The sequence below is a fragment of the Hemiscyllium ocellatum genome, chromosome 5, assembly GCF_020745735.1.
Source record: "Hemiscyllium ocellatum isolate sHemOce1 chromosome 5, sHemOce1.pat.X.cur, whole genome shotgun sequence".
NCBI classification, from domain to species: Eukaryota; Metazoa; Chordata; class Chondrichthyes; order Orectolobiformes; family Hemiscylliidae; genus Hemiscyllium; species Hemiscyllium ocellatum.
In genome coordinates this window covers 55,564,448-56,670,240 of record NC_083405.1, presented here as the reverse complement: position 1 = coordinate 56,670,240, position 1,105,793 = coordinate 55,564,448, and the positions used below count along the sequence as shown (strand labels likewise).

General features: G+C 40.8%; 8 protein-coding genes, 1 long non-coding RNA gene and 1 other non-coding gene across 18 annotated transcripts; 5 read left to right on the top strand and 5 right to left on the bottom strand.

Annotated features, from left to right (window-relative positions):
* Positions 1-36,324: 36,324 nt before the first annotated feature.
* On the top strand, positions 36,325-149,480 carry casd1 (CAS1 domain containing 1). Of its 2 annotated transcripts, XM_060824775.1 has the most exons (19): positions 36,325-36,464; positions 40,230-40,409; positions 67,652-67,748; positions 75,418-75,538; positions 91,280-91,324; positions 92,599-92,661; positions 101,432-101,476; positions 101,565-101,688; positions 101,789-102,003; positions 112,559-112,975; positions 114,437-114,526; positions 114,706-114,825; positions 115,532-115,688; positions 116,934-117,013; positions 127,508-127,609; positions 135,956-136,096; positions 137,001-137,078; positions 137,174-137,266; positions 145,907-149,480. In XM_060824775.1, the coding sequence occupies exons 1-19, from the start codon at positions 36,410-36,412 to the stop codon at positions 146,168-146,170; spliced, it is 2,487 nt and encodes an 828-aa protein (XP_060680758.1). In that variant the 5' UTR covers positions 36,325-36,409; the 3' UTR covers positions 146,171-149,480. The 2 variants fall into 2 exon arrangements, with proteins under 2 accessions (XP_060680758.1, XP_060680759.1); XM_060824776.1 differs by lacking the exons at positions 36,325-36,464; positions 40,230-40,409; positions 67,652-67,748; ... (2 more) ...; positions 92,599-92,661; positions 101,432-101,476 and having other exon boundaries at positions 101,582-101,688; positions 101,770-102,003.
* Positions 149,481-157,845: 8,365 nt separating this feature from the next.
* On the bottom strand, positions 157,846-228,764 carry sgce (sarcoglycan, epsilon). Of its 2 annotated transcripts, XM_060824771.1 has the most exons (12): positions 228,656-228,764; positions 225,800-225,904; positions 207,620-207,745; positions 202,126-202,283; positions 194,715-194,787; positions 186,893-187,091; positions 184,955-185,117; positions 169,827-170,038; positions 169,331-169,357; positions 164,995-165,186; positions 162,553-162,596; positions 157,846-158,224 (listed from the first exon to the last, which is right to left on the bottom strand). In XM_060824771.1, exons 1-12 carry the CDS (start codon positions 228,690-228,692, stop codon positions 158,208-158,210), a joined length of 1,353 nt encoding a protein of 450 aa, XP_060680754.1. In that variant the 5' UTR covers positions 228,693-228,764; the 3' UTR covers positions 157,846-158,207. The 2 variants fall into 2 exon arrangements, with proteins under 2 accessions (XP_060680754.1, XP_060680755.1); XM_060824772.1 differs by lacking the exon at positions 225,800-225,904.
* Positions 228,765-336,023: 107,259 nt separating this feature from the next.
* On the top strand, positions 336,024-761,390 carry ppp1r9a (protein phosphatase 1, regulatory subunit 9A). 6 transcript variants are annotated; one of them, XM_060824768.1, is made up of 18 exons: positions 336,024-337,836; positions 448,892-449,024; positions 469,077-469,197; positions 474,940-475,044; positions 506,474-506,609; positions 541,262-541,417; positions 550,175-550,228; positions 554,547-554,776; positions 554,863-554,959; positions 569,676-569,868; positions 578,228-578,278; positions 583,224-583,381; positions 595,116-595,434; positions 595,915-595,999; positions 604,791-604,874; positions 609,246-609,444; positions 648,520-648,702; positions 761,267-761,390. In XM_060824768.1, exons 1-18 carry the CDS (start codon positions 336,382-336,384, stop codon positions 761,318-761,320), a joined length of 3,813 nt encoding a protein of 1,270 aa, XP_060680751.1. In that variant the 5' UTR covers positions 336,024-336,381; the 3' UTR covers positions 761,321-761,390. The 6 variants fall into 6 exon arrangements, with proteins under 6 accessions (XP_060680751.1, XP_060680748.1, XP_060680752.1 ...); XM_060824765.1 differs by lacking the exon at positions 761,267-761,390 and adding an exon at positions 680,781-682,396; XM_060824769.1 differs by lacking the exon at positions 761,267-761,390 and adding an exon at positions 652,832-652,954.
* On the bottom strand, positions 691,130-757,893 carry LOC132815699 (serum paraoxonase/arylesterase 2-like). The gene is made up of 9 exons (XM_060824773.1): positions 757,791-757,893; positions 739,657-739,727; positions 738,177-738,232; positions 736,126-736,291; positions 732,658-732,784; positions 727,371-727,571; positions 700,915-700,996; positions 696,428-696,556; positions 691,130-695,479 (listed from the first exon to the last, which is right to left on the bottom strand). Exons 1-9 carry the CDS (start codon positions 757,862-757,864, stop codon positions 695,312-695,314), a joined length of 1,074 nt encoding a protein of 357 aa, XP_060680756.1. The 5' UTR covers positions 757,865-757,893; the 3' UTR covers positions 691,130-695,311.
* A 7,483-nt stretch (positions 761,391-768,873) lies between the features above and the next one.
* On the top strand, positions 768,874-803,905 carry asb4 (ankyrin repeat and SOCS box containing 4). The gene is made up of 5 exons (XM_060825454.1): positions 768,874-769,051; positions 773,058-773,357; positions 777,181-777,671; positions 796,504-796,617; positions 803,717-803,905. The coding sequence occupies exons 1-5, from the start codon at positions 768,874-768,876 to the stop codon at positions 803,903-803,905; spliced, it is 1,272 nt and encodes a 423-aa protein (XP_060681437.1).
* A 29,502-nt stretch (positions 803,906-833,407) lies between these two features.
* On the bottom strand, positions 833,408-902,962 carry pdk4 (pyruvate dehydrogenase kinase, isozyme 4). Of its 2 annotated transcripts, XM_060825452.1 has the most exons (11): positions 902,785-902,962; positions 893,922-894,063; positions 879,112-879,183; positions 878,290-878,474; positions 872,936-873,025; positions 865,804-865,881; positions 853,114-853,190; positions 851,170-851,268; positions 848,051-848,161; positions 837,409-837,522; positions 833,408-834,710 (listed from the first exon to the last, which is right to left on the bottom strand). In XM_060825452.1, exons 1-11 carry the CDS (start codon positions 902,948-902,950, stop codon positions 834,567-834,569), a joined length of 1,278 nt encoding a protein of 425 aa, XP_060681435.1. In that variant the 5' UTR covers positions 902,951-902,962; the 3' UTR covers positions 833,408-834,566. The 2 variants fall into 2 exon arrangements, with proteins under 2 accessions (XP_060681435.1, XP_060681436.1); XM_060825453.1 differs by lacking the exon at positions 837,409-837,522.
* Positions 902,963-928,590: 25,628 nt separating this feature from the next.
* Positions 928,591-957,927, bottom strand: LOC132815695 (uncharacterized). The gene is made up of 4 exons (XR_009644695.1): positions 957,228-957,927; positions 939,484-939,590; positions 934,553-934,623; positions 928,591-929,982 (listed from the first exon to the last, which is right to left on the bottom strand). It is a non-coding gene; the product is annotated as an uncharacterized LOC132815695 (long non-coding RNA).
* Positions 957,689-961,990, top strand: dlx5a (distal-less homeobox 5a). The gene is made up of 3 exons (XM_060824764.1): positions 957,689-958,268; positions 958,920-959,104; positions 961,344-961,990. Exons 1-3 carry the CDS (start codon positions 957,935-957,937, stop codon positions 961,656-961,658), a joined length of 834 nt encoding a protein of 277 aa, XP_060680747.1. The 5' UTR covers positions 957,689-957,934; the 3' UTR covers positions 961,659-961,990.
* A 10,087-nt stretch (positions 961,991-972,077) lies between these two features.
* Positions 972,078-977,352, bottom strand: dlx6a (distal-less homeobox 6a). The gene is made up of 3 exons (XM_060825451.1): positions 976,832-977,352; positions 975,673-975,866; positions 972,078-972,736 (listed from the first exon to the last, which is right to left on the bottom strand). Exons 1-3 carry the CDS (start codon positions 977,121-977,123, stop codon positions 972,488-972,490), a joined length of 735 nt encoding a protein of 244 aa, XP_060681434.1. The 5' UTR covers positions 977,124-977,352; the 3' UTR covers positions 972,078-972,487.
* An 85,921-nt stretch (positions 977,353-1,063,273) lies between these two features.
* Positions 1,063,274-1,063,346, top strand: trnar-ccu (transfer RNA arginine (anticodon CCU)). The gene has a single exon. It is a non-coding gene; the product is annotated as a tRNA-Arg (tRNA).
* The last annotated feature ends 42,447 nt before the right edge of the window (positions 1,063,347-1,105,793 follow it).

The window sequence follows — 1,105,793 nt, the reverse complement described above, 5'->3', positions numbered from 1 at the left end:
AGTAACTTGTTTCATGACTGTGGTTCATGTTACAACTTTGTAAAATGGAAGTACCCTCAGTCTCTACTTTCCATATAGACAGAGGTGTAGATTGTTCGGATGTCGCCACCTTTCTCATATAGAGACCTAAGATCGTCTTCAATCCAGGGACTGGCAATAAATGCCTGGTGTTGCCAGTACCTGCCTGAAGTCACACTTCTGTGTAACTCACATTGGTATTCAATGTAAATTTGCTTTAAGGAGTAGAGAAAGAAATGAATACAGTAAAACATCCATTGTGAAATTGGGATGGGGAACAACCATTGTTCGGGAACAATGAATGTAATTTGGGGACCACCATTAAAGCAATTTGTCAACTCATTCTGCTCCCACAAACTGTGCTGCAGCCCATCTTATTAAAGGACAAACTGGACAAATCCTTTAATAAAAGCAAAACACTACACAAGCTGGAGATCTGAAATAAAACCCACAAATGCTGAAGAACTTACCAAGTCTGGCAGCATCTGTGGAGAGGGAAAGGGTTACCTTTTCAGATCAAGTAAAAAACTTTTCATTTAAAAATCTTTTACCTGACTCTGAATGGGCAGATAGTATATTTACGTCTGGAAGTAAGCAGCCTGAAACCTCTTATTAGTCCTTGCCAAAACTTTGGCTCTGTCCCTCCTAACCACATCCTCACAGCAACTGGATTGTCTTGATAGCCTCTTTACTGTAATTACCCCAGCTCCTGATCCTGAAACCTGAACCATATTTCAGACTCTGGCCTCACTATTTCCCCCTGCTCCCAACCTGACCTTTTAGGAAGCTGCCTCAACAGCACTTCCAACCTTTCCAATTGTTCTTGCAAAGTGTGCAATTTTCCTACCTGATTCCCCAGTCAGAGTCCTCAGCATCCAATCCAACACAATGCCGAAATACTTGCAATCTTGCTACCTGCTCTCCCCTCCCTGATGTAACCCCAATCATAGACTCTAAGACTGACTCATTCCTCCTCAGGCTCCCCATGATATAACCCAAACAATTATCTATAAATTGATGCATGCTCTCACTACAATATGATTAGATCCAAGGCCCAAAATCAGGCATCCTTAAAGTGCAGGCTGTTTAGGCAGTGAAAGTAAAATGTCAAAATAGATGGACCCAAAATACTAGCCCATGATTTTTAAAGTGAGACATTGAAAATGCAACTGAATCCACGGTGGCTCAGTGGTTAGCACTGCTGCCTCACAGCACCAAGGTTCCAGGTTTGATTCCAATGTCGGGTGACTGTCTTTGTGGAGTTTGTACGTTCCCCCGGTATCTGTGTGGTTTTCCTCCGGGTGCTCAGGTTTCCTCCCGCAGGCCAGGTGAATTGGCCATGCTAAATTGCCCTTAGTGTTAGAGGGCAAATTTGTCAGAGGGAAATGGGTTACTCTTTGGAGGGTCGGGTTGGGCTGAAGGGCCTGTTTCCACACGGTTAAGTAATCTAATCATGTAAGTAACCTAATCATGAATTATGAACAAAACACAAAGGAAGTAATGGTATCTCTGAATATTTGAATGAATTTGCAACAATTCTTGTTCAATAGTTCATCAGAGCTCCATAGATTAAAGAAATTTGCATTCTTAAGTGTGTACATGTTATGTTTCCCAATCTATGATCCTTCAGTCAATTTCCAATCTTCAGGCAAAGTGATACTAATGTTCCACTACACCATGTTCCTGCCCTCTGCAATTTTCTGTGCCAGTCATTTCACTTTGCTAATTGTCTACATATATACAGAAATCTTCCAAATTACTTCTACTACCCCATTCATCTTCTATAGATTTAAAAATCTTCTATGTTTCCTATTTGCTAAGTACAGCAACTTGCATTTATATAGCATCTTAAGTATTCAAGGTGCCTCATAAACACAAGGATTAACTGTAAAAAACAAAATAGCAAATGATACAAATATGGAATAAAAGCAAAACTTACTGAGATACTCAAGAAGGTCTGGCAGCATCTGTGGAGAAAGAAAGAATTAATGTTTAAGATTCATGATTAAATTAAACTCAAGCCGTTTCTAAAATAAAAAAATCAATCATGGCAATTTATCTGTGTCCAGATGAGAATACAGTTTCCTAAGCCTATTATAGGCCTTTTCTGAAACCTGTGATGTATTTCCTGTTTTTTAAAATAAAGAGCATTGGATGTGGATTCTCAATAACCTAATGCCAGGTTAAATCAGCAGCAATCATATAAGCTGCTGGTTTTGTATTAACTTTGATGTTGTCGTTAATTTCAGTGAACAGAGGAAATATCATCTAACGTTTTTCTTAAAGGTATTGAATCCTTACTAGAATAAAGTTCTGCTGGCATTGCAACCCTTACCAAGTTCATTAATCATTTATGATATATGACCACAGAGTAGGTCACAATTTAACCTGGTTCTGTCTTTGCGATGACCATATGTTCACACTTCCAGTAAGGGTAATTACTAACTTGATTTAAGATTATTGTTTGGAATTTTCTTTGTAGTGAAAATTAAATTTTAATGCTGTACATCCCACCCAATAGTGGGAAGGCAAGAGTCAGGTGAGGAGTTTGAATTGCAACAAATTAGATCTCATCTACAGACTGCATTCCTGGACATCATAGTATTCACAACTAATGCAGTGACTCAGCATCTGGAAAGGATCACAGTGGAAAACAGAAAGGCTTTAACCTATTTAAAATTCAAAGTCAACCACCAAAGTTGTCTCATCGCTGCAATGTAATTTTAATATTCATGAAAGGGTAACCCTGATTACCCATTGCTTGGCAACAGAAACACGGAGAATTTGACTGATCAGAAGGTATCAAGTAGAAATGCTGATCTCTGAAGGCTTTCAATGGGTTCTCAGCCTTCCCAAACTTCAGCATTCCCTCAATCTTGGTGGAATCCCCAGTCGCGGCGTTCCCTGATTTCTCATTAAGAAGACACTCTGACCTTCCCTTCCCATCAGGATAACTGGGAATCCCATCCATTGACTGGAACCTGTTTCTATCACTAACCATGCAGTCAGTAAGGTTCAATTCTGCAAATGCTCATTCAGTTGAAGCTCTGCTGTTAGGTTTGACAGAGCATCCATGCCATCCATCTTGCATGGTTCATTGGTTGCTCATGGGGCCCCATTTAGACCATTCCCATTTGCAACATCCCTTCCCCATGCCCATAAAAGTCAAGCTATCATTCTGGATTAGTGGTGCTGGAAGAGCACAGCAGTTCAGGCAGCATCCAAGGAACAGCGAAATCTATGTTTCGGGCAAAAGCCCTTCATCAGGAATAAAGGCAGAGAGCCTGAAGCGTGGAGAGATAAACTAGGGGAGGATGGGGGTGGGGAGAAAGTAGCATAGTACAATAGGTGGGTGGGGGAGGGGATGAAGGTGATAGGTCAGGGAAGAGAGGGTGAAGTGTATAGGTGGAAAAGGAGAGGAAATGACCTGGGAGTTGTAGTGGGAGAGAGACTCCCTGAGATTCTTGTAGAGAGAGGAGGAAAACTTCAAGACAGGCATCCTTGCAAGAGGATTCGCAGTAGGGTTAAATCAGCGAGGTAAAAACAATGACTGCAGATGCTGGAAACCAGATTCTGGATTAGTGGTGCTGGAAGAGCACAGCAGTTCAGGCAGGAGCAGCAAAATCGACGTTTCGGGCCTCTAGCTTATCTCTCCACGCTTAAGGCTCTCTGCCTTTATTCCTGACGAAGGGCTTTTGCCCAAAACGTAGATTTCGCTGCTCCTTGGATGCTGTGCTCTTCCAGCACCACTAATTCAAGCTATCAGTCTACCGAAATGTCCTCCCATCCAAACTGTTGTCATGATGTAGTTGAACACCCCTGTCTGTTAGTCATCAGGAATAACCCTCATTAAGCTTTAGAACTGCTGCCCAAAAGCAGACAGTGGTGTTAAAAATAATAAATGCTGTCCACATTTCATGTCGGTTGACATGACAATATCCCAGCAGGAGATATGTCACAACGTTCCAAGATTAGTTGTAAAGTATTAGTTATAATCATAGAGTCATAGATACATACAGCAAGGAAACAGACCCTTCGGACCAACTTGTCCATGCCGACCAGATATCCTAACCTAACCTAGTCCCATTAGCCAGCATTTGGTCCATATCCCTCTAAACCCTACCTATTCATATACCCATCCAGAGGCCTTTTAAATGTTGTAATTGTACCAGCTCCACTACTTTCTCTGGCAGCTTATTCCATACACGCATCACCCTCTGTGTGAAAATGTTGCCCTTAGGTCCCTTTTAAAAATTTTTCCCCTCTCACCCTAAACTTATACCCTCTAGTTCTGGACTCCCTCAACCCAGGGAAAAAGACCTTGTCTATTTATCCTCATGATTTTACAAACCTCCACAGGGTCACCACTCAGCTCCATGGAAAACAGTCCCAGCCTATTCAGCCTCTCCTTATAGGTCAAGCCCTCCAATCCTGGTAACATCCTTGTAAATATTTTCTGAACTTTTTCAAGTTTCTCAACATCGTTCCGATAGGAGGGAGACTGGCACTGCACGCAACATTCTAAAAGTGACCTAATCAATGTCCTGTACAGCTGCACATGACCTCCCAACTCATGTACTCAATGCAATGTTCAAAAAAGGAAAGAATACCAAACACCTTCTTCACTATCCTATGCACCAGTGACTCCACTTTCTTGGCATCCTAGGAACAATTCATTCATTGCACTTGCTCTGTGGTAATAATATATTTATTGAGATAAAGAAACTAAAACTGCACACAGTATTTCAAGTGCAATCTAACCTGATGCCTAAATGTGGGAATGTTCAGCATTTGTATTGATCCCTATCCAGTTTGAACTCGGGGATGTGTATGGAGGTTAGATGGGATAACTGAGGAGTTGAAGGCACAGACCAGTGCTTTATGGTCAATTTGGTCCAGTAAACTAGTGGAAGGAAGGAAGAGACGCAGTGGAAGCAGCTGATCAGATTGTCTCGATCTTAGTAGCAAAGAAGCTTCATGAGCTCCTTGCATTTGTGATTGGACATGAGAATGAAGGGGAAAGGGAGAATTCTTCAGAAGAAATGAATGTGTGAGACAAATAGGCCCCAATGTCCATATTTCTGCCTATGATATGATTAATACCAAGAGGCTAATCACTGCAATTTCTTATGAACTTGCTCATGTCTCAGAAGAGTAGATGAACGACCAAATCTCTTCCCAAATTCTGAGCACCTGAACAGTCTCTCCCCAGCATGAACTTGTTGGTGGCTGTTAGAAACTCCTCCTACATTTGCAGCACGTATCCTCCTCTTCCCAGTTAAATGTGCTGGTGTCTAAGGAAGGCACATATCTGACTGAATCTCTTCCCAAGCACAGAGTAGGAAGCTGCCTCTCCCCAGTGTGAGTGTGCTAATGTACAGTCAAGTCTGATGATTGCCTGAACCCAGTCCTACAGTAAATTAATAGTCTCCCAGTGAGAACATGCTGATCAAGTCCCCAGAACTTTTATAGTATTTCCCAAAGTCTGCACATTTAAATGATCTCTCATTATTTGTTGTTAAGAGATGTAAAACTGTAACAAGGGAGAGACACCAGTAAAATGTAAAACACCCATCATTGTGTTAATATTTGTAATTAATAAGAATACAGCAGATTACATGTCTTTAAGTTGATTTGTTTTGTTCACCCAACTATTGGCATAGCGAGAAATAAATCAATAAAATTTTAAAATTGTATAGAAACAATATTTCATGTGAAGCAATATACAGCAGTAATGCAGTATCACAATGACGACAAATTCTTCTTAAAAAATAGCAAAACATTAGCAGTAAACATTGCACCTTCAAAACACAGAATTGCCATAACAGCAATTATTTCCACTGGCTTTTATTTGTATCATCAATAGTCACAGGTGAGGTGCTGGAAGACTGGAGGTTGGCTAACGTAGTGCCAAGTTGTTGGAGGGAATCCTGAGGGACAGGATGTACATGTATTTGGAAAGGCAAGGACTGATTAGGGACAATCAACATGGCTTTGTGCATAGAAAATCATGACTCACAAACTTGATTGAGTTTTTTGAAGAAGTAAGAAAGGGGATTGATGAGGGCAGAATGGTGCATGTGATCTATATGGACTTCAGTAAGGTGTTTGACAAGGTTCCCCATGGCAGACTGGTTAGCAAGGTTAGATCTCATGGAATACAGGAAGAACTAGCCACTTGGATATAGAACTAGCTCAAAGGTAGAAGACAGAGGGTGGTGGTGGAAGGTTGTTTTTCAGACTGGAAGCCTGTGACCAGTGGAGTGTTCCAAGGATTGGTGCTGGGTCCACTGCTTTTCATCATTTATATAAATAATTTGGATGTTTGCAGATGACACTACAACTGGAGGTGTAGTGGGCAGCGAAAAAGGTTACCTCAGATTACAAAGGGAACTTGATCAGATGAGCCAATGGGCTGAGGGGTGGCAGATGGAGTTTAGTTTAGATAAATGCGAGGTGCTATATTTTGGAAAGCAAATTTTAACAGGACTTGTACACTTAATGGTAAGGTCCATGGGAGTGTTGCTGAACAAAGAGACCTTGGTGTGCAGGTTCATAGCTCGCTGAAAATGGAGTCACATGGAGATAGGATAGTGAAGAATGTGTTTGGTATGTTTTCCTTTATTGGTCAGAGTATTGAGTACAGGAGTTGAGAGGTCATGTTGCAGCTGTATAGGATGTTGGTTGGGCCAGTTTTGGAATATTGCTTGCAATTCTGGTCTCCTTCCTATCAGAAGGATGTTGTGAAACTTGAAACAGTTCAGAAAAGACTTACAAGGATGTTGCCAGTGTTGAAGGGTTTGAGCTATAGGGTAAAGTTGAATAGGCTGGTGCTGTTTTCCCTGGAGCATCGGAGGCTGAGGGGTGACCTTATAGAGGTTTATAAAATCATGAGGGACATAGATAGGGTAAGTAGACAAGGTCTTTTCCATGGGATGGGGGAGACCAGAAAGAGGGCATAGGTTTAGGGTGAGAGGGGAAAGATATAAAAGAGACCTAAGGGACAACCTTTTCACACAGGGGATGGTACGTGTATGGAATGGGCTGCCAGAGGAAGTGGTGGAGGCCGGTACAATTGCAACATTTAAAAGGCATCTGGATGGGTATATGAATAGGAAGGGTTTGGAGCTATATGGGCCGGTGCTGGCAGGTGGGACTCAATTGGGTTGGGATATCTGGTTGGCTTGAATGGGTTGAACTGAAGGGTCTGTTTCCATACTGTACATCTCTATGACTCTTTGGCTCTAGCATCAAAGAAACCCTGAGGACAAGATGAACATGGCAGATATCAGCCCTCGACGCTGTTACCACCTGAAGAAGATGATGAGTTTTGGCCAAGACCCAGTGGGTGCAAGAGGCTATGGTCTGGCATATGCTACCAGTATCTAAGGCAGACCGGAGGAACCAGACCCAGTGCAAACATGTCCCAGGAGAAGCAACAGGAAAAATAATGGGCCAATGTCCCAGGATTTACAGGGGGAGAGCTGTAGTGATTGGAATGAGGTCAGCCACGTGGACCTCATAGAATATGAGTTCCTTGATTGGGGCTGTTAGTGCTGTCTAATCAGGGAGCCCTGGCTGACAGATATAAACAAGAATGTCTAGGATTCTGCTCACTCTAGGAGCTAGCTCTGAGTGAGTTGGGTGAGTGTCATGTACTATTCACATGTAAATAAAGAGTGACTTGGTGATAGGATATTGGCTTTCCTGGAGTTATCTCAGTAAGCTCAATTTCAATATTAATGTTGTTTACAAATGAAACAATTATTTGATTAAGAATTTATTTTTACTGTGAGAATTTTGATGTAATTAACCTTACCTGGTTCCATTCCCAGGCATTCTCTGCGCACTCCCAGGCAATCTCTTGCAATGCCTTCATTAGCACTTCAGTATTGTTCCCTCCAAAGTCTCTGAAGGACCTTTCCTTGGTCATCTCCTGTTTCACATCTACATACTGCTCCACAATACTATCTACTGAAAACACGTTTTTGACATGTACACTGATGACTGCAAGCCTTACCTACTGTTACATCTTTTGACTCAATTATCGACTCTGAACCATTGCACAGCTGGCAGAATCTTGTAGGTACAACAGCACTCTCGAGCACTGGGTGCAGAGCTGGTGAGTCTTCCACAAAACCTCTGTATGGGAAGGTCAGCTGCAACTTGTGCCATTCAAGATGCAACAAGTAACCGTCAAACCTTCCCCTCCTACTCCCATGATAGTCATACCCCATAGGGGAGGTAGGGAGCTGGGCAAGTGTGGCAGGGATAGTAAACAGAAATCTGCCATCTTTACCAAGTCTGGCCTACATGTGACTCCAGACCCACAGCAACGTGATTCAATCTTAACTGCCTTCCTGACAATTATGGATGAGCAATAAATACTGGCCTTATCAGCATCCTACAGGACAATTTTCTTTTAAAAAATCACCATCTTCCTTTGTGCTAGGTATGACTCAACCCAGTGGAGTTAGTTCCCCTGATTCCCATTGACTGTAGTTCTGCTAGTGTTTGTTGATGCCATATTAAGTCGAATGCTGCTTTAATATCATGGACTGTCACTCTCACCCGACCCCTGGAGTTCAGCTCTTTTGTCCATGTGTGGACCAAGTTTGTAATGAGGTTAGGAGCCAAGTAGCCCTGGCGGAACCCAAACTTAGCATTAGTATATGCGTTGTGTGATTACTTTCAGTGAATTCTTCCATCCCTTTGTTGATGATCAAGATTAAATTGATAGGATAATAATTTGCTCGAATAGATTTGATCTGCTTTTTGTGCGCAGGAAGGATCTGGATAATTTTTCTTCTTGCCAGGTAGACGTTAATGTTCTTGTTGAAATGAAATGGCTCATCCAGATGCACATATAGTTCTGGAGCACAAGTCTTCAGTGCTATTGTTGGAATGTTCTCACTTTCCAAAGCTTTTGCTCTACCCAGTGTCTTCAGCTGTTTCTTCATATCACATGGAGCAAATCCATTACTTGTGAAATCTCCAACCTCTTCTATTACATGCGGCTGCTACTGTTTGGTATGCAAATAGTCCTGTGTTGTAGTTTCACTGGGTCAACCTTACTTTCAGATATGCCTGATACCGCTTCCTGCACTCTTCATTGAACCAATCTTCATTAGTGACCATATATTTGAACTCCTCAACCTAATCATTCATATAGATTGTAAATCATTAAGGACAAACACTGATCCCTGTGGCACTTCACTATTTACAACTTGCCAACAAAAAATGACCCTATTATCCCCACTCTGAGCTTCTGTAGGGTTGAGCTTGTAAATGATATCTCCAAAACAAATCATTGAGATTTAAATGTCAAGGGTTAATTGGACATGGCAATAAGCAATTGCAGGAAAATACAAAAAAAAATCATGCTGAGTGTAAAAGTAGCCTGTTTTGGCTGTAAGGTAATCGTAATGAACTTGCTATGACTTGGGAATAGACCATATTGAGGCAATACCTGGATTTGTTTGTGATGACCAAGCACCAAGGAATGCTTGGAAAAGTCCTGAGGAATAGCAAAACAGCACATAATATCAGATTGAGAATAGTATTATTTTGAGGATGTTGCCCAGCTGGAGGGGACCTTTGACTGTCGGACCAGGGTTTGCAGGCTAGTGTTGTGGAAACTAAGATAGAGCTCCAAGTGCCAGCCATCACCCAGAAGTCCCTGACAGGCACTATGCCATGAGCCTTGCTTGTTGAATATGTCTAAAGAACTTTAAGTTAATAAATGCCAACATTCTTGATGAAGAGCTGATGCTCGAAACGTGACCCTCTGCTCCTTGGATGCTGCCCAACTGGCAGTACTTTTCTGGCACCACATTGTTTGACTCTGATCTTCAGCATTTGCAGTCCTCACTTTCTCCTAGGTATATAACCTTACTGCGGAGCCTCTTCCAAGGATGCCGATCTTGAAGAAGTTCTCCTCCTCCCTCTACAAGGATCTCAGTAAGTCTCTCTCTCACTGCATCCCTAAGATCACCTCCTCTGCCCTGAAGCTCTTCATCCTGAAACAAACATTCCTGATGAAGAGCTGATGCTCAAGACATCAACTCTCCTGCTCCTCAGATGCTGCCAGACCAGGTGTGCTTTTCCAGCACTACACTTTTGACACCAATAAATTCAATCATTAGTTTGCATATATTTAAATTATATTAACTAATAAATGTTGCTCTGTATTAAAGCACTCGTCTTCTTGGTATTCATTTTCATCAATACATAAAGAAGACACTGGGCACTTTCAGCCTAACAATACAGCTTCCTCTTAGCTAGCCAATCCTCTATCCAAGCTAATGTGCTCCCCTACACCATGTGTTCTTATATTATGCAGCTGAAAACCCGAGTTCACTGCACCTTCCAGTCCCCCTTTATCCACAATGAATGTTATTCCTCAAAAACCTTAATAGGTTTAGGGTGGCACGGTGGCACAGTGGTTAGGACTGCTACCTCACAGTGCCAGATACCTAGGTTCAATTTCCACCTCAGGCAACACACTGTGTGGAGTTTGCACATTCTCCCTGTGTCTGTGTGGGTTTCCTCTGGGTGCTCCGGTTTCCTCCCACAGTCCAAATATGTACAGGTTAGGTGAATTGGCCATGCTAAATTGCCCGCAGTGTTAGGTGTAATGGAATGGGTCTGGGTGGGTTGCTCTTTGGAAGACTGGTGTGGACTTGGTGGGCTGAAGGGTCTGTTTCCACACTGTAAGTAATCTAATCAGGTTAGTTGATCGCATATTATTGTCCACAAAATCTTATTGGCTCTGCCTATTCACATGATGATTTTGTAAGTGTCCTGCCATAACATTCTAAACAATGGATTCCAGCACTTTTCTATGACAGATGTTAGACTAATTGGCCTATTATTTCCTTCTTTTTGATGCCTTCCTTTCTTGAATAAAAGTGCTATATTTTCTATTTGTTGATCTGCTGAGTCATTTCATTTGATTGTATTCATTTTTATTTAGGTTTAAAACGCTAGTCATGGACCCACATTTCTCCTTTTCAAACTGAATATTAATTCCTATAATGCTGTGTTCCCTGTCACCTGGAGAATCTTTCACCATGAGGTTGTTGATTAATCCTGCCTCATTACCCATTACCGAGTCAAGGATATTCTGCTCCCTGCTTAGCATGAAAATTTATAACTCTAAGAAATTGTCTTGAAGGTATAATATAAGCTCATTTCCAGGCTACCTCCAGGCAAACCTACTCCTCCCAACCTACTTGTAGAATAAGATCGCCCATGATTACTGTGGGACATTTTTTGTAGATGCTATTAATTTCTTCTTGTATATGCTGTTCTACAATGTAACTGCCACCTGCAGATTATGACGAAAAGTGGCTTGTTGCCTTCATTATTTCTTATGGGGTCATAGAGTCATACAGCACAGAAACAGACCCTGTGGTTCAAGTAGTCCCACTGACCACGAGCCCAAACTAAACTAATCCCACCTGCCTGCTCCTGGCCCATAACCCTCCAAATGTTTCCTATTCACGTACTTATCCAAGTGTCTTTTAAACATTGTAACTGTGCCCACATGCACCACCTCCTCAGGAAGTTCATTATACACGGGAACTACTCTCTGTGTAAAATATTTGCCCCCTCATGTTTTCTTAAATCTCCCTCCACTCATCTTAAAAATATGCCCCTTAGTCTTGAAATCCATCATCCTAGACAAAAGATACCTACCATAAACCCTATCTGTACTTCTCATGATTTTATAAACCTCTCAACCTCCTACACTCCAGTGAAAAATGCCCCGGCCTATCTAGCCTTTCTCTGTAATTCAAACCTTCCATACCTACCAATATCTCTTCTGAATCCTCTCCAGCTTAATAATATTCTCCCTATTACTAGGTGACCAGAACTAGACTGTATGGACTTCAGTAAGGTGTTCAACAAGGTTCCCCGTGGCAGACTGATTAGCAAGGTTAGATCTCATGCAATGCAGGGAGAACTAGCCATTTGGATGCAGAACTGGCTCAAAGGAAGAAGACAGAGGGTGGTGATGGAGGGTTATTTTCCAGACTGGAGGCCTGTGACCAGTGGAGTTCCACAAGGATCAGTGCTGGGTCCACTATTTTTCATCATTTATATAAAGGATTTGGATTGTGAGCATAAGAAGTTAATAAGCTTGCAGGTGACATCAAAATTGGAGGTGTAGTGGACAGCAAAGAAGATTACAACAGGATCTTGATCAGTTGGGCCAATGGGCTGAGAACTGGCAAATGGAGTTTAATTCACATAAATGTGATGTGCTGCATTTTGGGAAAGCAAATCTTAGCAGGACTTATACACTTAATGGTAAGGTCCCAGGGAGTGTTGCTGAACAAAGAGACCTTGGAGTGCAGGTTCATGGCTCCTTGAAAGTGGAGTCACAGGTAAATAGGATAGTGAAGAAGGTGTTTGGTATGTTTTCCTTTATTGGTCAGAGTATTTACAGGAGTTTGGAGGTCATGTTGTGACTGTAGAAGACATTGGTTAGGCCACTGTTGGAATATTGCGTGCAATTCTGGTTTCCTGCCTATCAGAAAGATGGTGTGAAACTTGAAAGAGTTCAGAAAAGATTTACAAGGATGTTGCCAGAGTTGGAGGATTTGAGCTATAGGGAGAGGCTGAACAGGCTGGGGCTGTTTTCCCTGGAGTGACGGAGGCTGAGGTTTGACTTTATAGATGTTTATAAGATCATGAGGGGCATGGATAGGATAAATAGGCAAAGTCTTTTCCCTGAAGTGGGGGAGTCCAGAACTAGAAGGCATAGGTTTAGGTTGAGAGGGTGTACATGTATGGAATGAGCTGCCAGAGGAAGTGGTGGAGGCTAGTACAATTGCAACATTTAAAAGGCATCTGGATGGGTATATGAATAGGAAGGGTTTGGAGGGATATTAGCCAGGTGCTGGCAGATGGCACTAGATTGTGTTGGGATATCTCGTCAACATGGACGAATTGGACTGAAGGGTCTGTTTCAATGCTGTACATCTCCACAAGAGGCCTCACCAATGTTCTATACAACTTCAACATAACGTCCCAACTCCTGTACTCAAAAGGACTGAGCTCTGAAGGCAGGCGTGCTAAATGTCTTTTTAACTACCCGGTCTACCTGTAATGCAAACTTCAAAGAATTAAGAATTAAGTGCCTGTATCACTCAAACAGATACTACATTTTGATCTTACAAGTCAAGGCCTTCCTCAGTACTGACTTAATGCCATCCTTAATTAACAGAGCTAGTGCACCATCTTTCCCTCGTTCTCTGCCATTCCAATATGTCAAATACCCTTTATTTAAGTGCCTACCTTGGCTAGCTTTCAATTATGTCTCTGCAATACCTAACAGCTCAAGCACATTTACCTGTGTACTACCAACAAAATTTTTAAAATTCCATGTCAAAATGATATCTGAAAATGATGAAAATACTCAGCTGATTTGCCAGCACCCATGGACAGACAACAGAGTTGACATTTCAAGTCGATAACTTTTCATCTGCAATTTTTTAGGAGAAAGTGAGGACTCACCTTCATCCCTCTACGCTCCAAGATTAATGAGTTTGACATGCAATGTGACATTGAACATTTCTTTCACCGCCCCCGCCTCCATGCCCACTTTTTCAATCAAGACAACCGCCCACCCACTGAAGACATGTTCTCCCGTCTCCAACACATTCCATACACTTGGACACCCTGTACTGGCCCGCTACCCGTCCATGAACTCTTCATTTCTAACTGCTGCCGTGACATCAACCGCCTCAACCCATCCACCCTCCTCATCTACTCCAACCTCCCGCTTTCGCAATGCGCAGCCCTCCACTCCCACTGCTCCAACCCCACTATCACCATCAAACCCGTAGACAAGGGAGGGGGCGCAGTGGTAATTTGGCACACCAACCTCTACACTGCTGAAGCCAGGTGCCAACTCGCAGACATCTCCTCTTACTGTCCCCTCGACCACACCTCACCTCCCATTACCAAGCCATCATCTCCCAGACCACCCACAACCTTACAACCTTTGGGGATCTCCCATCCACAGCCTTCAATCTCATCGTCCGCAAACCCACACCACCCGATTCTACCTCCTACCGAAGATTCACAAACCTGACTTCTCCGGTTGAGCCACTGTCTCAGCCTGCTCCTGTCCCACTGAACTCATTTCTGCATGCCTTGACACTGTCCTGTCCCCCTTAGTCCAGGAACTCCTCAGCTAAATTCAGAGCACCACTCACACCTTTCACCTCCTCCAAGACTTTCATTCCCCCATCTACAGCTTATCTTCACCATGGACATCCAGACCCTGTTCACATCTATCCGCCATGTTGAAGGTCTCCAAGCCCTCCAATTCTTCCTCTCATGCCATCCCAACCAGTACCCTTCTACTGGCACCCTCATCCATGAGGCTAAACTGCTCCTCACCCTCAACAACTTCTCCTACCAATCCTCACACTTCTTCCAAACCAAAGGGGTAGCCACAGGCACCTATATGGCACCCAGATATGCCTGCCTTTTTGTCAGGTATGTGGAACAGTCCATCTTCCGCAGCTCCACTGGCACCATGTCCCACCCTTTTCTCTGCTACATCGATGATTATATTGGCGCTACCTCGTGCGAGGAGATTGAACAGTTCATCAACTTGACTAACACTTTTCACCCCAACCTCAAATTCTCCTGGACCATCTCAGACACCTCCTTCCCTTTCCTGGACCTCTCCATCTCCATTGCCGGAGACCAACTAACCAGGAACACCTACTACAAAGTCCCAGACACCCACAACTGCCTGGATTATACCTCCTCCCACCCTGCCTCCTGCTATACGTTATTCCCAGTTCCACCACCTCCACTGCATCTGTTCCCAGGATGACCAATTCCACCATAGAAAATCCCAGATGGCCTCCTTTTTCAAAGACTGCAATTTCCCTTCTCAAGAGATCCCAGAGAGTGTTGCTGAACAAAGAGACCTTGGAGTGCAGGTTCATAGCTCCTTGAAAGTGGAGTCGCAGGTAGATAGGATAGTGAAGAAGGCGTTTGGTATGCTTTCCTTTATTGGTCAGAGTATTGAGTACAGGAGTTGGGAGGTCATGTTGCAGCTAACAGGATATGATTAGGCCACTGTTGGAATATCGTGTGCAATTCTGGTTGGAAAACTGTTGTGAAACTTGAAAGGGTTCAGAAAAGATTTACAAGGATGTTGCCAGGGCTCGAGGATTTAAACTGTAGGGAGACACTGAACAGGCTGGGGCTGTTTTCCCTGGAGTGCGGAGGCTGGGGAGTGACCTTATAGAAGTTTACAAAATTATGAGGGTCATGGATAGGGTAAATAGACAAAGTCTTTTTCCTGAAGTGGGGGAGTCCAGAACTAGAGGGCATAGGTTTAGGGTGAGAGGGGAAAGATATAAAAGAGGCCTAAGGGACAACTTTTTCACAGAGGGTGGTATGTGTATGGAATAAGCTGCCAGAGGATGTAGTGGAGGCTGGTACAATTGTAACATTTAAAAGGCATCTGGATTGGTATATGATTAGGAAGGGTTTGGAGGGATATGGGCCAGATGCTGGCAGATGGGACTAGATTGGGTTGGGACATCTGGTCGGCATGGACCCAAAGGATCATTCCACATCCGACAGAAATTTACCTGTACTTCTACTAATGTCATCTACTGCATCCGTTGCACTTGATGATCTCCTCTACATTGGGGAGATAGGACACCAACTTGCAGATTGTTTCAGAGAACATCTCTGGGACACCTGCACCAACCAACCCTATCGACCTGTGGCTGAACACTTATAACTTCTCCTCCCACTCCTCAAGGACATGCAGGTCCAGGACCTCCTCCATCGCCAAACCCTAACTACCAGGAAGAACGCTTCATCTTCCGACTAACATCTGGGACCCCAAAACCACATGGGTTAAATGTGGATTTCACCAGCTTCCCTGATTTCCCCCCACCTCAACTCAGCACCACCCTCTTGACCTGTCCATCACCTTTCCCATCTATCCGTTCCACCCTCCTTTCTGACCTATCACCTTCTCCCCCACCTTCATCTAGCTATTGAATTCTCAGCTACCTTACCCCCCCCCCCAACCCCCCATCCCCACCCCCTCTCATTTATCTCTCAGCACCCCCGGCCCAAAGCCTCATTCCTGATGAAGGGCTTATGCCTGAAACATCGATTCTCCTGCTCCTTGGGTGCTGCCTGACCTGCTGCGCTTTTTCAGAAGCACACATCTGCAGTATTTTGCTTTCATGTCTCTTACAAAATAACATGCATCTGTAACTCTCGTACTCCACCTTGTGTCTATTTCTAGAATAACGTCAGTTATGGCAGAGATATTTCTCTTCATGTTGATCCTTAGTGCATTCCCCTTATTTTCAAATTGAACTCCTTGGTCCTAGATACTGCAAGCAGAGGAAACATCTTCCCTGTATTTACCTTGTCCATTCTTTTTAGTACTTTATAGGTTTCAATGAGATCATCAATCATTTTTTGAAATTCCAACAAATTATTTCTTTATATAAACAGAATCCTTATGGGCCAAATTTTCCTTTCAAATTAATAGAAAGGTAAATTAAGCTGATCAACATTTACAATCATAGAATGGTTACAACATAGAAGACCATTCAGCTCATCATATTTGGACTTGCCCTCTGAAGGAGCAACACACTAGTGCCCCTCCCTGCAAATCATTCTTTTACAGATTATTATTCAATTCCCTGTTAAATATTTCAAGCTACTCTGCTGCTACCACACTATCAGACCATATATTCCAGGTTCTAACTGTTTGATGAATGAAAACCTCTTTCTAGTGTTGCCATTGCTTTTTTGTCAATTATCATAGATCTGCCTCATCTTGTTCACAATCATTTCACAATGGGGACAGTTTCTCCCTATCTACACTGTTTGGTCCCTTCATTGTTTTGAATTCCTTTATCCCCAGTCTTCATTCAATCTTCTCTCCTCCAAAAGGAACAGGTCTGACTTCTCTGATCTTTCAAAGTAACCAAAGCTTTCATCTCTGGAAGCATTCTTGTGATTTTCTTTCTGCGCTTTCTCCAATGCTTTCATATCCTTCTTAAGGATGATAAGAACCTGGACATGTTACCCAGTTAAAGCCATAGTAGTGGTTTGCACTTGTTTAACATAATTTCCTTACTTTTGTGCCCATTCCCGTATCAAACAAAATGCAGAATACCGTAAGTTTCTTAAATGCTTTCTCAACGTGTCTTTCCATATTCAAATATTTATGCACACATGCATCAGATCCTTCCCCTCTTGAAGCCCATTTAGAATTACCCCCTTTGTTTTATATATAGTTTTTATTCGTAGGACATGGGCATCACTGACTGGGCCAGCAATCATTGCACATTCCAGTTGCCTTTGAGAAGATGGTTGTGAGCTATTCTTTAGAACCGCTGCAGTCCATGTGTTATAAGATGTTGCTGGCTCCAAAATGTGCAGAATTGAGTACTAAATAATCCTGGATATATGATGCTTAGAGAAGGAAAGAACAGGTGGTAGCTGTGGCAGTATTTACGAAACAGACCATTAAAGTGTTAGACAGCGAGCATCTGTAGATTAGTCAAGGACAGATTGAATTTGATGAGGGTAAAAAAAATTGAAAAACCTTACAATGCTTTTGTAGCCCACTAAATAGTGGGGAGAATATGGAGAAGTACAAACTATAGCATAATGATAATGGGAATTTCATTTACACTAATTTAAATTGACATGTTACTGTAAAAGAGTAAGGGGTGTTCACCTTCTTGATCAATATGTTTCCAGCCCAGCACTGTTGGCAAATTGCCCTATAATACACTCATTTCCCATATCTATGTTTTTAATGCAGATCATAAATAGTTGAGGCTTCATCACTGATCCATATGACACTCTATGGGTTACTGTTTGCCAATCTGAAGATGATCTATTTATCTCAGCTCTGCACTTCCTGTTAGGTAACTAATTCTCTAACCACATTAATGTATCACTTGCAGCATACATGACTTTTTATTTCTTAAGACCCTTGAATGTAGTTAATCATGTCAGGATACATGTCAGCCTTTCATCAGTATTAAGAAGTGCAAGAACTGAGTACCTACACAAATCTTTGAAGGTAATAGCTGAAGTTGAGAATGCTGCTGAAAAGCATATGGAATCCTTGGCTTCATTGATAGAGGCATAGAATACAAAAGCACAGATACTGAGTCAAAACTTGATAAAATCAAAGTTAGGCCTCTGCGGGAGTCAGGAAGAGTACACATTAGGAAAGATACCAAAACCTTAAAGAGGGTGGAGAAGAGTGACTAGAATTATACCCAAGGGTGAGTGCGTCTAATAATGTAAAGAAACAGAGAGAAAAATGAAGTAACAGTTCCAACAGCGATTCTTCATCAGTGCAGGGATGTGGAAGCAGATTCAACTGTAACTTTCTAAAGGAAATTAGGCATAACTTTAATCAGAATAATTCCAGGGTATGGGGAGTCTAACTGGATAGCTCGAGCAGAACTATTGTCCGTAGTGTTAGGTAGGGGGTAAATATAGGGGTGTGGGTGGGTTACGCTTCAGCGGGTCGGTGTGGACTTGTTGGGCCAAAGGGCCTGTTTCCACACTGTAAGTAATCTAATCTAAAAGTTATCTAATCTAAAAAAACTGGTACAGTTGATGGGTGAATGGCCTTCTTCTGTGTTGGATCATTCTATGACACAATGAATGGTTATGTATTTGCAAACAGATTTGAATTATTACAAATACAACCATTAGTATATCGCAGCATCTCAGCATTAACTGTTACAGCAGTAAAATAGTTACATTAAGTGGAAAATATCATATGGCTACCTTTATTATTCATTTTCCATTTTTAAAAAAATTAGTTTGATTATGTACAAATTGTCCAAAAATAGCATAACTGTTCTTGATCAGCTGATGCCTTTCAAAATGAGCATTAATGCCATCACATGTTGTGAACTCTAGAGGGTGCATTTTCCAATAATTGTGGTTGGATACAAAGGATGGCCTGGATGTTCAATGCTGCAGCAGGAGGAAGATCAAGAGGTGGCTTTTTCTGCCACAGCATGGCACACACCTGAATTGTTCCATTAAAAGTGCCAAGTCCTCGGACTGATGTATGGTTCATTTGTTTTTTTATTCAGATAGATTATCAGGAACATTCTATTATGCAAGATAGGGGATTTAATTATGGTTCATGCAAAAAAAACCCTCCAAGTATGGCATCTCTAAATTATAAGCAGAAAAGACCAGAGATTCAGAGGCGGTCCATAATTCAACAAAAATAAAATACAACAGATACTGAAAATCTGGAATAAAAACAAAAAAAGCTGGAGATTGGGACTTAGAGAGTTTTGTTGACTATGCTTGGCTGTGGGGGTTGTTGTTGACCATGCCGGGCTATGAGAGCAGGTTACGAGTGGCTGTTGTTGACCCGGCGGAGCTGTGGGAGCGGGTGGGTGGTCCTGTTGACCATGCTGGGCTGTGGAAGCAGGTTAGAGAGGGTGCTGATGACCAGGCCAAGCTATGAGAGCGGGTGAAGGGTGTTGTTGACCATGCTGGGCTATGGGAGTGGGTGGGGTTTGCTGTTGACCATGCTGGTCTGTGGGAGTGGGTTAGGGAGGGTGCTGATGACCAGACCGGGCTGTGGGAGCGGGTGAAGCATGGTGTTGACCAGGCCAGGCTGTGAGAGCGGGTGAAGGGTGTGGTTGACCAGGCCAGGCTGTGGGAGCGGGTGAAGCATGGTGTTGACAAGGCCGGGCTGTGGAAGCGGGTGGAGAGGTGTTGTTGACAGGCCAGGCTGTGGGAGTGGGTGGGGAGGTGCTGTTGACCAGGCTAGGCTGTGGGAGTGGGGGTTGCTGCTGACCAGGCCAGGCAGTGGGAGCGGATGGGCGTGTTGCTGTTGACCAGGCCAGGCTGTGGGAGCGGGTGGGGGTGTTGTTGACCAGGCCAGGCTGTGGGAGCGGGTGGGAGGGCTGCTGTTGACCAGGCCAGGCTGTGGGAGCATGTGGGGAAGTGCTATTGATCAGGCCAGGCTGTGGGAGTGGGTGGTGGTTTGCTGTTGACCATGTTGGGCTGTGGGAGCGGGTTAGGGAGGGTGCTGATCACCAGGCCGGGCTGTGGGAGCGGGTAGTGCGTCAAGTTGACCAAGCCAGACTGTGGGAGAGGGTGGAGGCTGCTGTTGACCAGGCCAGGCTGTGGGAGTGGGTGAGGGGGCTGCTGTTGACCAGGCCAGGCTGTGGGGGCAGGTGGGGAAGTGCTGTTAACCAGGCCGGGCTGTGGGAGCGGGTGGAGGGTGTACTTGACCAGGCCAGGCTGTGGGAGCGGGTCGGGGGGCTGCAGTTGACCAGGCCAGGCTGTGGGAGCTTGTGGAGGGTGTTGTTGACCAGGCAGGGCTGTGGGAGCGGGTGGGGGGGGGGGGGCTGCTGTTGACCATGCCCGGCTGTGGGAGCAGGTGGGGAAGTGCTGTTGGCCAGGCCGGGCTGTGGGAGCAGGTGGGGAGGTGCCGTTGACCAAGCCAGGCTGTAGGAGTGGGTGGGGAGGTGCTGTTGACCAGAATGGGTTGTGGGAGCAGGTGGGGAGGTGCTGTTGACCAGGATGGGCTGTGGGAGCAGGTGGGGAGGTGCTGTTGACCAAGCCAGGCTGTGGGAGTGGGTGGGGAGGTGCTGTTAGCCAGGCCGGGCTGTGGGAGTGGGTGGGGAGGTGCTGTTGACCAGGATGGGCTGTGGGAGCAGGTGGGGTGTGCTGTTGACCAGACCAGGATGTGGGAACGGTGGGGAGGTGCTGTTGACCAGGATGGGCTGTGGGAGTGGGTGGGGAGGTGCTGTTGACCAGGCCAGGCTGTGGGAGCGGGTGGGGGTGCTGTTGACCAGGCCAGGCTGTGGGAGCGGGTGGGGGGGCTGCTGTTGACCAGGCCAGGCTGTGGGAGCATGTGGGGAAGTGCTGTTGATCAGGCCAGGCTGTGGGAGTGGGTGGTGGTTTGCTGTTGACCATGTTGGGCTGTGGGAGCGGGTTAGGGAGGGTGCTGATCACCAGGCCGGGCTGTGGGAGCAGGTAGTGCGTCAAGTTGACCAAGCCAGACTGTGGGAGAGGGTGGAGGTTGCTGTTGACCAGGCCAGGCTGTGGGAGTGGGTGAGGGGGCTGCTGTTGACCAGGCCAGGCTGTGGGGGCAGGTGGGGAAGTGCTGTTGGCCAGGCCGGGCTGTGGGAGCAGGTGGGGAGGTGCCGTTGACCAAGCCAGGCTGTGGGAGTGGGTGGGGAGGTGCTGTTGACCAGAATGGGCTGTGGGAGCAGGTGGGGAGGTGCTGTTGACCAGGATGGGCTGTGGGAGCAGGTGGGGAGGTGCTGTTGACCAAGCCAGGCTGTGGGAGTGGGTGGGGAGGTGCTGTTAGCCAGGCCGGGCTGTGGGAGTGGGTGGGGAGGTGCTGTTGACCAGGATGGGCTGTGGGAGCAGGTGGCGTGTGCTGTTGACCAGACCAGGATGTGGGAACGGTGGGGAGGTGCTGTTGACCAGGATGGGCTGTGGGAGTGGGTGGGGAGGTGCTGTTGACCAAGCCAGGCTGTGGGAGTGGGTGGGGACGTGCTGTTGACCAGACCAGGATGTGGGAACGGGTGGGGAGTTGCTGTTGACCAAGCCAGGATTTGGGAGCCAGTGGGGGGGATGCTGTTGACCAGGCCAGGCTGTGGGAGCAGGTGGAGGATGTAGTTGACCAGGCTGGGTTGTGGGAGCGGCTGGGGGGGCTGCTGTTGACTAGGCTGCGCTGTGGGAGCGGGTGGGGAGTTGCTGTTGACCAGGCCAGGCTGTGGGAGCAGGTGGAGGGCTGCTGTTGACCAGGCAGGGCTGTGGGAGCAGGTGGAGGATGTAGTTGACCAGGCTGGGTTGTGGGAGCGGCTGGGGGGGCTGCTGTTGACTAGGCTGCGCTGTGGGAGCGGGTGGGGAGTTGCTGTTGACCAGGCCAGGCTGTGGGAGCAGGTGGAGGGCTGCTGTTGACCAGGCAGGGCTGTGGGAGCGTGTGGAGGGTGTTGTTGACCAGGCCGGGCTGTGGGAGTGGGTGGGGTGTGCTGTTGACCAGGCTGGGCTGTGGGAGCGGGTGGAGTGTGTTGTTGACCAGGCCTGGCTGTGGGAGCGGATGGAGGGTGTTGTTGACCAGGCCGGGCTGTGGGAGCGGGTGGGGGGGCTGCTGTTGACCAGGCCAGGCTTTGGGACCGGGTGGAGTGTGTTGTTGACCAGGCCGGGCAGTGGGAGCGGGTGGAGCGTGTTGTTGACCAGGCCAGCTGTGGGAGCAGGTGGAGTGTGTTGTTGACCAGGCCGGGCTGTGGGAGTGGGTGGCGGCGGATGAGGGGATGCTATTGACCAGGCCAAGCTGTGGGAGCATTTGGAGGATGCTGTTGACCATGCTGTGCTGTGGGAATGCTATGCTGTTGATATGGGCCAAGTTACTGGCAGGTGGCACTAGATTGGATTGGGATACCTGGTCGGCATGAACGAGTTGGACTGAAGGGTTTGTTTCTGTGCTGTACATCCCTATGAGTCTATGAGTCTCAATGAATATTTACAGAATTGTTTGGGACAGAACAAGGCCATTTGACTCATCATGTCTGCACAGATACTTTGAATGAGCATCATTACCTAGTGCCAGCCTCCTGCTTTTTCCCATAAAGCTGGAACATGTGTTCAATGATTTCAATGCTGGATCAAACTGCAGAAGAAATTCAGCAGGTCTGGCAGTATCTATGGAGACGGGAACAGAGTTAACATCTTGATGCCATTATGACTTTTCTTTGGCACAAAAGCAGATGTTGCTGGAAAGCCTCAGCAGGTCTGGCAGCATCTGTGAAGAGAAATCAAAGTTAACATTTCAGGTCCGGTGTTCCTTCCTCAGAACTGATAGTAGCTCGGAAAACGTTGGTTTATATACAGAAGATGGGGTGGGAGGAGGGGTGGAAAGGAGTAAATGATAGGTATGGATAAAGCCCAAAGAGAGAGAATAACATTTTGAGAGACAAAGAAGTCGATAATGAACTGGCTAGGAGGGTAAATAGCTGTTCAAGGAGACTGTTAATGGCTAACAATAGATAGCGTGTAATGGAACAAGTCTGGTGTATGTGTTAGGGAACCAGGACTTCAGGGAGTTCAGGTCTGTAAATGATTGATCTTGATATTAAGGGCAGCAAGGTCCCCAAGCGGAAAGTGATGTGTTGTTCTTCCAGCTTGTGCCTAGCTTCGTGGAACGCTGCAGGAAGCCCAAGACAGAGATGTTGGCCAGGGAACAGGGTGGTGTGTTAAAGTGGCAGGCAACTGGAAGCTCAGGGTCTTCCTACAGGCACAATGCAGATGTTCTATGAAGCGGTCACCCAGTCTACACTTTGTTTGCCCAGTGTAGAGGAGACCACATTGTGAGCAGCAAAATCAGTAGACTAGATTGTGAGAAGGGAGCTTAGATCAGAGTGGTGCTGGAAAAGCACAGCAGGTCAGGCAGCACCTGAGGAGCAGGAAAATCAATGTTTTGAGCAAAAGCCCTTGATCAGGAATTTTCCTGATCAAGGGCTTTTGCCCGAAACGTCGATTTTCCTGCTCCTCGGATGCTGCCTGACTTGCTGTGCTTTTCCAGCACCACTCTGATCTAAACTCTAGTTTCCAGCATCTGCAGTCCTCACTTTTGCCTAGATTGTGAGAAGTGCAGGTAAAGTGCTGCGTCACCTGGAAGGTATGTTTAGGCCCTTGGATATTGAGGTGGGAGGAAGTAAACAGGTATATGTTACCACTTTACCAGTTGCAGGAGAATGTGCTGAGGGGCTGTGGGGGAATGTTGGGAGTTAGAGAAGAGTGGACCAGAATGTCCCAGAGGGAACGGCCTTTGCAGAAGGCAGACAAATGAGGGGAGGGGAATATATGTCAGATGATGGCTCAATCCGACCTTTCTTTGGCACTGTTTTTAAACTCTCAATTCTAAAGATAACTCATATTGGAAAGCATTCATTGCCTGAATGAGAAAACCTGCTGATTTATTGTGCTATATTGTCACCTTAAACAGTCGTGGACTGCAGCAATTCAAGAACTCAGTTCACCACCAGCTCAACAGCAGCCAGGAATGGGTAATGAACCGTGGCCTAGTAGCAATGCACATATTTCATGAATGAATACAAACAAAAACAGCATACAGGTTTAAAACATCTGTGTTCCTCTTGAGCCAATGGTAACACTTCCCGCCAATGAAAGCTATGTTCGATCTGGTCCTGTGATTCTTGGTCATTTTTGTCACGATACATCCTGGCAGAGGCCAAGGACTTCTTCTCAGGTATTTGTTACGGAGGGCTTTCAGATGTACAAGACAGCTGCCTAAAAGTAGAGTTTGACAGTGAGACCTGCCTGAAAATAGCTGACTTTGTGGGATTTTTGAAATCTTCAATTTGAAATTTATTGCAGCATGACCTCTGCTGCTTGGGGCCAGGCTAATGGAGATGTGCAGGCTGGATAAGGCACCATTTGATCTAGCAGTTATCAGTATCTGTGCATGGGTATTGTGGACAAAAAACATAAGAGAGAGCAGGGGAGGCCTTTTGACCCAGCAGAACAGCTCTTCCAGTCATCAAGGTTATGAGTGATCTGATGTCACTTTAGTTCCACTTTCCTGCCTATCTCCCATAATACTGGATTCCCTTGTCAATCAATAATTTGCTTCACTCAGACTTGAATATATTTAGTGATGTAACCTCAACTGAGGGACAATCTTATTTGCACTGACTCTCCAAATGAGCAAAATGACAATGTAATTCTCAACCTTTCTCTGTAACTCTGCATTTTATTTATATTTACATAATCATCTCATGCCCTCTTGAAATCTTCAATTGCCCCACCACCTTCCAGGCGCTGCATTCCATACCCTAATGAATTGATGTGTGAAAAAGATTTCATCACCTCACTTTTGCTTCTTTTTGCAAAATACTTTAAAATCATACCTCTTAGTTTTTGATCAGTTTAAAAGTGGAAACAATTTCGCCCTATTCACTCTGTCTAGACCACTTATAATTTTGAAAATATCTATCAAATCTCCTGGACTTCTCTCCAAAGAAAACAATCTCAATTTCTCCAGTCTTCCCTCATTACTGAAATTTGTCATCCCTGGATACAGTAAACTTCTTCTGCATCTCAAGGCATTCATAACCTCCCTAAAGTGTGGTGGTCTGAACTGTACACGATACTCAAGCTGAGATCGGACAAGTTCAGCAAAACCTCCTTACCCTTGTATTCTATGCTCCTGTTAATAACAACTGGGATAAAGACTAAGATAGAGTGTGCTTTATTATCTGCTCTCTCTTGTCCTGCCATCTTTAATGGATAATGCATGTATACAGCCAGGTCTCTCTGCTCCTGCACACCCTGTAGAGCAGCATGCTTTGTTTTAAACTCTCCATATTTTCTCTACCAAAGTGTACCTTCTCACACTTCTCTGCATTGAACTTCATCTGTCATTTATCCTCCCACTCCACCAACTTGCTAATGTGAAGTGATACATTTTATGAAGTCAAATGCAAGTGAAAGTATGTTCTAAATGGCAGCACCCCTAGGGGCACTGATATTGGGTTGCAAGTCCATAGCTCCCTGAAAGTAGCAACACAAATGGATGAGGTGGGAAAGAAGGCACTTGGCATGCTTGTCATCATCAGTAGGGGCACGGAGTATAAAAGTACACAAATCATGTTGCATGTAACTGTCTAAAACTTTAGTTAAGCCAATTTGGAGCATTGTGTGTAGTGCTGATTACCTACCATAGGAAGGATGTGGAGGCTTTGAAGAGGGAATAAAAAAGGTTTACTGGGATGTTGCCAGGATTAGAGTGCATTAACGAAAAGAAGAAATTGGACAAACTTGCATTGTTTTTGCTCGAATGGCAAAGGCTGAGGGGCAATCTTATAGAAGTATAGGAAATTATGAGAGGCATGGAGAGGGTGGATAGTCAGAATTTTCTTAAAGTTGGGCTTTAAGTGAGGTAATTATGTAGCATTTTGTAACTAGATTTCACCTTTACCTTTCCCTCTCCTTTTGTGCACTTAGCCATCCTTTAAAATGTTCACGTCTCCTTTACAATCCTCATTGCTTATCGTTCTTTCAAAATCTATTCTGTGTTTCTCATTTGAACATAGGAACTGTTATTTGCAGGAGGTCATTCAATTTATTATGTGTGCATTGTCTCTCTGAATAAGCAACTCACTGTGGCATTCTTCCACCTTTTTCCCCATGCCATTGTACATTCTTACTTTTCAGATAACAGTCTAACTACGTTTTCAATGTTTCAATTGATCCTGCCCCTAACAGTATCTCAGACAGTGCATTTAATACTTTTAACACTCATTGCATGGAAAAGGTTTCTCACATGTCATTCTTGCTTATTTTACCAATTGCTTTAGATCTGCTCCCTCTTGTTCTCAACTCTTTAATGAATGAGAAAAATCTTTTAGGATACTGCTTTCAGTTTTAGTCTCCCTGATATGGGAAAGATGTTGTTAAACTTGGAAGTGTTCAGAAAAGATTTACAAGGACATTGCCAGGATTGGAGGATTTGAGCAAAAGGGAGAGGTTTACCTGGAGCGTCGGAGGCTGAGGTGTGACTTTTTAGAAATTTATAAAATTATGAGGGGCATGGATAGGGTGAACAACCATGGTCTTTTTCCCAGGGTATGGGAGTCTATAGCTGGGGGGAATAGTTTTAAGGTGAGAGGGGAGAGATTTAAAAGGAACCTGAGCGACAACTTTTTCACGAAGAGGGTGGTGCATGTATAGAATGAGCTACCAGAGGGGGTGGTGGAGGTCGGTACAATTACAACATTTAAAAGGCATCTGGATGGGTATATGAATAGGAATGGTTTGGAGGGGCAAGTAATGGCACAGCAGTTTAGGATAACTTGTCGACATGGATGAGTTGGACTGAAGGGTATGTTTCCATGCTGTATAATTCTATGATTCTATCCATATGTGATTCTGTCCAGAACCCTAACGATTTTGAATTGTTCTACTAAATCTCTTAACTTTCTTTTTCTCCAAGTAAAACAGTCTAAACATCCCTAACCTAACTTCATAGGTGAAGTTTTTCATCCTGGGAATGAGGAGAAAGTGAGGACTGCAGATGCTGGAGATCAGAGCTGAAAATGTGTTGCTGGAAAAGCGCAGCAGGTCAGGCAGCATCCAAGGAACAGCAGAATCGACGTTTCAGGCATAAGCCCTTCTTTCCTGAAGAAGGGCTTATGCCCGAAATGTCGATTCTCCTGTTCCTTGGATGCTGCCTGACCTGCTGCGCTTTTCCAGCAACACATTTTCAGCTCATCCTGGGAATGATTCCAGTAAATTATAGAAGAGATGAGGAGGAATTTCTTCTTTCAGAGGGATGTGAGATTTTGGAATTCTTTACCACAAAGCATTATAGAGGCTGCATTGTTAATAATATTCAAGGTTGAGATAGACAGATATTTAATTAACTATGGGTCTAAGGCAGAAAAGTGGAATGGATTATCTGATCAGCCATGATTTCATTAAACGGTAGAGCAGACTTGATGGGCTGAATGCTGCAAATGTGTTGCTGGTCAAAGCACAGCAGGCCAGGCAGCATCTCAGGAATAGAGAATTCGATGTTTCGAGCATAAGCCCTTCATCAGGAAGGGCTTATGCTCAAAACGTCGAATTCTCTATTCCTGAGATGCTGCCTGGCCTGCTGTGCTTTGACCAGCAACACATTTGCAGCTGTGATCTCCAGCATCTGCAGACCTCATTTTTTACTTGATGGGCTGAATGACCTACTTCTGCTTCTTTCCCCAATGGACTAGTGTTCTTAAGACTTCTTCCACGCTTTCTCCAATATATTCACATTCTAAGATGTGGCAGTCAGATATTGACATAATACGTTAGCTGAGGCCAAAGCAGCAGGTTCATCATAACTTCCTTGTTCCTCTACTCAATCTACGTTAATAAAGCCTGATAAGTTGTATGCTTTATTAACAACTCGGCTAACACATCTTCTGTTATTTATACACAAACCCTGGTCCCTCTGTTCTTGCACCTCTTCTGTAAATTGTGTTCTTTATTTTATACTGTCTTTCTATATTCTTTGCACCAAGATGTATCATATCACATTTCTCCACAATGAGGTCCAACTGTCACTTATCCATTCATTCCACCAACTTGCCTTTATACCTTTTAGGATCTACAGTATTCGCACAATTTACAAAACTTCCAAGTTTTGTAAAACCTACAAACTTTGAAAGAGTGCCCTATACCCCAAGGTTTTGGTCATTGATAATTAACAGATAAATACTGACCCCTTTGGACCTCCACTTCAAACTTCCTCCAGCCCAAAAAAAATCCATTAACCATTATTTTCTGGTTCTTGTAACTCAGTCAATTCCATATCCATGTTGCTACTGTTGCTTTTATTCAATGAGTTATAGGGTCACATAGCATGGAAACAGATCCATTGGTCCAAATCCATGCCGATCATGTTCCCAAACTAAACTAGTCCCATTAGTCTGCATTTGGTCCGTATCCTTCCAAATCTTTCACATTCCTGTATTTATCAAAATATCTTTTAACTGTTGTAAATATACCTCATCCACCATTTCCTTTGGCAGTTCATTTCACATACAAAGCACTCTGTGTAAAAAAATTACCCATCATATCCTTTTTAAAACTTTCCATTCTCACCTTAAAAAATGCCCCCTGGTTTTGAACTCCCCCCACCCTCATGAAAAGACCCTTTGCTGGTCAACTTAGCTATGGCCCTTATGGTTTTGTAGACTTCTATAAGGTCCCTTCTCAATCTCCCAAGCTCCAGTGAAAAAATTCTCAACTTATTTTTATATTTCAAACCCTTCATTCCTGGCAACATCCTGGTAAATCTTCTCTGAACCTCCTCCAGTTTAATAATATCCTTCCTATGCAAGATGACCAGAAGTGCGCACTGTTCTCCAGAAGAGGCCTCACCAACATCCTGTACAATCTCAACATAATGTTCCAACTCCTACACTCAGAGGTCGAAGCAATGAAGATAAGCATTCTAAACGTCTTCTTAATGACAGCAAAGAAGTTTACCTCAGATTACAAAGGGATCTTGACCAGATGGGCCAATGGGTTGAGAAGTGGCAGATGGAGTTTAATTCAGATAAATGTGAGGTGCTGCATTTTGGGAAAGCAAATCTTAGCAGGACTTATACACTTAATGGTAAGGCCCCGGGAGTTTTGCTGAACAAAGTGACCTTGGAGTGCAGGTTCATAGCTCCTTGAAAGTGGAGTCGCAGGTAGATAGGATAGTGAAGGAGGTGTTTGGTATGCTTTCATTTATTGGTCAGAGTATTAAGTACAGGGGTTGGAAGGTCGTGTTCTGGCTGTAAAAGACATTGTTTGGGCCACTGTTGGAATATTGCGTGCAATTCTGATCTCCCTCCTATCGGAATGATGTTGTGAAACTTGAAAGGGTTCAGAAAAGATTTACAAGGATGTTGCCAGGGTTGGAGGATTTGAGGTATAGGGAGAGGCTGAGTAGACTGGGGCTGTTTTCCCTGGAGCGTTGGAGACTGAGGGGTGACTTTATAGAGGTTAATAAAATCATGAGGGGCAGGGATAGGATATATCGACAAAGTCTCTTTCTTGGGGAGGGGGGAGTCCAGAAATAGAGAGCATAGGTTTAGGGTGAGAGGGGAGAGATATAAAAGAGACCTGAGGGGCATTTTTTCACACAGAGGGTGGTGTCTGTATAGAATGAGCTGCCAAAGGAAGTGGTGGAGGCTAGTATGATTGCAACATTTAAAAGGCATCTAGATGGGCATATGGATTGAAAGGGTTTGGAGGGATATGGGTCAGGTGCTGACAGGTGGGACTAGATTGGTTTGGGATATCTGGTCGGTATTGGATGAGTTGGATCAAAGGGCCTATTTCCGTGCTGTACTTCTCTTTGACTCTATGATTCCATGACTCTGTCGACACGGAACACAAATTTCAAAGAATTATGTACTTGACCCCATAGGTCTCTCTGTTCTACACTACTACTCATGGCCCTTTCATTAATTGTAGAAGTCCTCTTCTTATTTGTTTCACTAAAATGCAATACCTTGCATTTATCCAAATTAAACTCCATCTGTCACTCCTCAGTCCATTGACCCAATTGATCAAGATCTCTTTGTAATCTTAGATAGACTTCTTCATTGTCCACTAAATCACCTATTTTGTTGTCATCCACAAACTTATAAATCAATCTCCTATATTCTCATTCAAATCATTTATGTAAATGATGAAGAAAGTAGACCCAATACCCAATCATGTGGAACACTGGATACAGCCCTACAGTCTGAAAAACTACCATCCACCACCACCTTCTGTTTCTACTGTCAAATTTATTTTATATCTAATTGGCTAACTCACCCTGAATCCCATGTGATCTAACTTTATAATTAATCTACTATGCAGAATGTTATCAAAGACTTTACTTAAGTTCACATAAACAATTCATCTCTTGCATTTGCTTGCTTGTTGTATTTGGCAACAGTCCTGAAAATGAATAATCCATCATCGTATATTGAAAAACAAAAACTGATGAGTGAATGATGCCACTTGTTCTAATTCCTGGGCAGAGATGACAGTAAAACAGCTAAAAACAAAATCAATCCCACAGCAACTACATTTGGAATCATGAAACCTCCTGTGAATTGCATTTAGGAGCTTGTTTCTTCGCCATGTATGACATGTATTTCCTAAACATGCTTAAATCATTAGGTAGGATTGAATATTTTATCAGTGATTGGTATTCTATGGAGGGCTCCTATGAGATAGCAACACAACCTCTTTTATGGCGATCAGTGTTGCACTAACTTTACCTACAGTCTGTCATATGTAATCTACAATAGAGGCTTTATGCATCTTCGAAAACAATTGCCATATTGTTTTCCAATGACTTTGAGTTTATAATTCTTGGAAATTGACAACAAAATACTTTGAATATATGGGATAAGACGGTAGAATAGAGAGAATTGTATGATACAAATGCATGTACATCTGAAGAGGGTTGCTCAGGTATAACAGATCAATGTAAGTGGATAGAGGAGACAGATAAATAGGCTTTTTTGGATATGCACCATGCATTTTCATTGCACCTGGGGCAGAGAAGTGGTTATGGGACATACATTGCTATGTTTCAATCTCTGATGGGTAGGTTTATACATGTAATGCCACTAAACCTCTGTACGGATGCTTTTTGGAGACCAAATGATAATGCTAGAAAGATGGCCTCTGCTGCTTTGAATCTGATGTTGTTCCGCTTGGATAGCTGATGACAAAATGATGTTCAAATGTTAGAGGGAGGTCTCTGAATGCTACTCTTCGCATCCCAACCTTCCACCATCACCACAGAGAGGAATCTGTGCATTTCCTTCCAGAAAATTGACATTCATGCAAGTATGTCAAGGAACCACTCCTTCCTTCACCTGCTGGTTGACCATAATTTATTTCTCGTGTTATCTCACTTTAGCAATGCATAACACAAATTTATTTGGGTAGTCCTTTCTGATGTAGTGTAGTTGTGCGTCTTTCGTCACTAGGATCAACATTGTACTAACATATCTTTCTGCTAAAGTTAAATGGAGGTCCATTCATTTATCGGACCATCCCGGTGCTTCAATTGTATGTAAATATAGAGTCAACTCCATGTTTGTTTGTTTCTTCATATGCTACAGGAGAGAGCTGAACTGCTTTAGTGACTACATATGTATATTAAGATATTTTAATGCTCTGTCAGCAATTATTCTCTATTCTCTCCAGAGACAAACTGAGTTGCCTTTTTGAATCTTTGAAGTTCCTGGGATAATGGTACATTGACAGTGCTATTAATGAGTGAGTTCCAGAATTTTGACTCAATGATAGTTAAAGAACAGTGATATAGTTCCCAAGTCAGATTGGTGTATGACATTGAAGGAAACTTGCAGTAGGGTGATTTTATTCAAAAAACTGTTGTGTGGCAGTGCATCAAACACATTTTGGAAACCTTTGTTTATCAATACACCCTCACTCTTCCTTTTGCATTACATGGAACAATTTTTGATCCTTTGATTTCAACTTCAATTTCAACTCACCTAACCCTCATTCTCTGAGTAACTATTTCCATCTCATCCTCCGATAAACTCTCTGAAATAGAAGCACAAGTAAGGCATTCAGCCTCACTAACCTGTCTGATTATTCACCTTAAGAAAATATTCAATGATCCCATTCCCATTATCTTTGGAGGGCACAGAATTCCACATTACACAATCCACAAGGAGAAAAAAACTCTCTTCAACTCTGTCCTGTAAAAATGACTCTTAATTTTAAAACATAATCATGGATTGACCTACAATAGCAAAAATCATTTCCATACCCATCTTTTCAAGACTGTTCAGGATCTTACACATATCTATCAAGTCACCACTCATTCTTCTAACCCAATGGAAACAAGATTAGCTGGAAGGCATCGTCGACCACGTGGGAAGGGAAATTGCGACCTTGGAAGAAAAAGGCCATTGTAAGGCCTCCAAGCCCTCCGTTTCTTCCTCTTACGCAGTCCCAAGCAGTACCCTTCCACTGACACACTCATCTGCCTGGATGAACTAGTTCACACCCTTAACAACTTCTCCTTCCAATTGTCCCATCTCCTTCAAACCAAAAGGGTAGCCATGGGTACTCGCATGGGACTCAGCTATGCCTGCCACTTTGTTGGGTATGTGGAATAGTCCGTCTTCCACAGTTACACCAGCACCACCTCCCACCTGTTCCTCTGCTACACCAATGACTGTATTGGCGCTACCTCGTGCTCCCATGAGGAGGTTGAACAGTTCATTAACTTTACTAACACTTTTCACCCTGGCCTCAAATACCTCCCTCCCGTTCCTGAATCTCTCCATCTCCATCTCCAGTGACTGACTAAACAGGGAGATCTACTACAAGCCCACCAACTCCCACACCTATCTAGCCCACACCTCCTCTGACGCTACCTCCTGTAAAAACGCCATCTCTTTTTCCCAATTCCTCTGCCTCCACTGCATCTGTTCCCAGAATCACTAATTCCACCTTAGAAAATCTCAGAGGGCCTCCTTCTTCAAAGACTGCAATTTCCCTTCACAAGTAGTCGACGTTGCCCACCAACACATCTCCTCCCCTTGAACCCAACCCTTCACAAGGCAACAAGGACAGAATACCCCCCCCCCCCCCCCCCCCCCCCACCTGAGGTCCTCACCTTTCACCCCACTAACCTCCACATACATTGTATCACCCTCTACCACTTCTGCCATCTACAAACGGACCCCACCACCAGATATATTCTTCCCTCCCCACCCCTATCAGCGTTTTAGAGAGACCATTCCCTCCGTGACTCCCGCATCAGATCCATGCACCCCACCAGCCCTCATTCCTGGCACCTTCCTCTGCCACTGCAGGAAGTGCAAAACTTGCACCCACAGCATTCTCTTCATCTCCGTCCAAGGCCCCAAGGAATCCTTCCACATCTGACAGAAATTTACCTGTACCTCCACCAATATCATCTACTGTATCCGTTGAACCCAATATAGTCTCTTCTACATTGGGGAGACAGGACGCCTTCTTGTGGATTGTTTCAGAGAACATCTCTGGGGCACCAGCACCCACTGACCCCATCCCTCCATGGCTGAGCACTTCAACTGCCCCTTCCACTCCGCCAAGGACATGCAGGTCCTGGGCCTCCTCCACCACCAAACCCTTACCACTGATGACTGGGCGAAAAATGCCTCATATTCCACCCAAAATCTGGGACCCTGCAACCACATGGGATCAATGTGGATTTCACCAGTTTCCTCATTTGCCCTCCCCCCAAATTAAACCAGTCCCAAGCCTTTAACTCGGCACCACCCTCCTAACCTGTCCAACATTTTTCCCATTTATCCTCTCCAACCTATCACCTTCTCCCTCACCTTTATCTCCCTATCACATTCTCAGCTACCTCCCTCCCATTCCAAAACCCCTCCCTCCCATTTATCTGTTAGCCCCCTGGCCCACAAGCCTTATTCCTGATGAAGGGCTTATGCCCGAAATGTCAATTCTCCTGCTCTTCGGATGCTACCTGACCTGCTGTGCTTTTCCAAAAACACACACTATCCTTGGAAGACAGCCCATTCTTTTCAGATATCAATTAAGGATGGAAAATAATAAATGGTTAACAATTAATCAAGAAGTCTTGATCTTTTAACTAATGTACTGTAGTTAATATTTAAAACAGATTGGTGAAATAATTTTCTGGCATTATAATACCACTTTAAAAAATGCATAGCAATACTGACATTGTCTAGGTTACCATGACTTTTGGTTTTTCCACAGTGGGAAGTACACCTGTGTTCTCAAAGTAGAGCAATCGAAAAGGAGCTGTTCCTGAAATCATTTCACAAAAAGGAGGAAATCACTGTTAAATATAAACCATGTAGTGAAGTGCTCATTTCCCCTTTCCCCCTCCAAATTACCCCCGTCCTAAGCCTCCAATTTGGCACCGCCATCCTGACCTGTCCATCCGCTCCAACCTCCTCTCCGACCTATCAACTGCGCAGATGCAATGCTGAACGACTTAAAGTTCTAATATCTTTCTACTTCAATGTGAAACCGAAGGCAAAAATCAAATGAAGCTGACAGGATGTGTTTTTAGCAGTTCAAGAAAATGCAACATGTCAATAAACTGAGTTGATAGTTAAGATGTCAGCAAAGTAGAGCGCTCCAACCACAGCAATTCTGCTCACCAGCTCTTTTTCCCCTCTCTTCCTTTTGTTCTTTTTCCCCCTCTTGCTAAGGGAGTTTTTCTTCCACCCCCTTCCTCAACTTTTAACTTCTTAAAGCATCCTGTCTGGAAGGAATGGAGAATGGGGTCAGAGACCAGGTCAGCGGGAGACGAGTTGTTGCCGGAGGAGCCGAGTTGCGGCCGGAGCGGCAGAAAAGCGAGCGTGGGCCAAGTTGCGGCCAGAGCCCAGAGCGGGAGCAGAGCAAGCCCAGGCCAACCAAGGACATGTGTCCTGGAGGCAGCAAGGCCTCATGTTCTGAAGCCCAGCAGGCATGGAGTCAGTGAAAAAGAGATTCCTTTGAAGACACTTTTTATTCTCATCCTGGACTTTTAAACTCTGTATTGCCATACAGCTCTTTTATTTTACAATTTCAATTCTGTAACAACACTTAAAGTAGCTGTACCGAATATGGTGTCAAGAGGGGACATTACAAACTTTTCACTGCGCCCACTCGAGTGCACGTGGCAATAAATTTTGGTTAGAATGGTGCTGGAAAAGCACAGCAGGTCAGGCAGCATCCGAGGAGCAGGAAAATCGACATTTAGGGCAAAAGCCCTTCATGCATCGATGAGCTTTTTTAGAATTTGAATGTTGCATGCCATTTAGAAAGATAGTAAACGCGTATCTAGAGAAGTTAATGAGGGCTGTGTGACGTCTTTGCAAGATAAATTGGAACACTTCATTTGGTAGCTTTTATTATCGACTGCATGACAGCATTGACCACAGACAGCTATACAACTGTTACTTTCCATTCATAGAATCTCTACAGTATGGAAACAGGCCATTTGGCCCAACAAGTCCGCAATGACCCTCCGAAGAGTATCCCACCCAGACCCATTTCCATACCTCTATTACTCTACATTTCCCCTGACTAATGCACCTAGCCTACACATCCCTGAACACGATGGGCAATTTAGCACGGCCAATTCACCTAATCTGCACATCTTTGGACTGTGAGATGAAACCAGGGCACCTGGGGGGAAACACACACAGACATGGAGAGAACATGCAAACTCCAAACAGACAGTCGCCAGTGGCTGAAATCAAACCCGGGTCCCTGGCGCTATGGTAATATTCAGAGACCTTTGTTCTGTAGTTCTAAGAACAGGAACAATAGCAGAATGACATACAACAGAAAGAACCTGGTTGATAAATTAACCACTGCAGCAGGTCTGGCTGGTCATGTTTTGGCAAGCATATGCAATAATATGACCTTTGAACAAATTTTGAATTGTCAAAACCGATTGGCATGAAACATTGTTACAATAGCTGTGGAACATCATTTTGCTACAGCTTTACTAAGTGTCTTTATAACGTAAACAATGACAACTTTCCTGTAAAAGTATTTTTTTTTGTTAACTCATCGCATATTTTACCTCCTATTAAAGTTATAATAGAGACACAGTTGCATAACGTATTACGTGGCAGTCTTCCTTTAAGGTAATACAGGAAGTGCCACACAAGAGATTAAACCCTACCAATGTCTAAAGAGACACAACCTTGAGGAGGAAGTGAAAGGAAGCCTCATATTATGCACACCTGTGAATATATTTTCTGCAATTTCTTTAGCTATTGCCAGAGACAGACAAATGGATCAGAAATCTAGCAATCTTCCAAAAGAGACAACATCACTGCCTAATACAGGTGAGAGTTATTAAGGTGAAGCTGATCTTTGTTGTTTTGCCCGGTGCTAAAAATAGATCAGTGTGGAACGGTTTATCTCAATAATCCAATGATTTCAACTCTAAAAGATTCATAAATTTATTTAGAATGTATATTTTTCCACTGTATGCATTTGGCTCTGTTTCTCTTTGTCATGAACAAACTCTCTCCTCAATGAGCTCTGTTTTTTTAATAACTAGAAGAGCGTCATGTATGGACTTTGCTTTGCAGTTTGCCTCATTTCTTTCTCTGTCCCCCATCTGTGTGGCAAGTGTACCACCTCTCTACACTTTCTTATTTGTTTTGTCACCACAATCTTCTTCATATCTTGCCAAGGGACAATTGTGAATATGTCACATCGATGACCATAAGACATTGGCCTAATTTCTGCTCCTATCAGCCCATCGAGTCTGCTCCCCATTCAATCATGGTTGATAGATTTCTCAACCCCATTCTGTCACTTTCTCTCCATAACCCTTGATCCCTTTGGCAATCAAGAACCCATCTATCTCCCTAAATATATTCAATGACCTGACCTTCTGTGGCAGTGAATTGCATAGATTCAGACTGAGTCAGACTGACTCTATTTCCAAAGTAGAAATTTATGAAATGTCACATGGATTATAAAAAAAAATCACTGCCTATAGATTGTGTGCTTTTTGAACAAAACAGAATGTATCTGCAAATACAATTCTGCAAATGCAAATTCGCCCCATAAACGTGTGTGCATGCATGTGAGGGGGAGAGAGGGAGAGTGTGTGTTGGACAGAGCGGGGCGGGGAGGGGGGTGACCCCACTACACTATACAGTCTCACACATACACACAGCACACATACACTCTTACATACTCACACACTCACACAGACCCTCTCTCATACACATGCTATCTCAGGCATATACACATACCCCACACTCACACCCATTCACACACCCTCTCACAGGAATACACTCCATCACACTCACACATACACTTTATCAAGCAGGCACATGTGAAAGGGTTCAGAAAAATCTTACAAGGATGCTGCCAGGGTTGGAGGGTTTGAGCTATAGGGAGAGGTTGAATAGGCTGGGGCTGTTTTCCTTGGAGCGTCAGAGGCTGAGGGGTGGCCTGATAGAGGTTTATAAGATCAAGAGGGGCATGGATCGGATTAATAAACAAAGTCTTTTCACTGCGGTGGGGACAGTCCAGAGCTAGAGGGCATAGGTTTAGAATGAGAGAGGAAAGGTATAAGAGGGAGCTAAGGAGCAACTTTGTCACACAGAGGGTTGTGCATGTATGGAATAAGCTGCCAGAGTAAGTGGTGAAGGCTGGTACAATTGCAGCACTTAAGAGGCATCTGGATTAGTCCATGAATAGGAAGGGTTTTGAGTGATATGGGCCAAGTGCTGATAAATGGGACTAGATTAGATTAGGCTATCTGGTCAGCATGGATGAGTTGGACCAAAGGGTGTTTCCATGCTGTACATTCTATGACTTTATGACTATGTCACATGCACTGACATTCTCTCCCTCTCTGCCAACAAACACACACAGACACTCTCCCTCACATGCATGCACACACTTCAATTCCAGGGCATCAATGTTGATTTCACCAATTTCTTCATTTCTCCTCCCCCCACCTTACCCCAGTTCCAACCTTCCAGCTCAGCAATGTCCTCATAACTTGTCTATCTGCCAATCTCACTTCCCACCTATCTGCTCCATCCTCCCCTCTGACCTATCACCTCCATCCCCATCCCCATTCACCTATTGTACTCTTTGCTACCTTCTCCCCAGCTCCCCTCCACCCCCCTTATCTCTCCACCCTGGAGGCTCCCTGCCTCCATTCCTGATGAAAGGCTTTTGCCTGAAACATTGATTTTCCTTCTCCTCAGATGCTGCCTGATCTGCTGTGCTTTTCCAGCACCACTCTAATCCAAACTCTGGTTTCCAACATCTGCAGTCCTCACTTTTGCCTAGTTGATTTTAACCTTACTGCAAATCCTCTTGCAAGGATACCTATCTTTAAGAAGCTCTCCTCCTCTCTCCACAAGGATCTCAATGAGTCTCTCTTTCACTGCAACCCCCAGGTCATCTCCTCTGCCCTGAAGCTCTTCAACTATGTACTGAAACAGACTCGCTACCACAGCCACATTTGCTTGAAGCCTCATCTTCCACCTTGGAATACTTCAACCCCAGGGCATCAATGTGGACTTCACCAGTTTCCTCATTTCCCCTCCCCCCACTTTACCCCAGTTCCAACTTTCCAGCTCAGCACAGTCCTCATGACCTGTCCTACCTGCCAATCTCCCTTCCCTCCTTCCGCTCCACCTCCCCTCTGACCTATCACATCCATCCCCACCCCCATTCACCTATTATACTCTTTGCTACCTTCCCCCACCCTCCTCTCTGACCTATCACCTCCATCCCCACACCCATTCACCTATTGTACTTTTTGCTACCTTCTCCCCAGCACCCCTTCTCCCACTCATCTCTCCACCTGGAGGCTCCCTGCCTCCATTCCTGATAAATGGCTTTTGCCCGAAATGTCAATTTTCCTGCTCCTCAAATGCTGCCTGATCTGCTGTGCTTTTCCAGCACCACTCTAATCCAAACACATACAAGTAAGTTTATAGGGTGACTTTGCATGAACAGAATTGTAATTGCAGATATGTGCTATTTTGTTCAAAAAGCACACACCTGTAGGCAGTCATTTTTTTATAATCCATGTGACATTTTGTAAATTCCTACTTTGGAAATAGAACCAGTCTGACTCATACAGACTCTGACCTCACCTTTAGTGCACTGCCTGAGCTGAGATGTCACTTTTTAAAATAAAACCTTGTTATCTCGGGACTGTAATTTGAAAGAAGTTCTGGGACATACATATTAATGAATCAAATTCTAAAAGATGAAAGACTGAACAGCAATCTAGGTTTTTCAATATACTGCATGGAACTATCAGTGCATGGAACTATGACCTTTTGCTCTAAATTATGTGTCCTATGACTCTACTCCACTAGTTACCTGACGAAGGAGCACTGGTCCAGAAGCTTGTTCTTCCAAATAAACCTGTCCCCTCACCTGTCTTCCAAATAACCTGGTGTCGTGTGAATTTTTACTCTGATGCAGTAGCACTTGTAGTTCTAGTATTGCACTACTGCAGACTCCCTGCCTCCTGATTCCATTGATCTAAGTAATGTGCCCCAGGCATTGCACTCTGTCTCTTTTCAAATTCTTCACATTCCTCTATCTGTAGTCTCTACTCAATTACTCCTGCTGCTGGGGACGAACTCCAATCTCTCTAGCTCCACCCTCATTCCGCGAGGAGACCACAACGTTAGCCCCGCCCCTAAAGCAGCCCCGTTAGCTCCGCCCAACACAGCCAGCATTGTCCACGCCCCCACAGTCCACGTTTGCCCCGCCCCTTAATGCCCCTGTTGCCCGCTCCCTTTCACACCGGCCCCGAGCGCCCAGTTACCCCGCCCCCAGGCTCGCTCGCCCCCCCCCCCCTTAGCCCCGCACCATAAGGTATCACCCGCCCCTCATCGTTCCGTCCCGCAGGTGTAACCCGCCGCTTCCTTTTGCACCTGCTCGTCCCCCCACCCCCGAGCACTACCTCTACCACCAAAAGTGAGGGTATGGGCTTTCCCTTTCCCCGCCCCCGCCCCAGAACACGGCCCTCCCTTCCCCTCCAACCGTCGCCGTTATGGCCCTCCCCCACTCACGCAGGGCTTTGCCCCGCCCCCATGTCTCTGTGGTTCTAGGTGCTTTGCGCGAAGGATTCTCATTCGGTTGTCATGGGGGAGCCAAGATGGCGGCGCAGGCCTACGCGATGGGCAGACGGGAAATTAACCAACACTTCAACATCAGGAACGCCAAGCTCCTCGCCATCAGCTTTGTGCTTATCCTAACAGTTGGTCACGGGATTCACCGGAGCTATGGAGGTAAAGCAATGAAATGGTATGGGGCGGGTTACCTGGGCTCAGTGGCGGGCGCCGCTCCTGTATTTGTCTCTGACATTCAGCTCCGTGTCTGTTGGTCAGGCCCGGCCACAGATTTGGAGCCAAGTGTGAGACAGGGATGAGCATGGCTGGACCGGGGACCGAGCGGTATTTTGTGCCTTGGCTGAAAGTGATGAGCTATAAATGTAAAAATGTTCGTGTCTGTGCACAGCTCTGGCCGGTGAGCAATGTCAATGCATTTAACACAGAGCCGGGCATCGGGGCTCTTGCTGCAAATTGTCAGCTGTGTTTTCAGTCGCTGTTGCCTTTGTGTTTCGTTAACTGGAGATGATGTGCTTCCCTCCCGGAGTCTTTCTTTTGTCTTTGGAATAGAAATCCCAAACATCCAGAGTTACAGCCGCCGATATAAGACACAATGTAAACAAGGGCTGCGGAGTAGGGTTACTCCATCAAAGACTGCTTTGGAAGGCGAAAACATACACTGGTTCTTTGAAATTTCTCTCAAATACTGCATTGATCAAAATCCTGTCTATTACTGTCTACATTTAATTTGCCCCAGTAGGTTGTACTTTGCCACTTAGCCTCCAATGTGTATCGTTTAGTTAAATGTACAAATGGCGGAAGCGTGAAAGATACAAGGTTAGAAATGAAGCAAGCCAAACGAGTGTTGGTTACAAGACCTATATAAATGGTGTACCAGCAGGTTTAATATTACCATTAGTAATTCTTTGCCTGATTACTGCTTTAGGCTGAACTAGACTGTTCACTTATTTTTGCATTTTGTTTGATTCATGATACCTTTTTTATCTCACTGAGAATTGCCAAACGATATCTGTAACAGTGCAGTTGTCTGGCACCTGCTCTTGCATTTATTATGTCAATATAGTGAGGTCAAACTAAGTAATGTTACTGGAGTTATAAGATTAATTTCTGATAATATCTTGTATGACTGGTCATAGTATATTCATGTTTAGAATAAAGCAAATCATGAAAATGAAATTTGTTTTGTAGTACACAAGATATTGTGGCAGATAGATGATATACAATGGCATCCATCCACTTTGTTGAATTGCAGCTCTAAGTTCATTCTATAGAACTGATTATTGCAGATGAATGAAATGAGCACTTTCTAAAGTAAATCAATCACGAATGTTGTATGACTACTTGCCAATGGAATTTATGGCCCAACTGGTGTTTATGCTTAATGAGTTTCTGTATCTTTTGTGTTGTGTACTTCTAATAGCTAATATTTTGCATGTTGGCTGTCCGATAGTAATAGATTTTTTTTAGATTAGATTCCCTACAATGTGGACACAGGCCATTTAGCCCAACAAGTCCATACTGACCCTCCAAAAAGTAACTCACCGAGGCCCAATTCCCTCAATTTAGTACGGGCAATCCACTTGACCTGCACATCTTTGGACTGTGAGAGGAAACAGGAGAACCTGGAGGAAACTCACGCAGACATAAGGGAGCATGTGCAAATTCCACACAGGCAGTCGCCCAAGGCTGGAATCAAACCCTGATCCCTGGTGCTGTGAGGCTTCTGTGCTAACCACAGCTATCATGCCACCCTGTTTATATGTGTGAGAAAAACATTCACTTGCAGCTGTGTGAAAATAAGTAATCTGTAGAGATTTTGCACACATTGTACAAATTTTGTGCTTTTTTGATACTTTCATGTGCTCTTTAAGCTTTTCCTTTCAACTTTCTGCATAGTATTTGATGTAGCCATGACTAAAATCCATTGGCAGTACAATAGAATTTGTGCTTTCACCACCCAGTAACAAAATTGCTGTTTTTATGTAAAATGAATGTGGGTTCTGCATCACTGCAGCCAGTGGTTATATTTTAACTGAAGATTTTGATGTTTTAAAACTTGAAATCAAATTTGGTCAAGGGAATTCCTCTGCTACTCTTCAATTCTATTCACCTGCCAGAGCAAGCAGACTTGTGTTAACATCTTTGTTAACAGGTAGTAATAATAATAATCATTGTTATCAACTATCCTTCAAATCAAGGATGACGTCTACTAAGGTTTGAGAGCTACTGCCATGGATCTTCATGTTCCTAACCTTTTCCTGATTCATGATCCTTGAGCAAATGAGGCAGGTTGACTTGCGGACGGTAAGGACTGGAGTATAGGATTAGTCTTTCTTTCCTTCACTGGCACTGTTCATCTTAAACTAAAAGAATTAAAGCAACTTGGTGCAGACTGCTACAGATTTGAACAATTGTTAATAAGATCATCTTAGTCATTCAAACTCTTCTTGAACCATAGCATTGACATTGAAGCATTTTCTTTGATCTCCCTGAGTATGCTGGTGATTTGAGGCAAGAGGAGCTGTTAGGGAATGGCTTTTAGCTCTCTGTGTCTGCTGAGTCCTATGTGACTGCTTGGAGTCAGTGAACTGGTCTATTTTCAAGGACTCAGTGGCCAACCTAAATGGGTGTGCCACACCGTCACAGACTTCATCAGTAAGTGCCAAAGAGATTAATCTGCGTGCCAAAGAAATTAATCTGCATACTCCCATCTGGAAGCCATGGGTGAACTGGGAGATACGCTCCCTATTCAAGTCCAGATCTGAAGCGTTCAAGTCGGGTAACCCTGATCTGTCCAAGAAATCCAGGTACAACCTTCACAAAGTCATCCGGGATGCCAAGAGACAATATCAGACTGAACTAGAGTCACAGGGCTAACTACAGGAGTTTGACATGTCACAGTGGCAAGGTATACATGATATAAGGGGCTACAAAGAAGTTGAGTAAAATCGCTGGCAAAAATGCACCTATCCCTGATGACCTCAATGCATTCTGTTTGTTTGAACAGAAAGTAAGTGAAATGTCACCTGCTGCATCAGAAAGTCACTGCCATTGATGTTAGATCGACCTTCTTGAGAGTGAACCCGCAGACGGCAACTGGCCTGGCTAAAGTCAGTGGTTGTGCACGCCAATCCTGCATGGAGCAGTGGTATTTGCAGTCATCTTTAACCTCTCCTTATTCCGATGTGAGGTTCCTACCTGCTTCAAGAAGACGACTGGTCATCCTGGTGCCTGATTTTCCTTTGGAGCCTTAATGACTACAGCCCGCTGGCTATGACATTCGACATGAAGTGCTTTGAGAAGTTATTAATGGTACACATCAACTCCAGCATTCCAGGTTGACAAATTATAATAGGTCCACAGCAGACGTCATCTCCCTGGCTCTGCATTCATCCCTGGAACATCTAGATAATAATGACACCTATGTCAAACTCCTGTTTATTGAATTAAGTTCAACCTTCAACCCCATAATTCCAACCAAATTCATCTCCAACTCCAAGACGTGGACTCTGCTCCCCCTCTACAATTGGACCTTCCCTTCCTGACCTGTAGACCGCAATCAGTAAGTACAGGCGACTCCATCACTTCCACAATAATCATGAACACTGGTGTCTTGTAAAGCTTTGCACTCAGCCCTTACTATACTCCTTATACACGAGTGACCGTGTGGCCAAATTCAGATCAAACTCCATTTACGAATTTGAAAGAGAGAGAGGGAAGGTCATGGCACAGTGTAAAGACAACAATTTCTCCCTCAATATCAGCAAAAGAAAGGAGCTAGTCTTCAAATTCAATTAGAGGACACACTTTTTACCTGAATCAGTGGTGCTGAGGCTCTAGGAGTAAATATAACCAAGGATCTATCAATTCAACAGTCAAGAAAGCACAACAATTTTTCAACTTCCTCCAGAAGACTAAGGTATTTCAGCATGTCTGCAGTGACTCATAACAATTTTTATCGATGCACCATAGAGAGCATCCTATCCGGATGCATCGCAGCTTGGTTTGGCAACTGTTGTGCCCAAGACCGCAAGAAATTAGAGTTGTGAATGAACCCAGTCCATCCCACAAGCCAACCTCCTTTCATTGACTCCTTCTATACTTCCTGCTGCCTCAGGAAAGCAGCCAACGTTATCAAAGACCCCTCGCACCCAGTTTATACTCTCTCTTCTATCTCTTTGATCAGGCAGAAGATACAAGTATTTTCAAACTTTTGCCAACAGATTCAAGAACAGCTTCTTCCCTGCAGTTATCAGACTTTTGAAAGGACCTCCTCATATTCTCTGAAGCTGTAATACTAATATTCTGCATTCTGTTGTAAGGTATGATTTGTCTGGATAGCGTGGAATACAATAGTTATCACTGGAGCACATTTTTTTCCAACGCATTAAGGTGATGACCTTTGGAGGGATAGTATTATGACTGAGATGTAAGCTCAAATTTTGCAGGAGGACCTTCATCCCTTGGGTGAGAAGGTTCTGGGTTTGAGTTGTTCCAATGGGCTGAGGAGTTGCAGATGGAATTTATTTTAGATAAATGCAAGGTGCTGAATTTTGGAAAAGCAAATCAGAGCAGGTCTTGTACGCTTAATGGGAAGGTCCTGGCGAGTGTTGCTGAACAAAGACCATGAAGTAAAGGTTCATAGATCCTTGAAAATAGAGTCATACATAGACTGGATAGTGAAGAAGGCATTTGGTATGCTTTATTGGTCAGAGCATTGAGTATAGGAGTTGGCAGGTCATGTTGCGGCTGTATAGGATATTGGTTTGGACACTTTTGGAATATTGTGTACAGTTCTGGTCTCCTTCCTATCAGAAAGTAGTTGTGAAACTTGAAAAGGATCAGAAAAGATTTAAGAGAATGTTGTCCGGGTTGGCGGATTTGAGCTATAGGAAGAGGCTGAATAGATTGGTGCTGGTTTCCTTGGAGTTTGGAGCCTGAGGAGTGATCTTAGAGGTTTATAAAGTCATGAGGGACATGGAAAGAATAAATAGATAAGGTCTTTTCCCTGGGCTGGGGGTGGCCTGAACTAGAGGGCATAGGTTTTGGGTGAGATGGGAAAAGATAGAAAAGGGCACTAGACACAGAGGGTCACTGCGACAGATTCATGTTTTCTATTTCAAGGCTTTAAATATTTTTTCAGAGCTGTTTTGGATAGTTCTAGCTATTTAACACCAAAGCTCAACCAATCAGATGGCTGCTGTCAGGCTGAACTTGGTTAACTTGAAAGATTGGTTTTACACATTCAAAATGCAACATTGTATTGCATTACTAATCAGTATGAACTTGATGTTCAAGTTGTCAAATACCACTTGGAACATTTTACACAATGTACTCTTATTTAGTAAACGTCTTGTTATTGAATTTGGGCAATCAGTACAGTTTCTAAGTTGCATAGTGGATTATCACAAGCACATTTGTTTGTTTTACTGCAGAGGCCTTAATTCACATATATTGCAAGTGAGCAACATCCTAAGCATGTTCAAACTCTTAAATAGCTAATGTAGATTATCTCATTGTACCAACAGTGGATGTTAACATAACTTTTATTGTAATTAAAACTTTGCAAATAGCATTTATAAAGCAAATGTAGCCAAACACATGAAGTATTAGGATAGATGCCAAAAGAGGTTTAAAAGGAGTAAGCTAAAGGTGAAGAGGTTTAAGGAGCTCATTCCAGAGTTTGGTGGTATCGGCAGCTGGAAATGGGCTGGCAGCTTTGTTGTATTCAAAATACGGGTGCACAAGAAACCCAATGTTGGAGTAGCATAGAAGTCTTGGAGGGTTGTAGGACTGGAGGAAAACGCACGTATAATGGATGAACAAGGACAGGATGTAATTAGAATTTCAAAATCAGTGCTTTGTCAGACTGATGACCAGTGTAGACCAGTGAACAACAGAGTGATGTGAATGGCATTTATAGAGTCATAGAGATGTACAGCATGGAAAAAGACCCTTCAGTCCAACTCATCCATGTTGATGAGATGTCCCATCTGCCAGCACCCGGCCCATATCCCTCCAAACCTTTCCTATTTATATACCCATCCAAATGCCTCTTAAATCTTGCAATTGTACCAACATCCACCATATCCTCTGGTAGCTCATTCCATACCTGTACCACCCTCTGTGTGAAAAAGTTGCCCCACACGTCTCTTATATCTTTTCCCCCTCACCCTAAATCTATGCTCTCTAGTTCTGGACTCCCCGATACCAGGGAAAAGACTTTGCCTATTTACCCTCTCCATAGCCCTCATAATTTTGTAAACCTCTGTAAGGTCACCCCTCAGCCTCCAACACCCCAGGGAAAACAGCCCCAGCCTGTTCAGCCTCTCTCTATACCTCAAATCCTGCAACCCCGGCAACATCCTTGTAAATCTTTTCTGAACCTTTCAAGTTTCACAACATCTTTCCGTTAGGAAGGAGACCAGAATTGCAACATTCCAACAGTTGCCGAACCAGTGTCCTGTACAGCCGCAACATGACCTCCCAACTCCTGGACTCAATACTCTGACCAATAAAAGAAAGCAGACCAAATGCCTTCACTATCCTGTCTACCTGTGACTCCACTTTCAAGGAGCTATGAACCTGCGCTCCAAGGTCTCTTGTTCATCGACCTTACATTAAGTGTATAAGTCCTGCTAAGATTTACTTTCCCAAAATGCAGCACCTCGCATTTATCAGAATTAAACTCCATCTGCCACTTCTCAGCCCATTGGTCCATCTGGTCAAGATCCTGTTGTAATCTGAGGTAACCCTCTTCGCTGTCCACTACACCTCCAATTTTGGTGTCATCTGCAAATTTAGTAACTGTACCTCTTATGCTCGCATCCAATCATTTATGTAAATGACAAAAAGTAGAGGGCCCAGCACCTATCCTTATGGCTAGTCTGAAAAAACAATCCTCCACCATCACCCTATGTCTTCTACCTTTGAGCCAGTTCTGTATCCAAATGGCTAGTTCTCCCTATATTCCATGAGATCTAACCTTGCTGATCAGTGTCCCATGGGGAACCTTGTCAAACGCCTTACTGAAGGAGAAAGTGAGGTCTGCAGATGCTGGAGATCAGAGCTGAAAGTGTGTTGCTGAAAAAGCGCGCAGCAGGTCAGGCAGCATCCAGGGAACAGGAGATTCGACGTTTCGGGCATAAGCCCTTCTTCAGGATTTATGCCCGAAACGTCGAATCTCCTGTTCCCTGGATGCTGCCTGACCTGCTGCACTTTTTCAGCAACGCATTTTCAGCAAACGCCTTACTGAAGTCCATATAGATCACCTCTTCTGCTCTGCCCTCATCAATCTTCTTTGTTACTACTTCAAAAAACTCAATCAAGTTTGAGAGACATGATTTACCATGCACAGTCATGTTGGCTAGCCCTCATCAGTCCTTGCCTTTCCAAATATATGGACATCCTGTCCCTCAGGATTCCCTCCAACAACTTGACCATCACCGAGGTCAGGCTCACCAGTCTATAGTTCCCTGGCTAGTCCTTACCACCCTTCTTAAACAGTGGCACCAAGTTTGCTAACCTCCAGTCTTCCGGCACCTCACCTGTGACTATCGATGATACAGATATCTCAGCAAGAGGCCCAGCAATCACTTCTCTAGCTTCCCGCAGATTTCTCGGGTACACCTGATCAGATCCTGAGGATTTATTCACCTTCAAGACATCACTTCCTCCTCTGTAATCTGGACGTTTTGCAAGATGTCACCATCTATTTCCCTACAGTCTATATCTCCTATATCCTTTTCCACAGTAAATATTGATGCATTCATTTAGTATCCTCCTTCCCCCCCCCCCCCCCCCCCCCCCCCCAATTTTCTGTAGCTCCACACAAAGGCAGCCTTGCTGATCTTTGAGTGGCCCTATTCTCTCCCTGGTTACCCTTTTGTCCTTAATGTATTTGTGAAAACCCTTTGGATTCTCCTTAATTCTATTTGCCAAAGCTATCTCAGTCTCCTTTTTTCCCTCCTGATTTCCCTCTTAAGTATACTCCTACTTCCTTTATACTCGTCTAAGGATTCACTCGATCTATCCTGTCTATACTTGACATATGCTTCCTTCTTTTTCTTAACCAAATCCTCAATTTCTTTAGTTATCCAACATTCCCTATACCTACCAGTCTTCCCTTTCACCCTGACAGGAATATACTTTCTCTGGATTCTTATCTCATTTCTAAAGTCTTCCCATTTTCCAGCCATCCCTTTACCTGTGAATATCTGCCTCCAATCAGCTTTTGAAAGTTCTTGCCTAATACAGACAAAATTGGCTTTTCTCCAATTTAGAACTTCAGCTTTTAGATCCTTTTCCATCACTATTTTAAAATAAATAGAATTATGGTCGCTAGCCCCAAATTGCTCCCCCACTGACACCTCAGTCACCTGCTCTGCCTTATTTCCCAAGAGTAGGTCAAGTTTTGCACCTTCTGTAGTAGGTACATCCACATACTGAATCAGAAAATTGTCTTGTACGCACTTCAAAAATTCCTTTCCATCTAAACCTTTTAACACTATGGCAGTCCCAGTCGATGTTTGGAAAGAGACAAAGGCAGAGACCACATGGTCAATCAGAGAGAGAAAGAAACCTACACTGCTATATGACACACCAGTGAATCTGCACAGCCTTTGCTGTTTGAGTGCAAGTATTTCTGAACAACGGAGTGCGTCAAAGAAAAATGAACAAACAGTGAAAATCACAGCTGACCTTGGAAGAACCTGTGTGGGAGAGCTCAACGGAAGCAGATAAGTGCATTGTTATTAAGTGTAAACTTGCTTTTTTTTGTAAATTTAACAATAGTGAGTAGAGTGGGTTCGTTCTTGATTATATGTTTTATTGAGAGCTGTCTCTTGATTAGAATTTAAAAATATAAAACATAAGTGCTAAGTTTTTTTAATGCAATAAGACTGCTATTTTCTGGGTCTGTAGATTATGGTGCAAAAATGACCTTTAGTGAAGTGATGTGCTGCTCTTGTTGGATGTGGGAGATTAGGGAGAACGCCCATTTTATTGATGATTATGTCTTTAGTAAGTGTGTATGTTTGCAAATCATTTCGAATTGCATGGATCAGATGCAGCGGCAGTTAGCTGTGAGGAATTTACAGGTACTAGGAGGTTTGATGGATGGCAGTTATAGGAAGGGGGATAAATTGCAGATATAGTCAGGTAGATGTGTTAGCTCCAGGAAAGGTAGGAGAGGGAGGCAGGTAGTGCAGGAGTCTCCTATGGCAATCCTCATCTCAAATAAGTATGTTATTTTGAAAAAGGTAGGGGGTTATGAACTCTCTGGAATGTAGCATGAGCAGCCAAGTTTTGGGTACTGAGATGTGCTGTAATGTAATGAGGGATACGTCAGGTTCCAAGCGATTTGATTGTAATGGATGATCCAGGGAGATAGTAAGGGAAGAGATCAGATTGAGACTGGTGCAGTTGGCTACAAGAGCAAGTCAGACAGTCAGGTCAGGCAGGATGCGGTAGGACTGATAAATGCAGTTAAATTTATTTCAGTACAAGAGGCCTAACAAGGAAGGCAAATGAATGTGGGACTAGGATATCATAGTAATTGCAAAGATGTGACTCAGGAATAGACAGGACTGGCAGCTTAATGTTCCAGGATACAAATGTTACAGAAAGAATAGCAAGGTGGAGCACAAGATGGGAAAGTGGTGTTTTTGTTAAGGGATAACATTACAGCTGTACTTAAAATATTCCTGGAAATACGTCTAGGGAGGTTATTTGGGTGGAACTAAAATTAGAAAGGGGTGATCACCTTCTTGGGATTGTACTATAAACCGACCCCCCTCAGTAGCTAGAAATTGAGCAATAAGTTTGTAGGAGATTTCTTTTATCTGTGAGAATAATAGGGTGGTAATGTGAGGGGATTTTAACTTTCCAAACATAGACTGGGACTGCCATAGTCACAGGTGAGTTGCTGGAAGACGGGAGGTTGGCTAAAGTGGTGTCACTATTTAAGGAAGGTGGTAAGGAGAAGCCAAAGAACTAAACGTCCGCGATCCTGACATCGGTGATGGGCAAGTTGTTAAAGGATATCCTGAGGGACAGGATTTACGTGTATTTCGAAAGGAGGGACTGATTAGGAATGATCAACACAACTTTGTGCATGGGAAATAGCGTCTCCCTTACTTGAGTTTTTTGAAGAAGTAACGAAGAGGACTGATAAAGGCAGAACAGTGAATGTGATCCATATGGATTTCAGTAAGTTGTTCAACAAGGTTCCTCATGGTAGACTGGTTAGCAAAGTTAGATCACATGGAATACAGGGAGAACTAGCCAGTTGGATAGAGAACTGGCTCGAAGTTAGAAGGCGGGTGGTGGTGGTGGAGGGTTACTTTTCAGACTGGAAGCCTGTGATCAGTGGAGTGCCACAAGGATCGGTGCTGGGTTCATTGCTTTTTGTCATTTCCATAAAACGATATGGATGTGAACAGAGGAGGTATAGTTGGTAAGTTTGCAAATGACACCAAAATTGGAGATGTAGTGGACAGCGAAGAAAGTTACCACAGAGTGCAATAAGATCTTGATCAGATGTGGCAGATGGAGTTTAATTTAGATAAACCTGAGGTGCTGTAATTTCAAAAGGCAAATTAGGCACAACTTATACAATTTATTAATGGTAAGGTTGCTGAACAAAATAAACTTACAGGTAGTTAGAATAGTGAAGAAGGTGTTTGGTATGCTTTCCTTTATTGGCCAAAGCATTGAGTATAGGGGTTGGGGGAAGGCTGTAAAAGAATTGGTTAGGCTACTTTTGGAATATTGTGTGCAATTCTGGTCTCTCTCCTATTGGAAGGATGTTGTAAAACTTGGAAGAATTCAGAAAAGATTTACGAGGATGTTGCCAGGGTTGGAGGGTTTGAGCTATGGTGAGAGGCTGGATAGATTGGTGCTGGTTTCCTTGGAATTTGGAGCCTGAGAAGTGACCTTGTAGAAGCTTATAAAACTGAGGGGCATGGAAAGGGTAAATAGACAAGGTCTTTTCCCTGGGGTGGGGGAGTCCAGAACACGAGGGCAAAGGTTTTAGGGTGAGAGGCGAAAGACTTAAAAGGGACCTCAGGGGCAACATTTTCATATAGAGGTGGTACATATATGGAATGAGCTGCCAGAGGAAGTGGTGGAGGCTAGTACGATTACAGCATTTAAAAGGCATCTGGTTCGGTATATGAATAAGAGGAAGGATATGGACTAAGTGCTGGTAAATGGGATTAGATTAAGTTAGGATATCTGGTCAGCGTGGATGAGTTGGACCGAAGGATCTGTTTCTGTACTATACATCACTCTGGCATTCTCTGCTGTGGCAGGAACTAAACTGGATCCATAGAACATTACTTAGGTGTCTGAATGAATAGTCCAGCAATAATACCAGTCGGCTGTTTGATCCCCCACTTGGAAATATGCAACTTTTAAAGAAGAAAACCTGTATTACTTTTGAGACTTCATGACACTTGCCATAAAATACTTTGTTTTTCTATAGCATGGCTACAACATAGTACTGAGCGTGGTGTTGGAAAGACAAAGCGGGTCAGGCAACATCTGAGGAGCAGGAGAGTCACGTTTCGGGCTTTTGCCCAAAATGTCGACTCTCCTGCTCCTCTGATGCTAAATGACTTGTTGTGCTTTAACAGCACCACATTCTCGACTGTAATCTCCAGCATCTGCATTCTCACGTTTGCCTACAACATAGCACAGCCAGTTAGTGCGTAGAAAGCTTCCATGAGAAGCAATGAGAAATTATCAAGTCGTCAGCTGATTATTTTAATGATCATGGATATACAACTGTTAAGAGGACACCAGGCCCTTATTGAATGACACAGCGTGTTTAAGGGGTCAAATAGTCTACCCCTGCTCCTAATCTGTCTGTGCATATATGTTAATTGAATAGAGCTGTAGAATCCTTTGCTTTTAAAAGCAGTTGGATATTTAGTGTAGGATCTCTTGAAAGACTGCATATCAAATCAAGCTAATAGGAAATATGTCCTTTTAAAAAGTTCTGTACTACCAGAAGGATGTAGAAAGCAAATTTGAAGGTTCTGACAAATGTTTAATATTAAATGTTTGTAACAGCTACACTGGAAACCAAACTGGCAGTTAGTTTGGAATTGGAATAGCTTTTTGGCTCCTATATTGCAATTATTTTGTATTCTTTAGTGATGTGTGTGTGGTTGACCAGACTAGCATTCATTTGTGATCTGTAATTGTCCTGGAGAAGATGGTGATGAGCTGATGTTTTGATTTGCTGCATTGTTGAACAGTGGAGACATCCACATGCTACTGGGAAGATGTTGCTGAGTCAACAACCATGGAACTGTAATGGAACGGCAATATAATTCCAAGTCAAAATTGTATGGAACTTGGAGGCAGCTTACAGGTGATCATGTTACCATAAATTTGCTACCTTGTTGCTCTAGGTGGTAGAAGTCATGAATTTGGAAGATGCACTTTAAAGAACCTACCGTGCTTATTGTAGATGATATAATGTTGCCACAGTGTGTTTGAGGTGAATGGAATGGATGATGAACATGGTTGAACAAACAGCATACTTTCCAAGTGAAAGATTTAAGTAGTTGTATGTATTATCTATTTTCAGCCAGCCTGTCCCAACATCCCCTTTTTTTCATAGCTTAAGTTTCCATAGCCTTAATAGTAGGTGCATTTTAGTTAAAACTACATGTTTTTAGCTGCATGTTTAAAGCTACGTGCCTAAACTAATTGTTCATGCTTTGCAATTCCTTAATCTTTGTTTTTACAATGCTTGTTTCAGCAGATGTTATGCTACTGCAGCTTGACTTGCATTGACTTTGACTTTTGAGTCATGCATTCTTTTGTCAGAGTTACATGGCTGGCTGTACTTTGAGTTAACTGTTAGAGCTCTGCTATGCTATCAAGTGATTTAATGTTTTAACTTAACCTAGAAAAGGTTATGATCATTTTCCGCACACTGCTATCTGTTAAATTTCAATGTGTTGCTATTTTATGAACTTCATTTTGCTGTGGTAGGGGTTATAGATAGGTGTGCACATTGTTTTGCACCACTCCTGTGTGGCATCTCCTATCCATGTAGATTGTGTCTGCCAAACTGCCTCCTGATATCACTCAAACTCTGGAATTTTTAAAATCTTAATTTGGACATCACTGGCTAGGATGGTAGGTATTGATCATCTCTAAATATTCTTGAAGGTGGCATTGAACTACTGCCAACCTTGGTGTGTAGGTATACTGACAGTGCTGTTCGGGAGTTTGAGTAAGCCAGCAATGGTGAAATACTTCAAGTCTTCCATACCTCCATTGGTGTGTGACTTGAGGGAGAATTTGCAGGTGGTATTCCCATCCATCAGCTGCTTTTGTCCTTCTAGGTGGTTGAGGTTGCTAGTTTGCAAGGTTCTGTTGAAGGGACCTGAGTTACTGTAGTCCATTTTTGTCAGTGATGTACACTTCTGCCAATGTGTGTGGTTGGTGATCAGAATTTCTATCCTGGAAAGAGACAGCAGCTATCCATACCTCTCAATTGTGTAAACTTCTATCAAGTTGTCCTTCAACTCCCAACATTCAAGTGAAAACAAATCAGGTTTGTCCAACCTCTGCAGCTGCTTCAATTACCTTCCTAAAGGGGGACAATAGACAATTTATGAGAAATTACAGGTCAGTGATTTTTCCACCAATCATAGGGAAGTTATTGGAGAAGGCTCTTGGAGACTGGATTTATACTCATTTGGAAAAAAGATGCATTGACTAGCAATAGGCAGCATGGCTTTATGCAGGGGAGGTTGTGCCTCACAAACTTGGTTGAGTTTTTTTTTTGAAGCAGTTTCAAAGATAATTGAGGACAGAGCAATGGATGTTGTCTACATGGACTTTAGCAAGGTCTTTGGCAATATCCCATGTAGCAGGCTGGTACAGAAGGTAAAGTCATATGGGATCTGTGGTGAGCTGTAAGATGGATACAAAACTGGTTTTGTCATAGACAGAGAGTAGCATGGGAATGGTGTTTTTCTGACTAGAGATACTAGTGGTCTTGCACAGGGATCAGTGTTGGAACCCCTGTTTGTAATAATTATAAATAGTTTGGAGGAAAATGTAGGTCATCTGATAAGTTTGTGGATGGCACAAAGATTGCAGGAGCTACGGATAGTGAAGAGAACACCGCTGGAGACTTGGGCGGAGAAATAGTGGATGGAATTTAATCTGGACAAATGCGAGATGATGCATTTTGGAACATCTAATGTAAGAGGAAAGTACTGTATACAGTAAATGGTTGAACCCTTAGAAGTATTAACATAGAGGGTATAAGTAGTATAAGTCCACAGTTCATTTGAAAGTGGCAACATTAGGAGATAAAGTGGTCAGAAAGCATGTGGTAAACCTGGCTTCATTCGAGGCATAGAGTATAAAAATTGCCAAGTCATGTGGCAGCTGCGTACAACTTCAGGCCACATTTGGAATACTGTTTGCCTTTCTAGTTGCCACACTGCCAGAAAAATTGAGGCTTTGCAGAGGGTATAAAAATGCTAGATCAAAGGGCTTAAACTGGAATCGCGACTCTCCTGCTCTTCGGATGCTGGTTGATCTGTACTTTTCCAGCATCACACTTCCTGACTTTTTATCAGGAAATTGCCAGGTTTGGAGGTTATTATCTGTGAGGAGAGATTGTTCAAACTTGGTTTGTTTTCAATTGAACATTGGCAGTTGAAGGATGACTTGATAGAAGTTTACAAAATTGAGAGGCATTTATCAAATGGAGTCTTTTTCCCAGGTAGAATTTCAATTACTAGGGACATGGCTTTCAGGTAAAATGGGGAAAGTTTTAAAGGAGATGGGAGAGGCAATTTTTTTTAATGCAGAGGGTGTGAAGTGCAGGAATGCACTGCAGGAGGAGGTGGCAGAATAAAGGGCGAAATAATAATATAAGCGAAAGTTTTTGGTTCAGGAAATAGTCATGTGTTGATGCAGTGGTGGGCCGAAGGGCCTGTTCCCGAGGTAAACTGTTCTTTGTTCTTTAATTACGTAGTATAGATGTTCTTTTATTTCACCTCCTCCTAGATCTTTGTGTTTAACTTTGTGCAATGATGAGGTTCAAAGGCTTCAGGTTTTTACTAGGTTGTTAGGAACAGTACGAGACTTGCTGAAGACATTGTCATGATGTCAAGGGTGATGAAAATGCTTGTGGTTGTAACTTCTTCAAATAATTGAGATGAAGTAAAATTCTTCATAGTTGAAATAAAATCCATTTGTGTGAATTTGATTCATGTTAAAAGTGAATGTTACAAAACGTGGAACCTTATTTGGCAATTTCTTATTTTGGAGGTTATTTGGCTTGGAACTTGATGTGAATTAAGGTAAAGCAGCAGAGTTTTAATTTTAAGATTACAGAGAATCGCAGGCAACTCGGAATACATTGGGATAGTGTCTGGCTTGTGCTCTCTTGCTCCCTCTATGTGTCTCTCTCTGTCTCTCTCTCCTTCCCTCTGTGTCCCTTTCTCTTGCTCTCGCTCCTTTTCCCTCTGCCTCTGTCTGTCTATCACCCCTATGTCTGTCAATCTCGTTCTCTCTCGCTCTACCCCCCGCTCTCGCTCACTCTGCATTTTACATATCCTCATCAAATGAGGATATGTAAAAATGCACCATATTAATCATGGTTGACACTCTGCTATCCTGACTACCCTAAATTACAAGAAGAGGTAGCCTGAAAGAAAAATTCATAGTGTGATTGGCACAGTCTTCTAAAATATGTGGATTCAACCAGGCATCAAGTAATTTTGGATGGTTGCCATGATTGAGGAAAGCTAAAAATAGCATCGGGTTGAAAGAAAAAAACATTGAATGTGACTTAAAATTGCTGGTAAACAGGAATGGGGAGTTTTTTTTAAATATACGAAACTCTTCCAAAAAAGTATGAGGGAGAAAATATATTTTGAAGTCTAAATTTGTAAGTGATATCAAAATGAAACAGTGAGTTTCTTTAAATATGTCAAATATGGAAAGGTTGAGTTATAAACATACGCTGGGACTTATTTGACTGGAGTGTAGGAGGTTGAGAGATGACCAGACAGAAATTTATTAAATAATGAGAGGTATAAATAGAGTTGATATTAGTTGTCTATTCCCTAAGATGGGGAATTTGAAGGCTTGGGGGTACATTTTTAAGGTGAGTGGACAGAGATTTAAAAAAGACCATGAGGCAAATTTTTTACACCAGGTCGTTCCTGTGTGGAATGAACGTCCTGAGGGAGTGGTGAATGAGGGTACAATTGTAATGTTTAAAAGACATTTGGATGGATACATGAATGGGAAAGGTTTGGAGGAATATGGGCCAGGACCAAGCAGGTGGGACTAGTTTAGTTTGGGCTTATGTTCGGCATGGACTGGTTAGACCGAAGAAGGGTCTGTTTCCGTGCTGTATGTCTCTGAATCTATGTAGGAAGGAAGAGCGAGGACAAAGTGAATGTCAAAGCCTTTAAAAAGCAAGGTTGGGGAAACAAAGAGGATCCAGGAAATAGCAAAGGAGTTGAATAAATACTTTGCATCAGTCTTCACGTTAGAAGACACTAATATCACTCCAAAATTCTGTCAGGTCCAAAAGGAGGAGAGGAAATAAAAAATAGAATGACGATCAATAGACAAAAAGTGCTAGGGGAATGAATGGGGGTAGAAATCAATAAGTCCCCTGGATCTGACCGGATGCATCCTAAGATATTTAAGCAAGAACAATACAGATTGTAGATGCAATGTTAGCATTCTTCCAGGAATTGTTAGATTCTGGAAAAGTCCCAAGGATTGCCCTGCTGTGTCCTGTCTGCAAGAATCAGGACAAATCCAATTACTTCCCCTTTTAATCTACTCCTGATCATCATTAAATGATGGAAGAGGTCATCAACAGTGCTGCTATCATGCTGCACTTTGAAAGGAGAATTCTGTTCTCTGCTCAAAGTACAGGAAGAAAGCAAAGGATGATGAGGCAGCATTGGTAGTACAGAATGAGCAGGTATGAAAGGAAAGAATTTTAGATTCTTGAATTGAAAAAATGTGGATTGCGAATGGTTGGAGGTAAGAAATTAAAAGGGATGTGAAGACATTTATTCAAAAAGGAAAGAAGATAAGAAACAGAATTTTGAAAAAAAAATTCTTGTGGAAGAAGGACATCTCTGTCTGGGCCAGCATTTATTATCCATCCCTTGAGAAGATGGTGATGAGCTGCTGTCTTGAATTGCTGCAGTCCAGGACCTGGAAATAGGCCGACATTGCTGTTGGGGAGGGAATTCCAGGATTTTAGCTCAATGACAGGGAAGGAACAGCAACATTCTTCCATGTCAGAATGGTGAATGTTGTGGAAGGAAAATAGCAATTTTTGCTAAATTTCTGCAGTGCATCTTGTAGATGGTGCACACTGCTGCCACTGAGCACCAGCAGTGGAAAAAATGGATATTTGTGGATGTGGTGCTAATGAAGCAAACTGCTTGGTCTTGGACCTTGCCAAGCTGCTTAAATGCATTTGGAAATACACTCAACCTGGCAAAAAGGGAGTGTTGCAGCACAAGAAGCATTGTCCAGATCTTGTTATGTTTGGACATGAACCACTTCAATAGTTATTGTGAATAGTGCTGAACATTTTGAAATTGTGTGCAAAAGTCCCACTTCTGACCTGGTCAATAGAAGATCATTGAAGCAGTTGAAGACGGTTGGGTCTAAGACACTGCCCCAATGAGCTCCTACAGAGATTTCCTGGAACTGAGATGACTGACCACTAATAATCACTTGATAAGGTACCATATTTAGATTACTCAATAAAATCCTATGAAATTGGAGGTAATAGACGATCATGGATAGAGAATTAGCTAACTAATAGAAGACAGTTGGAATATGAGGATGATTTTCAGATGGCAACCTATAACCAGAAGACTTATTATAACTTGAATGAGGAACATGAATATGCTATAGCCAAGTTTGTAGATGATGCAAATGGTGAAGGTGAGTCAGTCTACGGAGGGGTGAAGACAGATGAAACAAGTGGACATAAACTTAGCAAATAGGATGTAATTGAAGAGGTATGAGGTTATGCATTTTGACAGGAAGAGTAAAGGAGCTGAATATTATTTAAATGAAGAAATGCTGCAGAAAGCTACAGCAAAGATATATTTAGGAATCCTTATTCACAAATCTCAAAAAGCTAGCATCCAAGTTCAACGGATAATAAGAAAGGCAAAGGAATGTTGTCTTTATCTCAATAGAATGGTCTATAAAAATAGGGAGGTCTTCCTAAACTTTAAGGTGTTAGTCAGACCACACAGCTGGATCTGTAAGCTGTTTTACATATGCACAATGCAGTTTTGAAGAATGAGAGGCCACCTTGTTGAAAAGTTTAAGATTCTTAGAGACTTGAGAGGGTAGGTGCCAAAAGATAATTTCCCTTTATGGGAGAGTCTAGGACATGGATATAATTTCAGAATAAGGGGTCACCCATTTAATAGTATTACTTTTTCACAGGGTAATAAATCTGTGGAATTCTTTACTGCAAGGAGCAGGTGGGTTATTCAACTATATTCAGTATTGAGAGGGATGGATTTTTTTTAATCAAAAGTGAATTGAAGATTATGGAAAAAGGCAGGTGGAGTTCATTATCAGAACAGCCATGATCTCATTGCACGATGGAGCAAGATTCAGTGGGTTGAATAGCCTACTTCTGCTCCTTTGTCCTATGATCAGTTTTGATTCTGCCAGGGCCACTCTCATCCTAACCTCATTATAGCCTTGGCAGAAAGAAGGATAAAGGATGGCATTCCAGAGATGTTATCCAGAACTTTATTTCAAGTTAGCTTCTGATTAAGTATGGCATAATCCTAGAAAAACTGTGGTCAATGGGAATTGGGTGAAGGGAAGAGAGCTGTCTGATTTCAGTCACACACAAATTATGTTAGTAGTTATTGGAGGTCCATCACTATAAATGGCAGCTATCACCGAAGTAGTATCTTTGGGTGGATATTTTCTAATCGACCTGTTTGGAGTTGTTGTTATATACCTCTGGAGCAAGTGGGACTTGAATCAGAATTAGGAATACTAGCAGTGAGTAACAAAAAAACACAGTTCCTTCAAATAGCTACTTTTGACCAACCTGTCCAGTCATGCCTCTGAGACAGGTTGGCCTTGAACTCAGGCCCTGTGGCTCAAAGATAAGTGTGCTACTAATGTGCAAAAAAAGGCTTCTTTTTCCTCCAGGGTAAGTTATGACACACCTCTGCAGCAGGTGGGTTTTGAATACAGAACTTCTAGCAAACGGGTAACAGTACAATCACTGAGTCTCAACAGGCCAGGATAATGTCTGAGTAAACAATTTTTAGCTGTGTTGTGTTATTGTTGATCAATCCATTAAAAGTTCAGAAGCTGTGGTATTCACTGGTTGAACAATGTCCACCACTTGCAACTGCACAGAAACTGAGGCAGTCCTTACGTATATGCAGGAAGGCATCATCCAGTGAGAGAGAATCTATCATTTCTTGATATTAAATGGCATTGCAATTACTGAATTTCCTCACTATCAACAATTTTTGGCCTTCCATTTCCCAGAAATTGAGCTTGCCATACAAATGCTGGAACTGCAAAACAACCAATCAGAGGATGGTAGTGTTACAATGAGTAACCCTTCTCAAAGTTTGACACAATGCAGGTCAAAGTAGCTTGCTTGATTGGCACCCAATCCACCACTTTAAACATTGAGTCCCAGGACAATAAAACACAGTGGCAGAATGTGTCCCATCTACAAGATATACTGTGGCAACTCTCCAACAGTCAATAATACAGAGCCTAAGAATATGTGAAGAAAAAGTCCACACCATGTCTAATTCAAGGAAGTAGTTTAGTCATATACAACCTTGATAGTTTGTGCAAGTCACATGAGTCATGAAGCAATTTTAAGAACTGTAGTGCAGAAAAACATCTAGGACTCACCTTTTCAAAATATAAATCAAAAGGAAATAGTCCATTGAAGTGCAGAAGATAGTAACAGTTTGGGAGGGATACCTGACACTAGCCTAGAAAAAGTTATCTTAAACATGAAACTACTTGATAGTCGAACAATCATCACAATTAACTCAGAGTATAGTTTAGCATTGAAACTGATGGTAGAATCCAAGACTTGTCTAAGTCAATACAAGTCAAACTGTAGCAGTATACTATGTATTGAAACAAGCATAGTTTAAAAACAAAGATTCAGAGCATGGCCAATGTAGTTTGTGCGTATAACTTTTAACTTTGTAACTTTAACTTGTTTCACACTAAAACGTACCCATCAACAAGGCTAGAAGGTCTTAAGTTGTGAAGGAGAGAAGAAAGAGGTTGGGAAGGAGCATCTAGAAATGAATAGAGCATACAAATATTTAAGTCTCCCACTTGAAACCATTGATGTACTTTGCTCAATATACCTCACACGCAGTAGTGTCAAACAGTGTTTCATCTATGATTAACTTTGTCAGAGGAAAATTGGAATGTATTTGAATTACTTGACAGCAGATTTGGCTAACTGTAACTGCATGAGTCAAGTGATGAAGATGTATTGTCATTTCAACTCAAAATTGTGGGGGGGGGGGGGGGGCGGGGGGCAGGTATACTCACACTACTGTTAAGAAATACATTCCAGAATGAGATGAACAAAGATGATGCTGGGATTGGAAAGTTTGGCCTATAGGGAGAAGCTTAAAAGGGTTCTTTTTCCGTGGAGCATTGGAGGCTGAGGGGGTGCACTTGTTAAGATTTATATAATCATGAGAGGTGTATAAGGTGAGGGGTGGGGAAGAGATTTAAAAGGGACCTGGGGGACAACTATTTCATGCAAAGGGTGATGCGTATATGGAATGAGCTGCCAGAGTACTTGGAGGCAGTGGATACAATTACAACATTTTAAAAGGCATCTGGATTGTTAAATTAATTGGAAGGGTTTAAAGGGTTATGGGCTAAATGCGGGCAAATGGGACTGGATCAGTTTCGGTTGTGCATACAAATTGGACCATGGGGTCTGTTGCTGTGCTGTATAACTCTGATTGTGAAGGGACAGTGATGTGTTGCTAAGTTAATATTGGTGTGTCGCTTGGACGGGAGCTCTGCTGCCCTCGTCCACCTAGATATTAATGGTCACAACTTTGACTTGTAATATTGCATCTTCTATATGGTACACCCTTCCACTGTGAATGTTGAAGGTGCACGGTGCACCAATTATGTGAGCTGCTTTGTAGTGCACAATGTGAAGTTTGTGGAGTGTTAGAGCTGCGCTTATCCTGACTTGTTTCTTTGGGAAGTTAGGAAGTTCTTAGAATTCCTGCTAGAATCATTTTATATACAGATTGTTTTGGTATAATGCATACTTTGTCAATGGGAATTGGCTATAATACGATTGACTAATTGCTTACTGCTGTTTAGGTTACGAACTTTCTTACTGAACGGGCGCAGAGATTTTCTATAGTGATCTTCTACAGTGCGATGTATTTTATATATAATAATTCTCCGTAGCATGGTTTTCTATAGTGCAAGATTGCAGAGGAGCGTGACTGTTGTTATATCAGAACACCTTGTACTGTCAAAAGATTACAGTAACTCCCTGATTTAAGGGCAGCGAGTACTGGATATATTGTGTTTAGCAACTGAAGTTACATTTAATGACCATTCATCACAACTAGGAAAGGTCTGAAATGTAATCATTTTTAAGCAAGTGAAATGGAAGAATGTGAGAAAACTAACAAAACGAAATGTCTGCCCAGGCAGAAGACAGGAGGGATTAAATGAGAAAAGCGTTAATTGTGCTGGACTAAATGGAGTTATGAGGCAGGAAAAGAACCAAACATGACGTTGTTATGGTGGGAATGATAGAATAATGAACATGTGCATCTGATAACTAAAGCAAGAGTAAAAATGCAACCAAAGCAATGTAAGTGCAAGTGACACATGAGCATATTCATGTGAAACAGGACCAAGTTACTCAGCACTTTGCATCTGTTCCACCATCTAATCATGACTGAATTGATTGTGGTTTCAACTGCATTCTTTCCTACCTATCCCTGACACCTCTGTTAATCAAAAATATGACTGCCTCTTCCTTTCAAATATTCAATGACCCTGTCTCCACCACTCTTTGCAGAAGATAATTTCACAGACTAACCACTGTCAGAGGAGAAAAATGTCCTCCCCTCAGTTTTTAATAGGAGTCTCCTTTATATTTTCAAACTGTCCCCTCGGTCTCTCGCAAGAAGAGCCATTCTTTCTGCATGTACCCTGTAAAGTACTTTCAAGATCCAACATTGAGGTTGCAATATGATCACCTTTTCTTTCTTCTAGACTGACACAGCCTTTGTTTATGACCCTGCACTGCCCTCCAATTCAAATCAATAGTTAATAAATCTTGTTTGAACTACTTTTAACATGGTTATGTGTTTTTTCAGGGAGATCAAAATTATTTACTAATGCCCTGTACAACTTTAATAACATTTGCCCAAATTTTTATTCCTTTCTTGTTCCAATAAACTTTAAAGTTCAATTTGCCTTATAATCATTTACTGTAGCTGCATTTTATTTTGTGATTTGTGAACCAGGACACCTGGAGCTCTCCGTACTCTAAACGTTTCTACAACAACTCTCCATTTAAACATAATGCTTTTGTATTATTTTCTGCCAAAGTAAACCAGTTAATGCTTTCTCATATTACACACTATCTGTCAAGCCTTTGCTGCTCCATCGATACATATTCTTTGTGAGGACTGCTATGTCCTCTTCACAGCTTCTTACCTAACTTTGGATCACAAACAAATGTACTCACTCTACACTTGGTCCTTTCACCTGAAGTGTTGGTATTACTTATAAATATTAAAGTCCCAGCATTAATTTTTGTGGAAGACCAGTCATTGTCAACCTCACCAAAAAAATCCATTGCATCTATGGTTTCCTGTCATTTAATTTATTTAATGAATTCCAGCATTTTCTTTGAGAGATGTTCAATTAACTGGACTATGATTCGGTGCTGTCTGTTTCCTCCTTTTTCGACTAGAGGAGTTGCATTTTGCTACTTTACAATTTGATTGGACCTAGAACCTAAAAGTTCTAGAAAACTAAAAACAATGCATTTGGAGTCAGTTAGACATGCAAACTTATCTTTTTAAATCTAGTAATTTTCTCAGTGTCAGTAAATGTGAAATTAGCACCATGATAATGTTAGCCACCTCTGTTTCATAATCTGCATAATTACCCTTATTCAAGTTAAAAATACAAACCTTAGACCACTCTTCTCTCCCTCAAACTGAATGCAAAGTTCAGTCATGTTATGATTGATGCTACTTTGGAGAGTTTTTTAAAATCCACCATCAAATCATAGGGGTACCTTTACTATAATTTAATTAGTTATCCAGTCTTGTTGTCTATTACCACATTTTAAATAGCCTGCCATTTAGTTGGGTACAAAATATGCTGTTCAAGACACTGTCTTGAAGACATGCCATGAACTCATCCTTGTTATCAACCTGATTTTGTCCAATCTATTTAAGTAGGTTAAAATCACGCATGGCCAGCTCTGTACCTTTTTTCTCGGGCCTGTGGATATGATGGCGAGGGCTGTAACTGGCTTCCACAAGTGACTTCTGACTTTTTGCTGCTGCTTACACCTTTGTTCAAACTAATTCTACCTCCTGGACTTTTAAAGCTAACTTCATCCTTAATTAAGAAGGCTGTGTTTTACCTTTTTCTCAGTTTCATGTCATTTCAAATGTTAAACATTCTGGTCCACGCTCTGATTATTACTGCATTGCTCTTGTTTTTTTTACTTTCAATTAAGGATATGGTTATCACCATCATTTGATGCTCATCCCTAATTGCTGAGGGGACATTTAGGAGTCAACTGCATTATTGTGGTTCGAGAGTAACATTTTAGGTCAGAGCGGGTAAGTTTCCTTCCTTAAAGGTACCAGGTTGTTTTGTCTGACAATGGATAACAATTTCATAGTCATCAATAATCTCTTAATTCCAGATTTTTAATTGAACTCAAAATTCATAGTGTCATGTCGGATTCTGAACATTACTTGCAACCCTGGATTAATAGTTTAGTGATAATTCCACTAGGTCATCCCCTCCCCTTATAATTAATGACCGCTTCCATCATTTAATCTATGTTTTAAATCCCCCACAATTTAGTTAAGTCTTGTCTACTGTTCTAATTATATGACTTAGTGAATCACTGGGTCCAGAATAGTTCAATTGAAGACTATCCAATGATACAGCTCTCACTTCCTCTAATACTGATGACAGTGCCTATGAATGGTAGCTCACCTTTCCACACCAACGTTTTGAGTTGCATATACGACTCCCTAATCAGTTTTACTTTTATGAAGACTTTGCTCACAATTCAGATGAAAATAGAGACTATTCTCTTTCTGTGGTTTTGTTTTTTAAAATTTACTTCTAGCTGCTTGTACTCCAAAGCAGAACTATTGTTCTATTCTTAACTGTATTATTTGTACCTATATTATCCATGACATCTAGATCTTACCCATTCCATTGTAAATTTGTCTCCAGCTCAGAACAATTCTTGTACCCTGACTATTTCCTCCCCCTCCCCCTCCCCCTCCCCCTCCCCCTCTCGTGTGCGTGCTCTCTCCTCCCCAGTGCGTCTTTTTACCACAGTGCCAAGATCCATTTGTTCATCTACTTGGTAACCCTCATTTTCATATGGTCTGCAACGATGCTATAGCTTAACTGACCTCACATCTTTGTGTGCAAATTACATTTTTTAATTGGAATAAACCCTATTAGTTCTAATTGGCTTTACTACTATTCATAAAACTTTACTCCTAATGAATTACATTGGTTGGAGAATATTTTGCTCATTTATTTTTCAAAATTAATCAATTACATGCTTTCCTGTGGAGTCACAATTGATTTTTCTGAGAACATGTTCAGTCCACAGACTGAATGCCTAGCTGTGTTAAGGTCTCCTTCTGAAACTTGGAAGCAAACATTGATAGCAAAGATTTCAATTTTGCTATGCTGAATCCAGAAGGCTGTAAAGTGTCTGAAATGTAAGGTGCTATTCCTAAAGTGTGAGCTGAGCTTTATTAGAATGCTGTAGTTATAGGAAAGCAGAAAATTCATCTTGATAATAAGGTATAGCATTGAAATGGTATGCAACCAGTCGTTTGGGGGATTGCTTAGCTCAATTGACTGGATAGCTGGTTTGCAATGCAGAGTGACGTAACAGCATGGGTTCAATTCCCTTAGAAGTGGAGGTCACCATGAAGCTCCCACCTCCTCAATCCTTCCCAACGCTTGAGGCATGTTGACCCAAATATTAAATTTGGTACAAGTCATCTTTCTCAAGTGAGGGAGCAGCCCTAAATCTCCCTCTGAACAAAAATTGGTTAGCACTGCTGCCTCTCAATGCCAGATACCTGAGTTCAATTCCAGCCTCCGGCAACTGTGTTTGTGGAGTTTGTACATTCTCCTTCTGTCTGCGTGGGCTTCCTCTGGGTGCTTTGGTTCCCTCCAACAACAAAAGATGTGCAGGTTAGGTGGATTGGCCATGTCAGATTGCCCAAAGTATCCAGGGATGTGCAGGCTAGGTGGGTTAGTAATGGGATATGCAAGGTTACAGGGATACGTTAAGGGGTTTGGGTCTGGGTGGCATGCTCTTTAGAGGATCAGTGTGGACTCAATAGGTCATATAGCTTGCTTCCACACTGAGAATATTCTGTGCTTCTAGAGGTGGCATGGCGGCTCAGTGATGAGTACTGCTGCCTCACAGTGCCAGGAATCTGTGTTCGATTTCACCCTCTGGCACAGTGGTTAGCACTGCTGCCTCACAGCGCCAGAGACCCGAGTTCAATTCCTGCCTCAGGCAACTGTCTGTGTGGAGTTTGCACATGTCTGCATGGGTTTCCTCCAGGTGTTCCGGTTTCCTCCCACAGTCCAAAACAATGTGCAGGTTAGGTAAATTGGCCTTGCTAAATTGCCCATAGTATTAGGTGAAGGGGTAAATGTAGGCAAATGGGTCTGTGTGGGTTGCTCTTCAGAGGGTCGGTGTGGACTTGTTGGGCCAAAGGGCCTGTTTGCACATTGTAAGTAATCTAATCTAACTGTCTGTGTGGAGCTTGCACATTTTCCGGTTTTCTCCCACAGCCCGAAGATGTGCAAGTGGATTGGCCATGTTACGTTGCCCTGTAGTGTCCACTGGTGTGTAGATTAAGTGTATTAGCCATGGGAATTATATGGTAGGAGATTCAGTTTGGGTGGGATACTCTTCAGAGGCTCAGGTATGTACTTGTTGAGTCGAATGGCATGTTTCCACACTGTAAATATTCTATTCATATTTCAGACTGAACGGAGGTATTCCACAAAAGTGATTAGGAACCTGCATTTGGACCAAGCTAAATACTTTGGCTAGAAGAGCAGGTCAGAGGTGTGGGGAATTCTGTGGGACCTGCATGTGTGTCTCCCACTTTTTCCGAGAGTTTGCTCACAAGGTATTAGTCAGAAATTTGATGGAATCAGGCTGCCTAGATAAGTGCAACAGCATTCAAGAAGTTTGGCAAGATCCAGGGCAACAAAATCTGCTGGACTGAAATCGCATCTGCCATCCTAAAATTTCACAAGTTCTACAAGTGGTACGTATTGGCAACCTTGTATATGATGTGTTGCAGAAACTGAGGTCCTTTTTAGCAGCATCTTCCAAACCCATGATCTCTATCACCTCAAAGAATGAAGACAGTAGGAGAATGGGAATGTCAACTGCATACATTTCTTCAAGCTGTGCACCATAGGACTTAGAGTTATATTACCGTTCCTTTATTATCACTTGGTAAAAATCATACAAGTCCCTCTGTAATGGCAGTATGGATGTCCCTATGTCACATGAACCTGGAGATTAGCTCATCATTACCTTCTCAAAGCCAGTTAGTGATGAGTCATAAATGCTGGCCATGCTGGTGACGCTTGCATCCTGTAAATTTTTAAAAATACTGTATACGTCTAGTTTGTGTACCAGTCCTAAGAAAGGGTCACTGGACTCAGTTAACTCTGCTTTCTCTCAACAGATGTTGCCAGACCCTGAGTGTCTTCAGCAATTTCTGCCGTTGTTTCAAATTTCCAGCATCTGCACTTCTTTTGTTTTAGTTTGTGTAGGATTTGATAACCTTGTTAAAGCTGAATTTAATAAATATCAGTTTATTTCTGTAAATTGCCCTCATAGCCATGAATGGCCAAAATTCAAATCGTGCAGCTAAGTATAGCACAAATGTCTCGTGCTCTCAATGAGTTAAATTGTTTTGCTACTTTCAATCACTTTGTACCCAGTTGCTGCTTGATTCTTTTTTAGTTGTGTTTAGTGAACATCTGTGTAATAGATTTGTTATTATTCTGTGATCATCTCCATCTAGGTGGTGATACCTGTGAGTGGCTCCTATCTAGTGGCCGATTCCTTGGTGAGAATGTCTGGCAACCTAATGGCTGCATGATGCATAAATACAAAATCAGGCAAGTGTTTAAAATAATGTCAAGGGTCATTATTGTACCTGAACTTACACGAATTTCTGTAGCTTGTAACAAGAAAGGATGTTATTAACACTCGTAAAGAATATTTGTTGTCTTTTGTTACTCAGCTCATCTGCATGGTAGATGAGGTTATCCAGTTTGGCAGCAAAAGCAGGAAGGCAAATTATTAATTCAATGGTGAGAGATTAGGGGGAGGAGAAGTAAGGCCTGCATGTCCTTGTGCACTGTTTGCTGAAAGTAACCAAGCAGTTTGTTTTCAGAGGATTCGAGTAAAGAAGCAGGATGACTTGCTGCAATTGTACAAGGCCTTGGTGAGACTATTTGCGAAATATTGTGTGTAGTTTTAGTCACCTCGTCTGACGGGGGCAGGGGGAATTGTCTGACTGTGGAGGGAGTGCAAAGAAGGTTTACCTGACAGATTCCTGAGATGACAGGACTGTCTTCAGAAGAGAGATTGGATCAGTTACAACTCTATTTACTGAAGCTTTGAAGAATGATGGGTAGAGTCTCAGAAATTTATAAAATTCTAACAAGACTATACAGGGAACACAGGAAAATTGTTTCATATTTTATTTGTTTCCTCATTTGCAGAAAGTGGTTTAAACAGCTGATACAAAAGCAGTGAAGATTAACATAATATTTAAATTACCAGTGCTGTACTGTGTTTACTACTTTGTTTATTTTAATTTGTAAAATGAGTGGTTTCTCCTCCAAACAAATCAGGCTGTTACCAAGTTAAAATCCTGGAACTTTCTTCCTAACAATGCTGTTGGTGTCTCTACAACCAAAAATTCAGGGTCAAGAGTGTAGTGCTGGAAAAACACAGCAGTTTGGACAGCATCTGAGGAGCAGGAAAATTGCATTTCGGGCAAAAGCCCTTCAGGCCCCAATGAAAGACTCTTTCCTGCTCCTCGGAAGCTGCCTGATCTGCGCTTTTCCTGTACCACATTCTCAATTCTAATCTCCAGCCCTCACTTTTGCCTAGTTCAAAAATTCAGCTTACCACCACTTTCTGCAGGGCAATTTGGAATGGGCAATAAATACTGGCTGAGTCACATTCAATGAATGAATGGAAAAAAAAACAACTTTAGCAAAGTATGGCCAAATGACTATAATTTACTAACCTGCTTTTCTTCATAATTTAACAGAAGCTATTAGTCCTTGAAATTTGTCAACTTACATCAGAGTGTTTTCTACCAGGTTCTTCCTTTTCAATTAGATTTGTATTCCCTTTTCTGTTTCACATTTTGTACCATTTTCATACTGTGAAAAGTAGTATGAAATATTCATTAAGCACATCTGTTATATTCTCTTTGCCTTTTAAATCATGTCTGCATGTGGTTTTCATTATCCACATTTTTCTCTCTCCTTTTGTCAATGTATTTGAAAGTGATTGTTAATGTTAATATTCTTGCAAGTTATGTTTTTGAAAATATTTATTGCCCCTCATTATTTTCTTTGTCCCTTAGCTATTTACAGTTTCCCTAGTTTAATTCTGTCATTTACCAAACTTGTTAACTATGATTGCTTAACTGAAAAAGTGGAGGCTTAACATGTTAGTCCAAAATGATTGTGTATCATATCTACACTACACTAAATCATTTGCATTTTTTTTACTGTACATTACAGTATTTTACTGTGCTCAATTGTTTCATCTTTTTATCTTAATTATCTTAATTACATCCAGCTTTAATGGACACACACGATATCTTAGCTACTCTTCTAGTTTAATTTTGAAAACATATTTCTCCCAAGTCCCTGGTAGAACATTTACACTGTTCTACGCTTTTTCCTTTTTTAAAATAAAATTTATGATGCCCCATATTTTGTCAACTACATACTTCTACTTGCCAAATAAGAGGAATCTCACTTGCAAATAGTGATCCTGAAATAAAATACATTGATTTCTGAGCACCTCCCACTGTTCATCAGTACTTTTAACTAACAGTTTATGGCTAGTATCTGTTATTGGTTTCCACTTCATTTTGATAATGCCAGTCTGCTAAAAGCTAAGAGTTTAGTATTAATTTGCTGTTTTTCGACCCTCATGTTGAATGCAATCTGTCATCTGACACTGTTAATCATAGTTTCCTCAGATATGATCGTATAGTTAAGTTGGTGCTTTCACCTAGGCCAAGTCCTACTCAAAGATTTAACGTAAAAATCAAAATTTTCATTCCAGTGAGTATTGAGATGTTGTTTTGTGATGAGATATTAAACAGAGGTCCTATTTATGTGCTTGTGTGAAAAGATGTCATGGCATTCCTTTTATAAGGAGTGAAGAATGATCCCCTTATCCTAGCTAATATTTTTCCTTGATCAGTATACAAAATCAAATTGTCTAGACATTATCACTGCTGTTTGTGGGAGTATACTGTGCAATTTTACAGCAGCTCATCCTGCATTACAGTGACTACGCTTCAAGTATTTCATTGGCTGTAGTGTGTTTTGAGACATTAGCCTAACTCTATTGCAAGTCTGTCTTTTATCATCACGCTTGTTCTTGATGATCCATTATTTCAATACAACTAAGACATCTAGGATTGTAGTTATCTATTTTTAATCTTTTTTTGAATATTCAAGGTATTGACTTATTTTGATTCTATTCTCGCTACCCCTTCTCTAATTGACCTCGTATGAGTCAATGCATCAATTTTCTAACCTCCCAGAGCTCTGGGACAAATGTTCTTGAGATAGGAGTATTGCTGGAAAGGTCAACACTTGTTGCTCTTCCCAAACTGCCCTTGAACAGTGTGTCGTGCTCGGTCATTTTAAGAGTGAACTACATCACTGGATCTGTCACCATATGAGCTAGACCAAGTAAGGATGGCAGAATTCCTTCCCTAAAGGACATTAGCGAGCTCAATGGATTTTCTCAGAAGCATAGAATTGTTACGGTGCAGAAGGGGGCCATTTGGCACATGTGCCAGCTTTGAACATTTTGACTTACTGCCAAACTCTTATCTGTTCCCTGTAACCCTGCACACATTGTCTTTGTTTAAATAGTCACTTTTTGTCCCCTTGAATTTCTAAATCAAAGCTGCATCCACCACATACCCAGGCAGTGCATTCCAGATCCTAAATACTTGCTGTCTTAACAGATGTTTTCACATTTTATATTTCCTCCTTTTGCAGAATAGCTTAACTAATGTTTAGTGACAAAACTTCATAGTTAGATTTCCTAAACTTTTTCAATTCCAGACTTGTGTTAATTTGAGTTTTAAATTCCAACAGTAGGGACTGGACTTAAATTGCTGTAGCATTTGGCTTGAGCCTCTGGATTATGAGTCACATTGCCAGTACCCCACCATTTTGTACATGTTTAGCCAACATCTGGTATTTAGCTCAGAAATTTTGAGGCAGTTGATTTTACTAAGATTAGTTCTTTTGGGAGAAGCTGTATTACAGTTATCAACTGTCAAGTACTTGGAAGATGTTTTTGAAAATCCATGTCTAATTATTAGCCTTTTTGTAACTTATTCTGCTGAGAGCTCTAAAGTTAATCAAACAGAATCTGACTTTTAGCAATCTATGCTGAGTGTCTCTGATTTAACTATTACAAAGCACCTAGTAATTTCATACAGACTTTATTATTGCATAAGTAGTTTGTGAGACGTTTTGGTCTATAATTTTCTGTTTTATTCCCTTCTCGTATTTGAAGAGGAAAAATTTTAATCTGAGCCTGGACAGTTTCTACTCTGGTTTCCTTCCGGATTCTCAGCTGCAATCCTTGAAGTCACTGGGGTGACCTATTTGGATTTAGACGAACTAACCTAAGTGCTAATTCACTTCGAATAACCTCCTAAGTTCTATTGGTTCTGCAATTCTGATATCTCCAACCTTTGTGGAAACTCAGGGCACAATACTGTATCCTTCTTTCAAGAGACTGCCTAAACTGCCCCCATCTACCACCACCCTCTTCTGCCTAGCCGAGCTTGCCCTCAGGTTGAACATCCTCTCATTTTCTTCAGGTTAGAGTGTGGTCACTACTCCATTTACGTGACACATTCTTTGTTCTAGTCTTACCTGGATCCCTGCCCACAAATCTTTTGAACAGCATAATTGGTGCTGCTTCCCTCTCCCACCAGAATTGGTAAAAATGATCAATTTTGCTTCTAATTTCCATCCTGCTATCATTTTCATCTAGTCCATTTCTCACTCTTACCTTCCCGTATTGGATATCTTCTATTTCTAGGGATAGTTAGCCATTGAAATACATTACAAATCTGGTCTCTTCCACAGTTAACATCTGTTCATCCTGTCTCTTGTAAGGACTCCTTCAGAATGGTTGATGGTGTCCTCAACTGTGTTCAACCCATTTCTCGCATTAATGCTCTCATCCATTCTCTCCCCTCCTTTTCCCAACAAAGATCAGGTCCCAAAAGAGAAAATACTGGAAAATCTGGCAGCATCTTTAAGGAGAGAAAAGAGCTGATGTTTCGAGTCTAACTGACCATTTGTCAAAGCTTAAAAAAAGGGAGAAATAGGGAGGTATTTCTACCAGGCTGACAGAAGGTGAGTCGTGACTCCAGAAGCGAAAGTAGCAATGAAGAGATGATAATCACTGACAGTGCATAGAGCGATTATAGAGAGATTAGGAGCTATGACTGACCAAGGCTGAAGCAGTGGGATGGGTGAAGCAGAGGCGAAAATGGGGGAGAAAGGTAGCAAAGGGGGAAAAGGTGATGAGAGAGTGGGGAGCGAGAGAAAGAGAGACAATCAAGAAATAAGAGGTACAGAACAGTGAGAAACATATTTAAAAAATGATAAATAAAACAAATGAAATAAAATAACGGAGCAGAATGAAAACAGAGGTGTCAAGATGGGATAATCATCTGAAGTTGTTGAATTCAATGTTGAGACCGGCAGGCTGTAACGTGCCTAGTCGGAAGATAAGATGCCGTTCCTCCAGTTTGCGTTGAGCTTCACTGGAACATTGCAGCAGGCCAAGGACAGACATGTGGGCATGGGAGCAGGATTGTGTTGAAGTGGCAAGACACAGGAAGGTCCGAGACTTGATTGCATATGGACCGAAGGTGCTCGGCAAAGCGATCATCCAGCCGGCGTTTTGCCCCTCTGACATAGAGGAGACCACATTGCTCCCAATGAATGCAGTGAGACCAAATTGAAAGAGGTACAAGTGAAATGCTGCTTAATTTAAAAAATGTGTTAGGGGCGTTGGATGGTGAGCATGGACGAGGTAAAGGGGTAGGTGTTGCACCTTTTGCGATTGCATGGGAAGGTGCCATGTGTGATGGGAGAGGGGTTAGGTGTGATGGAGGAGTGGACTAGGAGGGAATGATCTCTGCGGAATGCAGACAGAGGGGAGGGAAGAGAAGATGTGTTTGGTGGTGGCGTCGTGTTGAAGTTGGCGAAAATGGCGGAGGATTATTCTTTGCATGTGAAGGCTGGTGGGGTGACAGGTGAGAACAAGAGGGACCCTATCCTTGTTCTGGGAGGGGAGGGAGAGGGTGAAGGTCGTGGTGCGGGAGATGGGCTGCACGCTGTCAAGAGCACTGTCAACAACTATAGGTGGGAAACCACCGTTGGAGAAGAAGGAGCACATGTGAAGAGCACTGCTTTGGAAAGTGGCCTCATCAGAACAAATGCGGCGGAGGCGAAGGAGCTGAAAGAAAGGAATAGAGTCCTCACAGGACATAGGGTGAGAAGAGCTATTGTCCAGATAGCTGTGGGAGTCAGTGGGCTTGTAATGGATATTAGTGGATAGACTACTGCTGGAAATGGAGACAATTTGCTTTTATAAAGATCAAGTACTCCAATTCTCACTTTCGATCTTACTAACCTCCTCCTCATCCAAAGGATCATGAACCATCATTTCTACCTCCTGCAGTAGGATGCCACACACTTATTTCATTCCCCTCCCTTGATGGCATTCTGCAGGGACCATTCCCTCTGGGGCTCTTTGGCCAACTCCTTCACTTCAACAACTCCACATATCCCCATGGTGCCTTCCCATGCAATTGCAGAAGGTGCAGCACTTGCCCATTTATCTCCTCCTTTCTCACTATCCAAGCCACAGAAGTAATTTACAGATGAAGTGACAGTTTACTTGTGGGTCATTTGATCTAATCTATCGTATGCATTGTTCAGAGTTCAGTCTCCTCCATAATGGGAGGATGAAACAGAGTAGGTGACTTCTTTGAGGAACATCTGTGCTCAGTCCACAAAAATGACCCTGAGCTTCAGTTGACTGCCAATACAATACTCAACCACTTTCCCATGCTAACATTTCTGTCTAAGGCCTATAGTTTTTGTTTCAGAATTCCAGCATCCACAGTTGTATGCTTTTTTGTTTGTGTGAAAAATATTTTGCTGTTTCTGCACTGATAAAAGCTAATGATAAAAGCCTATGTGTTAATTTTCAGTAACTGATGAAGCCCAGGTCGTTTTGTGCTTAATTGTCTAATCAAGTGCCATTTACATAATACTCTGCCTACCTGTTCTTCCCACAAAGCTAGATAGTCTGTTTTTTTCCACATTATATTCCATCTTTTGGGTTCTTGCCCATTCACTAAGCATATCCAAATCCTCTTGAATCCACTTTGTATCTTTCTCACAGCAGGCATTCCCACCTAGTTTTGTGTCATTCCGAATTTGGAAATATTATATTTGATCCCCACATTTAAATCATTGATACATATATGAATAGCCGGGACCCAAATACCAATTCATGCACTACCCTGCTGATTACATGCTGCCAAACTGAGAGTGATGCAGTTATTCATACTGTTTTCCCCATTAGCCAATTCCTAATCCATGCTTGTACCTTACCTCTTGTCTCTTGTGCTTTACTTTTGCTAACCAGCCTGTAGTGGAGACTTTATTAAGAAGCTTTCTGAAAATCTAAGTATGCCACACCCATTAACACTCTTTTATCAGTTCTGTTAGTAATGTCCTTAAAAACTCTCCAACAATTTCAACAAACACCAGGGACTTACTGGCCTCCAGTACTATTAGTTTTTCTGATGCAACCTTCTTAGTAATAATCCTTTCCTGCAAATCTTGATTTTAGCCAGGCCTTTGGATCTCTAATTCTGAGGGAATTCTTGCAAATTCTCCAGTGAAGGCAGACACAATTATTTTGTTTCTCTGCCATTTCTTTATCCATTATAAATTGTTCTGACTCTGTCTGTCATGGTTCCACATTTATCTTGAGTAAATGAAACATTTTTGCATGCCTATGGAAAGAGTTATTGTCCATTTTTGATTTGTTAGTTTATATTTGTCGTACTGTCCCTTTGCTTGTTATATCTTAGTCCTTTTTCTTGCTGTGTTCCAAAATCTTCCTAATCTTCAATTTTACTCCTATTTCTGGCAACCTTATAGAACTTTTTCTTTTAATCCTGCATCAATTTTAACTTCCTTTGTTAACCAGCTTGTCCCCTTTGCTTCTGAGCGGTACTATCTTTGATGTGCTCGCAGAAACGATTTATTATTAGCTTTTTATATCTAGTACGACTTCGAGACACCTATTCCAAATAGTATTTGTACGGCCACCTAAGACAGGAGCGCTGTGAAACGTAAAATATGACGGTAAATGCAACAGGAAAAATGGATATATGTGTTTTAATCAAATGTCCTAATTTGTATTACTTCTCTGTTTAACTTGTCACATTTTTCTTTCCTTCAGTGAAGTGAAGAACTGTCTTCTGAACAAATACATAGCTTTTGTAGGAGATTCCAGAATTCGGCAGTTCTTCTACTCCTTCATTAAAATTATAAATTCTGACATTAAAGAAGAAGGTAACAAGGTATGAACTATTCTTGCTTGCTTTGAATTAGACTGTCAATAATAGAGATTTGTATTAGGAAATTTAACTGCCATCATACATTGAGTAACGCTCACTCTGTATCTCAGTTTGATTTTTGAGTTATCCAAATTAATTGAACTTGACGCAGCTCCTGTGTTGACTAAATACATAAAGTTTTGATTTTTAGCAGTATGTATCCAGATTGACTGCACAGTAAGTTGATGTTTAAATAAGTTAGCATTTACAGTATGTGGAATGTTTGTGCACTACAGCAAATCAAAAAGCAAGTTACATTAGTGTTTTTTAATATGGTCAAATGTACTTGGGTACTTAGTTCAATTGTCATTAAGCTAAATTTGACAATGAACCACACCAAGGCATTGGCTGATCACCAAAATCTTGAAAGGGGTCTTCAAGGAGGAAAAAGGGATCTACTAAAAAAGTGTAAGGAGGGAGTTCAAGAGCTTTGGACTTAAACAATTGAAGTCACGGTCTCCAGTGTTGTGAAGTGATTAAAATCCGGGATTCTTGAGTGCAGTATTTTGGAAGTGTGCAGACCTCCAATGTTGTTAGGGCAGAAAGATCTTTAAAGAGATTCTGGTCATGACCAGGTTTGTAAACGAGATGAGAATTTTAAAGTAGTGTAGCATAATCTGGAGCAAATGTCAGTTACGTGAGCACAGGTGGGAAATGGGACAAGGTGTGAGTTACATGAGCAGCAGAGTTTTGGGTGCATCTGAGTGAGATGCTCTTCGGACGGTTGGCGCAGATTGAATGGGCTAAACGGCCTCCATCTGCTTTGTGGGGATTCCATATTTTCATGACCTGTTTCCTGCAGTCAATCTTCTATTCATGATCATATTGTACCCCCTCCCCTCCCCAAAACCATGAGCTCCTATTTTATGCAATAATGTTTCGTGGTTAATTCGCCTAGTTTGCATATCCCTGGACACTGTGGGCAATTTAGCGTGGTCAATCCACCTAACCTGTGTGTCTTTGCACTGTGGGAGGAAACTGGAGCAAAGGAGGAACATGTAAGATCCATACAGACCACACCCAAGGCTGAAATCAAACCTAGGTTACTGGCACTGAGGCAGCAGTGCTAGCTACTATACCATCATGCCACCCTGTGCAAAAGTATGAGTATACATAAATAACTCTTTCAGACTGGCAGGATGTGACAAACCTTTTTGAATTTATCAATAATTTAGATGAGATCAAAGGCATGGTGACAACATTCTTAGATGACCTAAGATAAATAGGAAAGTATGTTGTGAACATGACCTAAACAGGACACAGATTGGTTGGCAAAAGTAGAAATTGCTGGAGAAATTCAGCATATCTGGCAGCATCTGTTGGGAGAAAGTAGAGTTAATGTTTTGGGTCACGTGATCCTTCCTTAGATGCTTTTCTAGCAATTTCTGTTTTTATCTCTGGTTTACAGTATCAGCAGTTCTTTCAACTTTTATTTTTACAGATTGGTTGATTGAGTGAACAGGCGAGATTTTGGCAGATTGAGTATACTGTAGGAAAATATGGAGTTGTTTACTTTGGCAGTAAACATAAGTGGGTGCAGGGTGGCACGGTGGCACAGTGGTTAGCACTGCTGCCTCACAGCGCCAGAGACCCGGGTTCAATTCCAGACTCAGGCGACAGACTGTGTGGAGTTTGCACATTCTCCCCGTGTCTGCATGTGTTTCCTCCGGGTACTCCGGTTTCCTCCCACAGTCCAAAGATGTGCAGGTCAGGTGAATTGGCCATGCTAAATTGCCCGTAGTGTTAGATAAAGGGTAAATGTAGGGGTATGGGTAGGTTGCGCTTCGGCAGGTCGGTGTGGACTTGTTGGGCCGAAGGGCCTGTTTCCAAACTGAGTAATCTACTTAAACTGAGAATGCCCATGAAAATCAAGGTGCAGAGAGATCTAACTGTTTAGTGCATAAGTCACAAAAGGTTAGTTAACAGGGTATGGTTCATAATCAGATGGCTAGTGGAATGCTATCATTTAAACATCGAAGTAAAAGTATTATGCTTTAGTTATGCAGGGTATTGGTGAGAACACATCCTGAATTCAGTTTTGCCTCCTTGCTGATTGATGTAGGTGGTTCAAAAGGGATTTATTTGATTGCTATCTTGAGTGAGTGGCTTGTCTTATAAGGATGTGGCCAGGCTGAAGTTTCTATTGGAAATTGGATGAGTTGAGATGTTAAAACTTCAATTTCTTACTTGTCAGCAGAATAAATTAGATGTCCGGGAAGTGTATTTTTCTGTCTTGCAGGTAGAATGTGACAATACAATCATACTCTGTAAATGCTGCAGTTTAGGGAATAACCTAATCACACTTTCTAATAATCTAACCACTTTACATTGTTTTTGAGTGGCATGTGACTACGGGGGTTGGCAGGGGATTGTGTCTTGCGTACGTGACTGACTGTGATGTAAAAGGGAGGGTGGTTGTCCGTTGTTCAGACAGCCTTGCTTGACATGCTTTGCAAGCATCGCAAAGTGTGTTGTGATGTTCCAAAGGCTTGTACTTAAATAAAGCATGGCTGTTCACAAAAGCTGGTGTATTGCATTTGCATCAAGCATGTAAGAATCTCAAGGAGGGACCTAACAGTGAGAAGTCACTTCATTTGAAGTGTATAATATTCTGTATGATCATCTCAGGTGGAAGTAGAAAGGTTAATTCTTGTTATGGATAAGTCCAGAACCGTGGAATGTTGTTGTAAAAAAAAAAGTCAAAAATCACAACACCAGATTTTAGTCCAACAGGTTTATTTGGAAGAACTAATTTTCAGAGCGCTGCTTCTTTGTCAGTTACTCTGAAAGCTAGTACTTCCAAGTAAACCTGTTGAACTATAACTTAGTGTTGTGTGATTTTTAACTTCCACCCCAATCCAACAGTGCACCTCCACATCATTGTAAAAGAGATGAGGGATAATTTACTTTTCCTCAGAGGGATGTGTAACTTTGGAATACTCTGCCTAAGAAAATGGTGGAGGTGGGATCACCAAATATTTAAGGCCGAGCAAATAGATTTAAATTAGACACAGGTACTAAGGGTTATTAGGGATTGATGAAATGTGGAATTTGGAACGCAAACAGATGGGTTATAATTTTTTTGAATAGTACACTATGCTTTAAGGGCATAATGGCATTCTTCTGCTCCTAATTCATGTTTGTACCAATCTAGATTATAAACTGATGTGCCAGGGTGGAACTTGAACCCATAGCATTCCATGATAGGTGTGCTACCACTGAGCAAAATTTCATTATCTAACCATGTAAAGCAGATCAAACTCATGTTTGACACAATTCATTCATTTTTAGAGTGCACTGCACATTTGAATTCGCATTGAGATAATTTCTGGTATTTTGAACTTGTCACTGAAGGGACCATAAAGTGATTCAGAGAGAAGCATGTAGTTGTTTCCATGCAACTGCTACCCTTGTCCTTTTAGTTAGAAGAGATTGTGGGATTAGAAGGAACTGTTTGAGCTGTTGATAGATCGGAGGCCTCCTTGATTGACAGATATGCTATCGATTTCACAATGTTTCCATTGAGTTACAAGGCTTGAGAAGCATTGAAATTTTAAAAGATGAAACTTCTAAACAAGCTTTTATTGGGCTGTTGTTAAAAGGAGTTTATGGCCATGCCTTTAGATACTTAGCTGTGAGCTCTGCAATTTTTCACTTCACCCTATACCATGCATGCACTTGCTCTCTCGCACTCGCTCTCACTCTCGCACCTTTTTGTGCTTCTACTTCTTTAATCCTTTAGGAAAAATGTACGGAGCTAAGAATTTACTGATGACTGTGAAACCATTGCTGATTGTCAGGAAAACTCATCTGAATCACTAATACCCTTTACGGAAGGAAATCTGCCACCCTCACTTGGTCTGGTCGACATGTAACTTCAGATCCACAGTAATGTAGTGATTTTCAACTGCCCTCTGAAATGATCAAGCAAGCCACTCAATTGTATCAATTGCTATGAAGTCTTAAAAATAATATGGATTTGGCTGGACCAGCTGACATTAACCTATGCACTGAAAAGGATAAAGGCAGAAACTGTCCTGCTGACTTAGAAAAGTCCTCCTCACTGAAATCTGGAGACGGATGCCAATATTGGGAGAGATGTGTCTTAGACTAGTCATACAAAGGCCAGACATAGTCATGCTCACAGAATCACATTTTACAATTTCTCAGACAACATCCTTCCATATCTCACCAGCAGGTGAGACCAAACGAGGTGGGGGCACAGTGGTACACAGTCAGGAGTAAGTTATCCTGGGAGTCGTCAACATTGACACCAAACTCCATGAATTCCCATGGCTTCAGGTTAAACACTGGCAATCCTGCTGATTATCATGTTCTGTCTTTCCTCAGCTGATAAATCAGTATTTCTCAATAACGAACAATAATTGGAGGAAGCATTGAGGGTGGGAAGGGTGCAAAATGTACTCTGGATGGAGGATTTCATTGTCAACTACCAAGAGCGGCTAGGTAGTAGCACTGCTGATTTAAGCTGTTTGAATTTTAAAGGGGACAACTGCTAGACTTGGTCTGTAACAGATGGTGAAAGAACTAATGAGGGAAAAACATACTTGACCTCATCTGCCAGCTTGCAGATACATCTATCCATGACAATATTGGTAAGAGTGAACCACTGCACAATCTTTGTGGAGATGAAGCCCCACCTTCATTTTGTGAATAGCCCCCATTGTGTTGTGTGGGACTATTACTGTTCTAAATGGGACATACTTTGCACAGATCAAACAACTCGAGATTAGGCATCAGTGAGATATTGTGGATCATCAAGAGCAGCAGAATTGCAGTCCACAATCAGAAACCTCATGACCCACCATATCCTCCACTCAACTATTGCCATTACGACAGGGATCAACTGTGGTTCAATAGAGTGTGCAGGAGGGCATGCCAAGAGCAGCACTAGGTATACCTGAAAATGAGGTGTAAACTTGGTTGAAGCTATTGAACAGGCATACCAAACCGCATAAGCAGCAACTGATCGATTGTTGTGGGATTGCTCAGCTCAATGGATCACCTCTAAGCTCTGCAGTCCTGACACATTCAGTCGCGAATGATGGACAATTAAACCATGTCTATAATCCGAGAAGGAGGCTCCTGTCCATTATGTACAAGACAAATGTGGTGGAATAGTCCTCACTTCCCTAAATGGATGCAGCCCCAACATTGCTCAAGAAGCTTGACACCATCTAGGACAAAACAACCCACTTGATTTGTCACCCACATCCACTCCCTCAACCATGAATACCCAGTAGCAGCAGTGTGTACCATCTGCAAGACACAGTGCAGAAATTTACCAAAAATCCTCAAACTGCATCTTTCAAGCCCATGACCACTCCATCTAGATGGTCAGGGGCAGTGGATACATGGAAACCCCACTACCTTTAAATTCCTCTCCAAACCAGTCACCATTTTGACTTGGAAATATATCACTGTTCCTTCACTGTCATTGAGTCAAAATCCTGGAATTCCCTGTCTGATGGCATTGTGTAAAATGAAGAACTGTAGATGCTGGAAACCAGGGTCTAGATTAGAGTTGTGATGGAAAAGCACAGCATGTCGGGCAGCATCCAAGGAGCTGGAAAAGCACGTTTTGAGCAAAAGCCTTTCATCGGGAAAAGGGCAGGGTGCCTGCAGAGTGGAGAGAGAAATGAGAGGGGGGTGGAGGTGGAGAAAGTAGCATAGAGTACAATGGGTGAATGGGGGTGGCAATGAAGGTGATACGTCAGAGAGGAGGGTGGAGTAAATAGGTGGAAAGGAAGATAGGCAAGTAGGACAGATCATGAGGGCAGTGCTGAGCTGGAAGGTTGGAGCTGGGCTGAGGTGGAGGAAGGGGAAATGAGGAAACTGTTGAAGTCCACATTGATGCCCTGGGGTTGAAGTGTTCCGAGGAGGAAGATGAGGCCGCCTTCCTCCAGGCGTCGGGTGGTGAGGGGGCAGCGGTGGAGGAGGCCCAGGACCTGCATGTCCTCGGCAGAATGGGAGGGGGAGTTGAAATGTTGGGCCACAGCAGTGGGATTGTTTGGTGCAGGTATCCCGGAGATGTTCTCAAAAGCGCTCAACTAGGAGGCGTCCAATCTCCCCAATGTAGAGGAGATCCATTAGGAGCAACGGATACAATAAATGATATTGGTGGATGTGCAGGTAAAACTTCCGCCTCGGAACTCTTCAACCCCATGGCATCAATGTGGATTTCCCCTTCTCCCACCTCAGCCCAACTCCAACTTTCCAGCTCAGCACCACCCTCATGAAATGTCCTACCTGCCTATCTTCCTTTCCATCTATTCACTCCACCCTCCTCTCTGACCTATCACCTTCATCCTGACCCCCATTCACCCATTGTAATCTATGCTACTTCCTCCCCACCCCCACCCCCTTCTCATTTATCTCTCCACTCTGTAGGCACCCTGCCTTTTATTTCTGATGAAGGGCTTTTGCCCAAAACTACGATTTTCTTGCTCCTCGTATGCTGCCTGACCTGCTGTGCTTTTGCAGCACCACTTTAATCTAGACTGAGGGCATTGTGTATCAACCCACAGCACATGGGCTGCAACGGTTCAAGAAGACAGCTCACCAGCACTTGAGGGCAACTAGGGATAATTGCTGACTTCTCTCAAATGAATGTAAAACCGCACTCCTTAAAACGTGCCTTTTTAACTAAGTTTTTACTGAATTGCCAGAGGAAGTAGTAAATGCCGGTACAGTTAAAAGACACTTGCTCAGGTACTTGAATAGGAAAGTTTAAGAGGGATCTGGGTCAAATGCAGGTATATGGGTCTCGTTTAGTTTGGGGAAACCTGGTCGGTATGGATGAGTTAGATCGAAGGGTCTGTTTCTGTAATGTATGACTCTAACTAATCTAATATTTCCTGGATGTCGTGCTTTGTTTTATAATATTCTTATGAAGCACTTTGGGGAATTTGTGTTAAACATGACCTAAATTGGTTGTTAAGGTTCACCATTTCTAAGATTGCAACTGTTCTAGGAAGGCAATTAGAAATTAGATTTAAATATGGTCTTGAGTATCATCCATGACCCAAAATCAAAAGATCAATCAAACTAGGGAGAGATGGCTATATGTTGGGTTTTCTCCAAGAACAAAAGAGCAATATTTGGATGAAATGGACGATTTGTGAAATGAAATATGTGGAAGATTTACTGTTGATGTTAATAGTATTCATCAACCTCAACTTTGCATCATTCTTTCTTCAGCATTCTGCTACAATTGTATTACGTTGTTACTTAAAGTAAATCAATGTTCGGACTTTGAGCCAGTGAGTATTTTGTAATCTACATTCTAGATAGTTAGCTATTGTGTGCTGACCATGGGTTCAACCTGATTTTCAACGTTTTTATTTTTGTGCTGAGCTAGTAACGACAATCTGTAATCTAAGCCAGATGGTCATATATAAGCTCCACTCCAACTTAAACATGCTATTTTGGCCAACATTGAGTGATTGTTGTGAACGTTCATCCCTTGATAAGCGTCGCTGGAAAAGGAGTATCTGGTTAATTCATCTCTTGCTGGTGAGGCTGTTCCTGTACATAATTTGGCTGCCTCTGCAGTTTAATGTACTTCATTCCTAGCAAGGCTCTTTGAATAAGCTGAGTTCGTGATGGGCATCGTGATAAATAAATGATGTTTAGAAAATCTAAAAATTGAGGAATACTCTGAAAAGCTGGTGATATGCAAAAGTGTAGCTTTGACTTAAAATTAATATTTTTAAATTCATTTTTTTGTGGGGAATGGTTGCCGCTGGCTGGCCAGCATTTATTTTGTGTCCATAGTTGCCCTTGAGAGGGTAATGATGAGCTGTCTTGTTGAACTACTGCCATCTACCTACTGTAGGTTGACCTACAATGCCATCTGGGGGAAAATCCAGGATTTGGACCTCTCAACAGTGATGGACTGACAATATATTTCCAAGTCAGGATGGTTAATGGCTTGGAGGGGAATTTTCAGGTGGTGGTGTTCCAATGATCTGCTGTCCTTGTCCTTCTAGATAGGTTTAGAAGGTGCTGTTTGAGGATCTTTGTGGAATTTCTGCAGTGCAACTTGAAATTGAATTAAAATTGTTTTATTATCACATACTCAAATGAGTATAGTGAAAGGTTTACAAGTCACCACTTAGTGTAAATAGTACACACTGCTGCTCCTAAGCATTGTGGTCGTGGGAATGGTTGCTTGTAGATGTAGTGCCAATCAAATGGGTTGCTTTGGTCTGGATGGTGTCAAGCTTTTTGTGTTGTTTGAGCTACACCCACCCAGGCAACTGGGGAGTTTTCCATTACATGCCTGACTTTTACCTTGTAGATGATAGACTGGCTTTGGGGAGTCAGCAGGTCAGTTACTTGCTGCCCTTGTAGCAGCCTTCGATCTGCTCTTGTAGCCACTGGGTTTGAGAGTCTCTGGTCAATGATAACCACCAAAATGTTGATAATGGGGAATTCAGAAATGGTAACATTGAATTTCAAGCGGAGGTGGTTAGATTTTGGTGATCATCATTGCCTGACATTTCTGTCGTGCAAATATTAACGAATCAATTGAAAGTACCATGCAAGTTACATCCATTAAATTATATTGTAGCCCTGATGAATATTACAATGAACTCTATTGTTTAAGTCCACAGTTCAGTTTCCTAATAATGTCATTACTTTTCCAAAGAATGCAGAGAAATGTTTCTGTTCTGCTGTAGCTGCTGAGCTGTCTTATTTGGCTCCCATTTAAAACAATTACTAATTTCTCTGTTTGTGATGTGACTAAACTTTAGCAAGTCATAGAGTCGTACAGTACAGAAACAGACCCCTCAGTCCAACTAATCCATGCCAAAGATAATCCCAAACTAAGCTAGTCCCACCTGCCTGCTTCTGGCCCATATCCCTCCAAACCTTTCCTATGCATACACAGTATCCATCCAACTGTCTTTTATATGTTGTGTTGGAACCATATCCACCACTTCCTCAGGAAGTTCATTTCACATGTGAACCACCCTCTGTAAAATAATTGCCTCCTGTCTTTTTTTTTATCTTTCTCTTCGCACCTTAAAAATGTGTCCCCGAGTCTTGAAGTTCCCTATCCAAGGGAAAACATAGCTACTGTCAACTCTATCTATACTTTTCATTATTTTATAACATTCTGTCAGGTCACCTCTCAACCTCCTACATTCCAGTGGAAAAAGTCTCAACCTATCCAACCTTTCTTTCCAACTCAACCTTCTATACCCAGCAAGATCTTGGTAAATCTTTTCTAAACCCTCTCCAGCTTGATAATATCCTTCCAATAACTGGACGACCAGTACTAGGCACCATATTCCAGAAAAGGCCTCACCAATGTCCTGTACAGTCTCAACATAACATCCCAACTCCTATACTCAAAGGACTGAGCAATGGAGGCAAGTGTGCCAAATGCCTTTTTAACCATCCTGTCTGTATTTGAAGTAAACTTTAAACAATTATGTACCTGCACCCCAGAGTGCCTCTGTTCTACAACACTACCAAAAATTGTATAAGCCCTACTCTTGTACCAAAATGCAATACCTCACATTTATCTAATTTGAATTCCATATGTCATTTTTCAGCCCATTGACCCATTTAATCAAGATCCTTTTGTAATCTTAGAAAACCTTCTTTGCTGTCCATTATGCCACCAATGCTGGTGTCATCCACAGACTTACTAACCATGCCTTCTATATTCTCATCCAAATCATTCAAATGAATGATGAGCAAAAGAGGACCCAGAACTGATCCCTGTGGAGTTAAACACCTCCAGTCCGTAAAGTAACCCTCCACCATGACTCTGTCTCCTGCTGTTAAGCCAATTCTGTAACCAATTGGCAAGCACACATTGAATTCCATGTGATCTAACTTTATGAATTGACCTACCATGTGGAACCTTGTCTATTCTTTACTAAAATCTAAATAAATAATGTCAACTGCTCTGCTATCAGCAATCTTTTGATAATTTCCTCAAAAAACTCAATCAAGTTTGAGACATGACTTTTCTCTCTTAAAGCCATGCTTAATATCCATAATTTTTTTTTTGCTTCTCTAAATGTTCATAAATCCTATTTTTTATAATCCCCTCCAACAATATATCCACAACCGAAGTCACACTCTCTCTTAGGTCTCGTTTTCTGGTTTCTCCTTACAACCTTTTTTAATCAAAGGTACAACATTAGCCATTCTCCAGTCACTAGGCTCTTCACCCATAGTTGTAGATGCTACAAATATTTTGTCAAGGGGTCTCGTAATTTTCTCCTTTCCTTCCCACAATGTCCTGGGATACATTGGATAAATTTCCAGAACCTGATCTACTTTTATATTCTCTAAAACCTCTCAAATTTCCACTTTAATGTAAACTGTTCTTAAAATATCAATTTATTTCTCTACATTTTTCTCCACTTAAAAACTGATACAACTAATTCACTTAGTTTCTCTCCCATCTTCTGCGGTTCAACTCAAAAATTAGCCCATTGATCTTTGAGGCCCTACTCTCTCTAGTTACCCTCTAACTCTTAATGTACTTGTAAAATCTTTGGATTATCCTTCACCTTATCTGTCAATGTTATCTTACATCTCCTCTTTATCTTCCTGTTTCCTCTCTTAAGAATGCCCCTACACTCTTTTTATATTGATTATGAGATTCAATTGAACCAAGTTGGCTATATCTGAAATAAGATTCTTGTTTATTCTTGACTAGAACCTCAATATCTTTACTCATCCATTGTTCCTTAATCTTACGAGCCTTACCCTTCACTCTTATAGGAACAAAATGCCACTGAACTCGTGATGAGACTCTTGAAAGCCTTTCACTTGTCAGACATCCTTTTCCCTGCGAACAGTCTACTCCAATCAACTTTTTTGATGTTCTTGTCACATACTATTAAAATTGGCCTTAGTCCAATTTAAAAGCTTTTAACATTATCCTTTTCTGTAACCATTTTGAAATTAATAGAATTATGATCGCTACATCCAAAGTGTTCCCCAACTTTTAATTCAGTCACCTGCCCTGCCTTATTGCACAAAAGAAGGTCGAGTTTGCTCCTTCAGTATGTGGATGCTCCTACTAGAAATAAAGAAAATTTTCTTGAACACATTTGGCAAACTCTTCACCATCCGAATCTTTAGCACCATGGTAGTCCCAGTCAATGTTTGGAAAATTAAAATCCCCCAGTATTACAAACTTGGTATGCTTGCATACGAGTTCTCCCTACATATTTGTTTCTCGATTTATCTCTTACTATTGTGGGGGTGATAGGATTGTACTATCAAAACGACTTTTCTTTTCTTCTTTGTAATTTCTACCCTTATATTTTCACTGGGTGACTTTTGAGAAATGTCTTCCCTAGTTACATCAGTAATGTATTGATCAAAAATGCCAACCCCTGTCCTTTCTTGCCACCTGGAACATTGAACTGCCAATCTTGTCTATCTCTCAGCCGAGCTTTTATAATAGCCTGATGTCCAACTCCATGTTCTCAAACATGCCACGAGTTCTTCAGCTTTGAAAACCCCTTGCATTGAAAAAAATGCAATTGTTCTTCAGAGGTACTACGTACTCTGACTCTCTCTTGTCTTTTTTTTCAAATTGTTATGCTGTCTTCATATTCAGAGCCTTCTCCATCAATCCTTCCACTTACAGTGCTACTTAGAATTCCTCCACTTGCCTTCTCTATCAGTGTAAAGTTTAGATTAGATTACTTAGTGTGGAAACAGGCCCTTCAGTCCATACCGACCGGCCGAAGTGCAACCCACCCAGACCCATTCGCCTACATTTACCCCTTCACCTAACACTAATTTAGCATGGCCAATTCACCTAATCTGCATATTTTTTGGACCGTGGGAGGAAACCCACGCAGACACTGGGAGAATGTGCAAACTCCACACAGTCAGTTGCCCGAGGCGGGAATTGAACCCGGGTCTCTGGTGCTGTGAGGCAGCAGTGCTAACCACTGTGCCAACGTGCCGCCCACTCTTACCCCTTAATAGAACGGGCAGATCTCCCTGCTAAGATATTGGTTACTTTCTAGTTTAGGTTAGACCCACCCTTTTTTTTGAACAAGTCATTTCTGTCCCAAAAGACATTCTAATTGTTCAAAAACCTGAATCCCTATCTCCTTTAAACTCTTCTTCCTTCCCATGTTTTTGAGTTTGGCATTGGAAGTAAACCAGAAATTACTACTTTTTATTTTTCATCTTCTACCTAACCTCTTAAATTCAACGTTTACTGATTTAATCTTCGCTTAAAAATGTCATTCCTACCAATCTGTACGATAATTTCTGGTTTCTCAGTCTCACCTTTAACAAATAGATTGAAACATGTAGAGACGTCCTTTAATCCTAGCACCAGGGAAGCAACAAACCATCTTAGGTTTATGCTCACTGCCACAGAATCTCCTGATGATGGCCCAGACAGGAGAGTCTCCTATAAAAATAATTCTATTAAAATTTGTCAAATACTGTCTAACATAAGAATTTTTCAGAGTGTCCAGTTCAGATGGCCATTCCATTTTACTAAGAGAGACTATCCTCTTCAACAGTTCCAAAAACTGAATATCTATTTGATACAGAAGTAGCTACTGGAGACTTTTGAACTACCTTCTTGCCTTTCCTGACACTCAACTGCCTCAACCTGTCCACCCCTCTCACCCACTCCAACCTATCACCCTCGGAACGTGCAGCCCTCCACTCCCTCTGCTCCAACCCCAATCTCACCATCAAACCGCCAGACAAGGGAGGCGCGGTAGTAGTTTGGCGCACTGACCTTTACACCCCGAGGCCAAACGCCAGCTTGTGGACACCTCCTCCTACTGTCCCCCTTGACCATAACCCCACCTCCCACCACCAAACCATCATCTCCCAGACCATCCATAACCTCATCACCTCAGGGGATCTCCCATCCACCGCCTCCAACCTCAGTCCCACAACCCCGCACCGCCCGTTTCTACCTCCTGCCCAAAATCCACAAACCTGACTGCCCCGGCCGACCCATTGTCTCAGGCTGCTCCTGCCCCACCGAACTCATCTCTGCATACCTCGACACGGTTCTGTCCCCCTTAGTCCAAGAATTCCCCACCTACGTTCGGGACACCAGCCACGCCCTCCACCTCCTCCATGATTTTCGCTTCCCCGGTCCCCAACGCCTTCTCTTCACCATGGACATCCGGTCCCTATACACCTCCATCCCACATCACGAAGGACTTGAAGCCCTCCGCTTCTTCCTTTCCCGCCGTACCAACCAGTACCCTTCCACTGACACCCTCCTTCGACAGACTGAACTGGTCCTCACCCCGAACAACTTCTCTTTCCAATCCTCCCACTTCCTCCAAACCAAAGGAGTTGCCATGGGCACCTGCATGGGCCCCAGCTATGCCTGCCTCTTCGTAGGATATGTGGAACAGTCCATCTTCCGCAACTACACTGGTACCACCCCCCCATCTTTTCCTCCGCTACATCGATGACCGTATCGGTGCTGCCTCGTGCTCCCACGAGGAGGTTGAACAGTTCATCCACTTTACCAACATCTTCCACCCCGACCTCAAATTCACCTGGACCGTCTCGGACTCCTCCTTCCTATTCCTAGACCTTTCCATTTCTATCTCGGGCGACCGAATCAACACTGACATCTACTATAAACCAACTGACTCCCACAGCTACCTAGACGACACCTCCTCCCACCCTGCCCCGTGTAAAAACGCCATCCCATATTCCCAATTCCTTCATCTCCGCCTCATCTGCTCCCAGGAGGACCAGTGCCAATACCGTACAGCCCAGATGGCCGCCTCCTTCAAGGATCGCAGATTCCCCCCAGATGTGATCGTCGATGCCCTCCACCGCATCTCCTCCACTTCCCGCTCTTCCGCCCTTGAGCCCCGCCCCTCCAACTGCCACCAGGACAGAACCCCACTGGTTCTCACCTACCACCCCACCAACTTCCACATACAGCGTATCATCCACCGTCATTTCCGCCACCTCCAAACGGACCCCACCACCAGAGAGATATTTCCCTCCCCTCCCCATCAGCATTCCAAAAAGGCCACTCCCTCCGTGACTTCCGCGTCAAGTCCACACCCCCATCAACCCAACCTCCACTCCCAGCACCTTCCCCTGCAACCGCAAGAAATGCAAAACTTGCGCCCACACCTCCTCCCTTACTTCTCTCCAAGGCCCCAAGGGATCTTTCCATATCCGCCACAAATTCACCTGCACCTCTACACACATCACCTATTGCATCCGCTGCACCCGATGTGGCCTTCTCTATATTGGGGAGACAGGCCGCCTACTTGCGGAACGTTTCTGGGACACCCGGACCAACCAACCCAATCACCCCGTGGCTCAACACTTCAACTCCCCCTCCCACTCCACCAAGGACGTGCAGGTCCTTGGACTCCTCCATCGCCAGACCATAACAACACGACAGTTGGAGGAAGAGCGCCTCATCTCCCGCCTGGGAACCCTCCAACCACAAGGGATGAACTCAGATTTCTCCAGTTTCCTCATTTCCCCTCCCCCCACCTTGTCTCAGTCAAATCCCTCGAACTCAGCACCGCCTTCCTAACCTGCAATTTTCTTCTCCGCCCCCACCCCATTCCGGCCTATCACCCTCACCTTGACCTCCTTCCACCTATCGCATCTCCATCCCCCCCCCCCCCCCAATGGCCCTCCTCCCTACCTTTTATCTTAGCCTGCTGGACACACTTTCCTCATTCCTGAAGAAGGGCTTATGCCCGGTACGTCGAATCTCCTGCTCCTTGGATGTTGCCTGACCACCTGCGCTTTTCCAGCAACACATTTTCAGCTTTTTCCTGACACTCACCCATCTATCTAACTAATCCTGCTGGGTGATAACTAACCTAAATTTACTAGCCATCTCCCTCTGTACCTTAATTGTTGCCTTAATAACATTAAGCCTAAAAAGGATGTTTCAATAACACCTTATATATAAAATAGACTACCTTTCATTACCTATTGAAAATAATGTTAAAATGGAAAACATTTTTTAAAACATATATATCAAACATTTAAAACTTAAATAAAATCAACCACTTAGCTGATTAACCTAATATAAACAATTATTCTTCAATAAATTCTTCCAAAAAAACTTCTCCAGAGCTGACCATGTGTAGGACTATCCGCAATGAAAACGTTAGTCTTTATTTTAAGAAAAACAGTTCAGTTTTTCAAAAAAAAATTTGCAATGTTAAAAAGAACCTTCTAAAACACAGGTCTTTTGTTTCTGAATTAAGAACTTTAAAAAAAAGTCAACTGTAAACTGTAGGCCTTTCAAAAGCTTATTTTTAAAAACATCTGTTAAAAGTTGTTTTTTTTCTGTTTATTAATAAAACAAAGAGGAAAATGTCTTATTAAATTATAATGGCTATAATAACTTTTCAGAAAACCTGTAGTAAATCTTTAAGCCTGCAATCCGAGGAGCAGTTGCAATATCCACGCTGCTCCTTGTTGGTGTTGTCTTATTTCCATAACTAATAAAACACGTCGTTATTGAAAGTTTAAGGTTTGAATCCCAGTTCCTCCAGGAAAACGTGTAAAAATAGTGCAGTTGTTTCAATTGGAGAATGTTTGAGAATTTTAAATATGTGTGAATTTTGTGTTGATTGTAAGCAAGCAGCAAAACTTAAAGCATGACCTGCTTTTAAGATAATATTAATTTGATTAAACAATGTGCTTAATTTACAGCATGAAAACATTTCCTTTGAAGATAGAAGCACTTCGTTGAAAGTTGTAAGTTCTGCATTTCAAAAAATATTTTGGCATTATTTTTATTATAACTTGATAATTCTGTTTAATTGGGACAGCTGGATAATCATTTCTGCAAGTCATTAGTGTAAATAAAGCAAATACTGATGCAGTCTCAGCTGGCAACCTCAGAGTGGAATTTGCATTAGAGTTCGGATCATGTCAGTTAAAGTTTTTAAAAAAAAAAGAGAAGAAATAACTTTTGAAAATAATTAGGAAAGGTAAAGCTGACTTGTGGGCAGATCAAGAGTAGTTTAAAGTGTGGAAAAAAACTAATTATCTTAGGCAATAAAGTCAGGCTAAAGCAACATTATTCAAAGTCAGAAGTCACATGACATCAGACTATTTTTCCTATAGATTTATTTGAAATTACTGGCTTTCGGAGCACTGCTCCTTCGTCGAGTGATTTGGAGGGAAATACACAGGCACAGAATTTATGCCTGTGCGCTTCCCCCCACTTCAACTTTTGATTTCAAATACACGTGTGGGATTATAACCTGGTGTTGTGTGACTTATGACTTTGTCCACCCTAGTCCACCACTGGAACCAATGCAACAACGTTAACAATTATATAGTTAAATTATTTTACTTAATTAGTAACAACAAAAATTGCATAGCAGCTTATGAAAATATCTTTTTTGGATAGCCAGATTTGAGCCACAGTATATGGTATGTTTCACAGGCAGTTTGGAGATCCTTTCATACAAATGCCAATTCAGCATTAATCATTATACTCACGATGGGAGGTATAAAAGGCTAATTGGGGTGCTGAAAATAATATTGCTCACAAATTGGCTGTTTAAGTTATGAGCCATAATTCTCTGGTGTCTTTTAGAGTGTTATGAAAGCTAACCAGCAGCAATACCTTGTTTTTATTAAAAACTGAGACTTTTTGCTGCACTTTACACAACATCAATAAAATATATATTTATTGTGGCTGTGTATTCTGTAAGTGCAAGTTAAGTCTTTCCTAACCTCTGACAGGAGGCGGTGTAGGAGCTGCAGCTGATATTATTCCTAAACTGGGAGCAAAAAGGGAAAAGAAAATGAGATGTTTGGACACTGTCAAAATGAGAGACAATAGAAGGCTTAGTTGTGATAGTCCAATAGCTTTCCACTTTCTTTGCTCGTGACTTGATTCAATTTTAATAAACGTCAGCTTTGTTTCTATCTTTGTTAATCTCAACTGTCCAAATAAATTTAAGAAATTAAAATCTCTCAACTTCTGTTTGGTATTTTCACTTTGTTTTGAACTGCAGGATTTTTTGTGGTACCCTGAAGTAAACAACTCCATGAAGGATTGTTTTAAAGCTTGGAATGAGGTATGTATGATAAAATACCCTTTAATATGTAGGGTAGTATGGTGGTTTAATGGTTAGCACTGCTTCCTCTCAGCACCAGGGACTCTGGTTCAATTCCAGCCTCGGGTGACTGTCTTTGTGGAGTTTGCACATCCTCCCCGCATCTTCATGGATTTCCTCTGGGTGCTCTGGTTTCCTCTCTCAGTCCAAAGATGTGCAAGTTAGGTGAATTGGCTATGCTAAATTGCCTAAAGTGTTTAGGAATTTCTAAGTTCGGCGCAGTAGTTAAGGGTAAACATAGAGTAATAGGACAGAGGAATGGGTCACTCTTCGAAGGATTGGTGTGAACTTGTTGGGCTAAATGGCCTGTTTCCACACTGTAGGGATTCTATGACTATTGACAAGTAATGGGGGAAATTATTTTGCAAATATGGTCACAACCTTTGATACTACTGGAGAAGAAGGGTAACAATTTTGTTGGCACATTGATTCGATTTGGCCAAGGCTTTCTTCAAGGCACCACAGAAGAATCTCTGTTTTCAGAGAATGGATCTCTCCATATGAATGTGTTTTCATAGGTTTCCATGAAAACTGAGTTTTTGAAAGTATGAAGTTATGATTCATTTCATTATGGACCAGTCCAAACTCCCTTCAAATATTATCAAGGAGAGACCCTAAATTTTATCTTATTTAAAGATAAGTGTAAGATCCTGTGTTCCAGATATAATTCAATTAGTCACACTAATTTGGCTTTAAGTCAAAAGCACTAATTTCTTATATCCAGCTCAAATACAAACAAAAGAAAGAAGAATTGGTATAACTTTAACTCTATTGGAAAGCTTAACAGAATATTAGATTATTTAACTTCTAAACAGCAACTGTTCCAATATAATAACATCCCATAAACATCCCCTTTGCAAAGTCAAATTCAGTAAAATAGATTATCTCACATACGATGTTTCTCCAGTCCAGGAGAAAACAAAATTCTAGTGGAGGGAAAGCTCCAACTTTTTGCTGTGGCGGATAGAGATGAAACAGCTTCCACAGCCAACTTCAAAACCCCAACTACTACTGATGCCCTGGTTCTGTGGGAGCCTGACTACAGCCTTTCATGCTGCTTCCATTGTTCTAATTTTCTTTAGAAGAAGTGCCAGGAGGATCTCAAGCTGTTAACTTTATTGGCTTGAATGTTCCAACTTGATACCTCTGGATCAAAATCTCTCTTTTGAAAGAAAAGCACAAAATACCTTAAGCACATAGTACCACAAGTACGATAAATACAATACCAAAATAACATTAAAGCCATAGTATCATCACAATACTCCATGTATATTTTCAATTCATACATAATATATTCATGATTGAATCTGCAGTTGTGTATAAGGATTTCCTTACCTTGCTGTGCCTCAATCTGTGCTCCAGTTTCTTTTGGAATGAAGCAGTCTAATGAGCTCTATGTCCTACAAACTGAGACATTGTCAATGGGTTTCAACCATGTCAGTAACAAGCCTACTTTCTTTCATTAGTTAATGGACTCATTGGGATTAATATAGCTGCATATACCTAAAGATTGCTTTATCGGCAGTCTTGTGAAAAGATGACAGCCGTTTGCTAACTTTTTAACCTTAGCACAGAAATAGAATCCAGTATTACTATTCTGTCAGACAATGACCATCCAGGTCAGATCATTGAGTGTTACCTGGTGAACAGATTTGGAAATTTGGTTTTGGACTGAAAAATGCCTGGTCTGCTTTAATCACCCTGGAAGGGTCAGATATGTCAAAAATTTGAATGACCGTTTTAAAAGAAAAGCCATTTCATGCTGCTTCAATGCAACGAGTAATTAATATAATGATGCCACCAATCCAGAAAGATATTCTCACCATGAAGCAATTGAGCAGTGTCATGTGTGAACTTCAGGACCAGTACAATGGCAATTACACAAATCATGTGCACCAATAATTGGATGATTAAAATCAAGCTATGCTCTTCCAACTGTTTATGATGAGCAGAATGCATACTACATTTTACCCGCCAAAACCAAAACAATAAATTCTTACATACTGTAATACTCGTGTAAAAGTCAAATTTTTTAGAGTATTTTTTAAGGTTCAGTTCATAGGGTCGACTATTATAGGGATGCTAGTTTTGAGGGGCTAAAATTCATGCTGCAGTTCGAAATACTGCGTTATTAGCAGAAGTCAATTTGATCGCTCAATTAATCCAAGGTAAAGAAGAAAAACACAATGAATTACGGTAAAGGTAACTACCAGATAAAAGCAAGAGAAAAAGGAATGAATTACTAATAGTAAATTTTATTTATACATACTAGTATGAAAATGTAATGTTAAAGATTCATCAAAATCCTGCAAAATCGCACTGTTCAATGTCGTCATTGCCTGGTATCATGGCACACTTGAAATGAAACATTTATTAAATTCTGAATATGGAAGTGTCTTGAATTTTCCCACTAAATTCTCCCATTTCCCTCCCACTTACTCTCATAAATAATGAGCCTCAGCAACATTAACAGATTTGTCAAAGAATTAAAGATCTATGTAGCTAATATGTCTCACTTTTATTCCGATATAATGGCACATTAAAATGATGAATTTTTTAACAATGTTAACTTCTGGATGTATAGTGAACAAAGTGCAATTAGTACTGAGAGACTTGGTGCCGTTCTGAATGAATCAAAACGTGCTGTAGTAAACCAAGTGAGCAAAGTAGAGTTTTGAATGAATAGAGACACAATATAGTAAACCAAGTGATGAGAAGAGTTACCAATATTAAAGAGTGCAATTTTGTTTAAGGTGGGTTAATGGATAAATGCGGTTTCCTTTGTAAGAGATTTATAATGTGATATAGTAGGGTCCACTTTAACACACGATATACGGTAAATACAAGATTTTTTTACCCAAAACTAATCGGTCTACTTTTACATGAGATGAACTTTACACAAGTATATACGGTAAGATCAACTGTTGGGCAATACTTAATAAACAATTATCAGTAGCTACAATAATTATCTATTATTTAAGATATTCACATGAGCTCATACTGTATCTCCTGTGCTTTCCAGAAGTAACTTATGTGCATACACAAGGACATGTCTCTTAACAAAATAAATCTCTTCAAGCCTTACAGTTTGTTACAATTATTTACATGCCGGGGACTGTTACTTCCCTATTACTTTATTCATGGCGATACCTTGGACAATCAGAATCACCTTGCCAAGTAAATCAGCCTTCTTTCTTCCTATAGTATAAATTGTTGTGATAATTTAGAATTTGACATTCTTCTGTTTGGTATTATTACTGCAAGACAAAAAGCTTCAAAATCTCTTTTCAGCAATGTTTAAGTTTTATACTACCAAGCAATAGATTTAAGACTTGAAGAATTAATAATTGACTAGCTAATCAATGTGAAATTCATTTCATACTGCAATTTGCTTCATTGCTGTTAAATTCTTTTTAGTGATACAAAAACGTGCACTTTCAATTGATTAGCATCACAAATGAAATCTTTCACGTTAATACTGGATTATAATTTATTTCTCTTGATTAGTATATTCTCCTATTTCTATGCTTCTACAATTCACTTGGACCTCACAAATACCATCATTTTCTGAAATGGTTTATCCATTCAAGCCTTCTCAGTCACTTCCTGGTGTGTTGCTCCATCTTCAGTTTTCTCCTATTAGAACATAGAACATAGAAAGATACAGCGCAGTACAGGCCCTTCGGCCCTCGATGTTGCGCCGACCGAATCCTACCTAACCTACACTAGCCCAATAACTTCCAAATGCCTATCCAATGCCCGCTTAAATGACCATAAAGAAGGAGAGTTCACCACTGCTACTGGCAGGGCATTCCATGAACTCTCAACCCGCTGTGTAAAGAATCTACCCCTAACATCTGTCCTATACCTACCACCCCTTAATTTAAAGCTGTGTCCCCTAGTAACACCTGACGCCATTAGCGGTAAAAGGTTCTCAGTGTCGACCCTATCTAAACCCCTAATCATCTTATACACCTCTATCAAATCTCCCCTAAACCTTCTCTTCTCCAATGAGAACAGCCCCAAGTGCCTCAGCCTTTCCTCATAAGATTTTCCTACCATTCCAGGCAACATCCTGGTAAACCTCCTCTGCACTCGTTCCAATGCCTCCACATCCTTCCTATAGTATGGCGACCAAAACTGCACACAATACTCCAGATGAGGCCGCACCAGAATCTTATACAACTGCAACATGACCTCAGGACTCCGGAACTCAATTCCTCTACCAATAAAGCCCAGTACACCATATGCCTTCCTCACAGCACTATTTACCTGGGTGGCAACTTTCAGAGATCTGTGTACATGGACACCAAGATCCCTCTGCTCATCCACACTACCAAGTAGCCTACCAGTAGCCCAGTATTCATTAACCATATGTTATATGTCATTATTGCAAATATTGCAACATTTTTCACTTTGAGTATGTCTGATTCCATCATCATTGACTCCAGGCTATGTTATTAGACTAGGTAAGATGTCAAGTCCAAACTCTTTGCAGGATTAATGCAATTATATATTGCACCACTCTGCACTGAAGTCATCTTGACTTGTATTTGTTGGTTATACTCTTGACTCCTGGGAAAACCAATGAATTACTCCCTCCATATTTTTGTTTGACCCTGGCCTGAACTTTACTCCTCCATCTGAATTTGTAGCAGAACTACTCTAATATCAACTCTAATTTTGGAGAAACGGCAGAGGCATGGGATTGAGGGTGATTTAGCAGTTTGGATTAGAAATTGGTTTTCTGAAAGAAGGCAGCGAGTGGTGGTTGATAGAAAATATTCAGCCTGGAGTCCACAAGTGTGCCCACAAGGATCTGTTTTGGGACCACTTGTTTGTCATTTATAAAAATGACTTCGCAGATATATGTGGATGTATTAGTAAATTTGCAGATGACACTAAAGTCGGTGGAGTAGTGGACAGTTTGGAAGAATGTTGCAGGGGGACTTGGATAAACTGCAGAATTGGGCTGAAAGGTGGCAAATGGATATCGATGCAGCTAAATGTGAGGAGATGCACTTTGGGAAGAATTACAGGAAGAAAGATTCTTGGAAGTGTGGATGTGCAGAAGGATCTCAGAGTCCATGTACACAGTTCCCTGAAAGTTGCCACCCGGGTTGATAGTGCTGTTAAGAAGGCATATGGATTATTAGGTTTCATTGGTAGAGGGGTTGAGTTCTGGAACCATAATATCATGCTGCAACTATACAAAACACGAATGCGGATGCACTTGGAATATTGTGTACAGTTCTGGTCACCATATTTCGGGAAGGATGTGGAAGCATTGGAAAAGGTGCAGAGAAGATTTACCAGGATGTTGCCTGCCCTGGAGGGAAGGTCTAATGAGGAAAGGCCAAGAGACATGGGTCTGTTCTCATTGGCAAGAAGAAGGCTAAGAGGGGATTTGAGAGAGATGTACAAAATGATTAGAGGATTAGATAGGCTAGACAGCAAAAGTCTTTTTCCTGGGATGATGATGTACGACGGGGCATAACTACAAATTGAGGGGTGATAAATTTAAGACAGATGTCAGAGGCAGGTTCTTTATTCGGAGTGGTAAGGGCGTGGAATGCCCTACCTGCCAGTGTAGTTAACTCAGCCATATTAGGGAGATTTAAACAAAGCTTGGATAAGCACATGGATGATAATGGGATAGTGTAGGGGGGTCGAGCTCAGAATAGTTCACAGGTCGGTGCAACATCGAGGGCCGAAGGGCCTGTTCTGCACTGTATTATTCTATGTTCTATATTCTATCACCGGCTTATATCTCAATCTTATTTTCATTGCTACCTACACTTTCATTAAGGGTTTGTTTTCTTAACTGTACTTTAAACTTTTCTGCTTGACTTAATCTAGTCTTCTGTTAAAGTTCTTGTATACATGCCAAACATCTTAACAACTTCTTGAGCCCCAGAAAATTGATTTCATGATCTTTGTTTTCCTTTTCAACTTTCTCAAATATTGGCTCACCGCATCTGAGAAGTATTCCCCAGCTCTGTTGCTTTTATGGTATCATGATTCCTTATCTCTATCTTCCGTCTTCTCAACTACATTACTGGGATCATCTCTCTCACCTCAAAATCCTTCTGTTCCCATTGAATGTCTGCCCCTAGCTTCTGTGATGTTCTTTTATGGTTAGATCATAGAATTATAATGGTTATAGCATAGAAGGAGACTATACAGCCTGACATATCCATGTTGACATTCTGCAAAAAAAAATTCCCACATTCACACCCTTTTCCCAAAGTTGTAGATGTTCTGTCTTTGAGATACCTATCCAACTCCTTTTTGAAAATCACAATTTAATCTGTTCACACCCAATTCTAACATATTCTAGTTCCTAATAACTTCTCTGCATAGTAAATATTTTCTTATGTCCCTTTTTGAATATCTGCTGTTTCCTGGTTTGATATGTTTCTAGCAATGAGAGCAGTTCTATCTAGACTGCAATGATTTTGAGCACCTCTTTGTTTAATCTAAATGGTGCCATTCACAGGTGTAAATGTTGAGAATTTTGTTGTGTCCAGACTTTGTCAAAACTTTTTGTATCTATATAATTCATTCAAAATTGGGAGGGATCATATATACCTGTGAAATTAAAAATATTGTTCTTGAGAAACTATTGTATCATGCGTAAACAATATGTTGAGGGAGAAATGTTCCATGGCATTGCTTATGAGTAAATGAAAACCAATTTTAAAAAAGCCATATTATGTTCAACACCTTTAAAAGCCTTTTATTCTTCCTTGATCTTAAATTTACTTCTGATCAATCAGACTGTGCAATTGCCTCCTCACCTCTCGGCAAGTACCTTTCCACCTTCTCTAACTATTGGATGGTCCAAGTGTGTTCTATTTCAGGAGGATAGCGTTTGAAGGATAGAACTGGAATCAATCTTTTCTCACTTTGACTGTAAATTCAAGTGAACATTCTACATGCACAGGCAAACTGTGATCGTTGGGTTGTGCTAAATCAATGTCCATTAGCCTGCATATTACTAAACATTAATATATATTTTATTAATATATGGTTGACATGAATCCCTCAGACATTGATATTCATTCTAACCTTCAGTGTTTATGCTGATTACAAACAAATCTATCACTTGACCAATTTTCTGATGCTTGCAAGCACTTCAATGTTTAGATTTCTTGTATGATGTATTCATAGTGAACTGTCACCATTTCTTCAGTGTGCATTGAGGAAATCAGAGTAATTGTTTTTGCCATCTCTCCTCATCCATCACTTTCCACTGATTTACTTTACTTCACATTCTCTCATTGAAATGCTGCCATTCCTTGGCAGTTTCCACTTGTGCCTGAATGTTACCCAGCTCTATCCTGCCACTGTTTCTCGATCCTCACCATTGTCACTGAATAATCATATTGCTTGACCATTGTCCAGTACTGAATGAGCTTAACTTCTCCAACTAAATACCTGATAGATTGAAGCTCTTGTTTTTGAATGCTGCTTCAAAGCTTTGTGCCTCCCAAATTTATGTCCACGTGACTCCATCTTAATAGCTCAGACTTTGAGACACCAAAGTGAAGCTGAGGAAGGTTTGTGTGAGTGTTTAACTAAAGATTGGGGAGATAGTCAGCAAGCTGGTGATTAAAAAACATTATGCGCTCTTATTACTATAAACAGGTATATGCTAATTTGTTATTTGTCATATTGAATTCTACCAGATAGTTTATTACTTATTTGTTCATCTTCCTAGAAATCACGAAGCTCAACTTATCTGTTCTTTTGCTGCCCTTTATGCATTCCACATGGACTGCCTGTAGTCGATCTGTCATTAATTTTATCCTGTATCCCCCTCTGTAACATTTTCTGTCAATCTTTCAATGATGTCTACCATCTGCCATATGATATGATCAAAACGCTGTAAGTTCCTTTCTCTGTGCGTTTTTCTCCTCTCTTCAACTGTTTTCCAGTGCTTGCTTACTAGCCTTTGTTTGTATAGGATATGTGGAGCATCCTCCGACATCTTGAATGCATTCATCTTATCAATAGACTCTTTGTTGCTTGTACTCCATCATTTGTTCAAGTTAGCTATGGGAAGCGCAGTTCATATTCTGAACTTTGTGCCTGGAAGTCAACAAATTTAGTACTACCAGGCTACATCTTTTTATCCGAATAAGAGTGAAAAGTGTGAATACCTCTTTTATTTACCATTTCAGTAGCTTCAAAAATAATTTTAATTTAGTTTAATATCTTCGATCATGACTCGCTTATTGTTTCTCCCTTGTTATATTTTTCCTCACTGTTGTGGTCCTCATCATCTACTATGACTACTAGGAACAGCTGGTCGTGGCATTTAGTAGCTAGTTGGTGTTGATTAGATTAGATTCCCTACAGTGTGGATACAGGCCCTTCGGCCCAACCAGTCCACACCAACCCTCCGAAGAGTAACCCACCCCCGTCTGACTAATGCACCTAGCACTATGGGCAATTTAACATGGCCAATTCACCTGACCTGCACATCTTTGGACTGTGGGAGGAAACCGTAGCACCGGGAGGAACCCCACATAGACACAGGAAGAATGTGCAAACTCCACGCAGTCGCACAAGGCTGGAATCGACCCTGAGACCCTGGTGCTGTGAGGCAGCAGTGCTAATCACTGAGCCACTGTGCTGCCTTAATTGTACTATAATTTTCTTTTCATTTTCAGCAAGGATGTCTGCTAACTTATGACAAAAATTTAACTATCAATTTTCTTCACAGGGTGCTCATCTCAAACCCCACCTTATTGTGGTTGGTGCTGCCACAGTAAGTTAATTTTCTTTAAATTGAGGTTGGGATATTTTGTAGATTTCCTCATCAGATTTGCATTTAAAACATGTTTGTTTGTTTATAGTGGTCAATTAAGATACATAATGGGAGTATGGAAGCTCTCACCCAGTATAAAACCAACCTTACATTAATTACACCTCTTCTGGAGAAGTTAGCAGAAACTAATGACATCTATTGGGTCCTCCAAGGTAAAGCCATCCTTATTTTGTTAAATTATCCTAAACTTTGTACATTCTGTAAATTCTGAGATTTTAATTTGACTTGTGAAGTCAATTTTATATTTTTTAGATCCAGTTTATGAAGATTTGCTAAGTGAGAACAGAAAGATGATCACGAATCAGAGGATTGGTTTATACAATGATGTGACTTTAAGCGTTTTGAACAGCAGTACCAGAAATATGGCAGCCAAGGTCAAGATCCTCAGAGCTTCCAAATTAGTTGCAGAAGAAACTATTGCAGAATCTTTAGATGGCTTGCATTTACCTGAAACCACTCGAGACATAGTAGGTATCTTTAATACATTAAATATAAATGCATTCAAATGTTATTATAACTTGCAATTAGATGAAAATGCTACACGCCACTGGTTTTGGTTGCCTTTCATAGGAGGAAAACATAATGAATAAATTTGTGAGCAAATTCAGTTTTGAAGAGATTATTTGGGTATGACTACTCAGAATCTGTTGGTCAGTTGGAGCGAGAACAGATATTTTTAAATCTAGAATAGATTATTTTTTTCTAAATAAAAAGGAAATTGTCCAAAATAACTACTTGAAATAGAGGCTACGAATACTGAAATGAATAATTCACCTCCTGATAGCCAAAGCCTGTATACTGTCTACAAGGCACAATTCAGGAGTGTGATTAAATACTCCCCATTTCCCTAGATGGGTGCAGCTTCAGCAACACTAAAGAAGCTTGGTACCTTGCAAGAGAAAGTAACTCACTTGATTGCCACCACATCTATGAGCCTTCATTCCATCCACCACTGACATCCAGTAGCAGCAATGTGTAACATCTACTAAATGCATTGTAGAAATGCACTGATAATCCTTACGCATCACTTTCCAAACTACTGACAGCTACCATCTGGAAGGACAAGCACAGCAGATTCATGGGGTGACTACCATTTGTAATATTTTCTACAAGCCATTCACCATCCTGTTTTGGAAATATATCACTGTTTTTTCAGTGCCATAGGGAGAAAATATTGGAATTCTTTCCATAACTGCCTACAATGCACAGAATCTAGTAGTTCCAGAAGACAGCTTACCAACCTCCATCTTGAGGGCAAGTAGAAATGGGTAATAAATGTTGGCCCAATCAGTAGCACCCATACTGAATGAATTTTTAAAAAAAGGTAATTTTGCTGATAGGTGGTGCAAGATATTCATACCTGTAAACATTGATCAAGCAGTTATTGTTAATCGTAGAAAGGCTGTTGATCTTTGAGAGATAAGTGGTGTTGAGTTCAGGTTTGTGACTGTTTATGCCTTAGACTGTACTTAGCTCCATGCAAGGATGGAGTTGAGGATTTAGAAGACCCTCTAGGTGGAAATCAGCATTTGCAAGGTTATAAGGCCCATGTGATTCATGATGACTTAGAGATGGACTTTTTGAAAGGGAACAAGACATTACGATATCATTGAGAGATTGCCAGATATCCCTGAATCTTTCTATCAGAAACTTCCACAAGAATCTGGAGAAATAGCTGCCTCTAACGTTTTGTTGTCCTACATATTAAGTAGAGGAAATAATGGCTTTTCTGCAAAATGTGGTTAGGAACTTATGCTCAGATTGTAGAAATTGGATTTGTAAGAATTTCATCAAGGTTGGATGTTTACCTTGCTTGGTTAGAGAAAGGAGTCTCTGATTGTTCCTACACAGTGAAAGTCACTTTAAGGCTTAAAAAGTTAGTTATCAAGTTGAGAAAGAAGAATACTGTCAGGAACAGAGTTTTTTTTCACACTCATCCTGAAAGATCATTGTCCACTTGATATACAGTAAAAAGCTTAACCAAAAAAGGGCATTTTCTGTTCTGGAATTCAGCATCACTGTTGACTATTAAATAGTGTTTTAGACTGTTGGCTTTAGTTTGCTAGTTCTGTTAACATCTTAACTTGAAATCTTGTGTGATCCTTCCTGTCAGCCACTAGAAATTCGAATATCTTTTTACAAATTATTGGTCTCTAGGCAAGCACAACATCTGTTTCGGGGCACTATTATCAAAGACCTTTGGAAAGTCCAGATAAATTGCACACCTGAATTTACAATTCCCTCCCAATTACCTCAGAAGCATTCATCAGATTTGTTGAAACATTAAATCAATGCTTTATTCATTGCATTTTTCTTTTCAAGATTTTATTCCATTCCCTTCTTTCAAAGTTTGGGAGAAGATTTGTATATCGGGTGCTCGTTGTTGTGGTTCTGTTCGCCGAGTTGGGAGTTTGTGTTGCAAACGTCTCGTCCCCTGTCTAGGTGACATCCACAGTGCTTGGGAGCCCAACCCGTGAAGCACTTGTGGTGTTTCCTCCGGCATTTATACTGGCTTGTCTCTGCCGCTTCCAGTTGTCAGTTCTTGGTGTCCGCTGCAGTGGCCAGTATATCGGGTCCAGATCGATGTGTTTGTTAATAGAATCTGTGGATGAGTGTCATGCCTCTAGGAATTCCCTGGCTGTTCTCTGTTTGGCTTGTCCTATAATAGTCATGTTGTCCCAGTCGAATTTATGTTGCTTGTCATCTGTGCGTGTGGCTACTAAGGATAGCTGGTCATGTCGTTTCGTGGCTAGTTGGTGTTCATGGATGCGGATCATTAGCTGTCTTCCTGTTTGTCCTGTGTTGGGGTGGTTGCTTTCATAGTTCAGGACTTGATCTGTGTGTGTGGCTTTCCTGTATACCTTTGTGTTGAATTCTCCGTTCGGTGTTCTCTGTGCCATCACGTCCAGGAATGGGAGCTCCCAACGAAGTTGCATCAGGACACTATTCAAAAGGATCACAACACACTGCAGTACACCAGAACTGCAAAAAGAGGAAGAAGAATACCTATACAAGGTATTCACCAAAAACGGATACCGCGCAATTTCATCAACAGATGCCGCAGGGAGAGACAACGGAACGAGGACATGCCGCAACCCAAAGGACTAGCCACATTACCATACATCAGGAGCATTTCCAAACTGACAGCCAGACTGCTGTGACCACTACGACTCATAACAGCACACAAAACAACAGCCACTCTCAGGCAACAACTGACCAGAACGAAGGACCCAATACCCAGAATGAGCAAAACCAATGTAGTATTCAAAATCCCATGCAAGGTCTGCACAAAACACTACATTGGACAAACAGGAAGACAGCTAACGATCCGCATCCATGAACACCAACTAGCCACGAAACGACACAACCAGCTATCCTTAGTAGACAAGCAACATGAATTCGACTGGGACAACACTACTATTATAGGACAAGCCAAACAGAGAACAGCCAAGGAATTCCTAGAGGCATGGCACTCATCCACAGATTCTATCAACAAACACATCGACCTGGACCCGATATTCCGGCCACTGCAGCGGACAGCTGGAACTGACAACCGGAAGCGGCAGGGACAAGCCACTATAAATGCTGGAGGCAACACCACAAAAGCGCTTCACGGGTTGGGCTCCCAAGCACTGAGGATGTCACCTAGAAAGGGGACGAAACGTTTGCAACACAAACTTCCAGCTCGGCGAACAGAACCACAACATTCCCTTCTTTGTTCAGAATTTCATTATTTTTGCTACCTTAAGGTATTATATCACCCTTCTTAGTTTGGAAATTGTGCCAGCTATCTGCTAGTTCTCTGACACTAGTCTTTTTCTGATTTAGTATCTTTAAAAGTAGTATTGCCTCGATGTATTCCTTGGAATCTTTTAAAATATGTATATGTAACCTAACTACATGAAATCTATCCTGTGAGTTTTAATTAATTCATTATGTCCTGTTTTAATTTTCAAATATTTAGTTGATTACTCCTCCCCACCCCCCATTCAATATCTAGTCTGTCTGTTACCTCCCTAGTAATTACCAAAACTACATATTTAATCATTCTGCTATCTCTTGCTCCTTGCCTCCAGTTTTGCTGTTCTTTCCTTTTTAATAATCCTCTTCCATTACATCGTTTTAGCTATAATGCACTCTTCTGCTCTTTACTTCTTTCCGAATCCCAGTATTGAATCTTTCCCATTGTTACCAAACAATATAAAACATAGTTGGCCATTTTATTTTATCAAATTATGTTCTGATTCCTTAAAAACAGCTCTTCTCTAGTCTATTAATCTGTTTTTTTAATCATACTTATGGCCTTCTATAGCATCTAGAGTTGTATTTTTATTGTAATTCCAATGCCCACAAATTCCCTCGGCTACTTTACCTGCTCAGATTCATTCTCCACTTATAGATCTAATAGTAAATGTTTGTTTTGAGCAAAAAAAAAGTTCTCTATACATAGGAGCTAGTTGGTTCTCTTATCTTCCTTCACCTGCCTCAGAGTAAATGAATCTTCTGTGATTATCCTGTTCCTTAATTAGTCTGCATATTTCTTTTTACACCTCCTTTTATTATTAAATGGTCTGGAAACTGAGCCTATTGGAGTAATTGATTCTAGTTATACTTTCTGTTTCTGTCTTGCTGATAGCTGCATCCCTTTTTTTACTGCTATTTTCATTAATTAGAATAGCTAATCTACTTGCCATTTTTTGCCTTTTTAAGTATGTTGTACCCTGCAATGTTTCTATTGTCATGTGCGAGGGTTTCCACTTAAGCCTGATGAGGTTCTCAAGTGACCAATTAATGTCCATGAAAGGGCTTCATTCTTACTGCTGCTGGTATTTACTCAAAGCATGGTAGACCTAGACCATGCAGGAAGTCCAGCTGCATGAGCTGGTTTCAGTTTAAGAAGGGTGGTCTTGACGACTCGGCAAGATGCCGGCGATTCTGTAGAACTGCTGTGGACAGCTCTGCCTAACAGCCAAGGCATACTGGTGTTTTTTTGTCATCCCTGGCCAACCTATGTAGTAGAATTGTTAGTTTAAAACCTTACAGAACACACATTTGTTAATATTTGGGAGTGGGAAAGATGTCAAAAGGAAAAAGCGAACAGCAGACTCCTGCAACATCTACAGCACTAGAGACTGCTGCTGCAGCAGCAGCACCCCCCCCCCCCCCCCCCCCCCCCCCGGACCTGACAGAGTCTCAGGAATTACCTGATGAAGAGACTTGACTTGAAAGTTGGGGCTGCGATTGAGGAGATCCATGGGGAGATTCGTGCCCAGGTCCAACCTATCGCATCCATGCTGCAGAAGCACAAGCAGGAGATCCAGGGCCTCGGGGAGAGGTTAGAGGAGGTGGAGGGTCGAACTGGAGTCCTCATCCAGTCAAATCCAGGTGCTGGAGCGAGAGGTGCGGGCCTTACGGGACCATATCGGCGACCTCGAAAATAGAGGTCGGAGGATAAATCTCCGAATTGTTGGGTTCCCTGAAGGTAGCAGCCAGTGAGCCTCTTTGAAAACTGGCTGCCGAAGTTTTTAGGCCTTCTCATCGAGTCCAGCAGGCTACAGTGCACAGGGTAGGGCTGGTGCAGCACCCCGCTCAGTCCTAGTGCACTTCCATTCATATAAGGACAAGCAAAAAGTCATAGAAGCTTCCAGATCCCTGGGAAAAGATCCAGAGGCACTGCTGTACAGGACTGTGCTTCATACAGGGCCATCTCTCTATTAAATTCAGATTTCAAGATTCTGTCCAAGATCCTCATGCTGTGATTGGAAAGGGTGTTGCCCCATATTATTAAAGAAGACCAGACAGGCTTTATAAGGGACCGTAGATCCTCTAATAATATTAGAAGGTTGCTGAATATGGTCCAAGTTTGTCAGCAACAGTATGGTCAGCAACAATCAATTCAGGGGTTGGTGATTCCCTTAGATGCAGAGAAAGCATTTGACAGGGTGGAATGCCCATATCTTTTTTACGTCTGAGAACAGTTTGCGTTGGGTGGACTCTTTGCTCGGTGGGTAGAGGTTTTATATCGCCACCCTCTGACCACGGTTGTCCCCAACAGGGTGAAGTCTGGGAATTTTAGGATTGGTAGGGCTAGTCGGCAAGGCTGCCCCCTCTCACCGTTGTTTACGTTGGTGATAGAGCAGCTGGCAGAAGCCATTCGTCAGAACATCCACATAACCGCGCAGGAAATGGGATCGAGGGCACACAAGATTACACTGTATGCGGATGATGTCCTTCTGTTTTTATCAAACCTGATGACCTCCGTTCCCCATTTGATACAATGTATCAATTTATTTGGGTCTGTTTCAGGATATAAGATTAACTTTGCCAAATCAGAGGCTCTGCCTTTGGGGAACCTTAAGGATGTGCCAGAAGTTGAAGCTGGCCCTAAGTTCCCTTTTAGGTAGTCACCGGCAGGGTTCCGATACCTAGGCATTTTTATTACCCCCAAGTTTGATCTGTTATTTCAGACGAAGTATGTTCACTTGCTTGACAATATTAGGCGAGATCTCCAGAGATGGGAGGCTTTTCCAATTTCATGGCTGGGCCGAATATCTCTCATTAAGATAAATGTTCTTTCTCGTTCGCTTTATCCCATGCATATGCTCCCTGTGATGTTTCCCAGGTCAATGCTGCAGAAGCTTACGGGTTGGTTTGGTTCCTTTGTCTGGCATCGTGGGCAGCCCCTCACGGAAGGGGAGGAGTTGATTTCTCAGACATCAGGAGGTATCAGTTGAGTTCCCTGCTCTCCTTTGTCTGTGATTGGGTAGGTAATGATCCAAACCCAATATGGCTGGATATCGAGGCCTCCCAGGCAAAGTGCCGTCTTATTAACCTGTTGTTCCTGGATAAGATGAGGACAGTTATGGAACATTCCGGAACCCCATTGTCATTAGTACAGTCAAGGCATGGAGGGCAATGCATCAGAGTGAGGGTTGTTTATCCAAGACTTACGCCTATAGTTGACATGCCAGGGATGATGGACTCAGGGTTCAAACTATGGGCAGCAAGAGGAGTTTCTAGTTTGGGAGACTTGTTTGAGGGGGAGGTTATGATGTCTTTTGAGCAACTGAGCCGCAAATATGAGTTGCCCAGCCGAGATCTTTTCCATTTTTTTCAGGTTAGGGATTTCATCCAGAAGAAGACTATACTTCTCACTAAGCCCTATAAGCCCGATATGGAGAGGTTGTTGCTATGTTCCACAAGCACACTTTCAGTTAATGTCCTCTATCGCCTGCTGAGTGGTAGGGCCTGGCAAGATATTAACCGGTTATGTGAAGTTTGGGAGCAAGAGTTGGGAGTGGAAATCTCTTTTGAAACATAGGAGAACATATGGGAGAACACTCAAAAGATCGTAATCTGTAATAGGACATGTGCTACGCAGTTAAAAGTTCTGCACAGGGCTCATCTGGTACCAGACCGTCTGGTGAAGTTTGAAAAAAAAAAGGCATCTTCATTGTGCCCCAAATGTAAAATCAGTGTAGGTACTCTTACCCATTGTTTCTGAACATGCCAGAGGCTCCGTGTTTATTGGGGCGCTGTGGCGGGACAGTTAGGGAGGGTATTGAGGACTGAAGTCAAAGTAGACCCGATATCTCTCCTCTTAGGTCTACCAAATTTACCATCTTTAGACGGGCATGGGGAACAAACTATTTAATATTCTTGCATACTGTGCACGGAAGAATATTCTGATGACTTGGGTGTGTGAGAACTTGCCGGGATGGCAGAAATTAATTATGGAGCACATTCCCTTGGACCTTTTTACAAACATGGTGCACCACACAACAGACAATTTTCAGAAGACATGGCAGCCCTACTTGAGTTATTTGAATATAGATTTGCCAGTTATCTTAACTGGGGCATTTGTTTAACCAGGATGATTAGATTTGTCAAGCCCTGGGCCCTGGAGGGGGTCTCCTGAGTTAATTCTGGAATGTATACAATACTCCCGTTCCTTTGTTTGGAAGCTTTGCGCCAAGCATAGCTGTCCTGTATTTTGAGGGTTTTTTTTTTTTTTTTTTGGCTTTTCTTTCTTTTTTTGGTGTTGCCTTGCACGGTGTTAGGGTTTGCTTTGTATTATAGGTTGGTAGTTAGTAGATAGTAGTTGTATTGTAATTCGTGTTTTTATTTCTTTTTATTATATTGATACTTTGTTTTTTTTAATAATTTGAAATGTTAAAAAAATTTGCTAATAAACGTATTTACAAAAAGAAAAAAAAAGAAGGGTGGTCTATTTTGGGGACCCCAGGTCTATCCAAGGCAGTTGCCAGACCTCCACCTGAAATCCATCAAACCTTTACTGAGACCTCGATCATAGATGTGGCTGAGTCCTTGTTGTAGTCTCAGCAGTGGACATGTGCCTGGCAATGCTAGTACTATAGAACTACTGACCAAATGATTAGCTGACCTTTCAAGCTGCCAACAAACACTTATTGTGTGATCCGTGCACCTTTTGTCAAACCTGCTCTGCTGTATTATAATCTTGCTTCATTTATTTTAGTTGAAGTCTTTATTCACTGATGGTAATTATTATCAAATAACTTAACTTAATTGCAACACTTGTACTTCCTTGTTTTGAGTTTATACTACCCTAGTTTTGAGAGGGAGAAAACTTAAAGCACATCTACCAGCTTGAAGAATTTAGATTGCCTGGATTTCATCTGCTTTTCTCAAACCATATTTTGTAAAAGATCAAAGCAACACCCTTTGTCTTGTTTCACTCTGACTTATTCTGTTACTCCCAAATTCCCTGATGTAAGAAAATACCTGTCAGAGTGCACTCTGTCAAGCTGGACTTCATATGTAAAAAAAACCCTCCTATACAGTCAGTTCAGCTGTAACGTAGTTCTGTTCTCATGCAATCCCACGTTACAAGAAAATTTTATGATAGTATCACCATTTAAACTAATGGGACTGGAATATAACCAATACACACTTTAAACGTTTGCACTTTAGAAACAGTGTCCCCAATTTGTCAATCGTGTTACAGCGAATTTGCAATAAAGGAACTCCCATTATAGCAGAATGACCTGTATTTATAACAAATATTCCAAGATCTGAACTGCTTTAGAAGGTTTGCCTGTCTGGTGGCATTTTTGGAAAGAGAAGCAGAGTTAATATTTCAAATCCAATCTGCTCTGAAAAAAAGTCATATTGGACTCAACGTTAACTACGTTTCTGTCTTAGTTTGTGAGAAGATTTGTAGCTCGGGTGCTCGTTGTTGTGGTTCTGTTCGCCGAGCTGGGAATTTGTGTTGCAGACGTTTTGTCCCCTGTCTACATGACATCCTCAGTGCTTGGGAGCCTCCTGTGAAGCGCTTCTGTGATATATCGGTATATCGGTATATTTCCATTTTCGGAAAGATAATGGAACGAGGACATGCCGCAACCCAAAGGTCTAGCCACACTACCAATACATCAAGAGCATTTCCGAACCGACAGCCAGACTACTGTGACCACTAGGACTCCTAACAGTACACAAACCAACAGCCACTCTCGGACAACAACTCACCAGGACAAAGGACCCGATGCCTAGCATGAGCAAAACCAACGTAGTGTACAAAACCCCATGCAAGGATTGCACAAAACACTACATAGGACAAACAGGAAGACAGCTAACTATCCACATCCATGAACACCAACTAGCCACGAAACTACACGACCAGCTATCCTTAGTAGCCACACGCACAGATGACAAGCAACATCAATTCAACTGGGACAACACTATTAGGAAAAGCCAAACAGAGAACAGCCAGGGAATTCCTAGAGGCATGGCACTCATCCACAGATTCAATCAATAAGCACATCGACCTGGACCCAATATACCGACCACTGCAACGGATAGCTGGAACTGACAACCGGAAGCGGCAGATTCAAACCACTATAAATGCCGGAGGAAACATTACAGAAGCGCTTCACAGGAGGCTCCCAAGCACTGAGGATGTCACCTAGACAGGGGACGAAACGTCTGCAACACAAATTCCCAGCTCGGCGAATAGAACCACTACAACATTTCTCTCTTCTCAGTTGCTGAATTTCTCTATCATTTGTTTTCACTTCAGATCTCCAAGATCCATGGTACTTTGCTTTTGTTGCAAAAACCTGAGAGTTCTGAATGATCATATAATTGTCAATAATCAGTCACCTAATTTACCAATTCTGCAGATACCACTGGCATTTATTGCTGGCATAGGTAGAAATAACTTTCACCAACCTGCTGCCACTTTCCAGTTCTTCCGGGTTCAACTAGAGGTTGTGACTAACAATATCAGATTTTGTTTGATACCTATCCAAAATCAATCTGTTAGGCTTGTTGGCTTTCTTTTCAGGTTTTTGAGGCAATCCAGTTTTAATGTTGATAATCTGCTGTGCTATACTGATACTTGCTGTTTTTTTTTTAAAGCTGTTATTTTTAAAGCTGTTAATTCAGTTTGTAGTTTATATCCAAAGCGAGATAATATGTTAATAGCTTATTTTGAAAATGAGAAAGGGACTTGTGACAATTCAGTGTGTTCGTTATAGTCGCAAAGATTTTTGATTATCATTTGGTCAAGTATGCCACATTGCTATTCAGAGATGAAAGTTCATTTGCAAGAGTAACTTTTTATGCCAGATATGAAAGAATTATCTCAGGAATTATTAAAAGTATGACACTGTTAACAACTAATTCATTTGCTTTTTAATGTTTGGTCTGAACAAATACTGCTGATTATGCCTTAAAGTTTTTCATAATCTTAAGATCTTTAAGTAACAGGATCGTGCTATATGGTGTCAAGGAGTTTTAAGTACTAAGGGAAATAAGAGCTTGTGGATAGTGCAGGAAGGTGCAGTTGAGTTAGACGATCTGCCATGATCTTAAATAATGAAGTATGAAAGGCCTACTCCACTTCCTATTTCTTAAGCTTGTTTTTTTTTAAATGAGATGGATACCTAGTATGGAGTATTTTGAAAATTTAAAGGTATTGAACTTTGATTTTTCATTGAACATTTCAACTGAATATTTAAAATCATATTTTTTCTTTCTCAGAACGCTATGATTCTCTTGAATTCCTACTGCAACAGGATTGTGAAGCCCATTGATGGTTCATGTTGTCTTCCCCGATCTCCCCTTTCTCTAATTCAGAAGTTGACTGGCTGCTTTTTCATCATTTGTATTATAAGCTTCATAGTTGTCACTTACTTTTGTCATAATTGGTGGAAGAATAAGCCTAGTACTGATGTTGAGAGTGGAGAAGAGAAGAAACCTGCTACTGCTTCACTGTCCAATTCCGAAAAGCTGCTGTTGTCCCTTTCTAAATTAGGCCTGATCATGGGCTATTTCTATCTTTGTGATAGAGCTGATCTGTTCATGAAAGAGCAGAAATATTACACACATTCAACGTTCTTCATACCACTGGTATATATTATTGTGCTGGGAGTTTTCTATTATGATAATACGAAAGAGGTATGTTTTAAACTTTTGTGTCACTGTCATTTTGCAACATGCTTCGGCGTTTATAACAGATTTCTGTAGTTTAGTTTGAAATGGCACTTGTTTACACAGCCTCCTAATGCTACTTTATATAATATGAACCTTGCAGAAATACTTGTATGAAATATCAAAAATGTATTCTCAGACCTGTATGGTGTTTTTCACTTTGTAAAATCTGAACGTCAGATTTTATTTTGGACTATGGTTAGTTTGTAAAATAATTGCTTGGATCTGAAATTTGAATTGTATAGTCAATCTAATGGGTTCATTGATCTGTTAGTTCTCCTAAGTCCTAAAACCAGCTATTTTACAACAGGCATTGCTTTTGTGGGAGCTTCTGCCATCTTTACGTTGCACATTTCTGTAGTACTGTTGTGACCTAATGCATGGTTACATGTAGGTTTCTATGTGTAAATAAAGAATAGTCATAGAAGCTTATACCTCAGGAAAAGGCCCTTTGGCCCAACATATCTCTGTGAGTCTAAAAGAGCCACATAGCTTTTCCATTTTCCAGAACTTGGCCAATGACCTTGTATGTCTTCACATCTAAATACTACTCAAATGTTGCCAGGGTTTCTTTTTCCTTACAGGCAGAGAGTTCCAGAATCCCACATCCCTCTCTTGCACGCATCTCTTGTAAACCTATTGCCCTTTCAACTAAATTGATGCTCCAGTCATTAATCCCTCCATCAAAGGGAAAAGGTTTTTCCTATCTATTCTCCCTCCCCACCAATTTTATACTCAATAATGTCCCATCACAATTTTCTCTGCTGTAAGAAACACAACGCCAGTCTGTCCAATCTATCTCCATAACTGAAACTCTCCAGCCCAAGTAACAAGCTGGCAAATCTCCTCTCTACCCTCTCCAGTGCAGTAACACATCCCTCCCATTCCAGACTGCATGCAGTGCTGTAGCTGTGGAGTAACTGTTTTGTGCATGTCTAGTGTAAACGTAACCAACCCCCCCCCGCCACTTTATCCACTTGCCCAGATACCCTAAGGGACCAATGTTTGTCCTGCCCAAGCGCATCACCTCTCATTTATCTGGATTGAATTCAGATCAACCCATCTGACCAATAATCTAAGTAATCAGGCAAGTAATATCCTGTAATCTGAGGGTATCCTTCTCACTGCTTTCTACCCCATCAAGTTTTTGGATCCTCTACAACTTTACTGATCAACCATTCTGCATTCAAATATGAATCATAGGTACTAACTCACTGCAGGGGAGGAAAAAAGTAAATCACACCAGGTTGCTGTTGTATACTCTTACAGCCAGTAAACAATTTGTAGTAGGAGGAGTGTTCTGATTTAATGGAAATTAAGCATTTTTTTTAAAGCAATTCTTTTGGCCTTTGTCTTTTATAAGCCAGAACAATTTATTTACTTGACTATACAGGCATGATTATGGACAGTTTATTTTGTTCTTATTAGACAACTATGCTGAACCGAGAGCAGACAGATGAATGGAAGGGTTGGATGCAGCTAATTATACTAATATATCATATATCAGGAGCAAGTACTGTAAGTGTCATTTCTTACACATTCAAAGATTGTGAAAGTTTTTATAGTTGAAATTTATGAATTTTATGCTAATTGTCAGCATTCATTTACTTTGCTGTAAAATGCTTGTGTAATATTTTGAAATTTATCTGACACTGCCATGAAAATTGTAATCTAATAATTCATCTTTCCATCTTTAGTTTTTACCTGTATACATGCATGTTCGTGTTCTTGTGGCGGCATACCTGTTTCAAACAGGTTATGGACATTTTTCTTTCTTTTGGAAAAGCGGGGAATATGGAATCTCTCGCATTTGTCAGGTACACAAACTTTGTGTATTTTTTATATTGCTTATTGTGGAAACAGTTCATGTTCACAATGTTTGCTGTGGATAAAAATGAGCTGTAGAGCCAAAATTAATTTTGGTTTGAATTTAAAAGCATGTACAACTCTGGTCAGTTTAACACTGCTTGGAAAGCTTTCATAGTTGAAAAAGAAGTATGCTCCACTTATTTGCATCTCGTTAGAGGTTTACTTCGGTGAAGAGAAATTAGCTTCAACAAATAACTTTAGAGCTAGAATGTTTGAAGCCCAAATTGAAGATTATAATTTGAAACAAAATAAATACATGAACTTTAACAAAAGTTGAAATCTCAGTTGGCTCATCTGCGAAAAGACCTCTTCTCATTACTACAGGATATTTCTTTGTTCATTATATAAGTAATCTAATCTAAAGTAATCTAATCTAATAAGGCTTCTGTAGAGGGAAATCACAGGCTCAGCACTGCATTTATGAACTTGTCTTCCCTGCTCTTCTCTTAAAAGTAGAGCTGGACGAGAGCATGAAAATATGTCGCCAAGTATACAAAGGAGGTAAACGTTGAGATTTATGTTCATTATTCCCAAGTGCCTCCATTTACAATTGGGCACTTTTCATATTGAAGTTGTAAACAAGTGAAGGTCAGCTACTATTAATATTCTAATTTGCTGGCAACTGTGACCTGATTTGTCAATTCTCCTTTGCAGATATTATTTCGTCTGAATTTCTTAGTGGTGGTGCTGTGCCTCGTAATGGATCGACCATATCAGTTCTATTACTTTGTTCCCTTAGTAACATTTTGGTTCATGGTTATTTACGTCACACTAGGCATTTGGCCACAGACTGGAAAGAAAGAAGAAAACGGTATAGTACTTGGTTTATGTCAACAAATGGAAACATGTCCTAAAAGTGTGCAATGTTATTTGACATAAGCAATAGTCTAATGGTTGCAAGTTGTTAGAGCAGCATAGACTGGAATAGCATATTGGGTGCATGTGGAATTCCCTGACACAGCTGAAACTGAAGGAATTGACCAACAAATTTGAAAAGTCATACTCACTTGATTGTTAGCCAGGAAGGGTTAGAGGATTAAAAACCTATATTTAATGTGGGTAAATATTAAACTTAAACCCCTGACTGCTCCTGCCCAATTGAACGACAAAGAAAATGGTGGGAATCTGGAACCCGCTGCCTGTAAGGGTGTTAGAGACAAAAACCTTCATAACATTTAGGAGGTATTTAGATGTGCACTTGCAATGCTCAACCTATAAGGCTGTACATAAGTACTGGAAAATGGGTTCAGAATAGTTAGCTGTCTTATTTTAAATCAGCACGAATGTGATAGACGAAGGGCCTTTATATCTGTTGTAGATCTCAGACTCTATAACCCTACCTGCTTACCAGTCTTGACATCCCTCCCCTTCTTGGCCCCCACACAGTCTCCCTACGTTGAGATCTAATAATCCCTGTCCCCACAAACATTTCATACTTAGCCTTTCAAAACCGTTTTCAACGAGTCTGGAAAATTAAACTACAGAATGCAATAGTTAGTGCTGTAAAAGGGGACATGATTTTTGCAATGTTCATTGCTGCTGGATTTAAGAATTCTTGCACAAGTTTGTGTCAGAAGATCCCTATCCAGCATTTTCCAGTGCAGAAGTCTCCTTATAAAGGTAAGCAAACTTTGTTTAATCCAATGAGGTTTCTGACCCTGGTCGGAATATCTGAGCTAATGTAACTAATAGATAGCTACATTTTCTTCAAATAACATGAAAGAACACCACACATTCTGAATTCGGAAATGAATATCTGTGCAATTTGAAACAGGGCAGATACTCCAGCTTTCTAAAATAAAATAGCAATAGAATTGTGTTAGTTGAGAAAAATTATTTAATGGCCAATATTCTTTCACAGAATATTTCTAGTGCAATGCAAAGTAAATGCTCATTTATTTCCATGTTAGAAAATTGCATAAAATTGCACACCATGTATTGGTGTGTGCATGGAGTAATTTCAGTATTCGGTATATGTTTCTATTCTGTATGTGTTTCCACTGTCTTTTGCAATAATCTGCATTTATTAATATAGAATTTCAATGTTTTATTTCAGGTTCTTGCTCCCCCTATTGGGCTGTGGTGTTCAAACTGCTTGGTTTGTTTTTATGTATATGCCTACTTGCAACTTCTCAGGTTAGTATTTATGTTCTTTAAGAGAAAATTATGAAATGGAGAAGGTTACAATTTTTCTCTCCTGGTAGAGTAGAAGCAATTAAGTGCATTATTTTGAAATCACTTCTGGTGGAGCAGATGTGATTGATCTTGATCTTTTGCCAGATGTCTCGCACTTTTTTTTATAAATATAAAATTATTGGTGAGCTGTTGAATTTCATGAAGTGCTTCACTTTGTCATGGTTGTTCCTTTTTTTTTAAAATAGCAGTCATGAAATTCAAACTTTGAGATTATCATTTTAAATTTCCAAAATGTTCAGGTTGGAACAATCTCACTTTTCCAGAACTAGGCTTGTTTTGATAAATGAAATTTAATTTTTCAGTCAGAGTTTGATTTAAACTTCTAATTGTACTTTAAAAGTCATTAGAATTTTCAGTACATACAGTCATTCCACTTTTGCAGATGACTTCAGATTCTGAGGATTCCTAGCAGTTAAAATAGATAATTCCTGAGAACTGCCTTGGAGATCTTGGTGAAAATTGACCCGGGCCACATTTCAGGCAACTCATTGCACATAATTTAAAGAAGCAGAAATGTAAGGCCAGCCTACACTGTTCGTTGGCTTGTGTATCAGCCAAAGTTAAGTTATCATGAATGGTTAGCACTACTCCAAGGCATCTTGTGGTTCATTATTTGAAGGATTTTGTAGTCAAGAAATGTGATGAGAAATGTTTCAAAACTTATGCCGTACTTTCTGTGCCAGAGAGCATACCAAAGTTTTCTGACAATGCACTTGAGGTCTTGGTGAAAGTTGGGAGGCCAGGCATCTGTTTCTGTGCGAGTGTGAGTACTTTGTCATCCAGTCACGTGCTTGAGGCAGACAGTAGTCCATTTAAGGACTATTGATCCAAAAGCATGAATGTAATGCAAGTAGATGTTTAATGATTTTACATCATTTATTACGGTAAGTTCAATCTTGAAATAGCTATCTTCTCAACTGCACAAATAGCTTCACCCATTATTCAATGCACAATACCTCATCATAGATTCCCTAAATCAGTCCTTAACCTTTGGCAAATGCATCACTTGATTTTCTACGCTTAGAACTATTGCATGCCTGGATTTGATTGCATTTCAGCCATAACAGCAACATCACCTAAACATTTTGCAAGACACTTTTTGGCACATTTATATCTTGCTTGTAGAAAAAAGTAGGAAAAACAAAAGGTGACAGCAACTAAGAACTGGAGGACTGTAAGTACACATTCAATTTTAACACTAATGGAGAGGACAATATTCGCCATATGTCCCTGAGTCAGTCACTGCTAATGCAGAAAGGATTGATGTTGGAAAATATCTGCATATCTCTGCATTCCTCTACATAGAAACTATCACATAACAATGTACATGGTTTGGACACTGATATTGCATCTATTTATATACAGTAAAAGTGAGATTTACATGTGATGAGAGACTGCTGGGTTGGAAGGATAGAAAATATGTCTGTTTGCCTGATGGCAATGTTGCATATTATTTTTAATGCACTGAAATTGTTTGAGCGCTTTAGTGGACCAGACTTCAGAAGATGTGTGTAACAATAAGGACTTCATCATATATTCAAGCCTACAAGAAAGCTTGTGCACAGCATCACAGTGGAGTCCAGCACCACCTTGGCAAAGGGCTTGGAGTTCACGTCCCTCCAGCAAGGAATAGGAGGTCATCTTCATTGGTATACCTGTGGAATTCACCACCTTGCCATGTCCTATGACTGATTATTGCAACTTGCAGTACAGTACATATAGCTTCTGACAAAAGCGGCACAGTGGTCAGCACTGCTGCCTCGCAGCGCCAGAAACCCAGGTTCAATTCCCGCTTCAGCCAACTGTCTGTGTGGAGTTTGCACATTCTCCCTGTGTCTGCGTGGGTATACTCCGGGTGCTCCGGTTTCCTCCCACAGTCCAAAAATGTGCAGGTTAGGTGAATTGGCCATGCTAAATTGCCTGTAGTGTTAGGTGAATGTAGGGGAATGGGTCTGGGTGGGTTGCTGTTTGGAAGGTCGGTGTGGACTTGTTAGGCTGAAGGGATTGTTTCCACACCGTAAGTAATCCAAGCCAAGAAAAAAATTTGAGTTACATTGAAAGCTTAAACTGCTGCACTTGTGGTGCTAGATAACAATAACAGCTTGAAGTTAGATGGCATTTTTAACATAAACTTTGCAAGGTACTTCACGAAAACCTTTTAACAAATTGAAAATATAAGAAGAAGGAAATATTAGGGCTGTTGAGGAGTCCCAAAGTCCTGGTATGAGTCATGAATATGGTGATTGGAGTCTAGATTAAAAAAAATTGTGTATTGTAGTTTTCCTCTTCTGTTTCCTTTCCATCCTGTTTTTCAGGTTGCTGCTGCTACTTTCACCTCTTGCTTGATAAATGCAGGTGCTGTTCCTCATTACAGTAGGTTGTGTGGTATGCTACCATAAATGTTGATATTCACTCACTTGACAAGTCCTTCAGAACAATTCTGCAGTAAATTTAGTGTGTGAATGTTGGTGGCAACACCCAAATGACACATGGGTGGCAAGTAAACGGGATAATCAATCAGAAAATTTACCTCCTCAAATAGAATTGATATTTCTGTTCCTCATCCTTCTCACATCACCCTACCACTTCTCCCCAAAACCAAACCAAGCCTGAGCCATTTATTTTTAGTTCATTTATTAGTGATATAGTCACATACTAATGTGACAACACGATATTCAGTTTATGCTTACTGAGCAGGAGTTCCCAATGCAATCATGATCCAGGTCGTGAATGACAGCCTTCAGAGTACAGCAGCTAGCCTTTGACTTACTGTGATGGTTTAAATGCAAATGTAGCAGAGAACTACTACAGGATTACGAAGGATGTTCAGTGCTTAAGAAGGAATCCTGATTCTTACCAGATAATAGGAATTTCTGTGCATGATATGCTGACTGTCCAAGCACCAGTTGACCATTGACTTTTTTTTATTTCGTTTGGCTCAGTTGGTAACATTGTCACCTAAGTCAAATAGTAGCAGATTCAAGTGACCAACATAATAGGTTGGTATCTTCTTCAGTACTGAAGAGATACTGCCTTTGGATAAAACGTTGCAAAGTTGGAGTTTAACAGATCTCATGACACCTTTCAAAGAAAGTCATACGAATTATCCTGGTTTCTGGTCCATATCTTTTCCCTCTGAACATCCGGAAAGCAGAATATGTATCAAGTGATTATCATGTCATTGTGCAACGTCTTACTATTTGGAAAGTAGCTGCCATATTTCCCCTATTATGGTTTGTTTTTAAAATAGCATTTCAAAAGTACTTTCTTCGTTTTATTGCACTTTAAGCCATCCTGAGGTCATGAAAGGTAAAGCATATTATTTTTACTTTCTCCATGGAAAAAGCTGAGTTCATGTAAAGCAATGCAGAACATGTCCATGTGATCAATGATATCTTTCACCAAGAAGAATCTGGTAATTCTGGTGATGTCATATATTACTCTGCCTGTGCCTGTGGTAGGGGAAGAAAATGAGCTTTTTAACCACATAATCCGAACACTAAATGAGAACCAGTTGAAAATTTATTTCGGTTCCAACCTGCATAAAAGTTCAATGTCTGTCACCTTCTCAGGCTCCAGCTATGCAGTCATTGCTACATTAATTTTACAATAATGTCTGCAGTGGTTCACAGATTTCTCTGAAAGCTTGCCCATTATTTCTCACCTGAGGCACAGATCTGCTATCCTGGACAGATGACCTGATCCTGATGGCACTCTACCCCTACCCTGTCTCTACCTATATTAAAAATTTAGGAAAAGTTCAGAAACTTACACAATTACACCAGCTGTCAGTTGAAATAATCCAGTTTATGATTTCTTTAATTGGCACACATGAAGGGTTTGTTCTGGTCTATCATTTTCAATTTTGCCAAATAAAGTTGGCTAGTAGGTAACGCTCAAATGAGAATGTTGTGCAATACCAATTTGAATGCAATGATGGATGTCATGTTTTTGTACATGATGGCAGCTTTTAGCCATGTAAATATGCTCCTTTACTAAGATGGCATTTCCACGAGAAGTTTAATCTATGTCAAGTACCACAGTCTTGCACGGCAGCAAAATGCCTAAGGAAACTCGCGCTATAAAAATCAGTTTACTCCATCCTATGTAATAATTATTCATATTTTTATTTCCCAGTTTTCTGCAATTACCCTCTTATTTGACATTCCATTTGTAAAACATCTCGCAGCACAAGTCACACACATGTACTTTCTGTGCAGCACCCAAAGAGCACATGGGTAGCAAGCAAATAGACTAATCAATCAGAAAAGTTGCGTCTTCAAATAGAATTGGTTTTTGTTCCTCATCCTCCTCACTTCTCCCTACCACTCCTCCTTTGTATCAAGCCTGAGCCATTTATTATTAGCTCATTTATTGGTGATATACTACCACAGTAATTATTCCTGTAGTCCACCAGTACTAAGTTTTTTTTTTAATTATAAGTGAGTAGAGCTTGTGCTATGCATGTTTCCACCAAACTGTAGCAGGAGTAACCTCCGTAGAATCACTAGTGTGGGAACAGGTCAGTTGCCTCAACAAGTCCATACCGACTCTCAAAAAAAGCATCTCACCCAAACTCATCCCTCTACCCGCAACCTTGAACCTCCCATGGCTGATCCACCAAGCCAACGCATCCCTGGACACTGTGGGCAATTTAGCATGGCCAATCCACCTAACCTGCACACTTTTGGACTGAGGAAACTGGAGCACCCTGAGGAAACCTAGTCAGACACTAGGAAAATATGCAACCTCTTCTCCCAAGTCGCCCAAGACTGGAATTGAACCTGGGTCCCTGGCGCTGTGAGGCAGTAGTGCTAACCAGTGAGTCACTGTGCCACCTGGCATAACCAACAATCCTCTAGATTTTTCAAAGTAGCACTGGAAAGGTGGATTCTGCCTCCAGAAAAACTGTCCTGGGCTTCTACCCCCAACTGACACTGTGGTAATCAGAGTTGGCTGATTGCAATTAGCAGCTCATTGGTTTCATTTGGAGGAAAGGTGACAGCATTGTGGTAACATCACAGAAACAATAATCCAGAGAACTGAAACTAATGACCTAGAACTGAAAATTAGTAATAGTGACCATGAAACCAACATGAAGTTTGGTAACAGCCTTCTGATTCACTGATGCTCTTTAGGGAGGGAAATCTATCTATGACTAGTTTGGCTCATATCTGACTGCAAATGTGTGATTGTTAATGATGTGGTGTAAGATGTTAATTTGTTTATTTTAATATCCTATATTTTAATTTTTGAGTTTTCAGTGAGTAGCATATGGATCTTTTTGTGTTTTGAGGTTTAATGATTAACTTGTAGACCTTTCTTTTGCCATGGTGATTTGATTTTTAATAAACATTGTTTCTATTTGGGAAGGCTAATGTGAATTTATCTACATTGAAAGATTTTTTATAAATGAGCAAAATAAATATTTGTAAATTAAATTTTCCATTTTAAAAAGATCAGGAATTGGTTTGATTTTCATTTGATTAGAGGACCCATAGTTGCAGAGGAAAAAATCTTGAGTTTCAGGTAAGCAGGTTTGCATAAGTCTTAGCAGAAGCTAGATGTATAACACGGTTGCTTCTGAGAAAAGGAGGCTCAAAGTTTGTGAGAAGATTTGTAGCTCGGGTGCTCGTTGTTGCAGTTCTGTTCACGAGCTGTGAATTTGTGTTGTGTTTCATCCCCTGTCTAGGTGACATCCTCAGTGCTTGGGAGCTTCCTGTGAAGCGCTTCTGTGATGTTCCTCCGATATTTATAGTGGTTTGTCTCTGCCGCTTCCGGTTGTCAGTTCCAGCTGTCCGTTGCACTGCCTGGTATATTGGGTCCAGGTCGATGTGTTTGTTGATAGAATCTGTGGATGAGTGCCATGCCTCTAGGAATCCCTGGCCGTTCTCTGTTTGGCTTGTCCTGTAATAGTAGTGTTGTCTCAGTCGAACTCATGTTGCTTGTCATCTGCGTGTGTGGCTACTAAGGATAGCTGGTCGTGTCGTTTCGTGGCTAGTTGGTGTTCATGGATGCGGATCGTTAGTTGTCTTCCTGTTTGTCCTATGTAATGCTTTATGCAATCCTTGCATGGGATTTAGTACACTACGTTGGTTTTGCTCATGCTGGGTATCGGGTCCTTTGTCCTGGTGAGTTGTTGTCTGAGAGTGGCTGTTGGTTTGTGTACTGTTATGAGTCCTAGTGGTCACCTGTATACCTTTGTAGTGAATTCTCCTTTCGGTGTTCTCTGGCTAGGGTTTTGTCAATAGAGAAACGATAGCCAACCTGCTAGACATACAGAACAGACAACAAGATGGGGAACCTATCAACAAAGACTGCATACTCAAACAACTGGACCTGTGCCTCACAACACACTTCACATTCAACAACCAAATATATGAACAAATCAACGGCACACTCATGGGCTCACCCATCTCTGGACTCATAGTGGAAGCTGTAATGCAAAGATTAGAACAAAGTCTTATCGCAAATTCAACCCAAACTCTGGGTCACATATATAGATGACACCTTTGTAATCACAGAAATAGAAAACACACACTAGATTATCAACGCCACCCTCACAGGAATCAGATTCAATAGAGAGGAAGAAAAGGACAACCAACTCCCATTCCTCGACATGATGGTACAGAGAACACCAAACGGAGAATTCACCACAAAGGTATACAGGAAAGCCATACACACAGACCAAGTCCTGAACTACGAAAGCAACCACCCCAACACACACAAAAGAAGTTGCATCAAGACACTATTCAAAAGGGCTACAACATACTGCAGCACACCAGAACTGCAAAAAGAAGAACACCTCTACAATGTATTCGTCAAAAACAGATACCCCCGCAATTTATTTAAAAAGTTGTCTAAGGAAAGACAACGGAATGAGGACATGCCACAGCCCAAAGGACTAGCCATGTTACCATACATCAAGAACATTTGAGTTGTCAACCAGCCTACTACGACCACTAGGACTCCTAACAGTACACAAACCAACAGCCACTCTCAGACAACAACTCACCAGGACAAAGGACCCGATACCCAGCATGAGCAAAACCAACGTAGTGTACAAAATCCCGTGCAAGGACTGCACAAAACACGACATAGGACAAACAGGAAGACCGCTAACGATCCGTACCCATGGACACCAACTAGCCACGAAATGATACGGCCAGCTATCGTTAGTAGCCACACATGCAGATGACAAGCAACATGAGTTCGACTGGGATGACATTCCAATATAGGACAAGCCAAACAGAACAACCAAGGAATTCCTAGAGGCATGACACTCATCCACAGATTCCATCAACAAACACATCGACCTGGACCCAATATACCGACCACTGCAGCGGACAGCTGGAACTGACAACTGGAAGCGGCAGAGACAAACCACTATAAATGCCGGAGGAAACATCACCGAAGAGCTTCACAGGAGGCTCCTAAGCACTGAGGATGTCACCTAGGCAGGAGACGAAACGTCTGCAATACATTCCCAGCTCGGCGAACAGAACCACAACAAAAAAAGGAGGTTCTTCTAAGTCTGTCGGAAAAGCGGTTACCTCAATTTATTTTAAAAATTTCAGACCAGAGGTATTTGCTTAAAACCTGAAGGTATTAAATGAATCTGAGAAAATGTGAACTTTGTTGCACGATAATCAAAGAAGAGGCTATGAGATATTCACAACTGGAAACTAAAGCCACAACTATGTAAAACCCTATGTGGAATATAGAAGGAAATTCTCTTCAGTGTGTGAGCACTGTCGTAGGATGCTTTGGGATGAATGGGATTATATTTTTGGCCATATGTTTTGAAATCTTTACTATGTTATGCATATTTAAATAGTTTGGTTTATTCTATTTTATCATTTATTTTGCACAATAAACTTCTGTTTTATTGTTAAAATCAAATCTGTAGCATTGTTTGTTTCAGTGAAAGATCACCTCATTGAAACCAGTGAGGACTTAAACTATCTGGATAGATTTGAGTCTGGCATACCCAAACTCAAAGCCCCATTTTACTACCCTAACCCCACATTTACCACGTATGATCCCCATAAAGTACACCTCTGGGCTGAGAGGGGAAAACGGAGCACCTGGCAGAAACCTACAGAGATGGGCAGAATGTCTGTATGGTCTACACAATCAATCAAGGCTGGAATCTAACCAGGGTTCCTAGTGCTATGAGACAGCAGTGCTAACCACTGAGCAACCATGCTGTTCCCTTGGTTGCCGTTTGGTCTCGCAAACCACTCTGTTCAAGGGCAAATAGAGATTGGCAGTGAATTCTGCATTTGTCAACTATACCTGCATTTCAAGAAATAAGTTGAATGAAGTACCATGTTGAATTTGACTAGGACCTAATATCCACTAGTCATGCCACATCCTGGGAATGAGAGCCCCAGCTGACTTTAATCCAAGATTATGGAAGCCAATTATACTATTCCTACCCAAAATGATAAGAGACTCTGCTGCTCCGTGAATTTCTCATGTCCATGAAGTTCACTACCTGACTAGCTTAAATGGCTCGATCATTTGTGTTTTTGTACTATTAATTTATTTTCTGATTATTTTTAAATAGGCATAATTCCAATCTCTTGATACGATGATACAAAGTTAGGTGGAGAGGCAGGTAGTACTGAGGAAGTGGGGAGGCTGCAGAAGGATCTAGACAATTTGGGAGAGTGGTCCAGGAAATTGGCTGATGGAATTCAACGTGAGCAAATGCGAGGTCTTTCACTTTGGAAAAAAGAATAAAAGCATAGACTACTTTCTAAACGGTGAGAAAATTCGTAAAGCCAAAGTACAAAGGGATCTGGGAGTGCTAGTGGAGGATTCTCTAAAGGTAAACATGCAGGTTGAGTCCGTGATTAAGAAAACGAATGCAGTGTTGTCACTTATCTCAAGAGGGTTGGAATATAAAAGCACTGTTGTGCTACTGAGACTTTATAAAGCTCTGGTTAGGCCCCATTTGGAGTACTGTCCAGTTTTGCTCCCCACACCTCAGGAAGGACAGACTGGCACTGGAACATGTCCAGCGGAGATTCACACGGAGATCCCTGGAATGGTTGGTCTAATATATGAGGAACGACTGAGGATCCTGGGATTATATTCATTGGAGTTTAGAAAATTAAGGGGAGACTTAATAGAAACTTACAAGATAATACCTGGCTTGGAAAAGGTGAACGCTAGGAAATTTTTTCCGTTAGGCGAGGAGACTAGGACCCGTGGACACAGCCTTAAAATTAGAGGGGGTCAATTCAGAACAGAAATGCTGAGACATTTCTTCAGCCAGAGAGTGGTGGGCCTGTGGAATTCATTGCTTCAGAATGCAGTGGAGGCCAGGACGTTAAATGTCTTCAAGGCAGAGATTGATAGATTCTTGATGTCTCAAGGAATTAAGGGCTACGGGGAGAATGCGGGTAAGTGGAGTTGAAATGCCCATCAGCCATGATTGAATGGCGGAGTGGACTCAGTGGGCCAAATGGCCTTACTTCCACTCCTATGTCTTATGGTCTTATGTTCTTCAGGTCCACAAACAGCAAACAAGATGTTTCAGAAAGATGTTTGTCTCTTGCTGTCAGAACATTTTGCTAGCTTCTTTCCTCCAGAACTACCTCTAATCAAAAGAAACCAATAAAAATGTGTCTCTATCTTCATGTGAACACCAATTTGTTACCTCAGTGGCATATCATTTAAGCCAATTCCACTTAATCCTCTATATCCATGAAATCACAAATCGTGAAATTGCCTATCCACGCCAGAAAATAAGTAACATCAAAATTCAGTACTTGGGTAAACCTCATACCTGCAATTTTTAATCTATATAAACCTACTTTTAAACAAGCTCTGCACTTGCAAATTTGTGGGCTTCTTGGGAATGGAATCCTCATGGATAGAGAGGGATGAGTACTATCTTGTCATAAAGGCACATGCTATGAGCCACCTTGGCTTCATAATTGAAAGTAGAAGGTTCTGTTCTTAACTTATTGCCCTAAATATTTGTTGAGTTTGAAATACAGTTTGTTGATGTGGTCATGGTTTTCTCAATGTGGTGCAAGCTGGAGGTTGTATCTGCATATCCTAGTATTAACTGGTCCATTGCCCAGGGTTTTCTCTCTGGTTCAAAGGACATTGCAGGAAGATTTGATAGGGTTGTACAAGATTTAAAGCTTTGGGCAAGAGATGTAAGGAGTTTTGAAGAGTCTTTTTAATGACATGAGACCACCTATCAAAGTGTGTGGTGGAACCAGAGATGATGATCATTTTGAATGGTAATTTTATCTGTGCTTGAGGGAAAGAAAACTTCACGGCTGAAATAGTTTGGGCGTACGGGCCTGACTGGATTGGTCTTCTACATTTTGTTCCATGTGATTTCTAAGCTGAATTCACTTAATATTGTGTTGAATTCTTTACGTATTGTTTGTCTGTATTAATTTTCAGAGTTCTTTCGAAAATGCCTTTTCAGTGTGGCCAATTTCAAAGCTATTTGAATGGCAAGGATTCCTTCATGAATGGTGGTTTCGATGGAAGTTAGATCGCTTTGTATGTATCCCTGTTTCAACTGTTATTTACTAAATCTTTTGTTAACTATCGCAATTATAGGATGATCTGCAAGTTTAAAGGTTTAGTTCTTTCAGCAATAAATTGCTTGCATAAGAAGTTTTGTTTTCCCAATCAGATTATTACTTCTACTATTTTTTTTGTTTATAAGATTGCATAATTTGAATTCTTTGCTCTAAGTTATGGATCACAGAACTAAAGTTTTGACATATATTTTAATTTTACATATAAATTTATATTAGAAGTAAATCTAGCCCTATCAGGTTGTTACAACTACCAAGAATTGGAAAACCAAAGGCAAACAGATTTATGTTCATAGTTTTTTCCACTTCCATTCATACATTGCCGATTACCACAAAATATATTTAAACTTTAGGGTTACTTATTTCACTTATAGGTTGTGTGTCTACCATCAATTTATCTATTTAATATATCATTTGTACTATGTTGCAAAACCTATCTACTGCAGGAAGTGTTTTGAAAATTTATGTTGTTATTATTTTTGGCAACTTGGATTCTAAAGTAGAGGTACACGAGATTTTAGGTTTCAGTGCTGATTTGTTTTTGTTTAAGAAAGATCTGAAGGTCATTTGGAACAGTGATCTCAAGACCAGCCTTTCAAAGAAATCATACGACTTAATCTAAATAACTCAAGTTGGACCGAAGGGTCTGTTTCCATGCTGTACATCCCTATGACTCTATAACGTGCTACCTGGCCATGTTATTGTTGCTGAAATTGACTTAAGTTTTTGTGACCTACAAAAAAAAAATAGGTGGCCAGAGACTAAAGCAGATTGACTGCAGAAGATCCATTCCAGCAGAAGAGCATTTTACAGGTTGTGAAAGTCATCAACCAGTACAGTTGTAAAGAATGCTAATGCTATTTTAAAGTCCTCAGAATAGCCAAAATCGGAGAAAAATCAATAAGTTAACCTGTGTCTGAAGGGAATACAGTAACGGAGGGAATGACCTGGTGAAAGTGCTGAAAGCAAACACTTGTGATCTCATCAGTTCAGTCAGAAAATTTGAAATTAAGTTGGGGTGTTACTTCACTCGAGTTGAGTCTGTAAAGCATATTGTTTTGCTTTTATGGTGAGATTTATCAAAATTGTCATTCTTTTTTCCTTTTGTTATAGTAAATTTCTTTTGTTAAAAGTGCATTGGTACCTTATGTGAGTGTGTTCAGTGACTGATCACCATTTTAAACAAATTGCAAAAGTAAGGATTGTGCTCTATCGAGGGAGGTTTTGCTGTGATATCTGATTAGTACAGTATTACCATCAGGTAGAATAGTAGAGAAACTAAAAGAATTGATTATGTTGAAATAAACGCATACTTTGTCATCTTCTAGAAAGTGTTCTGAAAATACTTTGTATTTTAAAATTGTTTGGATGATTCAACTTTTAAAAGGTTGTGGGGAAAGGGTTTAAGTGGGTCATTCAGAAATTACTGGATGCTTGAGTTTTTTAAACAAGGTATCCTGCAAATCTCACGACTGAATGATAAGTGCTTGTTTTGCTAAAGACCCTTGTTGGTGCTAATGTGGACAATGTCTTAGAGATACATGTTTTTTCAGGTTTCATCAGTGGAAAACCTGTTTAAAAATAAGCTGTTTTGGAGGAAAGCTTTCTAAGAACAAGTTGCTCCAGCTGATCTGTAACTTCTGAATAGAAAACCCTCTTTAAGCTTAGGGTTAAACCTATTTTTGTATTTGAAAGAATGTTTGTTGAAACATCAAGATTACTGAATGGGTCATCCCTTTCTCGTGCACCCCATGAGTACAGATGTGCACTAAGAGACTACATAAATTAGTGACTTGGCTACATAGAGATGTACAGCATGGAAGCAAATTATTTGGTCCAACTACCCAGATATCCCAACCTAATCTAGTGTCATTTGCCAGCACTTAGCCCATATCCCTCCAAAGTCTACATATTCATATACCCATCCAAGTGCCTTTTTAGATGTTGCAATTATACTAGCCTCCACCACTTTCTCTGGCAGATCATTTCATACAATGCACCACCCTCTGTATGAAAAAGTTGTTCCTTGGTCCTTTTTATATCTTTCTCCTCTCACCCTAAACCTATGCCCTCTAGTCTGGACTCTCCCACCCCAGAGAAAAGACCTTTGTCTACTTATCCTATCCATGTTGTTCATGATTTTATAAACCTCTATAAGGTCATCCCTCAGCATCTGACGCTCCAGGGAAAACAGCTCTCGCCTATTCAGCCTCTCCCTATAGTTCAAATCCTCCAAACCTAGCATCATCCTTGTAAATCTTTTCTGAATCCTTTCAAGTTTCAGAACATCCTTTTAATAGGAAGAAGACCAAAATTGCACGCAATATTCGAAAAGTGGCCAAACCAATGTCCTGAAGCTGCAACATAACCTTCCAACTCCTGTACTCAATATGTGACAAATAATGGAATTGCCAGAATATCAAAACAGCAGTCTTGGGAACATGGTATGCTTCAGGAGTGTGGGGTGAGGGGGAAATATTCTGATGACACAAAATCTTCATCAAATCCAAAGTCCACCGAGGAGCTATTTAACTTTGTGCAAGCCTTCCCAAACTTGGTTGAAAGGATACTGAGGCATTTGCCACTTTTGAAAATATAGGTAAATGGATAAGGTAGCTAAAAAGGAAAACTAGCCACTGTTCATGCAAAACAGATTATCAGAGTTCATGATGTGTATGTCTTTCTTTCTGAGGAGATTTTTATGGATTAAGGTGATGAAAAGGCTCTTTTCAGTACAAGCAGGCAGAAATTTTGGAAAATCCAAGAACAGCTTGTGTAGGCGTTTATAGAATTTGTGGAGGGGAAAGCAAACTACTACAACTTTTGGATGCAGGCATTAAAAGTAGAAACTATACCTGAAGCCCTTTGGTGTTTTGCTCTCGCTCTCGCTCACACTCTGTATCCTCCCCCCCCCCCCCAACGTGCACTCTCTCCCCCTTCGCCCTGTTTTGCGTGTGCCCTGTTGCTCTTTCCCATCCCCCCGCCTTGCGCATGGTGGGGGTGGTGGTGGAGGTGGAAAGAGTGCACGCATGCAAGAGGGGAGAAGAGAAAAAGAACGCACATACGAGAATGGGGGAGGCTGGGTGAAAGAGAGAGAGCGCACGCCCAGAGCACAATGAATGTGCACTCCAAGGTCTCTTTATTCAGCAACACTCCGCAGGACCTTACCGTTAATTGTATAAGTCCTGCCTTGATTTGCCTTACAACGCAGAACCTCACATTTAAATTAAATTCCATCTGCCATTCCTTGGTCCATCGGCCCCTCTGATCAAGGTTCTGTTTTACTCTGAGATAACCTTCTTGGCTGTCCACTATATCAGCAATTTTGGTGAAATCTGCAAATTTACTCACCATACCTCCCTTATTTACATCCAAATCATTTATATAAATAATGACAAGCGGTGAACCTAACGCCGGTTCTTGTGGTTACAGGTCTTTGTCCGCAAAGCCAACCCTCCATCACCATCCTCTGTCTCCAACCTTCAAACCAGTTATGTTTCCAAATGGCTAGTTCTTCCTGTATTCCATGTGATCTAACCTTGTTTAACTGGTCTACCATGCGGAACCTTGTCAAACATTTACTGATATCCACAGAGTTCACGTGTCTTCAATCCTTTTTGTCACTTCAAAAAAAAATACTCACTCATGTTATGAAGGTGTAAGCGTGTACTGCACCTTTGAGAGTGAAAGCTGGCAAGGATTTAACAAGTGCAGTGTGCTGAAAAACTGAAAAATGTAACATTTGGCCATGAAGCAACTAGCTGAGCTGAGTTGCTATGATACACAACATATTTGAATTTGGCAGTCAGTTTAAATTATGCCCTAAGATACCACAATACAATCAAATTTGAATTTTACTGTTTTGACAATGTCAAACCAATGAGACGATCCACTGTTTTGGGGTATAAAATCAGGCATTTTGAGCAGTTAGCCAGAGCGGTAAAGAGCACCAACAAACACAGACTGCCCCAGAAATGCTCTCTGAAATCCGTGAAGCAGGAGGTGGAAGAAAAGACGACCCAGAAAAATCTACAGAGGAAGCTAGACAGTTGGTTCATTTTGGAAATTGATTTTGTTATTAACTTCATCGGTGGGAGGCTTTATCGGATCAGTACAGAGTTGTAGAGCACAAGGGAGATCGATCATTAAGACAAAGGTTTACAGTGTAGATATTTGTTTAATTTTTTTTCTAGGAGTTAAAGAATAAATTGTTATTTTTTTCTTTAAATAGTAAGACTTGGTAGTTCTTTGTCACTAATACTTTTATAGAATACAAGGTGAGGTGAGCTTTTCTATGATCTGGTTTAAATTAGCAGAAGGGTTTACCCCATGTCATAACATGAGTTGGTGAGAAATGATATCCCATGTACAAAGTCATTCTGACTATCCCTAATCAGTCCATGCCTTTCCAGATATGTGTAAATCCTGTCCCTCAGAATCTCACCCCCCCCCCTCCACCCACCCTCAACAGCTTGCTCACCACTGATGTCAACCTCACTGGTTTTTAGTTCTCTGGCTTTTCCTTTCCACCTTTCTTAAATAATAGTACCACAATAGCTGATCTCCAGTCTTCTGGAACTTCGCCTGTGGCTATTGATGATACAATTATGTCAGTAAGGCATACAGCAATTACTCCCCTAGCTTCCCACAATGTTCTTGGGTGCACCTGATCAGGTCCCTGGCACTTATCCACCTTGATACATTTTAAAATGTCCAACACCACCACCTCTGTAATATAGACACTTTTGAAGATATTGCTGTTTATTTCCCCAAGTTCTCTAGCTTTCATATCATTCTCCACAGTAAACACTGATGCAACATTCTTATTTAGTACCTTGCCCATCTCCTGCAGATGCACCCACAGGCGGTCTTGCTGATCTTTACGAGTCATATTCTCTCTCTAGTTAGCCTTTTGTCATTAATGTATTTGTAGAATCCCTTTGGATGCTTCTTAACCCTCTTTGCCAAAGATATCTCTTTTACCCTTATGTCCTCCTGAATTTCCTCTAAGTATACTTCTACTGCCTTTATACTCTTATAAAGATTCACTTGATCCCTCCTGTCTATACCTGATAATATGGTTCCTTCTTTTTCTTGACTAAAACCTCAATTTCTCTAGTCATCCAGCATTCCCTATACCTACCAGCCTTGCCCCTCGCATTGATAGGAATATATCATCTGTGGACTCCCGTTATCTCATTTTTGAAGGCTTCCCATTTTTCAGCCGTCCCTTCACCTGAAAATGACCACCTCCAGTCAACTTTTGATAACTCTTGGCTAAAACAGTCAACATTTGCCTTTCAGCAGTTTAGAATTTTAATTTTTAGGTCATATCTATTCTTTTCCATCATTATTTTAAAGCTAACAGCATTATGATCACTAGCCCCAAAGTGCTCCCCCACTGACACCTCAATCATTTGCCCTGCCTTACTTCACAAGACAAAGTCAAACTTTGTTCCATCTTGAGTAGGTACATCCACATACTGAATCAGAATATTTTCTTGCGCGCACTTAGGAAATTCCTCTCTATCCAAACCCATAACACTATGGTAGTCCCAGTCATTGTTTGGAAAGTTAAAATCCCCTACCATTACCACCCTAGTATTCTTACAGATAACTGAGATCTCCTTACAAATTTGCTTCTCAATTCCCCACTGGTTTTTGGGTGGGTCTGTAGTACAATTCCAGTAATGTGATCATCCCTTTCTTATTTTTCAGTTCCATCCAAATAACTTACTGGACACACACTCTGGAATATTCTTAAGTACAGCCGTAATGTTAATCCCTAATCAAAAATGTCATTCTCCCTCCTCCCTTGACCTTGTTTCTGTCCTTCTTATTGCATCAATACCCTGGAACATATAGCTGCCAGTCCTGTCCATTCCTGAGCCACATCTCTCTAATAGCTTTTAAATCTCAGTGCCATGTTCCCAACCCTGCTGAGTTCGTCTGCCTTACTTATTGGGCCTCTTGCATTGAAATAAAAGCAGTTTAATTGATCAGTCCTATGATATTCTCTACTTTGTTTCTGTGTGCCTGACTGTTTGACTTGCTCCTTTCTCCCAACTGCACCAGCCTCAGACTGATCTCTTCCCTCACTCTGCCTGGGCCATCTCTTTAACCGCCCCCCTTTACTAGTTTAAATCCTCCCAAGTAGCTCTAACAAAGCCCCCCACCAGTATATTAGTCCCCTCCAATTCCGGTGCACCTGTCCTCCTTAAACAGGTCACTTCCACCCAAAAACAGATTCCTACAATCCAGAAATGTGAATCCTTCTCCCCTGCACAGCTCTTTAGTCACCCATTCATCTGCACTATCCTTTTATTCTGACTCTCCAGCACCTTTACAGAATTTAAGTTGTCATTGGACAGGCAAATGGACGTACATGCAATAGTGTGGGTGGGATGGCCTTCGGATTAGTATGACAGGGTGGCACAACATCGAGGGCCAAAGGGCCTGTACTGCGCTGTAATGTTCTATGTTCTATATCTTCTATATTAATGGATACGTGGTAGCCAATGTTTTAATTGCATAGTTTACCTAGATGATGCAAAGTATACAGTAACACTTAGGAGGACCACTTGCAGCAACTGGAAGCTTTTTGAGGATATTACAGTTGGTTGATTGGCAATAAACCATAAATGAATTTGTAAAGGCGCAAGCAATCTACCGCGTCAGTAGAGTAAGGACTATGAAAGGCAGGCAGGAATATAGAGTTGAGATCAGTCATGATCATGTTTAATTGCAGAGTGAGCTCAAATGGCTAAATTACCTACTCCCACTCCTTTGTTCCTATGTAAAGAGCAGGAAAAATAACAGCATTCCCCGCCCTCGGAGAAATGTGTATATACTGATCATAGTCCCTTAAAGTTTTGTGACTATTTTGCTGGAGTTGTTATTATAGCCTTATCTTTTAATAATTTTTCACATTGCAGGAAAAAAATTGCCAATCTTTTGTCAAGAATATGACCTTGTTTGAATTGTTCTCTTACTAGCAAGATATCAGAGATAATAGTATAAGTTACACGTAAAGAGGAAATGGGAATAAATGCATGATTGTGTCTTAGTTTCTTTTTTAGTTTTATTTTGATCACACATTACAATGCACTGATTTTTTTTTATCCCCACAGGGTGGCATTGTCATGAAGCTGCGATTTAAGTATTGCTTGGTTGACTTGTTTTGTAGGATTGTGCAAGTTGGGATTATTTTGAGCTTTATGAAAATATTAGGAATTCCTTCTTTAAAGGAGGTCATTGAAAGATCACGTGTAGACACTGGAGTATCTTTCAACAATGCTTCATAGAAATCATGTGACTCATAACTACTTGCATTATTGTAGACCCCTGTTGTGAGCAGTAGTTTGCTTGGAGATGTCTGTTTTATCTGGTTCAGTTGGAGGGAAACCTGCTTGGGACAAGCTGAGTTGGTGGAAAGCCTGCTAAAAACAAGCAACCTATTGATGTAATTTTCTGAAAAGAAAGCTGCCTTGTTGAGTTCTCTGTGAAACCTGTTCTTTTATCAAGATTGTATTTCCTGACCCAGCTGTGCAGGCAAGACTTGAGTGACAACCATGCATGGTTAGTGACTTTCTCTGATGTTCTGGCATGTGTTGATATCAGACTTCACAATGCTTTTAGCCTTTGTTAATAACCTGTTGAACCAGTGTGTTTTTATTTAAAAAAACAAGTTCTATAGAGAAACCTGTTTTTTTTTCCCTCCTGTGAGGTTTGTGTGTTTTGCATATGTGTATATTTAAGAACATTTAAAGGGATAAATGTGTATACCTGTGTTGCTAATTGTGTTGTAAAGTTGGTTGAATTGTTTTGAATTTATTGATTAATTTTAGTTTGGTAATAAATGAATAATTCTGTACATAAACCTGGTTGATCTTGTTTTAAAAGTGATATTGGTCATCTTGGTAACTGGAACAAAGATTATTTTATTCCTGGTAAAGCAGTAAAACCGAAGTGACAGTGCACTCTAACCTTGGTTCAAACAAGCAATTGTGTGTATGAAGGGAGTTGTCTTTAAATACATGACTTAGCAGGGAATGTCCTAATTAGTTTCTGAATATTGGGTCATCCACAGCAGGAATAAAAGCTGGCTACCACCCAAATGGTGTTTTTAGCTTGCAGATCATTCTAAAATCATTTTAAACTGTATTCTGCATACCCTGAAATGTTGATAAAAATGGCTTATGCTAGTACTACTTTGAGTTTAAATGCATACATGACTACAATTACTTAAAATTATTCTGTGTAATGATAACTCCTTTTAATTTCATGTTGTTCTGTTTCTGTATAGGCAGTCCTACATGGTATGGTATTTGCCTTCCTTTATAGTATATTAAAGAAAAGTCACCTGCTTTCTGAAGGCAAAGGAGAGACATTGTTTGCACCTAGGTTGTCGTCTTTCTTTCTTTTCACATCAGTTGTTGTATTTTTGGTGAGTTTCACAAATTATAATGTAGGTAAATAAGATTATTAATGCTAGTTTTGTATGGTGTGGGGCAGTACTAAGGTGACACAATTATAGTTGCAGTTAGATGCCTCTTAGAAATTGAAATTCCAACTGATTTGTGGCACCATTGAAGCAGCGAGTGGGGTAGGTAACTTAAAATTAAAATTTGCTCTTAACATGCACAATACTCAAAGATTGCATTCCTCATTGAAAGAACAACTACATTAAAAAACTGAACCCCAAATTGGTGATTGTATAAATCAGCACCCTCCTGTGCCCACTGACTTTGTTCTTATTGTTCACGTTTATCTTTTGTCATCCCTACCAGCCACTGGCCTCCATTTCTTCTCCTATTTTGCTCTGGTACCTTCTATGGAGATATGAAAAAATACAGCAAATACATCACAATTCTCCCAGCTACTGAAAAAATGGAAAGCGCAGATAGAGGATCCTCAATATCAATCTAAATACATTTTTTTCATTGGGTAGCCTGATCTTGCACCAGGGCAGTTTAATAGAAGATTTTCCCCAACAGGAAATAACATTGTAAATCAATCCATTCCAGCTCTTTGTTCATAATGGGAGTAGGGGTGAGAGACTTGTTGGTTTACTATAACTTTTTGGCCTGTTGTATCGATGAATACATGTAGGTTATTGAGCGAACATGAGTTAACAAAAAAACTTTGAAATATAGAGAACTGGATTGCATTTCTTCCTGAAGGTAACATCTTCTGAACATCATATTGTTAAATTTATTGCTATGGAGCTACAGATTAATACCAAATATGAGACTAACATCAATGCAGATTATACAGAATATGTATATGTTTTCACTTTTGATGTGTAAGTATATGTCACAACAAGTAACCAACTAATGTTATTTACACAGACTTATTCAATATGGTGTGCCAACTGTAAAAACAAAACTGAGTGCAATGAACTTCATCCTTACTTCTCTGTGTTACAGGTATTTCCTTGTTATTTCTGGTTTAAGTTTAAATTGTGCTATAAATATGTTATATACACTAATAATGGGATAAATCTTTTTTTTATTGCTTCCAGATCTTATCTTTCATTCTTATTAGGAACATTCCTGGTTATGTTCGTTCTGTGTACAGTTCGTTTTTTGCCTGGTTTGGCAAGATTTCCTTGGAAGTAAGTACCCCATACAATGTGTAAGTTCATTTCAAGTAAGTTCAGTTTGAGAATTTAAAAATTGAGATGAACTTCTGGGGAACTTGTTAAGTGAAGTTAGAGAATGAAAAAAGTTCCTTGCACATATATTTTCATAAATGCCAGGCATTTCAAAGCACTTTGCAATCGATTAAGTATGTTTAAAGTGTAACCACTAGTGTAATATAGATTTTGCATCCACCTGACAGGGCAAAGAAACCTCCAGCCGTGCAACATCCCCAGTGGAGTACAGCCTTAGTTTCGTGCTCAAATTCTGGAGTGTGACTCAAACCCAGATTTTCTGATTCAGAGTAGAGGCAGTGGTAACAGACAGAGCTGATCCACTGAGTATTGTATTAATAGTGATTGGTGTATTAAGGTATATGGGCAAGAAGAAGATGGGGTTACAGAGAAATAAAATGAAATGAACTGAGCAAAAATAGGAGGAATGGAAAGAAAAAGCATATATTGCAGGGAGGTTTCAAAAAAAAAGCATGGAATTGAGTGGTGGAGGGGGGAAGGTGTGCTGAGGTGAGAGTGGAATGTGTGCCAAGAACTGCTTCAGAAAGATTGTATGTTTATGATTTTTCTTTTCACCTCCATCCCCTTAAAGCCTAGTAGGCAATTAGTTCAGGTAGTATTGCTCTTCGACATTATATCTTTGAATTATTAAATATATTGAGTAGCCTTTAGTATTTTCAGTAAATCAGTTTAACTGCTTTTATTCAAAACATTAGTCTCTTTGCAAGTTCCTTTAAGTTTTTAAAAGAAGTTGCAGCATTTAAATTGTTGCATTTTGTGTGAGACTGCCAACAAATGGAAAATAGGCTGAGGCATTGTTGTACAGTAGGATTAGAATGAGGAGCCGCGCTTTGAATTTGAGATAAGTAGAAATCATCCAATAAGGCAAGCATGGATAGCACTCCTTTGCAATCTTATTTTTGTATTGAACGCATGTAAAGCAGACAGGCTATTGTTAACAAGGGGCAATGAGAGTGCCTTCTTCCCACCCTTTTCTTCTCTCCTTGCCTGTCTCCTTTTTGTAGAAATGTCTTATTCTTGCAACAGTGCATTGGCTCTTAATATGATATTCATAGGCCACGAACCAAACTGGTATAATTTTTCATGTTCAGCTAGCCATTTTAAAGCTCACTGGTAAAACAAAACAAGATCAAATTGTATTTTTACCACTATAAGGGCAAGAATCAAACATCTCAAATTTATCACAAAAATATTGCCTGTGCTATGTTGAAACTTTTAAGAACAGTGTTTTAAAAAACCAGATCTGGACATAAGTATAAATGAGCTTCATAATCATACTGAAACCTATCTTGATAATTATGTAACAAAGTATTCTGCTGAACTGATTTTTGAACAACTACAGTTAGACCATATTCTTCAAGTCGCTTAAGTTGTAAAGGCAACAATGCCAACAGGAAAGGTTTGATGTTCAAAATCTCTATCTGTAACACCATTTTCTTGGTCAGTCCAAGTGTTCTTAGGCATGTATTTATGACATACGGTGTAATTTTTATCAGTTTTATTAGGATAGTTGTGATCACTGTGGTTATCTGCCAGAATTGAGATTAGCCTGATTGCAATGACACTCCGTATTTTTCACCCATATGGCACATGCATGAGTATTTTGGGACTAAAGCCTCCAGTTAATACCTACTCTTTTTCATACATCATGAAAATTGTTAGGAGTACAAGTAGTTGTTCTATAACGAGATGGTTGCATTCTTTTGCAACCCCACATTATAGAAAAATTGCATTAAAGAAACTACACGATGTAATCGCATTACAGCCAACGCATATTTTAAAAGTTGGCATTTTTGAAATGGTGTCCCCAATTTGTCAATTGCATTTCAGCGAATTCATGTTAACAGAACACATGGTATAGCAGAATGACTTGTAAGTCATTTGGCCTTCAAGCCTGCTTTGCCGTTTAACAAGATCATGGCTGATCTGAATATGATGTTACCTCCGGTTTCCTGCCAAAGGTCCCCTATAACTCTTGACTCCTTTAATCAAAATGCTGACTCGACATTGTGGATAATGAATCCTCCTCATCTCCCACCTTAAATGGGAGACCCCTTATTTCATACTGAGCCCCCAGTTCTAAACTCTCATAAAAGGGAAACATGCTCCTAGCCAAGTCAACCCAGAATCTTGCAATTCAATAAAGATCACTTCTTAATTTACTGAAGTCTTTGCAGTGCTGTAGCGATCTTTTCTACTCCATCCGTCTTGCTATAAAAGCTAGCATTCCGTTTGCCTTCCTAATAATGTTGTACCTGCATGCAAGCTTTGTGATTCATATACCGGGTCACGCAAATAACCCTGTGCCAGAGTTTTCTATATTTTCTCTCTATTTATATAATTACCTGCTTTTCAGTTCTCCTTGTCAAAGTGGACAAACGTTTTGTCCCCTTTCTAGGTGACATCCTCAGTGCTTGGGAGCCTCCTGTGAAGCGCTTCTGTGATGTTTCCTCCGGCATTTATAGTGGCCGGAGGAAACATCACAGAAACGCTTCACAGGAGGCTCCCAAGCACTGAGGATGTCACCTAGAAAGGGGACAAAACGTTTGCAACACAAACTCCCAGCTCGGCAAACAGAACCACAACAACGAGCACCCGAGCTACAAATCTTCTTCCAAACTTTGAAAGTGGACAAATTTACATCCAATTATACTCCATTTACCGCAGTTTTGCTCACTCAACCTATTTCTTGCCCTTTGCAGATTGTGTCCACAATATGCTTTCCTAAATATTACCAAGCTGTCACTGGTCTCTATGGCACTCCACTAATTAGTTTTCTGACCTGAAAAAAGCTAATTTATTCTGATTCTCCATTTCCTGTTAACCAGGTAATCCTCTATTCATGCTCATATTATCCCTCAAAACTATATGGCATTTATCAGATCCTTTTCAGGAAATCCAAGCACACCATATCCACTGGTTCCCATTATATACCTTGTTTGTTACTACTTCAAAGATCTCTATAAAATAGCCAAACATTGTTTCTTTCTTGAAACAATGTTGACTTTTCCTGATTATATTTTGATTTTCTAAACATATTGCCATTAGTTCCAGCATAATGAACTCTCAGATTTTCCCAAAAACAGATATTAGGCTAAATGAACTTTAGTATCCTGTTTCCTGGTTTCCTCATTTCATAATGGAGCAATGACATTTATGGTTTCCCAATCCACTAGGATCTTTCCAGAATCCAGGGAATGTTGGTAGGGTGCAACCATTGCATCCACTATTCCTGCATTAATTTCTTTTAATACCCTAAGATAGAGATCATTAGGATTCGAGGGATTGATTCAGTGGGCCCTACAATTAATTGTATAAATCTTGCCCTTGTTTGTTTTACCAAAATGCAATACTTTGGATTTATTCAAATTAAACTCCTGCCAATCCTCAAACAAATGGCAGTACTTTCTTAAATGGCATGGTTTTCTTACCATCCTTTATTTTAATCTATTTTCCATCCACTTAAGTCAATTCAATATTTCTACCCTTGTAATTCCTTTTGTATTAGGATGCTACTCTTAGACCCATGTTTGTTAGTGTCAACCTGAGTGTGCAATTTTTTCAAGTTATATTCACTGCTAGATGCTGGTTTTCTAGGAGGCTATAAATTTATTCTGTTTTACAACCAGGTTGAGAATGACTTCCTTTCCTTTGGTTGTGTAAAGATTGGCCTAAGAAATTTTACATTTTCACTCTCTTGAGTAACCATGTAGGCTACCGTGGCCATTTTGATTTGTCCAATCTTGAAGATTAAAATTGATAGTAATGCTTTTCTTGCAAACCCTCTTTCGATCTTGTATAATCATCCAAACTTTCTCAGGAGGGCTATAAGCTATTTCCAGATGTGTCACCTCCTTCCTTTGAGAATCAGTTTGGGTGGCAGAATGAAATGTGTCTTTGAAACAGTGTAATGTGTTATTAGTTTACTAACTTACACTTTTAAATAACAGAGCTACCCCATCACCTTTGCTTCATGTCCTTCCAAAATGTCCTTCCCCCCCCCACGCACACGCACACGCACACCAACCCTTCCACTCCCATCAGCCCTACACCCCCCCTATTTAATTTAAGGTCCTTTCTGCAACCCTCGTTCTATGATTTCTTGGACTGCATAGTTCAGGTGAAGACAGTCCTGACATTGCAACTTGCTTGCTCCCTAGTACTCAAGTATCAGAACTCACTTCTGCAACAGTAATCTTTGAGCATGTCTTAAACTTCCTGATCTTACCTATCACCAACCAATTTGCTTACGACTAAGTACTAATCCAGAGATTGTTAACTTTTAGGGGACTGATTTGTCATTTAGCCTCTAGTTTGTATTAACCATCCTTAAACAGATCATTTTTGTAATTCCTAGTTGATGGAATCCATGTGGACCACAACACATACGATCAGAAATACTACATGAGCAGGGGCAAAATAGCACAGAGTAAATAAATTCATAGAGTTAAATGCATGACTTAAAAATTGGTGGGGGTTGGAATGGGGTTCAAATCATGGGGTCCTTGAACTAGTATTGGAGTAGAAGAAAACTGTTCTGGTGAGGTAGTCTACATTTGAACTGGACTGAGATCGGTGTAATGGTGAATCTAATAACTAGAACTGTAGAAAGAGCTTCAATTAATCAGAGTAGGGAAAAATTTGGGAGAAGGATAACACAGGCGCTTAAAGCAAAAGCATACAGCCATGTTGCATAGAAGTTATTTAGATAATACTATCCAGAGTGGAACAGGACAGCCAAAAAGGAGCAAAAAAAAATTGTAGAAAGGCAAAATTAAATGTTCTTTGCTTAAGTGCATGTAGAGTCATAGAGATGTACAACATGGAAACAGACCCTTCAGTCCAACCTGTCCATGCCGACCAGATATCCCAATCCAATCTAGTCCCACCTGCTAGCACCCAGCCCATATTCCTCTAAATCCTTCCTATTTATATACATCCAAATGCCTCTTAAATGTTGCAATTGTACTACCCTCCACCACTTCCTCTAGCAGCTCATTCTACACCTGCACAACCCTCAGTGTGAGCAAGTTGTCCCTTAGGTCTCTTTTATATCTGTCCCCTCTCACCCTAAACGTATGCCCTCTAGTTCTGGACTCCCTGACTCCAGGGAAAAGATTTTGCCTATTTACCCTATGCGTGCCCCTCAATTTCGTAAACCTCTAGAAGGTCATCCCTCAGCCTCCGACGCTCCAGGGAAAACAGCCCCAGCCTCTTCGGCTTCTCCCTGTAGCTCAAATCCTCCAACCCTGGCAACATCCTTGTAAGTCTTTTCTGAACCCTTTCAAGTTACATAACATCTTTCCGATAGAACAGAGACCAGAATTGCACACACTATTCCAACAGTGGCCTGACCAATGTCCTGTACAGCCGCAACATGTACTCAATACTCTGACCAATAAAGGAAAGCATACCAAACGCCACCTTCACTATCCTATCTACCTGCAACTCCACTTTCAAGGAGCAATGAACCTGCACCCCAAGGTCTCTTTGTTCAGCAACACTCTCTAGGTCCTTACCATTAAGTGTATGAGTCCTGCTAAGATTTGCTTTCCCAAAATGCAGCACCTCGCATTTATCTGAATTAAACTCCCATCTGCCACTTCTCAGCCCTTTGAGCCAGTTCTGTATCCAAATGGCTAGTTCTCCCTGTATTCCATGAGATCTAACCTTGCTAATCAGTCTCCCATGGGGAACCTTGTCGAATGCCTTACTGAAGTCCATATAGATCACATCTACTGCTCTGCCCTCATCAATCCTCTTTGTTACTTCTTTAAAAAATTCAATCAAGTTTGAGAGACATGATTTCCCACGCACAAAGCCATGTTGACTATCCCGAATCAGTCGTTGCCTTTCCAAATACATGTACATCCTGTCCCTCAGGATTCCCTCCAACAACTTGCCCATCACAGAGGTCAGACTCACTGGTCTATAGTTTCCTGGCTTGTCCTTACCACCCTTCTTAAACAGTGGCACCACGTTAGCCAACCTCCAGTCTTCCAGCACCTCACCTGTGACTATCAATGATACAAATATCTCAGCAAGAGGCCCAGCAATTACTTCTCTCGCTTCCCACAGAGTTCTCGGGTACACCTGATCAGGTCCTGGGGATTTATCCACCTTTACCTGTTTCAAGACATCCAGCACTTCCTCCTCTGTAATCTGGACATTTTGCAAGATGTCATCATCTATTTCCCTGCAGTCTGTATCGTAGTCAAAACAAAACTAATAACAGCATGAAGGTTAAATTGGTATAATCTTATAGCCATTATGGAGAGATGTTTCAAGGAGATTAAAACTGCAGTCAATTGAGTTAATGGCGACATGTTAAAAAGGAAAATACATTAATGACTCCTTTTCGTGAAAATTTGACCTCACCAGAAATAGGTTGCCTTGGTATTTGTCAAATTGAATTACTTCCAAAAGGCATTTGATTAAGTGCTATATCAAAGTTTATTACACAAAATAAAAGTTCATGGTATAAGGGTATCATGAGATTTTGAACAATTGATGGCTGGCTAGCAGGAAGCATGGATTAGACATATTGGGATTCTCAAGGTTTGGGTAAAGATTTGTAGCTTGGGTGCCGGTTGTTGTAGTTGTGGGAATGTTCGCCGAGCTGGAAAATTGATTTATAGATGTTTTGTCCCCTTTCTAGGTGACATTCTTAGTGCTTAGGAGCCTCTTGTGAAGCGCTGCTGCACTGTGTCTTCTAGAATGTATTTGGTTTTGTTCCTGCTGCTTCCAGTTCTTCATTGCAGTGATTGGTATATTGGATCTAGGTCAATGTGTTGATTGATGGAGCCCATGGATGAGTGCCATGCCTCAAGGAATTCTCTGGTAGTCCTCTGTTTAGCTTGTCCTATTATCATTGTTGTCCCAGTTGAATTTTTGGTCCTTGTCATCTGTATATATGGCTACTAGAGACAGCTGGTCATGGCATTTAGTGGTTAGTTGGTGGTCGTGGGTGCTGATTGCTAGTTGTCTGCCTATTGGTCCTATATAGTGTTTCGCGCAGCCTTTGCATGGAATCTTGTGAACTGCATTTGTCTTGCGTATGATGGGTATTGGATCTTTTGTTCTGCTGAGTTGTTGTCTGAGGGTGGCTGTCGGTTTATGGGCTGTCTTGAATCTGAGTGATTGGAGAAGTCTGGCTGACCAGATATCCCTGCAACCTGATCCGCACATGCCTAGCAGACAAACTGTGATGAGGACATGGCATGACCTGACGCACTAGCCATGTTACCTTTATATTAAAAATACATCTCTGAACTGACAGCCAGACTTCGCCGAGCACTGGGATCCATGGCGCCCATAAACCAACAGCCACGCTCAGAGAACACCTCACCAGGACAAAAGACCTTCGCCCATTACGTGCAAGTCAAACATAGCTTCAAAAGATTGCATGAAACATTAGGTAGGATAAACAGATGACTAGCAATCCGCATCCACAAACACCAACTAGCCACACAACATCATGACCAGCTGTCCCTGGTAGCCATACACACAGATGACAGGGACCACAAATTCGACTGGGACAACATAATGATAATTGGACAAGCTAAACAGAGGACATCTGGAGAATTTGTAAAGGCGTGGCACTTATTCATGGACTCCATCAATAAACACATTGACCTAGATCCAATATACCAACCACTGCAATGAAGAACTGGAAGCAGCAGGAACAAAACCAATTAAATTCCAGAAGAGAAAGTACAGCAGCGCTTCACAGGAGATTCCAAAGCACTGAGGATGTCACCTAGAAAGGGGACAAAACATCTATAAATCAACTTCCCAGGTCGTGAATTTACCCAAAACTACGGCATATTGGAACTCTTTTTGATTGGCAACATGTAAAGACGAGTGTGCCATAGGGATCAGTGCTGGGAGTTCAACTGCTTATAGTTTATATAAGTGATGGATGAAGGGACTGTTGTGAAATTAACTGACCACTCGCAGGAGAAAAGGAAAAACGAGGTGTGAAGGGAGTGTGCAGAGGCCTCAAAATACATAGTTAGGTTAAATGAGTGGGCAAAGATCTGATAAATCTAATGTGGAATTGTCCATTTTGGCAGGAAGAGTGTAACAAACATATTTAAGTGGTGAGAGATCACCAAGATCGGAGGTGCAGAGGGATTTGATGACTTTGTGCATGTATTGTAGAAGTCTAAAATGTAGGCACAGAAAGTAATTAGGAAAGCAAATAGTACATTGTCTTTTATTGTGATGGACAGTGAATACAAAAGTAGGAAAGTTATGCTTCAGTTATAGAGGGCTGTAATGAGATCAAATCTGGGATAGTGTGTATATTATTCATCATCACCTTATTTAAAGAAGATGTAAATGTGTTTGAAGGGAATTCAGAGAAGATTTGTGATGCTAACGCCTGGGTTGCTACAAGAGGAAAGGTTGGACAGGTACAAGCTTGTATTTATTTTGTTTATTTCAGATTCTGAGCATTCTTTTTCTTTTGTAGGATTTGATTGTATTCATCCTAGCTTCAAACAGAGTCTTGGTCTTGTTAAAACTTTGAACCGATTGTACGTACCTACCTTTCATATTGAAACCTTTTTCTTTCAGCTTTTCATATGCCAATATCATATCTGGCTTGCAGCAGATACCAAAGGAATCCTGGTGCTCATTCCCGGCAACCCAGTGCTCAACATTATCATCAGCACTTTTATTTTTGTGCTAGTTGCTCACGAAATCTCTCAGATCACAAATGATCTTGTACAGATAGCCATTCCCAAAGATAATTACGTTGCGTTGAAAAGACTGCTGTGTGCAACAGTGTTTTTATTGGCGCTTCTCACATTGTCAACTGTTGAACAATTGAACAAGTAACTGAAATAATGACTGAGGCTCAAGTACCTATTTTGAGTTTCATATTTAATAAAGAAAAAAACCTCAAAGAATTGTGCATTGAGAGGAAGAAAGCTTAAAGTCTGTGCAACACCACGATTCTTCATAAAATCAAATCTGAAGAAAACACACTGATGTAAATAGACATGATGAAAATGTTTGGTTACATTATGATCGATTTGAAAGCCACTTTAAGTATTGGGATAATTGATGGAGTGACTACTGAAACGGTAGCATCTTTTGATATGCTATTTCACAAGATTTTCTATTTGGGTATACAGTATTTCTTGGGCACCTTTGGTTATGATGTGACTTCCAGTTCAAATTTTCCATATTTTCACTTAATTTCTTCAACTGTAATTAGTCCAATTTTATGAAGAAAACATTTTGGGATATCTACTGACGTAAAGCTTGGTCCTTGATATCTTTAGGTATCTGTTCACTGAAAATTTTAATTCTCTGATGCTGAGGAGTTTGACTTGTTTTATTTTCCTCTATCCCTATGCTGTGATGTTGGGCAAAGTAACTTTCTTTCATAGTTCACATATAGGTGCAGTATATATAAAAAAAATAATATCACTATGGAGCACTGACAAAATGAATAGACTGGGATTTTGTTCACTGAATTATTCCTGACTTGAAAGAGATATGTTGGTCGTTACCTGTGATTGTAGTATTGCGTTACTGGAAAAATTAGGCTGCCAACAAATTTCAACCACTGCTAGCACTCGTCTACTGTTTCATTTCTCCCTTTTAAAGAAAGAAAAACATTATACTTTATTGTGAAATAAATGGTTAATTCTCAAAGTAAGTACATTCACCAGTTTAAAACACCTAATTTGATGTGTTGTCAATATGGACTGAAACACTGATCTAATTAGGGACTCCTGCTCCGTGTGCAAGTGAAGTAGCCAACAATTTGTAAATTTAGTTAGTACGATTTAATGACCAGTTCCAGTGTTTGCGGCCATTTAAACCTGTATGATAAATTATGTTTTATGATTGTTAGATTATATTAGCTCTTACTAACAATGTGCTAAAATTTGTTTATTAGTTTTTTAAAAAAGACAAATGTACTTGCTGCTACAATTTCAGCATTTTAAAAGTTTTGTAGCAGGAAGAAAGGGCAGAAGAGGAGCTAAGGATTTATTATACATTTAAGTTCACTGACTATTTCCTAAATCAGACTTGCACTGCATTTCACAAGTTAATTCATGTAAAAAACCTGATTTGTGTTTTGAACAAATGGCCATACTGAATGCTTTAAACGCATCTTCTTTATGGATTTTTACAATATCGATATGTTCTCTTTAATATCAGATATATTTGTAGGAAACTGTCAGGTAACTTGTTGATGCCAAATTCTTATTCACCTAATTAGATTTTAACCATTTTCATTAGTCAAATTGCTCAAGAGTTTGAAATAGTTGAGTATGATTTTTGATATGCAAGGTGCCATAAATCATTGTTACTGATACCTATTTAAATCATGGTAACATTTCTGCCTTAATTTGTCAGATTTACAAACGCTGCAGTATGTTATTTTTCACTTAATTCTTTTCATGTGAATTATCTTTGAATATCAGCACATCTGCATATTTAGTAGTAAATATTTTGAAGTTGTAGAACTACTTTTCAAATTACACATGCTAATGGTGGAGATCTTGCAGTGTGACTGCACAAAAATATTTTTGAGGAATTCTGTACTTCAGTGCCATTTTAACCCATCTTATGAAGATAAAGATGAGATCAAAATCAGGAGCACTCAAAATAGTATCCTTTCTAATTTATCAAGATTCTTAAAAAGTAGTTGTTAAAATTAATGAATTTCACATAACATTCCTTCCCTTCTCTCCAGTTAATGTGTGGTAAAGGTGCTTTAGCATTGAAAATAGCCAAACTAGAAGATTCTAGATTTGACTGAAGACTAAATGTGCTGATTTCATTGTGATTGGTACAACATTCCTTCGTAACATTAACTATTTCCTCTTGGAAAGTGTGCTTACACAGCACTCTCAAACTTAATGCTTTGGTAATAGTTCAAAACCACATGAAGCAGGACCTTGTTGGCAAGGTACCGTGCAACTGTGCCCAGCATCTTATATATTGAGCAGGAATTTAATCTTTTTAGACATGTATCAAAGATTTCATCATTTTGGAGGAAGGTGACAGGCGGGGGAAATTGAGTTTCTCAGTGCAATCAGTCAAATTTTTCATATGGTTCATACTGTTGTTTGTGAATCCCACATTTGGTTGGGCTTTATTTATTTTACTAATTTGTTAATTTTTCTGAAAATCTATGAAATCAATGACCTGAGTAACTTTTGCACTAAGAATTTCATTTTGTAATATTCCGATACTCGCACATGCTTTTCTTTGTAACATGTTTTGTTTGTGAATGATCTCTGTAGCCTTCAGAACCTTTGGGTCTCCAGAACTGGAGTGAATTTTGTATATCACTTTCTGTTCGTTAAACTTAATTTTGAAATGATGGCTTGGCTGAAGAATTCACTGCACTTAATCGTGATTTCAGGCTTGAATAAATTCCTGCAGTTACAGAAATTAATATAAGGCCAGTATAATGTAATACCAAATGTTAATCTTTGACAGTTCTTATTGCACTCGGAGTCACATCTTTTTCGTACCACCATTTATATTTGAGTTCTTGCAGTATTTCAGGTCAATCATATGTTGTGTATAGATTTAACTTTTTTCTGTTTTTGAGATTTTGCACTTATGAAGAGCTGTGTGACTGTGGTAAGTTTATAATTGAACAGTTTTTCCTGAAACAGCTGAGTGCTAGTTAAAATTTTCGGAAATGAGTTTCATTTACAATTTAGTGTTGTTTGGTAATGGATTTCCTAGGTAGTTTGAGATGTGAAAATTTAATGTTGTAGTGTTTAAAAACACAATTTATGTTTTGTACAGTTTTTAATCATGAATTCTTTAGGATTGTTTTGCAGATTTATGGAATTGATTTTTTTTAAGTGTTTTTGTTTAAAAACTAAAAATTTATGTTATAAAGCTGCAGTATCATTCAGTGATGTTTACTCTTAGATTGTATGGAACATTTTCACCTGGTTTCATGATTGAATTCAGTTTCTCTTTACATTTATTTAATTTCTGGGCCACATGTAAAATAACTGGCTATGATAAGCATAAATAAATTGGTCTGACTTATGGAAATTGAGAAATGCATGATGTTTAATTTTTTTCCAAAGTGTTTGTAGTTTTGATTTGTGTTTAGTGGTTTGCTAAGCCACTAACTTTCAAATGTGTACCTCGTATTGAATGTGTCAAACCTAAAATAAATTTCCCACGTTTTGTACGTTTACTGTGTTTACGCGGAAATTGGTTTTGACAAAATTTCAAGTTTCCATCAGCTCTGGGAACCTGCAATAGGAACACATTGATGCACAGTAGTTTAAAAGCAAGCTTCTGCATTTAAATAATGCAGATTTTCTGTTTCTCCAAAATGCTTGTTAATTATAATTTAAACGTTTCTTTCTTTCTGGTTAGTTTGTAAACTGTGTTTTATTCAGTTTTGTAATATATTCAATTTGAAGCACCTGTTATGGGCCTACATTGATATGCACAAAGTTAGATTCTTAAAATTTATGTAATCAATGTCTAATGGAATGAAGCTGGAAAATTAATGGCAGCCTGTTAAACTACATAGAAAATGCCGTCATTTTTGAGCTTTTATAATGGCTCCCATTTTAGGGTGAGTATGCTGAATAGTGGAAAACTGCAGCTTGTCGTTTGCTTTGTTTAGTTAGTCCAGTGAAATGTTATCTTTCTTCCCATTTTGAACTGACCCAAATGTAATCCCAGGTACTTTTATTAAATGCCTCTGTAAACATGCAGTGTTTGCTATTGCCAGAATGTTGTTTTGTTTTGAGTTTTTTTAAATAGTTGAGGTAGATTACCGTTAATGCGTTTGTTGTTTCACGTGGCACAAATATCCCATAAGAAAAACATTCTATTCCATTCAGATTATATGTTTAAAATTTATTGAATATATAAAGCTTTTAAAAGAAAATGCTGAACTGTGCAATCTTGTCCATAATTGTCACTTTAAAAGTTGTCTGCTCAGAATAAGCAAATTATATAGTTTCACTATTTATAGTAAAATCATCCAATAATATGAATAGACTAATGTGCAATAAATCCTTGTCAAATTATAAAATGACTCTGGTGAGTATGATAGGTTCCTACATTGTTGGAATCAGTAGGAACAGATGAAACGCATGGAGTTTCCATGACAAATATGCCCCATTGTGAGTAAATTAGTTTGAGTGCATTCATCAAACTAGTGCAGAAATGTTTTAGATTAGATTACTTAGTGTGGAAACAGGCCCTTTGGCCCAACAAGTCCACACCGACCTGCCGAAGCGCAACCCACCCATACCCTTACATTTACCCCTTACCTAAGGCTACGGGCAATTTAGCATGGCCAATTCACCTGACCCGCACATCTTTGGACTGTGGGAGGAAACCGGAGCACCCGGAGGAAACCCACGCAGACACGGGGAGAACGTGCAAACTCCACACAGTCAGTCGCCTGAGGCGGGAATTGAACCCGGGTCTCTGGCGCTGTGAGGCAGCAGTGCTAACCACTGAGCCACCGTGCCGCCCACCAAGCTATCCTTCTGAATTTCCAATGTAAATTCAAATACATGTTAATGCCAAAATAAAAGACAGGATTTTGTGCATACTTCTTTAAAACTTTCAGTATGGACTATATGTTTAAAAATCTTAAATAACTGCATTCATCCAAAATTTAAGTATTAAAGTATTTCAGGAGGAATAGTTAGCTATCTCTTACTCACTGTTTAGCCACAAGTTGCTCATTGTATGGATTCCACCACTTGCAACAAGTCATAGGAATTTTAATAAACTGTTTCTTAACATTTGATGACATCTCAGATTCAACCTCGAAATTGGCAAGCAGTATCTTGAAATTTGATCTAAATTTCATCCTTGGAGTTTTCTTGCAACCTTCAGAAGGAACAAATCTGACCTCAAGTGGCTTGGAGGGTATAACAATCCTGCCTTTATAATGTTACTTACCTACAACCACGAATTGAAGATTGAACTAAATACTACTTTATTTTCAAAATGTTGAAATAAATGCTTTAAAGAGCTGCTTTGCTATACAGAACACATTTTGACTGTGAATTATTTTTAATTTACTCTGGGATACTGGTATGGCTGGCCAGGTCAGCATTTATTACCCATCCCTAATAATAAAATGGTGGTTAGCTGTTTTATTGAACCATTGCAATCCTCAGTGCAGGTACACCCTCAGTGTTGTGAGGGAAGAGGTTCCAGGATTTTGATCCAGCAACAGTGACGAAACAGCTGTATAGTTCTGTCAGAATGCGGTGAGATTTGGATCGGAATTTGCAGGTGCTGGTGATCCCGTTTCCCTGCTAGTCTTATCCTTCTAGATGGTACAGCTTGAAGATTTAAAAGATCCTATCTATGGAGCTTTGGCGAGTTGTTTTGCAGTGCATCTCATTGGTCATGTGCACTGCTGACATTGGTTTTGGAGAGAGTGAATGGTGAAGGTGGCAAAAAACAGGTTCATTTGTCCGAAATGATAAAAATTACAAATGGCAAAACTAATAACATTCATGTAAACATATTAACATCCCTCTCCAAGTTTGTACCATGTATGGCAATACTTTACCTGAGCTGCTGTATTTAGTCAATATAGCCTAGTTTAAAAAAGGAGTTCATTGTGATCATTGCCATATGGTGTGAGAAAGCTAAATAAAAAAATTCCAATGTGCTCGCAAAGCCACTGATTTATTGTGTGCAGTTATAAGTGAAAATGCCAATAAAGTTCTGTGATACTAAGTTGGATATGAGATTATTGCATTAAACTGCATGTAGAAGGCTTTGCCTTCATGATTCCGTGAATATTTGTTCCTTTTGACACTGGGAACAAATCTGCACTAATGTTGTCTTGTGCTGAATTTGTGGAATTATCAACATTAAATTGATGTTCTTTATTTAACATATTAAACCTCTGGAGGTTTACTCTCGTTTAATTTGATATGTTCTTGCACCCACACATACGTCTCTATATCTCAGCTAATAGTATGCTGCTTTTGTTTGAAAAGGGTTTTGTAGCTACGTTTGTATTTTAGATTTGTGGGCATTAGATATTCCCATTTGCAGTTTACGTTCAACTGAAAAGGAGGTTTCTTGTTTAACAATTTTTCTACTGGTTAAACAAGTACAAATCTAGTTTAGCTCAAATATGGATAATCCATGAAGTTAAATGCTATTTGAGAGTGAATTTTAAGAAGATTTGTGACTCAGATTGAGATTTTGGATGTAGGTTTGCTTGCTGAGCTAGAAGGTTTGTTTTCAGACAGTTCGTCACCATACTAGGTATCATCAGTGAGCCTCCAGATGAAGCACTGGTGGCATGGCCTGCTTTCTATACGTAGGTTTCCTTGGGCTGGTGAAGCCATTTCCTGTGGTGACATAATTTCCTGTTTTTCTCAGGGGATGTTCCAACATCTCAGAAATGACTGACAGACTACTCAGCCCCCTTGGCATCGTGGTAGCCTACAAGCCCACTAACACACTAAAACAGCAGCTAATGAACTTGAGATAACCTATGCAGACAACAAGCAAAACTAATGTCATTTACAAAATACCTTGCAACCCAACCCAAGGAAACCTAAACAAATAGAAAACAGGCCATGGCACCAGGGCTTCATCCAGAGGCTCACTTATGATGCTACCTAGTATGGTGACCTAACGTCTGAAAACGAACCTTGCAGCTCAGTGAGCAAACCTACATCTGCAACTATTTGAGACTTAGCCTGTTTAGATTCAAATGATGGATGAATCACACTTTTTGATAAAAATTAAAATGCATGCTAAATATATTGTGCACCCAAAACATTTCATTGCAGTTATTTATTGTTTGCATTTCGCATACAATGTTTTTGCTGAAAATCTCAATGTGAAATACCTGTCATTTATAGTATTTGTGAAAAAATGAAACATAAAGGTCCTATATAATTAGAAATGACCAACTTTGGGACTTTAATTTAAAATAACATTAAACACTTCCTTTTGAAAACATTGTTTGTACTTTTAGTAATGATTCTATGTAAATTTTTTAGTCTAGCTTCCGCATTGTTATTTTTGAATGCAGTGAGAAGTTCCTTGTTCCAGATATGTTAATCTTAACTTGCTTCCCTTTTCTGGTTTTGCATGTGGCATCTAACATCTAGTACCTTGCCCATTCTTGAGACATAGATTCAGGCATCTGATTCCAATTATTAAAAGACTATCTGCCTTGGAGAACTTATTCCCAGTACTCTGAGGTAGTTGGTTGTCAAAGGAACAAACTGGTAGTTAGTTCAGAAACTGATCAGATCTATGTACCCAGTGGTCTTGAGGTTCAGCAATTAATACCAAAGACAGAAAACTGGTTGTGTATAAGTAGTGTGTGGCTTAAGGCTAGCAATACTTTATATCACTGTCAACATAAAAGGGTAAGTATTGATATTTACTTTGCGGTGGGAAATATTGACATGTTTGTAAATAGTGTACACATGAGAAAAGTTATGAGAAGTAGATTTGTTACTCTACTAGTAAGTCCAAACCCAAGAGATCAAATTGTACCATGGTGAATAGTGACATTTGAATTCAGTAAATTTGGAAATTTGTTAGTTAACACAAGATGAAAATACTGCTAGAAGCTGTCACATTGTCATAATCATCTCATATGGTTCACGTGTATGATCGTTTATACTCTAGTAGAATGATGTTATGGACCAGTTGAAACCCCCTCAAAATATATCAAGATGATAGCCTAAATCCTAACTTAAGGACAAGTGGAAAGCACAGTGTTCCAGACATGATTTAGTTGATCTACTACTAGGTTTCAAATAAAACACTTTGTAAAAAATAAACAGAAAAAGGTATAATTTTAACTCTGTTGAAATACTTAACAAAATAAGATATTGAAATACATAACTACTTATCATCAACTGTTCCAATATAGTAGTATCCCATAAACATCCCCTTGACAAATACAAATTCAGCAAAACAGATTTTCCTCACAGGCTCTCCTCCCCAAAACAGGAGAAAGAAACACTGAAATAAACCGTCCAGCAGCAGCGAGACAGAACTTAAGCTTTTTCTGCAGCGAAGAGAAAGCTATATCTAAAAACTTCAGCAGCCAACTCGTAACCCGAAAGCACAACAAAAATCTGGATCTGGGAGAGCCTGACTCCACCCCTCATGCTTCTTTTGACTAATTCAAAACAAAGACTCCAGGAGCTCAAAGCTGCTTACTCACTGCTTCTGAAACAGATATTCCAGTACCACTGACAACACCTCTCTGCAAGAGTAACAGCACAGAAGAAATCTCTTTTAAAGACACACTCCGTCACAATGGGTAGTTCCAGTGAGGAACCAAAGAGGCTATCATTGAGATGTTGGATTAACCCATTATAACAGTCTATACTGAGGAGAAGCATGTTGCTGAAGCATTCATAAAAGAGAAGGTTGAGGTAACCAGAGGTATTAAAATAGCTATGTAGTAAATTTAAGTCAGCAGGACTGGACCAAACACATTTAGTGTCATAGAGATGTACAGCATGGAAATAGACCCTTCGGTCCAACCCGTCATGCCGACCAGATAGCCCAATCCAATCTAGTCCCACCTGCCAGCACCCGGCGCATATCTCTCCAAACCCTTCCTATTCGTATAGCCATCCAAATGCCTCTTAAATGTTGCAATTGTACCAGCCTCCACCATTTCCTCGGCAGCTCATTCCATACACGTACCACCATCTGTGTGAAAAAGGCCCCTTAGGTCTCTTTTATATCTTTCCCTTCTCACTCTAAACCAATGCCCTCTAGTTCTGGACTCCCTGAACCCAAGGAAAAGACTTTGCCTAGTTACCCTATCCATGCCCCTCATAATTTTGTAAACCTCTCTAAGGTCACCCCTCAGCCTTCGGCACTGCAGGGAAAACAGCCCCAGCCTGTTCAGCCTCTCACTATAGCTCAAATCCTCCAACCCTGGCAACATCCTTATAAATCTTTTCTGAACCCTTTCAAGTTTCACAACATCCTTCCGATAGGAAGGAGACCAGAACTGCACGCAATATTCCAACAGTGGCCTAACCAATGTCCTGTACAGCTGCAACATGACCTCCCAACTCCCGAACTTGAAGATCAGGGAAGTAAAGATAAAAGTTGCAGACATATTGATTTAATCGTGCAGTCTCCCTTGAATAAAGGACACGGTGCACAAGCACTGGAGAATTGTAAATATTATGTCCTTGTTCTTCTTTGGAAAAAAAAATCCAGCAAATACAGACCAGTTTAGTGGTGGAAAAGATTTTATAAGTAATCACTCGGAATGGAATTTTGAGTTAAAGAAAAATTGAGGAAGACCAGCATGGAAATGTTATGGATAAATAGAAAAACTTGAACAAGTTAAACACTGTATAGTAACACTAGTGGGGTCAAACTGAATATCGATCTCCTAGAAAATGAATTTGGGCAGATAGTTATGGGGAATAAGGAAATAGAAATTTCTGTTTAACTCACCTATCAGTTTTTAATGATGGAAGATACTTTGAACATCCCATTAATGCCAAAAAGATTGGGGGTGGGGGTGGAATTACATTCCATAACCATCATGAGAGAAATAGCCTTAGACAAATTAATAAGGCTAAAGGCAGACAAGTCCTGGCCCTGATGTCATTGTAACAGAGGTATCTACAGAAATAATAGATACATTGTTGTAATTTTCCCAAAATCCTTGAATTCTGGAGAAGTACCGGAGAATTGTAAACTACCAATATGAGGCCACACTTCAAAAATGGAGGGTGTCAAAATTGAAAAACCTGCAGGCCAATTAGCTTAACATCTATTGTTGGAAAAATGTTGGTATCAGTTATTAAATAAGTAATAGAACTTTTGAAAAATCATAATCTAAACAAGCAGAGGCAGCATGGTTTCATAAATTCTAGTCATTTCAATTTTACTTTTTTCAAATCTATCTTGACCAGAGTGAATAGAGGGGAACCAGTAGATGTGTTGTATTTGGACTTCCAGAAGGTGTTTCACAAGGTACCTTAAAAAGGTTAAGCCATAAGTCTGTCTAGCACACAAGTACAGCAGATAATCAGAAGGGCTTAATCTTGTTTTACATTCTTGCTTAATTTTGAGTAAGCAGTGGAGTGGATATGAGCTGTCTTGGGGCAGCAAAATGGATTTTGTTCCTTTTTTGGGAGGGATGGTGAAATTGCCAGCTTTCTTAATACATTGAGTATAGGATGTCATGTTGAGTTTGTACAGGATGTTGGTGAGGTCTCTTCAGGAGTACTGTATTCAGTTCTGCTTGCCCTGTTATAGGAAGGATATTATTAAACCGGAGAGGGTTCAGAAAAGATTTACCAAGATGTTGCCAGGAATGGAGTGTTTCAGTTCAGTTTTAAAAATTGACTGGATAGGTTGGGACTTTTCCACGGGAACATAGGAGGTTGAGGGGTGACTTTATAGAGGTTTATAAAATCATGAGGGGCATAGATAAAGTGAATAGGAAAGGTTTTTCCCTGAGGTGGGGGATTTCAAAATTAGGGGTCATATTTTTAAGGCGAGAGGAGAAAGATTTAAAAGGGAAATGAGGGGCAACTTTTGTTTTATAGAGTGGTTAGTGTGTGGAATGAATTGTCGAGAGGAAATGGTGGATACAAGTACTGATAGAATGTTTAAAAGACTTCACAGATGTACATGAATAGGAAAGGTTTGGAGGATATGGGCCAAATGCAGATAAGTGGGACTAGTTTTGTTTGGAAACATGTTCATCGTGGACTAGAGTCATAGAGATGTACAGCATGGAAACAGATCCACTAGTTGGATCAAAGGGTGTGTTTCCATGTTATATGACTCAGACTATAACATGCATCGCATTGCAAGTTTGATTCACTCCCATAATGTCCTTTACTATAGAATTGTGAAATGAATTTGCAAAGAGATGCTACCAAGGTGTAATAAACATTTTGCAATATGAGATGGCTGCTTCCTGCACATCCCATGAAATGTAACTTGAGTGGGACATAAATATACCGTGTGCCCCAGAAAACCATTTGTGTGTTCTCGACGTACAGCTCATGCAGGAACAAAAGGCTAAACCTGAACAACAAATGTGTGGCAGCCAACTTCCTTATTGCAATAACAAGCAATTGAAAGGAAGCTGAGACTATTTCAAGCTAGGCTCCCTCAACAAATTGCAGCTTTGTGCTTTTGACCCACTTTCACTCGAGCAGTTTTTGAAAGCTCCGGGTGAATTGCTACAAGATTTTCTCTATGGACGTTTTTGGTGACCACAGAAAATAACACTGTCTTGTGCAAATACGGGGACATTACATGGAGTGATTGTTCTTGTGCAACATAGGCAGTGCATTCAGAAGAGGCATAAGGGACGTAAAAGTTTGTTATTCCTTGATGTTTAAATCTAGAGCTATAAGGTTTAATAGTTGTGTGGTCCTGGAGTCAAAAGCATAGCCATCAAGCGAATCAGCAATGTTATTACCAAATTACTAAGAGAAGCATTATGCAATTTGTAAAGGAATAGGTTTAAAAATTTAACGAAACTGGTAAAATGTCTTTTATAAATGTATTTATTGCATGATGCAAACATTGTTTTGGACTATGGGCAAGAGATGACAGAATTCCTTCTGCCTATAACAGTTTACCCAGTTAAGGGCTAGCTTTTTCTAGCAAAAATTAAATAAAATTAACGGCTTATAGAATTATATGCACAAAAAGCAACTACAACATTTACTATGTGGAGCAATTTAGAACATTGGTATCAAATACTTGACAAGCTCACTTTGTACCCAGTTTCGCTGCCATGCACGTTAGCACATCGTGAAAACACATGTATTTGGTCAGGGTACAGAAGAAGAATAACCTTTTTCAAGTGGAATCATATCAGGTAAATGCTTCATTCAGTTTTCCTTCATCAGGTTTGCCATTTACCTAAACATAGATGAATAGATTAATTAGTTGAACAGCATCAGACTTGTCCAAGATTCTCTCAACTACATGAGATGCCAAGGGGCAGGGAACACACATTTAGTTTTTGGCTAATGTTGCTAGACTCATCAAAAGTAGTTTAGATCAGAGTGGTGCTGGAAAAGCACAGCAGGTCAGGCAGCATCCGAGGAGCAGGAAAATCAATGTTTCAGGCAAAAGCCCTTCAGGAATAGAGGCAGGAAGCCTCCAGCGTGGAGAGATAAATGAGTGGCTGGACAGAAGGTAGCAAAGAGTACAATAGGTGAATGAGGGTGGGGCTGGAGATGATGGGTCAGAGAGGAGGGTGGAGTGGATAGGTGGGAAGGGAGATTGGCGAGTCATAGAGATGTACAGCATGGAAACGTGAGCCAATGGGCTGAGAAGTGGCAGATGGAGTTTATTTCAGATAAATGCGAGGCGCTGCATTTTGGGAAGCGAATCTTAGCAGGATTTATACGCTTAATGGTGAGGTCCTAGGGAGTGTTGCTGAACAGAGACCTTGGAGTGCAGGTTCCTAGCTCCTTGAAAGTGGAGTTGTAGGTAGATAGGATAGTGAAGAACGCATTTGGTATGCTTTCCTTTATTGGTCAGAGTATTGAGTACTGGAGTTGGGAGGTCATATTGTGGCTGTACAGGACATTGGTTAGGCCACTGTTAGAATATTGCATGCAATTCTGGTCTTCTTCCTATCGGAAAGATGTTGTGAAACTTGAAAGGGTTCAGAAAAGATTTACATGGATGTTGCCAGGGTTGAAGGATTTGAGCTATAGGGAGAGGCTGAACAGGCTGGGGCTGTTTTCCCTGGGGTGTCGGAGGCTGAGAGGTAATGTTATAGAGGTTTACAAAATTATGAGGGGCATGGATAGGATAAATAGGCAAAGTCTTTTCCTTGCAGTCAGGGAGTCCAGAACTAGAGGGCATAGGTTTAGGGTGAGAGGGGAAACTTTTTCTCAGAGGGTGGGATGGGTATGGAATGAGCTGCCAGAGGAAGTGGTGGAGGTTGGTACAATCGCAACATTTAAGAGGCATTTGGATGGGTATATTAAAAGGAAGGGTTTGGAGGGATATGGGCCGGGTGCTGGCAGGTTAGACCAGATTGGGTTGGGATATCTGGTTGGCATGGACGGGTAGGACTGAAGGATCTATTTCCATGCTATACATCTGACTCTATGACCTGTCAATCTCCCTTCCCACCTATCCGTTCCACCCTCCTCTCTGACCTTTCACCTCCATCCCCAACCCCATTCACCTATTTTAACTCTTTGCTACCTTCTCCCCAGTGCCCCACCACCCACCCCAATTTATCTCTCCACCCTGGAGGCTCCCTGCCTCTATTCCTGATGAAGGGCTTTTGCCTGAAATGTCAATTTTCTTGCTCCTCAGATGCTGCCTGACCTACTGTGCTTTTCCAGCACCACTCTGATCTAAACTCTGGTTTCCAGCATCTGCAGCCCTCACAGTTGCCTCATCAAAAGTAGTTGTTTTGTAAAATAGAGTAAAACTGAGGTCCAGTAGAGAATACCTAATGCAGCTGCTGACAGCTTCAGATTTCATCCTTCCTTCTGTCTGCAGTGAGCTCATCACTTCCCAATTCTGTGCCACATAGACTTTTCATTTCAACAAAGCCTGGGATGGAGCATTTCAGTCATGGAGAGGCTGCATAAGCTCAGATCCTTCAGAGTAATAAGGTTGAAGAGGGACCTGTAAGAGGTGTATAAGATTGAGGAATGTGGACAGGGTGGATATAAAGCAGGTGTTTCCTTTAGGTGAAGGGTCAGGAACAAGGGGGTATACTTTTTTTAAAAAATGAAATGCAGGAGGTTTAGAGGGAATTTGAGGAAAACCATTTTTACCCAGAGGGTGATGAAGTCTGGAATGCAATGCCTGGGAAGGTAGTTGAGGCAGGAACCCAGTTATTTCTCTTCATGTTGCCTGGTAAGCTACTAATGGTATCAAACTGATGGCAGAACACCAGCTCAACTGAAAATGTACAATACTTGCCAATGCTGCCTATATCCCGACAATGAAGACGAAAAGAAAAAGTAGTCCCATTTGACCTTGATTCACCTAACTAATTGTTAGGGAATCGCATCTAAAGGATGTGCTAGTGTTGGTTGGGTCCAGTAGAGGTTTATAAGAATGTTCCCTGGAATGGTGGGCTAGTCATATGCAGACTCTGGGTCTGTACTCAAAGGAATTTAAGGATGAGGGAAATCTGATTGAAACTTACACAGTATGGAGTGACCTGGATAGAGGGGAGGTGGAGATGATGATTCTACTTGTAGGAGAGAATTATACCAAGGGTACAGCCTCCAAGTGAAGGTACAACCTTCTAGAACTGAGTTGAGGAATTTCTTCAGCCAGACTATGTTGAATCTGTGGAGACCATGTCATCGTGTGTATTTGAGAACAAGATATAGAACATAGAACATAGAAGGATACAGCGCAGTACAGGCCCTTCGGCCCTCGATGTTGCGCCGACCGAATCCTACCTAACCTATACTAGCCCAATAACTTCCAAATGCCTATCCAATGCCCGCTTAAATGACCATATATGGATTCTTAATTGGCATGGGGAGAAGGCAAGAGAATGGAGTTGAGAACCACATCAGCTATGATCACATGACCTAATTCTGTTCTTAAATCTTTTGGTCTAATTAGCCATCCTGCAAACTGAACTGGTAATATAATTCTTAGCTTGACTGGGATTGTTTAGTAGACACTGTTGAATTGCAGAATCACCTCTAATGTTTTAACTCAAAGTTCTGAAATTTGTAAGCATGACGGTTAGGTCTGAACAGTATGCTGGCTGTTGCAGATAGATAAAGCTATTTGATACAACATGTTGTTCCTTTTGAGATCTGTTATTCTTCCCTGACTTGTGCAAGACAAAGACTTCATTATCATTTAATTTTAAATGCAAGAACACTGTTTTACCAAGAGTCATAGACACAGCGCCAAGGAAAGCAAATACTCACATACTATGAAGAGGTGTGGGCGGGTGATAGTGAGCAATGAGTGGAAAGGTAGAGAGATAGGAGACAGTAAGTGTTGGAAGACTGAGGTAAATGGGGCAAAGCAAAAGGGAAAGAGACCGTTCTAAGGAGAGAGAGTTCTAGCACATGGGCGTAGCTGCCTGTACTGGAACAAAGTAAACTGTATATATGAAAGATTAGAATTGGAAAGGAACAGGGATCTGAGGATTAAGAGTTTCTGCAGAGGTAGGTAATTGCTAATGTCTAGCAAAAACTCTAGCACAGCATCCAATAGGTTGCATCTCTGTCTCCACCTACCCTTATATACAGTTTGCAAGAACTCTATTTCCAGCCATTTTTATGAGAAGGAAGATGGTGTCTGTACCTTGAAGTTAGTCACAGCATTCCCTGCATGTGTGAGCACATTGATAGGAGTAGCACTGAACACAGTAGCAACTCATTCATTCTGATGAGAGGTTGGCATTTCTTCAACCCACCACAATCTGTGTCACAACCTCTTCATTCAAAAATTGGGCTTATGAATTTCAGACCTGGTTTAAGTAACTGGGAAGATGTCGATATTTTTTGTGGTAGCCAAAGATAAAGGCTTCAATTTTTCCCAGTATTTAATTGAAGGTAATTTTGGATTGTTCACTGAAGAATATTGGATAAAGTGTTACAAATCAGGCAGTGAAGGAACTGAAAGTGACAGTAGACCTATCATCAGCATACACATAGAATCTGACAGTCTTTGGATGATGCTGCCTAGGCTCATCATTTTGATGAGAAATAGGAAGAAAGTTACATTTATGTAGTAAATAGTAATTATTTCTTTACATTCATTTGTACTTGCCTCATAGTGTAGAAATGTCGACATATAATATTCTCCTCCAATCAGGAAAGCAAGAACGAAGAAGCGAAAGATTTGATTATGAATTAAGAATTTAACATGTTAAGTTTTTCTTTCTGAAGAGACTTCAATCATTTGGACAAGAAAATCTGCAGTTTAGCAAATGGCTTTGTTCTGGTTACATTAACATGCACAAAAGTAGAATGGGCCTTTATGTTGTAGCATTGGATGAAACATCTTCCCCAAGGATCTTAATACCCTGTATACTGACATAACAGTACTGCCTTTTATCCAATATGTTAGATCTGAGCCAAATTATTTTGACTCTAACAAAATTTATCATAACAAACATTTTAGTAAATACTGAGGATGGCTTTTTTTTTCTACAGTTAATTAGGTTGCATGATAGTCAATGTGATAGTGGTTTGAGCAAGGGATGGTTGGCGAGCGAGATGTTGGATACTGACCTGCACCTTGTTGCTGTGGCAGCTGGGTCTGTAAAGGGTGATTCCTGCAAATACAATGTAAAACAATAAGACAAAATTGAATTGAGTTGGAATCAATTTCTGCATCAGCTATGAGGAATGACTTTATTCTGATGCCTTAAACCATTTCTATTTGCCACTCTTTACACTTGAAAGTAAATAAATCAGTGCAGTTATTGATGAGATAAGTATCATATAATTAGTGCTACAAAATATTACATTCAATACTAGTAACATTACATAGTTCACTTTTTAAAAAAAAAATTCCCTTTGCAAATTAACTTGAAAAATACCTTGGCTAATTAAATTGTAATTTGGTTCCCATCAGATATTGAAATTGTCACACGTTTGCTTGCTAATATCACTGCTGATCTGGAATGGCTATCAAGAAGGATGTCAATTTAACAACTCTTCTCTCGGATGTCCTCTCACACTTTTTTTGCAGGAAGTTAACATTAGAAAATTCAAAGATCAGAAATGGCCAATTTGAGTTTGTACATCCTCCCAGTGTCTGCGTGGATTTCCTCCCACAATTCAACAATGTGCAGATTAGGTGAATTGTCCATAGTGTTCAAGGATGTATAGATTAGGGATAAATGTAGAGTTACAGGATAGAGAAATGGGTTACTCTTCGGAGGATTGGTGTGAACTTGTTGGGCCTAATGGCCTGTTTCCACACTGTAGGGGTTCTATGATTCACACTTCCCACAAGTCTTCATTCTTTCACACAGCATCCAAATACATGTAAAATTACCACAACTCTTTGCCACTGTTTGTCATTTCACACATTCTCTTTCAGTAGTTACATATTCTATTCGTTTAAACTTTCTTTGTCTTGAAGTAATATGTTGCATTTATTTTATCTGCTCTATTTAATTATTCATGTACATGAATGTTTACTCTCTCTTCTGTCTCTCAGCGAGAATAACTCTAGTTTCTCTGAGGTTCCTTGATGGTCTAACTTTGTTTTTCTTTGTAGCCTTTCCAATTTGTATGTCTGCTTTTGATCAGGATAATCAGATTTAACAATGATCCAAAAATATAAAATCTATAGAGAAACATCTTAAAGCTTTTATTTTACTATTCTTACCACACCCCAACATAAATTTGCTTTTTAAATTGCTTCACCGTTTTGGATGTAGTTTCATCTTCAGTGAGCCTCCGGCCGAAGCACTGCTGGTGTTTCCTGCTTTCTATTTATGTGTTCGGGTTTCCTTGGTGTGGTGATGTCATTTGGTAGCCCACCAACACACTAAAGCAGCAGCTAATCAACTTGAAAGACCCTCTATAGACCAGCAAAACTAAGGTCATTTACAAAATGCCATACAAGAACTGTAACAAACACTACATTAGACAAACGAGCAGAAAACTAGCCACCAGGATATATGACCCTCTCTCACTAGTATCCTTACATACAGATAAGGAAGGACACTACTTCGACTAGGACAACACAGCTGTCAGAGGACAAGAATTCCTAGAAGCATAGCATTCCAACTGGAACTTCATCAACAAACACATTGACCTGAATCCCATTTACCACCCTCTGAGAAAAACAGGAAATGACATCACTAACTCAAGGGACCCAAACATATAAAGAGAAAGCAGGAAACGCCCGCAGCACTTCATCTGGAGGCTCACTGAAGATGTTATGGAGTATGGTGATAATGTCTGAAAATGAGCCTTCCAGCTCAGCGAGCAAACCTACATCCAGAGCCTCAACCTGAGCTACAAATCTTCTCAAAACTCACTGCTTCGCCTATTGTGGGTGATGAAATAAGAAGTTTACATTATGTTCTTTTCTTTCAAGCCAAATGCAACAATCTTTCAGCTATCTATTCTTCTATCAAACCATCCCTCTACAGTATAGCAATGGATAATATGAACCACATTCTGAACCGGATGTGCAACACACAGGGTTACCATGCTGCCAGGTAGTTAATAAAAGTACAATATGATTTTTAAAATTATCTATAATTTTATTGTGCCATTACAATCAAATCTGCATCATTGGCAGAACATTTAAAATTCAATATTTATGTTTATTGTAAAGAAGTAAATCAGAATAAATTGTAATGAGTAATATAGAAATACAAAACAAAAAAGGAAGTAATAACCAAAGAGAGTCTGCCCAAATGTGCTATGACGAAAATTATGGTACCAGTTCAAAACCTTTTTTGGGTTCTTTGATGTTGTATAAAACTCAGGCATACATGAATGTGAAACATTTTTCAATACCCCTCAAAGGGAGGTATCATCAATTCATACCTCTAAACACAAGTATATGATATTTAAAGTTATTATTACAAAGCCAATTTTCCAGTAGCAAAGAAATGTAACTATTTCCAATTCCTCTGATCTCTGCATTAAAGGAAAACAATATCCTGCATTATCTAGTCATCTTGTATCAACTAAAAAAAGACTCACTGTTGTGTCTGCATGAGAGGCATGTTGGAGGTGTCACAGTTGTCTGAATGGTGAAGGGGTGGCATGATCTCACCAGTTACTGGATTAAACACCGGAAGAGTGGAGAGGGGCCAAGCTGCCTCCCGGTTCTTTGACATGTTCCGAAGCTCCTTAGTTGACTTCTGAATTGAACTATGATGAACCAGCTGGATGCTGAAGAAAAACATGAAATGAGAAGATTATGCTGTAAACTTTGAACTACATTAGGTCAGTGTCTTGCTATTGTAAACTGCTGATTATCTGACTCAGATGAATTCTAAATTTCTGGATTAAATCTGGATCTTTCTCCAAAAGTTTGTTTCTGAATCACATATTAATGAAAGTTTTTTTTAAAGAAATGAACCATAAAATCAAATTATACAGTGCAAATAACCCTCAGCAACAGGGAACTACCATTCAATGCATTTGTATGACATTCCTCCTAACCTGGTTATTTTAGGCAGTTTTTTTAAATTTTAACTACTCCATTTATATTTAATATAATCACCATTTCTGGCCTTAACTTCTGACTCAAGCCTTTTCTTTCCTGGTCTGTTTCAGACTATGTCAGAGATTCTAGTGGGGCTTGGATTTTAAAGTTACCTATTTAAAACGTAACAAAATTGTGATAGAAAATTTATAAGAATGGACAACTTTTAATTACTATTTAAGGGTAAGAACATACTTAAAAATACTGCAGTGGAGATTCCCAAAACAACACTCTTTTTAGAAGGTAATTTACAATTGTGAATGTTAGTTTAATTGACTTTTTATGCCAATGTTTAAATCCATCAAGGTTAGGGATTTTCTGATTTTCTATATTTTGAATTTGTGATAATTAGCAGAAGCTAACAGATTAAAATGGACATTTTTTAACTTATTAAATTAATATTTGCTACTTTACACCATTTGTGCAGTTACATTACTCACTTTACTGCTGGGTATTTTGTTGCAATGGATTTATTCATTAGTAGTGTCATCAAAAAATTAATTTAAAAATTAAATAGGAGCCTAAATCCAAACCAGCTACATGAATTATGCATCAGTTTGAAAAGGTCACTATTGTGATTACCACTCCTGGTATCTGATTAGATAGTTAAATTGTAAAACTTGACACAGCCCCATGTTAAATACCCACACTTGAGCATTAACCCCTTCTTCAATTAAATGCAAACGATTGCCACTAACTGTGGTTGTTTTAATCTAATGACACTGAGCCAGTGAAGTCTAAGTGAATCATGTTTCCAGAGGTGTATTTGAGTTGAAAATTGTGAAAGGTATATAATAGAATGCCAGCCAGAAAAGCATCTCAAAATACTGAACTGTAAACAATGAGGGTTTGAGATATAATGAGGAAAGAATTGATGGCAGAGCTGGAATCATCAAAAGAGCATGGGTTTGGGATCAACGGGGACTCCAAGACTGCACACAGTCTAGTTCAATTGACAGAGGTTATGGAGGGAGATGGAATTAGTCATGATAGTACAGTTTGCTGCAGGGACTGAAGATTATGGTTTCTGTCTTTCCAGCATTTAGAGATGAACCATAATTACTTTCAATCAAAAGTGTAGGATCAATAGTTCTATGGCTGAATGAGTGTTCCAGAAGCCTGGACTCCTGATCAGGAAATAACTTCAAATTCTACCACAGCAGTTGGAATGTCAGTTGAGTTAATTGATTAAATTTGGAATGACTGCTTAACCAATAGATGGATCTTAAAAGCCACTCAGTGGTACTATGATATTTCACTTTTGGAAAGTGATAGAAATGATAGCTTTCCCAGTGGTGGTCCCAATCTCTTTTAACCAATTAGTGCGCTAGTTTTATTTAAAACCTGAGCCGCTGTGGCTGTGTCAGCTGACTGAGTTTCAAGGTGATTGCTGCAGTTTGGCTGCCTATTGAGACAGAATGCAGAAGGCCGTAAACTCTCCATTTGAAATCACAGTCTATTCAGCAGATGCTGATTGGATTAACATGATAGATTTTTGTGTTTTTCAACATGAACAGCTCAGGAGTATACTAAGCTAGGACTATCTTAAGTCACCTAAAACCCAATATAAAACTCTACAACTGTGCTACAATGTCCCTACTTCTGTGTCAGAAGTCCAGGTTCAAATCCCACCTGCTCCAGATGGATGTCATAGAACAGGTTAAAACAGGTTGATCAAAAATATCAAAGTCTTCTGTTATCTATTGGCAGTAAATGACTGGTACTTAAAATAAAAGCTATCATTTCTATCATTTTCCAAAAGTGAAATATCATAGTACCACTGAGTGGCTTTTAAGATCCATCTATTGGTTAAGCAGTCATTCCAAATTTAATCAATTAACTCAACTGACATTCCCAACTGCTGTGGTAGAATTTGAAGTTATTTCCTGATCAGGAGTCCAGGCTTCTGGAACACTCATTCAGCCATAGAACTATTGATCCTACACTTTTGATTGAAAGTAATTATGGTTCATCTCTAAATGCTGGAAAGACAAAAACCATAATCTTCAGTCCCTGCAGCAAACTGTACTATCGTGACTAATTCCATCTCCCTCCATAACCTCTGTCAGTTGAATTAAACTGTGTGCAGTCTTGGAGTCCCTGTTGATCCCAAACCCATGTTCTCTTGATTATTCCAGCTTTACCATCAATTCTTTCCTCATTATATCTCAAACCCTCATTGTTTACAGTTCAGTATTTTGAGATGCTTTTCTGGCTGGCATTCTAACATATACCTTTCACAATTTTCAACTCAAATACACCTCTGGAAACATGATTCACTTAGACTTCACTGGCTCGGTGTCATTAGATTAAAACAACCACAGTTAGTGGCACTACAGTGCCACAAAGAATGTGCAGGTATACCGATTCAAATAGCAGCTTTCTATATTATTTCAAACTAACAGCCAAACGGCTGTTGGCAGCAAATATTTAACTGAAATCAAAAGCATTATTTGTTTTCAAATAAAAAATTGAACATGCAGAAAACCAGTCACGCAGCAACGAGGAATGGAGAAGGTTGGGTTGGCATTTCAAATCAATGATTTTTAAAGTCTTTTTTTCCAGATCTCAAACATCTGCAGGAAAAGTTGGATGTCTAATTCACCCTTCACAAATTGGCTTTGATCAAAAGTAATTGACCCAAAACATTTTTCTCTCCAGAGATGCTGCCTGATCTGTCTTACATTTGCCAGTCTTTGTCCTAATAGAACAGTTGTCCTGATTAGATTAGATTCCTTGCAGTGTGGAAACAGGCCCTTCAGTCCAACAAGTCCACACCAACCCTCCAAAGAGTTACCCACACAGACTCATTTCCCTCTGACTAATGCACCTAACACAATGGGCAATTTAGCATGGCCAATTAACCTGACTTGGACATCTTTGGACTGTACGAGGAAACCAGAGCACCCGGAGGAAACCCCCGCAGACATGGAGAAGTGCAAACTCCACACAGTTGCCCTAGAATTGAACCTGGGTCCCTACTGCTGTGAGGCAGCAGTACTAACCACTGAGCTACTGTGCTGCCCTGGCGATGTTATTGTGTAGTGGGTTGTTTCAGCTGCAGACTGCTGGACCTGATATGGTCAGCAGTACCTTAAATAACTTGTAACTTCTGTTCAAAGAAGGATCCAGTTATTTTTTTTTAACATCACATCTTCAGTTAAGAGTAATCGCACAAAACTGTCAAAGTGCATCTGGTGGGAACAGAATTGAACCTCTCCAACTCCTCCTGCCACTTTCAGCATTCCATGTTGTCATCTGATCAGAGATATAATGAGGGCAGGTAGGAGAGAGCTCATGGTGTAGGTGGCCTCAGTGTTACCGTTAAAGAAGCTAGGCATGTTAGGGCAGAAAAGGACTGGCTAAAATCAGTGAGAAACTTAAAAATCTTTCTGTAATAATATTGTATTCTAGACTGAACTCTAGAAAGTAGTGATACTGGAATACAATCTTACAGTAGCGGTCAGTGATTTCTTTAGAATTCCTCAAGAGGAATGCATACCATTGAAGAAAATGTGTTAAATGATCTCTAAACTAACAGTTGAGGAAAATAATGCTTTCTACATTTAAAAAGTTATCACTACACATAGCTTTAGTAGTTACTGAACACTTGAGCTCACATGCTACGCTACCAAGAGATCTAACTGCAATAACTCTTCAGTATGGTCAACAGTATGAGATGAACCATGAAACGTACAACTCAAATGGACACAAGTATGGAACAGACTCTGAAGCCTACAGTAGCAGGTTATGATCTGATAAAACAAAAAAAGTAAAATTAAAAACAGAATGCTCAATTTAAAACATAACAGGAAAGAAGACACTTACTCTGGTGTTTGCATGTCTCTCTTTTGCCTAGGAACAAAACAAAATTAATGAATTAAATAATAGGCATCGATACTTGAAACATCAAAAGATATTTGCTAATGGTGGACCCACTTTTGGCAGATGTTGAGAAGATTATTATTGAATGTACTTGTCAGTATCTGCCTACAAGTATAGGGCCAGAATGACTGCACACACAAACACAATGGGGACACGTAAGAAAAGGGACTGATGAAAAGGCTTGATGGAAAATAAACTCGCATGGATGGAGCTGATATATGAATGCGTGCAATGGTCTGGACAGTTTCTGAGCTCTCTACTTCCTTTACTAACCTGTGATACTGTTATTTTTAGTCGGAACTATAAACTAAAACAGAATCCTTTGCCTAATATTAAAAGACCATTATAAAATAGAAAAGTCACTCTTTTAAAAAAGAAATGCGCCCCATGTTTGGAGTCTCTGCATATCTGCACTTGGACAGCAGTGTGATTTACTTACACTCCTTCTCGACGGCAGAACATGATGTAACCAAGGATAACAAACAGGACCAGAGCAACAGCTATTGGTATCGCCAACGTAATCACAAAATCTGTGTAATAATCCTTGCTTTTCAAGTTGATAGAAGGTGGTTTATACTCTCCGTCATCAGGCAGAACGCCATCTCCCCGAATCACTTCCTTACTGACAGAAGGCATCTTTGACTTGTCAACCTGTCACCAAATTGTAAAAATAAAGCTACATTTTTGATTTGCCATTTTGCTTCAAATGTGCTAGATAGATATCTCAGTACTTCTATAATTGGCAGTGAAAAATTCTTCCATCTACAGCATTGATCACCTTCATCTTGGTCAGCACAATGGGTTCAGGATAGTGTTTATTTTCTTCGTACTATTACTTTAGCACCACTTATTTTACACTGTAAAAATTCCATTGCCATCAGTGCTATTTTGAGCTTTTCTTTCTCTCTGGAGCAGAATTGTTCCAGTTTCAGTACAATTATCAAAATTGTTTTATTTCTTTTTTGGAAATATCAGCCCAGGTGCTCTCAGTTCTGGAAGCCGCACAAAAATATTCAGCAAGGTTAATTCAAAAAAGTTATTTCCCTTTAAAGGTTCCTGAGGATTTTGATAGAAATCACACAACACCAGGTTATAGTCCAACAGGTTTATTTGGAAGCACTAGCTTTTGGAGCGCCGCTCCTTCATCGGGTGGTTGTGGAGAGTAAGACTGTAAGACAGAATTTATAGCAAAAGTTTCTAATGTGATGTAACTGAAATTATATATTGAAAAAAACCAGAATTGTTTGTTAAGTCTCTCATCTGTTAGAATGGCCATGTTAGTATCAGTTCTTTCATACGTAAATCGCAAAACTTTTTTTAAAAGTTACATTCTCAAGTGCACTTTATCAATTGGTGCCATGTCAGCCCAGATACAGTACTGAAGGTGTTAGCTCCCTGAGAGGCTGTCTGTGCCACAATGGTCAGACTGATTCTAATGTAAAAAATGGATTTTCAGAATCTTATGCATATTCATGCAGTTTTTGAGCAAAATAAAATGTAATTCAGCAAGTACAAATTAACTCCACAAACTTATATGTGTATGTGTGCATGTGTTTGAGAGAGTTGGGGGCCGATGTTATGAATGTCTGTGAGAGGGTGTGTGTGTGTGTGTGAGAGGGTCTGAGAGTGAGAGTGTGTTTGTGTGTGTGTGTGTGTATATAGTGGAATAGGGTCATCTATAGTGTACCCGCCCTGTGTATACGGAGGACTGTTCAGATGAGGAGGAACGTGATGGGCACTTGGAAGTACTCGAGGATGTCCTCTGTTCTTATGAGTATGATGCTCAACTCATCGACCACCAGTTCCGAGGTGCCATAGCGAGCAATCGTAATAACCTCCTCAGGAGACAGACACGTGCTGCATACGACAGGGTACCCTTCGTTGTTCAGTACTTCCCAGGAGCCGAAAAACTACACCATGTTCTTCGTGGCCTGTGACACATTATCAATGAGGATGAGCACCTCGCCAAGACCTTCCCCACACCTCCACTTCTCACCTTTAAACAGCCGCCAAACCTCAAACAGATCATTGTTCGTAGTTAGCTGCCCGCTTTCAGGACAATACCATACAACCTTGTCACGGTAGACGTTGCAAGATGTATCAGAGTGTGGACATGGATACCACCATTAGGCATGGGGACACTTCCCACCACATACGCGGCAGGTACTCATGTGACTCAGCCAACATTGTCTATCTCATATGCTGCAGGTAAGGATGCCCTGAGGCATGGTACATTGGTGAGACCAAACAGAGGCTACGGCAACAGATGAATGGGCACCGCACAACAATCAACAGACAGGAATGTTCCCTCCCAGTCGGAGAACACTTCAACAGTCCAGGACATTCGATCTCAGATGTTCAGGCGACCATCCTCCAAGGTGGACTTTGGGACAGGCAACAATGAAAAGTGGCCGAGCTGAGGCTGATATCCAAGTTTGGTACCCAATAGGGATGGCCTCAACCAAGACCTTGGGTTCATGACGCACTATAAGTGACCCTATTGCACCCTATAGGTGACACACACACACTCTCTCTCAGACCCACTCACACACACACCCTCTCACAGACATTCATAACCCTCCCAACTCTCACAAATACATACCCACATACACATAAAAGTTTGTGGGGTGAATTTGTATGTGCAGAATTATATTTTACTTTGCTCAAAAACTGCATGAATCCACGTAAGATTCTGAAAATCCATTTTTTACATTAGAATCAGTCTGACCATTGTGGCACAGACAGCCTCTCAGGGAGCTAACACCGTCAATACCTTATCTGGGCTGACATGGCACCAATTTGTAAAGTGCATTTGAGAATGTAACTTTTTAAAAAATGGTTTTGTGATTTACAGATGAAAGAACTGAAACCTACATGGTCGTTCTAAACCTTGAGAGACTAAACAAACAATTCCAGTCTTTTTCAATTCATAATTTCAGTTACATCTCACTGGAAACTTTTGCTATAAATTCTGTGTCTTACACTCCACAACCACCTGAAGGAGTAGCACTCCAAAAGCTGATGCTTCCAATTAAACCCGTTGGACTATAACCTGGTGTTGTGTGATTTCTACCTTTGTACACCCCACTCCAACACCAGCATCTCCAAATCATAAAGATTTTTATGCTATTTTCAAAATTCTTCTGTGCTCCAATGCTAGTTCCTGATTCCCACCAACAGCAAATATATCACAGCTGTGTCTGTCATCCTTACCGGCTGTACACATTTTCTAATTACATGGATCAAACCTTAATTCTGGGATTTTGCTGAGTCTTATGGCTCAGTACCTTTCCCCAAACAATGTGTTTAGCAAATGGCAGTTTCAACTTAGTGGATATTGGGTGGGGGTAATGCTGCATTTGTTAAAATGCATTCCTGAGTCAGACTAAAGATGTCAAAATTTTAACTGAATACATTCCCAAAATAAAATCAGCTACTGGCTCTTAGTGTCAGTGCCAGTTTTGGCTTGATGGTAGCACTCTAAGCTTTGAATTACAAGGTTGTGGGTCAACTTCTGTCTTGTCTCAGAGATTTCAGCATAATTGACATTCTAATGCAACACTGACAAACTACTGCTGAATCACAGGCACCAGCTTCAGGCTGAAGGATTAAACCATGACCCTGTCTTCTTCCCTTTGATAGATATAATTAATTCCATAACACTATTTGAAAAAAAGTTCAATAGTTCTTCCCATATCCTGGACGATATTTATTTTCATTTATTATCACTAAACACATACTAGTCATTCATCTCATTTCTGTTTGTGAGAAATGGTGGTGTTAAAATAGTTGTCACATGTTATACATTGAAAGTGGCTATAGTTCAAAAATATTCCCTTGGTTGCAGTGTTTTCTCTGCCTTTATCTATATTTGCATACAGAAGTTGTCAGTGAGCTGGAAGGCTGTTAGCAACTAGGGAACACACACAAATAAGAGTCAGCAGAGCAAAAGGTTAATAGAATCATTAGTATTGTTAAGTTTGCAGAAGTATACATACATGCATTTATCTTCCAGAATATTCATAAGAGTTTTGCCTTTCATTTTTACTTCCTCCAATCTGCTCCCATTAAATGTACTCAGCAGTAACACAATTAAACTGTGTCTTTGACATTACACTATATTTTCTGCTAAGAAATCTTCGATTTCAGCTGTTGATGTTGCTTGTAGCTACAACTGCCAGGGGATCTACTGTCTAACTTAGACTATCTTCACACATTCACTGTAATTTAGAGCCAGATGTACAGCATGGAAACAGACTGAGAAAGCTGGTAGCCTTACACATCTGCTAAAGAAGGTGCAGGAAAGCACTGGACCACGGAGGGGGGAGGGGAGGCATTTAGATTAGATTACTTGCAGTGTGGAAACAGGCCCTTTGGCCCAACAAGTCCACACCGACCTACCGAAGCACAACCCACATTCCCCTACATTTACCCCTTCACCTAACACTATGGGCAATTTAGCATGGCCAATTTGCCTGACCTGCACATCTTTGGACTGTGGGAGGAAACCAGAGCACCCGGAGGAAACCCATGCAGACACGGGGAGAATGTACAAACTCCACACAGTCGCCTAGGGTGGGAACTGAACCTGGATCTCTGGTGCTGTGAGACAGCAGTGCTAACCACTGTGCCACCCACGAAGTTCTTCTGTGCTCCAATGCTAGTTCCTGATTCCCGCCAGCAGCAAATACATCACAGCTGTCTCTGTCATCTTTACCGGCTGTACACAAATTGTTCAGTAAAATTAAGGACATCGGTTCTTCGTGTCAATGGAACGGCGTAAATAAGCTGATAGCATTTGTTCACTTGTGGAATGTGTGGCAGTTCACACTTCTCACCTGGGGGCTGGAAGCTGTGCATATTTCACAGTTTGATATAAACCAGAAATTTAGTTATCCAAGACTCTTAGCAAAACTCTTACGCAATATGAAAAGAACTGGTAATTTAATAAGTTTAAAATCACACAACACCAGGTTATAGTCCAACAGGTTTAATTGAAAGCACTAGCTTTCAGAGCACTGCTCCTTCATCAGGTATAAGATTGTAGGACACAGTATTCATAGCAAAAGTTTACAATGTGATGTAACTGAAATTATACATTGAAAAATACCTTGATTGTTTAAGTCTCTGATCTGTTAGAATGGCCATGATAGTTTCACTTCTTTCATATGTAAATCACAAAACATTTTTTTTAAGAAGTTGCATTTTCACATCAACTTTAACAATTGGTGTCAGCCCAGGTGTTTGCCCCCTGTGTGCTGTTGTCTGTGGCATAATGTTTAGACTGATTCTAATCTAAAAAATGAGTTAAGCATGTTACATGGATTCATGCAGTTTTTGAGCTAAGTACAATGTAACTCTGCAAGTACAAATTCACCCCACAAACATATGTGCATGTGGGTTTGTGTGTGTGTGTGTGTGTGTGTGTGTGTGTGTGTGTGTGTGTGTGTGTATATATATCTGGGGTGAGGGAGTTAATGAATAAGCTGAGTGGAATACACATGTAATAGAACGATCCTGATAAATTCAAATCTACTCCGTGTGGTATATTTGAAAATGTATGAAGCTCAGCTCCCTTATCTTGACTATTCTGGAATGTGAATGTCTCATTACCCTTACAGGCTAGAAAAACACGAAGGCTGAAACTAACATAGTTAGGAAGTTAGAAGATATTCATGTGTGAGCGAGCGAGCGAGTGAGAGAGAGAATTATGTAAATTACATTCACTGGCCTAAGGGTTCAAGGGACAAAGAGAGAAGGGGGGACTGGGGGGGTGATACAGGGCAGAAGCTGATCAAAAGATTAAGTCTTTGTGGTCTGATTTGTGCGTATACTCGCTCGTCATGGATTGAATGTTTGTGCGTTGTCCCCTGGAGCTCGAGATCTGGGAATGTTATGAATTTAATTTGCATTTTGGGAATCCAAGATGATAAATCAAGAAAAAGCCATGTTGTAGGACAATGATACTGGGCATGTTAGCTAAGTGAGGTTACCTCATGACATGTTCCATATAGTTTAGACTGGAATGTACTGTTGAAAGGGAAGGTTATGTAGCCAAAGCAACTGGCCATTGGGCCTGGCTGGATCAAGGTTTCCCACTTTGATGTGCATGTAGCTTAATTATTCAAGCATACTCAGACCTGGCAATGAATTTCTCTTCCTCTGCAAACTCTTGCTCTTCTATTGCTGCTTATCTGATTAAGGACATGTGGTGTTTTTGTAATTTTAATACCAATTTCTGTATAAAGACAACTTGTTTGCAGCAATAGGGGGAGTAGCCTGAGAGAGTTCTTAGGGGTCAGAGCTGGTGCTGCTACTCTGCTCCTGGTTTTAAAACCTTAGATCCTACAAGCCAGGCTTGAGCTATGTTATAGTGTAACATTGACGCTGTTGGTAAATAAAGGTAATAATTTAAACTAAACAATCTGTAAGAGTTTTATATTCTAGACTACCACAGAATACAATGTCCGAGCTGAACCAAGAGAGGTTGCCAGGTAGAGTCCATCAGGGATTCCCTGAGCTGTCTCAAATAGGTACCTTAACAAGGCTCATCCAGGCCGACCAAATATTCTAAATTAATCTAGTCCCAATTGCCAGTATTTTGCCCATATTTCTCTAACCCCTTCCCATTCGTGTACCCATTCAGATGCCTTTTAAGTGCTGTAATTATAGCAACATCCACCACATCTGGCAGCTCATTCCATACACATACCACCCTTTGTTGCCCCGTAGATCCCTTTTATATCTTTCCCCACCACCTTAAACCCCCTAGTTCTGGAATCCCATACGCTGGGGAAAATACCATGTCTATTTACCCTATCCATGTGTCTCATGCTGTTATAACCTCTGGAAGCTCACCCCTCCAACTCTCCAAAGAAAGCTGTCCCAGCCTATTCAACCTCTCCAAAGAGCTCGAACCCTCCAAGCCTGGCAACATCCTTGTAAATCTTTTCTGAATCCTTTCAAATTTCACAATATCTTTCCAATAATAAGGGAGACCAAAATTGAATGCAGTATTCTAAAAGTTGCCTCACAGATGTCCGTTACAACTGCAACATAACCTCCCTATTCGTATACTCAATGCATTAACCAATAAAGCTGAAAATGTGTTGCTAAAAAATCGCAGCAGGTCAGGGAGCATCCAAGGAGCAGAAGAATCAAAGTTTTGGGCATGTGCCCTTCTTCAAGAGCCCTGCTGCGCTTTTCCAGCAACACATTTTCAGTTCTGATCTCCAGCCCTCACTTTTTCCCCACACTAACCAATAAAGGCAAGCGTACCAAATGCATTCTTCACTACCCTGTTTACCTGTGACTCCACTTTCAAGCAACTATGAACCTGCACTCCAAAGTCTCATTGTTCTGCAACATTCCCCAGGACCTTAATAGTAAGTGTATAAATCCTGTCCTGATTTTTCTCCCAAAATGTAGCACCTCACTTTTATCTAGATTAAACTCCATCTGCCACTCTCAGCCCATGTGATCAGGCTCCCATTATACTTTGAGGTAACCTTCTTTGCTGTCCACTGCACCACCAAATTTTGGTGTCATCTGCAAATTTACTAACCATACCTCCTATAACCACACCCAAATCATTTCTATAAATGACAAAAAGCAGTGGATCCAGACCAATCCTGCTGTAAACTGACATTAATTTTCAAATCCTCTCTGCCCACAGGAGTATTGCTGGAGGGGAGTTAATGAGGTGCTATGAATCAAAATGGGTGGTAGGGATAAACCATGAAACTACAGGTCAATGAGTCTAACATCTGTGGTAGAGAAACTATTAAAAGAAATTGAGGCACAGAACTAATCTCCAGTTGGAGAGACAAGGATTATTCCAAGATAGCATAACATTTTCAGGGAAGAAATTTGATTTTTTTTTTTAGGCGATTAGGTGTGTAGATATAGGTAACAGAGTTGCCTTTAGTAAAGGCAACTCTGTTACCTATATCTACACATACTCTAGTAAAGCTTTTGACAAGGTCTCACATGGGAGGCTGGTTCAGAAGATAACCACCCATGAGGTTCAGGGCAATTGGTTTAGTGACAGGAAGGAGAGAGTAAGTATCAAAGTTTGTTTTTGTGACTGGAATCCTGTCCCATGACATACAGTGGCTCAGCAGTTAATACTGGTGCCCCATTACACCAGGGACCCAGCTTCAATTCCATCCTCAGGCAACTATGTGGAGTTTGCATATTCTCTCTGCGTTTGCGTGGGTTTCCTCTGAGTGCTCCAATTTCCTCAACTGTCTAAAGATGTGGAGGTTAGTTATACAGAAACATAGAAGATAGGAACAGGAGGCGGCCATTTGGCCCTTTAAGTCTGCTCTGCTATTGATTGAGAGCATAGCTGATCATCCAACTCAATAGCCTATTCCTGCTTTGTCCCCAGAACCTTTGATCCCATTCGTCCCAAGTGCTCGAGAACAATCATAGCTTTCCTGTAATGCAGTGACCAGAACTGTATGCAAAACTCCAGCTAAAGCCGAATATTTTATACACTTTCAGCATTACATTGCAGGTTCTGTTTTCGAAGCCTCAACCAATATAAGCAAGCATTTGCTATGCCCTCTTTACCACCTTATCTACCTGTCCTGTCACCTTCAAGGACCTCAGTCCATCAATAATGTCCCATTTACGGAGTCCCTTGCTTTGTTTGCTCCTCCCAAATGCGTAACCTTACACTTCTTTAAAATGAATTCCATTTGCCCCTTTCACCCATTCAACCAAGCCACTTAAATCCGTCTGTAGTCGCCAGCTATCCTCCTCTAGCAACTACAAGGCCAATTCTTCTGTCATCTGAAAATTTCCAAATGAACTCCCACTGTCAAGTCCAAATCATTAAAATACATACTACAAAACAGCAAGGGCCCCAATCCAAATCTCTTTGGAACACCAATGGAAACTGCTCTGCATTCATAAAAACATCCGTTGACCAATACCCTTTGTTTCCTGTCACTGAGACAATTTGGATCCAACCTACCACATTGCTCAGTATCCCATCACAGACATGTGTCAAATGCCTCAGCAAAATCCATGCAGAAAGTATCCACTGGACTCCTCATCAACCCTCCTTGTCACTTCCTCCAAAAATTCAATCAAGTTAGTAAGCCATGACATTCCCTGAACAAAACCATGCTGACTGCCCCTGATGAATCCATTTTTCTCCAATAATTGATATTTTCCTGCAGTGGGCAGCCATCATTTTCACTACCAAATAAATGTTTGTATCTCCTGCAAATTTCAAAATCGTGCTTCACACATTTAAGTCTAAATCATTCACAAATCTCACAGACAGCAAGGGACCTAAAACCCAAACCCTGTGGAACTCTCAAATTGCTTTTCATTTGCAAGAAACATACATTGATCATTATCTTTTTGTTTATGCTAATACAATTTTACTCCCACTCATCCCATTCCTCTGTTCCCATTAACGTTTAGTTCTCTGACCAATCTACCTTGTTGAAAGGCTTACTAAAATCCAAACAGGCATCTTCCACATCACTAACTCATTACATCTTCAAAACCATTTGATCAAATTAGTAAATTATGATCTTCCTCTGACAAAATAAAATCAATGCTGACTATCCCCAATCGATCTGGTGCCCTTATAAGTGACAACTTATCTTGTGTCTCAGAATTGATTTCAATAACTTGCCCACCACCAACATCAGACCGGCCAGCCTATAATTGTCTAGCCGGTGCCTTGGTTACAGATTTCCAATCTCTGGCATCTCTTCTGTATCGGGTGAGGATTGGAAAATGATCTTCAAAACAGCTGCTATGTGCCTCTTGGCTTCTTCTTACAGCCTCAAATATAATCCTTTCAGCCCTGATGTGGAGGTGCCAGCATTGGAATGGGGTGGACAAAGTTCAAAATCACACGACACCAGGTTATACACCAACAGGTTTATTTGGAAGCACTAGCTTTCAGAGCGCTGCTCCTTCAGAGAGGCACCTCCTCTGAGGAAGAAGCAGCGCTCTTAAAGCTAGTGCTTCCAAATAAACCTGTTGGACTATAAACCGGTGTTGTATGATTTTTAGCTTTGTCCCTTTCAGCCATGGTGATATATTTCCCTTATTTCATGTTCCAATAATTCCTCTCTCATATAACTGCATGCAATATTTCACAATCCTCCACTTTAATTGCACATCAACCCTCTTGTTTATGAAAGCAATGTACCCACTAAAAAGTGTGCCCAGATGTTGTGCAAAGTGTAAATTACCTTGTAAATTACCTCTGGCAGCACAGTGGCTCAGTGACCAGGGACCCAGCTGCAGTTCCAGCCTTGACTGTCTGACTGGAGTTTGCACATTTTCCCCGTGTCTGTTTGGGTTTCCACCAGGTGCTCCAGTTTCCTCCCACAGTCCAAAGATGTACAGGATAGGTGGATTGGCCATGTTAAATTGCCCGTAGTGTCCAGAGATGTATAGGTTGGGTGGAAAAGCAATGGTAAAATGCAGGATTATGGGGATAGGGTGGACTGATCAGGTTTGGCCTCTTTCCACAGTGTGGGCATTCTCTGATAGGCCCTACCCTTCCCTCAGTTATCTTCTTGGCTCTGAATGTTCTGGGAAAATATCTTTCCTTGACTTTACCTACCAATGCCAATTCTGTATTTTGTTTTATCATCCTTCTTCTGCATAAGTAAGTGTGTCTCTCAATGCAAGATACCTTCCCAGCTGACAGAACCACAATAAGGATCAACTGTTCAACTGCAGTCACTGGGAAATCGGCAACAGCTAATCTTGATGACTCATCTTCCGAATTTGTTTTTTAAAAAATAGCTCTTTATACTGGAGTCTCAAAACCCCTGATAATGCCGGGGAAGGTCACGAGGATAAATGCATCGGTATTCTGTACTTGTACAGTTGTTTTAACAGCAACCACCCACTATATCTAGAGAGAGTGACCCACTTGAAGTGCCACAGATTTGTCTGAGATAAAGAAAAAACATTCAAAGAGAAAACTTCAAATAAATGCTCTTCAGAGTCAGTGGAGCAATTTGGGGGATGTTTCATTGGTTGTTGGTCCAAAATCAGGCCCTTTGCCTTCTCAGACTCCTCACATTGAGGCTGTGATGTCTATCCAATTGGACATAGTTCTGATTAAATGTTCATAAAGTACAATTCATGTAGCAGGAAACTTAAAGCTTCATCAAATTAAAATAAACAATGTGTAACCTGAATCAACCAATAGGAAGGCAAGTGTTAAGAACTTTTAAGTTCAGAATAAGACAATAAACATATGAAGCCTATAAAGAAATAGATATGTCAATGTTAGTTGCATCATCATTTTATAATAGGTGAATCTCACTCCAAAAGACTGATAGCTGATTGATCTGTATAGCTTAAAATAGAGGATCATTATCACAGTAAAATAATTGATTAGCTTTATTCCCCATTTGTTTATAAATACAATTGTAGCAGAATAGAAACAAAGGCAAGAAACTATAAAACTGGAAAGCTTTGAAATTGAAAACCATAGGGCAAGGCTGAAAATTAGTTTAGAATGAAGGCAAAGAAAATGAACTTGCACTGTAATGTATTGAAACCCTGTGATGCCAATTAAGTCTTTTTGTAAGTATGGTCACTATTATAATCTATGGCACTCTGACATTGCACCATGCCCTCAAGTGTTGTACTGGTGTCAAAGCCTGAATTACGCATTATGGTCTCTGAAGTGATGCTTGAACAGATGACTCTTCCATTGAAAGGTAAAAGCAGTATCAATGATCAAAGGCAGCTCGTGAAGACAGCATTAATAGAACTAGCTCAGTGAGCTGAGTGACTTCTTCTCATACCATTTAAATTTGATGATTCTATGAATCAAATTGATATGATTATGTTGAAATCATACAGGGAATAAAATGACAGACAAGCAAATAATGAAGAAAGTTATTTATTTTCTCAGTCCTGCACTTGGCAGCTCCAAGTAATGCAGTGTTAAAAAGCTCCATTTTTCTGTTCGAGGCCCAAATGGTTTTGGATGTTCCAAACTGAAACAAAAGGCTAGACAAGATGTCAAATGACATGCAAAGTTACTGAACCAATTTACTTGAGACTTTAGCTCAGCTAGCTCCATTGTAACGAGTCTTTAGCATAATGGCACCTAAACTGTGGTTCATGACCCCCAGTAGTAAGCGTGGAATTGTGCATTTCCTTTACTTCAATCCACAGCAGAAGCCTCTGTGCAGAGGAGACAGCCCAGTCTGGAGACTCTTGGTTAGAGACAAAAAAAAATCTGCTGATGCTGGAATCCAAGGTAGAGAGGCAGGAGGCTGGAAGAACACAGCGAGCCAGGCAGCATCAGGTGGAGGACAAGTCAACATTTCATGTGTCACCCTTCTTCAGGACTGGAGTAGCGTATGGGGAGTTGTTGCGGGGGTGGGGGGGGGGGGGGGGGGGGGGGGGTGCAGGGTGGGGAGGTGGGATAGGTGGAGACATGTAGAGGGTGCGACCTGATTGGTAAATGGGAAGAATGAATCCAGTTAGTAAATGGAAGGAAGGGTCAATCAGAGAAATGGGAGGGGGAGGCACTGGGATGGGAAGGGAGATTATTTGAAATTGCAGAACTCAATGTTGAGTCCTCTAGGCCTTGGGGAGCCCAGGCGAAAGATGAGGTGTTGTTCCTCCAATTTGCAGTCTCATTCATTGTGACAATGGAGGAAGCCAAGGATGGTCACATTGGAAAAAAAAGAGTGAGAAGGGGTATCAAAATGGGCGGTGACTGGGAGATCAGGTCGGCCCCAGCAGGCACAGCTGGGATGCTCGGTGGAATGTTCCCTTAGTTTATGTTTGGTCTCTCTGATTTAGAGAAGACCACAGCGGGAGCAGTGGATACAGTAGATTAGGATGGAGGAGAGGCAGATGAACCTCTGTCTCACCTGGAAGGACTGGTTGGGGACCTGACTAAAGGTGAGGGGGTGGTGTGCAAGGAGGTCTTGTATCTTTTCTGGCTGCAGGTACTGTGGGTTGGGGGGAGGGGGGGGTGGCGCAAGCGCAAACCAAGGATTGGTGAAGGGAACACTCCTGCGGAAGGCAGAAAGGAGTGGGCAGGGGAAGATGTTCTTGGTGCTGGGGTCTAGTTAGAGTCAGTGCAAGTATTTAAGGATGATGCATTGGATGCAGAGACTGGCAGGGTGGTAGGTGAGGACAAGATGGACCCTATCTTTATTGCATTGGGGGTAGGGGAGGCATCTGGCAGCAAAGCCCCTGGATCCAGCGAATTAATGCCTCCACATAGCATAGAGTGGACAGTGAGCTCAAGAACACCCTTTAACATTTGAAACCATTACTGAAGCCAAACTTCATTGAGCCCAGAATATTTGTGTTGACTTGGTTCAGACAAAGGCTGGAACATGTAACTCAGTGACTGACTGAGCATGGGAAACCAGGATGTCAGGGAGCTAAGGCAGGAAGGTGGCTAGCAAATTCCAACTTGACAGTGTTTCTACTCCCATCTACGTGATATGCAAACCCCTTACCTCAGGTTAGCAACTCTGCTCCACAGCAGGTACCAACAATTAGACCAAAAAGAGGAGGAAGACAGAGGGGCTAGTGAAAATGTTGTAGTGTGTGTACATTTGTACGTGTCAATAGCCAAAGGAAGAGGTTGGAATGCAGAGCTACTTGAATGTGTGGGGTAGACAGGTAAGTAAGATGGACTGATGGGTGTGTGTGTGAAGATGATGAGCTGAACAGGGGTGCCCGGGCGAGAGGGGTGGGCGGAAATGAGGGACTTCAGTCTTTTGTCAACAAGAAAATATGGAGACTTTGGCTGAAACCTACACAGTTCATAAAATAATTATATTTTTACAATTATTTCAAAAGTTCAGATATTCATATTAATGTGATGAATTATATCTTGCCTTGTAATAAACAAACTCTAATCCTGTATTGAATGTTTGATTTTTGTTGTTGTCTGGGATCATGTTATTTTTCAGGTGTCAAAATGGGGTCACATCATTGTCCACTGGAGGGAACAAACTTCAGTCCTTTATGGAGACAGATTTTTGAAAATATGAATTGATGATTGATTTTGCTCGACAGTAACACTATGATTTGAGTAGAATCCTCTTGGGAGATTTTCTCCTCCAATTTGATTTTATTTATCAAGCGGAGTTTTCTTAAATGAAGGAACAGAGTGTGTGCAAGTTCCAAACATGACACTGTTCGAGATTGTGATTCTGGACAAACATTAAACAATTGGTGAGAAATGGCTAGTTAATTGTAGTGTTTGACAACCAAACTGTGTTTGTTCACCATCTACATTTATATTTTAGTCCTGGGAACGTAAAGAACAATTGAAAAATTTGTCAACACCTAACTGCAGTGGGCGGCACGGTGGCTAGCACTGCTGCCTCACAGTGCCAGAGACCCGGGTTCAATTCCAGCCTTGGGCGACTTACTGTGTGGAGTTTGCACATTCTCCCCGTGTCTGTGTGGGTTTCCTCCCGGTGCTCTGGTTTCCTCCCACAATCCAAAGATGTGTGGGTCAGGTGAATTGGCCATGCTAAATTGCCCGTAGTGTTAGGTGAAGGAGTAAATGTAGGGGAATGGGTCTGGGTGGGTTGCGCTTCGGCGGGTCGGCATGGACTTGTTGGGCCATAGGGCCTGTTTCCACACTATAAGTAATCTAATCAAAAAATACAAGGAGGAAATACTTTTGCAGACTTGGCACAATATTGTTAATCAGTGGCGTTACATTGATAGGATGGAAATAATAGAGGCTGCACATTTCTTCGGAGAAAGTAGCATCAAAATGGGATGGAGGAATGAAGGGTTCGGGGGTTGAATGCTGGAGTCTTGGGGGGGGGGGGGTAGTGTGGAGAGCGAGGGGGGTGGAGTGGAGTGGATTGCAGGGCAGGCAAATCCACAAATCATTACGAGTAGCAACACAGATTATGGAACCTATAAACAAATTTTTGGGGTTCCTTTCTAAAGGAGTAGAATGAAAAAAATCAGAAAAGTTGTTAAATTTGAACCTTAAAACACATTTGGAGTACTGTAAACAGTTCTGCTATCCTTAGATTTAAAAAGCATGATTTATTAGGATTATAGGAATCAGAAGAGATCACATCCATCCAAAATAAATTTTATTAAAGACTTGGGTGATTCTAACAGGCATACTTTGGTATGGTTTTATAGGATGTGCATGGAGAAGGTATTTGCATTTCCAAAAGGAGGTGGGGGCCATAACTAAGAGCCATAAATATGACATTCATTAAAAATCAAGAATTCAGAAAAAAATTCTTTATCCATAGAATGGTTAGAGTTCACTATCAAAAAGAGTAGTTGAACTGAATACTGAAGTAAGTAAAGAGAAGCTAGACAGTTGCATGTAAGATTAACAAACAGAAGGATATATGTTCATGGGGTTAGACAAAGAAAGGAGGTTGGAGGTGCAAACTAAATGAAAATATCAATGTTAAATGTAGGTCAATTGGCTTGTTTTTGTGTTGTAAATACACATCACAATCCTGAGAAAAAATGTGAAAGAATACATCAAAATGTATATGATCCCCTTCAAAAGAGAGAATGCTGAAAAGATCGTGCTTGACTTACCAAAGTCAGTTTACACCAGTCAATATCAAACTGGGCCCGAAATTTCTTGTCACAGCTTATGCTCGGTTCCATCTCCTGACTACACTTCAGCTGGTTTTGTGGGGTCTCCACCTCTCGGAGGCATGATGAGAAAGTCACATCTGTCCCCACCATGACATAAACCCTGCAGAGGAAGAATTCCAACAGAACATCATGTTTTATAAGGACTTGAAAACTGATGTAGGGTACTTTGCCTAGAGCCAGGTATTTCCAAGTGCATTTACACTTTAAAAGCAGCATTTTGGAAAACATTTGGATTTTATGTGAATGACAAACACAAGGGTTCATCCAGAGATTTGTGAAGCAGTGCAATTCCTAATCGTTTGAGACATTTAAGTCAAGAAACTGGAATTATTTGCAACCATTTTCAGAAGCAAACGCACTTGGACCTCTCAAATGGCAATTGCATGGCAAGTACCCATTTGGGGACAATCACAATGGACACTGTACTGGTGTGGGCATTAGCACAGAAACAGTGAACATCTGACGGAAATATGGAATCAATATGACAGAATAAATTGAATTAAATAAATAGATCAAGGTGCTGAGAAAGGAACAAGGTGCGGGGGGGGGGGGGGGGGGGGGAGAGGAAGCTGGCCTCACAGCTGGAAGCAGACAGTACTTTTCCAACTGGAACCTCGTAGACAGTTGCAACACGGAAAGAGGCCAGTCAGCCCGTCATGTTTGGGCTGGACAAAAATCAAGTCTACACTTTTTCAGCCTTTGGCCTGTAAATCTGGAGGCTAAATATTGCTTAAATGTTACAAGATTTTCTGACTCAACTACCTACAGTGAGCTCCAGTCTCCTGCTGTGCTTTGTGAAAATGTTTCTCTTCGACATTCCTTCCAAATTGCCTTTCTATCCACCCTGTCTCTGCCCCAGATATTTACCTCTATCAAATTCTCTCACGAGATATATTGCCCCAAGGAAAACAACTCCAAACTATCCAATCTTTTCTCATTACTCAGACCCTCCAAGCCCAGACAGCGCTCTGGCAAATCTTCTCGGCACCGTCTCTCATGCAATCACACCCTTCCCACCATGCAGTGGCTACAACTGCATATAGCTCTCCTGGAGTGGCTGAACCAGTGTTTTATACAGTTATAGCATGAATACCTTCCACTTGTATTCTATGCCTCAGTTACTAAACGCAAGTATCACACACACATTCTTAACAACCTTGCCTACTCACCTTGTAACCTTCCAGGATCCATGGACATGCATACGAAGGCTCCTCTGATCTTAAGTACTTCCTGAGGCCCTTACCATTCACAGTTTAATCCCTTGCCATGTTAGCCTTCCCCAAGTGGAAGGCCAACCTCATACCTTTCCAGCTTAAACTCAGTTTACCACTGTTCTACCACCTGACCAGTCCATTAATATTCTCCTACAGTATAGAGCTATCCATCTCATAATTTACCACCCTACTGATGTTCATGTCACCTGTGAACTTCTTGATCACTGCCTCACATGAAATGTCCAAACAGCACAAACAGCAAGGGCCTCAGCACCAAAATTTACAGAACCACACTGGAAACATACTTCTAGACACAATGGATGAGACTACATCGACAGTCTGGGAGAATGATCACAGTGAGAGGGTTTCCTCATCCACTGCCTGGAAAACACAGCTAAATATACTGGGTCAAGCCTCTACTGGAAACGGGCTCAAAAGGGTTCCAGGACTTGAGAAAAGGCTGCAAATGATAAAGATAAATCCACCAATGCCATTTATTCTATATTCTACATTGCAGTAACTAAAGTCTGTACAATGAAATTAACCTTCAGGCTCTCAGTATAGTTAGATATCCAGGTAAAGCAAATAACTTAAACAACAAGGAGTCAGATGCAAATCTAAAAAATGGCTTTTTTTTGTTTTCCAAAGAAATTAAACTCACCCTTCCTTCATATTATTGATGGGCAGAGGTACTCGTCCACCACGGTCGAGTGCGGAGGTGATGTTAATAGCATTGAGGCGGTCAGGCTGCCAAACATTCTTCACGGCTCCCAGGAAATCGCCAATAACCTCACTTGCCAACATCTCTTCCACATTCATGTTTTTCACAAAGAACTCCGCTTGATAGGGCAAAGGGTAATCTTTAAACAACAAGAACACAAAAGTTGAAAACAATGTATACCCAGACCCTGACTTAAGACCCACAGAAACATTTGGCAAGTGATGCACAGATGTCGGTGTGCTGCGATTGCATTTATCTAGCTATATGCACAGTCATCTGGATGTTAATTCTCTTACGGTTTGTATTTGGAAACACTTACTCCCCAGGCGCAAATTGCAAGGCGTGGAATGGTGAGCTAGATATCAGCTCTCTCGTCTCTGGACATTTGCCCAGAAGTGTAGGGTGACTGCACTGACATCTAACAGAGAGGACCCACAGCCCAGGAAACAAGGTAGAACACGGGTACGTTAGTCCTCCAATGTCTGCACTGCAACTATTCTCTTCTAGCTATTACTTAACAAGGACAGGCAGGTCTGAACACAGCTGGGCCATTTAAACAACTCGATCCCCCAAAGCAAGGATGGTAAAGTTAGGCTAGCCTCAAGACATTTCATCAGGTTAACATGAGGGGCAGATAGTTAGCCTTAGTTTTGAATAAACAGTGATGAAATTGTGATTCTTTTCAAAAGACAGAAAGTCAAGGATGACCTCAGAGAAATCTTCAGAAGAAAAGGGCTACCATTAGTTAAATATTTAATTAAAAGGACACATATTCAAGATTATCAATATTAACAGGTCAGAAAAATGTATTTATACTGATGGTATGTAGGAATGTCAAATTTTCTGCAACAGATGTGTGTTGATCCAGAGTTCAAATACCCAACCAAACAAAGACAGGATGGTAGAGGACACTAATTTAGCATGGAGCAGAAATTACACTTGGGAGATTGGTGTGTGAATATTTTTACTCCAGATTGCTTCTTGTATTATTGTATAGCTCATCTAAATCTTGTGAGCACCATCCTCTGAACATTTCCAACTGACATTTGATCCACTTGACCCACTTCATTTCTGAGAACCAGAACCAACAATGCCTCCTCCTTCATCGAGAGGTAAAACATCTCAACTTCCCGGGAGCACGCTTCAGAAACTCTTCCTCCTCTCTGCCCACAATATTAATTACTCCACTATAAACTGGGATGTCAATGAAGTCCTATTATCACTATCCATAACTTTTGCACCTCTTTTATAAATTTGCTTTTCTGTCTTTATCACTGGTTTGTGGTCTGCAGAAACATCCAACAGTTTAAAAATACATCTACTGTTTCTTAACTGTAAGCAAATTGATTCGGACTGTCAACATTCCTGGATAACCTCAACACTACCACCTTTTATTTATTCTTTCCAGCCCCATCTTCCTTAATATCTTGTTGTGTCTTTTTAACAATCATAAATCTTCACATGGAGCCATTGGCAGTAACCACATGGAGCCATTGGGAGTAACCACATGGAGCCATTGGGAGTAACCACATCTCTCAACTTCAGTCAGAAGGAGTTAGACTTTAAGAAACCTAATATGGGTCTGGAGAGTCTAACCAGCCTCCAGCCAAAGGAAGGAAGCCAGACAAGAGTGCTACCTTCTTCCTAAAATACAAGCTAAAATACAGAATTCTTTTTCAGTTAGATTGAATTTTCCCAGATATTGTAAGAGTCCAGTCAAAACTCCTCAAAAGATATTCCTCCATCAAAAGAGAATAAGAGTCAGATTCACTATGTATTTGATACAGAAGATTTGATAAGACAATTTAAATTTTAATATATTACTTTGGTATTATAAACCAAATTTGTTTATAATCACATGTACCAAGCTACAGTGAAGGTGTTGTTTTGCATGCTAACCAGACAAATTATGTCTTATATAATTACATCAGGGTAATAGAACAGAGTGCAGAACATAGCGTTACAGCTACAGAGAAAATGCAGAGAAAGATCAACTTTAATAGGAGAGGTCTGTTCAAATGTCTGATTACAGCAGGGAAGAGGCTGTTCTTGAATCTGTTGATATGCATTTTCAAACTTTTTTGTATCTTCTGCCAACAGAAGAGGGTGGAAGAGCGTATAACTGGGGGGGGGGGGGGGGATGGTATTTGATTATGTTGGCTGCTTTCCCAAGGCAGTGGGAAGTATAAATGGAGTTAATGAAAGGAAGGCTGGTTTTCATGATAGACTGGGCTGCGTTCACAACCCTCTGAAATTTGTTGTGGTCTTGGGTACAGCAGTTGTCATACCAAGCGGTGATGTATCTAGAGAGAACATTTTCTATGGCACATCTATAAAAACTGGTATGAGTCCTTGTGGATACACCAAATTCACTTATTAACTTTCTGAGGTGGTAGAGGATAAATGGAGTTAGAGTTAGAATTTGAGAGCAAATTCTTTATATTTGGCAAAGCCTCTCAAATTACTTTCATCATTAGGAATAGACAATCTGTTTTTAAAATAATCTTCTCACTCCTCCTTGCTACGCAAACATTCACATTTAGACGGAGCTCCCATCATAGTTCTAGCTAGGTACTGTCTTTTATTCTTCTATAAAACGTGTATTTCTTTAAATTTTCCTTTTTTTCTACTATATCTTCTCTTGGCATTATTTACTCTCTTATTATATTCTTGTCTAATATCCTTATGCTTAGTAATCAATTCTTTTATATATTTCAATTTATTCAATTTATTACTTTCATTACTAGTTCCTAATTTACCAATTACCATATCCATAATGCTATCATAGTCATTTATTGTTGTACGTTTGCTTTTACTTATTTTGTCCTCCATCATCTCTAATAATTCTAATAGTGGCCAATTCTTAGATTCTAAACTCCCATTAGTATTATTATGCCCTTGGTAGTTATTCTCTTCTATTACTAGATCCTCTATTGGAGTATCTAAATCAATGTCACTATTCTCTTCATTTCGATCATCATTAATGGGGACTACTTTTTGACTTGTGCCCGCCTCTTTGTCGCTAGTTCTAGTTTGCTTAACTAATAGTCTTCTTTTATCGGAAATTTGTTTTGGCGTCTTAGTTCTTAATTTTTTAGCTATAAATTTATTAATATTTTTGCAGCTTACTAGCTGTTCTAACTGTTTTAACATTTTTATTTCGGAGTTGGACCAAACTCCTCTTTTACCTTTCTCTACTTTTTCCAAATTACCTTTCTTCTCTTTATTTCTTTTAATATTTCTTAAATTAGGGTGCACGTGCCTCTCGTGCTTCCCTAAACCTATGGCTGTTGTAAATCTAAGTGGACAGATTTCACATTGGAACGATTTATCTTCTTCACTATTTCTTATATTACTGTTACATTTAGGATAGTGACGTACGACTGAGTGGGTGGTAACTACCCTCCCAGCCACATTTGCTACACTTAACTCTTACAGCTTTTATCCCTTTGCATAGTGGAGTTACAGTTAGAATTTGAGAGCATAAAGAGTACAGTGAGGGCTGAATACAGAGTCTTGTGTGGCACCAGTATTGAGCATTGTTGTGGAGGTGGTGTCACCACTTATCCTTACTGATTGTGGTCTGCAGGTCAAGAAGTCAAGGATCCTGTTGCAGAAGCAGGGAGCAGAGACCCAGGTCTTGGCGTTTGGAGAGAAGTTCAGTTAGAATTATGGTGTTGAAGGCAGAGCCAAAGTCAATAAAGAAGAGTTTAACATAGGTGTCCTTATTATCCAAATGTTCCAGGGATGAGCGTAGGTCCAGAGAGATGGCACCGCCCTTGGGCTCATTGTCACAATAGGTGATTTGTAGTGGAGCAATGCAATTCTGGGAGGCTGGAGTTAATGTGTGCCATTACTAACCTCTCAAAACACTTCATGATGACGGATGTCAGAGTCAAGCAGTAGGCATTAAGATACATTGCCAAAGAAAAATCAGGCCCTGAAATAATACTGGTCTTCTTGATGCAGGTGGGAATGTTATGTCAGAGTGATGAGAGGTTAGATTAGATTAGATTCCCTACAGTGTGGAAACAGGCCATTTGGCCCATCAAGTCCACACCAACCCTCCCAAGTCCATTCCCCAACATTTATCCCTGACTAATGCAACTAATACTATGGGAAATTTGGCATAGCCAATTCACCTGATCTGCACATCTTTGGAGTGTGGGAGGAAACTGGAATACCTGGGAGGAAACTCATGCAGACACGGGGAGAACATGCAAACTCCACACAAAAAGCTACCCAAGGCTGGAATCCAACCCAGGTCCCTGGTGCTGCAAGACAACAGTGCTAACTCATGCTGCTCAGATTAAAAGGTTAAAGATATCTGCAAAAACACCCACCAGTCGGTCCATGCAGGATCAGAGTGCAAGGCTGGGGACTCTATCCAGACCAGTCGCTTTCCATTGGCTCACCCTCAAAGCGGCCAATCTGATGTCTGCCACAGTGACTGTGGGTACACTGCCACAGATGGTGACATCATTTGACAGACGTTCTATTCAAAACAAGCATAGAGTACATTGGGCTTATCGGGTGGAGATGCATTGCTGACAGCAACTTTACTCGACTTTGCTTTGTAGCTCATTATATCATGTGTGAGCTTTGCCACTGCGATGTGTGGTCCTCTACTTAGTCTGGGACTCTGTATAACCATCAAAATAACTGAACGAGTGAGCATAAATCACAATGTTAAACAACATCTTGAAAGAGAAAGGTCCTTATTATTGGACCTAGTATCGTATTCCACGAACTGCCATCATGCATCAACATATCCACACTCAAAGACTGACCTTGTCAGAAACCAGGTAAACAGGGTTCAAGCCATTTATTCACCGTGCAAACTTGTTGTAGAAACTGGCTTCAACAAAACCACCCGAAGGAATACTGACACTCTGGCCTGATCATTTATTGCTGTATGTCAGGCAAACTGGTGGAAGACCCTAAGGCACCCTCTCGGTCTTAATAGTGCCCAGCCTACCTCAGATTACTATGGAAATGTACAGTATCTCAGATACTTTCAGCAACAGGTTAAGCCGGCTGCTTCATGCTGCTGTTAGGCAGTACCTACATGCGTTGTGTTAGCCAATAAAAAGATGCTGCCATCAGGTCAAAAAAGGCCTTCTGCCTATCACAGAAACAAATAATGTGATATATGAAATTCAGTGCTAGTGTGATGCCAGGTATGTAGGCAGTACATCCTGAAATCAGACAGATTCATCAACAGCATATCCATTCAGCTGTTCACAACAAGCCGGGTACTGACTGTACTCACCAGTTTGTGCTTACAGTGTCTAACAGTAGATGTGATTCTGCAATTAGATAGTATTTGCTGAATAATCCTGAATATAGCAGGAACTATGCTGACACACAATTTAAGATTGCCAGTCAGGGTTGCAGTGTCCTGTATTAGAAGCTATATACATTAACACACTGGGCCCAGTTCTTTGCAGACAGAAAGAACATGCACTGTCTGCTTCAATTCCACAAAAATAGGAGACAGCTATTCACTGTTTCACTTCTCATGACCTGATGAATCGCTGCCAACCTGATTGATCAAAATTTAAACTAAAACTGGCTGTTAACTGACACACATCAATGGGTGCATTTTCCATGGTCACACCTCTTATCAATCAAAGTCTACTTGCCGGTCAAACAGCACTCTTCTCTCAGGTAGTGACAACTTTAGTTTTCTCCTCAAATTTACATTCTTGCAAAATGTCACGATAAGTGTAAGATGACAGCATTGACAAATTGTGTCTTTTATTTCCCAGTAATATCTCCGTTCTTATTTCTACAAGAGAATCCAAACTTCAAACTTTTTCTAAGGATAGCATGGTGGCTCGGTGGTTAGCACTGCTGCCTCACATTACTAGGGAGCTGGTTCGATTTCACCCTCAGGCGACTGTCTGTGTGGAGTTTGCATGTTCTCCCAGTGTCGGCATGGGTATCGGCCAGGTGCTCCAGTTTCCTCCTGCAGTCCAAAGATGTGCAGGTTAGGTGGATTGGCTGTGGTAAATACAGGGTTACTGGGATATGGTAATGGGCTGCATCTGGATGGGATGCTCTTCAAAGGGTTGGGGTGCAGATTTGATGGGCTGAATGGCCTCTTTCTGTACTGTAAGGATTCTATGATTCTGATACAATTACAATACTTGAAAGTAAAAGAAAGATATCCATCAAATAACAAAGTACAGGTATTTCTGGTGTAACGTGATAGTTGCATTTGTGTGTAATCTTGCGCTGTACTATACCTGTGCAGTAAAAAGTTCGCACTATCCAAACAGTGTCCACTATTCGTCAAGTGCATTTTCGCCAATTTGCACATACAAACATGTTATATCAGAAATACCTGTAATATCACCTTAATCCTGGAGTATGAGTCATCCAGTAAGTTCAGGACAGTCTGAATTGAAGCTAACCGATATTAACGTCTCTCTCCTAATGAATGTAATCATTTAGAATATGTTGTGATACTTATGTTTTTTTGATGTTCCACACTTGAAATGGCATGGATGGTTATTCAACTAAATATAAGACCACCTCTAATTATTAACCAATATGAGGAGAGATGGTTTTCCCATTGAATTCTCAAGAATGTTTTGTTACATTTAATCTCAAAAAAGCTAGAGCCTGGTAATCATTATATGGATTAATGTATCTGGTTAAAGTACTATGTTCAGCAAGATAGTAGATTTCAAGCCTAAGATTCTTTATCAGATTGTAGTTTTACATCTCTGAAACGGCACTGCACACCAACACAAGAATCCCCAGAAGCTAGTGGGTTTTTGGCATGTGTAACCTTCATCAACAATTCCACATCATTATGAAGGAAGGAAGTTGACTGTGTTGACTTACTGTGAGAAGAATAGAGTAACTTTGAATTTAATTTCTCATTTCAATCCATCAGGTTTTGGCCCTTATTCTGCACATTGTATTCACCGATATTTCACACCAAGTCCTTCCTCTTTTTGTCTCCATTATCACCGTGACATCATCGTTCCATGGGGTTGTGTGCCTGAAGCTTACTTACAATTCTATGCATTCACATAGTTGCACTATAACCCTGATGATCTTAACAGATTCCTCTTGCTCTGACCCCACCTCGTACCTTAGCACTTGAGTAAGAAAAGGTATCTGTTTATTCATGGAGACAGCAGTGAAGTGGTAATGTCACTCGACTATTAACCCAGAGACTCCGATCAATGCCCTGGTACCAAGGCTTCAAATCTCACCATGGGAGCTGCTGGAATTTGAGTTCAATTAACAAATCCAGAATATAAAGTTATCGATCAGTACTGGTGATAATAAAACAAAATTGGTTCACTAATGTCTTTTAGATAAGGAAATCTGCCATCCTCGCCCAGTCTAGCCTACCTGAATAGCAGCTCCCAGCTGTAAACTGCCTCATGGATGATACATTCCACATTTACTAAAGTTCAGGTATAGGTATGTCTTCATCTCTTAACTTCTAGGAAATTACAAATGTGTTGTTTTAAAAATTCTATTTGTAATGATTCCACATTTGTTTCTGGCCAAAATCACTTTAAAGAACAGATTGACTCAAAGTTGGTTCTTACTATTGCTGAGAATGCTTCCAAATGGTAAAATAGCACAAGGAAACTCGACATCCTGAATTCTAAGCAGAGAGTCTTCCTTTCTCCTCTGCAGATGCAAGCTGCATGTTTACACCAAGTTTTGTTTTTATTGCAAAGTCATTACCCTTACGATGTAAAACAGTAAATATATTAAAAATCCTGCATACCATCTGAAGCCATAATGTTGACAATCAAAGTATGCCTTGCTGTTTCGTATGTTCGTCTATTATAAGCAGTGATCTGTAAAAGAAAAGAAACAGCAAATCATCAAAAAATAAACATATTAGCACTGCTGCCTCACAAAGCTAGGGGCTTGGATTCGGTGCCAGCCTCGGGCAACTGTATATGTAGAGTTTGCACATTCTGCTGTGTTGTTGTGTGTTTCTTCCACGTACTGCAGTGTCCTCCCACAACCTGAAGATGTGCAGATTCAATGGATTGGCCATGCTAAATTACCTATCTTGTCCAGGGGTGGACAGGCTACAGAGGTTAACCATGGGGAAATGCAGGGATATGGTAGACGGGGCTGAGTCTGGCTGGGATGCTCTTTAGGAGAGTCGGTGTGACTCAATGGGCCAAATAACCTCTTTGCACACTTTAGGCTTTCTGTAATTCTATGGTATTCCAGTTAGAAACTGCCTATGACAATATTTAAAATTCCACACCATTACCATGCACTGTGCTTGGACATCGTTCCATGGGGTTTTATGCCTAAAGCTTACTTACAATTCTGTGCATTTACTTAGTTGCATTATAACCCTGAAGATCTTAACAGATTCTTCTTGCTCTGACCCCACCTCATACCTTACCTTTTCTTACTCAAGTGCTGTCTATTTATTCATAGAGACAGCAGTGAAGTGGTAATGTCACTCGACTATTAATCCGGAGACCCGGATCAATGCCCTGGTACCAAGGCTTCAAAGCTCACCATGGGAGCTGCTGGAATGAGTTCAATTAACAAATCCAGAAAATAAAGCAAAGCATACTTTGATTGTATTGCAGTGGTCTATCCTTGTCGTTCTATTATAATGTGATGGTTGTGTTCTTGTGCAATCCCCAATTACAGAAAAATCATGCTTTGGAAACAGCACTTAAAAAAAGTGTTCGCACCTTAGAAACAGTGTCCCCAATTCAATCACATTACGGCGAATTTGTGTTAAAGCAGAATGACGAAGTACTGTTATAGTTTGCCCTTGCCTTCTGCATGATAGCAGAACAGGCAAGTCACCTGTTCTTACTGTCTGCCATCAGGCATATAGGAAAGATTTACAATCTGTCAATCAATTTGTGGGCTTCACTACATATGCACTTTGGATGGCCGTCATGTTACGGCTTGGGTCTCGAACCTAGAGCTTCTTGCCCAGGGACAGGAATACTCCAGCTGCACCATGACATCTCCTGCAGTATTTTCACTGCCAGAAAAGTTGTTAATTTGAAATACCTCCCTCTTGTGGTGGGCATTTTTAATGCTGGTGACTGTAAGACACTGGGAATAGTGATGGTGTAGTGCTGGAGTATTAGTTGTGTATTAATCCAGAGACCCCAGTATCATTCTGAGAACCTGGTCTGAATACCACTGTGGCAGATAAAAGCAATAAGAAATCTGTAATTAAGAGTCCAATGAAGGCCATTAAACTGGTGTCAATTGTGGGCAAAACCAATCACTAATGCTCTTTAGGGAAAGACATTGTCTTTCTTACCTGTGACTCCACACCCAAAACAATGTGGCTGACTTAACTACCCTCTGGGAAAATTAGGGCAATAAATTATGGCCTAACCATTGATAATCAGTGAGGATGAGCACCTCACCAAGACCTTCCTCACACCTCCACTTCTCACTTTTAAACAAGTGCCAAACCTCAAACAGATCATTGTCCACAGCAAACTGCACAGCTTTTGGGAGAACACCATGCAACTCTGTCACGGTAGATGCTGCAAGACGTGCCAGTGTGCAGACACTGATACCTCCATTACACGTGGGGACACCTCCCACCATGTATGTGGCAGCTACTCATGTCACTCAGCCAATGTTGTCTATCTCATACGCAGCAGGCAAGGATGCCCTGAGGCATGGTACATCGGCGAGACTGAGCAGAGGCTATGGCAACTGATGAATGGGCACCACAGAACAAACAACAGACAGGAGTATTCCTCCCAGTCAGTGAGCACTTCAGTGGTCTGGGGCATTCGACCTCGGACTTTCAGGTGACCATCCTCCAAGGCAGATTTCGGGATAGGTAACAACAAAAAGTGGCCGAGCAGTGGCTGATAGCCAAGTTCGGTACCCATGGGGATAGCCTCAACCGGGACCTTGGGTTCATGTCGCACTACAGGGTACTCCATTGTACTGTATACACACACACACACACCCCCTCTCTCATACGCTCACACATGCACTCTCTTGCAGACTTATACCTCTTTTCACTCACACACTCTCACAAACACTCATACCACACCCCCTGTGCGCACAATCAGACACATACGTTTGTGGGGTGAATTTGTACTTGCAGAATTACATTTTATTTTGCTTAAAAATTGCATGAATCCATGTAAGATTCTGGAAATCTGTTTTTTTAAGATTAGAATCTGTCTGTGCCACAATGGTCAGACTGTCTCACCCAGGACAGCTCACACCTTCAATACATTATCTGGGCCGACATGACACCAATTGTTAAATTTCACTTGAGAATGTAACTTTTAAAAAAGTTCTGCGATTTACATAAGAAAGAAATGAAACCAACATGTTCATTCTAAAAGATGAGAGACTGAACAAATATTCTGGGCCTTTTTCAATATATAATTTCAGTTACGTAAACTTTTGCTATAAATTCTGTGCCTTATGATCTTATACTCCACAACCACTTGATGAAGGAACAGTGCTCTGAAAACCAGTGCTTCCAAAACTGTTGGATTATAACCTGGTGCAGTATGATTTTTTAGCTTTGTACTCCAGATGTAATCTCACCAGTGTGCTGTATGATTGAAACATAACTTCTGTCATTTTGAGTTCAATCCCTCTCATAATAAACAAGAATATTCTATTAGTTTTCATAACACCTTGTTGTCTTTTGAAATTCATGCACTAGGATACTCAAATTCCTCTGAAATAGTGAGAGATTGCAATCGCATGTTTCTTTTCTATTCATCCTGCCAAAATGGACAATTCCACATTTTCCCATTTTATACTCCACATTTCCAGATTTTCAACCACTCACTTAGTCTACCTACATCCCTTTGTAACTTCTTCACAACTGTCTTTCCCACCATCATCTTGTCAAAGTTAGCAACCTTATTTTCAATCCCTTTCATCCAAATTATTTGTGTAAATTACGTAATTAAGACCTCAATGCTGATCCTGGTGGTACACCACTCACTGCATCTTGCCAGACTGAAAATGATCCACTTATGATAACAGTTTCCTGTAGTCTATCCAATCTTCTACCAATGCCATTACGTTACACCTTGCACCAACAGCTTTCATTTACAGCAATGACCTTAGATGTGACACTTCAGGAAATGCAATAACAGTCCATCCAATGACGGTCTACCCCATCACTTAAGGCCCATGTTTCTTCCCAAAATAACTTGGTTTGAACATGACTTCCCTTTCACAAAATCATGTTTACTCTGACTTATTATCATGTACTTTTCTCAGTGTCTTTGCATAAAGTCTGTAATAACAGCTTCTAACAGTTTTCCTATGACATATATTAAGCTAACTGGTTTATGATAAGGGAGAAAATGGCCTAGTGATATTAATCGCTAGACTATTAATTCAGAAACTCAGCTAACGTTCTGGGTTCAAATCCCACCATGGCAGATAGTGGAATTTGAATTTAATAAAGAATCTGGAATCTAATGATGACCGTGAAATTGTTGGAAAAACCTGGATCACTCATGTCCTTTCAGAAATGAAATCTGCCATCCTTACCTGGTCTCATTGATATGTGACTCCAGATCCACAGCAATATGGTTGACGCTTAACTGCCCTTTGGGCAATTAGGGATGGACCATAAATGCTCATATCCCATGAGTAAATTTTTTAAAAAACCTGCTTTTTGTCTCCCCTCCTTTCTGAAGTAAAGGAGTTGCACTCACTATATGCCATTCTAAAATGGAATCTTCCCTCAAATTAAAATCAAAGCATCAACCATCTCAAATTTAAGGCCAGAGGAGGACGCTCATCAGGATTGAGGACTTGTCAGCTCAAGGATTTGCAAAGCAACACTTCCTTAGTAATTGTAAATTTCTTTCGTTCCTCCCTCCTTTCGGTTTCCTGATATTCAGTTAATTCTGGGATGTTATTTGTATTCCCTATAGCGAAGACTGATCAAAAATACCTGTTTGGTTCATCAGTCATCTCTCAATTTGCCGTTATTAATGTCTTAATCTCATGTTCTATGTTAATTTTATTAACTCTTTTCCTTTTCAAATAACTGTAGCAACTCTTCTGTTTCTATATTTCCAGTTAGCTTTCTATTGGATTCTTTTTCCCTCCTTCATTAACTTTTTCAAGAATATTTTCATTTTTGTTGTTGTGTTTGACATGTAAAGCAATTACAATAAAGTAAAATTTAAATATTCCTCACTGAAGGTCACAGAAAAAATTTGGTCACGTCATGTATTTCAATTTTCCGTACAGCTACTTCAAATAATTTAATCACAGAATTCTAGCAGAGGAAGAATCAGATATAAATAATGTAAACAGAGCAAAGCATAAAATCTATTAAAAAATGTAAGATAAGGATTATAATTTTATTAGATTTGTTTCAGATTATCAGGATCAGGACAATGTCACAGGATAAAAGTTAACTGTAACAGCCTGAGGAGGATCAAATGAATTGTTTCAGCCTGACCTGCTAAGCTTGCTTCTTATATTAATTGTATTTTTCTGCCCAACTTGTCCCCACCTGCACCAGAACTCTTGATGCTGTCTGACAGTTCAACAATTTCCTTTCTTTTTAGACCCAACTCCCTTTCATCCTAGCTGTACATTTCCATCCCCGTGAAAAAGTGAAAACCTCAAAAAAAGGTACTATATCTTAAAGCACGGAACCTTTGCAATAAAGCAGACAAGTTAACAAAGCAGAAGGTTTTACATAGGTTTACATATGATTGCAATCATGGATACATGGCTGCTGGGTGACCAAGGCTTACAAGTAAACATCCCAGGGCATTCAGCCTTTAGGAGAGCAGGCAAAACTGAAAATAAAGTAGGTGGGGATTTGTTAATGAAAAGGTAATACCAGTGCAGTAGTGAGAAAGGAGAACGGCACAGGGAATCTGGGTAGAGCCAAGGAGGATCAAGGGTGCAAAACATTAATTGGAGTTCTCTACAGATCTCGAAACAGCAGTGGTGAGGTAGGAGATAGTGTTAAATATGAAATGAGAGACGCATACAATAAGGATACAAAGTTAAAAATCACAACACCAGGTTATAGTCCAACAGGTTTAATTGGAAGCACACTAGCTTTCGGAGCGATGCTCCTTCATCAAGTGGTAGTGGAAATACCAGCTGATGAAGGAGCGACACTCCGAAAGCTAGTGTGCTTCCAATTAAACCTGTTGGACTATAACCTGGTGTTGTGTGATTTTTAATTTTGTACACCCCAGTCCAACACTAGCATCTCCAAATAATAAGGATGCAAGTATTGTCACAGGTAACGTTAGTCTGCATATAGACTGGGAAAGTCACATCAACAATAATACTGTGATAGATGGATGTCCTTGAATGTGTACAAGATGGATTTTTAGACCAGTACATTAAGGAACCAACTTGGGACTTGCTTAGTTTTGGTTTTCTGCAAAAAAAAATCATTAATAATCTTTTAAAGAATAAGGGGGCACTGATCAAAGCAGAAAACAGTGACAAGTATGATATCACAGGGGTCAGTGCTTGGACCCCCAGGTATTCACATTACATATATAATAATGATTTGGATGAGGGAACTAATTGTAATATTTCTAAATTTTCTGAGGACATAAAACTCAATGGGAGGTGAAATGATGAGGAAAGTTTGGTCACGTCATGTATTTCAATTTTCCGTACAGCTACTTCAAATAATTTAAATCACAGAATTCTAGCAGAGGAAGAATCAGATATAAATAATGTAAACAGAGCAAAGCATAATATCTATTAAAAAATGTAAGGATTATAATTTTATTAGATTGGTTTCACAGCAATTTCGACAAGTTGAGCGAATGGTCAAATACATGGCAAATGTAGTAAAACATTAATAAATGTGACCTTTGCCATTCTGTTCTTCCCACTGGAATGGGACCAGTATTATTTAAATTGTGATCATGTTCGGAAAGGTTGATGTACAAACGGAGCTGTGTGTCTTTATACACTAATGAAACAAGCTTGCAGTTGCAGCAGACAGATAAGGCAGCAAATAGTATGTTAATGTTCATTGCAAGAGTGTTTGACTCTGGGGCAAGGAAAACTTATTGCATCTCTCCAGAGTCTTGGTTAGACCATACCTGGAGTACTGTGTGCAGTTTTGTTTCCTTGCCTAAGAAAAGATATACTTTCCATAGAAGGAGTGTAGTGAATGCTCACTAGATTAATTCCTGGGACAACAGTTTTGAGGAGAGATTGGATTGAGGAGGCCTGTATTCCCCAGAGTTGAGAAGAGTGAGAAGGGATCTCATTGAAACATAAAATTCTGACAGAATGGACAGTCTGGAATACCGGAACAGTGTTTCCTCTGGTCAGTGGTTAAGACCAAGGAGTCCCAGTCTCAAGATTATGTGGCAGGCCACTTCAAATTGAAGTAAGAGGTGAGCCAATGGCGTTCTCTACAATGGGGGCTATGGAAGCGTAATCATAATCACTGGATATATTATGAATACGCTGATGACCAAATGTTCCACAAATATTTTCTGAATTTCTGTTTCTATTGAAGTGTAGCACTGAGGGTATACTACAGTGTTGCAGACGTTACCCTTTAAACAAGAAATGAAGAAAAGATCTCAAAGCACTCACTAAACAGACGGAAATAATGGGTGTGTTCTTTGTAACGTTTATCCCTTGACCTGCAGCAATAAAATGAGCTTGGCATTACAATTTTCCAATCTTCCCATGTCCAACATTGCCATGTTTACTTCCATAAAAATAATCAGATCACTTCAAAAGTATGTAACAGCACAGAGACAACAACATGTTACGTACATGGAACATCTTATCTCTATTTTCCATTCTAATGGTTTTGTATGGGGCATGAATTTCCTTGGGACTGCTTCTGCTGCCAAACTTTGTTTTGTTTTAAGAGAGATGGAAACTCCATTTACACAGGAAGTTATGGTATTGGAGTGAATAAACTCCCAGTCAGAGAAAATATTTCAGTGTGATTTTAACTTTACCTTAAACTTGAACATAGTGTTTCAGTAACTGTTGGTTTTCAAGTAGTTCCTAAATGTTTCTAGATTACTAGATTGCATTGAATTACAAGGTAGAATGCACACATTTTCTCAGTGAGGATAAATTGTTCATATATAGCCAGAAATTCTGTACTTTGTCCACAATCTCTTAAAAGCTAGCATGGTAATACATTAACAAACAGATTGCTATGGTACCTCAATGACTGTCGTTTTGTCAGCGTTCTCAATGGTTGGTGACCCATAAAGCACGCCGTCACTGTATGGAGTTCTTTGAATATAACGCAGCCAGCCAGGTCTGTCTGGATATCCTTTCAGATTTGTCTTAAACGTTATAGGATCATTTCGAGCATCAGCTATACCAATAAAAGGACAAAAACAGATCTATTTATAGCTGCTGAAACTCTGTTTCTAATCCTATGCTCTTTGCGAACTCAGTGCACATTGCATTTGGATGTTGTGGTGTAATGAATAGTTACAGTAAGTCAGCTAATATAGCAATCACACTAACTATTCTCCGTTGATAGTGCCGTATGTTGTTCAGTTGCACAAACTAGGAAAAAGCTTCAGAATTAGCCTGTCTCAAATTTAATCAGCTTGGCTAAGGCAGTCTGAGGGAACGTCAAGTCACTTTTGTGCCGGGAGGAAGGAAGGAAGACAAACTTTGTCGGACGCGAGTAAATTCTGTTAAAATGTACTTGAGCATATTGGGTCAAAATATTTTGAGGATAGACACAATCTTCAAATAAATAAATAATCCAATAAATAATGTTGCACCCTTAACTGTCAAGGTTAAGTCAAGAATAATGAGGTATTATGAGCTGCGAGAAACTCTCTGGACTATCCACCAAAGAATCAATATATTAGAAAGATGGGGAAATGAATAATTTAAAAACCACCTTTTAACTTGACAGAACAATAACAAAAACTTGCATTGATTTTCTCTCAATTTCCTTTCACTTTTTTTTGTTAGAAGTGCCAACTCATGCTCACCAAAATGGACATTTTTCACAATTGAACTACCAATGAGTTTCAACAAGTTGTCCAACAAGGGGGCATTATCGTCAAAGCTTATTTTGTCCATGCTCAAAGTCCTCAACTAGTCATCACTTGTGATTTCTTCTCTGCCCTACCCAAAAAAGACCAAGAGAACTTCAGCATTTCACTATCTGCCCTAACGGACATCCAGAAACAAAGCACAAACATTTTGGATGAACTTGGCCTGGATGGATTAGTACTACAGGAAGTAGCCCAGTTTTTTTTCTTACCAAATATAACTTTAACAATGGTGTTTTCAGATAATAATCGGAATTCCAATCAACAACCAGGTTTAACATGCTGCAACTCTGCAAATGTCTGCACCAGCTGCTTGGAAACCCCTGGGATGCTAATGCAGATCAGGTCTCTCGTCTTCCCTCCCACTCAACACAAAAACACAATCGTTATTCATTTCTTTCCTCGAAGAGACATGAGTTCTGAACTGACTACATCAAACTTTTAACCTACATAAGCCCAGCTTGAACATTTTCCCAATAATAGACATTAAGCTAACTGGCCAAAAGTTACCAGTTTTTTTGCATCTTCTTCCCTTTTTAAATAAAGGTTTTACAATGGTAGTGAAGATTAATGTCACCTATGATTAATGCACTGCCTTTTTTACATGCCCCCCATTATCTCCTGATTTATTCTCACTCATACAGAATAGCTACTGTTAGGGGCCAATCAACTATTACCTGTGTCATCTACCATTGATATATCATACTGCCACCCATGTGGATTCTGCACTTCTAATCCAAAATCACTGCATTCTATAGGACTTATTCCATCCCATTCTAACAACGACACCCCTTGCAAAAGCCAAGTTGACCCTGTCCGATTACATTATGATCTTCTAAGAATCCAGCTTAATGGGCTCTACTAATTTCCACATGGCAGGTAATTTTCTGTGTTCTGTCTCTCTCCTTTCTTGAGTAAAGATGTTTCATTTGCTAATTTCCAATCCACTGGAATCCTTTCAGAATCTCAGGCACTTTGGAAGTTTATAACCAATACACCTAATATCTCTGTAGCCAAAAACAGTTGTGAAATCAATTTTTGAGATAATTTGTAGCTTAGGTTGATGATAAGTACGTACGTTAGCTCGCTGAGCTGGAAGGTTTGTTTAGGTAACATCATCAGTGAGAGTCTCTGGTGAAGTGCTGGTGGTATGTCCCAACTCTCTATTCATCAGTCTTGGTTTCTTCAGGTGGGTAATGTCATTTCCAGTTCTTCTTTTCAAGGGAAGGTAGATAGGATCTAAAACAATGTGTTTACTGATGGAGTTCTGGTGCCAATGCCATGCCTCTAAGAATTTTCATGCACATCTTTGTTTCACCTGTCCTAGGATGTGTGTGTTGTCCCAGTCAAAGTGGTATCCTTCTTTGTGTGTATAGAAACTAGTAATCGTGGGCCATGTTTTTGGTTGCTAGTTGGTGTTCGTGTATTCTGGTGGCAAATTTCCTGCTTTTTTGTCCAGTGTAGATTTTTTTTAAAAAACAGTTCTTGCATGGTATTTTGTAAATGACTTTAGTTTTGCTGGTAGTATCTAATGGATCCTTTAGGTTCATTAGTCACTGTTTATAGGTAGGTAGGTGTGTTGGTAGGTTTGTGGGCTACCATGATGCCAAGGGGTCTGAGTAGTCTGAAAGTCTTTCTGATGTGTCTTTGATGTAAGGTAATGTGGCTATAGTTTTTGGTTGTGCTGTGTCTGCTTGTTTGGGTTTGTTTCTGAAGAATTGGTGGATTGTGCTTATTGGGTACCCATTTTTCTTGAAAATGCTGTATTAGATATTTTTCTTCTGCTTTTTGTAGTACTTATGTGCTGCAGTGTGATGTAGCTCACTGAAATAATGTCTTGATGCAGCTCCTTTTGTGCATGATTGCTTCTGAAGTTAAGTAATTGGTCTGTGTTTGTTGTTCTTCTGTAGACACTGGTTTAAAGCTCTCCATTAACTGTACGTTCAACTGTCACATCTTGGAATGGAAGTTTGTTGTCATTCTCCTCCTCTTATGAATTTTTTGCCTGTCAGGATTGTTCTGAAGATGTGGGTGCACTGTACCTTTGAGAGAGTTAAAAGCTAGCCAAATTATCTGACAGCATCAAGTGTTCTGAATAAGATACAATGTAACATGTGGTCCAGCCACTGGGGTAGCTAGGGTAACTGGTAGCCTGGAGACAAAAACAGATTTGAATTAGGTCAATCAGTTTGAATAATACCCCGAAAAATACCCAATTCCAATCAAGTTTGAATTAAGTACATTGACAATTGTAAAAGCCAATGACACAATCCAATATTTGGGGTATAAGATCAGGGAAAATTGAACAGTTGGGAGGAGAACTGCCACGCCACCAGCATGTAGAGATTGCCCAAAAAATAGCTCTCTTAAAAAGGTACTTTTATTGATCCATGACCTGTGAAGCATAAATCCCAAGAAGAAAAGATGACACAGGAAAATCCAAACAGAATTTGACAGCTGGTTGGTTTTGAAAACTTGAATTTTTGGTAAATCTTATTATTTTATTGGACGAGGATTATAGGAGGGAAGATAAAAGATAGGTTGGGGAAGGAGTTGTAAATAGTTGTTGGTTAATTATTCTCTGTTATACTTGAAGAAATAAAGTTGTAAATTTTTTCTTTAAATTTCTTGGCCTCTCGAATTTTCACAGATTACTGCACAGGATATTTTTCTATATCGCTGGTGTAAATTAAGCAAGAGGGTTTATCCATTGTCGTAACAGGATATTGTTGATGGTGTTGTACGTTTCCTCTAATTTGTTCGGTTTTGTGATGACAAAGGTGTCATCCACGTAGCAGACCCAAAGTTTGGGTTGGATAGATGAGAGGGCAGTTTGCTCAAGCCTCTGCATTACTGCTTCCACAATGAGCCCTGATATTGGTGATCCCATGGGTGTTCTGTTGATTCATTTACAGGTTTTGTGATTGAATGTGAAGTGGGTAGTGAGGCATAGGTCCAATAGCTGGAGGATGATGATGTTTTTGCTGATGAAGTTGGTGCTGTCTGGTGTTTATGGTCCTGGTTTTCCTAGTAGCGATGCCAGTGTTTCTTTCACGAGGTCAATGTTAATTGATGTGAAAAGGGCTGTAACGTCAAAAGAGACCATTATTTCATCGTCTTCTATACTGGTGTCTTTAATAGTGTTCAGAAATTCTTGAGTGGAGTGAATGAAGTGGCATGAATCTTCAAGTAGGTGTTTTAGTTTTTGGTGGAGTTCCTTGGTTAGTCTCTATGTTCGCATACCAGGTAGGGAAACTATGGGTCAGACAGCACTAATTTCATCAACAAAGCCAACATCCTCAAGCTAGTGGACCTGTGCCTCACCATCACTTCACATTCAATCACAAAACCTACAAACAAGTCAACAGAACACCCATGGGATCACCAATATCAGGTCTCACAGTGGAAGCAGTGATGCAGAGACTTGAACAAACTGCCCTCCCATCTATCCAACCAGAACCTCGGGTCCACTACGTGGATGACACCTTTGTCACTTTGTCATCACAAAGCAGATGAAATTAGAGGAAACAAACAACACGATCAGCAATATCCTGACCGGCATAAAATTCAGAAAAGAGGAGGAAAACGACAACTGAATCCCATTCCTAGACGTGACAGTTGAACGTACAGTTAACAGAGAGCTTCAAACCAGCGTCTACAGAAAAACAAACACAGACCAAATAGTTTGCTTCAGAAGCAATCTTCCCAACAGCCACAAACAGAGCTGCATCAAGACATTACCTTAACGAGTTACATCACACTGCAGCACCCAAGAACTACAAAAAGCAAAGAAAAAATATCTACACAACATTTTCAAGAAAAACAAGTACCCAATAAACACAATCTGCCAATTCTTCAGAAACAAACCCAAATAAGCAGACACAATGCAACCAAAAACTATACCCACATTACTTTACATCAAAATCAGAAATGACTTCCAAACTACTCAGACCCCTTGGCATCATGGCAGCCCACAAATCTACCAACACATAAACAGTGACTAATGAACCTAAAGGATCTATTAGCTACTACCAGCAAAACTAACGTCATCTACAAGACACCATGCAAGAACTGTAAAAAGCACTACATTGAACAAACAAGCAGGAAACTTGCCACCAGGATACACGAACACCAACTAGTCACCAAAAGACATGACCCACTATCACTAGTTTCTATATATACAGACAAAGGAGGATTGAACTACACACACATCCTAGGACAGGCTAAACAAAGACACAAGAATTCTTAGCGATATGGTATTCTAACCAGAACTCCATCAATAAAGACATCAATTTTGATCCTAACTACATTCACTTGAAAAGAAGCAGAAAGGGCATCACCCACCTTAAACCAAGCCTTATAAATTGCGAGGTGGGACGTATCACCAGCACTTCAATGGAGACACTCACTGATGATGTTACCTATTGTGGTGATGAAACGTCTGATAACCAATCTTCCAACTCAGCGAGCTAACTTACATACTTATAGTTGTGAAATCTTGGAGATGGTTTACAAAAGCCTTCCCTATAGAATTTGTTCTGAATAATGGGGTGTAAACTAAGTAAGTGCATAATTTTATATTTTTTAAATTAAATTTAAAAGCACAGCTTGAGTTGGATCAACAGATGGCACTTACCAAGTTTCATTGAGTAGGGAGGAAACTCCCCTTTAAAATATTCTCTCTCCAAAACATGGACAAAAAGGACACCAGAAGATGGATAAACATTCCGATCCGAATGGACTCTTGAAAAAATGGAATACACTGAAAGTGAAAAACAAAAAGTCAAATGATAAAATCACAAATTGTTTTGTAGTCATTAACAGCAGGTTGTGCTGATCAAATATCAAACCTCATTACTGAACAAATGTAGAGGAACTCTATATATTGATCTGTATTCAGTATTAAATCTTCATCATTAAAGGATCTCAACTAAAATAAATGTGACATATTGAAAATATGGGGTGGGGTTCACCTGCCTGCCTCAGCAGCAGCTATTGTTCCTGGTAGTGCTGCTGAGGCTCCCAGGTGGCTAGCCCTCTGACTGGGCAACATGCCTCAACTCAACAGGCAGCTTCTTCATTGGCTGTCACCCAAAACTTTGAGGCGGAAGTCCTGCTACTCACCTGTGCATGCCACTGACCCATTGTTCTGGCTGATATCCAGTCACCCATCCAGTCAGGGAACTTCAGCCCAGTAAGAAGTAAATCCGTATGTGACTTCTTGCACATTACCATTTCCACCGTGATAGCCATTTCATATGACCATCCAAGGTTTTTAAAATTAGCATTGCAGGGCTGCATTCCAATACTGCCATGTTATTGCTATTACGTAGAAATAGAAATAAACGAAACATAATTTCAACTTCGGAGGTCATCAATGAAGATACCACATGAACTTAACGTGCAAGTCCAGTTTGACAAGTGTTATGGAGATCAGTTATCTCAGTCGGGTGGATGGCTGATTACGATGCAAAGTGATGGCAATTTCATGGGTTCAATTCCTGTCCCAGCTGAGGTTGCCACGATGGACACTCCTTCTCAACCTCTCCCCTCCCTGAGGCATTGTGACCCTCAGGTTAAACTCACCACCAGTGTCTCTCTGAGGGGGCAGCCTCTGGGACTATGGTGCATTGCCCACTCATCAATTCTGAGGAGGTATTTTTAAAGAACAGGTATCTTAGAACTCATTTACAATTTATAGAAAGGTTGAAATATTTTAAAATCAAAAACATTGAATTAATGTAATACAATCCAATTGAATTTGAGAGATTACATAGAACAATTATCAAGTGTCAGGTTAGAATTAAATAAAAACAAAATTTAGAACACAACAGGGAGGACCCTACTTTGTTGATTAGTTGTTGGTTAATGCTCAGGTAAAGATGATGCAAACAAATTGCTGTCACAGTAAAATATTACAACATTAGGAGGAATGTATTTACGGTATTTGCACAGTTGGTTAAACTGAGGAATCTGGCAGTGAACCATATTCTGACTAACATTAAAATTTCCTCTGACCCTACATGGTAAGAATCCTGTGTAAAATGGTCTTGGGTAGTATCAACCCAACTGCTAACAGACACCGATCACAAAACTGCCTCAAATTCAGCAATCACAATCAGAGGTTGTGTTTTGAAAAGCCGAAGTGTTTCTAGCAAAGTTAACTTTAAAAACTTAGCACAGAGCAAATGGAGTTTTACTCTGCCACTCACATGGCATGCCTGGCCTGAAAATATGTGAGGCTGACACAGAGTACACAAACCATTCCTGTTGAGAAGATCGGAACCTCGATGAGAACAAAAATCCAACAGACTATTTATTTTAAATTATATTTGTCAAAACTTATCCAATGCCTTCACATTTATGTGTAGCAAAAATAAACATAAATGTTACAGAAGATGTAACTTTGATCATTAATACATCTTTAATGATTCTAAGCTGGCAAATGCAGTCACATCAGTTGATTACTGCTCGTAGAGTTTACAAACACAGGAATAGTACCAAAAAATCCAAGAAGTATCGCACGTTCTACAGTTCTGGAGGTTGCATCTTACTACGTCAATTGAGTTACCATGGGATTATGTATTAATTCAACTACAACAGACAAGTTGAAAAAATCCCTTGTTGTTAGGTAGATAATTTTGGGACCCATTGATCAAAAGTTACCTGTTCTTCCCAAGCATCATAGACTCGGACATTAACAATATTATAGGAGGCCATTCAATCCATCGTGTCCATGCCAGGATGAGCAGGATGCCCAGCTCATTTTCAAGAGAGCGAAACTGTTATTAACACTGAGTTTGAAGTAATTCAAATTTTCATTTACCTCAAACAGTTTCATTATTCTAAATGCTTATATTTTGCTTCCTTCCAGTGTTATACTATCCCTGACAGAGATCCAAAAAAATCTGATGACGTACTCTAACTCCATTTTCCAGCTTTTGGTCCTGGAGAATGTGGGAACACAAGTGAAAATCAAATTTCTGCTTAAACATAGCAATAGTTTCTGACCGACATAACCTCTCGGGCAATAAACTTCAGACTCCCACCACCCTCCAAGTGAAAGAAATTTCTCAATTAAAGCAGCATTTGGTATATTTTCCTTTATCAATCAGAGCATGAGTACAGGAGTTGGGAGGTCATGTTGCGGCTGTACAGGACATTGGTTAGGTCACTGTTGGAAAGTGCATACAGTTCTGGTTTCCTTCCGATCGGAAAGATGTTGTGAAACTTGAAAGGGGTCAGAAAAGATTTACAAGGATGTTGCCAGGATTGGAGGATTTGAGCTACAAGGAGAGGCTGAACAGGCTGGGGCTGCTTTCCCTGAAGCGTCGGAGGCTGAGGGGTGACCTTATAGAAGTTTACAAAATTATGAGGGGCATTGATAGGATAAATAGACAAAGTCTTTTCCCTGGGGTCGGGGAGTCCACAACTAGAGGGCATAGGTTTAGGGTGAGGGGAGAAAGATATAAAAGAGACCTAAGGGGCAACTTTTTCACCCAGAAGGTGGTACGTGTATGGAACGAGCTGCCAGAGGAAGTGGTGGAGGCTGATACAATTGCAACATTTAAGAGGCATTTGGATGGGTACATGAATAGGAATGGTTTGGAGGGATATGGGCCAGGTACTGGCAGGTGGGATTAGAGTGGGTTGGGATATACAGTCGGCATGGACGGGTTGGAACGAAGGGTCTGTTTCCAAGCTGAACACCTCTATGACACTAAGTCCCCTGGTTATTGACACTTCTACTAATGAAACAAATGCCTTATGAATCCTATCTGAAGACCTGATAAGTTTATCAGGGGCGCAATTAGGTCCCCTCTTAATCTTCACTGCTCAAAGGAAGACAACCTCAGGCTACACAATCTTCCCTCGTATCTCAGACTATCTAGCCTGGCAGCATCCTGGTACATCTCCTCTACACCATCTATTGCATTCCTTCTCCTGCATGTCATGTTTCAAATTAATCGCATACTACACCTGAAAATATTATTTTCTGAAATTAATCTAATGTATATTTGAATAAATTAATGCTGATAATGTAATAGGAAGTCTGTTCTGTAGATCCACTACTTAATTAAACATAAGTAACCATTGTTGCAAACATACCTTCCATTGAGTGCTGGCCATATCATACTGTTGTTGAAAAGGTGTAACAGCTACATGACCTACATTCACTGAGGAGTAGATAATCTTAAAAACAGCAATCATGCAAATGCTGAAGTATCTCTTTTTCAATGTTGCACATGCTCAATTTATTCCACAGAATCTGATCCCTCCAATCCCACAATCACCCCATTTGCTTGCTTCTGTATCCTTTCTTGAAGTGTGGTGGCTGGAACAGTACACAGAATTCTCTGAACAAATGCACCAACCATTTATTAAGTGGCAGAATTATCTCACCAGTATCGGTACATCCTGATATAGCTTACAAACATTATTGCCATTCTCATGAGATAGAGTGCTGTACAGCTAGCAAGATCCAGTCCAGTTCATTTCCAAGAGAGAGAAACTGCTTTTAACACAAAGTAATTCAAATTTTGACTCATCTAATGAAATAGTAGAAAACTCTCAGTTGTTATAAATGCTTATATTATCCCTGATGGAGATTCAATTCCTTTCCTTCTGCTGTTTTATTTTAAACTGCACGGAACTTTTCCACAGATGGTACAACATCTGGTTAAGATTAATAAGAACTTCATATTCTAAGATAGTGCCATTACTTTAAACTCCTTTTCTTAGGAATGCTCCTGAATTACCACAGCAAAACATTCGGAGCTTAATAGAAACTTCTTGCTCCAGGGACTCCCAGTTCAAATTGAAAACGAAAGTGGGAGTCTGGAAAGGTCTCCCCAGTACCTTAGGGGAGTGCCCTCCAAGTGACTTCCTCTCACTTGCAATTATAGGTATTGTAGTTTTTTTAAAAAAAGTAATTGTTAACTCCAAACAGACAATTCCATATAATTTCAAAAGCCCATATATGCTGCAATTTCATCACGGTATCAAAATAATTTATTAAGTCACGGGCTTGAATTTAAAAGCACCAAACTCATTACTGTACAGGTCAATGAACAATCACTTGTGTTTCAACTCTTTACATCAGAGAAGGAAAATATATTGCCTTGGGACAAATTCTCTGCATTATATCCAAAGGAAGTCTTGCAGATTACAATCAAAGTCCAGCTTTGTTGTGAAATACAGATTTGTGATGACAATTCAAACATTTCTAGAGCCTTGATTGCAACCAGAAAGTTATGGCAGTGTTAGAGCAGCAAATTATTCTGATAGCTTACAGGGCCTTTTTGGGACAAAAGTCAGCAAAATAAACAGTGCATTGAACAATAGTGCCCAGTATGTAGGTCAAGCCTCAATTCAAGTAATATTCCCTATTTTGATCATGGTTACACCTAATAACACCAGAACTGTACAGGCAGCAATCCATACATTCAGTGACCTTACACTCTGCAACAAGCATCCATCCTATAGCATCAGAGATTATCACAACAAAAACTGAGCATTAATGTAACAACCTCATGCCAAATAGTGAATCTCCATTCAAGCTCAGTTAATTCACCATGTAGACACAGTCATCGAAAATTCAGGTTAGCCAAAGAAGACGGTAATGAATTCTACAATGACCAAAATAATTAATCATTTTAAATTGATTTTCTTAAAGAAACAAAACAAATTGCAAACTCTTACCTAATTAAAATCATTTCAGAAGTCTTAACTGAAAAAAACTACTCTTCACTAACGATTCCAAGCTTTCGAATTTGAAGAGAGAAGGGTCAATAGACCTATCAAACAAATTGCTTACTAGGAATGAAGTATCGAATACCACAAATTAGAGCTAAAGAAATTTGGGACTGTCCAAGATGAGGAAAGATCATTGTATATTTTTCCACAGTCATAAATGCACCTGTGGCCACAGTGCAGGCAGACTGTGCTTGTGCAACCATTCTTGGCACCCAGTCAGTAACATCAGAGGTTGTAGTGTTTTGAGGATAAGTAGCTATGAGAGAATCATTCAAGTGCTGGTAATTCAGTGCATTCCCTCATCCTCCCAAAACTCAGGTTTAGCTTCTGTCCAACCATCATTCTAAATGGTATCTTGATACTTTAAGTATTCCGCTTTATGTCTCCTTGTTTTCATAGGCCTATCAGTAGGACACTAAAGAATGCTAGAGAAATTCCAACAACAACGCTTCAATCATATCCTCCAGATTCAATGGCAGCACAGTCGAACGAACGACATTATCATCCTTGCAACGGTGTTCCTCAAAGCAGAATAGTATAGTTGAGATCATAATTAGGTTGGACATGATCCAATCGAATAGGTTGAGGGATATTCTGCTCCTACACCAGACATTCCTTTATCCTTCATGGAAGCCAGCACAAGCATTCAGGCAAAGCACTTGCAAAATCAACTTCAATGGTGTAGACACTCACTCCAGATGGCTGAAAATGATGTCTCCCCACCAGGTCCTATTCTCTCATCCGTCAACTTGTCCATCAAGGTGAACATTTTAAACCCAACATCATAATTTTGAGATAGAGTGGCAGCAGACAGGGAAAGAAAGTAAAGCAAATTCCTGACTCCAAATCCAGTGGTTATTGGAAATCCTCCCTCATGTGTCCAAAGTTCCGTGGGTTGAGAATCAACTGTTCGGTCACATGGAGACCAAGGTAGATACTCAAGATTCTGAACTTGTATCACTCTCGAACTGAGGGATAACCAAGATGATGGCATCTATCTGTGTTTTCTGTTATGCTCAATAATAGTATCTCCTTCAAATGCCTCTGCCTATTGTGCAACTCATTGTCTCATCACCCTCCTGAAATTTCACACTTGCATTGTGTAGGAAGTCCGGTCAAACAACCATAAAGGAATAACAGATGAGATGTCTACTTCACCCAGTTCTTACAAAACAGAATAGTTTTTGACAAGAGAAATCAGAGCTACCTGAAATAAAAGCAAAATACTGATGCTGGAAATCTGAAACAAAAAGTAGAAAATGCTGGAGACTCTCAGCAAGTCTGACAACATCGGTGGAAACAGAAAGAGAGTTGATGTTTCGAGTCAGATGCGGCCATTCTTCAAAGTGTTATGTCAGGTGGAAGATGAAATGGGAAGCTAGGAAACATCGGAATAGAAGTTGTAATAAGATCCAATATCTAGCAGTATACACAACTATAAAATAAATTAAATATTGTCATGAAATGAGTTGCAGATCTAAAATCCTGCACGTTTCTGAGCATATATCACAGCATTTCACCAAAAAGGATTCTTAAGTTCTTGAGAAGATTCATAGCTCGGTTTGTGAATGAAGTTGTGGACTCATTGGCCAAGCTATTCACTACACCAGTTCGGTGAACAGATCCACAACTTCAATTATCTTCAAGTTCAGCGACCATACGGAACATCAACATGGAATCATGGGAGTACAAAGAATACAAGAAAACACATTCCACTCAGTAATGGCAAGGGAGAGGAACCACCTAAAAATTATCATTTTTAACAAGGATTTACATGACATGATGTTGGAATCCCTACCAGTGACAGGGTATTAAATAAATAGAAAAAGTTATTAGAAAGGATAAATGGAACATAATGATATGATTATAAAGCCATGACAATGCTGCCCAAAGGGAAATCATGTTTGATCTGTTAAGAGTTTTGTTTTTGAGGATGTTACTTGTAACACAGGTGAAGAAGCAGAAGTGCTGTATTCAGATTTTCAGAAGGCTTTTGATAAAATCACACACAAAAGTTAGCAAAGAAAACTAGGGCAAATGGGATTGGGAGGTTGGGGTAACATATTAGTATGGCTTGAAAATTGGTGAACAGACAGAAGAAAAAAACGAGTAGGAATAAACGGATCATTCTTAGGACAGCAGGCTTTACGAGTGGAATACTATAAGGAGCTGTGCTGAGGCCACAGCTGTACACAATCTACATAATTGAGTTGGATGTGGGAACCGAGCAAACGTAATTTGCAAATTTGGTGATGACACAAAGCTAAGTGGTAATGTAAGATGTGAGAAGGAGCCTCCAAGGGGACTTGAACAGGCTGAGAATGGGCAAGAACATAGCAAATGAAACAATGTTGACAACTGTGACACAATTTACTTTGAAAGAAAGAATATTTCTTAAATGCTGTGAAGGTGCAGATGTCCAAAGTTACTAAAAGCTATGTTGCAGTTACAGATGGCAATTAGGAAACTAAATGGTGCATTAGTCTTCATCACATGGGGATTGCGTACCAAAGTAAAGATGTCTAACTGCAATTGTATAGAGCCTTGGCGCGACGGTACCTGGAGTATTATGTACAGTGTTTGTTTCATATTATCACTGATGGAGTGCAATACAGCTTCTTCGGATTAATCCTTGGGGTGGTGGGAAAGATCGAGGAAACAGTCTTTTTCCCTAGAGTCTCAAAAATTGAGAGTTTATCTTATTTAAACTTATAAAATTCTTACAGCATTGATATAGGGAGGATATTTCTCCTGGCGGGTATTTCTAGAACCAAGGAACAATCTCAATCAGGATAGGGCATTTAAAGCTGAGATGAGGAGAAATTTATTCATTTCAGAAGGTAGAGAGTTTTTGGAACTCTCTACCCAGAGGGCTGCGGATTCAGTAACCGTGTACAACAGAGAAATCAATACATTTCTGGATGCAAAGTTAACAGGGGCAATGCAGATGTGCAGGGATGTGGCATTGAGGTAGATGATCTGCTGTGATCTGTTTGAGTGCAAGATCAGGCTCAAGGGGCTGAATGGCCTACCTCCAAGTCCCTAATCCTCAGCACTAGTAATGTAATACATAACAAAAGGTATAATTGTATTTCATTAGGTCAGGGAAACAAGTTGTTTTGCACCAATAAAAAGTAATGATACTGCCAAGAGATTTAACACTCTTCGCCTCTATAATATAAATAACTGCCCCATAGCTCTTCTTAGTCCACCTTCTATACTATCTGACTTTTTAAATCTATTACCAGAGCCTGGGATAAGCAAGTTGATAAATTTACAGCACTAATTAAATCTACAAATCAGTATAAGTAATTTTGAAGGTCAAATTTTGTGCATCATACACCAAAGAGTTGCCTATTATTTCAAATGCAAAACAATCATAAAAGGTTACATGAAGGATGTCAATTTTTGCTATTATATGGAAACTCCCATCATTACACATAATGCATCTGCTGATTTACTATGAACTACAGCAAGTGATCTGGAGATCTCAAATAAAAGTAGAATCAATCCAAAGATGTGCAGGTCAGGGTGAATTAGCCATGCTAAATTGCCAATAGTGTTAGGTGCATTAGTCAGATAGAAATGGGTCTGGCGAGTTACCCTTTGGAGGGTCAATGTGGACTTGTTGGGCTGAATGGCCTGTTTCCACACTGTAGATAATCTAATCTAATCTAATCTAGAAAGTGCTGGACAAACTCAGGAGGTCAGGCAGCATCGGTGGAAACAGAAGCAGAGTTAACAGTTTTTAATAGATGACTGTTGAGTTTAGCCTAATAGGAACAATGCAAGATCTGACCAATATCAATTTAAAGCATGATAACTTGTATACAGTATACTTCTCATACCAGTGTATGCAAGTAGTCAAAAGGGGATGGTGGCATGGTGGTAATGTCACTGGAAAAGAACTTTAGCACTGGATAAACAAATTCACTAGAGCTGGTGCAATGCAAATGCAATTAATTAATATGCACTAAAAAACTATTGTTAGTAATAGAGTCATAAAGCTACCATTGATTATGGTAAAAACCCAACTGGTTCACTAATACACTTGAGGGCATGCTTAACTGATCTATCCTTAACCAGTCTGAACTGCACGTAACTTCAGATCTACAACAATAACGGACTCGTAAATGCCCTCTGCATTGGTCTCCCAAACCACCCAGTTCAAGGGTAATTAAGTCAGAAGTCACACAACACCAGGTTATAGCCCAATAGGTTTATTTGAAATCACACGCTTATAGAGTGTTGCTCCTTTGACAGATGAAGTGGAGGGAAGCACACATGCACAGAATTTATAGACAGGCAGATAATGGTAAGATAATTCCAGGTCATTAAGAGTGGCTACCGGAAAGTACAAATTATGTGAGTGGAGTATCAACAAGTTTTTTCAGGTGATCAAAAACGGTGTGAATAAAATATCAAAATACTCATTTTATTCCAGTCATTTGGCTCGTCTCTAGCACCAATTTATTTTTGATTATTTGTAATTATCTCTCTGCCTTATTTAATCGGTTCATAGTTCATCCCTCACTTGTTATTCACTTGTTGACACTTTACTCACACCGTTTGAGACTTTCGATGACCTGCAAAGACTTGTTATTCAGCCTGTCAACATTGCACTCATGCCATTTGTACTTATTTATTGACATCCTTAATTACCTGGAATTATCTTGCTATTCTCTCTCCAGCTCTCAATTCTTCCCTCCAGTTCACCTGACGAAGGAACAGCATTTCGCAAGCACGTGATTTCAAATAAATCTGTTCGACTATAATCTGGTATCATGTGACTTCTGAATTTGTCCAACTGAGTCCAACAACGGCACCTCCACATCAAGGGTAATTAGGGATGGGTGACAAAATGCTGCCCTGACTTTGATGCCCTGACCCCATATAAAAACTACTTATGTAGTTTTATGTAACTTTGTTTGCATAAAATGTAAACATCAACAACCAGTAGCGGTTGTTTCCATATTATACCACCTTTTGTGCACAGGGAGCACTTTCTATATGGAAGTCCAAAGATGTGCAGGTCAGGTGACTTGGCCATGCTAAATAACCCATAGTGTTAGGTGCATTAGTCAGAGGGAAATGGGTCTGGGTGGGTTGCTCTTCAGAGGGTTAGTGTGGACTTGTTGGGCCAAAGGACCTGTTTCCACACTGTAGGGAATCTAGTCTACTCTTAAAGTAGACGGCTTCATTTGAGATTAAAACAAAGTGTAGAAGAAACTCAACAGGTCAAGGAGCAGCTACGGAGAGAGAAACAGAGTTAAGTCATCTCATGCATCTTCATATTGCTGTTAAAAACTGTTAGCTCTGTTTCACTTTCCACAGATTAGATTTCTTAGAGTGTGGAAACAAGTCCTTGACATTTTTCAGCCCAAATCTGGACATTGTTCAGATCATGTTGTATTTGAACATGCTTCAGTATCTGACGAGTCATAATTGGTGCTGAATATTGTGCAATCATTAGCAAACATTCCCACTTCTTACCTTACGATGTCAAAAAGGCCATAGACATAGGAGACAGAAATTAGGCCAATCAGCCCACCGTGTCTGCTCTTCCATTCAATCATGGTTAATAAGTTTCTCAACCCCATTCACCCCGTAACCCTTGATCCTCTTGATACTCAAGAACCTATCTATCTCAGTTTTAAATATACTGAATGACCTGGCCTCCACAGCCTTCTGTGGCAATGAATTCCATAGATTTACCACTCTCTGGCTGAAGAAGTTTCTCCATATCTCAGTTCTAAAAGATCCTCCCTTACACTTTGACTATATCCTCAGGTCCTAGTCTCTCCTACCACAGGAAACATCTCCCATCATCCACTCTGAAACATACAGAACACTGAATGGCTGGACAATTAGATTTCCCCCCCCCATCCTTCTAAACTCCATCGAGAATAAACCCAGAGTCCTCAAATGTTCCTCTTTTGTTAAGCTTTCCATTTCTGGGACCATTCTCATGAAGGTCTTCTGAACACACTGCAGGGCCAGTGATATGGGGCCCAAATCTGCACACACTACTCCAAATGTGGTCTGACTAGAGCCTTATAGAGCCTCAGAAGTACATCACTGCTTTGATATTAAAGTCCTCTCAAAATAAATGCCAGAACTGGATGTCTTGAAATGCATAAAGGTGGATAAATTCCCAGGACCAGATCAGGTGTACCCTAGAACTCTGTGGGAAGCGAGAGAAGTGATTGCTTGGCCTCTTGCTGAGATATTTGTATCAACGATAGTCACAGGTGAAGTGCTGGACGACTGGAGGTTGGCTAACGTGATGCCACTGTTTAAGAAAGATAGTAAGGACAAGCCAGGGAACTACAGACCAGTGAGCCTAACGTCGACGGTGGGCACAGGATGTACATGTATTTGGAAAGGCAAGGACTGATTAGGGATAGTCAACATGGCGTTATGCATAGAAAATTATGTCTCACAAACTTGATTGAGTTTTTTGAAGAAGTAACAAAGAGGATTGATGAGGGCAGACTGGTAGATGTGATCTATATGGACTTCAGTAAGGCATTTGTCAAGGTTCCCCATGGGAGACTAGTTAGCAAGGTTAGATCTCATGGAATACATGGAGAACTCGCCATTTGGATACAGAACTGGCTCAAAGGTAGAAGTCAGAGGGTGGTGGTGGGAGGGTTGTTTTTCAGACTGGAGGCCTGTGATCAGTGGAGTGCCACAAGGATTGGTGCTGGGTCCTCTACTTTTTGTCATTTATATAAATGATTTGGATGCGAGCATAAGAGGTATAGTTAGTAAGTTTGCAGATGACACCAAAATTGGAGGTGTAGTGGACAGCAAAGAGGGCAACCTTAGATTACAACAGGATCTTGATCAGATGGGCCAATGGGCCGAGAAGTGGCAGATGGAGTTTAATTCAGATAAATTAGAGGTGCTGCATTTTACGAAAGCAAATCTTAGCAGGACTTGTACACTTAATGGTAAGGTCCTAGGGAGCGCTGCTGAACAAAGAGACCTTGGGAGTGCAAGTTCATAGCTACTTGAAAGTGGAGTCGTAGGTAGATAGGATAGTGAAGGCGGCGTTTGGTATGCTTTCTTTTATTGGTCAGAGTATTGAGTACAGGCGTTGGGAGGTCATGTTGCGGCTATACAGGGCATTGGTTAGGCCACTTTTGGAATATTGCATGCAACTTTGGTCTCCTTCCTATCGGAAAGATGTTGTGAAACTTGAAAGGGCTCAGCAAAGATTTACAAGGATGTTGCCAGGGTTGGAGGATTTGAGCTATAGGGAGAGGCTGAACAGGCTGGGGCTATTTTCCCTGGAATGTCAGAGGCTGAGTGGTGACCTTATAGAGGTTTACAAAATTATAAGAGGCATGGATAGGATAAATAGACAAAGTCTTTTCCCTGGGGTCGGGGAGTCCACAACTAACGGGCATAGGTTTAGGGTGAGAGGGGAAAGATACAAAAGGGACCTAAGGGGCAACTTTTTCACGCAGAGGGTGGTATGTGTATGGAATGAGCTGCCAGAGGAAGTGGTGGAGGCTGGTACAATTGCAACATTTAAGAGGCATTTGGATGGGTATATGAACAGGAAGGGTTTGGAGGGAGATAGGCCGGGTGCTGGCAGGTGGGGTGAGACTGGTTTGGGATATCTGGTCGGCATGGACAGGTTGGACCGAAGGGTCTGTTTCCATGCTGTACATCTCTACGACTCTATAACATTGAGTCAGTAGTCGGATGGCAAATACAATCTGCAAGTTTATCTTGAGAGAATCCTGGACTAGAACTCAAGTCTCTTTGCACTTCAGACTTTGAATTTTCTGCCCATTTAGAAAACAGCTCATGCCATTTTTCTGACCAAAGTACATGATCTCACATTTTCCCATATTGTACTCCATCTTCCACTTCTTTGCCCACTCCCTAACCTGTCCAAATCATACTGCAGCCTCCCGCCTCCTCAATGCGACCTGTCCCTTTACAGATCTTTGTATAGTCTACAAACTTTGCCACAATGCCCTTAGTTCCTTCATCTAGATCATTCATGTATAAAATGAAAAGTTGTTTTCCCAACACTGAGCCCTGCGGAACACACCTTGTTACCGGCTTCCATCCTGAGAAGGACCCTTTTATTCTCACTCTCTGCCTTTTACCAGATAGCCAAGCTTCCATTCAACCTTGAACCTTGCCTCTGACACCATGGCCCTTATCTTACTCAATAACCTCCTGTGCAACACCTTGTCAAAGGCCTCTTGAAGTCCACGTGGATAACATCCATTAGCTGTTCTTGGTCTGACCTGCTCATTAATTCTTCAAAGAATTCCAGCAGATTTTTCAGGCATGCCCTTCCCTTGATGAAACCATGCTGACTTTGCCCTATTCTACCATACACTTCCATGTATTCAGAAATCTCACCCGTCACAATGGATTCCAGGCTCTTACCCACAACTAAGGTTAGGCTAATCGGTCTGTAATTTTCTGTCTTTTGCCTTGCTACCTTTTTAAAACAGGGGTGTCACATTAGCGATTTTCCAATCCTCTGGGATCCTCCTAGGCGAATCCTGAAAGATGACCACTAACACATCCACCATCTCTTCAGCCATTTCCCTCAGAACTAGAGGGCGTAGTCCCTCTGGTCCAGGTGATTTATCTACCTTCAGGCCATTCAGTTTTCTAGCACCTTCTCCATGGTGATGCTCGCCATACTCAGGTCTGCCCCCCCCCCACCCCCACACCCCCACAACTCTTGACTTTTTGGGATATTACTTGTGTCATCTACCATGAAGAACAGTAATTATTCAATTCCTCAGCCATTTCCTTGGTTCCCACCACTATGTCTCCGGCGTCATTTTCCAGCGGTCCAATGTCCACCTTTACCTCTCTGAAGAAACTCTTGCAGTCTTCCTTAAATTACTGGCTAGCTTTCCCTCTGTTTGTTTTTTTGTTGCCCCCTTTGGTCTTTGTAAGCTTCCCACTGCCCTCCACCAGATTATATGCTTTCTCTTTTGCTTTTATGCTATTCCTGACTTCCCTAGTCAGCAATGGTTGCCTCATGCTCCCTGTGCCACGTTTCCTTTTCCTCGGATTGAATCTCTACTGTGCCTCCCGAATTACTCCCAGAAACTCCTACCATTGTTGTAATACTGATTTTCCTGCTAGACTCCACTCCCAGTCAATTCTGCCCAGCTCCTCCCTTACGCCTTTGTAGTTGCATTTTATTCAGCCGTAAAACTTTTACCTCTGATTCCACTTCTGCAATTTCTCCCTCTCAAATTGGAGAGTAAATTCTATCATGTTATGGCACCACCTCCTCAGGGTTCCTTCACCTTAAACTCCCTGATTCCAGCTGCCTTATGGCATAACCCTAAATCCAGGATTGCCTGTTCCCTAGTGAGCTCCACCACAAGCTGCTCCAAAAAGCCATCTTGCAGACATTCCACAAACTCCTTTTCTTGCGAACCAACCTGATTTTTCCAGTCCACCTGCATATTGCAATCCCTTGTGAGCACCAGAGTTGCCTTTCTTACATACCCTTTCTATCTCCTGGTGTATCTTGCGCCTCAGCTCCCGACTACTGTTTAGAGGCCTATACATGATTCCAACTATGGTTTTTTTTAAAACCTTTACAGGTCCTAAATTCAACCCACACAGATTTTACTCCATCTGACCCTACTTCATTTCTTACTATTGATTTAATTTCATTTGTTACTATTAAGGCAATCCCATGCCCCCTACCCAACAGCCTATCTTTTCAGTAGGATGCATAACCTTGAATATGCAGCTCCAAGTCCTGATCCCCTTGCGGCCAGGTCTCCATAATGGGCACCACATCATATCTGCCAATTTCAATCTGTGCCACAAGCTCATTTACCTTATTCCTTATACTGCGTATATTCAGATATAACACCGTCAGTCCTCTATTAACCATCCCTCTTCTCATTGTCATTTGTTTGTTCATTTTGCTTGAAGTTTGATTGCTAAACTTTTCCATACACTTTGGTTATGAATGAAGTAGTTGAAGACCTCAGATACTACCCTGAAGAACTGCTACAGAGTTGAACTGAAGATGAGATGTCTCACCTCCAACAACCAGCCTACGTACAGGATTCAAACTGTAAACCTTTCTGTGTCAGGTATGACTCCAAACAATAGAGAGTTTGTCCTCTGATTCCAGTTTTGTTCAGGGTCCTTAATGCCACACTTGGTCAAGGGCTGTCTTGGAGCTAGTGAGGACTGCAGATGCTGGAAAGTCAGTCAATAAAACGTGGAGCTGGAAAAGCACAACAGGTCAGGCAGCATCAGAGGAGCAGACACTGAGTAAGGGTTCTTCATCAGGACTGGGGAAAGGGAAAGGCTGAGAAATAAATGGAAGGGGGGATGGGGCTCTGGGAATGGTGGGTGGGATGGTGATAATAGGTGCAGGTAGGATTGTGATTGTGATTGGTCAGTGGGATGAATGGAGTGGATGGGAAGGAAGGTAGACAGGTTAGTTCAGGTCAAGAGAGTGGGGCAGAGAGGAAGGGCTAGACTTGGGATGAGGTGGGGGGGGGGGGGGGGGGTGGGGAGAATTGAAAGTTGGTGAATTCTACTTTGAAGCCACATTTTTTTAAGCTCCTGTGGGGGATGATGAGGTGTTGAGTAGATTAGATTCCCTAGAGTGTGGAAACAGGCCCTTCACCCCAACAAGTCCACACTGACCCTCTGAAGAGTTACCCACACAGACCCATTTCCTTCTGACTAATATACCTAGCACTATGGGCAATTTAGCACAGCCAATTCACCTGACCTGCACATCTTTGGAGTGTGGGAGGAAACACACAGACAGTCGCCTGAGGCTGGAATCGAACCTGGAACCCTGGTGCTGTGAGGCAGCAGTGCTAACCAATGAGCCACCATGATGCCCTTCTTCCTCCAGTTTGAGTGTGGCCTTATTTTGATGTTGGAGGCGGCCCAAGATGGACATGTCATTGGGGGAGTTGTGAGGGGGGGTGGGGGGTGTGAGGGGCTGGCAACCAGAAGGTGAATCTGATTGGAGCGTGTGGTCCATTGATGTTCCCTGAACCAGTCCCCGAGTTCATGCGTGGTCTCTCTGATATGGAGGACACCACATTGAAACCAACAGTTGCAATAAATCTTTTCCCAGTCCCCTTCCCACTCCCCAGTCCTGATGAAGGGTCCAGACCTGAAACCTTGACACTCCTACTGCTCTGATGCTGCTTTACCTGTCAAGGGCTGTCATCTCATCTCAGCATCTGAGGCATGTTATATCTTATGGACCCCAGAAATCTAAAACAATCACTATTTTAAACACAGGTAAAGAAAGTTGCCATCAAATGCACGCTGGACCTTGTGCTCTGGATTGATGAATAATTGCCCAGCATCTGGCTGCAGTGCAGCAGCAATGACCATTACATTCTGGGTACACAATCACACATAACAACACAGCCCCCATTTCATTCTGGAACAATTCAACAATGTATAAAGTCCATAGTATTGCTTCAGTTGTTTAAAGCTCTAAAATTAATTTCAAATACTTGTCAGTCTTTCAGCTAGGGGTTCTCACTCTACTGCATGGATAACTGCAGGGTGCTCTTAGCTCAATGAAATACAGAGCAGATAATGTACATTTTCAAAATTTAGAGGTTTTAAGGTGCTGTGCCAATACTGCTGCCAAACAAACACACAGTTATTTTCAGGAAACTATCACTCAGTTGCTATGCTTCAAATTGCAAGACACAGAAAAGGGTAGAACCCCTTAGCACCAACAATTCATTGCGGATTTTCAGCCTCAGGTTATCTTGCCAATTCAAAACGGAATACTCACTGCCAGGAATTGCTATTTGGACAGGATACAACACCAGCACAGCAGTAACCATTTTCAATAGGGCAGCAGAGCTGCCAACATGGAAATGGCAAGAAAGCTGAAAGATCCAATCAGGGAGCCTACGTACATAAACTTTGCATGAGAACATCAGAGATTTGAAGTACATACATTACAAAATGCAGGCACCATTACACAGGCTCACCAATCTAAGCTCCCAATTTTGCAGCCCATATGCCACACCAGCAAGACTCCACACACCAGCGAAAACTCAAAATCAGTGCTTGCATACATTTACAAAATTTCTCTCAAAGTTCTAATTTAAAATCATACAATAAAGAGCAGAGAAGGAAACAAATCTGGTCAGTGCCAGCTCCCCAAAAAAGCTAACTTCAGGCTCTCGTGCCTTTCTTCATTGACCTGTGTATAACAGTTAAGGCTGACCCCAGAGTTTAGAACACTGATTGCCACAAATTTGAGCAATATTTAAAGCCAGTGAATCACTGAAATCTAGAGTGTTGCACGATTTAATTATTTGTAAAACCTAATCACTAAAACCCATCTGAGGCAGTAAAGTTATTTGAAAACAAAAAGGCCACACTGCTTCAAACAACCTGCAAAATCTGGTATAAACCACAATTTGGAACAGTTGCCTCAATTTTTTTGAATAAAGTTGCATTAATAATCGAGCATTTGACATACTTAGGATGTTCCAAATTACAGACAATTAATTCCTTTGAAGTCCAATCATTGCTTTATTACAAGGAAATACAATATAAATTTATACATCGTTACATCCTGAGTATTGTATTAAATGAAGGTTAAAATTAAAGCAACTATAAGATTTTTACTCCTACCTATAAAACTCTATTCCCATCTAAATGATTTCCTTTTGGAATGAAGATCATTTTAATTGGAGATGCTCATGTTGGACCTACATACAGACTAATACATTAAAAATGTAATAATAATCAAATTTTGGCAGACATGAACCTCATTAAATATATTTAAAATATATTAAAACAATAAAAAAACTTGTAATTAATAAATTAAAGTGGGTTAATGTTTAGATTAATCTGTGATCAAACTGTTACTATTTTTAAGCACTTTGCTTCTGAAAATAGTTATTGAGAAACAAGGGAGACAATTTAAACACAAACATTATAACAAAATTGAAGCACAAAAATATTAAAGACAAAATATTTTAGACCAACACTGACAAACCTCCCACAAAGTATATTTTGGGCTTATTGCTGGACTCACCCTCCATCATCTCAGCAGTCCTAGGCCAGCTAATGCGATAACTGTTGATTCCATTATTCGCCCATTTATTTAATTCAGAGCCATCTGCACAGTTTACTAAACAGGCTTTTTCAAAACAAAATGAAATTAAAATATTATATGGAATAGTTTGCTAAAATAACAACGAATGGCTATAGCAACGAATGGAGAATGCAGTTCGTGAATTAATATATTCAGACCCTCCCTCTCCTCCTTGCAACATCCCTGGATTTTATTTTCAAAATAGGCACAAACATTGCACATTGTTTCTAGTCCATGCACAAAATATAATCTATCACAGCCATTAAATCTTGCAATTGCGATACCTGAAACCAATGCTCCTTTCTGCTCCCTTAATTATGTTAAAACAACCCATCAAATAAAACCTGATTAGAATTTCTAAGATTAAGCAACTTGCACAATGCCAGCAACATCAACATCAGTGCTAGACTATCTTGAGTGTCCAGTAGATTAAAGGGAGGGAATGCTGAATGAAAGATTGCTTACATTACTTAAAACATAGTCAAATTATTGGATAACTGACATTATCAGGGCCTGAGTGTATCACCAGCACTGCCTAACTGCAAAGCCTAGCAGAAGAGAATAAAAAGTACCACAGTAGTAGCCCTGGTCAAGAAGGCCATTGACATAAAACTGGATTAATCCAGGCAACAGATACTGAAAAGGATAAACCCTGAAACAGTGTCAGAAGCCACATTGTCAACTCTTCATTGGATTATACATTGAAAACAAACAATACTTTACATGTGTCACAGTTAAGACCAGTGAGAAATGTGGCAGAAGTTACCGTACCTCCGGCAGTTTGTATGTCAGACTCCAAAGGAAAGGACCTAACTCTTGTCCCTGCTCACCAATACCTAATGCCCCAATATAAACTCCAGTGGGACAGACCAATTGTTATCAATTACTATTCCCTTCTGTCTTTAGATTCTCTTTAAATGCTGAAAGCTTCTAACACCAATTCCTTAGACATTTGAGCCAATTCTAAGTGACAAAAGAAAGCAAAAATCAAAAGCTGCTTGCAAGCCAACAAATAAAGTCAGTGTTCCAATCCCTCTTCCCCCAATGTTTCTCAATTTTTTTTGTCTGCTTTCTAGTTGAGCTCAGTGTGTGCCTCTTGCACATGCATTCTGCTCTGACTAGCTCCTCCACAAGCTAAAAAGTTATCTATAAAATGTTATTCAAGTGTTTGGTAAGAAAAACTTAACTTTGATTTCCATGTTCCTGCTTACCAAATGCTGAATGACTTTGAATGTTTTCCTGCACTAATAACATTATTTATTGGACCAACTATATATCACTTTACACATGCCAGAAATTCTCTACCATGCCTGTCAAACAAAACTAAACATCCAAGTTTATTGCAGTTAACACGTCCTTTCTTTAACAACTGTCTGAACCTATCCAATTTTATTTATGATTAATAGTGTGACTGCATAAATAGATTACTTTAAGGTTTGGCAAAAACAAAAATGTACAATCTTACAAATTAGACTGATGCATAGTTTGATATTTTAAAAAAATATAGAAATTGCAACAAAGCATAACTATCCTTTATCAGAAACAAAATATTAATATCACAGTGACATTGTGAAAATACATTAAGAATTTATAACTATTAATCCCATTTTAAATTTAAGTTGAACATTGTATCCTGTTGCTCTGTCCATAAGTAGAGGTTTATATGATCAAAATGTCTTAAGTATTGTAAACAACATAATTAAAGGAATCACAAGTGCCAAGTACACACAAATAAATTGAGTTATTAACACATTAAATCTTGACACTATAGTACAAATACTGCATTTAGTAACGACTATCGATAAAGCACTTTTAACCTTGTCAAAGATCCCAAAGTAGTTCACAGGTGTGGTTACAAACAAAAGCTGACACTAAGCCACATAAAGAAATATCAAAGTAGAAGGTTTTAAAAGGATTTTAAAGAAGGAAAGAGAAGTGAAAAGGCTTGAGGAAATAATCCCAGCATTCAAGGTCTTGGCAGCTGAGGGCAGCCACCAACAGGAAAATTACTAAATTCAGGGATGTTTAAGAGGTCAAGGTTAGACAACACTTACACCCAGAAGATTACAGAAATCGGGGCTTTGCAGTGGAGAGTATTGAAAATAAGGATGAGAACTGTAAAAATCCGGGGCGTGAATGTTAGCAAACACAGATGATGGGAAACATGATTTAGGAGAAGGACAGGAGAGATTGGTGCAATCTCAAATCATTGCAGGGTCTGTGAAACCAATACATTGGAATATTCAAATCCAGAGATAACGATAATGCGAATGGCGATTTCAACAGACAATTGCAAACTGAAACAAGGCGAAGTCTGGTACTGTTAAAGGTGGAACTAGGCAGTCATGGCGATGGTATGAAGCTGATCCACAACCTATTGTAATGTATACATTAGCTCCTTTCAAAATAAACATAAATAACGAAATGAGGAGAGGCAAGAAATAAATTGTACTGAGAAGTTTTGGTCAGTTAATGTTCATAACACCTACCATAAAAATGCGCAATTTTAGGGAGTAAAGGTCGTTTCTTTCTTTAAATGGGAAAAGGAACAGCGGAAGATGAAATCAAGAGTCGCTCCTATGCGGTTGCTGTGGGACTGATCAGTGTTTTCCGTAGTGTGGCTGAGTAACGGTGACTGAAGACGCGACACACCCACAGCACAATTTTTATGTACTTCACTTAACGGGAGGCCAGGCTGAGCCCCAACATACACAAAAAACCCCACCCTTTTGCAGAGATACAATTGGGTTCTGGTTTATTGAGTTCGCTGCTGCAGAAACTCGACGTCAAACTCACCGGACAGCAGGGAGATGCAGACGGCAGTGGTCCCCATAGTATTGGAACACGGCCCCGATCTCGAGCATCAGCAATAGAACGTTTCCCCAGGAATGGAATGTGGTCCGGAGCATCGCCCGCTTGGAATTATGGGAATAGCATAGCCATTGGTCTAGAACAGAAGAGGGAATTGCAGACGGAGCATTCACAGAGGAGATACGGGAAATAAACCAAAGGAGAGAAAGGGATGGTGCAGACTTCACAAGTTGGGAGGACGGGTAGAGAGTCCGCAGGATACATAGGGGGAAATAGAACAAAATGAAGTGGGAGAACAACTGAAAATACAGCGTCGAAAGGGGCTGTGTGGAAAAAGGTCACAGAGAATGAGAACGTGGGAGAGGGATTACAGTGAATACTAATAAATATACTAATAAACATTGTTCAAGACCTTAAAAGATGATTATTTAGACAATGAATATCAGTAAACTATTCAAGTTCAGAAACCATCATAGTTTGACTTTGACCTTTATCAGTGGCAATTTTAACTCCCCAGCATGGGAGAATGGTTTAGCTTAAGTACACCATTCCTGCTCTTCTCGGAATAATTAACATTCGGACATTAATCTTATTATGGATAGGAATAAAAGGGTTCAGACACTTTAATCAAAAATAATGGAATATCGCTATGAATATATTTACCTCATTTTGTTTGCAGCCTGTTGATTTATATCCATAAAACGGAATCCATTTAAAACTTTTAAAACTGCGTTTTCGATTCCTGGACCTGTTTATCACTGTGAATTTTGTTGTATGCAGGCTGAAGTCCATCTTCCGCAACTACACTGGCACCACCCCCCACCTTTTCCTCCGCTACATCGATGACTGTATCGGCGCTGCCTCGTGCTCCCACGAGGAGGTTGAACAGTTCATCAACTTTACTAACACCTTCCATCCCGACCTGAAATTCACCTGGACTGTCTCAGACTCCTCCCTCCCCTTCCTAGACCTTTCCATTTCTATCTCGGGCGACCGACTCAACACAGACATCTATTATAAACCGACTGACTCCCACAGCTACCTGGACTACACCTCCTCCCACCCTGCCCCCTGTAAAAACGCCATCCCATATTCCCAATTCCTTCGTCTCCGCCGCATCTGCTCCCAGGAGGACCAATTCCAACACCGCACAGCCCAGATGGCCTCCTTCTTCAAGGACCGCAGATTCCCCCCAGACGTGATCGACGATGCCCTCCACCGCATCTCCTCCACTTCCCGCTCCTCCGCCCTGGAGCCCCGCTCCTCCAACCGCCACCAAGACAGAACCCCACTGGTTCTCACCTACCACCCCACCAACCTGCGCATACAACGTATTATCCGCCGCCATTTCCGCCAAATCCAAACGGACCCCACCACCAAGGATATATTTCCCTCCCCTCCCCTATCAGCGTTCCGCAAGGACCACTCCCTTCGTGACTCCCTTGTCAGATCCACACCCCCCACCAACCCAACCTCCACCCCCGGCACCTTCCCCTGCAACCGCAGGAAATGTAAAACTTGCGCCCACACCTCCACACTCACTTCCCTCCAAGGCCCCAAGGGATCCTTCCATATCCGCCACAAGTTCACCTGTACCTCCACACACATCATCTATTGCATCCGCTGCACCCGATGTGGCCTCCTCTATATTGGTGAGACAGGCCGCTTACTTGCGGAACGCTTCAGAGAACACCTCTGGGCCGCCCGAACCAACCAACCCAATCACCCCGTGGCTCAACACTTTAACTCCCCCTCCCACTCCACCGAGGACATGTAGGTCCTTGGACTCCTCCACCGGCAGAACACAACTACACGACGGCTGGAGGAGGAGCGCCTCATCTTCCGCCTGGGAACCCTCCAACCACAAGGTATGAATTCAGATTTCTCCAGCTTCCTCATTTCCCCTCCCCCCACCTTGTCTCAGTCGGTTCCCTCAACTCAGCACCGCCCTCCTAACCTGCAATCCTCTTCCTGACCTCTCCGCCCCCACCCCACTCCGGCCTATCACCCTCACCTTGACCTCCTTCCACCTATCCCACCTCCATCGCCCCTCCCCTAGTCCCTCCTCCCTACCTTTTATCTCAGCCTGCTTGGCTCTCTCTCTCTTATTCCTGATGAAGGGCTTATGCTCGAAACGTCGAATTCTCTATTCCTGAGATGCTGCCTAACCTGCTGTGCTTTGACCAGCAACACATTTGCAGCTGAAGAGAAGCATTACCTAAACTTCAAAAATGTTGTGAGATTTCATCTGTTTATAGATGACTTATGGTTACTTTTTAAATATCTGTAGTCAGATATTCAATATATAGGAACTTCCAGGTGCTCTCTTCTGGGATTGTATTGAAGGAGAGCTGCACTATTGGAGGTGACGTCTTTAAGATGAGATATTAAACTGAACCTGCCAGATCCAGTGATGTAAAGAATCCTATGACACGGTTTCGAAGTCATCAGCAATGGACTCTGAAAAAAGTACTGGTGATTGATAAAATGTTGCATAAAATTGTATCAGCTTGAATACTAGTTTATTAGATAATCACCTAGCGCGGGGTGTTCGTGCGAAAAATATCACTAGATCACAGGACTTTAGTTGTAAGTCTCTCAAGAAGGCTGAACCCAGCATGTGCGGTAAAGGTTTATATTATCATTTGGAAAGAAATTAATTTTAATGTAGAGGTAATTTCCTATGAATGTAAAGTTTTCAACAATGATCAGAAAAATCATTGTTTTAACAGAATTCGGACAGCTTTTCCAAGGATGCATGTGACTTAGCTTCAGTGACCCGATCGTCTACTGGGGGAGTTGATTACTGGATATTTACAACGTTAAGTTTCATGATCATGATTTGGAGATGCCAGTGTTGGACTGGGGTGTACAAAGTTAAAAATCACACACCATCAGGTTATAGTCCAACAGGTTTAATTGGAAGCACACTAGCTTTCGGAGCGACGCTCCTTCATCTGGTGATTGTGGAGGGCTCAATCCTAACAGAATTTATAGCAAAAATTTACAGTGTGATGTAACTGAAATTATACATTGAAAAATTGATTGTCTGTTAAGCCTTTCATCTGTTAGAATACAGTGATAGTTTCACTTCTTTCATGTGTAAATCACAAAACCTTTTTTAAAAAAAAGTTGCATTCTCGGGTTAGTTGTTAAATTCTGTGTTATGATTGAGCCCTCCATTATCACGTGATGAAGGAGAGTCGCTCCAAAAGCTAGTGTTTCCAATTAAACCTGTTGGACTATAACCTGGTGTGTGATTTTTAAAGTTTCATAATGTACACAGAAAATGATGGCTAGCGATATGATTAGGTTGAGTTCAGAAGGAAAATGGGGTCAGAATAAAAGGGCAGATTTTTTTTCAGTTTGTAGATACCTCTGGGCTATGAGAGTTTATAGAAGTTTCCTGACTGAACTGAAAAGAAGTCCAGACCATCAGCTGGGAAGGAGCTGCTGCACCATCAGAACTAGAATCAACTGAGTAAGAACCTTCAAATTGAAATAGGAGTGATACTTCACTGGGATACTTCAGTGACTGTGAAGGATATTGCTGGGTAAAGAGTCAGATCTTCTTTTGATGTTTATATTAAGATCTTTTTAAAATTATCTTGTACATTGTTTTTGTATTATAAATCTCTGTGTGTGCTTTCATTGCTAAAGAACATTAGCAGCCTTGCGTGAACGTACTTAGTGACTAACCACCACAATAACCAAACTGGAATAATAAAATTTCTGATCAATCAAGCCAAGTTTCACTAAGATCTGCATTGCCCAGTTTTATCATCAGGTTGGATCGTAACAGTTCTTTCAAATGTGCAGCTCAGTCTTTACCTTGCAATTGTACCAATGCCCCAAACATCAAAACCTTCCAGACCAATCTTTAGGCCACAATTTCAATTTTCTGATATTGTTTACCTGAAGCCAATTTGATAATGACTCCTGAAGTAATCCATAGATTATTAGCGTAGGTTCAGCTGTTGTAAGTTCAGCCCCTGACTACTCAGAGTGTCTATGCAGAAAATCTTTCTTAGTCTTACCATCTTAGTTGTACCCACAATTGGATCTCCCTGCTTCAATTGCTATCCATCCCTGAGGAGATGCCCTTAATTCTGGCATCATGTTGATGGGCTCATGCCCTTAGCCGCAATACAATCACTCATCTTTTGAATGGCCCCATTTGATGGCTGTCTTCCTTATAGTGCTGTGGTCAGTTTGCTCAACCTTCCTTTGGTCCCTGCACTCATCCACACACATTACCAGAACATCGAGCCTATTGCACATTTACAGGAATTCAGGCTCGTCTAATGCTAAAGTCTGAATCCTCATTCTGTGTGCACCAGTTCTCTGCAACAATTCACCAAGTACCACTTCACATTTCCCACACCCTTACTTAGCCCTCAAAATGTTTCAAGAAGACCCTAACTTTTCAAGTTGTTTTAAGCAGATGTAAGGTGGATATTCCAGGAGTGATGCAGCTAGTCAAACCACTCAGTTTTAAACAAAACAATTTATTTACTGATTCCTGAATGAAACACGAACAAAAGAGAACAGAATATAGAATAACTTAACTTATATGAAAACCCAGCTGACTGAGATTTTGGGGAAGATTTATAATTCAGACAGCTGTGAAGTTTCCCCTTCCTAGTTGTCACAGTAGAACAAAAAGCCAATGGAGAGCTGCAGACTAACATTTACAGGAAAGGCACACACACTGACCAGACACTCAATTACAGGAGCAACCATCCCATACCCACAAATGGAGCTGCATCAGGACATTATTTAAACAGACCACAACGCAGTGCAGCACCCAGGAACTATGAAAAGCCAAGGAAAATCACTTATACGATGTAGTCAGGAACAACTGGTACCAATAAGCACAGTCCACCGATTCCTGCACAGCAGTACTTAAGAGGAAGACACAACCCGCCCAGAGACTCTAGCCATCCTGCTATACATTAAAGACATCTCAGAGATGATGATCAGATTATCCGGCCCCTAGTCATCATGGTGGCCCACATACCTACCACCACACTGAAACAGCTCCTGATTAATTTAAAGGACCCCGTACCCACAACCAGCAAAATTAATGTCATATACAAAATATCCTGCAAGGACTGCAACAACATTACATTGGACAGACAGGCAGAAAACTAGCCACCAGAATACATGAGCACCAACTAACCACCAAAAGACATGACCAACTATCACTAGTATCCATACAGACAGGCAAAGAGGGACACCAGTTCAACTGGAACATGCAGCCATCCTGAGACAGGCTAAACAAAGACACGCAAGGGGATTCCTAGAGGCCTGGCATTCAAACTGGAACTCCATCAACAAACACATCGATTTGGACCCTATCTATCAACGTCTCAGAAAAAGAACCAGAAATAATATCACCCACCACAACAAACCGAGACATATAAATAGCAAATGGGGCAGAACATCAATGCTGCTCCAGAGACTCACTGATGATATTACTTGGCATGGTGATGGTGCGTCTGAGAGCAAACCTACAACCTTACCCAGCCGACTCTATCGCAACTTAATGATGCTGTTTCAATTTCCTGCATCATCCCCATAAACACACCCCTTCGCTAAAATTTAAATTCAAATACAGGTTCCTGCAAGAGAGATATCAGAGAGAGAATCAGTATGGAACCTCTTTTCACTGTAGCTGTTTCTTTGGCTCACCATCTAAAAATCAAACCAAACTAGAAAAATCCCTTTACAGGGAGACCTGGCCACTCCCCTTTCATTGTACAAATGCTTTTTAAAAAACCTGAAAACCCTTTTCCTGATTGTTGCCTTAGGCTGTATCTGTTAGCCATAACCAAAGTGGCCTCAACCCAGACAAATCGGAACCTTTGCCTTTTACAACCCCCTTTGAAAAAATTCAAGGACAACATAACCTTATTGAGGGAGCAGCATCATCACAAGAGGAATTTGTAAAGTGTGTACAGGATAAATTTCTGATTCAGTATGTGGACGTACCTACTAGAGAAGGTGCAAAACCTGATCTATTCTTGGGAAATAAGGCAGGGTAGGCGACTGAGGTGTCAGTGGGGGAGCACTTTGGGGACAGTGACCATAGTTCTACTAGTTTTAAAATAGGGATGGAAAACAATAGACCAGATCTAAAAGTTAAAGTTCTAAAATGGAGGAAGACCAATTTTGACGGTACTAGGCAAGAACGTTCAATAGTTGATTGGGGGTGATAAAGGGACAGCTGGAAAATGGGAAGCCTTCAAAAATGAGATAATGCAAGTCCAGAGACAGTATGTTCATGTTAGGGTGAGGTTGTAAGTGTAGGGAATGCTGGATTATTAGAGGAATTCAGATTTTTGTCAAGAATAAGATGGAAACCAGGTATGTCAGGTATAAACAGCAGAAAACGAGTGATTCCCCAGAAGAGTATAAAGGCAGTAGGAATATACTTAAGAGGGAAATCAGGAGGGCAAAATGGAGACATAGAAATCTTTGGCAAATAGGGTTAATGAGAATCCAAAGGGATTTTATAAATACATTAAGGACAAAAGAGTAACTCAGGAGAGAATAGGCCCCCTTAAAGATCAACAAGGCCATTTATGTGTGGAACTGCAGGAGATGGGGGAGATACAAAATGTTTATTGTGTAGAAGGGTATTGAAGATAGAGAATGTGGGGAAATAAATAGCATCCTCTTGAAAACTGTTCATAATTCAGAGGGGAATGTGCTGGACATCTTAAAATGAATAGAAGTGGATAAATCTCTGGGACTTGATTAGGTGTACTCTGGAACTCTATAGGAAGCTAGGGAAGTGATTGCTAGGCTCCTTGCTGAGATACATGAGGACTGCAGATGTTGGAGAGCAGAATCGAAGAGTGTGGTGCTGGAAAAGCATAGCCAGTCAGGCAGCATCCGAGGAGCAGGAGAATTGATGTTTCAAGTATAAACTCTTCATGAGGAATGATGAAGGGCTTATGGTTGAAACACGATTCTCCTGTTGGTGTGTTGGCTCCCTGATGCCAGGATGGGTGAAGTCTTGAATTGTGTTTTTGGGATCCTGAAGAGAGAGGGTAACCAGCCCCAAGTCGTAGTCCACATAGGTACCAACGACATAGGTAGAAAGAGGGATAGGGCTGTAAGGCAGAATTTCAGGGAGCTATGATAGAGGCTGACAGCTAGAACAAACAGAGTTGTTATCTCTGGTTTGTTACCTATGCCACATGGTAGTGAGATGAGGAACAGGGAGAGATATCAGCTGAACATGTGGCTGCAGGGATGGTGCAGGAGGGAGGGTTTCAGGTATATGAATAATTGTGGCTCATTCTGGGGAAGTTTGGACCTCTACAATCAGGACAGTCTTCACTTGAATCAGAGGGGTACTAATATTCTGGGTGGGAAATTTGCTACTGCTTTTCAGGTGGGTTTAAACTAACTCAGCAGGGGAATGGGAACCTGTAGTGTAGTTCCAGTACACAGGAGGATGAGAGTAGACAGGACATGGACAGGATTTCATGGTCACAGGAGTGTGCTGGCAGACAGCAAGCTGGTTTGAAATGTGTCTACTTCAACACCAGGAGTATCCGGAATAAAGTAGTTGAGCTTGCAGCATGGAGAGGTACCTGGGACTTCAATGTTGTGGCTATTTCGGAGACATGAATAGAGCAGGGTCAGGAATGTATGTTGTAGGTTCATTAAAATCAGGGAAGGTGGTAGAAGAGGAGGAGGTGTGGTTTTGTTCGTCAAGGACAGTATAACAGTGGCTGAAATAATTTTTGGCGAGGATTCGTCTACTGCAGTGATTTGGGCTGAGGTTAGAAACAGGAGAGGAGAGGTCATGCTATTGGGAGTTTTTTATAGGCCTCCAAAAATTTCCAGGGATGTCAGCCCACCATCAAGAGCCTGTTCTATGTTGTATTGTTCGATGTTCTATGATCAGTGCTGGGTCCTCTGCTTTTCGTCATTTATGTAAATGATTTGGATGTGAACATAGGAGGTACAGTTCATATGTTTGCAGATGATACCAAAATTGGAGGTGTAATGGACAGTGAAGAGGTTACCTCAGCATACAACAAGATCTTGATCAGATGGCCAATGGGCCGAGGAGTGGCAGACGAAATTTAATTTAGATAAATGCGAGGTGCTGCATTTTGGAAAGGCAAATCAGGACAGGACTTATACACTTAATGGTAGGATCCTGGGGGGGTGTTACTGAACAAAGAGACCTTGGAGTGCAGGTTCATAGTTCCTTGAAAGTAGAGTTACAGGTAGAGAGGATAGTGGAGAAGGCATTTGATATGCTTGCCTTTAATGATCAGTGCATTGAGTATAGGAATTGGGGAGGTCATGTTGTGCTGTACAGGACATTGGTCAGGCCACTTTTGGAATAGGGTGTGCAATTCTGGTCTCCTAGCTGTAGGGAGAGTGTTGTGAAACTTGAAAGCCTTTAAAAGATTTGCAAGAATGTTGCCAGATTTGGAGGGTTTGACCTATAGGGAGAGGCTGAATAGACTGGGGCTATTTTCCCTGGAGCATTGAAAGCTGAGGAGTGATCTTATAGAGTTCTATAAAATTATGAGGGGCATGGATAGGTTAAATAGACAAGGACATTTCCCCAAGGTGGAGGAGAACAAAAGTGGAGGGTATAGGTTTAAGGTGAGAGAGGATAAATTTAAAAGGGATCTAAGGGGCAATATTTACACCCAGAGGGTGGCATGGAATGGGCTGCCAGAGGAAGTGATGGAGGTTGGTACACTTACAACATTTAAAAGGCATCTGGATCATATATGAAGAGGAAGGGTACAGAGGGATATGGACCATATGCTGGCAAATAGGATTATATTTAAGTGGGATATCTGGTCAGTATGGCTGAGTGGGACCGAAGGGTCTGTTAATGTAGTACATCTCTATGACTCTATATATTTTACTTCTGTAGCTAGACTTCATACGCAAAGCTTCCTGTTCGAAAATCTAGTACAGCTGGTTTCATCTTATTTCTTAGGAGTGGAAATTGGAACTGTCTCCTCAGTTCTCAGGAAGGGTGACTGGACTCAAAGCATTCACTCCACTGATAATGCAGATCTACCAGCACTTGCTGTTTTTGTTTCCGATTTCCAGCATTCACAGGTCTTTCAGTTGTTATTTAGAACTTTGCTTGGGAACAAAGAAAATCAAACAAAAAAGGGTTACTACGGATACTTCAGCTGGTGTATCATTGACTCGAGGGGTAACAGTGGAGATGGAATTCACTTGCCAAATAGTTTGGCTGAGGTTCTGTATAATGAGCGTTCTGAAGATAGTATACCCACTCAATCATATGTCAATGATTGCACCTTAATGGAACAATTAAAAAGTGGGTGAGACAAAATTAGACATTGACCTTGCTGGCTTGAAACAAATGCGAAAGAGTCAAGAAGTCTCTAAATTTAAATAAGTAGATACATATCGCAGTGTTTTGATCGTTTAACAAAAACAAATGCGTGTACAAAAATATGTGAGGGGTTCAAGAGGAGTGGCCTGACAATGTAATGCCTTGTACAGAATATGGAGCTTTTGATTTAATTTTGCTTATGGAGATAATACCTAAATTTCATTTTAAGGGCAAGATGGGAGTCTGTTGTTTGCACATTAATTGTAAACATTTGGGTCTTTAATTGAGCTCTCCTTAAAGAGAAACATAAAGTTAAATTTCCCAGCGCTGAACGATGTTCGCAATGGAGAGTCGATTGTAAAAATACGGTGAGATCAGGAAAATAAGATTCTCGATGTTGAGAAAAAAAAGCTTGATTTTCTGTTCAAGGGATGACAGCAAGACAAGAATCTCGGTAGTGAACAGCAAGAGGCCTGTTTACATCTCATTTATATCCAGTTTGCTATTTTCCCAAGTAGTGGAGAGAAACTAGCTTGTGACAATTCTTAACATAAAGTCAGAGCTCCAGCTTGTCATTTGCTCCTTTAGGCCTCCATCTTGACCAGCAGTCCCCAATATCTCAAGGTATGGTGCATGGGCAACGACTGCCCACATCCCCTGTCCACAAACGTTGATAGCCTCACCAGATCATCATAGCGCATCTCTGACCCATTTAAAATACAGTTATCCACTTCAATATAGCACTTTAAACACACACAAACATTTTGCAGCATCAAGCTGCAGCCAGACTACTTTGTATGGAGGGGAAGGTACCCATCTCATGGATGCTGTTGAATTCATGTATCGCTGGATATCAGAGTGCATCTAGGAAAATTAACAAACAGTGAAATTCACAACTAATCTTGGAGGAACCTGTTTGAGAGAGGTCACAGCACAGAAAGGTAAGTGAGTAGTTTTAAATGCAGCTTTGGGGCCTTGCTGTAAGTGTGCGGTAGTGAGTAGAGTGGGTTCTTTCTTGATTATATGTTTTATTGAAATATATGTCTTGATTAAACTTAAAAATATAAGCTATAAGTATTAAGTTAGGCTGGAGCAGTGTTTTGTAGAGGAGTAAGACGGTGCTATTTTCTGAGTCTGCAGATTGGAAGAAGCAAAAATGGCCTTTAGTATCGAGTGATATGCTCTTCTTGTCGGATGTGGGAGTTTAGGAAGAGTTTACAGGTTACTGAGGCTTATATCTGCAATAAACGACATTGGTTGCGAATCCTATCAGATGGAATGGATCGGTTGGAGAGACAGTTCGAGGCAATGGGGAATTTACAAGAGCAAGGGGGTGTGATGGATGGCAGTTATAGGAAGGAGGGAAAGTCTCAGATACAGTCACATAGATGGGTTAGCTCCAGGAAAGGTAAGAGAGGTAAGCAGCTAGTGCAGGGGTCTTCTGTGGCTATTCCCATTTCAAACAGGTATGCTGTTTTGGAAAATGCAGAGGGTGATGGATTCTCAGGGGAATGTAGCACGAACAGCCAAGTTTCTGGTATTGAGACTGTCTCTAATGCAATGAGAGGTACGTCACGTTCCAAGAGATCAATTGTGTTTAGGGACTGTCTAGACCGAGGCACAGACAGATGTTTCTGTGGTCAGCAACGAAAAATCTAAGTGGTGTGTTGCTTCCCTGGTGACAGTATCAAAGATGTCTCAGAGAAGATGCAGAATGTTCTCAAGGGGGAGAGGGCCCAGCAGGAGGTCATTGTCCACATTGGAACCAGCAACGTAGGAAGGGAAAAGGTTGAGATTCTGAAGGGAGAATACAGAGTGTTAGGCAGGAATTTAAAAAGGTGGTCCTCGAGAGTAGTAATATCTGGATTACTCCCGGCGCTGTGAGCTAGAGAGGTTAGGAATAGGAGGATAGAGAAAATGAATGCATGACTGAAGAGCTGGTGCATGGGAGAAGGATTCACATTTTTGGATCATTGGAATCTCTTCTGGGATAGATATGACCTGTACAAGAAGGACGGATTGTACCTGAATTGGAAGGTGACTAATATACTGGCAGGAAGATTTCCAAGAGCTGCACGCTGTGTGTGTGTGTGTGTGTGTGTGTGTGTGTGTGTGTGTGGTGGGGGTGGAGTTTGGGGGTGTTGCCATAGGGAGATACTGAGGAAAGATATCAGTCTGAGACTGGTACCGTTGGGAAGAAAAGTGAGTCAAACAGTCAGTGCAGGCAGGGACAAAGCAGAGAACAAGATAGGACTGATAAATTAAACTACATTCATTTCAATGAAAGAGGCCTAACAGGGAAGGCAGATGAACTCAGGGCATGGTTAGGAATATGGAACTGGGATATCATCGCAATTACAGAAACATGGCTCAGGGATGGGCAGGACTGGCAGCTTAATGTTCCAGAATACAAATGCTACAGGAAGGGCAGAAAGAGAGGCAAGAGAGGAAGGGGAATGGCATTTTTGAAAAGGGATAGCATTACAGCTGTACTGAGGGAGGATATTCCCAGAAATACATCCAGAGAAGTTATTCGTGTGGAACTGAGAAATAAGAAAGAGATGATAACCTTATTGGGATTGTATTATGGACCCCCTAACAGTTAGAGGGAAATTGAGAAACAAATTTGTAAAGAGATCTCAGCTATCAGTAAAAATAATAGGGTGGTTATGGTAGGGAATTTTAACTTTCCAAGCATAGACTGGATTGCCATAGTGTTAAGGGTTTAGATGGAGAGGAATTTGTTAAGTGAGTACAAGAAAATTTTCTGATTCAGATGTGGATGTATTTACTAGAGAAGGTACATCTTGGGAAATAAGGTAGGGCAGGTGACTGAGGTGTCAGTGAGAGAGCACTTTGAGGCTGCAATGATAATTCTATTAGTTTTAAAACAATGATGGAAAAAGATAGACCAGATCTAAAAGTTGAAGTTCTAAATTGGAGAAAGGCCAATTTTGACGGTATTAGGCGAGAACTTTCAAAAGCTGATTGGGGGCAGATGTTCACAGGTAAAAGGATGGCTGGAAAATGGGAAGCCTTCAGAAATGAGATAACAAGAATCCAGCGACAGTATATTCCTGTTAGGGAGAAAGAAATGGCTTCCAGGTACAGGGAATGCTGGATGACTAAAGAAATTGAGGGTTTGGTTAAGAAAAAGAAGGAAGTATATGTCAGGTATGGAGATGATAGATTGAGTGAATCCTTAGGAAAGTATATAGGCAGTAGGGCTACCCTTAAGAGGGAAATCAGGAGGGCAAAAAGGGGACATGAGATAGCTTTGCCAAATAGAATTAAGGAGAATCCAAAGGGTCTTTGCAAATACATTAAGGACAAAAGGGTAACTAGGGAGAGAATAGGGTCCCTCAAAGATCAGGTGCTGTTAATATGGGATGGAGTTTTTACAGGGGGCAGTAATATGGGATGGAGTTTTTACAGGGGGCAGCTCCCAATTCCTTCGTCTCCACCGCATCTGCTCCCAATTCCTTCGTCTCCGCCGCATCTGCTCCCAGGAGGACCAGTTCCAATACCGTACAGCCCAGATGGCCTCCTTCTTCAAGGACCGCAGATTCCCCCCAGACGTGATCGACGATGCCCTCCATCGCATCTCCTCCACTTCCCGCTCCTCCGCCCTTGAGCCTCGCCCCTCCAACCGCCACCAAGACAGAACCCCACTGGTTCTCACCTACCACCCCACCAACCTCCGTATACAGCATATCATCCGCCGTCATTTCCGCCAAATCCAAACGGACCCCACCACCAGGGATATATTTCCCTCCCCTCCCCTATCAGTGTTCCGCAAAGACCACTCCCTTCGTGACTCCCTCGTCAGGTCCACACCCCCCACCAACCCAACCTCCACTCCCGGCACCTTCCCCTGCAACCGCAGGAAATGCAAAACTTGCGCCCACACCTCCTCCCTTACTTCTCTCCAAGGCCCCAAGGGATCCTTCCATATCTGCCACAAATTCACCTGCACCTCCACACACATCATCTATTGCATCCGCTGCACCTGATGTGGCCTCCTCTATATTGGGGAGACAGGCCGCCTACTTGCAGAACGCTTCAGGGAACACCTCAGGGACACCCGAACCAACCAACCCAACCACCCCGTGGTTCAACACTTTAACTCTCCCTCCCACTCCACCGAAGACATGCAGGTCCTTGGACTCCTCCATCGCCAGAACGTAACAACATGACGGTTGGAGGAAGAGCGCCTCATCTTCTGCCTGGGAACCCTCCAGCCACAAGGGATGAACTCGGATTTCTCCAGTTTCCTCATTTCCCCCCCCCCCCCGCACCTTGTCTCAGTCGATTCCCTTGAACTCAGCACCGCCCTCCTAACCTGCAATCCTCTTCCTGACCTCTCCACCCCCACCCCACTCCGGCCTATCACCCTCACCTTGACCTCCTTCCACCTATCACATCTCCATCGCCCCTCTCCCAAGTCCCTCCTCCCTATCTTTTATCTTAGCCTGCCTGGCACCCTCTCCTCATTCCTGATGAAGGGCTCTGGCCCGAAACGTCAAATTTCCTGTTCCTTGGATGCTGCCTAACCTGCTGCGCTTTAACCAGCAACACATTTTCAGCTCCCTCAAAGATCAGCAAGGCAGCCTTTGTCTGGAGCCACAGAAAATGGGGAGATACTAAACAAGTATTTTGCATCAGTATTTGCTGCGGAAAAGGATATGGAAGATATAGACTGTAGGGAAATAGATGCAAAATGTCCAGATTACAGAGGAGGAAGCGCTGGAAATATTGAAACACATAAAAGTAGATAAATCCCCAGGACCTGATCAGGGGTACCCTAGAACTCTGTGTGAAGCTAGGAAAGTGATTGCTGGGCCCCTTACTGAGATATTTGTATCATCAATAGTCACAGGTGAGGTGCTGGAAGACTGGAGGTTGGCTAACGTGGTGCCACTGTTTAAGAAGGGTGGTAAGTACAAGCCAGGGAACTACAGACCAGTGAACCTGACATCGGTGGTGGGCAAGTTATTGGAGGGAATCCTGAGGGACAGGATGTACATGTGTTTGGAAAGGCAAGGAGTGATTAGGGATCATCAACATGGCTTTATTCGTGGGGAATCATTTCTCACAAACTTGATTGAGTTTTTCTGAAGAAGTAACAAAGAGGATTGATGAGGGCAGAGTGGTAAATGTGATCGATATGGACTTCAGTAAGGTGTTCGACAAGGTTCGCCATAGGACATTGGTTAGCAAGGTTAGACCTCATGGAATACAGGGAGAACTAACCATTTGGATACAGAACTGGCTCAAAGGTAGAAGACAGAGGGTGGTGGTGGAGGGTTATTTTTCAGCCTGGAGGCCTGTGACCAGTGGAGTTCCACAAGGATTGGTGCTGGGTCCTCTACTTTTCATCATCATCAAGAGGTATAGATAGTCAGTTTGCAGATGACACCAAAATTAGAGGTGTAGTGAACAGCGAAGAGGGTTACCTCAGATTACAACAGGATCAGATGGGCCAATGGTCTGAGAAGTGGCAGAGGGAGTTTAATTCAGATAAATGCGAGGTGCTGTATTTTGGGAAAGCAAATTTTAGCAGGACTTATACACTTAATGGTAAGGCCCTAGGGAGAGTTACTGAACAAAGAGACTTTGGAGCGCAGGTTCATAGGTCCTTGAAAGTGGAGTCACAGGTAGATAGGATAGTGAAGAAGGCATTTGCTATGCTTTCCTTCATTGGTCAGAGTATTGAGTACAGGAGTTGGGAGGTCATGTTGCGGCTGTATAGGACATTGGTTAGGCCACTATTGGAATATTGTGTGTAATTCTGGTCTCCTTCCTATCGGAAAGATGTTGTGAAACTTGAAAGGGTTCAGAAACGATTTACAAGGATGTTGCCAGGGTTGGAGGATCTGAGCTACAGGGAGAGGCTGAACAGGCTGGGGCTGTTTTCCCTGGAGTGTCGGAAGCTGAGGGGTGACCTTATAGAGGTTTATAAAATCATGAGGGGCATGGATAGGATAAATAGACAAGGTCTTTTCCCAGGGGTGGGGGTGTCCAGAATTAGAGGGCATAGGTTTAGGGTGAGAGGGGAAAGATATAAAAGAGACCTAAGGGCAACATTTTCATGTAGAAGGTGGTACATTTATGGAATGAGCTGCCAGAAAGAATGGTAGAAATGTGTCCAATTGCAACATTTAAAAGGCATCTGGATGGATTTATGAATAGGAAGGGTTTAGAGGGATCTGGGCCAGGTGCTGGCAGGTGGGACTAGATTGGGTTGAAATATCTGGTCAGTATGGACGAGTTGGACCAAAGGATCTGTTCCCGTGCTGTACATCTCTTTGACTCCATGTCACGGTGCTTGGCTTGCTACTTTTTAGCACTCATCATTGTGCAGCTGCTTAAGTGCTCACAGAATCTCTTCCTTGTCTTGACTTTTTGTGCTTAGTCACCTCATTCGGAATGTACAAGCTCACAATGCTTCTTGCATTGTCTCTTTAGTGCAGACACAAAGCCAGTCACCTTGTCATGGTTGTCAGCAGTGATCTTTAAGGAGTAGACATTGCTGTATGGCTCTGAAATATCAATGACTCACAATATCTGGCAGCAGCCTACACAGCAAACACATTGAATGTGCATCAATTAAACAGCCATGTCTCAAGGTTTAAGTGAATTAGTCAACAGTTAAGTCAAGGGGGAACTGAATTCAGACAAGATACTGGCGCAATAAGTTAAAGACATTGTCCGTTATCAATCCAGGGGCTTAGACGCAGTCATTTGGGCACTTGGGCTGATCAGAATCAAGTGGATATGGTTTGGAGAGTGGGCACAGGTCAAGTGCAATCAGTCCAGAGATGAGCACTCAGTCAATCAGGGAGCTGAACAGAGATCTGTAAAGAAACTGGCCATTTATCAGTCAGCACAGTCTTTCAAATGTCTGATGGTTAACCAAGGGGTCTGTTCACTGAAATACAAGGGTTATCAGGAACCAGTGGTGGGGCTGCTAGCAAAGTCTGTTGTGGAGATTAGAGGTAGCACTTGGGATGCAGCAAGGTATTAATTGTGAAGGGGAGCAACTCAACATATGAGAGTGGAGACAATAAGGCATGGGAGGACATGGGATACTGCTCAAGTTGAGGTAATTGATCATCACCACCATCCTTGATGCCAAATCAATACGTTACAATATTTGTTGTGTGTGAGCTATGTTTCTGAGGCTGTGGGATAATTTGGCAGATGACCATTTAAGTAAGAGTTGGGTGGGAATATGGGGTAGATCAAAGTAAATGGAGATGACAAGGAGGGTGAGACAGAGGAACACAATGGTTTGTGGAAAGGAGTCACCCAGATTGAGAGGCTGAGTCCAAGACTCACTCTGTGAACTATGATCTGTGTTAACTTCCATCCTCTAAATCACCTCTGCAATCAAAGCGAAATGTGGCTGCCACCAAACTCAGGGTGGATAGAGGAAGTCTTTCCTTTATCTGGGGAGACCGGTTCCAGTTTTGAGTGATATGAGGACCTTAAGGAAGACATTTGCTTTTTGCAAACACACATAACGTGAGTGAAGACACCTCTGATCACATCATTCAAGTAATCTTGACCACATTATTTAACACTACAAATTAGTCCAACTAATGGCTGTAAAGATTCAACTTTAATGTCAAAGCCACAATCACCTTCCATGGTTCTGTAAGCTGCACAAGGTGCAGGAGCTACTCCACTTCACAACTTGGACAACACCACCATCCTATGTGGAATGCTGCCTTTCTTAGGAGACTATGAGTGGGACTAGAAGTTCACATTGTTTCTGCCATTTATTTTTGCTGCTGAAAGACTTGAGCAACGTACATCTGTATCAGATCAATGAGGGGCAAGGTCTGTGTAGTGGTTTCCCATTGGCCTCCTAGTCAGACACCTCCATGCCCCAGTGTTTGGAGGCGGCTGTTTAGACATTATTGGGATATACGGCAACTGATGAATGATCACAACACTCAGGGGCTGCTTTGTTTCTGACATTGCTTCACAGAACCTTATTGGAATGGTTTCCAGCAGATCCAGGTACAGAAGCTGTGGTCATCTCCTTAACCAGTACACTAACAGCGTCCACACAAATTTATGAGCAGCACAAGGATCTGGAAGCCCAGGACCAGCTCAATGCAGCAGCTGTGGTATACACTGCTCATGCACAGTTTACAATTACAGGTACCTTCAGGATGTGGTGAAAATACGGCAAAGCCATAATCACCTATCTTCCATGGAATGCCATGCAGATGAGATAGATGCAATGCCTCTTTACTCTGTTTAGAGATATTGGTCTGAACACCATGTCACAATGCCCAGCAAATGTGTAATACAACACCCTCTTCTATGTGGCTCACAAAGGGTGAGCCCTTATGCTCCCATTCAGGTTGGGGGTTCATGCCATTATCATCCAAACAAAGGACATCATTTAATCCTTGTATTTTCTGCTCTAGATGACTGAAAGGTGCACCATGCTTTCTGATGGACAATGATGACCTGTGGGAGTGGCAGCATTGTGCCAAGAAAGAACATGAGAATGTTCTTCAGACAGAACAATACCTTCAGTTCCCGATAGCACAGCAGCATTGACCAAAGCAATGCAGGAAGGACTTATTTGTGAATTTCATTTGTGATAATGCTATAGCTTTAAGAAGTTATTTAGTCCTGGTTTCTTTTAAGAGAGAGTTTGAATAAGATGTGCAGAGCTAGCTACTGAAGAGCACTTGAGTAAACAGCTTTTGAGACCTTGTGTGTGTTTTTTTAATACAGCCTGAATGTGTGTGTCCAGCTCTCACAGAATAGGATTTCTGGGGTTTGGTTTTTCAGTAGCACCAGAAGCTGTTGGGGTCTCAACAGAGTTGGAAGCTTCACTGATTGTCTCCTGATTGCTACTCTCTCTGAAATTTCTCTTGATGTTTTGCCCTCCTGGAATAAAGATCTGCATGTGAGGATCTGTGTCTGAATTTTCCTTTTTTGCTGGGGATATGATAACCGGATGTTACTTGTTATGAGATGGGATAAACCTCTCTGCTAATTTAAACCCGGCGCACAGGGAAGACCATCTTGCACCGCAATCTGTTAAATTTCGAGAGAGAAAGAACTATCTCAGATTTCACTATTGAAAGTAAAAATTATTTTATTCTGAAAGTCTGACAGAGAAATAAAACACCAGCATTGTACTACTCCTTTCTCTTAAACCTATTTTTTTAACCTCCCCTCTACAATACTCGTCCAATAAAAATAACCCCAATTAAGATTTACAAAAAAAAAATCTCATTTCAAATCCAGTCAGCTTTGTCAATTCTCCTTTGTAGATTTTTTGCCGTATTTTCCTAGGTCATCTCTTCTTTGGTCTTCTGCTGTACAAATTTCTTTTGGACAGGTACCTTTCAGAGAGTTATTCTGCTAGCAGTCTGTTGCCTCTTTACAGCTCTTTGTAGTTCTCTCCCTAGCTGTTCAAAATGTCCGATTTTATACCCCAAAACATTGGATAATTTCATCGGTTTGATGTCGTCCCAAACAGTAAAATTCAAATTCGATTGGATTTTGGTATCTGGGGCATAATTTAAATTGCGTGGTCAAGTTTGAAGTTGTTTTTTGTCCCATGGCAACACAGCACCAGCAATTTGTGTCAACCAAATGTTACATTTTAAAATCTTTCTGTACTCTATGTGCTTCTCTGAGTCCTTAACAGCTTCTTCTTTCTCTTAAAGGTACAGTACACACCAACACCTTCATAACATACTATATTGAAGTTGGTCAAAGGTCTGGGTGAATGCAGTCCTAGGGGATCAATTCAGCAATTATTAAGGAGGGTGAAGAGGGCATGTAAGGGCAGCAAGGTGATCACTGCCAAAAGAAGTGGGGCATGTCAAGGCTTAGTGAGAAAAGCTGAAGCATTTGTGGAGTTGGGAACAAGGATGGTGATAGGAGGGAAACTCATGGTGTTTGGGGGAGGTATGAGGCCCTGCTTCAGATGACATGATAGGCTACAGGTGGAGAGGATTGTTGGCAGTGACCACTATCATTGCCTCCACAGGGGCAGGGTAGAGGATCAGGGTGGGCATCATTAAAGTGTGATGTCAGGGTTCAAGGGCCAAGGAGAACAGTTGGAGGGATGACGGCTACCTACTGGCCAAGTGGGATCCAGTGCTGATGGCGTCCGCTGTGAGCTATTTTCCTAACCATCACTTTCTGCTTTATGGATATGAAATGCAATTGGAAAGTAGCTGGAACAATACCCAAGGTGAGTAGATTCAGTGTCTATTTGATGGGTAATAGCGTGGGATGCAATTATTCTGAATGTTCAGACATTGAAGGGCAAATAAACGCAGTATCCATTTACAAACTCCAACTAAATTTTATTTACAATCATTTCTTCGCCCACACGCAGTGCATGCAGACCAAATATGCTGTTGTGTTAAATGTTGGTCAAAGGTGGGTTGCACCATGCCACTGGTACTAACCAAATTGACATTGTCATCTCAGTGATGCAGAAGTTAGCAGCAATGACTAAAGAACGGTGAATTCTGGCCAGACATATCCATCAACTGTGTAAGTTCCAAGTGAGGGACAAAAGAAACATTACAGTATCAAATCTCAAGTAAATATGATGATGGATTCTAATAAATGTAATAGAAAGTGGAATGGTTGATCTGGGCATGGAAAGGGAAGGCAGTCAGAGTACTGTGGGCACTCTGTTTTGATGTGATATATTGGTTACTCAGCCAGCACAGCACCTTCACCCAGTTGGTGCACATATTGTGACCAGGGCCATGGTGGAGCAGATGATGGGATGCTGAAGATCCAATTCCATGGCTTGGAGCAATCTGAAGGGCCCTCCAGTACAGTCTGGACACAGTATGCCACACCATCCTGGCTTACAGGATTCTGAAAAAATTGAAGCCAATAAAGGGTGATCGATGTTGAGGATCCAGAGGAGCAGGAACATTTGTCAGAAGTGAAGGATGAGGCCAATAAACTGGAAGAAGCAGTGTGGATGGTAGATGCAGCTGTATGAGGGGGAGACAGGACTTGATTCACACTTGGTTTCAGTGTATGGTGGCTGGGTGCAGAAGACCATCATGAACTCTTAAGCTAATTTGTCAACTTTTGGTTTGCATTTCGAAGGTGAACTGCAGCCTCAATTCATTTTCTCTGCGTTCCCTTTTTACTAGATGTCAATCAAAGCTCATCTTGATTGTTTGAGTGATGTTCCCATAATGGGTAAGGACAAGCTGTGGTATCAGTGAGCGTAGGGAAAATGTAGTACTAAGTTAGAGAGGCTGGTCAGACAGGATATAGCTAAAATATGTTTGGCTGTCACACAATGATTAGAGTAAGAGAATAGGATTGTATGTGTGAGAGAAGGTCAGCTGTGTGCTGTGAGCAGTATGGCTTTAAAGCTGCTGTACCACAACATTGTCAGTGAGGGGCAAGGCTGGAGTAACACTAGTCTGGTGCACAGCAGCCTTTCAAAGGTGGAGCAGGAGTAAAGGACACTGATCTTTCAGCAGATAGCTGGTGAGTGGAGAGTTGTTCTGGGAATGGAATGTGATACAATGAGCCCAGAATCGGAAAGAGGGATGCATGGGATAGGGTGGCGATGTATTTCCAGAGGTCAAATATGGCGAGGAACCTCACTGGATCTTGTGATGAGAATCCCTTCACAGAAATTGATGCAACTTGTCCTGAGCCAATAAAGTAAGATTTGACCCTTTATCTTTAAACAACTTTTGTATTACCTAGAACAGTCTTAATGCCGTTCATTCTGTATACTACCCTTCCACAGCCATCAGTAACAATGATTTCTCATGAGATTTTTGTGCTCCCCCTCACCTTTACTCTCTCAGTCACCCCTCCACTCCACTGTCACCATATCCCACAGCTCCTGCTTTCCTTTTGGAAAGATTGTGAAATGCATATTCAAATTTCCATGTTAATTTTTGTTCATCAGTTAATAGCAATACATTTTGTTTCTGAATATAATAGCAGTTTTGAGTGAGCAGCATTTTAAATTACGAGTTACAGGTTACAGGTGCATTCAAATTTTGAGCAGTGAATTTCAGCAGACTGTTTAACCGTACAGATGGAGTGGAGGCGCTGGTGTTGGACTGGGGTGGACAAAGTTAAAAAGCTGGTGTTGTGTGATTTTTAGCTGTACAGAGATGCTGGGCTGGGTTTTCCCTGAAGTTGATGTGCTCCTTATCAGCAAGAAACACCAAACAGTTTGGGACGTCCTGTTAGAGCATTTGCTTTGGCTGAAATCAGTTAAATCTCGATTAGTCAATCCTGCCACTTAGTTATTCTCAATAATGTATTCAACATTTTGAATGAAACATTTTCTTTAATGGATAATTACCGGGAAGGGAATTTGATCCTAGCTTTAAGTTATTGACAACTTACAATCATTCATGACTTTGAAATATTCATTTTCTGAGTGTTCATTTATCTGGTCATAAATTACATAGAAAATTTGATTTACAGTTTTAATTTTTTTTCACCTTTCCTATTCTAAATTATTTTGATTTTTCTGTGTTAAATCATTTTTGTTAATAGCTCCCGAGATCCCTTTTCCCCTTACTGTTGAGATATAGGAAAGGTGTGTTAATATGATCTAAGATAACAAAACAGAAATCGACAGTTCTTAAATTACCTACTGATCTAATCTTATCTTACTATTATGTTTAGAACTATTAAGCACACTTCTTTATCAAAAGAAAAACAAGCAAGTTAGTAACAGTTACACAATGGAAAATTTATAGAATAAAAAGAGAAAGTGCTGAAGAAATTCAGCAGATCTGGCAGCATGGATGGAGAGAGAAACAGAGCTAATGATGCTCATGCCCAACATTGAAAACCTCAATCTCTGAGAGGAAAGAATCCTTGTCCTATTGGGAGAGGAACATGATTGATCATGCCAAGACATTCATGTTCCGGCAAGCAAGTAAGATTCATTATGAAGCATTTCACTGCTCCCCCATTACCAGCAATGTGAATGTACACTCTACACGCCTTAACCCTATTTTGTAACTCATCTCCACCGATACCTCTGAGGAAGAATCCACAGATCGCTCAGAGGAAGCAAAGGCAAGGCTGTCGCTTGCAACCTTCGTCAGCTCAGAGACTTTAGCTAGAATAGGCTCAGGAACACATTCTGATGAGTGCATCATTGCCTCATCTCAGAACCTCCCAAGCCTATCCCTGTAATCCTGCATTTCCCATGGCTAACCCACATAGCCAATTCACCTAACCTGCACATCTTTGGACTGATGGAGCAAATTGGAGCACCTGGAGAAAACCCACGCAGACACTGAGAGAATGTGTGGACTCCACACAGACAGTCACCCGAGGCTGGGATTGAACCAGGATCCCTGGTGCTGTGAGGCTGTAGTACTAACCATTGAGCCACCATGTTGTCTAGTTGTTTAAACGCTGTACTTAAATTACAACAAAGAAAAGAGGAATTTGGAATAACTTAACTCTTAGAAAACCTAACCAAATAATAGATACGGTAATTATTACCAATTAACTGTTGCAATATAGCTTCCCTCCTATCATTGTCATAGTTCTAACCTCCACAAATGCTACAGCTTTTCCCACTAAGCCTTGACATCTCTCACATCTTTGGCAGTACAAAGTTAAAAATCACACAACACCAGGTTATAGTCCAACAGGTTTAATTGGAAGCACTAGCTTTCAGAGCGACGCTCCTTCATCTGGTGGTTGTGCTGTTGGACTATAACCTGGTGTCGTGTGATTTTTAACTTTGTACAGCCAGTTCAACACTGGCATCTCCAAATCTTTTGGCAGTGATCACCTTGCTGCCCTTATATGCCCTCTTCACCTTCCTTAATGATTGCTGAACTGATCCCCTAAGACTGCATTCACCCCAGACCTTTGACCAACTTCAATAACAATTCTGGAGACATGACTGATCAAATCCCTGACTACTATCACTGCAGCTCTCTGACTGACAAAATGCGATTCTCCTGACTGCTTTATACATCAGAATGGTGCCCACTTCCCAGATGGCAATCAGACAGATCCCCTGACTGTCACTGTCTCAAATGGACAACTAACCATGTCGAAGTCCATACATTGTCCAAGGGCTATGTCCCCGACTGATGATACCAGAACCCCCAACCGAAGAACAATACAGGCCCTTTGGCCCACTAAGACTGCATCAACACATAATGCCTTTCTAAACTAACTAACCTTTTGCATCTACGTGGTCCATAGCACTGTATTCCCTGCCTCTACATATATCTGTCACGATGCCTTTTAAACATTGCTAATGTATCTGCCTCCACCATCTCCTCTGACAGTGCATTCCAGGCACTCACCACCCTCTGTGAAAAAACTTGCCTGTCACATCTCCTTTAAACTTTCCCCTTTTACCAGAAACCTATGTCCGTAGTAATTGACATTTCTACCCTGGTATCTATGCCTTTCATAATTTTGTAAACATCTATGAGGTCATGTTCTATATAGCAACAGTTCCATCAATGACCTTACCTAGCTAACCTCCATCCAGTTCTCCCCCACCCTGCCACCTCAGACAGATCGCTAATGACAAGCAGCCTGTTTGCAGAAAAGAGCAGGTCAATAGGGCAGTAATGATCGCCTGGCTGTGTCTGAAGTGCCAGCCCATTCTCAGGCACGGTATGGCACAGCAAAGCATTGGATACTGTGAGCATGCTGTTAGGCTCTGTAAGTGAGTGAGTGCCAAGACAGCAGCCCTGAGATGATGTCTGGTCCAAACCATGAGCTAGAGGACTGTCCACATATGTAAAGTGTCTGCACTGCAGCCATTCAATGCCAGTTGCTGATATGCTTTACCATGCATGTTTGCATATCCTGAGTAGCCTGCATGTGTATTGGAGAGGTGCCATGAGCACTTAGGAAATATTGGATACCAGTGTGAATGGAAGGAGGCTGCATGCAGCTGGTGCCCATGACTCATGCTCTGAGATGCTGTTTGATGGTTCCTCACAGCCAATGATGAGCTGAAGTCACCAGGTAGCCACTCCGTCTTCAATATCAAGATTTCTTGATGTGTGGATTGTTTTGCGCATTTAGTAAGACAGGAAACTGAATATTAATGAGGTGATTTGCAGCATTAATAAGGCATTTAACAGACCATAATCCCCTTTCATTGGCTTCTGTTGAGAGAGAAACTCACCTCACCACTCAGCTAAAACATAAATGGTGTAGCAAGATGCTTGTGACATTGAGACCAACCTTGCTGGACTTCTCATCCAATTCTGTCGCAAATCTCACCATAGCCCATGTCACTCAGATCCCCTTTCAGCTTCAGTTAAACGATATTGTCCCTGAAGTCCACTTAAAAGTGATATAGATTAACCCAATGGTAAAGGAAGAGACAATAATTAAATTTGCACTGATAATGGTCTTTGCTTCCTCCTCAGCAACATGTTGTGTAGTTAATGGTAAAGAAGACACAGGAGAACTACAATGCAGCATGGACGGGTGAAATGTAGCAAGGAAAAGTAAATTCTTCACACAATCCAGTTGCAGTCTACCAAGGATATCCCAATAGTTGTAACACTTAAATAGCTCTCATTACAGCCCAATTTGTTCCATGTGATACATCATTCTGTTTGTACTGTGTCCAACCAGATCACACCAGAATCACATTTATTTTGCCTGCAGGGGGCAGAAAACAAGCAATGATTGACTTGTATCAAGTGAATTTCCTTGAAGTACTTTACCTCCTAAATATTTAAAATCACTTTGACACGTCAGTGACCTTTCAAGTGAGTCACATGCCGATGTGATGACTGTGCACATTTGCATACCCATTGGTTTAATCATTGACATAAATTTCTATAAATGAGTGCAAGAAGCAACACTGCAAGGAATCTGTTTGGTTTTTACGAATATTCTTAAGTCTATGCTGTTGAATGCTGTATTAGTGGCAGACAATAGGACAAACAGGTAAATTCAGTTCAGTATTTAGCTCTTTCACTTTACTCTCAATTAACTATATCACATGATATATCAATAAATAATCTGCACCATTTTTAGGAAGAGCACAGGAGTTATTTCTGTGATCCAAGCTAATATAGATCACTAAACAATATAAGTAAAATAAATTGTCTTGTCATAGAGTCATAGAGATGTACAGCACAGAAACAGACCCTTCAATCCAACTCATCCATGCTGACCAGATATCCTAACCTAATATAGTTCCATTTGCCAGCACTTGGCCCATATCCCTCTAAACCCTTCCTATTCGTATACCCAACCAGATGCCTCTTAAATGTTGTAACTGTTCAAGCCTCCACCACTTCCTCTGGCAGCTCGTTCCATACATGCACCACTCTCTGTGTGAAAAAGTTGTCTCTTAGGTCCCTTTTATATCTTTACCCTCTCACCCTAAACCTATGCCTTCTAGATCTGGACCCTTCCACCCCAGGGAAAAGACTTTGTCCATTTACCCTATCCATGCCCCTCATGATTTTATAAATCCCTATAAGGTCACCCCTCAGCTTCTGATGGTCCAGGGAAAACAGCCCCAGCCTATTCTGCCTCTCCTTATAACTCAAATCCTACCACCCTGTAAATTGTTTCTGAACCCTATGAAGTTTTGCAACATCCTTCAATAGGAGGGAGACCTGAATTGCATGCAATTTCCAAAAATGGCCTAACCAATGTTCTGTACAGCTGCAATATGACTTCCCACACTGTACTCTTTGGGACTTTGCTATGTGCAAATTGACTCCCATATTTTCTCTATTACATTAGTGATTCATATGGAAATTACTTCATTTCCTGCAAGATGCTTTGGGATGTCCTGAGGTTGTGAAAGGTGCTCTAAAAATGTAAGATGTTACTGGGATGGATTGCCAACATTTGTCTTGTTACTTTCCTCAGCTGGACATAGGTGGAATTGGCACTGAGTCCCAACTGGCTTATCCCAGAACCACAAAGCCTTGTAGTTTCTAGGTCTGAAAGGGTTAATATTTGAAGACAAATGGTGTGTTGGCCTTCATAGCGAGGGAATTCCAGTACAGCAGCAGGGATGTCTTGCTGTAGCTCCACAGGGCATTGGTAAGAACATAGCTGGAATAAGTGTGCAGTTTCAGTCTCCTTATCTGGGGAAGGATTTTCTGTATATGGAGGGAGTGCAATGAAATTTTACCAGACTGATTCCTGGGCTGGCAGGACTGATTATGAAGACAAACAGAATCACAGGATTGATTCAGCACAGAAAGAGGTCATTCGGCCCATCGGGCCTGCGCCAGTTCAATTACCTTGTGCCAACTTCATGTCTTTTCTATATATTTCTACACACCATTCATATCCAAATAGTCATCCAATACCTCAACTGAACTTGCATCCACCACATTTCTGGGCAGTGTATTCCAACCCTAACTCCTCATTGTGTGAAAAAGATCTTTCTCAAATCACACTTGCCTCCTTGCACAATACTTTACATCTCTGCACTGTCATTCCTTTCTTTGTCTGCATTTGCTAACATCAGCATATACAGGCTACGTACCACTTTCAACCATGCATATGCATATAAATAGTTTTAGGGATGTGGCCTTGAGGTGGGGGGGAGTGTGGATGGAGATTGGGACCTGGATGGGGTTGTCATTGGTGAAGGGGAGAGCCTGGAACTGGAAGGAAGGGGAATGGAGGGGGGTTGGTGAGATCAGGTCAAGGGGTATAGGGAGAATGATTTCAGGGTACTATGTGATGGGACTGTTGTCAGTTCCATATAATCCAGAACCCACATCTCCCATTGCAGTCTTTGAGCCACACATCACCTCTCTAATCTGATTTGTTCTCTGTAAATTTGCAATTGGCTCAAGTAATAACACATAGATTATGCCCTTTGAGATTCTCCTTTTTAATTTGGTGCCTTCGTCCTCAGACTGACAGTGAAGGACCTCCTTCTTTATCCTAGCAAACCATTGGTACATACCTACATGGATCACAATGTACTGGTTCTCACAACAAGTCCCTCTCTAGCCCAGAGCAGATGTACCACACTCCGGCACATAGTCAGGTAGACTTGTGCGCTTTGCTGCAAAGAACATCATCAAATCCTCTCACTTTACTGCCCACTGCTACCATTACATTTCTTCTTGTTGCCCTCAATCCTGAAAGATTTCCTGTGCATGGTCAGTTATCTACTCTACAGCTCCCAGTCTCCTCAAACAAGCTCAAAGAACATCAAACCTGTTAAACTATTACTTACTGCCTGTCCAGGGGATCCCCAACTTGCCTGTTCTTTTGTGACTGCCTTTTTTTAAGTTTAAGGCAGTAGCCTTAGGCCCACATTTCTCATCCTCTTACTACATGTGAAATTATATTATGCTATAATAATTTTTGGCTAAAATACCATTTACTATGAGAACATTTATTATTCCTGTCTCATTAAACATTATCAGATCTAAAATAGCCTGACCCCTTGCTAATTCAAAAACGTGTTCTTCTACAAATGTGTCTGAACATACTTATGAATTCATCCTCAAGTAGCCATTCCCAATTTGATTTATGCAACTCAAAAGAAGATTAAGGTCATCTATGATTATTACAGTACCTTTCAAAGAGGTCCCCAGGTTATTAATGTATAGTCTGACTTATAGCGTAACTACTGTTGGGGGCCTATACTCCCACAAATGAATGTTTTCCCTTGCTGTCCCAACCATTCATTATCCAGCTTGATCCTCCAAATGAAAATCCTTTATTGTTACTTGGCTGATTATATCCTTTGGTAATAGGCACGCCTTGTGGAACAGATTGTAAAGAAAGCAGGTTTCTTTCTTTATACAACCAATTAATAAACAAACAACAATATACAAACTGAAAGATCTGCAGATGCTGTGAATCAGAAACAAAAACAGAAGTTGCTGGAAAAGCACAGTAGGTCTGGCAGCATCAGAACTGGAGTTCTGAGGAAGGGTCACCAGACTTGAAACTGATTTCTCTTCACAGATGTTGCCAGACCTGCTGAGCTTCTCCAGCAATGTCTGTTTTTGTTAGCTCTATGACCGTGTTTGCTGGTACGAGATTTTTATTTCTCAATTTTTGTTTGTAAATTCAAATCAAAATCTAATATTATCATATTGGAATATCAATCTACAGTCTCTGATTTATTGGTCCAATAGCATGACCATTATATTTCATTCCTGATAAAGGGCTTATGCCTGAAACATAGTCTGTCCTGCTCCACGGATGCTACCTGACCTGCTGCGCTTTTCCAGCGCCACACTTTCAACTCTCACTCTCCAGCATCTGCAATCCTCACTCTCTCCAGATTGCTATTTATAGCCAATCCTTAACTGCCCTGCAGAAGATAGTGGTGAGATGCCAATGATCTGTTGGATTCAGGTAATAGCGATGAAGAGGAATATTAAGGACTGCTGCCAACTAAATTGTAACACTGGGTCAAGGGTACACATGTTCAAACTACTAATAGAAGACAATTTCAATACTAATATCAGAAAATACTTCATGAAAAGCATGAGAAAAATATGGGAAACACTCCCATCTGGTGTAGTGGAAGGGAAAACTCTCACATTATTTAATAAGCTTAAAATGCTTTGCTGATGCAGACTTCCATGATTTTCTTGGTGGTGACAAGATAAGCAAAATGACCTTTAGAAATGATATCGCCTTCTGTGACGGTTTAGTTGAAGGTATTACTTGAGTGCCAACTATTGTTGCAGGTTGGGAAAACTCAGAAAGTCACACATATTTATAGCACTGGCATCATCAAGATTTGAATCACCAGGCTGATGCCTGGCAAGACTGGCATATGACAAGAGACTGGATCAGTTAGGATTATTTTCACTGGAGTTCAGAAGAATGAGGGGAATCTTTTTAAAAACAATGAAATTCTAACAGGACTAGACAAGGTAAACCCAGGAAGGATGTTCCCAGTGACTGGGGAATTCAGAATCAGGAAAGGGGTCACAGTCTGTAGACACGAGATACACCATTTAGGGCTAAGGTGAGCAGAAATGTTTTCACCCAGAGAGTGGTGGACGCCTGGAATTCTCTGCCACATAACGTGCCTGAGGCCAAAACATTGAATGTTTTCAAGAAGGAGTAAGATCTATTACTTAGAGCTATAGGGAACAAAAGACATGGAGGGTATAGTGATTGGAACCAGATGGATCTCACAGTCAATGAGGTCCTTGATTGGGGTTGTTAACCTGGACCAATCAGAACAGCCCTGGCTGACCAATGTTAATAGGAGATTAGATTTGCTTCAGTTCAGGGGACTGACTCTGAGCTTCCTGGCCTCAATCAGTATACTGGGCACAAGTAGATAAAAAGTGACTTGAAGGTGGGGCACTAGCCTCTGTACAGTTATTTCAGCGATGATAGGAGAAAACAGGATATATCTGCAGAACATTTGCTGGTGACAGTCATTATTTCTGGCATCATGCCTTTATTTGGAAAGCTTGACTCGTTTGGTCCTGCTGCTGAAGACTGGGCCCAGTATGTGGAAAGAATGACTTTTTTTTCTGGACAAATGACATTGGGGTAGATGAAAAGCAACAGGTAATCCTTCTGACTGCTTGTGAACCCACAGCATTCTCTGTTATTAGGGGCTTAACGTTTCCAGAAGCAACAGAAGCTAAAACTTTCCAAGAGTTAACAGAGCTGGTTAAGAAATATTACAGCTCCAAATCTGTATTGCTGACTCACCACCGATATTATTCAGCTGTTAGAGAACCAAGGGAGTCCATATTGGGATTTTTGATGAAGTTGAGACAACTGGCAGAGGCATGAGATTTTGGGTTAATTTTGAATGAAATGCTGACAGACTGTTTGGCATGTGGGAATAATGATGTAACCATGCAGAAGTTGCCTATTAGCTAAACCCTAACTAAACTTTGAACAGACACTACAACTGGTATTGTCATTAGAAAATGCAGCAAATGGAGCATGGGAGTGGACACCCTCACCTCTCTGACTGAGTTGGGGGAAAATCATTGAGTGTGGACAATCACAGAGCCTCATGGAGGGCATATCTTGAGCTGAGAACCCCTAGGCCAACCCACAACAAAACTGAGCCTCAGTGGCTAAAAGGTTCTCCAGGATTTGGGCCAGCAAGACATTGTAGTTGCTGTCAGTATGTGGACTGGAGGCAGCAAAGGAGCCCTGTAACACCTGACTTGAGTAAGAAAACTCACAGGCTGGTGGATATTAGACGTACCCTGGGAAGTCCCCCTACATGTAGGTTGGAACAAACAAATTGCTTAGTGACGTCCAAACAAAAACTGATTAAAGTTAATGTTTGGTTAAATGGTCACCCAGTTCCCATGGAGGTCGATACTGGCACAGCTGTATCTGTGGTTTCAGAATCTATCTTTAACAAGGTTCGCTTGGGACTCCAACCCTTAAGTTTGCACAGGACCTCAGCTAGACCAAGAACATACTCTGGGGAACCGTTGCAGATTTTGGTTCCGGTCTCCTATGCGAAGTAGTTGGTGCAGATACCACTGATGATAGCAAAAGCCCCAGGCCCCAGCCTATTGGGATGGAATTGGTTGAGAAAAATTGACCTGGATTGTCTCAACATTGGTGTAATACTGAGGAGTTTTACAAGAAAGGTTTCAGACTATCAAAGAGGCCATAGCCATTTTACATATTGACTGGGAAACAATTCTGAGATTTTGCAAGGTCTGCCTAGTGCCAGTTGGTGCAAATGTAGAGGTGGAAATCAGGAGGCTGGAGAGCAAAGGAATCATCAACACAGTGCTGTTTGCATAATGGGCAGCACTCGTAATGCCAATTGTAATGCCTGACAGCTCAGTTCGCCTTTGTGGGGACTTTAAACAAATGGTAAACCACCTCTCACAGCTGGTAAATACCCAACCACTTGTATAAAGGAGTTGTATGCAAAGTTGGAAGGAAGTTGTCCTTTACAAAACTGTACATGAGCCACGTCTATGTACAATTGCAATTGGATGAGGAGTCCCAGACTTATGCCACAATTAACATCCATAAGGGTTAATTCCAGTATAGAAAACAGTCATCTGGGGTATCATCAGCCTGTACCCTTTTCCAGCAGACATGGAAAACATTTTACAAGGGTTACCCCAGGTTAATATTTATCTGAATGACTTGCTAATAACAGGGAGGAGCAATAAAGGGCACTTGGAGAACTTAGATATAGTGCTTAAATATTTCTCCTGGTGTGCATATGCCTCAGAAGGGAAATTGTGTGTTCCGGGCACCCCAAGTTATCTACTTGGATTACAGGGCCAACAACACTGGGTTACACCCATTTTAAGAGAAAGTGAGGGATAAAGGATTCCCAGCTCCCACGTCTGTACCAGAGCTGACGTCTTTCCTTGGGTTTATGAATTATTACAGAAAATTCTTACATAACCAGGCCTCCATCTTGGCATCCTTACACCTGCTATTGAAAAGGGTCAGCCTTGGAAATGGTTGCATAGCCAAGGGATAGCCTTTAGGGAAGTTAAAAAGCAGCTATTATCTGAGGCATTGGCCTGCTCTGATCTAAGGTGAGAGGTAGTGCTGACGCATCCCCGTACAGTATCGGGGTAGTGTTGGCTCACCGGTGGCCAAACAGAACGAAACACCTGACAGTGTATGTTTCCAGGGCTTTGGCTGATGCCAAATGCAAATATGCCCAGACGGAGAAGGAAGGTTTACTGGTCATGTTTAATGTGAGGAAGTTCCACCAGTATCTTTGCGGACAGGAATTTGTCCTGCTGGGGCTACTGAAGGAAGACAAGGCCATGCTGCCCATAGCTTCCAGTAGAATTCAACATTGGACCCTTATTCTCAGTGTGTACACATACAAGTTAGATCCCTGTCCAGGAAGCCAAGTGGCTAATGCAGTTGCCTTGAGCTGCCTCTCACTGGCAGATACTCCAAAGATGATACCTCCCCTGGAAGGTTGCATTCTGGTTTTAAACTTTCTAAGCACCCTTTTGGTCACTGCTGACAATATCCGCCTCTGGACATTTGAAAGATCCCGTCCGAGCGAAACTAATGATAATAGGGAAGACAGAAAGGCCATTGCTACCAGGACTGAAATCATTCTGGACCCAGCAAGACTAAGTCTCCATTGAGGACAACATATTACTTTTGGGGAGCAAGGGTAAAGGTCACCATCAGATATTGGTCAACCTCCACCAGGGTCATAGGGGTTTCCAAAATGAAGATGCTGGCAAGAAGCTGTGTTTGGTGGCCAGGGTTGGATGCCAAAATAGCTGCATGAGTGGCTGCCAACAAGAACAGACGTTGCCACCAGCAATGCCCCACATTTGTGGGAATGGCCAGTAAACCCAGACTAGGTTACATCGAGAGTATGCCTGTCCTTTTCAGGGCTCGATGTTCCTGGTCATTGCAGATGGCCAAGTCAAGGTGGTTGGAGGTGCATAAAGTTCATTCGACAAACACAGGGATGACAATTGAGAAGCTGCAACCATCATTCTCCATACACGGACCCCCAGAAGTATTGTTTATGGATAATAGGACACTATTTACCACCAGTGAATTTGAGTGTTTCCTGAATTCAAATGGCATTCAGCAGGTAAAGACAGCTCTGTACCATCCATCGTTCAATGGTCTGGCACGAAAAGTGCTCCAAACATTGAAGGCAGGCTTGAAGAAGCAGCCTAAAGCATCTCTTGTTAGCAAACTGACTTGGTTCCTGTTCGATTTATAGGACCATCCCACATGCAACAACAGGGATAGCTCCAGCAGAGTTGCTGATGGAGAGAAGTCTCTGCACCAGATTAAACCTGATATTCCCTGGAGGGAGGGAATGGGGGTGGGGGGGCGGGGTTGTGGGTAGGCTGAAATGGCAGTAGGAACGTCAATGCCTGCCACTGTAGGTTCTCCCCCTCTGTCTAGTGTCGAGGAAATTTCAGAGCCCAAGATGCATGCAGCCTTGATACTATTACTGGCAGAAAAAGAGGAGGAAACTCTCCTGAGACGGGCATGGTCCAGTCAATGCCACCCATGTCAGAGCCTGAATCAGAGGAACTCAACCAGGGGCGAAAACATTGCAGGAAAAGCTACAAGAGAAAGACCAGGCCTACATTCCCAGACTTGAGTGAGGGTGGGGGTAGTGATGTAGTAATTGGAACCAGATAGACCTTGTTCACTATGAAGTCCTTGATTGGCCCAGGCCCAATCAGAAAGCACTGACTGACCAAAGGGGAATTAAAATCCCTTCAGTCCAGGGGACTGACTCCAAGTTGGCTTGTCACAGCCAGTGTACTGTGCACAAGTAAATAAAAGTTGACTTGGTGACAGGACACCGGTCTTTGTGGAGTTATTTCAGACTGAAAGTTGCATGATCAGCCATGATCATATTGAATGTCAGAGCAGGCTAGAAGGTTTGAATGACCTACTCCTGTTCCTCGTCTCTATGTTTTTAAGATGTGCATCTGTTCACAAAAAAGGAAGCTACCAAAACATTTCTCACAATAGCTAATGACATTAAGGTAATTTTAATTTATATTCTTCAAACACCGAAAAGGTTTTACAAAAATTTCACTGAAACAGCTAACCTTAATGATTACAGAAAATGATGCAATATGTTGAATGGTATGGAGATAAATTAGATTAGTGCAGTTTAATATCTACTCCAAGCTAATAGACTTTAAAGATAGTTTCTATGTTGACCAAGTCTGTTTTCAGTGATTGTGTTTGAAGTGGGTGCTGTTGACAGGATTTCCTTTGCAACATTAACCAAGTATAACATAAATATTAAGTGATACTGTAATTGTATCATCTGATAATTGACAGAGGACAATTTTAGTAAGTGATAGTATCTCAGGAGTACTGTGGTATTAACTTAAACACTAAACATCCTGTCATATCCATTCTGCAACTCTCAGTGCAACAGGAAATACCTAGCAGACATCGTAATTTAAATATCAAATGTCTGGCATTACGCCACATTGAAAGATTTGAAGAGCGATAGTTTCCTTTCATTCTTATTTAATTAGTGATTCCTAATATTTCTGATGAATTGATTAATTACATAAGTTGAAAATATTAAAATGCATCTCAGATTTCTTTGGTATTCTTAGGATTATAAGGTGCTTTTTTTACATTGAGTGCTCCAGTTTATGCTAATATATTAATCTTTTTTTCTTGTTGATTTTCTGCATTGTATCTTGAAGATGTTATACACTGCATCCAAAGAGTGCCAGTGGTGGAGAAAGAGAATGTTTAAGGTGCTTGTGTTACTAATCAAGCTGGCTGATATGTCCTGGATGGTGTTAAGACCTTAAGTCAGTTGGAGAGAATTCCATCATGCTGTTGACTTTTGTATTGGTTAAAATTATGATTCTGCCATTGAGGAAGGATGTGCATTTATGAACAAATGAAAGAAAGTTAAACAAAGCTTTTCTCTCAATAACAAGTGACTCTGAATTAACACTAAAAAGTATACTTCAACCATGTAAACATGTTTCCAAAAACGTTTCACTAGAAAAACTAAGTAAAATAATGGACAGAAAATACTGAATTTGATAAAATGGGGCCATCTGCATTAATCACATGCCAAACTTAAAACTAAAAGTTATCATTATTACAATGAAAAAATAATATTTCATTTATAATTCAAATTTTTGTGCTGGCGCTAATGTAGGCTGGGTCTCTGGTCAGCAAGTGCAGTCAACACCATTTACAAATGGTGCAAAAACGCAAACAACGACAGCGAAGAAGAATGTGGCAGGTTACAGCGGGATATAGAAAAGTTGCAGAGCTGGGCAGAAAGGTGGCAAATGGAATTCAATGTAGCTAAGTGTGAAGTCATTCACTTTGGTAGGAGTAACAAGAAGATGGATTACTGGGCTAATGGTAGGCAACTTGGTAGTGTGGATGAGCAGAGGGATCTTGGTGTCCATGTACACAGATCTCTGAAAGTTGCCACCCAGGTAAATAGTGCTGTGAAGAAGGCATATGGTGTACTGGGCTTTATTGGTAGAGGAATTGAGTTCCGGAGTCCTGAGGTCATGTTGCAGTTGTATAAGACTCTGGTGCGGCCTCATCTGGAGTATTGTGTGCAGTTTTGGTCGCCATACTATAGGAAGGATATGGAGGCAGTGGAACGGGTGCAGAGGAGGTTTACCAGGATGTTGCCTGGCATGGTAGGAAGATCGTATGAGGAAAGGCTGAGGCACTTGGGGCTGTTCTTATTGGAGAAAAGAAGGTTTAGGGGAGATTTGATAGAGGTGTACAAGGTGATTAGGGGTTTAGATAGGGTAGACACTGAGAACCTTTTTCCGCTAATGGAGTCAGCTGTTACTAGGGGACACAGCTTTAAATTAAGGGGTGGTAGGTATAGGACAGATGTTAGGGGTAGCTTCTTCACTCAGCGGGTTGCGAGTTCATGGAATGCCCTGCCAGTAGCAGTGGTGAACTCTCCCTCTTTATGGTCATTTAAGCGGGCATTGGATAAGCATATGGAGGTTATTGGGCTAGTGTAGGTTAGGTAGGCTTTGGTCGGCGTAACATCGAGGGCCGAAGGGCCTGTACTGCGCTGTATTTTTCTATGTTCTATGTACAACATGTCAGCTCATTGCAGCAATGTCTAAGCCAGTGGCACTCAATATCTAGAATATACTTTCCTTCAAGGATCATCAGCTAGAAATAAGTGAGTCCCTCTCTCACTGCACCCCCCAGGTCATCTCCTCTGCACAGAAGCCCCTCCCCCTAGTCCCTCCTCCCTACCTTTTATCTTAGCCTGCTTGGCTCTCTCTCTCTTATTCCTGATGAAGGGCTTATGCTCGAAACGTCGAATTCTCTATTCCTGAGATGCTGCCTGGCCTGCTGTGCTTTGACCAGCAACACATTTGCAGATAAGATGTAGATAGCCCAGTTAATTTATTTTTATTCTAATGCAAGGATGTGGAGACAAGCTTTTCCATCTTACTTTGTGGTATTTGCTCCCTCTCCCAGTGTGAGGCTCTAGGTTAGGGTTTTTGAGGTAGTTCTCTGCCACGAGTCCTTTGTGTGGTTGCACTGGTTTTAAAAAAAGGTATCAGCTCATCAATTTGATAGCATTTTGTTACCGTTCTAAAGAGGTCATATCAAACTGAAACATCAACTTTGTATTTCTCTACACAGATGCTGATAGACCGACTGAATTCCTCCAGCATTCTCTGCGCTTGTTTCAAATACCACGAGATATTTGGAATGGTCATTGGAGAAAATACCACAAGATCTTAAGCTGTATAACCAGAAGAAGATAGCGCAAACCTCAGTGATTTAAATTTGAGTACCCCCAGTCGAACTGCTTTTCCATCGAAGGCCTCACTTTAGGCTGCCCAGGTCCTTACCTTTGGAATTCATCTCTAAACATCCTTGTCTGTCTACCCATCTTTGACAAGCTCCTTAAATTACTTCTCTTTGAGTTATCATTTGAACACTGTCGCATTGCCTTATGTGACTTGGTATCAGATTTTATTTCATAATATTACTTTGAAGCAATTGGAAAATTTTATTACATTAAACATGCTCTATCAATGGATGTTGTTGTAACTGATACTAATTCGGTGCACAGCTTCTAGCCAGTGTCATTAGTGGACTTGCAGGCCTGAGAGATGTGCAGTAAAGGACAGATCCAGTGTTGATTGGAATTAGGCATGTGAGGAATGAGGAAAATCTGTAGATGTTGGGAGTGTTATGCTACACAAGCAGTTGAGCTTGTAGCAGTATACAAGCTTCTAAAGAACATAGACAAGAACAATGTCAATGTTTAACAAGATGCTGAGCTCTACAATGAGTACTGAGCCTGAAATCTGGAAGAGGACGAGGTAAAATATTGTTTAGATTGAATTACTTTATACAAAGTGGTGAATGAATGGGATAATCTGCTAAGGGAGGCAGTGAGGATTGATTGTTTCAATCAGTTTGGTGAAAAATTAAACACGTAGCTAAATAAAACCATACTAAAAACTTATGAAAACTTTCGTGGACCTGAAATTTCCCAGATACTGAGTATGCAGTGTTCTTGTCTGGTTCCAAACCATCTTAGGTCTTTCTGGTCACTGTAAGACCACATTCTGAGATGCCTTAAGCTACTTTAGCTGAAGACCCTTTCCTTCCCACACAAAAGTATGAAAAATAGCCAGAACAATGTATAAGAGTCATACCCCTCAGGCCCCCATTTCCAGAAATACAAATATTTCAATGCATGGATACAAAAAAGCTTTCAAAAAATCTGCATTAACTCATAAGCCATTGGAGGTCCTCCACTTCTACACCATGCAGAATATTGCTTTCTCACTGTAATCACCAGCACTGTTATCTAGGTGAGTGGGAGTATAATAGCAGCCTTCATGTCGGAAATTGTCTGTGAATAACCACAGGAACCAGTCAACTGTGAGAATGTGTTGTAAACTTTTTGTTTAACCTTACTTTCTGGTTGGTTACCACAGTTAGTCTGTAGGAAGTCAAAGCACAAAGCTAGATCAAAGCAACATGCATTCCCACAGAAGGGAGCATTCCATTTATTTGACTCCAACACAATGCTACCAAATTGATGAGCTGAAACCGTTTTTTTTTGACCAAAGCAACTACACAAAACCCACTATTGTCTAGCAATGCTATTACATTCTAACTAGGTCATGGAAGGTTACATTGAGCAGCAATGGACAGCACAGGATGCATTCCAGTTATTTTCAAAGGGTCTGCTCTTTCATTCTTTGAAAAGTATTCTTGGTTGATGGGTTTTGTATTTACTTTTGTGTGTTTTTGCTTCAAAACTGGAGATGTTGAAAATATATATTTAGTTGTTTTGATACAGCTTTCTCCTCTCCAATACAAATTGTAATGTCTCATGCACTGGGAAAGATAGTGGTGTAATTGTACTGTTGCTGGGCTGGTTATCCAGAGGCCTAAGTTATTTCTTTTGGGACACAAGTTCAAATACCACAGCAGCTGGAAGAATTTGAATATGATTAATAAAATACTGTCTGGAATATAAAGCTGTTATGTGTACTGATAACCACAACAACTATCACTGATTTCTGTAAAACCACATGTGGTCCACAAGTATCCTTACCAGTGGTCAAGCAAACCCTTCAGTTCAAGGGCAACTAGGGATGGGTAACAAAGCTGGCCTGGCAGTGATAACCACATCCCATCAAATAAAGCAAGAAAACTCCCTCTCGCTTCTCATAAAAGTTAAAGATTTTAAAATAGGTGTGCAAAATTCTTCAATTTACCTGACTCTCAGACCTCAAACTCAGGATGAAAGAAAACACAGACCAGGTTACTGTACTTGAGAAGAATTACCATTTAATCAACATAATTGAATTTTAGCTACAGGTAAACAATCATAAGCTATGGCACTAAAAACTTCAAATGAAAACTATGATCCCCTTATAATGCGCACCCCCTCCCCATACAAATGTAGAGAAACAAAAAGATGGGCAAAAATAGATTCTAGACAGAAGAAACCCGGAAGGTTGTTTGGTGGTTCATATTCATATGTTGTTGAGATGTTCCTTCTGGTTCTTATGCTGATCAGAGCATAATTCCACTAGCTTGCAACAGACACAAAGTGGCACGTTCACTTATAAAACATCTCTGACTTATAGTTCAAAAGTCACAACTTAGAACAACTGTTGTGGGAAAGATGAAGTGTGGTTCTCCAGGTTAAAAATAGAGTTTTACTGCAAAGAACAGAGAGATGGCACCAGTGCTGGTGGAAATCAAAATAGTTCTCCATTACTTGTTTCCAATCTGAAACTGTTCCGTTATCTGATGACCAATCACAAGATTGTTGGCAGGCAAAAGGATTTTTTCATTGATAGCTGGTCACTAGTCCATGGACCAATCAATTTCTTGTTGCCAGCCAGCTGCAACCATGTACAGAACCCCCTTGGCTCCAGTCTGCTACCATTTCAATTATTGCTTGTTCAAACAGTTAATTACATGAAGTGCCACCTATATCACTTGAAGCAGACATCATATAAAAAGGGCAAGGATGCATTTTAATAAGGTCCACATTTTTTACGTTATTCTAGGATTTATTGGATGTTGCTGAATGGTTTCTTAATTTCAGTACACCACTGTGCTCTCATACTAACATTTATGTCCTAGGCATGTTGCAGTATTTCATTGAAGCCCACATAAACTGGAGAAATGGCATCTTATTTTACATTTAGACACTTTACAGCTAAAGGTCTCAACATTGAATTCAACAACTTCAGATCATTAACTCTGCCCGCAACTTTGATTACCCTCTTCCGCTTCGTTTCCCTCTTTTTCACACAGCAAAGCTGAACTGTTTTCTGTTTTTAACACATTCCCATTTCTCTTGCTCTTTCCCACTCCTTTCCCTACAGCATAAAATCCATCACTTTTCCAGCAGCATTCAGTTCTGAAGAAGTCATATTGCTTTCTTTCTTTAGTCTATTTCTCTCCTCACAGAAGCTGCCAGCAGTTCCCAGTTTTCTTTTAGATCTGCGAAATCTACAATATTTTGCTTTCAGGTTAATGTGGTTTAATTTGGCTTAATTTGCTTAATGGATTTCTAAAAATAGTATAAAGAGTGACTTATGATTCAAAAAGAGACTGCTAGGAAACTGGGTCGGTAGGAGGGAAGCAAAGATATGCTGCATTGTCTGAATAAATCTATTCAGAGAACCTATTGTGAGGAAAAGGATTAGAATCCAGTTTCACACTTCATCAGCTGCTTAGAATTGAATTAATGCAGTAGTAGAAGATGGATGCCTAAAGGTAAAAAATATTTTCTGCAGAATAGAAGATTGTAATCAGAGTTACTTTTATGGAAAAAATGTTGAAAGCATGTAGGAAGTGTCAGTCTATGATTATCCAATATTCTCCAAATCTGAATCAGTGGAGAAATACATTGCATAGATAGACATGGCATAACTGAAAAGAAAACCAGCATGGCACTAGCATTGTCAGTTCCTGACAAAAGCAAAATCAACAGCATTTTTTTGTTGTAAACTGATATGTTTCAGTTGTAGATGGACCCTGATGTAGGTTTGGATATTCTATAAGGTACAGAGGATGAATTTTTTTCTGCTACATACACAAAAACAACAAAAGGAAAACTGTTTGAACTTACAACATGAAAACCCATGTCAGAATTACAGTTTATGTAAACAAATAGTTCCAATCAGACTTTCATACCCTACTCTTATATTCCTTTATTCACTTATGGAGACTGAGTGTATGGGTGGAGTGCACTATTATGAAATGTTTCAGAGTTTGTCATTTTCCCCATGGGCAGGAGGAACTTGTTCCTGCTGGGAACTTCTGGGGCAAACATCTGGGTGCTATAATTAAAGATCACCTTGATAGTCCTTCACTCTCTACAAACCTGCAGTGACCTGTCAGCTTGCATTGTCACCTGCACCCTTCCTGCAAGCAAAAAGCCATTTTAATCGCAACTTGTTCGAAGTGCTGATTTGGCCGGCCCATGAAAGAATGGAGGTTATTTTCTCCTGGGCCAGATACAGTGCAGGTCAGTATCCATGGGCCACATTATAGAACCCAGATGTACGGCGGGAAGAGGAAGAATGATCCCTGGCACTCTGCAAGTGACGCCATCTAACTCACTGCAAAATGACATACAGACATGATTCTAAATGAACATTTTTCAGTCCTAAAATGTAAATGATTTGCAGAATGATCATGTCCCTGAGAATTAGTTTGTAAATAAAGCTGTTTCAGATAAGCGCTTCTTTGGCAGGCACTTGCACATGATACAAAGTGACCAGAGATTCAAAGCAGATTACCAGACTGAAAAATTCAATCAGAGTTCCTGGAGAAAATGAATCAGAGCAAGGGGAAGATTCCTTTAGCTGCAAGTTCTAGTTTTCTGTTTCTCTCTTTTCCTTTAATGTTAAAAGACCATACAAACCTCTCAGCAATGTAGGCTGTATCAACTCAGCTTACCCGTACAATTGGCTGAAATCCAGGAATTGCTTGGCTGTTAATTTGTGTGCACCTCCACCATGTGGACAGCTGCAGTTCTGGAAGATAGCTCACAACCACCTTCTCAAGGATATTTGAGAGTGGTTACAAATGCTGGTCTGACATCCGAGAAACACACCATTTTACATTTTCTTATTTCTCTTCAGCAATAGATTATGATCTTGCATCTTCCTCTACTCATAGAGTCATAGAAATGTACAGCATGGAAACAGACCTTTCGGTCAAACCCATCCATGTCGACCAGATATCCCAACCCAATCTAGTCCCACCTGCCAGCACCCAGCCCATGTGCCTCCAAACCCTTCCTATTCATATACCCATCCAAATGCCTTTTAAATGTTGCAATTGTACCAGCCTCCACCACTTCCTCTGGCAACTCACTCCCTACACATATCACCCTCTGTGTGAAAACGTTGCCCTTTAGGTCTTTTTTATATCTTTCCCCTCTCATCCTAAACCTATGCCCTCTAGTTCTGGACTCCCCCACCGCAGGGAAAAGACTTTGTCTATTTATCCTATCCATTCCCCTCATAATTTTGTAAACCTCAACCTCCAAAGCTCCAGGGAAAACAGGCCCAACCTGTTCAGCCTCTCCCTATAATTCAAATCCTCCAACCCTGGCAACATCCTTGTAAATATTTTCTGAACCCTTTCAAGTTTCACAACATCTTTCCGATAGGAAGGAGACCAGAATTGCACACAATATTCCAACAGTGGCCTAACCAATATCCTGTACAGCACAACATGACCTCCCAACTCCTGTACTCAATTCTTTGACCAAAGGAAAGCATACCAAATGCCGCCTTCACTATCCTATCTACTTGCGACTCCACTTTCAAGGAGCTATGAACCTGCACACCAAGGTCTCTTTGTTCGGCAACACTCCCGAGGACCTTACCATTAAGTGTATTAGTCCTGCTGAGATTTGCTTTCCCAAAATGCAGCACCTCACATTTATCTACATAGAACATAGAAAACATAGAAAAATACAGCCCAGTACAGGCCCTTTGGCCCTCGATGTTGCGCCGACCCAAGCCCACCTAACCTACACTAGCCCACTATCCTCCATATGCCTATTCAATGGCCGTTTAAATACCCATCTAAATTAAACTCCAGCTGCTACTTCTCAGTCAATTGGCCCATCTGATCAAGATCCTGTTGTAATCTAAGGTAACCTTTTTCACTGTCCAATTTTGGTGTTATCTGCAAACGTACTAACTATATCTCTTATTCTCACATCCAAATCATTCATATAAGTGACAGAAGATAGAGGGCCCAGCACCGATCCTTGTGGCACTCCACTGGTCACAGGCCTCCAGTCTGAAAAACAACCCTCCAGCACCACCCTCTGTCTTCTACTTTTGAGCCAGTTCTGTATTCAAATGGTGAGTTCTCCCTGTATTTTGTGAGATCTAACCTTGCTAACCATGTCAAATGCTTTACTGAAGTCCATATAGATCACATCTACCACTCTGCCCTCATCAATCGTCTTTATTACTTCCTTCAAAAAACTCAATCAAGTTCATGAGACATGATTTTCCATGCACAAAGCCATGTTGACTATCCCAAATCAGTCGTTGCCTTTCCAATACATGTACATTCTGTCCCTCAGGATTCTCTCCAACATCTTACCCACCGATGTCAGGCTCACTGGTCTATAGTTCCTTGGCATGTCCTTATCACCCTTCTTCAACAGTGGCACCACGTTAACCAACCTCCAGTCTTCCAGCACCTCACCTGTGACTATCAATGATACAAATATCTCAGCAAGAGACCCAGCAATCACTTTCCTAGCTTCCCACAGAGTTCTTGGGTACACCTGATCAGGTTCTGGGGATTTATCCACCTTTACGCGTTTCAAGACATCTAGCACTTCCTCCTCTGTAATCTGGATATTTTGCAAGATGTCACCATCTATTTCCCTATATTCTGTATCTTCCATATCCTTTTCCACAATAAATACTTATGCAAAATATTCATTTAGTATCTCCCCTATTTTCTGTGGCTCCACACAAAGGCTGCCTTGCTGATCTTTGAGGGGCCCTATTCTCTATCTAATTACCCTTTTATCCCTAATGTATTTGTAAAAACCCTTTGGATTCTCTCTAATTCTATTTGCCAAAGCTATCTCATGTCCCCTTTTTGCCCTCCTGATTTCCCTCCTAAGTATACTCCTACTGCCTTTACAGTCTTCTAAGGGTTCACTCAATCTGTCCTGTCTGTACCTTACATATGCTTCCTTCTTTTTCTTAACCAAACCCTCAATTTTTTTAGTCATCCAGCATTCCCTATACCTACCAGCCTTTCCTTTCACCCTGACAGGAATATACTTTCTCTGGATTCTCGTTATCTCATTCCCTGAAGGCTTCCCATTTTCCAGCCGTCCCTTTACCTGCGAGTATCTTCCCCCAATCAGCTTTCGAAAGTCCTTGTCTAATACCGTCGAACTTGGCCTTTCTCCAATTTAGATCTTCAACTTTTAGATCTGGTCTATCCTTTTCCATCACTATTTTAAATCTAATAGAATTATAGTTGCTGGCCCCAAAGTGCTCTCCCACTGACATCTCAGTCACCTGCCCTGCCTTATTTCCCAAGAGTGGGTCAAGTTTTGCACCTTCTCTAGTAGGTACATCCACATACTGAATCAGAAAATTTTCTTGTACACTCTTAACAAATTCCTCTCCATCTAAACGCTTAGCACTATGGCTGTCCCATCTATGTTTGGAAAGTTAAAATCCCCTACCATAACCATTCTATTATTCTTACAGATAGCTGAGATCACCTTACAAGTTTGTTTCTCAATTTCCCTCAGACTATTAGTGGGTCTATAGTACAATCCCAATAAAGTGATCATCTCTTTCTTATCTTTCAGTTCCACCCAATAACTTCCCTGGATGTATTTCCGGGAGTATCCTCCCTCAGTACTGCTTTTCAAAAATGCCAGTGCCCTCCTCTCTTGCCTCCCTTTCTATCCTTCCTATAGCATTTGCATCCTGGAACATTAAGCTGCCAGTCCTGCCCATCCCTGAGCCATGTTTCTGTAATTGCTATGATATCCCAATCCCATGTTCCTACTCCACAAATCATATAACAAAAAGATGTCACATCACAAGTAGGTGCAGTGTTTTCTAGCCGAATCTATGTGCTAGACAGCATGACTTTCATCTACCATATTGATTAAGTTTACAAAATAAATTATTTGGACTCATAATATATCTTACATTAGCACAAGCGTTGAATAAGCAACGCCCTCTAAAATTGATTAAGTAGTATATCACAGGGGAGGAAAAACTTCCTGCGAAATACCTCACAAATCCAAACTGATGTAAGTAAAATATCTTTAGTTTATTATACAGTTAGTATTCAGAGCATTTGCTTCGAACCTCAGTGTTATGCATAAAACTAACTGCAAAAGTTAGGAAATGGACTCTAGTTTTACAACATGAACCTTATGTGACATTTACGTACAATCTGCATCTACATGTATCTAGAATGTAGTGATACAATGTAAATGAAAAAAAACTGTAACAAAAACACTTTTGTTCATTAAAACTGTTTGACTATGTGTTAAATTCCTTGGAACATTTTTCTCCTGCCTTGTGTTCAGTTGCTTGGAAACATCATATAAACCTTGAAATAAAATCAATGCCATGGCAACTGCAGTGTATGTATTCATAGCCATTGTATCGATAGACAAATAAGATGCTTTATGTCTAAAGATTTGACAAACCAAGCACATTATTTAAGGACAGCCTTTTGATGTACTTTCGCGTCTAGATTGTACTTGGAAAAAAACCAAGTTTTCCCACTGTAATTACACATAATTACCTTCAACAACAATGGAGAGCTGGTATATCTTCAAGGAGGGCATAAATAGCAATTTAACAGGTGCTGAATTATTTATAAAGGTTACAAGATAATCAATGGTAGAAAAGGTGGTATGTTTACATCTGCTATGCATGGACATAATATCGTTGACTCATGTTATTGACTTAGCAATGAATCTTTAGGTCTTAGGAAAGAAGAAGGCTAAGAGGGGATTTGATAGAGACATACAAGATGATCAGAGGATTAGATAGGGTAGACAGTGAAAAACCTTTTCCTAGGATGATGACGTCAGCTTGTACGAGGGGCATATCTATGAATTGAGGGGTGATAGATTGAAAACGGACATCAGACGCAGGTTCTTTACGCAGAGAGTGGAAAGGGCATGGAATGCCCTACCTGCTAATGTAGTCAACTCAGCCACATTAAGGAGATTTAAACAATCTTTAGATAAGCACATGGATGATTTTGGGATAGTGTAGGGGGACGAGCTGAGAATAGCTCACAGGTCAGCGCAACTTCAAGCGCTAAAGGGCCTATTCAGCGCTGTATTGTTTTATGTTCTATGTTCTAGGTCTGTACAATATCACAAATACACAACTATTCAATATTTAGAAATATCCTAATTTAAAAGTATATCACAGTCTGAAGATAAAACAACCATTTATGCAGGATATCAACTATAAAAATAAGTCATCAGTTTTGTTCCCAGTCTTTAAAGCCGCACCTTTTTTCCATCATGACTCTATGCTAATAAGCTATTGCATTAATGTATCAACTGCTAGAAACCAAATGTTCTGCATTTTTCTTCATTAAGGTCCTAAAAATTATGATTTAAAAATAACTTTGAAGGTAATTTCCTCATATGTGTACGATCAACAGCTTATTATTATATCATGCTTTTTGTGTACTTAAAGTCTCACCGCATCTTACTGGAGGTTAAACACCAACAATCAGGAAGTGGGAGCTAGAGCAACCGTAGAACAAAAAACTGAAATAGTTTAGTTGAATATTAAGCACTGAGAGCAAAATGGGCATTAAAGGGGATAGTATCTGGAATGATAGTGGATTTATAGGGCTAGTATTCATTTGGGAGTAATGAATGATTTAAGATGACAAGGTTTGTAATTTAAAATAACTGTAACTGAAGAGGAATGGGCTGAATGAATAAGAAGAAGTTGTAAAGTTAGCTGGGCTAACATGGATGGAAAAAACAATCTGAAAAATAAAAGCAAGGCTAATGCATGGAGAGAAAAAGGATTCTGAAGTAAACAGAGGAAGCCATGGAGTGCAGGGGAAATTATGGAAATGAGAGAGAGAGTAGACAGAAAGTGCATAAGTAATACCATAGAATATGGTTTGAAATAAATTGTATTACAAAAAGAAGGAAAGGAATTAAATGGAAGTAAACTGATATGGAAGAAAGGCAAAGCATTTGAAGAAACAGTGATTTTGTAAAAGGGAATGGAGAAGGAGGATATTAAGTTTGTGATGGAAGCAGTCATGCAGAGAAAGGAGAATGTAGCAGCTGGCTGGATGATTGAAGCTATATAGGGTCAGAGAGAGATTGAAGCCTATATTGATGTAAACAGCCGAGAAACAGAGTGACTATAGTGAAAAAGACCAACCATATATTGTGATCCAAACTGAAAGAGAGTTAAATTTTCAAGCTGTTTTTCATTTGTTTATGGGATATGGGTGCCACTTGATTTGATTTATTGTCGTCACATGCACCTAACTACAGTGCAACGTTCTGTTTTGTGAACAGTACAGGCTGTGCATAGCAAAAAATGGACACATAGATCGTAGTGTGCTTAGACAGAATGAGGCTTACTGTTACAACTGAACAGAAGGTCCACAAAGCAAGATCAACCTCAGCAAGTTCAACATTATTTGAAGTTAGAGAGTCCATTCATCAGTCTAATAATAGCAGGATAGAAGCTGTTCTTGAACCTGTTGGTGTGTTTATTCAAGCTTCTGTATCTTTGACTGACCTTGAGAAGATGAGGGTGAGCTTATCCCAATAATCGCTGCAATCTATATAGTGTTGGGACATCCGCAGTGCTGGTAAGAATGGAATTCAAGTATTTTGACCCAGCATCAGTGAAGAAATGGTAACATAATTCAAAGTCAGGAAGTATATGACTTTCTGGGGAACTTGTAGGTGATGTACCCATTCACCCTATCTAGATAAGTGGACAGTTTTTCATCATACTTTTGACTTGTGCCTTATAGATGGTGCACAGATTTAGGAGAGACAGGGGGTGAGTTATTCACCATAGAATCCTCAGCTTCTGGCCATGAGCTGTAGCCACAGTATTCATATGAATTATCCAGATCAATGGTAGTGCTAACAGCTATGGTACCATCCAGGATATTAATAGTAGAGGATTCAGAGGTGATAATGCTATTGAATGTACAGGGACAATAGTTAGATTCTTCTTGTTACAGATGATCAAGGACTGGCACTTATGTGGTGTGAATGTTATTTAGAACTTATCAGCTCAACCTGCATGTTGTCCAGGTTTTGCTGCATATGAAAATGGACTACTTTCAAACAAGAAGAATTATAAATGGTGCTTAATATTGTGCAATCACCGACTAAAGAAAGGAGTTATTTTAGAACTGTTGAAACATAGATTATCTCAGTGCAAGGATTTTAGTTTGAAAGTTGCACACCAGAAATGTTTGGTTAAAGCCAAACTTTTATTCAAAGTTGCAAAAATCTTAGTTTAGCTGTATACCTTACCAAGGATGAGACTATCAAAATCTCAAGATTGGGAATTGAAAAAAATAGTTAAGTTAAACCTTTAAATGTGATAGAGAAGGAAATTCTCCCTAGTGTTTGAGTGTTGTAAAGTGGTTATAGGATTATATTGTTATAGTTTATTTCAAAATCTTTCAAATTGTATTATATGTGAATATCTTAGAAAATTCTATTTTATTTTCTTTCCTTACGCATAGTAAACTTCTGTTCGGTAAGCAGTTCTGTTTTGTAGTGTAACTGAATTTACACCTTATTTTTAGGAATGCATTATGCTGCTCCTAGTTAGTCCCAACCAATGGGAAAAGATAAACATGGGGAGAGTGATTGGAAAATGAACAGCCGTGGAAGAGACAGCAATGCTGGATTTCCTCCTCAGGGCAAGAGGACTGCTGCAGACATGAGAACTAAGACGAAGAAAGACATGTGATTTAATTAAAAATGGTAGGCCATGTCCAAGTCAATTGCTGGAGGTTACAGGAAAATTCTGAAGGACTTACATACATCATGTGCAGAGAAAGGGATTCGTTCAGAGAGCATAGCTGTCTAGAGGAAGAATGCAAGCTGCTAAGCTTCCATCATGGATCTTTGCTGGATTCCTGGAGACCTGTGAGTTGGTGTCTGCAAGAGGAGATTTCTGGTATTGGAGGGAGGGGGTACCAGATGCAAGTGAAGAGACATGGCTCTCAGAAGAAATACCCTTTGAAAAAGTGGACCCCTCATCCCCCCACACACCATGGTAAGGTCACTGATAAACGTGGCAGGGTTCACTGTGCAGCTTTTAGGAAGCATTGGGAAATCATGTGAGTAGATTAGATTAGATTCTCTACAGTGTGGAAACAGACCATTCAGTCCAAAAAGTCCACACCAAACCTCTGAACAGGCCCATGCCCCTACCCTATATTTACCCCTGACTAATGCACCTAACACTATCGGCAATTTAGCATGGCCAATTCATCTAATCTGCACATCTTTGGACTGTGTGAGGAAACCCACACAGACACGGGGAGAATGTGCAAACTCCATACAGACAGTCACCCAAGGCTGGAATCGAACTGGGTCCGTGGCGCTGTGAGGTAGCAGTGCTAACCACTGAGCCACTGTGCTGCCCTGTTCATGAAGGTTCTGGTGGATTCATGGATAATGATGATTAATTGACTTAATAATGCCCCTAATTAGCCACTGATGGGCTCCCCACTCCTTCTCACTACCGCCACTGACTGAATGGAGATCAGTTGTCTCTTTGGCCTGCATGTCACCTGTCAAATCTGATGGGTTCCATCACTCCCAGGCAATGCCCAGCTGAGATGAAGTCACTGAACTTGAAAAGTAACAGTTTGGCTGGGAGAAATCATTGCTATGAAAATCAGACCCAGAAAAAAATGTAAACAGCAAAACCAGATGCCAACATTATGTATAGTCGTTTTCAAACAAATTTATCCCAGTTTTGGTACTTACATACCTCAGAGATTTACTGACTGATTATATTCAAGTGGCTTGCCTTTAAGTACACCCACTTCAGATATAATGACACGAAGTGAAAAGCATTTGTGATTTTAATTTAACATAAAATAACATCTTTCAAAGTAGTGTTGATACATAGATACAAAGGTTGTAACAATGAAAATGCATAACATTTGTTTTCTTTTATGTTCTTGAAATTCATTTTTCCTCAACTGAGTAGCTCTCCTCACTTCCCTGTTGTACTGTTCACTTTTTCCATCCTTGATCATGTGAAACTGCTCACTATTAACAAGTCCTCAATTCTGAGGAAGGGTCACTTGACCCGAAACGTTAACTCTGATTTCTCTCCATAAATGCTGTCAGAGCTGCTGAGCTTTCCCAGTAATTTCTGTTTTTGATACTCACTATTAATGCGCATTCTGCCTGATGACAGGGAAAAAACTGGGAAAAAGAGTTGAAGATTATACATTTTAACGCTTCACCTGATAAGTCAACTAGGCTTCATTTGGATTGAAATTATTCATTTCTTCTGATGGCGTTTCAAGTCAGGAGTAAATACAAGGTGTTATTTTCAGCTCAAGTGGAATCGGCAGGTGGGGGGGGGGGTGCTATAACTATCAAATTGATGAGAAAGTGGAAGAATAGATTGTGGGGGGAGGAATAGGTGTTGGGAGAGGGAGACCCAAGACCCATGATCTACTGACCGTATGGAAGTGATCATATATTTGATATTTAAGATGATTCAGAATTTGTGCAATAAATTTCATTGAGAGAAGTTTCAGCTGTGGTGCCCAGTTCTTTCCCAGTCATCAGGCAGAGTGAGCATCAATAATATCTAGTCTCACATGATCAAGAATGGAAAAAAAAAACAAACAGTACAACAGGTCAGTGAGCAGAGCTACACAACTGAGGGAAAATGGCAGATATTTAAGAAAATAGTTCACAGCAAAGATATATCCCAATGAGGAAGAAGGATCCTCAGAAGGGGACAAGCTAACCATGGTTAACCAGCGATGTTCAGGCTAGCATCAAATAAAAACAGTGTGGCAAGGTTAGTGGTAAGATAGAAGATTAGGAAAGTACTAAAAAAAAATCAAAAGACAACTAGAAAATACTAAAGAGAGAGAAGATAAACTTTGAGGGTAAATTTAAATGCATAAGAAGGAAGAGAGAGGCCAAAGTAAAAATAGATACCTTAGGATATGAGGCTGGGGCAATAATATTGGGGTTCAGGAAAAGGCACAGGAGTAGCATAAATACTTTGCACCAACCTCCAGAGCAGAAGGTGTTGGTAGCATTCCAAAAGTACTACATAATCAAGGAGTCAGAGAAGTAGGGGGAATGCATACAATATCCAATACTAGAGAAAATGTGCAAGGTGGCTAAAGACCTATCAGTCCCCTTGACCTGATGGGAAGCATCCCAGAAAATTTACATGGAGTTACAGAGGTCATAGATGCACTGGTAACAATGTTCCAAGAATCCTGAGATTTCCAGAGGATTGGAAAATTGTCAATATAATATCCTTATTTGAAAAGGTAAGGAGACAACAAGATAAGTAACTAGAAGCTGGTTAGCTTAAAGCTTGTTATTGGAAGAATGTTAAAGTCGACTATGAAGGGTGTAATAGCAGAGCATTTAGAAATATATAACATAATCAAGCAGATGATATTATGGCTTTTACATTAATGATTATATTATGATTATCAATAGCTTCACAAAAGGAAAAATCATGCCTGGCAAATTTACTAGAATTCTTTGAGTAAGTAACAAGCAGGATAAATAAAGAAAAACCAGTAGGCGAAAGTGAGGACTGTAGATGCTGGAGATTAAAGTCAAGCTTAGAGTGGTGCTGGAAATGCACAGCAGGTCAGGCAGCATCCAAGGAGCAGGAAAATTGACATCGATTTTCCTGCTCCTCGGATGCTGCCTGACCTGTTGTGCATTTCCAGCACCACTCTAATCTTGAAAGAAAAAGCAGTGTATGTAATATATTTGCATTTTCAGAAGACATTTGATAAGGGACCACACATTTGGCTAAATAATAAGTTAAGAGTTCATTGTGTTAGAGGTAGTTATATTGTCATGGATAAAGGATTAGCTAACTAACAGAGAACAGAGAGTTGGGATAAGGGGAGCATTTTCATGATAGCATCGTGTAACTAGTGGAGTGACTTGGATGAAGGAAGTGAATGTTCTATATCCAAGTTGGTGAATAGCACCAAAATAGGTGGAAAGCAAATACGGAGGGTGATGCAAGAAGTCTATTGATATATAATGCCAAATTAAGTGATTGAGCAAAAACTTGTCAGACGGAATATAACGTGGGAAATATGAGGTTTTGCGCTTTGGCAGGAAGAATAGAGCAAATAAATTTTATTTAAGTAGAGAGCAGCTGCAGAAAGCTACAGAGGGATTTAGGAGTCATGCTTGGATCTCAAAAAACTAGCCAATGTTCACGAGGTCTAGGGAAGGTCTTTATTTCAAGGGGAACAGAGAGTAGAAATAGTGAAGTCTTGCTAAATGTACACAAGACACTAATCAGCTCGTGTTGGAATAGTTTGGAGCTCTTTATCTAAGGAAAGATACACTGGCATTAGAGGGATGCAGTGAAGGTTCATTATATTGTTACCAGGTATGGAGGGATCTGTAGGTTAAGTCTGTACTCATTGGTGTTTAAATGAATGAAAGGTGATCTTATTGAACATATCAGATTCTTAAGGGAATTGACAGGGTAGATGTGGAAAGCCTGTTTCCCTGTGGAATGCTCTAGGAACAATGAGCGTAATCTCAGAATAAGGTATCAACATTTTAAGATAGACATGAGGAGAAATTTCTTCTCTCAGAGAGTAGTGAATTTGTGGAATTCTTTGCCACAGAAGGCTGCACAGGTTGGGTCATTTTTCATTAGTAATGAAATCAAGGGCTATGGGGAATGGGCATCAAAATGGAATTGAGGATTGGCAGATCAGCCAAGGCCTCATTCAATGGCAGAACAGATTCTATGATCTGAATGGCCTAGATCTTTTCCCTCATCTTATGGTCTTATGGTTTTTAGCCTTAATCTCTGATCACTGAAAAAGTTTGGAGTTTGCCATGCCTGCTTCCAACTGTGTTATATCCCTTTGGATTCTGAAATAGACTGTAAACTTATTCCAGATGGCAAGATGTCTATTTAATGAATAGTTTACTTACGACAATTATTAAGGTATCACAAAGAAATTTTATGCAACTATGTAATATATCAAGCAGAAGAGTGATGTAGTGTTACCTGAATAGCCAGTAAAACTATATGCAGAATCACAAGGATGCTGCACATCTCTATGACTCTATAACTGGTATTAAATATCAATTACATTTGACTTGGAATACTAAATGCTCATTTAAAATTGCTGACCATCATCTACAGACATGACACTCTATATGTAGAGACAAAAACAAAATACCATGGACGCTGAAATTCTAAACAAAAGCAGGGAATGATGGAAATACTTGAATAAAAAGTAATTGATCTGAAATAATTGATTCTATTTCTCTCTCCACAGAAGCTGAAATACTGCAAGAAATACTGTGATCTGTCCATTTAATTTAAGGTGATTAATTCTCAACCAGCTATTATTGTGAAAGCATAGTGAATTTAAATGTGTCAGACATCATGAGATTTTCTTTGTTGCCAAGGGAAACACTTCCAGATTTGTGCTAGAGTTTGTTAAATAGTTTTAGTAGTTCAGTTATTACCTTGTTTTGATCTGAAACAGCCAGTGTAGGATTGGGGTGGACAAAATCAGAAGTCACATGACACCAGGTTACAGTCTAACAAGTTTATTTGAAATCACAGGATGTTGGAGTCAGTCACTTCATCAGGTGTAGTATCTTCCTTGTTTTGAGCACATGACTCCAATTCGTGGAGGCAAGCTTTGACATGGTATAGCTATAATAATTAGATCTATATTAGCTCCTTCCTTTATTTTACTTTGCTGCGTTATCTACTATAGTGAATTTATTTTATTGTGTTTCTCCCAGTATGATATGCTTGGGAATTATTTTCCCATTTACCAACATGGTTAAGGTTTGCTAGCACATATCTTACTTTGTAAGGTTAGTCTGTTGAAACTTTCCTTTCAAATTTTTTTTCTGTTTTATTTCTAGAATAGGTTTCTATTTGAAGGTGAAAGTAAGGACTGCAGATCCTGGAAATCAGAGTCAAAAGGTATGGTGCTGGAAAAGCACAGCCAGTCAGGCAGCATCTGAGGAGCAGGAGAGTCGCTGTTGCAGGCATAAACTCTTTATCAGGAATGTTGGGGAGTGAGGGCAGGTGTTGCCCAAGGGGGCTGAGAGATAAATGGGAGTGGGTTGAGATTGGGGGAAAGGTAGCTGGGAATGCGATAAGTCAACAAAGGTGGGGGTGATGGCGATAAGTCGGAATGGAGGGTGAGGCAGGTAGGTGGGAAGGAAGATGGACTGGTCGGATAGTTCAAGAGGGCAGTGCCAAGTCGAAGGGTTAGATCTGGGATAACATTGGAGGAGGGGAGATGAGGTAACTGGTGAAATCTGTGTGGTTGGAGGGTCTCAAGGTTGAGGATGTTGTGTTCTTCCTCCAATCGGCGGGTGGCTAGGATTTGGTGGTGGAGGAGTCGCAGGACTTGCATGTCCTTGGCAGATTGGGAGGGAGTTGAAGTGGTCAGCCACAGGATGATGGGGTTGTTTAGTGCATGTGTCCCAGAGATATTCTTTGAAACTTTTGCAAGTTGGTGCCCTGTCTCCCCAATGTAGAGGAGACCACATCGAGAGCAATGGACACAGTGATGAGGTGTTTGGATGTGCAGGAAAATCTCTGCTGGATGTGGAAGGATCCTTTGGGGCCTTGGATGGAGGTGAGGGGAGAGGTGTGCGTGCAGGTTTTATACCTCTTGTGGTGGCAGGAGAAGGTGCAAGGAGTGCAGGGAGGGTTGGTGGGGAGCGTGGACCTAATGAGGGAGTCACAGGGGAAGTGGTCCCTGCGGACTGCTGAAAGTGATGTAGAGGGAAATATATCTCTGGTGGTGGGGTCTGACTGTTGTCAATTAGTGGGGTGGAAGGAGAGGACCGGGGTGGGGTTCAAGGGCATTTCACCATCCGCTCCGACCTATCACCATCACCCCCCCACATCCATCTGCCTATCGCATTCCCAGCTACCTTCCCACCAGCCTCACCCCCCACCCATTTATCTCTCAGCCCCCTTGGGCACCCTCCTAACATTCCTAATGAAGAGCTTATGCTCGAAACGTCGACTCTCCTGCTCTGCCTATGTTCTACTACTTGCAGCACTAGTTCTGACATTGGCACTGCATGCATGTTAGTGAGTAGGCATTTGGTGAGTCATTGGGCTCCTGTGGACTGTGGCCAGGGTCAGGAGAGGGAGTGTTAGCTCCTCAGAAGGAGAGGTCACGGATAAATTCTGCTGCGAAGGACTCAGGTAAGCTCATTTATAAGGGTGTAGAGGAGAATGTTGACAGGCATAGACACAGAAGCTTAGTGCATAAACAGACCTATGGTTGCTGTAAAGGGGAATCTTGTTCCTGGTCCAAGGCTTTACACAGAATGTGAAGCTCACCATTTCCAGATTGACTGGGAAGGTCAACTTCATGACAGCCCATTTGGAGTCAGACATGATGGAACATCTGTTGAACTTCAGGGAGCTCAGGTAGAATTCGTCAGGTGCCTACCTGTTGCTATCAAGGTCAGTTTGATGCCTTGTAAATTCAGAATGCTGTTATTATGACTGGGACCATTGTACTCAAACATTTGGAGGTTCTTACTTTGAATCTGCAGTCTGTGCTCTCGCAAATTACTTGAACTGTTGAAGAACTGTCCTGAGGGAGTGGTGGTGGTTATATACAATTCAACCTGTTTCCCTCTTCAAGATTCTGCATGCATTGCCTTTTGAGGAAGGAAATTCCAAAGATTCTCAACCCACTGAGAGGGAAAAAATGTTTCCTCATCTCTGTTTTAAATGTGCATTCCCTTATTATTAGTGTGACCTTTTGGTCTTGGCTTTTACTTCAGATTTCTAAATTCCCCAGTGGCACTCAACATAGTACATTCACTAAGATCTGCAGTATCAGACATAAGTTAAACACATCTCACCTGAAAGCTCCTCTGATTTTTTTTAACAATACATGCAGGTCACATGGCTAGGAGTGTTTAAAAGGGGCTGTTATCAGGATCTGTGAATTCAAAAATGCCAGATTTTGTGCCAAGTCAGCATTAGATACTAGTTGATATCACAATTGCCCCAGTCTACCAACTTCTGGTACACACAGGACACGCTGATGCGAGCAGCCTTAAAAATTAGGACATATTGCATAGGCCATGCCCGAGGTTATCTGACTAATATTTATGAGGTATTGATTTTCCACAGCATGGGATTCATTGGCACTATACAGCCAGATTTTGCAGCTGAAACATCAAAATAAGGACAATAGGCTATGTCAAAACCGTGAAAATTGGCCAAATTATTAAAGGTAATTTGCAGTAGAAAGTCAATTCATACTGGGAATGAATTGTGGAATGGCATGCAATTATGATAGTTGATGTAGTGCTGTTGATAAAAGTGATGCAAACAATTATAGCATACGGTCAACACAAAAATAGAGTAACTCATGTTTAAATTGACTGTAAGTCACACACAGCCAGCTCAAAAAAGGAGCTTCACAAATCACTCAAAAATATAGTGTTCTTGTTTTTGTTATCAGATGATGATTCCTATAAATTACAAACATTTCGAAGTATCTCTATGTAACAGTCAGTTAAAAAAATGTTCTTTGGAAGCAGGGACAGTGTCTAGTATACTGAGAGAATACTCTGTGACACAATAATATCACTAGGATTCAACTGAAGAATTGATGTAATTTCTATGCAGATATAGTTCTATTGTTTCACAGTCAGAATGGATAGATTTAAAGATGTGAGGTAAATGGTGCTTCATCAGAGAATCCTGAAGGTCAAGTGGTCCAATGACATCATTCCCAGAGGGAGCACAGACAACACTCCAATTAGTTACTGTCTTAAAATGAATTACTTAATCTGACAATAAACATTAAATTGCCAGGATTAAGACCACATGTTGAATGAGTCAGTTAAGCAAGAGGAAAGGATCAACAATTAATGGTTTCAAATTGACATTCACATATTTTGATAACAATCATTAATGAGTTCTTTTCAAATAGAATAAGACAAGGAAACCAAACATCATCCTTGTGTTTGGCCAGCCATAATGTACACCTGTGTACCTTTTAGAATTTCTTATCATGCTTCCATGCCATTATTGCTGCCTCAGAGGAGGGAACATTTATAATCCTCAGTGGGATGATTGCAACACCTTTGGGCATCAGAGTTTGTGATCCCCTGAATTAGGATCTTTACGTTATTGGTATTGAAAGTTTGTGAAAGATAAGAAGTCATGGTTTTGGATGAAACTTAAATCATATCATTTGACATCTTAATTCATTCAGTTGTTCTGTGTTCTGCAGCTTCCATAATTAACCAATTTTGGAAAAGAATAGCAAGTGTTGATAACTTCAGTTCTCAAGTGACTCCATATCACAATTGTTTAAAGTATCTCAATAAATCTGGTAAGTTGGGCCAAGAAGGACTCTGCAAGCCATTTTTGAACATGTGTTTTGTTACTTTGTGATATCGCCCAACGAAAGCATTTGGACGACTAGTCCAGGTATGTTCCTGGTGAATTAAAACCCTCAAGATTTTGATGATTGGGAATTCAGATGGTGATGCCATTGAATATCAGGTGAAGGTGATACAATTCTTGCTTGTTGGAGAAGATCATTGTCTGACTTTTGCCACTTACTTTTTATCAGCCCAAATCTAAATGGAGTAATTACAAATGGTATATAAGACTGTGCAATCATCTGTGAATACCCTATTTTTCACATAATGATGGAGGAAAGATCTTTAATACAGTGGCTGATGACAGTTGAGTTCATGATACCATCTTGAGGAACACCTGCAATAATGTCCTATGTCTGGGAATAATTGTCCTCAACCAACTATAATTATCTTTTTTGTATTGACTGTGACTTGGACAAGTGGAGACCTTTCCCCTGATTCCCAATGACTTCTATTTAAATTGGGTTCTTTGACACTACAATTAGTCAAATGTTGCCCTGATCTCAATGGCATCATTCTCATCTCATCTCTGGATCTCAACTCTTTTATGGAGGGGCAAGGCTGCAGCCCAGTGGCTGTGGGGGAATCCAAACTGTGCGTCGGTGAGCAGTTACTGCTGTGTAATTGGCAATGGTAGAGGTATCAGCAATGCCTTCCATCACTGAGTAGCTTACTAGATAGAAATTGGCCACATTATATTTGTCCTGCCATTTGTAGATAAGATATACACCTGAGCTTCTTTTTTTACATCATTGAATGCTCTTGTTGTAACTGTCCTTGAAATAGTTTGGTGAGGGGGGAGCTATTTCTGGAGCACAAATTTTATAACCAAGATGTTATCGAACAACATATGCTGTGTCCACTGTGTTTAATTGTTTCTAGATATTATGCAGAAATAGACTAGCATCTGTGAAGTTGGGGAAGCCTTCAGTTGAAGATGGTTGCAAATGTTCCAGCTTTATATCTTAAACTCATGCTGAGATCCAGCATATTTCCTAAAGGTGGTCTTCATGGAGTCTCCCTCTCCCATTAGTTGTTTAATTGTCCACCACCACTCACTACTGGTTAAGGCAGGACTACAGAGTTTGATCTGACTTGTTGGCTGTGGAATCATTTTTCTCTGTGTAAATAGAGGTCCTGTGTTGTAGCTTCTCTGGACTGGTAACTGATTTTGAGACATACTCAATGCTTCTCTAGCTATGCCTTCCTCCACTTTTCTCTGAACAGGATTAATTGTCTGTTTTAAAGGTAATGGCATAGTGAGTGACATTTTGGACCAGGAGATTACAGGCTGCGGCTGAATAAATTCTGCTACTGATGGAACACTGCACTTCATGATGCCCAGTTTTGAGTTGCTATACTTAATGCAACATGACTGTAGTTTGGTTTTTCAATCAAATTTACTTTTCTAGAATTTTTGAAATTGTTTCTTTAAATGGCTCCTACTACTTATTTATTGCCATATTTTTTACTCTATTTACCCAATTGACCTTAAGCACTCTTTCATCATATCAATGTAATTACTTTTGTTTATAGGTTTAAGATTGGTGTTTGCAATTAGAATGTGTCTTTTCTAAAGTTAACATGGAATTTAATACTATCATTGCCATTATTCCTTAATGGATCTTTTACCTTGACGTGAGGGACGTTTTACCCAATACGGGACCAATAAACTAATCTCACTACCATTTTCTGATTCTTATTAAGGTAGCAATGAAGATGAAATTGAAGGAGACAGGCATGAGGCCCACACTAAACCCCTTACCAGTCTGCTAACCAATATGGAAATAATAGCAAACTTTGACTCGCTATTCACCATCTAAATGCAGAACAGACTTAGAGACTGCTTGCTGCAATTAATTACTTCAGCAGAAACAAGTTGAGCTGCAATGCCCTGGTTTTGCCTGAAGCGGATGTGGGAGAGGGTCATTCCATAAGCAACAGCCTTGTTGTGAAGGCCCAGAAAAGCTGGCCACTCCAGATTGGGAAGGAGATTTCGAAGGAGTACCAACTACTTGAGCCTAGTTGTGGTCACTGAAGATCACCAGTTATGTTCCTGCCCAAGCTGGACAGCTTCACAAAACTCTGTGTGGATTATCGAGCAGTTAAAGCAGTGATCAAAGCTGACTCCTACTTAACTGTCCAGCTGGATGATTGTGAAGCTAGGGTACATAACGTCACCTACATTACCAAGATAGATTTATTCAAGGGGTACTGTCATTTGGATTCCAAACTGTCCCAGTTACCTTTCAAAAGCTAACCAACCAGAATAGTGGCAGATTTATTGAATTGCTTCATGCATCTCGACAGTGTTCTGGCATATAGTGACATCTGGGGAATGCACTTTAGACCAACTGAAAGCCCTCATCCAGAAAATAGTCAGCTGACCTAGTGCCAAGGTCTAAGTGACCTAATTAGGATGTGTAGTGGCTTATGACCAGTACTGCCCAGGGCTGTAAAGGTAGAAGGTATAGCACAGTTTTCTATTCACACACCTGGGAAATCATGAGGGTTTGTCCCAATTTCAGCACAATAGCCATGCAGCTGAAAACCTAACACAGGAATAAGTAATGGTAATTTCGAATAAGAAATACCAGATAGGTTTTGAAAATCTAAGGGTCATTTTAATGAGTGGGCCTGTGCTTGCAGCTCCAAACATTAATCAACCATTTAATGCAGCCATTGATACAAGTGACATCAAGATAGCAATCCTCCAAGGAACTGAAATGATATCAGAAGCTGTTGATTCATCACTGCTTTTACACATTTTGACATATATGTCCCAGATGGCTACAGATCGGGTCCTGGGTGCTGATCATAACTTATTAACCTTTGTGGAAAAATTTATGGCTCAGGGAGTCAACTGTTCTGTTAGGGTTTTTCGTTCAACTGCACAACTTAAAACACAAACACCCAATTTGCTGGATAATTGAATGTGATTGCAGATGCCCTGAACTTAAACAGTGCTGGTTAGAACAGAAGTGGGCCAGTTAACCCATTGATTCTTCCCTGCCATTCAATATGATGATGGCTGAGTGAAGACTTTAATGCCTTTTAGTCATTCTATTGCCATAACCATGTATTCCACTGGGAATAGGAAATCTATTAAGCTTTACCTTAAACATATTCTAAGACTAAATCTTCACAGCTATCTGTGGTAGAGAATCACCAATGTTCACAACACTCTGAGTAAAAGAAAATTCTGCTCATCTCAGACCTAAGTGACATCTCCTTACTTTTAAACTGTTGCCCCTGGTTCTAGATTCCCCAATAGGAGGTGACACCTTATCTGTGTCTACACTGTTTATCTTCTATAGAACTTTGTAAATAACATTGATCATGGCTCAGACAATGAATGTGTATGTGATAGTGTGCTTATCATTTTATATATTTAATTCTTTCTCTCACATTGTAATAAATGGAGAATAGATTATTTTATTCAACCATTGCGTAAGCATCATCACGATGGGTCAGGATCTTGAAGTACTTATGGATTTGTTGAATTTTTATTTCCAACACATGTTTTATTTTTCAAGAGGGTTGCTTTAGCCAAATGATAATGGCCTGTCAGAGTCCTGCACAGAGCCATGGAATGTTGCACCTGGATCGCTGGATGGAAACATACAAACGTGTCTACAAGAGATGGCTTTCTGCTGGGGTTAGGTAATCAGTCTCTTATTTTTTCCCAGTAGAATGTGGTGTTTCACTTGGAGCTGGTGTACCTGGTTCTATCTTTGACCCTCTGACACAATGTGCTTGTCCAAGTCCCTGGGTAGCAGCAGGCACACAATGGTCAGGGTCTCCTGGGGGCTGATGGACCAGGCAGAACGCCTTCCCTACAATATGCTTGAAAATATCATTGTTGAATGAGTTCATGATGTTCATGGTCTTGGAGGAGATCCCAATGTCAGGATGAACATGCTTCATCATTTTGTAGATGCAGATGTTGTAACTTTCTTTCCTGGACTTTTGTCCCCTTCTTGCCATTCTTTGCTATCACCTTCTTGATGATTTTCTTGATGACCATCTTGGAGGTTTGCTATGTTTTCTTCTTCGTTGGCATAGTGACAATGAACTTCAGACACAGAATCCTGTTATCCCCTCTGTTTGAAGTTTCTCTGATTCATTTCTTACTCCTAATTTGAATTGAATTGGATATCCTTTATTGTCATTTTACTCCAGTACAGGAGTACATTAAAAAGTTTTTACAATGGTGGCCTTTTAATGGTGCTATCTTATGTACATGTACTGAGGTACAGATCTTACAGAGTTAAAAAAAGCATTGTTATTCAAAATAGGATTAAAAGGAAAGCAAAAGGAAAGCAGTAACATTACTTAGTGTCTGAGAATAAGTAAGAAATGAGGTAGTTATACTGTTGTGAAAAGGATTTACATTACAGTCCAGTGAAGAATTCCAAACAGCAGCAGCTCAACACGTGGCATCCGGCCCAAGTCCAACAACTATCCCATATCGCTTCAACTTCCAGTCTGCTCCTCACCAGCACTCAGCAGCAACAAGGTAACTCGCACTGCCCAGGGATTCACTTTTTCAAACAGGAGAGCTCTATGTTTGAACTTAATGTAGTCTATAATTGCCACTTTCAATGTCTTAGGGAGAAATTTTGAACACTGTACCTTAGCCTTAATGTGAGAAGCAACTGATACTTTTTCATACATATAAATTAGAGACAGGGCTTCTGTCTCAAGAGAACTTAAATTTTGGGGAGTAAGAAGGCAAGACTGCTTCTTGGCGTTAAATTTGTATATTGCAAATCTGTGTCCACTTAAACATATACTGTTAGTGTTCCAAATTCTTTGAGGTCAAGCGCTTCTTAATTTTCATTAAATTTCTAAGTGTCTGCAATTTAGTACCAAAAAATTCATTAGATGATTATTACATGTATCACAATCACAAGCATGACTGTGTCTAGCCAAATACTGAGCAATTTGTTCACAAATCTTTTGTATACTTCCCTCTGATCGTTGTCCTGCAAATGGCCTCAGTAAGATGGAGACTGAAATCTTTGCACCATCAGGTCACAAATACTTGATATTATTCCTGATGAAGGGCTTATGCTCGAAACGTCGAATTCTCTATTCCTGAGATGCTGCCTAACCTGCTGTACTTTGACCAGCAACACATTTGCAGCTGTGATCTCCAGCATCTGCAGACCTCATTTTTTACACAGTGATGATATCATGATCATACCTCTTAAAGTGATATATCTTTCTAGCTTTGAGACAGAATACAACACTGATTATGTGTGAATTTAATGATGCACTGATGGAAAATCATCCTTGGAAGCAAAACATTTAATCAATATGCATTGGTTAGTGGCATGATGCTGGTTACAGATCATAAGCTTCTAATAACTATTCTATTGACAGCAAATAATACACATCATTGCACTTGTTACATGAAGTAGAAAATAGATTGTGAATGTACAATCCTCACAATTGTTGTAACAAGTGAGGATTTTCCAGTGACAGAAACTGAAATTGCAGCTGCATCTCAAAAAAACCTATTTTTAACGAGTCTTTGAAAGGTTGGATAGAATTTCACCAGTGCTCAAATAAGAAATTGAAAACATTCCAGAACGGTCACAATGTGTTGTTATGTGAACAATGATGCATTACCTGGGTCACAATGGTACCAAGTTCTTTAAGAGTCAGGATTTTGGCAGAACCTCATACAAACACAGAAGTATATTTAATGGAAACCTCCATAGCCAGAGGTTTTGTTTCTTGGAGAAGGCGAGGACTGCAGATGCTGAGATCAGAGCTGAAAAATGTGTTGCTGGAAAAGCGCAGCAGGTCAGGCAGCATCCAAGGAACAGGAGAATTGACGTTTCGGGCATGAGCCCTTCAGGATTACTGAAGAAGGGCTCGTGCCCGAAACGTCGATTTTCTCCTGCTCCTTGGATGCTGTCTGACCTGTTGCACTTTTCCAGCAACACATTTTCAGTTTTGTTTCTTGGCCAGGGCTAGGTGGTGGTGTGGAATCACTGATAAGTCATTGCATTATTTGTCAAAATCACTGAAGTAAGCTGCCAAAATCTCCCTTATAACCATGCAACTATTTCAAAAAATGCAAACGTACTTTTTAAAGGAAAAAAACAAAAATGGCAATTGCAATTAAATCCAGAGAGGAAAGAGAGACTGAAACAACAGAAAAGGGAGTTATAACAAGATAATTAGCTAGGAATGTACAAAACACAGGCTGTGAATAAACTTGCTGAGATTATGAATGAGACTGGATGAAAAGAAAGCAAATACAGGAGATGGTCCAAAAAAATAAAAGAAACACTGTCTCCCCTAAATCCTGAGCTGAAACCAGACAGTCCAAAATCTGTGTGGAGATAAAACAAATATCATAAATCTGTGGGCGGCACGGTGGCACAGTGGTTAGCATTGCTGCCTCACAGCGCCTGAGAGCCGGGTTCAATTCCCGACTCAGGCGACTGACTGTGTGGAGTTTGCACATTCTCCCCGTGTCTGTGTGGGTTTCCTCCGGGTGCTCCGGTTTCCTCCCACAGTCCAAAGATGTGCGGGTCAGGTGAATTGGCCATGCTAAATTGCCCGTAGTGTTAGGTAAGGGGTAAATGTAGGGGTATGGGTGGGTTGCGCTTCGGCGGGTCGGTGTGGACTTGTTGGGCCGAAGGGCCTGTTTCCACACTGTAAGTAATCTAATCTAAAAAAGAATCTAACCTACTTTTAGACTTGATTTGTTGGTACAATTTAGGAAGAAAAAGAAGTCAGTTATTGTTTTGCCAATTGCGGATATTCTCAAAGAGTTATTTGTGATTAACTTTGAAGTTGTATAGTTAGTGTAAATGTAAATAACCTACAATTAAAAATTATATTTTAAAATGGGGAAAGCAGTGTAATATTTAAGATATCTCAGCTAACAGCACTCCATTCCAGGAAAGACCTGCCACTGACCTTCTGCCCATTGTTAGTTGACCAGGTTCCATTATTCTTACAATACCCTTGCAAGAAGCAAACTTGTTGGGAAAATCATAATTAGTTGTCTGTGTAATAGGTCTAAATACATTCACATAATCGCTTTTAAGTGAAGCCTCGTCTCAACAATTCCACCTTCTCTGTGGGAATATTAATTGTGAGAGAAACACTTCAGTCTTCCCTCCAAATGCCTTTCATCCTATATTTCCTCCCTTGCTATCTTCTAGCTCATCTTCAATTGGCTTCTAAAATCCCAGTTATTGTCTTGCATTCTTCCTTTCGCCAGTTTGACATCTTTATTGATGATAACTGAAATAGCCCAGTATTCCATTATCAAATCATTTACATGTGGAAGGTCCTTGACACTGACCTAGCTCCCTCAGAGCCAGCTCTCAAAGTGAACAGAATGTCTGGCACTCCTGTATTTATCCATCAGCCAGGGCTCCTTCATTGGACCAACTTAACAGCCCCAATCAGGGAACTCATGTTCTGCGAGGTCCACCTGGCTGAATGCATTACAATCATTACATCCCTCCCGCTCTGGGTCCAAGGATGTAGGCTGGTTCTTTTTTTTTGCAGCTCCTCCTGGGGCATTTTAGCACCAGATCAGGTTCCTCCAGCTCTGGCTCTGATACAGACAGCCTGTGAGACACAATAGCTCGTTTCGTGCACTGGAAGCACCTCAGAAAAAAATCACTCTCCTCTTCAGGCAGCAATGTCGTTGAGGCAGTGACGTCCACTGTGTCCATCTCAGATTCTGAGATATCCATAATGCTTGATGGAGAGGGAAAATCCATGGATCCAGAACAATTTGAAAGGCTGTCAAGGAGTTGGGGCAGGTGTGGTTCTTGCACTGTTTGCGAGTTGGCAGCCTTCATATGGTTCACGTGCTTAGAGTCATAGAGATGTACAGCATGGAAACAGTCTCTTCAGTCCAACCTATCCATGCCAACCAGATATCCCAACCCAATCTAGTCCCACTTGCCAGTACCCGGCCCATATCCCTCCAAACCCTTCTTATTCATATACCCATCCAAATGCCTCTTAAATGTTGCAATTGTATCAGCCTCCACCATATCCTCTGGCAGCTCATTCCATACACGTACCACCCTCTGTGTGAAAAAGTTGCCCCTTAGGTCTCTTTTATATCTTTCCCCTCTCACCCTAAACCTATGCCCTCTAGTTCTGGACTTCCCGACCCCAGGGAAAAGACTTTGCCTATTTATCCTATCCATGCCCCTCATAATTTTGTAAACCTCTATAAGGTCACCACTCAGCCTCTGACGCTCCAGGGAAAACAGCCCCAGCCTGTTCAGCCTCTCCCTGTAGCTCAGATCCTCCAACCCTGGCAACATCCTTGTAAATCTTTTCTGAACCCTTTCAAGTTTCACAACATCTTTCCGATAGGAAGGAGACCAGAATTGCATGCAATATTCCAACAGTGGCCTAACCAATGTCCTGGACAGCCGTAACATGACCTCCCAACTCCTGTACTCAATACTCTGACCAATAAAGGAAAGCATACCAAATGCCTTCTTCACTATCCTATCTACCTGCGACTCCACTTTCAAGGAGCTATGAACCTGCACTCCAAGGTCCCTTTGTTCAGCAACACTCCCTAGAACCTTACCATTAAGTGTATAAGTCCTGATAAGATTTGCTTTCCCCAAATGCAGCACTTCTAATTTATCTGAATTAAACTCCATCTGCCACTCATCAGCCCATTGGCCCATCTGGCCCAGATCCTGTTGTAATCTGAGGTAACCTTCTTTGCTGTCCACTACACCTTCAATTTTGGTGTCATCTGCAAACTTACTAACTGTACCTCTTATGCTCGCATCCAAATCTTTTATGTAAATGACAAAAAGTAGAGGGCCCAGCACTGATCATTGTGGCACTCCACTGGTTAATGGCCTTCAGTCTGAAAAACAATTCTCCACCACCACCCTCTGTCTTCTACCTTTGAGCCAGTTCTGTATCCAAATGGCTAGTTCTACCTGTGTTTCATGCGATCTAACCTTGCTAATCAGTCTCCCCTGGGGAACCTTGTCGAACGTCTTACTGAAGTCCATACAGATCACATCTACTGCTCTGCCCTCATCAATCTTCTTTGTTACTTCATCAAAAATCTCAATCAAGTTTGTGAGACATGATTTCCCATACACAAAGCCATGTTGACTATCCCGAATCAGTCCTTGCCTTTCCAAATACATGCACATCCTATCCCTCAGGATTCCCTCCAACAACTTGTCCACCACCGAGGTCAGGCTTACTGGTCTATAATTCCCTGGCTTGTCGTTTCCATCCTTCTTAAACAGTGGCACCACGTTTGCCAACCTCCAGTCTTCCGGCACCTCACCTATCGATGATACAAATATTTCAGCAAGAGGCCCAGCAATCACTTCTCTAGCTTCCCACACCTGATCAGGCCCTGGGGATTTATCGACCTTTAACCATTTCAAGACATCCAGCACTTCCTCCTCTGTAATCTAGACATTTTGCAAGATGCCACCATCTATTTCCCTACAATCTATATCTTCCATATCCTTTTCCACAGTAAATACTGATGCAAAACATTCATTTAGTATCTCCCCCATTTTCTGTGGCTCCACACAAAAGCCACCTTGCTGATCTTTGAGGGGCCCTATTCTCTCCCTAGTTACCCTTTTGTTCTTAATATATTTGTAAAACCACTTTGGATTCTCCTTAATTCTATTTGCCAAAGCTATCTCATGTCCCCGTTTTGCCCTCCTGATTTTCCTCTTAAGTATACTCTTACTTTCTTTATACCCTAAGGATTCACTCGATCTATCCTGTCTATACCTGACATATGCTTCCTTCTTTTTCTTAACCAAACCCTCAATTTCTTTAGTCATCCAGCATTCCCTATAGTTACCAGCCTTCCCTTTCACCCTGACAGGAATATATTTTTTCTGGATTCTTGTTATCTCATTTCTGAAGGCTTCCCATTTTCCAGCCGTCCCTTTACCTGTGAACATCTGCCTCCATTCAGCTTTTAAAAGTTCTTGCCTAATACCGTCAAAATTGGCCTTTCTCCAATTTAGAACTTCGACTTTTAGATCTGGTCTATCCTCTTGCATCACTATTTTAAAATGAATAGAATTATGGTCACTGGCCCCCAAAGTGCTCCCCCACTGCCAGCTCAGTCACCTGCCCTGCCTTATTTCCCAAGGGTAGGTCAAGTTTTGCACCTTTTCTAGTCAGTACATCCACATACTGAATCAGAGATTTGTCTTGTACACACTTAAGAAATTCCTCTCCATCTAAACCTTCAACACTATGGCAGTCCCAGTTGATGTTTGGAAAGTTAAAATCCCCTACCATACCCATTCTATTATTCTTACAGGTAGCTGAGATCTCCTTGCAAGTTTGTTTCTCAATTTCCCTCTGACTACTGGGGGGGTCTATAATACAATCCCTGTTCGGGACTGTCACATCTGCTCAGATTTTATACATCACTGGACCTGGCCTCACAATGACCATGGTCTCTTACCCATGCAGGGCCATTCCTGTGGTTTCTACAACCAAACATTATCCCCTAAAGTAAACCATCTCTCTTGCTCGGCAGATTCTTGTGTCTGGCAATGACATTCCTGAAGCCATTTCGCCCTCCAGCCCCCTCCGCCATCCCCCCTCCTCTGCCCAGATCTGGGAAGATCAGATTTAACCTGGTGTGGAATCTTCTCCCTATTAGTAACTCTGCTGGAACTATCCCTGTGGTTGTGTGAGAGGTGGTTCCATAACCAATATGAACCAGGATAGTTTGCCTTTAAATTTGAACTGCTCTCCTGCCAGACCATTGGATAATGGATGGTATAGAGCTGTCTTTATATAACAAATGCCATTTGACTTTAGGAAATACTCAAATTCTCTTCTGGTAAACGATGGCCCATCATCTGTGATCAACAATTCTGGGAGTCCGTGTATTGTAAAAGATGTGCGCAGTTTTTCTATCGTCGCCCCATGTTTGATGAATGAACTCTATGCATGTCCAGTTACTATGACTAAGTACATAAAACCCATGAAAGGATCTGCATAGTTGGCGTGTAACTGAGTTCAGGGTCTATTTGACCATTCCTGCAAATTATGGGAGTTGCTGTTGGTAATCTTTGTCCTTGTTTGCAAAATGGGTACTGCCCACCAATGCAGCTTTGTTTGCATTCTATCCTGACTATGAGGCAGAATGTCCCACCAACATCTTCATTTCAGAAACCTCTGAATGACCCTGGTGGAGTTTGGCCAATAACTGGCAGCAATATTTCTCAGGGCAATCACTCTTGCTCCCCATACTAATATGACATCCTTCACTGTGATCTGGTCTCTCCAGCTCTAAAAAAGGTTTCAATTCTGGTTGTGATGGCCCTTTGATTTCTCCTATTACCACTAGCTGTTTCAGTTTTGCCAGGACTAGATCTTTCTGTGTTCAAAGTCTGATATTGTCAGCTGTGACAGGATGTGTGTCCAGAAAATTTAAAATTATTAGAGATTCTTCCAGTGGTGGTACCACCGGTTATGTATTTGCCAGCCAGTGGCAGCTCAAAGCATCCAGATTTGCTACTTAGCCTCCCAGATGATGTTCCAACTTGAAATTATACACATTTAGTGTTAGAGCCCACCTCTGAATTTGTTGTGAAGCAATGGGCGGCACTGCCATGTCTTCGTTAAGTTAAACTAGCAGGGGTTTGTGGTCCATTATTCTTACAAATTTACATGCATAAAGGCATTGGTGGAATTTCCTAACTCCAAATATGACCAGCAAACCTTCCTTCTCTATCTGGGCATATTTACACTCTGCTTTAGCCAAAATCCTGAATGCATGCACTTTTGAGCATTCCTCTCCATTGGGCCACCTGTGAGCTAAAACAATCCTGGTGCTGTAAAGGGAAGCATCACATGTAAATACTAGATCTCGCTAGGGATCATAGCATGCCAACACCTTAAAGGATGATTGCTGTTTCTTCTTTTTCCTGAAAGCTATGACTTAGCTATGCAAACATTTCCAAGGTTTACCCTTTTTTTTAAGAGTTGATGCAAAGGTGGCAGGATGGAGGCCAGATTACTTATGAACTTCCCATAATTGTTCATTAGCTCAAGGAAAGAACTAAGCTCTGATACAGACGTGGGAGCTGGGTCACCTTTGATCACCCTCATTTTATTTCCAACAGGTACAACCCAATCTTGTTGACACTGTTGCCCAAGTGGGTGCTTGGAATACACATTTTTACCTTCTAAGGTGTATGCCTACCGGGAGAAATGTCTAAGGACTATTTCTCAAGTTCTCTAAGTCTTTCCTTATTGATCTTCCCTCTTATTAACACATCAATTAGATAAATGGCGACATAGGGTAGACCTTGTGAAATGTTTTCCATCATCATGTGAAAAATTGCACAGACTAACCATTCCCCACATGGAAGTCTTGTAGATTGGTACAAGTCCTTATGAGTATTATTTGTAGCACACTTCTGCGAATCCTCATCTAACCTCAACTGCCATTATGAATGGCTCATGTCCAACTTGGTGAAAGACAGCCACCTTGCCAGTTTTTCATATAAACCCTTTATGCGAGGGATTGGGTATTTATCTAGCTGCAAAAAGCGGTTTACTGTTTGTTTGAAATTTCCATAAAGGTGAACCGATCAGTTGGGCTTCACAGTCAGTGCTACTCATTCCATAAGCTGAACTAGTTTGATGACTCCTTCCCTTTCCAGCCTCCTGATTTCTCCCTCTACTTTTGCCCGGAAAGCAAATGGCACTGGGCGGGCCTTGCAGAATCATGGAATTGCTTCCTGGTCAACATACTAGGTGGCCTTGTTGTTCCCTTTGATATTCCCTAGACTTTACTGAAAAACTTTTGGATAAATTTAATTAGGCAACCATTTTCTAATGGAAAAATTTTGAGCCAATCAAGTTGAAACTTTCTCAACTAATTTTGCCCCCTGATGCTCTGGCCTGAGCCTTTTACTACAATCAGTGGTAACTGAACAAGCTGCTTCTCATAAGAGACGAGAACCGAAGTTGTACCCTTAATCTGTAATACTTCCTGGTATAGGTTCTCAGTTTCACTGTGGTCTTGCACAAACTTAAGGGTTAGAGTTCAGAGTGAATGTTATTAAAGACTTATTCTGCAATCAAATGAAACAGCCGTGACCGTGATCAAACACGTTATCGACTTCCATTAGAATAGAGTGACCATTGGACCAAATGTTTATTTTGGGAGAAAGTGATGACTGCAGATGCTGGAGATCAGAGTCGAGTGTGTGGTACTGGAAAAGCACAGCCAGTCAGGTAGCATCCGAGGAGCAGGATAATCTACGTTTCAAGCATAAGCACTTCATCAGGAATGTTTATTTTGTTTGGTTCTGATTTAGATATTGCTAAGCAATTTAACTGTTCCAAACCTGATGTAGATAGATTTTCCAGAGTGTGTACTCTCCTGGATACCAGCTTATGAGTTTTCTCATTCCATTTAGGTCTGGTGCGATTCTTTTGCTGTTTCAAGTCCATATAGTAGCAGAAAGTATAATAATTTCAGGATTAGATAGTGAAGAAAATTTTATCTGTTTTGGCCAAGACTTGGCTTTGTTTTGGGGTTTTGCTGTGGGCTGACCTAGAGTCCCTCTGTTCAGGATATATCTTGAATGAGGCTGTGCAATTGCCTTCACTCAAGTGGTGTTCCCTGGGCTCAGGTGGACTGGCGAGGTTGTCCACTTCCATCAGAATACCCAGCAACTCATATGCTCCACTTGCTGCATTTTCCAATGATAAAGCCAGTTATAGTGCCTGTTTGAAGTCAAATTGGGCTTCAGCTAGAAGGTGCTTTTGCATAATTACATCATTAATTCCACAGACCACTCAGTCTTTCAGCATCTCATTAAGGGTTAAACCAAAGTCACATTCCTCTGTCTCTAGTCTTAACCTACTTAAAAATCCTAATATGGATTCCCCTGGTTCTTGAATTGCTGAGTAAAACCAATAACATCTCAGAATTAGAGGAGGCTTGGAGTTATAATATTCCTTAAACTAAATATTTCTTCATTATCTGGTTCCTAAGCAAAAGTTAGGCTCCTAACAACAGAAAAAGCTGCAGGTCTACAAGCTATCAAAAGAATTACTCATTACTTTTCATCTGCCTCAATGTCACTTGCCTGGAAAAATATTTTTTCGACATACTGGATTCATCTTCGACAAGGATCGAACAAGTTGAGCTTCCAATAACAGCATGATGCCAGAATGCTGACTTCAACACAAAGACAACTGTTGCAAGTGAATTTCTTCAGGAACATGATTTCTCTAGTTGCCTCTGAAATAACTCAACAGAGGCTGATATCCTGTCACCAAATTGCCCGTAGTGTTAGGTAAGGGGTAAATATAGGGGTATGGATGGGTGGCGGGTCGGTGTGGACTTGGTGGGCCGAAGGGCCTGTTTCCACACTGTAAGTAATCTAATCAACCACAAGGGATGAACTCAGGTTTCTCCAGTTTCCTCATTTCCCCTCCCCCCACCTTGTCTCAGTCAAATCCCTCGAACTCAGCACCACCTTCCGAACCTGCAATTTTCTTCCCGACCTCTCCACCCCCACCCCCACTCCGGCCTATCACCCTCACCTTGACCTCCTTCCACCTATCGCATTTCCAACGCCCCTCCCCCAAGTCTCTCCTCTCTACCTTTTATCTTAGCCTGCTGGACACACTTTCCTCATTCCTGAAGAAGGGCTCATCCCCGAAACGTCGATTCTCCTGCTCCTTGGGTGCTGCCTGACCTTCTGCCCTTTTCCAGCAACACATTTTCAGCTCTGATCTCCAACAATTGCAGTCCTCACTTTCTCCTCCATTATATACAATTGTCTCAGACACATTACTGGCATTATAACTGTTGAAATGTTGTATCACCACCACCAAACTCAAGGTCTCCTTCTCAATCATGGAATATTTCTGTTGATGATTAATCAATTTCTGGAAAAATACCCAATAGGTCTTGCTATCTTTTCATTGTCTTCTTGCAAGAGTGACATCTACATCACTATGTCAATAGCCAACTTGAATGGCATTGTGTACTTAGGTGTGGCTAACAGTGAGTTGGTGGTTAACACAGCTTTCAGGCTGTCAAATGTCTTCTAACATTTCTCCATCCAAAGAAATTTTCTACATTCCTTTAACAAGTCAGTCAGTGAAGCAAGCACGCTGCTAAATCTCATACGAACTCCCCATAAAAACCATTCAGTCCCAGGAATTGTAGTACTAGGTGCAGTAGTAATTACAAATTCAAAATAATTCAAACTCAAATGCAAACCTATTCCACCTGGAGCTACAAGTTTCTTAAGTATTAACAGGGGTGGGCAAACTATTCACTATCAGATAGTGAGTCAATTTAAATATTTTAATACAAGTGTATCAAAGTTTTTATTTGTATATCAAGATTAATACTGAACTAAGTTTCCTATGAATTAGGAAATATGTAGGGAAAAGGAGTTTGCAAGCCAAGGGTTGCAGAAGTATTTCTTCCAACTCACCACACACAGTTATTAGCCTCCCAAAGATGCATTCTTTGATCCTTAGCCTTGTCTCATCTCCCTCTACTCTCCCTCCAATCTTCCCCTGAAGCCAGCTTTTCTTCCAATTTTTCTTGAACCCCCTGTCACCTTTGTCTCAGATCATTCTCTGAGCCACAGCAATCACTCCTGATCCTCTACACCAACCTATATCTGCATCACCTCGTGTTCCTTACCTAGAGAAGCAAGAAGCTAAGGTGCCCCTGACCTTCAGCATCTTCTGCAGTTGTCTCTGCCAACATGGAGCCAAACCTGTCAATCAGGGCAGGGAGCTCATTCAAAAACATGTACACGATGAAGTTAAAGTTTCGTGCTGTCACCCTCTCCCACACTGACTGGGAAATGTAACTATTAAATATTAAATACTAATCAACTACAGTAAGCTTCGTATAAACATTGTGAAACCATGGGACAAAGAAGCTCGGCCTATAAATTGAATTGTGTCTCAATCAGATTGTTGTCAAGGTCCAGCCCATGTGGAGTGCACCTCACGAGGACAACTTCCAAACCATGAAAAATTGTTCACCGTCTTCACTGGAACAGGCTGGATGAACTATGGGTAGCTGCAATTGTAGCTGGCTTTCCTGGCACCACCATAGTTTCACGTAACCCACCCCCTAGCCACCAAGAATGTGGGTGGATTCCAGGGAATAATCACTACCCCTTGAAGAGTTTACCACTCACACCTTTACAAGAATGGAGGCTCAGAATGGTTGTTATATCAAAAGATATTTATACAACACCTGTATTATAACTAAATGTCCTAAGATGTTTCACAGACGTGTTATAAAACAAAGGATGACAAGAAATTACATAATTTGATTTTGGGTCAGATACAAGAAAAGGTTTCAATGAAAAGGTGGGTTTGAAAGAACATCTTAAAGAAACTGAAATAAATGGATAAATAAATAAGGAGTAATCCAGACCTTGTAGTCTCACAATCTTCAGAACTATCGTTGTACTGGGTTTATTAGTCGACCGACGATGTATGCCCCAGCCCTGGTCTAGTCTGTAAGATTGCATCCTGCGGTACAAGGGCCTCATGCATTGAAGATAGCTGACATGCTCTCTGTAACATAGCTGTCCAGACAGGAGTGGCCAATGCAGATTCCTTGGAGGAAAAGTAGAAGTAGGAGGAGAAAGAAAAAGTACCCTAACTACACAGAGAGAAGGCAGCCTCTGCTGCAAGGCTCAAAGCTCTCAACAATGATCAATGTCAGGATCATCAGGTACATTTTCAGAGATGGCATGTATTGGACATCCTTCTGCTCTGACTGCTACTGAAGCTACAGCATGGAATGGCCGTGGCCTTTGCCGCCACAAGGCGTATAGATCTGTCGAGAGGTTTTATGAATCTTTCAAAGACTCTTACCACACTTCACCATTTCATCTATTATTTATTGCTCCTCTATTAATAAAAGGAATCTTGCACATTTACTTTGTATTTACATGATGTTTAAAAAGGAACAAAACGTGCACAGTTACAGGAGAAGCAGATGCTAGTGATCCACTCAGCGTTTGGCCCAATGTTTTGGCCACTCCTTTTGGCTACTTCCAAGCAGTATTTCGCTTGTGGCCTCAAGCATGACAGAGGCAGCCTGCTAACTTCTCTCTGGTTGCACCGAAATACATCTGAAATTGTCCTCATCATGGAGCTCACAATGATGATTGGAATACAATGCACCCTCTTACCCCACACATCACAGTTTCTATTCACCATATAGCCATCTTGCCTAATCTGTCCTACTCCTGGTCATCCCATGTGGTGACCTCCAATGTTTCCTTTTCCACGATGAAACAGTGAAAAGTACTGGATCTCCATTCAGTCTGGGCCCATTTATGGGCATTCTGAGCCTGCTTACCTTACAAAGTGAGACTATGGCACTGTTAGCCTCGACACTAACCCCAGTGGCTGCTTGGCATAAGAAGCTGCAAGTATCAGTGCTGACAGGTCCTCAACAGTGTTATGAATCTGAGGAGTTAGTAAGTAGCTTGGGAAAATGATCCTCCCCCACGCTCAGGAATAGCATGTCCCCTCACACTTGACAGCTGCTGTGTCTGTTGGACGTTGAATAACTTGTCAGCTCTGCGTACAGCTTGACAGAGTGAATAAAGCAACTGAACCTCCTTGTACATATCAGCCAGCTCCTCCTAACCATATTCCATCTGCTCACAGCCCTCAGGTCCGCTTGATCTGGCAGAGTGGCCTTTCCCCATCAACCACCAGAAAAAAGTTCTCGCTCCTCTCCCTCACTGCCTCTACAAGGATTTCCTAATGTGCCTCACCAAAACAGGGTGCAGTCCTGTCCCGGATAGCCATCCTTTCCCTTTACTGCTTTATCAGCGCGAGAGTAATTGCTAATTGAAACAGCATCCACGGCATTGGTTGCTGTGGCCAGTTTAAACTATTGAGCCTTACTTTATTTCTGTTCTGACTTTATTCCTACCACTGTGTCCAATAATTCACAGCCCAACCCACCTTCAAGTCAAATCAGCTGCCAGCCTAAAAGAGCTGTGACTGTTTCTCCCTCGTTACGGGATCAGGGCTCAGAAACTGTCTCAACATCTGTTTCCTGACCCTATAGGAAAATCAAGCTGAACCTTATAAACAAATCAGCTGGTGGCTACCACTTGGGAATGTATGTCAAGACATTGATGGCATGCATGAAGTCACTATGGCCCCCTAGCAACATGAATAGGCCGGGCTTTCATTTCAAACACGCCATGTACGTTTTACAAAAAAGAGAAATTCATTAACCAGATTTATAGCAAGTTTTAATAAATTACAGGTCAACTATAAACAATGCAATCCAGTTTGAAAATTTTATAAACTAAATTAACTGCAACAGCTTCAAATACTGAGCATATATGATTGAATTTATTCAATCAGAAACCATTGTAAATGGAACTTTAATCACAGGACTTACCACTGTAACATATTTCTAGTACTACAGGATGTAAAAAGGGAAGCAGGAAGTGCTGACTCAGTATCATATTCTGGTTAGTTTTAGTTACTCTGAAATAATCTGAAGGTTCATTTCAGAAAACAGGACATGGTCACAGATACATAAACACAGCCAGTGGCATATAACTACTTCCTTCTTGATTTCTTAATTTTTTTTCTAATCGTTTATACAGAACTCTAGTTGTATTTTCCAAATTGTTTCACAGTCACATGAAGAATCTTAAAGCAAGTAATACAATAATGCCAAAATATTCTGCCACAAGAGAAAGTACATGTTTCAACTCATTATTAACTGTTCTACATATAACTACAATCTAAGAAAACTGTGCCAGTAATAGTTTCTGGATTCAAAAGAAATGGTTCTTCATCATGGTCGGCACAGACGTGGTAGGCCAGAGGGCCTGTTTCTGTGCTGTACTGTTCTATGTTTAGACAGCAGCATTTGAATCATACAGACAGGCAACAGCAGCAGATCACGAGTTGAGATAAAGACAGCAGGAAACTGCAGTAGAATCAGAAAAGAAAGCATAGAACAGCTAATCTGCAGTTTGCCAGTCAGCCTGTAGGCAGCTAGCCTGAAATTATATAAGTATGTCTGTCATTAGTAACAATATTTCTGATAAAAGGATTTTTAAAAACCATATATTGGAAGAAGTACTTTGACTTACAGTTACTGCATCTGAATTTTGCTATCAAACGTTCGAAAAGGTCTGCCGATTTTAAGCACAATGCAGTAATGAAGATTTTATGTACACTGACCTGTAATTGTGAAAGCAAACCATTCTTTACTGTTTCACCTCATGCAATGAGGCACAGCTCTGATGCTTATAGATAATTGAGCATACTAAGCTCTATATGCCATCCTCCAGTGAAAATAGAAATTATCGACTGGTATTAAACAAATAAGCATAAATCTACAGAGCATAAAATTCTAACTGCAAATTAATGACCTAACCTGATATCTGCAAACTGCTGTTCTTAATCTGTGTTTTCAGAATGCCAATAATTTTTATTTGTTTAAAGCTTCAGTAAGGGTCTCCCCTGCTAGTCCAAGTGTGGTGATGTGAGACCCCAACCCTACTAACTGCAGGCTGGAGATCCAGATCCAAATTCTCCAGATTGGCATTATTTACATAGCCATATTACAAGGTACAGCATTGGTGCCTGTCCTGATCTACCACCATAAGAACAATGTGATAACCAGCCTAACGTTTCCTGAGGTTTCCAGGGTTGAAGAGAAAAGAGAAGACCTAAATTTTAGTAGTGGTTGCCCAATCTCCTGTAGGAAATTACTGTATAAATTTGGTGTAGGATTGGTATTCTACTTTGAATATTAGATGTGGCTCAGCTGGTTGTACTCTCAGCACTCACTACTGAATATTGAGAAATAAGCTGCAATCCATAACATGTAGTAAGATCTGTGAAACTACCAGGAACCACAAGACATGACAACCCGAACACCTGACATTCAGAATGGGGTTGAGAAACTTATCAGCCATGATTGAATGGCAGAGCACACTCAATGGGCTGAATGGTCTAATTTCTGCTCCTATGTCTTACGATCTTATATCATGCGTCTTTGTTTAAAATAATGCCTCTGCATACCAATATAACTTTACATTAAATTTTTTATATTATGTTCAAATTGAAGATTAATAATTGACTTTTACAATTAAACTGAACACCTCAAGAGTCTTTTGAAGCTTGTTTTCTCAAAAAATATCATTTACTACATTGCTTAAGCGGTAAAATGTATTTCTTCTGGGCTAAAGCAACATGTTGCCATTGGTCTTTGGCCTGGCTGTAATTGTCCTCAAATTTGGCTTTATGATTCTGTAGCTTATGTTTCTCTTCTCTTTAAATATTTGTCTTACTTAGTCATTTTTCTGCTGTGCCTGCTCTGCTTGGCTTTTTGCATTTTCTATTTCCTCTTTGAAGTGTTCCAATAAATTTTGCAGTCTGTTATTTAACTTCAGGAAATAATTTGTAGTTGTGCTATAGTGTTAACTTGCATCCATCATTCACAAATTTTTGTCTGAATTCAGCACTGTCAATTTTTCTTTTTCAAGTTCTTCTGTTTGAATTATGGGCAGTTGAGGTTTAGATCTGAGGATTGGCATATCTCTCTTGGTTCCTTCCTCTGTTAACTTTACAGCATATAGTTAATCTTCCAAATATTCTTTTCCAGCATGGCATGTTACGTCTTGCTCAGCACTCAACATTTAATTCACCCTTCAGTGATGTTTTCTTCATCTCCTGGCTAACTGAGAGTCAGCTGCAGCTCTTTGCAATTGCACAACATCAGTGTAGCAGAACCATCTGTTTCCGTGTTGTAGAATGTGGAGTTAATGTCATTTCCTTTGTATGTGTCTACGATTTGGATCATTCTTAACTGTTCACTCTCAGTTCCACCATAAACTATCAGTATAATGTTACTCAGTTTCACAGCATCTTTCTTTGAGTCACCATTTTCATTCACATTGCCAGGAAAGATCTGATGGTATAGCTTGAGTAGGATGCAGTTCCTGTGTGCTGCAGTATTAGGTTTCAACTTTAGGTTGGTGGTTGTGGATTATTCCTCATATTCTTCTTTCTCTGTGTGGACTCAAGTAGTTGTTCACAGCTCTCCCCGACTGTTGTGTATTTCTGTTCCATTACATTAACCCTGCTTCATTTTCATGTTTTCACTAAAGACCAGCCTTTTGTATGCCTTCATCTGTCATGTCATAAACCTGCCTCATTGTGAGTTTGCCCTTTCCAATTAGGTTGTTTTATGCTTCAGGGTGTGCAGAACCCTAAATGAATGATTAACCAGCTCTTTGTCTGGTTCCTTGGATTGAAACCATTCTTCCCACCAAAGTATATTGTTTCCCACTTTCCCACATTGTATTTCACCTGCCACTTCTTTGCCTGGTGTCTAAGACTGTCCAAGTCCTTTTGCTGTTTTCCACTTCCCCAACATCTCTTTTCCCTCCACCTTTCTTTGTGTCATCTGCAAACTCAGTGACAATGCCCTCAGTTCATTCATCCAGATTGTTAATGTATAGCATGAATAATTGACACTGACCCCTGTGTATCTCCAATGGTCACTGGCTGCTGTCCTGAAAAAGATCCCTTCATCCTGGTACTCTGCCCTCTGCCAGTCAACTCCATTTATGCCTGTATCTTGCTCCTAAGACAATGAGCTCTTATCTTATATAGCAGCACCAGCCATTTTATAGTCACACTTTGCAACTAGAGAATAGAAAGTAATAATGGCCTGCAACATTCAACTTTGCTGACACTGTCCTCCCTACCACATGAACACAACCTTACACCTTAATAATAGCCATTCTGTTCCTCTATGCTCCCACTGTGGAGGCTCAGGTGGTGGTTGCTGGCCCAATGCCCCTTTTCCCATGAAGTACCATAATCTGAAATTCTGTTCCATCTGATCCCCATATCCCTGGACTGCTCCTATTTCAATTTAGTTGACAAAGTGTGCAATGTATTTGTCATAAAGGCAGCTGGTACATACTGTAGCCATTAAAATCCTGTTCCGATGTGTAGTACATCAATGTATTGCCTACCTCAACAGATCCCCACTGACAAGCATTCTGTCCAGTTGTCTGTGCAAAAGTGTACAGTAATATGGCAGTAATAGCCAATGGGTCTGGCTGACATGCCAATATGCTAACAGGTTCGGCATGACATGGCATGGTAGCTGACAGCTACATGCAGGCATTAAGATGGCAAACAAGCAGCTCTGAGATGCAGTCTTGTGCAATCCATGAGATATGTGTCTGTCCCTGCCTCAGCTTTTCAAACCTAGTTGCCAGTGCAGCCTGCAAAGGTAGTCTGTGCTTCCAAAGCACAATGCCAGTGCATTGGAGAGGTGCCATGATAGTCATGAAGGGTTCGCAAATGATGGATGTCAATGTCCGTGGATGAATGCTGCCTGTGCTTGTGCCCATGGATCATACCCCATGATGCTGTTTGGTCCAAAGCAACATTGGTGTCCTTCAGAGCAAGCAGGGAGCAAAAGTTATCAGGTGCCCGCTCTGATTTCCATGTTGCCTTTTTCAGTATCTAGCTTATTTGGTGCATTTAGTAAGATAGAAAGTTGAGTATTAAAGAAGCAAGTTGGGCCATTGACAAGACATTTAACAAGAACTATTCCTCCTTAATTGGCAACTCACTGCTCTCGAGCAAAAAACTTGCCACTTGTTAAAAGCATAAGTCATGGAGTGAGATACTCGTGACATAGAGATGGGCCAAATCTTCAGCAAATCCTACCACTGCATACGTTGCTCAGACCTTATATGGTTACGTTCCTTGTTAGGTTAATTTCTCAATCTCTCTAAGATGTTGCATGAGCATTGATTCAAGCATGTGAATTAGGAGCAGCAGTAGGCCATTCAGCTCCAGCCTTTTCTCCCATTCAGTAAGATCATTGTCGATCTGATCATAACCTTGAATCCATATTCCAGCCTACCCTGATAACCATTCACCTTCTTCCTTAGCTCTACATTAAAAATATTCAAGGACTCTGCTTTCACAATCTTTTCAAAGACTTAGAATCCTCTGAGAGAAAAAAAACTAGCCTCATCTCCATTTTAACGGGTGACCCCTGAATTTTAAACTGTGACCCCAGTTCTAAATTCTTCCCATAAGCAGAAGGCAGTGTTTGCTGATCCCACAACTGTCGGTAACTATGCATGTGCACTTATCCAGAAACACGCATGCGCACAATTCAAAATATTGCATCATCATGTAGTTTGCACATGTGACATCTTCCTCAACAATTGCACTGCACATGTGCATTGAAGTGTGTGCTTTTAAAACAGGGTTCAGCAGTGAAGAAATAGAAGGAGGGAATTGGGGCAGAGAGAATGGTGGAGAGAGGGAAGAGGAGGCAAGAAGAGGAAAGTTTGATTGAGCAGAGGGACCCCTCTCCTGAACACCCATCCCAAATCCCAGTGGTCTCCCTCATCTTCCTGGTCCCAAACACTCACTTTCCTGGTTCCCAATATGCATTCCCTGGATCTCATTAAGTTTACTTGTGCAATTAAAAGCACTATAAAGTATGGACTGGTGTCATCAAACACAGTCCAAGAGGTACCTTCCTGTCCACAGCTATCCTGTCAAAATCCCTCCCCTCAACTGCTTCTTGCCTCAGGTTTGAAATTCATATTCAAGAATCCAATAAGGAGTCTTTTTCAGGGTGACAGCTGGTGATTAGTGGAGTTCCAAAGTGGGTCAGTGTTGGGACCTCAACTACTCACTTTATATAATAATCATCATCTGAACAAAAGAACTGAGTTTGTAGCTGACACAAAAACAGATGGAGGGACAGGTAGTATCGAGGAAGTGGGGAGGCTGTAGATTGAATCACCTCATGAAGGAGCAACGCTCTGAAACCTGGTGCTTCCAATTAAACCTGGTGTTGTGTGATCTTTATCTTGGAAAATGTGAGGTCACGCACTTGGGTAGGAAGGACAGAGGTGTAAATTATTTTCCAAATGGTGAAAGGCTTTGTAAATCCAAATCACAAGGAGATTTAGGAGTCTTAGTTCAGGATTCTCATCAGGTTAACACACTGGTTCAGTTGGCAGTTAGGAAGACAAATGTAATGGTGGTACTCATTTCAAGGAGGATAGAATATATGAGCAGCAATGTACTGCTGACGCTGTGAAGGGCTCTGGTCAGATTACATTGGGTATTGTGAACAGTATCTAAGGAAGGATGTGCTGGCCCTGGAGGGGCTCCAAAGGAGGTTCACAAGAATGATCCTGGGATTTAAGGACTTATCACATGAGGAGATGTTGAGGGTTCTGGTTCTGTACCAAGATGAGGGGGATCTCATTTGAAATTGGATAGAGTGGATGTGGAGAAAATGTTTCCCCTAGTAGGAGAGATTACGGCCTGACTGCACGGTCTCAGAGTCAAGGGACAACAATTTAAAACTGAGATTAAGAGAAGTTTCTTTAGCCAGAGGATGGAGAATCTATGGAACGCATTGTCATTGTCGAGGCCAGGTCATTGAGTGTCTTTAAGACAGAGATAGGTAGGTCCTTGATTAGTAAGGGGATCAAGAGTAATGGGGAAAACATAGTAAAATGGGGTTGAGAAAATATCAGCCATGATCAAATGATGGAGCAGACATGAATGCAAATGGCATAATCTGCTCTTATATCTTATGATCTTATGCACATTCCCCATTTCTCCATCTTTCCTGCCCTGTTGTTCTCTAAGACATGCTGCCTTCCAATGTGATCAGGGTAACCAAGACAGCAGCTCGATTCTCAGTTCCCTTATATTGTTACTTTTAGAGTTGTGTGCTTGCTTCTGCAATGAGAAAAGACAGAGTGAAATAAGTGGGAATACACTGCAGATGAAATGAGTTATTGGGGAGGATGATTGTGAGGAATGGAAGCAAGATGTTGAGGATGAGTGTGGGTATTGAATGTTGAGATGCAAATTTAAGGAGATGCCTGAAGAAAAGGGATGTCTTGAAATGCAAGGTAAGAGGGATGCTTTTCAAGTGAGTACAAGAGAAGCCAAAATGTGTCAAAGGACCATTTGAAGATGGAGGAGGAGAAAGTGAGGACTGCAGGTGCTGGAGAGTCAGAATTGAAAAGTATGGTGCTGGAAAAGTACAGCAGGTCAGACAGCATCCGAGGAGCAGGAGTTTCGACGTTTTGGGCATAAGCCCTCCATCAGGAAGGCTTATGACTGAAATATCGACCTTCTCACTCCTCAGATGCTGCCTGACCTGCTGTGCTTTTCCAGGGCTACAGTTTTCGACTCACCATCTGAAGATGGTCAGGCAATTACCTTTCTGGACCTAATGACATTACTAAACCTTTTCAGGCACTGCATGCAGGTCTTGGAAAACTACATTTCTGCTGTTCACAGTTTTTTTCGCATTCCAGCCATATCTGCTTCATTTACATGGTTGGTCTCTTCCTACTATCCCGAGGGAAAAAGATTTCTTCCCTGGACCTCATTACTTTCTGTTTAACTTCAGGGAAAACAGAATAGAGAAATGCAGCTAGGCTTCCCACATATTTTTTCTGTCTCCTTGCTTTTAGTTTGACTCAGAATCAATTCCTGTAGCCATTGTGACCACTGTGAGTTCTCTAAACTCAGTGCATTCATTGACAGAGTGTGGTAATCGACATGTCTGTACGACAGACTCTGTTTTAATTGTTTTGAAGAAGAGTTACTGGAGCCGAAACTCTGATTTCTCACAGATGCTGCCAGAATTGCTGAATTTCTCGAGCAATTTCTGTTTTTGTATCAGATTTCCAGAATCCTGAGTTCTTTGATATATTTTACTGGCTCAATTGTAAATGGCTTCCCAAACCCAGTCTCCAAATGTGTTCTGGGTCTATTTTGTTAAGATCCCCTCAAATTTTTCGGTTGCTCCAACATTTAATTGCAGAAAAACTAGATTATCCAAGAGTAGATTTCAAACAAATGGCTTAACTACTCAGAGCCAGTAGAAAAGTGGAGCACTTGAGTTGCATATTGTTGGTGTACATGTGGAAGTTGACTGATGTCTGCTGATAACATCTGGACCAGTATCTTGAAGTGGATGAGGTGGAGCCACAATTTATTTGTAGAGGACTCATGAGATAAGGTGATGGGAAAGAGATTGGCAGTTAGATTGATCAAGTATGGAATATTGCAATAAAATGAAGGTTGTCCTTAAGATGGACAATGAAGGAGAGGTGTTGGAGCGGGTTGGTATGGTCAACCATGTGAAAGACTGTGTAGAAGTTAAAGAGAGATAAGACACGTTAGTCACAATCAAACCCTAGTTATGATAAATTTTTTTTCAACAATTAGATTATTTACATCAGTGTGCCTTCTAAAAGCCATCCTAATGTAATTTTGAATAATTTTGTATAACAGCTAATGAATTTTTTGGAAGTAATCCAATTTAGGTCATGGAATGGTATCAATTCTTAACAGGTGGACGGCATGCTTGCTGAGTGAAATTGACTCAAGTCAAATCTTCCTACATTGAAAGCATCTGCTCTGTTAATAATTGCCAAACTGTTGTTTTATTTGAGGAATTATTTCTTGCTTTTGTCGATCCATATTAAGATAAGGGGCATAGTATTGATGCAACCTAAAGATGAAATTTAATTTCTTCAAATATAAAGCATATTTACATAAAAATGCAAACATTCTGCTTTTATAATATTTTGCACCATCAGGTTCTAAATTGAGAATTCAATTTGGAAGCATCACATTTCTACTTATTACAAAATTATTCCCTGTCCAGTTAAGTCGAATACTGAGTCATCCTTGCTCCAATTTCTATTATTGTTGGTTATTTCTCTTTCCTATGACTCGAAGTATTCATATGTAAGTCATTGCTTATCAAAATTTCATATTCATATATATTCTGATGATGAGATATTTTGCTTTCTTCTGTTATGTGTTTTGTTGTAAGGACTAAAATCTAGCCAACACTTGAGGTTAACACAGAATAATTAAACAGTTGCTATAGTAACAGAATGATATCTGGTTGAGAGTATACATGCCAGACATCTCATAACCATCAGAAGAACCTTATGTTTGTGTATAATGTTGCTTCTGATTAGTTAGGAGTTAGATATTTTTTTGTGATTAAACAGAATGGAATCCTGTTATATTCCAGTATCACAATTGAGAATTTAAATTATCTGAATTGCACATTTAGTTACAAAATAACTTGGAAACAAATTGAGACTTATTGAGAATTTTAAACATTTGCTTAAATGTGGTCTTAAAATTCCTCAATCTAAAGACCTAAAAGTGTGAATTCCAAACTAAGCTGACATTGACATATGGCTACCTTTCAAGTTAAATTATTTTAAGATTAGGAGCTGAAGTAGGCCACTCGGCCCATCAAGTTTGCTCCATGATATAATAAAATCAGGGCTGATCTGTGAAAAGCCAAATACACTTTCCTGCTTTTTCCCCATAACACTTGATTGCTTTACTAATTAAAAGTCTCAGCCTTGAATAGAATTAATGACCCAACCTCTACAGCCCTCAGCAATAAGGAATTCCACAGATTCACTACTCCAAGCGCAGGAGTTCCCAATCACACTTCTTTTAAATGGTTTGTCCCTTACTTTGAAATTACATCCTCTGATTCTAGACACGCCCAAGAAGGTAAACAAATCTTCCTGCATATATACTGACAAACCCCCTAAAAGTCTAGTGTGTTTCAATAAGGTCACCTCAGACTCTTTTAAACTCTAATGAGTGAGTACAGTCTCAACATACTCACCCACCTCTCAGAATACAATCCTTCCATATCCAGAATCAACTGAGTGCCTCCAATGCCAATACATCTTTCCTTAGATAATCAAAACTGCTCACAATATTCTCAGTGTAAACTAACTAGTGCCTTGTATAACATTTGCAAGACTTCCCTATTCTAGCACTCTACTGTCTTCAAATGTAGCCAATATTCCATTTGCCTTTCCTATTATCCATTGAACTTGGATTTTGTGACTTATGCACAAGGACTCCCTGTCTGCTGTTGATTTCTGCAGACCTTTCTTTGTTAATTCAACTCTTCTATTTTTCCTGAAAAAGTGCATAACTTCATATTTTCCCATATTATATTCCATCTACCAAATTTTGCACACTTATTTTATCTGTTTACATTCCTCTGGAGACTCCTTTTTTCTATGTCCTTCCCCTTCCACGTATATTTGTGTCATCTGCAAACGTGACTAGAGTACATTCAATTGTATACTTCTGTTGTCCAAGTCATTAATATACTGTATATGATTTCTTTTTATGAAGCCACATCTATTTTGTTTGATTATTAAAGGTATGTGTAATTGCTCTGTTTTACATCCTTTATAACAATCTTTAACATGTCACAGTAACAGGTGTTAAACTAACTGGCCTATAGTGGCATATATTTTTTGTCTCTTTCCCTTCATGAACAAGGGTATTATATTGACAGTTTTCCAATTCTTGAAGTCTTTTCCAGAACTGAAAGATTCTTGGAAAATTATTCCCAGTGCATAAACAATCTCTGAAGCATTTACTTCTTTTAGTAACCAAAGGACCTGATGTTTTGGTTTTTAGTTTAGTTTCTCTAATACTTTTTCTCTAATGACTGTTGTCATGTTTACTGTCAATCCCCTTTTTCACCTTTTTTTTGTAGATATTTTTATTGAAATTTAACATTTTTGCAAATTTACAAAAATAAACAAAACTCTCAAATACAAACATTGATGTACAATTAAATCATATATACAACAGTCATAATTTAACAAAGAAAAGAGAAAGAAAGAAAACAAAAAAAGAAAAAAAAAGAAACGAAAAAAGAAAGAAAAAAAAACTCAACTTTCCACTAATCTAACCTATAACTAACCAGAGTGTATACCTAAGTCTCTTACATGCTCGGAATGTATAAACATCAAATATAATAAAACCCGTATTCGCGCAGGATTCCTCTCCCAAGGGGCCCCGGAGCAGCCCGGTCTGAAATCTTCACTAAATAAAAGCCCTTGTTAGGATAGCCGAAATATCTGCATTTATATAATTCAAAAAGGGCTGCCATATTTTATAAAATAATTCAGTCTTTCGGTGCACCATATTTGTGAGGAAGTCAAGGGGGATATATTCCATAATTAACTGTGCCAATTTGAAAGTCTGGGGGGCCCTCAGCCACCCAGTTCACCAAAATATTTTTCCTTGCACAGAAAGAGAGAATAGAAAATAGTCTCTTCCCATGCATATCCAGAGATGAGAGGTTCGAAAAGCCCAAAAGGAGAGATACAGGGTCCACCCTAATTTCCGTTCCTAAAATTTCTGTCAGGGTATTTGCCACTTTAGTCCAGTATCTGCGGATTTTCTGACAAGTCCACAGACAATGTACAAGAGTACCCACCTCTATTTTGCATTTAGGACACATTGGAGATGCTCCTGCCTTAAATTTTGCCAGTCGAGCCGGAGCTATATGGGCCCTATGAGGTATCTTTAGTTGGATAGCCTGAGTTCTGTTACAGATAGCAATTCTTCTAGCATTTTCCCAAATGTCATTCCACATATCCTCAGAGATTTCTAGCCCCAAGTCCTGCTCCCATGTTTTAAGCAGGTCATCCATGTCTCCTGAGACTCCATCGTGTAGCAAATGGTATATAGTACTAACGGAGGATGCCCCCGCTGGTCGTAAGACATTACGTTCTCTGTCTGATTTATAAAGACTATCTATTAATGTAGTCTTCCTCTGTATATAATCTCGAACTTGGAAGTATCGAAAGAGATCCCCATTAGGTATTCCGAATTTCAGACGCAGCTGCTCAAAGGACATCAGGATCCCATCTTTAAATAGGTCCCCTAAGCATGAGATGCCCCTGGATCTCCAGAGTTTAAAGGTGGCATCTGTAATCCCCGGTTGGAATCCCCATGCACCTACTATTGGTGCATGGGGGGATGTTTTATGTGAGTTACCCTCATTTTGCCGCATTATATTCCAGGCCTTAATTGTGTTTAATATTATGGGATTTTTACAGTGGTCTGTAATGATTTTCCTCTTATCTGAAAATAAAAGGTTAATAAGTGGGTATTTTACTTGGGAGGCTTCGATATCCAGCCAAATTGATTGTGGATCAGATGAAACCCAATCAGCTATGTAACTTAGTAGGGAGCTTAACTGATATTTCCTAAAGTCTGGAAAGTCCAGTCCTCCCCTTGCCTGTGGAAGCTGTAGCTTCTTCAGCTTAATAAGGGGCCGTCTATGGTTCCAAATAAAGGAGCCCAACCAGCCATATAATTTACGTAGGGCTAGCCTTGGCAGCATCAGCGGGAGCATTCTCATAGGATATAAGAGACGGGGCAGAACATTCATTTTAATTAATGCTATTCTCCCTAGCCAGGAAATCGGAAGGTCTCTCCATCGCTGGAGGTCCTGCCTTATCCTTTCCATTAATTGTACAAAATTAGCCCTATACAGCTGATCAAATACTGGCGTGATAAAAATACCTAAATATAAGAAGCCCTCCAGGGACCAACGGAAGGGAAAAGGGGATCCGTCCATTAAGTGGGGTATCATAGCCAGACCACCCATTGGCATGGCTTCCGATTTTGAAAAATTAATTTTATAGCCTGAGAATGCACTAAATGTATTAATAACTTGAATTAGACGAGGCACTGACATTAAAGGATTACTGAGGAATAAGAGAACGTCATCTGCATAGAGGGTAATATTGTGTTTACCTGTACCAATCCTCGGGGCCGTTATATTAGGATCAGTCCGGATGGCTTCTGCTAATGGTTCGATTATCAGTGTAAACAACAATGGTGAGAGAGGACATCCTTGACGGCAGCCCCTACCCACACTGAAGCCATCCGATCTTAACCCATTAGTAATAACAGCTGCTTTGGGGTCATTATACAATGTTGAAACCCATTTGGTAAACACCTGTCCAACGCCAAACCTTTCCAATGTGTAAAATAAATATGACCATTCAACCCTATCAAATGCCTTTTCCGCATCCAATGAAAATTACTACTCCTGGTATCTTTCCCTGACGACAGGCTTGGATCATATTCAAGACCCTTCTGATATTATTGGATGATCTGCGGCCCTTAATAAATCCCGTCTGGTCCTCCTTTATAATATATGGCAGTACCCTTTCTAGTCTTAGTGCTAACATTTTTGAGAGAATTTTAAAGTCTACATTTAGTAAGGATATTGGTCTGTAAGATGCACAATCTTCTGGGTCTTTTCCTTTTTTGAGGATAAGAGAAATATTTGCTTCTTTCAGCGTGGGCGGGAGACAGACCTGACTATGTGCAAAATTATACATATCCATAAGTGGGTCAACCAATATTCCTGTAAATTCTTTATAGAATTCAGCTTGAAAACCATCCGGGCCCGGTGCTTTTCCACTCTGAAGTTGCCTAATTGCCTCAAGTATTTCTTGGACTGTTAAAGGGGTATTTAGGGCCGACACCTGTTCCGGAGTCAGGCCCGGGAAGGTCAAATTTTTAAAAAATGACTGCATCCTCCTAATCCTATCTTCACAATCCTGCGATCTATATAGTTCAGAATAAAATTCTTTAAAGGTCGCATTGATCTTTTTATGATCATGAGTCAGGGTACCTGTACTTTCCTTGATGGTCGGAATAGTTTGAGGGGCTTTCTTTTTCTTTGCAAGAAATGCTAAGTATCTACCCGGTTTGTCGCCATATTCATATAATCTTTGTTTCGCAAATAATATTTCCCTTTTAGCCGTTTGAGTAAGCGCGGTGTTTAAAGCTGTCCTAAGAGCTGTAATCCTCTGCAATTTTGTGATAGAAGGTCTATCAGCGTATGCTGTTTCGGCTGCTTTTAGGCGAGCTTCGAGCAGACGCTGTTGCTCTCCCTTCATTTTCCTCTGGGTCGCTGAATAGGAGATGATCAAACCTCGTACATAAGCTTTGATGGTCTCCCACATCATTGACGGATTGCTAGCCGTACCAGTATTAATTTCTAAAAAAGTTTTAAGTTCTTGGGAGAAGTACTTTAAAAATTTGCTATCTTTTATCAGGAAGGGGTCCATACGCCAATGCCGAGCAGATGTCCCATTGTTCTTTACCTTAGTTTCCATGTATACAGCGGCATGGTCAGAGATTGCTATAGTACCTATTTTACAGGTTGCTATAGAGTTTAGAAAAATCGATGGGGCAAAAAACATATCAATTCTTGTGTGACATTTATGTGGATTAGAGTAGAAAGAAAAATCTCTACCCTGTGGATGGAGACATCTCCATACATCTACCAATCCTAATTCTTTATTCAGGTCCGCCAGTTGTCTAGATCTGGGAGATACTCCAGCGGCACTCTTGGGAATCCTGTCTATTTCCGGATCCATAATACAATTAAAGTCTCCCCCTATAATTGTATGACAGGCACCAAAGGCCATCAGTTTTGAAAAAGCTTCCGTTATGAATTTAAAGGGGTGTGCCGGGGGGCAGTATACATTTAAGATCCCATATTCCTCTCCATTTATGAGGGCTTTAATCAAAATATATCGTCCAGATTCGTCTTTTATCTGATTTAGAATTTTCAAAGGGAAGTTCTTCCGGACAAGGATAACGACTCCCCTGCTTTTTGAATTAAAAGAGGAAAAAAAGGCCTGATCAAATCCGCCCTGTCGTAATTTTAAGTGTTCTTTATCCGACAGGTGTGTCTCCTGTAGGAGAGCTATATCAACTCTCTCCTTCTTAAGATTTGATAATATTTTCTTCCTTTTAACTGGCGAATTACTCCCCCTGACATTCCAGGTGCACCACTTAACCGACTGTTCAGCCATAATCATCTGGACAGATCCGAGACCCCTCGGGAGGGGAAACCCTATCTAGAACATCCCGAGCATGGAGCATACAAGATTTACAAAAGTAAAGATTCTCTGATACACTCAAAACAATATAACAAAAAACTCTTTCTAAGTATAAAAAATATAAAACATTCCGAATTGGAGATCTTCTCCCTTGTTCCCAGGGAGCGTCACTTCCTCTCCCACAGTCCATCTTACCCTCTTCCAACCAGTGCCCCACCCTTGACCCTGGTGTTCCTCAATAAAATGAGGAGAATTCAAATATAATATAAAGCTAGAGTTAACAGTGAACACCCCACCCCCACCCACACCCACATCTAAATATATTTGGGAATATTAATACCATATATAACTATAAGATTACAATCTCAACATGTAATACTTAAATATAATACCACAAAATAACAGGGGAAAGAAAAACAACCCCGCTCCTAAAAACAGAAGTAAAATAGAATAAGGTAACCACCTCTCCCCATCAACATTAACCAAACGCCCCAACATATATATATATATACATACACACATAGGGGGAAAGATAAGAAAAGATGAAGGGATGTAAACCAAAATAATGGGAAAGGCAGACCAGCGTCCACAATCTCTTACCGTTTATTTAAGAGAGTCCAAGAATTCCTTAGCCTTCTCTGGTGATCCGAAGTTATATATGGATCCTTCGTGGCTAAGGCGTAGCGTCCATGGATATCGTAAGGAGTACTGGATATTTAAGTCCCTTAAACACTTCTTCGCCTCATCGAATGCCTTCCTCTTTCGGACCAAAGCTGGGGAGAAGTCCTGGAACAGCATGATCCTGGATCCTTTGTGGGTCATAGCTTGGGGATCTTTTCCCAGATTTCTTGAGGCTTCCAGGAGCATCTGCCTCTCCCTATAGCTCTGCAGCTGGAACAGGACCGGGCGTGGGCGCTGGGTTGAGCCGGGCCCACGTACTGTGACCCGGTAGGCCCATTCTACCCTTACCCGGCCAGATCCAGCCTGCAGATTTAAAAGTTGTGGCAGCCAATGCTCTAAGAATGCTGTCAGCTGACCTCCCTCTTCCTGCTCGGGCAGGCCCAACAACCGAATATTTTTTCTACAACATCGATTTTCGAGGTCATCAATGTGGTTTTCTAGGTTCTGGACTTGATTCTCGAGAAAACGGATGTGGTCGGCTGTTGATTTTATCCCAGTCTCTGAGGCTGCGGCCTTCGACTCCACCTCTCTGACTCGGCACTCCAATTCCTGAATGTCTCTGCCCTGCTTCTGCAGCTCGGCTGATAGTGCTTCTCTGTTCTGCCGAGACTCATCGATAAAAGCATCAATCTTCGCCTCCCACCTGGCAAACATCTCCTCAAAGCTCATCTTCATTGGTAACTCTCCTGGAGTAGCTGAAGTCACCTTTGTTGCAGCTGAAGAGGGAGAGGGTGGGGGAGGGGTCCCTGCTTTCTTAGAGCCGCCTGTTCCCTTCCCTTTACTCATTTTCCAGCTAGTATTAGACTATTTAAATGTACTAATAGGTAACTATTTAAGGTTAACAACTATTATAAATGGTTTAGTGAGTGTGGTGGGGGTGGATAGCCCACTTTTCCCAAGTTTTTGGGTAGAGCACTGTGGACTCAGTCTTGCTGGGTCGCCGCCATCTTGGATCCCTCCCCCTTTTTCACCTTTGATTATTTAATATATTTTGGAATACCATTGTGTCTTCTACCATAAAATCTGATTGAACTCCTCTACCATTTCCTGGTTCCTTAGTAATATTGCCCCAGCCTCATTCTCTAAGAGATCTATGTTTATTTTGGTCTCTCTTTTCCTTTTTATATATTTAAAGAAGATCTTGCCATCAATATTACTTGCAAGTTTATTCTCAAGATTTATTTTTTCTCTTTTTTTGGACCATCTTTTCTTGATTTTCATTAATCTTTGCCACATTGTATCTTTTTCTTTGAATTTGATGCTATCCTTAATTTCCCTGTTAAACAATGATTGGCTTATCCTCTTCCTAAAGATCTTCCTTCTCACTGGGATGTATCTTTGTTTTGAATCTGTTGTGATCGCTATCAACTAATTAGGTGTCATACTTTGCTTGAAACATGTGCTAGAGTGTGTTAAGGAAGGGGTTCCTAATTCATCCTGTAAAAGCACATATGGAATGGCAATGTCAGTGGCCCAGGCTTTCATGTAAAGTAACAACAAGCTGTTATCGCATCTCATTAAACTATTCGAAAGTGCTTTATGTATAATGCATTACTTTGAAATGTATCAACAACTCTAAAGCAGGCAAATTCAATAGTCAGGAGAAAGTGAGGACTGCAGTTGCTGGAGATCAGAGCTGAAAAATATGTTGCTGGAAAAGCGCAGCAGGTCAGGTAGCATCAAAGGAGCAGGAGAAGGGCTTATGCCCGAAACGTCGATTCTCCTGCTCCTTTGATGCTGCCTGACCTGCTGTGCTTTTCCAGCAACACGTTTTTCAAATTCAATAGTCAGTCAGCATCAGGCAAGAAACCCCAACAACACTCAAACAAATAAAAAATTTTAAATTTAATTATTTTGATGGAAAGGAATGCAAGTCAGCAAAATTTCTTGATTAAATCATAAAACTGGAGAAACTCAGCTGTGGAGAAACAGATTGTGTCTGATACAACTCATCTTCAGATCTTTCTGTTTTTAATATAAGAGTTCTAGCATCTGTGATATCTTGTTTTCATCTGATAATTTCTTGATTTCTTTTTATAGTGTCATTTGATCTTCAATGTAGATGAGTCCTCAGTTTAACATCAGATCAACAACGGTAGCAGCGCAGCAGTCCCTCTGAAGTATACTGGAGTGTCTAATTTACGTGTTTAAGTGGACTGGGATTTGAACCTTTTGACACAAAGGCTTCTAATCCAGTCAGACTGACATCTGAATGTTGGCATGAGTGCATAAGTTCATTGGGAAGAGAAGAATTATGCATTTGTCTCACATTAATAAAATATCCAGTCATTTCCTAATATGTGTGGCTTTTTTATATTTATGTAAGTATAATATACATCATCTTAAAATCTGCAGCAATTCAGTTCAAGTTAGTAGATACTGATGTGATTGCACTAACAGCTTGTAACAAAGTCCCTCTCACTGTAAAGAAAGTGAAAATGCATATAATGTTCCACAGTTGAGACTTTTAAAGATGATAAAGCTCCTGATTCACAATAGTACAAAAATGCAATGGAGCTGCTGCCCTTTGGTGCTGAATGCACAATGAGCTGATCTCATAATACAATGATTCAATTTTACAAAATGGAAGCAACAAGGCATGAAGGCAAAACAACTCCATTCTGTGACGTTTCTTTGAAACTGGTAGGGAGAAGAATAGATCTTTATGAAGTACAAAAGCACTCTCTCGATAAGGGTACTGTCACAAGAGGCTGGAGGGGATTGGTGAATAAATTAATAGAATCCTTATTTTCAACCCAGATCAATGAAAAAATAACATACTCATCCACCTTTGAATTTTTAGCCCAATTTTCAATGCAGAATCTTTCCTAGCAGTCACAGTACAGTAAATTGTAGAAAGAACAGCATGGGGAATTTTTGTAGAAGACACAAGCTTTTTTTTTATGATAATAATTGGTGTATTTCTGTCGGCGAGCAAAACATTTAAAGTCCCCAAAACCTCTTTGAGATGCTATGGGGGAAAGTTAAACATAGAAGTTAAGTCAGTTAGTCTTAGGTTGGTAGGTGGGTTAGGATAGCTGGCAGGTGGATAAATGGGTAGGTGCCCAGGTTGGGTGAGGGAGGAGGATGACAGTTGAGCAGAAAGGGTGGGCAGATAGGTGACAGGGTAGGTCAGGTAATAGGTAGTCTATTAAGGGAAATCTTTGTGGGATGGAGAGTAGTCACTGGTTGCAGGAATTAGTCAGGTCAGGTTGAGGGGCAAAGTATACTAATTTTCAGTGGGAGAAGAACTATGGATTAACTGATAAAGGATTATGCTTACATCTGTCTCACACGCTCCCTTTATTACAACCGAACCCTGAAATTTTTAAGTGAAGCTTCTGAAAAACAGACAAAGCTCAGTCTTCACAAAAGCAAGTTGTTGGTTTGCTGACAAATTAATCATTTCAATACATTTCAATGTTCCAGTAAATTAATTTATCTATGATTAAAATGCTTGGCCCTTTAAATAGCACTTCAATAAGGCTCAGCTTGCAGTTTCACACTTGTTTTTCTTGCATAAGCAACACAGATGATGCCTGAAAGCTTGCATACAAGTCAAATTGCTGCTATCTGTAGGGAATAAGGGTATAGACCACTCACAAATAACAAAATAGCAGATACTGTTACAATGCATAGGAAGTCAATGGGAGAAATGAAAGGTGGGATCAGCAGCTGACCTTATAGATATGGGCGGCACGGTGGTTAGCACTGCTGCCTCACAGCGCCTGAGACCCGGGTTCAATTCCCGACTCAGGCGACTGACTGTGTGGAGTTTGCACGTTCTCCCCGTGTCTGCGTGGGTTTCCTCCGGGTGCTCCGGTTTCCTCCCACAGTCCAAAGATGTGCGGGTCAGGTGAATTGGCCATGCTAAATTGCCCGTAGTGTTAGGTAAGGGGTAATATGTAGGGGTATGGGTGGGTTGCGCTTCGGCGGGTCGGTGTGGACTTGTTGGGCCAAAGGGCGTGTTTCCACACTGTAAGTAATCTAATCTAATATTCTGACCCGCATATATCAAATAATGGGTGTGAGTGTAAGCAATTTTCTCATTTGGACAGGCAATATAAACATGATGGACTGAATAGTCTCCTTTTTGCAGTAATAATCTGTGAATATTGCTTAAATTTGGGATCTTGTTGTCACATCAGCTTATTAGGCTGTGTCCACACAGGAAGCTACCATCAGTACCCAAAATTACAGGGAAATGGAATAGGTATCCATAACACCACAAGAAGAAATTATTGAAAACAGCTTTACTAATGGTTCTAATTACCAATAATGCAATAGGTCTAATTTTGTCCAACAACAATATTTGGTTCACTTATTAATTTTCTCTCAGCCAATAACCACTAAGTACAATGCCACCAACAATGTTATTATTCAATTACATATAGTTTCAACCTGTGACTTTCTGGGCATTGCCATCTCAAGCAATTCATTTATCCACTATGATACTAAACATATACCACTCTGGTTTATCCCAGTTTAATTACACAACATAAAGAAACAGCTTATGCTGCTGTGAATCCCTTTAATACAGAAAGCATCATTTGTATTATTGACCAGAAACTGTTCTGAACTGGTCACATAAATAATGTGGGTCAAGAGTGGGTCAGAAGCTAGAAATTTTGTGAATAACTTATCTCCTAATTCCCAAAGTTCATCTACCACCTAGAATTCACAAATCGGGAGTGTGATGGGATATTCCCCACTTGACTGAATAAGTGCATTTCCAAAAACGCTCATGAAGTTTGACAGTATCCATATCAAAGCAGCTCAATTGATTTGCACCACATCCACAAAATTCATTCCCTCCACCTTTGATGCTCAGAACCTGAAGTGTGTACCCTATGAAAGATGAACTGCAGAAATTCAAGACTGCACCTTAGACAGCACTTTTCAAATGCACAACCATCACCATCTAGAAGGACAACGGCAGCAGTTATATGGAAACTTCACCATTTCATTTTACCCACCAAGCCACTCATCACCTTGACTTAGACATATATCATTGTTTCTTCAGTGTCACTGATTCAAAGTCCTGAAACTCTGACCCTAACAATATTGGGAGTGGACCTATTTTCAATGGATTACAATAGTTCAAGCAGGCTGCTCAACACCAGCTTCTCAAGAATAACTAGGGATGAACAATAAATGCTTGCCCAACCAACAAAACCCACATCCTATAAATGAATTAAAAAATATATTGTAGGGAACTGTAAAAATTAATGTTTTGAATGCTATAAAAGACATTACATAATAGGACACCTGGCTATATAAACTTTATTGAAAGTCAATTAGCCCCAGCTGATGTGTAACTTATGTCCTATTAGCCAGTTATTGATCAATCAGTGCTTCCCAGAAGGCTATCTGACTGTTTTTCTATACCCTTTCATTTAAGTGAACTGTTTTCAACATGTGATTTAATTTGGCAGCCCAATTTTCTTCAGGGAATTTTAATAATGTGCCTGTAAAGTTCCACAATGTCACAATTATATCATTGAGAGCTAAGCTCATCGCCACTCAGAGAAAACCACTCCTAAAGAGAATTTTGGTAGTTCTGCTGCTGGATCATTCATTTTATACTGTTGCACTCTTTCCTTTATATAAAACAAATTTATATTCCTTGAATTTCTTCTCTAAGAGCATTGTGGATCAACCTATAGGACATGGACTGCACTGGTTCAAGAATCAGTTCACCCACCACCTTTTTAAGGGAAATTAGGGATGGACCATAAATGCTGGCCAGCCACTGATACCCACATCCCATGAGTGAATAATAAAAAAAAAGAGTTGTTTCTAGCCTTAATGTTGAACTCTATTTTTCCCAACTAGGAAGTACCGAGGACCAGTCTAGATATGTATATGAAACAAAGTCTGCAAATTCCCACGTCTGAAATGAACAATTATGATGAAAACATAAAATTTTGATGGGCTTGCTTTTGTTCAGCAATGGTGACATATCACCGCATTATTGAACGTGGGTGGTGTAAGACATAGTCAAAAGACGTAAAACCTCTGTTGTGAATCCATGAGGGCATCTGTGATGTAGAATTGTTTTTTGGCATACTTATATATAAATCTATGTTATTTTATATATCTGTTGCTAAGAAAACATCAAACATAGCAAACATTTATTCTATGAAAGATTATTTAAACTTCAGAGGGAGATCTGTGCTGATTTATCATGCCACATACTGCAAAACAGAAATGTTGTCTACTGCTTTGGAATTTTCTGGGTAAGAGAGAAAACTTTCCTCTGACTGAGCTCAATCTCCTTTCATGATATTGTTGATCTTCTAACAGAACAAAGGAAAGTGATTCATTCTTTATTGAAATTTGTAAATTTGCTGTTTTACAAGAACTCTGAGTACTTGTTCAACAAATGTTAAGTGTGGCATCATAATTTGAATTCACGCCAAAGCATTCCAAAGCCAGGTTGTATGACTTAAAAATACATCGATGGAAGAGGGTGGGTTGACTGATTCACCAGGAAGTTGTAATGAGGGATCCATCATAATTAGCTCAAGGGAAGAGTAATATTATTAATATATGAATTAGGATATCATCAATGTCTATTTCTCACTTTCACCAAATAGTCTGGCAAACAGAATTTAAGCTGCTTTCAGATCAAACTCTCCAACCCTCATTTGGATACTGTGCATTTTCCACGTCCTGCAAATCTTCAGTTTGACCTTTTTGACAGGCTCAGGAAAGCTGAAATGATGTTGATGTCACTGTTGTACTGTTTTTTTGGCTGCTGCCATTTTTCTTGAAGTCATCCAGACAGAGTGTCTATTTACATACCAGAAGTGACAGAAAGCTGTTCAGCCTTACTAATCTCAAGACTTTGTCAGAGTGTTGCTGTATGTTGCCACACTGATATTTCTTCAGTGGAAAACTGACAGACTCTCGTACATGCAATTTGGTTTGACCAACAGCATCAGGAAGCCAAATATCATGGCTCAGGATGTTGTCAATATCTCTATGTTTCAGCATTGAAAATGTGACGCATGAGGTTACTGACAGTTTCACCAGTCTATTTTCCATAGTAATTTGTAATTCATCACTTGATGCTAAAGCCAACACATCAAAAAAGTTTCGGCTGATACCGACCAAGCTGAACACGAGTATGTGGGATAACATCAACTGTGAGTCTACCAAGTCTGTGTACTTAAAAACCAGTGAATCATACATCTTCTCAGTGCACTGTCTTCCTCTGCAGCAAATGTGACAGACAGCACCAATTCAGAGGGAACCAAAACAAGTGATGCCACCATAGCACAAACCATTACCTTATGTGATGAAAGGCTGTGATTAAAAGTCATTTCTGACAAAAAGAAAATCATGAATGCTTTTCCATTTTGCTTGGTCTCTGTCAAGTATTACTGGTGCAACTGAAGTTGATGTGTTTAGTTATAACTGATCTGTGTCTGAGGGAACATCAGAAGGAGTGATCAGTGATCCTTAGTCCTGGATTGACTCACAAGAGGGAACATTCTCTTCATGTCCATCTCATTAAGATCATTTAGGATTTTAGAAACTTCAACCAAGTCACCAGTCACTCTTCTACACTACTTCTCAGATATTCAGGAACAGTTCATTCCTTTTGCTGTAGGAAAACAAAACCAATTTCAAATTCTTAGGTTTACACACATTTTTCTCCATTACTGGTGTTCTTTTGGTGTTGTTGGGTCAAAGTCGTGGAACTCTCTTCCCACCAGCACTATAGGTGTACCTATACTTCTTGAACTTCAGTGGTTTAAGAAGGCGACTCACCACCACTTTCTCCAGAGCAATTCGGGACAAGTAATAAATGTTGACCTTGCCATGACACACATTTCCTAGAAATGAATGAAACAAATTAGAAGTGATTAACTGTGTTGAGCCAGTCATGTATCAGACATTTTCAGAGAAAAATATCATGAGACAATTGCCCTTCAGTCACATGGTTATGATGTATAGCCATAAAAAGAGTCTTGCTACAAAACAATAATCTTTCGACTGTTGATATCATTTAGTGTGACCTATGATTTTCATTTGGAAGCACACTTGTTATTCCCCTTGCCCAAGCAAGGAAATTGATCAGCTCTTTGGGTACTAAACCCTTTGCCTCTAGGCAGCTGGTGATCTCTTAACTGGAGGAATGATGTCAGAGCTTACTTTAGAACTGCCTCATGCCAGTTCTGTGTGATAGAGGGGTTGGCACAAAGTGCTTGATAGGAATTGTGGCTCCAGGAGTCATTCTGATAACCATGTCTACATTCTTCCTGCTTCTGTTAGCTTTGGAAAGCAAATCTATGTCTCCATAACAATTTGTTTGCAAGATCCTTATCATAAGAATTTCTGTCATTACTGAGGTGATTTGAGAGAGATGGGAATGAGATCCCATTCTTTATCTGAGATTTTGGACCTTTCATTAGAAGTTTCAATACCCTCTTTCACTGATGCATTTCTTAGTCAAACTTTAATTTCAACACTCCAAGAATCGCATGAAATTTGTAAGTCCCTGTGTAGACAAATTGCAGAGATCTTGACAACCTGTCTGGTCGAAATTGCTTTCTATAAGATCTTCCTGATGCTTTCTGGTCAGAAATCTGATGTAACTCTTATCTCATTGACTCAGCTAAGGTGATCTCTTGCTTCTAGACTGACCAGATGTCAGCTACATAGGCAGAACAACATTGCCTCACTTTAGTGGGTCTCAACTCTAAGGTATGGTTTATCTATTGTGGTATTGCATAGTATCATAGTTTTTGATACGTTCAGCTGTGTCTCTTCATGATTTTCTTGTATTTCCTGAAGAGAAGGCACAGTATGTGAGAAGCTGGGAAGTCCTTGAGGTATCTGGGGGTATCTTGACCAGGGAGATCAATGTAAGGAGATTGCAACAGTGCCAAAATAAACTGATGATGTCATACAGGTTGCCATGGTGAGTGAATACTTCATTACATAGCTACAACTCATGCAGTAGTGACATTTGTATACTGCACCTCAATCTCTCACAAATTCCAGTGTTGCCAGCCCGAATCTCTCATTTTCGGCCTATCCAGTATTCAGCTAAGGCATGTGTATCACCAAAACACAGTGCTATACAATGACTAATGTTCTACTCTCTAACTTGCAGGATAAGTTGCGCCACAATAGAAGGGAGTAGAAGAGAATCAATGCCTTCTTGCACTCAGGGACATGATTCCACATGTGTCTGCGACAGAGTCCATAGATCCAAGATTGCTAAGAACATTCACACTGAAACAATAGATCTTTAGTTTTTCACCCGTACCATTTCCTTCAGCCCAGCCTTTTTCTCTTGTTTTCTTATAACAATGAAATGCCACCTGCCCATCCACAGCAATCTAAGGAGAATGCCTATATCCACCCACCACATTAGTGATTCATTTCATCCATACCATAGCAACAGTGTGTCATCTACAAGATACACTGTGACATTTCACCACGGGTTCTTCTAAAACACCTTCAAAACTGGTGATCTTTACCACTTAGAAGACAGGGCAGCAGACATATGGCAATACATTACCTGTGGGTTCTCCACTGAGCCAGACACCATCCTAACTTGGAACCATGTCACAATTCCTTAACTCTTGCTGGATCAAAATCCTGGAACTCACTTCCTGCCAGCAGTGTAGGTATATCTGTAACACATAGACTTCAGCAGTTCAGAGAAGTAGCTTCTTCACAATTACCTGTTCAAGGTCAATTAGGGATAGACAATAAATTCTGGCATTGTCAGAAACCTCACATCCCGTGAAAAAAAATAAGAGGAATCAACATCATTTGTTTTGCCTCTCACAACCACCTGCTCAGATGCTGACACTGAATGTACTTTGAAACTTGTGCAGAGCAGCACGTTGTGAGTTAGTTTGCATAGTCGGGCTGCAATCAGACTAGGAGAAAGGATAGTGCATCTGTCAGCTCATCGGAGGGCTTTGGTGCAGATAAATTCTGCTCCAGAGTCTCACCCAAGGATTTGGTAGGGCACTATTGTCTTTGCTATTGCCTTTCAACAAATCAGCCTAGACTGATATTGTCCAAGCTGATCTGTTCCATACCTATCAAGATCACACAAAGTCGTTTGCAGCACTTCCAGTGAGAGTCAGCAGCCATCATACACCAGCTGGGATAGCATTATGTTGAAGCGTCAGGGCAGGCAAAGGACCACAAATCAGGCACGAAAGGAATGCACAAGAATGAATCATTTGCATAATTGGATGTGACTTCAGAAAAAGATATTCATGAAAATAAGTCTTTTGCACTGTGCCTCAGCATCATCTACCCCCTTGCTCCTCTTCTGCCTTATAGAAAATAACCTTTCAGTTCTGAAGAAATTATACTGGGCTCAAAATGTTAATTCTGTTTCTCTCTCCACAGATGCTGTCAGATCTGTTGAGACCAATACTTACTGTATCTGTTTTATTAAAAATATTCTTGTGAGAGGCTTTTATGTTAAATGGTGGTAAAAGAATATTGTTTAGGATGAGTCGGATGGATATGTCAATCCCTGGATAGTTAATTTAAGTTTCTAGTCAATGGTAATCCCTTGATGTTGATGGTTGTGGATTCAGCATGACAATACGGTTGAATACCAAGGGGTATTAGTTAGATTCTGCTTTCTTGGAGAGGGCCATTACGTGACACTTGCCTAACATGAACTGATTACCTGGCACTTAGCTGGCCTACAGCAATCACAATCATTTTCTTTTGTGCTAGGTCTGATTATAACTATTTTCTTATTGTCCATATAATTGCTACATCAGTTTCATTTTTTTTTAGATTTCTTGTTGTGATTGTGGGTGAAGTACAAACTCCAATAGGTAAAGTTTGAGAAGATGCAAGCCATTATGTTTGGCCTCCACATTAATTCTGTACAAACACCATCAACTTCATCAAACTTATCAGACATTGTCTTGAGCTTAGTCTGCACACAAATATTCAATTCCCTCCTGACAGAACTGATACAGAACTAGGTCAAAGGTAGAAGACAGAGGGTGGTGGTGGAGGATTGTTTTTCAGACTGGAGACTTGTGACCAGTGGAGTGCCACAAGGATCAGTGCTGTGCCCTCTACTTTTTGTCATTTACATAAATGATTTGAATGCGAGCATAAGAGGTACAGTTAGTAAGTTTGCAGATGACACCAAAATTGGAGGTGTAATGGACAGCGAAGAAGGTTACCTCAGATTACAACAGGATCTGGACCAGATGGGCCAATGGGCTGAGAAGTGACAGATGGAGTTTAATTCAGATAAATGCGAGATGCTGCATTTTGGGAAAGCAAATCTTACCAGGACTTATACACTTAATGGTAAGGTCCGTGGGAGTGTTGCTGAACAAAGATACCTTGGAGTGCAGGTTCATAGCTCCTTGAAAGTGGAATCGCAGGTATTTGGTATACTTTCCTCTGTTGGTCAGAGTAGTGAGTACAGGAGTTGGGAGGTCATGTTGCGGCTGTACAGGACATTGGTTCCACACTGTTGGAATATTGCTGGCAATTCTGGACTCCTTCCTATCGGAAAGATGTTGTGAAACTTGAAAGGGTTCAGAAAAGATTTACAAGGATGTTTCCAGGATTGCAGGATCTGAGCTACAGGGAGAGGCTGAACAGGCTGGGGTTGTTTTCCCTGGAGCGACGGAGGCTGAGTGGTGACCTTATAGAGGTTTACAAAATTATGAGGGGCATGGATAGGATAAATAGACAAAGTCTTTTCCCTGGGGTTGGGGAGTCCAGAACTAGAGGGCGTAGGTTTAGGGTGAGGGGGAAAGATAGAAAAGAGACTTACGGGGCAACGTTTTTCACGTAGAGGGCGGTACATGTATGGAATGAGCTGCCAGAGGATGTGGTAGAGGCTGGTACAATTGCAACATTTAAGAGGCATTTGGATGGGTATATGAATAGGAAGGGCTTGGAGGGATATGGGCCGGGTGCTGACAGGTGGGACTAGATTGGGTTGGGATATTTGGTCAGTATGGATGGGTTGGATCGAAGGGTCTGTTTCCATGCTGTACATCTCTATGACTCTAACTCCCATCTTTCACTCCTGGTAAATTTAAGCTAACCTAAATCTCTGTTACCTGTATCCTATCCGACACCAAATACTGTTTCCCCATACTTATTCTTTTTGACCTATGCTGATTTCAAAACTCTCAACACCTCAAATTTAATAATCTTATCTTTAAATTCTTCCCAACATTCCACCAATGCTACAGCTTCCTCCATTTTATTCCTGTCTCTTGTCCTTCCCACTCACCTGATCTTTGCCACACCTTCAAGTTACTTTAACTCTAAACTTTGGAACTCATTCCCTAAGCCCTTCAACATTTTCCTTTACTATTAATATGATCCCAAAAAATTGTGGCAATAATATTTCCTTCTTTGGTTCAGTGTCCATTTTTCTCCAGGTGCTTTTGTGAAAACCATGGAATATTTTTCTATCTTAATGCCATCATAAAAATCTCATTAATTTTGTTAAATCCCTGGTATAACCTTTTTAGTTCTTTTCTCTGTCCTTGGGATTATTTTTTTCCAGCATCTAAGGTCTTGATCTGTTTTCCTTCAGCTTCGCCCACAAAGATGTTGTGTATTCCATCCTTTATCACAACTATTGATCATCATGGATTAACTTCAAATAATAGAATCACATCTACTTTTGTGATTAAATTGACATTGAAACAGCTGATGTAATTACTATCACTGTGATGGTTTAAATATGACTCTTTAAATTGTCTGCTGTTCAAAATAATTGGGGGACAAAATAAATGACAGCAGCTTGCTTGTGGTTATTTAAATTGAGAAGTATTTCCAACTTAATTTTATTCATACAGTCTGTTATTTGTTGTTTTGTTCTCCTCTACATTTTTCCTTGCATCATATTTCAGCCTGAGCAATGAGGATTAAAAGTGAGCTTTTGACAGATTTGTATCAATGCTATTGTAAAGCCAACCACTAGAGTCCTGAAAATGTGCACACTTAGTACAAGACAATCTGTAAAAGTGAAACCGCTACAGATTGAAACAAATGCAGCTCAGAGAGGGATGATGCACTGTTTTAAGATAAATGGAAATAATTTAAAAATCCAATCCCATTCTACCAATCTCTGAAAGAGACGAGTACTTACTTAAGGTTTTAGTGAGACCTGTGTTGTATATAGTTAAGATTACCCTTCCTCTATAAGCACAAAATATCATTAAACAAAAACAAACTAATGAAAAAAAAATGAACAGCATTCTTGGCCTGTTTTAGTCTGTGCTTATATTTGGACAAGCCACTGAAATTATGTTTGCTTCAGAAGCAGCATAAGTAAAGTCACTCATTATGGCATTTGCCACTGTTCATAGCCCAAAGATAGTATATGAGGTGGAATAAGTTACATAGGTGCAGAAGTAGGCCATTCAACACCTTGAACGTGTTCAATGAGATCATGACTGATCTTTGGCCCAACTCCATCCAGTTACCTTTGGTTCATGTCCCATCATATGTTTGTTTAACAAAAGTTATCTCAGGTTTAAAATAAACAACTATTCCAGCATCCACTGCCATTTGAGGAAAAGAGTTCCAAACATCTGCCACTCTTGTGTGTAGAAGGGTTTCCTAACATTTCTCTTGAACGCAGGCCCTCATTCTGAGAATATGCCCCCTTGTCTCAGAAACCACAACCAGTGGCAATTGCTTATCTTGATCTACACTATTTTCTTATAAACACAGCAAACATTTTATAATTAGGAGATAATGAAGGCTGTAGATACTGGAGAGTCAAAATAGATAGCACAGCAGGTCAGGCAGCACGAGAGGAACAGGAGAATCGATGTTTCGGGCAGCACCCTTCATCAGGACTTACCAGCAGCTTTCTCACTTGCACCCTCAACTGACTACTCGGACATCACAGAAATCACGATAATACATTAAACTTCCAGTATTTGAGATATATAAGTTTTGCGGGTTTATCAAGAGTGCTGGTTAAAACAAAGTTTGCTTTACCTTGAAGACTTTGATCAGATCACCCCTTAACTTTATAAATTGTAAAAAAAAAAGCCTTATTGATATATAACGGTTAATGTAGCCCCTGAAGTTCAGGTATCATTCTTGTAAAACCATGTTGTATTTCCTCCAAGGCCAATATATTCCTCCAAGGTATTCTTCCTTATCTGCTCCCAGTACTCCAAATAGGGTCTAACCAGGCTTTTGTGTAATTGTAGCATAATTTCTACATTCTTACATTCTGGACCTCTGGATATAAAGACCAACATTTCATTAGCTTTCTTATTTTCTGCACCTGTCCATGGCATTTTAAGTTCCATGCACCTGAACCCTCAAGTCTCTTTGGAGATTCACTGCATTTAACTTCATACCATCTAGAGAGTACTCTGCTTTATATTTTTTTGGTCCAAAAGAAGTAACCTCACACTTGCTTATATTGAACTCCAGCCGCCACAGTTTTGTCCATTCAGTTTGTTTATCAATATCACTTTTTAATTTTATGCTGTAATCTACATTGTTAACGCTGTTTAACTTTGAGCCACCAGCAGATTTGAATGCATGTCTTCCAAACTATGAAGCTACACGTGTTAAAATAATTACATTTTTAATTTAAATCACTGCATTTGGCTTAGAGTGTTGTGGATTTAATTCAATAGTCAAAGGATTACACCACATCATTGTGACTGACCATTCAGTGCAGTGCTGCAAAAGTGCAGTACTCATTAAGGTCTGCCTCTTGGATGAAACTTGAGATCCTGCTTAACTTTCAGATGTAGGAGTAACAAAATAACAATTTTTGAACCAATGCAGTGAAAACCAAGTATTTGATAATCTCATTGCTAGCTATGGGATCTTGCTCCCTGCAACATAACCTGTTATTGTACTCCTTACATTATAACAATAACCTGCATCTAGTAAACATCTCTCTTCTTCATTCACAATTCTGAAATTCATTGCTCCTCCTATGGCTTGTATACCATTATAACTGATGTGTCATTACGCTGTCTTGAAAGAAGGTTGCAGTTAATTTAGGAAACTAAAGTAATCATATTGTTAGTAAGTAATGCATGCATTTGCTGGTGCAGGTATGTTCAGAATACCAGTGCGAAGACCACATTCAGGCTTGTAATTACAGTTTGACAGATATTAAAATGGAATAGACACAATTCAAACACAGGCATTATTAACAAAGGAATAAAGAACAATCGATGCCAAAGCTTGTGATACAAGATAACATATAAATATTGAAACTCTAATCAGCGGTTTATGGAATGACTGCAAATATTTGCTTTTTTATCCTGATTATACCATTGGTTTGTTGCATAACGTATTAATGTATTTTTAACAAAATGAAAATATGGACTCAACCATAGTTCTTTAAATATCACTTCCATACTTTTAGAAAATTGCATCAAATTCTGATTGCCCTTCTTTAGGAAAGGTGTTGTTAAATGTAAGAGGGTGCAGAAAAGATTTACAAAGAAGTTGCTGGGACTGGAGTGTTTAAGTTATAAGGAGAGGCTGAATAGGGTGGCGCTTTTTTCTCTGCAGTGTTGGAGGGTGAAGGATGACCTTCATAGAGGTTTATAAAATCATGAGGGGCATAGATAGGGTGATTAGCCAAAGTCTTTTCCCGAGAGTGGGGGAATCCAAAACTAGAGTGTAGATTTTTAAGGTGAGAGGGGAAGGATTAAAAAGGCCCTGAGGAATAACTTTTTCACATAGAGGGTGGTGCATGTAAGGAATGGGCTGCCAGAGGAAATGGTGGAGGCAGGTACAATTATAACATTTAAAAGGCACTTCGGGGGATATATGAATAGGAAGGGTTTAAAGGGATATGGGCCAAATGCTGGCAAATGGGACGAGGTCAGATTGGGATGTCTAGTTGGCGTGGATGAGTTGGTCCGAAGAGTCTGTTTCTGTGCTGTATGGCACTAAGTACCTTATTAGATCTGTAGCATTGATACTCTCTGATGTGAAAGTTATCAGGTCAATGCAAATTTTTTGTTTATATTATGGGAGAGGGGATGTATTGTTTCTCACTTACAACAGTTGCATGTGCTTCGTAAAATAATACATGTCATGGAAAGTACAAACTTGCTACAAAGAATGAGAATGTACATGATTTGGGATTTATACATAAAAGTGACACGTTTTACCATGAATATGCTAAAGACACTGAAAGTCAATGTTTGGCATATTTTACGTAATTTGTTTTCATGAAATAAATACAATCATGAATATTTTAATAAAACTTCACTGCTTTAAGAGTAATCGCATACGTGCTAATTCCTTTTATCTATCTACTTGTCAAAACAAACAGCTCCATAGATTTAAAATTTGTATTTTCTTTCGAATGCAGGTGGAAGGAAACAAGTGCAGGCTTCATAGACTTGAATGGCTCATTTCTAAGCGGAAACATCATGCTTTCAAAAGTCGTCAGTTATCGTGGGGAGAAGGTCGGGAAAGCAACTCTCTAATAATTGAACGAGGAAAAAAAAACAGGAAAAAATAAAATTGCAGTTGTTAAAAATTTGAAAGCAAACCGCTGAAAAAAAAACTGGAACAGGTAGTCAGCATGAGGAGGGTTCCATGCCCGATACATGAGTCTACTGGCGACAGGAGCGACTCCAGGATTTCAGGTGATGAAGGTAGTACGGTGTGTGTGTTGAACTTTGGACCATACCCTGCGCCCCGGATCCGTGCTGCCCGCGCCCTCACCCTCGCCCTCGCGGCGGCTCTGCCCTGCGGTCTTCGCTGTCTGACGCGCGGCCACGCGATGACGTGTTGGCGCGCGGTACCCGGCAGTTTGGTTTCAGTTGGAGCGCGAGCCGCTGCGGGAGTAACGGCTGCGTCGGCGCGAGCGAACGAGCTGCAGCTCGGCATCCGGGGCCGGTTCTCACCTCGATCCCTTCACTTGCCTCCCCCCCTCCCCTCCCCCACCCTTCCCTCACCCCTATGGCCGACATGTCCGCGGGCAGCGGTTGCTGTGCCTTAGGTTCATGGGCACCTGTGCCGCTGCGCCTCCGGGCTTCTCTTCCCCCTGCTCCCGGTGTGACAGTGGCCGCGTGAGACACCACCCCCCCCCCTCCCCTCCCCAACTTGCAGCATTTGTTTGGAAGGAGGAGGGGGGAAATTGTATTTTTTTTTCCAGACATTATCATTCGATTTGTGCCGATTGTAAACCATGATGAAGACAGAGGCTTCAGGAGAGAGATCGACCCTCCGCAGTGCCTCGCCGCACCGCAACGCTTACCGGACCGAATTCCAGGCTCTCAAAAGCACCTTCAGTAAAGGCGCCGGCAACGCGGGGGCGGCGGCGGCGGCTGCGGTCCCCGGAGGCGATGGGAAGGCGAGGGAAGGCTCCGAGAACCCGCTGCAAGCCCGGGGAAGAAAATATGGCTCCAATGTTAACCGGATCAAGAACATGTTGTTTATGCAGATGGGCATGGGGCCTGGCGAGGACAACGGGGCAACTGCCCGCAGCAAAGGGGCCCGAGGGGCTTCGTCGTCCCCGCACCGGAGGGTGCGAGCCCGGGATGCGGCGGAGGTTGCAGCCGGCCCCCGGGTCAAGCCGGCCGATCGGACAAGTCGCATCGACGCCAGTCGCGACGGGCCATCGACCTACTCCAAATTTTCCGAGACCCGCAAACTGTTCGAGCAGAGCAGCCGCGAATCGCTGACCCTTTCTCACCAGTGCTCCCCCAAAAGGGAGCAGAAGGGCTCCCAGGACCAACAGCTGGACGAGCTGCAGGCGATCGATGGGCCCCGCTCCCATCGGGGTAGCACCGAGTCTCTGGACAGCACCAGCCCCAGGACAGAATCCGTGTCTCCCACCGTCAGCCAGCTCAGTGCCGTCTTTGAAAGCACCGAGCAACAAAACCAGGGGGCGGGCGAAAGCGGGCTGCACGGTTCCTCGAAAAGCACTGAACGACTGAGCGAGGAGCAACCCCCAGACTCCAAAATATCTGTCACCCAAGGTCAATACAAGAATTATTTTGTAAACCAGGATCCTGGAGGTTTACCGAAGACGCGTGAAAAGCAGCCTAACATTGCCAGCTATGCGACATTTCCATCGGAGACGGTCAAAACAGACCTTCCTTGTAACCAGAACAGTGCAATGGATGAAAGGCAAGCTGAACCCGGAGCGCATGTTGATGTGGATCATCATGATCATCGGCAGGAACACGGCTCCATTGCACAGGATAGTTATAACTTAGGGAAACACGCAAACATTGCTATGGACGTGAAACAAAGCAGCGTTGCTTCTGATTTTCCAAATAGCGATGCGGTTGCAGATGGATCAGGTAAGCGAGGTTCAATAGCAAGCGAAAATTCCTCAGAGGAGAGTACAACTGAACATTCTGGGATTGCAGTCACAAATCGATCAGTTGACAAAACCGGCGGGTTGGAATATCCCAGAAGCGAATCTAAAATTCAAACTCTGGAGGCTGAAGGCTGCAGTGTGGAGTCAGGAGATGACACTGGTTGGGAGCACACTTACGAGGACTCAGAGGAGCAAGTGGATAGCGATGAAAATAATTATGAGCCAAATGTGGAATGTACAGAAGTAAAAGGATTATCCGATGAAGATAATATTCCACCGAAAAGGAAAGTTAAGTTCAGCACAGCTCCTATCAAGGTAAGTGTTTTGCAATGGCTGAAACGTTCGGGCACCTTAACAAATAAAGACAAAGTACGTGAGCTTCCGAAATAACTGACGTGTTTTAAAAATACATTTTATCTATAATTACGTAAAAATATTATGTGCAGTTATTTTGAGTTAGAAATCTGAATTAAGTTAGATTTGTCACAGCTGATATAAAGACTCCAATAGATTGTTTCTGATGCAGGAATATTGAAGTGAGCATTATTTTAATTAATTCTGTCCATTTCATAGTTATGGTCCAGAGATGGTCAGATCTAGGCAGAAATCATGCTACGTTTTGTTGTAGAATGTTTTAAATGACAAAGCACAACTTTACAATGTGGATAGGATACAGGAATCCTGACTTCCAGTGCTACAGGAAAGTGCAGCCGTTCCTCTCATGTTATGATTTACTTGTTTTATGGGTAATTATTTATGACTTGTTTGACATTCCCTGAAGTATTTTGAATGAATCCACTTGATGCACGGCTAAAACTTTCTTGCAAATCAGGTTGCATGCTTTATTATCCCAACAAAATTTCAAGGGAAACAAAAATGGGTAATTAAATGCAGGATGTGGAACAATCAGGGTTTGCCACTTGAGCTCTTCAGTCCACACAGTCCTGCGTGAGTAACTTAGCAACTGTACTTGCTGCTGCGAAAACAAATTGAAATATCGGTGTTGACATCAAATTTAAAGGCTCTGTAATTAGTGATAGTTTATAAAATGAGGACTCTGGTGGTGCGAATGGAAATGAACCGAAAAGGAAATCCCAAATAAGCAGATGAGTAAGCATCCCTGAACTGAGACCATTATTTTCAACCCCAGGTAACATCAACATAGATTAGCAAGCATGTGTCTAAAATCTGACCTAGCTCTAAATGTTTACCTGTATTAAGTTCTGAACTGTCTGCATTTTTTAAAAAGTGTTTTTAAAGCTAATCTCACTGTTTCAAATTATACACAAGAACAACCTACATTATATGCCCCCTGTAACACAGATAAATGACATTCAAAAATAGAAATAAAAAGATAATTACATTTGTATTGTAGTTTTCACAACCAGAGGATACCTCAAAATGTTTTGTAGTAAATTAGATGCTATTTTGTAGTGCTGTCTTCTAAATAGTGCATGAACTCTTTTTCATAAGCCTGAAAGAGCAATGAGAATTGAGGTCTCAGTTTAACATTTCAACTGAAAAATGGTACCTCCAACAATACAACCATTATTTAATAATACATGCAAGAGTCAGCCTTGATTTTCATATTCAAGTCCTATAGCGGGACTTACGTCTGCACCTATGTGACTCAGAAGTGAAAGTCCTTTCCGCTGAACCACAGGCAACAAGCTGAACATAATACATGATTTATGGCACCTTTATTATGTCCCAGGGATGTCCTAAATGGCCTTACAGTGAAGTACTTCTGAACTGTAGTCACTGTTATAATGTTGAAATGCAGCCCTTTGGAAAAAGTAAACACGCCCAAAAAGCATTGTTCTCAAGGCTGTTGAGCCAAAGATGACAAAAGGATTGGCCAAATGCTTGGTCAAATTGTGGGTTTGAAGGATGGCCTTGAAAGTAGGTAGAAAGAGAGAGAGAAGGGAGAAATTTGAGGTTTAGGGAGGGAATTTTAAACTTTGAACCTTGATGGTTAGAGGTGCAGCTCAAATGGTAAGTTGTGTGATGGCTGTTAGACTGGAGAATGTTGCAGACATAATGAAGGGAAGAGTGTGACAACAGTTTAATATGAAACCAATAACTTTTCATTAGAGACACTTGTACATTGTGCCAATTTATGCTTTGTGTAGAGATAAGGAATAGCAAAGTCAAGGAATCACTTGAAGAACTTAATAGGGCTCCTAACATTAACTACAATGGGATGAGGTATACAGGAAGAAATAGTAGTGACTTGTGAGAAAGTTTGATTTTAATCTCCCTGTAAATTTGATGCTTACACTCACAACATCCGTTTATATGTTTACTTGGAAGCACTAGCTTTCATAGCGCTGCTCCTTCACCAAGTGATAGAAGCAGTGCTCCGAAATCAAGTGCTTCCAAATAAACCTGTTGTACGAGAACCTGGTGTTGTGAGTTTTAACTTTGTACACTCCAGTCGAACACTGGTATCTCCAAATCATGTAAATTTGATGTATCAGATTGGCAAAGGTAGCCTGGAAGTTCAGTTTATAGTATTTTTTGGGACACTTTCTTAAGAGTAGCAATTTCTCGAGCCAACCAGAGATCAGACTATCCTAAATCTGGCTATCTGCAATGAGGCAGGATTATATAATAACTTTAGTAAATGCGCCCTGATGTTACAGTGACCGAAACATTATTTTAATTTTGCATGTAGTTGTAGGGAGAACACAGTGGGTCTCAGACCAAAGTTTTATTTAAACTTAGATAAGGTTTAATAATGAAGTCATGAAGACAGCTGGCTGAAATGAATTGGGAAATTTGGTTAATGGAGAGGTTGATAAAGATGCAGTTTTGGATTTTTGAGGAGATGTGACCAAAGATCCTTGGGCAGCACCTTCCAAAACCATGACCACTTCCACCTGGAAGGACAAGGGCAGCTGCTACTTGGTAACACCACCATCTACAAGTTCCCCTCCAAGCTGCTCACCACCCTGACTTGGAAATATACCGCATTTCTTCACAGTTGTTGGGCTATCCTCTCCACCCTCTCCTCCCTGATCTATCACCTTCATCCCCTTCCCCACTCACCTATTGTACTCTATGCTACTTTCTCCCCATCCCCACCCTCCTCTAGCTTATCTCTCCACCCTTCAGGCTCACTGCCTTTATTCCTGATGAAGGGCTTTTGCCCGAAACGTCGATTTCACTGCACTTTGGATGCTGCCTGAACTGCTGTGCTCTTCCAGCACCACTGATCCAGAATCTGGTTTCCAGCATCTGCAGTCATTGTTTTTATCCCAATTCAGAGGATTGGTCAGTTTATTAAACAAAGGGGCAAATGAAGCTTGAAAAAAAAGGAGGAATTAGAGTATGAGAGAGAGTTCTTGAAAAGGAAAATAATAAGTAAAGTAAGCACCGGTCCTCTAGTGTCCAAGTCCAGCCGGGGAATTATTAATTGGGAGATGAAGTTGCAGTAGAGGTAGTTTAGAGAAGATTCACCAGATTGATTCCAGAGATGAGGGTTTGTCGTATAAAGAGAGATTGAGCAGTTTAGGCCTATATAGTCTAGATTTTAGAAGAATGGGAAGCAATCTCATTGAGGTGTATAAGATTGACAAAGTTGATGTAGAAACGATATTTCCTCATTATCACTGGACTGTTAATCCAGAGAATTTGATAATATTTTGGGGACTCTGGTTCAAATCCCATCACAGTAGATGGTGGAATTTGAATTCAGTTAAAAAAAATTGGGTTCAAGACATTGAGTAATGTTCTAATGTCCTGTAGGAAAGGAAAACTGTAATCCTTAACTGGTCTGGCCTACAGCTTTATAGGACTTTTGTTTGACCACATTTGGAATGTTTCGTACAGTTCTAGTTACCATGCTACCAGAAGGATGTGGATCCTTTGGAGAGGGTACAGAAAAGATTAACCAGGATGTTGCATGGTATGGGGGTTCTTAGCTATGAAGAAAGATTAGATGGAGTGGGATTGTTTTCACTGGAACATACGAGATTGAGGGGAGTCCTGACAGAAGTTTATAAAATTGTGAATGGCGTCGATAGAGTGGAAAGCATGAGGGTTTTTCCCAGGGTGGAGGGGTCAATTACTAGGGAACACAAGTTCAAGACATGGGGGTGCATTTAAAAGAGATGTACGCAGCAAGTTTTTCTCATAATGTTCTTGGAGCGTGCTGCCAGTGGAGGTGGTGGAAGCAGACACATTGGCAGCATTCATGAAACACCTGGACGAATACACGAATAGGAAGGGAATCAAGGGATACGGATCCTGCAAGTGAAGACAGGTTTAGTATGAAAGGCATACTAAAAGGCTTGGAGAGCTAAAGGGCCTCTTCCTGTGCTGTATTCTTCTTTGTTCTACATGTGATTTCAAACCCACAGCCAATGTGGTTAACTCTTAACTCCCTCTATGCAATTAGGGAAGAGCATTAAATCCTGCTTCAGCTAATGAGGCCTTCATCCTGTGAATGAATAAAGAAAAAAACGCATTAGAAATTACTTCTCTCAAAAATTGTGAATCTGTGAAATTCACTATCCTAGTGTGGTAAATGTCAAGACATTGAGTAAATTTGAGGAGAAGATCAACAGATGTTTAATTAGCAATGGGTTGAATGGTTCCAGACAGCAAGCATCAAAGTGGAGTTGAAGTGAGATGAGATCAACTATGATTGCATTAAATGGCACAGCAAATTTGAGGGGTTGAATGACTGAGTCCTCTTCCTTGTTCTTATGTTTTTAAAATAAGAAATGGGTGAAGAATTGAGTACATAGTTTGCATTGGGAGACACTAATAATGTCCTAGAAATAATAAAAAATTATGAAGTGACAGATAAAGAATAACTTAATCACCAGGGAAAGGATGCTGAGAATCATTACAATTAAAGGCTGACATAGCAAATAGGACTTGGGAACAGATGTAGGCCATTTGACCTTTTGAACCCGCTCCACTATTTAATAAGAATATAGCTGACTTGGTTATGGTCTCTTTCTTATCTGGACCCCATAATCCTTGATTTTCTTGTCTACTGAGAAATCTCTCTCAGTTTGCTGGAGTAAATGTAAAGATCCAGCGTTCACTCCCTTCTGAGGAGCAGAATTTCGGAGTCTGATGGCCCTCTGAACAAATATCTAACCTATTCAACGTATGGTGTGAATTCCTTCTCAGAACCACTTCTAAAGAAGTTATATATTTTTCAAATAAGACGACCAAAACAGTCTACAGGAGTGTAGATAGGCTCTCAGCAATCAAATGCCCTACTTTTATATTCCATCCCTTGCAATAAATATCAATGTTTAACTTACCTTCCTTCTTGTTGTACCACCTTACTAACCTTTTGTGATTCATGGATCTGGGCACTTTAATCCCTTTGTACCACCATGTCCTGTATTTAGATAGCATGGGTGGCATGGTAGCTCAGTGGTTAACACTGCTGCCTCACAGTGCTAGGGAGCTTAGTTCAATTCCTGCCTCAGGTGGCTGTTTGTATGGAGTTTGCATACTCTCCCTGCGTCTGCATGGGTTCCCTCCCACAATCCAAAAATGTGCAGGTTGTGTGAATTGGCTATGCTAAATTGTCAGAAGCATTAGTTTGGAGAATGAGTGGGTTACTCTTTGGAGGGTCAGAGTGGACCTGTTTCCATACTGTAGGTAAGATAATCTATATGCTTTTCTATTCTTCCTGTCAAAATGGACAAGTTCCACAGTTACCTACAGTATACTCCATTCATCAAATATTTGGCCACTCACTGAACACTATGCCTACCTCTGCTTTACAACTTAGAATGACAACAAGATAGGATGGAAAGTAAAATTTTGCTACTGTTCATTTTGTCCCCTCTTCCAATCATTGATATTGCTTATAAATATTTGTGGACCCAACACTGATCTTTATCACAGTTATAGCTTGCCAATCCATCTAAGGTTCATTTATAACAAAAATAGAAATTGCCACAAGAGCTCAACAGAACTGACAGCATCTGTGAAGAGAAAGCAAAATTAGCATTTAGAGTCCAGTGACTCTTCATCAGATAGAGTCATAGAGATGTACAACATGGAAACAAACCCTTCAGTCCAACCCATCCAAGCCGAGCAGATATCCCAACCCAACCTAGTCCCACCTGCCAGCACCCGGCCCATATCCCTCCAAACCCTTCCTATTCATATACCCATCCAAATGCCTCTTAAATGTTGCAGTTGTACCAGCCTCCACCACTTCCTCTGGCAGCTCATTCCATACACATAACACCCTCCATGTGAAAAAGTTGCCCCTTAGGTCTCTTTTATATCTTTCCCTTCTCACCGTAAACCTATGCCCTATAGTTCTGGACTCCCCGGCCCCAGGGAAAAGACTTTGTCTATTTGTCCTATCCATGCCTCTCGTGATTTCATACACCTCTATAAGATCACCCCTCAACCTCCAATGCTCCAGGGAAAACAGCCCCAGCTTGTTCAGTCTGTCCCCATAGCTCAAATCCTCCAACCCTGGCAACATCCTTGTAAATCTTTTCTGAACCCTTTCAAGTTTCACAACATCTTTCCGATAGGAAGGAGACCAGAATTGCACGCAATATTCCAACAGTGGCCGAACCAATGTCCCGTACAGCCGCAACATGACCTCCCAATTCCTGTACTCAATACTCTGACCAATAAAAGGAAGCATACCAAACGCCTTCTTCACTATCCTATCTTCCTGAGACTCCACTTTCAAGGAGCTATGAACCTGCACTCCAAGGTCTCTTTGTTTAGCAACACTCCCTCGGACCTTACCATTAAGTGTATAAGTCCTGCTAAGATTTGCTTTCCCAAAATGCAGCACCTCGCATTTATCTGAATTAAACTCCATCTGCCACTTCTCAGACCATTGGCCCATCTGGCCAAGATCCTGTTGTAAACCGAGGTAACCTTCTTTGTTGTCCACTACACCTCCAATTTTGGTGTCATTAGATTAGATTACTTACAGATTAGATTAGATTAGATTACTTACAGTGTGGAAACAGGCCCTTCGGCCCAACAAGTCCACACCGACCCACCGAAGCGCAACCCACCCATACCCCTACATTTACCCCTTACCTAACACTACGGGCAATTTAGCATGGCCAATTCACCTGACCCGCACATCTTTGGACTGTGGGAGGAAACCGGAGCACCCGGAGGAAACCCACGCAGACACGGGGAGAACGTGCAAACTCCACACAGTCAGTCGCCTGAGGTGGGAATTGAACCCAGGTCCCTGGCGCTGTGAGGCAGCAGTGCTAACCACTGTACCACCGTGTCATCTGCAGAGTTACTAACTGTACCTCTTATGCTCGCATCCAAATCATTTATGTAAATGATAAAAAGTAGAGGACCCAGCACCGATCCTTGTGGCACTCCACTGGTCACAGGCCTCCAGTCTGAAAACAACCCTCCTTCACCACCCTCTGTCTTTTACCTTTGAGCCAGTTCTGTATTCAAATGGCTAGTTCTCCCTGTATTCCATGAGATCTAACCTTGCTTACCAGTCTCTCTGGGGAACCTTGTCACATGCCTTACTGAAGTCCATATAGATCACATCTACCGCTTTGCCCTCATCAATCCTCTTTGTTACTTCATCAAAAAACTCAATCGAGTTTGTGAGACATGATTTCCCATGCACAAAGCCATGTTGACTATCCCTAATCAGTCCTTGCCTTTCCAATACATGTACATCCTGTCCCTCAAGATTCCCTCCAACAACTTGCCCACCACTGAGGTCAGGCTCACTAGTCTGTAGTTCCCTGGCTTGTCCTTACCACCCTTCCTAAACAGTGGCACCATGTTAGCCAACCTCCAGTCTTTCGGCACCTCACCTGTGACTATCGATGATACAAATATCTCAGCAAGAGACCCAGCAATCACTTCTCTAGCTTCCCACGGTGTTCTTAGGTACACTTGATCAGGTCCTGGGGATGTATTCACCTTTAACCGTTTCAAGACATCCAGCACTTCCTCCTCTGTAATATGGACATTTTACAAGATGTCACCATCTATTTCCCTACAGTCTATATCTTCCATATCCTTTTCCACAGTAAATCCTGATCCAAAATACTCATTTAGTATCTCACCCATTTCTGCAGCACCACACAAAGGCTGCCTTGCTGATCTTTGAGGGACCCTATTCTCTCCCTAGTCACTCTTTTGTCCTTAATGTATCTGTAAAAACCCTTTGGATTCTCCTTAATTCTATTTGCCAAAGCTATTTCATATCCCCATTTAGCCCTCCTGATTTCTCTCTTAAGTATACTCCTACTGCCTTTATATTCTTCTAAGGATTCACTCGAGCTGTCCTGTCTGTACCTGACATATGCTTCCTTCTTTTTCTTAACCAAACCCTCAATTTCTTTAGTCATGCAGCATTCCTATACCTACCAGCCTTTCACCCTAACAGGAATATACTTTCTCTGGAATCTCATTATCTCATTCCTGTCGGCTTCCCATTTTCCAGCTGTCCTTTTACCTGCGAACATCTGTCTCGAATCAGCTTTTGAAAGTTCTTGCCTAATACCGTCAAAATTGGCCTTTCTCCAATTTAGAACTTCAACTTTTAGATCTGCTCTATCCTTTTCCATCACTATTTTAAAGTGAATAGAATTATGGTCGCTGGCCCCAAAGTGCTCCCCCACTGACACCTCAGTCACCTGCTCTGCCTTATTTCCCAAGAGTGGGTCAAGTTTTGCACCTTCTCTAGTAGGTACATGCACATACTTGATCAGAAAATTTTCTTGTACACATTTAACAAATTCCTCTCCATCTAAACCCTTAACACTATGGCAGTCCCAGTCTATGTTTGGAAAGTTAAAGTCCCCAACCATTACCACCCTAGTATTCTTACAGATAGCTGAGATCTCCTTACAAGTTTGTTTTGCAATTTCCCTCTGACTGTTCGGGGGTCTATAATACAATCCTAATAAGGTGACCATCCTTTCTTGTTTCTCATTTCCACCCAAATAACTTCCCTGGTTGTATTTTCAGGAATATCCTCCCTCAGCACAGCTGTAATGCTATCCCTTATAAAAATAAATGCCACTCCCCCTCCTCTCCTGCCTCTGTTTCTATCCTGCCTGTAACATTTGTATCCTGGAACATTAAGCTGCCAGTCCTGCCCTCCCTGAGCCATGTTTCTGTAACTGCTATGATATCCCAGTTCCATGTTCCTAATCATTCCCTGAATTCATCTGCCTTCCCCGTTAGGCCCTTTGCATTGAAATAAATGCAGTTTAATTTATTAGTGGGCGGCACGGTGGCAAGTGGTTAGCATTGCTGTCTCACAGCGCCTGAGACCCGGGTTCAATTCCCGAATCAGGTGACTGACTGTGTGGAGTTTGCACGTTCTCCCCGTGTCTGCGTGGGTTTCCTCCGGGTGCTTCGGTTTCCTCCCACAGTCCAAAGATGTGCGGGTCAGGTGAATTGGCTGTGCTAAATTGCCCGTAGTGTTAGGTAAGGGGTAAATGTAGGGGTATGGGTGGGTTGCGCTTCGGCGGGTCGGTGTGGACTTAGTGGGCCGAAGGGCCTGTTTCCACACTGTAAGTAATCTAATCTAAATTAGTCCTACCTTGTCCCTGCCTGCCCTGACTGTTTGACTCACTTCTGTTCTCAAGTGTACCAGGCTCAGATTGCTCTCTTTCCTTATAACTCCCTGTGTCCTCCTAAATCCTCCCAGTCTGCTCTAGCAAATCTTCCTGCCAGTGTATTAGTCCTCTTCCAATTTAGGTGCAATCCGTCCTTCTTGTACAGGTCACTTCTACTCCAAAAGAGATTCCAATGATCCAAAAATGTGAATCCTTCTCCCCTACTCCAGCTCCTCAGCCATGCATTCATCTGCTCTGTCCTCCTATTCCTGCCCTCACTAGCTCGTGGCACCAGGAGTGTTCCAGATATTATTACTCTCAAGGACCTCCTTTTTAAATTCCTGCCTAACTCTCTGTAATCACCCTTCAGAATCTCAACCTTTTTCCTTCCTATGTTGTTGGTTCCAATGTGGACAATGACCTCTTGCTGGCCCCTCACCTCCTTGAGAACATTCTGCACCTTCTCTTAGACATCCTTGATCCTGGCACCAGGGAAACAATACACAATTCTGATTTTTTGCTGCCGGCCACAGAAACGTCTGTCTGTACCTCGGACTAGAGAATCCCCTAACACAATTGATCTCTTGGAACCCAATGTAACCCTCGTTGCATTAGAGCTAGTCTCAATACCAGAAACTTGGCTGTTCGTGCTATTTTCCCCCGAGAATCCATCACCCCCTACATTTTTCAAAACAGCATACTTGTTTGAAATGGTTATAGCCACAGAATGCACCTGCACTAGGTGCCTATATCTCTTAACTTTCCTGGAGTTAACCCATCTATGTGACTGTATCTGAGACTTTCCCCCCCTTCCTATAACTGCCATCCATCATGTACTGTTGCTTTTGCAAATTCCTTACTGCTTCTAACTGTCTCTCCAACCGATCCATTCGATCTGATGAGATTCATAACCAACAGCATTTATTGCAGATATAATCCGCATTAACTCTTAAACTCTCTTTAAACTCCCATATCTGACAAGAAGCACATATCACTCTATTAAAGGCCATTTTTGCTCCTTCACAATCTACAGACCCAGAAAATAATACTTGTCTTACACCTCTACAAAACACTGCCCCAGGTTAGATTAATAGTTACAGCTTATATTTTAAGTTGAATCAAGTGACCTATATAAAAAAACAGAAAATCAAGATTGAACCCACTATACCTACTACTGCAGACTTTCTGTAGGCCACTTAAAACAGTTATCTGATGCTGTGCTGTGAACTTCGCACACACAGTTCCTCCAAGATCAGTTGTGAATTTCATTGTTTGTTAATTTTCCCAGATGCACTCTGATATCCAGTGATACATGAATTCAAACAGCAAAGGCAGTACTATGCAGTTCACTCTGGAGTCAGTTTCCTTCTCTCTCTCTCTCTCTTGCACTGACCTTACCATGTGCTTCCTTTGTCTGTACTTCTCCCTTTTAAAGCTGTTGTTGTTTTAACATTTTATTCCAAAGTTCGAAAACAATGCAACAGCATATAATACAGTAATTGCTGCTCCTGGAATTCGAGGAAATCGCCTCCAGCACCTAAACTACCTCAAAAAAGGAGCAATTGTTACAGCCAGAAGTCTTTCCCGTCCTCCATCTTGGATTACCCAGGCCAGATCAGCTACATTATCTCCAGCAATTTCTGTTTTTGTTTCAGATTGTCAGTGTCTGTAGTTGTTTGTATTCTTCATTATCTCTACTCTCTGCTTTCTGCTAATTAACCAATCTTTTATCCGTGTTGCTCCCTATATTGTTTGCTCTTATTTTGTTTAGTAACCTTTGATGTGGTCAAATGCTAGCCATGGCCCGGTGGCTGTCAAGTCTCAGGGAAGTTGAAAGCTTCTCCTTGATTATGTTATATGCTGTGACATTATAACATAAATGGTCTAGTCAGGAAGTAGTCTGCTGAACTGAGAATTTTTAAAAAGATGCAGCAAGATTATAGATATGTGAACAGGTGGAGAGAGGATTTGAAAAAAGCAGCAGTGTCCACAATATAATGCAGCAAACGAGTGAAAATAAGGATACAGATGATCAGAGCGTACCATGCGAAATGAGCAAAAGAAATAGTGAGATCGGAGGAGCATTTTGATTTTTTGATATTCGGTGGACACAGTTTTGTTTATAGTAAGATTGGATTTTAATTGTGTCCCTCTTAATGATCGTGGGATCCATGTCAGTCAGGTTCCCTGGTCCAAAAGGGTGGAGCAGCTATAAATTCTTGTAAAATCCTTTTTGGTTTGTTGCCGTAGAGACAGTTGCAAGGACTAAGGACAACTATTTTTGTACATAAACATTACCCAGTTCACATCATGACAAATAAAAACATGCCAGGTTTTGTTAGAAAAGCTTGTTTAAAATATTTTAGCGAGAAAACTAGATTCAGCTGTGTATGGTGCCTTTGATAAATGTAAGAATGACAGCTTAAATTGCGCCAGTTGTGGAGTGTGTAGGAATGTCTGAGGTACTGTGCCTGTGGAAGTATGTGATGTCCCTGGAGTGTTCTGATTAATTAAGACAGGTGTTTTTACGTATGTTGATACTCGTTGGAATTGTGTGAAATAGTGTATTGCCATCTGCCTAATCTACTGAGCCTTTCTATAATGTTTGATGCCTTCATTCTTCTCACAGTTCTCTTTGCAACTTTAGGGCTCGTGGGAAAGTCTGGTTGAGTAAATGTAACAGTGTTGAGACCTATCTGTTGAGATTTTGCTTTAATTGTTTTACTTTTATTGTCCATCGAATGTGATTTACTGAGCGTATCTATCTTTATCTGTTTATTATCCTCCTTCTTGTGTTACCTCTTATGTCTTTTACTATTTGTAAATTCATTCACTTTGTGGTCTACACCTGTTGTAATTGTTACCTATAGAAGATTCCAGTGATAATACTTGATTTATTTTTCATATTGTTATATTTTGACAGGAACATGACTTCCAGGATTGATTATTATTTTACGCGGCTGTCACGCTTTTTTGAGATTTTTCTTTTGTTCAGGCAGTTTTGTGATAAGTTGGGATATGTCTAGATCTCAGTAAAATAAAAAAATGACTGCTTAATTGCTTACTTCAGGTGTTTGGTGAATGAGAAAGCCAATATCTTTAGGGTTTAATCATACAGATGTTAAATACTCTTGCCAAACAAATGCACGGGATGGACAGAAATGACAAGAATCAGCAGAAGAGCACAAGAGTCAAAGTTACCATTTTACCCTAGTTTGAGAAGATTGAAATTGTTGGTATTGCAATGATGTACACTACTTTTGAATTCCAGGTACACATTTAAACCTATCCTGAATTTGCCAATAAATCAGCTGCTCATGAAGTTGAAATGACAACTGTTGTAAGAACATAATTTATCCTGTTACAGCTTCACACCACCCAATGTGCTCTGTTACTGATTCACCCAAATTAATACTCACTGAAACCTATGATACATGTACTCAGTGGTTGGATTAATAAATATATCAATTTTTATAATTCGTAGTTGATTTTATTTATTATCTATTGACTAGGCCTGAGTAGTTAATAGGGCATTGATTCATTCACTTGGGGAGTTTTCAGGCAGGCATTGTTCAAGGTTGGAACAGTCTGATCTATCTCATAAGGCTGATAAATACAATGTGACATTCTTGTGTGATCAAGGTGCCTGTTTATGTAGCGTTTCATACGGTGAAGTTCACGTTCTGGATACCTAAAAGAATGGTATCCTTAATTTCGAGAATGCATGTTCATAATTAGAATCTGCTATTGTGTGCATAACTTTTCTTATTGATGTCAGTGGAAGCACTAGCTTTTGGAGCACTGCCCCTTCAGTTGGTTGTGGAGTATAAGATTGTAAGACACAGAATTTATAGCCAAAGTTTACAGTATGTTGCAACTGAAATTATACATTGAAAAAGGCCTGGATTGTTTGTTGGACTGACCATGTCAATTTCAGTTCTTTCATATGTAAATCATGAAACGTTTTAAAAAGTTACATTCTCAAGTGAACTTTAACAATTGGTGTCATATTAGCCCAGATAATATATAGAAGGTGTAAGCTTCCCTGTGTGAGACTGTGCCACAATGGTCAGACTAATTCTAATCTAAAAAACGGGTTTACAGAATCTTACATGGATTCGCGCAGCTTTTGAGCAAAATAAAATTTAATTCTGTTCAATGTAATGGTACATTGGCGAGACCAGGCAGAGGCTACGCCAACAGATGAATGGGCACCGCACAACAATCAACAGACAGGAATGTTCCCTTCCAGTTGGAGAACACTTCAGCAGTCTGAGACATTCGACCTTGGACCTTTGGGTGACTGTCCTCTAATGCAGGCTTCGGTACAGGCAACAACGAGAAATGGCTGAGCAGAGGCTGATAGCCAAGTTTGGTAACCACGAGGATGACCTCGACCGGGACCTTGGGTTCATGTCACACTATCGGTGACCCCATTGCACTGTTCACACAGACAGACGTACACACACACACACACACACACACACACTTCTACACACACACACACTTCTACACACTCTCACTCAAGCAGACCCTCTCTCATATGCTCACATACACTCCCACTTTCACACAGGCACTCTCTCAGACTTATACTCTTTTACATTCACACTCACACATATACACATACACACACTCTCTCACAGACACCCATAACACCACCCCCCTCTCTCACTCACACACCCACACGCATAAGTTTGTGGGGTGAATCTGTACTTGCAGAATTACACTTTACTTGAATCAAAAACTGCATGAATCCATGTAAGATTCTGTCAATCCATTTTTTAGATTAGAATCAGTCTGACCATTGTGGCACAGACAGTCTCACACAAGGAAGCTGACACCTTCAATACATTATCTGGGCTGATATGACACCAATTGTTAAAGTTCACTTGAGAATGTAACTTTTTAAAAAAGTTTTATGATTTTCATATGAAAGAACTGAAACCAACATGGTCATTCTAACAGATGAGAGACGTAGCAAACAATCCAGGGGAATCGAGTTTAAGAGCTGTGAGATTTTGCTACAGCTTTACAAGTCACTGGTAAGTCCACACTTGGAATATTGTGTCTAGTTCTGGTCTCCCTACTGTAGGAAAGATACAGAGGCTTTGGAGGAGAGTGCAAAGAAGGTTTGCCGGGATGCTGCAGGGCTTGTCTTATGAAGAAAGGTTGAACAAGCTTGGACTTTTCTCTCTGGAAAGAAGGAGGAAGAGTGGAGAATTGATCGAGGTATACAAGATAATGAGAGGAATAGGTAGAGTCAATAGCCAGAGACTTCCCCAGGGCAGGATTGACTGAGGGGTCATAGTTTTAAGATATTAGGTAAAAGGTATAGAGGAGACGTCAGAGGTAGGCTCTTTATGTAGAGAGTTGTGAATGCATGGAATGCATTGCCAGCGGTGGTGGTGGAAGCAGAGTCATTAGGGACATTTAAGCGACTGCTGGACATGCATATGGATAGCAGTGACTTGAGGGATGCATAGGCTAAGTTATTACATTTTACATTAGGATTAAACCTCAGCACAGCATCGTGAGCCTAAGGGCCTGTGCTGTGCTGTATTTTTCTAAGCAGGTCTTTTTCAATGTATAATTTCAATTAACTTAATTTCTGTAAACTTTTGCTATAAATTCTGTGTCTTACAATTGTGTACTCCACAACCACCTGATTAAGGAGCAGCGCTCCGAAAGCTAGTGCTTCCAATTAAACCTGTTGGACTATAACCTGGTATTGTGTGATTTTTGATGAGGAAAGGAAGGTTTCTTGAATAATTTGGCGTAAGATTTGTGCTGAAAGACAAAAATTTATTTGTACCAAAGATTTTTTTGGTTTTATTATTTTTAATAATACTTATTTGCCTTATTTATCATCTAGTTATTTAGATTAAAATTATGATACTTTTTGCCAGCGTCTGTCAGCATTGAAAATAATTCGAATGGATAAGTATGAGAAACTTAATGGCAGTGTACAAAGTTGAGCTTTATTGTGGTAGAATGCTTTAATGTATTTGAAATATGTTAAATGCTTAGGGTAGTGATGTTTGGAGTAGAATTTGATACAAATCGGAATTGTCTTTTAAAAAATTGTAAGAGCTTCCTCGGATTCTAATCAAGGAATTAAACATTGTGTAGTTTATAATGTTAGCACTGGCTGAAGAGAGGTGTGCCGGCTCTCTTCTTGATATTCCTTTTACCTCATGACTATATATTTCTCCAGTTAAATGTAATTAATTATTTTCACCAAAACATTAAGCCGCCATTGACACTGATATCTTGAGTGAGAGAGCACGTTTTATATCTGATAACACCAAGAAAAGCAATATAAACATGATTTCAAGTGTTCGATTTCTGAGTTCACATACACAACGCATATTCATATGCAGATATAAAGTTAAAAAAGTATAATGTCCAGCACAATGAGGGTAAAGGAATATTTAGTTTAAAGTCCTTACAATGTCGTTAAATCATAAGGATTTACTTGAGACCTTGGTTGTTTAGTTGGTGTCTTGGAGCATCAGAAGTAGCGAATTTTGAAGTTATCTTTGATGAGTTCTTGAAGTACTGATGTTTGTTTTTAATCAATATTGTCAGAGTGACAACCTTTTCTAGTCTGTTTCAGTTCTGCAGTCAAAAATCCATATTTTCATGCTCTGCTGAAAGTAACTCAAAGAAATAGCAGCTGATAGTATGTCCCAATTACTAGAATTAGTTATGTTTTCCGGGTTTCATAATTATAGGTGATCTTTTATTTTTAACATGTGAAGTGTGTCATGATGGCAGATAAAACATTAGCGATGCATACGTTGAAACACACATAATAGGGGATAGAGTAGGCCATTTTCCTTATGAGCCTGATTCACCATTCAGTGATCATGACTGATCATCCAACTCAGTACCCTATTCCTACTTTCTCACCATATGCTTTGATTTCTTTAACTCAAAGGACTGTCTAACTCATTCTTGGATATGTTCAATGTTTTGCCTTCAACCATTTTCTGTGACAAAGATTTTCGCAGGCTGATTACTCTCTGGGTGAAGAAATTTCTCTTTTCATGTCTTCTGGACAAAACAGGAGTTGATTGCCTTAATTGCCTTTGAATATAATGTTAATTTTAGTTCAGTTGTCTCATGTTTAATCTCTTGGTTTACTGAAACTTGGCCACTTGTGTGGTCTGGTGAAGCCTCTAGTCATTTTAAATTTATTTGGACCCTTTTTAAAATTATTTGAGATCATGAAGATTCTAACTGTTAAATAGATAATAGAATTCAAAATTCAAAGAATATAGCTTATATCATTCTAACAATAGTAATTTGAAAGCTTGCACTATGATGTTATTTCCAAGAACAAAATTTTAACAGGAATTTATTTGGCTCTTGTTAAATTCTGTAAAGACCACCTCCACATCCTATCAGCTCTAGTTATGCCATTAACTTGGGCCTTGTTTGCTTTTTATGTCTTTGTTTTGTGCTGGTTTCTGTTTGGTTCGCTGACATTAGTAGGTAGTGGGTTCAGGCAGAATATTCTTAGCTAAGTGGAAGTGGGATTTGGTGTGTGTAAGGGCGGAAATTTGCTGAACTTGATGTAGGGTTGTGCTTATTTTTCCTCACTTATCCCACTTAATCGGTCCCTTCCTCCTCTTCCTTAGTAGAAAGAGTGGACCTTGGGATGCCAGAACTTGACATTCTCATTACTCATCAGGCTTAAAGCATTCAGCTGGGAATGTTGATTAATCCCAACTGCTTCATGATTGCTGGCTGGTGATGTCTGTTTTAGTGGCTCTGGTGCCCCTCCTTGCTGGAGGCTGCCAACTCTGGAGTTCATGGGACACTATTAGGTGAGGCTGATCCTCTTGGTTGGCTGAAGATCCTTGCCCCTGCTGGCTGCAGAGTATCCTCATGGCTTACATTCTATCATGGCTTTAATATTTGACTTGCAGCTAAACAGATAGTGTGGGGGGGCTGAGTATTGGAGGTCTCTGTTGTAGTCAAGATGGGTGGCCGGCAGTTTGGATCTTTATAGGTCTTAGCTGTCTTGTGAAATGTCAGGCAGCATTGTGGTTCTGGGAGAGACCGTAAGTTGCTATTAGACTGACATGGAGTGTCACATCAAAATGACATCAATCAAGTCAAATACATCACTGGTGTTAATTCGAGTTTGTGGCACTCAATGAGAATTTGAGCACCAAAAATGTATAGGGATTAAAGCAAAACCATGAGGGATGGGCACTACTTTGTGTACATTCATGAGTTAAACATCCTCAATTTAATTAAGTAGCTATATTATATAGTCCTTGATTTTCTGGATAGCTGGCTACTATAATTACAATGAATCAGGTGGGTTTTTCTTGCTAAAAGGTTTTAGGACTTTGATAGTAAACACTTGGGCTCAGAAACATAAGGTTTTTATTTTGCAGTCTCTTATGTATACTCCTTCCTATTGGAAAGATGTTGTGAAACTTGAAAGGGTTCAGAAAAGATTTACATGGATGTTGCCAGGGTTGGAAGATCTGAGCTGCATGGAGAGGCTGAACAGGCTGGGGCTGTTTTCCCTGGAGCGTCAGAGGCTGAGGGGTGACCTTATAGAGGTTTACAAAATTATGAGGGGCATGGATAGGATAAATAAGCAAAGTCTTTTCCCTGGGGTCGGTGAGTCCAGAACTAGAGGGCATAGGTTTAGGGTGAGAGGGGAAAGATATAAAAGAGACCTAAGGGGCAACTTTTTCATGCAGAGGGTGGTACGTCTATGGAGTGAGCTGCCGGAGGATACGGTGGAGGCTGGTACAATTGCAACATTTAAGAGGCATTTGGATGGGTACATGAATAGGAAGGGTTTGGAGGGATATGGGCCGGGTGCTGGCAGGTGGGACTAGATTGGGTTGGGATATCTGGTTGGCATGGATGGGTTGGACCGAAGGGTCTGTTTCCATGCTGTACATCTCTATGACTCTATGTATGCTAAGATTCCAGGTTAAGAATTTCATTGTGTGATACAGTTGAGTGCTGCCAAATTTGGCAGATTTATGTTTTACAGTCATATTCATAACATTTAAACTAGCTTTTCCAAAAGTAAAATATTACAAATTTTGTAAATGTGAAATAATTAATATTTGTCACACCAGACTGTTTCTTTGGGCAGGGAAAATGAGGTCATGTTTCAGACCAGTGATTTGTTTTTTAGAATGACTTATTTTCACAGTTATGCTACTGTGATGAACTGTGCATACAGAGATAAGAATTGTTATTTGGTTATTTGTTTCTGTGCTAGTTAATGTAGTCATGCATTTAATGCAGGATAATTTGGATTTTCCAAAAATATTAATCTCCATTCTGTGTGGTGCAAACAAAATATATAATGAATGTTTTTAGGTTATTATTTCTTTCCCATTGTGTTTGGGGAATTTAGAAGATTTAATGTCCCCTTGTAAAAGTTATTGACATGGAGGTTATTGTTTTAAACTTTTTCTTCAATAATTGACTGACTTGAAATATTCATATCATCAGATATCTATGGCTTGTTATATACACTTGGGAGGCAGGACATTGTTAATGTACAAATATAGTTTTAGTTGCAAGACAGCAAATTACTTAAGAAGCATTTTCATGAAAATACTCAATTTGAGGTAAAGGGTTTGTTAATGTGTCAATAGAGTTGTGTCCAGAACTAATGATATTTCAGGAACCCATCATTTTAATTTGATAAATTGTGAGATTATCAAGAGACAAATTCATTACCTCTATCTCAGATTGATATTCAGTGGGCACAATATTTATGTGGCTAGGGGCGGCTCACCCAGCTTTAAAGTTCATGTTTGGAGACTGAAGGCTCCATGATTACACTTAATTAAGATCTAGTAATAAAGTGAAAAATGCCACATTGATTTTTCCACTTTTCTACTTTCAAGAATTGACTGTGTTCACAGCTGAACTTTAGATACAATGATGTTCTGTTAATTGAAGACTGAATTTTTCATGATTAAGTATTGTGCTTGGGATTGTGTGCATGTACTTTCCAGATTAATATTCATGTAATGTTGCCCATAGTTATAGATAGTAGCAGAACTGTCTTAGTGTTTGATAAAATGCAAAAATGATTTAATTCTTGAGACCATCTTGAGACTAGTTTGAAATATAAGAGGTGTTTCTTCCTTGAGATTTGTGCACCATTGTTATTTGAATTTAAAGTGCTTTTAACTGAACTCCTACAAAAAGGAAGATTTAATTCTTCAAGAATCAAATGGCACTCTATCACCAGTGAACATCCAATAAATATCCTTACATTATATGATGGTACCCAGCTGTGGTCTAATATGTGGCATTGCTGTGCTTTGTAACAGGACATTTGGAGCATTGTGTATACTTTGTTCTTTTGTCCCTTGATTATTGGCCTGAGTACATAATCTATACTGACTCTTCAGTGCATCATTAGGTCAACACTATTTGTCTCATTCATGCTGTTTGGGAAAAGGAACATTTTACAGCAATCATGTACTGGTGATTTAAACTAAAATCATATGCTCATTTGTTATATGTTCTGTTAAGACCTTTTGTTGCATTCTAGTTTTTATGTGCAGTGAAGAGATTTTTTTCTTCTTGGTTTATAATTTCTGGGCAAATTCAGTGCTACAGTAAACCCTCAGACATTTGTATTTGTCAGTAAATGTGAGATTCATGTAGGAATGAACAAAAACAAGAATAAAAAAAAATCCTTATCAGGATTAAAAATCTGAAATGTTTCCAACATTTGGCAAGCATTTATATCTGCAGTGTGTGACCATTTTAGACCTGGAAAAGTAGCGTATCAGTGTATAATTTTCATTAGCTGTAGAGTTATGGTCAACAATTTAATCCTAATTTAGTTAAGCCACTTCGGTTGTTTCCAAGTACACTTATACAGGTGGTCATTGCCATTTGATACTTCATCCAAATCTCCATTCTTAATGTCTATGACAAGGCAACCTTCAATCTTGTTGCCATAGTAGATTTGCTTTACAGTTTTATTTCTTCCCTTTGTAACTGAGGCACCTAGCATAATTATTGGGCTGTAATCAGCTGATGTAGCACAGATGAGAAATTAAACTTGAGATCTTTTGCTCAAATAGTTTAATATTTGCATTTAGACATTAGGAATGTTTACTAAACAATTGAATTGTCGCAAACTTTTGTTTTGTACATCTGCAACTGCAATTGTTGTTAAGATCTGAGTTTTGAGTAACCATAATGGTTCAGTTGGTGATGTGCTGCTTTGAATGTTATGGAGTGACACAGACCAAAAAAGCAGTGTGTTTTGTACTTAGTGAGTATTGAGAAGGCTGAATTGGCTAGATTGCTTAACAAGGCTAGTTTGATCGAGGCTAGAGTAGTAATTGAGATATTATTGTATTTGTTCTCAAAGTAGCAAACTGGCTTCTGCCTTTTGCTGACTGCAGCAGGTGGTTTGAAAGGATTTGCTTACCAATTTCGTGTGTTTAACTGTTCAAAAAAAAGCCTCAACGCTGGAGAGATTCAAATAAACACAGAGAGTCATAGGAGTGTACAGCACTTTGACTCAACTCATCTATGCAGACCAGACTTCTAAACTGAGCTAGTCCAATTCGCCTGCATTTGTCCCATAATCCTTCCTATCCATGTACCAGTCCAAATTTATTTCAAATGTTGTAATTGTACCCACCACTACCATTTCCAGTGGTAGCTTGTTCCAATATATGCAGAACTTTCTGTGTGAAAAAGTTGCCCCTCAGGTCCCTTTTAAATCTTTCCCTTCTCACCTCAAGCTTTTGCCATTGAGTTTTGGACTCCCCGACTATAGGGAAAATACCTTGGCAATTCACCTTATCTATTGCCCCTTCTGATTTTATAAACCTCTATCAGGCCACTCCATTGCCTCCTATACTGCAGAGAACAAAGTCCCAGTCTATCCAGCCTCTCCTTATAACTCAAACCTTTCAGTCTCAGTAACATCTGATAAATCTATTTTGCACCTTTTCCACGCATTTATGTAAGTTGTAAGTTTAGAGAGCAGGTTAAATTGTTTGAGTTCCAAAAGAAAATCACTCGTTTCTGGATTCTGTAGATCAAAGATTTGGAAGATCATTTTCCTCTGAAGTTAGATGGCAGAAGAGTTGAATAGGTACTTTGCATCTAGGGAAGACACAAGCAATCTCCCAGATGTAATAGTGGCTGAAGGACCTAGGGTAATGGATGAACTGAAGGGAATTTATATTAGGCAGGAAATGGTATTGGATAGACTGATAGACTGAAGGCTGGTACAATTACCACATTTAAAAGACATCTGGATGGGTATATGAATAAAGAAGGATTTTAGAGGGATATGGGCCAAATCCTGAAAAATGGGACTAGATTTATTTAGGATATTAGGTTTGCATAGACAAGTTGGGCTGATGGAGCTGTTACCATGCTGTACAGCTGTATGACTTTATAATTGGAAAGCTGCGAATTTGACACTGCCTGTTCAAAAAGGGATGGAGGTGAAAATGCGGGTAACTATAGGCCGAATAACCTAACATGTATGTGGAAAAATGTTGAAATCTATTATTATGGAAGCAATAGCAGAACATTGGGAAAATCATAATCTAATCAAGCAAAATCAGTATGGCTTCATGAAAGATAAGTCATGAATAATTTATTAGAGTTTTTCGGAAGTTTTAGCCACATTGGGAAGAGGGGAAGCAGTGGATCTGTTGTATTTGAATTCCAAAAAACATTTGACAAAGTACCTCATACCAAGTTAAGTTTCAAGATAAGGGCCCATAGTGTTGGAGTTAATACTGAAGATGGAAATTCAGAGGTTTCCATATACCAAAGATATGAAGGGAAATGGCTATACTGTGGTATAGTGGTTTTGAGGTTGAAGATTAACTATGATCTAGTTGAATGACTGATCAGGCTTATGGGCTGAATGACCTATTCTTGATTCTGTATTTTCTCATATATTTTATGAAGTAATCTTTGACGTGACATTTTATCAAATGCTTTCTGGAAATCCAAATACATAATCTCTATAACTTTCCCTTTAGTGTCTTGATTTGTTGCTCATTGAACTGTTAGAATTTAGCAAAGCATGATTTCACTTTCATAAAATCATTTTGCCTCTTACCTGATTATGTATTGATTTTCTGGCTGTACTGCAATATCTCCTTTCGTAGTCAATTCTAGCATTTTCCCCATATTTAATGAAAAGGCCGATAGTTTCATGCTTTCTGGTTTTCTCTTTCATGAATAGTAGTGTTGTATTTGGGATTATCCGTTCCAATGGGAAAATAAAAAAAAACAGAATTTTGGAAAAGGACAACCAACGTACCTATTGTCTTTGCAACCACTTCATTTAAAACTCTGGGATGCAGGCCTTTAGGCCAACTACACTTGTCAACTTTTAATTCCAGTAGCTTTCCAAGTAGCTATTCCCTAGTGATTCTAATTATTTTAGTTTCTTTTCAGTTACTCTTGTAATCTTTGTGGTATCTTGCACAGTGAAGACATCTGCCATTTGTTTGTTTCCCATTATAGACCCTTAATCGCATTCTCCCAGGGATCTATGCTCACTTTATTTGTACTTTTCTTTTTTTAAATACTTTTAGAAGATTTATATATTATTTATTTCTAGCTAGATTTTGCTCATATTCTTAAATTCTCCTCCATTATTTTCCAGTCATTTTGCTGGTTTCAAAATCTATCCACACTTCTGAACTACCACTAATCTTGGCAATATTGTACATTGGTTCTTGATACTATCCTTAACTTCCTCAGTGAGCCATGGGTTTGCTTCCTTCTCAATGGGTGTACTTTTGCTGAGATTTAGAAAACATTTCCATATGTCTCTGCCATTATCTTCTTCTATCCTACTTTGGGAACTCATTTTCCCAGTTTATGTTTTTGAATTCTGTCTTCTTAGTGTTGTGATTCATTTTAAGTATAAGTAATTTATTGTCTTATACTTAACACCCTCAAACTGCCACAGACATGTCATGGTCATTGTTGCCTAGAGGCTATTTTTACTGAAGTCATTAAGTATTAGTAATTCATTGTATATCACCACGCCAAAAATGGTTTGCTCCCTGGCTGAAGCTAGAATGGACTGCTGTAAGAATTAGTCCTGAATGTACTCTTTGGAAACATCTTTTGGCTTATCTTTGCTAATCTTATTTGTCCAAAATATATGAAGATTAAAATCACACAAAAATTATTTCAGTGCAGCGCATTGCTGTAAACCAGTTTAGCTGACATTTTATGAAAAGAAAAGTTGTGCAGGCAATAGTGAAGGTGCAAAGAAATTACAATCTTAGTAAAACCATCTTTCTCCAGGAATTGTTAACAATATAGAACATAAGGGGTTGTTGTAGTAAACAGGATAGATGCATTTAAAGAGAAGCTATATAGATTCCTGAAGGATGAAGGATAATAACATCAACTAATAAGGTTAGATAAAAAAGAATAGGAAAAGAATAGTTCATGTTCTCAACAGGCATCTGCTGGGCTGCTTATTTTGTTTTGTAAAGTAAATACAATATGATTCTATTTTCAAACCTTGATATAAAGTTGAGGTTATGGTGAAAAGGTTTCTGCTAATGATTACAAATTCTAAACTGAGGGCTGTCGATATGAATTTTGAATTTAATTCAGTGAGCACAGAATAGGACTGTGAATTCTTAACATTAATGGTGCATTTTTATCTTTACATTTGAATTGATGTTTTGACTGCATAGTTGTGTGTGGAAACTTTACAATGCATGTTAATCAAGTACATTTTCTGTGAGAATATTAATATTCTCACGTGTGTACCTGACATGTTGGCATTGCCATCAGTGATAATAGCATGGAGAAGCTTGACCTTCCTGTAATATTTTAGAAGCATGTGCAAGATTTTGAATTAAACGCAGCTTTTGCAATGCAGAACTTTGATTGTCAATATACATAGTAAAAGCAACTAAGGTGAGTGATTTGATTTGCTGTTTTTGTTCTGTTGGAGTTATACCTAGCAAAAAGATAGATGATTGCATTTGTGTAAGGCGAGCCAACTCAGGCCCAGGACCGGGTTTATAGGCATTCCCCAAGTTAGCATCCTAGAGCAACTTTCTTCGACCACTTCAACGATGACCTTTCTACCTTCATAAGGGCAGAAATGAGTGTATTACCAATGATATCACTGATTTTCAGTAATAGTCTCCTCAGACACTGAAGCAATGTAAGCCTATTTGTAGCAGTAATTGTGCAACGTTAAGGTTTGGAATGACAGTGAAAAGTAGCATTTGTGATTTTTTTGTTAATAGGATGCTGGCAAGATTTGTTTATCATCCCAAATTGACCATGAGTTGAATGTCTTATAAGGTAATTTCAGAGGACAGTTGAGAGTCAACTCTGTGTTGCTCTGTGTTGGAGCCTTATGGAAGCTAGACTGAGTAAGAATAGCAGATTTTCCTTGCTACAGTGTATTAATGATTAATTAGACCAGTTTTTACATACAGGTTTATTAATTGAATTTGAATTCCACCAGCTGCCATAGTAGGATTTGATCATATGCCTCCCGAGAAGATGAGCCTGGTGTCATAACTCATTGGGGTAGCATGCTGGAAATCAAATCCTGCTATTCCTAGTGATGTCACATAAGTTAAAGATTTCATCAAAGTACCTAAAATTTCCAACATGCCTGTCTTTTAGATCAGGTTGACAAAGGATGGTTCTCTACTTAACATTGATTATGAATAGAGAAATTCTGACTATGGATGAACAATTATGAATTATAACATATAAAGTTTAAATTCCTCCCATCATATAAAACTCTATATATATATTCAGACAGACACGCACCAAAAAAGAGTTATGCACCTTTGTGGACAAATCACATCAAGCTGTCTTTAGTTCAGCTACTTACCAAGAAATGTCACATACAAGGAAGTACTGAAATAATGATTTAAACTTTTTTGCACATAACAACCAAATTGAGACCCTGAAAGCAAGTTAAGCCTCAAAGTCAACTTGGGTACTACCCGATTAATGGTGGAATTTAGCTACAATTTCAACCGACAGTGTCTATCTCCAATGCCCAGTGTTTGATCCCTGCGCAATGTTGCTCTTTGAAGTTTTGCCACTGAGGACTTCTGGTGTTGAAATCCTTGAGTGTGCAGCTTGCTTCCTTATCAGAAGTAACTCCTCTGTACCTTGATAAATTTGGCCTTAACTATCTGTTTGAAGACACAGTTTCTCGCGATTGATTCTTTCGATTCATGCACAGTTATTAAAGTTCTGAGTTTACACTATCACAGAGCAGAGGGAAACATTTGAAAAAAAAAACAGATCAGTGGTTCTTGTGCTGGTCAGAATGCTGCTCCACAGTCATCCTTTTGCAAATGCTTCTCCTGATTTGCAAGACTGCAGAAATTCACCAAGACTTCAAAACAGCATGTTTCAAACCCACAAACACAACCATCTAGAGAAGGCAGCAAATATATTGGAATGCCCCTATTTGACAGTTCCCCTCCAAGCCACTTGCCTTCTAGACTTGGAAATGTTTTGCAATTCCTTCAGTGGGCCATTGTCCTGGATTTCCTTCCTAATGGCATCATGAGTATACTTGAAATAAATACTGGCCCAGCTAGTGCTGCCTACATCTTCTGAGTAAATACACCAAAGGCAGCTGTTTCATTTATAAAATGTCTCTGACTTATCAGTTATAAGTTACAGCTTACAGCAGCTGCTAAAGGGAGATTAAACCAGTTTTTGTTAAGTTTAAAGCAGCTTACTGCAGAGAATAGAGAGGGAGTTCCCAGCTGGTGGAAACCTGATGGCTTCTCTATACCTTGTTCCCAGCTTCAAGTTATTCAGTCCACAAACCAATCATCTGCTTATTGTCTACCACATTTCCATCTGAACATAATCCCATGGCTCAAGTTCATCTGCTGTAACCAAGAGTTGTATAAACAGTGTTCAAATAAGTATCAAATTACTTGCTTTCAAACTGTGCTACATACCTTGGCTTTTTAAACAATATTTTCTCATTTCAAACCACAATTAGAAAACACACAAGAATATAAAGATGCAGTCTTTACACTGGGCCTCTGGTTTCTTAATCCAGACACATTACCTCTATATTACGTTCTCCATAGTTTTAGGCAATGGATATCCACAAGAGAAGATCACATTCACAGATACCAATCTTTTCCAAATTACAATCAGTTCTGAAGAAGTCACTGGACCTAAAAAGTTAGCCATACTTTCTTTTCACAGATGCTGCCAGACCTGCTGATTTTTTTCCAGCAATTTCTGATTTTGTTTTGGATTTCATCATTTACATTGACATTCAACGACATCACCTTCCCTGAATCATCATCAACAATCTAGGTCTTATCTTTGGCTAGAAACTTCATTGGACCAGCTGTCTAAGTACTGAACATCAGCAAGTGGCAAGTTGGGAATTCTGCAACAAATAACTTACATCATTTTTCCAAAAATCTATACATCAGCTAAAAGGTGCTTGTCAGAAGTCTATAGAATTCTTTCTCACTTGCCTGAACAAAAGAAATAACCTGGAGGCTTGAAATCTGAAGCAAAACACAATGAATGGATTACCCATTTCCATCTTTGGTCCTCACTGTCCAAGGCCCTCAACATACCTTCCAGGTGCACTTATACTTCTTTCAATCTAGTCTACTACATTTGCTGCTCACAATGTGGTTTCTTTTACATTGGTGGGACTAAATGTAGACTAGATGTTGGCTTTGCAGAACGTTTCTGCTCTGTCCTTAGGAATGACCCTGACCTCCTAGTCGTTTGCTATTTTAATAAACTGTCTTCCTTTCATGCTGACAGTTCTGTCCTGGGCTGCTACAATATTCCAATGAAGGACATGCATTGTTTGCAAAGTTGATGTTAGATCCCACATTTTCCAATGAGTGTCCAAGTCCCATGGTAGATTTGAGTACAACTTTATTTTGGTACAAAATTTTCATCTCAGTAAGGCACACAAAAACTTCAAATTGTATAAGTTAAAAACTTAGAGCAACATGCCCCCCTTTTGATACTATTGGTCAGCAGCGCTAAGATGTCCCTCTGTAATTGGGTCTCTCATACAGTATTTTAAAGAGCTGGACAGGCTGGTGGTCCAGCCCCAGTGATGATGTTTTCACAGACTTTCTTATCTTTCTCCTTGAAGCTTTTCACAATGGATAACATTTGCCAGCTGCACATTCTATCTCATTTAAGTCAGACCTGCTATTGTTCTAGGTAAAAGCAATTACTGCAGATGCTGGAAACCAGAGTCTAGATTAGAATGGTGCTGGAAAAGCACAGCAGTCTAGGCAGCATCCGAGGAGCAGTAAAATCGACGTTTCGGGCAAAAGCCCTTCATCTGCTATTATTCTACTTGTGGAGACTGTATTTAGCAAATATTTTCCCTCATGCTGTAACTACTGTAGTCATGGCCAGCTGTCAGCCATTTTGTGCCACCCAGTCATGGGCAGCCGTAACAATCCCCTCCTTTGATTCCCTCTAGAGCAAATCACAAAGCACGCAAGTATATGAGATAAGCTTTCTATGCAGGAATGATTGCCTCATGGGTTGCTTATCTTTCAGGAGCCTAACCTGCAGGACTGTGGCAGAAGCACCTGTTGGCAACAACATATGGTTAACAAAAGCAAACAATATAAAATGATGATTACTACAATGAATAACAGTATATCCTGCTCCAGGGAGGTTCCCAAGGATCTCAACCAGTCCTTTGCCCAACTCCACAGAGTGGAGCGTGGAGTTTGTTTAGTGTGCATGTACGAAAAGGTATTTATATGGAATTCTCTTTTCCTTCATTGCCCTGCTGGTGCAGAGGCTGGCAAATTTCTATTAGGCATACAGTCCAAATGTATACAGTTAGTAATGTAATTAATTTACTCATCTTGGGCTAAATATAACAGTTCTTAAATGTTTGTGATTCTTTTTATGTGTGATTTGTGGCTCCAAGTTTTCTTCCCTTGGATTTTTACTGCTGCTGGACTGGGCAGCAGCACTTCGTAGGGTCCTTCCCAACTGACCTCCAGTGGTTCTTTGTGGGTTTTCTTTACACAGGCTCATGTTCCCAGGATGATATCCTTCAGGACGGTCACCCCAAGCAGCCAATACCTGTTGGAAAGCAGATCTGACAAGATTACTTAGGCCTTGACAATACTTCAACTGTGTAACATTCATTAAGTGTCAATTGGCTTTCCATAAATCAATCGATCCTGGCAGTGACATAGGTGATGATTTCAAAAGAGCTTAGTTCTGTTGTCTGATTGGGTGTTGCCCAAATGTTGCATAGTACTATTGATAGGGCTTGTAGCCAGGACACTCCTCCTTGGGGGTGCTTAGTGAGCCTTTGTTTTATCTACTGGTTTGTTCATCTTGCCCTGATGACTGGGGGTGTTGAGATCGATGGAGATCCCATTTAAAATTTAGAAATCTGCAAACTTCCTGGCAGACAGCACCTGTGAAATGTATCCATTGGTTAGAGTCTATGTTGGTCAGGATTCCCCACCAAGAAATGTAAACCTTACAAAATCTTTAGTTGTATGATTGGCTGAGGCATGTGGGGTTGAAGAGGCTACTACCCATCTGGAAAATTTGTCAATGATAACCAGGTAATTGTATGGCTTGAAGTAGACTTTGGACTTTTGTTCCCATTTTGAATGGGGATACCTGCAACTGTAAGGAATTCCTACTTTTGCCACAGTGGCCTGAAATTGTGGGCTACCCCAAATGCATTGTGGGAATAACCTTGATGGGGGGAGGGATATGTAATTGGCTTGTAAGTGTTGGAACAGTCCTGCAGGAGAGGGATCTCACTTGGGGCATGGCTGTGATGGGTACGAAGTTGTTGCTCTGGCAGGTTATGGTACAATCTACTACCACCTGGGCATGTTTTTTAAAACCCTGACTGCACCAACTATTCTGGAATCATGCCATCATTTGTTGCAGAGCCAAATGTCCCCATGAGTGGACTTGTTGCACCAAAAGGGCATTAGTGCCTGCAGAGCGATGAGTTTTCCCATCACTCTTTGTCTCCAGATACCATCATTGCACAGTTTGATTCCTTCTTCAGTCCAGGTCCATTTGTCCCGTCAGGAGAATTGATGCTGCATATTCTTTAGGGCTTGTGTCAAAGTCCTGAGAATGTTTAATTTACACATTAAGGTAGGTTCTGTCAGAGGCTCTTCCTGTGAGACGGCTTCTCTGGCTGCTTGGTCAGCCAGAGCATTTCTTGGATTTCTGTGGTGTTTTCTTTTGTATGGGTCTTACTTTTCAGGATGGAGACTTCTTGGGGTAATTGTATGGATTCAAATAGATTTTGGACTTTGTTCCCATTTTGAATGGGGATAGCTGTAAGGAATTCCCTCTTTTGCGACAGTGGCCCGAAATTGTGGGCTACTCCAAATGCATTGTGGGAATCCAAGTGGATATTAGTTGTCTGTTTCTCTGCTGTCTTGTATACATCCAATAGAGCACGCAGCCTGACCTGTTGAGCTGATGTTCAGGCAGGTAGACTGCCTTTTGCTACAACTTCATGTAGACTGGTGACTGCCCATCCCATGTTTCTGATCCCATTTTCCAATGAAAGATGATCTGTCTGTAAAAAGAATGAGTCTAGGTTCTGCAGAGGCTCCACTGCTACTAGTCTGCTTTGCGTATCTGTTTTAAATTTCCATGCAGTCATGTTTTTCTTTATACACGTCTCCTTCATCTTATTGCTCTCTGGATACTGGGAGCATAGTTGCGGCGTTAACTGGGCTGGCCCAGACAATGTGGAGACGGGGTGGGGGGGCCTTCTAAGATTGCTGTCCAGTGTGTCCATCTGGCTGCCATTACTTGCGATACCATATTCATTGACAATATGGCATGTCCTGTATGGGGACACTTCACAGTTAGTTTTGGGTACATTGGTTGTCCTTTTCCATGGGTCTCCAGAAGCTTCCCCATCCCAGAACTACTGTGTCCCGTTTTGCTGAGTAGTATCCAATATCTCTTTGTAAATCCCCATGTGCTTCCATCAGTATCTTTCCTTTTCATTTACAAAAAGAGTAAATGGCTTCCCAGTGTCAGGAATTCCCAAAGCTGGTGCCGAAAGTAAGACCTTTGTTTAGATTCCTAAAAGCCCGTTGGTGCTGTTCTGTTATTGACCCGTTTCCCCCTTCAGTCAAAGCAAAACGCTCTGAAACACAGTAGTTTTACCTTCCTTTATTCCCGGCCCTAGAGAGAGAGAGAAAATGATCACCCATGTGTGCAGGGACATGGGTTCCCGGTTTTCCCTCAAAGAACAGTTTCTCAATGAACTACATAGTCATTTTACAGGGAAGAGCATCCAGATAAGCAGCATACATATTAATTGGGTGGCCGTTACAATCAACGAGTATCAATAGCAGAGACCAAGCCCTTTACTGTTATACAATGAATGTTCTTAACCTTGTTAACTGGATTCATAGAATGGATACTTTGCCTCTTGTTAGTTGACCTTGCATACCGAATGCTTCCAATATTGTTAAATGGGTCTACATAATGACTGCTTTTTACCTTGTTAACCCATTACCCTTGCCTCCAGCACCCCATTGTTAACTGTAAGTTCTTATCTGATCTGAGTTATGCTCAACTGAACCTCAGAACTTGACTCTTTCCCTGCCTGCTTATACCCTATGCACATGATGGTAACTTTCTCTGATGTTCTCTTGCCCTTTAAGAGGTCGTTTAGTGAGTGTGCCAGTTGTGTGCTGGAGTTGATCCAGTTCCTGTTAAAATTAGACAGTCCTAAAAAACATCTGAGTTCCTGAACAATAATGGGTTCTTGGCCTTACAAATTGCTGCGGTTCTGTCCTGGATAAGTACTTTTTTTATTCCTCTGAAATCTTTGCCCCAAATACACAACCTCTTCCTGTAACACTTGAGCCTTGTTAAAATTGGCTTTACATTTTCCGAAGTGCAAGTGGTCCAACAGGATTTGCAGATCTCATGCATACTGTTCCTCTGTATTAGAGGGCATTAGAATGTTGTCCACATACTAAATAACTGTAGAAGTCACAGTTGGTAATTCTTGCAAGTGATTTTGCAGAGACATGTGAAATACAGTAGGACTGCTATGGAAGCCCTTGTGGTAGCCGGGTCCAGGTGTGCCATTGTTGTTGGATGGTGAAGGCAAACCACTGTTGGACTTCAGGTGCCAAAGTACTGTTGGCAATATCTATCAACAAGAAGTACTTGTGTTCTGGTGTGAGGGCATTAAATATGGTGGTGGGATCCATGACCAAAGGAGCTTTCTGGTCAATACATTGTTTGGCCTTTCTATAGTCGGCAGTCAGGTGCCAAGTCACATTGGGTTTTCACACCCGCCATATAGGGCTGTTGGAGGAGCTATGTGTTCTTTCAGTTGTTGGATGACGGGCAAGATTCTTGCGATTGAGGCTGGGCTCATGGGCTATTGTTTGCTGCATGGAGGGGTGACTGTGGTGAATGATGCTGGTTCCATTTGGAGCAAGCTGCAATCGTTCTTATCCTTTGCTTAAATTGGGTAGTCTCATGATTCTTCTTCCTCTTTCATGTGTCTTATGGGCCAAGTCACTTTACCATCCTCAAAGTACAAGGATGGGTCAGAATATCCATTACCAAGAGAGCTTTTTCCACCAGTCCTACCCAAAACAAGGTAATTAATTTATGCAGGCCCAATTCAATGAACACCAGGCATGTTCTTTTAATAGTGAGACTTTCGCCTCCCACTTCCAAATTGCTGTGGTTCTGTCCTATTGTTTGCGTTTTCCTGACCAAGGGTAGCAGTTTTCCATTATACAGAGGTAAACAGGTTAATTCTGCTCCAGTATCAAAGACAGTCTATTTCCAGGTTGCCCACCTGATAAGGATGTAAATTCCATCCCCTCATTGTTGCACTAGAGCCATCAGGATACGGCAAGGGAAGGAGTGGGCTTCTCTTGTTTTTTTATAATTGCTCTTCTGCTGCTTGACCAACATGTTCTTGATACAGTCTATTAATAGCTGCTCAGGGGAGGGGTTGGCCCTGGGTCAAGGCCCAGTATCCCTCTTTCCCGCAAAAGAAACATTTGTCAGGTTATTTTTTTCCCCTTTTGCCATGTATCCTTCTCCAGTGACTTGCATTGTCCTCATCTTCGCCCATGTCTCTTTTCAGAGGATTGCACTATTCCATCAGTTCTCCATACATAATTCCCATCTGTTTCCAGTCTGGTTTTATTACCTTCAACATTTTGGCTAGTTTGGACTTTGTTCCCACCACAAAAGCGACATTTAGGCGGCCTAAATGGCTCTGGTGTACGTCTTCAGGACCCCTATTGATTAACCCGAATGCTTCTAGCCAGACCGTCTTAAATGGCTTATCATATTCTAACACATGCTCAGTTTTTTTTTGTTGACAGGCAGTTAGCTTTCCTCAGTTGGATCTGGACTAAACTCTCTGAGCCAGTTTTGGCTGGCCTCTTCTAACCTTTGTCTATCTTCCCCCCAGGGATCCCTGACTTTTCTTGCAAGCTGTCAGCCTGCACTGCCAGGGACCATAATGTTTAGTATCTGCACTCCATCCAATGGATGCAGACGATAGATCGTCTCCAGCCTGTTCCCAAGTCTTTAAGCCTGGCCTTTTAGGATGGGTAGGAGTAGTATGAAGGGCTACTGCTCAAAACGTTGATTTTCCTGCTCCTCGGATGCTGCCTGACCTGCTGTGCATTTCCTGTCACTCTAATATTGACTCTAATCTCCAGCATCTGCAGTCCTAACTTTTGCCTGGGGTAGTTCTTTGGATCATCCACCATCTTTGGTGGTACGGAGTTGTATCCGTGCCAGTTGACCCATTCATATTTGTCTTTTAACCTTCTCCTCCTTCAGTTTTTTTGCTGCAAACAAGTTTTGCATTGTTTGGTCTGTAAGGGGGTTAAATTGGGCCCCTTGCCGTCGCTGAAGTCAGTGAAGGATTTAGCTCTCTCTCTCTTTTGCATTTCGCTTTCCAATTGGCTTAGTGAGAGGGAGAGTGGTCTTCTACCAGGCTGTGGGATAGTAGGGTTAGGAGAGTTTGGTTGGGGATCAGTGTTCATTCCTGAAGAAGGGCTCATGCCCGAAACGTCGATTCTCCTGCTCCTTGGATGCTGCCTGACCTGTTGCGCTTTTCCAGCAACACATTTTCAGATCAGGGTTCTTTTGCCAGGTTTCTTCCTGGCTCTTTTTGGTGCATTTCAATTCCTCACTGACAGTTGATAGTTGGCTTTTCAGCTCTATTTTTTTCCTTGTCATGACTTCACTGGTGTATTATCTCCCTCTGTTGTCGGATCTGTCCCATTAGCATGAGAGACACGTTCTTTCTCTTTCGTGTATGTCGTCTTTTCCCAGATTCTTTTAATATCATCCAAGGACCATTATCTCTTAGAGATATCGTACTTTTGCTTGATTTCCGTAGAGATTTTAGGTATGTTCCATATATTGTTCTATATATTCCAAGTCCTGTAAAATTTGATCTTCCAATATATCAGGTGGGGCCTGCATACCCTTAGTTGTTGTGGGGATTTCTTGTGTATTTCCACCTACCATTATTCCTTACGACTATTAGTTTCAATGGGTCTCGAGTCGTGGGCTAGTCATGTAGCCGGGGGTGGTGGTAGGGTGTTGGAGAGAGGATGGTGTGGTGCAGAGCTATTATTTTCTCTGCCAAGTTAGATGTCTATTAGGGGACCTTGAGCCGTATACCACTTGGAGAATTTCAAAATCGCGCGGAGGATAGACTGAATTTAAATAAATCGTTGAGAAATTTTAAAAGGAGGAGCTCTTGCCCCCAGGAGCCAGCATAGGTCTGTTGTCTGAGATTTAATTCCTTATTCTTTCAGTGATTCTGCTCGCAGCATAAAATTGTTGGATCTCATATTTTCCAATGAGAACCCGAGTCCAATGGCAGATTCAGGTACAACTTTATTTCGGTACAACTTCGTTTTAACTTCTCAGTAAGACGCACAAAAACTTCAAATTGTACATAGTTTAAAGCCCCCCCTTTGATACTATTGGTCAGCAGCACTGAGATGTCCCTCTGTAATTGGGTCTCTCGTACAGCATCTTAAAGAAATGGACAGGCTGGTAGTCCAGCCCCAGTGATGATGTTTTCACAGACTTTCTTATCTTTTTCCTTGAAGCTTTCTATAATGGATAACATTTGCCAGCTGCACATTCTGTCTCATTTAAGGCAGACCTGTTGATATTCTACTTGCGGAGAATACATTAAGCAAATATTTCCCCATATACTGTAACTATGTCGCCATGGGCAGCTGTTAGCCTTTTTGTGCCACCCAGTCATTGGCAGCACTAACAGTTGTCTTGAAAGTAAGTTCATAAGTGTATTTGAAGCAATACCTTAGAGTAGTATATTCCAGAGACAATGTGAGAACAGACTATGCTAGTATTGAGCAATATGGCAGGATTAATCAATAGCCTTATTGCAAAGGAGATTCTTGGTGACAGTGATCATGACATGGTATGACATGGTACAATTTCACGTTCAGTTTGAAGGTAAAATTATGTTTTTAAGACTAATTTTTAAGGCCAGAATAAGGCTAACTATGAGGTTATGAACACAGAGCCAACTGAAGAGTAAGACAGTCAAGATGTAGGGACAGACTTTTACAGATATATAATAACTGATGTAAGGTATATGATTTATATATACAATCAGTTCTTCTATAATATGGTGGTTGCGTTCTTGTGCAACCCCACGTTATAGAAAAATTATGCTTTAGAAACAGCGCTTAAAGTTTTGGCACTGTAATCACATTACAATCAGCACACATTTTAATAGTTCGCGCTGTAGAAACAGCATTCCCAATTCATCAGCCATGTTATCGCGAATTTGTGTTGACCAAACATGCGTTACAACAGAATGACCTATATTCTAATTTAGAGTTTAGACTTGAACCTAGTGGCATGTGAGCTTTGGTCTGTGCATGTATTAACTTGTCAGCATTTCTGGAGTGTTTTTTTAAGTCAGTTTGCGGGATGTACTTGATGTGCTACTGGGAATTTGTTTTCATTTGTTTACAAGTGGACAGTAAACTTTGAAGAACACTGCTTTCAGTTAGAAGGATTAGGGAATGTTTTTATTTTATTTAAGGCAAACAGCCATAACTTGGAAAGGTTTTGACTTCACTTTGCAAACATCGTGGTTAACATTGTAGTTATAAGGAATATAAAATGTAGCAACAGGGGTAAGGCATTGAGCCATCATATCTGGTCCGCAATTCAGTCTTATTTCTATAACCCTTGATTCCTTTACTGACTAAAACTATGTGTATCTCAGCCTTGAATATATTTAATGACCCAGCAAAACAGTCCTCTGTGGTAAAGAATTCCATAGATTGACTGCTCTCTGAGAGAAAAATATCCTTCTCATCTCTGCCTTAAATGTGCGATCCTTTACTCTGAGATGATTCCTTCTGGTCCTAGATTGTCACACAGGAGAAGCAGCCTCTACCATGTGATGCCCCCTAAAAAAAGTTACATTTTTAGTAAGGTCTCCTTTCATTCTTCTAAACTCCAGTGAGTACCCAACCTACTCACCCTCTCCTCATAAGGAAATTCTCCTTTACCCGAACCAAATGAATGATTCTTCTCTGGATTGCCTTAACACCATAAGACCATAGACATAGGACCAGAATTTAGGCCATTCAGCCCATCAAGTCTGCTCTGCCACTCAATCACGGCTGATAAGTTTCTCAACTCCATTTTCCCGCTTTCTCCCCCTAACCCTTGATCTCCTTGACAATTGAGAACTTATCCATCTCTGTCTTAAATATACTCAATGATCTGGTTTCCACAGTCTTCTTAGATTCATCACTTTCTGGCTAAAGAAGCTTATCCTTACCTCTATTCTAAAACGTCTACACTGTGCTCTGCGTCTGTACCCTTGGGCCCTAGTCTCTCCTACCAATGGAAACATCTTCCCAACATCTACTTTGTTCAGGCCATTCGGTGTTCTGTAAATTTCAATTAGATCACCCCTCATCCTTCTAAACTCCATGGAGAATAGACCCAGAGTCCTTAAATGTTTCTTATATGTCAAGTTTTTCATTCCTGGGACCATTCTTGTGAACCTCCTCTGAACAAGCTCCAGGCCAGTACATCCTTCCTGAAGTATAGGGCCCAAAACTGCACACAATACTCCAAATATGGCCTGACCAGAGCCTCAGAAGTATATCCCGACTTTTATATTCAAGTCCTCTCAAAATAAATGTCATCATTGCATTGCATTTCTAACTAATGACTCAACCTGCAAGTTTACCTTGAGTGAATCCTGGACTGGAACTCCCATATCTCTCTGCATTTCAGACTTCTGATATTTCTTCCCATTTAGAAAACAATCCATGCTTCTATTCTTCCTAGCAAAATGCATGACCTCACACTTTCCCATGTTGTACTCCATCTGTCACTTTGCTCTAACCTGTCCAAATTGTTCTGCAGACTCCCTGCCTCCTCAGTGCTATCTGTCCTTCTACCTATCTTTGTATCATCTGCACACTTACCCAGACTGCTCTCAGTTCCTTCATCTAGATCATTAATTATAAAGTGAAAAGTTAAGGTCCCAACACTGAGCCTTGCAAAACACCACTTGTCACCAGCTGCCATCCTGAGAAAGACCCTTTTATTCCCACTCTCTGCTTTCTGCCAGGCAGCCGATCTTCTATCCATGTCTTGCCTCTGACACCTTGGGCTCTTGTCTTACTCAGTTGCCTCCTGTGTGGCACCTTGTCAAAGGCCTTCTTGAAGTCCAGGTGGATAACATCCATTGGCTTTCCTTGTTCTAACCTGCCTGTTACTTCCTCAAGGAATTCTAGCAGATTTGTCAGGCATGACCTCCCCTTGTTGAAACCATGCTGACTTTGCCCTATATTACCATACACTTCCAAGTATTCAGAAATCTCATTCCTCACAATAAATTTCAAAATCTTAGCCATGACCGAGGTTAGGTAATTTTCTGTCTTTTGCCTTATACCCTTTTTAAACAGAGGTGTCACGTTAGCAATTTTCCAGTCCTCTGAGACCCTCCCTTATTCTAGCAATTCCTGAAGGATCACCACTAACGCCTCCACTATCTCTTCAGCTATCTCCCTTAGAACGCTTGGATGTAGTCCATCTGGTCCAGGTAATTTATCCACCCTCAGGCCATTTAGTTTTTCTAGCCCCTTCTCCTTGGTGATGACTGCCATACTCAGCTGATTCTCTTGAACACTTGAGATATTACTTGTCTTCTACTGTGAAGACTGACACGGAGTAATTATTCAATTTCTCAGCCATTTCCTTGTATTACTGTGTCTCCAGCATAATTTTCCATCTGTCTAATGTCCACTTTTGCATTTCTGAAGAAACTCTTACAGCCTTCCTTAAATTATTGGCTAGCTTTCCCTCATATTTAATCTCCTCCCTCCTTATTTCTATTTTTGTTGCCCACTGTTGGTCTTTGTAAGCTTTCCAATCCTCTGGTTTCCCACTGCCCTTCACCAAATTTTTGCTTTGTCTTTTGCTTTTATGCTATCTTGGACTTCCCTAGTCAGCCATGGTTGCCGAATGCTTCCTGTACCATATTTCTTTTTCCCAAAGCTGAATTATTCCCAGAAACTCCTGCCATTGTTGTTGCACTGTTTTTCCTGCTAGGCTCCTCTCTCAGTCAATTCTGCCCAGCTCCTTCCTCATGCCTCTGTAGTTGCCTTTATTCAGCTGTACTACCATTACCTTTGATTCTATCTTCTCCCTCTCAAATACATATTTTGATCACTGCCTCCTAAGAGTTCTTTCACTTTAAGCTCCCCTATCAAGCCTGCCTCATTGCACAATACTTAGTCCAGTATTGCCTGTTTACAAGTGGGCACACCACAAGCTGCTCCAAAAAGCCACCTTGTAGACATTCCACAAATTCATTTTCTTGCAATCCACTACCAACCTGATTTTCCCATATTGAAATCCCTCATGGTCACTGTAACTTTGCCTTTCTTGCACACTTTTTCTATTTCCAGATGTATTTTGTGCCGCAGGTTCTGACTACTGTTTGGATGCCTGTATGTAACTCCAACTTTTTTTTTAACCGTTGCAGTTTCTCAATTTTACCCGCACAGATTCTATACCATCTGACCTACTTCATTTCTTACTTTGATTTAATTTCATTTCTTACTAATAAGGCAACCCCACCCCCTCTGCCCATCTATCTTTTCACTAGAATCTATATCACTGGATATTCAGCGCTCAATAGTGATCCCCTCGTAGCCATGTCTCTATGATGCTCATCACATCATACTTACGAATTGTGATCTGCGCCACAAGCTCATTTACCTTATTCTTTATACTGCGTGCATTCAGATATAACAACTTCAGTCCTGTATTAACTGTCCCTCTTCTGATTGTCATTTGTTTGTCCAGTGTGTTTGAAGTTTGATTGCTAACCTTTTCCAAACACACTGTCCTATTTGTGGCTGTGCTAGAGACTTTAATAACCTCTCCTGAATTCTCCTTCCCTGTTATTTCTTTCATATTTTTCCACCAATTGAATCCACTCCTAAAGATGTTAATCTGATGTTTTGTTTCTCATTGGGGGAAGTTTTACCCTTCTCTTCCTCCCCACTTCCTAGTTTAAAGTCCTTTGAACAGCTGGTTTACCCTTTTCGCTACAGCATTGGTCCCAGCTCACAACACCTCTTTCAGGAAAGAGATGTTTTGAGCTCTTAAAGTAGGGAAATCAAGGGTTATGGGGATAAGGCAAAAACAGGATACTGATTGTGGTGGAGACCGTCCTTGTTCCAGTACTGATGACAGTGCCGCCTCCCCACACTACTCTTTTAGCCATGTGTTGACTTTCCTTATTCTTGTGTCCCTGTGCCTTCTTTACACTGTCTCCAATGTCAGTGTATCTTTGCTGAGATAAATGGATTAAAATTATTCACAGTGTTCTTAGTGATGTCTGACTAAAACCTTGCAGAGTTTCAGCAAGACCTCCCTGGTTTTATATACCATTCGCTTTGAAATGCAGGCAAACTATCCATTTTCCTTTTATGATATCTGCTAAACTTTGACCCTAACATTTAGTGAATCACATATGAGGAACCCCAAATCTCTCTTCTGCAGTTCTCTATATTTTTTCTTTAAAATAATATACAGCTCTTCTATTCTTCCTGCCAAAGTCAATAACTTCATGTTCTAACAAAAATATTCCATCAAGCAAAGTTTTATCCACTCTTATAACCTGTCCTTATCATTCTGTAGACTCTTTGTGTCATCCTCATGACTTTCCAACTATATATGTATTGTAAGTAATTGTGCACATAATACTAATCACTGTGCATTCCTGTAACTACAAGTTTCCATCCTGAAAATGCCCCCTACAGGGCCCTGGTGAGACTGCACCTGGAGTGCAGTTTTGGTCTCCAAATTTGAGGAAGGACACTCTGCTATTGAGGGAGTGCATCGTAGGTTCACAAGGTCAATTCCCGCAATGGCGGGACTGTCATATGTTGAAAGATTGGAGTGACTGGGCTTGCATACACTTGAGTTTAGAAGGATGAGAGGGGATCTAATTGAGATATATAAAATTATTAAAGGATTGGACACTCTGGAGGCAGGAAGCATGTTTTCGCTGATGGATGATTCCAGAACCAGAGGACACAATTTAAAAATAAGGGGTCGGCCATTCAGAACAGAGTTGAGGAGAAACTTCTTCACTTAAAGAGTGGTGGATATATGGAATGCTCTCCCCCAGAAGGCAGTGGAGGCCAAGTCTCTGGATACTTTCAGGAAAGAGATGTTTTGTGCTCTTAAAGATAGTGAACTCAAGGATTATGGGGATAAGGCAAAAACAGGATACTGATTGTGGATGATCAGCCATGATCATAATGAATGGTGGTGCTGACTTGAAGGGCCGAATGGCCTATTCCTGCACCTATTGTCTATTGCTATTATCCATGCTAATTTACTTCCCCTAATACCATGGTCTCTTATTTTAATAAGTAGCTTTACGTATAGTACCTTATCGAATGCTTTTTCATAATCTGAATATATCTTACCTATTATATCTATCATTCCCCTTTATCTATCCTGCTTATAGAATCATAGAGTCATGCAGCTTGGAAACAGAAGCTTCAGTCCAACTAGTCCACACTGATCATGTTCCAAACTAAATGAATCCCACTTGCCTCTGCTTGGTCCATATCCCTCAAACCTTTCGCTATTCATGAACTTACTAAATTGTCTTTCAAAAATTGTGACTGTACCTGCATTGACCACTTTCTCTGACAGTTCATTCCACACATGAAACACTCACTGTAAAAAACAAATTGGCCCTCAAGTCCTTTTTAAATCTTTCTCCTCTCACCTTAAAAATAATATCGCCTAATTTTGAACTCTCCCCACCCTCAGAAAATGACTCATGTCATTTACCTTATCTATGCCTCTCATGCTTTAAGAAACATCAATAAGATCACCCCTCAAACTCATACTCTCCAGTGGAAAAACATCCAGGCTATCTTATTTATTTATATATCTCAAGCCCTCCATTCTTGGCAACATTCTGGTAAATCTTGAACCCTCTCCAGTTTAATAATATCGTTCCAATAACAAGGTAACTAGAACTGCACACAGTACTCCAGAAGAGGCCTCACCAACATCCTGTATAATGTCAACATTACACCCCAAGTCCTATACTCAAAGGTCTGAGCAATGAAGGCAAGCATATTGTATGCCTTCTTAATCATCATGTCTACCCGTGATGCAACTTTCAAAAAATGATGTACCTGACACCTACTGTTTTACAACACAACCTGGGGTCCAACCACTGATTGTATAAGTCCTATCCTTGTTTATATGACGAAAATGCAATGCCTCATACTTATCCAAACTAAACTCCATCTGCAGTTATGCATGAGTTGACACTATTGACCTCCACGGTTATCTCCTACAATACTCAATAGGTTTTGACGAGGGACATCAAAAACACCTCACTTAGCATACCTGTCCAAATCAGGAGCCCCTGTCAAACTACTGTGTTTAAGTAATCTTTAATGATACCGTTTGGACTGCATTCCTCAGTCTGCTGTTTTACATCCTACAGAAACAACACATAAGTTCCTTGCTCAGTTAACATCTTGCCTCTCAACTTAACCACTTTAGGATCCTGATTTTAAGAAAGAATAATGATTTCACCAGAAACTTGGACAAATTTCCAAACCTGTCAGAAATATTGCTGCATTTTCAGTTGCACTTGGGGTTGCACGGTGGCTCAGTAGTCAGCATTAATGACTCGCAGCGCTCGGGACCCTGATTTGAGACCATCCTTGGGCGACTGTCGGCGTAGAGTTTGCACATTCTTCTCCTGCCTGAGCGGGTTTCCTTCAGGTGCTGTGGCCTTCCTGCAGTCCAAAGATGTGCAAACTATGTGGATTGGCAAAGGGACAGGGTGGGGAAGGTTGGAGAGGGATAGGTCTAGGTGAGATGCTCTTTGGAAGGTTGGTGGGACTTGATGGGTCGCATGGCCTGCCTCCACACTGTAAGGATTCTATGAACATCTATGGAGCATCCTTCTCCGCTTTGGTTGCACCATGAAGTTCGTCACCATTGTCCACTGGCTCCATGACAACATGAAAGTCGTGGTAATAACTAATGACTTCACCACCAATCCATTCCCTGTTTAGACTAGTGTCAAGCAGGACTGCATCATTCCCCAAACACTGTTCTCAATCGACCTCACTGCAATGCTTCACCTCCCACTGACAAGCTCACTGCTGGAGTGGAGCTAACTTATAGAACCTACTGGAAATTATTCAACCTCTGCCACCTTAATCCAAAACCAAAATCAGCCCTATCACTGTCATCAAGCTGCAGATGATGCTTGTGTGTGTGCAGTCTCAGAGCATTGTCAGCACCTTTATGGAGGCATATAAGAGCATGGGCCTCACCCTGAACATCCGCAAGATGAAGATGCTTCACCAATCTGGCTTGGTATTGTGGTGTGAACTCCCAATCATCAAGGTCCACAGAGAGGCCTTAGAGAGTGTTGAACACATACTGAACCTTAGGAGTGTCCTGTTGGCCAAAGCAGCTGTTGGTGAAGGGATCCAGCACTGTCTGCGGTGTTCCGGTTCAGCTTTTGGCAGCCTGAAGAGAAAGGTGTTCGAGAACAACATCAGATCCAACATCAAGATCATGGTTTACAAAGCTGCGTGGTTTTCGACTTCCTATATGACTCCGAGACATGGACTTTCTGCAGCAGACATCTCAAGGCACTGGAGCAGTACCATTAATACTGCCTGTGCAAGATCCTGTGAATCCATTGGGCAGAAAGACACATCAACACCAGCATCCTTGATCAGATCAACATCCCCAGCATCAAAGTACTGACATCCCTTCATCGGCTACAATGGGTTAGGCACATCGTCAGCATGACTGACACAAGACTCCCCACGTAGGTACTGTATTGTCAGTTTCAAAATGGCAGGCAAGCCCCAGATGGACAGAGAAAGCACTTCAGTGATACCCTAAAGGCCTTGCTGGTAAAATGTAGCGTTCCCATGGACACTGGGAATCACTGGCCCAAGACTGGCCAAAATGGAGTAGGTGTGTCAGAGAAGGCATTGAGCACCTTGAGTCTTGCTGTCGGGAAAAAGCAGAAGCTAGGTGGAAACAGTGAAAGGAGCACGCTGCCCCACCAACGTCCAACCAACCCTTTCCCTTGACCATCTTCTGTCCCAATGTAACATAGCCTGTAATAGCTGCATCGGTCTGTACTGCCACCTGTGGACTCACTCTGCAGGTGGAAGAGTGTCATCCTCATTTGTGAGTGTCTGGTGATGATGATGATGATGACTTGATTGTGCTCAGTTTATTTTCTCTCTCTTTGTTATTCTTTCGTCATCTTTTGTTTACAAATTTCCCAAACCTTTGAGTTACCACTAATCTTTGTCACATTTTGTTTTTTTTTCTTTCAGTTTGCTACTATCCTTAATTTGTTTGTTTAATCATGATCAGTTTATCTCTTCGTAGAATCCACCTTCTTCACTAGGATATACCTGTTGTGAGTCATGAATCATTTTCTGAAGTCTGCAATTATTCGTCAACCAACTCTACTGCTAAACATGTTTCAAGTCCATTCTAACCTATTCAGCCATTATTCTTTGTGATTACTGTTATTTACGTTTAGCACAGTTACTTCCAATCTACCTATCAAAACTGAATATTAAATTCTACCATGTCATTGGTCGCAGTTCCCTCGGGGGTATCTTACTCTGTGATTGTGTATTAAACCTACTTCTTTACACATTAAGAGATGAAAAAGAACCTCATGCTTGTTCCAGGAAACCTTTCTTAATACACTCTGCATGAAGATTAAAGACATCCATGATTAATCTACTGTCTTTTTATACATGCCCTCATTATCTCCTGATTTATTCTCTGTTTTACCAAACAGTTTCCTGGAGGGGTACTGTAGATACTTCCATCAGTGTTTTTTCCTTTTATAATTTCATACATTCACACATCCAATCCTACATCATTTCTTAGTTTCATAATTACATCATCTCAAGCTAACAAAGCTACCCCACCACTTTTCCCTTTCTGTCTATCCTTTTTGAAAAGTCACACACCTCTGCATACTTAGTTCCCAACTTTAGTCTCCTTGTAACCTTTAGAGTCATAGAGTCATGGAGATGTACAGCATGGAAACAGACCCTTCAGTCCAACCCGTCCATGCCGACCAGACATCCCAACCCAGTCTAGTCCCACCTGCCAGCACCTTGCCCATATCCCTCCAAATCCTTCCTATTCATATACCCATTCAAATGCCTCTTAAATTTTGCAATTGTACCATTCTACGCCACTTCCTCTGGCAGCTCATTCCATTGACATACCACCCTTTGTGTGAAAATGTTGTCCCTTAGGTCTCTTTTATATCTTTCCCCTCTCACCCTAAATCTATGCCCTCTAGTTCCGGACTCCCCGACCCCAGGGAACAGACTTTGCCTATTTACCCTATCCATGCCCCACATAATTTTGTAAACCTCTATAAGGTCACCCCTCAGCCTCCGACACTCCTGGGAAAACAGCCCCAGCCTGTTCAGCCTTTCCCTACAGCTCAAATCAGCCATCCCTGGCAACATCCTTGTAAATCTTTTCTGAACCCTTTCAAGTTTCACAACATCTTTCCGATAGGAAGGAGACTAGAATTGCACGCAATATTCCAACAGTGGCCTAACCAATGTCCTGTACAGCTGCAACATAACCTCGCAACTCCTGTACTCAATACTCTGACCAATAAAGGAAAGCATACCAAACACCTTCTTCACTATCCTATCTACTTGCGACTCCACTTTCAAGGAGCTATGAACCTGCACTCCAAGGTCTCTTTGTTCAGCAACACTCCCTCGGACTTTACCATTAAGTGTATCCGTCCTGCCAAGATTTGCTTTCCCAAAATGCAGCACCTCACATTTATCTGAATTAAACTCCATCTGCTACTTCTCAGACCATTGGCCATCTGGTCAAGATCCTGTTGTAATCTGAGGTAACCCACTTCGCTGTCCACTACACCTCCAATTTTGGTGTCATCTACAAACTTACTTACTGTACTTCTTATGCTCGCATCCAAATCATTTATGTAAATGACAAAACGTAGAGGACCCCGCACGGATCCTTGTGGCACTCCACTGGTCACAGCCTCCATTCTGAAAAACCCTCTGTCTTCTACCTTTGAGCCAGTTCTGTATCCAAATGGCTAGTTCTCCCTGTGTATTCCTAACCTTGCTAATCAGTCTCCCATGGGGAATCTTGTCGAATGCTTACTGAAGTCCATATAGATCACATCTACCGTTCTGCCCTCATCAATCCTATTTTTTACTTCCTCAGAAAACTCAATCAAGTTTGTGAGTCATGATTTCCCATGCACAAAGCCATGTTGACTATCCCTAATCAGTCCTTGCCTTTCCAAATACATATACATCCTGTCCCTCAGGATTCCCTCCAACAACTTGCTCACTACTGACGTCAATCTCACTAGTCTATAATTCCCTGGCTTGTCCTTACCACCCTTCTTAAACAGTGGCACCACATTCTGGCACCTCACCTGTGACTATCGATGATATAAATATCTCAGCAAGAGGCCTAGCAATCTCTTCTCTAGCTTCCCACAGAGTTCTGGGGTACACCTGATCAGGTCCTGGGGATTTATCCACCTTTATGTGTTTCAAGATGTCCAGCACTTCCTCCTCTGTAATATGGACATTTTGCTAGATGTTACCATCTATTTCCCTACTGTCTATATTTTCCATATCCTTTTCCACAGTAACTACTGATGCAAAATACTCATTTAGTATCTCCCCCATGTTCTGCGGCTCCACACAAAGGCTGCTTTGAAGATCTTTGAGGGGTCCTATTCTCTCCCTAGTTACCCTTTTGTCCTTAATGTATTTGTAAAAATTCTTTAGATTCTATTTGCCTAAGCTATCTCATGTCCCCTTTCTGCCCTCCTGATTTCCCTCTTACGTATATTCCTACTTTCTTTGTCATCTTCTAAGGATTCACTCGATCTGTCCTGTCTGTACCTGACATATGCTTCCTTCTCTTTCTTAACCAAACCCTCAATTTCTTTAGTTATCCAGCATTCCCTGTAGTTAGCTGCCTTTCCTTTCACTCTAACAGGAATATACTTTCTCTGGATTCTCGTTATCTCATTTCTAAGGCTTCCCATTTTCCAGCCGTCCCTTTACCTGCAAACAACTGCCCCCAATCAGCTTTACCGTCAAAATTAGCCTTTATTCAATTTAGAACTTCAACTTTTAGATCTAGTCTATCCTTTTACATCACTATTTTAAATCTAATAGAATTATGGTCACTGGCTTCAAAATGCTCCCCCACTGACACCTCAGTCACCTGCCCTGCCTTATTTCCCAAGATTTGCACCTTCTCTGGTAGGCACATCAACATACTGAATCAGAAATTTTTTTTGTACACACTTAACAAATTCCTCTCCATCTAAACCCTTAACGCTATGGCGGTCCCAGTCTATGTTTGGAAAGTTAAAATCCCCAACCATAACCACTCTAGTATTCTTACAGATAGCTGAGATCTCCTTACAAGTTTGTTTCTCAATTTCCCTCAGACTCTTAGGGGGTCTATAATACAATCCCAATAAAATGATCATCCCTTTCTTATTTCTCAGTTTCACCCAAATAACCTCTCTGGCTGTATTTCCAGGAAGATCCTCCCTCAGCACAGCTGTAATGCTATACACTATCAAAAATGCCACTCCCCCTCCTCTCTTGTCTCCCTTTCTGTCCTTCCTGTAGCATTTGTATCCTGGAACATTAAGCTGCCAGTCCTGCCCATCCCTGAGCCATGTTTCTGCAATTGCTATGATATCCCAGTCCCATGTTCCTAACTCCCTGAGTTCATCTCCCTTCCCTGTTCGGCCCCTTGCATTGAAATAAATGCAGTTTAATTTATTAGTCCTACCTTGTCCCTGCCTGCCCTGACTGTTTGACTCACTTCTGTTCTGAAGTGTACCAGTCTCAGATTGCTCTCTTTCCTCATATCTCCCTGGCTCCCACTACCCCCTCCCCCCCTTACTAGTCCTCCCGATCTGTTAGTATATTAGTCCCCTTCCAATTTAGGTGCAATCCGTCCTTCTTGTACAGGTCACGTCTACCCCAAAAAACATTCCAATGATCCAAAAATGTGAATCCTTCTCCCATACACCAGCTCCTCAGCCATGCATTCATCTGCTCTATCCTCCTATTCCTGCCCTCACTAGCTAGTAGCATTGGGATTATTCCAGATATTACTACTCTCGAGGACCTCCTTTTAAATTCCTGCCTAACTCTCTGTAATCACCCTTCAGAATCTCAACCTTTTTCCTTCCTATGTTGTTGGTTCCAATGTGGACAATGACCTCTTGCTGGCCCCTCACCTCCTTGAGAACATTCTGCACCTTCTCTTAGACATCCTTGATCCTGGCACCAGGGAAACAATACACAATTCTGATTTTTTGCTGCCGGCCACAGAAACGTCTGTCTGTACCTCGGACTAGAGAATCCCCTAACACAATTGATCTCTTGCAACCTGCCGTACCCCTCGTTGCATTAGAGCCAGTCTCAATACCAGAAACTTGGCTGTTCGTGCTACGTTCTCCTGAGAATCCATCACCCCCTACATTTTCCAAAACAGCATACCTGTTTGAAATGGGTATATCCACAAAAGACTCCTGCACTAGGTGCCTACCTCTCTTACCTTTCCTGCAGTTAACCCATCTATATGACTGTATCTGAGACTTTCCCTCCTTCCTATAACTGCCATCCATCATGTACTGTTGCTGTTGCAAATTCCTCATTGCTTCTAACTGTCATTCCAACTGATCCATTCGATCTGATAAGATTCGCAGCCAACTGCATTTATGGCAGATATAATCCGCAGTAACCCTTAAACTCTCTTTAAATTCCCACATTTGACAAGAAATACATATCACTCTATTAAAGGCCATATTTGCTCCTTCACAATCTACAGACCCAGAAATTAACACCATCTTATTCCTCTCATAACACTGCCCCAAGTTAAATTAATAGTTATGGCTTATATTTTAAGTTTACTCAAGAGACATAACTCCAAAAACATATAATCAAGAAAGAACCCACCCTACTCACTACTGCAGATTCTCTATAGGCCACACATAAAACAAGATTAACTTATCTGATTCCGTGTTGTGAACTTCGCCCAACAGTTCCTCCAAGATCAGTTGTGAATTTCACTGTTTGTTAATTTTCCCAGATGCACTCCGATGTCCAATGATACATGAATTAAAACAGCAAAGGCAGTAACTGTGCAGGTTCATTCTCTCTCTCTCTCTCCTGCAATGCCTCACCATGTATGCTTTATTCTTTTTAATTATCATGTTCAGATGTATTTTGAATTACCTCTGGACCAAGTAGGACTTGAACCTGGGCTCGTGGGCCAGCATAGCAAAACTACTACTGCACCAGACAAACCCTCATACCTTGTCATAGATATTTTCTCATCAGTCCGATCAGCAATGTTATTAATAGCTCTGGAGCAGGTGTGGTTTGAACCTAGGCCTCCTGACTAAGTGGTAGGGACATTACCACTGTACCATAAAAATTCTTCATATGTTTAGATGAACTGAGTCTGTCTATCACATTCGTCTTTGTGATTACCTTGTTGTTCCTCACCAGTAAACTAGAAGGTTCTATTATGTATCCTGTACGTAATGGAGACTTTAGTACTCTGATCTCAGTTTAAAATTAGTTACATAATAAAATGCCAAATTTGCTCCTGCCAGCATAGTTTTTTCTGGAGCTATTACAATGAAGACGTTTAAAATGGCATCATTTTTCCCTGCAAGTAGTGGTGTAAACTCACACTGACATTGTCCATAAATTTATTTATCATGGAACTTTTTTTTTGTGTTTTTGAAATAGTATTGGAACTTTTGCCTCTTGTCATGGGCAAGAACTATTAGTGAATTTTATTGCTTTTACTGACATCCTTTCGGCAGTTAAATGGGTTTATTTTTAATGTTTTGCATTGCATTTTCTTAAAAATAAGGCAGTGGCGTGTTTCCTCAAACTAAGCATATGGAGTCAAATTAAAAATCACCTATGATAAATTCTTTTGGGTTAAAACAAAGTATGGATTATTACTACATTGAAAACTCGGAGAATAGGAAAGAAGTTACAAAGTATTTAAAATCAAAAGTGGCAGAATTTATTCATGTGAGTTAGAAAGCCCAGTAGGTCAGTGTCCATTTGAAACTCACTTAGTTGCTCTTGTACAGATGTGTCACTTTCACAGATACAGTCAAATTGCTGCCGAAGGTATGGTCGATACAAGTTGGAAAGTGGTATACTTTGTAGATATAGAATGGTTTCTTTCTATAAATCAAAGTTTTGAAAAATATTGATCAGATGCAGGTGCTTAGCAATGCCTGTAACTGAATACTATGATATGTTCTGTCTGGAGTCAAGGGCAGGCTATCAAACAGAAGTCAGTGCTGTATAGTTAAGAGGATTCAAACAAATTAATTGCGGTTCTGTGACTGGATGTTATGTTGAGATACTTAGGTTGTTGTTCCCATGTCAGAAACCAGTGTATTATATATAACTGGAGTAATTTCATCAAGTCATTTCAAGTCAAGCTACAATGGGTTTTGATGGTCTCCTTTATTCAGAACTGGTTGAAGTTCACATTTTCTTATGAGATCTTTGTTTTGGGTTGGCTGGAACGTTCAAACAGTGCTTGGAGACTAACATTCCAGGAGGTGAGTTTGCTTTTGTGCTGGTAATTGCTGGAAATTTCTAGAAGTAGTCATCTTTGTCATTTTGTGTTTATGACAGCCATTTAAAGTCCATTCATCAAACAAAATTAAACAAAATATAGTTTAAAGAAAGTTCGTATCTTTCTCTTCCTGCTGTCTGAGCATTACACTCCTGAAATGCAGCCAAATGATCGTCAATCTTGATTTGATGCCAATGTACAAATATCACAAAGTAACAAAATATTTTGAACTGACTTCAAAATGTAAATATGCAAAAGTACATTTGACCTCTACCTTTGAATATGCAATGCTGAACAGTATTAATTTGAGGGAGCAATTTTATCTAATACCTGGCTTTGCTAATGTCTTTGTGATTCAGCAATGCAAATCTACTTTATTAGTGACTCCTAAATTCATCACAGAGATTAACTTTACAAAGTTGATCTCAACATTGATCTTGCAAAATATAGATTTTCTTATTATTACCACAACCTCCCAATACCCTTCCCATCTATTGTGCTTGAACTATTTTCCCGTTTGACCCAGTTTCTGTGGCATTATACAGAATAATGCGTGTAACCTTGAAAATCGGCATTAGAAAGTATGCTACTCCGAGGAGTAGTGCTTCTTTCTAAAAACATTAGATCTATTTTTGGCCCTCCCATTTTCCAGGTGACCTGCTGTCAGGTCAGTGTAATCATGTACTGGGCCAGTTGATGCTTCAGTAATTTGGGTAACTCACTATATAAGAAAGTAACCTAACCTTTATTTGAACAAAAAATTGAAAACATTCCCTAGGATGTTCTTATTAAGAAGCTCGCAGGGGTATATTTTAATTTTGTAATCTTAGTTTTTTGTATTTAACTAATAGGTATGTTTGCCACTGGCACAACATAAGAACAATGAATATTGTACTTGGGCATCCAGTGTTTCTTTTATGATCTTACTAACTTAAATCTAAGGTTTTGGTTTTAAAATAAATGTCCATGTTAAAAAAGAAAATGTTCAGTCATCCAGTGAGATTTTTCATTGAGCATGTGATTCATAAATTCTGGAACATTCTGGTGTTCAACTTTGGATTTTTGCATGTGTTCAGTTTTGATCCTGATTTCAATAACATAACCACAAAAACGAGTCAGTTAGGATGAATGACAGACCTTTATGTTTGATTTGTAACCCATTTGTGATCTTAAAACTTGTCTGACAATTCATGCAGTGGAATACAAATTTCCAAACTAACTCTTGTATTTAGTTTATCTAGTGAAATAAATAAATAATTATAATGTTAATATGTGACTAGAAATTGTGACCCCAATTTTCGATCAAATCACCTTGTAGCAGAGTTTACGTTGCAGACTCAATTGAAATTAAAACCAGTCTTAGTAATGATGACTCTGAAACCATCATCACATGTTATATAAAAAAACCATTTGGTTCAGTAATATTCTTGGTGAAGAATAAAGGCTACACGATGGCTCATTGTTTAGCACTGCTGCCTCACAGGGATCTGAGTTCAATTCCAGCCTTGGTTAACTGTCTGTGTGGAGTTTGCACATTCTCCCTGTCTCTGCGTGGGTTTCCTCTGGGTGCTCCGGTTTCCTCCCACAGTCCAAAGATGTGCAGGTTAGGTGAATTGGCCATGCTAAATTCTCCATAGTGTTCAGAGGTGTATAGGTTAGGTGCATTAGTTAGGGGAATGGGTTACTCTTCAGATGGTCGGTGTGGACTTGTTGGGTCAAATGGCCTGTTTCTACACTGTCGGGATTCTATGGTGATTCTATGATCTGGGTAGGATGCGGTTCAGAGGGTTGGCGTGGACATGTGCCTGCTTCCACACTATATAGATTACACGGATTCTATGAATATTTACTGTCCTTATCCCATTCAGCTTATATGTGACTGTTGACTTACAGTAATGTTGTTGATTCTTAACTGCCCTGAAGTGGCTGAGCATGCCACTCAGTTAGAAGGCAGTTAAGGATGGGAAACGAATAGTGGTACTGCTGTGTGATGCCCAAATCCCATGAAAGAATAAGGAAAAGTAAACTTTAGTGATACAAATGCATTTACAAATACTAATAAATTACCTGAGTTTTGGAAAATGAAAGATCAAAATACTTGCCAACTATTTCACTTATTTGTTTCCCCCTGACACCATGCTTGATATATTTCAGAATATTTTGGAGTCACAACTGTACTGACTGCCTGTTTTGAGGTTTTCCTCTCACCCACTCTTATTACAGTTGATAGATCAATCTATGGAATTTCTATGCAGTTTCTTTGTAATGGCGTTGTGGAAATAGTTTGGTAGGCAGTTAATGATGAACAACAGGTGCTGGATTTGCCTTCCGTGGTTATTAAGAATATGGCAGTGCTATCTTAATTAAAGTATTATTTTCTATCAGCGGGCATAAGTCACTGTTGTTCTATGAAATTGCATTTTGATATTTTTACCATAATTAGATCCTGTTAAAGTTTGATCAGGAGTCATTAATTCCCTTTGTGTGCACGAACATAACTGTAAGAAGTGAAAGTATGCCATTTGGCCATTTACCCCTGCTTTGCCATTTAATGACAGCATGCATGTTCTATTTGTTTTCTGAATCCCTCGTTCCAATCTATCCTGATGACCTTTGACTCACTTACATAACAAGGATCTATCTATCTTTGCCTTAAAAGTACTCAGTCACTTCACCTCCACCATTTACTGAGACAAAGAATTCCAAAATTGTACAACCCTCTGTAAAAAAGATCCCTAATTTTGTCCTGAAGCAGTGACCCATGATTTTAAGAAAATGTAGCCTTGTTCTGAAATTACCCACAAAGTAAACATAATTTCCACATCTATCTTGTCAAGAGCTTTCAGGATCTGATACACTTCAGTCAATTGCTCTTCTGAACTCCAGCGAAAACAGGCCAGATTATCCAATCTTTCCTCATAAAACAACCTACTCATTGAAAGTATCAATGTAGTAAAACTCCTCTGAATTATTTACAACACACCACAACTCCAACCTTAAATAAGGAGACCAAAGCCTTATATGGTTTTTGAGATGTGATCTCACCAATTCTCACTTATAATGGAAGCTTATCATCCATTGCTTTATGTTTAGTTTCTATCATGACAAAGGATAGAAAGCTATTAGTGGCATTAATACTTGTTACGTCTGCATACTCCCTTCTTGTGACTCATGCACAATAACATCTGAATCCCTCTGCATGTCAGAATTAAATTTAAATCCCCTTAAATAACACTCCTTTTTATTCTTCCTGCCAAAATGAATAGCTTCATACTCACCTGCCATATTTTCCCATTCACTCAACCTATTTATATTATATCATTTTCACAATATCCTTTCTTAACTATTTTTGTTTAATCTACAAAGTTATTCGCCATGCCTTTGATTCCATCATTGCCAGAAATTGTCAAAGGTCGAGGGCCCGTGAGGAGCCCACATTATATCCTGCCAATACAGAGAAGATCCATTTATATATCCTGTCTGTTTTCTACTAGCCAGCTAATCTTCCATTCATGCTAGTATGTTAACCCCTACACCATGAGCTACTATATTTTGCAGTGACATTTCATTGAGTTATAAATAGAATCATCGTCATACAACACGAAAACAGACCCTTGGGTCCATTTTCTCAATGCCAACCAAGTTTACCAAGCTAAACAGGCATTATTTGCCTGCATTTGGCTCATTTCCCTCTAAACTTCTTATTCTTGTACCTGTCCAAATCTTTTTACAAATGTTGATCTGTACCTGCATCTACCACTTCCTCTGACATTTCATTCACATATGCACCATCATCTATGTGAAACAATTGCCCCTTGGTCCTTTTTAATCTTTCTCATCTCACCTTAAAAATATGGCCTCTCGTTTTGAACTCCCTTATCCTAGGGATAAGACCTTTGCTATTCATCTTATCTATGTCCTTCATGATTTTATAAACATTGACAAGGTCACCCCTCAACCACCCAAGCTTCAGTGAAAAAAGCCTCTTCTTATAACTCAAACCCTCCAGTCCCTGCAGCGTCCTTGTAAATCTTTCTGAGCTCTCTCCAACCTAATAATGTCCTTCCAAAGCATGGTGATCGGGACTGCACACCAGTAACCTGTTCAAAAATGACCTCACCAGCATCCTGTATAACCACATCATGATGTACCAAGTTCTATAGTTTGAAAAATGAAGACAAGCATGCCAAATGCCTTCTTCACCACCCTGTGATGCAACATTCAAAAACTTATGTACCTGAACCTCTAGTTTGCTCTGTCTGACAACACTCCCCATCACCCTACTGTTAACTTTATAAGTTCTGCCCTTGTTTGTCTCACCTAAATGCAACATCTCAGATTTATGCAAATTAAATTCCATCTGCATCTCCTTGGCCCATTGACTCAGTTAATCAAGATCCCTTTGTAATTTTAGATAACTTTCTTCACTGTCAACAATACCACCAATTTTGGGGTCATCCACAAACATACTAATCATGGCTTCTAAGTTCTCATCCAAATCATTTATGTAAATTACAAACAAATGTGGACCCAGGACCGATACCTTTGGAACACCACTGATCACAGGCCTGCAGTGTGAAATAACCTTCCACACACTCTCAAGCCAATTTTGTGTCTAATTGACAAGCTCTCCCTGAATCCCATGTTTACTAACCAGTCTACCATGTGAAACCTTGTTAAACTCTTCACTAATGTCCACCTAGACAATGTCTACCATTCTGCCTCATCCATCCTCTTGGTCACATCCTCAAAACACTCAATTAAGTTTGTAAAGGAAGCATCGTTAGTAAGTTAGCAGAACGTATACAGTTAGTTGTAGGGCCCTGGAGAGCATTGTCAAACAGAGAGACCTGGGGGTTTGAGTCCAGAGTTCTTTGAAAGTTGCTTCACAGGTAGACAGGATGGTAAAGAAGGCATTTGGCAGGTTGCCTTCATTGCTCAAACCATTGGTGTATAGGAGTTGGGATGTCATGTTGCGGTTATACAAGGATGTTGGTGAAGCCACTTTTGGAGTATTGTGTACAGTTCTAGTTGTCCTGCTAGATATAGAATATTATTAAATTGAAGGGGGTTCAGAAAAGATGTACAAGGATGTAACGGGACTGGAGGGTTTGAGTTATAAAGATAGGCTGGGACTTTTTTTACTTGGAGTATAGGAAGTTGAGGGATGAACTTATGGGGGCTAGATAAATGAATAGCCTCCCCTTCCATAGGGTTTGCGAGTTCAAACTAGAGGGCCTTTTTTTAAGGTGAGAGGAGAAAGATTTAAAAGGGACCAAGGGGCAACATTTTCACACAAAGGGTGGTTTGTCTGTGGAATGAACGGCCAGAGGAAATGGTAGGTGCGCACACAGATACTACATTTTAAAGATATTTGGACAGGCACATGAATAGGAAAGGTTAAGAGGGATATGGGCCAACCGCAGGCAAATGGGCCTAGTTTAGATTGGGAAAACTGGTTTGCAGGGATGAGTTGGACCCTGTACTGTATGACTTTATGACACTATTTGTGACTGTATGAAATGTTACTGCCCCTTGACTATCTGGAGACTATAGTACAAACCCTCTAGTGCAAGGTGATCATGCCCTTCTTATTTCTGAGTTCGGCCCATATGACTTCATTGGACAACTCCCCAGGAATATCCTGTCTGAGTACAGGAGTAATGTTTTCCCTAATCAAAAATACCACTTAACTTTCTCTCTTGCCTCCCTTTTTATCCTTCCTATAGCATCTAAACCTGGAAAATTGAGCTGTTAGTCCTGTATCCCCCTCAGCCATGCTTCTGTAATAACTATGATATCCCAGTCCTGTGTTCACATCCTGCCGACTACGTATCCTCACCTTGCAGATCTTAAATGACTTCTTGCTGTGTGAGTTATTGCTCAAACTTCAGGAAACCTGTTTCAGCAAACCTACAGGGTGACTTGGTGGTTAGGTGGTTAGCACTGCTGCTTCACAGCGCCAGGGACTTGGGTTCAGTTGCAGCCTTGGGTGACTGTGTGGAGTTTGCACATTTTCCCCCTTGTCTGCGTGGGTTTCCTTCGGGTGCTCTGGTTTCCTCTCACCATCCAAAGATGTGCAGCTTAGGTGAATTAGCCACACTAAATTGCCCATTGTGTTCATGGATGTGCGGGTTAAATGCATTAGTCAGGGGTAAATGTAGAGTGATAGGGGAATGCGTGTGGGTGGGTTACTCTTTGGCGTTTGGTGTGGACTTGTTGGGCCAAATGGCTTGTTTCCTCATTGTAGGAATTCTATAAAAACATGCCCTTTGTTTCTCCGCCTGTCAATTTCATGTGGAACTTTATAAAATCTCTTCTGGAAATCCAAATACCCACAGCACATCTTATTCCTTCAAACAATTCCAATTCATTGGTTGAACGTGATTTCCTTTTGACAAAACTATATTAAATCTTCCTGTTGACCTTGAATTTTTCCAAGGACCCCGTTATAATCTCTTCAGTGACTGATGCCAAAAACTTCTCACATCAAGCCAACTGATGGAACCTTACCAGAATCTAATAAACTTTGGAAATTTAACACTAAAACACCCATTACCTATTAAACATATATCTTATGACCCTAGACTGAGGTCCATCAGTTCAACCAGCAGTTCTGTTACTTTGCCCAGTATTGCTCTCATGATTATAATTTCATGACATTCCTTTCTTGCTTCAGTCACCTGATTTACAGACATGACTGGGATTTTGTTATATCCTCTACAGTGAAGATGAAAGCAAACTATTTCTTTGTTTAATCCACTTTTTAAAATTATCTATAATTTGCACTCGAGGTAACAAATACTAACTTTACTTACCCTTTCTTTTAAATACCTGTATAAACTCTTATTATCTGTTTTCACATTTCTAGCTAGCTTCCTCTCATGTTCTAATTTCTTTGTTCTGATTACACGTTTAGTCATTCTCTGCCATTCTTTGTGCTCTGACTTGACATTTGTTCATCTATGCACAATTAATACGCTTTGTTTAAGTTTGCAGCTTTCCTTAACTACTTCAGTTAACTACAAATTATGGTTCTCCCTTTTCGAATTCTTCTTTATTATAGGGGTACATTTTGATTATTATAAAATAAAATATCCCCTTAATATCTGCCTGTGCTTAGCCACTGACCTTTATCCTCGCCCAATATCTGAGTTCGCTTCAGCTAGTTCAGCTTTCATGTCCACATAGTTGCCCTTACTTAAATTTAAAGTATTAGTCTTTGTTCCATTGTTTTATCTCATGAACTAGATGCAAAATTCATCATAATATGATCACTGCTTCTTAGAGGTGCATTTATCCTGTACTGTCACATTATGCAATAGCAAGTCTAATACAGCCTGCTCTCTGGTCGATTCCAGAATGTGCTGCACTAAGAAACCATCTCAAAAGCATTCTGTGAACTCTTCTTCAAGACTACTATTATCAATCTGATTTTTTTGTTTTAAATTTAGATTGAAGTCTCTCAAGATTATTGTTATCCGTTTATCACAAGCACCCGATATTTCTTTTTGCATTCTTCATCTGCCTTGCTGGCCACTGTGTTTTGGGCTTGTAGATCCACTCTCATTCATGATTTCTTTATCCTGCTATTTCTCATCTCCACGGAAACTGGTTCTAAATTTTGATTTTATTAAAATCAGGGTTTACTGTAAAAATTACATCAGTACAATCTTTGACTGTTACTTCTCCACTTTTACCTGGCTTCTTATTTTTCCTCGATGTCATTTACTCTTTAATGTTCAGAACTCAGAACCTTATCATCCTGCAGCCATGTCTTTGTAATGCTATCAGATCATATTTATTCACTTCAATTAATTTACTTTGTTATAAATGTTATACTCATTCAGGGTCTTTTCTTTCTTATTTTTGTAATATCCTTTCTTGAGTACTCATATTTTTGTTTTTTTTGTCTCTCTGTCCCTTCCTGCACATCTTTGACTATAATTTTGTTCTCCTTTCTTAACCCTATCCCTTGATTTATTACATTTACCCAACCTAGATCACTCACCTCCCTTGGTTATTTTAAGGCCTTCTATACTTATAAAATTATGCACCTCGCAAGACAATTCAAGCAGAATTCCGGTGTAGATCATCCCAACAGTACAGATCTTATTTTCCCAATACCTTTGGCAGTGCTTCATGATTCAGAATCCACTACTCCCACACCAATCTTTCAGCCATGCATTAAAGAACTGAATCTTATTTATCCATTGCCAATTTGCACACGTCATATAGGGATTGTGACCTTTGAGGCTTTTTTAAAAAAATGTAACTTTTCATACTCCCTCAGCAGAATCTCTTTCTACATTTTGTCTGTGTTGTAGGTACCAACATTACTTCCAGTGCAAGCTCTTCTCCAGATCAGTCAATGACCATATCAAGCAGGAGAGAATCTGTCTATTGTCTGTTAATTTTCAATAACATTACCAAAGCTGAATCACCCACTATCAACATCCTGGATGTTATCATTAACCATAAGATGAACTAGACTAGCCATATAAATACTATGGTTACAAGAGTAGAACAGAGGCTGGGATTTCTGCACCAATTAATGCACAACTTATCTCCTCAGTACCTGTTTACCATCTACAAGGCAAAGGTCAGGAGTGGGATAAAATACTCTTCACTTGCCTGGATGAATATGACTTTATCAACATTTAAAAAGCTTGCCAACATGCAGGGCAAAGCAACCCCCTTAATTGGCACCCCATCCACCATCGTGAATATTCACTTTTTCACAACTGTTGCTTGTGGCAACAGTGTGTGCCTTCTACAATTCGGAGCGACTCACCAGTAACTCTGACATAACCGCCTAAACCTGTAACCTTGACCATCCAAATAGGCAAGGGTAGCAGATACATGGGAACATCACCACCTATAACTTCCAGTTCAAGTCATACACCATTCTGACTTGGAATTATATTGCCATTCTTTCAATGTCACTGGGTCAAAATCCTCAAACTCGCTTCCAGATAGTACTAATGGCATCCCTTTGCTTAGGGTCTGTAGCGGTACCAGAAAACAACTCACAACTACCTTCTTTGGACAATTAGAGATTGTCAACATATGCTGGCCGAGCCAATGGTGCTCATATCCCATGAATGAATGATTAAAAAAAATTTTCAGTTGATCATATTATTGGGACATCATAATCAGTGTAAACAGAATCTTCAACTGGCTTTCTAAAAATTATCACTAGTAGATTGCTGTTATCAGAATCGAAAGGTTGGATTATTGAAAATGTGATACTTGCAGAACAATGACATTGATCATTTGTTAGTGTATGATATTCTTGGTATTCTCTGATGATGAGGTCAGCATGTTGGAGCAAGTCTTGTGGCATTTCTCCATCTGTAGGTTGTAATGTAGGCAGAAGGACTGACACAATAAAATTGTTACAATCTCAACTATGCATCTTTTTAAATATCTGCTTTTTATTATGACTGCCTACACACAACTGCATTTTTTGAAAAAATATATTGTTGAATCCAGAGAATTTTGTTCCAACAAATTCATAAATTGTGTTTCATAATTCATTCATTGAATGCTTGTGCAGCTACAAGCAAGTTATAGAATTGAAAAATAAATTAAAAATCACATGGTTCTTTAAAAGAGACGATCAGCATAATTTTATTGTATTTTAAATTTACGCAAGTGACTATCAGAATACAATTTACATATAATGTTTTATTGTACTTTTCTGCTGCTCAGTTAACCTATTGAATTGATGGCATATACCCAATTACTTCTGTTCCAGAAGTAAGGAATAACTTGCATTAATCAAATAAACATTTTAATATAAATTTCAAAAAGACTGACCTTGTTATAGCTGCTAGAGTAAGACAAAGCCAAGTCAATTTAAAGGAGAAGTGAAAGAGATATATATCGTACGTTATCAATTGTATACAGTAAAATCTGCATTTGTACTGTGCTTTTTACATCATATGGCCCGGGGCACTTCAAAGGTAACTTATAATAATTTTTCAAATATTGGTTGTTGTTGAGATCACATTTGGAGTATTCTGTAGAATTTTGGTTCCCCGATTTGAAAAAGGATTTAATTGAATTGTAAACAGTTTCGAGGAAGTGTACTCAATTCATTCCATGAGATGATGGGCTTATCTTTTGAAGAAAAATTGAACATGCTGGGCCTTGACCAGTGGAGTTTTGACATGCGCAATTTGGAGGATGCTTTCAATTATCGGGAACAATTTAACAAACGCACACAATTTAATGAAACAATTCAGCTTCGGAGAATTGTTTTCTCCTCTGAGGATCATTAATCTGTCGAATTGTCTTCTCCAGAAGATAATAGAGGCTGGGTCATTGAATTTACTCAGGCCTGAACTAGATAGATTTTTGATTGTCAAGAGAGCTAAAGGTTATGGGGTTGTTGACAGAAAAGGGGACTTGAGACCACAAACAGATCAACTTGACCTTATTGAATGGTGGAGCAGGCTGCAAGAGTCAAATAGCTTACTTCTCTGAAGTTTCTTGTTCCTGTATTAGAAAAGAAGTTCTTTAAAGGGCATAATTAGCACTATTTATTAATCCCAAAAATGCGCACAGAGATCATAGTGTTAGATGAATTTGAACTGTTCTTTCTGATTCAAGCAGCAGGCCAACTTTGTGCTGCTTGCTCATCACTGTAATTTTAGAGTGCAACTAACCTTTAACCTGCTATATTGATTGGCATCATACCTCAGCAATAGCCTGAAAATTGTCAGAGGCTCACAGCAGTTGAAGTTGGTTGGTCTATATAAAAAGTAAGCTTGCAACATTTAAAAAGAACATTAAGTGTAGCTGGGTAAAGGCTAGAAGTAATTTTATATCTAACTCTGTAACCTGTGAAACACTCAGTAACAGAGCAACGTAGGATAGAATGACCTCCAAGATTTTGCAATGCTGTACTGGTGACCTTGGTGGAGGCAGTCCAGAGTTGGAGAGACGTCTTTTCGTTTTAAGAGAATCAGGAAACCCTCCAGAGAAAGCAGAAGACTGTGAGAATAGATGACCATAACAGTCATCTACTCTCACATAAAAACATAAGAAATAAGAACAGGAGAACAGGCCCTTGAGCATTCTCTTCAATTCAGTGCAAGTATAACTGATTTATTTGTCTCAACTCCCTGCTACTCACATGCCTTGAACTAATGAGGCCAAAGATTGGTATATAACTATTTCTTCCCAGCCTTAACACACAAAATATGATTTAAATTTATAATAAGTAATTAACAGTAACAATAAAGATTTGCTGATCACTAGGATGTAGTTTTGCAATAATCTGGATGTAGATTTCAGGTGTAAAAGGACTCTGTGGGAGGCTTGAGTCCTTCATAGAAGCATATTTCTTTGACCTGGTCTAAAATATGATTCAGCTGATTCTTAACTGTTATATAAATAGTCCAGCAAGCCACTCCTGTTTTATGGAAATCTAAGCAATTGATATCATGATCAGCACAGACATGGTGAGCTGGAAGACCTGTTCCTTTGCCAGGCTGCTCAATGTTATACGTATATATATATTTAATGATGGAGTATTCACAATTCTTCGGGTAGGAGAGTCCCTGGACTATGAAAACTGATGGGGGTAGGGAGGGGTGGTGGGGGTGGTGACTTGAAAAGGAAATAAGGAAAGATAGTGCATGATAAAGCATTGAAGGTGGAATAAAGGGAAACCTAAATGGAGTTTTTTTTAACGGCATAAAGGACAACAGAATAATGAGAGAAAGAGCTTGCCCATGAGGGAGGAGAGGTAATCTGTGTAGGATTTAGAAAAGATCCAATGAATACTTGCTATCAATCTTCACAATGGAAAAGGACTACACAGGTATAGATCTCAGGATGGAGAATTGTGAAATATTAGAAGACATTAACAGAGAGATGGAGAGAGAGAGAGAGAATAAGAGAGGGAGGGAGGTTCTAGCAGGTTTAGCAACTTTAGTAGCCTCATTGAATCTGCTGCAGACCTAGGTGAAATGGGCTTCTGAGGGAGGCAAGGAAGGAGATATCAGGGGCTCAGGCAGTAATTTTCAAATCCTCTCTGGCGATTGCTGAGGTGCCAGAGAATTAGAGTACTGTTAACCCTGACTACTCTTTTAACAAAAGGAGGAAGGAATAGACTTGGAAATTACAGTTCAGTCAGTTTAACCATGGTGGTGGAGGAGTTAATACATTTTGAAGGACAGATTATATCTGTACTTGGAGAGACACTGATTAATCAGAGATAGTCAGCATAGATAAATTTGATAAGTTTGATCCAGCATGTAAACAAGGTGCTGTTGAGGATAATGCATTTGGTGTGGTCTTCAAGAACCTGAACAAGGCTTTTGATAAGGTGCCTCATTGCAGGCTGGTTTAGTTGGATCAAAATTGGCTGAAGGACAAAGAGCAGAGGTATTGGTAGAGAGATGTTTCTGTAAATGAAAGTCTGTTTCCAGTGGGTTTGCACGGGTCTGTGGCTGGGGCCCTTGCTGTTTATGGTGTACATTAATGATTTGGGCTTAATAGTGGAGTGATCAAGAGATAGGGGAGGATAGCTGTAAACTGCAAGTGGGTATGAATGGACTGGGAGGTGGACAAAACAATAGTAAGCGGAATTAAATCTGGAAAGGCGTGACAATACTGTTGCTTTAAGAGGTGTATTTTGTCTTTTTTTAATGGAGAAAGGTTGAGACAGAGGTGAGACCAGTCTGCTCAAAGCCAATAGAGTTAACGGCTTGTGAAGCCTTGGAACTTTTTAAAAAAAAAATTGGAGCAATAGAAGCAGCCTGAATGGGTGGGGTCAGACTCCTGTAGAAGCAAGATTTTCAAATTTAGCTTTCTGCAGTTACTGCGGTCTTGAAGCTAGATGTGGAAGCTCTTATTCCTCTCTACGTTACAGCTAAAAAATGGGGTTCTCTTCCTGCTGTTAGAATTGTATATGAAACACTCTATTTTACTGAACTTGCCTTTGCCGAGGGTGTGTTTATGATTGGAGAAGTTAATTAGTAATAGTTGATGTATTTGCTATCGTATTAAGCATTTCAGTAGAGTTGTAGTTAAGCCAATTCTTTCATTTTTATTTTGTCTGTATTTTAACTGTAGTGTAAAAATAAAGTGTGTTTTACTTAATATTGAATTGTATCTGGAGTGCAATGCCTTATACTTAATGTTATAATCAGAGAAAGTTAGAGTCTGGGCTATCTTCTTAATATATATTTTGAGGGGATTTGGTCTGGTCCATCACAAAGGTGAGAGGTTGGAAAGGGTTGACGAGGCAAGCGATCACACTGAATAGTCGGATTCTGGAATGTACTTAAAATTAGAAGGGCTCATGCCCGAAATGTTGATTCTCCTGCTCCTTGGATGCCGCCTGACCTGCTGCGCTTTTCCAGCGACACATTTTCAGCTCTGATCTCCAGCATCTGCAGTCCTCACTTTCTCCTTAAAATTAGAGAGACCTCGGTCTGCACAACAACAGAGACCTGAAGGTAGTAGGATAGGTAGATAATAGTGGTTAAAGAAAGAACGTGAGACACTCACCTTTATTAGCCGAGGAGTGAAATATAATAACAAGGAGGCTAGGCTGTTAGTGTACAGTTGGTGTACACTGATTAGGGCACAGTTGGAATGCCGTGTGCAGTTCTGGTCACCACATTATAGGAAGAATATAATTGTACAAGAGAGGGGACAGAGAAATTTATTAGGAGTCTGCCCAGGCTGGAGGTCTGATTGGAATCTGATTGGAATATGAGGAATGATTGGATAGCCTAGGTTTTTATTTGGTTAAGTAAAGGTTTAGAATGGACATGATAGTGATGTATAAGATTATCTGGAGTATAGGTGGACTAGAGGGTAGTTTTTCAATTAGTACAGGAGTCAATAACTGAGGCCATAGATTTAAGGCAATGTGTAGAAGGGTAAGATGAAGAGCTTAGGAGAATTATTTTCACTCAGAGGGTGGTGAAAGAGTGGAATTCATTGCCCAAAAGCATGGTTGAGTCAGAAACTCTTATACAATTTAAACAGTACTTAGATATTCCCTTGCATTGCTGCGGTCTTCAGGGCTATGAGCCAAGAACTGGAAAATGGAATTACTGCAGTCAGATATTTGTTGACCTGTGTAGTCATGATGACCTGACTGGCCTCCTTCTGTATTTTAACTGCCTGAGTCGAGAATTTAAAGATCATCAACCTTTTGAATTAAGACATTTCTCTTCCTATCTGTCCTAAATGATTTGCTGTTTATCCTGAAATTGTGCCCTTGTGTTCTAGATTCCTTAAACCAGGGGAAACGACCTCTGTGTCTATCCTAACAATTCACAATCTCCTTTGTTTCAATGAGATAACCACCATTCTTTTAAGTTCAGATGTAAAGGTAAAATTTACTCTCTGTCTAATTATTGGACGTCTTTTTCATCTCAGGAACTAATTTAGTAAACTTTCACTGTGCTGCCTCCAAAGTAAGTGAAGCCTTCTTTGAATATTCTGTGCAGTTTTAATCATCATATCTAAAGTATAATTTCAATAAAGGCCTATATAATTGTAACAAGATTGGATTCAATTCTGGAAAGCGTTCATGCATATGAGTAGTCACAGTCCATGAATGTGTCATTGAATGTCATATGTCACTAACAGCACCACTAGGCTCTCACTCATTGCACAACATTCGCGCCACTCTTCAAGCAGCAATGTCTCTCAATCAGAATTCATACCTGATAGTTTTGGCTTCATTTCATAGAGTCATAGAGATGTAGAGCATAGAAACAGACTCTTCAGTCCAACCTGTCCATGCCGACCAGATATCCCAACCCAATCTAGTCCCACCTGCCAGCACCCGGCCCATATCCCTCCAAACCTTTCCTATTCATATACCCATCCAAATGCCTCTTAAATGTTGCAATTGTACCAGCCTCCACCGCATCCTCTGGCAGCTCATTCTATACATGTACCATCCTCTGTGTGATAAAGTTGCCCCTTAGGTCTCTTTTATATCTTTCCCCTCTCACCCTAAACCTATGCCCTCTAGTTCTGGACTCCCTGACCCCAGGGAAAAGACTTTGTCTACTTATCCTATCCATGCCCCTCATAATTTTGTAAACCTCTATAAGGTCACCCCTCAGCCTCCGACGCTCCAGGGAAAACAGCCTCAGCCTGTTCAGCCTCTCCCTGTAGCTCAGGGAGAGGCTGAACCCTCCTCCAACCTTGGCAACATCCTTGTAAATCTTTTCTGAACCCTTTCAAGTTTCACAACATCTTACCGATAGGAAGGAGACCAGAGTTCCACGCAGTATTCCAACAGTGGCCTAACCAATGTCCTGTACAGCCGCAACATGACCTCCCAACTCCCGTACTCAATACTCTGATCAATGAAGGAAAGCATACCAAATGCCTTCTTCACTATCCTATTTACCTGCGATTCCACTTTCAAGGATTATGAACTTGCATTCCAAGGTCTCTTTGTTCAGCAACACTCCCTAGGACCTTACCATTAAGTATATAAGTCCAGGTAAGATTTGCTTTCCCAAAATGCAGCACCTCTCATTTATCTGAATTAAACTCCATCTGCCACTTCTCAGACCATTGGCCCATCTGGTCCAGATCCTGATTGTAATCTGAGGTAACTCTCTTCCCTGTCCACTACACCTCCAATTTGGTGTCATCTGCAAACTTACTAACTGTGCCTCTTATGCTCACATCCAAATCATTTATGTAAATGACAAAAAGTAGAGGACCCAGCACCGATCCTCGTGGCACTCCACTGGTCACAGGCCTCCAGTCTGAAAAACAACTCTCCACTACCACCCTCTGTCTTCTACCTTTGAGCCAGTTCTGCATCCAAATGGCTAGTTCTCCCTGTATTCCATGAGATCTAACCTTGTTAATCAGTCTCCCACGGGGAACCTTGTCAAACTCCTTACTGAAGTCCATATAGATCACATCTATAGCTCTGCCCTCATCAGTCTTCTTTGTTACTTCTTCAAAAATCTCAATCAAGTTTGTGAGACATGATTTCCCATGCACAAAGCTATGTTGACGATTCCTAATCAGTCCTTGCCTGTACAAATACGTGTACATCCTGTCCCTCAGGATTTCCTCCAAGAACTTGCCCACCGGTCTGTAGTTCCCTGGCTTGTCTCTACCGCCCTTCTTAAACAGTGGCACCACGTTTGCCAACCTCCAGTCATCCGGCACCTCACCTGTGACTATCAATGATACAAATATCTCAGCAAGAGACCCAGCAATCACTTCTCTAGCTTCTCACAGAGTTCTCGGGTACACCTGATCTGGTCCTGAGGATTTATCCACCTTTAACCGTTTCAAGACATCCAGCATTTCCTCCTCTGTAATCTGTACATTTTGCAAGATGTCACCATCTATTTCCCTACAGTCTATATCTTCCATATCCTTTTCCACAGTAAATACTGATATAAAATATTCATTTAATGTCTCCTCCATTTTCTGTGGCTCCACACAAAGGCCGTCTTGCTGATCTTTGAGGGGCCCTATTCTCTCCCTCGTTACCCTTTTGTCCTTAATACCCCCTTTGGTTTCTTCTTAATTCTATTTGCCAAAGCTATCTCATGTCTCCTTTTTGCCCTCCTGATTTCCCTCTAAAGTATACTCCTACTTCCTTTATACTCTTCTAAGGATTCACTCGATCTATCCTGTCTATACGTGACATATGCTTCCTTATTTTTCTTAACCAAATCCTCAATTTCTTTAGTCATCCAGCATTCCCTATACCTACCAGCTTTTCCTTTCACCCTGACAGGAATATACTTTCTCTGGATTCTTGTTATCTCATTCCTGAAGGCTTCCCATTTTCCAGCTGTCCCTTTACCTGCGAACATCTACCTCCAGTCAGCTTTAGAAAGTTCTTGCCAAATACAGTCAAAATTGGCCTTTCCCCAGTTTAGAACTTCAACTTTTAGATCTGCTGTACCCTTTTCCAACATTATTTTAAGACGAATAGAATTATGGTTGCTGGCCCTAAAGTGCTCCCTCACTGACACCTCAGTCACATGCCCTGCCTCATTTCCCAAGAGTAGGTCAAGTTTTGCACCTTCTCTAGAAGGTACATCCACATACTGAATCAGAAAATTGTCTAGTACGCATTTAAGAAATTCCTCTCCATCTAAACCTTTAACACTATGGCAGTCCCAGTCGATGTTTGGAAAGTTAAAATCCCCTACTAAAATCCCCATAAAAGTTAACTACCCTATTATTCTTACAGATAGCTTTACATGTTTAGCACTCTGTGCATGCAAGGCTTACAAATCAGCTAATCAACCTGGCATCATCATCCAGTCAGGTTGTACGGAATTTAGTGATACATTTCCTTGTCTTGTCTAGGTCCAGTTGCTGCATTACTGGAGGCAAAGATACTACTGGGGCTTGTGCAGCTGCATTTGGTTTATCTTCATGAGGAGATAATGCCCATGCTGAGGTTTTGACCAGAGTTGATGCCAAAATTTAGAAGATCTCTGCATACCTAATCTTCTTTTAATCATTTCACGATATGTACTTGTTACTTTCTCTTATTCCTTCTCATAGCCTTATTGTTGTGTCTTTGTTCTTCCAGATATTCGAAAACTACCACCTGAAAAGCATTAGTTATAAGATGGGAAGAGAGTGACAATGAAGAACCACTGTCACTTAATTTTTCACTGTTAACCCCGAGCTGAGATACTGACTTTGGACATAATTTTGAGGATAGTTTAAAAGTGTGATATGCATGACGTGAGATACAGGTACCAGTGATCTGTGGTCATTTCACGAGACAATGTAGCACAGATGCCAGCTCCCCAAAAGGCACAGTTGCACATGAGCTTTGTTGCATTGGGCTCAATGATAACTTTAATAGTACTGGCTGCAGAATATATTTTATGGGTATGCACAGTAAAATGCCTGGTGCTTTTGAAGCCTTACTAGCAAGCCTGTATGCAATGTCAGTGAAAATGAAGGTGAGTGATACTAAGTGTTGACAAAGATTGATGTCCATTCTGTCCAGAATGAAAGTGATGGTTGCTGCATGCACATGCTTCAAGAACCAACTATAGTGGAGCATTTGGTGGTCAATGACCCTGATCTCATTGACTTTGCATGGCTTCTTCCACAGATTACTGCCATGCAACTTCAGATTGCAACTATCATTAGTTGTGGTATGGTATTGAAATAATTTCGCAGGTTGTCATTGCAGGTGAGCAATCTTTTCTCCAGTGAATTTCTGAAGTTGTAGAGGCACTTCCCTGAGCACATAGCAGTGACTCTGTGGGGCATAAATCTGCTTTCCTCTGTCCTGATGACTGCATTTATTCTCCTACTATTGCCAATCATCCAGCTAGTTCATATTCTTGCAACCAATCCTTTAGTGGTACAGACTGAACCTCGGCCTTTTAGGTCCATAGCTTTTTGAAGTAATGCTCTAAGATCATTTGCAGTTTCCTCCACTGAAATTCAGCAGCTTTCCAAAAATGAATGAAGGGGTAGATAGAATTGTTTATTCATATTACACGTAATCTTAGACAGCCTGACTAAACAAATGCTCCCCCAATGTAATCCTTCTTTGCTTCTTATTCCTGTTCTTCCTCCTCTTCACTCTGTAACTGTGGTAATAGCTATGCCCCTATACCCATGCTCTCGCATTTTATATGGCAACACTGAAATGCAGATATCTGGCATTGTTGCTTGCTGAGGCTCAGGTCAATGAAATGCTCCCTGAATAAGCTCACCTGCTCTGAGAGCCCCATTTTACTTTTATGTTTTGTAGCACCTCGCCTTATTCTGTCAATTTTTAATTCTCTTAATCAGCTGCATTTAAAAGAGAGACTCAGTCCGGAATCAGCTTGTATGTACAAAAAAACCCAAGTCAGATACAAAGCCCATCACCACCTGCTGTTTTGCGACCTGTGGAAATTGACAACTTTAAGGAAAAGATTGAACACTTCTACTGTTGTTGCAACAGTTAGTAGAAACTAATTGACAACTTAGCTGTAATCAAGTAGTTGATTCATTTAGATAATGATGATATCCTTCCTGTAGCTAAATGCATGCCGAGCTGTCCATCTTTACGAGTCGGCATAATAAGAGTTTTGGGCACCAAAATGCTTGTGTTAGCATCACATTAAAGCTGAAAATATGTTGCTGGAAAAGCACAGCAGGTCAGGCAGCAACCAAGGAGCAGGAGAATCGACGTTTCGAGCATGAGTCCTTCTTCAGGAATGAAGAAGGGCTCATGCCCGAAACGTCGATTCTCCTGCTCCTTGGATGCTGCCTGACCTGCTGCGCTTTTCCAGCAACACATTTTCAGCTCTGATCTCCAGCATCTGCAGTCCTCACTTTCTCTTAGCATCACATTACCTTTTCACCCTGATTGGTGTGGTCTACTCTGTGTTTATGGTGGATGCTCACTGTACATTCAAAAACTTCTTACCAGAATGATGACTGGCATGTCATCTGACATGTGTGACCTCGGAAGCCATTTTGAACTGCTAATGATGCCCACAGTGTCTAAACAATTGGGCTCAAAGAAATTTTCAGTACTTTTATTTTAATTTTAGCATTAATTGAAAAATTGATTTTATTCACTACTCATCAGCTGAAGAAATGAAACTAGGGAACAAGGTAACCTATAAAAAACACAAATTAACGGTTGAAAAATTTGATTTGTTCATGATTTAGAAGTTCCAGAAACTCCACTCCCATTCTCTGTTTATCTGTATTTGTTCAAAATCAGATGGCAAATTAGAAAATTAGTAGAAAGTAATTTAAAAAGCAGAGTTACTGAAAAGTTAATAAACAGGGAAAAATCAGAGTGCAAGAGAAAACTAGTAAGAAGTATAAAAATTGATTGTAAGAATTTCTATAAGTATTGAAAAAAAATTAGTAAAATGATTGTTGGTCATTTGGAAGTAAGCCCGGAGAATTAGTACAAATGTGGAACTGGTAGATGAATGTAATCAGTATTTTGCATTGGCCATCACTACAGAGGACACAAGTAACATTCCAGAAGCAGTGATAAATCAGGAAATAGAAGGCAAGGATGACCTCAGGAAAACTGCAATCATCAGAACAGTCTGAGTAAATTGTTGAGATTTCAGCTGATAAGTGCCGGGGTCCTGATGGACTTTGTAATAGAGATTGAAAGAAGTAGCTAATAACGTAGTTGATTCATTGATTTTATTTTCCAAGTTTCCTTGATTTGGGGATTGTGCCATTAGGTTGCAAGGTAGCAAATGTAGCTCTTTTATTCAAAAATAGAAGATGGCAGAAAACAGGACGCTGCAGGCTAGTTAGCTTCCTAATTTCATTAGGAAAATTTTAGAAAATGTCAGAGAAGTTATAGTAGGCCACTCAAAGGAAAGAAAAATTATGTTTGATCAATCTGTGAAGTTCTTTGAGGAGCTAACATGCTGTGGATAATGGGGGAACTAAAGGCTGTACTTGGAATTCCAGAAGGCGTTTGATAAAGGCCACATCAAAAGTTATTGAAGGAAATAAAAACTCTTAGTGTTTAAGGGAGCATTGTTATGATTCGCGATGATGTTATTACTAGGCAAGTCAGATCTCAGTCTGAAATCTGGCTTGATAAATCAGATTTTTGGTTTTTGGTTTTAACAAGTTAGTCTCTCACAAAGATAAGTATGTAATGTTGCAGATTTAGTTTTTGCAATAAAACAGACATTTATTATGCAAAACAAGTTAAGCTATGATTTGGAGTTGGACTGGGGTGTACAAAGTTAAAAATCACACAACACCAGGTTATATTCCAACAGGTTTAATTGGAAACACACTAGCTTTCGGAGAGCCGCTCCTTACAATTGTAAGGCACAGAATTTATAGCAAAAGTTTACAGTGTGATGTAACTGTAATTATACATTGAAAAATACCTTGATTGTCTGTTGAGTCTTTCCTCTGTTTGAATACCATGATAGTTTCAGTTCTTTCATGTGTAAATTACAAAACTTTTTTTATAAAAGTTGCATTCTCAAGTTAACTGTAACAATTGGTGTTAGCTAGACAATATGTTGAAGGTGTTAGCTCCCTGTGTTCTCTGTCTGTGCCATAATGTTTAGATTGATTCTAATCTAAAAAGTTAGATAACAGAGTTTTACATGACTTCATACAGTTTTTGAGCAAAGTACAATGTAACTCTGCAAGTAGAAATTCACCCCACAAATGTATATGTAAATGTATGCATGTGGGTCTTTGTGTGTGTCCCTGTCTGGGTTGGGGGGTTGTGAGTGTGAGAGAGTGTATATGTGTGTGTATGTGAGTGTAGAGTGTCTTAAGTCTGTGAGGGAGTGCGTGTGGGTGTGTGTGTGTCTGGGGTGGGGATTGTGAGTGTCTGTGAGAGAGAGTGTATATGTGTGTGTGTGAGTGTAGAGTGATCTAAGTCTCTGAGAGAATGCATGTGTGAGTGTGTGTGTGTCTGTAAGGGTGTGTGTGAGTATCTGTGTGCATGTGTATGTATAGTGCAATGGTGGTCACCTGTAGTGTGACATGAACCCAAGGTCCCGGTTGAGGCCCTCTTTGTGGGTAAGGAACTTAGCAATCAGCCTCTGCTGGGCTACTTTTCGCTGCTGCCTGTCCCGAAGTCTTGGAAGATGGTCATCCGAAGGTCCGAGGTCGAATGTCTTGGACTGCTGAAGTGATCCCCATCTGGGAGGGAACACTCCTGTCTGTTGATTGTTGTGCGGTGCCCATTCATCCGTTGCCATAGTCTTTGCTCGGTTTCCCCAATGTACCATGCCTCGGGGCATCCTTGCCTGCAAAGTATAAGACAACGTTGGCTGAGTCACATGAGTACCTGCCACGTACATGGTGGGAGGTGTCCCCACGTGTAATGGTGGCACCCATGTCCATACTCTGACATGTCTTGCAGCGCCTACCGTGACAGGGTTGTATGAAGTTGTCCTGAAAGACGGGCAGCTAGCTACGAACAATTATCTGGTTGAGGTTTGGCAGTTGTTTAAAGGCAAGCAGTGGAGGTGTGGGGAAGGTCTTGGCGAGGTGCTCATCCTCATTGATAATGTGTTGCAGTCACGAAGAACATGGCGTAGGTTTTCAGCTCCTGGGAAATACTGAACAACGAAGGGTAGGTACCCTGTCGTATGCAGCACGTGTCTGTCTCCTGAGGAGGTCATTAAGGTTCCTTGCTGTGGCACGTCAGAACTGGTGGTCAATGAGTTGAGCATCGTATCCCGTTCTTCTGAGTATCTCTGAGTACTTGCAGGTGCCCGTCACAGTCCTCCTCATCTGAGCAGATCTGGTGTATGTGTAGGGCTTGTCCATAGGGGATGGCTGTTCAGTATTCAACTCCACCAATTGCCAATCTCCAAACACTGTCCTTCGTGCATGATCCAATCAGCATTCCAGAGTAATGTAGTATTACCCCTGAAATGATTAAACTTAGCCATTGGAGCTGATTCAAGGCTCTCACTTTGTTTTTGTCAGTGATGAAAGCGAACGAAACTACCTTAGTTGCAGATAGAAGCAAAAAAAAATACACACTCAAACAACAGCTTGTTGCAATAGATGCACCAGCAGAATAAATCACAGCCCTCTGATAATATAGGGCATGGCATAACCAATGGGAGTTCGCTTTGTAAAGAAAAGTCAACAATTCACAAATTGCGCTACAGCCAAATTGATTTTACGAAATGCGTGTTATAGAAGAACTACCTGTATAATGTAGAAATGATGCAATTGTTCACTTCGATAAAAACGATAGAAAAAAAACATATTATCTAAACATTGAGAGATTTCAGACCTCTGCAGCATGCTCTGGGTGTCCCAAACGAGTCACATGAGAAGTATGCAGGTACAACAAATAATTATAAAAGCTAATAGAACATTGTCACATTTATCATGAGGGGAATTAAGTACAAATTTGGGGAATTATGCTTTAATTGTTATAGGACAATGGTGAGACTGGAGAATTATGTGGAAAACTGTGCACTGTAAGGCGTAATTTTTAAGGAAGAATGTAAATGTATTGGAAACAATTCAAAGAAAGTTTACCAGACTAATAAAGGAAAGAGTGTTTTGCCTTACGAGGAAAGGTTGGATGGGCTGGGCCTGTATCTGCTGTGGTTTTGAAGAGTGAGAGGAAATTTAATTGAAACATGTGGATCCTTACTGAGTAGTAGTGGAAAGAATGTTTCGTTATGGGAAATTTAGACCAAGGATTTTTTTTTAAATCATGGGTTGTCTATTTTAAACAGATTAGGTGAATTATTGTTTTCTTAGAAGGTCCTGAGCCTTGGGAACTCACTTCCTAAGAATGTGGTAAATAAGTTTTTATTGCAGAAATGGATAGATGCTTGTTAAGCAAGGGGCTGAAATATTAGTGAGGTTGGGAATGTTGATCTGAGGATATAGTCAGTCATGATCTTATTGAATAACAGAGCAGGTTAAAGGGCTTAATGACAGACTCATGTTCTGTTTCTATGTATGTTTCTTGTCGGATATCGCCATCTCCTTTTCTCTGGCAGCCTTGAGTTCCTCTTTATCTCTGGGAGAAAGTGAGGACTGAAGATGCTTGAGATCAGTGTCAAAAAGTGTGGCACTGGTCAGGCAGTATCTAAAGAGCAGGAGAGTCGACTTTACAAGCATAAGCTTTTCATCAGGAATGTGACTTCACCAGGCATTCTTGATGAAGAACTTATGCTTGAAACATCAACTCTCCTGCTCCCTGGATGCTGCCTGATCAGCTGTGCTTCTCCAGCGCCACGATTTTTGACTTCCTGTTTACCTTTCTTGAACCAGAACATTCTTTCTTGAAGGTTCGCCAGTTGGCCCCTTCACAATATTCTGAACTAGATGTAGTACTAAACCAAATGCCAGTTACAGCTCAGCATGTCATTTAGCACGTTGTGTATATACTCTGTCTCTATTATTAGATTAAGTACAGTGCTAAATGGTCCCTGAAAGAGCATTTTGAAGAATCCCTCAACTAAGACACTGTCTTCAACTTTGAAATTCTCAACCAGAGTCCTTTATACCCTCCCAGGTATAATCAGGAGGAAGAAAAGGCATATAGGAAAAGCAATAATCATTGGGACCTTCAATATCCAGGTGGACTAGGAAAGTCAGGCTGGTAGTAGATCCCAGGAAAAGGAATTCATGGAATGTCTGCGAGATAGGTCTTTTTTGGAATAAGTTGTAGGAGAGCCCATTAAGAAACAGGCAATTCTGGACTTGATGCTGTGTAATGAGGCAGACTCAATTAGGGAGTATAGAGTGAAGGAACCCCAAGGTGGCAGTGACCACAAAAGAAGTTGAGTAAAGGTAACTACAAAGATGGATTGGAGTCCTGTCACCAGCAGGGATTGGTTCTGGGTCCTCTTTTGTTTGTTATTTATATAAATTATTTTAATGAGAATATAGAAGTTATGGTTAGTAAGTTTGCAGATGACACCAAAATTGGTAGCATGGTAGACTGTGAAAAAAGGTTTTCTAAGATTATAAAGGGATATTGATCGAATGAGTCAATGGACTAAAAATGGCAGATGGAATTCAATCTGTATAAGTGTGAGGTATTGCATTTTGGCACAACAAACTGGTGTGGGGCTTATACAATTTATTATAGAGCATTGGGTAATATTGTAAAACAGAGGGACTTAGGAATTAAGTGACATAATTTTTCGAAGTTTGTGTCACATTTAGACAGGGTGGTTGAAAAGCATGTTTGCCTTCGTTGTTCAATCTTTTCAGTACAGGAGATGGGGAGTCATGCTGCGGTTATACAGGACATTGGTGAGTCCTCTTCTGGAAATTGTGTCCAGTTCTGGGCACCTGCTATTGGAAGGATATTATTAACCTGGAGAGAGTTCAGAGGGTTCAGCACTGCCTCTTCAAGGGGAAGTCATACCTGACAAATCTGTGAGAATGTTTTGAGAAGGTAACAAACAAGTTAGACACAGGAGAGCAATGGAGATATCTATTTGGATTTCCAAAAGGCCTTTGACAAGGTGCAGCACAAGAGGCAGCTAAATAAGATAAGAACCCATAATGTCAGGAGCAAGGTACTGATATGGATGAAGGATTGGCTGACTGGCAGAAGGCAGAGAGTAGGGATGAAGAGGCCTTTTTCAAGATGGAAGCTAGCAACTAATTGAGTTCCACAAGGGTCAGTGTTGGGACCATAATATTATACACTTAGCGATCTGGATGAAGGAATTGAGGGCATTGTTGCTAAGTTGGCAGATGACACAAAGATAGATGGTGGGACAGGTGGTGTTGAGGAAGCAGGGAGACTGCAGAAGGACTTGGACAGGTGAGGACAGTGGGCACAGAAGTGGCAGAATGAATACAATTTGGGAAAGTGTAAAGTTATGCACTTCAGGAGGAAGAATGGTGCTGTACGCTATTTCGAAGTGGGGAAAGGCTTCCGAAATCTGAAGCACAAAGGACTTGTCTTAAAAGTTAACATCCAGATTCACTTGGCATTTAAGAAGGCAAGTGCAATGTTAGGACTCATTACAAGAGGACTAAAGTATAAGAGAAGGTGAGGCTGCATAAGGCTCTGGTCAGACCTCATTTGGAATATTGTGAGCAGTTTTGCGTCCCCTGTATTTAAGGAAGGCTGTTCTGGCCTTGAAAGAAGTTCAAAGGAGGTTTACAAGAATGATCCTGGGGATGAAGGGCTGGTCATATAGGGAACAATTGAGGACACTTCATCTATACTTGATGGAGTTTAGAAGGATGAGAGGATACTTCATTGAAACTTACAGAATATTGAGATGCCTAGATAAAGTGAACACAGGGAAGGTGTTTTCTCTAGTAGAAAGCAGTAGGATCTGACTGCACAGCCTTAGTGAAGCTACAATGATTTAGAACTGATGGAGAAATTTCTTCAGCCAAATGGTGGTGAATTTGTAGAACTCATTGCCGCAGAAGGTAGTGGAGGCTAACTCTTTGGGTGTCTTTAATTTAGAGTTAGATAGATTCTTGATCAGTAAGTGAACTAAAAGTCATGGGGAAAAGGCAGGAGAATGGGGTTGATGAACATATCAGCCATGATTGAAAAGTGGACGAGACTTGATGGGCGAAATGCTTAATTCTGCTCCTATATTTTATGATGTAAAACATCTGCAATTTCCTTCTGACACCATTACACCTCTCTGGATTTCTCTTCCTTCTTTGATGCTGCATATAATTTACCTCTTTGATGTGTCCAAGTATCTGTTTAGGTAGTACAGTGTCAAACTTCCTGTAATAATGCTCTTTTGGAGCTTTCAGTGCACTTACAGATTCCAAATAAGTACAACTTTGTTAAGAATTCACGTGTTTGACATTTTATTGTTTTGGGATCTTGTAACTACCTACTTCAACACCTAAAAGGTTGACTAGCAGACAAGAAATGCAACCATTCTGTCAAACTTTGCGTTGATTACCCATTGTATCTGAGTCAAAATAGAGATATGGTTATGATTTTACTGTCATTGTTGGATTCTGATTATACTTACACATAAACTTTTTGGAAGGAAAATAAAAGTGACAATATAAGATATACAGTATTACACAGAGGGTTCAGGAATGGGGAAACTGTTAATGAACAATGTTTTGAAGGTGGTTGGCAAAGTTTTTGTGGCTGTTTGCAAGCTATATAGGGTCCTTGGATTTAAAAATAGAAGCATAGAACATGAAAACAAGCAATGATAAAATATTATAATTCATTAGTTAGATCTTTTTTGGAATTTTGTGTCCAATTCTGGACACTAACATTTTAGGAAATATGGTATGGCCTTGAAGAGGTTGCAGAGAGGAGATTTACTGATATGGTATCTGGGATGAAAGACTTCAGTTATGAGGAGAGCTTTGAGACATTGGGACTGCTCTATTTAAAGTCAAAAAGATTAAATGAAAACTTAAGAATTATGAAGGGTTTTTTTTATAGAATAGATGGGGAGAAACTTTCCACTGAAAGAAGGTTTGGTAACTTAAGATGGAACCACAATAAATAACACAAGAACCTTGGAGAAGATAAATTGTTTTGCACAGTGAGTTGCAATGAAGTGCAATGTATTTTCAAAAGGATCCTAAAATAAAACAAAGAACAGGATGCTGGAGATCTGAAACAAAAGTCGAAATTGCTGGGGAGATTCAACAGATTTGGCAACATCTGTGGGAATAAAGCAGAATGAATGTTTAGAAACTGTTGACTGTTCATCAGGACTGATAGTAGCTAGAAAAAAATGAGTGGATAGGTTGAGATGGAGCCTAGTGAAGGAGAGAGATATGAGAGGGGTAGGAAAATGACAGAATTGTGTATGGCAGGCCGGGACAGAAGAGAAGCTAGAACCATCCCTATCTACCACCATCACCCTCCTCCTCCACCTGGCTAAGTTCATCCTCACTTTGAACAACTTCCTCTTTAACTCCCGTCACTTTCTTCAGATCAAATGGGTGGTCATGAGTATCCACATGGACCCCAATTATGCCTGTCTTTTGTGGGGCACATGGAACACTTCTTGTTCCAATTTTAGTTGAGAGTGTTGTCCTAGTAAAGCACAGTAGGTCAGGCAGCATGCATGGAGAAGGGGAATCAACGTTTCGGGCATAAGCTCTTCATCAGGAATGAAGCTTGTGGGTCGGGGCTGAGAGATAGGCCTCTTCCCACAACTCCTTTTCCAGTATGTCGATGACGTTATCAGTACTGCCTCTTATTCAGAAGTGGAAAAAATTACCAATTTTGTTTCCAATATCCATCCTGCCTTCACTTGCAACTGGTCCAATCCCTAATTCTTTCCAATCCCTTCCTCGACGTCCCTATTACCATTTCTTGAGGTAGGCTGGCCACCGATATCCATTACAAAGGCGCTGACTCCCACAGATACCTCGACTATACATTTTCAAACCCTACCTCATGTAAGGGCTCCATCCCATTCCCCCACTTTCTTCATCTCCATTGCATCTATTCTGATGATACCACCCTCTGCAGGGGAACCTCAGAACTGTCCACCATTTTCCTCAAGGATTCCCCAGTACCACAGTTGACAGCTCATCACCTGCACGTCTACCTTCACCCCGTACTCTCCCCACCCACAATAGCGATAGGGTCATAAAATCCCTTCAGTATGAATACAGGCCTTTGAGCCCATCAAGTCTGTACTGGCCTTCTGAAGAGCATCCTACCCAGACTCACCCCTCTACCCTATCCACGTAACCCTGCATTTACCATGGCTAATCCATATAGTCTGCACTTCTGTATACGCTACGGAGACTTTAGCAAAGCCAATTAATCTATTCTACATATCTTTGGACTGTGGGCTGGAATCAAACCTGGGTCTCTGGCTGTGTGAGATAGCAGTACTAACCATTGTGCCATTGCTGGTCTTTACTGGCCACCCACCACTGCATCCAAAGGATTGTAAGCCACAATTTCAGTCACCTCCAACAGGAAGACATTTATTTTTCTAGGAAAAATAGCCCTTCTTGATGAAGGGCTTATGCCCGAAACGTCGCATTTCCTGTTCCTTGGACGCTGCATGACCTGCTGCGCTTTTCCAGCAACACATTTTCAGCTCTGATCTCCAGCATCTGCAGACCTCACTTTTTCCTCGAAGATTTATTTTTCTACCCTCATTTGTCAACATTCCACAGAGATGATCCACTCCTCCTCCGTGCCTAATACCTCACTCACTCACTCACTCACTCACATACTCCCATGCAATTTGTTATTCAATGAAACACAAAGAACAGAATACAGAACCCCTACAGAATTCAGGCTATCCAAATTAGGCTTAATTATGCTGTTCTGAACATACACAACAGCCCCAATAAGCAAACTCCCTTTAAAACCAGTATAAATGGAACATGTGCTTACAAATTTAAGTTGAAGGGCAGAAAGAGAGAGACGGATTTTCCACATAGCTCACTGTTGAACTCCCAACCACCGGTTCTGTGCTAAACTAAGCTGCTCAGCTTAGTTACAGAGCTACAGAGCTGATCACTGCCCTTTCTTTGTACAGGTGACTTCTAAAACATGACCACTTTGGCCTGAAGGCTCATCTGTTTATATATAAACAAAAGGCCTCTCAAAATCCTTTTCACCTCTGTACAAAACCAGACTGATCTGTGCCGGGCACAGTTTATTACCTCTTTGAAAATAATCAAAGACAGAGTATCCTTGAGCCATGGAACAGCTTTTAGGGAAAAAAAAACCTAGTTTTGTGACAAATCTTAGAAGGTGTAACATCTGCATATTTTCTCTTCCCTCTTCACTGTCCAAGGCCTTAGACTTAGCTTCTAAGTAAGCAGCTATTTACCTGTACTTCATTCAATCTAGTGCATTGAATTTGCTCTTCACAATTCTTCATTGAGGAGATGAAATGCAGATTGGGTGACCACTTTGCAGAATACCTACAATATGTATGTAAAAATGACCTAGTGCTTCCAGTCGTATGCCACTGTAATCCCATGTCAGCATTTGGTCACAGAGAGCTACAGTGTTGTAGTAACCCCTAGCGCAAATTTGAAGAGCAACATCTAATTTTCTGCTTGGGGACCTTGCAACCTCTGGGATTTAACATCAAGTTCAACAACTTTAGTACTATGGAGGGGAGCCCAGAAGTAGATAGAGGGAGGGGGTGGAGCTGGGGGGGGGGTAAGGTAGGTGCAATTCTGATAGGTAGATGCGGGTTGGAGGTTAATGTGATTGGTCAATAGGAATGGTGGAGCGGATAGGTGAGTAGGAAGATCGACAGGCTAGAACAGGTCAGATAGGTGAGGAGGAACGGTGGGGGCTAGACGTGGGATAAGCCTGGGGGAGGAGAGACTTTGAAGCTGGTGAAATAAATGTTGAGGCAATTGGGCTGTAAGTTTCCCAGGCAAAACAAAGGGTTATGTTATTTCAGTTTCCATTTGGCCTCGCTGACAACGGAGTCGGCCTTGAATGGACATGTTGCCAGGGGAGTGGGAGGGTGAATTAAAGTGGATACCAACTGGAAGGTTGGGTTGGTTAGTGCATGCAGAGTGCAGATGGTCTGCGAACTGGTCTGTGAGTCTGCATTTGGTCTCCCCAATACAGAAGAGACCATATCAAGAGCAACAGATGCAATAGATGAAGTTAGATGATGTTTAGGTGAATTTCTGTAGGATCTGAAAGGATTGTTTAGGGCCTTGGACAAAGGTGAGAGGGGAGGTGTGAGATCAGGTGTAGCATTTCTTGCAGTTACTGGGAAAAGTACCACCTGTGATAGAGAAGTTGGTGGAGAGTGTAGAGTTGATGAGGGAATCGTGGAGTGAGCACTCCCTGCGGAAAGCAGACGAAATGGGGAAGGAAATATCTTTTTGATGGTGGGGTCTGATTGTAGGTGGTGGAAATGTTGGAAGATGATGCGTTGGATTCGGAGGTTAGTGGAGTTGTGTGTGAGGTCTAAGGGAACTCTTATCCTTGTTGTTAGTGGGGAAAGGGATTTGAGGGCAGAAGTGTAGGAGAAGGAGGATATGCGGTTGGGGGCATCCTTAATTACTGAGGAGGGGAAACTTTGGTCCCTAAGGATATCTGGGATGTTTTGAAATGGAATGCCTCATCCTAAGAGCAAATGTGGCAAAAGCGGAGGAATTGTGAGTATGGGATAGCATTTTTACAGGAGGATGGGTGAGAGGAGGTGTAGTTGACATAGTTGTGGGAGTCAGTGGGTTTGAAATCATCCCACCTATCCTTCCCCTAGCCCCACCTCCTCCCACTATTTACTTCTGGGCTCCTTTCCCCCTCCCCAGTCCTGATGAAGGGTTTCGGCCTGAAATGTTGACTTTCCTGCTCTTTGGAGGCTGTCTGATCTGTACTCTTCCAGCTTCACATGTATTGACTCTGACTTCCAGCATCTGCAGTCCTTACTATCTCCCGGCTTTGACATGTGTTGTTGTTTTCGCACAGCCAAACCATTTTCACCCAGTCTCAGGTCTTTTATCCCATGATATAATTTGCTTTCAGCGCAGTTCACCAATATTGTGCTACCCTCAGTTCTCTATCACTTACTTCGCTTCTCTTTTGTTCTGGCCTGTCATCTATACGCTCCTTGTTTATTTACCCCGTTCATATTTTTATTTCCCTCTGGTCTCCATATACTCTATCAGGTCTCAACCATCCCCAACAGTTTTTCCTAGCTGATGTAAGTTCTGATAAAGAGTCACTGGCTCAAAATATTAAACCTTCTTTTGTCCTATAGATATTGTTTTAGCGTTTAGCTGCATCTGAATTGTACCTTAAAGTCCAGATACAGACTCGTAGTGGCATGCTCATTTTTAGTCTGAAGGGGGATGCCCTGGGATGCATAATATTGAGTCTAGACCTCTTGAAGATTCATATCACTGGGTCAAACACGATTAAGGCAACCTCTTATTGATTAGCACTCTAAGCTGTCCCTCAGCTGATGAATCAGAGTTCCTCTTAGTTGTAAGCGAGCAGAATGTACATTGATTGAGGGCACTTAGCAAGTGTAGCTCTGTAGCACCAGTTAAGTGATCCTTGAGTTGGTTGTTGTTGGAGGTGGATTAAGTGAAGCTAATTCATTGGATGTCATGTGGAGGTGGTTAGATTCACTTTTATCAGAGTTGGTCCTTGCTTTTCACTTGTGGTGTGACTATTACATGCTACTTATCCCAAGCCTAAATGTTGTCATGTCATGCTACACATGAAAACAAACTCTTTCAGTATGTTACTAAACATTGTCCAATCAGCACTGAACTTTCCCACTTTTCACCTTATGATAGAGGAGTTCGTTAATAAAGAAGCTGAAGATGGTTAGGATTTGGATGCTTTTGGATTAGATTGGTTAGCAAGGTTGAGGTCAAATAATTTCTTTCCCCTCTAGTTGGTCTCCACACCATCTATTGTCCATCAGGATTTGGTCAGTCGTGGTGCTATCAAGTTAGTCTTTTTTTCATGGATATTGATAATTCTAATACATTATGTGTCCCTACTACTCTAAATGCTTCTTCCAGACACACAGTTGATAAAGTACAATAAAAATTCATATTGTCCAACTGCATACTACATGCACACAAGTCGCTAGAGAGAAGGGTCACTGGACCCAAAATGTTAACTCTGATTTCTCTTCTCAGATGCTGCCAGACCTGCCACAATTTCTGTTTTTGTGCACTATGTTTGCTGGGCCTGGCCTATTGTTGGGACAGGAGATAATTACCTGGGACTGGTGATAGAAGAGTGTGGGACAAGTTATCATTCATTGACTATAATTATGTGAGATTGTTGCTGAACTAATCTGTGGGATGGTCCTCTCAATTTTGAAACGAGCTTCAAGATGTTATTAAGGACTTTGCATGTTGATGGGGTAAGCTGGATCATTCTTTCCTGTGCTTAAGTTGATGCTGGATGGTGTGTCTCTGCTTTTATACCTTTCCAACTTTTCTGCAGCAATTTGATGCAATTGAGTCATCATTGATAATTTCAGCAGGTCAAAGAATCAACCACATTGATTGATTGGATCATACTGAGTAAGAATGGCATTTTGTTTTCTAAAGCATGTTAGTGAACCAATTGGGTTTTCTGGTCACCATTATTGATTTTAATATTAGTTTCAGATTTTGTTAATTAATTTTTAAAAAAGTTTCCACAAACTGTGGTGATTTGAACTTGTATCCCCAAAGCACTAGCTGAGGGCCTTGGTAATATACTACTCCACTGTCTTCATAAATCAGACAATGATAAATGATTATCATTGTACTCTGAATGTATTCTATCCTTTAAGCTAAAAATATGGACTGCTGATGGAAGGAGGTGGGGATTATTTTACTGTGTATACTAATTTCACAGGTATATTGCTAAATATAGAGTGAATATTCCCATCAAGGCAGCAATGCGGTTATAAAGTTGAAGCGTTTTAATCTTAGATATTGTGGGGCCATCTGTGATCATCAGTCTGAAGAATTACAACATATGCAAGGGTATACTTGTTTTTAAAGATTGTTTTCAATACATCTATTGTACTATTTATAACAGACAACCCAAATAAGTTTCAGTTTTGTACTAAAAGCTGACAAAATGTTTAATTCTAAAAATCTCCACCATTTGATTCGCAACATCCAGTTGCTAGTTGGGGAAAAATGATCCAACTGAACAGTTCTGGCATTGGGGTCAATTTTTTTTTGGGATAAAATATTTTTAAGTGTGAGATCATATTCTAGAATATGACGTGTTACAGTACCCTGAACTATCTGATCATCTTGATGTTTGGTTATGTACAAAGATAGGTTTTGCCATGAAGACAAATTGAAAAGTAGTATACTAATGGTACCAAATGCACCAGTTTCAGTATTGCAGTTCATCTTAGAGACAGTTTTTACAACACAGAAAGAGACCCTTTGGCCCATTGTGTTCATGCCAGTCACCAACCACCTGTCTACTCTCGTCCTATTTCCCACTGGGTCTGTCGCCTTGTATACTATAGTATTTCAAGTGTTAGTTTACATGCTACTAAAATGTTGTGACTGCTTCACCCCTTACTACAATTAACAATATGGGATGTTGAAAAGACTTGTTATTTTTAGCTGGGCCAGATGGAAGGGTGAAAGTCATGTCGAGTGGATTACCGAATCCAGCTCTACTTTTTCCATCTTTTTACTTTGTTTGGTCTTTTTTTTAAAAACAGATGAGGAGAAATTAATTCTCTGAAAAGATCAAAAATCTGTGGAATTCACCACTTTAGTGCAGTCGATGCTGGGACAATGCATAAGTTTAAGGAGGAGATGACACATTTTTAATTAGTAGTGAATGGAAAGGTATGGCGCGTGGGCAGGAAAGTAGAGTTGAGGCTGATATGAGATCAGCCGTGATCAGCTTGAGGGGCTGAATTGCCTACTCTTGCTCTTAGTTCAAATGTCCTTGGTCATGATTTTGTTTCACCAATTTCTGATGATATGTTGGCAAGGAAGCTGACATATCATTGTTGTTTAAATAATGCCATGGATGATTTGCATTCATTTCAGGGAGGATGGGGTCAGAAAGATGGAAACAGCAACTGTTCTGCTATTTACACCAGTTACGTTTATGCTGTATAATTTGCCTGTTATAAAGTGATACACATATACATATTGTCACCACTAACGGCACTTGTGATTCCCATAACAATCACCTGAAGAAATCTCCTCATTGCTCGACCTGACCAAGGATTTTTGCAGTTCAGACTTTTGTGGCTTCTTTTCTCTCCTTGAGTTGTTGCTGTTGAGATGCGTTTCTGGAATGCACCAATCAAAACTGGATAACACTCATGTTTTTGGAATATTTTTGTTGTTGAACATCTGGGGAAAAAAACTGAATACAAAATAACAATAAATGCTAAACAGAGATTGTTTCATAATCTGAAAAGCAACAGACAGACACCAGTACAGAGGAACTTAATTGTATTATGACACCAGATTAGAATCTGGTACTATAAAGAGAGGTTGGATAGATTGCAGTTGGTTTTCTTGTAACAGAGACATCTGAAGAGAGATGTGACAGGTTTATTTGGAAGCACTAGCTTTTGAAGCGCTGCTCCTTCATCAGGTGGTTGGGGAGTATAAGATTGTAAGAGACAGAATTTATAGCAAAAGTTTAGTGTGTTGCAACTGAAATTATGTACAGAAAAACACCCAAATTGTTTAAGTCTCTCTTTTAGAATGACCATATTGGTTTCAGTTCTTTCCTATGTAAATCCCAGAACTTTTCTTTAAAGTTACATTCTCAAGTGAACTTCATCAATAGGTGCCACGTCAGCTCAGGTAATGTATTTAAAGTGTGAGGTGCCCTGTGTGAGGCTGTCTGTGCCCCAATGTTCAGATCTAATTCTATTCCTAAAAAAATCACAGAATTTTACATGGATTCATGCAGTTTTTGAGTAAAATAAAATGTAATTCTGCAAGTACAAATTCACCCCACAAGCTTATATGTGTGTGGGGTGGAGTTGGGGGGGGGTGGGGTGGGGGTAGTGGAGGGCATTATCAGTGTCTGTGATAGAGTGAGTGTTTAGGGTCCTTGAGATCTTGTTCGCATAATCTAAAATTCGGATAATTGATATTCAGATAACCAAGATTGTTCTGTACTTGCAATCTCCATAATACCCCTTGATAAATAAGGTAAAATCAAACACAGGGTTTTACAGGAGAGAGATGACAGAGAGATTCAGCTTGGAACACTTTCTTCAATGTAGCTGTTTCTTGGACCAGCAGCCTCAAAACTGACTGACTGCTTCATTGAACAGCCAGACTGCTAAAGCCAAACCAAACCAAACCAGAGAAAAACTGGGCTGGGAGAACTGCCACTCCCCTTTCATTGTATAAGTGTTTTCTTTTAAAACTTGAAAGTATTTTCAAACAGTTAAACCCAGACTTCTTGGAATCATTGCTTTTATGAGCTCTCTGAAAAAAAACAAGGACAATGTAACCTTGTTAAAGGAGCAGAACTTCACAGGCCATAAGACTTGAGTGCCACAGATTGTTCTTAGTGTATGAGAGGTGATACATTGATCAGCCTGATAGTTTGTCAGTGTGGATAATAGGAGACATTCTATTAAAATGCATTCACTGACCAGGACAGCTTATTTAAAAAGGCCTTTAGTCTAATGTGGGACTGTTTCTAGGCTTTCTGATTCAGAATTGTGGAATTGTCATCTACTCTCATTAATTTTTGAGGGTGATCCTTGAGGGTTTATTGAAATCTGCAGAATCCTGCCGTCTCTTCCCTTGTGCATATCCCCAACTAATGCATTCAGTTTTGTATTGGTTACTGGAACGCTCTGTCTATTCGGGTGTTCAATATTTTGATGTTTTATATGTCAACAATCTTCTTTAGTGCTGTTCCTTTTGACAGAGATAACCTGCCTTTAAGAAACTGGCTGGCTAGAGTGCATGATTTCCAAATAATGCTGCCAAGCACCCCTGTTCAAAACAGAGGCAGCAGGCAATGTTCAAGACAATAGGTAAACTTGAACTCAGTCAGACCAAAATTACAATGATTCAAATGAGGTGATTTAGATGTTGCCTACTTTGATCTGAATGGTGCAAACAAGTTGTGAATTGCAGTCCCTACACACAATAAAACTGGACAATCCAAAACCTAGCCCCTCACAACTCGTTTAAGATTGTTGAAAGACGCGAGTCTACGTAAGTGACTCCTGGACATGGACATGGATGGCAGTAAATTGAAGGGTGTGTAGATTAGGTTGATCTTAGATTAAGGTAAATGCTGGACACAACATCGTGGGCCAATGGGCCTGTACTGTGCTATACTATTCTATGTCCTAAAGTGGAAGAACTGTTCATTTACAATAAACTTAAAGTTATTTGAGTATAATTAATGAAAGTATTATGCCACATCAGGTGTGTCTGTGTTCTAGCTCAGCAGAGGGCCTTGAACAAACTGCATTTAAATGGACCTAGGTTTAAATTTAATGGATCTTTTCAGGCTGTGAAATAACTGCAGTGACCATTAGTTTGGGATGTATTGATATTTCACTTCATGGCTTAGGTCAACATTAAAATACTTTGAAATTTAACTTTGATTGGAAAACACATGTTTGAAGGATTTTGTAGTTGTCAAAATTGATTATATTAACTGCCTCAGATAGTCACCCTGAAAGCTAATCCTGCAAATCCTTGGAGATCAGCAATTACAATTTAGGAATCCCTGAGCCAGAATATTTCCAGGTCTGCGATATGAAACCAGATGGTTAAGTTTGTAAAATGCAAAAAAAAAGTTGTTTTGGGTTCAGTACCAAACCAAAGAAGAAAATTGATGATGTTTAAGTGAGAACGATTTTGAATTGTGAGCAGGAGGGAACCAAGCTGCAAAATAGGAAACCATTTCCAGTTTCAGTTTTCAATGTTAATGTCAAGAAGGAAGTCTTCAGTTTGGTGGGGGTTGGGGGTGCTCAAAGCAGCAGGACATTGATTTGATAGATAAGATGAACTTGCAAATGGGATGAACAAGATATTAGAAAGAAATAGGAGAGCGTACAATCAAGATGGTGGATAACTTGGGAAGGGGGGATGTGGGAGGCAATGGGTGGGGGGGGGGGTGTGGAGAGAGAGTGGGAGAGATGGAGGAGATGAGGGAGATTTGTTTTGCTGGCCTTAAAGGAAGGAACTTGCCATCCTTACCTGGTCTGGCCTACATGTGACTTCAGACTCACAGCAACGTGGTTGACTGTTAGCTATCTTCTGGGCAATTGGGGGGGGGGGGGGGGGGCAGCAAATGCCCTCATCCTGTGAATGAATAAAGTAATAGGGAAGACAGAAAGGCAACTGAATAGATGACCTAAATCTTAATAACAACATTTCACGAGCTCTTTGCACCTACAAATTGGTGAGGAGAGTGAGATCGCCCACTACCACATTTGTAACATTGCCTGTCTCTAATTATATCTCTTCATCTGTTGCAGTTGATTTGCTGCTGAAGCTGTCATCCGTGACTTTGCCACCCTTTAGAGACTGTTGGATTGCTTGCTATATTGTATATGATATAAGCTTCAGCTGATCCAAAATTCTGTTCTTCATAGCTACCACACTAAATGTTCTGATAACTTATTGGTGTTTTACATTGGATTATAGAAAATAGGAGCAGGACTATACCATTTGACCTGTTGATCTTGCTCTGCCATTCAGTTATAATCATGGCTGTTCTTGTTTCTCAGTGCCATTCTCCTGCTCCCTCACCATGCTATTTGACACCTTTACCAGCCAGCACTATTCCCTCCTTCCTTCTGTTCCCTTCATTCCATGCATTCATTCATATATTCAGTGACTTAGCCTCTACAGGCCCCTCTCCAAGGTTCCTCAAGTTCACCACCTTGTGCGAAATTTCTCCTTATCTCAATCTGAAATAGCCTACCATATATTCTGACTCTGGGACTCCTTATTCTGGAATCTCCTGCTCATGGAAGCACCAAATCTGCCTCTAGTATATCTAGCTTCTCAAAATGTTATGCATTTGAATGAGATCACGTCTCATTTGTTTAAACCCAATGAATACAGGCCCAAGTGATCCAATCTCTCCTCATGTGACAGACTTGCCATTCTAGAAATCAGCCTGGTGAACCTTCACTGTACTCCCTGTATGGCAAGTATATTTTTTCTTAGGTGAGTTACATCCTGATAAAACCCCAGTGCATTTGTCAAACATGATTTCCCTTTTGTATTGACTTTGTGTAATCTCATTGGTGTTTTCTAATTCTCTTATCATCATGCCCTTTGTAAAAGTCTCCAGAATTTTCCTTATTACTGATGTTAGTGTAACAGATCTCTAATTCCTGGTTATCCACCCCAGCGCCTTTTTTAGACCGAGGTTACATTTGCCACCCTCCAAACTGCTGAGTGTTCTAGAATATGAAGACCTCTGGAAGATGACAACTAATGCATGAACTATTTCCATCGGCACTTCCTTGAGTACCCTGAGGTGTAGATTATCAGGCCCTGGGAATTTATCAGATTTTAGTCCCATTAATGTCTCCGGTGTATTCTATAAAATAATGCTGATTTCCTTCAATTCCTCCTTCCAAAAATATCCTTGATTCCCCAATACTTCTGGGAAGTTTTTGTGTCTTCTTTAAAGACAGAGCAAAAGTAACTGTTTAGTAACACTACCATTTCATTATTCTTCATTATCATTCTTTGATTTCAGAATGTAAAGTCCCTATATTATTCTTCATTAATCCTTTCCTTTTTACATACATATAGGAACTCTTATGGTCCATTTTTATAAACCTTGAAAGTTTATCCTCATATGCTGTTTCTTCTCTTTTTGTCAACCTGAATTCTAAACTGCTCCCACTCCTTGGCCTTGCTATTTTTTCTTGCAACTTTATATGATTCCTCTTTGAATCTTGTGTCTTTGGTTTATTGTGGTTCAGCCCTTTTTTTTTGTTGTTATTTCGCCTGAAGGAAATGTATAGCTGGTGTAATATATGCATTTGTTTCTTAAATATTAAACATTAGTGCAGTCCAAAGATGTGTAGTTTAGGTCTTTTGCAACTTAACAATCTCCCAGAAATGTTTCTACATCTTTGCTATATAATGACCCTTTGGCTCAACATTGGTTTCTGCCATCATTTCCCCAAGCCTTGCACAAAAGTTCCCTCCCAAAAGCTTTGACTAAACTTTTGGTTTCATTTCAATTGGCAATCATTTTACCTGCAAATTATATTTGCATATTTGTGTGCTGCCCACTGTACATGTGCTACATAATTGCAAATTATTGTAATTATGGTTTAACTCCCTCCTGTACAAACATTTGAGAAATTAGGCAAATGATCAATTTCGGATCCACATTCAACTTTGGTCACCAGTTTCAAATAGCAACCAAATATGGAAGGACCTTGATTGTCTGGCGTTCGATTATGTGAGTATTGGAATATCCAGCAAGATCACAAGGTCCTGATGCTTGGCTAAACTATGTTATCCGGCATTCAATTATCCGGAATTCGATTAACCGAACAAAATACTCCCCACCCATGACCTTTGGATAATCGCGGTTCCTCTGCAACTATAAAGTAAGTTATTGAAATTCAATTATTTTATTGCTATAGCTTGATATGAAGTATAAGACCATAAGACATAGGAGTGGAAGTAAGGCCATTCGGCCCATCGAGTCCACTCCGTCATTCAATCATGGCTGATGGGCATTTCAACTCCACTTACCAGCATTTTGCCCGTAGCCCTTAATTCCTTGTGACATCAAGAATTTATCAATCTCTGCCTTGAAGACATTTAGCGTCCTGGCCTCCACTGCATTCTGCAGCAATGAATTCCACAGGCCCACCACTCTCTGGCTGAAGAAATGTCTCCACATTTCTGTTCTGAATTGACCCCCTCTATTTCTAAGACTGTGTCCACGGGTCCTAGTCTCCTCGCCTAACGGAAACAATTTCCTAGCGTCCACCCTTTCCAAGCCATGTGTTATCTTGTAAGTTTCTATTAAATCTCCCCTTAATCTTTTAAACTCCAATGAATACAACTCCAGGATCCTCAGCCATTGCTCGTATGTTAGACCAACCATTCCAGGGATCATCCATGTGAATCTCTGCCGGACACGCTCTAGTGCCAGTATGTCCTTCCTGAGGTGTGGGGGCCAAAACTGGACACAGCACTCCAAATGGGGCCTAACCAGAGCTTTATAAAGTCTCAGTAGCACAACGGTGCTTTTATTTTCCAACCCTCTTGAGATAAATGACAACATTGCATTCGCTTTCTTAATCATGGACTCAACCTGCATGTTTACCTTTAGAGAATCCTCGACTAGCACTCCCAGATCCCTTTGTACTTTGTATGTTTGTAACTATTAATTGTTGTCAATTGATTTACAGATTATTGCATCTATTTTGAAGAATTACTTTTTAATTACACAATCTTAACTCAAAGATAGCCTCTACTGCTAATCAACTTAGAATGAAATCCATGTTTATCATTCAGTGGCGTTGTGACATTAACAAAAAAATTAAATGATCTATGCAGAAGTTGACCTCCATTGTGACTATTAAGCCACCCATTCCTGTTCCTGCGGTCCAACTCCAGGTGTTTCCTGAAAAATGAGTCTTTCTCCAGCATGATTAAATTTATTTTTTGTAATCAACTGACTGGGAGATGTAAACAATGAAATGCATATCTCCATGATGAAAATTCTACACAGATTAAGAGTTAAATGATGTGTTCTAGTTCTGCTTATTTACTGTTTTTTGTCACTTGTGTGACCATCACAAATAGAGAATGTTCAACAGATTAACTTTCATGTTGGCTAGCTTCTATATTTTATCCTTAAAGATTCTGTAATTAACTCTAAAACCTCCCAGCCTCATTCCTGATGAAGGGTTTTTGCCCAAAACATCAATTTTCCTTTTCCTCGCATGCTGCCTGACCTGTTGTGCTTTTCCAGCATCACACTCTTGACTCTAATCTCCAGCATCTGCAGTCCTCACTTTCGCCTGTAACGATTTTAAGGTGGGGCCAAAAATACTAACTAAAATGGCCACGAGAATTATGTCACAAGTTGGCCAAATTTCACAAAATCAATGTGGATTAGGCAAAAGACAAAAAAGAGCTTTTTCCTCAAGGACATTGAAGGCAGCCAGATCCCTCCATGTTAGGTGTGAAAAGCCGTTGACTCTTATTTGGATTTATCAATATTAAAAGTAATTTAACATGCTGGAGTTAGAACTTGGCCTATCAAACATGTAAACAAAATTTCAGTACATGGGGAATATACAAATACAAATCAAGGGATTTTCTTTGCAGGGCAAAATTGAAGGATTTTATACTGTAGAAGTGACCATGCTGAGAATTCTGTCTTTTTCGCCGTTGAGACAAAAACCACCTTGATCCTTTAGAAACAATAAAGAAAAAATACCAGTGCACTGAGTACTTTAAAAGTAAGGCCCAATGGTGTCAGAGGGTCAGTACTGATAGAGTGGAGCATTTTCAGTGTGTCAGTACTAAGGAGTGCTGCACAGTCTATGGGTCAAAGTAAAACGAGAGCTGCACTAATGGAAGGTCTTAGTTAAGGGAACTGCACTGTTGGAACTGTGTCTTTTGGATGAAACAATCAATGAAACTCCACCTGCCTTGGGATGGATATCATGGATCCCGTGACTAATATTCGAGCATACAAGTGATTAAGAAGGCTAATGGAGTGCCCTCCTTCTATATGAGAGGAATTTTATGAGGAAATATTATGCTTAAGTTGTAGGGGCATTGATGAGACCAAATGTAGGACACTGTTTGCATTTTTGAACTTATTTAATGAAGGATATAAGTCTGTTGGAGGCAGTTCACTAGAATTCACTAGATTGATAACTGGACTGAATGGATTGTCTTATGAGGATAGGTTGGTCAGGCTGAACATATTTCCGCTGGAGTTTAGAAGAGTGAGTGATGGCTTGATTGAAGTTTCTATGATCTTGAATGGTCTTGATAAAGTGGATGTGGAACAGCAGTTAATACTTGTAGGTGAGTCCAGAACTAGGGGAAACTATTTTAAAATAAATGTTCAACTTTCTTGGAGAGAAAAAGGGGGAAATATTTTCTGAGGTTTGTGTGACTTGGAGCTCTTTGCCTGTGGTAGATGAAGGGTCCTTGAATATTTTAAAGGCGGAGTGAGAAATTCTTGCTAGTCAAGGAGTTCCAAGATTATCGGGGATGGATGGGAATGCGGAATTTGAAACAGAAATGAACAGTCGTGATTTTATCGAATAGCAGAGCCAGCTCAAGGGACCGAATTTCTACTCCTAATTCATATTTCTGATGGCCTCAGGTTTATGTGAGCAGACACAATGAAATAGCAAATGCTGATTCTTTTTCATATGTTAAAGACTTTTCCATTCAAAGATTACAGGATCAGGAGATTTAAATACTTTTACAGCTGTGTCATGCCTCACTGGGATAGCAAGCTGGAAATCAAGCCCCACCATTTCTGGAGTAATCACAGAAGTTAAAAGATTTTATTAGAATATGCAAAATTACCCAATTTACTTATCTTTTTAGATGCAGGTTAATACAAAGCATGATTTTGTACTTAATAAGAATCATAATTAATGAAACATAAATGGATTCTAGCTACAGGTTAAACATCTATGGATTGTCAACATTTAACACTTAATAGTTAAAGCTCTAACTTCCATACAATTCCGCACATATGCACACAGGCAGGCAAAAGAATATTGGTGTTATGATTGGAAAGAAAATCTGGGAAACAGTTTAATGACTCTAGTCTGCAAGGTTTGCTGAAATTCGTCTTTTTGCTTACCAGTGAGAATGTGTATTGGGTATGAGCAGATAGGGAAAGAGCTAGGTTTTGACTTTTGTGAAACAAGAGGTTCAGCTGAGCATGACTCAGATCAGATAAGAACTTACAGTTAACAATGGGGTGCTTGAGGCAAGGGTAATGAGGTAACAAGATGGTAAAGCATTCATTATGTAGAACCATTTAGCAATGTTAGAAGCATTCAGTATGTAAGGTCAGTTTAATAAGGTGAAAAGTATTCATTCTGTGAAGCCAGTTAAAGTTACGAATATTCGTTGTGTAACAGCAAGTGGCTTAATCTTTACTGTTGATGCTTGCTGATTGTAACAGTCACCCAATCAATATGTATTTTGCCTTATCTGGTTGCTCCTCCCTGTAAAATTATGATATAATTCATTAAGAAACTGCTATTCCAGAGAAGACCATGAACTCATCGCCCATGTGCACAGGGACATTGTTCTCTCGCCCTCCAGGGCCCGGAATAAAAATGAAAGAGTTTTGCTTCAACTGAGGAAGGAGCGGGATGACACCAGGACTTGTTGATCTTCAGTCCCTCTTCTCCAGGTGCTTTCACTCACTTGTGGGAGACACAAAGCAACTGGTTCACAAATTGTAAAGTATCTTATTTATTGCTTAAAACCCACAGCTTGCAGCAATTAGTGAGGGGAAATAAAAATACAATTCTTCAGGATAAGGTGCTTTTACTGCAGAGAAAGACCACCTCCTGTTTCAGAGGTGTGAAGGATTCTGACCATATTGTTTGCATCTATAAACTGTTCAGATGCCAAGAAGTTAATCACACAGTTATTGACAAGCAAGAAGTCTTTTGTCATTGCCAACTGGTCACAACTCCGCAGATGGAATATGTTACCAGCTGAATCTTTGTGCATACCCCCTGGTGCTAGCTCATCTGTAGTAATCTTCCCTTAGTTGCTTGAACAAGTAACAGTGTGAACCCCTGTTAAAACAAGCGTTGGTATCTTGCTTTTAAAAGGTTTATCAATTCCCTCTATAATTCTTTTCCTATTTCAGTCTACAATCAAAAATGCAAAAAAAGGAAGTAAATTTAGTGTTTACACTTGCCTATTCTAATGAGCTTTTTCTTTTGTCGTGCATTCATGTTCACTTTTAATAATCTTAACAGGAACTGGACCTCTATCAAAAGTGTTCCTGGCAAAACCGAAAGATTCTTTTCCTCCCAAAGTGACTTTAGTAGCTTTAGACTGTCTTCTGAAATATTGTAAAACACCACAAGTTGTGTTTTTGATATTCCATAAATGAACATTTGATCTGTTTGAAGACAGTGCAGGAACCTTAGTGAATTATGGATGTGAAAAGTACAAACCTTCCCTGTTTATCCTCAGTGAAAACAATGAGTGCTTGTTATGGGGTGGACTTCAGGAATTGGAGTTTCAGTGTGATTTTGGATAAGCTGGAGATCATCACTGTCTTTATAAAAATTCAGACCTTGGTGAATTTGATATTTTAAAACTTGCTTGTAACATTTGGGTACAGAATGTTCCTTGTCTAACAATTTTTACTATGTAAGATTCTTTGGCACGTTCAAAAGACATGTTCAGCTGCAAATTATTAATGTGCCACTAATCCCATACAAAGATGGATTGTATGTGCATTGGTATGTATGAACAAAGCTTCAGGATTTACCTTTCTCAGGGTGTTTACTGTTTGGGAGATGAGTACTGTATGTGTGGGCATATGGATAATTTTCAAAATGTCAGCCAAGTGTTTGTGAATGAGCGGAGTGGGAAGCAGTGTCAATATTGAAAAGTGGTGGGATGGAGATAACAATGCAGGGTAGGTGGAATGGTGCAAAATGAGGATGATACTGAATGAGATAGGACAGTCTGAGTAGCATGAGGGCATGAGAGGAATGGTTTAGGAAGAGTGAAAAGGCAAGTGAAGAGATGTCACGAGATGGTGGCAAAGGCATGGAAAATTTTGTCATTGGAGAGATGGCGTAGGATAGGATGGGATGGGGTTTGCACAGGAGAGAATGCCTGACAATGCCTGGATGAATGAATTAATGAAATTGGTTAAGTTTGGCAATTAGATTGTAGAGCCATGATTGGTATGGAAATATTCTGGAATCAGGCTGGGGAGATGGAAAGAAAATCTGATGGCACCGGAAGGATTGATAGTTAGATGGGAGTGGCATTGGATGTGTGTTATTGGAGGGAACCAGTAGCATGGAAAGCATAGATATGGATGGGCCTGGTATGGAAAGATGATTTATCTTGGAGGAATGAGTGAGCTAATGGATGACTGGATTGTAATTAAAGGAATAACATGGGATGGAGATGGTGTGAGCAATAGAAATGGTACAGAAGGGTGACAAAGGAAGGTTAAGGTGGTCTAGGGTTAGTGGAAGGGATGTGAAGGTCGCATTAGCATTGGAAACTAAATAGAATAAGTGGTATGGCATGGGAAGAATGGATGAAATGAAGAAATTGATTAAATATATTAGTTTGACAGCAAGGTCAGACCAGTGAAAAAAATGAAATTGGGGTAGAAGGGAGAAGTTTGGAGGAGTATTTGAAACAATATTGACACCAGGTCTCTGGGGTTCAATACTTCAAGCTAGCTTTATTTGCACTGATAGGGAGACAACTTTATACTGTTTAAGTCAGCAGACTTCTCCAACAACATCGATTCAAGTAGTTTACATGCTATTCTAATTGTGTTACAATCATTGAATGCCTACACCAGGGCTGGTACTGTTATCTAGGGTTTGAATTTAGAATATCGCAACAATGACACAAGGTCACCATCATCATGCAAATTAATTAAGAAATGGAGGAGGCTTTTGTTTCAACCAAATGGTTCTGGACAACAAGCATTCACCCTTATCACGGAAGGTGAGAAAATATTTTTTATATAAAGATCAGCTTGCAAACAGGTATACCTCATATTGATTGAATGTATGGTTTACAGTTGCAGAAATAACATCAGCATTGGGTATCCGGAACAGACTTGCCAGATCAAAGTGGCATGTCATGCACCAGTCATGCAGTGGGATGACCTCAGGAGATGTGTTTATGATTTTGGTTACTGGAGCATTCTGTGACTCATGTCTCCAATAAAGTTACATTGTTGTCTTTGCTTTTGTAAGCTTAGCATTCGAGAATCATTTTTAAACTTAATACATAATTGCTGTTTGGGCTCAAAAACCCCATTTCAAGATGGCTTGAATAGCATGGGTTGGGACTAGCATGAGAAGAATTGAAAAGATATAATGGTACCTAATGAGTGGGAGCAGCAAAGGTATCAGAGGGATAGTATGGGATGGAGATGTCATTTAAGAGTTGGCATGATGTGGAAATTGTACTAGAGGAAGGGATAACATAGGAAGGATTAAATGGCTTGGGATAAGTGTGGAACTGAGAGAGGCATGGGAAGGATGGAATATCATGGGAGGTGCGTAAGGTTATTGAATTGGTTAAGGTACACTAGTTTGATGGCAAATAGTTTGCTAGATTGTACTTTTCTGCTTTTATTATACTAATTATCACAGAAATTACATTTGTGAAGGTCATTTGTAAAAGAAGCATTTCTTCTCATTATTTCCATGATTTTGTCATCTCTTATCAAACTGTTTTTAACTAATTGAGGAAAAGGAATGAAGGCTGATCTGAGAATAGCATTGTGTTATCACTTTTTAAAATGTTTGCAATTTGTCACTTGTTCTGAGAATACATTTCAATTGATCAATTAATACACTTGGACAATTGACAGAGGGCAAGTTAAAAGTGTATGAGATTTTGTTTAATCTGTAGACATTTAAATTCATATTGTAGCTTCGCTGATCATCTAGTGAAGAGGCAGGAAATTGAAGAATATGTACCGGACCATGTGCAGACTGATGGGATTATTTGAGAATGGCATCATGCTTGTCACAGACATGGTGTGCCACAGGTCCTGTTCCTCTGCTGTACTGTTCTATGTTTTCTGTTTACCAGTGCAGAAAAGCAAATATCTAAAACAAGAGTTGACTCAACAAGATTTGTCAAGTTTCTGATAAGCCAGCCACATGTATGGGGACCACATCAATTGCTGCTTTTATTTTAATTGTAATTTAATTTAGTTTAATTGAAACCTAAACTGAGTCCACAACTGACGATGAGGGGTGACTCAAAACCTTGCACAGCAAAAGAATTGGGTGAGACCAGTCACAACTTAACAGTAAATTCTCATTGAAATTTTTATAGATCCACTTCCTATCTGGCCCCCGGCTAAATTGACAAGGTGATGGTTGGGCATTACAATGGCAGTTGGTCACACGATATATAGTCTGTTTGTTAGGTTTGGGGGTGGTGGCATCAGTGAAGCACAGGTCAGGAAGCTCATCTCTTGCAGCTTGGTGTTTGGGGAAATTCCCTGATGATGTGAGAGACAGATCATCACAGTCTGCAGGGAGGTTTGTTTCTTAAAAATATTGATTCATGAGATGTGGCCATTGATGGATATGGCAGTTTTTATTGTATATTCCCAGTTGTATTTGAGAAGATGATGATGTGCAGCCATTTGAATCAGTGTAATCCTTATAGTAAGTGGACCCAAGGTGCTGTTAGCGACAATGGAGAAACAGCAACATAGCTCCAAGTTTGATGGTAAATGGGTTGGGATGAAGCTTGCACATGGTGATGTTCCAACATAACTTCAACCTTTATCTTTTTTGGTGTAGTGGTTATGTATCAGGTTATAATATTACAAATGGTGATATATTATTCAGCAATCTCTGACCCACAGAATTTCGTGAATGTTTTAATTCTGATTTTCCAGATTTGTCCTAAGTAGGATTGTAAACATAAGCATTAGGAGCAGGTTTGGGCTACTTGTTCCCCTGGGCTTTTATCACCATTCAGTAAAATCAGAGCTGAATTGATTTTTTTTTTCCCATGTTCCTGCTTAGCCCAAATAACCTTTCACACCCTTGGATCTATTCATCTCTGCTTTAAAAATACTTAGTTTTTCTTTCCATTGTCTTTTGCAATAGAGAGTTTCAAAGACTCCTCTCCCTCTAAGAGAAGTTGTTCTCATCTCTTCCTTAAATGGGCAACCAGTTATTTGGAAACAGTGACTCCTCATTTTAGATTCTCCCACAAAAGAAACACCTTTTCCATGTGGACTCTGCCAAGATCCTCAGGTTCTTGATATTTTCAAGAGATAAACTGCCCATTCCAGGTTTTAGTGTAGTTGAGTATTACAGTAAACCTAATACTAATATGCCCGTTGTTTTTCACACCAAGGTGTTTAATTTTATATTTAGTCATGTTGTATTTCACCTGCCATGTAATTTTGCACTCACTCATTTTGTTTAAATGATACTGAAGCCTCCTAGCATTCTTCTTATAACTTTAAATCCTGCCTCATTTTGTGTTACCAAAAAATTGGAAACATTGCATTTGATTCTGACACCCTGGTCATTCATGCATATCATGAATAACTGGGGCCCAAGCATGGATCCTTGGGTACCCCACTGGTCTCTGGCTGCAATACAAAAAAAATCCGATTTATTCCCACTCTGTTTCCTGTCTATCAACCAATTTTCAATCCATGTCAATATATTACCCTGTAGCCCATGTGCTTAAACTTTGCTCTTAGGTATGACTTCATCAAAAGCCTTCTGAAAAACCAAACACACAGTCTTATCTATTTTACTAGCTCTGCATCCTCAAAAAATGAGCATGATTTGTTTTTTATAAATCTAGGCTGCTTTTCTGCAATACTGTTAATGCTTTCCATATGTTCTGTTATCACATTATTTATAATAGACTCTAGCATTTTCTCCACTACTGACGTTAAGATAACTGGTCTGTAATTCTCTTGTTATTTCTCTCCCTTTCTTTTTAAATAGCAGGGTTACATTTACCTCCCTCCAATCTGTAGGAATTATTCTAGAGTTTTATAGTATTTAGAAAGATGGCCATCAATATATCCAATAATTCCCAGGTCACTTGTTTTAGTACTTTGGGATGTAGATGATCAGGCTGTGCTGATTTATTGGCTTTTAACCTCATTGATTTGCATAACACAGTTTTCTTGTGCGTACAATTTTCTTTCAATTCTGCCCTCTCACTAGCCGTTTGGTTCCCTAAGGAGGTTATTTGTGGCCTCTTGTGTGAAGACAGAACTAAAGTATGTGTTCAATTCCTCTGCCATTTCTTTGTTCCCCATTGCAATTACCCTGGCTTCTAGCTGTAAAAGTACATTTGTCTTTATGTATCTTCTTCTTTTCAATCAGTTTCTATGTTCCCTGTAATTTTACTCCTGTTGTCAATTCTCCCCCACCTTAATCAAGTATTTTGTTCCTGTATTGCTGAATGCTAAAATGTTCCCAATCCTCAAGCTTGTTGCTTTTTCTCCTGGCATTTATACATGCCTCTTCTTTGGATCTTATAGTATCCGTGATTTCTTTTGTGAGTCACAGTTCAGTCACCTTTCTCCTTTTTGTGTCTGATAGCAATGAATAATTGTTATAATTGGTACACCATGTGTTTTATATATTACCCATTTCCTATTCACCGTTAACCCCTTTAGTGAGGTTTCCCAAACCATACTTGCCACTTTGAGCCTCATATCCTTATATTTCCTTATTTAGATTCAAAACCCCACTTTCAGATTAGAATGCTTTGCACTCCATCTTAATGAAGAATTCAACCATACTATGGTTGTACTTTCCATGGGGACCCTGAACAATAATGTTATTAATTAATCCTTTTTCATTGCACAGTACCTAGTTTAGAATAGCCTGTTCTCAGCTTGGTTCCTCAACATATTGGTCAAACCCCACCCCATCTTCCACAACAGCTCCCCACCCTCCACCTAATCGCTACCACTGTTTTGGGGTCTAAAGGCAACCCCCAACAGTGCTCATCAAAACTGTTCTGCGAGAGGGTCACCTGACCTGAAACATTAACTTTGGTTTCTCTTCACAGAAGCTGCTGTTTTATCCCCAATAATGCTTTCTGCCTTTCAGTGTCTCTTATACTTTCTACATGATTTTTTTAAACTAATATCCTTCTTCATTATTGCATTGATTTTACTCATTTGCGAACAATGCAACTCCACCTCCTTTCCCTCTTTGTCTGTACTTAGTGAATAATTAATGCCCCTCAATATTCGGCTCCCATTTTGTCACACTTTTTCATGTAGAGGGTGGTGCATGTATGGAATGAGCTGCCAGAGGAAGTGGTGGAACATGGTACAATTATAGCATTTAAAAGGCATCTGAATGGGTATATGAACAGGAAAGATTTAGAAGCATATGGCCCAAGTGCTGGCAGATGGGACTAGATTAATTTAGGATATCTGGATGACATGGACAAGTTGTACCAAATGGTCTGTTTCCTTTGGTGTACATCTCTATGACTCTGTCTCCTCAACTGCATCTGTGTTTTGTACGCTTACAACTATTTGTGCTGTGATTTAATCTCTCTCATTGTGAATACTCCATGCATTAAGATACAAAACTTTCAGACTTGTCTTTTTAACCTTGTCAGTCATCTTAGCTATACTTTGCACTTGGGCTCCATTTCTTTATCTTCCCTTTTTTACTGCCTTCCATTTTTGTTTTTTACTTTTATGTCTTTTGTTTCCATCTTTGTTACTCCCTCCTCCAACGCCCTGCTCAGGTACACATTCCCCTGCCATTCTATTCAAATGCTCCTGAACAGCACCAGCAAACCAAAGACGTTGGCTTGGACCTGCCCAGATGCAACCCATCCTGCTTCTACTGGTCTCACCTTCCCTTGAATCAGCTCCAGCGTACCAGGAATTTGAATTCCTCCCTCCTACACATTTTTCCAGCCTTGTCTTCACCTAGTATATCCTGTTATTTCTATTCTCACTTAGCCCGTCGCACCAAAAATAATTTTGAGATTACTACCTTTTGAGGCTCTACTTTCGAATTTGCATCCGAACTCCCTATATTCCATTTGTAGGTTTCAAAAAATGTGATAAGGTCCTATGTCATAGGTACCAGTATGTAGCACAATCTTGTTCAGAATGGAACCCTGAAGCTGTTGCGAGGCATCATTTACCATGGCACCAGGAAGACAGTATACCATCCTGAAGTCTTATTTGCAATTACTGAAATGCATGTCTGTTTCCCTTAGTACTAGTTTGTCAATCGTGATAGCCTTGTTATTCTTATTTCTCCCTTGTCATGCAATGCAGCCACATATGATACCATGGACTTGATGATTTCTGCTATCCTACAAGACGATAAGGAGGAGGAGAAGTAGTCCATTCAACCAGTTGAATTTGCTATACCATTTAATGAGATCATGGCTAATTGATAATCTTCAACTCTGCTTTCCTGCTTTTTCCCTACTACTCTTGATTTTCTTGCTGATTAAAAATCTTTCTTTCCCCGAGAAGTCATCTTCTCTCGACTCAATCATACCTATATCTGTGAGGGGACTTGTGCACTATCTGCCTTTTCTACACTGCCTGGTGGTCACCAATCCCCTTTTTGCCTATTAAGTCTTTACCTGCAATGCGACCATCTCAATCTGAATATGCGTTTTGCTGCTTCAGTTTCGAAATGCAGATAGACAGTAGCTGCAACTGGACGCAGTTCTTGCACATGTGGTTGCAATGTGCAGGAGGGACATATCGTGTGTGAGCTCTGCTGCCATGACTTCCCTTTAGATTAAGTTTATTAGTTTAAAACTAATTATGCTAGATGCCTTATTTCACTCTAAGTGCTCCCGCTACAATGTAAAGTCTTTAAGTTTTAACTTTGCTTCCCTTATTTTATTTTTATTATATGAGATAGCTGGAACTTCTGTATACAGCTTATGCTACTACCTCACAGGAAAGCTTCTGTTTGCCCTATCAATGCTCCCATAATTTTATACATCTCAATCATTTCTCTCTTTAATTTCTTCTGCTTCGATGAAACCAATTCCAGTATGTTCGATTTCCCTCTTCATGACTAAAACGCCAGCCAGACTATGCAGACTTTAGACCTCTTCAAAAAATGAAAACGGAAAGTGACAACTTTTTCTTGTGATTTGTAGGTTGATTAATATCATGCAACTTCTCAGATATAGTTCTTACATTGTCTTCCTTTACACTTTTAGCTCATGAGTTAAACTCTTTGAGGTATTTTGGCTTTTTTTGATTTCTTATGTTGTAGGACCTATATATACTAATAGAATTTAAGAATGCATATATTTTAAATACTTTAAAAGCATTGGAAGTTGGCTTTTCTTTGTTTGTTCAATTATACCATACAAGCAAACAAATGTATTTCATTGTTGTGGTTCTGTTCGTCGAGCTGGGAATTTGTGTTGCAGACGTTACGTCCCCTGTCTAGGTGACATCCTCAGTGCTTGGGAGCCTCCTGTGAAGCACTTCTGTGATGTTTCCTCTGGCATTTATAGTGGTTTGTCTCTGCCACTTCCGGTTGTCACTTCCAGCTGTTGTCCACTGTGGTGGCTGGTATATTGGGTCCAGGTGGATATGTTTGTTGATAGAATCTGTGGATGAGTGCCATGCCTCTAGGAATTACCTGGCTGTTCTCTGTTTGGCTTGTCCTATAATAGTAGTGTTGTCCCAGTCGAACTCATGTTGCTTGTCATCTGTGTGTGTGGCTACTAAGGATAGCTGGTCGTGTCGCTTTGTGGCTAGTTGGTGTTCATGGATACGGATTGTTAGCTGTCTTCCTGTTTGTCCAATGTAGTGTTTTGTGTAGTCCTTGCATGGGTCAGATATGTAGATAACACCTTTGTAATCATCAAAAACACAAATAGAAAACACACACTGGATCATCAACGCCACCCTCACAGGAATCAGATTCACTAGAGAGCAAGAAAAGAACAACCAACTCCCATTCCTAGATGTGATGGTACAGAGAACACCGAATGGAGAATTCACCACAAAGGTAAACAGGAACGTCACACACACAGACCAAGTCCTGAACTACGAAAGCAACCGCCCCAACACACACAAAAGAAGTTGCATCAAGACACTGTTCAAAAGGGCCACAACACACTGCAGCATACCTGAACTGCAAAAAGAGGAAGAAGAACACCTCTACAATGTATTCGCCAAAAACGGAAAACCCCGCAATTTCATCAACAGATGCCTAAGGGAAAAACAACGGAATGAGGACATGCCATAACCCAAAGGACTAGCCACGTTACCATACATCAAGAACATTTCTGAATTGACAGCCAGACTATTACGACCACTAGGACTCACAACAGCACACAAACCAACAGCCACTCTTAGACAACAACTCACCAGGACAAAGAAGCCGATACCCAGCATGAGCAAAACCAACGTGGTGAACAAAATCCCATGCAAGAACTGCACAAAACACTACATAGGACAAACGGGAAGAGAGCTAACGATCCGTATCCATGAACGCCAACTAGCCACGAAACGACACGACCAGCTATCCTTAGTAGCCACACACACAGATGACAAGCAACATGAGTTCGACTGGGACAACACCACTATTATAGGACAAGCCAAACAGAGAACGGCCAGGTAATTCCTAAAGGCATGGCACTCATCCACAGATTCTATCAACAAACACATCCACCTGGACCCAATATACCGGCCACTGCAGTGGACAGCTGGAAGTGACAACCGGAAGTGGCAGAGACAAGCCACTATAAATGCCAGAGGAAACATCACAGAAGCGCTTCACAGGAGGCTCCCAAGCACTGAGGATTCACCTAGACAGGGGACGAAACATCTGCAACACAAATTCCCAGCTCGGCGAACAGAACCACAACAACGAGCACCCGAGCTACAAATCTTCTCACAAACTTAGAATACAGAATTATAAATGAAATATATTTTCAAACTGGAAATCCACTGTAGAAATACACAAAAGTTACAGCAATTTTAAGATACCACACTGCAAACAAAATTTTCATGAGAATGAGAGAAATAGCTTTGTGTATAGAGCTTCCTTTCAGAAATCTGTTTTAGAATGTACTTTCTTTTTGAAGGTATGGTGTTTGAGAAACAGAATCTCCAATGAAAAGGTTCACCCCAAAAGAATATCGTTTATTTATGAACGATTGTCAGGTTTCATTTCCAGTGATACAGTTGCCAGCTTGTACAACAGAAAGGGTACAAAGACTGCAAACACTAATCTGTTTTTTCCCTGCAGATGCTACAAGACTTGCTAAGTTTCTTTAGCAATTTCTGTTTTTGTTGTTTTGAGGAAGATTACCAAACTAGATGACTTGCAATTAAACTTGAATTTTTATAATGTTTATAACGAAGGCATTGATTTGTTTTAGAAATGCATGTGCAATATATGAATTGCAGTCAGGTGTTAAGAAATTTTTTGGAGCCTCCAGATGAATAAAGTTGACAACAAGCATTTCTTATGGTTTAGGCTCTTTCCAAACAGATTGTGCTCCTGTTGAACATTTTAGATATTGGTTCTTGGAAAATTTGATTTGAAAAATATTTTAAAAGTATTAATGCATCACTAAGTGAACAATGGAGTCCTCTAGCAGGGAGATTAGCACTGATAGAATTGCATAAACTTCATGCCCTCTTGATATCTCTGCATTGGTGGAAAACACCTGACAAGTCACATAACTCAAACGAAAGCAAATTTATCACAGAAACGAAACCATAAGTGATGAAAACAATTGAAATCCAAATAACTGTCTGTAATTCTCAATTAATGCTTTTTTTTCTCTCATGGTTATGTAGCAACAATGTTGCTGAGCGGTTTCTCCCCTGCCTGTGTTCACAAGTCTCAAATAGCCAGTGTTCTAGGGGAGGAAAAAGGTGAAGGCTAAAAAGATTACTTACAGTGTGGAAAAAGGTCCTTTGGCCCAAGTCCACACCGACCCATCCCCCTACGGGCAATTTAGCATGGCCAATTCACCTAACCTGCACTTTTGTTTTGGACTGTGAGAGGAAATCAGAGCAAACCCATGCAGACACAGGGAAAATGTGCAAACTCCATGCAGTTAGTCACCTGAGGTGGGAATTGAACCTGGGTCTCTGGCACTGTGAGGCATCAGTGCTAACCACTGTGCCACCCAAATCTTTTGGGTTTGCCTTGAAGTACAACAGCTTTGATGTTATTGAGTGAGATGATCTTGCTAGCTGTCACTCAAAATGTTATCAACCTGCCCATTAATACATCTTGCTTTGAGTAACAGCATTTTAATGCTAGGACAAAATAGCTTCAGAGCAAGAAAGAAAAGGTAATAAATCCTGCAATACAGAATCTCGTGGGACATTCTACCCCTTGTGTCTAAAGGTCTATGAGTCCGCTTGTTCAGTGACTTGAAGATCCACAGCAGAAAATCACAGCATTGAGTAGATGCAATCTTCAAACTGAGGACAGCCAACATTGATGAACAGAGAGAACTTGGGTTTCAGATGTATCAATATTTGGAGGTGGTAAGGTATATTGTGCTGATGATTTTATACCGAAGTGGGGTTTTGGAGGTACATGGATTGTATTTTTTCCCTAAAGGGCAATGTGAAATTACGTCTCACAAACTTGATTAAGTTTTTTGAAGAAGTAACGAAAGAGGATTGATGAGGGCAGAGTGGTAGATGTGATCTATATGGACTTCAGTAAAGCGTTCAACAAGGTTCCCCATGGGAGACTGATCAGCAAGGTTAGATCTCATGGAATACAGGGAGAACTAGCCATTTGGATACAGAACTGGCTCAAAGGTAGAAGACAGAGGGTGGTGGTGGAGGATTGTTTTTCACACTGGAGGCGTGTGAGCAGTGGAGTGCCACAAGGATCGGTGTTGGGTCTTCTACTTTTTGTCACTTACATAAATAATTTGAATGCGAGCATAGGAGGTACAGTTAGTAAGTTTGCAGATGACTCCAAAATTGGAGACATAGTGGACAGCGAAGAAGGTTACCTCAGATTACAACAGAATCTTGATCAGATGGACCAGTGGTCTGAGAAGTGGCAGATGGAGTTTAATTCAGATAAATGTGAGGTGCTGCATTTTGGGAAAGCAAATCTTAGCAGGACTTATACACTTAATGGTAAGGTCCTAGGGAGTGCTGCTGAACAAAGAGACCTTGGAGTGCAGGTTCATAGCTCCTTGAAAGTGGAGTTGCAGGATAGTGAAGGTGGCGTTTGGTATGCTTTCCTTTATTGGTCAGAATATTGAGTACAGGAGTTGGAAGGTCATGTTTTGGCTGTACAGGACATTGGCTAGGCCACTTTTGGAATATTGCTTGCAATTCTGGTCTCCTTCCTATCAGAAAGATGTTGTGAAACTTGAAAGGGTTCAGAAAAGATTTACAAGGATGTTGCCAGAGTTGGAGGATCTGAGCTACAGGGAGAGGCTGAACAGGTTGGGCTGTTTTTCCTGGAGCGTCGGAGGCCGAGGGGTGATCTTATAAAATTATGAGGGCATGGATAGGGTAAATAGGCAAAGTCTTTTCCCTGAGGTCGGGCAGTCCAGAACTAGAGGGCATAGGTCTAGGGGCAACTTTTTCACACAAAGGGTGATACTGTATGGAATGAGCTGCCAGAGGAGGTGGTGGAGACTGGTACAATTGCAACATTTAAGAGGCGTTTTGATGGATATATGAATAGGAATGGTTTGGAGGGATATGGGCGAGGTGTTGGCAGGTGGGACTAGATTGGGTTGGGATATCAGGTCGGCATGGATAGGTTGGACCGAAGGGTCTGTTTCCATGCTGTACATCTCTATCACTCTAAACATTTTCAGAAGACATTTCTTGGAAACTGCATGTTTCCAGATGATGATTGGTTCTGGTTGCTTGAACTCATATTAGGGAAAAGACCTTACTGCTTTTTACATCTTTTTCCATCTTGGTTATATGGCTGTTATGTTTGGACAGTGTTTAGTGGGTTTCAGTCAGAGAAAGCTTGCTTAGAACAGGCTTCTGAGCTCAAGGCTCCAGTTTTTGAAGCACTTTTGTGCAACCTGCTTGACATCTTGAAGTTCTACAGCTGTATCAGCCAAGATCCCGGAGACAAATGCCTGACAGCAGTTTAACACCCCAAATCTCAATCCCTCCTAGCTAATGATAATGATTTCTAAACAGTTGAAGCCCCCACAACAATCCAGGTGATACTCTCCTTATTATATGTGACTCACTTGAAAATTGCCCATTTGTCCTTATTGTACACTTTCTATTAGCTAACCTGTCCTCTATCCTTGTGGATACAGAACTCCGTGAGCTTAATTTCTTAGAGTTATCAGACAACTCAACAAATCGGTGCATAAGCAGTGATCCAGTCTTATTACCATGAAGTGCAGAACTAAACTGTGGTGTTACAGCTTATAGCTTTATACAGTATACAACATGCATATTTCAATTCCACATTTCTTCTATTTTTCCAAAGTTTACCCAAGCATTGTCAGTATTTCACCCAAGGCTTGCAGTATCCTGCTGATTGTGTGACTTCTACACTATTAGCTTTGACTGTCTATCTGTTTTGTTTGTTATTCATTCTTTGTCCTTTGTGGTTTCCACTTGTTTTGCTAGTACTGACAATATGACTAAAGCTTTAACCCTTAACTGACTTAACTGTTTCATATAGTAATCTTTGTACCTTGTCAGTGTGTTCTAGAAGTCTAAATATTGATATCACAGCTACAAGTTTGTTATCCTTATTGCTTTCCAGTTCCTCAAAGAACTATAATAAATTAGTCAAACACTATTTCTGTTTACAACCGTGACTGCGTCTTTGGCTGTGAAGTGTTTTGGAATGTATGGTGGAATGGTGAACCCTATTGTGTCCCTTATGTGCACATCTATACATTAGTCCAATTAAAATTTAATTATCTAGTTCACCAATTTGCAAGGTTTTCTTGATTGTTAACCTTGAGAAAAGTAAGATGTAACATCACACACAAATGCAAAGTTAAAAAAAAAGATAGTGTCAAGTACAAAACAGAGATTAAAAATAATATGCAATTTAAAGACCTTCTAGTGTTCTTTAAGTATGAGATTTTAACCTGAGACAGCTAGGAATACACTCAATTAGTTGAGAAAAAGTGAGGACTGCAGATGTTGGCAACCAGAGTTGAAAGGTGTAGCGCTGGAAAAGCACAGCACTTCAGGCAGCATCAGAGGAGCAGGAGATTTGTCATTTCAGGCAAAAACCCTTCATGAGGAATATGGGGGGAAGTGGGAAATGAGCTGAGAGATAAATAGGAGGATGGGGATGGGGCTGGGGGCAAGGTAGCTTGGAGGGCGATAGGTCAATGCAGGTTGGGGTTGATGGTGATAGGTTGGAGGGGAGGGTGGAGCGGATCGGTGGGAAGAAAGATAGACAAGTAGGACAATTCAAGAGGATGGTGCTGAGTTGGAGGGTTGGATCTAGGATGAGATGGGAGAAGGGGTGATGAGGAAACTGCTGAATTTGACATTGATGCCGTGTGGTTGGAGGGTCCCAATCAGAGGGTGGGGCGTTCTTCCTGTAATCATCGGGTGACTTGGGAGAGGAGGTCCAGAACTTGCATGACTTTGATGGAGTGGGAGGGGGAATTGAAGCGGTCGGCCACAGAGCAGTGGGGTTGTTTGATGCGTAAGTCCTAGAGACATTCCCTGAAATGTTCTGCGAGTGGGCATCCTGTCTCCCCAATGAAGAATAGAGCACATCGAGCAATGGACATAGTAGATGAGGTATTTTGATGTACAGAGAAATCTGCTGGATGCAGGTGAGGGTGGGGGGAATGGTGTGCAGTGGCATGGGAGTGGAGGGTGAGTTGGTGGGGGGGGAGGGACATGGACCTAATGAGGGAGTTGCGGAAGGCTTGGTCTCTGCGGAATGAGGATAGGGGTGGGGAGGGAATATATATCTCTGGTGGTGGGATCTAATTGTAAGTGGCTGAAATGACAGAGGATAGTGTGCTGTATCCAGATTAGTGGGATGGAAGGTGAGGACCAGTTGAGTTCTATCCTTATTCCGATTGGAGGGGTGGGGTTCAAGGGTGGTGGTGCAGGAAGTGGAGGAAATGTACTGGAGGGAATTGTTGATCATGTGGGAGGGGAAATTGTATTCCTTTAAATAGGAGGCTATCTTGAATGTCCTGGAGTAGAATTGCTCCTCCTGGGAGCAGATATGGCAGAGGCAGAGGAATCTGTAGTAAGGGATAACATTTTTACAGGAGAGGGGTTGGGAGGAGTTGTAGTCCAGGTAGCTGTGGGTGTTGGTGGGTTAGAAGTAGATGTCTGTGTTGAGTTGGTCACCAGAGATGGAGCTGGTGAAGACCAGGAAGGGGAGGGAAGTGTCAGAGATGGTCCAGGTGAACTTGTGGTCAGGGTGGAAGGTATTCATGAAGTTGATCAACTGTTCAAACCCCTCATGGGAGCATGAGGTGACGCCAATACAGTCATCAATGTAGCGGAAGAAAAGGTAGGGGATGGTGCTAGTTCCATGCTGTGGGTTCCATGGCTACCCCTTTGGTCTGAAGGAAGTGGGAGGATTCAAAGGAGAAGTTGTTGAGGGTGGAGGACCTGTTCCTCCAATCAAATGAGTGTGTTGGTGGAGGGTAACTGTTAAGGTCAGTAGGAGTAGAAGAAATGTAAAGCTTACAGGCCTTCACCATGGTAGATAGACTTGTATGGTGTCTGGATGTCCATTGTGAAGATAAGGCATTGGGTCTGGGGAAATGTAGGTCATGGAGGAGATGGAGGGCATGGATGGTGGATGATTTCTAATCAATATTTTCATATCCCCATTATGTGAACTGTTCATTTAAAAAAATGTGAACTAAACAGGAGATAAAAATGTTTGTTTCAATTCTGATTTTTTTCCTATTTATTGATGGATTATTAAGCTAGACTCGTGCTGTGGTCAAGTAGGTTACAATGGACATTTTTAAAGCCATTGCTTCTATTACTTTTAGAAACCATTTTCGTCCATGAAAAACTCAGGGTGAAAATTAGATGATGGGATTTGAAACTCAGTAGTCTATATTATATTGCTATTCTGACAATTATGAAAAGCACTATTCAAATACATGTTTCTTCTACAGTCGCTGAATTGGGTTTTGACTTTCGCTAGGATGAATATTAGAATAGGAAAAAAATAGTGGAAGTGAGGGATTTAGGATGGTGAGGAGAGTGCAGCAGGGTAACAAAAATAAGAGAAAAAAAATAATAGAGTACAGTGAATGATTACTTGTTCAAAACCTCACTTCCTAACTGGCATGGAGTGAGGACGTGAAGTGGAGGAAGCTGTACTGTCTCACAACTAGTTCTTTCTGGGGGCCCATGGGAAATAGGTTATCTTTGGGGATTAAGGGGATAATCTTAAAATTAAAACTAAGCAGTTCAGGGTAATGTTAGGAACATTAGCTGTATATTTATTGAGTGTTTAATTGCTGGCGGCATTTTTTGGTATTACAAAACTATAGGGGGTACATCATGTGCATGTACGAATGTAGTCAGTGATATCAAAGACAGCAACATTGGCTGCACCTGTTGACACTCAGAACATATTTAAGCAAAAATCAATAAAAAACTAGCAAGTAGATAAATGAAAAAATTGAAGAAAAGATTACATTGGTAAATGTGAAAAATTTCAACACACTAGATTTTTAATATTTGTTTAATCATTTTTATAGTGCATTGTACATTTTCATAAGAATTAAAAAAACAGATGAGTGTGTGCAGTCGTCAATTATCAGTGGATTGTTGGTGTTGGCAAACAGTTTGAACTAAATACAGAGCAATGATTAAACACGGAGTGTTACAGGTTGCCCATGTTGGCACAATTGAATTGAATGAAAAACAAATTATGAGATTCACACATTTTACTTGCAGTATCTCCGTAATATCCAGAGCACAGTTATGAGTGGGATGGAAAAGGAGTTGAGTTTACCTCACCAGAGCAATTGGCATTGTTGAAATTTTATAGCTGAAGCATCTGGGAACTGTCAGGATAGCTGAATTAATGATCTAATTCAAATCATATAATTAAGAATATAATATATCCAAAAAAGAAAATAGAAACAAGTAAATCTAAATTTCTCTCTGAAAGATTTTGTACATTTTCTGAGGGCATGAATGGAGTTGGCATTTCATACCTCCAAGCTATTACATCATATAACCTGAATTTAAATGAACAATGTACAGATGGAAATTGAAGATGCTCATAGAATGAACATGTAGTGGGGGGCAGCATCCAGATTCAAATGCACTTTATTGGAATTGTTGTCGGTTGCAGTCTTGAGCAGGAAGGGTCTGCTTTTGAAGGTGGTGCGTAATCTGGTTGTTAGAATGGAGTCATCTCTAAGTACAGAAGTACTCCGAAAATGGACAGCAAGATTCTCCAAAGTATTGTGACTCAATGATATAAAGCATTGTCATATTTTCCCTTCAATAAAATAGTTACAGTGAGGGAGATCACTACTTCTGCCATCAACTTTGTATCCTACCTTTTAAAGTTGCCACTTCAGTCTGGATTAAAATCAGTTTTGATCTGTAAGCTCATGATTATAAAGAACCGAATGTATCTACCAAATCAATGATCCAGCAGTCGGCAAAAGAAGTGACTTCATGTTCTGGGATGAAAATTCCTCATCTGATCACTTATACTGCCTTATTCAATTACTTTTAAATCATATTTTATTTCATGCATATGAATAATATATTTAGATATTGATGTTGATATCACTTTTGTACAGAACTGTATTTTCTTGTTATTTATGAATTTGTTTTGATAGGACTTCAAGTTTTTAAGTTGAACCATTGAGTCACAGAAAGTTTGTTTCTACAGGTTTTCCATACATACTCTAACGAAGACTATGATAGGAGAAATGATGACGTGGATCCAGTTGCTGCATCTGCTGAATATGAACTGGAAAAACGAGTAGAGAGGCTTGATCTTTTTCCTGTTGAACTTGAAAAAGGTAGGAGTAAGAACCTAGGTTTATTCTCAAATTTTTGATCTCTGCTCAACTTTGAAAAGATTATGAATAGATGCTAAATAGGCAATGTTAAGAAGAGATAATTGAAAATTGGTGCAAGAGCTTAGTTTTGTGGACAGTCTGAAAAGAGGAGGAGATGATTGTTGCAAAATAGTGTCTAACAATCAGTTATGGTGGGTCATGCCACACAGTCATTCTGTGCTAGAAGTGAGCCACCCATTTAATTGGTAAACGTTTAAGTGTAGTCATATAGACTCTCGGCTTAATCTTTAATTTTTTGTCATGGGAGGTATGCATTTGTTGAACATCTCTAATTTCCCTTGAGCAGATGTTGAAGTGCCTTCTTGAATTGTAATAGTCACCTTTGGTGTTTGTACATGCAGAATTCTATTGGGATGTGAGTTGAGGAATCTTGATCTCGTCATAATAGAGACATGGTGAAAATATAGTTTCATTTCAGGTTGATGTATGCCTTGAACTTGTGTCTGATGGTCTACCATGGACATTCATTGTCCATGTCCTTCCTGGTGGTAGATATCACAGGTTTGCAAGGTACTGTTGAATGAACTGGTGAGTTACTGCCCTACCACTGTGTGCTGAAGGTGAAGGAAGTGAATCGTTAGTCTGGTGCACGGGATGTTGATCAAGAGAGCTGCTTTGTCTTAGCTGATATTGAGATGCTTGTGCATTGTTGGAGCTGTACTCATCCAGGCAAGTGAAAAGTATTCCATCAACACTGACTTGTGCTTTGTAGAGATCATGCCTAGGCTTTGGGAGTCAAGACATAATAAAAGACTGCAGAATTCCCAGTCTCTGACCTGTTTCTGTAGTCATAGTGGTTTCATACTGCCCTGAACATAGGAATTTAAATTTACTTTACAGGTGTGTTAATTGGAGAGTTATTGCTGATAGCTTCTGCTTCCTAGCTGAATTTGAATAATTTGTGAGGTCCACTATTAAGTGTCCCACTTGTACGAATGCAAGGATAATTTTCATTGCCCAGTTTGTCTCAGCAGACTGACACTGTTCAGTTTCACCTAATATCTTTTCTCATTGAGAGATGCAGTAAACTCGATAGGCAAAATGGTATGCTTCTGCTCCAAGTCTTGCGTTTTTATGGAATTGGGCCCTGAAATGCAGCGAAACTCTAGTTCTCTATTGTCTCTTTGCAAAGTATTAGCTATTGACCTTCAGATGATGCAAATTGCAGAACAACTTTATGTATTCAGTTCTGAAAAGGCATAGTATATTTATTAAAGGTTTTCCATGCAAATATTAAGGATTGTGAAATTCATTCTTGATATTGACATTAAGAATTCAAGGTTTATCATTTATATGTAACAAAATTGTATGGATGCTAGGATTCTGTAAAAACATAAACTGGAAAAATGCAGGACATAAAGCAGCAACTGTAGAACTCCGACGTGGTTGGGTCTGGTGCAAGATCTAATGAGGCAGTGGGCAGAGGAATATTGGACCAGCAGCAAAGATGGTGCCTGACGATTGTCGACTTTGTTCTTTGGGTCAGGTGTAGACAGCTGCGAAATAATTGCGGAGGGATGGCAGTGCAAGCGTCATTGTTGATGAGCTGGCTCGGGACAGATGGACCTTCCTCAACCAATATCTTTTCTTAAATTGTTCAAATCAGTGCCATTTAGTTGCAACACATGAAAGCTTTTCACTGCATTTTATTGGATTTTTACGTAAAATACACGCAAAAATAAAATCAAAATCAGAAGGAGGAACCTGAATTTTTCTAGCTTAGAGGTGGGGGCATTATTGAAAAGGTATGACATTTCATTGGAACAGCTCACCAACATTGTTCTATCATTCAATTACTTCCTAGGATGGGCACGTAGGTTTTAATGGGAACCTGCATGGCAGCCATTGGAAGCCACCGAAAGCTAAAAATAAATCATTTATCTGCAATTATTACATACCATAAGATTTTGCCTGGAGAGTATCAGCCCTCTGCTGTGTCAAGGGAAGAGCTTGGATCACGGTCAGTTTTACTGCAGGAAGTCTGAGCTGTGACTGAGTTGTGGGTTTATTTTCCAGCAACAGAGGAGATTTATCTTCAGGGAGCAGTTCTGCTGTAGTAGCCATTTCAAAGACCGATGTTTCCAGTAAATCTTGCCTTGCTTCAGTGGCAGCAGCTTCCTTCCAACTGAAGGCTCCACTGTCAGTGGAGTTCCTGCAGATAACCAAGTATTGTCCACAATTTTAAGTTAGGCAATGGCCATCTCCATGGGTCATGCTGAATGGACCTCTTGACTCTGGAACCTAGCCATGATCTATCATTTTCCACAGGAGGATTCTTATTTGTCACCATTGGGGAAGGTTTGAGTCCATTGTCCAGCCACTTGCTCTTCCTGACTTAATGAGCCAATGTCATGATCAAGACATGAATAGCAAAATTCACTGCAATGTTTCAGCCCCCTGGACTTCCACCAAAATGGCAGGTTGCTCACTATGTAATAAACTTTCAGCAAGTACAGAGAAGGGAATATGGATTAGAGAGGAAATATTTAAAGAGAAGATCTACTGTAGGTTAGAATGTAATTTTTAAAATTCATCCATGGGATGTGAGCATTGCTGATTGGGCCAGTATATGTTGTCCACCTCAGTGCATTTCTTGTTAGTAGACCCATAATGCTGTTGGGGAGGGAGATGAAGGATGCAATTTGTTTCCAAGTCAGGATATTGAGTGACTTGGAGGTGAACTTGCAAATGGTGATATTCTACTATTCTGTTGGACTTCATTAATCACCTTAGTCTTTCAATAAAATAGATTAGGTACTTTGTAGAGTGGTAGGCAAAAGTTTGTGCACAAGCCTTCTCACATTGTTGGTGGGATGTGCCAATTAAAGACCAGAAAATGTTTTTTTATTTTCATGCATTTTCTGGTGCAGTGATAGGAAAAAAAAGTATTGAGTGAAGCACAACAAATTTAAATGCTAATGGGTGCATGGCCAGAATAAAACTAAAGGAGCATAAAGAGAGATTTTTTTAAACTGATTTTTTCAGCTATTTCTCTTCAAGAAATAATGATTCAAAGAACGAAGAAAATTTACAGTCCAGGAACAGACCCTTTGGCCCTCTAAGCCTGAGCTGATCCAAATGTATTGTCTAAACCTGTCGGTCAATTCCTAAGCATCTGTATCCCTCTGCTCCCCACCTACTCATGCATCTGTCCAGATGCATCTTAAATGAATCTACCGTGCCTGTCCCTACCACCTCTGTTGGCAACGCGTTCTAAACACCCACCACCCTCTGTGTGAAGTACCTGTCACGTGTATCCCCCTTAAACTTTCCACCTCTCACCTTGAAAGCGTAGCCCCTCGTTATGGAATCCTTCACCCTGGGAAAAAGCTTGTTTCTATCTACCCTGTCAATACCCTTCATGATTTTGTAAACCTCAATCAGGTCCCCCCTCAATCTCCTTTTTTCTAATGAAAATAAACCGAACCTACTCAACCTCTCTTCGTAGTTAGCGCCTTCCATATCATGTAACATCCGCAAAAATCTTCTCTGCACCCTCTCCAAAGCGCCCACATTCTTTTGGTAATGTGGTGACCAGAACTGTACACAGTATTCTAAATGCAGCCGAACCAATGTCTTGTACAATTTTAACATGACTTGCCAGCTCTTACACTCAATACCCCGTCCGATAAAGGCACGCATACTATATGCCATCTTGACCACTCTAACCACCTGTGCAGCAACCTTCAGGGTACATTGGATCTGTACTCCCAGATCTCTCTGCCCATCAACTTTTCCCAAGGCTATTCATTGTATAATTCACTCTAGAATTAGTCTTGCCTAAATGCATCACCTCACATTTGTCTGGATTGAAAACTATCTGCCACTTTTCCGCACAACTCTCCAGTCTATCTATATCCTCCTATATTCTCTGACAGTCCATTATGCTTTCTGCTACTCTACCAATCTTCGTGTCATCTGCAAACTTGCTGATCATACCAACAGTACCCTCTTCCAGATCATTTATGTATATTACAAACAACAGTGGCTCCGCAACGGATCCCTGTGGAACACCTTTCTCCATTTCGGGAAACCCCCTTCAACTACTACTCTCTGTCTCCTGTTGCTCAACCAGTTCTTTATCCACCTAGCTAGAACACCCTGCACACCATGTGACTTTACTTTCTCCATTAGTCAACCAATCAGTTGGAGCACATTTAACAAATCTTCAACAAAGTGTTTTGGACCAGACCAAAACCCTCAAAATATATTATGAAGATAGCCTAAACCTTGTTTATTTATGTTTGTCTTTTTTTAAAGTTAAGTATGAGTGTGGCGTTCCAGACGCAATTCAACTGGTCAAACTACCAGATTTGAAGCAAAACACACTTTATTAATACATGACAGTTAAAATACAAAAAAAGAAAAAATAAAGAATTGGCTTAGTTAGAATTGTATTCAAAAACTTAACAAAGTGATATATTACTTTACTACTGAACAGTCTACGACCTACACAGTCTTGGCAAAAGGCAAGTTCAGAAAAACAGGTTTTCACATGTAACACTAGTCCAGGAGGAAAAGCATCAAGAGAAGATTGAGAGTGTAACAGAAAGAGATCTACTGCAGCTTCCAAACCGTATTGAGACTCTAGCAACAACTGCTACTAAAAAAACCTAGAAGTCTTAGTTCTGTGAGGGTTTGACCACATCGATTCAAGCTGCTTTTATTGTTCCAATTTTAAAAAAAACAAGGCCTCACAAACTGTTTACCTAGCATCTCTGCATAGACTGTTCAACACCTCTGCCTTAAAAACCTCTCTTCAAAAAATGTCAGGACAAAATGCACCTCTTAAAGCCATAGTTTTGTCACAAAAGATTTATTTAAATATATCGTATTTAATAAAGGAAAGTGCTTTCAGATCAATTCTGATATGCCATCTAGACAATGGGCACTGCGCGAAATAAGTGATTGAGGTAAAAGAATTAGTTTTTAAAGAGGATCTTATGAGAGGAAAGATTTAAAGAGGAAGTTCTTGATGTAGGGCCTAGTTGTCTGAAACCCAGCAGCCAATTGCACAGCAAGAGGGGAATGCACAGAGATGATAAAGCCTGGATAGATGAAGGGTGGATGTTAGAGAGCAATAACAGTTTTAAACACAAGGAAAGCCTTTATTTGGGTCTGTTGGGAAATGGAGTATGAATGATTGGCATTTGGGTAAGATAGGATAATGGCAAAGGAGACTTGGTAAAACCCAAGTTATTAGAGAATGGAGACCAAATAAGAGAGCTCTTTAATAGTTGAGTGGAGAAGAACAAGGTTTAGATATACATTTCACTTGTGGATAGCTTATGCTGAATAGATTGGGCAGTGTTGCAGAGATGGAGAAGATATAGGATTGTAAAATAACTTCAAGATCGAGTAGGATACCAATGTTACAAACTGGCTGGATAAGTCTGAAACAATAGTTGAGTGAATTAGATTCAATTGTAAGGTTTTGGACTGAATTACATGTCGGTTTATATATGGATGTTGTTGCCATAATTTCACATGGTATTGCCAAGGTGACAACATGTCCATAACAGTGAGGCAATAATAATTCTTGCTGGACTCCAGAGAAAACAATCCATGAAGAGGAGCCATTGCTGCAGACATTTTGGTTACAATCTGGTAGAGTAAAACTGAGCTAAACAAAACAAAAGTGAAATAAAAATGGAAAGTCCTGGAGAAACAAGTTCAACAGATCTGATAACGTGTGGAGAGAGAAACAGAGTTAAAATTTCTAATCCAATGATTCTTATTTGGAACTGTTCTCAGAAGAGTCATTGGACTTGAAATACTACCAGACAAAATGAGTTTCTCCAGTGCCTTCTATTTTTGTTTCAGATCTGCAACTGAAGTAGCATCTACAGTATTTTTTTTAACAGAGGAAAGGTGTTGAACCCGTCTGTAGACTGACCAAGAAGTGATAATGTAGTCATAGTTAGAGATTATGTGATTTATGACTGGAAAAGCTGGAGGATTGATTTATTCCTTATTTCCCCAGTTGAGGGATTTTGAGGGTAATTTTAGCATCCCTGTACCAATCTTGCTGATATCAAGTGGGTCAGCACACTTGGATTAAAATTGACTTATTTTTGCTTTGTGTGCATCAGTAACCAATTTGTAAGATATTACCATTTTAAAAGCTGGTGGTGATATATAAAGAACTTACATTTTATTAAAATACAATGTAGGAGAGAAGATCAACCATTGCTAACGTTTATTCAAACAATTTTATGCTGAAACTTGTCGAATTAAGATATTCCTGCTCTCCCAGTCATTAGCTGGCAGTTGTTTATTCACTTCTTACATGTAATGTAATAGTTGGTTGAGCAAAGGGAAAAGCTCCAATGCACCCAACAAAGCTTCAATGAATATAGTTACTCACCAATAAGTTATAAAGTTTCTTGCAGAGATGATTGTAGTTCACGTGTCAATCTTTTTAGTTTAGAGGCAATGCAGGAAATGATGTCCTACAAACTACTGAGTTCTAATAAGTTAAAAACTTTTTAATTATAAGCCATCTTTTAAAATTGGATTGAAGACTAAGATTGTCTGAACTGCATTCTGCATTGTATAATGTTGTGGTACATTGAAAGATAGAGATAGCTGGCAGTAATTTTATGATGATGTACATCATGTTAACAGTAAGAAATCTTAAGCTTATATAAGATACAGTTAATATAGATGATTACTGAATAATCTGCTCAACTGTTTTGATTTTCCACTTGTTTTTAGGTTTGTCAAAGGGTATTGCAATATCTAAAATCTTTAATCACAATCCTAATAGCTGGGATATTAGAATGGTTTTATTTTGTACAATCGCCAACTCTCAACCTGTACTTTATAGATTAGATTCCCTACAACGTGGAAACAGGCCCTTCAGCCCAACAAGTCCACACCAACCCTCCAAAGAGTAACCCACCTAGACCAATTTCCCTGTGACTAATGCAGCTAACACTATGGGCAATTTAGCATGGCCAATTCACCTGACTTGGACATCTTTGGACTGTGGGAGGAAACCGGAGCACCCGGAGGAAACCCATGCAGACACTGGGAGAATGTGCAAACTCCACATAGACAGTCACCCAAGGCTGGAATCGAATCTGGGACCCTGGTGCTGTGAGGCAGCAGTACTAACCACTGAGCCACTGCACCGCCCTTTATACATCTTCAATGACTGAGCTTCAACAACCTTTCGAGGAAGGGAATGCCAAAGATTCCAACCCTCTGAATCAAATAAATTCTCCTCATCTTGGTCGTAATTGGTTACCCCCTTATTTTGAAATAGTGTCCCTGATTCTATACTCCCTAATGCGGGAAACATCTTTCCTGCATCAAGCTTATCTATTCCTTTAAGTGTTTTGTAGATTTTATCAAGATCATTTCTATTCTCTGAAGTTTCAAAGAATGAGTGATTTACCCGATCTTTCTTGTGACACTGCCATCGCAGAAACAAGTCTGTGAATCCTTCTTGCGCTCCCTCAATGGCAATAGTATCCTTCCTATTGCAAGGAGACCAAAACTGCACACAGTACTCCAGGTGCAGTCAGACCAAAGTTTTTTACAATTGAAGTAATTAGATTAGATTCCCTACAGTGTGGAAACCGGCCCTTTTGGCCCAACAAGTCCACACCGACCCTCCAAAGAGCAGCCCACCCAGACCCATTCCCCTACCCTATGTTTTTTTTTACCCCTGACTAATGCACCCAACACTATGTGTCAATTTAGCATGGCCAATTCACCGAACCTGCGCATCTTTGGACTGTGGGAGGAAACCGGAGCAAACCCATGCAAACACGGGGAGAATGTGCAAACTCCACACAGACAGTTGCCTGAGGTGGGAATTGAACCCAAGTCCCTGGCGCTGTGAGGCAGCAGTGCTAGCCACTGTGCCGCCATCACTTCTTATGACATTGGGATGCCAGTGTCATAAGAAGAGAGGTTGGGTAAATCACTCATTCTTTGAAACTTCAGAGAATAGAAATGATCTTGTTAAAATCTACGAGTAATACTTTCCTACTTCTGTACTCAAATCCTTTTGTGTTAAAGGCTAAAATGCCATTAGTGCTTCCTAAGCTATGTTTTACTGTACAGTTGCAGCACAGGCATCTATCTGACAATTTGGAAAATTGTCTATATGTGTCCTGACCACCGAAGGATAAATCCAGTCATTCCAATTACCATCCCGTCAATCTACTTTCAATTTTTGTAAGTGTGATGATGTTGATTTTTCTATTGTAGCAATCACTCAGCAATAACATGTTTATCAAATTCATAACTATATGGCTTCAGATTTCATTACAGCCAGTGTCTCAACATGCACAAAGGAGCTAAATTTCAGAAATAAGTGACTCGCCTTGAATCACTGCTGCTTTTGATTGAGTGTGGCATTAGGCACCCTAGCAATACATAAGTAAATCGGAATTAGGGAAAACTGTTTGGAACTATATTAGCAGAAAAGAAGATTGTTGTGGTTCTTGGAGGCCAATCCATTCAGGCACTTGTTATGATTGCAGGAATTCCTCTGGGTGGGTCCAAATATCTTCAGTTCTTTAACCTAAGAAATAGCGCTACACCATTGTAGCCCCTCATGTCTGCAATGCCATTTCTATAAGATCATTCTCTTTTGTGCCAGCTTCTTTAGGTCTCAACTCCTTTATTTAAAAACAATATCTCCTTGAATACTTCCAGTGATCTCACCTCCACACTTGCATAGAGAGTTCAGATATTCACTACTTCTTGAAAGAAAAAATTCCTTTGCATCTCTGTTTTAAATGCATATCCCCTTATTCTGTAACTATATCCTCTAACTTGAGATGCCCCCACAGCAGCAACATGCTCTCAACATTTATGCCCACAGCCTCCTCAGCATCTTGTATGTTTAAAATTGCCTTATTGATGCCTATCCTTCAAACAAAAGGTCAAAATTAGAGGTATTTGAGGATTATGCAGTGTTCATTCACAGCACCTAAGATAATGGAGTGGTCCATGTGTATATGTAGCAAGACAGAGATAATGTTCTGGCTGGGGCTGGTCATGTATGAGACAAAAGGAAGCCATTCAGCCTATTGAGTCCAATCTGGCTCCCCAGATGGCAGTCCAATCTGTCAGAATCCCCTTTCTGATTCCATTTTGTTTTAAATTGACCTGTCCAGAGATGGTATTACACCCCTCTGGAGTAGATGGGACTTGAATTCAGATCTCTTAGCTCAGAGGTAAAGACACTACCACTGTGTCATGAGACCCCCTTTGTCTGAGTCCATTTTTAAAAGAGAAAATGACCTATTTTTCTAATCAATCTGTTCAGCGATGTTATTTTCGCACCTCTGGAGTAGATGGGACTTGAACCTTGATCTAGGGGTAGGGACACTACCACTGTGCCACAAGAGGATCACTTTTTTTTTTATTCAACCTACTTTTCTAATCAACCTGTTCAGAGATGTTATGACACACCTCTGGAGCAGGCGGGGGCGAGGGTAGCTTGGTGGGGGGGCATGGACTTAACAAGGAAGTCATGGACAGAATGATCTCTGTGGAATGCACATTGGATGGGGATGGTAATATATCTCTGTTGGTGAGGACTGATTGCAGGTAGCGGAAATAGCAGAAGATAATGCTTTGAATTTGGAGATTAGTGGGGTGGAAGGTGAGGACCAGGGAGGTTCTATCCTTGTTACGGTTGGAGGTATGGGGTTCATGGGTGGAGGTACGGGAAGTGGAGGAAATGTGCTGGAGGGTATTGTTGATCACCTCGGAGAGGAAATTGCAGTCTTTGAAATCGGAGGGCATCTGGGATGTCCTGGAGTGGAATTGCTTTTACTGGGAGCAGATATGGAGGGAGAATTGGGAGTAAGGGATAGCGTTTTTACCAGAGAGGGTTGGGAGGTACAGTCCAGGAGCTGTGGGAGTCGGTGGGTTTGAAGTAGATGTCACTGTTGAGTCGGTCACTGGAGATGGTGATGGGAGAGGTCCAGGAAGGGAATGGAGTTTTCTGAGATGGTCCAGGTGAACTTGAGGTCAGGGTGGAAGATGTATGTGAAGGTAGCTGTGGAGTCAGGAAGCCTAGGTTACAGTAGATTTGCCTGTCTGTCAGAGTACTCTGTCCAAATGCTCTGCCATGAAACGTTTTGTAATGGTCTCCAGCATTTTCCCTAATATAGCTCTCGGGCTAACCAGTGTATAATTAACTGTTTTCTCTGTTTTTTAAAATAGTGGGCTCACATTAGTGACCCTCCACTCCATAGGAACTGTTCCAGAATTCAAAGAATATTAAAAGATGAACAGTTTATATCTATTTGTGTGACAAATTCATTCAGTTTATTGCACGTGCATCACACATTAAAACACAAGGTCTTAAGGCTTGTTACCTGTCATTTAGAGTCATAGAGTCATAGAGATGTACAGTATGGAAACAGACCCTGCGGTTCAACCTGTCCATGCCGACCAGATATCCCAACCCAATCTAGTCTCACCTGCCAGCACCCAGCCCATATCCCTTCAAACCCCTCCTATTCAAATACCCATCCAAATGCCTCTTAAATGTTGCAATTGTACCAGCCTCCACCACATCCTCTGGCACCTCATTCTATACACGTACCACCCTCTGCGTGAAAAAGTTTCCCCTTAGGTCTCTTTTGTATTTTTCCCCTCACACTCTAAACCTATGCCCTCTAGTTCTGGACTCCCCGATCCCAGGGAAAAGACTTTGTCTTTTTATCCTATTCAAGACCCTCATGATTTTGTAAACCTCTATAGCATCACCCCTCAGCCTCCGACGCTCCAGGGAAAAAAGTCTCAGCCTGTTCAGCCTCTCCCTGTAGCTCAAATCCTCCAACCCTGGCAACATCCTTGTAAATCTTTTCTGAACCCTTTCAAGTTTCACAACATCTTTTTGATAGGAAGGAGATCAGACTTGCATGCAGTATTCCAACAGTGGCCTAAGCAATGTCCTGTACAGCCGCAACATGACCTCCCAACTACTGTACTCAATATTCTGACCAATAAAGGAAAGCATACCAAACTTTCATACTCAAAGCCGCCTTCACTATCCTATCTACCTGTGACTCCACTTTCAAGGAGCTATGAACCTGCACTCCAAGGTCTCTTTGTTCAGCAACACTCCCAAGGACCTTACCATTAAGTGTATACTTCCTGCTAAGATTTGCTTTCCCAAAATACAGCACCTCACATTTATCTGAATTAAACTCCATCTGTCACTTCTCAGCCCATTGGCCCACCTGGTCCAGATCCTGATTGTAATTTGAGGTAACACTCTTCGCTGTCCACTACACCTCCAATTTTGGTGTCATCTGCAAACTTACTAACTGTCCCTCTTATGCTCGCATCCAAATCATTTATGTAAATGACAATAAGTAGAGGACCCAGCACCAGTTCTTGTGGCACTCCATTGGTCACACGACTCCAGTCTGAAAAACAACCCTCCACCACACCCTCTGTCTTCTACCTTTGAGCCAGTACTGTACCCAAATGGCTAGTTATCCCTGTATTCCATTAGACCTAACCTGGCTAATCAGTCTCCCATGGGGAACCTTGTCGAATGCCTTACCAAAGTCCATATAGATCACATCTACTGCTCTGCCCTCATCAATCTTCTTTGTTACTTCTTCAAAAAACTCAATCAAGTTTGTGAGACATGATTTCCCACACACAAAGCCATGTTGACTATCCCGAATCAGTCCTTGCCTTTCCAAATACGTGTACATCCTGTCTCTCAGGATTCCCTCCAAGAACTTGCCCATCACTGAGGTCAGGCTCACTGGTCTATAGTTCCCTGGCTTGTCTTTACTGCCCTTCTTAAACAGTGGCACCACGTTTGCCAACCTCCGTCGTCCAGCACCTCACCTGTGACTATCAATGATACAAATATTTCAGCAAGAGGCCCAGCAATCACTTCTCTAGCTTCCCACAGAGTTCTCGGGTACATCTGATCAGGTCCTGGGGATTTATCCGCCTTTGTGCATTTCAAGACATCCAACACTTCCTCCTCTGTAATCCGTACATTTTGCAAGATGTCACCATCTATTTCCCTACAGTCTATATCTTCCATATCCTTTTCCACAGTAAATACTGATGCAAAATATTCATTTAGTATCTTCCCCATTTTCTGCAGCTCCACACAAAGGCCGCATTGCTGATCTTTGAGGGGCCCTATTCTCTCCCTAGTTACCCTTTTGTCCTTAATATATTTGTAAAAACCCTTAGGATTCTCCTTAATTGTATTTGCTAGAGTTATCTCATATCTCCATTTTGCCCTCCTGATTTCCCTTTTAAGTATTCTCCTACTTCCTTTATACTCTTCTAAGGATTCACTCGATCTTTCCTGTCTGTACCTGACATATGCTTCCTTCTTTTTCTTCACCAAACCCTCAATTTCTTTAGTCATGCAGCATTCCCTATACCTACCAGCCTTTCCTTTCACCCTGACAGGAATATACTTTCTCTGGATTCTTGTTATCTCATTTCTGAAGGCTTCCCATTTTCCAACCGTCCCTTTACCTGCGAACATTTTCCTCCAATCAACTTTCGAAAGTTCTTGCCTAATACCATCAAAATTGGCCTTTCTCCAGTTTAGAACTTCAACTTTTAGATCTGGGCTATCCTTTTCCATCACTAATTTAAAACGAATAGAACTATGGTCGTTGATCAGACATATCATTGACCAATCCATCACATGCAACTTTTTGCATTGTTCTAAAGTCAAGAAGTTGAATAAGAAAAAATAAGAGACGTAGATGAGCTGATTACCAGAACATATTGACCATTTGTATTGGACATGGTGTGGGGGTCTACAACAGGCTATCTGTCATTCTGTGTGCATTGGCCTCTTCATGTTCGAGAGTGAAACTGGCCCAGGGCTGTCATGGCAACAACTTGTGACTCTGCTACTGATTTAAGAGGAATCTGCATACTTCTTATCTGTGCACATAAAATGATGATGGACCAAGTGATGCTTAAAATTATAACTGAGGAATGATATAAATTCTATGGGAAAATACTTACCCTCATTTCCATATTATAACATCAGACTGAAACTTGAATATATTGATTTTTTTTTTGTTGGCTGCAGCCTAGTTCCAGTGTATCAGTAAAAGACCAGCCAATTCACCAGAGATAAGTAATTCATCCTGAAACTTTCCAACTTGAGACTAATGGTTAGTGTTATGACGTTGAAAACGTTTACTGTAGAGAGAAAGAATGTTGTTCTGAACTGAGAGATTATAAGCACCTGTATATGACCAAATGGCAGCCCCAGAGTGCACTGGAAAATTGAAAATATGTAATATTTGGCTGTGAAATGGATGCCTGAGTTTTGGTTGTCATTTTGACATCAATTTGAATGGAACCAATTAGTTTAAATTATGTGCAGAAGCCAGTAGAATTTGAATTTATTGTTTTGACATCTGGAAATCAATCAAATTATAAGAATTTAATGTGACATGGGGCATATATAAACCCGGTTTTTGAAAATTAAAGGAAGAACAACTGCCATATAGTCAGAGAACTAAATGCCCATCTAATATCTTGCTCTCAAAGTAGTTAGGAAAGACTCTCTATCAAAGGTACCTTTTTTGTATGTCACCTATTTGCAGCGAAAAGAGAGAATTTGACCCAGGGAGATCAGTAGGAAAATTAAAGACAGCAGGAATGACCAAGACTGTTTGGCTTTGAAATTAAGTTAGTATAATTTTAATTAGTCGCTTGTTGGATTGGAACAGCATATTTTTACAGAACTGGTGTCAGATAGTAAGTAGTTAAGAGAAAGGGGGGGCTTGGATTTGTGAATTTCTTTTTTGCTTAATGTTCACTATTTGAGTGAGAAGTTTTTTTTTAAATAGTGGAATTTGGGAGTTGTCTGTCACTCACATTTTAGCAGATTATGAGCTGAGGCGAGCTTTTCTGGGTTTGGTTTAATTAATGGGGGTGTTCGACAACCACTTCACAACATTGTTTTCTTGGCATTGAGATCATGATTGCAACCAGTGAGTGAGTAAATAAATAAGTATGTAGTAATACAATTAGTTCATAGGATATGGGTGTAACTGGCTGGGTCTGCATTTATTGCCCATCCCTAACAGTTCCTTTATATGTATAGGTTTCTCGTGCCATTTCACAGGGTAGTTAAGAGTTAACCAAATTGCTGTGGGTCTGGAGTCATGTGTAGGCCAGATCAGGTAAGAATGACCAGATTCCTTTCCTTTAAAGGACATTACTGAATTAGATCTCAAAAAGCAAGAACATGGTCAAAATTAATTCAACTAACCTACATGTTAGTTTTTATGTCTAATTTCTGTTTCATTGTGTCAAACACTTGAAATTTGTGATTAATCTGATCTTTGAAATTCCCATTTGACAATAATAAACAATGATTGAAACTAATTCATCTTCAGCAAAGATTCTTTGCATGGCAATCTTAGCTCATAAGTGATGATATCTTGTCTCTCAATTGAACTTATCTACCTTCAGGAAATTCTGCTGTCATGCGACAGTTGTATTCTTCAGCAACCTTGCGCTGTAGAAAATAGTGCTATGGAAAACAGCTATAGAAAATCATGCTGTAGAAGATCGCTATCGCTGGTCAGTAGAAAGTTTGCATTATCCAAACAATATCCACAATTCTTCAGTCGTGTTATAGCCAATTCATGCTGATGAAACATGCATTATAGCAGAACGACCCGTATGATGTATATAAATCACCAAAGTTATGTTGAAATTTTGTGGTTAGTATGAACTTCATCCTGTACTAAATGTTCTAATTACATGAAAAGCTAACGTGTTGAAATGATGAGGGTACTTCGGTACCTCCCCCAGTATTGGTCTCATTGTCACTACCCTCAAAACAGTCATTCACAAGGGATAAGGAGCCTGCAAAATAGGAGCTGAAACATGCAACCACCACTCATCTTCCTGTCTCAGCTGCATGACCGCTTGGCTCTTTCCACATGCAAGCCATTGAGACACATGCCTGCCTGTGCTTACCAGTTTGACCACAAACATCATGCGTATTTTGAGCAATTACTGCTAAAGGTTGTTTTTGAGTTGAAAGTGTAGTCTGGGCTAACTTGTTGGTAACCTGCGCAATCCAAAGGTTGTTTATGGAACAGAAGAAGATAGTTTGGTCCCATTGAGTTCATTCTCATTAGTTCCATTACCCCATCTGTGGACCTGCAAGTTTTATTCTTCCAAGTGCCAAACACATTTCCATTTGAAGTCATTAATTGTTTCAGCACTTTCGTTGGCAGGGTGTTTCACGTCATTGCCACTTGCAATGTAAAAATGTAATCGTCCCTTTCATTCACTGCATCTTTAATCTTGAATCTCTGTCTGCTAAACTTTATATTGTCACCTGAAAGTAGTAGATTTTCTTTGTCTACCTTGTATAAGTCTGTCATAATTTTAATCTCTCTTACACGAATGGGAACAACTTGAGATTTTCCAACCTCACCTTCTAAGAATAAATCTCTATGCCTGTAACCATTCTGATGGTACATCTGTCCTGCACTTTCTCAACGAATTTCACATGTTTCTTGAAGCGTGGCAACCAGAACCAGACACAGTACTCTAGCTGTGTGCTAACCAGAGGTTTATAAAAATTCAGCATAATGTCCCTTCTTTTTATATCTGATACCTGTATTTATGAAGCTCAAGATCCCATGTACTTTGCTTAGCATTTCCTCAATATGTTATGTCCTCTTTAAAGATCAGTAAACATGCATATCCTGACCCTTCTGTTTCTGCAAATTCTTTATAATTGTGTCATCAAGTAAATATTACCTCTCAACTTCACTTCTGCCAAAATACATCCCCAAAAATGTTTCTATATTGAATTTCATCTGTACATTTTGCAGTCCTGTTCTCCTTACTACTTGTCATTTCTCCATTTCTGGTATCATTAGCAAATATTGAATTTTGACTCCATATTTTGTACATGATTTATATATAGCAAAGAAAGCAGTGGTCCCAACACTGATCCTTGGGAAAACCCTGGCTGCTACTCTCCAATTCAAAAAACAAACATAAATAATAACAACTGCTCTATCTTTAAAATAATTTTATTACTGAGGTGGTCATTGACCTTCCCATTCTCTCAACCTCTGTTTTGGTGATCAGATTTTTATGTGCTACTTTGGCAAACTCTTTTTCTTAAAATCCATTGAAGACAATATCCACTGCATTTGCTTCATCAACTTGTAGATTCATAGATTCCCTACAATGTGGAAACAGGCCTTTTGGCCCAAAATGTCTATGCCAACCCTTCCTCTACATTTACCCCTGAGTAATGCATCTAACCTGCACATCCCTAAACACTATGGGCAATTTAGTGTGGCCAATTCACCTAACCTGCACATCTTTGGATTATGGCAGGAAACCCACGCAGACACAGGGAGAATGTGCAAACCCTACACAGACGGTCACCGAAGGCTGGAATTGAACCTGGGTTCCTGGCGCTGTGAGTCAGCCATGTTGACCACTGAGCCACTGTGTCACCCTGTGTTACTTCATCAAAAAACTCAATTGTATTCATCAAAGATTGATGACTTTATACAAATTTATAATGGATTACAAAACCTTACTCACCACTGAGGTTAAAGTAACAAGCCTGTACTTATTACAGTCATAGAGATGTACAACACAGAAACAGACTTTTCGGTCCAACTCGCCCATGCTGACCAGATATTCTAAATTAATCTAGTCCCATTTACCAGCACTTGGCCCATATCCCTCTAAACCTTTCCTATTCATGTACCCATCCACATGCCTTTTAAATGTCATTGTACCAGCCTCCATCACTTCCTCTAGCATTCCATACATGCACCACCTTCTATGTGAAAAAGTTCTCTTAGGTCATTTTAAAATTTTTCCTCTCTCACCCTAAACCTATGCCCTCTAGTTCTGAACTCTTCTCCCTCCCATCACCAGGGAAAAGACTTAGTCTGTTTACCTTATCCACGCCTCTCATGATTTTATAAACCTCTGTAAGAACAATGCTGAGCCTCTAACATTCCAGGGAAAACAGCCCCAGCCTATTCAGCCTCTCTCTCTTGCTCAAGCGCTCAAACCCTGGCAATATCCTTGTAAATCTTTTCTGAACCCTTTGAAGTTTCTCAAAATCCATCCTATTGGAGGGAGACCAGAATTGCACACGATAATCAAAACGTGGCCTAACCAATATCATGTACAGCTGCATCATAACCTCTCAAGTCCTATACTCAATGTTCTGACCAATAAAGGAAAGCATACTAAATGCCTCCTTCAATATCCCATCTACGTTAGACTCTACTTTCAAGGAACTATGAACCGGCATTCCAATCTCTCCCTTTATTCAGCATCACTGCCTGGGACCTTACCATTAAGTGTATAAGTCCTGCTCTCATTTGTCTTTCCAAAATGCAGCACCTTGCATTTATCTAAATTAAACTCCATCTGCCACTCCTCAGCCCTTTGGCCCATTTGATCAAGATCCTGACATACTCTGAGGTAACTTTCTTCACTGTCCACTACACCTCCAATATTGGTGTCATCTACAAACTTACTAACTATATCGCCTATGTTCACATCCAAATCATTTATATAAATGACAAAAAGCTGTGGACCCAGCACCGATTCTTGTGGGACACCACTGGTCACAGGCCTCCAGTCTGAAAAGCAACCCTCCACTACCACACTGTCTTTTACCTTCATGCCAGTTCTGTATCCAAATGGCTAGTTCTCCCTGTATTCCATGTGATCTAACCTGCCTTAACACCCTTTCTTGAATTAGGATGTCACACATACTATTCCTCGATATTGTGGCACCACATTACATTGTGACTAAATTGAAAGGTGGCAAGTCCTTTCTCTATCTCCATCCCTGTTTTCTTTGGAAACCTGGGAAACAAGCCACCCAGACCAAGTGACTTATCTATGCTAAAAATAACCAATCTTTCCATACTGCCACCTCGTTAATTTTCATACCTATGTCCATGATCGCCACTTCGACTAATATTTGATCAGATTTCTCTTCCTTAGTAGATAGCTAAACAAAGAAGTTAAGTATTCTAGCCTTGCCCTGTTCCTTTAAGCTTGTATCACTACTTGTTTTGTAATAGGACCCTTTCATTTCTGATTTACTTATTGCTTACTCATTAAAAGTTTAGAAGAGGATTTTTGTATTCTCTTTTATGTTGTCTGCTGCCATCCTTTTTCTTACACTATTTTTACCAGTTTTATTTTCTACTTTGCCTTCCTTTCAAGCTATGCTATTTGACCTGGTTCATGCACCTTTCTTTTGTGTTTCATCATATCTCTGCCCCCTTCATCATGCTTTGTTTTGCTTCCTTTGTCTTTATCTCCATGTTCAAATCAACCTAACCTGTACCTGAAACATTTCTTCTTTAAGGATCACCTAGCGTCTTGTTGGAATTGTAAATATTAGATTGCCTTTACTCTTCTTCACTAATAATCTTAACTTTGATATAATTACTGATTTTGCCCAAATTTTCTCCCATTAACACTTAGCCCCCAGCACCTGATCTAACATTATCTTTGTTCTAGAAAGACCAAAAGTATACTGATCAAGGAAACTCTCATCAATGTATTTCAGAGATTTCCCCCTCTTCCTTATCCTTGGTTCTTAAAATTAGCCCAGTCAACATCTGAAGCTCCCAATCATCCCCTGCAGTCTTTCACATCTTGCATTTAATGTTTATGAATTCCGGTCCCAGTCTGATTAATAGAACGATGTTTAAGACACACTTTGACAATTCCACTCAGTGTTCAAACAACATCCTCCAAAGGCACTTTCAAACTTGCTTTTAAATCCATTTGCCGTGTTTTTGGGCCTTCATTTGCCATGATAGTTCTGGAGTTCATCTGTACAATCACTTAGGTAACTCCACCATTGATGCATATTACCCCAACGGACCCTTGTTCCTCTGTAGTTCAGGATCCATTTTGATCTTCTCATTTCCAGCGAGTGTAGACTTGAGCATATCTGACTATAATGACTAGTTCATTAACTTCTCATCAGATATGGCCAGATCATATCAACTGCTATCAGACTTATTTAAACTATCCATTTTGTGGGTATAGGATTCTAACCATCTCTTCATTTGACTCATGAGTGTTTTCCTATTCCCTCTGTCTCAGCATTGATCAAGAATCTTGCTTTCTTGTTTCTTCAATAACCCATGTATTTTCTTTCCAACCCCATATTACCTGTGAAATTTATTTACATCTTCTCCATTTATCCTATTCTACTAATGGCTGTAATTCCACTGTCAGGCTCCAATTCTAGATATTTTTGTAAATGGTTCTCTTCCATCAAGATATTGTTGCTATCCCTCTGAACATAGTTTCTATCCCCCTCTCCCCTGCCTTTAGTAAGTAAACCTGTTAGCCTTCTGTACTGGAAAACCATCTCCCAGAGTGCTTTTGTGAAAAATACATTTTAAATCCCATATCTATAAACTTTGCGTCACATCTCCAAGTGTCACCACCTCTGGTTCTGGCTCCGTTTTGGTCTTAGCAAGTTTTGAGAATATTTGTAGCTCAGATTGAGGTTCTGGATGTAGGTTCGCTTGCTGAACTGGAAGGTTCATCTTGATCACCATACTAAGTAACACCTTTAGTGAGCCTCCAGACAAAGAACTGCTGATGATTCCTGCTTTCTATTTATATGTTTGGGTTTCTTTGGGTTGGTGGTGTTTTCCTGTTCTTTTTCTCAGGGGGTGGTAAATAGATTTTGGTCTGATTTCACTCAGTTGTGTAATCAGCTATCCAGTTAAAAAAGCTTTGTTCATAGCCTCTCTCCTGTTAAATACATTAACATGGAAGTAAGCATCAGTGTAGTTTAGCCTGCCTGAATTGTGTATTAATATACCATATTACCCACAAATCTTAGTTAAACATAAATAATGATGAAGGTGCTGCTGCAGCGCTGGCTCACGTTTTCTGTGTATTATTTTATCTATGTCTCCGTACCAAATTAATTCTTTATGTCTCACTCTGCAGATGAAGATGGTCTCGGCATCAGTATTATAGGAATGGGAGTTGGAGCAGATGCAGGATTAGAAAAACTAGGAATTTTTGTCAAGACCGTTACAGAGGGAGGAGCAGCTCAAAGAGATAGCAGGTGAGAGAAATTGAAGTTGAAAAGATGGTACTTCTATGTTGTTTATAAAGGTCTCAAAAATGTGGTCTCTGTAGAATTACATCCTTGAATGTGAAATAAATGAAGTTTCACCCAATTGTTTTACAAATAACTCACAAGTAACTACACTGTAAAATGAGTTAAGTACGTACTTACTTCCTACAAAAAGGTGGCCATTTGTGTTTTTGCTAGTTCTGGATTTCCTTCAACAACTTCTTAATGACATGAAATTAACCAAATTGGCAAAACTGGCATCCATAAGAAATGGGTCCTCATGAATAAGATAATATGCTTTGCACTTATCACTGAAGCTGGTTAGAAACTGTGGTCTTCCACTCACTTCCTGGTCTTGTCATGGATAAGAATCATTGTGTTTATGACACTTCCCTCACCCTGCCAGTTTCTTGTTTCACGGTTGGATGTAATAGAATGCCAGAACTTTGTCCTGATTTCTAGGTGTAGGAATATTTAACTCAGTCTGTAACCTTCTCTTTCCAGTACTTATTCAGGTATCTCTCTTGTGTAGCTTCATTAGGTTAGTGATTCATTTTAAGGTTCATACATCTGGTTTGTCTGTGTACACTGAAATAATTTGGTTTATTATTCAATCCCATTTAAAGCTGATGTAGAGATACCTTCATTGAAGACAGTTTATGTTTTCAAGGGCTTTATACTTGGCAATGTGCCTAACACTTTCATAAATGGAGGTTCCAAGCTCTGGAATACTTTCCCTAAGTTAGAGGCAAGGATATGTAATTCTATTAATATCTATGATAAATTGACTCCATCATCCCTCCCAGGCACTTGTCATGTTTCAATTTTGGTGTTGACCCTTGGTATTATGGCAAAAATTCCCCTTAATTTTGGATGGCATTATATCTCATCAATTGTTCTTTTGTGTCTTTTTAAACCTGCATCTCAATATTTTTCTCACCTTTGTACCTACTGGAGCAAAATCTGGACACTGATGGTGTAATACACCTAGCTGTTTTTGTCCTAACTTTTTGTAGCACACAAATTAGTCAATTCATTACACTTGCCTTTGATTGTGGCCTCCCTTCACCACCTCCAAGGTTGATGGAGCCTGTGGTATGTTTGTCAGTTGTGTTGTCCACTTGTGATCTGTGAAAATTGGTTTCCTTCAGAATGTTCTGAGCTGCTGCTTCAAGCTTCTTGCTGCTTCTTAGTTTGTACCTCTGTCCACCTCCATCCATTAGTATGATGTTTCAGCCTGTCCATTGGTAACTCACCTTTGATCCTGAAAACATTAGCAGAATACAAGAATTTATAAATCAAATTATAGATAGTATCTGAAACCAAAGGTGATGAAATCATATCAAGTGTACCTTCACTAACTGGTTATAGTCACGGTTTCATAGAATCATAAAAAGAACCTTTTGTCAATACAGTCTGTATTGCCAAAAACATGCTACAGCCCACACCAGTCCAACTTGCCTGCAGTAGGCCCATAACCTTGAATGTTATGACACTTAAGTATTCATCCAAGTACTTTTTAAAGGTTGTGAGGTTACCCTCTCAACTACTCTCCCAGACAGTGCACTGCAGATCCCTGTCACCCTCTGGGTGAAATGGTTCTTTTTTCTGAAATTCCCTCTAAATCTCTTGCCTTTTGCCTTAAAAGTTACTCCCTCATTCTTGATGCTTCAACTAAAGGGAACAGCTGCTTTCTCTTCATCCTGTCCATACCTCTCATGTCTTATACACTTTTCTCAGGTTACCCTCTCATCATTCTCTGCTCCAAAGAAGACAGCCCAAGTTTTTCCAGCCTCTTTTTATAGCTAAAATGCTTCATCTTGGTAAAAATGCGATGAATCCCCTTTTTGCCCTCCAGTACAATTACATCCTTCGTATATTTCTAGAACTGTAGCTGTGGCGAAAGGTCTGTACAGCTCTGACATGACTTCCCTGCTTTTACAATCTATGTGGTGAAGCATCCTGAATGTTGTCTTAGCTACCCTATTAAACTGCCCTGCTACCTTCAGGGATTGGTGGACAAGCATCCTGAAATACCTCTGTTCCTCAGAGCTTCCTAGTGTTCAGATATTTATTGAATAATCCTTTTACCTCGCTCCTTTTTCTGAAGTGCAGCATCTCATATTTATCAGGATTAAACTCCACCTGCCACTGGTCTGCCCATCTGACCAATCATTTGTATTCTCCTATAACCTAAGACTTACCTTCTTGCTTTGGAGATGCTGATGTTGGACTGGGGTGTACAAAGTGAAAAATCTCAAAACACCAGATTGTAGTCCAACAGGTTTAATTGGAAGCACACTAACTTTTGGAGCACCGCTCATCAGGTGATCACAACTACCTGATGAAGGAGTGACACTCTGAAAGCTAGTATGCTTCCAATTAAACCTGTTGGACTATAACCTGGTGTTGCGTGATTTTTAACTTTGCACCTTCTTGCTGTCAACTATATGGCCAATCTTTCTGTCATCCACAACTTGCTTTTAATCACCCCACATCTTCATCTCCATTATTTAAGAATATAACAAACAATAAAGGACTCAGCACTGATCTCTGTGACATGTCACTTTACACCAGGCTCCAGAAATTTAAACAGCCTTCTACTGCCAAACCGTCTTTTGCCACTAAATCAATCCAAATTAGCAAGGTACCCTGGATCCTATGAGCTTTCACCTTCTTTATCAGTTTCCATTTGTGGGACCTTGTCAAAAGCCTTGCTAATATCCATGTAAACTGCATCACCTGCCCATTGACAAACTTGATCACTTTCTCAAAATATTCAACTAGAGTTGACAGGTTTGATCTCCTTCTGACAAAGCCATGCTGATTATCCCTGATTAATCGCTGTCTCCAAATAGAGATTAATTTTCTCCTGCAGTTTTTTTTCCCAATAGTTTCCCTGCCATTGATATGAGATTCACTGGTCAATAGTTCCCTGGTCTGTCTCTACTACCCTTCTTGATAAGTGAAAGCACGTTAGCTTTCCCCAGACCTCTGGTACCTCTCCTATGGCAAGATCAATTAAAAAATTTGGGTCAGGGTCCTTGTTATTTTCACCCTCGTCTCCTACAGCAGACTGGGATGAAACTCATTCAGACCTTGGGATTTGTCCACTTTTAAAGTTGCCAAAACCTCCTCACTGCTTCTAGCAAACTGCTCAAAAACTTCACAGTCCAGCTTCTTGAATTCTGTATTTGCATTTTCCTCCTCCCAATCAAGGACACGTGTGAAGTACTTGTTTAACACTTTACCAATGTCCCCGGATTCATGCACACATTTCTCCCCTTAGTCCCTAATGGGCGCTCCTCTTCCTCATGATCAATTTGTAGGATGGTATCCTTCCTAATCTTCGTATCCTTCCTAATCTTGACAATCCGTACTGTTCACCAGTGGTCTTCATCTTTGCTCTCTTGATTGCTTTTCTCCAGATTTCTCCCTGCACTCTGTATTCTCCTCTAAGGCCTCCGTTGTTTTGTTCTCTTTGTACCTGCTATATATCTCTCTTTTCCTTTTTATCGAATGCTGAATATTCCTAAATGTCCAGGGTTCTTTGGACTTGTTCCCTTTGAGAGCAACATGTTGGGCCTGTAGTTTTTCTCACCTCAGCTACAGATTTATCTTGAACAAACTGTTCCCAGATTGTTTTGTTTTGGTCAGTTCCTGCCTTATTATAATTAAAATCTGCCTTCCCACAACCTAAAACCCCTTTTGCAGACTCCCTTCCTTCTTTTCCATAACATGCCTATCAGAGTCTTGCTGTTGATTTATTTGATGGATATTTACTTTTAATATTCAATGAGAAGGCAATATGTAGTTATCTTTGGCTGTATGGTCTCTAAATTTGTCAAGCTGGGTAAGAAAGTTATCAAGATTTAGAGAGTCTCCCAGGGGCAACATATGGATGATATCAGTCGGCAAAAAATTTGACCGTTGGAGCGCAGGTAGAAAGCTATACTTGTCCACTTTGACGAGAAGAGTGAAAAAGCAGTATATTATTTAAATGGAAATGAAGTAGATATTGCACAATTCAGAGGTACACAAAAATCTGGGTGATGTGGTATGTAAATTGCCAAGTTAGTTTGGAGATACATTAAGTGATTAGGAAGGCAGATGCAACATTGATGTTGATTGCAAAGGGAGTGGAATATAACATAGGGAAATTATACAATTACAATTCTATCATACTTGGGTGAGACTGAATCTGGAGTACTGTGTACAGTTTTGGTCCCCTTAATTGGAAAAGGATAAAATTGTGTTGGAAGTAATTTTGAGAAGATTCACTTGACTCATTCCTGATATAAAGGTCTTATGAAGAAAAGTTGAACAGGTTGGATCTTTATCCACTAGAGTTTACAGGAATGAAAAATGGTCTTATTGAGTCAAATAAGGTCCAGAGGAGTTTTAACAGATTGGATTCTGAAAGAGAGTTTCTTGTTACTGGAGAAATCTCAACTTAGAGATACAGTTTAGGAAAAAGAGATCTCCCTTTTAAGATAGAGAAGAGCAAAAGTTCTTTGCTCTCAGGGGGTCTTTTGTGTGTGAAATTCTTCCATCAGAAAAAGTACTTGAAATGCCATCGGAAAATGACAATTGGGGCGGTATCGTGGTTCAGTGGGTAGCATTGCTGCCTCACAGCACCAGGGACCTGGGTTCAATTCCCGCATTGTGGTGACTGTCTGTGTGGAGTTTGCATTCTCTCCCCGTGTCTGCGTGGATTTCCTCTGGGTGCATCAGTTTTCTCCCACAATCCAAAGATGTGCTTGCCAGGTGAATTGGCCATGGTAAATTGCACATAGTGTTAGGTGTGTTAGTCAGGGGTAAATATAAGGTAGGGGAATGGGTCTGGGTGGGTTACTCTTTCGACAGTCAGTGTGGACTTGTTGGGCCAAAAGGTCTGTTTCCATACTGTAGGGAATCTAATCTAAATGTAAAACTTTATTAGGCGTAATATTTGTCAAAAATGGTACGTTATAAATGCTTTAAATGCTATAAATCTTATATTTAGTACACTATTACTAATGACGTACAGAATTATGTTTGGCAAAACAAATGTAAGGGTTGCTGTAGCATTTCACAGTGCACAGTTGTATAATCTAATTTATTTACTGATGCTGACTACCAGATAGAAATTGAAAATGTAAGGATTGTTCAATTATGTAGGTTCACCCATGTGTCTTAGATTAGACTTACAGTGTGGAAACAGGCCCTTCGGCCCAACAAGTCCACACCGACCCGCCGAAGCGCAACCCACTCATACCCCTACATTTACCCCTTACCTAACACTATGGGCAATTTAGCATGGCCAATCCACCTGACCCGCACATCTTTGTGACTGTGGGAGGAAACCGGAGCACCCGGAGGAAACCCACGCAGACACGGGGAGAACGTGCAAACTCCACACAGTCAGTCGCCTGAGTCGAGAATTGAACCCGGGTCTACAGGCGCTGTGAGGCAGCAGTGCTAACCACTGTGCCACCGTGTCTTGTACAATGTTGTCTCCGTACAAGTTTTCCTGTGGATAGTGGCATGTTGAACCATTTACATAATATATACACTGTCCTTAGTATAGAAAGTGACAGCAGTTCTACAAATATCAATAGGGAACAAAACTAGTTAATGGAAAATAATAATAATAAAAAACACTTTGCTGTGAAAGTTAGTAAGATCTTTTATCTCTTTTATATAAATATACATGTTTCTGTAATGTTTGTTTCTGATCTTTTAATAAAGGATCCAGGTGAATGATCAGATTGTGGAAGTGGATGGAATCAGTCTGGTGGGTGTTACTCAAAGTTTTGCTGCCACTGTTCTGAGAACAACTAAAGGCAGTGTTAGGTAAGGAAATGTTTTAGTTAACCTTTGGAACATCAAATTTATTATTTGTGGTATTCTCCTTGGGATCATGTACAGATCGTTTAGACCTGAAAGTTTTCAGTCGAACCTAGTTTTCAGTATGATCTAGAATGATACATTAATCATATTATTATATTACAACTTGATGTTGTTAATGTGGAGACTTGCTAATGGCTAAATGAGGAAATGGATGAAATTTAATATGCCATTAGATCAGTGAATAAATTCCTAATGGAGATGATTGTGCCTAACATTGGTTACTTATTATATTTTGTCTTGCCATCTCTCTTAGTTGACTTCTGAATTACTTTGGTTGATGTCTCTTTACAGTTTGCAGAGTAGGTAAACACAAGGACAGCAGATGCTGGAAACCAGAGTCTAGATTAGAGTGGTGCTGGAAAAGCACAGCAGATCAGGCAGCATCCAAGGAGCAGGAAAATCGACGTATCAGGCAAAATAGAGGCACCGAGGCAGGGAGCCTGCAGGTTGGAGAGATAAATGAGTGGGGGTGGGGAGAAAGTAGCATCGAGTACAATAAGTGAATGGGTGTGGGGATGGAGGTGATATGTCAGAGAGGAGGGTGGGGGAAGATAGCAAAGAGTACAGTGGGTGAATGAGGTTGGGGATGAAGGTGATAGGTCAGAGAGGAGGGTGGAGTGCTTAGGTGGAAAGGAAGATAGGCAGGTAGGACAGGTCATGAGGGCGGTGCTGAGCTGGAAGGCTGGAACTGGGGTGAGGTGAGGGAAGGGGAAATGAGGAAACTTGTGAAATCCACATTGATGCCCTGGGATTCAAGTGTTCCGAGGCGGAAGATGAGGCGTTCTTCCTCCAGGCGTCGGGTGGTGAGGGAAAAGCAGTGGAGGAGGCCCAGGACCTGCATGTCCTTGGCAGAGTGGGAGGGGAGTTGAAATGTTGGGCCACAGGGCGGTGGGGTTGATTGGTGCAGGTGTCCCGGAGATGTTCCCTAAAGTGCTCTGCTAGGAGCTGTCCAGCCTGTCCCCAATGTAGAGGAGACCACATCGGGAGCAACGGATACAATAAATGATATTGGTGGATGTGCAGGTGAAACTTTGATGGATGTGGAAGGCTCCTTCGGGGCCATGGATGGAGGTGAGGGGGGAGGTGTGGGCGCAAGATTTACAATTTCTGTGGTGGCAGGGGATGGTGCCAGGAAGGGAAGGTGGGTTGTTGGGGGCATGGACCTGACCAGGTAGTCACGGAGGGAACGGTCTTTGTGGAAAGCGGAAATGGGTGTGGAGGGAAATAGATCCCTGGTGGTGGGGTCCGTTTGGAGGTGGTGGAAATGTTGTCAAATGATGTGATTTATGTGAAGGTTGGTAGGGTGGCAGGTGAGCACCAGGGAAGTTCTGTCCTTGTTATGGTTGGAGGGGTGGGGTTTGAAGGTGGAAGGGCAGGATGTGGATGAGATCCGTTGGAAGGCATCTTTAACACGTGGGAAGGGAATTTGCGGTCTCTAAAGAAGGAGGCCATCTGATGTATTCTGTGATGGAACTAGTCCTCCTGGGAGCAGATGCGGCGGAGGCGGAGGAATTGGGAATACGGGATGGCATTTTTGCAGGAGCTAGGGTGGGAAGAGGTATAATCCAGGTAGCTGTGGGAGTTGGTGGGTTTGTAAAAAATGTCAGTGTCAAGTCGGTCGTCATTAATGGAGATGGAGAGGTCCAGGAAGGGGAGAAAGGTGTCAGAGATAGTCCAGGTAAACTTAAGGTCAGGGTGGAATGTGTTATTGAAGTTGATGAATTGCTCAACCTAATCGTGGGAGCACGAGTTGGGGCCAATGCAGTCATCAATGTAGCGGAGGATTAGGTGGGGAGTGGTGCCTGTGTAACTACAGAAGATGGACTGTTCTATGTAGCCAACAAACAGATAGACGTAGCTAGGTGCCATACGGGTGCCCATGGCTACTCCTTTGGTCTGGAGGAAGTGGGAGGATTTGAAGGAAAAATTGTTAAGGGTGAGGACAAGTTCAGCCAAACGAATGAGAGTGTCGGTGGAAGGGTACTTTGGGGGATGTCGGGAGTGGAAGAAACGAAGGGCTTGGAGGCCCTGGTCATGATGGCTGGATGTGTAGAGGGATTAGATATCCATGGTGAAGATGAGGCATTGGAGGCCAGGGAAATGGAAGTCTTGGAGGAGGTGGAGGGCATGGTGGTGTCTCTAACGTATGTGGGGAGTTCCTGGACTGGGGGGATAGGACAGTGGCAAAGTAGATGGAGATGAGTTCGATGGGGCAGGAGCAGGCTGAGACAATGGGTCGGCCAGGGTGGTCAGGCTTGTGGATCTTGGGAAGCAGGTAGAATCGGATGGTGCAGGGTTCCCGGACTATGAGGTTGGAAGCTGTGGGTGGGAGATCTCCTGAGGTGATGAGGTTCTGTATGGTCTGGGAGATGACGGTTTGATGATGGGGGTGGGGTCATGGTCGAGGGGGCGGTAGGAGGAGGTGTCTTCGAGTTGGTGTCTGGCTTCAGCAGTATAGAGGTCAGTGCGCCAAACTACCACTGCACCCCCTTTATCTGCTGGTTTGATGGTGAGGTTGGGATTGGAGCAGAGGGAGTAGAGGGCTGTGCGTTGTGAGGGTGAGAGGTTGGAGTGGGGGAGGGGGGTTGAGGTGGCTAATGTCTCGCCGGCAGTTGGAAATGAAGAGGTAGAGGGTGGATAATAGGCCAACACGGGGTGTTCAGGGAGATGGAGTGTGTTGGAGGCGGGCAAAGGGTTCCTTGGAAGGTGGGCGGGAGTCTTGATTGTAAAAGTACGCACAAAGGAGGAGGCGGCGGAAGAAGTGTTCAACGTAACGACGTGTATTAAATTCATTGATTTGTGGACGGAGGGGGATAAAGGTGAGGCCTTTGCTGAGGACTGATCGTTCGTCCTTAGTGAGGAGAGGTCAGGGGGAATGGTGAAAACTCAGCAGGGCTGGCAGCTGGGACCTGGGGTAGGTGTGGAGCTGGGAGAGGGGATGGAGCCTGTAACTGGAGTGGGTGTGATGTTAGGGGGAATAGGGTGGAGTCATGAGCAAGGGTGGCGTTCCCCTCAGGGTTCTGGGGGCGGGGATGGTGACTGTGGGACCTGCAGGGGGCGTGTCAGCAGAATGCAGGTGAGTGGCGTTGATAGGAGAGGAAGTGGTGGCGAACATGGCAGTGGGGGGGGAGTGGAAGTGGGGGGGGTGGAAGTCACTGAGCGTGTGACATCAGCGATGATGTGAGGGGCGGAAGTGACTGTGGAAGTGACCATGATAGGGGTGGAAGTGACGTCATCCATCGCCGTGGGGATGGTGGCTGCAGCAGCTGCATGGTTAATGCCGTCTGAGCAGTTCCAGAGGCTGGGGCAATCTTCTGGAATGTTTGAGTAGTGCTGGTTATGGAGGTGGGTAGGTAAAAGTTTGTTGTACTTACAGTTTTTGATGTTTGAGATGTTGTTGAAATACTATTTGTTGAGAGTATGAATTCTCCTGAAAATATAGCACAGAAGGGGTCCTTTGCAATTTGCAGAGTACCCTGTTGCGACAATGGTAAATTCTCTAAAATTGTTTCTGTTTTTCAAATTTTCCTCCTTTGTTGTTCTCTTGCCTTGGTTAAGCTTCATTTATCTCCTTTCATTAATTTATGGCTGCTTCCTTGGACTACTTATCCATGATATGAAACATCATCTACAAAATTAGCCTATTTGAAGTATTAGCTCCTCGTTACATTGAGGGAATTCCCTGCTCTTTACTGTTAATTTTGGTGAAACGACCTACATTGAGCTGGCTTGCTCCACTTTCGTTTTGCAGATGATAACCTGTCAATCAGTATGAGGCAGAATTTCTATCAATCTCCAGGAGAATATCAGTTGATAAGACCCAGATGAGATGCATCCACGGATTTTGAAGGAAGTGGGGGTAGAAATTGTAGGGGCATTGGTCATAATCTTTAGTCCTCCCTGAACTTGGGGAAGTCAGAAGACTGGGGGATAAGCTGTTTGGATAATCTGAGCAAATACAGACCAATTAGTTTTACTTTGGTGGGGAAGTATTTAGAAATGAATACTAATTACTAATTGTCGTAATCACATGAAAAAGTTGTGTTAATTAGGAAGATTCAACACACATTTTGAAAAGGAAAATTGGAAAATTATACGTCACGATGTCAAAAGAACAGTAGCAACATAGATACAAAATTAGGTGAATGAGATAGAGTGTAATGGTCATTGGATATTCTTCAGGTTGGAAGGGTTTATGGTGGAGTTCCTGAATGGTTGGTACTAGACTCTGTGTTTGTCATGATATATATTAATGATTGGGCTATTGGATAATTTCAGAGTTTTCAGATGACAAAGAAGTTGGAAAATTTGTAAACTGTGAGGTGGACAGACTGTTCCTCCAAAAGGCCATCGACAAGTTGGAGTGGGTGGATAGATGACAGATAAGGTATAATGAAGAGAATTGTAATGTGGTGTTGTTTGGTAGGCCATCGAAAGACAAGCTACAATAAAGGGTATCATTGTAAATGGGATGCAGGAAGCAAGTGGACAGGTGGAGTGTCTGTATGTGTATAGATAGTGGAAAATGGCAGGACAGGTGGAGAGAGCAGTTTAAAAAGTGTACAGTTTATTAATGGTAGCAGAGAGTATAACAGCAGGAATGTGATGGTATTACATTTCCTAGATACTTCCCAGTCACACTCTCAATTTCCGACTTTGGATGCAGACAAATCAAGTTCTTTCAAAACTGAAACAGCTGATAGTGAGTGGGGAAACCAAAGGGCCATCACAACAAGAATTGGACCCAGAGACACCGACTCACAGTAGAGGACGGCATATTGTCATGGTGAGCAAGAATGACTGTTCTGAGCAAAGGTCGCCTCCAATTTCTGCCTGAACTCCACCAGGATCATCCAGGGGTTTCCGACATGAAGATGTTGGCAAGAAGTTGTGTTTTGGTGGGACCTGGAGCAGACATAGCCGTGTTGGTGGGGCACTGCCCAGAGTGCCACAAAGACCAAAATATTGCCAGCAGCTCCTCCACTCTTGAATGGCCAGGTAAAGGTAAACCTTGGACTCGATCGTATGTCGACCGTGCAGGTCCTTTCATGGGTTCAGTGTTCTTAGTCGTTGTAGATGCCCGCTCAGTGGTTGGATGTGCATAGGATCCATTTGTCAAATACGGAGGTGACAATAGAAAAACTGTGTATCTTTTTCAATACACAGAGCACCAGAAGTGTTGGTCACATGTAACTGGCTGTTTTTTACCAGCAGGGAATTTGAGTGTTTCTTTAAAGTTGAATGGGATTCGACATATGATGTCAGCTCCCTACCATCCATCATCCAATGGCCTGGCAGAAAGAGCAGTCCAAATTTTGAAGGCTGGCTTGAAGAAACAGCCTACAATCTCACTAGATACCAAGCTGTCATAGTTCTTATTTGATTATAGGGCTGCCCCATGTGCAATTACATGGATAGCATAGGCAGAGTATTAATGGTGCTAAAATGCCCCAGGAGGCTGTCCAAGAAAAAGGGCCAGTCTTTATCCTTGGACTCCGAGTGGGAGGGATGTAGTGACTGTAATGAGGTCAGCCAGCTGGACCTCATAGACTGAGTTCCATGACTGAGGCTGTTAATCTGGTCCAATCAGGGAACCTTGATGATAGATAAAAAGGGGAGTGTCAGAGATTCTGACACACTGAGAGCTGACTCTTAAGAAGCAGTGCTAAAGTCAAAGTCTGTTCTTATGTAAATAAAGAATGACTTGGTGACCAGATACTAGTCTCTGTGAATTTATTGCACCTTATGTAAAGCTTAATCAGTCTGCAGTCTCTGCTCCATCTCCCTGTTGCACCCAAGGCCCAGACTCATTGCTACTGCTGCTTCCAAATTTGTTACAACCTTTTATGTAGACCAGTCATTTAAGCATCTGCCATATCTATAAGATAACAGCAACACTTTTTAGTAAATCTGGCAAGCAGTTTAGCATAACACCTTTAAAGACACTTGAGTAATTCAATATACTTTGCCATAAAAAAAAGCTTAATTGCAGTATGAGTGCTTGTTGTTTAAGGTGTGTTTGTGCAGGACCCATTTATAGCTTAACACTTGTCTTTGATGATTTATTAACCAGTTTAATATATGGAACTGTGTAATTTGAATTTTGTCCAAGTACTGCATCAATTGATTGAGCTGTTTAACATTAGAATAGTGTCAATTCACAGCCTTTTGGCATACGTTGCAGGTGCCCATTGTTGCACCCCTTTCTTAATGAAACATTAGGATAAAGTGAGGACTGCAGATACTGGAGATCAGAGTCGAGGGTGTGGAGTTGGAAAGACACGGAAGGGCAGGCAGCATCTGAGAAGCAGGAGAATCGGTATTTCAGGCAAAAGCCCTTCATCAGGAATGAGCCTGCAGAGTTGAGTTCAGTGGGACTGGAGTAGGCTGAGACAATGGGTTGACTGGGGAAGTCAGGTTTGTGGACCTTCAGTAGGAAGTAGAATCGGACGGTGCAGGTTATGTGGATGATGAGGTTGGAGGCTGTGGATGGGAAATCCCCAGAGTTGATGAGGTTGTGGATGGTCTGGGAGATGATGGTTGGTGATGGGAGGTGAGGTTGTGGCCGAAGGAGCAGTAGGGGGAGGTGTCTGCGAGTTCGTACCTGGCTTCAGCGGTGTAGAGGTCAGTACACCAAACTACCACAGTGCCCCCTGTTTGTCTGCAGGTTTTTTTTTGTAAGTAATTTTATTGAGAGAAAAATTTTTAAATTTTTTACAAAATCGTAAGATTGTTATACTATTTTATAGTAATTTTATCATAACAATAACAATAAACAAACTGCGTCTCTACTCTACAAATAATTTTTTAAAAAAGAAAACCTACGCAACCTACAATTCAATAAATAAATTAAACAAAAAGAAAACTAAATTAAATCAAATTGAACCAAGGCAAATTAATTTAATTTAAAGTTACAACACTCAATGCAACTCCACTAAAGCTCCCCATCACCGGGTGCATCAATTGACATACCTGTATTTATTTGGAATTCCTCCTCCCACGGCCCCCTAGCCTGCCAGACTCAGCCCTCACATATAAGCTATATAAAGGCCCTGACCAATATAGCTAACAAGTCTGTGTTATATAGTTCAAAAAGGGCTGCCACGTCCTCTAAAAGACTTCAATTTTCGGGTGCACCATACTCGTAAGAAAGTCTAGGGGATATGCTCCATAACTAACCTACGCCACCCTGAGAGCCCTGGGGGATTCTCCGACACCCAGCTCATCAGAATGTTCTTCCTTGTACAAAATCAAAGAATATGGAACAGTTTCTTCCCATGCGCATCCAAAGAGGGGAGTTTCGGCAAACCGAAGAGGAGGGACACCGGATCTTCCTTGGTATTGTTGAGGAGAAAATATAGAGAATCACCAGGAGATGCAGAGAGTTCTTCATTAGATATTTATTGCTAACTCTGCTACAGTGATCTTCAATTCCAGACGAACCCGTCTTGAGAGATATTTAGCTATTCCATGAATTACAATAGTCTCCTGTCTCAAACTGACTATTAATTAGATATTTTAATGTCATGTCCCAAATATTTATGATCCCAATCATGTCATAACAACACTTAACAGAGAAACTTGCTTTATTACTTGTGTTATCTCATCTCGACACAATGACTTTTCAGCCTTAACCTTACTCTGCTAATTGGTGTAAGAACATTCCACTATTCTTATCCCACCTTGCCTTCCACAGACCACAGATTGCCAGTGGTCTTCATGCTTTAATCCTTCCCATGCTTTCACTCTTCCCATGCTTTCATGTTCTTTATTTTCCATAATATCAGTTCCCAAGATCCCTTCCAAGACACTCGCTATAGCGCCCCAATACCTACGAAGCTTGTGGTATGACCACCAGCAATGAGTAAGAGTACCAATATCCGTTTTACATTTGGGACACATTGGAGACGCTCCTGTCTTAAATTTCACAAGCCGCTCCAGTGCCAAATAAGCCCTGTGGTGTACCTTCAGTTGCATAGCCTGCACCCTATCGAAATCTTCCTTACATTCTCCCAAATAGCCTCCCATGCCTCTGATGAAATCTTCACCCCCAACTCCTGAGTCCAGATCCCACATAGCCACTCAACATTCTTCGAGACATTACCTCCTAATAAAAATGATAGACAGCCCTGACTGAGAGAGCACCTGTGGACTGAAGTACTCTCCTGTCCACATCATACTTATAGGGACTAATCATTAATGTAGTCTGTTTCTGTATAAAGTCCCTAATCTGAAAATAACAAAAGAGGTCCCTCCTGGATAGTTCATATTTCTGGCTCAACTGCCTGAAAGACATCAGAACTTCCCCCTCAAATAAGTCTCCCAGTCAAGAAATTCCCTTAGATTCCCAGAGCCTAAAGCCAGAATCTATTGATCCAGGCCGGAATCCTGGCATTCCTTCTGTTTTTTGTGAATTGCCCTCAATTTGTCGCATCATTCTCCACACCTTAACCATGTTAAGGACAATTGGATTTCTGCAGTGGTGCATAACATTCCTCATCTTGTCCACAAACAGCAAATTAATGAGTGGGCATTTCGCCTGGGAGGCCTCGACGTCCAGCCAAATTGGGTTTGCCAGGACCCGAGGTCAATCAGCCACATAGGATAATAGGGAACTTAATTGATACTTCTTCAAACCTGGAAAGTGCACACCCCTCATTCTCTGTGGGAGCTGCAATTTGGCACGCTTAAGAGGCTGCCTGTGATGCCAGATAACAGAACTGAGCCAACTGTTAAGCCTCTATAAGCACTTGCCTAGGCATCATCAAAGGGAGCGTTTGCATGAGATATAATAAAGGAGGAAGAATATTCATTTTGACCAGAGCAATTCTACCCAACCAGGATATCTGAAGATCCTGCCAGCGCTGAAGGTCCGGTCTTATCTTCTCTAGCAAATGAACAAAATTAGTCTTGTATAAATGATCGAAGGTTGGGGTGATAAAAATGCCTAAGTACAGGACACCTCCCTGTGACCACCTGAAAGGGAATTGAATTCCACCCCCGAGATAGAGTACCCTGACAAGACTCCCTGAAGATCTGGACCTGGGGTGGGGTCTCTCTATTCCGTGATCATCAGTAAATATTCGCAATTTACTCTGGTTTTATAAGATTTCACACTTTATTCAATCTCAGCCAGGCACACTTTGTCCAGTAACACAGAAGTTAAACACTTGTGTGTTTCCCTGAGAAACTGCGTATAGGGCTTAAAATAAAGACATTTTTATACTTTTCTTAGAGAGATACAGGCCACAATTGTACAGTTCAATCAAACAATTACCAATCAATTTAATGAAATGGTTTTATTGACAGCAACTTAACCCAATGATTTTTCCTGGGAATGAACTTTGTTTTCCAAAACTTGAGCCATTCTTATTTCATTAACCGTGTTTTTGCACCTGCACTTGAAGGTCAGTTAGGATGGCCAGTAGTGTCTTATCCAGTCTAATTATTTCTATGCTGTAAAGAAAGGATTGTCTGCTAATCTTTGTTGAGACAGATTGTGGTAGAGTCAATAATGCAGTTTTAGCAGAGTTAAAAGCCGCTTTAAGCAGAATTGTCAATTTGCAGTGTAGAAGCCATTTTGTCATGTTATTTGCATTAAGAATCCATTTTATTACCACCTAAGTTAGTAAGAGCATGTATTAAGTGGTTGTTCCTGACAACCAGTTCCTCAGCCTGTATTCAGATTTCAGATCCTCACCCCCACTGACGTGGCCTCCGACTTCATAAAATTAATTTCATACCCCAAAAAAAGAACCAAGTAAACAAATCAGTTGTTTTAAATGGGGTATAGATATCGTTGGGTTAGTTAGAAAAAGAAGAACGTCATCTGCATAAAGGGTGATCTTATGCCCTACTGATCCTACCTCCGGGGCGATTATGTTGAGGTCTCTCGGATAGCCTCTGCCAACTGCTCAATCATCAATGTAAATAGCAATGGTCGGCTGCCTCTACCAATACTAAAATTGTCAGACCTTATACCATTAGCGAGAACCTATATTAGAGTCACTATACAACATTGCCACTCACCTGGCAAAGATCCCTCCAAGGCCAAATCATTACAGGACACAGAGACACAGCTACTCCACCTGGTTAAACATTTCCTCTGCATCCAGGGAGACTACCAAGCTTGGAATTGACCCTTGCTGGCATACCTTAACCATATTCGGCACTCTTCTAATATTATTAGAAGATCTGCGGCCCCTAATAAAATTTGTCTGGCCCTCCTTTATGATGGAGGGTAAGACCTTCTCCAACCTCAACACCAGCATTTTCGACAAATTTTAAAATCCACCTTTAATAGCAATATGGACCTATATGAAGTACAATCCTCTGGGGGTTTCCCTGTCTCGAGAATAAGTGAGATATTTGCTTCTCTCGGAGAAGATGGGACGCAGTCCTAACTGTACGAATGATTGTATGTAGCCAACATTGGCCCAGCTAATGTTAAACTCCTTGTAAAATTTGCTCTGAAATCCATTTGGCCTGGTCATTTTATTGCTCTGGAGCTGCCTCACTGCCTTCTGTATCTCTTGGATTGTCAGAGGGGCATTCAAAGTTACATCTGGCAGGTCCAAGGTCTTTAAAAAAAGACTCCATCTTTGCCAATCTGTCCTCCCAGCTCTCCGACCGGTACAACTTAGTAGAATTTCCTGAATGCTGCGTTAATCTTTTTGGAATTGCAAGTGAGAGTACCAGCACACTCTCTCATGGACGTGATAGATTGGGGGCATTCTTCTTTCTGGCCAGATACGCCAAATATCTACCTGGTTCGTCACCATATTCGAATAACCTCTGTTTCACAAAGGAGATTTCCCTCTTTGGTGTTTAGTGAGTGCAACATTCAGAGCAACCCTGAGGGCTGTAATCCGCTGCAACTTGGTTACAGACCGTCTGTCAAAGTATGCTGTCTCAGTTGCCTTCAGCTGGGCCTCAAGTATACGCTGCTGCTCTCCCCTCTGCCACTTCCAGGTCACCAAATAAGAAATAATAAAATCCCTTGCCTAGGCCTTGGCAGTGTCCCAGAGCACTGATGAATTACCGGCTGTACCTGAATTAATGTCCCAAAACATTTTAAATTCCCATGAGAAATACTCAGTAAACTTGCTATCCTTCAGGAGAAAAGGATCCATGCGCCAATGCTGCGAGCCTGTCACATTAGCCTTGACCTCCACGTACACTGCCGCATGATCAGAAATGGCTATGTTCCCAATTCTACAGGACAACACCAAATTCAAAAAAGCTGATGGAGCAAAAACCATGTCAATCCTAGTGTAACACTTGTGTGGGTTAGAGAAAAAGGTGAAGTCCATACTCTCAGAATGAAGACATCTCCACACATCCACCAACCCCAGCTCCCTGCTCAGGTCCACTTCTTGCCTGGATTGCACGGATATATGCGCGAAACCCTTAGTCATCTTGTCTAGCCCGGGGTCCATAAGATGATTTTAATCTTCCCTTGTAATCATATGACCTGCCCCAAGGGCCATCAACCTGAAAAGTGCATCGGTTAAAAATTTGAGAGCCTGTGCCGAGGAGCGACACACATTCATGATCCCATACTCCTCTCCATGTATTAAAGCTTTAAGGGTCATAAACCACCCATATTTGTCATTAATTTGGTCTAACAGCTGAAATGGGAGATGCTTTTGGATGAGTATAGTCACTCCTCTGCTTTTAGAATTAAAGGATGAGAGAAACACCTGGCTGAACCCTCTCAGCTGTAATTTTAAGTGTTCCTTATTGGTTAGATGTGTTTCCTGCAGTAAGGCTACATCGATCCATTCTTTTCTATGGCTTGAAAGTATCTTTTTTCTCTTAATCGGTGAATGACTCCCCTTAACATTCCAAGTGCACCATTTAAACGAACTATTAGCCGTAGCTGTCTGAAAAGCCGATGACCCCCTGGAGAAGGAACCCAGCTCATAATGCACCGAGTGAAAACAGTAAACAGTTCGTATAAACTTGAGAATACAACTACAAAAACTACCAAATCAAAACTTCTAACAACTACTTCTACAATGCATCAACATACAAAATGAATAAGAGGACTCTTTCCCCCTTTCCCACAGGGGTACTCACTACCCATTAACCTCTCATGGCTCCTTCTAGCTGAAGCCACGGCTCAAACCCAGGCAAAACAAAGTAAAAAAAAAATTACATGCGTCTTATAATAAGAGAATTAAAAGTGGGTACCCAGCCTGTCCCATCCATACTTTGACCATAGGCAATCCTGGTAAAACCATCCACCCCCAACATATCCCATACTAAGAGAGAAAAATGAAAAGGGAATGATAGAAAAACAAGGATAATGGGAGGGGAGAAAGAAGGGAGAAGAGTCTTAGAGTCATAGAGATACACAACACGGAAACAGACCCTTCGGTCCAACTCGTCCATGTGACCAGATATCCCAACCCAATCTAGTCTGACCTGCCAACACCTGGCCCATATCCCTCCCAAAGCCTTTCTATTCATATGCCCATCCAGATCCCTTTTAAATGTTGCAATTGTACTAACCTCCACCACTTCCTCTGGCATCTCATTCCATACACTCTGCATGAAAATGTTGCCCCTAAGGTCTATTTTATATCTTTCCCCTCTCAGCCTAAACCTATGCCCTCTAGCTCTGGACTCCCACTCCCCAGGGTAATGACTTTGTCTGTTTATCCAATCCATGTCCCTCATGATTTTATAAACCTCTATAAGGTCATCCCTAAGCCTCCGACGCTCCAGGGAAAATGGCCCTAGCCTATTCAACCTCTCCCTGTAGCTCAAATCGGCCAACCCTGGCAACATCCTTGGAAATCTTTTCTGAACCTTTCAAGTTTCACAACATCATTCCGATAGGAAGGAAACCAAAATCGCATGCAATATTCCAAAAGTGGCCTAACCAATGTCCTGTAGAGCTGCAACATGACCTCCCAACTCCTGTACTCAGTACTCTGACCAATAAAGGAAAGCATACCAAACACCACCTTCACTATCCTATCTACCTGCGACTCCACTTTCAAGGAGCTATGAAACTGCACTCCAAGGTCTCTTTGTTCAACAACACTCCCCAGGACCTTACCATTAAGTAAAAAAGTCCTGCTAAGATTTGATTTCCCAAAATGCAGTACCTCACATTTATCTAAATTAATCTCCATCTGCCACATCTCAGCCCATTGGCCCATCTGATCAAGATCCCTTTGTTATCTGAGGTAACCTTCTTGACTGTCCACTACTGTCCAATTTTGGAGTCATCTGCAAACTTACTAACTATACCTCTTCTGCTCACATCTAAATCATTTATATTAATGATGAAAAGTAGTGGACCCAGTGCCGATCCTTGTGGAACTCCACTAGTCACAGTCCTCCAGTCTGAAAAACAACCCTACACCACCACCCTCTGTCTTCTACCTTTGAGCCAGTTCTGCATCAAAATGGCTAGTTCTCCCTGTATTCCATCCAACCTTGCTAACTAGTCTCCCATGGGAAACCTTGTCGAACGCCTTACTGAAGTCCATATAGATCACATCCACTGCTCTGCCCTGATCAATCCTCTTTGGGGACCCTCATATATTAAAAGAACAAAACCAGGTAAACCTGGCAAACCACAGAGAAAACAAAGTGAACACTATTGTCCATATTATTTGAGCCAGCCAGACTATTTTAAGGTGTCCAGGAAGTCCTTTGTCTTTTCTGATGAGTCAAAATTAAACACAGATCCTCCGTGGCTGAAACAAAATATTGCTGGATATCTTACAGAGTACTGAATATTCAAGTCCCTCAGCCTCCTTTTTACCTCATCAAAGACTTTCCTCTTGCAGATCATGGCCATAGAAAAGTCTTGGAAAAGCATAATTCTTGATCTTTTGTATATCAAAGCCTGTGGATCCTTCCCCAGTCTTCTAGATCTAGAGGCTTCCAGCAGCATTTGCTTATGTCTGCAGTGCTGGAGTTGCACTAGGACTGGGTGGGGGCACTGGTCCAATCCGTGTCTGCACACTGCGACCCAGTGGGCCTGCTCGACCCGCACCCGGTCTGCCTTGACTTACAGCCTCATAAACTGCGGGAGCCAATGCTCCAAAAAACTGACTAGCTGGCCCTCTTCCTCCCGTTCTGGCAGCCCGATGAAGCGGATGTTCTGATGGCCTGCTGTTCCAAGGCCTGGATTTGACCCACAAGGATTCTGCCGCAGTTTCAAAAGCCACGTTCTGTTGTTCTACCTCCATGATGCGCTGCCCAAGACACTGGATCTCCTGGTCATTCTTTTGCAGCATGGCAGAGATCAGTTCCAGCCTGGTTCAGCTCACCTCCATCACTGAATTGATCTTCTCTCGGAGTTTCATAAACTCTGCGACCAGGCTGTGCTCCACAGGTAAGTCCCCTGGGATGTTCACGGAGGTGGATGCTGTGGCCGCAGGTGTGTCTATAGCTGCAGGTGAGTGCCTTGCTTGCTTCGATCCTCATTGTCCTTTTCCCTTGGCCATCTTCCTTGCCAAATTAAATTGACACATAGCAATTCTGGGGATCTAAAACTACCAATTTCTTTTACCACAATAGTTAAGAAAGGGTGGAGGCAGGGGTGAATGCACCACTTTGCCTGGGTTCTGGCGCAGAGCTCAGCAGGGCAGACCTATTGGATTGCCGCCATCTTGGATCGCTGTCTGCGGGTTTGATATGTGATTTTAATGAAACATTATGCAAATTATATGAAAGCACTCATTGGCACATAATTCCCAACAAAATGCCATTAGGCACTCCATAGAGTGCCTCCAGTGATAATAGGTCAGCTAGGCATTTTGTGTTCGCAGAGTAGAAACTAACCAGCTAACTCAGATTGACCTAGAACTGAATAATGGCAATTGGTATGTAACACAGTTTAATTTTGTTAACTGTGGGGGATTGTTAATGGAAATACTAACTGAAATTGACTCCTCTGTAATTGCCCCCTTGTGTTAGGAATGTGTAAAACTAGCCAACTTAATATATGTTAAGTAGGTGGTACAGTAGTTAGCAGTGCTGCATCACTATGCCAGGGACAACTCCAGACTTGGATGACTGCTGGAGTTTGCACGTTCTTCCTGTGTCTGTGTGGGTTTCCTCCAGGTGCTCTGCTTTCTTCTCACAGTTCAAAGATGATGTGGAGGTGTTGGTGTTGCACTGGGGTGGACAAAGTCAGAAGTCACACGACACCAGGTTATAGTCCAACAGATTTATTTGATTTGACAAGCTTTTGGAGCGCTGCTTCTTCGTCAGGTGTCATGTGACTTCAAAGATGTGCTGGGTAGATGGACTGGTCGTGCTAAATTTCTCTGTAGTGTCCAGGAATATGCAGACTAGGTGGATTAGCCACGGAAAATATTGGGTAACAGAAATAGCTGGAAGATCTGGATCCGGGTTGGGGGACATGGTCTGTTCAATGATCAGTCAGTAAGTACTCACAATCAGTCTGGTTCTTTAAGATTTCATTCTTTATTTCTTTATACGGCGGGGTACAGAGCATCTGGAAACACAGAGGTTGTGTACTTCCGTGTTCCTCGAAGGAGCTGAACACATGGCTTAAAACAAAGACATTTTTATACTTTTCTTAAAAAAACGTTACAGGCCATGATCGCATAGTACATTCAAACAATTACCAATCAATACACAATACTGCTTTATTTGACAGTTACTTGGTCCAATGATATTTTCTGGAAACCAACTTTGTTTTCCAACACTCAGGCCACCCTTATCTCACTAATGGAGCCATTGCCCCTGTATCTGAATGTCAATAAGGATGGCCAGTAATGTCTTATCCAATCTAGTTATTTCTGTGCTGGAAAGGGAGCATTGTCTGCTAATCTCATTTGAAGCAGACTGTGGTTAGTCAATTATACAGATATAGCAGAATTAGCAGTTAGTAACTTAAAATCTATTTTATGCAGATTTGTCAATTTGCAGCCTAGAAGCCATTTTGTCGTGTTATTTGCATCGAGACGTCATTTTATTGCTGCCTAAGTTATTAAGAGCATCTGTTAAGTGGTTGTTCCTGACAATAACTAGTTATCTCAGGTTTCAGATCCTCAGGGTGGGATGCTGTTTGGAAGGTTAGTGAAGACTCAGTGGCCCAATGGCCTATATCTGCACTGTAGGGTTTCTATCATTCTTTGTGTGGTGGGAGTTGGAGGCAGATGAAAAAAGCTTGGTCCTTCTTTATTTTTGCTAATGCTTTTGCTTTTTATACAAAATCTTCGAGCTCCAGGATTTGGTTCTTAACTCTCTGGCAGGGGAAGAAACTAATTGTTTGGTGAATATCTGATAAGTGCTTAAGGTTCCTTCTATTCCTGAAGTTCACAATAGTACAGCAACTTGTGCTAAAGTTATAAAATTATAAGTAAATATTTAATTGAATAAAATCACTTACTTATTTAGAACACACTTTGGATCGCAGGCAGGATGATGCATCAAGGAGCTCCACATGAAGCAGTTGTAATACAAGTGTGGTCCAGGGAAAATATGTCTGCAGCAACTGTTTGACATTTGAGCAGTTTTGGACGTTATTAGCTGGAGGCTGAACTACTGACATTTCAACACAATAGAGAGGGAAAAAGTTTCCTGGATTCTTTGTATTATGAAGCAGTTGCACCTCTTAGGATAGGGTCTTAACCTGTTGAACTATAACCTGATATTGTGTGATTTTTAACTTTGTGCACCTCAGTCCAACAACGGCACCTCCACATCTACTTTGGTCAGTGTTCACAGACAGCAGAGTGTGTCTGCAAGTGTTGCAAGGAAAGATACTCAGTGCACGAGCCTCAACATTTGAAATTTTGCAACAGGTTTGAGGTTCTTTCAAGATGTTTGGTTGAGAGTGAGAGCTGCAATGTGAATGAGCCAACTGACCATGATACTAGAAGCCATTCAAGTGAGGGAATATAAGGGATTGTCATCATTCTCTGTAGCAAACAGAGTGAATGTAGATGCCTATGCTGCCTGGGTGGTACCAAGATTGGAATACCTGGTTTGGGATAGAGAGGAACTTGTAGTTGGGAGGGGGAGGATCACGTCATCATTGTCCATGTACTGGGTTACTACGACAACACATAGGACAAAGAGGTTCTGCATAGTCAGTATGAGGAAGTATGCACCAAATAAAGATGCAGCACCTTGAAGATCACAATCTCTGGATTATTATCCGATCCACCAGCAAATTGGAATAGAGATAATCAGATTATAAAATTAATGTGTGAATTTCAGTTTGTGTGGCACTGGCACTAGTCTTGGGGATAGTTGATCTGTACTGATTTGATGAACCCTACTAGAATTATGTTTTCATGAGCTGCATAATTAAAGAAGTAAAGTGAATTGTAAGCCAAATAATTGAGGTAAAGGATTGAATTTGCATAGATGTAGTGAATAAAATAATAAGAGACAAGGGAACAAAGAGGTGTTATTATAGGAAATGATAAACAGATTGTAGCAGGATAGCATAGAGTACAAATTTAGGAGTAAATTAACAGAAGACGAAAAGATTTTAAAAAGTGATAGTTATTAGTAGTACATAGCTTGAGTATTACTGAAAAGATATTTTTCAAAGCTTTGGGATAATTTACACAAATCCCAATTTAAGGGCATCCTGCACTTGTACAGCAGTATTTACCAGAAACTCAACTGGGCTCACCATTTAAATATAAAAGCTACAGGAGCATGTCAGAAGCTAGGCATACTGCATCAAGTAATTCATCTCCTGTCTCCCCAGAGCCTGTCCACAAGGCACAAGTTAGGAGTAGATCGAATTTTTCTGACTTGTCTAGTTAAGTGCAGCTTGATACCATCAGGACAAAACAAGCTGTTTGATTGTTACTGCATCCTCAAGCGTCCACTCCCTTCACCACTGATGCTCAGTATTCGCAGTGTACAGAGGAACCTCGATTATCTGGCATTCAGTTACCTGAATTTCGGATTATCTGGACACGATTGCAAGGACCTAGTGCTTGGCTAACCTATGTTATCCAGCATTCGATAATCCAAACAAAATGCTCCTTGCCTGTGTTGGATGGATAATCGAGGTTCATTTGTATACCATCTACAAGGTGCTTTTCAGAAATTCACCAAGGATCTTTAGACAGCATATTTTAAAAACATGACCACTACCATCTAGAAGCATAAAGGCAACAGACATATTGGAGTATCATCACTTGCAGGTTTCCCTCAAGCCAGTTCCGTCCTAACTTGGAAATACGTAGCCATTCCTTCAGCATGGCTGGATCAAAATCCTAGAACTCAGTCCTTTACTGCATTGTTGGTGTACCTACAACACATGGACTACTACAGTTCAAGAAGGCAGATAACCACGCCTACACAAGGGCAATCATTACATTAGAATAGATTCTCTAAAAGTATGGAAACAGGCCACTTGGCCCAAAACATTTACACCGACCCTCTGAAGAGTAACCCACCCCAACCCAATACCCTAACCTATATTTACCCCTGACTAATACACCAAACACTATAGGTAATTTAGCATGGACAATTCACCTAACCTGCACATCTTTGGATTGTGGGAGAAAACCAGAGCACCCAGAGGAAACCCACGGAGACCCAGAGAGAATGTGCAAACTTCGTACAGGCTGGAATCGAACCTGGGTGCCTGGTGCTGTGAGGCAGCAGTGCTAAACACTGGGCCACCGTGCCACCCCATGGGTGGTCAATAAGTGCTGGCCCAACCAGTAACACCCATATTGGATGAATGAATAAAACGAGATGGCCGACCAGAATCCTGAATCTCACTTGACAAACAGCTCTGCATCCTGTCTATGTTGCGTTGCAGCCTGCAATAGCCCTCGATACTATCAATGGTACCTCCAATCTTTGTGTCATTGGCAAATTTACTCACCCACTCCTCAACTTCCTCATCCAAGTCATTTATAAAAACTACAAAGAGCAGACGCCCAAGAACAGAGCCCTGCGGGACACCATTCACCACTGATCTCCAGGCAGAATACTTCCCATCTACAACCACTCTCTGCCTTCTGTCAGCCAACCAATTCTGAATCCAGACAGCCAAATCTCCCTATATCCCATACCTTCTGACTTTATGAATGAATCTACCATGGGGAACCTTATCAAATGCCTTGCTGAAGTCCTTATACACCACATGCACTGCCTGACCTTCGTTGACCTGTCTTGTCATCTCCTCAAAGAACTGAAGATTTGTGAGCATGACCTGCCCCTCACAAAATCATGCTGACTGCTTTTAATCACACTATGCTTTTCCAAATAGTCATAAATCCTTTCCCTCAGAATTTTTTCCAAAACCTTGCTGACCACTGACGTAAGACTGACTGGTCTGTAATTGCCAGGGATTCCCTATTCCCCTTCTTGAAAAGAGGAACAACATTTGCTTCCCTCCAATCCTCTGGTATGATTCCCATGGAGAGGGAAGAAGCAAAGATCTTCGCCAGCGGCTTAGCAACCTCCTTTCTCACTTCCCGGAACAACCTATGATAAATCTGGTCTGGCCTGAGGACTTAGCAATCTTAATGTTTGCCAAAATTTCCAGCGCATCAACTTCATCAATCTTGATCAGTTCAAGCCTGTCTCTCAGCTCCCCAAAGTTCTCATTCACAACAAGGTCCCTTTCCTTAGTGAAAACTGAAGCAAAAAACTCCTTTAGGGCTTCCCCTGTCTGCTCAGACTCCACGCACAAGTTCCATATGCTATCCCTGACCGTCGTACCATCTCCCTGATCATTCCCTTATTCCTCACTTATGAGTAAAATGCTTTTGGTTGTCCCTAATCTTTCCTGCCAAGCTTTTTTCATGCCTTCTCCTGGCTCTCCTCAGTCCATTTCTGAGCTCCTTTCTAGTAAGCCTGTAATCCTGTCAAGCTGTCCTATATCCTTTCTTCCTACACCTTATGTAAGCTGCCTTCTTCTTCTTGACGAGGAGCTCTTCTGTTCTCGTCATCCAAGGCTCCTTAACCTTACCCCTTCTTGCTTGTCTCAGAGGAACAAATTTGTGCATCACTCGCAACAACTGCTCCTTAAATAGTTTCCACATGTCTATTGAGCCCTTTCTGTGGAACAATTGCTCCGTATCTATACTTCCCAACTCCTGTCTGATAGCATCATAATTTCCTTTTCCCCAATTAAATATCTTCCTTTGGTAACTGTTCCTTTCCCTCTCCAAGGCTATGGTAAATGTAAGGCAGTTGTGGTCACTGTCACCAAAGTGTTCTTCTATCACGAGATCTGACACCTGTCCTGGCTCATTGTCGAGCACCAAATCCAAAATGGCCTCTCCCCTAGTCGGCCTGTCCACGTATTGAGTAAGGAAACCCTCCTGAACACACCTGACAAAAATGGCTGCATCCAACCATCTGTACAAAGGAGGTTCCAGTCGATATTGGGAAAGTTGAAGTCATCCATAACAACAATCCTACTACATTTGCATTTTTCCAAAATCTGCCAGCCTATGAGTTCTTCAATCTCCCAACTGCTATTAGGGGGTTTGTAGAAAACCCCCCAATGAGATGGCTGCTACCTTGCTGTTCCTAACTTCCACACAAGACAAACCTTCCTCAACAACCTTTGTTTCTGTAGCTGTGATGCACTCTCTGATTAGCAATGCTATACCCCCTCCTCTTTTTCCCCCCTCCCTGATCTTTTTGAATATTCTGAACCCTGGAACATATAGCAACCATTCCTGCCCCTGTGAAACCCACATCTCCGTTATGGCCACAACATCATTGTCCCAAGTACTGATCCATGCTCTATTTTCATCACTCTTATTTCTGACACTCCTTGCATTAAAGCAGACACACTTTAACCAATCCCTTTGTTCCATCACATGAATAACCTTCCCGATAGATTCATTACATCCTGTCACTTCCCCATATCTAACTACCCTCCTCTCAGATATGTAGCTTTGGTTCCCACCTCCCTGCCAAACTAGTTTAAATCCTCCTGAACCACACGAGCAAATCTCCCACTGAGGACATTTTTGCCCCTCCAATTCAGGTGCAACCCGTCCTTCGTGTACAGATCCCACCTTCCCCACAAGGCATCCCAATGGTCTAAATATCTGAAGCCCTCCCTCCTGCACCAACTGCGCAGCCACGTGTTAGGCTGCACTTGTTGCCTGTTTCTCACCTTACTATCTCGTGGCACTGGTAGCAAACCTGAGAACACTACTCATCCTGCTCTTCAGTTTCCAACCTAGTTCTGTGTAGTCACTCTTCAGATCCTCAATCCCTTTCCTGGCTATATCATTGGTGCTAATATGTACCACGATTTCTGGCTGCTCTCCCTCCCCCTTCAGAATCCTATAAATACGATCGGTGACATCCTGGATCCTGGCACTGGGGAGGCAGCATACCTTCCAGGAGTTCTGTTCATGACCACAAAATCTCCTGTTAATCCGTCTAACTATTGAGTCCTCTACCACTGGCGCTTTTCTATTCTTCCCCCTTCCCTTCTGAGCCTCAATGCCAGAGACCTGACAACTATGACTTTCCCCGGTAGGCTGTCCCCACCAGCAGTATCCAAAACAGTATACTTATTGCTGAGGGGAACAGCCACAGGTGATCCCTGCTCTATCTGTTGGTTCCCTTTCCTCCCCCTGACTGTAAAGCAGCTGTCCTTATCCTGTGTCTGAGGAGTGACCAGCTCCCTGTACATCCTCTCAATTTCTCCCTCAGCCTCCCAGATGATCCGCAGTTCATCCAGCTCTAGCTCCAGTTCCCTAAGTTGGTTTTCGAGGGGATGGAGTTGTGTGCACTTCCAGCAGATGTGGTTGGCAAAGACATGTCGTGTCTCTCACCTGCCACATTCTGCAGGAGGAACATGCAACTGCCTTATTAGCCATACCGTGCTAATGTGAAAGCCCACATAGGACTAAACAAGGAAGAGAAGAAAAAAAAGAGAAAACCTGAAAACTTACTGAGTTTGCAGACCCTTATTAAGGTTAGAGGAGGTGAGTGGGTGGAAGGCCTTATGATGTAGGGTCTCAGGTTTAGTTCTCACCCACTTAAAAATTTCACAGCAGTCCTCGTTTCTCTCTGCGCTCCCTCCTCGCCGCTCTGTTCAAAATATTGTCTGTGGTTAACTAGAAAGATTAACGATAGTAACAAACTTAAGGAAAAAGCTTTTAATTATACAAAGATAGGCGACTGACTAAGATATTGAATAGATGTAACCAGGCCAGGCAGTATGTGACAGAAGGCTTCATCCCCAGATGCAGAAAAGATGTTATACTTGGCCAAAGGGGAATTTTACTGTTGATGTGAAGACATGGAGATCTCTGTGGACAACCAATGCAGGGAGCTTTATTGTGCTGTGCTTTTGTGTTCACTTGCACTCAGTATGTTAAATCTAGTGTTTTTATGACTGTCCAACCTGGTGAAGTCGCATCCATATGAGAGATGGACAGCCTATTCAGACATCCCATGGATGAAAGATATTGTAATGGTCAACGGTTAAGCTCTCCTTTCACATTCTATAAAATTCCTTGACTGCCGATCACATTAGATGTAAAAATCCTTGAAATTTGCTGCTAATGACTGCAGTTTAAGCGTTAGAGTTTAATGTGGACAGCATTGAGGCTACATGAATTCTGTAACAGTTGTGGTAGAGCTTGACTTGCTAACATTTTCCATGCTTGCACCCACGTTATGAGTGAGATTGTGGAATTAATGATGATTCCACAATCTCTAGGGACAAGGTTTCATGCAATTATTGAAAAATTTAAAAGAAAAACATCAAGCTAATTTAGCAAGTTACACTTGAGTAAAGTTTTTTTTGTAAGAAAGAATGAGCAGAATTTGTTAATGCTTGGAACCACACAGCAATGTTTAATCCCAGTTTTACAGATATTGTGAAAATTTTGTTTTTCCATTTGGACAATAAAGTTTCTGCAAAGCCTCTGAATATGATAACATGTTAATTACTGGGATATTCCACTTGGAATAAATGAATAGTGACAGGGAAAAAGTGGTACAACTACGAATGGCAATGAAATTGACTCACCTTGGGTGTAGTTAAATGGAGTGTATCAAATGAAAGGAAGGTATAATCATTGGCAACTTTCTCATGGAGATACTGATGCCCTTACCTCTGAAATTTTCTTGTGAACAAAGTTGCACTGAATTATTTATCCTTGACCAGCAACTTTGGCACCAAGTGGGGAGGATACACGTGCAACCCCCTCCTCCAAAAAAAAATTCATCTCTCAAAAAGATCACCTGAATAACAAGATTGTGTGGCATAATCTTGCTATCATGATCTAGGTATGTAGAAGTTATTGATACATCTGAGGTAACTGATATGAGGAAATGCATGATGAAAATGCACTGAAGAAAATATCTCAGATATGTACATAGGAACCTCGATTATTGGAACGAGATGGGTGAGCACTATTTCATTCAGATAATTGATTATTCGGTTAATTGATTTCCTCTGGGGTTCAGAGTTTTCTGTGAAGTCTGCTCCCCATTCAGGAGACGAGGCAGCAGCACACTGCGAGTGATCCCCGCCGCCCCCACCCCGGCGCCGTGTTCCGCTCGCACCCCAAACTCCATTTGCTTCAACCCCATCCCCCCCCCCCCCCCCCCAATCCTATCCACTCCAGATCTCATCCATCCCAGAGCCCATCCATCCCAGACCCCATCCGCCCCACCCCGACTCCCCCTCGCCGGGGCAGCCGGAATGTACACCAACAGTCAGACGGCTGCTGCCTTTGTGGGGCAAGTCTCCAAATAGCGCGCACACACAACTTTTCACTTCAACATTTTGATAGGTTCCACCTCTGCCCTGTACAGGACAATGTTGGAGAGGTTATGTGGGGATATGGGGGGTTCAGAGTACACCCCTGTGTAGAACTCCAGGGAAAGTGTGCAGGAAGAGAGAGAGAGGGCGAAAGGTCAGTAATTTAAAGACTGTGAAAATAAAAGGACTGTTGTGGTTCTGTTCGCCGAGCTGGAAGTTTTTGCTGCAAACGTTTCGTTCCCTGGCTAGGGAACATCATCAATGCTATTGGAGCCTCCTGTGAAGCGCTGCTTTGATGTTTCTTCCGGTATTTATAGTGGTTTGTTCTTGCCGCTTCCGGGTGTCAGTTTCAGCTGTAGTAGTTTGTATGTGGGGTCCAGGTTGATGTGTCTGTTGATGGATCTTCTTGCCGTTTCCGGGTGTCAGTTTCAGCTGTAGTGGTTTGTATATGGGGTCCAGGTCTACGTGTCTGTTAATGGAGTTTGTGGATGAATGCCATGCCTCTAGGAATTCCCTGGCTGTTCTCTGTCTGGCTTGTCCTATGATGGTAGTGTTTTCCCAGTCAAATTCATGTTCCTGGTTGTCTGAGTGTATGGCTACTAGGGATAGCTGGTCGTGTCGTTTTGTGGCTAGCTGATGTTCATGGATGCGGATTGTTAGCTGTCTTCCTGTTTGTCCTATATAGTGTTTTGTGCAGTCCTTGCATGGTATTTTGTAAACTACGTTAGTTTGGCTCGTGCTGGCTATTGGGTCCTTTGTTCTAGTGAGTTGTTGTCTGAGTGTGGAAGTTGGCTTGTGTGCTGTTATGAGTCCTAAGGGTCGCAGTAGTCTGGCTGTCAGTTCTGAGACGCTCCTGACGTATGGTAGTGTGGCTAGTCCTTTTGGTTGTGGCATGTCCTCGTTCCGTGGTCTATCTCTTAGGCATCTGGTGATAAAGTTGCGTGGGTATCCGTTTTTGGCGAATACCTTGTATAGGTGTTCCTCTTCCTCTTTTCGCAGTTCTGGTGTACTGCAGTGTGTTGTGGCTCTTTTGAATAGTGTCCTGATGCAGCTTCGTTTGTGTGTGTTGGGGTGGTTACTTTCATAGTTTAGGACTTGGTCTGTGTGTGTTGGTTTCCTGTGTACCCTTGTGGTGAATTCTCCGTTGGGTGTTCTCTCTACTAACACGTCTAGGAATGGGAGTTGGCTATCCTTTTCCTCTTCTCTCGTGAATCGTATTCCTGTGAGTGTGGCGTTGATGATTCGGTGTGTTTTTTCTATTTCTGTGTTTTTGATGATTACAAAGGTGTCATCGACGTATCTGATCCAGAGTTTGGGTTGGATTTGTGGTAGGGCTGTATGTTCTAACCTTTGCATAACTGCCTCTGCTATGAGTCCCGAGATTGGTGATCCCATGGGTGTTCCGTTGATTTGTTCGTATATCTGATTGTTGAATGTAAAGTGTGTGGTGAGGCACAGGTCTAGTAGTTTAAGTATGCCGTCCTTGTTGATAGGTTCGGCCTCCTGTGTTCTGTTATGTATGTCCAGTAGGTTGGCTATTGTTTCTCTGGCTAGGGTTTTGTCAATTGATGTGAACAGTGCCGTCACATCGAATGATACCATGGTTTCTTCTTTGTCTATGTGTGTATTCCTGATGATGTCTAAGAATTCAGCTCGGCGAACAGAACCACAACAACGGACACCCGAGCTACAAATATTCAACCAGACTTTAAACACTTACGGGCGAGAAACGCTGAGACAAGCCAGGAGATGGGAATCCCGCACTAACCGCCTAAGCGCAACACATGAACAACTCCGGTTCCTCCACGAATGCAGAAAAAATCAAATCCTGCCACAATGTGTCAAGTACAGACCTCCAGTAAATAATCCACAAGCCAGGGAAACAGCCAAGAAGAACGGATTCAGGATGGTCCAGGTAATGATCACAGACGCTCACAACCGACTGCACAAATACAAGCAAGAAATTGCGCGCCAAAAGTCGTTAATTTTAAAAACCACTAATCAGGAATGGTCCCGGACCATAGAACAGGCTATCACTATAGGACAGAACAGGACAACACTTCGCAAAAAAACGGCACTAAAAGAAAAAATGGACAAACTAACCCACAAACAGGAGGACACTACAACACACACCTGGGTTAAAAACCTCTCCCACAGACAGCTCACAGACACGGAAAGAACTATACTGGCCAAGGGACTCAAATACAACTACAGGGATGCCAACACAGCAGACTTCCTAGCAGCACTAGAATGCACACTCAGGAACAATGGACTGACAGAAGAGACACAACAAACAGTGAGACAAACGGTCGTACCTATAATGATAAGAAAACGGCATACACATAACCTCAACACCAAGGAGAGGGAAGCACTGAAAGCAATGAAAAATGACAAGAACAGAATCATACTACCGGCAGATAAAGGCAGAATGACAGTCATCTTAGATAAATCAGACTACATCAATAAAGCACAACAACTACTCGCAGACACCAACACCTACCAAAGGAAGGATTCCGACCCCACACCACAACTCACCAATAGAATAATCAACACACTAAGGAATCTACAAAAAAACGGACAGATAACCAAAGCGGACCAGCAAAGAATGAAACCTGAAAGCAACAACACCCCCAGATTCTATGGACTACCCAAAGTACACAAACCAGACATCCCACTCAGACCCATAGTATCACTACCAGGGACACCAGCATACAAACTGGCCAAAGAACTACAACAAAAACTGAAACACCTAGTCAGCGGATCCAAACACTCCATACAATCAACACAGGAATTCTTGGACATCATCAGGAATACACACATAGACAAAGAAGAAACCATGGTATCATTCGATGTGACGGCACTGTTCACATCAATTGACAAAACCCTAGCCAGAGAAACAATAGCCAACCTACTGGACATACATAACAGAACACAGGAGGCCGAACCTATCAACAAGGACGGCATACTTAAACTACTAGACCTGTACCTCACCACACACTTTACATTCAACAATCAGATATACGAACAAATCAACGGAACACCCATGGGATCACCAATCTCGGGACTCATAGCAGAGGCAGTTATGCAAAGGTTAGAACATACAGCCCTACCACAAATCCAACCCAAACTCTGGATCAGATACGTCGATGACACCTTTGTAATCATCAAAAACACAGAAATAAAAAAAACACACCGAATCATCAACGCCACACTCACAGGAATACGATTCACGAGAGAAGAGGAAAAGGATAGCCAACTCCCATTCCTAGACGTGTTAGTAGAGAGAACACCCAACGGAGAATTCACCACAAGGGTACACAGGAAACCAACACACACAGACCAAGTCCTAAACTATGAAAGTAACCACCCCAACACACACAAACGAAGCTGCATCAGGACACTATTCAAAAGAGCCACAACACACTGCAGTACACCAGAACTGCGAAAAGAGGAAGAGGAACACCTATACAAGGTATTCGCCAAAAACGGATACCCACGCAACTTTATCACCAGATGCCTAAGAGATAGACCACGGAACGAGGACATGCCACAACCAAAAGGACTAGCCACACTACCATACGTCAGGAGCGTCTCAGAACTGACAGCCAGACTACTGCGACCCTTAGGACTCATAACAGCACACAAGCCAACTTCCACACTCAGACAACAACTCACTAGAACAAAGGACCCAATAGCCAGCACGAGCCAAACTAACGTAGTTTACAAAATACCATGCAAGGACTGCACAAAACACTATATAGGACAAACAGGAAGACAGCTAACAATCCGCATCCATGAACATCAGCTAGCCACAAAACGACACGACCAGCTATCCCTAGTAGCCATACACTCAGACAACCAGGAACATGAATTTGACTGGGAAAACACTACCATCATAGGACAAGCCAGACAGAGAACAGCCAGGGAATTCCTAGAGGCATGGCATTCATCCACAAACTCCATTAACAGACACGTAGACCTGGACCCCATATACAAACCACTACAGCTGAAACTGACACCCGGAAACGGCAAGAAGATCCATCAACAGACACATCAACCTGGACCCCACATACAAACTACTACAGCTGAAACTGACACCCGGAAGCGGCAAGAACAAACCACTATAAATACCGGAAGAAACATCAAAGCAGCGCTTCACAGGAGGCTCCAATAGCATTGATGATGTTCCCTAGCCAGGGAACGAAACGTTTGCAGCAAAAACTTCCAGCTCGGCGAACAGAACCACAACAACGGACACCCGAGCTACAAATATTCAACCAGACTTTAAATAAAAGGACTGTTCTCGGCAGCAGTGAGCCGGGTTTGTTTTTAATCATTGTACCTGTAAACAAAAGACGCGATCATGGTTGAAAGAGCTCTTTGACATCATGTTTCTATCGGGACCTTGGGATCTCCTTCGGATAATCCGATATTTGAATACTTGATATTCAGATAATCGATGTTCCTCTGTACACCTATTTAAAGAAATTGTTATTATAGCCTGAAGCGTGTGAAAAATGATATTAATTGAAAAAGCATTGACTCATAGTCTATTGAGAAACTGACAATTAAAGTGGTACTTGTGAAAGGGATAAGAAATAATGTGAAAATGATTTTGGGTTAGGACAGTTGAGGTCTAAGGAGGAAAGCACTTGATTAGACAAAGCCACGAGCCAGAAGCAGGTGAAGGGAGAGTTGGAGAACTTTTAAGTCCACGGATACTGTTGCTGTAATTGCATGTGCCATAATTAGCTAAGGATGATTCAAAATCCTCAAAGGGTGACAGCATAGTTTACTTGCAGAGAGAGGGAGAAATCTAACAACTTGATTTAGTTTCATAAAGAGTGCAAGAGAGACTGTGGTCAACAGCTTTCCAAACAATGTGGAAAAAAGGGGACAGCAGCATAATAAAAAGGTGAGTAGACTTGCATAAAAGGCACCGGCAGCTGGAGATAAAAAGCAATGGCGCTGAAGCGCTTCAATCTGGTTCTATTTGTCACAGCTGAAGAGAAGTTTGCCGAAATAGTAATTAGTATGTATTTCCTCCATGTCTTTTTGAACTGACCAGTTGATTTGAATCAGGAAACATTATTACAGCTGAAGAGTACAATTTTATAATTTGTTGGAAAAGATCAACAGGTCTGGCAGTATCTGTGGAGAGAAATCAGAGTTAACGGAGTTCTGAGGAAGAGTCTCACTCCAAGGGACTTGAAAGGCATGGTAATCCAGAATTTAGCTTTGGAGGAGCTTCAGCCAGTAGGTCTGAGATTTGTAATCCCAGTGTGAACAAGGGTGCAGACTGTGGGCAGAATGAATGAACTGACTGTCTTACTGTGGGCCTGTATTCATGCCACACAAATGCTTGGCAATGACCATCTTCAATGAGAGACAATTTAACCACCATCTCTTGACTTTCAGTGGCATTATTATCATTGTATCCCCCACAATCGATCTGATTGAAGTATTTAAGTTCTAAATGCCCCAGGCTGCTAAGTGAATTCCTGAATAGCTGAAATGGTGCATGAGATAGTCCATGACAGGCATGATGATGTAATGCCGATTGGTTAGGAGATACCCACTTGCATGGATAAAGTCCATATGAATGGAGGAGTCAAGGAGCAGGCGGGGATGTTGTGGTGAAGACAGAACGTCCAAAGAAGCAAATGGCAAATTGGGAATTTTCTCTGGTTAGTTTTGTGGAAAGGAAAATAAATTTGAGAGCTACATAGAAGTAGTTTTGCTAATAATGACATGCAATTGCATAGAAAAAAATGCAATTGCTGCTCAGTCACAAGATCTTGTACTCGCCACCTCACTCCTAATGGGTAAATTGTAGCATGTTTTCTCTATATCGAGAATCTGATTTAAAAAAAATTTTTGCTGTATTTTCCCAATATTGAGGAGCAACCTCGAGGAGGAGCTCAAGGACCTACTTCTTTTTTGAATGTTTGTGTCCTATGGAAATTAATAATCCATTGATTTATGGCAACTGTGAGAACCCTCACTGATTTATTTTTATAATTCTTATTCATTTATAAATTTTGGTTTTGGATCTGGGAACTCTGGGCTAAAGATGGCTTTTGGATTGTGGGTAACAGCTTGTGTTAAAAGGAGAAGAGAGAAAACAAGCTTTTGTTTATTTGTGAGGCCTGGCCTGGAAGTTAATTGCAGATATCGTTCTTGACCAAAAGATTCTGGAGAAGCTTCATCACAGGGAAAATAATTACAAAAAGATAGCAGAAGTTGGCTATTCATGAGGTCAGTACCTGGGAGCTGGCAGCAGATCTGGAAAAATCTGATGGCAGATGTTAAATGGTAACTAGGACCTTGTGGAGGAGACAATCATTCTGTCCAAGTCAGAGTGGTCTGAGTTGGAATTGAGTTTTGAAATGTTTTTGCTGTTGGAAATAAAAGGAATCTAGCTGTTGATGTTACAGCATTAAGACTGTCTACCTAACCTTTCTTGTAAGTTCAGAAAATAAAACTAAGTTATAAGCATTACTGCCTTTATCTGAGTGGATTGAAAAAAATGATCTTTTTTGACATCTTCAGAAAATCAACTGAGAAGCCATCATCTATGCTTGTGGGAACACAGTGTGAAAACCACTTCAGCAATGTGACCAGTTTTGTTGTTTTATTTATTCATTAATGGTGTTTGGTTGCTGTTTATTTGTCTTTTGTTTTCAGTTCAATTCACACAAAGGTTTTTGGGTTTAAAGGTAAAGTCACCATGGTCTTACCAAACCATAAGGCTGTCCTCTCTTTAGAGGGAGACACTGATCGTTGTTTAACCTGAGGATCACCACACCTCAAACTAGGGGAGAGGTTGAAGAGATGTGTCCTTCATGAACTTATGTTGGTCTGGAAATTGCACCCATGCCATTGGCATTTCTCTATATTGCAAACCAGTTCTTGAGCCCACTGTGCTAAATCAGTCCTCATATTTGGATTTATTGCATTGACTAATAAGATTACTTTGTTGTTAACCTTTATTCTGTTAAATTATTATATTGTTAATAAATTGCTTTTGTTGAAGATCCAAACTAACTTCTGGAATTGAGTATTCACAGAATCTGGGATTGGTTATTCAAATGTCTAGATAAGAATCATTGAGGTCAATTTTGAGGGTCTTTGCAGGTTTTAATTTTACTTTGTTGCGTACACAGAGGTAGAAAGATGATTGAGTTTGGCTGTCTATTTCTGTATATAACACAATACGTAGATTTTTCTTATTCAGTGCTTTCTACTTCAATGTAATATAAATGTTCAAATATAAAACTAAGCCCGACTATCAAGGATCTCTGTGAAGATAGTTGAAGATAATTCAAGATGAATTTTTAAAACTTCATTTTTCTGGAACGCAAGGAATTTGGTCAGTGCATGATTCACATTGTTTTTTATGTGCCGAATTTGAATCCAATGTGCGTGTATGTGAAGCCGTTCCATTATAAAATGAAATAATGTCAGTTTAGAAGTAAAATATATTTCTCATTATACTTTTTTGAAATTACATATTTTATATTGAATGCACAGTTTGAATATGTTCACTTTAGAAGTTCAGTGCTCAGTTTTCTAATATGCCACTGTTCAGTTATTTTAAATGATAATAGTTAGAAAATAAATAGAGAATGACTTTTTCTGCAGGTTCCTGATTGGACGAGAGAAACCTGGCCAGAGCAGTGAAGTTGCTCAGCTGATCAGCCAAACCCTGGAGCAGGAACGACATCAACGAGAACTGCTGGAACAGCACTATGCTCAGTATGATGCTGATGATGATGAGGTAATATCATTCAATTGAAACAATTCTGTATCTCACTCATGAAGATTTCTAACTTTCCCCAAAGAATAATATTTCAGTGCATTGCTTTTGAGCATTAGTAACTACATGTGAGGTTGCAAATACACTTCCCTCACAAGCAGTTAGAGCTTTATTTTTTACACAGGTGAGGCCTGAACCCAAGAAAATTGCCTAAGTTGTTTATATTTTGCATAGTATCTAGTTACATTATTAGATGAAAATTAAATAATCACAGGCACAAAATAATTGAAAAGAGGCTGAATTAGAATAATTTTGCCATCACACCTGGACAGTTTTTCTTAGATTCAAACAATAAAGCTTTAAAGAATTGAATGTTGGATGAATTGGTGTACCTAGTTTCTTTTGTCTCATGGGCTTCTATTGTTGAAATTTTTTGGTAACTTTCTCTATTCTTTTTAAAATCCACATCTTAATTCTATTCTATATCCAGTAAGTGTTTATATATTTACCATATTAAACAAAAAGTCAAATTTTGGGGAATTGCTTAATTGATGTCTCCCCTATTAAGTTATCTTTCAAGACTGCTTCCAATACAGTTTAACATCATTAAGTTTCATTCAGCTGTGGTGGGAATTGTCAGACTGTAGGTTGGTATGTCAATTTGGTATTAAACAGCTGAAGGCATTTTGCATGAACAATTGGGTTTAAGTGTGTCATCGCCACAGTCTTGAACATTAGGTGGCCTGCCGTTGACATTTCGTAAATGAAAAGCATTGTTTTTACTGTTCCAGAGTTGTCTCATTTAGATAACTTTATTTAAAGTTCATTCATCTGTCTGTTTGTGTGCAAACAATTCCAGGAACTCAACTATACATTGTCCGTTTGTGCACTTAAATTGGAGAAATTAAGTAAAACCAATTGGTAGAACATAGAAAAGTACAGCACAGAACAGGCTCTTTGGTCCACTATGTTGTGCTGAGATTTAATCCTAATGTAAAATATAGTAATTTAACCTACGCACCCCTCAACTCACTGCTGCCCATGTGCATGTTTAGCAGTCGCCTAAATGTCCCCAGTGACTCTGCTTCCACCACCACAGCTGGCATTCAAGACTCTCTGCGTAAAGAACCTACCTCCTTTATACCTTCCTCCTAATATCTTCAAACTATGGCTTCTTGTACCAGTCAATCCCGCCCTGGGGAAAAGTCTCTGGCTATTGACTCTATCTATTCCACTCGTTATTTTGTACACCTCGATCAGGTATTGTAGCTTTAAATGACAATAGAAATGTAACTATGAAGTGTGAAGTTACAAGTGAGTTTAACCAATTATTTCATCAAATGTTTGCATCATACCATATCATTGGCCAATACAGAGTCATTGCAAAATGTAGTCATCTCCCCATCAAGGATAATGTCTGCTTAGATTACTTATAACAATTCAGCACTAATATTCTTTTAAACACGTTATTCATTGTTGAAATAACCCTTGGGCCTTAATGTATACTAGTCGGTTTCTTGGGTGGCACAGTGGCTCAATGGTTAGCACTATTGCTGCACAATGCCAGTGACACTGGTTTTATTCAAGTCTTGGGTGGCTGTCTTTGTGAAGTTGTCACATTCTTCCTGTGTCTGCGAAGGTTTCCACCAAATGCTTGGATTTCCTTCCACAGTCCAAAGATGTGCAGGTTAGGTGATTTGACTGTGTTAAATTGTCCATTGTGTCCAGGGATGTGCAGGCCAGGTAGATTAGTCATGAGTAAATGTAGGGTTATGGAGATAGGATGGCAGCTTGGGTCTGTGTGAGCTGCTATTTGGAAGGTCAATGAAGACTTGATGAGCTGAATGGCCTCTTTCCACACTATAGAGATTCTACAATTTAATTCTAGAATTTGATTTGTTTATTGCTTATCTTTACAGATTACTGGGTAAATAGTAAAGCAGACGAGACATTTAAATGAAGTCAGTGATCATAAATAGATGGCCAGATCCATCAAATCAAAATTCCATTGGATACAAGTCTTTATAAGTGTAGCGTTTATTTGAGGCTTTGTGACTTAAAGCTACCTAATGTGAGAGAAGTTTGAAATTGAGCAAAGCATTTGAGAAACTTGGATGATTGTTTTAGCATTCTTGTTCATGTTGTAGTGATTGTCTTCAATTTTTACAGTTCTAATGTGGTTAAGAAAGAAATACTTCTGTACCCTCTTCAAAGCTTTAAAACCATTTTGAAAACCATGCTCAAACTTGAAGGACATAATCTAATTGGGGTTGATATGATGTTATGTGTAGATTTAGCAGTTTGCTTTTTGATAATTTTACAAAATTTTCATCAAAAATTGCAGTGATTCTTAAAATATTCCTTGCCCCTTACAAAAAAGTAGAAAGCAGAGTTTCTGGGAATAGTTGTTCATTTAAATAAATATTATAAGAGCCAAAGTTTAAATTTGACTACTTGAAAATTTGCAAAGTCCAATCTGTTTTTCATTGAGGTTTGAAACCAACGGGTTGGACTTAATGCCACCATAATACTGCATTGCTTCTGATATCATGGCTTCTTTAGACACTAAGGCCAGAATCTTCAGCCCTCTTTTGAGTGAGAATCATCTTTGGTGAATGGAGAAGTGAGACTCTGTCCTTGGGGTAACTGGGATTTTTTCAGATGAGCTCCCCAGCATTGATTTGAGAGATGCTACTGAATGGTAGAGCTGCCATGTCAAAAACCACTCACTGGGGAAAAAGAATCACATAACTTGTTTGGGGCTTATTTTTGACAAGAGTAAATCTTACGCATGTCCTCATGCAAAATAAATATTCTGGAATATCCCTCCTGTCAATAGAATACTGGGTATCTGGCCCTAATAGATATACGTTAGAGCTAACATTCAAAAGGGTGGCATGATATCTCAGTGATTAGCATCACTGCTTTGCAGCACCAGGAACCTGCATTTGATTCCACTGTCTGCGTGGAGTTTGCACATGGATTTCTTCCGGGTGCTCTGGTTTCTTCCCACATATGTGCAGGTTAGGTGGATTGGCCATGCTAAATTGTCCGTCGTGTTCAGAGATGTGCAGGCTAGATGGATTAACCATGTGAAATGCAGGGCTATGGGGATAGCATAAGGGTCTGGGTCTGGTTGGGATGCTGTTCAGAGGGTCGGTGAAAATTTGATGTCCTGAATGGCCTCTTTTCGCACTGTAGCGATTCCACAAATTAAGTTAATTCTAGATTTTGAGTTGCTCATCACTTACCTTGACAGTTTACTGCGTAAGTAGTAATACAGGCTAGACAGTTAAAACTAAGTCAATGATAATAAATAGGTGATCAGATCCATCAAATAAAAAATCAATTGGGTAAATGTAGCATTTCTTTGAATCTCTGACTTAAAAGATACCTCACATGATAGAAATTTGAAATTGAACAATGCATTTTAAAAACTTGGACAACTGTTTTAGCATACTTGTTCGTGTTTTGGTGATAGTCTTCCATTTCAATGCTTATAACGTGTTAAGTGAGAAATTCTTCTGTATCCTCTTCAAAGCGTTAAAAACATTTTTAAAGTTAATGCTCGAATTTGAAGGGAATACACAAATTGGGGGGTAATATGATACTTGGTGTAGATTTAGCAGTTTACTTTTGACAATTTTTTGCAGAATTATCATTAAAATTGCATTGATTCTTAAAATAATCATTTGGAGTTTGCACATTCTCTCTGTCGAACATTGTGTGCGGACCCTTCGGTCCTCGATGTTGCGCCGACCTGTGAAACCAATCTGAAGCCCATCTCACCTCCTCTATTCCATTTTCATCCATATGTCTATTCAATGACCATTTAAATGCCCTTAAAGTTGGCAAGTCTACTACTGTTGCCGGCAGACCCTTCGACGCCCCTACTACTCTCTGAGTAAAGAAACTACCTCTGACATCTGACTTATATCTATCACCGCTCAATTCAAAGCTATGACCCCTCATGCTAGCCATTACCATCTGAGGAAAACGGCTCTCACTGTCCACTGTATTTAACCCTCTGATTATCTTATGTCTCAATTAATCACGTCTCAACCTTCTTCTCTCTAATGAAAACAGCCTCAAGTCCCTCAGCCTTTCCTCGTAAGACCTTCCCTCCATACCAGGCAACATCCTAGTAAATCTTCTACGAACTCTTTCCAAAGCTTCCACATCCTTCCTATAATGTGGTGACCAGAAATGTACGCAATACTCTAAGTGCAAGCACACTTGGAGTACAAAACTCTTTTTGTATAGCTGCAGCATGACTTCATGGCTCCGAAACTCAATCCCTCTACTCTTAAAAGCTAACACACAGTGTGTGTTCTTAACAATCCTATCAACCTGAGTGGCAACTTTCAAAGATCTCTCTGTTCATCTACACGACCAAGAATTTTGCCATTCGCCCAGTACTCTTTATTCCTGTTACTCCTTCCAAAGTGAATCACCTCACACTTTTACGCATTAAACTCCATTTACCATCTCTCAGCCCAGCTGTGCAGTTTATCTGTGTCCCTTTGTAACCCACAATATCCTTTAGCACTATCCACAACTCTATTGATCTTAGTGTCATGCACAAATTTACTTACCCATTTTTCTACGCCCTCATCCAGGTCACTTATGAAAATGACAAACAGCAGTGGTCCCAAAACATATCCTTGCGGTACACTACTAGTAACTTTTTTTTTCGCACCACAAAATATGTTACTGCGTCTGTGTGGGTTTCCTCTGGGTGCTCCAATTTTCTCCTACCGTTCAAAGAGGCGCAGCTTTAGATAGATTGGCCATTGCTAAATTGCTCTAATGTGTGCAGGGATGTATAGTTAAAAACCCTGGTAAATTCAGGGTTACGGGGATAAGGTTGAGGGCTAGGTTTGGGTGGGATTTTTTTCAGAGGGTCGGTGCAGAGTTGATGGGCCAAACAGTCTCTTTCTGCACTATAAGGATTCTGTGAATAGAAATAATAGGAACAATATTGGATCCAAGGAATAAGAAAATATATCATGGGAAGATGATAAAAATATGATGAAATATATCTCCAAGCAAATTTCTAGGCCCACCTTTCTCAGATCAGCTAAAGTAACTTTGGGATCCAGATAGTAAATCTTGAAATCAGACATATAAAGGAAGAGTTGAATATTACTTCTTATAACAAAAGAAAGCAAATGGAGATATGTCATATTTTGTAAAAGTTGATTACAAAAATCAACATGGAAGAGATGGACAGTTTTAGAATGTATGTATGTAATTTCATAAAGAGTTATGAATAAGACTCATGAGATATGTGAATATAGTAAAGCAGCAATAACGAAATCATGGATGAGATACTTACATTCAAGAAGCCAATGTGTTTGGAAAAGATGGGCAAGGCATAAAAGGAGCTGGATTAACAGTAATGTTCAAGGAAAACTATCTTGAGTGGTATGATCTCAGTCCAACCAAGAAGGTGGGAATGCTAGTGAATGAGTAGGCCACGTGGACCATGTGACTGTGACGGAACATTTGGGTAAGAGTGATCACTCCATTGGTTAAGTTATGAAAAAGAGCAAAGAACTTTATAAAGTCAAACTAAAATTAAAAGTGGGTAAGTAAGGATAAAATGGTATCAGAAACTGATCAGAATAATATTATTAGGATAATGGGTAGTCTTAAACAAGGTATGTTATATTTACAGACTAGATATATTCCAACAACTGTGAAAGGTGGATGTGAACAAATTAACAAATATGATGAAACAATAAGAAAGGTTGTATGATTCATGTCGGATGAATTCTTCAGTTGAGACCATGGCCAAACATAAGATAATAAAGAGGAAAGTAAGACAAGCAAAGAGAGAACAGGTGAATAGAATGGCAGTTAACATAAAAGGCAACCTAAAAGTAAACAGTAATTGGTAGTAAGAAATGGATTGAGGTCTGTTCTGAACAATAAGCTTAGAATTATAAGCAAGGTTTAAGGTGTATAGGCAGTTCCTGTGGCTGCAAATGGGTTCAGAGCTCAATTTTATGGAAATCAGAACACAATGTAATATAGCCATTGGTAAATACAGGAAACATTCACAAATCAGGAAGCCCCTATGTTTACTAAAGAAATTAATGCTGACAATATATTGCAAGAAACAGAGATGGCTTTGTATTGGCCCACCAGCATTGGGAACAGGGCCGCCATCGTTAATTGAACAGAGAACCAGTTCCAACCAGTGTCTGACTCTTAAGTCACATGTTTAACAGAAGCAGTCTCGTCTCAAATCCATGAGTCACAGAGTCATTGCAGCATTGGGAGAAGATTAAATATGAGGATAAACTAGCCAGTAATGTAAAGGAAGACTGTAAGCATTTTTTATAAGATCTATAAAGATCAAAAGAGAGGCAAAAGTGGACATTTGGGTTGCTGGAAAATGACCCTGGAGAGAAAGTGGGGAATAAGGAAATAGCTGAAGAACTAAATAATTACTATATGTCAGTCTTCACTGGTGGAAAACAAGAGTAATAACCCAAAAATTCAAGAGAGTTAGGGAGGAGCACAGAATATGGTGGCCACCGAGAAGAAGGTATGAGAAAAACTGGTCTGAAGGTGGTTAAATTACCTGGACAAGTTGGACTACACCCCAGAGTAAAGCACAGCAGGTCAGGCAGCATCCAAGGAATAGGAAATTCGACGTTTCGGGCATAAGCCCTTCATCAGGAATTTCAGGCTTAACCAGCAACACATTTTCAACTGTGATCTCCAGCATCTGCAGACCTCATTTTTTACACCCCAGAGTACTAAGGGAGATAGCTGAAGAGATAGTGAAGACATTAATGTTGATCTTTCAGGAATCGCTAGAGTCAGGCACAGTTCCACAGAACTGGAATATTTCTAATGTGACATCCCTGTTTTAAAAGAGAGTAAGGCAAAAGATGGAAAATTACAGACTGATTAGCCTAACCTCAGTTGTGGTAAGATCCTAGAATCCATTGTGAAGGATGAGATCTCTGAATACTTGGGACTGTATAGTAAAATAGGGCAAAGTCAGCATGGTTTCATCAAGGGGAGGTCATGCCTGAAAAATCTTCTGGAATTCTTTGAGGAAGTGGACACCCTCACCTGTCTGACTGAATTTGGGGAATACCACTTGGATGTAGGCAATCGCATAGCCTAATGCAGGACACATGCTGACCAAAGGGACTCCAGGTCAGCCCACAGCAAAACCCCAAAACAAAGGTGAACATCAGACAAATGACTAAAAGGTCCTTCAGGATCTGGGCAGGCAAACCATTGTAGTTGCTGCCAGTGTGCAGACTCAACAAAGCAAAGGAAGCTGACAAAGCCTGAATTGTGTAAGAAAACTCCGAGGCCAGTATTCCAGGAAAGTGCACATCCTGGAAAGTCCACCTATACGTGGCTTGAAACACTTAAATTACTTAGCAGCATCCAAATTAGAACCAATCAAAATAAAAGTCTGATTAAATGGTCACCTGGTTCTAATGGAGGCCGATACCAACACAGTTTGTTTCAGTGATTGCAGAACCAGTCTTTAACAAGATTCATTCTGGACTCTAGCTCTTAAGTTTGAACAAGACCGTGGCCGGACTGAGAACCAATGCCAGAGAGCCATTACAGATTAAGGGTATATCTTTGGTTCCAGTCTCCTATGAGATGCAGTTGGTGCAGTTACCACTGATTGTAGTCAAAGGCTTGGGCCCAAGCTTGATAGAGTAGAATTGGTTGAGAAAGATTTACCTTGATTGGCTCAACAGTCTTCAATTAGAAAATGGCTGCCTGAGTGAAGTCCTCATGAAATATTTGGAAATTTCTCAGTCCCTAGTCCTTTCTATCAAAAGAGCTAAGGCCATCTTACATATTGACCAGGTGGCAATTCCGTGCTTCTGCAAGGCCTGTCCAGTGCCATTTGCCTAATGTGCAAAAGAAGAGGTAGAAATCAGGAGGCTGAAAAGCAAAGGAATCATCAAACTGGTACAGTTCGTGGAATGTGCAACACTGGTCTTATCAATTGTGAAGTCTGATGGGTTGGTTCGCATTTGTGGGGATTTTAAGCAAACAGTAAATCACCTTTTTGCATTTGGATAAATACCAATTCCCTCGCATAGAGGAATTCTACGCAAAACTGGTATGAGCCATGTCTACCTACAATGGCGATAAGATGAGGAGTTGCATAACTATGTCCCAGTTAATACCAATTAGGGTTTGTACCAATATACAAGACTGTCATTTGTGGTATCATTAGCCTGTGCCCTCTCCTAGCAGATGATGGAAAACATTTTACAAGGTTTACCCCAGATTGCCATTCATCTGCATGACGTACAAATAACAGGGAAGGCCAATAAAGAGCACTTGGAAAACTTGGACATAGTGCTTAAAAGTTTCTCCCAGGCAGGCATACACCCTCTAAAGGAAAATATAAGTGTTCCAGATTCCAAGTGACCTACTTGAGCTACAGAGTTGACAGATCGGTTTACAATATTTAGAAGATAAAGTGAGGGTGATCAAAGGTGCCCTGGCTGCCACATTCGGACTGGAGCTTAGGTCTTTAGGTGAATAATTATATGAAATCCATATGTAACCTGGCCTCAGTCTTGGCACCCTTACATCTGCTATTGACAAAGGGTCAGCTTTGGAAATGGTCATGTAGTCAAGCGGTAGCCTGTAGAGGAAGTGAAAAAAACAGCTGTCATGCCTATGGTATTGGCCCACTGTGATCCCAAGTGAGATATGGTGCTGACATGCGATGCTTCCCCATATGGTATCAAGGTAATTTGGCTCACCAGTGGCTCAATGGAGAGTAAAACCCGATAGACTTCCCAGACTTTGGCTGATGCCGAACACAAATACGCCCAGATAGAGAAGGAAGGTTTGACGGCTATCTTTGGTGTGAGAAAATTGCAGTGATAACTTTACAGATGTAAATTTATAATAGTTACAGATTACAAACGCTTGCTAGGCCTGCTTAAAGAAGACACAGCTGTGTCATCCAGAGCTTCTGCTCTAATTCAGCGGTGGGCCCTTATTCTCAGTGCATACCGTTACAAGTTGTAACACCATCCAGGAGGCTAAGTGGCAAATGCAGCTGCCTTGAGCTGCCTCCTACTGCAGATACACCACCATTCTGGTTTTAAACATTCTGGACACCTTTCCACTCACCTCTAACAATATATGACTGTGGACAGAAAAAGATCCCATCCTGTCAGAAATAAAACAATTTTGTGATGGGTGAGACAAAAAGGCCATCACAACCAGAATTTAAATGTTTCTGGACCTGGTGAGACCAGATCACCGTAGAGGACAGCATATAACTGAGGAGCAACAGTGATTGTCCAAAGTAAAGATCACTTCCAGATACTGACTGAACTACAGCAGGATCATCCAGGGGTTTCCAAAACAAAAATCTTGGCAAGAGGTTATGTCTGATGGCCAGGATTAGTTGCCGACATAGCTGTGTTGGTGGGGCAGTGCCCAGAGTGCCACCAAAGACAAAAGCCAGCAGCGCCCCCATATACATGGGAATGGTCAGGTAAACCCTGGACTCAGTTACATGTTGAATAGGCCAGTCCTTTCATGGGCTCAAAGTTATTAGTCATTGTGAATGTTCATTCAAAGTGGTTTGACATGCATAGAGTTCATTCGGCAGACACAGGGATGATGGTTGCAAGTCTCTCTAAGTATTGGTCATGATCAATGGGACGTTGTCATTTGCCAGAAGGGATTTTGTGTATTTCCTAAAGCCAAATGGTATTCGGCATGTTCAGAGAGCTCCAAACCATATATTGGTTAATGGTCTGATAGAAAGAGCAATCCAAACGTTGAAGACAGGCTTAAAGAAACAATTTACAGCTTCACTCGATACCTGGTTCCTGTTTGATTATAGGGATGGCTCCAGCAGAGTTGGGGAGAAGACTCCACACCAGGATAAACCTGATATTCCTGGACCTGGGGGCCAGGGTGGGGTGGGAAGATGGAAACAGCAGCAGGAACGCCAATGCCAGCCACATATCTTCTCTAAACAGGAGAGACAGTTTACTTCAGGGGACAAAGTTTGTTGTCAAAACCACAGAAATGGCCCTGCATGAGTTGTAATGAGATAAGGTCCAGTGATATTTAAAGTTCGAGGAGGTGAGGTGGCAAGAACAAACATGTGGATCACTTGAAAGCTGCTACCTCTCCAATTGGGCAGGAGCAAAACATACCTGGCCCCTCAGAAAGGTTGTCAGAAACCATGGGTATTCCCCATCCATCCAGCATCCAAGATAAAACCTCAGAATCCGTGATTGATAGAACCTTGATACCATTTGTGCCTGGAAAAAAGGCAGAAACTCTCCCAAGAGGCTCCAGGGCTCAAGAGATGGGCCTAGAGTCCAGTACACATCATCTGTGTTCATGTCAGAGTCAAAGAACTGGACCTGAGGCAAAAACATCCCAACAGAAGGTCAAAGATAAAGAACAGGCCTACGTTCCAGGATTTAATGGCAGAAGGATGTAATGATTAGAAGGAGGGCCAGGTAAATCTCATTGACTATAAGATGCTTGATTGGGTTTGTTGACATGGATCAATCAGGAAGCCCTGGCTGACAGATATAAGCAGGTGATTCAGACAGTCTGCTCACTCTGAGGAATGACTCAGAGCAAGCTAGGTGGAGTCCATGTACTGTGCAAGTCTTAATAAAAGGTGACTGGGTTTTAGCTTGCCTGCCTCCTTGGAGTTATTTCAACTACTTGGATGTGGGTTTGGAGTCATTTGTTAGCCAAATCAGGTAAGAATGGCATTTCCTTCCTTTAAAGGACAATCATGAACCAAATTGGTTTTTTCGAATAATTCACGGTGAATTCATGGTTGTCATTCGACTCTTTATTCCAGGATTTTGTTGAACTCAAATTCTGCTATCTCCTGTTGCAGGGATTGAAGCAGGTCATCAGAATGTTACCTGAGTCTCTGGATTAACAGTCCAGTAATAATACCACTAGGCTATTGTCCTCCTCCAAAGAAGGAATAAAATAACAAATAGCAGAGAAGCAAACTATTCAGCTGCCCTATCCCAGTAGGTTTGTGGGTTTACTTTTGTGAGACATTGGAGTAAAAGTAGGCCATCATGAGATCAAGACTGATCTGATGATCTTCAGTTCTACGATTCTGCCTTGACCTCATTACTCTTAGATTATTTTTATCAGTAAAAAGATTATCTCTGCATTGAATATACTTGACGACCCAGCCTGTATAACCTTCCGCAATAAGGAATTCCACATATTCTACCTCTGAGAAGAAATTTCTTCTCATCTCTTTTAAGTGGGCAGTTGTCCCCACTGGTTCCAGACTGTCCCACAAGTGTCTTAAGAGTCACAGAGTCATACATCATGGAAACAGACCCTTCGGTCCAACATCAACCATGTTCCCAAACTAAACTAGTTCCATTTGCCTGCATTTGACTCATGCCTCCAAACGTTTCTATTCATGTACTTATCCAAATATCTTTTAAATGTTGCAACTATACCTGCATCCACCACTTTCTCTGGCAACTTATTCCACGTACAAACTACTCTGTAAAAACGTTGCCCCTCACCTGAAAAATATGCCCCCAGTTTTGAACTCACCCACCCTCGGAGAAAAAAAACTTTGCTTTTCACCTTATCAGAATATGCTAGGGGAATGTAAAAAGGAAATTAGGAAAGTAAAAAGGGGACTTGTGACAGGTAAATTAAAGGAAAATCCAAAATTATTTTCCAAATACTTTAAGGGTAAAAGAATAACTAGTGAAATAATGAATTGGAGATGCCGGTGTTGGACTAGGGTGTACAAAGTTAAAAATCACACAACACCAGGTTATAGTCCAACAGGTTTAATTGGAAGTACTAGCTTTCAGAGCACCGCTCCTTCATCAGATGGTTGTGGAGGACACAATTGTAAGGCACAGAATTTATAGCAAAAGTTTTCAGTGGGATGTAACTGAAATTGTACATTGAAAAATACTTTGTTTGTTGTGTTTTTAGTGAAATACTGGGTCCATTAAGGACCAGAGGGGTAATTTGTGCATGGAGGCAGAGGACATAGGTAGGATTCTAAATGAATACTTCATGTTATTGCTAACTCAAGAGAGGGACAATGTGGGTATAGGAATCACTGAGAAAGGCTGTGATAAATTTTAAGAAATTAGCATAAGCAGAGATTTTGAGTAGACTGGCAGGCTTAAAAATAAATAAATATCCAGGGCTGGATGAAACGTATTCCAGGATGTTGAATTAGGCAAGGAAGGAAATAGGGGAAGTGGCAATAATTTTCGGTTCCTCTTCGGTCACAGGAGAGATGTGAAAGGACTGTAGGGCCAGCCAATGTGGTGCCATTATTCAAGAAGGGTGTAAGGCATAAACCAGAAAATCACAGGACCGTCTGACTGACTTCAGTGGGTGGGAAACCATTTGGAAGCAATTCTGAAGGACAGAGTTAATTGGTACTTGGAGGGACAGTTAGCATAACTTTGTTAAGGGAAAGTCATGTCTGACCAACTTGATTGACTTTTTTGAAGAGGAGATCTGGTGTGTAGATGAGGGCGATGCATGTGACGTAGTCTTCTGGACTTTAGCAAGGTCTCATGTGGGAGACTGGTAGTGAAGGTAAGGCCCTTATGAGATCCAAGGAGTGCTGGAGAAACTTAGCAGGTTTGGCAACATCTGTAAAGAGAAAAGGAGTTAATATTTCAAGTCTCGTGATCCTTCTTCAGAACTTAAAGCAACTAGAAAAACTTTTAGTTTTAGCAATGGGTCACTGGACTTGAAATATTAACTCATTTTCACTTTACAGATGCTGCCAGAGCTGCAGAATTTCTCCAGCACTTCCTATTTTTATTAATAGAGAGCTGAACTTCAGAGGTGAAATTGACTGCCCTTGACATCAAGATCTGAAGTTGAGATGTTCACTGATGATTGCTCAATGATAACACCGTTCATGATTCTTCAGATACTGAAGCAGTCTGTGTCCATATACAGCATGATATTCTCAACATCCATGCTTGGACTGCTGACTCTCAAGTAATATTCTGAAACACAAGTGCTAGGTAATGACTCTCCAACAAAAGAGAATTTCCTCCACATTTAATTATATTCGCATTGCTGAAATTCCAGTAACAACATCCTATAGTACTCCATTGTCCAGAAACTTAACTGCATCAGTTACGTTACTACTGTGGCTGCAGAGGCTCAGAATTCTGCAGCAAATAACTTACCACCTAACTTCCAAACATTTGTCCACCATTTATAAGGGTCAAATCAGGATGAGATGGAGTACTGTCCATATGCTTGGGTGAATGTAGCTCCAACAAAACTGAAGAAGCTCAACACAACCCTGGGCAAGTTAGTCTGCTTGATTAGAGTGGTGCTGGAAAAACACAGCAGGTCAGGCAGCAACCAATGAGCAGGAAAATCGATGTTATTCCTGATGAAGGGCTCCTGCCCGAAACGTCGATTTTCCTACTCCTTGGATGCTGCGTGACCTGCTGTGCTTTTGCAGATCCACTCTAATCTCCAGCATCTGCAGTCCTCACTTTCACCTTCTCTGCTTGATTGGCAATCCATGAACCCTCTTGAAGATTTATTCGCTCCACATTTAGTGCATATTGGCAGCATCTCATGAATGCACAGCAACAACTCTCCAAGGTCTTTTGAAACTTTCTAAATCTGTGATCTGTACCACTGAGAAGGACAAGTCAGCAGATACATGATTAGGCCACCACTTGCAAGTTCTCCTACAAACCACAAACCATCGACACTTGGAACTGTATCGCCATTCCCTCACTGTTGATGGGCCAATACTTTGTGACTCTTTTCCTAACTGCACTTTGAAGATGGCAGCTCACTACAGTCATCTTAAGAATAGTTGTGGATAAATGCCTTCATAAATTCATAAGATATAGGAGCAGAATTAGGCCATTTAACCCATCGACACAGCCCTGCCATTTGATCATGGCTGATATGATCCTCAGCCCCATTTTCCAGCTTTCTCTCCATATTCCTTCAAGCCATTTCGAATTTAAAATCCTGTCTAACTCCTCCTTAAATTTACTCACTGTCCCAGCGTCCACCACACTTGGGGGTAGTGAATTCCACAGATTCACAGCTCTGTGGAAGAAATAGATTCTCAACACTGTTTTAAATTTGCTACCTATTATCCTAAGACTATGACTTATTTCTGAGTATCAAGGTCCAAAAAATAAAATAATTTTTTTTTCACTTGCTGTAGTGTATGCACAACTTCTGTAAAGTGTGGCACCCAGAACTGGACACAGTACTTTAGTTGAAGGTGAACCCGTGTTGTATACAGGTTTAACTAAGTTCTCTTTTGCATTTCATGCTCCAATAAACAGTGTTGAGGATGCTGTTTGTTTAATGGAACTTTGTAAAATTAATACTCAATCAATAAGTTCACTAGGCATGAATCAGTTCAGTACAATAAAATAGAAATGTATTTTCACATGTACTTTTACATGGAAAAATGCAGTGAAAGGTTTTATAAGTCCCTTCACTGGATGTACGTTCAAGGTAATAACAATAGGTGAGAGCCTAAGTTATTTTTGCTTTATGCAGCTGAAATTATTTTATTATCTGTTGTTAACCATCTTTTAGAGCAACACTGTGCATGATTTTCGTGGAAGCAGAAGGAGCCACAACAATAACAGCAATTCTTCCTTTAAGCAAGTTTGTTATTTTGCAGGAAATCTGATTTTGTATATGCATTATTAGACGACATGACTGATTTCTACTCACCAATATATAGTTTGTGCAATGCAATCTAATATTTCATTGATCACTTGAAAATCTATCTGGGGCTACTTGTTAAGATTATTGTTGACTGACTGTTACTTTATCATTTCTGTTCAATATATAACCTCTCTTTTCTTGCAGAGTACATTCCTTATTGGTAGGTACTCATGTCTTTTAAACGAGCCATCATTCGTGGCTATTATTTTTCAACATAGACTTTGAAAGTTGAGCATGTGATTTAATATTACAGCCCTATATAACTAATACCAATAGGTTGTTCTTGCAATGTAATACTTTTGAGTATTCAACATTTATTAAACTGTTGAACTGTGAAATTAGTATCATTTAAATTTTTGTTTAGTTCTCTGCTTACCATGGATAAAGGCAATATGCAAAAGAGGAAGATAAAGGAGCACTTACCCTATTATGACTTTCTGCAACTAAGACCACGTGACTTTCCTGCTCTGCTTATTTCAATAATGTTTTTATATTCTTGCTCTGTTCTCTGCATTACTTAACTATGTATTACTTAAATAAGATAGTACTGGTTCTGTTTTGCTTCTTGGCCTTGAATTTCTTATGCAAAGAGATTTCTTTCAAGTTATCTGCATTCTATGCAGACTATACTTCAAGCTTTTCCAACATTTCTGTAGATTATTGAAGAATCAACTTGCTTGTGAACATTTAACTCAATATAGGAAGTGTAGAATTGTTCCATAATTAAGCATCGTGTGTATGGAAAGATTTTCTACTTGTAAGCTGAAAGAGTAGGCAACCGTAAAATTATTGGTATGAAAGGAGAAAAAGCTGGAAAAACACAGTAGAACAGGCAGCATCTGTGGCCAGAGAAACAACTTTTTACATCAATGACCTTTTGCCAGTGGATTTGATGCATGAACTAAAATCATTGTCCAAATTCATGTAAGATCAGAAAACTTGGAAAATATTCCAAGTTTCTTTTTAAAAATCACTTGCCTGATTGCTTTTTGCAATCAAAGCCCAGACTTTTTCACAGAAGGCATACCTGCCACATAACACATCTATTTTAAACATGTAAGTCTCCTATCTTCTGAGACAGCTGAGCGTTTTTATTGAGTTTTGGATAGGCTGTAATTTCAGGTGATCAATTTGGTGAATTTGAACTTTTCATGCTTTGCTGATGAGTGTCTAAACTACTTGCATAGAACAGTCCTTTTACACAAACAGTGATAAACTGAAGAATTAGTCAAAGTCTACGTTAAAATTGGTGCATTGGCATTGTCCTTGAACATCAGAAATTTTTCTGAATGATACAGAATAATGAATAAGAGCTCCAATATTTTACCCATTTGAAAATGTATAATTTCCCACGGCATATAAATTTCCCCATGTTGTGCAGATACTACATGTGAGGAAAGTCAGCTTCATTTTTCTACACAATATTAGTTTACTCCTTGGTCTTCTAAATATGTAATGTTGCAGACTTAAAACTTCTGTTATTTGTGCAGCCTTTCTCAAAAGCGTAATGAGAAAATTATGCTGAGCTATAAATTTATTCACGCAAAGCAACATTATATGGACTTAAGTCAGTTCCCGTGTTGCAGTCAATACTGCATATATCAGTGAAAAATGCTATATGGTAGAGAGCATATACACGACTTGTACTGGTTAATTTATAACAGTCTTTGGAGCAACTCTCGAAATGGTGCTTTTGTGATGTCTTATTTTTCCAGATTGAAGTTCTCAGTACTCTTGAATTTTAGCTTCTGCGTTTTGAGACTTATTTCAGCTGCATTCACAAGCATGTTAAGGTTTATTAATAGTTGTGATTTTTTTTTTGGTAATTTCATAGATCAGCATGTCTACTGACTCTTGGTTTAGAAATATTAAGCAAAATCATAGAGGGGTCTGAGCGACATTAGCAACTGCAAGGTTTGTGATAGAATTAGTTGAAAAGTCTGATGAGTTCTGTCTCGAAATCGGGAACATCTTGCATCAGCTGTCATCTGTAGCGAATTTCTCACTAGGCTGTAGTGAATTGCCAATTAAGGGTGATATTGCTTGTTAAGGTGGACCAAGTCAAATCATTAATATTCAGTTTTTGATATTATTAAAACCACCAAACCAGCTGACGTTAAGAAAACTCAACATGAATTCAGGTAGCTGCTCATTCCAAATGGCATCCTTGTTGAAAATATCCCAATGCACCTTTTGGCCTGCTGTGCTTTGACCAGCAACACATTTGCAGCATCCACACACACCCCACATCCATAAACATTGGCATTTGAAATGTGCCAACCTGTAAGATCACTCATGGCAAATCTCCATTGACAAAGATGCTTGTTTACTTCAGGACTGCACTGGCAACCATCCTATTAATGCTGCAGAGACATGCACCCAGCTCAGTTCAAGTGGGCAAGGCTACATCTAGAGGCTCTTTGCTCACTATCAGCACTTTCACTACTCACCCTACTATGAATACGTACTTGCAGAATTACATTTTACTTTGTTCAAAAGCTGCATGAATCCATGAAAGATTCTGTAAATCTGTTTTTTAGACTAGAATCAGTCTGACCATTGTGGCACAGATAGTCTGTGCCACTGTCAGCTCACACCTTCAATGCATTATCTGGGCCGACATGACACCAATTGTTAAAGTTCAGTTGAAAATTTTACTTTTAAAAAAGTTTTGCGATTTACATATGAAAGAACTGAAACCATATGATGAAGGATAGCATACTATTTACTATCTAATAACTTGCTGCACTTGCATGTGAGATTTTAGTGATTCATGGACAAAGACATGTGTTCGGCCTCAATTGGTATATTATGTACGGTTCTGGACACCACATAGGGAGGATAGGAATGCTGTAGAGAGAGCATTGAGACAGTTTACAAAACTGATACCAGGTATGCAGAACTTCAGTTACAAGGATGGATTAGAGAAATTGTATCTATTCTCAGTGGAGAGTTGAAGCTAAGATGAGACCCAGTGGAGATTTGCAAAATAACGAGTAGACTTAATAGAATAAATCAGGAGAAACTGTTTCCACTTGTAACAAGAACAAACAAGAGGGTGTAGGTTTTAAGTGATCTGCAAAAGAAGCAAAGGTAAAATGAAGGAAAACTTTGTCACTCAGTGAGTAATTAAGGTCTGAAATGCATTGCTTGGAAATGTGTTGGAGGCAGGTTCAATTGTGGCATTCAAAGTAACATTAGATGATTACTTGGATAAAAATAGTGTGAGGAATATGAGGAAAAAGCAGGAGTTTGGCACTAAGATAGTGATGCTTATTTAATGAGTCGATACAGGCATGATGAGTCAAATGGCCTCCTGCATCGTAACACTTCTGCAATTCTAGCCTGGTGCCATTATTGAGTACACAAACAAATCAGTATGTGGTGACTAGGTACTGATTTTATCATCACAGTCTACACAATTCTGGAACTTTCATATATTTTATTTTTTATCTCTCATGGGATGTGACCGTCGCTGGCTATCCAGCATTTATTATCCATCCCTAGTTGCCCTTGAGAAGATGTTGATGACCTGCCTTCTTGAACTGATGCAGTCTACCTGCTGTGAGTTGACTCACAATGCTGTTCAGGAGGAAATTCCAGAATTTTGACACAGCGACAGTGAAGGAAAGATGATTTTTTTTTCCCAAGTCAGTATGGAGAGTGCCTTGGAAGAAAGCTTGCAGGTGGTGTTTCACCCATAAATCTGCTGCCGTTGACCTTCTCGGTAAAAATACTGATGGACTTGGAAGGATCTTTGAAGGATCTGGGGTGAATTTTAGCAGTGAATCTTTAAGATGGTATTCCGCCACCACCTTTGCATAAACCAAATCATCCGCCGACATTTCCACCACCTCCTAAAAGACCCCACCACCAGGGATATATTTCCCTCCCCATCCCTTTCCGCCTTCCACAAAGACCGTTCCCTCCGTGACTACTTGGTCAGGTCCATGCCGCCGCCCCCCCCCCCCCCCCCCCCCCACATCCCACCCTCCCATCCTGGCACTTTCCCCTGCCACCGCAGGAACTGTAAAACCTGTGCCCACACCTCCTCCCTCACCTCAATCCAAGGCCCTAAAGGAGCCTTCCACATCCATCAAAGTTTTACCTGCACATCCACTAATATCATTTATTGTATCCGTTGCTCCCGATACGGTCTCCTCTACATTGGGGAGATTGGGCGCCTCCGAGCAGAGCGCTTTATGGAACATCTCCAGGACACCCGCACCAATCAACCACACTGTACCGTGCCCCAACATTTCAACTCCCCCTCCCGCTCTGCCGAGGACATGCAGGTCCTGGGCCTCCTTCACCACCGCTCCCTCACCACCAGACGCCTGGAGGAAGAACGCCTCATCTGCCGCCTCGGAACACTTCAACCCCAGGGCATCAATGTGGACTTCAACAGTTTCCTCATTTCCCCTTCCCCCACCTCACCCTAGTTCCAAACTTCCAGCTCAGCACTGTCACCATGACTTGTTCGGACTTGTCCTACCTGCCTATCTTCTTTTCCACCTATCCACTCCACCCTCTCCTCCCTGACCTATCACCTTCATCCCCTCCCCCATTCACCTATTGTACTCTATGCTACTTTCTCCCCACCCCTACCCTCCTCTAGCTTATCTCTCCACCCTTCAGGCTCACTGCCTTTATTCCTGATGAACGGCTTTTGCCCGAAACATCGATTTCGCTGCACTTTGGATGCTGCCTGAACTGCTGTGCTCTTCCAGCACCACTAATCCAGAATCTGGTTTCCAGCATCTGCAGTCATTGTTTTTACCACACTACTGCAGCTGAAGGTCATTGGTGGAGGAAGTGGATAATAAGTGGGCGGCACGGTGGCACAATGGTTAGCACTGCTGCCTCACAGCGCCAGAGACCCAGGTTCATTTCCCGCCTAAGGTGACTGTCTGTGAGGCGTTTGCACATTTTCCTATGTCTGCGTGGGTTTCCTCCGGGTGCTGTGGTTTCCTTCCACAATCCAAAAATGTGCAGGTTATGTAAATTGACCATGCTAAATTGCCCGTAGTGTTAGGTGAAGGGGTAAATATAGGGGAATGGGTCTGGGTGGGTTACGCTTCGGCGGGTTGGTATGGACTTATTGGGCCGAAGGGCCTGTTTCCACACTGTAAGTAATCTAATCTAATCTAATGTCAAGTGACATTTAGTTGGCAACAGATTGCTGATTGATTTGTGGAGTTATAACCAGTTGTCGATGCATCAACCTGACAACAGACAGCTGAACAGCTTGTGGGTGTGAACAATATTGGTAAAAGCCTTTCAACAATTGCAAGGGCAGATGATATATCTTTCTCCAATAAAATACCTAAAGCCTGAAGAAATCCAGCTTGTCTTCCCTCACTAGTTGCTGCAACTAAGAAACGTTGCAGTTGGTGTACCGATCACCTGTGCCTGCCATGAAGAATTGAGTGATAAGAACCTGGAGAAAAGAAATTGAGGAATAGAAAAATCCTGCCAAACCAAAGATTCATCTCAGATGATCCTGTGATCTTGAATTACTTCCTCAGTCTTTTTTTCCCTCCACTCATAACACTCATGTTTTTCTGTTTATCTGCGTCAGTCTGTTGGTATGTCCAGGGAAGTTCTTAGGATGGGAGAGTGGTAGATTTACTTGTTGACAATTTATAATTGTTTACCTATTTAGAATCTATTTATTTGCAAGAAATCGTACTTCTTGTTAAGTACAGAAATCTAGTCCATGTTTTCTCTTAGGCTGGATCTATCCGACAAGTAAATTGGAGATTTTGCATACAGTCTGTTCCGATATGTGATAGTTCCATTCCTGTGTGATCAGACATTATAAGAGAATTGCGTAATAGCAGCACCATCTAAACCAATGGGACTGGAATCACGTTATAGCCAATACAAGAAAGGAAAGTTCGCATTTTACAAATAATGGCTTAAATTCTTCAATCACATTATAGCTAATTTGCATTGAAGAAATGTGTGTTATAGCAGAACCGACTGTACTTTGAAAAGACCTTTTAACTTTTGTGATGAATCCTAGAATAGAGTGGCTTAATTTCCAATGCACTATCCCTGTGAGGCGAAGACTCCTTCAAGGTGATGCATGTAAATAACCTGAGGTTTTACTATGATAGGGGGTATGGCCAGGTTTGGACTCACGCAGCTTGCCTCATTTGCTTAATGGTAGAGGTAGTACAATATATGTCTGTTGTGCTATATTTGTGCCACATCCATCAAAGTTTTATTTGCATATCCACCAATATCATTTATTGTATCCATTGCTCTTGATGCAGTCTCCTCTACGTTGGGGAGACTGGATGCCTCCGAGCAGAGCGCTTTAGGGAACATTTTTGGGACACCCGCACTAATCAACCACACTGCCCTATGGCCCAACAATTCAACTCCCCCTCCCACTCTGCCGAGGACATGGAGGACCTGGGCCTCCTTCATTGCCGCTCCCTCACCACCCGACGCCTGGAGGAAGAACGCTTCCTCTTCTGCCTTGGAACACTTCAACCCCAGGGCATCGATGTGGACTTCAACAGTTTCCTCATTTCTCCTTCCCCCACCTCACCCCAGTTCCAAACTTCCAGCTCAGCACTGTCCCCATGACTTGTCCTACCTGCCTATCTTCTTTTCTACCTATCCACTCCACCCTCCTCCCTGACCTATCACCTTCATCCCCTCCCCCATTCACCTATTGTACTCTATGCTACTTTCTCCCCACCCCCACCCTCCTCTCATTTCTCTCTCCACCCTTCAGACACTCTGCCTGTATTCCTAATGAAGGACTTTTGCCCGAAATGTCGATTTTACTGCTCCTCGGATGCTGTCTGAATTGCTGGGCTTTTCCAGCACCACTAATCCAGAACTATACTTAAGAAATGTTAGTTAATGTTCAATATATCATTCTTACTGACTTGTGTGTTCAAAATTTTGATTTGAGTATAAAAACATGCCCAAAAAGCAGAATCTAAAATAAGTCTTATCTTTGCTGACAAAGGAAACATATTGTCTGGGCATTTTGTCTTGCATTCATTAGGGCAGATGCAAGAATGCCATATTTCGAAGGGAGCAAAATATCTGACATTCCTAAGTCTGCTAAGAATTACACTAACAACCAAAATGAAATCCTCAGTCAGGTTCATAATGGTGGCTGTTTTCCATAGTAGCTACCTGTAGACATTTGTGGGGTACGTACAATGCATAGTAAAATGCCAAGGCATTACATGCTTTTGGTTTAATGAAAAGCATGGGTAAATAGTAGTTTCCTGATGCATTCTCTGTGGCAACCCCGAATAATTATAGGCTACTTGCCAACCAGTCAGCATCCTTTCTGAACTCTCCAAATGAGATTGGACCTTTTTTGCATCTGTTGTGATGAATACGAAATGAAAAGTTTAGAAACTTTCTTTTTCAGCAATTCTCAAGTTCTATACAACCTAGTGTCTATTATTTTAATCCCTCAAATGAGAAATTTGTTAATCTTTTAAACAAGATTGATATGTGCACTGAAACTTTGATTATTTACAGGATTGCCAGTATGTTTTTCTCACTACCTGATTTTAGTTTTATTTTCCTGTATTGTAAATGTGTGTGTGCTGGAATAAGTTGCGGCTGGATTTCACTGATGCACCTATCCATGACCTTAGTTGCCAGGTTCATGCCAAACCCAAAATCTGCCAAAAATGCTGATCTAATGAAAAATAGTCTTACTTGTTTTCTTCTTCCTTTTCTTCCATCTACAGACATCAGTGATAAGGGAAGCATCTCCACTTGTTATAAACAGCCTTTGTAGCACTGACCTAAGTAGAAGTGCCAGTTTTAAAATCCATAGATGTCCAACCTGTTTAACGAAAGGCTTTTCTGATACTTTGGATATAGAGCTCGAATTTTTCTCATTAGCATTGTGAGAAAACTTTTAAGGTACCAGAATAGATTACCTTGCTGGCAAAAATAAAACACGAAGGAAAAATGACTGCAGAAGCTTACTGGTGCTCAGAGGCAACACATTCAAAATACTGTAGTAATCAGCGGTAATTCCAAGACTTTTGATTTCATGACTGCTTTTATTATCTATGTGGAGTGTAGCTGGGGCAAATGTAGGTAGCATCTCTTCCAATGTGACAAATGATGGAGATTTCAAGAAGTTAATTGTTCAGAGAGAATAGGGAATAGAGAGAATAGTGGGAGGTTATGGCCTAGTGGTATCATCATGAGACAATTAATCCGGAGACCTAATGTTCTGGGGACCTGGGTTCAAATCCCGCCATGGTAAATAGTGGAATTTGAATTCAATAAAAATCTGTAACTAGGAGACTAGTGAGGACCGTGAATCCTTATGTGTCTTCTGAGCAGTTAAGTATAGGCAGTAAATGCTGGCCTAGTGAGCAACAACCACATCCCATGAATGAATAAGTTTTTAAAAAAATGAAGCAATAGCTGGGATTTTCCACTTGTGTTTCAAATAGCTTAAGTGGCATCCATGGTGAGTTTGCTGTTCAGCTCACTTCATACATTTTGAATTAAGCAGTGAATTGTGAGGATGGCAGTTGAAAGTCCTTACCCATTCATGTGTTCTGGGGCCACAGATTTTGATGCAATATTTAAAGGACATCTGGGCACCCTTTCACATGATGTGAGTCAGAAACTCCAGAAGAGACAGTGGTCTTCACTCTCCGCTTCATAGATGCCTCACTGAACACACAGTTCCAAACTGTCGAGGCCACAGAAGTGTCCCTTCCTTATTAGGTGAATCAATCCCTTCCATGAGAATCAGCTGACTTGGACACGTCACATAGTGAGTCAGTAACTTGAGTGGACATAAACGCTTAAGTGTGGGAAACTACTGAATGGTCTCCTGCACTCTGAAGGCTTAAATGCCACCGAATGCTCACTGCAACTTCATGGGCTATCACTCAGTCTAATTCTACCACTATGTAACTGTATCACAGAGGTGTTTTGACATCACGATTACATGCAAAATGTTCACTGAATAGCTCACATGTACTTATGCTGACAGCTTTGGTACTTTGCTTCCTCCTTACTGTGTAAAATCTACTTCCCTGGCAACGTTGTGCATTCTCATCAAATGCTCATGCACACATTCCCATCACACTCAACCTTTCTGTTTCTCATTGATGGAAAGCTGATGCTAGACAGGAAAAAAAGAGCCCAGACAAGTGGCAGGCTTCCTGTCTTTGCATCCTCATCCGTTTTGAAGAAGATGAATACGAGTTGGCTAGTGAAGACCTAAATTGGAGAGATTGGGATGGTAGAAGCTAGTGAGTAACACCTGTTGTCTGCTTTTCTAAGAAGTGAGGCTGCACCCAGACATTGTTCTTCTTTGGTAATTGGGTTTCTTCACCAAATAATTCTCTATTCTCTTCCACAGACACATGCAATCAACAAATAGCAAATCACAAGAAACCTCAGAGGTTTTCCAGCCTCAGCATCTTTGAGGGTGAAGCCTTTGACACCTGAGAGTATGCATCAACAAAGCATTCACCTGCACCCTCCCTCAGCACAGAGACAATTATCTTGATGGATACATTAGTTAGATTCAGGGACATCATCTGATGAACAGATCACTAACTTACCTGCAGCTATTGGAAAAGAAAACATCCAAGCTCTCTGACACTCGGACTGTCAGAGACCAGGTACCTGCTCAGTCCTGTGCAGAACACATGCCTATCTAGTCATATTCCACGTGCAGAGACAGGCAATGATGCCAGAGGCCCTCACTGGACTGGAACAAATAACAGAGCAGTACATTGGTCTTTTAACTGCTGTGGTGTGTGTTCAGTATCTTCGGCTGGGTGAGAGGGAGCCTTTGACCTCACTCCAGGGTAGCTTCTGAAGGAGACAGTGTGGTGCTATCGGGTAGAAAGAATGACAGATATAACTTGCCGAAGATTACAGACCTCTCTACCTCTCCTATGCTAGTGACTTCATTACCTATAACCAGTCTGGGGAGGATGGTGCACCTCTATCTATGCTGGACTGTGAGATCAGACTGAGGCCTCTAAATGCTGAGGCTAGGAGGACACCCGCTACAGTCAACGCAACTACAAGATTGTACCAGTCAGCAGGCTATATCCACCTGTGAACGTACAGCAAACAACTGACTCTTTCATTGATGCCAGACACTCTCTCTGAATGTATTGTATTACACCATCAGACAAGTCCTGGCATCTGAATCATGAATCTCATTTTCAAGAACCCTAGGGTTAGCTTTATAATGGTACTGTGGAAGTATGTGTAGTGTTGGATTTCTTGTCAGCATCAAGCTGTAGATTCCTGACAGATGTCCTGAGTCAGGCTTTGAGGATGTAGCCTTTGTCATCATTTATCCAGTCCAGTGTCCGTTGAGGGGTTGCAGGCACCTATGGGTTTTCTGGAATGTTGGCATCTTAACTGTTCCTGGGATAACACTTTCTGGCTGGTGTGGTCACAGATGATCTGCTCGTCCATGAAGTGGAAGCCTTTCTATACATGAAGACAACTGACTGCTGATAGGGTGCTCTGAGGGCTTTGTGGAAACAATCAATTGTACCCTCTGGCTGTGGAAATCATGCAATGGCAGTAAAGCTGTCACTGCCCTAGCTGCCTGACTTGCAGCATCTGAGGGAAAATTAATTAATGAATGAGCCTGAACAAACAGAGCATCAGTGGTTTCTCATATGCATTTGAGTAAATATCTTTGAGCTTCTGCAGACTTAGTGACCCCTTAAAACGTTCCTCTCACACAGAAATTTATGTATCTCTTTGGCACCCTCTAGCTGCAATTTATCTCACCTGACTCTATTCCTGCCTCATTGATTCAGCTCTTCCAATTTATTTATTTTTACTCTGGATTGACCATTGTCCTTTTCTATCATTATACTAAAGCTTATGTTACAATGATTAATGTCTCTTAAATGTCGACATTCGGGTTATTAAAATACTGAATTATAACTATGCTATAATGTTGGCATGACTCCATTTCCCTGCAGATTTGATAATCTGCATACTTGCCACTAGTTAATGGTTTATAGATTATACCAAGCAATATAATTGTACTGTTTTTTGTTTCTTTGCTCTTGCTGATTGATTCTGTCCTTGAATCCTCCCGGGCATGCTCTTTCTACAACACTGCGATGCTCTTCTTAACCACCATCACCACCCCTCTCTTGCCTTTTCTGAACATCTTATGTCCAGGAAATCTTCACACCCAGTCTCACCCTCCCTTGATCCAGGTATCTATTATTACCACAACATCATATTTCCTCATTGCTCTCTGCATTTGTAATTCCTCAGTCTTATTTACTACACTCTAAGCATTCACAGTTGTCTATTAACCTTGAATAACTGACTTCACCAATTGACTTTGTATTCTCCATATTAGTGTTATTCATCTCTCCAATATTCTTTCCTGATTCCCACTCCTTGCCATGTCAGTTTAAAGTGCTTCCAACAACACCAGCAAACTTCTCTCAAGGACACCTCTGTGCTGTTAATGTGTATGGGCATGAGTAATATCCTGCCGAAAGTCAATAATGAGTTCCTTGGTTTTTCCGGCATTGAGAGCGAGGTTGTTCTCAGTGCACCATTTTTCCAGGTCTTCCACATCCCATCTGTAATCTGTTTCGTTGCCATCTGAGATTCGACTGACTATGGTGCTGTCATCAATTAACTTGTAAATGGTATTAGTCTGGTATTTGGCGATGCAGTCATAGGTATACAGTGAGTACAGTACGGGACTGAGTATGCATCCGGTGTTGAGTGTTAATGATGATGAAATATTGTCCCCAATCTTCACTGACTGTGGCCTGTGGGTCAGGAAATTGATGATCCGGTTGCAGAGAGTGAGGTTTAGTCTGAGATCACTGTTTAGTAATCAGTCTTGAGGGGATAATAGTGTTGAAGGCTGAACTGTAGTCAATGAGTAGGGTTCTTACATAGCTGTTCAAGATATTCTAGGGAGGAGTGAAGGGCAAATGATATGGTATCTGACAGGGATCTGTTGGACTGATAGGCAAATTGAAGTGGGTCAAGAGTATTGGGGAGGCTAGAGTTGATTAATGTCATGACCAGCCTTTTAAAACACTTCAGTGGTCATGAAGTTAGGGCCACTGGGCGGTAGTCATTGACATGCTGCATGAGGCTTCTTAGGCATAGGGATGATGTTGGCCCTCTTGAAACAGGTAGGGACAGTGGCCTGCTGCAGGGAGAGGTTGAAGATGTCCGAGAAAACCTCTACCAGTTGCTCTGCATATGCTCTAAGTGCACGGCCTAGTACTCCATCTGGTTCCATCGCTTTCCTTGGATTCACACGAAGGAAAACTGATCTGACCTCTGATGCAGCGACTGTTGTGATAGGTTCGTCAGGACTTGTCGGAATAGGTGTTATCTCTCCACTAAAATTCTGCTCAAAGCAAGGATAGAAGGCATTGAGATGATCTGGGAGGGATATGTCATCGTCTGCTATCTTGCACTGTCTCTGTTTAGAACCTGTGATGTCATTCAGTCCTTGCCACAGTCGCCGGATATCTGTCTGGGTCTCTAGTTTGGATCGGTATTGGTTCTTGGCTTTCTTAATGGCTCTGCGAAGGTCATACTTGGATTCCTTATGTTTGAGTGGGTCTCCTGATCTGAAGGCCTCATGCCTGGTTTTTAGCAGGTTTTGTATATCCTGATTCATCCAAGGTTTCCTGTTGGGGAATACCCGGATTGACTTCCTCAGTATACAGTCCTCCACACACTTGTTGATAAAGTCTGTGACAGTGGTGGCATACTCGTCCAAGATACCTGCGGACTGTTTGAATATGGCCCAATCAGCCGATTCCAGCCAGCACCGGGGTTGATCCTCTTCCTCTGGACCAGCACTGGACCTGTATCCACGAAGGTGTCTTCTGCTTGAGCTTTTGCTTGCAAGCCGGGAGAAGAAACACGGCATGGAGTAGTCATCCACAAGTTTTCTTGGACTCTTCATGTAGACAAACTGGTTACAAAGGCCCAACACATCTCTTCTTCCTCAGACAGCTGCAGAAATTTGGCATGATAGCACGTACCCTTGCCAATTTTTATAGCTGCGCCATCGGGAGCATTCCGTCTGGATGCATCACTACCTGGTATGGCGACTGTACCATTCGAGATCGGCGATGGTTAAAAGAGTGATGAACTCAGCCTGGACAATCACAAAGGCCAACCTCCCATCTATAGAATCCATCTACCAGGCCTGCTGTCAAAGAAAGGCCACCAGCATTCTTAAAGCTCCATCCCACCCTAGCAATGTTTTTCTACAACCTCTACCATCAGGGAGAAGGTACAGAAGCCTGAACACTCACACCAGCTGGTTCCGTAACAGTTTTTACCTTACTTGTCAGACTACTGAATGGATTCACAAACCCTTAACATTCGCCTGTACCTATATTTTTGTTTTTGCCACTGTTTACCTATTATTTACTATCTATGCTACTTAACTCTGTGATCTGCCTGTATTGTTCGCAAGACAAAGCTTTTCACTGTGCCTCGGTACATGTGACAATAAATTCAACAAGGAACTCTGCCTCAAATTTGTTCAGCTGCAACCAGCCCATCTTGTACAATGAGTTCATTTTGCACAAATATGGTGATGAAACCCAGTAACGCATAGTCTCTATATATTTCCTCTCTGAGGTGAGCCCACATGTCCAGCATCAAATCCTAGATGAACCACAATTTATTTAAGGTTTAAAAGTGATGAAACCAAATATGTTGTATTTCTCAGTTGTCACATACAATGTACTTTTTTGCAGCAATTTCATCTGTTTCTTTGGGCATTGTCCAAGGCAAAACAAGGCTGTTTGAAGCCTGCAGGTGTCCTATGTAGTCCTGAGCTGAGCCTTCAATTCCATATCTTCTTCATTACGATCACTGCTTACTTAAATTTCTGCAGCCTCATCTGCTGTTTCTGCTGAAACTGGACCATACATTTCGGATACATTCTTGACTTACTGTTCCTTCCACCCTACATCCTCTGTAAACACCTGGTGATCCTTATCTTTTTTTTTGTCGTCTATCCCTACAGCAGTTTTGTTTGCTAACCTGGTTCCCATTTACTGGATTCTCGATTCCCAATTTAAAATTTTACTTTTGATGTTTAGTTCTTTCATGTCCTTGACTCTCTTAGCATTCTTCTGCAGCCATACAATCTCTCTTAGAAATCTCTGTTCTTAAACTTCACATCTTTCATCTTACCATTAGAAGGCATGCCTTAAACTGCCAATGTTTTAGAATTCCCTCTTCAAACACTTCCTTCTCTTCTTTTAAGTCCTTCCTTTAAAACTCATCTGCTTGGCCAAACACTTTAAAAATCGTTCTTTGACTTTGTTCATTTTTGTATGATTATGCCTCTGTAAACTGTTTTGCTGATTCTGTTTCGGTGTTAACTTGCATTTACAAAATCCTTTTATTGTTATTCATATTGGTATTTTCACAACATTTCATTGAAAAGAATATAATGGTAAAACTTTTCCTCTAATAATCATCTTATAATCCTGTGATTTGATTCCTTAAGTGATAGATGCTATTACTGACTCTGGTTGAGATCAGAAAAATTGCAGAACAGTCTTTGATGTCATTTTTAAGTGCAACTGAAAACCTAGTTAACAAACAAAGCTGCTCTGTATGTTAAAAGATGAGTAGAGGCCATTCAACCGCATGACTTCTGGCTTTAAAAAAAACAGAATTTTTGATAAATCTCATGTTCAAGTTGATCCTACTTTTTTCCAGGGTGAAGCCCAAACATTTAAGAACCAAAGTATAATATATACAATCACATAAGATGCCACATTTCATTACAACAGTAAAATGTTAAATTTATCATATTTAGTTCTGTGTTTACTTGCCAAATGCAGCAGGAAGAATTTATATTAATTTGAAGTTCAGGTAGCAGTAATTCACAGATCAGATCAGACTACAGTAATAAATAATGCATATACAAACAGGATACAGATACAAGGATAATCTTCTTGAGCAAACTTTAATTTAATTTAATTTAATTTAAAATAATCCATGTCTTGGGTACTCGTTCATCACCATGAGTGGTCATGGGAAGAACGGTGAAAATTGAGGTCTTGCCTGTTGGGCACTCACAAATGCTGATTCAGCACAATTCTCCTGTCTCAAAGTTTAGATTAAGGGCTAGAAGCTATCAGCTGACTTTCCTATCCCACAATCATTCCCTTACCTTTTCCTAAGCAGCATTGTTGATATTTGTTTATGAAATGTGGTTGTCACTGGGTAGATCAGCATTTAGTCCCTATTTGTAACTGCCCTGAAGAAGGTGAGGATGACGAACTGCTGCAGCCCTTGAGGGCATAGTGTAATCCACAGTGCTGTTAGGAAGGGGCTTCGTTGACTTTGACCCAATGACAGTGAAGGAATAGTCATATAGTTACAAATTAGGATGGTGTGTGACCTGGGGGGGGGGATCTTGGTGATCCTGTATGCATCCACAGCCTTTGTCTAAGTGTTAAAGGCTGTGGGTTTGGAAGGTGGATTTGGAGGAACTTTGATGAATTAGTACAGTGCATCTTGTTGGTACAAATGTTTGCTACCTTGGATCAGTGGTGAAGAGAGTGAATGTTCAAGCGTATGGATGGCACGTAGAGAGAATTCTGTCAAACTCTTGAACTGTGCCTTGTTGCTGACTCAATTGTGGATCAGTGAATGCTACCACTTCCTTTTTGGGGTGAGAAGAAAGAAAAAGATAACCAATCAGTCATATTTTCATGGAGCTTTTAAAATGGTCGACATGATAGAGCTGAAAGTTCCACCTCCGTTTCCAATTCATATTTTCACCAGTAAAGGAACTTTGGTATCTGGACATGACTTTCACATGAGGGAGACTTGAACTTTGTAGGGCCATTTGAACTCAGGTGCTGAGTTAAAAAATATTCTATATTTGTTGTGGCAGAGCCTTATCCCAGAGCCACAAATTTATGGAGGAGACATGAAAAGTCATGAAGGGCAGATAAATATGAAGAATGGTCAAGGTATCAAGTTATTTTAGTAATCAATCCTTTTAAAAAATCTAAATACAGCTTGCCTGTGTCATTGTTGAAAAGGTTTGTTCTTCAAGTTTTAGTTTGTTGACATTACCCCAAGGTGAGTCCCAATAATTCTGTTGTGGATGCTGCTTCCACCTTGACCGTATGTATTATTTTAAAACTGATGTTTTAGTTGAAACAACCATGTTTGAAGTAAAAATATTTTTGTATCAAAGTCAATCTTAACTTCATCTTTTTACTGAAAACATTAGTTTTAAAAACCTAACTTTGCATAAGTATGTTTAATCCATTTGATGTTCCTCAAGTCCCATGCCCAGAACTGAGCACTGTACTCCAGATGCAATGTTACTGAATAGTTGACAACTATAGATAGATGATAAATGTCCAATCTTTATCCCACTCAATTTAGAACTGGTTATAGTCTACTTCTTCATGTTTTACGAAATTAACAGAAATGCTGATATTTGTAAGTTGTATCAAGTTCCCAATACCTCTCAAACTAAAGCAAAATACTGCAGATGCCAGAGATGTAAAACAAAAACAAAGTGCTGAAGAAATATAGCAGAACTGATAAAGTGTGGAGAAAGAAAAACGGAATTAACTTTTCAAGTCTCTTGACTTCTTCAGAACTGAAATGTAACTCGAAATGTTAACTTTGTTTTTCTTTCTACAGATGCTGCTAGATTTGCTGGATTTCTCTAACACTTTCTGTGTTTATCCCAGAAACTTCAACTGAGATCAAGATTTCAGGAAAGAGCTCCCATACTCTGCGAATAACTGTAGAATTTCTCAGTGAAATGGCGTATTCTCGTCCATAAGTCACAATTAGTTAGGAAGGAAGTACAGCACTTTATCAAGAAAGCTACTGTTTATTACAAAAGGAATTGAACGTAAGGAGAAGAATGTTGTGCTTCAGTTATACAGGGTCAGCTCACATCTCAAATATTATGTGTAGTTCTCATCTCATTAAGGAGAGATATAGTTGAGTTTGAGCCACTTAAGAAAATGTTAGCTAGATTAATTTTGGAATGAGTTGGATGTCTGATGAGGATAAGTTGGACAGGCTGGGCTTGTTACCATGGAGTTTGGAAGAGTAATGGTTAGGCCATAAGACATAGAAGCAGAAATTAGGCTATTCGACCCGTCGAGTCTGATTCACCATTCAATCATGGCTGATAAGTGTCTCAACCTCATTCTCCTGCCTTCTCCCTGTTATTTTTCATCCCCTTAACAATCAAGAATCTATCTATCTCTATCTTAAATATACTCAATGACCTGGTCTCCACAGTCTTATGTGGCAGTGATTTCCATAGATTCACCACTCTGACTGAAGAAGTTTCTCCTCATCTCTGTTCTAAAGAGTCTTCATTTTACTCTTAAGGCTATGCCGTAGGGTCTTAGTCTCTTCTGCTAATGGAAACATCTTCCTAATGTCCATTCTATCCAGGCCACTTAGTATTCTGTAAGCTTCAATTATATTCCCCCACCCCACTAAATCCTTCTAAACTCCATCGAGTATAGACTCAGAGAACTCAAACATTCCTTATATGTTAAACCTTTCATTTGTGGGATCATTCACATGCATTCACTCCAGAGCCAGTACATCCTTCTCAGGTATGGGATCTGAAATTGCTCACAATACTCTACATGTGGTCTGACCAGAGATTTATAAAACTTAAGAAGTACATCCCTGCTTTAATATTCTAGTCCTCTCGAAATAAATGCCAACATTGCATTTGCCTTCCTAACTGTTGACTCAACCTGTAAGTTAATCTTAAGAGAGTCCAGGAGTAGAACTCCCAAGTTCCTTTGTACTTCAGATTTCTGAATTTTCTCCCCATTTAGAAAATTATCTATGCCTCTATTTTTCCTATGAAAGTGCATAACCTCACATTTTTCCATATTATATTCCATCTGCCTCTTTTCTGCCCACTCGACTGAATCCTTCTAATCTGTCTAAATCCTTCTACAGCCTCCCCGTCTCCTCAATATTATCTGTCTCTCCTCCTATCTTTGCATCATCTACAAACTTAGCCAGAATGCCCTCAGTTCCTTCATCTACGTTGTTAATGTATAGAGTGATATCTTGTGGTCCCAACACTGACCCTATGAGCCACCAGCTGCCATCCTGCGAAAGGATCCTTTCATCCCCACTCTCTGCTTTCTGCTAAGCAGCCAATCTTCTATCCATGCTAGTATCTTGCCTCTAATAGCATAGGCTGCTATCTTACTCAGCAGTCTCCTGTGTGGCACCTTGTCAAAGGCCTTCTGGAAGTTCAGGTAGATCACATACATTGGCTCTCCTTTGTCTAATCCACTCATTACCTCCTCAAAAGAATTCTCTTTAACAGATTTGTCAAAAATGACCTCCCCTTGATGAAACCATGCTGACTTTACCTTATTTTATCATGCACTTCCAAGTATTCAGAAATCTCATCCTTAACAATGGACTCCAAAATTTTATCAATGGCCTAGGCCAGGCTAATTGGCCTGTAATTTCCATCTTTTGCCTCACCCCTTTCTTAAACAGGAGGGTTACATTCCTACCCTCTGGGACCCTCCCTGACTCCAGTGATTCCTGAAAGATAACCACCAACACTCCTCTATCTCTTCAGCTATCTCCTTCAGAGCTCTGGAGTGTAGTCCATCTGGTCCAGGTGATTTATTCACCTTCAGACTTTTCATTTTTCTAGCATTCTCCATGGCCACCAAACTCACCTCTGCCTCCCGCCTCTCTTGAATTTTTGGGATGTTATTCATGTCTTCCACTGTGAAGACTGATGCAAAGTACTTGTTCAGTTCCTCTGCTTTTTGTTTGTTTCCCATTACTACTGGATTGATGACTTGATTGATGTGTATAAGATTCTGAATAGTCTTGACGGGGTGAACATGGCAAGAACGTTTTGTCTTGTGGGCCATTCTAAAACTAGGATGCTTTGCTCTAAAATTAGGGGTCACTCTTTCAGAACATACAATGTTTTTGAGAGTTTGGAACTCTTTGACTCAGAAGACACCAGAAAAGATATCACTTTTTTTTAAAGAGAGAAATGATCGATTCTTAGAGAATCGAATATTATTCTTTACAAAAGAGAAGAAAGAACAATCCCTCTGAGGAATAGTATTTTTTGGAAGGTCCTTCAGAGAAAAAAAACATAGTGTTATAACAGGCAAACTGCTAAATTCCTAACAAAAATGATAACTGCCTTTTCAGTTGGTGACTCACAGAAAAAAGTAGTTTTCTACAAATAAAAGTTGTGATTGAAATTCCATTGTGCAAAAAATGAAATCTTCCATACACTATTTGTGCAAATTCAATTCATGAGTATGTGAAATGAAAAATACCATGTTTCAAAGGCAAATTGCACAAGTACATTTGAGCTTATTTAAACTAAAAAGGAATGCTATGTTCTCATCAGGCCTTACATACTCATTATTTTATAAATTTTCAAAATTGATGTTTTGCATTGAATGATTTTTTCTGTTTGTGAAAATACATACATCATAACCTGTGATTTATCTTCTGTTTCTTTCTTTAACTCTTGAACAGTCTATTTCATTTACAAATCCATTTCAGTTGTTGTAATTAATTACTTGGTAACAACTAGAAGGAAAGTGCAGCATTTATTCAATGTAATTTGCCAAAATTGTGTTGTAGCTGTAATAATTATAGTATTCTTTATTTCCTTTTTGAAATATTACTAAGACCTGAAATTAAAGTAATACGTTTTAGATTAAGACTGAGTATTGTACACTAAAATGATATTTGGTTGTTGTGCACATTGAGACACAAAGCTAAACAAATGTACATTTTGTTTCCATCCTAAAGCCTGTCTTTTATAAACTCTAAGAATTTTATATATGCTAACTTAAGTATTCATATTTGCAAAAATATAATTTGATGTTAAGACAGGAGAATATGCCACTGATGAGGAGGATGACGAAATGGGCTCAGTTCTCACTGGTGGTGAAATGGCGATTGAAGTGTTTGACCTGCCTGAAACCGATGATATGCTTTCTCCTACAGAGGTGGACGCCAACAAGATTGCTCACAAATTCAAAGAGGTAACCAGGAATATGTTTGTATAGCCAGCCAGTCAAAAGGTAGTCAAACATGAGGAAAATCAACAAAGCAGAATTAAATTAAAACTTTTGATGGAGTTACTTTAACGAATAAATATGAATGTTTTTTAAAAGTACTTCCAAAAGTTTTTTTAAGTAATTTCATCAGAGGCTTGTTGTATACAATCCCTCTGGATGTACATATGTGCAGAAAATAATCAACTTTATCTAATAAGCAAAGGTTTGAATATCGACAAACATTTTTTGTCACAGATTAGAAACAAGTGTACATGAATATATATTATGTCCTTTGTTTTATTGTCTTTCCTTTTTAATTATTTATTGTAAGCACTAGTACTACCTTTACGTTGCTTTGCAAGAAATTATTTGTACTTTATATCACCTGTGAATTGTTAATTTGTATTTCAGTAACTGCAGAGAATTATACCATAATTATGCATTGCCTTTTACCTTTGCCTGTTGAAACTTACTCTGAAAACATGCATATCTGCATGGAATATCTTTTTTATTTATATAACCATAAACTGTGGTTGCACTTTGGAATTTGCCTAAACTGCTTCTGAGTTACCCTCCCAAGATTATATTTAATATATAAAAAAAATCAATACAGATGGTTTCAGTATTGGGTTCTCAGCCCTTAAACTTCCAGGACAAATACTAAAGCTCTCCAAGTGGTCCTTCTCCATTACTGTCTGAACAGAAGTGCAATTATTTAGAAGTGCCATGTGTTTCACATGAATTTAGGCATTGCGAAAGTCAATCACACTAGATTAGTTAGAGCTTATTGCTGCGATAACATTATCTTGTAAACATATATCACAGGTTTGGTAAAGTTGTTTACTTGAGAAATAGAAAGATATCAATCTCAAAATTATTTTAAATTTACTTCACCAAATCAGTTTGGTCTTTTGGTTTATAGCTTGTCAAAATCAAGTAAAAGTAAGCTTTGGATTCTACCACTTTGCTGATATTTTGTTTCCACTTTCAATTGCTCCATAAAGGATGTGGTGGAGTTTTATGCACTTAGCCATTGAAGGACTTCCTATTAAAGAGCACACAATATAGGTGACATGAAATCACCAGCACTTTGTTGCTGCAGTCTCAAAAGGTCCAAAGGAATTGAGAAGAGACCTGAGAAGACTGTGTTTCCTGGATGTTTCACAGTTTGGAAGTTTTGCTATCGGATTGGAGAGCCTGCTGTGAGTTAACCTTCCCCAGAAATGGGCAGAAGAAGGTAACTTCTCCAAATAAGGAGATGTAGGTGGTATTGGATCAGCATGTGAGCAGTAGGATGGCTCTCAGAACTGCAGCAAGAGAATTCAGGACTGCAGCAGTGTGTTAACAGTTGAGTAGCATAACACTTTCTGGTATCAAGCTACACTCACCACAGCATCATCCTGCAGAGTACTCCTGAGAACAATGCACTTTGCAGCTCCACTTATTCTATCTGCAGCCATGTCGCATTTCCATCTGAAGAGCCAGCATTCCCATTTGTCCTCCTCATTACACCCAGGTCTCTCAGTCATCTTCTGTAAATGTTGTTGTGAAATCCTGTTTGCATAAATCATTATGAACACATGCATCTCTCTCTCCTCTGTCTTTTGACAACAGGCAGAAACCTCGGTGTGAGCTTGTTTTGAAGGAAGGCTCTCCAAAGATGGCTGTCTTATTAGCCATTGTTAAAAATCACACAACACCAGGTTATAGTCCAATAGGTTTATTTGGAAATACTAGCTTTCAGAATGCTGCTCCTTCATCTGGTAGCTAGTGGGGCAGGATCATAAGTCACACTCTTTATAGCACAAAATCATAGTGTCATGCAACTGATACGATATATTGAACAAACCTACATTGCTGTTAAGTCTCTCATCTTTTAGAGTGGGTTGCAGGTTTCAATTCTTTGATATGTATATCCCAGAACTTCTTTCAAGTTACACTCCCAAAATAATTTAAGGTTTTTAAAAAAGTGACATCTCAGCTCAGACAATGCATTAAAGATGTGAGGTTAGAGTCTGTATTCCAATCTTGAGTTAGACTAGTTCTATTTCCAAAGTAGGAATTTATAAAATGTCACATGGATTGACTGTCTATATTGACTGCCTGCAGAATGTGTGCTTTTTAAGCAACATAGAATGTATCTGCATATACAAATACACCCCATAGACTTACATATGTGTGCGCATGCATGTGAGGGAGAGAAAGTATGTGTGTGTTTGTGTGTGCGCACGCGCGCACTTGGTAGAGTGAATGCATGAATGTGACGGAGTATAAGCCTGTGAGAGGGTGTGCGTGTGACTCATATCCACGTACACACCCTCTCATAGGCTTTTACTTCGTAACATTCATGCATATGCACGTACTTGCACTCTCACTCACACACACGTGACATTTTATAAATTCCCAATTTGGAAATAGAACCAACTTGAGTCAAGACTGGAATACAGATAGACTCTAATCTCACACCTTTAATGCATTGTCTGAACTGATATGTCATTTTTTTAAAAAATAAAACCTTAAGTTATTTTGGAAATGTGACTTGAAAGAAGTTCTGGGATTTATATTTTAATGAATCAAAACCTGCAATTCATTCTAAAAGATGAGAGACTTAACAGCAATGTAGGTTTATTCAATGTATTGTATCAGTTGCGTGACACTATGACCTTGTGCTCTAAATTCTATGTCTTATGATCCTGCCTCACTAGCTACCTGAAGAAGGAGCAGTGCTCCGAAAGCTAGTACTTCCAAATAAACCTGTTGGACTATTACCTGGTGTTGTGTGATTTTTAACTTTGTCCACCCCCCATCTAACACTTGCACCTCCTCATCATTATTAGCCATTGGCATTGCATCCTCTTGTGCTCCATTGGCAAGGACATCCTGTTCCAGAGCCTCCTAAGGTATCAGCTCTTGAATTGTAGAAAAATATTATTTTGATTATTATGTATGATTCTGCCATTGGAAATAATTTATTAAGCAATCTGGGCGATACTGAGAGTTACACTTGAATAAGGTCATCAGCCAAACCTGCAGTGTGATTAATTTGCATATGCTAGAAGCTACACATATAAATATTCTCCATCCTGTTTAATGTAGGCAAAAAGAATTTCTGGATACTTTTTCCTCTTTTTCAAGAAAAGCGGCCATGAAGATAGCTGAAGTACTGCATCCCCATGACAATACCTTGACCAGTCCAAAACTACCTGCCTGGTGTTAACATTTAAATTGATGATTAACTGTTCTTGTTGCAGTTCATTGTCAATAGCCCAACCAGTCAGCATTCTCTTCTGATTCTGTAAAAAGTGCTGTCTCTTTTTTTCAAGTTTTTTTTCTTGTGTCCTGGATCTGACAACTTGTAGTCTCCTTTTAGCAATATTTAACTTTTGCATTTTCAAGCATTTATTCATGTTGCAGATTTCATGACTGGAACTCGATTATTATTGCAGTGACATCACTAAACTTATTACCCCTGTCCTGCAGTCTCCTTCTCAATTATGTTCAAAGTTCTGTGGACCCTTTGTTGTTTGTTTTTGAGAAGGGGTAGGTATTGCCTCTTTCCAACTGCATCTTGGCACAAGCTTCTTTGCCCTGTGGAGAGTCATGCACATTAGAAGCAACTGATACCATTGGGTTTTGCTGCTGCTGTTCCTGGTGTTTAAATCAATGTAGTTGTTTCTGTTTTCTCGCCTCATTAGAAATGAAAGGTGCAGCTCCATAAGTTTCATCAGTGTCACATCTGAACTGGTTGATTAAAACTACGTCTAAGGTGGCAGCAGCAAAGTGTTAGCAATCAGCTGTCAAACAAAGTCATAGAGTCCACAGTATGAAGACAGGCACTTCGGCCCAAAACTGTCCGTCCTCTCCAACTCCATTTGGCTACACTTGGCCCATATCCTTCTAACCCTTTCCTATCTATGTGTTTGTCAAAATGCCTTGGAAATATTGTTGATGTACTTGCCTTAAACACTTCCACTGACAGCTCATTCCATATGCGTACCATGCTCTGTGTAAAAAGGTTACCCCTCAGGTTCCTTTTTATTTTATCCACCCTAACTTTAAACTGATGCCCTCTAGTCTTTGATTCTCTAACTCTGGGGAAAAAAGACTGAGTGCATTCACCCTAAACAAATCTCTCGTGATCTTGTACGCCTGTATAAAATTCCTCCCTCAGTCTCTTAAGCTCTAAAGAAAAATGTTCTAACTTGTCCAACCTCTCCATTTAACTCAGCCCCTTGAGTCCTGGCATTATCCTTGTAATTTTTTTCTGCACTCTTTCCCGTTTAATAACATTCTCTCTATAGCAAAATGACCCAAACTGAACACAATACTCACAAGTGCGGCCTCACCAACAACCTGTCCAACTGCAATATAACTTCCCAACTACAATACTCATGCCCTGACTGATGAAAGCCAGAATGCCAAAAGCCTTCCACCTATGATTCCACTTTCAGAGAACTATGCACCTGAACTCCAATGTCCCGCTGTTCCTACTACACTCCTTAAAGCCCTACCGTTCACCATGAAACTCAGCTTGATTTGATTTTCCAAAATATAAGACCTCACACTTATCTATATTAAACTCCATTTGCCATTTCTCAGCCCACTTGTCCAACTGATCAAGGTCCTGCTGCAATTTCCATAACCTTTTTCACTGTCCACAATACTGCCTATTTTAGTGTCATCTGCAAACTGACTTATCATGCCTTGTACATTCTCATCCAAATCATATGTAAGTAACAAATAGCAATGGGCCTAGCACCGACCCTTGAGGTACACTACTAGTCACAGGCCTCCACACTGACAAGCATCCTTCCACTATTACCCTCTGCTTCCTACCATCAAGCCAATTGTGTATCCAATTTGCCAGCTTCCCCTGAATTCCATGCAATCTAATCTTCCAGAACAGCCTACCAATTGGAACCTTACCAGAGGTATTGTCTATGAGAAGGTATAGCTTGACAGTAGCCATGTATCTGAACATGGCTAAGCACTTAAACTTTACTGATCAAAACTTGCCCCATTTGTCAGTTTCACTAAACAGACACTTGTCACTGTGCATTGCCTCATTAATTCTAGTGAATTTCTGACAGGTCAAGAAACAGGAGCCCTAGAATGGGGGTCAAGACAGTTCTTAATTGGCATCTTAACTATCTTAATTACTTTCACAACAGATCTAAGGAGCTTTACTTGATCTTGTTCAATTCCACCATGCAGAAACCCAGAACAGAATGGAATGATTTTGGGATCTCAGCCTAATTTGGAGATTTAATTTCCTCCTGTCGACATGAATGTACAGACCTGCTGCCTTTCACTTGCCAAATTCTCTGCCTCGTCCCATCGCATCTCCCCAGGGAATTTAGTTGCTGGCTTCAGATTTGGTAGCAGTCAAAATAAATATTTTAATTATAGCGCTGTCATCAGTTAATTCAAATTCTTAGTCTGCTAAATATTTTTCCCCATGTAAACCTTTTGAACAGCTTGCACATTTTTAAAGATTAAATTATAGTAAAAATGTGCATATTTTGTCAACATTCCAAGTGGGTTTCAAATTGGGTCCAGAGACTCAATGATGTCAATAAACTGAATTCAGATGTACATGTTCGGAGACACTACACTACATTGTGTGAAGTTAGTTCATCTTCTCTGCTTCAGTTCATTTATCTTGTGAGAGCACATGCATATTTTTTCTGAAGTTTGATTGTTCACTTCTAGATTTCATCTGTCTCTTCAATAGATATAATTCACTGAACAATCTATTAACAAAATCTATTAACAGTAGCGGATTGACTTTCATTTTTTTTTCCATTATGCTTGCAGCAGAGGTTTTGAATTTTAAATGAAGGCTGGATTGCCAATTCACTGTGTGCTTGACTATCTGCCATTTGTAAGAATTAAGACCAGACAATATTCCTAATCTAAATACACAAGAGTGTAGATTTATTGCTAAAATCCATCCTGGGAAAAATAATGAAGATGTTAAAAATGTATAAACAGATCCTGCTTCCCATAATATGAGCAAACACGCACACTCCCCTAGCATGCAAAAACTAAAAGTTTCAGATGCTACATTTGACCAAACAAGATACGGATTAAAAAGCTAAATTTCAGTAAGTTCTGCTGGCTACATCAGGATACGTTGGTTCTCAGAATTGGTTACTTTGCTATAGTTGCTGTTAATTCCTCATCTCCTGAAAGCACTGTTGTTAGATTTAAATCTTCTTTTGAAGAAAGTTTCTTTGTGCAAGAGGTTTTTTTTGTGGTTTTCAAGCCAGGGTTCTCAGATTTCTGGAGCAGTCTTCTCAGGGAGGCTTGGAGGAGGTAACCACCTCTGCTGCCCTATATCAACGTCTGCAATCTCAAATCCAACTAGGTCACATGACAATCCCCCACATGGTCAATAGCAGTTCAAAGAAATCAGGTGTGATTTTTAAAATGACGTTAATTTTAGTGTACTGTTCTTTGTGCTAAGGTAGCTAATTTTTAATGCCCCAGCCATTAATTCCTGAATGAGCCCTAATCCACTTATTGAGATGTGAAGGGTTTTTTTTGGATCTCTTGAAACTTTGTGATTCTATGGGGTGAAATGTAACATCACGGGTGCAAATTAACTGCTGTTTAATACGTGTGTCCTTTGTTGATGAAAAGTGTCCTTTCAAAAAACAATTCTATGCATACGTATAAATCAAATTCTAATACTTAATATAAGCACATCCTCATGATAAGGGTCAAGGAGGAACTGATTTAAGTCATTGAAGAGTCGTCAATTATACTAACTAACTGGTAGTGTGGTTGTCTTTGATGCTGCAATTCATTTGGTACTTCATGCAGCTGAGGCTTTTGTTTTTGATCAATCATGTTGCTTGCATTTGTAATATTTTGATCAAATCTTCTAAATGATGAGTTATGAAATATTTTGTACCCCAGACTGTTAACTACTTAAGGCAGCTACTTACCCTTAATGATACAGCCTTTTAAACTACTTCAACTTGAGGGCAGATAATTTCTTTTCTGCTTGGAAATTTCCTGCCTGTGCAGGTTGTTTTGAAACCACCATTGTTCTGGCCATCATTAATTCGAAAATTACCAATTGCATTTTGTTGAGTTAAATTTTTTGCTAAATTTTGATGTTTGCTCCAAACGTTGGTATCTTTTGAGAGATAACCTCTGCACACCCTGATATACAAATATCATTTATCATTGTTTTGTTATCAGCTGGCATGTCCAGAGATTTGTTCACGAGGTATTCTGTCTAATTATTTTAGTCGCAGATACAAGAGCTAGTTTCAGGCAAGGGCTACTCCTAGGTTCCAAAATGACTTGGAACTTACAAACTGTTCCCAGTATGACTACTTATGTTCAACTATTAAGATGGCATGCAGTTTGGTAGAATCGAGCTTCATTTACTTGAGTCAAAGTGACTTGTGAAATGGATTTTCATTCTTTTGTGGAGAAATATGAAAGTGTGTAAGTTGACATTAGAAGTACAATTATTGAGTTAGGATTATTCACCTTTATTTATAGTTATAAATATTCTTCAAAGAAAGGTATACTCAACATGCTGTAATTATTGGCTTCTGTTCTTTGCAATAATATTAACAATGGATTTTCTCAGTTGTACTCACCTGTTTGATTAATAGGCCTTCATATATCCACAGACTTCAATGTGGCTCCATGTATTAATGCTGTAAATTGATTGCGTTGTGAAGTTTTGCGATTAGATTGAGTTTTTTTCTTTCGGAAATATTGAATTTACTATGTTTCTTTAACAAATTTATGTAATTTTACATTAGTAATTGTAGTTTCCATTTTGGAATTAGCAGAGCTCTTTATCACTTGGCCAGTAATTCAAAGTCAGTGTTGGGACATTGAACCAAAAATATAGCAAATAAGAATGTGTTTTAATTCATTATAATGCTTCAATTGTACTTCTGTAAACAGTCCTTCCTAATTTTTCCCTTGAAGTATTTATCCAGTTCCAACGCAGAAGTGATTGTTATACATGTCTTTGTCAATAATATGATTATTAATTAAGTTATCGTAGTGAAATAGTTTCCATCACAAGGTAATAGACTTAAAATGTTTTATTGCTGAAAGTCAAACTGGTATTTTGCTTTCAGTCATATTAACTGAATGTGAAGGTACATTTCTAAGGGATATAGTAAAGAAAGGGCATATTAGCTTTTGATTGGAAGAGTCCTCAAATTGTTAGGTACCACTCTTTTTTCATTCTATTGCATGATTTTATCCATGGTATGTGGACTATTGCCTTTAGTGAAGAGTGATGACTTCTACATCTAAAATTGAGCTTTACTTTTGTTTTAAGTTTTAACAAGTTTTCTTGTTTCACTATAGAATGGTTTATTGAAATGATGTGTGTGAGTTCTTGTACACTGTAGATACCTACTTTTAGTACATCAAGAGTAAACATTATGATTACAGTTGAGACTGTTCAAGTTTACTGGAGAAAACATTACAACCTGGAAAATACCGGACCTCTCAGTACATAATTACTTTTGACTTTCTCATTGCTATTATGCTCTAAATTTAACTGATATCTTTCAAAGAAAATGCATGAAGAGAAAGAAAATGGTTTGGCTTTAATTGAGAGCTGTTGTGAGGTAGAATATATTGTATACTGTAGTATGAGAATGACATTGACTGTTAAATAAGTTTTTTTCATCATATTAGAAGCTGTTCATATATTTTGCAGAACTCCCTGACCTTTTTTTTTAATTCATCTAGTTACAGATTAAGCATTCTGTTACTGAAGCTGAAATTCAGAAATTGAAAACTAAGGTAAGGGGCTATAAAATGATTTTTTAATACTTTAGAGTACATTTGTTACTTTTTTTTTCTCAGTAAGCACCTAATTAAATAATTTGTTCAGTTCAGTATTTTTTGAAAAAGCCTTGAAAAGCCAGTTACAAAGGATCAGTTCTAATATTGCTACAAAGCAGCATTTTTTTTGTGGATAGATTATGAACCATCTCTGAAGTGTTCATTTTTGACATTTTTGATCAGTTAAAGCACTACTCTGGGAAAAAACCAGAAAATGGCTGTCACTGCTTTGAGTTGAACTAGGTGTAGCTATGGACTCAAATATAACTAACATATTATTGTCATATTGGAAAGATGCATAGGGTTAGGTTTTATTTCAGTTGAAGACATATTTCTCATGGGCACAAAGATATTTGCAAAAACTGCATCTAGCTAGGATGCCATGGCAATGTAATCTGTACTTATTGCTCTACTGTCTTCCCCGCTAGGCTCTGCTTCCAGTCTATTTTTGTCAGTTCCTCTCTTATGTCCAAATAATTACCTTTATTTAACTGTAACACCATTTAATCCGATTTTCCCTTCTCTCTTTCAAACTGCAGACTGAACTCTACCATATTATGATCTCTGCTTCCTAAGGGTTCCCTTACTTTAAGATCTTTTATAAACTCTGGTTCATTACAAAGCACTAGGTCTAGAATAGCCTGCTCCCTTGTGGGGTCCATGACAAGCTGTTCCAAAAAGCCATCCCGTAAGCATTCCATGAATTCCTTCTTTGGATCCACTGGCAACATTATTTACCCAGTCCACCTGCATTTTGAAGTCTCCCATGATCACTGTGACCTTGCCTTTCTGACATGCCTTCTCTATTTCCTGGTACATGTTGCATCCCTGGTCCTGACCACTGTTAGGAGGTCTGTACACAGCTCCAATTATTTTTTTTTTTTACTTTTGTGGTTCCTCAATTCCACCCATACAGACTCCACATCATCCGACGCTATGTCATTCAGTGCCATAGATTTAATTTTGTTCTTAACTAACAAGGCAACCCCACCCCCTCTGCCCACCTCCCTGTCTTTTCGATAAGTTGAAAATCCTTGGAGGTTTAACTGCCAGTCCTGACCCCCCTGTAACCACGTACATACATGATGTTTGGACATGCATGATATTAAAATGGAACTCAAATGCATGAGTTGCTATGTTCATAACTTAATGAATACTAATTCACACGATGATAGCTTGTGTAGATTTCCATGAAATGGTGCTGCAGTTCAAATGTCTGTGGTTTACTTGATTGGTACATTGGTGAATAAGCTAACAATGTCAAATGAGCAGATGGACACTGCATTACTATACAACATTATACAATACTGACAAAATACATGTGACAATTAATAAATCAAATCAAATACGAATGATGTACAAATCCTGTATGGCCTTCATGAATGTGAGGGAATCCTTCAATGTGTATGTGGGAAATGTGGTTAGAACATTTTGTAGTTATTCATTCAACTATATGGACAGTTCATGATCATAGATAAGTTAGGGTAAAGGAATATCAGTTTTACATGTCTTGGACAGCACATTAGTCTGGATAGAACGAGCTGTAAGGATGCACTGTATCACCTAAGTTATCTGGCAACATGTCGCTCTGATAAAGGTTCAGCAAGTGCTTTTAGCTTCCTGAAAGCTGTACAAGCATCTGTATTTAGAACCATCATTAAAAATTGCATGCAGTGTTACACTTGGCAAAAGTGAGGACTGCAGCTGCTGGAAACCAGAGTTTAGATCAGAGTGGTGCTGGAAAAGCACAACAGGTCAGGCAGCATCCGAGGAGCAGGAAAATTGACGTTTCGGGCAAAAGCCCTTCATAGAGCTCTATTCCTAATGAAGGGCTTTTACTCGAAACGTCAATTTTCCTGCTCCTCGGATGCTGCCTGACCTGCCGTGCTTTTCCAGCACGACTCTGATCAAAACTGCAGTGTTACACTTGTTAAGGATGACTATTCCAGTCCCTTTGTAAAATTTCTCATGTGATGCAATATAAATGTTAGTTTTCCTTGAGGTTGGTATTTCTTATGAATTGGCCTGATAAGTGCAAGACAAAATAGTTTGGAAAAAAATGTGTTTTGTTCTGCAATTCCAAATAATGTTTCTGTTTTTCAAAAACTCAATTGACAGAACTATTTGACTGCAACTTTACAAGTAAAGAAAATGGCAGGGTCTAGCTTCATTCACTAAACCAGCTGTGACCTCTGATACTCCTTAAAGTTGTCAAATCTCAAGGCTACCACTCCAGACACTGCCATCACTTTCATTTTTACAATAATAGAATTTTACAATATAGAAGGACGCCATTTGACCCCTTTTGTCTGTAGTGTCTCCCAAAAGAGCTGCCCAGCTGATCCCATTCTCCAGCACCATCTGTTACCCTCTAAATTAATCACTTCTAAATATATATCCATCGCTCTTTTGAAGCCTTTACCTCCAACACCCTCCCAGGCAGTGCATTCCAAATCCTAACAACTCACTGAGTAAAGAAATTTCTCCTCACTTCACTCCTAGCTATGTTCTGGCAATCTTGACTTCCAGTTAATAACATACCAACAAGTCAAAACAGAATATCCATCTTTCCCCTACTAAAATTGTTCACAATTTTGAACACCTCAATGAGGTCACTTCTTAAACTTCTCTGCTCCAAGGTCACTTCTTAATCTTCTCTGCTGATTCTTTTCCTCCATCCTTTTCCTGCCATTTTACTCCTTCTAGACTCTTCACTGCTAAACTTAAATAAGGAACAAAAGTTGAGCAGGCTAGGCTTGTAGCCACGTAGTTCAGAAGAGTAAGAGGTGAATTGATTGAAGCAAAAGGTTCTGAAGGGTCCTGACAAGGTAGCTGTGTAGAGGATATTATCCGTTATAGGACAATCTAGAAATAAGGGTTATGTTTTAAAAATCAGGAGCCACCCACGTAAAACAGAGATTGTTCAAACAATCCTGAATTTTTGGAACACTCTTCTTGAAAAGGTGTTGAAAACAGAGTCGTGGTATATTTTTAAGGTAGAAATAGGTAGGTTTTCAAGTAAAGGGTTGAAAGGTTACGGGGGGGGGGGTTGGAGAAAATGTAGGTTTGAGGTTACAGTCAGATTAGCATTGATCTTACAGAATGGCTTGAGGGGTTGAATGGCCTACTTCTGCTTCTGGTTTCTATGTTCACATTTTTGCCTGTATGAAACCCTAACTCTTTCTCTCCCTATTGAGGTGGTCTTCTGACCTGAATATTTTCTGCATTCCATTTTATTCCACTATTTTAATTGTTGTAAACAGTCTGGTTCCCTTCAACTTTTCCTGATTATCTTGGGTTCCTTTCAACTTGCCCCAATTAAAATACCCAAGGTGTTCAAGGTTTGTGTAAAGATATGTAGCTCAGGTGCCAGTTGCAGTTGTTGTGGGTATGTTTGCCAAGCTGGGAAGTTGGTTTGCAGCCATTTTGTCCTTTTTCTAGGTGACATCCTCAGTGCTCTGGAGCTTCCTGTGGAATGTTGCTGCACTGTCGGTTGAATTTATTTGATTTTATTTCTGCTGCTTCTGGTTGCTTGTTGCAGTGGTTGGTATATTGGGTCCAGGTGATGTGTATTTTGATGGAATCCATGGATGGGTGCCATGCTTCTAGAAATTCTCTGGCTTTGTTTGACGTATCCTATTATTGTTGTGTTGTCCCAGTTGAATTTGTGATCCTTGTTGTCTGTATGTATAGCTATCAGGGACAGCTGGTCGTGACGTTTACTGGCTAGTTGATGTTCAGGATCGTTAGTTGTCTGCCTGTTTGTCCTATATAGTGTTTCGTACTGTCCTTGCAAGGAATCTTGTTCACCACATTTGCCCTGCACATGATGAACCAATATGCCAACCACTGCAACGAACAACTGGAACCAGCAACTGGAAACAGTGGGAACGAAATCAAATAAATTTCAAATGACACAGTACAGCAGCGCTTCACAGGAAGCTCCAGAGCACTGAGGATGTCACCTAGAAAGGGGATGAAACACCTGCAAACCAACTTCAAACCAACTTCCTAGCTTGGCAAACATACCCACAACAACTACAAAATACCCGAGACTGAGGGATTAGCTGTTGGCCTACGCATAGCTCTGTACCAACACTGCTTCACCTTCGTTTGACATGTGTACTTATGTTAATACTGTCCAATTAGAACTGATAGAAAAGTATATATTTTCTTACAAATTTGATGTAAAATTGAAGTTGACAAATTACTTTCATAAGTACTTTGTTTTTATAAGTTTTGCATTGGGTTAAAGTCATATATTTATATTTTCCAGCTTCAATTAGCAGAGAATGAGAAGGTTCAATGGGAAATGGAGAAAACACAACTCCAGCAGAGCATTGAAGAGAACAAAGAAAGAATGTTGAAGTTGGAGAGCTACTGGATTGAGGCACAGTCCCTGTGTCATACAGTCAACGAACATTTAAAAGAGACCCAAAGCCAATACCAGGCCTTAGAGAAGAAATATAATAAAGCCAAGAAACTAATTAAAGATTACCAGCAGAAGTAAGAAATTAAACTTTTAAAAATCTAGTTTTGTGATCTGAATATGATTTAGTGAACCTGAAAACTCTCCGGAAACTTTTTTTCAGGGAAATAGAATTTGTTAAGCATCAAGATGCTGAAAGAAAGAAATTTGAAGAAGTTGAAAAACTACATGCAGCAGAAGTTCAGAAACTTCAGAGTAGGGTAAGAGATGCCACAGGATTAATTCTTTAAACTGGCAATTTTTTTTTCAAAATCCTTGAAATAATTCAAAGAAATTCAGATTTTTCTGGTAAATTATGGAACATGCCTTACATTTTTAATCAGAAATCTTATAGCACTTCTAAGTATTTACAAAATTCTGTCTTGTTATGAAACCCAAATTTCTCTTACGTACCTCAGGAAAACTAGCTTTCAAGGACAAACATCCTTACAGTACTTATAAATACATGGAAATTAAGAAAGAGAAAACTAAAGGCTTTTGAAAAATCAGATGGGCATTTATTTGGAATGACTTTCAAGAAAGCTTTCATTATAGCTCTTGCACTAGGGTTCCCTCTGACTGGAGGTTCTTAATCAGGCAGCAGAAAGGCCAGAGAACAAGTGGAATCTTCCATTCACGGATTCCCAAGAGTAGAAGGTTCAGTAGCCGCAAGCCATTGCCACTGTTACTACACTAAGTGTTGCAGAAGCAACTGATTTTCCTTCCCCCCTTCTGGTGCAAGTCCCTAGCAGAAAGACTATACTGGAGGACATATAAATGATAAAGTATAAATCAAAATCTAGGGGGGTATTTTGAGTATTCGTGACATAAGCGTGAGTAGAATAACAAGAAGGCTTGATAATAGTTAAGTTTTTTGCCTTTTTCTGGCGTATGCTTTTTGCTTAATGATTGCAAGTTGTCACCCTCTGATCCATTGGCCCAATTTCCATTTCCAAAGGTAATGTGAAAATTTTAATATATAACACTCCTCCAGTATTTTGGAATCCACATCTTTGGAATTTTTTCAGTTTTTATCTTTATTAATTTCTTACAATAAAGCCCCCGTTGATTGTGTATAAACAATCATCATTCTTTCACATCTGTCATGTAGTGATACAATCCTCATTATCTTCTTTCGTAAAAACTAAGATGATATGGGCTTGGCTCATTTAACACTGGATGGTTATTTCCTGTAATGAAACCTGGCTTACTAAACCATATATTTAATTTTGTAGTTAGTTAATAAGATCATTCATCACTGAAACAACTTCAAACAAGGCTGTAGATGTTATTTGACAACAGAACATAAGCTTATTACAAAGAAAAGCACATATATGGAGGACAATTGGAATTATCTTCACTCAAATATCAAAACAAAATTTCAAAAAAACCCAAAGAACTGCAAATGCTGGAAATCAAAAACAAAAGCAGAAATTGCTGGGAAAACTCAGCTGGCCTGGCAGCAATTGTGGAGAGAAAGCAGAGTTAACGTTTTTGATCCAGTGATTCTTCTTCAGGATTGATTGGGATAAGGATGTGGGAGAAGGTGCTTGGGGCCCTAAAATTATTAAATTTGATGTTGAGTCCCAAAGGCTGCAGGATCTACAAGTGGAAAATGAGATGCTGCTCTTCTAGCTTGCATGGAGATTTGCTGGAGCACTGCAGCAAGCCAGAGATAGAGATGTTGGCTGGGAGCACAATGGTTTATTAAAGTGGTAGGCAACAGGAAACTCTAGGTTGTTTTGAAAACATATCATAGGTGTTCTGCAAAGTGGTCACCCAGTCTGCATTTTGTCTCTCCACTGTAGAGACCACATTGTGAGTACATTGAGTGAAGTGCAGATAAATCACTGACTCACCTGGAAGGTGTGTCTGTATCCTTGGATAATGAGGAGGGAAGTAAATGAGCAGGTGTTACGCCTTCTGAGATTGCATGAGAAGGTTGCCACCGAGGTTTAGGGTGGAGGAGGTGTAGACCAGTGTGTCCCGGAGAGATTGTCCCTGTGGAAGGCTGACAAGGAAGGGGAGGGGAATATGTCCGGCTGGAGGTGGCAGAAGTGGTGGCGAATGGTTTTTTTGGATGCTAGTGAGGTGGTAAGTGAGGACCATGGTGACCTTGTTGTTGTGAAAGGAAGAGAAGGGGAGTTTTGAGAAGAGTTGTCGCTCAGGTTGAGGTTCTGGATGTTGGTTTGCTTGCTGAGCTGGAAGGCGAAAGTAAGGACTGCAGATGCTGGAGATCAGAGTCAAGATTAGAATGGTACTGGAAAAGCACAGCAAGTCAGACCGCATTCGAGGAGCAGGAAAATCAACGTTTCGGGTAGAAGCCCTTCATCTCTGCTGAGTTACAAGATTCATTTTCCGACGTTTCGTCATCACACTAGGTAACATCTTCAGTCAATAATATCCTTACTGGCATAAAATTCACTAAAGAAGAGGAAAACAACAACAAACTGCCATTTCTAGATGTCTCAGTAGAGTGAACAGCCGATGGGGAACTTCAAACCAGCGTCTTCAGAAAAACAACACTTATGGCCCAAATATTGAACTGCAGAAGCAATCATGCCAGCATCCACAAACTGAGCTGCATCAGAACATTATTCCAACAAGCCACCACACACTGCAGCACAGATGAACTACGTAGAGTAGAGGAAAATCACCTACATAGCGTATTCAAAAAGAACAGGTATCAAATGGACACAGTTTGCCAATTTCTCAGCAACAAACCCAAACATGCAGACAAAACACGTCCAGAACCCCTAGCCACTCTCCCCGACATTAAAGACATCTTCGAAATGACTGCCAGACTACTCAGACCCCTTGGCATCATGGTAGCCCACAAACCCACCAACACACTGAAACAGCAGCTAATGAACTTGAAAGACCCTATACAGACAATAAGCAAAATTAATGTCATTTACAAAATACTGTGCAAGGACTGCAACAAACACTACATTGGACAAACAGGCAGAAAACTAGCCACCAGGATACATGAACATCTACTAGCCACAAAACAACATGACCTGCTCTCATTAGTATCCTAACATACAGATGAGGAAGGACACCACTTCGACTGGGACAACACATTCATCCTAGGACAAGCCAAACAGAGACACGCACGAGAATTCCTGGAAGCATGGCTTTCCAACCGGAACTCTGTCAACAAACACATTGACTTGGACCCGATTTACCACCTCCTGAGAAAAAGAATAGAAAATGACACCACCATAGGAAGTGGCATTACCACAGGAAATGACATCACCACCCAAAGAAACCCAAACATATAAATAGAAAGCAGGTATCATCAGCACTGCTTCGTCCGGAGGCTCACTGATGATGTTACCTAGTATGGGGATGAACTGTCTGAAAATGAACTTTCTAGCTCAGCAAACAAACCTACATCCAGAAGGGATGAGGGCCACAGTGGGGCAGATGAATTAAATGCAGCTGAGGGCCCTGTCAACCATGTTAGTGCAAAATCTTGGTTGAGAAAGAAGATGGACGTTTTGAAAGCCCCCTTATAGAAGTTGGCATCAGCTGCCAGAACAGATGCCATGAAGATGGAGAAACTGAGAGAATAGAATAAATTCTTTACAGGAAGCAGGGCGTGAGGATGTATAGTGAAGATAACTGTGGGAGTCGGTTTGTTTGTAGTGGATATTGGTGGTCAGTCTATCCCGAGAAATGGAAACTGATTTCAAGAAAGGGAAATGAGGAGTTAGAGATAGATCAGTTGAAGATAAGAGAAAGGTGGAAATTGAAAGCAAAACAAATAAACTTCTCCAATTCCCGATGAGAGGAGTAAACAACACCAATGATGTCATTGATGTAGTATGTATCAACAAAGTGTCAACTTGTTCACCAACAACATCTACTAGAGACTCAATCTCACAGAAATACCTTTCCTGTCAAAGCTTTCTTTAAATCATTGCTTAACTTTGCCTAGTTTCTTTTTCTAGAACTGTGAAGACAACTTTGATTCCTCTGCTTGTCAGCTAATGTGAAGCTTCTATGGTTCTGATGTCCTATACTTCCTAAATTCTAATAATTTGAGCATTTTTATCCTAGGTTTTCTAGTTAGTGCTATGTTCCCTGTAAGCTATGCTGTGTACCAGAAAAAAAAAAGACATCAACACTGCAAACAATACTCTGGATGTGATTTCACCAAATCCCTATACAGTTGCAGCAAGACATCCCTGCTGTTGTTCTGGGATTCCCTTTCTATGAAGGCCAACAAACCATTTGCCTTATTTACAGCCTAGAACAGTACCTACGGATTGGCAGGCAGTAAATACTACCTAATATACGAGAAAGGATTGGTCAAGGATGATTTTCCTTTTGTGGCTGACTGTCTGATCCTGTCACTGTATTTCAAGTGCTGTGCTATTAAATCTTTTATAATGGACTCCAGCATTTTCCCTATTATGAATGTCAGGATAACTGGTCTAAAATTCTTTGTTTTCACAAATGGTGGATTGTGTTTGCTACATGCCAACCCACAGGAATTGTTCCAGAGTCTATAAAATCTTGAAAGTTGATCACCAGTGTATTCACTATTTCTAGGGCCACTTCCATTAGGTTCTCTGGAATGTAGATTATCAGGACCTGAGGATTTATCAGCCTTTAATTTAATCAATTGTCCCAGTACCATTTCCCTTTTAATACTGATTTCCTTCAATTCTTCCCTCTCACTAGACCTTGTGTTTATGGAAAGTCATTTGTAAAGGCCCCAGAACCAAAATATACCATCTCTTTGTTGTTTTTCATTCATTCGTGGACCATGTGCATGGCTGGGTGGACAGCATTTATTGCCTGTCCCAAGTTGCCCTTGAAAAAGTGGTCATGAGCTGCCTTCCTGAACCTCTGCAGTACACATGCTGTAGGTTGACCCACAATGCCTTAGGGAGGGAATTCCAGGATTTGGTTCAATGACAGTGAAGGAGCGGCAAAGTACTTACAAGTCAGGATGGTGAGAAGCTTGGAGGGAAACTTGTAGATGGTGGTGTTTCCACGTATCTGCTGCCCTTGTCCTTCTAGATGGAAGTGGTCATTGGTTTAGAAGGTCCTGTCTAAGTATCCTTGGTGAGTTTCTGCAGTGCATCTTGTTGATAATACACACTGCCACTACTGAGCATTACTGGTGGAGGGAATGAATGTTTGTGGATTTGGTGCCAATCAAGTGGGCTACTTTGTCCTCGATGATGGCAAGTTTCATGAGCGTTGATGGAGCTGCATCCATCCAGGCAAATGGAGAGTATTCCATCACACTCCTGACTTGTGCCTTGTAGATGGTGGACAGGCTTTGGGGAGTGGAGATGTAAATTACTTGTTGCAGTTTTCCAAGTCTCTGACCTGCTCTTGTAGCCACTATATTTGTATGCTGACTCCAGTTGAATTTCTTGGTGAATGGTAACCCCCAGGATGTTGATAATGAGGAATTCAGTGGTGGTAACACCACTGAATGTTAAGAGACAGTGGCTAGGTTGTTGTTTTTTGGAAATGGTCATGGCATTTATGTAGCACGAAGGTAGCTTACTACTTGTCAGCCCTAGCCTGGATATTGTCCAGATCTTGATGCATTTAAACATGGGCCACTTCAGTATCTAAAGAGTTGCAAATGGTGCATAACATTGAGCAATCATCGGCAAATATCCCCACTCTGACCTTATGATGGAGGGAAGGTCATTGACGAAGCACCTGACTATGGTTGAGCCTAGAACACTACCCTGGGGCTCTCATGCAGAAATGTTCTAGAGCTGACATAACTGACCTCTGACAAGTGCAATCATCAGGAATGCAAGGTATGACTCCATCCAGCAGAGAGTTTGCCACCTGATTACCATTAATTCCAGTTATCCTCATGCTCTTTGATGCCACAGTTAGCTGAATGCAACCTTTATGTCAAGAGCAGTCAGTCTCACTTGTGGAGTCAGAGAGATGTACAACATGGAAACAACCCCTTCGGACCAATTGACCAAGCCGACCAGATATCCTAACCTAATCTAGTCCCAATTGCCAGCATTTGGCCCATATCCTCTAAACTCTTCCTATTCATATACCCATCCAGATGCTTTTTAAGTGTTATAATTGTACCAGCCTCCACCATTTCCTCTGGTGGCTCATTCCAAACATGTACCACCCTCTACATGAAAAAGTTGCCACTTAGCTCCCATTTAAATTTTTGCCCTCTCACCCTAGACCTATCCCTTCTATATCTGGACTCCCCCATCCCAGGGTAAAAAGCCTTGTCTATTTACTTTATCCATACACCTCATGATTTTATAAATCTCTATAGGGTCACCCCTCAGCCTCCAATGCTCCAGGAAAAACAACCCCAGCCAATTCAGCAACATTTGGCAACATCCCTGTAAATCTTTTTTGAACCTTTTCAAGTTTCACAACATCCTTCCAATAGGAGGAGATCAGAATTTCATGCAATATTCCAAAAGTGGCCTCTTGTATTTGGTGCTTTTGCCCATGCTTGAGCCAAGGCTGTAATGATATCAGGAGTTGAGTGGCTCTGGTGGAACCCAAATTAGTCATCACTGAGCAGGTTATTGCTGAGCAGGTTGATGACTCCTTCTATCACTTTACTGATGATCGTATGTAGACTTATGGGGCATTAATTGACCTGGTTTTTGTATATAGGACATAACTGCACAATTTTCCACATTGTCAGGTGTATGACAGCATTGTAATTGTACTGAAGAGCATGGCGCGGGGAATGGCAAGTATAGAAGCACAGGTGTTCAGTACTGTTGCCAAAATGTTGTCAGAGCTCATAGTCTTTGCAGTATCGAGTGTTTCTTAATAGACATGGAGTGAATTAGATTGGCTGAAGACCAATTGGATATCATCTCTGAATACCGCCTGTGATGCTGGGAACCACTGAAGGAGACTGAGATGGATCATCCATTTGGCACTTCAGGCTAATGATTGCTGTGAATGCTTCAGCCTTATCTTTTGCACTGACATGTTGTGCTCTTTCATCATTGTGGATAGAGATACTTGTGAAGCCGCCTCTTCCATGTGAGTTGTTTAATTGTCCACCACCATTCGCGACTGTATGTGGTTGGTTTGTAGAGTTTAAATCTGATCTGTTCTGGGATTGCTTTGCTCTGTCTAACACTTGCTGCTTATGCTGTTTGGCATGCAAGTAGTCCTAGTTAGAAGTTTAACCAGTTTCAACCCTCACTTTTAGGTAATGCCTAGTGTTGTTCCTAGCATGCTATCCAGCACTCTTCACTGAACCAGGGTTAATCCCCTGTCTTGATGGTAATGGTTGAATCGAGGACATGCTAGGACATAAGGTTGCAATTGTGCTGAAGTACAATTTCGGTGCTTGTGACGACCCACAGCACGTCATGAGTGTCCAGTTTTGAGTTGCTAGATCTGTTCAAAGGCTGATGATCATATGTAGAGTTTAGCACATTTATAGTGCCATACAACACTGTGGTGGTTATTCTCAATGTGAAGGCAGGGCTTTGTCTCCATAAGGACTTTGCACTGGTCACTCATTGATATTATATTGAATAAATGCATCTGTGGAATACAGATTGGTGAGGGTGAGTCAAGTATTTCCCTTTTGATAGTTCCCTCACCACCTGCCACAGATGCAGTCTAGCAACTATGTTCTTTAGGACTCCACCAGCTCAATCTGTGCTGCTGCTGAGTGACTCTTGGTGTTGGACATTGAAATCCCTCATCCATGAAACATTTTGAGCCCTTCCCACCCTCAGTGCTTTCTCAAAATATTGTTGAAAATGGAGGAGTACTGAAGCATCTGATTCTTGGATATGTCCTTACCCATGTTTAACCAGGAGCCATGAGACTTTTGAGAATTTTCAAGATGACTCCCTGCCAACTGTTCACTACTGTTTTGCCACCTCTGATGAGTCTGTCCTGTCAGTGAGATGGAAGATCTATAGAGATTGTGATGGTAGTGTCTATAACATTTTCTGTAAGGTATGATTCTGTGAGTGTGACTGTGTCAGGCTGTTGTTTAACTAACCTGTGAGACAGCTCTCTCAATTTTGGTACCAGCTTCCAGATGTTGGTAAGGAGGACAATTTTCAGGGTTGACATTACTGTTTCTGCAATTACCTTTTCCAGTAACTAGGTTGATACCAGGTGTACTGTACAATTTCATTTCTTTGTTGAGTCTTTGTCGCGATTGATATTCCTGGGTGGCTTGCTAGGCCATTTCAGAGGGCAGTTGAAAGTCAGCCATATTGCCATGGATCTGGAGTTATAGGTAGACCAGACCAGGTGAGGATGACCGATTTCCTTTCCTGTCAGACATCAATGAGCCAGATGGATTTTTCTACAGTTGACAGTTTAAGTGGTTCTTCATTCCACTATTTCTTTATTATTGAATTTGTCTTCTGTGGCAGAATTCAGACTCAGAACATTAGCTGAGTTTCAAGCATTTTTATCACCCCAGCCTTCGATCAATTATATAAAGCTAATTTTGTGCACTTGCTAGAGAAGATAAGGCAGGACCTTCGGCGCTGGGAGGATCTTCTGATCTCTTGGTTGGGTAGAATATCTCTGGCCAAAATGAATGTTCTTTCTCGCTTGTTATATCCCATGTGAATGCTCCCTTTGTTGCTGACTAGGCAAGCACTACGGAGGCTGTACAATTGGCTTGGATCTTTCATCTGGCATCATAGGCAGCGTCTTATTAAGCTGTACAAATTGCAGCATCTGCGGGAATGGGAAGTTTGGATTTCCTGGACTTTGAGAAATATCAATTGTGTTCCTTACTATTGTATGTGGCTGACTTGGGCCTGCCAGGACCCACGATCAATTTGGTTGGACACCAAGGCCTCCCAGGCAAAATGCCCCCTTATCAATTGGTTGTTTATGGACAAGATGAGGACTGTTATGGACCACTGCAGAAACCCGATTGTCCTTAACTTGGTTAAAGCATGGAAAATGATGTGGCAAGGTGAGGGCCACTTACAAAACACTTCCCCTTTCACTCCCATAGAGGGAATGTTAGGATCCCGGTCGGGATCATTGGACTCTGGCTTTAAGCTCTGGGAATCTAGAGGAGCCTCCTGTTTGGGAGATTTATTTGCTGGGATGTCATGATATCTTTTGAGCAGCTGAGCCAGAAATATGAACAATCTAGGAGGGACCTCTTTTGTTATTTACAGCTTAGGGACTTTATACAGAAGAAGACTAAATCGGATATGAAGAGGAGAGTGCTCCAGTCTACGGGTGCTCTCTCGGTTAGCACCCTCTGTCACTTGTAAGGAAGTAATGTTTCAAAAGACATTGAGCGGCTATGTGGAATATGGCCATTGGAATTGGGGGTGGAAATCTCATTAGAGGCTTGGGAAGATATTTGGAAGAACGTAACGCAGATTTTGATTTATAACAGGAGGCAGGCTATGCAATTGAAGGTACTCCACAGGGCTCGTTTGGCACTGGAGTAGCTTGCAAAATTTAAGACAGAAGCGTCCCCAATGTGCCCCAAATGTAAAATAGATGTTGGCACTTTTACTCATTGCTTATGGTCATACCACAAACTTTGTAGGTATTAGAGCGCTATAGCAAGTATTTGGAAGAGGTCTTGGGAACTGATGTTAAATCAGATCTGGCGTCCCTCCTCTTGGGGTTGCCAAATCTCCCCTCTTTGGACGTGCATGGGAAGAAACTTTAATATTCTTTCATTCTGTGCGAAGTAACACATTCTAATGAACTAGGTGTTGGAGAATCCCCCAGGACTCTTAGAGTGGCGTAGATTAGTTATGGAGCACATTCCCCCTGGACATCCTTACAAGTATGATGCACCAGAAAATGGATCTGTTTTATAGAACACGGTGGCCCTTTCTGAATTATATAGGTGCAGACTTGTCAACTGTATTGGTCAGGGCTTTGTTTATCATGAGGGCTATGTCTGGTGGTCTGGAGGCTCCTGAGGGGAGCAATCCTGAAGAAATACAGGTATGCCTAGTGATGTTCCTGTGGTGGGGAGCTTTGATGGGATAGCACTGAGTGCAGTAACTTAACTGAATATAACTTAATTTACCTTAGCTTAACTTGGTTTAGTTCATTTGTTTTCCTCTTAGTTATTTATTGAATTGTAGTTTTTGTAGATTTTTTTTCTCTTAGTGGTTTGTGGAGTGGAGTAGTACAGGGGAACCTCGATTATCCGATCGAGATGGGTGGGCACTATTTTGTTCGAATAATTGATTATTCGGTTAATTGATTAAATGCCTTCCCTCTGGGGCTCGGAGTTTTTAAAGTCTGCTCCCCGTTCAGGAGACTGCAGCAGCACACAGTGCATGAGACCTGCCCCCCCCCCAAATCCGCCCCCTCCCGTCCCCATCCAACACAACCCCCCCCACCCCACCCCACCCTGTCCAACACCGCCCCCTCTCTGGGGCAACCAGACTGTACACCAACATCAAGACTGCTCCTGCAGCTGTCTATGTGGAGTAAGTCTCCAAATAGCGTGCGCGCACCCCTCCCCCACAAATGCACACACACACACATACGCACACACACACAAACTTTTTACCGCCACTTTTTGAGAGGTTCCACATTTGCCCTGTATAGGACAATATTAGAGAGATTACCTGGTGGGGGAGGGGGGTGTGTGTGGTTTAGGGTGCACCCTTCTGTAGAACTCCAGGGAAAGTATGGAGAGAGAGAGGGCGGAATGTCAGTCATTGGAGATGCTGCCTATTTAATCACTGTAAACAAAAGACGCGATCACTGTTGGAAACACGTCTTTGATGTAATGTTTCTGTCGGGACCTCGAGATCTCTTTTGGATAATCCGATTTTCGGATAATTGGTATTCGGACAATCAAGGTTACTCTGTAGTTATTTTCTGTTATTATTGTTATTATATTATAAGGTTATACTATTTTGTAGTGATTTTGTAAAAAATTTAAAATGCTTTTTTCTCAATAAAAATATTTACCAAAAAAAAAGCAACCAAGAGCCACAAAGCAAGCAATAAATGAAAAGAAGATAGATTATGACTGTAAACTAGTGCAGAATATAAAAACAGGTAGGAAAAGTTTTTATAAATATAAAACAGAAAAGGGTGGCTAAAGTGGATGTACGTCCGTCACAGGATGAGAAAGGGAAATTAATATTGGGTAATGCTGATATGGCCGAGGCCTTGAATAACTATTTTGTGTCAGTCTTCAAAGTGGAAGATGGGTCTAACATGCCAAAGAATGATGTTAAGGATACGATGAGAGGTGAGGGCCTCAATTCAATTGTTATCTCCAATTGGGGTAGTGTTTAGCAAACTTGAGGGTCTAAAGGTAAATAGGTCCCCTGGTCCTGATGGAATGCATCCCAGGATGCTGAAAGAAATGGCAGAAGTGACAGTGGATGCTTTAGTGGTAACTTACAAAAGATTCACTGGACTTCAGATAAGTCCAGAAGATAGCGAATGTCATGCCGCTGTTTAAAAAAATGTGTAGGCAAAAGGCAGGTAACTATAGGCCAGTTAGCTTAACATCTGTAATTGGAAAGATGCTGGAGGCTATCATTAAAGAAGAAATCGTGAGACATCTGAATGGAAAAGGTTCCATCAGGCAGATGCAGCATGGATTCAGGAAGGGAAAGTCATGCTTGACAAACTTGAATTTTTTGAGGATGTGGCTGGAAGGGAATAGGTGGATGTTGTATACTTGGATTTCCAGAAGGTGCCGCATAAAAGACTCGTCCATAAGATAAAAATGCATGGAGTTGCAGGGAATGCACTAGGATGGAGAGAGAACTGGTTAACCAGTAGAAAGCAGAGAGTTGGGATAAATGCGTGTTTCTCTGGTTGGAGATCAGTGGTGAGCGGGGTGCCGCAGGGGTCAGTGTTAGACCAGCAACTGTTCATGGTATGTATAAATGATTTGGAAGAGGAGACCAAGTGTAAAGTATCCAAGTTCACTGGTGACACTAAATTGAGTGGAAAGGCAAACTGTGCAAAGGATGTGGAGGGTCTGCAAAGAGATTTAGATAAGTTAAGTGAGTGGGCAAGGGTCTGGCAGATGGACTACAATGTCAGTAAAGGTAATACCCACTCTTATCCAAAGTAGATAAGAGGTTATCCACTTTGGAAGTACAAATAAGTCAGAATATTATTTAAATAATGAAAGATTGCAGCATACTGTTGTGCAGAGGGACTTAGAAGTGCTCGTACATGAATCGCTAAAAGTTGATTTGCAGGTGCAACAGGTAATCAGACAGGCAAATGGAATATTGGCTTTCATTGCAAGAGGGATTGAATTTAAGAGCCGGGAGGTTCTGCTGCAATTGTCCAAAGTGTTGGTGAGGCAGCGCCTGGAGTATTGTGCGCAGTTCTGATCTCCTTACTTGAGGAAGGATACACTAACTTTGGAGATGGTGCAGAGGAGGTTTGCCTGGTTCAATTCTAGAGATGAGGGTCTTACCCTGTGAGGAGACGTTGAGCTACCTGGGACTATACTCTCCAGAATTTAGAAGAATGAGAGGGGATCTTAGAGAAACATAAAAATATGAAAGGGATAGATAAGATAGAGGCAGGAAAGTTGTTTCCGCTAGTGCTTGAGACTAGGACTGGGATATGGCCTCAAGACTAGGCAGAGTAGATGTTGGACAGAAATGAGGAGGAATTGCTTTTCTCAGACAGTAGTGAATCTATGGAATTCTTTGCCCAAGAAAGCTGTAGAGGCAACTTCATTAAATATATTCAAGACATAGTTGAATGGGTTTTTGAATGGTGGGGGAATTAAAGCTTATGGGGATAATGCAAGTAGGAGGAGCTGAGACGATAGATAAGCCATGATCTTAATGAATGGTGGAGCAGGCTTAATGGGCCAAATGGCCTCCTCCTGCTTCTATTACAATTAAAAAAAAAAGAATCTTTAAGTCAATGAGGTCTACCTGGTCCCAGTCATTACACTTTTCATTTTAATGAAGAATCCATCATATTATGATCAATCTTCCCTAAGGGACCCCTCACAGTTAGATTGCCAATTATTCCTTTCTTATTCATAATGCCTGGTCTAGGATGGCCCGTTTCTCAATGTATTGATCCAGAAAACCCTTCTATGCATACGAGGAATTCCTCTTCTAAAACATTGTTACTGATTTGATTTAGCCAATGTATATGCAGATTAAAGTGGCCCATAATTAGAGATGAACTCTAATTTCCTGTCTTCCCAGCATTACTATTCCAGTTTTGGGGGTCAACGTATTATTGTTTTCTATCATTCTCTGCCTTTTGGTGTTCTTAAACTCTTCCCATACAGATTCCACTTCATCAGTGCTAATATCCTTCTTCACTTGTGCATTCCTACTCTTTAACCAGCAAAGCCACCCCACCTCCTTTTCCTTTTTGACCACTTCTTAAAAGCTGAATACTCCTGAATATTGCCATCCTTGGTCAGGCTGCAGCCATGTCTCCACAATTCCAATGATATCATACCACTTTAAATCTACTTGTGTTACTAATTCATCCACTTTATTACGAATGTTTCTTGACCACTGGCTGTTCACCTTCCCACTCCTGAATGTCCAGGAGTCATCCTTGACTGCAGCACCCAACATTCCATCCTGGAGTCTTATTTGCAGCCACAGAAACATCTGTGTATTCCCCTTACAATTGAATGCCCATTTCTTATTCCTCCTCCACTTATTGTTTCTCTTCCATGGAGTAGAGCTAATTGTGATGCAGTGAATAATGCTGTTCATTGCTTTCTTTCTGAGAGGACATTTGCCCCCAACAGTGTCCAAAGCAGTAAATCTGTTCTGCAGGGGAATGAATGCAGGTGACTCCTGCACTTTATCCCTGCATTATACCCATGACTCACACTCTGTACATTGATTGCCCACAATCTTTCTGTAGACCTGGAGCTGCATCCCATCTGTAATTAGGGCTGACAAGCTGTAAGTAGTCCACAAAATTGCCAACAGGTCCAAAAGTTAAACTGTGTAGAACCTCCAAGAAACCCATTCTTTCACTTCCACCACCATTGTTCCCTCCCTACAATAATTCAGAAAATAAAATGCACCTCCTTCCTCGAGACCTCTGATTCTGTAGGGAGGTGAATTGTATTTTCTGAATTAAATCATTTCATAATTACTCACAGTCTAATTAATAAATAAAAAGAAGAAAGTGCTGGAGAAATTCAGCATGTCTGGGAGCATCTGAGAAGGAAGGAGTTAACATTTCAAGTCCAATATGGCTGTTTTCGGAACTGAAGGAGTTGGAAATAGTAGGTTATATATTGTAGACACTGGGGGTACAGGAGGGCAGAGGAGTACGTGGAACAGATGGAGAGGTGCCCAAATGCAAAAGTTGAAGGGAGTGCTAATGGTAGTGTTGCAAGATAAGTCTGTATTTGGTTTTACCAGTGTACAGAAAACTGCATTGTGAGCAGCAATTACAATGGACAAAAATGAAAGAACTAAAAAATTAGACTCTTAATTCTTTAGGTGGATAACTTAATAGGATTAAGTTATCATCAGAGAGGCTCAGTTTATTGGTTAGAGTCATAGAATCCCTATAGTGTGGAAACAGGCCATTTGACCCAGACCTATTCCCCTACCCTATTATCTACATTTCCCATGACTAATGCACATCCCTGAACACTACGGGTAATTTACCTAACCTACACATCTTTGTGGGAGAAACCAGAGCAAACCCATGCAGACACAGTGAGAATGTGCACATTCCATACAGACAAGTCACCTGAGGCTGGAATTAAATCTGGGTCCCTGGCAATGTAAAGCAGCAGTTCTAACCACTGAGTCCCTGTGCTGCCCCAAATAATAGTTTATTAATTCCCTTCAAAACAAACCATGTAATGTCTTGCAAAAGAATTTCAGTGATATTATAGGACCTAATTTTCTTGTTTGACAGGTTAAACTAATTAACCTAATTTGATTCTATCTGTTTAAGCATCAATTAAAATAAAGTCCTCTTTTCTAGATTACAGATCTGAAGGTTGAGCTTCAAAAATTAACAAGAACAAATGGGACTCAAATGAACAACAACAATAACATCTTTGGAGTGGAGCAGGAAAAGAAAACAACACTCATGGATATAATAAGAGAACCTCCACTTAAAGCTGTTGATAGCTTGATAAGAGTGCAGGAGCACAACCTTGATGGTTCAACTGAAGGTGGGAAAATGTGATATATATTGTAAAGCAAGATTAAGCATTTGAATCCTTCCTAATTTGATTTGGAGAAACCATATTGATTATTGTTGATGATCCACCATGAGAAAAGACATTTTCAAAGTATCTGGAGTAGAGAACTTTTAGCTTCTAATTGAGAGCGTGAAGATTCAATCAAAAGATTTTTTTTAAATTAATATACATTTTGCTGTCTTTACATCTTGCAGGTTTTTATTGCATATTATGAAACGTTGGTCCTGCAGGCAGAGTTTAGGGAACTTGGAAGGAAACGAGCAAACAAGACCTCAAAAACTGTGGTCTTTCATGCTTTTGAGTAGAGAACTAGGAGGATAGCACAAATTGAATTGAATTGAACTAAATTATCTCGAAAGTCGCATGTACTCAATGAGTACAATGAAAAGTTTACAGTCGCCACATTACAGTGTCATCTTAGGCACAAAGGTTCCTAGGTACACATACTTAAGGTCAAATTCTTAGGAAGCAAAAATAAATTAGAAAAGTGAAGAAATAAATAGTCCAGTATTATAGATCATAGGAATATATTTAGAAAAATAAAGGAATAAAATGTCCAGAACATGTGTCTATCCGACCCAGTCTATACCAGCACCTAGCCTCAAGGGAGACCTCCGATGCCTTGCCACTTCCTGCACTGAAACCACTACAGTAGGAGTTGTTCTACTTTCGATGCTATCTCTTTGCCGGAGGGCTGATGCCACTGAACCCACACTTGCCCTGCAACCAAGAATCCCTGGCACCCTTGCTACGCCAGGCAGTTGCTGAGCCATGAGTCCTGTTTCAGCTGTAGACTTCACTGTGTTAAAGAGTCTGCTGTCACCAGTGCCACTGTCCCTGATCACTGGAGGAGCTTTGCTGCCATCGCCACTCCCAAATGTCTGGGTGATTGTCTATGTGGAATTTGCATTCTTCCTATGTCTGCATGGGTTTCTTCTGGATTCTCCAGTTTTCTCCCACAGTGAAGAAGTGCAGTTTTGAAACATAATTCAGTAATGGAAAATGAGGGTGGTGGGAAAATGGAATGAGCATACAGGTTCCAGGAGACTGCGCCTCCAACCTGGACTAGTTTAAATGCACATATGCAAATTTAAGTGGCACATAGCATGCAAGCGCTGGTGACAGCAAATGCATCCAACATTCAGTGATATTTTCAATGCTGAATCACCCACTATCAACATACTTGTGTTTGAATTGACCAGAAACTGAACTGTTACACGGATATAGAGGCCACATGTAAAAGACAAAAGTTTGAAGTGTAATGAAATAGTCCCTACTTACCAGGATGGATGCAGCTTCAACATTCTCAAGAAGCTCAACACCATCAGGATTTAAGCAGTCTGCTTAATTGGCACCACATCCACAAACATTCAGTCTCTCCACTACTGACAGTAGTAGCAGCATTTTAAAGAGGACACTTCTGAAAATTACCATGGTTCTTTAGATAGTGCTGTCCAAATCTAAAGCCACTACTATCTTGAAGGATGGATACGTAGGAATGCAAGAAGCTGCAAGTTCCCAGCCCAACCGCTCATCATTGTGACTTGGAAATATATTATCATTCCATCACGAACTTTCTCCCCAACAACCTTGTGTGGCTACCAACAGAAAATGAGCTGAAGGGCATCACACAGAGGGTGGTTCATATGTGGAATAAACTGCCAGAGGAAGTGGTAAATGCAGACACAGTTATAACATTTACAAGACATTTAAACAGATACATGAATAGAAAAAGTTTAGAGGGAAATGGGCCAAACACAGACAAAGGGGACTAGTTTGGTTTGGTAAAGCTGGTTGGCATAGACAAGTTGGATCGAAGGCTCTATTTCCATACTGTATGACTCTATGACACTTATGATTGCAGTTGTTCAAGAAGGCAGCTCACCATCACTTTCTCAAGGGCAAATACAGATGGGTAATAAATGTTGGCCCAGCCAGGGATGCCTATATCCTGTGAATGAATTTTTTAAAAAGGACACGCTGTTTGACTAAAACATAGGCTACTTAAGACTGAACTGGAGAGAAATTTATTCACTGAGGGTTTCGATCTTTGGAATTCTATCCACTAGAGGCTTGAGGTATATTCAACACAGAAGTCAATACATTTCTAGATATTAAACATATCAAGGGATATAGGGATAATTTAGAAAAATGGGTTTGAGGTAGAAAATCACCACTGATCTAGCTAAATGACAGAGCATATGCCTGCTACTATTTCCTGTGTTCCCCATCTCACCATATCTCTTTTCACCTCATACACTGTTCACTATCTTCAGTTTTTATACTTTCCCCCAAATTCAATTGGTTCCTCTTTGACCCTCAATTTGTCTCGTGCTGGACAAAAGAGCCAAAGATAATGTGAAAAGTGATGCGGAAACCACAACCCAATCAGCCATGATCCTATTAAATGGTGGAACAGACTTGGTCTGCTCTGCCTCTTAAATCCTGTGTTCCTAGTGAGAGAGGATTTAACTAAATTATGTGGGAAGGAAGTACACGTGGTCTTGTTTCCTATTTGCAACAGTATAAGAAATCAACAAATATTTAACTTTTGAGATATTTTGGTTAAATATTTCTAAGCAGATCAAGAAAGAAAATAAATGATAAATTATTTCTTAAATTATGTGTAAGAGCTTTGAAATCCTTGTGTTTTGTTTAAAGTTGTTATGGACCAGGCCCGACCCCTCAAAACATTTTTAAGCAGGTAGCCCAGACTGTAACATTGCTATTTCTTTTCAGTAAGTGTGTGGAGGGTATTCCCAGAGTGATTTAGCTGATCTAACAATCTACTGGCCAAGTTTTAAACAAACAGAATTTACTTACAAAATTATAGAATTCAAAGTTTGTGAGAGAATTTGTAGCTCGGGTGCTCGTTGTTGTGGTTCTGTTTGCTGAGCTAGGAATTTGTGTTGCAGATGTTTCGTCCCCTGTCTAGGTGACATCCTCAGTGCTTGGGAGCCTCCTGTGAAGCGCTTCTGTGTTGTTTCCTCCGGCATTTATTGTGGTTTGTCTCTGCTTCTTCTGGTTGTCAGTTCCAGCTGTCCGCTGCAGTGGTCGGTATATTGGGTCCATTTCGGAATGAAACAGAAAGAACAGAAAATAGAATACCGATAACTTATCCCATCCAAGACCCTGACAGACTATCCCAACTTAATGACGCTGTTCTAAAAATACTTGCAACAGTCCCAATAAACACATCCCTTTGCAAAAAGAGTAAAAATGAAATCAACCAGGGTTTACAGGCTTGAAGTTAGAGAGAGAGTACTGGCTGGACTTTCTCCAGCATCCTTTATTCATACTCACTGTTGCTGAACTGAATCAAAAACTGTAATTTATAAAAAAAGGGCTAGCGACAGAGCTAGCTGGCCAGTCACCTTTTTTTTTAAGACATGAAAGCCTTAGGCTGGAGGCATTATCTGTTAGTGGTAAACAAAAAGGGCCCCAATAAACCTTGAAACCCAGCCTAGTTGGAGCCTGGTCAATTAATCCCTCTTTGGAAAATAACTCAAGGGCATAATAATATTGTAAAAAGACCAATATTATGACATCCTCCCCCCCAATTAAAAAAGAGAACTATCAATATCCAAAGTTGGCTTCATTTTTCAAAACCCCAAAAAATAGTGGTTAGTACCTAAAACATACATTTGCACTCACTGACTATAAACATGCAAACATGCACAACTACATTCGGATTCAGTCTGTGGTTCGCTCACCACTAAATGCCTCAATTTCTCATTCTAGTCTCATTAATGCATTGGCAATCATGTTTTCTTGACCTGCCGCATGCACAATTTAAATGGAGGCTGTAACAACAGGCTCCATCTAAACAGTCTATCATTTTTGTCCTTAAATTTCTCCACAAATTTCAATGGGTTATGATCAGTCTATATGATTGTTTCAGATGCGTCGCTGGTAATATGAACATGGAAATGTTGTAGTGCCAACAGTACACTCAAAGTCACTTTCTCAATTGTCTAATATTTCTGCTGTTGAACGTTCAGCTTCCTGGAGAAATACCCAATAGGTTTTTGTATCTTTTCGTCGTCTTCCTGCAGGAGCACAGCACCGACACCCACATCAGTCGCATCAATAGCCACCTTGAAAGGCTTTGCATAATCAGGTGTGGCAAAACTGGGGCAGTGGTTAACACCTTCTTCTCCTGCTTTCCATCTCTGTCAAAAATACCTTCTGAGCAGATTCACATGACACACTGAAATTTCTTCCTGATTGGAGTCGCTCTCAAGCAGTTTACCTCATTCAATCTCCTTTTGATTTGATTTGGTCCACTAAACCTTGCTTTTAAAGGTTCACCTATTACTGGAAGTAACACTAATACCTTATCCCTGACTGCAAAATTGTGAATTTTTGATTTCTTGTCTGCTTCCTGTTTTATTGCATGCTTATTTTTAAATATATTTTTAAATACTGTCTAGCCAACTCCCCAGCTCTATTTAATCGTACTCTAAAATTTGACACATAGTCGAAATGCGTGGTCTTTAAATTCTGACTTATTAACTTTTGCCTAATTAATTTTAATGGCCCTGTCACTTCATGCCCAAAAACTGATTCAAATGGACTGAATTTGGTCAATTCATTTGATGCATCTCTGATCACAAAAAGCACAAACTGAATTCCCTTATCCCCAACATCTCCATAGTCCTGATGATAAGCCCTCAACATAGTCTTTAGTGTTTGATGCCACCTTTCTAGCGCTTCCTGTGATTCTGGATGCTATGCAGGAGATTTGAATTGTTTTATTCATAAGCTGGCCATAACTTCCTTGAATAGTTTGGATGTGAAGTTTGACCCATGATCCAACTGTATCTCTATTGATAGTCTGTATCTAGTAAAAGAAATTGAGTAATTCCTCTATAATTGTTTTAGCTGTGATATTGCATAATGGGATGGCCTCTGGAAAGCTAGTCGATACATTCATTATTGATTCTGATTCCCACTTTTTGTTTGAGGTAGGGGACCAATGCATTCAATTAAGACCCTTGTAAAAGGTTCCTCAAATGCTGGAATAGGTATTAAAGGTGCAGGTTTTATTACCATGTGTGGTTTTCCAATTACCTGACATGTATGACATGTCTGGCAAAATCCAACTGCATCCTTGTGAAGTCCAGGCCAGTAAAAAATTATTTTTATTTTAGCCTTTGTTTCCCTCAATCCTAAATGATCTTCAAATGGTAGCTCATGCGCCACTTGCAACACCTTCCTTCTATACCATCCCCCCCCACCCCCCCAACCCCCCCCGGCAAGACAATTTGATGAATTTCTGCCCATTTCTCATCTGCTTGAATATGTGGCGACCTCCATTTCCTCATTAAGAAATCATCTTTCAGGTATTAACACTCAGGAATACATTCAGATTCCTTCTGTGTATACGTTTTTTGATACAATTGCTTTAAATTTTCATCTTTCTGCGTAATTCTGAGTTTTACAGAGCTACAGATATTTGCATGATCACCTATTTGTTCCTATTTTATCTCCACTATCTGATTGAGCAAAGTCTTTGCTAATGCCACTTCAGCTTCCTTATCTATACCCTTTGATTTCTCCTGCTTCGACTGGTGACTCTGTGACCTCATTGCTACCCAATCAGGGAAAATTCTCAGATAAGAGTGTTGCATTGCTACAAAAGCCTGAGTCTTCACTAACTTTTCAATAGCAGTAGGTGGCACATCTACTGGTGAATCAGCTATATTATTCACAGGATTGTATTCCTGGAGTTAAGAGTTTGTTCAGTACTCCTACCACAACTTTACATAATTGAGGACTTTTTGTATCACTATGAATTCCTATAACCAGTACCTTTTTCTGGCAGTAGTCCCTCAGGAGTTCATATCTCTTCATCCTTCAGCACCACAGACAGAGAGGATCCTGTGTCCCTGAATATTATAACCTCTTTACCTGCTACTCCTGGCCTACGTGAATAAACTTTACAATTGCAGGTATATTTTCTAAGCAGATCCAGCACTTCCTCTTTAACCAACCTCCGATCAGCTTGTAGACACTGATGTAGCTTTCTAGCTTCCACTGTGCTTTCTGCTACCATTCCAACAAAACTCCCAGACTTTTCCTGTTTTCCTACGTCTAGCTTTTTCCTAGCTTACCAACACTGATTTCATGTGGCCTACTTTATTACAATGAAAACACCGGAGTGTTTTACCTTCTTTGTCTCCTTCAAGGGTTTCCTTTTTACCCTATGGTGAGTTATCCTTATGACCTTCACCGAGATCTACCTTTCCTTTTCCACTTAAGGGTTTCTCTTTGCCCCAATTTCTATCCTTTATGGAATGAAATTGATTCTGGAACCAAACCGTGTTTTATGGACCGACTCATCATCAGCCACTTCAGCTACTAACCTTGCCATTTTAACTCTCTGGTCTTCCACATGAGTTCGCCCTACTTCCTCACTAAGCCTAACTTCAGCCTTTATCTCCATCCTTTTAAGCAGACTTTCCTTTCTGTCATTTTCTGAAGTTGAAATTCTCTTTTTCTTTCTCTTCTGCTAAAGCCCTTCCTTCATTTTCTTTCTGTTCTGTTAAAGCCCTTCATTTCTTTTTTTTTCTCTTCTGCTAAAGCCCTTCATTCTTTTCTTTCTTTTCTGATTTTAATACTAACTCAAACTGTTTCATTTCTGCTTCTAACTAAAGCGTCTTCATTTGCAATTGAAGTTGAGCTATCTCTACAGATCCTGATCGAGTTTCCAACAAATTTAAATGCTGAACTACCACTGCAATCGTCTCATCTTTCCTCATGTTAAGAGTTAACTTCAACTCCAGCTTGCCTACTAATTCCTATTCTTATTTCTTATTTGCTAATTCTCTATTTGCCTTTAGTAAAACCCCCAAGCTCACTTAGTCTACCTCCAGAACCTCCTTGTTGACTGAAACAGCCATTGCTATCCGAGTGCTGTTTAAACCAACCAAATCAACCCTCGAAATAAAACACAGAAACACCTACTACTCGCTGTTTAAATCCCGCAAAGACCCCCAATCTGTTATGGAACAGGCCTGACCCCTCAAAACATTTTTAAGCAGGTAGGCCAGACCATAACTTTGTTATTTGTTTTAGGGAAGTGTATAGTGGATGTTCTCAGAATGAAGTAGCTGATCCGACTGCCAAGTTTTAAACAAACTGCATTTATTTATAAAATTACAGAATGAAGCACAAAGAACAGAAAATAGAATACCGATAACGCATCCTATCCAAATCCCAACCGACTATCCTGACTTAATGATACTGTTCTGAAAATACTTGCAACAGTCCCAATAAACACATCTCTTAGCAAAAAGAGTAAAAATGAAACAAGCTAGAGTTACAGGCTTGAAGTTAGAGAGAGAGAGTACTCAGTTGAATTGGCCCCAGCAGCCTTTCTTCATACACACTGTTGCTGAATTGAGTCTAATCTAAATGAAGGCTAGCTACACAGGAAGCTGGCCACTCCCCTTTCATTATACTTTATTTTTAAAGACGTGAAAGCCTTAGGCCGGAGGCATTATCTGTTAGGTGTAAACAAAAAGGGCACCGATAAACCTTTCAAACCCAGCCTAGTTGGAGCGTGGTCAATTAGCCCCTCTCTTGAAAAAAACTCAAGGGCACAGTAGCCTTGTAAAAAGACCAACATTGTGGCAAAATGCATACAGATGAGAGTTCAGTATCAAATTCTTTACCAATTGCTGCTTCCAGCCCAATACCCTCCAATTTTAAATCATGTATGTTTCAAACAGCTGTCATGGATACCAGAATTACAGATTTGCATATTTTTTAAAAAATTATTCGACCCAACAGGTCTATATACATCTCTATGCTCCACGTCACCCTCCTATACAGTCATATTTCATTTCAACCTATCAATATATCCCTGTTTCATTTCTGTCACCTAATATCCCTTTAAATTCATCTGTGCTTAACCTTGACCACTTTGTAGCAATTTTCATATTCCAAATAGTCTGGGGGGAGGATGTTTCTCCATGTTTAAAATTGACTATCTCACATTTATCAATTCTAGCTTTGAACTCTACTACAAGTGGTAACATCCTCTTGGTGAAAGAGTTTGACAGAGTAGAGACAATCTTAAGGGCCTTCATCAGTCTTATGAACAGAGCCCTAACCTGTTCATTGCTTCCAATTGTTATATATTCTCACCTTCTGCGAAATGTATATTGTATCATAAAGGAACAAATTAAAAACAACTGTTGCCACAGAACAGGTAGAATTTGGTACGCAGGATCGATTACCTTAGAAGATAATTTTGCTTTCAAAGATAAATATGTGTATGAGATGCTTGTTGGTAACAGACGTATGTTTTAATTATTCACAGAAGTTGTTGAAACTTCAACTATGAAGTTAGGTGACCCAGATGAGGTTTTTGGTAAGTTTTAATTGTCATTACAGTTGTATATCAGCAGTGTTTTAATGTACATTTGCTCAAAGGAGTAAATCATTTTGAAGGCATGTGCACTACTTAAGATTGACACTTTTGTATGTAACTCAGCACAAAATGGATTTTTATTACTTGTTATTTAACTGAGGATGATGGAATTGTTCTTAAAATGAGAAATATTTCAACTCTACTGACACTTCAAAAATGAAAACTTGATCTAGTTTCTTTGTCTATATGTCATAGAGTGAATTCAGCAGACATTCACTAAGTCAATACCGGGGATGCAGGACTTTCCTTTGAGGAGAGATTGGTTCAACTGGATCTATATTCATTCGAGTTGATAAGTTTGATTGGGGATCTGATTTAATTCTGAAGGCTGGACAGACTAGATTCAGGGAGGATGTTTTTCCGAGGCAGGGAGTCTAGAACCAGGGGACACAGTCTCTGGATACGCCAATACTATTTAGCACTGAGATGTGGAAATGTTTCTTCACTCAAAGGGTAATAAACCTGTAAAAGTCTCTACCATAGAAGGCTGTCATTGAATATATTCAAGAAAGAGATAGATGCATTTTTAGATTTTAAAGGCATCAAAGACAGGAAGAAAGAAGGAAGATGGAATTGAGATGGAGGACTAACCATGATTATATCAAATGTTGGACCAAGCTTGAATTACTAAATAACCTATTCTCAGCCTATTTTCTATGATCCTCTGAAAACAATTAAGATGTTCAGAAGGGTAAGAGGTAGGAGAGATGACTAAAAGAAGCGTTGACAAGATAGTTTTATAAGCCAGGAAAGTGGAGTTGAGACTGAGAAGAGATCAATCATGATTGTATTAAATTGGGAGCAGGTTTAAGGGGCTGAAGTGCCTACTCCTGCTCCTTGTTCTTCTGTAACCTCCTCGTGTCATCTCAACAACCTACTTTCTTACTTATGGAGAGAATTCTTAGAGATAGGATTTACACGCATTTGGAAAAGTGTGGCCTAATTAAGGACAGTCAGCATGGCTTTGTGTGAGACAGGTCATGTCTTACTAACTTGATTGAATTTTTTGAGGAAGTGACAAAGATGTTTGATGAGGGTAGAGCAGTGGATGTTGCCCAAATGGATTTCAGTAAGGCTTTCAAAACGTTCCCTGTGGTAGGGTCATCTAGAAGATTACAATGTATGGGATCCGCGGTGACTTGGTTGCTTGGATTCAAAATTCGCTTCCCCACAGGAGGCTAATGGTGGAAGGTTATCAAAGGATATCATGGGATATAGCTCAATTGCGGATTTGGACAGAGAAATGGCAGAGGGAGTTTAATTCAGGTAAGTGTGAGGTGCTTTGGGAGACCAAATATTAAGGAAAAGTATACAGTTAATGGCTGAACCCTTAACAGTATTGATGTACGGAGGGATCTTGGAATTCAAGTTCATAGCTGCCTGAAAGTGGTCACACAAGTAGATAGGGTGGTAAAGAAGGTGTCTGGCATGCTTTCATTGATTGGTTGGGGAATTGAGTACAAGAGTCAGAATGTCATGTTGCAGCTTTATAATACTTTGATTAGGCCACACTTAAGAGTATTGCATTTAATTCTGGTTGCCACATTAGAGGAAGGATGTATAGGCATTGGAGAAGGTGCAGAAGAGGTTTACCATATGCTGCCTGGATTAGAGAGTATGAGTTATAAGGAGAGGCTAAAAAAACTTGGGTTGTTTTCTCTGGAGCGGAGGAGGCTAAGGGGAGATTTGATAGAAATCTATAAAATTATGAGATGCATAGATATTGTTGACGGTCAGAATATTTTTCCCAGAGTTGAAATGTGTAATACTAGGGGACATGCAGTTCAAAGGAAATTTGAGAGGCAAGTTTTTTTATGCAGTGCATGGTAAGAGCCTGAAACATGCTACTGGGGGTGGTGGTGCAGGCAGATATGTTTGAGGCGTTTAAGTGACTTCTAGATAAGCACATGGATATGCAAGGAATGGAGGGATATGGACCAAGGGCAGGCAGAATTGTTAGGGACCAGGCCAGACCCCTTCAAAATATTTCAAGAAAGTAGCCAGACCCGAACTTTGCTAGTTGTTTTAAGCAGGTATACACTGGATATTCCAGGAGTAATGCAGCTGGCCCAACTATTTAGTTTTAAACAAAACAGAACTTATTTGCAAGATTACCAAATAAAACATAAACAAAAGAGAACATAATATTGAATAACTTAACCTATCCGAAAACCCAACAGATTATCCCAACGTATGATGTTGTTTCAAATGCTTACAATAATTCCCATAAACAGCCCTTGGCAAGAAAAAGGTAAAACCCAAAACTGTTTCTTACAGGAGAAATGTCAGGGAGAGATTCTTTGTGTCCAGCAGCTTCACAACTGACTGTCTGCTAAAACCAGAGAAAAGCTGAACTGGGAGAGCTGGCCACTCCCCTTTCATTTTACAAGTGTTTCTTTAAAAAACTTGAAAGCATTTTACCTGAGGCAGTATCTGTTAGCTATAATTAAATTAGTCCTAAAACCCTTCAAACCTAGATCTCCCAGAGTCTATGTTTACGACCCCTCTGAAAAAGAAACAAGGACAGCACAACCTTGTTAAAGGATCAGCATCATGACATAGTTTAATTTAGTATCATGTTCAGCACAACATCGCACACCAAAGGGCCTGTTCCTATGCTGTACTAGTCTATATTCTTATCTATCTCTGTATTGTCAACAAATTTGGCAATCTTACCTTCTATCCCTTCATCAGAGTCATTAACATAAATTGGAAACAGTTGAGGACTTGGCACTTATTCCTGTGGCATTAGACCCATTGCATCTTGTTAACCTTTAGCGAGCCACTTTTCTATCTATGCTAATATACCCCCCCCCCCCCCCACACCCCGCCAACAACTTGAGCTTTTATGTACCACAGTATCTATGATGTGACATCTCATCATATGCCTTCTGAAGATCTAAGTACAGTATATCCACTAGTTCCCCTTTATCCACAGCATGTTATCTCCTCAAAGAACTCCAATAGAATGGTCTAGCATTATTTTCCTTCTTAAAACCATGTTGATTCTAATTATCTTTAAACTATCTAAGTGCCCTGTTACAACCTCTAATAATAATTTTTAACATTTTTCCTTTGACAAATGTTAAACTAATTGTCCAGTAGGTTATTACCTTCCATCTTGCTCCATTTCTGAATAAAGGAATTACATTCATTGTCCTCCAGTATACTGAGACTGTCCTGAATCAAGGGTGTATTTGAGTATTCAAACCAATGCATCAACAACCTCACTAATATCTTCTTTTAACATGTATGAGAAGTCCACTAGGACCCAAGTACTTCATAGAATCCCTATAGTGCAGAAGAGGCTAATCAGTCCATCACATCTGTGCCAACCTTCTGTAAGGCACAAATGGATAAAATAAAATTGGCCTATGATTATTTGCTTTTTGCCTCCTTCCCATTTTGTATAGGTGTGTCACTTTAGCAATTTTTCAATTATGTAGAACTTGTCCAGAATCCAACAATTTTGGAAAATTACAATTAAAGCATCACTGTTTATGTAATTACCTGTTTTACAATTCTAGATTGCAAGCTGTCAGGGGCAAGGAGCTTTTCTACATTCAGTCTCATTAGTTAGTCAAATGCTACCTCCTCAGTGTTGATGGTGGTATTTAATTTCTCCTCTATATTCTTTAGGTTAAATGGAATGTCCAAAGTATTTTCTATTTTAAAAACTAATGCAAAGCATCTGTCTTAATTCCTCTGTCATTTCCTTGTTTCCCAAATCCATCTCCCTAGATTCATTTTCTAAGGGGCCTGTATTCAAATGGGTCTCACGCTTTCTTTTTATATATTCAAAGGTGCTCTTAATGTCAGATTTCATATCCCTCACTAGTTTGCCCTCATAGTTTATTTTATTTAACTTTTATGTCTTTAATCTTTTTCGTCCTCCTTTGTTGGATTCTGAATTTATTCATTCTTTGCGGCTAACACTGACTTTAGCCTCGTTATATGCTTTTCCTTTGAACTAGTATTCTCTAACGTCCTTGGTTAGTTATGGTTGGTTTATCCCTTTCTTAGACTTGTTCCTTCTTCATGGGATTTTTTTTTTGAGAGTCATTAATTACCTTCTCAAGTGTCTACTCCTGCTTACTCTCATTCCTGCTAATCTATCCACCCAGTTTAGTTAGTTAACTCTTTCCACGTGTAACTAATTCCCTTAATTTAAATTAAACACAGTTGTTTCTGTTTGTTATTATATTGTTTTTATTATTGTTATAGGTATTATTGTTACTTTTTGCTAATCTGATGTCAGCAGATTTAGGCTCCTGAGCCCAGGACTCGTCTTGTCTCCTTTCCTTTCTCTTTTCTCGTTTTCCTTACCTCTTGTGAAAAAGCTTAGTTGCGACAATAGCAGTGCAGAAAGTTTGGGTTTCCGGCAGCTTCTACATGACATGGCTGCTGCAGAGGAGGTGCGTTTGGCCACCTCCCTGGCAACAATAAAGCCGGCAGCAATAAAGGAGACTTTGGGTGGGTGTGGGACTTGATGGCATCAGGGGTGGCTGCATTGGCAAGGTTGAGTAAGCCCCCTGGTGGCGGCAGTATTGGTGGAGGCACGATGGTGCCAAAGAGTGGCGACTCTTGTTCCAGCATTGCAGCAAGGGGACTCGTGGCTGGCTGTTCCAGGTCCATTATGGAGTCCTTAAAAAAAAGGGCTGTAGTATTGAATTTTTTTTTCTGCCTTTGTATTCAATGTTTTGGTTTACTTTTCTTTGTTTTAAGATGGCACCGGAGAGTGGTAACACTATACAATATCTTTCACTGTATTTTGTAACATTATAAAAAATCAAACATATGTTCATTAGTATCTGAATACTCATTTTTAATTAATGTAGTAGAATTTGCTTCATTTTAATTATTTTGTACTTACCTCTGGTTTCAGATTTTAATGAAGCAGTACCTGAAACACAGATATTAGATAGCAAAGTACTAAAAGCTCGAGCACATCTTTCGGGGAAATCAAAGCGACAGCGACCCTCGAGGTCCAGAATGCATGACAGTGTCAGTTCAACTGATGGTGATGATAGTCTTGAGCGGAAGGTAATTGTGACACCTCTTTTAAGAATTATATATGTTCTTGAATGAGAGTTCAGTTTTACCAAGAAGCTGTTTACATTATGCAAGATTCCAACGTTAATTTAGATTTTGCAATAAAATCTTCACTTTATAACAATCTTTGTGCCTTGGAATTGTGGCCAATGTATGTTGATGTGACGGTAAAATATCCCTAAGGTTTTAGTTCTCAAATAGAGCACTGTGTTGAATAAAAATGAAGTACGTTCATTAATGTTTTAGGAATAACATTTTTATTAAAATGTTTAAAGGCCCCATTTTCCATCAGTAAGGAATATGGTTGCTGATGAGCACACCTGTTTAATTTTCTTTTGACAGTTTAAGATATTAGGAGCATGAAGGTTATTTTGTTTTGGGTCTTTCACCTATGATTTTAATGGTTGGATATGACTTATGGTGTAATCTGAAGCTGTGCTTTGAACATTTAGGGACAAAACTCATACAGAATTCAGAAAGACAGAATTTCACACATATGTGTGCTCAAAAGTACTTATAACTGAAAGGAGGAGTGAAATAGCTGTCCACTCTGTCTCATTCCATTATGCTTTTCCAATACACATGGCAATTTTTCAATTTCAAATAATTATCCACTTTTTCTTTTAAAATTTATTATGTATTCTGCTCCAAATATTGTTTTTTTTCAGTAGATCATTCCATGTCCTAACACTACTTATTTGTAAAGAGTTTCTTAATTGCTTTTATATGTGAGAATAATCTTGACAATCTTTGTGACCCTACTTACTGACACACTGATCGATAAACATATTTTCTGGCTTACAAGCAGAAATTGAAGCATGAGAACCCAGTGAAGAGAGTAGTGCAGTGATGATCTGAGGAAACTGAAGGGTTTGTATGAAACAGCTTAGATTCAGTGGACTGGTCCATATTCAAGAAATCAGCAGCCAACCCAAACGAGTAAGCCACTATTATAGACCTCATAGTAGGTGTGTAGATGATTACGTGTCAAAGAAGTTAATCCAAATGTTCTCCAACCGGAAACCATGGATGAACCATGAGATCTACGCCCTACTGAAATCCACAGTTGAGCTGTTCAAGTCAGGCAAGCCTGATCTATATAGGAAATGAAGGTACAACCTTCAAAAGGCCATCAGGGACACCAAGAGGCAATACCAAACTAAGCTTGAGACCCAGACTAACCACATGGACATCTATCTTTTGTGGTGAGGCTTACATAACAGAACAGACTACAAAGCAAAGTCAAACAGAATCGTGGGCAACAGTACATCCCTACCCGACGAACTCGATGCACAGAAGAATAGTGAAACAATATCACCTGTCCCATCAGCCTCAGATGCACATGTACCTTCTGTCACTGCTGTAGATGTTAGATCGGCCTTCTTAAGAGTTAAGGTGCCAAGCAACCACCGATGCGTTCACTTCATCTATATTTTCCACTGCATCAGGAAAGCAACCAATATAATCAAAGACCCTTCCCATCCCAGTTGTACTCTCTTCCATCCTCTTCGGTTGGTTAGAAAATATACAAATTTGTATACATGTACCAACAGATTCAAGAACAGCTTCTTTCCTGTTGTTGTCAGACTTTTTGAATGGACCTCTTCAATGCCAATGTTGATCTCTTTCTGCACATTCTCAGCAGCTGTAACATTGTATCCTACATTCTGTTCTGTTATCCTGGTACACTTGCATAGTACGATCTGCCTGTAAAGTATGTAAATAACACTTTTCACTGTAGCTTGGTACATGCGATAGTAATAAATCAAATCAAACATTTTTTTCCTGGTATGTTTTATGAAAACCAGGAAGTTTTGAAGTTATCCATTAAAGCTCCTATAATTTAAATGAAAAAAAATAGAAGCACACAGTAGACAAAGCGATATCTCTGGAGAAGACAAGTATCAGTGTTTCAGATTCAAACCCTTCTTCCAAAATTTTATTCTATTTTTTTTAAGGGATGTGGGTATTACTGGCAAGGCCAGCATTTGTTGCAGATCTTCAATTGCATTTGAAATTAGTGGCCTGCTAAGCCATTTCAGGGGACATTTAAATGTCCTCATGAAATTGAAATCACATGTAGGCTATACCCATAAGGACTAGAGACAAAAAAAACCTGCAGATGCTGGAATTTGAAATCGACAGGCAGAAGCTGGAAGAACACAGTAAGCCAGGCAGCATCAGGAGGTGGAGAAGTCGATGTTTCATGTATAACATTTCTTCAGGGTTGGGGGTGGGTGTCGGGGTAGCTGCAGATAAACAGGGTAGTGGGGACAGTGGTGAAGTGAGGATAGGTGAAGACAGGTCGAGGGTACTACCTGGTTGGTCAGTGGGAGAAATGAATCTGGTTGGTGGCTGGGAGGGGGAGGACCTGGGAGGGAGTCGGTGGATGGGAAAGGAGGTTATTTGAAATTGGAGAACTTAATGTTGAGTCTACTCCCAGTCACGAAGAAGGATTACACCTGAAATATCGACTTCTCCACCTCCTGATGCTGGCTTGGTGTGTTCTTCCAGCCTCATACCCATAAGGATGGCATTTTCCCTTCATTAAATGATATTAGTGAACCAAGTAGAATTTTATGACACTCGTCATTGGTATCATGAAACTACTGTTAAGAACTATATTTTTATTAATTGAATTCAAATTCCACCAGGTGCTGTATTCCCACAGTAATAGTCTGAGCCTCTGGATGGCTAGCTCAGATGTTACTTTTGCATCACTACCTCCTAGAGATATAGAAAAATAATAAACATGTCACAAATCCCAAGAAAAACAGCAAGTGCTAGAAAAATTCAAGATCTACCAACATCTCTGGAGAGAGAAAAACAGAGGACCAGATCTTCATATTTCCGGTACCCTGACATTTGTGCTTCAGGATCCCTCATACATCCAGATTCACTAACAACCCAAGAGGAACTGAGAACTTTAAACTTCTGATGGCAATTACACTTCATCTGGAACCTTTTGATCAAGTCCCTAAATCTGAATCAAAGCCTTTGTAGGGTTCTAACTTATGTATATTTACCCAGAAAAGGTTGGAGGGATTAAAACATGCTCAAACTCCTAACCCTAATCCATCCTATCCCTTTACCCACCTAATACCTAGCCCACCCTCACCCATTTGGCATCCTACCACCTTAATAATCCACTTGATACTCTACTCTCTTATCCACCTGACACCCTTCCACCTCTCCTACATACCTGGCACTCTTATCCATCTTCCAGGCTATCTAAAATGCAGTAGCATACAACTCATTACATTTCCGCCTCTTCATTTTGGAAGAAGAATCATATTGAACTTGAACCTTTAGCTCTGTTCTCTTTTTACAGTTGCTAACAGACCTTCTGAGCTTCTTCAGCCCTTTATGTCTTTTGTTAAAGGTTTTAGTTGGCAAGCTTGCTGAGAACTCACTGAAGGCCTGTTTGAATTTTAGGAAAACGTGAAAGTTTCATGCTGAGATAGAAGAAGACAATATGCATAAACGCAACCACACAGCAGGGAACTAATCCTGATGGACATGAAATAAGTGTGCATGGCTCAGAGGAGCCTACATATGCAATGGGGTGTGCTTGACTTACAGGGAAAAGTGTTTATGAGCACAGACAATGCAAGAGGTCGTGATTCTCATGGCATGATGGGGACTAAAGAATAAGAAATAAGACTTCCAGATAGGTTAGAGAGCCCAGTGATCACAAAATATGCAATAGCTGGAAGCAGTGGAAGTACCACTCTGAATTGTTTGGTCCAGTGGTCGTGGGCGGCACGGTGGCACAGTAGTTAGCACTGCTGCCTCACAGCGCCAGAGACCCGGGTTCAATTCCCACCTCAGGTGACTGACTGACTGTGTGGAGTTTGCACATTCTCCCTGTGTCTGCGTGAGTTTCCTCTGGGTGTTCCGGTTTCCTCCCACCACCCAAAAATGTGTAGGTTAAGTGAATTGACCATGCTAAATTGCCGGTAGTGTTAGGTGCAGGGGTAAAGGTAGGGGAATGGGTCTGGGTGGGTGCGCTTCGGCAGGTTAGTGTGGACTTGTTGGGCCGAAGGGCCTGTTTTCACGCTGTAAGTAATCCAATCTAATGTAATGAGGAGTGAATTCTGTAAAAGAGAAGCAGAACCCTGAGTGTGAAGAGGTTACAGGAAAAGTACAATGGGCAGGAAGGCAACAGAAGGCATACCCAGAGCATTAAATCTACCAACAAAGATGGAGTTATCTTGAGATGTAGGAGAGCCATTGTTACAGGAGACAACAGCTGCCGTGGAAGATATATCAAAAGACCTCATCTCAAAGAATTATTCATTATGTCCTGCCAATAACCACCGAGAACACCGTGTCTTTGATTTGTATAACCTCTGTTCTTTCAAGGATCAGCCGTGGATCTTACAAATGAATGCATGCAGCTATATCTCACAGGTTCATGATGTTGTCTTTGCCTGTTGAAGAGCATATTCAATTCTTGGCTGGGGGGCAACACAGTTAAAAGGGCAAGTTTCACTTTATCATGAGAATTGGACCAAAGGGTTTGTTTCCATACTGTATGACTCTTATGATGATTAGGGCATCATCAGTTGCACAAATGTGGCCATCAAAACACCCAGAGATTGGCCAATGACCTTCACCAGTAGGGTTTCAATTCCTTCAACATTTGTTCGTTTGTGGTCACAGCAAGTGGTTCCTAGATGTGTGTACTAGCTTTCATAGAAACTTGGGCATTCTGTTCCAATACCCTGATGTACTTATGTAAGGTATGATTTGTCTGGATAGCATGCTAAACAGTACTTTTCACTGTATCTTGGTACATGTGACAATAATAAATCAAATGAAGATAAAAAAATACTGTATCGAAGATGCCCTTTGAGCCATCGACTCCGTACTGCCAAAATTACACTAGTCCTACTTTAAAGCACTAGACCCAAAAGACTTTAATGTTATGACACTTCAAGTGTTTGATCAAGTACTTTTTAAAGGTTATGGGGTTATCCACCTTGAATACCCTCCCAGGCAGTGCATTCCGGAGATACCATCTCCCCCTTCCCTGTACCACCACCACCATCATCTGGGTGAAAAGACACTTTTCCTGAAGTTCTATCTAAACCTCCTTCACAGCTGTCATGACCTTTCAGTCTCCAGTTTTCCAAGGCCCTGCAGATCTTCATATCTCTCCCACCTGCCCAAATAGCAAGAACGAATTCCAGGAATCAAATGGTGTCACTTGATAAGCTGGATACTTGCCTTTTTACAAGACCCACAGACACCAGCATGAGGCTACAGTAAAAGTCATTTGCTCATAAGGATTGACATTAAACAAGCTTGTGAAGGTACAGCTTCAGTGTCTGCATTGGTCAAGCCAAGCCCTGGAAGAGTCTCCAAAATTATCATCCACTATGTATTCCATAATACAGGAGATGTACAGGAGAAAAAACAAGATACAAAACTCAAAAATGTTGCTTCTGCCAATTCAATGCCAATCTTGGCTCCTCTGGCCCAGTTTGAGCCATTTTTTTTCCTGCAGTGAAAGAGAGGGATTGTTTATAATGGAAGAGCAGTCAGTGGTGTTATAGCAGCAGGAGTGGTGATGAGAAGTCCTCAGAGTGAGCTGGAAGCCCAGAGTGCAAAAATATATGGTATTCTGGGAAGACGAGGTGGGTGAGAACATGGTGCATTTGATCATGAGAATGGTAGTCCACGAGAGACATAATGAGAGTAAATGGTAGTCCTGTAAGTGTGAGGTAGCAGAGAGGAGATGGGGACACTTCCCCTTTCAGCGCACAAAGGATCGTTGACTTTCTTTCTTCACTGCTGTACATAGCATTTTACGTGATCCACTGGTCTGACTCAGAGTGTTTTCTCAGTTCAGGCTGGCCTGGTTTTATGGTGTGGCTTCCTTTTCCAGTTAATAGGATACACCGCTACCATTCACCATCCTATCCAGCAGCATTTCTAGGTCCCTCTCTATGAACTAAGAGTTAGCCCTGAATATGAAGCTATGTCCTGAATGTAGACACTCAAAAACTACAGTGTGAGGGACCGGTCCTAGTTTGTAGCATCTGACATTGTGTGCAATGATCACAACGCATTGAACACCATACATTTCTGCCAGCAGTGAACACTTCCTCTTGTGTATGTGACCCCATATGAAGGACATACGTAGTTGAGAAGATGAAGGGCAGGAGATTGTATGAGAAAAGTTGCTTGACCAGATGCCTCGTATTTTACTTAAAACAGCATTTTCATTGATAATGGGAAATTTCAGCCTGAATTTGAATGACTCATATTTTGAAATTTGATTGTTTAGCACAACCTCTGTTTATTAATTGTCTCAAAGATCATAATCCGTTACTCTCTATTACACACATACCCAATCTATTGTTCATGTCTTCCTGAAATGGTTTATCATTTTCATGTTAACCACAAACCCAATTTTTATGATGTCTGTACACTTAGACATTATTGGCATTTTGCACTCATACCCAATTACTAAGAGTAATTGTCCCAAAACTGACCTGCAGAGTCAAATACAGAGTTGAGAGTGTTGGCTTATAAGGAGACACTGAGCCCACAGGGATTATATTGATTGCAATTTAGAAGAATGAGGGGTATCTTATAGAAACACATAAAATTATGAAGGAAATGGATAATATGGAAGTAGAGAGGATATTTCCACTGGCAGGTGAAACTAGGACAAGAGGGCATAGCCTCAAAATTAGGAGGAGCTGCTTAGGACCGAATTGAGAAGGAACTTCTTCACTCAGAGTGTTGTGAATCTGTGGAATTCCCTGCCCAGTGAAGTAGTTGAGGCTTCCTCAGTAAATGCTTTAAAGCTAAAAGAGAGAATTTTTGAACAACAAAGGAATGAAGGGTTGTAGTGAGAGGGCAGGTAAGTGGAGCTGAGGCCATAAAAAGATCAGCCACGATCTTATTGAACAGTGGAGCAGGTTCGAAGGGCCAGATGGCCTACTACTGCTTCTGGTTCTTATGTTCTAAATGTTTACATTTCTGTCATTTGATAAACAAGCATTAATCAGTGCTGTCCACCTTCTGACCTTTAACCAAGGTTCTGTCTACACAACCACACTAATTTGTTAACAATCTCATATTTAAATATTATCACATGCAAAACAAAAATGCATGATATTTTCTGCATTTTCTTTACTATTTAGTTATTGCCTCAATAATGTTGTGAAATTTACTGGCATTGTTATTACTAATGAGTCATTTTATAGATGGGAGAAATTCACTGGCTTTGCTGTTTAAAAATAATTGAAATGATTTCTTGCAATTACGACCAAATTGATGACTCTTTTATGTTTATGTTCTTCTTAACAAAGTGCTGCAGGTGCCCATGTGTGCATAACCAAAGTAAAATAAATATTAGGTAACACATAAGCAAGGGAAGTGTGAAAATTAATTTATCTTTAAATTCCAAATTTGTGGGATTGTGAAAATAGACGAAATTCAGTCTCCAGATTCACATTTGGGATTCATCTAGTATGGGTAAATCTGGAAAAGAATAGACATCTTCTGTTTTGAGGTGGCATTCAGTATCATTATATTTTGACTGAAGTATTAAAGATAGTATACATTGTATTGTTTTAATTCTTTAAGCTTAAATTTTATGATCAGTCCGAAATGGCTGAAAAGTATAAACACATAACCAGTTCATGGTGCTCAGTTCCTGCAGAGGATTATACTAAAATTTGCATTGGTGTGCTCATTTTGCCTTGAAATTCCTGTAGAATTTCATGACTGACATTAAAATAAGTACAAATATAGCTCCATAAATTGGGGTGAAGCAAATTGGCTGAGCATGCCTGCCAGAGCTACATTCCAAGGCTGTTCTTTCTCCTCGCTCCTGTGCGCCATTGTGCAATGGTACAATCAAAAACTTTGAGATATGCTGACAGCACTTTGGATATACTCAGTAAATTAAAAAGAATAGGGAGGGTGGTAAAACAGGAGGGGGAATAGCATTGTTAATTAGAGAGTGCGTCACAGCTACAGAAGAGGAGGTTGTTGAGGAGGGTTTGTCTGCTGAGTCAGTATGGGTGGAAGTGAGTAACAAGAATGGAACAGTTTATTAGGTGTTTTCTATTGACCCCCCCAATAGTAGCAGAGACATGGAAGAACAGATTGAATAGCAGATCTTGGAAAGGTGCAGATGTGACAGAGATGTTGTTATGGGTGACTTCAACTTCCCCAGTATTGTTTGGAACCTCCTTAGTGCAGCTCAATTCTGTCAGGTGTGTCCGGGAAGGATTCCTGACTCAATGTGCAGATAGGCCGACTAGTGGGGGAGGCCGTATTAGACTTGGTGCTAGGCAACGAGCCAGGCCAGATGTCAAATCTCTCAGTGGGCGAGCATTTCAGTGACAGTAACCACAACCATCTCAGCTTTACCATAGCCATGGAGACGGATAGGAGCAGACAGTATGGGAAGGTATTTAATTAGGGGAGAGGAAATCATGCAGGAGGTATGGAATGTAAATTGAGAGCAATTGTTCTTTGGGAAATGTGCAACAGAAATGTGGAGGCTGTTTAAAGAGCACTTGTTACAGGTGTTGGATAACTTTGTTCCACTGAGACAGGCAAGGTGAGGGAGCCTTGGATGACGAGGAGAGGAGCTCCTCATCAAGAGGCAGAAGGAAGCTTGCATAAGGTTGTGGAAGCAAGGATCTGGCACAGCTTTAGAGGATTACAGGGTAGCTAGGAAAAAACTCCAAAATGGACCCAAGAGAGCTAGGAAAGTACACAGAAAAGCCTTGGTGGGAAGAACGAGGGAAAACTCAAAGGTGTTCTACCCTACGTGAGGAATAAGAGAATGATCAGAGAGAAGGTAGGGCCAATCAGGGATAGTGGAAGCAACTTGTGCCTGGAGTCTGAAGGGGTAGGGGAGGCTTCAGTATTCACTAGAGAGAGGGACCTTGTTAATAGTGTTACGACGCGGGATAAACCCCTCTGCTAATTTAAACCAGACACACAGAAAAGCTCAGTTTGCGCTGTAATCTGTGAGATTTCGAGTGGCAAAGAACTATCCCAAATATCACTATTTAAAGAAAAAATTAATAATATTATTCTTTCAAGTCCAAAAGAGAAACTTGGACAACAACTATTTACAACTCCTTTCTCTTAAACCTATCTTTTACATCATACTCGACAATACTGGTCTGATAAATTCTTTCATAACTTTACAGCAAATCACTTTCAAACCCAGTTATCATCTTCGGATGTCGAACTTTCTCTGTAGATTTCTCTAGATTGGCTTCAGTCTTCTGCTGCGCAAATTTCTTCTGGACAGGTACCTTTCAGAGAGCTATTGTGCTAGCTATTACATTGGTGCTTGGCAGCTCCTTGCTGTTCTCCCCCTAACTGTTCAAAATATCCATTTTATACTCCAAAACATTGGATCATTTCATTGGTTTGGTGTCATCCAAAACAGTAAAATTCAAATTCGATTGGACTTTGGTCTCTGGGGCATAATTTGAATTTGTTTTGTACCATGGCAACGTAAGTCCAGCTATTTGGGTCAACCAAATATTACACTTTTAGATCTTTCAGCACACTCTATGCCAGGCAGAAATTTCAGCTTCCTTAAAGGTACAGTGTTTGTCTACAACTTCATAATAATAATGAGAACACTGTAGACCATGTTAATAGGCTTGAACAGATTAATGGGCGGCATGATGGCTCTGTGGTTAGCACTGCTGCCTCACAGTGCCAGGGACCCGGGTTTGATTCCCACCTCGAGCAACTGTCTATGTGGAGTTTGCACATTCTCCCTAGGTCTGCATGGGTTTCCTCTGGGTGCTCCGGTTTCCTCCCACAATCCAAAGGTGTGCAGGTTAGGTGAATTGTTCATTCTAAATTGTCCATATTGTTAGGGGCATTAGTCAGGGGTAAATATAGGGTCTGGGTGGGTTAGTCTTCAGAGGGTCGGTGTGGACTTGTTGGGCCGAAGGGCCTGCTTCCATACTGTAGGGAATCTAATCTGATCTTAAGAAAGTGGATGGTGCTGGAAATTCTGGGAAGCATCAAGATAGATAAGTTCCCCAGGGCCAGACCTGATATATCCAAGGTTACTACAGGAAGCAACGAATGAGATTACTGCACCTCTGGCAATGATCTTTGCATCCTCACTCTCCATGGGAGTAGTACCAGATGATTGGAGGGAGGCGAATGGTGTACCTCTGTTCAAAAAAGCAAATAGAGAAATCCTTGGGAATTACAGACCAGTCAGTCTTACATCTGTGGTAAGTAAGGTACTGGAAAGAATTCTGAGAGATAGGATTTAAGACTATTTGGAAAAACATTGTTTGATTAAAGGTAGTCAGCATGACTTTGAGGGGCAGGTCATGCCTCACAAGCCTTATCGAGTTCTTTGAGGATGCGATGAGACAGGTTGACGAAGTTTGAGCAGTGGTTGTGGTGTATATGGATTTTAGTAAGGCATTTAATAAGGTTCCCCTCGGTAGGCTCATTCACAAAGTTAGGAGATATGGGATACAGGGAAATATGGCTATCTGAATACAGAATTGGCTGACCAAAAGACAACAGCGAGTGGTAGTAAATTGGAAGTATTCCGCCTGGAGGTCAGTGACCAGTGGTGTCCCACAGGAAATCTGTTCTTGGGTCTCTGCTCTTTGTAGTTTTTATGAATGACTTAGATAAAGAAGTGGAAGGGTGGATTCGTAAGTTTGCCAATGATGCAAAGTTGGTGGTGTTGTAGATAGTGTTGAGGGCTGTTGCAGGTTACAACAAGACATTGACAGGATGTGGCCGATGGAGTACAATCTGGATAAACACGAAATTATTCATTTTGGAAGGTCAAATTTGAATGCTGAATACAGGATTAAAGACAGGATTCTTGGCAGTGTGGAGGAACAGCGGGATGTTGGGGTCCATGTACATAGATCCATCAAAGTTGCCACCCAAATTGATCGAGTTGGCAAAAAAGCCTATGGTGTTTTGGCTTTCATTAACTAGCAGATTGAGTTTAAGAGCCACAAGGTTTTGCTGCAGCTCAATAAAACCCTGGTTAGACCACACTTGGAATATTGTGTCCAGTTCTGGTCACCTCATTATAGGAAGGATGTAGATGCTTTACAGAGGCTGCAGAGGAGATTTACCAGGATGCTGCCTGGATTGGAGGGCTTGTCTTATGAGGAGAGGTTGAGTGAGCTAGGGCTTTTCACGCTGGAGAGAAGAAGAAAGAGTAGTGACTTGATAGAGGTGTACAAGTAATGAGAGGCATAGATAGAGTAGATAGCCAGAGATTTTTCCCCAGGGCAGAAATAGCGGTCACGAGGGGTGATAATTTTAAGGTGATTGGAGGAAGGTGTAGGGGAGATGTCGGAGGTAGGTTCTTTGTGCAGAGAATGGTGGGTGTGTGGAATGCACTGCCAGTGGTAGTACATACAGAGACATTAGGGACATTTAAGCGACTGCTGGACAATCACATGGACAACAGTAAATTGAGGGGTGGTGTGTAGGTTAGATTGATCTTAGATTAAGATAAATGCTCGGCACAAAATCGTGGGTCAAAGGGCTTGTACTGTGCTATACTGTTCTATGTTCTATATATAGAACAGATGTCAGTAAGATTTTAAAATCAGAAAGTGGTTCAAATGACCAAAGAATTTTCTCTAAAACCAATGCAATTTGAATTGTCATTTTGTATGCTATTCAGAAATTCACAGCATTCTGTGTTTCTCCCCTATTGAAATAACAGCCTTTCGATAGTTATGGAAGTCCCACACACATTTCCAGATCCTCTCTGCCAGCATCCTTGAGGACTTGTTCACCAGCATCTGATTCTGGAGCCTCATCATTATCTCCAATAGCCAGCAATGCAGTCTTTTCATTTGATACTGCAGTTGAAAATCAAGCTCTGGGAGAACATAATCAGCGAGTTTTGACATCATCAGAGCGACTTTCAGAAGATTCTGTGGGAGGAACCACAACTTCATTGTTATCAAATTCTTGTCACAGTGCTACATTGTCTCTCTTGTATCATATGGATAAACATGGCAAAATGAGAAAAGCTGAAGGTATGAAAAAGATATTATTCTCAAATTCAATGATTATCTAGTTTATGCTTTGTAATATAATTGTTATTGCAATAGTAGCTGTTACAGCTGTTTGAAAAAGACCAGTAACTGCTTGATTGTCCATAATGCATCAATTTTTTTCTGTCCTCCTTATAAAGTTAGCAACAGTAATTTCAATAAATAGATTTTAAAGCTATCTGATGTGAATGTATTGGTTTTTAAGATATACTTTTTAAAAGCTATTAACTGGCAGCAATTCCATGTCTTCTATTTTTGACAAGAAAATTTTATTTTTGGACATTAGTGTTCAAATCATAACAAGATCAAATGGCAGCTAAAGATGGGGGTCTTATAATTGAAATGGCCAAGTTTGAATGAACAGAATTTGTTCTGTTTTGTTGATATATTAACAAAATAATCCTTTTTTTAAAGAGAGAACTATTTACTATATCGTGTCAAAAATAATGCTGTTGCTTTCAGATGACAACAGAGGTATTTCTTCAGCAAAAGTTAGTCCTCCTATGAATCAAAAAGAGAACACAAAACAAAGATTTGTTGACTTTGGGTAAGTTATTTATAATCCCTCAATATAGTATGTTGCAATTAATCTGAAGCTGCCAACTGCAAATTATTTGTTTTTAATTAAAGTCGTTCAAAAACATAATTCGAAACTGACTTGTTCAAAACCTTCACAGGATCGCAATATGGAATGCTGCATTTAAATATCGATTTCCTGTATTTTTAAGACCATAAGACATAGGAGTAGAAATTAGGCTATTCAACCATCAGGTCTGCTCCACCATTCAATAATGGCTGATAAGTTTCTCAACCTCATTCTCCCGCTTTTTCCCTGTAACCCTTGATCCCCTTGATACTCAAGAACCTATCGATCTCAGTCTTAAATATACTCAATGACCTAGCCTCCATAGTCTTCTGTGGCAATGAATTCCATAGATTCTCCACTTTCTGGCTAAAGAGCTTTCTCCTTATCTCCATTTAAAAAGGTCTTCCCTTTACTCTCAGGCTGTGCCCTCATGTCACAATTTATCCGACCAATAGAAATATCTTCCAAACATTCACTCTGTCCAGGTCATTCAGTATTCGGTGTGTTTCAATTAGGTCCTCCCTCATCCTTCTAAACTCCATTGAGTATAAACCGAGAGTCCTCAAACGTTTCTCATATGTTAAGCTTTTCATTCCTGGTACCATTCTTGTGAACCTCCTCTGATCACGATACATCCTTCCTGAGATATGGGGCCCAAACCTGCACACACTACTCAAACCGGGGTCTGACCAGAGCCTTAGACATCCTCAGAAGTACATCACTGCTTTTATATTCAAGTCCTCTCAAAATAAATGCCAACATTGCATTTGTCTTCCTAACTACTGACTCAACCTGCAATTTTACCTTGAGAGAATCCTGGACTAGAACTCCCAAGTCTCTTTGCACTTCAAACTTCTGAATTTTTTCCTCACTTAAAAAAAAGTCCATGCCTGTATTCTTCCTACCAAAGTGCATGACCTCACACTTTCCCACGTTGTACTCCATCTGCCACTTCTTTGCCCGCTCTCCTAACTTGTCCAAATCCTTCTGTAGCCTCCCATCTCCTCAATGCTACCTGTCCTTTGCCCTATCTTTGTATCTTCTACAAACTTCACCAGAATGCCTTCAGTTCCTTCATTTAGATCGTTAATGTACAAAGTGAGCCTTGCGCAACACAGCCTTGCAGAACATCACATGTCACTGGCTGCCATCCTAAGAAGGACCCTTTTATCCCCACTCTCTACTTTCTATAAAATAGTCAAGCTTTTATCCATGCTCACACTTTCCTTCTAACACCATTGGGTCTTATCTTACTCAGGAGCCTACTGTGCAGCAGCTTATCAAAGGCCTTCTTGAAGTCCAGATAGATAACATCCATTGGTTCTCCTTAGTCTAACCTGCTCGTTATTTTTTCAAAGAATTCTAGCAGATTTGTCAGGCATGACCTCACCTTGATGAAACCATGTTGACTTTGCCCTATTTTACCATACACTTCCAAGTATTCAGAAATCTCATGGATTCCAGGATTTTACCCATGACCGAGGTTAGGCGAATCAGTTTGTAATTTTCCATCTTTTGCCTTACTCCCTTTTTAAACAGTCGTGTCACATTAGCGATTTTCCAGTCCTCTGGGACCCTCCCTGATTCTAGCAATTTCTGAAAGATCACCACTAACACCTCCATCACCTCTTCTGCTATCTCCCTTAAAGTTCTAGGGTGATTTATCCACCTTCAGGCCATTCAGTTTTTCAAGCACTCTTGCCTTAGTGATGGCCACCATACTCAGCCCTGCCCCCTCAATCTGTTGAATCTTTGGGATATTATTTGTGTCTTCTATCATGAAGATTGATGCAAAGTAATTATTCAGTTCCTCACCCACATCCTTGTTCCCCATTTTCCAGCAGCCCAATGTTCACTTTTGCCTCCCTTTTGCCCTTTATATATCTAAAGAAATTCTTACAGTGTTCTTTTATATTGCTGTCTAGCTTACCCTCATGTTTAATCTTCTCCCTCCTTATTTCTTTTTTTGTTTCCTTCTGTTGGTCACAATCCTCTGGTTTCCCATTGCCCTTCACCACGTTATGTGCTTTGTCTATTGCTTTCATGCTATCACTGACTTCTCTTGTCAATCATGATTGCCCTTTCTATAAGCATATGAGGAATAAAAGGATGATTAGGGTAGGAATAGGGTCAGTCAAAGACAGAAGTGAGAAGTTGTGTGTGGACCCTGTGGAGATGGGAGAAGTGCGAAATGAATATTTCTCATCAGTTTTCACTCAAAAAAAAGGAGAATATTGTAGAGGGGAAGAATGAGATACGAGATATTAGACTAAAAAGGATAGAGGTTAGTAAGGAAGAGGTGTTATCAATTCTAGAAGGAGTGAAAGTAGACAAGTCCCCTGGGCCAGATGGGATTTATCCGAGGATTCTCTGGGAAGCTAGGGAGGAGGAACTGGAGCCTTTGGCTTTGATCTTTGAGGAGTCATTGTCTACAGGTTTAGTACCAGAGGACTGGAGGATTGCAAATGTTGTGCCATTGCTCAAGTAGAGATGACCCAGCTAATTATAGATGAGTGAGCCTTACGTCTGTTGTAGGAAAAGTCATGACAGCCTCTGACATCTCTTTAGATAGGATTTATTAGCATCTTGCAAGCAACATTTTAATTGGAGATAGTCAACATGGATCCGTCAAGGGCAGATCATGTCTCACAAACCTCATTAAGTTTTTTGAGAAGGTGACCAAGCATGTAGATGAGGGTAGGGCAGTTGACGTAGTGTACATGGACTTCAGTAAGGCTTTTGATAAGGTTCCATTTGGTAGGCTGTTGGAGAAAATGCAGATGCATGGAATTAAGGGTGATTTAGCAGTTTGGATTACAAACTGGCTTTCTGTAAGAAGGCAGCAAGCAGTGGTTGATGGAAATTATTCAGCCTGGAGTCCGGTTACTAGTGGTGTGCCACAAGGATCTGTTTTGGGATCACTGCTGTTTGTCGTTTTTATAAATGACTTGAACGCAGGCATAGGTGGATGGGTTAGTAAGCTTGCAGGTGACACGAAAGTCGGTGAAGTAATAGACAGTGTGGAAGAATGTTGCAGGTTGCAGGGAGACTTAGATAAACTGCAGAATTGGGCTATGTGGTGGCAAATGGAGTTCAATGCAGATAAATATGAGGTGATTCACTTTGGGAAGAATAACAGGAAGGCAAAACACTGGGTCAATGGAAAGATTCTTGGTAATGTCGATGTGCAGAGGGATCTTGGAGTCCATGTACATAGATCCTTGGAAGTTGCCACCCAGGTTGACAGTGCTGTTAAGAAGGCATATAGTGTGTTAGGTTTTATTGGTAGAGGGATTGAGTTCCGGAGCCGTAATATTATGCTGCAACTATACAAAATGCTAGCGCGGCTGCACTTGGAATATTGTGTATAGTTCTGGTTGTCCCATTACAGGAAGGATGTGGATGCATTGGAAAAGGTGCAGAGGAAATTTACTAGAATGTTGCCTGGTCCGGAGGGAAGGTCTAATAAGGAAAGGCTGAGAGACTTGGGACTGTTCTAATTGGAGAGAAGAAGGCTAAGAGGGGTTTATTAGAGATATAAAAGATGATCAGAGGATTAGATAGGGTGGACAGTGAAAGTCTTTTTCCTAGGATGATGACATCAGCTTGTACGAGGGGGCACAGCTGCAAATTGAGAGTTGATAAGTTTAAGAGGGGCAAGTTCTTTACTCAGAGAGTGGTAAGGGCATGGAATGCCCTGCCTGCCAATGTAGTTAACTCAGCCACATTAGTGAGATTTCAGTAATCCTTGGGTAAGCACATGGATGATGATGGGATAGTTTGGTGGTATGGGCTTAGATTAGTTCACAGGTCGGTGCAAGATCGAGGGCCGAACAATACTGGGCTGTATCGTTCTATGTTCTATTCTCTCTGTACCGTGCTTCTTTTTCTTCAGGATGCATCTCTTCTGTGTCTCCTGAATTACTCCCAGAAGCTCCTGCCATTGCTGTTCCACTATTTTTCCTGCTAGGCTCCATTCCCAGTCAATTCTCCCCAGCTCCTCCCTTATGCCTCTGTAGTTGCCTTTATTCAGCTGTAATAACCTTTGATTCTATCTTCTCTGTCTCAAATTGCAGAGTAAATGAAATCAAATGATCGCTGCCTCCTTAGGGTTCCTTCAACTTAAGCTTCCTTATCAAGACTGCCTCATTGCACAACACTAAATCCAGTATTGCTTGTTCCCCTGTGGGCTCCACCATAATCTGCTCCAAAAAAGCCATCTTGTAGACATTCTACAAATTCCTTTTCTTGCAATCCACCACTAATCTGATTTTCCCTGCATATTGAAATCCCCATGATCACTGTAACTTTGCCTTTCCTACACATCTTTTCTATCTCATGGTGTATCTTGCACTCCAGCTACTGACTACTGTTTGGAGGCCTGTACATACCTCCAACAATGGTTTTTTTAACATTTGCAGTTCCTTGATTCTACCCACACAGATTCTATACCATCTGACCCTCCATCATTTCTTCGTATTGTTTTAATTTCATTTCTTACTAATAAGGCAACCCCACCCCCTTTGCCTACCTGCCTATCTTTCAATAGCATGTGTATCCTTGAATATTCAACTTCCAATCCTAATCTTGTAGACAGGGCTGTGCATTTAACTTTAGTTGATGGTGTAAAAGTTACAATAATGAATTATTATTTGTTATACACTCAAATTTTATAAATTATGATTTTTCTCTTCTATTCACTTCAGTGGAAAGGAAAATCAGCTGTGTGTAATAGATGACTAATTAGTCATGCATATTTACACTTTCACCCAATTCGAAGATTAGTCTGTGAGATTTAAGATCAAGTGATGAGATTCAGAGTAGAGGTTAACAAGGTTCGGATGGCAGAGGCACAGATGATCAGGAGGTGGGAAGGATGGTGGATGAAAAGAAGCCAGCTGAGAGAATAGTGAGAAAGAGAAGAGAGGCTATATTTGCAGATGAGGAGTGAGGAGATGCTGAGGGGATAGATGGGAATCAGAGAAAGTTGGGTAAATATTGATGCTGCAGGTGTTGTGGAGAATTACCAGGAGACGTGGAGAGTTCTTCAAGAAGATGATTTTTTATTGCAAACAAAAGCTGTGACAACCAGGAAGCGAATTCATGATTGCCCCCGAACCTCTGGGTCCTTTTTTTTGGTATACATTTTCGTTATCATACTTTCTTCGAGTTTATCAGCATGTCCAATTGTGTTGGTTAGGGCTATCTTTCTGCAGTTATGCAACAAACCAATGATATTAGTTCACGTTATCTCTCTACTTCTGCCACTATGGTTTTTCAGCCCTAGGTTGACATCATGCTAACATTTACTTTTATGTCACATGTTTTGATTAACCTGATTTTGCTGCCGTTGGTACCTAACCTAATTATACTACCTAACTAAATAATTATGCCACCATTGTTCTATACCTGATTGACATAGCATTCCACAGATCCTTGTAACATTCCACCAGTCCTCATGTTTAACCCTTCACATGTCCTTATACTCTTTATTTTCCATATTCCCCCCTTTGAGATGTACTGGTCTCACCTAGAGAAAGAAAACAATAAGCCCAGACCCCCTGCTGTCCAATAAAAACATTGTAGGTCCCAACACGGACCAAATGAATTTCGAGGTCTGATTTGTAAAGGTTCTTCCTCCATTCCTGGGGTCCCTTGGGACACAAACCTGTCCTCCAGTAACCGGAAAGGAAAAAAGACCCAAGGTCCCTCACAATCTAAGACCCTTCAGAAGTGTTTTTCAGAAGTAACATCGATGTTCTCATTTGGACATGTTCCTCGCACCAAGATGTTGCCAGATCGTAATAGTAGAGCGGTGAAGCTTTGTCAGATGAGAGAATGTGTCCAGGGGTCGCTGAAAGAACCACGAGTGTAGTGATGCGAACTAGAAAATACTTAATAAAGGGTAAGGCACACCAAAAGACAAAAGCGACGACAAGTAAAACAGCACCTACAATAATTCCAACCTTGATGAACCAAGCTCCCCATTTTTCATAAGTCTTTATGATATTATTTTTCACTACTGGGAACTTTCTGCCCAATATTTTGACTGCAGTCCCTTTATTCATGGTTAAAGTCTTGTCAGTTCAACTGCCAGACAGTCCTTATTTTTACACTACTGAAAATCTGATGATACTTCGGGAAGTGTAACCATTCTGTTATTCATTTTACTCATCTATTTTTAACCTGCTGGTTTTCCATTTCTAAGTAGGTCCACAAACACTGTTAGTAAAGCAATCTCCACCTTACTTATTCTGCCCTATCCATTCAGGCCGTCATTACCCATAAGGCGGTACCGACAGGGATTTGCATACACCATGTGGAACTTTTACTGCCATCACGTGGAATTTTCACTACCACCACATGGAATTTTTTACTACCTTCATGTGGAATTTTTGCTAACACCACGTGGAATTTTTACTAAACCAGGTGGAATTTTCACTACCAAAACGTGGAATTTTTACCCAGCCAATTACTTTGTTCTACCCTCACTCACCCCTCACCCCACTGCGCAGCTTTCTTGAACAATCCTCCACGTCTCCTTCAACCGCAATTTACTATCTCTCGCCTTTCAGATCTTTGGATCGGAGAGACCCTCAGTCAGTTTCCCGCACCTCTGAGTCCCCAAGGACTGCCTCAAGCCAACAGAATATAGTCCGAATTAGCAGCAAAAGCGCTTAGCTCTTTTTGTTGGGTACCCATATTCTGTCAGTCTTGGGAGTGTCCCCTGGCAGACCGAGAAACACCCTGTTGGTGCTGCCCTCTTTTTGGGTAGATCTCTTCACAACTCTGCTCGCAGCACCGAATTTGTCATGGAGAATTACCAGGAGACGTGGAGAGTTCTTCAAGAAGATGATCTTTTATTTGCAAACAAAAGCTGTGACATCCAGAAAACGAATTCATAATTGCCCCCGAACCTTGGGGTCTATTATTTTTTATACCTTTTAGTTATCATGCTTTCTTCGAGTTTATCAGCATGTCCAATTGTGTTAGTAAGGGCTATCTTTCTGCAGTTATATAACAAACCAATTATGTTAGTTCATGTTATCTCTCTATTTCTGACACTATGGTTTTCAACCCGAGGTTGACCCTATTACATCATACTAACATTTACTTATATGTCACGTGCTTTGATTAACCCGATTATGCTGCCATTGGTACCTAACCTAATTATACTACCTAACTAAGATAATTGTACCACCATTGTTCTTTACCCAATTGATGTAGTATTCCATAGATCCTTGTAACATACCACCAGTCCTCATATTTAACCCGTCACATGTCCTTATGCTCTTTATTTTCCATACAAGTGAAGTTGAAGAAGGTTAGAAATCAAATGGCAGGGATATTCGAATGTAGTTATTTTCTAAGGAAACATGTCCTAATCAGTGGTGGAGGAGTCGTTTCGAAGATGAGAAAGGGAATGGTGTTGGTATGTAGAGGAATAGCTTAAAGTGAACTCGACAATCAACAAGACCAGGTGCAGAAGTGGATGAAATATTACTGGGTAGGGCTTACATCAGGGAGTGTAAAGTTTCTCATTGAATGTGAGAATGCAAAGACAAAAATTATAATCCGTGACTGAGACAGTAAATCTTTGGGGGAGTGTCCAAGAGGTGGCAGTAATGGTCAGTGGTGCTACTCAGCAAATTCCAGAATTCTCCCAGGGTATAGAATGTACATTGGAGTTTGTTAATTTTATGGTGGGACGAAAATCATTGTTCGTGAGTGTGCATATGAATACGTTGTTTGGTTCTTTTGCAGGGTGGGGAGAAGAATATTAGGGTTGAGATGCAATACTGTTCACTCTGCATGCACCGCTAACCGTAGCTACAGGGACTGGCAGGGAATAATCTCCTCTGAGTGATGAAGGTAAAACTGCTGTATAGGAAGGGGACTTGTATGTTGTTCAAAATACCTGAATGAAAGGAGATTCTTTGGCCAATAAGCTTGTAGTCAGGTACTTTGACTAATCCAAGTCCAAGGGACTTGTGGATTGGCTAGATCAATAGACCAGCTTTATGGATAGTATATTGGGCAGAGATAGGAAGGAGGGAAGGTATGAGAACCAAACAGCATGGGATCTGATACCTAGCGGAATTTCAGTCATGCATTTAATCAACATCAAGTAAAAAATCAGCTGGTCCAAAATTATGGCTGGAACGTCATGGCAGCCTTTCTTGTTTCTTTTATGCTCCCATTCACCAGAATCCTGCCCTAACCCCCCAAAACGCACATATAACACACATCCACAATTATACAAATCTGCAACAAATGGACTGCAGCAGTTCAAGAAGGCAGCTTACTGCAAACTTCTCCAGTACTATTAGGGATGAGCAGTAAATGATGGCCCAGCCAACAAAGCCCATATCGTCTGAATACATTTTGGAAGATACTCAGCTGCACAATTTCCTGAAAATAAATGAACAAGTTGGGAAATAATAGTGATTGAAATACTCTGGAAAATTCCACTTTTAGTCTTTCAGACAATCATAAGGTAGCAAGGGTCAAGTGTAATCTAAAAAGACCTATATAATGCAATCTCTACTCAAGTTAAGAACAAATTCAGATCCCTATTTCATCCTTATTCCTCATCTTTCAATTTTAGACTTCACATATATTAAAAAATCAGATTTTTTGCATGTTGCTATAATTTGTAAAATTAATAAATTAAATGTACGACATAAACTTTCAATTTCTGCCATTCTTAAAACCAGTATTAATAATTGATTTAATTTTTAATTTATTGTAGTGTTCAGTCACAAAAGATATGTAGTAAAGGGAATAAACAAAAGGACAAGGAAAAGGAATCCAATAGACTCTCATCAGGAAGCAGGTATGCCACAATACGGACCCCTTTCTTTTTTGTGCCTGTGTCATGGGAATTATGAGCTTTTTTTGTGCAGCAATTTCAAGAGGATGTTTAGTGCTTTGGCCACAAAGAAACCTGCACACAGTTTGGAGTCATTCCAGTCCATCAAAGATTTGTAAATGTTCATGTTTCAAGTTTTTATCTTATTCAACAAAGAAATTGCATTTGGTTAAACAGGAGCACTATTCAAATCCATGGAAATCAGTTGTAAAGTTCCCACTTCTGTTCAGAACGGACATTTTGCTTATTTTTCTTCCCTATTATTGGTTAATTGCTCATTCCTGACATTATTCTGTTGAACTACAAACCTTTTGGGGATAGCCAAAATACATAATTTTTGGCTATAAAAATTCTACAGTTGATTATCATCACTGTAGCAACGTTCTAGATAGAGACAAGCTTTTTCCCAGGGTGAAGGATTCAATAACGGGAGTCACTCTTTAAAGGTGAGAGGTGGAAAGTTTAAGGGGGATACACACGGCAAGTACTTCACACAGAGGGTGGTGGGCGTTTGGAACATGTTGCCACCAGAGGTGGTAGAGGTAGGCATGGTGGATTCATTTAAGATGCGTCTGGACAGATGCATGAGTAGGTGGGGAGCAGAGGGATACAGATGCTTAGGAATTGGCCAACAGATGTAGACAGTTCATTTGGATCGGCTCAGGCTTGGAGAGCCGAAGAGCCTGTTCCTGGGATGTAAATTTTCTTTGTTCTTGTTCTTTGTTCTTGATTGGATTTTGAGTTGTGATTTAAGGTATCCGGAACTTTTAACACTCATCAGTGTCTCCTGATCTTTGACACCTAGAAAAAAAATGAACAATCATTGTTGTATTATCACACTATCTCAACATTCCAGGGTCTGCAATATTTTGTTTTTATTATGTGAATGTTTGCTCACCATGTTCATGGAAATTAAAAATAATGCCGGGGCAGAGGAAGTGTCATGAACTAGGCTATTGACCACCATGTACAATTTTCTGATCAATGCTACCAGATTAAGGTTTCTCCAAAGATGGCTGCAGTATGTTTGGATAGTGTGATGATGCAACAATGATTGTTCATTATTTTCCAGAAATCAAAGATCGGGAGTATGAAGATGGGGATTAAATTTCCAGATATCTTAAATCACAACACATAATCTGGTCAAGAATCTTACTACAGTGATGATAATCATCTGTAGAATGTTTAATAGTTGTTGCAGAAAATATGTATTTCGGCTATTACGAAAATGTTTGCACAAAGAACAGTACAACACAGAAACAGGCACTTCAGCTCACCAAGACTGAGTCAATACACAGTGCCTTTCTGAACAAAATCCTTTCACCTGTCTGTGATCTGTATCCCTCTATTTTCTGCCTATTCATGTAAGAGAGCATCAGAGAAGCTCTCTTAAATGTTGCTATTGTTTCTGCCTCTGACAATGCATACTAGGCACTTACCACCTTCCGTGTAAAACAAAAAATGTGCTTTTCACATCTTCTTTAAACTTACTCCCTTTTATCTTAAACCTACGTCCTCTTGTAATTAGCGTTTATACCTTGGGACAATGACTCTGACTATTCATTCTCTATATGCCTGACATGATTTTTTAAACTTCTATCAGGTTGCCCCCATATCTTTGACTTTCAGCTGAAACCAAATCAAGTTTGGCCAATCTGTCCTCATAGCTCATACCTTCCAAACCAGGCAACATCTTGGTAAACTGTTTCTGTACTCTCTCCAAAGTCTCCACATACTTCAGGTAGTGTGGTGATCAGAACTGTACTCAGAACTAAAGTTCTAGAGAGCTGCAACATGACTTGCCAATTTTTATACTTGATGCCTCAAAAGATGAAGGCAAGCATGCCGTATGGTTTCTTCTACGTTACCACACTGCCCTCATCAATCATCTTCTTCACTTCCTCCTTTGCCTTCCTTAGTATTCTGGGATAGATCCCATCAGGTCCTGAGAACTTGTCTACCTTAATGTTTTTCAAACACCCAATACCATGTCCATTTTTATGTTGACATGCCATAGATTATTAACATATTCCTCCTGAGACTCACCATTTATCCTGTCCTTCTCCTTTATGAATAACAACGCAAGCTATTCATTAAGGACCTCACCCAATTCTTCCGGCTCCATGCATAAATTCCCTCCTTTGTCCTTGAGTGGAACTCCCCTATCCCTAGATATGCTCTTGCTCCTTATATAGGTATTAAAAGCCAAGGGATATTCCTTAAACCTGTTTTCCAAAGACTTTTCATGACCCTTTTAGCCATACTAATTCCTTGCTTGAGTTCTTCACTCCTAATTCTTTGTTTGAGTTCTTATAATCATTCCTGAAGAAGGGCTCCTGCTCCTTTGATGCTGCCTGACCTGCTGCGCTTTTCCAGCAACACATTTTTCAGTTCTTATAATTAAAGCAAATATGTCAGGAATGATTAATTAACTATAATGAGGAAGAAAGTGTTATACTGGAAAAATTCAGCTGTAGAGAAAGTTAACTTTCAAGTCTGGTAAGACACTTCTTCAGAACTGAAACCTTCAGTCACACCCATTTCTGTGATCTACCTAATTGACAAGCAAAGCTGTTTTCAGTAGCTTCCTCTCATCTAGTATAGCTTTATTTTGCTGCAATGTTGAACCTTATTTATTGTATTTACGCCTCCATTAATGTACTCTTATAGTTACTACTTCAATGTCTTTAACATTTTCAGAATGAATACTTCAAAAAAGTTCTGGTAATCAAACATTTATTACTCCAATGGTACTTTTCATTGATGGTCCCTGGGTTAACAATAATAGGGAAGAAAAATTTAAGTGAAATTTCCATTTCTAAGATAAAACTATGTACTCATCAAATGTTTGAATATTTCGACATTCTCAGCTACTGAGAAGTACGCAAAATTAGGCTTCCTCCATTTCCCTTTTATTTGTATTTCATGTTATTGCTGACGGAAAGTATTTACGTGCTAAAACAGGGATTGCTGGAAAAACTCAGCAGGTCTGGCAGCATCCATGAAGAGAAATCAGAGTTATATTTCGGGTCCAGTCACGCTTCATTAGAATGCAGAAGGATCACAAAACCCAAAACATTAACTCTGATTTCTCTCCACAGTTGCTGCTAGATCTGCTGAACTTTTTCAGCAATTTCTGTTTTTGCTTCTGATTTACAGCATCTGTAGTTCATTCAGTTTTTATTTAGTATTTAGGTGCAGCTTGATTATAATAAACATGGTAACTACTGTAATAAAATCAAACAGAGAAAGATTCTTGTGACGCAATAGTAGTGTTCCTTCCTCTGATCCAAGAGGCCAGGGTTCAAGTGCTACCAGCTCCCGAGGTGTGTAATAGCATCTCTTAATAGGTTGGTTCGAAAATATGTGATTAAAGTGATAATGTGAATTCTCTGGGCCAGAAAGTCCATGTTCAAGTTCCACCTGTCCTAGACATGTGTCATAACATGCCTGAACAGGTTGATTAAGAATATCTAGACCAACCTGAGTATTTGTCTCAAGTTATAGATCCAAAGAATCACGCTACTGGCTGTGAGATTTCCAACCACAAATAGCAGTGACACCATCTGGGACTCTGCAGCAAATCTGAAGTCGCTGCTCCAATTGGTTGTAAGAGAGCCATTCCATTATGTTTCCCATCACTAATGACATGAAGCTGTCAGAGTGAACCAAGGAAAAATAGCATTTTTCCAAATATTAATATGAACAGTTCAATGTTCTGGTTAGTTCAACATTCACTTAATTTTCTTTGGCTAATGCCATTGTTTCCTTTAGAATGAAAACATTCTGCATCCACTGCTTGTCAAACTGAGGTACTGCTATCTGTGTTTTCAGATGCAAAAATCTCAGTGAGTACGCGCACACCATAACTCTTAAGCAATCTGACCTGTCTGGCAAAGATTTGGATGAGCTCATTTTTATTGATGTTTATGTTTAGATGCATCCAATAACACATTGCTTCTGGAAAACCCAGTCACACCAGAAAAAGTGCTGATGGATAGGAAAATTGCTGAGAAATTAATTGCCTTGTGAAAATTTGAGTACCAATTACAAAATTATAACAAAACTAGTCAAAAATGATGAAATGATCAAGAATTTACAGACCTAGATATCTTAGAACAACTACTGACTTGGCTGTTTCTTGAGAAATCCTGATGACTTGGCACCCAGCATATCTAAATGTTGGGAAATAGCCTGCAGTATGGACACCTGTTAGCTGTAGCTAAAAAGTAGCATAGTGTACTAATTGGAGAGAAAATACTTTTGATGATATGTTGAAAAATATCAATAGTAATGGATGCCTGCATTCATAACCTTTTGTTACTTTATTGGCAGGATCTCGAAGGATACCTTGGATAGCTTGACAAGTACCATTTCAGTAGGAGAAACATCTTCCTCTGTCTCACCATGTGTACTTTTATCCTGGTTTGGAGAGAGTGCTGGAGGATACAATTCTTCCAGTAATATGCCATCCCCAAGCAGTTCAACAGAACCATCTTCTGAGAGCCTCAGCCCAGAAAAACAGAGATATAAGGTAAATTACTGTTTTTTTTAAATCTGTAATGGAAGCTAAAATATATCTTTTTAAGCAGATATCTAGACATGTTTTTCAGTATTACATGGAAATAAACATGTTATAAACATGAGTATACAATTTCATTGCTTGAACTGTGAAGATTAAGTTGATTTGTAGTTGCCTGATTTGGTGGATTAGGTTTATTTTCATAGAGTATTATGGAGTTATACAGCATGGAAACAGACCCTTTGGTCCAACTAATTCAGGCCAACCCTATGCCCAAAGTAGCCTAGTCACATTTACCTGTGTTTGGCCCATATCCCTTCAAACCTTTCTCATTTATGTACTTATCCAAATGTCTTTTAAATCTTGTAACTCTACCTGCATCCACCACTTCCTCTGGCAGTTCATTACACACATTAGCCACTCTGTAAATTAAAAATTGCACTCATGTCCATTTTAAATCTTTTTCCTTTCACCTTAAAAATATGCTTCTAGTTTTGAACTTTACCTTAAGGAAAAGACCTTTCGCTATTGACCCTATATATGTCTCTCATGAGTTTATAAATCTCTATAAGGTCACCCCTCAATCTGCTATGCTCTAGTCAATTCAGTTCAGGCAGCATCCAACAAGCAGCGAAATCGACGTTTCGGGCAAAAGCCCTTCATCAGGAGTAAAGGGCTGATGAAGGGCTTTTGTCCGAAATGTCGATTTCGCTGCTCGTTGGATGCTGCCTGAACTGCTGTGCTCTTCCAGTACCACTAATCCAGAATCTGGTTTCCAGCATCTGCAGTCATTGTTTTTATCTCTAGTCAATTCAGCCAATTCCTGGCAACATCTCAGTACATCTTTTCTAAACCCTCTCCAGTTTAATAATATCCTTCGTACATCAGGGCAACCAGAACTACAAACCTGTAGAAGAGGCCTCACCAATGTCCTGAATAATCTCAATATGACATCCCAACTCCTAATACTCAAACATCTGAGCATTCAAATTATATTGATTATCTGGTTTATTAACTAATCAAAATCTGAAGAATATCCATTTCTCCCTGTTCTCTCAAAACCAAAATAACTACTAAAGAATGTATTGACCCAGAATTTCTACAATCAGTTTCAACTGACAGGGATGGTATTAGTATTATGATAATGCCACTTGACTAATCATTCAAAACCCCAGGCTAATGTTCTGGGGATAGAAGTTCAAAATCTACCATGACTAATGGTGACATTTCAATTCAGTAACAATTTGAAATTGAAAGTGTTTTCCTAATTGTGAGCATGTAACCACTGTCAGTTATGTTAAAAAAAGTTTTGTTCCTAATGTCTTTTAGGAAAGGAAATTTGCCATCCTTGTCCAGTCTGGTGATTCTGAACCCACAGTAACCTGATTGATTTTTAACTGCTCTCTGAACAATTAGGAATGGAAAAAAATGCTAGCCTAGTCAGCAATGCCTCGCATCCCAAGAACAGATAACAAACACTGGTCCTCCCAAAAGCAGCTTGAACCAAGATTTCTCAGAAATCTCAAAATTTGCAGCCATGTAAAAACTGCTGTGAAATGAAATGAAATCTGCATTCAGAAGTCGATGATGTTTGATGTTGTGAAAGCCAAAGGTTGAAGCTATAATTTTTAGATCTTAAAGATATTTAAGAAAATCTAATAACTGAGCCATTTCTCTTTTTCATCTAAGATTCTGATAGCATTAAAGTTAAATCAAATCACTGTCATATGGGTAGCATGGCTCAGTGGGTAGCACTGCTGCCTCACAGCACCAAGGAAATGGGTTCATTTCCACCTCAGGCAACTGTCTGTGCAGAGTTTGCACATTCTCCTTGTGACTGCCTGGGCTTCCTCCTAGTGCTCCGGTTTCCTCCCCCAGTCCATTGTATCCAGGGATGTGCAGACTAGATGGATTAGTCATAGGAACTGCAGAGTTGCAGGCAAAGTGTAGGGGGAAATGGGCATCAATGGGATGCTGTATGGAGGGTAGGTGTAGATTCGATGGCCTGCTTCCACACTGTGGGGATTCGATGATGATTTTCAGTAAGAGAAAAGAAACAATATGCTGAAATGCTAGAAGTAGTTATACAGAGTCATATGGCAGATACAGTGTTGGGTCTAAATTTACAACTGCTCTGAAATTACGTGACTACACATTCTCCTTCAGTGATCTTTTACTTCGGGACAGAGGAATCTGAGTTAAATTAAGTGAGGTTTCAATGGATATAATCCTTGAGTGAAAATGATTGACGTAGTTTTGTGCAAAGGGAGGTGTCGAGGTAAAACAAATGGAAGTCACTTGATTGTCAGTTTATTCAGAATTTCTGTGCATGATTCGAATGTTATGCAATTGTCACACTGGAAACTATTTTCTTTAAGTTGTTGTTTTTGCTTTGGTACGGACTTTGCAGTCACAATAACAACCAAGCTGTCATTTGTGTTCTGTGTTATTACTCCTCTGAAACTAGCAGCATTTTTGGGAGCCTGATCTTGCACAGTAAACCCTGGAAATTGAGAAGTTGTTGTCAATGAAGCTAAGCTTCTCCATTGGTTTTGTTATTGAACTGTTTAGGTGGAAATTAATTCAAAATCATTGAGCCAACAAGAATTTCCACTTTAGCACTGTAATGACAATGTTAAAAACTGCTACGTTACGTCTTGTTGATGAGGTGTAGCTAGATCTTAAGTCATGATTTGGAGTTGGACTGTGATGTACAAAGTTAAAAATCACACACCACCATGTTATAGTCCAACAGGTTTAATTGGAAGCACCAGCTTTCGGAATACTGCTCCTTCATCGGGTGGTTGTGGAGTACACAATTGTAAGACACAGAATTTATAGCAAAAGTTTACAGTGTGATGCAAATGAAATTATATATTGAAAAATACCTTGATTGTTTGTTAATTCTCTCATCTGTTAGAATGACCATGTTAGTTTCACTTCTTTCATATGTAAATCACAAAACTTTTTTAAAAGTTACATTCTCAGGTTAACTTTAACAATTGGTGTCAGCCCAGATAATGTGTTGAAGGTGTTAGTCCCCTGTGTGCTGCTGTCTGTGCCATAATGTTTAGACTGATTCTAATCTAAAAAATGAGTTAACAGAGCCTTTCTTAGATCCATGCAGTTTTTGAGCAAAATACAATGTAACTCTGCAAGTACAAATGCTGCATGGAGGGTAGGTGTAGATTTAATGGGCCAGTTGGACTTCTTCCACACTGTGGGGATTCTATGATGAGGAATGTGACAGACACCTGGAAGTACTCAAGGGTGCCTTCATAAGAACGGGATACAATGCTCAACTCATATACCGCCAGTTCCAATGTGCCACAGCAAGGAACCATAATGACCTCCTCAGGAGACACAGACAAGTGCTACAACCTACAGGGTACCCTTTGTTGTCCAGTACTTCCCAGGAGCCGAAAAACTACGCCATGTTCTTCTCGACCTGCAACATATTATCAATGAGGATGAGCACCTTGCCAAGATCTTCCCCACACCTCCGCTGCTCGCTTTTAAACAACCACCAAACCTCAAACAGATCTTTGTTCGTAGCAAACTGCTCGGCTTTCAGGACAACTCCATGTAACCCTGTCACGGTAGGCACTGCAAAACGTGTCAGAGTATGGGCAAGGATACCACCATTATTTGGCAGGTACTCATGTGACTCACCCAACGTTGTCTATCTTATACGCTGCAGGCAAGGATGCCCTGAGGCATAATACTTTGGTGAAACTGAGCAGAGTCTGCGGCAACGGATGAATGGGCACCACACAGCAATCAATAGACAGGAGTGTTCCCTCACAGTTGGAGAACACTTCAGCGGTCCAGCACACTTGACCTTGGACCTTTGGGTGACCATTCTCTAACACTGACTTTGGGACAGGCAGCAGCGAAAAGTGGCTGAGCAGAGGCTGATAGCTAAGTTCGGTACCCATAGGGAGGGCCTCAACCAGGACTTTGGGTTCATGTCACACTACAGGTGATCACCATTGCACTACACACACACAGGGACGGACACATGCACACACACATACACACACTCTCACTCACACGCGGACACGGACACACACTCCTACAGACATACACACTCCCCCACTCACACATGCACCCTCTCATAGACTTAGACCTCTTTACACTCACACACACATACACTCTCTCTCACAGACACTCATAACCCCCCTACCCCAGACACCCGCACATACTCTCACATACACTCACAACCCCCCACCCCAGACACACACACATACACACACTCACAAACCCCCCACCCAGACACACGCGCACACACACACTCTCTCACACTCACAACCCTCCACCCCAGACACACATACACAACACACACACACACACAAGTTTTTGCGGTGAATTTGTACTTGCAGAGTTACATTGTACTTTGCTCAAAAACTGCGTGGATCCATGCAAGACTCTGTTAACTCATTTTTTAGATTAGAATCTGTCTAAACATTATGGCACAGACAACAGCAAACATAGCCAAACACCTTCAACACGTCATCTGGGCTGACACCAATTGTTAAAGTTAACCTGAGAATGTAACTTAAAAAAAATTTGTCATTTACATATGAAGGAAGTGAAACTAACATGGTCATTCTAACATTTGAGAGATTTATCAAACAATCAAGGTATGTTTCAATGTATAATTTCAGTCACATCACACTGTAAACTTTTGCTATAAATTCTGTGTCTTACGTTGTGTACTCCACAACCACCTGATGAAGGAGCAGCACTCCGAAAGCTAGTACTTCCAATTAAACCTGTTGGACTATAACATGGTGTTGTGTGATTTTTAACTAGATTTTAAGTGTTCTCAGTCAAAACTAATTGTCGACAACCTCTCTTGTTTTGGAAAACTAATTTTGTAACAGTGCAAAATAATATTTTGGCTTTATCATTATTCCAACATTTCAGGAAAATCTTTAAAAGTTGTATTTATGATCATTTAATTTTTGCTAAATATGTCCCAATCTTTATTTTACTTCCTGTAAAACTTTTAAAAAGTGAAGGTTAATCAGTGGATTTTACTTTCTGCTTTGGACTCTGAGAACATGTCAATATGTTTTGCTGCTAATTTTGATTGATAATGTCACTGTTGCTGGAGATGTTGACGTGGCACCAAATTCAAATAGCATCAGAAAAGATCAATTTTATGTTGTACAAATTGAAGGATCTTCAAGATCAAGGTAGGCAGCTAATGCAGGAGTCTTTTTTGGATATACCCATTTCAAACAGGTATGCTGTTTTGGAAAATGTAGGGGGTGATGGATCCTCAGGGGGACGTAGCATGAACAGTCAAGTTTCTGGTATTGAGACTGACTCTAATGCAACGAGGGGTACTTCGGCTTCCAAGAGATCAATTGTGTTAGGGGATTCTGTAGTCAGAGGTACAGATGGACGTTTCTGTGGTTAGCAGAGAAAAAGCAGAATGGTGTGTTGTTTCCCTGGTGCCAGGATCAAGGATGTTTCAGAGAGGGTGCAGAATGTTCTCACGGGGGAGAGGGGCCAGCAGGAGGTCATTGTCCACATTGGAACCAACGACATTGGAAGGGAAAAGATTGAGATTCTGAAGGGAGATTACAGAGAGTTAGGCAGAAATTTAAAAAGGAAGTCCTCAAGGATAGTAATATCTGAATTACTCCCAGTGCTATGAGGTAGTGAGGGCAGGAATAGGAGGATAGAGCAGATGAATGCATGGCTGAGGAGTTGGTGTATGGGCGAAGGATTCACATTTTTGGACCATTGGAATCTTTTTTGGGGTAGAAGTGACCTGTACAAGAAGGACGGATTGCATCTAAATTGGAAGGGGACTTGCAGGGAAACTTGCTAGAACTGCTTGGGAGGATTTAAACTAGTAAGGTGGGGGGGTGGGACCCAGGGAGATAGTGAGGAAAGAGATCGATCTAAGACGGGTACAGCTGAGAACAGAAGTGAGTCAAACAATCAGGGCCGTGGTAGGACTGATAAATTGAAATGTATTTATTTCAATGCAAGGGGCCTAACAGGGAAGGCAGATGAACTCAGTGCATGATTAGCAACATGGGACTGGGATATCATAGCAATTACGGAAACATGGCTCAGGGATTGGTAGGACTGGCATCTTAATGTTCCAAGATACAAATGCTACAGAAAGGATAGAAAGGGAGGCAAGAGAGGAGGGGGAGTTGCATTTTTGATAAGGGATAGCATTACAGCTGCACTTGGGAAATAAGGCAAGGCAGGTGACTGAGGTGTCAGTGGGAGAGCACTTCTGGGCCAGCAACCATAATACTATTCATTTTAAAATAGTGATGGGAAAGGATAGAGCAGATCTAAAAGTTGAAGTTCTAAATTGGAGAAAGGCCAATTTTGATGGTATTAGGCAAGAACTTTTGAAAGCTGATTGAAACCAGATGTTCACAGGTAAAGGGACTGTTGGAAAATGGGAAGCCTTCAGAAAGGAGATAACAAGAATCCAGAGAAAGTATATTCCTGTCAGGGTGAAAGGAAAGGCTGGTAGGTATAGGGAATGCTGGATGACTAAAGAAATTGAGGGTTTGGTGAAGGAAAAGAAGGAAGCATATGTCAAGTATAGACAGGATAGATCGAATGAATCCTTAGAGTATAAAGAAAGTAGGAGTATACATAAGAGGGAAATCAGGAGGGCAAAACGGGGACATGAGATAGCTTTGGCAAATAGAATTAAGGAGAATCCAAAGGGCTTTTAGACGGGATAGGGAGAGAATAGGGCCCCTCAAAGATCAGCAAGATGGCCTTTGTGTGGAGCCACAGAAAATGGGGGAAATACTAAATGAATATTTTGCTGTGGAAAAGGATATGGAAGATATAGACTGTGCGGAAATAGATGGTGACATCTTGCAAAATGTCCAGATTACAGAGGAAGAAGTGCTGGATGTCTTGAAACGGTTAAAGGTGGATAAATCCCTAAGACCTGATCAGGTATACCCAAGAACTCTGTGGGAAGCTAGAGAAGTGATTGCTGGGCCTCTTGCTAAGATATTTGCATCATCGATAGTCACAGGTGAGGTGCCGGAAGATTGGAGGTTGGCTAACGTGGTGCCACTGTTTAAGAAGGGCAGTAAAGACAAGCCAGGGAACTATAGACCAGTGAGCCTGACCTCGGTGATGGGCAAATTGTTGGAGGGAATCCTGAGGGACAGGATGTACATGTATTTGGAAAGGCAAGGACTGATTCGGGATAGTCAACATGGCTTTGTGCGTGGGAAATCATGTCTCACAAACTTGATTGAATTTTTTTGATGAAGTAACAAAGAAGATTGTCAATTTTTCAATGTATAATTTCATTTACATCACACTGCAAATGTTTGCTATAAATTCTGTGTTACGATTGAGCCCTCCACAATCACCTGATGAAGGAACGTCGCTCCAAAAGGTAGTGTGCTTCCAATTAAACCTGTTGGACTATAACCTGGTGTTGTGTGATTTTTAACTATGTACACCCCAGTCCAAAACCGGCATCTCCAAATCATGAAGTTTCAAGAATCTAGGTCAGCATGAGAATATGAGCAGTCATTGAGGCAGTCTTGTACAGAGTGGCTTTGAAATTGTAAAGCTAGGTCTTTGAAAAAGGAAAAATTGTAACTTTTTGCGATATTTGAATGAGATTTGAAGACCGACCATGTTACCAGTGTCTCTGCAAATGTTTCTTGATTGCATTTGCTATTTAATGTGCTCAGTGTTACCCATATTTGTCTGTTAGTTCTGATTGTTAGAATGTATGTTGTACAGATATTCTGGATAGTTTTATTTTCTAACATTCTATAGCAAAGTTTCTTAAAAAAAAAAGTTACTGGATCCAGTTTGTAATATACATTTTGTGTCAAAATTAGAGTGGTGCTGGAAAAGCACAGAAGGTCAGGCAGCATCCGAGGAACAGGAAAATCGACGTTTCGGGCAGGAGCCCTTCATCAGGAAGATTCCTGATGAAGGGCTCCTGCCCGAAACGTCGATTTTCCTGTTCCTCGGATGCTGCCTGACCTGCTGTGCTTTTCCAGCACCACTCTAATCTTGACTCTGATCTCCAGCACCTGCAATCCTCCCTTTCGCCTGTATACATTTTGTGGTCAAGTCTGAGGTCGTTACGTAATGGAACGGGGTTGTCTACAATTTGAAATCCTCAAACAAATACAACTGCTGGACCTTTTTTGGGTTCAAGCTAATTAGATTTTCACTGAGAATTTCACTATACATCTTGCAACTAATACAGCTTTCCGTCAGTTGCTACAACTGAAGAAGGATTTGTCTCCGTTTGATTTGCAATAATTAGCCTAGGTTCAGCAAAGATCATTGGCAGAAAGGTTAGTGTTAAAAATAGGATTGGAAAAAGCAGAAATCTGGAATTCACAGCATCAGAGGTGGAACAAGCAAAGTCTAAGCAGAGTTAAACACAGCTTGACTTGGCTAGAATTCAAATGCAGGATGAAGCAGCTAGAATAAGAAAAGAAAAAAATAAACGAAAGAATTTAAAGAGAAAGGCAAATGTATGTACTTGAACTCCAGAAAGAAAATTTGATAAGGGAGGAGAGAGATAAGAAAAGAGAACTTCAAAGAGGGAAAGAAATCAGAAAGCTGAATAAAAGTGACCATCAGGTGAAGGAGTGGAAGTAGGCCCCATTGAATTTTCTCCAATATTCAATGAGATTACAATTGATGTGATAATTGTCAACTCCACTTTCTTACCTTCTCCCATAACCCCTGATTCCCTTACTAATTAAAAATCTGTATATCTTAGTCTTTAATATATGTAATGCTCCAGCCTCTACAGCCCTGTGCAGTAAAGCATTCCACAGATTCATTATTATCTGAGAGAAATTCCTCCTCACCTTTTGTCTTCAATGGCTAACCCATTACTCTGGTCCTAGCCTGGCCCACATGGAGAAACAATCTTCTTGTGAGTATTCTGTCAAGTTCCCTAAGAATCCTGTTGATTCAGTGAGGTCACCTCTGATTCCTTTGAATGCCAATGAGTACAGACCCAACCTATTCAAAAAAAGCTGCAGATGCTGGAAATCAGAAACAAAAACGGAACGTGCTAGAGAAACCTAGAGAATGTTCCAAAGAACGGTCACTGGACTCGAAATGTAAACTCTGCTTTCTCTTCACAGATGTTGCCAGACTTGCTGAGTTTTTCCAGCAGTATCTATTTGTGTTTCCAACCTACTTAACTTTTCCTCATAAAACAATCCCTCCATATGCAGAATCGGCCGAGTGCATCTTCTCTGGACTGCCTCTGAATGCCAGTATATCTTCCCTTGGGTAATGTGCCCAAGACTGTTCACAGTACATCAGCTGTTATCTGCCTAGTTCCTTGCATAATTTTAGCAAGACCTCCCTATTTTTATACTCCATTCTCTTTGACAGAAAGGCCAACATTCCATTTGCTTTCCCGATTGCCTGCTGAGCTTTTATGCTAGCTTTTTGTGACTTATGGGCAAGGTCTCCCAAATTCACATGTGCTATAGCTTCCTGCACTCTTCTTCCATTTGAACATTCTCATATATTCTTCTGACAAAGTGCATAACCTCACATTTTCACACATTGTATTCCATTTGCCAAATTTTGTCCATTCACTTAACGTCTGCAGACTGAGTCATCTTCAGAATTTGCCTTTCCTTCCCACATATTTTTGTGTCATCTGCAAACATAGCTGTAGTACATTTATTTTCCTCATCCAAGTCATTGTATATATTGTAAATAATTATGATCCCAGCACTGATCCCTATTGCACTCTACTAGTTTAAGGCTTCCAACTTGAAAATGTTCTATTTAACCAAACTCTCTCTCTTCCACTTCTTAGCCAATCTTTATTCATGCTAATATATTGAAAATCTCGTTACTTTCCAAGAAAGACCAGGAGGCCAAAGCATTAAACAGCAGGCTTCATTAATGAAATGCTCATTCTGCAGATGACAAGATTTTAGACTAAGCTTTTTCCCATACAAAATGGGTGAGACATTGTCATTAAGTTACGTGATCGGAATCTTAAAGTGACAGTTCGCTGTACTTACTCGAATACACAATATCCCCCCCTTCACATCAGAGGTTCATGCAATGAAAACATTCACAATGTTTACAATTAAAAAATAACTGTCAATGGGTAATATATTAGAGAGGTCATGTATGCCAGTGAGGCTGGCGGCACATCTTGGGCAAATGTTTTGTTTTCATCTGCTTTTACCTCTGGTGTTTAAGGTGTACCAGGAAGGTGATCTGTCATCTTTTTGAACATGACTGACTGTTTAGAGGTTCACACAATGTTGTGATATTCTCCATTAAGGTACTTTTAAGGTACTGTCTCCCTCAGGTGCTGTAATTACTCATGTATATCCATATATCTATTTGGTAGTTATTTGTGGATCTTTAATTGACATTGTCTCTGGTACATTTGTTCTATTGCCAAGGCATGTCTTCTCCATACTCCATTTCTGTGCAGTATAGGAGACCAGTGCAGTCTGTGTTACAATGATGGCCGGTACCCACTTTTCACCGCTTCAGTGATGTAAGTCCTCACAAAGTCGTCTTGACCTGTTTGGAAAACACAACATTTGGCCTTGTTCTCTGATTCTGTTATTTCTTATTAACAGTGTCTTTTGTCATGAGTGGTTTCAGCAGATGAAATGCTGTGTATAACTGATGCTTTACCATAGCATTATTGGAGAACTTTGAGTCATCAAGTGAGTTAGGTTCCCATATGTTAACAAAACTTGGCTCAGTCTTTTGGATAGTAATCCTTGTTCTTGAATTATCTTTAAGGAATATTTTGTTGTCTGAACAAAACTTTCTGCCAAACCATTCATAGTTGGGTGATAAGGAACTGATTGGATATGCTGAATTCCATTCTGCTTTAAATAGTCTGTAAAATGCTGTGATATAAACTGTGGACAGTTATTACTAACAATTTGTTACAGATAAGCAAACCTTGCAAAGATCTCCTTCAATCCTTCAGTTGTTTTTTGTGAAGATTTTGTCTTCGTGATGACAACTTCAGGTTATTTAGTATGTGTGTCAACCACTACGAAAAATATTTGGCATTCAAACGTTTGAGCATTGTCAAAACAGATTCTTTGGCATGGCCTTTTTAGCTATGAGTGTAATGGCACTAATGGAGGTAGGTTGTGAACCGTTGTGCAAACTGTACATATTCCCCATCTTCTCCTCAATTTCAACATCGAGCGCTAGCCACCAAAAATAATTTCTTTTTCTTTTATTCTGACAATGCCATGGTTAGTCAATTTAACATGTTTTCTTAACTATGTGGAATGATAACCCTCTTTCCTTATAGGAGACATCCTGTTTGTACAGAGAGTTCTAGCTTCTTTGTGACTTATGATTCAGCTCTGGGGTTGTTCCTTTGGCATGAAGTACTTATCCATCACTTTTGATAGTACTGGATCATTACTAATGTACTTGTTGTCCTGTGTTACTGGAGTGTTCTCTACTTGTTTGGAGTAGCAAATGTCTACATAACGGTATGCTTGCAGTCAATTCATTTAGCAAAAGTAATTGAGAAAGCCCCCAGCATTACCATGTTGGTTGGATTGCTGAATATTATTCCCAGAGCTTCTTTCCTTCTCTGTGCATTGTTCATTTCTACTTTGTTTAATAGTTTTGATAGAAAAGCTATTGGCTTCTTTTCATTTTTGGGTAATATATGCTAAACAACCGTTTCCAATTCATATGGTGTTGCATTGTATGTTAATCTGCAATGATAACTTGCAAAATGGGTCAGAACTTCTAATTTTAATCAGAACCACAGAGGAGAGAGTGCAGATGTAGGGAGAGAGTGCAAGCTCCTTTGGCATAATAAATTGGACAAAGGTTTGAGAATGGTTGCAAGATCTGGAACAAACCTTGCTTAAAAATTTGGCAAGCCTAAAGATTTTTGTACTTGGTTCAGTTATGGTTTTACCCTTGAAGGTGACTTGTGTAAACCCTTATCATCCTGGTCTAGTACTCCTGAAGGGGCCTCACCGACATCCTGAACAACCTCAACATGTTGTCCCAATTCCTATTCTGAAAGGTTTCAGCAATGAATGCAATTGTGCTAAACGCCTTCTTAGCCAACCTGCCTATTGGTGACAAACTTCAAAGAATTATATACCTGAACCCCTAAGTCTCTCTGTTCTACAACACCAGCCAAGGACTTACTTTTATTTGTATAAATCCTGTCCTTGTTTGTTTTACCAAAGCATAATACCTCACATTAATCCAAATTAAATTCGATCTGCCCCCTTCAGCCCATTGACCCAATGTAATCTTTGTAATCTTAGATAACCTTCCCTGTCCACTATACCACCAATTTTGATGTTATCATAGTGTACCAACTATGCTTTCTGTATTCACATCTAAATCATTTACATATTGACAAACAAGAGAAGACCCAGCAGTGATCCCTGTGGAGCACTGCTGGTCACAAGCCTCTAGTCTGAACAACAACCCTCACTCTTTCTCTCTCTCTCTCTTTCTCTCTTGCCGTTAAGCCAATTTTGTATCCAATTGGCAAGCTCACTCTGAATCACGTGATCTAACTTTACTCATTAGACTACCATGCGGAACCTTGTCAAAGGCTTTACTCAAGTTCAAGTAATCAATGTCTACTACTCTTCCCTCATCAATCTTCTTGGTTACTTCTTCAAAAAGCTCAATCACTGTTGTGTGACACAATTTCTCTCGCACAAAATATAACAGCACACTCTTTAGGAGGTTAGCAATTCTTTCCCTCAAAATTACTTAGCCTTCACCTGACTCTGCTGAAGTCTTGTATACGCTGACCACAATAAAATCTTGGGTCTCAGAAAGAAAACGATCTAATGTTCAGATGAGGAGGGGCATCGTGTTCGCAAGTTTTATTTCACCAAACATCTTCATTTAGGTCTTATATGTACAGAAGAATGATGGAGAAATATTGGGTGGAATTTTATAGATATCTGAGTTAAGTGGGCTATTACGAGATCTGTGGCAGAATCGGGCAAGATGTTCAGTGAGGATCATCTCAGCATTGAGATCATTGTGTCATTTCTTCTACGTTTTTCTTGTGGTGAGTTTCACTTAGCAACATGGAGTTCCTGATTGACACTTGTTAAAAGCCCAACTCTAAACATTAATATTCTGGTTGCAATCTTACCAAACATGGCAAACAAGCTATCCGTTGAGGCATAAGACCGTAAGACATAGGAGTGGAAGTAAGGCCATTCGGTCCATCGAGTCCACTCCGCCATTCAATCATGGCTGATGGGCATTTCAACTCCACTTACCAACATTCTCCCCGTGGCCCTTAATTCCTTGAGACAATAAGAATCTATCAATCTTTGCCTTGAAGACATTTATCGTTCCAGCCTCCACTGCACTCCGTGGCAATGAATTCCACAGGCCCACCACCCTCTGGCTAAAGAAATGTCTCCGCATTTCTGTTCTGAATTTACCCCCTCTAATTCTAAGGCTCTGTCCACGGATCCTAGTCTCCTCACCTAATGGAAACAATTTCCTAGTGTCCACCCTTTCCAATCCATGTATTATCTTGTACGTCTCTATTAAGTCTCCCCTTAACCTTCTAAACTCCAATGATTACAATCCCAGGATCCTCAGCCGTTCCTCATATGTTAGACCTACCATTCCAGGGATCATCCGTGTGAATCTCCGCTGGACACGTTCCAGTGCCAGTATGTCCTTCCTGAGGTGTGGGGACCAAAACTGGACACAGTACTCCAAATGGGGTCTAACCAGAGCTCTGAGGTCACTGAGATTGCATGCCATAATAACTATGGGCATCCAACAGCTGACAGCCTCTGTGAACTTTCAAGCTCTGTGCAATGTACTAACTGTTTCTGTACTTCAGCATTGCACCTCAGCCTGCACGATGCGGCAAGGACATTGTGTACTCAAACAAACACCTAACTCATGATCTGAACCAGGCTGCATCTGTGGGATCATTGTGACCATACTTGGATGATCATCACATCCCTACCTTGCAATGCTAGAGATGCCAAGCTCACATTAATGATATCTCCCTGTTCCATTTAGCACAGATTCAAAGCCAGGAAACCCATCGTTGCTGTCAACACACTTCCATGTAAGTAGGAAATAGCGTTTACTCATGGATTCTGGCACAATAAGTCAAGAGTAGCCTCCAAGATCAGTTCATTCCCTTCTTGGGGCAGTCAGAATCAGGATACTCTCATCATTATGAGTGAGAGTTGAGTGATAAGCAGTACTTTTCTATCCTATTGTGGGCTGTTTTCTCCTGGAACAAGAGGGAGTCAGGTTATTGAGAGAGACACAAATGGATGGCATAGTTATTAATGTAGGTGCAGATGGAGAAGTGCCTCAAGCAGATGAATAGGCAGTAGGGATGTCATGCAGGGTTAGTAGCTTCATGGGTTATATGGGTGAGGTTCAGTAGGGAATGTTTTTGTAGGCAGTAATGAGGGTGGTAGAACATGACCCTTGGTGGGAGATGATAACAGTAGCTTGTAAATTCACCATAGTCCCATAGGACCATGAGACTGATCTCATAAGAGAGAGATGACTGGTGAAAAGTTTCACCTGAGGCCCACCTTGCCTCAAGTAAAGGGTGAAATTGAGAAGGTGGAGCTTTCATGATGACCTCAGCTGTTATGAGAACTAAAATTGCACTTGCACCACCCTGCACCATAAACCAACAGTCCAGTCAACTAGGCTATCCGACAGTACCAGAGATCGTGTGAGTATGAAGTATCATAGAACATGGTATCACCTCTGCTGGGGGAGTGGAGAGGGTCATCAAGTGCTTCCAATGATCATAGAGTCATACAGCGCAGAAATAGACTCTTCAGTCCAACTTATCCAGGCTAACCAGGTTTCCCAAACTAAACCAGTCCCAATTTTTTCTTTTTTTATTCATGATATATGGGGGTCACTGGCTAGGCCAGCATTTATTGCCCATCCCTAATTGCTCAGAGGTTAGTTAAGAGTCAACCATATTGATGTGGGTCTGGAGTCACATGTCAGCCAGACCAGGTAAGGAATGTAATTTCCTTTCTTACAGAGCATTCGTGAACCAGATTTTCTTTTGACAATCGACAATGGATTTCTGGTCATCTTTAGACTAAATTCAAGATTTTTATTGAATTCAGATTTGACCATCTGCCTTTGTGGGAATCAAATCCACGTCCCCAGAACATTACCTGGGTCTCTGGACCAAGAGTCCAGCAATAATACCACTCTGCCATCGCCTTCCTTTGCCTATGTTTGGCCCACATCTCTCTAAACATTGCTATTTATGTATCTGTTTAAATGCCTCGTAAATGTTATAACTGTGCCTGTATCTACGACTTCTACAGGCAATTAATTCCATATATGAACCATCCTCTATGTGATGTCCCTCAGCCCTTTTGCTATTGGTAGCCACATAAGATTGATGGGGAGAAGTTTTGTGAAGGAACGATGATATATTTTCAAGTCAGCATGGTGAATGACTGGGCTGGGAACTTGCAGTTTCTGGTGTTGCTACGTATCAGCCGCCTTTGTCCTTCAAGATGGTAGTGGTTTTGGATTTAGACAGCATTATCTAAAAAAACTTTGGTCATTTTCTGAAGTGTCACCTTTTAAATGCTGCTATTATTGTATCAGCAATAGGGGGAACTAAATGTTTGTGGATGTAGTGCCAGTTAAGCAGGGTGCTTAGTAAGTAGGGAATATTTCATTACACTCTGAACTTTACATTATTTATGGCGGACAGGCTTTTGGGGAGTTAGTCACTACAGGATTCCATGTCTCTGACCTGCTCTTGTGGCCATTATATTCGTAGTGCTAGTCCAGTTCAATTTCTGGTAAATTAAAATATCAAAGATGTTGATAGTGAGTGACATAGTATTGAAAATCTCACTCAATGTTGGATGTGTTTGCTGACACCAGCATGTGCATGCTGTGTGCTACTTAAATTTGCATATGTGCATTTAACCTCGTCTGGGGTAAGGGCGGAGCTTCCTGGTCCATAGTCCTCATTGCATCCTCCTACTACCCTCATTTTCCATTGCTAAATCATGTTTCAAAACTGTGCTTCTTCTCTATGCATAAGCCACGTGACCTTTGCATATGAAGTCATACATAAATTTTACATGATGCATATTTCTGGATAAGTATGCTGTCGTCCACAATTGCAGGTGCCAGTCAACACTACCTTAAAGGGCAATGGTCATGTTCATGTTCTCTGATTGCATAGCACTTATGAGATGGCTGAACTGAAGTTATGAAGATCTGATATACTTAAATCTTCTTGCCACACTTAGTCAAATGTGGCCTTGAGGCAAGAGCAGTTGATATCACTTCACCTTGGCTCTGGAATTTGGCCTTGCTTTATCCTTGCTTTGCTTTATCCTTGTTTGAACCAAAGCTGTAAAGTATTCAGGAGCTGAGTGGACCTTGTGGAACTCAAGCAGATTATTTCTATGCAAATGCTTCTTGGAAGCGTGTTGATGAGATCTTCCATCTCTGAACTGATGATCATGACATTAATTGGTATGGCAGTCTTAGTCCTGCTTTTGGTATACAGGACATCCCTGGGCAATTTGACATCTATCCAACAATGCAAAAGAATTGTAGCCATGTTGGAACACCTTGGCTAGGAGCACAGTTAGCTAAGGAGCACATATTTTCAGTATTGTTGCAGGAACCTTGGAAGGGCCCTCAGCTTTTGCAGTATTCAGTGCCTCCAATCCTCTTTGATATCATGTGGAGTGGACCAAATTTGCTGAAGACTAGCATCTTGATGCTGGGGTCCTTGGGAGGAGGCTGAGATGGATCATTCAGCATTTGAATGATTTGACAGATTTTGATGAATGAATAAATAATGTGTCAAATCATGATAGGCATAAAATTAAAACAGTAATATTTATAGATCGTACCTCTGCATTTGCAATGTGTGATTTGTGTACGTTGTCATCCAAATATTGGTTTTGCAGTGGGTCACTGTTCCAAAATGGATGACCTAGTGCATCCTCACCATCAGTTTTGTTCACTCGATTGGATGTGAAGGCATTGGGGGTGGTGTAGAAGAGGTTTACCAGGATACGTCTGGATTAGAGGGTATGAGCTCTAAGGAAAGGCTGGAAAAACTGGGGTTGTTTTCTCTGGAGGCTGAGGGGAGGCTTGATGGAAGTCTTTAATATTATGAGATGCATAGGTAGGGTTGACAGTCAGAATCTTTTTCCAGTGCCGAAGTGTCTAAAACTAGGGGGGCATATATTGAAGGTGAGAGGGGTAGGTTCAAAGGATATGTGAGGGGCAAGTGTTTTTTACACAAAGAGTGGTAGGAGTCTGGAATGTCTGCCAGGTGTGATGATGGAGGCAAATACGATAGAGGCATTCAGGGGACTTTAAGATAAGTACATGGATATGCAAGGAATGGAGGGTAATGGACCAAGTGCAGACAGAAGGTATACGTTTTATTTGGCATCATGTTCATCACATCATCGTGTGACTCTGAAAAACATTGATGTACAGAGGTATCTTGTGGTTCAAGTCCATAGCTCTCTGAAAGTGGCCACGCAAGTAAACAGGGTGGAAAAGAAGGCATATGGCATGCTTACCTTGATTGGTTGGGAAATTGAGTACAAAAGTCAGGACATCATGTTGCAGCTTTATATGACTTTGGTTAGGCCACACTCTGAGTATTACATTGAATTCAGGTTGCCACGTTACAGGAAGGATGTGGAGGCATTGGAGAAGGTGCGGAAGAGGTTTGCTGAAATTAGGGGGTATAAGTTATAAGGAGAGTCAATTCTGGTGCTTTTGATTTGACGCTGTTGCTTTCCCCTGAGAGGCCATTGCCTAAACATATCCAAAAACAATGTACTGTGTACCTGTTTGAGAAGGGAATGGCCACAGGGTACTCCTGCACTACCTGTCCATGCTTACTTATCTTCTTGATGGTCACTCAACTCCTCTCTGTCTGTGTAGACCTTACTGGTGTGTGACCAGCTCAATAAACATGCTATCCACAAAATTCTCAACGTCATGAATGTGCTATAGTGAGTCCATCTGCAGTACAGGCACCCTATGTGGCAAATCAGGTGCTGAACACACTTTCTGTATAAATGGTCATCAAGGAAGCTGGAAGTGTTCCTGATTGGAAAAGGAACATTCCATGGAGCCAGGTTTCCATGTCATTTTGAACGTTATCGACAAAAGACAATAATCCAGGAACTGATCGCACATCCTCACCCAGTAGTCACTAAACTGACCTGTCACTCCTGCTCGTTATTCCGAGCAGACTACCATTGCAAAAAGTACTTTGTCTCTTGACACTACTTACTCATTCTGCAAATTTGGTTGCTGAAGACCCAACCCTATGTTATTTTTTCAGTAGTGACATCCCCACCCCCACCCCCAGTTCTTATCTTCACCTGCAAATATTTCTAGGTGCAGATATTTCAATCAATCAATATTTGCACTTCAATCAATAACTTCCTGAAACATTAAGCCTCTATTTGCACTTTGTTCTCCTGTGATACTTCACCATTGGTTATTGTTACACTTTCAACCACCATATTCTTTGAAATACCACTTTAAAGTCCCTAATTTATCTTCTTCTTTTTACTTTTGAAAGACTACTGGATACTACATCTTTTCGTCACTGCTTTTCCTTGTTTCCGACTCTTAACTTCATCCTGTCTAATTTTGCTCCTTCCCTTGTTAATCATTTCGTTCCCTGATCGGTAAAGTGTTCAAGAACTTATTTTTAAGAAGTACTATATACTGTAAATAAAAATTGTTAATGGTTTACCCGTAGAAAAATCTATGCTAAATAGATTTGCTTTATGATCCTCTTATGGACGAAAGTGCCCAGAAGTCCAAACTGGAAGATGGTATGCTAAGAATTGGTAAATTTTTAATATTTTACAATGTACTAAAGATATGCAAAGGCATAAAAAACAGGTACAAATGCAGTAGAGTTTATTGTTATACATGCACAATAAGGGAAAGTAATTTGCCTTTTCTTAGTATCCTAAGAGACCACATTTTTATTTTTCTGGAACTATAAACTGAAATAAAAGTTCGACTGGTGTCACAAAACTTAAAAAAACAAAGGTTGCATATATTGCTGAACTGCGCAATGCAATGTTCCTTGGAAGCACTAACACAGACTTTGAGACAGAATGGCACTGGGAATCTTTTGACTTAAAGAAATTCTGTCTAATAATTCTCTGGTTGAGCTGCAGTGTTAAAGAGCTGCAAGTGCACAGAACAGCAAAGTGGAAGTATCATCCATATCACTCTTTCCATTTGGGAAAAAGACCAAAAAGCCAGGAATGCTCAAGGAAAGAATTAATACAAAAAGTCCTAAAGTCATGTGATGAAACATTGAATTGAAGAACAGTCGTCACCCTACAAATAACACCATACCATCATTGCAAAGGTCAAGGACCTGGAGCAAAATAATTTCCCACCTTGTGGTCTAGACATTTGATCTTCAGAATTTTGTTTTCCTCTTTCCAGAGGAACCTCGATTATGCAAAGGACACGGGCAGGGAGTACTTCATTTCGTTAATTGAATGCCAGATAATTGAATGCCGGATAACATAGTTAGCCAAGCTTCGGGACCTTGCGATCTCGTTCGGATAATCAGAATTTCAGTTAATCGAATGCCAGATAATCGAGGTTCCTCTGTATGCTGTTTTTCTAATCTGTAGTATATGCATTAAACCATTTGTCTTTTGTCTGTCATCATCATGATCATGTGGGGAGAGTGGTTTTGAGAGGGTGCAGTTTAAGTTGCATAAAGCTAAACCTGTTATAATAGGTAGTTTTTCCGTAACTTAAATAAACTGATGTGAATTGTTTTTGTTCTGAATAACAATCAAGCAAATTGGTCATTTTTGTGGTCTTATTGGAATTTTGTACATTTTTACATTTTGTGATGGCTTGCACGAAAGTGGGCATGATTGTTGCTGCGGTGTTCGTAGTTCAAACATGACATCGGTAACAGTGGCAAAAGAAGATAGAAATGAGTAGCATAAGTTAATCAACACTGTTGATGAAGTTGGGTTTGATGGGTCAACTGGCCTATTCCTGTCTGAGGTATTATGTTGTGATGTTTCTGTGGTGGAACTAATCTGAAGTTGTTATTCAAAGTTAGGCAAGAACTGAATACAGTTGATTTAGTAGTTATACTGCACAGTTTGCATTACTCCAAAGCAAAACATGGAAAATGCCTAAATGTAAACAGTTTCTTTTTGGCTAACAAGTATTAAATAACATAAGGTATAATTATACAACGCACAACAAGCTTTATAGATGTCATAGGGGTGGCACGGTGGCTCAGTGGTTAGCACTACTGCCTCACAACACCAGGGTCCCAGGTTTGATCCCAGCCTTGGGTGACTGTCTGTGTGGAGTTTGCACATTCTCCCCGTGTCTGCGTGGGTTTCCTTCCACGGTCCAAAGATATGCAGGTCAGGTGAATTGGCCATGCTAAATTGCCCAAAGTGTTAGGTGCATTAGTCAGAGAGAAATGGGTCTAGGTGGATTGCTCTTCGGAGGGTCGGTGTGGACTTGTTGGGCCGAAGGGCCTGTTTCCACACTGTAGCTAATCTAGTGCCTAAGCAATATACTAGTTTAACTTTAATGAAATATATTAATTGCTCACACAGAGCAATTCAGGATTCTCTATCATGCATTGATCCAATAATTCCAGGCTTGTTTCTGAAGTTAATAATTTAAATCATTTTTTTAAGTTAACAAGGTAAGAAGGACAGTTGCTTCTCACCACCCTTTTAGTTTTTACCTTTTTGTTCTGCTTATCCATCTACGTTTTCTTGGATCTGGTTCATGGGTATTCGTCTCGTTCAGCACATTAAGCATGTGTCAATTATTCACACAAACTTTGTTAACAGCACCACTCTAATCTAGAATAATTTATAGGGTTAGGGCATCACACGTGAGAATAGTCTTGTACTTATCTTGCATTCATACACACACACTTTCACTCATTGAATGTAGAGATTATTGAAAACTACCAAGGAGTGAGAATTTTGGCTAATGTATCCTTCAGTGGTGTGGAGGGACAGTGCAGTTGCCCCATAAAAAGTTCCCCTAGGGTTAGCTGGTTCTTACATGAACCATATATCCCAACTGCTCACTAAACTGTCAGGAGATGGCCTCTGAGTAGTGTTAAAAACAAATCCTTAGTATTTCAATGTAAATATGAATCTATATTGCTTTGCCTAGCTTTAATCTATATGCACATCTCCAAAAAGTGTATTTGAACATGTCTTCTTTTTGAGGAATTAAGTTGATCACGCACAATTAATCATACAGACTATATCCAATGCAATTTATAATCTAACGACATCAGCATCAACGTGAACATTGACAAACCTGTGCATTGTTAGATTAATTTCCATCAATATTCAATACTGTATATTTGCCTTCACAGCCAGCTTCTCATTGTAAGGACAATTTCACCCACAGTGTAAAGTGGGTAAATTTATATTTTTAATTTAAATTCAGATGATTAATATTTGGGCAGTAACTGATAAATGTTGGTTTCAAATGGCAAGATACTGTTAAACAGTATCCTGTTAAAACAAATAGAATTAGTGACTGACAGGAATATTGGAATGTCTATGGAGGTGCAACATAGATGTTACAAAAGAGTAGACCCAATCTCTATCTTATTCTGCTAATTTTCTTGTGCTCATTTTGGATCTTATTAGCAATGCCAATATTGCAAATTGGTGGAGGGAAGGGAAGGGCGACTCACTGTAAAGAATCTGGACCCGAAGAAAGTTCTGGCTTCCCACCATGGTATGCATTTTTGGATATGCATTTTAAAGTTTCAACTCATTTAACCAAAATTTATGCGTATTAGGTGATTATATTTAAGAACCTGCAGTTGGTGAACCTTGCCAGATTTTAATATGACTTGCACTGATACCATAATTCAAAGAAACAGAAAATACAATGCAGGTCTTATCAATGAATGAAAACACTCAAAACATTGCAATAAATAAACTAATTGACTTTGTTTCCAGGTGTACCTGAAAAACCGATGATCATTTGAAGAAAGCTTTCTGCCAAGTACATTTACAACAAACTTGTGTTTAACGTGAGGCTGTGTAATGGAGGGGTGTATATGTGTGCGTGAGTTGCAGAGTAGGGCGGGGAAGTTGGGAGATGGGGATGTTGGTGGCAGTATATGAAGAAATTATTATATCCAAAACTTCATTGGGAATTTCCCTTACAGCATTAGCATTGTATTTGAATATTAGCAGAAATATCCAAGAACTAGACTTTGGAGCTCTCTTCCTGAAGAAGTAGTGGAACAGAGTCCTTGAAATTTTTAAGGCAAAGGTAGATAGGTCCTTGTTAAACAAGGCATGAAAGATTATCAGGGTAAGTGGGAATCTGGTTTAGAGGTTACAATCAGATGATCAGACATGATATCACTGAATGGCAGAGCAAGCTTGAGGGGTTGAACAGCCGACTACTCATGTGTTTGCATGACCTGATAAAGCTTTGGTTGCTTTATTTGAGAAATGATGCATATTCCAAATGTGCAAACCCTAAAAAACATTCCAACTTTGGTTGATCCATTGCAATTCCACAACAGTGTCAGCCAATGAACATCTTCAACAAGAGTGATCTTGATGTTCAGTATTGCCATTGCTGAAACCTGGATGATCAACATGCTGCTGTAACAACTATGCAGAAATCTAAATGGGCCATATAAATACTTGTGACAGTTAATGAAACAGAACAACCTTTTTCCCATGTTAGTCCTTCGCCATGTCTTCACTTCCCTAATTTTTTATTTTCATGCCAATTACACATTATTTGTTCATTAACCCTTGAATGTTAATTATTGAGGGATTACAAACCATATTTATGCAACCCTTTTACAGGGAGCAGTTTGCAGGCTAGGAGTTACTGTGATGCATAACTCATCTGGTTCACTAATGTCCTTTTGGAAAGGAAACTGCCATTGTTATCTGGTCTGGTCTACATGTGACTCCAGATCCACAATAATATGGTTGACTATCCTCTGAACAATGAGGAATGGGCTTTCAATTCTGGTCAACCAACATCATCCACATCCCATGAATGAACAAAAGAAACCTCTAACTCCATGAAGTAGTCCCCCATCCAGAACACACAAATCAGTGGTGTGATGGAATAATTGCCATTTACCTGGATAAGCGCAGCTCAAGTCCTCTCAAAAAGCTAAACACCATTCAGAATAAAGCAGTCCATTTGATTGGCAACCTATTCATCAACTTTACCGATCTCTTCGCAACCTACACACAGTGGAAGCGCAAGCCTTCTTTGCTAGACCTTCCAAACTTGTCACTGCCTTCACCTCAATGTAAGAGTAGCAGATGCATGAGTTACTGGCACTTTCAAGTACCCTTCCGAACCATACAAACATGACTTGGAACTATATCATCATTCCTTCTCTGTTGCTGAGCCAAAATTCATGAAGTCCTTTGATGATAATACCATGGTTGTACTAGTGCCAAATAAACCACCAATGGTGCAAGAAGACTACTGACCACTGCCTTCTCAGGAGCAATTAGGAATGGGCATTAAATGCCAGCTGGGATAACCACAGAGCAGGCTAGCTCCAGTCCAACTTAGAAAGTTGAGATTGCAAGACATACTGAGAGGGAGAGAAATGAAAATGTGTACTAAGGCACATAATTAGCATGGATGGTACATAATTATCAATAACCTTGCATTTTGTAAATATATCTTCACTTACGCTCTTAAACTTTTTGCTCTGTTGTATTTTTCACTGTCAGACCTATTTAACTTTATCTGAATGTGAGGGATCACCAGCCTCTCAATGTTCAGACATTGCAAGGATTTGCTACTCATTACTCACCTCTCAGAAGCAACCAATTCCTTGATGCATAGCCTCAGGTGTCAGGGATACTTGAATCTGGACCTAGACTTACAGCCAAGGCATTGCATATTATCCTCAGAAAACTGTTGCCAATGCCCAACTCTTCTGCATCTGGGACATACATCCTTCTGTGGCAGCATTAGTTGTGAAGGCTACAGCAAACTACACTATGCAGTCCATCCTTTCTGGGCTGTACTGCAAGGCCCTTTCAGAGTGATCCAGGCAATGAAACCACAACTTTAAGGAGGTTTGTGGTCTGTTTCATTGTGATCCTTGTACTACTATGAGTCGCACTGTATCTTCATTCTGCATCATCTGAGGATTCTGTAAAGATATCACTAACCTTGTTTGGAGGAGATAGCCCTTGTGTCTGTATTGCCCTTGGAAGGATGCGGGAACATGAGTCCTCTAGTATACAAAAATGTTAGGAGCTCCCAAGATATCTGACACAGATGTCCAAGATTTGGCTTCACTGGTCAATATAATTTGAACATCAATGTAATGGGAGCCTCTTATGTAGTTTGATGAGAGGGTGTTCTCCAAGCATTGTGGTTGTAATCAATTGTGCCCTGCACTTGAGAGAAGCCAGTGATGGAGAACCCACTGCCCTAGCTGCTCAACTGTCCTCATAGGGAAAAAGATATGACGAATTGTGCTCTGGAGAAAATAGCATCTGCTACATCACAGATGTAATTGTGTGATATCTCCCAAACCTTTACACAACTCCCTAGTTATTCTTGGAAATGATTCATAAAAAATGTGACACGAAATCAGGGCAGCTGTGACCTTGATAGCTCCTAGGTTGGGATGGCCACCCAGAGTTTCTGATCAGCTGCAAAGCATTGTCTTCCATTCCTAGCCATGGAATATGTTTCTGGATATTTTCGAATCAACCTGTTCAGGAATGTTATTACATACCTCCACAACAGGCATGACTTGATCCTGGGCCTCCTGGCTCAAAGGTACTCAAATGTACACTACCACTGCACCATGAGAGCCCTAAAATTGAATTCAAATTTCACTGTTTGTCATGGCGAGACTTGATCTCATGCCATCAGAAAAATCAAGGTCAAGCAATTGCCAGCAACTTGAAATATTAAAAATTGTGTTTCTGACATCTCTTCATATCAATTCTGCACAAACAAAGCACAAGGACCTCATCCATGTGCTATTCATATAGGAGTTCAGGAGTCATTTTTAAGAATGTTTATTTAATTACATTCAATTAACCGATATGATATGGAAACAATTAGTCTAGCGAATGTAATGATCATGATTGCTTGACACTATTGTTCTAGTACGCATAGCAAGAATTATGAATGTGGGTCGAGATTAGAGTCATGCTGGAAAAGCATAGCAGGTCAGGCAGCATCCGAGGAGCAGGAAAATTGACGTTTCAGGCAAAAGCCCGTCATCAGGAATGAATGAATTACGAATGATCTGTCAATGAAATAGAAATTGTAGCCATTACTGGAGACATAACTAAATCACTGCAATCATGATTTTTGCAATTACCCTGAGCAAGGCCTCTGATTCCAAAAGTGTTACTCTGCACTGAAAGATAAAAAGTAATGTAATTTACACACTTTGTCAGCCATTTTTGCAATTAATGTATAGTTGGCTTTTGATTTGAGATGACAAGCCCTGACGACATATTCTCAGGAATAAATTGCAAGCCCTGCCTGAGACTTAAATTTCAGGACTAACCACAGCCTGATCCTGGGACTCTAAAGACTAGATTCTGATCGGGCGAAGCATCTGGTTGATTTTGTCCAACCCATAGACTAGAATTAGACAACCACTTGATTGACTGTACTACTCCCCTTTGCCTTTCAGACAATTGACTGAAGCGCATGGTATGTATTTGCCCTGTAAGCTTCTAGCAGCTGCTGCAAACGTGACGTTGATGTAGCTCAGTGCCGTACAGCAAAATGTCAACCACTTTGACTGTTAGCAGTCTTCACAAGCTGCTGATCTCTCCCTCTGGGTTAAAAAGCAAATAAAACACAGAGACTGGCTACCCCAAAGTAAGCACAAAGTAAGTGTTCCCAAAGAAAGCATAAGAGTTATAAAGTATATCTTTTGTAGCTGCATTGGATGCCCCTGCACATTAAGCAACTTGGCAAAAGCATGCAAGTTGTACTTGTCCTTGAGCTCAAAGTGAAAGGCCAAAGCAATTTGTGAGATGGTCCGAGAGCAGAGATGATGATGTAATAAGGTTGGTGATTTCTATGAATGAAAGTTCAAAGAGGATGACATCCAAGGAGCATGCAAGAATATTATGGTGAGAACACTATTGGGTGATGACTGAGACAAGCAATTGATGAGCTGCAGCCACCAGATAGCCATTCTGACTCAGATGCCAGAAATATGCTATTCTTGGGAAGGAGAGAAGAATTGGAAGTGGTGTATAAATAAGAAATTTGAATTAATAAGTATATGCAAATGCATGGTAATAAAATGGTGTTTGCTCAATGGTGAAATTCTGAAATCACAATTTAAAGCTGAAGGGAAAAAAATGGGAAAAGGTTTCTTGGCATCAAGATTCTGAAGTTTTTTAAATTTTGTACTTTATCATCTTTCTTGTCATTATCTCTGCCACATTAGGCAAGGAAAGTTTTTACCCACAAATTCTGTTTATTTTCCCATAGATGCTGCTTGACTTCCTGAGCATTTCCAGAATTTTGGTTTGCTTGTAAAGAGACTTTATGTGTTCACACATTGAAATGTTCAATAACTTCGGAAAGTTTTCAAGATTGGTTTAAACTCAGAATTTCTTATGCAATCCACCTGGGATGTTGATAAGAATTGTAATGCAAAGAGATGGGGAAGGAATTTTGGAAAATTGAGCACTGAGAATGTCTATTGAGGATGAAGATATTAAATTTCACTTGGGTTCCCGTCTTGGGAAGTCATGAATGGTGACAGAGGACGATTATCTTTTTTTGAATATTATGGTATTAATATGATTGTTATTATGTTTCACCACAATAATAGAAGCAAAGCATGACAAAGATAAACTGGCAGGTATATCTTGCTTTGTGACTTCCAGGCTTTATACAACAATTCAGAGCACAAATTTAGATTTTAATAGAGCTTTTTAAAAACTTTTCAAAACAGTTTCCAGAATACACTAAAAACTACTCTTAGGCAATACATGGTCATTATATTTTTGTTGAATTTAAAGATTTTCATTACTTTAAAAGGTTTCATGCAAGAACTGCATAGATTCATCAAGAAGCAAGACACTATATTCCTGAAGGCCATTGCTAGAACATGATACAGGCAAATTTTCTATTTTAACAAACAATGAGAAAATCTACTTGTTCTTGTAATAACCCATAAAGCAAGTCCAAGATCTGTTCCAAAAACCATGTGTTCTTGCACTTTCATCAGTGGGTAACTAATTCAATCTAATTCAAACAGACATGTTCACATATTCCATTAAAATGGAACCACCGACCACCATGTCTGTTTTACATGACTCATCTCTCACTAATTTCTTTAGAGAGTGCATTTTGATGTTACATACTATTAATACTTTGCCTATTCATTTAAATCTTTTACAACTTGCATTCACTAAATATCTTATTACCATTTAGAATCTTTGATTTACAGAGTTTCACCTACATTGATGACTTTAGTCCCAGTAGCACAAGTTCTGCTGATTTGAGTGGATTGGTTGCAGAACCAAATTCTACAGGGCGCTCCCTAATATTGGCACTCTCCTCTGATGAGGTAGGTAAATTATGAATAGAGAAAGCAAAACTGAAGACTTTGGTCTATTTATTGTCAGTCTTTGTATGGGACCAACTTTGAGAAGTAAGGCAACCACTCCCACCCACTTCACTGGAAAGAATTTTCACATGTCTGCCCAACATTCAAGAGAAGACTGACAATTAATCTGCTTCCAGTTCTCTGGCAATAATGTACTTTTAATGAGTGAGAGTTGCATGATGTTGTTCTCCCTAAGTTCCATTGTATTCCACGTTACAGTCTTCTGGGCTCAATACTGAGTTCAACACCTTCAAATTGTGAATCCATTCCATCCCTTTTAGCTTTGCTCCAGTGAATCACAGCACAAAATGGAGGAACAACGTCTCATCGTTAGATTAGGCACTTTATAACCTTTTGGGCTCAATTTTGAGTTTCATACCTTCAGATTGTGAACTTGTTCCTATTCCTTCCCTTTTTTAAAAACTATGCTTGTTACATTCTCTGTCACCATGTCTTCTCTCCCCTCCCCCCATTCCAGAGGGACTGTCTTTTCTTTCCAGTCTGACAGTTAGACACACCGTTGTTCTGCCATTCTCACATTCCAATCACTTAATCTGGAATATCAGCATCCTTTCTTCCCCCAGCATTCCAACCCCCTCCCCCTCAGTTGCATAAATGCTGCCTCCTGCACACCACTCCAGCTTTGTTAAAGCATCATCTAAGCTTGAGACATTAGCTTGCTTTCTCTCCATTGATGCTGCCTGACCCACTGTGATCTTCAGCATTTTTTGTTTCCATGTGTTCCTATCAGGAAGCCATTTTGCCACCATTAATTCTCAGTTAAGGTTACTGCAATGTCTACCATTGCATGACAAGAGTTAAAAATCACACAACACCAGGTTATAGTCCAACAGGTTTATTTGGAAGCACTAGCTTTTCGAGCACTGTTCCTTCATCAGGTGATTGTAGAGTATAAGATTGTAAGACACAGAATTTATGGCAAAAGCTTACAGTGTGATGCAACTGAAATTATATATTGATTGTTTGTTTTGTCTCTCATCTTTCAGAATGACCATGTTGATTTCAGTTCTTTCATATGTAAATTTCAGTTGCATCACATTGTATACGTTTGCTATAAATTCTGTGATTTACAATCTTATACTCCACGCCCACCTGATGAAGAAGCAGCATTCCAAAAGCCAGTGCTTCCAAATAAACCTGTTGGACTAATAATTTGGTGTTGTGTGATTTTTAACTTCGTACACCCCAGTCCAACACCAGCACCTCCAAATCATTGCATGATTGATACTGCAACATTTTGAAATATCTTTCTGTTAGAAGCTATTCCTTAAGAATGCAGTACTTTCCCCATGCCCTTTATAATTCTATTACATTAAATAATATAAATATTAATGAGGCCCTCTCAACTGTTTCTTAGAAACTTTCACAGCATGTGCTGGAATTCTACATAAATAGGCTTATACGATCATCACAGATGCTATAGCATTTCCTGCTCCTTATTGAAATTCACATCTTATCTCAAGTATTAAGGGGGGAAAAGAACATCTAGTCTTATGAGGTTTGATTTGGCTGGGCAAGTCAGTGGTGATCTGGGTTCAATGCTGTACTTTCACCTCAGAGGCCCGAGTTTGAATCCAATCAATTCGCTAGTGAAATTATTTTGCTTGTTTTCCATTTTGCTTAAATAGTCACAAGCATATGAAAACATTTCAAACTTTTAATACATTTTTTTGGGGTTGCTTAGTCTACAAAATGGAAATTTCACACTGACAAACAAATGAATGCTTTCCTGAAGTTCAGAAATAGAACGAGTGTTAATCACCCAGAATGCAAATTTGGAGCGTGCAGTTAAATACTGCAAAAAAAACCTCTGTCCAATTTGCAATCAACACACCTACTGTAACCAGATGGGTCATTGGTTCATGGAAAGTGGGGTCTGCTCTCAAGTGGCAAATAATAGAAATATATTAATGAGATAATGTGCCTCAGATTTTACAGTCTTACGCGTAATAGCTACAGGCTGTTATCCTAAGGCTCAGAGGACATTCAGCATTTAAAGGGAAGTGGAAATAGTTGGATCCAGCAGTAAACTTATTTACTGACTGTTGAGAATAGGAATGATTTCCTGAGCCTTCCATGCTAAACTTAGAGTGAAAATCCTTTGTCCCCGAGATACAATTTCCTATCTCCTATGATCTGCACTTTGAGAACCACCTTCTCTAACTTGCTAATATCATGCATAATCTCCGCAAAGGTCTTTCATATCCATAATCTAAAGACCTCCCTGTGATCTCTAATCAACTGCCAGTCCAAAACCCTCTTCATGATTTCCCCCTGATTTGCAGGCTAGTGGCCTTTACAATATCCCCAAAACCACAGCCTGAAGACCTCGCCATGATGTCCAAATGTGCAGTCCAGCACACTGTCAATAATTTCCTACTGACCTGCAATCCAATTGCCCTTACCTACCAATCATCTGCTTCCCAGATTCAGCCTTATAGCACAGACCTTATTAGCCAACTGGCAGCCAGCCAAATAATTGGTGAAAAATAGCCAAAAGTCATTCAATTTGCCAAGACATTAGTGTTAGCTGCATTATATTCAGCATTCTGTAAGACGTTCTACCCTCCATGTCGTTTGTGCAGTCTTCAATTTGGAACTGATTAATAATATCGGATACAAAAAGTATTCCATTCCTTGCACTGATATCAGTTGTTCATCGCATTTTATCTATATAGTCCCATTCTGTAAATGGTAAGAATAAAATAGGAGGACAAGAATAAAACACAAAATAACTCGAAAGGTTTGGTTGGAGCAGGCTCAATTGATTATTTTATCTCATTCCTCTGAAATACTAATTTTGGCATCTTCATATATTGCATAATTTCTGAAATAAGTTTTGTATCTTATATTTTGATTTTGAAAAACAGAAGCTAAAACATGAAGGTAGTAAGACTGGTGTTCTTGAAGTAAGTAAAATAATTTGAGTTAAAGCTTTTTTTTATTAAAAAGCAATGTGTGTTCCCCACAACTCAGTGCATCTCTTTTTTTGGTGTAAACAAAAGAATTTCTAAATTGAAGTTGTCACTGCTGATCATTTGTAAACTAATACATTGTTTTTTTGTGTTCTGAAATATTCTTCCTTCATTTCTCTTGTTGCTAACTTGGCAGAGCCTGGATATGATAGATGATAAGGTGAGATGCGTGAAAAGATGTCCAGTATGTTTTTTTTTAAACCATCTCATCATTAATCTTTTATGTGTTTTATGTATTTTCTGTGTTGCATTTCCTAATAACATGTAACCTAATATTGTCAGATATACTGTGGAATGTATACTTCCTGCAGTGTTACTCTTGAATATGCTTACTCATATTTAAGTAGAATTATAAATTGTGACTCAAGGGGTGAACTTTTTTTTAGTTCAAGCTCATTACTAGGCAACTATTGTCAATTTGTTTTTAAATTCATTGTACAAAGCACTAATGATTGTCAATTGATGATCAAAATTTAAATCAGTTTGTTACATATTGGGCTAGATTTTGCTATTACTAACAAATGAATAGTGTATGCTTACCAAAAAGTCAAAGAACTCCATTTGCTGCAAATTACAAACAAAAGCAGAAATTGCTGGGCAAACTCAGCATGTTTTGCAGCATCTGCATCTGTGGAGAGAAAAGAGTTAACATTTCAGGTCCAGTGAGCCTTCTTCAGAACTGATTGTAGCCAGGAAAAGATTAGTAAATATGCTGAATATGGAGTGAGGAGACCTGTGAGGTGTAAACAATAGATGGAGATGAAGCCCAGAAAGAGAGATAAAATTGGACAAAATAAGGAATGGATAAAAATCAACCTGGAGTAAACAACAGTTGCTAATTGGGACCATTAGTAGCTGACAATGGAATGGTTGTGGTAACAGCCCATGTGGTGACAAGGTCTGGTGTTTGGTGGTTGAGGTAAGGACATGGACGAAGGTGTTAGGCCCTAAAATCATTGAATTTAATATTAAGTCCCAAAGGCTGCAGAGTTTCCAAGTGGAACATGTAAGTGCTGTTCTAGCTTATGTTGAGATTTGCTGGGGCACTGCAGCAAGCCTGGAACAGAGATGTTGGCCAGGGAATATGGTGGTAGGTTGAAGTGGCAGGCAACAGGAAGCTCAGGGGTAATTTTTATGAGCAGAATGTAAGTGTTCAGCGAAGTAGTCACCTTCTCCCCACTGTAGAGGAAACCACATTGGGAGCAGCAATACACTAGGCTAGATTGTGAAGTGCAGGTAAATTGCTGTTTCACCTGAAAAATGTAACTGGCTCTTTGGATAGTGAGGAGTGAAGAGGAAAAGGAGCACTCCATTTTCAGTGAGTGTATGGGAAGGTGCCGTGGGGTGTGGAAATGGAGGAAGGGTAGACCACGATGTCCCAAAGGGAACAGTCCTGCGGAAGGCCAACAAGGAAGGGAAGAGGAATGCATGTGTGGTGGCGGCATCCTGCTGGAGGTGGCGGAAATGGTAGGTAATGATCCTTTGAATGTGGATGCTGGTGGGTTATTAAATGAGCCAGTGAAGTTAGGAATAGAAGGACAGAGCAATCGAATGCGTGCCTGAAGAGTAGGTGCAGGGAAGAAGGGTTCACATTTTTGGATCATTGGAATCTCTTGGCTGGAAGTGACGTGTGTAAGAAGGATGGAATGAATCTGAATTGGAAGGGGACTAATATGCGAGGAAGATTTGCGAGAGATGCTTGGGAGGCTTTAAACAAGTAAGGTGAGAGGGGTGGGACCCAGGGAGTTAATGAGGAGAGGATCACTATGAGACTGGTACAGTTGGGAAAAGGAGCAAGTCAAGCAGTCAGGGCAAAATGGAGAAAGTGAGGACTGCAGATGCTGGAGATCAGAGCTGAAAAATGTGTTGCTGGAAATGCGCAGCAGGTCAGGCAGCATCCAAGGAGCAGGAGAATGAACGTTTCGGGCATAAGCCCTTCTTCAGGAATGAGGAGGGTGTGCCAAGCAGGCTAAGATAAAAGCTAGGGAGGAGGGACTTGGGGGAGGGGCGTTGGGAATGCAATAGGTGGAAGGAGGTTAAGGTGAGGGTGATAGGCCGGAGAAGGGGTAGGGGCAGAGAGGTCGGGAAGAAGATGGCAGGTCAAGAAGGCGGTGCGGAGTCCGAGGGTTGTGACTGAGATAAGGTAGGGGGAGGGGAAATGAGAAAGCTGAAGAAATCTGCATTCATCCCTTGTGGTTGGAGGGTTCCTGGGCAGCAGATGAGGCGCTCTTCCTTCAGGCGTCATGTTGCCATGGTCTGGCGATGGAGGAGGCCAAGGACCTGCATGTCCTTGGCGGAGTGGGAGGGGGAGTTAAAGTGTTCAGCCACGGGGCGGTTGGGTTGGTTGGTGCGGGTGTCTCAGAGATGTTCTCTGAAACGTTCCGCAAGTAGGCGGCCTGTTTCCCCAATGTAGAGGAGGCCACATCAGGTGCAGCGGATGCTGTAAATGATGTGTGTGGCGATGCAGGTGATTTGTGACGGATATGAAAGGATCCCTTGGGGCCTTGGAGGGAAGTGAAGAAGGAGGTGTGTGCGCAAGTTTTGCATTTCTTGCAGTTGCAGGGGAAGGTGCCGGGAGTGGAGGTTGGGTTGGTGGGGAATGTGGACCTGACGAAGGAGTCACGGAGGGAGTGGTCATTCCGGAACACTGATAGGGGAGGGGAGGGAAATATATCCTTGGTGGTGGGGTCTGATTGGAGGTGGCGAAAATGACTAAGGATGATACGATGTATCTGGAGGTTGGTGGGGTGGTAGGTGAGGACCAGTGGGGTTCTGTCCTGGTGGCGATTGGAGGGGTGGGGTTCAAGGGCGGAGGAGCGGGAAGTGGAGGAGATGCGGTGGAGAGCATTGTCAACCACGTCTGAGGGAAAATGGCGGTCTTTGAAGAAGGAGCCATCTGGGTTGTTCGGTATTGGAATTGGTCCTCCTAGGACCAGATGCAGTGGAGGCGAAAGAATTGGGAATATGGGATGGCGTTTTTACAGGGAGCAGGGTGGGAGGAGGTGTAATCTAGGTAGCTGCGGGAGTCCGTTGGTTTATAGTAAATGTCTGTGTTGAGTCGGTCGCCCAAGATAGAAATGGAGAGGTCTAGGAAGGGGAGGGAGGAGTCTGAGACGGTCTAGATAAATTTTAAATTTTAAGCAGTCAGGACAGGCAGGAACAAAACCAAGGATGAGGTAAATTGAACTACATTTATTTCAATGTCGTTGCCTAACAGGGAAGGCAGATAAACTCAGGATGTGTAGAGGAACATGGGACTGGGATACCATAGCAATTACAGAGATATGGCTCAGGGATGGACTGGACTGGCAACTTAATGTTCCAGGATGCAAATACTATAGGAAGGATAGAAAGGGAGGCAAGAGAGGATGGGGAATAGCGTTTTTGACAAAGATTATATTACTGATGTACTTAGGGAGGATATTCCTCGGAATGCATCCAGTGAAGTTATTTGAGTGGAACTGAGAGATAAGAAAGAGATGATCATCTTATTGGGATTGTATTATAGACTGCCAATAGTCAACAGGAAGTTGAGAAACAAATTTGTAAGGAAATCACAGTTATCTGAAGAATAATAAGGCGGTTATGGTAGGGGATTTTAACTTTCCAAACATAGTCTCGGACTGCCATAGTGTTAAGGGTTTAGATGGACAGGAATTTGTTGAGTGTGTACAAGAAAATATTCTGATTCAGTATATGGATGTACCTACTGGAGAAGGTGCAAAACTTGACCTACTCTTGGGAACTAAGGCAGGGCAGGTGACTGAGGTGTCAGTGTGGGAGCACTTTGGGGCCAGTGACCATAACTCTAGTTTTAATATAGTGATGGAAAAAGACAGACAGGATTTGAAAGTTGAAATTCTAAATTGGGAGAAGGCCAATTTTGACAATATTACGGAAGAATTGTCAAAGTTGATTGGGTGCAGATGTTCGCAGGTCAAGAGACGACTGGAAAATGGGAAGCCTTCAAAAATTATACAATGAGAGTCGAGGGACAGTATGTTTCTGTTAGGGAGAAAAGCAAGTCTGGTAGGTGTAAGGAATGCTGTATGACCAGAGACGTTGAGGTTTTGGTCAAGAAAAAGGAAGCATATGTCAGGTATAGATAGCAGAGATTGAGTGAATTCTTCAGAAGAGTATAAAGGCAGTAGGAGTATACTTAAGAGGGAAATCAGGAGTACAAAAAAGGGACATGATATAGCTTTGGCAAATAGGTTGAAGGAGAATCCAAAGGGATTTTATAAATACATTAAGGACAAAAGGGTAACTAGGGAGAGAATAGGGCCCCTCAAAGATCAGCAAGGCAGCCTTTGTGGAACCGCAAGAGATGGGGGAGATACTAAAGGAGTATTTACTGTAGAGAAGGACATGAAAAATACAGAATGTGAGGAAATAGATTATGACATCTTGAAAAATGTCCATATTACAGAGGAGGAGGGACTGGATGTCTTGAAACATATAAAGGTGGATAAATCCACAGGACTTGATCAAGTGTACCCTAGAACTCAGTGGGAAGTTAGGCAAGTGATTGCTATGCCTCTTGCTGAGATATTTGGTTCATTGATAGTCATAGGTGAGATGCCGGAAGCCTAGAGGTTGGCTAATATAGTGCCCCTATTGAATATAGGTGGTAAGGAAAAGCCAGGTGACTCTGACATTGGTGGTGGGCAAGTTGTTGGAGGGAACCATGAGATTAGGATAGTGAACATGGCTTTGTGTGTGGGAAATCATGTCTCATTAACTTGATTTGAGTTTTTTCAAGAAGTAACAAATAGGATTGATGAGGGCAGAGTGGTGAACGTGATCTATATGGACTTCAGTAAGACGTTCAATAAGGTTCCTTATGGTAGACTTGTAAGCAAGTTTAGATCACATGGAATACAGGGTGAACTAGCCATTTGGATTCAGAACTGGTTAGAAGGTAGAAGGCTGAGGGTGGTGGTGAAGGATTGCTTTTCAGATTGGAGGCCTGCGATCAGTGGTGTGCCACAAGGATCGCTGCTGGGCCCACTGCTTTTCATCATTTATACAAATGATTTGGATGTGAACATAGGAGGTATAGTTCGTAAGTTTGCTTAGGATATCTAATTGGTATGGTTGAGTTGAACCGAAAGGTCTATTAACATACTGTACATGCCTATACCTCTATGACTCTATGGTAGGGGACAAGTAAGAAATTGGGATTAGTATGCCTTTAGGAGTAGTAGTTGTTGTCAGTCCAGATTCAATGGCCAAAAGGTCTTTCTGTGCTGTGTGACTCTGAAGCTATTTACGAATTTACTTGTGTCTTTTTTTCTGACAGACTTACTGTGTGTATATTAAGTGCTGCAACTTCAAACTGTTCCACCTATTTATTATGAAGTCTTTAGCAGGTTTTGGCAGAACAAGGCAATTCAGACAGCAACTTGATTTCTGTATTTAACTATACATATGTGGCTATCAGAAGTTGACTTAGTATTGTATACTTACTATTGTATAATACTTACGAATAGTGAGCATTGTTAACTTCATTGGCACGTCTGCATTAAAATCCAGCCATGTTCTGCCTTCTGATAGTCATAGCATTTGTTTAGAGACTTGATTCTTTCATTTGTTCAGAAAAGCATTCATCCACAAAACAAAAATGGCAATGGGAGGAATCTGAAACTAGCACTGCAGACTAAAAAGTGGACCTAAACCAATGGGGAATGTGATTCCTGCGGACATTAGCATTTATTTGGGGCTATCACAACATCATTGAGACACATTTTCAGAGAAGGATCCTGCTACTTTCTTACAGATGTTTTGCATGTAAACTCAGAAGAGAAGTTAATATCAGTATATTTATTAATTGTAATTAAGGACAGTATAATTAAAAGGGGGTGGAATCCTGCATATTTTTAATTTATTTCTGCCTGGTTTCCACCAGACACTGGGGAGAAAGCAGGGACGGAGAGTTAAAATCACTGCTTGTAACATGTCAAAGTATCAAATACAGTATAGAAGAAATGGGCCTTTAGCCCACTGAGTACGTACCATCAAAAATACCTACCTACACAAGTCCCACTTTCATACAGTAGGACAATAGCCTTGAATGTTATGATGCTTCAAACATTTGGCAAATGTGAAGATAACTGTCTCAACTGTTCTCCCAGCCAGTGCATTCCAGAGCCCCATCACCCTCTGGGTAAAAAAGTTTTTCCTCAAATTTCTACTAAACCTCCTGCCTTTCACTTTAAAAGTATGCCCTTGGTTCCTGACTTTTTACCTGAAAGGAACATCTGCTTTCTATCCATCTTGTCCAAGCCCCGCGTAATCTTATATACCGCTATCAGGTCCATCCTCAACCTTCGCTGCTCTGAAGAAAACAATCCAGTTTAAACCAACTTCTCTTCATTGGTAAAATGCTCTATCCCAGGCAACATCCTGGTAAATTTCCTGTGCATTCCCTCCAGTGCAATACATTCTTCCTATAGTGCTGTGACCAGAACAGAATAGTACTCCAGCTGTGTCCTCATTGAAGTTCTGTACAGTTCCAACATGAACTTTCTGCTCTTATAATCTATCCCATGTCTTAATATCATATACCCACATGCTGATCGAAGCTCTAAGATCACCTGCCTTACCAGTCAAGCTCCTTGCATTAAATTAGATGCAGTTTAGCTTTTCTAATATCCCTTGTGCCTTATCCTACCCATGTTTTCTCTGCCGACTGAAGTAACCTAGCATTCCTTCTATATTTGATTGAACCTTGCTCTTGACTTTACATATATTCTGTGTACCACTCGCCCCAACAAATTAGTTTGAATTCTCCCCAACAGCACATGCCAACCTCCCAGCAAGGAGTTTAGACTTCTTGCTGTTCAGTTTCACCTTTTACAGCTAGTACCTATCTACTTCAAATGTTGTCCCAATGTTCCAAAAATCTTAATCCTCCATTGTGCATTATTTCCTTAGTCATGTGTTCATCTGACCTATCTTTGTAATTCTACACGCATTGCCACGTGGCACAAGACGAAATCTGGAGATTACAACATTAGTCAGTCTTGTCTCTCCCTCAGCCACGTCTCTGATAGCAACAACTTTACAATTCTATGTATTAATCTGTACCTTTAACTCATCTGTCTTACATATAAAACTCTTAGCATTGATATATAGGCTATCCAGCCATGCCTTACTCCCTTGAAACTCTACATGGCTGAACTCCCTGTGCCTTGGTTTCTTTTCTAAGCTATGCTGTGTCACTATTTATTTAAAGTACTGTGTCCCCTATTCCTGCTCAACTAGTTTAAATTCCCCTTTGAAGCACTAGCAAACCCTCCCTCAAGGATGTTATTCCCAACCTGGTTCAGGTACAGACTGTCCCACTTGGAGATGCACCTTCCCTAAAAAATGGGAAAGTAACTTCTCTCTTGCACCAACTCTTGAGCAATGCATTCATGTGCTGTACTCTCCTATTTTTGTACTCGCTAGCACATGGTACTGGGAGTAATCCTGAGATTAACCCTTTAGGGCTCTGCTTCTTATTCTACTGTCTGGCTCCCTGAACTGTTGATGCAATGTGAACCTCGACCTCACTTGTTTCACCCTCCTTACTCAGGATGCCCTGCAGCCACACATGCTGTCACTAATGCCCTTGAAGATACCAGTGCCCTCATCAACTTCCAAAATGAAAAATGGATTTATGAATTGAACCACAGGTCTCCTGCCTACTGACCTGCTCCGCTTTGGCTGCCTGGTTGTCATCCATTCCTTGCTTTTCTCCAGTCCTTCCAGCTGTGGTATAACCACCTCTCTAAACATGCTATATACGAAAGCCTGGGCCTCACATTGTGCCACAGTGTCTTCAGCTGCTGCCCTAGTTCCAAAACTCAGAGCGTACATTTGTGCAGTTGGGAGTACTTCCTGCATCTGTAGGCTCCATGTGATAGATCAAGCATTCCATTCAGCTGCCCTTATCTGCATGATTTAAATTTCTTTGGTCTTCGAAGTTAACATTTTCATGAAATAATTCTACAATTTTTAAATAACTGCTATTTAAGGTGAGCTTCTGAAGGTAGTTCCCTAACAAGCTAATCAGCTCACTGCTTTCCTGTGTGACATCACTCCAATTTTTCTCCTCAGGTTCAGATGAGTGAATTTATACCTGGCATATGTTTAACCTTGAAGCTTGTTAAGGGTGCATAAAGACTTAAAAGAAAAATATACTCCAGTAAGTGTGGAATGGAGACATCTATAGTCTACTTCAGTAAGTGACATGAAGGTTCCAAGTGAGAACATTATCTGAGGAAGAATAGAAATGTAAATAAGTTGTAATAACTCAATTTCTGCTAGTAACTCACAGTTTAACTATTTAATGAACAAACAGCTGATATCACAATCATTATTGTGAATTCCTCTTTTGTTACTTTCTGACAGATCCTCGATGAAGGACAATCACCAAAACACAATCAGTGGAAGACTCGTGCTGTTTTGGATTGGAGCACCCACCAGGTTTCTCATTGGCTTATGGGACTGAACATGGAACAATATATTCCACAATTTACTGCCAAAGGCATTGATGGAGAACAGTTGCTGCAATTGGATGGAAGCAAACTTAAGGTAAGTAAATGCCAAAAAAAAATTATTGCTTTAGTTCAAGTTAAAATATATCCATAGTTCAACCATCAGAAATAATATATTGCACCTTGTCAATGCCTGGCATGGAAAAATCTACAATCAAACTACATCAAATAGATGATACAAAAATAAGTACAAATGCAAATAAATTATTAAGCTAAGATTTTGCTAATTATTTTGTTGTTTACTCAACTATCAAAAGATTTGCATGAGAATTATTTCTGCCAGTTCTAAAATGGATGCAGAGAGAAAATTGAAGACACAAGGAGCCATGGCTATAAAAAGTTAGTTAAAACTCACATAACACCAAGTTATAGTCCAACAGGTTTAATTGGAAGCACTGGCTTTCGGAGCGCTGCTCCTTCATCAGGTGGTTGGGAGTACACAATTGTAAGACACAGAATTTATAGCAAAAGTTTACAGTGTAATGTAACTGAAAATGTACGTTGAAAAATACCTTGTTTTTTTGTTAAGTCTCTCATCTGTTAGAATGGCCATGTTAGTTTCACTTCCTTCATATGTAAATCACAAAACTTTTTTTTTAAAATGTTACATTCTCAGGTTAACTTTAACAATTGGTGTCAGCCCAGATAATGTGTTGAAGGTGTTAGCCCCCTGTGTGCTGCTGTCTGTGACATAATATTTAGACTGATTCTAATCTAAAAAATGAATTTACAGAATCTTACATGAATTCATGCGGGGGCGGGGTCTGTGAGTGTCTGTGAGAGAGTTCAAAGTTTGGGAGAAGATTTGTAGCTCGGGTGCTCGTTGTTGTGGTTCTGTTCGCCAAGCTGGGAATTTGTGTTGCAGACGTTTCGTCCCCTGTCTAGGCGACATCCTCAGTGCTTGGGAGCCTCCTGTGAAGCGCTTCTGTGATCTTTCCTCCGGCATTTGTAGTGGTTTGAATCTGCTGCTTCCGGTTGTCAGTTCCAGCTGTCCTTTGTAGTGGTCGGTATATTGGGGATAGTGAGAGAGTGTGTATGAGTGTAAAGAAGTCTAAGTCTGTGAGAGGGTGCATGTGGGAGTGTGTGTGTCTGAAGGAGTGTGTGTGTGTATATAGGAGTGTCTGTCTGTGTGTCTAGTGCATTGGTGGTCACCTGGAGTGTGACATGAACCCAAGGTCCTGGTTGAGGCCCTCCTTATGGGTACCGAACTTAGCCATCAGCCTCTGCTCGGTGACTAACATTGCACTATACACACACACACACACACACACACACAGGCACTCCTATATACACACACACACACTTCTATACACACTCATAAACACTCCTACAGACACACACACTCCCACACTCACACATGCACTCTCTCAACGACACTCACAAGCTCTCCACCTCCCACCCCACACACACACGCACATACACATGTGCGTTTGTGGACTAAATTTGTACTTGCAGAGTTACATTGTACTTTGCTCAAAAACTGCATGAATCCATGTAAAATTCTGTTAACTCATTTTTTAGATGAGAATCAGTCTAAACATTATGGCACAGACAGCAGAACAAAGGGGGCTAACACCTTCAACACATTATCTGGGCTGACACCAATTGTTAAAGTTAACCTGAGAATGTAACTTTACAAAAAAAGTTTTGTGATTTACATATGAAGGAAGTGAAACTAACATGGTCATTCTAACAGATGAGAGACTTAACAGTCAATGTATTTTTCAACGTACAATTTCAGTTACATCACACTGTAAACTTTTGCCCTAAATTCCGTATCTTACAATTGTGTACTCCACAACCACCTGATGAAGGAGCAGTGCTCCGAAAGCCAGTGCTTTTAATTAAACCTGTTGGACTATAATCTGGTGTTGTGTGATTTTTAACTTTGTGCACCCCAGTCCAACACCAGCAACTCCAAATCGTGTAAGAAGTTAGTTAATATAAATTAATGTGATAGATTAAATCTTGGATTCATAAAGCAATTGTCAGTTTTTTTTCTTTAAGTTCCTATGCCCTTTTAAAATGGTAACTAATGTTGAATCTTATTAAGTTTATTTTCAACGTCTCAACTGAGTAGTGATGTATTACGTCTGTTTGGAATTTTGCACTTCTTTGATCAATACTGAATTGTTAATTTGTCCAACCCTTTTGCATTAAAGAGCTAACTATCAAATTTTATTTCACTTTTAGTGGCTGGGTAAATTTTAATTAATACATTAAGAATGAAAATAGAAATTGCTGGAAAAACTCAGCAAGTCTAGAGCATCGGTGGAGAGAAAGCAGAGTTAATGTTTCGGGTCCAGTGACCCTTCCTCAGAACTGAATGTAGCTAGGAAAAAGTTGGTTTTATGCAGAAGCTAGCGTTTGGGGGAGGGTGTAAGGAGTAAATGGTAGGTGGAGGTGGAGGTGGAGCCCAAAGAGAGAGAAGAACAGTTGAACAGACAAAAGAGTGGATAACAATCAGCCTGGGGGAATGAATAGCCATCTTCCTTGTACCTAAGAAAGTAAATGCAACGTGCCTTAATGACGACCACGCAGTAGCTCTGACCTGCATAATCATGAAATGCTTCGAGAGGCCCACATTAAGTCTATTCTCCCAGTCTGCCTCGATCCACTGCAATTTGCCTACCGAAATAACAGGTCCACAGCGAATGCCATTTTCCTAGCGTTGTACTCATCCCTGGAACATCAGGACAAGAAGGACACCTATGTCAGACACCTGCTCATCCCCTCTAGACGAATCTCCTCCATAATAATATTCAACACTGAATGCATTCTGAGCCCCCTACCTACACAAACAATAGTGTAGCCAAATTCAGAATGTACACCATCTACAGGTTCACTGAATCATAATTGCAGACCCCCTCAAACATTTCAAGAAGGTAGTCCTGACCCTAACTTTTCTATTTGTTTTAAGCAGGTATAAGATAGATATTCCAGGAATGATGCAGCTGGTCAAACAACTCAGTTAAAACAAAGCATTATTTATTTACACACTACTGAATGAAACACGAACTAAAGTGAACAGATTGTACAATAATTTAACCTATCTGAAAACGCAAGCGACTCTATCACAATTTAAAGATGGTATTCCCATTTCCTGCAACATCCCCATGACCATGCTTGGCAAAAAAGGTAAAATCAAACTCAGGTCCTTACGGGAGAAATATCAGAGGAAGAGAGAGTCAGCCAGAAAACCTCTGCTGAATCCGGGAATCTTTCTCCCCAACAGCTTTCTTTGACCAGCAGCTTCAAACTAAACCAAACTTAAAAAAACTGAACTGGAAGAACTGGCCACTCCCCTTTCATTGTACAACTGTTTTTAAAAAAACCCTAAACGCCTCCTCTGATTGTTAACTTAGGCAGTATCTGTTAGCCATTATTAAAGTCAGTTCAGACATACCAGCACTTCTGCTTTTCCGAGTCCTTGTGAAAAGAAACAAGGACAAAAATAACTTTGTTAAAGTGACAGCATCATCGCAACAGAAAAGAGATAGAGGGCAAGGTGATGTGGTGTAATGATAACAATATCTCTCTCAATGTCGGCAAAACAAAAGAACTGATCATTGACTTCAGAAACAAAAGAGGAGAACGTGCTCCCATTGAGAAAGTTTATAGCCTTAAAACTTGTCCTTAAACATTTAGATTAAAATGTAATTTTGAATTATAGAATACATTTGATGCACACTAGAAAATAGACAATTAGGGAGGATAATACAATTAAGACCATTTGCCTGAACATCAGTGAATTTGTATAAACAGGACACCGTGATAATATTCACGACTATTGCTTTGTGAAATTAATGACAGTGTTTGGTTCTGACATTGATACAAAACTCGGTATCAATTAATTTCTCTCTCGAATTATTGTCCTTCACTATTATGTGTCTAGTTCAGAACATACAGTACCTTTGTTAATATTTAGTGTTTGTGACAGTACAGCCTTTGTAAATTTGTGTATAAAGGTAGTCTGTGATAGTACAACAAAATAATCTGCCAGGGCTCTTGAAGGAAGAGCAATGTCACACTCTCCTGGGTTATTAGAATCCAGTTAGCCTGGCTTCTAGGTATCAGTGTTATGTTGTAACAGTGATGCTATTAGTAAATGAAGGGGATGATTAAAATTAAACTAAACTGTCTGTAAGAGTTTTTTTTAATTCCAGACTACCAAAGGTACGCTCTCCAGGACGAACCAAGAGAGGCTTACAGGTTGAGTTCATAAGGAATTCCCTGGGCCGTCTCAAATCTGTACTTTATCAATTTGGCACTGCGAGCAGGGTTCCAACAAGGGCTACGTTTGAGTGAAACTGGAAAAGAGGAGCTCCACCTAAGGGTCGGACTCGAGACCAATGGGCCCACAAGGTAAGATTATACCTTGATTGCTCTCGGTCTGCATCTTTGTGTGATGCTTCCCCCATTTCACTCTCATGGTACCCTAATGGAACCCTAAATGAGATCATTTAAATAGGTACTAAAAACAGAAACTGTCAGGGTTTTAGAATGTGAAGAATGTTTTTCAGAAATCATTAGTCTTATTCATTGTCAGGTTGTTGATTAGTGAAAGTTTAGGTCTAGATTATCTTCTCTGTTGTACCTGTTTGGCTTGGCTTGGCTTGGCTTGGCTTGGCTTGTCTTGCTTTACCATTTTGTCTTGTTTGTCTGCTCTGGTTTTGTTCTGTTTGTTTTGGTGTTTGTTCTTTGTTTATGAAATATAGAGAGTGGTTGCTGCTTTTACAGCATTAAAAAAAGTGCTGGCCAAAGATACAACTCTCGCACACTTGGTTAAGCAGCTATGTGCCACAACCAGGATTTATGAGGCTAAAACTCCCTAACTTTGACTTCTAGAACATGAGTGCCTCACTTAAAATGTGTGCGTGAGATAGGCAGGCAAAGAATCGGTGCTGATTCTCTGCAGCTTGCAGAAAGTTTAATCCTTTGAGATTTGGTTTGGATGCAAAATTGCTTGTTGGTGAGTGAATGTTTGTGTTTTATGGGGTTGGAGCCCCTGTAGTAATTGGGGTTGGAGCCCTTGTAGATCAGTAGTTTTGTGAAGATTTAAAGTAGGTAAGATAAATATGGATGCAACTCCAGATAAGATGGAAGACAAATGGGCCCAACAGAAATAATAAGTTTGTGTCCTAATTATGAGAAACAATAAAGGAGAATATCGGCCGCAGCTGCTCAACAGAATAAGGATTGGCCTCTAGAAGGCAACATGATTTAAATCTACTCATTAAAATTGAGCAAGGGATTTGGGAAAAAAGGGAAGTAAGCAGAAAGAAGCCATATCAACGTGGAAAAAGGTAGCTCGAGAAAAATGGGAAAACCCATACAATCATCATGGAGACAAAACTATATTAAAACGGGAATTAGTCCATTAACTAAGGAAGGATTCGAACTAGGTTGGACAGAACTAAAACGCAAATGTGAAGCACATGATTGAGGAGCAGAATTGGAATTGGCTAGGGAAAAAATTTTAAAAAAACAAAGATTCTGAATCTACACATAAGGAGCCCCAAAGAAAAGGGAAACTGGTGAATAAACAACAGACTGCAGCTGCAGCTGCGCATGACGAAACTGACAACAAAAGCTTTTCCTTCTACCTTACCCTCCCCTCACCCAAAGACTCATTACTAAAAAACCCTGATCCATCTATGGATGGGGGATGGGAACCTGATTCAGAGGAGGAAATATTTTATGCCTCCCATCCTGTCAGGAGACCTCCTGTGGTTCCCCGCCTGAACCCTCCCCTTACTCTGAGGACGAATGTGCCGAGGCCCATACCTACCCCCAACTGCTCAGCTGAATAAGGATTTGGCTTATCACACTAGGAGTCAATTAAAATTAAAATGTGGAAGAAACAGTGAAGAGACTCCTTTGATTTCCACTGCCCCATACTAATAAATCCCAAAGACTTTGATAAATTATGATCAAAGTTTCAAGACCTTAATGTCAGTCCTTGCACTCACCCTGATGTGGGAGGGCCAAAAAGAAATTTCCCAAATAGAAGAGTTCCTAACCCACAGGCCCTGAATCCAGGACAAGCTCAATTTTTGGATCTTTATCAAACATGAACCTCATGAACTCTCAAGCATTATCAATAAGGCTCCATATTATGGAAAGAATCCTGAGAGATTTGTTAATTACATTAATAGGACTAGAGCCATTTATAATGCTGCCTCCCAAGACCTACTTCACTTCAGAGAATGCACCTTTACCCCTGAAAAATGGGCTGAGTTCTTAAAAATGTTACAATGTAATAATCATACCCAGCTTGTAGTCCGGTACCAGGCCAAACCTAACAGATCAGATTGGATTATTACCTGTCTCCACCAAGCAGGGAATTGTGCAGTTGATGTGGGTAAAGTCTTAACATGGAAACCCAGCTCGTGCAAAGGGGCTGAGGAGTTCCTTACCCATTTTAAGGAATGCTATGGCACTTATTCTGGTGACACTAACTACCTTAATTTAATGCCCTATGTATGGCTGTCTTATCTGATCAGGTACAGAAAGCTATTAAAACCCACAACATCCACTGGCAAGATGTGAGGTTGCACAATTCAGCCGAGAGGTTTGTTACTTCTGGGAACTAAAGGATCCCAACAGTAAGGCTACCATCGGCAAGGTCAAGACAGAACCTGACCAAATGACAGGGGCTAAACTTAAATCCAGGCCTCTATGGTATGAACTCACCCCTGAACAACTACAAGCGTTTACAGAACTTAAAAGTACCCTGTCTTCAGCACCTGCGCTAGGCCGACCTTAGCATGATCACCACTTCCATCTTTATGTTGCCATTCTTGACACCTGTGCTACAGCTGTTCTCGCTCAGCAACATGGCTCCTCTTGGTGCCCTGTTGCCTATTATTCTACTAAGCTTGATCCTGTTGCTCAGGGTATGCCTTCCTGCACCCAGGTTGACCCTGCCATCCATACTATGGTATTGGTTGCCTCTAATATAACTTTACATCAAAATGTAGAAGTTTGTACCTCGCATTCTACAGTATCCTTGCTTACATCTAAACGTACTCAACACCTCACTATAGGTCATCGCAGTTATGAGATTTCATTACTGAAGAATATGATTCTCTCCTTTAAGTACACTCCTTTAACCCTGCTACATTCCTGCAGGAAGAACTTCCTGAACTGCCTGATTCTCCCCTTGATTGTGTTCTCATAAATGACCTTGTTACTAAACCATGTCCTGATCTTACGGATCAGGCTCTTGTTAACCCGGACCTTACACATCATGTCGATGGTTTTTCTTCTATCTCTCCAGAGGACAAACACATGTCAGAATATGCGATTGTCACTTTGTCCCAAACAGTAGAAGTTTATTCCGTTGATTCAACTTGTTCAGCCTAGCAAGGTGAACTCTCTCTCTACAGCAATGGAATGGAGGTTGAGAGCATCAAGTATCTAGGAGAGATGATAAGCAGCAACTTGTCCTGGACTTCCCACATAGATGCGATGGTCAAGAAAGTACAGCAATGCCTCTTCTTCGTAAGCAGCTCTGGAAGTTTGGCATATCCATAAATATCCTCACCAACTTTTACAGATGCAGGCTGTACGGGTACTTAACAGCCTGATACGGCAACTGCTCTGCCCAAAGCTGTAAGAAACAGAAGATTGTATCTACAGCCCAGACTATCACGGAAGCCCGTAATGCTCTTCTACAAGTTCTTCCATCAGGCAGATTCTTCCCTGCCATTATTAGACTCTAACTTCAAATAATGCTGATCTTGTTAATGTCGTTCTTGCCTCATGCATGTCCTATGCGATGTAACCTGTATGCCTTATTCTGTCGAAGTTTTCTTCACCTGATAATCTGTATATCCTTGCTTACTATGATCTGTCTGTACTGCTCGCAAACAAAGCTTTCCACTGTACTTAGGTATGCATGACAATTAATTAAATCAATCAAATAGCTGCTAATAGTGACAATTTGTGGCTAACTGTGGTTTGTGTATAATAACAGACCATGTAATAACAGGTGCCTTAAGCCCTAAGATTGTTGAAGTTGATATTGAGTCCAGAAGAGTATAGAGTTCCCAAGCATAAAATGAGGTGCTGTTCTTCCAGCTTCTGCTGAGGTGCGCTGGAGCGCTGCAGCAAGCCTGAGACAAAGATTTGGCCAGGGACCTACTCCCATGCCCTTTCCTAGCCCCCACACATGGTCTGCTGTTACACTCAACCCATTCTTGGCCAAGATTTGGTGGTATCGGTGTTGGACTGGGATAGATAACATTAAAAATCACACAAAATCAGGATATAGACCAACAGCTTATTACAAGCGTTCGGAGCGCTGCTCCTTTGTCACTAGCTACCTGCCAGTGAATAGCTTTGTCAATAGATAACTTCATCGTCATCAGTAGCTATTCATTCTCCCAGGCTGATCGTTATCCATAACAGAGACGGTTATTCTGTCTCTTTGTGCTCAATCTCCACCTATTCTTTACTTGTTAGGTGATGTGCCTGAAGATTGGAGGGTGGCTAATGTTGTGCCATTATTTAAGAAAGGCTGTGGGGAATTGCCTGGGAACTATAGACTGATGAGCCTAATGTCTGTGATGGGTAAGTTATTATAAAGGATTCTGAGAGACAGGATCTACAGGTATTTGGAGAGGCAAGGACATTTAGGACAGTCAGCATGGCTTTGAGCGTGGGAATTTGATTGGGTTTTTGAAGGAGTGACCAAGACAGTAGATGAGAGCAGTGCAGTAGATGTTGTCTACATGAGCTTTAGCAAGGCCTTTGACAAGGTACTGCATGGTATGTTGTTGAGTAAGTTTAAATCTCACAGGTTCCAGGGAGAGCCAACCAATTGGTTGCAAAATTGGCTAAACAGTAGAAGACGGGGATGATGGTAGAGAGTTGTTTTGCAGATTGGTGGCCTGTGACCAGCGATGTGGCACAGACATCAGTGCTGGACCCACTGTTGTTCGTAATTTATATAAATGATTTGGATGAGTATTTAGGAGGTATAGTTAGTAAGTTTACGGATAATACCGAAATTGATGGTACTAGGACAGGACTTACACAGTCAGTGTTAGGGCATTGGGGAGTATTATTGAACAAAGAGATCGAGGATACAGATTCATAGCTACTTGAAAGTGGAGTCACATGTAGGCAGGGTAGTGAAGGCAGCTTTCGGCAAGCTTGTTTTCATTGGTCATAGCATTGAGTGTAGGAGTTAAGACATCTTGTTGCAGCTGTACAAAATATTTGGAGTACTGCATGTAGTTCGGGTAATCCTCTTGTAGAAAGAATGTTAATAAACTAGAAAAGTTTTATTAGAATGCTACCTGGACTGGAAAGGTTTGAGTTATTAGGAGAGGTTGGATAGGCTGGGATTTTTTTCCCTGGAGTGTAGGAGACTGACGGGTGATCTTATAGTTTTATAAAATCATGAGAGGCATAGATGATGTAGTCAGCTTTCCCATTAGGGGAGTCTAAAATTGGAGGGCATAGTTTTAAGGTGAAAAGGGAAAGATACAAAAGAGTCCAGTGTGACAGTTTTTTCACACAGATGGTGGTGAGTGTCTGGAATAGGCTGTCAGAGGTCGTGGTGGAAGCAAGTATAGTTTTGTTAGTTAAGAAACATTCGGACAGGTACATAAATGGAATAGGTATAAAGGGTTGTGGACCAAATGCAGGCAAATGGAATTACAGTTGCATAGTCCTTTATCCAAAATGTTTGGACCTGCTGGTTTTCAGAATTCAGAATTTTTTGTATTTCAGAATAAGTGACAATCTGATGGTGAAATTTTTGAATATTTTACTGGAGGAGCAAACTCACTCAGTAAAACGGGCCTTGAGAGAGAATTGAGGCCTGCCATTGCTTGGCCACACCCTCACATGTTGCATTTGAGTGACACGCATCGAGTGGGTGTCAACTTGGGTTAACTGTTTGCATGCCTGACAACCTTATTAATGAGAAAAAAACTTCACAAAAAGCCTCGGACTTTAGAACTTCTCGGATTTTGCAATTTTGAATAAAGGATTGCCTACCTGTAGTTTAATTGTGAAAACTTGGCAGCACAGACAGGTTGGGCTGAAGGCCTAGTTGCCATACTGTAGACCTCTATGACTCCTTATGCAACCAACCACCTTTCATCCCATCTTTTGCATAAAAGACAACTTTTTTCTAGCTAGACAGGGTTAGAATGAGAGAGACTAGGTTCCAAAGGAAGGAGAGGAGATGGGACTAGCTAGGGCAGTTTGATTTAAGTAGCTCTTGAGCTTGCTTTCATGTCTGGTGGGGCACACTCCAGGCTGCCTTCAGAATCCACACACAAGTGAGCCCCAGAAGCAAGTTACCACTCAGACTGTTTCTTTCTCCCTTTCCAGGCTGCTTTTTGGAAGTGAGGAGGGGAAGGTGGAGAAAAGAATTGGCAGTGTATCTGATTTAGTCTACACATTCACACATAATCACTCTGCTCCACTCTTTACAATCTGCCTCCCTCCCTTTCTTTCTCATGCACTGTCTCGCCCTTGGCCTCCCTCATGCATACTCCCCTTTCCTGCTTCACTTTCACGTTGCCTTTCACTCCCTCAAACAAGAGCAGGACTTTGACCTTATAGAGGTTTACAAAATTATTAGGGGCATGGATAGGATAAATAGACAAAGTCTTTTCCCTGGGGTCAGGAAGTCCAGAACTAGAGGGCATAGGTTTAGGGTAAGAGGGGAAAGATACCTAAGGGGCAACTTTTTCATGCAGTGGGTGGTACGTGTATGGAATGAGCTGCCAGAGGATGTGGTAGAGGCTGGTATAATTGCAACATTTAAGAGGCATTTGGATGGGTATATGAATAAGAAGGGTTTGGAGGGATGTGGGCCAGGTGCTGGCAGGTGGGACTAGATCGGGTTGGGATACCTGGTCGGCATGCATAGGTTGGACCGAAGGGTCTGTTTCCATGCTGTACATCTCTATGACTGTATGATTCTATAAGTGTGAGGTGCTGCACTTTGGGAGATCAAATGTTAAGGAAACATTTACAATTAATGGCAGGACCCTGAACAGCAGTGATGTATAGAGGAATCTAAGGGCTCAAGGCCATAGCTCCCTGAAAATGGCCTTGCAAGTAGATAGGATGGGAAGGAAGGTAAATGGCATGCTTACCTTTTATTGGTTGGGGAATTGAGTACAAGAGCCACAATGTCATGTTACATCTTTATAAGACTTTGGTTAGATCACACTCAGAGTATTGCATTCAATTCTAGTCACAACATTACAGGAAAGATGTGGAGGCTTTGGTGCAGGAGCAGAAAAGGTTTACCAGGATGCTGTCTGGATTAGAGGGCATGAGCTATGAGGAGACGCTAGAAAACCTCAGGTTGTTTTCTCTAGAGCAGTGGAGGCTGAAGGGAGACTTGATAGAAATCTATAAAATTATGGGATGCATAGATACGGTTGACAGTCAGAATCTTTTTCTCAGAGTTTAAATGTCTAGAACCAGGAGGCATGCATTTAAGGTGAGAGGGGGAAAGTTCAAAGGAGATATGAGGGGCAAATGTTTTTACACAGAGAGTGGTAGGAGTCTGGAACACGCTGCCAGGTGCAGTGGTGGAGGCAGATATGATAGGGGCATTTAAGAAACTTTCAGATAAGCACATGAATATTCAAGGAATGGAAGGATATGTCTCAATGGCAAGCAGAAGGGATTAGTTTAATTTGGTGTCATATTCATCACAATATTGTGGACCGAAGGGCCCATTCTTGTGCTGTATCAAGGGTAGACGGAAAGGATTAGTTTAATTTGGTGTCATGTTTGGCCTGTTCCTGTGCCGTATTGTTCTATGTTCTAAATGGTGCTAGGTCAGATTGGGATGTCTGATCGCTGTGGATGAATTGGACCGAAAGGTCTGTTGCCACACTCTGACTCTGTGACTCTTCTCACATACTTTCTTCCCCCTCCCTCCCAAGTACTCAACCCATCCCTCTCCTATTCCATCCCATTCTCTGACTTGCTCCCTCTCCCTCCCACTCTATCTCCCTGTGTCCGTCCCCCCACTCTCCTGTACCCCATTATCTTTCCTGCTTTGACTTACTTCCCTCTCCCATCTCCCATTCTCTCACTCTCACTGCCCCTTTCTCTCCCTCACACACTCTTCCCCTTGCCGTGCACCCTTTCTCCTCTCCCACCACTATCCCTCCATCACATCTTGCCTTCAACTGAAGAGCGGGGCCGAGGGACCAAATGTGGCAAGATGTCATATATAAAAAGGTATAGAAGAAAGTGGTAATATGGGTTAGAGAATTGAAAGAAGAGACCAGAGGAATAAACTGAGGAATACAATAACAATCAAGACAAGATTTTACAATGATGACAAAACTAAAGGTTCTATTTTATCTGAATGCATAATATTGATAACAAATTGAACAACTTGATAGCGGACGTTGAAATAAATAAATATGATCTGGTAGCCATTATGGAGACATGGCTGCAGGATGTCAAGGATTCAATCCTGAATATTGAGAGGTATATGGCATTCAAGAACAGGAAGCTAGATAAAGGTGGAGGAGCAACACTATCAATCAAGAATAGCATCTGTGAAATAGTTAGAGATCTGCTTGGTTCATGAGATCAGGTTGTAGCATAAATTTAGATGGAGATAAGAAATAATAGGGGAAAAAAGTTAGTGAGTGTGGTCTGTAGGCCCCCTAACAATAACCAACTGTATACCAAATGATCAAAGAAGAAATATTGGATGCTTGTGGTAGAAGTGCAGCAAGAATCATGGGTGACTTTAATTTACTTATAAACTGGAAGAATCCAAATAGGAGTAGTAGTCTAAATGAAGAATGCTTTCTTAGAGCAGCACTGTTCTGGAACTGCCCAGAGCAAGTTATATTAGATATGGGATTGCATAATGTCACAGAATTAATTAATGAACTCTAAGTTGTCTATTGATGGCAACACCAAAGTATGATTGGATTTTATATCCAGTTGAAAGAGTGAAGATTGGATTGAAGGCTAGTAATTAAACCTTAATAAGGGAACATGTATGGGCATGAAAGCTGAGCTAGCTAAAGGGACCTGGTATTGTAGAGTCAGGGACAGATCAATAGAGACACAATGGCAGATATTTAAGGAAATATTTCAGAATAGTTAGAATAATGTGGGTGTATTTGTGGATTATGAGAATTGGAAATGGACATTAAATATGAAAACAAGGAGCACAAGAAGGTCATTCAGCCCATCAAGCCTACTCAGCCATTCAGTATGATCTGGCTGCTCCTCTGTCTCAATGCCATATTCCTGCTTCATCCAAATACATCTTGATGTCTTTAAAATCTAAAAAACGATGTATCTCTTTTTTTGAGTATATTCGGTAACTTAGCCTCTACTGACTTCTGTGGTAGAGAATTCCAGATTCATTACCCTTTGAGTGAAGAAATGTTTCCTCCACTCAGTCCAAAATGGTCTACCATGTATCCTGAAACTGTGTCTAGATTGCCCAACCAGGAAAAACATCCTCCCTACATCTAATTTGTCTAGCCCTGTTAGAATTTGAAATGTTTCAATCAGATCCCCTCTCATCCTTCTAAAGTCTAGTAAATAAAGGTCCAGTAAACTTTTTTTTTCTCATAGGACGGTGCTGCCAACCCCACTCGCAGTCGAGTGAACCTCCCCAGCACCTTTTCTAAGGCAAGCTAATTCTTTCTTCGGTAGAGAGACCAAAACTGCTCTTGGCACTCTAGATGTGGTCTCACCAAGATTGTACAATTACAATAAGACTTGAAATCTCATCCTATTGAAATGAAAACCAAAATACCATTTATCTTCCTAACTGTTTGTTGCACTTGCCTGCATGCTTTCATTGACGTACTCCCTTCGCATATCCATTCTTACCAGTATGTCACTATCTAAATAGAACTCTTCCTTTCTGTTTCTCATACTGAAGTGTATAACTTCACAATTATCCACATGTACTGCATCTGCCATTTATTCGCTCACTCATTCAACTTGTCTAAATCACCTTGGAGCTTACATGCATCCTCCTCACAACTCGCAATCCTGTCTGGTTTTGTGATATCAGCAAACTTGGAAATATTGCATTTGGTTACCTCAGGTCATTTATATTTGTCCTAAATAGCTGAGGCCCAAGCACTGATCCTTGCCATACAGCATTAGTCCCAGCTCAGCAAACAGAACCACAAGAAGTATTCTGCTCGTTGCATCTTCAAAAACTCCAGTAGACTTGTTAAACATGACATACTTTTCATAATGGCTGAAAATGTGTTGCTGGAAAAGCGCAGCAGGTCAGGCAGCATCCAAGGAACAGGAAATTCGATGTTTCGGGCATAAGCCCTTCATCTGATCTCCAGCATCTGCAGACCTCACTTTCTCCTCGAAAATTTTAACATACTTTTCATAATGCCATGCTGGTTTTGTGCAATCCTGATAATGTTTTCCAGTTACTGGGTTGTAAAGGATTTATGAACTAGAAAGTCAAAGGCAAATATGGTCTATTTTCTGTTTACCAAAAAACTCTGATTTTAGAAGTAGTGTCCAGCAAAGATTTAGAGAAGTATGCTACGAGTTTGTTGTTTTCATTGTTGAGCAAACAGACCTGAAAAGAGCCAATGGTTCTATGACACTATTGCCTAGCAACAGACTCAAGACTGGGGTAACTAGTGTTTTCTTTAGTACAGGCCTACAAGATGTAAATAATTGCTGGGAGTTTGATGTAGAACTTTCTCTCAGACTGTAACAGTCAGATTTTGGAAATGAAATAGCACCCTTTGTATTCCTGTCGATGAAGTAGCCTGGAAAACCTGCTAAGGTTTCAAGTATCAGGATTTGTAATTGTTTCTCACCTGAATTTGAAATCTGGTCTGAAGCTTTTCCATCATTCCGCAATTGACAACAACATGAACTCATAGACATGAAACCAATGAGCTGTGAGAAAGTCACCCACACTCTAAGCTTGGACTTCTGATCTATAAGAGTTTCCTTATTTTCCCACTCGTAATTACTGTGCAGAGCCAGTGTCTCATCCTGTCTCTTTGTGTGTGTGTGTATGTTTGTGTGTTTGGAATTAAAGTCACATAGGAGCCCAGTTGATAACTTTAATTTGTCACCTGTTTAAAAATAGGTTTGCCTATAATTAACATTTTTTAAGTTTAATGGAAAGTATCATTTATTCTAGTTGGCAATAATAAAGAGAAGAAGCTGAAAATGTGTTGCTGGTTAAAGCGCAGCAGGTCAGGCAGCATCCAAGGAACAGGAATGTTTCAGGCTTTTGCCCGAAACGTCGAATTTCCTGTTCCTTGGATGCTGCCTGACCTGCTGCGCTTTAACCAGCAACACATTTTCAGCTCTGATCTCCAGCATCTGCAGACCTCACTTTTTACTCGAATAATAAAGAGAAGCAAATTGACCACATTTGGTGTTTGAATATGAAACTTTGACTTCTGGTACAGCTTGTGAAGTGATCAGGCTTGATTTCCAGGGCACACCTCCTGTGTCAAAGTTTGGAGCTTATGTGGGAATTTTTTGGATGTGAACAATGTGAAAATAGACATGAAGTAACAATAATTAGTAAAGGAGAAAGGAACAGATACCAGGTTTCTCATTATAAGAAATGAGAAGGCATTAGAAGGACCTAATTTATTTTTAAGATGGAGGATGCATCTCTGACAGGTTTACAGAATTTTACAAAGGGTGAACAAATAGAATTGGCAATCAAGCTAAATGCGGAATTTGCTACAAAGACAAAGAAGGCAGAGATAATTTGCATACTAGCATGTTATTTGGGATTAGTGGAAAAACATGAGAGACCAGGTACTCTAAGTCATGAGTTATCCAAATTAATTATTATTGAGTTACTCTTTAAGCAGTTTGAACATAAAATGAAATGAAACAGAATTAGATCAGAAATAGATGCAAATATCAGAGAAAGAAAAGAAAATTTGGAACTTAAAATTCTTGAGTTTCAGAAGAGAGAATATTTCAAAGAAGCACCTCAAAGGCTAGAATTGGAGTTTCAGGAGAGAAAAAGAAAGGGTAAAAAGTGGGAATTGGAACAAAGATATCAGCTTAGAAGACGAGAGTTAAAAAGAGAGACCTGAAAGGGAGGCTCTGATGAGGGAAAACCTAACCTTAATCTGAAATCCAATAAGGAAATATTTTAAGTTTGTATAAACTTTGAAGAAAAGGAAAAGAGGTGTTCTTTATTGTCTGATAAAGTAGTAAAACGAAAGGAACAGTGAAGGAAACTTGGATATTGCCCATGCAGAAGAGGTTGACACATACAGGAATGTGTGAATCTCATTTGCTTTAAGAAAACTTTTGATGCATTATGAGGCTGTTCTGGATGCATATAAGTTAGTTCCTCAGGCACATAGGCAAAAACTTGAAAACTTAAGAAAACAACCGAGGCAGATCTACAGTTTGAAAGGTTGAGGCAAAATAGTTTTGGTCATTAGTATGGACATTGGGAGTATATACCATGTATGAAGCTCTCAGAGAAATTACTTTCTTAGAAGAATTTAAAAATTCACCAGAGGTTTGCAGCAGATAGAAAGACAGGGAAGATGGCTGATGATAATCTGATCCATGAATTTTTTTTTCCATCCCTCTTATCAACCCAAAAACATGGGAGTGTGAAAGGAAGGCAAGTAGTAAAAGTAAAGAAGGAACAGACCTCAGGAATTCTACCTCAGACCAGAAAAACTGTTGCTGAGGGTGAAAGTGAGAATCATAGACATAAATGTTCATTTCATAATAAATGAGACACCTTTATTCAGAATGCTGGAAGTTGTGTGAGAAGCCCTTTGTACTTGGAGTCAATGAAACTTAAGAGAGAGTTTAGAAAAGGAGGTCAGAAGGATAATGCCACAGCTCAATTTGTAGCTTTAACTGGAATATAAATGCTACTAAGCATGCAGGAGAGATGAGCAAGTAGATGAGAGCTATGAAGGATTTTTGTCAAAGGAAACTAGCTCCTTTCTCTTTAAATGTTACGGCTAAACTCATATAACGAGTTAAAACAAACTCTTCATTCAAAAGGGGAGACAGAAAGCAGGAAACTACTTGCCAATTGGTTTAATATCTGTCATAGACAAAATGTTAAACGCTGTTATTAAACAAGTTATATCAGGGCACTTGGATCAGTTCAAGTTAATCATGCAGGGTCAACCGCTTTATGAAAGGAAATCACAATTGATCAGTCTGTTGGAGTTCTTTAAGGAGACAACATGTGTCATTGATAAAGGAAAAGTGGTACTTAGATTTCCAGAAGGCATTTGAAAAGGTGGCACATCGAAGGTTATTGCAGAAATTAAAAATTTAGTAGTTTAGCGTTAACCTATTAGCATTGATGAAAGAAAGATTGTCTAGCTAATAGTAAAGAGAGGGAACAAGGAGGTTACAAAAAGATATTGACAGTTTAAATGAGTGGGTAAAGGTGCAGCAAGTGGAGTATAATGTGGAAAATTTTGAAATTGTCCATTTTGGCAGGAAGAATAAAACATGAAGCATGTTTTCTAAGTGGTGAGAGATTGCAGAGCTCTGTGATGCAGAGGGATCTGGATGTCCTCATGCATGAACTGCAAAAGGTTAGTATACAGTAAGTAATTTGGAAGACTAATACAAGGTTAAGATATATTATCAGAGAAAATAAGGAACTTATGTTTTAGGTATACAGGTGAGCCAGTACTTCCACATAAACTTGTTGGACTATAATCTGGTGTTGTGTGATTTTTAACTTTGTCCTATAAAAGTTGGTTGGGCTTGGCTTGTATTCGCTGGATGTTAGAAACAATTTAAAATATGTAAAATCCTAAAGGGTTTTGACAGGATAGATGTGGAGAGCAAGTTTCCTCTTATGGAAGAATCTAGAACTAGAGTTTACTGTTTAAAAATCATGGATCACCTGTTTAATTCAGATTAGGCAAAAATCTTTTTGTGAGGGTTGTGAGTCTTTGGAAACCTCTTCCTGAAAATGCAGTGGAAACCGAATCTTTATGTATTTTAAAGGCAGAAGTGGATAGAATCTTGTTAAGCAAAGGGTTGAAAGGTTATCAGGAAGGCAGGAATGTTTTATTCATCTTATTGAATCATCAAGCAGACTCAAGATGCTGAATTACTTACTCCTGCTCCCGATTCGTATGTTCATATGTGCTAGAGACAAGCTTGCATTTTCCTCTAGACAGTATATTGAAAGCCAAATGGAAGTTTGATAAATGGAATTAGTGGCGAACATGTATCTGTTCCTTTGTACCAAGTGCACCTAGAATGTGACCTACTATCCAGAACAGCGACATTTGGAAATGGTCAGAAGTTACCCATTAGTGGGTCGACTCACTCCTAAAGAATCATTTGTGCAGAGTAAAGGTTGTAGCTTTGTCCATCATAGAGGCTGTTAAAGAGGTGAAGCAGTTACAGGAACAAATTCCAGGCATTTTTTTTACCGGCACATATAGAGACCAGAACAATGGTCGAACAAACTCCATCACCAGATGTCAATGTGCTACCACAAGCAGATGTAAGATCAGTGAGATATTTTCAAAAAGCTGGAGATAATTTACAAGACGCATTTAGCAAGTTGTCTTTAACTGAAACTGTAGAAAGCAAATCCAGAATTAAGTATGTTAGCACAATCAGCCCACACGAAAGCTGAGGCTGAAGAAATTCTGGAACTTTATGCTTTTAAAGATGGAGTTCTGAGGGGGAAGTGGAGGCATCCTCACAGATCTGCAGATGAAGAATGATGGTTATTCTTCCAGTAATGGTTTTGTCCTGATATAGTAAAGAGCTTTGGAAGGAAGTACATGAAATTCCACAGCTGTACTTGGAGGAATACAAAGACTCAAACATTGATAAACAGGCATATATTCCTGTTTGGGTCTTCATAAGGATGCACTGCAGTTCTGTAAAACATGCCATGCGATCAGGTAGTGAGAAAGCCTCACCAACACCATTAATACTGATATATATTTTTGTAGAACTATTCCGTAGAGTGTTAATAAATTGCGTAAGGCCATTACAAAAAAATGAAAACTGAACACCAGTATATCATTACAATTATAGATATGACAGCTGGATTTCCAGAAGCTATTCCTTTGGCAATTACAGCTAAAGCTGTGGTAGAATAATTAGCTCAATTGTTTTTCTCAATATGGGCTGCCAGTAGAAATACTGTTAGACCAAGCTTCCAACATTGTCTCTATTAAAAGACTATATCTTTTTATTGTTCTTTATTTATAATTGTGGACTGAAATGGGAAATAGACTATTCCTAAAAACAAGGAATGTGGAAGCAATTGCTGTTTTAAAAAAGCAAATGTGAATAGTGTTTGCACTGCTGCTTTATTCAAGCAGTGGGGTAAGATGTTTGTAGACAATCTGACCCTGGGGATGTGCACGAAATTGAATTCAGCTGGCAACCGACTGCTGATTGGTTTGTGGGTGGATACAAAAAGCTGTCAGCCTGACAACAACTATCTGACTCCTGGCTAGCTGAACAGTTTCTGGATGTGAATGATACCGGAACATACCTCAAGAATCGGTTATGTCATGTAAACATGTTTGAACAATAACATCGAAGAGAAGTTGGTTTAAAAAAAAGCAAGAGTATCAGGTGGTGAGACTAGTGGAGAAAGACTGACACTGTAACAGTGAATTAGAAGGAAGTGTAGACAATTCACAAAGTTAACCTCCCATAATCTGATTAGCCAGTACTGAAATACTAGAACAGTTAGACTCTATTATTGCACTGGGAGGAAGGACAACAGAAAGATTATGGGATAATTATGGGATTCAAGGGCATTGATTGAGATCCACTGGGATGCACAACGTTAGACAAACATAAGATCTTAAGATAGGGGAGCAGAATTAGATTAGATTCCCAAATGTAGAAACAGGCCATTTGGCCCAGCAAGTCCACACCATCCCTCCGAACAGTAACCTACCCAACCCATTTCACTATGTTTAGCCCTGACTAATGCTCCTAACACTATGAGCAATTTAGCATGGCCAATTCCTCTGATTTGCACATCTTTGGATTGTGGGAGGAAACCAGAGCACCCGGGGAAAACCCATGCAGACACAGGGAGAATGTGTAAATTCCACGTAGACAGTCTACCAAAGGCGGGAATCAAACCTGGGTCACTGGCACTGTGAGGCAGCAGTGCTAACCGCTGAGCCATTGTGCCCCCTTCCGCCAAGCCACCATGCTGCCCTGCACTGAGCCACTGTGCCGCTCTCAATTAGGCATTGAGTCTGTTCCACCAATTGATCATGGTTTAATATGTTTCTTAACTTAATTCTCCTGCCTTCTTCCTATAACGCTTGATGCCTTTACTAATCAAGAAACTATCTATTTCTGTTTTAAATACACTCAATGGCCTCTACCGCCATCTGCAAAAATGAGTTCCACAGGTTAACTGCCCTCTGGCTGAAGAAATTCCTCATCTTAGTTCTGAAGGGTCATCCCTTCACTGAGAGGCTGTGCACTTAGATCCTAGTCTCTCCTACAAATGAAATCATCTTCTCCATGTCCTCTTTATCCAGGCCTGTCAGTATTTTGGAAGTTTTCATCAAATTACTATCACCTCTCCGCCCTCCACCCCACCAATGCCATCCTTCCAAACTCCATTGAATACACACCCAGAGTTCTCAACTGCTCCTCATATGACAACCCCTGAGAATCGGGGCCTAAACCTGCTCACAATATTCCAAATGTAATTTGATCAAAGCCTTACACAGCCTCAGCAGTACATCTCTGCTCTTGTATTCTAGCCTTCCTGAAATGAATGCTAACATTGCATTTTCCTTTCTAACCGCCAACTAAATCTGCATATTAACTTTAAGAGAATCCTGAACAAGGACTCCTAAGTCCTTTGTGCTACAGATTTTCAAAACCCTTGCCATTTAGAAAATAGTTTAGAAAATATTCTTCCTGCTATAACTTCCACATTATTCCATCTATCACTTCCATGCCCACACTGCTAGTTTGTCCAAATCCTTCAGCAATTTCCCCATTACCTCAAAACTACCTATCCCACCGCCTAGTTTTCAGTCCTTTGCAAATTTAACAATAATGCCCTCAATTCCTCCATCCAAATCGTTACTGTATTAAGGTGAACTTCATTGGTCACTGGGTGTGTCCTGAAATAAACATCTTTATCCCCACTCTCTACTGTCTGCCAGTCACTGAATCCTCTATCCAGCCAGTACCTTCCCTCTAACACCACAGGCTGTTATCTTATTTAGCAGCCTCCTGTGCGGTACCTTATCAGAAACCTTCTAAAAATCCAAATAGATCACATCCATTGCCTTTTGCTTTGTCTCACTTGCTTATTACCTTCTCAAGGAATTCTAGCAGATTTATCAGGCACGATCAGATGGGCCAGTGGGCGGAGGAGTGGCAGATGGAGTTTAATCTAGATAAATGTAAGGTGCTGCATCTTGGGAAAACAAATCTCAGCAGGACTTTTACACTTAATGGTAAGATCCGAGGGAGTGTTGCTGAACAAAGAGATCTTGGAGTGCAGTTTCATAGCTCCTTGAAAGTAGAGTCAATAGGATTAGATTAGATTACTTTGATTAAATTACTTACAGTGTGGAAACAGGCCTTCAGCCCAACAAGTCCACACCGACCCTCCGAAGAGCAACCCACCCAGACCCAGGATATGAAGAAGGCATTTAGTATGCTTTCCTTTATTGGTCAAAATATTGAGCACAGAAATTGGGAGGTCATGTTGTGGCTGTACAGGATATTGGTTAGGCCATTTTTGGAATATTGCGTGCAATTCTGCTCTCCTTCCTATCAGAAGGATGTTTTGAAACTTGAAAGGGTTCAGAAAAGAATTACAAGGATGCTGCCAGGGTTGGAGGATTTGAGGTATAGGGAGAGGCTGATAGGCTGGGGCTGTTTTCCCTGGAATGTCAGAGGCTGAAGGGTGGCATTACAGAGGTTTATAAAATCATGAGGGGCATGGATAGGACAAATAGACAAGGTATTTTCCCTGGGGTGAGGAAAACTAGAGGGCATAGATTTAGGATGAGAGGGAAAAGATATAAAAGAGATCTAAGGGGCAACTTTTTCACGCAGAGGGTGTTATGTATATGGAATGAGTTGCCAGAGGAAGTGGTGGAGGCCAGTTCAATTGCAACATTTAAAAAAATATCTGGATGGGTATATGAATGGGAAGGGTTTGGAAGCATATGGGCCAGGTGCTGGCAAATGGGATTAGATTAGGTTGGGATATCTGATCGGCATGGATGAGTTGGACCAAAGGGTCTGTTTCCATGCTGTACATCTCTACGACTCTGTGATCTCTACTTGACAAAGCCACACTGACTCAGCCCCATTTTACCATTTTATCTCTCCACTCTGGAGGCTTTCTGCCTCTATTCCTGAGGAAGGGCTTTTGCCTGAAACGTTGATTTTCCTGCTCCTCAGATGCTGTCTGACCTGCTATGCTTTTCAAGCACCACTCTGATCTAAACTCTGGTTTCCAGCATCTCCAGTCCTCACTTTTGCCTATTTTACCATGCACTTCCCAAGTCCTCCATAATCTCACCCATGATAATGGGCTCATAAAATCTTAGTAATGACCGATTCCCGTCACCACCAACTTCTGTACAATCTTCTCAGCTGTAGGAAAGGTTTAGAGGGTTAGGGGTCAAATGCTGGCAAATGGAACTAAGTCATATTGGGCTAGTCCAGATAAGTTTTGTCTGAAGGGTCTATTTCTCTACTGTATGACTCTGTAACTTTGCAGTGTAGTCCTTCTAGTCTGTATAATTTATTCACCTTCAGACCTTTCAGATTCATTCTTACCTTTTGTATGTCTAAAATCCTCTTGCAATCTTATTTTGTATTACTACCTAGCTTACCCTAATATTTCATCTTCTCCCCACCCATCTTATTGCTTTTTCTAGCTCCGCTGTACTGGTTTTTAAAGGCTTCTCAATCTTCTAACTTCCCACATTGTATGTTTTTTCTGTTGCTTTTACACTGTCGCTGACTACCTTTGTCAGCCATGGTTGCCTCATTCTCCCCTTCATATGTTTCTTCTTCCTTGAGATGCATTTCTACTGTGTCTCCCAAATTATCCCCAGAAACTCCTGTTTTTCGCTCCTTCACCATCTTCCCATCTAGGCTCCCTCTCCAATCAACTTTGTAAAACTGTTACATCTGATTTCAACTTCTGCCTCTCAAACTGCAGATTCTATCATATCATGGTCACTGACCCTTCGGAGTTCCTTCACCTGAAGCTCCCTAATCAAGTCTGCCTCATTACACATCTGCAAATGTGTTGCTGGTCAAAGCACAGCAGGCCAGGCAGCATCTCAGGAATAGAGAATTCGACGTTTCGAGCATAAGCCCTTCATCAGGAATAAGAGAGAGAGAGAGCCAAGCAGGCTAAGATAAAGGGTAGGGAGGAGGGACTAGGGGGAGGGGCGATGGAGGTGGGATAGGTGGAAGGAGGTCAAGGTGAGGGTGATAGGCCGGAGTGGGGTGGGGGCGGAGAGGTCAGGAAGAGGATTGCAGGTTAGGAGGGCGGTGCTGAGTTGAGGGAACCGACTGAGACACGGCGGGGGGAGGGGAAATGAGGAAACTGGAGAAATCTGAATTCATACCTTGTGGTTGGAGGGTTCCCAGGCGGAAGATGAGGCGCTCCTCCTCCAGCCGTCGTGTTGTTGTGTTCTGCCGGTGAAGGAGTCCAAGGACCTGCATGTCCTCGGTGGAGTGGGAGGGAGAGTTAAAGTGTTGAGCCACGGGGTGATTGGGTTGGTTGGTTCGGGCGGCCCGGAGGTGTTCTCTGAAGCGTTCCGCAAGTAAGCGGCCTGTTTCACCAATATAGAGGAGGCCACATCGGGTGCAGCGGATGCAATAGATGATGTGTGTGGAGGTACAGGTGAACTTGTGGCGGATATGGAAGGATCCCTTGGGGCCTTGGAGGGAAGTGAGTGTGGAGGTGTGGGCGCAAGTTTTACATTTCCTGCGGTTGCAGGGGAAGGTGCCGGGGCTGGAGGTTGGGTTGGTGGGGGGTGTGGATCTGACGAGGGAGTCACGAAGGGAGTGGTCCTTGCGGAACGCTGATAGGGGAGGGGAGGGAAATATATCCTTGGTGGTGGGGTCCGTTTGGAGGTGGCGGAAATGGTGGCGGATGATACGTTGTATGCGGAGGTTGGTGGGGTGGTAGGTGAGAACCAGTGGGGTTCTGTCTTGGTGGCGGTTGGAGGAGCGGGGCTCAAGGGCGGAGGAGCGGGAAGTGGAGGAGATGCGTTGGAGGGCATCGTCGATCACGTCTGGGGGGAATCTGCGGTCCTTGAAGAAGGAGGCCATCTGGGCTGTGCGGTGTTGGAATTGGTCCTCCATCATCAAGTCCAGAATTGCCTGTTCCCTAGTGGGCTCTACCACACCTGCTCCAAAAAACAATATAATTGACATTCCACGAATTCCTTTTCTTGTGATCTGTTACCAACCTAGTTTTCCCAGTCCACTTGCAGATTGAAGTCCCCATGATTGCTATAATTGTGCCTTTCTTACATGCTTTTCTATCTCATGATTTATTTTCTTCCCAACATCCTGACTGCTGCTAGGAAGTCTGTATATAACTCCTGTCAGGATCTTCTTTCCTTTCAGTTCCTCAACTCTATCCATATGGATTCTATGCTGTCTGAGTCTCAGTCACTTCTTGCTGTTGATTTAATTGCATTTCCTACTAACAAGGAAATCCCACTCCCTCTGCTTTCTGTCCTGTTACTTGTTCTTGAAATTTTAATAACCTCTGCTCCTCCTCCTCTCACTTTTTCCATAATTTTCCATGCAACTGTACCTACCCCCCATTACTTAGTTTAAAGCTCAATCCTACTTATGTGTGTAGCTAGGACTCCGCTCCCAACATCATTCAGGTGGAGCCTGTCCCATCAGAACAGCTCCTCCTTCCCCAGTACTGGGTGAATGTCTCGTGAAGCCGAACTAGGTTCTTCCGCACCAACCTTTGAGCCACATGTTTACCTCTTTAAAGCATGTTGTCGCTATTGGAGAATTAGAATCAATAAAATAATATCCTCATCATTTAAGACCAGGAAAAACAAGTTCAGGCAAAAAGAGATTTAATATATGTTAGAAAATCACTCGATTGAATCTAGCCAAAGCAGTAGGAGTTCATCAGCAGAGTATCAATTCCTAAATCTAATGGTGGGTCAACTATATTCTGCATTGATTATAGAAAAATAAATGTAGTCACATAAACATTTCAGTACCCAAACCCTCTGTCACAGTATTGTATTGATAGGATTGGCAATGCCTCATTCCTTACAAAAACTGATTTATCAAAGCACTGGCAATCACTATTGACTTCAGGAGCTTAAGAGGTACCAGCTTTTGTTGCACTAGATAGGGTTTATCAATTTTGAACCATGCCACTTGGGTTTAATAAATGTTCCTGCTGCATTCCAAAGAATACTGAATCAAATTGTCAGTAGTGTCCCAAATTTTGTGGCCTACTTCAATGAGATATTAATATACAGTAGTAGCTGGAAAGAAAATGAAACATAATTTAGGTTTATATTATCAGAATTGTTCATATTGCAGAAAAAAGTACATAATTTTTGCAGTGTCACAAATGTAAAGGTGTTGAAATAGTTGAATTTTTTAACAGTAGAAAGATTGTATAAATTGTTGTGGTTCTGTTCGTTGAGCTGGGAGTTTTTGTTGCAAACGTTTCGTCCCCTTTCTTTGACATCCTCAGTGCTTGGGAGCCTCCTGTGAAGCGCTTCTGTCATGTTTCTTTCGGCATTTTTAGTGGCTTATCTCTGCCTCTTCCGGTTGTCAGTTGCTGTCTGCTGCAGTAGCCGGTATATTGGGTCCAGGTCAATGTGTTTGTTGATAGAATCAGTGGATGAGTGCCATGCCTCTAGGAATTCCCTGGCTGTTCTCTGTTTGGCTTGCGCTATAATAGTAGTGTTGTCCCAGTCGAATTCAAGTTGTTTGTTGTCTGTGTGTGTGGCTACTAAGGATAGCTGGTCGTGTCATTTCGTGGCTAGTTGGTGTTCGTGGATGCGGGTATACAAGATATTCACCAAAAACGGATACCCATGCAATTTCATCAACAGATGCCTAAGGGAAAGACAACAGAACGAGGATATGCCACAACCCAAAGGACTAGCCACACTACCATACATCAGGAGCATTTCCGAACTGACAGCCAGACTGCTGCGACCACTAGGACTCATAACAGCACACAAACCAACAGTCACTCTCAGACAACAACTCACCAGGACAAAGGACCCGATACCCAGCATGAGCAAAACCAACGTAATATACAAAATCCCATGCAAGGACTGCACAAAACACTACATAGGACAAACAGGAAGACAGATAACAACCCGCATCCACGAGCACCAACTGGCCACGAAATGACACGACCAGCTATCCTTAGTAGCCACACACACAGACGACAAACAACATGAATTCGACTGGGACAACACTACTATTATAGCGCAAGCCAAACAGAGAACAGCCAGGGAATTCCTAGAGGCATGGCACTCATCCACTGATTCTATCAACAAACACATCGGCCTGGACCCAATATACCAGCCACTGCAGCAGACAGCAACTGACAACCGGAAGCGGCAGAGACAAGCCACTATAAATGCCGAAAGAAACATGACAGAAGCGCTTCACAGGAGGCTCCCAAGCACTGAGGATGTCGCCTAGAAAGGGGACGAAACGTTTGCAACAAAAACTCCCATCTCGGCGAACAGAACCACAACAACGAGCACCCGAGCTACAAATCTTCTCCCAAACTTTGAGATTGTATAAATCTTATATAAAGAGTGAAAGAATTGAATTACTGTAAATTTATTATGTTGTTATTTATACATCATTTTATAGAATCATAGGACTCTTTGAAAATGGTATGATATCTTCCAAAGGTAAAGGTGTGTTGCAATCACATATATTTAAGGATTATAAGAACTGGAAAATGGCCTTTTGAGCTTTACTGGCTTGCAAAGGAATTATCATGTAATTATTTTCAACTGGAATGTCCAAAGGATTAACAAAAAAGACTATGGTCTTTTTGCTGGTTACAAAAAGAAAGCAAGCAACTTTGGAAAGCAGTGTCATGCAAGGTTTTGGAGAGAGAGAGATAAGGGTTGACTTTTAGTGTTTCATTGTTCAGCAAACAGACCTGACAAACCCTCATAAGAGATATTCAGCTGTCACTCAGCAATAGTCTCTGAACTGAGGAGGCTTTGGACTGGAAATATTAGCCCTGTTTCTCACTACACAGAGCTGTCAGACCTGTTGAGTTTCTTCAGTGTTTTGTTTTTATTTCAGACCATCAGCATCTACTGTTGCCCCTATTGCTGTTCATATATTCTTCCCTCACTCACTCTCCCTCACTCCCTCCCAACCATCCTGTCTTAATTCCTCCCAGTCTCAGTCAATCTCTCCTTCCTCCTTCAAACTCTACCTCAGATCTTCCCTTTCCTTTTCTGACTTCCCTATTTCCTACATTTGATATTTATGGACTTGTAAATCTACTAACAGCAAATGTGGGAGAGAAGCATCTCTTTCTTGAATCTTCTAACTTCTGATGGAGGGCCAGAGCGAATCCATTAGCAGGTCACTGTTTACAAAAGGTGCTCTCAAGAAATTCCTACATTTCTATAAGCTATACTTCTTTACCATCTGTTTTCCTAATATACTGTAAATAGCATATCAATAATAGCCTGTATAAAAATAAGGACAGGGCTGACACAGGCTCAATTAATTTCAATGCTGTATCATTCTGTAACAGCTAAATTATATCTGCATGTTTTGATCCAATTGTTGCCTGCCTTTTATTCCAATTTTTATGGGGTAGGGGCTGCAGAAGTCCTGACTCCCACTCAGCCTGTTTTGGAAGGTTTCAGTCAAGATTAGAGTGGTGCTGGAAAAGCGTAACAGGTCAGGCAGCATCCAAGGAGCAGGAAAATCGACGTTTCGGGCAGGAGCCCTTCATCCCGAAACCTTGCAAGTTTTCAGCCTACCTTTCTCCCAATCACTGCCCCTTCTAGCCTCTGTGACAATCATGTATCTCCTTATCCCAACAATTATTGCTGCATTTGTTTCTGTCTCTACAACCCCACCCTGATCTGTTGCCTGAATATGTCACCCAGAAGGCTGTCCAGCGGTGACACTCTGTCTCTGGTTTTTCCATCTGGCAGTTGGCCAGTCTATTCAGTAAAACAGAATAAAATCATGTTTCCACAATCACATTCTGCAGGTCCTGCAAGTTCTTAAGCCACTTTCAGCCTGATAAACTCCCATTCTAAGGACAATTTCTCAATACTGAAAGACATAATTCCATTTGCTTTATTTTAAACAGCCTTATTGATTTGCCTGCTTCAAGAATCTGCATATATTACACTTTAACTATCTATGTTACTGCACTCCCTTTAAAATTGTGTCATTTATCTGCAATGAAGAAGAAAATGTGCTCATTGTCTACTAAGCTTATTAATAATTTGACTTAGCATTTCCCATCTTGAAGCAGTCATCAGTCTCATAACAGGCATGATTCTTCACTCATACTCCTCTCATCAGACACTGGATTAGGGTGACCAGTAAGTTTAAAATACAATACTGATTTTTCCAATTGAATCCACAAATTTTCAGCCATAAACACTTGCCTCTCGAAAACCTGAGAAAGCTAGGCATTCGGATAAATCAGATAGTATTCACAAGTTTTCCCTCTAGGTAATGTCTTCAAGTGGCTTGAATGTCTTTAGAGCTTCAAGGATTTCATCATTAACTACATGAATAATACTTGTCTTTTAGTTCATAAAATGTGTTATTGAAAATAGCTTATCATAAGCCATTTAATGTCCTCTAAATTGAAGTCTCGCGCAGTAAATGGAACTGAGTTGGGCCTCCATGACAGCTTAAGTAATCTGACAACTAGTTCAAGCAGATCCACTGTGCAATAGGGCAGTGTTGATCAGGCAGTCTGAATTACTGATGAAACACGGAGAAGTGCATTCATCGCCGGAAGTTGTGATTCTTCCACCTCCACTCTGGATTATACTACAAATTAATGTCTGAATATGTAGGCGGTGTTAACTGGACGTGTAGTCAATGGTTTGTAGGGCACAGAGACAGAAACAGATCCTTCGATCCAACTCATCCATGCTGACCAGATATCCTAAATTAATCTAGTCCCATTTACTAGCACTTTTTTTCTGCAGAACGCCACTTGTCAAGGACCTCCAGCTTAAAAAACACCCACTACTACCATTTGCTGGCATTTAAACTCTTCTAAGCCCTTCCTTTTCACATACTCATTCAGATGCCTTTTAAATGTTCTTATTGTACCAGTCTCCACCATTTCCTGTGGCAGCTCAGTCCATATATGCACCACCCCCTGCATAAAAACGTTTCCCCTTAGGTCTCTTTTAAATCTTTCTCCTGTCATCTTAAACCTACGTCCTTTAGTTTTGGATTCCCCAGCCTCAGGGAAAAGACCTTGGCTATTCCCTGTATCCATGCCCTCATGATTTTATAAACATCTATAAGGTCAACCCTCAGCCTCCGGTGCTCCAGGGAAAACAGCCCCAGCCTATTCAGCCTCTCTCTATAGTTCAAACCCTCCAACCCTGGCAACATCCTTGTAAATCCTTTCTGAAGCCTTTCAGGTTTCACTATGTCCTTCCTAAAGCAGGGAGACCAGAATTGCACACAGTATTCCAAAAGTGGCCTAATCAATGTCCTGTGCAGCCACAGCATCACCTCTCAACTCCTATATTCAATGCACTGACCAATAAAGGCAAGCATGCCAAACGCCTTCTTCTCTATCCTATTTACCTGCGATTTCACTTTCAAAGATCTATGAGTAAGAGTAACAAGAAGATGGAGTACTGGGCTAATGGTCGGATACTTGGTAGTGTAGATGAGCAGAGGGATCTTGGTGTCCATGTATACAGATCTCTGAAAGTAGCCACCCAGGTAAATAGTGCTGTGAAGAAGGCATATGGCGTACTGGCTTTTATTGGTAGAGGAATTGAGTTCCGGAGTCCTGAGGTCATGTTGCAGTTGTATAACACTCTGGTGCGGCCGCATCTGGAGTATTGTGTGCAGTTTTGGTCGCCATACTATAGGAAGGATGTGGAGGCACTGGAATGGGTGCAGAGGAGGTTTACCAGGATGTTGCCTGGTATGGTAGGAAGATCGTATGAGGAAAGGCTGAGGCACTTGGGACTGTTTTCATTGGAGAAAAGAAGGTTTGGGGGTGACTTGATAGAGGTGTACAAGATGATTAGGGGTTTAGATAGGGTTGACCATGAGAACCTTTTTCCACGTATGGAGTCAGATATTACGAGGGGGCATAGCTTTAAATTAAGGGTTGGTAGGTATAGGACAGATATTAGGGGTAGATTCTTTACTCAGCGAGTCGTGAATTCATGGAATGCTCTGCCAGTAACAGTGGTGGACTCTCCCTCTTTATGGGCATTTAAACGGGCATTGGATAGGCATATGGAGGAAAGTGGGCTAGTGTAGGTTAGGTGGGCTTGGATCGGCGCAACATCGAGGGCCGAAGGGCCTGTACTGCGCTGTATTTTTCTATGTTCTATGTTCTATGAACTTGCATTCCAAGATCCCTTTGTTCAGCACACCCCTTGGGACCTTACCATTAAGTGTTTAAGCCCTGCCCTGATTTACCTTTCTAAAATGCAGCATCTGACATTTATCTAAATTAAACTCCATCTAACACTCATTGGCCCATTTGATCAAGATCCGTTTGTACTCTGAGGTAACCTTCTTCACTGTCCATTACACTTCCAATTTTGGTGTTATCTGCAAGCTTACTAACCATACCACCAATGTTCACATCCAAATCATTCATATAAATGATGAAAAGCAGTGGATCCAGCACCAACTCTTGTGGCACACCACTGGTCAAAGGTCTCCAATCTGTAAAGCAATCTTCCATCACCACCCTCTGTCTTCTACCTTTGAGCCAGTGCTGTATCCAAATGGCTAGTTCTCCCTGTATTCAGTTAGATCTAACCTTGCTAACCAGTCTCTCATGAAGAATCTTGTCGAATGCCTCACTGAAGTCCATTTAGATCACATCAATCCTCTTCGTAACTTCTTCAAAAAACTCAATCAAGTTCATGAGACAGAATTTCCCATGCGCAAAGCCATGTTAACTATCCCAAACCAGTCCTTGCCTTTCCAAATACACATAGAACCTGTCCGTCAGGACTCCCTCCAACAACTTAACCACCACCAATGTCATGCTCACTGGTCTGTAGTTCCCTTGTTTTTCCTTACTACCTTTTTAAAATAGTTGCATCATGATAGCCCATCTCCAGTCTTCTGGCATCTGTGTTGTGTGTTTTACTGGTAATCTGTTTTGTTTTAACTGGTTCTAATTAGGCACTATTATTCCGCATTCTTCACTCATGCTAAGTTATATTTTAGTTCTATAATCACAGTTAAGTGGATATTATATATGCAAAAGAATTGTTGTGTGTCTCCATAGTCTTACCAGACCCATAGGGGCTGCTCTCTCATTAGAGGGAAGTGACTGGTGGTGATTTAACCTGAGGGCCACTAGACCTCAGGTGAGGGAAGAAGTAGAGAAGAAGAGTCCTTCATGGTAACCTCAAACCAGTGATGGGAATTGAACCCACATTGTTGGTATTGCGCTGCTGTGTAAGCCAACAATCCAGCAACTGAGCTAAACCAATTCCCACAAAAGAGTATTCACTTCATGTCAGGCAAATGAAGATTTAACTTGTATGATTCTTGTAATCTCAGTAATTTTACTTGGTGTTCATAGTTGAAGTATGTCATATATTTAGCCAACTTGCAGAAAGTAAGTAGCTACTTAAAGTAGTGGCATTTAGAATATTTGGCTCATAATTTTTAGTAAAGATTCCCTCGTTCACTCTTAGTTTTGACAAAGGATTTATATTCAAACTTTTAACCTGCCCTTTTTCTTTCCAGATGCTGTCAAACTCGTTGCGTACTTGCAATAAGTTTGGTTTTAGTAATATTTTTGCACCTAGATGTGGGGGGGGGGGGGGTTGCACAATCAAAACAGTTGTTTATTGTATGTTAACTATAATTCTAAATGTTTCTTTACTACAGGCATTAGGTATTGTATCTCAAGATAGGGCCATAATTAAAAAGAAGCTAAAGGACCTAAAGTCATCAGTTGAAAAAGCCCGTAAAGCACAACAGAAGTTAGAGAAACAAAGGGAAAAACGGAGAAAAAAAGAACAAGAGCAGCTTCTGAAAAAGAATAAGAAAAGCAAATCTTCATTTCCAGCAGCAGAACCTGATACTGAATAAGACTGGTAGAAAGTCTGGGTTATTGACAAAGACTTAAAAGGGTTTTAGTCTTAGCCCAGCATGCAGTATCCTGTGTGGCAGAGCCATTGATATGTACAGATTTTAAGAAAAATGCACTTCAGATCTCAATTTTTCCACACTTCAGAGTTAGTGATGTTTTGGTGGCGACGTAAAAGCACCAAAAATCAGTGGCATTTTTTGTACTACTGTTAAGTTTACCATTCCACAACTGGCAACTATGGAAGACTTTTGTGATTCCCCTTGCTTTAGCATTAAACTGAATGAAGCCCAAAGGAAGCATCTGCAGATGTATGACTGTCCAAACAGCTCGTCTGACAAGGTATCAGCTAAAAAAGAGTTTGAAAGGATCATACAAAATACAGCCATCTTTCTGGATTGGAAATGATTAGATTTGGAAGTTAAGACCATACAAATATATCTATTTTCATGGAGTCTTTAAAAAAAAATTGGGATGTGGATAATTTTTGTCCCTTTTAAGTATTTCTACAAGAATATTACTCAGTTTAAATGAAAATAATGTTACTGTCAGTATTTGTGTGCCTATTTTTTAAGTCTTAAAAGAAGAAAAGGAACTTGGTCCTTTCATAAACTGCTGCCTTTTTCCAGAACCTTCACCTTGGAGTTTAGTTCCCAAATTTCTGCATTATATGAAATTACTGTAAATGCAAATGATTTTCAAATCAAAATATTTTAGTTGTTGCAAATGAAATGTTTTAACTGAAGAGGGCCTAGAATAAGCAATTTCCGAGACTTGCATCTTGCACTGAAATTTAATGGACTTAAACTTAGCAGAAAGCTATACCCACAGAATACTTCTTGCGATACCACTGTGTGATGGACAATATAGCTGTGGAATGGGTGAATACCCATTTTACTCCCAGTAAGAAAGCCTTTGCAAAGATATAAAGGAAATTTTCACAAGTGGTAGAATGTTTTTGTGCACTCCATTGTTCTGCATTGTATTTATAAGATAAGTTTCATTGAAAATAGCTGAGGGTTTCAGTACTCCTTTTAAAGTCCCATGTAGATAACTGTTTAGTTGTGATAACAAAGATTTTCCAAAGTAGCAATGTACATGTACATAACTTCAAGGAAATTATAAAGATGGGCCAAGATATAACCATTTATAATGTTTCAAAATTGAGTATTATCTGGCTGACTAACAAAATATACAGACATTTAAGTGAAAGGAGGGTGATTAATTAAATATGGCCAGGTTTTTTTTAAAAACTGATCACTTTTGTTGGAGAATTTCTACAGAGCATCATCTTTTTTATTCCACTTACAAATTGCATAAATCCAATGTTATGTGCCAATTCAGCAAAATCAGTAGGAAAATAATATATTAAGGCTGTGGTCTGATTATAAATTAAGGAAATATGATCTATATTGATCACCTTTTGTGATAAATATGTATTCATGTGTCTCATGATTTGAAACCTGTTGCATTTTACTGTTTCCAAAATTCTCTATTTAGTTTTATGTAAAGTGTCTGACTAATTATTTGGTTATGATTGAATCAATGCTTCAACTTCTTAAAACATTAAAACATTGTTATTTTATATGTGAACAATATTACTTTTAGAACACCAATATATTATTTCATATGGTTTGGGAGCTCACCAGACAATTTTGTTTTGATTATTGCTATTCTGGAGAGATTTTTTAAAAGTCCCCAGTGCTTGATCAATGTATCTAAAAATGTAATTTGTACAGACCCTTACATGTTTTTGAACCAAAACCATTTCTTCAATTTTTGGTAAGTACATTTGTTCCCATGTCTCTCAATGCAAGTGGATTCATGAATAACTCAGCAACAAACATCTGAAATATAATGGGTTCCTACCATCTTCATCACTGTATGGCCTATTTTGTTTATAATTGTGATGTCATCAATTATAGCCAGTAGTTCACATTTTATTTAAAACAATGAAAGACTGTAATAGCAACAAAAGGTTGAATATATTTTCATGTAAATTCTGACAGTGAAACTTGTGGCATTATGCACTTTCACCTTAATTGTTTTAAGTTTCAGTTTACCACTTTGAAGGTATTTTAGTGGCTGAAATTCTTAGTTCTAATGCAATCTTGCATTAAAATTAAGCAGCAGACAAGTGTGGGCATTTAATTAAACTAATTTAGTGGATTTGTTCAAGGCCATTTCTCTGTTATCAGAGATTTGCAGTAATTCTGTTTGCAGATGAGTTGCTAAAGTTTAGTTTTTTGGATATGTGATCCTGATAAGTTTTATTGCTTTTGATCCAAAGTGTATCAGACTAATTCATCTGTTAATCCAAAGATTTATTAATAAAACTTAATTATTAATGAAGAGGAACATATGTACTAAACATAAAACAGGTTTGCAGTTCAGTACAGCCAGTTTAAATAAGTTGAATCTAAACACAATTTGGTCTGCTGATCTGCTCAGAAAAGTGCTATGATATTCCGCACTTGTATTTTCTGCTTTTGTACTGCTTGTATTTGTCCTTCTATATTTCTGTTTTCCAATTATTATTTCTTCCATTACAGTTTCCATTTTTTAGGTTTCCATACAGTTTCCAACAAGCAGGTACCCATTGATAAACATTGAAACCTGAAGAAGGAATAGTAATGTTAGAAGCAGCAGTTCATGTAATGATTGTGCAACTAGCTATCAATACTTCAGCCAAAACGATGTACAGTCTTTAAAGCAATCACTCCCTTTGTCCATGAGTTACTGATCTGAGCAGAACAGTAATAATCAGATTAACCTTATTCTGAGGTATTAACCTTCCTTTTCTAGTTGCAACAATGATTTTTTTTTTCATTTCACAATCCCATTTGTTGCAATAGGAGTTTGTCATGCTTCAAAATTTGTCAATGTACATAAGTTTAAGTGTGCAAAATCCTGCAAATTAACAACTAATATTAGATAATTTGTCTGAAATGTTTTTAAACAAGTGCCATAGAGATGCCTCTGTTGTATGAAAGTCCTGCTGGTAAATATTCCATGTTGACCACTAAAGTGAAAACTATAAAAGGGCAGGTAACAAATTGCTGAGGCTATACTCAATTTAGTAGTTAACTTAATCAACTAGTCTGGTATTCTTTTGGGACATTTTCTGATGTAGAAAACTATTATCCTATTAAATACTTTGAAGCTGAGGGGAATTAAACTGAAAATTAACTTTGTATACAATTACTCTTAAAATAAATAAATCTAACAAGGTGGAGATGATGATCCATAATAGGAAGGTACGATGAATTGCCTGCACAGAATGAGGGATTATTTGGTATTTAACATAAACTGTATTAAAGGATGTTGTATTGGTGATTTTACCTTTTTCTGAATTGTGTAACAGTTAAATCATTTTGAAACAATACAGTTGGTTACATGTAGCTCAAGAATGACTGGGCAGCTAATGAAGAAATGCACTGAGGATATTGAAATTGTTTTAAATTGCTTGGGTGTAATTTCTATTTGGATTACCTAAGCATCACAAGATGGAGGAAATTACTTTGAGTAAAATATGTACAAAAAGCATGGCTTGGTGTCTGATATGAACACCTATTCACAATGCTCCTCTAATTGCATGATAATGAAATCTTAGTGCCATGCCTGAACCTAGTCGTCTATGCTTTGTGATGTACTGTATTCCTACCTAGTGTTTACAAAATTACATTCCTCAATGTTTTATTTCAATGTTCATGACTGATGGGAGCTCTATAATGCCTAGTTTGTCCTTCTCTCCTCAATTTAAAATGACTGTGATGAGCTAATATTAGTTGATGTATATAAAGAATTTGCCAGTTGCCAAACCGTAGCATTGTTGTCTGACAACAAATGCATTAAAAGTAACAAGAATTGAAAAGTCTTAATTGTTTATTTCACATGTTATGTTTCACAATTTTTTCACCACATTATTCATAGTAATCTCTTCTATTCTAGGATAATTCCAAATTAACTTTTCTTAATAATCATGGCTTTATGCTTATATCCGTTATGGATATTTACAGCAGTTTTTCTGTGCTACATTTAAATCATTCCATTTGCCACATTCTCAGTTGCAGCAGTACCACAAAAATTCCACAACCTACTTTGCTGTTTGCTGTAAACTAAAAGATGTTGAAATGATGACAGAAATTGCATTTCACCTATGTCAAGAGAATTGTATTTATTTTAAAAGAAAATCTGAAGTTCGGGGAAATGGACAGGAGATCCTGATCGTGCAATAGATTGCAAATTCAGAAATGTTATGAAATAATAATCCAAAGCTAGTTTCCCTGAGCAAAGTTGATGTTCTGGAGTTCCTTTGGATGTTCAAGATTTTGGATGGTTAAAGAACAATTCCACAACTGATGGATAAATTCAGTACATTTCAGGTTTAATTGCAAAGGGAGTCTCAACAACTATTCAGCTTCTCAGCAAGAGATGTGAAAAGTTGTTTGGGCTGACTTTGTGTCAATGTCAGCTCAAGGTCAATTTCATGGAATTTCACAAGACGGTTTCCCGAGCAATGTTTCTCGTACAATTTTCCACAGCTCACTTCATGTGAGTATGCACCAGGTTAACATTCAATCTTGCAGAAGCAGTAGCAAAATACTCATCAGAGCTGGAACCTTCCAGCATTCACCTCACAGATGCCATATTTAAACCCCAGCTATGCACTGTCAAATATTGCCAATCCAGTCTAAAGTAGCCACCCAGATCAGTGCAATGTCCATGGTCACTGGCTGTACTAAGCTTAATGACCTGGGTTCAATTCCAAACTTGGATAACTGTGGAGCTTGCATGTTCTCCCCCTACCTGTGTGAGTTTCTGCCAGGTGCTCTGGTTTCCTCCCTGAGTCCAAAGATGTGCAGGTTAGGTATATTGTCCATGGTAAATACAGGGATGGGTCTGGATGAGATGTTCTTCAGAAGGTCAGTTTAGACTCAATGGCCAAATGGCCTCTATCTGCACAGTAGGGAATCAGTGATTCAATGCCTTGTACCCACTCCAAAATCCCCCCAAAATTTTTAACCTTTCCAACCCTAATGTGCTTGTCACTTGGACACCTCCCCATCCTTCCTGAGTGTTTTTTTTAAGATTAGATTACTCACAGTGTGGAAACAGGCCCTTCGGCCCAACAAGTCCACACCTACCTGCCGAAGCACAACTCACCCAGACCCATTCCCCTACATTTACCCCTTCACCTAACACTGCGGGCAATTTAGCATAGCCAATTCACCTAACCTGTACATTTTTGGATTGTGGGAGGAAACCAGAGCACCCAGAGGAAACCCAGGCTGACACCGGGAGAATGTGCAAACTCCACACACAGAGTCACCTGAGGTGGGAACTGAACCCAGGTCTCTGGCGCTGTGAGGCAGCAGTGCTAACCACTGTGCCACCGTGCTGCCCAATCCCCTGACTGATTCCCAGTCATGCCTCTTGACCTTGAGTGTTCATTACTGCCAAACCTAACAAGCTGCTTGTCTATGTCTACACCAAAAGGCAAGGTAATGATACTCTGAGCATTCAAGTCAGTGCAAAAGTCTGAATGTGTTAAGAATACATGTTAACAGTCCTGAACTGCACCCTGTTTACCGCATGGGCTGAATGACTGTCCATGTGCACAAAGCAGTCTGTCAACATTGCAATGAAAGGTGTCAGTGATCCCCAAAGCGCTGTTTTGAAGTACTGAGCTGTATTATAAGTGAGTTCCAACAGTGAGGTTGCTGTTTTATGATGCCAACTTTCATGGCAGAGGATGCAGGTAGTTTCTGCCCTTGAACATGCCCTGTTGGTCAAGATGGAGGACCAGAGAAGATGCCAGTGAGCTACAAATAACTGTTCAGAATTCATGTCAGCAATTGTCACCATTTAGTTTCTTTCCACTGCCTGGAAAAATAGCAAACTACATATAAACGACATGGGATTCAGCAATAATGAGATGCTAATACTTGCAAATAGGTCTCAAAACACACTAGAGAAATTCTCATCAGGCCATTAAAACTTTGGGTGGCAAATGAGACTTTTTTCTCAATGTTGAGATTCTAATTTTTCCATTCAACATATTTTCCCAACTGACACAATGCTCATGTAATTCAGGGTGAATGAAAATTCCATCCTTTGAAACAAATGGAAGGAGTTAACATAGCTATTAGCTTTTATGAGAGGTGCAGTAATTTCTTAGGTTATGAATTAATTGGAATCTTCTTGCCCAAAACATTTTATAATTCCAGTTCATGAAATCATTGATTTAACTCTGGAAATATTGCTGCCAGAGTATGTGGTAACTTCACTATGCATCTCAGAAATTGATTAAGAATTGGTGCATTACTTCAATTAGATTTTTTTTGATTTAGACATATCAATGCTGAAAATGTTTTAATGAGCTTTGGATTATAGGTGGCTGTTTTGTACACTGCTGTTTTGCTTGGAGTTTGACACAACCATGAATGTCCAAATCCAGAGATATATGACTTTAAAATAATGTGATAGTCCCACTTATTTCCTTTCTTTGTCCTTCCAGGTGTTTAGAAGTTGTGGGTGTGTAAGGTGTTCCTAAAATATGATGGTATTGCATGCTGTAAATGGTAAATATTAGAGCAGTCACAAAATATGTCAATAGAACTGGAAGTTCAAGCTACTTATTGAGGTTCAGATCAAGTGTTCTAATTCATGTAAGAAGAATCTAGGTCAGGTTTGGAAGAAAAGGTAGGAGCTATAGTGCCCCTTAAAGTAGGAAAGTGAGGTAGAGAGGTGAAGAGGTTTTGGAGTGAATTCCATAGTCTAGGGCCCAGAAGAGTTTCAACTCTAAATTGTGTTGAGTTTTAGTTCAAGCAGCCCATTTTTAGTGTATTCCATCACACTCTATCTTGTCCTTCAAAGACAGTAGAAAAGCTTTGGCAATCAGAATATAAATTACATGCCAGAGAATTCACAGCCTTGCATTTATCCTAAATAATGTATACGAGGCTAGCAAATAGTGAAAATTGACAACTAAGCATAGTTGTTCAGTGACTGTGGTAGGTCATCATGCTCAAAGCATTAAGGGAGTACTGTATTATTAGCTTTCAGCTGGGATGATAAACCAAGGTATCATGGACACTATTTCAAATATGAAGGGAATGAATTCAAGGGTCTTGGCCAATATTAATTGTTCAACCATCTTGAAACTAATTTATTATATGTGAGACTTTGCTGTGCACAAATGGACTTAGATTTTCCAGACTACAACAGCAACTGCACTGCAAAAAGTACTTAAATGGCTGTGAAGTGTTTTGGGATATCTGAAATTCTGACTTCAAGATACACTTTAACAGAATATTTCAAAATTGTTCACAAACATAGTTCCATATCCTGTTGTAATATTTGATACTTTACTTAAGGTTATCTAATTCATGGCTTGTTTGCTAACTAAACAAATAAAGTATAAGACTCTGTATTCAAGGTTGTTGAAGGAGCAACACTCCGAAAGCTAGTGTGCTTCCAATTAAACCTGTTGGACTATAACCTGGTGTTGTGTGATTTTTAACTTTGTACACCTAGTCCAACACCGGCATCTCCAAATCAAGGTTGTTGAAGCCATTGAATCAGTTCATATGTCAACAACTATCTAATAAAGATTACCATTTCAATTTAAATCCATTAACAAACCAAACTTCAGAGAAAGCAGACCACCAAATCTATTACCACAATAACCTTAAAGTACAAACTAGCACTTGCTGTGCCATAGCCAAGCACTAAAAGCAAAGGTTTGAGGAGATTATTGAATACTGTTGGTATTTATGCTATCAAAGTCGTGATAATTTCTGTTCAAAAGAGCAAGGTTGACAATACATGGATTATTGCAAACTTGTTACAGAAATCATATACTATTCTTATAATTGTTGCCAACTTTCAGAGGCATATTTATTTTAAATGATCAAAAACCTCAAGGAGAAAGCATGCACTAAATTCAGACTTGCACTAAAAATCAAGCATATTTAATACAGTTCCTTCCCTTTAATTCAAAAGGTTTTTTTAAAATTAATTACTGATCATAACTATGTAGACTATGCAAGAATCATTGCATTATCCACAAATAATACCAACATTATGTTTATGTCTGTATATTATAGTTAAATCTAACTAAAGGGCTATTCATGTGGTAATTTGCTTCTACAACTAAACTGTTAACCAACTTGAGTTGATACAAGGACTGTCATTTGAATCTTTCATGCAGCATAAACATAACTTTATTTATGTAACACATCTAATGTATCAAAGCAACTGTGATTCACAAAGCTATTGCAATAGTGATGCTAATTAATGTAAGAAGAATCTAGGTCAGGTTTGGAAGAAAAGGTAGGAGCTATAGTGCCCCTTAAAGTAGGAAAGTGAGGTAGAGAGGTGAAGAGGTTTGGAGTGAATTCCATAGTCAGGGCCCAGAAGAGTTGAAACAGTTAAAACTGGTACTCAGAGACAAGAATTGAGCAATGCAGATCATTGAGGATTGAAATGGAGAGAAATGAGGACTTTGAAAACAAGGGTGATGTTTAAGTTATTGTTCTGCCAAGAGAAAGTCAGCCAATGTGAATGAAGGTGACCAGTACTTGACGTGAGTTAGAACAGTAGCGACAGCAATTTGGATGGCCACAAGTTACTGGACCATCGAAAATGCAAGATCAGCCAGGAGTTCTTTGGAGTTAAGTGCAAAGGTTTCAGTAGCAGCACATCAGCAGCGGGACTGGGGAGGAGTTGGATGATTTTACAAATGTGAAAATAGAATCAAAGAATCCATACAGTGCATAAAGAGACCATTCAGCAAATTGAGTCTGCACCAACCCTCCGAAGAGCATCCCACCATATCCCTGTAAACCTCTGCATTTTCTATGGCTAAACATCTAACTTGCACATCCCTGGACACTGAGTAATTTAGTATGGCCAATCCACCAAACCTGCAGACTTTTGTGGAGAATGTGCAACTGCCAGACAGACAGTTGACCAAGGTTGGAATTGAATGTGGATCCCTGACGCTATGAGGCAGCAGTGCTAACCACTGTGCCACCCTTCATGTGAGACATTATGCTTAAATCAGAGGAAGTGTGTTTAAAAAAAACCTATTTCACAACTTACAAGAGTTTGCTGCTAGAATTATTTAATTCAGATACACATTCCAAGGGTAAGAAAACTTACCTTTTTCATTTAAAACTTTGTGATCACAGGCAGAAGAGAATATATAAATTCTGTCCATTTGCCAAAACATTGATAATGAAATATAGCAATGATAAAACATCTGTGATTGATATCATTACTTCACATTTTGTTATGCATGCATTGAACTTCATCTAGGAAATGTACATTCAATGTTATTGCCAAAGTTAAAAAGAATTATTAAAACATACTATGTACCTGGAATATTACCACAAATGTTCAGACCTCAAGAGTGAAGAAGAAAAAAGTAAAATGAAAGGCTTTACAAGGATGAAGTGTGTAAATGCAATAGTTAATGTAGAACTGAGCAATCCCATGAAGGAAGGACTCAGGTTTGACCTACAACATATGCATTGGCCAATTTCAGCTCAACTAGTAGGAAAATAATAACAATTGGCCTTAGAATTCCTAACTTATGGCTGATCTGAAAGAATCTCTACCTCCATTGCTTTAGAACTTTTGACATAGTCTTCCCTAATGAAAATGTATCAACCTCAGGTTTGAACATTTCAATTGGCCAGGTTTCAAGAAATTTTTGGGGAATCACTGTCCACTACATACATTTACACAGATGGTATTTTGGATTAGAAGTTCATCTCAGAGTGAAAAATTGTATTAAGTTTTAAACAGTTACCTGAGATGGAGATGTGGGCTAAGGGAGCTAAGTTTCTGATTTTGCTTTTCCCAAAGTTTACTTGGAGGACATTTCTCCTCATCCAATACATGTTGGACAAACAGCTTGATAAATTATTGTCAGAGGTGATGATTATTAGTGTAGATGTAAAAATGACACTTTTTGGTGATGTTTCTAAAAAGCAGCACATGTATGAGAACGAGGAAAGGACCAAAAAAATGTATCCACATGATACTGTGGTAACTGGTAGCAGGAAGAAAAGCCATTGCAATTGGTTATCTGGCTAAAGTTAGATAGGTACCACAACAAATCACCAGGAGACTCTGGTACAAGTGACAATTATTTATTCATGTGCACTCAGGAGAGCCAGTCTTAAATATTCTAAAACTGAACTCTAGCAAAACCCCAGAAGTTATCATTTGTACATTTTACTTATTCAATTTCAAATTTGATCAACTTAACAGCTGCAATCAAGATGGCAGCACCAGCACAGTAGGTAGCATTTAGGCTAATCCAGGCCAGCTGCATTCTTCTCCACTTTCCTTTTTGTCTCTTTTTCTTCATCTTCCTGATGTCACAAGGATGCCAGAGCGTTGTGTCGGCAGTGACTCCTAGCTGCAGTACTGCCTGGAGCATGGACTCTTTTAGCAGTGATGTTGGTGCTGAGAGCACGGCTTCTGGCTGCAGGGAGCCCGAATTGGGGGCCTTGCAGAAATCCTGGAGCTATGTTTGGGATTGCAGCCGATGAAGATGAACTCTATTTAAGTACTTTGCTTTAATTCTTTTGTACATCAAAATGGCCCCGGATTGTGGTGACAGAACATGTTTCACTGTATTTCCCTAAATATATGTGACAATAAATTGTTTGTTCCTTCATTCATAACGTACATACTAACTCAATTTCTCCCACAGTTGCATACATTAGGCACAGTTAATGTCCACCCATGATATTCCCCTTATCCGGATGATTGTGCTATCTAGGCTGCATTCACATTTCTGTCACGCACTCATGCAGCCTGGATCTTTACCATCTGCTTACATTTTTAATACAAACACATCTAATTGAATTTGTATTTAACCCTCTCAGCTTTAGCTCTTTCATCAACAAGGTGGAAAATAGTGGAAGAAAGTGGTGTGATCAAGTGTGTCAAAGATTGCAGACAGGTCAGAAAGGAAATGGGTAAGTTTACTTTCTTCATAGTGATTTAGGATGTCATTTGTGACTGTGAGACATTTTGGCATCATGGAACAGATGGAATCCTCATTTGAGGCACTGAAAAGGAGTTTTAGCCATTATGGGCATTGACCAGGGTGTATCGTCACTTCCCAAAGACTTGAAATGAAAAGGATCTTAGATCTGGTGTAGTAGTTTGCAAGGAAGAAGGAATTATTTTTCTTCAAACAGCAAGGTAATGAAGGCCAATTTGAAGATGGTAACAGTAACTAAAACAAGATCAGTAACAATATCAGCTAAAAAGGAGCCAAGTACATTGACACAGGTGAGTTTCATGGACAGAGTACACCCAGGAGAGGACACTAGCAGAGAAACTTGGTAAATGAGACAAATTCAGGGCAAGTTACAAGGAGCTTCAGAAGGAGGAGGTGGCAGAGGCAGCCATCTGAATTGCCCCAATCCTGGTGAAAAGTCTGAGATTCACATCCTTTCAATTGATAGGAAATTGAGATAAATGTTTATTATTTTCAATACTACTAGCATAAACTTATATAAGGACTTAGCAATTATAAAGTTATGAAAGCAGAGCCAGCTAAAGTGAATTGGAAAATTAAGCTAAGGGATACGTTAGTGGAGATACAGTGGCAGACATTTAAGGGAATATTTCAAAGTAGATATATTCCAACAAGAAATAAAAATTCCAAAGGGAGGAATCTGTGGCCAACAAAAGCAGTGAAACAAATGGCAGGTCAGAAGTTGGGACACAACATAAGAAATAAAACAATGAGAAAAATTTAAAACATTGTAAGAATTTCTATAGGTGGTTTTCAGAAAATGGAAAACCAGAGTAAACATTAAAGAAAGCAAGTCCAGGGGATTGGTAATGAAAAATAAGAAGATGATTGAAGAATTGAACAGGTATTTTTAATCAGTCTTCACTGTGGAGGGTTGAAATAGCATCCCAGAAATAGCTATAAATCAGGAAATGAAAGGGAAGCAAAGGGGAACTAAAGAAAAATGACAATCACTAGATAAATGGTACTGAGCAAATTGTTGTATCTGCTGGCTGGACTGATGGACTCCATCCTTGGGACTTAAAAGAAGTGGTTAATGTGATAGTTGGTGCATTGGCTTCAATTGGGGAACTGGTACAATGCTATACCTAGATGTCGAGAAGGTTTTTGATAAAATGTCACACCAAAGGTTATTACAAAAAATAAAGTCATGATGTAGGGGATTTAGGTATAGATAGAACATTGACTAACAGGAAACAGAATAAGCAGAAATAAACCTTTTTTAGAAAATAAAAAAGTGAAGCGGTGCTACAGGAATCAATGCTGGGGGCCTGAACCTTTTACAATTCATATGAATGATTTGGATCAAATGTGTGTTTGCTAAATTTTCCAATGATGCAAAGTAAGTTGTGAAGAACATATAAAGAGGCTCCAAAGGTACATAGGTCAGTTAAATAGTAGGCAAAGATCTGGCAAATTGAAAATAACGTGGGAAAATTCGAAGTTATTCATTTTGGCCAAAAGAACAACGAAGAAGCATTCTTTCTAAATGTTACAAGATTGCAGTCATCTGAAATACAGAGGAATCTGGGTATTCCAGGGTATTAATCACAAGAAGCTTGCAGGTACTGCAAGTAATTAGGATGCTGACAGAATGTTTTATAGAGCATCAGTGAAACTAATCTCAAGTACTATGTATTGGTCTCATTTTTTAAGAAAGGTTGCAAATATATTGGAATCAGCTCAGGGAAGTTTACTTAGACTTATACATGGATGGGTGGGCTCACTTATGAGGGAAATTTGGACAGGCTATGTTTGTACGATTGGAATTTAGAGTCAAAACGTGTAGTGCTGGAAAAGCACAGCAGATCAGGCAGCATCCAAGAGTCGTCGGAGCAGAAGATACAATGTTTCAGGCAGAAGCCCTTAATCAGCAATGCTCCTCGGATGCTGCCTGACCTGCTGTGCTTTTCCAGTGCCACACTTTTTAAGACCATAAGACATAGGAGTGGAAGTAAGGCCATTTGGCCCATCGAGTCCACTCCGCCATTCAATCAAGGCTGATGGGCATTTCAACTCCACTTACCAGCATTCTCCCCGTAGCCCTTAATTCCTCGTGACATCAAGAATCTATCAATCTCTGCCTTGAAGACATTTAGCGTCCCGGCCTCCACTGCACTCTGCCGCAATGAATTCTACAGGCCCACCACTCTGGCTGAAGAAATGTCTCCGCATTTCTGTTCTGAATTGACCCCCTCTAATTCTAAGGCTGTGTCCATGGGTCCTAGTCTCCTCGCCTCACGGAAACAATTTCCTAGCGTCCACCCTTTCCAAGCCATGTATTATCTTGTAAGTTTCTATTAAGTCTCCCCTCAAATCATCTAAACTCCAATGAATACAATCCCAGGATCCTCAGCCGTTCCTCGTATGTTACACCTATCATTCCAAGGATCGTCCATGTGAATCTCCGCTGGACACGTTCCAGTGCCAGTATGTCCTTCCTGAGGTGTGGGGACCAAAACTGGACACAGTACTCGGGCCTAACCAGAGCTTTATAAAGTCTCAGTAGCACAACGGTGCTTTTATATTCCAACCCTCTTGGGATAAGTGACAACATTGGATTCGCGTTTTTAATCTTTTTGACTCTGATCACCAGCACCTGCAGTCCTCACTTCCTCCTAGCCACTGGAATTTAGAAGAGCACAAGACAATTTGATTGAACATACAATATCTTGAGGGTACATAACAGGGTGGATGTGGCAAAGATGTTTCCTCTTTTGGGAGAATCTATATCTAAGGGTCACTATTTGAAAATAAAGCATTACTCATTTAAGACAGTGATAGGGAAAAATGTTTTTTCTCAGAGGGTTATGAATCTTTGGAACTCTCCTCGAAAGGCCATGGAAGCAGGATATTTGAATAGTTTTAGGCAGAGGAGAATAGTTACTTGATAGTAAGGGATTGGAAGAAATAAGGTTTTGTGGTTATAATCAGGACAGTCATGATTTTGTTGAATTGTCACAGGACCACTCCTCTCTTCCTTCCACTCCTCATAACATATGTTTACATATATTTACTTCTACTAGAACTGAATGCATTTGGCATGCCCTAAATTTTAGACCTTCTCCTAAAACTCTCTAATCATAAAGGATATTTTACAAAAAAAATTACATCCCGATTTAATTCCATTTTAGACACAAAATGAAACCACTATCATTGGCACTAATGTCACAGTCTAAATGAAAGGAAGTATTACAAATCTTTTATTCACTGTCTGAACAGAGAACATTCCCAGCTGTAAAAGCACACATCAACTCATAGTTATGAGTTATTAAGGTCACAGTGAAGTGCTTTGTGGAAGATTGTGCCAATAAGCAATTTTCCTTCATAAGCAATGGCAACTGATGAGCCTTGGAGAACAGAGTCATTGTTCAGATACACTTGGGTCACCTTCGGGTTCTCAGATAGAATGTTTTCGATTTTTATTACCTGTAAATAAAGATAAAAATTTATTTAACCAAAACAACTCTCCATACATTGTAGCCCACTGAAAAAAAAACCTGTTTTTCTAGGTGATGCCATTACCAAGCTGAAACGTGGCCCCTCTAGTTTTAATAGGCATGTAAGTACATATTGTTTTCTTCAGTTCAAGATGATTTAAGTGCAGCTAAGAGTTTGTCAAACAGAATTCATTGTTCCTCATTGAACACTTACTTAAAACATCACTTCTACATAGACTTACTTTGAAATTATTTTCATCTATTTTACTCAGATTTGAATAATCTTTAAAACAAATACAGATATACATTTATTATAAAAGCTCTTTCATTGTAATATTTATATATTATTACCAAGGGGTTCCTATGGCATGGTGGTTGCGCCCTCACCTCTCAGACAGGGAGCCCAGGTTCAAATGCCATTTGCTTAATCAGTATCATTACATGCCTGGGTCAGATGTCACACGACACTGGGTTATAGTTCAAGTTTATTTGCAATCACAACCTTTCAGAGCACAGCTCCTTCGTCAGATGAAGAAGCAGTCTTCCAAAAGCTTGTGATGTCAAATAAATCAGTTGGACAATAACCTGGTGTTGTGCGACTTTTGACCTTGTCCACTCCAATCCAATACCAGTCCTTCCATGTCTGAACTATTAGAAATATATAGAATAATGCCAATATACTGTAAATTTTTAAATAAAGAGACAAAATATCAGGATTGATTTATATTTTGCAATTTCAGAGGTGTGAGTTCCTAGCACAAGATTTATTTTAATATTTATAGACCTGAAGCAGGGAATACAACTAACGGTATATTGAACTGTTCAGCATGGCAGATGCTATGAAGGTAGCATCCCCTGATTGAGAATAATTTAAAACTAAAGCAATTCAACTCATCAGAAAGAAAGTTACATTTTTCTCAACATTTACATAACTAACCTCAGATCCTGGGCCATTTTCAGGCTGGTAAAAGAATATTTTCCAGCAATTGGGACAACACCCAACCCACACATCTCCAGTCTTGGGATCCACCTCCAGGTTGTCTGGTACAGTTTCCAAATGCAAAATCTTCACAGAGAGTAACCAACATTAAGATTAATGTGACAACTTTAAGTTTGATATTAAGCATTGTTGTATATTTCAGGCTTAAATGATTTGTGACGGTCTCATACAAGTCCCTGTGAACACAAAATTAACCTAAGCTAACTTAGCAGATGTCAACTTGGTGAAAGAAATTATTTTATTGTGCTAATAGTGAGTGGAATTTTGTGCAGTTGTCATAAACTGATCAGTACTGATTGAAATTTCGAGCTTTACATTGTATGCCATTACTGGCCAAAGCTTCAACTAAAACAATACCTTGTGCAAAATCCAATTCTAACCAGGGAGATGTTTTCTGAAACATGAAGTAACATCATCTTAGAATGTTTGACCCTTGCATTGAAAAACATGAAACCATTCAATCTAAATCTGCAGTCTCCCTGTCTGCTTACCTTCCATCATATTTTCACCTAAGGTACTTGTCTTTTTTTATCATTTTCCCCATATTTCCTGCACTCTTCATCACCCAATATGATTAAGTTCCCAAGCCTGATGTATCTCAACAGTGTCTCACTATTTGCAACCATTTCAGAACACTACAGGAAGGATAGAAAGGGAGGCAAAAGAGGAGAGGGAGTGGCATTTTTGATAAGGGATAGCATGACAGCTGTGCTAAGGGAGGATATTCCCGGAAATACATCCAGAGAACTTATTTGGGTGGAACTGAGAAATACGAAAGGGATGATCACCTTATTGGGATTGTATTATAGACCCCCCAATAGTCAGAGGGAAATTGAGAAACAAACTTGTAAGGAGATCTCAGCTATCTGTAAGAATAATAGAGTGATTATGGTAGTGGATTTTAACTTTCCAAACATCAACTGGGACTGCCATAGTGTTAAAGGTTTAGATGGAGAGGGATATCTTAAGTGTGTACAAGACAATTTTCTGATTCAGTATGTGGATGTATCTACTAGAGAAGGTGCAAAACTTGACCTACTCTTGGGAAATAAGGCAGGGCAGGTGACTGAGGCGTCAGTGGGGGAGCAATTTGGGGCCAGTGACCATAATTCTATTCGTTTTAAAATAGTGATGGAAAAGGATAGACCAGATCTAAAAGTTGAAGTTCTAAATTGGAGAAAGGCCAATTTTGACAGTATTAGGCAAGAACTCTCAAAAGCTGTTTGGAGGCAGATATTCGCAGGTAAAGGGGCAGCTGGAAAATGGGAAGCCTTCAGAAATGAGATAACCAGAATCCAGAGAAAGTATATTCCTGTCAGGGTGAAAGAGAAGACTGATAATTATAGGGAATGCTGGATGACTGAAGAAATTGAGGGTTTGGTTAAGAAAAAGAAAGAAGCATATGTCAGGTATAGACAGGATAGATCAAATGAATCCTTAGAAGAGCATAAAGAAAGTAGGAGTCTCCTTAAGAGAGAAATCAGGAGGGCAAAACGGGGACATGAGATAGCTTTGGCAAATAGAATTAAGGAAAATCCAAATGGGTTTTACAAATATATTAAGGACAAAAGGGTAACTAGGGAGAGAATAGGGCCCCTCAAGGATCAGCAAGGCGGCATTTACGTGGAGCCACAGAAAAAGGGGGAAGATACTAAATGAATATTTTGCATCAGTATTTACTGTGGAAAAGGATATGGAAGATATAGACTGTAGGGAAATAGATGGTGACATCTTGCAAAATGTCCAGATTACAGACGAAGAAGTGCTGGATGTCTTGAAATGGTTAAAGTTGGATAAATCCCCAGGATCTGATCAGGTGTACCTGAGAACTCTGTGGGAAGCTAGAGAAGTGATTGCTCGGCCTCTTGCTGAGATATTTGTATCATCAATAGTCACAGGTGAGGTGCTGGAAGACTGGAGGTTGGCAAACGTGGTGCCACTGTTTAAGAAGGGTGGTAAGGACAAGCCAGGGAACTATAGACCAATGAGCCTGACATCGGTGGCGGGCAAGTTGTTGGAGGGAATCCTGAGGGACAGGATGTGCATGTATTTGTAAAGGCAAGGACTGATTCGGGATAGTCAACATGGCTTTGCGCGTGGGAAATCATGTCTCACAAACTTGATTGAGTTTTTTGAAGAAGTAACAAAGAAGATTGATGAGGGCAGAGCAGTAGATGTGATCTATATGGATTTCAGTAAGGCATTCAACAAGGTTCCCATGGGAGACTGATTAGCAAGGTTAGATCTCATGGAATACAGGGAGAACTAGCCATTTTGATATAGAAATGGCTTAAGGGTAGAAGACAGAGGGTGGTGGTGGAGGGTTGTTTTTCAGACTGGAGGCCTGCGACCAATGGAGTGCCACAAGGATCGGTGTTGGGTCCTCTACTTTTTGTCATTTACATAAATAATTTGGATGCGAGCATAAGAGGTACAGTTAGTAAGTTTGCAGATGACACCAAAATTGGAGGTGCAGTGGACAGCGAAGAACGTTACCTCAGATTACAACAGGATCTGGACCAGATGGGCCAATGGGCTGAGAAGTGGCAGATGGAGTTTAATTCAGATAAATGCGAGGTGCTGCATTTTGGGAAAGCAAATCTTACTAGGACTTATATACTTAATGGTAAGGTCCTAGGCAGTGTTGCTGAACAAAGAGACCTTGGAGTGCAGGTTCATAACTCCTTGAAAGTGGAGTCACTGCTAGATAGGATAGTGAAGAAGGCGTCTGGTATGCTTTCCTTTATTGGTCAGAGTATTGAGTACAGGAGTTGGGCGATCATGATGCACCTGTACAGGACATTGGTTAGGCCACTGTTGGAATATTGCGTGCAATTCTGGTCTCCTTCCTATCGGAAAGACGTTGTGAAACTTGAAAGGGTTCAGAAAAGATTTACAAGGATGTTGTCAGGATTGGAGGATCTGAGCTACAGAGAGAGGCTGAACAGGCTGGGGCTGTTTTCCCTGGAGCGTCAGTGGCTGAGGAGTGACCTTATAGAGGTTTACAAAATTATGAGGGGCATGGATAGGATAAATAGGCAAAGTCTTTTCCCCGGGGTCGGGGAGTCCAGAACTAGAGGGCATAGGTTTAGGGTGAGAGGGGAAAGATTAAAAGAGATCTAAGGGGCAACTTTTTCACACAGAGGGTGGTACGTGTATGGAATGAGCTGCCAGAGGATGTGGTGGAGGCTGGTACAATTGCAACATTTAAGAGGCATTTGGATGGGTATATGAATAGGAAGGGTTTGGAGGGATATGGCCCGGGTGCTGGCAGGTAGGACTAGAATGGGTTGGGATATCTGGTCAGCATGGACAGGTTGGATCGCAGGGTCTATTTCCATGCTGTACATCTATATAACCTACAACTGAATCTGCATCTGCACTTCACTCCATTTATTTCTTACATTCCATGGATAGAATTGTGCCCTGACCCATTAGTCAGTTTGAAAATGTTGTAATCAGGTTGTAAAATCCAGGAGGAGATCTGCTCACACATATCCCTGCCCAATTTCACCAGTGTCAAGGTTGGCATCAGGCAGCCTGCCCATCAGCCATTGATACCCTGAAGAGGAAAAATAGCCTCAGCTTGTTGTCACCAGAATTGAGCCAGTCGTTAAAGTCAACAGTAAGTTTCCCCATATAGGCATGTACTGGTCCCTCCTTAACAGAGCCCCAGATCTATCAGCAGGCTCCGCATAATATGTTAAATCACACCTGCACCCCTCTCAATGCTCTCAAACCCTGGTGGCCCCTCTTTTCCCCTAGCTCATCAGGACCTGCCAGCTTGCTATCCAGACAGACTGCAGTCATCTCTATGGCTTGATACAATGGTATTCGCCTCCTCAAGTCCTAAATACAGTACCAGAGGTACCCACCATTCACAGTGGAACTACCAATATTGGAGAATTGCCAGCAGCTGTGATTAGTGAGCAGCTATGGCACAGCAGTTCCTGGTCCTGAGGGGCCGAACTCCGAGATGTACTGATTGGCTACAGGGTAGGCTCCTTCCTTAGGTGGGCTTCCTCTGCCGTCTTACCAGCTGAGAGCTCGGGACCATGCCATTACTAAAATCCTGTCCTTTGTATTTAAATGGTGCATTAACTCCAATGTCTTACACATTTCCTATTTCTTATGCATCAACTCCTTTACATATTTTAGTTTTTCCTTTATCTTAAGTGTCTAAGTTACAATTTCTGACTGTTACTATACTCTCTTCCATCTCTTCTATTATGAAACTATTCCACATTATCCATGTGAACACCCCTAACCACTTACTAGAACAGCAATTTCAAACTACACAGTAAAATTTCATCCAGGTGATAGATTCCACTTTTTGACACAAAACTGTTGACTACACTGAGAGGCAATGTTAAAACAGCATTCAGTGACCTTGACCCATTCTAATAATTATTTCAAATCCTTACCTTCACTGGAGTCAGAGTATTGTTCGGATTTATTTCCATAATATGGATGTTACGGGCAAAAGTTTCTGCAATATAGATATATCTGAAATTCAAAGAATATGATTATATTAGAGAAGATAATTCCTTTTCAAACTTTTAAATTGTTAATCACCATATATTGAAAATATGTGGTCTATGAGAAAAACGTTGGAGCAATTCCAGTGACCCTTCACTCCACAAATGCTGCCAGACCTTGTGTTTCTCCAGCACTTCCTGCTTTTGTTTCAGATTTTCACTATCTTCAGCTGTAAATATTCTGAGTTATGTGGGAATGCTTCCTGTTTCTGTTCTCTAAACTACAAGAAAGACAATCGGACTGGTGCAAGGGAAAACTCAAAAGAGAGCAACCAAGAATGTGGAAGACCAAAATGTTGCAACTTGGCAAAGAGTGAATAATACTTTTTATTAACCATCAATGAACAGATGCTCAGTACTTGGAGCAGAAGGATAAGTAAAGAATTTCGATATTTCTCTTTTTAAATCTACCGAGACTAAACGAATCATGCGACATTATTCAATTCCATCAAAAATGTCCTACATAACACAGTTTATCATCACCAGCAGATGACGAGAGGAAAGTGAGCAGATCAATGGAAAATAAGTACCAACAAAGACAAATATGAAGGACCACATTTTGCAGAAATGAACCAAACTGAATATACAGTAAATAGTAAAACACTCAACTATGCAGGAACAAAGCCACCTACGTTTCCAAATGTCAACACGCTGATTACGCTGGCATCATGGTTATGGTACTGCATTGTAATTTGGAGACAAAATAATGATTCAAGCTGAGCAATTACAGCTGCTAATCTGGGTTTACAGCTGGTGGTGAGAGAACCAAATGAGAAAGAAGTCAACTTAAGCACATCCTCCCCAGGCTACCTGTAACCATTGCATCAATCCATGACATTATTTGTGCTCATTCATAGAGTCATAAAGATGTATAGCACAGAAACAGACTCTTCGGTCCAACACATCCATGCCGACCACATATCACAACCGAATCTAGTCCCATTTGCCAGCACTTGGCCCATATCCCTCTAAACCCTTCTTATTCATATGCTGATCCAGATGCCTTTCAAATGTTGCAATTGTACCAGCCTTCACCACTTCCTCTGGTAGCTCATTCCATACATGTACCACCTCTGCGTAAAAATGTTGTCTCTTAGGTCCCTTTTATATCTTTCCCCTCTCACCCTAAAACTACGTCCTCTAGTTCTGGACTCCCCCACCCCTGGGAAAAGACTTTGTCTATTTATGCTATCCATGCCACTCATGATTTCATAAACAAATATGAGGTCATCCATCAGACTTCAATGCTCCAGGGAAAGCAGCCCCAGCCTATTCAGCCTCTCCCTATAGCTCAAATCTCAATTTCCCGTTGACTATTAGGGGTCTATAAAATAATCCCAATAAGGTGATCATCCCTTTCTTATTTCTCAGTTCCACCCAAATAACTTCCCTGGATGTATTTCCAGAAATATCCTCCCTTATCACAGCTATAATACTATCCCTGATCAAAAATGCCAGTCCCCCTCCTCTCTTGCCTCCCTTTCTGCCCTTCCTATAGCATTTGTATCCTGGAACATTAAGCTGCCAGTCCTGTCCATCTCTTGAGCCATGTTTCTGTAATTGCTATGATATCCCAGTCCCATGTTCCTAACTATGCCTTGAGTTCATCTACCTTCCCTGTTAAGCCTCTTGTATTGAAATAAATGCAGCTTATTTATCAGTCCTACCTTGTTCTCTGCTTTGTTCCTGCCTGCCCTGACTGGTTGACTCACTTCTTTTCTCAACTGTACCAGTCCCAGACTGATATCTTTCCCCAGTATCTCCATGGGCCCTGACACCGCCACGCCCCCACCCGCCCTTACTAGTTTAAATCCTCTCAAACAGCTGTAGCAAATCTCCCTGCCAGTATATGAGTCCCCTTCCAATTCAAGTGCAATCCATCCTTCTTATAGAGGTCACTTCTGCCCCAGAAGAAATTCCAATGATCCAAAAATGTGAATCCTTCTCCCACACACCAGCTCTTCAGCCACACATTCATCTGCTCTGTCCTCCTATTCCTACCCTCATTAGCTTGTAGCACTGGGAGTAATCTGGATACTTCTACCCTCAAGGACCGCCTTTTTAAATTCCTGCCTAATTTCCTATATCCTCCCTTCAGCATCTCGTCCTTTTCTCTTCCTATGTCATTGGTACCGATGTGTACAATGACCTCTGCTGGTCCCTCTCCCCTTTGAAAACATTCTATACCCTCTGAGGCATCCTTGATCCTGGCACCAGGGAGGCAACACCATTCTGAGTTTTCATTGCTAGCCACAGAAACGTCTGTCTGTGCCCCTGACTAGAGAGTCCCCTAACACAGTCAATCACTTGGAACCCAATGTACCCCTCATTACATTAGAGCCAGTCTTGTTACCAGAAACTTGGCTGTTTGTGCTACATTCCCCGAAAGTCCACTACCCCCTACATTTATCTTTTGGGAGAAATTTCCTAAGCTCCAGCTCTGATGATACATTGAATAAGTTTGGGCTTTTTTCTTTTGGAGAGAAAAGGCTGAGAGGAAATCAGGTGTTCAAGATCACAAACTAGCCAGTGTGATGACGCTGCTCCCCAACAAGGATATGCTGTCCTTGTTTTTTTTCAGGTGGTCGTAAAAACACAGGTTCTGAAAAGTCTGGGCTTGGATGGATCTTTGGGCCAATTTGATTATAACTAACAGATATTGCTTCAGGCAAAAGGCTTTTGAAGTTTAAAAAAACACTTGCACAATGAAAGTGAAGTGGCCAGTTCTCCCAGCTCAGCTTTTTTCTGGTTGATTTTTTTGGCAGTCTGGCCATTCACTGAAAGCAGTTTGGAGGCTATTGATCCAATAAACAGTTACATAGAAAAGGGTGTTCCATGCTACCAAGTCTCTCTCTCTCCTGTAAGACCCTGTATTTGATTTTACCTTTTGTGTCAAGGGGACTGTTGCAAATATTGGGAACAGCATCATTATGCTGGGATAATCTGTTGGGTTTTTGAATAGGTAAAGTTATTCCGTGTTCGGTTTTGTTTGTGTTTCATTCAGTAATCTTGTAAATAAATTCTGTTTTGTTTAAAATGAAGTGGTTTGACTAGATGCATCACTTCTGGAATATCCACGTTACACCTGCTTAAAACAACAAGCAAAGCTAGGGTCTGGGCTACTTCATTGAAATGTTTTGAGAGGGTCTGGCCTAATCCATAACAGACTGAGGACTCTTTGTGGGATTTATTCTATCGTTCCAAATTGGGATTAGGGTTGTTGGACTCAAAGCAGCCAGTGGTATGTGTTAGTATCTTTTGTTCTGGGTGTTGAATTTGGTTGGTTTAAACATTGCTTGGGACAGCAATGGCTCTTTCAGTCACCAACGTTTTTCTGGGGATGGAAGAAGTGAGTTTACAAAAAGTAATTAAGGCCAAGCTGCTGGAATTAGCAGATAAGCTGGGGTTGGATCTATTGCTGTCTGTGAGGAAAGAATAGATAATTACAGCATTAGCTCAGCATTTAAATTTAAATTTGCTGGAAACACCATCAGAATCTTTAGAGATGGCTACAATTCAATTGAAGATGAAGCAGCTTGAGTTACAGGCAAAAGACAAGGAGAGGGCACCAGATACGAAACAGTTTGAATTATGATTAAAGGCAGAGGAAAGAGAAAAAGAACAAATCACTTTAACAGAACAAAAAGAGAAAGAGAGAGAGGAGAGAGACAAAGAGAGAGAAGAAAGAGGAGTTTGAACGTCAGAAATTGGCACATGGACAGGAGTTCAAAAATTCGCTTCCTGAAGTAGCTAAAACTCATGTGGAAGAGCAGAGAGTTAAAATGGCAGGGTGAGCAGCTGAAATGGCTGATGATTATGCGTTGGTTCATAAATCAAAGTTTGGCTTCCAAAATTAATTTCCATCCATGAGGGATAGAAATTGGGGAAAAGAGAAATCCTCACGTGGAAAGGGAAAGATATATCATGGTGAAGATCATAAGGATAACTTACCACAGGATAAAAGGGAAAGCCTTGAAGGAGAAGGAGAAGTTAAAAAGCTCCAGTGTTTTCACTGCAATAAAAGCAGGCCACATGAAATTACAGTGTTGGTGGGTTAGGAAAAGCACTGGGAAGCTAGATGTAGGAAAACAGGATAAGCCAGTGAATTTTGTCAGAGTGGTAACAGAAAGCATGGTGAAGGATAGAAAGCTGCACCAGAATATCAGAGGTTAGTTAAGGAGGATGTGCCAGATCTTCTTAAACCATATACCTACAAAGGTAAAGTTTACTTGCACAGGCCAGGAGCAGCAGGTAAAGAGGTACAATATCAAGAGACACAGGTTCCTCTCAATCTGAGATGCTGATCAGAGGAGATATGCATCTCTGAAGGATTATTGGCAGAGAAGGTGCTAGCAATGGTAATTCATGGTGAGACAAGAAGCACTCAGTTATGTAAAGTGAGGTTAGAGTGTCCAGTGAACAGTGGAGAAGTGGTGGTAGGAATACTGGACCAACTCTCAGCTCCAGGAATACAATTTGTTCTTGCTAATGATATACCTGGTTCACAGGTAGGAGTGTTGTGTGATGTGTTTGAAAAGCCAGTGGAAACTCAGGCAACTGAACTATTACAGGACGCATATCCTGGGATTTTTCTGGACTGTGTGGTCACAAAGTCACCAATTGAAACAGGAGAGATTAAAGAGTACAGGCAAGAAAGTTGAAGTGGAATTAGTAGAGGCCCTGTTTGATCAGATGGTCGACACAAACCGGGAGTAGATAGATAGCAATACTCAGATAGCAATATCTTAAGCTCAGATAAAGTACCAGAACTACAGCAGAAAAATGAAAATTTAAAGTAATTGTATCAAAATACATGCAAAAACTAATAATCCGAATGTATTCCTGATTTTGTTTATCTTAGAAATGATGACTTAAGTGAGGAAATGGAGACCATCACACATTCAGGCAGATGAGAAATGATCAGAAATTCATCAAGTTGTATTGACAGTACGTTATAGAATGGAAGTGTTGCAAGTTGAACATGAGCTACCGCTAGGAGGTCATTTACGAGTGAGAAAAACTCAAGCTAAAATACAAGAACATTTTTACTGGCCTGGACTGCATAAGGATCGTAGTTGAATTTTGACATACATGTCAGGTAATTGGAAAACCACAGGCAGTAGTAAAGCTTGCACTTCTTATATCCTTGCATTTGAGGAGCGTTTTACAAGAGTCTTAATTGACTGCGTAGGACCCCTAACTAAAACAAAAGGTAGGAATCAGTATTTGTTAACAATGATGAATGTGTCCATTAGATTTCCAGAGGCTATCTCATTATGCAATATCACAGCTAAAAGGATCGGAGAGGAGTTGATCAAATTTTTCACTAGGTACAGCCTACCCAGAGAGATACAATTAGATCAAAGGTCAAACTTCACATCAAAATTATTCAAGGAAGGTTTGGACAGCTTAGGAATAAAACAATTCAAATCTACTGCGTACCAACCAGAATCACAGGGAGCACTAGAAAGATGGCATTAAAAGACCACGTTGAGGACTTATAGTCAAGACTATCCAATGACTGGGATAAGGGAATTCCATTTGTGTTTTTTGCAATCAGAGATGCACCAAAAGAATCAACCAAATTCAGTCCATTTGAAATAGTTTTTACACATGAAGTGAGAGGACTTCTAAAATTGATTAAGGAGAAATTAGTAAATCAGATTAGATTAGATTAGATTACTTAGTGTGGAAACAGGCCCTTCAGCCCAATAAGTCCACACCAACCCGCCGAAGCACAACCCTCCCATTCCCCTACATTTACCCCTTTACCTAACACTACAGGCAATTTAGCATGGCCAATTCACCTGACTTGTCAGAATTCAGAGACCATCCAGATGATGTGTCAAATTTTCAGGAAAGATTAAATACAGTGAGGGAATTGGCTACACAGCATTTAAAAGTATCACAGCATACAATGAAACAGGAAGCAGATAAGAACTCAAAAACTCACAACTTTGCTCTCAGAGATAAGGTGTTAATGTTACTTTCAGTGATAGGTCAATGTTTAGTGGACCTTATCAAGTCGAAGGAAATTGAGTAAGGTGAGCTATTTGATAAGGACTCCAGACAGAAGCAAATCTCACAGAGTGCATCCTGTGGATATGTTCAAAAGGTATTTTGACAGGGAAGGAAAGCCAAAGGAGACTTTGGGGAAGAGGGAAGAACGACGTTCAGAGGATTTTTTTTTAGATTACTTACAGTGTGGAAACTGGCCCTTCGGCCCAACAAGTCCACACTGACCCGCAATCCACCCAGACCCATTCCCTTACATTTACCCCTTCACCTAACACTACGGGCAATTGAGCATGGCCAATCCACCTAACCTGCACATTTTTGGACTGTGGAAGGAAACCGGAGCACCCGGAGGAAACCCACGCAGACATGGGGAGAATATGCAAACTCCACACAGTCAGTTGCCTTAGGCAAAAATTGAACCCGGGTCTCTGGTGCTGTGAGGCAGCAGTGCTAACTGCTGTGCCACCATGCCACCCACAAACATTCCTCAAATTAAATTGGACAATGAGGAAGCTATCAAAAATCGGGATAATAATTTGAGTTATCTTCTACAGGAAAATCAAAATGACCTAAAAGAGTTATTGCAATCACTTGGGGAAATATATGGAAATAAGTTGGGAAGTAAAAACCTAATTGTGCATGATGTAGAGATAGGAGATGCTGTTCTGATTGAGCAATATCCTTATAGGCATAACCTTCTAAAGTTGGCACAGGTTCAAAAGGAGATTGAACGCATGCTCCAAGACAACATAATTGAAGTGAGTTACAGTGACTGAAGCTCACCCATAGTAATGGTGCCAAAACCGGATGGTAACCAGCGGTTATATTTGGACTATCGCAAAGTCGATGCAGTTATAAAGACTGATTCATATTCGATTCAGAGTTTGGAAGACTGTTGAAAAGGTGGGATTGCATATTTCTAAGTTGGAATTGCTCAGAGGATACTGGTAGACACCTTTGTCAGAAACGGCAAAGGCAGTTTCAGCTTTTGTAACACCAAATGGATGGTGTTTAAAATCATGCCATTTGGTATGAAAAATATACTACCACATTTCAGAGACTAACCAATAAGGCCACTGCCAGACAACCCAATTGTGTCATACGTATCGATGATCCTGGTGATTTTTAGTCACACTTGGAAGGAACATTTGCGACATTAATCGGACTTGTTTGATCGACTTTGGAAGGCAGACTTGGTGATAAACCTGGCTAAAAGTGATTTTGCCAAAGCCCAAGTCACCCTCCTGGGCCATGTTATTGAACTTGGACAAATGGCCCCACAGAATACAAAAACAAAGGTAATTGGGCAGTTTCCCATACCATCGACAGAAAGAGTAGTACTATGGTTCCTGGGATTGAGTGGATTTTATTGAAAATTCACACCAAAGTTTAGCAGTGTGACTGCTCCACTCACTGAATTGTTAAAGAAAGGCAAAGGTTTCAGTGGACAGCAGACTATCAGAAGGCATTTAACACCCTGAAAGCTATGTTAACCACTGCTCCAGTATTAGCCACACCTAATTACACAAAGCCTTTGAAAGTGGTTATCGATGCTCGTGATATAGTATCAGTGCTTTGTTCCTGCAAGAAGATGAAGAGAAGATGGAAGACCTATCAGGTATTTCTCCAGGAAATTGAACATTCGTCAGCAGATATATTCGACGGTTGAGAAAGAAAATTTGAACTTGGTGTTGGTGTTATAACATTTGATTTGAGATGGTCAGGGATGATATCACAGCTATGCTAAAGAAGGACACTATGGAGGGCTTGAGCAGTGAGGCATTATGGGTGGGGCTGAAAAATAAAAAGGGTGCAGTTACATTGTTGGGGCTGTATTACAGGCCTCCCAACAGTGAGCAGGAGGTAAAAGAACAAATAGGTAAACAGATTATGGAAAGTTGTAGAGGCAACAGGGTGGTGGTGATGGGAGATTTTAATTTTCCCAACATTGACTGGGATACACTTCGCGTCAGAGGTCTGGATGGGGCAGAATTTATGAGGAGCGTCCAGGAGAGTTTTCTAGTGCAGTATGTCAATATTCTGACAAGGGAAGGGACCATACTGGACCTGGTGTTGGGGAATGAGCCAGGCCAGGTGATAGCAGTTGCAGTAGGGGATTTCTTTGGGAATAGTGCCCACAATTCTGTATGTTTTAGAATACTCGTAGGCAAAGATGAGAATAATCCTAAGGGATGAGTACTAAACTAGGCTAAGGCCAATCATATCAAAATTAGGCAGGAGCTGGGAAATGTGGATTGGATGCAGCTATTTGAAGGAAAGCCCACATTTGATATGTGGGAGGATTTCAAAGATAGTGCAGGGTAGGCATGTCCTTCTGAAAACAAGGGATAGGAAAGACAAGATTCGTGAACTGTAGATGACAGGAGAAATCGTGCGACTAGCCAAGAGGAAAAGGAAAGCGTACATAAGGTCCAGGCAGCTAAAACAGAATGGGTCTTGGAGGAATATTGGGAGAGTATGACCAATCTTAAATGAGGAATCAAGCGGGCTAAAAAGGATCATGAAATAATTTGAGAGAGCAGAATTAAGGAGAATCCCAAGGCCTTTTATTCTTACATAAGAAGCAAAAAGGGTAACTAGAGAAATGATTGGTCTACTAAAGGGTAAGGAAGGAAGATAGTGTGTTGAACCTGAGAAAATAGGTGAGATTACTTTGCATCAGTGTTCACTGAGGAACGGAAGATGACGATTGCGGAGATTAGAGACAGACGTTTGTTTACTCTGGACCATGCTGACATAAGGAGGGAAGATGTGTTGGATTGGCTGAAGGATATTAAGGTGGACAAATCCCAAGGACCGGATGGGATCTATCCCAGGTTGCTGAGGGAAGCGAGAGGGGAAATAACTGGGGTCCTGACAGATATTTTTGTAGCATCCTTAAACACAGGTGAGGTGCCAGAGGACTAGAGAGTTGTTCATGTTGTCCCCCTGTACAAGAAGGGTGGTAGGGATATTCCAGGTAACTACAGACCGGTGAGCCTGACATCGGTGGTGGAAAAGTTTCTGCGGGATAAATCTATCTATGTTTGGAAAAGAATGGGCTTATCAGTGATAGGCAACATGTTTTTTTGTGGGGTAGATTGTGCCTTACCGACTTAAGAGTTCTTTGAGGAAGTCAGCAAATCGATAGATGAAGGAAGGGCTGTAGATGTCATAAACATGGACTTTAATAAGGCATTTGGTAAGGTTCCCCATGGTAAACTAATGAAGTCACATGATGTGCAGGGTTTCTAGCTAGGTGATAAAGAACTGGTTGAGCAACAGGAGACTGAGATGAAGGGAGTTTCTCGAAATGGAGAAAGGTGACCAGTGGTGTTCCACAGGGATCAGTGCTGGGCCACTTTTGGTTGTAATATACATAAATGATCTGGAAGAGGACATTGGTGGTCTGATCAGTAAGTTTGCAGATGACACGAAGATTAGTGGAGTAGCAGAAAGCATAGGGGACTGTCAAAGAATTCAGGAGAATATAGGTAGACTGGAGAGTTGGGCGGAAAAGTGGCAGATGGAGTTTAATCCAGACAAATGTAAGGTGATGCATTTTGGGAAGTCTAATTCTAGAGCGAATTATATAGTGAACGGAAGAGCCTTGGTAAAAGTTGATGAGCAGAGAGATCTGGGAGTTCAGGTCCATTGTACCCTGAAGGTGGTTGCACAGGTGGATAGAGTGGTCAAGAAGGCATATGGTATGCTTGCCTTCATCAGACAGGGTATTGAATATAACAGATGGCAGGTCATGTTAAAATTGTACAAGACTTTTGTTCGGCTGCATTTAGAATACTGTGTACAGTTCTGGTCACCACATAACCAAAAGGATGTGAATGCTTTGGAGAGGGTGCAGAGAAAGTTTACGAGGATGTTGCCTGGAATGGAAGGTGCTAGCTATGAAGAGAGTTTGAGTAGGTTAGGATTGTTTTCATTAGAAAAAAGGAGATTAAGGTGGGGACCTAATTGAGGTTTATAAAATCATGAAGAGTATAGACAGGGTGGATAGAGATAAGCTTTTTGCCAGAGTGAGGGATTCAATAACAAGAGATCACACTTTCAAGGTGAGAGGTGAAAAGTTTAAAGGGGATATAAGCGGCAAGTACTTTACACAGAGGGTGGTAGGTGCCTGGAATGTGTTGCCAGCAGAGGTAGTAGACGCAGGCACGGTAGATTCATTTAAGCTGTGCCTGGTTGCATGAGTAGATGAGGAGCAGAGGGATACAGATGCTTAGGAATCGAGCTCCAGGTTTAGACAGTAGATTTGGATCGGCTCAGGCTTGGAGGGCCGAAGGGCCTGTTCCAGGACTGTAAATTTGCTTTGTTCTTTATATACAGTGATCATAACCCACTGAAGTTTGTGGAGAAATTTAAAGACAAAAGTTCCAGACTGTTTAGATTGAGCTTGTTGTTACAGCCATTCAATCTGAAAACTGTGCATGTGGCAGGATGAGAAAACGTGATTGCTGACGCATTGTCGAGACTTGAATGAGAAACGGAGGCATCGGTGGCAGGAGTAAAACAGATTGACCCAAAATGTAGTTGTGTATGTTTGTATGATCATTGTCAATGTAAGATATATGTGTGTTGTACAGTCCTTACAATTTAAGATTAAGGGGTTTAAAAATGAAGCCATCTTTGGATATTGATGGCTTTTTTTTTAAAGGGGGAGGTGTGATGAAACTCCTCCTTTAACAACATTACGCTGCCTTTGTTTTTTTTCAGGTGGTCATAAAACTACATGTTCTGAAATGTCAGGGCTTGGATGGGTTTTAGGGCCAATTTGATTGTAGCTAACAGATACTGCCTCAGGAAAAAGGCTTTTATGTTTTTCTTAAATTGTACAATGAAAGGGGAGTGGCCAGTTCTCCCAGCTCAGCTTTTCTCTGGTTTGACTTTTTTTGGCAGTCTGGCTATTCACTGAAAGCAGTCAAGTGTTAAACAGTTACAGGGAAAAGGATGTTCCATGCTGCCATCTCTCTCTCTCTCTCTCTCTCCTTCAAGACCCTGTTTTCAATTTTATCTTTTGTGCCAAGGGCTGTTTATGGGAATTGCAAGTACGGGGAACAGCATCATGAAGTTGGGATGATCGGTTGGGTTTTTTGATAGGTTAAGTTATTCTGTATTCTGATCTCTTTTGTTTATGTTTCATTCAGTAATCTTGTAAATAAATTCTGTTTTGTTTAAAGCTCAGTAGTTTGACCAGCTGCATCATTCCTTGAATATCTGCTTTACACCTGCTTAAAACAACCAGCAAAGTTAGGGTCTGGTCTACTTTCTTGAAATGTTTTGAGGGGGTCTGGCCTGCCCAATAACTCCAGATAGAGCAGATAGGGGGAAGTTGTTCTTCCTCTGGCAAATGATGTGGATAGTAGTAAGCTTTGTAACTAACGTTTAAAAAAAAATTCTGCGATTTATATATGAAAGAATTGAAACAAACATGGTCATTCAAGAAAATGAGAGACTTAATAAACAATTTTCTTTTCAATATATATCAATATATAATTTCAGTTACATCACATTCTAAACTTTTGCTATAAATTCAGTGTCTTACAATCTTATTCTCCATAAGCACTTGATGAAGTAGCGTCGCTCCAAAAGCTAGTGCTTCCAAATAAACCTGTTGGACTATAACCTGGTGTTGTGTGATTTTAACTTTGTCCAGCCCAGTCCAACACCGGCATCTCCAAATCATAGTTGAATCTGAATTGGGCAATTACAGGGTCAATACAATCACCAGAGATCAAATTGCTGTAGTTGAAAATCTCAAGTTGTCCTTCTGTACTTCTCCACAAGGTGGCTTGTGAGATTGGCGATAGCATGTATTATTCATAAAATAATGGCAAGAACAGGAATGGCATTAGTCAAAGTCCAGGAATGTTTTGCCAACTGTTTCATTAGAATTATATGTAAATAAATCTTGCTTGCTGTACCTGAGTTCAGAGTTTGAGGATGTTCAGAGCTAAGAAAGACTTGCACAGTCAGGAGTGAAGAAAGATGAATTTCAAGAGACTTTAGGGACAGAGCGTATGGGCCTTAGAAAGCAATCAGAGTTTCAAACCCTTTTGCTGCCTGCTTGTAATAGGGCTCTGATTTCAACCATCTTAGACTTTAAACGTGTTATTAGTTCCACAACAACTTCATTATTTCATCACTCATCATGAGGAATGACTGTGCACTATCAAACTGAAGATTTCCCCACTCTGATTCAGTCTCCCAGCCTATCCTGCCACTAACCTCAATATGAGAGTCTCTCTCTCTGTCTCCCCTCCCCTCCCTTCCCCACCAACCCCCCCCCCCCAACCCCCCCCCACCTCTCTCTCTCTCTCTCTCTCTGGTGCACTGTCTGTTTCTGCTGCTTGTAAGCAGCTCTTAGAATAACATAGGAAAAAATGAGGTCACACCTCCAACACTAGATATCCTGCACTGGGGAGCCCAACATCCTGTTCCACCACACACCCTGTAGAATTCGTGGAAAGTAGGACAGTTTGCAGTGGAATACAGAAAACTGCACTTGCGACACAGCTTGCTTGCTTTCTGTCAACTGGCTGATGCACCAATACAGATAGCTGCATCTAATACTTTCAGTGATGTTACCCAGCTGCAATGGCTTCAGCATTTCTGATACCTTTAATAGTGTGTCAATATCATGACTCATTTTCTCCAAAGAAAATAGTTTGAGAAGGTTTTGATTGGCATCAATGCAAGGAATTAGTGCCATTATTTCTTCAGACAGTGCAGCTTCTGAAAAATCACAGCCCTTTTCTTAATCACAGCACCTGCTGAGGAATTGCTTATGGTTGTCTGTAAGCCATTACTCCAACCACTGTAATAGGGAGTTCCAGTTTTACACCAAAATTGATCGGACTCAGATAGACCCAAAATGTTGACTCAATGCAGCCTCTTGTTTCCAATGGGTATGATTGTTTTCTTTGTCATAACTATATCCTTTGTTCATAAAGGCTAAATTTGGATATGATGTCTGTGTCCCCCTAATTCATGCTGAAAAATTGGTGATCATTCTATGTTTCTTGCAGACATGGTTAATTTTTAAGTGATTTGTAACCATTCTTCACCATGGGGACATTCAACAATTCTCACCCCTCTCTTTTTGTTGGCTTTGTTCAGGTCTTTGCCATTTTCTAGTGATATTATTTTGCTGTTTTATGTATTTTTTGTTCTTTGCATGGGAACTACACCTATGGATGTATCATTGACCCTCCAGTTTTATTCTGCCTGAATTGAAAGTGACTTTATCACACAACCCTGAATTGATTTGTACTCTCACTTGCCACCATTTGAGCTATCTCACAAACCAGACATTGGCTATTCTACAACACACTGCCTTTGGTAGGACTCTGCCTTTTAGGGTTTATGCACCCTTTGCTTGTGGCTCCTCTTGTAATGTACACTCACAACAGATCCATTGGTGTGTGTATCTGGGCCCGTTATGCAAACTTACCAATCATCCAGACATGTTTTGATAACCTATAAGGAGGTTCCACTTATTTGAAGACTCCAGCTGATATTTACACACAAGACAGGAGATCTCAACAGACAAGATGATCCTTGAGATTCAATAACTATTGCAACTCTTAGCAACAGTTGCAACCACTCACACCACTATCTATTGGTCAATGCTGCTTTACAATCTGGTTTCTTTTTATTATCACTGTCAACATCCTGGAACACCTCCCCAAAGGTAATCCAGATGTATCTGCATCACGCATTGCCAGTAGTTCATAAGGCCAATCTCCATCACCCTGTCAAAGTTAATGAGGGATAGCAAATAAATTCTGATCTTTCACCCAAGGCCCAGGAAGGAATGTTAAAAGAGAACCTTATGGAATTCAGAACTCCTGGAAAATGGCCAACTCAATTTTCAGAAAAGCAAAATGTAATTATTGTTGATTAAAAGTGTTTCAATACAGGAATCTGGATGGATATATGAATAAGAAGGGTTTAGAGGGATATGAGCCAAGTGCTAACAAATGGGACTAGATTGGGTTGGGATATCTGGTCAGCATGGATGAGTTAGAGTGAAGAGTCTGCTTCCAGGCTGTACATTTCTATGACTCTATGGTGTGATTCTTTAAAAATACAAGTGATATAAAACAATTTTTTACTCTAAGTATAACTATAGGGTACAGAATGGGCAGCATGGTGGCTCAGTGGTTAGCACTACTGCCTCCCAGCTCCAGGGACCCAGGTTCAATTCCTGCCTGGGTGACTGTCTGTGTAGAGTTTGTACATTCTCCTCGTGTCCGTGTGGGTTTCCTCCCACAGTCCAAAGATGTGCAGGTCAGGTGAATTGGCCATGCTAAATTACCCATAGTGTTAGGTGCATTAGTCAGGGGTAAGTGTAGAGTAGGGGATCGGGTCTGCGTGCGTGTTACTCTTTGGAGCGTCAAAGTGGACTTGTTGGGCTGAAGGGCCTGTTTCCATACTGTAAGTAATCTAAAAGTAAAGCATTATGGCTGAATTTGTACCAGTTAATAGTTAGGTCTGCTACCAGTGAGATATGTTATTAACAGCATACGATGAATATTAAAAACAAAGAGTTTATCATCTCTGGGATTGATGAAGAGATGGAAACCTGTAGTTACTCAGAGCGCTTGGAGCTATTAGGAGAATGATTTCAGTAGGAACCTCCTCACTCAGTGCACTTTCAGATAATTCACAAACTCCTGAGATTAAACTGCACACAGAAACTCTGCACAAAATTGCTGTTGACAGCATTGAAAATTAAGAGGATATTCAAGAGACTTTTCAAATTCTGAAGGTTTCAAATAGGGTAAATAAATAGAAGAAATATTTTCTACTGATTTTCAGGTGTATAAAAGATTATTAATTTCAAATATTTACTCAGGGTATTGGGAGAGAGGCTCGCAGAATCTTTTGGCACAAGGAACGAGGTGGAGAGCACTACGTATTCATTCCTGAAAATGTTTTCATTTTCAAGGTAGATGCACCAATGGGAGAGACGAGGGATTGGTACTAGTTATAGACCATGCTAATGGACAGTCAACTCAATATAATCAAACTATATACTCAACAGCAACTTTCAGCACACTTGCAATGTTTATTTATACAACACACAAGAAGTTATTTTATTATTACCCTACTGTAATCCCTTTCGGAGGTAACTGATCAATGAGGTAGGTATTCAACAGAGAGGAAATGATTTTGATGAATTTCCATAATTCCTAATATTTAAGAAGTTTTTTTAGATGTATGCCTTGGTATTGCAGGTGTACAAGGCCACGGGCCAAGTGCTGGAAAACGGGATAACAATAGTTAGGTAATTACTTTTGACTGGTGCTGACCAATGGGCTGAATGGCCTTTTTCTGTGCTGTAGATCTACATGACTGTACAATTAGACCCTCATTTCAAATGTCTGATCAATGTGAATTGCTAAGTAACGAGTCCTAGGGGCACACTACAGTGAGACTGAATTTTATGCCTGTAGATCACCGCCACATCCAGAACACCGTGTGCAATTTTGGGTACCTATTTTGAAAAGAGATTTAGGAACTGACTGGAACAATTTCAGGAGTTCAGCACTTCCAAATTATAAATTATCAATACGTACAAAGAAACCGTTTGGATGAATGGGTACTGCAGAATTAGTATGTTATTTACCTTCAGTTGTCAGTTCAACATTGGAGAAGGTTGTTAAATCTTTGGCTTTACGAACAGAGGCTGAATATAAAAGCAAGGAAGTTTTGTTAGTCCTTCACATAACACGAGTTAGACCCCAGCTGGAGTACTGTGGCCAGCTTTAGGCACTAGACACTATACGTGAGGATGTCACAGCTTAGAAAGGGTGAAGAGACCCAGGGATTTAAACGTTTTCACACAGTTAGCTTATGGAATGCCCTGCTTGCATGGGTGGGGGGAGCTTCAACTGATGCATTCAAGAGGGTCTTGAATTATTATTTAAATAGAAGCAATGTACAGGGATATAGGGAAAAGGCAGGAGATTAATACAAAGCTGAGACTGCTCAGAGAGCCGATACAGACATGACAGGCTGAATGTACCCTGCACTACAGTAATTCTGTGATTCTGGGTAAAGATAAGCTAATTAACTATAATCCACATAAAACCACAGTCATCTCTTTCCTCTAGTGAGAGAGACATTGGTTATCTGCCTTGAGGGACACCTCAAGCAATGGGGCAAGTTAAGCGGAAAGGTTCCATGAAAGACTTCAGTTACAGGACCACTATAGTTATCCTCCTTCAACCTGGGAAGTGCTAGGGCAATGAGAACAAAATGACAAAACTCAATAGGTCAGGATGCACCCACAGAGGTTCACTTCTCTTCATCAAACCTGATGGAGAGTGTTAAACTTACTGGAAGGGAGGAGGCTCAGGTGTAACAAAGGAGAAGGACCATGATAGAGTCCGGGCCAGTAGAATCAGTTCTGATGTAGGGTCATTATCCTGAAATATTAACTCTATATCTCGCTACGATGCTTCTAACTTTTGTAGTTCTTATTTCAGATTTTCAGCAGGATTTTCTTTATAAATGCATTATCAGAAATTTGATCTTCATTGAGTGCAATGAAAGGTTTTAATAAAGAGTAAATAAGGAGAAAATATTCCCAGCGAAGTAATCAGTAACAAGAGGACAGAGCTTTAAAAGGTGATTGACCATATGAACCGGAGAAAACATGAGGAGAAGTAATTAAACTTCCACAGGTTATGATAATCCAATATGCATTGTTCACAAGGGCGACTGAATCAGATTCAGGAACCACTTTCAAAAGCATATTGTGTAGACACACAATGGAAAAAAAATTACAGGAGGAACTATAAGGAAGTGGGGCTAATTAGACTGGGAAAGCTACAAGTAAAGCACTTATAGTTAATGCTCAGTATTGCCACAAAAATGAACAGGTATCATGAGGCACAGATGCAGTAAGGAAAATCAGGGACCATGAAAGTAATTTAAACAGAGATCCCATAGAGTCATACAGCAGGAAACAGGCCGTTTGGTTCAACCGGTCCATGCAAACCATAATCCCAAACTAAACTAATCGCACCTGCCTGCATTTGTTCCCTATCTCTCCAAACATTTCTAATTCAGGTACCTATCTAAATGTCTTTTAAATGTTGTATCTGTACCCGCAACCACCGCTTTTTTTGGAAGTTCATTCCACACATGAACCAGTCTTGGAGTAAAAGAATTGCCCCTCAAGACTTTTTAAAATCTTTCTCACCTTAAAAATATGCCCTCACCCTGGGGAAAAGACATTTGCCATTCACTTCATCTATACCCCTCATTATTTCATAAACCTCTAGAAGGTCACCTCTCAACCTCCTACACTCCAGTGAAAAAAGTCCCAGCCTATCCAGCCTCTCTTTATAACTCAAACCCTCCATTCCCAGCAACATCCTGTTGAATCTCTTCTGAACCCTATTCAGCTTAATACCTTTTTTATAACAGGTAGATCAGAGCTGGACACAGTACTCCAGAAAAGACCTCACCAACATCCTGTACAACATCAACCTAACATCCCAAATGGGAAAACACCCAAAGCCAGAATTAAAGCAGTGAAGGGGTATGTCTGAACCCTAAGCAGGCAAGGTCTTACAAAAGTAAGTTAGTAGGAAAGGCGGGAGATCCATTATAGAACTTGTGTTAAAAGCAGGGAAGAATTTATTAAAACTGCTGACAGTGAGAACTATTTGGGAAAAAAAGTAGTGATTAAAACAATGCATTGTTATTAAGGTCACAAGCATTGAGGTTAATCAGGTAACTTGTTAATGAAATGGGAATCATTTATTTAGACTAAAAATAACAGAATTCAACAAGAAAGACTGTGGAATAAATAAGGGGAAACCTCCATTTTGACCACAGAGGCTGTTAATCCCCCTCTATGACCACCCAATACACAGAAAAGCCCTCCAATAGCAGCACAGAGCACTATTACTGCAAAATTAAAAACATTGGAGGCAAGGCAAATAAATAATCATATTAGGAAGACATGGCCCCCGAAATAATATTGTCAGCAATATTTAATTTTAGATATAACCAAATAAAACAGTGTTAGGCATCTTAGAGAAAAAAAGAAACCTTAGCATACATACTTTTCACAAAATAGAGACTAATGTAGAACCTGACCATGTTCATACATTTAGCTGTACAATTGGGAGTCATTCAGGCATGCAAGAAACAATAGATTTTTTTGAATTACTGAAAAGTTTTGACAATAACTTTAAATTACTTTAGGGGCCAGTGATAGCCCAATGGTATTATCTCTGGAACGTGAGACCCAAGGACTTTTCTGGGGACCTGGATTTGAATCCTGCCATGGCAGATGGTGGAATTTGAATTCAATGAAAAGTCTGGAATTAAGTGTCTAATGACTATGAATCCATTGTCGATTGGTAGAACAAACCCATCTAGCTCACGAACGTCCTTTAGGGAAGGAATTTGCTATCTTCACCATACCTGGCCAACATGTGACTCTTAATGCCCTCTGTGCAATTAGGGATAAGCAAAAAATGCTGGCATCCTGGAGATGCCTTCATCCCATGAATGAATAAAAACAACAAAAAAAACTCTTAAAAGAACAAGATCTAACAGAAGAGTTCAGCATTTGTGGGGAATCATAGATAATTTTGTTAATAATCTCTATATATTAGTGGAAAATTAGACAATGGTATTTTAAAGCCATTGGAATTGCTATCTTAGCCAAGAGTTTTTACAGTCAAAAGAACATTTGATTCTAGAGAAAGCAATACAAGAGGTGATAATACAGTATGCTTTCTAGAGTGAGGATTGACAGCTTTGTGAGGGATAGTAGACTGTTTACCTGTGACATTGAGTCATATGTTCAATCAATGACAACATAGTGACCAGCAAGCCATGGTCAGCCCTACCAAATATGTGTGCAGGAGAAGACCGGCTAGAGTAACAAGACCACTGGTGCCACTACTTTCTCCACTAGGCCATGGGAATATGTGGGCACAGAGCTGTACATTTTGACAGGAAGTTACATACCACCACAACAGATGTGGAACACAGCATATCATTTCAGACAACCACAGTTTGCTAATGAGTATTTCAGCATATTTGTAGCCAGTTCTGAATTTAAACATGTCACAAGCCAACTGAGATATCTACAATCATTTGGTAAAGACAAGCACTGGATTCAAGCTAGTTTGGAGGAAAAGTGCTGATTTCTACACTGAATTGCTAAATTCATTGGGCGATAGACAGAAAGCTCCATACATTACCCTACCAAAGAAGCTCACTACATGTCTTCATTCACATGCCAAGGGCAAAAGATGTGGATAAGAAACTTTAATAGGAAAATCATGGACATCCAAGAAGTATCAGATCAGTAGCCATCGTAAACTGTTGAGCAAAGGTTTAGTGAAGCAACCAAAGGAAATCATCCCATTGCAGAGCAATACTCCACCACTGTTTGATTAGGATGAACCCAATAAGGATATCACAATGAAAGGAGCTATTATTTCCTCATTGTCAGGATCAGAATTAAAAACAACTGTCTTCAACACATGCATCTGCCAGTCTTCCAAGTCTGATAAGAACACATCACAGGAGAATAGTGAAATTGCAAAATCAGACACTTGGAGGGACAGGAAGTTGTGCTAAATGTATAGAATTTTTGATATTAATAATGTAGCAAATAAAAAGCTGTCAGGATGCAGGGTGAGAGGGAAGAGAGAAAGAGAGAATGATGTATAGGTGTGCAAAGTTTAATACTGAGGAGTACCTTAAATCTCCCCCTCCCTCACTATGATGACATTTTAAGCAGCTGGTGGGAGAGTACAGCCTGGGATCTGGAAGGAACATCCAGGGCCTCATTGTAGTCTCTGTAACAATATTTATCATCTCATCATAACTTGTATTTGGTTGCTAAAATGCATTAGACCACATATTTGTTCAACACTCTTCTCATTAGTCTAGCAAGTGATTTCCTTGACCACATGAGACCATGTAGGCTTTGCAGAACCTAACCCTGAAAGACAAATATGGCAGCAAACCTGTCCCACAGTGAGAGTGTTAGAGTAGCAGCCTCATTCAACACAATAGTCAACAATGAGGATTGCTCATATACTTAAAGACTGTGTGGGCACAACGTCAATTGTTTTCTTGCTGAATTTGAGAATGGGAACATGCAACCTCCTATTAGTTCTGTCTGGTGGGAAGGCAATGCGGCCTGGTTGCTGTGGTAACCACAGGCTTGGGTCAAGTCCTATTGAAGGTTCTCCTTCCTGATAGTCACCTTGGCAATTTTCCAGGTTTGTCTGGCTAAAAGTAAAATGAGTAAAATTGTGATTAATAGTTCATTATGAAAGAGATGTTATGATCATCTCTGCCTGGCACAGACTTCCAAATGAAGAAGCTGATGTAACAGGTTAGTATGATTGACTCTTAACACATTTTTACTTCATTGACTGACATGTTGAGGCAATTTCAACATGGACCAAGTATTCAGCCTGATGTAAGCCTCTGAATCACAAATGTACAACCAAAATTTACCTATGTTGACCACAGTACAACAGGATCTATTAATTTGAAACTTAAGTTTGGTCATTGTGGATGCCAAAGGTCTTCAACTTGATGACAAATGGCTGACTGGTTCCTGTGTAGCTGAACAGCTCATGGTGTAAATAATACAGGAAGAAGCCCCTCCAAGCACTGGAATGGGAGGTGGTGTCTCTCTCCAATAAAGCAAACCCACAGCTAGTCGGCCTGTTGTTTTCTCCCATCAGCTGCTGCTTCAACCAATAAGTTGGACTTTTTCATTTGTTAACCAGTCGCTCTCTGCCCCCTGTGAAGAAGTAAAAGAACCTAAAGAAAAATCTCAGTGAACTAAAGACCTCAGGTAACAAATGGAACCCCTCCCTCAAATCCGGAGGCCCAATGCCATTGAACTGACAAAAATAACATATTTAAGCTGCAGAATATTTAGCGAGATGAGCAAGAGTGGGAAATTAGATTGGAACTAATAAATAATAACAAGCAGAATTAGGTATGTAAGATTTTATAAATAATGATACATTAAATTATCTCTGAATTTGAGACTGGGAGCATGTAACCTCCTAGAAGTTCTGTCTGGTGGGAAGCTAATGTGGCCTGGTTGCTGTGGAAACCACAGGCTTGGGTCAAGTCCTATATAAATCCAAGTGTCAGATTTATTACCAAAAGAGAAAATGCTGGAAAATCTCAGCAGGTCTGGCATCTGTGACAAAGGGTCAGTTCGACTCAAAACGTTACCACTTTTCTCTCCTTACAGATGCTGCCAGACCTGCTGAGATTTTCCAGCATTTTCACTTTTGGTTTCAGATTCCAGCATCCACAGTAATTTGCTTTTATTTATGTCAGATTTATTACCCGAGTACAAAGGGGGAGGCATTTAGCTTTGTACAGGCTTGCAGATTCTCAGGCAGTCTGTTTCAGAGAGCCTGGTGACAGGAAGGGTAAAACTGCTGAGTGAAGATGCAGGGAGGGTACAGCAGTGAGAGCAGAATGCTGAAAAAAACAATTCTCCATTTGAGCAGAATGGGCTTTGTGGAGATTCACCAGATCATGCTTTGCTGCTAGAAGGCTGGTATGCTGAAGAGCATTGAGGGATTCCTTTCTTTTAAAAGTTTACTTTCAAAGAACTCTGGAAGTCTTACCCCGGCATGACAAGAGATCTTGTCAAAATGCCCAGAACAATTTTGTACTATAAAAACAAGACTGCTGTTTTGCTGAGTGCGTGAGGAATGTGCAAACATGCCACGAGATAAAGAATATCTGTTAATAGTCTAAAGTATTAGTTGTGAAATAAGTAATACTTACTCATTGTTGATTTTAGATTGTTTCAGTAAAAGTTTTAAAACTTGAAATCTTGTCATGTCCTTTTAGATGGTCATCAGGAAATCTCACTTTGTAAAGTATTGGTCACATGAGAACATAAGAATGTGGAGCAGGAATAAGCAATTCAGCTCCCCACTGCCTAAGCCTGCTCAGCCAATCAATACCGTCATGGATGATCTCATCTCAGCCACAACCAGTTTCCTGTCTGCTCCCCATTCCCCTTTAATCTGTTACTAACTAAAAAATCTGTCTATCTCCTCCTTAAATTTATTCAGGGTCCCAGCATAAATTGTACTCACATGGATTCACAACCCTTTGAGAGAAGTAATTCTTTCTCATCTCTATCATAAATTGCTACCCCTTATCCTAAACTATGACTCCTTGTTCAAGATTTCCCCAAAAGGGGAAAAATTTTCTACATCTACTCTATCAATCTCCTTCAGCACCTTATATACCCCAACTAAACTGTTTCTCGCTCTTCAAAACTCTAGCGGCTTTAGGCTTAATCTACTCAATTTCATCTAATAAGACAAACCTTCCATCTCCAGACTTAAACAAGTGAACCTTCTCTGAACAGCCTCCAATGCAATTACATCCATCCTCGGTAAAGAGGCTGAAACTGTGTGCAATACGCCAGATACAGCCTCACCAACGCAGTGCACATAATTGGGTTATGGGATCATAACTATATACTGGAAAAGTGGAACCACGATGTCTGGTACTACAAAGATAAAAAAGTTCAGCATGATATAACAGGTTTTACAAAATAGAAACGCAGTTGGCGTAAGTACTGCACAATGTTTTGGCAGTTACAGAAACTGGCCCAAATGTTCACTGATCAATCCCCGTCAAATCTTCTTTTAAATGCATCAAAATTAATTCCACAACATATGTCTTGTCTTTAAATAAGCTTTATCAGATAAATTCACTCTATTTATCAAAGCAGTGACCTGTAGGAAGTCAGTAATTTAAGGAACTCTTGTGATTCTGAAGTGTGCACGATAAGGGAAGGAGCATATTCTTGGAGATACCTGCAGCATTCACCAATGTTGAAATCAGGAGAGGAGGAAGGTCCAAGCTGATCCACAGTGTTAAGGCAGTCTTCAATATCACAATTACAATAAAGAATTCAATCTTTAATTGGATAATTGTAGGCAGACCTGGCTTTTAATAGGACTGTGTGAAGAAACATCCTGCCCAACTTGGAAAGAAAAGAATGAAAAATATTGCAACAATTGGTGGTATTGCAGAACAAGTTAAACTTCCTTTTTTTTTATTATTTATTGGATTTGGAAATCACTGCCTGGTCCAGCAATTGTTTCCCATCCCTAATTGTCCTGGAGTGGTTTGCTAAGTCATTTCAGAGGGCAGTTATGAGTCAACCACAATGCCATGGGTCTGGAGTCAAAACTGGGTGAGGATAGCAGGTTTCTTCCCCGAAGGACAATTTTTTATTTTTAACCAGGATCAACGATGGCTACACTATTTTACCAGCTTTAATTCCAGTTTTTACCCATATGCCCAGAGTTTTTTCCTGGGTTTGTGGGTTATCGGTTCCAGTGATATTACCACTGGGCCACTACCTCCCCAACTTTGAAACTACTACTTCAAGCCCATTTGATATCCTCATGGAAGGGTACCACACTACATTAATATCAAGGGAGCTAGGTTAGGAAATGTCCTGGATTCACCACTTGGTAAAAAAACGTCAGGGACCTAGCCAATAGGAATCTTGCTTGCCCCACACTCATTTAATAGCTGACTGGAGGCAAACTCTACATCCCTCTAGGGCCAGAGGTCAGCAGCTCTCCAGTACTTCAGACCAGAAGCTGCTGTGTGAGACAATGGATTCAACTGGTCACTGCTCAGAAAGCTGACCAGGAGCTGAGGTGGTGGTTGGGGGCGTGGGCAGGAGAAGGAGGAATAGGAGGAGGAATTCATTGAGACATCATGGGGGTAGCGGGGATGGTGGACAAACTGGAGGAATAGTAAATGTTTGGATCCCGCCATGGACCCAGGACACTTGTTAAGGAGGGCATCCCTGCCCATTACACAGGCACATGCCAAGCAGACCACTTGGTGGGCATTAATCCAAGCATTAGTCAAATGCTGGCAGTGGTGGAATGAAGTGAGGAAGTGGGTGTTAGCTGTCCAGTTATAAGATTTAATTGTCGAGAGTGTGGTGCTAGAAAAACACAGCAAGTCACGCAGCATCCAAGGAGCAGGAGAGTTGACATTTCAGGCAAAAGTCCTTCGTCAGGAATGAACATTTTGATTCTCCTGCTTCTCAGATGCTGCCTGACCTGCTGTACTTCTCCAGCACCACACTCTCGACTCTGATCTCTAGTATCTGCAGTCCTCACTTTCATAAAGACTTAATTTGTCCATTCATGGTTAGGCAGCCTGAGACCACTCAGATCATTTGTTTAAAAAGGACAGAAAGTTTGCTTTTCTGAGAATATTAAGTAAACTGAATGAAAATCTGTATTAAGTCACTGTTTAATGTTGCTTCAATCAATGTTTTGCTATAGTGTTAATCTTATAATAGACACAATATGATCCTTTAACATTGTGACATTTACGATAATAATTTGCCACAGACTTCCTGTTTTGGGGTTTACACACGCAACTGTGGTATTTTCTAATACTCTTCCCATTAGGTTTAATGCACCACCATGGGACTATAAGACCATAGCAATAGAAACAGGAGTAGACCATTTAGTCCCTTGAACCAGTTTCTGCCTTTCAATAGGATCATGGCTTACCAACACTCCTCGCATTCACTTTCCCAGATTTTCCCCATTGATCAAGAAACTATCTCTGCCTCCACAACACACTATGGCAATGAGTTCCAAAGGCTTTTGTCTCAGTCACTGGCACCGCTCCACTCTGAGTCTATGACCTCTGGTCCTAGATTCACCTGGACGTGAGGGGAAATCCTCTCAACATTTACCTTGTTTCAAGTCTCTTAAGAATCCAAATGTTTTAATGAGATCACCTCTCATTCTCCAAACTCCAGTGAATAGAGTTCCAGCCTGTTTAATGTGTACTCATAAGTCAATAAATCCCTCCACACCAGGGATAAAGCTCATGACATTTCTCTGAACTGCCTTAAATGAAATGATAGTTTTCCTTAAATATAGGGACCAAAACTGCTTGCTGTCTTCCAGATGTGGCCTCACCAGCACCTTGTGCAGTTGCAGTAAGACTTCCCTATTCTTATACTTCAACGCCCTGGAGATAAAGGATGGCACGGTTGCTCAGTGGTTAGCATTGCTGCCTCACAGCACCAAGGACCCTGGTTTGATTCCAATGTCAGGCGACTGTGTGTGGAATTTGCACATTCTCCCTGCGTCTGCGTGGATTTCCTCCCACAATCCTAACCTGCACAAAGATGTAGGTTAGGTGTATTAGTCAGGGGTAAATGTAGAGTAATTGGGGAATGGGTCAGTGTGGACTTGCTGGGCTGAAGGGCCTGTTTCCACATTGTAGGGATTCTATATTAAAAAATTCCACCAGCCTTCCTGATTACCTGCTGCAGCTGTGTTCCAGTTTTCCGTATTTATACAAGTACCCTCAACCCTACTTTTGTGTTGCAACTTTATGCAGTCTTTCTACATTTAAATACTGTTTTTTGTTTTCCCCTACAAAATGCACAATTTCATGTTTTTCCACATTATACTCCATTTGCTATTTTTTTCACGACTTCCCTGACCTATCAGTATCTCTCTATAAACTATTTGTATCCCACTGGGGATGTCTTCTGTTGCTCCCACTTACTGCTACCCACCTGCCCCTGGTCTCTGGTGCCTTGTGCCACCAACAGAAACTCATTCATCTGCTCCTCTCCTTGCCATCAGCAAACACACAGGTCCCTGGTCAGAAAAGCAAAAATACTGTGGATGCTGTAAATTAACAAAAAGTGCTGCAAAAGCTCAACAAGTCTGTCAGCAAAAAGAAATAATGTTAATGTTTTGAGTCCAGCATGGCGTCTTCAGAACAGAGGTCCTTGGAGTTTTTTCCCAGCAAGCTCCTTGCACAAAACCAACATTACCATGAGATACAGTCTGGTCACTCTGTAACTAGGTGCTGGTGAGAATACCCACTTTAACATTTCACATTTATCTTGTTTCACTGAATAGCTTTTAAGCTTTAATTTTAAAAGTTATTTCATTTACAAATGTAGTAGTTTAAGGGCATGCACTATTTAAAGATACACTTTAATGGATTTTTCTCTGATAAGAAAGACCCAGCAGATCCTAACCACAGCCTTACATTGATTGTAATAGGGAATCTGGTTCGCTTCATGCTGCTTTTCTTTGTTGTCCATATCTGTCACAAGCACAACATTATGCAGGAATTACTGGTATAGTGAATGCTGTTTGACATTACTAGGTGTTGAAAGTAAAGATTCATTTACAAGCAGTTCCCTTGATCACCGCCAGTTGATAACAAATAAAACTCTCAGAACTTACCTTCCATCAGGGGAAACATTAATCCCATTGGCTAATCTAAATCCCGTTGCCACTTCTTTTACTTCAGAGGGACTGTAGTAAACAACATTGCACCATGGCAAGCCAATTAAAAACTCCAAGGAGTGCAGGGGTTCCTGAGCGAAATAATGGTCGTTGGTGGCATAGAATCGGTCAGAGCCTAGTGCAACAATATCATTCACACTGGAAGAGAAATATGAAGAAATTCACTCTCGAAACTGGGGACATGTTACATACTTTCAATTATACCACAAATAGTTTTGCAATAATCTTGCAATATTTACAAAGAACAAAATCTCTGACAAAAATACCTGAATTGACTTGGAGGATGTATCTGGACCATTTCACACAGACAGACTATAGGGAGAGCCATAAACAGACATAATAGGGAAGAGTATAGACATTTGGCTTTTATATATTTAGTGGTCGGCAGCAATTACAGTTGTACCTCTCTTCAGGTTGAATTGCAAAAATAATGCCAAACTGCTTTATCCATTAAAACAGAAAATTCTATAAAAGGCCTGTGTGTCAGGCAACATCTTTTAATAAAGAAACATTGTGAAGATTTGAGCTGGATTAGAGCTGTGGCAGCTTCTGAACAACCACAGAGACAAGGAAAGGGATCGAGCAAGTGAAGAACAAAAAAACCGACAGTCTGAGAGAAGGTGGATAGCAGGAAAACTTAAAGGATAAAATCACCATGGTGAGGGCATCAGCAAAAAGGAACAGAATATTCTGCAGTGACAAGCAATTGAACCAGATATTGTGATCATTTTGATACTGCTGAGCTTTATGGTTATCTATATGTTCGCCTGTGCAACATGTATCACAGAGACTTGGTTCTTGTTGAGACAAAAGGTGGCACAGTGATTAGCACTGCTGCCTCACAGCGCCTGAGACCCGGGTTCAATTCCCAACTCAGGCGACTGACTGTGTGGAGTTTGCACGTTCTCCCCGTGTCTGCGTGGGTTTCCTTCGGGTGCTCCGGTTTCCTCCCACAGTCCAAAGATGTGCGGGTCAGGTGAATTGGCCATGCTAAATTGCCCGTAGTGTTAGGTAAGGGGTAAATGTAAGGGTATGGGTGGGTTTCGCTTCGGCGGGTCGGTGTGGACTTGTTGGGCCGAAGGGCCTGTTTCCACACTGTAAATCTAATCTAATCTAATCTAAAAGGTTTTTCAACGTATTGGCAACACTAGCTATTCATATGTCTACAATATCAGAGTTACACACAATCTAGGTTCTGTACTTACTGATGTTACTGCACATTGTATACACATACAGCTGACCGACTGAAAACACTGCACTAACTCCATGACTCCATGACTGAGGAAAACCTGCCTTGGAAAAGTAAAGGCCTTTCTGGTCTGGAACATATACTATAATACATCCCCCTTTTCCTCTTTAAATAATGGAATGCTCTTTCAATAACATTTACAAGAATGTACATTGACATATAACCTCAATACACTTAGATAATGCCTCGGTGGAAGAACATGAACAGCTCTAGTCCTCGTACAATTGTCAGGACTTGGTGAGGCAGCTTTACTCTGCAATTTGGAATCTGTCGTTACAGGTGAATATGTGTCATTTCTCACGGATATATGGTATTGTCTGCCATGATAACTTCCTTTATCCAAGTAATCCTGTATGATGGTGGTTGATGATATACAGTTCAGAGACGTTGTCTATTTTTTCACAGGAATTGATCATTTTTCTTCACAAAACATAGAACTTTGGTTGGAATCACTTACAGAGCAGCTTTCCACAAACCCATGGGTTGATATGAAAATCTTAAACTCATGGTTTGTCCTGGATCAAGTGGATATCTCTCTGTACACTGGCTATTCATGTTCCTGTATCATTTTCTCCCTTCTAGCCAATAAAGCTCGATGCATATGTGCTTGGGTGTTGAGAGTGACAGTGGGAAAGACTCCCTGGTTCTGTCCCCTAAACACAAGTTGGTGAGGGTACATTTCCTCAAGGATTTAACATAGTTATCCGAGAAATGTGACAAGTCACTTGATATTTAATGGTTATGAATGTTATGGTGTGAACCTTGCGTTCCGAAAGATGATTCAACTGAGAGTGATGGAAAGGGGAGGTGATATGTTGAACATCCCATTTCTTGCACATTTTTTGGAAAGGTGCCCAAGTGTCGGACACAATTTACTGGGGTAGACTGAATATACAGAATATGGTCGACAAGGTATCGACACCCACTGCATTAATGGTGTTTCAGATTTGTTGCACAAAGGCGAGTTTGGTGAAATGGTTGCTGAGGATGGTAGAGTTGACATGTTTCATACAAGTTGCTCAGTTGATCAATGTCTTTTGTCAACGCCAGGCCAGTATTCAGATTTAAGTGCCATGACAAATGCTTTAGTTAATCTTTATACCCATGTGACTCGTACATATCTCGTCTTACAAGATTTGTTGTAGAGCTTGAAGATTGACCACTTGCTTAGTTTTGAAAATGGAGAGTCTGAGTTCATGTCTAATTGACCAGACAGAATGTTCCAGGTCAGGAACAGTTGGATATGGTCATGTCACTGAGTGGTGATGATTTTTAAGGGCCATTGCAGCTAATCACGCTCTGATGTAACTTTTCAAAACAGCTCTGCTCAGCTCAGACCAACAAGAATATGATCAATGTTGTTCTCTGAAGCTTGGGTGTTGTGATTGACCTGTTAATTAGCTGATGGGGCCATAATAATGTAGATCTGTACATGCTGGTAAATCAATGATCATAGCTGGTCCATATGTTTCAATGATGTCAAAGATTTCAGGTGTCCATCCTGCAGATCCACACTGGCATTTACGATGGAGATTACCCACCAGATTAGATGTCAAGACCCCTGTGTCTCATGTGGACTGCACCAGACTGTGCAGTTTCCACAGTAAATTAAGATGAGCACTAGCACCAGGGTTAGTCATGGAATACAATGCAATGTTGTCATTTCCTTTTGGGGTATATCACTTGGATGGAGGTAAAGCCTTCAATTTTTCTGATAGCAACTATGTGGTGTGTCAAATTCACTTGATGTACTGTCTTACTGAGGTCTGTGAGCTGTAATATTGCAGTTAGCTCTCTGACTTCAGTCACGTGCATGCCTGCCATTGGCAGAAGTTTGAAAGTTTCTTTGACATTGTTCTGTAATTGTATCTTGTCTGGGGGCATAAAGAGAAATCTCAAAGAAAAATGTATTATCTTCTATATTTTCATGTTTAAATTCTGTTTCCTTTAAAAAATGGACAATCTTACATGGCTTTAAAAATGGCCAATTCTGATCACATTATTGTAGTTCTAGGAGTTTCTGGACCTCCTACTTTGTAAAGACTTTCTAAGTGAAGCTGAAACAGAGGTCCTGGAGATGATCTGAATGCTAATACTTTTATAGCTAGCTCATCACCTCCCAATGGAAACTCTAATGAGGGGCCATGCTTAATGTCATTCAATTGATCCACTATGATGGATCATCAACACCTGAAATGCCTGTCTTTGGCACATGAATTAAATCAGAGCTCTTAGAATTATATACGCAATTCAGAATTTCTAACGCAGCTGCTGTTTGACCCCCAGAAGAAAAGCAGGACTCCAGGCTAAGTTTGTAGCCTATCTTGGATGCTCTATTACTGTCTCCAAGTTGCTGGCTGGAAAGTAGTCTGCATTTTGCCTGTAAGAAGGAATACTACTGGGCCCAGCTTACTTTGAAATTACTAACTGACTGACCCAAGGAAGTTGTAAACTCATGTTCAACATGCCTGAATTCCTGAAAACATGTCGTCATGGTCTCTCTCTCACCTCGTGTCAAAGCTTCCTAAAATTTCTTGAGTTCTTGTCTGTCGGTACCAAGTGGCTAAACAATTCCTCAACATTTTGAAAATTTTGTTAATGAAATCTACTTTGATTTCATTGCGAGACGTTTATTTCAGGATTTTGTTCAGGGTTTAAACATACAATCTAACACCATTAATTCCAAAATATTCCTTTGTAAATTCAAAACACACAAAAAAATCACTCAATATAATACTCACACCAGAATCCCTGTATCTAACATCTTAGTAGGTTTAATTCATTTGTGACTTAAACTTTTAAACTGGAACTGAAGGTGATTCCTTCCTGGAGAAATCACACGCAAGAATTTCAACATACCCAAGTATACCTTAGTTTTAAATAACCACTTTTGGGTTTTATCCCAATGCTTGTCTGACTCTTCACTCTAAGAACCTAATTTACAGTAAACCTTTCCCCTCTCAGGAACCCCAAATCTGTAATGTCATCCCATTCCAAGACCTTCAAAAGACTGCCCTAGTTTCCAGTCTTGGTTGAGCTTCTTTCTGCTGTTTTTCAGCTAGCTCACATGCATTAATCTGTACATTGGGAAATTTTAGATATGAATTGTTTCTGAGCTGCACTTTTCTTGAAATCATTTGAAGTGATCCTCATACCTCATGTTCACAGGATTTCATCCTTTTGAACTAATATACAGAGAGGCATTCTGCTATGAGTATTATATGAATGATGATTTGGGAAACATACAAGAAAAGTGGTTTTGCATTTAAAATGTAGAGATAAATTTAAATATTTGTGGATGATATGAAACTCAGAGGTATGGCAAACTATAATACAAAACAAATCAACCACAACATGACATAGATAGACCAGACAAGTAACAGCTGGAATTTAACACAAAGCGTGAGGCAATTTTTTTTAATGCATTAAATCCAGACCCCTTAAAAAGTCAAGGCAGATGATCTTGAGGTCGGTGTACACAGATTCTTGCAGATGGCAGGATATTTGGAGAGAGTCACTAGCAAAATCATAAAGAATCTTGAACTTCATCAGAAGAACAGTCAAGAATAAACAGGCAAAATTATGCTGAATCTTTACAAAGCTCTTGGTAGATCACAACTAGAGTATTGCATTCAGTCTGGTCACCACACCTTAGAAACAATAATTAAGGGTAAATTGGAAAGGCCCGTTAAGACTGATATGTTTAATTAAAGGAGAACAAGTTGTTCACATTAGCCGATGGCACAAAGACTAAGGCTCTCAGACACAAACTTTTAGGCAAGTTGCAGGGTGGGTTGGAGAAAGGACATGTTTTAAACTACAGGTGATAAATGACCTGGAACTCAATGACTGTTGGTGGAAACAAAGCTGGAGACAATCAGTGACTTCTAAAAGGAAGTTGGACAGGTGCTGCAGGGAGATGGGCTTGAGGAATAGGGAATAGACTGAGGAAATAGGACAGACTTAACTGTGTACCTGTGTAAAAGTTCATGTTGGATGGTCTTTAAATGAAGCAAACTATTTTGTTCCTCTTCAAACTCAAAAATCTCCACTGTGGTCCTATTCTGTGGATGGTTCACAACAAAAACATATACAGTATCATCTAGAAGTAAAGAAAGCAACATTAGTAAAATGCTATGTGCTCCTATAGACACTGTGGAGACAAAATACTGTCTTCTCATTGAGGGTACCCTCTGTTGTATGTGTGGCGCTATCACCATTCTAATAGGGACAGACTTTGAATAGATCTAACAACTTAAAACTGGATATCCACAAGGCTCTGGAGATCCATCAGCAACAGTAGAATTATATACAAACACATTCTGCAACCTCATGGTCAGGCTTATCGCTCACTCTACCATTGACAGATGATCAACCCTGGTTCAATGAAAAATACAGGAGAGCATGCCTAAAAACATGGTACCTAAAAATGGAAAAGTTAGAAGACTACTTGCATATCAAACCATAGCTGCAACTGTAAACTGATCTAAGCAATTTCACAACAACTGGAATAATTCTAAGCTCTGCATTCCTTCCACACCCAGTCATGAATGCCGGTGTCAATGAAAATATTAACAAAAGGAGAAGGCTTCTCGAAGATTGAAGAGTAGAACATATCAGTGCAAAAGACAAGGCTGGTGTATTTGCATCATCTTCAGCCATAACTGTCGAGTTAATGATCTAATTCAGCCTCTTCCTGTGGCCTACTATATCACAGACACCAAGCAGCAACCATTTCAATTCACTCCACATGATATGAAGAAACAGCTGATGGCTCTGGATATTACAAAGGCTATTGGGCCTGACAACCTGACAATTTTCCAGCAATAGACCAAAGATTTATGCTCCAGATTCAGCCAAGCCTTTAGCCAAGCTGCTCTAGTACGCTACAACACTGGCATCTGTCCAGCAATATGGAAAATTGCCCAGGTACATCCAGAGCACAAAAAGCTGGACAAATCTGACCCAGCCACTTTCTGCTCTATCAATTTACTCTTAATTATCAATAAAGCGATGGAAGGTTTCATTGGCACTTACATAGGAGTAACCTAATCATTGACACTCACATTAGGCCATTCAGTTCCTTGTCTCAAAACAGCCTTGGGCCAAACATGGATAAAAGAGCTGAGCTCTTGAGGTGATGCAAGAGTGATTGCCTTGATTTCATGGTCACATTTGATTGAGTATTGAGGAGTCCTGGCAAAACTGGAGTCAATGGCGAATAGGGGAAAAACTGTTCACTAGTTGGAGTCATATCTAGCACAACATATGATGTGGCTGTTGGAGGTCAGTGTTGCTTCAGTCACCTTCCCTCCATCATAAGGTCTGAAGTAGGGATGCTCACTAATAATTGCACAATGTTCAGTATCGTTTGCGACTCCTCAAAAACTGAACAATCTGTGTTCTGGACAGCTGTAAGACCTGGACATGTTGGCTGACAAGTGACAGGCATTGCTCGGACCACAGAAATGCCAGACAAAGACCATCGCTCCTTGATATTGAATATCAGTGCTATCGTTCAATACCCCAGAGTAACATTCTGACTGTTACTATTGACAATAAATTGAATTGCCACAAGCCATATAAATTTACTCAAAGACATAAATTGCTGAAAAAACTCAGCAGGTCTGGCAGCATCTGTGGAGAGAAATCAGAGTTAACATTTCAAGTCCAGTGATCATTCTTCAGAACTGATGGTAGCTAGGAAAAGATTGGCATTTACCTGGAAGCTGGGGTGGGGGAATGGGCAAGATTGAACTCAGATAGAGAGAAAAACTGTTCGACTGAAAAGGGGGGTGTTTATAGGTTCATCGGGGGAAATGAATAGCTGTTTCTGGGAACTATTATTCACTGACAATGGGTTGTCATGTAAATAGTGTGGCTACTAGAGCAGGTCAGGAGCTAGGAATTTTGTGGAGAGTTCACCATCTGCTGAACTCCCTGAACCCTGTCATCTAGAATTGTAGAATCTCTGCCAGTACAAATAGAAGCCATTCAGCCGATCATGTCTGCACTGATCCTCCAAAGGACATCCCACCATTTCCCCATAACCCCACATTGACGCAACCCACCTAGCCTGCATATGTCCGAACACCACAAGGCAATTTAGCATTGCCAATCCACCTAACCTGCACACCCGCACAGTCACCCAAGGCTAGAGTCGAACTTAGGTCCCTAGTGCGTAAGGCAGCAATACTAACCATTGCGTCACGGCATTGCACATCTATAAGGCACAAGTCAGGATTGTGATAGAATATCCCGCACTTGCTTGGATGAATGTGGCCCCAACATCACTCAAAGGTCAAAGCAGTCATAAAATTATTGGGATGCACAGCATGAAAACAGACATTTGGGTCCAATTTGTCCATGCCAACCAGATAATCTAAATTAACCTAGTCCCATTTGCCAGCACTTGGCCCATATCCCTCTAAACCCTTCCTATCCATTTATCCAGGTGCCTTTCAAATGTAACTGAACCAGCCTCCACCACTTCCTCTGGCAGCTCATTCCAAAAAGGCACCACCCTCTCCATCAAATGTTGCCCCTTAGATCCCTTTTAAATCTTTCCACCTCTCACCCTAAACCTATGCCCTCTAGTTTTAGACTCCCCTACCCTGGTGAAATTCACCCTATCCATGCCCCTCATAATTTTATAAACCTCTGTAAGGTCATGCCTCAGCCTATTCAGCCTCTCCCTATAGTTCAAATCCTCCAACCATGGCAACATCCTTGTAAATCTTTTCTGAACCCTTTCAAGTTTCACACTATCTTTCCTACAGCAGGGAGACCAGAATGGAATGCAGCATTTCAAAAGTCTCTGAATTGGACCACATCCACCAGCTTTGACAGTCTCTCACTCCACTAGCATTGAACAGTGGCAACAGTGTGTACCATCTACAAGGTGCACCGCAGCACCTTACCAAGATCCTTTGTTAGTAGCTTCCAAATTTGTGACTTCTGCTGCCTAGAAGGACAAGGACAGCAGATGAATGGGAGCACCACCCTTTCAAGTTCCCCTTCAAGTCACACACATCCCACCTTGACGCTACATCACTATTCCTTCACTGTTGCTGAATCAAAATCCTGAAACTGCCTTCTGAGCACCGTTGTGGGTGTACCTATACTACACAGACCGCAGAGGTTAAAGAAGACAGCTCAAAATCACCTTCTCTAGGGCACCTACCGACAGGCAACAAAAGGCTGTTCAGTATCAATATCCACAATGGATTTTTTTCAAAAAAACAATGCCAGAATTTGGGTGTTTTAAAGAGTTAAAATAGTCATCATTTCTAATCATGTTCCATTGTGAAATAATAAAAAAAATCAAAATAAATCCACCATTATCTGGCAAACTATTAAATGTCTTTCCACCTCACCTTATTGATTATTGTATTTCTCTGACCTGTAATTCTCCCAAGTAGCAGTAATTTCATTGGCACTTACCCTCATCTATATATGTACTCAACCCATGTGGATTAAAGGATGCCACATCAAACCCACGACTGATCCTCAGTTGAACAGCTTTCAGGACTGGTTGATTGAGATCCACAAGGAGAATCTGGCCTGGTTGATCACTAGCAAGATTAGGCACTAATGGATACTTCAGGCCCTTAAAAGCAAATGCAAGAAGAAGGAATAGAGAAGACAAAGAACAGGTTTATTTTGCAGTCATATAAATAATTCACAGTCAATGTGAAGGGATGGAGCATAAACCTCTAGGCCTATAATAATTCTTACTTTGCAGAGTTTTCAATTACAGTTATTCCTCAAAGTATTAATCCAATATTGTTTTGTTATGTTGCAAAGTATTTAGTCTGTCTTCAACAGATACAAGTAACAATGTAATTCAGGGTCCTGGTATCAGGCAGCACAAAGGAATATTATTCACACACTTTCCACCAACCAGCCAACAGAATCTTATGAAAATGTTTTGTTAAAATATAATACGGTTATAAATGCACCCTGTACTTTTTTGGGGGAATACATAAACAATCTAATGGAGAGGATCGCTTTCCATTTGTTAGTATAGCTGTACACATGGTAACTATGTGGAATAGACTTCTGCATTACCTGTCTTCTGATATACTTGTAGCTCTAAGGCAATATTTATGGTGATACCTGGATTCAACTGTTGTATCAGCTGATCTGTGAACCATTTTCTATCAAATTAAAACCGTCTGTAAACTGGAGAAATATTTAATTTCACATTGGAAAACCAACTCCTTGCCATACGTGAGGAGGCTAAAGGAGGTTTGTGTTCACAATAAGGCATTTTGACAAAAGGTGTTGGGGAAAATTGCTTCCCCTGTGAGCCAATAATTTCAGGGCCTTTATTTAAAATCTCAACCAAAACCATAAATTAATGAGTTAACAAACCTTTTACATTTACTACAAACAACTTGGGACAAAATTCATGCAATGAATACAGAGCATAGGCTGCTTGGACAGAGTGAGGCACAAAGGTTACACTATGCAGGAGATGCATGAAGCAAGATCAACATTAATAAGATTAACATCATTTGAAGTTACAGCATCCATTCAGCAATCTAATAATGGCAGCAAAGAAGCTGTTCTTGAATCTGTTGGTGCATGTGTTCAAGCTTCTGTATTTTCTGCCTGATAGAAGAGGTTGTAGGAGAGCATTACGAGGGTGTGAGGGGTCTTGATGATGTTGGCAGCCTTCCTGCACCAACGAGAGGTGTAAATGGATGACAGGCTGTCTTCCATGATGGTCTGGGCTGTGCACGCAACTTTCTGTACTTTCTTACGGTCCTGGGCAGAACAATTGCTGTACTTGGCTGTTATGCACATGGATAGAATGCTTTCTTTGGTGCATCTATAAAAGTAGGTTAGGGACCTTATAGACATGTCAAATTTCCTGAGACACCTGAGGAAGAAGAGGTGTTGTTGTGCCTTCTTGACCATCGCATCTATGTGGGAAATCCAGTATAGATTGTTAGTTATCGCCACTCTTAGCAACTTAACCTTCTGCACCTCAGCTCCACTGAAGTAGACAGGAGTATGTCCTCCTCCTTCTTCCTTAAGTCAACAATCAATTCTTTAGTTTTGATGACATTGAGAGAGAGGTTGTCATCATTACACCACAACACCAAGCCCTCCATCTCCTTTCTGTCTTCAGACTCATCCTTGCTTAATATCCGTTTTACTGCAATGGCATCAGTAGTGAAGTTGTACATGGAATTTGTTTGGAATTTAAATAGCGGCATAATCGTGGGTATACAGGGAGGACAGTAGGGGCTGAGGACACATCCTTGGGGGAGCTCCAGTGTTGCATGTTATTGTGGAGGAGGTGCAGTTGTTTCTTTTCACTGATTGCAGTTCATGGGCCAGGAAGCTGAAGGTCCAGTTGGTATTGCATCGAAATTAAAATCTATATCGTATCAGTGGACTTGTGCATCTTGACTGTTCATCTTTGCCCTATGAAACTTAGGAAATATAAGCATGCTGCTAATGAGTATCAAATACAGACTTACTGAACTAACAAGGGCCAGGCCTCCAGGGAGAATGCTGATGTCTTCAGAACCATATTCTGGAACAGCAAAGTATTTAATAGTCACTGAACAAACTCTTCAGACCCATACTGTTACTTTAATATTAGTGTCAATATCAGCTTTCCAACCTCCTAGATTTGTCATCACTTTTAACGATGTATTCAAATACATCTTTAGTTTAGATGTTCCCTCTGAAATGCAACACTCTAATTGTTAAAAGTCTGCTTGCCATGTGTCTGTCTATTTTACCAGTCTTTTCCCACCTGCAGATGGAGAAACATAGAAAATACAAGCAGGAGTAGGCCATTCAGTCCATCCATCCTGCTCCACCATTTAGTTTGATCATGGCTGATCATTCAATTTAATTGCCTGCTCCCTCTTTTCATTCCCCCTCCCCCCCCCCATACCTCTTTAGTCACAAGTACTGCATCCAACTCCTTCTTCGAACCATACAATGCTTTGGACTTAACTACTTCCTGTGAAAGCAAATTCCACAGGCTGACCACTCTCTGGGTGAAGAAATTTCTCCTCAGTTCAGTCTTAAACAGTTTACTCTGTATCCTTAGATGCTGACCCCTGGTCCTGAACTCTCCGGCCATCAAGAACATCCTTCCTACATATTCCCCATCTAGCTTTGTTAGAATTTTGTAGGTTTCTATGAGATCCACTCTCATTCCTCTGAGCCCCAGTGAATATAATCCTAAATAATTCAACTTCTCTTCACACATCCATCCTGCCAACCCTGGAATCAGTCTGGTAAACCTCACTGCTCTCCCTCTACAGCAAGAGCCTCCTTCCTCATGTAAAGAGACCGAAACTGCACACAATATTCTAGGTGTGGTTCCAGTATAAGTTTAGACAGACATCCTACCTCTGTACTCACCTCTTCTTGCTATTAAAGCTAGCATTCCATTTGCTTTTTGATTGCCTGCGGACCCTGCAAGCTTACCTTCAGCAAATGGTGGTGAGGACAACCAGGTTTCATTGTTCATTCCCCTCTCTCAATTTATAGTGATTCAGATAATAAACTGCCTGTTTTTGCTACCAAAGTGGATAATCTCCCATTTGCCGTGCATTGGTCTGTTTCCTGTCTTCAGCTCGTCTGAATCACACTGAAGAATTTCTGCATCCTCCTCCAAGCTCACCCTCTCATCCCATTTTGTGTCATCTGCAAATTTCCAAAGACTGTTATCCTTCACACAGTCACTATATTGCCAAGCTCTATGTCACCTGATAAGTTGTGTCCTAAATACCAAGGATGCCTCTTTTCCATCATACGTGACTGATGTAGGAGACTAATCTTTTCAAACCTGTATTTTTCAACTGCAGCTACATCAGCCATCTATAATAAATCTAACTAATTACCTCAACATAATCCCTGTTTGTTGCAGTGCAATTTAACCTTTCAATTTTCATAAATTCTCTTTTTACAACTGAATCCCAGTAAAAATTGAATACGTACCGATTCCTTTGATTAGATTGCATTTTCCAGGCTTGACTGGATCCAGTTTCCTGAATACACCCATTTTATCGCTGCAAACCAATGGAAGCAACAAATCATTAAACTAATCATGTTAAAACATAATTGGAGTAGATTTCCAACGTACTGCTGGTGTAAAACATTGATTTTCAACCCACACAAAAATCATGCTGTTTCCTCAATGGACAGTTGGTCTGCAATATCAATTTTCTGGCATTGGAACAAGTTGAACATCTACCTCATTTGATGGAATGACAAGATTCCCAAATAAGTGTCTCAGGAATCAGATGTGCTTGTTGACTGTATTTATAAAAAGGTTTAAAATACCTGCCCTTGCTACAGCATTGCATGTAAACTGTATTGGCTTGCTTGAGCACCAAGTTCAAACACATTTATTTTTACACAGAACCAGTGTTTAGCAGCAGAGACTCTTTACAACTATGAAGGTATCAACTGAAGTGTTGCTCCACCCTCCTCTCCTCTCAACACACCCATCCACCTCACCTTGGCCTGAACACATTTTGGAATTTGAGATGCATTTCACTTTCGATGTCAACTTGTCAGATCCTAAATCTCGTTCAACCAGCCCTACCTCCCCTTAGGCTGTTAGGAAATGATATGGTCTCATTGTTATCATGTATTCTGGTATCTATAGCACAAGTTTAAATGTTTTTCTTCATTTTCAAATCTCTTCTCCAGCTCTGGAACAATAAAACTGTGAAAGTTTAGAGCAATTTCTAATCTCTGGCTCAACACACGGTCTTATCCTCTGACTCGGTATTTTTGTTTTGCTAATTGATTGTTCCCTCATCAAAAAATGTTCAAATACCCCACCTCTAATACAAAATACATTCAGATGTATGTTCTAACATGCTCTTCCTTCTTTTGAAAACAGTCCGCCTCTGTCTTAAAATAAACCCTTAAATTCCATCTCTATAACAGTCACATAGATTTCTTCCACCTGCTTCATTGAAGACATTTCTGGTGTAGATGTTTCAGAGTGTTACTGACAGAAGACTTGAAGTCTGCCAGGGTCTGAGAAAGAGAAAAAAAAAGTCTAGCTGCAAGTTTCCACATTTCACCAATCAAGACTGAAGCTTGAAGCTCGTATCAGATTGAAATGATCAGATTCATGACGAGTTTAAAGAAAAATGGAAGATTAATTTTAGTTTTTGCCCGAGGCAGAATCTCCCATAGTAACCAATTGTGAAGGATAGTTCTGGAGTTAAAATTAGCAGGCTGATGGAAGAGTTGAATTAAATACTGATACAATCAGATGAGTTTGTAGCAAAATAAATCTAAGTAGATGGCAAACAGACAGGCCAAGGATTAAGAGATTAAAACATGGCACACAGTCCAAACTGCTCACACAACAGGATAAGTGGAGGCCTCAGCTGGATACGAACAACTCTGTGACAAATAAATGACATCTGGTTAAGATATTGCTGATCCAATTTGAAATCAAGTACATGTTGTGCTGCATTTTGGAAAGGCAAATCAGAGCAAGACTTATACACTTAATGGGAAGGTCCTGGGGAGTATTGGTGAACAAAGAGACCTTGGAGTGCAGGTTCTTAGCTCCTTGAAAGTGGAGTCACAAGAAAATAGGTTGGTGAAGAAGGCACTTGGTATGGTTTATTTTATTGGTCAGAACATTGAGTATAGGAGTTGGGAGGTCATGTTGTGGCTGTACAGGACATTGGCTAGAAACAAAAGTGCTACAGATGCTGGAATCTAAAATAGACAGGCAGGACACTAAAAGAACACAGCAAGCCAGGCAGCATCAGGTGGTGGAGAAGGCGATGTTTTGGATGTAACCCTTCTTTAGGGCTGGAGGTGGGTGTAGGGGGAGCTGCAGATAAAGGGGGTGGCAGGGGAAGGGTGGTAGTGGAGATAGGTGAAGACAGGCAGAGGGTACAACCAGGTTGGTCAGTGGGAGGAATTAATCTGGTTGGTGACAGGGAGCAGTAGAAAGGAGGGGGAGGGGGAGGGGCCGGGGTGGGAGTTGGGGGATGGGAAGGGAAGTTATTTTAAATTGAGGAACTCAGTGTTGAGTCCACCGGGTTGTCAGCTGCCCAGGTGGAAGGTGAAATGGTGTTCCTCCAAGTTGCCTTATGGTTTGTTTCAGCAATGGAGGAGGCAGAGTACAGTCATCTCAGGACTGGGAGGTCCGGTCGGCCCCTGTGGGCCCTACTGCGATGCTCGGTGAACCATCCCTAAGTTTACATTTGGTCTCCCTGATGTACAGAAGACCACATTGGGAGCACCTGATGCAGTAAACTAGATTGGAAGAGAGGCAGGTGAACCTCTGTCTCACCTGAAAGGACTGTTTGGGGCTCTGGATGGAGGTGAGGACATTGCTTAAGCCACTTTTAGAACATTGTGAGCAATTCTGATCTCCTTCCTATCAGAAAGATGTTGTGAAATTTGAAAAGGTTCAGAAAAGATTTACAAGGATGTTGCCAGGGTTGGAGGGTTTGACCTGTAAGGAGAGCCTGAACAGGCTGGGGCTGCTTTCCCTGGAGCATCGGAGGCTGAGGGGTGACCTTTATAGAGGTTTACAAAAACATGAGGGGCATGGATAGGATAAATAGACAAGTTCTTTTCCCTGGGGTGAGGAGTCCAGAACTAGAGGGCATGAATTTTGGGTGAGAGGGGAAAAATTTAAAAGGGACCTAAGGGACAACCTTTTCACACAGAGGGTGGTATGTGTATGGAATGAGCTACCAGAGGAATTGGTAGAGGCTAGTACAATTAAAACATTTAAAAGGCATCTGGATGGGTTTATGAATAGGAAGGGTTTAGAGGAATATGGGCCAAGTGCTGGCAAATGAGACTAGATTTATTTAGGATATCTAGTTCGCATGGACTATTTGGACTGAAGGGTTGTTTCCATGCTGTACATCTTTATGAGTCTACGTAAGATGTGTTTCTTTGCCAGAGTTCAGCCTTAGAATGTTTAAGACTGGCTCTCCTGTATGCATATGGATAAATCACCATAATGTGTACCTCAAAATCCTGGTGTTTTGTCACATTGAACAATAATAGTATCTCACATAGTCAGCATGATCTTCCATCACATCCCTCGGACAGCTATATTCAAGTGAGTGCTGCCCTACCTGCTGCGCTTTTCCAGCACATACTCTCTGGAGGCTGCAAGACTACCATTAGATGTGGTGGTGATAATGGTTAAAGCACATCAGAAGGGAACAGACCTTATCCAATGAGGTAACCAATGGGCAGAAGAGGCAGCTAAGGGCAAAACCACAACAGACCATGAGCAGCAGATAGCAGCTGTAGCAACCAGTCTGGAGAAGAAGATGTGCAATATACACAAGAATGTAGAAGAGGAGAAGGGGAGTGAGAGAAACAGAGTGGTAAAAAACTGATGACCTCTGGCAGAATGATAAAAGAGTGGTAGCATCACATTTCATTTAGCACAACCTTCTGAAAATCGAAATGTACACCATGGAAGGAAAGCCGTAATGGGGAAGACGGGCAGATGCGAGAAGTGTGGTGCTGGAAAAGCACAGCAGGTCAGGCAGCATCCAAGGAGCAGGAGAGTCAACATTTAGGGCATAAGCCCTTCATCAAAAATGTGAAGGAGGAAAGGGGGAATGAGACGTAAATAGGGAGGTGGGGTGGGGCAGGGGGATGGTAGAGAAGGTAGGTGGGAAGGCGATAGATGGATCTCCTCATATTACAAGTCTGTCCTGTCCCCCTTGCTCCAAGAAATCCCCACATATGGTTGGGACACCACTTACGCCCTCCATCTCCTCCATGACTTTTGATTCCTGCTCCCAATACCTCATCTTCACCATGGACATCCAGCCCCTATACACATCCATCCACCATGACCAAGGCCAATAAGTCCCCCATTGCTTCCTCTCCCGCCGACTCAACCAGCCCCCTCTCCACCAACACTCTTATTCAATTGGTGGAATTGGTCCTCATCCTCAACAACTACTCCTTCGAGTCTTCCCACTTCCATCATACCAGGGAGGTAGCCATGGATACCTGCATGTGCCCCAACTATGCCTGTCTCTTCATTGGATACATGGAACAGCCCATCTTCAGCAGTTACGCCGGCACCATGCCCCACCTTTTCTTCCGCTACATTGATGACTGTATCGGCGCCACCTCGTGCTCCCATGAGGGGTTTGAACAGTTCATCAACTTCACCAACACCTTCCACCCTGACCACAAGTTCACCTGGATCATCTTGGACACCTCCTTTCCCTGCCTGAACCTTTCCATCTCCATCTCCAGCGACCAAATCAAAATGGACATCTATTTCAAACCCACCAACTCCCACAAATGCCTGGACCACACCTGCTCCCACCTGTCTTCTATAAAAATGTGATCCCTTACTCCCAATTTCTCTGCCTCCACTGTATCTGCTCCCAAGAGGGGCAATTCCACTCCAGGACATCCCAGATGGCCTCCTATTTCAAGGACTACAATTTCCCCTTCCATGTAATCAACAGTGCCCTCCAGCGCATTTCCTCCACTTCCTAAACGTCTGCCCTTGAACCCACCCCTCCAACAGCAACAAGGATAGAACTCCCCTGGTCCCATCCTCCACCCCACTAATCTCTGGATACAGTGCATCAAACTCCACCATTTCCGCCACCTACAATCAGATGCCATCATCAGAAATAAATTTCTCTCCCCAACCCTACGTGCATTCCACAGAGACCATTCCCTCATTAGGTCCACGCCCCTCCCACCGACCCACCCTCCACACCCAGCACCTTCCCATGCTGCTGCACGAGATGTAAAAGCTGTGCCCACCACTCCCCCCTCACCTCTGTCCAAGACCCCAAAGGATCTTTTCACAGCCAGCAGAAACTTTCCTGCTCATCCATCCACCTCATCTACTAGTGTCCATTGATTTTTTTGTGGTCTCCTCTACATCAGGGGAGGCAGAACGCCAACTCACAGAGCATTTTAGGGAACATCTCTAGGACATACACACCACCTTATGGCTGACACCAACTCTCCCTCTCACTCCCCCAAACACAGTCAAGTCCTGGGCTATCTCCACTGCCAAACCAAAGCCACCCACCAACTGCAGGAAGAATGCCTCATTTTCCACCTCGGGATCCTTCAATCACACAGCATCAACGTCAACTTCAGTTGTTCTGAACTCTGACCTCCTCCCTCCTCATCCCAGATCTCATCCTCCAACTTAGCACCACTCTCCTGACCTGTCCTATCTTTCCATTTTCCTTCCCACCTATGTGCTCCACCTGCATCCTCCAACCTATCACAATTACCACCCACCTGCATCCTCCAATTGTCTTCCCAGCTACCTTCCCCTCTGACCCCCCACATTCCTGATGAAGGCCTTATGCCCAAAACGCAGCTCTCCTGCTCCTCGGATGCTGCCTGACCTGCTCCCCTTTTCCAGCACTATCCTTTTCAACCCTGGCTCTCCAGCGCCTGTAGTCCTCACTTTCTCCTTGAAGATGGGTAGATGCCAGTGGTAGCCAGGAATATAAAGAAGGATCGGGTAAATAGACAATGTCTTTTCTCTGGGGTGGGGGAGTCCAGAACTAGAGGGTGTAGGTTTAGGGTGAGAGGGGAAAAATTTAAGAGGGACATAAAGGACAACTTTTTCACACAGAGTGATGCGTGTCTAGAATGAGCTGCCAGACGAAGTGGAGGAAGCTAGTAAAATTGCAACATTTAAAAGGCATCTGGATGGATATATTAATAGGAAGGGTTTGGAGGGATATGGGCCAGGGGATGGCGAAAGGGGACTAGATTAACTTCAGATAGCTGGTCGACATGGACAAGTTGGACTAAAGCATCTGTTTCCACGCTGTACATCTCTATGGCTCTATAACACTGTCAATGATGCATGGTATATGCCCAGCATAACTTGAGAAGACAAGTCCATGATGAGTCAAAATGTACATGTCACACCAGCCTTAAGCAATAAGGCAGCAGTAACAAATAGATTGCATGGGATCCCACCCTCTAGTTTGGGAAAAAACTCTATTGTTTGTTCATTATTGACTAATTCACGAAGCCTACCTCATGGGAGATAATTCAGCTACAATTGTTTCACGTGTAATGGTAGAGGACGTGATGCCCACATGGGGAATACCATTGCTGATGGATTTAGATGATGGTTCACATTTTCACAGTTTGAGAGGAAGCTGTACAAGCAGCTTCACAGACTGAAATGGGAAGTTCGGGATCAGCGGTTCATACACATCACTGAAGTATAGGCCGGAATGGAACAGGCTAAGGTTGTGGTAAAAGTTCATGCCAGGGAGAATGCAGGATTGGTACTAAAATGGATAGATGAAGTGACAATCCTTAGCAATATGTGCACCTGTGTGGATATTAGAGGAAAAGGTTATGGGAAGCATTGGTCACAGCTGAACCACATTACTAACTACTTTTGTTTTATAGAATGAATCATGACCAGATAGTGATGACTGGAGATCATTTTCCCAAAGGCCACTGCTTTTTATCTACTGTACCTACAGCTATGGGAGCGCTGGCAGGCTGGAGGGGAGGGGAAAGAGGAATGTTGATGAGCATTTATTGAGAAACAGGTAAAAGAAAATGACCTCATATTTCAGCCACTGACAAGAAACAGTAACACATACCAGCATCTTGAGAACAACAAACCATAACCCCACCCACCACTGCAACAGTATCGGGTCAGGGAAAGACACTAAACCAATCGTGTTCAGCACTAAACCCAGAACCAGAAAATGGCCTTGTGTTGTCAAGGATGATCAAGTTTAAAACAATAATGTATACCATTAGTTAGTGTCTATTGTTACAAATATCTTTGATACTGGCGGGCCCTTGTACTGTTCCATTCAGAACCAAGCATTGTATACATCTTTGGCCAAACAGTGATAACACAAGTTAGTCAAACTGTAAGAGGCATCCAATGTTTTCACCTCCCAATCAACAAAAAGGCTAACAGAACGCAATCTGGTAATAGAGTCATAGAGTCGTACAGCACAGAAACAAACTCTTTGGTCCAACTAGTCCATGCTGAACATAATCTCAATTAAACTAGTCCCACCTGCCTGCACGTGGCCCATATCCCACCAAACATGTCTTAATCACATACTTATCTAAATGTCTGTTAAACATTGTAATTGTGTGCACATCCATCACTTCCTCAGGATATTCATTCCACACATGATAGCATTACCTATTAGATATTAGATAAAGGAGAGAATATTGAGGTAATGGGGAGGTGGGAAGAAGCATGTATAGTATCTTACCAACAAATGTTGTAGAGAGAGAAGGTAATATAGTATTGAAACAACTTCTGTGTAAGATATTGGCCCCTCTGTTCTTTTTAAAATCTCTCCCCCTCACCTTAAAATATGCCTCCTAGTCTTAAAATCCCCCATCCTCAGGAAAAGACACCTATCATTCACCCTATCAATACCCCTCATGATTTTGCAAACTCTATAAGGTCACCTCTCAACCTCCTACATTCCAGTGGAAAATACTCCCAGGCTATCCAGCCTTTCTTTATAAAACTTAAATCTTCCATGACTGGCATTATCTGAGTCAATCCTTTCTGAACCATCTCTATGGTAATAATAGCCTTCCTGTAACTGGGCAACCAGAACTGGGGACAATATTCCCAAAGAGACCTCACCAATGTCTTGAACAACCTCAATATGGCTTCCCAATTCCAATACTCAAAGGATAGAGCAATTAAGGCAAGCGTGCTTTTTAACCACCATGTGATGCAAACATGAACCCTTTAGTCCCTCTGTCCTAAAACAACATCCAACACCCTAACATTAATCATGTAAGCCTTACTCTTGTTTGTTGTACTAAAATGCAATATCTCGCATTTATCCAGATTGAACACCATCTGCAATTTTCAGCCCATTGACCCATTTGATCAAGATCCCTTTACAATCTCAGCAAACCTTCTTCACGGTCTACAATGCCACCAATTTTGATGTCAACCACAAACTTATTAACCATGCCTTCTATATTTGTATTCAAACCATTTATATATTTGACAAACAAAAGAGGGCCCAGAACCGATCGGAACACCGCTAGTCACAGGCCTCCAGCACGAAAACAAGCCCTCCACCATTACATCATTTTACACAGGGGTCTCAGCCACAAATTAGATGGATTTAGTGACAGCAGACCAACAGGTTCAGAGTTTGAGTTCTCAATCTAAGAAAAGTCTGAAAAATGATCCCGGACAGACAACTCAGTGCAGGTCATGACCCGACATTAGGAATTTAAAGCATGGCCATTGCTCTAGGGATTCATGCATGAAGCAGACTGATTGATTAATGTGTCCAAAAGTATTTCAAATGGTGCAGGCAGGAATGATGTCTGCAACATTTTTGGTTCACAGATACTCAGGCAGACGTGGGAAAACTGAAGACAAATATGTGGCTGACAAATGCACACTTGTTTAACTTGTCATGGCACAGACAGCATAACTTGACTAGCTGCTAGCTCAGGGGTTTAGCATGTGTCTAAGTGAAGTGTGTTACAATTAATAATTTTAATCATCATTGTTATGGCAATCCTAATTATGGTAGTATGACGACATTACCCATTAGATATTACATAAAGGAGTCTAGATTAGAGTGGTGCTGGAAAAGCACAGCAGATCAGGCAGCATCTAAGGAGCAGGAAAAAGCCCTTCATCAGGAATTACCTAAAGGAGACAATATTGAGGTAATGGGAGGTGGGAAGAAGCATCTAAGATCTCTTACCACCAAATGTTGTAGAGAGAGAAGGTAATAGAGCAAGAAACCACTTTAAATAGATGCAGTTTAGATACCTCTTTGGTAATATATCTACATCAGATATAAAGAGAAAGAAGAAGCAAAGCTGCAGGTTTAATGCAATAGCCAATGGCACAATGAGTCAGATTGGTTGTCAAAAACTAATTTACGCTGTGCATCTGTGTACAGAGAGATGTGGAGTTCGTGTGTCACAAAAACATGTTCAATGTGGGAATGATTGATCCTGTCCTAAAACCGGCTATGCAGTGTGTTTATACCCTAAAGTTAGAGTCTAGGGTGGAAAAGGCAGAACAGATGGAAATCCACAGGGGAGAAATCATGAACATACAGGCACAGGAAGACATTAAGAAAAATCTTATGTAGTATCTGAGCCAGTTTGTTTAAGTAATCACACTATTACCTGAACACCTTACAGCTTTTAGAGATGAGACCCAGTGAGTATATAGATTATACAACTTGTTGTAGCAACTAATTGAGGCATTGATTGATGATATTGAACAAACAGATCCCATTATTTAGTGGTAGAACATTTAGAATAAAGGTATTTGTTGTTTAAGATGAATTAGAATCATCTCCCATTTTTTTTTCTTTATTGTGCAGTAGGTACTGGCTCTATATTTATCTACTGCAGCAGAAGGACATAAGAGAGATGGTGAGGAGAGGTATATTTGGAGAATGCAGGACCAAAACACATGAGTCACGGCCAACCTGAACCAATGATAAAACTAAATACCTTTACAGCCCTAATCTCAATACTTAGCCAGTATCTATGAACAGCAGACCATAAGCAGAAAGAGAGATATACAATGAAGTAGGTTATCTTGAGCCAGACCAATGGCCAAATTATTGGAGGAGCTGGAAAGGTTAAATACAGAATCAGTGAGAAGTACGTGTAGTGAAATAAATCAAACTAACTGGCAAAAAGCCAAGCCAGAGAGTGAGGGATGGAAACACACACAGTCCAGACTGCACAGTCAGCAAGATAAAAGGTGGAAACAAATACTACTTGAGATATGTACTGTAGAAATTAAGTATTAAAATTAGGTTGTAAATTGATCAGATTAGAAATTGATGTAAGGTGTATAGAAACAAGAACTTGTGGATTTTTGCCAGAGTTCAGCCTTAGATTGTTGAAAACTAAAACAAAAACAGAAATTGCAGGAAAGGCTTAGCAAGTCTAGCAACATCAGTGGCAAGAAATCAGAGGTAATGTTTCAGGCCCAGTGACCCCTCTTCAGAACTCCAGAATGTTGAAAACTAACTCTCCTGATGTATACATGAGTAAACAAATCATTACCTATACCAAACTCTCCTGATTATTGTGATTAAATTTGATAAAACACTGAGAAAGGAAGATTACCAAAAGAACATGGGTTCATTTCTCAGGGAAATGCTTTAAATCAGAGTCAACCTGTCTTGTTTAAAATTTAACATAGGTGAGCAGCTGACTCTCAGTCATCACCTAACCACTGTACACTCCCTGGCTCCAACGCCTCTAACCAATCAGTAATTCCTCTCATTTTATATCAATGTTGGTTTAGCTTTTCCATTATGAGAAAGTGAGGACTGCAGATGCCAGAGATCAAAGTCAAAGAGTGTGGTGCTGGAAAAGCGCAGCAGGTAAGTCTCATCCGAGAAGCAGAAGAATCAACTTTTTTTGCATAAACTTGTCATCAGGAATGAGGGGGTGGCCCAAGAGGGCTGAGACAAAAGTGGGAGGGAGGTAGCTGCGAATGTAATAGGTAAATGAAGGTGGGGGTGAAGGTGATACGTCAGAGAGGAGGGTGGAGCAGATAGATGGGAAGGAATACTGAAAAAGGAGGACAGTTCAAGAGGTTGGTGCTGATTTGAAACGTTGGACCTGGGATTAGGTGGGGTGAGGGGAAATGAGGAATCCGCGTCGATCCCACATGGTTGGAGAGTCCCAAGGCAGAAGATGAGGCATTCTTCAGGCGTCAGGTGGCTAGGATTTGGAGGTGGAGAAGGCCTAAGACATCCATGTCCTTGGCAGAGTGGGAGGGAGAGTTGAAGTGTTCGGCCACTCTCCTCTCTGACCTATCACCTTTACCCCCACCTTCATCTATCACATTCCCAGCTACCTTCCCTTCAGTCCCACCCCCTCCCATTTATCTCTCAGCCCTTTTGGGCCACCCTACATTCCTGAAGAACAGCTGATGCTTAAAACAGCGACTCTCCTGCACATTGGCTGTTGCCTGCACTCTTAGCTTTTCCATTGGTTTGTGAATAATGCTGAAAAAAAGTCACATTCTGTCAAACCTTTTGTCTTGTGTCAACAAATAACATCGAGAAAGTGAGGACTGCAGATGCTGGAGATCAGAGCTGAAAAATGTGTTGCTGGAAAAACGCAGCAGGTCAGGCAGCATCCAAGGAACAGGAGAATCGATCTTTCAGGCATGAGCCCTTCTTCAGGAATGGGGAGGGTGTGCCAAGCAGGCTAAGATAAAAGGTAGGGAGGAGGGACTTGGGGGAGGGGCGTTGGGAACGCGATAGGTGGAAGGAGGTTAAGATGAGGGTTATAGGCTGGAGAGGGGATGGGGGTGGGGGCGGGGGCAGAGAGGTCGGGAAGAAGATTGCAGGTCAAGAAGGCGGTGCTGAGTCCGAGGGTTGGGACTGAGATAAAGTGGAGGGGAAGGGAAATGAGGAAACTGGAGAAATCTGAGTACATCCCTTGTGGTTGGAGGGTTCCTAGGCGGAAGGTGAGGTGCTCTTCCTCCAACCGTCGTGTTGCCATGGTCTGGCAATGGAGGAGGCCAAGGACCTGCGTGTCATTGGTGGAGTGGGAGGGGGAGTTAACGTGTTCAGCCTCGGGGCAGTCGGGTTGGTTGGTGCGGGTGTCCCAGAGATGTTCTCTGAAACGTTCCGCAAGTAGGCGGCCTGTCTCACAGTCGACTCTCACAGCTACCTAGATTACACCTCCTCCCACCCTGCCCCCTGTAAAAACGCCATCCCATATTCCCAAATCCTTCGCCTCATCTGCTCCCACAAGGACGAATTCCAATACCGAACAACCCAGATGGCCTCCTTCTTCAAAGGCCACAATTTCCCCTCAGACATGGTTGACGATGCTCTCCACCGCATCTCCTCCACTTCCCGCTCCTCCGCCCTTGAACCCCGCCCCTCCAAATCGCCACCAGGACAGAACCCCACTGGTCCTCACCTACCACCCCACCAACCCCCACATACATCGTATCATCCTTCGTCATTTCCGCCACCTCCAAACAGACCCCACCACCAAGGATATATTTCCCTCCCCTATCAGCATTCCGGAAAGAACACTCCCTCGTCATGTTCACACCCCCCACCAACCCAACCTCCACTCTTGGCACTTTCCCCTGCAACTGCAAGAAATCCAAAACTTGCACCCACCTCTCCCCCCTTACTTCCCTCCAAGGCCCCAAGGGATCCTTCCAGGTCTGCCACAAATTCACCTGCACCTCCACACACATCATCCGCTGCACCCGATGTGGCCTCCTCTACATTGGGGAGACAGGCCGCCTACTTGCGGAACGTTTCAGAGAACACCTCTGGGACACCCAGACCAACCAACCCAACCACCCCGTGGCTCAACACTTTAACTCCCCCTCCCAGTCCGCCAAGGACATGCAGGTCCTTGGCCTCCTCCATCGCCAGACCATGGCAACACAACGTCTGGAGGAAGAGTGCCTCATCTTCCGCCTAGGAACCCTCCAACCACAAGCGATGAATGCAGATTTCTCCAGCTTCCTCACTGCCCCCCCCCCCCCCCACCTTATCTCAGTCCCAATCCTCGGACTCAGCATCGTCTTCTTGACCTGCAATCTTCTTCCCAACCTCTCCGCCCCCACTCCCTCTCCGGCCTATCACCCGCACCTTAACCTCCTTCCACCTATCGCATTCCCAACGCCCCTCCCCCAAGACCCTCCTCCCTACCTTTTATCTTAGCCTGCTTGGCACACCTTCCTCATTCCTGAAGAAGGGCTTATGCCTGAAACGTCGATTCTCCTGTTCCTTGGATGCTGACCTGCTGTGCTTTTCCAGCAACACATTTTTCAGCTCAATAAACAATATTTCTGCTTGTTGAAAATTGTACTGATGAGTGCAAGATAATAAACTTCAAAAAGAAATGTATTGTTTTTAGCAATACTCAAGTTCTGTATTACCAAATCACCAGAAGTAAACCCTCGAGATTAAGAATGAATTTGGATGGATTCTGGGAAAACATAAATGTGTACTTAATTTACTGATAAAGTAGATTTTTGGTTACATTACAAAGTTCTTTAGTTTGGTCACTTACAAAATAGTGTCCAGTCAATGGTGAATGTAATCTGTTTGTTACAGTAACTACCTCAAAACATTAATATTTGTTGTGTCATCCATTCACCAATGTACTGCTTAGGCAGAATACAAAATGGTTGAGTGATAGAAGACATTAATGGTCAATGGATAATTTTCAGAGTGGACCAAACCTTATGTTTGGTATTAGGACTTCTGTTTTTCCTGATATATATTATGATCTAGATCATGGTGTGCAGGGAGCAATTTCCAAGTTTGCAGATGACACTAAACTTGGAAGAATTGTAAACTGTGAGGATAGTGCAAAACTTCAAAGAGACAGTAACAAGTTGGTAGTGTGGGCAGATAGGTGGCAAGTGAGTTTCAACACTGAGAAGTGTGATGTGACACTTGTACAGACACTTGTTAGACTTCAACTGACATATTACACGTAGTTGTGGGTACAACATTATAGGCAAGATGTGAATACATTGGAGGGAATGCAGAAGTGATTTACCGAATTAGTTCTAGAAATGAGAAACTTCAATTATGAAGACCGATTGAAGAATTTGGAACTGGTCTCCTTGGACAGCCGACCTGATTGGGGTTTTAAAAATCAGGAGCAGGCTGGATGGGGTAGAGAGGGTAAAGCTCTTTCTGCTTTCAAAGGAAACAAGAATGAGTGTGCATAAATTTAAAGTCATGTGCAAATGAAGCAAGGGTAAAGTGAGAAAAAACATTTTCACACAGTGAGTAATCAGGAATGCACTATCTGGAATTGGGATGGAAGAAGTTTCAATTGAGACATTCAAGAGGACATCAGATTTTTTTTTGGATCGTAATGATGTGCAGTGATATGGGGAAAAGTGGGAGATTGGTTCTATTGCAGAGAGTCAGACTAGAGCCAGACTAGAGAATGGAAACAGTGCAAGCGTGATGGGCCAAATGGCCTCTTTCTGCAATACAATAACTCCGTGGCTCTGTGATTCTGTGAACTACAAACTCAAGTTTAGTTTTTTTTAAAAAAGTATTTGTTTCTGTACATGGCGTAACAGTCAAACATTACAGCTACTTCAAAGTTCAATGACTATTTCAAAGTCTAAAGTTTGGATCAAATAAACCAGTTTCCATTGATATGCCTTTTCCCAGTAGAATGCCTTTTAATCCAGCTGGCATGTAAAACAGTGCATGTGACAGCATGGGTAATTTCAGTATATTATCTTGAACATCAGTTATAGTCACTACATCATACCATTACTTCAACAGATAGCAGGCATAAAAATGTTACTACATTTACAAGCGGAAGGTATTAAATTTGTGCAAAGTCCTAAAGTTTATGAATTCACCACACATGAATAATATTAGGACAGAAATAAGTACCATCAATACAGGTCAGGTGGATCCAGCGGAGATTAAGATATTCAATGTTAGTGCTTGTCCTTTAAATGACACTAGCTATTTTGATATTCATTTATTCAAACAGGATAATTACTCAGATCATTAATGTCTCCTAGTTTTAATACAGCACCTGGTTTTAAAAACATTTAGCTTCCTACGACTCCAAAACTGCTTCACTATACCTGCTCGCCATATTTTGTTTAAACATCCAATGCTATTTCGGAACTTAATTTTTTTTAAAAACAATTCCACACTCAAATGTTAATCCCTTTTCTCTCCACAAAATTGCCCAACCTCCCACATTCCAATAAATTTCATGTATATTACTATGCAGAATATTCAAGTTGTTGTATATATTTCTTCAGCTTAATTAGGAACCATGGGGCAGCATCATCAAAATTGCATTAAACCACAATTTGTGAACCATTACTTCAGTAATTACCAAACATTCCAACCAAGCCCTTGACCATCAATATAGGACACCAACCCTAGTTCAATGAGGACGATAGGAAAGGATGCCAAGTGCACCAGACATAACTAAAAATAAGGTGCCAATCGGGTGAAAAAACAAATAAAACAACGACATGCATCCAAACACCAGAAGCAGTAGTGATAGACCAAGCTAAGGAATCCTAAAACCAATAGATCAGATCAACTCTCCTTCTCTCTCCACAGATGTTGCCAGATGGGAGTTTCTTCAAATACACTTTTGTTATTTTAAATTTCCAGCATCCACAGTACTTTGCTTTTACTGGATCAGATCAAGTTAAATAGTGCTACCACATCTAGTTTTGAATGGTGCTAGACAGTTAATCAAATTGGTTGACTTGACTCCAGAAATATCGCCATCCTAAATGGCTGGGAAGACCAAAACATCAGTGTTAATATTTCAGACTTGTTTCTTTCATTCAGTTTCAGCCAGAAGTGGCACCTGCATGATGCACCTTGATCTCCAGAGGTCCACACCATCACAGAGGCCAGACTTTGGCTGCACCTCAAACCCCAAGAACAGTAATAATGCTAAGAGAAAATGAGGACTGAAGATGCTAGAGATCAGAGTCAAAATGTGTGGCGCTGGTAAATCAATGCTGGTCAGACAGCATCCGAGGAACAGGAGAGTTGAGATTTCCAGCATAAGCTCTTCAGAAGATCTGATGGCTCACCATTGATTTCACACAAGTGAGCAATGGTCCTGGCTAGGAGATTTAAATCAATTGCTAGAAACTACCATCAAACTGAAACAACTTGTGCCTGCATATACCAAGAACTGGGCAACTTTAAGGTGTGGGCTACTCAGTGACAAGCTACATACACATCAGACAGGGAATATTTTTAACAAGGTGTTGCTCCAACAAAACTTAAGGAGTTCTACAAGATGCAAGACAAAGCCGATCACCTATTCTAAATCCCATCTGGAAATATCTTAAACATTCTCTCCCTCTATCAGAGTGATAGTAGTAGATACCTTCCATGAGAAACACTGAGTCTCCTTTAACAAGTTCTTCCAAACCTGCACCACACCCATAAGGGCAAGAGCACAGATCCATAGAAACTCCACAATCTGCAAGTTCTCCTCTAACACACTTACCATCCTGACAAGGGGCTATATCATCATTTCTTCATTGTGATTGGGTCAAAATATAGGACTCCATCCTAACAGCCCGGTGGCTGTATCTCCACTTTGTGGGCTATAACAATTCAAAAAAGTGATTCATCATTACCATCTTAAAGCAGATAACAATGGGGTAACGAATGGTAGCCTTGTTGGTGACATCATATTCTATGAAGGGGTTAAAAACTATTTTGAACTAAGTATTAATGCAGTTATTGTGACAATTTTAGCAATGCTTTCCAGTCACAACTATTCTCCCTGAAGGGATTAATACCTCCATTTCAGTTCCCAGTGACTCCTCTCTGAAGTGGCATGCTCAACTGTCTTCAGAGCCCCATAAGCTTCTGATGTTCTGCACCACTTACCACTGCTCAGGACTTCAAGCAGTCTGTCCGGATTCAGCAAGACCTGGACAATATCCAGGCTTGGACTAACATGTGGCAAATAACATGAAGATCACCATGCAATTACCATCATCAACAAGAGCAAAAACCATCTCCCCACAACTTTCTATATAATCACCATTGCTAAATTTCCTATCGTGTTGGACTCTCTGTCACACTCACGCACACATGTAAACACAGTCTCACATATTCTCCTATACACACACTCTCTCTCTCTCTCCTCCTTGCATGCACATACACAGACGGGGTGAAACAGTGTGGAAACAGGCCCTTCGGAATAACAAGTCCACACTGACCCTCCAAAGAGTAACCCATCCAGACCTGTTTCCTTACTACTCTACGTTTACCCCAGACTAAAGCACCTAACTTACATATCCCTGAGCACTGTGGGCAATTCACCCTAACCTGCACATCTTTGGATTGTGGGAGGAAACCGGAGCTCCTGGAGAATGTGCAAACTCCTCACAGACAGTCAGCTGCATGGGAATTGAACCCGGGTCCCTGGCACTGAGAGTGAACAGCGCTAACCACTGAGCTACCGAACATAGATTCTAATCTGTTCAAAAACCTGCAGGCAGTCAATCCATGTAATATTTTATAAATTGCTACTTTGAAAATAGTACCGTTTGGCTCAAGTTTAGGATACAGATAGACTCTAAACTTTAACGCATTGTCTGAACTCAGATGTCCCTTTTTTTTCATAAAACTTGAAGTTATCTCGAGAATGTGACTTGAAAGATTTACATATTAATTAATCAAAACATGCAACCCATTCTAAAAGATGAAAGACTTAACAGCAATCTGGCTTTGTTCAATATATCATTTCAGTTGCATGATTGTGATCTTTTGCTATAAAGTCTGTGTTTTATGATCCTGCTTCACAACTACCTGATGAAGGAGCAGCACTCACAAAACTGTTTTGGAGATGCCAGTGTTGGACTGGGGTGTACAAAGTTAAAAATCACTTAACAACAGGTTATAGTCCAACAGGTTTAATTGGAAGCACTAGCTTTCGGAGCACTGCTCCACAGCCAACCCATTAAGGAGCAAGTTAGTGCTTCCTATTAAACCTGCCGGACGATAAGCTGGTGTTGTGTGAATTCCTTATTAACAGACTGCGAACAGAAGCAAAACAAAAGCATAATTTTGGGAAATGACGCAATCAGGTCTGCTTCTCCCAAGCCTGGATCGGATTTTAAAACACTACACGCACTTTAAACTACTTCCCAGCCATTGCCTCCTCGGTATTCCCACTCTGCACCATTACAATCAACTGTTTTTTCAGCCTAAGTATGTCCTACTAACATCCCCATTTCAGAGTCTGAGGCACTGCTGGGGGGGGGTGTACGGCGCAGTGACTCACCTCTCCCTCCCTCACTAACGCTGAGACTTCGCAAACAGCCACAATTAACATCCGAGCCAGTGCCATCCGTTCCTGCACGTTTCAAAGGACAATTCTCAGAGTAAGTTTTTATTTGTGAAATATTTCGCTCCTATTTGAATATCCCTGGCTCCCTCCGCCAGCTGCAAACGGAGCTTTGTCTCTATCTTGAGACAGAGCCAGAACTTGATAAGCCAGGAACAAAACAGTCAAAATCCCATTTATTTCCCATCCGCTCACTTTCGCCGGCCTCTGAAAGGTTTTTTAAAACTTACCAAAAGTCTAAAAGTGTGTACGCGACCACCGAGAGCAGAACCGCGAAAACAGCAAGAATTAGTAACTTCCCCATTGCAAAGTCAGGTCTCAATGCACAAAGCAGGGAACACGGAACTCCCGCTGAACACAGTCAGGGTAAACCAATGAAATCTACTGGCTGCTCTGGGTGGGACCTACCATCCGAATTTGCTGATAATACGATTCTGAAGAGCAATGTATATATACGTGCTGTGGAAATGTTAGCAGCAATACTTGAAATCCTCACAAACATTGGTTAGTGCGAAGAATGTTCCCCATATTGGGGTAAGTCCAGAACTAGGGATCACAGCGTAAGAATAAAGGGTACGCCATACAGGACTGAGACGAGGAAGACTTTCTTCACTCAGAGAGTTGTGAACCTGTGGAATTCCTTCCCACAGGAAGCTGTTGGGGCCATTTGATAAGATGTATTCACGAGGGAGCTGGAAGTAGCCCTTGTGGCTAAAGGAATCAGGGGTTGTTGGGATAGTGATTGCGATACTGAAATTGCATGATCAGCTAGGATCATATTGAATGTTGATGCATGCTCAAAGGGCCAAATGGCCTACTCCTGCCCCTAGTTTCTATGTTTCTACACCACAATTCAACCCCCACTTGCATTCAACCGTCTGATCATTTGCTGCAATGCCCATCTTCCTCATTCTGCAGTGTGGACTACCAGAAACATTTGTATCATAAATGAGTGATGTGCTGGAATACTGGAGGGTGGTTAATATAGTGTCAATATTTAAGGAAGACCATAAGGAAAAACTATAGACTGAACCTAATGTCAGCGGAGGGATGGAGGGGATTTTGAGAGATAGGAACTATATGCCTTTGGAAAAGCAATAACTGATTGAGATAGTCAGCTTTTGTGCTTGGGAAATTGTGTCTCACAAATTTGATAAAGTTTTTTGAAGAGGCGACTGTAAAGGTAGCTGAGGGAAGAGTGGCAGCCATTGTCTACATAGACTTTAGCAAGGCCATTGACAAGGTAGCACACAATAGACTGGTTGTTAAAATTACATCACATGGGATCCAGGGAGAGCTAGGCACTTGGGTCCAAAATTATCTTGATGGTAGGGGACAGAGGATGGTGGTAGAGACTTGTTCAGACTGGAGGCCTGTGACCAGCAGTATACTGTAAGGCTTGGTGCTGAATCCACTATTGTTTATCATTTACATAAACAATTTGGATGAGAATGTAGGAGGCATAATGAGTAAGTTTATGAATAACATCAAAATTGATGGTTGTAAAGGACAGTGAAGCAGGTTATTTAAGAGTGCCACATCTTCTTGATCAGCTGGACTAGTAGACCGAGGAATGACAGATGGTCTTTAATTCAGATTGCTGGTCAGATGTTCTAACGCCATTAAAGTCATTGGACACCACTTCACACCTAGGTTTACTCATGTTGTCCTGTTGATGTTACTAGATGGAGTCACTGAGAGAAGTTCCATCTTATTTCCAGTGACTTGTGTAAATAGTGAGCTGCTAACATATGGGCTCCTCAGCAGCTAAAGAAGAAGAGTTTATTTCATCAACAAGAATCTGATTTTTGGCTTCTAGCACAATTAACACATGACGGTCACCCCATTATTCTCCCTCCTACTGGAGTGGCAAACCACACTATTCTTTTAATGAATCAGTTAGGATAATTAAATCATCAATCTGTCGAGTCATAACCTTAAATTATAAGTTTTTAAAGACGTTTTGTTCCATCTGGAAGGTATAAAGATAAATCATAAATTGCTTTTCCTTAATATTCTCTTGCTTTTTGTTTTAAAACTGAACACTTTGCTGGACTGACCACACAATTTGCCCGAAATGTCGATTTCACTGCACTTTGGATGCTGTCTGAACTGCTGTGCTCTTCCAGCACCACTAATCCAGAATCTGGTTTCCAGCATCTGCAGTCATTGTTTTTACCTCAATAATATGATGTCAGTTGACCACAATTTCTGGAAAGATCTGATCGTATGTCTTCCTCCTGGAATGCATGCTGTTTGCACTGCATAGAAACTCCAGTCAAGCTAACATAAAGAAATCACAGATATCTACACTGTGCATCTCAAACAAAGGAAAGCACTGAAATACATTCTGCATGAGATGGCAATTATTATCTCCTAAAGTACACTTGGCTAACATGCATCAAAAATCATCTTGTTAATGCAAGTGACTTAATCAGGAGCACTACTCATGTAACTGAAACTGGTGGTTTTAAATTTACAGTTTTGAGGTTTGTCCTTAGTTTGTTTTCTTTCCCAGAAAGAATCCTGAATTTCACCTGAAAATTGAACTAATTTCACACTGTACAATGATTTTATTGCTGCACTTTCAACTTGTACCCAAGCTTTCACAAAAAATTAATTATAGTGGACCAGCAAGCTACAAAGCAGCACTGGGTATTGATTTATTGTACTCTACTTTTTCTGAACTAATGGCAATAACTTTGATCTTTAAGTAATTCATAATTGTAACTTTTTCTTTTTTCTACTTTCTTCCTTGTCTATGTGTGTACGTGTTGTTGAATGTTTGAATAAACCATCCTTTTGTTATAACCCTAGAGAACTAATTGTGAATCATTTAAAAAAGTGATTTGGAGGTGCTGGTGTTGGACTGGGGGTGTACAAAGTTAAAAAATCACACAACACCAGTTTATATTTCAACAGGTTTATTTGGAAGCACTGGCTTTCAGAGCGCCTTGAAAGCTAGTACTTCCAAATAAACCTGTTGGACTATAACCTGGTGTTGGAAGATTTTTAAACTTAAGAGTGTTTGGGAGACCACACCACAGCCTGTTATGAAAGAGAAAAAAAACATTTTAGACAAATTTAAAACTGCCTCTTTAGCAGGCAGGAAATGAGAATAGCAAAAATAGTTAAATTCACCTCTCCCTCTTGTCCACAACACATACTAACAACAATTAGAACTCAATTTTAACTTACTCGAAGCTTATTCACTTCCAGGGTTTAAGTTTAAAATTATAATAAAGCTAACATAAAGCCATTTCAAAATTATGCACTTGTTCCCTTCAGACTGAATACATTATACCGATGGTGTCATCATACCCCTTAGTAAGGAGAGCACGATAGAATTCTTTCACGTACTGTAATATCTGGTATTGCGTATCTTTGCCTTTGGCTATCGAAATTAATGTAGCCATAAATATTATGTCTCTGGTCATGAGATTTTCCTGTGAATGACATCTCCAAATGGTTAATGGGCTGCACACAGCTGCATCAATAGCTGACAAACTTTTCCAGTGCCAATGAAACCATGGACTGATTATACATAGTCTTGTCTGTGTCACCAAAGACCTTGGAATAGTAAGGAACAGAAAGATCTTAACTTGCTGATGCGTGACGAACATGCAGTTTTGTGTTTGATATCCTGGTGGTTGTAACAATGTTTTCACACTGCATTATTCATTGGACCTTCCTCCTTTTCATCCAGATTTTCAAAAGAAAGACTGAGAACGGGACACAAGACCATCGATTCTGTTATTAATTCACAGCCATGTGCTGAGAAGAGACAGAACCAAAACCATGGGCTAAATTTTACTGGAAGATCCAGTGATAATTAAGTGACTACAGTTGGGGCTGCCATTTGATGAATACAGTGATCCACTTCCAAGAGTTTCTGGCTAACAGTTCAGCAGTGATAGTGTTAGCCATGGCCAGTGCTGAGCCAGCAACTTCAGGAATATGGTGTTTCAATAGCTGGCAGTTCACAGGATGAATTTAACTTCTGACAAGGGTGGGAATTGCCACCAACATTCTCTCTGTGACCATGGAGTGCCCATTACAGAAATCCTTTCCCCACCTAGAGCCCTGAGGAGGCTGCCAGGTTTCATTGCTTGTACTCCATATTGATCATTTTCTGCTAATCCTGTCAAGTTCCAACATGAGAAGGGTTCACTCTATTGAGCCACCTTTGGAGAAAAACGTTTGAAGTAAGGAAGATAAACCCTTCTTAGCAAGATTTTCAAACTGGTCATTCAACCCTGAGTTAAAAAGTGTTGATGGGAGAAGCTTGATTTAAGAATAAAACCTGCTCAGTAATTGTAAAGTAGCGAAATCAGACTGTGCTATCAAGAAGAATAAATACATTGTGAAGCTAACAGAGACATTTGTGTAAATGTGACCTTGACAAGTTACACTGAATCAATGGGCCTCTTCAATAAACAATGCTTATCAAGAAAGTTAACTATTCAAACAACCAACTATTACTACAGAATTCACATGATGGAATTGAGTTAGATAAACCTAAGGAGACAATCTTGTGGACTTGAAGTTTTAAATAAAACGCACTCACCACTCATTACTGTCTGAGTAAAGAACATGCCTCTGACATCTCCCCTAAACCTTTCTCCAACTACCTTAAAATTATGCCCCTCGTGATAACCATTTCCACCATGGGAATAAGTATCTGGCTATCCACTCTATCTATGTGTCTCAATATGTTATCCACCTCTAACAAGTCACCTTTCATCCTGCTTTATTCCAAAGAGTAAAGCCCCAGCTCCCTCAACCTTTCTTCATAAGACATGCTCTCCAGTCCAGGCAGCAGCTTGACAAATCTTCTCTGCACCTTCTCTAAGGCATCCACATTTTTGCTATAAGGAGGAGGCCATAAGAGAACACAATGTTCCAAGTGTGGTCTAACTAGGACTTTATAGAACTGCAGCATTATTTCATGGCTCTTCAACTCAATCCCCCTGTTAATGAAAGCCAACACACCATATGCCTTCATAACAGCCCTTTCAACTTGGGTGGCAACTTTGAGGGATCTGTGGACATTGACCCCAAGATCCCTATGTTCCTCCACACTGCCAAGAATCCTGCCTCTAAATATGTATTCTGCATTCAAATTCCATCTTCCAAAGTGAATCACTTCACACTTTTCCAGGTTGAATTCCATCTGCCACTTATCAGCCCAGTTCTGCATCCTGTCAATGTCTCGTTGCAACCTACAGCAGCCATCCACATTATCCACAACTCCACCAAGCTTTGTGTCATCAACAAACTTACTAACCCATCCTTCCACTTCCTCATCCAAGTCATTTACAAAAATCATAATGGACAGAGGTCCCAGACAGATGCTTTCAGAAGACCACTGGTCACTGAGCTCCAGGCTGAATACTTTCCTTCTACCACATTCTCTGACTTCTATGGAACAGCCAATTCTGTATCCAGACAAACAGGTTTCCTTGTACCCCAAGTCTCCTTACTTTCTGAATGAGCCTACCATGGGGAACCTTGTCAAATGCTTTGCTAAAATCCATGTACACCACATCCACCACTCTACCTTCATCAATGTGTTTTGTCACATTCTCAAAGAATTCAATAAGGCTTATGAGGCATGACCTGCCCCTCATAAAGCCATGTTGACTATCTCTAATCAAATATGGTTTTTCATACAATCATAAATCCTGTATCTCAGAATCATTTCCAAAACTTTGCCTACCACTTACGTTGGACTGACTGGTATATAATTCCCAGGATTATCCCAATTCCCTTTCTTGAACAAGGGAATAACATTTGCCACTCTCCAATCATCTGTCACTACTCCAGTGGACAGTGAAGATGCAAAGATCATCGCCAAAGGTGCAGCAATCTCTTCTCTCACTTCCTGTAGTAACCTAGGATATATCTCCTAGGAGAAAGTGAAGACTGCAGGTGCTGGAGATCAGAGCTGAAAATGTGTTGCTGGAAAAGCGCAGCAGGTCAGTCAGCATCCAAGGAGCAGGGGAATCAACGTTTCGGGCATGAGCTCTGAAGAAGGGCTCATGCCCGAAACATCGATTCTCCTGCTCCTTGGATGCTGCCTGACCTGCTGCGCTTTTCCAGCAACACATTTTCAGCCAGGATATATCTTGTCTGGCTCAGGGGATTTATCTATCCTTATGTTTTTCAAAATTTTCAGCACATCCTCCTTCCTAACATCAACTTGTTCTAGTATATCAGTCTGTTTCATGTTGTCCTAAGAAATGTCAAAGTCCCCCTCAGTAGTGAATACTGAAGCAAAGTATTCATTAAGGACTGCCCCTACTTTCTCCAACTCCAGGCACAAGTTCGCTCCACTATGCCTGATTGGGTCAACCTTCAATCTGGTCATCCTCTTGATTCTCACATAAGTGTAGGACACCTTAGGATTTTCCTTAATCCTACCTATCAAAGCTTTTTTATGCTCCCTCCTAAGTCCATTCTTCAATTCCTTCTTGGCTATCTTGTAACCCTCTAAAGCCCTGCATCTTCAAGGAGTCAATTCTCAGTTCAATGCAGGTATGTGATAGTGGATTACACTGGTCATAGTCCCTCTTTGTCTCATCAGTGAGTGCTGGGAGAGTGTTAGAAGCCAATTCTTCAGAGGACAGCCTTCATTCCTTTGTTGCCGCTCATGAAGTTTGTATGTTGGCCTGAAGATGTGCAGTACATGGGACTCTTGAAGGATGAAAACATCGGGTGAGTTAACTACAAACCTCAGGTTTTTTTTCTCTGAAGCCACAGACAACAATACATTCACCGAGTGGGAACCTCTTCTATTCAGAAAATAGCAGGCTGTTTTGGCTGGTCTCTCAGTACCAAGATGGTTACATGAGTGCACTTGATTCTCCTTGGATCCCTTATTGGTGTCAAACATCAATGTCCTCCATGCCTGCGATGGCTTAGTGTCTCAAAATGGATCTATTCACCTTGCTGCTGGAATAAGGAGTCCTCGACCTGCCATTGGCAAAATGAGTTGCCAACTGTAAGATAACATATATGTGGATTAAAATGTTGTTGCCACTGCACATGAATAGCAAGGAATAGCTCACTTCATCTGAAACTCAACCTTTTAAGATGAAGGTTTATGAGGTAATAAAATGTAATATGTTTTATACAATGCATACTTGTGTTAAAATGACTGCAACCTATCCTAAGAACATTAGATTAGATTACTTACAGTGTGGAAACAGGCCTTTCAGCCCAACAAGTCCACACCGACCCGCCGAAGCGCAACCCACCCATATCCCTACATATACCCCTTACCTAACACTACGGGCAACTTAGCACGGCCAATTCACCTGGCCCGCACATCTTTGGACTGTGGGAGGAAACTGGAGCAAACCCACGCAGACACGGGGAGAACATGCAAACTCCACACAGTCAGTCGCCTGAGTCGGGAATTGAACCCACTGTGAGACAGCAGTGCTAACCACTGTGCCACCGTGCCGCCCGGATGTATCTATCAATATTGTGCACCATAAATCCCTTTAAAATCTTACACATTTCAATAATGTCACCTCTCATTCTTCTAAACTCCATTAAGTGCATGCACAACTTACTCAAACTCTCCTCATAAAAGGTCCTTTCAATTGTAAGACAGTAAGAAACAGCAAGGCTGGGAGTTATGTGGATGACACATTTTAGACATGGTCATCCCACCACACAAAGAAGTGCTGTTAGAGTGGGAGTAGGTGACCGCTAATCAGCGGATGAAAGACAGGCAAGTAGCCAGGAAAACTCCAGCATGCATCTTACTTAAGAACATTATTTTTCTCTGTGTTGCAAAACAGTAAAAGTAACAGTTCCTCAGGAAAGTGCAACCAGAGCCCAGCTGCACAAGGGGGAGCAGAAAGAGAATCATAGAATCCCTCCAGTGTGGAAACAGGCTATTTGGCCCAACTAGTCCATACCAACCCTCTGAAGAGTAACCCACCTTGACCCATTCCCCTATCCTACTCACATTTCTCCTGACTCATGCACAAAACTTTATACATCCCTGAACACTACAGGCAATTTTGCATGACCAATTCACCTATCCTGCACATGTTTGGATTATGGAAGGAAACCATCATATTTGGTGATCTGAGACATTCTGGGAGAGGATAGTCTACTAACAGAATGTTCCTGAAACATTCTATATGCACAGTAGGATAACTGAGAAACCGGCACTTTGGCCAATTAAACTCATGTGCTGTTCCAGGCTTTTTCTCAAATAATGTGTTCTTTGTTTCTCTGTAGGTACCTAATGTACATTTTGATCTATGATCATCTTGAGGCTAAGTGCAGAGACCATGACGGAGCTGCAAAAAATGAACAACTACAATGCTGATAAAATTCAAGATCGAAACAAGAAGCCATGTTATAGAAAGGCAAACTAAGTGGGCAGTACTGTGGCTCAGTGGTTAGCACTGCTCCCTCACAGCGCCTGTATTCAATTCCAACCTCGAGTGACTGTCTGTGCACATTCTTCCTGTGTCTACCTGGGTTTTCTCTGGGTGCTCTGGTTTCCTCCCACAGTCCAAAGTTGTGCAGGTCAGGTGAATTGATAATGCTAAATTGCCTATACTGTTCAGGGATGTGTAGGTGTATTAGTCAGGGGTAAATAGAGGATAATAGAGTAGGGGAATGAGTCTGGGTGGGTCACTTATTAAAGGATCAGTGTGGACTTGTTGCGCTGAAAAGCCTGTTTCCACATTGTAGGAATTCTAATTCTAAAAATAACATTTTGTGTTAATTTGTATGCTGTTTGTGTATCATCACTTGTATTCATATTTTGAGATTCTTTTACTAATAAATGTTTAAAGCTTGATGTCTCCTTTGTTCCTTCCAATTCTAAGCAGGGGAACAATAATTCATGGACCTAAATATAACCAGCATGATACCAATCCCAACTGCTCCCAACATGGGGAAAGGTCTGCTCCAGTCACTGGGATCAACCATTGCCAGGTGGTCTCACTAACTGGAAGTGTTAGGAAGAGGTTCCAATGGCAAAGTGTTAAACGCAGAGAAATTGTTTCCTCTTGTGTGAGAACCTAGGACAATTTTAGAGTAACAGGCTATCCATTTAAGACAGGGATAAGAAGGAGCTTTATCTTCTCAGATGATAGTGAATCTGTAGAATTCTTTACCACAGAGGGCTGTGGAGGCGGGGCCTTTCAATATCTTAATGGCTGAGATGGACAGATTTCTAATGTTGATTTTGTTGCACAATCATGCTTATCTCACTGAGCTGTATGTTTTAGTTTAACAGTCAATTTTTTTTTAAAAATCGGGTTTTTAGAAATTTTTACTTGAAGATTTGATTTTCTTCCACAAAGTTGCTACTCTGAGTTATGCGTTTTAGTAACATGTACTACAGATTTTAGTAACATGTACTACAGACTTTAAAACCATGCCAACATTTTGAAAATGTTGCTAGACATGTTGACTTTGTTGTGTAAACCTGTTTATCGTGCTGAGTTATGCTTTTGAATTACAAACACTTCTGATTTTAAGAATATGCTAGCACTTTGGAGGGGATTGCAAGGAAGGTTAATTTTAATGTGCAAACATTCTTATCTCATGAAGATATGCATTTTAGTGTCATATAAAATGAATTCTAAGAACATGCCAGCATTTTTGACAGATTGCTAGAAATGTTGATGTTGTTGTGCAAACTTGCTTATCTCATGAGCTTTGCAGGTGAATAGTATATTACACAGGTTTTAAGCAAGTGCCTGCATTTTGGAAATTCTTGCTGACTGTTTGATTTTGTGATGCAATATTGTTTATCTAACTGGGTTATGCATTTTACCAACATAAAGCAGCAAATTTGAAGATTACATTCAGACTGGAGGCCTGTGACCAGCATTGTGCTGCAGGGGTTGGTGCTGAGTCCACTGTTGTTTGTCACATATAAAGGATTTGAATGAGAATATCGGACGCATGATTGGTAAGTTTGTGGATGACACCAAAATTGGTGACATGATACACAGTGAAGAAGGCTATCTAAAAGTACAGTGGGATCTTGATCAACTGGACCAGTAGGCTGAAGAATGGCAGATGGAGTTTAATTTAGACAAATGTGAGGTGTTACATTTTGGGTAGACAAGGCAGGACTTACAAAATGAATGGTAGAGCCCTAGGGAGTGCTTTTGAACAGAGAAATCTAGGAGTGCAGGTACATAGTTTCTTGAAAATGGTGTCACAGGTAACAAAGTGTTTGGATTGCTTGCCTTCAGCAGTCAGAACATTGGGGACAGGAGTTAGGATGTCATGTTATAGCTATATAAAACATTGGGAAGACCACATTGAGAGTACAGTATACAATTCTGGTCATCTTGCTATAGGAAAGATGTTATTAAACTGGAAAGAGTGTAAAAACGATTTACAAAGATGTTACCGAGATAAGAGGGTTTGAGTTATAAGGAGAGGCTGAGTAGGCTGGGAAGTTTTTCCCTGGAGCATAGGATGCTGAGAATGACCTTATAGAGGTTTATAAAATCATGAGGGGCATAGATAAGGTGAATAGCCAAGGTCTTTTCCCCAGGATAGGGAAGTTCAAAACTAGAGAGCATAAGTTTAAGATGAGAGGGGAAAGATTTGAAAAGGACCTGCACGATGACTCTTTCACAAAAATGGTAGTGCGTGTATGGAATGAGCTGCCAGACAAAGTGGTAGAGACGAGTACAATTACAACATTTAAAAGACATTTGGGCAGCACATAGAGAGGAAAAGATTTGAGAGATATGGGCCAAGTGCAGACTAATGGGACTAGTTCAGTTTAGGAAATCTGGTTCAGATGAGTTGGGCTGAAGGGCCTGTTTCTGTCTGTAATGACTCTGTAATCAGGAAGAGAATCAAGGTTATGGGAATAAGGCAGGAAGGCTAACAGATCAGCCATGATCTCTTTGAAAGATGGAGCAGACCTGATGGGCTGAGTGACCTACGTCTGCTTGCACATTTTATGGCCTCATCAGTTCCATCGTGGCACTGGCTTTGGGAGGCAGAAAGTATCAGAGTTGATACTTCTAATTATGGTCCAGCAGTCCCTGCTGGAAGTCTATGTGTCTCTGTTTTTGTTTATATGTATTTTAAGATCAGGTGAGGGCAAGGTCAGAACATTTGAGAAAGCTAATGAACTCTATTAACCTTCACAGAAGCCATAACTATAAATAGCAAGCTCCACATGACTGACATATAAAATTACGCCTGTAGTGCAAATTTCTGATAGTGTTTGTGTTGTCAGTGTATCTGCAGCTCACTTTCTCATTAGGATTACTATGAGTGTGGTAATTGGTGCTGCGATTGATAATGGAAGTAGAAAGTCCACGAGCTCGTGCGGCCAGAATACTTAAAGCAACATTCTTACAAGCACTGCAGAACAATGACTGTAAATCCCTGAACGAAATCCTGGGGAAGAAGAAGATAGACGTTGATACCATTTTTGAAGTGGAAGATGAAACCATGATTTTGGCATCTTATAAACAAGGTACAATTCATCAGACTAAAACCTAACTAAAATCTACAGGTAAACGAGCTGCGTGTTCTGTGTAGGTCAAGGTCCATCGAGTTACAAACTGTATTTTAATCATAACATATAAATTAATGAGAACTTGATGTCAAAAATGGCAAATTTAATTTTAGATTGATATTTTGACAATTATTAACTATTACATTAAATTTTCATAAAATGATCACATTTGTTTAAACATTCAAAAAAAAGGTGCTGACCTACATATCTAATGGATTCTGATTTTAAACTGATAGAAACAAATGATTTTGTCTGTGACTGTGTTGTCTGTCACAACTTCCCAATTAATCATAAAATTATGTTGATAGTAAATCTACAGAACTCAAATTTTACAGAGTTATTGTATAAACAGCAATTTTTTTTCCTACAATCATTTAAATAATGATTAACAAAGTTATTAATGGGTAGACTTGAGTTCACCAAACAAATCTGCCATTTAAAGTTCTTGAGGACCTAAAATAATTACATGGAGGCTGGTATCCCATCATCATGTCATCCTTTATTTGCAAGTGCACAGTACACTGGCTAAGGCCAGCCAGCTCAGAGTCAGTCCCTGAAGTGAGATGATCCTGAATCTCCTGTTTATGTCTGTCAGCCAGGGCTCCCTGATAGGTCCAGATTAGTAAACCCAATCACGGATTTCATAGTCAATAAGGTCGACCTGGCTCCAATCACTACATTACTAATGTCCATTCATAAGGTGCTTTTGAAGAAGCTGAAAATGTGTTGCTGGAAAAGCGCAGCAGGTCAGGCAGCATCCAAGGAGCAGGAGAGTCGACATTTCAGGCATGAGCCCTTCTTCCTCATGCCCGAAACGTCGATTCTCCTTCTCCTCGGATGCTGCTTGACCTGCTGCTCTTTTCCAGCAATACATTTTCAGCTCTGATCTCCAGCACCTGCAGTCCTCACTTTCTCCGCTTTTGAAGAAACGCTTAGTAGTTCTTGCGTTAGGGAAGAATTTCTTTGAGATCCAGTACATATGGTAGCTGTGTATCAACATGATGTAAAGTATTTCCTGTGTGGCTGTTTCTATCTTAAATACTTTTTACATTAACACTTGGTACATTGGCTGGAAGGTACTTTGGGACAACCTGTAGTTGTGGAAGATTTTTTTTCAGTGTTTTTTGGAAAAATTAAGAATTTGCTTACATTAACTGATCAGATACTGCCTGCACACTAAGCTGCCCGAGGGAATCCTTGCATAATTGACAGGAATGTAAAGGCCCAAATTCTTATCTGCACACCAAGTGGAGGAGGCTGAAGCTGTACTATCTCTGAAATTATTCTACGTCTGAAAATGTGTGGAGAGAAGGGAAAAGTGTTATCTCCATATGAATAGTTGTTCTTCTAGAAATTAGATGAAGGCAAAGAGGAATGGACTAATTTCTTTGGTATTGTCTCAAAAAGAATGTTCTCAGATGCCTGACATGTGTTATCTAATGAGAATATATAGGTCATTGCACAAAAGCTTGCGTAATTCCAAATATTTTCCTGTAGGTTTACTTTCTGCTATCCCATCCAACTATTCATACAACTTAACACCTCTTTGAATAGCTACCATTTATGGCAATGCCTCACATGCTGAAGCCACACCAGTGTATTATAGCCACTTCACATGGGAATTATAATGTAACTTGGCATGATGAAGGTTTCCACATTATCAAATGATGAGCAGCAGAGAGGGACATTTATTGTGTCAATGGATATTTGGTGTCAATGGAAACTTGCATTGTCTCAGGAGGCAACAGGCCTGAACTATAAATGGATTCTGAAATTTCAAGGTCACAATTTGCTTCAAAAGTGAAGGGCCTCCTTCAACTTAGAACTTGTACCCATCCTGTACTTATTTAATATCCCTCCTCCCATCCATCCACAGATACGTATACGTATAGGGAAGGCAATGGCCTAGCGATATTATTGCTAATCTAGTAGTCTGGAGACTCAGATACTGTTCTGGGGACCTGAGTTCTAATCCCACCATGGCAGAGTCTAATGATGTCAAAAGTCTAATGAGGCCTAAAGAGTCAAAAGTCTAATGATGACCACGGAACCATTGTCAATTGTCAGGAAAAACTCATCTGGTTCACTAATGTCCTTTAGGGAGGGCAATTGCCATCCTTACCTGGTTGGGCCTACATGTGACTCCAAGCCCATAGCAACGTGGTTCACTCTGGACAATTAGTGATGGGTAATGAACGCTAGCCTAGCCAATGATGTAAACTTCCTGTGAATGACTAAAATAAAATGTACTATTTTTGTATGTGAATGTTGCCTTTAATAGAGTTTGCCTTTAAAGATTCCATGTGTTGTGCATATATAATACTCTGCCTGGTAGTTCATCTACTGTGGTCTGGAAAATTCCTATTGAGAAGCAGTTTAAGTCACATGAGGAAAGCAGATGATCATGGTGTGTGCAGGGTCATTAGCAAGCAAGCGAGGCTCAAAGGCATATTGTCAGAATGTCCATAAAATTCTCTACATTAGACCTCCTAACAAAATATAAAGTATTTAAACAGTATTCAGAGCAATGGTTTCTAGATTCAGATATATCTCAATGCAGAAAAACAACCCATTCAGATTTGCTTATCAATTGAAATGAAGATTAACACAGACTTAACTCATCAAAATTAACAGCAAAAAGCCAAAAAAGATCCCCAAAAGGTTATGGACCAAATTAGAAGATCAATTCAGATTCAAAATATACTTCCATGTTCTTCAGCCATAATTAATTAAGTTTAGGCAGAAGTTGTGGAACTCATGGAACTATTTTGTGAGCAGACACAGAGAAAACAGCTCATTATGTGATCTTTCAGATGGTGAGCTAGTGAATAGAATTGTTGAATTAATGCTCATATCCAATCCTACGGAAGCTTTCCAGAAACATTTATTCGACAAACTGAAAAACTTTAACATCAACAAGCTATAAGAGAATGGATGTTGGTACAGAAAGCTCCTTACAGGTTAACACAGCTTACATGTTCTAAGCACAAACACAATTGTTAACATAATCAATAGAATACCCAAATATAAAAAATGTGTCAGAAAGGGTGACCTTCATCACGTACCAAGGAAATGTTCCGTTTTCAACCAATTTTGCAAGGCATATGGCAGAAAAACCCTTTGGCACAGGCAGTGCACGAGGGTGAAGCCTAATGCAGCTACAAAAAGCCATACACTGACCTAAACTTACCTCACACAAAGAGAACCTTAAAACTACAGTAAAGACAATATGATATCCTTCCAGAGGCAGCTACATGAAGCATTCACCGAACTATAATCTGGTGATGTAAACCAGGAGACAAAGAATAGTGAACACGTTTCACAGTCAATCTAATGGAAAGCGTCAATGTCATCACATCATCTGAAGTCTTTGCAAAATAGTTATCCATTCTCAGGAAACTGGCAATGATTTGTTATTGGCTCAGATTGAGAGGGCAAGTGCAAATATACTACCTCAAATATGCTACCTCCTAAACCCTGAAGAAGGGCTTATGCCCGAAACGTCGAATCTCCTGTTCCTTGGATGCTGCGCTTTTCCAGCAACACATTTTCAGCTCGTACCTCAGAGAGTTCCAAACATTTGTATCCATAGACATGGGAAGTCTTGGCAAAACTCACAGCATTCAACAGTTCACCAGTTCCACATAAAACTGGATTTTTGTTGAGACAGATGTTTTATAGTTTATCAACAACACAAACTTATGACCTTGCTATAATATTGCAGATTTTACAATAATCTGGGTTCTGTGCTTGAAGATACGATACACATGTGTAACCGACTTACTGAGGAACCAAAATGATTGCATTTCACTAAGAGCCTGACTGTAGATGAGGCAGGCATCTTTAAGTAACTTACTTTTTAAGATAGGTACATGTCATGGTGTCATGTAACTATCTTAAAAAGTAAATTGCTTCTCTAGTCTGGAATCAATGCAATAACACAATGTCCTTTCTTATTATCCAGGTTACTGGCTGCCAAGTTACAAACTGGGGTCATCCTGGACAACAGGCCTACACTTAGCAGTGATGCTTGGTCACCTGGAGAGTGTGGCAGTGCTACTAAACCATCACGCTAGTGTAAATTATCAACCAAACGGGAAAGCACCTTTACATGTTGCCATTGATGTGAAAAACAGGGACTGCGTTAGCAAGTTGTTACATCATGGAGCTAAAGTAAATTCTTTTTCACTGAGTGGATATACACCATTACATTTATGCAGAACGAAGGAGTCAGTTTCCTGTGCAAAATTACTGATCTGGAATGGTGAGCTGTGATAGTTTTTTTGTTAAAATGTTTCCCGGTTTCTTTCTAATATTAAAATATTAAGCAAATATACCTCCAGGAACAACAAAATAATGCACAACATTTGAATATTATTGTCTCCTTTAGAATGCATTTTCAAGATCTCTTTAGGACACAATACGCATGCCTACTTCTCATCTTGACTAATATGGGTAGTAAAAATGGGGAGCCATGGGCACCCACGTGGGCCCCAGCTATGCCTGACTCGTCATAGGATAGGTGGAACAGTCCATCATCCGCAGTTACACCGGCACCATCCCCCACTGCTTTGTCTGCTACATCGTTGACTGTATCGGCACCGTCTTGTGTTCCCACAAGTAGGTGAACAGTTCATCAACTTCACTAACACCTTCCATCATGACCTTAAGTCACGTGGACCATCTCGGACACGTGCATCCCTTCCTGGACCTCTCCGTCTCCATCTCTGGCGACCAACTCAACACGGGTATCTATTTCAAACCCACTGACTCCCACAGCTACCTGCACCTCCTCCCACCCCACCCACCCTCTTATAAACACTATCCCTTACACGCAAGTCCTCCAACTCCACCAAATCTGCTCTGAAGAAGAGGAATTCCACTCCAGATGTCCTCCTATTTCCAGGACTGCAATTTCCCCTCCCTTGTGATAAACAATGGCCTCCAGCACATTGCCTCCACTTCCTGCACATCTGCCCATGAATCCCACCCCTCCAACCTCAACAAGTGGTCCTCAACTTCCAACCCACTAATCACCCGATACAGCGCATAATCCTCTGCCATTTCTGCCAATTACACAATCAGGCACTACCACCAATATATATATTCCCTCCCCACCACTATTTGCATTCTGCAGAGCCCATTCTCTCCATGACTTCCTCGATAGATCTACGCCCCATGCCAACCCAACCTCCACACCCAGCACTTTCCCTTGTCACTACAAGAGTTGTAAAACCTGCACCGACACCTCCCCCCTCACCTCTGTCCACGACCCTAAAGGACCTTTTCACATCTGGCAGAGATGTTCCTGCACATCCATCCACCTCATCTACTGTGCCTGTTGCTCTTGATGTGGTCTCCCCTGCATCAGGGAGGCAGGACTCTAACTCGTGGAGTGTTTCAGGGAACATTTCTGGGAAACACACACCAAACCAGCCCATCGCCCTGTGGCTGGCCACTTTAACTCCCACTTCCACTCCACCAAGGACATGCAAGTCCTGGACCTCCTCAACCACCAAATCCAAGCACCCGACGACTGGAGGAAGAATGCCTCATCTTTCAGGTTGGGACCCTCTAACCACACAGGATAAACATCACCTTCACCTGTTTACAAATCTCCCCTCCTCCCACCTCATCCCAGATCCAATCCTCCAATTTGGCACTTCCCTCTTAACCTGTCCTACCTGTCCATTTTCCTTCTCACCCATCTGCTCCACCCTCCCTACCTACCTATCACAATTACCCCCCCCCCCGCATCCTCCTATTGCCTTCCCAGCTAGCTTACTCCCAGCTTCACCCCCACCCTTCTATTTATCTCTCAGCCCCCTTCCTCCCCTACAGTCCTGATGAAGGGCTTACGTCCAAAACATCAACTCTGCTGCACCTCAGGCATTGCCTGATCTGTTGTGCTTTTTCCAGCACCACACTTTTCAACAGTGACTTGGGTGGTGTATGATATTGGCCGAGGGTGGGTTGGCCTGTGGAGGAGTAGCCAACTTTTGTTGTAGTTGGACTAAACGCACTATGAAACTAGCCATTGGGAAAACTTAACATGGAAACCAGAGCAGGTTCTTGATGGGTTCAGTTCTCCACTTGCTCCCAAATACTTGAATGTTGGACACCAGACTCCAGCACATGGTGGCACAGTAGCAAGCTCTGCTGCCTCACAATGCCAGAAACTAGGGTTCGATTCCTATCATGAATGACTATCTGATTGCATGTTCTCCACTTATCTGCATGGGTTTCTGCAGGGTGCTCTGGTTTGGTCCCATAATGCAATGGACTTGCCATACTGAATTGCCCTGTACTCTTCAGGGATGTGCAGGCTTGGTGAGTTAGCCTAGTAAGAATAAAATGGGCAGGGTTGCGGCAATTGGGTGAGATGCTCTTTGGAGGATTAGTTCAGCCAAGATGGACCAAAAGGCCTCCTTCTGCACTGTAGGGAATCAATAAAATCTATGAAAATGGAAGTAGAAAGTCCACAAGCCTGAGCAGCCAGAATACTTAAAGCAACATTTTTACAAGCCTGCAGAACAATGACTGTAAAACCCTGAACAAAATCCAAGGGAAGAAGAAGATACCATTTTTGAAGTGGAAGATGAAATTATGATTTTGGCATCTTATTCATCAGGCTAAAACCTAATTAAAATCAAAAGGTAAATGAACTGTGTGTGCTATGTAAGTCAAGGTTCATCAAGTTACAAGTCTGTTCTTCAATAGTAAAATATCAACTAATGAAAATATGATGTCAAAAATGCCAAATTTAATTTTAGATGGATATTTCAACAATTATTAACTGTTACATAAAATATTCACATTTGTTTAAATGTTCAAAAAAAGTGCTGATCTACAAATGTAATGTATTCTGATTTTAAACTGAGACTGAGGTAAGTATTACAAGTCATGAAAGTGGGAGGTTCAGCTATTACTGTTGATGCAGGTAGAGTGAGTGCGGAGGGCATGTAGGGTTAGTGTTGTTGCAAATTAAGTTGGGTGAAGGCTAGTAGGGGAGTTATTGCAAGAAATGAGTCCTGGTGAAGGCTGAAAGGTATGTACAGTAGCAGAGATAGAGTGTTTGTGCAGTATCTGAGAGAAGATGATGAAACTTCGGCTGAAAATTTGAAAAGGATGTTGACCTTCTTCTTTCAGTACTGGGCATTCCTCCAGATGGCTGGGACTGGATTACAACCTTGGGCTAGGCTGGCACGGAATGGTGTCATAACCCCCACAGTTGATCCTGAAGGAAGGCAAAGTCCCACCTGTGTACCTGGATACCAAGTTGACCAGTGGATCTCCAGGACCATGCCCAGAGCATGAGGTGCTGATGTCCCTCTATCTGCAATGTCTGTGGCAAATGTCAGGAACTTGCAGGGCACCTTCAGGTGGTCGGTACTTGTCTGGGTGCGCAATGAGTTTACAATAAGGTGCCAGAAATGTTAGTTAATTCCAGAATATCCATTAAATGGTGAATTGGTCCAGGAATAGCGCATAGTAATCGGACATTGTATTTATCATTAGGCAGCAATGACAGTTGTGGTGGTTGGTTTGGTAACATTCAATGAGGAAGCTCACTTCATTTTACAGTGAGAATACATCACTGCACCAAACCTGACATGACATTCACTAACCCCCCCAAAAAAAGTTTCAGTTCTCTATCAGAACTGAGAAAGTTAAAGATCTGTCCAGATGTAAAATGCATCTCAAAAAAGGAATTCCTTAAAAAGTTTAAAGATTCCGAATAAATAAAACTAGTCTAATGTAGTAAGTTAAGTGAAGATAGCAGATTATAAAAGAAATTAATAGAGTATATAAAAGGAAAATGCATACACGTAAACCACCAGGATACACTCAACCAATATAAATTCTTCAGGAAGGTACTAGTTCTGATGGAATGGAACATTGAACTGTCACCATCTGACCTTATAACTGCTGGTTGATACAATCTGTTTTTCCAGCAGCCCTGTCTTAATTCAAGTTATTATATTTATTTGCTCAGACTTGATTTTTTTTTCTGTTGAACCGGTCAGAGTATTTTCATGAATTAGTCTGGAGCTATGTGGCTGTGTCTCACCCTTCCCTTTTAACAGGTGCCAACCTGAATCTACAGGCTAACAATGATTATCAAGATACCCCACTGCACACAGCCACACGCTTTGGTGTACCTGAACTCGTGGCCCTTTACGTCAACCATGGAGCAGATGTTGATAGTCTTAATGTCTATAGTGAAACACCGCTTATTACAGCAATTTACTGGGCTTTAAACATGAAGGAACAACAATATAGCACAGACCATCATCTGATCTGTAGAATGCTTATAGACTATGGAGCTTCTGTGAATGCTCGAGATCGGGATTACAAATCTCCACTTCATAAAGCAGCATGGAATTGTGACCATCTGCTCCTGAAAATGTTGTTAGAATCAGGCGCCCATATTGGGTCAATGGATGTCAATGGCTGTGCCTCTCTACAATACCTCCTGAAGGTCACAGGAGTGCGTCCTGCAGCACAACCAGAGAAATGTTATCAACTGCTGCTAAACCATGGAGCTGCAAGGGTTTACCCTCCGCAGTTTCACAAGGTAAGAATGCAAAATCAGATTTAGACAATAATATTTTCAACCTATTATTGGTAATACTGTTTGCATGATTGTTGCATACTATTTCCAGAAATTGGTGTTTGCAATATTTACATGCAGAACACCTCATGTATGCTCATCCTTTGTCTTCCATTTAACAAATTTATTACCAAGTTTATTTCAAACCAGCTTCTCCTCTGTTAAAATAATTAATTAAAGATCCTTCTTACGTGCCAAGCAGTCACAAATATTCCTGTCATTTCCAAGCAGCAGTTCCTTCTTTTGGTTTTCATTTTTCTTCATCAGCTGAAGGAAAATTGAGAGAAAAAACCTGTTTACATTTTTAACTTTGGAATTCTACAATAAATACCATATATATTGGTGTAAAAGTTGAATTTTTTAGACTATTTTATAAGATTAAATTTATGGGGTCGAATATTCTATGGATAGTACTTTTGAAGGGCTGAAATTCATGCTACATTCCAAACTATTGCATTGTAAACAGAAGCCCAATGGATCTCGAAACAAATAAAGAAAGAAAACACAGCAAATTATGGTAATTACCAGATAAAGACAATAAAAACAAAAATTAATTAATAAGCTTTTGTTTATACATACAAAAAGTGAAGTAGGAATATAATATGGCTTTAAATTATCGTTATATAGTGCATCTTAAATGAAACATATCAACTACAAACGTTTATTAAAATCCTGCCAAATCATACTTTGCGACATCTTCAGCACCGAATAAAGATTCTCCATCCTCCTTCATCCATCCAGCCTTGTGGGTGTATGTGGAAATGTGTTGCTGGTTAAAGCGCAGCAGGTCAAGCAGCATCCAAGGAGCAGGAAATTCGACGTTTCGGGAACAAGCCCTTCATCAGGATTCCTGATGAATTAAAGCTGCTTGCTGAACTAGAAGATAAGATTTTACAGCTTCACCAGTATGTTATCAGAAATCAGCAGCCCAAAACGTCGAATTTCCTGCTCCTTGGATACTGCCTGACCTGCTTTAACCAGCAACACATTTTCAGCTCTGATCTCCAGCATCTGCAGACCTCACTTTTTACTCGATGTATGTGGAAGACAATTTCTTTTGGAAATTTCTCATTTGCCAAAATATTTCACTTAAAACAGCCATCAGCTTTAACTTACTGCCCTCAGCCATACAAACTTTTCTCATGGCCAGTGGTTTTCACCAATATTGCTTTTTCTCCTTTTTGGTTCACAGTTCGATTCTCCAGCATGTCATTTCATCCATGTTTCCAATCCATGATAACTTGTAGCCTTCCTTCTGCTGATTTCTGATAACATACTGGTGAAGCTGTAAAATCTTATCTTCTAGTTCAGCAAGCAGCTTTAATTCTCTGCTGAAGTACTAAGTCATGCCTTCTCAAGAACCTCGTGCACCATCCATTTTAAGGCACTTACCTTAAAATCCGAAATTCCATTCCATTTTGATTTGTATCGTGCATGAATTTGGATGGTTTCACGACTAACACATTTTCCATTGTGACGATTTTTAAATACCCACTCAGCAACTTTAATCTCCAGTTGTGGCCACTTGCTCGGGTTACCTCTGTTGGCACACTTTTGATTTGGCATTGTTTGAAGGTGGTTCTACATCTTTCTCCAGTCTCTCACAGGTTTCTCTGAAACACAAAATCCTCTTGCTGCTGCACAATTAACCGTCTTCTCTCCAACTTCAACAACTTTCAGTTTAAATGCTGCTGTATATTTTTTGTTTTATCTGGATGGCATTTTTACACAAAGTGATTAAGAAATTTTAAAACCTGAACTAGGTACAGAACTGCATTCGAAGAATAACATGGTAACTGAGCTCAGCTGAGCTGCACACAAAGGGAGGTTATCACATGACTCTGATCTCAAACCTTCATGCCAAATTGGTATGAATTGTATATCAAAACTCATAATAGCACAAAAAATTCCTCATCATGATATTTATGTACTGGATTATACCTTAACTCACAAATGTTGATCTATTATCTGTGAAGAACTAGGGTCGATGTTTCCACGAGATATAAGGAAAATTCCAGATTTTTTTGGCCAAAAATAGGGGGTCAACTTTTACATGAGATCAACTTTTACTCAAGGATATATTCAGTGCACCTAAGATTTGGAAAGTTACTTGCTCCAGATGGAATGAATTCTAGGTTGCGAAAGGAAACAATAACAGAATAAGTAGATACACTGATCACAATCGTTTGGATATAGGAATAAGTGTCAAAGGTTTCCAAGAATGTGAATGCTATACCACAATTCAAGAAGGAGGAGAGGTATGAGCAAAGAAACTATAGGCGAGTCAGCTTAACATCAGGAAATCATGGAAAATTATCTTGATCGAATGATAAGGGAAACATGGAAAGTTGATTGTGGTAGTACAGTGGATGTATATATGGATTTATGGAAGATATTGTATTAATGACACTCTGAGGCTTGTGAATACATTGTAAGTCCATTGAGTTAAGGTAAAAGTGGCAGTATAGATACAAATTAGGCTCAATGACAGGGAACGAAGAGTAATGATATTGAATGATTTTCAGATTTGAAGATAGTTCGTAATGTTATTATTAAAAGTCAGTTTTGGTTCCTTGCACTTACTCCTGCAGGTGTAGGAGCAGCATTATGAAGTTTATAGTGATACAAAATTTGTCAAAGTACCAAATAGTGCTGAAGGTTGTTATAGACTCCAGGGTAAGATGATGAAATGTAAAAAAAAGATAGGTTGAGTTCAAAGCAGAGAAATGTGAAATATCCAGTGGGAGGACCTCATACATTAGACAGTACGTCATTAATTGCACAATATGGTAACCTGTAAGACATTGGTAATGATTTATAAAAATCCCTGGTAGGATGCAGGTGGTTACTTGAGTTTGCAATAAGAGGATATGCTTCTGTGCATATACGTCTGTTGCCATATTTAAAGCCCAGTCACGTGCAATTTTAAATATTCAGAGTCAGGAACTGGCCCTCACACTGTGGTATTCAACAGTTCTCAGGGAAGAAAAAGTCCCCACTTCTGGGACAGGGATCTGGAGGTATTGGTAGGTGGAATGGTGGAGAGGAGAGCAAATTTGTCCCTGGGAACTGCCACAACAGACCATGCCATGAGACACAGCCTACGTGGAGTCAGATTACAGCATGGGCCAGTGCTGTGTCCCAGATGAAAGAGGATGTCTAGCAATGCAGGAAGAATCTTCTTCATTCCACTTGGGGCAAATGCCACCATCATCCCTCTGTAATCTCACAACCACAGGGCCAGCAGTCACTCTCATTCTGCCAATGAACACACATCTCACCCAGACTCGTGAACTATAATACTCACTATTGCTTGCATTGTGTTCGCTCAACAGCTCTCATCCACCTCATCCTCTCAAATTACCGACCCTTCCTACCCTCTTTTGCTTTCTCCTCACTCACTTGGGAAAGCTTACCAACTCTCCTGCTAATGCATTAACACCAGTTAGTTTGTCACACATTTCCATCAAACTCAATCCCTCCTATGTTCCATTGCTGGAAAATGTGGCCCAAAATCACGCTGAAAGATCCCAGATTGGCAGTGGGCTTGGGTCATCAGACTCCTCACTCACTATGAGGACAAACAACTGGCCAGAGAAGAGCATGGTCAATGAAGAAATCTCTCTGTGCAACCAACCCAGTGAGCTTCATCATGCTGTGCTGCTCTCCCATTACCACCAGTGCAAACTCATTTTTAATCACAAGCTTTTATGCATCTTCCACATTTAATCCCCTCTCATGTTATGCATCTTCCACCTTTAATCCCCTCTCATCTCTTATGCAGGCAATAGCGCCGCCCAGTGAACCTTTACATAAAGTCCATATGAACACAGACCAAGATTTGGCTCCTCCAGCATGCTCCCCCTTTTAATAAAATCATGGCTGATATGATTATAACCTCAAATTTATTTTAATGATAACTATTTGCCTTCTTGCTTAATACAAATCTATACATCTTTGTCTTCAAAGTTTTGAAGGGCTCGCTTCAACTACCTTTGAAGATGATTTCAAAGACTCAGAACCCACTGTGAGAAAAACATTTCATCTCACTTATTTTAAATGGGCTTTCCCTTATTTTCAAACAGTGACCCACAAAAGAAACATCCTCTCTATGTGCAACTTATCAAGCTCCATTATGATCTTATATATTTCAATCAAGTTGCTTCTCACTCTTCTAAACTCCAGCAGATACAAGCCTTGCCTGTTCAACCTTTCCGTTATAAGGCAACTTTACCCATTCCAGGTATTAGTCCAGTAAACCTCCTCTGATCTGCTTTCAATGCATTTACATCATGCCTTAATAAGATGATGAATAATGTACTCTTAACAGTGCCTACCCTGTGTAAGTAAAGCATAATCTCTTACTCTTGTATTCAATTCCCCTCGCAATAAATTACAGCATTCTACTGACTTTCTTAATTACCTGATACACCTACATACTCACCTTTTACATTTCATGCACTAGAACACCCGTATCTTTCTGCATCTCACGGCTCTCCAACCTCACCCCATTTAGATCTTTTTTTTTCTTTTCCTGCAAAATGGACAATTTAAAATTTTCCCACATTATACTCCAATTTTCAGATCTTTTCCTAACTGCTTAACCTAACAATTTTGCAACAAAACCAGAAAATGCTGGAAAAGCTCCACAGGTCTGGCTGTATCAGTAGACAGAAGTCAGAGTTAATGTTTCAGGTCGAATGATCCTTCCTCAGAATATAGGTTTTTGTTTTCTGTTTTTGTTTCTGATTTACAGCATCTGAAGTTCTTTCAGTTTTGAACTTTTTTGCAATTTCCTTATGTCTTCTTCACAACTTACTTTCCTGCCTCTTTTTGTGTCATCAGTAAATTTCACAACCATACCCTCTGTTCCTCATTCCAACCATTTCTATAAATTGCCAACCTGATAAAGATATGTTTATGCTTATTCTTTGCCTCCTGTTAGTCAGCTAATCTTCTATCCATGCCAATATGTTACCCCATACACTACTGGCTTTTATTTTCTGCAATAATCTTTGCTGGGGCACTTTAATAAATGCTTTCTTAGTACAGTATGTACATTGGTTCCACTTAATCCACCACACGTTACTTCCACAAAAAATTTAAATGATTTTCCCTTTACAAAGCCATGTTGACTCTGCTTGATTACCTTGAACCTACCATGGTTCTAACTTCCTCCTAATGGCAGAGGTGAAGCTATTTGGCCTGTACTTTCATATCACTCCCTTTTTGAATAAAGGAGTTACATTTGCTATAATCCAAACCTTCCTCAAATTTAGTGAGTTGTTTTTTTTTTAGATTAGATTACTTACAGTGTGGAAACAGGCCCTTCGGCCCAACAAGTCCACACCACCCCGCCGAAATGCAACCCACCCATACCCCTACATTTACCCCTTACCTAACACTATGGGCAATTTAGCATGGCCAATTCACCTGACCCGCACATCTTTGGACTGTGGGAGGAAACCGGAGCACCCGGAGGAAACCCACGCAGACACGGGGAGAATGTGCAAACTCCACACAGTCAGTCGCCTGAGGCGGGAATTGAACCCGGGCGTCAGGCGCTGTGAGACAGCAGTGCTAACCACTGTGCCACCATGTCGCCAAATTTAAAATTTAAATTTGGAAAATTTAAACCAATACACCATCTAGCTCATTGGCCACTTCTTTTAAGATATTAGGGTGAAGTCCTTTAGGATCTAGGAACTTATTAGCTACCAGTACCAAAAGTTTACCACTTCTCTGGTAATTGTAAATTTCCTGAGTTCCTCCCTTCCTTCCATTACCTGATTTATAGCTGCTTCTAGGATTTCATATGTATCTTTTGTTATGAAGACTGATCCAATATACTGACTCAATTCAATCTTCCATCTCTTCATTTCCATTATTAACTCACCACACTCACTTCCTATGAGATGCAAGGTTCACTTTGTTAACTCCTTTCTTTCGTAATTTGTTATAGAAAGTCTTATTATCTGTTTTAATATTTTGTGCTAGCTTTCCTCATACCTCGATTTTCCCTGCTTAGTAAAATTTTTACTTATTCCTTGTTTTTTTTATGTGCCCTCCTATCTATCTTTGGATGGTAAAATGCTTTTTCTTTAAGTTTGATGCTATTTTTGACATTTCTAGAAAACCATAAATGGTGGGTCCATTCTTTGGCATTTTTCTTACTCATTAGATTGTATCTACTCTATACTTTCTGACATATCCCCTTAATCTAATTTCTAACTTGCTTCAGCCAACCCGGCTTTCATGATCTCATAAGTGCCCTTATTAACTTGTTTAAAAATAGTTTTGGACCCATTCCTTTCTTACTCAAGCTATTGTTGTTACTATAAGACCATAAGACATAGGAATGGAAGCAAGGCCATTCGACCCATTGAGTCCACTCCGCCATTTAATCATGACTGATGGACATTTTGATTTCACTTATCCGCACTCTCCTGTGGCCCTTAATTCCTTGCAGATCAAGTGTTTATCAATCTTAAAGACACCCAATGTCCCAGCCTCCACTGCGCTCCACGACAATGAATTCTACAGGCCCACCACTCTCTGGCTGAAGAAATGTCTCCTCATTTCCATTCTAAATTGACCCCGTCTAATTTTAAAGTGGTGCCCATGGGTCCTGGTCTCCCCGCCTATCACAAACAACTTCCCAGCGTCCACCCTTTCTAACTCATGCAATATCTTGTAAGTTTCTATTAGATCTCCCCTCAACGTTCTAAACTCTAATGAATACAATCCCAGGATCCTCAGTTGATCATCATATGTTAGGCTAACCATTCCAGGGATCATCCATGTGAATCTCCGCTGGACACGCTCCAGTGGCTGTATGTCCTTCCTGAGGAGTGAGGCCCAAAATTGGACACAGTATTCTAAATGGGGCCTAACTGGAGCTTTATAAAGTCTCAGAAGCACATTGCTGTTTTTATATTCCAACTTTCTTGAGATAAATGACAACATTACATTTGCTTTCTTAATCACGGACTCAACCTGTAAATCAACCTTCAGAGAATCGTGAACTAGCAATCCCAGACCCCTTTGTACTTTGGCTTTATGAATTTTCTCACCATTTAAAAAATAGTCCATGTCTATTCATTTTTCCAAAGTGCAAGACCTCGCACTTGCTCACGTCGAATTTCATCAGCCAATTCCTGGACCACTCTCCTATACTGACTAAATCTTTCTGCAGCCTCCCCACCTCCTCAGTACTACCTTCCTGTCCATCTAACTTCATATCATCAGTGACTTTTTCCAGAATGCCCCCAGTCTCTTCATTCAGATCATTTATATATAAAGTGAACAGCTGCGGCCTCAACACTGTACCCTGCGGGTCGCCATTTGTCACCAGCTGCCATTCCGAAAAAGAAGCATTTATCCCAACTCTCTGCCTTCTGTCAGACAGCCAATCCTCAATCTATGCCAGTAGCTCACCTCAAACATCACGGGCCCTCACCTTACTCAGCAGCCTCCTGTGAGGCACCTTATCAAAGGCCTTTTGGAAGTCTAGATAGACCACATCCACTGGGTTTCCCTGGTCTAACCTATTGTCACCTCTTCAAAGAATTGTAATAGGTTTGTCAGGCACAATCTCCCCTTACTAAATCCATGCTGACTTGTTCTAATCTGACCCTGCACTTCCAAGAATTTAGAAATTTCATCCTTAATATTGAATTCTAGAATTTTACGCACAAGCGAGGTCAGGCTAATCAGCCTATAATTTTCCATCTTTTGTCTTGATCCTTTCTTGAACAAAGGGGTTACAACAGTGATTTTCCAATCATCTGGGACTTTCCCTGACTCCAGTGATTTTTGAAAGATCACAGTCAGTGCTTCCACTATTTCCTCAGCTACCTCTCTCGGAATTCTAAGATGTAGCCCATCAGGACCAAGAGATTTATCTATTTTTAGACCCTTGAACTTTTCTAGCACTTTCTCTTTTGTAATGGCTACCATACTCAACTCTGCCCCCTGACTCTCCTTAATTGTTCGGATATTATTCATGTCTTCCACTGTGAAGACTGATGCAAAATACTTATTAAGTTCTTCAGCTATTTCCTCATCTCCCAGCACTAGCCTTCCAGCATCAATTTGGAGCAGCCCAATGTCTACTTTTGCCTCTCATTTGTTTCTTATGTATTGAAAGAAACTTTTACTATCATTCCTAATGTACTGGCTAGCCTACCTTCATATTTGATCCTCTCCTTCCTTATTTCTCTTAGTTATCCTCTGTTTTTGTAGTCTTCCCAATCTACTTCCAGTCAATTTTTGTCAGTTCCTCTCTCATGCCCTTGTAACTACCTTTATTTAACTGTAACACCATTACATCCGATTTGCCTTCTCTCTTTCAAACTGTAGACTGAAATCTACATATTATGATCGCTGTCTCCTTAGTGTTCCCTTACTTTAAGATCTTTTATAAAGTCTGGCTCATTACATGGCACTAAGTCCAGAATAGCCTGCCCCTTGTGGGCTGCATCACAAGCTGTTCCAAAAGGCCATCCTGGAAGCATTCCATGAATTCCCTTTCTTTGGATCCACCAGCAACTTTATTCACCCAGTCTATTAGCATATTGAAGACCCCACGATCACTGTGATCTTGCCTTTCTGACATGTCCTATCAATTTCCCCTACATCTTGCATCCCTGGTCCTGACCACTGTTTGGAGGTCTGTACATGACTCCCATGATGGTCTTTTTGCCTTTGTGGTTCCTCAACTCCACCCACACAGATTCTACATCATCTGACCCTATGTCATTCAGTGCCATAGATTTAATCTCATTCTTAACTAACAAGACAACCCCGCCCCCTCTGTCCACGTCCCTGTCTTTTCAATAAGTTGTAAATCCTTGGATGTTTAACTGCCTGTCCGGAATCCCCTACAACCAAGTCTCTGTGATGCCTACCACGATGATTTGTGCCGTTAATTCATCTGCTTTGTTACAAATACTATGAGCATTCAGAGAAAGTGCCTTCAAACTAATTTTCTTATCCTCACGATTTCCAGCATCTCTAGTAATATGTCCTAAGTTATCATTCCTTTTTGCTTCATTCCTAGCCTGCCTTGAACTTAAACCCTGCAAGGTACCAGGGGCACTTTCATTATGAGTTTGTTAATTAATTCTACCTTGTTGCATTATACCAGGACTACTATAGACTGCTCACTGGTCAATTCTAGGACATGCCATTCTAAGAACTGTCCAATCACATCCTATGATGTCCTCATCTAGCTATCTTGACCCATCTGACTTTTCCAATTGATCCCATGGTTATCACTGTGTCTTTAAGCTCCACTCTATCCCATCTTTTTGCCTGAGATATTGTGACCTCCAGGTTAAACCACCACCTGTTGTGTCTCTCTCATGAGTAAACAGCTTTATGTCCTCTGGGACTATGACAACTATACTTACCTACTGTTTGCTTACTGTTAGACATCCTATACACCATTCCTACAAGTGACTTTTTGCCTTTTATCATCTCTCATCTCTACCCAAATCATTCCACATCCTGGTTTCCATAACTTAGGGCATACTTCTCTCTTGTGCTAACATCACTATTAATTAACAAAACCGTCCTTCCATAATTGTTAGCTTCCTGCCATTCCTAATTGAAATATTGCCTTCAGATTCAGTTGCCAATGTTGCAGCCATGTTTCTAGAATGGATATCAGATCAAACCTATTTATTTCTATTTGCATGCTCTGTTCATCTGTTTCGAATGGTACGTGCATTCAAATACTGACCCCTTTAGATTTAATCTTTTTCAAATTTCAATAATATCCATTGGCTAACTCTTATATTTTCACTCGCTTTCCATCCTGTCACAATATGTTGCTCATTTCCTGGAGGAATACCATATTCTTTTGTGTCTCCTCTTTGGTTTCCCATATGGTCCCAAATTTGATCTCTTGCCCTGAATATTTAGTTTAAGACCTTTTCTAATTCCCTCATTACGTGGCTGGCAAGAACCTTGGTCTCAGCACATTCAGCTACATCCAGTTTCCCCAGTACTGGTGCCATTTCCCTACAAAGTAGAACCCACTTCTTCCATTGCAGTCCCTGAGCCAAGGCATTCATCTGTTGAAGCTGATGTGTCCAGTGCCAGTCTGCATGGCTTCCCGTTCATACCTCAGCTAGAGTCACACTCTCCAGTCCCTGGACACTGATCAAATCAGATGACTCAATCCTAAGAAAGGTGCAATTATCTAATAATACAAAGAAAGAGTCCAGCAGCTTTCCCCAGACCTGATGCTACTCAGTGTTGATCAATCCCCCAGGACTGGGTGAGGACCATTCACCAGATTGATTTGGCAGAACAATGCTAACTAACCACAGGCTAAGCCCCCAGACAGACAACAACACTCCAACTGACCTACCTGTAATCCCTGGAGTCCTTGCACCTGACCTGCAGGATTGACCATGCTCAAACCTGGATTGCAAGGCCACAAATCTGAATCTTGAGTGGGGGCCACATGCTTGACTGATTGTAACTAATGCCCTGTTGGGTTATCGGATGGGCCCCTTGGCTAATTGTGGTGGTCACCCTTGACTAATTGTAGCTAATACCCTGTTGGGTTCTCAGAAAAGGGTTACTAGGAAGAGAATAGGGCCCCTCAAAGATCAGCATGGCTGCCTTTGTGTGGAGCCACAGAAAATGGGGGAGATACTAAACGAGTATTTTGCATCAGTATTTACAGTGGAAAAGGATATGGAAGATATAGACTGTAGGGAAATAGATGTTGACACCTTGCAAAATGTCCATATTACAGAGGGAGGAAGTGCTGGATGTCTTGAAAAGCATAAAGGTGGATAAATCCCCAGGACTCGATCAGGTATACCTTAGAACTCTGTGGGAAGCTAGAGAAGTGATTGCTGGGCCTCTTGCTGAGATATTTGTATCATCGAGGCGAGGTGCCGGAAGACTGGAGGTTGGCTAACGTGGTGTCACTCTTTAAGAAGGGTGGTAAGGGCAAGCCAGGGAACTATAGATGTGAGCCTGACATCGGTGGTGGGCAAGTTGTTGGAGGAAATCCTGAGGGACAGGATGTGCATGTATTTGGAAAGGCAAGGGCTGATTAGGGATAGTCAACATAGCTTTGTGCATAGGAAATCATGTCTCACAAACTTGATTGAGTTTTTTGAAGAAGTAACAAAGAGGATAGATGAGGGCAGAGTGGTAGATGTGATCTATATGGACTCCAGTAAGGCGTTTGACAAGGTTCCCCATGGGAGACTAGTTAGCAAGGTTAGATATCACGGAGTACAGGGAGAACTCACCATTTGGACACAGAACTGGCTCAAAGGTAGAAGACAGAGGGTGGTGGTGGAGAGTTGTTTTTCAGATTGGAGGTCTGTGACCAGTGGAGTGCCACAAGGATTGGTGCTGCGTCCTCTACTTTTTGTCATTTATATAAATGATTTGGATACGAGCATAAGAGGTATAGTTAGTAAGTTTGCAGATCACACCAAAGTTGGAGGTGTAGTGGACAGCGAAGAAGGTTACCTCAGATTACAACAGGATCTTGATCAGATGGGCCAATGGGGCGAGAAGTGGCAGATAGAGTTTAATTCAAATATATGCAAGGTGCTGCATTTTGGGAAAGCAAATCTTAGCAGGACTTATACACTTAATGGTAAGGTCCTAAGGAGTGTTGCTGAACAAAGAGACCTTGGTCTGCAGGTTCTTAGCTCCTTGAAAGTGGAGTCGCAGGAAGATAGGATAGTGAAGACGTTTGGTATATTTTCCTTTATTGGTCATAGTATTGAGTACAGGTGTTGGGAGGTCATGTTCCAGCTGTACAGGACATTGGTTAGACCACTTTTGGAATATTGCGTGTAATTCTGGTCTCCTTCCTATCGGAAAGATGTTGTGAAACTTGAAAGGATTCGGAAAAGATTTACAAGGAAGTTGCCAGGGTTGGAGGATTTGAGCTGTAGGGAGGGGCTGAACAGGCTGGGGCTGTTTTCCCTGGAGCGTCGCAGGCTGAGGGGTGACCTTATAGAGGTTTACAAAATTATGAGGGGCATGGATAGGATAAATAGGCAAAGTCTTTTCCCTGGGGTCGGGGAGTCCCAAACGAGAGAGCATAGGTTTATGGTGAGAGGAGAAAGATATAAAAGAGACCTAAGGGGCAACATTTTCACACAGAGGGTGGTATATGTATGGAATGAACTGCCAGAGGAAGTGGTGGAGGCTGGTACAATTGCAATATTTAAGAGGCATTTGGATGGGTATATGAATAGGAAGGGTTTGGAGGGATATGGGCTGGGTGCTGGCAGGTGTGAGTAGTTTGGGTAGGGATATCTGGTCGGCATAGACGTGTTGGACCGAAGGGTCTGTTTCCATGCCGTACATCTTATGACTCAATGACTCTATGTGCTCCTTGGCTGATTGTGGTGGTCACCCTTGACTGATTGAAGCTCTACTTCACCCCACCATGACATTTATGCTTCGCCATTTGCTCCAAGTGCATGTTGTGTTTTCGCTACATAAAATGCCGACTCATGCTGATGTTGACATAGCACAGTGCTAGACAGTGCCATGTAACTACTGACTGATAGATTGACTGCTCATTACTCCCCACTCTCATGAGCAGCTGCTGGTTGGCAGACTGTAACCGAACCCTAAACAGCCTGTAATGTGATGTGATCCTGATAGAGACTGGCAACCCATACGTCAGTGCTGAGTCAACGCATGTGAAGAAAACAAAGTGAATTGGACAGAGGCTGGAGCCTCCAGCTGAAGTGAGAGAAGCTAAGAGTCAAGCTGCATGAGTAAATGACAGAACAGCAAAATCTTCTGTAATGAATAAGATGCTTGTCTGCTCTTGCCTGTAAAGTACGCAAAGCAAAGGTGCCCTGATTCCAAAGTAAAGTGTTAAAGGACTGAAGTGGTGTCTGAGCTGGTCTGAGAGCGGGCATGATGATGTAGTGGGGGTGGCCTTTTGTTGATGTTGACTTGCTGGATGAAAGGTCGAGAAGGATAGTGGTCGAGAGCATGCAGGGACATTGTTCTGAAGAAGAAGGTTCATGATGATCGAGTAAAGAAGGTCACTGCTCTCATTTACATATTGGGAATTTGCACTGAATTGTTTCTCAGTGGATGGGAGAAGAATTGAAAATGGCATATAAATAAGGCTTCAATGAAAACGCGAGTGCATGGAATTAATGTAGTTGCCAGATAGTGGCAAGATTCTGAAGTTACCATTTAAGCCTTGTAGGTAAATCAGGAAAAGTTTTCTTCATGTCAAGATTCTGATTTCTTTTCATTCTCTTGGCTTTGTCCTCACCAATCGACCTGGAGCGGATCCATCTGTCCTTGCCTTTATTGGCAGGAGTCACTGATGCACAATCCTTTGGAGAAGATATTTCATCTTCACATTGATGGTACCCTCCATCATATTGTGTAGCACTAACAACATGTGAATGGGTAGATTTGCAATACATCTGGCAAGGGGTCTCTGAGATTAGAGGATAGAATAACTAAATTAGAGAGCTGGAATGCTAAGATCGGTATTCGGTATAATTGTATGCAAACAAAATAGGAATTAGGTAACAGTCATTCTTAGATAAGGCAGAGACAGAGATACAGCAAGCAGTTTAGGGATAGTATAGCCTGAGAGTAGCCTTCAGCTGGATTGAACATCAGTAGCTAGAATCCATAGAGAGAGATCAACTCAGGTGTGTAACCATAGAGATGGATCAGTCTATCATGTCAGCTTAAACATGATGGCAGCTAGGAAAATTTCAATTCTGTCAGGGGAGCTAGAGACCAAAATGAATGAGGTTAAAAGCAGAAGTTGACAAACTAAAAATATCAGAAGAGCTACTTGGGTCAGAGATGTACTGAAGCTTGTGGGTGGCAGCCCTGGTTAAGACATTGACTTTACCTGTAGCAGTTTGAGAATGCAGAGACCAATAGAAAGGCTTACATTGGGAAATGTGGAAGGATCGTTCCAATGAAGTGTATGCTTCTGGTTTGCATGCCAAATTCCAGAAGTATCAGGTACTGTATGCAAATAGACCGATAACCAATGAGGATCTTATGAGATGGAGGTCAAAGAAACTGCTGCAGATTTTGAGTCCATCCTAAAAGTATTTAACACATATTTCAGCTCAAAAAACCTTGTAACTGAGTGAGTATGATTTCACCAAAGGTGTCAGAGGCAAGGGGAATCAATCAAATCATTTCTAATAAATATTTATGGGTGAGGGTGGGTTATTTGTTGTGGATATCGAGCTCTTAAATATGAACTTATTTGTGACTGGGTCATCATTAGGTTCCCACAATGAGTAGTTAACAAATTTCTTACAGTCGAGAGTGTGGTGCTGGAAAAGCACAGCCGATCGGGCAGCATCCAAGGAGCAGGAAAATCGACATTACGACATAAGCCCTTTATCAGGAATGAGGCTTGTGGATCGGGGCTGAGAGATAAATGAGAGGGGATGGGGTTGGGGGGAGGTAGCTGGAAAAGCAATAGGTGGATGAAGGTGAGGGTGAAGGTGATAGGTCAGAGAGGGCAGTGATGGATGGGTCCGGAGGGTGGTGCTAAGTTGGAAGCTTGGGACTGGGATAATGTGAGGGGAAGGGAAATGAGGAAGCTTTGAAATCCACATCTATCCCATGTGGTTGCAGGGTCCCAAGGGAGAATATGAAAATATGAAATCTTCAGCTGACACAATATGATTCTACAACAGTCTAGATTAGAGTGGTGCTGGAAAAGCAGGTCAGGCAGCATCCGAGGAGCAGGAAAATCGACGTTTCGGGCAAAAGCCCTTCATCAGGAATAGAGCAATCTACATACCTGTGATAATGTCACTGACAGCTAATGCACTGTCTGAGCTAAGTTGATCATGCTGACTTAGAGCATTTACCCCTTCTGAAGAGTTGAAACATTTTCATCAGCCATAATAAATTCTCTAGCAGCTTCTGAGAAGAGATTACAGGAAATTTGAGAAGCTCAGAAGGCAGATGTAGAATGCACATACCTCCGGAGGCACTGTCTAGACAGTTGGTCCAAATATAGCCCAACTAAAATTCCTTTACACTATCGTGAACAAAGCAAACATTCATGATATTCATGCTTTCAATCACAGTTCGACAACTGCAAAATCTATGAGGGAAGAAATGTTTTGTAGACTTCACTGACAACACTTAGGAATAACCAAGTGTAGAGCTCACGCACAGCAGTCTGTACGGTGGCCAGACATTCCAAACAAAAGAGGAATTCCTTTCCTACTGTCATACACATGCAATGGATAGTTGGTCATAAATGGAGCCCTCATTATTTTCTCATCTCCTTGACAGATCTTGGAAAGTGTTGATACTAGACTTACATAATGTTCAAGGGAAAGCACACTTAATAGAAATGGATTGCTATTCCAAGTGGATAGAGGTTACTAGTTTGCACACAACCACAGATAAGACAGTAACCACAGCACTGAAGAAAATCTTTTATATATATGAGTTTCCAGATGGAATTGTTTCAGACAACAGTTGACAATTCATGAATGAAGTTTTTTTTTATAATTCACAGCAGAATCAGGAATAAATCATGCCATGATTTCTCCTCTTTATCTGTGGGCTATTGGAGAAGCCAAAAAAACGATAAAAACTAAGTTGTTATTTGAATTATTTGAATTTAGTTTTACTGAATGGATTTTTACCGGCAGAAGTTTTGATGGGTAATAGATTGAGAACAGAAATTCCATTACTATAGCAAAATCCTAAAACCAATTATCACAACTCAAGAACACAAATAAGGGAGAGAAATTGAGAACAACTGCAAAATGAAACAAAATAATTTATTGAATTCCAGGCACAGAGTGTACTATATCAGTTTGGTAGCAGGCCAAAAGGTTTTGATAAGTGATAGGAAATGAGAGGCTGCAGTTCTCAGAAAGTGTACAGCCATGATCTTACATTGTTCAAAATCGAGCTCAAAGATCCAGAAGAAACAGAAACGCATTGTTTTCCTTGAAACGGCTGGAACAAGTCAGTATGATTAACATAAAAAATTTGGGATAATGAGAATAGAAAGGCCACCAACTATCACAAATAATGATACTATGGAAGAGTATGACCCTCATTCAGCAATGATGCAAAAAAGATGACAATGAGCTATCCAAGTTTCACAAAGATAAAAGTCAAATTTTATGGGAGCGTGAGTTAAATGAGCTATGGTGGAATTGGTGCCAGAATCTTGCAAGAAGCCAACAAGTCTATCTTGATGTTGGAAACAACTCACTGCATCTTTTATGCATTTGCCAAGTGGCAAGCTGAGTTTCTCACTAGGCAGCAGCAATTTCCCAATTTATGGAGACTTACTCTTGTTAAATGCACTATTCAGGGTGCAACCCCCCTCATTAATATTCAGTTTCCTATCTTAGCAAACATGCCGAGAAAGCTAGACATTGTGAATTCTTACTATAGAAACCACAGCAAGTAACTGCTATCTTCAACTTACCACTTGCTCCAAAGGACATCCATGTTGGACACCAAGTGTCAACATCTCAGGGCACTCTCACTCAGCACCATCCACATGCATTACATCTCCATGGGGACTGACACCTGACCTGTGTCAGCTTCTAAGAATCCTCATGGCACATAGTCAATCCGGATCAGTGCTGCACCCTGGGCTACACTGCAAACGATCATTGTCACGCTGCAGCAAGGATTTTATATGTTCAGAGATATACTCCTCTCCATTCATCGCATGGAGCAAACTGCGTCACCAGCCTGTTTCTTGCTGTCATAATGCTGAATCTTCTTGGATGCTCCCACCTTGCCTTGCATTGCCCTGTCTTCCCTTTTTGAGTTTTGCCTCCTCAGCCTGAGATACCAGACTCATAGCACTGGTTGCCACATCATTTAGTGTGGACCAAAAATCAAGAAGCTTGACATGTTGGTAGGCAAGCAGGCCTCAGTCAAGTCAAGGGAAGTAGCCTTCACTGTGGAGGTCTCAGCACAGTACGTCAAGGACAACCTCTATTAGCAGTGCAGGAGCTTGGAGATGAGCAATGTCAAAAGTGGGGTGCTGGAAAAGCACAGCAGGTCAGGCAGCATCTGAGGAGCAAGAGAATCGATGTTTCAGGCAAGAACCTTTCATCATTCCTGATGAAGGGCTCCAGAAAAGCCAACACTACTGTCACTTTGCCAAAAAAAATGAGTCAGCTCTAAACCTCTGATGTTTGAAATTTGAGTGCCGGGAGATAGTGGCAATGTAAATAGCTTCAAGAAATTGATGAAATGATAAGTTGAGAGAAACTGGAGCTGAAGTGGAATTGGAGGGAGTTGTTCTCTGATGAGAATGCATATGCAAATAAAATACTGATCTTTTGATGAAAACATTGAGAAGAGTGGAAGGAATATCAGTATTAGGTAGAGATTATGAAAAGATCAGTTTTCTGTGCAATAGTATGTTAATAAGAACATTTATTGAAACTGTTGAGAATCAAGGACATTACTCTCTGTTAGATAAGGCAGAGGCAGAGAGGCTCTGTTGTCAGATTATGCAAACAGTATAATCAGATTGTTTAGTGTAGAATCAAACCCTGAAGCCAAATCTTCATATTACTCAGATCAAATAGAAGTTGTATCCAGGGAAGTAGATCAATCCATGGTGTCAACTCAAACAGCTTTGTAAATACTTCAAAGAGAAATTGGTAAGTGTCCCAAAAATGCATTTTGAAATAGAACAGATTATGCTTGCCTTGCATTAACAAACAGTTAAACATCCATCAACAGAACTGAACACAGATGTACACTAGCTCTTCATTACCCCACTTTAACCATAGTTTAAGCAGAGAAGGACAAATGTGCAAAAGTCATGCTCCCAGTATACAGCTTGCCCCATGGGCATGCACGAGATAATTTAGATGTTCCCACCTAATCATGTTCTGTCAATTATTTTTGACAGAAAAGAAAGCAGAGGGCTCATCTGAATCCTTGATATGTTCAGGTGCTTTGCAGGACCTGATACTGGGAGTATGATTTGATAAAATTATCGTAAGTGGAACAAGTTAAGCCCATTTACTAGACAGAATTAACTGCTGTGGTCCAAACTTTATATTTACATCCACTGAAAATTTTCTGGGTCTTTGATGCTGTTAAAGTGTTAGGATCTGGAGTATGTTTCCTAATTTAAAGAAAAATGGAATGTGCCTGCATTGCCATATTTTGTGCTCCTGCCATTTGTAGTTAGAAATATCGGATGGATGAGGAAAAGCACTGATCTTCCCCTTCCTACAGTAGCAGCATCCTGATGAGAAATTATACTTGCAGCCAAATAGTGAGGGTAAGAGTTTGCTGGATGTTCCAGAAGCCCAGAAGAAGACATAGAGCTTAGCTTATATTAATTTCCTTCAAAATTAGGCAAAAGTATTGTCAGACTGAGTGTTCAGTCTGCATCCTAAATATTGTGGGCTTAAGTTAAGTTATGATAGTATTCCCATTATTACTTCATGAAGCAGCCTCATGGATCGTGAGAATTGGATGAGACCTTTTGTCTTCGTTACCTAACTATTAATCACTGATGTAGATGACAGTGTTCGGAGTGTGTGGAACCCAGGTGTATCTTACTTACAATCTGTTTCGCAGACCCTCAACTAGAATCCTGGCAGGACTACACAGGGTGATGGAGATTTGAGATTCATATCTTCAAATTGTGAGACCAATAAATTACCCCTTAGAAAACTTTGCATGTTTACCCAGCTAATCGTATGCGTCAATGTTTCAGATTTATTCTTCATTTAAACAAAAGAAAAAGTAAAATTTGCTTCTTGTTTATATCCAGGTACTGCAATCATGCTCCAGCTGTCCAAAAGCAGTGGAGGTTATGATCAATTCATATGAATTCATTCAATCCACGCCAAAGTGGAGGCAAGTTATACCAGATGAGATCCTAGAGGTAATTTTGTTCAACTTCTGTTTTCTTTGCTTGAGGATTCCAACCTTAACTGAACAAAAAAAAAATCTTCTAAGATTGAATATTTTCTACAAACTAGTCATCACTAAACCCATGGCTCAAGCCAGAACAGGTCTGGAAGTTTAATATCCCAGATTATGAGGCTTGTGGAAACAGGATGGGTACAAGGGGAGCAGGTGTAGCAGTGTTGGTCAAAGATCGTATCTTTGCACTTGAACACCATACAGTTCCGGAATTGGAGTCCATATGGTTGGAGGTAAGAAACAGGAAGGGTGGAGTAACCTTATTAGGTATTTATTCTCAACCTTCAAATAGTGGGAAGGAAGTAAAAGAGAACATTTGTAGGCAGGTTGTGGAGATCTGCAGGACAAGTGATAGTTGTGATAGTCTGTGATTTTGATTACCCTCAGGTAGATTGAAAAAAAAGGTAGACTGTAGGGCATGGAAGGGAAGAAGTACCTGCAAAATGTGCAGGAGAACTTTCTGGAACAGTAAATTTCCAGTCCTACTAGGGAGAGGGCTGTGCTGGATCTGATCTTAGAAAATGAGACAGGCCATGTGGAGAATGTCAGAGTGGGGGAGTATTTGGCAAATAGTGATCATGGCATACTAAGATCCAATATTAAGTTGGAAAATGATAAAAATCAGTCAATGATTAAGATCACAGACTGGAAAAGGACAGATTTTAGGTGACTAAATGTTGAACTGGAACCTGTTGATTGGAATTACATTTTGGCACATAAAACTATAGATGAAAATATGAGAATTTCAAAAGGGAGATGAATCGGGTACAAGCTACATACACATGAGAAGTAAATATGGGGTATCCAAAGTTAGACTATCCTGAATGAGTCAGGATATTGACGAGAAAATAAAGAAGAAAAGTTATGATGCATACCAGAATAATAAAAGCAACAGAAATTAGGAAGAGTATCTCAAATGCAGCAGAGAGGCTGAGACTGGCAAGGTAGACTAAGAGGAAGTATTAGGAAAGGATGGCAGGTCACGCTAAAACAAATAGGTCTTCATGTATATGAGTAGTTAAAATGTCAGTGAAGGATAGAGTGAGGCCCAACAGGAAACATGCAGGGTAAGCTGCTCACTGAAGCAAAGGGTATGTTAGAGATACTAGATGAATATTTTACTTCTGTCTTTACCTAATTTGAAGATGGTGATAATGGCTTAGTTGAAAACATGAGTGGCTAGCAGCTGAGCAGTATAATAGTAGATAAAGAAAACATGATCAAAAGGCTGGCAGCACTCTGGATAGAGAAGATACCAGGCCCAGATGGGAGACATTCTAGATTGCTGAGAGTGTTAAGTCAGCTAATTGTGGAGCCTATGAGAAAAATTTTCCAGGCCTTCCAGAGCACAGGGACCTGGAAGATTGCAAATATGACACCATTTTTTTTTAAAGAAAGGGACAAGGGATAACCCAGGAAATCACAAATCTATTAGCTTGATGTCACTAGTGAGAAAACTGATGGAGGCTATAATATGGGATAAGGTAAATATACACTTAGAGAAAAATAAGTTAATACTAGACAATCGACATGGCTTTTTCTAGGGCAGGTCATGCCTTACAAATCTAATTGAGTTCCTTGACAAGATGATACAGGCAGTGGATGAGGATAGTGACATGGATGTTGTATATTTGGACCTTCAGAAAGCATTGGTACAGTGCTATAAGGCAGGTTGATTAGCAAATTGGAAACATGTGGGATTGATGAGTCCTTAGCAGTATTGATTAGGAGTTGGCTGAAGGATAGGAAACAAAGGGCATTTCTCGGATTGGAGATGAGTTAGAAGTGCTGTTCCCCAGGGATTGGTGTTGGGACCCTTGCTTTTTCGATTTATATAAACAATTGTGAGATGAGTGTTGAGGGCAAACTCTCTAAATTTACAGATGATACTAAGCTAGGGAGTATAGTGAATTGTGAGAATGATGCTGAGTGACTTCAAAAGGACATTGACAAGTTGTCTGAATGGCACCTGGCAGATGAAATTCAATGCAGAGAAATGTGAGGTAATGCATCTTGGTAGAAGAAATATGGAGAGATAATATAGACTCAATGATACAACTTTGAGGGGAGTACAGCGGTAGAGGGCCTTTGGGGTTCACATGTATGATTCTCTGAAGGAGGCCAGGCAAGTTGAAACCATTGTTAAGAAGGCTTATAGAATTGACTATAGGCTTATAGAAAGTGCTCATAAATAGAAACAGAGAGCATAAAAGCAAGTAAATGATGCTACACTCAAACAAATCTTTGGTCAGACCATATTTGGGATTTTGTGCTCAGTTTTGGGTATTTAAGAAATGATGTTAAAGCTCTGGAGAAAGTTCAATGGAAATTTACTAGAATGATACCAAGAATGAAGGATTTTAGATACAAGGAAAGATTCGAGAGATTTGGGCTTATAGTCTTTGTAGCAGAGAAGATTGAGAAATAAATTTATTAAAGGTGTTCAAAATTATTAACAGTTTTGACAGGGCAAAGAAGGATATTGTGTTTCCAGTAATTGGTAAATCAATAACTGAGGGTCACAATTTCAAGATTGTGAGTAAAAAAGTGAGGAGATGAGGAGAAATTTATTTACACACAGAATTGATAGGATTTAGAATTTGTTGCATGGGAGAATGGTGGAGGTGGATTCCATAGGAGATTTCAAGAGAGAGTTGCATATATATTTGCAAGTAATGACATTAGAGGGCTATGAAGATAGAACGGGAGGCTAGATCATATTGACATGATGGGTCAAATGGCCTCCTTCCGTACTGCAAAAATCTATGATTCTATAGTTATAGATTCTATAAACTAAACTCGATTAAATTCAGATGGGCTGAAAATGTGTTGCTGGAAAAGCGCAGCAGGTTGGGCAGCATCCAAGGAGCAGGAGAGCTGACGTTTCGGGCATGAGCCCTTCTTCAGGAAGAAGGGCTCATGCCCGAAACGTCGACTCTCCTGCTCCTTGGATGCTGCCCAACCTGCTGCGCTTTTCCAGCAACACATTTTCAGCTCTGATCTCCAGCATCTGCTGTCCTCACTTTCTCCTAAATTCAGATGGTTCAATGCACTTGTATATATGTGCACTTATGAGACCAACATTACCCAGTGATAATGATTTTTCCTATGTCTCTATTATTTTGAATTTTGAGCTCTGGTTAATTTTGAGCAAGTATGTTTGTGATGGGTATCCATCTTGTGCTCCATTAAAGTCAGCAGAGTGTAAATCAACCCGAACACATTGCAAACTTGGTAGGTACAGGTATGCTTAGGTCAAGTCAGGATGGATATCCCTGGAGGACAACTAGGATGGTATGTGAAGACAAGAAAATCAGAGAGATGTGCAAGAATTTTGCAGATGTGACACTTGGAACTTTGATTATCTCAATATCAGCTGTCATAATGTTAGAGTAAATGCCAAGGAAGATGAGAAATTTCTGAAATTCTCATTCTCCTTGATGAATATGTTCTCAGTCCAGTTAGGAAGAAGACATTCATTTCTCAATTGGTGCTGGGGAAATGAAGTGAGGCCAGTGAGTCTAGTGTCTGTGGGGGACCACTTGGGACAGAGTAATCATTATATCACAGGGCTTAAGTTCATGTTTGAGAGCAGTAAGGAACAAGCTAAGTTTAAATTGGAAGAGGACTAATTTGAATAGGCTGAGTGAGGATCTAGCCAGGGTAGAACAGAACCAAAATTTGACAGGTAAACTGTAAAAGTACAATGGGTGATCTTTAAGGGAGAGATGTTTCATGAGCAGGTTAAGTACTTTGAAACAAGATGGAAAGGCAGAGAATAAAGGTTAGGCTTCCTTGGATAACACAGGAGATAGAGAATGTGATGAAACAAAGAAAAGAGTATGATGCATGTCAAATTATTTTTTAAAGTGAGAATCCAGCCCAGTATGAGATTGCAAGTCTTGAAACTTCATATTCTCCAGAACTATAGAGATAATGAAATAATAAAGGGAACTAGTGACAATGTGCAAGATGTAGGACAACTGAGGACCATGCTCCAAGGTCTGTCCACCGTAACTCCCCTCCACCCTGCTTGAGGCAAGGTCTATAATCGTAGTCCCATCCAGAAGCCTACAGTTGTGTGAATATACACTATGGTGCAACTGCGGTTGCCCACAATTTAGCACAATGGCTAGGTTTGTCCGTGCAGTTTGAAATGCCTAAGTGATCACAGTATCAGTGCATTAAAACTAAGAAATTACCCTTTATTCAACAGTAGTGCAAAATGAACTGCTTCTCAATAAGTGATCTATTGATGCCAAAACCCATACCACTGCCCCTCAAACCCCTTCAACCCCTCACCTGCCTGACAGGAGCTTCCAGCCCCGGTGAGACTGGACCTGCTCTCGTGAGACACCTTATAGATTGAATTTATCTCCCTTTCTCCATGATTGCATCATACTTAAGACATCATGAGATGGCAATCAGCTGACTGTGCAGTATGACTCCATAACTCTGATGGGATATCATTGGAATGTGATGTCATCAGCTCTGGAATTATAACTAGTTATTTAAGAATTGAACCCAATTAATCATGAATCTCCATCCACTGGGGTCATGATTAATAGGATATCTCTTCAGTCAATCTGAAATCTAAACCTTAACGACACACACCCAAAAAACTCTCCTATTCCTACTTTGGATGCAGTCTTTTGAAAGTGGAAGAAGTTTTGGTAGATTCTTCAAGATGATGAGATTTACTTTTATGGTTAGAATGAATTTGTTCAAACCTCTCCTTGTCACTCTCCAAGATCCCACCAGTCTGTACCTCACTGAATGCCTCAAAATCGCTGTCACCTTGGAAAGATAACACGCATTGATAGTTCCACTGATCTCATCAATGTGTTTATTCATTTGCCCATTTCTCCCCCTGAGCCATTAATAAAGCACATTACAATGCTCCTCCTGACCTTCTACCCTCCTATCACTGCATTTCTTGATACCACACCACACAAAACCATCTGACTCCTAAGCTTGACCTACTTATTCCTACCTAACCAGGTCTAACTCTCAACCCTACCCCATGACTTCCGCTTCCCAGTACTGCTGAACACATCTTTGGACATGAGCTTCCCATAGCATGGACCAAAACCTGGACCACCATCTCCCTGTGACTTTCCCATTCTCAATCCTCTCAGGACAGGTTGCTGTGAGGTCATACACCTAACCTTTCTTAGACAATGCTGCATTCCTGGACAGGCACTCACCTTTTCCCAATTGACTGCACTCCCCTTAGCTGTTTCAGTTTTAATCTGCCCTTCAGCCCCAAAGTCTGCCTCCTAGCTCTTAACCGCTTGGGCTGTAACATGACCTGTAGAGAGTCAGATTCCACCCTTTGACTGTACTTGATGAGTTTATGACATAAGTCTCCCAAGTACATGAAGTCCATCACCAAACCCTTACGACCTGATGCCTAGAGGAAGAACGCCTCATCTTCGGCCTAAGGACCCTCCAACCACATGGCATCAATGTGTATTTCATCAGTTTCCTCATTTCCTCTCCCTCTACCTTATCCCAGTTCCAACCTTCCAACACAGCACAGCACTCTGGAACTGTCCTACTTGTCCATCTTCCTTCTCACCTATCCACTCCACCCTCCTCTCTAACTTATCATTTTCACCCCCACCGTCATCTACCTATCGAACTCTCCGTTACCTTCCCCCAGCCCCACCCCCCTCTCATTTATTTCTCAGCCCCTTTGGCCCACAAGCCACATTCCTGATGAAGAGCTTATGCTCGAAATGTCGATTGTCCTGTTCCTCAGATGCTGCCTGACCAGCTGTGCTTTTCCAGCACCTCAACCATGATCTCCAGCATTGGCAGTCTTCGCTTTCTCCGAGTTTATGGCACAACTCAATGCAGCCATCATTTAAAGCTGTATTGTTATCAGGAATAGCAGTAAGTACTTACTTTGTAGTCCAGGATGAAGTGAAGGCTATCAGCAGCAAACCTTGTTTACACTGTTGTGTATTTAAAGCAAACAGTTTTCACAATTGGGTAGACAGCTCACTTATTTCCAACAAATGAATGCTCGTGTATGCTTTTCAAAATCTGCAGTAGGAATGATTGACCTGTCTTTTATGGTCAGATTACTTCACTGCAAAACTTTAGCCCAACTCGCGAGAATCTGATTTTTGGAGCTCTTGCCTAATTATGTTCACCCGCCCACCATTCGTCTCACCTCCTACTGGACTGGAAGATTCCACCCTGCGACCCTAATCAGTAAAAAGGACATGATACATGCAAATTGTCACCAGTTTAATATATATCAGTTATATATTAATGTCAATATTCCAATGAGCCTTCACAAAAATAAAATACAGTGCTTGCTGGAAATCTGAAATAAAAATGAAACATGTTGAAAATTCTCAGCAGGTCAGCCACCATTTTCGGAGAGAAAAACAGAGTTAATATTTCAGGTTGCTGGTCTGTCATCAGAGCTTTTCTAATTTTTGTTCCTTCACTCTTCAGACAGAACACAGGCATTACATTTTTGTGTTACAGTCTGTGCATTACAAATGGAATCATGAAGTGTAACTTGATTTTAGTAGTTTCAAAGGAGTAACAAATCAAATCTCAAATGATTGCATTGTTATTATTAGCAACAAAGTAACCCAATAACCAAATCTATTAAAGTTCGATCGGAATGTTTGAACCATTTTCTTGAATTTGATCATTTCCCCAGCTAAAAGTTCACAAATAATAGCAGCTGTCTGCAAATAAAATAATATGGCCAGAAGCTCATTGAAACTTTCAGGGCAGACTTAAATAACCTCTTCTTTCAGGCACTTCCTGTTCCTTCACAATACAGTCTTGACCTCAAAGCATGCTCAGACCCAATAAGATTACTCCTTGTTCCATTCTACTAATGCTTGTGGTGGACCAAAGGAAAATGCTTCAAATGAAATTAAATAAATACAGCAAGTTTAAAGTTAAAATCACACTAAGTGTATTATCCCCAATAACTCTGTCATGCACCACTCACTCCCTCACCCAATTTGTGAACCTTTGATTGAGAAAGTCAGTCTTTGATCAATATCGTTTTCTTGACTTTGCAGCAACACTGGGAATTCTATAAATCCCTGTTTGATGTCTGTGGAAGATCTCCACGCTCTCTGATGCACCTGGCTAGATGTGCTATTCGAGCAGTGTTACAGAAAAGGTGTTACAAAGCAGTGCCAAAACTTAACCTTCCACTTCGACTTAAAAAATATCTTCTATTAGAACCAGAGGGTGTGTTCTACTGAGTCTCAAAATTGATAAATGAGTTTCCACACATCACTGGATCTTATTCTTCTAGTTCAATCAACCATTGCATAAAGTTAATGGCCTGGATTTTGTGGTCAGTGATGCAGGAACAAAACTCACTATTCATTATGTACACAGCTACCCACAGACTTACTGTGGGTTTTTCAGCAACAGCTTAGAGTTACTAGAGGACCTTTTCAGTGTGGTGCCCTCTTTAGGGGAATGTGTGTTGTGAGCAGGAAAAGGTGCAGCACAACTCTTACAGAAGCAAGTAGATTCTCAACCAGGAAGCATAAATTAAAATATTAAATACAATGTAAAGTCATGCACAAAAGCAAAATGAAGTGATGTGAGAAACAAAAAAAACTTGCAGTTACATACAGCTTTTCATGACCATGAGACATCTCAAACTGCTTTACACCTAATGATGTCCAAAGAAATGTAGTCACTAATATAAAGTGGCAGCCAATAGATACTGAACAAAATCTGACACACAATGTGATAATAAACAGAAAACCTGTTTATGTGACATTGATTAAGGCATAAGTATTCACTGGTCACCAAGCAGCTTCTTGGAAATAGTGCCATGGTTATTTTTACACCTTCCTAAGGAGTCACGTTTGGCCTCAGTTTAAAGTCCCTATTAATGCATCTGAATGTCAGCTGTGAATGGATTCTAACCAAGCTGGCCAAACAGGAACTAAGAGGCACAAATTTACTTTGTTTATTGACAATGTTAGTCCAAAAATCTATTTTCCCTTTAAAACTATATATCAATTCATTAATTCATAGACATTGTCAGTTTCACTTCTAATCTTATCTGTGTTCAAGATGTAAGGTTAATGTCCAGGGATATGCAGGCTAGGTGGAGTGGCCATGCTAAATGTGGGGTTATAGGGCTATGGTGATGGTGGGGGATCTGTGTGGAATGTTCTTCAGAGGGTCGGCGCAGACTTAATGGACCGAATAGACTCTATTTGCACTGCAGAAATTCTATGATTCTATGAGTGCATTGCTGCTAACTTTGTGGATGACATAAAGATAGGTGAGGGGTCAAGTAGTGTTGAGGAGGCAGGGAGTCTGCAGAAGGACTTGGTCAGGCTAGAAAGTGGGCAAAGAATGGCAGAGGAAATATAATGTGGAAAATTGTGAGGTTCTGCACTTTAGTGGGAAGACGAGGGGCACAGATTAGTTTTTAAATGGGGAAAGGCTTTGGAAATCTGAAGCACAAGGGGACTTAAGAGTACTAGATCAGGATTGTCTTAAAGTTCCATATCCGCCACAAGTTCACCTGTACCTCCACACACATCATCTATTGTATCCGCTGCACCCGATGTGGCCTCCTCTATATTGGTGACACAGGCCGCTTACTTGCAGAACGCTTCAGAGAACACCTCCGGGCCGCCCGAACCAACCAACCCAATCACCCCGTGGCTCAACACTTTAACTCTCCCTCCCACTCCACCGAGGACATGCAGGTCCTTGGACTCCTCCACCGGCAGAACACAACAACACGACGGCTGGAGGAGGAGCGCCTCATCTTCCGCCTGGGAACCCTCCAACCACAAGGTATGAATTCAGATTTCTCCAGTTTCCTCATTTCCCCTCCCCCCACCTTGTCTCAGTCGGTTCCCTCAACTCAGCACCGCCCTCCTAACCTGCAATCCTCTTCCTGACCTCTCCGCCCCCACCCCACTCCGGCCTATCACCCTCACCTTGACCTCCTTCCACCTATCCCACCTCCGTCGCCCCTCCCCCTAGTCCCTCCTCCCTACCTTTTATCTTAGCCTGCTTGGCTCTCTCTCTTATTCCTGATGAAGGGCTTATGCTCGAAACGTCGAATTCTCTATTCCTGAGATGCTGCCTGGCCTGCTGTGCTTTGACCAGCAACACATTTTCAGCCAGGATTGTCTTAAGGTTAACTTGCAGTTTCATTTGGCAGTTAGGAAAGTTATGTTTCAAGAGGGCTAGAATACAAGAGCAGGGATGTACTGCTGAGGCTGTGTAAGGCTCTGGTCAGACTGCATTTGGAACATGGTAAGCAGTTTTAGATCCTGTATCTAAGGGCAGATGTGCTGGTGGTAGAAGGGGTCCAAGGGAGGTTCACAAGGATGATCCTGGGGATGAAAGACTTGACACATTAGGAGTGGTTGAGAAATTCGGGTCTGCACTCCGTGGAGTTCAGAAGAATGAGGGGGAATCTCAGTAAAACATGCAGAATACTGAGAGGCCTGGATAGAGTAAATAGGAGAACATCTTTTGACTAGTAGGAGAGATTAGGACCTTCATATAGCCTCAAAGTGAAGGGGCAATCCTTTAGAAGGGAGAGGATGAAGAATATCTTCAGCCAGAAGGTGATGAATATCTGGAAAACGTTGCCCAGAAGTCTGTGGAGGTCAAGTCATTGAGTGTATTTAAGTCAGAGATTAGTAAGGTTTTCGATTAGTAAGGTGATCAAGGTATATGAGGAAAAGGCAGGAGACTGGGGTTGAGAAATCTATCAGTCATGATCGAATGGAAGAGCAGACTTAATAGGCTGAATGACTTAATTGTGCCTCTGTATCTTAATTATTTGTTATATTAATGTCAGCTTTGTCCTGTGAGTATGCCCAGGAGTCAAACTTGATCTAGAACCTTGTGATCTAGTGATGAGATGTTTTTTTAAGAAGGATAGACTGAGAGAAACAAAACACAGAAAGTAAACATTACAAAATATAACAGTTAATTTAAATCTCAATGAAAATTCAAGTCTGAAGAGTGAGTCTCCGCACTTGTAAATGTAAAATTCAATACTAGAGAGGCTGTTTTGTTAATAATCACAATTTATTGCTGCGTTAAAAATTCACTTACACTCAAATACACATGCCCTAACTTTTTTAAGTATGTTTAACAAATGCTACAACTCTGTGCCTTGGTATTTTAATGCTGAATCTGTTGGTGAGGTACCATGTGGCAAAGCTGTGGAAGAACAGGGTACCTAGGACAACGACCCCTGGATTTTAACACTTAATTGTCCATATGTGGAAGTAGCGATCACTCTTCAATTTACTTCGTAAGAAATATGAGCATTGATAGCTTTAGTTATAATCCAAAATCCAGGCCATTGGATTTTCCTTCGATCTTTTCTGTGTATTAACTGCATGCGCTTATATATTTTGAATCAAAACAATGTTCAAAGACAATGAGCAAATCTGATTGTGTCGAATATGAAATACACAAAATTAGAGTAAATTGTAAATTCTATTCTATTATTCTATTGTGTTTGTCAAAAAAGTCATAATTTCAAAAATGTTTAAGTAACATTAGAAAAAGCGTCATGATTTGGAGATGCCGGTGTTGGACTGGGGTTTACACAGTTAAAAATCACACAACACCAGGTTATAGTCCAACAGGTTTAATTGGAAGCACACTAGCTTTCAGAGCGACGCTCCTTCATCAGGTGATTGTGGAGGGCTCGATCGTAACACAGAATTTATAGCAAAACTTTGCAGTGTGATGTAATTGAAATTTACGTTGAAAAATTGATTGTCTGTTAAGCCTTTCATCTGTTAGAATACAGTGATAGTTTCACTTCTTTCATGTGTAAATCACAAAAGAAAGTCTTAACAGACAATCAATTTTTCAATGTATAATTTCAGTTACATCACACTGCAAATTTTTGCTATAAATTCCATGTTACGATCGAGCCCTCCACAATCACCTGATGAAGGAGCGTCGCTCTGAAAGCTAGTGTGCTTCCAATTAAACTTGTTGGACTATAACCTGGTGTTGTGTGATTTTTAACTAAAAAAAGCATGTAACTGTGAAACCTTCTTTGACCATCTAAGCTCACACATTTCATCTGTTTGTTAGTTGTTTTCTTTGACAAGTGATTCATCTATTTTAAAAAGTTCCAAGGGAATCCAGGAACCACAGGTAATTGAAATATATATTCCAAGATATTTCTCTAACTTTGTTGAATTTGTATCTGTCTCACATTCAATATAAGATAACATGATGTCAAACAATTAATGACTATTTCTATATGTAGTTCTACATGAGATTTGTTAAATTTATATTTGATTAAATTTATACTGTACCTGTAGTCATTGATGAACACGTAACCTGTCCTGCCTAATCCAGTTTATGGCTCAAATCATCAACTCACACTTTAGTCGTTACGCTTACTTATTACTATCACCTCCTTAAGGAACCACCCCCAAATTTTTTTATTATTCATTTATTCCATCCCAAATGCTTCCACTTAAAAATCATTCTTGTCTACTGCCTCCACTTTCCTAACACCCACCAGTCCTTAGCAGATGGCTTCCTTTCTTTCCTCCTTCAGATCCTGTGTTGAGCAACTCCTCATCCTGGGTGATTTCATTTGCATTTCACCTTTAATATCTTCTTTTATTTCCCTGCACTTTTGACTCCTTCCTTTATTTTGTTTATTTCTTCTGCCCTCTCTACTTCCATATGCTTGATCAAAGACAAGATGAACTCCTGGCATTCCTCCCCCCCCCCCCCCCTTAATCCTTCCATCTGTGTCCCCTCATAGAATGACCCTTAAATGCCACTGCAATAGCACTTTTAAATTCCTAAACTTGGCTTTCTGTTTTTCACAACATCTCTGCAAGTGTCGATTTGTCAATCTCCTGCACATTTGCTTTTGTCCCTAATAAACCTTTAGACTTTCCAAGTGAAGTATTTCCACCTAATGTTATATTAAGATTAGCCAAATTAGCTTTCAGATCTTAAAATATTAAACTTAATGTTCTCATGACTCGCTTCTTCTTTGCTTCAAGAGAGAAGTTTGCATTCCTCTGATGCTGGCCAATTATATGCCACATCTTCTCTTTGCCTCACCACTTACAGCTGTACCCTCAGTCATTATGTCCCATTCTCTGAAATATCCCCTTTATACTTCTCTATCTACTTTTCCTTCTTTGAGATGTTCCTTAAAACACCTTTTACCAAGCTTATGATCACCCCTTCCTAATATCTCTACTTCTTTTAATTTCAAAAATATACTTTATTCATAAAAAATCTCTTTGGTTATATTCATTGTCACAAATGCAGTTCAGTTCTGTACGGTTGTATATCAAGTAAATAAACAATACATTGGACTCTATCCAAAAAACCATACACCTCTTGCACACATATAATACTAATATTTACATATCTTTGAGGCATTAAGAGAGTTTTACACAGAATCAAGCTTTATCTTATTTATCTTCACAGAAAGCACTTAGACATGTTTTGGTACACTAAAGACAGTACATGTATGTAAGTTTAAGTTATTGCTATTGATGTTGCTTTATAATCATAATTTATCTGCTTATCAATGGTAGCTGCAGAGAATGTTGTCTTCAGTAGGCCATTCCTTATTTTTTAAACATTTCTATTCAATCACTTGCAAGGAAGAAAATTCACGTCATGTTAATTATAATGTTACTGCAATTCCATGTATACCCTTGTTGTGATGTAAAAGAATTACATCCTTTTAAAAATTCTAAATAAAATTTTCTGCTTTTTAACTTGTCATCTTTTTGTATTCTGTTTCTATGTTTGTTTTTAAATTTTTGTTCCGACTACTTCCTGTCATGCCATATATTTCACGATTTACTTTTTTTGTTGCTCATGTAATCAGATGTATATATTTTTCTAGCTTCATTCTGAAGGTGTCATTTATACCTCTAGAAATTCCAGTTCTGGCTGAGTGAAAAATATCTCCCAGTCATTTGAGAGTACTTTACATAATCAGATCATTGGAATGTGCAGTTCAGACTCTTGTTTTGCGATGCCCTTCACAATCAGTAGGTGCCTACTAATGCATTAACATCTCAAATGTGTGGGAGATCCAATGAGTTATTTTCACTCAGTGTCCAAAATTGAATTTTAGAAGATCATTGCTTACTTTTTCATGATTCACCTGTTAATCATCATGATCCTTTCTTCACTAATGCAAAAGCAATTCATTCAGATTATCCTCACAAACTAATGCACCGCATCCATTGTTCTTTTCTCTAAACTCTCCATCACACCATTTTTTAAAATAAAAAGGTAAAGAGGGATAGCGGTCTATATTTGGTGCACAATGCTTTGAGCAGTTGTGTGTCAGCAAGCAGATTGATATAATCCAAACATAACATTTGTATTCAAATACTGGCAGCTAGCCAGATGCTGTCAGGTCAATACTGTGACCATAGCTATTTACAATCAATATTAAGTGCTTAGATAAAGGTAATGAGATTAATATACACAGGTTTACTGACAATGCAACGTTAGGTAAGATAGTAAGCTATGAGGCTAAAGGACAGGTTAAACAAATGGGCAATGAAGTGTCAGATGGAGAACAGGGTGGAGAAATATGAAGCTTTTAACTTGGCTAAAATGAATAGAATATTAGAATAATATTTTAAATGATGAGAAACTATTAAATATTCAGATTCGGATATTTGGGTGTCCTTGTACAAAAAGGTTTCTAAGTAGCTACAGTAAATCAGTAGGAACAATTAACATTTTGACCTTTATTGCTAGAGGACGGGAGTCCTAAAAATAAGGAAGTTTTGTTACAATTTATGCGGGGCTTTAATGAGAACACACCAAGAGTATTGAGAACAATGTTGGTCTCTTTACAATAAGGAAACATTTCTTTGCCTTGGAGGCAATGCAGTATGGGTTATCCACATCAATTCTTACGATAAGTAGGTTGTCCTGAGCATTGTTGGAACTAAGCCTCTGGAATTTAGAAGAGTGAGATATGGGCCTAGTTTTTATGGGGAGCCATGGTTCCACTCCCTATTCCCAGCTGAAGGTCAAGGGGGTGGGTAACCTACCCATGGTAATAATGGTCACCCTGCAGCAAGGTCACTCTGGGGACAGTGTTAATTGCTTTATCTCAGTAGGATGTCCAACTTAAGAGAGCTGCTTGCCAAACAGGAGGCTAGCAGCTCTAGTACCAGCTACTCATACTGGACCTCACTACAATAATGCAGCAGGGTACATCTGGGGTGAATGGTCTCACTAAGGCCTGCCAAGCTGGCATTGACAAGATTGTGCCGGGGTTAGAAGGCTGGATTAAAGAGGCTAGGGTGGAGGGAAGGGGAGAAAATGACCTCAGCTGAGTGCCTCTGATGAATCCAGGAGGTCACTGGGATAACTGTCCATTGAGATTGTTGATGCACAGTTTCTACTTTTCAAAAGCGCCCTCAATTCAGAGAAATTTCCAATTGTTTGAAAACCGACAAACTTGGTGAATGTAGCAAATGTAACTCCTTCATTCAAAAAGGAAGGGAGCCAGAGATTGGGACAGTACAGGCCTGTTAAGTTAATGTCTGTCCTTCAGGAGATATTAGAAGTTATTTGTAAAGATGTTACAGCAGGTTGCTTAGGGACGTTCAGGATAATCAGGAAGTGTTGATGTGCTTTTGCGAAAGAGAAACCATGTTGAACCAATATATTGGAGAACAATTCAGGGCATCTGTTGGATGTACTGTAGTTGACTTCTAGAAGACATGTATAAGGTGCCACAGGTTATTCTGAAAAATAAAAGCTCATGCTATTTTGGTAGCGTGGATTTGATGGGCCTATGTCTTCAACTCCTATGTCCTATGTCTTATGGATATAGAAACATAGAAATGGGAGCAGAAGGAGATGATTTGGCCCTTCAAGCCTGCTCCAGCATTCAACATAATCACAGCTGATTGTCTAACTTAGTTCCCTGTTCCTGCCTACTCCCCACAACCTCCAATCCCCCCAGCTCCAAGAACTTGATTCAACTCCATCTCAAAAACATTCAATGCCAGAGCCTCAAACACTTTCTATGGCAGAGTCTTCCATAGACTTTCATCCATGTCATAAATGGCCACACCATATTCTTAGACTGTGACCCCTCATGGTCCCCTAAGTCATAGGAAACGTCGGATCTGTGTTCACCCTGTCTGGTGCTGTTAGAATTTTAGAGGTTTCTATGAGATCTGAACCTCCCACCCCGTTCTTCTGAACTCCAGTGAATAGTACTGACCAATCTGGTCTCTTACTATATGTTGGACCTGCCTTCCCAGGAATCAGTCTGGTAAACCTTTGTTGCATCCCTTCCACAGCCAGAACATCCCTCCCCAGAACACTGTGCACATATTGTTCTAGATAGAAGATTGGCTGGCTAAAAGGAAGCTGAGAGGTGGTATAAATGTATCTTTTCAGGTTACTAAGATATAATGAGTAGTGCGGGGAGAAAGTGAGGAACGCAGATACTGGAGAGTCAGTCGAAGAGTGTGGCACTGGAAATGCACAGCAGGTCAGGCGGCATCCAAGGAGCAGGAGAATCGATGTTTTGGGCATAAACACTTGACCAGGTATGTAGAGGGGAAAGGGAGCTGAGAGATAAATATAGGGTGGGTGTGGGGCTGGGTAGCTGGGAAGGTGACAGGTGAATGCAAGTCAGGGTAGTAGTGATAGGTCAGTGGGAGGGTGGAGCAGATCTTTGGGAAGGAAGATGGACAGGTAGTACAGGTAAAGAGAGCAATGCTGAGTTGGAGGGTTGGATCTGAGATGAGATGGGACGCGGGGAGATTTGGAAACTAGTGATGTTGACGTTGATGCCGTGTGCTTGAAGGGTTCCAAAGCAGAAGATGAGGTGTTCTTCCTCCTGTCATTGGATAGTTTTGATTTGGCGATGGAGGAGGCCCAGGACTTACACGTGGAGTTGAAAGTGGCCGGCCGCAGGGTGGTGGAGTTGTTTGATGCGTGTGTCCCAGAGATGTTCCATGAACGCTCTGTGAGGTGGTATTCTGTCACCCCAATGTACAGGAAACCACATCAAGAGCACCAGACACATTAGATGAGGTTGATGGATGGCAAAGAAATCCCAGCTGCATGTGAAAAGATCCTTTGGGGCCTTGAAGGGAGGTAAGGGGGTAGGGGTGGACGCAGGTTTTACATCTTGTACAGCAGCAAGGGAAGGTGGCTGGAGTGGATGGTGGGTTGGTGGGGGGTGCGTGGACCCAACAAGGGAGTCACAGAGGGAATGGTTACTATGGAACACAGATGGGGTTGGGGACAGAAACGTGTCTTTGGTGGTGGGGTCTGATTGTAGGTGGTGGAATTGGTGGAGGATAATGCTCTGTATCTGAAGATTAGTGGGGTGGAAACTGAGGACTGGGGTGGGGGGTTCTATCCTTGTAGTATTTGGAGGGGTAGAGTTCAAGGCCAGAGATGCAGGAAGTGGAGGAGATGCACTGGAGGGCATTGTTGATCACAAGGCAGAGGAAATTGTAATTCTTGAAATAGGAAGCCATCTGGGATGTCCTGGAGTGGAATTGCTCTTCCTGGGAGCAGATACAGCAGAGGCGGATGAATTGGGAATAAGGGATTGTGTTTTAATGGTTGGGGGTGGTGGCCAGAGGTGTAGTCCAGGTAGTTGTGGGAGTCGATGGGTTTGAAATAGATGTTTGATTGCCAGAGATAGAGACAGAGACCTTTGGGACCCTTCAACCACATGGCATAAACATCGACTTCACTCGTTTTCAAAACTCCGCTCCCCCCGACATCAGCCCAGATCCAACCCTCCAACTTGGCACCGCCCTCTTGACCTGTCCTACTTGTCCACCTTCTTACTCACCTATCCACTCCACCCTCCCCACTGACCTAACACATATAGCCTCCAACTGCATCCATTTATCACCTTTCCAGCCACCTTTCCTCCCAGCTCCACCCCTGATTTATCTGTCAGGTTTTTTCCTCTTCCACATTCCTAATGAAGGGCTTATGCCTGAAACATCAACTCTCCTGTTCCTTGGATGCTGCCTGACTACTGTGCTTTTCCAGAGCCACACTTTTTAATAATGAGTTGTATAGCACAGTGCCGGAGCCTCAATATTTACAATTTTTGTAAGTGACTTGGTTGAAGGGTCAGAAAGTATGCTTGCTAAATTTACTAACAGCACAAACATGGGGAGCAATTATAAAAAGAATGTAAGGACACTACAAAGGGAAGTAAGTGGACAAAGATCTGGCAAATGAATATGAATATGAATATTTTAACAGGAGAAATTTCAAACAAATATATATTATCGAAACACAGAGCTCTGAGATGTAGAGTATTTTATGTGTCCTGATGCATGAATTTGTAAGTTTAGCAAGCAGAGAGTGTAAATAATTAGGAAAACTGATAGAATCTTATCAGTTCATTGTGAAGGAGGGAGATTATGCTTCAGCAATGCAGAGCATTGGTCAGACCACATTCAGACTACTGTGTAAAGCATTTCTTACCTTACTTGAAGAAGGATGTTAATGTTTAGAAAGCAGCCCAGCGCATGTTTATTAGTATAATACCTGGAATGGTCTTATGAGGAAAGTTTAGACTGGTGAAATGTGTATCTACTGCAGTTTAGAAAAGTAAGAGGCAGCTTCATTGAAACTTATAAGATCATGAGGAGACATCACCAGGTAAATGTGGGAAGGGTGTTTCCTGATATGGAAAGTTCTGGGGCATCTTGGCCTAAAATGAAGAGTTGTACCTTCTATGAAAGATGAATTTTCTTTTCACACAAAGGTATTCATTATTGGAACTCTATTTTCTCAAAAGACAGTCAAAGCAGGGTCTGTGAATCTCTTTGAAGTAGAGGTAAACAGGCTCTTGGTAACCAAGGTAATGAAAGGTTATCCATGAACCCTACCTCCCCTTCCATTTTTATTGCTCGTATTACCTAAAAGATCATTCCGTGGAACTGGTAACTGGCTGCATAGCTGCTGCTGGTGGTGGTGGTGGTGCTGGTGGTGGTGGTGGTCCAGAGTGAGAGCCAAAAAAAGGTTCATTGTGATTTGTTGGTGGGAAAGCTGTCCAGTGGTGTATGAAAATATTTCTGGATACTTAAAAACAAAGATAAACAAAATGAAAGTTTCTAAGGGTTCTTGTGGTGCAGAGGTGGTGTCACTACTTCTGGACAAGGGGACCTCCAGAGGTGCATCGTAACATCTCTGACCAGGTTGATTTTGATTTGATTTGATTTGTTGTTGTCACATGTACCTAAGTTGAGTGTTTTGCAGGCAGTACAGGCAGATCATATCATACAAGAGCCTACAGATCGTAGGGGTTTTAGACAGAGCGAGGCAGGCAAGGTTACAGCTGCACAGGTGATGCACAAAAGCAACACCAACATTAGATTGAAATTAGTGAGGTCCACTCCGAAGAATGGTTAGATTACTTACAGTACTGCATGCAAAACACTCTACTTAGGCTGTTCTTGAACCTGTTGGTACATCTGTTCAAGCTTCTGCCTGATGGCAGAGGTTTGACGAGAGTATCACTGGGGTGGGAGGGGTCATTAATGATGTTGGCAGCCTTTTCCCAGCATCTGGAGGTGTAAATGGAGTCCATGGATGGGGGGCTGGCTTCCATGATGATCTGGACTGTGCACACAACCTTCTGTAGTTTCTGATGATCCCGGGTAGAACACTTGCCGTACCAGGCCATTATGCACCCAGATTAAATGCTTTCGTTGGTGCACCTGTAAACGTTGATGAGGATCCTTAGAGGCATGTTGAATTTCTTAAGCCTCCTGAGGAAGAGGAGGCGTTGTTGTGCCTACCTGACCATCCAATCTATGAGGGAAATCCAGGACAGATTGTTGGTTATTGTCACTCCTTGGAACTAGACGCTCTCGACCCTCTCCATTTCAGCTCCATTGATGTAGAATCGTCTGTGTGTTTCTCCTTTCTTTCTGAAGTCAATAATCAGTTCTTTAGTTGTGATGACATTGAGGGAGAGATTGTTATTTTTGAACCAAGACACTGAGTATTTTATGTCCTTCCTGTATTCTGACTCGTCAATGCTTCATATCCACCCTACAATGGTGGTGTCATTAACAAACCTGCACCTGGAGCTCAGACGAAATTTGATCACATAGTGATGAGCATATAAGGAGGATAGTAGGGGCCTGAGTATGCATCCTTGCGGGATACCAATGTTGAGGCTTGTCGTGAAGGAAGTGCTGTTGTCTATCTTCACTGACTGTGGTCTGTGCATCAGGAAGCTGAGAATCCAGTTGCAGGGGGCAGAGCTGAGACCTAGGTCTCAGAGTTTTGAGATTAGTTCGGTTGAAGGTGGAGCTGTAGTCGATAAGTAGGAGCCCGACATAGGTATCCTTATCCAGATGTTTCAGGGATGAATGTAGGACTAGAGAAACAGCATCCGTTGTGGACCTGTTGTACTGGTAGGCAAATTACAAGGGATCAAGGCAGGCTGGGAGGTGATATGAGCCAGGATTAACCTCTCGAAGCACTTTGTGATTATGGAGATCAGAGCCACCAGTGCGGTTGTGGTTGAGGTACGTCGCATGTGTTTTTTTTAGTACTGGGATGACAATGGTCTTCTTGAAGCAGGTGGGGACTTCAGATTGGAGCAAGAAGAGGTCAAAGTTGTCAGCAAATACTCCCGCCAGCTGGTCTGCACTTGATCTGAGTACACGGTTGGATTAAGCAAAATATGAAAGATTATTAATTTGAGATAATTGGTTATGGGGTCAGGTCTTCCACATCTGGGTCTTGTCTGACATTTATAAAAACCTCCAGAGTCAACCTCAGTCCAGCATCATCAGGATGAGGATCGATAAGATCAAGCTGTGATGAAAAGAAATTTCTTCATTCGACAATTATCAATCTTTGGCATCCTTTACCTCAGAAATATTTGGATGTCCTTGTTTCATATATTCAGAGCTGAGATAGGCAGATCTTTATACCACCGGGGTATTTGGATATAAAACTGAATTCAGGTCACAGATCAACCAAGATCTTGTTGAATATTGGAGCAAGCAGAGGGAGGTATGATTATAATTCTATTCCTAGTTGGTAAGTCTTATTTTCATATACTTAATAGAAAGGGACAATTTTTTTTTCAAATTTTTTAGGGCTACCCCCATTTTGAGGTGATCATTCCATGTCATCAGTTGATTGCAGCAGGGATGTCAATGCTGTACATCTGACACACGGACAATATGTACTCATGGAGCCTTCACACTGGTCTGCACCCAAAGTGCTGCAGGAACGCTGCTCACCACCTCCCGCCACTCCACTCGAATCCTTCAGGTTTGCTAGCACTGCAACCCCTTTCCCACAATGCAGCATTGCTGGTTGACCAGTAGCCACACCCTTTCTCCCTTTGTATCTCAGATTTCCCAGCACCATCATCCCTTCCTTCCCCTCCATTCTTGATGTTCATCAAAATATCCCTTTAATTTATTCCTTGACTCACTTTGCTGTGAGCCTCAAGGGCAACTGGGGATGGCAACAATTCCTGTTCCAGCCAACAGCGGCCACAACCTATGAATGAATTTTAAAAACTTCTCCATCATGAGCTTAAGGTTAAAACTGAAAAAGGTTTTTGTTTTAGATTTATTCATGGACGTGAAGATCATTGGCTGAGCCAGAAATTATTGCCCATCCCTAGATATTTTTGGGAAACTGGTGGTGAGTTGCTTTCTTGAACCACTGCAGTCCTTTTGCTGCAGATAGCTCCACGATGCCATTAGGAAAGTTCCAGAATTTTAACAGAGTGACGATGAAACACTGGTGACACATTTCCAATTCAGCATGGTCAGTGGCTCAGACCAGAATTTGTAAATGGTGGTAATCCCATATATCTGTCGCCCTTGTGCTTGGACCAGGCCGGACCCCTTCAAAAATTTTTAAGAAGGTAGCCTAGACCCTAACTTTTCTTATTTTCAAGGCAGATGTGAAGAGGATATTCCAGGTGTGATGTAGCTGATCAAACCACTCAGCTTTAACCAAAACAGAATTTATTTAAGTTTACTGTTGAGACACGAACAAAAGAAAATGGAATTTAGAATAACTTAACTATTGGAAAACTTAACTGACCTAATAAAGCAACTTAACTGAGGAACTGATTCAATCCAGTAATATTTGATAAACGCACCCCTTGGCAAAAAGGTAAATTGAAACACAGATTCTTACAGGCAGGAGGGAATAACTTCCAAAGGGATTTCAGAGAGATAGTCAATCAGGAATCATTACTGAAGCTTGCAACCTTTCCTGGACTCCAGCATCTTGAGACTGCCACAGCTAAATCAAACTAGAGAACTGGTCATTCCCTTGCCATTGCTAAACTAGGCTCTTCCTAGACCCCTCAGCACCTCTGCCTTTATGATCTCTCTTTAAAAAAACACAAGGACAAAATAAATATGTTAAAGTGACAGCATTGTCACACTTGTCCTTCTAGATGGTAGCAGTTATAGATTTGAAAGGTGCTGTGTAAGTAGCCTTGGTGAATTTCTGTGATGCACCTTATAAAAAGATATACACTGCAGCTCTTGAATGTTGTGAAGAGAATAAATATTTGTGGATGTGGTATCAGTTAAGTAGGCTGCTTTGAGCGGGATGGTATCAAGATTCTTGAGTGTTGTTGGAGCTGCACTCATCCTGGCAAGTGGGGAGTATTCCATTACAGTCCTGGCTTATGCCTGTAGGTGGCAGCTTTGGGGAGTCAGATGGTGAGTTACTCTCTCCAATATTCCTCGCCATGTATTCCACTGTTAATACAGCTAGCTGAAAATGTGTTGCTGGAAAAGCGCAGCAGGTCAGGCAACATCCAAGGAGCAGGAGAATCGACGTGTCGGGCATGAGCCCTTCTTCAGGCTAATATAAAAGGTAGGGAGGAGAGACTTGGGGGAGGGGCATTGGAAATGCGATAGGTGGAAGGAGGTTAAGGTGAGGGTGATAGGCCGGAGTGGGGGTGGGGGTGGAGAGGTTAGGAAGAAGATTGCAGGTTAGGAACGTGGTGCTGAGTTCGAGGGTTGGGACTGAGACAAGGTGGGGGGAGGGGAAATGAGGAAAGTGGAGAAATCTGAGTTCATCCCTTGTGGTTGGAGGGTTCCTAGGCGGAAGATGAGGCGCTCTTCCTCCAGCCGTCATGTTGCTATGGTCTGGCGATGAAGGAGTCCAAGGATCTGCATGTCCTTGGTGGAGTGGGAGGGGGAGTTGAAGTGTTGAGCCACGAGGTGATTGGGTTGGTTGGTCCAGTGTCCCAGAGGTGTTATCTGAAACATTCCGCAAGTAGGCGGCCTGTCTCCCCAATATAGAGGAGGCCACATCGGGCGCAGCGGATGCAGTAAATGATTAGTGTGGAGGTGCAGGTGAATTTGCAATGGATATGGAAGGATCGCTAGGGGCCTTGAAGGGAAGTAAGGGGGGAGGTGTGGGCGCAAGTTTTGCATTTCTTGCAGTTGCAGGGGAAGGTGCCGAGAGTAGAGGTTGGGTTGGTGGAGGATGTGGAACTGACGAGGGAGTCACGGAGGGAGTGGTCTTTTCGGAACACTGATAGGGGAGGGGAGGGAAATATATCCCTGGTGGTGGGGTCCGTTTGGAGATGGCGGAAATGACGATGGATGATACGATGTATATGGAGGTTGGTGGGGTGGTAGATGAGGACCAGTGGGGTTCTGTCCTGGTGGTGATTGGAGGGGTGGGGCTCAAGGGCAGAGGAGCGGGAAGAGGAGGAGATGCGGTGGAGAGCATCGTCGACCACATCTGGGGGGAAATTGCGGTCTTTGAAGAAGGAGGCCATCTGGGTTGTTCGGTATTAGAACTGGTCCTCCTGGGAGCAGATGCAGCGGAAAAGGAGGAATTGGGAATATCGGATGGCATTTTTACAGGCAGCAGGGTGGGAGGAGGTGTAGTCTAGGTAGTTGTGGGAGTCGGTCAGTTTATAGTAAATGTCCGTGTTGATTCGGTCGCCCAAGATAGAAATGGAGAGGTCTAGGAAGGGGAGGGAGGAGTCTGAGACGGTCCAGGTAAATTTGAGGTCGGGGTGGAAGGTGTTGGTAAAGTGGATGAACTTTTCAACCTCCTCGTGGGAGCACAAGGCAGTCATCGATGTAGCAGAGGAAAAGGTGTGGGGTGGTGCCAGTGTAGTTGCGGGAGATGGGCTGTAACTGGGCTCATGCGGGTGCCCATGGCAACTCCTTTGGTTTGGAGGAAGTGGGAGGATTGGAAAGAGAATGTTCAGAATGAGGACCAGTTCAGTCAGTCGAAGGAGGGTGTCAGTGGAAGGGTACTGATTGGGTCGGCGGGAAAGGAAGAAGTGGAGGGCTTTGAGGCCTTTGTGATGGGAGATGGAAGTGTACAGGGACTGGATGTCCATGGTGAAGATAAGGCGTTGGGGACCAGGGAAGCAAAAATCGTGGAGGAGGTGGAGGGCGTGGGTTGTCTCCTGAACGTAGGTGGGGAATTCTTGGACTAAGGGGGACAAGACCGTGTCAAGGTATGCAGAGATGAGTTCAGTGGGGCAGGAGCAGGCTGAGACAATGGGTCGGCCGGGGCAGTCAGGCTTGTGGATTTTGGGCAGGAGGTAGAAACGGGCAGTGCGGGGTTGTGGGACTATGAGGTTGGAGGCGGTGGATGGGAGATCCCCTGAGGTGATGAGGTTATGGATGGTCTGGGAGATGATGGTTTGGTGGTGTGAGGTGGGGTCTTGGTCGAGGGGTCAGTAGGAGGAGGTGTCCGCGAGCTGGCGTTTAGCCTCAGCGGTGTAAAGGTCGGTGCGCCAAACTACTACCGCGCCTCCTTTGTCTGCTGGTTTGATAGTGAGGTTGGGGTTGGAACAGAGGGAGTGGAGGGCTGCACGTTCCAGGCTGAGAGGTTGGAGTGGGTGAAAAGGGTGGAGAGGTTGAGGTGGTTAATGTCACGGCGGCAGTTGGCTATAAAGAGGTCGAGGGCAGGTAAGAGGCCAGCACGGGGTGTCCAGGTGGATGGGGTGTGTTGGAGGCGGGAGAAGGGGTCGTCAGAGGGTGGGCGAGAATCCTGGTTGAAGAAGTAGGCACGAGGCAAAGGCGGCGGAAGAATTGTTCAATGTCTCACCACGTGTTGAACTCGTTAATCCGAGAGTGTAAGGCAACGAAGATGAGGCCTCTGCCGAGGACTGATCTTTCAACCTCAGAGAGGAGAGGAGGTCTGGAGGGATGGTGAAAATAAGGCAGGGCTGGGAGCTAGGACCTGGTGTGGGACTGGAGCTGCGAGTGGGGGTGGGGTTAGGCGTGGGTGTGGGGTTAGGCGTGGGGACGAAGATCGGTGTGGGGGCAGAGACGCATTCGGCGCGGTCATTGTGCAGGTGAGTGATGTCACTGGGGGCGGAAGTGGCTGCGGCAACGGTAACCCCGGGGGCGGAAGTGACTGTTAATACAGCTAGTCTGGTTCAGTTTCAGGTTAATGGGTTCTGAGGGGTTAAATCAAGTTTAAATCTGTAAAACTTCAAAAATGAATAATTGAGTAAAAAATGTCCTTCAACGCATGGTGTATACATTTAAAAACGTTGAGGTTGAAGTTATGTTGTTAAACTTCATGCTTCCTTGAAACTTTCATTTGGTGCATTTTCCAACCAGTACTGCAGAGGGCAGCAAATCTCCACAATGTGCACAACTTAATGTTTCAATTTGAATTGTGGAAATCAAATATTTATATGATAAAATTCAAAAATTAAATTGATGAATTGAAATAAAAATATTTTTACTAGATACTTCACTAATTACTGCAGAGATATTCTGAAAAATAAGAACATTATATGTCAAATAGATTGGCTAATGTATCCATAGAAAAAATGTCTAATTTTTTTTGGTTGGAAGCTAAGATTTTATTTTTTTTCATGATGGTACAATCTCTTAAAACTATCATGCATTTTGCTAAGCTAATGAAACAGATCTAACTCCTTCTACTTCTTGCAAAATCATCATCGTGTGCAGCACATTAAGGAACTGGGTAAAGCAAAAATGTTCAGATTTAATCTGATTGTTGGTCAGATTCCAGACAGGTAGCTGCCAAGAATGCTACTCTGCTTGAGGTCATTTGGTGAAAGAAACTAAATAAATATTTAATAAAAGAGATAATATTTAAAGGTATATTTCATTACCATTGCAAAGTCTCTTATACAATTGAATGAATATTGAATTCCAATTACTACTTTTATGGAGACAGATGGACATTCAGTATAGATGCCATATTATAACTATGGATTGGGTTAATTGCCAGTGTGATTGAATGAACACAGCACAGGATTTGGGATTAAAGTCTTTATAGTAGGTGTTTTGTTACAAATCGCCAATGGTTTATGATCTGTGCCAAAAAGCCATAGTAAGGGCAATCAAGTTTAAAAGTACAAATATCAGTAACTTTGTTAAATTGGAATATTGAGTCCTGTTTTGCATCCCTCACAATATGTTCCAGATTACAGTTTTTGAAAAGGTTTCTAACTCGGATTGTGTGTAAAGTCATAGATTTGTTCGCAGAGCTGATGTGTTCTTCAGCAAAAGATTCATCACCTCGCTAGGTAACACCGTCAGTGTACCTTTTGTGAATCGTTAGTAGTCTGTTCCACCTGGTAATTATGTGTCACTGTTTTCTGGCATTTCTGGTTCCGTATCTGGTTGGGTTGCATGTGTTCAAACTGGCAGTGGAATAGCAACACAACGTGCAGGTTCCTCAGGCCAGGAGGTCGGAGCTCATTTACTTTGTCTGCTTTACTTTATTTTCCTTCTATGCTTTTTAAAAATGTTTCCATTCATTATGGTACCTTACCTTCTTTTAACAACTTCATGGAAGGATTCTTCTCCTGGTCCAGGCCCCAGCGACGAGCTGATTTCCAATGGCCCAGAATTGTGGTATAGGCCTGTTGCCTAGTGGACCAGAATCCCAGTGTGGCAGTCTCAGCCAGCTGTGTAGGTCTTCCTCGACAGCTTTTGGATCTTCCAACAGCCTTGGGTGGAGGTCTAGGCCTGGCAAGGAGGTCCTGTTTTGCTGTGGCAGGGTGGTCTCAGCCCAGCCCTGCGTGTCTGTTTTGGTCCAGTTTTCTAGGGCACCCCGAACCCAGGAACCACTCATTGAACTGTGATGAACCTTTACTGTTTTTTTACTTATTTATGACTTCTGTCATTAATGTAGCTGCCATGGTATGGCGACTTATAAAACTTCTCACTGTTTTTTTTGTAAAAATACACGTGACAATAAATTGCTATTCTAATCTATTCTATGTTGAAGCAGAGGTCCTAACAAAGATCCTGTATAGGGCAATGGGATTAAAACCTCAGATGGCATCATACCAAGCTCTGAGTGGCGTGGGTTATGGCGAGATTAGTGGTAGAGCCAGTGAGATGTTTGGCAAAGCCCTTCCTGACACTGAGATCACTTTGCCACATTTTGGAGCTTTTCCCAAGTGGCATGGTTAGATTCTCAGTAGGGAGCAACAAGTCCATAGTTGACATTCATTTTTGCTATCCAGTGCTATCAGTTCAACATGATGTGAATCCAGGATGGTTTGCTGCCTCCCTGGGGTCTTTAGAAAGGATGTCACAGAACAGCTACCAGGACATTTTTCTGGGGAGGCTGAACTACCAGGAGTTGTGCTCCATGTTGGTAGGAAACATCTCTGTGAGTTATGAAGGAGATTGCAAAGCATGGCCTCCAAAGTATTAATCTTAGAATTACTACCAGTCTCGTAATGTGAGCACAAAAATGGGAGAATGGAATGTTTGAAGCTTGGTTGGAAATCTAGTGTAGGAGGGAGGGCTTTAGATTGCTGAGGTACTAGAACTAGTTCTGGTACAGGGGGAATCTGTACAAGATCAACAGTTTGCATCTTGACAGGCCAGCGCTAATGTCCTCACTGGGAGATTTGCGAGCATTGTTTAGGAAAATTTAAATTAGATTGGTGGGGGTGGGAACCTAAAGAGAGCGTCCATTTCAAAGAAAGACAAGCCAGGAAACAGAAGTATAAGGGTAAGCAGCAAAAATAAAGACCAGACAAAACGATGATAAGCATCGAATGGGAGAACCTATCGGCTTAATTAAAGACACTCTGTCTAAATGCATTACAAAAAGGCTAATGATTTGAATCTACAAATGAAGGCAATAGATACACCTTAATTGCCAATATGACGATGTAGCTATAGGGTGAGTAGGATTGGAACTAAATATCCAAAAATAGTTGGCAATTAGATTAGATTACTTACAGTGTGGAAACAGGCCCTTCAGCCCAACAAGTCCACTCCGACCCGCCGAAGCACAACCCACCCATACCCCTAACCTAACACTACGGGCAATTTAGCATGGCCAATTCACCTGACCCGCACATCTTTGGATTGTGGGAGGAAACCGGAGCAAACCCACGCAGACACAGGGAGAGTGTGCAAACTCCACACAGTCAGTCGCCTGAGGCGGGAATTGAACCCAGGTCTCTAGCACTGTGAGGTAGCAGTGCTAACCACTGTGCCACCGTGGAGGCATATGCAATAAGGAAAAGGCATTGGGGAAAGCTTTCCTAATAAGAGATACATTAATCGGAGAGGAACTTAGATTGAAAGATCAAGACGTGAAATTAATTTAGCTGGTGTTAAGAAAGAGCAAGGGGGTAGTGAACATTAATGAGAGATATTTACAGATGCAGCAAACTGTAGTGACAATATTGGGCAGAGTATAAATCAAAAAGTTAGAGATACATGTCGTGTGGGTAATAAAGGGCAACTTTAATTTACACATCGGCTGGGTTGACTGGGTTAACCAAATCAGCAGTAATGCTGCAGTGGATGAAGTCCCGGAATGTTTTCGATAAGGTTTTCTGGTTCAGAATGCTGAAGAGTCAATTTGGATTCTGGCTATTTTTGACTTAGCGTGTCATGAAGAGGGATTAATTAATAACCTTGATTTGAAGGAGCCATTCTGCAATTTTGACAAGACTATGATGGAATTTCACATTAGGTTTGAATATGACTTAGTTCATTCAGAAATTAGAATTTTAAATCTGAAGAAAGGGAATTATGAAGATATGAGCACAAAGTTTACTACAATGAATTGGAAAAATAAACTAAAAGCTTTAGTTATAAGCTTTAACATTAGAAAGGCAATGACTAGTATTTAAAGAAATACGTGATCCACAACAGATATACTTTCCTCTCGGCACAAACACCAAACGGGAAAAGTAAATCAAATGTGGCTAACAAAAGAATTTTTAAAATTGCTTTAAATCAAAGCAAGTGGCTTATAAAGATGTCTGAAAAAGTGGTATGCCTGAGGGTTGGGAGCAATTTAGAATCTAGCAAAGGAGGACCAAACAAAACCGATGAAGGGAGAAGTGAATATAAATGCAAGCATGGAACATAAAGGCAGACTATTTAGCTATGCAAATTAACCTTATTAAGTACCATTTCTTTACTTATAAATTTTTACCAAAACAATTCCTCATTCTTCGAGCTACATAGCACAGAAACCAGCCCTTAGCCTACCATGTCAATACTGACTAACAAACACCAAACTACACTAATCCCTTTCAGTACAATGACCTGATATTTTAAGTGCTCATCCAGATGTCTCTTAAATTTTGCAAGCTCTTAGGCAGCAGGTTCTATACTTCCATCCCCCTCAGGATGAAATAATTTTTTCTCAGGTCTCTTCTAAACCAATTACTCTTCACCTAAAGTTTGTACCCTCTGGTCTTAGACACATCTGGCTCTGTCAATGCCAATCATAATTTTGTTTACCTCAGCCAGATCACTCCCTTCAGCCTTGTCTGCTCCAGGGAAAACAAACCTAGCCCATATTGTCTCTTGTCATAACTGAGAGTTTTCATCCCAGGCAACATCCTGATAGATCTCCTGTGCATCCTCTCCGGTGCAATCACATCCTTTTGGAAGTGTGGCAATCAGAACTGCACTACTCCCCAGTATTGCACCTGAGGCCTAGCCAATGTTTTATAAAGTTTTGTATCAACACCTCCTTGCTCATGTATTATACATTCCGGCTAAGGAAGGCAAGCATTCCACATGACGTTTTCACTCACCCTGTCTACCTCTGTTGACAGCTTCAGAGATCTATTGACTTGTTTACCAAGGTCCATTTGTTCTTCAGTACTCCCCCCAGAGACCTACTACTTATTGTGTAGGTCCTTCCCTTATTAGACCTCCCATAAGCTATCTCTCTGTTTGTTCCTTTGGTCTCCATTGTTTATGGATTTTTTGTTGTATCTTCTACAAAGAAGATAGATAAAAACTGTCTTTAATGTCACTACAATTTCTTTCTTTTCCATTATAATTTTACCAGCCTATGCCTCTAATAGACCAACTTTTATTTTCATTAATTCTTTCCAATGTACAAATGTATAGAAAGGTGTGCAACTTGTGTTGATCTCTTTCTAGTCTATTCTCATATCTTAGTCTGTTCCTTTATTTCATTGTATTGTTTTGCTGAATTCTAAAGTCTTCCAATACTCAGGCTCACTAACCTTTTTAACAATATTGTAAGCCTCTTAGCAGTATCTTTAGCTCCACATTTCAGCAAAAATAGTGACTGCACAGACTTAGACCACAGGTGAGGGGATTCTTTTGAAAATCCAATAAAAATAAGACAAAAAAATCCAATAAAATGTAATACCAACAAATAATGTGTGATTGTGTGAAATATATCCTATAGATAACGTAAAAAAATAAAATGTGCACCCGTCAATGATGATTTTAAGAAGCATTGCTTCCAGGTCAGAGCCTATGACAATCTTGAATGCCAAGCATTTCAGGGAGTTCAGCAGGTTCCATACATTTCATATGATTTAATTTTACATGAACTGATTTCTGGTCTTGATGTTCGATGTGCCAGGATGTATAATTTATAACATCTATGCCATATACAGACGGCAATACATTTTTATTTATTTATTCATTTGTGGGATGTGGGCATCGCTGTCTGGCCAGCATTTATTGTCCATTCCGAGTTGCCTTTGAGAAGGTGATGGTGAGGTGCCTTCTTGAACCATTACAGTCCACCTGCTGTGGGTTAAGTACTCTTAGGGAGGGAATTCCAGGATCTTGACCAAGTGACAATGAAGATATGGTCATATATTTTTTAGTCAGGCTGGACAGGAACTTGAAGGTGGTGGTGTTCCTTTATATCTGCTGCCTTGTCCTTCTAATTGGAAATGATTTAGAAAGTGCTGCCTGAGGATCTTTGGTGAATTTCTGCAGTGCATCTTATAGCTGGTACAGACTGCTGCTGCTGACTATCAACAGTGGAGGAGGTGGATGCTTGTGGATACTGTGCCAATCAAACAGGCTGCTTTGTCCTGGATGGTGTCAAACTTCTTGAGTGTTGTTGGGGCTGTACTCAGCCAGGCAAGTGGGGAGTATTCCATCACACTCCTGACTTGTGCTTTATAGATGGTGGACTGGCTTTGGGGAGTCAGGAGATGAGATACTTGCCACAATATTCCTAACCTCCGATCTGCTCTTATAGCCTCTGCATTTATGTGACAAGTCCAGCTGAGTGTTTTTTCATCAATGATAATTCCCAAGATGTTGATATTGGGGATTCAGTGATGATAATACCATTGAATGTCAAGGAGTGGCAGTTTGATTGTCTCTTGGTGGGGATGGTCATAGCCTGCCATTTGTGTGGCATGAATGTCACTTGCCATTTTTCAGCCCATGCCTGCATATTTCCCAGATCTTGTTGCATTTGGACATTGACTGCTTCAGTATCAGAGGAGTCATGCACGGTGCTGAATATTGTGCAATCATTGGCGAACATTCCCACTTCTGACCTTATGATGATGGGAAAGTCATTGATGAAGCAGCTGAAGATTGTTGGGACTAGGACACTACTCTGAGGAACTCCTACAGCGATGTCCAGGAGCTGAGATGACTGACCTCCAACAACCACGACTATCTTCCCATCTCTCATGAAGAGCATCTGGACTTGAAATGTTAGAGTGCTCTCTCTCCATGGAATCTGTCTGATCTGTTGTGATCTCGAGCATTTGTTGTCTTCAGTACAGACCCCAACTTCTACAGTAATTTGTTCCACCAACCTCCTATGTGTCAGGTATGACTATAACAACCGGAAATTTCACCCCTGTTATCCATTGATTTCAGTTTTGCTCAGGCTCCTTGATGCCACATTCAGTCAAACGCCACCTTGATGTCAAGGGCTGTCACTCTCACCTCACCTCTGGAACTCAGTTCTTTTGTCCATATTTGAACCAAGGCTGTATTGAGATCGGGAGCTGAGTGATTCTAGTGGAACCCAAACTGAACGTTACTGAGCAGGTTTTTGCTGAGCAGGGGCTTCTTGATAGCAATGTTGATGACACCTTCCATCACTTTACTGATGATCAACAGTAAACTGATGGGGTGGTAACTAGCTGGCTTGGATTTGTTCTTTTTGGTGTACAGGACATACTTGGGCAAATTTTCACATTGTCGGGTACGTGCCAGTGTTGTAGCTGTACTGGAACAGCTTGGCTAGGGGAGTGATAAGTTCTGGAAGACAAGTGTTCAGCACTGTCACCAGAATGTTGTCAGGGCCCATAGCCTTTGCAGTATCCTGTCCCTCCAGCCATTTCTTGATATCTTCTTCAGGAATGCCTGGTCCTGGTCCTGGCATGTCCTCCTGCATTCTTCACTGAATCAGGCTTGATCCCCCAGCTTGATGGTAATGGTTGAGCGGAGGATTTGCTGGGCTGTGAGGTTACAGATTGTGCTGGAGTACAATTCTGCTGCTGTTGATGGCCCACAAAGCCACTTGGATGTCCAGTCTTGAGTTTGTGGATCTGTTCAAATTCTGTCCCATTTAGTACATTGATAGTGCCACACATGACGAAGGTTATTCTCAATGTGAAGGCAAGACTGTGTCTCAACAAGGACTGTGCAGTAGTCGCTGTTACTGATACTGTCATGGACAGATGCATCTGCAGCCAGCAGATTGGTGAGGATGAGGTCAAGTATGTTTCTCCCTCATGTTGGCTCCCTCCCCACCTACTGCAGACTCAGTCGAGCAACTATGTCTTTTGGGACCTGACCAGCTCAATCAGTAGTACTGCTGCAGAGCCACTCTTGGTAATGGACATTGAAAACCCCAACCAAAGTATGTTTTGTCCCCTTGCCATCCTCAGTGCTTCCTCCAAGTGTTGTTCAACATGGAGGAGTACTGATTCATCAGCTGAGGAGGACGGTGCATGATAATCAGCCAGAGGTTTCCTAATCCATATTTAATCTAAGCCATGAGGCTTCATGAGGACTCCCAGAGCAACTCCTTCCTGACTATATACCACTGAGCTACCACCTCTGCTGAATCTATCCTACTGGTGACACAGGACATATCCAGTGAGGGTGATGGTGATATCAATGACACTTTCTATAATGTATGATTCTGTATTCTTGAATGTTGCTTGACTAGTCTGTGATACAGTTCCCCCAATTTTGAACTGGCCCCCAGATGTTAGTGAGGAGGACTTTGCAGGATCCAAAGGCCTGTTTCTGCCATTTTCTTTTCCAGTGCCTGGGCCATGGGAGGTGGTATTATAACTAGCTTATTAATCTAGAGGCCCAGGTAATGTCCTGGGGACTCAGGTCCTAATCTCACCGCCACAGATGACGGAATTTCAATCCAATTTTTAAAATTTGGAATTAAGAATCTACTGATGACCATGAAACTATTGTTGATTGTCAGGGAAAACCCATCTGTTTCACTAATATCCGTCAGGAAAGGAAATCTACCATCCTCACCTGGTCTGGTCTACATGTGACTCCAGACCCACAGCAATGTGGTTGACTCTGAACTGCCATTTGAAATGGCCTAGCAAGCCATTAACTCGTCCTGAACAGGGTTTATAAAAGGACACTAAGATGTCCCTAAGCATGGATGATAAACACTTTACTGACCCCAACCTTCTTTGAATCATTTTATTTGCAAGTTTTATGTGTGAATATGAAGCTATTTGGATGCACATACTAATAGCTTCTTTTAAAGAAATTACACTACTAAACAATGCACATAAAATCAGACACAAAGTCATTAAAGGTAACTTTGAATTATAAGGTTGTTTCTAGAAAGCATTTTGGTATATTTTATCTACGAGGGCATTCTATTTGTGGAGTAGGAGTAACGATGTTCATCTGGGAAGGGCTGGAGAAACATTTTTATCAGCTCTTCAGTCCAATTTACGTTTTTGCAGATTATAAGTTATTCTGTTAGGACACTTGCCAAGTATCAATTCAAATGGCACAGATCAGTTTCTGGTGACCAGGAATATGAAAGGATGTGCTGGAAAGGTCAAATAAATAACAACCCGTACTGAAGGCATTAGCACTGATGTGACAATCCATTAGTAACAGCTTTACTGTTAAATTTCTTTACAAATCTTAAGCATTAATCCATTTTCTGTTCCTGTAGGTACCTACTCACTATTTATTTTATTGCATTTAGAACATAGAACATAGAACAGTACAGCACAGAACAGGCCCTCCAGCCCACGATGTTGTGCTGACCACTGATCCTCATGTATGCACCTTCGAATTTCTGTGACCATATGCATGTCCAGGAGTCTCTTAAATGTTCCCAATGACCTTGCTTCCACAACTGCTGCTGGCAACGCATTCCATGCTCTCACAACTCTCTGTGTAAAGAACCCGCCTCTGACATCCCCTCTATACTTTCCTCCAACCAGCTTAAAACTATGACCCCTCGTATTAGTTATTTCTGCCCTGGGGAATAGTCTCTGGCTATCGACTCTAACTATGCCTCTCATTATCTTGTATACCTCAATTAGGTCCCCTCTCCTCCTCCTTTTCTCCAATGAAAACAGTTCGAGCTCAGTCAACCTCTCTTCATAGGATAAGCCCTCTAGTCCAGGCAGCATCCTGGTAAACCTCCTCTGAACCCTCTCCAAAGCATCCACATCTTTCCTATGATAGGGCGACCAGAACTGGACACAGTATTCCATGTGCGGTCTAACCAAAGTTTTATAGAGTTGCAACAAGATCTCACGACTCTTAAAACTCAATCCCCCTGTTAATGAAAGCCAAAACACCATATGCTTTCTTAACAACCCTGTCCACTTGGGTGGCCATTTTAAGGGATCTATGTACCTGCACACCAAGATCCCTCTGTTCCTCCACACTGCCAAGTATCCTATCCTTAATCCTGTACTCAGCTTTCAAATTCAACCTTCCAAAATGCATCACCTTGCATTTATCCAGGTTGAACTCCATCTGCCACCTCTCAGCCCATCTCTGCATCCTGTCAATGTCCTGCTGCAGCCTATAACAGCCCTCTATGCTGTCAATGACACCTCCAACCTTTGTGTCGTTTGCAAACTTGCTGACCCATCCTTCAATCCCCTCATCCAAGTCATTAATAAAAATTACAAGCAATAGAGGCCCAAGGACAGAGCCCTGTGGAACACCACTCACCACAGACTTCCAGGCAGAATATTTTCCTTCTACTACTGTTTGTTGTCTTCTGTTGGCCAGCCAATTCTGTATCCAGACAGCTAAGTTCCCCTGTATCCCATTCCTTCCGACCTTCTGAATGAGCCTACCACGGGGAACCTTGTCAAATTCCTTGCTGAAGTCCATATACACCACATCCACAGCTCGACCCTCATCAACATTTCTAGTCACATCCTCAAAGAACTCGATAAGGTTTGTGAGGCATGACCTGCCCCTCACAAAGCCGTGTTGACTGCATTTAATCAAGCATGCTCTTCCAGATGGTCATAAATCCTATCCCTCAGAATCCTTTGTGAGTCAAAGATGGTTAAATCACAGCTATCAGAAATTCTTGTGGAATTTGTTGGAATATTATGTGCAATTCTGGTCTCCTTCCTATCGGAAAGATGTTGTGAAGGGTTCAGAAAGATTTACAAGGATGTTGCCAGGATTGGAGGATTTGAGCTATAGGGAGAGGCTGAACAGACTGGGGCTGTTTTCCCTGGAGCGTCGGAGGCTGAGGGGTGACCTTACAGAGGTTTACAGAATTATGAGGGGCATGGATAGGACAAATAGACAAAGTCTTTTCCCTGGGGTCGGGGAGTCCAGAACTAGAGGGTATAGATTTAGGGTGAGAGGGGAAAGATATAAAAAAGACCATTTCACGCAGAGGGTGGTACGTGTATGGGATGAGGAAGTGGTGGAGGCTGGTACAATTGCAACATTTAAGAGGCATTTGGATGGGTATATGAATGAGAAGGTTTGGAGGGATATGGGCCGGGTGCTGGCAGGTGGGACTAGATTGGGTTGGGATATCTGGTTGGCATGGACAGGTTGGACGGAAGGGTCTGTTTCCATACTGTACAATCCTATGACTCTATAATTGATAAAACATAATGAATACAAAACAAATCTCAAAAAGTACAAAATGTGGGAAAAATTGGCATTTTTAATCATTAGAAATGGAAGATTGAAATTACAACTTCAAACTTTAACAATAAGGTCGATTCCAACTGATGTCACCCCAAACTAAACTAAGTTGGACAATCATTTTTATGTGACAAATCGTCAGGGTCTGGAATTCACTCCAGCTGTGTGGTAGAGGGAGGTTTACTTGAGGTTACAAAAGAGAATTATATTGTTATCTGAAAAAGAGCAGTGAGTGGAATCCTGCAGTCGCCAAACGATATGGAAAATTGCTAGCAGATGGGAAAAATTATGCGTCAGGAGTGAGGAGATCCCCAAAATTCAAACAAGATTCTCCATACTGAGTGGTATTAAGCCAATTAGATGCACTAGTACTTAATTCATATTATTATTTTGTCATCTTGCTTCATCAGGGAACTGTGTAGTATTCCCCCACCCATTGGATAATTAGACAACAGTATCCAACATGAAAGTCAGAGTGCCAACCTGGAAACTCCAGCTTGCCATTTGCTCCACTGGCCCTCCATCTTGGACAGCAAGCACCTCAGGACACACTCCATGGACAGTGGCAGTGTGCACTCCCTGTCCTTCCAGTCCCATATCAGAAAAGTTGGGTGTCAATTTCCTTCCCTCCAACAAGTATGGGGCAATTGATGGGAACATGAAGGGCAATTGCGGACTTGACTAGGTGCATGACAAGCCTTTAAATATGGCGCCAGTTCCAGGAATCCTGGGAAGTCCTGACAAGGGCTGGTATTTCTGTTTGTGGTGAGTGAGAGAATGCAACAAGCAGGGCACCACTGGGGCATAGTGCATCAGTAATTAGGTAAGTTTGGGATATGGTGTGAAAAATCATGCTAGGCCTCATGGAGAGAAACCTTTCATGAAACTTGCCAAGAATGACACTTAGCTGATTTCTGGTAAGATTCAGCACAATATGGAGGATTATGAGGAGAAGGCAGGAAAATGGCACTCTGCAAAATATTTATTTGGAGAGGTGGCACAGACATGATGGACCACATAGATGTCTCCTGGCTGTAACAATTCTCAGATTCTGTGATAAATATTTGTAGATAGCCTAAGTATTTGTAGGAAAAGAAATCCAGACAACCCAATTAGTGATCGGGGTTGTTTTTGGATTGCATGGCTCCTTTCTTCATAGTAATTTAAATCAATATGATTTAAGTATGTTAAAGATTGAAATATCATGTGATAAATACTAGCTGTTGTCCAGCAGAAAACTAACACTTCAATAGGGTACAAAAGTTTAGATCCACTTACTTGAATATTCAAAAATGAGATTTTTATTTCAGCACTCAAGTAAGTGCTTTTCTCCTGAAGATTATTCATTTTGATTGAACCTCAATTATCACATCTCAATAATTATGCACAGCTATCATAAATTTATTTGACATACAATAATAAATTTATGCAGTCAACTACATTTCAATTTCACAGTAGAGGCTTGATAAGTAGAGTCCAATCATTATTTGCACATAACGTCTCTGTTCCATTACATACAAGATATACTGGCAGATTGACACCTAGTGTTCAGTCTTTCACAGATCATTTAAGAATACAGCTTAGTATAACTTTATAACTATCCACAAGGCACCGCTGGTAACCAGTAATAAGCAGACATATACAAATACATACATATATACTTTGTTTCATGTCAAAAGAGGAGAATGAAAGTAAAAGCTAAATTCAACTGTAGGTAGAAAACGACATAAGCTGATAGTTTCCCTAATTCTGCCTTTCATTTAGGCTGCCCTAATGCAAGACCAAAGGAAAAGTGGTAAAACAATCTCATCTTCAAGACTCCTTTCATGCCAGAGGTCTCTAATTTACCCTCATTCAATCACACTTTTCTTATTTCATTCAAAAAAAGTCATGCCCTAGCCAAGTGTGACAGAGGACTACCTACAGGAAAGCAAAGTTGACCCCACCAAAATGAAAAAAAAATGCATTTATATTGCACTTATCATAACTTGAGAATGTCCCAAAGTGGTTTACAGAAAATGGAGTGATTTTTGAAATGTATTTACTCTGTAGCCAATTTGCGGATAGCAAACATATACTGATCAATCCTTATTCTGAAAGAAAGAGAAATATTATCATCTGTAAAATCTATTAGTTCTAGTCCAGGCATTAGTTCAAGCTTGTAACTCCCACAATGGCAAGTTTCCAGTTTAGTCAGACACACAGAGAAAACACAATATCGCCACAGGATTGCATGTCTACATATGTTGGTCTTATTTCTCCCTCCTCGGACTCATTCCGTAAATACAGGATGCATTTCACAAATCGCTGTTTCTATTTGTCTAGAAAGTACTGGTCAATTAATGAACTTAACTGATGATAATTATATGAGGCACATTTTAATGTTTCATACAAGTCAGGACAGTTCATAGCATGCCACCAACATTTCCATACCATGGTAGTTTTATTAGTGTGATTGTGAACATTGCTTGAATCTTCCTCTTCATAATATTTTTCTTCAAATGTGATTATTGAACTTGGCCAGGTTCTTGGGTTCACTGCTGGGAATACACCAATCATCTGCTTCATTCCTACTTTTGTAATGTTTCCAAGCAGACTTATTGAAGACAGGCAACCTTTCCACTGAATCAGTAGATAAAGCCTATTAAAATAATTGTAAAAGTTAAAAAAAATAAAGTCTGACTGCCGTTATTGCTGAAAAGGCCAGCATTGTTACCAGTTTCTGACAGCCCTTGAACCAATGACTATCAAAGCATTTCAGAGGGCAGCTGAGAGTCTACCATTGTTATAAGTCTGAAGTGACAAGTCATTCAGATCATGTGACATGATGGATTTCGTTCTTTAAAAGGAGGAAGGGACAGTTGTGAACCAAATGAGTTTTTAAAAGAATTATGCTAGTTTCATGGTCACTACTACTCAGTCAAACATCTAATTTCAGACATATTAATTGAATTTAAATTCCATCAGCTGCCATGGTAGGATTTGATCCTCCCTCTCCAGGGCACTAGCCTAGATCTCTAGATTACTCATAACATTGTCACTAAACCAACAACTATTTCTTTGAAATATAGCATGCATTCGTTAGAAATGGGCAGCTCATTTACACACAGCTGGTTCTCACAAACAGGAATGAGATAATGACTGGATTATTTGAGTAATGTTGGCTGCAGGGAACAAGGGAAGATTCCACTTGTTCGTCTTTAAAATAATTCATGGGGATCCTTACATCTACCTGACTGAGATGAACAAAGTCTTTATTTACGTATCAACTGAAAGGAGGTACCCCCCAACAAGAAATCACTCTCTCAGTATTGCACTGGGGAGGCAGTATGTTTTCTAATCTACAGGATAGGAGTTTCTACAACATTGTTAATTAATGTAAAATTTAGGGACAGTTTTGTGCTGAAAGATAGTGAGAAACTTGATTGAAAATATTTGAATTCCCATTACAAAAGATCCTTTTTGTCAGCAGAGGATCATAACTTATGTTAAAACACCTGCAAAATTTTCAGAACTTCCTGTATTTGCACACTTAGCTACAGAAAGGTAAGTCTAGGAAGCATGTCATTAATGACATGATCACTATTAATTACTGCCAATCCCTTTCACCCAGAAAATAAACAATCAAGGGATATGACGATTTTAGATGATTTACAAAATGTTATATCTTAAACATTTTGCCCTTCTGTTTATTTTTCTCTCTTAAAGCCAATCTTTGTTCTTTGTTTCTCTTTCTGTATCTATTTTGGTATTGAATCCATCGACTCTAATTCACTGTCCTTCATTCATTTCTGAAGTCTTGCCTGATTGATTGAGATATTGATTGAGTCCAGTTATTCAGTGAAGTTCCAGACCTTATTATCCTCACTGCGCTGTTTCAGTTCACACTTCACAGCGCAATTTCAAAACTAACCAAAAGGACTCACACCAAAAAGATCTGATACAACATATTTACGATTTCCAGTTTCAATTTACTGCACACATGGAAGAGCTGTATATAAAACTGATTAATGAGGGTAAGGCCGTGGATGTTTTCTGAAGGATTTTAGCGAGGGTTTTAACAAGGTCCCTCATGGTAGGCTGGTCCAGAAGATCAAATCACATGGAATCCATGATGAGTGGCAAGTTGGATACAAAATCGGCTTGACCATAGAAGGCAGAGGGCAGATGTGGAGGGGTGTTTTCCTGACTGGAGATCTGTGACCAGTGGTATTCTGTAAAGATCAGCACTGGAACTTCTGTTGTTTGTAATATATTTTAACAACTTGAATGAAAATATCACTGGTCTAATTAGTAAGTTTGCAGATGACAAAAATTGGTGGAGCCGTGGACAGTGAGGAAGGGTATCAAAGGGTGCAGTTGGAAAGTTGAGTGGAGAAATGGCAGATTGAGTTTAATCCGGACAAGTGTGAGGTGATGCATTTTGGAAGGTCAAATGCAAGATGAAAATACACAGTAATTGGCAGGATCCTTGGGAGCATTGATACAGGGGGATCTTGGGGTCCAAGTTTAACAGAAATGGATAAGGTGGTAAAGGCATTCAACATGCGTGCTTTCCTCAGTCGGGGCATTGAGTATAAAAGTTGGCAAGTCATATGCAACAGCAGAAGATTGTGGTCAAGCCACATTTGGACTATTGGATGCAGTCCTGGTTGCCACACTATAAGAAGGATATGGAGGCTTTGGGGAGAGTGCAGGAGAGGTTTGCCAGGATTTTTAATAGGATTAAAGTGTATTAGCTATAAGGTGAAGTTGAACAAAATTGGATTGTTTTTGCTACAGCATCAGAAACTGAGGGGCAACTTGATAGGAACATATAAAATAATGAGGGGCATGGATAGGATGGATAGTCAGGGTGTCTTTCATAGAGTGAAAATGTCAAATACAAGGGGGCACAGTTGAAGGTGAGAAGGGTAATGTTTAAAGGACATGTGCGAGATAAGTTTTACACAAAGGGTAATAGGTGTTTGGAATGTGCTATCAGGGAGGTGATAGAAGCAGGTACAATCGCAAAGTTTAAGACACATTTAGACAGACAAATACATAGGCAGAGAACAGAGGGATGCCAACCACGTGCAGGCCCATAGTGTCACGGTTGACACATAGACATGATGGGCCAAAAGCTGTGTTCCTGTGCTGTACTGTTCTGTGTTCTAAGCAAAATTAAACTTATCAAATATCATTTTCTCTGGCTTCACAGACAGCATCTTCCACTTCTTTAATGAACCATACTCTGCCAAAATTAATTATTTTCTGTGTGTTTAAATTTTCTATAGGAAATTTGAAGGAATGGATAAATCTTCCATATTTATACATTCTTCGTATATATTTTGTATTACCTTTAAATAAATAACAGCATCGGTACCATGTCCTTCCATTGAGTACAGGTTAAGGTCTCCTTGAAAATATTTAGCATAGAGGCGTGAAATAGGAAGACCATATCCAAAACCAGCCTGTTGATAAAGTAAAGCTGTTCATTCTTCCAACTTCCAATAAAAACACTTAAAATACAGTATCTTTCTGCAAGCTAGTATAAATTTCTATAACATTACAAAAAACAACTTTTAAATTTATTACTAAATACCAACACATTTAGATATGACGATTCCCTAGTAGTAAAGACCTCTCAGACTTGATTGTGGAAGAACACATTTATTGTCTGGTTTTCAACACAGCAAGTTCCAGGTCTCAGGGCAGAATTATCTGCTTCCTGACCTGTGTGGGAAATGAAGTATGGGAAAAGAAGGCAAAAAGATCAGAATCTTGATATTGAGAAAAATACTTTTCAATATTTCTCTTAAAGTTTAAATGGCGAGTCCAGAGTCGCAACTGGTGAGCTGCAACTGCCTTATCTCCAGACATTTACATCTCATTACAAGCTGAACTTCCCTCATTTCCATACAGCTTTCAATTCCCCTCTCATTCCTCAAGAAACTAAACTGCATAGTTCCCAACATGAAAGTCAATGCGGTTACCTTCTCCAGGCCTTCGTCCAACTCTATCTTCATTATAACATTCTTGATGCTCTAAGTCTTCCTCCACCATTTATCCCTGTCAGTTGACATCAGTCCCCGACCAATTCACCTACCAGTTATAGAGTCATGGGGATGGACAGCATGGAAACAGACCCTTCTGTCTAACCCGTCCATGCTGACCAGATATTCCAACCTTATCTAGTCCCACCTGACAGCACCCAGCCCATATCCCTCCGAATCCTTCCTATTCATGTACCCATCGAAATGCCTTTTAAATGTTGCAATTGTACCAGCCTCCACCACTTCCTCTGGCAGCTCATTCCATACACGTACCACCCTCTGTGAGAAGATGTTGCCCCTTAGGTCTCTTATATCTTTCCCCTCTCGCCCTAAACCTATGCCCTCTAGTTCTGGACTCCCCAACCCCAGGGAAAAGACTTTGTCTGTTTATCCTCTCCATGCCCTGCATGATTTTGTAAAGCTCTATAAGGTCACCCCTCAACCTCCGATGGTCCAAGGAAAACAGCCCCAGCCTGTTCAGCCTCTCCCTTTGGTTCAAATCCTCCAACCCTGGCAACATCCTCGTAAACTCTTTCAAGTTTTACAACATATTTCTGATAGGAAGGAGACCAGAACTGCATGCAATATTCCAACAGTGGCCTAACCAATGTTCTGTACAGCCGCAACATGACCTCCCAACTCCTGTACTCAATACTCTGACCAATAAAAGAAAGCATACCAAACGCCTTCTTCACTATCCTATCTACCTGCAACCCACTTTCAAGGAACTATGAACCTGCACTCCAAGGTCTCTTTGTTCAGCAACACTCCCTAGGACCTTACCATTAAATGTATAGGTCCTGCTAAGATTTGCTTTCCCAAAATGCAGCACCTTGCATTTATCTGAATCAAACTCCATCTGCCATTTCTCAGCCCATTGGCTCATCTGGTCAAGATCCTATTGTAATCTGAGGTAACATTCTTCGCTGTCCACTACACCTCCAACTTTGGTGTGATCTGCAAACTTACTAACTGTACCTCTTATGCTCACATCCAAATCATTTGTGTAAATGACAAAATGTAGTGGATCCAGCACCGATCCTTGTGGCACTCCACTGGTCACAGGCCTCCAGTCTAAAAAACAACCTTCCACCACCACCCTCTGTCTTCTACCTTTGACTTAGATTAGATTACATTTCTTACAGTGTGGAAACAGGCCCTTCGGCCCTACAAATCCACACCGACCCGCCGAAGCGCAACTCACCCATACATTAACCCCTTACCTAACACTATGGGCAATTTAGCATAGCCAATTCACCTGACCCACACATCTTTGGACTGTGGGAGAAAACCGGATCACCCGGAGGAAACCCACGCAGACACAGTCAGTCGCCTGAGGCGGGAATTGAACCCGGGACTCAGGCACTGTGAGGCAGCAGTGCTAACCACTGTGCCACTGTGCCGCCCACAAACTTTGAGCCAGTTCTGTATCCAAATGGCTCGTTCTGTCTGTATTCCATGAGATCTAACATTGCTAATCAGTCTCCCATGGGTTACCTTGTCGAATGCCTTACTGAAGTCCATATAGATCACATCTACTGCTCTGCCCTCATCAATCTCTTTGTTATTTCTTCAAAAAACTCTATCAAGTTTGTGAGACATGACTATCCCTAATCAGTCCTTGCCTTTCCAAATACATGTACATCCCGTCACTCAGGATTCCCTCAAATAACTTGCTCACCACTGGCATCAGGCTCACTGGTCTATAGTTCCCTGGCTTATCCTTACCACCTTTCTTAAACAGTGGCACCACGTTAGCCAACTTCTATCTTGCAACACCTCACCTGTGCCTATCGATGATACAAATATCTCAGCAAGAGGTCCAGCAATCACTTCTCTAGCTTCCCACAGATTTCTAGGGTACACCTGATAAGGTCCTGGGGATTTATCCACTTTTATGCGTTTCAAGGCATCCAGCACTTACTTGTCTGTAATATGGACATTTTGCAAGGTGTCACCATCTATTTCCCTACATTCTATATCTTTCATGTCCTTTTCCACAGTAAATATTGATACAAAATACTCATTTAGTATCTCCCCCATTTTCTGTGACTCCACACAAAGGCCATCTTGCTGATCTTTGAGGGGCCCTATTCTCTCCCTAGTTACCCTTTTGCCCTTAATATATTTGTAAAAACCCTTTGAATTCTCCTTAATTCTATTTGCCAAAGCTATCTCATGTCCCCTTTTTGCCCTCCCGATATTCCTCTTAAGTCTACTCCTACTGCCTTTATATTCTCCTACGGATTCACTCGATCTATCTTGTCTATACCTTACAAACGCTTTCTTCTTTTTCTTAATCAAACCATCAATTTCTTTAGTCATCCAGCATTCCCTATACCTACCAGCCTTTTCTTTCACCCTAACAGGAATATACTTTCTCTGGATTCTCGTTATCTCATTCCTGAAGGCTTCCCATTTTCCAGCCGTCCCTTTACCTGCGAATATCTGCCCCCAATCAGCTTTTGAAAGTTCTTGCCTAATACCGTCAAAATTAGCCTTTCTCCAATTTAGAACTTCAACTTTTAGATCTGGTCTATCCTTTTCCATCACTATTTTAGATCTAATGGAATTATGGTCGCTGGCCCCAAAGTGTTCCTGCACTGACACCTTAGTCACCTGCCCTGCCTTACTTCCCAAGAGTGGGTCAAGTTTTGCACCTTTTCTAGTAGGTACATCCACATACTGAATTAGAAAATGTTCTTGTATACACTTAAGAAATTCCTCTCCATCTAAACCCTTAACACTATGGCAGTCCCAGTCTATGTTTGGAAAGTTAAAATCCCCTACCCATAACTACCCTATTATTCTCACAGATAGCTGAGATCTCCTTACAAATGTTTTTCTCAATTTCCCTCTGACTATTAGGGGGTCTATAATACAATCCCAATAAGGTGACCATCCCTTTCTTATTTCTCAGTTCCACCCAAATAACTTCCCTGGATGTATTTCCAGGAATATCCTCCCTCATCACAGCTGTAATGCTATCCCTTATCAAAAACACCACTCCCCTTCCTCTCTCGCCTCCCTTTCTATCCTTCCTGTAGAATTTGTATCCTGGAACATTAAGCTGCCAGTCCAGCCCATCCCTGAGCCATGTTTCTGTAATTGCTACAGTATCTGAGTACCATGTTCCTAACCATGCCCCATGTTCATCTGCCTTCCCCATTAGGTCCCTTGCATTGAAATAGATACAGTTTAATTTATTAGTCCTACCTTGTCCCAGCCTGCCCTGACTGTTTGATTCTCTTCTGTTCTCAACTGTACCAGTCTCAGGTTGATCCCTTTCCTCATGATCTCCCTGGGCACTCCCTACCCCCCTCCCGCTCCCCAAGACCCCCCCACCACCACCACCACTTATGAGTTTAAATCCTCCTAAGCAGCTCTAGCAAATCTCCCTGCCAGTATATTATGCCCCTTCTAATTTAGGTGCAATCTGTCCTTCTTGTACAGATCACTTCTACCCCAAAAGAGATTCCAATGATCCAAAAATGTGAATCCTTCTCCCATACACCAGCTCCTCAGCCATGCATTCATCTGCACTATCCTCCTATTCCTGCCCTCACTAGCTCATAGCACTGGGAGTATTCCAGATATTACTACTCTCAAGGACCTCCTTTTTAAATTCCTGCCTAACTCTCTGTAATCACCTTCAGAATCTCAACCTTTTCCCTTCTTATGTTGTTGGTTCCAATGTGGACAATGACCTCTTGCTGGTCCCTCTCCCCCTTGAGAACATTCTGCACCCTCTCTGAGACATCAGGAAAGCAGCACACCATTCTGATTTTTCGCTGCTGGCCACAGAAACGTCTGTCTGTACCTCGGACTAGAGAATCCCCTAACACAATGATCTCTTGGAACGCGACATACCCCTCGTTGCATTAGATTCAGTTTCAATTCCAGAAACTTGGCTGTTTGTGCTACACTCCCCTGAGAATCCATCACCCCTGTCATTTTCCAAAACAGCATTCTTGCTTGAAATGGGTATTGCCACAGAACACATCTGCATTACCTGCCTACCTCTCTTACCCTTCCTAGAGTTAACCCATCTATGTGACTATATCTGAGACTTCCTCCCCTTCCTATAACTGCCATCCATCACATATTGTTGCTGTTGCAAATTCCTCATTGCTTCTAACTGTCTCTCCAACCGATCCATTCGATCTGATAAGATTCGCAACCAACAGTATTTATTGCGGATATAATCCGCAGTAACCCTTAAATTCACTTTAAACTCCCACATCTGACAATAAACACATATCACTCTACTAAAGGCCATTTTTGCTCCTTCACAATTGACAGACCCAGAAAATAACACCGTCTTATTCCTCTACAAAACACTGCCCAGGTTAGATTAATAGTTACGTCTTATATTTTAAGTTTAATCAAGACACATACTTCAAAAAAACATATAATCAAGAAAGAACCCACTCTACTCACTACTACAGACTTTATGTAGGCCACTTAAAACAATTAACTTATCTGATTCTGTGCTGTGAACTTCGCCCAAACAGTTTCTCCAAGATCAGTTGTGAATTTCACTGTTGAATTGTTCATGATTTCAGTTTGGAGTTCAGGGATACCTATGACTTGTACTCTCTGTCAGGCTGCTTTGCATGCAGGGACACACACAAATCTCACATAATATGCATCTTGCCACTTGGCTTATCAGATCCTTGAATTTATAAATAAAGGCATAGAGTGTAAAAGCAAGGAAGTGATGCTACACCTCTATAAATCATTAGTCAGACCACATTTGGAGCTTTGCGTTCAGTTCTGGGTATCTTATTTAAGGAACATTGTTAGGCCCTGGAGAGAATGCAGAGGAGATTTATTAGAATGATACGAGCAATGACTGTTTTATATACAGAAAGGATTAGAGAAATTGGGCTTATTCCCCTTGGAGCAAAGAAGGTTAAGAGGTGATCCTATTGAGGTGTTCAAAATTATGAATAATTTTCACAGAGTAACGAAGGATACTCTGTTTCCACTAGTTGGTGTGTCAGTAACTAGGGTTCTCAATTACAAGATTACCAGCAACACAGCTAGGAGGGCGATGAGCAGAAACTTATTTACTTAGAAAGTTGTTAGGATTTGAATTGCACTGCCTGGGAGAGTGCTGGAAGCAGATTTCACAGGAGGCTTCAAAAGAGAGCGAGATGTATGTTTGAAAGTGATTAATTTAAAGGCTTATGGAGATAGGGCATGAGAGTGGGACTAGCTGGATAGCTCTTTCAGGAGCCAGTACAACATGAGTTGATTGCCCTCCTCCATACTGTAAATTTCTATTATTGTTCTAACTTTGCTTCAAATTTCTGACACTTCAACCCACCTATATCACTTGCTTTTTTTCCTCAGTTAAGGTTCAGCCTTATATCTCTGACAAGTTAAAAATGCCCATTTAATAACGGTCATTGAAAATGATGGAAAATGGGAGTTGTCTTATAGATAATAAGTGGCGAAGTAGAAAGTACACTGACAAGAAAGTTTGAGTACACATGTGCTATGAGTTATGTTAAATTGTATGGTTATGATTTCTTTTTTTTCCTCCGTACAAAAGCAACATTGTTTAAACAGAAAATGCCTTAAAGATTTGAATGGTCACTGAATGAGAGTTAATAGTTTTAAAAGTGTTAAGTGCAAGAAGTATTGAAAAGTTTTCAGTAGCTTATTAGTACTTGAAAATAAAGTGCTGGAAATAAAGAAAACTACTAGACATAAAAAAACCCACTGACCAAAAATACAAAAATGCCAGCATGGAATTTCTGGCCTGCATTGCTGATCTCAACTTTTCTTGATTAATTTTTAAACTAACTCCATCAAAAATGTCCTAGGTGTTCACAAAGTCTGCTTACAGTAAAACTATCAATAATACTCAGAAAACAACTGCAGCTTACAACTGATACATAAAAAGATGCATTCTTAGATTCACATAGAATGCCTTTATTCAGTTTTTTTTAGATTCATGCTTAGAGACTTTTACAATCAGAGAAAAGTAGTAGGGATTTGAAAACACAAACAAGGAACAATTACCATATATAGACCAGTTCGTCACACTGTGCTGCCAATGGCAGAAAGACTCTACACCTCAAAGAATTTTTTTGGAATACAGCTACAAACTAAACAGCAAGGAACTGATTAAAGGATAAATCAGCCTCAGAAAAGATGTAGTGGCTTTTTACAGTTCACCACATTTCAGGAGTATTCTCATGACCTGTAAAAAACTGATAAACTGTTTGGCCAGCATGTTAAAACTGCTTCTGGGTTCTGAAGGAAGGTCACTGGACCCAAAAGGGTTAACTCTGATTTGTCTCCGCAGATGCTGCCCCAGATCTACTGAGTTTTTCCAACAATTTCTGTTTGGTTTCTGATTTCCAGTGTCCACATTTCTTTTGTTTTTCTTACATTAAAAAAAAACCCACTAGTACTCAGTGTAGCAACATCCAGGTGCACTCAACAGGAGTACACTGCATTAAGTTTTGTCAGTGGAGCACAGAGACCGATGGCCAAACTGTTGTTTCGCACAATGGTGTGAAGGCAGCTCGTCTCCTGTTGAGGCAGTTTTGCACTGGCACTGCAGGTCACGCAAGAGCACTCTGGAGCCAGTGATCAGCTCTCCAGTTTCTAAAGCATCTTCCCCACTTACCAATTCAGAGAATTAACATACAAAGGTTTCTTAGGAATACAAGTTATGTTGAAATGTGCTTTCATGAAACAATTTTTCGAACTATTCTATAACTTAATGCATACATTTCTGCACATGCAAATATATAGAAACGCTAAACCTGAAGTATTTTCCACCACTGAACATATAAACTATAAAAAGAAAGCAAAATACTTATGGGATTAAAATAAATTAATTAAATAGCTCTTTCAAAGAGCTGGCATATAGATGATGGGCCAAATGGTCTCCTTCTATACTGCATTATTCTATGATAATGCCTTGAACGTACTCATTTTATCATAATTTACTTGTTACTTTCCTACTTCCTTAAATTAAGTTTGTTTATTTAGTTTTGCAACAAGTGATTTTTCTCCCCTTTATGCCAGGAGTCAAGCTAAGTTCAAACCCATTTTAACATTGACCTATATATTTTCTTGAATGTAAATGTTTCAATTTCTTACAAAAGTATTGTTTTCCTGACTCTCACTCTCTTTGATGGCCAGCGATCTTGGAGCAATAGATTACAAAATTTTCCTTATAATACTTTGCCATTCCTGAGAAGCTCAGATTACATCTGACACCTCCTCCATAATAACTATTTTACCATCAATTGAACATGTTTTGCTTTTAGAACTCCAACGTTACATGGTTTCCACCATACTTAGCTTCTATAATGGCCTCAGTAGGAAAGTCCAACATGAATTCCACAGACTACACATGGTTTTGATCCATGTTTTCTATCTCTCAAAGCCTATGTACTTTACCTAAGTCTGGTAATCTTTTTCGTATTTGGTATGGGAAAGTTACAGACTTGGGAGTTTAGAAATGACTTGCTTTGCATGGCTGGGTGATGTTGAATAAATCCTAAATCAGAATATTTGTCGGGTTCCACACAGATTAGTACTGGGAGCGGAACTGTTTACAATACATGTAGATGACTTGGAGGAAGAAAGCGAATGCACTGTAGCCAAATTTGCAGACGACACAAAAACAGGTGGCAGGCAGGTTTGTGCAAAGGATACAGTACGCACAGAGATATTGTTATGTTAAGTGGGCAAAATGTTGACAATGGAATATAATGTGGAATTGTTCATTTTGGAAGACAGAACAAAAGAACAGAATATTATTTCAATAGAGAAAGCTACAACAAAAATGAACTTGGGGTAGCTGTGCTTGAAACACAGAAAGCTAGCACATAGGTGCAGCAGGCAATCAGGAAGGCTCATGGAACGTTTATCCTTATTTCAAGAGAATTGCAGTGTAAGAGTGGGGACAACTTACTGCAACTGTACAAGGTGCTGGCGAGGCCACATTTGAAGTATTGTTAGCAGTTTTGGTCCACTTATTTAGGGGAAGATTTTATCTTATTGCAAGCAGTTCTGAGAGAATTCACAAGAATGATCCCTGATGTGGAGGGATTAAGCAGGTTGAGACTCTACTCACTGGAGTTTAAAAGAATGAGAGAGGATCTCATTGAAACACACAGGATTCCTAAGGGGCTTGACAGGTAAATGCTGAGAAGGCATTTTTGCTCATAGGAGAGTCTAGAGGCTTTGGACATTGTCTCTGAATAAAGGGGTGCGAGTTAAGACTAAGATGAGGAGGAATTTTTCCTCTCAGAGTTGTAGAACTCCTTGCTACAAACAGCTGTTGGAACCAATTTCTTGTGTTTATTTAAGGCTGAAATAGATAAATTATTGATCTGTCAGGGAATCAAGGGTTATGGGGAAAATGTAAGAAAATTTATATGAGGACTGTTGGACAAACCATGATACAGTTGAATGGCACAGCAGGCTCAAGGGCCGAATGATCTACTTCTGTTCCTAATTCTTACGGTCCTATGTGCTGATATGTGCAATTTGAAATACGTGCATTTTAATGGAACAAAGAATTAAATGAGTGCACAGTGCATTGAATGATAACAGAACTGGGTCATCCACAACTGAAGACTGGCATTCAATATTCAGGCATAAAATGGGTAAGGTTAAGAAGACTGGGGACATCTATATATTGTTGAAAAATGTGGTGCTGGAAAAACACAGCAGGCCGGGCAGCATCCGAGGAGCAGGAGAATCGACGTTTTGGACATAAGCCCTTCTTCAGGAATGAGGCTGGTGTGCCAAGCGGGCTGAGATAAAGGGTAGCGGGGAGGGAACTTGGGGGAGGGGCACTGGGAATACGATAAGTGGAAAGAGGTGAGGGTGAGGGTGATAGGCCGGAGAGGGGGTGGGGGCAGAGAGGTCGGGAAGAAGATGGCAGGTCAAAAGGGCGGTGCTGAATCCAGGGGTTGGGACTGAGATAAGGTGGGGGGAGGGGAAATGAGGAAGCTGGATAAATCTACATCATCCCGTGTGGTTGGAGGGTTCCTAGGCAGAAGATGAGGCGCTCTTCCTCCAGGCATTGTGTTGCCATGGTCTGGCGATGGAGGAGGCCAAGGACCTGCATGTCCTTGGCGGAGTGGGAGGGGGAGTTAAAGTGTTGAGCCACGGGGCGGTTGGGTTGGTTGATGCGGGTGTCCCAGAGGTGTTCCCTGAAACGTTCCGCAAGTAGGCGGCCTGTCTCCCCAATGTAGAGGAGACCACATTGGGTGCAGCGGATGCAGTAAATGATATGTGTGGAGGTGCAGGTGAAGGTGCCGGGAGTGGAGGTGGGGTTGGTGGGGGGTGTGGACCTGATGAGGGAGTCGTGGAGGGAGTGGTCTCTCCTGAATGCTGATAGGGGTGGGGAGGGAAATATATTCTTGGTGGTGGGGTCTGTTTGGAGGTGGCGGAAATGACGGTGGATGGTACGATGTATCCGGAGGTTGGTGGGGTGGTAGGTGAGAATCCTGGTGGCGATTGGAGGTGTGGGCTTCAAGGGCGGAGGTGCGGGAAGTGGAGGAGATGCAGTGGAGAGCATCTTCGACCATGTTGGAGGGGAAATTGCTGTCTTTGAAGAAGAAGGCTATTTGGGTTGTTTGGTAGTGGAATTGGTCCTCCTGGGAGCAGATGCGGCGGAGGTGAAGGAATTGAGAATACAGGATGGCATTTTTATAGGGGGCAGGGTGGGAGGAGGTGTAATGTAGGTAGCTGTGAGAGTCGGTCGGTTTGTAGTAAATGTCTGCGTTGAGGTCTAGGATGGAGAGGGAGAAGTCTGAGACAGTCCAGGTAAATTTGAGGTCGGGGTCACAGGTTCCAGTCAACATCAACATTTTAAGGAAACAAGGAGAAAAATGTATGAGGGATGTGGAAGATAAAACCAGCAATGCAGATTTATGTGTAATTATATATAAGGATTACTTACCAGAGGAGCTGTTTGGAGATTCTGTACCACTGGCTTGGGAGCTGTGGAATACATGTAACTGAACAGTCGATCAATTTTACGGAGAGGGACGCCACCACCCCTGTCAGATATCTAAAAGCAAAGGTAATTTTGATCACCATAACTGCTGGTTCCATAAGAAAACCCAGAAGTAAGAATAAAAAACGAAGTAGTAAAATCTATTTTTCCTTAATTGGAATACAAGTCAAAATTATATTCTGCCAAATACAATCACAAGAATGGGGATAAGGAAGGCCATTTAGCCTACGGATTTGTGTATTCAGAGATCCCAATCCCACCCTTCATAACATCCAACTGCCTCATAAATGATTCAAGGGTATTTTCAAGACCAGATTATTTGTGTTTATTCAATATATTGATCACTGTACCTGGGTTAAAAAAGATTATGATACAACCTTATATGAGCCTTACTGAATACTTTAAGAGATTCAAATTTGCTTCCATTATTGGTTCCTCTTTATTTGTCATACTTGTTATCTCTTCAAAGAATCCGGATCAATTTTCCAGTCATGATTTCCCCTTGATGAAGCCATGTTGATTCTGTCTGATTATATTATGACTTAATACTATATCTTAATACTTAAGATCCTGAAGTGATTTGACAAGGTGGAGGCTAAGAAGACTTTTCCCTTGTGGGGATGTCTAGAACTAGGAGACATGGTTTAATCATTCGGGGCCTCTCATTCAAAATCAAAATAAGGAGAACTTATTTTCGCTCAGAGGGCTGTTAGTCTGTAGAATGATTGTCCCCAGAGACCAGTGCAAATTTTTCCACTGAGTGCATTCAAGGCTGAGTTAGATAAACGTTTGGTTGACAAAGGAGTCATGGGTTATAGGACACAGATGGCAGAATGAAATTGAGGCCACAATCAGATCAACCATGATTTCATCAAATGGTACAGCAGGCTTCAGGGGCCAAATTATCTTCTCCTCCTCCTAACTTTATATATTCAAAGGCTTCAATCTATTTATTCTAAATCTGTTAAGATCTTGAGAGAAAAGAATGAATTTTGAAGAAAATGCAATGAATAATTGTGCTGTAATACCATATACTAGATTTGAAATGATTATAAAATTATATTGTCCTCTAGCTTAAATCTGGGTCTACTAGCCTTGTTCTATTTGTGCCATTTAAAGTAAGGTGAAGATTATATTTTTCTTTACTATTTGCAATATGTACCTCTAGATAGTTACTATTCAGAAACAATCCATGAATGCTACTATGCATTGGTTTCCATTAAGTTTCAGCTGCAATTGTTCTGCCTACTTGATTATTTACTCCATCTTGCACTGTAACTCCTTAGTTACTTCAGTCAATTTTAATTCCCTCCCTAGTGTCATCAGAAATTTTATGAATCTAAGTCAAAAAAGTAAATTAGAAATACTGTTAGGCCCTGACTAAATGCTCATCCAGGACTACAGATGTTGAAGATCAGAGTCGAAGATTATGGTGCTGGAAAAGCACAGCCGGTCAGGCAGCATCCAAGGAGCAGGAGAATCAATGTTTCGAGCATAAGCTCTTCATCAGGAATGAGGTTTGTGGCCCAAGGGCACTGAGAGCTAAATGGGACGGGGGTGGCGCTTGGAAGGGCAGAAGATAAATTGAAGGTGAAGGTGATTGGTCGGAACGGAGGGTGGAGCAGATAGGTGGGAAAGAAGATAGACAGTTCAAGAGGGCGGTGCCAAGTTGGAAAGATGGATCAGGGATAAGGTGGCAGGCAGGGGAAATAAGGGAACTGGTGAAATTCACATTGATCCCGTGTGGTTGGAGGCTCTCAAGGTGGAAGATGAGGCATCCTTCCTTCAGGAGTTGGGTAGCTAGAGTTTGGCGGTGGAGGAAGCCCAAGACTTGCATGTCTTTGACAGAATAAGGTGGGAGAGGCGGGTGGTTAAGGTGTTCGGCCAGGGTGGTGGGGTTGCTTGGTGCATGTGTCCCAGAGATGTTCTCTGAAACGTTCCACAAATTGGCACCCTGTTTCCCCAATGTAGAGGAGACCACTTCGAGAGCCACAGACACAGTAGATGAGGTGTGTGGAAATACAGGTAAATCTCTGTCAGATGTGGAAGGATCCTATGGGGCCTTGGACAGAGGTGAGGGTGGAGATGCGGGCACTGGTTTTGCACTTCTTGTGTTGCAAGGGAAGGTGTCAGCAGTGGAGGGTGGGTTAGGTGAGCATGGACCTAACAACAGAGTCACAGAGAGAATGGTCTTTCCAAAACACAAATAGGGGTGGGGAGGGAAATATATCCCTGGTGGTGTGATTTGTTTGTAGGTAGCAGAAATGGCAAAGAATGATGCGATGTATCCAGCGGTTGGTGGGGTAGAATGTGAGGACCGGGGAGGGGGGGGATTATGTCCTTGTTGTTATTGGAGGGGTGGGGTTCAAGGGCAGAGATGCGGGAAGTGGAGGAGATGCGCTGGAGGGCACAGTCAGCCACATGGGAGGAGAAATTGCGGTCTTTCAAGAAGAAGGCAATCTGGGATGTTCTATGGTGGAATTGGTCCTCCTGGGAGCAGATGCAGCGAAGGCAAAGGAATTAGAAATAAGGCATAGTATTTTTACAGGAGGTTAGGTGGGAATCGATGTAGTCCAGGTAGCAATGGGAGTCAGTGGGTTTGTAGTAGATGTCCGTGTTGAGTTGGTCACCTGAAATGGAGATAGAGAGGTCCAGGAAGGGGAGGGAGGTGTCTGAGATGGTCCAGGTGAACTTGACATCGGGGTGGATGGTGCTCATGATGTTGATGAACTGTTCATCCATCCCACTCAGTACTTCCCCTTTACCATTGATTTAAGGAATAAGGAACGATAAAGTTGGCAGGTATCAATGACTGCTGTCATGCCAATTTTGAATAAAGGCTTCATAGCAGTCTGCTTCTATTTATTTGTGTCTCTAATGTGTTGAATTATTTGCCATAATTAGTTTTGCTGTTGAACAAATCTGTTCTATCAGCTGTTTCAGCATTGTGATTAATGTCATCCATCCATCGTGATACTTTTTAAATCAATCTCAAACTATTATCTCTTATAATAACATTAATCAGGTCTCTTTGATACTGTCTGAGCTGAATTCAAACTTACTTTAATGGTAAGGTCTTCGTTTCCTAAAGCAACCATTACTTTAATAGGAGGGAGAGTAGTACTGGATTCATTATTCTCCACTGTAGCTCTCATTGCATTCTGAAATAGAACAGAAAACCAGAGGCACAGCTTATAAAAATATTATGATATTTGTTGGGTAATTTTCTGATTACACTTATATTTTCTAATCAAATTTCTGATAAGATTATTGCTCATTGTTGTTATTGTTCTCATTGCTCCCAGTTCAGATAAAAACCACAATGGTTGACAGTATCCACAATCTATAAAATTTAATTCTATAAAACCTATATTCAGCAAGATTTTCTTATTGCCAAATTAACTAGCCTCTAAGTGCTCATACATTTCCAATTAGTGGCCATTTCTATTTGAGAACATTCTTTAAAGTTGTTTTTGGTAAAATGTTCATAGCTGATGCGAATGAATTCCAAACAAAAACAGAAAAATTAATCAATATTCCAAAACTACCAGGAATACTATACTAAATGTGAAAAGCATTTGAAATTCAAAGTTGTGAGAAGATTTGTAGCTCAGGTGCTCGTTTTGTGGTTCTGTTCGCCGAGCTGGGAATTTGTGTTGCAGACGTTTCATCCCCTGTCTAGGTGACATCCTCTGTGCTTGGGAGCCTCCTGTGAAGCGCTTCTGTGATGTTTCCTCCGGCATTTATAGTTGTTTGTCTCTGCCGCTTCTGGTTGTCCATTCCAGCTGTCCGCTGCAGTGGCCGGTATATTGGGTCCAGGTCAATGTGTTTGTTGATAGAATCTGTGGATGAGTGCCATGCCTCTAGGAATTCACTGGCTGTTCTCTGTTTGGCTTGTCCTATAATAGTAGTGTTGTCCCAGTCAGACTCATGTTGCTTGTCATCTGTGTGTGTGGCTACTAAGGATAGCTGGTCGTGTCGTTTCGTGGCTAGTTGGTGTTCATGGATATGGATCTTTAGCTGTCTTCCTGTTTGTCCTATGTAGTGTTTTGTGCAGTCCTTGCATGCGATTTTGTACACTACGTTGGTTTTGCTCATGCTGGGTATTGGATCCTTTGTCCTGGTGAGTTGTTGTCTGAGAGTGGCTGTAGGTTTGTGAGCTGTTATGAGTCCTATTGGTCGTAGTAGTCTGGCTGTCAGTTCAGAAATGTTCTTGATGCATGGTAACATGGCTAGTCCTTTGGGTTGTGGCACGTTTTCATTCCGTTGTCTTTCCCTTAGGCATCTGTTGATGAACTTGCGGGGGTATCCGTTTTTGGCGAATACAGAGACCCAGATTCAATTCCCACCTCAGGCGACTGACTGTGTGGAGTTTGCACGTTCTCCGTCTGTCTGCATGGGTTTCCTCCGGGTGCTCCAGTATCCTCCCACAGTCCAAAGATGTGCGGGTCAGGTGAATTGGCCATGCTAAATTGCCCGTAGTGTTAGGTAAGGGGCGAATGTAGGGGTATGGGTGGGTTGCGCTTCGGCGGGTCGGTGTGGACTTGTTGGGCCAAAGGGCCTGTTTCCACACTATAAGTAATCTAAGTAATCTAATCTAAAAAAAAATTGTAGAGGTGTTCTTCTTTCTCTTTTTCAGTTCAGGTGTGCTGTAATGTGTTGTGACCCTTTTGAACAGTGTCTTGATGCAACTTCTTTTGTGTGTGTTGGGGTGGTTGCTTTCGTAGTTCAGGACTTGGTCTGTGTGTGTGGCTTTCCTGTATACCTTTGTGGTGAATTCTCCGTTCAGTGTTCTCTGTATCATCACGTCTAGGAATGGGAGTTGGTTGTCCTTTTCTTCTTCTCTAGTGAATCTGATTCCTGTGAGGGTGGCATTGATGATCTGGTGTGTGTTTTCTATTTCTGTGTTTTTAATGATTACAAAGGTGTTATCTATGACTCTATAAACCACTGCCATGTTTCACACTTATTGTTACAGTAGACAGCAACAGGTTGCTGATTCTTACCTTAAAAAGTTCAAAAAATATGTGGTACAAATGGGAAGGAACATAGACAATTTGAATCGGGTGCCATCGGGTTTTTCCTTTCGAAGAGAAGGGAAGAAAAATTATGCATGTAGATAATGGCAATTGCTTTGCTGTATTTACAAATTATGAAGTCAAATGTTTTGTTGTGCTCTAGTTAAAAATTATTTCCATAATGTCAAGGTAAATAAATAGCAATGTTAACTGCTGCTAATTTGGTCACAGGCTTAATCACCTCCACTAAAAATCTCAGTGTTCAAAATTCACACATCATATTCAAAATAACAAGTTGGCTTTGGTAGATCTCTTAATTATAGGCTTGATTAGAAAATATACACACAATTTTAGTTATAATTTACAGGGTAAGCAAGACAAATCAAATCTTTGACTTAAAAAGTTCTTAAATTTTAGTCATAATTTTGGTTTCATATAGGCTACATACACATTTCTAAAGCATAAACAGATTTTCAAATAAAGTTTTCTTATATATTTATATTAATCATGCATCTGTGGGTTCAATCCCAAATCAAAACATGAGACCATATACAAGGCGGATGTTCAATGAAATACTGAACCTCTATTTGTTGAATACAGTAAACAAATACCCTGATCCTTGTTCAGATGTTTGCATGAATTTTTTTAAAACAAAACTTGAACTATTCCTGTAATTTAAACAAAGGACCTATCTCAACCAATACAACTGCAACAGATTTAGTTCGGCATTCTGCTCACCATCCTGTATGCAGATTATGTTTCCGTATAAATTGTTGTGAAAGGGATTAAGTCCGTGGACCAACTTTGTGGGTGATGCCACAGAGCTATATATTATGGGTGTAAAATCCACAAATGGGTGGAGACAGAACACTCTGGGAGAAGCTCACAATGAGACACACTTGAATATGTGACTCTGAGTATTCAAATCCATTTGCACAAAGAGCATTAATTAATTATTATCTCATGTAACTATTGGTCAGGGTCTGGTATGTATTGACTATGTATAGTAGGAGTAGTAAGTATGAGAGTATAATAAATGATGCTACTTTCAAATATGAACTTAACAACAGTTCTTGACTTTGCCTTCTTCAAAACCAATCTGTCAGCCTCCCACGCTCAAATACAAATCATTCATGTATACAACAAACAGCAGGGGTCCCATATCAGGCCCTGTGGAACACCTTTTGAAACACCTTTCCAATCGCAACAGCAACCACTGACCATTACCTTTGGGTTTCCTGGTACCTAGCCAACTTTGGATCTAATTCAATGCATTACCCTGTATCCCATCAGCTTTTTTTTTTACCAGTCTGCCATGCCTTCTAAAATCCATGCAGACAACACCCACTGCACTATCCCCATCGATAATCCTTGTCACTTCCTCAAAGAATTTAATTTAATTTGTAAGGCATAACCTCCCTGGGCGGCACGGTGGCACAGTGGTCTGGGCGGCACGGTGGCACAGTGGTTAGCACTGCTGCCTCACAGCGCCTGAGACCCAGGTTCAATTCCCGACTCAGGCGACTGACTGTGTGGAGTTTGCACGTTCTCCCCGTGTCTGCGTGGGTTTCCTCCGGGTGCTCCGGTTTCCTCCCACTGTCCAAAGATGTGCGGGTCAGGGGAATTGGCCATGCTAAATTGCCCGTAGTGTTAGGTAAGGGGTAAATGTAGGGGTATGGGTGGGTTTCGCTTCGGCGGGTCGGTGTGGACTTGTTGGGCCAAAGGGCCTGTTTCCACACTGTAAGTCTAATCTAATCTCCCCTTAACAAAGCCATGCTGACTAACCCTTACTATACTATGTCTTTCTAAGTGACAGTTTATTCAATTTTACAGGATTGATTCTAATAACTTGCCCAAACTAAAATAAGACTAACTGACCAAAATTGTTTAGTATTTCACTTGTACCCTTTTCAAACAATGGAACCACATTTGCATTCTTCCTGTCCTCCAGCACCTCACCTATATCCAGTGAATGTGTTTAGGATGCCACCCACTGAACAGAAGAAGTGTCATATGGGACTTGAAACTTTAACTCTGTTTCTTTCTTCACAGAAGCTGCCAGACCTGCTGAGTTTCTCCAGCACTTTCTGTTTTTACTTGAGATAGCCACCTCATCCACTTAAAACAAAATGCAGATAGATGCTCCCAATGTTGAAATTCGCCTCAAAGGATTTCAGGCCCAGTGCTTCTATATAATTCTCACCAGGCCCTCTCAGATTCCAAACTAAGTTTTATACTTACTTTTCTCGGTAGTATCTACATAATGTGTGCACTAAGCATTAAAACACTGGAGAGAGAAAAGTATATTTATTGCCTCAGGCTAACAAGAATCATCACAAGAATTGCAGGCAAAAAAGGCACTGTCTTTCCTCTCAGTTCTGAATTCCTGTATAGTCACCAAATTCCCCATCTTTGTGCTAATTTTTAAAACAACAATCAATCAGCAGATAGTTTTTGAAGTATGATTATATGAAGCTAAGCTGCACTGCAATACTAACGAGATCCAATATTCTGAGTTCCTAAGAATGACTTAAGAGAAAAGCACTTATGGTTGAGTTTTTGGGGTTTAATGGAAACAAGGAAGAGGGTTCAGAGTGCCATTGTGGTATTGATGAAAGACAAGGATTCATCATGAGAAATGCTGGAACTAAAGGGAAAAATTGGGTGTCATCCATTAGGTAATTTAAAGCACAAACCTGTTCATAGTGATTGAATAGACTGGAGCAAATAGAGGAAAATTATGTCAAAATTGGTTCGGAAAAATGTGAAACAATAAAGGTCAATATTCTCTTCAGGAAAGTTCGCACTTTTCTATCAGAATGGTAGACAGATTGTGAACAGCAGTCACAGAAGTTACAGGAGAAAGCACCAGGGTGGTTGCTGAATGGGCAGGCAGATAGTAGTTAGTGCCTTTTGATTATTTCTCCATTTACCTGTTGGAAACAATTTTACAATACATGCTACCTAGGGAGCCTCCCCAACCAGTTGCTCAATTATCAGGAAATCACTGGACAGCACACTATATCCTGATGATTAACTTTAATGTGTGCACCATTTTTTGATATGGTTGCAGTGTAGTCAAGGGTCACCATCAAAAGAGTGCACTGATAAAAAATCAGCCTTGTAATTTTATATTATAGAATATCAGGACCACTGCAGTGCTACTGCTAGGCATAATGTACAATTGTGGGAAATATCACCCTGCAGACATAGGAGATTTTCATTTCTTTAGCAGACATGATTATAATTTCACAACTGCAATGAGTTATGTGTGGTAGCCTCAAAGGTTAAAAAGTACTAAGAACTGTAAAATCTCATTTTGATGTGATCACCTTCCACACTCATTTCAGAGGTTCATTTCAACTGTTCAAATTCTTGTTTCGAAGGCAGCTCTAAATTGAAAGTTACTGTTTCTGCCTTCCTTCATAAATAATAAAAATGCATATTACTAATTGTGTTTACGCAGGTTTTCTTAATCAGGATTGAGGGAAATGTATCCTTGCTTCTCACTGCAATTACACATTAATATTATAACTCAGTACATAAAATTTGCAAATAGATAGAAGGCAGATAAAAATGCTATTATTCTGCAGAATACCACAAATGAGTTGAACGGTCTGTGTATAGGACCATGAGAGGTAAAAGGAGTAGAGCACTGAACCCGTCCAGTCTGCTTCACCATTCAATGAGATTCATAATTTTGTTTTTAATCATTCACAAGGTGTGGGCATCACCGGCTAGGTCAGCATTTATTTCTCATTCCTAATTGTCTATAAAGCAGTTAAGGGTCAAACACAATTAAAAACCTGTCTCTCTCAGCTTTAAATACTAAATAACCCCGTCTCCAAAGCTTTCTGCAAAGAATCAAAAATATTCACTACCCTCTGAGAAGAAATTCCTTTCCATCTCAATTTTAAATCTCAGATCTAATCTATACAATATTGATCTTAATGAAGGAACTGAGGGCATTCTGGCTAAATTTGCAGACGATACAAAGATAGATGGAGGGACAGGTAGCATTGAGTAGGCTGGGAAGGATTTGCACAGGTTAGGTGAGTGAGCAAAGAAGTGGCAAATGGAGTACAACATGGGAAAGTGTAAGGTCATGCACTTTGGTAGGAAGAATAGAGGCACAGGTTATTTTCTAAATGAGGATAAAATTTAAAAATCTGAATTGCATAGGGACTTGGGAGTTCTCATCCAGGATACTCCTAAGGTAAACTTGCAGGTTGAGTCTGTAGTTAGAAAGGTAATTACAATGTTGGCATTTATTTTGAAAGGACTAGAATAAAAAAGCAGGATGTACTCCTGAGGCTTTAAAAGGCTCTGTAAAGACCACATTGAATGTATTATGAGCAATTTTGGGCCCCATACTTCAGGAAGGATGCACAAGCCCTGAAGTGAGGAGGAAGTTCATGAGAATGATCCCAGGAATGAAAGGCTTAACATATAGGAACGTTTGAGGACTCTGGGTCGATACTCGATGAAGTTTAGAGGATGAGGGGGGATCTAATTGAAAATTACAGAATACTAAATGGCCTAGACAGAGTGGATGGTGGGAAGATGTTTCCATTATCAGGAGAGACTAGGAGCCAAGGGCACGGCATTAGAATAAAGGGAAGACCCTTTAGAAGGGAGATGAGGATAAACTACTTCAGCCAGAAAGTGGTGAATCTATGGAATTCATTATCACAGAAGGCTGTGGAGGCCAGGTCATTGAGTATATTTAAGACAAAGATAGATAGGTTCTTGATTGTCAAGGGGATCAAAGGTTCGGGGGAGGAAACAGGAGAATGGGGTTGAGAAACTTATCAGTCATGATTGAATGACAGAGCAGAATCAATGGGCCAAATGGCCTAATCTCTGCTCTGATATCTTATGGTCTTATGATCTAAGATTATGCCCTCTCCCACAAGGGGAAACAACTTTTCCACATCTACCCTATTATGTCACCTAAGAATTTTATGTGTAATAATAAGGTCATCCTTCATTCTTCTATACTCCAACAGTTACAGGCCCAACTTATTCAACCTATTCTCATGAGAAGGGATCAGCATATGAACCTTCTCCAAACTGCCTCCAATGCCAATATTATCTTGCCTTAGATAAGGACTCAAAAACTGTTCACGCTATTTCTACAGTGGTCTGACAAGTGCCTTGTATTGTTTTAGCAAAATCACCCTATATTTTTACTTTATTCCCTTTGACATGAAGACCATTTCATTTTCCTCCCCATCCCTGAACAATATTGAAATTAACAGCAATGACCTAAAAAGAGACTAATGTTTGTTAAAGGCATTACAGGTTGCTATCAGAGGTGAAGATGATCACTTCATAAACTGTCATAAATTTGTTGATGCTCAGTGCTAAATACAATAAAAGTTGAATGATTGATCTGGAATAGAAAGGAAGTCAGAGTGCAGCAGGCAATGTAGTGTGCTGGTCACACAGCTAGCACAATACATTCACCAAATTGGTGTACAAAGTTAAAAATCACACAACACCAGGTTATAGTCCAACAGGTTTAATTGGAAGCACACTAGCTTTCGGAGCAACGCTCCTTCATCAGATGAAGGTGCGTCTCTCCGAAAGCTAGTGTGCTTCCAATTAAATCTGTTGGACTATAACCTGGTGTTGTGTGATTTTTAACTTTGTACACCCCAGTCCAACACCGGCATCTCCAAATCATGACCAAATTGGTGTACATGCTGAGGTTGAAGAATGAACAGCATTGCTTTGTGGTTTTTGTCATTACTCTACCAGTGAGAGGCAACAGCAGATTGCCAATGCTTGTCAGTGTATACAGCTGCCTTGTAAAGATGGCTTGGATGTGGGTGGTGCTGGTTTTCATCAAAAATCTTGTGAGTGGTGTGTCATTCTGGGAACTGAGCATGGTAAGGTGCACCGAGAATCAGATATAAGGGATGTCATAGCGAAGGGTAGATAGTTAGTGAGGATGTTTGATTAGGTACACCAAGAATTCTTGAGGGGTTTTGTTGTGAGAATCCCTCCTAAAAATCTGACACGTGGTTAGCCAATAAAATGTAAGATTCAACCGAATGAAACTATTTTACCCAATGGCCCTTTTTCAGTTGCAGAAGCAACTGTTACAATACAATGGCTTTAAGAGGTGTATTTTGCCCTGGCCTTTGTTTTGAAGAGAGTTTTGAACCATAGGCAGAGAGCTGTGTGGTCCAAGCCAATGAAGTAAACAGCTTATAAGGCCTTGGGTTTTTCTTAAATGTCAGAACAACAGAAGCAGGATGAATGGATGGAGTCAGGTTCCCACAGATCCAGGGTTTTCATTTAACTTTCAGCAGTTGCTGGGGTTTGAAGCTGGCTGTGAAAACTGCTGCATCTCTCCTTCTATTACAGCTAAAAGCTTGGGGTCTCTTCCAGCTGCCAGGATTGCATGTGAGATGATCTGTTTTGCTGATTTTACTTTGCCAAGAATGTGTTAATAGGATGTTACTATACTGGAACAGTTATTGCTTAGAGGTTAGATAATTTTTCCAATAGAGTTAAAGTTATACTAATTCTTCTTTTTTTTTGTTTGTATTTTAACTGGAGTTAAAAATACAGTATGTTTTGCTTAAAGCCAAATCAAATTCCACCTGAAATACAGCACCTTACACTTGCCTTTAAATAAGATAAAAGTAGGGTCTAGACTATCTCCTTGATATAGTTGCAGGGGGTTTGATCTGGTCCATAACACAAGACAATGTGAAAGTTATGCATATAAACTCACAGGGTGATTGTCCTATTCAAAATCATTAGGGGAGGACACAAGACTGTTTTGCCAGGTGAATCGTGCTTTAAAGAGCACTTTGTGGTGCTATCTACTCTAAAAGTGGCCTGGACCATTAGTGTGGAACCATATATGACACGACAGAAATAGCCTGGGAAAGATCAAACAGAAACTCAACTTCAATTTAAAGAAGCTGTTGATCTATCTCTGTAAAGTAAGACTTATAAGATATTTTCATTCTCCACCCAGTGTTAACATTGGGGCCAGTTGGCAAGACAGATAGCATGTGGGTAAGATTAGTGCCAGCAGCATCATGTCTGATCCTTGTTCTGGATGAGGTGGACTTAAAGTCTACCAAGAGGAGTATAGAGGTATAGAAGATGCAGTCGCCAAATTTAGATTATTATGGATATCCAGAGGCATTGATACAAAGTGAAAAGCAAAGCCATTACTTAAAATTATTATACCATAATTGTATATTATTGCTGCATTAGTCATCCATTAATTCAGTGGACCTAAGTTCATGTCCAGCCATGGCAGATGGTGAAATTTGAATTTTTAATAAATCAGGAAGTAAAAGTGTGATGACGATGATGAAACCACTGTTAATTATTGATTGCTTTAAGGAAGGACATCTGTCAAACTTGCATGGTCTGGCCACATTGAGACTCCAGACCTACAGCAATGTGATTGACTCTTAAATAACTTCTGAAGATGGCGTGAGAAACCACACAGTTGCATCTAACCACTGAATTTTTCAAAAAATTTTTGAAATTGGATGGCTCATCTGGCATCAAATTAGGCACCAGAAATGGCAAAGGCAAATTCAGCCAAATCAACTCTGCAAAGTCCTCCTTACTAACACTTGGAGGCTATTGTGAAAATTGAGGGAGCCATTTACCAGACTTAGTCAAGTATCAATCTGACATTGTGATGCTCATGGAATCATACTTTACAGCCAACTGTTCCAGACAACGCTATCACTATCGTGGGGCATGACCTGTCCCAATGGCAGTGCAGACCCAGAAAGCTGGCAGCACAGTAGAATACAGTCAGAAGGGAGTTACCCTAGAGTTCTCAATATTGATTCTGTATCCCATGTTGTTTTGTGGCATCAGGTCAAATACAGACAAGAAAACCACCTGCTGATTACCATGCTCCAACCCTCCTTTAGCTGATGAATCGGACATATTCCATGTTGAACATCACTTGGAGGAAGCAGGAAGGGTGGAAAACGTGCAGAATGTGCTCTGGGTGGGGCAATTCAATGTCCATCAGCAAGACAAACTCAGCAGCAAAACCATAGACAGATTGGTTGTGTCATTAAGGACATAAGTACAAGACTGGATTTGCAGCGGGTAGTGAGAAAAGCAAGAACAGGGAAAAATCTACTTGAACATGTTTTCATCAACCTGCCTGCTTCAGATGTATCTGTCTAATACATAATGACAATCACACAGTCCTTGTTGAGACATAATCCCATGTTCACATTGAGGACACCCTCAATCATGTTGTCATAGCATTGTAGAAGTCTACAACAAAGAAAAAGGTCCTTTGGTGTATTGAGACTGCACAAGTCAAAAGCAATCGAGTCACTATTCTAATACTATTTTCCAGCATTTAGGTCATATCTTTGTATGACTTGATATCGCTTGTATATATTTAAATACCTCTTAAATATTATGGGGGTATCTGCCACTACCACCTTTCCAGGCACTGACGTTCCCGTATCCAGCCCATATCCCTCCAAACCCTTTCTATCCATACACTCAGCCAGATACCTTTTAAATGTTGCAATTGTACAAGCCTTCACCACTTCCTCTGGCAGTTTATTCCATATACACACCACCCTCTGCGTGAAAAAGTTGCCCCATAGGTCCCTTTTATATCTTTCCCCTCTTACCCTAAACCTATGCCCTCGAGTTCTGGTGTCCCCCACTCCAGGGAAAAGACCTTGTCTGTTTACCCTATCCATGCCCATTATGATTTTATAAACCTCTATAAGGTTACCCCTCAGCCTCTGACAGTCCAGGCAAAACAGCCCCAGCCTATTCAACTTCTCCCTGTAGCTCAAATCCTCCAATCCTGGCAACATGCTTGTTAATCAGTAAGTTAATCAAGAATAATGGGAAAATGGCAAAAACGTGGAGTTAAGGATTATGATGTCAGCCATGATCTCACTGAATGGCCGAATAGCCTTCTGCCTATGTGATCTTATCACTGAACAGCACCTATTCCATCCATGATGATATTGTGCTAAAGAGTAGGCCAGAGGCCAAGAATCCTATAGCAAGTACCCTATCTCCTGACTAAACTTTGTCCACCATCTACAAAGCATAAGGCAAAACTGAGATGGAATACACCCCATTCCCTGGAATCTTGATACCCAGGATAAAGCAGCCCAATTGGTTGGCACAAGTATTCTCTCACTTTACCACCAACATAAAGTAACCCCCAGTGGTGTATACCATCTGCAAGATACCACCGGTTGGTCAAACCCAGCAGAGATGGCGGCACAGCGGTATACAGTTGGGAGGGAGTTGCCCTGGGACTCCTCAATATTGACTCTGGACCCATGAAATCTCATGACTTCAAGTTAAACATGGACAAGGAAGCTTCCTGCTGATTACCATGTACCATCCACGCTTGTCTGTTGAATCAGTATTCCTCTATGGAGAAAGCTCTGAGGATGCAAAGGGTGCAAATGTACTCTTGGTAGAAAGAGCATGATCAGCGCTACTGATCATGCTAGTCAGGTCCTATAATAGGACATAGCTGCTAAACTAGTGTGGAGATGGTGAGGGAACCAAGAGGGAAAAACATACATGACCTCACCCTAATGAAACTGTCCGCTGCAAATGCATCCACACATAACAGTATCGATAACAGTGACCAGTGTACAATTCTTGTGGACGAAGTCCCACCATCACATTGAGAATACCCTCCATCACATTGTGTGGCACAATCACTGTGCTAAATGCGATAGACTTTGAGCAGCTTTAGCAACCTAAGACTGGGCATCAATGAGGCACTGTGGGCCATTAACAGCAGCAAAGTTGTATTCCAGCACAATCTGCAACCCCATCATATCCTCACTCAACCATGAACATCAAATTAACACCAGGGGATCAACTCTGGTTCAATGGAAAGTGAAGAGAGGGGCATGCCAGGTGCAGTACCCAAGAATACCTAAAAATGAGGTGTCAACCTGGTGAAACTACCAACTAGGATTACTTGCATGCCCAGCAGCATAAGCATCAAGTGAGACTGAGATAAGTGATCCCACAACCAATAGATCAGATCTAAGCTCTGTAGTCCTGTCAGATCCAGTCATGAATGGTGGTGGACAGTTAAACAACTCACAGAGTAAGAGGCTTCACAAAAATCCCCATCCTCAATATGGAAGAGTCCAGCATATCAGTGCAAAAGATAAGGTTGAAACATCGTAGCAATCTTTAGCCAGAAACACCAAGTGGATGACACAATGGTCACTAGCATTTCAGATAACGATTTTGATTCTTTATTCACTCCATGTGATACCAAGAATTGTTGGAGACACTGAATACTGAAAAGGCTAAGGGCCCTGACAACATTCCAGCAAAAGTAGTGAAGAATCTGCCGCTCCCCTGGCCAAGCTATTCCAGTCCTGTTACAATACTGGCATCTATCCAACAATGTGGAAAATAGCCCAGGCATGTCCTGTAACACATAAAGCAGGGCAAACCCAACCCAGCCAACTACCACCCCATTAGTTCACTCCTGATCATCAGTAAAGTGATGAAAGGTGTTTATCAACAGTGTAGCACATCAAGTAGCACATGCTCAGTGACACCCATTTGGGTTCTGCCAGGGCCACTCAGCTCCTAACCTCATTACAGCCATAGTTCAAACATGGACAGAAGACCTGTTTTCAAGGGGTGAGGTGAGAGGAATTGCTGTTGACATCAAGATCGCATTTGACCAAGTGTGGCATCAAGGAGCCCTAGCAAAGCTGGAGTCATGGAAATTGGGGGAAAAATCTCTACTGGTTGAAATATTACTTGCCTCTTGACAGCTCAAGCCTGGGTATTGTCCAGATCTTCTTGCATTTGAACATAGACTGTTTCTATATCTGAGAAATCATGAATGGTGCTGAGCATTGTACAATCAAAGGTGAAGTCGTACCTGGCACATAGGAGGACAACATTGTTGGAGGTCAGTCAGCTCAGTTACAGGACATTGCTGCAGGAATTCCTCAGCATAGTGTCCTAGATTACTTTATCAATGACCTTTCCTCTAGAAGTGAGGATGTTTGCCCCTGATTGCACAATGTTCAGCACCATTCGCAATTCCTCAGATACAGAACCAATCCATGTTCAAATGCAACAAGATCTGGACAATATCCAGGCTTGGGCTGTCAATAGGCAAGTAACATTTGCATCACACAAGTGTCAGGCAATTACCATCTCCAATAAGAAACAATCAAACCACCACCCCTTGATATTCAATGGAGTTATCATCACTGAATTTCCCACTATCAACATCCTGGGAGTTACCATTGACCAGAACCTCAACTGGACTCACCTGGAAATGGGTCTGGGTGGGTTACTCTTCAGAGGGTCGGTGTGGACTGGTTGGGCTGAAGGACCTGTTTCCACACTCTAGGTAATGTAATCAGATAAATACAGTGGCTTTAAGAGCAGGTCAGAGACTAGCAATACTGCAGTGAGTAATTCAACTCTGATTCCCCAAAGCCTGTCCATCATCAAAGCAGAAGTCAGGAGTATGATGGAATAGTACCCAATTGGGTGCAGCAAAAACAACATTTAAGAAACTTGATGCCACTCAGGCAAAGAAGCCCACTTGATTGGCACTGCATGTACAAGCATCCATTCTCTCCACTACCAATGCTCTGTAGCAGCATTATGTACAATCTACAAGACACACTATGGAAGTTCACCAAGGCTCCTTAGATAGCACCTTTCAAACTCATGTCGAAGGATAAGGGGAGCTAATACTTGGGAACACCACCACTTTCAAGTACCTCTACAAGCCATTCATCACTCAGACTTGGAAATATATCACCATTCCTTCACTACTGCTTGGTCTAAATCCTAAAATTCCCTCACTAAGGATATTGTGGATAGCATGTGGATACAACAGTGCGAGAAGGTAGCCCACCGCCACCTTCACAAGGACAACTAGGGATGGGCAATAAATGCTAACCAGCCATCGATGTCCATATCCCACAAATGAGTCAAAAAAAGATACACTACAGAAATTCACCAAGACTTCCGAAGACAACTTTCTAAATCCACAACTGCAGACATCCAGATGGACAAGGTCAGCAGATTCATGGAAACACCACCACCTGCAAGTTCACTGCCTAGCCACTCAACATCTTGACTTAAAAATGTCACAATTCTTTCACTGTTGCTGGGTTAAAATCATGGAACTCCCTTGCTAACAGCGCAATGATGCACCAACACAAAATGGACCGCAGCAATTCAAGTAGGCAGCTCACCATCTTTTCAAAGGCATTAAATGCTAATCCAGCAGCAACACCCACATTCAATGAATAAACAAAAACAAACCCTTCAATCCAGAAATCTGAATTCACTAATTGCTTGGAATTTGATCATCAGATCCCACACCTCTCAGATCTACCACTCACAATGTTGCAATCATTCATTTTAGTAGCAGATTAGGGAGAGAAGGGATTAAGACAGAAAAATATAATGAAGGCCGTGATGTGGATAGGTAGATTTTAAAGACAATGCCTCCTGGAATGTGGAGTGGTGGTGGGAACACAGGTAAGAGGCAGCATTAATCCTGGAAATGAAGGGATCTGTATTTCTCTATCCTTGATGATGATCCTGGAATAGGAGTACAAACTGACTATCTTGAGAGCAATACAAAAATGAAACAGGAAGATGACAATTGTAACTTACCATTGAATTGATTAATTAGCACCTCAGGAGAAGTCAAATAATATTGATCACAAAGCACTTTTGCACTTTCACAGGCATCTGTGAAACAACCAAACATAAGATCGTGTCACCTTCGACTTGATGAACTCTTAAAATCAGAACTCAGCTTACACTATAGATTTGGAATCCTTTATATTATAAAAATATCAACACTATGAATATTGAAGCTTCAAAATACACATTCAGTATTACATTTCTCCTGAAGGATTAGGGTATGATTTTCAGATTGAACAGATTATTTTGTGTACTATTATTTATTTTACTTTCTTTATTTCATTTGGTTAAAGATCAACATTAGAAAATCATTGAGCTACAACAAACAGAATGGCTTTGGAAAACTTTCTAGTATATCTACAGTATAGCAGAAGACAGACAGCCCATTAGAATGACCCTGGAAAAACACAGCAAGCCAGGCAGCATCAGGAGGTGGAGAAGTCAACGTTTCGACCTGACACCACCACCTGATACTGCATGGCCTGCTGTGTTTTTCCAGCCTCCTGCTTGTCTACCTTGGCTTCCAACACCTGCAGGCTTTTTTTTTGTCTCTAACTAGTTAGAATCACCCTGACCTTCCAGTTGCTTGCAATTTCAATATCTTACTCTCATGCCAACATTTTATTATAGGCCTGCTGCAATATTCAATGAAGCTTAACTCAAGCTGCAGGAACAGCATCTCATTTTCCACAGGCATTATACAGCCTTCAGGGTTCAGCGTTGAATTCAACAAAGCATGAACACTGTCCTTCAATGTGATAACCATATTTCCCCCATCCCCTCTCCCCACTGTGTTTTGTTTATATCTTGTTGGCAAGAGCTGACCTATTTTGTCCTGTGCAAACCTACCATTCACAAATAGGAGAAAGTGAGGTCTGCAAATGCTGGAGATCAGAGCTGAAAATGTGTGGCTGGAAAAGCGCAGCAGGTCAGGCAGCATCCAAGGAACAGGAAATTCGACGTTTCGGGCATAAGCCCTTCTTCAGGACGTCGAATTTCCTGTTCCTTGGATGCTGCCTGACCTGCTGCGCTTTTCCAGCCACACATTTTCAGCTACCGTTCACATATACTCTACACCTTGGTATCTCCTTTACCACCATTAGCTCTCCCTTTCCTCTGGACACCCTCACCATGTTTCACTCGCACTACCTCGTTTGTCAGCAGCATTATAAAGATAATTTTCCGGGTCTCTTAACCGCCAAAGAAGAGTCTTTGGATTCAAACACTGTTTCTACCTCCAGAAATGTTGCCAGACCTACTGAGTTGCTCCAGCATTTTCTGTTTTTATTTCAGATTTCCAATATTCACATTATTCTGCTTTTATTATGCAAGGTCTGGATGTGAATGCAAACAAACACAAGTGACAATATGTCGACTCAGTCTCATGCAGTGCTTTAATCCTGGTGAAGCCTGAGATAAAAAGATTTATGTTAAATCTGAATGGAACACTGCAAAATATAGAATCTAGCTAGGAAGGAGATCATTTGCCATTTCAATCAGGATGTTGGCAGTGGAGGTGAGTTAAAACATTCTGAAAATTAGTGGCATGGAGAAAGATATGAGGACAGAATTTTCTCAGGCACTGAAGAAGATGGTCAGAAGTCACATGACACCAAGTTATCGTCCAAATGGTTTATTTGTAATCAAAGCTTTCAAAGCGCTGCTCCTTCATCAGATGAAGTCAACGACATGAGCATTGGCAAGAGAGTTGGGAAAATACTCCAAGAATGGAAAAATGAGAATTTTGGCATTGAGAATAAAATGCCTAATTGTCCACATATGGTTTTAATAACTAGCTAAGAATCTCACTAGTGAGTAATGAAGGTCCTATCTGCACACATCTAAGTATTAACTAATCTCACTTTATTTCTATGGAGGTTGTTATCTTAGGCAGACACTAGAAGAAACTAGATGGTGACAATTCCTGACATAATTGGTACCTGGCAGCAGCAGCTCATTGACATGTTCTCCTGACTTCCATTTTGGTGCATCTCAGGGCTCTAAAAATGCTTTCTCAACATTCATTCACTTTGTAACTATTTGATGCTCACAGCATCTCTGCCTTCCCTTACCTTTGAGTATTTGCACCTCTGTCAAACCATAAAGGTTCACATTACTTCTGTCTAGCATTCCCTTTTAACTGCAGACATAAAGCCAGAATGTTTGTTTTATTTGTCAGTAATTATTCCTGAAATAGACATATATGCTGATGCATGGAACTGTGCTGTATTTATGTCATACCTTTAGTATATGCCATTAGATTATGCAGTAAACACATTGAATGGAGTCAGTGAGCTCAATTGGCTCGTTTGTGACGTTAGCAGTACAGGTTCAATTCCAATGCCGGCTGAGGTTACTATGAAGGCTTCACCTTCTCAATTTTGCCCCTTGCCTAAGTCTTGATGACCCTCAGGTTAGATCACCATCAGTTGTTTGGCTCTGACAAGAGCACAGTCCTCTGGGTCTATGGTGACTTTACTTTCTTTTACTTAAACACATTGAATGTGCTTTATTCAAATGGTCATTCTCCCAAACGTCTAAAGGGAGTAGTCCTTATTTAAATCAAGGGGTTCGCGGTCAGACAGTAGGTCCCACATAGTAAGTCAAAAACATCATCCAAAATCTATCCAGGTTTTGGACATGGTCATTTGGTCACTCGGAGCATTCAGGGTCAGGGATTCTATATCATTCCAGCGAATGGGCCACAGCCAGCCGTGCAGGTCCAATATAACCAGTCAGAGGAGCTGCAAAGAGATCAATCAAGGGTCTAATCACTCATCATTAGGTCTGTCATTACTAGTTGGTAAGGGATTGGGCCACGGTCAGACCTGACAGTCTGTTCAGTTCAAAGCTAAAATCACTACAGTCGTACTGCTCCAGAGCTGCTCTCTCATTAGAGAGATGACTGGTGGTGGTTTATCCTAAGGGACATCACTCATTGCACGAGGAGAGAATGGAAGGACAGTCCTTGATGTTACTCCCAAAGTCCACAGCTGGGATGGAGGGGGGCCTGCTCTATAGTATATCTGATGCCATTGGAGTTTTGGGAGGATGACTTCGAGGGTACTGTGGCTAGACAGCCCTGCTGGGTGTGGAGGAGATTTCTGGGAGGACCGTACGTGGCTCCTTTTTTGCCTGGTTGCCTACTGGTACCATCCTGTCTCCTTGCTGAGCAGCAATGTCCAGAACAATAGGGTGCAGGTCTGTGCATGTATCTGGCAGACAGTAAGTACACAGGACCTGGTTCTTCAAGGCAATCATTAACCTGTTCACAAAAATAGCCAATACATTATAGACACCATTGATGGATTCCTCCAACCTTCAATGCAGTTTGCTGAATGTCAATGACAAACCTGCCTATGTTAGCTTGTGCATTTTAATGAAGCTGTTAATGACCAAAACCATGAGATCACATTCCGCCTGGGGATGAGCAGGAAACTGGTCTCAGGCAGTTCTCTGAGTAAGTTCTGGGGTATTTCTTCTTTAAGTAAAAAGTGAGATCTGCAGATGCTGGAGATCAGAGCTGAAAATGTGTTGCTGGTTAAAGCACAGCAGGTCAGGCAGCATCCAAGGAACAGGAAATTCAACGTTTCGGGCCAGAGCCCTTCATCAGGAACGAAGGGCTCTGGCCCGAAACGTCGAATTTCCTGTTCCTTGGATGCTGCCTGACCTGCTGTGCTTTAACCAGCAACACATTTTCAGCTATTTCTTCTTTAGTCAACTGTGACAACCTGGTATTGATGAGCTCACCAGAGTGTCCTGCAACTTTTGTTTAGCTAATATACCCAGCATGGTGTCAATACGCGAGCTGATTAACAGTGCAAGTAACATCCTTGCCAAAGCTTCCTCTGAGATTTCTGTAACTTCTTCCTCAGAAATGGAGGAGTTGATGTCCAGAGGGACCTATCTCTTCAGAGTAGAGGCTGTGTGGATGCTGCTCATGCCTGCATGAGACGAGAGGGAGTTAATTGCTCCTAAGGGTAGAAACTTGATTAAAAATACTTTTGATGGGGCAGCACAGTGGCTCAGTGGGTAGCACCGCTGCCTCACAGTTCCAGGGACTTGTGTTTGATTCCATTCTCAGGTGACAGTCTGTGCAGTTTGCACATTCTCCCTGTGTTTATGTGGGTTTCCTTCGTGTGCTCCGGATTCCTTCCACAGGCTCAAAGATATGTAGGTTAGATGGATTGGCACGCTAAATTGCTCATAGTTTCCAGGGATGTGGAGGCTAAGTAGATTAGTCATGTGTAATGCAGGGTTCAGGGATAGTGTAGGAGAATGGGTCTGGGTGGAAGGCTCTTCAGACAATCAGTGTAGTCTCAATGTGCCCAAAGGCCTGCTTCCAAAGATTCCATGCTTCTGTGGTGGTTAGGGAACAGCAGCACAACAGCAGCTTGAAGATAAATCTTACTTGGTTGCCAGAACACAGAGATCTCAATATTTGATCACAGTCCTCTTCCATCAAATACTGGTCACAGTCCCCATCTACTAAAGCAAGTATTCTCTCATCATAGTGGATGAACAGATGAATGGTGGGTATCCCACCACCAATCTTTGCCCTCTCTGCCCTACTGTGAGCTGTTTACGCCTGGAAAGAGACATGGTCAGCAATTGAATGGGGTGGCAATCTAGCTGTCCCTCGTGAGTAGTAAGTGCACAGGACAGGAAGAATTAAAAGACTAGAGGAAATGGGGTGGATGAGAATGCCTGAGGAAAGATGCTGAATGCAACATTAGGAATGTAGACCATGAATGTTGGTGGAATTTGTGTGCAGTGGCAGCATTAGAGAAAGCATAAGGTGGAAGAAAGAAGATCATTCACTATTCCTCGGAAATGTGGACAGCACATTGCCCCCGTTAAAAACTTGGGACCAATCTGGCATGGTCTGATGCCACGGTCTTCTTTGGCGGACCTGAGGAAAGAAGACAGTTCTCCCATCCAACAGTCCATCCAACAAGACCTCCAGGTCTTTTTAGGAAAGCAGGGTGCCAACTTGTCTCCATTGGCCATTGGTGGGAAAATTCTTCTCATATTACAGATGTGAGAGACATTTAAACTGGTAGCAGGAAACCCAGAAGGTCCCAGCAGGGGAGAGCACTTCCACTTATACCGAGTACAAGCCTTGGGGGCGTGCTGCATAGGTAACAAGGCAATCAATGTTAAATGTACAAGAAAACCTGCTAGAGCTTACAGGGAGAAACCCTTGCCCACTGAACCAAATTTTAGGAAATTCAGCTTGAGGTATTAAATTGAATTGAATTAAATTAAATTGAATTGAATTGAATTGGCTTTATTGCCATGTACTCAAATGAGTACAGTTAAAAGTTTATAAGTCACCATTTACAGCACCATCTTAGGTACAAAGATATGTAGGTACTGCTTTTTCAGTTACAAGATTAGTTACGGTGTTAACAATGTCACCAACACACAGTGCCATCTTAGGTACAGAGTACCTAGGTACAATCCTTAGTTACATAACAGAGAAATGAAGTAAAAAAAAGTTACATTACAGCTATGAACACAGTATAACCACAGGTCAGAAAACCAAGAGGCAAGTTAAAAAGACAGACATCCCAGGCTCTCTCTCAGAGCTCTCTTTTGCAGATTAGCGCAGGGGACCGCTATGTGGTCTGACTGCTGACAGTCGCCACACTCTGCACTGAGTCGCTGGTCGCTGGTGTTCTCACTTTGGGCTGCCGACCCCACTCCATGGCCAGGAATCAGAGTCCATGGCAGGGCACCCGAAGCCAAAGAGAAGGAAGAGGATGAGGAAAAGAGGGAGAAATAAAAGAAAAAGAATGGTCGAGCAGACAAGCTCCAGCTGGAGTGTCCTCTCTACTGCCATCTTACTGGAAGAATTAGATATCAGAAATGGACAGTGATGAATCATTAGCCTGTTTTACAACAATCCTGTTTTCTTATACTATTTAATTTCATCGCCCCGTAGTAATTCATATATTTTGTGAAAAACAAATTTAATTATGGGGTATAGAGGAGATTCTCGAAGATATTGCCTCATTTAGAAGGGAGGCTGGATAGGCTTGGGTTGATTTCTATACAGCAGAGAAGGCTGCTCTATATAAGGGTTGAGTAGTAGTGGAACTGATTGAGCCCATAAGATTATGAGGGGCATGGAAAATGTGAAAGAGCTATTTCTCTTGGTTGAAGGGTCAGTAATGAGGGGACATAAATTGAAGGTGAAGGACAGGAAGTTTAAAGGGAGTTTGAGGAAATATCTTTTCACCCAAAAGGTGATGGGAATCTGGCATGTTTTAAACGGGAGGGTAGTAGAGTCAGGAAACCCCAGAACTCTTAAAAAGTGTCTGGATGAGCACCTAAAGTGAGGTTGATAACATTCAAAGCAGTGATACAAATGCTGAAAAGTGGAATTAATATAGATAGGATGACACTGTGCCTGTATAACTCTATGCCTATATGACTCTTGATTTCTCCACAGAGTCACACACTTGCTTTAATCAGATAAGATGGATTTGGTATTCTCAAAATGTCAGTGATCATCCACTGAATAAAGGTCGAAACATAAGAACAGAAGTAGGCTAGTCAAGCCATCTGGACCATTTCAGCATTCAATCAGATCATGGATGATCACCCACCTCAATGCCACTTTTGTATGGTATCTTGATTCATCAATATCCAGGCACCTATCAGTTTCTGTCTTGAACATGCTCAATGTTTCAGTTTATACTCACTTCTGGGGTACACCATTCCACAGATTCACCATCCTTCAAGTGAAGACATTTCTTCTCAATGCAGTCTGAAATGGATATCCCTTATGCTGAGATTATGTTACCTGATACCAGACTCACCAGCCAGGGAAACCCCCCATCCACATGCAAAATTCTTGAAGGGCATGACAGGATATAACTTCATTGAAATCTCCTTCTTGCGGATTTGTTGTGGATATGTAATAATTCTTTAAAATACTAGCACATTTGCAGTATCATTACAATTCCTTCAATAAAAAGTATGTCAGTGTGTAAATTTATATTTGAATACAGTTGATCTTATAATGATGTAGTTCAAATAGTTTAATCTTAGAATATTTCTGATACTGGATTTCATGCAATGCATTACCTACCTTTCACCACTTCTATCACATCACAGTTAGGGTCTATGCCTCCGATATGTTTGGGATGGGCTGGATTACTTCGTCCATCAAAAACAAGGGCTGATATGATAACAAAGTGAAACAAAAAAAATCTATCAGATGGCTTCATTACATCACATACTAAGAGATTCTCACTCCAAAGAAGTTTTACGTAAACACTGCCTTTATTCAGATTTAAATTTTACCAAGGTAATGGCCATGCTTTACATTGACTGATGCATTATTCAAATTACTGACAATGTTTACTCCCAAACTAGTATTCAGACAACTCATATTAATATTAGCATCTTCTATTTCTATGGCAAGATACTAACTTTCAACTAATACTACTTGAAACATGAGTGCAGCACCATGTAACTTAGACACAAGATTAAGTTCTGAGATGTTACAACTGTCTTGGGAAAGTGTGCTGATACTCAAGCCTCGCTATTCCCAGGTTCATCACAAAGTTAAAGATTTAATCAAAGTATTCAAAAGTCCCCAACTTACCTGACTAATAGACTCAGATTAACAAAACACTGATCAGATTTCTGCACTTAACAAGAATTACTATGTAATACAATTACAGCAATATTAAAGACAAGTAAACTATGAATTATCAACATATAACTCAAACAGTTGAAACTCTAAACACTTTCAAACCTCTAGATATATACACACAGACAGACAATTTTTTTAAAAAAATAGCATTATGGGCAGAGGAAAACAAAGCTAAGGAAGCACAGTTCAGTCATACTAGACCACAGGAGTCAATGAAATGCTCCTTTTGCTCCCCAAAACGTTCGGTTGTTTCTGGATTCTTTCGCTTGCTTATAGGGACACAAAGCAAGCAGTACACTAATTGCAAAGTATTTGAGCTACAAACAACATCTGCAAAGAGACTGACAGACAGCACTTACTTTTTCCACACTCTGGAGGCTTCTCTCCCTCTATTATATGCACTCTATTGTTTACCTGCTCAGCAATCAGAGAACTGTCAGCAAGCTGATAGCATCCACAAGTGATCCACAAACCAATCAGCAATCTGTGCTAGATGAATGCATGCAGCCTGGTGATGGTTTATCTGTCCAATTAAAGTCACTTGTCATGGGTGTGGGAACCAAGAGAGAATAGTAGAAGAGATCAAGGTTCACAAAATACTGAGCATTGCAACTGGCACAATCATAAACAATGGCCAATGAGTAGGTGAAGTAAGAGTAAAGAAGATAAAAATGAAGCCTAAATTGGATTACTGTTCATGTACATTAATGCATGGAGTATAGTAAATAAGACTGGGAGTTACAGACAGATTGCCATGTGGAATTATGATGCTGTGGCAGTAATAGACACTTGGCGCAAAGAAAGACAACACTGGCTGTCAAATGCTCCTGGATGCATGGTTTTCAGAAAATATAGAAAAGGGGGATTGATAGCAGTATTGGTTAAGGAGAGCATTGCAGCACTGGAGAAAGAAGATATCTCAGAGGGTTTAAGTACAGAATCAATTTGGCTAGAATTAGGCAAATTATATTGCTACATGTAGTCTATAGGCCACCATCAAAGTGAATGGAGGTAGAATCACACATCTGTGGGGAAATTACAGAGAGATGTCAACATTATACTGCAGTTATAATGGGAGACTTTAATTACCCATACATAGACTGGGATACTTGTAATCTATGGGGTAGTGAGGCACAAATGTTTCTGGATTGCATGCAGGAGAGCTTCCCACAGTGTTATGTTTTTAGTCCAACAAGAAAGAATGTCCTTTTGGACCTGGTTATTGGAAATGAGATGGGCCATAAGATCAAGTGGCAGTTGGGTAACTTTTAGGCGACAGTGATCATTGCATCTTAAGGGAGGATTGTGATGGAAAATGTCATGCAAAAATCCAAGGGAGAAAAATCTATTGACAGAGAATGGACTTCAATGTGGCAAGAAAAGAACTGGTCAGGAATGACTGGAACAAGATGTTGGCAGGAAAAATAGTAACTTAACAAGGGACTACATTCAAAGAGGAGATAGTTCGGATATGGTTAAGATATATTCTCTCAAATGAGGAAAGTCGAACAATAAATAGAGCTCCCTGGATGACGAAGGAGATAGAAATTAAGTTAAAAGAAATGTGAATTGTACTTATTACAAGTATCAGATAGAAATAAAATTGAGAACAGAGGTTCAAAGGTTCAGAGGGCAAGTGAAAAAGCAAATAAGAGAAGCAAAGAGGAATTATGAGAAAAAACTGAGCCAACGTAAAGAACTGTCCAAAAGTTTCTTTTTAAATGGACATATAAATAATAAGAGGGTGGTGTGGGATTGTCTTCAATAATGACCGAAATTGATGAATGGAAAATAGCCTTTTATTGAGCATCCACAATAGCACAGTTTGAGGAGGCAATGGAATCCGAAGTACAGTTCTTACAGTAGCCTCTTACATATATTAAAATGTTAGCACCACAGTGTTACATAGTTGTATCTTCTGTACACAAAAGTTTGTATGACATCAGTCCTGGGGAAGCAGGAGTTGGTTTACACACTTGTTAAATACAGGCTGTTACGCCTGATGGGATTAGAATGTCTGTCCGGTTTGAACTTACATAATTAAGAGGTGTTAATCCTTTTGTCTTTAAAGTTAACAATGTTAGTAAAAATAATAAACTTATATGATTTAAATAAGTGAGAAATTATACATATACTAATAAAAGTATAGACATTATTAAACTGATCTCATGCAGCTGGGTCATGAGATTTCATTTGCTATTGCCGGTTTTGACAGTCATTCTTGCAGTTTCATGGAAATGCTGCTTTGACAATAAGTTTTTAAAGGGGGTAGCAGCCCATTTAATATGTATTTAAAAGATGCATACTAGTGGAGGAAATTGTTTGACGTCTGCAACCCACTGAGGTCCCAAGAGACCTCAAGGGCTAGTAAGGGCTAATTAATGTCATAATCTTTCCATAGTTTTGAGTGAGTTATGAAGAAATGAAGATGGGGATGGCATTGTTCTGAGTGGGAACAATGGGAAAAACACCCCCAGCCTATTCAACCTCTCCCTATAGCTTAATTCCTCTAATTCTGGAAACATCCTTGTAAATCTTTTCTGAATCATTTCAAGTTTCACAACATCTTTCTGATAGGAAGGAGACCAGAATTGCATGCAATATTCCAAAAGTGGCCTAACCAATGTCCTGTACAGCTGCAACATGACCTCCCAACTCCCATACTCAGTGCTGTGACCAATAAAAGAAAGCATACCAAACACCTTCTTCACTATCCTATCTACCTGTGACTCAACTTTCAAGGAGCTATGAACCTGTAGTCCAAGGTCTCTTTGTTCAGCAACACTCCCTAGGACCTTACCATTCATACTTTTGCATTAATGACAGGATTTACCAAGGTTCTGTAGAGACATGCGATTTCTGGCAATTTTTCAACAGTAAGGTGAACAGTGACTCATCTGCCATTTACTGAGAAGTCATGTAACTTTGAAATTGAAGTAAGCAAAACCTTTTAAGAGAGGTCACAGATTGTGTTTTAATTGAAGGACAAGTTTAGTTTGGGAGAGATGGGGCTTGTGTTTGAAGGCTGACTAACAACATTTTTCTGGAGCTGGTTTCTGATTTTCCAAGATACCTAGTTATATCTGTAGGAGGAAAAGCAATAGGAAAACTCTCTCTCTTCTGAAAATGTAAGAAGAAAACTTATGGCAGTTCAGTTGTGAAGTCCTCTTGTTACAAATTATTTTTGGGATCCAGAGAAAGTTTCCGAAGTATCAGTATCTCTGACTACCTCATAAACCCTCAAAATTAAACTTTTATTTCTATGCAAATACGTATGTCTAACTGATTTTGCATCTGAACTAAGGTCTAATCTGAAGATCTTCCTTCACTCTAAGGCAGTCAAGCATTTTGATTTTGTCAACAAGAAACTCAGGAACCATGGCAAATCTTCACATTTTATTCCTTTAAATGCATACTCTTGGTCACACAAGAAGGCTTTTTTTTAAAGCCATATCTTCTCTATAGAGATGTATTATCTTGATTGTTATTTTTAGAACTATAGAATCCCATAGTATGAAAAAGAGGCTATTCAGCCCATTGAGTTTGCACCAACTCTCTGAAGAGCATCTCACACAGACCCAGTCCCCACCCTATCCTCATAATCCTCTGTTTACAATGGCTAATCTACCTAACCTGCATTCTACAGGGCAATTTAGCAGGGCCAATCCACTTAACCTGCAAATCTTCAGACTATGGGAGGACACCAGAATACCTTGTGCATACCCACAACGACATGAGGAGAACATGCAAGCTCCACAGTCACCCAAGACTTGAATTGAACCTTGGTCCCTTGTACTGTGAAAGATAACCAGTGCTAACCATCATGCTGCCATAAACCAAAAACCCCAGATGGGATATAATTAATTTGATATTTTGACTATATTTAGTTGATAACATGTTTTTTCACTAGCTAAAAGAAAAAGTCTGGTTTATAATACATGAGTTGTTTTGAATGTTATTAAGGAAACCAAGTGAAAGTCTCTTTTATTATGGATAGTAGTAATAAAAGGAAATCATTTGGCTATTTTGGCAATTGGATTAAAAATCTGACACTAATGTAATGACTTTTGGAATAGTGGGGTTTGATTATCAGCTCACCCCTCTCATCAATCTTAACAAGAATGTTAAGGGTGTACTTGATGCCCATTCTCACAGCACATAGACAGGATAACATACCAAAGTTTATTGAAACCTAAAAAGCAATACTATTAAATTAAGAAAAGTAAAAATAATGAGGAAATCTTGTGACATAGTGGATAGTATATCTCCCTCAAGCCAGAAGCTCAGGCTTCAAGTTCTACTCCAATACTTGATGATCAAAGGAGGATGAATTCATAATGTGGCCAAATCAACCTATTCTTCCTTCCAACTTATGTCAATGACAGACTACAAAAGCAGGACAATTCCTGGTTTGCCATGTGATGGAAAAAAAATTGGATCCTCTACAATCACTAATCATTGCTACAGTCTATAACATACATATAGAAGTGTATGCTGCCACACCATCTTGAAGCCTAAGGATGGCTGGTTAGCTTAGTCAGCCTCCAACAGGAAAACTGCATTCTTTTTCAGATTTTCTATCTTTCCTTTGCCTCCATTATTCTTTTTCTCTTTCTACAGAGATTAATGATGGTCAGCTTTTATGCTTTATTTTGTATACCCAGCCTCTGCCATATTTTGTACCACTTTTTGGTTTGACATGGCAATAGATAGCATATTTCTAGTTAAAGTAGCATTACAGCAAGCAGTCAGTATTCATTTCAAGGCTTTTTACTCATACTTACTGTGCTGGTTGATGAGCATACGAATAGAGATTCGGCTCAAATAGAATCGGTCTAAAAAGTATTGCACATTTTGATTAATTATGGGATCCACCCCAAATGCTTCTTTATATTCTAAGACTCCCTGGGCCATAGTGGGGACAACGTCATTGTGCCGATTTCGAATGTTGATCAGCGCATCTGAAAAGCTAAAACACATAACTGACAAATCATTCATCTGTGGTAACTTACATAACTTAATGTAGCCCCACTTAGTTGATGTTAAGAATAACTAAAATGGGAGGCATAAAATGTCTCAGTACTAAGTTAACTGGAATAGTGCATATCACCAATTGGGCTCTCAATGAGTTACACACGGGGATTCATAACACTAACATTAAAACAGTTAAGCTACTTGTAGATCAGTGGAATGATTGAACCCTGGCAGCAGGTGAAGGTAATGCAACGAGGAGAAAGAGAGGGCACTTAAGAATATGGAGAGGTTGGAAGGTAGGGCCAGCAGGCAGAAGAATGGACCGACAGACAGAAGCAATGAGAAGAGAACATTGAATATTTCATCCTTTAACATTTTTATTTGATATGATATTAAAGAAGATGGAGAATATATTTTGGTCAAATAAAAAAGTACCTTTGCAGTGGAACTGCATGCTGCCTCACTACAACAATATTCAGCACAGTTTGGAGGACAGTTTGCTGACTCATATGTTCCAGCTATTTCAATATTTTCTGCTGTTCATTCTTAAATTTTATTGGAAAGCTCCATGAATTTCTTGAATCAGATTGGAATTTGGAAAACCAAAATACTAAAGACATAATGCAACTTACTCTGACAAAACTCTGTAATTATCAGGGCTTTTATCCAAAAATTCCAGAATGTCAGTAAGACTTTGCACATACCTAAACAGAAAAAAAATCAAAAAATCAATGTAAATTTAGTCTAAAATTTACAAAAAGAGTAGTGAATGATAAAGTAAAATAAAGATTTGACAAACCCCTGAAATTTGAATAATTGCTGCTCAAAATAACATTGCTCGAACTCTTGATGCTTACGGAGTAATGCCCATCTTCTATTCCACACTCCAGACCAGAAGCAGAATACAAGTACCTGTTTAATTATTTTCTTTAATTACTTCATCCCTTCTAATTGCCAAGAAGACATTGTGCACAGTGCAGGGAAGAGGTGTGAGACTCTCCTCTCATTGTTATCTTGTGATCTACTTTTATCTTGCTTAAATTAATTTTGTTGAATTCGTGACCCTAATTCCATAAACTTCTGTGGAATGTCTGGTAGGCTGATATCTTTCTCTACTGCAAATACAAATGCAAAGTAATGATGAAGCATAGCTATCATTCTCTTAATTTCATTCACATCACAGTTATTAGCTTTTCAATGGGCCCACATTGCTTTTGACAATCTGGTCACTTTCTTATTCCAAACAGAATTGCAATTTGTGTTGATTAGGATATCCTCATAATTGCTTTTCATACTCCACTTTTGTAGCTTCAACTATTTGCCGTTTTGTGCACTGAATTTCCAAACTTATTTCTGAAATCCAAATGCTGTTCCACAAATCTTTACCAATATGAGATAATCTAAGATGTTTTGTAATGCAAATAGGTCGACTGAATTTTCGCTTCAGGCTCTGCAATTCACTTCCTTATCCTGAAGCCTGTGAGCCATTTGTTCAAAAAAAGACTTTACCTAACAAAATAAAAGCTTTTTTAAAAAAGTGGTCTGTAATATTTCAAACACTAGTGAAAGCAGTCACATTAAAGAATTCCTGAATTTGAGAAATACCAGCCAGAGCAATTTAAAATTGAATATCAATGCCCAACTGCACTATTTTATTTCAAAGCACCCTTTGACCTTTGCAGCTGAACAATCGAAGAAGAATGCTTCTGCTACAGCGAGATCATTCCAGGAACATTCTGATCGCTCTTCCCTTTGTGGGTAAAATGGAAATGACCACAAAAATGACAATTCATTCCAAGGTAGATATTCTACTTCCGATAACTTGGAAAAAAAATACATACAGATAGCATACATATGGCATAATAAAAATATCTTTCCATTAATATTTGAATGTTTTTGACATTATCAAACATACAGAATGTGTATATGCAATAGAAAGATCATTTGTACAACAAGCAATTTATGATTACGCACAACGTCAAAAAGACATACCTTTGTATTTAAAAGTTCTACATAAACTGGAATGGGGAGACATCTGTTTCCAATGGCTGAGATATTGGGAAAACTAAATTGCTAAGGAAAGCTAATGTCAAAATATGTCATGCTGGTGACTAAAGTTCAGCTAACCAGATTGTGCTATTTTAATATTAAATTTAGAACCATAAATTGGACTAAAACTAGCTACAGCTTCCTTAATTTTTTTAGTCTTCATGTTGCTTGCTTTGCTAGTTTCTTGTTCTGAAGTACACATTTTACAACTATTCAAGAACTGTATTTTTTCCACACTACTATTTTAGAAATGACTGCAGAATACAGCAGAAATATTACAAAATATTTCAATACAATTTTTTTTTGCTTTCCTTATTATAGGCTAAAGCTTATTTGAGAAACATAAAAGACCACTGACAATTGCAGAATAACAATAGACCATAAACAAGGCTTCCTGAGTGACCTGACCCCACCGCCTCCCCTGTAAAACATTTCCTCCTCTTAGATCAGCAACAGCTGGGAAAAAAACACAACTCTTGATTTTCACATCACATGAAGAGCATCAAGAAAGGTCAAGTCCAATGCAAGCAATTCTGTTAAGTTCTCCTCCTATTCCCCACTCACTGATTCCAAACAATAGGCAAAACAAATAGGTCTTTCCAGGACAGCAGAGCTGTAACTGTACAATTAAAACTTAAGACATGTGCTACAAAGCAACAAACATCAAAGCAGAAGCAATTAATTAAAAGGGATGAGGAAACGGGTGGGGGAAAGAAAGAGGAGGGGGCAAGAGAGAAAGAAGAAACAGAGAGGAGGGGGAACTGAGGGAGGAAGGGAATACAATGTACAAGAGGAGGGGGAAAGAGAAGAGGGGAGGGGGGAAAGAGAGGAAGGGAGAGAGAGGGAAAGGAGAGAGGAAAAGGGGGAAAGAGGAGGGGAACATGGGGGCTAAGAAAGAGTGAAGAGGGGAAGTAAGAGAGGAGGGGAAGAGAAAAGGGTGAAATACGATGAGGGGGAAAGAGGGGGAGTAAAGGGGAGGGAGTGAAGAGAGAAGGGACAGTAAAGAGGAGGGAATGGATGAGAGGAAGAGAGAAGGCAGGAAGATTAGTGGGAAGGAAAAAAAGAGAAACCAAGGGTAAGAAAAGGGAGGAGAGAATACAGGGAACAGAGAGGAGGGGCGCGAAAAGAGAAGGGAAGTAAAAGAAAGGAGGTGGAAGAGAAAGGGAAGAGAGTGGGGAAGAAAGTGGGAAGAGAGGGCAAGAGAGAGGGTGGAGTGGAGAGGGAAGAAGTAGCAGGAGGAGAAAGAGAGGAGAGGACTGGGTAAAGAGAGGGGGAGAGAGGTAGGAGAAAAGAGAGGATGGGGCAAGAGAGAGAAGGGTAAAGAGAGGGAGACAGCGATGAAGAAGGGGCTGAGAGAAGTGGTAAAACAGGGATTGGGGAAACAGAAAGAGGAGGGGAAGAGAAAAGAGAGAGAGGAGGGAAAGAGAGAGGAGTGGGATGTGAAAGACGAAGACAAATAGGAGGGGGAGGGGAGAGTGGAAGGGGGAGAGTGGAGGGGAGGACGAGAAGGAAGGAAGGAGAGGACAGGTGAGGGAGATGGAAGAGCAGGGAGCAGTGAGGCAAGGGGAGGGCATTGGAAAGAGGGGAGACGGTGGGCAGACGTAACAAAGAGAAGGGTGTAAGAGTGGAAAGGGAAAAGGGGGGGAGAAAGAATGAGGGGAATAGAGAGCTGAAACAAAGGGGGAAAGAGCAGGGAGGGAAAATGAGAGGGGGGGAATGAGAGAGGAGGGGGGAATAAGAGAGGAGGGTGAATGGGGGGAATGAGAGAGGAGAGGAATGAGAGGGGATGGGGACAGAAGAGAAAAGGTTGAGGAAAGAGAGAGTCTCAAACTATCGATAGTAGATTAGATTACTTACAGTGTAGAAACAGGCCCTTCGGGCCAACAAGTCCACACCGACCCGCCGAAGCGCAACCCACCCACACCCCTATATATACCCCTTACCTAACACTACGGGCAATTTAGCATGGCCAATTCACCTGACCCGCACATCTTTGGACTGTGGGAGGAAACCGGAGCACCCGGAGGAAACCCACGCAGACACGGGGAGAACGTGCAAACTCCACACAGTCAGTCGCCTGAGGCGGGAATTGAACCCAGGTCCTTGGCGCTGTGAGGCAGCAGTGCTAACCACTGTGCCACAGTGCCACCCCAAGTACTTTAAAGTTTGTAGACTCTGCAGCAATACCATAAGGTTTATGCACAGAAGGCTAACATTTCATTCACTCACAAGGTTTAACCACAAAGCATCTAAAATTCATGCACAACAACGTAGGTTTTAAAATGTTATACTCAGTATCATTTTTCTTGTCAGATAATTGAAAGATTTTGTTATTTTCCCCTATGTTCAATGCCAAGAGAATAAAGAATTCCGCACAATCTAGCAGGCTACTCATCAGTTTTATTTCTTTTTATATTTTTCAATATTTTGTGTAGCTGCTAAGGTCAAACTTTGCTTTAATACAAAATTAATATGTTTTTGAGTGATCTATATAAGTCAACTGAAACATTTTTCTTTAAAATTTTATTCACTGTAGTACAAAGAACAAAGAACAGTACAGCACAGGAACACCTTCAGCCCACCAAACCTGTGCCAACACATGATGCTTTTGAAACAAAAAACCTTTTGCCTCCAGGTGGTCTGTATCCCTCTATTAAGTAAAAAATGAGGTCTGCAGATGCTGGAGATCACAGCTGCAAATGTGTTGCTGGTCAAAGCACAGCAGGCCAGGCAGCATCTCAGGAATAGAGAATTCGACGTTTCGAGCATAAGCCCTTCATCAGGAATAAGAGAGAGAGAGCCAAGCAGGCTAAGATAAAGGGTAGGGAGGAGGGACTAGGGGGAGGGGCGATGGAGGTGGGATAGGTGGAAGGAGGTCAAGGTGAGGGTGATAGGCCGGAGTGGGGTGGGGGCGGAGAGGTCAGGAAGAGGATTGCAGGTTAGGAGGGCGGTGCTGAGTTGAGGGAACCGACTGAGACAAGGTGGGGGGAGGGGAAATGAGGAAACTGGAGAAATCTGAATTCATACCTTGTAGTTGGAGGGTTCCCAGGCGGAAGATGAGGCGCTCCTCCTCCAGCCGTCGTGTTGTTATGTTCTGCCGGTGGAGGAGTCCAAGGACCTGCATATCCTCGGTGGAGTGGGAGGGAGAGTTAAAGTGTTGAGCCACGGGGTGATTGGGTTGGTTGGTTCGGGCGGCCCGGAGGTGTTCTCTGAAGCGTTCCGCAAGTAAGCGGCCTGTTTCACCAATATAGAGGAGGCCACATCGGGTGCAGTGGATGCAATAGATGATGTGTGTGGAGGTACAGGTGAACTTGTGGCGGATATGGAAGGATCCCTTGGGGCCTTGGAGGGAAGTGAGTGTGGAGGTGTGGGCGCAAGTTTTACATTTCCTGCGGTTGCAGGGGAAGGTGCCGGGGGTGGAGGTTGGGTTGGTGGGGGGTGTGGATCTGATAAGGGAGTCACGAAGGGAGTGGTCCTTGCGGAACGCTGATAGGGGAGGGGAGGGAAATATATCCTTGGTGGTGGGGTCCGTTTGGAGGTGGCGGAAATGGCGGCGTTTGCTTCTTCCTTTCCCGCCGCACCAACCAGTACCCTTCCACTGACACCCTCCTTCGACTGACTGAAGCCCTCCACCTCCTCCAGGATTTTCGCTTCCCAGGTCCCCAACGCCTTATTTTCACTATGGACATCCAGTCCCTGTACACCTCCATCCCCCATCACGAAGGACTCAAAGCCCTCCGCTTCTTCCTTTCCCGCCGCACCAACCAGTACCCTTCCACTGACACCCTCCTTCGACTGACTGAACTGGTCCTCACCCTGAATAACTTCTCTTTTCAATCCTCCCACTTCCTCCAAACTAAAGGAGTTGCCATGGGCACCCGCATGGGCCTCAGCTATGCCTGCCTCTTCGTAGGATATGTGGAACAGTCCATCTTCCGCAACTACACTGGCACCACCCCCCACCTTTTCCTCCGCTACATCGATGACTGTATCGGCGCTGCCTCGTGCTCCCACGAGGAGGTTGAACAGTTCATCAACTTTACTAACACCTTCCATCCCGACCTGAAATTCACCTGGACCATCTCAGACTCCTCCCTCCCCTTCCTAGACCTCTCCATTTCTATCTCGGGCGACCGACTCAACACAGACATCTATTATAAACCGACTGACTCCCACAGCTACCTGGACTACACCTCCTCCCACCCTGCCCCCTGTAAAAATGCCATCCCATATTCCCAATTCCTTCGTCTCCGCCGCATCTGCTCCCAGGAGGACCAATTCCAACACCGCACAGCCCAGATGGCCTCCTTCTTCAAGGACCGCAGATTCCCCCCAGACGTGATCGACGATGCCCTCCACCGCATCTCCTCCACTTCCCGCTCCTCCGCCCTTGAGCCCCGCTCCTCCAACCGCCACCAAGACAGAACCCCACTGGTTCTCACCTACCACCCCACCAACCTCCGCATACAACGTATCATCCGCCGCCATTTCCGCCACCTCCAAACGGACCCCACCACCAAGGATATATTTCCTTCCCCTCCCCTATCAGCATTCCGCAAGGACCACTCCCTTCGTGACTCCCTCGTCAGATCCACACCCCCCACCAACCCAACCTCCACCCCCGGCACCTTCCCCTGCAACTGCAGGAAATGTAAAACTTGCGCCCACACCTCCACACTCACTTCCCTCCAAGGCCCCAAGGGATCCTTCCATATCCGCCACAAGTTCACCTGTACCTCCACACACATCATCTATTGCATCCGCTGCACCCGATGTGGCCTCCTCTATATTGGTGAAACAGGCCGCTTACTTGCGGAACGCTTCAGAGAACACCTCCGGGCCGCCCGAACCAACCAACCCAATCACCCCGTGGCTCAACACTTTAACTCTCCCTCCCACTCCACCGAGGACATGCAGGTCCTTGGACTCCTCCACCGGCAGAACATAACAACACGACGGCTGGAGGAGGAGCGCCTCATCTTCCGCCTGGGAACCCTCCAACCACAAGGTATGAATTCAGATTTCTCCAGTTTCCTCATTTCCCCTCCCCCCACCTTGTCTCAGTCGGTTCCCTCAACTCAGCACTGCCCTCCTAACCTGCAATCCTCTTCCTGACCTCTCCGCCCCCACCCCACTCCGGCCTATCACCCTCACCTTGACCTCCTTCCACCTATCCCACCTCCATCGCCCCTCCCCCTAGTCCCTCCTCCCTACCCTTTATCTTAGCCTGCTTGGCTCTCTCTCTCTCTTATTCCTGATGAAGGGCTTATGCTCGAAACGTCGAATTCTCTATTCCTGAGATGCTGCCTGGCCTGCTGTGCTTTGACCAGCAACACATTTGCAGCTGTATCCCTCTATTTCCTACCTATTCCTGTATCTGTCAAGATGCCTACCATCTCCTCTGGCAGTGCATTCCAGGCACTTTATCATCCTCTGTGTAAAACACCTAACTCTCACATCTCCTCTAAACTTTCCCCTTTTTACTTTAAACCTATATCCCCTAGTAATTGGCATTTCTACCCTGGAAAAAAAATGACTCAAAGTATTCTTTCTATTCATGCTTCTAATAATTTTGTAAAATTTCATTAAGTTACCCCTTAACCTCCAATGTTCAAGCGAATACTAATCAGGTTTATCCAATCTCACCTCATAGCTGATACCCTCCAAACCAGGCAACACCCTGGTAAATCAGCCCTTTCCAAAGCTGCAACATCATTCTGGTTGTGTTGCAACTAGAACTGTACACCATGTGACCAACCCAAAGTTTTATACAGGTGCACATGACTTAGCAATTTTTATACTCTATCTCTGACTGATGAAAGGAAACATGCCAAATGACTTCTTGACCACTTGTGTTATCACTTTCAGGGAACTGTGGACCTGTACACCAGGTCCTCTCCATACATTGATGCTTCGAAGGGTTCAGCCATTTACTGTATACTTCTATCCCGTAGTAGACCTTTCAAAATGCAGAACCTTGCATTTGTCTGGATTAAATTGCATCTGCCATTTTTCCACCGAAATCTCCATCCTATCAATATCTTATTTTATCCTCTGGCAATCCTTCTCACTATCCACAGCTCCCAGATTCTTTGTACCAATCAATCTTTGTACTATAATTTTTTAGTAAATTATATTTTTACTATAAATTCTGTGTCCTATGATCCTGATGAAGGAGCAGCACTCCACAAGCTTATATTTCCAAATAAACCTGTTGGACTATAGCCTGGTGTTGTGTGATTTTTAACTTCTGCTATTAAGCCAGTTCTGTATCCTGTTAGCAGCTCACTGTGGATCCCATGTGACTCCACCTTCTATATCAGCCTGCCATGAGGCATCTTGTCAAAGACTTTGCTAAAGTCCATGTAGACAACACCTATTGCCTTGCTCTCATCAATCATCTGTGTCACTTCCTCAAAAACTTTTGTTAGACATGACTCTTCCACACAAAACCATGTTGCCCAATGCTAATAAGTCCATATTTTTCAAACCTTAGTAAATCCTGTCCCTAAGACTCTTCTCCAATAATTTCCCTCCCACTGATTAGATTAGATTAGACTTACAGTGTGGAAACAGGCCCTTCGGCCCAACAAGTCCACACCGACCCGCCGAAGCGCAACCCACCCATACCCCTACACTTACCCCCTACCTAACACTACGGGCAATTTAGCTTGGCCAATTCACCTGACCCGCACATCTTTGTGACTGTGGGAGGAAACCGGAGCACCCGGAGGAAACCCACGCAGACACGGGGAGAACGTGCAAACTCCACACAGTCAGTCGCCTGATGTAAGGCTCACTGGCCTGTAATTTCCTAGATTATTCATGTTCCCCTTCTTAAACAAAGGAACAAAATTGGGTATTCTCCAGTCCTCTAGGGCATCTACTGTGACTAAAGAGGATACAAAGATTTCATTCAAGGCACCAGCAATTTCTGCCCTTGTCTCAGTATTCTGGGATAGATCTCATCATGTCCTGATGGCTTGTCCACTTTAATGTTTTTCAAAACACCCAACACCTCCTCCAATTTCAACATATCTCTCTCTAGACTCACAATCCTTCTCCTTGGTGAATACTGATGAAAAGTATTCATTAAAGAGCTCACTCACTTCTTCCAGTTCCACACGCACACACCCTCCTTTGTCCTTGAGTGGACCTATCCTTTCTCTAGTTACCATCTTCCTCCTTATATACATATAAAGTGTTTTGAGATTTTCTTTAATCCTGTTTGCCAAAGACATTTATGGCCCCCTTTAGCTGTCCTTAAATCCTACTTTAAGTTCTTTCCAGCTTTCTTCTTATTCTTCAAAGGATCCGTCTTCAGTTTCCCCAGCCTAACATATGCCTCCTTTTTCTTGTTCAGTTAGCTTATGAATTTTCTTGTTATCCAAAATTCCTGAATTTTGCCATCCTTATCTTTAATGTTCACAGGAACATTCTGGTCCTGTACTCTAATCAACTGACCTTTAAAAGATTCTCACATCACAGATGTGATTTGCCCTCAAACAGCCCCTCCAATCTACATTTCCCAGTTCCTGCCTAATGTTGCTACAGTTAGCTTTCCCCCCATTTAAAACTTTCACTCAAACGCTGTTCTTATCTTCATCCATAAATAACTTAAAACTTACAGAATTATGATTACAATTCCAAAAATGTTCCCCCACTGAAACTTCAATCACCCGGCTGGGCTTACTCCCCAATGCCAGGTCCAATTTGGTCCCTTCCCTCATTGATTATTATATATTGCTTCAAGAAAGCTTCATGGATATATATATCAAATTCTGGATTCGAGTGGTACTGGAAGAGCACAGCAGTTCAGGCATCATCCAAGGAGCAGTAAAATCGACATTTTGGGCAAAAGCCCTTCATCAAGAACACAGGCCGACTGCATGAAAGGTGGAGACCCTTCAGCTTTGAATTTCGCAATTATGTGATGTGCACTTCCATCATTGAGGATGGGGATATTTGTAGACAACCTGTTGTTATTCAATTGTCCACCACCATTCATGACTTGATATGGTAGGTGGGCAGAGATTTGATTGATCTATTGGGAGGCAACACTACCCCAATGACTGCCATTTTACCCTCTAGTGCCTACTTAATTAAAAATAAATTTCTATTAAATTAATTTACAGCTAAGTAGATGGCCCCTAGTATTAGATTCTCATTAAAAGTACTAAATACACAATTATATAAACATTAGTCTGAATACGACTTTAAATCCCAGTACTATACTCTGCCAGTAGCCTAAATCCCACAACTATAAAATCTTATGGATATCAACCATGTCTTTTTAAAAATTGGGAACTGAAATGAGAAAGAACCTTTTTTTTAAGCTTAAAGAGGTGTTTTGTCAAGAATAGTGTAAGTCTTTAAAAAGAAGTAACCTGACACCCATTCAATCATTGTAAACACCTGCTAGAAGCAGAAATTGGGGTTGCGTTGTCGATGATTTGGAGCCAAGGGTGATGCAGCCTTTGTTGGTAATGAGTAGTTGACTTGTCTGTGGACTAGTAACCAATTATCAATGACAGAGATCTTTTTGACTACAGTTTTCAGGTAATTGAACAGCTTGGAGCTAGAAACAAGTTGCAGCGTGAGCAAAGTGTTCAGTTCTTTCCTAGCTCAGAAGCAGTCATTCTATTCTCTGCAGTCAAAGCTGACCATAATCCTGAAGAAAACAAGTTTATTTCTCCTGTACAGTTGTTGTCAGTTGTGACTTTTAATCGATAAGTCAAAGCTTTCTTTCTTATAACAAAATGAGCCACCTTCTGTCCCTTACCAGTTTATTGAAGGAACCAGAAACAATCAAAAGGCAATTAAAATGTTGGCCAGCAGAGGGCCATAAGAATGGCCTCAAGAACAGCATCTGAGAACAAAGATTACTGAACTGTCTTTCTAGTTTATCTCCCCTCTGTCTATAATCTATTTTATCCTGTCTGTCTGTGTGCACGTAAGGGGAAGTTTATAAACACATTAGTTTCACATAAAAGTATTTATGTTGATGTATATAACATTTTACCTGCAGCTAGAGTCTAATTACTTACAATAAATAGTGATTCTGGCTTAGTGCAGAAACCTGGTCCATACATTGTATCAATCAATGTACAAACGTCAGGTAACTTGGGGACCTTTGCAGATTTTCTAACTTGTGTGACAACATTGAATTACACATTTCCTGCACTTTACTTGCTAACTTACTTTGCAATGATCTGTCCTCTTTTGCCTAATTCACTTGCCTGATCATTTTCTCAAATGGCAGGAAGAATGCCTTCGTTATCTGAAGATGAATGCAAAAACTTCAGCATTGTATTTCACACTTATGTGATGTGCTCTCCCATCATTGAGCCCCAGAGGAGAAAAGTTGAATCAATTAAGTGAATAATCAGTTATCCGAACAAAATAGTGCCCGCCCATCTCGGTCGGATAATCAAGGTTCCTCTGTACTCTGACCAATAAAGGAAAGCATACCAAACACCTTCCTCACTATCCTATCTACCTGCAACTCTACTTTCAAGGAGCTAAGAACCTGCAGTCCTAGGTCTCTTTGTTCAGCAATACTCCATAGGAATTTACCATTAAGTGTATAAGTCCTGCTAAGATTTGCTTTCCCAAAATGCAGCACCTCACATTTATCTGAATTAAACTCCACCTGCCACTCCTCAGCCCATTGGCTCATTGGCCCATCTCATCAAGATCCCATTGTAATATGAGTTAACTGAGGTCCACTACACCTCCAATTTTGGTATCAGCTGCAAACTTACTAACTACACCTCTTATGTTCACATCCAAATCATTTATATAAATGACAAAAAGTAGTGGACCCAGCACCAATCCTTGTGGAATTCCACTGATCACAGGGCTCCAGTCTGAAAAATAACCTTCCACCACCACCCTCTGTCTTCTATCTCTGACCCAGTTCTGTATCCAAATGGCCAGTTCTCCCTGTATTCCATGAGATCTAACCTTGCTAACCAGTCTCCTGGGGAACCTTGTCAAACGCCTGACTGGAGTCCATATAGATCACGGCTACCGCTCTGCCCTCATCAATCCTCTTTGTTGAAGTAACAAAACTGAATCAAGTTTGTGAAACGTGATTTCCAACGCACAAAGCCATGTTGACTATCCCTAATTAGTCCTTGCCTTTTCAGATGTCACCATCTATTTCCCTACATTCTATATCTTCCACGTCCTATTCCACAGTAAACACTGATGCAAAATACTTGTTTAGTATCTCCCTATCTCCTGCAGCTCCACATAAAGGCCGCCTTACTGATCTTTGATCAGCCCTATTCTCTCCCTAGTTACCCTTTTGTCCTTAAAGTATTTGTAAAAACACTTTGGATTCTCCTTAACCCAATGTGCCAAAGCTATCTCATGTCCCCTTTTTGCCCTCCTGATTTCCCTCTTAAGTCTACTCCTACTGCCTTTATACTCTTCTAAAGATTCACTCAATCTATCCTGTCTATACCTGACATATGCTTCCTTCTTTTTCTTAACCAAACCCTCAATTTCTCTCGTCATCCAGCATGCCCTATACCTACCAGCCTTTGCTAACAGAAATATACTGTCTCTGGACTCTCATTATCTCATTTCTGAAGGTTTCCCATTTTCCAGCCGTCCCTTTACCTGTGAACATCTGCCCCCAATCAGCTTTTGAAAGTTAGAGTCATAGAGATGTACAGCATGGAAACAGACCCTTCGGTCCAACTCATTCATGCCGACCAGATATTCCGACCCAATGTAGTCCCACCTGCCAGCACCCGGCCTATATCCCTCCAAACCTTTCCTACTCATATACCCATCCAAATGCCTTTTAAATTTTACAATTGTACCAGCCTCCACCACATCCTCTGGCAGCTCATTCCATACACCTACCATCCTCTGTGTGAAAAAGTTGCCTCCTAGGTCCCTTTTATATCTTTCCCCTCTCACCCTAAACCTATGCCCTTTAGTTCTGGACTCCCCGACCCCAGGAAAAGACCTTGTCTATTTATCCTATCAATGCCCCTCATAATTTTATAAACCTCTGTAAGGTCACCCCTCAGCCTCTGACGCTCCAAGGAAAACATCCCCAGCCTGTTCAGCCTCTCCCTATAGCTCAAATCCTCCAATCCTGGCAACTTCCCTGCAAATCTTTTCTAAACCCTTTCAAGTTTTACAACATTTTTCCAATAGGAAGGGGACCAGAATTGCACACAATATTCCAACAGTGGCATAACCAATGTCTCGTACAGCCGCAACATGACCTCCCAACTCCTGTACTCAATACTCTGACCAATAAAAGAAAGCATACCAAACACCTTCTTCACTATCCGATCTTCCTGAGACTCCACTTTCAAGGAGCTATGAACCTGCACTCCAAGGTCTCTTTATTCAGTAACACTGCTAGGACCTTACCATTAAGTGTATAAGTCCTGCTAAGATTTGCTTTCCCAAAATGCAGCACCTCGCATTTATCTGAATTAAACTCCATCTGCCTCTTCTCTGCCCATTGGCCCATATGGTCAAGAACCTGTTGTAATTTGAGGTAACCTTCTTCACTGTCCACTACACCTCCAATTTTGGTGTCATCTGCAAACTTACTTACTATACCTCTTATGCTCGCATCCAAATCATTTATGTAAATGACAAAATGTAAAGGACCCAGCACCGATTCTTGTGGCACTCCACTGGTCACGGGCCTCCAGTCTGAATAACAACCCTCCACTACCACCCTCTGTCTTCTACCTTTGAGCCAGTTCTGTATCCAAATGGCTAGTTATCCTTGTATTCTGTGAGATCTAACCTTGCTAATCAGTCTCCCATGAGGAACCTTGTCGAACGCCTTACTGAAGTCCATATAGATCACATCTACCCCTCTGCCCTCATCAATCCTCTTTATTATTTCTTCAAAAAACTCAATCAAGTTTGTGAGACATGATTTCCCACGCACAAAGCCATGTTGACTATCCCGAATCAGTCCTTGCCTTTCCAAATACATGTTCAGTTCTTTCCTGATACTGTCAAAATTAGCCTTTCTCCAATTTAGAACTTCAACATTTAGATCAAATCTATCGTTTTCCATCACTATTTTAAAACTAATAGAATTATGGTCACTAGCCCCAAGTGCTCCCCCACTGACACCTCAGTCACTGTCCTGCCTTATTTCCCAAGAGTAGGTCAAGTTTTGCACCTTCTCTAGTAGGTACATCCACATACTGAATCAGAAAATTGTCTAGTACGCACTTAAGAAATTCCTCTCCATCTAAACCTTTGACACTATGGCAGTCCCAGTTGATGTTTGGAAAGTTAAAATCCCCTACCATAACTACCCTATTATTCTTAGAGATGACTGAGATCTCCTTACAAATTTGTTTCTCAATTTCCTGCTGATTATTCGGGGGTCTATAATACAATCCCAATAAGGTGATCATCCCTTTCTTACTTCTCAGTTCCACCCAAATAACTTCCCTGGATGAAGAAACACTGATTCATCAGTCAAGGGAAGGCAGTGGGTCGTGATCAGCAAGAGGTTTCCTTGCCTATGTTTAGTGTGATATCATGAAACTTCATGAAGTCGGATTCAATGTTAAGAAATTCTAATTTAATTCCTTCCCAACTGTATACCTCTGTGCTGCCATCTCAACTGTGCTTGTCTTACCAGTCTGGTATGAAACACCCAGGAATGGTAATTGTGTTGCATGGCATCTATAAAGGCATAATTTTGTGATAATGACAATGGCAGACTGTTGCATGAGCAATCTCTGGGACAACTCTCCCAATTTTGGCATAAATCCCCTGTTGGGTTGACAGGGCTATTGCTATTATTGATTCCTAGTTGGGTACTGCGTGGTCCATCTGGTTCATTCCTTCGTTTAGACTTTGTAGAATTTTGATACAAGTGAGTTGCTAGGCCATTTCAGAAGGCAGCTAAGAGTCACCTACACCTCTATTGGTCTGGAGTCACATGTAAGCCAGATCAGGTAAGGACAGTAGACTTCCTTAGTGGTAGACTTCCAGATTGGTTAGGCTAGATTTTCATTCCAGATATTTACTGAATTCAATTTCACCATCTACAATATGAGCCTATTTCCTAGATTACCAGTCCAGTGACATCTCAGCTATACAGAAAAATTAACATGTTGTGAGGAACCAAAGTATAAGAAGCATACACAGAATCATAAATTGCTGGAAAAACTCAGCAGGTCTGGCAGCATCTGTGGAGAGAAAACAGAGTTCACATTTCACATCCAGTGACCCTTTCTTCAGATATTGAGAAGCATAGTGCTGATTAATGTCAAATCTGTCCACAAAACAATGTCACTCAATTCACTCTCTTGAGTAGTACACAAAAATCTAAAGTCAAATAAAAACATTTTACTATACTTGATCTATTTTTCTGATCACTCACCAACTTTGAACGGTTTGAACAGATGGAGTTCCCAGCAAATTATCTGGAAGTAGGTTGATTTCCTTCATGATATTTGAAAGCCGTACTGGAAGTTCTTGTCGTAGAAAGATGAAGGAGGTCTTTTCACAACCGTTTCTGGTACCTAAAGTAAATAGCATTATTCAAGTCTTCAGCAAAAGTGTTTTGATCAAGATTACTGTATGGATTGTCAAAGATCAAGTTATGCTTTCAATTACAAGATTGATAAGGGAAAATTGAAAAGAGAAGTCCTGTATAAAATACCCTCAATATTTACAAGATGGTGATCTACTAAGCATTCTTAATTGAATCTTACTTTATCAGGCACACAATGATGTGCAAAAGAATACACAGGTGATCAGGAGGTGATGACTTAATGGAATTGTCAATGGTAGAATTGAAATTTTATAGAAATCTGCAAGTAAAAGTCTGATGATGACCATGGAACCAATGTCAATTGTCATTGTGCCCTTTAGGCCTAACTTGATCTGGCCTACATGTGACCCACAGTAATGTGGTTTTCTTCACTGCCATCTCAAATGGTCTAGCAAGCCATTTAGCTCATTTGACCTCTAAAAAGTATTCAAGAAAAAAATGGGTTAAACCAGGTGTACCTGGCAACAACTAAAGCATTGACTAAGGTACTGGAGACAACAATGACAAACACAATGACCCTGCTAAGTCCTCTTGAATAATTTCTGGGGGGCTTTTGCCAAAATTGGAAGAAGCTAACATTGAGAGAGCGGTCTCAAGCAACAGCCTAATATAGTCATACTCATTGAATCATAACTTACAAACAATGTTCTATATCATCGGCATTCCTGGGTATGTCCTGTCCCATTAGCACTTAGACCCAGCAGAGGTGGTGGCATAGTAATATAAAGGTGGGCAGAAGTTGCCCTCAGAGTCTTTAGCATTGTCTCCAGGTCCCAGGACATCAGGTTAAACATGGGCAAGGAAACCTTCTTGTGATCACCATGTGCACTCTACTTCAGTTGTCCTTCATGTTGAATAGCATTGAAGAACCATGGGGGGATGGCAAGGGTACAGAAAGTACTCTGGAGTACTCAAGATTTGCTCAACATCACCACTACTGAGTGAGCTGGTCAAGCCGTAAAGGGCAGATCTCCTAGACTGGGTCTGCGGCAAATGGTGAGGGAACCAAGAACATGAAAAACATACTTCTCTTCATCCTCACCAATCTTCCAGCCACAGATGTATCTGTCCAGAACTGTATCGGCAAGCGTGACCACTAAACAGCTCTTTGAAGACGATTCATGTCATCAGATTGAGAATACTCTCAATCTTGTTGTAGAATCATAGAGCTGAAAATGTGTTGCTGGAAAAGCGCAGCAGGTCAGGCAGCATCCAAGGAACATCACTGCCTAGATCCTTCCCTCTCAAAAGATCCAGCACCAGGTATTTAAAGGCTTAAGGATGGAACTGCAATTTTAGCAGGATTCTCCCAATCTCCTCCCTTGGCTTTGGCAAAAATCCTGTGGTACCATTGATTTCCCACAGGAGTTGCAGCAGGGAATTAGGAAAGTCTTTTAGAAAAGGAATTCTCTTGTAAAGAGAAGTCATATCTACACATTTGAAAGTGCCAGAACCAGTATCTTCTTGCCTCAACACCATTCTACAAATTAAGCACCTCTCACTCTTCCACACAGTTATCTCTCAGCCCCAGAGCTGTTTCTCCATCCTCCCTTCTTATCATCTGATCAAATTGATATATATTGAGTTGCTACCTTAATTACAGACTGATCGCTCAGTGTGCCAGTGAGAGTGTGCTACACTGGTGAAGGTGGCATATTTCGGATGAGATCATGAGATGAAACTCTATCTGCTGTCTCAGACAGACATAAAAGATCCCATGTTAATATCTTAGGAAGAGCAAGAAAGTTGTCACCATGTTCTAGCCAATAACTGTCCCTTAATCAACAATAACAAAACTGAACATTTATTTACTCTATGACAATCCATAACACAAAATGGCCTTCGTGTTGTATGGCGCTATCACCATGCTAAATGGAATGGATTTCAAACTGATCTGCTAACTCAAGACCAGGCATCCATGAGGCAATGTTGGCCATCAACAGCGGCAGAATTGAACTCCAACACAATTTGCAACTTCATGGCCCAGTACATCCCTTACTCAACCACCACCATCAAGCCAGGAGATCAACCCTGGTTCAATGAAATGTGCAGAAGGGCATGACAGGAGCAGCAGCAGAAACACCTAAATATGATTAGATTAGATTACTTACAGTGTGGAAACAGGCCCTTCGGCCCAACAAGTCCACACCAACCCGCCGAAGTGCAACCCATCCAGACCCATTCCTCTACATTCACCTAACACTACGGGCAATTTAGCATGGCCAATTCTCCTAACCTGCACAATTTTGGAGTGTGGGAGGAAAGCGGAGCTCCCGGAGAAAACCCACGCAGACACGGGCAGAATGTGCAAACTCCAGACAGTCAGTCAGTCGCCTGAGGCGGGAATTGAACCCTAGCCTCGGGTGCTGTGAGGCCCATTTTTTTCTTCTTTTTCTTTTTTTTAAGACTTTACATCACAAAGATTATGCCAGGTCACAACCAGATGAAGCTACAAAACAGGACTACTTGTGTGACAAACAGCCAAAACAGCAAGTGATAGGGAGATCTAAGGAATTCTACAGCCAAAGGATCAGATCTAAAGTCAGCAGTCCTGCTACCTCCAGTCACGAACAGTGATGGGCACTTAAACAACTCACTGGAACCCATCCTCAATATGAAAGAGTCCAGCACATAGTGCAAAAGATAATGAGTAAAGCATTTGGAACAATCTTCAGTCAGAAGTATCAAGTGAATCTTGATTTCCTATGAAGACCTGAAACCTGAATACAGGCTGAAGTACTAGTTGTTGTCAGGAACAACCGCTAAACCGATGTTCCTAATAACTTAGGTGGCAATAAAATGGTTTTAGGATACAAATAACATGATAAAATGGTTTTTAGGATGCAAATTGACAATTCTGCTACAGCTGCATAATTGACTAACCACAGTCAACTTCAGTAGAGATTAGCACACAATGCTCCCTTAACAGTATAGAAATAACTAGACTGGATAGGACATTACTGGCCATCCTTACTGACCTTCAGATGTAGGTGCAAGGGCTCAGTTAGTGATGATTTGGAGATGCTGGGGTTTGACTGGGGTGTACAAAGTTACAAAACACACAACACCAAGTTATAGTCCAACAGGTTTAATTGGAAGAACTAGCTTTCGGAGTGCTGCTCTTTCATAAGATGGTTGTGGAGTACACAACTGTAAGATACAAAATTCACAGCAAAAGTTTACAGTGTGATGTAACTGAAATTATACATTGAAAAATACCTTGATTGTTCGTTAAGTCTCTCATCTGTTAGAATGACCGTGTTAGTTTCAATACCTTCATATGTAAATCACAAAACTTTTTTAAAAAAAGTTACATTCTGAGGTTAACTGTAACAATTGGTGTCAGCCCAGATAATATGTTAAAAAGTGTTAGTACCCTGTGTTTTGTTGTCTGTGCCATAATGACAACAGAACACAGGGGGCTAACACCTTCAACATCTTATCTGACTGACACCAATTGTTACAATTAACCTGAGAATGTAACTTTTAAAAAAAGTTTTGTGATGGACATTCTAACAGATGAGAGACTTAAACAATCAAGGTATTTTTCAATGTATAATTTCAGTTACATCACACTGTAAAATTTTGCCATGAATTCATTGCCTTACAATTGTGTACTCCACAACCATCTGATGAAAGAGCAGCACTCCGAAAGCTAGTGCTTCCAATTAAACCTGTTGAACTATAACCTGGTGTTGTGTGATTTTAAACTTGGTTAGCGATGTAAGGGCGGCCTGAGTGTTGGGAAACAAAGTTGGTTCCCTGGAAATATCACTGGATCAAGTAACTGTCAAATAAAGCAATATCGTGTATTGACTGGTAATTGTTTGAATGTACTATGTGATCATGGCCTGTACCTTTCTTTAACAAAAGTATAAAAATGTCTTTGTTTTAAGCCATGTATGCAGCTCCTCTGAGGAATACGAAAGTAAACAACCTCTGTGTTTCCAGATGCTCTGTGCCCCGCCGTATAAAGAAATAAAGAATGAAGTCTTAAAGAACCAGACTGATTTTGAGTGTGTTTTGACTGATCACGGAACAGAAAGACCACCCTCCATTGCCCCACCCCCAGGGTCCAGATCTTCACCTCCAGAGATCACCAACATCATAGATTTCAAGCTTCAGCCAATTCAATTCACTCTACACGGTATCAAGAAACAGCTAGAGGCACTGGATACTGCAAAGGCCATGGGTCCTGACAACATTCTGGCAATTGGACTGAACAGTTGTGCTCTAGAATTCACCGCGTCACCCACCAAGCTGTTCCAGTATAACTACAGCACTGGCATCTACCCGACAACATAGAAACGTTTCCATGAATGTTCTGTACACAAAAGCCAGGACAAATCCAATTACTATCGAAGGCTGTATACTGCAGATGTGGAAATCTGAAATAAACACAAAAAATGATTTTGAAATTCAACAATCTGGCAACATCTGTGGAGAGAGAAACAGGGATAATACTTTGAGTCTGAAATTCTCTTCTTCAGAACAACGGAGTTTCTCCAACATTCTCTGTAGTTGTTCCAAATATATCTATTCATCAGCAAAGTGATGGAACGTGTCATCAGTACTTGCTTAGCAATAATCTGCTCAGTGACAATCAGTTTGGTTTCCACCAGTGTCACGCAGCTCCTGACCCGCTCACTGAGTTAGTTCTAACATGAACAAAAAAAAGGTGAATTCCAGAGATTTGGTGAGGGTGACTGCCTGTGACATCAAGGCCACAGCTGATCAAGTTTGGCATCATGAAGGCCTAGTAATGGGAATCAAAGGGATAGTTTTCTGCTGGTAGGAGTCATGTCTGGCACAAAGGAAGATGGTTGTGGTTGAAGGCCAGTTATTCTGGCTTAGGAATTTCTGCAGAATTTCCTCAGATTACTATCCTAGGCTCATACATATTCAGTTACAATATCAAAGATCTTCCCTTCATTATAAGTGAGGCATTCACTGATACAGGTAGTTCTGGCAAAACACGCATTTTGGCAGCGCAATTTAGCTATAGCATCGCTGAAGAATTAGCGAACGTTATTTTGGAGAACGCTTATCCATGTTGGCAATAGCGCAATTCCAGTGGGGAATCAGTTCACACGCTTCATTCTGGACATGTGCCTATGTGCTTGCCAAAATCTGCATGCATGCACTGACGTTTTCATCATTCTGTGCATGCACCGGTGTCCACACATCCACACAGAAGATACAGTGGGAGGAGGAGGAGATAAGGAGTAAACGATTGGTGGAGATAGAGCCCCAAGAGAGAAAAGAACAGTTGGACAGACAAAGGAGCAGGTAATGATCTGGCTAGAAGAGTAAACAGCCGTTAATGGGGTCTGTTAATAGGCTGTGTGTAATAACAGACTGTGAGATAACAAGGCCTGGTGTTGAGGCTTGGGGTAAGGATATGGGAGAGCTGAAGCCTGAAGTTGTTGACCTTGATATTGAGTCCAGAAGGCTGAAGGGTCCCCAAGTAGAAAAATGAGGTGCTATTCTTTCAGGTTGCAGTAAACTTCGCTGAAGCACTGCAACAAGCCTGAGACAGATGCTGGCCAGGGAACAGTGTTGTGTATTGAAGTGGCAAGCACCTGGAAGCTCAGGGTCATTTTTGCAGACAGGGTTTTGGTTTTGTAGTAACCTGATAAGATACGTTAGAAATAGATAAATAATTCTTAAATACTCTTAACACTGTGGCATCAAATATAACAAACAAACATGTACTGCCTGTAAAGCCTGGCAGCAACTTTTGCTGAGCACAAAGTTCAGCTAAATATGGAGCCTGTCACAGCCAAGAATGCAAAGAACCCAAAGTTGCACATCACTTTACAAAAGAAGAGTAGATCATACCAAGGTCAGCATGTAAACATGAACAATATAATCTATATTACTGTTACAGTAAACTGCTTATTTTGCACATTACAGTGTCTTTGTACACTTTCAAGCACATCCATATATTGCAAAACAAACTTTAGCTTGTTGTAAATTTCATGGGCACTGGCTTCTGCCATGCAGCCTCAGTTGAGCTGCCAAGGTACTTGTACAGCAGCATGCTCAAAATGGAGCCAACTTGGTATTTGAAAATACCTTCATTAGCTGCTAGCCATTGCCAGACGGATAGGCAGTGCCATTTTATATTGTGCTATTTGCAAACAATAGCAATGACAAAAAAAACCAAAACATCAATGAAAACAACCAAATTCAATCTTGGGCCTTTTCCATCGCCAAACCCTAACCACCGACACCTTACCTTCTGTCTTGGGACCCTCCAAACACACAGAAATAATGTGGATTTCATCAGTTTCCACATTTCCTGCGCCCCCACATTATCCCAGTCCCAACCTTCCAACTTGGCACTGCCCTTTTGAACGGTCCTACCTGTCCATCTTCCTTCTCACCTATCCGCTCCACCCTCCTCTCTGACCTATCATCTTCTCCCCCACCTTCATCTACCTATCACATTCCCAGCTACCTTCCCCCCAGGTCCACACCCCCTCCCATTTATCTCTCAGCCCCCTTGGCCCACAAACCTCATTCCTGATGAAGAGCTTATGCTCAAAACGTCGATTCTCCTGCTCCTCAGATGCTGCCTGACCAGCTGTACTTTTCCAGCACCATATCTTTTGGCATCTAAGTATAGAGATGAGCAGTTGCAGATCTCAAAACTCAAAGCATCCTCCCAACAGATGGTTCGTTAAAAAATGCACATATTCTATATTAGATTAACAAATATAGTAACCTCACATCTGAAGGGTGGGAGTAGACTGGGTCCTCCTCATTTTGAATAGCAAGAGTGAATATGAAATCCATAGAATGTGGAACAGATTCAGGGCACACAGAGAACTTCTTCTAAAGAAGAGAAATAAGATATTTTCTACAACTCAGCCAATCACTTCCCCAAGGAAATGAGGAATTTGGAACATTGTGAGCAATTTCAGGCCCTGTATCTAAGGAAGGATGTGCCACCTTTAGATGAGGTATGGAGAATGTTTACAAGAATGACCCTGGGGTGAAAGACATGTCATATGAGGAGTGGTTAAGAACCCTGGGTCTGTACTCAATGGAGTTTAGAAGTGGAGGGGAGAAACGGACTGAAACTTTCAGATTAGATTAGATTAGATTAAATTCTCTTACAGTGTGGAAACAGGCCCTTCGGCCCAACAAGTCCACACTGCCCCTCTAAAGAGAAACCCACCCAAATCCATTCCCCTACCCTATATTTACCCCTGACTAAGGCACCTAACACTGTGGGCAATTTAGCATGGCCAATTCACCTAACCTGCACATCTTTGGATTGTGGGAGGAAACCAGAACATCCGGAGGAAATCCACACAGACACAGGGAGAATGTGCAAACTCCACACAGACAGGTGGGAATTGAACCCAGGACCCTGGTGCTGTAAGGCAGCAGTGCTAACCACTGAGCCACTGTGCCACCCAAATTACCGAGAGGCCTGGATACAGTGGGCATGGAGAAGATGTTTCCACTAGTAGAAGAGACTAAGTCCCGAGGGCACAGCCTCAGAATGAAGAGACATCCATTTAGAATGGAGATGAGCAAGAATGTCTTCAGCCAGAAGGTGGTTGAACTGTGCAATTCATTGCACAGAGAACTGTGGAAGCTTCAAGTGCATTTAAGACACTTGAGATAGATAGGTTCTTGATTGATAAGGGGAATAAGGATTATAGGGAGAATGCAGGAGAATGGGTTGAGAACTATATCAGGTATGATTAAATGGTGGAACAAACTTGATCAGCGAAACAGCCTAATTTTGCTCTTACACCTTTTGGAGAGGATCACACCAGTGGACAGTTCCACAGATTGATGCATAGGTTTCCAAATCCATGGTGAGAGGAGAAAATATAAGGGATAGAGAAATGGAGATCACAGAAGATGGGAGAGAACTGGGTATGTGGAAATCACAAGAAAGGAGAGGATACAGGACCTGGAGATTCTGGGGGTGCAGGAGGGAGTGTAGCACCTGGAGATCCAGGGGGAGGAGGAAGAGGAGAGAGTACAGGATCTGGAGATCCAGGGGGAGGAGGAGGGAGTACAGGATCTAGAGATCCAGGGGAAGGAAGAGGAGGAGGGAGTACAGGATCTGGAGATCCAGGGCGAGGAGGAGGAGGAGGGAGTACAGGATCTGGAGATCCAGGGGGAGGGGGAGGAGGAGGGAGTACAGGATCTGGAGATCCAGGGTGAGGAGGAGGAGGGAGTACAGGATCTCGAGATCCATGGGGAGGAGTAGGAGGAGGGAGTACAGGATCTGGAGATCCGGGGGAGGAGGAGGAGGGAGTACAAGATCTGGAGATCCAGGGGGAGGAGGAGGGAGTACAGGATCTGGCGATCCCAGAGGGAGGAAGAAGTACAGGATCTGGCGATCCCATGGGAAGGAGGAGGAGGAGGGGGGAGTACAGGATCTGGAAATCCAGGGGGAGGGGGATGAGGAGGATGGAGTCCAGGATCTCGTGATCCCAGGGGGAGGAGGAGGAGGAGGGAGTACAGGATCTGGAGATCCATGGGGAGGAGGAGGAGGAGGGAGTACAGGATGTGGTGATCCATGGGGATGGAGGAGGAGGGAGTACGGGATGTGATTGGGTGTTTGTCTCAGCCAGGCGCTGGACCAGGTTGCTCTTTGCCCACATCCCGGGAAGTGGAGTAAATGCAGGACCTTCCAGCGCTTCAACCTCTCTCTTACCGAAGTCCAGGAATTGTTTCATGGAGAGCGGCGATGGCGAGAACTTAGAGAAATGCTCGAGCTGTCTCGGGGCCGGGGCCGGAGCCGGGGCCGGAGTCGGGGTCGGGGTCGGGGTCGGGGTGGGGGCTGAACCCCGACCCTTCAGGAGCCACCGGAGAATCTTCATCGCAAGCCGGGAGCCAACCGCCACTTTGACTGACATCGCTCACAGCGAACCATCACTCGGAACTGGGCATCTCTGGATTTCTATTGGTTGGATCTTGACAGATGGGCGGGACAATGGCCTTTATTGATGATTGGTCACTGTTTAAGCTAATCACAATTGCCGTAGTCAGTACTGTTTGACCATTGGCCACTCACCCCATTAACGGGAAGTCACGTGATAACAAGGTTTTAGTGAAGACAAATCACTGCACCTTATTTATTAACTGTGCTTCCTCTCCATAAGTGATGCCAGACCCCGCTGAGTTTCTCCAGCGATTTCCGTTTTTGTTCAGGTTTCCAGTATCCGCAGTTCTTTGTATTATCTTGTTTTTTCGCGCACGAAGAGGCTATTGTTCTTCAATGCCACTTTATCATTAGTGAAACTATGGCAACTATTAGTAGACCAACATCCAATGTAAATAAAAAGTCATTCGATGAATGCTTCTGATGAAATCAATAACCTGTCAGCTTCATTTTAGAAATATATAAAAGATTGCTGAAGATATTGTTAGTTGGTATTCAAATGGACTTAGTCTACAACGCATTAGTCTCGTTAACAAAATTGAAGCCCCCTTAGATGAAAAGGGCAGCTGGAAGAGGTTTACTTCCCCACATTTGATCTGATGTAATGAGGTGTTGTATATTCCAAAATCAGCACTGGAGACTTCTATTCCAACTGTATAATGCAGTGCTGCCACGACTGTTGCGGTGGGACAGGACATACCAATGAATGTGATAGAGGAATCTGCAATATTGACTGAAATGCATAATTCTATGATAATGAATATGTTAGACATTTGCTCAACTCATCTCTATGACAGCTCTCTCAATTTTGGCACAAGTCCTCCAATGGTAAGGGCGTGGAATGCCCTACCTGCAAATGTAGTTAACTCAGCTACATTAGGGAGATTTAAACAACCCTTGGATAAGCACATGGATGATGATGGGATAGTGCAGGGAGAGGAGCTTAAATAGTTCACAGGTTGGCACAACATTGAGGGCCGAAGGTCCTGTTCTGCGCTGTATCGTTCTATGTTCTATGTTAGTGAGGAGGATTTTGCAGTATAAACTTGGCTGGATGTGTCTTTGTTATTCTTGGAGATGACCCATCTGGTTCTCTTCAACCTTGTAGCAGTTCGATATAACTGTGTCTTTATTTCTGCTACTGACTTTCTATTTCAGGTTTAATTAAAACTGAGACTGGAAGCCAAAACGCCAGAGTTTCAAGTTCAGTAAATGGAAGTTCTGTGGTGCAGTACGGTCAGACTAAAAAAAGCAGAAGCTAGATCTAGAATCTGATCATAAACAAAGATATAAATGCTACAAATATTTCTTTACCCAAAGGTCATATTGGCATTGCAGGGTGGGCTCAGTGGTTAGCACTGCTGTCTCACAGCGCCACACTTCCAGGTTTGAATGCAGCCTCGGATGACTGTGTGGAGTTTGCAAATTCTCCCCGTGTCTGCATGGGTTTCCTCTCACAGTCAAAAGATGTGGCTAGGTGAATTGGCCATGCTAAATTGCTCATAGTGTTCAGGGATGTATGGGCGAGATACATTAGTCAGGGGTAAATGTAGAGTGATTGGTTAGGGGAATGGGTTTGGGTGGATCGCTCTTTGGTGGGTTGGTGTGGACTTGTTGGCCTCATGCCCTGTTTCCACGCTGTAGGGAATTCTATGATAAGACAGAGTGGTCATGAAGCTGTTTCTGATCAGTAGAATTTGTGGGTGTTCAGCGTAGACCAGATGTCAGTTTTGATGTGTAGTAGCTGAGTACTATAATGAAACACCTTAAAGGGAAGCTTAAAGTGAAATTAAACATAAAAAAAGCAATAATTAAAACAAAATGCACTCCCACAGTTAGGTGCCACAAAGAACAAGACCTGACCATTTATAGCTATGCTCCGTGTGCTAATATTCTTCATGGGTATTAGGTGCTCTTAATTTCATGGAATAAGAATGGAAAACAATTTCCTTTAATTTGAGAAGCTAAGAAATTAAGAAAGAGCAGTTTAAAGTACTGGTGACTGAAATATTTGTAGAGACAGTGGATTTTGAATTTTATTTGCCAAGGCTAAAGTGAGACTAAATAAGATCCTGATTTAATCAAGATCCTGATAATAGAATGTCCAATGAATGTTATGTTGATATTCATTGATTCTGGGTAATGCACGCCCTTACAAAATCATTGAGTAAATAAATATTATGGAACAACATTTCACTGGATATTCTGTGGAGAAAGGTCATCTCTAACATTTAATGGATGAATGCAAATCATCAAATGTGTCATTGCTTCTAAAAAGGAAATGCATATGTTAAGAAATTGTTAGGGCTGTTAACCAGCATGTGGGCCGAGATGACTGCACAAAGGTGATGCAGTTAACATACAGTTTTCAGTACTTTTTCAGAGTTAGCAGATAATAAATGTACTCTTCTTTTAATTCAATGAAAGCTTTTGATTGGTTCCATACTGCTACAGTTAAAAAAATTAGCTCCACTTAGATTACTTACAGTGTGGAAACAAGCCCTTCGGCCCAACAAGTCAACACCGACCCGCCAAAGCGCAACCCACCCAGACCTATTCCCCTACATTTACCCCTTAACCTAACACTACAGGCAATTTAGCATGGCCAATTCACCTAACCTGCACATTTTTGGACTGTGGGAGGAAACCGGAGCACCCAGAAGAAACCCACACAGACACGGGGAGAATGTGCAAACTCCACACTGAGGCAGTAATTGAACCTGAGTCTCTGGCGCTGTGAGGCAGCAATGCTAACCACTGTGCCACTGTGCCGCCCATAACTTCTGGTTGTTAGGAGGAATGTTATCATGCTAAAAAGAACTCATATCTTTGTTGTGACTGACTGAGAAGACTGGAATGAAGGGAACTAGTTCATCCTTCTCAACTGGTTTTAACAAAATAATGTACTCTGATTGAAGTACTCCAATGCCCATCAATAACAGTATCTGATTACTGGCCAAGTTAGTTAAGACTCAGACAACACACCTCGAACAGGTGGTAAATGAATCAACAAAAGGAAGAACCTACTTTGTATCATTCTCCTCGATCTATGGTTATACGGTGTATAGTTGTAATGTAACTTTTTCTTCATTCCTCTATTCTGTAACTAAGGATTGTACCTAGGTACTCTGTACTTAAGATGGCACTGTAAGTGGTGACTTATAAACTTTGCACTAAACTCATTTGAGTACATGTGACAATAAAACTTATTGTCACATGTACTCAATCATCTGCACATTGCAGGTTTATTTGTCATGACTGTATTATAGGAGATCCACTACATGGTCCTTCTGGAAATTATGCACCATTTTCATATTGAGAATACTTTCCATTGTGCTGTATGACACTACCATCATGCTAAATGTAATAGATTCCTCAGAACTCAAACCTAGGCATCTATGAGTCACCATAATCAGCAGCAGAATTATATCAACAGCAATTTGCAATTTCATGGCCTGCCTTTCTCTCTCTCCAACATTGTCATCAAACCAGAGGACTAACTCTCATTTGATGATGAGTACAAAAAACCTACGAGGCACAGCATCTGAAAATGAACTGCAAGCTACAGAACAACTTGAATGTCTAACAATAGTAACAATATGTAATAAACAGAGCTAAGTATCCCACATTCAATGGATCAGCTCAAAATTTTGCAATTCATCTAAATCCAGTTGTGAATAGTGGTGGGCAATTGAACATCTTACCTGAAGAGGAGGCTTCACAAAAATTCCTCAATGATGGGGGAGACCACCACACATTGTAAAATGTAAGGCTGGAGTACTTGTAGCTAATTTCACCAGGAGGTGCCAGTGGATGATACATCCTCGCCTCCTCATGAGGTTTCCAGTGTCACATGTACTAGTGCTTAAACAATCCAATTCATTCCACATGATGTCGTGAAATGGCTGAAGGCATTGGATGTTGTAGGGGCTATGTGCCCAATAATATTCCAGCAGCAGTAATGAAGACTTGGTTTCAGAACTGGCTACTCCTTTGCCAAACCATCTCAGACAACTACAACACTGGCATCTACTTGACAATGTGAAAATTTGTCTACTCATTTCAGTCCACAAAAAGCAAGACAAATCTAACGCAACCAATTGCCATTGTAATTTACCCTCAGCCATCAACAACGTGTTGAATAATTTAATTGTCATATTGAATTGAATTGATGTATTGTCACATATAGCGAGGAAGACACCGTGAGCTTTGAGTCTATCTGTTACCATTGGGAAATAGGACCAAATAATTTAAAAATTCTTAAAACATGTTTGAGGAGTGTGCCCTCTGGTGGTGAGAAATTCAATCCTTATACATACGTTTTATTGATATCCACAGGAATTTGTGCTGTTTTAGATTAGATTGGATTCACTACAGTGTGGAAACAGGCCCTTTGGCCCAACAAGTCCACACCAATCCTTCGAAGAGTAACCCACCCAGATCCATTTCCCTCTGGCTAATGCACCTAACACTCTGGGCAATTTAGCACGGCCAATTCACCTTAACTGCACATCTTTGGACTATGGGAGGAAACTGGAGCACTCAGAGGAAACATGTACACACGGGGAGAAAATGTGCAAACTCCACACAGACAGTTACCCAAAGCATAAATCGAACCTGGGTCCCTGCTGCTGTGAGGCCACAATGCTAACCTCTGAGCCACGCCTTTTAAATTCAAATTCCACTTGTAGCAGGATTCAAACCTTGTTCCCCAGAATATTACCTAGGTCACTGGATTAATAGTCCATTGATAATACCACTAGGCCATCACCTTCCCTTTAGATTAGATTTCCTTCAGTGTGGAAACAGACCCTTCGGCCAAACAAGTCCACACCGCGCCTCCAAAGAGCAACCCACCCAAACCCATTTTCCTCAGACTAATGCATCTCACACAATGTGGGTAATTTAGCATGGCCAATTCACCTGCATATCTTTGGATTGTGGGAGGAAACCCACACAGACATGGGGAGAATGTGCAAACTCCACACAGACAGTCGCCCGAGGCTGGAATGGAACTTGGTTCTGGATTAGTGGTGCTGGAAGAGCACAGCAGTTCAAGCAGCATCCAAAGAACAGTGAAATCAACGTTTTGGGCAAAAGCCCTTTATCAGGAATAAAGGCAGTGAGCCTGAAGCGTGGAGAGATAAACTAGAGGAGGGTGGGGGTGGAGAGAAAGTAGCATAGAGTACAATGGGTAAGTGGGGGAGGGGATGAAGGTGATGGGTCAGGGAGGAGAGGGTGGAGTGGATAGGTGGAAAAGAAGCTAGGCAGGTAGGACAAGTCCAGACAAGTCATGGGGACAATGCTGAGCTGGAAGTTTGGAACTAGGGTGAGGTGGGGGAAGGGGAAATGAGGAAACTGTTGAAGTCCACATTGAAGCCCTGGGGTTGAAGTGTTCCGAGGCGGAAGATGAGACATTCTTCCTCCAGGTGTCTGGTGGTGAGGGAGCAGTGGTGAAGGAGGCCCAAGACCTCCATGTCCTCAGCAGAGTGGGAGGGGGAGTTGAAATGTTGGGCCACGGGGCGGTGTGGTTGATTGATGCGGGTGTCCCGGAGATGTTCCCTAAAGCACTCTGCTAGGAGGCGCCCAGTCTCCCCAATGTAGAGGAGACTGCATCAGGAGCAACGGATACAATAAATGATATTAGTGGATGTGCAGGTAAAACTTTGATGGATGTGGAAGGCTCCTTTAGGGCCTTGGATAGAGGTGAGGGAGGAGGTGTGGGCGCTGGTTTTACAGCTGTGAGGCAGCAGTGCTAACCACTGAGCCACCGTAAGTGAGTTGAGTTTCATCAGTGTCGGTCCAGGTGTGTAAGTATTGACATATGTACTTGCCAATAAAGAGCTGTGACCTCGAACCTCTGAATTATTACTGGATCACTGGTTTTCAAACAACATGCATATACCCACTTGACTGTCTCCTAATGTGTGCGCATAAACAATCGATTTCTTTGCATATTTTCAGAAATGCTGACTGTGAAAATGATCCAACATCACCTAGCAGATGATAGTAAGTCTTGTGGAAAATTATGCTGTTTCAAGTTTTACATTGTACTGTATACTGGACATAATACACATGCATTTTAAATCCTAATGCCTGTTGATAGTGATGCTGAGTTGCTGTGATTCCCTACCTTATAATTAGCTGTGACAATAACATTTTGAGCAATGTCTAAGCATTTCCCATAGAAGTTGAGTATGATATTACCAGTGTGCAAAATAGGATAGACATGGTCCAAGCAAGGACAAAAAAGCTGAACTTGAAGTGAGGTGGGCATCACTGTTCTTGACATCAAGGTAATATTTGAACATGTATAGCACTAAGAGCCTGAGCAAAACTAGAGTCAATGATAATTGGGAAAAAAAAACAATCCAGTGTTTAGAGTTCTCTCCCTCAGTATCAGCAAAGCAAAGGAGCTGGTCATCAACTTCAGGAAGCAGAGGAGAGGACATGTCTCTATCTATATCAATGGTGCAGAGGGGAGATGGTCAAGAGCTTGAAGTTTTTAAGAGTTAATATCACCAACAATCTGACCTGCTCTACCCATGTTGATGAAGTCAAGCAAGCACAACACCTCTACTTCTTCAGATAGCTAAGGAAATTTGGCATGTCCACAATAATCGTCACCTTTTTTTATAGATTGTAATGAAGGTGTAGGTATGTACTGTGACTTTAAGAGAGAGAGGAAGCTGCCAAGGACTGACTAAAAGCACAGAGTGTGTTGAACAAGGTAAAAATGTAACATTTGGTTGAAATAAGTAGCTGGAGTTTCATTGCCATGGAACAAACATAAATACAAATTCAGCTAATCAGTTTAAATTATGCCCCAGCTACCAAAATCCAAACGAATTTTAATTTACTGTTTTTGATGACATCAAACCAATAAAATCATCCAATATTTGGGGTATAAAGCCAAACATTTTGAACAGTTAGAGGGGAGAACTGCAAAGCAGCAACAAATATAGGCTGCTAGCCAAATAGCTCTCTGAAAGGTACCTGTCCATGAGAAAAGTTGTGCAGCAGAAGACTGAAGAAGAGACAATAAAATCTGATTGAAGATTTGTAGCTCGGGTATCCGTTGTTGTGGTTCTGCTCGCCGAGCTGGAAGTTTTTGCTGCAAACGTTTCGTTCCCTGGCTAGGGAACATCATCAGTGCTGTTGGAGCCTCGTGTGAAGCGCTGCTTTGATGTTTCTTCCGGTATTTATATTGGTTTGTTCTTGCCGCTTCCGGGTGTCAGTTTCAGCTGCAGTGATTTGTATGTGGGGTCCAGGTCGATGTGTCTGTTGATGGATGTTCTTGCCGTTTCCGGGTGTCAGTTTCAGCTGTAGTGGTTTGTATATGAAGAAGAGACAGCCCAGGAAAACTCAGAGAAAATCTGCAGAGGAAAATCTACAGAGGAAAATCATCAAAGCTGACTGAAACATGATTTTGTTTTGAAATTCCTAATCAGGTTTTCTTTTATCTGACCAGTATTATAGAATGAGAGGTAAAGGATAGTTTAAGAGAAAGGAGTTGTAAATAGTAGTTCTAATGTTCTCTTTTGGACTTAAAAAATAAAATTGTTAATTTTTACTTTAGATAGGGAAATCTGGGATAATTCTTTGCCTCTCAAAATGTAACAGATTATGGCATGAGGTGAGCTTTTCTCTGTGTTGGGTCATAACAGTTTGGGGGCTCGTCACCAGGTTTTGAACAGTTTGGGTCTCAAATTCATGATTTGGACTGGTGTTGACAGATTCAATCTGAGAGTTGGACAGATTTGAATTGATTTGGGGTACAACAAAAGCCCAGAAGATTTAAACACTTGCTGATTCGTGTCCTAGATCTTTAAATAAAATGTAAGTGAGACCATTTGTTTAATTTAGGTTACTTGTATTTGGTTAATTAAAAGTGAGAGAAATGGCTCTTGAAATGGCTAAAGAGGTTCTGGGGATTGAAGATGATTCCCAAATATGCCAAGAAAGTTTAGAAAGAAAAGACCGTACTCTTAGAATTAGAAAAGAGGTTAGAATTGGGTTTAACCAAGGACAAAAGTAAAGCCGAAATTGTAAGGGAATTACTCAAACACTTGGGTGCGTCAGAGAAACAGACAAGTGCAGTAGATTTAGAAAAACTTCAAATACGATTGAGGAAAATAGAGTTAGAAGGTAAACAAAGGGAGAGAGAAGAGAAAGAGAGAGGAAGAAGAGAAAAAAACAAAGGTTCTTAGCTAAGCAAAGAGAGAAAGAAGAAATGGAGAGAAAGAGAACAAGAAGAAAGGGACAGAGAAAGAGATAGAACATTCTTAACTGAGCAAAAAGAGAGAGAATTTGAACTTGAGAAGTTGCAACTTTGTCTGCAAAGTCAAGTTAACAAGATGGAGATTAAAAGAGAAGGTAGTGGTACAAATATGTCAAAACTCTGCCATATTTTGATGAGAAAGATGTCAAGGCCTTTTCTATTCCATTTGAAAAATTGACTAGACAGATAGGGTGGTCTGAGGATTTATGGGTAATGCTAGTTCAGACTAAACTGGTAGGCAGAGCTAATGAGGTATTTGCCGCACAGTCTGTAGTGCATTTGTAGATAGTACACACTGATGCCACTGAGCGTCAGTGGTGGAGGGAGTGTATGTTAGTGGATGTGGTGCCAATCAAGCAAGCTGTTTTGTCCTGGAAATGGTTTATCCATATTCCTGATGAAGGGTTTATGCCTGAAATGTCGACTTGCCTGCTCCTCGGATGCTGCCTGACCTGCTGTGCTTTACCAGTGCTACACTTTTCATCTCTGACTCTCCAGTATCTGTAGTCCTTACTTTCTCCTGGAAAGGATTATGTTTCTTCAGTGTCATTAGAGCTGCACCCATCCAGGCAAGTGGGGAGTATTCCATCACATTCTGGACTTGTGCTTTTATTAGGCCAGATCACTCAAAACATTCTAGAGCAAGCAACCCAGACCATAACTTTGCAATTTATTTCAGTAAGTATACAGTGAAAATTATCCAAAGTAAATTAGCTAGGTTGACTATTATGTTTTAAAACAGACAGGAATTTATTCACAACATTACACAATGAAACACAAAGAACAGAATAAAGAACCCCTACAGAACTCAATCTATTCAAACTAGACTTAATTATGCTGTTCCAAATATACACAACAATCCCAATAAGCCAATCCCCTTAAAACACAGTAAAAAAAGTTACAATTGCTAACAGGTTGAAGTTAGAAGGGCAGAAGGAGAGAGAGCCCGTTCAAACAGTCCACTGCTGAACTCCCAACTAGTTCAGGACTGAACTGCTCAGCTAGAGAGCTGACCATTCCCCTTCCATTATACAGGTCACTTCTAAAACATGACTACTTTGGCCTGAAGTCTTATCTGTTTACATAGAAACAAAAAGGCCTCTCAATACCCTTTAATCTCTGTACCAAACTTGTCTAATCAGAACCGGGTGCTTGTTTACGACTGCTGTAAAAAAAACCAAGGACACCGTATCATTGAGAAAAGGAACAGCTTTCAGAAAAAAGGGACCAGCATTATGACACTTTGTATATGATGGATAGGCTTTGGGGAGTCAGAGGTGAGTTACTCACCACAGTAATCCAAGCCCCTGACCTGCTCTTGAAGCCAATGTTTATGTTGTGAGTCCAGTTGAGTTTCTGGTTAATGGTAACCCCAAGGATGTTGACAGTGGGGATTCAGTGATGGTAACACTATTGAATGTTGAGTTCCAGTGGTTAGATTGTCTCTTATTGGAGGTGGTCATTGCCTGGTATTTGTGTGGCATGAACCTTACTTGCCACTTGTCATCCCAAGCCTGGATATTATCCAGATTTTGTTGTATTTGAACATGGACTGGTTAGTATTTGTGGAGTCACAAATAGTGATGAACGTTTTTCAGTACTCAGCAAAAAGCCCCAATTCTGACCTTATGATGAAGAGAAGGTCATTGATGAAGCAGCTGAAGATGGCTAGACCTAGGACACTATCCTGAGGAGCTCTTGCAAAGATGTCCTGAAATCCAGCAATCACAACCATCTTCCTATGTACCAGCGGAATGTTTGCCTCCTGATACCCATTGATTCCAGTTTTGCTAGGGCTCTTTGATGCCACACTCGGTTGAATGCGGCCTTAAAGTCAAGGGCTCTCACTCTCATCGCACCTGTGGAATTCAGGTATTTTGTCCATATTTGAACCAAGGCTGTAATGAGGTCAGGAGCTGAGTGCCCCTGGTGGATATACACCAAAGCTCCTTAGCACCTTCAAAACCCACGACCATTTCCCTTTAGAAGGATAAGGGCAGCAAATACATGAAAACACTATAACCTACAAGTTTCCCTCCAAGTGACTTAACATCCTGATGTGCAAATATATGTTGCTGGGTCAAAATCCTGGAACTGGCTCCCAAAGAATATTTTGGGCCAACCGACTGCACATAGACTGCAATAGCTGAAGAAGTTGGCTCACCACCAACATTTTGAGGACAACTAGGGGCAGACAATAAATGCTGGCCAGCCAGTGACGCCTATATCTCTTGAGTGAATAAACAAAAAATTGGAGGCATTCCAGAGGAAGTTCACTAGTCTGATCCTGATTTGGAGGGATTCTTTTATGAGTAGAAGTTGAGTGGGTTGGGCTACACATATTGGAGTTCAGAAAAAGAAGAGGCAGCATTTTTGAAATTCTTGATGAGAATTTACAGCACAGATCCAGAAAGGTTGTTTCCCCTTCTGGAACAGTTAAGTAGCGGAGGGCATAATGTCAGAGTAAGGGGTCACCCATAGACTAACAAAAGGAGGAATTGTTTTTCTCACAGAGATTAGTAAATTTCTACTACACAGGGCTGTTGAGGCTGGGTCACTAATTATAAACATGGCTGCAAAAGTCATATTTTTAATCAGTAAAGGAATAAAGGCTGATGGGGGAAAAGGCAAGAAAGTGGAGTTGAGGACTATCAGCTCAGATTATCTAATTGCGCATACTCATTAGGCTGAATGGCCCAATTCTGCTCCTGTGCCTTACAGTCTTATGGTCTTCTTTGAGACTCCTCAGGCAATGTAGTTATATGTGTCCATATGTAGCATGATCTGGTCAACATTCAGGTTTGAGCTTTTAAATGGCAAGTCATATTTACAACCGTCAGGCAATGACATTCTCCAAAAAGGAAGAGTCTAATAATTTCCTCTCAACATTCAGTGGCACAAATATCACTGAATTGATATCCTGTGGGTTAGCATTAATCACAAACTGAACTAGACTGAAGAATATTTTAACCACAATGTCATGTCAGAGTCTCAAAATTCTTCAGTGAGTTACTTAATTCCTGCCTTCCCAGTGTCTGCCCACAAGGCATAAATCAGGAGTGTAATTGACTATTTTCAACCTCTCATTGTCTTCAACGTGCACACCCTTCACTACTGAAACATAATAGCAGCAGTGTGTATCTTCTACCCTTTACACTGCAGCATTTAACCAAGGCTCATCCAACAGCACCTATCAAACCTACAACCTTAACCACATAGGATGACAAGGGCAGCATTTGCATGGAAACACCACCAAATACATCACCTTCAAACCACACACCATTCTGACCTAGATCCATACCTCTATTATTCCTTCACTGTTGCTGCATCAAAATCCTGAAATGCTCTCTCTAACAGCATTGTGTGTGTAGCTAAACCAAATGGACTGATTCAAGAAGACAACTCATTACCACCTTCTCTGAGGCAATAAGAGATGAGCAATAAGTTCTGGCCCAGTCAGCAACATCTGCATCCTATGAACAAATGAAGACAAAATTGATCAATTTTGCTACTGAGATCAATTGTTTTTTAGTGAGGTGCAATATTACTAATATCAACAGTTTAAGCAGTGTACTTATTTTTTCAGCTTTCCTTTCTCTTTTGGACAATGAATTACTGAATTACTTTTTCCATACAGTGTAAAGTAGGCTGATTTGTAATGGCCCATCTTGTACTATTACGCAAGATGTTGTTCGCTAATTTGCTCTTGCTGATGAAAGGTGCTAGCTATGAAGAGAGGTTGAGTAGGTTAGATTTATTTTCATTAGAAAAAAGGAGTTTGAGGGGGGACCTGATTGAGGTTTACAAAATCATGAAGAGTATAGACAGGGTGGATAGAGACAAGCTTTTTCTCAGGGTGACAGATTCAATAACGAGAGGTCACACTTTCAAGGTGAGAGGTGGAAAGTTTAAGGGGGATACACACGGCAAGTACTTCATACAGAGGGCATTTGAAAAGCATTGCCAGCAGAGGTGGTAGAGGCAGCTACAGTAGATTCATTTAAGATGCATCTGGATAGATGCATGAGTAGGTGGGGAGCAGAGGGATACAGATGCTTAGGAATTGACCGACAGGTTTAGACAGTACATTTGGATTGGCTCAGGCTTGGAGGACCAAAGGGCCTGTTCCTGGACTGTAAATTCTCCTTGTTCTTTCTTTGTTCTTTTCTTTCTTCTTTGATGTATGGCCAGTCTCAAAGTCTTCTGAGATATTTTCAGAAATTAATCAGAATATTAATTTTGTTGATGTTGTATACTGCCTTTGAATCATTTGAAACTGATATTAATTATATTTTAACTTTTTGTTCAAAATTAATATCTCTTTGTAAAGTGCTAGGATGGGGTTTAAGCAACAATAAAGTGTAATCTTAAATGTGTATATAGTATTATGTTCCATCTGTGTACTTCCATTTCATTGATCTTGATCTTTTCCATTGCACATTCACATTTTAATTCTTATGTATTGTTTTATTGGCTGTGTTATCATCCCAAATTTTGATTTAAAGGTTTTAGCACAAGGCAACAGAATTTAGAAACTCCTGACAGTTGAGAGCTGTTTATCATCTTTCTCAGCAATGTTTGGCTTGTTAGTACAACTTATTGTTCATATTAAAAGAAAATATTTTACTTTTCCTCTTTGACCTTCTCATCATTTCCACATCTCGACTGTTTTGACTGCAAAAGATGGGGAATGAATGCACATTATGAAGTACTGAGCTTGTGTGACTTCAAAAGGCCAATAATATGATCTTGTGGTCTTTGCATTGTAATTAGATTCTAGGAACTTTAAAGGTGGGTTGAGCTTCCCAATGGGAAAGTCAGGGACCTCACAAATGCTTTTATATCAACGGATGCTTATTAAATCAATAGTTCAATTAATAAATCAATTAAATCAATAAACCAGACGAATTAAGTTCACCTTTGCAATTAAGTTTGCCATCAGTGAGCGATGATGATTTCAGCTTCCAGAATGCATATAAGACACACTTCTTATAATGAACCATCTGGGATGCCTTATGTAGATTCATTGGCACCAATCCTTCTTCTTGGTGTTAATCTAAGTTGCTGGCACCAAATGGCAAAGGATGCCCACATAATATATTAGTTGTCAGCTAGTTAGGTTATATCTGAATAAGTGACAGTCGCTTTGTGAGACAGCAGGCTCAACCTAAGAGTAAGTATGCACACTACAGTAGACAACTTCAAGACAAATGACCAACAAAAACTTTTGACAAGAACTGATAACTCTCTTGTTAGCTCCTCCTGGGAACAAAACTCAATGACTACTAAATATCTTGTGATGTCAGTTAACTCTTTCAGATACTATCTGTCTTATGCAACTGATCTTTTTCTGGTTAGTAATTTTAATACTTTTGTTCAAAATAAGCATGATGAGTTTATCACTACAGCATTGTCCACAGTTCTCTGACTTTATAGATGATTGGTGGCTTGGATGTGTTGAAAGACTGCTTTTTCAAGGTGAAGTAGTTGGGTACAATTCATTGCTAAACTGGAATCCTAAATGGATCTTTGATTTTCTGAATGTCTTCTACAGAGGATGTTCTCTGTCATTGATGTCAAAAGTTTCTTTCTCTTATGGATTTTCCATTTCCTTATATTGCGCCAGAGAAGATAGTTGTATTACTGAAAGGAGGAATCTTCTTTTTATGTTGTAAAGAGATAAACTTGTACAAGGTCCTTCTATCCTCACACATCTGCTTTTAGGAGGATACCATTATTTTTTATCAGGCTAAATCAAAGACAGTAAAGCTGATTGTGCTGTTTTGCTACATTCTGTGAACAACTGTATTGTCCACGTCAAGAATCTACCACCAACCTCTAGTGGCTTCAGTGTCAAAGAGGTCCAATTATCAGGTTTTGAAGTTTTGTCCACAGTTGGAAGACTATTGAATGATTCTTCCAAACTCATGTCTTAGTGGTAAGTTCTGATCTTTTTATCATGAAAATTTATTGTACACCAATGTAGTTAATCTCAAGTGATACATATTTCATTCCAGGTTTAGCAAACATTATTCTGAGATCTATGACGTCTTCCATTTGTTGAGTACACTTATACACCTCACTATTATTTGGATGATGCCTTCGTGATCTGCTCATACCGGGCACAGAGGGGTCACCTATTACCTCTAGGAATGGTTGATATGCACCTACCAAGGTGGTATATCATTTATAAAGATGTATGTTCTAATGAAGATCTTTTCTGGTTGTCTGAGTTTATTTCCAAAGATGCATTTTGTAGGTACTATTGTTATGAGGATGTAGAAGTGTACTGTATTTTTAAGAGAGTTAAAAGCTAACAGAGCTACCTGACATCACCAAGTATTCTGAATAAGATACAATGTGGTCTTTTGGTCCAGCCGCTAGTGGAGCTGGCTGCCTGGAGAAGACAAAACAAATTCGAATTCAGCCAATCAATTTAAATTATACCCCAAAATACCAACATCCAATCAAGTTTTAATTTAGTATGTTGACAATATTAAAAACCAATGAAACAATCTGATAATTTCTGGTATAAGACCAGGAAAAATTGAACAGTTGGGGGAGAATGCCAAGCCACCAGCATGTTCAACTGCCGGAATAATAGCTCTCTTAAAGGTACTTCTATCGATTGGTGACCTGTGAAACAGAAATCCCTAAGAAGAAGAAAAGAAGACAGAGGAAGCTATAAAGAGAAGATTCAACAGCTGGCTGGTTTTAAAATTTGAATTTTTTTCAGTAAATCTTAATCGGGGGTTTTATCGCACTAGTATTATAGAAGGGAAAGTAAAAAACAGGTTAGAGGAAGGAATTGTAAATAGTTGTTTGTTAATTATTCGTTGTTATACTTTAAGAAATAAAGTTGTTACTTTTACTTTAACTAGTTCTTTGCCTCACAATTTTTCAGATTACTTATTGGGATAAATCTTTACTGTGTTGTTGGTTTAAATTAAGCAGGAGAATTTACTCCGTGACGTAACACCATCTCCTCAGCATAAGTATGCATTAATTCTATGATTTCTGAGATTTGTACATTATCCGAAAATATCCATTTCTTACAAAAGTTACACTACTGTGATAAAGCTGGACATTGTTTCTGTTTTTTTTAACTTCACATTAGGAACAGTGAGTTGCAGCATCAAAGGATTTGAAGACAATTTGTCGTGCATCATGTGATGGTTGTCATTTTTGCAGTTAGAAAGTTGACGAGCTGATGAACATCTTGAGCTATGTTGGCTTTCTGATCCCATCATTCTGCTCAGCTGTTTCCCAGTTTCAGCATCTACCACATCTAAATAGATCTTTCCAATGTGAGATCCTATTTTGATTGTGACACATCTGTAAGAAATCAATCATAGATTAAAATGATAATTATGCCTGAAATTAGTTCTGGTTGTAAATTACCATTGTTACAAAATTTTGATTATGTATAAAAATTGTTCTTCTGAAAGCTATATTCTATTGATTTTGCTGTCTCAATCACACGATTGGTATTTAATATAAAATAATTGTCAAATGCTCTTACAATCTATTTTCTCTTTTGCTTCTGTGATGTTAAAGACACAATATCCTACTAAACATACAGATTAAAGAAATGTGCTCACTTTTTCTTGGCTTCTTCAGTAAAGACCTGAAGCAATTCTCTATCATATGAATTGTCTCTTCCATATAGCTCAGTTTAAATCTGTGTGTGAAGACTTTGTGGTTTTAAATCTGTTTGGAGGGGTAATATTTTTCTCTGTTGTCATTGTTTTTGACTGCTGTTGTTTCTTTTATCTAAAGTTTTTTTTACTTGAAAACAGGGGCAGGATTTCTTTAAATTATGCTTTATGCTTGCAATGGGTTTTGATTCTCTGTATTTTAAATTGTACAATCACTTTTAATTGTCTTAAATGTTGAATCTTCTTCAGGAAGATATATTTTAAAATGTTTGCTTTTTTTTTTACAGATTAGATTTCCCCACGGTGCGGAAATAGGTCTTTTGGCCCACCCAGTCCACACGACCCTCCGAAGAGCAACCCACCCAGACCCATCTCCCTCTGACTAATGTACCTAACACTATGGACAATTTAAGCATTGCCAATTCACCTGACCTGCACATCTTTGGACTGTGGGAGGAAATTCACGCAGACACGGGGAGAATGTACAAACTTCACTTAGACAGTCACCCAAGGCTGGAATCAAACCTGATGCTATGAGACACCAGTGCTAACCACTGAGCCACCCTGGCACCTTAAACAAATAATGAACATGAATTGCTAATAAAGCAATTATTATCATTAAGAAGCTTAATTCTTTTAATGAAGTTTTTAACTTGAATATTATTTTCCATTTCAGAAATTTTATTTAATTTCTGTTAATCAAAGTTTAAAAACTTCTATATATTTCAAAATTTTCTCTCCAGCTATGTTGAAAAATAATATTTTCAAGCATTTAAATAGCATTGAAGTTCTTTTAAAATGAAGAAATACTCTACTTTTGATTTTCTCCCACATATAAGAAAGACAGTTCACTGCCACCATTTAACCCATCCTTTTTTAGTGGTTTCCATAAACTTTTAACAACATGATGACTCACACTTTTTCTGCTTCCTTCATGAAGTAAATACAGCATTTTCAATTGGAGAAAATAATGTCACGTTGTTATTACATCTGAAAAATATTTTTGGTTGTATAATGCAAAATATTATTTCTTCAAAATGATGACTTTTAATAAATATTTCTTGCTCAGTACATTGAGTATAGAGGCTGGGAGGTCATGTTGTGGCTGTGGGGGACATTGGTTAGGCCATTTTTGGAATATTGTGTGCAATTCCGGTCTCTCTGCTATACAAAGGATGTTGTGAAACTTGAAAAGGTTCAGGAGATTTGCAAGGATCTTGCCAGGGTTGGAGTGTTTGAACTATAGGGAGAGGCTGAAGAAGCTAAGGCTATTTTCTCTGTAGTGTTGAATGCTGAGGGGTGACCTAATAGAGGTTTATAAAATCATGGGAGGCATGAATAGGCTGAATAGCCAAGGTCTTTTCCCTGGAGTGGGGGGAGTCCAAAACTAGCAGACAGAGGTTTAAGGTGAGAGGGGAAAGATTTAGACTAGACTTAAGGGGCAACATTGTCATGCAGAGGAATGAGTGCAAAAGGAAGTGGTGGAGGCTGGTACAATTACAACATTCAAAAGACATCTGGATGGGTATATGAAGAGGAAGGATTTAGAGGGATATGGGCCAAAAGCTGGCAAATGTAATTAGATATATTTGGGATATCTGGTTGGCATGGACAAGCTGGACTGAAGGGTTTGTTTCCATCGTGTGCATCTCTATGACTTAATTTGATTTTTTTAAATTCTAATTTGTTGAATAATACTGCTGTTTGACCTTTTTCCATAATGAATGTCACTCCTTTTGAAATATTTGTTCACAGGTTTTTCCTGAACATTTTAAATGATAATAACAATGTTTGTTTGCTAAATAGAATGACTTTAACATTTGTCTAGCTTCCCATCGTAGTCTTTTACCCTAAATATAAGAATGTTCACTCTTCCTCTAAGGAACTTCACTTACTTTGGATGCTTGTAATCGACCACAGTATCCCAGGCTCATGATTCAGAATTTTCCTCTTGTAGCTCTGGTAAGAATCTCAAATGTTTATACTAGCTTTCACTATCTCTCTCTGTTTCACGCTTCTAGAGGTAGGCTTAGTGTTATTATCAGTTCTGCAACATTTTAAACTGCTGACAACTGTATTCATAGAAGCTAAGAATCACACAACACCAGGTAATGATCCAACAGATTTATTTGGAAGGACAAGCTTATGGAGCGCTGCTCCTTCATCAGGTAGCACATAAACCTGTTGGACTATAACTCAGTGTTGTGTGATTTTTTTACTTTGTTACTTTGTCCACCCCAGTCCAACACCAGCACCTCCACATCATGCATTAAAGCTGGCAGGTTCTGTGCTCTTGAGCTACTGAATATTGAATAATACACTCTCAGATTCCTTACTGGAATTTCTTTCCTTTCTTCCTTCTCCTCTATTGCTGTTAGTTTTGTACAGCTTGAAAGTTTCTTCAGAAGATTACCACTGCTAGCATATTACATGATGTAATGATGCCCATGACCACTTCCACCCAGTCATCCACCAGAACCATCTGGGAGGCCTTGGCTAGAATCACGGTCACCCATTCTTCTTCTTGGTATTAGTCTAAGTTGTTTATACCAGTTGAGGAATGATGCCAACACAACCTTTCAGCAGAAGAATGTTGATAAATAGATTTATTATATGCTACTTGATAGCTAGTTACCTTACAACTGAGATACAAGGTAATCGTTTATGAAACATCAGGATCATCTGAAAGTTAGTACATATTATGCTATATAAATATGCTGGGATATATCTCAAATGTGACTAAACACAAAACCCAGAAGATGTAGAAGCAGAAGCAGGCCATTTGGCCGATGAGTCTGCTCCACATTTCAATGAAATCATAGCAATCTTCAAAAAAACACTTCCCTACTTATCGCCATAACTCTTGATTCCTTTATTAATTAAAATCTGTCTATCCCAGCCTTGAAACCAACTAATGATCCAGCCTCAACAGACTCTGCAGTAAAATATATCCACAGACTAACTACCCTCTAAAACAAGAACTTCCTTTTCGGTGCCTTAAATGAGTAATCCCTTACTTTGAGATGCTGCCCTTCAGGTTTACCTCTCAACCACAAGGGGAAACAGCCTCTCCATATCTACCTTGTCAAACCCCTCAGAATCTTATATGATTGCTTTTCAGAGGAAAAGCAGCATCTGCTTATACCAAATCCAGCAAGTGCACTACTTCACCTAATGCACAGTCTTATATAATGCAGTTCATGACTCACGGGGTTAACTAACATCACCAGATGAATTCCACTCAGCAGGACGAGATAACAAAAACGTTGTCAGTGTCCTGTCTGATAGGACTGGATTTCAGGTCTTGGGCAGTGGGGCCAGTACTGGCTTTCAATAAGGTATGGAACAAAAGGTTATTTGATAAGATACTATCCTATGCGTATTAGAGGTAGTATATTAGCATAGAGATAACTAAAGAAGTCAGAGTTAGGATAAAGAATACCTTTTCAGAATGGCAACCTGTAGGATCTCCTTTAATTCTTCTAAACTTCAGTGAGTACAAGCCTAACCTACTCAACCTTTCCTCAATAGAGAATTCCTCCATAGATAGAATAAACCTAGTGAACCTACACTGGAGTGCTCCAATGCTAGGATATTTTACCTTACATAACGGGACCAAAGCTGTTCACAGTATTCCAGGTGTAGTGTGACTAATAACTTGCATAGTTTTAACCAAGTTTATATTCCATTCCCTTTGAAATAAAGGGTAATAGTCCATTTGCCTTCCATATTACTGGCTGAACTTGGATGTTAGCTTTCTTAAGATTCACGCCAAACGACCCCCAAACACCTTTGTGCTGCAGCTTTCAGCATTTTGCATATAATTAATATTCAGCTCTTCTATTAGAGTCATAGAGTCAGAGAGATGCACAGCTTGGAAACAGACCCTTCGGTCCAACCCATCCATGCCAACCAGATGGCCCAACCCAATCTTGTCCCACCTGCCAGCACCTCACCCATATCCCTCCAAACCTTCCTATTCATATACCCATCTAAATGCCTTTTAAATGTTGCAATTGTACGAGCCTCTACCACTTCCTCTGGCAGCTCATTCCATATACGTACATATATCCATATTCCACCCTCTGTGTGAAAAAGATGCCCCTTAGGTCTCTTATATCTTTCCCTTCTCACCCTAAACCTACGCCCTCTAGTTCTGGACTCCCTGACCCCAGGGAAAAGACTTTGTCTATTTATCCTATCCATGCCCCTCATGATTTTGTAAACCTCTATAAAGTCACCCCTCAGTCTCCAACGCTCCATGGAAAACAGCCCCAGCCTGTTCAGCCTCTCCCTATAGCTCAAATCCTCCATCCCTGGCAACATCCTTGTAAATCTTTTCTGAACTGTTCTTCCTGCTAAATGTACAACCTCACATTTTTCCAGATTTTATTCCATCTACTGAGTATTTGCCTACTCAACCTGTCTATGTACTTCTTTATGCTTTTTGTGTCATTGTCACTACTTGGTTTCCTAAATAACTTTGTGTCATCTGGAAACTTGATGATAGTACATTCACTTCCCTCATCCAAGTCATTAATATATATTATAAATAAGTGTGATCTCAGCACTGGTCCGTGTGGCACTCCACCAGTTACAGATTGCCATCCTTAAAATGCCCTCTGATCCAAACTCTCTGTCTTCCATTCATTAGTCTCCATGCTAAAATACCAATAGTGTGGAATTTTTTAAATTAAATACACTGATGTAAGATGCCTTATTAAATATTATTCTAAGTTGTACAAGGCACTGGGGATGATTGAGGAAGAGAGGCTTGAATTTAAGGTGCATAGGCCAGGGAGGTTGGCCATGCGTAAAAACATGTCTTGGCAAGAGAGATTCATTGATCAGAAATACTCGAAAGACAGGTGCAGGTATTCACTCTGGAGCTCAAGTGATGCTTCTAATTTGCAGGGAATGAATACCTGCCTGGGTGTTCTTTAACCATGTTACCAAGACCTTTGACTCTAAAGTAACAGCAGGGACATTGAACTCCTGCCTGATCCATCACAGGATTGCTTCTGTGCATGCATGTGTAATGAGTTGAGAACCAAGTAAGTTGTGAGAAAAGCTCACCATCACCCAAACAGAAGTGAAGCTCATTTCCACATATACAGGCAAACTTGTACTATGTAACAGAAGACCCCAGCCATTGGAAAAGTCTTGAAAGCTTGTATTAGAGTTGTTTGAGTGATGAAAAAATACTAATATGCTGAATTACAAGGACCTATGCGTATCCCTGTGCACTGGGAATACCTGAATCAGCAAATATATGTGAGACAGATGAATTTGTACTTCAGATCTTCTAGATGATGGGACTAGTCACAATTTATAGTCACAAATGTTTACAGGACTAGATTTTCCTGTATATGCCTAAAGGCAACACCATTCTTCATCTAAGATTTCAAAAGTACACCAAAGCAGAACTGTGCATTCTCTGGCTGCTAGAATTAGAAATGATTTGGAGATGTCGGATGACTTGGAGAATTAGAAATCTCTTCTTGGACAAGGGATGCTTAGTCATTGGTTATGAAGGTTTTAGCTGCATTGAGCTTTCATGCAACTGAGTAATTTCAAGCAACTCCAGGCGATTTCTATCTTATTAAATAGCGATTGTATCGCATAGGTTAATTGTGCAGCATTTATCAGATCCTGTGCTTTCATCATTTTCTATTGAAAGCAGCTAGTAACATGAAAAGCAATTCACTTCTAACAGGAGGACAGAACATTGATTGCATAGCCCTACTTCAAAGTTACTCCATTCATGAACAGAAGGAGTTACTACTCATCAAAGTTTAACTGGTCTATGACCATGGGAACAGAATTATACATGCATATGTTGACTATCCATATAACTATCATGACTCTGCAGCTCTCATTGCTGTCAGTGTTAACTGAAGAATTACAAAATATGCAACTATGACTGGGTGGAAAGTGTAGGGCCAAGAAATGTACAGGAGCTAAAGGTTGCATTGGTGGGAGGAAAAGGGGACGGTGGGGGGAGGTGCAAAGTTTATCAATGCAGCTGTGGTTGATGAGACTACTGCTGAATCCACAGGTGAGATTTAAGGAAGGTGTACAATATAGCACACTTTTCCATGAGGGTCCAAAACAGGCACATTCTTAGAATCCATTAAGATACTTACGCAGTAATTCAAATGATAGATCAGAGAGTTCCATAATATATCCCAGGCAACATCTCAAAGATAATTATATCCTTTTTTTTAAACTGTACAATTTTACTCTCTAAAAGGCATTGCCATGCCACAAGATAGAAGACTTGGCCAACCAACAGACAGCTCGATCAATGAAGTTAGTTAGGCAAGGTCTAATCAACAAACTTATGAATAAAGTGCATTTTATCTCCAAAACACAAGTCATCTCCACTTGTGTGAAATAAAGCATTACTTTAAATTAGTCCAGTCATACATCAAGATTCATGGTGCCTTATGTTATAAACCCCATAATCATAATCTGCCTCTGTAATTTCAGTGCTTTTTTGATGCTTGACTTTAGGGAAACTTCTAATTGATTCCAGAATGGAAAGAATACGTGAGATGAATGACTACTGGATATTGGTGCCTGGAGTTAGTCATAGACATTGTCCATCATCTTCTTCTGCTGAATTAATATGTGGCTCACTGTACTTAATGCTCCTGAGAAGGCCTTGCAATATTTTGCTGTATTAAAGGGGTTAGATAAATGCAAGTTATTGTATTTATGATTCTGACATTATCAACACTTTTTTCTAAAATCAATCAACAGTTTGCATCAAGACTTTTTCTAACATCAGTCTAGATATTTCTTTCTAAATATCATTAAGAGATGTGGGGGAGCTGAGAGAAAAGGCATCTGGTTGTAAAATCATAACTAATAACCAGAACAAATCAGAGAAAAACAATTTCAGCAATATGATGAATTGTACAGTGACTGTGGGCTCTAACTTACATTTCTTTGCCTAAGTCCAAGTTGCATCATATTTTTTGGAGGATTTGTCACCTTGAAACCTAGCAGGCTTTGCCCTATCTTACCAAACTCAGTTCATTAATTACCACCCTGACCCTTTATCTCAAGCTTGATTACTACCCACTTTGCCATGTACTGTTATTAGAACAACACGCTCCTCTAGGATATTCCAAAATTCACTGGCATCACTTCCGATATTTAAAAGCCCATTGTGTACCCAAACACTGTCAGCCTGAAACTGTCCTGCTCAGTTGCTGACATTTGCCCCAGACATGGCAAATCAGGGGAAATTAGCACACTACTTTGTGGGCCAGAGCCTGGAGATCCTGCTGGACAGGATGGTGTAGAAAAAGGACTTCTTTCTCCCCCAGGACCAGCAAGGCAGGCTATGACACCCAATCATGCCAGCCTGTTCTAAAGTTGCCAGCCAGGTTGTGCAGTCTTAGCTGTTCTGGAGGAATGTTCAGCACTGTGGGAAGAAAGCTAATGTCCTTCAGCACTCCATTAGCATAAGCCATCTTTACTCTGAAAACTCACACTTACTGTATCTCTACTACAGTATTCACCTCCCACTAAGGATCATGCTCTACCACTCTCACTATTCCTTGCAACTTCTTCTCCATTCATCAACCCTAACTCCCAACACCATAAACCTGTATGCCTTCTACACTGCCAACTCACATCCTCTGGATGCCTCCCCACTTGAACCAATAGTAATGGCTGTGCTACTCACTTTTGTATCCCTTAATATTGACCTCCTTCTCATTCCATGAGGATACTATCCCACAAGAGAGTAGAAAATGTGAAGGCGAGTGGTGTTCTGTCTATCATTCAGTTCCTCACTCCTTAACAGCAGATTTTCTTGACATTAACATCATAATAATGGTTGCCATTGCATGTGGCCCATGGTGCATGCTATGAGAATTTGGAGCCCAGTTTCCAACCTGAATGTCAGTTGGAGCATGTTGCGAGTTGAATCTTTCTGGTGTTAGCTTTGGGTTACATGTTGAGTTCTCCCAATGTTTAACTTTCTTTTAGAATGTTACATCACAGGGTGAACCCTCCTGTTTAATTTAAGCCAGCAACACAGAAAAGATTTATCCCATGCAGTAATCTGTGAAAATTTGTGAGGCCAAGAACTATTTAAAGTAAAAATTAACAATTTTATTTCTTAAAGTATAACAGAGAATAATTAACTCACAACTATTTACAACTCCTTCTTCTAATCTATCTTTTACTTTCCCTTCGATAATATTAGTCCGATTAAACCCCCGATTAAGATTTAATGAAACATTCAAATTTCAAAACTAGCCAGTGGTCAAATCTTCTCTTTATATCTGAGAAAGTTAAAATGCCACAGAAGGGTCAGTTCCATGTTGTTTCTCTTTCAGGACACATTGGGGACTCAAGGGTTAAACATTCCACTACCAAAAGGACTTATTGCATTATCAACTGAAAGCCTGTACTCTTACAATACAGACAGAACACCTCAGTGTGGGAAAGCTGACTGTATCTCAGAAATGGAGCCTAGTAGAGCCACACAAGTGGATTCCCCCTGTAGCCTCAGACAGAGGTATTTGCCCTTTCCAGACAAGACTGACAGTCTTGGCCACAACCCTGTTAAACTGCCTCCCACTTCCATTGTCTTACTTCCCCTCCATATTAGCATAAGTATGTGAATCCCCCCTTTACAGCAGGCAAAACCCTACTGCCTTAATCTCTTCCCATCAACACATAATCCATGAAGAATACAATAATCAGTTTCTGTCATCCATTCACATGTTATCACAGGACATCAACATTAATCAGGCTTTGTAAATTCATAATTACCTACTTTAAACTATGTGATGACAATTGGCTATTGGTTGATAAACGTTTGTTTAATTCCTATAAAATATACTGTCTCTGTGTGTAGGGCAGAGATTCATGGAGAAGTGTCACCACAGTAGACTCGGCTACTTTGGAGAATTTTGGAATCTCTCACCAGCTGTCCGATAATAAAGCATCTACCATTGTACAGAAACTTGTGTCATCTGGATTTGTGGAACAAAATATACATCAACATACCCTCCTCGATAAATTTGCTCTCCAGGTCGGAGTTGATGTTTTTCTCTGTGCAAACTCCTTCTCTAGACAGGTACCTCTCAGACAGTTCTGACTAGCAGCCTTAATCTGTTGGTCTTTTGGTAGTTCTCCTCCAACTGTTCAATTTTCCCTGGTCTTACACTCTCAAAGCATCGGATTGTGTCAAAAAGTAAAAGCAAATTACTACGGATTGTGTTATTGGCTTTTAACATTGTTATTATACTAAATTCACATTTGATTGGAGTTTGATATTTTTCAGGGTACAATTTAAACTGATTGGCCTAATTTGAATTTTTTTTTGTCTCTAGGCAACAGCTTCTCTAGCTGCTGGACCAAATGGTTATATTCAGAACACTTGGTGCTGTCAGGTAGTTTTGTTTACTTTTAACTTTCTTAAAGGTACAGTACACCCACATCTTCATAACACGTCCCCTCTGAAGAAAAATGAATCAACATAATGAAAAGATGGCTTTTTTTCTATTCTTTAAACACATTACTCTAACATACAGATAACTTTAATATGTGTTCACCTTAACTTCTTTCCGTATACATGTATATAAATAACATTAAATAAATACAAATCACATCTAAACTTTATCAGTTAAATCCACGATAGCGCTTCTGCAATTATGTTCTTAAGACCCGCAACACGCACAATTTTCAAATTAAAAGTCGGTAACATGAGACTCCAATGATGTAGTCTCATTCTCATCTTTAAAAGTATTTTAAGAAGATTGTAATCCATGTACATCATCATCTACGACACATTGTTCGTGACATACACATTAAAATGTTGTAAAGCCAGTACCAAACTCAATAGTTCTTTTTTGATCAGAGGGAGTATTTCCTCTGATGGATGTTGATCTTCTTCAAAAAGTAACCAACTGGCAGTTCAACTAGGTAAAAGTGAGGACAGCAGATGCTGGAGATGAGTTGAGAGTGGTGCTGGAAGAGGACAGCATGCCAGCCCTCCTGATGAAGGGCTTTTGCCCAAAATATCAATTTTCCTGCTCCTCAAATGCTGCCAGACCTGCTGTGCTTTTCCAGCACCAGGCTCTCAACTGGCAGTTCAATCTCTTCCTCATTTTCCTGTAGGAGTACAGCACCAACTCCTATGTCTCTAGCATCGATTACAACTTTAAAAGGTTTTGAAAAGTTTGATGCAGCTAAACCTGGTTTGGTGGTTAATATTGATTTCAAATGGTCGAATGCCTCCTGGCATTGTTCTGTCCACCGAAACTTTTGTTCTTCTTCAGGAAATCGGTTAACGGTGACACTACACTGCTGAAGTTTGGAACAAACTTCCGATAGAATCTGCTGAGTCCTAAGAACCAAAGCAGCTCTTTCTTCAAGGTTGGTCATGGAAATTCCTCGATGGTCTTTGTCTTTGCGTTCCATGGGTCAACCTTCCATGACTGATGCTATGTCCCAAGAACGTCACATCTGCTTCTGCAAATTCAGTTTTCTTTAGGTTTTTCACCAGTTTTGCTCCTCATAGTCATCCAAAGAGCTACGCCAACTGTACCATGTGTTCTTTCCAGGACTTACTAAAGATCACTACATTGTCCAAATACACTGTGCAGTTTGTTAATCCAGCCACAATTCTGTTCGCGAGGCTTTGGAATGTGGTGGGTGCATTCTTCGTTCCAAAGGGCAGCACTTTAAACTGACATAGCCCATTCGTGGTTACAAAAGCAAAAATGTTTTTTTGCTATCTCTAAAGGTACCTGACAGTAACCACGCATTACGTCCAACTTGGTGATGTAACTGGCTTGTGTAACTTTCTCCATACAGTTCTCCAATCTAGGAATTGGACATGAGTCCAGTTTTGTAATGGTGTTAACCTTCCGATAATGCACGCAGAATCATTGAGTCCCATCTGGTTTGGGAACTAAGACGATCGCGAACTCCACTCACTCTGGCTTGGTTCCATGATGTCCTCATCGAGCATGGCCTCCAACTCCATTTGGACCTGTCTGGCTTTGAAAGGATTAAGTTGATAGGGGTGTTATTTTATTGGAGCAGTATTCCCTATGTCTACTTCATGTACAGTTGCATTAGTCCTCCCCATCTGATTCTTACATATGTCCTTATACTGTAGAAACAAATCTTTCAACTGCATTCTATGCTCCTGAGACAGATAGCTTACTAACCTATCCCACTCTTCCAGGACGTCTTCATTTTTTAATCTATTTTGAGGCACATCAAAATCTACACCATCTGGATTTGATTCCCAACTCTGCAGGGCAGTAACTGACACCTGTTTCTCCAGTTCTTTCTCTCTAGTATAATACAGTTTCAACATGTTCACATGACATATCTGATATATTTTTGTTGTATCTGGCATCTTTACTAGATAGTTCACCTGACTCAACTTCTTCTCACTTTGATAGGGACTACTAAACCTGGCTTTGAAGGCATCTCCTATCACTGGTAACAATACTAACACATAATCCTCTTGGGAAAAAATCTCAGTTTTTATCTGCCAGCTGTTTTATTCTATACTGTGCCCTCTTTAGCTAATTCACCTATTCGATTTAATCTCTCTGTCACATCCGATGCATAATCTAAGTGTGACATCTCCAACTTTGGTTCTGTCAATTTTCCTTTAATTAATTTCAAAGGACCTCTGACTTCATGCCCAAATATTAACTCAAGGGAGTGAACTGAATAGACTCATTTGGGGCATCTCTAATTGCAAACAATATGAATGGGATAACTTTATCCCAATCACTTGGGTAATCCTGACAGTCTGCTCTCAAAGTGGTCTTCAAGGTCTGAAGCCACCTTTCTAAAGTTCCCTGGGATGCAGGATGATACGCACTGGATTTAAAGTGCTGTATAACTAAACTATTCATAACTTCCTTACCCAGCCCAGCAGTAAAATTTGAACCTTGGTCTGACTGAATCTCTTGGGTAGCCTATACTGTGTGAAGAAACCAATAACTCCTCTCCCACCTTTTTTCCCTTATACTCCATAATGAAATTGCCTGCAGAAATCTGGTAGACCCATCCGTTATGGTTAACAAGTACTGGTTCCCACTTTTAGTTCTCAAGAGGGGATCTACACAATCAATTATAGCTCATGTGAAAGGTTCTTCAAATGGGGGAATTAACAACTAAGATGCTGGTTTTATTGCCGCCTGTGGCTTACCTCCCATTTTGCATGTGTGACACATTCAGCAAAGGTTAACTAATCGTTCTGCATTCCAGGCCAATAAAAATGTTTTTGTACCTTAGCCTGAAACTTTCATACACCTAGGTGACATCCTACAAGTAGTTCATGTGCTACCCCCAACAACTCCTGTCTATATGCTACCAGCGACACAATCTGGTGCACTTCAGCCCATTTCTCCTCTGCACTAACCTGCTGTGGTTTCCATTTCCACCTTAGGATTGTATCTTTCAGATAATAATCCTCTGGAATATTCTTTGCCTCCTTTTTGGAGTACACATCCACATATATATCTTTTATCATCTTGTCTTGCTGTCTTAAGTCCATTAGCCTTTCAGGGCTAAACACTTCTGTCTGACACCCTGCCTGTTCAGGCTTTTCCTGCACCATTACATCAAACAGGGTATCTGCTAACTGAACCTCAACCCCTTCATCTTTCTCTTTATTTTTCACTTCATGATGTGACTTATGATAGTAGGATCTGGTTACCATACAGTCTGGGAAAATACCAGGATATTTCTGTTTTAACTCCTCAGTTTCTTAGTCTTCCTTGGGCTTCTCCACAACAAGGGGTGTCACTCCCACCTTGGATCCTGCCAAATCATTCCCAAGAACAAACTGAATTCCTGGAACTGACACTCTGTCAATCACTCCCGCTGTAACTTCCCCAGTCTTGAATTCACACTCCAACCTGATCTTACGTGGGGGAATGCTAAATTTCTGTCCATCTATCCCACAAATTACCCCACTCTTGGGTAACAGATCAGAAAGAGTGCATATTCACTCATCTCTTACTATCACTGACTGGTTAGATCCTGTATCTCTCAAAATGATAATTTTTTTGTCCTTCTCCCCCTGTTCTTTCTGAGTAAACTTTACCCACAGAGGTGAATTCTTTGTAAAGATCAGGTACTAACTCCATACCCAGTCCCTGCCTAGGCTGTGCATTCTCCTGCAGCTCCTCGGCTCTTCTTGGGGTCTCCTTTACTACCTCCACTGGCTTAGCTTCTATTACCACATCTTTTCCCATATTGCCCTTCTTTAACAACCAGCATTGTGACTTTACAAATCCCACTTTACCACAGTGGAAACACTTGAGTCCTTTTTACCTCCTTTCCACCCTCCTGTGCTTCTTCTTTAGCTTGTGGTCAGCTCTTACCAGTGTTCTCTAATTTTGGTTTCATAGTGTAGGATTTCTCCTTCTCCCAACTTCTATCCCTCACAGGATGAAATTCTGGCCAAAAGCTTGTCTTATGCACCAACATGTGGTCATCTGCTAATTCTGCTGCCCTTCTCACTTCTAAAACTTTATGTTCCTCCACATGAATTCTTATCATCTCTGGACGTAAGTTTTTAAACTCCTCCAGCAGAATAATCTCTTGTAGAGCCACAAAAGGTCCTATCTATTTTCAAAGCACACATCCATCTATCAAAATGACTATGTTTAATTCTTTTGAACTCAACATAAGTTTGACCTGGTTCCTTCTTTCTATATGTTTCTGAACTGCTGTCTATATGCTTCTGGTACCAATTCATAAGCACTTGAAATAGCCTATTTAACATCTTCATAATCTCTTGACCCCTCATCTGACAGCACGGCAAATACCTCACTAGCTCTGCCAACCAGTTTAGTCAGCACTAGCATTACCCATAAATCCTCTGACCACTCCATCTGCCTAGCCAATTTTTTAAATGAAATAAATAAGGCTTCAACATCTTGCTCATCAAAGTGTGGCAGAATTTTGACATATTTGTATATATCACTACCTTCTCTTTTAATTTCCATTCTGTTAACTTGACTTAGTGACTAAATCACAATTTCTCATATTCAAATTCTCTCTTTTTACTTGGCTGAGAACCTTCTCTCTCTTTCCTTCTCCTCTCTCTCTCTCTTTCTCTCTCCCTTTCTTCTCTTTCTTTGCTCAGTTAAGAATCTTCTCTCTCTCTTTTCCTCTCTCTTCTCTCTTTTTCTCTTTCTCTCTCATACTTCTCCTTCTCTCTGTTTATCTTCTAACTCCATTGTCCTCAATTGTAATTCACATTTTTCTGCTTCCACTGTACTTGTCTGTTTCTCTGACGCACCTACATGTTTGAGTAATTTCCTTACAGTTTCAGCTTTGCCTTTGTCCTTGGTTAAACCCAAATCTAAATTATTTACTAATTCTGAAAGTATGGCCTTTTTCTTTCCTTCTAAACCTTTTTGGAAAATTTGAGAATCATCGTCAAATCCCAGAAGCTGTTTAGCAATTTTAAGAACCATTTCTCTCACTTTTAATTTAATCAACCACAAGTCACCAAAATTAAACAAATTGCATCACCTGTTTTATTTAGAGATCTAGGACACTAACCTGCAAGTGTTTAAATCTGTTGGGATTTTTCTTCCCCCAAAATCTATTCAAATTTCTCTAAACCAGTTCAAATCCCATTGATGAACAGCCAAACCATTGCAACACAGGGTATACCTTCCTGCTTAATTTAAACCAGCAACACAGAAAAATTTATCCTATCCAATAATCTGTGAAAGTTTGAGGCCAAGAACTCTTAAAGTAAAAATTAACAACTTTATTTCTTGAAGTATAACAGAGAATAATTAACTAACAACTATTTACAGCTCCTTCCTCTAGCCTATCTTTTACTTTCCATTCTATAATACTAGTCCGATAAAACCCCCCAATAAGATTGAGTGAAAAATCCAAATTTCAAAACCAGCCAGCTGTCGAATCTCCTTTTTATATCTTCCTCTGTAGTTTGCTCTCTAGGTCAGCATTGATGTTTTTCTCTGTGCAAACTCCTTCTCTAGACAAAGAGGTCTGACTAGCAGCCTACATCTATTGGCCTTTTGGCAGTTCTCCCCAGCTATTCAATTTTTCCCTGGTTTTATATCCCCAAAGCATCGGATTGTGTCATTGGCTTCTAATGTTGTCAATATACTAAACTGAAACTTGATTGGAGTTTGGTATTTTTCAGGGTACAATTTAGACTGATTGGCATAATTTGAATTTGTTTATTTTTGTCTGCAGGCAACAGCTACCCTAACTGCTGGACCAAAAGGTTACATTGTATCTTGTTCAGAATACTTGGTGCTGTCAAGTAGTTCTGCATCGCTTTTAACTTTCTGAAAGGTACAGTACACCCACATCTTTATAACAAGGGCTTGGTAAAATGGGAGGCTGAAGATTAATGAGGTGAGCTGTGATGTTAACAAGGTATATAACAAATGCTAATCCCTGTCAATTCACAGCTCACTGCCGCCAAGTCAGAATCTCACCATACCACTTGTGAGAAGTGTAAAGATGGAGCAAGACAAACATAATGTTGAAATGGACCTAGTCAGATTTCTTGGCCAATTCTACTATACATCTTTTCATTACTCACCTCACTCAGAACTCTATAAGATTACACCCTGTTCCTAGTTCCTGGAAATTCCTGGTTTTCGAATGATAGACCTGAAAGAAAAAATAAATATAATTGGATGATTTTGTATGGGTTCATAATTTGGGGATTGCATCTTCTCTCACGTGTCTATATCTAATTGAATAACATGTTAATAAATTTGTTTCAGTTGTATATGGTTGACAGGAGTTTACTGGTATGGCCTCTTGAAATGTGATATATTCTTGTGTCTAATGCACTTTCTCAAGCACTCAATGTAGACTAGATACAACATTCTTACAGGTGGCTTGAGACTAGAGCATTGCCATGAGGTTAGCTGCTAAAGTAAATTTATACTTTATCTAACTAGTCCCTCTCCTCACCCTTCAAAGGTGAGCATTCCCATGTTGTTAGAATACCTCAGTGACAGCAGTTAGAATTACAAAGAGGCCCGAGAAGAAGGAAGTTGTATATTAGACATTTAGGTAAAACTGGGGAGTTTGATCAGGTATGGAACATAATTCCTAGCAAAAGGAGAAGATAGGGCGAAAGGTAAGATTTTGAGGCCTTGGAGGAGGCACAAAGGGGATATACCATCTTGGATTGGGCTGTCTGATATGCATTGTGCCTACCAACAGAGTAACCCCTTCTCTTTCCACGATTTAGCCTAAACTGTTAAAGTGACTAGATAATTAAGTTCTCTCCACCTTTCCCTTTAATGTCTTATGGTAGTAGAGGTGGAATTAAGTCCTTAAATTGCCATTAGCTGGTCCCTTAAGGGCCTTAGTTAATCTCAGAGCAGGTGGGCTCTTGGCAACTAATTGGGCTGTTTCCACCACCCCCCCCCCCCTCCCTCCTCCCCTCCCAGTAGTATGGTGGACTGCTCAGAAGTGGGTAGAAAGGTGACTGGTTTGTTGTCTGCTTTATTTTATGGTGCACTACCTTCAAATATGTCATTGAGAGTTGTATAACAGGCCCCTCTGTCGCAACAAATGAAGACAAAATTCCAGTTGTCCTTCTAATTTCAGGGATTCAAGGACATGTTCTCCATGATCCCTCTGTTTCTCTGTACCAGATTATCTTACCATTTATTATGTATTTTCTTGTCTTTTTTCCCTTCTCATATACATTACATTACTCCATATTGAATATAATATGCTACTTTTCTATCCACCTAGTAAGTCCGCACTAACATATTCCTGCAGCTTATCGCTTTCCTCCTCACCATCAACCAAACAGGTTTAGTACCATCTACAACGTTGCTTGGGGTAGTCAAGAAATTGTACACTGCTAAAAAGAGAGACATGTTACTGATGATTTCATCTTGCATTCATCAGAACAAATGCAAGAATGGAAATTTCAAACCCACCACCACCACAATTTGCACTACGGGAGACTGGGATATTGAGCGGTTGGTAAGTTGACTCTGATTGGCTGAGGAGTTGTCACGAAGAAAGGAATGGGAATTGTAGACTCCAGATCCTGCATTATTCAGAGAAGATGCAAAGCTGAAATAAATTTTTTTTGTTAGCAAAAATGTAGCAAATCCAAGAAGGAACGGGTTTGTAATATTTGTTTGAAGAGAACTGTATATGATATTGTGTGCAATAAAGGAAAGAGGTCTTTTTCTTGTAGGCTTACTATATATCTTTTAAAAAGGTTCTTCTGAATCGACTTTAAGAATTCTGCATCTCCTTAATATTTTATACAATATATGATGCCTTCATCATATTGCTAATTAAAATATAAGCATAACACCAGAGAGCAGAGGCAAGTCTGCAAGCAAAATTGGTTTAAGATTCACTCCAAATCTCCTACGTTACCCTCCAATTCTTTCTATGTAATCGCCTCTCTGAGTCTGCTGCTCTGAATCACGGATTAACCATAACTATCAACCTCATGACGTGTCAGGAGATTACTAGATTTTGTCACAAACTGAGGTTAGGAAAAAAAACTTTTTCTCACCTTATTTTTTTCTTCTAATTGCTCATTTTTTTACCTTCCCATATTTTGTCAAATTAACCCAAATACCGAAGGCAGTAGGCTGTCCGACATAAGATCAGCCATTTTAATAAAGAAATTGAATCGGCAATGAAACAAAATATATTTTGTGCAGAGTAATGAAAGGTGATGGGAAATATTACAAAAGTATGTTAAAACTATATTTTTATGTATTGTACATGTTATAATGCTGATTATTATTTGGATGAACAATACGTAATAGCATTTAAATTAACTCAGATTGTACACACAGCTGTCATTCATTCTGTACAGCCATTATTCCATAGAAAATTAAAGTTCATTAAAGTGTTTGGAAGAAATTATAAAGGAAAATCATTTTTGTTAAGCAATGCATAAAAGGTATATAAGGTAAGGTAATTCAATGATTATTGATGTCAGCACTCTCAAAGTATTCGGGACAAAATATATGAAAAGGAATGAAAGAAAATCTGCAGTATCAAGAAATACAAAGTAACACAAAATGCAAAGTGAATCATGAAGAGCATGTTTTTACAAAAAATTAAGCAACTGCTAACTGGGTCCTTGAGATCTGCGAATTTTAGGAGTATCGATGCAGTTTTCTGTTGTTGATTAATGAAATTAATGCTTGCCCAGTTTTCTATAATATTTCACATATGTGCACTTCTATGGTTTAATCAAGCTGAGTCAATTTTGCTTTGGGGTAGAATTAGCTTTATTGTCAAAATGAATACAGTGAAAAGTTTTCAAGTCACCATTCCTGGCGCCGTTTTAGGGGCAAAGTCCTTGGTACAGATTCTTAAAATACAAATTCTTAGAGAAAAGAAAATTAGAAAAATATAGAAATAAAAACCAAACATTACAGATCATAGGAATAAATTAGAAAAACAAAGAAATATAAATTCAGAATGACAATCCTTCCCACCCAGTTCACACTGGCACTTAGCCTCTTGACCGCAACGGGCTTCACCTTGAGACCAAAAGTCCACTTTTAGGCCATGCTGCCGGGAGACAGTGAGGTAGCCATGCTGGATCATCAAGAGACTGCCACATTGGGCTGAGAGATCACCACACCAGGCTGAGAGACTGCCAGGCCATGACAAGAGACCACAATGCCAGGCTGACAGACCACCACACCAGGCCAAGAGACTGCCATGCCAGGCTGAGACACCACCAGGCCAGACCACCAAGAGACAGCCATGCTGGCTAAGAGGATGCCATGCCAAGTCTGCACTAAGGCCAAGATTCTGAGTGTGCATTAAAGTTGGAAGAAAGAAGGAAGAAAAAACACAAAAGAGGAAAAAAAGAGAAAATAAGAAATTAACGGAGTGGACAAGCTCTGGCTGGAGAATCTAATTTTGCTACCATCTTGAAAGAATCGAAAGCGGAACATTTCTTGGTGCAGAAATGTCTGTTGTCTTGTAGCCCATGCATATTGGCCTTATTTACATCAAGCAGCCAAACTTCAGGGCACTAAAGAGATGGAAAAATACAGTGACCAATATTGGGCTGCCCACAAAGTAATGCTATCTTTGACTAACAATGCCACACCTTCCCTGATCTTAATGAAAGACCTAAACCCTGGGATCTGCAACATTCATTCCTGACCCTGCTTTATCCAAGTCTCCGAAAAAGCTACAACATCGAAGTCCCAGTACCTCTCCATGCTGCAAGCTCACCTACTTTATTCTGGATACTCCTGGTGTTGAAGTAGACACACTTCAAACCAGCTTGCTGTCTGCCAGCACACTCCTGTGACCCTGAAGTCCTGTCCATCGCCTGCCTACTCACATCCTCCTGAGCACTGGAACTACACCACAGGTTCCCATCCCTCTGCTGAGCTAGTTTAAACCTACCTGAATAGCACCAGCAAATTTCCCACCCAGGATATTAGTACCCTTCTGATTCAAATGAAGACCGTCCTGTTTGTAGAGTTCCCACCTTCTCCAGAATGAGCCCCAATTATCCATATACCTGAAACCCTCCCTCCTACATCATCCCTGCCACCAAGTGTTCAGCTGATATCTCTCTCTGTTCCTCACCTCGCTGTCACACGGCACGGTTAACCACCAGAGATAACAACTCTGATAATTCTAGCTCTTAGCTTCCACCCTAGCTCCCTGAAATTCTACCTTACATCCCTATCCCTCTTCCTACCCATGTCATTGGTACCTACATGGACCACAACTTGGGGCTGGTCCCCCTCTTCCTTCAGAACCCCAAAGATATGACCCTGGCACATGGGAGGCAATATACCAACCGTGAGTCTATTTTGTTCCCAACAAAACTTCTCTCTGACCCTCTAACAATTGAATCCCCAATGGCTTTCCCCCTTCCCTTCTGTGCAACAGGGACAGAATCTGTGCCAGAGACCTGCACCCCAATTCATGCCCCTGGTAAGTCATCCCCCCCCCAGCAGTATCCAAAATGGTATACTTGTTTTTCAGGGGATCGACTGCAGGGGATCCATGCACTGACTGTTTTCTCCTCCTTCTAACAGATACCCAGCTTTCTTTTTGTCTAGGAGTAACTACGTCCCTGTAACTCTTATCTATTACAAACTCTGCCTCGTGAATGATCCGAAGTTCATCCAGCTCCCACTCTGGTTCCCTAATGCGGTCTTGGAGGAGCAAGAGTTGGGTGCACTTCCTGCAGATGTACTTGGATGGGACACTAATGGCTTCCCTCACCTCAAACATCATGCAGGAGGAACATTCCCCTCCCTGCACTGCCATCCCTGATAGTCCCCTCACCAGAAAGTAAAGAAGAGGAGCTTACCTGATGTGACCCTGGCGTTCAAGGTTAGAGGAGGTGGTCGGGTGGGAGGCTCGACAAAGGTAGGGTTTTGGGTTTAGAAAACACTCACTTATTTAGCTGAAGGGGAAAAAGTCCCTCCTTTCCCAGAAACCTCTGCTCACCGATGTCAAATGTAAACACTTAAATTAGTGACTCACCTTTCCCAGCAGGACCCTGGTCCAAGCTCCTTGATGTCACCTCTAGAGATCAGCGGTTTTGTCCATGTTTGAAGCAAGGATGTAATGGTTACAAGAGTTGAGCGGACCTGGAAAAACCCAAACTGAGGATCTGTAAGGAGGTTATTGCTAAGGTGCTTGATACTGTGTTGATGAGTCCTTCATCACTTTACTGATGATTGACAGTAGTTTGACTTTAGAACCAGCAACTGGCACTGCAATACTGGTTAGTAACAAACAAATGCTGGCACCATGGTCTTTGAACTTGTTAATTCCTCCCAGGCACAGTCCTTTATATCCTGATGAGCAGAGTTTATCCTGTGATGTCAGTTTGCCAAGTCAGGTATTAACTTACTTAGAGAGCAATGGAAATAAATAGTTCCCTTTATTTGCTGGATCTTTGACAGTTTTAGAGTTAAAAAATAACACAGAGCTTTGTATAAACAGATTTTTTTTGGAATATTAACCAGGGAATATTGTACTTCCTTTCTTACATGTTACAAAAATGGCAAAATGCACTTGAGAAAGTTTCAATGAGCTTCTCTTTATCTCCAGCTGTAATTTCAGTAGGAGATTTCTGGAAACCTTGAGAAATGTCTAATTTTAACCATTTTTAGCTATCTGCACTATTTCCTCCATGATTCTACAAGCTTCTGTAGGTGCCCATGTTTTACTCCAATAAATTACCCTGATTCCCTAAATCCAGACAATTTTTCTTATTTTCAGTTCAACATTTATGAGGCAATTTAAACATACAAAATTGATAGAATGCATACTTATGGATAATTTATAATATTATGACACCAGTTTATCTGGTTTAAGTCTTTGAATTATTTTTATTTGGCAAAGTATGCAAAATTAAAACCCGGACTTGAAAATGCTATCATGTGACATTGACCATAAAACCATAAAATAGACATTTGAAGCATTAATTTCTGTAAGCTGATCAGTGCTTACAAGATGACTTCAGCAGAAGTGTCTATGCACTGCAAAATATTATCAAGAGAAATATGGAGAAGGACTTTCTACAAATAGAAACATTTTTTGTTGAATGCAATGAGATGATGTGAACAAAATGGATCATGCCACAAGTGGATTGGAAAATGGAACAGAACACAGTGTTGCTGGGAGTCTTCCCTTTGATTTTCTGTGGAAAATCTCTCATTTTGCTGTGGAAGCTAATCTTCCCCCTTCTCTCTCTTTCTTCCTGAATAATTGATAAGTATAAAGATATCCTCCTCTGCTTTCTCCTAATTCCTTGGAATGATACCTTGCTGTTACCGTTTTTCTAACAACTCTTGGAGGAATCATTGAGAAAGGCACTGTTAATGTGACCTCAATAACACAAGGTTTGACATTTACTAAAAAACCCTGAAATAACTCCATAGAGGTTGGTATCCCATCTCCTTTTATCTACAAGTGGAGAGTCTGTAATGCTGATCCAGCTCCCTCAGAGCCAGCACTTAGAGTGAACAGAATTTCGGACACTGTTTGTATCTGTCAGCCAGGGCTATCTGAAAGAAACAGATTATCAGCACCAATCCAGAAACTCACATTCTATGAGGTCCCATGGCTGACCTCATTACAATCACTACATCCCTCTCCCTTTGAGTCCAAGGACATAGGCCGTAACCTTTCTCTGTAGTTCCTCCTGGGGCATTTTAACACCGGGTCATGTTCCTGAACTCTGCCTCTCATATGGGTGGCGTCTAACAGACAGTAGCTCAGCTCTTGTGCCCAGAGCATCTTGGAAGAAATTCATTCTCCTCTTCAGGTAACAAAGGTGTTTAGGCAGCAACATTCGCTGTGTCCATCTCAGATTTCAAAGTATCTTGAAACCTCATGGAGAGGGTGAACAGTCGGAAAGGCTGTCGTTGAGCCAGACATGTATTTCTCCCACATGGTTTATGAGTTGGAGGCTTTCAAGTGGTCCACATGCTTGTTCAGGATCATCACACCTACCTGAAGTTTATGTCATTGAACCTGACATCATGTTGACTATGCCTCTTACCCATGAAATGCCATTCCTGTGGCTCCTGAAGTAAATTGTCTCTCTTGCGTCACAGAGTCTTATGTCTGGCATTGGTATTCCTGATGTCAGTTCACCACTTCCCCTCTCCCACTCACCCCAGGTCCAACAGGATTAGTTTTAACCTGACGAGGAGTCTTGTCCGCATGAGCAACTCTGTTGGAGTTATCCCTGAATGAGGGATAATCCTATAATCAAATAGGAACCAGGACGGTTTTGCATCTTGTAAAGCTGTAGGCCGTTTCTTAAAGCCTGACTTCAAAGTTTGGACTGTTCCTTCTGGCAGACTGTTGGATGGTGGATGGCATGCCCCTTATATGATGAATACCATTTAACTTTAGGAAATACTCAAATTCCCTACTGGTAAATGATGACCCAATATCTGTGATCTGGGAGTCTGTGTATTGCAAAAGGTGCACACAGTTTTTCTAGGGTCACCCTGTGTTTGCTGTATGCGTGGCCAGTCACTTTGAAGGGGTGACCACAATGACTGAGAATATTGAGCTCAGGCAAGGGACTTCATAGTCAATGTGTAACCACGGGTTAACCCGGCCATTCACATAAATGTGGGGGGAGCTGCTGGTGGTAAGTTTTGCTCTTATTGGATCTCTGGGCACTGCCCCACCAACACAACTATGTCTGCATCCAATCCTGGTCACCTGGCATAACTTCTCACCAATATCTTCATTTTGGTAGCTCCTGGTTGCCCTTGGTGAAGGTCAGCCAATATCTGGTAGTGATCTTTGCTCCGAACAACCACCCGTGCTTCTCTTAAACATATGCCATCCTCAAAGGTGAGCTGATCTCTCTGGGTCCAAAATGGTTTCAATTCTGGTGACCTTTTGGTTTCCCTCATCACTACCAGCTGTTTCAGTTTTGCCAGGACTGAATTTTTCTGCATCTGAAGTCTGATATTGTCAGCTCTAACTGACAATACGTCCAGAAAATCTAAAACCAGTGGCGGTACCACCGGTTGTGTATCTGCCGGTGGGAGTCAGCTCAATGCATCTGGATTTGCTACTTGGGCTACCGGACTGTGTTCCAACTTGTAATTATGTGCACTTTGTATTAGAGCCCACAACCGAGTTCAGCCTAAAAGTTTAGGCAGCATTGCCTTGTCTCCTTTAAGTTGATCTAACAGGAATTTGTTATCCATTATTATTACAAATTTATGGTTCATAAAGGTATTAGTTGAATTTCCTGACTCCAAATATGACAGCCAAACCTTTGTTGTCTATCTAGGCTTATTTATACTCCGCATTAGCCAAAGTCCTGAATGTGTTCGTTATTTGGCTTTCCACGCCACTGGGCCACCTGTGAGCTAATACAGTCCCGACACTGTATGGGGAGGCATCACATGTCAATACCAGATCTCGCTTGGGATCATTGCATGCCAACTCCTTCGAGAATGATTGCTGTTTATTCACTTCCCTGAAAGCCATAGCTTGGCTAGGCAACATTTCCAAGGCTGACCCTTATTTAGTAGTTAATGCAAAAGTATCAGGATAGAGGCCAGGTTACATATGAACTTTTTGTAATAATTCACCAACCCAAGAAAAGACCTAAGCTCTGGGACAGACATGGGAGCTGGGGCACCGTTGGTCACCCTCACTTTGTCTTCCAAAGGATGTAAACCGATCTTGTTGACTCTGCAGCCAAAGTAGGTCATTTGGGGTGCCTTGTGCACACATTTTTCCCTTCCAAGGTGTATGCTCACCTGAGATAAATGTTTAAGGACTATGTCCAACTTCTCTAAGTGCTTATATTGGTCTTCCCTCTTATTAGCTCATTGTCTGGACAAATTGCAATCTGGGAAATACCTTGTAAAATGTTCTCATCACCCCCTGAAAAAATGCACAAGCTGACAATATCCCAAATGTATATTGGTACAAACCCTTATGGGTATTAATTGTAGCATTCTTCTGAGAATCCCCATCTAATCCCAATTGCACGAACATATGGCTTATGTCTGGCTTTGTGAAATTTTGTATTTAGATCCTCTATGGTAGGGATTGGGTATTTATCCAGCTGCTGCAGGAAGCAATACTGTTTGTTTGAAATCCCCACAAAGGCAAACCAACTCTTCGGGCTTCATAATTGGTATGACCAGTGCCGCCCATTCTGCTAACTGGACTGGTTTGATGATTCTTTCACTTTCAACCTTCTGGTTTCTGCCTTTACCTTTTTCTGTAAGGCAAATGGCACTGAGTGGGCTTTGCAGAATCCTGGTCAACATGCAAGGATGGCCTTGACTCCTTTAATAATCCCAAGACCTTCCTGAAAAACTTCAGGGTATTTAATTAGATCTTCACTCAGGCAACCATTTGCTAATCAAAAAATGTTGACCCAATCTAGTTGAGAATTTTTCTCAAACCAATTTCTCCCCATCAAGCCTAGGCCCGAGCCTTTTATTACAATCAGCTACTTCTTATAAGAATTCACAACTAATATTGTACCCTTAATCTGTAAAGATTCTCCGGCATAGATTCTCGGTCTGGCTAAACCTAAGGGTTGGGGTCCAGGACAAATATTGTTAAAGATTGGTTCTGTGATCACTGAACCAGCCATGCTGGTATCAACCTTCATTAGATCCAGGTGACCATTTAACCAGATGTTTATTTTGATTGGTTCTGATTTGGATGTTGCTAAGCAATTTAACTGTTCCAACCCAGATGTAGGTGGGCTTTCCAGGTTGTGCACTCTTCTGGATACCGGCCAATGCGTTCTCTTATTCCGTCTAGGTCTAGCGGGATTCTTTTGCTGTCTCAACTCCACGTACTGGCTGCAGCTACAATGGTTTGTCAACCCAGATCCTAAGAAATATTTCAACTGTTTGGCCAAGGCTTGGCTTTGTATTGGGGTTTTGCTTTGGGCTAACCTGGAGTCCCTCTGTTCAGGATATGTCCTAAGTGAATCTATGCAATTGCATTCACTCAAGTGGTGTTCCCCAAGCTCAGGCAGACTGGCAAGCATGTCTATTTCCATTGGAATACCTTGCAAGTTAAATGCTCCACTTGCCACACTTTCCAATGATGAAGCCTGTTGTAGTCCCTGTTTGAAGTTCAATTGGGCTTCAGCTAGTTGGCACTTTTGCATGGTTACATCATTAATTCCAAATACCAATTGATCTGTCAATATTTCATTTAGATTTGAAGCAAAGTCATGTGCCTCTGTCAATTATCTTAAATTAGTCAAAAGTTCAGACACGGATTTCCCTGGTTCTCAAGTTGTGACATAAAACCAATAGCATCTCAGAATTAGAGGAGGCTTGGGATCGTAATATTTCTTAACTAAATCCATGTACTCTGGAAAGTCTTTAGTATCTATTGCCTCAGGAAACATTAGACTCCTAACAACCAAAAAAGATGGATCTACAGCTGTCAGGGAGAATTATGCATTGCTTTTCATCTGCTTCAATGTCCTTGGCCCGGAAAGAATAATGATTTTTTTCCACATACTGGGCCCACTCTTCAACAGCAGGATTGAACAAGTCAAGCTTCCTACTCAATGGCATTATGCGAAAATTGCTTACCCTAACAAAATCTCTACAAATCTTATCATTAAAGATAAGATGGAGGGGTTGGTTGGGTTGGGGGGGGGTTGTTCTGGACCTCTCCATTAGTTATGAGTCTAATCCACCAACTTTGTACTCTCAGAGTGGAACTGCCATATTTTCCAGTGCAAATACTTTTATCATTTCAGTGTTAATAATGACATAAAATAACCAAGCATGTAAGAACATTTCCAACTGAAGGATTTTAACACACTGCTAGTGAATTTCTTATGTCTTCATTCGCAATTACACATGGGAAGCAATACAGTTTTAGATGGTTTTAAACTCTTACCACTAAAGTATGCAAGAATATTCAGAGTATTTCTAATGGGCCAAATTGTTTGGCAATGTGTGTGCAGGATTAATAAGCTCATTGTTAGTCTTGTTTAAAGTACCCAGCAATTAAAAGAGACATCGCGTGACTTGTGATTCAATGTGGATTGGTGGATAGTATGTAATACTTCCCTGTGAATCTTGCACCCATGTTGCATTTAGCAATTATTACTGGTTAAATTCACTAGAAAGTTAAATTAACAATATAAGCATTCTTTTAATGTTAAGTTCTATATTCCTGCAATTGCACTTAACTGCTTTTGTCTAGAGAAGTCCAGAAATTGAATAAATGTAACTGTGGAGTTTCATCCTTACAGTCAGTTAATTGCTATTTGAGATGTTTAAAAATGTTAACTCATTATTTCTTTCTGGACCTGATTTGACTCTAATTGGCCTAATGACTTCTCCATCACTCCTCTACTGATTTCTCAATCCATAAATCTTTATGGTTAATGAGCTAGACTGTTGGGCCCAACTACCCCTTTGCCCTCGCTGTGCCATTATCAGCTTGGGCTTCGAGCAATTTACAATGGAGAAGAAACTTTAGCTGATGGGTGATGAAAAATCTGACTGATGGTGTGTGCTGCAAGATCCCTCCAGCAAATTCTGTGTTGAGAGGGAATGGTGCATTCATGTGGATCTAGTAAGATTATCAAGCATTACAAGTACAACATTGTTCCAAGTACGAGAAGTCTAAATTTATATAGCACATTTCATGCCTTCAGGATATCCCAAGGTATTTCACAGTCAATTACTTTACAAGTTGCTAATGTTAAGTGAACAAAACAGCAGCTAAATTGCAAATGGCACCTATTGATTTCAATGAACTGAAGGCATTACAGCAGTACCAGTGTAAAGATTTAAAATTTTACTTTATAAATATTGACTGGGAATACAATAGTTCAAGTACTTTAGATGGGTCAGTTTTTGTCCAATGTATGCAGGAGGGTTTCCTGACACAGTATGCAGACAGACTAACAAGGGGTAAGGCCACATTAAATTTGGTGCTGGGTAATGAACCAGGCCAGGTGTTAGATTAACACAATTCAGTTATGTTTACTTTAATGATGGAAGGGATGGGTATATACCACAGGGCAAGAGTTATAGCTGGGGGAAAGGCAATAACAATGCAACTAGGCAAGATTTAGGATGCATAGGTTAGGGAAGGAAACTGCAGGGGATGGGCACAGTTGAAACGTGGAGCTTATTTGAGACCCAGCTATTGCAGGTCCTTGATAAGTTGCACTGGCCAAGCAGGGAGGAAGTTATCGAGCGTGGGAGCCATGGTTGACTAAGGAGGTTGACTCTCTTGTCAAGAGGAAGAAGAAGACTTATGTTAGGATAAGATGTGATGACTCAGTTAGGGTGCTTGAGAATTACAAGTTATCCAGGAAAGACCTAAAGAGAGAGCTAAGAAGAGCCAGGAGGGTACATGAGAAATCATTGGCAGATTGGATCAAGGAAAACCCTATAGCTTTCTATATAATATAACAGGGAATAAAAGAATGACTAGAGCAAAATTAGGGTCAATCAAACATAGTACTGGGAAGTTGTGTGTGGAGCCAGATGAGATAGGGGAAGTGCTAAATGAATACTTTTCGTCCGTATTCACACTAGAAAAATCCAATGTGTTCAAGGAGAATACTGAGATACAGGCTACTAGACTAGATGGGATTAAGGTACATAAGGAGGAGGTGTTAGCAATTTTGGAAAGTAAAACCAAATAAGTCCCCTAGGCCAGATGGGGTTTACCTTAGGATTCTCTGGGAAGCCGGGGAGGAGATTGCTGAGCATTTGGCTTTGACCTTTATGTTGTTATTGTCTACTGGCATAGTGCCAGAAGACTGGAGGATAACAAATGTCATTCCCTTGTTCAATCAGGGGAGTAGTGACAACCCTGGAAATTATAGACCTGTGAGCCTTACTTTAGTGTGGGTAAAGTGTTGGAAAGGGTTATAAGATATAGGATTTATAACCACCTTGAAAGGAATAATTTGATTTGGGATAGTCAGCACCGTTTTGTGAAGGTAGGTCATGCCTCACAAATCTTATTGAGTTATTTGAGAAGGTGACCAAACAGGTGGGTGAGGGTAAGGCAGTTGATGTGGTGTATATGGCTTTCAGTAAGGCATTTGATAAGGTTCTCCACGATAGGCTATTGCACAAACTATGAAGACATGGGATTGAGGGGGATTTACTGGTTTGAACCAGAACTTGGTAAGCTGAAAGAAGACAGAACATGGTGGTTGATAGGAAATATTCAATCTGCAATTCACATACTAGTGGGGTACCGCAAGGGTTTTGGGTCCACTGTTATTTGTTACTTTTATAAATTACCTGGATGAGGGCATAGAATGATGGGTAAGTAAATTTGCAGATGACACTACGGTCTGTAAAGTTGTGGATAGTGACAAAGGATGTTGCAGGTTACAGAGAGACATAGATAAGCTACAGAGCTGAGTGGAGATGTGGCAAAAGGAGTTTAATGCAGAAAAGTGTGAGGTGATTCACATTGGAAGGAGTAACAGGAACACAGAGTACTAGGCTAATGGTAAGATTCTTGGTAGTGTGGATGAGCAGAGAGATCTCAGTATCCAGGTACATAGATCCCTGAAAGTTGCCACCAAGGTTGATAGGATTGTTAAGAAGGCATATGGTGTGTTAGCTTTTATTGGTAGAAGGATTGAGTTTTGGAGCCATGAGATCATGTTGCAGCTGTACAAAACTCTGGTGCAGACATATTTGGAGTATTGAATACAGTTTTGTTCACCAAAGAATGTGGAAGCTTTGGAAAGGGTTCGGAGGAGATTTACTAGGATGTTGCGTGGTATGGGCGGAAGGTCTTACGAGAAAAGGCTGAGGGATTTGAGGCTGTTTTCATTAGAGAGAAGGTTGAGAGGTTACTTAATTAAGACATAAGATAATCAGAGGGTTAGATCGGTTGGACAGTGAGGCCCTTTATCCTCAGATGGCGACAGCTAGCATGAGGGGACATAGCTTTAAATTGAGGGATGATAGATATAGGATAGATTTCAGAGGTAGTTTCTTTACTCAGAGAGTAGTAGGGCATGAAATACACTGCCTGCAATGGTAGCAGACTCACCAAATTTAAGGGCACTTAAACTGTCATTGGATAGGCATATGGACAAGAATGGAGTAGTGTAGGTTAGATGGGCTTCAGCATGGTTCCACAGGTCGGTGCTATATCAAGAGCCGAAGGGCCTGTACTGTAATGTTCTATGTTCAGTGTTCTAAATCTAGGTTTAATGAATCATAGAATGCAAAAACACAGGAGGAAATCATTCAGCCCATCATGCCTGTGTCTGCTAACTATTCCTCCCCCAAAGTACTGTAAATACTTCCATATTCATCCAATTTCTTTCGACTGTTAGCATTTAATCTGTTTCCATCACCCAGATCATGAAAAAGTCATTGTGTAAAGAAAAGGTTCCTTATTTTGCCTCTGTTATTTAATCAATTGCCTTAGATCTAGGATTTTTGGTTCCAACTGTTTTACCAATAGAAATTGTTTATTTAATTATTCAGATTTTATACATTCTTTCATTTATTAAATCTCCTCCTAATGTTCTGTACTGTATTGACAACAGCTCCAACTTCTTAAGGCTTTCCACTTAACTGAAGTCTCTTATCTCAGATACCACTCGAATAAATCTCTACTTCAGCCTTTTCCATATCTCTGAGCATTACTTCTAAAGTTTGCTATGTATCTTTGTCCTAGTGCTCCATCAGCAAATATTTACAGGGAATGTATAGTCAGCAGGCACATTAATTAAAAAATGTTCAACAGGTTTTCCTTAAATGAGTGCTTAGAAGTATGGAGATTAAGGCTTCTGGAAGGTCATGGAGCTCAGAATTTGACACGATATTCCAGCTGAGGCCTAACCAGTGACTTTAAAATTTTACCATAACTTTCTTGTTCTTCTGCATTAATGATCTATTAATAATGTCAAGGATTCCATTTGATTTTTGAAACAGATTTCCCAACTTGTCCTGCCCCCTTAAATAATCTTTCTGTTACATCATCTTTAAAGTTACATGATTTTGCTCAAATTGCCCCTCATCTTTCTTCCAGCAAAATGTATCTCTCTGCCTAAAATTTCATCTGTCATGTATCTGCCCAAATAATTGATCTCTGCCCTCTTGCAGTCTATTACAGTACTACCTTCCTCATTGTTGAAGGTACTTTTGAAATTTGTATCATCTGCAAACTTAGAAATTATGTCCCACATACCCAAATTCAGATCACAAATATATATTGTTCTCTAAAACACCTACAAAACATCTACATTCCCATAATATGATAAACAACAGCTCACAGCTATTCTCTCATTCTTGTACTTCAGCTGCTTTTCTATTTAACTTGTCACTGTCCATAAATACTACATGGGCTTGATTTTGTTAACAAGTTTTGAAACTTTCTAAACAGAATGTCAACGACATCATCCTTATTAACACTCTCCTTTACTTGGTCAAAAGGTTATCAGTTAGTTTTCCATTGACAGATTTCATTTATTTTTACTTGCAATGTCTCAGATAATGAAACATTTTTTGTGTGCACGAAGCAACACCCGGCCAATACTCAGGCATTAGCTGATGGGTGACAATTAATATTTGTTGACAGTGTGGTGCTGGAAAAGCACAACAGGTCAGCCAGCATCTGAGGAGCAGGAAAATCGACGTTTCAAGCAAAAGCCCTTCATCAGGACTAACACTTGTGTCAATCAAGTGCCAGTCAATGACCATTTCTAAAAAAGCATCTATTACATGAATACATATCAGAACCAATACAAGTTACAAATTAATTAATGGATAAATGATATTTAAACTAAAAAGGCAAACTTTATTTTAAATAGAAAATGCAAAGCAATACTTATACAACCACAAACATCCAGAGCACACCCCACCCCAAATATAATTAGGCAAACTTCCATAGTATGCTGTTCCTTATTCATGCAGGGTAGGTCAGAAGTTCCATCCAATAACAGCTTTCACCCTTGCATTTCATGGGTACAATTATCATCAGCAAGGCACACTTCTTCAATCTATCTCCATCTCTGGTCATGACAATCTTGGTGAAGTAGCAAACTAGAGTTTCTTTACAACATAAAAACCAATAACACCCAGGTGTGGCCACTTTCAGGAAACCATCCAGCTCTTTAATATCTATTTGCGTGGCTTTCCAGGTTGTGGGCCTGTTTAGCCTGTTCTCATAAAACCTCCAATTGTGCCTGTCACCCTTTCTGTCAAACAGAAAAATTGAGTGATTTACTTCTTCTCAGGAACTCTTCATTCTCTTCTTTTTGTCCTTGTCTGCTTTCTCTTTGTGTCTGTGTCTATGTATATACTGATCATTGTCACCTTCTAAGGTTTATGCATATAACTCTCTTCTATGCCTTCAGTCCTCCTTGACTCTAGCCATCATGTTTCTTTCCTAATTTCCTTCTCCTGGTATTGCTTCAGGATGAAGAGTCATCATGTCACATGAGAATGGGGGAATTGTGGGGGGGCAGGGGTGGGAAGTGGCCAGTGGGAAGTTTTGGAGTGGTAACATTACTAGATTAGCAATTCAGAACCTGAAATGAATATTCTGAGATCATGGGTTTCAATTCCACCATGGCAGATAGTGAAATTGTAATTTAATAAAGATATGGAACAAAAAGCTAGCCTAATGTCATCCATGTAAAACCCATTTGGCTCACTAATGTCAGTAGAGAAGGAAATCTGCCACCATTTCCTTATCTGGCCTACATGTGACTCAACCCAACAATGTGGTTGACCCTTAAATGCCCTCTGAGCAATTATGGATGGGCAATAAATGTTCAGCTTGCTAATGATGCCCACATCCTATGAATAAATTGTAAAATATAGACCAGTCTTCTTATTATCCATGAAAATTGCTTTAAATTTGCCTTTAAAATTGATGCAAAGTCTTACAGTATTTTCAAACATTCTTAAAAATAATAGTAGACTTCACAGATTTCTTTACTCTACAATGTCCAAGTCAAAGGTCATCACACTTCACACGATCTACCAATATCAACAGTCAGGGGCTCACTGTTGAGCAGAAACTTAACTGAACCAGTCACACTGGGGCTACAGAGCTGACCAGTGCTATCCGTGATTCACCTTCAAAGGCTATGTGCAATGCACAAGGAAGAATTCTCATCAATTGTCTGGATAAGTGTAACTCCAACAATATTCAAGAAACTTGGCACCATCCAGGGTAAAAGCAATTTATTTCATTTGCACTCCATCCACTGTCTTAAACATTTCGGTATTTTACAATTGGTGTCCAATGGCCACAGCATGTGCCATATTTAAGATGATAGCAAATCACTTGGTCTTCTTTGATAGTAATCCATAATCCCTATCACCTTGAAAAACAAGGATGCAGATATATGGGAATACTACTACATCCAATATGCCCTGTAAATTATAAACTATCTTGACCATAAGTCCATAAGATCTAGGAACAAAAGTAGGTCATACAGACCAAGTCAGCTTTGCCATTCAATGAGATCATAGCTGATCTGATCATCCTCGATCTTTCCAGAATTAGTCTAAAATCAATCACTTTTGTTAAATACTTTCCCATTGACTTCACTTACAACAGTTCATTCCTTTGAAGTACATCAAGTCCTACATACTTCCTAGCTGCACTGGACACATATTCGTCGATAAAGTTCTCTTACATATAGTCTCTTCACTCTCTTTGCCTTTTTCACTGAATAATAGTCTGGTTTAGGATAATTGAAATTCCCCATTGTCTGTAGCTGCAGTTTATGCGCCTTTCTTCAATTTTCCTCCAAATCCACTACTCTTCTATCTCATTTGTGTTACTGGGTGACCCATGTATCTTTAAATATATATTTTTAAATTCTAATCACTCAGATACTTTTGACACTCCAATGACATCATCAGTCTCCAGTGCAATTAATGACTTATTTGATGAAAATTATCACTCCCTCCTTTTTTCGTCTCCTGTATATTTTTTTAACACCTTCTGGTTAGGATATTATTAAGCTAGAGAGGGTTCAGAAACGATTTACCAGGTTATTACAGGTATGAAAGGTTTGAGTTATAAAGAAAGATCCAATAGGCCGGGACTTTTTCACTGAAGTGTAGAAGGTTGCAAAGTGACCTTATAGAAATTTATAAAATCATGAGGGGTATATATGGTTAATGATGACTGTCTTTTCTCTAGGATGGGGGATTTCAAGTCTAGGAGACATATTTTAAGCTGAGAGGAGAGAGATTTTAAAAAGACATGAAGGGCAAATATTTTATGCAGAGGGTAATTCCCACGCGGAATGAACTTCTGGAGGAAGTGATGGATGTGGGCACAATTACAACATTTAAGAGATATTTGAATAAGTGTATGAATAGAAAAGGCTTGCATGGATATGGGCCAGAAGCAAGGAGGTGGGACTAGTTTAATTTGGGATAATGCTCAGCATGGACTGGTTGTACTAAGGGTCTGTTTGCCTGCTGTATGACTCTATGACTCTATTAAGTTCCCAATCATACTCTTCTTTGAGTATAACCTCTGTTTTGTCAATCCAGACTGGCCTGAATGCAGCTAGCAATGTGACCTGTAGTCCAGCTTCATTATTTGTTACACCACATGCATGTCATTCTGAAGAAGGGGGTCACTCAACTCAAGACGCTAACTCTGCCCTCTCTCTATAGATGCTGAGTTTCTCCAGCAATTTCTATGTCTGTGTATTTCAAGTGATCTTTAATCTGTTTTATTATAGTTCATAATTTTGTTCCATCTAATCTGAATCTTGAGATGTGTGAAGCTGTCTCCCTCTGAGTTGTGCTGAGCAGCTAGATTGAGACTCCTGACTGAGTCCTATTGGAACTGCAATATTTGCAAAATGGCAAAGTGGCAGCATACCTGTAGCCTTGAGAACCTCTGCTTCTGAAATTAAATCAAAATATGCTGTTATCTAGGTGCACAGCTAAGCAGCAGAACCTGTTATTATTGAACAAATACCTGTACACAGGCTTTAGCAGAACTGCTACTAGAAAGTCAGGGGGTAATTTTAACTCCAAAACAAGGGATAGGAGGTAGGAGTTAAATTTGAACTAAATTGAAAACAAGACCCTGACTCCCACCCTCCACTGATTCACCTTTTTCCATTTTAACAGTGTCAGCTTAGGGTGTGATAAGTATTAAACTCTACATATTGATCCACATATTTTTTAAAAACACATGTCTCAGACCCTGTCACGAACTTAAATTCGTTGTTAGCAGGCTGGATGACTTAAATCTCAGGAAACCCACTAAATGGAAGCAGAAGCTGATTGCTGCAGCAGGTAAAGGATTATTCCTGTATCCCTGCTGGATAAGGAGGAACAAATTATCTCCCCATCCTACAGCCAGCTACCAGCATCCTAACCCACTCCCCACTTTCCTCTTCTACATACCTCTCCTTTCTACATGGCCATCCCAACCATTTCCCAATTTCTCTGCAATCTGTCTCCTTGTGATTTCTCTTCCCTTAAGATGTCTCTGCAATATGATTTGCCTGCAAGGTCTTTCTCCAGATCCGAATTCCCACCTCAGCCTACAACTTATTCAACAATAACCTAACTTGAGTGAAGAGTAGAAAAAATACAATTTATAAATAGAAGAAAATAGAGTGTGTATATTAAGACAAGGAATGTTATTTGCATTAAGAACAAAGAATAAAGAAAAAAGAAAATTTACAGCCCTGGAACAGGCCCTCCAAGCCTGAGCCGATCCAAATGTATTGTCTAAACCTGTCGGTCAATTCCTAAGCATCTGTATCCCTCTGCTCCCCACCTACGCATGCATCTCTCCAGACGCATCTTAAATGAATCTACGATGCCTGCCTCTACCACCTCTGCTGGCAATGCATTCCAGACACCCACCACCCTTGTGTGAAGTACTTGCTGCATGTATTCCCCCCTTAAATGTTCCACCTCTCACCTTGAAAGCATGACCTCTCATTATGGAATCCTTCACCCTGGGAAAAAGCTTGTCTCTATCCACCCTGTCTATACCCTCATGATTTTGTAAACCTCAATCTTCTTTTTTCTAATGAAAATAAACCTAACCTACACAAACTCTCTTCATAGCTAGCACCTTTCATACCAGGCAACATCCGCGTAAACCTTCTCTGCACCCTCCAAAGCATCCACATCCTTTTGGTACTGTGGTGACCAGAACTGTACACAGTATTCAAATGCAGCCGAACCAACATCCTGTACAATTTTAATATGACTTGCCAGCTCTCTTACCCTGTCCAATGAAGGCAAGCAAAGTATATGCCTTCTTGACCAATCTATCCACCTGTGCAGCAACCTTCAGGGTATAATGGACCTGCACTCCCAGATCTCTCTGCCCATCAAGTTTTCCCAAGGCTCTTCCGTTCATTGTATAATTCGCTATAGAATTAGTCTTGTTTAAATCTATCGCCTCACATTTGTCTGAATTGAAATTCATCTGCTACTTTTCCACCCAACTCTCCAGTCTATCTATATCTTCCTGTATTCTTTGACAGTCCGTTATGCTTCCGCCATTAGAATATGCAAAGGCAATAATAATAATAATACAAAATGACTGTGGGCTTAACAGTTTTAGAAGTGCTTAAAGAATTGTTGGATAACTTTGATAAAATACAAATAGGAAGCTACAAATTCATAAATTTTGTTTTGAATATTTTGAGCTCCAAATTATTATCAGATAAAAAATTCTGTTTAATCAGTCTAAAGACATGAAAGAATGACCCAACGGTATGATAAATTGAACACTTGTCAATTAGCTTCTTCCAGAATCTAACTTTTACACTGAGTAGAACTTCTCCATAAAGCATTGAAAAAGGATTTTAAAAAATCCCTCTTCATTCCTTTGCCATTCTCTATGCTCCCAGGGTGCTGAGGCCTAATGTAAAGATATATACGGGGCATTCCGAACTTGTTCTGAACAGGGGTCACCGGATTAGAAAGTTATTTTCTGTTTCTCTGGGGTGCTTTTTAACGTGCCGAGAAATTGTGTTGAGCATGTTGGAAGTGCCGGGCTTTCGTTCTATTTTGCTTTCTGTATTTTTAAATAGATAAACCGAACATACCGGGTATATTCAAAAGTGTCTTAATTCAGCAACTTGTAAAATCTTTCGCTGGTGAGACAAAACAAAAGCCCGGAATCACACAATGAGAGAAATGGAGAGTGTACTGCTATAGGTTTGCCGTTAAACAGAACTGCAAGCGTTTAAACTGCCGCCTTTAACAGATTTTTAAAGACCTGCGTGGTTCGCATTAGTATGTAAATTAGAACCTGCAGGAAACTGAAAAATTAATGGATTCATTCCTTAAGGAAGGACACTGAAACCTCTATATCAATTATTGTACACGTATTAATCCGTATAAATCTTCCACAGAAGTATCGGTTCCAGTTTAGTGACGATATTCTGCTACCTGACTATGGATCATATTCGCTTTTAATTCAAGAGAGTTTAAAACAGCTGTTGAAATAATTGAGGGGTTTTCTGAAAATCTGTGATCGAGTTTCAGAACCTTGCGCTGCTTTAAATGTTTTAATTGCACGGCGTACTTTGACCGGTGGGTCCTAGTGTTTTGACAATAACATTAATTCTAAACCAGGAAGATAACGGACGAGCAATTTTCCTTTAGGATAACAAAACTGCGGATGCTAGAAAAAAAAACAGAACTTGCTGGAAAAGCTCAGCGGGACTGGCAGCGTATTTGGAAAGAAAGCAGAGTTAGCGTTTTGGGTCCAGACACCTTTCTTCAGCTAACCATCCATTAAATTGGTTCCTTAAATCGTGCATCAGCTATGAAAGCAAAGTTAAGCAAATTAGTATCAAAATCTCAAATTAATGAAACAGTTTGAAGTACGTCCACTGCGAAAAATTATACTTTTAACAAAACAACTAATTTGCAAAAGACTTGGTCGAATGGTTCATAAAATTTGTTGTATTAAAGGTGATCGATAGGTGCCGCTATAATACCCAGTTACTGGTAAAATCTTGACAATTCTGCTATAACTCGCTGGGTTCAAATGGGAGGAAGCATTTATTTTGTTTTTGTAAATTTGTTCCAACAAATTTTAAATAAGCATGTGTCCAATTCGATTCTTTTGGTTTGCATTGTTAGAAAACGCGAGACATTCTTCTCGCTCACTTGAGTCTGTTTTTGAGTCCGGTTTATTTTTGTCGGGGGTGTTGTGCTCATTTTTTTGTTAAATCAACATCAGTCGCCGTTTTCCAATGGAAGACACATGCATGTCGTGTGTTCTGTCCCAAACAAAATATGTTGCACTCATTTCCCTAAACTCAGTCTCCAATGAAAAGTGATAAGAATACAAAGCAGAAAGTGCTATAGAGTTAATGTTTTGAAAATGGTTGGATTCTAGATTACAACACGTTGAATTATGGGAATTAATATACCATTAAATAGCACGTAGAATTCTGAAGTAAAAGTTTGAAAAATCAAATGTTCATATGTTTGTATTAAACTTTCGGCTATGCATAAGATCGCTAACAGTAGAATTGTTATTGACAATTCCTATATTTTCTTATAAACCAGGTATAAGCTGTTGGATGATAACGCACTGTTGGTAGGTTAATGTTTTTAAACGTTGTTTTACTTTCCACAATCCTGTACTATTACACTGTTATAGTAAAGTATGAAAACAGTATTAATAATTGTTTTTGCGAAATATTGGCATCCACGGTGTGTATGGCGTATTCGTTTTTACCAAATTTTCTGTAAAGTTAGTCTGAATGTTTTGGTTCTTACCCACATGAACTGTAACTGTACAGAAAACAAACGCAAATTCTGCCTTTAGACATCACCCCGGGGCAGCTTCGGCGCGGAAACCTCGTTCACCTTCTCCCCCAAAGCCAGACAGTGCCGTTGAAAAGAAATTGATTGTCTTATTTTTTTTAAGTGGCCGGGTACTAAAAAACAGGACGATCAAGAGTCTGTGACCGTCAATCATTGCTTTAAAATGTTCTCTGACAGGCAATATGGTGAATTCAAGTCCTGGGGACAAGGAGAAATATGCAAGACGCTGAAATCTGTTGTTGTTTTGATGCTGTTTATCAACAGGTACAATGCCGCCGTGCTTTTCTGTTTGAGTCATTTGTTGTTTTGTGTTTTCAGCATTTTGCCTAGGCATCTGTGAAAGGAGTTGAGCGAGTTAGGGTGTTACTGATGGCTGACTGCTCCATCCAATGGAACAGATCCACCCAGTGCGTAATAGCGCAATTAGGGACTTAACCAAGAGTTAGCTGAGCTACAACCACAGTCTGCCGGCGCCTGCAGCACATACAGCTATGTCTACATAGACTCCTGCAGCACACACACACACACACAGCCATGTCCATGTAGACTCCTGCAGCACACACACATACACACAAACATGTCCACATAGACTTCTACTGCACAACACACACACACACCGACCGACCGACCGCCATCACCTCCTCCAGCAACCCCGGGCTATGACTGGAGTATTCGATCGCAAGGTGACTAACATCCGGACAGAGCTGCAGTCCACTTTTCAGCACAGCATGCACCATCCGTCGCAGGAATCGCCGACTCTCCCGGAGTCAACGGCCACCGACACGGGTTACTACAGCTCGGCCGGCTCCCACCACGGCTACTGCTCACCTTCGGCTTACGGCAAAGTGCTGAACCCTTACCAGTACCAGTACCACGGAGTGAACGCGTCTGCCGCCAATTACCCCGCCAAGTCTTACCACGAATACAGTTACCCCGGGCATTACCACCAATACGGACCGTACAGCAGGGCACAGGCACCATGCAGCCAGCCTGGTAAGGAACCATGGGCAGGAGATCCTCAACACTGGGTTGGGGCAGCCACAGAAATGATCTCCCATCCACCCCACCCCAACTTAAAGAATGGCGGCTGTTTTTGTTTTGAAGGCGAAGTTTGCGATGTTAGCGCGGCCAGAGTTCGATGAAGCAATTTTGTTTTTCATCCTGTAAGATGTTTTGTGCATGAGTTAGGAGCGAGTATTTCAAGCGGCGGCCTGTCGGGGAGATTGAGAGAGAGAGAGGGGGGGGGAATGTGGCCCATTTATTGGACACTTGGGAATGTCTCTCCCCCACCCCCCGGCCGCTCCGTCCGCCCTGCCCAGAGAGCACAGCTCTCTCCCTGTCGGCGGGACACTGTCCCCGCCAAACACCGTCTCACATCCCGTCTGGGTCACTCACGGATGGAAAACACATCGACAGGGAGTGGGGTCGGCTGCTGTACATTCAGAGAGAACCCTGGGGGTTAGCTGTCCTTCCTCTCGGGGGGGTGCTGCCTCTATCCCTGGGAGCTGGGGGAAAGAGGGAAGGGGGAACTCCCACCCCAACATTCTGACAGTATCCATCCAGACGGTGAGGCCATTTCGTTCACATTTTCCAAACTAAAGTGTGGCTTTTTTTCTCTCTCTCTCCACCCCCTCCCGTTTTCAGAGAAAGAACTTGTCGAGCCCGAAGTGCGGATGATAAACGGCAAACCGAAAAAGGTTCGCAAACCGCGCACAATCTACTCGAGTTTCCAGCTCGCAGCTTTACAGAGGCGCTTCCAAAAGACCCAGTACCTGGCGCTGCCTGAGAGAGCCGAACTGGCCGCCTCGCTGGGACTCACCCAGACCCAGGTAAGGGCAACAAGCCTCACTATGGGGAGCCCCGCCGAGTCTCATGAGACACTCCATCCGACACACACACTCAACACACACACACACTCAACACACCCGCAGGCACACACACACTCAACACACACACACACACACACACACTCACACACACACACTCAACACACACACACTCACACCCACAGGCACACACTCAACACATACACTCAACACACCCACACTCAGCACGCACACACTTACACACCCACAGGCACACCCCCACAGGCACACACACACACAACACACACACATTCACACACCCACAGGCACACATGCACTGAACACACTCACAGGCACACACACTCAACACACACACTCACACACCCACAGGCACACACACACTCAACACACCCACTGGCACACATACATTCAACACACCCACAGGCACACACACACAGTCAACACATCTACTGGCACACACACATTCACACACCCACAGGCACACACACACTCAACACACCCACTCGCACACATACACACACACCCGCAGGCACACACACACTCACACCCATAGGCACACACGCACTCAACACACCCACAGGCACACACACACCCACGGGCACACACACACTCAACACACACACACACACACACACAGAGGCACACACACACTCACACACCCACAGGCGCACACATGCCCCACAGACACACACCACACAGATACACACACACCCCACAGAAAACACACACACACATCCACACACACACCCCACAGACCCACACACCCACACCCACAGGCACACACCACACAGACACACACACACCCCACAGACACACACAGACCCCACAGACACATCCACACACACATCACACAGGTACACACACACCCTCAGGTACCCACACATACACCCACAGATACTCACAAACACCAGTCCCCAAACACACACTCATCTAACACCCACCAACCTACAGATACCCACAAACACTATCCCCAACACATACCGCTGCACACACCCACATGCATACCCGCACACACACATTTTCACACACGCACACCACCCCCACAGACACCAGTCCTCACACCCCCAACCACAGACACACACACCACCCCTCCACACACACCACCCCATGCACACACCACTGCTGCACCCCCCCTCCCCACACACACACACACACACACATTAGCCCCTTCATACATTGATGCAATTCGAGCGGCCCAGTACTGGTATTGATGACAACATTGTCATACAGAATTAATCTGATCGGATCTCACTCAGTGCAGACACTAACCGCCGGGGAGACAGACTCGCAAGCGATCATCGATCCGGGAATGCTTCGCTCCCCATGCTGCCCCTAATTTCTAACTCACCCAGGCACAAATCTCTCTATGGAGATCCTGAAAGTACATTAATTGCATCAGTACTTTGTTCTGATCGGACTTCCTGCAGCATAACCCTTCTCTTAAGTACACTGTCCGTCTCCATTGATGGGATTAATATTCTGTCCTGAACTCGCAAACGGCTTCTGTTTTGTTTTTATTAAATCGAACTTCATTTTCCATTTATTTCACTGAGAATGTAAACCTTGGGGAGTGCGCTTTGACAGTCGTGTGACACATCTAAGCGTAATATTTACAAAAATAAGTTAACTTTTGCCGTACACAAGTTAATAGTTACAAAGATTTGTAACGAAGTGTTTCCCTGTTAAATCAAGAATATCGTCTTGTGTATCTTTTCAGAGAGTTTTAGGGGTTTGAAATAGCCAGCAAGCGTTTGAAAGCTGCGATACTTTATTTTTTTAATTTGGGAATTTTACCGTCTGTAATTTTTACCACTGATCTGTATATTGTACTATTACTGTTTAAAATATGTCTAAAAATAGCACTGCTGTGATTTCAGCCACAGCTCATTGGTTTATTTGGACCGAGAACAAATTGCCCTGAGTTCTGGTGTAGAATAGACCGGGAGGTATTGCAGTGCATTTGCAGTAGAAACATACGTGTAACCCGAAGTGTGGGCGACAGAGAGAGAACGAAATGGTGACGGTCGTCTGTACACCAGGAAATATCCATCCATTTGTTATTTTGTATAAAAATCCTGAATTGGCAACTTATTCGGTGAATCGGATAATAAAACGATGAGATTTTGGAGATGGTTATTTATTCAACTCAGGACTACGGTTCCAGATCCTTCCCTTTGTATTGTGTTATTTAGCGCTATCATGTAGTTAGTTTCGGATTTAATGATTACCTTTCGTTTTGCAGGTTAAAATATGGTTCCAGAACCGAAGGTCGAAGATTAAGAAAATCATCAAGAATGGGGAGATTCCTCCTGAGCACAGCCCCAGTTCCAGTGACCCTATGGCCTGCAATTCTCCTCAGTCCCCTGCCGTTTGGGACACTCACAATTCCTCAAGGGTTGTCCACAGTCATCAAACCCCCAGCCACAACCCACCCACTACAAGCTACCTGGAGAACGCCAGCTCCTGGTATTCCAATCCCACTTCCATCAATTCCCATCTGCAGTCGACAAGCTCATTACATCACCCATTAGCTTTGGGATCCGGGACTATTTATTAATCTGAAATACATTGCAAAGTGGATTGAGTAGGACCAATAAACAGTGAAGATATGCAAAGAAAAGCACGCTTTGTTCAGTCGGAATCAAGGGAAGCCAAACTGTCTGGTTCTGGTGCATGTGACTTTCCACATTTCAAAGAGGAAAATGGACTACTTTTCCAAAGGACGTCAGGACCGACTTGGACATGTCAAAGGTGCCTCTCTTTAATCGGCTATGACCGCTAACCTGGCGGGACTTTTCAGTAACATGTATCACTGTACATAGGTGTAGATAGTTGAATTGAACTGTATATTCTGTTTAAATAAACTTATTGACACTTCGGAAAAACCTCGTTGGGATTTTATTTGCTATAATTTATACAGTATACATGTTGGGCAATAAAGTGAAAGTTGAAATTTGTAATAGTTGGATGGCTAACTATAAATGTTGGCGTTCAGTGACCATTGCTATGGAAACTCAAGGGATGGCAAAGGGGAATTACTGGATCGCCCTGCTTGGCTCCATTCTCTGTTTTTTGGGGGTGTTTTCCTTTTTGTCTGGGTTCCTTCCGCCACTGTCATTATCTGAGTGCAGTAGAGATCTTCGACCAATGTTATGAAGTTCTAGTTATTTAATTTGCATGAGCACCATTCTTTTTGGGTGGTAAATACGAAACTTGCTTTTTAATTTGATGACTGTAACAGCAATCTCTGCACTGTACGTACGTCCAAAGTGTTCAGTCAGACTTTGAGCAAAAGTGTGGACCATATAAGTTGGAACACACGAAATCCAAGGCAGTTAAATGGATGAATTAGATTCCAGGTTTTTGTCTTTAGTTCCTAAGTTAACAACAAAGAACGAAAACAGCGGCTGGCACGCTCTGCTGTTCAGATACAGTTTTGGTGGATATATTTTGAAAAGTCTTAATTTATTATTCATTTACTTAACTCAGCCTTTTTTTAAAAAGCGCAAGGCAATTATCAAATGCAGATAGGATTTAACACTTCCACCGAGAAATCTCGCAGGTCTGTTGGGTTGTGTGGGGGTGGGGAGGAGGAGATAGAACCAACAATCCCCATAAATAAGTATATGCTGCTATTAGAAAAAGAAAACACATTTTAAATTAAAACTGGGCCTTCTCATATAACTTAGAGAATTAAATACAACTTTGTCTGTTTAAAATTAAGGGTTTTTTTTAAATCACACTGATGTGTGATTTTTTTTCAAAAAAAAGCAATGTATCGATTTGGGAAGAGGTACAGACGGTAGGTGGCCAGAGGGAATATTCTCTTCTTTTCTAAATCGCTTTCAATTTATCCAAAATGAGATAAATATTTCAATTGCACTTGTTTTAAAGTAGACAGCTTTAAATATTAAAAAAATAGCGCGATTGCTCTTTCCAGTCTTAATGTAATCACAAAGACGTCATCGCCTTCATTCCTATGGTGATTCCATCCGTTCACAGCTGGTCCCTAACCAATGTGCCGGGTATTGGTAGAAATTAATAACAAGATCTCTGGAACCACTTTCAATGGCAAACAGATCTTAATCCTCCACAATATTGGTTGTATGTATGCATGAGGGTTCCTATATAAAAAAACTTGAAAGCTTGACGGCTGCAGATATCGTCAAATCATACTGAGACAGTCTTGCATTGAAAATATCAGCGTTCTTAAATTTATTAAAATTGAATGTGAATTTTGTTAAATGTATTTGCAATCTTAGGTTATGCAGGCATCAATTTACATTATTAAAAGGTCTGAATCTTGCGACTAATTATGAGGAATGTTGCGTTGCAACTTATATGACAACCCACAGGGAGATTATTGAATCGTTATAGCAACAACAAGTAGATATAGTGGAAACGTATGTTCTAATTCAATCGCCGCTGGCTTTCTTTGCTTACCAGACCTGCATGCAGACTCGTTCTAAGAGCGGGAGCAGAGTAAACTAGTGAGTGTACACGTTTCTTGAGTACGGAAAGAGGCGGAGAGTTAGGCAGACCCGTCTCGTACCTCACCCTCCGTGTTCATTCTCCGCTGCTCAGGACCTTTTGCGATATTTGGCGATTGTCAATGCATATTGTAAATGGCGCAGCCTCAAGGGGATGTCAACTGAATCGGCATGAAATGTAATCCCAGGGATGTACACAATAACAGGACACTGACCCTTGGATGGACGTGGCAGAATGGATGGTGTTCAACGAGATGCGTGCTTATTAGCAATTTTATTGTTTGCATTGTATAATTAAATGGTGGAATTAAATAATGAAACGCAAGTAGCAAAGGGCGGGGAGAGTTGAAATGTACACAGAACCTGACTTTACACTCACAGGTATTTGTTTTCATTGCAGTCATGGAAAGTTGGCCCAACCTGGGATCTGACTGAATTTAGCCGCCGACGTGTATTTTCCGATTAAGTTATGGAGGTTTCCGATATCTGAATGACCACACTGATAAACAGAGGATGTAAATCCAGTTCGTATGAGCGCGGCGGGGGGGGGGGGGGGGGGGGGGGGAGAAAATGTGCAAAGCCCTTCTCCCTGCCCGAGGGCACTTGGGGATGGGCTTTTGGCTGCAGGATGTATTTGGGAGTTGGGCTGTGTTCGTGTTTCTGGGAGCTGATCCCTCTTGCAGTCTGGCTCACAGACTTCCCGCAGACTTGCCTTCTCTTTGTGTTGCCCACAATTAGCAGCTTTGAATGGCAGACAGGAGCCGAGAGGGCGGCAGCTGAGATCATAGACAACCGCATTCCTGTGGGTGCAGAGCGGCTCCAGAGCTGCGCGACTCCCGGCCACGGCCCAGCTCAACTAACACACAGGCTGCAGAACAGAAACTCCACACATAATAAATGTGTCTGTATTCCCGCGCACAAAAAAAAATGTACTTACATATATACACACACGCAGGCGAACATGTATAGAGGCACAGTTACAGCGCAGCACGCATTTATGTGAACCTACACGCATACAAACATGTCTAAGACTTTAATGAAATGCAGACACACACTGGTGTAGACGGATTTATGCCAATCCGCGCACATGGCACCTGTATACGGAAGAGAGAGAGAGAGATCGAAAGAGGAAAACATGTCGGTAACCCTTATTCAAGAACTTGGACAACATTGAGTTCGCTTTAAACCGTACAATATACAAAGGCGTGTATTATCTCCTCCCGTTCGGATGTAATAATTCATTTAAATATTACATAATTTATATTAGAATGTTTGCGTTAGTTTTATTAGCGTGGGGACAATCTGGGAAAGTTTCAGCGATTTTTCACTTTTCATAAACGCTGAAAAAATCAACGTGATCCAAAATCCAATCGAAATGCACGTTAAAAATGGCAAAACATCCAGTCAACGAGACCGCAGAGAAACGATGTAGAGACAACGGGTGGAGTCTTTTGTTCGAGGTATTTTCCCTGGGTTTTTGTGGCCTTCAGAAATTACTCGGGTTTTGGGATCGAATTTGCTGAGGTTTTGCTGCTATAGTGTAGCCGAGGGAAAACAGTAAAATACAATTTGTTGACGTTATTCTATCTGTCTAGTCATCGAAGCGTTAAAAGCTGTCACATCAGGAGCCAGTTTAATTGTTAAGATGCCCGCCTGACGACCCGCCTGTTTAGCTGTAATTTGATACAACAGGCAACAGCGGGTCGAGCCTGTTGACTGCAAGATTTAAATGTTGAAGAATTCGCACATCTTACAGTAGGAAACAGAGTTCCGTCTAATTATTTGCGCTATGCGTGATGCAACCACAATCCTCTCTAAACCAAATTTTAGCATCTCGAATGTTTGGAGGGAAAAAAGGCGGGGAGTGGGGTAGGGGGAGGTGGCGGGGAGACAGGCTTATGTGCCTTTTCCAACGCGCTGCACGGAATAAAGAGAATAACTGTCTAAATCCTGTTGCATTACTGAAGTATGTGGAGGCCAGCCGTTGGCATGTTGATGGCGTAAGCGTAATGTATTAGCCAGGGAGCTATTCAATCAAGCTTCTCTTTAAAATTTTGTAATTAAATTGCCTTAAATAACGGTTAACGTGGGTATTAATATCTGGGGCTCATAAAGTAGCGGTGTGCACGTTCAGGTAGTTTGTACCAGCTAGCAGCAGCAGCAAAGGGCTGAACATGGAGCTGATTTACTTTATTAAAACAAGATGAACCAAACTTTCACCGTTTAGGGAAGGAATATTGTTGGTCATGTTTTAAGACAATTTACTTTGGCTCAAATTTTCTTTGTTTCCTCGGTTTCTTTCTATCTTATTCTCAATTCGTCCGATTGCCCCCTCGATCCTATGTTTACATTCATGAATATTTGATTTCCTGGTGACTAAATAATATCTTGTTGTTTGAATGTGCATTTGAAGGCAGGTCTTAATGAGGTAACTGAAGTATCTCTGAAAGTGGGACAAGGGGCCTTCGTGTTTCAGAAGTTCTGAAACATTTACAGTAGAAGTTGGCGTTCTCTCGGGCAACACTCTGCCTGAACAGTATTTTCTTTTCTCGGTTTTTACTACGTCGTCTTATTCATGAAGAAGTGAGTGCTGTTGGGAAGCCCACGATTGAAGGTGAAACTGGCAGATCTCCACCTTCAGAAAAGCTGTGACTCCAGGTAAACTGGAATGCCTCCCCAATACATTAGACATGGGCTAGATGCTGAGAGTGGTTGGTACTTACATTTTGACAAATGGCACTCCATCTTTCCACAAGATGCATGAACGGCGCTGATCCAAGCATCAGTTGTCAGAGCTGCTCCAGAGAAACCAATGAAATCAGTTTGAGAAATCTGCAACAAATTGTTTCTGCACTGCATTGCTTTAAATTATACATTGTACAAAATATAGTTTGTAATTTCTATTTACATCTTCAATGGATTCGGATTTAAATATCTTTATTACAAACGTTATTGTATATTGGAGATGGATATACCATCTGATGTGAACAGTAGCAGCAACAGTGACGCATTTTCTTAAAGTCTGCCAATTTTTAATTTAAACAAATGTAATTGTCAGAAGGCAGGCTATGATTAGGATATTGACCCCCTTCCTGGCTCTATCCAGCAGCATTAACTTATTTTCTCTTCTCTAGCTCTGCGGTTTCTATTCGCCCTTTGACTCACATGTGTTTCTTTCTGCTTTTTTGTTGCGATTTCACCCGCTGAGAACCTTCAGAATTAACATTGTGAGTTTTCCACTCAGCAGCCATCTGCTCTGTACAAATAATGGCGAAATTAGTCTAACTGGACAGTTGCAGCGATGTAATAACTCGCAGTAATTATCCCCCAGTCTGGATTAAGATGTTATTATTATAATCTGGACGTTTACAATTGCCTTAATTTACAAAGATGCGCTGGTTCTTGATTACAACAGTTTTATCAACCACGCCGTCACCAAACACTGACAGTAATAACAGCTAATTTTGCTGGCAATATAAGAGGTGGCGGGGTGTGCAAACAATTTCACACCTGGATATGCTCACCCAACCGGAGGAGCTCACGCTTCTGCCCTGTTATACAATAAAACCGTTTCACCAGTCACCGTTGGTAATGTTTTCCATTAGACGGGCGTGTGCTTGGAAACATCGTGTCAGGTATGTTTGAAACTGCATTTGTGTATAGATATAATTATATATTTATACATTTTTATGAAAGTAGACATTTTCAGACCCGTCTCCTATTGGATGGCGAGAGTTTCTGCAGGAGTACAAGAGAGTCCGTTGATCAAGGTTGGAAATGGGAAGTTTTGCTGGACGATGATCATTTTTGGTCACATTTTTCCTTCGAACCATCAGTAACGACACTGATCACTTTGATGGGCGGGGTGGGGTACGCTGATTTTGAGAAAAAAAGAAGGCTCGGTACAGATAGCTTCTGTAATGCCCGTCCTGCTATGTTCTGTGTTTTGCCTGTGGTGTTTTAATGAACATATTACAGGAACTCTTAGTAAAAGAATTGTGGTACCTCAATGTGCCAATCCTTTTACATTTCCGTCGTCTGCTTGATTGCCTATCTCTCTATCGTGTCTTGTCTATCTAGCGTGGCAGATACATTGTGTGTCAAATATGTTTAAGAACAAGATACAACCTATCGATAACTCAATACTGAGATAGTCCGGCAACATGCCACACTAGCCTATGTGTGGTCATCCTCATGCTTCTGGAGAGCATTCCGTACAGTTCAGGCAGGTAATTTTGTAAATCGTGATACTTATTTGATACATTGTACATTGTGAAATTATGCATTGGATTTTGTGACCATGCAGAGCGATGTAAATTATGGCCAAGATTGCAGCATTTCCAACGCGAATTCTCCTTAAGCTTTTCCAGATGGTATTAATGTTTGATGATGCTTCGTTTCCGTTCATAGCGACAGGCCAACTACAATTCGGAGTGAAAAGAAATGTTTATGATTATACCAACATTTTATTTTCAAGAGCCAGAGTTGCTAAAGTTTGCAGTTGAACTTAACGGCCTCCAGGCCTGGCCTTATCTCGCAGGCCAGGCGGACTCAAGCTGCAGGTTTCCGCTATCAGTGGAAGTTGTAAGTTATTTTTAAATGAAAATGTGTGCATGCGTGTGAAAATGTTTAATATTTACCTCTTAAAGGCTACAAACTATCATCTCTGCATCTAGACGAAGTTAGGCGCAGCTGCTGGCTGTACCGCCAGCTTTTCTCATATCAGTGGAGGGTTAGACGGAAGTGCAGTGCCGAAAGAAATACTGGCAACAAATAATTGGAAGCTGGACGCATTTGTTTCATACGAGCGCAAAAGATGGAGGTGGGATATAAAAACACGAGGAATAGGCTGACTCCATACATCCTTCAAACATCAGGAAAAACAGGCAGCTCCCCACGCCATCCCACCCCCACCCCCACCCCCCTTCCCCGCCCCACTTCCCCCACTCCCAAACCCCTGGCAGCCAGCATCACTCTCAGGCTCAGTCTCAGCAGGAGGGCACGAGCAGTTACCGCTCAGGACAAAGCGGCTCCCTTATTCTGGAATGAAAATGTTGCTATTTTAATTTATACCTTGTCCCAGAATTGCTAGTAACAATGGGCGCACCGATTCACAGCGGTGTGTATTTTTATATAGTAACTTTCGTGGCTTAATTCTGCACTAGAAAAGACACCTCTGAGACACGACGATCACGGAATCTTTGGTATCAGCCATGCATTGGGAAGGAGGTCCCTACATTGCACGCTTAGCACAAAGATTAAGAATTTTTAACCTGCTGTATTTTTAATTTTGGCGCGAATGCGTTCGCCATGGAAATCATGAGCTGGAAGGAATCGACTAAAGAAACATATTGTTTTTCATTGTTGAGCTGGAGGAACCGAAACATCTGCTGCAATGAAAGAAAATATCCTACATGGTTTATCGCAAAACATACATGTGCTAGGCTGAAAGTGACATTGGGAAAGGCAGGGGCATGATCGTGCAACATGTTATGTTAGCATACAAATTCAAGCTGTGCTTAAAATACGTCATTTGAAATTCCACTTCTCAATACAAAACCAAGTTTACTTTACTTAAACGTTATTGCATGGATTGTATCTTACCAACCACATGAAAGCTGCTGTGATTTCACAAGGGAGAAGACAAATTGTCATCTACTATTTTATTCACGAATAATGAATTTTATCGATTATAGTGGAGAACCCTGTAAACAGGACTTTTCCGTTTTCACTGTGTGCATTTGTTTACCACCAGCTCGATATGCTTACCGTCTTATTTTGTGACAACAGCTTCTATATTAACATTATAAGGTCTCCAAGTACACCAAGGAAATTTAGAATAAATTATAATCTACTTTGTATTTCTGCTCATAACGTTGATTGATACATAGTCATGGAGTCATACAGCACGGAAATAAACCTTTTGGTCCAACTCACCACGCTGACCAGACGTCCCAATCTGACCTAGGCCCAATTGCCAGTATTTGGCCCACATCCCTCCAAACCCTTCCTATTCACACACCCTTCGCGTGCCTTTTAAATGTTGTAATTGCACCAGCCCCAACCATTTCCTCTGGCAGCTCGTTCCATACACGCAGCACCCTCTTTGTTTCCACTTACTGTTGCCTCACAGAATCACATGGATGTTACGGCGCAGAGGGAGGCCATTCAACCTATCTTGCCTGCATTAGTTCTTCACGAAAGCAGCATTACCAAGTGCCAATGTCCTCATACCCTCGTAGATTAAAAGGGAGTAAAGACCACCTATCACTTTATGAGAATCGCTAGAGTGCTCACATCACCTAAAAAGGCAAATTGTTAAATATATTGCTTAAATTGTACCTCAAATGGAAATAGTTAATGAGTTACTGACATAGATAAGAGGCAGCTGAAAAATGTGCTGCTGGAAGAGCGAAGCAGGTCAGGCAGCATCCAAGGAGCAGGCGAATCGACGTTTCGGGCATAAGCCCTTCTTCAGGTTTATGCCCGAAACGTCGATTCTCCTGCTCCTTGGATGCTGCCTGACTTGCTGCGCTTTTCCAGCAACACATGTTTCCGCTCTGATCTCCAGCATTTGCAGTCCTCACTTTCTCCATAGATAAGAGGCATTCTATCTCGTGGCAAAAAAAAACTTGCAATGACAGATTATTAGTAAGAAAATAGCTGGACTTGTTATTCAGCACAATAACAAATAGTCTTCCAAAAGGTACGGGAGTGAGCATTAATCTCCGCTCTACGTCTTTAATGTAATGTTGAATGATTTAACACGCAGGTGGAAATATTTTCCTCAAATGTGTTAAAATGCAAAATAGTCGAGAGTGTGGTGCTGGAAAAGCACAGTCGGTCAGGCAGCATATGCCCGAAACTCTCTTGCTCCTCGGATGCTGTCTGACCTGCTGTGCTTTTCCAGCACTACACTCTCGACTCTGATCTCCAGCATCTGCTGTCCTCACTTTTTTCCGAAAATGCAAAATTGCCGTGTTTGATAATTACAAGAATTCCTAATTAGACGCAATGTGATAAATACTCGTATTTGGGTGTATTATTAGCAGAACAAGGTTGAGGTTTTAAATTGTTTTGGTACAAAATGTACTAATATCGGTTCGACAGTTAATTTGTTCCATCAGAACTCTGGATTCATCGTGGTTAACTCTGTAAATTCTTAATCAAATTGATAATCTACTTCTGTTTGACGTATTCCACACATTTCAAGTTGTCTTTCAGCAATTCGACATGCATTAAAGTCATTCTAAACACCAGTGATGTGGCACTAGATTAAATTATACAGGGGCTGTACATTTTGCAATTTTTCCTAAGAAGTATAGGCAAACTGCTGTGTGGAAATCACTGTTTGAAGTTTAATTTTTTTTCTTTGCAGTTGCGGACTTCGTTTTGCTAAGCTTGGCACTTTTATTGGATGGGATTTAAGAAACTCCTTTAATTAGTTTATGAATAACTCAAAGTCCTATTCTTTCTCTTTTGTTTTACTCTTCTTCCTGAATTTAAATAAAGATAGCTGTTTAGTATTAAAAGTGGAAGAAAATTACATGTAATTACCTTTGACTGTAAAAACGCTGTAATCAGCGGGCTACAATAAAAATTACCCTAATTATAGTCGCTTTTATGATGGTCTAAGCCTTTTTCGTGAATAATACCGTAAATTGTACCAAATATCAGCTTTAAATTGGAAGGGACTGCAGCTGGAGGGTTTTGTTTAGTATTGATCGTGTTGGATTTTACATTAGATTTTCACAGCTCGAGAAAAGCAGTCAATATTGCCAGTGGAGTGGCGAGTCTATTAAATGAGATCAGAACTATGGCTGATAATAGAGCTCTGTAATTTACTTCCTTGGTTGTTCACTAGAACCAAAGAATGTTGGTAAGTAATGATGGTTTTTGTACGTACTGTTATTTATTGTCATTTTGAAATGGTGTGCATAACCTTTTTTTTCGGTCATTTGTGATCAGTGGATTAACGTTAGTAGCTCTCAGTTAGATGTGTACTGATTCATGGTAATAACTTTTCATTACATGTCGCAATTTTTAATGCTAACTTGTTCCTAGCTTATTCGATATCATCAATTTGCATTTTATGTTTTGAAACAAAGAAAATCTGCAGATTTGATTGCGTGAATTCATAACGTTATCTCGAGGCTTGTATTTACTCATTGCTGCTTCTGTTGTAAAAGATTTTACGATTGTTCCAGTGGTCTTATTTTATACTAGATTATTTGCATATAAAACCATGGCAAGAAAATGCCAAACATACCTTTGAAATCATTTCTCTGGATTTTGGAAAAATTAGCATAGGAACACTTTCGATATTAGCTTAGCACTTGAGAGACGGAATCTGACATTCCCACCACTCTCACACACACCCATTCGAAAGAAAAGTGCTAGCTTTACGGAGCGAGAGCGATAGTTAGCAACTAGTGTATCACTGAAACGAAATTCTTTGAAACAAGTGTAACTACAAGACACGTACGTTTGTGGTTTTATGATTTATTACTCAGTATGAAAGAGACTTAAAACATATAAACTATGTACAACTGAAAATTAAACAATATATACATACAAGTTGTAATTTTATAAGCTTCCAGTGCGTCTCAGCATCACCAAACCATGCTGCTTTAAAATCAGCATCAAATCTCCCATTTTGCATTCGTATTTGTGGTCGTTGGATATGCAGTGGCGACTCTTTTGTAATGTCTACAGTCACTGACCAGTTCTCCTTTTCCGCCTACTACCAGTTTGTTTTAACACAGCACTTAGCAACTGAAAATCGTTGCTAGATCTCCCATCCGAAATGGTCGCGGGGCACCTGGGCATTGCCAAACCATGGGCTCCCTCTTACCCCATTGTGTTCTGTCCATTGTGAGTTAATGGCCTTGGACTGTCACATCATTTGCCTTTGCACTGTCTCCTGGTGGGTCGTGGAGTACCAGGGGGAATAACCAGCCATATAATTGCTCGGAGCCATGTTTACACCTTTGGCCGAAGCTGAGATGTCCCACACTGGTGGCATAGCCGGAGAACGAGGGGAGAGAGCAGCCGATCCTGGCACAGAATCATTCTCGAGTGGATTCCCGCCCTGTTTCATCAATTTCTTGAACTTTGAGCGTTTGTTCTGGAACCAGATCTTCACCTACAATAACAATTTTTTAAAAAAAAGAAATTTATGGACTTTAAACGATGGTCAATTTCTTTGACTTGAGGTCACTAACACAGTCGGCATAGCTGACATTGAAAATATTGCAATAGTGGTGGTGGATGGTAATCAGAAACGTTATTTTTAGGAAATCTGTAAAAGCGTGGAAGTAGTATTCTAGAAAAGAAATTTGCATGCACTCTTTAGTTGTTTTCATTTCAATGTGGCCGAGGCATATTAAACCCACTTCCATGGGCTAAAACGTCTTTACTACTTCTCACTGATGAGGAAATTCTATCCTGGTCTGCCAAGTCATGATGTAGCAATAAAGATTTTTAACATTGCGCTTGTTTTCCCCACAGACTGATAAGTGCATAAAAATACACGAAAATAACCCAATCATTGACATTTGAAGTTTCCACAATGCGTGGAGACATACTTTCCCCCCAGTTTCCGTTATAATTAGGAAGAGAATATTCTGATACTCAGATATTACGTGTCATACAAGTTTCAAAATATTCACTTGCTTGAATATGTTAGAGTAAATAAACTGAGTTTTTTTTGGTGTGTACGCTTTCGGACTGATTAGGAAAACGAGAATATTCAAACCCCCTGAAATTTAATTAACGTTCAGAATAAAGGATTGGAAAGGCTCAGTTTCTGAACTTCAAAATTGAAAATCTCCTGAATTGGATATGAAAAACTCAGCAAAACAATAATGAACGCATATAATATGATATTGTATCGTAGAATTTTACTGTAGATTTAACTTCCAAACGTGTTAATTATCCTGATAATTCGAGACAACAGTCAACAATGGTATACTTAAATAATATTTTCAACATTGCGATGGTTTTAAAAATGATTATATAGATACTGCTTCTCAATCGTGTTTATACGTTTCCTATTTTATAAATATGATCGCTTTATAGAAATATGCCTTGATCATTTTATTGATCGCATGGAGTTCTTCATTTCCCTCATTTACAATCCAAAGTTAAGCAACACATCATAAATTATTTTCTTGTCTCATCTCTTCCCACGCCATTCCAACCCCCACACCGCCACCCACGCCCAAAAAAGGCGAAGATTGCTGGTGGTGAGGTAAAACAGGGTTTGACAAGTCGTTCAAAACAGACACGGGTAATCAAAGGTGTTGTATGAACTTGGATTATAAACTCTATGCACAAATATAGAATGCCTCGAATCATTTATTAAACCAAACCGATATAACGACATTGTTTTCTTATGTGCTCTTGGCAAGGTAAAAGAAAACCAAGGTAAAAATATTGAAGGAAAGGACAGTCACAATAAACGACAATAAACCAGACGCGGGGTAGAATAGCTATTGTTGAATTTTCATACCGTTTTGTACAATAATACCTGAAAATATCTCAGAAAGACCGACATCCTTAAACAAAAATCTTAGACTTTTTTTGCAATTTGGAAATTAAATCGGTCAACTCGTTTTATGACAATACGTTTGTGTTCTTGGCTCTCAATAGATAATCCTTATGTGTTACTTTGTCTTGATTTTGAAAGCATTCGTCAATCTATCGTCACAGACACTTTTAGGTGAGGACTGCTTTTGAAGCGACCATGAATTATTTGGAACAAGAATATTTTAATTGGCTCCCATCGAAAAGTAATCTTGTAACTGATATGGGTGAAGCATTGCTTAAAGCTGTTATAGAGAGGACGAAAGACTGGCCCAGAGTCAGTTAAGTCCTTAACAAACGGACAGCTCTATTCAGTTTCAGACCTCCCATTGTTCTGTATCACATCCGTGCTGGGATTTGGGCCGAAAATGAATCAAGGAAGCCTTGATAGCCAGCAAATATTGACGTAATTATTTATTTGCAGCAGGTTTATCCAAAGCTGTTTATCCAAATTTTAAACACATTTTACATATTTAACCGCCAAGCCTTGCTACGTTCATGTCTTCCGACCACTACCAGGCAAATTGAAAATTGCGCATCAAACCGCATGATCCCAAAGTGTTCAATGAGTGTGCTTGAAGCTTTTACATGTGTGGGACTTTTTTTTAAACTACACTCGTATTTCAAAGTGAATAGCTCTGAACTAAGTTCCGGAGTGGGATACAATAGATCTGGACCAAAACGTATGGTGCTTTTGTTAAAAAGAAGCATGCGTCTATTGTTAACAGCCCAAATTAGGAGAATCATCGAACTTCATAACAAGATTATCGTTAGCATGCCCAAACAGATTCTGGATAACTTGAGATTTTTAACCTTAAGAAAATAAATACTTTAACGTGCTGTAAGCTGCTACTCAATTGCAAACAGATTGTACATGTGGCCAACTTCTGCTGAACAGATTTATTTTATTGTGGTTTCGCTGAGGTTACCCCCAAAAGATCCAATTTTCTTGCAGTTCTCCGTTTTAAATATAGGGTTAAAATTGTCCTGAAACAAACATCTATTAGTCCGACAATTGTACTCCAAATGTCAGTCATCCACAAGGATTAGGTTTGAAACTATGTTATGTCTAATTATTCTCTCACAAAAAAAGTACCATGCTAAAGAAAAACAAAATAAAATGGTCATGTTCATCACAGAATTAAGGTCAAGCGGGACTCAATTGCATTCTTGAGAGCCTCGGTTTTGGTATAAACTGCAGCGCCAAATGAAAAAAAAAGTCTCAAATTGAAAGGAAGAAATTGATTGCAAGTTGAAGAATGAGATCAGACTGAGCATTTTATATTTCTGAACCATGTTTACCCAGCCTTTACAAACCACGTAACGTAATATATGTAGACCCTCGAGAATTTCAAAGTCGTCGTTACGCGCAATTTGACTTAAACAGTCACTAAATATAAACTTGAAAAGCGAGCAGGTCACAAAGAAGAGCGAACGCCAAAAGCTGATGTTCTTCCAGCTACCTGGTAAATCACCCTTTCCTGGGCACAGTACCTGTGTCTGTGTGAGCCCCAGCGACGCGGCCAGCTCAGCTCTCTCTGGTAAAGCCAGGTATTGAGTCTGCTGGAAACGATGATTTAACGCTTGCAGCTGCAGACTGGAATAAATAGTGCGAGGTTTGCGGATCTTTTTCCCTTTCCCATTAAAGCGGATCTCCCCATTTTCAATCACTGTTGTCTTTTGTTGTTCTGGAAAACAAACATATGGTACACCATGTCGACATTTACTGCGGCCCATTTCCCAGCACTGTTCTAAACCTGGTCAAAACAATGACTGCAGACGCTGGAAACCAGATTCTGGATTAGTGGTGCTGGAAGAGCACAGCAGTTCAGCTCCCTGGATGCTGCCTGAACTGCTGTGCTCTTCCAGCACCACTAATCCAGAAACTGTTCTAAAGCTATTCAAATGCTCATTCCCCTGGAAGTATTTTTTTATCTGTCTCGGAGATATTAAAGAGATATGTTCCTTAGTATTACAAACTCCTAAATAATCTGACCTGGTGAAAATAATCAACAGCGTTCTATTATCTCTCGCCCTTGGCTAGTTACAATGAGAAACATGCTGAGCACAACTGGTGACCCTGAAATAAGCATTTTAATAGTAAAATGTATTAGTTAATGAAACGTCAGTTGCTTGCAAATGCCTGTACATGGCACCACGTAATTGCCAGAGTCAACAGGGGTACACTGTTGTGGGGACAAGAAGTTATGTTGCATCAAACGAACAGTCAGGAATCGAAGTTCCGATTACTTATTGACATAATGTCTGCGCTCATTATCTCGCTGATCACTTCTACCTCTTTGTCAAAATAGTTACCAAATATATTCTAGACAGATATCTGTGCTGACAGACATCCTTACTGAAATATCCCAGACAAAAGGATCAAAGAGACAGCAGACTCGGCGAGTTTACATTATTAATCAGCACTTTCCATAGAGTTAAATTCAGAAGCAAAACAGAAATCGGTTACCGAACAGAAAAGAACAGGGGAAAGAAAGAGAAAGTATGACATAAAACATTTGAAGTATATTCCTTACACGGCTTAAGTAATCTGCCGTGTGAACTGTTCAGAATATCGCTGTTGGTTGCATCAGGAAGGCAAATGGAAAGGCCGATTGTGAATGACTCTGGGTCTGACCGAAGGAAGACTCACCTGTCTCGTCTAAACGTGTCTGGCTGCCAGTGGTGTTGCTGTGGTAGGACGGCAGGTAGGGACTATGATGAGAGTGACTCATGTAGGGATAAGGTAAAGACCTGTTGTAAGTGTTGGCGGCCGGATACGAGCTGTCGTGCTGGTGTGAGTGTCCTCCTGAGTGCAGGCAATGCACCGGGTAGTGACCGTGAGACATGACCGGAGAGCTCTGCTGGGATTGCTGGCCAAACTCCATGAAAGCAGATTTAGAGTCCGGGGCTTCCAAACCGTCAGCTATCGTAGTCATGGTCATTATAAAACTTCAACTGGGGGGAGCAAAACTCTTAAAGGCGAAATACTTGTCTTTTTCATGAAGAGGGTAAATCTTCCGAGCAGAAAGCGCGGGCGTGTTAACTCCTTTTTGTCAGTAAAAGGTTATTTTGTGCGTCCAAGTTGAATGGAGCAAGGATGGAGTTGAAGCAGTCTTTTAGTGGATTCTGCTAAAGTTAAGGCTCTGCTTTCAGACTTGATGCAGATGCTGTAGTGTGCTACAAGTCGAATGGTTTGTCTCCAAAGGGCAGCAGCTCCTGATTGGTCATCTCTTTGCTTCGTCATCCTTCTGCTACTTGGACTGGATTGAGTGGATCCAGTGAGCAGTGGGTTAACCCGGCTCACTTCAAACCAGGCCAAACAGCCCTTTGCAACAACGCTCATAATTGCTCTCCTTTCTCTTTACAAAGATGCAAAGGAATGATAATCCTCAAAAGGCACTGTTATTTCGATAGTACAGGGCTGTAGAGTGGGTTGAAAACCTGGTGCCTTAAGACTGATGTTTTAAACAGTTTAATTCTTAATAAAACCAAACGGCAAAAGGAACTTACAAATAACAATATAACTAGTCAGATGCATACATTTAGCTTGCGCATGCGGAATATCACAAGGACCTGATCGATGAAAATGTTAATTTCATCCGCGGGAAAATGAAGACGGTTAACTCGTCATAAAAGCGAATAAAGAGACGAAGAAATCAGTTCCAGGTCTTCCTTCCAATAAGGAGTCCCCCAGAGCTGTCAGTTAACTCATCTTGTTTAATTGAAATCACAAAGCGTTCTACTGCTTGAAAGATATACACATTATGAATGTGGTTGGCGATTTGGCAAATTTGAGTTAATGCATAAAGTGCTGATTTAAAGTATATGCATGCGCCTTACTAAGTGGGTTAGATTTAAATTATGAATGACTTCATTGTGTTATCAATATAATTAAATACGCAACCATGTGTTATATTTATTTTTGGATGATGTATGTAGAGATAATTATGGTCCTACTTAGAAATACATAAAACTTATCGTGATTATTTTCAAATTGCTGCAATGAATTTCCCCACAATTGTCTTGTAATGATTATGACCGCATTTGGAATAAAATAGTGGATATAGCATAAATTATCCTCTAATTATACGCTACTGTCGCATCAATTATCCTCTTATCAAAGTGGTTGTCTAACTGCAGCGTTTAGTTTCAATGCTTATCTCACTATAAAAAGAACTTTATAACTATTATTTACACGGCCCTTTAAATCTCAACTCACGGACGGCACTATTCTTTGCGTCCCACCATCAGCCGAGAGCGGAGATTCTGGGAAGATGTCCTTATGGATGAAATAAGTGAAGTCTATATTGCAACAGTAAATGTTTTATATTACTACATTCAGGTGACACAAAAATCAGATGGATTCTGAAGCAGTATATGCATCCACCTGACTGAAAAGGTAAGGCCGATTTATGTATTACTGGGGAGGAAAAATTAAACCTGTCAAAGCAATATTGATTTTACAGTGTCTCCCCTAACTGGAAGGACAAATTAATCAAAACAATAGTTCAGTGGTAAATGCAAGTGACCCCAATCTGTTCAAACAATGTCTTAATAGTGTGAAAGGTCTGGCCGTAATATTTTGTTGCATGTATTCAGCTTGGTCGATTGATCAGAATACAGTTTCGGGTTATCTTTTGAAACAATTTTAATGAGCGAGTGATTTTAACACGTTTTGTCTATTTGGGATCCTTTAAGGTTTCTATTATGCGCTGTGGGGTTTTTTTTTGCATTTTCGGAACAGCACCATTGTCTTTGAATAGATTTGCTGCTTTCTGCTTCTTTTTATTTCTGTTTTTCCAATAGCACCCGATAAGGAAATCTGACCACACAGTCAATTCGAATTCGACTTCTAGACTGTTTGTATTTTTCAGTCAGTTGAGGGGATCCTTTTCAATTCTGTAGGTTACTTATCAGTTTCAGATCAGTTTCGCAAAGAGAAGGGAACGTTGTTATGTGCCCAGCCGGTCACAGACAGACTTTCAGCGAGTCTGTGTTAATACAATAGCGACTGAAATAGTCCAGAAAAAGCGGGGTCGGGGAGGAACAAAGCAAAGCTGCAAATCTAAATAATGTAACGCTTTTCTATTATATTCCCGAATACCTCAGGAAGGTAAAAAAAAAACTGTTAAAACATGTTGTAAGGTGGAGAGCAGCAGACGTCCAGATAAACCTAGCAATGATATGCGATCCGTTATTCTGCTCAGCAAAACCCAGCAAAACAGGTCACTTGATAAATTGCGTAAAATCTGACCAAACTACTGACACAACATTTAACCGAAACAATACCCTGAACATTCTTAACTGGACAGCGTTCTATTATCATATTATTATGAATAATATTTTAAACGATTTATTTAAAAATCAAATGGTACACTTTTGCATCCAGTCATCAAATACCGTAGCATGGAAGGAGTAAGTGATTGTTCAGATTGATTTCGATCATGGGACCACACCTTGGATTGTAAGACAGAGCCTTTTTCAATGTGACCATTATTCCTGCACTCCATTATCGACAGCGATTTGTTCTTTCTGGTTTTTATTAAAGCTAGATATTGTTCGAAGGAGAATTTGTTGTATGATGCTACTTATCACACCAGAAGTTATATTTGTGACGATGGATGGGATTGGAGTAGCTCAGCACAGAGCGCGGCTGCATTTTGAAATCTGGCTGTTTGTTTCTCTGGCAGGTGTATTGACTAACCGCATCCCAACTAAACAGACTATTTAAAAAAAATCTTACTTGAATACATGGCTGCACACGTGGTTCAATCTGACGATGGATAAGACATGAAATGTTACCCTTAATGAATGTTACATGCAGAGTTGCAATTTACTTACCCATATTCCTTCATAATTCTATGAGTATGAATATGTACCCAAGTAACATGTGCCACTTGCACAGGTATTCAGCCCTGTGTGCCTGTGGATAGGTGCGTGGCACCCTTGTGCTTGGAAAGCTGCATGTAAACATTATATACAGCACATCAGCGAATCTTTAATCTGTTTGTTAGGGCTGTTATAACTAAACGGCCATTCGTAAATCCCAAATTAAACCGCGTTATCTCTCTGGACCTTAATTGATCTGTCAGGATTCAATTTCGCGTAAGCGCACCTCTCTAAAAAAACAAATAGGCATCACGGGCAACACCGTAATATGTGCGGCCTTTAACGCCTGGGGACCTAGGAGAAAGTGAGGACTGCAGATGCTGGAAATCAGAGCTTAAAAATGTGTTGCTGGAAAAGCGCAGCAGGTCAGGCAGCATCCAAGGAGCAGGAGAATCGACGATCCTGAAAAAAGGGCTTATGCCCGTAACGTCGATCCTCTACCTGGGGACCTACTCGATTTGATTGGAACTGGGTTGTATTGATGCTGGTAGACATTGTGCTGAATTATTATTGCTCCTTTGCCACTACATTCCCTTTAACTCAGTTTGAAAGCAAGATAAGCAAATTGAATGAAAATGAGATTAATGATCTCTCGACACTATACAAACCATTATATTCTTTATCGAAATGAAGGAAACGTATTATTTTTAACGCAAGGGCATCAAAGAAGAACGTGGTTTGAACTCTTTAACCTCTGGATCTAAATTAAATAGATGCAAATTTCATTTTTCAGAGGGAACATCTTCCAAACTGCACTGGATTGGTTTAAACCGTGCAGATTGGGTTGTCTACAAACCCTAGAAGTAAAAGAAAATGATTGCAACTGGCGGAGTGCGTAGATTGTTTTAAAACTGCACTGGGGATTTGTTTTTTTGGAAAGAAAACAAATCCGCAGATAAGATGACGAGGAACCTGAAGGGAATCTTTCATCACTTCATTGATGTAATACCGAGACAACAAACTGGACAACGGGCCTGAACACGAACCACTTGAATATAATCTGTTTATGGACAGATGGTTATTTTGTGGCGAGAGAAATATATATCAATTGCTTAACAACACGACCAAATAAATGTTTCAGGCGGTTTTGTGGCCGAACTACTACGTTTAACTGAAATAGATATACAATATAAGCATTTTTAGAAGACAGTTTATTAACGCAGTTAGGACTGCACTTAGCCAGCTCAAAATTATTTACATTTTGTCGTGACTAGGTAACTGACAGCACCAGCAATCACACTGCTTGGGTTGATGTTTAAGGGCATTGCGGAGAGAGCGCAGGATTTTCTATTTTGCTAATTACACTTGGATCGCTTCTTGGGTGTTGCAGACATGTAGGAGTCAATGGTTTCCGTACCGACAGTGTCGGAGAAATTGCAACTAAAATATTACATGAAGATTCTGAAATAGCACCATCATCAATTCGATTTGACATCAGGAGATTCAGCATACGCTCTGCCGCTTGATGTATCATATTCATAAATAAACTACCCATACCTCTATTCAATTTAATCCATAATGTAAACACATTGTAGTTATCATCAGAAGGGTATAACAGCACCTTTGTTACCATTGTCTTTTTTCCCACTACAATGTGTCAAAACACCATTCACTAAGTGCAATTCCTCCTTTTCTTAATCGAATAATTCTAAGTATACAAAAGTAGGTCTTGTTTATGGTTTAACACAAATAAGGTGGAAATTAAAACGGTCGTTTTCTTTTTATATAAAGCAAGACTAACATATTTAAAAGCATGGCCATCGAATATAAACGGGCGATTTGCAAATACCATCCTTTCCAGTGAACTTGCTTCAGAATTTATTCATTGGGGAGAATTACATTTGGCAGCACAATAACAATTGTAGGATTACGAATTGCGGATGCTAAACTATTCAGACAAAACAAACAAATAACAAAAATTGAACTCTTCCGCACATAGACGAAGATCCACCGGCCAAATTAAGTAACGCTTCTGTATACCAATAATTAAAGCGCAATTGTAAAACAATTATTGACAGGAAGCACGTTGCCACATCAAAAATAGGTTAGTTATTTGAAACAATAATTTTCATAGTTCTGGGCTGTTCAATATTTCACATGGAACGCGGGAGTCGCACGATGCGGTTATTATTTGAACCATTTTGAATACTGTAAAAGATTACAACTCTCGGGTTTCAGTGGATGATTTATTTGGGCTATTTGCTACATTTTTGAGGTTTGGAGCGAAGTTTAGCGGTCACAAACTTCAAATGATCTTTTTCAGTGTCAGCGGATAATGATTTTTACTGTTTGCAAAATATCGAGGAATCCAAAGACGGAGCTGGCAAACAGTGATCTCTCCCCTAGCCTCTCACCGGCACTGGTTTATCACTGCCGAGATAGTGGCTAAACAAGCGCAACATCTACTGTGGAAGCTACGTAATGATCCAATATATTCCTGTGAATTGATGAACCTTACTAACTGTGCCAAATTATTCCTCTTTGACGGTGGAATTTAATCTGAGAAAGTTAATGTATTCAATTGCATTGCAAAGAAACGTTTCGCGTCGTGTCTCTGTGTGCTTGAGGAAATCCAAACAAAAGACAATGCAGGATTCCTGATAAAGAACTTCAGATCAGTCCAAGCAAAAACTACTGAACGAATCAGAACTAACATATAATTGTCTACCTTCTAGATTTGCACAGGACATTACATTAGGAAGTGCTTCAAATATACTGTCCCCTCAGAACTGAACATTTATTTGGATTAATTTTTCAGTAACCGCAAAGGTCTTCCAGATTCATTCTGTTTATCTATTCTCATTTAAAGTACGCTGCTTACAATGGAGAATGCCAAGGATGAGATTGTAGCATTTTAGAAGTATGCTTTTGTGGCTTGCTTGTCAACAACTGGCCCAGTGATACCTCATTTTCAATGCTTGTTCTGTTAATTTCAGGTGAATTCAAACAATTTATAAACCGTCCAGCATCGACCACAGAGGTGTGTGTATTTGTGCATGAGTTTAAAACGCTACTGTTTGCAAATTGTTGTGTTGGTATAAACGGAAATAAAGCCTACACAAAGACAAGAGACCCACTTACAATTCAGAAAAACCCAGACTATCATTTTCCATTTGTTTTAAAAATAGAGGTTTAACAAAATATGCAAAAATAAATGCGCGGCTGCAACTTCATGACGATTTCTGCACTTTGCACATCAGTCCGATGTTTGTCGTGTTTCAATTGGAAGTGCAGAATGTGCAAAGCCTTATCTCTTCCTATCCTGATTAATTGACTTGGCTTTAGAGACGCTCTAATTGTAGGAAATTATGGCCATGCCTACTCTGTTTTGTCAGTGTAATTACCTTAGGTTTTATTTTTAGAATTTCCAACTACCTTCGAAAATAAAACGAGAATGCTTCTAAACATTCCGAGCGCATTCGTAATTACATACCCCCTATTCTTAACTCCAATTGTATTTTTCTGTCATTTATTAGCGTGGATTTCAGCTCCAAGGGAAACGGCTAGCAAGGCATTTTGTCAATAAAATGACTTTAGTTGTAATGGCAATGAGCCTATTCTAGTTATGAGTGCAAAACACACACACACAGACACACGTACTTTCAAATTCACACACACTCAAATATACTCATATTGCACATATGTACATACATGCAAACACCAGGCATACATGGGAAGTGTATGTGAGTGACAGTAAGGGCAATAATCACGGAGTCCTTTGGTAGGAGCATTTTTTTTCCTTTTTCACATCAGAATGTACCGTTCAATGCCATTTATCCCTGATGATAGAAAATTGCTCTGTTGCCAGGACACTGCTGAAATAGAGGGCATAACGCCACATTTCCATTTGTAGCTTCAAAGCTATTCAAATTAATTTACCAAATGAAGACCCTGTGGAAAACAGAGTGATAGAAAGTGTTGTGCTATTTTAGCTTCTTTCCAATATTGCATTTTGTTATTATTTGTGCATATTTTATTATCTCATTGCCAACATCTGAAACACAACCAACTTTTCACAACCCCATTGAATATTTGAGAGCATTTTGTGGTTGGAACACATCCTTTCCTGACTACGTACTGCTTAGACAAAACTACAAATAAACTGTCAAGATCATGACATTCCTTCCAACACCAGTGGGACCAGCAAGTCCAAATGTTAACATTGCAACCTTATCAATAACAAAGAACTGTGATTTCTGTTTAACTTTACTAGACACAGATCTTTCCAGAATACATTGAATGCTGCAGTCTGTCAGAGTGGGATGGTGGAGTTCAGCTTTCTTAGCTATTTCATCTGAAATTCCCCACAAAATTAAACAAGCTAATAGTTGTTGCATTTTTTGTGTGCAAATACATTGCAGAGCAAATTTATTTAATGTTTTGAAGAGTTTATGGAATATATATTTGTGTGATTGCATGATATCATTTCTAATAACATAACAATCCACCAACATGTATCCAAACACAAATTGGAGGAGTTGAGTGTTAATGTTGTTAGTTAGAATTGTCTTATTTATACACCATCAGAATACACTTTTTAGCCTAGCTCCCAATGTACTGAAGAATCCTCTAAACATTGACGTTATTTTGCTGATGAAAAATCTTAATGGAATCAATGTAATTTATCTAAGAGCAAAGAGATGTTGGACGTGAATTGCTTCAAAATTACAATAACCAACATGATAGTTGGTCTGAAAGAAAATCACTTGTAGAGACAATCCTAACAATTCACATAAATCTGAATCAAATAATCAGCATTTCTGTAAAATTGAGCTGTCATTTATCCAGATGCCCATTACATGTGATTCTATATTATCCTCCCGATTATATTACAAACCAAGCTGATATTATTACTGGCCAATTCAGATCTCAGACTGAAATCCGGCTTGATAGACAATATGTTTTTGATGTTAACCAGGTAGACTGACTGAAACCATAAACACACCATATTGCCGATTTAGTTTTTAACAATAGAACAGAAGTTTATTTCTCAAAAGAAATAAAGATAATTAAAGCAAACCAAACCATGAGCGGCACAGTGGCTAGCACTGTTGCCTCACAGCGCCAGAGACCCAGGTTCAATTCCCGCCTCAGGCGACTCTGTATGTGGAGTTTGCATATTCTCCCCGTGTCTGCATGGGTTTTCTCCAGGTGCTGCAGTTTCCTCCCACAATCCACAAGTGTACAAGTTAGGTGAATCAGCCATGCTAAATTACCTGTAGTGTTAGGTGAAGGGGTAAATGTAAGGAAATGGGTCTGGGTGGATTGCGCTTCGGCGGGTCGGTGTGGACTTGTTGGGCCGAACGGCCTGTTTCCACACTGAAAGTAATCTAACCTAAACCAATTACAGACATGCCACATTTAAAAATTTTGAGATGCAGAGTAAGAATTCATTGATTTAATGCTGTCACATGTACCGAGATACAGTGAAAATGTTGATTTGTATGTTATGCAGGCAGATTTTTCAAAATGCATCAGGGTAGCAGAACAGAGTGCAGAATTCAATGTTACAGCCACAGAGAAGGTGCAGAGAGAGACAAATCAGAGTTAACATTTGCGAAGTCAGTTCAAATGTCTGACAACAGAGAAGAAGCTGGTCTTGAATTTGTTTGTACATGTATTCAAACTTTTCTATCATCTGCCTGACAGGAAAGTGTGGAATATGATATAATCAGTGTGGGAGGGGCTTTTGATTATGTTGGTTGCTATTGCAAGGCAGAAAGAAGTATAGATGTAATCAATGGATGGAAGGCTGGTTTGCGTGATAAACTGGGCTGTGTTCAGGATTCTCTGTAGTATCGTGTGGTCTAGGGAAGAATGGTTGCCACACAAAAATGTGATGCATCCAGAAAGGATGCTTTCTATGGTGCATCTATAAAAACTGTAAGAGTCCATGTGGATATGCTGAATTTCCTTAGCATTGCGAGGAATTAGAGATGTTGCTGTGCTTCTTGACCATCACGTTAATGTGGCTGGATCAGGACAGATTGCTGGTGATCATCACTCCAAGGACCATGATGCTTTCCATCATCACAATCATGAATGCAGATAGGGGGTGTTCCACTTGCTGAAGTCAATGACCAGCTCCTTTGTTTTGTTGATGTTGATGGAGGGAAGGTTGTATTTATTGCATGCTGTGAAGCACTCAATCTCCTTTCTGTATGGAGTTTTATTGTTGTTGAGATCTGAGCCTCTAAGATGGTGTCATCAGCAAACTTGCAACTGGAGTTGGGGCAGACTGTGGGGCATGCCACACAGTCGTGCGTGTGTAAGGAGTATGTTAAGGGGCTGAGTATGTGGGCATGGGGTGTTGAAGATTAAGGGGAACAGATGCAGTTGCCTATTCTTACTGATTACGGTTTATGCATCAGGAAATCAAGGATTCAGTAATGGAGGGGGGGAACAGAAACCTAGGCCTTAGAGCTTAAAAATGAGTCTGTTTGGAAATATGATACTGAAGGCAGAACTGCAGTCAATATGTAGGAGCCTGATGGAGGCATCCTTGCTATCCAGATGTTCCAGGGATGAGTGTAGGACCTTCGCTGTGGACCTCTGCATCGGTAGGTGAATTGCAAAGGATCAAGTGTTTCATGATTATGGAGGTCAAAGTCACCAGGTAATAGTCATGAAAGCACATTGCGTAATTTGTCTTTGGCTCTGGAATGATGGTTGTCTTCTTGAAGCAGGTGGGAGCTTCAGATCATAATAAGGAAAGGTGAAGATGTCTGTGAATACTCCCGCCAGCTGGTCTGCACTGGGTCTGAATGCACAGCCAGAGACTCCATGTGGATGGTCATTTTCCATGAGTTCACCCTCAAGAAGGCCAATCTCAATTAAAAAATTTAATCCCAAGAACATTTCTTTACAAATTCAAAAAAGCGAATATTTACAATACCCACATAAAAGCAATTCTCCTTCTCTATCATTTCGCTTTAACTGGGACTTCAATGCCAGTCGGGAGAATGTGATAGTGCCTTCCTAGAACCTTCATGCACCTGGGTTTACACTTTTTCAGTTTCAAATAACAGCTTCGGGGATTAACCCAAACACTTCTAGTCTGGAACTATTAGTAAACTAATAATGCTGAGTTTTTTTTAACAAATAAAAACTAACATCTCCCTTTTGTAGGTACAAGTGCTTACACATCCATCTTTAGGCAAGACTTTTGCTGAACTGTCCTAAATTGAATCCAAAGTTGAAAGCATTCAGTCCAACTTATGGGAGTTTCCCCCAAACTTAAAACAAAAATGTCCAGAATCTCCCAACAGTACACTAAACCAGTGCACACTTTGTTCAGCTGTAAAAACTCTACCATAGAAAACAAATCAAACAGCATTCATTCTTGGATGCTAAATTTCTCAGAAATAAATCATCATGGTTATGGAAATACTTACAAATTAATCATTAAATCTTTCAGACACTTAGAAAATCCTGTATGCCACTGATCCAAAACTCAAATATCCAAACTCAAAAATAAATATTCAAATATATATAAATCATGAACTCCATATTACAATTATTCAAAGCATTATATTTAGTGCATGATACTAAGAATATTTTTAAAATAGCTTATCATGCACTAACTACAGGGGTGGATAACAATGCAAAGAATTTGGAAATAGAATCATAAAGTCATGGAGATGTACAACACAGAAGCAGACCCTTTGATCCAACTTGTCCATGCCGACCAGATATTCTAAGTTAATCTAGTCCCATTTGCCAACATTTGACCCACATCAATCTAAATTCTTCGTATTTATATACCCATTCAGATGTCTTTTAAATGTTGTAATTGCACCAGCCTTCACCACTTCCTCTGGCAGTTCACTCCATACACGCACCATCCTTTGTGTGAAAAAGTTGCCCCTTAGGTCCTGCATAAATCTTTCTCCTCTCATCCTAAAACTATGCCTTCTAGTATTGGATTCCCCCTCCTGAGGGAAAAGTCCTTGTTTATTTATCCTATCCATGCCCTTCATGATTTTATAAAGCTCTATAAGTTCATCCCTCAGCCTCTGACGCTCCAGGGAAAACAGCCCTAGCCTATTCAGCCTCTCTCTATAGCTTAAACCCTCCAACCCTGGCAACATCCTTGTAAGTATTTTCTGAATCCTTTCGAGTTTCACAACATCCTTTCTATATCTCGGAGACCAAAGTTGCACACAGTATTCCAAAAGTCGCCTAACCAATATCCTGTACAACTGCAACATGACCTCCCAACTCCTGTACTCAATACACTGACCAATAAAGAAAAGCATACTATATGCCTTCTTCACTGTCCTATCCATATGCAATTCCACTTTCAAAGAACTATGAACCTGTACTCTAAGGTCTCATTTGTTCAGCAACACCGTCCATGACCTTACTATTAAATGTAGAAGTCCTACGCTGACTTGCCTTTCCAAAATGCAGCACCTCACATTTATCTAAATTAAAGTCCATCTGCCACTTCTCAGTGTATTGGCCCATCTGATCAAGATCCCATTGTACTTCGAGGTGACCTTCTTCACTGTCCAGTATACCTCCAATTTTGGTGTTACCTGTAAACTTACTAACCATACCCATTATGTTCACATCCAAATCATTTATGTAAATGGTGAAAAGTAGTGGATCCAGCACTGATCTTTGCGGCACACCACTGGTCACAGCTCTTCAGTCTGAAAAGCAACCTTCAATCACTATCCTCTGTCTTCTACCTTCAAGCCAGTTCTGCAGCCAAATGGCTAGTTCTCCATGTGTTCCATGTGATCTAACCTTGCTAACCAGTCTCCCATGAGGAACCTTGTGGAATGCCTTACTAAAGTCCATTTGGATCATGTTCACCACTCTGCCCTCATTAATTCTCTTTGTTACTTCTTTAAAAAACTCAAGCAAGTTAGTGAAACATGATTTCTCATGTACAAAGTCATGGTAACTATTCCTAATCAGTCCTTGCCTTTCCAAATACATGTAAATCTTGTCCCTCAGGATTCCTTCCAATACTCTGCCAACTGCTGATGTCAGGTTCTTTAGTTCTATAGTTCCCTGGCTTTAAATAGTGGCATTAAGTTAGCCAATCTTCAGCCTTCTGGAATCTCACCTGTAGCTATTGATGATACAAATATCTCAGCAATGGGCTCAGCAATTACTTCGCTAGCTTCCAACAGAGTTCTACCGCACACCTGATCAAGTCCTGAGGATTTATCCACCTTTATCCACCTTTCTTTCAAGGATTGTGGAATCAAGGATTATGGAGATAAGGCAGGAACAGGATACTGATTAAGGATGATCAGCCATGATCATATTAAATGGTGGAGCAGGCTCGAAGGGCAGAATGGCCTACTCCTGCACCTATTGTCTATTATCTATTGTCTATTTATGCATTTTAAGCCACCCAACACCTTGTCCTTTGTAATATAGACATTTTTAAAGATGTTTGATATCTTCCATACCCTTCTCCACTGTAACACTGATGAACATACTCATTTAGTATCTCCCCCATCTCCCATGGTTCCACATCTATGTGAACTGTTGTATTTTGTTCTGGAATCCTGATGTATTATGAAATGTGATATCTATCAAAACCTGAAGGTCATACGAATGAGCTCAATCTCAACTAATTACTTTTTGAAGTCTTTTGAAGTGTTTTAAAGGCAGCTAGATAACCAATGTTAGATGGAATGAACAACAATGAGACTACTGGATAAGTGCTTTGGTCAGGTAGGCTAATGGATAATATTGACCACTGCATTGGGTAAACTTTTCTGCACTTCCATGAATAGCAACAAGGGATCTTGTGTATTTATCTGAATAGAACTAAATGCCTTCTTTCTTTAAATAGTTCTTTCAAGAAATGTGGGAGTTGTGGCACTGGTTGCCCAAACCCATTGCTCTTGAGCTGAGGGATGCATTACTAGGCCATTTCAAATTAAACCACATTAAATTGGATTTGGAGAGCAAACCAGCTGGATTGATAACAGCAGAAATCCTTCTTTTAAGGATGAACCTGATCAGGTTTAATGACAGTCAATGATAACTTCATGGCACTTGAGAAGGCTTTTTGTTCCAGATTTTATTAGTTGAATTTAATTTCCACCAGCTGTCATATACCTTGTGTATTGAGAACATTAGCCTTCTGCCTTTGGCTTATGAAGCCAATGACATTGCCACTACTGTACCATCTACCCTGTCTCATCTCCAACAATACAACACTCCCTGAAGTGTCAACCTACTTTACAAGGTTACTTCCTGCATTACCTTCTGACTCAAAGACAGAGCCATATTGCTAACATGAAATACTTTAGAATTTAATATTTCAGTATTGTGCCTTTGCTGAGATTTCTGCATTGTACTGAAACACTATTGTGCCATTGGAATTGTCATTTTTGCATGAGATATTAAACCAGAGCCCTGCTTGCTTTTTCAGGTGGATTCAAAGGACCCCATAGTATGATCTTACAAAATAGAGTGAGGCTATCACCAGTATCTAACAGATTATTTGTTTTATTATCACATTTCTGTCTACGGGTATTGTGTGCAAATTGGCTACCATGGTTCCTACGCTGCAATATTGACTATACTTCAAATGTACTGCACTGGCTGCAATGGACCTTGGATGTCCTGAAGTCATGAAAGCTATTACTTGAATGCGAGCTTATTTTTCTTTAGTTTCAACAAAATGTGGGTTGAGTGTTTTGATTTTGGGTGAAGTACGGATGCAAGTGCTAATGATAGAGATTGAAAACAATTTTATCATAAAACTACAGGAAATTCAATGCATAAATTAATTTTTATTTGCACTCCAAGTAATTACATAACATAATTCAATTTATTTTGATGAAGATCAACCAGGTTTTTCTTAATACAGCATTATTTTTACTTCTGGTAAGGTAAACCAGAATATATAATTCAAGATTGCATTCAGGTCTAAAAGTATTGGGCATCCCTGTCTTTCATGCTAGTCACGCTTTTATAAGTAGGTTATGGATGTCATGGTTTAATGAGAACAGGCAATCTATTGTGCTGTGTTTGATTGGTGTCAATCTTTCTATCCCTCACTGTATAACAGCTTTGACACATTAGCACTAAAGTGACCTGTTGATGAGAGTGGTGCAATATGAATACCAACTAGGGTTAATGTATATATGGATACAGACACAGCTCTCTCAGTGTTGCCATTGCTCTGAATTACTTATTCATGTGAGAGTACAGCAAACTGAACTGCAGTAATCTCACGTACCTGAACACCACTGATGCCTGTCAGGAAGGGAGAAAAGGTCAGAAAACACTTATTTTGTTATTGGATTCAAATTTATTTTTGTTTAACTAATATTTTACTAATGCAAAAAAAGTATTTGCAGCATATTTTTATGTACCAGTAAATACGCATTTTTAAAATAATTCAGCCTGGCTGTCTCCATTCCAAGTACATTAGCTTATTTAGTTCTTTTGATGCATATGTATAATCTGGAAGAAAAACAGAATGCATACATTATACACTCACAAATATCTGTTTGGTCGTACAGCTGGTGTCCACGGTTTTGATACAAGTAATGTTTTCATCCTAATACTGACCAGAATCTGCAAACTAACAAACATCAAAATGATGATCCTTTAAGTAATTTAGCTATTCAACTTGGTTATGCATGTGGTTTAATGCAATTGTTAACAATTGCTAACATCCTCAAAACAACAGAAAAAAAAATTACTATGAATATCCAGAGACAGTGAAGAAATTCCTAAAATATCTGGGAGGGTAAGGGATACTGTTGAGACTAATTAAATGTTAGCAATGAACGTGCTTGATTAGGTATGAGTCATGTTGCAGCAATTATGGTTTGACGGTATGTTAATAAATTCATAGTAACTTTAATAAGAATTTGGCTATCTTTAGTGTGGATTGAATCAGTGTCTAATTGTATTTTTACATAATCAGCTGTCAGATATTGTTTAGAAATTCTCTGACCCGAGGAAGCCTAGGTGTACCGATTAGAGTATTCAAATTTGTAATGTATTGATTTGATACCTCAGATCATTTTTCTTTTGAAGGTACATAATTTGTGACATTTTTAATTGCTAAAATCATGACAATCTCAGCCTAAGAGATAATGAATGACAAGTTCAACTTTGATAATTAGATCTGTTAATGAGAAAGAAAATTTATAAAATAAAACTAGCCTTTGTAGAAAATCCTAACTTAACAATAAGCGTCGATTTACTACATTCTCTAACATTGTATCTTCAGTAAATGATGTAATTATGCTCCCTAATGCAAGCCTAGACCAGCAATGTGTAGCATAGTGATTGAGCACTCAGAGAACAAGTGAACAACCCTGAAATGTGCACTGACCTCTACACCGCTAAAGCTAGATGCCAACTCAAGGACACCTCTTCCTACCGCCCTCTTGACCATGACCCCACCCCCCATCACCAAACCATCATCTCCCAGACCATACAGAACCTCATCACCTCAGGTGATCTCCCACCCACAGCTTCCAACCTCATAGTCCGGGAACCCTGCACTGCCCGGTTCTACCTCCTTCCCAAGATCCACAAGCCTGACCACCCTGGCTGACCCATTGTCTCAGCTGGCTCCTGCCCCATTGAACTCATTTCTACCTACCTCGACACTGTCCTATCTCCCCTAGTCCAGGAACTCCCCACATACATTCGAATCACCATCCATGCCCTCCACCTCCTCCAAGACTTCTGTTTCCCAGGCCCCCAACACCTCATCTTCACCATGGATATCCAATCCCTCTACACCTCCATTCACCATGACCAGGGCCTTCAAGCCCTCAGTTTCTTCCTCTCCCGACGTCCCCATAAGTACCCTTCCACCGACTCTCATTCGTTTGGCCGAATTGGTCCTCACCCTTAACAATTTCTCCTTTGAATCCTCCCATTTCCTCCAAACCAAAGGGGTAGCCATGGGCACCCATATGGGTCCCAGCTATGCATGTCTCTTTGTTGGCTACATAGAACAGTCCATCTTCCATAATTACACCGGCACCACTCCTCACCTTTTTCTCTGCTACAGTGATTACTGCATTGGCACCACCTCGTGCTTCCGTGAGGAGGTTGAACAATTCACCAACACATTCCACCCTGACTTTAAATTCACCTGGATCATCTCTGACACCTCCCTCCCCTTCTTGGACCTCTCCATCTACATTAATGACGACCGACTTGACACCAACATTTTTTACAAACCCACCAACTTCCACAGCTACCTGGATTAAACCTCTTCCCACCCTACCTCCTGCAAAAATGCCATCCTGTATTCCTAATTCCTCTGCCTCTGCCGTATCTGCTCCCAGGAGGACCAGTTCCACCACAGAACACACCAGATGGCCTCATTCTTTAGAGACCACAATTTCCCTTCCCACATGGTTAAAGATGCCCTCCAACGCATCTCGCCCACATCCTGCACCTCTGCCCTCAGACCCCACCCCTCCAAACATAACAAGGACAGAATGCCTCTGGTGCTCACCTTCCACCCTACCAACCTTAGCATAAATCAAATCATCCACCAACATTTCCGCCCCCTCCAAACAGACCCCACCACCAGGGATATATTTCCCGCCCAACCCCTTTCTGCCTTCCGCAGAGACCGTTCCCTCCGTGACTTCCTGATCAAGTCCACACCCCCCTACAACCCATCCTCCCGTCCTGGCACCTTCCCCTGCCACCGCAGGAATTGCAAAACCTGCACCCACACCTCTTCCCTCACCTCCATCCAAGGCCCTAAAGGAGCCTTCCCCATCCACCAAAGTTTTACCTGCTCATCCACCAATGTCATTTATTGTATCCATTGCTCCCAATGAGGTCTCCTCTCCATTGGGAAGACTGAACGCCTCCTTGCGGAGCGCTTTAGGGAACATCTCTGGGACACCCGCTCCAATCAACCACACCGCCCTGTGGCCCAACATTTCAACTCCCCCTCCCACTCTGCCGAGGACATGCAGGTCCTGGGCTCCTTCACCACCGCTCCCTCACCACCAGATGCCTGGAGGAAGAACGCCTCATCTTCCGCCTCGGAACACTTCAACCCCAGGGCATCAATGTGGACTTCAACAGTTTCCTCATTTTTCCTCCCCCAACTCACCCTAGTTCCAAACTTCCAACTCAGCACCATTCCAATGACTTGTCCTACCTGCCTATTTTCTTTTCCACTATCTGCTCCGCCCTCCTCCCTGGCCTATCACCTTCATCCCCTCTCCCACTCACCTATTGTACTCTATGCTACTTTCTCCCCATCCCCACCCTCCTCTCATTTATCTCTCCACCTTTCAGGCACTCTGCCCGTATTCCTGATGAAGGGCTTTTGCCCGAAACGTCGATTTTACTGCTCCTCATATGCTGCCTGAACTGCTGTGCTTTTCCAGCACTTTTAATCCAGAATCTGGTTTGCAGCATCTGCAGTCATTGTTGTTACCTAGTTGGTTTTAACCCTGAAATGCAATCTAGTCCAGTCCAGGAGCTGTGTGTCTGTTTCTATGTGCAAGGTATCCCTATAGCATTATTTCAATGCAAGCTGCTAATGCATCCTGAGAGCAGTTTTAAAATACAGAAGCAGTGGTCTCAATACCTAATCCTGGGGTAACAACACTGCCCTTTCCTCTAGATTGAAACATAATTCTTTACCATCCTTTCTGCTTTCTCTCTCATTGTAAATATTTTATCTATGCTGTTATAGTTTCTTTAAATCCATTGGCTTCAGTTTTACTAGCAAAACTATTATATAGCTAATGATCTAATGCTGTCTGAAGGTCCACATATACAGAATAAACATATCCTCATGAAATCTTATGAGCTGAATGATTTTTTTGACTAAGTGTCAATTTGGTTGAGTTTCATGGGGGATATTCTCTCCATGAAGCCTGGTGGTCCTCATGTTATTCCCCAAACCTCCATCATTAACCACAGACACCATCTCATCCAATGCTAGCTCACTTCAACCACTGCTGCCCAGATATCCGAGAATGACCTGGTATCACTGGTTCCCCTGTCAACATTGTGTACTCAGTCTGGAGCTGCACTGCACAGTTCATCATGTGGCACAAAAGAGGAAATTGGTACCTGACATGCACCTGAAAGTCATAGATGGGCTGGTGAAGAAATCAAATGTCCTCATCCACCAGGATCAGCAGAGGAGGCCATGGTATCAAATCCTGGCAGCCTGATCTGAAATTACCATCCAGGTTATTGTGGTCTCAGTGGGAAGGCCCAATTGTGAAGAAGGAAGGTCAATGACCTTTTCCACTTGGCCAGGGTAAATGCCATCATCTTCTCTTTGCTACCTCATACTCACTCTGCTACTGCATTGACCATATGAAAGCTCATGTCTTATCACCCTCACCATCTCCCTCACATCTCACATCGACCCAGCTCCCCACCTCCTAATCCTACATGCCTTTTGTGCTGCCTACTCCACTCACCTGGGACACTGTACTACCTTTACTCCATCAGCACCAGAACAATCATTAACAGCTGTGCCATCCACTTTCATCTGACTCAATCCCCCTGTCTCTCTCAGTCCAAGAGAAAACAGGCCACATTAAGGCAGAAAGAGCCAAGATGAGCTGCCTAATAGTCAGCTCCTCACCCACTATGAGGAGAAGGTCTTGAACCTGCCAACCCCTGGCTGACTGACCAGGCTCAATCTGCTGGATTGAGATCGGAGGCTGGCCATCACTTACCGTTATGGAACCCTCCACCTGAAAGCTGTCTCCCTTGTCTTGACTGAGGGTTGCTGGCAACTATGACAAATTTCTGGATTTTTGTTTGTTCCAAAAGGCAAGGCAGGATATAAGTTATGAACTTGATAGTAAGGGCTGCTGTGGTGGGGAGTGTGCGCGAAGGGTGAAAAGTGCAAAAAGGCAAAAGCTCAAACTGATTGAGCACTGAGAGAGCAAATGAACAGCACTAAGATGCAGTCTGGTCCAATCTATGAGCTGGGTGTCTGTCTCTATGTTCTGTTTTTCAATGCTAGCAGCCGGCACATCCCTAGTGCAGCTTTAAAGTACGCAAGCATCCGATAAGTAGATTGGAGAGGTGCTGTCAGTGTCCTGAGAAGGTGTTGGATGCCAGCCCCTGAGGATGGGCAGTGAGTGTAGCTGATGTCCAAAATGTGCCACAGAGGGTTGGCGCTAGGTATCCAAGATGGAGATCTGTTGGAGTAAATTGGAGTCACCAGGCAAGCATGCAGTCTTTCATATTGGGAATTCTTGGTGACTAGTCTCCTTGTGGTGGGTATTAGGATAGAACACTGCTAGTTAATTAGGTGTAATTTGCAGTTCATGAGACCAATATGCCCTTCAATGTGCACTTTCCCATTTCCTCACTGGAATCTCATCTTGGCATACAAAACTTTGCTGGAAAATATGGATTGTTGATCTTGACATTGAGAACGACCTTGTAGGGCTTCTCAGGCAATTCTCTCACATTCTGCACCATAGCCAATGTCTTTCAGGCCTCTATTGATTCTGCTCAAGATGTAATTTCCTTTCAACAAATCCAGCTTGACTTTTGTTTGTTGATACTTGTTACAAGTGATAAGTAGTTTCCTCCTGGATCATAGTCTGTAAAAAAAATTCCCATATTGTATTTCGGTTCCCCGACTTGTGGGGCCTTTTTTTAAAAATTCTGTCTTTTTATTTTGAACAAAGGTTCATCATTTGTAACTTTTCATTCCCCTGGCTCCACTCTCATGTTGAAGTAACATCGTGGCCATTGTTCCAGTTTTCCTCGATCCCTTTATTTCCTTCAATACATTCAGATGCTTCCAACTTGATTGAGTTATTTTATTCCTTTGAGTGCCATGCATCATTTATATATGTCTTCTTTATCTTTTCTTTCAGCCTGTCTTCCTTTACTGTGCAATTGGCAACAAGTTCTCAGTAAAGGCAGATGTAAACATGTCATTTTAAAGCAACCCTGCCCTTTGCTTCCAAGATTGTTTTTTGGTAAACAGACCATCCTTTGCCTGTCCTTTTACTTCTTATATTTTTATAAATACATCAGTGTTCTCTTTGATGCAGCTACATTTGGCTTCTCTGCTATCTTCCAGCTTCTTTCATGTTGTGTGTCAGTTCTCCTTTGCATTTTCTGTGTTCTGCTTCATCCTCCAATTTATTAAGACCTTGATATTTATCTTAAGTGTCCTATCATTGGTTTCATGTTAATCCCAATTTCTGTGTCAGCTGAAGAACTCAAACTGAAGATATCTTACCTTTGTAGTTGAAGGGAAGTTTAAAAATCTACAAAGAAGAGACAAAGTGACCAAACAATAGAACAACTTAAAAACAGGCAGAGTGGGAGAGGAAGGAAAAAAAGGATTAATGGATCAACAAATAAACCTCATGCAAATAATAGTGGTTAGAAAGGGGTCGTTAATTTAAATCTGTAGCATGTTTGTAATAAGAATGTGTGGCACTAGTACAGTTAAATGGTGCAAAGCTAATCCCTTTTACAGAGATGGGCTGGGATTGTGTTGAGGAGGTGGGGGTCCAGCGAAAGACTCACATGGAGAATCTATTCCCAATCAAGCATTGGCAAGGCCATTGGTAAGCCATCGCCTGTAAGTCAGACAAAGAGTTGAAGTCTCAATGAGTGAGAGCTGTCAACCAATCAGATGCTAGCAGCTCTTCATCATGACAACATCACAGAAGAGACCATAGCTGTTGCCAAAGGATTGCCAGGATTGTAAAGGTCCAAGGTGAAAAGCTTTGTGAGAATAGGGTTTCCGGATTTGGAGGTGGCAGAGAGAAGGGGCGGGAAATACCAAAGCTATGGTGGAGTATGGACCTCTGCAGATACTGCCCTGCTCTATGACTAGTCCCTTGATTAGGCATTGATTGCCTTTGACTAAGGGTCTCTACAAGCTGCCAAGATAGCTATACATCTTTCTCTGTTGCACATGTTGTATGATGCCAGTCTCACTTGAAGCTGGTTAAGCCCAGCAGACACCCTTGACTGGAAGTAGGGCAAGATCTTTCAGCCTGAAATAATATTGGCCAGAAGTATGAAGATTGCAAGATTTGGATACATCGCCACCCTGTCTAATTAAGTGATCTTTCTTCTTCAAATTTGCCACTTCCGGGAGCACAGAATTCTAACCACAGGTGACCAAAGTTTTAAAATAAATATTCCAAGCTGCAACAAATTTTGAAAGGGCAGGAAGAATGGAAAAGTCAGGAATATGGGCCTGATAGTATAGGATGTTGTAATGGAAATAGTAAGAAAGGATCTTCGTTCGGAAGATGGAGTAGAATCAGTATGGGTGGAGATTAGGAATCACATATGTCAGAAGATGCTGCTTTAAGACATTTGTCAGCTGTCTAATTGTGGTTATACCATTGGACAAAACATTAAGCAATAAATAATTTGATCGTGCAACAAAGGGAATGTAAAAACTTTGGGAGTCATTAATCTTCATATAGGCTGAACTAACAAGATTTTTAGATTTGGTTGGGAGTATAAGTTTACATGTTTTCATGAACATTTCCTGGAAGAATATACTGTGGTTCTGATGATAGATTATGCTATTACAGATCATATTGTGCAATATGGCAGAGTTAATGAGTAATGTGATTTTAGAAGATCCTCAGGGAAGTAGTGATCATAATAAAATTGAATTTTATATTAAATTTGAAAACATATGCTCAAAACTTGAACAAGAATGTTAATCTTAAATAAAGCCAATTACATAAGTGGGAGGGGAGAACTAACTACATTTGATTAAGTAGATCAACTAACTTCATATGACCTTAAATAATCAGTGGGAAATATTTAAAGAAAAAATTCCACATGTTCAACAAATGCATTCTATTGGAGAACAAAATTTCAGCAAGAAAGATATATCTGTAGATTAAAGAAGACTCTGATAGAATGAAACAGACCAACAGTAAACCTAAGGATTGCAAATATTTTAGAAAGCATAAAAGGAGCACAAAAAGCTTGATAAAATTGGGATAAAAATAGGATATGGGAACAAACTAGTCAGGAGTATAAAAACAGTTTGTAAGAGTTTTTACAAACATATAACAAAGTATGTACTATCACCTTAGAGATAGAAACAGGAGACATTATCATGGAAAATGAGGAAGCACAGAAGTATTGAACAAATATTTTTTATGTCTTCACATTAGAAAACATAATTGCTAACCAGAAAGAGAAGAGTGAGGAGATTAAGATGATTAATATCAACACAAGAAGTACTAGAGATATTTAAGGGATTAAGATCTGATAAATCTTCATGATCTTATGATTTGTTTCCACTGACATTTAAAAGAGTGAGGCTGACTTGATTGAACTTTATAAGAACCTGAATAGTCTTGTCAAGGTCGATATGAAATTGATGTTCTGTCTTGCAAGTTAGTACAGTACTAATGGACACTGTTTAAAAGTTAAGGGTTGCATCTTTTAGGATAGAGGTGAGGAGAATTTTGTTTCCTCTTAGAGGGCTGTGTGACTTTGGTACTCTGTGTCCAATGGAGATGATGGAGATGGGGGATATCACTAAATGCTTTCAAGGTAAAGTTCAATAGTCCTTGCTAAGCAAGGAAATCAAAGAATATGTGAGGCAGATGGGACTGTGGAATTTAAAATACCAACAGATCAGCTACGATCTTATTGAATGGAGAAGCAAGCTCAGGGCCTTCTTCTGCTCATACCTCCTTTTTTTGTATGTTACGTCCTTGGGTTCTAAAAGAGGTAGAGTTAGTGGATGCACTGGTTTTGATTTTCCAAATGTCCCTGGTTTCTAGTATGATCCTGGAGGAAGGAAGTTAGCAAATGTAACTCTACTATTCAAGGAAAGAGGGAGAGAGAAAACAAGAAACAACAGGCCAGTTATCCTATGCTGGAATCTCTTGTTGAGAAATATTAATACTGCATTTAGAAAATCATAGTATAGTCAGACAAAGCTAACATAGTTCTAAAAAATGGAAGTAATGGTTTCTACTGGTTTTTGAGGATTACCTAGCAGGATAAATGAAGACAAAGTAGTCGATGTAGCTCACTAAGGTTCGAAAAAGGTGTTCTACAAGCTGCTACACCAGAGGTAAATACCCAAAATAAGAGCCCATGAAATTAAATGTAACTTGGAGAGAGGATTGTTTACAGGCAAAGATTGTTTAAGATTAACATTCTTGTTCAAGTTTTGAGCAAATGTTTCCAAATTTAACATAAAATTCAATTTTATTATGATCACTATTTCCCTGAGGGTCTTCTAAAATCAGATTGCACAATATGAACTGTAATAGCATAATTTATCATCAGATCCACAGTATGTTCTTCCAGGAAATGTTCATGAAAACATGTAAACTTATACTCCCAACCAAATCTAAAAATTTGGTTAGTGCAGCCTATATGAAGATTAATGACTCCCATAGTTTTTACATTCCCTTTGCTGCACAATCAAATTATTTATTGTTTAATGTTTTGTAAAAGTAAATGAGAGACAGTGAGGACTGCAGATGCTGGAGATCAAAGTCAAGAGTGTGGTGCTGGAAAGGTACAGCTGGTCAGGCAGCATTTGAGGAAGCTGATGAAGGGCTTATGCCTGAAACACCAATACTCCTGCTCCTCGGTTGCTGCCTGACCTGCTGTACCTTTCCAGCACCACACTTTCGAGTAAAGATAAATGGAGCATTTTCAAGTAGGCTGGCTGTGACTGATGGATCACTACAAAGGCAAATGCTTAAGCATTAACAATTTGCAATTTATATCTATAATTGAGGCAAAGACACTGCAAGTAATGTGTCTAAGTTTGCTGACAATACAAAGCTAGTTGGAAATATAAAGCTGTGAGGAGGGCACGGTGGGCGGCACGGTGGCACAGTGGTTAGCACTGCTGCCTCACAGCGCCTGAGACCCGGGTTCAATTCCCGACTCAGGCGACTGACTGTGTGGAGTTTGCACGTTCTCCCCGTGTCTGCGTGGGTTTCCTCCGGGTGCTCCGGTTTCCTCCCACAGTCCAAAGATGTGCGGGTCAGGTGAATTGGCCATGCTAAATTGCCCGTAGTGTTAGGTGAGGGGTAAATGTAGGGGTATGGGTGGGTTGCGCTTCAGCGGGTCGGTGGGCCGAAGGGCCTGTTTCCACACTGTAAGTAATCTAAAGAAATATGCTGTAGAGATAGTAACAGAATGAGTGAATAGCGACAAGGTGGTAGAGGTAGTATAAAGTGGAGAAATATTAGGATACTCATCTTGGATATCAGGACAGAAAAGTAGAATAATTATTAAAAAGCATGACATTGCTAAATGTTGATGTTCAGAGGGACTTTGATGAATAAGGGACACCGAAAGTTAACAGGTAAGTACAGAGGAACCTCGAATATCCGACATTCGATTAATTGAATTTCAGATTATCTGAACAAGATCGTAAGGTCCTGATGCTTGGCTAACTATGTTATCTGGCACTCGATCATATGGAATTTGATTAACTGAACAAAATACATCTCCACCAGTGTCCTTTGGACAATCGAGGTTCCTCTGTATAGCAAATAACTAGGAAGGAAAAGGGCATGTCGATTCTCCTGCTCCTCGGATGCTGCCTGACTTGCCGTGGTTTTCCAGCACCATACATTTTGACTTTTTTGCAAAAGGGCTGGAGTACAAAAATAAGGACGTTTTGCTAAGTTGTATAGGTCTTCAGTGAAACCACAATCAACGTTTTCAGTTTTAGTTTGCATATTTATGGAAGGAAACATTTGCACTGTAGATGGTGTGGGGAAGTTTTACTGGACTGGTTCCTGGAATGAGAGGGTTCTGCTATAATGGGAGGCTGATTAAATTAAGCCTGTGTTGTTTGGAATTTAGAAGACTGAAAGTTGATCACTTTAGGTTAGAATCCCTACTGTGTGGAAACAGGCCCTTTGGCCCAACAAGTCCACACCGACTCTCCAAAGAGTAATCCACCCAGATCTATTCACCTACATTTACCCCTGACTAATGCACCTAACATGATGGGCAATTTAGCATGACCAATTCACCTGACCTGCACATCTTTGGATTGCAGGAGGAAACTAAAGTACCCAGAGGAAGCCCATGCAGACACAGGGAGAATGTGCAAACTCCACACAGAGGCAGGAATCAAACCCAGGTCCCTAGCGCTGTGAGGCAGCAGTGCTAACCACTGAGCCACCGTACTGCCCCAAATATTGAAATATTGGAGATCCTGAAGGGGCTTTATAATGTGGCCACTGAGAGATTGTTCCCTGGATTTAGAATCTAGAACAAGGGGCAATGTTTTCTTACAAAGGGGTAGCCATTTAGAACTGATATGAAGAAAAACATCTTCACTCAGAGGGGTGTAAATCTTTGGACTTCTCTGCTCCAGAGAGTCCTTGATGTTTCTTTTTGAATATATATAAGGCAACGTTAGACCCAATTTTGGGCTCTCAGGGAATCATAGGAGATGGAGAGTAACGGGAAGCGTGGAGCTTACATCAATGATTAGCTATGATCATATTAAATGGGATTGGGAATGAATAACTCATAAGAATTGTCTACACTGCACCTGAAGTATTGCCCCTTGAAAGATCCCTACTCACGTATTACCTTGAACATGTGAACATGCAGATTAGCTACATGCATCATTTGGCCTCTTGGGCATGTCTATTATTTTTATTTTCCTTACATTTCCTTGAGAAATTGGTACGATTGGGCCAACATTTATTGCCCATCCTAATTACCCAGGCAACAGTTAAATGTCACCCAAATTGCTGTGAATCTGAAATCGCATATGCATCCCACCAAGTAAGGATGGTAGATTTTCTTGCTGAAAGACCTTTAGAGAACTGAAGGTTCTACAACTTGTCAATGTTTTACAATTGTCAACAGTTACATAGTTCTATCACAACATATAGGAGTAGAATTAGGCCACTCAGCCCATTGAAACTTCTCCACCATTCAATCGTGACTGATATGTTTCTCAATTTCATTGCCTTCCTTTTTCTCCATTACCCTTGATCCCTTTATCAATCAAGAACCTGTGTATCTCTGTCTTAAACACACTCAATAGGTTGGCCTCCACAGCCTTCTATAGCAATGAATTCCACAGATTCACTACCCTCTGACTGCAGAAATTCCTTCTACCCTCAGTTCTGAAGTTTGGCCTCTCACTGTGAGGTTGCGCCCTTGGGTCTTTGTCTCTCCTACTAGTGGAAACATCTTCTCCATGGCCTCAGTCCAGACCTCTCAGTATTCTGTGAGCTTCAATGAGTTTCATCCCTCATCCTTCTAGACTCCATCAAGTACAGACCAGGTGTCCTCAATCACTTCTCATTTGACAATCCCTTCATTCCTGGGGTTATTTTTGTAAATTTACTTCCTTAGATACAAGTCCCAAAATGCTCACAATATTCCAAATGCGGTCTGACCAGAGCCTTATACAACCTCAGCAGTACATCTCTGTTTTTTGTGCTCTAGCCCTCTTGAAGTTAATGTTGACATTGCATTTGCCTTCCTAACTACCAACTGAATCTGCATGTTAACTTTACGAGAATCTGGAATAGGACTCCTAAGTCCCTTTGTGCTTCAGATTTTTGAAGCCTTTCCCCACTTGGAAAATTGTCTACACTTCTTATCAAAGTGAATAACCTCACACTTTCCCAGATTGTATTTCATCTGCTACTTCTTCGCCCATTTTCCGAGTCTGATGAGGTCCTTCTACAGCCTGGCTGGTTCCTCAATGCTTGTTGTCCCTCCTCCTATCTTTGTGTCCTTTCCAAACTTAGCAACAATTCCCTCAGTTCCTTTGTCTAGTTTGTTAATGTATAACATGAACAGTTATAGTCCCAACATTGACCCCTGCGGAACTCCATTAGTTGCTGCCTGTCATCATGAAAAATACCACTTTATCCTTAAACTCTGTCTTCTGCCAGTCATTCAATCCTCTGTCATTGCCAGTAAGTACATTGCACCTAACACCATAAGTTCCAATCTTATTTAGCAGTCTCCTGTTCAGCACCTTGTTAAAGGTGTTATGCAAATCAAAACAGATCACGACCACTGGCTCTCCTTTGTCCAACTTGCTCATTGCCATTAGATTAATGTTTCTTCTATTATAAGCTTTTATTGAATTCAAATTATTTAATTCTTCCACCATTTCCTAATAGCCATTATTTCCCCAATCTCACTGAATAAAATTATAGAAACCTTTGCTGTCCATTTGATATTATTTGTGAACTTACCATCAAAGTATATCTGCTCCCACTTGTTAGTTTTTTTTGGTTGTCTTTTGGCTTCCCCCATTATCACCATGTTGTTGAGTCTTTCTGTAATTTACCTGAAAAATGTCTCCTCTATCTCCTTGTCATCATTTGGCGGTATTTTGCATATACCCAATGGAATAGTGACTCATTTACCCTTACTTAATTACAACTAATAAGTTTCTGTCCTTGGATCTCCTGAATTACATCACCCATTCCTAGTGCTGTAATATTTCTACTCCTCTTGAAAAATTAATATAATGGACTTCATAAGCTGAACATGTCACAATTTAATTATTGTCAATGAAGCACTTTCTAGAAACGTATGTCTTTTTGTTCAAACGTGGGCAAAAGAGCTGAAGTCCACAGGATGTGACAACAAGGACCCCAAGCAAAACTGTCATCAATGGAAATGGAGGAAAGGTTTCTGCTGATTGGAATCACACCAGTCATAAAGGAAGATGGTTGTGGTTGTAAGTGGTCAGTCATCTCAGCTCCACAAGATCTCGACAGGAGTTCCTCATAGTAGTACCCCAGTCCCAACCATGTTCAGCTGTTTCATCAAAGATCCTCCCTTCGTGATAACATCAGAAATCGGGATGTTCACTCATGATTGTATAATTTTCATAAACATTTATGACTCCTCCGACGCTGAAACAATTCATGTACATAGTTGGTATTTCTTTTGTGTCTCTTTTGATTAGCCAAGTGGTTCAGTGGTCCAGGATGTTGTCTGGTTGGAGGATTTGAACTATAAATAAAGACTGAGCAGGTTGGAGTTGTTTTCCTTGTAGCAGTCAAATTTGAAAGGAACTAGATAGAGGTGTCTAAGATTGAGGGGCATAGGTAGGATGGATAGGAAGGTACTTTCTTACTAGTAGATGGGTCAGTAACCAGGGGCATAAGTTTAAGGTAACAGGTAGAAGGCTAAAAGGAGAGTTAAGAAAATTATTTTCACTTCAGGGTTGGTGGGTGTCTGGAACTCATTGCCTGAGGGATAGTTGAATCAGAAACTCTCATAACGTTTAAGCTGCTTTTAATATTCACTTGTGTTGACATGGCTTCCAGGGCTATGGGTCAAGAGCTGAAAAATGGCATTAGTGTAGCCAGAATTTTGTTGATTGGTGTGGACATGATAGACCGAATGGCATCTTTCTATGTTGCAAACCAGCCTATGAATCCATGTGTCCATAGAAACCTTCTTCCAAACCAATGATCACTACCATTTAGGATGACAAGGGCAGAAGACACATATGAACACCACCATTTACAAGTTTCTTTCTGATCCACACACCATCCGGACTTGGAAATATATCAGCGTTCCGTCACTGTTGTAGGGACAAAATCCTGGAATCTCCTGTCTAACAGTACTGAGTGTGAGTCAACATCCTAATACTAATTGGACTGTGATACTTCAGGAAGGGAATTCACCATCGATTTCATCAGTTGAATGAAAGATGGCAATAATTACACAGCCAGCAAGCCCAGACCCTCTGACTGAATATGTAAAGCTTTTAGACTGAAAAAAGTAGGAGTTGCAGCTAGAATGAAGCACTGAATGGAAATACCAATTACAATTGATCAAAGCATTACTCTGTTGCCATTTTTACCTCATTGAGCAGAGCGGTGACAAACAGGCAACCAGTAGATATTGAAGGTTCCATGAATCTCCCCTTCCTCAAGCATGATGGAGCTGTATATATGATTACAAAAGATAAAGTTTAAATGTTCAAAAACATGGTAAGCCATAAAAAAATTATTTGGGGCCCTCATGTGTTCTGCAAGAGGTCTTTTTGAAGGTTGTTTACTCTGTACAATTGGAAACAATTCCTTGATATAGAGTCATAGAGTTACAGAGTCATAGAGTCATAGGGGCGTACAGCATGGAAAAAGACCCTTCGGTCCAACCTGTCCATGCCGAACAGATATCCCAACCCAATTTAGTCCCACCTGCCATCAGCCAGCCCATATCCCTCCAAACCCTTCCTATTCATATACCTATCCAAATGCCTCTTAAATGTTGCAATTGTACCAGCCTCCACCACATCCTCTGGCAGCTCATTCCATACATGTGCCACCCTCTGTGTGAAAAAGTTTCCCCTTAGGTCTCTTTTATATCTTTCCCCTCTCACCCTAAACCTATGCCCTCTAGTTCTGGACTCCCCGACCCCAGGGAAAATACTTTGTCCATTTATCTTATCCATGCCCCTCATAATTTAGTAAACCTCTATAAGGTCACCCCTCAGCCTCTGACGCTCCAGGGAAAACAACCCCAGTCTGTTCAGCCCCTCCCTGTAGCTCAGATCCTCCAACCCTGGCAACATCCTTGTAAATCTTTTCTGAACCCTTTCAGGTTTCACAACATCTTTCCGATAGGAAGGAGATCAGAATTGTACACAATATTCCAAGAGCGGCCTAACCAATGTCCTGTACAGCTGCAACATGACCTCCCAACTCCTGTACTCAATACTCTGACCAATAAAGGAAAGCATACCAAACATCGTCTTCACTATCCTATCTACCTGTGACTCCACTTTCAAGGAGCTATGAACCTGCACTTCAAGGTCTCTTTGTTCAGCGACACTCCCTAGGACCTTACTATTAAGTGTATAAGTCCTGCTAAGATTTGCTTTCTCAAATTGCATCACCTTGCATTTATCTGAATTAAACTCCATCTGCCACTTCTCAGCCCATTGGCCCATCTGGTCCAGATCCTGTTGTAATTTGAGGTAACCTTCTTCACTGTCCACTACACCTCCAATTTTGGTGTCATCTGCAAACTTACTAACTGTATCTCTAATCCTCGCATCCAAATCATTTATGTAAATGACAAAAAGTAGAGGGCCCAGCACTGATCCTTGTGGCACTCCACTGGTCACAGGTCTCCAGTCTGGAGAACAACCCTCCATCACCACGCTCTGTCTTCTACCTTTGAGCCAGTTCTGTATCCAAATGGTTAGTTCTCCCTGTATTCCATGAGATATAACCTGGCTAATCAGTCTCCCATGGGGAACCTTATTGAACGCCTTACTGAAGTCCATATAGATTACCCTCACTCTGCCCTCATCAATCTTCTTTGTTATTTCTTCAAAAAACTCAATCAAGTTTGTGAGACATGATTTCCCACACACAAAGCCATGTTGACTATCCCAAATCAGTCCTTGCCTTTCCAAATACATGTACATCCTGTCCCTCAGGATTCCCTCCAACAACTTGCCCACCATCAAGGTCAGGCTCACTGGTCTATAGTTCCCTGGCTTGTCTTTACCGCCCTTCTTAAACAGTGGCACCACGTTTGCCAACCACCAGTCTTCCGGCACCTCACCTGTGACTATCGATGATGCAAATATCTCAACAAGAAGCCCAGCAATCACTTCGCTAGCTTCCCACAGAGTTCTTGGGTACACATGATCAGGTCCTGGGGATTTATCCACCTTTAACCGTTTCAAGACATCCAGCACTTCCTCCTCTGCAATATGGACATTTTGCAAGTTGTCACCATCTATTTCCCTACAGTCTATATATTCCATATCCTTTTCCATAGTAAATACTGATGCAAAATATTCATTTAGTATCTCCCCCATTTTCTGAGGCTCTACACAAAGGCCGCCTTGCTGATCTTTGAGTGGCCCTATTCTCTCCCTAGTTACCCTTTTGTCCTTAATATATTTGTAAAAACCCTTTGGATTCTCCTTAATTCTATTTGCCAAAGCTATCTCATGTCCCCGTTTTGCCCTCCTGATTTCCCCGTTAAGTATACTCCTACTGCCTTTATACTCTTCTAAGGGTTCATTCGATCTCTCCTGTCTGTACCTGACATATGCTTCCTTCTTTTTCTGAACCAAACCCTCAATTTCTTTAGTCATCCAGCATTCCTTATACCTACCAGCCTTCCCTTTCACTCTGACAGGAATATACTTTCTCTGGATTCTTGTTATCTCATTCCCTTTACCTGCAAACATCTGCCTCCAATCAGCTTTCGAATGTTCTTGCCTAATACCGTCAAAATTGGCCTTTTTCCAATTTAGAATTTCAACTTTTAGATCTGGTATATCCTTTTCCATCGCTATTTTAAAATGAATAGAATTATGGTTGCTGGCTCCAAAGTGCTCCCCCACTGACACCTCAGTCACCTGCCCTGCCTTATTTCCCAAGAGTAGGTCAAGTTTTGCACCTTCTCTAGCAGGTACATCCACATACTGAATCAGAAAATTGTCTTGTACGCACTTAACAAATTCCTCTCCATCCAACCTTTACCACTATGGCAGTCCCACTCTATGTTTGGAAAGTTACCCTCCCTCAGCACACCTGTAATGCTATCCCTGATCAAAAATGCCACTCCCCCTCCTCTCTTGCCTCCTTTTCTATCCTTCCTGTAACATTTGTATCCTGGAGCATTAAGCTGCCAGTCCTAGCCATCCCTGAGCCATGTTTCAGTAATTTCTATGATATCCCAGTCCCATGTTGCTAACCATGCCCTGAGTTCATCTACCTTCCCTGTTAGGCCCTTTGCATTGAAATAAATGTAGTTTAATTCATTAGTCCTACCTTGTCCCTGCCTGCCCTGACTGTCTGACTCACTTCTGTTCTCAGTTGTACCCATCTCAGCTCGATCTCTTTTCTCGCTATCTCCCTCTCCAACCTCCCCCCCCCCCCCACTTTACTAGTTTAAATCCTCCCAATCAGTTCTTGCAAATTTCCCTGCCAGTATATTAGCCCCCTTCCAATTTAGGTGCAATCTGTCCTTCTTGTACAGGTCACTTCTACCCCAAAAGAGATTCCAATGATCCAAAAATGTGAATCCTTCTCCCATACACCAGCTCCTCAGCCATGCATTCATCTGTTCTATCCTCCTATTCCTGCCAGAGGCTACAGGTGATTTACTTCTGTTGTGGTAATAGTTATAATCTTGGAGTTTGATATTAACATAGACATATTGAAGTCTTCTAAATATGTGAGTATGGGAATGTGAGTGACTATCATTTGTAGTACAATTTGAAATTCTTGCATTGTGCATTTGAAGGATCAAAGTCTTTAATATTCTTGATTTAATTAGCAACATTCATGATTAATTTTAATGAATAGTAGACATGAGAAAAGGTGGTCATTTGTGGAAATCACTTGTAGAATACTTTCCTGCTTCTCCAAGAGTGGATTAATGAGCAATGGGGATGTTTATTTACTAAGGCCACATTAAACTGTATAGCCAATGTGGAAAGTGGGTATTTTAAGCCAGTCAGTCATGGTGCTAACGAACGTAATGAAAAGAATAATTACAAATTATCATCACAGTTCTGAGAGAAGTGAGACTATATCAGATGGAACTAAATTACATTAGCATATCTAACTGTGAACTGTGCTATTTAATTAGACTTCATGTATTTTACAGTGCTGACTCTTACTATTGTTACAACACACTTACTGTTAAAAAATAAGAAAAAGGATTTTTTTTGGTAACGTATTGCTAATAGAGAATAGGAAATTATTTATTAAAACATGCATCAAAGTGAGAAATTGGGGAAAAAAGGAGAAGTGAGGATAAGAGTTAATATTTTTATTCTTGTATTAATTTGACTTTTAGATGCTCAAGTCAGTTGAACATAACTGCAAGATCATTGCTTCTTACTGTTTTTTATTGGTGTAATATTAGGGTGGAACTGTCAACTTTGACGAAGGTGTAAAATGGACCATAGTGCATTGGCTGATCTATTGCGCATTACTCAATTGATAAAAAAGAAAATCAGAGGATATGTACAACAGACATCCTGCTTCCTTTCACCCATTTTACAATCGGTGGTAGTACGTTCAACCATAATGCTGCATCAATAAAATTATTGATGTAAGGGGATGTTTTAATATGTGATAGTCGTTATATTATGGCAGTAACATTAACTGAGATAATACTGTTTTAATGGCAGAAGTAAAGGAAAGAGCATTATGGAAATAATTCAGCTTGGCTGTGAACTGGTTTGCCAGTTCAAACAGACCACAGGTATGCTTGAATTCTGAATATAAAAAAGTTAAAATAATTGTGTAAGTGCACAATTTATTTTTTACTTTAATTCCCGTTGACAACTTCTTGTCTTACAAAACTTCCCAAAAGAATGAAAATTATTTGAATTATGTTTTCACTCTTGTTGGTGCAAACTAAAACCGCATAGATGCCCCAACTTGCTGCAGTGTTTGCTTGCAGAACCCTTGTCTGCACTTGATATGTTTCTAATCAAAAATGGTTTACCATCTAGCAGAGTGCATTAGCAACTAAGGGTCTAACCGCACAATGCCAGTGTGTGTTTAAATGCATTGGGTAATCAATCATTTCAGATGTTCAAACATCATATCTAATTTGAGATATCAGGAATGGCAGTGGAAACATAATAAATTACAATTATTTTATGATACAAATAAGCTTTTAAAGAATCTTCAGAGCATAATTATGAAAAAAAATGCATTTTTTATCCATAAGAAGTATATGAATTTGAGTGTTTCTGTCACATAAAAGAGCTATGTTTGAATTTTTGTTAAAATCTCTTTGTGATGTTGAAATTACAGATTTGCTTTCCCCTAGCTTCTATGATTGGGTTGAATTTGCATCATTGTCATGGTAACAGCTCAGCTCAGCAGGGTACAAAAATGTATCCTTCTGCATAGTTCTGCCTGTGGTATGATGTAGCACCTTTGAGTTCTATTCTAAAATTAACTACTAGATTATTTAAATCCTGAGGACACATCAATTTTTGGGTGAGCTGTAGGTGGTATTGTTCACATTAGCAAATCCAGTTTGGAGGATATGACAATGTTCTCTGCTCCCCCGACCAAGTGTGCAATGGAATATTTGTCAGTGTCATGGCTCATTTTTTGGGGGGACTGAATTTACTACAATGGTTTTCAGTAAAACCAATAATTTATGACTGGATTTTGAGCGCATAGACATTTTGTGACAGTGAATTTTAGTCTCTTAATACCTATCGAATTATCAAGTTTCCAGAAAATGACAAATTGAAGAAAGTAAAGACACCTTTATCCTAGATTCAAGAAAATACATGTTTATGAAACAAAAACAATTGTCTTTGGTTTGATAAAGAGAGAAAACAGACTTGCCTGATATTATTTCAAGTGCTGTTCTAATTTTGATTAAACTAGCTCCAGGTGAGAGCTTTTGTTTGGTGCATTTTAAATGCCTGTAGGTTTTAATTAATGAGGTGGAATATTCCTGACAGGATACTTGGAAAATTCGAGTGTTGGGAACCTCATTCCCTAATTATTGTGCTATCCCAGAATCATTACATTAGCTTCTTAGTTCTGGGATCGCTGAGCAGACATGCTCATTCTATCAAAGGCAGATTTCTAATTAAAGAGAACATGAGAGAGTTTACTATGGTTCATCAACACTTGAATCGCTGAGGCTGAGAGGAAATTCATAAAGCTTACCCTTTTGGTTTCTCATTCATACCTGAAGTATGTGAGGCTCCCTCAAGGACAGTGGAAGATGAAATCTCTCTAACTGTGCAGATATGAATTTTAAAAAAATCCAAGGGATATAGGTGTCACTGGCTAGGCCAGTATTTATTGCCCATCCCTAATTGTCAAAGTGGCAGTTAAGAGTCAGCCACATTGCTGTGGGTCTGGAGTCACATGTAGGCCAGACCAGCCAAGGAATGCAGTTTCCTTCCCTAAAGGATGGTAGTGAACCAATGGATCTTCATTGACAATCAACAATGGTTTCACAATCAACATTAGACTTTAATTCCAATTTTTAAAATTCTAACTTCACCACCTGCAATAGCAGGATTTGAACCTTGTTGCTCAGGATATTACCTGGGACTCAGGATTGATAGTCTAGCAATAATATCACTGGGCCATCACCTCCCTCAGGTAGCATCTTGAGTAGGCAAGAAAGCCAGCAGCAGTCCCTCCAATCCAGAAACAATGCATTAAGAAGTTCTAGAAAGTCAGGGAAGATGAGTGTCATACCATTTTCAGATGCCATCTTCTGCACTTCAATTTTCCCAACAATCTCATGCACAGGTCTGGGCACCTAGCAGCTCTATTCAATCTTCAGGATTAGCTCACCCCCAACTGAACAGTCCATATGCACATTCTATTGTCCCTTCATAACCACCCCTCACAGTCACCTTCCACAAATAATGACCTTCCTTCTTCTCCTCATAAATAAACATCAATTCCGTCACCACTCTGCTTTCCTCCTTGCACAAGAGAGCACAGAATTGGTGAGAGGCAGAAACCAGAGATGGGATTTGGGTCAGCAGACCATTTCCAGAGGCATTCAAATTATCTTAGAAGGTGACCTTGTTTCTCAGTGTCCTGCCATGACAGCCTGAACTTTCTGAGGCACTGGTGTTCAGATTTTTGAGTGAACCCATTATCTGCCTGCAGACTCTGGTTGGGGAGCATCACTTCCTTCCAGCTGCATCCTGTGCCCATCTTATTTCCCTATGGAAAGGTATGCAGGTGAGGGCTGGTGGCAGGGAATTGCAGCTCAGTATGAGTGAAGGGCAGGACAGTTGAAATTGTTGATGAAGGGCTTTTTCCAGAAAAATCAACTCTCCAGCTCCTCAGATGCTGCCTGACCTGCTGCGCTTTTCCAGCACCACACTCTCGACTCTAATCTCCAGCATCTGCAGCCCTCACTTTCACCCAGTTGAAATGCCTGCCAAGTTGGCAATCACCTGTGTAGTAGCAACAGCATTCTCTAAGAGAAGAAGTGCTTTCATCAGCAGTCTCTCACATGGCTGTGGCTGGAGCTCCTCAATGTAACTGATCAATGCTCCAGCATTGATTGGCTTCTTAAATATTTTAATTGCTTACCTGACGAATTCAAAGCCTCTCATCTTCAGACTTGACCCTTGGAAATCCAAAAGAAGGTGGGAAGATGTCAGGATTCTGATCCAATGCCAATTTCAGAGGATTTAACTCCCGACAAGGAAGAAATGCTGCCTTTATCAGCCAGGACAAATTCCATACTCCTCCACTCCATAGCATCTGGAAAACTGGGCTTTACCCATAAAAAGGTATAATCCATAGTTTCTCATTCCTGTCTGCGAGAACGCTCTTCCTTATGCATTAGCTTCTTGGTGCATTTGAAGTTAGAGAGGTGGAATCAAAATCATTATCTGAACACCAAGCTGATGTCAGGCACAGCCAACTTTTGGTCTTTTGCAAATCCTCATTTTGATCACTGGCAACATAACATTTATGAACTGTTTACTTATTTGTTTACTGGAAGAATCTGTGTAGAAATCACAATCAATTAGAGGATAAAGAATTGAAGTATATCTTTCCCCCTTCAATGTTTTATTTGGTTCATCATCACCCAGATGGAGTACCAGCAACTACAACAATAAAGATACATTGTGGCCAAACAAATTTGCCATAGTCTTCCCATGTAACAAATGGTCTAAAATCTGAAAACTCTTTTTAAATTTTCAGTTACAGGATATATCAAATATTTCTGTTTAAATTTATGCTGACCTGTGTATTATCTCAAATGCATTGACACATCCCTCTGAGAAGTGGAAGAAGATTTGAATCAAAACAGCCATGGTAACAATTGGCTGAGGGATCTTTAATGCACAAATCATACTTGTTCCACCTACTAACCTTCTTGTTTGTCAGTACAGTTTAAGAGATTCCATTTCAAATTGTACAATTACTAGAGCAAAGTTTAAGTGATATTAAATGCAATGAGTTTGAAAATATGATCATTGTTCTGCATTTCAGTTTTAAATTCAGCTCACTGAGCTGTATATTCAGGAAGAACTGCACACTCTAGATTATCATTTCATTTCTGGATATATTTCCAGTTAGGAACATAATTTTATCATAAACATTTTTAGTATATGAATATCCATTTTCACTATATGCATTTTTGCTATCTATTTAAATAAAAACAGTCCTTTCCATTTGAGTTTAAGTCTTTTGTGACTTCCTTACAACTATTTGAAATGGTCTCACTGACAAACTTTCAAATATTGCCCTGAAGCCTATAATGTTGCTTAATTCACTCTCCTCTGATGAGCACCACTTGTTCTGTTACAATGTACATATGTACAAGGTAACTTAAGTTGGGAGTATCCAATAGAAGTATGGTTAAGCTATACTAAATGTCTCTTTGATCTCTGAAGTATAATCACTGCAGAAATCACAAGATAGTTCATGATGTGGAAATAACCCAAAGACATCTCTTTTGGCTGCAGGGTTTCTGTTACCAGATGACAAAAAAAAGCAAACATCCTTCTGAAGACGTAACCTTGTGAAGTCGAATGAAGAGATACTTTAATAACAGAGCTCATTTAAATCATCATTTTTTTTTGTGATTTCACAGCTGCAGTCAGAGATAATCAGGCAGCTGAATTCCCAGCCAAAGGGTTCAGCCTGCTCCATGGTGGATGACAGCTATTAGCTGCACTTCCAGTGACAGCTGCTCACGTTTCAAACTGAGTAGCCACAAAAGATCGATCCAGCTGGAACTACTGAGGAACGACTTCCGATCCGGAGCTCACTAAATACATTCAATTATATATTTTTCATAAGTTATAGGTTTACCATTTAGTATTTATTCTGCACACCTACTTTATATATTTAAAAGTTTAACAACTTTAAAAAAAGTAGCTCATTTTGAAAAGGACAACACTATCCATTACTTTGAAACAATAATGCGTTTAAACATCAGGATTTATTCAGTAAGCAATGATCTACTCAACAACTGGTAACTATATTTATGTACTACCAAAGATTGCTTTCTCATCTGCTATTGTCTTCATTCATTGATTTTAAATCCTCCTCTCTCTGAAGGATTGCTGCTTGGGGGTCTTATCAGGTTGCTTTACCAAAGGGAAATAAAACTGCATGGAATATGCAAAAACAAGAAACATGGCTTGGGGATGGATTCAAATAGGCAGGCCACAGGATCCCAATAACAGGTTGAGGTGCAGAGATTAATTCAGCGATGTGTGTGTGTGTGTGTGTGTGTCATTTCAAACCTCACATTTGAACTCATCTATGTCCATCTCCCAATTGTAATAAATTTGCGTGGAATGAATACTTGTGGCCATAAACCTTTTATAATTACATCTTACCCGCAAGATTATATTAGAGGTACATAAGAATCTCTTGGCTCTAAGTTTCTGTTTGTTAAAACTGGATGAATCAATCAGCTTTGTAAAGTTTTGTCCAGAGTCAGCAATTTTCTTTGTTGGACTCTGCAGCTACAGATAGGGGAATGGAGGAAAATTGCGGCCTAAGTGAAGACCGGGGAGTGACATGCAGTGGTGATTAGGTTGTAGGTGGTGACAGAATGGGACAAGAGTGTTGAGGCCAAGAAGATGATCCAAGGGAGGACAGAGGGTGGGGTTGGAGACATGCACTTGTGGAAAAGAGAAAGGCCTGGCATTCTACATGTGGTGGAGGTAGAGGCAACAATCATTCCAGGTAAGAAAATGAGGGACCTAAAGAGGCTCAAGACTATCAAAGTGAGCAACGCAGTGTTGATTTGCTGAGTCCTTACAGGGCTTTTCGTTCATCTGCAATATTTCAGTTATCTCCTCTGAGAACAATACTGTACAGTGCAAAGAAGGGAATGCCAGTCCAGTACAACTTGCTAATATGAACATTTGAACAATGACTTATGAAATATGAACCAGGTGTTAATATGAACATTTAATAAACAGTAAATGCCAAACCACATTATTTTTTTCCACAACTCCAAACTCTTCTGTAGTCATCAGTAAGTGTCAACCAAGCAAAACTCAACAAATCACAATAACACAGACATGACTAATTCAATTTAATTCAGTTTTACTTTATTTTCCAGGGTGAAATTCATTTTAGGTTCTTTATTTGTTGAGTAAAAACATATCAATAAATATCAAAAAATAAAAAAGGAAACTCTCTCAAAGAGGTCTGACTTTAATTAAAACATATTAAATATTCTGGTTCTGTAGAACAATTAATCAATGTATTCCATTCTGAGTACATCTCCTTTGTCCGTGCATCAATTTATCAAGAAAGACACAGATAAATTCAAGAAGTGCTTTGTTCTCCTTCTGATGATATATAACTTTTTCCTTAGCTGCATCCAAAAATGATACTGAGATAAGGGATGATTCTCATTGTTTATGACACTCTACTTTTGTCAAAATTCTCATAGAAGATTACTCAAGAAAGGTCAGCCCATCAAATATCCTTACTGCTTGGCTCAATAATTTCTTAACCTTTAAAAAGTTTACTTTCACATGGCAACACCACTAAGAAAGACTCCCCAAAAAAGAGTACTTTCAGTTACCACTCTATAGAAGAGTATCATGATTGCATAATCTATTTGAAATTATTTAAACTTTCACTAGTAGCGTAATCATGTCTGTCCCTTGGTCACCACATTTTTTTCCTTCAGTTCAACTTACCATCCACTTTGGCATCCATTTACTTGTCAGTAAATATCTCAATGTCCACATCATGAATTTTTTCTTAAAGACTTAAAGTACTAGTTTTGAAGAGTATTAGCTCTTTCATTGTGTTTATAGTCATTGCACCATTTTTCAAACTTCTCCACCAAGTTCCTATAGTTACATAGTTATTACTTAAAAGACGCACAAATACCACATGATCAGCAGAGGTAGGGAGTGGGAGCTGGTGCAGAAGGGGAAGGATAGGTGTGTGTCCACCTCAATACCAATCACCCACCCACCTCTCCAGTTACTCATTCACTCCCACACCCATAGTCACTCACTCAATTACACACCCAGCCCTCCAGTTGTTCATTCAATCACACACCCATAGTCACTCACTCAATTACACACCCAGCCCTCCAGTTGTTCATTCAATCACACACCCATAGGCACTCACTCACTTAATTACCACCCTCTAGTCAGCAATTCACTTACCCACCTACAATCACGCATTGACCCCGTTACACACACCCTCTCATTAATTCTCTCATGTCTGGTTCATTTTAACTGTAACAGAGTTGCAATATCTGGCTTGAGAGAGATAACACATCCCTAACATCCCCAAATAGTTCATTGCACTGTCCTGACCAAATAGTCAATTTGAGATATCACAAGATGACCGAATCAAGATAAGTCATTTGATGCCGAATGCACTCGGGGAAGAAAAATTAAAAAGTGTGTCCTGCCCAACCCTAACAACTCTCCCCCTGCAGCAGCTCAACACTCACTCTACTCCCCACTTTGAGGGCCCAGCTTCTGTTGACATCTCTATCCCCACTCTACACCTCCCCTCAAAAGTCTCGCACCCTGTATACTCACCACTGTTGCTCTAGGTCTCAGGCTAAATTAAACCAATCACATTGTCTTGCTTGCTGACCGTCTCATCAAAGACTGTTTACCTTTCACATTCCATAATCACAGGAGAGGATCAACCTCAGTTTGGAGGAACAGTTTCTTGCAAGAGCTTGCAACCGCAATTACTTTGATTTTTCATATTAATATCATAAGACATTGGAACAGAAATGAGCCATTCAGCCCATTGAGTCTGCTCTGCCATTGAATTAAATCATGGATGATTCTCAACTTCACTTTCTTGCCTTTTGTCTATCAACCTTGATTCCTTTACAGATTAAAGAAAACTATTATCTCAGACTTGAATGTACTTAATGACCCAGCCTCTTTCACCCTCTGCAGTGAATTCTTCAGATTCACAATCCTCTCATGTTTGTCTTTAATGGGCATCTCCTTTTTAGCAGATTATGCCCTGTGATCCTAGACTCTCCAAGAAGGGGAAACAATCTCTACACATCTGCCTGTCAAATGCCCTAAGAATCCTGCATGTTTCAATAAGATTTCCTCTCATTTTTCAAAATTCCAATGAATGCAGGCTGAACTGACAGGGGTGGCACAGTAGCTCATTTTGACCCAATGATAATGATGAAATGGCAATATAGTTCCAAGTAAGGATGGTGTTTTGCTTGGAACAGACCTTGCAGTTGGTAGTTTTCCCATGCATCTATTGCTTTAATGCTACAGAATGGTAGACATCACAAGTTTGGATGGTGGTTTGGACATGACATGGTGTGTTAGTGGAGTGCATCATTTGAAGTTATACAATAATGCCACTGTGTGTCAATAGTAAAGGGAGTCAATCTCAAAGACAATGATGGTCTGCCAGTCAGATGAGCTATTTGTCTTGAATGGTCTCAAGCTTGAGTGAAGCAAGAGCTGCTCCCTTTCAGGAAAGTGGGGAGTATTCTATCACACTCCTGATATGTATCACATTGATGATGGACAGAGAGTGAGGAGGTCAGATACTCCAAAGCTCCTAGTTTCTGACCTGAACTTGCAGCCACAGTATTTATATGTTTGGTGCTCCACAGATTGTGGTCAATGAAATGATAACACCCCCAGGATGCTGATAATGTGGAATTCAGCTTGGGAATGCCATTTAATATCGCAGAACAATGATTAGATTCACTCTAATTGGGAATGGAAATTGCCTGGCACTTGTACGACGTGAATGTTACTTGCCACTTACCACACCAATCCTGGATATTGTCTCAATTTTGTTGCACATGAACACTGACTGCTTCAATTCCCTGGACAATGTCCTTTAGTAACCTGCTTGGAAGGTGGACACTTTCAGTCAGTGGCTCATGGTAGAGGTCTTGAGACTACATCAAGCCAGGAGGCACCCTGAGACAATATAACATTTCAATCGCAAAAATCCCCTTGTTGTATTGCCTGGAATTGTGGTGGAGGCAGGTTCAATCAAAGCATTCAGGAAGGCAATGGATAATTATTTAAACTGAAACAAGTTGCAGGGTTGTATGGAAAAGGCAGGAGACTATGACTAAAATAAAATGCTCAGAGAACTGGTGCAGACACTGTGGCTTGAATGGTTTGCCTCTGCATTATAACAATCCTGTGGTTCTGTGGTTTTTCAACAGGTAAAACAATAAGAAAATGTGCACGAACTATCATTTTCATTTTCAGGTTCCTAAGTCACCCGAGATACAAGCACTTGTTTTCATTCATTAGTAGCTTATTCTTTTTAGTTTCTTCAAAAGCATTGAACACTTCAATTTTACCTGTCTCTTAATGACATGTACTTGCATTGTCATTGACTGTTCATCTAGGTAATGTTCTGCTCCTGAGGAGTGCCGTCCTCTGTGTAACTTGTTGTTGCCACAGTACTTCTTATTGTTCCATTTCTGTTGTTGAGGTTCTGTGGAGTGGTGGGACTGACGATTGATCTCTGGTCTGTGCCGACGTGAGTTCCCACCTTCCTGATTGTCCATCCAAGGTTGAGGACAACTTTCTAGCTATGGTTGTGACCATAAATTTAATCTTTCATTTACATCTTCTATGATTGAAGTGACAGCTGCTCTCCAAAGGATCCAATTTTCTATTTGTTGAGAGTAATAAATATTTATGTCCTGACTGGCTCAGCAAGCTCAACTTTGGCAATGGCTCACAGTTGCATCAAAATTATATTTGACCTTTCTGCTGTTTCATCTTGACTTTGTCATTCATGTTTGTTGCTATTTCTGGCTTCAGTATCTTTTTTACTTATTGGAGGAGTACCTTGAGTGTGGCAACGACATTAGTCTTTGTACTAGATTACTTGCCATGTCTTCAGTAGGTATGTTTCTCCACTCAAGAATTGTGTTTTATATATCTGCTGCATTTCCTTGATTCCTTTCTGATTCCATTGGCAATCTTCACTGCTACCTCAGCTTTTCCATTAGATTGGGGATATTATGACGTTAATGTATGGTGTTAAATTTCTCAGCTGCCTACAGAATGGCTAAATTCTTCATTCTTGGGCTGAGGACCGTTATCATTATCAAAATGTTGAGAGTTCAGGCATTCTACAATCTCACTGATAGTCTGTAATGTTTGCTGGTCCACTTTCCAATAGCTAAAATGGTGTCCAAGATAATTACCTCTTGCGAGAACAAGCAACTCTACTCCATTTCAACCATGGACTATTTGGGATGTCGTGTGTTAACAGTGACTCTCTAGCTTGCTTAGCTTGGCATTCATTTCACCATTGCACTGGCTGATGAGGTCCCTGATTTGGTTGTTCATATTTGGCCAATAGAGAATCCAGAGAATGACTACAAACATGACTCCTCAGATTTCTTTGATGGTTTGCATAGGTGTGCTTTAACATTGCTGCTCTTAACACCCGAGGAATAATTACTCTGTTTCCTTTGTACAAAATGTAACTTGAGCTGTCAATTCATCTTTGCATGCCCAGTAAACTCCAGTGACTACAGGAGTGCCCTTGATGTTTTTAACGATCTTTTCATTACAACACCTTGCAACACTTGGAGAGGTGGCTCTGGTTGGGTATGTCACTTGATTTGAGCAAGGAAGTTGTCTGGTAGCTTCAATGCCTCTGCTTGTTTGACAAATACCAGTGAATGTTCACTCATTGCTCTTTGTTGGGCCTGAAAGATTTCATGCTCCATCTTGGAATCCTCTACTGTCTTCATAGGAAGTGCTGCTCTAGACCATCTGATCACTTTCTTGTCTATCACATACTGATGATGCCTTTGTAATCAGGTAATATTTCTTGGTATCCCTTGGAGCAAATTTTGTTGGTCATACGTGGGGTGTGGAACCTACTGCTGTGCTCTCATTTATTGCGCATTTCTAGTTGCCCTTTAGAAGGTGGTAACTGTACTGTGTCCTAGTTTGAATTGGTTGCCAGATGAATGCTCAGCGGTAAATGCCTCATGTTAGAGATCACATTGTATGACAAGCCAGGAGGCACTTTGGTACAGTAATGACAAATCTATGAAAAACAAATAGCTTACAATATTGTGGCTGAAATTCTCTTCATTAACTCACAGTTTAATCATGCTAGGTAATTAAATACACATTATTCATCACCTTCAAAATACCGTTCATCACCAACTCTTCTGATTTCCAGTCCTGCTCATTTTTTTTTAATTTCATGGGATATGGTCATTACTAACCAAGCCAATATTTATTTCACATCCCTGAGAGAAGGTGCGGGTGAGCTGCTTTCTTAAACTACTGCAGTCTTGGGATTTGGGTACATCAATGCTGCTTTTGGAAGGGAGCACTAGGAGTTTGACTGAGTGACAATGAAGGAATAGTGATTTATTTCCAAGTCAGAATGGTGTGTGATTTGGCAGGAAACTTACAGGTGGTAGTATTCGTATCTGTTGACTCTGTGCTTCTACATGGTAGAGGTCACATGTCAGGACAAAGTAATTCTGAGTATTATGTGTGGTTTCAAACTACCACAGTTCTCAATTGTTTTGTGTATCTTCTCATTGGAATAGATGCCTACAAGCCTTGCTCATATATTACACATTGCAAGTAAAACCATTGTTTATCAACAGTTTTATCCTGCAGTGGCCATTCTATATGGATCACCAGGTTTAGTGGCTTCTTGTCTCCATAGAATGTCCTCACCTCTGATCCCAGCCCTCCTTGCAAAGCCTGCTGGACCTTTTTGATCAAAGCAAAGTCGATTTCGATTGGTCATGCAGTACTTACAAGCCTTGGGCAACCAAATGTGATCGTAGCTGTACCTTTTCAGTGTAAGCTTCACAGAAACCAGGCTTGCTCACTTTTAGCAATATATTAGTCTGACGTGTCACCTGGAAAACTAGAATTGAAATATGGTAATCAAGCATTATTGGAAATATTTTTGACTGTTTGAACCCAGAGAATGATTACAAAGGAATTGTTCTCAGCCTGAAGAAAATTTCTACATAGAGTCCCACAAGGGTATGTTTGGACTCCTTTTTAAATTCATTTGCATAGTTATAAATGATCCGCTGCTCAGGATCGGCAGTACAGTGGCTAAGATTGTAACTGATAAAAGGCTGATGTCTTTGATAGATTACCGAGCCAAACACAGTAAGGTGCAGGATAATTTAAATCTGCTTGGGAATTATACAAAAAAGGACACATCAAATGCAATAAAGATAAATGCTAAGTGCTTCATACAGGAACAAAGCATCCAGGAAGGGACTTCCATTTAACTGGAAAGGGAATAATGTGCACAGAAAATAAACATTTAGGGAGCTCTGCTTGACAATAAATTGAAGCTACCAACACGATGGCCGGCAGCAAATAAAACAAGTTGGATGTTGGAATGGAATGGAATTGTCGGTATTAGAAATAGTCATAGAATTCTGTCACACTGTAATTCATTAATGTGACTGCATGGAAAATTCTGTGTACAGTTCCTGTTATCACAGTACAAAATGGCTATTGAGGATATTGAAAGTACATAGAAGAGACCAGCCAGAATCATAAAGAGATAAAAGTATGAAAAACAATTATATACATTGGGAATATTTGCTTGACAAGGCCAGGTGGCGTGGTAATATGATTTAGGATTGTAAAAAACTTGATGATTCAGATCATGACAAGCTGTTTCACTTTGTCTAGAGCAGCAGAACCAGAAAATATGGCCAGTATTTGAAGGAGGTTAAATTCAAAAAGAAATTGAATTTTCTGGACTTCATCTCCACTGGAATGACAATACCATACATGGATCAGAAACCCAAATGATAACCAAACTAATTTGGCCACGTTCGTTCCCAGAGCTCACTGAACCAGGAAGGGTGGCTGGAATATTTTTACTCAGTATTGAGATGTAGATGTCACTGAATGACCAGCGTTTATTGTCCATCCTTAGTTGCCCTTGAGAAGGTGGTGGGGTGCGGTGCGGGGGGTGGGGGGAGCGGTGGGGGGTGGGGGGTTGGTGGTGGGGACTGCTTTCTTGAACTGCTGCAGTGCACCTGCTATAGACAAGACCACAAAGCCCTTAGAGAGGGAATTCCAGGAATTTAATCTCGTGCCACTGAAGGAACGGTATGTATGTCTATGTATCAGCTTAAGACATAGGAGTGGAAGTAAGGCCATTCAGCCCATCGAGTCCACTCCGCCATTCAATCATGGCTGATGGGCATTTCAACTCACTTACCAGCATTCTCCCCGTAGCCCTTAATTCCTTGTGACATCAAGAATTTATCAATCTCTGCCTTGAAGACATTCAGCGTCCCGGCCTCCACTGCACTCTGCGGCAATGATTTCCACAAGCCCACCACTCTCTGGCTGAAGAAATGTCTCCGCATTTCTGTTCTGAATGTACCCCCTCTAATTCTAAGGCTGTGTCCACGGGTTCTAGTCTCCTCGTCTAACGGAAACAATTTCCTAGCGTCCACCCTTTCCAAGCCATGTATTACCTTGTAAGTTTCTATTAAATCTTCCCTTAATCTTCTAAACTCCAATGAATACAATCCCAGGATCCTCAGCCATTCCTTGTATGTCCTTATACTTTTATATGGTAGCAGTCATAGATTTGGATGGCGCTGTCCAAGGAACCTTGGTGAATTTCTATAATACATCTTGCAGATGGTGCACACAGCTGAGTGATCATCTGTGGTGGGGGGAGTGAATATTGGTGGATGGGAGATCAACTATGAGAGCTGCTTTGACCAGGATGGTGACAAGCTTTTTTGAGAGTTGTTACAGCTGCTCTCATTCAGACAAGTGGGGAGTATTCTATCACGTTGCTTGACTGTGCCTTATAAACAGTGGACAGGCTTTGGGGAGTCAGAAGGTGAGTTATGTGCTCCAGGATTCCTTGCCCCTGACCTGCTGTTGTAACCATTTGATTTATGTGACTTATCCAGTTAAGTCTCTGGTCAATGATAACCCTCAGATTTTGATAGTGTTGGATTCAGTGATGTTATTGCCAGTTAATGTCAAAAAGTGGCAGGTAGATTCTCATTTGTTGAAGACAGTCATTGCCTGACATGGGTATGGCATGAATGATAGCACTTTTGATAACACCTTCCATAGCTTTCCTGATGATTGAGAGTAAACTGATGTGGCAGTAACAACTGAATGGTACAGTAAATGAATTAAGGATTATGGTGAGAGGGCAGCTAAGTAGACATGAGGCCACAAAAAGATCAGGCATGATCTTATTGAATGGCAGAGCAGGTTTGAAGGGCCAGATGGCTTACTCCTCCTCCTAATTCTTATCTTTTTATGTATGGATGATGTGCCTATTCACTCAAATGAGGATTCCCAGAAATAATGCTATGAAAAGGGTTACAAGGGACAGTGAGGACATGATTTTTTGAGGTTGCAGCAACTCCAGGGATGGAGGAGAGGCTGATAACAGCTGTCCGCCTCATCTCTCAACTCTGGAAGTGTTGCTGGAAGTGATTTTGTGGAATCTGAGGGATTGAAGAAAGTTGAGCTCTTCCAAGGACTGGGAGAAGACAGCAGACTGGCTAACATAGGAGGCATGGATGCAAGCAGTCGAGAAAGTTAGCAAGAGATGCCTGCTTCCTCCAACATGGAGTCAGTGCTCTGAGAAGATCCAAGACTGCAGCAGGTATGATCAATACATTAATTTATATAAATAACATTTTACAGTATTAACTCGCACACTCTGACTTTCCCAGAATTCTTTCATGCAGTAGGTGATGTGAGAGTGACTACTGTTGACATTGTTTTAGCATTTGACAGTGTGTGATATCACAAATCTCTCAAAGTTAATGGGAACTTGGGGAACCATTTCTACTCTATTCCCAGAGCAAAGGGATGTTGTTGTCAGGACTGAACTTCAATAATTCTATATGGAGACTAGAAGTTGAAGCTTTTCATCTTGCACACAAAAGAACTAGGATACAAGAAACAGACTTGAAAAAAGAAACATTATTTTATACAGAGAATGCTAATGGGTTGGGCAATCATTGGCATAATGAATTTATATATACATCACACCTTTTGCAAGAGAAGAAGTTATAGAGTCAGCCAAACATGTCACATTACCATGGTAACGTCACAATCAGTCAGGATGCACCTACTGGTCTGGGAGTTAAGACTGATGGTTAACTGTTTGGCCTGCATTGCAATGCCAGTACAAATGGAGATAACAGAATAATGGATTTCATCAGAAACTTTAACAAACCTCAAGAAGCTTGCACCATCCAGAACAACAGCCTGCATGACCAGTACCTCAACCTCCACCACTTCAAACATTCACAACCTCCAACAAATGATAGATGCAACCGTATATATAAGAAACACTGCAGCAATTCATCAAGCCTCTTTTGACAGTACCTTCCAAACCCATGATCTACATCTTGGAAAACAACAGCAGTAGATTATTGGCAAAACTACAACCTACAGGTTCTTCTTCAAACGCAATCAATCCATATTTGGAAATGTATCATTCTTTATTCAATATTACAAGATATTGGGGCAGCATGGTGGCATAGTGGTTAGCACTGCTGCCTCACAGCGCCAGGGACCTGGGTTCAATTCCTGCCTCAGGCGACTGACTGTGTGGAGTTTGCACGTTCTCCCCGTGTCTGCGTGGGTTTCCTCCGGGTGCTCCGGTTTCCTCCCACAGTCCAAAGATGTGCGGGTCAGGTGAATTGGCCATGCTAAATTGCCTGTAGTGTTAGGTAAGGGGTAAATATAGGGGGGTATGGGTGGGCTGCGCTTCGGCGGGTCGGTGTGGACTTGTTGGGCCGAAGGGCCTGTTTCCACACTGTAAGTAATCTAATCTAATCTAATCTAAAAAAAAATCAAATCCTGGAATATCCTTACTAATAATACTGTGGGTGTATCTACATCAGACGGACAACGGTTCAAGAATGAAACTCACCACCACCTTTGCAGTGGTAACTAGGTATTGGAATGAATGCTAATCTTGTCAGTGATGCTCACAGACCAGTAAATAAACAAAAGTAACACTGTTTTAAATAATATACCATATAGGTTCATTTAGTCCTCTCTCAATAGGCACCTCCCCATGTGTCCACTTGAGCAATCCATGCTGACTCTCTCCCTCAGACTATTGTCTTCTCCCCTCGATAGCTCACAGTCACCCTCTACAAATGCTCTTCTTCATTCTTTACCACACAAGCCATTTCCAGTGAACAGAACGCTCTACTTTCCTTATAGGAATGAGGCAGAGACGAAGTGAAGTGGCGGGGTAGGGTTGACTTCAAGTGACAGGCGAAAGTGAGGACTGCAGATACTGGAAATCAGAGTCTAGATCGGAGTGGTGCTGGAAAAGCACAGCAGGTCAGGCAGCATCCGAGGAGCAGGAAAATCGACGTTTCAGGCTAAAGACCTTCTTCAGGATTTCATTAAGTGACAGTCACCTTTTCAGGCACTGGAAGTTCAGGCACTGAGAATGCGTTATTCCATGAGGTTACAGCTGTCCCAGCTGCATTGAGGGAGTTGATCCTCTGACTACAGACCCACCTTTGGCATGTATCTCCTTCCAATTGCTCCTAAATGTTCATCCCTTCTGCCCGTAATAAAGCATGTAACTGAGGGGGGAGATAGCTGGTATTTAGCCTTCTGTCCTTGGTGCAGCTGGTATTGTTTTACCACTTATCCCTTGACAGAACTCCATGGTGTAGCTTGCTGTGTCACATGCTGCTTCGAAGGATGGCAGCAGTGAATTACAGATAAAAGTGAGTGAAGTGTAAAACAGGAAAAGAGCCTTCCAAGAGGTTGCCAGCTATCTGTCAAGCAGTGGTTGAACTCTTCGAGAGAAGAAGTGTTATGAACTGTAACCTTTCACTAGGCCATACCCTGAGCTCTCCAGTTTCACAGGTTAAGTTTCTCAGTGTCACTGAAGAAGCTCTTCCCATTGTAACTCACCTCTGTAACCTCGGTGAGTTCAGACAGGTTGGGTAAAGGTGGCCTGGCTTGGAAATCCAGAATTGGGTTTAAAACAGTTTTTAATTTGTGCCTGAATACAAAAGGTCTTGGGGGACGTTGAGGGGGGAGGGGGGGGGGGTGGTGTGGTGTCCTGATCACCTTACTCTTGCACTAAGAGTGTGGCATATTATGAAGTGCAAAGATCATGTCTTTATAGTTTTCAGTATTTTTGACTGTGGACTACATGGGGAAAAAACTGTTCCAGAAACCAAAAATTGTGAAAGATTGCTGCACTTTTTAAAAGTGTGTTTACATAATTTCTTGGTTAAGCACTAATTGAAGTTTGGTTAAAGATGAGCCAGGGCCTGCTGGGAATGTGTTTGAATAGAGCTTTGGCTGGCAGCAAGTAATTGATTGGTGTGTGAATTAGTGGCTTGTTATTGATGACAAAGGCCTCCTACCTGTTCATAACTATATGACTGGCTCCCACGTCAGTGAACAGTTTGGGGCTGTGAATGTCAATGCAGAGACAATCAGGCCTCCAGAAAAGAAATAGCTGTGTTTCTGTTCTGCAGTGAAAAGCATCTCAGGCTTGAAGATTATCGATTTATTTTCCCTCATCAGTCGCTGTCAGCTATGGTTTATAACTAACAAGTTAAAGTCCTTTTGAAGTATGAACAGTCTCCCTGTGTTTCCTATAAAACAGTGAAAGTATGTGAAGGAGGAAGATCAAAAAAACACTCCAATCAGCAAAAGGATCATTTCAGCCACACCCTGCAGACAGTGGCTAATAAATACTTTGCCAGTCTTCCCTCCTGCTCTTAACCACCATTTGTATGAGTCTGTATTGTTTTGTATGTGCGTGCAGGAATGGAGTTTTGTAAGTGGGTTATAGTTTAAACAAATAGATTTATATATCAACAGTTAATAATTGTTTATCTGCAGTTAGAACCAATTTATTTTTAGTGAATGGTAATTCTTGTTAAGTGAAGAAACCTCGACTGTTTCTGTCAACCTGGGTCAATTGGAAATTCTGCATGCTGGTTTTCAAAAGATTGAATGAATGGGCAAAAGTCTTAACTTCTGTGATGACTCCAGGAATGACAAGGCTTGGTTTCTAGCTGGCTCCCCCAGTGAGGCATTCCACAAGACCCTTATTCAAAATTATTTATCTGAGATTTAATTCTTTCAAGCACCTTCCCTAGGAAACGAAAAAGGATACTTCCTATGAGTCTCAGAGACAGGTGGATTTTATCATAGGGCCTTAAAAAATGCTGCTGCGGGGGATCTAAGATGGCGGCGATCTGAAAAGATCGCATTGCAGAACTTTGCATCAGAGCAGGAGCAGGATGGTCCTTTAAACCGCCCAACCCAGGTCATCAGGATTTCTTGGGACGTTGGAAAGATTGTGGAGCCCCAAGAAACATTTAAAAATGGACTTACCTGTATTTTCAGCTGTCCAGAAATGCCTAAAAAGGGAGGAGGAGCATCCGAGGCCGGGCCTGCAGTTCACCTGCAGCAGCCTCAGAGCCGGTTACTCTTCAGGACCTGGTGAACCAGCTCTCGAAATCTCGTGAGATGTTGGGGAAACAGATTGAAGTCTCTCTCCAGTCTCTCTCATGCTGCAGAAGCATGAGCAGCAGCTGGGAGACCCGGAGAAGAGGACGGATGAGGTGGAGCACAGGGTCACAGTGGTGGAAGCTGATGCCAGTTCATTCAAGGATGAGATCCAAGCCCTGAAGATGCAGGTACGTAATTTGCGTGACCAAGTGGATAATCTTGAAAACAGGGGCAGGAGAAAAACATTCGGATCATCGGTCTGCCTGAGGGTAAGGAAGGTGAGCAACCTGCAGAATTTGTTGAAGATTGGCTTCTGAAATTCCTTGACTTGGAGACTGGCATGAGAGGATTGAAGATAGAGAGGGCTCACCAGGTCGCAGCACGGAGGTCAGGTCTGGGTCTAAGTCCTCGTCCTTTCCTGGTGTAGTTCCATCATAACCGGGATAAGGAGAGAGTCATGGAGGCTTCCAGACTCCAGGGGAAGGACCCAAATGCCCTAATTTATGAGGGGTCTAAGATCATGTTTTTTCAGGACTTTTCAGTGGCAGTGATCCAGAAACGAAAATCGTACGATGATGTCAAAAGAAGATTGAAGGAGCTTGGGATTCAGTACTCCCAGAGATATCCGGCAGTGCTTCGGATCACCTTAGGTGGATCCATGCATCTCTTTGACACATCGGAGAAGGCAAGAGGCTTTGTGGACAAACTAACCTAATTTAAACAATTGTAGTATGTATAAATATTGTTGGTGGATATGCGTTTATCATTCTATAAATAAAATGGAGGAAATCCGATTGGATCTTTGTTTTTCCCCTTTTTTTCCTCTATTGATAATAATTTGGCTCAAACTATGTCTGGCGGTGGTTAAGATATACATTTTAAATTTCTAAGTTAGGACATACCAAAGGATGGGTGGGGTATTTATTCCCCTTTTTAAAATAAAAGAATGTTTTTTTATTCATACTGATATTCCATGGGGTGTTTATTCTTTTTACCTTGTGCATGTGATGTGGCTCTAGCTGGGAGAAATGAAGATGGTTGAGATGGTTAGATGCCTATTTATGGGCAGTTCGGGTCAGGTAGTTGCCCCCTCCGGGCAGGGGGTGAGTTCCCCTACTCAGTGCTGTTGGTGCTTTATATGTTGGTTTGTTGTCTGGTTTTTGTTGTTTTTTTATTTTTAATAATATTGTATGTTTGTTAAATGTAGTGGTTTTAGTTTATGTAGTTTTTATATTTGGTGGACCATGTGACACTAAGTCTCAGCAATTTGTGGTTCGGGTTCCTCCTCTCTGGAATTTAAATGTAATTGCAGAAGATTATGGCTAATGATTTGATTAAATGGTGTACCTGGAATATCAAGGGTAGTCACTCACCAATGAAGAGGAAGAAGGTACTCTTGAGTCTTAGAAAGGAGAAGGTTTTTTACAGGAGACACATTTGAATGACAAGGAGCATCTGAAATTACAGCAGAATGACTTTGTCCGAGTTTATTTTTCATCATTTAATACCATAAGTAGGGGAGTGGCTATATTGGTTAGGAAAAATCTCCCATTTAAGTTGTTGGAATGTGTTAAAGACACATACGGGAGGTTTGTAATTCTTAAAGCCTTGATAAATGGGGAAGAATATGGCATTTTAAATGTTTATTGTCCCCTAGCTCATCCTCTTAAATTCTTGGTAGATGCTTTTTCTAAACTGATAAGTCTCAAGTCTCGGCACATCATTATAGGGGGAGATTTTAACTGCCTCATGGACCCCACTGTAGGCAGATTGCCTAAAGGTCCCTTGATACCCTCTGCTCAAACTAAACAGTTATTGGGTTTGTGTGGGGAATTAGGATTAGTGGACTTCTGGAGGTATCTCCATCCTACAGGTAGGGATTTCACATTTTTCTCCCTTCCGCACAGATGTCACACGAGGATTGATTTTTTTCTGACCCCTGCGGTAACCTTGGATCTGGTGGTATCCTGTACGATTGGTAATATTGCCATCTCTGATCATGTTCCAGTGTACCCCTTTATTCTCATGAACAGCAAGTTGTGGAGTATTTCTTTAGGGAATTTCAGGCATTTCTGAACATCAACATAGGCTCGGTTGATAGCTCATCTGTTCTCTGGGAAACTGCCAAAGCTTACACCAGGGTGTTAGTTATTTCATATTCCACAAGTAGAAGCGGCAGAAGGGTGAGCAGCAACGTCTCCTTGAAGCACGTATGAAGGCAGCCGAGAAGGCCTATTTTGACAGGCCTTCGTTGGTCAAAGTAGCTAGGATTACGGCACTGCGGTCTGCACTAAATTCCACACTCAAGCAGACAGCAAAGAAGGAGCTGGCTTTTGAAAAGTAAAGGTTATATGAGCACGGTGACAAGCCAGGCAAATACTTAGCATACCTTGCCAGAAAGAGGAGTGCCCCACAAACCATTACAGCAATTAGGGAAGTGTCTGGGAACCTAACATGTGATTCTAAAAAGATTAATGTGGCGTTCAAGAGATTCTACTCTAAGTTATATCAGACTGAGAACTGTGAGGAGGGGCAGGCCAAAATGGAATCCTTTTTTAAAGATCTGAAGCTCCCGGGTGTGACTCCCGAACAACAGTCCTTTCTCAAAGCCCCATTATCATTGGGGCAGAAGTGCAGGAAGTGCAGGAAGCTGTGAGGCAACTTCAGAGTGGAAAGGCGCCCTGATGGACTTCCCAGTGAATTCTATAAGGAATTTATAAGTATACTGTCAGGCCCGATGCTGAATACGTTTAATGATTCATACAGTCAAGTTTGTCTCCCACCATCTCTGAGAGAGGCAAATATTTCACTTATCCTTAAAAAAGGGAAGGATGCGGAAGACTGTTCTTCATACAGGCCCATCTCGCTCTTAAATGTGGACTTTAAGATCCTTTCTAAGGCTCTTGCGTTAAAGCTGGAGACTGTGTTACCCTCTATTATTAAAGAGGTTCAGACGGGCTTCATAAAGGGTCGCAGATCCTCCAATAACGTTAGGAGGCTGCTTAACGTAATTCAAGCATGCCAACAGCAGTCAGTACAGGGATTGGTGATTCCTTTAGATGCAAAGAAGGCAGTTGACCGAGTTGAGTGGCTGTACATTTTCTATATTCTAGACCGGTTTGGTCTGGGGGAAGTTTTCATATGATGGGTAAAGGTTCTCTACAGTGTACCTCTCGCTGCGGTCATTACCAACGGGGTACGATCAAGCAATTTGAATATTTCTAGTGGCAGCCGGCAACGCTGTCCCCTTTCACCATTACTTTTTACGTTGGTGATTGAACTGTTGGCAGAGGCTATTCGTGGGAATCTCAATATATCAGCTCCAGAAGTGGGGTCAAAATTACATAAGATCTCGCTGTATGCAGATGATATTCTAATTTTCTTGACAAATCCAGCAGTCTCAGTACCTTGCCTGATACAATGCATTCACACGTTTGGCACTTTTTCAGGGTATAAGATTAATTTTGCTAAATCAGAGGCTATGCCTATGGGTGGTCTTACGAAAGAGTTGGCTCTTGAGAGTGACTATAGATTCCCATTTAGGTGGTCACAGGGGGGTTTTGTGTATTTGGGCATATTCATTACTCCAGTTCTGGATTGGCTGTTCAAAGCCAATTTTACTCAATTATTTGAAAAAATTAAGCAAGATCTCCAAAGATGGGAGGCACTTCCAGTCTCATATTTGGGTCGGATAGCACTTATTAAGATGAATATTCTCCCTCATTTGCTATACCCTATACGGATGCTCCCCTGATTTTTAATAAACAAACACTCAGGAGACTGAACAGCTGGTTCAGCTCCTTTATCTGGCACCGTAAACGGCCCCTCATTAAATTAGCCAAACTGCAGTTGCCTCACAGATTGGTGGGGGGGGGGTAGACTTTCCGGACATTAAAAATTACCAATTAAGCTTGCTTTTGACCTATGGGAGTGATTAGGTTTGTGGGGACCCTCTTCGATATAGCTCGATATTGAAGTCTCCCAGGCAAGGTGCCCCCTTACCAGTTTGCTGTTTTTGGACAAGATGAGGACAGTTAGGGAATATTGCCATAACCCAATTGTCATCGATATTGTTAAAGCACGGAGGGCAATTCGGCAGAGGGAAGGTAATATTGGCAAAACATCTTTGTTTCCACCTTTAGTGGGTATGCCGAGGTAAGATAGATTCAGGATTTAAATGTTGGGCAGCTAGGTGTATATCTTGCATGGGTGATTTATTTGAGGGAGATGTAATGATGTCCTTCGATCAGTTAGTACGGAAGTTCGAGTTACCTAATAGAGACCTCTTTCATTTTTTTCATGTTAGGGATTTTATTCAAAAAAGGACCACATTTTTGAGTGATCCCTACAAATCTGACATAGGAAGAGGGGTACTAAGGGCTAAGAGTACACTCTCTGTCAGTACTCTATATCACCAATTGGGGGTGTCACCTCAGATGAGTCTGATCGACTGCAAGATGTGGGAAAGAGAGCTGGGTGTTGAAGTTTCTTCAGAGGCATGGGAGGATATTTGGGAGAATGCAAGGAAGATATCAATTTGCAATAGGACCCATGCTTTACAGTTGAAGATTCTCCACAGGGTCCACTTAGCCCCAGACCGTTTGTCAAAATTTAAACCAGGGGTATCTTCAGCATGTCCCAAGTGCAAGGTCTGTACGGGTACTCTTACCCATTGTCTTTGGTCTTGTGACAGGCTTCAAACATATTGGAGCGCTGTGGTGGGTGCAGTGGAGAGGATTTTAGGTGTAGGGGTGGAGAAGGACCCTATTTCACTCCTTTTGGGCCTACCTATTGTATTTCTTGCAGACTTGCATAAGGAAAAACTTTTCAATATTCTTACATTCTGTGCAAGGAAGAATATCTTGCTAGGTTGGATATCAGAAAACCTCCCAGGTCTGTCGGGTTGGCGGAAGATTGTTATGGAGCATATTCCCCTGGATTTTCTCACAAATATGGTACACCACAAAACTGAGAATTTTTACAAGACATGGCAACCCTTTATGAAATACCTGGACACAGATTTATCTGCTACACTAACAAGGGCTTTTATATAGCCGTAATGATTGTGTTTCATGAGTCCAATATCCAGGGAGGAGAAACTGTGAATTTATGAGTGTTTTGTTTGGCTGGGCTGAGTTATTACAATTTATTTGTTTGTTGTTAGGTATTTATTTAGTTAGTTAAATAGCTAGTTTAGGTTTTTTTTATACTTCTGTATATATATTTATACATTCGTATAGGAGGGTGGGTTGGGGAATTTTTTTATTATTTGGGTTTAGTTTTGTACTATTTTTGTACTGTTTTGAATTGCATTGTTTTGTATTTGTTGTAATATTGCAAAATCTATTTTTTCTTAATAAAAATATATTATTAAAAAATGCTGCTGCAGTAGTCATAGATACTGGTGTCAATTTTACAAAACTTCCTAGATTCATAGTTACAAAGGAATGGAAAGTAACAAATATAATCCCTCTGTTCAAGAGGACAAGAAGGCAAGAGGAAACTCTCACTGACTAGCTTGGCATCTGTTTGAGGAAGGTGTAGAATTAATCATAAAAAGATTATAGCTCCCACTTAGAATACCTCAAGATAATCAGAAAGAGTCACCATGATATTATCACAGGAAAATCATGTTCCACCAATTTATTGTAGCTATTTGAAGCAGTAACATGCATTGTGTATAATGGAGAGCATGCTGATGTACTGTACATGGATTTCAAGAAGGTATTTGATAAGGTGCTAGATCAAAGGCAATTGTGGAAGATGAAAGCCCATGATGGGTGGGGTGGGGCGGGGAGGGGGTTAGCTTATCAATTTGGACAGATGATTGATTGTCTGGCAGAAAACAGAAAGCATGCATAAAAAGAGTCTTTGGCTGATTGGTCGGAGCTGTGGAATCCTGTAGGGGTCTGTGCTGGGGTCTCAGCTTTGTACAATTTATGTCAGTTGAACACATGGTAGCTAAATTAACAGATGATGCCAAGATGGGTAGGCAAATGTGTTGTCAAAAAAACAGAAGGAGTTTGTAAAGGGAAGTCAGAAGTTTGAGAGAGTAGGCAATTATTAGGCAGATTGAGTACAATGTGGGAAAATGTGAAGTTTTTCACTTTGGCAAGAATAATAAAAAATGGAGAAGGACTGAATAATCCTGAATCCAAACGAATTTAGTTATTCTGGTGAATGATGACAAAAAGTTGGTATGTAGGTACAGCACATAATCAAGAAGGCTAACGGAATGCCATTTTTTGTTATGGGAGGAATTGATCATAAAACAAAAAATATCTCCATCCCTGATGCTCCCAGCCTCATTCCTGATGAAGAGCTTTTGCCCGAAATGTTGATTTTCCTGCTCCTTGGATGCTGCCTGACCTGCTGTGCTTTTGCAGCACCACTCTAATCTTGACATAAAACTAGGGATGTTTTGTTTCAGTTGTGAGGTCGCATTTTATACTGTACGCAGTTTTGATCTCCTTATTTAAGGTGGGATTGAAATGCCTTGAAAGCAGTTTAAAGGAGGTTTCCTAGATTGATACCAGCAATGAGTAGATTGTCTTATGATGTGAAGTTGGGCAAGCTGGGCTTGTTTCAGCTGAAATCTGGAAGGAGGGTGACGACTGAAGTATATAACGTCCTAAATGGTCTCGACAAAGTGGCTTTAAAAAGGATGTTTCTTCTTGTGGATTATTGCAGAACTGGGGGCTACTGTTTTAAAATTAGATATTGCCCTTTCAAGACAGAAATGAAGTTAATTCTTTTCTTTCTGCGACTTTGGAACTCTTGGCATCAGAAGATAATAGAGGTCTATCGAGGCTGGGTTATTAACTATATTCAAGGCTTAAATAGTCAGATTTGAAACCAGTAAGGGAATCAAGGGCAATGGAGAAAAGGCAGGAAAGTGAAGATTGTCAGGTCAGTCATGACATCATTGCCAGGCAGGACAGACTCGGTGGCCCGAATAGCCTACTCTGCTCCTATATCTATTGATCATATGTTTGTGTGTAAAATGTGCAGAAACCCATTGGGATTGTCAATGTTGTGAAAGGTCTGTCAAAAAAAATTGGACTTAAAAATAAGTGCAAGATATTGCTAGGATATTGCTCCCTCATGTAAAACTGCCACAGGATCTGTGCTACATAACTGATTTTCAAAACAATTATTTTTATTATAGGCTGCCAGTCAATGAGTATTTTGATAGACAGCCCCAATTCCTTATTGAATGGAAATGTTTGCTGACTTAAGGTTAAAACACTTAAGTGAATGCTTATCTTTGTAAGGGATTAGTTGAAGCAATTTCAATGTATTGACCCTTTTGTTCTAATCTCACCATTAATAGATGCTGACACATGTTTCCTGAGGTTTACCCATGGTGAGTTGATAGAGAGGAAAGCATTGTGAGTAAGAGGCTATCAGTTGATATGAATGGGCATAGAAGCTATAATGAGTCATGTGTTGGATAAATAGACATATCCTGATACATGAGCTATGAGAGACAATGGACACTGGGTAAAGGGTCCAGGGTGACACAGGAGCTAGAAAGGGTTATGATGAATGGATAAATGGGCATATCAAGAATAGTAGAGATGGATGGAGGAGCACAAGATTGTACAAAGTACATGAGGGACCACAGGATGTGTAAGGTGATATAGAGTGGTACAGAGTATAAGAAACTGTGAGAATGACGAGAGGAGCCTAAGGCTGCATGGATGGAGCATCGAGTGTATTTGGCAATGCCAGGACATGGGCAAGAGGGAAGATTTATATTTTAATTTTATATTAAACTTTGACTACAAGTTGGTTCTGGGGACCAGGTTTTCTCCTGCTTCTGTGCACCTGATCCCAGAACGAAACTGGGGCAAAAGCATGTTTTAATGGTTTGTTTCCATAGGTGTAAACAATAAACGTAAGCATAATGTGAACATTCAACTTCACCACTAACATTGTAGGATATCCTAATGTTTCTTTGCATTCAATTAATTGAGATGAAAGATGTGTTTTCATCAACTGAAAATAGTTCACTTTACGAAATAATTACTTAAATACGGTGGCATTTTCTCTTATGGATAAGACATTGACTAACCACAGATTTGCCATAGTTTATTACACCAGTAGAGACCAGTACAACAATTCATTTTGCTTTAAAATCTAAAAACTCAAATAATTGATACAACAGCCCTAAAGTTCATGATTTCAGATAAAATAATTTTACCACACAAAAATCAAAAAGATGGGCTATCAAGTGTTCAGCCCTATAAATCTTTGAGATGTCTGCGCTCCTCTTGCAATTGTTCGATTTTCACCTCAATGCTAGTGGCTATGCTTTCAGTTACCTGTGCCCTAAGCTATTGAATTTTGACCCTAACATTTTCCACCTCTCTAACTTGTTCATGAATCATTCCTACACCAGTAAACAATCGTTGGTTTCAATATGGAGGAGTCCAGTGAATCAGATTTGTTAAGCGATCTGATCAAACCCAATGAAGTAAACAGCTTGCAAAGCCTCGAGGCTTTTTCTAAGTTGGAACAATAGACGCAGCCTGAATGGCTGTGGTGAAGCTCACACAGATCCAAAATTTTCAGTTTTAGCCTTTTGCAGTTGCTGGGGTCAGGAAGCTGAATGTGGAAACTCTTATTCTGTCTGTGGTACAGCTAAAAGCTGGGGTTCTGTTCCTGCTGCTATAATTGCATGTAAGACAATCTATTTTGTTGAATTTGGCTTCGCCAAGCATGTATTTATGGGATATTACTATAATGCAACAGCTAATTGATAGTAGTTAGTATGCATATTATTTTGTTAAACATTTCGCGAGAGTTACAGTTAAGCCAATTCTTTTTATTTTCTGCCTGTGTGGAATTTGCACATTCTCCCCATGTCTGCGTCAGTTTCTTCCAGGTGCTTCAGTTTCCTCCCACAGTCAAAAGATGTGCAGCTTAGGTAGATTGGTCATGCTACGTTGCCTTTTCAGTGCAGGGATATGCAGACTATTGGTTTAGCCATGAGAAATGCAGGGTTACTGTGATGGAGTTGGGTCTGGGTGGGATACTGTTCAGTGTGGATTCGATAGGTCAAATGGTCTGCTTCCACACTGTAGGGATACTATGATTCTTCTAAGTTGTACTGGGTTCTGCATTGTTTGGTGATCCACGGACGAATGAGCTACTTCATTAGCCCTTACATAATTTCTTGAGGCTATGATTTTCCAAGCTAAGAAAATCTAGTTTTTACAAGCATCAATATATGGAAGTAATAGAATCATTAGAATAACTGAGGAAGACTTCCAAAAAGTCTTTGTGCCCTTACCAACTAAGGAACTCCAAACTAAAATGTATAAATTTTAATGTGCTGTGTATATAAAATGGGAAAGAAAGGGCAATTGATTAAAATAAAAGATCATTACCTAACAGCATATCTGAGAAACAGATGCAGCTGTGTGACAATTAACAATGAAATATATCTTGATATTTAATTCCAGAATAAGTACAGAAGTAAGAAAAAGGGGAGAGGCAATAGGATTAATTGGAAGCAGTTTTATTACACTACAATTTAAACATTTGGATGGATAAATAGTCCAAGTTGAGCTGAGGAGTGGTATGGAATTGCTTCAGTTTCTATATCAATATGTAATGCATCTATATTACCCCATTCCCTTTTTGGACCAGCCATAACCCCTCCAGCTATCTTTTTTCTTAGTATTGTTTTCTGTAAAAATCAGTTAAGTCATATTCATCTCTTCTCCTGTGGCATATTCATCATTCGATTATAGCAGCCTGCAATGCCATTTCCAAAATATTATGCTCCAGGTGCAATCTCTGGGGCTTTAAATCTGAATGAGTACAATATGTTTGGAGGCTTTCTTTCCTCAGAGTCTATTGCAGCCTGCCATTCCATTGCAGACGAATACCTGCAAAATATAATGCACAGTCAACAGCTTCAAGCTGCTCTGCAGGCTGCACCTTGCTTGAGCTCACACTGAGCTCAGCCCTGAGAGGCCTCTACATAGCCTTCAGACCCAAGCCTTTTAATCTTTAATGTTAGAAGAGCATAGATGGTACAACTGTTTTTTTCCAATGCAAAAATATTTAAACTGGGATGAAAAATACGATTGAAGCTATCACATACTCTTTACAAAACCTAATTGGTATCAAATCATCTGCCTGGGGTAACCTCACAGCTTTTGGCTTCAGTGTGTTTGAGAGTCAAACCCAACTCCCAAGCTATACTTTAGCCTTGTCTTACGTAGAGATTTTATGTGAAAGTGGAGAAATGATAGCAAACTTTGTTAGTTCTTAGGTTATGGTTATTAACACAAGTTTAATTAATTTTAGTTTGCAAGCTATTTCCGTTTGGTGACATTGTTGCATATGATTAACTGACACATTATCTACTTTAATCAGTTATTCATCTCAGTCATATAGGAGCCTGCACATTCAGCAGAAGCAAGGTTTGCTCACAGTTCAAATTTAAACAGTGATACAGTGTGTTATACAGTACAGTATTGATTTAATCCAAACCAGGTGCTTAACTGTGATCAGAGTCTGACTGGAACTGCTACACAGCTCTTTGCATTGGGAAATCACATATGTTAGTTATCTGACCTCATCACCTGTCTATGTCCAGGCAAGTTTGGATAGGTAATGTTCTTCTGTGTTGGCATATTGGCCAGCTGCCAACACAATGTCAACTAGTGATCTAAAGCCTTTACTTAATCCCCTTACTTATTATGAAAAATGAAGCAATACATTTTAAAAATTTATTCAATTTATTTTTAGCACTATATATTGCAACAGGTTTTATCTTTATTGGATGAATTGGTCAAATTTCTAACATGGTTTTCTTTAACTTTGTCTTGTGGTTTTTTTAAATATGCATTGGGTCTGAATTTGCTGATAATTTGACCCACGATAATGAGACATTAAGGACATGCCTCATTGAAAATAATCAAAGTGAGTTATGTATTAGGTCAGAATATCCCATAGATTGCTGGAATATTTGCATTGCTTTTCTGATATTCCTGTCAAAACTGTGTTCTCACTGCTCAGTCCTCCATTGTAGACAAATGCAATTTCCAGTTTGCCAGATTGATGCCATTATTTGTGCTACGTTTACTCAGACTGGGAACTATTGGCACCATCTTGATATAAGTGAGGTATTGGCATGAGTCTCGGCCCAGTAGACCACTGAGATCACAGATTACCAGGCTGGAAACCTTCATCAATGATGAACATTCTTTCCCTGCATTTCTTATATTTGGTAGTTTATTCTTATCATCTTTGTCATTCAGTCCTGAAAATATCACAGTCTGATGCTTTCAGCATTGCTATCTGATTATTTTACATAAATGGAAGGTGAAGGCATTATAATGACCCATTCTCAGGGTTTCTCCTGCCCTTAATCATCATGAACAACCTAGAGAAGGAGCAGGCACATCTCTCGAGGCTCCATGATTTGAGACTGAAGAAGCTTCACTCCAAGCCCCAACTCCTACAACAAGAGTACAAGGAAAATGTTTTCTGATGCACTGTCAGAAGAGCTTTGCATTCCAGACTATACTTAAGCACGGATACAGTCAGTCAGTGCTGTGACTTTCTCTATGTAGATTGAAAGCTGAGGTTCACTTCCTGTAAGGCTTTGTCAGTGCACTGTAATGAAAGAAACAAAACAGCCAATTACCTTTTATTCATTCATAGGATGTGAGTATTGCTGACTAAGGCAACATGTATTGCTCATCCCTAATTCCTAAACTGAATGAATTGTTGGGCCATTTTCATGGGCAGTTAAGAACGTTGCCGTGGATCTGGAGTCACATGTAGGTCAGACCAAGAAAGGACAGATTCCCTTCTGTAAAGGACATTGACAGTGGCTAATGGTCACCGTTATGTTAGCTTCTTATTCCAGGTTTAATTCAATTCATTCATCATATATGTCATGATGGAATAGGAATCTATGTCCCAAAATATCACAAAAAATAGGAATTGCTCGAGAAATTCAGCAGGTCAGCAATCATCCATAAAGAGAAAAATAGGGTTAAAATTTTGAGTTCAGTGACACTTCATCAGATTTCTTTTTTTTAACTTCAGATTACCAGCATCTGAAATTCTTTGTTTTCCTCCCTCAAATAGTATTTTGGGTTTCTGGATTATTAATCTAGTGACATTAGCACCATGGCACAACCTCCCCTCCTTTTTCAAGTTACTTGAGGAATGGATATTGATATTGTCCAGGACCCCAGTGGAACTTAGCCTTTTAAAATGGTATCATGCATCTGGTACATCTACCTTAGGTGACAGATGAAGTTTCAGTTTAGCGTCACATCAGAAAAATCAATTCCAGGACCTCCCTGCAGGGGTTCCTCAGGGTAGTGTTGTAGGTCCAACCATCTTCAGCTACTTCATTAAGACCTTCCTTCCAAAATTAGGTCAGAAGTGGAGATGTTTGCCGATGATTACACGTGTTCAGCACCATTCGTGACTCCTCAGATACTGAAGCTGTCCATGCCAAAATGCAGTAAAACCTAGACACTATCCAGGCTTGGGTAAGCAATTGACAAATGATATTCACACCACACAAGCATCAGGCAAGGATCATCTAGAGAGAATCTAATCATTGCCCCATGATACTCAATGGCATTACCATTGCCGAATGCCCAACTATCAACATCCTAGGAGTTGCCATTTACCAGAAACTGAATTGGATGAGCCACATAAATACAATGGAAGAAATGTAATATGGTTTACCAAGATACTGTCAAATAAGAAAGACATAGTGATGGAGAGGGACTTGAAAATTTGAAGCACTGTATTCGCCAGAGAAAAGCAAGAGGTTATCAAGTGGAAATATCCATAATTCTGAAAATATTTAAGGCGGTTAACAGATGATTCCATTAGTTGTTAAACTGGTAATAAGATGGGCTGTATCCAGAATAAGAATTAACATTTAAAATATTTTTTCAGGTAATGAATTAGTGTACAGCATAGAACATCACAAGTAACTAATGCAGCCAAATAAGTCATGACATTTCAGATGAAGTTAGACATATACGTGAAGAAGAACCGTATTAATATTTTCGGAAAAGAGAAAGGCTTGGTATTACAGTAATTAGCTCCACTGTGGAGGTAGAACAAACAAAGATTTGACAGATCAACAAGTTTCATTTAAGGCTGTGATTAGATAATTACAAGAAAACCACAGGGAAATCAAGACAGAACAAAACCTGGAAAAGAACCGAGCAAAATTTGTAAAACTTACTCACATATGTAAAAAACTTCTACTTAGTCAGAGAAGTTAGGATTTAAGATTTCTTCTTGAAGCTGTTAAGCATTTTTAATGTTCAATGCATGACACAGCTGAAGCCCAGATAATAAGAGTCACAGAGAGTGACCTGGTTGTTTCTGGAAGCCATTTGTGTCAGTAGGGGGGAATGTGGGAAGTGTCGACAAAGAAATCTGAGATTGAAAAGTCCAGGACAAACTGCAAGATTCCTGTGCATTGACTCAATGGCGAATTTTCTGCTCCTGCATGTCATAATGGAGGTTCGGGGCAATACACATAGCCACTCTGTATTGAAGCTATATTGATGGCTTTTCTCTGAAGTTAAGAAAATAATGCTGAAAAACATTTTGTTTTTCAACAAAACAGGAGAATTTAAATAAAGTGTGTGCATAACTAGGCCAGGGTTGTACTTTCTAGTTTTTGGCAGAAAATGTCTACCTCCTCTAGAGTTTTTCTCCCAAGAGTTGGCAGGAATAGTTTTACCCTCTGGGTTTCCTTATTTCATGCACACTGCTTCCCCGATGCCAAAAATAGCCGGATGGAGAATTAATCCCATTTGTGTCATTTTTCATGCTATCCCTTCAACCTGCCTTAAAATATAATAAGATCATTGTGAGCAATTTTTAAAAGTCTTGCACTGTTTTGGAATCTGAATATGATCCGTATTGAAAATTTTCAAACTCACAATGATTTAATAAGCATGAAATATGTATTTCAAAACATACATAAACACTCTATATGTATTTATAAAATAGGGACCATAGGCAAACATTTGTATTCGGAAGTAGGAACCATTAAACCATATCACTTATTTAAATGTGGAAAGTGGGTACAAACTGCAAGATTCCTATGTATTAACCCAATAATGAGTTAATTTGCCTTAGCTTAATCAGCGTTGCTCCCAATTTTGTGGTTTCATTACCAGTTTACTTGTTTTGAGGTGAATTTACAGCAACACACAAAAGGTAGGAGTCTGGGTAGAATCTTATGTACGGCTGAATGATGGAGGCCATGGTAAGATTTCTGACAGAATCGTGAGAAGTCTAGAAGCATTGCACTGCTTGTTTTATGTAGATGCCAAGCAGTGACGCATGTTTCTCTCTAGGTGTTTGTCAACTAAGGGGCCTTATTACTTGTCAAACACTAAATTAATGTCCCACTTGCCTCATTAAATTCAGTTTCCTATTTTCCCCAATGGGCCAAGCCACCAAGATGTTGAGAATTCTTGACTTGCAAGTCAGAGGTGGTACCTGCAGACTTCAGTTTGTCAGTTGCTCTGAAGGACCTCCATACTAGACACTGGCCAAGAACTTCTCAGGCATGCTTCATGGACACAGCAACATGCACCCCATGTCCATGCACATTGGCATCTGACATGTGCCAGCCTCTAAGAATATTCATGGCACATCTCTGATCCATTTAGAGAATGCTTCTGCTCTTAAATGCTGGTCCTCGGAAAACACTAACACTGTGTGCTCAGGGACACATACCTGGATCATGGAGTGAACCAAGATGCATCTCCATGCTATTCACTTGCTGTCATAGCGATGACTCACTCTGAGCCTACCTGGATGCTCATGGCATCCCTACCTTGCAATGCCTTGTCTGCTGCTTTGCACTTTGCCCCCCTCAGTCAGAGATACCAAGTTCATATTACTTCTGTCTTGTTTTGACTTTTAGAGCCAACACAAAGGCTGGTCATAGTTGTTAGCAGATTTCAGTCATGGGAGATAATCTTCATTCAGGGGTTTTGGCACAGGAAGTCAAGAGCAGCCTCAAATCCCAGTCCAAGGGCTTGGGCCTGGTCAGTCAACCGTTCAGGACAGTCAGAGTCAGGATGCTCACCACATAGGTGTGAGGAGCTGAATGTCGGGCAGCCTCATGTCTGTTTTGACTCTTTCTGGCCTAATGTGGGCTATTTCCCACTTGAATTGCAAGAAAGGCAGGAAATAGAGATGAAAGTGAAAGGCACAGATGTTACTGTTAGTAGGGGGGCAGGAGGTGTGATGAGTAAATGAGAAGGCAGTGCAGAGGGCATGCATGATTACTATAGAACATATAACAGTACACACAGGAACAGTCCTTTTGGCCCATTGTGTCTGTGCTGGCCATCTCATCTGCCGGCATGTGTCTATCTAAATGCCTCTTAAACATTGCTATCATAACTGCCTCTATCACCTCCCATCATCACAGTCCAGACACCTACGATCCTCTATGTAAAAAAAGTTGCCTTGCACACCTCCTGTAAACTTTCCCCTCCTTACCCTAAACCTATGTCCGTGGTATTTGGCATTTCCACTCTTGGGAAAAAGCTTTCAACTATCCAGCTTATCCATGCCTGTCATAATTGTTTATACTATTCAGCATGGCTTTGGAGTTCTTACCTTACAAATTTGATTGAATTTTTTGAGGAAGTGATAAAGATGATTGATGAGGATAGGGCAGTGAATGTTGCTTATATGGTCTTTTCTAAACCATCTGCCATGTTAGGCTGGACCAGAAGATTAAGATACATGATTCACAGTGAGTTAGATACAAAACTGGCTTGGCTACAGAAGACAGAGGGCAGTTGTAGAGGGGTGTTTTTCTGACTCAGATCTGTGACCAGCAGTTTTCCACAAGAATCAGCTCTGGGACATTTGTTGTTTGTAATTTAAATAAATGATTTGACCTTAAGACCATATGATATAGGCTATTTGGTCCATTGAATCTGTTCCACCATTTGATCATGGCTGATATGTTTGTCAACTCCTTCTCCTGCCTCCTCCCTGCAATCCTTGATCCATTTACTAATCAAGAACTAATCTCTCTGTCTTGAAAACAGTCAATGACTTGGCCTCCACAGCCTTCTGTGGCAATGAGTTTCTACAGATTCACCACCTTCTGGCTGAAGAAATTCCTCCTTATCTCAGTTCTAAATGGTAACCCCTTTACTCTGAAGCTGTGCTCTCTGGCCTAATGTCTCCTACTAGTGGAAACATCTTCTCCATGTCCCTTCTATCCAGGCTTCTCAGTGTTCACAGTATTTGGATGAAAATGTAGGTGGTTTGATTATACACCACAAAAACTGGTGGAGTTGCAGATAGTGAGGGAAATTGTCAAAGGATGCAGTGTCAATATAGATCAGTTAGAAAGCTAGGTGGAGAAATGGCAGATGGAGTTTAATCTGAACAAGCATGAGGTGATGTCTCTTGGGAGGTCAAACGCAAGAGGAAAGTATACAGTAAATGGCAGGACTCTCAGGAGCATTGATATACAGAGGGATCTTGACTTCTAAGTCCATAGCTCCTTGAAACCAGCGACACGAGTGGAGAAGGTGGTGAAGAAAGTATACAGCATGCTTGCCTTCATAGGTCCAGGCAATAGTATAAATGTTGGCAAGTCTTGTTGCAGTTGTATAAAACTTAAGTTAAGCCATATTTGGATTATAGTGTGCAGTTCCGTTCACCACACTACAGGAAGAATTTGGAGGTTTTTGAGAGAATACAAAAGAGGTTTATGGGGATGTTGCCTGCATTGGAGTATTTTAGCAATAAAGAAAGGGTGGAGAAACTTGGATTATTTTCACTAGAACACTGGAGGCTGAGGTTGGCAGTGTTGGGGATTAGAATTACAAAAGGAGGAAGGTGAAGACCACCCTGCATCTTTGCAAGAGATAGGGGAACAGAAAGAGGAGTGTGATCAGGCTAACCATAGCCATTAATTTATCTGTTGGGTATATCCACCATGGACCTCTTCTTCTCCCTTTTAAAAGTACTGTTGTTTTGACTTTTTTTCTCTCCAAAGTTCCAAAACAATACAACAGCACATATAACAGTAATTGTTGCTCCTGGAATTTGAGGAAATCACCTCCAACACCTAAAATATCTAAACAAAGGAGCAGCTGTTACAGCCAGTCAATTTTCCCATCCTCCATCTTGGATTACCTAATTACCTAATCAGGACCTGATCAGGTGTCCCCTAAAACTCTGTGGGAAGCTAGGGAAGTGATTGCTGTGTCTCTTACTGAAATATTTGCACTATTGATAGTCACAGGTGAGGTGCCGGAAGACTTGAGGTTGGCTAACTTGATGCCTCTGTTTAATAAAGTTGGTAAGGACAAGCCAGGGAACTTTAGACCAGTGAGCCTGAGGTCGGTGGTGGGCAAGTTGTTGGAGGGAATCCTGAGGGACAGGATGTACATGTATTTGGAAAGGCAAGGACTGATAAGAGATAGTAAACATAGCTTTATGTGTGGGAAATCATGTCTCACAAACTTGAATGAGCTTTTTTGATGAAGTAACAAAGAGGATTGATGAGGGCAGAGAGGTAGATGTGATCTATATAGACTTCAGTAAGGTGTTCGACAAGGTTCCCCATGGGAGACTGGTGAGCAAGGTTAAATCTCATGCAATACAGGGAGAACTAGCCATTTGGATACAGAACTGGATCAAAAGTAGAAGACAGAGGGTGGTGGTGGAGGGTTGCTTTTCAGACTGGAGGCTTGTGGCCAGTGGAGTGCCACAAGGATCGGTGCTGGGTCCACTACTTTTCATCATTATTATGAATGATTTGGATGTGAGCATAAGAGGTGTAGTTAGTAATTTTGCTGATGACACCAAAATTGGAGGTGTAGTGGACAGCGAAGAGGGTTACCTCAGATTACACGGGATCTTGATCAGATGGGCCAATAGGCTGAGAAGTGGCAGATGGAGTTTACTTCAGATAAATGCGAGGTCCTTCATTTTGGGAAAGCAAATCTTAGCAGGGCTTATACACTTAATGATAAGGTCCTAGGGAGTGTTGCTGAACAAAGAGACCTTGGATTTCATAGCAGGTTCATAGCTCCTTGAAAGTGGAGTCGCAGGTAGATAGGATAGTGAAGAAGGCATTTGGTATGCTTTCCTTTATTGGTCAGAGTATCGAGTACAAGAGTTGGGAGGTCATGTTGCATCTGTACAGGACATTGGTTAGGCAACTGTTAGAATATTGCATGCAATTCTGTTCTTCTTCCTATTAGAAAGATGTTGTGAAACTTGAAAGGATTCAGAAAAGATTTACAAGGTTGTTGCCAGGGTTGGAGGATTTGATCTATAGGGAGAGGTTGAATAGGCTGGGGCTGTTTTCCCTGGAGTGTTGGAGGCTGAGAGATGACCTTGTAGAGGTTTATAAATCATGAGGGGCATGGATAGGATAAATAGACAAGGTCTTTTCCCTGGGATGGGAGAGTCCAGAACTGGAGGACATAGATTAAGGGTGAGAGGGACAAGATATAAAAGAGACCTAAGGGGCAACTTTTTCACACAGAGGGTGGTAAGTGTATGGAATGAACTGCCAGAGGAAGTGGTGGAGGCTGGTACAATTGCAACATTTAAGAGGCATCTGGATGGGTATATGAATAGGAAGGGTTTGGAGGGATATGAGGTGGGTACGGCAGGTGGGACTAGATTGGGTTGGGATTTCTGGTCGGCATGGACAGGTTGGACTAAAGGGCCTGTTTCTGTGCTGTACATCTCTATGACTCTATGATTTTATGACTTAGTCAGACACACTTCAGCTGATCTGAGGCTAACAGGAACGCCGATGCAGAATTTGCAGTACCACATCCCCAGTCCAAAATATACCCTTAAACAACAATCCGTCCTTCTCACTGACACGGACATTTGTCATATTGTCACCAGCATTTAATACTCTTCAAATCTGAAAATCATATGGCAGACATTAGGCAGTGATAGAGATAATTAAATCTGAAATAAATTTTATCATGCTTCAGAATAAATGTGACAATTTAACTAGTTTTAAATAATAGTGATCTCATTTCTCTTCCTTTTCCTATTAGTAAGACATGCTCCTACACCTATGGCTTTAGTAGAACTAAAGACATGCTGCTTGTTCCCCTGCTAAATGTTTGCATGGTCTTGGCCAATATCCTCTGGATTTTGGTGCCTGTGAGTATCATAGAGTCACAGAGATGTACATCATGGAATCAGACCCTTTGGTCCAACTCATCCATGCTGACCAGATATCCTAAATTAATCCAGTCCCATTTGCCAACATGTGGCCCATATCCCTCTAAACCCTTGCTATTCATATACCCATTCAGATGCCTTTTAAATGTTTTCATTGTACCAGCCTCCATCCACTACTACCTTTGGCAGTTAATTCCATAGATACACCACCATCTGCATGAAAAAACTGCAGTGTACCTGAACCCTTGCAGGTCAGAGGTTATGACTGAGCAAAAGCCAATATGTCTGGCTCTGTCTAAGGTGGGGAATAGTAAAGGGAATTGATGTGGGAATGCTTTCAGCAAAAACCCAACTTTCTAAGACTCCGTTCTCTATATTCCCTCTCACAGTTTATATTTCTCTGCCAACGCAGAGCTGGAGAGCATTTTTCTGCATGTCATTAAGGTGTTGAATGACCAATGTGAGGTATTCCCCCATCCTATTTAAAGCGAAACACTGGGTAGCCAGGCCATTGTTCGAGCATGCACTTGGTTTCCCATTGCTTCTGATACCCAGTGCAGGCAACTAGCTTCTTCATTCAAATGAATGTTATGGCACTCATGGGAGAGTTGAACTCATCGGATTGCTCTCCGAGGGTGTGCTGTTGCAATACCGAAAAGCCTCGCACATTTACTTCTGCTATACCAGAATAGGTAAGGGAGCAGAGCTAAGTGGTTCATAATCTCTGACAGAGACTCTCCCTGTCCCCACTGCCTGCTGTTTCCTAAGTGATGTGTGGCCTTCTATGTGACACCTCGATTCCTTATCTTGGAGGATTTCTGAGTTGTGTGCATCTGAACTGGTAAAGGAAAAATGCAGATCCTGTGTGGTGCTTTTTCAGAGATAGAGAGACCTCCAATGATTTACCTTCATCACCCTGCTGAGTCATATGCTCAGTCAGGTTTGAAAACTCTGTGAGATGAAAGAAGGATACAAATTGGAGCCGCCGTGTTAAAATGTTCAAAGTCAGCATTGGTCCAATCACCATCACATTTCAGTAGCTGCTGACACCAAGTCAACATGGGTGAGTACTGTATGTCATGCGACAGAGAGTGATTTAATTTATTTTCAGATTAACTAGGAAGTCCCCATCACTCTATCACTAATCATCGTGTATTGTGAGGATCTGCAGATTTTCATACTTCCCTCTCCACAATGATTGTTGGCTACAATTGACAAACTGGGACATCCTCTATCTTCTGTATCTCTCTGGTATTCTTCTCCTGCTAGGACAGAAAGAAGAAAACTGTGAAGCAGTGATTTAGTGTAATGTTATGAGTAATCCAGAACCCAAATTTAATCCTCTAGAGACCTGGGTTTGAATCCCGCTGCTGCAGATCATGAGATTTGAATCATATGGTGACCATGTCACCACTGTTGATTGCCATAAAAACCCACCTGGTTCACTAATGTCCTTTAGGGAAGGAAATCTACTGCTTTTACATGGTCTGGCCTACATGTGACTTTTTTTTAGATTACTTACAGTGTGGAAACAGGCCCTTCGGCCCAACAAGTCCACACCGACCCGCCGAAGCGCAACCCACCCATACCCCTACATTTACCCCTTACCTAACACTACGGGCAATTTAGCATGGCCAATTCACCTGACCCGCACATCTTTGGACTGTGGGAGGAAACTGGAGCACCCGGAGGAAACCCACGCAGACATGGGGAGAACGTGCAAACTCCACACAGTCAGTCGCCTGAGTCGGGAATTGAACCCGGGTCTCTGGTGCTGTGAGGCAGCAGTGCTAACCACTGTGCCACCGTGCCGCCCGTGACTTCTGTACCACAACAATGTGGTTGGCTCTTAATTGCCCTCTGGGTAATTAGGGATGGGCAATAAATGCTGGCCTAGACAGCAATGCATGAACAAATAAAAAAAATAAAAAAAATGAGAAATGGAATATGTTGAGAGAATGGAATGACAACAATTGTGGAGTGTGGCTATGAGGGATGGGAGTGAAATGTCAATAACTTGAAATTGAATTGAATTGAATTGAATTGAATTGAATTGAAGTGTGTAGATGGGCATGTGGGAAGGCAACTAGACAAAGAGAAATGCTTGGAGTTACAAGATGGATTGTTCTGAGAAATGCCAAACAAGGGAATGCTGGGAAGTCAGACCGAGGGTATGCAACTTGAATAGCTGATGTCAGTCGCTTTCCCTACCCTCATGAGGCCATTGAACCTCATGTGCACTGTATCCACGAGGGAGGGTCTACATTCATGCCGATCACCTCCTCTGTCACTTCCAGGTGGGCTTGCTTAGTTTCTGAAACAGTCACGTCCTCCTGTCTGTGAGGAACAAAATGTCCCTCATTCAAATTCCATCACTTGAATTACTGTATCTCAATGTCAGTTGTCAGGTTTTCCATTCTGTCCCTCCTTTAAAAACGGAAGCTGCAACAGTCAGCTGTGTGTGATCATTATGCCCGCTCACTCCAACTGGTGGGAGCAACCTGAAACTGGGTGCTAATCCCATGATTCAGTTAAAAAGTCATTGAAGCTCTTGTCCTCAGACTTGTGGGCTCCTGATTCATGATGGGCCTCCTCCAATGTGAGTGGTTCTGAAGAATAAAATTCACCCTGCTGTTTGGAACTGTATTAGTATACTTTGGATTTTCAGCTAAATTTTAATCAATCTTTCCAGTGTTATTTCTGCTTTTAAAATTGCATTCTTCTGTTGTATGCATCTTGTGTTTTTTTTTAATCAGATCACAGATGAAAAAGTTATGCATTCAGACAAGCAGCAGAATCATTCTTACCGAAAAGGGCTGAAATTGTGACAACTCCCTGCAAGAGTCCAGCTGAACAGAAAATCCTTAAAGAAGGCAAGATCAGCCACATTATCAACACTCATTCCACTATTATACGTCACTTCACTGAACTGGAATCAACGCCAAGTGCACTGTGGTTTGTCTGAAAATGCACTAAGCTCACCACACCCACTGTCATCAGACTTCTGCACAGAAATCTGGTCAATCTATCTGCACATTGTGAAAGCTTTGTCGTCATAATGACCTCAGTAATTTAAATTCATGTTTGGTTTTGGAACCTTTACTGATGTTATGAATTGGCAAAATATTTTTCTTTCTTTGTATTGGAGCATCTACATAAGTTAACTTATGCTACTTTTTAATTCTGTTCCCACAGTAACATATTCACTGACATTTGAAATTTTTGTGCCTGTGTGCAGAATGTAATATTGTTGTCTTAATTGCATAAGTTTCAGCAAATTACTCAGCTTCATGTAGTTTTCCTATCAATTTCACACATTTTGAGTGGTGCAGTATTCAAACAGGCAAAGGTAAAATCCATACAATGGTTTTTATCAGTATTTTTGGGCAGATGCTTGCAAATGAAGCGCTATTGTTTTGAAAGGGTCCTACAGAGTGGGCATGGAGGAAATATTTCCACTGGTTAGCGAGCTGAGAAAGGAAACTGAAATGTAAGGCCAACTGTAGATTTCATGGGGAATTTATTTAGAATATTCTGAGAATGTGGATCTTACCGCTATGTAGAGTAGTTGAAGCAGAAAGCATTGTCATGACGATTGCAAGGTTGGTACAATGACTCTGACTTCACCACTTCAACAACCCACAATGATCTCCCTCTCCATGATCTTTACATTTCTTCCTCGTACAAGGAATGAGAGATGTAATTTTGTTTTGTCTGTTCACCATCTGCCATTGATCTCACCTAGCTGTTAAGGTTACTCCACTATTTGCTGAATGTTGATGGTAAACAGTACTTTCACTCAGTAAATCATTGCAATGGAAAACATGCTTAGTACAATGCACTCTAAGGAAATGTAACTCTTCCTCTTACCTGATAACATCATTGCAGCATTGTGTAGCCAACAAGGGGTAGACAACAGATACAGCTTTTTCAATGTACTCCACATTCCAAAAACAATTTGAAAGAAATAATATACACCAGTAGTGTATACAGCAGAAACTGAGATCAATCTACTTGCATTCTGCTTTCCAAACTACTAAAATAGATGAATGTAGAGTCACAGAGTCACACTCTATGACTTTATTTTGATCTATTTTAATATCGTAAAATAGATGAAAATCTTTCCTAATTGAAGTATGCTGCTGTAATCAATGTATTAAAAATTTAAAATGACTCCAAAAATTATAATTTTATAAATCATGTTTGTCAAACAAATTATTTGCAGCATAAGTCAGATATATTTCATTAATAAAAACATAGTGTAATACATACTTTTAACCACCATATTAAAATTATGCAGGTTTATATGTTGCAACAGATTTTAAACATTTTCAGCCAGTTATTTGTTGGGTCTGATGCATCACTGCAACATGTTATCCAATCCTCTGTTACAGTAGACTGTTCTCTTCAGCTTTGCAGATATTTGTATGTCTTCCCAGATGAAAGAAATGTAATGTTATACACTGGAGGCTGCTTGCTACTGTTGTAGGCTGAATCCGTTTGCTCAGTTCTCTGTTGCACAATCACAATAAAACGAGGTCCATGTACCATTAACAGCTCATTCCCATTAACTTACTTAAGGATTTGCATATGTGTTTCAACTAGTTTATGCAACATACCAACAGAGCTATTAACTCTCAATTGTACGGCAAGATGCAATTTTGTGTTGAAGGAGAGAGTGGAACAGAAATGCTGCTGATTTTCTGATGTATTTAATATGTTCACAGGGAAAATGGTGCAGCAAGCTTGGAACTGAATCAACAAATTGTTGTTTGATAAATTATGCTTAGTTATTTTTTTAATCCAAATAGTAAAATAGAAATATTTCACTGATATTAAATTTGTAACATGTTAATTATGATTGATAATGATATAAAAGCTCTCTGTATTTTTAGAAGTGTGCCAACATTTAGAGCTTTCAATTATGAGGACTGGTTACACAGACGTGGCTTGTATTCTCTTGAGTCTGATCTGATCAATGAGCTTGAAGTGTTAAAAGCAAATACTGTATGGTCTACAGGTAGATAAATTGTGTCCTGTGATGGTTGAATCAAGAAGAAGGGAACATAAACTTAAATTTAGGACTAAGCCATTTGAGAACAAAATCAGGAAAAGCTATTTATGAGACAGTGATAGAGTGTATAACATGGCATGTTAGAATTTTGGAATTCTTGCTCCAAAAGGCTGTGAATACTGGAATATTTGGAGTTTTCAATTGACCTTTGTTAAGAAAGGCTATGAAACAATATGGATTTAAGGCAGGTAAATGCAATTGAATAGAAGATCAGCCAAGTCCTAATAGCAATCAGGGGCTGAATGGTCTACTCTTTTACCTCTGATCCAAAAACACATCAATATGTCATATATCTATAGTTTAGGGTTTTCCAGTACAGAGGAACAAATTAGAATGCACCATTCCAGATATTTGACAACTGGAAAATTAAAACTCTTAAGTTTGAATGGGATCAAAATAGGACAAGGGACCGAGAAAAATACAAGCCATCGACAAAGATCATTGAGGTGTTGAAGCCATGTTACACACTCTATCATTGTCTCAACTAAATTAGTTTATTAACATAGCTAAAGTATTCCTTTTCATTATATTCATGACCTTTTCAATTAAGATTGCTACTATTCATCATTGAATTTTTTAACCTGTGACTACTAAACATGCATTATAACTAACTAGTTGGTTTATCTCCTTCATGTTAGGTGACTCAGAGAATTTGTTTGAACTAATAAAGCCATGTAACAATTAAATTAATTTTTCTAAATTTCACTCATTTTTGCTGTAATGTTTCAGACTGTATGCACACTGTAAATTGATTATTTTTGTGAGCCCTTTATGTTATTTGTTCTCTCTGGCATTGTTTAATTATAGCCACTGGAAAGGAAATGAAAGTAAATAGCACACATCGTGTAAAACCCATTTTCTTATAGAATTCAGGAGACATAACAGTCTTGTAATGGGAACTGCTTGCAGCCGAAGGAACTAAAATTGCTTTGCTTAACAGAAGGTCGTGGAAATTAATGCCACAGCTGTATTCCAAAACTTGAACAGGGTAAACTAAGTCTGAAAGTCTGTGAATAAATAATGGAAATGTGCCAGCATAAATAAAATGTGGCTTATGGGTTGTGGTCAATGATATTTCTGGCTTCATATGCAGCATGAATTCTACTTGCACATGCTACCAAAAGAGGTTGTAACCAGTTATCACTTTCATTAGCCACATTGAATAAAATTTTGCACTGCTGAATAGTGTATAGGTTGCACTTCGCAACACTTTTAAGGCAAAATAACTTGTTTGTTTTTTAATATTTTTTTCTGAAGTTTTTAACATTTGTTCTGGCTGTCTGTGCATTTTGAGTTTTCAGATCAAAATTAAATTCTAGGATATGAAAAGTAACTTTAGTAAACCTCTCCCAAACCTCTTTGTTGGAATCAGCTTTAAGTATAGAGGGGAAAATAAAACAGCTCACCAGTAAACAGCAACTTAAGTTGAACAAATGCTGGCAAATGCCTATCTTAAATTGCTTTTAGCATTTTCCAAAACTGGTTCTGGCTTTTGGAACTGGAAGCATCTTAAATACTTTCTGTATTTTCCAAAAGATAAGTAATATATTTGACAAACTCTCTAAAATAAACTAAAAGGAAATAAAATGAAGACTGAGTTCACTTTTTCCTTCTTTTAAAGGATTGAATTGAATTATTCATCATGCTCACCAGAAGACTGGCGCTGCATAGATTATTGCAAAATTATTACAAATGACTATCTTTTACAGAGGTGCTTGCCATCTGTATCTATTTAAAAAGAAAATATCTGAAAATAGCAAAAGTGCAACACAGGGGTGGTGTGAAACTGATTTATATAACCAGTTAGAGGGCATCTGGACATTGTCAGTCAATTGTACAGCATGTTCAACATGACTGTGATATTTATCGTCACCATGTGTCTTTTAAACAAGAACTAAATTGTCTGGCATAGCCTTCACAACACTTCAATTAACTTACACCTTCAGTAAAATCTAGGGTGCTGTTATGCATTAGCACAATCAAGGCTTCTTAAACAACGAGTGTAGAAAACAAAAACATATTCCTAAATCTTATAATCCCGTTTACACTGTTTCATTTTTCAATGCCACTCCTGTGACAGGCTTGGCAGAGTTTCAGAGTGTGAGAACAGAAAGGCAATTGAGGCAGTGGTCAACAGCTGGAGAGGCAAACCCTTCTCTGCCACTGGCTACAATTGGCAGCTGTTAATGTCTATTGCAAAGTTCCCTAAACATGATCAACAACCTACCTATAGGATAATGTGTTTCACATGTCTGCTGAACGTTAGCGAAAGCTAAAACACAGATTGGAGATATGTTTTCAATTCCAGTAATCAAGAGATTCAGCCAAAAATTTTGGCACGTTTGCATTTTACAGCACAGTCACTGGCTGCCACTTCTCTGCAGACTGTGAAGTTTGCACCAAAACATAAGTATATATATAAATATAAATTGTACTTAATCCAGTTCTTTTACTTAAGTTCATCAATTTTGATCATGTGTTTATGGGCATGTGACTATTCTATTTGGAGAACTATATTATTTTACTCATTATGCAATCTTGAAATTTAATCCCTATCCTAAACTGAATCACTTTGTGATGCGACTTCTCATACCAGCATAATAAGATTAAAAGCTTGCAAATCAAGACAGCATCAAATGAGGAGGTACCAGCAAATAAATCAAGGCCCAGCACTTTAGTTTCAGGACAGCAGAAGGTAAACTGAGGCCCACATGGGGGTCTGGGGTTAATAACTGCATCTTCTGAAGAACACCTGAATGGGGAGAAAGTAGCCAAATAGTAATATTACAAGTAGGTCATTGGTTGCTTGTTTCATAAGTGATTGCCAGGGACAGTGTATATATTGGTGATATTGAAAAAGACTATAATATAGGATTCTCAAACGTTGCAATTCTCCAACAGATTTGAATTTGTGTTCAACTTATTTAAATGTAAACAAAAGCTGCAGTTGAATAAGCTGACCATGGCACCATGTTTTCTTCTTTTCATGGCATATTGGTCATCACCGGTTGAGCCAGCATTTATTGCCCATCCCTAATTACCCAGAGGGCAGTTAGGATGGTGCAGAAATCTATTCAAGCAGCAGGAGCAGAAGGGAATGTAGTAGTGGTAGGAGATAGACTAGTGCGTAAGATAAACACTGTTACTTTCAGAATAGAGGGTGAGTCCTGATAGCTGGGCTGTCTGACAGGGCCAACATTCAGGAGAAGAATTAGCAATAGGAGAGCAGAATTCAGTGGTCCTGGTCCATTTTGCTACTGATGATATAGATAGAGCTAGGAAAGTTGCTTTGCAGAGGGAATGAGAAGCCAGGTACTAAATTAAAAAACACAGAACTTCAAAGGTAATTATCTCTGGAATACTACCTGAGCCATGTGAAAATTGGTATTGGGCGATACAGATTAGAGAAATGAATGCAAAGCTCAAAGAGTGTGAGGGAAAAGTGAGTTCTGGTTCATGGGGCTCTGGAACCAGTGCAGGGGAAAGTGGATTCTGCACTGTTGGTAAAGATTACAACTGAACTTCATAATTAGGAAAGTACTAACGGCTTTAACCTAAACTGTAGGTAGGAGAGTTGACGATCAGGGATCAAGCTTGTGTACATACTGTGAGTCAAAACACAGAGTTGCAGTGGGAGGTCAACATAGTCATATGGGCAATGAAGATCAAGGAAAAGATAGAGAGAATGATCCTAAGAATTAACAGCTAGATATTACAAAGGTAACTAAAGTCTCTATATCTGAAAACGTACAACATTCAAAACAAAGTAAATGAGTTGACATACCGGTGGTGAGAGTTGATGGAGATGAGGCAATATCAAGAGGTAGTGCAGCCAGTGGGAAGGAATTTCCTGGGAAAGAACCAAGGGATCGGTTAAAGTGCGTTTGCTTTAATGCAAGGAGTATCAGGAATAAAAGTGATGAGCTTAGAGCATGGATCAGTACCTGGTGCTATGATGTTGTGGCCATAACAGAGACATGGGTTTCTCAGGGGTAGGAATGGTTGCTGGATGTTCCAGGGTATAGAAAATTTAAAAAGAATAGGGAGGCGAGTGGGGGGGGGGGGGGGTAAGAGGAGGGGGTGTAGCACTGTTAATCAGAGAAGGTATCACAGCTACAGAAGTTACCATTGTCGAGGAGGGTCTGCCTACTGAGTCAGTATGGGTGGAAATTAAGAACAATAAGGGAGCAGTCACTTCATTAGGGGTTTACTATAGGCCCCCCAATTGCAGCAAGGAGGTTGAAGAAAGCATAAGTCGGCAGATTTTGGAAAAGTGTGAATGTAGTAGGGTTGTTGTAATGGGTGACTTTAACTTTCCCAATATTGATTGGAACCTCCTTCGAGGAGATGGTTTGGAAGGAGCTGTTTTTGTAAGGTGCGTTCAGGAGGGTTTCCTAACTCAGTACATTTTCCTGATGAAGGGCTTATGCTCGAAACGTCGAATTCCCTATTCCTGAGATGCTGCCTAACCTGCTGTGCTTTAACCAGCAACATATTTTCAGCTGTGATCTCCAGCATCTGCAGACCTCATTTTTTAACTCAGTACATTGACAAGCCGACGAGGGGAGACGCCATTTTGGATTTGGTGCTTGGCAATGAGCCGGGGCAGGTGTCAGGTCTTGAGGTGGGAGACCATTTTGGTGATAGTGACCACAACTGCCTCACATTCTACATAGCTAGATTAGATTACTTACAGTGTGGAAACAGGCCCTTCGGCCCAACAAGTCGACACTGACCCGCCGAAGCGTAACCCACCATTTACCCCCCACCTAACACTACGGGCAATTTAGCATGTCCAATTCACCTGACCTGCACATCTTTGTGACTGTGGGAGGAAACCGGAGCACCCGGAGGAAACCCACGCAGACACGGGGAGAACGTGCAAACTCCACACAGTCAGTCGCCCAAGGCGGGAATTGAACCTGGATCTCTGGTGCTGTGAGGCAGCAGTGCTAACCACTGTGCCACCGTGCCGCCCATGGAGAAGGAGAGGATTAGGCAAAATGGGAGGATATTTAATTGGGGACAAGGAAACTATGATGCTATCAGACATGAGTTGGGAAGCATGGACTGGGAGCAATTGCTCCATGGAAAGTGCACTATAGACATGTGGAGACTGTTTAAGGAACAGTTGTTGTGAGTAATGCATAAATATGTCCCTCTGAGACAGGCAAGAAGGGGTAAGATAAAGGAACCTTGGATGACGAGAGCGGAGGAGCTTCTCGTAAAAAGAAAGAAGGCAGCTTACATAAGGTGGAGGAAGCAAAGGTCTTGCTCGGCTCTAGAGGATTACAGGCAGGTGAGGAAGGAGCTCAAAAATGGTCTGAGGAGAGCCAGGAGGGGACACAGAAATGGCTTGGTAGGAAGGATTAGGGAGAATACAAAGGCATTTTACACGTATGTGAGGAGTAAGAGAATGATCAAAGAAAGAGTAGGGCTGGTCAGGGATAGCATAGGGAACTTGTGTATGGAGTCTGAGGTGGTAGGGGATGTCCTAAATGAGTCTTTTGCTTCTGTCTTTACTAAAGAAAAGGACCTTGTAATGAATGAAACCATTGAGGAGTAGGTAAGAATGCTGAAACAGATAGAGATAGAGGAAGCTGATGTGCTGAAAATTTTGGCAAACATTAAGATTGGTAAGTCGCCAGGGCCAGACCAGATTTGTCCTCGGCTGCTTTGGGAAGCAAGAAATGTGAGTGCTTCGCCACTTGTGAAGATCTTTGCATCCTCGTTCTTCATCAGAGTCGTACCTGAGGACTGGAGGGAGGCAAATGTAATTCCTCTCTTCAAGAAAGGAAATAGGGAAATCCCCGGCAATTACAGACCAGTCAGTCTCATGTCTGTCGTCTGCAAGGTGTTAGAAAGGATTCTGAGGGATAGGATTTGTGACCATCTGGAAGAGCATGGCTTGATTAAATGCAGTCAGCACGGCTTTGTGAGGGGCAGGTCATGCCTCACAAACCTTATCAAGTTCTATGAGGATGTTACTAGACAAGTTGGTGAGGGTCGAGCAGTGGATGTGGTGTATATGGACTTCAGCAAGGCACTTGATAAGGTTACCCATGGTAGGCTCGTTCAGAAGGTCAGGAGGAATGGGATATAGGGAAATTTAGCTGCCTGGATACAGAACTGGTTGGTCGACAGAAGACAGCGAGTGGTAGTGGAAGGAAAGTATTCTGCCTGAAAGTCAGTGGTGAGTGGTGTTCCACAGGGCTCAGTTCTTGGGCCTCTGCTCTTTGTAATTTTTATTAATGACTTGGATGAGGAGATTGAAGGATGGGTTAGCAGGTTTGCAGACGACACAATGGTTGGAGGTGTCGTTGACAGTATAGAGGGCTGTTGTAGGCTGCAGTGTGACATTGACAGGATGCAGAGATGGGCTGAGAGGTGGCAGATGGAGTTCAACCTGGATAAATGCGAGATGTTGCATTTTGGAAGTCGAACTTGAAAGTTGAGTACAGGATTAAAGACAGGATTCTTGGCAGTCTGGAGGAACAGAGGGATCTTGGTGTGCAAGTGCATAGATCCCTTAAAATTGCCACCCAAGTGGACAGGGTTGTTAAGAAAGCATATGGTGTTTTGGCTTTCATTAACAGGAGGTTTGAGTTTAAGAGCTGTGAGATCTTGTTGCAGCTCTATAAAACTTTGGTTAGACTGCACTTGGAATATTGTGTGCAGTTCTGGTCGCTCTATTATAGGAAAGATGTGGATGCTTTGGAGACGGTTCAGAGGAGGTTTACCAGGATGCTGCCAGGAATGGAGGGCTTATCCTATGAAGAGAGGTTGACTGAGCTTGGACGTTTTTCATTGAAAAAAAGAAGGAAGAGATGGGACCTAACTAAGGTGTACAAGATAATGAGAGGCATAGATAGAGTTGATAGCAAGAGACTTTTTCCCAGGCCAGAAATTGTTAACACAAGGGATCATAGTTTTAAGCTGTTTGGAGGAAAGTATAGAGGGGATGTCAGAGGTGGGTTCTTTATGCAGAGAGTTGTGAGAGCATGGAATGCATTACCAGCAGCAGTTGTGGAAGCAAGGTCATTGGGGATATTTAAGAGACTGCTGGACATGCATATGGTCACAGAAATTTGAGGGCTCGTACATTAGGTTTACCTTACATGAGGATCAATGGTCGGCACAACATCGTGGGCTGAAGGGCCTGTTCTGTGCTGTACTGTTCTATGTTCTAAATTCTATGTTCTATGTTCTATGTACATCAAAGTAAATAAATATGATCTGATAGCTGTTACAGAGACCTGGCTGCAGAATGACACAGACTGGGTCCTGAATATTGAGGAGTATATGACATTCAAGAAAAACAGGAAGCTTAGTCAAGGTGAAAGAGTATCATTATTAATAAAACATTATACATTGATGCAATAGTTGGAGATGAACTTGGTTCAGAGATCAGATATTGATTCGGTTTGGGTGAAAATGAGGAATGGTAGGGGAAAGAAGTCTCTATTAGGAGTGGTCATTAGGTCGCCTAACAATAGGCTCAATGTAGGTTGAGGTATACAAGAAGAAATACTGAGAGCTTCTGGTAAAGGGATGGCAATAATTCTGGGTAACCTTAATCTATACAAAATGGAAAAACATAAGATTAGCAGTAAGAGCGCAGGTGAGGAGTTCATAGAATGTTTTTGAGCTAATTTCTTAGAGTGGCATGTTTGGAGCCAAAGAGTAGGCTATACTACACTTGTTTTTTTTTGTAATTTATTAGGATTAATTAATTAACCCGGAGTAAGGGCTCACAGCTAGCAGCAACTCTAGTATGATTGAATTTTATATTCAGTTTACAAGGGAGAAGATTTCCCTTATTATAAGATAAATAAGGGAAAACATATGGGCATGAAAGTTGAGTGAGCTGAAGTGAACTGTCATATTGGGCCAGAACATAAATCAATCAAGACACAGTGGTAAACATTTAAGATGTTTCAGAATTCAAACAGAACATGTTCTGACTATAAAGAGAAACTCTAAGGGGAGGACTAACCATTTGCAGTTACCAAAAACAGTTAAACTAGGAGAGTGATGTGAACCAAGGATTGAGCAAGGGAATAGTCCTTTCAGAAGGCAGAGAGGGGTGGAGGGGGGGAAATGTTCTTGGTGGTGGGGTCTTGTTGGAGTTGGTGGAAGGATGACACGTTGGATGTGGAGACTGGTAGGGTGGTACATGAGAATAAGGGGGACCCTGTCTTTATTGTGTTTAGAGCAATGAAATGGGAAATGGAGGAGGTGCAATAGAGGGCACTTCTCCTCCATCTCTTTGGTAACTTCCAGTTCCCTGGCTCTCAACGCTTTTTCTTCACTATGGACGTGCAGTCCTTATGCACATCCATACCCCACAAAGATGGCCTACAGGCCCTCAGCTTCTTCCTCTGCAACAGAACAGAACAGAAGGGGTACCCATTCAGTCCCCCTCCACCAATACCCTCCTCTGCCTTGCTGAACCAGTTATCACCCTGAATAACTTTTCCTTCAACTCTTCCTATTTCCTCCAGATCCAAGGGTGGCCATGGTCACTTGCATGGGCCCTAGCTATGCCTGCCCCTTTATCGGTTATGTCAAACAGTCCCTTTTCAGTACCTACACAGGCACTGTGCCCCATCTCTTCTGCTGTAACATCAATGACTGCACAGATGCTATATCCTACACCCAGGTTAAACTGGAGCAGTTCATCGACTTCGCCCACGACTTCCACCCTCTCCTCATATACTCTTGGTCCATCTTGGTCATCTCCCTCCCCTTTCTTGACCTCTTCAGTTCCATCTCCAGTGACAGTCTACAGACGGACGTTTACTATAAACCCACAGACTCCCATACCTACTTGGATTACACCTCCTACCATCCAGTATCCTGCAAGAACTCCATCCTGTTTTCCTAATTCCTCTACCTGTATGGCATCTGCTCAGTTGAAGAGACATTCCACTCCCAAGCATCCCAGATGTCCACTTACTTTGAACAATATGCATTCCCCCCCCCCCACACGACCGTCACCTAGACAGCCATCCACCGCACCTCCTCCATTCCCCGTTTCACTGCTTTAAATCTTCCCAACTCAAAACACAATAAAGACAGGGATCCCCTTGTCTTCACATGCCACCCCACCAGTCTCTGCACCCAACATCTGATCTTTAAACACTTCCGACAACTCCAACTAGATCCCATCACCAAGAACATCTTCCCCTCCTCACTCCTCTCTGCCTTCTGCAAGGACTGTTCCCTTTGCAGTCCTTGGGTCACGCCACTCTCCCCCCCCCAGCCACCCCCCTGAATGCCCAGGTACCTTCCCCTGCAACCGGAAAAGATGCAAAACATGCCGACACACCATCCCCCTCACCTCCATCCAGGGCCTCAAATAGTCCTTCCAGGTGAGACAGAGGTTCTCCTGCCTTTCCTCCACCCTAGTTTATTGTATCAGGTGCTCACGAGGTAGTCTTCTCTCCACTTGGGAGACCGAATATAAACTCAGGGAACATTTCGCTGACCTCCCAGTCACCACCCATTTCAATTCATCTTCCCACTCCCTCTCCAGCATGACCACCCTTGGCCTCCTCCGTTGTCACAGTGAATCAGACTGCAAATTGGAGGAACAACATCTCATCTTCCGCCTCGGCAGCCCACAGCCCAAAGGACTCAACATTGAGTTGCCCACAAATAACCACCCTTCCTATCCCCCAACTCCCTTTCCAGCCCCTCCCCTTCCCTTCCCTTCCTCTGACCGACCCTTCCTTCCAGCTATCAACTGGGTTCTTTTCTCCCATCGACCAACCAGGTCGTACCCACTGCCTGTGTTCATCTATCACTATCACACCTCACCACCTCTCTCCCCACCCAAAACCCTCCCCCTCACCTTTACCTGTACCATCGCTTACACATATCCCCAGTCCTGAAGAGGTGTTACACCTGAAGCATTGCCTTTTCCACCTCTTGATGCTGTTTGGCTCGCTGTGTTCTTTCAGCCTCCTGCTTGTCTTCAATGGGTTCCAGCATCTGCAATCTTTTTTTTGTCTCCAGGTAAAATGATTGATCAGAATATAAAGAATGGCACAGGATAAGTAAAGAGTAATCTGGAAGAAGAAGTTCAAACATGAGAAGAAGCTAGTTAGCAATGTGAAAACATATAGCAAGTGTTTCTTATTGGTATCTAAAAAGGAAAACAATAACTAAAGCAAATGTAGGTCTACTAGAGTATGAGAATGGGAAGTTTATGGTAGATAATAGGCAAATGGTGGATGAAATGAAAAAATATTTTGCTTCTGTTTTCACTCTAAAAGATACCAAAATAGCACACATAGGGTGAGGATTCATGGTGTTACGGTGGTAGTATATCAGCCTTTGAGTTAGAAGTCTTGGGTACTAAGTCCCACTTGCTTCAGTGGCATATAATAGCATTCTTGTAGAATGTCTATATTTGAATCAGATTTTCTAAGTGATTCACAATCCTCTCCTACTTACTGTTGTGGGTGGGCAAGTGCACACATGTAGCCCCAGTGGCCTAATGGATAAGGCACTGGCCTCCTAAGCCAGGGATTGTGGGTTCAAGTCCCATCTGGGGTGTCTGCCTCTTCATGGTTTGTCCTTTCTCGAATTTGCTTTTGCAAGTCTCTGTGGTTTAAGTGGTCAGTACATTTGGTTGTTCACTGTTGGTGGTTCAAGCCCGCCCAGGGACAGGGCAATTGCTGTTCTCACATGAAGAATTGCTTAGTGGGCTTGTGGAGCAATGGTAGTGTGGCTGACTCCACAGCAGTAGGTTGTATGTTCAAATCACGCCAGGCTCACTGAAGCTCTATGATAGAAGATTGGTTGGCTCACAGAGGTTATGCACAAGTTAGTCTTTTTCTGATCAGCAGAATGTGACAAGTAGGGTTCGACAGAGGCTTGCGCTTGACTCTAAACCCTTTTATAATTTATACATGAACACACATACGGACATGAAGCAAGAGTAGGAGACAGTCCTTTCTGTATGCTCTGCTGTTCAATAAGATCGTGGCAGATCTGAGTGTAACCTCAAATCTGCAAATAAAATGCTGAATTTGCAAGGTCTGTCCAAACAATCATCTGAAATTGTAACTTGCAAATGGCACTCGGAATATGTACAGCTGAGACTCTGAGGCTAGGTGGAAAGACCAGCAGCCCTCCTTTGTGTTGTACTTTGAAAAATTTTATTCATTAGCGAAATTAAGATTGAGCTTCTAAAGGGCCAGGATCCTATACGGACACTGTATGAGAACTATGTTTAGCTGCCCAGACTAAACAAATCCTGAGGTTACCATCATTGTTGGTACACAGGTTATAGATCTACACATGGGCCTGTTGGTAAGCTCCACAGATGACTTTGATGAGTTTCATTTCATCGAACCTCACTTCAAACCTTTCTTGAATGTGCCGCTGTCCTTCCTTGACATATTGAGCATAGGACCTACATTCTCCTTGAAATGTGACATGGCATCTCCTTTGAAGATACCCATTAGTTCAAACCTGCCCACATCGAACAATTCTAGGTCTCTAACTAGTTGCCCAGAGCCTTTCCACCATTGACAAACTCAAGTCAGGACAGAATGCTGCCCACTTGCCTGGATGGGTGCAGCTCCAACATTGCTCAACAGGCTTGACACCATCCAGGACAAAGCCAATCACTTGGTTGGCACCACATCCATAAAATTCCAACCCTCCACCACCAACTCTCAATAGCAGTAGTGCGTATTATCTATATGAGGCACTTCAGAAATTCACCAAAGATCCTTAAGACAGTACCTTCCCAATCCAAGAGCACTTCCATCTCGAAGGATAAGGACAATGCATGGGAACATTGCAAGTCCCTGTCACTATCATGATTTTAAAATGTATCACCATTTCTTCACTGTCAGGTGAAACTCTTCCCAAACAGCATTGTGGGATTACCTACAACACATGGACTGCAGCATTTCAAGAAGGCAGCCCACCACCACTCCCTCAGGGACACCTAGGAGTGGGTAATAAATGCTGACCAGCCAGCAATGCCCATGTCCTATGAGTGAATTAAAAAAAAACACAGTTCAGGCTGCACTTTTGCCCGCCATTGCTGCAGTGTGGACCTTGGTTGTATTTCAATGATACATGAATCTTGGTGTGCTAGATGTCCTAGGAGAAAGTGAGGACTGCAGATGCTGGATATCAGAGCTGAAAATATGTTGCTGGAAAAGCGCAGCAGGTCAGGCAGCATCCAAGGAACAGGAGAGTTGACGTAAGAAGGGCTCATGCCTGAAACGTCGATTTTCCTGCTCCTTGGATGCTGCCTGACCTGTTGCGCTTTTCCAGCAACACATTTTCAGTTCGTGCTAGATGTCCTGCTATACTGGTGCGGATGTAAATAAATACAAAACAAGAGAATGCAAAAGTGAATTGCAAAGATCTTATTGGTTGAAGGCAAAATGATAAAATTAAAATATTTGGTTTTCATTCAGGAAACAGGGAATGTTTGGAACTTTTCACCACAAATATGGCATAAGATGTCTGCAGCTCTTTTTTTGAAAGTAAATTTACATATAACCAACCTACAGCAACATTATCCTGAAATATCATTTGCATATATTCTGAGATATATCTAGCAAACTCTTTGCTACTCATTTGTGAAGGTCAATTTATCAATTCTGCCTACTGTTTTATGATTTGATTTATTATTGTAAGGTTGTTCTTCCTATGCATTTGATCAGAGAGCTGATGCCAGCAGTTTAGCTGTAATGGTTTATACCATTTCAGTAGACTGATCAGATCAGACCTTCTGATTGGAAGGTGGTTGTTGTTGCAGTGCAGACTTGAGTAGCACATTCAGGACCATGTGAAAGCCTTGATATAGCTGACTCTGTGGGAATTGCTCAGGATTAGATATTTTCTATGGACAATTAAATTATACCTGCAACCACCTAAAAAAAGTCCCCAACTCTGCGTTTGAGTTGGAGGCTTAAGAAGTTCTACCTCTTTTACCTTAATAGTTAGCCAGAAAAAGTGAGAGAATCAAAAACTGCTTTACGTTTTGGTTAACTGACCTCCCTGCACATCCTTCCCCAGACCTAAAGAACTCCTCGGCCCACATGACACATTAGCATTTATAATTTCAATTCCCCAGAAAATCCTGCTTCCTCCTTCAAGCTGGCCGGAGGAGTTGTCCAGGCCAAATGCCCATAACCTACTACCAAGAACTTGCAATAACCAAATAATTTAAACCATCTGGTCCAGTGGATATCCCTGTTCATAATCAAAGATCCCTCCCACTCCAATTATACTCTTGTCCACTCTCGTCCATTAGGCAGAAGATGCAAACATTTGAAAACATGGACCAACAGATTTAAGAAGAGCTTCTTCCCTACTGTTATCAGACTTATGAGCGGACCTCTCAGATATCCGTGTTGATCATTCTCTGCATCTTTCTGTAGCTGTAATGCTATATTCTGCATTCTGTTTTATTACTTATGCTGCACTTATAGAAGGTATGATCCATCTGGTTAGCACATAAAGCAATACTTTTGGCTGTATCTTGGTGCATGTAACAATAATAAATCAAATCAAAAAACAGTAGGCAGAATTGATAAATTGACCTTCATAAACGAGTACCAAAGAGTTTGCTAGATATAACTCAGAATACATGCAAATGATATTTCAGGATAATATTGGTGTAGGTTGGTTATATGCAAATATACTTCCAAAAAAATTGAGCTGCAGACTTCTTATGCCATATTTGTGGTGAAAAGTTCCAAACATTCCCTGTTTCCTGAATGAAAACCAACTATTTTAATGTTATCATTTTGCCTTCAACCTATAAGGTCTTTGCAATTCATTTTTGCATTCTCTTGTTGAAAGCACTTTTTTTTTAACATGATAAGATAAAGGAAAACAGAGGGGAAAGATTGGAATGAAATATTGATATTGGAAAACCTGAAACATATGTTTTAAAGTGAGAGGCAATTGCATTTATATAGGCAAAACATTAACTAAATTTAAAAAAAGCAGGAGATCCCAACTAAAACAGAAGGTGAGCTACTTTGTATTTATATAGTGCTTAGTCCTAGAGTCATAGAGATGTACAGCATGAAAACAGACCCTTCGGTCCAACTCATCCATGCCGACTAGATATTCCAACCCAATCTAGTCCCACCTGCCAGCACCCGGTCCATATCCCTCCAAATCCTTCATATTCAAATACCCATCCAGATGCCTTTTAAATGTTACAATTTTACCAGCCTCTACCACTTCCTCTGGCAGCTCATTCCATACACGCACTACCCTCTGCGTGAAAAACCTGCTCCTTTGGTCTATTTTATATCTTTCCGCTATCACCCTAAACCTATGCCCTCTAGTTCTGGACTCCCCGATCCCAGGGAAAAGACCTTGTCTATTTACCCTAACCATGCCCCTCATGATTTTATAAACCTCCATAAGGTCACCCCTCAGCTTCCGATGCTCCAGGGAAAACAGCCCCAGCCTGTTCAACCTCTCCCTAGAGCTCAAATCCTCCAACCCTGGCAACAACCTTGTAAATCTTTTCTGAACCCTTTCAAGTTTCACAACATCTTTCCTTTAGGAAGGAGACCAGAATTGTATACAATGTTCCAAAAGGGGCCCTACCAATGTCCCGTACAGCTGCAACATGACCTCCCAACTCCTATACTCAATACTCCCACCAATAAAGGAAAGCACACCGAATGCTTTCTTTACTATCTTATGTATCTGCAACTCTACTTTTAAGGAGCTACAAATCTGTGCTCCAAGCTCTCCAAGTTCAGCAACACTCCCTAGGACCTTACCATTAAGTGTATAAGTGCGACTAAGATTTGCTTTCTCAAAATGCAGCACCTTGCATTTATCTAAATTAAACTCCATCGGCCACTCCTCAGCCCATTGGCCCATCTAATCAAGGTCCCATTGTAATTTGAGGTAACTTTCTTCACTATCCACTACACCTCCAATTTTGGTGTCATCTGCAAACCTACTAACTATACCTCCTACATTCTCATTCAAATCATTTATAAAAATGACGAAAAATAGTGGACCCAGCACCGATCCTTGTGGCACTCCACGGGTCACAGGTCTTCAGTCTGAAAAACAACCCTCCACCACCACCCTCTGTCTTCTACCTTTGAGCCAGTTTTGTATCCAAATGGTGAGTTCTCCCTGTATTCCATGAGATCTAACCTTGCTAATTAGTCTCCCATGGGGAACCTTGTTGAAAGCCTTACTGAAGTCCATATAGATCACGTCCACCACTCTGCCCTCATCACTCCTCTTTATTACTTGTTCAGAAACCTCAATCAAGTTTGTGAGACATGATTTCCCACACACAAAGTCATGTTGACTATCCCTAATCTGTCCTTGCCTTTCCAAATATATGTAAATTGTGTTCTTCAGGATTCCCTCCTTGTCACATCTTCAGGAAATCCTGTGTTTGATACCCATGAAATACGTCTACAGTGTAGTCACTTGCATAAGGAAAAGATAAGATAGGATGGTGGGCAATGCAACAGCTGGGGAAATGTTAAATCATGTTCTAATTTTTATTTTGATCATTTACGGTTAATATCCCAGTGACAGTTTCTTAATTTGTGGATAGTCTGTACTATAATATAGTATTTATTTATTTCTGATATTGCAATGCAATGCAAAGGGACAAGCATTTCCAAATAATGAGCATTTCCCTGGTCATGCTAGCAGGTCAAAGGGAAAACATTTTGCCTCCTTATTACAGAACACCCAGAATTTCAGGGAGTTGGGCAGTATCTCAAGACAAAAATTTGTGAATCAACGTTCAATGCTATATTGGTTTGGCTGTTAGTGCAGATGCTGGAAACATGCACTAGAACTGTTGTCAGATCATGACACCAATTGATAACACTGCTTTGCTTTTCACACTCTCAATATGCATCCGAATGCTCCAGCGAGTGTTCTTTCTTAACTCCATATCGCTAAACATATGCTCAGAAGTAGGAGAGGTCTGCAACCGTCTTAACTTAAAGAAATGATCATTTACTTTCAGGCTGGTAGCTAATGGATCTTTATAGACTGCTACTGGTTTAATACAAGTGTTTGCTGGTTTTTACGATCATTTACTGTTGCTGAATTCTACAGGAAGTTGGTTTTGAGTTTAAGAATTATGGTCAAACCACTTGGCCCCAGACTTGGATGCTGTAGTTTCTATCCCCCTTGGCTTGATACGTGACAGAAGAATGATTAAATGCAACACAGAGGAGGAAAACTGCTTGGCAGAAAAGGTGGGGTGGGGGGAGCAGGAGTCCCATCCATAACCAGGATCATTAGGGAGTAATCCTCCTATTGCAACTTTTGAAAGGCACAGTGTGTTAGATCTCTCCATTTCACTAAACTGTTCTGTCTTTTACACCCTCAGTCTAGGATACAGATACAGAGTAAGATTGCTCTGTCTGTAAAGATGACTCTGGCCAGGAATACTCTTGTACTGTGCTCTTTACAAAATGGAACAGGCTATATTTTCAAAATCTCCCATGTTGCAGTCCACTGTCACTTCCCTGTAGCTCGGTTTACCTGGAGAGTTGACCACCATGCTATACTTGGATGAGTTAGTCTAAGCTTCTACAACAGCACTCAGATGTTTGGTATTTTCTATTTAGTGTCACAGTGTTGTAGAACACTGAAACAAGCCCTTCGGCCAAAATTATCCATGCCGACCAGGTTTCCTAAACTGAATTAGTTTCATTTTATAGAACATAGAACATTACAGCGCAGTACAGGCCCTTTGGCCTCGATGTTGCACCAATCTGAAGCCCATCTAACTTACACTATTCCATGTACGTCCATATGCTTGTCCAATAACGACTTAAATGCACTTAAACTTGGTGAATCTACTACCGTTGCAGGCAAAACATTCCATATCCTGACTATTCTCTGAGTAAAGAAACTACCTCTGACAACCATCCTATATCTATCACCCCTCAATTTAAAGCTATGCCCCTCATGCTCACCGTCACTATACTTGGGAAAAGGCTCTCCCTGTCCACCCTATCTAACCCTCTGATTATCTTATATGTCTGTATTAAGTTACCTCTCAGCTTTCTTCTCTCCAACGAAAACAGTCTCAAGTTCCTCAGCCTTTCCTCGTAAGACCTTCCCTCCATACCAGGCAACATCCTAGTAAATCTCCTCTGCACTCTTTCCAAAGCTTCCACATCTTTCTTATAATGTGGTGACCAGAACTGTACATAATACTCCAAGCGCGGCAGCACCAGAGTTTTGTACAGCTGTAGCATAGTTCCGGAACTCAATCCCGCTATTCATAAAAGCTAAAACACTGTATGCCTTCTTAACAACCCTGTCAACCTGGGTGGCAACTTTCAAGGATCTGTGTGCCTGGGCACTGAGATCTCTCTGCTCATCTACACTACCAAGAATCTTACCATTAGCCCAGTACTTTGCATTCCGGTTACTTTGACCAAAGTGAATCACTTCACACTTGTCCGCATTAAAGTCCATTTACCACCTCTCAGCCCAGTTCTGTAGCTGGTCTATGTCTCTCTGTAACCTACAATATCCTTCGTCACTATCCACAACTCCACCGACCTTAGTGTCGTCAGCAAATTTACTAACCCACCCTTCTACGCCCTCATCCAGGTCGTTTATAAAAATGACGAACAGCAGTGGACCCAACACCGACCCTTGCAGTACACCACTAGTAACTGGACTCCAGGATGAACATTTCCCATCAAACACTACCCTCTGTCTTCTTTCAGCAAGCCAATTACTGATGTAAACTGCTATATCTCCCACACTCCCATTCCTCCGCATTTTGTACAATAGCCTACTGTGGGGAACCTTATCGAACGTCTTGCTGAAATCCATATGCACCATATCAACCGGTTTACTCTCATCAACCTGTTTGGTCACCTTCTCAAAGGACTCAATAAAGTTTGTGAGGCAAGACCTACCCTTCACAAAACCATGCTGACTATCCCTAATCAAGTTATTCTTTTCTAAATGATTATAAATCCTATCTCTTATAACCTTTTCCAACACTTTATCAACAAATGAACTAAAGTTCACTGGACTACAATTATCAGGGTTGTCTCTACTCCCCTTCTTGAACAGGGGAACCACATTTGCTGTCCTCCAGTCTTCTGGCACTATTCTTATAGACAATGACAATTTAAAGATCAAAATCAAAGGCTCGGCAATCTTCTGCCTGGCTTCCCAGAGGATCCTAGGATAAATCCCATCCGGCCCAGGAGACATATCTAATTTCACACTCTGCAGGATTTCTAATACCTCTTCCTTGTGAACCTCAATCCCACCTAGTCTAGTAGCCTGTATCTCAGAATTCTCATTGACAACATTGTCGTTTTCTCAAGTGAATACTGTCGAAAAATATTAATTAAGTGCTTCCCCTATCTCCTCTGACTCCACACACAACTTCCCACTACGATCCTTGATTGGCCCTAATCTTACTCTCGTCATTCGTTTATTCCTTAAATACCTATTGAAAGCCTTAGGATTTACCCTGCTCCTATCCACCAACAACTTCTCATGTCTCCTCTTGGCTCTTCTGAGCTCTCTCTTTAGGTCTTTCCTGGCTACCTTGTAATCCTCAAGCGCCCTAACTGAACCTTCACATCTCATCCTAACATAAGCCTTCTTCTTCCTCTTGACCAGAGATTCCACTTCCTTTGTAAACCACGGCTCCTGCGCTCTACAGCTTCCTCCCTGCCTGACAGGTACATACTTGTCTATGACACTCAGGAGCTTTTTCTTGAATAAGCTCCACATTTCTAATGTGCCCATCCCCTGCAGTTTCCTTCCCCATCCTATGCTTCCTAAATCTTGCCTAATCGCATTGTAATTGCCTTTCCCCCAGCTGTAACTCTTGCCCAGTGGTATACACCTATCCCTTTCTATCACTAAAGTAAACATAACAGAATTGTGATCGCTATCACCAAAGTGCTCACCGACTTCCAAGTCTAACACTTGGCTGGGCACATTACCCAGTACCAAATCTAAATGTGCCTTTGCCCCTTGTTGGCCTGTCTACATACTGTGTCAGGAAGCCCTCATGCACACACTGGACAAAAACTGACTCATCTATAATACTCGTACTATAGTGTTCCCAGTCAATATTTGGAAAGTTGAAGTTCCCCCATGATAACTACCCTGTCTCTCTCACTCCTATCGAGAATCACCTTTGCTATCCTTTCCTCTACATTTATGGAACTATTCGGAGGCCTATAGAAAACTCCCAACAGGGTGACCTCTCCTTTCCTGTTTCTAGCCTCAGCCCATACCACCTCAGTTGACAAGTCCCCAAACATCCTTTCTGCAACTGTAATACTGTCCTTGACCAACAATGCCACACCTCCCCCTCTTTTACCATCTTCTCTGTTCTTACTGAAACATCTAAATTCTGGGGCCTGCAACAACCATTCCTGCCCCTGCTCTATCCATGTCTCTGAAATGGCCACAACATTGAAGTCCCAGGTACCAACTCATGCTGCAAGTTCACCCACCTTATTCTGGATGTTCCGGGTGTTGAAGTAGACACACTTCAAACCAACTTCTTGCTTGCCGGTGCCATCATGCGCCTCTGAAACTTGATTTCGGCCCTCCCTACTCTCAACCTTTTCTATACTCGGACTACAGTTTTGGTTCCCCTCCCCCTGCTGGATTAGTTTAAACCCACCCCAATAGCCTTAGCGAATATCACCTCCAGGATATTGGTACCCCTCTGTTTCAGATGAAGACCATCCTGCTTTTAGAGGTCCCACCTACCCCAGAAAGAGCCCCAATTATCCAAGAATCCAAAACCCTCCCTCCTGCACTATCCCTATAGCCACGTGTTCAACTCCTCTCTCTCCCTATTCCTCGTCTCACTAGCACGTGACACAGGCAACAAACCAGGGACAACTCTGTTCGTCCTAGCTCTAAGCTTCCATCCTAGCTCCCTGAACTTCTGCCTTAGATCCCCATCTCTCTTCCTACCTATGTCATTGGTGCCTATGTGGACCACGACTTGGGGCTGCTCCCTCTCCCTCTTAAGGATTCCAAAAACATGATCAGAGAAATCATGAACCCTGGGAGACAACACACCAACCGTGAGTCTCTCTCGTCCCCACAGAACCTCCTATCTGTCCCCCTAACTATGGGGTGCCCAATGACTACTGCTCTGCTCCTCTTCCCCCTCCTCTTCTGAGCAGCAGGACCAGATTCTGTGCCAGAGCCCTGTGCCCCACTGCTTTCCCCTGTTAAGTTGTCCTCCCCAACAGGAGCCAAAACGGTATACTTATTGTTGAGGGGAATGGCCACAGGGGATCCCTGTACTGCCTGCCGGTTCCCTTTCCGTCCCCTGACTGTAACCGATCTGTCTTTTTCTTGTACCTGAGGAGTGACTACCTCCCTGTAACTCCTCTCAATAACCCCCTCTGCCTCCCGAATAATCAGAAGTTCATCCAACTCTAGCTCCAGTTCCCTAACTTGGTTTTCGAGGAGCTGGAGTTGGGTGCACTTTCCGCAGATGTAGTCAGCAGGGACACTAGTGGTGACCCTTACCTCCCACATTCTGCAGGAGGAACATTCAACTGCCCTAACCTCCATTCCCACGATTCTAAATTCCCAAAGAAACTGTTGAAAAAATAAGGAATAAAAAATAAACTCGTTACCTTACCAATCTGGCGCACAGAACTTTTTTTTTGGTTAGAGGAGGAGGATGGGTGGGAGACACTACCCGAGCAGTGTTTCAGGTAATGCAACCACATTAATATATGACTTCCCAGAAGTCCTTCGCTCCTCCCTCGCACCTCTCAGCAAATGGAGGCCCGACTCGCGAGGTAAGTCCCTTTTAATGGGGGAAAACTCACCCTTCCCGGCAGCCCTTGCTTCACCACTTCTCTCCTTTCCGCTCTGGCAAAATGGTTTTCCTGTGTTTGGCTTTTATCTCTTAAATCTTATCTAGTTATGTAAAATGTCCTCCAATTTTAAATAAAGGTTGTTCTGCTACTTAGCATGATTGCACGCGTTCACTTTTAAAATATGCAACTACTCAATAACAATTGAATTTTGGAATTAAAACTGAGGCATTGACCACAGAACTGTGCCCATGGCTGGATCCACATTTTATAATTGAGTTGACCATTACGTCAATGTCAAAAAGGATGTACGCCAAGTGTAAGCCGCCAGACTCTTCACGCACTTTTGACTATGACTTCAGTCTCTGGTCACCATTCATTTGCATGTACACACCCACCAGTACTTTTATAAACACCACTCCATCACGTTCCTCACCTGAATTCTCTGTAGCAGAATGGCCTCCCCTTCCTGTGAACTGATTCCTATGATCTTGTCACCTCTGTTCTGGTTGCAACTATGATAAACCTGTATGACATATTACAATTTTGGGATTTAGATTTAAAATAGAGAAAAAATAGATAACAATCAGACCTGTGAAGGTTTTTTAAAAAAAATTGAAAGTCATAACTTTTGTATTTGAAACAATAGTGTAAGTGCACTAATTCTGAGAAAGCATGTGAATGCATCAGGTGCCAGAAATAACCCCTGTAACGCTAATGGATAAAATGTTTATATGTTTGGGTTTATTCTATCTATCATTAAGGAAATTAGCTTAGCTTTGACCACAGAACAGAAGGATCAGGTTCAGTTCCAAAGATCATGGCTTTCTCCCAGCAGAAGAACAAACTTTTCCATTTAGTTCATGGGAACCAGTCACTTCAGCAGAATTGGTTTCTAGTCTGTGAAGTCTCCACACCAGGAGGGTTTGTATAGAAATCTTCAAGTTGTTAGAACTTAAAAAGTTTAATACCATCAGAATTATAATAGGTTGATGTCACCAGGCCTGGAAATAAATTTTGAAATAAATGTTCGTAATTGTGGAAGGAAAAGAAAGTCTCTGGAGTGGGATTGTATTGGGATTGTACTATAGACCCCCTATTAGTCAGAGGGAGATTGAGAAACAAACTTGTAAGGAGATCTCAGCTATCTGTAAGAATAATAGGGTAGTTATGGGAGGGGATTTTAACTTTCCAAACATCGACTGGGACTGCTATAGTGTTAAAGGTTTAGATGGAGAGGAATTTCTTAAGTGTGTACAAGACAATTTTCTGATTCAGTATGTGTATGTACCTACTAAAGAAGGTGTAAAACTTGACCTACTCTTGGGAAATAAGGCAGGGCAGGTGACTGAGGTGTCAGTGGGGGAGCACTTTGGGGCCAGCCATCATAATTCTATTAGTTTTAAAATAGTGATGGAAAAGGATAGACTAGAACTAAAAGTTGAAATTCTAAATTGGAGAAAGGCCAATTTTGATGGCATTAGGCAAGAACTTTCAAAAGCTGATTGGAGACAGATGTTCGCAGGTAAAGGGATGGCTGGAAAATGGGAAGCCTTCAGAAATGAGATAACAAGAATCCAGAGAAAGTATATTCCTGTCAGGGTGAAAGGAAAGGCTGGTAGGTATAAGGAATGCTGAATGACTAAAGAAATTGAGGGTTTGGTTAAGAAAAAGAAGGAAGTATATGTCAGGTATAGACAGGATAGGTCGAGTGAATCCTTAGAAGAGTATAAAGAAAGTAGGAGTATACTTAAGAGGGAAATCAGGAGGGCAAAACGAGGACATGAGATAGCTTTGGCAAACAGAATTAAGAAGAATCCCAAGGATTTTTAGGAATGAATTAAGGACAGAAGGATAACTAGGGAGAGAATAGGGCACCTCAAAGATCAGCAAGGCTGCAGAAAATGGGGAAGATACTAAATGAATATTTTGCATTAGTATGTACTGTGGAAAAGTATATGGAAGATATAGACTGTAGGGAAATAGATGGTGACAACTTGCAAAATGTCCAGATTACAGAGGAGGAAATGCTGGATGTCTTGAAACGTGTAAAGGTGGATAACTCCCCAGGACCTGATCAGGTGTACCCGAGAACTCTGGGAAGCTAGAGAAGTGATTGCTGGGTCCCTTGCTGAGATATTTGTACCATTGATAGTCACAGGTGAGGTGCTGGAAGACTGGAGGTTGGAAAACGTGGTGCCACTGTTTAAGAAGGGTGGTAAAGACAAGCCAGGGAACTATAGACCGGTGAGCCTGACCTCAGTGGTGGGCAAGTTGTTGGAGGGGATCCTGAGGGACATGTATTTAGAAAGGCAAGGACTGATTAGGGATAGTCAACATGGCTTTGTGCATGGGAAATCATGTCTCACAAACTTGATTGAGTTTTTTGAAGAAGTAACAAAGAGGATTGATGAGGGCAGAGCAGTAGATGTAATCTATATGGACTTTAGTAAGGCGTTTGACAAGGTTCCCCATGGGAGATTGATTAGCAAGGTTAGATCTCATGGAATACAGGGAGAACTAGCCATTTGGATATAGAACTGGCTCAAAGGTAGAAGACAGAGGGTGGTGATGGAGAATTGTTTTTCAAACTGGAGGCCTGTGACCAGTGGAGTGCCACAAGGATCAGTGCTGGGCCCTCTACTTTTTGTCATTTATATAAATGATTTGGATGTGAGCATAAGAGGTACAGTTAATAAGTTTGCAGATGACACCAAAATTGGAAGTGTAATGGACAGCGAAGGAGGTTACCTCAGATTACAACAGGATCTGGACCAGATGGGCCAATGGTCTGAGAAGTGGCTGATGGTGTTTAATTCAGATAAATGTGAAGTGCTGCATTTTGGGAAAGCAAATCTTAGCAGGACTCATACACTTCATGGTAAGGTCCTAGGGCGTGTTGCTGAACAAAGAGACCTTGGAGTGCAGGTTCATAGCTCCTTGAAAATGGAGTCGCAGGTAGATAGGATAGTGAAGAAGGTGTTTGGAATGCTTTTCTTTATTGGTCAGAGTATTGAGTACAGGAGTTGGGAGGTCATGTTGCGATTGTACGGGACATTGGTTAGGGCAGTGTTGGAATATTGCATGCAGCTCTAGTCTCCTTCCTATCGGAAAGATGTTGTGAAACTTGAAAGGGTTCAGAAAAGATTTACAAGGAAGTTGCTAGGGTTGGAGGATTTGAGCTATAGGGAGAGGCTGAACAGGCTGGGGCTGTTTTCCCTGGAGCGTCGAAGGCTGATGGGTGACCTTATAGAGGTTTACAAAATTATGAGGGGCATGGATAGGGTAAATTGGCAAAGTCATTTCCCTGGGGTTGGGGAGTCCAGAACTAGAGGGCATAGCTTTAGGGTGAGAGGGGCAAAATATAAAAGAGGCCTCAGGGGCAACTTTTTCACGCTGAGTGTGTTATGTGTATGGAATGAGCTACCAGAGGAAATGGTGGAAGCTGGTACAATTGCAACATTTAAAAGGCATTTCAATGGGTATATGAATAGGAAGGGTTTGGAATGATAGGGGCCGGGTGCTGGCGGGTGGGTCTAGATTGGGTTGGGCTATCTGGTCAGCATGGACGAGTTGGATCTAAGGGTCTGTTTCCATGCTGTACATCTCTATGACTCTGTGACTCTAGTAGATAGTTTTGGGAAATAGGTTGCAACTTTCTTTGAATGTTTGTGCTGAGATTTTTCTAATGTCTTCAATATATAGTTATATTGCCTTTTGTTTTGCTTTTATGGAGTGAACTTATGTCCTGTTGTTAAAGGACCTCTGTAGCTTTGTCTGAATACGTTTCATTGACTAACCATTATATTAACCAACTCCAAAGAATTAAATATATGATCTGTCCTGTCAGATTTCATTATGGAATCTGACCTTGTCCAGGGGATCATAACACAGGCTGTTCATGTCCCATGACTTACTTACGTGAGATCCTGCCTCCAGCTGACTGTATACACAGTATTAACCCTTAAGCTAGTCACTGTGAAGTGTCAGATAATATCAGTTTCTTCTTCCATTTTTCTTTACTTTTGCACCATTGAGAGCAAATCACAGTTTTTGGGAATGTGAAAGGAGAACAGGTCAAGGGAACATCTGTGGTTAGGAGACAGGATAGAAAGTTCAAGCCTAGACAATATGCAGTATGAAAATTGAAAGTTTGAGAGAGTAAAGGGGATGTCCAGAGGAGCATTAGAAATGAGCAAAATGACTTCAGGTGTGAGCTATGGTTAATAAAGATTGTTGGTAGAAAGTGAACAGGAAGTCTTCAATTGTGCAGTCTTTATGGTTATTGGTTTATTGTTATGAAATGGTATTTAAAGATACATTGACTGACCTTAATCATTTTTGTGAAGCCATTAATTTGCTTGAGACACTTACCCAGATTCCCATGCTGGTATTGACTCTAGAGCTAGGGCGTCACAGTTTAAAAATGACGGTGCTCCCATTTGAAGCAGAGAGGAGGAAATAACTTCTTCATTTCCTCAAAAGGCAGTGGATGCAGAATCCTTGAATAACTTTAAGGCAGAGGTTCATCCCACCTGGGATACCTTGTGGCAGCTTCTTCAACGTCATGGTGAGTCCAACCCAGAATTCCAATGGCCTGGGATGCCTTTCCTCAATTTCAGAGCCCTGGGGCTGTGAATTGAACTAAGATGGACTTTGTCTTAATTTTTAAAAAATATACACAATTTGTTATTAAAATGGCACTGGAGTACGATGATTTAAAGACTTTGCTGGTTTTATTTTGTAAAAAAATACAAGTGACAATAAATTTCTATTCTATTCTACCAAGGGGATGAAAGATTATCAGGTGTGCAGAAATACAGAGTTGAGGTAAAACTCAGATCAGCCATGATCTTATTGAATTGTGGTACAGGCTTAGAAGGCCAGGTGGCCTATTTTTCCTTATTCTGTGTTCATATGGCTCAAGAACGATCTGCTTCCTCTGCCTTGGATTGTGTCTGAAGAGCTTCATGGTCTCTAACAGATAGAGGGGCTGTCTCCTGGCAACCACCTACTGTATTAAGGTTTCCACTGTTGTGTCAGAGAATGTTGGAGCATGCATCATGTCTTATTGAAGCACTATGCAGTGCTATTTCTACTTGGACACTCTCCTGGCTTCTACCTCAACCAGAATGCATCTCCCATTTAAGTTGTTGGGCTAGCTTTAATTGGTGTTAACCTCTCCTGAAAGTGGGCCTCGTGCTCAGGCATGCAGTCATTCAACAGATTTACCTCATTTTGTCTGCAAACTGCAATCAAGGCAATGAGCAGGCAGCACAACATTTGCTTGCTGCCTGTACAGGGAGGAACTGTCCTTAGGTAAGTTGTGCTGAGGAATTCCTGCATCTGCTTTCAAGGTTGTTTCAAAGTTGTCACCATTTTATTAAGAAATATCATTGGAAAAGCTGCTTTAAAGGGTTGGCACTAAAATGATTCAGATATTTACGAATGGAGTCACAAATCTCAAGTACATTGAATGTATATTCTATGGGACATGATAAGTTGACTTTACTTTCTAGTGGAGTTTGTACTTCTATTTCATGCTGTGAGAAATGGATTGATTCAATGCAACACCCCACTGAGGAACACTTCTTTACATTTTATAACATTATCCAGGTGTATTTGCAGGAAATGGATATCCCACAGATCAGCTGTCAGATTACCTTGCAAATGAAGATGAAATAAAGTACAAGTTGGATAAGAATCAAATTGCACTCCAGGAGGTAGAGTGTTTATTCCATATACTGTAACAGAAACGAACAATTTGAATAAAATTGCTTTCCAAATGCAACTTTGTGACAATATCTAGGTTGACCCTTTCAGACAGCTACATAACAAAATCAAACTCGAGGTAAAGCAGACATTATGATTTTCTCTGTTCTGTCTTCCTAACGTAGGTTATTGGTTTTGAACAGGCTCAACACATCAACAACTATGAAAATCTTTTGCACAATAATAGGAATGCAGAATCTCCTAGGCCAGCCCACTGATCTTTCAGTCCTTTGATCTCACTTGACTGGGCTTAATGCAATCCAGCATAGCAGTAGAAACCATGGCAGCCTTGCCCACTTAATAGTGGGCTAGGCTTCTTACAGTCTCCCAGCAGCAGGAGAACTTTCCCACAGAGGACAGGGGTGGGAGCTGATGTGAGAATCCCGGCCACCAACAGTGAGATGTCAATTAGATTGATTCATGATTTACACCCATTATTCCTGAGGCCACTGTCCATTTTGTGGTGCCTCATGGATTTAGTGGGAGGTGCTGGGATTTCTGGTGCCCTTAGAAGGTCACCCAACTGCCCAGGGACAGAAGCCCTTATTATCTGTCACTCCCTCCAAGCTCAACTCTATCTTTTTGACGTCCATAACTTGATCTGGGTTTTGCCTCCAGCAGGATATTTTACCTGATGAGAAAACGCTTATCTTATTCCTTGTAAAATTAAAATTTAGGTATAGATAATATGGTGTTGAAAGTTCTGTCAGATATTTGCGATAGCTCACTAAGACATACTAGCATTATATTCACCAGTACGTAAGTGTGTGGACTAGTATTTGGTCATTTGGTTACAGTATAAGAGCATGCTTCTAGTGTACTGTCATGCTTCAAGTGACCCAAGTTTACGTGAATTCTGAGATCTTTATACCACAAGGTCACAGCTTATTAGAGGGTAACGATATAAGCATGCCACTTAAATGCATCCTGACATATTAACTACGAGGAGACATAACACAACACAATTCCCACTCCACGGCTCCCAATCTGCCCACCCCTGCCAACTCACCTTTAATCTCAGGTCCCAATGTACTCCTGAGTTCCTGGTGGGTGCGATGCCCACCAGTGGCTACCAGCTCCTGTTCTCTGTATGTCAGACTTTCACCAGCAGGGGCCTCATTAATGGACCAGGCTCTTAAATGTCTAAAGTATATTTGACTCATCAGTCCTTCACATAGTTTAGATCAGAGTGGTGCTGGAAAAGCACAGCAGGTCAGGCAGCATCCAAGGAGCAGGAAAATCGATGTTTCAGGCAAAAGCCCTTCAACAGGAATGGGCAGAGGAGATGACCTGGGGGTTGCAGTGAGAGAGAGACTCGCTGAGATATTTGTAGAGAGAGGAGGAGAGCTTCTTCAAGGTAGGCATCCCTGCAAGAGGATTCACAGTAAGGTTAAAATGAACTAAGCAAAAGGGAGGACTGCAGATGCTGGAAACCAGAGTTTAGATTAGAGTGGTGCTGGAAAAGCACAGCAGGTCAGGCTGCATCCGAGGAACAGGAAAATCGATGTTTCAGGCAAAAGCCCTTCATCAGGAATGGGCCACATAGCTGAGCGAGGCTCCCTGATAGCATCCAATCAGCTGATAAGAACCCTATGAGCCCCACACAATCCAACCCACTGTAACCAGAAAGCCTTCAGAGACTCACAGCAAGCAGATCTGATTGAAACTTACATTTTCAAGCACATTGTATATAATGCAGATATTGCATTGCTATCCCTTAACATTCCAAGCAAAAAAAAAAGTGATTTTTTTTGTTGCAATTCTCTCTAGGATAACTTTCCAATCTCTAATTCCATCTGTCCCCTTCCAGTGGGCAACTGTGCTCAAAGAGAACATAAGTGGAAAATGAGACGAAAACAATGTGGGCTCCAATTCCCCATTCTGGCTTCATAATGGAGTTGATGAATTTTCCTTTTTCTGTCAGTTGAGCCCTTAGAGTCCAGCCTTATAACTCATTCCCAGGTACCTGATATTCTGTTACATTGCCAATACAAGCAATGTATCCATATTTTTGGTGTCTACTTGAGTGGTAGTAGAGGAATAGTAACACTATATATTCTTGCTTACATTATTTTTAAGCTATAATGACATCTCATGGCAGGTTATTTTTCTTCTATAAAAATGTTCAATATTTTGGTTGACTGTGAAAAACTGACTCCATGCCTTGGCTTATGTTATTTTACAAACTGATTATCAAACATTAGGCGCAATTCCGCTGCATTAGGAGTTTCACTAATTAAAGCAAATAAGACAAGGAATTAGAGTTTATGAGTATACCCCAAATACCACAAGCGTCCTGCTGGTAGCAACAACTACAGTGATCAGAAAATTATTATCAATAATAATCAACGTAGATATTGTCAGGCATTTATGAAGCAACATTAACAGTCCTAGTAAATCAAGATTGAGAGGCTTTGGTTGTTGGAAAAGCTGAGGAGACTGGAGTCACAGGAGTGATCATTGTCCATGGTCAGATCTGTGACTGTAGCAGTGAATGAAGGGCTAGTTTACAAACTGCAAATAATCAGGTCGGTGGCTCATAAAACAAATAAAACCCGTTATATTTGTACATAGGAAGAGATGCCAAAATCTTCTGCACGTAAACAATTTGTGTGTTGCAAACATTGTGACTCTCAAACCCATTATTTGCAGCATTGTATTCACCAGTGAAAGCTAATGAGAGATGGACACTTATGTTTTTGCTGTGGAACTCACACTATAATTCAAGACAATGGGTGGAGAAATATAATGGATGGCATGGAGCCCATTGCTGAGGGCATCAGGCACTATACTAATGCGAGTGCAAGCAATGTGTCTCAGAAGCTATTGAATCCAATGGGAAAGATGTAAAATGAATGACATTCATGGAACGGCAGATTTGTGTTTCATTGACATCTCCTGGGAATATGGTGTCCCTGGACATTGGGAAGTAGAAGGCAGCTGACATGACAAAAGTGATATGGCCAGGAGCTGGCTGAGGTGCTGAGCAACCATAGAGGCCTAAGGAAGAGCTTCAATGACCTTTTGAGGTCTGAAAGGTTAATGTCCTGCAATGTAACACCGGTAAATTGGAAAACCTCAGAAGCACAGCAATTCCCTGCTCTCCATGACTTTAATTCCAACAATATTGAGGAGTGTGTGCTCAACTCTCTTCCAGTAAACTCAGTTACTCAGTCTAGTAAGAACAACATCTTTATCTGCTCCTTGACTGCTGTAATTCCCTACGTCCCTCTGCAGCATATGGCTGGACATCTTGGTTATTTGTTGGCTCTGGTGTTCCTCCACTTTGGACCATTTGACTTCTGAATGTGCTGATTGAGCTAACCCTGTAATTCATTGGTTAGTGCACTGCAGACGCTGTGGCAGTTTAAGCTGGCATCCCCAACAGTTTCTCGATCTCATGGGATGGATTAAGTGAGGTTGAATGAAAGCTACAACTTCATAACTATGTCTTGGATGCCATTTGAGAGGCACGGTTGGTTGGCCTTGTTTGGTATTTCAACTGCCATGGAAGGGTGTCAACAGACAGTATGACACAGACCATGTTTTTAAGGAATAGAAGCAATTGTGGATTATCTGCATATCTATGAATATGCAGTTTGAGAAAGAGTACAAGGTTACTTATTTGCATCTTTATCTGGAGCTGTTTGGAAGAGAGAAAACAATGTTGGATCTAACCGCAAGCCATTTCAAAGCATCTTTCTCATATTGCGTCTATTTACTCCAAAGTATCTTCCAATGATGTATTTTCATTTGCAGAGATATATTTGGAGATGATGTACAAACAAGGAAAACATGCTTGGTATACTCCTTTTGAAAGTAATTAATGAGTTTAGTATTGAATGTGAAATCCTCTGATTTGCTCTGGGAGTCAAGCAACCTACACATGCTCTGGGAGTCAAGCAACCTACACATGGAGAAGCAACTTTTCAAATGCTGGGGGAAGTTGAGTTGAAAGCATGTTCTGACCATCAAGGACACACTTGGTGTTATGAGACAGTATTAGACATTCAGAGTTGAAGTGATAACCTACAATAACATATTGTATAAAGAAAATGGTGGTCATCCCTAAAGAAATGAGAAAAGAGATATTGAAGCACATCCATACAGGTCATCAAGTAATTTGGTCCAGTCCAAGGAAGACAAGAGAAGTTTTCTCTTGCTCAAATATGAGCAATGAGATTAAGGTTGACATCAACCAGTGTAGTGCTTCTGGGAAACAAGCTAACCAAGTTAAAGAGCTGCTCATTGGCAAGGCCAGACAGAAAAAAGTGAGATGTCAAGAATAAACAAACAGTTGTTTGGTTCATTCTGGATTACTTTCTTTATAAATCATGCAAATGATTAACTTGAGATTACAAATAATAGTGTATGGAATTTATTTTTCCTTTGATGAAAAGGGAATATTTGGAGAAATGTTTTTCTCTATTTATTGTTTCTAATAATTGAGGGTTTCCATCATCATGTGGAATATACAGAAAAAATGAGCAGGAAAATGCCATTCGGCCCTTCATTCAAGCTCCACCATTCACTATGATCATGGCTGATCACCCAACCAAGTAGCTTGTTCTTACTTTTCCCATACCTTTTGAACCTTTGAGCCCCAAGTGCTATAACCAACTCCTTCTTGAAGTCATACAATATTTCAGCCACAACTGCTTTCTGTGATAGCACTTCCTGGGTGAAGAAATTTCTCCTCATCTCAGTCCTAAACGATTTACCCCGTATCCATAGACTGTAACCCCTAGTTTCAGATTACCCTGTCATTGGGAACATTCTTCCAGCATCCTGCAACTACCCTGTTTAATTCTGTTGGAATTGAATAGGTTTCTATGAGATCCCACTCCCCTCCACTTCCCCACTCTCCATCTCCAACCAAGCATAGAATTTCAACAGATATAATCTGAACCGATTCAATCTCTCCTCACAGGCCAATGATGCCTTCCCGGGTCTCAGTCTGGCAAACCTTTACAGCATTCCCTCTTTAGCAAGAACACCCTTCCTCAGTTAAAGGGATCAAAACTGTACAGATATTCCAGGAGTAGTCTCCCCAAGGCCCTGTATAACTACAGCAAGACATCCTGGTCCTGTACTCAAACCCTCTTGCTATGAAGGCCAACATATCATTTGCCTTCTTCATCGCCTACTGCCTCTGATGTCATCTTTTGTTAATAAGCGTTTTTTGTTAATAACTATTTTTGCAGCTATTGACTAGACTCACATCAGGTTATTACATCAGATTGATTCTGGAGACATGAGGAAAGTTATTATTTGTGCTGTGGATCTGCTTAGTCAGGAGTTTTCAGTGAAAACAAAGGTTTTCATTATTTTAGCACCTTTTAAGACCTCATAATGCCCCAAAGTTTGATAGCACTGTTTGTCATATTGTCATCTTCAGTATCTTTCTTCTCTGTCCCAGTTGCAGGACATTTATGCTAGGTGCCTCACTTTGTGAAGATCCCGTCTCAAAGATACGCTCTAAGTATATGTACCATCCCTATTTGAGCTACTGGCTGTGAACGTGAGCATGATTAATGATGTTTCTTCACCGTGGACGTCCTGCTCTTCCACCCTTGCACCACTGTCTGGTCAGGTTGTGAGCTTAGATATCTGAATGGTGCAAGTCACAGGGTGGGATTATATTGAAGGGACGGAAAAAGCAAAATATACATGCTTCCATCACCCGTACTCTGGGATGAGGGGGAAGTGGTTCTGAGAATCATGATTATGTACAGCATACCACTGTCTTCAATGTTTTCAGCACTGCTCAGCCATTGCTTATCAGTGCCCACAATCATCTGTCTCCTCAATGGACATGTTAGCCATTTCTGCCCCTAACAGTTGGTCCCTGTTTCTCTCACAGATGAGCTACCTTATCTAGCAATAGAGAAAGAAGTGTGACAGTAAATGCAGTGCAATGTTACTGGGTGATGTGGCTGGTCGGGTTGAATAGCTGGCAGTGGGAACAAGATGGGAGTGTGAGGCTTGCAGCAATGCAATATGCATGAGGATGAAGTAGGGTATATGAATGTTACACTTGAGTCACGATTGTTTGCGTTTCTTTGTAGGTGGTTGTTAATGCTGTAGTATATTGAATAGTCTGTGAGACAAATGGTGCAGTTAGTGAAATAAAGTATTTACTATCAACTCATAGGATGTCATTGAACCTCTTTTGGCATTGTATTCAGGCCCTTGGGGCTAAAACATTAGCATTAGTTGCCACTCCTATCTGTTCCAAATACTTTCTTAGCAATGTCCTCTTGAGCCCCTGCTGATAGATAATGCCTCTCCACCCCACCTCTCCCCGCACCTCTTCCACCAAAGCCTTTGGTGCAGCATCAGAAAATCTTGTAAGCCTGGTCTCTACTATTTTGCAGAGGCATGTTTCCTCTCTCTTCTACAACTGGTTCCAGCACTTGCAGCCTGCAAATACCCTCCATTTAAGAGATGCAATCTAACTTTACATGGTGCTGGCTTCTCGCTGTTGTTCACCTCCTGTTTAGATGTGCAGACACACAGCTATGCTTAGTTCTTGCTGCATTGAAGAATCATATCATGAACATGTAGCAAGAGGTTTGTGTGTTGCTGGCATCAGAACAATTCTATAAAGGCCCATGCCCACAAAAGAATAATTAAAGAAATTAAGGTGCTACTTATTTATTCAGTATTTTCCAAGATAAAATAAAATTTACAACATTTTTTTTCTTGTATGGTCACTTAATTTCTAATACCTGGACCAGCTTTGATCTGGAGTCATAGAGGTCCACAGCACAGGTCTGCTAACACACAACTGTTATTAAAACTTCATAAAAGAGTTTGAGTGGCATGACAAGTTTCATTTACACATTGAAATGTCCTAACTAACCAGATAGGGTATAACAGCTATGTCCATAAACTTAAGCATTGTCAACTCGGAGGTGATTAATTGAGGTCGATAAATTAATGAGGGGACTTAATTAGGTACACAGTATCAAATTATTTCAATCATCTCAGCAAGGACCAGGCTTCATATGCACACATTATACAATAAAAGAAGTGAGTTAGGTGTTAGGCAGTTCTATTTTCTTTAAGCATAATGCATGGCTGAGGTGCTGGTGTATGGGAGAAGGATTCACATTTTTGGATCATTGGAATCTCTTTTGGGGTAGAAATGACCTGTACAAGAAGGACAGATTGCACTTAAATTGGAAGGGACTAATATACTGGCAGGGAGATTTGCTAGAGCTGCTCAGGAAGATTTAAACTAGAAAGGTGGGTGGGGATCCAGGGAAAGAGATCAATCTGAGACTGGTACATTTGAGAACAGAAGCGAGTCAAACAGTCAGGGCAAGGTAGGACTAACAAACTGCATTTATTTCAATGCAAGGGGCCTAACAGGGAAAGCAAATGAACTCAGGGCATGGTTAGGAACATGGGACTTTGATATCAGTAATTACAGAAACATGGCTCAGGGGTGGGCGGGACTAGCAGCTTAATGTTTCAGGATACAAATGCTATGGGAAGGATAGAAAGGGAGGCAAGAGAGGAGGGGGAGTGGCGTTTTTGATAAGGGATAGCATTACAGCTGTGCTGAGGGAGGATATTCCCGGAAATACATCCAGGGAAGTTATTTGGGTGGAACTGAGAAATAAGAAAGGGATGATCACCTTATTAGGATTGTATTATAGACCCTCTAACAGTAAGCAGTAAACAGAGAAACAGATTTGGAAAGAGAGCTCAGCTATCTGTAAGGATAATAGGGTGGCTATAGAACATAGAACATAGAACAGTACAGCACAGAACAGGCCCTTCAGCCCACGATGTTGTGCTGACCACCGATCCTCATGTATGCACCCTCAAATTTCTGTGACCATATGCATGTCCAGCAGTCTCTTAAATGTCCCCAATGACCTTGTTTCCACAACTGCTGCTGGCAACGCATTCCATGCTCTCACAACTCTGTGTAAAGAACCCGCCTCTGACATCCCCTCTTTACTTTCCTCCAATCAACTTAAAACAATGACCCCTCATGTTAGTCATTTCTGCCCTGGGAAATAGTCTCTGGCTATCGACTCTATCTATGCCTCTCATTATCTTGTATCCTCAATTAGGTCCCCTCTCCTCCTTCTTTTCTCCAATGAAAAAAGTCCGAGCTCAGTCAATCTCTCTTCATAAGATAAGCCCTCCATTCCAGGCAGCATCCTGGTAAACCTCCTCTGAACCCTCTCCAAAGCATCCACATTTTTCCTATAATAGGGTGACCAGAACTGGACGCAGTATTCTAAGCGCGGTCTAACCAAGTTTTATAGAGCTGCAAAAGATCTCACGACTCTTAAACTCAATCCCCCTGTTAATGAAAGCCAGTTATGGTAGGGGTGTGTTATGGTAGGGAATTTTAACTTGTGAAACATAGACTGGGACTGCCATAGTATGAAGGATTTTGATGGAGAGGAATTTCTTAAGAGTGTACAAGAAAATTATCTGAGCTCTCTTTCCAAATCTGTTTCTCTGTTTCCTGCTTACTGTTAGGGGGTCAATAATACAATCCTAATAAGGTGATCATCCCTTTCTTATTTCTCAGTTCCACCCAAATAACTTCCCTGGATGTATTTCCGGGAATATGGATGTACCTACTAGAGAAGATGCAAAACTTGACCTACTCTTGGGAAATAAGGCAGGGCAGGTGACTGAGGTGTCAGTGTGGGAGCACTTTGGGACCAGTGACCAAAATTCTATTAGATTTAAAATAGGGATGGAAAAGGATACACCAGATCAAAAAGTTGAAGTTCTAAATTGGAGAAAGGCCAATTTTGATGATATAGGCAAGAACTTTCAAAAACTGATTGGAGGCAGATGTTCGCAGGTAAAGGGACAGCTGGAAAATGGGAAGTCTACAGAAATGAGATAACAAGAATCCAGAGGAAGTATATTCCTGTTGGGGTGAAAGGGAAGGCTGGTAGTTATAGGGAATGTTGGATGACTAAAGTAATTAAGGGTTTGGTTAAGAAAAAGAAAGAACCATATGTCAGGTATAGATAGGATAGATCAAGTGAATCCTTAGAAGAGAATAAAGGAAGTAGAAGTACACTTTAGAGGGATATCAGGAGGGCAAAAAGGGGACATGAGATAGCTTTGGCAAATTAAGAAAAATCCAAAGGGTTTTTACAAATACATTAAGGACAAAAGGGTAACTAGGGAGAGAATAGGGCCCCTCAAAGATAAGCAATGTGGCCTTTGTGTGGAGCCGCAGAAAATGGAGGAGATAGTAAACAAGTATTTTGCATCAGTATTTCCTGTGGAAAAGAATATGGAAGATATAGAATGTAAGCAAATAGATGGTGACACTTTGCAAATTGTCCATATTACAGACAAGTTAGTGCAAGATGTCTTGAAACGCATAAAAGTGGATAAATCCACAGGACCTTATCAGGTGTACCCTAGAAATCTGTGGGAAGCTAGAGAAGTGATTGCTGGACCTCTTGCTGAGATATTTGTATCATCAATAGTCACAGGTGAGGTGCTGGAAGACTGGAGGTTGGCTAACGTGCTGTCACTGTTTAAGAAGGGTGGTAAGGACAAGCCAGGGAACTACAGACCAGTGAGCCTGACCTCAGTGGTGGGCAAGTTGTTGGAGGGACAGGATGTACATGTATTTGGAAAGGCAAGGACTCATTAGGGATAGTAAACATGGCTTTGTGCATGGGAAATCATGTCTCACAAACTTGATTGAGTTTTTTGAAGAAGTAACAAAGGGGATTGATGAGGGCAGAGTGGTAGATGTGATCCATATGGACTTCAGTAAGGCATTAGACAAGGTTCCCTGTGGGAGACTGGTGAGCAACGTTAGATTTCACGGAATACAGGGAGAACTAGCCATTTGGATATAGAACTGGCTCAAAGATAGAAGACAGAGGGTGGTAGTGGAGAGTTGTTTTTCAGACTGGAGGCCTGTGACCAGTGGAGTGCCACAAGGATCGGAGCTGGTCCTTTGCTTTTTGTCATTTATATAAATGATTTGGATGCGAGGATAAAAGGTATAGTTAGTAAGTTTGCAGATGACACCAAAATTGGAGGTGGACAGCAAAGAAGGTTACCTCAGATTACAACAAGATCTTGATCAGATGGGCCAATGGGCTGAGAAGTGGCAGATGGAGTTTAATTCAGATAAATGTGAGGTGGTGGTGGAGGCCGGTACAATTGCAACATTTAAGAGGCATTTGAATGGGTATATGAATAGGAAGGGTTTAGAGGGGTATAGGCCGGGTGCTGGCAGGTGGGACTAGATTGTATTGGGATATCTGATTGGCATGGGGGGGGTTGGACCGAAAGATCTGTTTCCGTGCTGTACATCTCTATGACTCTATGATTGTATGCTGCATTTTGGGAAAGCAAATCTTAGCAGGACTTTTACACTTAATGGTAAGGTCCTAGGGAGTGTTGCTGAACAAAGAGACCTTGGAGTGCAGGTTCATAGCTCCTTGAAAGTGGAGTTGCAGATAGATTGGATAGTGAAGAAGTCGTTTGATATGCTTTCCTTTATTGGTCAGAGTATTGAGTACAGGAGTTGGAAGGTCATGTTGCGGCTGTACAGGACATTGGTTAGGCCACTGTTGGAATGTTGCATGCAATTCTGGTCTCCTTCCTATCAGAAAGATGTTGTGAAACTTGAAAGGGTTCAGGAAAGATTGACAAGGATGTTGCCAGGGTTGGAGTATTTGAACTATAGGGAGAGGCTGAACAGGCTGAGGCTGTTTTCCCTGGACCGTCAGAGGCTGAGGGGTGACCTTATAGAGGTTTACAAAATTATGAGGGGCATGGATAGGATAAATAAACAAAGTCTTTTCCCTGGGATCGGGGAGTCCTGAACTAGAGGGCATAGGTTTAGGGTGAGAGAGGAAAGATATAAAAGAGACCTAAGGGGCAACTTTTTCACGGAAAGGGTGGTATGTGTATGGAATGAGCTGCCAGAAGAAGTGGTGGAGGCTGGTACAATTGCAACATTTAAGAGGCATTTGGATGGATATATGAATAAGAAGGGTTTGGAGGGATATGGGCCAGGTGCTGGCAGGTGGGACTAGATTGAGTTGGGATAACTGGTCAGCATGGATGGGTTGGACCGAAGGGTCTGTTTCAGTGCTGTACATCTCTAGACTCTATGACTCTATGATAACAAGCCAATGGAACACTCGCATACATGTGTGATGAGGAGGCACTGCATACCTTTAGGAGAGAGTTGAACCAGTTTCTCTATAATTGGAAGAGATCAGTATAAATTCATCATGATCATGTGGTCTCTCGGAGTCGTTTCAATCACAGAGGGAATTTCCAGATCCGTGTTGCCCTCATTGGCTTCGTTTTTTGAACAGGTAGACCGTGTGGCACCCACTAGAGGAGAAGTTTCTTTACCATAAGATATCGCAACTGTACACGATTGATTTACCAAACTGTTCGTCTGTTCTTTTTGGATGTTTTCTCCTGTTCATACATAAAATTTTACACATTGCCAAGTGCAAGTGGCATGAGACACTCCTATCTGGAGCTTTAGTGTTTTAGAAATGTAGATCAAAACTCAACTCGCATTTTGTATCAATATTTTTGAACTATATCATGATTGTAATTTCAATATCATCATGTCCATGAATGACCATCAAGCACCACCTTTATCTTTATAATTCACTGTAGCCATTCATTCTCTCTTTAATTAAATATTCAGAGCTACTTAGCAATGCTAAACCAACTTGGCTGGCAGAAAAGCAAAAACTCAAGAATTTAGCACGTAATTAAAGAGAAGACACGGTGGGGCGGCACGGTGGCACAGTGGTTAGCACTGCTGCCTCACAGCGCCAGGGACCTGGGTTCAATTCCCGCCTCAGGCGACTGACTGTGTGGAGTTTGCACGTTCTCCCCGTGTCTGCGTGGGTTTCCTCCGGGTGCTCCGGTTTCCTCCCACAGTCCAAAGATGTGCGGGTCAGGTGAATTGGCCATGCTAAATTGCCCGTAGTGTTAGGTAAGGGGTATATGTAGGGGTATGGGTGGGTTGCGCTTCGGCGGGTCGGTGTGGACTTGTTGGGCCGAAGGGCCTGTTTCCACACTGTAAGTAATCTAATCTAAATCTAAAGACTTCCCCATTATGCAAAATAAATCCATGGTGTAAGACACAATATGGCTAGCATGTTGATCACTAATTGTCAGATGATACCTTAAAATCTTCATGCTTTGCTTGAACGTAAGGAATTTAAGTGGCATTTTGAAACACAAGCAACGTATTCGTGAAGGCAATCTTTTTCAAGCATCAATCTTTTCCCAAAGGAAGCCTTTAATACAGTGGAGCTTTGACTATCCAGCATTCAATTATCCGATTATCAGGATTATCTGGCAAGATCATAAGGTCCTGATGCTCAGCTAAACTATGTTATCCAGCATTCGATTAACCGGAATTCGATTAACTGACCGAAATACTCCCCACCCGTGCACTTTGGATAATCGCAGTTCCTATTTATTCTCTTGAACAAAGGCCAGAAGGAAAAGTTTGACCTGGAATGTTCAAAATGTTAGATAAAGTCACCTGAGATGCTATGAATTAAAAATCCTCACTTTGCAAACAAAACTTCCAGTGTAGATTGAGAAAAGAAACATAGACCTTCAAAATATGGAAACATTATAATTGAAAGGTTTTAATGTAAAAATGGCTGTTTCATTGCTATTTGTTACTACTGTATATCTCAGTTGTCCCATAACCAATGTGCCACAAATAAATGATCGGATTATTACATTGTTGTTGATGGGAGATTGCTGTGCATAGTTTGGTTGCTGTCCTTTTACATTACAACAGAGACTACACTTCAATAAAATTTATTGGCTATAAAGCAATTTGAAATGTTGTAAACTTGTGAAAGGTGATATATGAATGCAAGTTTTTTTAAATATACTAAATAATATCTTCCTAGGTCTTGTACACCTCATTGCTTATGCACTGGGGAGGGATATTTTCAATTCAATTTATGGAATCAGTATAAAATGTCACACTTAATCATCTATATTGTTATAGTCCCAGACTTGAGCAGCATGGAGGCTCAATGGTTAGCATTGCTGCCTTACAGCGCAAAGGACCTGGGTTTGATTTCCCCCCTTGGGTGACTGTGCGGAGTTTGGACATTCTCCTTATGTCTACGTGGGTTTTCCCTGGGTGCTCTGGTTTCCTCTCACAAGATGTGCAGGTTAGATGGACTGACTATGCTAAATTGCCCATTGCATCTGGGGGTCTGTGCAGGCTAGGTGAATTAGCCATTGGAAATGCAGGTTTACTGGGATAGGGGTCTGGATTGGATGCTCTTCAATGGCTCAGTGTGGACCCGGTGTGCTAAATGGCCTGCTTTCATACTGTTGGGATTCTATGAGACCACCAAATTTATGATACAATCTGGTTAGGGACCAGTAACCTTTTGTTGAAAGCAGACAAAGTTTGAAATACCAGGTACTTATTAACAGAATAAAGTCATAAGATTCTACAGTTTTGTAAAAACAAAGTAAACATTGTATATCAGCTGCATTGAGCAAATAATACTTGTGGGCCTCATTGGTCTCACTGACCTGAACTACGAATGGTTCCCAGGGCTTCTTTTTAATCAACCTTTTCTGTAGCATGAACTCAACAAATGGTTCCCAGGTACTTACAGCCAGCCGAGATCAACTCTTGAATTGCATGCAACCGTCTTCTCAGAATTCCTTTGATAAAAACTGACTGAAAACTTGAAATGTTTTGAGAATGATCTATTAAAAAATGCTGAGATCATTTTACCTTCTGAATGGAAGAAGTCAAATATAACCAGCAATATCTGTGCTTAAATGTTACAATCCACAGGGGCCAGATTTCACAATACACAGGAGTACAGAAAATGGGCTTGATCTCAAAGTATATGATCCAGGCAGTACAGTTTATAGTGTGCAGAAACCTTTTCTTGAATATCACTGACATTTATATAATTTTACCTGCAACACACAACATTATGACTTGGTGAAATGTATTGATCAAACCCAGAATGAAAAAAGCCACTGAGAAACTTTAACTAAAAATAATTTATCACTTTAAGGAACTTTGGCCGTATTAGCGTTACTTGTACCTTGGAAGACTCTATCATGCAGTACAATAACAAGAGCTTAAATCACAATTGGAGATAGAATGGTTACTCTTTTCAAGATCCTGAATGTTCTTAAGAAGATTTTGCTGCCTAATTATATGGCCCCAAGAAAAGCTAAATTAATATTTGTGTAACACATCATCTTTGCAGATAATGAAAAAAATCTTAATGGCCAATGTTTGTGAATAAGAAAATGCAGCTACTAATTTGTGTGTAACAAGATCACACAAACACTGAAATCAATGACTTGAAAGGTTTAGTGATGATGGTCAGGACTTTTCTTATTCAATTAATACCACAGGAACCTTTACAAACACCCGAGAAGGCAATGTTTCATTGTGTCAGCCAAAACCTATTTCGGTGATTTTGTATTTTCACACAAAACATCAGTTTGAAAAAAATAAGGTCAAACATTACAGTATATCAGGTTGTAGTCCAACAGGTTTATTTGAAAACACTAGCTTTTGGAGCACTGCTCCTTCATCGGGTGCTAGTAGGAGAGGAAAACTAGCACCTGGGGAAGGAGCAGCACTCCGAAAGCTAGTATTTTCAAATAAGCCCATTAGCCTTTAACCTGGTGTCGTGTGATTTTTGACATTGTCCAACCCAGTCCAACACCAACACCTTCTTATCATGAAAAAAATTAAGTAAGAGTCCTGATGATTTTCAGCTTTGGGCCTCATTAGAATACAATCTGTAAGTAGCCAATGCCCAATGGTCACCTTGTTAATTAGAGGGTTGAAAATTTGACAACTCCTTTACTGACATAAGACAAAAAAACATCAGTAATTATCATCAAGCACATTATGAGGCATCAGCAGGAGAGTATCTAGTCAGCATCTGTCCAGTCATAGCCAAAGAATCACCTACAATGGTTTTTACTTCCAGACCACACCCTCTGGTATCTCCACAAGGATTAATCTTCAAGTTCCACTTATTTCTCATTGCCCCTTGACAATGTTAACTAAAAGCATATCAGGTGCCATATGTAAGCTGAAATACCCAGTTCTATCTTTGTTTTATATATTTTTATTGAAAATTTAACATGTTTTTACAAACTTACAAAATAATACATACAAATACAAACATTAATATATAATTAAATATTAAATAAACAATAACCAAAACCTAACAGACAAAAAGAAGAGATAGAGAAAAAAACAGGAGAAAACAAAACTTAACTAACTACTAATCTAGCCTATAACTAACCAGAGCGTATAATAAAATATCGTACATTACTCAAGAGAAGAAAAAGATAACATCGTAATTAAATAGCAAAGTACATGCTCGGAACGAATTAACATCAAGTCACAATAAAACCTGCATTCATGCCGGATTCCTCCCCCAAGATGAAAGCCCTTGACAAAATGGCCGAAATATCTGTAACTATATAATTCAGGAAGGGCTGCCATATTTTATAGAATAATTCTGTTTTTTTGGTGCACCATATTTGTAAGGAAGTCAAGGGGAATACATTCCATAACCAACCTATAACAATTTGAAAGTCCTGCAGAGCCCTCAGCTACCCGGTTTACTAAGATATTTTTCCTTGCACAAAAGGAAAGAATGGAAAATAACTTCCTCCTGTGCACATCCAGGGAAGGCAAGCTGGAAAAGCTTAGGAGAAGAGATGCTGGATCTACTCTAATTTCCACTCCCAAGATTTCTGTCAATGCATTTGCTATTCGAACCCCGTATTTGCAGTTCTTATGACATGTCCAAAAGCAGCGTGTGAGAATGCACACCTCTATTTTACATTTGGGACACATTGGAGATGCTCCTGCCCTATATTTTGCCAATTGTTCCAGTGCTATATGAATCCTATGGAGTATCTTTAACTGAATGGCTTGGGTTCTATTACAGATGGAGATTTTTCTGGCATTTTCCCAGATGTTGTCCCAAATTTCTGTGGATATTTCCAACCCCAATTCCTGATCCCATGTTCAAAGCAAATGTTCCATATCTTCCAATACTTCATTATGTAAGTATTGAAAGAGAGTGCTGACCGAGGGTAAACCCATTGGCCACAACACTCTTCATTCCCTATCTGATTTATAAAGGCTATCTAATAACGTCGTCTTCTTCTATATGTAATCTCAAATTTGGAAGTGTCGAAAGAGGTCTTGATTAGATAGTCCAAATTTCTGGTGCAGCTGTTCAAAAAGACATCATGACCCACTCACCAACAGATCCCTAAACAGGAGATATCCCTGGACCTCCAGGATTTAAAGGTGGCATCTGTGAGCCCCGGTTGAAAACCCCATGTCCCCACTATAGGAGTATAAAGGGAGGTTTTATGTGAATTATCCTCGTTTTGCCACATTATCTTCCAGGTTTTAATTGCATGTAATACTAGAGTATTTACAGTGGTCCATAATGACTTTCATCTTATCTAAAAATACGAGGTTAATAAGAGGACACTTTGCTTGAGAAGCCTCAATATCCAGCCAGATTGATTGTGGATCAGACGAGACCCAATCAGCTATGTAGCTTAATAGAGAACTCAGCTGATACTTCCTAAAGTCTGGAAAATCCAGCCCTCCCCTTGCTTGTGGAACCTGTAGCTTCTTCAACTTAATGAGGGGCCATCTATGATTCCAGATGAAAGAACCAAGCCAACTGTATAATTTGCGCAGTGCCAGCCTCGGCAGCATCACTGGGAGCATTCTCATAGGGTATAAGAGATGGGGTAAGACATTCATTTTAATTAGTGCTATTTTACCTAGCCAGGAAATTGGAAGATCCCCCCAACGTTGAAGGTCCTGCCTTATCCTTTCTAGTAGATGCACAAAATTGATCTTGTACAGCTGACCAAATACTGGGGTGATAAAAATACCTAAATATAAAAAACCCTTCAGAGATCACCAAGAGGGAAAATGAGATCCGTCCAATAAGTGGGATATACTAGCGAGACCGCCCATCGGTATGGCCTCCAATTTTGAGAAATTAATTTTGTAACCTGAAAATGCACTAAATAAATTAATAACTTGGATCAGGCGAGGCACGGACATCAAAGGAGTACCAAGGAAAAGGAGAACATCATCTGCATAAGGGGTAATTTTATGTTTACCCGTGCCAACCCTTGGAGCCATTATATTAGAATCAGCCCATATAGCTTCCACCAGTGGCTCAATTATTAGCGTGAATAGTTATGGTGAGAGAGGACATCCCGAACGGCAGCCCCTACCCCCACGGAAGCTATTCGAGCCTAAACCACTGGTGGTCACGGCTGCTTTGGGGTCATTACACAATGTTGAGACCCATTTAGCAAACACCTTTCCAAAGCCAAACCTTTCCAGTGTATAGAACTGGTGTGACCATTCAACCCTGTCCCGGCCTTCTTTGCGTCCAACGAGACTACTATTCCCAGTAATCTTTCCTGATGACAGACTTGAATCACATTCAAAACCCTTCTAATATTATTAGATGGTCTACAGCCCTTAATAAACCCCGTCTGGTCCTCTTTTATGATATATGGCAATACCTTCTCCAGCCTCAATGCTAATGTTTTAGAAAGAATTTAAAAAATCTATATTTAGCAAAGATATTGACCTGTCTGATGCGCAATCTTCTGGGTCCTTTCCTTTTTTGAGAATGAGAGAAATATTCGCTTCTCTCAACGAAGGCGGGAGGTAGCCCTGACTATATGAGTAGTTGTACATGTCCATAAGTGGACCAACTAATACTCCTGTAAACTCTTTGTAGAATTCAGCCTGGAATCCATCTGGACCAGGTGCTTTACCGCTCTGAAGCTGCCTGATTGTGTCAAGTACTTCCTGGGTTGTTAGGGGAGCATAGGATCGACACCTGTCCTGGGGTTAAGTCCGGAAAGGTCAGGCTTTTAAAAAAGGACTCCATCTTCCTGGCTCTATCTTCACAATCCTGTGATTTATACAAATCCAAGTAAAACTTTCTGAAGATTGTGTTGATCGTTTTATGATCGTGAGTCAGAGTACCAGCACTTTCCCTGATGGACGTGATAGCTTGAGGGCCCTTTTTTTTCCTTACAAGAAACGTTAGGTATCTACCAAGCTTATCAGCATATTTGTTTTGCAAATAATATTTCCCTTTTTACCATTTGGGTAAGCACGGTAGTCAGGGCTGTCCTGAGGGCCGTAATCCTTTGTAATTTAGCAACAGAGGGCCTATCAACATACACTGTCTCAGCTGCCAGTAAGCGAGATGCTGTTGTTCTCCCTTTTGTTATTTCTGGGTCGCCAAGTATGAAATGATCAGACCCCGCGCTTAAGCCTTAATGGTGTCCCACATCACCGACAGGTTACTGGGCATTCCTGAATTAATTTCCAAAAAAGTTGAGAATTCTTGAGAGAAATATTTTACGAATTTACTATCCTTCATTAAGAAAGAATCCATACACCAATGTTGGGGGGCTGTCTCATTGTTCCTAGTCTTGATTTCCATATACACAGCAGCGTGATCAGGAATTACTATATTACCTATTTTGCAGGATAGTATGGAATTCAAAAAGGTCAAGGGGGCAAAAAATATATCAATCCTAGTGTGACACTTATGTGGATTAGAATAAAAAGAGAAATCTCTGTCTTGCAGGTGATGGCACCTCAACACATCTACTAATCCTAACTTTTTATTCAAATCTGTCAATTGCCTGGATCTGGGAGATATACCTGCAGTACTCTTGGGTATCCTGTCTTTCTCCAGGTCCATAATGCAATTAAACTCTCCTCCTATAATTAAGTAACGAGCCCTGAGAGCCATCAGTTTGGAGAATGCTTCCATTATAAATTTGAAAGGATGTGCCGGGGGACAATAAAGATTCAAAATCCCTTATTCCTCTCCGTTTATAAGGGCTTTAATCAGTATGTACCATACACATTCATCTTTTATCTGACTTAAGATTTTGAAAGGGAGAATCTTCCGAATGAGAATAACTACTCCCCTACTTTTTGAACTGAAGGATAAAAAGAAGGCCTGATCAAATCCACCCTGTTGTAATTTCAAGTGGTCTTTATCCAGTAAGAGTCTCCTGTAAGAGAGCTATATCAACACTTTCTTTTTTGAGGTTTGATAGTATTTTCTTCCTTTTGATTGGCGAATTACTCCCCTTGACATTCCAGGTGAGCCATTTAATCGAATAACTAACCATAATCGCCCAGGCAAATCTGAGATCCCCCGGGAGGAAGAACCCCATTCTTCCCGAGCATAGACCATAGAAAATTCACAAAAATAGAGATTCTTTAATACACTCGTGACAATAGAGTAAAAAACTATTTCTAAATAAAAAAAATATGTAAAAGGAGACTTTCCCCCTTGCTTCCAGCGGGCATCCTATCATATCCTTTCCTAACCAATTTCCCATCCATGATCCAGGCACCCCATAATAAAATAGAAAAATTCAAGTTTACTATAAAGCTAAAGTTAATGGTGAGTACCCTACCTCCCACCCATACCAATACCAAGATATATTTTGTAACGATAATACCATGTATAAACATATAAAACTATAGAGTTACAGTCTCAGCAGGTAATAACTAAGTATAATAACACAAAAATAAAAAAGGTGGAAAACACTCCGCACTGAAAGAAAGAAATAAGGTAGGACAAAGCAAATGCACCCCCTAAAATCAACTAAACCGCCTGGCCTATAAAAAAAAGGAAATTGCATAGTGTAGAACAAATAAGTCCCCCTCCCCACCCCCGGAGATGATATTAAACAATAAAAGAAATAAGGAAAAAAAGAAGGGTAAACCAGGGGACGGGGAGGGGAGCAGAACAGCATCATTAACCACATGGATTAATTCTTCCAATCTATTTAAGAGACTCCAAAAATTCCTTGGCCTTCTCCGGTGATCCAAAGTTAGCGACGGATCTTTCGTGGTTAAAATGTAGCATCGCTGGGTAGCGCAAGGATTACTGAATGTTTAAGTCCCTTAGACGCTTCTTCATTTCACTAAACGCCCTCCTCTTGCAGACCAAAGCTGGGGAAAATTCCTGGAACAGCATAATCTCAGATCCCTTATATGTCATGGCCTGGGAATCTTTCCCGAGGGTTCTGGAGGCTTTCAGGAGCATTTGCTTCTCTCAGTAACACACTGAAGCCAGAACAGGACGGGGCAGGGGCACTGGTCCGACCCAAGCCTGCGTATAACAACCCAGTGGGCCCATTCTACTCGCACCTGGCCTGACCCAGATTTCAGCTTCAACATCTGAGGGAGCCACTGCTCCTGAAGCACTGCAAGCTGGCCTTCCTCTTCTCGTTCGGGAAGGCCCAGCAAATGAATATTTTTTCGACAACCCCGATTCTCGAGGTCATCGATGTGATTTTCTAAGGCCTGGACTCGCTGTTCGAGAGTCTGGACCCAGCCCACGGCCGATTCTGCAGCAGCCTCAGAGGTCGCGGCCTTTAGCTACACTCCTCCAACTCGATGTTCAATTTTTTCAATATCTCGGTCGTGCTTTTGCAGCGCGACCAAGAGCGACTCTTACCTGCTTACCTCCTCCATCAAGACATCAATCTTCTCTTCCAGCTTGGTAATTACTGTAACAAGGCTCGCCACCGTAGGTTAGTCCCCTGGGATGGCTGCAGACGTCTCTCCTGCTCCTTGGGGGTGGGGGGGTGTGGGGGTATGGGTGCTGGGGAGGGGTTCCTGCCTTCTGCGAGCTGCGGGCATTCTTTCCTTAGTTATTTTGACAAAGCACCAAACTACTCAAGTTTGGTGCAAAATGACTAACTGTATTGAATAAAAGTTATTTTGAATGGTTTGGCATTGTGTGCAGTTTTGGTCGCCATACTATAGGAAGGATGTGGAGGCACTGGAACGACTGCAGGGGAGGTTTACCAGGATGTTGCCTGGCATGGTAGGAAGATAGTATGAGGAAAGGCTGAGGCAATTGGGGCTGTTCTCATTGGAGAAAAGAAGGTTTAGGGGAGATTTGATAGAGGTGTACAAGATGATCAGGGGTTTAGATAGGGTTGATAGTGAGAACTTTTTTCCGCGTATGGAGTCAGCTGTTACTAGGGGACACAGCTTTAAATTAAGGGGAGGTTGGTATAGGACAGATGTTAGGGGTAGATTCTTTACTCAGCAAGTTGTGAGTTCATGGATGCCTTGCCAGTATCAGTGGTGGACTCTCCCTCTTTATGGTCATTCAAGCGGGCATTGGATAAGCATATAGAGGTTATTGGGCTAGTGTAGGTTAGGTAGGCTTCGGTCGGCACAACATCGAGGGCCGAAGGGCCTGTACTGCGCTGTATTTTTCTATGTTCTATGTTCTATAGGTGTGGTGGAAGCGGGTAGCCCACATTGCCTGAGTCTTGGGCAGATCACTACAGACTCAGACTTGCTGGGTCACAGCCATCTTGGATCTCCCCCCAGTTCTATCTTGACAACACACTTCTCAACTTCTCTGTTGCCTTTGACATACTGCTTGGTTGACATCCATTACTGAAACCACAGTAATTTTCCAACTAAATTTATGGAAAACCATTTATTGATGGATTTTCATGCTAGAAGTAGTTAGCATGACTTGAGAAATTTCTTGTCTAAGTGTGCAGCTGTAGGAAAAAAATGCCTCAGCAGATGTCTGGGATAAGGAGATCTGCCACTCAAACCCCGGTTACTGATTGGAGACAATCATAATGCCTGCCAAGTGTCAAGCTGAATTAGTTAAAAGGCCTGCTTCAGTTCTCTGTGACTTTGTCCCAGTTGTTTTTTGTAATAATGAACTCTCTAACCCTTACATTCTCTCAACACCCTCACCTCTCCTTATGCCACACAAATGCTTCTTCACTCACCCCTATTTGCTCTTCATGCCAACTCATAGCACATTCATTCCCATTCACCCAGTTTACACCATGTACAGAACCAATGAACCCTGTAGTAACAAGATGTGTGGGTCTTGAAAAGCTTGAAATCAATCATTCAGTATTTTCTTAAAAATGTCTGTTGTCATGATAGTCTACAAAAGTGTCAACCTATCAGATCTTTAAAAATATCAGTATTACAAAATACATGCACTTGACAACTCTTAATCTTGTCTAAATAAACATTGAGCATTGATATTATGGATCTCTATGATAAAAGCTTTCAATTTAGCACCATTTTCCCTTCTGCGCATCTGTGCATTCATGGGAGCTAGGTTCTCAGTCAAGAATACTTATATCCTTGTTGAGGCCAGTAGACCTTATCTTGCTGTGTGTGCAGATTTCCAAAGATACACCAGGTTCCACTGATATCAAATTGAGAAGATCTAATGTAATGGGTCCCATCTTTAGACCTAGCTCATGCTCCACCCCTATAGTCTCCCTACATTAATAAGGGCAGGGTAAATCCCTCCCTTCCTTATTAAAGCCGAATGCCAAGCACAGTTTAGGATGAGCCATTTCCAGGTGAGGACATATTTCCAAGCCATTTCACTGGATTCCTGTTAGAAATATAGGAGAAGTCTATTGTACTGCTGAGTAAAGTCAGCTCCCATTTCTCCAGAAATAAAGTTTCTGTCAGGAAAATTTAATTTGATTTGATTTGACTTATTGTCACATGTGCAAATGTGTTGCTGGTCAAAGCACAGCAGGTTAGGCAGCATCTCAGGAATAGAGAATTCCCTTGTAGAGGGAGGAAGAGAGCTTCTTCAAGGAAGGCATCCTTGTAAGAGGATTCGCAGTAGGTTAAAATCTTCGAGTAAAAAATGAGGTCTGCAGATGCTGGAGATCACAGCTTACAAGGATGCCTTCCTTGAAGAAGCTCTCTTCCTCCCTCTACAAGGGAATTCTCTATTCCTGAGATGCTGCCTAACCTGCTGTGCTTTGACCAGCAACACATTTGCAGCTGTGATCTCCAGCATCTGCAGACCTCATTTTTTACTCGAAGATTTTAACCTACTGCGAATCCTCTTACAAGGATGCCTTCCTTGAAGAAGCTCTCTTCCTCCCTCTACAAGGGAATTCTCTATTCCTGAGATGCTGCCTAACCTGCTGTGCTTTGACCAGCAACACATTTGCAGCTGTGATCTCCAGCATCTGCAGACCTCATTTTTTACTCGAAGATTTTAACCTACTGCGAATCCTCTTACAAGGATGCCTTCCTTGAAGAAGCTCTCTTCCTCCCTCTACAAGGGAATTCTCTATTCCTGAGATGCTGCCTAACCTGCTGTGCTTTGACCAGCAACACATTTGCAGCTGTGATCTCCAGCATCTGCAGACCTCATTTTTTACTCGAAGATTTTAACCTACTGCGAATCCTCTTACAAGGATGCCTTCCTTGAAGAAGCTCTCTTCCTCCCTCTACAAGGGAATTCTCTATTCCTGAGATGCTGCCTAACCTGCTGTGCTTTGACCAGCAACACATTTGCAGCTGTGATCTCCAGCATCTGCAGACCTCATTTTTTACTCGAAGATTTTAACCTACTGCGAATCCTCTTACAAGGATGCCTTCCTTGAAGAAGCTCTCTTCCTCCCTCTACAAGGGAATTCTCTATTCCTGAGATGCTGCCTAACCTGCTGTGCTTTGACCAGCAACACATTTGCAGCTGTGATCTCCAGCATCTGCAGACCTCATTTTTTACTCGAAGATTTTAACCTACTGCGAATCCTCTTACAAGGATGCCTTCCTTGAAGAAGCTCTCTTCCTCCCTCTACAAGGGAATTCTCTATTCCTGAGATGCTGCCTAACCTGCTGTGCTTTGACCAGCAACACATTTGCAGCTGTGATCTCCAGCATCTGCAGACCTCATTTTTTACTCGAAGATTTTAACCTACTGCGAATCCTCTTACAAGGATGCCTTCCTTGAAGAAGCTCTCTTCCTCCCTCTACAAGGGAATTCTCTATTCCTGAGATGCTGCCTAACCTGCTGTGCTTTGACCAGCAACACATTTGCAGCTGTGATCTCCAGCATCTGCAGACCTCATTTTTTACTCGAAGATTTTAACCTACTGCGAATCCTCTTACAAGGATGCCTTCCTTGAAGAAGCTCTCTTCCTCCCTCTACAAGGGAATTCTCTATTCCTGAGATGCTGCCTAACCTGCTGTGCTTTGACCAGCAACACATTTGCAGCTGTGATCTCCAGCATCTGCAGACCTCATTTTTTACTCGAAGATTTTAACCTACTGCGAATCCTCTTACAAGGATGCCTTCCTTGAAGAAGCTCTCTTCCTCCCTCTACAAGGGAATTCTCTATTCCTGAGATGCTGCCTAACCTGCTGTGCTTTGACCAGCAACACATTTGCAGCTGTGATCTCCAGCATCTGCAGACCTCATTTTTTACTCGAAGATTATTGTCACATGTACCTAAGGACAGTGAAAAGCTTTTGCGCACATAAACTAAAAAAAATTGGTTTAGATAATAGGTTCAAATAGCACAAATAATTCTCAGCTAGCCCACTGAGGTTTCCTGGGTAAATCTGAGTAAGACCTAGCAACAGGAATGCTTCCAGGTCATTTAGCCACATTACTTCAATATTGCTGCCTACATAAGAAGTATGATAGTCTACTGCTAATTAAGAAAACATATAGATGGTGGTAAAAATCACGATGTGTCGCCAGCAACAGCAATGAAAGCTTAATAATTTTTAAAAGTATAGCTTCATTAGTCGATTAATAAATTTTGTACATAGGAAAAGTCTTCAGATCTCCGTTATTTTAGCAGCAAATTTGCCCGAAGCAATCACAAGAGCTATTTATAAAGGTACTTGCTCAAACAGAACCTTTCTTTATAGCACCATAAAACAGCTCTGTAAACATATTAGTGGGAATAAATGATTTAATGGCCCTAAATAAATTGCAACATGGCAGTATTAATTGTATGTGTTTGCATGATTTTGAGCCATGATGTCTAAGAAGAGAGAAAGGGGGGATTTTAATTCTGTCCACACAGTGGAGTTAAAATCCAAATGGCATAATGTCTGCAGGGCATTTAAGTTAAACATCGCTGTTTTCATGGGGACTTCAGAATGCCCTACCCCAACCCCTGACTCAGACAGAAACCTCAGCAGTACAGGAAAATTAGTGTTCTACATAATGTTTCTGCTGAGCTACGTACACGTGCAGCCACATAGTGCCAGCAATGCCACAGTAATGAAAGAAATTAAACCATTTTGCACTTCATATAATGTCAAATTTGAACTTTGGGGAATGTATTTTTCCTATGAATATATTTTTGGGACAAAGAAAATTATGTCAAGATTATTATGTGAGGTCCAGAGCAGAGCCTAGAAGAAGCTAGGCCAGACCCTTAGGTTCTGCATTGCAAACCTCTCTCGATCGCAGGTTAATTTGTCGATATGTGATCTGGAGACAAATTCCAGGCTGCCTAATAGGCATCAAACAGAAACAGTAGGAAACTGTCCCATGCAGGCTGCTCACCACACAAATACAATGAATATAAATCACATCAAGTTGTGATTTTAACAAAATCCTAAAATGTGATGCCTGATGTCATCTCTGGCAGAATTCGAGACAGATGATACACAATTCTACAGGCTAGAATCATAAAAGTGTTCTGAATATCTTTTTAATTGAGGAAAACATGGCAATGATAGTGTACTGATTCCCACACTAGTCCGTTGTTTTCTGAATGTCTTGACATCATTCATTAATCTCAGGGCAGCAGCATGTCAAAAAAAAGACTTAATAGATCACACAACAAGTCTAATATCAGCCAATAAGCATAAGGGGACAGAATTAAACCGAGTAATATCATTTTTGTTTGAGTACTACAAGGCCACTTCACCATCCTGTGCATGTGTACATTCTTCTTAAGCAACTTGCGCCGGGTGCCATATTGTGGGCAGTACACACACTTAACAGCCACTGGAAGTACACAAAGTGGGCAGGCAATGACTTTAAACAGCACACAACATTGATTACTTACAGTGTGGAAACAGGCCCTTCGGCCCAACAAGTCCACACCGACCCGCCGAAGCGCAACCCACCCATACCCCTACATTTTACCCCTTACCTAACACTACGGGCAATTTAGCATGGCCAATTCACCTGACCCGCACATCTTTGTGACTGTGGGAGGAAACCGGAGCACCCGGAGGAAACCCACGCAGACACGGGGAGAATGTGCAAACTCCACACTGTCAGTTGCCTGAGTCGGGAATTGAACCTGGGTCTCAGGCGCTGTGAGGCAGCAGTGCTAACCACTGTGCCACCGTGCCGCCCAGTGAGCAATTCATTTCAGAGCTTTACACTTCTGCCAAAGCCCTGTTGTAGTCAATTAGTCATGGCATTAGAAGGATGAAGAATTCCACCCCTCCCCCGCCCCCCCCCACCCCCCTCCACCACCACCACCCCACCACCAC

What these genes read in the sequence shown, in the direction of transcription:
- casd1 (XM_060824775.1), top strand. Translation starts at nt 36,410, where the DNA reads ATGGATCAGAAATCTAGCAATCTTCCAAAAGAGACAACATCACTGCCT. An exon ending in TGGAAAGAAAGAAGAAAACG is followed by an intron (nt 115,689 to 116,933) that starts GTATAGTACTTG and finishes GTTTTATTTCAG; the next exon opens with GTTCTTGCTCCCCCTATTGG. An exon ending in TTGGCAAGATTTCCTTGGAA is followed by an intron (nt 137,267 to 145,906) that starts GTAAGTACCCCA and finishes TTTTTCTTTCAG; the next exon opens with CTTTTCATATGCCAATATCA.
- sgce (XM_060824771.1), bottom strand. Translation starts at nt 228,692, where the DNA reads ATGGGGACCACTGCCGTCTGCATCTCCCTGCTGTCCG. An exon ending in ACAAAACGACAGTCATTGAG is followed by an intron (nt 194,788 to 202,125) that starts GTACCATAGCAA and finishes TTTCTTTTACAG; the next exon opens with ATCACTGCTTATAATAGACG. An exon ending in ATCAATAATATGAAGGAAGG is followed by an intron (nt 185,118 to 186,892) that starts GTGAGTTTAATT and finishes CTTCCTCTGCAG; the next exon opens with GGTTTATGTCATGGTGGGGA.
- ppp1r9a (XM_060824765.1), top strand. Translation starts at nt 336,382, where the DNA reads ATGATGAAGACAGAGGCTTCAGGAGAGAGATCGACCCTCCGCAGTGCC. An exon ending in TTCAGAAACTTCAGAGTAGG is followed by an intron (nt 554,960 to 569,675) that starts GTAAGAGATGCC and finishes CCTCTTTTCTAG; the next exon opens with ATTACAGATCTGAAGGTTGA. An exon ending in TGACCCAGATGAGGTTTTTG is followed by an intron (nt 578,279 to 583,223) that starts GTAAGTTTTAAT and finishes CTCTGGTTTCAG; the next exon opens with ATTTTAATGAAGCAGTACCT.
- LOC132815699 (XM_060824773.1), bottom strand. Translation starts at nt 757,864, where the DNA reads ATGGGGAAGTTACTAATTCTTGCTGTTTTCGCGGTTCTGCTCTCGGTG. An exon ending in CAACATGAACTTTTACACAG is followed by an intron (nt 727,572 to 732,657) that starts GTACACAGTTAA and finishes TTTCTCTTCCAG; the next exon opens with TGTGAATGATATTGTTGCAC. An exon ending in AAAATGGCCCAGGATCTGAG is followed by an intron (nt 695,480 to 696,427) that starts GTTAGTTATGTA and finishes CTTTATTTACAG; the next exon opens with GTAATAAAAATCGAAAACAT.
- asb4 (XM_060825454.1), top strand. Translation starts at nt 768,874, where the DNA reads ATGGAAGTAGAAAGTCCACGAGCTCGTGCGGCCAGAATACTTAAAGCA. An exon ending in AAAATTACTGATCTGGAATG is followed by an intron (nt 773,358 to 777,180) that starts GTGAGCTGTGAT and finishes CCCTTTTAACAG; the next exon opens with GTGCCAACCTGAATCTACAG. An exon ending in ACCCTCCGCAGTTTCACAAG is followed by an intron (nt 777,672 to 796,503) that starts GTAAGAATGCAA and finishes GTTTATATCCAG; the next exon opens with GTACTGCAATCATGCTCCAG.
- pdk4 (XM_060825452.1), bottom strand. Translation starts at nt 902,950, where the DNA reads ATGAAGATTCTCCGGTGGCTCCTGAAGGGTCGGGGTTCAGCCCCCACC. An exon ending in GCTAATTAATCAATTCAATG is followed by an intron (nt 853,191 to 865,803) that starts GTAAGTTACAAT and finishes TCTCTTCGAAAG; the next exon opens with GAAAAACCCGATGGCACCCG. An exon ending in ACGAAGACCTTACCATTAAA is followed by an intron (nt 848,162 to 851,169) that starts GTAAGTTTGAAT and finishes CTTTGCTTTTAG; the next exon opens with ATATCTGACAGGGGTGGTGG.
- dlx5a (XM_060824764.1), top strand. Translation starts at nt 957,935, where the DNA reads ATGACTGGAGTATTCGATCGCAAGGTGACTAACATCCGGACAGAGCTG. An exon ending in GGCACCATGCAGCCAGCCTG is followed by an intron (nt 958,269 to 958,919) that starts GTAAGGAACCAT and finishes TCCCGTTTTCAG; the next exon opens with AGAAAGAACTTGTCGAGCCC. An exon ending in TGGGACTCACCCAGACCCAG is followed by an intron (nt 959,105 to 961,343) that starts GTAAGGGCAACA and finishes TTCGTTTTGCAG; the next exon opens with GTTAAAATATGGTTCCAGAA.
- dlx6a (XM_060825451.1), bottom strand. Translation starts at nt 977,123, where the DNA reads ATGACCATGACTACGATAGCTGACGGTTTGGAAGCCCCGGACTCTAAA. An exon ending in GACACGTTTAGACGAGACAG is followed by an intron (nt 975,867 to 976,831) that starts GTGAGTCTTCCT and finishes TTTGTTTTCCAG; the next exon opens with AACAACAAAAGACAACAGTG. An exon ending in TGGGGCTCACACAGACACAG is followed by an intron (nt 972,737 to 975,672) that starts GTACTGTGCCCA and finishes TTGTTATTGTAG; the next exon opens with GTGAAGATCTGGTTCCAGAA.